Raw genomic sequence first — 1,153,433 nt, 5'->3', positions numbered from 1 at the left:
TGCTCGACAGAGAATAATGGACCCAATATATTGCTCCATACAGAATAATGGGTCCCATATATTGCTCCATACAGAATGATGGACCCCATATATTGCTCCATGCAGAATAGTGGATCCCTTATATTGCTCCATACAGAATAATGAGCCTCATATAATGCTCCATACAGAATGGATCCCATATATCGCTTCATACAGAATAATGGATCCCATCTTTTTCTCCTTACCGAATAATGGACCCCATATATTGCTTCGTACAGAATAATGGGCCCCATATAATGCTCCGTACAGAATAATAGACCCTTTATATTCCTCTATGCAGAATAATGGACCCCACATATTGCTCCAAACAGAATAATTGTCCCCATATAATGCTCCATTCGGAATAATGGACCCATATATTGCTCCATACAGAATAATGGACCCCATATATTGCTCCATACATAATAAATAACCCCATATAAAGCTCCATACAGAATAATGGACCCCATATATTGCTCCATACAGAATAATGGAACCCATATACTGCTCCATACGGAATACTGGACCCCATATAATGCTCTATACAGAATAATGGACCCCATATATTGCTGCATAAAGAATAATGGACCCCATATATTGCTCTATACAGATAAATGGAAACATGTATTTCTCCATACCGAATAATGGACCCCATATATTGCTCCATACAGAATTATGGACCCCATATGATGCTCCATACAGAATAATAGACCCTGTATATTGCTCTATACAGTATAATGGAACCATATATTGCCCCATACAGAATAATTGGCCCTGTATGTTGCTCCATAATGAATAATGGCCCTCATAATTCTACATATAGAATAATGGACCCATATATTGCTCCATACAGAATAATGGAACCCATATAATGCTCCATAGAGAATAATGGACCCCATATAATGCTCCATACAGAATAATGAGCCCCATTTAATGCTCCATACAGAATAACGAGCCTCATAAAATTCTCCATAGAGAATAATGGGCCCCATATAATACACCATACAGAATAATGGCCCCATATATTTCTCCATTCACAATAAAGGACCCAATATATTCCTCCAAAGAGAATAATGGACCCTATATATTGCTCCATACAGAATAATGGATCCCATATATTGCTCCATACAGAATAATGGATCCCATATAATGCTCCATACAGAATAATGGACCCCATATAATGCTCCATACAGAATAATGAGCCCCATGTAATGCTCCATACAGAATAATGGGCCCCATATAATGCTTCATACAGATTAATGGACCCATATATTGTTCGGTACAGAATAATGGACCCCATATATTGCTCCATACAGAATAATGGACCCATATATTGCTCCATACAGAATAATGGACCCATATTTTGCTCCATACAGAATAATGGGCCCCATATAATGCTCAATACAGAATAATGTACCCCATATATTGCTCCATGCTGCATAATGGACCCCATATATTGCTCCATAAAGAATATTGGACCCCATATAATGCTCTATACAGAATAATGGACCCTATATAATGCTCCATACAGAATAATGGACCCCATATATTTCTCCATACAGAGTAATGGACTCCATATATTGCTCTATACAGAATAATGGGCCCCATATAATGCTCCATACAGAATAATGGACCCATATATTGCTCCATACAGAATATTGGACCCCATATAATGCACTATAGAGAATAATGGACCCCATATATTGCTCCATACAGAATAATGGACCCCATATATTTCTCCATACAGAGTAATGGACCCATATATTGTTCCATACAGAATAATGTACCCCATATAATGCTCTATCCAGAATAATGGACCCCATATATTTCTCCATACACAATATTGATCCCTATATATTGCTCCATACAGAATAATTGACCCCATATATTGCTCCATGCAGAATAATAGACCCCATATATTGCTCCATACAGAAAAATGGGTCCCTTATATTGGTCCATACAGAAAAATTTACCCCATATATTGCTACATGAAGAATAGTGGACCCTATATATTGCTCCAAACAGAATAATGGGCCTCATGTAATGGTCCTTACAGAAAGGATCCCATATATCGCTTCATACAGAATAATGGATCCCATATAATGCTCCATACAGAATAATTGTGCCCATATAATTCTCCATACGGAATAATGGACCCATATATTGCTCCATACAGAATAAATAACCCCATATAATGCTCCATACAGAATAATGTACCCCATATATTGCTCTATACAGAATAATGGACCCCACATATTGCTCCATACAGAATAATTGTGCCCATATAATGCTCCATACGGAATAATGGACCCATATATTGCTCCATACAGAATAAATAACCCCATATAATGCTCCATACAGAAAAATGTACCCCATATATTGCTCCATACAGAATAATGGATCCCATATATTGCTCCATACAGAATAATGGACCCCATATAATGCTCCATACAGAATAATAGACCCTGTATATTGCTCTCTACAGTATAATGGACCCATATATTGCTCATTACAGAACAATGGGCCCTGTATGTTGCTCCATAAAGAATAATGGCCCTCATAATGCTACATATATAATAATGGACCCATATATTGCTCCATACAGAATAATGGATCCCATATATTGCTTCATACAGAATAATGGGCCCCATATAATGCTCCATACAGAATAATAGACCCTTTATATTGCTTTGTGCAAAATAATGGACCCCACATATTGCTCCATACAGAATCATTGTCCCCATATAATGCTCCATACGGAATAAAGGACCCATATATTGCTCCATACAGAATAAAGGACCCATATATTGCTCCATACAGAATAATGGACCCCATATATTGCTCCGTACAGAATAACAGACCCCATTTAATGCTCTATACAGAGTAATAGACCCCATATCTTGCTCCATACAGAATAATTGACCCCATATAATGCTCCTTACAGAATAATGGACCCCATATAATGCTCCATACAGAATAATGAGCCCCATTTAATGCTCCATACAGAATAACGAGCCTCATAAAATTCTCCATAGAGAATAATGGGCTCCATATAATACACCATACAGAATAATGGACCCATATATTTCTCCATTCACAATAATGGACCCAATATATTCCTCCAAACAGAATAATGGACCCCATATATTGCTCCATACAGAATAATGGACCCAATATATTGCTCCATACAGAATAATGGACCCCATATAATGTTCCATACAGAATAATGGACCCCATATAATGCTCCCTACAGAATAATGAGCCCCATGTAATGCTCCATACAGAATAATGGGCCCCATATAATGCTCCATATAGATTAATGGACCCATATATTGCTCGTTACAGAATAATGGACCCCATATATTGCTCCATACAGAATAATGGACCCATATATTGCTCCATACAGAATAATGTACCCCATATATTGCTCCATACAGAATAATGGACCCCATATAATGCTCAATACAGAATAATGTACCCCATATATTGCTCCATGCTGCATTATGGACCCCATATATTGCTCCATACAGAATAATGGACCCCATATAATGCTCTGTACAGAATAATGGACCCCATATATTGCTCCATACAGAATAATGGACCCCATATAATGCTCCATACAGAATAATAGACCCATATATAGCTCCATACAGAGTAATGTACCCCATATATAGCTCCATACAGAATAATGGACCCAATGTATTGCTTCATATAGAATAATTGGTCCCATATATTTCTCCATGCAGAATAATGGACCCCATATATTGCTCCATACAGAATAATGGGTCCTATATATTGCTCCATACAGAATAATGGACCCCATATAATGCTCCATACAGAATGATAGACCCATATATAGCTCCATAGAGAATAATGGACCCCATATATAGCTCCATACAGAATAATGGACCCAATGTATTGCTCTATACAGAATAATGGGTCCCATATTTTGCTCCATACAGAACAATGGACCCCATATATTGCTCCATACAGAATAATGGGTCCCATGTATTGCTCCATAGAGAATAATGGACCCAATATATTGCTCCATACAGAATAATGGGTCCCATATATTGCTCCATACAGAATAATGGACCCCATATATTGCTCCATGCAGAATAGTGGATCCCGTATATTGCTCCATACAGAATAATGAGCCTCATATAATGCTCCATACAGAATGGATCCTATATATCGCTTCATACAGAATAATGGATCCCATCTTTTTCTCCTTACCGAATAATGGACCCGATATATTGCTTCGTACAGAATAATGGGCCCCATATAATGCTCCATACAGAATAATAGACCCTTTGTATTCCTCTATGCAGAATAATGGACCCCACATATTGCTCCATACAGAATAATTGTCCCCATATAATGCTCCATTCGGAATAATGGACCCATATATTGCTCCATACAGAATAATGGACCCCATATATTGCTTGATACATAATAAATAACCCCATATAAAGCTCCATACAGAATAATGGACCCCATATATTGCTCCATACAGAATAATGGAACCCATATATTGCTACATACTGAATAATGGACCCATATACTGCTCCATACGGAATAATGGACCCCATATAATGCTCTATACAGAATAATGGACCCCATATACAGTCATATGAAAAAGTTTGGGCACCCCTATTAATCTTAAGCTTAATGTTTTATAAAAATTGGTGTTTTTGCAACAGCTATTTCAGTTTGATCTATGTAATAACTGTTGGACACAGTAATGTTTCTGTCTTGAAATGAGGTTTATTGTGCTAACAGAAAATGTGCAATCTGCATTCAAACAAAATTTGACAGGTGCATAAGTATGGGCACCCTTATCATTTTCTTGTTTTAAATACTCCTACCTACTTTTTACTGACTTACTAAAGCACTTTTTTTGGTTTAGTAACCTCATTGAGCTTTGAACTTCATAGCCAGGTGTATGCAATCATGAGAAAAGCTACTTAAGGTGGCCACTTGCAAGTTGTTCTCCTGTTTGAATCTCCTCTGAAGAGTGGCATCATGGGCTCCTCAAAACAACTGTCAAATGATCTGAAAACAAAGATTATTCAACATAGTTGTTCAGGGGAAGGATACAAAAAGCTGTCTCAGAGATTTAACCTGTCAGTTTCCACTGTGAGGAACATAGTAAGGAAATGGAAGAACACAGGACAGTTCTTGTTAAGGCCAGAAGTGGCAGGCCAAGAAAAACATCAGAAAGGCAGAGAAGAAGAATGGTGAGATCAGTCAAGGACAATCCTCAGACCACCTCCAGAGAGCTGCAGCATCAACTTGCTGCAGATGGTGTCACTGTGCATCGGTCAACTATACAACGCATTTTGCACAAGGAGAAGCTGTATGGGAGAGTGATGCGAAAGAAGCCGTTTCTGCAAGCACGCCACAAACAGAGTCGGTTGAGGTATGCAAAAGCACATTTGGAGAAGCCAATTTATTTTTGGAAGAAGGTCCTGTGGACTTATGAAACCAAGATTGAGTTGTTTGGTCATACAAAAAGGCGTTATGCATGGCGGCAAAAAAGCACAGCATTCCAAGAAAAACACTTGCTACCCACATTAAAATTTGGTGGAGGTTCCATCATGCTTTGGGGCTGTGTGGCCAATGCCGGCACTGGGAATCTTGTTAAAGTTGAGGGACGCATGGATTCCACTCAGTATCAGCAGATTCTTGACAATAATGTTCAAGAATCAGTGACAAAGTTGAAGTTACGCAGGGGATGGATCTTTCAGCAAGACAATGATCCAAAACACTGCTCCAAATCTACTCAGGCATTCATGCAGAGGAACAATTACAATGTTCTGGAATGGCCATCCCAGTCCCCAGACCTGAATATCATTGAACATCTGTGGGATCATTTGAAGAGGGCTGTCCATGCTCGGCGACCATCAAACTTTACTGAACTGGAATTATTTTGTAAAGAGGAATGGTCAAAAATACCTTCTTCCTTCATCCAGGAACTCATTAAAAGCTACAGGAAGCGACTAGAGGCTGTTATTTTTGCAAAAGGAGGATCTACTAAATATTAATGTGACTTTTCTGGTGGGGTGCCCATACTTATGCACCTGTCAAATTTTGTTTGAATGCAGATTGCACATTTTCTGTTAGTACAATAAACCTCATTTCAAGGCAGAAACATTACTGTGTCCAACAGTTATTACATATATCAAACTGAAATAGCTGTTGCAAAAACACCAATTTTTATAAAACATTAAGCTTAAGATTAATAGGGGTGCCCAAACTTTTTCATATAACTGTATTGCTCCATATAGAATACATAACCCCATATAATGCTCCATACAGAATAATGGACCCCATATATTGCTCCATACAGAATAATGGACCTCATATATTGCTCCAAACTGAATAATAGACCCATATACTGCTCCATACAGAATAATGGACCCCATATAATGCTCTATACAGAATAATAGACCCCATATATTGCTGCATACTGAATAATGGACCCCATATATTGCTCTATACAGATTAATGGAAAAATGTATTGCTCCATACAGAATAATGGACCCCATATATTGCTCCATACAGAATAATGGACCCCATATAATGCTCCATACAGAATAATAGACCCTGTATATTGCTCTATATAGTATAATGGACCCATATATTGCTCCATACAGAATAATGGGCCCTGTATGTTGCTCCATAAAAATAATGGCCCTCATAATGCTACATATAGAATAATGGACTCATATATTGCTCCATACAGAACAATGGACCCCATATATTGCTTCATACAGAATAATGGGACCCATATAATGCTCCATACAGAATAATAGACCCTTTATATTGCTCTATGCAGAATAATGGACCCCACATATTGCTACATACAGAATAATTGTCCCCATATAATGCTCCATACGGAATAATGGACCAATATATTGCTCCATACAGAATAAAGGACCCATATATTGCTCCATACAGAATAATGGACCCCATATATTGCTCCATACAGAAAAATAGACCCCATTTAATGCTCTATACAGAATAATGGACCCCATATCTTGCTCCATACAGAATAATGGACCCCATATAATGCTCCATACAGAATAATGGACCCCATATAATGCTCCATACAGAATAATGAGCCCCATTTAATGCTCCATACAGAATAACGGGCCTCATAAAATTCTCCATAGAGAATAATGGACCCCATATAATACACCATACAGAATAATGGACCCATATATTTCTCCATACACAATAAGGGACACAATATATTCCTCCAAACAGAATAATGGACCCCATATATTGCTCCATACAGAATAATGGAACCCATATATTGCTCCATACAGAATGATGGACCCCATATAATGGTCCATACAGAATAATGTACCCCATATAATGCTCCATACAGAATAATGAGGCCCATGCAATGCTCCATACAGAATAATGGCCCCCATATAATGCTCCATACAGATTAATGGACCCATACATTGGTCGGCACAGAATAATGGACCCCATATATTGCTCCATACAGAATAATGGACCCATATATTGCTCCATACAGTATAATGTACCCCATATATTGCTCCATACAGAATAATGGGCCCCATCTAATTCTCGATACAGAATAATGTACCCCATATATTGCTCAATGCTGCATAATGGTCCCCATATATTGCTCCATAAAGAATAATGGACCCCATATAATGCTCGGTACAAAATAATGGACCCCATATATTGCTCCATACAGAATAATGGACCCCATATAATGCTCCATACAGAATAATAGACCCATATATAGCTCCATACAGAATAATAGTCCCCATATTTAGCTCCATACAGAATAATGGACCCAATGTATTGCTCCATACGGAATAATGGGTCCCATATATTGCTCCATACAGAATAATGGACCCCGTATATTGCTCCATACAGAATAATGGACCCCATATATTGCTCCATACAGAGTAATGGACTTAATATATTGCTCCATACGGAATAATGGGTCCCATATATTGCTCCATACAGAATAATGGACCCCATGTATTGCTCCATACAGTATAATGGACTCCATACAATGCTCCATACAGAATAATGGGCCCCAGATATTCCTCCAGACAGAATAATGGACCCCATATATTGCTCCTTAAAGAATAATGGACCGCATATATTGCTCCATACAGAATAATGGACCCCATATTATGCTCCATACAGAATAATGGACCCCATATAATGCTCCATACAGAATCTTGAGCCCCATGTAATGCTCCATACAGAATAATGGGCCCCATATATTGCTCGGTACAGAATATTGGACCCATATATTGCTCTATACAGAATAATGGACCCCACATATTGCTCCATACAGAATAAATAACCCCATATAATGCTCCATACAGAATAATATACCCCATATATTGCTCCATACAGAATAATGGAACCCATATATTGCTCCATACTGAATAATGGACCCATATACTGGTCCATACGGAATAATGGGCACCATATAATGCTCTATACAGAATAATGGACCCCATATATTGCTGCATACAGAATAATGGACCCCATATATTGCTCTATACAGATTAATGGAAACATGTATTGCTCCATACAGAATAATGGACCCCATATATTGCTCCATACAGAATAATGGACCTCATATAATGCTCCATACAGAATAATAGACCCTGTATATTGCTCTCTACAGTATAATGGACCCATATATTGTTCATTACAGAATAATGGGCCCTGTATGTTGCTCCATAAAGAATAATGGCCCTCATAATGCTACATATAGAATAATGGACCCATATATTGCTCCATACAGAATAATGGATCCCATGTATTGCTTCATAGAGAATAATGGGCCCCATATAATGCTCCATACAGAATAATAGACCCTTTATATTGCTCTGTGCAAAATAATGGACCCCACATATTGCTCCATACAGAATAATTGTCCGCATATAATGCTCCATACGGAATAATGGACCCATATATTGCTCCATACAGAATAAAGGACCCATATATTGCTCCATACAGAATAATGGACCCCATATATTGCTCCATACAGAATAACAGACCCCATTAAATGCTCTATACAGAATAATGGACGCCATATCTTGCTCCATACAGAATAATTGACCCCATATAATGCTCCTTACAGAATAATGGACCCCATATAATGCTCCATACAGAATAATGAGCCACTTTTAATGCTCCATACAGAATAACGAGCCTCATAAAATTCTCCATAGAGAATAATGGGACCCATATAATACACCATACAGAATAATGGACCCATATATTTCTCCATTCACAATAATTGACCCAATGTATTCCTCCAAACAGAATAATGGACCCCATATATTGCTCCATACAGAATAATCTACCCAATATATTGCTCCATACAGAATAATGGACCCCATATAATGTTCCATACAGAATAATGGACCCCATATAATGCTCCCTACAGAATAATGAGCCCCATGTAATGCTCCATACAGAATAATGGACCCCATATAATGCTCCATACAGATTAATGGACCCATATATTGCTCGTTACAGAATAATGGACCCCATATATTGCTCCATACATAATAATGGACCCCATATATTGCTCCATACATAATAATGGACCCATATATTGCTCCATACAGAATAATGTACCCCATATATTGCTCCATACAGAATAATGGGGCCCATATAATGCTCAATACAGAATAAAGTACACCATATATTGCTCCATGCTGCATTATGGACCCCATATATTGCTCCATACAGAATAATATACCCCATATAATGCTCTGTACAGAATAATGGACCCCATATATTGCTCCATACAGAATAATGGACCCCATGTAATGCTCCATACAGAATAATAGACCCATATATAGCTCCATACAGAATAATGTACCCCATATATAGCTCCATACAGAATAATGGACCCAATGTATTGCTTCATTTAGAATAATGGACCCCATATATTGCTCCATACAGAATAATGGGTCCCATATATTGCTCCATACAGATTAATGGACCCCATATAATGCTTCATACAGAATGATAGACCCATATATAGCTCCATACAGAACAATGGACCCCATATATAGCTCCATACAGAATAATGGTCCCAATGTATTGCTCTATACAGAATAATGGGTCCCATATTTTGCTCCATACAGAACAATGGACCCCATATATTGCTTCATACAGAATAATGAGTCTCATATATTGCTCGACAGAGAATAATGGACCCAATATATTGCTCCATACAGAATAATGGGTCCCATATATTGCTCCATACAGAATAATGGACCCCATATATTGCTCCATGCAGAATAGTGGATCCCTTATATTGCTCCATACAGAATAATGAGCCTCATATAATGCTCCATACAGAATGGATCCCACATATCGCTTCATACAGAATAATGGATCCCATCTTTTTCTCCTTACCGAATAATGGACCCCATATATTGCTTCGTACAGAATAATGGGCCCCATATAATGCTCCATACAGAATAATAGACCCTTTATATTCCTCTATGCAGAATAATGGACCCCACATATTGCTCCATACAGAATAATTGTCCCCATATAATGCTCCATTCGGAATAATGGACCCATATATTGCTCCATACAGAATAATGGACCCCATATATTGCTCCATACATAATAAATAACCCCATATAAAGCTCCATACAGAATAATGGACCCCATATATTGCTCCATACAGAATAATGGAACCCATATACTGCTCCATACGGAATACTGGACCCCATATAATGCTCTATACAGAATAATGGACCCCATATATTGCTGCATACAGAATAATGGACCCCATATATTGCTCTATACAGATAAATGGAAACATGTATTTCTCCATGCCGAATAATGGACCCCATATATTGCTCCATACAGAATTATGGACCCCATATGATGCTCCATACAGAATAATAGACCCTGTATATTGCTCTATACAGTATAATGGAACCATATATTGCTCCATACAGAATAATGGGCCCTGTATGTTGCTCCATAAAGAATAATGGCCCTCATAATTCTACATATAGAATAATGGACCCATATATTGCTCCATACAGAATAATGGAACCCATATAATGCTCCATAGAGAATAATGGACCCCATATAATGCTCCATACAGAATAATGAGCCCCATTTAATGCTCCATACAGAATAACGAGCCTCATAAAATTCTCCATAGAGAATAATGGGCCCCATATAATACACCATACACAATAATGGCCCCATATATTTCTCCATTCACAATAAAGGACCCAATATATTCCTCCAAAGAGAATAATGGACCCTATATATTGCTCCATACACAATAATGGATCCCATATATTGGTCCATACAGAATAATGGATCCCATATAATGCTCCATACAGAATAATGGACCCCATATAATGCTCCATACAGAATAATGAGCCCCATGTAATGCTCCATACAGAATAATGGGCCCCATATAATGCTTCATACAGATTAATGGACCCATATATTGTTCAGTACAGAATAATGGACCCCATATATTGCTCCATACAGAATAATGGACCCATATATTGCTCCATTCAGAATAATGGACCCATATATTGCTCCATACAGAATAATGGGCCCCATATAATGCTCAGTACAGAATAATGTACCCCATATATTGCTCCATGCTGCATAATGGACCCCATATATTGCTCCATAAAGAATATTGGACCCCATATAATGCTCTATACAGAATAATGGACCCTATATAATGCTCCATACAGAATAATGGACCCCATATATTTCTCCATACAGAGTAATGGACCCATGTATTGCTCCATACAGAATATTGGACCCCATATAATGCACTATAGAGAATAATGGACCCCATATATTGCTCCATACAGAATAATGGACCCCATATATTTCTCCATACAGAGTAATGGACCCATATATTGTTCCATACAGAATAATGTACCCCATATAATGCTCTATCCAGAATAATGGACCCCATATATTTCTCCATACACAATATTGATCCCTATATATTGCTCCATACAGAATAATTGACCCCATATATTGCTCTATGCAGAATAATAGACCCCATATATTGCTCCATACAGAAAAATAGGTCCCATATATTGGTCCATACAGAAAAATTTACCCCATATATTGCTACATGAAGAATAGTGGACCCTATATATTGCTCCAAACAGAATAATGGGCCTCATGTAATGGTCCTTACAAAAAGGATCCCATATATCGCTTCATACAGAATAATGGATCCCATATAATGCTCCAAACAGAATAATAGACCCCGTATATTGCTCTATACAGAATTATGGACCCCATATATTGCTCCATACAGAATAATAGACCCCATATATTGCTCCATACAGAATAATGGACCCCATATAATGCTCTATACAGAATAATGGACCCCATATATTGCTCCATACAGAATAATGGATCCCATATATTGCTCCATGCAGAATAGTGGACCCCATATATTGCTCCAAACAGAATAATGGGCCTCATATAATGCTCCATACAGAATGGATCCCATATATCTCTTCATACAGAATAATAGACCCCATATAATGTTCCATACAGAATAATAGACCCACATATTGCTCCCTACAGAATAATGGACCCCATATATTGCTCCATACTGAATAATGGACCCCATATATTGCTCCATACAGAATAATGGGTCCCATATATTGCTCCATACAGAATAATGGACCCCATATATTGCTCCATGCAGAATAGTGGCCCCCATATATTGTTCCAAACAGAATAATGGGCCTCATATAATGCTCCATACAGAATGGATCCCATATATCTCTTCAAACAGAAGAATGGACCCCATATAATGTTCCATACAGAATAATAGACCCATATATTGCTCCCTACAGAATAATGGACCCCATATATTTCTTCATACTGAATAATGGACCCCATATATTGCTCCATGCAGAATAATGGGTCCCATATATTGCTCCATACAGAATAACGGACCCCATATATTGCTCCATGCAGAATAGTAGACCCCATATATTTCTCCATACAGAGTAATGGACCCATATATTGTTCCATACAGAATAATGTTTCCCATATAATGCTCTATCCAGAATAATGGACCCCATATATTTCTCCATACACAATATTGATCCCCATATATTGCTCCATACAGAATAATTGACCCCATATATTGCTCCATGCAGAATAATAATTTCCCCATATATTGCTCGATACAGAATAATGGGTCCCATATATTGCTCCATACAGAATAATGGACCCCATATATTGCTCCATGCAGAATAGTGGCCCCCATATATTGTTCCAAACAGAATAATGGGCCTCATATAATGCTCCATACAGAATGGATCCCATATATCTCTTCATACAGAATAATGGACCCCATATAATGTTCCATACAGAATAATAGACCCATATATTGCTCCCTACAGAATAATGGACCCCATATATTGCTCCATACTGAATAATGGACCTCATATATTGCTCCATACAGAATAATGGGTCCCATATATTGCTCCATACAGAATAACGGACCCCATATATTGCTCCATGCAGAATAGTAGACCCCATATATTTCTCCATACAGAGTAATGGACCCATATATTGTTCCATACAGAATAATGTTTCCCATATAATGCTCTATCCAGAATAATGGACCCCATATATTTCTCCATACACAATATTGATCCCCATATATTGCTCCATACAGAATAATTGACCCCATATATTGCTCCATGCAGAATAATAATTTCCCCATATATTGCTCCATACAGAAAAATGGGTCCCATATATTGGTCCATACGTAAAAATAGACCCCATATATTGCTACATGCAGAATAGTGGACCCTATATATTGCTCCAAACAGAATAATGGGCCTCATGTAATGGTTCTTACAGAAAGGATCCCATATATCGCTTCATACAAAATAATGGATCCCATATAATGCTCCATACAGAATAATAGACCCCGTATATTGCTCTATACAGAATTATGGACCCCATATATTGCTCCATACAGAATAATAGACTCCATATATTGCTCCATACAGAATAATGGACCCCATATAATGCTCTATACAGAATAATGGACCCATTATATTGCTCCATACAGAATAATGGACCCCATATATTGCTCCATGCAGAATAGTGGACCCCATATATTGCTCCAAACAGAATAATGGGCCTGATATAATGCTCCATACAGAATGGATCCCATATATCTCTTCATACAGAATAATGGACCCCATATAATGTTCCATACAGAATAATAGACCCATATATTGCTCCGTACAGAATAATGGACCCCATATATTGCTCCATACTGAATAATGGACCCCATATAATGCTCTATACAGAATAATGGACCCCATATATTGCTCCATACAGAATAATGGACCCCATATATTTCTCCATACAGAGTAATGGACCCATATATTGTTCCATACAGAATAATGTACCCCATATAATGCTCTATCCAGAATAATGGACCCCATATATTTCTCCATACACAATATTGATCCCTATATATTGCTCCATACAGAATAATTGACCCCATATATTGCTCCATGCTGAATAATAGATCCCATATATTGCTCCATATAAAAAAATGGGTCCCATATATTGGTCCATACAGAAAAATGGACCCCATATATTGCTACATGCAGAATAGTGGACCCTATATATTGCTCCAAACAGAATAATGGGCCTCATGTAATGGTCCTTACAGAAAGGATCCCATATATCGCTTCATACAGAAAAATGGATCCCATATAATGCTCCAAACAGAATAATAGACCCCGTATATTGCTCTATACAGAATTATGGACCCCATATATTCCTCCATACAGAATAATAGACCCCATATATTGCTCCATACAGAATAATGGACCCCATATAATGCTCTATACAGAATAATGGACCCCATATATTGCTCCATACAGAATAATGGACCCCATATATTGCTCCATGCAGAATAGTGGACCCCATATATTGCTCTATACAGAATAATGGACCCCATATAATGCTCCATACAGAATAATGGACCCCATATATTTCTCCATACAGAGTAATGGACTCCATATATTGCTCTATACAGAATAATGGGCCCCATATAATGCTCCATACAGAATAATGGACCCATATATTGCTCCATACAGAATATTGGACCCCATATAATGCTCTATAGAGAAAAATGGGCCCATATATTGCTCCATACAGAATAATGGACCCCATATATTTCTCCATACAGAGTAATGGACCCATATATTGTTCCATACAGAATAATGTACCCCATATAATGCTCTATCCAGAATAATGGACCCCATATATTTCTCCATACACAATATTGATCCCTATATATTGCTCCATACAGAATAATTGACCCCATATATTGCTCCATGCAGAATAATAGACCCCATATATTGATCCATACAGAAAAATGGGTCCCATATATTGGTCCATACAGAAAAATGGACCCCATATATTGCTACATGAAGAATAGTGGACCCTATATATTGCTCCAAACAGAATAATGGGCCTCATGTAATGGTCCTTACAGAAAGGATCACATATATCGCTTCATACAGAATAATGGATCCCATATAATGCTCCAAACAGAATAATAGACCCCGTATATTGCTCTATACAGAATTATGGACCCCATATATTGCTCCATACAGAATAATGGACCCAATATAATGCTCTATACAGAATAATGGACCCCATATATTGCTCCATACAGAATAATGGACCCCATATATTGCTCCATGCAGAATAGTGGACCCCAAATATTGCTCCAAACAGAATAATGGGCTTGATATAATGCTCCCTACAGAATGGATCCCATATATCTCTTCATACAGAATAATGGACCCCATATAATGTTCCATACAGAATAATAGACCCATATATTGTTCCCTACAGAATAATGGACCCCATATATTGCTCCATACTGAATAATGGACCCCATATATTGCTCCATACAGAATAATGGGTCCCATATATTGCTCCATACAGAATAATGGACCCCATATATTGCTCCATGCAAAATAGTGGACCCTATATATTTCTCCATACAGAGTAATGGACCCATATATTGTTCCATACAGAATAATGTACCCCATATAATGCTCTGTCCTGAATAATGGACCCCATATATTGCTCCATACAGAATAATAGACCCCATATATTGCTCCATACAGAATAATGTACCCCATATAATGCTCTATACAGAATAATGGACCCCATATATTGCTCCATACAGAATAATGGACCCCATATATTGCTCCATGCAGAATAGTGGACCCCATATATTGCTCCAAAAAGAATAATGGGCCTCATATAATGCTCCATACAGAATGGATCCCATATATCTCTTCATACAGAATAATAGACCCCATATAATGTTCCATACAGAATAATAGACCCATATATTGCTCCCTACAGAATAATGGACCCCATATATTGCTCCATACTGAATAATGGACCCCATATATTGCTCCATACTGAATAATGGACCCCATATATTGCTCCATACAGAATAATGGGTCCCATATATTGCTCCATACAGAATAATGGACCCCATATATTGCTCCATGCAGAATAGTGGCCCCCATATATTGTTCCAAACAGAATAATGGGCCTCATATAATGCTCCATACAGAATGGATCCCATATATCTCTTCATACAGAATAATGGACCCCATACAATGTTCCATACAGAATAATAGACCCATATATTGCTCCCTACAGAATAATGGACCCCATATATTGCTCCATACAGAATAATGGACCCCATATATTTCTCCATACAGAGTAATGGACCCATATATTGTTCCATACAGAATAATGTACCCCATATAATGCTCTATCCAGAATAATGGACCCCATATATTTCTCCATACACAATATTGATCCCTATATATTGCTCCATACAGAATAATTGACCCCATATATTGCTCCATGCAGAATAATAGACCCCATATATTGATCCATACAGAAAAATGGGTCCCATATATTGGTCCATACAGAAAAATGGACCCCATATATTGCTACATGAAGAATAGTGGACCCTATATATTGCTCCAAACAGAATAATGGGCCTCATGTAATGGTCCTTACAGAAAGGATCACATATATCGCTTCATACAGAATAATGGATCCCATATAATGCTCCAAACAGAATAATAGACCCCGTATATTGCTCTATACAGAATTATGGACCCCATATATTGCTCCATACAGAATAATGGACCCAATATAATGCTCTATACAGAATAATGGACCCCATATATTGCTCCATACAGAATAATGGACCCCATATATTGCTCCATGCAGAATAGTGGACCCCAAATATTGCTCCAAACAGAATAATGGGCTTGATATAATGCTCCCTACAGAATGGATCCCATATATCTCTTCATACAGAATAATGGACCCCATATAATGTTCCATACAGAATAATAGACCCATATATTGTTCCCTACAGAATAATGGACCCCATATATTGCTCCATACTGAATAATGGACCCCATATATTGCTCCATACAGAATAATGGGTCCCATATATTGCTCCATACAGAATAATGGACCCCATATATTGCTCCATGCAAAATAGTGGACCCTATATATTTCTCCATACAGAGTAATGGACCCATATATTGTTCCATACAGAATAATGTACCCCATATAATGCTCTGTCCTGAATAATGGACCCCATATATTGCTCCATACAGAATAATAGACCCCATATATTGCACCATACAGAATAATGTACCCCATATAATGCTCTATACAGAATAATGGACCCCATATATTGCTCGATACAGAATAATGGACCCCATATATTGCTCCATGCAGAATAGTGGACCCCATATATTGCTCCAAAAAGAATAATGGGCCTCATATAATGCTCCATACAGAATGGATCCCATATATCTCTTCATACAGAATAATAGACCCCATATAATGTTCCATACAGAATAATAGACCCATATATTGCTCCCTACAGAATAATGGACCCCATATATTGCTCCATACTGAATAATGGACCCCATATATTGCTCCATACTGAATAATGGACCCCATATATTGTTCCTACAGAATAATGGGTCCCATATATTGCTCCATACAGAATAATGGACCCCATATATTGCTCCATGCAGAATAGTGGCCCCCATATATTGTTCCAAACAGAATAATGGGCCTCATATAATGCTCCATACAGAATGGATCCCATATATCTCTTCATACAGAATAATGGACCCCATATAATGTTCCATACAGAATAATAGACCCATATATTGCTCCCTACAGAATAATGGACCCCATATATTGCTCCATACTGAATAATGGACCTCATATATTGCTCCATACAGAATAATGGGTCCCATATATTGCTCCATACAGAATAACGGACCCCATATATTGCTCCATGCAGAATAGTAGACCCCATATATTTCTCCATACAGAGTAATGGACCCATATATTGTTCCATACAGAATAATGTTTCCCATATAATGCTCTATCCAGAATAATGGACCCCATATATTTCTCCATACACAATATTGATCCCCATATATTGCTCCATACAGAATAATTGACCCCATATATTGCTCCATGCAGAATAATAATTTCCCCATATATTGCTCCATACAGAAAAATGGGTCCCATATATTGGTCCATACGTAAAAATAGACCCCATATATTGCTACATGCAGAATAGTGGACCCTATATATTGCTCCAAACAGAATAATGGGCCTCATGTAATGGTTCTTACAGAAAGGATCCCATATATCGCTTCATACAAAATAATGGATCCCATATAATGCTCCATACAGAATAATAGACCCCGTTTATTGTTCTATACAGAATTATGGACCCCATATATTGCTCCATACAGAATAATAGACCCCATATATTGCTCCATACAGAATAATGGACCCCATATAATGCTCTATACAGAATAATGGACCCATTATATTGCTCCATACAGAATAATGGACCCCATATATTGCTCCATGCAGAATAGTGGACCCCATATATTGCTCCAAACAGAATAATGGGCCTGATATAATGCTCCATACAGAATGGATCCCATATATCTCTTCATACAGAATAATGGACCCCATATAATGTTCCATACAGAATAATAGACCCATATATTGCTCCGTACAGAATAATGGACCCCATATATTGCTCCATACAGAATAATGTACCCCATATAATGCTCTATCCAGAATAATGGACCCCATATATTTCTCCATACATAATATTGATCCCTATATATTGCTCCATACAGAATAATTGACCCCATATATTGCTCCATGCTGAATAATAGATCCCATATATTGCTCCATATAGAAAAATGGGTCCCATATATTGGTCCATACAGAAAAATGGACCCCATATATTGCTACATGCAGAATAGTGGACCCTATATATTGCTCCAAACAGAATAATGGGCCTCATGTAATGGTCCTTACAGAAAGGATCCCATATATCGCTTCATACAGAAAAATGGATCCCATATAATGCTCCAAACAGAATAATAGACCCCGTATATTGCTCTATACAGAATTATGGACCCCATATATTGCTCCATACAGAATAATAGACCCCATATATTGCTCCATACAGAATAATGGACCCCATATAATGCTCTATACAGAATAATGGACCCCATATATTGCTCCATACAGAATAATGGACCCCATATATTGCTCCATGCAGAATAGTGGACCCCATATATTGCTCTATACAGAATAATGGACCCCATATAATGCTCCATACAGAATAATGGACCCCATATATTTCTCCATACAGAGTAATGGACTCCATATATTGCTCTATACAGAATAATGGGCCCCATATAATGCTCCATACAGAATAATGGACCCATATATTGCTCCATACAGAATATTGGACCCCATATAATGCTCTATACAGAATAATGGACCCCATATATTGCTCCATACAGAATAATGGACCCCATATATTGCTCCATGCAGAATAGTGGACCCCATATATTGCTCCAAACAGAATAATGGGCCTCATATAATGCTCCATACAGAATGGATCCAATATATCTCTTCATACAGAACCATGGACCCCATATAATGTTCCATACAGAATAATAGACCCATATATTGCTCCCCACAGAATAATTGACCCCATATATTGCTCCATACTGAATAATGGACCCCATATATTGCTCCATACAGAATAATGGGTCCCATATATTGCTCCATACAGAATAATGGACCCCATATATTGCTCCATGCAGAATAGTGGACCCCATATATTTCTCCATACAGAGTAATGGACCCATATATTGTTCCATACAGAATAATGTACCCCATATAATGCTCTATCCTGAATAATGGACCCCATATATTTCTCCATACACAATATTGATCTCCATATATTGCTCCATACAGAATAATTGACCCCATATGTTGCTCCATCCAGAATAATAGACCCCATATATTGCTCCATACAGAAAAATGGGTCCCATATATTGGTCCATACGGAAAAATAGACCCCATATATTGCTTCATGCAGAATAGTGGACCGTATATATTGCTCCAAACAGAATAATGGGCCTCATGTAATGGTCCTTACAGAAAGGATCCCATATATCGCTTCATACAGAATAATGGATCCCATATAATGCTGCATACAGAATAATAGACCCCGTATATTGCTCTATACAGAATTATGGACCCCATATATTGCTCCATACAGAATAATAGACCCCATATATTGCTCCATACAGAATAATGGACCCCATATAATGCTCTATACAGAATAATGGACCCCATATATTGCTCCATACAGAATAATGGACCCCATATATTGCTCCATGCAGAATAGTGGACCCCATATATTGCTCCAAACAGAATAATGGGCCTCATATAATGCTCCATACAGAATTGATCCCATATATCTCTTCATACAGAATAATGGACCCCATATAATGTTCCATACACAATAATAGACCCATATATTGCTCCCTACAGAATAATGGACCCCATATATTGCACCATACTGAATAATAGACCCCATATATTGCTCCATACAGAATAATGGGTCCCATATATTGCTCCATACAGAATAATGGACCCCATATATTGCTCCATGCAGAATAGTGGACCCCATATATTGCTCCAAACAGAATAATGGGCTACATATAATGCTCCATACAGAATGAATCCCATATATCTCTTCATACAGAATAATGGACCCCATATAATGTTCCATACACAATAATAGACCCATATATTGCTCCCTACAGAATAATAGACCCCATATATTGCTCCATACTGAATAATGGACCCCATATATTGCTCCATACAGAATAATGGGTCCCATATATTGCTCCATACAGAATAACGGACCCCATATATTGCTCCATGCAGAATAGTAGACCCCATATATTTCTCCATACAGAGTAATGGACCCATATATTGTTCCATACAGAATAATGTACCCCATATAATGCTCTATCCAGAATAATGGACCCCATATATTTCTCCATACACAATATTCATCCCCATATATTGCTCCATACAGAATAATTGACCCCATATATTGCTCCATGCAGAATAATAATTTCCCCATATATTGATCTATACAGAAAAATGGGTCCCATATATTGGTCCATACGGAAAAATAGACCCCATATATTGCTACATGCAGAATAGTGGACCCTATATATTGCTCCAAACAGAATAATGGTCCTCATGTAATCGTTCTTACAGAAAGGATCCCATATACGCTTCATACAGAATAATGGATCCCATATAATGCTGCATACAGAATAATAGACCCCGTATATTGCTCTATACAGAATTATGGACCCCATATATTAATCCATACAGAATAATAGACCCCATATATTGCTCCATACAGAATAATGGACCCCATATAATGCTCTATACAGAATAATGGACCCATTATATTGCTCCATACAGAATAATGGACGCCATCTATTGCTCCATGCAGAATAGTGGACCCCATATATTGCTCCAAACAGAATAATGGGCCTGATATAATGCTCCATACAGAATGGATCCCATATATCTCTTCATACAGAATAATGGACCCCATATAATGTTCCATACAGAATAATAGACTCATATATTGCTCCCTACAGAATAATGGACCCCATATATTGCTCCATACTGAATAATGGACCCCATATAATACTCTATACAGAATAATGGACCCCATATATTGCTCCATACAGAATAATGGACACCATATATTTCTCCATACAGAGTAATGGACCCATATATTGTTCCATACAGAATAATGTACCCCATATAATGCTCTATCCAGAATAATGGACCCCATATATTTCTCCATACACAATATTGATCCCTATATATTGCTCCATACAGAATAATTGACCCCATATATTGCTCCATGCAGAATAATAGACCCCATATATTGCTCTATGCAGAAAAATGGGTCCCATATATTGGTCCATACAGAAAAATGGACCCCATATATTGCTACATGCAGAATAGTGGACCCTATATATTGCTCCAAACAGAATAATGGGCCTCATGTAATGGTCCTTACAGAAAGGATCCCATATATCGCTTCATACAGAAAAATGGATCCCATATAATGCTCCAAACAGAATAATAGACCCCGTATATTGCTCTATACAGAATTATGGACCCCATATATTGCTCCATACAGAATAATAGACCCCATATATTGCTCCATACAGAATAATGGACCCCATATAATGCTCTATACAGAATAATGGACCCCATATATTGCTCCATACAGAATAATGGACCCCATATATTGCTCCATGCAGAATAGTGGACCCCATATATTGCTCCAAACAGAATAATGGGCCTCATATAATGCTCCATACAGAATGGATCCAATATATCTCTTCATACAGAATAAAGGACCCCATATAATGTTCCATACAGAATAATATACCCATATATTTCTCCCTACAGAATAATGGACCCCATATATTGCTCCATACAGAATAATGGGTCCCATGTATTGCTCCATACAGAATAATGGACCCCATATATTGCTCCATGCAGAATAGTGGACCCCATATATTTCTCCATACAGGGTAATGGACCCATATATTGTTCCATACAGAATAATGTACCCCATATAATGATCTATCCTGAATAATGGACCCCATATATTTCTCCATACACAATATTGATCCCCATATATAGCTCCATACAGAATAATTGACCCCATATGTTGCTCCATCCAGAATAATAGACCCCATATATTGCTCCATCCAGAAAAATGGGTCCCATATATTGGTCCATACGGAAAAATAGACCCCATATATTGCTACATGCAGAATAGTGGACCGTATATATAGCTCCAAACAGAATAATGGGCCTCATGTAATGGTCCTTACAGAAAGGATCCCATATATCGCTTCATACAGAATAATGGATCCCATATAATGCTCCATACAGAATAATAGACCCCGTATATTGCTCTATACAGAATTATGGACCCCATATATTGCTCCATACAGAATAATAGACCCCATATATTGCTCCATACAGAATAATGGACCCCATATAATGCTATATACAGAATAATGGACCCCATATATTGCTCCATACAGAATAATGGACCCCATATATTGCTCCATGCAGAATAGTGGACCCCATATATTGCTCCAAACATTATAATGGGCCTCATATAATGCTCCATACAGAATGGATCCCATATATCTCTTCGTACAGAATAATGGACCCCATATAATGTTCCATACAGAATAATAGACCCATATATTGCTCCCTACAGAATAATGGACCCCATATATTGCTCCATACTGAATAATAGACTCCATATATTGCTCCATACAGAATAATGGGTCCCATATATTGCTCCATACAGAATAATGGACCCCATATATTGCTCCATGCAGAATAGTGGACCCCATATATTGCTCCAAACATAATAATGGGCCTCATATAATGCTCCATACAGAATGAATCCCATATATCTCTTCATACAGAATAATGGACTCCATATAATGTTCCATACAGAATAATAGACCCATATATTGCTCCCTACAGAATAATGGACCCCATATATTGCTCCATACTGAATAATGGACCCCATATATTGCTCCATACAGAATAATGGGTCCCATATATTGCTCCATACAGAATAGTAGACCCCATATATTTCTCCATACAGAGTAATGGACCCATATATTGTTCCATACAGAATAATGTACCCCATATAGTGCTCTATCCAGAATAATGGACCCCATATATTTCTCCATTCACAATATTGATCCCCATATATTGCTCCATACAGAATAATTGACCCCATATATTGCTCCATGCAGAATAATAATTTCCCCATATATTGCTCCATACAGAAAAATGGGTCCCATATGTTGGTCCATACGGAAAAATAGACCCCATATATTGCTACATGCAGAATAGTGGACCCTATATATTGCTCCAAACAGAATAATGGGCCTCATGTAATGGTTCTTACAGAAAGGATCCCATATATCGCTTCATACAGAATAATGGATCCCATATAATGCTCCATACAGAATAATAGACCCCGTATATTGCTCTATACAGAATTATGGACCCCATATATTGCTCCATACAGAATAATAGACCCCATATATTGCTCCATACAAAATAATGGACCCCATATAATGCTCTATACAGAATAATGGACCCCATATATTGCTCCATACAGAATAATGGACCCCATATATTGCTCCATGCACAATAGTGGACCCCATTTATTGCTCCAAACAGAGTGATGGGCCTGATATAATGCTCCATACAGAATGGATCCCATATATCTCTTCATACAGAATAATGGACCCCATATAATGTTCCATACATAATAATAGACCCATATATTGCTCCCTACAGAATAATGGACCCCATATATTGCTCCATACTGAATAATGGACCCCATATATTGCTCCATACAGAATAATGGGTCCCATATATTGCTCCATACAGAATAATAGACCCCATATATTGCTCCATGCAGAATAGTGGACCCCATGTATTGCTTCATGCAGAATAATGGGCCCCATATAAAACTCCATACAAAATAATAGACCCTATGTATTGCTCTTTACAGAATAATGGACCCCATATATTGCTCCATACAGAATAATGGGCCCCATATAATGCTCCATAAAGAATAATGGACCCATATATTGCTCCATACAGACTAATGGACCCCATATATTGCTCCATACAGAAAAATGGACCCATATATTGCTCCATACAGAATATTGGACCCCATATAATGCTCTATACAGAATAATGGACCCCATATATTGCTCCATACAGAATAATGGACCCATATATTGCTCCATACAGAATAATGGACCCCATATATTGATCCATACAGTATAATTGACCCCATAAAATGCTCCATACAGAATAATGGGCCCCAGATATTCCTCCAAATAGAATAATGGACCCCATGTATTGCTCCATACAGAATAATGGACCCTATATGTTGCTTCATACAGCATAATGGGCCTCATAATGCTCCATATAGAATAATGGACCAATATATTACTCCATACAGAATAATGGACCCCATATATTGCTCCAAACAGAATAATGAGCCTCATATAATGCTCCATACAGAATGGATCCCATATATCTCTTCATACAGAATAATGGACCCCATATAATGTTCCATACAGAATAATAGACCCATATATTGCTCCATACAGAATAATGGACCCCATATAATGCTCCATACAGAATAATGGGTCCCATATATTGCTCCATACAGAATAATGGACCCCATATATTGCTCCATGCAGAATAGTGGACCCCATACATTGCTTCATACAGAATAATGGGCCCCATAAAATGCTCCATACAGAATAATAGACCCTATGTATTGCTCTATACAGAATAATGGACCCCTTATATTGCTCCATACAGAATAATGGGCCCCATATAATGCTCCATAAAGAATAATGGACCCATATATTGCTCCATACGGACTAATGGACCCCATATATTGCTCCATACAGAATAATGGACCCCATATATTGCTCCATACAGAATAAATGACCTCATATAAATCTCCATACAGAATAATGGACTCCATATATTGCTCTATACAAAATAATGGGCCCCATATAATGCTCCATACAGAATATTGGACCCCATATAATGCTCTATACAGAATAATGGACCCCATATATTGCTCCATACAGAATAATGGACCCCATATATTTCTCCATACAGAGTAATGGACCCATGTATTGCTCCATACTGAATAATGGACCCCATATATTGCTCCAAAAAGAATAATGGGCCCCATATAATGCTCCATACAGAATAATAAACCCTTTTTATTGCTCTATACAGCATAGTGGACCCATATATTGCTCCATACAGAATAATGGACCCCATATATTGCTCCATACCGTATAATGGCCCCCATAAAATGATCCATACAGATTAATAGGCCCCAGATATTCCTCCAAATAGAATAATGGACCCCATATATTGCTCCATACAGAATAATGGACCCTATATGTTGCTTCATACAGAATAATGGGCCGATATATAACTCAATACAGAATAATGGACCCATATATTGCTCCATACAGAATAATGGACCCCATATATTGCTCCATACAGAATAATGGACCCCATATATTTCTCCATACAGAATAATGGACCCCATATATTACTGCATACAGAGTAATTGACAAATTTATTGCTCCTTACAGAATAATGGACCCCATATATTGCTCCAAAAAGAATAATGGACCCCATATAATGCTCCATACAAAATTATAAACCCTTTTTATTGCTCTATACAGTCTAATGGACCCATATATTGCTTCATACAGAATAATGGACCCCATATATTGCTCCATACAGTATAATGGACTCCATACAATGATCCATACAGAATAATGGGCCCCAGATATTCCTCCAATCTGAATAATGGACCCCATATATTGCTCCATACAGAATGGACCCTATATGTTGCTTCATACAGAATAATGGGCCTCATAATGCTCCATATAGAATAATGGACCCAATATATTGCTCCATACAGAATATTGGGCCCCATATAATGCTCAATCCAGAATAATGGACCCCATATATTGCTCCATACAGAAAAATAGACCCCATATATTGCTCCATACACAATATTGGACCCCAGATATTGCTCCATACAGAGTAATGAACCCCATATGTTGCTCCATACTGAATAATGGACCCCATATATAACTCCATACAGAATGATGGGTCCCATATGTTGCTCCATACAGAATATTGGACCCCATATATTGCTCCATGCAGAATAGTGGACCCCATATACTGCTTCCTACAGAATAATGGGCCCCATATAATGCTCCATACAGAATAATAGACCGTATGTATTGCTCTATACAGAATAATGGACCCCATATATTGGTCCATACAGAATAAAGGGACCCATATAATGCTCCATAAAGAATAATGGATCCATATATTGCTCCATACAGACTAATGGACCCCATATATTGCTCCATACAGACTAATGGACCCCATATATTGCTCCATACAGAATAAATGACCCCATATAAAACTCCACACAGAATAATGGACTCCATATTTTGCTCTATACAGAATAATGGGCCCCATATAATGCTCCATACAGAATAATGGACCCATATATTGCTCCATACTGAATATTGGACCCCATATAATGCTCTATACAGAATAATGGACCCCATATGTTGCTCCATACAGAATAATGGACCCCATATATTTCTCCATACAGATTAATGGACCCATGTATTGCTCCATACATAATAATGGACCTCATATATTGCTCCATACAGAATAAATGACCCCATATAAAGCTCCATACAGAATAATGGACTCCATATATTGCTCTATACAGCATAATGGACCCATATATTGCTCCATACAGAATAATGGACCCCATATATTGCTCCATACAGTATAATGGACCTCATAAAATGCTCCATACAGAATAATGGGCCCCAGATATTCCTCCAAACAGAATAATGGACCCCATATATTGCTCCATACAGAATAATGGACCCATATATTGCTCCATACAGAATAATGTACCCCAGATATTGCTCCATACAGAATAATGGGCCCTATATAATGCTCGATACAGAATAATGTACCCCATATATTGCTCCATGCAGAATAATGGACCCCATATATTGCTCCATACAGAATAATGGACCCCATATAATGCTCTGTATAGAATAAAGGACCCCATATATTGCTCCATACAGTATAATGGACCCCATATAATGCTTCATACAGAACAATAGACCCATATATAGCTCCATACAGAATAATAGACCCCATATATAGCTCCATACAGAATAAAGGACCCAATATATTGCTCCATACAGACTAATGGACCCCATATATTACTCCATACAGAATTATGGACCCCATATATTGTTCCATACAGAATAAATGACCCCATATAAAGCTTCATACAGAATAATGGACTCCATATATTGCTCTATACAGAATAATGGGCCCCATATAATGCTCCATACAGAATAATGGACCCATATATTGCTCCATACGGAAAAATAGGTCCCATATATTGCTCCATACAGAATAATGGACCCCATATATTGCTCCATACAGTATAATGGACTCCATACAATGCTCCATACAGAATAATGGTCCCCAGATATTCCTCCAAACAGAATAATGGACCCCATTTATTGCTCCATACAGAATAATGGACCCTATATGTTGCTTCATACAGAATAATGGGCCTCATAATGCTCCATACAGAATAATGGGCCCCATATATTGCTCCATACAGAATAATGGGCCCGATATAATGCTCCATAGAGAATAATGGACCCATATATTGCTCCATACAGAATAATGGCTCCCATATATTGTTCCATACAGAATAATGGACCCCATATATTGCTCCATGCAGAATAGTGGATCTGATATATTGCTCCATACAGAATAATGAGCCTCATATAATGCTCCATACACAATGGATCACATATATCGCTTCATACAGAATAATGGATCCCATCTAATTCTCCTTACTGAGTAATGGACCCCATATATTGCTTCGTACAGAATAATGGGCCCCATATAATGCTCCATACAGAATATTAGAACCTTTATATTGCTCTATGCAGAACAATGGACCCCACAAATTGCTCCATACAGAATAATTGTCCCCATATAATGCTCCATACGGAATAATGGACCCATATATTGCTCCATACAGAATAATGGACCCCATATATTGCTCCATACAGAATAAATAACCCCATATAATGCTTCATACATAATAATGGACCCCATATATTGCTCCATACAGAATAATGGACCCCATATATTGCTCCATACTGAATAATGGACCCATATACTGCTCCATACAGAATAATGGACCCCATATAATGCTCTATACAGAATAATGGACCCCATATATTGCTGCATACAGAATAATAGACCCCATATATTGCTCTATACAGATTAATGGAAACATGTATTGCTCCATACAGTATAATGGACCCATATATTGCTACATACAGAATAATGGGCCCTGTATGTTGCTTCCTAAAGAATAATGGGCCACATAATGCTCCATACAGAATAATAGACCCTTTATATTGCTCTATGCAGAGTAATGGACCCCACATATTTCTCCATACAGAATAATTGTCCCCATATAATGCTCCATATGGAATAATGGACCCATATATTGCTCCATACAGAATAAAGGACCCATACATTGCTCCATACAGAATAATGGACCCCATATATTGCTCCATACAGTATAATAGGCCCCATATAATGCTCTATACAGAATAATGGACCCCATATCTTGCTCCATACTGAATAATGGACCCCATATAATGCTCCATAGAGAATAATGGACCCCATATAATGCTCCATACAGAATAATGAGCCCCATTTAATGCTCCATACAGAATAACGGGCCTCATAAAATGCTCCATAGAGAATAATGGGCCCCGTATAATATACCATACAGAATAATTGACCCATATATTGCTCCATACAGATTAATGGACCCAATATATTGCTTCATACAGAATAAGTGACCCATATATTGCTCCATACAGAATAATGGACCCCATATATTGCTCCATACAGAATATTGGGCCCCATATAATGCTCAAGGCAGAATAATGGACCCATATATTGCTCCATACAGAATATTGGACCCCATATAGTGCTCCATACAGAATAATGGACCCCATATATTGCTCCATACAGTATAATAGACCCTATAAATTGGTCCATACAGAAAAATGGGTCCCATATATTGGTCCATACAGTATAATAGACCCTATATATTGGTCCATACAGAAAAATGGACCCCATATATTGCTCCATGCAGAATAGTGGACCCTATATATTGCTCCAAACAGAATAATGGGCTTCATGTAATGCTCCTTACAGAATGGATCCCATATATCGCTACATACAGAATAATGGATCCCATATAATGCTCCATACAGAATAATAGACCCCATATATTGCTCCATACAGAATAATGGACCCCATATAATGCTCTATACAGAATAATGGACCCCATATATTCCTCCATACAGAATAATGGACCTCATATATTGCTCCATGCAGAATAGTGGACCCCATATATTGTTCCAAACAGAATAATGGGCCTCATATAATGCTCCATACAGAATGGATCCCATATATCTCTTCATACAGAATAATGGACCCCATATAATGTTCCATACAGAATAATAGACCCATATATTGCTCCATACAGAATAATGGACCCCATATATTGCTCCATACTGAATAATGGACCCCATATATTGCTCCATAGAGAATAATGGGCCCCATATATTGCTCCATACAGAATAACAGACCCCATATATTGCTCCATGAAGAATAGTGAACCCCATATATTGCTTCATACAGAATAATGGGCCCCATATAATGCTCCATACAGAATAATAGACCCCATGTATTGCTCTATACAGAATAATGGACCCCATATATTGCTCCATACAGAATAATGGGCCCCATATAATGCTCCATAAAGAATAATGGACCCATATATTGCTCCATACAGACTAATGGACCCCATGTATTGATCCATTTGGAATAATGGACCCTATATATTGCTCCATACAGAATAAATGACCCCACATAAAGTTCCTTACAGAATAATGGACCCCATATATTGCTCTCTACAGATTAATGGAAACATGTATTGCTCCATACAGAGTAATGGACCCCATATATTGCACCATACAGAAAAATGGACCCCATATAATGCTCCATACAGAAAAATAGACCCTGTATATTCCTCTATACGGTATAATGGACCCATATATTGCTCCGTACAGAATTATGGGCCCTGTATGTTGCTCCATAAAGAATAATGGCCCTCATAATGCTACATATAGAATAATGGACCCATATATTGCTCCATACAGAATAATGGACCCCATATATTGCTTCATACAGAATAATGGGCCCCATATAATGCTCCATACAGAATAATACACCCTTTATATTGCTCTATGCAAAATAATGGACCCCACATATTGCTCCATACAGAATAATTGTCCCCATATAATGCTCCATGCGGAATAATGGACCCATGTATTGCTCTATACAGAATAAAGGACCCATATATTGCTCCATACACAATAATGGATCCCATATAATGCTCCATGCAGAAAAATAGACCCCATATAATGCGCTATACAGAATAATGGACCCCATATCTTGCTCCATACAGAATAATGGACCCCATGAAATGCTCCATACAGAATAATGAACTCCATATAATGCTCCATATAGAATAATGAGCCCAATTTAATGCTCCATACAGAATAACGGGCCTCATAAAATTCTCCATAGAGAATAATGGGCCCCATATAATACACCATACAGAATAATGGACCCATATATTTCTCCATTCACAATAATGGACCCAATATATTCCTCCAAACAGAATAATGGACCCCATATATTGCTCCATACTGAATAAAGGACCCCATATATTGCTCCATACAGAATAATGGACCCATACATTGCTCCATACAGAATAATATACCCCATATATTGCTCCATACAGAATAATGGGCCCCATATAATGCTCAATACAGAATAATGTACCCCATATATTGATCCATGCTGCATAATGGACCCCATATATTGCTCCATACAGAATAATGGACCCCATATAATGTTCTATACAGAATAATGGACCCCATATTTTGCTCCATACAGAATAATGGACCCCATATATTGCTCCATACAGAATAATAGACCCATATATAGCTCCATACAGAATAATGGACCCCATATATAGCTCCATACAGAATAATGGACCCAATATATTGTTCCATACAGAATAATGGGTCCCATATATTGCTCCATACAGAATAATGGACCCCATATATTGCTCCATAAAGAATAATGGGTCCCATATATTGCTCCATACAGAATAATGGACCCCATATAATGCTCCATACAGAATGATAGACCCATATATAGCTCCATACAGAAAAATGGACCCCATATATAGCTCCATACAGAATAATGGACCCAATGTATTGTTCCATACAGAATAATGGGTCCCATATTTTGCTCCATACAGAATAATGGGCCACATATATTGCTCCATACAGAATAATGGGTCCCATATATTGCTACATACAGAATAATGTGTAACGGGTCTGGGAGGCGGAACCTCTGGGCTACAATACAAGGGGGCGGTCCTTGTAAGGGAGCGGGTGGCGACCAGGCAGGCAGTCACAGGAGGTGACCAGGACAGTCTCTGGGTGTACGGGCAGGAGGACACGGCAAGTGATCGGGGCAGTCTCTGGATAAAGGGTAGGTACGACCTGTGATGGCTGAACCTCCAGGTAGGCTAGCAAGGCAGATGAAGAATGTGTGCTCCCAGGTGAGCAAGCGAGAGTCTCTGGAATAGCAGGTGGTCACAGCACGTGACGGCGGAGCCTCCAGGTAGGCAAGCAGGCAGGTAACGGAGAAGCGCTCCCAGGTGAGCGGGCAAGAGTCTCAGGAATAGCTGGTGGTCACAGCACGTGACAGCGGAGCCTCCGGGCAGGCAAGCAGGCAGGTAGCGGAGAAGCGCTCCCAGGTGAGCGGGCAAGAGTCTCTGGAATAGCTGGTGGTCACAGCACGTGACAGCGGAGCCTCCGGGTAGGCAAGCAGGCAGGTAGCGGAGAAGCGCTCCCAGGTGAGCGGGCAAGAGTCTGGAGTAGCTGGTGGTCACAGCACGTGACAGCGGAGCCTCCGGGCTGGCAAGCAGGCAGGTAACGGAGAAGCGCTCCCAGGTGAGCGGGCAAGCTGGTCCATAGACAGATTGACCGGAGTTGTAAGGCAGACCGTCGGACCTCAGGCAAGCAGGCAGGTAGCTGAGGTGCGCTCCCAGGTGAGCGGGCAGGCTGGTCCTTAGACAGACTGACAGGAGTAGTAAGGCAGACCGTCGGACCTCAGACTAGCAGACAGGTAGCAAGTAATCAGGCAGGAATCTGACAGGTAACTGGCAGGTAACTGGCAACGGGACCTGAGGGCTGAAGCACAGGTGAGACACAGGTGCAAACAACATTGCTCGGGCACCTCCATTTTGGAGGAGGTGCCTTATATATGATGAAGTCCTCCGGCCATTGGCCGGGGACTCCTTAGGACGGCGCGCGCGGCCCCTTTAAGAGGAGGGGAGCGCGCGCGCGCCCTAAGCACAGGGGCCGGGAAGGAGCGTGCGCTGAGAGCAGAGCGGGAGAGGGACCCCGGGCATGGGGCAGAGCGGTGAGGGGAGCAGCGTCCCTGCCTAGCAGAGGGCAGGGACGCCGGCACTACAGTACCCCCCCCTTTAGGCCCCCCCTTTTTTAGGCCAGACAGAAATTTAGCTAGGATGAGAGGGGCATGGATGTTCTCCCGGGGCTCCCACGTTCTCTCCTCAGGACCAAACCCCTTCCAATCTACCAGAAAAAAGGTCTTTCCTCTTACCCTTTTGGTGGCAAGAATGTTCTCTACCTCAAGCTCGTCCTCAGCAGAAACCGGAGCAGGAGGCGTACCTGTAGACTTGGAAAAAGAGTTAAGTACCACAGGTTTGAGGAGAGATACATGGAAGGAGTTAGGGATCCGTAAGTTGGCCGGGAGTTTCAATTTATAGGCCACCAGGTTGATCTGACTGGTGACCTCCAGAGGTCCGATGAACCGAGGCCCTAACTTGTAAGAAGGTATCTTGAGTCGAACATATTTAGATGAGAGCCAGACCTTATCTCCTGGACGAAATTGAGGAGGATCCAGGCGTTTTTTGTCAGCGTGTCTTTTCATCCGTTCGGACGACTGAAGGAGTGCGGATCGGGTACTCTCCCAAATGGAGGAAAATTTGCTAACGAGAGATTCCGCAGCCGGGTTGTCCACCGAGGTGGAGACAGGAAAAGGAATCCGAGGATGCTGACCAAAGACTACAAAAAACGGGGATTTGGAGTAGGATTCGCTCTCGTGATTATTGTAAGAGAACTCGGCCCATGGTAGGAGATCCACCCAGTCAGAATGGTGGGCATTAACGAAGTGCCGGAGGTAACTGGTCAGGTTCTGATTGATCCGCTCCACTTGACCATTGGACTGTGGGTGGTAAGCGGAAGAGAAGTCCAGGGTGACGTCTAGTAGTTTACAAGTGGCTCTCCAGAAGCGTGAGGTGAACTGTACCCCACGATCCGACACGATGTGGAGGGGCAGGCCATGAAGACGGAAGATGTGACGAATAAAGTCTCTAGCTAGCTCGGGTGCAGACGGGAGGCCTGGCAGGGGAACGAAATGAGCCATCTTGGAGAAGCGGTCAGCGACCACCCAAATGACCGTACAACCGGCAGAGAGTGGGAGGTCAGTTATGAAGTCCATTGCAATATGCTGCCAGGGGGCAGCAGGTACTGGGAGCGGAAGGAGGCGACCGGCTGGCAGATGTCTCGGAACCTTGTTGCGGGCGCAGGACACACAGGCAGAAACAAAGTCTATTACATCCTTGTGCAGGGTAGGCCACCAGTAGTGCCGGGAAATAAGCTGGAGGGTCTTCTTCTGACCAGCGTGGCCAGCCAGTTTAGACGAGTGACCCCAGTGAAGGATCTTCTCCCGATCAGGTACTGATACGAACGTCTTTCCGGGAGGGAGACGATTTAGACTCACGGGAGCCACCTGCATTACTCTGGGGGGATCGATGATGTGTTTCGGATCTTCCTCGAGATCAGATTCCAGAAAGGAACGAGACAAGGCGTCCGCCTTGACGTTTTTGTCAGCCGGGCGAAAATGAAGGACAAAATCAAAACGAGCAAAAAACAAGGACCACCGGGCTTGGCGCGGGTTAAGTCTCTGGGCATGCTGGAGGTAAGCCAAGTTCTTGTGGTCAGTGTAAATTATTACCGGGTGAAGAGCCCCCTCAAGCAGGTAACGCCACTCCTCCAATGCCAGTTTGATGGCCAATAACTCTCGATCTCCTATGGAATAATTGCGCTCTGAGGAGGAGAAGAGTTTAGAGAAGAAGCCACAAGTTACCATCCTCCCGGAAGAAGATTTTTGAGTAAGTACCGCTCCAGCTCCAGAGGAGGAGGCGTCCACTTCCAGGAAGAACTGCTTGTTGCCGTCCGGGCGATGCAGCACCGGGGCGGAAGAGAAGGCCTGTTTTAAGGAAAGAAAGGCTTCTTCTGCTTCAGGCGGCCACTCTTTGGGATTAGTACCCTTACGGGTGAGCGCGGAAATTGGGGCAGTCCGGGAAGAGAAGTGTGGTATGAAGAGGCGGTAGTAGTTGGCGAAGCCCAGGAACCGCTGAATGGCCTTCAACCCCTCCGGTCGGGGCCATTTCTCGATGGCAGACAGTTTCTCTGGATCCATTCGTAGGCCGGTCTGAGAAATAATGTAGCCCAAAAACGGAAGCGAGGTCTGCTCAAAGAGGCACTTCTCGTATTTAGCGAAGAGGTGATTCTGCCTGAGCCTGAGCAGGACCTGACGAACGTCCCTCCGGTGAGTCTGGAGATCCGGAGAGAAGACCAAGATGTCGTCCAGGTACACCACTACGCAGGAGTAGAGAAGGTCCCGGAAGATGTCATTGACCAACTCTTGAAAGACGGCAGGAGCGTTACAGAGACCAAAGGGCATTACCAGGTATTCATAGTGGCCGTCCCGGGTGTTGAATGCCGTCTTCCATTCATCCCCCTGACGGATACGAACCAGGTTGTACGCCCCACGGAGGTCTAGTTTGGTGAAGATTCTAGCCCCCCTCAGACGATCAAATAATTCTGGAATGAGCGGAAGGGGGTACTTATTCTTCACCGTGATCTGGTTTAGGCCTCTATAGTCTATACAGGGACGGAGAGAGCCGTCCTTCTTTTTGACGAAAAAGAAGCCTGCTCCCGCCGGGGAGGTAGATTTCCGGATGAATCCCCTGGCCAGATTCTCCTCAATATATTCGGACATCGACCGGGTCTCAGCAGCGGATAAAGGATAAATACTGTCATGAAAACAACACCCACTCTTGGGTCAGACCTTGCAGCTCTCTGGCGCCCCCTTATCCTGCTGGTCAAACACGGTATTGACAGAGGATAAGCACGGGTGCAGCTGCTCTATTTTATGTCGACTATTGTGGCACGTGATGTGACAGGACGTATATATACCACCAGTTCCTTCCAGGAACGTATATATACCTCCGACCAGCCACCCTCAAACCACAATATCACATAAATACTGGTATACTGCCACCACCGATCGCTTAACAGGTGGATCGGGTACCTGGTAGGTAACGTGAATTAGCGGGTGAGGAACGTGTTTGCTCGACATAGGACAAGAAGAAAGAAACTGGTAAATAATTAATGATTTACTCCCAAAAGGGGGGCAGTGTTTACAAAATATATACAAGATATTATAAAGGAGACAATTTACATGTATGCATAAACAGTTATTAAAATAAAAGGGATAAGTAATAGCAAAACCTGCTTCACAAGGTGATGGTCTCAGATTCTGTGGGGGGGACGGCTCCCCAGAAATTAGACTTGATTCCTTCACGCAGCGTGTAGTGCATGCGTCGGCGTCCCTGGTTGGAATGACCTGAAAATGGCCGATTTGCTTTTTAGTAAGCAGCCAAAACTCTGGGGAACACCCCTTATTTACCTTACAAGGGGGGCTCGGCTTTGCGAGCCCACCCAGCTGCAGAAGACCAAAAATCCTTCAGATTCCATATCTTGGTGTGGGGGGGTCCCACATCCAAGAGGGAGACATCATCTTGACCGTCAGCAATATTCATGAAGATAGATATTAAATATGAAACCTCTATGACGCTCAGAATCTCAGAATCCATTATCTCAGTTCCCGGTCCTTCCTCAGTTATGCAAGTTATACTATTGTAATGGGAAAAAGGTGAGCATTCAAAAAACGTGGTTCCGATGTTTCTGTCAGACCTGTGCGTGATTAAAATTGGCATAAAACGTTTGTACAATTAAACAATGGGATTTTTGGAGGGATATTCTGGTTTGTACCAGCGCTTGCCCTGGACTGAGGTTTTATGGCGGGTCATAAAAATTCCTGGTTTGGGGGAAAGCAAAAGTGAATTCTATGTCTTCACTTACAAACAGATAGGGGGTGGGGTTTTTTTTTTTCCTTTTTTAAAACATCTCTCATTTTTAAAAACTCGGGCAGAAATACCTTTTGCCTGACACCTCCCCCTTTTTGACTGCGCTATGGAGGTAGGACCTTCTGGTACTCCTCCAAGCGTATGTCGGGAGGCTCCCCTCGCCGGGACAACCCATCGGCATTGCCATGCTCGCTGCCCTTGCGGTGTTGAACGGTAAAGTCGTACTGCTGGAGTGTGAGGCTCCAGCGTAACAACCTTCCGTTGGCACCTGACATGGTGTGCAGCCAACTCAGGGGGTTGTGGTCAGTCACGACAGTGAAGGGGCGCCCGTACAAGTAAGGCTGTAAGCGGTTGAGGGCCCATACAATGGCCAGGCACTCCTTCTCTATGGTGGAATAGGCCACTTCCCTCGGCAGCAGTTTCCGGCTTAGGTACAACACGGGGTGTTCTTGGTTCCCCGAGTCGACCTGGCTGAGTACAGCACCGAGGCCAAACTCACTGGCGTCGGTCTGTACTAAGAGTGGCCGTGTGCCGTCGACCGCCTTTAGTACAGGAGAGCTGCTCAGGGCAGTCTTCAAAGCCGTAAAGGCCACCTCGCATTCATCCGTCCATTTGACGGAATGGGGTAGGCTCTTCCTGGTGAGGTCTGTCAAGGGCTTCGCAAGGCTACTATAGTCCTGCACAAAGCGTCTATAGTACCCTGCGGTGCCCAAGAAGGACTGCACCTGCTTCTTGGTCCTGGGGGTGGGCCAGGACACGATAGCGTCCACCTTCCCAGGCTCTGGCTTCAGAGTACCCCCACCTACCCGGTGCCCCAGGTAGTGGACCTCGTTCATGCCCATCTGGCACTTTCCCGGCTTGATGGTCAAGCCCGCCTGGTGAATGCGCCCGAGCACCTGCTGCAGATGCTCGAGGTGATCCTCCCAGGTGGGACTGAAGATGGCAATGTCATCCAGGTACGCCACTGCGTACCTCTCCAGTCCCTGGAGCAGGTGGTTGACCATTCGCTGGAACGTGGCAGGGGCATTTTTCATGCCGAAGGGCATGACCGTGGATTCATACAATCCGAAGGGGGTGATAAAGGCGGACTTCTCCTGGGCCCCGGGGCTCAAGGGAATCTGCCAATATCCCCGACTCAAATCCATAATGGAGAGATAGCTCGCGCTGGCTAACCGCTCCAGCAGCTCCTCAATGCGTGGCATGGGTTGTGCGTCAGAGGCGGTGATAGCGTTGAGCCCCCTGTAGTCCACACAGAACCGGGTGGTCCGGTCCTTCTTAGGCACCAGGACTACAGGTGAGGCCCACGCGCTCTTGGACCGCTTAATCACCCCCAACTGCAGCATCTCCTCGACCTCCTGGCGCATGACATGCTGCACCTCGTCGGAGATTCGATAGGCTGTCCGCCGGAGTGGGGCATGATTCCCGGTGTCCACTTCATGGACCGCCACTTCAGTCCTGCCAGGCAGGTTGGTGAACACTGCTTGGAAGGGTTTCAGCACTGCTTGCATCTGAGACCTCTGGTCTGCGGATAGCAAGTCGCTTAGCTCTACATCCTCTAGGGACCCGCTGGCCTTCGCTTGGGCGAGCATGTCCAAGAGAGGGTCATCCTCCCCATCCTCGGGCAGGTTGCAGACCGGTAGGACGCAGGTTCCACGTTCTTGATGAGCCTTCATCATATTAACGTGAAACGCCTTCCGCCTACCCCGCTCGTGGTCAAGTGTGATCACGTAGGTGACCGGGTTGAGCTGTTGGTGAATGACGTACGGGCCTTCCCAGGCCGCCTGAAGCTTGTCCTTTGGTACGGGGACCAGCACCCACACCTTCTGACCCACCTGGTAGGTCCGTTCTCGGGCGTTCTGGTCGTACCAATGCTTCTGGTCAGCCTGGGCTTGCGCCATGTTGTCATGCACCAACTGCGTCAAGGTCTGCATCTTGTCACGGAAGCGCATGACATACTCCACGATGGACACTCCTGGGGAGCTCGGCTCTTCTTCCCAGAATTCCCTTATCAACCCAAGGGGTCCTCGGACACGCCTGCCATACAGGAGCTCAAAGGGGGAGAACCCCGTCGAGGCCTGTGGAACCTCTCTGTAAGCAAATAGCAGGTGGGGGAGGTAACGCTCCCAGTCGCGACCCTGGGTCTCAACCAGCATTTTTAACATCTGTTTGAGGGTACCGTTGAATCGCTCACACAAACCATTGGTCTGTGGGTGATACGCACTCGATACCAAATGCTGCACCTGCATTTTCTTACATAGGGCCTCCATTAAGCGTGACATGAACTGAGTCCCCTGGTCGGTAAGCATCTCCCTGGGAAATCCTACTCGCGAAAAGATGGCCAAGAGGGCGTCCGCCACCTTATCCGCCCTAATTGAGGACAGGGCTACTGCCTCCGGATACCGGGTAGCATAGTCTACCACGGTAAGGATGAAACGTTTTCCAGAGCTGCTGGGTGTGGCCAGTGGTCCCACAATGTCCACAGCAATCCTCTGGAAAGGCTCCTCTATCACTGGCAAAGAGATCAGGGGGGCTTTGGGGGCCGGCCCTGACTTTCCCACTCTTTGACACGTGGTACAGGAGCGACAGTAGTTCACCACATCTGTCCTCATTTTGGGCCAATAAAAGTGATGAGACAGCCGGGCCTTGGTTTTGCTAACCCCCAAGTGTCCAGCGAGTGGAATTTCATGGGCGATCCGCAACAACTCGTCCCTGAATTGGTAGGGGACGACCAGCTGTCTTTCCCTCAGCCACTCCTGTTGGGGTGTACAGGGAACTGTCTCCCGGTACAACCTCCCTTGGTCCCAGAATACCCTCTCCTTATCAGACTCGGAGGTGGGCTTCTCAGCGAGGCTCCTTAACGTCTCCAGGCTAGCATCTGAGTGCAGAGCTGCCTGAATCTCCTGGCTAGAGGAAGCCAGAAGTGAGGTTAAGGCCACGTCCTCACTAGGACCCTCTGGGACCGGCTCTGGGTCCATACCTGATCCTGTTATTCCTCTGTCCGAGGAGGGTCCAGAAGGCAGGGCGTTACTTGCATTCTGGGCACTCTGACTGCGGGTAACAGCGGCTATATAGGCCGTCTCCCCGGGGAATAACCCCGTCTCATTAGCCTGCGAGGCCATGAGAACTACTTCTCCATCATCCTCCATTACCTCAGGCACAGTGCTACGTATGGGGCAGCGACTATCAGCCAGGTCACCTTCTGTTGTGACACTGGTCACTGGCACAGCACCACCTGCTTCATGGTCCTCGTGCCTCTCCCCATTACCCTTGGCACTGACATTTGCTCCGGCTAGGGGATCCTCAGCAACATCACCCCGCAGAGTGACATGGCTGAGTTCTCCTGTACCTTCCAAGACAACAACATCATCATCATCATCATCATCATCATCATCATGTAAAGCATTGACATTCATAGTATCAGTATTAACCTTACCAACCGCATCAGATCGGGGAGGGGTGTCAGGGACATAATAAGCAAACATCCTCCCCAAATCAGTTCCCAACAAAACATTTGCAGGTAGGTTTTTGGATACTCCCACTTCCTTCACCCCACTCCCCGCACCCCAATCAATAAAAACCCGGGCCATGGGCAAGGGGCATCGGACGCCCCCAATCCCAGTGACAGTCAGGGTCTTTCCTGGAATAAGCGCTTCAGGGGACACCAGTTCGGGTCGGATGAGGGTTCGTTCGGCCCCAGTGTCCTTGAGGCCTACAGTGAGAGTGTCCCCCACCCTGACAGACTGAAAGTTTTCACAGGCCCTCCCAACCGGCCCACCCACCAAAAGAACTGAGGCATTAGGCCCTGGGGCCTTGGATGGGGGGTTCTTCCTCTGCTTCTCTGGGCAAGTGGCGCTGAGATGACCAGTCTGGTTGCAGGAATAACACCTGCGGGCATCGGATGCAGGCAGGGCCTTGGCAACGGGAAAAAGGCCTCCGGAAGGTCGGCTGGCAGGGGCAGGGATGGTGGTTGATGGCTTACCCCCTTTCCAGCTGGCGATGACCGGCTTCCGCACCTCTGGTCTCCGGTTGGCCTCGTAGGTGTCTGCGATCTGCGCTGCTTTATTGGCATCAGGTGGCTCCCGATCCATCACGAACTGCCGTACCTCAGTCGGACACAGATGCAGGAACTGGTCTTTCACCATCAGGTCCTTTAGCTGCTCAAAGGTGGTCGCTGACAGTCCTTTGATCCACTGCTCAAAGTTGGTTCTGAGCCCGTCTACCACATCACGGTAGGTGTCCTGTGGTCCACGCTGGAGGGTTCTGAATTTTTTCCGGTAAACCTCCGGAGTCAGCTGGTACTTTTTTATCAGGGCCTGCTTGACGGCCTCATAGTCTCCATCCTGCTCTCGAGGGAGGGAAGCAAACACCTCCAAAGCTTTTCCTCGGAGCCCTGGAGTCAAATATCTTGCCCATTGGTCCATGGGCAGCTGATACTGCCTGCAGGCCTTTTCAAAGCCTCGCAGAAATGTGTCCAAGTCCCCATCCTTTTCCATCACAGGGAAGTGCTCAGGACGAGGTTTAAAGCAGCTGGCACTGTTGGACTCACGGGTCTGCGTAGAGGGCGACTCCTTCTGAATCCGGGCTAGCTCCAGCTGGTGTTGTCGGTCAGCTTGGGCCTGTCGCTCAGCAGCCTCTCGGTCAGCTTGGGCTTGTCGCTCAGCAGCCTCTCGGTCAGCTTGGGCTTGTCGCTCAGCCCGCTCCTGGAATTTCAGGATCAGCTCCAGTCGTCCATCATGATTGTCTGTGGCGAGCTCCTCCAAGGCCATATGCAGGTGGGGGTCCACACTACCCTGGTTGCGGGTATGGCTGGCAATCACCGGTTGGACCCCGGGAGCAGCGCCATCCGGGCCTTGGCTGGCCGCCCCCTCATCAGGGCTCTGCTGTCGGACGGGCTCTGCAGCATCTTGTAACAGTTCAGAAATCATTTGTTCTTTGCTTTTGCCGTGGGGGTCAATGCCTTTGGTTATACATATTCCAGCAAGAGTGTCCTTTTTCTGCTGGCTGTACCAGAGCTCCCCAACGATGACCATGATCACCAAAATAAAAATAGAAAAGAAAAACCGAAGAAGGGTAGGGGTAACTGCTACACATACAGTATTGTCTCAGATTTAATAAACACTGAGTTCGATCTTCAAAACTTTTGTGCAAGTTTTTAGTGAGAGGAATGATTGCTCAAACCAGATCACTAATGTCCTATGATCCCACCGCTTGCCACCAATTTGTCATGAAAACAACACCCACTCTTGGGTCAGACCTTGCAGCTCTCTGGCGCCCCCTTATCCTGCTGGTCAAACACGGTATTGACAGAGGATAAGCACGGGTGCAGCTGCTCTATTTTATGTCGACTATTGTGGCACGTGATGTGACAGGACGTATATATACCACCAGTTCCTTCCAGGAACGTATATATACCTCCGACCAGCCACCCTCAAACCACAATATCACATAAATACTGGTATACTGCCACCACCGATCGCTTAACAGGTGGATCGGGTACCTGGTAGGTAACGTGAATTAGCGGGTGAGGAACGTGTTTGCTCGACATAGGACAAGAAGAAAGAAACTGGTAAATAATTAATGATTTACTCCCAAAAGGGGGGCAGTGTTTACAAAATATATACAAGATATTATAAAGGAGACAATTTACATGTATGCATAAACAGTTATTAAAATAAAAGGGATAAGTAATAGCAAAACCTGCTTCACAAGGTGATGGTCTCAGATTCTGTGGGGGGGACGGCTCCCCAGAAATTAGACTTGATTCCTTCACGCAGCGTGTAGTGCATGCGTCGGCGTCCCTGGTTGGAATGACCTGAAAATGGCCGATTTGCTTTTTAGTAAGCAGCCAAAACTCTGGGGAACACCCCTTATTTACCTTACAAGGGGGGCTCGGCTTTGCGAGCCCACCCAGCTGCAGAAGACCAAAAATCCTTCAGATTCCATATCTTGGTGTGGGGGGGTCCCACATCCAAGAGGGAGACATCATCTTGACCGTCAGCAATATTCATGAAGATAGATATTAAATATGAAACCTCTATGACGCTCAGAATCTCAGAATCCATTATCTCAGTTCCCGGTCCTTCCTCAGTTATGCAAGTTATACTATTGTAATGGGAAAAAGGTGAGCATTCAAAAAACGTGGTTCCGATGTTTCTGTCAGACCTGTGCGTGATTAAAATTGGCATAAAACGTTTGTACAATTAAACAATGGGATTTTTGGAGGGATATTCTGGTTTGTACCAGCGCTTGCCCTGGACTGAGGTTTTATGGCGGGTCATAAAAATTCCTGGTTTGGGGGAAAGCAAAAGTGAATTCTATGTCTTCACTTACAAACAGATAGGGGGTGGGGTTTTTTTTTTTTCTTTTTTAAAACATCTCTCATTTTTAAAAACTCGGGCAGAAATACCTTTTGCCTGACAAATACGCCCACGGGGAGGAGTAGTACCGGGTAACAGGTCGATGGGACAGTCGTATGGTCTATGAGGGGGTAATGTCTCTGCCTCCTTTTTATTAAAGACATCAGCATAAGACCAATAAGGAATCGGAAGTCCAGGTAGATTAGCTGGGGTAGGAGAGGGACGGACGGGATGGACGGGAACCAGGCAGGTCTTATGACAGTCTTGTCCCCAGCGAAGGACTTCTCCGGTTTGCCAGTCAAGCACGGGTGCATGTTTCTGGAGCCAAGGCAGACCTAGCAAGAGGGCGTGAGAGAGTCCAGGCAGAACATGAAAGGAGATACTTTCAGAATGCAGCATTCCCACCTGCAGAGTAATGGATTCGGTGATGAGTTGGATGGGGCGTGGTAAGAGCCCCCCATCCACGGCAGCCACAGACAAGGGTACAGCCAGAGGTTTGGTGGGGATGCGGTATTTCTCTACCAGGGACTGTGAAATAAGATTCCCGGCTGCTCCAGAGTCCAGTTGGGCTAGTTCGAAATAACGGTTCTCCCCGTAGACGATTGAAACTGACAACAGCAGGGATGGAGAGGATTTATTCTTGTCTAGGTGGACCTCTCTGAGCGAACCTAGACACAGGCGTTTCCCGACCTCTCCGGGCAGGCACGGATCCGGTGCTCCTTACTGCCACAGTAGAAGCAGGTCCCCTCGGCACGGCGTAAGTCCTGACGGGTCTTGACCATCTTGGTCTGGTCGACCTGCATAGGCTCAGGAGGGTGTACCTGGCTAGAGACAGAAGGAGTGACGGGTTTCTGAAAAGTAGGAGCTAGACGTAGTAACCTCCTCTCACGGGTGACCTCTCTGGCACGCTCCTGGAACCGCAGGTCAATCCGGGTGGCAAGAGTTATTAAGTCATCGAGAGTGGTAGGAATGTCCCGACCGGCAAGTTCATCTTTAATACGGCCGGACAGACCCTCCCAGAAAACGGAAACCAGAGCGTCGTTATCCCAGGCCAGCTCCGAGGCAAGGGTACGGAACCGTATGGCATATTGGCCCACGGTGAGGCTTTCCTGACGGAGGCGTAGCAATGATGATGTGAATGAGGTCTTCCGTCCGGGTTCGTCGAAGACTTTCCGGAAAGCCGTGAGAAAAGCAGGCAAGTTGGACACCAGGGGGTCTCCTCTCTCCCACAGAGGATTTAGCCAGGCCAGAGCCTCCCCGGTGAGATGGGACATGATGAATGCAATTTTGGCTCGGTCGGAGTTAAACTGGTGGGACAATAGTTCAAAGTGCAGGGTGCACTGATTTATGAAGCCCCGAGCCTGGACGGAGTCGCCTCCGAAGCGAGGAGGTGCAGAAAGCCGGGGTCCGGGGTAGGATACCATGGTATTAGTGGGCAGCGGAGCTGCCGGATTGCGAGACATGGCACTGGCGGAGGTTGTCGGTGGAGCAGTCAGAGTGTCCAGGCGAGTATTGACATTCCGCAGGTGACCCTGGATGGACTCCTGTTGGGACCTTTGACGGGACAGTTCATGACACAGGTCCGAGAGCGAGGGAGCTTGGGTGCCACCGGGTTCCATGGCCCGAGCAAACTGTAACGGGTCTGGGAGGCGGAACCTCTGGGCTACAATACAAGGGGGCGGTCCTTGTAAGGGAGCAGGTGGCGACCAGGCAGGCAGTCACAGGAGGTGACCAGGACAGTCTCTGGGTGTACGGGCAGGAGGACACGGCAAGTGATCGGGGCAGTCTCTGGATAAAGGGTAGGTACGACCTGTGATGGCTGAACCTCCAGGTAGGCTAGCAAGGCAGATGAAGAATGTGTGCTCCCAGGTGAGCAAGCGAGAGTCTCTGGAATAGCAGGTGGTCACAGCACGTGACGGCGGAGCCTCCAGGTAGGCAAGCAGGCAGGTAACGGAGAAGCGCTCCCAGGTGAGCGGGCAAGAGTCTCAGGAATAGCTGGTGGTCACAGCACGTGACAGCGGAGCCTCCGGGCAGGCAAGCAGGCAGGTAGCGGAGAAGCGCTCCCAGGTGAGCGGGCAAGAGTCTCTGGAATAGCTGGTGGTCACAGCACGTGACAGCGGAGCCTCCGGGTAGGCAAGCAGGCAGGTAGCGGAGAAGCGCTCCCAGGTGAGCGGGCAAGAGTCTGGAGTAGCTGGTGGTCACAGCACGTGACAGCGGAGCCTCCGGGCTGGCAAGCAGGCAGGTAACGGAGAAGCGCTCCCAGGTGAGCGGGCAAGCTGGTCCATAGACAGACTGACTGGAGTTGTAAGGCAGACCGTCGGACCTCAGGCAAGCAGGCAGGTAGCTGAGGTGCGCTCCCAGGTGAGCGGGCAGGCTGGTCCTTAGACAGACTGACAGGAGTAGTAAGGCAGACCGTCGGACCTCAGACTAGCAGACAGGTAGCAAGTAATCAGGCAGGAATCTGACAGGTAACTGGCAGGTAACTGGCAACGGGACCTGAGGGCTGAAGCACAGGTGAGACACAGGTGCAAACAACATTGCTCGGGCACCTCCATTTTGGAGGAGGTGCCTTATATATGATGAAGTCCTCCGGCCATTGGCCGGGGACTCCTTAGAACGGCGCGCGCGGCCCCTTTAAGAGGAGGGGAGCGCGCGCGCGCCCTAAGCACAGGGGCCGGGAAGGAGCGCGCGCTGAGAGCAGAGCGGGAGAGGGACGCCGGGCACGGGGCAGAGCGGTGAGGGGAGCAGCGTCCCTGCCTAGCAGAGGGCAGGGACGCCGGCACTACATAATGGACCTAATATATTGCTCCATACAGAATAATGGGTCCCATATTTTGCTCCATACAGAATAATGGACCCCATATATTGCTCCATGCAGAATAGTGGCTCCCATATATTGCTCCATACAGAATAATGAGCCTCATATAATGCTCCATACAGAATTGATCCCATATATCGCTTCATACAGAATAATGGATCCCATCTTTTTCTCCTTACCGAATAATGGACCCCATATATTGCTTCTTATAGAATAATGGGCCCCATATAATGCTCCATATAGAATAATGGGCCCTTTATATTGCTCTATGCAGAATAATGAACCCCACATATTGCTCCATACAGATTAATTGTCCCCATATAATGCTCCATACAGAATAATGGACCCCATATAATGCTCCATAGAGAATAATGAGCCCCATGTAATGCTCCATATAGAATAATGGGCCCCATATAATGCTCCATACAGATTAATGGACCCATACATTGCTCCATACAGAATAATATACCCCATATATTGTTCCATACAGAATAATGGGCCCCATATAATGCTCAATACAGAATAATGTACCCCATATATTGATCCATGCTGCATAATGGACCCCATATATTGCTCCATACAGAATAATGGACCCCATATAATGTTCTATACAGAATAATGGACCCCATACATTGCTCCATACAGAATAATGGACCCCATACATTGCTCCATACAGAATAATAGACCCATATATAGCTCCATACAGAATAATGGACCCCATATATAGCTCCATACAGAATAATGTACCCAGTGTATTGCTCCATACAGAATAATGGGTCCCATATATTGCTACATACAGAATAATGGACCTAATATATTGCTTCATACAGAATAATGGGTCCCATTTTTTGCTCCATACAGAATAATGGACCCCATATATTGCTCCATGCAGAATAGTGGCTCCCATATATTGCTCTATACAGAATAATGAGCCTCATATAATGCTCCATACACAATTGATCCCATATATCGCTTCATACAGAATAATGGATCCCATCTTTTTCTCCTTACCGAATAATGGACCCCATATATTGCTTCTTACAGAATAATGGGCCCCATATAATGCTCCATATAGAATAATAGGCCCTTTATATTGCTCTATGCAGAATAATGGACCCCACATATTGCTCAATACAGAATAATTGTCCCCATATAATGCTCCACACGGAATAATGGACCCATATATTGCTCCATACAGAATAATGGACCCATATATTTCTCCATTCACAATAATTGACCCAATATATTCCTCCAAACAGAATAATGGACCCTATATATTGCTCCATACAGAATAATGAACCCCATATATTGCTCCATACAAAATAATGGTCCCCATATAATGCTCCATACAGATTAATGGACCGATATATTGCTTGGTGCAGAATAATGGACCCCATATATTGCTCCATACAGAATAAAGGACCCATATATTGCTCCATACAGAATAATGTACCCCATGTATTGCTTCATACAGAATAATGGGCCCCATATAATGTTCAATACAGAATAATGTACCCCATATATTGCTCCATGCTGCATAATGGACCCCATATATTGCTCCATACAGAATAATGGAACCCATGTAATGATCTGTACAGAGTAATGGACCCCATATATTGCTCCATACAGAATAATGGACCCCATATAATGCTCCATACAGAATAATAGACCCATATATAGCTCCATACAGAATAATGGACCCCATATATAGCTCCATACAGAATAATGGACCCAATATATTGCTCCATACAGAATAAAGGACCCATATATTGCTCCATACAGAATAATAGACCCCATATATTGCTCCATACAGAATAATAGACCCCATATAATGCTCTATACAGAATAATGGACCCCATATCTTGCTCCATACAGAATAATGGAGCCCATATAATGCTCCATACAGAACAATGGACCCCATATAATGCTCCATACAGAATAATGAGCCCCATTTAATGCTCCATACAGAATAACGGGCCTCATAAAATTCTCCATAGAAATTAATGGGCCCCATATAATACACCATACAGAATAATGGACCCATATATTTCTCCAATCACAATAATTGACCCAATATATTCCTCCAAACAGAATAATGGACCCCATATATTGCTCCATACAGAATAATGGACCCCATATATTGCTCCATACAGAAGAATGGACCCCATGTAATGCTCCATACAGAATAATGGACCCCATATAATGCTCCATACAGAATAATGAGCCCCATGTAATGCTCCATACAGAATAATGGTCCGCATATAATGCTCCATACAGATTAATGGACCGATATATTGCTCGGTACAGAATAATGGACCCCATATATTGCTCCATACAGAATAAAGGACCCATATATTGCTCCATACAGAATAATGTACCCCATATATTGCTCCATACAGAATAATGGGCCCCATATAATGCTCAATACAGAATAATGTACCCCATATATTGCTCCATGCTGCATAATGGACCCCATATATGGCTCCATACAGAATAATGGAACCCATGTAATGCTCTGTACAGAGTAATGGACCCCATATATTGCTCCATGCTGCATAATGGACCCCATATATTGCTCCATACAGAATAATGGAACCCATGTAATGCTCCATACAGAATAATGGTCCCCATATAATGCTCCATACAGATTATTGGACCGATATATTGCTCGGTACAGAATAATGGACCCCATATATTGCTCCATACAGAATAAAGGACCCATATATTGCTCCATACAGAATAATGTACCCCATATATTGCTCCATACAGAATAATGGGCCCCATATAATGCTCAATACAGAATAATGTACCCCATATATTGCTCCATGCTGCATAATGGACCCCATATATTGCTCCATACAGAATAATGGAACCCATGTAATGCTCTGTACAGAGTAATGGACCCCATATATTGCTCCATACAGAATAATGGACCCCATATAATGCTCCATACAGAATAATAGACCCATATATAGCTCCATACAGAATAATGGACCCCATATATAGCTCCATACAGAATAATGGACCCAATATATTGCTCCATACAGAATAAAGGACCCATATATTGCTCCATACAGAATAATAGACCCCATATATTGCTCCATACAGAATAATAGACCCCATATAATGCACTATACAGAATAATGGACCACATATCTTGCTCCATACAGAATGATGGAGCCCATATAATGCTCCATACAGAACAATGGACCCCATATAATGCTCCATACAGAATAATGAGCCCCATTTAATGCTCCATACAGAATAACGGGCCTCATAAAATTCTCCATAGAAATTAATGGGCCCCATATAATACACCATACAGAATAATGGACCCATATATTTCTCCAATCACAATAATTGACCCAATATATTCCTCCAAACAGAATAATGGACCCAATATATTGCTCCATACAGAATAATGGACCCCATATATTGCTCCATACAGAAGAATGGACCCTATATAATGCTCCATACAGAATAATGGACCCCATATAATGCTCCATACAGAATAATGAGCCACATGTAATGTTCCATACAGAATAATGGGCCCCATATAACGCTCCATACAGATTAATGGACCCATATATTGCTCGGTACAGAATAATGGACCCCATATATTGCTCCATACAGAATAATGGACCCATATATTGCTCCATACAGAATAATGTACCCCGTATATTGCTCCATACGGAATAATGGGCCCCATATAATGCTCAATACAGAATAATGTACCCCATATATTGCTCCATGCTGCATAATGGACCCCATATATTGCTCCATACAGAATAATGGACCCCATATAATGTTCTGTATAGAATAATGGACCCCATATAATGCTCCATACAGAATAATAGACCCATATATAGCTCCATACAGAATAATGGAACCCATATATAGCTCCATACAGAATAATGGACCCAATATATTGCTTCATACAGAATAATGGGTCCCATATATTGCTCCATACAGAATAATGGACCCCATGTATTGCTCCATACTGAATAATGGGTCCCATATATTGCTCCATACAGAATAATGGACCCCATAATATGCTCCATACAGAATGATAGACCCATATATAGTTCCATACAGAATAATGGACCCCATATATAGCTCCATACAGAATAATGGACCCAATGTATTGCTCCATACAGAATAATGGGTCCCATGTTTTGGTCCATACAGAATAATGGACCCCATATATTGCTCCATAGAGAATAATGGGTCCCATATATTGCTCCATACAGAATAATGGACTCCATATATTGCTCCATGCAGAATAGTGGCTCCCATATATTGATCCATACAGAATAATGAGCCTCATATAATTCTCCATACAGAATGGATCCTATATATCGCTTCATACAGAATAATGGATCCCATCTTTTTCTCGTTACCGAATAATGGACCCCATATATTGCTTCGTACAGAATAATGGGCTCCATATAATACTCCATACAGAATAATAGACCCTTTATATTGCTCTATGCTGAATAATGAACCCCACATATTGCTCCATACAGAATAATTGTCCCCATATAATGCTCCATACGGAATAATGGACCCATATATTGCTCCATACAGATTAATGGACCCCATATAATGCTCCATACAGAATAATGGACCCCATATATTGTTCCATACAGAATAATGGAACCCATATATTGCTCCATACTGAATAATGGACCCATATACTGCTCCATACGGAATAATGGACCCCATATATTGCTGCATACAGAATAATGGACCCCATATATTGCTCTATACAGATTAAAGGAAACATGTATTGCTCCATACAGAATAATGGTCCCCATATATTGCTCCATACAGAATAATGGACCCCATATAATGCTCCATACAGAATAATAGACCCTGTATATTGCTCTATACAGTATAATGGACCCATATATTGCTCCATACAGAATAATGGGCCCTGTATGTTGCTTCATAAAGAATAATGGCCCTCATAATGCTACATATAGAATAATGGACCCATATATTGCTCCATACAGAATAATGGACCCCCTATATTGCTTCATACAGAATAATGGGCCCAATATAATGCTCCATACAGAATAATAGACCCTTTATATTGCTCTATTCAAAATAATGGACCCCACATATTGCTCCATACAGAATACTTGTTTCCATATAATGCTCCATACGGAATAATGGACCCATATATTGCTCCATACAGAATAAAGGACCCATATATTGCTCCATACAGAATAATGGACCCCATATATTGCTCCACACAGAATAGTAGACCCCAAATAATGCTCTATACAGAATAATTTTCCACATATCTTGCTCCATACAGAATAATGGACCCCATATAATGCTCCATACAAAATAATGGACCCCATATAATGCTCCATACAGAATAACGGGCCTCATAAAATTCTCCATAGAGAATAATAGGCCCCATATAATACAACATACAGAATAATGGACCCATATATTTCTCCATTCACAATAATGGACCCAATATATTCCTCCAAACAGAATAATGGACCCCATATATTGCTCCATACAGAATAATGGACCCCATATATTGCTCCATACAGAATAATGGACCCCATGTAATGCTCCATACAGAATAATGGACCCCATAAAATGCTCCATACAGTATAATGAGCCCCATGTAATCCTCCTTACAGAATAATGGGCCCCATATAATGATCCATACAGATTAATGGACCCATATATTGCTCGGTACAGAATAATGGACCCCATATATTGCTCCATACAGAATAATGGACCCATATATTGCTCCATACAGAATAATGTACCCCATATATTGCTCCATACAGAATAATGGGCCCCATATAATGCTCAATACAGAATAATGTACCCCATATATTGCTCCATGCTGCATAATGGACCCCATATATTGCTCCATACAGAAAAATGGACCTCATATAATGCTCCATACAGAATAATAGACCCATATATAGCTCCATACAGAATAATGGACCCCATATATAGCTCCATACAGAATAATGGACCCAATGTATTGCTCCATACAGAATAATGGGTCCTATATATTGCTCCATACTGAATAATGGACCCCATATATTGCTACATGCAGAATAATGGGTCCCATATATAGCTCCATACAGAATAATGGACCTAATATACTGCTCCATACAGAATAATGGGTCCCATATATGGCTCCATACAGAATAATGGACCCCATATATTGCTCCATACAGAATAATGGACCCCATATAATGCTCCATACAGAATAATAGACCCATATATAGCTCCATACAGAATAATGGACCCCATATATAGCTCCATACAGAATAATGGACCCAATATATTGCTCCATACAGAATAAAGGACCCATATATTGCTCCATACAGAATAATAGACCCCATATATTGCTCCATACAGAATAATAGACCCCATATAATGCTCTATACAGAATAATGGACCCCATATCTTGCTCCATACAGAATAATGGAGCCCATATAATGCTCCATACAGAACAATGGACCCCATATAATGCTCCATACAGAATAATGAGCCCCATTTAATGCTCCATACAGAATAACAGGCCTCATAAAATTCTCCATAGAAATTAATGGGCCCCATATAATACACCATACAGAATAATGGACCCATATATTTCTCCAATCACAATAATTGACCCAATATATTCCTCCAAACAGAATAATGGACCCCATATATTGCTCCATACAGAATAATGGACCCCATATATTGCTCCATACAGAAGAATGGACCCCATGTAATGCTCCATACAGAATAATGGACCCCATATAATGCTCCATACAGAATAATGAGCCCCATGTAATGCTCCATACAGAATAATGGTCCCCATATAATGCTCCATACAGATTAATGGACCGATATATTGCTCGGTACAGAATAATGGACCCCATATATTGCTCCATACAGAATAAAGGACCCATATATTGCTCCATACAGAATAATGTACCCCATATATTGCTCCATACAGAATAATGGGCCCCATATAATGCTCAATACAGAATAATGTACCCCATATATTGCTCCATGCTGCATAATGGACCCCATATATGGCTCCATACAGAATAATGGAACCCATGTAATGCTCTGTACAGAGTAATGGACCCCATATATTGCTCCATGCTGCATAATGGACCCCATATATTGCTCCATACAGAATAATGGAACCCATGTAATGCTCCATACAGAATAATGGTCCCCATATAATGCTCCATACAGATTAATGGACCGATATATTGCTCGGTACAGAATAATGGACCCCATATATTGCTCCATACAGAATAAAGGACCCATATATTGCTCCATACAGAATAATGTACCCCATCTATTGCTCCATACAGAATAATGGGCCCCATATAATGCTCAATACAGAATAATGTACCCCATATATTGCTCCATGCTGCATAATGGACCCCATATATTGCTCCATACAGAATAATGGAACCCATGTAATGCTCTGTACAGAGTAATGGACCCCATATATTGCTCCATACAGAATAATGGACCCCATATATTGCTCCATACAGAATAATAGACCCATATATAGCTCCATACAGAATAATGGACCCAATATATTGCTCCATACAGAATAATGGACCCAATATATTGCTCCATACAGAATAAAGGACCCATATATTGCTCCATACAGAATAATAGACCCCATATATTGCTCCATACAGAATAATAGACCCCATATAATGCTCTATACAGAATAATGGACCCCATATCTTGCTCCATACAGAATGATGGAGCCCATATAATGCTCCATACAGAACAATGGACCCCATATAATGCTCCATACAGAATAATGAGCCCCATTTAATGCTCCATACAGAATAACGGGCCTCATAAAATTCTCCATAGAAATTAATGGGCCCGATATAATACACCATAGAGAATAATGGACCCATATATTTCTCCATTCACAATAATGGACCCAATATATTCCTCCAAACAGAATAATGTACCCAATATATTGCTCCATACAGAATAATGGACCCCATATATTGCTCCATACATAATAATGGACCCTATATAATGCTCCATACAGAATAATGGACCCCATATAATGCTCCATACAGAATAATGAGCCACATGTAATGTTCCATACAGAATAATGGGCCCCATATAACGCTCCATACAGATTAATGGACCCATATATTGCTCGGTACAGAATAATGGACCCCATATATTGCTCCATACAGAATAATGGACCCATATATTGCTCCATACAGAATAATGTACCCCGTATATTGCTCCATACGGAATAATGGGCCCCATATAATGCTCAATACAGAATAATGTACCCCATATATTGCTCCATGCTGCATAATGGACCCCATATATTGCTCCATACAGAATAATGGACCCCATATAATGTTCTGTATAGAATAATGGACCCCATATAATGCTCCATACAGAATAATAGACCCATATATAGCTCCATACAGAATAATGGAACCCATATATAGCTCCATACAGAATAATGGACCCAATATATTGCTTCATACAGAATAATGGGTCCCATATATTGCTCCATACAGAATAATGGACCCCATGTATTGCTCCATACTGAATAATGGGTCCCATATATTGCTCCATACAGAATAATGGACCCCATAATATGCTCCATACAGAATGATAGACCCATATATAGTTCCATACAGAATAATGGACCCCATATATAGCTCCATACAGAATAATGGACCCAATGTATTGCTCCATACAGAATAATGGGTCCCATGTTTTGGTCCATACAGAATAATGGACCCCATATATTGCTCCATAGAGAATAATGGGTCCCATATATTGCTCCATACAGAATAATGGACTCCATATATTGATCCATGCAGAATAGTGGCTCCCATACATTTATCCATACAGAATAATGAGCCTCATATAATTCTCCATACAGAATGGATCCTATATATCGCTTCATACAGAATAATGGATCCCATCTTTTTCTCGTTACCGAATAATGGACCCCATATATTGCTTCGTACAGAATAATGGGCTCCATATAATACTCCATACAGAATAATAGACCCTTTATATTGCTCTATGCTGAATAATGATCCCCACATATTGCTCCATACAGAATAATTGTCCCCATATAATGCTCCATACGGAATAATGGACCCATATATTGCTCCATACAGATTAATGGACCCCATATAATGCTCCATACAGAATAATGGAACCCATATATTGCTCCATACTGAATAATGGACCCATTTACTGCTCCATACGGAATAATGGACCCCATATATTGCTGCATACAGAATAATGGACCCCATATATTGCTCTATACAGATTAAAGGAAACATGTATTGCTCCATACAGAATAATGGTCCCCATATATTGCTCCATACAGAATAATGGACCCCATATAATGCTCCATACAGAATAATAGACCCTGTATATTGCTCTATACAGTATAATGGACCCATATATTGCTCCATACAGAATAATGGGCCCTGTATGTTGCTTCATAAAGAATAATGGCCCTCATAATGCTACATATAGAATAATGGACCCATATATTGCTCCATACAGAATAATGGACCCCCTATATTGCTTCATACAGAATAATGGGCCCCATATAATGCTCCATACAGAATAATAGACCTTTTATATTGCTCTATTCAAAATAATGGACCCCACATATTGCTCCATACAGAATACTTGTTTCCATATAATGCTCCATACGGAATAATGGACCCATATATTGCTCCATACAGAATAAAGGACCCATATATTGCTCCATACAGAATAATGGACCCCATATATTGCTCCACACAGAATAGTAGACCCCAAATAATGCTCTATACAGCATAATTTTCCACATATCTTGCTCCATACAGAATAATGGACCCCATATAATGCTCCATACAAAATAATGGACCCCATATAATGCTCCATACAGAATAACGGGCCTCATAAAATTCTCCATAGAGAATAATAGGCCCCATATAATACAACATACAGAATAATGGACCCATATATTTCTCCATTCACAATAATGGACCCAATATATTGCTCCATACAGAATAATGGACCCCATATATTGCTCCATACAGAATAATGGACCCCATATATTGCTCCATACAGAATAATGGACCCCATGTAATGCTCCATACAGAATAATGGACCCCATAAAATGCTCCATACAGTATAATGAGCCCCATGTAATGCTCCATACAGAATAATGGGCCCCATATAATGATCCATACAGATTAATGGACCCATATATTGCTCGGTACAGAATAATGGACCCCATATATTGCTCCATACAGAATAATGGACCCATATATTGCTCCATACAGAATAATGTACCCCATATATTGCTCCATACAGAATAATGGGCCCCATATAATGCTCAATACAGAATAATGTACCCCATATATTGCTCCATGCTGCATAATGGACCCCATATATTGCTCCATACAGAAAAATGGACCTCATATAATGCTCCATACAGAATAATAGACCCATATATAGCTCCATACAGAATAATGGACCCCATATATAACTCCATACAGAGTAATGGACCCAATGTATTGCTCCATACAGAATAATGGGTCCTATATATTGCTCCATACTGAATAATGGACCCCATATATTGCTACATGCAGAATAATGGGTCCCATATATAGCTCCATACAGAATAATGGACCTAATATACTGCTCCATACAGAATAATGGGTCCCATATATGGCTCCATACAGAATAATGGGCCCCATACATTGCTCCATGCAGAATAGTGGATCCCATATATTGCTCCATACAGATTAATGAGCCTCATATAATGCTCCATACAGAATGGATCCCATATATCTCTTCATTCAGAATAATGGACCCCATATATTGCTCCATGCTGCATAATGGATCCCATCTAATTCTCCTTAACGAATAATGGACCCCATATATTGCTTCGTACAGAATAATGGGCCCCATATAATGCTCCATACAGAATAATAGAACTTTTATATTGCTCTATGCAGAATAATGGACCCCACATATTGCTCCATACAGAATAATTGTCCCCATATAATGCTCCATACGGAATAATGGACCCATATATTGCTCCATACAGAATAATGGACCCCATATATTGCTCCATACAGTATAATGGACCTCATTAAATGCTCCATACAGAATAATCGACCCCATATATTGCTCCATACAGAATAATGGACCCTATGTGTTGCTTCATACAGAATAATGGGCCTCATAATGCTCCATACAGAATAATGGACCGATATATTACTCCATACAGAATAATGGACCCCATATATTGCTCCATACATAATAATGGACCCATATATTGCTCCATACAGAATAATGAACCCCATAAATTGCTCCATACAGAATAATGGACCCATATATTGCTCCATACAGAATAATGGACCCCATATATTGCTCCATTCAGAATAATGGACCCCATATACTGCTCCATGCAGAATAATGGACCCCATGTAATGCTCCATACACAATAATGAGCCCCATTTAATGCTCCATACAGAATAATGGGCCCAATATAATGCTCCATACAGAATAATGGACCCATATATTGCTCCGTACACAATAATGGACCCCATATAATGTTCCATACAGAATAATAGACCCATATATTGCTCCATACAGAATAATGGACCCCATATATTGCTCCATACAGAATAATGGACCCCATATATTGCTCCATACAGAATAATGTGTCCCATATATTGCTACATACAGAATAATGGGTCCCATATATTGCTCCATGCAGAATATTGGACCCCATATATTGTTTCATACAGAATTATGGGCCCCATATAATGCTCCATACAGAAAAATAGACCCTGTATATTGCTCTATACAGACTAATGGACCCCACATATTGCTCCATACAGAATAATGGACTCCATATATTGCTCCATACAGAATAAATGACCCCATATAATGCTCCATACAGAATAATGGACTCCATATATTGCTCTGTACTGAATAATGGGCCCCATATAATGCTCCATACAGAATAATGGACCCCATATAATGCTCCATACAGAATAATAAACCTTTTTTTATTGCTCTACACAGCATAATGGACCCATATATTGCTCCATACAGAATAATGGACCCTACAAAATGCTCCATACAGAATTATGGGCCCCAGATATTCCTCCGAACAGAATAATGGACCCCATATATTGCTCCATACAGAATAATGGACCCTATATGTTGCTTCATACAGAATAATGAGCCTCATAATGCTCCATACAGAATAATGGACCCTATGTGTTGCTTCATACAGAATAATGGGCCTCATAATGCTCCATACAGAATAATGGACCGATATATTACTCCATACAGAATAATGGACCCCATATATTGCTCCATACATAATAATGGACCCATATATTGCTCCATACAGAATAATGAACCCCATAAATTGCTCCATACAGAATAATGGACCCATATATTGCTCCATACAGAATAATGGACCCCATATATTGCTCCATTCAGAATAATGGACCCCATATACTGCTCCATGCAGAATAATGGACCCCATGTAATGCTCCATACACAATAATGAGCCCCATTTAATGCTCCATACAGAATAATGGGCCCAATATAATGCTCCATACAGAATAATGGACCCATATATTGCTCCGTACACAATAATGGACCCCATATAATGTTCCATACAGAATAATAGACCCATATATTGCTCCATACAGAATAATGGACCCCATATATTGCTCCATACAGAATAATGGACCCCATATATTGCTCCATACAGAATAATGTGTCCCATATATTGCTACATACAGAATAATGGGTCCCATATATTGCTCCATGCAGAATATTGGACCCCATATATTGTTTCATACAGAATTATGGGCCCCATATAATGCTCCATACAGAAAAATAGACCCTATATGTTGCTTCATACAGAATAATGGGCCTCATAATGCTCCATACAGAATAATGGACCCATATATTACTCCATACAGAATAATGGACCCCATATATTGCTCCATACAGAATAATGGACCCATATATTGCTCCATACAGAATAATGGACCCCATATATTGCTCCATACAGAATAATGGGCCCAATATATTGTTCCATACAGAATAATGGACCCATATATTGCTCCATACAGAATAATGGACCCCATATATTGCTCCATTCAGAATAATGGACCTCATATACTGCTCCATGCAGAATAATGGACCCCATATTATGCTCCATACAGAAAAATGGGCCCAATATAATGCTCCATACAGAATAATGGACCCATATATTGCTCCGTACAGAATAATGGACCCCATTTAATGTTCCATACAGAATAATAGACCCATATATTGCTCCATACAGAATAATGGACCCCATATATTGCTACATACAGAATAATGGACCCCATATATTACTACATACAGAATAATGGGTCCCATATATTGCTCTATACAGAATAATGGGTCCCATATATTGCTCCATGCAGAATAGTGGACCCCATATATTGTTTCATACAGAATTATGGGCCCCATATAATGCTCCATACAGAACAATAGCCCCGGGGAATTGCTCTATACATAATAATGGACCCCATATATTGCTCCATACAGAATAATGGACCCCATATAATGCTCCATAAAGAATAATGGACCCATATATTGCTCCATACTGACTAATGGACCCCATATATTGCTCCATACAGAATAAAGGACTCCATATATTGCTCCATACAGAATAAATGACCCCATATAATGCTCCATACAGAATAATGGACTCCATATATTGCTCCATATAGAATAATAGACCCATATATAGCTCCATACAGAATAATGGACCCCATATATAGCTCCATACAGAATAATGGAGCCAATGTATTGCTCCATACAGAATAATGGGTCCCATATATTGTTCCATACTGAATAATTGACCCCATATATTGCTACATACAGAATAATGGGTCCCATATATTGCTCCATACAGAATAATGGACCTAATATATTGCTCCATACAGAATAATGGGTCCCATATATGGCTCCATACAGAATAATGGACCCCATATATTGCTCCATGCAGAATAGTGGATCCCATATATTGCTCCATACAGATTAATGAGCCTCATATAATGCTCCATACAGAATGGATCCCATATATCTCTTCATTCAGAATAATAGACCCCATATATTGCTCCATGCTGCATAATGGATCCCATCTAATTCTACTTAACGAATAATGGACCCCATATATTGCTTCGTACAGAATAATGGGCCCCATATTATGCTTCATACAGAATAATAGATCTTTTATATTGCTCTATGCAGAATAATGGACCCCACATATTGCTCCATACAGAATAATTGTCCCCAAATAATGCTCCATACAGAATAATGGACCCCATATATTGCTCCATACAGTATAATGGACCTCATAAAATGCTCCATACAGAATAATGGGCCCCAGATATTCCTCCAAACAGAATAATCGACCCCATATATTGCTCCATACAGAATAATGGACCCTATATGTTGCTTCATACAGAATACTGGGCCTCATAATGCTCCATACAGAATAATGGACCGATATATTACTCCATACAGAATAATGGACCCCATATATTGCTCCATACAGAATAATGGACCCATATATTGCTCCATACAGAATAATGGACCCCATAAATTGCTCCATACAGAATAATGGGCCCCATATATTGGTCCATACAGAATAATGGACACATATATTGCTCCATACAGAATAATGGACCCCATATATTGCTCCATTCAGAATAATGGACCCCATATACTGCTCCATGCAGAATAATGGACCCCATGTAATGCTCCATACACAATAATGAGCCCCATGTAATGCTCCATACAGAATAATGGGCCCAATATAATGCTCCATACAGAATAATAGACCCATATATTGCTCCGTACAGAATAATGGACCCCATATAATGTTCCATACAGAATAATAGACCCATATATTGCTCCATACAGAATGATGGACCCCATATATTGCTCCATACAGAATAATGGACCCCATATATTGCTCCATACAGAATAATGGGTCCCATATATTGCTCCATACAAAATAATGGGTCACATATATTGCTCCATGCAGAATACTGGACCCCATATATTGTTTCATACAGAATTATGGGCCCCATATAATGCTCCATACAGAACAATAGACCCTGTATATTGCTCTATACAGACTAATGGACCCCATATATGGCTCTATACAGAATAATGGACTCCATATATTGCTCGATACAGAATAAATAACCCCATATAATGATCCATACAGAATAATGGACTCCATATATTGCTCTATTCTGAATAATGGGCCCCATATAATGCTCCATACAGAATAATGGACCCCATATAATGCTCCATACAGAATAATAAACCCTTTTTTATTGCTCTATACAGCATAATGGACCCATATATTGCTCCATACAGAATAATGGACCCTACAAAATGCTCCATTCAGAATAATGGGCCCCAGATATTCCTCCGAACAGAATAATGGACCCCATATATTGCTCCATACAGAATAATGGACCCTATATGTTGCTTCATAGAGAATAATGGGCCTCATAATGCTCCATACAGAATAATAGACCCATATATTACTCCATACAGAATAATGGACCCCATATATTGCTCCATACAGAATAATGGACCCATATATTGCTCCATACAGAATAATGGACCCAATATATTGCTCCATACAGAATAATGGGCCCCATATATTGCTCCATACAGAATAATGGACCCATATATTGCTCCATACAGAATAATGGACCCCATATATTGCTCCATTCAGAATAATGGACCTCATATACTGCTCCATGCAGAATAATGGACCCCATATAATGCTCCATACAGAATAATGGTCCCAATATAATGCTCCATACAGAATAATGGACCCATATATTGCTCCGTACAGAATAATGGACCCCATATAATGTTCCATACAGAATAATAGACCCATATATTGCTCCATACAGAATAATGGACCCCATATAATGCTCAATACAGAATAATAAACCCTTTTTATTGCTCTATACAGCACAATGGACCCCTATATTGCTCCATACAGAATAATGGACCCCATATATTGCTCCATACAGTATAATGGACTCCATACAATGCTCCATGCAAAATAAAGGGCCCCATATATTCCTCCAAACAGAATAATGGACCCCATATATTGCTCCATACAGAATAATGGACCCTATATGTTGCTTCATACAGAATAATGGGCCTCATAATGCTCCATAGAGAATAATGGACCCATATATTGCTCTATACAGAATAATGGACCCCATATATTACTCCATACAGAATAATGGACCCCATATATTGCTCCATACTGAATAATGGACCCATAAACTGCTCCATACAGAGTAATAGACCCATATACTGCTCCATACAGAATAACGGACCCCATATATTGCTCCATACAGAATAAATAACCTCATATAATGCTCCATACAGAATAATGGACCACATATATTACTCCATACAGAATAATGGACCCCATATATTGCTCCATACTGAATAATGGACACATATACTGCTCCATACAGAGTAATAGACCCCATGTAATGCTCTAAACAGAATGGACCCCATATATTGCTGCATACATAATAATGGACCCATATATTGCTCTATACAGATTAATGTACCCATGTATTGCTCCATACAGAATAATGGACCCCATGTATTGCTCCATATAGAATAATGGGCCCCATATAATGCTCCATACAGAATAATAGACCCTGTATATTGCTCTATACAGTATACTGAACCCATATTTTGCTCCATACAGAATAATGGACCCGATATATTGCTCCATACAGAATAATGGGTCCCATATATTGCTCCATACAGAATAATGCACCCCATATATTGCTCCATACAGAATAATGGGTCCCATATACTGCTCTATACAGAACAATGGACCCAATATATTGATCCATACAGAATAATGGTTCCCATATATTGCTCCATACAGAATAATGGACCCAATATATTGCTCCATAGAGAATAGTGAATCCCATGTATTGCTCCATACAGAATAATGAGCCTCATATAATGTTCTATACAGAATGGATCCCATATATCGCTTCATACAGAAGAATGGATCTCATCTAATTCTCCTTATCAAATAATGGACCCCATATATTGCTTCGTACAGAATAATGGGCCCCATAGAATGCTCCATACAGAATAATAGAACCTTTATATTGCTCTATACAGAATAATGGACCCCACATATTGCTCTGTACAGAATAATTGTCCCCATATAATGCTCCATATGGAATAATGGACCCATATATTGCTCCGTACAGAATAAATAACCCCATATAATGCTCCATACAGAATAATGGACCCCATATATTGCTTCATACAGTATAATGGACTCCATACAATGCTCCATGCAGAATAAAGGGCCCCATATATTCCTCCATACAGAATAGTGGACCCCATATATTGCTCCATACAGAATAATGGACCCTATATGTTGCTTCATACAGAATAATGGGCCTCATAATGCTCCATACAGAATAATGGACCCATATATTGCTCCTTACAGAATAATGGGCCCGATATAATGCTCCATACAGAATAATGGACCCATATATTGCTCCATACAGAATAATGGACCCCATATATTGTTCCATACAGAATAATGGACCCCATATAATGCTACATTCTGAATAATGGACACTATATAATGCTCCATACAGAATATTGAGCCCCATGTAATGCTCCATACAGAATAATGGGCCCCATATAATGCTCCATACAGATTAATGGACCCATATATTGCTCCGTACAGAATAATGGACCCCATATATTGCACCATACAGAATAATGGACCCATATATTGCTCCATACAGAATAATGTACCCCAGATATTGCTCCATACAGAATAATGGGCCCTATATAATGCTCGATATAGAATAATGTACCCCATATATTGCTCCATGCAGAATAATGGACCCCTTATATTGCTCCATACAGAAAAATGGACCCAATATCATGCTCTGTACAGAATTATGGACCCCATATATTGCTCCATAGAGAATAATGCTCCATTCAGAATGATAGACCCATATATAGCTCCATACACAATAATGGACCCCATATATAGCTCCATACAGAAAAATGGACCCAATATATTGCTCCATACAGAATAATTTGTCCCATATATTGCTCCATACAGAATAATGCACCCCATATATTGCTCTATACAGAATAATGGGTCCCATATACTGCTCTATACAGAACAATGGACCCAATATATTGTTCCATGCAGAATAATGGTTCCCATATATTGCTCCATACAGAATAATGGACCCCATATATTGCTCCATGTAGAATAGTGGATCCCATGTATTGCTCCATACAGAATAATGAGCCTCATATAATGTTCTATACAGAATGGATTCCATATATCGCTTCCTACAGAAGAATGGATCCCATCTAATTCTCCTTACCAAATAATGGACCCCATATATTGCTTCTTACAGAATAATGGGCCCCATAGAATGCTCCATACAGAATAATAGAACCTTTATATTGCTCTATACAGAATAATGGACCCCACATATTGCTCTGTACAGAATAATTGTCCCCATATAATGCTCCATATGGAATAATGGACCCATATATTGCTCCATACAGAATAACGGACCCCATATATTGCTCCATACAGAATAAATAACCCCATATAATGCTCCATACAGAATAATGTACCCCATATATTGCTCCATACAGAATAATGGGCCCAATATAATGCTCCATACAGAATAATGGACCCATATATTGCTCCGTACAGAATAATGGACCCCATATAATGTTCCATACAGAATAATAGACCCATATATTGCTCAATACAGAATAATGGACCCCATATATTGCTCCATACAGAATAATGGACCCCATATATTACTACATACAGAATAATGGGTCCCATATATTGCTCTATACAGAATAATGGGTCCCATATATTGCTCCATGCAGAATAGTGGACCCCATATATTGTTTCATACAGAATTATGGGCCCCATATAATGCTCCATACATAACAATAGCCCCACGGAATTGCTCTATACAGAATAATGGACCCCATATATTGCTCCATACAGAATAATGGACCCCATATAATGCTCCATAAAGAATAATGGACCCATATATTGCTCCGTACTGACTAATGGACCCCATATATTGCTCCATACAGAATAATGGACTCCATATATTTCTCCATACAGAATAAATGACCCCATATAATGCTCCATACAGAATAATGGACTCCATATATTGCTCCACACAGAATAATAGACCCATATATAGCTCCATACAGAATAATGGACCCCATATATAGCTCCATACAGAATAATGGACCCAATGTATTGCTCCATACAGAATAATGGGTCCCATATATTGCTCCATACTGAATAATGGACCCCATATATTGCTACATACAGAATAATGGGTCCCATATATTGCTCCATACAGAATAATGGACCTAATATATTGCTCCATGCAGAATAGTGGATCCCATATATTGCTCCATACAGATTAATGAGGCTCATATAATGCTCCATACAGAATGGATCCCATATATCTCTTCATTCAGAATAATAGACCCCACATATTGCTCCATGCTGCATAATGGATCCCATCTAATTCTCCTTAACGAATAATGGACCCCATATATTGCTTCGTACAGAATAATGGGCCCCATATAATGCTCCATACAGAATAATAGAACTTTTATATTGCTCTATGCAGAATAATGGACCCCACATATTGCTCCATACAGAATAATTGTCCCCATACAATGCTCCATACGGAATAATGGACCCATATATTGCTCCATACAGAATAATGGACCCATATATTGCTCCATACAGAATAATGGACCCCATAAATTGCTCCATACAGAATAATGGACCCCATATATTGCTCCATTCAGAATAATGGACCCCATATACTGCTCCATGCAGAATAATGGACCCCATGTAGTGCTCCATACACAATAATGAGCCCCATGTAATGCTCCATACAGAATAATGGGCCCAATATAATGCTCCATACAGAATAATGGACCCATATATTGCTCCGTACAGAATAATGGACCCCATATAATGTTCCATACAGAATAATAGACCCATATATTGCTCCAAACAGAATAATGGACCCCATATATTGCTCCATACAGAATAATGGACCCCATATATTGCTCCATACAGAATAATGGGTCCCATATATTGCTAAATACAGAATAATGGGTCCCATATATTGCTCCATGCAGAATACTGGACCCCATATATTGCTTCATACAGAATTATGGGCCCCATATAATGCTCCATACAGAACAATAGACCCTGTATATTGCTCTATAGAGACTAATGGACCCCATATATTGCTCCATACAGAATAATGGACACCATATATTGCTCCATACAGAATAAATGACCCCATATAATGCTCCATACAGAATAATGGACTCCATATATTGCTCTATTCTGAATAATGGGCCCCATATAATGCACCATACAGAATAATGGACCCCATATAATGCTCCATACAGAATAATAAACCCTTTTTTATTGCTCTATACAGCATAATGGACCCATATATTGCTCCACACAGAATAATGGACCCTACAAAATGCTCCATTCAGAATAATGGGCCCCAGATATTCCTCCGAACAGAATAATGGACCCCATATATTGCTCCATACAGAATAATGGACCCTATATGTTGCTTCATAGAGAATAATGGGCCTCATAATGCTCCATACAGAATAATAGACCCATATATTACTCCATACAGAATAATGGACCCCATATATTGCTCCATACAGAATAATATACCCATATATTGTTCCATACAGAATAATGGACTCAATATATTGCTCCATACAGAATAATGGGCCCCATATATTGCTCCATACAGAATAATGGACCCATATATTGCTCCATACAGAATAATGGACCCCATATATTGCTCCATTCAGAATAATGGACCTCATATACTGCTCCATGCAGAATAATGGACCCCATATAATGCTCCATACAGAATAATGGTCCCAATATAATGCTCCATACAGAATAATGGACCCCATATATTGCTCCGTACAGAATAATGGACCCCATATAATGTTCCATACAGAATAATAGACCCATATATTGCTCCATACAGAATAATGGACCCCATATATTGCTCCATACAGTATAATGGACTCCATACAATGCTCCATGCAAAATAAAGGGCCCCATATATTCCTTCAAACAGAATAATGGACCCCATATATTGCTCCATACAGAATAATGGACCCTATAAGTTGCTTCATACAGAATAATGGGCCTCATAATGCTCCATAGAGAATAATGGACCCATATATTGCTCCTTACAGAATAATGGGCCCGATATAATGCTCCATACAGAATAATGGACCCATATATTGCTCCATATAGAATAATGGACCCCATATATTGTTCCATACAGAATAATGGACCTCATATAATGCTACATTCTGAATAATGGACACTATATAATGCTCCATACAGAATAATGAGCCCCATGTAATGCTCCATACAGAATAATGAGCCCCATATAATGCTCCATACAGATTAATGGACCCATATATTGCTCCGTACAGAATAATGGACCCCATATATTGCACCATACAGAATAATGGACCAATATATTGCTCCATACAGAATAATATACCCCAGATATTGCTCCATACAGAATAATGGGCCCTATATAATGCTCGATACAGAATAATGTACCCCATATATTGCTCCATGCAGAATAATGGACCCCTTATATTGCTCCATACAGAATAATGGACCCAATATAATGCTCTGTACAGAATTATGGACCCTATATATTGCTACATAGAGAATAATGCTCCTTTCAGAATGATAGACCCATATATAGCTCCATACACAATAATGGACCCCATATATAGCTCCATACAGAAAAATGGACCCAATATATTGCTCCGTACAGAATAATGGGTCCTATATATTGCTCCATACAGAATAATGCACCCCATATATTGCTCCATACAGAATAATGGGTCCCATATACTGCTCTATACAGAACAATGGACCCAATATATTGTTCCATACAGAATAATGGTTCCCATATATTGCTCCATACAGAATAATGAACCCCATATATTGCTCCATGTAGAATAGTGGATCCCATGTATTGCTCCATACAGAATAATGAGCCTCATATAATGTTCTATACAGAATGGATTCCATATATCGCTTCCTACAGAAGAATGGATCCCATCTAATACTCCTTACCAAATAATGGACCCCATATATTGCTTCTTACAGAATAATGGGCCCCATAGAATGCTCCATACAGAATAATAGAACCTTTATATTGCTCTATACAGAATAATGGACCCCACATATTGCTCTGTACAGAATAATTGTCCCCATATAATGCTCCATATGGAATAATGGACCCATATATTGCTCCATACAGAATAACGGACCCCATATATTGCTCCATACAGAATTAATAACCCCATATAATGCTCCATACAGAATAATGGACCCCATATATTGCTCCATACAGAATAATGGACCCCATATATTGCTCCATACTGAATAATGGACCCATATACTGCTCCATTCAGAGTAATGGACCCCATATAATGCTCTATACAGACTAATGGACCCTATATATTGCTCTATACAGATTAATGGATCCATGTATTGATCCATACAGAATAATGGACCCAATATATTGCTCCATAAAGAATAATGGACCCATATATTGCTCCATACAGACTAATGGACCCCACATATTGATCCAAACAGAATAATGGACTACATATATTGCTCCATACAGAATAAATGACCCCATATAATGCTACATATAGAATAATGGACTCCATATATTGCTCTATACAGAATAATGGGCCCCATATAATGCTCCATACTGAATAATGGACCCATATATTGCTCCATACAGAATAATGGACCCCATATAATGCACTATACAGAATAATGGACCCCATATATTGCTCCATACAGAATAATGGACCCCATATATTGCTCTATACAGAATAATAGACCCAGTATATTGCTCTATACAGTATAATGGACCCATATATTGCTCCATACAGAATAATGGGCCCTGTATGTTGCTCCATAAAGGATAATGGCCCTCATAATGCTACATATAGAATAATGGACCCATATATTGCTCCATACAGAATAATGGACCCCATATATTGCTCCATGCAGAATAATGGACCCCTTATATTGCTCCATACAGAATAATGGACCCAATATAATGCTCTGTACAGAATTATGGACCCCATATATTGCTCCATAGAGAATAATGCTTCATTCAGAATGATAGACCCATATATAGCTCCATACACAATAATAGACCCCATATATAGCTCCATACAGAAAAATGGACCCAATATATTGCTCCCTACAGAATAATGGGTCCCATATATTGCTCCATACAGAATAATGCACCCCATATATTGCTCAATACAGAATAATGGGTCCCATATACTGCTCCATACAGAACAATGGACCCAATATATTGTTCCATACAGAATAATGGTTCCCATATATTGCTCCATACAGAATAATGGACCCCATATATTGGTCCATGCAGAATAGTGGATCCCATGTATTGCTCCATACAGAATAATGAGCCTGATATAATGTTCTATACAGAATGGATCCCATATATCGCTTCATACAGAAGAATGGATCCCATCTAATTCTCCTTACCAAATAATGGACCCCATATATTGCTTCTTACAGAATAATGGGCCCCATAGAATGCCCCATACAGAATAATAGACCCTTTATATTGCTCTATGCAGAATAATGGACCCCACATATTGCTCTGTACAGAATAATTGTCCCCATATAATGCTCCATATGGAATAATGGACCCCTATATTGCTCCATACAGAATAATGGACCCCATATATTGCTCCATACAGAATAAATAACCCCATATAATGCTCCATACAGAATAATGGACCCCATATATTGCTCCATACAGAATAAGGGACCCCATATATTGCTCCATACTGAATAATGGACCCATATAATGCTCCATACAGAGTAATGGACCCCATATAATGCTCTATACAGACTAATGGACCCCATATGTTGCTCTATACAGATTAATGGATCCATGTATTGCTCCATACAGAATAATGGACCCCATATAATGCTCCATAAAGAATAATGGACCCATATATTGCTCCATACAGACTAATGGACCCCACATATTGATCCATACAGAATAATGGACTCCATATATTGCTCCATACAGAATAAATGACCCCATATAATGCCCCATACAGAATAATGGACTCCATATATTGCTCTATACAGAATAATGGGCCCCATATAATGCTCCATACTGAATAATGGACCCATATATTGCTCCATACAGAATAATGGACCCCATATATTGCTCTATACAGAATAATAGACCCAGTGTATTGCTCTATACAGTATAATGGACCCATATATTGCTCCATACAGAATAATGGGCCCTGTATGTTGCTCCATAATAGATAATGGCCCTCATAATGCTACATATAGAATAATGGACCCATATATTGCTCCATACAGAATAATGGACCTCATATATTGCTTCATACAGAATAATGGGCCCCATATACATATAATGCTCCATACAGAATAATAGACCCTTTATATTGCTCTATGCAAAATAATGGACCCCACATATTGCTCCATACAGAATAATTGTCCCCATATAATGCTCCATACGGAATAATGGACCCATATATTGCTCCATACAGAATAAAGGACCCATATATTGCGCCATACAGAATAATGGACCCCATATATGGCTCCATACAGAATAATAGACCCCATATGATGCTCTATACAGAATAATGGACCCCATATCTTGCTCCATACAGAATAATGGACCCCATATAATGCTCCATATAGAAAAATGGACCCCATATAATGCTCCATACAGAATAATGAGCCCCATTTAATGCTCCATACAGAATAACGGGCCTCATAAAATGCTCCATAGAGATTAATGGGCCCCATATAATACACCATACAGATTAATCTAACCATATATTTCTCCATACACAATAAAGGACCCATATATTGCTCCATACAGAATAATGAACCCCATATATTGCTCCATACAGAATATTGGGCCCCATATAATGCTCGATGCAGAATAATGGACCCATATATTGCTCCATACAGAATAATGAACCCCATATATTGCTCCATACAGAATATTGGGCCCCATATAATGCTCTATCCAGAATAATGGACCCCATATATTTCTCCATACACAATATTGGAGCCCATATATTGCTCCATACAGAATAATGGACCCCATCTATTGCTCCATACAGAATAATAGACCCCATATATTGCTCCATACAGAAAAATAGGTCCTATATATTGCTCCATACAGAAAAATGGATCCCATATATTGCTCCATGCAGAATACTGGACCCTTTATATTGCTCCAAACAGAATAATGGGCCTCATATAATGCTCCTTACAGAATGGATTCCATATATCGATTCATACAGAATAATGGATTCCATATAATGCTCCATACAGAATAATAGACCTCGTATATTGCTCTATACAGAATTATGGACCCCATATATTGCTCTATACAGAATAATGGACCCCATATATTACTCCATACAGAATAATGGACCCCATATATTGCTCCATACTGAATAATGGACCCATAAACTGCTCCATACAGAGTAATGGACCCATATACTGCTCCATACAGAATAACGGACCCCATATATTGCTCTATACAGAATAAATAACCTCATATAATGCTCCATACAGAATAATGGACCACATATATTACTCCATACAGAATAATGGATCCCATATATTGCTCCATACTGAATAATGGACCCATATACTGCTCCATACAGAGTAATAGACCCCATGTAATGCTCTATACAGAATAATGTACCCCATATATTGCTGCATACATAATAATGGACCCATATATTGCTCTATACAGATTAATGGACCCATGTATTGCTCCATACAGAATAATGGATCCGATATATTGCTTCATAAAGAATAATGGGCCCCATATAATGCTCCATACAGAATAATAGACCCTTTATATTGCTCTATACAGAATAATGGACAACACATATTGCTACATACAGAATAATTGTCCACATATAATGCTCCATACGGAATAATGGACCCATATATTGCTCCATACTGACTAAAGGACCCATATATTGCTCCATACAGAACAATGGACCCCATATATTGCTCCATACGGAATAATAGACCCCAAATAATGCTCTATACAGAATAATTTTCCACATATCTTGCTCCATACAGAATAATGGACCCCATATAATGCTCCATACAAAATAATGGACCCCATATAATGCTCCATACAGAATAACGGGCCTCATAAAATTCTCCATAGAGAATAATAGGCCCCATATAATACACCATACAGAATAATGGACCCATATATTTCTCCATTCACAATAATGGACCCAATATATTCCTCCAAACAGAATAATGGACCCCATATATTGCTCCATACAGAATAATGGACCCCATATATTGCTCCATACAGAATAATGGACCCCATGTAATGCTCCATACAGAATAATGGACCCCATAAAATGCTCCATACAGTATAATGAGCCCCATGTAATGCTCCATACAGAATAATGGGCCCCATATAATGATCCATACAGATTAATGGACCCATATATTGCTCGGTACAGAATAATGGACCCCATATATTGCTCCATACACAATAATGGACCCATATATTGCTCCATACAGAATAATGTACCCCATATATTGCTTCATACAGAATAATGGGCCCCATATAATGCTCAATACAGAATAATGTACCCCATATATTGCTCCATGCTGCATAATGGACCCCATATATTGCTCCATACAGAAAAATGGACCTCATATAATGCTCCATACAGAATAATAGACCCATATATAGCTCCATACAGAATAATGAACCCCATATATAGCTCCATACAGAATAATGGACCCAATGTATTGCTCCATACAGAATAATGGGTCCCATATATTGCTCCATACTGAATAATGGACCCCATATATTGCTACATGCAGAATAATGGGTCTCATATATTGCTCCATACAGAATAATGGACCTAATATACTGCTCCATACAGAATAATGGGTCCCATATATGGCTCCATACAGAATAATGGGCCCCATACATTGCTCCATGCAGAATAGTGGATCCCATATATTGCTCCATACAGATTAATGAGCCTCATATAATGCTCCATACAGAATAGATCCCATATATCTCTTCATTCAGAATAATGGACCCCATATATTGCTTCGTACAGAATAATGGGCCCCATATAATGCTCCATACAGAATAATAGAACTTTTATATTGCTCTATGCAGAATAATGGACTCCACATATTGCTCCATACAGAATAATTGTCCCCATATAATGCTCCATACGGAATAATGGACCCATATATTGCTCCATACAGAATAATGAACCCCATATATTGCTCCATACAGTATAATGGACCTCATAAAATGCTCCATACAGAATAATGGGCACGAGATATTCCTCCAAACAGAATAATCGACCCCATATATTGCTCCATACAGAATAATGGACCCTATGTGTTGCTTCATACAGAATAATGGGCCTCATAATGCTCCATACAGAATAATGGACCGATATATTACTCCATACAGAATAATGGACCCCATATATTGCTCCATACATAATAATGGACCCATATGTTGCTCCATACAGAATAATGTACCCCATAAATTGCTCCATACAGAATAATGGGCCCCATATATTGGTCCATATAGAATAATGGACCCATATATTGCTTCATACAGAATAATGGACCCCATATATTGCTCCATTCAGAATAATGGACCCCATATACTGCTCCATGCAGAATAATGGACCCCATGTAATGCTCCATACACAATAATGAGCCCCATGTAATGCTCCATACAGAATAATGGGCCCAATATAATGCTCCATACAGAATAATGGACCCATATATTGCTCCGTACACAATAATGGACCCCATATAATGTTCCATACAGAATAATAGACCCATATATTGCTCCATACAGAATAATGGACCCCATATATTGCTCCATACAGAATAATGGACCCCATATATTGCTCCATACAGAATAATGTGTCCCATATATTGCTACATACAGAATAATGGGTCCCATATATTGCTCCATGCAGAATATTGGACCCCATATATTGTTTCATACAGAATTATGGGCCCCATATAATGCTCCATACAGAACAATAGACACTGCATATTGCTCTATACAGACTAATGGACTCCATATATTGCTTCATACAGAATAATTTACTCCATATATTGCTCCATACAGAATAAATGACCCCATATAATGCTCCATACAGAATAATGGACTCCATATATTGCTCTATACTGAATAATGGGCCCCATATAATGCTCCATACAGAATAATAGACCCCATATAATGCTCCATACAGAATAATAAACCCTTTTTTATTGCTCTACACAGCATAATGGACCCATATATTGCTCCATACAGAATAATGGACCCTACAAAATGCTCCATACAGAATAATGGGCCCCAGATATTCCTCCGAACAGAATAATGGACCCCATATATTGCTCCATACAGAATAATGGACCCTATATGTTGCTTCATACAGAATAATGGGCCTCATAATGCTCCATACAGAATAATGGACCCATATATTACTCCATACAGATTAATGGACCCCATATATTGCTCCATACAGAATAATGGACCCATATATTGCTCCATACAGAATAATGGACCCCATATATTGCTCCATACAGAATAATGGGCCCCATATATTGTTCCATACAGAATAATGGACCCATATATTGCTCCATACAGAATAATGGACCCCATATATTGCTCCATTCAGAATAATGGACCTCATATACTGCTCCATGCAGAATAATGGACCCCATATAATGCTCCATACAGAATAATGGGCCCAATATAATGCTCCATACAGAATAATGGACCCATATATTGCTCCGTACAGAATAATGGACCCCATATAATGTTCCATACAGAATAATAGACCCATATATTGCTCAATACAGAATAATGGACCCCATATATTGCTCCATACAGAATAATGGACCCCATATATTACTACATACAGAATAATGGGTTCCATATATTGCTCTATACAGAATAATGGGTCCCATATATTGCTCCATGCAGAATAGTGGACCCCATATATTGTTTCATACAGAATTATGGGCCCCATATAATGCTCCATACATAACAATAGCCCCGCGGAATTGCTCTATACAGAATAATGGACCCCATATATTGCTCCATACAGAATAATGGACCCCATATAATGCTCCATAAAGAATAATGGACCCATATATTGCTCCATACTGACTAATGGACCCCATATATTGCTCCATACAGAATAATGGACTCTATATATTGCTCCATACAGAATACATGACCCCATATAATGCTCCATACAGAATAATGGACTCCATATATTGCTCCATAGAGAATAATAGACCCATATATAGCTCCATACAGAATAATGGACCCCATATATAGCTCCATACTGAATAATGGACCCAATGTATTGCTCCATACAGAATAATGGGTCCCATATATTGCTCCATACTGAATAATGGACCCCATATATTGCTACATACAGAATAATGGGTCCCATATATTGCTCCATACAGAATAATGGACCTAATATATTGCTCCATACAGAATAATGGGTCCCATATATGGCTCCATACAGAATAATGGACCCCATATATTGCTCCATGCAGAATAGTGGATCCCATATATTGCTCCATACAGATTAATGAGCCTCATATAATGCTCCATACAGAATGGATCCCATATATCTCTTCATTCAGAATAATAGACCCCATATATTGATCCATGCTGCATAATGGATCCCATCTAATTCTCCTTAACGAATAATGGACCCCATATATTGCTTCGTACAGAATAATGGGCCCCATATAATGCTCCATACAGAATAATAGAAATTTTATATTGCTCTATGCAGAATAATGGACCCCACATATTGCTCCATACAGAATAATTGTCCCCATATAATGCTCCATACGGAATAATGGACCCATATATTGCTCCATACAGAATAATGGACCCCATATATTGCTCCATACAGTATAATGGACCTCATAAAATGCTCCATACAGAATAATGGGCCCCAGATATTCCTCCAAACAGAATAATCGACCCCATATATTGCTCCATACAGAATAATGGACCCTATATTTTGCTTCATACAGAATACTGGGCCTCATAATGCTCCATACAGAATAATGGACCGATATATTACTCCATACAGAATAATGGACCCCATATATTGCTCCATACAGAATAATGGACCCATATATTGCTCCATACAGAACAATGGACCCCATAAATTGCTCCATACAGAATAATGGGCCCTATATATTGGTCCATACAGAATAATGGACCCATATATTGCTCCATACAGAATAATGGACCCCATATATTGCTCCATTCAGAATAATGGACCCCATATACTGCTCCATGCAGAATAATGGACCCCATGTAATGCTCCATACACAATAATGAGCCCCATGTAATGCTCCATACAGAATAATGGGCCCAATATAATGCTCCATACAGAATAATGGACCCATATATTGCTCCGTACAGAATAATGGACCCCATATAATGTTCCATACAGAATAATAGACCCATATATTGCTCCAAACAGAATAATGGACCCCATATATTGCTCCATACAGAATAATGGACCCCATATATTGCTCCATACAGAATAATGGGTCCCATATATTGCTCCATACAGAATAATGGGTCCCATATATTGCTCCATGCAGAATACTGGACCACATATATTGCTTCATACAGAATTATGGGCCCCATATTATGCTCCATACAGAAAAATAGACCCTGTATATTGCTCTATACAGACTAATGGACCCCATATATTGCTCCATACAGAATAAAGGACTCCATATATTGCTCCATACAGAATAAATGACCCCATATAATGCTCCATACAGAATAATGGACTCCATATATTGCTCTATTGTGAATAATGGGCCCCATATAATGCACCATACAGAATAATGGACCCCATATAATGCTCCATACAGAATAATAAACCCTTTTTTATTGCTCTATACAGCATAATGGACCCATATATTGCTCCATACAGAATAATGGACCCTACAAAATGCTCCATTCAGAATAATGGGCCCCAGATATTCCTCCGAACAGAATAATGGACCCCATATATTGCTCCATACAGAATAATGGACCCTATATGTTGCTTCATAGAGAATAATGGGCCTCATAATGCTCCATACAGAATAATAGACCCATATATTACTCCATACAGAATAATGGTCCCCATATATTGCTCCATACAGAATAATGGACCCATATATTGTTCCATACAGAATAATGGACTCAATATATTGCTCCATACAGAATAATGGGCCCCATATATTGCTCCATACAGAATAATGGACCCATATATTGCTCCATACAGAATAATGGACCCCATATATTGCTCCATTCAGAATAATGGACCTCATATACTGCTCCATGCAGAATAATGGACCCCATATAATGCTCCATACAGAATAATGGTCCCAATATAATGCTCCATACAGAATAATGGACCCATATATTGCTCCGTACAGAATAATGGACCCCATATAATGTTCCATACAGAATAATAGACCCATATATTGCTCCATACAGAATAATGGACCCCATATATTGCTCCATACAGTATAATGGACTCAATACAATGCTCCATGCAAAATAAAGGGCCCCATATATTCCTTCAAACAGAATAATGGACCCCATATATTGCTCCATACAGAATAATGGACCCTATATGTTGCTTCATACAGAATAATGGGCCTCATAATGCTCCATAGAGAATAATGGACCCATATATTGCTCCTTACAGAAAAATGGGCCCGATATAATGCTCCATACAGAATAATGGACCCATATATTGCTCCATATAGAATAATGGACCCCATATATTGTTCCATACAGAATAATGGACCCCATATAATGCTACATTCTGAATAATGGACACTATATAATGTTCCATACAGAATAATGAGCCCCATGTAATGCTCCATACAGAATAATGGGCCCCATGTAATGCTCCATACAGATTAATGGACCCATATATTGCTCCGTACAGAATAATGGACCCCATATATTGCACCATACAGAATAATGGACCCATATATTGCTCCATACAGAATAATATACCCCAGATATTGCTCCATACAGAATAATGGGCCCTATATAATGCTCGATACAGAATAATGTACCCCATATATTGCTCCATGCAGAATAATGGACCCCTTATATTGCTCCATACAGAATAATGGACCCAATATAATGCTCTGTACAGAATTATGGACCCCATATATTGCTACATAGAGAATAATGCTCCTTTCAGAATGATAGACCCATATATAGCTCCATACACAATAATGGACCCCATATATAGCTCCATACTGAAAAATGGACCCAATATATTGCTCCATACAGAATAATGGGTCCCATATATTGCTCCATACAGAATAATGCACCCCATATATTCCTCCATACAGAATAATGGGTCCCATATACTGCTCTATACAGAACAATGGACCCAATATATTGTTCCATACAGAATAATGGTTCCCATATATTGCTCCATACAGAATAATGGACCCCATATATTGCTCCATGCAGAATAGTGGATCCCATGTATTGCTCCATACAGAATAATGAGCCTCATATAATGTTCTATACAGAATGGATCCCATATATCGCTTCATACAGAAGAATGGATCCCATCTAATTCTCCTTACCAAATAATGGACCCCATATATTGCTTCGTACAGAATAATGGGCCCCATAGAATGCTCCATACAGAATAATAGAACCTTTATATTGCTCTATACAGAATAATGGACCCCACATATTGCTCTGTACAGAATAATTGTCCCCATATAATGCTCCATATGGAATAATGGACCCATATATTGCTCCATACAGAATAAATAACCCCATATATTGCTCCATACAGTATAATGGACTCCATACAATGCTCCATGCAGAATAAAGGGCCCCATATATTCCTCCAAACAGAATAGTGGACCCCATATATTGCTCCATACAGAATAATGGGCCCGATATAATGCTCCATACAGAATAATGGGCCCGATATAATGCTCCATACAGAATAATGGACCCATATATTGCTCCATACAGAATAATGGACCCCATATATTGTTCCATACAGAATAATGGACCCCATATAATGCTACATTCTGAATAATGGACACTATATGTTGCTTCATACAGAATAATGGGCCTCATAATGCTCCATACAGAATAATGGACCCATATATTGCTCCTAACAGAATAATGGGCCCGATATAATGCTCCATACAGAATAATGGACCCATATATTGCTCCATACAGAATAATGGACCCCATATATTGTTCCATACAGAATAATGGACCCCATATAATGCTACATTCTGAATAATGGACACTATATAATGCTCCATACAGAATAATGGGCCCCATATAATGCTCCATACAGATTAATGGACCCATATATTGCTCCATACAGAATAATGGACCCCATATATTGCACCATACAGAATAATGGACCCATATATTGCTCCATACAGAATAATGTACCCCAGATATTGCTCCATACAGAATAATGGGCCCTATATAATGCTCGATACAGAATAATGTAACCCATATATTGCTCCATGCAGAATAATGGACCCCTTATATTGCTCCATACAGAATAATGGACCCAATATAATGCTCTGTACAGAATTATGGACCCCATATATTGCTCCATAGAGAATAATGCTCCATTCAGAACGATAGACCCATATATAGCTCCATACACAATAATGGACCCCATATATAGCTTCATACAGAAAAATTGACCCAATATATTGCTCCATACAGAATAATTGTCCCCATATAATGCTCCATACGGAATAATGGACCCATATATTGCTCCATACAGAATGAAGGACCCATATATGGCGCCATACAGAATAATGGACCCCATATATTGCTCCATACAGAATAATAGACCCCATATAATGCTCTATACAGAATAATGGACCCCATATCTTGCTCCATACAGAATAATGGACCCCATATAATGCTCCATACAGAAAAATGGACCCCATATAATGCTCCATACAGAATAATGAGCCCCATTTAATGCTCCATACAGAATAACGGGCCTCATAAAATGCTCCATAGAGATTAATGGGCCCCATATAATACACCATACAGATTAATCTAACCATATATTTCTCCATACACAATAAGGGACCCAATATATTGCTCCATACAGAATAAGGGACCCATATATTGCTCCATACAGAATAATGGACCCCATATATTTCTCCATACACAATATTGGACCCCATATATTGCTCCATACAGAATAATGGACCCCATCTATTGCTCCATACAGAATAATAGACCCCATATATTGCTCCATACAGAAAAATAGGACCCATATATTGCTCCATACAGAAAAATGGACCCCATATATTTCTCCATGCAGAATAGTGGACCCTTTATATTGTTCCAAACAGAACAATGGGCCTCATATAATGCTCCTTACAGAATGGATCCCATATATCGCTTCATACAGAATAATGGATCCCATATAATGCTCCATACAGAATAATAGACCTCGTATATTGCTCTATACAGAATTATGGACCACATATATTGCTCTATACAGAATAATGGACCCCATATATTACTCCATACAGAATAATGGACCCCATATATTGCTCCATACTGAATAATGGACCCATAAACTGCTCCATACAGAGTTAAAGACCCATATACTGCTCCATACAGAATAACGGACCCCATATATTGCTCCATACAGAATAAATAACCTCATATAATGCTCCATACAGAATAATGGACCACATATATTACTCCATACAGAATAATGGACCCCATATATTGCTCCATACTGAATAATGGACACATATATTGCTCCATACAGAGTAATAGACCCCATGTAATGCTCTATACAGAATAATGGACCCCATATATTGCTGCATACATAATAATGGACCCATATATTGCTCTATACAGATTAATGGACCCATGTATTGCTCCATACAGAATAATGGACCCCATGTATTGCTCCATATAGAATAATGGGCCCCATATATTGCTCCATACAGAATAATAGACCCTGTATATTGCTCTATACAGTATACTGAACCCATATTTTGCTCCATACAGAATAATGGACCCGATATATTGCTCCATACAGAATAATGGGTCCCATATATTGCTCCATACAGAATAATGCACCCCATATATTGCTCAATAAAGAATAATGGGTCCCATATACTGCTCTATACAGAACAATGGACCCAATATATTGTTCCATACAGAATAATGGTTCCCATATATTGCTCCATACACAATAATGGACCCCATATATTGCTCCATGCAGAATAGTGAATCCCATGTATTGCTCCATACAGAATAATGAGCCTCATATAATGTTCTATACAGAATGGATCCCATATATCGCTTCATACAGAAGAATGGATCCCATCTAATTCTCCTTACCAAATAATGGACCCCATATATTGCTTCGTACAGAATAATGGGCCCCATAGAATGCTCCATACAGAATAATAGAACCTTTATATTGCTCTATACAGAATAATGGACCCCACATATTGCTCTGTACAGAATAATTGTCCCCATATAATGCTCCATATGGAATAATGGACCCATATATTGCTCCATACAGAATAAATAACCCCATATAATGCTCAATACAGAATAATGGACCCCATATATTGCTCCATACAGTATAATGGACTCCATACAATGCTCCATGCAGAATAAAGGGCCCCATATATTCCTCCAAACAGAATAGTGGACCCCATATATTGCTCCATACAGAATAATGGACCCTATATGTTGCTTCATACAGAATAATGGGCCTCATAATGCTCCATACAGAATAATGGACCCATATATTGCTCCTAACAGAATAATGGGCCCGATATAATGCTCCATACAGAATAATGGACCCATATATTGCTCCATACAGAATAATGGACCCCATATATTGTTCCATACAGAATAATGGACCCCATATAATGCTACATTCTGAATAATGGACACTATATAATGCTCCATACAGAATAATGAGCCCCATGTAATGCTCCATACAGAATAATGGGCCCCATATAATGCTCCATACAGATTAATGGACCCATATATTGCTCCGTACAGAATAATGGACCCCATATATTGCACCATACAGAATAATGGACCCATATATTGCTCCATACAGAATAATGTACCCCAGATATTGCTCCATACAGAATAATGGGCCCTATATAATGCTCGATACAGAATAATGTACCCCATATATTGCTCCATGCAGAATAATGGACCCCTTATATTGCTCCATACAGAATAATGGACCCAATATAATGCTCTGTACAGAATTATGGCCCCATATATTGCTCCATAGAGAATAATGCTCCATTCAGAACGATAGACCCATATATAGCTCCATACACAATAATGGACCACATATATAGCTCCATACAGAAAAATTGACCCAATATATTGCTCCATACAGAATAATTGTCCCCATATAATGCTCCATACGGAATAATGGAGCCATATATTGCGCCATACAGAATAATGGACCCCATATATTGCTCCATACAGAATAATAGACCCCATATAATGCTCTATACAGAATAATGGACCCCATATCTTGCTCCATACAGAATAATGGACCCCATATAATGCTCCATACAGAAAAATGGACCCCATATAATGCTCCAAACAGAATAATGAGCCCCATTTAATGCTCCATACAGAATAACGGGCCTCATAAAATGCTCCATAGAGATTAATGGGCCCCATATAATACACCATACAGATTAATCTAACCATATATTTCTCCATACACAATAAGGGACCCAATATATTGCTCCATACAGAATAAGGGACCCATATATTGCTCCATACAGAATAATGGACACCATATATTGCTCCATACAGAATATTGGGCCCCATATAATGCTCGATGCAGAATAATGGACCCATATATTGCTTCATACAGAATAATGTACCCCATATAATGCTCTATCCAGAATAATGGACCCCATATATTTCTCCATACACAATATTGGACCCCATATATTGCTCCATACAGAATAATGGACCCCATATATTGCTCCATACAGAAAAATGGACCCCATATATTGCTCCATGCAGAATAGTGGACCCTTTATATTGCTCCAAACAGAACAATGGGCCTCATATAATGCTCCTTACAGAATGGATCCCATATATCGCTTCATACAGAATAATGGATCCCATATAATGCTCCATACAGAATAATAGACCTCGTATATTGCTCTATACAGAATTATGGACCCCATATATTGCTCTATACAGAATAATGGACCCCATATATTACTCCATACAGAATAATGGACCCCATGTATTGCTCCATACTGAATAATGGACCCATAAACTGCTCCATACAGAGTAATGGACCCATATACTGCTCCATACAGAATAACGGACCCCATATATTGCTCCATACAGAATAAATAACCTCATATAATGCTCCATACAGAAAAATGGACCACATATATTACTCAATACAGAATAATGGACCCCATATATTGCTCCATACTGAATAATGGACACATATACTGCTCCATACAGAGTAATAGACCCCATGTAATGCTCTATACAGAATAATGGACCCCATATATTGCTGCATATGTTATGCACACGCCCGGGCTAAGCGGCGTGTGCGTGTGATTGGTAGTGATTCCACTGGACCGTGCCGGAGAGTGAATGCCTGGAGGGGCGTGACTAAGTATTCACCCGATCCGACCAGGGTCGCACGACGGCATACGACGCCAGTGCACCAAGGAGGAACCGAGCAGAGGGACCAGGTGCTACTCCAGGACAGACCCCGGACACGGCTGTTGACCCACACAGGGGAATACAGGAACAGGCTGGTAGGCTGGCACACAGACTGGTGGGTATAGGCAGGCACGACTGGTATGCAGGTAGGCGGGTATGCAGGCTGGGGGGTAAAGGCAAGCACAGCTAGAGTGCAGACAGGGAGGCACTAGCAGGTAGGAACACAGGCGGGATAGGACCCAGTACACACCGGGACTCAGGAACAATACAGGCAGAGGGTTACAGGCAAGCACAGCTAGAGTGCAGACAAGGCTGAGCAGGGAGGACAGGGCTCTGTTCACACGGAACAGACAGGAAGGGAAAGACAGAGCCAGATACTCACACGGTACTTGCAGAGACAACAAGCAGGAGTTAGGTACGAGTTCAGACTCTGCAGAAAAAGGAAGGGAACGGACATAGAGGCAAAACAGGTAAAGGACAGGAGAGAGTTCAGACTGGAACTGAGTGTACGGAGGAGACCGACACTGCAGAGGGATACAGGAGCGGGTCTGGGAATACGGCCCCCAGAGAGGCGGAACGAACAGGCAAGGAGCGTGTTCAGACAGGACAGACCAGACACAGGAGCGGGTCTAGGAAATCGGCCACTAGAAGGCGAGAGGAACAGGCTAGGAGCGAGTTCAGACAGGTCAGACAGGATACAGGAACGGGTCTAGGTAATCGGCCCCTAGAAGGCAGGAGGAACAGGCTAGGAGCGTGTTCAGACAGGACAGACAAGAGAACACAGAAAGGACTCAGTTCAGACACGGGAACTAATACCGAAAAGCAGGAGACATACAGGACTCAGTTCAGACACGGGAGCTGATACCGCAAAGCAGGAGACATACAGGACTCAGTTCAGACAGGCCTGGAAATACAGCCTCCAGGAAAGGCAGACAAGGAAACAAAGAACGGGACCTGGCACCTTCAGAGTGCAAGCACACACTGAAGGAAACACTATGCTCAGGCAGCGATAGAAGGGAGCTGCTGAGCTATATACCAAGTGACAGACAGCAATAGGCTGAGGACGCACAAGGGGTGTGACCCACAGCAGGTACAAAAGGCAGGAAGTGATCGGGCGCCGCCCTTAAGCAGCAGAAACAGACACAAACAGACAGCATGGAGGGAAGCCAGAGAGACATTCTGGACAGGAGATCAAGTGCGCCCTCTTGCACAGTGGGAGATGGACCACCATGCAAGGACGCCGCCAGGTATGTTACAGTACCTCCCCCCTTACGCCCCCTCTTCTTCAGGCCTGCCAGAATCTTCCGCAGGGAATTCGAGGGCCAGTCGTTCACTGGGTTGGAGGGGGACAGAGACTTAAGGGTAATCTCTGCTTCGAGGTACATCTTGTCAAGCTCACAGGAAGAAATAGACGGGTTATCACGTACATAATGAGGAAAAGTCACTGTCTCTTTGTTATCTGGTGGTATCCCGGAGGATTCAGGAAACAACTGGAGGTCCTCCGCCGGGTCAGAAGAGTGCAGAGGCTCAGAGAAAACAACTGCTTCAGAGTACACTAGGTCGGACTCACTGGAGGAAGCAGGCGAGGTATCGGGTACCGAGTATAGGAAAGTCTCTGTCCATTCACCACCAGGTGGAACCCCGAAGGGTTCTGGAGACAGCTGGCGGTCCTCCGCCTGGTCAGAGGGGTGTAGAGACTCACGGGTAACCTCTGCTTCAGAGTACACTAGGTCGGACTCACTGGAAGAAGCAGGCGAGGTATCGGGTACCGAGTATAGGAAAGTCTCTGTCCATTCACCACCAGGTGGCACCCCGAAGGGTTCTGGAGACAGCTGGCGGTCCTCCGCCTGGTCAGAGGGGTGTAGAGACTCACGGGTAACCTCTGCTTCAGAGTACACTAGGTCGGACTCACTGGACGAAGCAAGCGAGGTATCAGATCCAGGATATAGGAAAGTCTCTGTCCATTCACCACCAGGTGGCACCCCGAAGGATTCTGAACACAACTGGAGGTCCTCCGCCTGGTCGGAGGGGTGTAGAGACTCAGGAGTAACCTCTGCTTCGGAGTACACTAGGTCGGACTCACTGGACGAAGCGAGCGAGGTATCAGGTACAGAGAATAGGAGAGTCTCTGTCCTTTCGCTACCAGGTAGCACCCCGAAGGGTTCAGGAGACAACTGGAGATCCTCCGCCTGGTTGGAGGGGTGTAGAGACTCGGAGGTAACTACCACTTTGGGGTACCCATTGTCAGGCTCACAGGACGAAGCGGACAAAGTATTGAGTACCGGGTGTAGAGAAGTCTCTCTCCATTTGTCATCGAGTGGTATCCCGGAGGGTTCAGGAGGCAACAGGGGATCCTCCGCCAGGTAGTAGAGGTGCACAGACTCTGAGGTAACCACAGCTTTGGAGCATCCTTGGACATGCACACCGGTTAAAGAGAAAGAAGCATCTGATGCCGGGTGCAGGAAGTTCTCCTGTGTGGAGTCTGGATGGGCAGAAGTCTCTTCGGCCAGGAGAACTGGTGCACTACCCACGCACATTACCCATTGGGGTTTCTCCGGGATACAGGGAGATGAAGCTTCAGTAGGGACTTCAAGGTTGGGGTCAGGAGGTCTCAGGGAGGACAGACCCTGGCGTGACGGCTTGCCTCTAAGTCTAGCTCGTCTGGACTGCCTCTTGAGGTTGAGAGAAGTATTCCGGAAAGCGTAGTCACCCTGTGAGGATTCTGGGTGGGCAGTAGTCTCATTGGGCTGGAGGACTATTGCGCTACCCACACACATTACCCGTCGGGGCTGCTCCGGGATATTGGGAAGTGAAGCTTCAGCAGGGGCTTCAGAGTTAGGGTCCTCGAAGACCATACGAAAGGCCACCAGGAAGGCCTGCAGGTCAAGGATGACAGGATCCCATGCTTCCCATAGGGGGGTGACCCATTTCAAGGCATCACCCGCTAGGTAGTCAATCATAAAGGCCACTTTAGCCCAATCGGAAGGAAAATAGAGAGGGTAGGCCTTAAAGTGTAGCATGCATTGCTCCACAAATGCACGACACTGTCTTGGATCCCCATAGTAACGTGGCGGATCCGCAGGAACGAGAGCTGATAGATCCATCTGGACGGGTGCGTAATTCGCCTGGAACTCAGCTAAAGGGGGAAAAAAATTTATTTATTTATTTTAATGCATGTATTCGCTGGAAAAACTTCTCAAAGAGCGAAGGCCGTGGGGCTCAACGGGAACCATGGCCTGAGCATGCTGTTATGCACACGCCCGGGCTAAGCGGCGTGTGCGTGTGATTGGTAGTGATTCCACTGGACCGTGCCGGAGAGTGAATGCCTGGAGGGGCGTGACTAAGTATTCACCCGATCCGACCAGGGTCGCACGACGGCATACGACGCCAGTGCACCAAGGAGGAACCGAGCAGAGGGACCAGGTGCTACTCCAGGACAGACCCCGGACACGGCTGTTGACCCACACAGGGGAATACAGGAACAGGCTGGTAGGCTGGCACACAGACTGGTGGGTATAGGCAGGCACGACTGGTATGCAGGTAGGCGGGTATGCAGGCTGGGGGGTAAAGGCAAGCACAGCTAGAGTGCAGACAGGGAGGCACTAGCAGGTAGGAACACAGGCGGGATAGGACCCAGTACACACCGGGACTCAGGAACAATACAGGCAGAGGGTTACAGGCAAGCACAGCTAGAGTGCAGACAAGGCTGAGCAGGGAGGACAGGGCTCTGTTCACACGGAACAGACAGGAAGGGAAAGACAGAGCCAGATACTCACACAGTACTTGCAGAGACAACAAGCAGGAGTTAGGTACGAGTTCAGACTCTGCAGAAAAAGGAAGGGAACGGACATAGAGGCAAAACAGGTAAAGGACAGGAGAGAGTTCAGACTGGAACTGAGTGTACGGAGGAGACCGACACTGCAGAGGGATACAGGAGCGGGTCTGGGAATACGGCCCCCAGAGAGGCGGAACGAACAGGCAAGGAGCGTGTTCAGACAGGACAGACCAGACACAGGAGCGGGTCTAGGAAATCGGCCACTAGAAGGCGAGAGGAACAGGCTAGGAGCGAGTTCAGACAGGTCAGACAGGATACAGGAACGGGTCTAGGTAATCGGCCCCTAGAAGGCAGGAGGAACAGGCTAGGAGCGTGTTCAGACAGGACAGACAAGAGAACACAGAAAGGACTCAGTTCAGACACGGGAACTAATACCGAAAAGCAGGAGACATACAGGACTCAGTTCAGACACGGGAGCTGATACCGCAAAGCAGGAGACATACAGGACTCAGTTCAGACAGGCCTGGAAATACAGCCTCCAGGAAAGGCAGACAAGGAAACAAAGAACGGGACCTGGCACCTTCAGAGTGCAAGCACACACTGAAGGAAACACTATGCTCAGGCAGCGATAGAAGGGAGCTGCTGAGCTATATACCAAGTGACAGACAGCAATAGGCTGAGGACGCACAAGGGGTGTGACCCACAGCAGGTACAAAAGGCAGGAAGTGATCGGGCGCCGCCCTTAAGCAGCAGAAACAGACACAAACAGACAGCATGGAGGGAAGCCAGAGAGACATTCTGGACAGGAGATCAAGTGCGCCCTCTTGCACAGTGGGAGATGGACCACCATGCAAGGACGCCGCCAGGTATGTTACAGCATACATAATAATGGACCCATATATTGCTCTATACAGATTAATGGACCCATGTATTGCTCTATACAGAATAATGGACCCCATGTATTGCTCCATATAGAATAATGGGCCCCATATATTGCTCCATACAGAATAATAGACCCTGTATATTGCTCTATACAGTATACTGAACCCATATTTTGCTCCATACAGAATAATGGACCCGATATATTGCTCCATACAGAATAATGGGTCCCATATATTGCTCCATACAGAATAATGCACCCCATATATTGCTCAATAAAGAATAATGGGTCCCATATACTGCTCTATACAGAACAATGGACCCAATATATTGTTCCATACAGAATAATGGTTCCCATATATTGCTCCATACACAATAATGGACCCCATATATTGCTCCATGCAGAATAGTGAATCCCATGTATTGCTCCATACAGAATAATGAGCCTCATATAATGTTCTATACAGAATGGATCCCATATATCGCTTCATACAGAAGAATGGATCCCATCTAATTCTCCTTACCAAATAATGGACCCCATATATTGCTTCTTACAGAATAATGGGCCCCATAGAATGCTCCATACAGAATAATAGACCCTTTATATTGCTCTATGCAGAATAATGGACCCCACATATTGCTCTGTACAGAATAATTGTCCCCATATAATGCTCCATATGGAATAATGGACCCATATATTGCTCCATACAGAATAATGGATTCCATATATTGCTCCATTCAGAATAAATAACCCCATATAATGCTCCATACAGAATAATGGACCCCATATATTGCTCCATACAGAATAATGGACCCCATATATTGCTCCATACTGAATAATGGACCCATATAATGCTCCATACAGAGTAATGGACCCCATATAATGCTCTATACAGACTAATGGACCCCATATGTTGCTCTATACAGATTAATGGATCCATGTATTGCTCCATACAGAATAATGGACCCCATATAATGCTCCATAAAGAATAATGGACCCATATATTGCTCCATACAGACTAATGGACCCCACATATTGATCCATACAGAATAATGGACTCCATATATTGCTCCGTACAGAATAAATGACCCCATATAATGCCCCATACAGAATAATCGACTCCATATATTGCTCTATACAGAATAATGGGCCCCATATAATGCTCCATACTGAATAATGGACCCATATATTGCTCCATACAGAATAATGGACCCCATATATTGCTCTATACAGAATAATAGACCCAGTATATTGCTCTATACAGTATAATGGACCCATATATTGCTCCATACAGAATAATGGGCCCTGTATGTCGCTCCATAATAGATAATGGCCCTCATAATGCTACATATAGAATAATGGACCCATATATTGCTCCATACAGAATAATGGACCTCATATATTGCTTCATACAGAATAATGGGCCCCATATAATGCTCCATACAGAATAATAGACCCTTTATATTGCTCTATGCAAAATAATGGACCCCACATATTGCTCCATACAGAATAATTGTCCCCATATAATGCTCCATACGGAATAATGGACCCATATATTGCTCCATACAGAATAAAGGACCCATATATTGCGCCATACAGAATAATGGACCCCATATATGGCTCCATACAGAATAATAGACCCCATATGATGCTCTATACAGAATAATGGACCCCATATCTTGCTCCATACAGAATAATGGACCCCATATAATGCTCCATATAGAAAAATGGACCCCATATAATGCTCCATACAGAATAATGAGCCCCATTTAATGCTCCATACAGAATAACGGGCCTCATAAAATGCTCCATAGAGATTAATGGGCCCCATATAATACACCATACAGATTAATCTAACCATATATTTCTCCATACACAATAAGTGACCCAATATATTGCTCCATACAGAATAAGGGACCCATATATTGCTCCATACAGAATAATGAACCCCATATATTGCTCCATACAGAATATTGGGCCCCATATAATGCTCGATGCAGAATAATGGACCCATATATTGCTTCATACAGAATAATGTACCCCTTATAATGCTCTATCCAGAATAATGGACCCCATATATTTCTCCATACACAATATTGGACCCCATATATTGCTCCATACAGAATAATGGACCCCATCTATTGCTCCATACAGAATAATAGACCCCATATATTGCTCCATACAGAAAAATAGGTCCTATATATTGCTCCATACAGAAAAATGGACCCCATTGTCAGGCAAAAGGTATTTTTGCCCTAGTTTTAAAAAATGAGAGATGTTTTAAAAAAGGAAAAAAAAAACACCCCCTATCTGTTTGTAAGTGAAGACATAGAACTCACTTTTGCTTTTCCCCAAACCAGGAATTTTTATGACCCGCCATAAAACCTCAGTCCAGGGCAAGCGCTGGTACAAACCGGAAAATCCCTCCAAAAAATCCCATTGTTTAATTGTACAAACGTTTGATGCCAATTTTAATCACGCACAGGTCTGACAGAAACATCGGAACCACGTTTTTTGAATGCTCACCTTTTTCCCATTACAATAGTATAACTTGCATAACTGAGGAATGACCGGGAACTGAGATAATGGATTCTGAGCTTCTGAGCGTCATAGAGGTTTCATATTTAATATCTATCTTCATGAATATTGCTGACGGTCAAGATGATGTCTCCCTCTTGGATGTGGGACCCCCCCACACCAAGATATGGAATCTGAAGGATTTTTTAGGTCTTCTGCAGCTGGGTGGGCTCGCAAAGCCGAGCCCCCTTGTAAGGTAAATAAGGGGTGTTCCCCAGAGTTTTGGCTGCTTGCTAAAAACCAGATCGGCCATTTTCCAAGCCATTCCAACCAGGGACGCAGACGCATGCACTACACGCTGCGTGAAGGAATCAAGTCTAATTCCCCGGGGAGCCGTCCCCCCCACAGAATCTGAGACCATCACCTTGTGAAGCAGGTTTTGCTATTACTTATCCCTTTTATTTTAATAACTGTTGATGCATATATGTAAATTGTCTCCTTTATAATATCTTGTATATATTTTGTAAACACTGCCCCCCTTTTGGGAGTAAATCATCATTATTTACCAGTTTCTTTCTTCTTGTCCTATGTCGAGCAAACACGTTCCTCACCCGCTAATTCACGTTACCTACCAGGTACCCGATCCACCTGTTAAGCGATCGGTGGTGGCAGTATACCAGTATTTATGTGATATTGTGGTTTGAGGGTGACTGGTCGGAGGTATATATACGTTCCTGGAAGGAACTGGTGGTATATATACGTCCTGTCACATCATGTGCCGCAATAGTCGACATAAATTAGGGCAGCGGCACCCGTGCTTATCCTCTGTCAATACCGTGTTTGACCAGCAGGATAAGGGGGCGCCAGAGAGCTGCAAGGTCTGACCCAAGAGTGGGTGTTGTTTTCATGACACCCATATATTGCTCCATGCAGAATAGTGGACCCTTTATATTGCTCCAAACAGAATAATGGGCCTCATATAATCCTCCTTACAGAATGGATCCCATATATCGATTCATACAGAATAATGGATTCCATATAATGCTCCATACAGAATAATAGACCTCGTATATTGCTCTATACAGAATTATGGACCCCATATATTGCTCTATACAGAATAATGGACTCCATATATTACTCCATACAGAATAATGGACCCCATATATTGCTCCATACTGAATAACGGACCCATAAACTGCTCCATACAGAGTAATGGACCCATATACTGCTCCATACAGAATAACGGACCCCATATATTGCTCTATACAGAATAAATAACCTCATATAATGCTCCATACAGAATAATGGACCACATATATTACTCCATACAGAATAATGGACCCCATATATTGCTCCATACTGAATAATGGACCCATATACTGCTCCATGCAGAGTAATAGACCCCATGTAATGCTCTATACAGATTAATGGACCCATGTATTGCTCCATACAGAATAATGGATCCGATATATTGCTTCATAAAGAATAATGGGCCCCATATAATGCTCCATACAGAATAATAGACCCTTTATATTGCTCTATACAGAATAATGGACAACACATATTGCTACATACAGAATAATTGTCCACATATAATGCTCCATACGGAATAATGGACCCATATATTGCTCCATACTGAATAAAGGACCCATATATTGCTCCATACAGAATAATGGACCCCATATATTGCTCCATACGGAATAATAGACCCCATATAATGCTCTATACAGAATAATGGACCCCATATCTTGCTCCATACAGAATAATGGACCCCATATAATGCTCCATACAGAATAATGGACCCCATATAATGCTCCATACAGAATAATGAGCCCCATTTAATGCTCCATACAAAAAAAAGGGCCTCATAAAATCCTCCATAGAGAATAATGGTCCCCATATAATACACCCTACAGAATAACATACCCATATATTGCGCCATACAGAATAATGGACCCAATATATTGCTCCACACAGAATAATGGACCCACATATTGCTCCATACAGAATCATGGACCCCATATATTGCTCCATACAGAATATTGAGCCCCATTTAAAGCTCCATACAGAATAACGGGCCTCATAAAATGCTCCATAGAGAATAATGGGCCACTTATAATACACCCTACAGAATAATGGACCCATATATTGTTCCATACAGAATAATGGACCCAATATATTGCTCCATACAGAATAATGGACCCATATATTGCTCCATACAGAATAATGGACCCCATATGTTGCTCCATAGAGAATATTCGGCCCCATACAATGCTCGATGCAGAATAATGGACACATATATTGCTCCATACAAAATAATGTACCCCATATATTGCTCCATATAGAATTATGGGCCCTATATAATGCTCGATAAAGAATAATGTACCCCATATATTGCTCCATGCAGAATAATGGACCCCATATATTGCTCCATACAGAATAATAGACCCAATATAATGCTCTGTACAGAATAATGGACCCCATATATTGCTCCATACAGAATAATGCTCAATAAAGAATAATAGACCCATATATAGCTCCATACACAATAATGGACCCCATATATAGCTCCATACAGAAAAATGGACCCAATATACTGCACCATATAGAATAATGGGTCCCATATATTGCTCCATACAGAATAATGGACCCCATATATTGCTCCATACAGAATAATGGGTCCCATATACAGCTCCATACAGAACAATGGACCCCATATATTGCTCCATGCAGAATAGTGGATCCTATATATTGCTCCATACAGAATAATGTGCCTCATATAATGCTCTATACAGAATGGACCCATATACTGCTCCATACAGAATAACGGACCCCATATATTGCTCTATACAGAATAAATAACCTCATATAATGCTCCATACAGAATAATGGACCACATATATTACTCCATACAGAATAATGGACCCCATATATTGCTCCATACTGAATAATGGACCCATATACTGCTCCATGCAGAGTAATAGACCCCATGTAATGCTCTATACAGATTAATGGACCCATGTATTGCTCCATACAGAATAATGGATCCGATATATTGCTTCATAAAGAATAATGGGCCCCATATAATGCTCCATACAGAATAATAGACCCTTTATATTGCTCTATACAGAATAATGGACAACACATATTGCTACATACAGAATAATTGTCCACATATAATGCTCCATACGGAATAATGGACCCATATATTGCTCCATACTGAATAAAGGACCCATATATTGCTCCATACAGAATAATGGACCCCATATATTGCTCCATACGGAATAATAGACCCCATATAATGCTCTATACAGAATAATGGACCCCATATCTTGCTCCATACAGAATAATGGACCCCATATAATGCTCCATACAGAATAATGGACCCCATATAATGCTCCATACAGAATAATGAGCCCCATTTAATGCTCCATACAAAAAAAAGGGCCTCATAAAATCCTCCATAGAGAATAATGGTCCCCATATAATACACCCTACAGAATAACATACCCATATATTGCGCCATACAGAATAATGGACCCAATATATTGCTCCACACAGAATAATGGACCCACATATTGCTCCATACAGAATCATGGACCCCATATATTGCTCCATACAGAATATTGAGCCCCATTTAAAGCTCCATACAGAATAACGGGCCTCATAAAATGCTCCATAGAGAATAATGGGCCACTTATAATACACCCTACAGAATAATGGACCCATATATTGTTCCATACAGAATAATGGACCCAATATATTGCTCCATACAGAATAATGGACCCATATATTGCTCCATACAGAATAATGGACCCCATATGTTGCTCCATAGAGAATATTCGGCCCCATACAATGCTCGATGCAGAATAATGGACACATATATTGCTCCATACAAAATAATGTACCCCATATATTGCTCCATATAGAATTATGGGCCCTATATAATGCTCGATAAAGAATAATGTACCCCATATATTGCTCCATGCAGAATAATGGACCCCATATATTGCTCCATACAGAATAATAGACCCAATATAATGCTCTGTACAGAATAATGGACCCCATATATTGCTCCATACAGAATAATGCTCAATAAAGAATAATAGACCCATATATAGCTCCATACACAATAATGGACCCCATATATAGCTCCATACAGAAAAATGGACCCAATATACTGCACCATATAGAATAATGGGTCCCATATATTGCTCCATACAGAATAATGGACCCCATATATTGCTCCATACAGAATAATGGGTCCCATATACAGCTCCATACAGAACAATGGACCCCATATATTGCTCCATGCAGAATAGTGGATCCTATATATTGCTCCATACAGAATAATGTGCCTCATATAATGCTCTATACAGAATGGATCCCATATAACGCTTCATACAGAAGAATGGATCCCATCTAATTCTCCTTACCGGATAATGGACCCCATATATTGCGTCGTACAGAATAATGGGCCCCATAGAATGCTCCATACAGAATAATAGACCCTTTATATTGCTCTGTGCTGAATAATGGACCCCACATATTGCTCTATACAGAATAATTGTCCTCATATAATGCTCCATATGGAATAATGGACCCATATATTGCTCCAAACAGAATAATGGACCCCATATATAGCTTCATACAGAATAAATGACCCAATATATTGCTCCATACAGAATAATGGACCCCATATATTGCTCCATGCAGAATAAATAACCCCATATAATGCTCCATACTGAAAAATGGACCCCATATATTGCTCCATACAGAATAATGGACCCCATATATTGCTCCATACTGAATAATGGACCCATATACTGCTCCATACAGAATAATGGACCCCATATAATGCTTTATACATAATAATGGACCCCATATATTGCTGCATACAGAATAATGGACCTCATTTATTGCTCTATACAGATTAATGGATCCATGTATTGCTCTATACAGAATAATGGACCCCATATATTGTTCCATACAGAATAATGGACCCCATATAATGCTCCATACAGAATAATAGACCCTGTATATTGCTCTATACAATGTAATGGACCCATATATTGCTCCATACAGAATAATGGTCCCTGTATGTTGCTCCATAAAGAATAATGGGCCTCATAATGCTACATATAGAATAATGGACCCATATATTGCTCCATACAGAATAATGGACCCCATATATTGCTTCATACAGAATAATGGGCCCCATATAATGCTCCATACAGAATAATAGACCCTTTATTTTGCTCTATGCAGAATAATGGTCTCCACATATTGCTCCATACAGAATAAGTGTCCCCATATAATGCTTCACATGGAATAATGGACCCATATATTGCTCCATACAGAATGAAGAACCCATATATTGCTCCATACAAAAATAATGGACCCGATATATTGCTCCATACAGAATAATAGGCCCCATATCATGCTCTATACAGAATAATGGACCCCATATCTTGCTCCATACAGAATAATGGACCCCATATAACGCTCAATACAGAATAATGGACCCCATATAATGCTCCATACAGAATTATGAGCCCCATTTAAAGCTCCATGCAGAATAACGGGCCTCATAAAATGCTCCATAGAGAATAATGGGCCCCTTATAATACACCCTACAGAATAATGGACCCATGTATTGCTCCATACAGAATAATGGACCCAATATATTGCTTCATACAGAATAATGGACCTATATATTGCTCCATACAGAATAATGGACCCCATATATTGCTCCATAGAGAATTTTGGGCCCCATACAATGCTCGATGCAGAATAATGGACACATATATTGCTCCATACAAAATAATGTACCCCATATATTGCTCCATATAGAATTATGGGCCCTATATAATGCTCGATAAAGAATAATGTACCCCATATATTGCTCCATGCAGAATAATGGACCCCATATATTGCTCCATACAGAATAATAGACCCAATATAATGCTCTGTAAAGAATAATGGACCCCATATATTGCTCCATACAGAATAATGCTCAATAAAGAATAATAGACCCATATATAGCTCCATACACAATAATGGACCCCATATATAGCTCCATACAGAAAAATGGACCCAATATATTGCACCATATAGAATAATGGGTCCCATATATTGCTCCATACAGAATAATGGACCCCATATATTGCTCCATACAGAATAATGGGTCCCATATACAGCTCCATACAGAACAATGGACCCCATATATTGCTCCATGCAGAATAGTGGATCCTATATATTGCTCCATACAGAATAATGTGCCTCATATAATGCTCTATACAGAATGGATCCCATATAACGCTTCATACAGAAGAATGGATCCCATCTAATTCTCCTTACCGAATAATGGACCCCATATATTGCGTCGTACAGAATAATGGGCCCCATAGAATGCTCCATACAGAATAATAGACCCTTTATATTGCTCTGTGCTGAATAATGGACCCCACATATTGCTCTATACAGAATAATTGTCCTCATATAATGCTCCATATGGAATAATGGACCCATATATTGCTCCATACAGAATAATGGACCCCATATATTGCTCCATACAGAATAAATAACCCCATATAATGCTCCATACAGAATAATGGACCCCATATATTGCTCCATGCAGAATAATGGACCCCATATATTGCTCCATACAGAATAATGGACCCCATATATTGCTCCATACTGAATAATGGACCCATATAATGCTCCATACAGAGTAATGGACCCCATATAATGCTCTATACAGACTAATGGACCCCATATGTTGCTCTGTACAGATTAATGGATCCATGTATTGCTCCATACAAAATAATGGACCCCATATATTGCTCCATAAAGAATAATGGACCCATATATTGCTCCATACAGACTAATGGACCCCACATATTGATCCATACAGAATAATGGACTCCATATATTGCTCCATACAGAATAAATGACCCCATATAATGCCCCATACAGAATAATGGACTCCATATATTGCTCTATACAGAATAATGGGCCCCATATAATGCTCCATACTGAATAATGGACCCATATATTGCTCCATACAGAATAATGGACCCCATATATTGCTCTATACAGAATAATAGACCCAGTATATTGCTCTATACAGTATAATGGACCCATATATTGCTCCATACAGAATAATGGGCCCTGTATGTTGCTCCATAATAGATAATGGCCCTCATAATGCTACATATAGAATAATGGACCCATATATTGCTCCATACAGAATAATGGACCTCATATATTGCTTCATACAGAATAATGGGCCCCATATAATGCTCCATACAGAATAATAGACCCTTTATATTGCTCTATGCAAAATAATGGACCCCACATATTGCTCCATACAGAATAATTGTCCCCATATAATGCTCCATACGGAATAATGGACCCATATATTGCTCCATACAGAATAAAGGACCCATATATTGCGCCATACAGAATAATGGACCCCATATGATGCTCTATACAGAATAATGGAACCCATATCTTGCTCCATACAGAATAATGGACCCCATATAATGCTCCATATAGAAAAATGGACCCCATATAATGCTCCATACAGAATAATGAGCCCCATTTAATGCTCCATACAGAATAACGGGCCTCATAAAATGCTCCATAGAGATTAATGGGCCCATATAATACACCATACAGATTAATCTAACCATATATTTCTCCATACACAATAAGGGACCCAATATATTGCTCCATACAGAATAAGGGACCCATATATTGCTCCATACAGAATAATGAACCCCATATATTGCTCCATACAGAATATTGGGCCCCATATAATGCTCGATGCAGAATAATGGACCCCATCTATTGCTCCATACAGAATAATAGACCCCATATATTGCTTCATACAGAATAATGTACCCCATATAATGCTCTATCCTGAATAATGGACCCCATATATTTCTCCATACACAATATTGGACCCCATATATTGCTCCATACAGAATAATTGACTCCATCTATTGCTCCATACAGAATAATAGACCCCATATATTGCTCCATAAAGAAAAATAGGTCCTATATATTGCTCCATACAGAAAAATGGACCCCATATATTGCTCCATGCAGAATAGTGGACCCTTTATATTGCTCCAAACAGAATAATGGGCCTCATATAATGCTCCTTACAGAATGGATCCCATATATCGATTCATACAGAATAATGGATTCCATATAATGCTCCATACAGAATAATAGACCTCGTATATTGCTCTATACAGAATTATGGACCCCATATATTGCTCTATACAGAATAATGGACCCCATATATTACTCCATACAGAATAATGGACCCCATATATTGCTCCATACTGAATAATGGACCCATAAACTGCTCCATACAGAATAATAGAACCTTTATATTGCTCTATACAGAATAATGGACCCCACATATTGCTCTGTACAGAATAATTGTCCCCATATAATGCTCCATATGGAATAATGGACCCATATATTGCTCCATACAGAATAATGAGCCTCATATAATGTTCTATACAGAATGGATCCCATATATCGCTTCATACAGAAGAATGGATCCCATCTAATTCTCCTTACCAAATAATGGACCCCATATATTGCTTCGTACAGAATAATGGGCCCCATAGAATGCTCCATACAGAATAATAGAACCTTTATATTGCTCTATACAGAATAATGGACCCCACATATTGCTCTGTACAGAATAATTGTCCCCATATAATGCTCCATATGGAATAATGGACCCATATATTGCTCCATACAGAATAAATAACCCCATATAATGCACCATACAGAATAATGGACCCCATATATTGCTCCATACAGTATAATGGACTCCATACAATGCTCCATGCAGAATAAAGGGCCCCATATATTCCTCCAAACAGAATAGTGGACCCCATATATTGCTCCATACAGAATAATGGACCCTATATGTTGCTTCATACAGAATAATGGGCCTCATAATGCTCCATACAGAATAATGGACCCATATATTGCTCCTTACAGAATAATGGGCCCGATATAATGCTCCATACAGAATAATGGACCCATATATTGCTCCATACAGAATAATGGACCCCATATATTATTCCATACAGAATAATGGACCCCATATATTGCTACATTCTGAATAATGGACACTATATAATGCTCCATACAGAATATTGAGCCCCATGTAATGCTCCATACAGAATATAGGGCCCCATATAATGCTCCATACAGATTAATGGACCCATATATTGCTCCGTACAGAATAATGGACCCCATATATTGCACCATACAGAATAATGGACCCATATATTGCTCCATACAGAATAATGTACCCCAGATATTGCTCCATACAGAATAATGGGCCCTATATAATGCTCGATACAGAATAATGTACCCCATATATTGCTTCATGCAGAATAATGGACCCCTTATATTGCTCCATACAGAATAATGGACCCAATATAATGCTCTGTACAGAATTATGGACCCCATATATTGCTCCATAGAGAATAATGCTCCATTCAGAATGATAGACCCATATATAGCTCCATACACAATAATGGACCCCATATATAGCTCCATACAGAAAAATGGACCCAATATATTGCTCCATACAGAATAATGGGTCCCATATATTGCTCCATACAGAATAATGCACCCCATATATTGCTCTATACAGAATAATGGGTCCCATATACTGCTCTATACAGAGCAATGGACCCAATATATTGTTCCATGCAGAATAATGGTTCCCATATATTGCTCCATACAGAATAATGGACCCCATATATTGCTCCATGCAGAATAGTGGATCCCATGTATTGCTCCATACAGAATAATGAGCCTCATATAATGTTCTATACAGAATGGATTCCATATATCGCTTCCTACAGAAGAATGGATCCCATCTAATTCTCCTTACCAAATAATGGACCCCATATATTGCTTCTTACAGAATAATGGGCCCCATAGAATGCTCCATACAGAATAATAGAACCTTTATATTGCTCTATACAGAATAATGGACCCCACATATTGCTCTGTACAGAATAATTGTCCCCATATAATGCTCCATATGGAATAATGGACCCATATATTGCTCCATACAGAATAACGGAACCCATATATTGCTCCATACAGAATAAATAACCCCATATAATGGTCCATACAGAATAATGGACCCCATATATTGCTCCATACAGAATAATGGACCCCATATATTGCTCCATACTGAATAATGGACCCATATACTGCTCCATACAGAGTAATGGTCCCCATATAATGCTCTATACAGACTAATGGACCCCATATATTGCTCTATACAGATTAATGGATCCATGTATTGATCCATACAGAATAATGGACCCAATATAATGCTCCATAAAGAATAATGGACCCATATATTGCTCCATACAGACTAATGGACCCCACATATTGATCCAAACAGAATAATGGACTACATATATTGCTCCATACAGAATAAATGACCCCATATAATGCTCCATACAGAATAATGGACTCCATATATTGCTCTATACAGAATAATGGGCCCCATATAATGCTCCATACTGAATAATGGACCCATATATTGCTCTATACAGAATAATGGACCCCATATAATGCACTATACAGAATAATGGACCCCATATATTGCTCCATACAGAATAATGGACCCCATATATTGCTCTATACAGAAAAATAGACCCAGTATATTGCTCTATACAGTATAATGGACCCATATATTGCTCCATACAGAATAATGGGCCCTGTATGTTGCTCCATAAAGGATAATGGCCCTCATAATGCTACATATAGAATAATGGACCCATATATTGCTCCATACAGAATAATGGACCCCATATATTGCTCCATGCAGAATAATGGACCCCTTATATTGCTCCATACAGAAAAATGGACCCAATATAATGCTCTGTACAGAATTATGGACCCCATATATTGCTCCATAGAGAATAATGCTTCATTCAGAATGATAGACCCATATATAGCTCCATACACAATAATGGACCCCATATATAGCTCCATACAGAAAAAAGGACCCAATATATTGCTCCATGCAGAATAATGGGTCCCATATATTGCTCCATACAGAATAATGCACCCCATATATTGCTCCATACAGAATAATGGGTCCCATATACTGCTCCATACAGAACAATGGACCCAATATATTGTTCCATACAGAAAAATGGTTCCCATATATTGCTCCATACAGAATAATGGACCCCATATATTGCTCCATACAGAATAGTGGATCCCATGTATTGCTCCATACAGAATAATGAGCCTGATATAATGTTCTATACAGAATGGATCCCATATATCGCTTCATACAGAAGAATGGATCCCATCTAATTCTCCTTACCAAATAATGGACCCCATATATTGCTTCTTACAGAATAATGGGCCCCATAGAATGCTCCATACAGAATAATAGACCCTTTATATTGCTCTATGCAGAATAATGGACCCCACATATTGCTCTGTACAGAATAATTGTCCCCATATAATGCTCCATATGGAATAATGGACCCATATATTGCTCCATACAGAATAATGGATTCCATATATTGCTCCATTCAGAATAAATAACCCCATATAATGCTCCATACAGAATAATGGACCCCATATATTGCTCCATACAGAATAATGGACCCCATATATTGCTCAATACTGAATAATGGACCCATATAATGCTCCATACAGAGTAATGGACCCCATATAATGCTCTATACCGACTAATGGACCCCATATGTTGCTCTATACAGATTAATGGATCCATGTATTGCTCCATACAGAATAATGGACCCCATATAATGCTAGATAAAGAATAATGGACCCATATATTGCTCCATACAGACTAATGGACCCCACATATTGATCCATACAGAATAATGGACTCCATATATTGCTCCATACAGAATAAATGACCCCATATAATGCCCCATACAGAATAATGGACTCCATATATTGCTCTATACAGAATAATGGGCCCCATATAATGCTCCATACTGAATAATGGACCCATATATTGCTCCATACAGAATAATGGACCCCATATATTGCTCTATACAGAATAATAGACCCAGTATATTGCTCTATACAGTATAATGGACCCATATATTGCTCCATACAGAATAATGGACCCTGTATGTTGCTCCATAATAGAAAATGGCCCTCATAATGCTACATATAGAATAATGGACCCATATATTGCTCCATACAGAATAATGGACCTCATATATTGCTTCATACAGAATAATGGGCCCCATATAATGCTCCATACAGAATAATAGACCCTTTATATTGCTCTATGCAAAATAATGGACCCCACATATTGCTCCATACAGAATAATTGTCCCCATATAATGCTCCATACGGAATAATGGACCCATATATTGCTCCATACAGAATAAAGGACCCATATATTGCGCCATACAGAATAATGGACCCCATATATGGCTCCATACAGAATAATAGACCCCATATGATGCTCTATACAGAATAATGGACCCCATATCTTGCTCCATACAGAATAATGGACCCCATATAATGCTCCATATAGAAAAATGGACACCATATAATGCTCCATACAGAATAATGAGCCCCATTTAATGCTCCATACAGAATAACGGGCCTCATAAAATGCTCCATAGAGATTAATGGGCCCCATATAATACACCATACAGATTAATCTAACCATATATTTCTCCATACACAATAAGGGACCCAATATATTGCTCCATACAGAATAAGGGACCCATATATTGCTCCATACAGAATAATGAACCCCATATATTGCTCCATACAGAATATTGGGCCCCATATCATGCTCGATGCAGAATAATGGACCCATATATTGCTTCATACAGAATAATGTACCCCATATAATGCTCTATCCAGAATAATGGACCCCATATATTTCTCCATACACAATATTGGACCCCATATATTGCTCCATACAGAATAATGGACCCCATCTATTGCTCCATACAGAATAATAGACCCCATATATTGCTCCATACAGAAAACTAGGTCCTATATATTGCTCCATACAGAAAAATGGACCCCATATATTGCTCCATGCAGAATAGTGGACCCTTTATATTGCTCCAAACAGAATAATGGGCCTCATATAATGCTCCTTACAGAATGGATCCCATATATCGATTCATACAGAATAATGGATTCCATATAATGCTCCATACAGAATAATAGACCTTGTATATTGCTCTATACAGAATTATGGACCCCATATATTGCTCTATACAGAATAATGGACCCCATATATTACTCCATACAGAATAATGGACCCCATATATTGCTCCATACTGAATAACGGACCCATAAACTGCTCCATACAGAGTAATGGACCCATATACTGCTCCATACAGAATAACGGACCCCATATATTGCTCTATACAGAATAAATAACCTCATATAATGCTCCATACAGAATAATGGACCACATATATTACTCCATACAGAATAATGGACCCCATATATTGCTCCATACTGAATAATGGACCCATATACTGCTCCATACAGAGTAATAGACCCCATGTAATGCTCTATACAGAATAATGGACCCCATATATTGCTGCATACATAATAATGAACCCATATATTGCTCTATACAGATTAATGGACCCATGTATTGCTCCATACAGAATAATGGATCCGATATATTGCTTCATAAAGAATAATGGGCCCCATATAATGCTCCATACAGAATAATAGACCCTTTATATTGCTCTATACAGAATAATGGACAACACATATTGCTACATAAAGAATAATTGTCCACATATAATGCTCCATACGGAATAATGGACCCATATATTGCTCCATACTGAATAAAGGACCCATATATTGCTCCATACAGAATAATGGACACCATATATTGCTCCATATGGAATAATAGACCCCATATAATGCTCTATACAGAATAATGGACCCCATATCTTGCTCCATACAGAATAATGGACCCCATATAATGCTCCATACAGAATAATGGACCCCATATAATGCTCCATACAGAATAATGAGCCCCATTTAATGCTCCATACAAAAAAAAGGGCCTCATAAAATCCTCCATAGAGAATAATGGTCCCCATATAATACACCCTACAGAATAATATACCCATATATTGCTCCATACAGAATAATGGACCCAATATATTGCTCCACACAGAATAATGGACCCACATATTGCTCCATACAGAATCATGGACCCCATATATTGCTCCATACAGAATATTGAGCCCCATTTAAAGCTCCATACAGAATAACGGGCCTCATAAAATGCTCCATAGAGAATAATGGGCCACTTATAATACACCCTACAGAATAATGGACCCATATATTGCTCCATACAGAATAATGGACCCAATATATTGCTCCATACAGAATAATGGACCCATATATTGCTCCATACAGAGTAATGGACCCCATATGTTGCTCCATAGAGAATATTGGGCCCCATACAATGCTCGATGCAGAATAATGGACACATATATTGCTCCATACAAAATAATGTACCCCATATATTGCTCCATATAGAATTATGGGCCCTATATAATGCTCGATAAAGAATAATGTACCCCATATATTGCTCCATGCAGAATAATGGACCCCATATATTGCTCCATACAGAATAATAGACCCAATATAATGCTCTGTACAGAATAATGGACCCCATATATTGCTCCATACAGAATAATGCTCAATAAAGAATAATAGACCCATATATAGCTCCATACACAATAATGGACCCCATATATAGCTCCATACAGAAAAATGGACCCAATATACTGCACCATATAGAATAATGGGTCCCATATATTGCTCCATACAGAATAATGGACCCCATATATTGCTCCATACAGAATAATGGGTCCCATATACAGCTCCATACAGAACAATGGACCCCATATATTGCTCCATGCAGAATAGTGGATCCTATATATTGCTCCATACAGAATAATGTGCCTCATATAATGCTCTATACAGAATGGATCCCATATAACGCTTCATACAGAAGAATGGATCCCATCTAATTCTCCTTACCGGATAATGGACCCCATATATTGCGTCGTACAGAATAATGGGCCCCATAGAATGCTCCATACAGAATAATAGACCCTTTATATTGCTCTGTGCTGAATAATGGACCCCACATATTGCTCTATACAGAATAATTGTCCTCATATAATGCTCCATATGGAATAATGGACCCATATATTGCTCCAAACAGAATAATGGACCCCATATATAGCTTCATACAGAATAAATGACCCAATATATTGCTCCATACAGAATAATGGACCCCATATATTGCTCCATGCAGAATAAATAACCCCATATAATGCTCCATACTGAAAAATGGACCCCATATATTGCTCCATACAGAATAATGGACCCCATATATTGCTCCATACTGAATAATGGACCCATATACTGCTCCATACAGAATAATGGACCCCATATAATGCTTTATACATAATAATGGACCCCATATATTGCTGCATACAGAATAATGTACCCCATTTATTGCTCTATACAGATTAATGGATCCATGTATTGCTCTATACAGAATAATGGACCCCATATATTGTTCCATACAGAATAATGGACCCCATATAATGCTCCATACAGAATAATAGACCCTGTATATTGCTCTATACAATGTAATGGACCCATATATTGCTCCATACAGAATAATGGTCTCTGTATGTTGCTCCATAAAGAATAATGGGCCTCATAATGCTACATATAGAATAATGGACCCATATATTGCTCCATACAGAATAATGGACCCCATATATTGCTTCATACAGAATAATGGGCCCCATATAATGCTCCATACAGAATAATAGACCCTTTATTTTGCTCTATGCAGAATAATGGTCTCCACATATTGCTCCATACAGAATAAGTGTCCCCATATAATGCTCCATATGGAATAATGGACCCATATATTGCTCCATACAGAATGAAGAACCCATATATTGCTCCATACAAAAATAATGGACCCAATGTATTGCTCCATACAGAATAATAGGCCCCATATCATGCTCTATACAGAATAATGGACCCCATATCTTGCTCCATACAGAATAATGGACCCCATATAACGCTCAATACAGAATAATGGACCCCATATAATGCTCCATACAGAATTATGAGCCCCATTTAAAGCTCCATACAGAATAACGGGCCTCATAAAATGCTCCATAGAGAATAATGGGCCCCTTATAATACACCCTACAGAATAATGGACCCATGTATTGCTCCATACAGAATAATGGACCCAATATATTGCTCCGTACAGAATAATGGACCCATATATTGCTCCATACAGAATAATGGACCCCATATATTGCTCCATAGAGAATATTGGGCCCCATACAATGCTCGATGCAGAATAATGGACACATATATTGCTCCATACAAAATAATGTACCCCATATATTGCTCCATATAGAATTATGGGCCCTATATAATGCTCGATAAAGAATAATGTACCCCATATATTGCTCTATGCAGAATAATGGACCCCATATATTGCTCCATACAGAATAATAGACCCAATATAATGCTCTGTACAGAATAATGGACCCCATATATTGCTCCATACAGAATAATGCTCAATAAAGAATAATAGACCCATATATAGCTCCATACACAATAATGGACCCCATATATAGCTCCATACAGAAAAATGGACCCAATATATTGCACCATATAGAATAATGGGTCCCATATATTGCTCCATACAGAATAATGGACCCCATATATTGCTCCATACAGAATAATGGGTCCCATATACAGCTCCATACAGAACAATGGACCCCATATATTGCTCCATGCAGAATAGTGGATCCTATATATTGCTCCATACAGAATAATGTGCCTCATATAATGCTCTATACAGAATGGATCCCATATAACGCTTCATACAGAAGAATGGATCCCATCTAATTCTCCTTACCGAATAATGGACCCCATATATTGCGTCGTACAGAATAATGGGCCCCATAGAATGCTCCATACAGAATAATAGACCCTTTATATTGCTCTGTGCTGAATAATGGACCCACATATTGCTCTATACAGAATAATTGTCCTCATATAATGCTCCATATGGAATAATGGACCCATATATTGCTCCATACAGAATAATGGACCCCATATATTGCTCCATACAGAATAAATAACCCCATATAATGCTCCATACAGAATAATGGACCCCATATATTGCTCCATACAGAATAATGGACCCCATATATTGCTCCATACTGAATAATGGACCCATATAATGCTCCATACAGAGTAATGGACCCCATATAATGCTCTATACAGACTAATGGACCCCATATGTTGCTCTATACAGATTAATGGATCCATGTATTGCTCCATACAAAATAATGGACCCCATATAATGCTCCATAAAGAATAATGGACCCATATATTGCTCCATACAGACTAATGGACCCCACATATTGATCCATACAGAATAATGGGCTCCATATATTGCTCCATACAGAATAAATGACCCCATATAATGCCCCATACAGAATAATGGACTCAATATATTGCTCTATACAGAATAATGGGCCCCATATAATGTTCCATACTGAATAATGGACCCATATATTGCTCCATACAGAATAATGGACCCCATATATTGCTCTATGCAGAATAATAGACCCAGTATATTGCTCTATACAGTATAATGGACCCATATATTGCTCCATACAGAATAATGGGCCCTGTATGTTGCTCCATAATAGATTATGGCCCTCATAATGCTACATACAGAATAATGGACCCATATATTGCTCCATACAGAATAATGGACCTCATATATTGCTTCATACAGAATAATGGGCCCCATATAATGCTCCATACAGAATAATAGACCCTTTATATTGCTCTATGCAAAATAATGGACCCCACATATTGCTCCATACAGAATAATTGTCCCCATATAATGCTCCATACGGAATAATGGACCCATATATTGCTCCATACAGAATAAAGGACCCATACATTGCGCCATACAGAATAATGGACCCCATATATGGCTCCATACAGAATAATAGACCCCATATGATGCTCTATACAGAATAATGGAACCCATATATTGCTCCATACAGAATAATGGACCCCATATAATGCTCCATGTAGAAAAATGGACCCCATATAATGCTCCATACAGAATAATGAGCCCCATTTAATGCTCCATACAGAATAACGGGCCTCATAAAATGCTCCATAGAGATTAATGGGCCCCATATAATACACCATACAGATTAATCTAACCATATATTTCTCCATACACAATAAGGGACCCAATATATTGCTCCATACAGAATAAGGGACCCATATATTGCTCCATACAGAATAATGAACCCCATATATTGCTCCATACAGAATATTGGGCCCCATATAATGCTCGATGCAGAATAATGGACCCATATATTGCTTCATACAGAATAATGTACCCCATATAATGCTCTATCCAGAATAATGGACCCCATATATTTCTCCATACACAATATTGGACCCCATATATTGCTCCATACAGAATAATGGACCCCATCTATTGCTCCATACAGAATAATAGACCCCATATATTGCTCCATACAGAAAAATAGGTCCTATATATTGCTCCATACAGAAAAATGGACCCCATATATTGCTCCATGCAGAATAGTGGACCCTTTATATTGCTCCAAACAGAATAATGGGCCTCATATAATGCTCCTTACAGAATGGATCCCATATATCGATTCATACAGAATAATGGATTCCATATAATGCTCCATACAGAATAATAGGCCTCGTATATTGCTCTATACAGAATTATGGACCCCATATATTGCTCTATACAGAATAATGGAAACCATATATTACTTCATACAGAATAATGGACCCCATATATTGCTCCATACTGAATAATGGACCCATAAACTGCTCCATACAGAGTAATGGACCCATATACTGCTCCATACAGAATAACGGACCCCATATATTGCTCTATACAGAATAAATAACCTCATATAATGCTCCATACAGAATAATGGACCACATATATTACTCCATACAGAATAATGGACCCCATATATTGCTCCATACTGAATAATGGACCCATATACTGCTCCATACAGATTAATAGACCCCATGTAATGCTCTATACAGAATAATGGACCCCATATATTGCTGCATACATAATAATGGTCCCATATATTGCTCTATACAGATTAATAGACCCATGTATTGCTCCATACAGAATAATGGACCCGATATATTTCTTCATAAAGAATAATGGGCCCCATATAATGCTCCATACAGAATAATAGACCCTTTATATTGCTCTATACAGAATAATGGACAACACATATTGCTACATACAGAATAATTGTCCACATATAATGCTCCATAAGGAATAATGAACCCATATATTGCTCCATACTGAATAAAGGACCCATATATTGCTTTATACAGAATAATGGACCCCATATATTGCTCCATACGGAATAATAGACCCCATATAATGCTCTATACAGAATAATGGACCCCATATCTTGCTCCATACAGAATAATGGACCCCATATAATGCTCCATACAGAATAATGGACCCCATATAATGCTCCATGCAGAATAATGAGCCCCATTTAATGCTCCATACAAAAAAAAGGGCCTCATAAAATCCTCCATAGAGAATAATGGTCCCCATATAATACACCCTACAGAATAATATACCCATATATTGCTCCATACAGAATAATGGACCCAATATATTGCTCCACACAGAATAATAGACCCACATATTGCTCCATACAGAATCATGGACCCCATATATTGCTCCATACAGAATATTGGGCCCCATATAATGCTTGATGCAGAATAATGGACCCATATATTGCTCCATACAGAATAATGTACCTCATATATTGCTCCATACAGAATAATGGACCCCATATAATGCTCTATGCAGAATAATTAACCCCATATATTGCTCCATGCAGAATAATGGACCCGATATATTGCTCCATTCTGAATAGTGGACCCCATATATTGCTCAATACAGAATAATGGGCCTCATATATTGCTCCATACAAAATGTATCCCATATATCGCTCTATGCAGAATATTAGATCCCATATAATTCTCCTTACCGAATAATGGACCCCATATATTGCTTCTGTATGGAGCCATATATGGGGTCCATTATTCTGTATGGAGCAATGTATGGGTCCTTTATTCTGTATGGAGCAATATATGGGTCCATTATTCCGTATGGAGCATTATATGGGGACAATTATTCTGTATGGAGCAATATGTGGGGTCCATTATTCCGCATAGAGCAATATAAAGGGTCTGTTATTCTGTATGGAGTATTATATGGGGCCCATTATTCTGTATGAAGCAATATATGGGGTCCATTATTCTGTATGGAGCAATATATGGGTCCATTTGTCTATATGTAGCATTATGTGGCCCATTATTCTTTATCGATTATTCTGTATGGAGCAATACATGTTTCCATTAATCTGTATAGAGCAATATATGGGGTTCATTATTCTGTATGCAGAAATATATGGGGTCCATTATTCTGTATACAGCATTATATGGGCTTCATTATTCTGTATGGAGCAGTATATGGGTCCATTATTCTGTATGAAGCATTGCTTGGAGTTAATAATTCTGTATGGAGCATAATATCGGGTCCATTATTCTGTACGGACCATTATATGTGGTCCATTATTTGGCATGGAGCAATATATGGGGTCCATTATTCTGTATGAAGCAATATATGGGGTCCATATAATGCTCCATACAGAATAATGGACACATATATTGCTCCATACAGAATTATGGGTCCCATATATTGCTCCATGCAGAATAATGGACCCAATATATTGCTCCATACAGAATAATGGGTCCCATATATTGCTCCATACAGAATAATGGACCCCATGTATTGCTCCATACAGAATAATGGACCCCATATATTGCTCCATACATTATAATGGGTCCCGTTTATTGCTCTATACAGAATAATGGACCCTATATGTTGCTTCATACAGAATAATGGGCCTCATAATGCTCCATACAGAATAAGGTACCCATATATTGCTCCATACAGAATAATGGACCCCATATATTGCTCCATACAGAATAATGGACCCCATATATTGCTCCATACAGAATAGTGGGTCCCATATATTGCTCCATACAGAATAATGGAACCCATATATTGCTCCATACAGAATAATGGGTCCCATATATTGCTCCATACAGAATAATGGAACCCATATATTGCTCCATACAGTATAATGGGTCCAATATATTGCTCCACACAGAATAATGGACCCCATATATTGCTCAATGCAGAATAGTGGATCCCATATATTGTCCCATACAGAATAATGGGTCCCATATATTGCTCCATACAGAATAATGGACCCCATATATTGCTCCATACAGAATAGTGGACCCCATATATTGCGTCGTACAGAACAATGGGCCCCATATAATGCTCCATACAGAATAATGGACCCATATATTGCTCCATACAGAATAATGGACCCCACATAATGCTTTATACAGAATAATGGACCCCATATATTGCTCCATACAGAATAATGGACCCCATATATTACTCCATACAGAGTAAATGACTCATGTATTGCTCCATACAGAGTAATGGACTCCATATATTGCTCCAAAAAGAATAATGGACCCCATATAATGCTCTATACAAAATTATAAACCATTTTTATTGCTCTATACAGCATAATGGACCCATATATTGCTCCATACAGAATAATGGACTCTATATATTGCTCCATACAGTATAATGGACTCCATACAATGCTCCATACAGAATAATGGGCCCCAGATATTCCTCCAAACAGAATAATGGACCCCATATATTGCTCCATACAGAATAATGGACCCTATATGTTGCTTCATACAGAATAATGGGCCTCATAATGCTCCTTATAGAATAATGGACCCATAGATTGCTCCATACAGAATAATGGGTTTGATATAATGCTCCATAAAGAATAATGTACGCCAGATATTGCTCCATTCAGTATAATGGGCCCTATATAATGCTCGATACAGAATAATGTACCCCATATATTGCTCCATGCATAAAAATGGACCCCATATATTGCTCCGTACAGAATAATGGACCCCATATAATGCTCTGTACAGAATAATGGACCCCATATACTGCTCCATACAGAATAATGGACCCCATATAATGCTCCATACAGAAAAGTAGACCCATATATAGCTCCAAACAGAATAATGGACCCCATATATAGCTTCATACAGAATAAAGGACCCAATATATTGCTCCATACAGAATAATGGGTCCCATATATTGCTCCATACAGAATAATGGAACCCATATATTGCTCCATACAGAATAATGGGTCCCATATATTGCTCCATACAGAATAATGGACCCAATATATAGCTCCATACAGTATAATGGGTCCCATATATTGCTCCACACAGAATAATGGACCCCATATATTGCTCCATGCAGAATAGTGGATCCCATATATTGCTTCGTACAGAATAATGGGCACCATAGAATGCTCCTTACAGAATAGTAGACCCTTTATATTGCTCTATGCAGAATAATGGACCCCACATATTGCTTCATATAGAATAATTTTCCCCATATAATGCTCCATACGGAATGATGGACCCCATATAATGCTCCATACAGAACAATAGACCCATATATAGCTCCAAACAGAATAATGGACCCCATATGCAGCTTCATACAGAATAAATGACCCAATATATTGCTCCATACAGAATAATGGGTTTGATATAATGCTCCATAAAGAATAATGTACGCCAGATATTGCTCCATTCAGTATAATGGGCCCTATATAATGCTCGATACAGAATAATGTACCCCATATATTGCTCCATGCATAAAAATGGACCCCATATATTGCTCCGTACAGAATAATGGACCCCATATAATGCTCTGTACAGAAAAGTAGACCCATATATAGCTCCAAACAGAATAATGGACCCCATATATAGCTCCATACAGTATAATGGGTCCCATATATTGCTCCACACAGAATAATGGACCCCATATATTGCTCCATGCAGAATAGTGGATCCCATATATTGCTTCGTACAGAATAATGGGCACCATAGAATGCTCCTTACAGAATAGTAGACCCTTTATATTGCTCTATGCAGAATAATGGACCCCACATATTGCTTCATATAGAATAATTTTCCCCATATAATGCTCCATACGGAATGATGGACCCCATATAATGCTCCATACAGAACAATAGACCCATATATAGCTCCAAACAGAATAATGGACCCCATATGCAGCTTCATACAGAATAAATGACCCAATATATTGCTCCATACAGAATAATATACCCCATAAATTGCTCCATGCAGAATAAATAACCCCATATAATGCTCCATACTGAAAAATGGACTCCATATATTGCTCCATTCAGAATAATGGACCCCATATATTGCTCTATACTGAATAATGGACCCATATACTGCTCCATACAGAATAATGGACCTCATATAATGCTTTATACATAATAATGGACCCCATATATTGTTCCATACAGAATAATGGACCCCATATAATGCTCCATACAGAATAATAGACCCTGTATATTGCTCTATACAATATAATGGACCCATATATTGCTCCATACAGAATAATGGTCCCTGTATGTTGTTCCATAAAGAATAATGGGCCTCATAATGCTACATATAGAATAATGGACCCATATATTGCTCCATACAGAATAATGGACCCCATATATTGCTTCATACAGAATAATGGGCCCCATATAATGCTCCATACAGAATAATAGACCCTTTATTTTGCTCTATGCAGAAAAATAGTCTCCACGCATTGCTCCATACAGAATAAGTGTCCCCATATAATGCTCCATATGGAATAATGGACCCATATATTGCTCCATACAGAATGAAGAACCCATATATTGCTCCATACAAAAATAATGGACCCAATATATTGCTCCATACAGAATAATAGGCCCCATATCATGCTCTATACAGAATAATGGACCCCATATCTTGCTCCATACAGAATAATGGACCCCATATAACGCTCAATACAGAATAATGGACCCCATATAATGCTCCATACAGAATTATGAGCCCCATTTAAAGCTCCATACAGAATAACGGGCCTCATAAAATGCTCCATAGAGAATAATGGGCCCCTTATAATACACCCTACAGAATAATGGACCCATATATTGCTCCATACAGAATAATGGACCCAATATATTGCTCCATACAGAATAATGGACCCATATATTGCTCCATACAGAATAATGGACCCCATATATTGCTCCATAGAGAATATTGGGCCCCATACAATGCTCGATGCAGAATAATGGACACATATATTGCTCCATACAAAATAATGTACCCCATATATTGCTCCATATAGAATTATGGGCCCTATATAATGCTCGATAAAGAATAATGTACCCCATATATTGCTCCATGCAGAATAATGGATCCCATATATTGCTCCATACAGAATAATAGACCCAATATAATGCTCTGTACAGAATAATGGACCCCATATATTGATACATACAGAATAATGCTCAATAAAGAATAATAGACCCATATATAGCTCCATACACAATAATGGACCCCATATATAGCTCCATACAGAAAAATGGACCCAATATATTGCACCATATAGAATAATGGGTCCCATATATTGCTCCATACAGAATAATGGACCCCATATATTGCTCCATACAGAATAATGGGTCCCATATACAGCTCCATACAGAACAATGGACCCCATATATTGCTCCATGCAGAATAGTGGATCCTATATATTGCTCCATACAGAATAATGTGCCTCATATAATGCTCTATACAGAATGGATCCCATATAACGCTTCATACAGAAGAATGGATCCCATCTAATTCTCCTTACCGAATAATGGACCCCATATATTGCGTCGTACAGAATAATGGGCCCCATAGAATGCTCCATACAGAATAATAGACCCTTTATATTGCTCTGTGCTGAATAATGGACCCCACATATTGCTCTATACAGAATAATTGTCCTCATATAATGCTCCATATGGAATAATGGACCCATATATTGCTCCATACAGAATAATGGACCCCATATATTGCTCCATACAGAATAAATAACCCCATATAATGCTCCATACAGAATAATGGACCCCATATATTGCTCCATACAGATTAATGGACCCCATATATTGCTCCATACTGAATAATGGACCCATATACTGCTCCATACAGAGTAATGGACCCCATATAATGCTCTATACAGAATAATGGACCCCGTATATTGCTGCATACAGAATAATGGACCCCATATATTGCTCTATACAGATTAATGGACCCATGTATTGCTCCATACAGAATAATGGACCCCATGTATTGCTCCATACAGAATAATGGACCCCATATAATGGTCCATACAGAATAATAGACCCTGTATATTGCTTCATACAGTATACTGAACCCATATATTCCTCCATACAGAATAATGGGCCCTGTATGTTGCTCCATAAAGAATAATGGGCCTCATAATGAACATATAGAATAATGGACCCATATATTGCTCCATACAGAATACTGGACCCGATATATTGCTTCATAAAGAATAATGGGCCCCATATAATGCTCCATACAGAATAATAGACCCTTTATATTGGTCTATACAGAATAATGGACAACACATATTGCAGCATACAGAATAATTGTCCCCATATAATGCTCCATATTGAATAATGGACCCATATATTGCTCCATACAGAAGAAAGGACCCATATATTGCTCCATACAGAATAATGGACCCCATATATTGCTCCATACAGAATAATAGACCCCATATAATGCTCTATACAGAATAATGGACCCCATATCTTGCTCCATACAGAATAATGGACCCCATATAATGCTCCATACAAAATAATGAACCCCATTTAAAGCTCCATACAAAAAAACGGGCCTCATAAAATGCTCGATAGAGAATAATGGTCCCCATATAATACACCCTACAGAATAATGTACACATATATTGCTCCATACAGAATAATGGACCCAATATATTGCTCCTCACAGAATAATGGACCCATATATTGCTCCATACAGAATCATGGACCCCATATATTGCTTCATACAGAATATTGGGCCCCATATAATGCTTGATGCAGAATAATGGACGCATATATTGCTCCATACAGAATAATGTACCCCATATATTGCTCCATACAGAATAATGGACCCCATATAATGGTCTATGCAGAATAATTGACCCCATATATTGCTCCATACAGAATAATGGACCCCATATATTGCTCCATTCTGAATAGTGGACCCCATATACTGCTGAATACAGAATAATGGGCCTCATATAATGCTCCATACAGAATGGATCCCATATATCGCTCTATGCAGAATAATGGATCCCATATAATTCTCCTTACCGAATAATGGATCCCATATATTGCTTCATACAGAATAATGGACCCCATATATTGCTCCATGCAGAATAATGGACCCCATATAATTCTCCATACAGAATAATGGACCCCATATTATGCTCCATACAGAATGATAAACTCCAAGCAATGCTTCATACAGAATAATGGACCCATATTCTGCTCCATACAGAATAATGGAGCCCATATAATGCTCTATACAGAATAATGGACCCCATATATTTCTGCATACAGAATAATGGACCCCATATATTGCTCTATACAGATTAATGGAAACATGTATTGCTCTATACAGAATAATCGACCCCATATATTGCTCCATATAGAATAATGGTCCCCATATAATGCTCCATACAGAATAATAGACCCTTTTTATTGCTCTATACAGTATAATGGACCCATATATTGCTCCATACAAAATAATGGGCCCTGTATGTTGCTCCACAAAGAATAATGGGCCACAAAATGCTACATATAGAATAATGGACCCATATATTGCTCCATACAGAATAATGGACCCCATATAATGCTCCATACGGAATAATGGACCCATATATTGCTCCATACAGAATAAAGGACCCATGCATTGCTCCATACAGAATAATGGACCCCATATATGGCTCCATACAGAATAATAGACCCCATATAATGCTCTATACAGAATAATGGACCCCATATCTTGATCCATACAGAATAATGGACCCCATACAATGCTCCATACAGAATAATGGACCCCATATAATGCTCCATAAAGAATAATGAGCCCCATTTAATGCTCCATACAGAATAACGGGCCTCATAAAATGCTCCATAGAGAATAATGGGCCCCATATAATACACCATACAGAATAATTGACCCATATATTGCTCCATACAGCTTAATGGACCCAATATATTGCTCCATACAGAATTAGGGACCCATATATTGCTCCATACAGAATAATGGACCCCATATATTGCTCCATACAGAATATTGGGCTCCATATAATGCTCGATGCAGAATAATGGACCTATATATTGCTTTATACGGAATAATGTACCCCATACATTGCTCCATACAGAATAATGGACCCCATATATTGCTCTATACAGAATAATGCGCCCCATATAATGCTCGATGCACAATAATGGACACATATATTGCTCCATACAGAATAATGTACCCAATATAATGCTCTATCCAGAATAATGGACCCCATATATTTCTCCATACACAAAATTGCACCCCATATAATGCTTCATACAGAACAATGGACACCATATATTGCTCCATACAGAATAATAGACCCCATATATTGCTCCATACAGAAAAATGGGTCCCATATATTGGTCCATACAGAAAAATGGACCCCATATATTGCTCTATGCAGAATAGTGGACCCTATATATTGTTCCAAACAGAATAATGGGCCTCATGTAATGCTCCTTACAGAATGGATCCCATATATCGCTTCATACAGAATAATGGATCCCATATAATGCTCCATACAGAATAATAGACCCCGTGTATTGCTCTATACAGAATTATGGACCCCATATATTGCTCCATACAGAATAATAGACCCCCATATATTGCTCCATTCAGAATAATGGACCTCATATAATGCTTTATACAGAATATTGGACCCCTGTATTGCTCCATACAGAATAATGGACCCCATATATTGCTCCATGCAGAATAGTGGACCCTATGTATTTCTCCAAACAGAATAATGGGCCTCATATAATGCTCCATACAGAATGGATCCCATATATCTCTTCATACAGAATAATGGACCCCATATAATGTTCCATACAGAATAATAGACCCATGTATTGCTCCATACAGAATAATGGACCCCATATATTGCTCCATACTGAATAATAGACCCCATATATTGCTCCATGCAGAATAATGGGTCCCATATATTGCTGCATACGAAATAAAGGACCCCATATATTGCTCCATGCAGAATAGTGGACCCCATATATTGCTTCATACACAATAATGGGCCCCATATAATGCTCCATACAGAATAATAGACCCTATGTATTGCTCTATGCAGATTAATGGACCCCATATATTGCTCTATACAGAATAATGGGCCCCCATATAATGCTCCATAAAGAATAATGGACCCATATATTGCTCCATACAGACTAATGGACCCCATATATTGCTCCATACAGAATAATGGACCCCATATATTGCTCCATACAGAATAAATGTCCCCATATAAAGCTCAATACAGAATAATGGACTCCATATATTGCTCTATACAGAATAATGGGCCCCATATAATGCTTCATACAGAATAATGGACCAATATATTGCTCCATATAGAATATTGGACCTCATATAATGCTCTATACAGAATAATGGACCCCATATATTGCTCCATACAGAATAATAGACCACATATATCTCTCCATACAGACTAATGGACCCATGTATTGCTCCATACAGAATAATGGACCCCATATATTGCGCCATACAGAATAAATGACCCCATATCAAGCTCCATACAGAATACTGGACTCCATATATTGCTCTATACAGCATAATGGACCCATATATTGCTCCATACAGAATAATGGACCCCATATATTGCTCCATACAGAATAATGTACCCATATATTGCTCCATATAGAATATTGGACCCCATATAATGCTCTATACAGAATAATGGACCCCATATATTGCTCCATACAGAATAATGTACCCCATATATTTCTCCATACAGAGTAATGGACCCCATATCTTGATCCATACAGAATAATGGACCCCATATAATGCTCCATACAGAATAATGGACACCATATAATGCTCCATTCAGAATAATGAGCCCCATTTAATGATCCATACAGAATAATGGGCCTCATAAAATGCTCCATAGAGAATAATGGGCCCCATATAATACACCATACAGAATAATGGACCCATATATTGCTCCATACAGCTTAATGGACCCAATATATTGCTCCATACAGAAGAAGGGACCCATATATTGCTTCATACAGAATAATGGACCCCATATATTGCTCCATACAGAATATTGGGCTCCATATAATGCTTGATGTAGAATAATGGACCCATATATTGCTCCATACAGAATAATGTACCCAATATATTACTCCATACAGAATAATGTATCCCATATAATGCTCTATCCAGAATAATGGACCCCATATATTTCTCCATACACAATATTGGACCCCATATATTGCTTCATACAGAATAATGGACCCCATATATTGCTCCATACAGAATAATAGCCCCTATATATTGCTCCATACAGAAAAATGGGTCCCATATATTGCTCCATGCAGAATAGTGGACCCTATATATTGTTCCAAACAGAATAATGGGCCTCATGTAATGCTCCTTACAGAATGGATCCCATATATCGCATCATACAGAATAATGGATCCCATATAATGCTCCATACAGAATAATAAACCCCGTGTAATTGCTCTATACAGAATTATGGACCCCATATATTGCTCCATAAAGAATAATAGATCCCCATATATTGCTCCATACAGAATAATGGACCCCATATAATGCTTTATACAGAATAATGGACCCCTATATTGCTCCATACAGAATAATGGACCCCATATATTGCTCCATGCAGAATAGTGGACCCCATGTATTTCTCCAAACAGAATAATGGGCCTCATATAATGCTCCATACAGAAAGGATCCCATATATCTCTTCATACAGAATAATGGACCCCATATAATGTTCCATACAGAATAATATATCCATATATTGCTCCATACAGAATAATGGACCCCATATATTGCTCCATGCAGAATAATAGGTCCCATATATTGCTCCATACAGAATAATGGACCCCATATATTGCTCCATGCAGAATGGTGGACCCCATATATTGCTTCATACAGAATAATGGGCCCCATATAATGCTCCATACAGAATAATAGACCCTATGTATTGCTCTATGCAGAATAATGGACCCCATATATTGCTCCATGCAGAATAATGGGCCACATATAATGCTCCATAAAGGATAATGGACCCATATATTGCTCCATACAGACTAATGGACCCCATATATTGCTCCATACAGAATAATGGACCCCATATATTGCTCCATACAGAATAAATGACCCCATATAAAGCTCCATAAAGAATAATGGACTCCATATATTGCTCTATACAGAATAATGGGCCCCATATAATGCTTCATACAGAGTAATTGACCCATATATTGCTCCATATAGAATATTGGACCCCATATAATGCTCTATACAGAATAATGGACCCCATATATTGCTCCATACAGAATAATGGACCCCATATATTTCTACATACAGAGTAATGGACCCATGTATTGCTCCATACAGAATAATGGACCCCATATATTGCTCCATACAGAATAAATGACCCCATATCAAGCTCCATACAGAATAATGGACTCCATATATTGCTCTATACAGCATAATGGACCCATATATTGCGCCATACAGAATAATGGACCCCATGTATTGCTCCATACAGTATAATGGACCTCATAAAATGCTCCATACAGAATAATGGGCCCCAGATATTCCTCCAAACAGAATAATGGACCCCATATATTGCTCCATACAGAATAATAAACCCTATATGTTGCTTCATACAGAATAATGGGCCTCATAATTCTCCATACAGAATAATGGACCGATATAATACTCCATACAGAATATTGGACCCCATATATTGCTCCATACAGAAAAATGGACCCATATATTGCTCCATAAAGAATAATTGGCCCCATATATTGCTCCGTACAGAATAATGGACCCATATATTGCTCCATATAGAATAATGGACCCCATATATTGCTCCATTCAGAATAATGGACCCCATATAATGCTCCATGCAGAATAATGGACCCCATATAATGCTCCATACAGAATAATGGGCCCCATGTAATGCTCCATACAGAATACTGGGCCCCATATAATGTTCCATACAGAATAATGGACCCATATATTGCTCCATACAGAATTATGGGTCCCATATATTGCTCCATACAGAATAATGGACCCCATATATTGCTCCATAGAGAATAATGGGTCCCATATACTGCTCCATACAGAATAATGGACCCCATATATTGCTCCATACAGAATTATGGACCCCATATATTGCTCCATACAGAATAATGGGTCCCGTATATTGCTCCATACAGAACAATGGGCCCCATATAATGCTCCATACAGAATAATAGACCCTGTTTATTGCTCTATACATTATAATGGACCCCATATATTGCTCCATACAGAGTAATTGACCCATGTATTGCTCCATACAGAGTAATGGACCCCATATATTGCTCCAAAAAGAATAATGGACCCGATATAATGCTCCATACAAAATTATAAACCATTTTTATTGCTCTATACAGCATAATGGACCCATATATTGCTCCATACAGAATAATGGACCCTATATACTGCTCCATACAGTATAATTGACCCCATACAATGCTCCATACAGAATAATGGGCCCCAGATATTCCTCCAAACAGAATAATGGACCCCATATATTGCTCCATACAGAATAATGGACCCTATATGTTGCTTCATACAGAATAATGGGCCTCATAATGCTCCATACAGAATAATGGACCATATATTGCTCCATACAGAATAGTGGGCCCGATATAATGCTCCATACAGAATAATGGACCCATATATTGCTCCATACAGAATAATGTACCCAAGATATTGCTCCATACAGAATAATGGGCCCTATATAATGCTTTATACAGAATAATATACCCCATATATTGCTCCATACAGAATAATGGACCCAATATATTGCTCCATACAGAATAATTGTCCCCATATAATGCTCCATGCGGAATAATGGACCCATATATTGCTCCATGCAGAATAATGGACCCCATATATTGCTCCATACAGAATAAATTACCCCATATAATGCGCCATACAGAATAATGGACCCCATATATTGCTCCATACAGAATAGTGGACCCCATATATTGCTCCATACTGAATAATGGACCCATATGCTGCTCCATACAGAGTAATGGACCCCATATAATGCTCTATACATAATAATGGACCCCATATATTGCTGCATACAGAATAATGGACCCCATTTATTGTTCTATACAGACTAATGGATTCATGTATTGCTCTATACAGAATAATGGACCCCATATATTGTTCCATACAGAATAATGGACCCCATATAATGCTCCATACAGAATAATAGACCCTGTATATTGATCTATACAATATAATGGACCCATATATTGCTCCATACAGTATAATGGACCTCATAAAATGCTCCATACAGAATAATGGGCCCCAGATATTCCTCCAGACAGAATAATGGACCCCATATATTGCTCCATACAGAATAATGGATCCTATATGTTGCTTCCTAAAGAATAATGGACCTCATAATGCTCCATACAGAATAATGGACCGATATATTACTCCATACAGAATAATGGACCCCATATATTGCTCCATACAGAAAAATGGACCCATATAATGCTCCATACAGAATAATGAGCCCCATGTAATGCTCCATACAGAATAATGGGCCCCATATAATGCTCCATACAGAATAATGGACCCATATATTGCTCCATACAGAATTATGGGTCCCATATATTGCTCCATACAGAATAATGGACCCCATATATTGCTCCATACAGAATAATGGGTCCCATATATTGCTCCATACAGAATAATGGACCCCATATATTGCTCCATACAGAATAATGGACCCCATCTATTGCTCCATACAGAATAATGGGTCCCGTATATTGCTCCATACAGAATAATGGACCCCATATATTGCTCCATACAGAATATTGGACCCCATATATTGCTTCATACAGAACAATGGGCCCATTATAATGCTCCATACAGAATAATAGACCCTGTTTATTGCTCTATACAGAATAATGGACCCCATATATTGCTCCATACAGAATAATGGACCCCATATAATGCTCCATAAAGAATAATGGACCCATATATTGCTCCATACAGACTAATGGACCCCATATATTGCTCCATACAGAATAATGGACTCCATATATTGCTCAATACAGAATAAATAACCCCATATAATGCTCCATACAGAATAATGGACTCCATATATTGCTCTATACAGAATAATGGCCCCATATAATGCTCCATACAGAATAATGGACCCATATATTGCTCCATACAGAATAATGGACCCCATATAATGCTATATACAGAATAATGGACCCCATATATTGCTCCATACAGAATAATGGACCCCATATATTGCCCCAAAAAGAAAATTGGACCCCATATAATGCTCCATACAAAATTATAAACCATTTTTATTGCTCTATACAGCTTAACGGACCCATATATTGCTCCATACAGAATAATGGACCCTATATTTTGCTCCATACAGTATAATGGACTCCATACAATGCTCCATACATAATAATGGTCCCCAGATATTCCTCCAAACAGAATAATGGACCCCATATATTGCTCCATACAGAATAATGGACCCTATATGTTGCTTCGTACAGAATAATGGGCCTCATAATGCTCCATACAGAATAATGGACCCATATATTGCTCCATACAGAATAATGGGCCCGATATAATGCTCCATACAGAATAATGGACCCATATATTGCTCCATACAGAATAATGTAACCCAGATATTGCTCCATACAGAATAATGGGCCCTATATAATGTTCGATACAGAATAATGTACCCCATATATTGCTCCATGCAGAATAATGGACCCCATATAATGCACTGTACAGAATAATGAACCCCATATATTGCTCCATACAGAATAATGGACCCCATATAATGCTCCATACAGAACAATAGACTCATATATAGCTCAATACAGAATAATGGACCCCATATATAGCTCCATACAGAATAAAGGACCCAATATATTGCTCCATACAGAATAATGGGTCCCATATATTGCTCCATACAGAATAATGGACCCCATATATTGCTCCATACAGAATAATGGGTCCCATATATTGCTCCATACAGAATAATGGACCCAATATATTGCTCCATATAGAATAATGGGTCCCATATATTGCTCCACACAGAATAATGGACCCCGTATATTGCTCCATGCAGAATTGTGGATCCCATATATTGCTTCGTGCAGAATAATGGGCACCATAGAATGCTCCATACAGAATAACAGACCCTTTATATTGCTCTATGCAGACTAATGGACCCCACATATTGCTCCATACAGAATAATTGTCCCCATATAATGCTCCATACGGAATAATGAACCCATATAATGCTCCATACAGAATAATGGACCCCATATATTGCTCCAAACAGAATAGTGGACCCCATATATTGCTCCATACTGAATAATGGACCCATATACTGCTCTATACAGAATAATGGACCCCATATAATGCTCTATACATAATAATGGACCCCATATATTGCTGCATACAGAATAATGGACCCCATTTATTGCTCTATACAGATTAATGGATCAATGTATTGCTCTATACAGAATAATGGACCCCATATATTGTTCCATACAGAATAATGGACCCCATATAATGCTCCATACAGAATAATAGACCCTGTATATTGCTCTATACAATATAATGGACCCATATATTGCTGGTAGTCTAGCAAGTTAAGTGGTGCTACAAACAATTAAAACTTAGCATTTATTGGAAATGAATAAAAAATGATGAACGAGTCACAAGGACCTAAAAGCAAGAATATGCCTGCCTGTAGTGGTAAATAACCATAATAGTCAGTAGCTTGTTATGTCCAGGGGTGCGAGAATATGTTATCTATACATAGTCTACCCGTAACATAACACAGGTAAAATGGCAGAAAGAAATGGAGCTCTCAAGACAATGTCTCAGCATATAATGTCTCAGCATATAAGAACCTTCGTACATATAAACAGATTATGGTGAGCGTATAGACCTTAAGTATACTATTGGAACAGCCTCACCAAATACAATGTCGGTTCTTGCTCTCTGGCTTTAAGACAGCTCCATGTGGTGGGGCATCTAAAACTTTTTCAGCCTCCAAAAGACCACAGCACACCGCTCCCGACGCGTTTCGTTGCCTCAGCTAATCATCAGGGGAGAAGAGGGTGTCACACAGTGTGGAGGCTGGCATCAATCGCTCAGCCTCTCCATCAGACAGCTCAAAAGAACAAACAAATAGGTCCTCCTTTTAAATATGACCGCGCTGACATGCGAGCGCGTCACTTCCGGTTCAGGCGAGACTCATGTCCGGTATGTGGAACGTAAGCGCCGGCCGTGACGCGCAAACGTCACTTCCGGTGCGCGCGTCCCAAAACAAACAAACGCGCTGACCAGGTGACGAAATATAGGGGGAAGGGACGCAGAGTGCCCATACGTAACACACTGCAGTGGGTGGCGACGGAACCCCCACCCAAAATCACCCCGGCCCGGAGTAGTGTCCAAAACAGAACAGCATCGGACTCTACTCTGGCTGCATACCATACCATATACCGCGCCGTATCAAATGACCACGCGTGATATACCCCAGTGGTCAATAAGTCTGCGGTCATATTTAAAAGGAGGACCTATTTGTTTGTTCTTTTGAGCTGTCTGATGGAGAGGCTGAGCGATTGATGCCAGCCTCCACACTGTGTGACACCCTCTTCTCCCCTGATGATTAGCTGAGGCAACGAAACGCGTCGGGAGCGGTGTGCTGTGGTCTTTTGGAGGCTGAAAAATAGTTTTAGATGCCCCACCACATGGAGCTGTCTTAAAGCCAGAGAGCAAGAACCGACATTGTATTTGGTGAGGCTGTTCCAATAGTATACTTAAGGTCTATATGCTCACCATAATCTGTTTATATGTACGAAGGTTCTTATATGCTGAGACATTATATGCTGAGACATTGTCTTGAGAGCTCCATTTTTTTCTGCCATTTTACCTGTGTTATGTTACGGGTAGACTATGTCTAGATAACATATTCTTTCACCCCTGGACATAACAAGCTACTGACTATTATGGTTATTTACCACTACAGGCAGGCATATTCTTACTTTTAGGTCCTTGTGACTCGTTCATCATTTTTTATTCATTTCCAATAAATGCTAAGTTTTAATTGTTTGTAGCACCACTTAACTTGCTAGACTACCTACTCTATTTTGTGGTTACCTTTGAAACCCTATTGCTGTATTTTGTTACCCATATATTGCTTCATACAGAATAATGGGCCCTGTATGTTGCACCACAAAGAATAATGGGCCTCATAATGCTACATATAGAATAATGGACCCATATATTGCTCCATACAGAATAATGGACCCCATATATTGCTTCATACAGAATTATGGGCCCATATAATGCTCCATACAGAATAATAGACTGTTTATTTTGCTCTATGCAGAATAATGGACTCCACATATTGCTCCATACAGAATAAATGTCCCCATATAATGTTCCATATGGAATAATGGACCCATATATTGCTCCATACAGAATAAAGGACCCATATATTGCTCCATACTATAATAATGGACCCCATATATTGCTCCATACAGAATAATAGACCCCATATAATGCTCTATACAGAATAATGGACCCCATATCTTGCTCCATACAGAATAATGGACCCCATATAACGCTCCATACTGAATAATGGAACCCATATAATGCACCATACAGAATAATGAGCCCCTTTTAATGCTCCATACAAAATAATGGGCCTAATAAAATGCTCCATAGAGAATAATGGGCCCCATATAATACACCCTACAGAATAATGGACCCATATATTGCTCCGTACAGAATAATGGACCCAATATATTGCTTCATACAGAATAATGGACCCATATATTGCTCCATACAGAATAATGGACACCATATATTGCTCCATACAGAATATTGGGCCCCATATAATGCTCGATGCAGAATAATGGACCCATATATTGCTCCATACAGAATAATGGACCCCATATAATGCTCTATGCAGAATAATTAACTCCATATATTGCTCTATACTGAATAATGGACCCCATATATTGCTCCATTCTGAATAGTGGACCCCATATATTGCTCAATACAGAATAATGGGCCTCATATAATGTTCCATACAGAATGGATCCCATATATCGCTCATGCAGAATAATGGACCCAATATAATTCTCCTTACCAAATAATGGACCCCATATATTACTTCATACAGAATAATGGACCCAATATATTGCTCCATGCAGAATAATGGACCCCATATAATGCTCCGTACAGAATAATGGACCCCATATTATGCTCCATACAGAATTATGAGCTCCAAGCAATGCTCAATAGAGAATAACGGGCCCCATATAATGGTCCATACGGAATAATGGGCCCCATATAATGCTCCATAAAGAATAATGGACCCCATATATTGCTTCATAGAGAATAATGGGTACCATATATTGCTCCATACATAATAATGGACCCCATATATTGCTCCATGCAGAATAGTGGACCCCATATATTGCTCCAAACAGAATAATGGGCCTCATATAATGCTTCATTAGGAATGGATCCCATATATCTCTTCGTTCAGAATAATGGACCCCATGTAATGTTCCATACAGAATAATAGACCCATATATTACTCCATACAGAATAAAGGACCTCATATATTGCTCCATACAGAATAACGGACCCCATATTTTGCTCCATACAGAATAATGGGTCCCATATATTGTTCCATACAGAATAGTGGACCCCATATATTGCTCCATGCAGAATAGTGGACCCCATATATTGCTCCAAACAGAATAATGGGCCTCATATAATGCTTCATTAGGAATGGATCCCATATATCTCTTCATACAGAATAATTGGCCCCATATAATGCTCCATACACAATAATAGACCCTATGTATTGCTCTATACAGAATACTGGACCCCATATATTGCTCCATACAGAATAATGGGCCCCATATAATGCTCCATAAAGAATAATGGACCCATATATTGCTACATACAGACTAATGGACCCTATATGTTGCTTCTTACAGAATAATGGGCCTCATAATGCTCCATACAGAATAATTGACCCATATATTGCTCCATACAGAATAATGGGCCCGATATAATGCTCCATACAGAATAATGGACCCATATATTGCTCCATACAGAATAATGTACCCCAGATATTGCTCCATACAGAATAATGGGCCCTATATAATGCTCGATACAGAATAATGTATCCCATATATTGATCCATGCAAAATAATGTACCCCATATATTGCTCCATACAGAATAATGGACCCCATATAATGCTCTGTACAGAATAATGGACCCCATATATTGCTCCATACAGAATAATGGACCCCATATAATGCTCCATACAGAACAATAGACCCATATATAGCTCCATACAGAATAATGGACCCCATATATAGCCCCATACAGAATAATGGACCCCATATATTGCTCCATACAGAATGATGGGTCCCATATATTGCTCTATACAGAATAATGGACCCAATATATTGCTCCATATAGAATAATGAGTCCCATATATTGCTCCATACAGAATAATGAACCCCATATATTGCTTCATACAGAATAATGGGCCATATAATGCTCTATACAGAATAATAGACCCTTTATTTTGCTCTATGCAGAATAATGGACTCCACATATTGCTCCATACAGAATAAGTGTCCCCATAAATGTTCCATATGGAATAATGGACCCATATATTGCTCCATACAGAATAAAGGACCCATATATTGCTCCATACAAAAATAATGGACCCCATATATTGTTCCATACAGAATAATAGACCCCATATAATGCTCTATACAGAATAATGGAACCCATATCTTGCTCCATACATGTCACGAAAACAACACCCACTCTTGGGTCAGACCTTGCAGCTCTCTGGCGCCCCCTTATCCTGCTGGTCAAACACGGTATTGACAGAGGATAAGCACGGGTGCAGCTGCTCTAATTTATGTCGACTATTGTGGCACGTGATGTGACAGGACGTATATATACCACCAGTTCCTTCCAGGAACGTATATATACCTCCGACCAGCCACCCTCAAACCACAATATCACATAAATACTGGTATACTGCCACCACCGATCGCTTAACAGGTGGATCGGGTACCTGGTAGGTAACGTGAATTAGCGGGTGAGGAACGTGTTTGCTCGACATAGGACAAGAAGAAAGAAACTGGTAAATAATTAATGATTTACTCCCAAAAGGTGGGCAGTGTTTACAAAATATATACAAGATATTATAAAGGAGACAATTTACATGTATGCATAAACAGTTATTAAAATAAAAGGGATAAGTAATAGCAAAACCTGCTTCACAAGGTGATGGTCTCAGATTCTGTGGGAGGGACGGCTCCCCGGAAATTAGAGGTGATTCTTCTTACGCCGCGTGATGTGCGTGCGTTCGACGTCCCTGAGAAGAATGACCTGAAAATGGCCGATTTGCTTTTTAGTAAGCAGCCAAAACTCTGGGGAACACCCCTTATTTACCTTACAAGGGGGGCTCGGCTTTGCGAGCCCACCCAGCTGCAGAAGACCTAAAAGATCCTTCAGATTCCATATCTTGGTGTGGGGGGGTCCCACATCCAAGAGGGAGACATCATCTTGACCGTCACCAATATTCATGAAGATAGATATTAAATATGAAACCTCTATGACGCTCAGAATCTCAGAATCCATTATCTCAGTTCCCGGTCATTCCTCAGTTATGCAAGTTATACTATTGTAATGGGAAAAAGGTGAGTATTCAAAAAACGTGGTTCCGATGTTTCTGTCAGACCTGTGCGTGATTAAAATTGGCATAAAACGTTTGTACAATTAAACAATGGGATTTTTTGGAGGGATTTTCCGGTTTGTTCCAGTGCTTGCCATGGACTGAGGTTTTATGGCGGGTCATAAAAATTCCTGGTTTGGGGAAAAGCAAAAGTGAGTTCTATGTCTTCACTTACAAACAGATAGGGGGTGGGTTTTTTTTTTCTTTTTTAAAACATCTCTCATTTTTTAAAACTCGGGCAAAAATACCTTTTGCCTGACACCTCCCCCTTTTTGACTGCGCTATGGAGGTAGGACCTTCTGGTACTCCTCCAAGCGTATGTCTCGAGGCTCCCCTCGCCGGGACAACCCATCGGCATTGCCATGCTCGCTGCCCCTGCGGTGTTGAACGGTAAAGTCGTACTGCTGGAGGGTGAGGCTCCAGCGTAACAACCTTCCGTTGGCACCTGACATGGTGTGCAGCCAACTCAGGGGGTTGTGGTCAGTCACGACAGTGAAGGGGCGCCCGTACAAGTAAGGCTGTAAGCGGTTGAGGGCCCATACAATGGCCAGGCACTCCTTCTCTATGGTGGAATAGGCCACTTCCCTCGGCAGCAGTTTCCGGCTTAGGTACAACACGGGGTGTTCTTGGTTCCCCGAGTCGACCTGGCTGAGTACAGCACCGAGGCCAAATTCACTGGCGTCGGTCTGTACTAAGAGTGGCCGTGTGCCGTCGACCGCCTTTAGTACAGGAGAGCTGCTCAGGGCAGTCTTCAAAGCCCTAAAGGCCACCTCGCATTCATCCGTCCATTTGACGGAATGGGGTAGGCTCTTCCTGGTGAGGTCTGTCAAGGGCTTCGCAAGGCTACTATAGTCCTGCACAAAGCGTCTATAGTACCCTGCGGTGCCCAAGAAGGACTGCACCTGCTTCTTGGTCCTGGGGGTGGGCCAGGACACGATAGCGTCCACCTTCCCAGGCTCTGGCTTCAGAGTACCCCCACCTACCCGGTGCCCCAGGTAGTGGACCTCGTTCATGCCCATCTGGCACTTTCCCGGCTTGATGGTCAAGCCCGCCTGGTGAATGCGCCCGAGCACCTGCTGCAGATGCTCGAGGTGATCCTCCCAGGTGGGACTGAAGATGGCAATGTCATCCAGGTACGCTACTGCGTACCTCTCCAGTCCCTGGAGCAGGTGGTTGACCATTCGCTGGAACGTGGCAGGGGCATTTTTCATGCCGAAGGGCATGACCGTGGATTCATACAATCCGAAGGGGGTGATAAAGGCGGACTTCTCCTGAGCCCCGGGGCTCAAGGGAATCTGCCAATATCCCCGACTCAAATCCATAATGGAGAGATAGCTCGCGCTGGCTAACCGCTCCAGCAGCTCCTCAATGCGTGGCATTGGTTGTGCGTCAGAGGCGGTGATAGCGTTGAGCCCCCTGTAGTCCACACAGAACCGGGTGGTCCGGTCCTTCTTAGGCACCAGGACTACAGGTGAGGCCCACGCGCTCTTGGACCGCTTAATCACCCCCAACTGCAGCATCTCCTCGACCTCCTGGCGCATGACATGCTGCACCTCGTCGGAGATTCGATAGGCTGTCCGCCGGAGTGGGGCATGATTCCCGGTGTCCACTTCATGGACCGCCACTTCAGTCCTGCCAGGCAGGTTGGTGAACACTGCTTGGAAGGGTTTCAGCACTGCTTGCATCTGAGACCTCTGGTCTGCGGATAGCAAGTCGCTTAGCTCTACATCCTCTAGGGACCCGCTGGCCTTCGCTTGGGCGAGCATGTCCAAGAGGGGGTCATCCTCCCCATCCTCGGGCAGGTTGCAGACCGGTAGGACGCAGGTTCCACGTTCTTGATGAGCCTTCATCATATTAACGTGAAACGCCTTCCGCCTACCCCGCTCGTGGTCAAGGGTGATCACGTAGGTGACCGGGTTGAGCTGTTGGTGAATGACGTACGGGCCTTCCCAGGCCGCCTGAAGCTTGTCCTTTGGTACGGGGACCAGCACCCACACCTTCTGACCCACCTGGTAGGTCCGTTCTCGGGCGTTCTGGTCGTACCAATGCTTCTGGTCAGCCTGGGCTTGCGCCATGTTGTCATGCACCAACTGCGTCAAGGTCTGCATCTTGTCACGGAAGCGCATGACATACTCCACGATGGACACTCCTGGGGAGCTCGGCTCTTCTTCCCAGAATTCCCTTATCAACCCAAGGGGTCCTCGGACACGCCTGCCATACAGGAGCTCAAAGGGGGAGAACCCCGTCGAGGCCTGTGGAACCTCTCTGTAAGCAAATAGCAGGTGTGGGAGGTAACGCTCCCAGTCGCGACCCTGGGTCTCAACCAGCATTTTTAACATCTGTTTGAGGGTACCGTTGAATCGCTCACACAAACCATTGGTCTGTGGGTGATACGCACTCGATACCAGATGCTGCACCTGCATTTTCTTACATAGGGCCTCCATTAAGCGTGACATGAACTGAGTCCCCTGGTCGGTAAGCATCTCCCTGGGAAATCCTACTCGCGAAAAGATGGCCAAGAGGGCGTCCGCCACCTTATCCGCCCTAATTGAGGACAGGGCTACTGCCTCCGGATACCGGGTAGCATAGTCTACCACGGTAAGGATGAATCGTTTTCCAGAGCTGCTGGGTATGGCCAGTGGTCCCACAATGTCCACAGCAATCCTCTGGAAAGGCTCCTCTATCACTGGCAAAGAGATCAGGGGGGCTTTGGGGGCCGGCCCTGACTTTCCCACTCTTTGACACGTGGTACAGGATCGACAGTAGTTCACCACATCTGTCCTCATTTTGGGCCAATAAAAGTGATGAGACAGCCGGGCCTTGGTTTTGCTGACCCCCAAGTGTCCAGCGAGTGGAATTTCATGGGCGATCCGCAACAACTCATCCCTGAATGGGTAGGGGACGACCAGCTGTCTTTCCCTCAGCCACTCCTGTTGGGGTGTACAGGGAACTGTCTCCCGGTACAACCTCCCTTGGTCCCAGAATACCCTCTCCTTATCCGACTCGGAGGTGGGTTTCTCCGCGAGGCTCCTTAACATCTCCAGGCTATCATCTGAGTGCAGAGCTGCCTGAAACTCCTGGCTGGAGGAAGCCAGAAGTGAGGTTAAGGCCACGTCCTCACTGGGACCCTCTGGGACCGGCTCTGGGTCCATACCTGATCCTGTTATTCCTCTGTCCGAGGAGGGTCCAGAAGGCAGGGCGTTACTTGCATTCTGGGCACTCTGACTGCGGGTAACAGCGGCTATATAGGCCGTCTCCCCGGGGAATAACACCGTCTCATTAGCCTGAGAGGCCATGAGAACTACTTCTCCATCATCCTCCATTACCTCAGGCACAGTGCTACGTATGCGGCAGCTACCATCAGCCAGGTCACCTTCTGTTGTGACACTGGTCACTGGCACAGCACCACCTGCTTCATGGTCCTCGTGCCTCTCCCCATTACCCTTGGCACTGACATTTGCTCCTGCTAGGGGATCCTCAGCAACATCACCCCGCAGAGTGACATGGCTGAGTTCTCCTGCACCTTCCAATACAACAACATCATCATCATCATCATCATCATCATCATCATCATCATCACCATCATCATGTAAAGCATTGACATTCACATTATTAGCATTAACCTTACCAACCGTATCAGATCGGGGAGGGGTGTCAGGGACATAATAAGCAAACATCCTCCCCAAATCAGTTCCCAACAAAACATTTGCAGGTAGGTTTTTGGATACTCCCACTTCCTTCACCCCACTCCCCGCACCCCAATCAATAAAAACCCGGGCCATGGGCAAGGGGCATCGGACGCCCCCAATCCCAGTGACAGTCAGGGTCTTTCCTGGAATAAGCGCTTCAGGGGACACCAGTTCGGGTCGGATGAGGGTTCGTTCGGCCCCAGTGTCCTTGAGGCCTACAGTGAGAGTGTCCCCCACCCTGACAGACTGAAAGTTTTCACAGGCCCTCCCAACCGGCCCACCCACCAAAAGAACTGAAGCATTAGGCCCTGGGGCCTTGGATGGGGGGTTCTTCCTCTGCTTCTCTGGGCAAGTGGCGCTGAGATGACCAGTCTGGTTGCAGGAATAACACCTGCGGGCATCAGATGCAGGCAGGGCCTTGGCAACGGGAAAAAGGCCTCCGGAAGGTCGGCTGGCAGGGGCAGGGATGGTGGTTGATGGCTTACCCCCTTTCCAGCTGGCGACGACCGGCTTCCGCACCTCTGGTCTCCGGTTGGCCTCGTAGGTGTCTGCGATCTGCGCTGCTTTATTGGCATCAGGTGGCTCCCGATCCATCACGAACTGCCGTACCTCAGTCGGACACAGATGCAGGAACTGGTCTTTCACCATCAGGTCCTTTAGCTGCTCAAAGGTGGTCGCTGACAGTCCTTGGATCCACTGCTCAAAGTTGATTCTGAGCCCGTCTACCACATCACGGTAGGTGTCCTGTGGTCCACGTTGGAGGGTTCTGAATTTTTTCCGGTAAACCTCCGGAGTCAGCTGGTACTTTTTTATCAGGGCCTGCTTGACGGCCTCATAGTCTCCATCCTGCTCTCGAGGGAGGGAAGCAAACACCTCCAAAGCTTTTCCTCTGAGCCCTGGAGTCAAATATCTTGCCCATTGGTCCATGGGCAGCTGATACTGCCTGCAGGCCTTTTCAAAGCCTCGCAGAAATGTGTCCAAGTCCCCATCCTTTTCCATCACAGGGAAGTGCTCAGGACGAGGTTTAAAGCAGCTGGCACTGTTGGACTCACGGGTCTGCGTAGAGGGCGACTCCTTCTGAATCCGGGCTAGCTCCAGCTGGTGTTGTCGGTCAGCTTGTCGCTCCGCAGCCTCTCGGTCAGCTTGGGCTTGTCGCTCCGCAGCCTCTCGGTCAGCTTGGGCTTGTCGCTCAGCCCGCTCCTGGAATTTCAGGATCAGCTCCAGTCGTCCATCATGATTGTCTGTGGCGAGCTCCTCCAAGGCCATCTGCAGGTGGGGGTCCACACTACCCTGGTTGCGGGTATGGCTGGCAATCACCGGTTGGACCCCGGCAGCAACACCATCCGGGCCCTGGCTGGCCGCCCCCTCATCAGGGCTCTGCTGTCGGACGGGCTCTGCAGCATCTTGTAACAGTTCAGAAATCATTTGTTCTTTGCTTTTGCCGTGGGGGTCAATGCCTTTGGTTATACATATTCCAGTAAGAGTGTCCTTTTTCTGCTGGTGATACCAGGACTCCCCAACTACGACCATGATCACCAAAATAAAAATAGAAAAGAAAAAGCGAAGAAGGGTAGGGGTAACTGCTACACATACAGTATTGTCTCAGATCTAATAAACACTGAGTTCGATCTTCAAAACTTTTGTGCAAGTTTTTAGTGAGAGGAATGATTGCTCAAACCAGATCACTAATGTCCTATGATCCCACCGCTGCCACCAATTTGTCACGAAAACAACACCCACTCTTGGGTCAGACCTTGCAGCTCTCTGGCGCCCCCTTATCCTGCTGGTCAAACACGGTATTGACAGAGGATAAGCACGGGTGCAGCTGCTCTAATTTATGTCGACTATTGTGGCACGTGATGTGACAGGACGTATATATACCACCAGTTCCTTCCAGGAACGTATATATACCTCCGACCAGCCACCCTCAAACCACAATATCACATAAATACTGGTATACTGCCACCACCGATCGCTTAACAGGTGGATCGGGTACCTGGTAGGTAACGTGAATTAGCGGGTGAGGAACGTGTTTGCTCGACATAGGACAAGAAGAAAGAAACTGGTAAATAATTAATGATTTACTCCCAAAAGGTGGGCAGTGTTTACAAAATATATACAAGATATTATAAAGGAGACAATTTACATGTATGCATAAACAGTTATTAAAATAAAAGGGATAAGTAATAGCAAAACCTGCTTCACAAGGTGATGGTCTCAGATTCTGTGGGAGGGACGGCTCCCCGGAAATTAGAGGTGATTCTTCTTACGCCGCGTGATGTGCGTGCGTTCGACGTCCCTGAGAAGAATGACCTGAAAATGGCCGATTTGCTTTTTAGTAAGCAGCCAAAACTCTGGGGAACACCCCTTATTTACCTTACAAGGGGGGCTCGGCTTTGCGAGCCCACCCAGCTGCAGAAGACCTAAAAGATCCTTCAGATTCCATATCTTGGTGTGGGGGGGTCCCACATCCAAGAGGGAGACATCATCTTGACCGTCACCAATATTCATGAAGATAGATATTAAATATGAAACCTCTATGACGCTCAGAATCTCAGAATCCATTATCTCAGTTCCCGGTCATTCCTCAGTTATGCAAGTTATACTATTGTAATGGGAAAAAGGTGAGTATTCAAAAAACGTGGTTCCGATGTTTCTGTCAGTCCTGTGCGTGATTAAAATTGGCATAAAACGTTTGTACAATTAAACAATGGGATTTTTTGGAGGGATTTTCCGGTTTGTTCCAGTGCTTGCCATGGACTGAGGTTTTATGGCGGGTCATAAAAATTCCTGGTTTGGGGAAAAGCAAAAGTGAGTTCTATGTCTTCACTTACAAACAGATAGGGGGTGGGTTTTTTTTTTCTTTTTTAAAACATCTCTCATTTTTTAAAACTCGGGCAAAAATACCTTTTGCCTGACAATACAGAATAATGGACCCCATATAACGCTCCATACAGAATAATGGACCCCATATAATGCTCCATACATAATAATGAGCCCCATTTAATGCTCCATACAAAATAATGGGCCTCATAAAATGCTCCATAGAGAATAATGGACCCATATATTGCTTCGTACAGAATAATGGACCCAATATATTGCTTCACACAGAATGATGGACCCATATATTGCTCCATACAGAATAATGGACCCCATATATTGCTCCATACAGAATATTGGGCCCCATATAATGCTCGATGCAGAATAATGGACCCATATATTACTCCATACAAAATAATGTACCCCATATATTGCTCCATACAGAATAATGGACCCAATATAATGCTCTATGCAGAATAATTAACTCCATATATTGCTCCATACAGCATAATGGACCGCATATATTGCTCCATTCTGAATAGTGGACCCCATATATTGCTCAATACAGAATAATGGGCCACATATAATGCTCTATACAGAATGGATCCCATATATCGCTCATGCAGAATAATGGATCCCATATAATTCTCCTTACCGAATAATGGACCCCATATATTGCTTCATACAGAATAATGGACCCCATATATTGCTCCATACAGAATAATGGACCCCATATAATGCTCCGTACAGAATAATGGACCCCATATTATGCTCCATACAGAATTATGAGCTCCAAGCAATGCTCAATACAGAATAACGGGCCCCATATAATGGTCCATACGGAATAATGGGCCCCATATAATGCTCCATAAAGAATTATCGACCCCATATATTTCTCCATACAGAAGAATGGACCCCATATATTGCTCCATACAGAATAATGGACCCCATATATTGCTTCATACAGAATAATGGGCACCATATATTGCTCCATACAGAATAATGGACCCCATATATTGCTCCATGCAGAATAGTGGACTCCATATATTGCTCCAAACAGAATAATGGGCCTCATATAATGCTCTATTAGGTATGGATCCCATTTATCTCTTCATTCAGAATAATGGACCTCATATAATGTTCCATACAGAATAATAGACCCATATATTGCTCCATACAGAATAATGGACCCCATATATTGCTCCAAACAGAATAATGGACCCAATAAATTGCTCCAAAAAGAATAACGGACCCCATATAATGCTCAATGCATAGTAATAAACCCTTTTTATTGCTCTATACAGCATAATGGACCCATATATTGCTCCATACAGAATAATGGACACCATATATTGCTCCATTCAGTATACTGGACCCCATAAAATTCTCCATACAGAATAATGGGCCCCAGATATTCCTCCAAACAGAATAATGGACCCCATATATTGCTCCATACAGAATAATGGACCCTATATGTTGCTTAATACAGAATAATGGGCCTCATAATGCTCCATACAGAATAATGGACCCATATATTGCTCCATACAGAATAATGGACCCATATATTGCTCCATACAGAATAATGGACCCCATATATTGCTCCATACAGAATAATGGACCCCATGTAATGCTCCATACAGAATAATGGACCCATATATTGCTCCATACAGAATAATGGACCCCATATATTGCTCCATTCAGAATAATGGACCCCATATAATGCTCCATGCAAAATAATGAGCCTCATAAAATGCTCCATACAAAATAACGGGCCTAATAAAATGCTCCATAGAGAATAATGGGCCCCATATAATACACCCTACAGAATAATGGACCCATATATTGCTCCATACAGAATAATGGACCCAATATATTGCTCCATACAGAATAATGGACCAATATATTGCTCCATACAGAATAATGGACCCCATATATTGCTCCATACAGAATATTGGGCCCCATATAATGCTCGATGCAGAAAAATGGACCCATATATTGCTCCATACAAAATAATGTACCCCATATATTGCTCCATACAGAATAATGAACCCCATATAATGCTCTATGCAGAATAATTAATCCCATATATTGCTCCATACAGAATAATGGACCCCATATATTGCTCCATTCTGAATAGTGGACCCCATATATTGCTCAATACAGAATAATGGGCTTCATATACTGCTCCAAACAGAATGGATCCCACATATCGCTCATGCAGAATAATGGATCCCATATAATGCTCCTTACCGAATAATGAACCCCATATATTGCTTCATACAGAATAATGGACCCCATATATTGCTCCATACAGAATAATGGACACCATATAATGCTCCGTACAGAATAATGGACCCCATATTATGCTCCATACAGAATTATGAGGTCCAAGCAATGCTCAATACAGAATAACAGGCCCCATATAATGGTCCATACGGAATAATGGGCCCCAGATAATGCTCCATAAAGAATAACAGACCCCATATATTTCTCCATACAGAATAATGGACCCTATATGTTGCTTCATACAGAATAATGGGCCTCATAATGCTCCATACAGAATAATGGACCCATATATTGCTCCATACAGAATAATGGACCCCATATATTGCTCCAAAAAGAATAACGGACCCCATATAATGCTTCATGCAGAATAATAAACCCTTTTTATTGCTCTATACAGCATAATGGACCCATATATTGCTCCATACAGAATAATGGACCCCATGTATTGCTCCATTCAGTATACTGGACCCCATAAAATTCTCCATACAGAATAATGGGCCCCAGATATTCCTCCAAACAGAATAATGGACCCCATATATTGCTCCATACAGAATAATGGACCCTATATGTTGCTTAATACAGAATAATGGGCCTCATAATGCTTCATACAGAATAATGGACCCATATATTGCTCCATACAGAATAATGGACCCCATATATTGCTCCATACAGAATAATGGACCCATATATTGCTCCATACAGAATAATGGACCCCATATATTACTCCATACAGAATAATGGACCCCATGCAATGCTCCATACAGAATAATGGACCCATATATTGCTCCATACAGAATAATGGACCCCATATATTGCTCCATTCAGAATAATGGACCCCATATAATGCTCCATGGAGAATAATGGACCCCATATAATGCTCCATGCAAAATAATGAGCCCCATGTAATGCTCTATACAAAATAACGGGCCTCATAAAATGCTCCATAGAGAATAATGGGCCCCATATAATACACCTTACAGAATAATGGACCCATGTATTGCTCCATACAGAATAATGGACCCAATATATTGCTCCATACAGAATAATGTGTAGCGCCGGCGTCCCTGCCCTCTGCTAGGCAGGGACGCTGTTCCCCTCACCTCTCTGCTCCGTGCCCGGCGTCCTCCTCCCGCTCTGCTGGCAGCGCGCGCTCCTTCCCGGCCACTGTGCTTAGGGCGCGCGCGCTCTCCCTCCCTCTTAAAGGGGCCGCGCGCGCCGTCCTAAGGAGTCCCCGGCCAATGGCCGGAGGACTTCCCCATATATAAGGCACCTCCTCCAAAACGGAGGTGCCCGAGCAATGTTGTTGCACTGTTCACTACTCTGCTTCAGCCCTCAGGTCCCGTTGCCAGTTACCTGCCAGATTCCTGCCAGCTTGCTGTCTTATTCCTGCCTGATATTCTGCTACCTGCCTGCTAGCCTGAGGTCCGACGGTCTGCCTTACAACTCCTGTCAGTCTGTGTAAGGACCAGCTTGCCCGCTCACCTGGGAGCGCACTTCAGCTACCTGCCTGCTTGCCTGAGGTCCGACGGTCTGCCTTCCAACTCCTGTCAGTCTGTCTATGGACCAGCTTGCCCGCTCACCTGGGAGCGCACATCTGCTACCTGCCTGCTAGCCTACCTGGAGGCTCCGCCATCACGTGCTGTGACCACCTGCCTGTCCAGTGACTTCTGCCCGCTCACCTGGGAGCGCTCATCTGCTGCCTGTCTGCTAGCCTACCTGGAGGCTCTGCCGTCACGTGCTGTGACCACCTGCCTGTCCAGTGACTTCTGCCCGCTCACCTGGGAGCGCTCATCTGCCGCCTGTCTGTTGGTCTTCCTGGAGGCTCCGCCGTCACATGCTGTGACCACCCGTTTATCCAGAGACTCTCGCCTGCTCACCTGGGAGCTCACGTCTACCATCAGTCGCCACAGGTCGTACCAACCCTTTACCCAGAGACTGCCCCGGTCACTTGCCGTGACCTCCTGCCCGTTCATCCAGAGACTGCCCCGGTCACTTGCCGTGACCTCCAGCCCGTTCACTCAGAGACTGTCCCGGTCACCTGCTGTGACTGCCTGCCCGTCTTCCCTGGTCGCTACCCGCTCCCTTACAAGGACCGCCCCCTTGTATAGTAGCTCAGAGGTTCCGCCTCCCAGACCCGTTACATAATGGACCAATATATTGCTCCATACAGAATAATGGACCCCATATATTGCTCCACACAAAATATTGGGCCCCATATAATGCTCGATGCAGAATAATGGACCCATATATTGCTCCATACAAAATAATGTACCCCATATATTGCTCCATACAGAATAATGAACCCCATATAATGCTCTATGCAGAATAATTAACCCCATATATTGCTCCATACAGAATAATGGACCCCATATATTGCTCCATTCTGAATAGTGGACCCCATATATTGCTCAATACAGAATAATGGGCCTCATATAATGCTCCATACAGAATGGATCCCACATATCGCTCATGCAGAATTATAGATCCCATATAATTCTCCTTACCGAATAATGAACCCCATATATTGCTTCATACAGAATAATGGACCCCATATATTGCTCCATACAGAATAATGGACACCATATAATGCTCCGTACAGAATAATGGACCCCATATTATGCTTCATACAGAATTATGAGGTCCAAGCAATGCTCAATACAGAATAACGGTCCCCATATAATGGTCCATACGGAATAATGGGCCCCAGATAATGCTCCATAAAGAATAATAGACCCCATATATTTCTCCATACAGAATAATGGACTCTATATGTTGCTTCATACAGAATAATGGGCCTCATAATGCTCCATACAGAATAATGGACCCATATATTGCTCCCTACAGAATAATGGACCCCATATATTGCTCCATACAGAATAATGGACCCATATATTGCTCCATACAGAATAATGGACCCCATATATTGCTCCATACAGAATAATGGACCTCATGTAATGCTCCATACAGAATAATGGACCCATATATTGCTCCATACAGAATAATGGACCCCATATATTGCTCCATTCAGAATAATGGACCCCATATAATGCTCCATGGAGAATAATGGACCCCATATAATGCTCCATGCAAAATAATGAGCCCCATGTAATTCTCCATACAAAATAACGGGCCTCATAAAATGCTCCATAGAGAATAATGGGCCTCATATAATACACTCTACAGAATAATGGACCCATATATTGCTCCATACAGAATAAAGGACCCAATATATTGCTCCATACAGAATAATGGACCAATATATTGCTCCATACAGAATAATGGACCCCATATATTGCTCCATACAGAATATTGGGCCCCATATAATGCTCGATGCAGAATAATGGACCCATATATTGCTCCATACAAAATAATGTACCCCATATATTGCTCCATACAGAATAATGAACCCCATATAATGCTCTATGCAGAATAATTAACCCCATATATTGCTCCATACAGAATAATGGACACCATATATTGCTCCATTCTGAATAGTGGACCCCATATATTGCTCAATACAGAATAATGGGACTCATATAATGCTCCATACAGAATGGATCCCACATATCGCTCATGCAGAATAATGGATCCCATATAATTCTCCTTACCGAATAATGAACCCCATATATTGCTTCATACAGAGTAATGGACCCCATATAATGCTCCGCACAGAATAATGGACCCCATATTATGCTCCATACAGAATTATGAGGTCCAAGGAATGCTCAATACAGAATAATGGGCCCCATATAATGGTCCATACGGAATAATGGGCCCCAGATAATGCTCCATAAAGAATAATAGACCCCATATATTTCTCCATACAGAATAATGGACCCCATATATTGCTTCATACAGAATAATGGACCCCATATATTGCTCCAAACAGAATAATGGGCCTCATATAATGCTCCATTAGGAATGGAACCCATATATCTCTTCATTCAGAATAATGGACCCCATATAATGTTCCATACAGAATAATAGACCCATATATTGCACCATAGAGAATAATGGACCCCATATATTGCTCGTAACAGAATAACGGACCCCATATAATGCTCCATACAGAATAATAAACCCTTTTTATTGCTCTATACAGCATAATGGACCCATATATTGCTCCATACAGAATAATGGACCCCATATATTGCTCCATACAGTAAACTGGACCCCATAAAATTTTCCATACAGAATAATGGGCCCCAGATATTCCTCCAAACAGCATAATGGACCCCATATATTGCTCCATACAGAATAATAGACCCATATGTTGATTCATACAGAATAATGGGCCTCATAATGCTCCATACAGAATAATGGACTCATATATTGCTCCATATAGAATAATGGACCACATATATTGCTCCATACAGAATAATGGACCTATATATTGCTCCATACAGAATAATGGACCACATATATTGCTCCATACAGAATAATGGACCCCATGTAATGCTCCATACAGAATAATGGACCCATATATTGCTCCATACAGAATAATGGACCCCATATATTGCTCCATTCAGAATAATGGACCCCATATAATGCTCCATGGAGAATAATGGACCCCATATAATGCTTCATACAGAATCATGAGCCCCATGAAATGCTCCATGCAGAATAATGGGCCCCATACAATGCTCCATACAGAATAATGGACCCATATATTGCTCCGTACAGAATAATGGACCCCATATAATGTACCATACAGAATAATAGACCCATATATTGCTCCATAGAAAAAAATGGACCTATATATTGCTCCATACAGAATAATGGACCCCATATATTGCTCCATACAGAATAATGGGTGCCATATATTGCTCTATACAGAATAATGGACCCCATATATTGCTCCATACAGTATAATGGACTCCATACAATGCTCCATACAGAATAATGGGCCCCAGATATTCCTCCAAACAGAATAATGGACCCCATATATTGCTCTATACAGAATAATGGACCCCATATATTGCTCCATACAGAATAATGGACCCCATATAATACTCCATACAGAACAATGGACCCCATATAATGATCCATACAAAATAATGAGCCCCATGTAATGCTCCATACAGAATAATGGGCCCCATATAATGCTCCATACAGATTAATGGACCCATATATTGCTCGGTACAGAATAATGGACCCCATATATTGCTCCAGACAGAATAATGGACCCATATATTGCTCCATACAGAATAATGTTCACCATATATTGCTCCATACAGAATACTGGGCCCCATATAATGCTCGATATAGTATAATGTAGCCCATATATTGCTCCATGCTGCCTAATGGACCCCATATATTGCTCCATACAGAATAATGGACCCCATATAATGCTCTGTACAGAATAATGGACCCCATATATTGCTCCATACAGAATAATGGACCCCATATAATGCTCCATACAGAATAATAGACCCATATATAGCTCCATACAGAATAATGGACCCCATATATAGCTCTATACAGAATAATGGACGAAATGTATTGTTCCATACAGAATAATGGGTCCCATATATTGCTCCATACAGAATAATGGACCCCATATATTGCTCCATACAGAATAATGGGTCCCATATATTGCTCCATACAGAATAATGGACACAATATATTGCTCCATACAGAATAATGGGTCCCATATATTGCTCCATGCAGAATAATGGACCCCATATATTGATCCATGCAGAATAGTGGATCCCATATATTGCTCCATACAGAATAATGAGCCTCATATAATGCTCCATACAGAATGGATCCCATATATCGCTTCATACAGAATAATGGATCCCATCTTTTTCTCCTTACCGAATAATGGACCCCATATATTGCTTCGTACAGAATAATGGGTCCCATATAATGCTCCATACAGAATAATAGACCCTTTATATTGCTCTATGCAGAATTATGGACCCCACATATTGCTCCATACAGAATAATTGTCCCCATATAATGTTCCATACGGAATAATGGACCCATATATTGCTCCATACAGAATATTGGACCCCATATATTGCTCCATACAGAATAAATAATCCCATATAATGCTCCATACAGAATAATGGACCGCATATATTGCTCCATACAGAATAATGGACCCCATATATTGCTAAAAACTGAATAATAGACCCATTTACTGCTCCATACAGAATAATGGACCCCATATAATGCTCTATACAGAATAATAGATCCAATATATTGCTGCATACTGAATAATGGACCCCATATATTGCTGTATACAGATTAATGGAAACATGTATTTCTCCATACAGAATAATGGACCCCATTATTGTTCCAAAAAGAATAACGGACCCCATATAATGCTCCATACAGAATAATAAACCCTTTTTATTGCTCTATACAGCATAATGGACCCATATATTGCTCCATACTGAATAATGGACCCCATATATTGCTCCATACAGTATACTGGACCCCATAAAATTCTCCATACAGAATAATGGGCCCTAGATATTCCTCCAAACAGAATAATGGACCCCATATATTGCTCCATACAGAATAATGGACCCTATATGTTGCTTCATACAGAATAATGGGCCTCATAATGCTCCATACAGAATAATGGACCCACATATTACACCATACAGAATAATGGATCCCATATATTGCTCCATACCGAATAATGGACTCATATATTGCTCCATACAGAATAATGGAACCCATATATTGCTCAATACCGAATAATGGACCCCATGTAATGCTCCATACAGAATAATGGACCCATATATTGCTCCATACAGGATAATGGACCCCATATATTGCTCCATTCAGAATAATGGACCCCATATAATGCTCCATGGAGAATAATTGACCCCATATAACGCTCCACACAGAATAATGAGCCCCATGTAATGCTCCATACAGAATAATGGGCCCCATATAATGCTCCATACAGAATATTGGACCCATATATTGCTCCGTACAGAATAATGGACCCTATATATTGTTTCATACAGAATAATAGACCCATATATTGCTCCATACATTAAAATGGACCCCATATATTGCTCCATACAGAATAATGTGCCTCATATAATGCTCTATTAGGAATGGATTCCATATATCTCTTCATTCAGAATAATGGACCCCATGTAATGTTCCATACAGAATAATTGGACCCATATAATGCTCCATACAGAATAATTGGCCCCATATAATGCTCCATAAAGAATAATGGACCCATATATTGCTCCATACAGAATAATGGACCCCATATATTTCTCCATACAGAGTAATGGACCCATGTATTGCTCCATGAAGAATAATGGACCCCATATATTGCTTCAAAAAGAATAACGGACCCCATATAATGCTCCATACAGAAAAATAAACCATTTTTACTGCTCTATACTGCATTATGGACCCACATATTGCTCCATACAGAATAATGGACCCCATATATTGCTCCATACAGTATACTGGACCCCATAAAATTCTCCACACAGAATAATGGGCCCCAGATATTCCTCCAAACAGAATAATTGACCCTATATACTGCTCCATACAGAATATTGGACCCTATATGTTGCTTCATACAGAATAATGGGCCTCATAATGCTCCATACAGAATAATGGACCCATATATTGCTCCATACACAATAATGGACCCATATATTGCTCCATACAGAATAATGGACCCCATATATTGCTCCATACAGAGTAATGGACCCCATGTAATGCTCCACACAAAATAATGGACCCATATATTGCTCCATACAGAATAATGGACCCCATATATTGCTCCATTCAGAATAATGGACCCCATATAATGCTCCATGGACAATAATGGACCCCATTGAATGCTCCATACAGAATAATGATCCCCATGTAATGCTCCATACAGAATAATGAGCCCCATATAATGCTCCATATAGAATAATGGACCCATATATTGCTCTGTACAGAATAATGGACCCCATATAGTGTTCCATACAGAATAATAGACCCATATATTGCTCCATACAGAAAATTGGACCCCATATATTGCTCCATGCAGAATAATGGACCCCATATATTGCTCAATACAGAATAATGGGTCCCATATATTGCTCCATACAGAATAATGGACCCCATATAGTGTTCCATACAGAATAATAGACCCATATAATGCTCCATACAGATTAATGGACCCATATATTGCTCGGTACAGAATAATGGACCTCATATATTGCTCCATACAGAATAATGGACCCCATATATTGCTCCATACAGAATAATGGACCCCATATGTTGCCCCATTCAGAAAAATGGACCCCATATAATGCTCCATGGACAATAATGGACCCCATAGAATGGTCCATACCGAATAATGAGCCCCATGTAATGCTCCATACAGAATTATGGGCCCCATATAATGTTCCATATAGAATAATGGACTCATAAATTGCTCTGTACAGAATAATTGACCCCATATAATGTTCCATACAGAATAATAGACCCATATATTGCTCCATACAGAATAATTGACACCATATATTGCTCCATACAGAATAATGGACCACATATATTGCTCCATACAGAATAATGGGTCTCATATATTGCTCCATTCAGAATAATGGACCCCATATATTGCTCCATACAGTAAAATGGACTCCATACAATGCTCCATACAGAATAATGGGCCCCGATATTCCTCCAAGCAGAATAATGGACCCCATATATTGCTCTATACAGAATAATGGACCCCATATATTGCTCCATACAGAATAATGGACCCCATATAATGCTCCATACAGAATAATGGACCACATATAATGCTCCATACAGAATAATGAGCCCCATGTAATGCTCCATACAGAATAATGGGCCCCATATAATGCTCCATACAGATTAAGGGACCCATATATTGCTCTGTACAGAATAATGGACCTCATATATTGCTCCATACATAATAATGGACCTATATATTGCTCCATACGGAATTATATTCCCCATATATTGCTCCCTACAGAATACTGGGCCCCATATAATGCTCGATATAGAATAATGTACCCCATATATTGCTCCATGCTGCATAATGGACCCCATATCTTGCTCCATACAGAATAATGGACCCCATATAATGCTCTGTACAGAATAATGGACCCCATATATTGCTCCATACAGAATAATGGACCACATATAATGCTCCATACAGAATAATAGACCCATATATAGCTCCATACTGAATAATGGACCCCATATATAGCTCCATACAGAATAATGGACCTAATGTATTGCTCCATACAGAATAATGGGTCCCATATATTGCTCCATACAGAATAATGGACCCCATATATTGCTCCATACAGAATAATGGGTCCCATATATTGCTCCATACAGAATAATGGACCCAATATATTGCTCCATACAGAATAATGGGTCCCATATATTGCTCCATACAGAATAATGGACCCCATATATTGCTCCATGCAGAATAGTGGATCCCATATATTGCTCCATACAGAATAATGAACCTCATATAATGCTCCATACAGAATGGATCCCATATATCGTTTCATACAGAATAATGGATCCCATCTTTTTCTCCTTACCGAATAATGGACCCCATATATTGCTTCGTACACAATAATTGGCCCCATATAATGCTCCATACAGAATAATAGACCCTTTATATTGCTCTATGCAGAATAATGGACCCCACATATTTCTCCATACAGAATAATAGTCCCCATATAATGCTCCATACGGAATAATGGACCCATATATTGCTCCATACAGAATATTGGACCCCATATATTGCTCCATGCAGAATAAATAACCCCATATAATGCTCCATACAGAATAATGGACCCCATATATTGCTCCATACAGAATAATGGACCCCATATATTGCTCCAAACTGAATAATAGACCCATATACTGCTCCATACAGAATAATGGACCCCATATAATGCTCTATACAGAATAATAGACCCCATATATTGCTGCATACTGAATAATGGACCCCATATATTGCTCTATACAGATTAATGGAAACATGTATTGCTCCATAAAGAATAATGGACCCCATATATTGCTCCATACTGAATAATGGACCCCATATATTGCTCCATGCAGAATAGTGGACCCCATATATTGCACCAAACAGAATAATGGGCCTCATATAATGCTCCATTAGGAATGGATCTCATGTATCTCTTCATTCAGAATAATGGACCCCATATAATGTTCCATACAGAATAATAGACCCATATGTTGCTCCATACAGAATAATGGACCCCATATATTGCTCCATACAGAATAATGGGTCCCATATATTGCTCCATACAGAATAATGGACCCCATATATTGCTCCATGCAGAATAGTGGACCCCATATATTGCTTCATACAGAATAATTGGCCCCATATAATGCTCCATACAGAATAATAGACCCTATGTATTGCTCTATACAGAATAATGGACCCCATATATTGCTCCATACACTATAATGTGCCCCATATAATGCTCCATAAAGAATAATGGACCAATATATTGCTCCATACAGACTAATGTACCCCATATATTGCTCCATACAGAATAATGGACCCCATATATTGCTCCATACAGAATAAATGACCCCATATAAAGCTCCATACAGAATAATGGATTCGAGATATTGCTCTATACAGAATATTAGGCCCCATATAATGCTCCATACAGAATAATGGACCCATATATTGCTCCATACAGAATAATGGACCACATTTAATGCTCTATACAGAATAATGGACCCCATATATTGCTCCATACAGAATAATGGACCCCATATATTTCTCCGTACAGAGTAATGGACCCATGTATTGCTCCATACAGAATAATTGACCCCATATATTGCTCCAAAAAGAATAACGGACCCCATATAATGCTCTATACAGAATAATAAACCCTTTTTATTGCTCTATACAGCATAATTGACCCATATATTGCTCCATACAGAAAAATGGACCCCATATATTGTTCCTTACAGTATACTGGACCCCATAAAATTCTCCATACAGAATAATGGGCCCCAGATATTCCTCCAAACAGAATAATGGACCCCATATATTGCTCCATACAGAATAATGGACCCTATATGTTACTTCATACAGAATAATGGGCCTCATAATGCTCCATACAGAAAAATGGACCCATATATTGCTCCATACAGAATAATGGACCCCATATATTGCTCCATACAGAATAATGGACCCATATATTGCTACATACAGAATAATGGACCCCATATATTTCTCCATACAGAATAATGGACCCCATGTAATGCTCCATACTGTAACGGGTCTGGGAGGCGGAACCTGTGAGCAACTATACAAGGGGGCGGTCCTTGTAAGGAAGCGGCTGGCTCCCAGGGAAGACGGGCAGGTAGTCACGGCAAGTGACAGGGACAGTCTCTGGGTAGAAGTGCAGGTAGTCACAGCAAGTGACAGGGACAGTCTCTGGGTAGAGGGGCAGGTAGTCACAGCAAGTGACAGGGACAGTCTCTGGGTAGACTAGCAGACAGGTAGCAGGTGGACGCTCCCAGGTGAGCGGGCAAGAGTCTCTGGACGGGCAGGTGGTCACAGCAAGTGACGGCAGAGCCTCCAGGTAGGCTAGCAGGCAGGTAGCAGGTGAGCGCTCCCAGGTGAGCGGGCAAGAGTCTCTGGCCAGGCAGGTGGTCACAGCAAGTGACGGCGGAGCCTCCAGGTAGGCTAGCAGACAGGTAGCAGGTGAGCGCTCCCAGGTGAGTGGGCAAGAGTCTCTGGACGGGCAGGTGGTCACAGCAAGTGATGGCTAAGCCTCCAGGTAGGCTAGCAGGCTGTTGGCTGGTGAGCGGGCAAGAGTCTCTGGACTGGCAGATGGTCACGGCAAGTGACGGCAGAGCCTCCAGGTAGGCTAGCAGGCAGGTAGCAGGTGAGCGCTCCCAGGTGAGCGGGCAGGCTGGTCCATAGACAGACTGACAGGTGTCGGAAGGCAGACCGTCGGACAGCAGGCTTGCAAGCAGGTAAGCGGATATCAGGCAGGTATCAAGCAGGAATCTGGCAGGTGACTGGCAGGTAACTGGTAACGGGACCTGAGGGCTGAAGCAGAGTGAAGGCTTTGCAACAACATTGCTCGGGCACCTCCATTTTGGAGGAGGTGCCTTATATATGGTGAAGTCCTCCGGCCATTGGCCGGGGACTCCTTAGGACGGCGCGCGCGGCCCCTTTAAGAGGGGCCGGGAAGCAGCGTGCGCTGCCAGCAGAGTGGGAGGAGGACGCCGGGCACGGAGCGGAGAAGTGAGGGGAACAGAGTCCCTGCCTAGCAAAAGGCAGGGACGCCGACGCTACACATACAGAATAATGGACCCATATATTGCTCCATACAGAATAATGGACCTCATATATTGCTCCATTCAGAATAATGGGCCCCATATAATGCTCCATACAGAATAATGGACCCATATATTGCTCCGTACAGAATAATGGACCCCATATAATGTTCCATACAGAATAATAGACCCATATATTGCTCCATACAAAAAAATGGACCCCATATATTCCTCCATACAGAATAAAGGATGCCATATATTGCTCCATACAGAATAATGTTTCCCATATATTGCTCCATACAGAATAATGGACCCCATATATTGCTCCAAACAGAATAATGGCCCCCATATATTGCTCTATACAGAATAATGGACCCCATATATTGCTCCATACAGAATAATGGACCCCATATAATGCTCCATACAGAATAATGGACCCCATATAATGCTCCATACAGAATAATGAGCCCCATGTAATGCTCCATACAGAAAAATGGACCCCATATATTGCTCCATACAGAATAATGGACCCCATATATTGCTCCAAACTGAATAATAGACCCATATACTGCTCCATACAGAATAATGGACCCCATATAATGCTCTATACAGAATAATAGACCCCATATATTGCTGCATACTGAATAATGGACCCCATATATTGCTCTATACAGATTAATGGAAACATGTATTGCTCCATACAGAATAATGGACCCTATATATTGCTCCATACAGAATAATGGACCCCATATAATGCTCCATACAGAATAATAGACCCTGTATATTGCTCTATACAGTATAATGGACCCATATATTGCTCCATACAGAATAATGGGCCCTGTATGTTGCTCCATAAAAAATAATGGCCCTCATAACGCTACATATAGAATAATGGACCCATATAATGCTCCATATAGAATAATAGACCCTTTATATAGCTCTATGCAGAATAATGGACCCCACATATTGCTCCATACAGAATAATTGTCCCCATATAATGCTCCATACAGAATAATGGACCCATATATTGCTCCATGCAGAATAAAGGACCCATATATTGCTCCATACAGATTAATGGACCCCATATATTGCTCCATACAGAATAATAGACCCCATATAATGCTCTATACAGAATAATGGACCCCATATCTTGCTCCATACAGAATAATGGACCCCATATAATGCTCCATACAGAATAATGGACCCCATATAATGCTCCATACAGAATAATGATCCCCATTTAATGCTCCATAGAGAATAATGGGCCTCATAAAATTCTCCATTGCGAATAATGGGCCCCATATAATACACCATACAGAATAATGGACCCATATATTTCTCTATACACAATAATGGACCCAATATATTCCTCCAAACAGAATAATGGACCCCATATATTGCTCCATACAGAATAACGGACCCCATATATTGCTCCATACAGAATAATGGACCCCATATAATGTTCCATACAGAATAATGAGCCCCATGTAATGCTCCATACAGAATAATGGGCTCCATATAATGCTCCATACAGATTAATGGACCCATATATTGCTCGGTACAGAATAATGGACCCCATATATTGCTCCATACAGAATAATGGACCCATATATTGCTCCATACAGAATAATGTTCCCCATATATTGCTCCATACAGAATACTGGGCCCCATATAATGCTCGATATAGAATAATGTACCCCATATATTGCTCCATGCTGCAGAATGGACCCCATATATTGCTCCATACAGAATAATGGACCCCATATAATGCTCTGTACAGAATAATGGACCCAATATATTGCTCCATACAGAATAATGGATCCCATATAATGCTCCATATAGAACAATAGACCCATATATATGTAACGGGTCCGGGAGGCGGAACCTCTGAGCTACTATACAAGGGGGCGGCCCTTGTAAGGGAGCGGGTGGCAGTCTCTGGGTGAACGGACAGGGAGTTACGGCAAGTGATCAGGGCAGTCTCTGGGTAAGGGGTAGGTACGACCTGTGATGGCAGAGCCTCCGGGTAGGCTAGCAGGCAGATGGTAGATGTGTGCTCCCAGGTGAGCAAGCGAGAGTCTCTGGAATAGCAGGTGGTCACGGCACGTGACAACGGGACCTCCGGGCGGGCAAGCAGGCAGGTAACGGAGATGCGCTCCCAGGTGAGCGGGCAAGCTGGTCCATAGACAGACTGACCGGAGTAGTAAGGCAGACCGTCGGACCTCAGGCAAGCAGGCAGGTAGCTGATATGCGCTCCCAGGTGAGCGGGCAGGCTGGTCCTTTAGACAGACTGACAGGAGTAGTAAGGCAGACCGTCGGACCTCAGACTGGCAGACAGGTAACAAGTATTCAGGCAGGAATCAGGCAGGTAACTGGCAGGTAACTGGCAGGAAACTGGCAGGTAACTGGCAACGGGACCTGAGGGCTGAAGCACAGGTGAGACACAGGTGCAAACAACATTGCTCGGGCACCTCCATTTTGGAGGAGGTGCCTTATATATGATGAAGTCCTCCGGCCATTGGCCGGGGACTCTTTAGGGCGGCGCGCGCGGCCCCTTTAAGAGGAGGGGAGCGCGCGCGCGCGCCCTAAGCACAGGGACCGGGAAGGAGCGCGCGCTGAGAGCAGAGCAGGAGGAGGACGCCGGGACGGAGCGCGTGCTGACAGCAGAGCGGGGAGAGGACGCCGGGACGGAGCGCGCGCTGACAGCAGAGCGGTGAGGGGAGCAGCGTCCCTGCCTAGCAGAGGGCAGGGACGCCAGCGCTACAATATAGCTCCATACAGAATAATGGACCCCATATATAGCTCTATACAGAATAATGGACCCAATGTATTGCTCCATACAGAATAATGGGTCCCCTATATTGCTCCATACAGAATAATGGACCCCATATATTGCTCCATACAGAATAATGGGTCCCATATATTGCTCCATACAGAATAATGGACTCAATATATTGCTCCATACAGAATAATGGGTCCCATATATTGCTCTATAGAGAATAATGGACCCCATATATTGCTCCTTTGTTGAGCTGATTGGTATATATGTAGCTAACCACGGGCCTAGGTGGTCTGGAGTTGGGACCCAGTCCTATTTGTCTACCCTTTTATATGCATTACTTCAACTTTGATATACAGTAAGGTTTTTAATATAGGCAGTATAGGTACCGTACCAATTTAGGGTCACCTTGCCGCTGGTGGGACGGCTTGTATACTTTTTTTGATCAAAAATAGTTCACTAAGTACCCTATATTTATTATGCAACTTTGCTTTACATTTATATATAATGATGGTAGGGTATGAGATATATTTTTGTCTTTTGTAGGTTTTGCTTCTTTTTGCTAGTGTGAACATGCTCCTATTTCTTGCATGTCTACCATCTTAGACCTCAGTTCACATTGCTTGGTTTTTTGTCTTGTTTGCATTCTGTGCAATTTAAGGGTGTGGCATCCCCTTTGTTGAGCTGATTGGTATATATGTAGCTTACCACGGGCCTAGGTGGTCTGGAGTTGGGACCCGGTCCTATTTGTCTACCCTTTTATATGCATTACTTCAACTTTGATATACAGTAAGGTTTTTAATATAGGCAGTATAGGTACCGTCCCAATTTAGGGTCACCTTGCCGCTGGTGGGACGGCTTGTATACTTTTTTTGATCAAAAATAGTTCACTAAGTACCCTATATTTATTAAGCAACTTTGCTTTACATTTATATATAATGATGGTAGGGTATGAGATATATTTTTGTCTTTTGTAGGTTTTGCTTCTTTTTGCTAGTGTGAACATGCTCCTATTTCTTGCATGTCTACCATCTTAGACCTCAGTTCACATTGCTTGGTTTTTTGTCTTGTTTGCATTCTGTGCAATTTAAGGGTGTGGCATCCCCTTTGTTCAGCTGATTGGTATATATGTAGCTTACCACGGGCCTAGGTGGTCTGGAGTTGGGACCCGGTCCTATTTGTCTACCCTTTTATATGCATTACTTCAACTTTGATATACAGTAAGGTTTTTAATATAGGCAGTATAGGTACCGTCCCAATTTAGGGTCACCTTGCCGCTGGTGGGACGGCTTGTATACTTTTTTTGATCAAAAATAGTTCACTAAGTACCCTATATTTATTATGCAACTTTGCTTTACATTTATATATAATGATGGTAGGGTATGAGATATATTTTTGTCTTTTGTAGGTTTTGCTTCTTTTTGCTAGTGTGAACATGCTCCTATTTCTTGCATGTCTACCATCTTAGACCTCAGTTCACATTGCTTGGTTTTTTGTCTTGTTTGCATTCTGTGCAATTTAAGGGTGTGGCATCCCCTTTGTTGAGCTGATTGGTATATATGTAGCTTACCACGGGCCTAGGTGGTCTGGAGTTGGGACCCGGTCCTATTTGTCTACCCTTTTATATGCATTACTTCAACTTTGATATACAGTAAGGTTTTTAATATAGGCAGTATAGGTACCGTCCCAATTTAGGGTCACCTTGCCGCTGGTGGGACGGCTTGTATACTTTTTTTGATCAAAAATAGTTCACTAAGTACCCTATATTTATTATGCAACTTTGCTTTACATTTATATATAATGATGGTAGGGTATGAGATATATTTTTGTCTTTTGTAGGTTTTGCTTCTTTTTGCTAGTGTGAACATGCTCCTATTTCTTGCATGTCTACCATCTTAGACCTCAGTTCACATTGCTTGGTTTTTTGTCTTGTTTGCATTCTGTGCAATTTAAGGGTGTGGCATCCCCTTTGTTGAGCTGATTGGTATATATGTAGCTTACCACGGGCCTAGGTGGTCTGGAGTTGGGACCCGGTCCTATTTGTCTACCCTTTTATATGCATTACTTCAACTTTGATATACAGTAAGGTTTTTAATATAGGCAGTATAGGTACCGTCCCAATTTAGGGTCACCTTGCCGCTGGTGGGACGGCTTGTATACTTTTTTTGATCAAAAATAGTTCACTAAGTACCCTATATTTATTATGCAACTTTGCTTTACATTTATATATAATGATGGTAGGGTATGAGATATATTTTTGTCTTTTGTAGGTTTTGCTTCTTTTTGCTAGTGTGAACATGCTCCTATTTCTTGCATGTCTACCATCTTAGACCTCAGTTCACATTGCTTGGTTTTTTGTTCTCCATGCAGATTAGTGGATCCCATATATTGCTCCATACAGAATAATGAGCCTCATATAATGCTCCATACAGAATGGATCCCATATATCGCTCCATACAGAATAATGGACCCCATATATTGCTCCATACAGAATAAATAACCCCATATAATGCTCCATACAGAATAATGGACCCCATATATTCCTCCATACAGAATAATGGACCCCATATTTTGCTCCAAACTGAATAATAGACCCATATACTGCTCCATACAGAATAATGCACCCCATATAATGCTTTATACAGAATAATAGACCCCATATATTGCTGCATACTGAAAATTGGACCCCATATATTGCTCTATACAGATTAATGGAAACATGTATTGCTTCATACAGAATAATGGACCCCATATATTGCTCCATACAGAATAATGGACCCCATACAATGCTCCATACAGAATAATGACCCTTTATATAGCTCTATGCAGATTAATGGACCCCACATATTGCTCCATCTATATACATAATCGTCTTATCCCGTCTGTCTGTCTGTCCAAGAAATCCCGCGTCGCTCATTGGTCCGCCAGCGGCCAATCAGCGCCGCGGGATTTCTGAAAAAAGATGGCGGCCGTTAGCGGCTCATTTGCTGGACGGAGCTCAGCGGCGATGCAGCCGGGAGATGACCGGCGCGAGGCGCTCATCTCCCGGCCGGTAGTAGCGGAAGGAACCCGACCGCCGGACCCATCTGCGGGACGGAGATGCAGCCGGGAGATGAGCGGGGCGAGGCGCTCATCTCCCGGCCGGTAGCAGCGGAAGGACCGCTGGCGCCGCTGACCTCCATGCGGAAGGGAGGACCGGGGAGCGGCGCTGCGGGTCGGGATACTTCTGCTGCGAGCGCCCACTATGTCCCGGGTTCTCGCAGCGTAAGTAGCCGCACAGGCAGCGCCGCTCCCCGGTCCTCACCAAGACGATTTGATGATTGGTCGCGGTCTTTGGACCCGACCAATCACTGATCTTAGCGCAAAACTTAAACACCGCTGTGCTGATTGGTCGCTGACGCTGCCCGCGACCAATCACCGATTTGGGCGCCAAATTTAAATATCGGTCGCGACCAATCAGCACAGCGGTGTTTAAATGTGGAGCCAAGATCGGTGATTGGTCGCGGCCGATATTTAAATTTGGCGCACAAATCGGTGATTGGTCGCGGTCAGCGTCCGCGACCAATCAGCACAATAGTGTTTAACTTTGGCGCCAAAATCAGTGATTGGTCGCAGGCCAAGACAGCGACCAATCACCGATTTGTGCGGCAGATTTAAATAGCGGCCGCGACCAATTGGATGTCAGCGGCGCTGCCTGTGCGGGTACTTCTGCTCCGAGAACCCGAGATATGAGCGGGCGCTCGCAGCAGAAATATCCGGACCCGCAGCGCCGCTCCCCGGTTCTCCCTTCACACCCTAGCCGCTGATCTCCCCACAGTATCCGCATGGTGTTACAAAGGTCCGGACATTTCTGTTAAAAATCGCTGATTGGTCGCCGGCGCTGCCCGCGACCAATCACCGATTTGGGCGCCAAATTTAAATATCGGCCGCGACCAATCAGAACAGCGGTGTTTAAATGTGGAGCCAAGATCGGTGATTGGTCGCGGCCGATATTTAAATTTGGCGCCCAAATCGGTGATTGGTCGCGGGCAGCGCCAGCGACCAATCAGCGAGATTGGTGCCAAATTTAAACACCGCTCTGCTGATTTTTATCACCGATTTTTAACACAAATGTCCGGACCTTTGTAACACCATGCGGATACTGTGGGGAGATCAGCGGCTAGGGTGTGAAGGGAGGACCGGGGAGCGGAGCTGCGGGTCCGGATATTTCTGCTGCGAGCGCCCGCTCATGTACCGGGTTCTCGCAGCGGAAGTAGCCGCACAGGCAGCGCCGCTGACATCCATGCGGCTAGGGTGTGAAGGGAGGACCGGGGAGCGGCGCTGACATCCAATTGGTCGCGGCCGCTATTTAAAAGTGCCACACAAATCGGTGATTGGTCGCGGTCTTGGCCCGCGACCAATCACGGATCTTGCCGCAAAAGTTAAACACTACGGTGCTGATTGGTCGCGGACGCTGCCCGCGACCAATCACCGATTTGGGCGCCACATTCAAATATCGGCCGCGACCAATCACCGATCTTGGCTCCACATTTAAACACCGCTGTGCTGATTGGTCGCGGACGCTATTTAAATGTGGCGCCAAAATCGGTGATTGGTCGCACCCTACGTCGGCGACCAATCAGCACAGCGGTGTTTAAATGTGGAGACAAGATCGGTGATTGGTCGCGGCCGATATTTAAATTTGGCGCCCAAATCGATGATTGGTCGCGGGCAGCGCCAGCGACCAATCAGCGATTTTTAACACAAATGTCCAGACCTTTGTAACACCATGCAGATACTGTGGGGACATCAGCGGCTAGGGTGTGAAGGGAGGACCGGGGAGCGGCGCTGCGGGTCGGGATACTTCTGCTCCGAGCGTCCGCTCATGTCCCGGGTTCTCGCAGCGGAAGTACCCGTACAGGCAGCGGCGCTCCCCGGTCCTCACTAATACAATTCCGCTCCCCGCTCCTCACCAATACGTTTCGCTGATTGGTCGCGTGCGGAAAGCGCGACCAATCAGTGATCTTGGCGCTAAAGTTAAACACCGCTCTGCTGATTGGTCGCGGCCGCGACCAATCACCGATCTTGCCGCCACATTTAAACAACACTCTGCTGATTGGTCGCGGATGCCGGATGCGTCCAATCAGCAAGATTGGCGCCAAATTTAAACAACGCTCTGCTGATTGGTCGCGGTCGCTGGCCGAGATCAATCAGCAGTATTGGCGCAAAATTTAAACACCGCTCTGCTGATTGGTCGCGGTCGCGACTAATCAGCGATTTTTGCGCCAAATTTAAACCCCGCTCTGCATCGCTCTGCTGATTGGTCGCGGTCGCCGGCCGCGACCAATCAGCAGTATTGTCGCCAAATTTAAACACCTCTTTGCTGATTGGTCGCGGTCGCGACTAATCAGCGATTTTGGTGCCAAATTTAAACACGTTCTCCAGGCCTCACTAACACGGCGACCAATCAGCGATTTTGGCCCAAAATTTAAACACCGCTTTGCTAATTGGTCGCGGCCGACATCCGCGACCAATCAGAGATTTTGGGGCCAAATTTAAACAACGCTCTGCATCGCTCTGCTGATTGGTCGCGAACGCCGACCGCGACCAATCAGCAGTATTGTCGCCAAATTTAAACACCTCTTTGCTGATTGGTCGCGGTCGCGACTAATCAGCGATTTTGGTGCCAAATTTAAACACGTTCTCCAGGCCTCACTAACATGGCGACCAATCAGCGATTTTGGCCCAAAATTTAAACACCGCTTTGCTAATTGGTCGCGGCCGACATCCGCGACCAATCAGAGATTTTGGGGCCAAATTTAAACAACGCTCTGCATCGCTCTGCTGATTGGTCGCGAACGCCGACCGCGACCAATCAGCAGTATAGGCGCCAAATTTAAAAACCGCTCTGCTGATTGGTCGCGACTAATCAGCGATTTTGGTGCCAAATATAAACACCCTCTCCAGTTCTCACTAACACGGTTCGCTGAATGGTCGCGGCTGCCGCCCGCGACCAATCTCCGATATTGCCGCCAAATTTAAACACCGCTTTGCTGATTGGTCGCGGTTGCCAAACGCGACCAATCAGCGATTTTGGCGCCAAATTTAACCCCTTAAGCCCCGCGGGTGGTTTGCACGTTAATGACCGGGCCAATTTTTACAATTCTGACCACTGTCACTTTATGAGGTAATTACTCTGGAACGCTTCACGGATCCCCTTGATTCTGAGATTGTTTTTTCGTGACATATTGTACTTCATGATTGTGGAAAAATTTCTTCGATATCACTTGCGTTTATTTGTGAAAAAAACAGAAATTTGGCGAAAATTTAGAAAATTTTGCAATTTTCAAAATTTGAATTTTTAAGCCCTGAAATCAGAGCGATATGTCACACAAAAGAGTTAATAAATAACATTTCCCACATGTCTACTTTACATCAGCACAATTTTGGAACCAAAATTTTTTTTTGTTAGGGAGCTATAAGGGTTAAAAGTTGACCAGCGATTTCTCATTTTTCCAACAAAATTTACAAAACCATTTTTTTAGGGACCACATCACATTTAAAGTCACTTGGAGAGGTCTTTTTGACAGAAAATACCCAAAAGTGACACCATTCTAAAAACTGCACCCCTCAAGGTGCTCAAAACCACATTCAAGAACTTTATTAACCCTTCAGGTGCTTCACAGGAATTTTTTGAATGTTGAAGAAAAAAATGAACATTTAACTTTTTTCACAAAAATGTTACTTTAGACCCAATTCTTTTTATTTTCACAGGGGTAACAAGAAAAAATGGACCCCAAAATTTGTTGTGCAATTTCCCCTGGGCACGCAGATACCCAATATTTGGGGAAAAAACACTGTTTGGGCGCACGGCAGGGCTCGGAAGGGAAGGAGCGCCATTTGACTTTTTGATTGTAAAATTTGCTTGAATAATTAGCGGACGCCATGTTGTGTTTGGAGAGCCCCTGTGTGCCCAAACTTTGGAGCTCCCCCATAAGTGACCCCATTTTGGAAACTAGACCCCCCAAGGCACCTTTATAGATGCATAGTGAGCACTTGGAACCCCCAGGTGCTTCACACATTGATTCGTAAAAATGAAAAAGTGAAAAAAAAAACACTTTTTCATTTTTACGAATCAATTTGTGAAGCACCTAGGGGTTCCAAGTGCTCACTATGCATCTAGATAGGTGCCTTAGGGGGTCTAGTTTCCAAAATGGGGTCACTTGTGGGGGAGCTCCAATGTTTGGACACAAAGGGACTCTCTAAATACAACATGGTATCCGCTAACAAATTGAATGGAAAATCGTCTCAAATTGTTAGCGGACACCACATTGTGTTTGGAGAGCCCCTCTGTGCCCAAACTTTGGAGCTCCCCCACAAGTGACCCCATTTTGGAAACTAGACCCCCCAAGGCACCTTTCTAGATGCATAGTGAGCACTTGTAACCCCCAGGTGCTTCACAAATTGATTCGTAAAAATGAAAAAGTGAAAAAAAAAACACTTTTTCATTTTTAGGAATCAATTTGTGAAACACCTGGGGTTCCAAGTGCTCACTATGCATCTAGATAGGTGCCTTGGGGGGTCTAGTTTCCAAAATGGGGTCACTTGTGGGGGAGCTCCAATGTTTGGGCACACAGGGACTCTCCAAATGCAACATGATATCCGCTAACAAATTGAGCCGACAATTTGTTAGCGGATATCATGTTGCATTTGGAGAGTCCCTGTGTGCCCAAACATTGGAGCTCCCCCACAAGTGACCCCATTTTGGAAACTAGACCCCCCAAGGCACCTATCTAGATTCATAGTGAGCACTTGGAACCCCAGGTGCTTCACAAATTGATTCATAAAAATGAAAAAGTGTTTTTTTTTTTCACTTTTTCATTTTTACGAATCAATTTGTGAAGCACCTGGGGGTTCCAAGTGCTCACTATGCATCTAGATAGGTGCCTTGGGGGGTCTAGTTTCCAAAATGGGGTCACTTGTGGGGGAGCTCCAATGTTTGGGCACACAGGGGCTCTCCAAACGCAACATGGCGTCCGCTAACAATTTGAGCCGATTTTCCATTCAATTTGTTAGCGGACACCATGTCGCGTTTGGAGAGCCCGTGATGTGCCTAAACAGTGGAGCTCCCCCACAAGTGTCCCCATTTTGGAAACTATACCCCTCAAGGATTTTATTAAGGTGTATAGTGAACATTTTGAACCCAGAGGTACGGCACAGAATTTGTTTACATTAGGTCATCATATTGAATAAGTTGTCACTATTCTTGAGCGCAAGTGCTCGCTACTTGAGTTTGCATCGGGTACTCAGGTATGCACCATGTACAGCGTGTGCTCGAGTGACATGCTCGAGTCCCTGCTCCGCATGTTTCACGGTTATTAGACACCCCAAAAAAAACATGCGGGGATCGCTCGTGCATGGCAGGCAATCCCCGTAAAGTTTTTTGGCCGCGAAGCATATGGGGCAGAGACTCGAGCATGTCACTCAAATACCCACGATACTCAATGCATACCAGAGCACCCGATGCAAACTCAAGTAGCGAGCACTTGCTCTCAACACTAGTCGCCATATCGTCATCTTTTTTTCTTACTTTTGAAAAAAATCCCAACCCCAGCCCTAACCCTAGCACAACCCTAGCCCTAGCACAACCCTAGCCCTAGCACAACCCTAGCCCCAGCACAACCCTAGCCCCAGCACAACCCTAGCCCCAGCACAACCCTAGCCCCAGCACAACCCTAGCCCCAGCACAACCCTAGCCCCAGCACAACCCTAGCCCCAGCACAACCCTAGCCCCAAACCCAGCCCTAACCCTAGCCCAAGAGTTTATTTTTGACGCCGTTCCTTGTGCGGTATAAGTGATTAGACGACTTTATTCTTCGGGTCGGTGTGATTACAGCAATGCCAGAATCATATGGGGTTTTTATGACTGACAGCTGTCACACACTAAAAGACGCATTTTTTGTAAAATCTAGTTTTTGCATCGCCATATTTTGAGAGCTATAATTTTTCCAGATTTTGGCAGACAGTCATGTGACAGCTCGTTTTTTGCGGGATGACTTGACGTTGTTATTGGTGCCATTTTCAGGCACGTGACATTTTTTGATCGCTTTCTATTCCGATTTTTGGGAGGCAGAATAAACAAAAACCAACAATTCAGGAATTTTTTTTTTTTTTTTTTTATTCTGTTCCGCGTGTGGTAAAATTGAGGTAGCTTTATTCTTCGGGTCAGTACGTTTACAGCGGTACCACATTTGTATCATTTTTCTATGTTTTGGCGCTTATACACAATAAAAGCTATTTTATAGAAAAAAATATTTTTTAGCATCGCTTTATTCTGAGAGCTATAACTTTTTTATTTTTCGGCTGATGGAGCTGTATGGCAGCTTGTTTTTTGCGGGACGAGATGATGTTTTCAGCGGTATCATTTTTATTTATATGCGTCTTTTTGATCGCGTGTTATTCCACTTTTTGTTTGGCGGTATGGTGATAAAGCATTGTTTTTTGCTTCGTTTTTTTTTTTTTTTTTACCGTGTTCACTGAAGGGGTTAACTAGTGGGACAGTTTTATAGGTCAGGTTGTTCCGGACGCGGCGATACCAAATATGTGTACTTTAATTGTTTTTTTTTATTTTTTTTTATAATAATATTTATTGATGGGTAAATTATATTTTTATTTTTGGTGTATTATTTATTTTATTTTTTTATAATATTTTTGCACATTTTTTTTTTTCCACTTTCACACAGTTTATACACTTTATTACTTTGTCCCACTCTGGGACTTTCACTTTTTTTTTTCTGATCGCCTGCATGGCACAGGAATGAAGCACCATCCCTATGCCATGAAGGCTGTCAGAAGTGCACAGTGTGAAGATTGCTTGGAGATGCACTGCGCATGTCCAAGCAATCTTCCTGCTCTCTGGTGACCCGGATGTTGTCATGACGACATCGGGTCGTCATGGCAACACCCGGGAAGCCTTTGCAGACTGCGCTGGAAGCCGGAAGAGGAGGTGAGTATCGCCGATCACCTCCCCTTGCCCCCGCAATGCCGTGATCGACTTCGATCGCAGCATCGCGGGGGTTAATGTGCTGGGAGAGGTGCAGGACCGCTCCCTGCACATAGTACCGGGTGTCAGCTGTGACAATCAGCTGACACCCGGCGGCGATCGCGCCCGCACAGCCTGTGTGCGCGCGCGATCGCCATGACGTACTAATACGGGTCTGGTTCTTAAGTCCCAGGGCACAGACGCGTATTAGTACGTCAGATGTTATTAAGGGGTGAAACACCGCTCTGCTAATTGCGCCCGGTCGGCCGCATACATATTCTAGAATACCCGATGCGTTAGAATCGGGCCACCATCTAGTACAGAATAATTGTCCCCATATAATGCTCCATATGGAATAATGGACCCATATATTGCTCCATACAGAATAAAGGACCCATATATTACTCCATACAGAATAATGGACCCCATATATTGCTCCATACAGAATAATAGACCCCATATAATGCTCTATACAGAATAATGGACCCCATATCTTGCTCCATACAGCATAATGGACCCCATATAATGCTCCATACAGAATAATGGACCCCATATAATGCTCCATACAGAATAATGAGCCCCATTTAATGCTCCATACAGAATAACGGGCTTCATAAAATTCTCCATGGAGAATAATGGGCCCCATATAATACACAATACAGAATAATGGACCCATATATTTCTCCATACACAATAAAGGACCCAATATATTCCTCCAAACAGAATAATGGACCCCATATATTGCTCCATACAGAATAATGGACCCCATATATTGCTCCATACAGAAAAATGGACCCCATATAATGCTCCATACAGAATAATGGACCCCATATAATGCTCCATACAGAATAACGAGCCCCATGTAATGCTCCATACAGAATAATGGGCCCCATATAATGCTCCATACAGATTAATGGACCCATATATTGCTCGGTACAGAATAATGGACCCCATATATTGCTCCATACAGAATAATGGACCCATATATTGCACAATACAGAATAATGGACCCCATAAAATGCTCCATACAGAATAATGGGCCCCAGATATTCCTCCAAATAGAATAATGGACCCCATATATTGCTCCATACAGAATAATGGACCCTATATGTTGCTTCATACAGAATAATGGGACTCATAATGCTCCATACAGAATAACTGTTATGTTCTGCTACCAGAGCTAAGGAAAGAGAGGAGATCTGTCCCTACTATAGAACTCAGCTAAATCCCTACGATGTAACAGGGGACCTGATCCTGCGATCAGACCTGCTAAAGTCCTAAGCTAGTCTGTACGGAGACCTATAGATGTGGGGAAGGAATCCCTACAAGTACTAAGAACTGGGAGGAATATGGGACACCTCCTAACAGAAATAGTAGCAGACAGACGAACAAACAAAATATATAGAACATAGAGGTCCGTAGACCAAGCAAACTAACAGAGCAAGACACAGAGCACAGGCTAGCTAGAAAGTAGATATACAATGCAGTCCAGCAAAGCCAGAAGGGCGGAGCAGGATTAAATAGGCCAACAAGATCATGTGACCAGCAAAGGAAAAAAAACCTAAGAGCAAGGTTCTAACAGTACCCCCCCTTCTAAGAGGATCCTCCGGATCCCCTAGGACCAGGCTTATCAGGAAATCTCCTGTGAAACGCTCTGATAAGTCTGGACGCGGAAACATCATCTGACCTCACCCAAGAGTTATCCTCGGGTCCGAAACCTTTCCAGGCCACAAGATACTGCAAACTACCTCTATACCGTCTAGATTCAAGGATGCGAGAAATTTCATATTCCCCGTCCTCCACCACCGGAGGAACAGAGGCAGAGGCGTCACCATCCGACACAACAGCTTTTTTTAACAGAGAGACATGAAATACCGGATTAATTCTCCAGGAGGTAGGAACCTCCAACCTAACAGCAGATTGGTTGACAACTTGAAGCACCTTAAAGGGACCTACAAACTTGGGACCCAATTTCTTAGAAGGAATCCTGAACCGCAGATTCCTAGAGGACAACCAAACCATGTCACCAACAGCGAACAAAACCTCCTGTCGTTTCCTATCAAAGTAGTCTTTAGATTTTCTGTTGGCCTCCTGAAGATTACCACGCACATCTGTCCAAACTCTCTCCAAATCACCGGAAAAATTCTCCTCCTCAGGCACGGCAGATCCCAACTTGGAGAACGACCCAAACGACGGATGTCTCCCAGAACAACAAAAAAAAGGCGAACAACCAGCAGAAGAAGATGTATGATTGTTCAGAGCAAACTCAGCAAGTGGCAGAAACTCAGACCACCCCTCTTGATTGTCTGCCACAAAACAACGCAAGAACTGCTCAACATCCTGGTTTTTCCTTTCTGTCTGGCCATTAGGTTCAGGATGATATCCGGACGAAAACGACAAATGAATTCCCAACCTGTCACAAAAGGCACGCCAAAAACGAGCCACGAACTGAGGACCCCTATCAGAAACAATGTCAGTAGGAACGCCATGAAGTCTGACAATTTCCACATTACCTGATCCTTGTTTTAAACGTCTCAACTCAGTCTCAGCTGATGCGACACGGTCAGGATCATCATATAATAGGCCCAAAGCAGAAAAAAAACTATCCACTGATCTGAAGCATGTATCACTAGGTTGCAAAGAAAAGGCCCACTCCTGAGGCTCTTTGCGCAAAAGTGACATTATGAACCCTACGCGCTGGGATTCATCCCCAGAGGACTTGGGTCTCAAACGAAAATACAATAAGCAAGCATTTTTAAATGAAAAAAATTCTCGGTGTTCACCAAAAAATAAATCCGGCAAACATACCTTAGGCTCCAAGAAATGTGCTCCAGGACAGTTACTCACGTGCTGACGGAGCTCGGCCACCTCCAGAGAGAGTCCCTGCAGGCGATGAGCCAAATCCTGAACCGACACCATGATGGAACAGAAAAATCTTTCCTTAGAGAATTTGCGGGCTGGACTTACTGTTATGTTCTGCTACCAGAGCTAAGGAAAGAGAGGAGATCTGTCCCTACTATAGAACTCAGCTAAATCCCTACGATGTAACAGGGGACCTGATCCTGCGATCAGACCTGCTAAAGTCCTAAGCTAGTCTGTACGGAGACCTATAGATGTGGGGAAGGAATCCCTACAAGTACTAAGGACTGGGAGGAATATGGGACACCTCCTAACAGAAATAGTAGCAGACAGACGAACAAACAAAATATATAGAACATAGAGGTCCGTAGACCAAGCAAACTAACAGAGCAAGACACAGAGCACAGGCTAGCTAGAAAGTAGATATACAATGCAGTCCAGCAAAGCCAGAAGGGCGGAGCAGGATTAAATAGGCCAACAAGATCATGTGACCAGCAAAGGAAAAAAAACCTAAGAGCAAGGTTCTAACAATAACGGACCGATATATTACTCCATACAGAATAATGGACCCATATATTGCTCCATACAGAATAATGGACCCCATATATTGCTCCATACAGAATAATGGGCCCCATATATTGCTCTTTACAGAATAATGGACCCATATATTGCTTCATACAGAATAATGGACCCCATATATCGCTCCATTCAGAATAATGGACCCCATATAATGCTCCATGCAAAATAATGGACCCCATATAATGCAACATACAGAATAATGAGCCCCATGTAATGCTCCATACAGAATAATCGGCCCCATATAATGCTCCATACAGAATAATAGACCCATATATTGCTCCGTACAGAATAATGGACCCCATATAATGTTCCATACAGAATAATAGACCCATATATTGCTCCATACAGAATAATGGACCCCATAAATTGCTCCATACAGAATAATGGACCCCATATATTGCCCCATACAGAATAATGTGTCCCATATATTGCTCCATACAGAATAATGAACCCCATATATTGCTCCATGCAGAATAGTAGACCCCATATATTGCTTCATACAGAATAATGGGCCCCATGTAATGCTCCATACAGAATAATAGACCCTGTTTATTGCTCTATACAGAATAATGGACCCCATATATTGCTCCATAAAGAATAATGGACCCCATATAATACTCCATAAAGAATAATGGGCCCATATATTGCTCATACAGACTAATGGACCCCATATATTGCTCCATACAGAATAATGGACTCCATATATTGCTCCATACAGAATAATGGACTCCATATATTGCTCCATACAGAATAAATGACCCCATATAGTGCTCCATACAGAATAATGGACTCCATGTATTGCTCTATACAGAATAATGGGCCCCATATAATGCTCCATACAGAATAATGGACACATATATTGCTCCATACAGAATAATGGACCCCATATAATGCTCTTTACCGAATAATGGACCCCATATATTGCTCCATACAGAATAATGGACCCCATATATTGCTCCATACAGAGTAATTGACACATGTATTGCTCCATACAGAATAATGGACACCATATATTGCTCCAAAAAGAATAATGGACCCCATATAATGCTCCAAACAAAATTATAAACCCTTTTTATTGCTCTATACAGTATAATGGACCCATATATTGCTCCATACAGAATAATGGACCCCATATATTGCTCCATACAGTATAATGGACTCCATACAATGATCCATACAGAATAATGGGCCCCAGATATTCCTCCAAACTGAATAATGGACACCATATATTTCTCCATACAGAGTAATGGACCCATGTACTGCTTCATACAGAATAATGGACCCCATATATTGCTCCATACAGTATAATGGACTTCATAAAATGCTCCATACAGAATAATGGGCCCCAGATATTCCTCCAAACAGAATAATGGACCCCATATATTGCTCCATACAGAATAATGGACCCATATATTGCTCCATACAGAATAATTGTCACGGGTGTGTTGCCACGAAGATCGTCACGAGTACACAGCCTGACTTCTCGCAGCTGACTTGTTGGTGCTTTGTGTTTTCTCGGCAGTGAAGGAGTTAATTCTCTCTCTCTCTGGGCTAGCTTAGGTCCAGCCTCGCCCAGCTGCAATCAATGCTTCTTTAGTGAGACTCCTTCATATACCTGCAGGTCTGTTTGGGAGGTGTCGGTGAAAGCATTTCATTCAGACTTACAGAGCGGATCGTGGTGTTTGGAGTTGCTGAGATAAGTGTATTTGGAAGTGTTTTTTCCCTTTCCTCGCTTTATCATTTATCTCCTTTCCCGTTGGTGTTCCCTCTGTTGTAGTTGTGTAGAAGTTGTATGCAAGGTGGTTTTGGTTTTTCCCTTGTACTGTCTCGTTCGTCTAAATACTGTGTGTGGGCATATTATTTCTGGTTCCCAATTGTTGTGATCGGGGTCCTTCTCAGGACTAGATTACTGAGGTGCAGAGATCCTCAGGAGGTAGGGGTTACGCTGGTGGCCTGGACCTCTGTACCTTTAACAGTACCTCCAGGTTAAGGGATTAGTCAGGGCCCCAGCTTAGGGTCAGCTTAGGCCCCCTACCTCCAGTATTCTGTGACAGTGTGACAATAATGTACCCCAGATACTGCTCCATATAGAATAATGGGCCCTATATAATGCTCGATACAGAATAATGTACCCCATATATTGCTCCATGCAGAATAATGGACCCCATATATTGCTCCATACAGAATAATGGACCCAATATAATGCTCTGTACAGAATAATGGACCCCATATATTACTCCATACAGAATAATGGACCCCATATAATGCTCCATACAGAACAATAGACCCATATATAGCTCCATACAGAATAATGGACCCCATATATAGCTCCATACAGAATAAATGACCCAATATATTGCTACATACAGACTAATGGACCCCATATATTGCTCCATACAGAATAATGGACCCCATATATTGCTCCATACAGAATAATGGACCCATATATTGTTCCATGCAGAATAATGGGTCCCATATATTGCTCCATACAGAATAATGGACCCCATATATTGCACCATACAGTATAATGGACTCCATACAATGCTCCATACAGAATAATGGGCCCCAGATATTCCTCCAAACAGAATAATGGACCCCATTTATTGCTCCATACAGAATAATGGACCCTATATGTTGCTTCATACAGAATAATGGGCCTCATAATGCTCCATACAGAATAATGGACACCATATATTGCTCCATACAGAATAATTGGCCCGATATAATGCTCCATAGAGAATAATGGAGCCATATATTGCTCCATACAGAATAATGGGTCCTATATATTGTTCCATACAGAATAATGGACCCCATATATTGCTCCATGCAGAATTGTGGATCTCATATAATGCTCCATACAGAATAATGAGCCTCATATTATGCTCCATAAACAATGGATCCCATATATCGCTTCATACAGAATAATGGATCCCATCTAATTCTCCTTACCGAGTAATAGACCCCTTATATTGCTTCGTACAGAATAATGGGCCTCATATAATGCTCCATACAGAAAGGATCCCATATATCTCTTCATACAGAATAATGGACCCCATATAATGTTCCATACAGAATAATAGACCCATATATTGCTCCATACAGAATAATGGACCCCATATATTGCTCCATACTAAATAATGGACCCCATAGATTGCTCCATACAGAATAATGGGTCCCATATATTGCTCCATACAGAATAATAGACCCCATATATTGCTCCATGAAGAATAGTGGACCCCATATATTGCTTCATACAGAATAATGGGCCCCATATAATGCTCCATACAGAATAATAGACCCTATGTGTTGCTCTATACAGAATAATGGACCCCATATATTGCTCCATACAGAATAATGGGCCCCATATAATGCTCCATAAAGAATAATGGACCCATATATTGCTCCATACAGACTAATGGACCCCACATATTGCTCCATACAGAATAATGGACCCCATATATTGCTCCATACAGAATAAATGACCCCACATAAAGCTCCATACAGAGTAATGGACTCCATATATTGCTCTATACAGAATAATGGGCCCCATATAATGCTCCATACAGAATAATGGACCCATATATTGCTCCATACAGAATTTTGGACCCCATATAATGCTCTATACAGAATAATGGATTCCATATGTTGCTCCATAAAGAATAATGGACCCCATATATTGCTCCATACAGAATAATGGGCCCCATATATTGCTCCATACAGAATAATGGACCCATGTATTGCTCCATACAGAATAATGGACCCCATATATTGCTCCATACAGAATAAATGACCCCATATAAAGCTCCATACAGAATAATGGACCCCATATATTGCTCCATACAGTATAATCGACCTCATAAAATGCTCCATACAGAATAATGGGCCCCAGATATTCCTCCAAACAGAATAATGGAACCCATATATTGCGCCATACAGAATAATGGACCCTATATGTTGCTTCATACAGAATAATGGACCCATGTATTGCTCCATACAGAATAATGGACCCCATATATTGCTCCATACAGAATAAATGACCCCATAGAAAGCTCCATACAGAATAATGGACTCCATATATTGCTCTATACAGCATAATGGACCCATATATTGCTCCATACAGAATAATGGACCCCATATATTGCTCCATACAGTATAATGGACCTCATAAAATGCTCCATACAGAATAATGGGCCCCAGATATTCCTCCAAACAGAATAATGGACCCCATATATTGCTCCATACAGAATAATGGACCCTATATGTTGCTTCATACAGAATAATGGACCGATATATTACTCCATACAGAATAATGGACCCCATATATTGCTCCATACAGAATAATGGACCCATATATTGCTCCATACAGAATAATGGACCCCATATATTGCTCCATACAGAATAAGGGGCCCCATATATTGCTCCATACCGAATAATGGACCCACATATTGTTCCATACAGAATAATGGACCCCATATATTGCTCCATTCTGAATAAGGGACCCCATATAATGCTCCATGCAGAATAATGGACCCCATATAATGCTCCATACAGAATAATGAGCCAAATGTAATGCTCCATACAGAATAATGGGCCCCATATAATGCTCCTTACAGAATAATCGACCTATATATTGCTCCATACAGAATAATGGGTCCCATACATTGCTCCATACAGAATAATGGACCCCATATATTGCTCAATTCAGAATAATGGGTCCCATATATTGCTCCATACAGAATAAAGGACCCCATATATTGCTCCATACAGAATAATGGTCCCCATATATTGCTCCATACAGAATAATGGGTCCCGTATATTGCTCCATACAGAATAGTGGACCCCATATATTGCTTCATACAGAATAATGGGACCCATATAATGCTCCATACAGAATAGTAGACCCTGTTTATTGCTCTATACAGAATAATGGACCCCATATATTGCTCCATACAGAATAATGGACCCCATATAATGCTCCATAAAGAATAATGGACCCATATATTGCTCCATACAGACTAATGGACATCATATATTGCTCCATACAGAATAATGTACTCCATATATTACTCAATACAGAATAAATGACCCCATATAATGCTCCATACAGAATAATGGACTCCATATATTGCTCTATACAGAATAATGGTCCCCATATAATGCTCCATACAGAATAATGGACCCGATATAATGCTCTATACAGAATAATGGACCCCATATATTGCTCCATACAGAATAATGGACCCCATATATTGCTCCATACAGAGTAATTGACCCATGTATTGCTCCATACAGAGTAATGGACCCCATATATTGCTCCAAAAACAGTAATGTACCCAATATAATGCTCCATACAAAATTATAAACCCTTTTTATTGCTCTATACAGCATAATGGACCCATATATTGCTCCATACAGAATAATGGACCCTATATATTGCTCCATGTAGTATAATGGACTCCATACAATGCTCCATACAGAATAATGGGCCCCAGATATTCCTCCATACAGAATAATGGGCCCCATATAATGCTCCATAAAGAATAATGGACCCATATATTGCTCCATATATACTAATGGACCCCATATATTGCTCCATACAGAATAATGGACCCCATATATTGCTCCATACAGAATAAATGACCCTATATAAAGCTCCATACAGAATAATGGACTGCATATATTGCTCTATACAGAATAATGGGCCCCATATAATGCTCCATACAGAATAATGGACCCATATATTGCTCCATACAGAATATTGGACCCCATATAATGCTCTATAAAGAATAATGGACCCCATATATTGCTCCATACAGAATAATCGACCCCATATATTTCTCCATACAGAGTAATGGACCCATGTATTGCTCCATACAGAATAATGGATCCCATATATTGCTCCAAAAAGAATAATGGACCCCATATAATGCTCCATACAGAATAATAAACCTTTTTTATTGCTCTATACAGCATAATGGACCCATATATTGCTCCATACAGAATAATGGACCCTATAAAATACTCCATACAGAATAAACGGCCCCAGATATTCCTCCGAACAGAATAATGGACCCCATATATTGCTCCATACAGAATAATGGACCCTATATGTTGCTTCATACAGAATAATGGGCCTCAAAATGCTCCATACAGAATAATGGACCCATATATTACTCCATACAGAACAATGGACCCAATATATTGCTTCATACAGAATAATGGACCCATATATTTCTCCATAGAGAATAATGGACCCCATAAATAGCTCCATACAGAATAATGGGCTCCATATATTGCTCTATTCAGAATAATGTACCCAGTATACTGCTCCATGCAGAATAATGGACCCCATATAATGCTCCATACAAAATAATGGACCCATATATTGCTCCGTACAGAATAATGGACCTCATATAATGTTCCATACAGAATAATAGACCCATATATTGCTCACACAGAATAATGGATCCCATATATTGCTCCATACAGAATAATGGACCCCATATATTGCTCCATACAGAATAATGGGTCCCATATATTGCTCCATACAGAATAATGGGTCCCATATATTGCTCCATGCAGAATAGTGGACCCCATATATTGTTTCATACAGAATTATGGGCCCCATATAATGCTCCATACAGAACAATAGACCCTGTATATTGCTCCATACAGACTAATGGACCCCATATATTGCTCCATACAGAATAATGGACTCCATATATTGCTCCATACAGAATAAATGACCCCATATAATGCTCCATACAGAATAATGAACTCCATATATTGCTCTATACAGAATAATGGGCCCCATATATTGCTCCATACAGAATAATGGACCCTACAAAATGCTCCATACAGAATAATGGGCCCCAGATATTCCTCCGAACAGAATGATGGACCCCATATATTGCTCTATACAGAATAATGGACCCCATATGTTGCTCCATACAGAATAATGAACCCCATATATTGCTCCATACAGAGTAATTGACTCATGTATTGCTCCATACAGAGTAATGGACCCCATATATTGCTCCAAAAACAGTAATGTACCCCATATAATGCTCCATACAAAATTATAAACCCTTTTTATTGCTCTAAACAGCATAATGGACCCATATATTGCTCCATACAGAATAATGTACCCTATATATTGCTCCATGTAGTATAATGGAGTCTATACAATGCTCCATACAGAATAATGGGCCCCAGATATTCCTCCATACATAATAATGGGCCCCATATAATGCTCCATAAAGAATAATGGACCCATATATTGCTCCATATATACTAATGGACCCCATATATTGCTCCATACAGAATAATGGACCCCATATATTTTCCCATACAGAATAAATGACCCCACATAAAGCTCCATACAGAATAATGGACTCCATATATTGCTCTATACAGAATAATGGGCCCCATATAATGCTCCATACAGAATAATGGACCCATATATTGCTCCATACAGAATAATGGACCCCATATATTGCTCCATACAGAATAATGGACCCCATATATTTCTCCATGCAGAATAATGGACCCATGTATTGCTCCATACTGAATAATGGACCCCATGTATTGCTCCATACAGAACAAAGGACCCCATATATTGCTCCATACAGAATAATGGATCCCATATATTGCTCCATACAGAATAATGGACCCCATATATTGCTCCATGCAGAATAGTGGACCCCATGTATTGCTTCATGCAGAATAATGGGCTCCATACAGAATAATGGACCATTATATGGCTCCATACAGAACAATGGACCCCATATTGCTCCATACAGTATAATGAACGCCATATAATGTACCATACAGAATAATAGACCCATATATTGCTCCATACAGAATAATGGACCCCATATATTGCTCCATACAGAATAATGGGTACCATATATTGCTCCATACAGAATAATGGACCCCATATATTGCTCCATGCAGAATAGTGGACCCCATATATTGTTCCAAACAGAATAATGGGCCTCATATAATGCTCCATACAGAATGGATCCCATATATCTCTTCATACAGAATAATGGACCCTATATAATGTTCCATACAGAATAATAAACCCATATATTGCTCCATACAGAATAATGGACCCCATATATTGCTCCATACAGAACAAAGGACCCCAAATATTGCTCCATATAGAATAATGTATCCCATTTATTGCTCCATACAGAATAATGGACCCCATATATTGCTCCATGCAGAATAGTGGACCCCATATATTGCTTCATACAGAATAATGGGCCCCATATAATGCTCCATACAGAATAATAGAACCTATGTATTGCTCTATACAGAATAATGGACCCCATATATTGTTCCATACAGAATAATGGGCCCCATATAATGTTCCATAAAGAATAATGGACCCATATATTGCTCCATACAGAATAATAGACCCCATATATTGCTCCATACAGTATAATGGACCCTATAAAATGCTCCATACAGAATAATGGGCCCCAGATATTCCTCCGAACAGAATAATGGACCCCATATATTGCTCCATACAGAATAATGGACCCCATATATTGCTCCATACAGAGTAATTGACCCATGTATTGCTCCATAAAGAGTAATGGACCCCATATATTGATCCAAAAACAGTAATGTACCCCATATAATGCTCCATACAAAATTATAAACCCTTTTTATTGCTCTATACAGCATAATGGACCCATATATTGCTCCATACAGAATAATGGACCCTATATATTGCTCCATGTAGTATAATGGACTCCATACAATGCTCCATACAGAATAATGGGCCCCAGATATTCCTCCATACAGAATAATGGGCCCCATATAATGCTCCATAAAGAATAATGGACCCATATATTGCTCCATATATACTAATGGACCCCATATATTGCTCCATACAGAATAATGGACCCCATATATTGCTCCATACAGAATAAATGACCCTATATAAAGCTCCATACAGAATAATGGACTGCATATATTGCTCTATACAGAATAATGGGCCCCATATAATGCTCCATACAGAATAATGGACCCATATATTGCTCCATACAGAATATTGGACCCCATATAATGCTCTATAAAGAATAATGTACCCCATTTATTGCTCCATACAGAATAATGGACCCCATATATTTCTCCATACAGAGTAATGGACCCATGTATTGCTCCATACAGAATAATGGATCCCATATATTGCTCCAAAAAGAATAATGGACCCTATAAAATACTCCATACAGAATAGACGGCCCCAGATATTCCTCCGAACAGAATAATGGACCCCATATATTGCTCCGTACAGAATAGTGAACCCTATATGTTGCTTCATACAGAATAATGGGCCTCAAAATGCTCCATACAGAATAATGGACCCATATATTACTCCACACAGAACAATGGACCCCATATATTGGTTCATACAGAATAATGGACCCATATATTGCTCCATACAGAATAATGGACCCCATAAATTGCTCCATACAGAATAATGGGCCCCATATATTGCTCTATTCAGAATAATGGACCCAATATACTACTCCATGCAGAATAATGGACCCCATATAATGCTCCATACAGAATAATGAGCCCCATGTAATCCTCCATACAGAATAATGGGCCCAATATAATGCTCCATACAGAATAATGGACCCATATATTGCTCCATACAGAATAATGGACCTCATATAATGTTCCATACAGAATAATAGACCCATATATTGCTCACGCAGAATAATGGACCGCATATATTGCTCCATACAGAATAATGGACCCCATATATTGCTCCATACAGAATAATGGGTCCCATATATTGCTCCATACAGAATAATGGACCCCATATATTGCTCCATACAGACTAATGGACCCCATATATTGCTCCATACAGAATAATGGACTCCATATATTGCTCCATACAGAATAAATGACCCCATATAATGCTCCATACAGAATAATGGACTCCATATATTGCTATATACAGAATAATGGGCCCCATATAATGCTCCATACAGAATAATGGACCCCATATAATGCTCTATACAAAATAATAAACCCTTTTTATTTCTCTATACAGCATAATTGACCCATATATTGCTCCATACAGAATAATGGACCCTACAAAATGCTCCATACAGAATAATGGGCCCCAGATATTCCTCCCAACAGAATAATGGACCCCATATATTGTTCCATAGAGAATAATGGACTCCATATATTACTCAATACAGAATAAATGACCCCATATAATGCTCCATACAGAATAATGGACTCCATATATTTCTCTATACAGAATAATGGTCCCCATATAATGCTCCATACAGAATGATGGACCCATATATTGCTCCATACAGAATAATGGACCCCATATATTGCTCCATACAGAATAATGGACCCCATATATTGCTCCATACAGAATAATGGACCCCATAAATTGCTCCATACAGAGTAATTGACCCATGTATTGCTCCATACAGAGTAATGGACCCCATATATTGCTCCAAAAACAGTAATGTACCCCATATAATGCTCCATACAAAATTATAAACCCTTTTTATTGCTCTATACAGCATAATGGACCCATATATTGCTCCATACAGAATAATGGACCCTATATATTGCTCCATGTAGTATAATGGACTCCATACAATGCTCCATACAGAATAATGGGCCCCAGATATTCCTCCATACAGAATAATGGGCCCCATATAATGCTCCATAAAGAATAATGGACCCATATATTGCTCCATATATACTAATGGACTACATATATTGCTCCATACTGCAGCATCGGCGTCTCTGCCCCGTCCTAGGCAGAGACGCCGTCCCTCTCACCTCCCCGCTCCTGGCGCGGCGTCCTCCAGCGCTTCTCTCCCCGCTGCTTCCCTCACGCGCGCTCCTTCCCCTCTCTTAAAGGGACCGCGCGCGCCGTCCTAAGGAGTCCCCGGCCAATTGCCGGAGGACCTCCCATATATAAGGCACCTCCTCCAAAATGGAGGTGCCCGAGCAATGTTGTTGCACTGTTCACTACTCTGCTTCAGCCCTCAGGTCCTGTTTCCAGTTACCTGCCAGTTACCTGCCAGTTTCCTGCCAGTTTGCTGTCTGGTTCCTGCCTGTTATCCGCTTACCTGCTTGCTAGCCTGAGGTCCGACGGTCTGCCTTCCGACACCAGTCAGTCTGTCTATGGACCAGCTTGCCCGCTCACCTGGGAGCGCTCATCTGCTACCTGCCTGTTAGCCTACCTGGAGGCTCCGCCGTCACGTGCTGTGACCACCTGCCAGTCCAGAGACTCTTGCCCGCTCACCTGGGAGCGCTCACCTGCTACCTGTCTGCTAGCCTACCTGGAGGCTCCGCCGTCACGTGCTGTGACCACCTGCCAGTACAGAGACTCTTCACTGCTCACCTAGGAGCGCTCATCTGCTAGCCTACCTGGAGGCTCCGCCGTCACGTGCTGTGACCACCTGCCACTCCAGAGACTCTCGCCTGCTCATCTGGGAGCACACATCTGCCATCTGCCTGCTAGCCTACCTGGAGGCTCAGCCGTCACAGGTCGTACCTACCCTTTACCCAGAGACTGTCCCGGTCACTTGCCGTGACCTCCTGCCCGTTTACCCAGAGACTGTCCCGGTCACTTGCCGTGACCTCCTGCCCGTTCACCCAGAGACTGCCCCGGTCACTTGCTGTGACCTCCTGCCCGTTTACCCAGAGAGTGTCCCTGTCACTTGCTGTGACTACCTGCCCGTCTTCCCCGGGAGCCACCCGCTTCCTTACAAGGACCGCCCCCTTGTATAGTTGCTCAGAGGTTCCGCCTCCCAGACCCGTTACAGTTTGCTCGGGCCATGGAACCCGGTGGCCCCCAGATCTCCGATCTGCACCAGGATGTCTTACGTCAGAAAACTCAGCAGGAGGTGGTACTGTCCTATCTACGGTCCGTTAACTCTCGTCTAGGCGCATTGTGTGACTTGTCTATGTCTACCTCTGGTCCAGCCGTGCCCATTCCTGCGGTACCGCAATCCAGTCCCTTCATGGTACCCGACTATGCACCTCGGCTTCTGGCACCTCCACGCTTTGCCGGCGAACCTACTTTAGCTCGGGGTTTCATAAACCAGTGCACCCTGCACTTTGAGCTATTGGCATACCAGTTCATCTCCGACCGGGCCAAGGTGGCCTTCATCATGTCCCATCTCACTGGGGAGGCACTGGCATGGCTAAATCCCCTGTGGGAGAGAGGGGATCCCCTGGTGTCCGACCTGCCATCTTTCCTCGCTGCTTTCCGGAAAGTCTTCGATGAACCTGGACGGAAAACCTCTTCTGCCTCCTCTCTGCTACGTCTCCGCCAAGGGAGTCTCACCGTGGGCCAATATGCCATACGGTTCCGCACCCTCGCTTCTGAGCTTGCCTGGGAAAATGAGGCTCTGGTGTCCGTCTTCTGGGAGGGTCTTTCCGGTCGGATTAAGGACGAGTTAGCTGGTCGGGACATTCCTACCACTCTGGATGACCTGGTGTCACTAGCTACCCGGATTGGCATCCGGTTCCAAGAACGTGCCAAAGAGACTACCTGGGAGAAAGACTTTTCTTGCTCTGCTCCTACTTCCCTGAGACCTGCCTCTCAATCAGTCACTCCGCGGGCGCTCTCGCCTGAACCTATGCAGATCGACCAAACCAAGATGGTCAGATCTCGCCAAGAATCTCGCCGAACCGAGGGAAGCTGTTTCTATTGTGGCAGTATGGAGCACTTCATCCGTTCCTGCCCGGAGAAGCCGGGAAACGCCAGTGTCTAGGACCGCTCGGAGAGGTCGTCCTAGACAAAAGTAAGCCCTCTCCGTCTCTGACTTTACCGGTCTCTATTGCTTGGGGAGAAAACCGTCACTTTGAACTCGCCCACCTGGATTCTGGAGCTGCTGGAAACCTCATCTCCCAGTCTCTGGTAGAGAGATATCGTATTCCCACCAAGTCCCTGGCTGAACCTTTATCAGTTGCCTCCGTGGATGGAAGACTTCTCTCTGAGACCATCCTGCTCGTCACTGAACCTATAACCCTGCAGGTGGGAATGCTGCACTCTGAGGAAATTTCATTCCATGTGTTGTCAGGACTTTCTCACTCCCTGTTGCTAGGTCTACCTTGGCTCCAGACACACAAACCCGTATTGAACTGGCGATCCGGTGAAGTACTCCGATGGGGTCCAAACTGCCATAGGACCTGCCTGGTTCCGGTCCGCCCAGCTCGCCCTCCGCCAACTCCAGCTAATTTTCCGGGTCTCCCGGCTCCTTACTGGCCCTATGCGGACGTCTTCGGTAAGAAGGAAGCAGAGACGTTGCCACCCCATAGGCCATATGACTGCCCGATCGACCTGGTACCTGGCACCACTCCTCCCCGTGGGCGTATCTACCCGTTGTCTGCAGCCGAGACCCGGGCCATGTCTGAGTACATTGAAGAGAATCTGGCTAGGGGATTTATCCGGAAATCTACCTCCCCGGCTGGAGCCGGATTCTTCTTTGTCAAAAAGAAAGACGGCTCGCTACGTCCCTGTATTGACTATAGAGGACTCAATCAGATCACGGTTAAAAATAAATACCCCCTTCCGCTCATCTCTGAGTTATTTGATCGTCTTAGAGGCGCCAGGATCTTCTCCAAGCTGGATCTACGTGGAGCGTATAACCTGGTCCGTATCCGTCAGGGAGACGAGTGGAAAACAGCATTTAATACCCGGGACGGACACTATGAGTACCGAGTGATGCCCTTCGGTCTCTGCAATGCTCCCGCCGTCTTCCAGGAACTGGTCAACGACATCTTCCGTGACCTTCTTTACTCCTGCGTGGTGGTATACCTGGACGACATCTTGGTCTTCTCTCCGGATCTTCCCACACACCGGAGGGATGTTTGTCAGGTCCTGCTTAGGCTCAGGCAGAACCACCTCTATGCTAAATACGAGAAGTGCCTTTTTGAGCAGACCTCTCTTCCTTTCCTGGGCTATGTTATCTCCCAGACAGGCTTGCGAATGGATCCCGAGAAGCTCTCTGCTGTCCTAAAGTGGCCACGTCCGGAGGGCTTGAAGGCGATACAGCGATTCCTGGGCTTCGCTAATTACTATCGGCTCTTCATTCCTCACTTCTCGTCACGGACTGCGCCCATATCTGCACTCACCCGTAAGGGAGCAAATCCCAAGGTATGGTCATCCGAAGCTGAGGAGGCCTTCCTTTCCCTGAAACAAGCCTTCTCCTCTGCCCCTGTGCTGCACCGTCCGGACTGCAACAAACAGTTCTACCTGGAGGTTGATGCCTCCTCCTCTGGAGCCGGAGCAGTGCTCACCCAGAAGTCTTCCTCCGGGAGAATGGTAACCTGCGGCTTTTTCTCTAAAATCTTCTCCTCCTCTGAGCGCAATTACTCCATAGGAGACCGAGAACTGCTTGCCGTTAAATTGGCGCTGGAGGAGTGGCGTTACCTGCTTGAAGGGGCTCTATACCCGGTGATCATCTATACGGATCACAAGAACCTGGCATATCTCCAAAATGCCCAGAGACTTAATCCACGTCAGGCCCGGTGGTCTTTGTTCTTTGCCCGCTTCGATTTTATCCTTCATTTCCGCCCGGCGGACAAAAATGTCAAAGCTGATGCCTTGTCCCGATCCTTCCTGTCCTCCGACCAAGAGGAGGAGCCTATGCACATTATCGACCCCTCCAAGGTGATGAGTGTGGCCCCCTTGGATTTGACTCGTCTTCCACCCGGCAAGACGTTCGTGGCGCCTCCAGACCGTGAGAGGGTACTTCGCTGGGGTCATTCTTCTAAACTAGCTGGCCATGCCGGCCAAAAGAAGACCTTCCTACTCATTTCCCGGCATTACTGGTGGTCTACCCTGCGTAAGGATGTGGTAGACTTCGTCTCTGCCTGTTCATCTTGTGGCCGCAACAAAATTCCCAGACACTTACCAGCTGGTCATCTCCTGCCGCTTCCCATACCTGTTGCCCCGTGGCAACACATCGCTATGGACTTCATTACCGATCTTCCTGTCTCTGCCGGGTGTACTGTCATTTGGGTGGTCGCGGACCGCTTCTCTAAAATGGCCCACTTCATTCCGCTGCCTGGTCTTCCGTCTGCACCTGAGCTGGCTAAGGACTTTATTCGCCATATCTTCCGTCTCCATGGCCTACCCCTCCACATCGTGTCGGATCGAGGGGTTCAGTTCACCTCACGCTTCTGGAGAGCCACATGTAAACTGCTGGACGTCACCCTGGACTTCTCCTCTGCCTACCACCCTCAGTCCAATGGTCAAGTGGAGCGGATCAATCAGATCCTTACCAGCTATCTCCGGCACTTTGTTAATGCCCACCATTCTGATTGGGTGGACCTCCTTCCTTGGGCCGAGTTCTCTTATAATAACCACGAGAGCGAATCCTCTTCCAAGTCCCCGTTCTTTATTGTCTATGGCCAGCACCCCCGGATTCCGCTTCCTGTCTCCGTTTCTGTGGACAACCCTGCTGCGGAGTCTCTTGTCAGCGAATTTTCTACTATTTGGGAGAGTACCAGGTCCGCTCTTCTTCTGTCCTCTGAGCGGATGAAGAGATATGCTGATAAAAGACGTCTGGATCCACCTCAATTCCGTCCGGGAGACAAGGTTTGGCTCTCGTCCAAACATGTGCGGCTCAAAGTACCCTTCTTCAAGTTGGGCCCTCGTTTCATCGGTCCCTTCGAAGTCCTCAGGCAAATTAACCCTGTGGCCTACAAATTAAAACTCCCGGCCACCCTACGGATCCCCAACTCCTTCCACGTATCTCTCCTCAAACCCGTTGTCTTTAACTCTTTTTCCAATAATCCAGGTGCCCCTCCTGCTCCGGTTTCCGCTGATGACGTCTTTGAGGTAGAGAGTATTCTGGCCTCCAAGAGGGTAAGAGGAAAGACCTTTTTTCTGGTAGATTGGAAGGGGTTTGGTCCTGAGGAGAGAACTTAGGAACCCAGGGAGAACATCAACGCCCTGCTTCTCCTTGAAAAATTTCTTTCTGGCCAAAAAAAGAGGGGGCCTAAAGGGGGGGGTACTGTAGCATCGGCGTCTCTGCCCCGTACTAGGCAGAGACGCCGTCCCTCTCACCTCCCCGCTCCTGGCGCGGCGTTCTCCAGCGCTTCTCTCCCCGCTGCTTCCGGCACGCGCTCCTTCCCCGGCAGTGTGCTTAGGGCGCGCACGCGCTCCCCCTCTCTTAAAGGGACTGAGCGCGCCGTCCTAAGGAGTCCCCGGCCAATTGCCGGAGGACCTCCCATATATAAGGCACCTCCTCCAAAATGGAGGTGCCCGAGCAATGTTGTTGCACCTGTTCACTACTCTGCCTCAGCCCTCAGGTCCCGTTTCCAGTTACCTGCCAGTTACCTGCCAGTTTCCTGCCAGTTTGCTGTCTGATTCCTGCCTGTTATCCGCTTACCTGCTTGCTAGCCTGAGGTCCGACGGTCTGCCTTCCGACACCAGTCAGTCTGTCTATGGACCAGCTTGCCCGCTCACCTGGGAGCGCTCATCTGCTACCTGCCTGTTAGCCTACCTGGAGGCTCCGCCGTCACGTGCTGTGACCACCTGCCAGTCCAGAGACTCTTGCCCGCTCACCTGGGAGCGCTCACCTGCTACCTGTCTGCTAGCCTACCTGGAGGCTCCGCCGTCACGTGCTGTGACCACCTGCCAGTCCAGAGACTCTTGCCCGCTCACCTGGGAGCGCTCATCTGCTAGCCTACCTGGAGGCTCCGCCGTCACGTGCTGTGACCACCTGCCACTCCAGAGACTCTCGCCTGCTCATCTTGGAGCACACATCTGCCATCTGCCTGCTAGCCTACCTGGAGGCTCAGCCGTCACAGGTCGTACCTACCCTTTACCCAGAGACTGTCCCGGTCACTTGCCGTGACCTCCTGCACGTTTACCCAGAGACTGTCCCGGTCACTTGCCGTGACCTCCTGCCCGTTCACCCAGAGACTGCCCCGATCACTAGCTGTGACCTCCTGCCCGTTTACCCAGAGACTGTCCCTGTCACTTGCCGTGACTACCTGCCCGTCTTCCCCGGGAGCCACCCGCTTCCTTACAAGGACCGCCCCCTTGTATAGTTGCTCAGAGGTTCCGCCTCCCAGACCCGTTACACATACAGAATAATGGACCCCATATATTGCTCCATACAGAATAAATGACCCCACATAAAGCTCCATACATAATAATGCACTCCATATATTGCTCTATACAGAATAATGGGCCCCATATAATGCTCCATACAGACTAATGGACCCATATATTGTTTCATACAGAATTATGGGCCCCATATAATGCTCCATACAGAACAATAGACCCTGTATATTGCTCCATACAGACTAATGGACCCCATATATTGCTCCATACAGAATAATGGACTCCATATATTGCTCCATACAGAATAAATGACCCCATATAATGCTCCATACAGAATAATGGACTCCATATATTGCTCTATACAGAATAATGGGCCCCATATAATGCTCCATACAGAATAATGGACCCCATAAAATGCTCCATACAAAATAATAAACCCTTTTTATTGCTCTATACAGCATAATTGACCCATATATTGCTCCATACAGAATAATGGACCCTACAAAATGCTCCATACAGAATAATGGGCCCCAGATATTCCTCCGAACAGAATGATGGACCCCATATATTGCTCTATACAGAATAATGGACCCCATATGTTGCTCCATACAGAATAATGAACCCCATATATTGCTCCATACAGAGTAATTGACCCATGTATTGCTCCATACAGAGTAATGGACCCCATATATTGCTCCAAAAACAGTAATGTACCCCATATAATGCTCCATACAAAATTATAAACCCTTTTTATTGCTCTAAACAGCATAATGGACCCATATATTGCTCCATACAGAATAATGTACCCTATATATTGCTCCATGTAGTATAATGGAGTCTATACAATGCTCCATACAGAATAATGGGCCCCAGATATTCCTCCATACATAATAATGGGCCCCATATAATGCTCCATAAAGAATAATGGACCCATATATTGCTCCATATATACTAATGGACCCCATATATTGCTCCATACAGAATAATGGACCCCATATATTTTCCCATACAGAATAAATGACCCCACATAAAGCTCCATACAGAATAATGGACTCCATATATTGCTCTATACAGAATAATGGGCCCCATATAATGCTCCATACAGAATAATGGACCCATATATTGCTCCATACAGAATAATGGACCCCATATATTGCTCCATACAGAATAATGGACCCCATATATTTCTCCATGCAGAATAATGGACCCATGTATTGCTCCATACTGAATAATGGACCCCATGTATTGCTCCATACAGAACAAAGGACCCCATATATTGCTCCATACAGAATAATGGATCCCATATATTGCTCCATACAGAATAATGGACCCCATATATTGCTCCATGCAGAATAGTGGACCCCATATATTGCTTCATGCAGAATAATGGGCTCCATACAGAATAATGGACCATTATATGGCTCCATACAGAACAATGGACCCCATATTGCTCCATACAGTATAATGAACGCCATATAATGTACCATACAGAATAATAGACCCATATATTGCTCCATACAGAATAATGGACCCCATATATTGCTCCATACAGAATAATGGGTACCATATATTGCTCCATACAGAATAATGGACCCCATATATTGCTCCATGCAGAATAGTGGACCCCATATATTGTTCCAAACAGAATAATGGGCCTCATATAATGCTCCATACAGAATGGATCCCATATATCTCTTCATACAGAATAATGGACCCTATATAATGTTCCATACAGAATAATAAACCCATATATTGCTCCATACAGAATAATGGACCCCATATATTGCTCCATACAGAACAAAGGACCCCAAATATTGCTCCATATAGAATAATGGATCCCATTTATTGCTCCATACAGAATAATGGACCCCATATATTGCTCCATGCAGAATAGTGGACCCCATATATTGCTTCATACAGAATAATGGGCCCCATATAATCCTCCATACAGAATAATAGAACCTATGTATTGCTCTATACAGAATAATGGACCCCATATATTGTTCCATACAGAATAATGGGCCCCATATAATGTTCCATAAAGAATAATGGACCCATATATTGCTCCATACAGAATAATAGACCCCATATATTGCTCCATACAGTATAATGGACCCTATAAAATGCTCCATACAGAATAATGGGCCCCAGATATTCCTCCAAACAGAATAATGGACCCCATATATTGCTCCATACAGAATAATGGACCCCATATATTGCTCCATACAGAGTAATTGACCCATGTATTGCTCCATACAGAGTAATGGACCCCATATATTGCTCCAAAAACAGTAATGTACCCCATATAATGCTCCATACAAAATTATAAACCCTTTTTATTGCTCTATACAGCATAATGGACCCATATATTGCTCCATACAGAATAATGGACCCTATATATTGCTCCATGTAGTATAATGGACTCCATACAATGCTCCATACAGAATAATGGGCCCCAGATATTCCTCCATACAGAATAATGGGCCCCATATAATGCTCCATAAAGAATAATGGACCCATATATTGCTCCATATATACTAATGGACCCCATATATTGCTCCATACAGAATAATGGACCCCATATATTGCTCCATACAGAATAAATGACCCTATATAAAGCTCCATACAGAATAATGGACTGCATATATTGCTCTATACAGAATAATGGGCCCCATATAATGCTCCATACAGAATAATGGACCCATATATTGCTCCATACAGAATATTGGACCCCATATAATGCTCTATAAAGAATAATGTACCCCATTTATTGCTCCATACAGAATAATGGACCCCATATATTTCTCCATACAGAGTAATGGACCCATGTATTGCTCCATACAGAATAATGGATCCCATATATTGCTCCAAAAAGAATAATGGACCCTATAAAATACTCCATACAGAATAGACGGCCCCAGATATTCCTCCGAACAGAATAATGGACCCCATATATTGCTCCGTACAGAATAGTGAACCCTATATGTTGCTTCATACAGAATAATGGGCCTCAAAATGCTCCATACAGAATAATGGACCCATATATTACTCCACACAGAACAATGGACCCCATATATTGGTTCATACAGAATAATGGACCCATATATTGCTCCATACAGAATAATGGACCCCATAAATTGCTCCATACAGAATAATGGGCCCCATATATTGCTCTATTCAGAATAATGGACCCAATATACTACTCCATGCAGAATAATGGACCCCATATAATGCTCCATACAGAATAATGAGCCCCATGTAATCCTCCATACAGAATAATGGGCCCAATATAATGCTCCATACAGAATAATGGACCCATATATTGCTCCATACAGAATAATGGACCTCATATAATGTTCCATACAGAATAATAGACCCATATATTGCTCACGCAGAATAATGGACCCCATATATTGCTCCATAGAGAATAATGGACCCCATATATTGCTCCATACAGAATAATGGGTCCCATATATTGCTCCATACAGAATAATGGACCCCATATATTGCTCCATACAGACTAATGGACCCCATATATTGCTCCATACAGAATAATGGACTCCATATATTGCTCCATACAGAATAAATGACCCCATATAATGCTCCATACAGAATAATGGACTCCATATATTGCTATATACAGAATAATGGGCCCCATATAATGCTCCATACAGAATAATGGACCCCATATAATGCTCTATACAAAATAATAAACCCTTTTTATTTCTCTATACAGCATAATTGACCCATATATTGCTCCATACAGAATAATGGACCCTACAAAATGCTCCATACAGAATAATGGGCCCCACATATTCCTCCCAACAGAATAATGGACCCCATATATTGTTCCATAGAGAATAATGGACTCCATATATTACTCAATACAGAATAAATGACCCCATATAATGCTCCATACAGAATAATGGACTCCATATATTTCTCTATACAGAATAATGGTCCCCATATAATGCTCCATACAGAATGATGGACCCATATATTGCTCCATACAGAATAATGGACCCCATATATTGCTCCATACAGAATAATGGACCCCATATATTGCTCCATACAGAATAATGGACCCCATATATTGCTCCAAAAACAGTAATGTACCCCATATAATGCTCCATACAAAATTATAAACCCTTTTTATTGCTCTATACAGCATAATGGACCCATATATTGCTCCATACAGAATAATGGACCCTATATATTGCTCCATGTAGTATAATGGACTCCATACAATGCTCCATACAGAATAATGGGCCCCAGATATTCCTCCATACAGAATAATGGGCCCCATATAATGCTCCATAAAGAATAATGGACCCATATATTGCTCCATATATACTAATGGACTACATATATTGCTCCATACTGTAGCATCGGCGTCTCTGCCCCGTCCTAGGCAGAGACGCCGTCCCTCTCACCTCCCCGCTCCTGGCGCGGCGTCCTCCCGCGCTTCTCTCCCCGCTGCTTCCCTCACGCGCGCTCCTTCCCCTCTCTTAAAGGGACCGCGCGCGCCGTCCTAAGGAGTCCCCGGCCAATTGCCGGAGGACCTCCCATATATAAGGCACCTCCTCCAAAATGGAGGTGCCCGAGCAATGTTGTTGCACTGTTCACTACTCTGCTTCAGCCCTCAGGTCCTGTTTCCAGTTACCTGCCAGTTTCCTGCCAGTTTGCTGTCTGGTTCCTGCCTGTTATCCGCTTACCTGCTTGCTAGCCTGAGGTCCGACGGTCTGCCTTCCGACACCAGTCAGTCTGTCTATGGACCAGCTTGCCCGCTCACCTGGGAGCGCTCATCTGCTACCTGCCTGTTAGCCTACCTGGAGGCTCCGCCGTCACGTGCTGTGACCACCTGCCAGTCCAGAGACTCTTGCCCGCTCACCTGGGAGCGCTCACCTGCTACCTGTCTGCTAGCCTACCTGGAGGCTCCGCCGTCACGTGCTGTGACCACCTGCCAGTACAGAGACTCTTCACTGCTCACCTAGGAGCGCTCATCTGCTAGCCTACCTGGAGGCTCCGCCGTCACGTGCTGTGACCACCTGCCACTCCAGAGACTCTCGCCTGCTCATCTGGGAGCACACATCTGCCATCTGCCTGCTAGCCTACCTGGAGGCTCAGCCGTCACAGGTCGTACCTACCCTTTACCCAGAGACTGTCCCGGTCACTTGCCGTGACCTCCTGCCCGTTTACCCAGAGACTGTCCCGGTCACTTGCCGTGACCTCCTGCCCGTTCACCCAGAGACTGCCCCGGTCACTTGCTGTGACCTCCTGCCCGTTTACCCAGAGAGTGTCCCTGTCACTTGCTGTGACTACCTGCCCGTCTTCCCCGGGAGCCACCCGCTTCCTTACAAGGACCGCCCCCTTGTATAGTTGCTCAGAGGTTCCGCCTCCCAGACCCGTTACAGTTTGCTCGGGCCATGGAACCCGGTGGCCCCCAGATCTCCGATCTGCACCAGGATGTCTTACGTCAGAAAACTCAGCAGGAGGTGGTACTGTCCTATCTACGGTCCGTTAACTCTCGTCTAGGCGCATTGTGTGACTTGTCTATGTCTACCTCTGGTCCAGCCGTGCCCATTCCTGCGGTACCGCAATCCAGTCCCTTCATGGTATCCGACTATGCACCTCGGCTTCTGGCACCTCCACGCTTTGCCGGCGAACCTACTTTAGCTCGGGGTTTCATAAACCAGTGCACCCTGCACTTTGAGCTATTGGCATACCAGTTCATCTCCGACCGGGCCATGGTGGCCTTCATCATGTCCCATCTCACTGGGGAGGCACTGGCATGGCTAAATCCCCTGTGGGAGAGAGGGGATCCCCTGGTGTCCGACCTGCCATCTTTCCTCGCTGCTTTCCGGAAAGTCTTCGATGAACCTGGACGGAAAACCTCTTCTGCCTCCTCTCTGCTACGTCTCCGCCAAGGGAGTCTCACCGTGGGCCAATATGCCATACGGTTCCGCACCCTCGCTTCTGAGCTTGCCTGGGAAAATGAGGCTCTGGTGTCCGTCTTCTGGGAGGGTCTTTCCGGTCGGATTAAGGACGAGTTAGCTGGTCGGGACATTCCTACCACTCTGGATGACCTGGTGTCACTAGCTACCCGGATTGGCATCCGGTTCCAAGAACGTGCCAAAGAGACTACCTGGGAGAAAGACTTTTCTTGCTCTGCTCCTACTTCCCTGAGACCTGCCTCTCAATCAGTCACTCCGCGGGCGCTCTCGTCTGAACCTATGCAGATCGACCAAACCAAGATGGTCAGATCTCGCCAAGAATCTCGCCGAACCGAGGGAAGCTGTTTCTATTGTGGCAGTATGGAGCACTTCATCCGTTCCTGCCCGGAGAAGCCGGGAAACGCCAGTGTCTAGGACCGCTCGGAGAGGTCGTCCTAGACAAAAGTAAGCCCTCTCCGTCTCTGACTTTACCGGTCTCTATTGCTTGGGGAGAAAACCGTCACTTTGAACTCGCCCACCTGGATTCTGGAGCTGCTGGAAACCTCATCTCCCAGTCTCTGGTAGAGAGATATCGTATTCCCACCAAGTCCCTGGCTGAACCTTTATCAGTTGCCTCCGTGGATGGAAGACTTCTCTCTGAGACCATCCTGCTCGTCACTGAACCTATAACCCTGCAGGTGGGAATGCTGCACTCTGAGGAAATTTCATTCCATGTGTTGTCAGGACTTTCTCACTCCCTGTTGCTAGGTCTACCTTGGCTCCAGACACACAAACCCGTATTGAACTGGCGATCCGGTGAAGTACTCCGATGGGGTCCAAACTGCCATAGGACCTGCCTGGTTCCGGTCCGCCCAGCTCGCCCTCCGCCAACTCCAGCTAATTTTCCAGGTCTCCCGGCTCCTTACTGGCCCTATGCGGACGTCTTCGGTAAGAAGGAAGCAGAGACGTTGCCACCCCATAGGCCATATGACTGCCCGATCGACCTGGTACCTGGCACCACTCCTCCCCGTGGGCGTATCTACCCGTTGTCTGCAGCCGAGACCCGGGCCATGTCTGAGTACATTGAAGAGAATCTGGCTAGGGGATTTATCCGGAAATCTACCTCCCCGGCTGGAGCCGGATTCTTCTTTGTCAAAAAGAAAGACGGCTCGCTACGTCCCTGTATTGACTATAGAGGACTCAATCAGATCACGGTTAAAAATAAATACCCCCTTCCGCTCATCTCTGAGTTATTTGATCGTCTTAGAGGCGCCAGGATCTTCTCCAAGCTGGATCTACGTGGAGCGTATAACCTGGTCCGTATCCGTCAGGGAGACGAGTGGAAAACAGCATTTAATACCCGGGACGGACACTATGAGTACCGAGTGATGCCCTTCGGTCTCTGCAATGCTCCCGCCGTCTTCCAGGAACTGGTCAACGACATCTTCCGTGACCTTCTTTACTCCTGCGTGGTGGTATACCTGGACGACATCTTGGTCTTCTCTCCGGATCTTCCCACACACCGGAGGGATGTTCGTCAGGTCCTGCTTAGGCTCAGGCAGAACCACCTCTATGCTAAATACGAGAAGTGCCTTTTTGAGCAGACCTCTCTTCCTTTCCTGGGCTATGTTATCTCCCAGACAGGCTTGCGAATGGATCCCGAGAAGCTCTCTGCTGTCCTAAAGTGGCCACGTCCGGAGGGCTTGAAGGCGATACAGCGATTCCTGGGCTTCGCTAATTACTATCGTCTCTTCATTCCTCACTTCTCGTCACGGACTGCGCCCATATCTGCACTCACCCGTAAGGGAGCAAATCCCAAGGTATGGTCATCCGAAGCTGAGGAGGCCTTCCTTTCCCTGAAACAAGCCTTCTCCTCTGCCCCTGTGCTGCACCGTCCGGACTGCAACAAACAGTTCTACCTGGAGGTTGATGCCTCCTCCTCTGGAGCCGGAGCAGTGCTCACCCAGAAGTCTTCCTCCGGGAGAATGGTAACCTGCGGCTTTTTCTCTAAAATCTTCTCCTCCTCTGAGCGCAATTACTCCATAGGAGACCGAGAACTGCTTGCCGTTAAATTGGCGCTGGAGGAGTGGCGTTACCTGCTTGAAGGGGCTCTATACCCGGTGATCATCTATACGGATCACAAGAACCTGGCATATCTCCAAAATGCCCAGAGACTTAATCCACGTCAGGCCCGGTGGTCTTTGTTCTTTGCCCGCTTCGATTTTATCCTTCATTTCCGCCCGGCGGACAAAAATGTCAAAGCTGATGCCTTGTCCCGATCCTTCCTGTCCTCCGACCAAGAGGAGGAGCCTATGCACATTATCGACCCCTCCAAGGTGATGAGTGTGGCCCCCTTGGATTTGACTCGTCTTCCACCCGGCAAGACGTTCGTGGCGCCTCCAGACCGTGAGAGGGTACTTCGCTGGGGTCATTCTTCTAAACTAGCTGGCCATGCCGGCCAAAAGAAGACCTTCCTACTCATTTCCCGGCATTACTGGTGGTCTACCCTGCGTAAGGATGTGGTAGACTTCGTCTCTGCCTGTTCATCTTGTGGCCGCAACAAAATTCCCAGACACTTACCAGCTGGTCATCTCCTGCCGCTTCCCATACCTGTTGCCCCGTGGCAACACATCGCTATGGACTTCATTACCGATCTTCCTGTCTCTGCCGGGTGTACTGTCATTTGGGTGGTCGCGGACCGCTTCTCTAAAATGGCCCACTTCATTCCGCTGCCTGGTCTTCCGTCTGCACCTGAGCTGGCTAAGGACTTTATTCGCCATATCTTCCGTCTCCATGGCCTACCCCTCCACATCGTGTCGGATCGAGGGGTTCAGTTCACCTCACGCTTCTGGAGAGCCACATGTAAACTGCTGGACGTCACCCTGGACTTCTCCTCTGCCTACCACCCTCAGTCCAATGGTCAAGTGGAGCGGATCAATCAGATCCTTACCAGCTATCTCCGGCACTTTGTTAATGCCCACCATTCTGATTGGGTGGACCTCCTTCCTTGGGCCGAGTTCTCTTATAATAACCACGAGAGCGAATCCTCTTCCAAGTCCCCGTTCTTTATTGTCTATGGCCAGCACCCCCGGATTCCGCTTCCTGTCTCCGTTTCTGTGGACAACCCTGCTGCGGAGTCTCTTGTCAGCGAATTTTCTACTATTTGGGAGAGTACCAGGTCCGCTCTTCTTCTGTCCTCTGAGCGGATGAAGAGATATGCTGATAAAAGACGTCTGGATCCACCTCAATTCCGTCCGGGAGACAAGGTTTGGCTCTCGTCCAAACATGTGCGGCTCAAAGTACCCTTCTTCAAGTTGGGCCCTCGTTTCATCGGTCCCTTCGAAGTCCTCAGGCAAATTAACCCTGTGGCCTACAAATTAAAACTCCCGGCCACCCTACGGATCCCCAACTCCTTCCACGTATCTCTCCTCAAACCCGTTGTCTTTAACTCTTTTTCCAATAATCCAGGTGCCCCTCCTGCTCCGGTTTCCGCTGATGACGTCTTTGAGGTAGAGAGTATTCTGGCCTCCAAGAGGGTAAGAGGAAAGACCTTTTTTCTGGTAGATTGGAAGGGGTTTGGTCCTGAGGAGAGAACTTAGGAACCCAGGGAGAACATCAACGCCCCGCTTCTCCTTGAAAAATTTCTTTCTGGCCAAAAAAAGAGGGGGCCTAAAGGGGGGGGTACTGTAGCATCGGCGTCTCTGCCCCGTACTAGGCAGAGACGCCGTCCCTCTCACCTCCCCGCTCCTGGCGCGGCGTCCTCCAGCGCTTCTCTCCCCGCTGCTTCCGGCACGCGCTCCTTCCCCGGCAGTGTGCTTAGGGCGCGCACGCGCTCCCCCTCTCTTAAAGGGACTGAGCGCGCCGTCCTAAGGAGTCCCCGGCCAATTGCCGGAGGACCTCCCATATATAAGGCACCTCCTCCAAAATGGAGGTGCCCGAGCAATGTTGTTGCACCTGTTCACTACTCTGCCTCAGCCCTCAGGTCCCGTTTCCAGTTACCTGCCAGTTACCTGCCAGTTTCCTGCCAGTTTGCTGTCTGATTCCTGCCTGTTATCCGCTTACCTGCTTGCTAGCCTGAGGTCCGACGGTCTGCCTTCCGACACCAGTCAGTCTGTCTATGGACCAGCTTGCCCGCTCACCTGGGAGCGCTCATCTGCTACCTGCCTGTTAGCCTACCTGGAGGCTCCGCCGTCACGTGCTGTGACCACCTGCCAGTCCAGAGACTCTTGCCCGCTCACCTGGGAGCGCTCACCTGCTACCTGTCTGCTAGCCTACCTGGAGGCTCCGCCGTCACGTGCTGTGACCACCTGCCAGTCCAGAGACTCTTGCCCGCTCACCTGGGAGCGCTCATCTGCTAGCCTACCTGGAGGCTCCGCCGTCACGTGCTGTGACCACCTGCCACTCCAGAGACTCTCGCCTGCTCATCTTGGAGCACACATCTGCCATCTGCCTGCTAGCCTACCTGGAGGCTCAGCCGTCACAGGTCGTACCTACCCTTTACCCAGAGACTGTCCCGGTCACTTGCCGTGACCTCCTGCACGTTTACCCAGAGACTGTCCCGGTCACTTGCCGTGACCTCCTGCCCGTTCACCCAGAGACTGCCCCGATCACTAGCTGTGACCTCCTGCCCGTTTACCCAGAGACTGTCCCTGTCACTTGCCGTGACTACCTGCCCGTCTTCCCCGGGAGCCACCCGCTTCCTTACAAGGACCGCCCCCTTGTATAGTTGCTCAGAGGTTCCGCCTCCCAGACCCGTTACACATACAGAATAATGGACCCCATATATTGCTCCATACAGAATAAATGACCCCACATAAAGCTCCATACATAATAATGCACTCCATATATTGCTCTATACAGAATAATGGGCCCCATATAATGCTCCATACAGACTAATGGACCCATATATTGCTCCATACAGAATAATGGACCCCATATATTGCTCCATACAGAATAATGGACCCCATATATTTCTCCATGCAGAGTAATGGACCCATGTATTGCTCCTTACTGAATAATGGACCCCATATATTGCTCCATACAGAACAAAGGACCCCATATATTGCTCCATACAGAATAATGGATCCCATATATTGCTCCATACAGAATAATGGACCCCATATATTGCTCCATGCAGAATCGTGGACCCCATATATTGCTTCATACAGAATAATGGGCTCCATACAGAATAATGGACCCATATATGGCTCCATACAGAATAATGGACCCCATATATTGCTCCATACAGTATAATGAACGCCATATAATGTACCATACAGAATAATAGACCCATATATTGCTCCATACAGAATAATGGACCCATTATATTGCTCCATACAGAATAATGGACCCCATATATTGCTCCATACAGAATAATGGACCCCATATATTGCTCCATGCAGAATAGTGGACCCCATATATTGTTCCAAACAGAATAATGGGCCTCATATAATGCTCCATACAGAATGGATCCCATATATCTCTTCATACAGAATAATAGACCCCATGTAATGTTCCATACAGAATAATAAACCCATATATTGCTCCATACAGAATAATGGACCCCATATATTGCTCCATACAGAACAAAGGACCCCAAATATTGCTCCATACAGAATAATGGATCCCATATATTGCTCCATACAGAATAATGGACCCCATATATTGCTCCATGCAGAATAGTGGACCCCATATATTGCTTCATACAGAATAATGGGCCCCATATAATGCTCCATACAGAATAATAGAACCTATGTATTGCTCTATACAGAATAATGGACCCCATATATTGTTCCATACAGAATAATGGGCCCCATATAATGTTCCATAAAGAATAATGGACCCATATATTGCTCCATACAGAATAATGGACCCCATATATTGCTCCATACGGTATAATGGACCCTATAAAATGCTCCATACAGAATAATGGGCCCCAGATATTCCTCCGAACAGAATAATGGACCCCATATATTGCCCCATACAGAATAATGGAACCTATATGTTGCTTCATACAGAATAATGGGCCTCATAATGCTCCATACAGAATAATGGACCCATATATTGCTCCATACAGAATAATGGACCCCATATATTGCTCCATACAGAATAATGGGCCCCATATATTGCTCCATACACAATAATGAACCCATATATTGCTCCATACAGAATAATGGACCCCATATATTGCTCTATTCAGAATAATGGACCTCATATACTGCTCCATGCAGAATAATGGACCCCATATAATGCTCCATACAGAATAATGAGCCCCATGTAATGCTCCATACAGAATAATGGGCCCAATATAATGTTCCATACAGAATAATGGACCCATATATTGCTCCGTACAGAATAATGGACCCCATATACTGTTCCATACAGAATAATAGACCCATATATTGCTCCATACAGAATAATGGACCCCATACATTGCTCCATACAGAATAATGGACCCCATAAATTGCCCCATACAGAATAATGGGTCCCATATATTGCTCCATATAGAATAATGGGTCCCATATATTGCTCCATGCAGAATAGTGGACCCCATATACTGTTTCATACAGAATTATGGGCCCCATATAATGCTCCATACAGAACAATAGACCCTGTATATTACTCTATACAGAATAATGGACCCCATATATTGCTCCATACAGAATAATGGACCCCATATAATGATCCATAAAGAATAATGGACCCACATATTGCTCCATACAGAGTAATGGACCCATGTATTGCTCCATATAGAATAATGGACCCCATATATTGCTCCAAAAAGAAAAATGGACCCCACATAATGCTCCATACAGAATAATAAACCGTTTTTATTGCTCTATACAGCATAGTGGACCCATATATTGCTCCTTACAGAATAATGGACCCCATATATTGCTCCATACAGTATAATAGACTCCATACAATGCTCCATACAGAATAAAGGGCCCCAGATATTCCTCCAAACAGAATAATGGACCCCATATATTGCTCCATACTGAATAATGGACCCTATATGTTGCTTCATACAGAATAATGGGCCTCATAATGCTTCATACAGAATAATGGACCCATATATTGCTCCATACAAAATAATGGGCCCGATATAATGCTCCATACAGAGTAATGGACCCATATATTGCTCCATACAGAATAATGGACCCCATATATTGTTCCAAACAGAACAATAGACCCCATATAATGCTCCATACAGAATAATGGACACCATATAATGCTCCATACAGAATAATGAGCCCCATGTAATGCTCCATACAGAATAACTGGCCCCATATAATGCTCCATACAGATTAATGGACCCATATATTGCTCCATACAGAATAAAAGACCCATATATTGCTCCATACAGAATAATGTACCTCAGATATTGCTCCATACAGAATAATGGGCCCTATATAATGCTCGATAAAGAATAATGTACCCCATATATTGTTCCATGCACAAAAATGGACCCCATATATTGCTCCATACAGAATAATGGACCCAATATAATGCTCTGCACAGAATAATGGATCCCATATAATGCTCCATACGGAATAATGCTCCATAAAGAATAATAGACCCATATATAGCTCCATACACAATAATGGACCCCATATATAGCTCCATATAGAAAAATTGACCCAATATATTGCTCCATACAAAATAATGGGTCCCATATATTGCTCCATACAGAATAATGGACCCCATATATTGCTCCATGCTGAATAGTGGACCTCATATATTGCTTCATACAGAATAATGGGCCCCATATAATGCTCCTTACAGAATATTAGACCCTATGTATTGCTCTATACAGAATCATGGACTCCATATATTGTTCCATACAGAATAATGGGCCCCATATAATGCTCCATAAAGAATAATGGACCCATATATTGCTCCATACAGACTAATGGACCCCATATATTGCTCCGTACAGAATAATGGACCCCATATATTGCTCCATACAGAATAAATGACCCTATATAAAGCTCCATACAGAATAATGGGCTGCATATATTGCTCTATACAGAATAATGGGCCCCGTATAATGCTTCATACAGAATAATGGACCCATATATTGCTCCATACAGAATATTGGACCCCATATAATGCTCTATAAAGAATAATGGACCCCATATATTCCTCCATACAGAATAATGGACCTCATATATTTCTCCATACAGAGTAATGGACCCATGTATTGCTCCATACAGAATAATGGATCCCATATATTGCTCCAAAAAGAATAATGGACCCCATATAATGCTCCATACAGAATAATAAACCTTTTTTATTGCTCTATACAGCATAATGGACCCATATATTGCTACATACAGAATAATGGACCCTATAAAATGCTCCATACAGAATAAGCGGCACCAGATATTCCTCCGAACAGAATAATGGACCCCATATATTGCTCCATACAGCATAATGGACCCTATCTGTTGCTTCATACAGAATAATGGGCCTCAAAATGCTCCATACAGAATAATGGACCCATATATTACTCCATACAGAACAATGGACCCCATATAATGCTTCATACAGAATAATGGACCCATATATTGCTCCATACAGAATAATGGACCCCATAAATTGCTCCATACAGAATAATGGACCCCATATATTGCTCTATTCAGAATAATGGACCCCATATACTGCTCCATGCAGAATAATGGACCCCATATAATGTTCCATACAGAATAATTAGCCCCATGTAATGCTCCATACAGAATAATGGGCCCAATATAATGCTCCATACAGAATAATGGACCCATATATTGCTCCGTACAGAATAATGGACCTCATATAATGTTCCATACAGAATAATAGACCCATATATTGCTCCATGCAGAATAATGGACCCCATATATTGGTCCATACAGAATAATGGACCCCATATATTGCTCCATACAGAATAATGGGTCCCATATATTGCTCCATACAGAATAATGGGTCCCATATATTGCTCCATGCAGAATAGTGGACCCTATATATTGTTTCATACAGAATTATGGGCCCCATATAATGCTCCATACAGAACAATAGACCCTGTATATTGCTAAATACAGACTAATGGACCCCATATATTGCTCCATACAGAATAATGGACTCCATATATTGCTCCATACAGAATAAATGACCCCATATAATGCTCCATACAGAATAATGGGCTCCATATATTGCTCTATACAGAATAATGGGCCCCATATAATGCTCCATACAGAATAATGAACCCCATATAATGCTACATACAAAGTAATAAACCCATTTTATTGCTCTATACAGCATAATTGACCCATATATTACTCCATACAGAATAATGGACCCTACAAAATGCTCCATACAGAATAATGGGCCCCAGATATTCCTCTGAACAGAATAATGGACCCCATATATTGCTCCATACAGAATAATGGACCCTATATGTTGCTTCATACAGAATAATGGTCCCCATATATTGCTCCATACAGAATAATGGACCCATATATTGCTCCATACAGAATAATGGACCCCATATATTGCTCCATACAGAATAATGGGCCCCATATATTGCTTCATACAGAATAATGGACCCCATATATTGCTCCATACAGAATAATGGACGCCATATATTGCTCCATTCAGAATAATGGACCCCATATACTGCTCCATGCAGAATAATGGACCCCATATAATGCTCCATACAGAATTATGAGCCCCATGTAATGCTCCATGCAGAATAATGTGCCCAATATAATGCTCCATACAGAATAATGGACCCATATATTGCTCCGTACAGAATAATGGACCCCATATAATGTTCCATACAGAATAATAGACCCATATATTGCTCCATACAGAATAATGGACCCCATATATTGCTCCATATAGAATAATGGACCCCATATATTGCTCCATACAGAATAATGGGTCCCATATATTGCTCCATACAGAATAATAGGTCCCATATATTGCTCCATGCAGAATAGTGGACCCCATATATTGTTTCATACAGAATTATGGGCCCCATATAATGCTCCATACAGAACAACAGACCCTGTGTATTGCTCTATACAGAATAATGGACCCCATATATTGCTCCATACAGAATAATGGACCCCATATATTGCTCCATACAGAATATTGGACCCGATATAATGCTCCATAAAGAATAATGGACCCATATATTGCTCCATACAGACTAATGGACCCCATATATAGCTCCATACAGAATAATGGACTCCATATATTGCTCCATACAGAATAAATGACCCCATATAATGTTCCATACAGAATAATGGACTCCATATATTGCTCTATACAGAATAATGGGCCCCATATAATGCTCCATACAGAATAATGGACCCATATATTGCTCCATACAGAATAATGGACCCCATATAATGCTCTATACAGAATAATGGACCCCATATATTGCTCCATACAGAATAATGGACCAATATATTGCTCCATACAGAGTAATGGACCCATGTATTGCTCCATGCAAAATAATGGACCCCATATATTGCTCCAAAAAGAATAATGGACCCCATATAATGCTCCATACAGAATAATAAACCCTTTTTATTGCTCTATACAGCACAATAGACCAATATATTGCTCCATAAAGAATAATGGACTCCATATATTGCTCCATGCAGAATAGTGGATCCCATATATTGCTCCATACAGAATAATGAGCCTCATATAATGCTCTATACAGAATGGATCCCATATATCGCTTCATACAGAAGAATGGATCCCATTTAATTCTCCTTACCGAATAATGGACCCCATATATTGGTTCGTACAGAATAATGGGCCCCATAGAATGCTCCATACAGAATAATAGACCCTTTATATTGCTCTATGCAGAATGATGGACCCCACATATTGCTCTGTACAGAATAATTGTCCCCATATAATGCTCCATATGGAATAATGGACCTATATATTGCTCCATACAGAATAATGGACCCCATATATTGCTCCATACAGAATAAATAACCCCATATAATGCTCCATACAGAATAATGGACCCCATGTATTGCTCCATACAGAATATTGGACCCCATATATTGCTCCATACTGAATAATGGACCCATATACTGTTCCATACAGAGTAATGGACCCCATATAATGCTCTATAGAGACTAATGGACCGCATATATTGCTCTATACAGATTAATGGATCCATATATTGCTCCATACAGAATAATGGACCCCATATAATGCTCCACAAAGTATAATGGACCCATATATTGCTCCATACAGACTAATGGACCCCACATATTGCTCCATAAAGAATAATAGACTCCATATATTGCTCCATGCAGAATAAATGACCCCATATAATGCTCCATACAGAATAATGGACTCAATATATTGCTCTATACAGAATAATGGGCCCCATATAATGCTCCATACAGAATAATGGACCCATATATTGCTCCATACAGAATAATGGACCTCATATAATGCTCTATACAGAATAATGGACACCATATATTGCTCCATACAGAATAATGGACCCCATATATTGCTCTATACAGATTAATGGAAACATGTATTGCTCCATACAGAATAATGGACCCCATATAATGCTCCATACAGAATAATAGACCCTGTATATTGCTCTATACAGTAAAATGGACCCTATATTGCTCCATACAGAATAATGGGCCCTGTATGTTGCTCCATAAAGGATAATGGCCCTCATAATGCTACATATAGAATAATGGACCCATATATTGCTCCATACAGAATAATGGACCCCATATATTGCTTCATACAGAATAATGGGCCCCATATAATGCTCCATACAGAATAATAGACCCTTTATATTGCTCTATGCAAAATAATAGACCCCACATATTGCTCCATACAGAATAATTGTCCCCATGTGATGCTCCATACGGAATAATGGACCCATATATTGCTCCATACAGAATAAAGGACCCATATATTGCTCCATACAGAATAATGGACCCCATATATTGCTCCATACAGAATAATGGACCCCATATATTGCTCTATACAGATTAATGGAAACATGTATTGCTCCATACAGAATAATGAACCCCATATAATGCTCGATACAGAATAATAGACCCTGTATATTGCTCTATATAGTATCATGGACCCATATATTGCTCCATACAGAATAATGGGCCCTGTATGTTGCTCCATAAAGGATAATGGCCCTCATAATGCTACAAATAGAATAATGGACCCATATATTGCTCCCTACAGAATAATGGACCCCATATATTGCTTCATACAGAATAATGGGCCCCATATAATGCTCCATACAGAATAATAGACCCTTTATATTGCTCTATGCAAAATAATGAACCCCACATATTCCTCCATATAGAATAATTGTCCCCATATGATGCTCCATACGGAATAATGGACCCATATATTGCTCCATACAGAAAAAGGGACCCATATATTGCTCCATACAGAATGTTGGACCCCATATATTGCTCCATACAGAATAATAGACCCCATATTATGCTCTATACAGAATAATGGACCCCATATCTTGCTCCATACAGAATAATGGACCCCATATAATGCTCCATACAGAATAATGGACCCCATATAATGCTCCATACAGAATAATGAGCCCCATTTAATGCTCCATACAGAATAACGGGCCTCATAAAATGCTCCATAGAGAATAATGGGCCCCATATAATACACCATACAGATTAATCTAACCATATATTTCTCCATACACAATAAGGGACCCAATATATTGCTCCATACAGAATAAGGGACTCATATATTGCTCCATACAGAATAATGGACCCCATATATTGCTCCATACAGAATATTGGGCCCCATATAATGCTCGATACAGAATAATGGACCCATATATTGCTTCATACAGAATAATGTACCCCATATAATGCTCTATCCAGAATAATGGACCCCATATATTTCTCCATACACAATATTGGACCCCATATATTGCTCCATACAGAATAATGGACCCCATATATTGCTCCATACAGAATAATAGACCCCATATATTGCTCCATACAGAAAAGTAGGTCTCATATATTGCTCCATACCGAAAAATGGACCCCATATATTGCTCTATGCAGAATAGTGGACCCTTTATATTGCTCCAAACAGAATAATGGGCCTCATATAATGCTCCTTACAGAATGGATCCCATATAATGCTCCATACAGAATAATAGACCCTGTATATTGCTCTATACAGAATTATGGACCCCATATATTGCTCTATACAGAATAATAGACCCCATATATTGCTCCATACAGAATAATGGACCCCATATAATGCTCTATACAGAATAATGGACCCCATATATTGTTCCACACAGAATAATGGACCCCATATAATGTACCATACAGAATAATAGACACATATATTGCTCCGTACAGAATAATGGACCCCATATATTGCTCCATACAGAATAATGGGTACCATATATTGCTCCATACAGAATAATGGACCCCATATATTGCTCCATGCAGAATAGTGGACCCTATATATTGCTCCAAACAGAATAATGGGCTTCATATAATGCTCCATACAGAATGGATCCCATATATCTCTTCATACAGAATAATGGACCCCATATAATATTCCATACAGAATAATAGACCCATATATTGCTCCATACAGAATAATAGGTCCCATATATTGCTCCATACAGAGTAATGGACCTAATATATTGCTCCATACAGAATAAGGGGTCCCAGATATTCCTCCAAACAGAATAATGGACCCCATATATTGCTCCATATAGAATAATGAAACCATATATTGCTCCATACAGAATAATGGACCCCATATAATGCTCCATGCAGAATAATGGACCCCATATAATGCTCCATACAGAATAATAAGCCCCATGTAATGCTCCATACAGAATAATGGGCCCCATATAATGCTCCATACAGATTAATGGACCCATATATTGCTCGGTACAGAATAATGGACCCCATATATTTCTCCATACAGAATAATGGACACATATATTGCTGCATACAGAATAATGTACCCCATATATTGCTCCATTCAGAATAATGGGCCCCATATAATGCTTGATATAGAATAATGTACCCGATATATTGCTCCATGCTGCATAATGGACCCCATATATTGCTCCATACAGAATAATGGACCCCATATAATGCTCTGTACAGAATAATGGACCCCACATATTGGTCCATACAGAATAATGGACCCCATAAAATGCTCCATACAGAATGATAGACCCATATATAGCTCCATACAGAATAATGGACCCCATATATAGCTCCATACAGAATAATGGACCCAATGTATTGCTCCATACAGAATAATGGGTCCAATATTTTTCTCCATACAGAATAATGGACCCCATATATTGCACCATACAGAATAATGGGTCCCATATATTGCTCCAAACAAAATAATGGACCCAATATATTGTTCCATACAGAATAATGGGTCCCATATATTGCTCCATACAGAATAATGGACCCCATATATTGCTCCATGCAGAATAGTGGATCCCATATATTGCTCCATACAGAATAACAAGCCTCATATAATGCTCCATACAAAATGGATCCCATATATCGCTTCATACAGAATAATGGATCCCATCTTTTTCTCCTTACCGAATAATGGACCCCATAAATTGCTTCGTACAGAATAATGGGCCCCATATAGTGCTCCATACAGAATAATAGACCCTTTATATTGCTCTATGCAGAATAATGGACCCCACATATTGCTCCATACAGTATGATTGTCCCCATATAATGCTCCATACGGAATAATGGACCCATATATTGCTTCATACAGAATAATGGACCCCATATATTGCTCCATACAGAATAAATAACTCCATATAATGCTCCATACAGAATAATGGACCCCATATATTGCTCCATACAGAATAATGAAACCCATATATTGCTCCATACTGAATAATGGACCCTACAAAATGCTCCATACAGAATAATGGGCCCCAGATATTCCTCTGAACAGAATAATGGACCCCATATATTGCTCCATACAGAATAATGGACCCTATATGTTGCTTCATACAGAATAATGGACCCCATATATTGCTCCATACAGAATAATGGACCCATATATTGCTCCATACAGAATAATGGACCCCATATAATGCTCTATACAAAATAATGGACCCCATCTATTGCTCCGTACAGAATAATGGACCTCATATAATGTTCCATACAGAATAAGAGACCCATATATTGCTCCATGCAGAATAATGGACCCCATATATTGCTCCATACAGAATAATGGACCCCATATATTGCTCCATACAGAATAATGGACCCCATATAATGTTCCATACAGAATAATGAGCCCCATGTAATGCTCCATACAGAATAATGGGCCCAATATGATGCTCCATACAGAATAATGGACCCATATATTGCTCCGTACAGAATAATGGACCGCATGTAATGTTCCATACAGAATAATAGACCCATATATTGCTCCATGCAGAATAATGGACCCCATATATTGCTCCATACAGAATAATGGACCCCATATATTGCTCCATACAGAATAATGGGTCCCATATATTGCTCCATACAGAATAATGGGTCCCATATATTGCTCCATGCAGAATAGTGGACCCTATATATTGTTTCATACAGAATTATGGGCCCCATATAATGCTCCATACAGAACAATAGACCCTGTATATTGCTAAATACAGACTAATGGACCCCATATATTGCTCCATACAGAATAATGGACTCCATATATTGCTCCATACAGAATAAATGACCCCATATAATGCTCCATACAGAATAATGGACTCCATATATTGCTCTATACAGAATAATGGGCCCCATATAATGCTCCATACAGAATAATGGACCCCATATAATCCTACATACAAAATAATAAACCCATTTTATTGCTCTATACAGCATAATTGACCCATATATTGCTCCATACAGAATAATGGACCCTACAAAATGCTCCATACAGAATAATGGGCCCCAGATATTCCTCTGAACAGAATAATGGACCCCATATATTGCTCCATACAGAATAATGGACCCTATATGTTGCTTCATACAGAATAATGGACCCCATATATTGCTCCATACAGAATAATGGACCCATATATTGCTCCATACAGAATAATGGACCCCATATATTGCTCCATACAGAATAATGGGCCCCATATATTGCTTCATACAGAATAATGGACCCCATATATTGCTCCATACAGAATAATGGACCCCATATATTGCTCCATTCAGAATAATGGACTCCATATACTGCTCCATGCAGAATAATGGACCCCATATAATGCTCCATACAGAATAATGAGCCCCATGTAATGCTCCATACAGAATAATGTGCCCAATATAATGCTCCATACAGAATAATGGACCCATATATTGCTCCGTACAGAATAATGGACCCCATATAATGTTCCATACAGAATAATAGACCCATATATTGCTCCATACAGAATAATGGACCCCATATATTGCTCCATATAGAATAATGGACCCCATATATTGCTCCATACAGAATAATAGGTCCCATATATTGCTCCATACAGAATAATAGGTCCCATATATTGCTCCATGCAGAATAGTGGACCCCATATATTGTTTCATACAGAATTATGGGCCCCATATAATGCTCCATACAGAACAACAGACCCTGTGTATTACTCTATACAGAATAATGGACCCCATAGATTGCTCCATACAGAATAATGGACCCCATATATTGCTCCATACAGAATATTGGACCCCATATAATGCTCCATAAAGAATAATGGACCCATATATTGCTCTATACAGACTAATGGACCCCATATATAGCTCCATACAGAATAATGGACTCCATATATTGCTCCATACAGAATAAATGACCCCATATAATGCTCCATGCAGAATAATGGACTCCATATATTGCTCTATACAGAATAATGGGCCCCATATAATGCTCCATACAGAATAATGGACCCATATATTGCTCCATACAGAATAATGGACCCCATATAATGCTCTATACAGAATAATGGACCCCATATATTGCTCCATACAGAATAATGGACCAATATATTGCTCCATACAGAGTAATGGACCCATGTATTGCTCCATGCAAAATAATGGACCCCATATATTGCTCCAAAAAGAATAATGGACCCCATATAATGCTCCATACAGAATAATAAACCCTTTTTATTGCTCTATACAGCACAATAGACCAATATATTGCTCCATAAAGAATAATGGACTCCATATATTGCTCCATGCAGAATAGTGGATCCCATATATTGCTCCATACAGAATAATGAGCCTCATATAATGCTCTATACAGAATGGATCCCATATATCGCTTCATACAGAAGAATGGATCCCATTGAATTCTCCTTACCGAATAATGGACCCCATATATTGCTTCGTACAGAATAATGGGCCCCATAGAATGCTCCATACAGAATAATAGACCCTTTATATTGCTCTATGCAGAATAATGGACCCCACATATTGCTCTGTACAGAATAATTGTCCCCATATAATGCTCCATATGGAATAATGGACCTATATATTGCTCCATACAGAATAATGGACCCCATATATTGCTCCATACAGAATAAATAACCCCATATAATGCTCCATACAGAATAATGGACCCCATATATTGCTCCATACAGAATATTGGACCCCATATATTGCTCCATACTGAATAATGGACCCATATACTGTTCCATACAGAGTAATGGACCCCATATAATGCTCTATAGAGACTAATGGACCGCATATATTGCTCTATACAGATTAATGGATCCATGTATTGCTCCATACAGAATAATGGACCGCATATAATGCTCCACAAAGTATAATGGACCCATATATTGCTCCATACAGACTAATGGACCCCACATATTGCTCCATACAGAATAATGGACTCCATATATTGCTCCATACAGAATAAATGACCCCATATAATGCTCCATACAGAATAATGGACTCAATATATTGCTCTATACAGAATAATGGGCCCCATATAATGCTCCATACAGAATAATGGATCCATATATTGCTCCATACAGAATAATGGACCTCATATAATGCTCTATACAGAATAATGGACACCATATATTGCTCCATACAGAATAATGGACCCCATATATTGCTCTATACAGATTAATGGAAACATGTATTGCTCCATACAGAATAATGGACCCCATATTATGCTCCATACAGAATAATAGACCCATATATTGCTCCATACAGAATAATGGGCCCTGTATGTTGCTCCATAAAGGATAATGGCCCTCATAATGCTACATATAGAATAATGGACCCATATATTGCTCCATACAGAATAATGGACCCCATATATTGCTTCATACAGAATAATGGGCCCCATATAATGCTCCATACAGAATAATAGACCCTTTATATTGCTCTATGCAAAATAATGGACCCCACATATTGCTCCATACAGAATAATTGTCCCCATATGATTCTCCATACGGAATAATGGACCCATATATTGCTCCATACAGAATAAAGGACCCATATATTGCTCCATACAGAATAATGGACTCCATATATTGCTCCATACAGAATAATGGACCACATATATTGCTCTATACAGATTAATGGAAACATGTATTGCTCCATACAGAATAATGAACCCCATATAATGCTCGATACAGAATAATAGACCCTGTATATTGCTCTATATAGTATCATGGACCCATATATTGCTCCATACAGAATAATGGGCCCTGTATGTTGCTCCATAAAGGATAATGGCCCTCATAATGCTACATATAGAATAATGGACCCATATATTGCTCCCTACAGAATAATGGACCCCATATATTGCTTCATACAGAATAATGGGCCCCATATAATGCTCCATACAGAATAATAGACCCTTTATATTGCTCTATGCAAAATAACGGACCCCACATATTCCTCCATATAGAATAATTGTCCCCATATGATGCTCCATACGGAATAATGGACCCATATATTGCTCCATACAGAAAAAAGGACCCATATATTGCTCCATACAGAATAATGGACCCCATATATTGCTCCATACAGAATAATAGACCCCATATTATGCTCTATACAGAATAATGGACCCCATATCTTGCTCCATACAGAATAATGGACCCCATATAATGCTCCATACAGAATAATGGACCCCATATAATGCTCCATACAGAATAATGAGCCCCATTTAATGCTCCATACAGAATAACGGGCCTCATAAAATGCTCCATAGAGAATAATGGGCCCCATATAATACACCATACAGATTAATCTAACCATATATTTCTCCATACACAATAAGGTACCCAATATATTGCTCCATACAGAATAAGGGACTCATATATTGCTCCATACAGAATAATGGACCCCATATATTGCTCCATACAGAATATTGGGCCCCATATAATGCTCGATACAGAATAATGGACCCATATATTGCTTCATACAGAATAATGTACCCCATATAATGCTCTATCCAGAATAATGGACCCCATATATTTCTCCATACACAATATTGGACCCCATATATTGCTCCATACAGAATAATGGACCCCATCTATTGCTCCATACAGAATAATAGACCCCATATATTGCTCCATACAGAAAAGTAGGTCCCATATATTGCTCCATACCGAAAAATGGACCCCATATATTGCTCCATGCAGAATAGTGGACCCTTTATATTGCTCCAAACAGAATAATGGGCCTCACATAATGCTCCTTACAGAATGGATCCCATATAATGCTCCATACAGAATAATAGACCCTGTATATTGCTCTATACAGAATTATGGACCCCATATATTGCTCTATACAGAATAATAGACCCCATATATTGCTCCATACAGAATAATGGACCCTATATAATGCTCTATACAGAATAATGGACCCCATATATTGCTCCATACAGAATAATGGACCCCATATAATGTACCATACAGAATAATAGACACATATATTGCTCCATACAGAATAATAGGTCCCATATATTGCTCCATACAGAGTAATGGACCTAATATATTGCTCCATACAGAATAAGGGGTCCCAGATATTCCTCCAAACAGAATAATGGACCCCATATATTGCTCCATATAGAGTAATGAAACCATATAATGCTCCATGCAGAATAATGGACCCCATATAATGCTGCATACAGAATAATAAGCCCCATGTAATGCTCCATACAGAATAATGGGCCCCATATAATGCTCCATACAGATTAATGGACCCATATATTGCTCGGTACAGAATAATGGACCCCATATATTTCTCCATACAGAATAATGGACACATATATTGCTGCATACAGAATAATGTACCCCATATATTGCTCCATTCAGAATAATGGGCCCCATATAATGCTTGATATAGAATAATGTACCCCATATATTGCTCCATGCTGCATAATGGACCCCATATATTGCACCATACAGAATAATGGACCCCATATAATGCTCTGTACAGAATAATGGACCCCACATATTGGTCCATACAGAATAATGGACCCCATAAAATGCTCCAAACAGAATGATAGACCCATATATAGCTCCATACAGAATAATGGACCCCATATATAGCTCCATACAGAATAATGGACCCAATGTGTTGCTCCATACAGAATAATGGGTCCAATATTTTTCTCCATACAGAATAATGGACCCCATATATTGCACCATACAGAATAATGGGTCCCATATATTGCTCCAAACAAAATAATGGACCCAATATATTGTTCCATACAGAATAATGGGTCCCATATATTGCTCCATACAGAATAATGGACCCCATATATTGCTCCATGCAGAATAGTGGATCCCATATATTGCTCCATACAGAATAACAAGCCTCATATAATGCTCCATACAGAATGGATCCCATATATCGCTTCATACAGAATAATGGATCCCATCTTTTTCTCCTTACCGAATAATGGACCCCATATATTGCTTCGTACAGAATAATGGGCCCCATATAGTGCTCCATACAGAATAATAGACCCTTTATATTGCTCTATGCAGAATAATGGACCCCACATATTGCTCCATACAGTATGATTGTCCCCATATAATGCTCCATACGGAATAATGGACCCATATATTGCTTCATACAGAATAATGGACCCCATATATTGCTCCATACAGAATAAATAACTCCATATAATGCTCCATACAGAATAATGGACCCCATATATTGCTCCATACAGAATAATGAAACCCATATATTGCTCCATACAGAATAATGGACCCATATACTGCTCCATACGGAATAATGGACCCCATATAATGCTCTATACAAAATAATGGACCCCATATATTGCTGCCTACAGAATAATAGACCCCATATATTGCTCTATACAGATTAATGGAAACATGTATTGCTCCATACAGAATAATGGACCCCATATATTGCTCCATACAGAATAATGGACCCCATATAATGCTCCATACAGAATAATAGACCCTGTATATTTCTCTATACAGTATAATGGACCCATATATTGCTCCATACAGAATAATGGGCCCTGTATGTTGCTCCACAAAGAATAATGGCACTCATAATGCAACATATAGAATAATGGACCCATATATTGCTTCATACAGAATAATGGGCTCCATATAATGCTCCATACAGAATAATAGACCCTTTATATTGCTCTATGCAAAATATTGGACCCCACATATTGCTCCATACAGAATAATTGTCCCCATATAATGCTCCATACGGAATAATGGACCCATATATTGCTCCATACAGAAAAAAGGACCCATATATTGCTCCATACAGAATAATGGACCCCATATATTGCTCCATACAGAATAATAGACCTCATATAATGCTCTATATAGAATAATGGAACCCATATCTTGCTCCATACAGAATAATGGACCCCATATAATGCTCTATACAGAATAATGGACCCCATATAATGCTCCATACAGAATAATGAGCCCCATTTAATGCTCCATACAGAATAACCGGCCTCATAAAATTCTCCATAGAGAATAAAGGGCCCCATATAATACATCATACAGAATAATGGACCCCTATATTTCTCCATTCACAATAATGGACGTAATATATTCCACCAAACAGAATAATGGACCCCCTATAATGCTCCATACGGAATAATGGACCCATATATTGCTCCATACAGAATAATGGACCCCATATATTGCTCCATACAGAATAAATAACTCCATATAATGCTTCATACAGAATAATGGACCGCATATATTGTTCCATACAGAATAATGGAACCCATATATTGCTCGATACTGAATAATGGACCCATATACTGCTCCATACGGAATAATCGACCCCATATAATGCTCTATGCAAAATATTGGACCCCATATATTGCTGCATACAGAATAATGGACCCCATATAATGCTCTATACAGATTAATGGAAACATGTATTGCTCCATACAGAATAATGGACCCCATTTATTGCTCCATACAGAATAATGTACCCCATTTAATGCTCCATACAGAATAATAGACCCTGTATATTGCTCTATACAGTATAATGGACCCATATATTGCTCCATACAGAATAATGGGCCCTGTATGTTGCTCTATAAAGAATAATGGCCATCATAATGCTACATATAGAATAATGGACCCATATATTGCTCCATACAGAATAATGGACCCCAAATATTGCATTGTACAGAATAATGGGCCCCATATAATGCTCCATACAGAATAATAGACCCTTTATATTGCTCTATGCAATGTAACGGACCCCACATATTGCTCCATACAGAATAATTGTCCCCATATAATGCTCCAAACGGAATAATGGACCCATATTTTGCTCCATACAGAATAAAGGACTCATATATTGCTCCGTACAGAATAATAGACCCCATATAATGCTCTATACAGAATAATGGACCCCAAATCTTGCTCCATACACAATAATGGACCCCATATAATGCTCCATACAGAATAATGGACCCCATTTAATGCTCCATACAGAATAATGAGCCCCATTTAATGCTCCATACAGAATAACCGGCCTCATAAAATTCTCCATAGGGAATAATGGGCCCCATATAATATACCATACAGAATAATGGACCCATATATTTCTCCATTCACAATAATGGACCCCATATATTGCTCCATACAGAATAATGGACCCCATATAATGCTCCATACAGAAGAATGGAGACCATATAATGCTCCATACAGAATAATGAGCCCCATGTAATGCTCCATACAGAATAATGGGCCCCATATAATTCTCCATACAGATTAATGGACCCATATATTGCTTGGTACAGAATAATGGACCCCATATATTGCTCCATGCAGAATAATGGACCCCATATATTGCTCCATGCAGAATAGTGGACCCTATATATTGCTCCAAACAGAATAATGGGCCTCATATAATGCTCCTTACAGAATGGATCCCATATATCGCTTCATACAGAATAATGGATCCCACATAATGCTCCATACAGAATAATAGACCCCGTATATTGCTCTATACAGAATTATGGACCCCATATATTTCTCTATACAGAATAATAGACCCCATATATTGCTCCGTACAGAATAATGGACCCCATATAATGCTCTATACAGAATAATGGATCCCATATATTGCTCCATACAGAATAATGGACCCCATATAATATACCATACAGCATAATAGACCCATATATTGCTCCATACAGAATAATCGACCCCACATATTGCTCCATACAGAATAATGGGTACCATATATTGCTCCATACAGAATAATGGACCGCATATATTGCTCCATGCAGAATAGTGGACCCCATATATTGCTCCAAACAGAATAATGGGCCTCATATAATGCTCCATACAGAATGGATCCCATATATCTCTTCATACAGAATAATGGACCCCATATAATGTTCCATACAGAATAATAGACCCATATATTGCTCCATACAGAATAATGCACCCTATATATTGCTCCATTCAGAACAAAGGACCCCATATATTGCTCCATACAGAATAATGAGTCCCATATATTGCTCCATACAGAATAATGGACCCCATATATTGCTACATGCAGAATAGTGGACCCCATATATTGCTTCATACAGAATAATGGGCCCCATATAATGCTCCATACAGAGTAATAGACCCTATGTATTGCTCTATACAGAATAATGGACCCCATATATTGTTCCATACAGAATAATGGGCCCCATATAATGCTACATAAAGAATAATGGACCCATATATTGCTCCATACAGACTAATGGACCCCATATATTGCTCCATACAGAATAATGGACTCCATAAATTGCTCCATACAGAATAAATGACCCCTATAAAGCTCCAAACAGAATAATGGACTCTATATATTGCTCTATACAGAATAATGGGCCCCATATAATGCTCCATACGGAATAATGGACCCATATATTGCTCTATACAGAATATTGGACCCCATATAATGCTCTATAAAGAATAATGGACCCCATATATTGCACCATACAGAATAATGGACCCCATATATTTCTCCATACAGAGTAATGGACCCATGTATTGCTCCATACAGAATAATGGACCCCATATATTGCTCCAAAAAGAATAATAGACCCCATATAATGCTCCATACAGAATAATAAACCCTTTTTATTGCTCTTTACAGCATAATGGACCCATTTATTGCTCCATACAGAATAATGGACCCCAAATATTGCCCCATACAATATAACGGACCCTATAAACTGCTCCATACAGAAAAATGGGCCCCAGATATTCCTCCGAACAGAATAATGGACCCCATATATTGCTCCATACAGGCTAATGGACCCAAAATGTTGCTTCATACAGAATAATGGGCCTCATAATGCTCCATACAGAATAATGGACCCATATATTACTCCATACAGAATAATGGACCCTATATATTGCTCCATACAGAATAATGGACCCATATATTGCTCCATACAGAATAATGAACCCCATATATTGCTCCATACAGAATAATGGGCCCCATATATTGCTCCATACAGAATAATGGACCCATATATTGCTCCGTACAGAATAATGGACCCCATATATTGCTCCATTCAGAATAATGGACCCATATACTGCTCCATGCAGAATAATGTACCCAATATAATGCTCCATACAGAATAATGAGCCCCATGTAATGCTCCAAACAGAATAATGGGCCAAATATAATGCTCCATACAGAATAATGGAACGATATGTTGCTCCGTACAGAATAATGGACCCCATATAATGTTCCATACAGAATTATAAACTCATATATTGCTCCATACAGAATAATGGACCCCATATATTGCTCCATACAGAATAATGGACCCAATATTGCTCCATACAGAATAATGGGTCCCATATATTTCTCCATACAGAATAATGGGTCCCATATATTGCTCTATGCAGAATAGTGGACCCCATATATTGTTTTATACAGAATTATGGGCCCCATATAATGCTCCATACAGAACAATTGACCCTGTGTATTGCTCTATACAGAATAATGGACCCCATATAATGCTCCATACAGAATAATGGACCCCATATAATGCTCCATAAAGAATAATGGACCCATATATTGCTCCATACAGACTAATGGACCCCATGTATTGCTCCATACAGAATAATGGACTCCATATATTGCTCCATACAGAATATATGACCCCATATAATGCTCCATACAGAATAATGGACTCCATATATTGCTCTATACAGAATAATGGGCCCCATATAATGCTCCATACAGAATAATGGAGCCATATATTGCTCCATACAGAATAATGGATCCCATATATTGCTGCATACAGAATAATGGACCCCATATATTGCTCTATGCAGATTAATGGAAACATGTATTGCTCCATACAGAATAATGGACCCCATATATTGCTCCATACAGAATAATGGACCCCATATAATGCTCCATACAGAATAATAGACCCTGTATATTGCTATATACAGTATAATGGACCCATATATTGCTCCATACAGAATAATGGGCCCTGTATGTTGCACCATAAAGAATAATGGCCCTCATAATGCTACATGTAGAATAATGGACCCATATATTGCTCCATACAGAATAATGGACCCCATATATTGCTTCATACAGAATAATGGGCCCCATATAATGCTCCATACATAATAATAGACCCTTTATATTGCTCTATGCAAAATAATGGACCCCACATATTGATCCATACAGAATAATTGTCCCCATATAATGCTCTATACAGAATAATGGACCCCATATATTGCTCCATACAGAATAATAGACCCCATATAATGCTCTATACAGAATAATGGACCACATATCTTGCTCCATAAAGAATAATGGACCCCATATAATGCTTCATAAAGAATAATGGACCCCATATAATGCTTCATAGAGAATAATGAGCCCCATTTAATGCTCCATACAGAATAACGGGCCTCATAAAATGCTCCATAGACAATAATGGGCCCCATATAATATACCATACAGATTAATCTACCCATATATACCTCCATACACAATAATGAACCCAATATATTGCTCCATACAGAATAAGGGACCCCATATATTGCTCCATACAAAATATTGGGCCCCATATAATGCTCGATGGAGAATAATGGACCCATATATTGCTTCATACAGAATAATGTACCCCATATAATGCTCTATCCAGAATAATGGACCCCATATATTTCTCCATACACAATATTGGACCCCATATATTGCTCCATACAGAATAATGGACCTCATATATTGCTATATACAGATTAATAGACCCCATATATTGCTCCATACAGAAAAATAGGTCCCATATACTGCTCCATACAGAAAAATGGACCCCATATATTGCTCCATACAGAATAGTGGACCCTATTTATTGCTCCAAACAGAATAATGGGCCTCGTATAATGCTCCTTACAGAATGGATCCCATATATCGCTTCATACAGAATAATGGATCCCATATAATGCGCCATACAGAATGATTGACCCCGTATATTGCTCTACACAGAATTATGGACCCCATATATTGCTCTATACAGAATAATAGACCCCATATATTGCTCCATACAGAATAATGGACCCCATATAATGCTCTATACAGAATAATGGACCCCATGTATTGCTCCATACAGAATAATGGACCCCATATAATGTACCATACAGAATAATAGACCCATATATTGCTCCATACAGAATAATGGACCCCATATATTGCTCCATACAGAATAATGGGTACCATATATTGCTCCATACAGTATAATGTACCCCATATATTGCTCCATGCAGAATAGTGGACCCCATATATTGCTCCAAACAGAATAATGGGCCTCATATAATGCTCCATACAGAATAGATCCCATAATTCTCTTCACACAGAATAATGGACCCCATATAAAGTTCTTTACAGAATAATAGACCCATATATTGCTCCATACAGAATAATGGACCCCATATATTGCTCCATACAGAACAAAGGACCCCATATATTGCTCCATACAGAATAATGTACCCGATATATTGCTCCATGCAGAATAATGGACCCCATATATTGCCCCATGCAGAAGAGTGGACCTCATATATTGCTTCATACAGAATAATGGGCCCCATATAATGCTTCAAACAGAATATTAGACCCTATGTATTGCTCTATACAGAATAATGGACCCCATATATTGCTCCATGCACAATAATGGGCCCCATATAATGCTCCATAAAGAATAATGGACCCATATATTGCTCCATACAGACTAATGGACCCCATATATTGCTCCATACAGAATAATGGACCCCATATATTGCTCCATACAGAATAAATGACCCCATATAAAGCTCCATACAGAATAATGGACTCCATATATTGCTCTATACAGAATAATGGGCCCCATATAATGCTCCATACAGAATAATGGACCCATATATTGCTCCATGCATAATATTGGACCCCATATAATGCTCTATACAGAATAATGGACCCCATATATTGCTCCATACAGAATAAATGACCGCATATAAAGCTCCATACAGAATAATGGACTCCATGTATTGCTCTATACAGAATAATGGGCCCCATATAATACTCCATACAGAATAATAGACCCATATATTGCTCCATACAGAATATTGGACCCCATATAATGCTCTGTACAGAATAATGGACCCCATATATTGCTCCATACAGAATAATGGACCCCATATATTTTTCCATGTAGAGTAATGGACCCATGTATTGCTCTATACAGAATAATAGACCCCATATATTGCTCCATACAGAATAAATGACCCCATATAAAGCTCCATACAGAATAATGGACTCCATATATTGGTCTATACAGCATAATAGACCCATATATTGCTCCATACAGAATAATGGACCCAATATCTTGCTCCATACAGTATAATGGACCTCATAAAATGCTCCATACAAAATAATGGGCCCCAGATATTCCTCTAAACAGAATAATGGACCCCATATATTGCTCCATACAGAATAATGGGCCTCATAATGCTCCATACAGAATAATGGACCGATATATTGCTCCATACAGAATAATGGACCCCATATATTGCTCCATACAGAAAAATGGACCCATATATTGCTCCATACAGAATAATGGGCCCCATATATTGCTCCATACAGAATAATGGACCCATATATTGCTCCATACAGAATAATGGACCCTATATTTTGCTCCTTTCAGAATAATGGACCCCACATAATGCTCGATGCAGAATAATGGACCCCATATAATGCTCCATACAGAATAATGAGCCCCATGTAATACTCCATACAGAATAATGGGCCCCATATAATGCTCCATACAGAATAATGGACACATATATTGCTCCATACAGAATTATGGGTCCCATATATTGCTCCATACAGAATAATGGACCCCATATATTGCTCCATACAGAATAATGGGTCCCATATATTGCTCCATAGAGAATAATGGACCCCATATATTGCTCCATACAGAATAATGGACCCCATATATTGCTCCATACAGAATAATGGGTCCGGGTCCCGTATATTGCTCCATACAGAATAATGGACCATATATGTTGATTCATACAGAATAATGGGCCTCATAATTCTCCATTCAGAATAATGTACCCATATATTGCGCCATACAGAATAATGGACCCCATATATTGCTCCATACAGAATAATGGACCCCATATATTGCTCCATACAGAATAATGGGTCCCGTATATTGCTCCATACAGAATAATGGACCCCATATATTGATCCATACAGAATAGTGGACCCCATATATTGCTTCATACAGAACAATGGGCCCCATATAATGCTCCATACAGAATAATATGCCCTGTTTATTGCTCTATACAGAATAATGGACCCCATATATTGCTCCATACAGAATAATGGACCCCATATAATGCTCCATAAAGAATAATGGACCCATATATTGCTCCATACAGACTAATGGACCCCATATATTTCTCCATGCAGAATAATGGACTCCATATATTGCTCAATACAGAATAAATGACCCCATATAATGCTCCATGCAGAATAATAGACTCCATATACTGCTCTATACAGAATAATGGGCCCCATATAATGCTCCATACAGTATAATGGACCCATAAATTGCTCCATACAGAATAATGGACCCCATATACTGCTCTATACAGAATAATGGACCCCATATATTGCTCCATACAGAATAATGGACCCCATATATTGCTCCATACAGAGTAATTGACTCATGTATTGCTCCATACAGAGTAATGGACCCCATATATTGCTCCAAAATGAATAATGGACCACATATAATGCTCCATACAAAATTATAAACCATTTTTATTGCTCTATACAGCATAATGGACCCATATATTGCTCCATACAGAATAATGGACCCTATATATTGCTACATACAGTATAATGGACTCCATACAATGCTCCATACAGAATAATGGGCCCCAGATATTCCTCCAAACAGAATAATGGACCCCATATATTGCTCCATACAGAATAATGGACCCTATATGTTGCTTCATACAGAATAATGGGCCTCATAATGCTCCATATAGAATAATGGACACATGTATTGCTCCATACAGAATAATGGGCCCGATATAATGCTCCATACAGAATAATGGACCCATATATTGCTCCATACAGAATAATGTACGCCAGATATTGCTCCATACAGAATAATGGGCCCTATATAATGCTCGATACAGAATAATGTACCCCATATATTGCTCCATGCAGAATAATGGACCCCATATATTGCTCCATACAGAATAATGGACCCCATATAATGCTCTTTACAGAATAATGGACCCCATATATTGCTCCATACAGAATAATGGACCCCATATAATGCTCCATATAGAACAATAGACCCATATATGGCTCCATACAGAATAAAGGACCCAATATATTGCTCCATACAGAATAATGGGTCCCATATATTGCTCCATACAGAATAATGGACCCCATATATTGCTCCATGCAGAATAATGTGTCCCATATGTCGCTCCATACAGAATAATGGACCCAATATATTGCTCCATACAGAATAATGGGTCCCATATAATGCTCCACACAGAATAATGGACCCCATATATTGCTCCATACAGAATAATGGACCCCATATATTGCTCCATACAGTATAATGGACCTCATAAAATGCTCCATACAGAATAATGGCCCCCAGATATTCCTCCAAACAGAATAATGGACCCCATATATTGCACCAGACAGAATAATGGGCCTCATAGTGCTCCATACAGAATAATGGACCGATATATTACTCCATACAGAATAATGGACCCCATATATTGCTCCATACAGAAAAATGGACCCATATATTGCTCCATACAGAATAATGGGCCCCATATATTGCTCCATACAGAATAATGGACCCATATATTGCTCCATACAGAATAATGGACCCTATATTTTGCTCCATTCAGAATAATGGACCCCACATAATGCTCCATGCAGAATAATGGACCACATATAATGCTCCATACAGAATAATGAGCCCCATGTAAAGCTCCATACAGAATAATGGGCCCCATATAATGCTCCATACAGAATATTGGACACATATATTGCTCCATACAGAATTATGGGTCCCATATATTGCTCCATACACAATAATGGACCCCATATATTGCTCCTTACAGATTAATGGACCCCATATATTGCTCCATAAAGAATAATGGACCCCATATATTGCTCCATACAGAATAATGGGTCCCGTATATTGCTCCATACAGAATAATGGACCCTGTATGTTGCTTCATACAGAATAATGGGCCTCATAATGCTCCATACAGAATAATGTACCCATATATTGCTCCATACAGAATAATGGACCACATATATTGCTCCATACAGAATAATGGACCCCATATATTGTCCATACAGAATAATAGGTCCCGTATATTGCTCCATACAGAATAATGGACCCCATATATTGCTTCATACAGAATAGTGGACCCCATATATTGCTTCATGCAGAACAATGGGCCCCATATAATGCTCCATACAGAATAATAGACCCTGTTTATTGCTCTATACAGAATAATGGACCCCATATATTGCTCCATACAGAAAAATGGACCCCATATAATGATCCATAAAGAATAATGGACCCATATATTGCTCCATACAGACTAATGGACCCCATATATTTCTCCATACAAAATAATGGACTCCATATATTGCTCAATACAGAATAAATGACCCCATATAATGCTCCATACAGAATAATGGACTCCATATATTGCTCTATACAGAATAATGGGCCCCATTTAATGCTCCATACAGAATAATGGACCCATATATTGCTCCATACAGAATAATGGACCCCATATAATGCTCTATACAGAATAATGGACCCCATATATTGCTCCATACAGAATAATGGACCCCATATATTGCTCCATACAGAGTAATTGACTCATGTATTGCTCCATACAGAGTAATGGACCCCATATATTTCTCCAAAAAGAATAATGGACCCCATATAATGCTCCATACAAAATGATAAACCATTTTTATTGCTCTATACAGCATAATGGACCCATATATTGCTCCATACAGAATAATGGACCCTATATATTGCTCCATACAGTATAATGGACTCCATAAAATGCTCCATACAGAATAATGGGCCCCAGATATTCCTCCAAACAGAATAATGGACCCCATATATTGCTCCATACAGAATAATTGACCCTATATGTTGCTTCATACAGAATAATGGGCCTCATAAAGCTCCATATGGAATATTGTACCCATGTATTGCTCCATACAGAATAATGGGCCCGATATAATGCTCCATGCAGAATAATGTAAGCCAGATATTGCTCCATACAGAATAATGGGCCCTATATAATGCTCGATACAGAATAATGTACCCCATATATTGCTCCATGCAGAATAATGGACCCCATATATTGCTCCATACATAATAATGGACCCCATATATTGCTCCATACAGGATAATGGACCCCATATAATGCTCCATACAGAACAATAGACCCATATATGGCTCCATACAGAATAATGGACCCAATATATAGCTCCATACAGAATAAAGGACCCAATGTATTGCTCCATACAGAATAATGGGTCCCATATATTGCTTAATACAGAATAATGGACCCCATATATTGCTCCATACAGAATAATGGACCCCATATATAGCTCCATACTGAATAATGGACCCATATACTGCTCCATACAGAATAATGGACCCCATATAATGCTCTATACATAATAATGGACCCCATATATTGCTGCATACAGAATAATGGACCCCATTTATTGCTCTATACAGATTAATGGATCCATGTATTGCTCTATACAGAATAATGGACCCCATATATTGTTCCATACCTAATAATGTACCCCATATAATGCTCCATACAGAATAATAGACCCTGTATATTGCTCTATACAATATGATGGAACCATATATTGCTCCATACAGAATAATGGTCCCTGTATGTGGCTCCATAAAGAATAATGGGCCTCATAATGCTACATATAGAATAATGGACCCATATATTGCTCCATACAGAATAATGGACTCCATATATTGCTTCATACAGAATAATGGGCCCCATATAATACTCCATACAGAATAATAGACCCTTTATTTTGCTCTATGCAGAATAATGGTCTCCACAAATTGCTCCATACAGAATAAGTGTCCCCATATAATGCTCCATATGGAATAATGGACCCATATATTGCTCCATATAGAATAAAGGACCCATATATTGCTCCATATAAAAATAATGGACCCCATATATTGCTCCATACAGAATAATAGGCCCCATATAATGCTCTATACAGAATAATGGACCCCATATCTTGCTCCATACAGAATAATGGACCCATATAACGCTCAATACAGAATAATGGACCCCATATAATGCTCCATACAGAATAATGAGCGCCATTTAAAGCTCCATACAAAATAACGGGCCTCTTAAAATGCTCCATAGAGAATAATGGGCCCCTTATAATACACCCTACAGAATAATGGACCCATATATTGCTCCATACAGAATAATGGACCCAATATATTGCTCCATACAGAATAATGGACCCATATATTGCTCCATACAGAATAATGGACCCCATATATTGCTACATAGAGAATATTGGTCCCCATACAATGCTCGATGCAGAATAATGGACCCATATATTGCTCCATACAAAATAATGTACCCCATATATTACTCCATACAGAATAATGGATCCAATATAATGCTCCATACAGAATAATGGACCCCATATATTGCTCCATGCAGAATAATGGACCCCATATATTGCTCCATACAGAATAATGGATCCAATATAATGCTCTGTACAGAAAAATGGACCCCATATATTGTTCCATACAGAATAATGCTCAATAAAGAATAATAGACCCATATATAGCTCCATACACAATAATGGACCCCATAGTGGATCCTATATATTGCTCCATACAGAATAATGAGCCTCATATAGTGCTCTATACAGAATGAATTCCATATATCGCTTCATACAGAAGAATGGATCCCATCTAATTCTCCTTACCGAATAATGGACCGCATATATTGCTTCGTACAGAATAATGGGCCCCATAGAATGCTCCATACAGAATAATAGACCCTTTATATTGCTCTGTGCAGAATAATGGTCCCCTCATATTGTTCTATACAGAATAATTGTCCCCATATAATGCTGCATATGGAATAATGGACCCATATATTGCTCCATACAGAATAATGGACCCCATATATTGCTCCATACAGAATAAATAACCCCATATAATGCTCCATACAGAATAATGGACCCCATATATTGCTCCATACAGAATAATGGACCCTATATATTGCTCCATACTGAATAATGGACCCATATACTGCTCCATACAGAGTAATGGACCCCATATAATGCTCTATACAGAATAATGGACCCCATATATTGCTGCATACAGAATAATGGACCCCATATATTGCTCTATACAGATTAATGGACCCATGTATTGGTCCATACAGAATAATGGACCCCATGTATTGGTCCATACAGAATAATGGACCCCATATAATGCTCCATACAGAATAATAGACCCGGTATATTGCTCTATACAGTATACTGAACCCATATATTGCTCCATACAGAATAATGGGCCCTGTTTGTTGCTCTATAAAGAATAATGGGCCTCATAATGAATATATAGAATAATGGACCCATATATTGCTCCATACAGAATAATGGACCCGATATATTGCTTCATAAAGAATAATGGGCCCCATATAATGCTCCATACAGAATAATAGACCCTTTATATTGCTCTATACAGAATAATGAACAACACATATTGCTCCATACAGAATAATTGTCCCCATATAATGCTCTATACGGAATAATGGACCCATATATTGCTCCATACTGAAATAAAGGACCCATATATTGCTCCATACAGAATAATGGACCCCATAAATTCCTCCATACGGAATAATGGACCCATATATTGCTCCATACAGAATAATGGACCCCATATATTGCTCCATACAGAATAAATAACCCCATATAATGCCTCATACAGAATTATGGACCCCATATATTGCTCCATACAGAATAATGGAAACCATATATTGCTCCATACAGAATAATGGACCCATATACTGGTCCATACAGAATAATTGACCCCATATAATGCTCTATACAGAATAATGGACCCCATATATTGCTGCATACAGAATAATGGACCCCATATATTGCTCTATACAGATTAATGGAAACATGTATTGCTCCATACAGAATAATGGACCCTATATATTGCTCCATACAGAATAATGGACCCCATATAATGCTCCATACAGAATAATAGACCCTCTATATTGCTCTATACAGTATAATGGACCGATATATTGCTCCATACAGAATAATGGGCCCTGTATGTTGCTCCATAAAGAATAATGGCCCTCATGATGCTACATATAGAATAATGGACCCATATGTTGCTCCATACAGAATAATGGACCCCATATATTGCTTCATACAGAAGAATGGGCCCCATATAATGCTCCATACAGAATAATAGACCCTTTGTATTGCTCTATGCCAAATAATGGACCCCACATATTGCTCCATACAGAATATTTGTCCCCATATAATGCTCCATACGGAATAATGGACCCATATATTGCTCCATACAGAATAAAGGACCCATATATTGCTCCATACAAAAAAATGGACCCCATATATTACTGCATACAGAATAATAGACCCCATATAATGCTCTATACAGAATAATGGACCCCATATCTTGCCCCATACAGAATAATGGACCCCATGTAATGCTCCTTACAGAATAATGGACCCCATATAATGCTTCATACAGAATAATGAGCCCCATTTAATGCTCCATGCAGAATAACGATCCTCATAAAATTCTCCATGGAGAATAATGGGCCCCATATAATACACCATACATAATAATGGACCCATATATTTCTCCATTCACAATAATGGACCGAATATATTACTCCAAACAGAATAATGTACCCCATATATTGCTCCATACAGAATAATGGACCCCATATATTGCTCCATACAGAATGATGGACCCCATATAATGCTCCATATAGAATAATGAGCCCCATTTAATGCTCCATACAGAATAACGAGCCTCAGAAAATTCTCCATGGAGAATAATGGGCCCCATATAATACACCATACAGAATAATGGACCCATATATTTCTCCATTCACAATAATGGACCGAATATATTACTCCAAACAGAATAATGTACCCCATATATTGCTCCATACAGAATAATGGACCCCATATATTGCTCCATACAGAATAATGGACCCCATATAATGCTCCATACAGAATAATGGACCCCATATAATGCTCCATTCAGAATAATGAGCCCCATGTAATGCTCCATACAGAATAATGGGCCCCATATAATGGTCCATGTAACGGGTCTGGGAGGCGGAACCTCTGAGCTACTATACAAGGGGGCGGTCCTTGTAAGGGAGCGGGTGGCGACCAGGGTAGACGGGCAGGCAGTCACAGCAGGTGACCGGGACAGTCTCTGAATGAACGGACAGGAGGTCACAACAAGTGACCGGGGCAGTCTCTGGATGAACGGGCAGGAGGTCACGGCAAGTGACCGGGGCAGTCTCTGGATGAACGGGCAGGAGGTCACGGCAAGTGACCGGGGCAGTCTCTGGGTAAAGGATTGGTACAACCTGTGGCGGCGGATGATAGACGTGAGCTCCCAGGTGAGCAGGCGAGAGTCTCTGGATAAACGGGTGGTCACAGCATGTGACGGCGGAGCCTCCAGGAAGACCAACAGACAGGTAGCAGATGAGCGCTCCCAGGTGAGCGGGCAGCAGTCTCTGGACAGGCGGGTGGTCACAGCACGTGACGGCAGAGCCTCCTGGTAGGCTAGCAGACAGGCAGCAGATGAGCGCTCCCAGGTGATCGGGCAAGCTGGTCCTTAGACAGACTGACAGGAGTTGGAAGGCAGACCGTCGGACCTCAGGCAAGCAGGCAGGTAGAAGATGTGCGCTCCCAGGTGAGCGGGCAAGCTGGTCCTTAGACAGACTGACAGGAGTTGGAAGGCAGACCGTCGGACCTCAGGCTAGCAGGCAGGTAGCAGGATATCAGGCAGGAATTAGACAGCAGACTGGCAGGAATCTGGCAGGTATCTGGCAGGTAACTGGCAACGGGACCTGAGGGCTGAAGCAGAGTAGTGAACAGTGCTACAACATTGCTCGGGCACCTCCATTTTGGAGGAGGTGCCTTTTATATGGGAGGTCCTCCGGCAATTGGCCGGGGACTCCTTAGGACGGTGCGCGCGGTCCGTTTAAGAGAGGGGGAGCGCGCGCGCGCGCGCCCTAAGCACACTGCCGGGGAAGGAGCGCGTGCCGGAAGCAGCGGGGAGAGAAGCGCTGGAGGACGCCGCGCCAGGAGCGGGGAGGTGAGAGGGACGGCGTCTCTGCCTAGAACGGGGCAGAGACGCCGATGCTACAGTACCCCCCCCTTTAGTCCCCCTCTTTTTTGGCCAGAAAGAAATTTCTCAAGGAGAAGCGGGGCGTTGATGTTCTCCCTGGGTTCCCAAGTTCTCTCCTCAGGACCAAACCCCTTCCAATCTACCAGAAAAAAGGTTTTTCCTTTTACCCTCTTGGAGGCCAGAATACTCTCTACCTCAAAGATGTCATCAGCGGAAACTGGAGCAGGAGGGGCACCTGGATTTTTGGAAAAAAAGTTAAAGACAACGGGTTTGAGGAGAGATACGTGGAAGGAGTTGGGGATCCGTAGGGTGGCTGGGAGTTTTAATTTGTAGGCCACAGGGTTAATTTGCCTGAGGACTTCGAAGGGGCCGATGAATCGAGGACCCAACTTGTAGGAGGGTACTTTGAGCCGCACATGTTTGGATGAGAGCCAAACCTTGTCTCCCGGACGGAATTGGGGCGGATCCAGACGTCTCTTATCAGCATATCTCTTCATCCGCTCAGAGGACAGAAGAAGAGCGGACCTGGTGCTCTCCCAAATAGTAGAAAATTCGCTGACAAGAGACTCCGCAGCAGGGTTGTCCACAGAAACGGAGACAGGAAGTGGAATCCGGGGATGTTGGCCACCGACTATAAAGAACGGGGATTTGGAAGAGGACTCGCTCTCATGGTTGTTATAAGAGAACTCGGCCCATGGTAGGAGATCCACCCAATCCGAGTGGTGAGCATCAACGAAGTGCCGGAGGTAGCTGGTCAAGATCTGATTGATCCGCTCCACTTGACCATTGGACTGAGGGTGGTAAGCGGAGGAGAAATCCAGGGTAATGTCCAGCAGCTTACATGTGGCTCTCCAGAAGCGAGAGGTGAACTGAACCCCACGATCCGACACGATGTGGAGGGGCAGACCATGGAGACGGAAGATGTGGCGGATAAAGTCTTTAGCCAGCTCGGGTGCAGACGGAAGACCAGGCAGGGGAATGAAGTGGGCCATCTTAGAAAAACGGTCAGCGACAACCCAAATGACAGTACAACCGGCAGAAACTGGAAGGTCGGTGATAAAGTCCATAGCGATGTGTTGCCAAGGAGCAGCAGGTACGGGAAGGGGCAGGAGATGGCCGGCAGGTAGATGTCGGGGAACTTTGTTACGGACACAGGATTTACAGGCCGCGACGAAGTCTACCACGTCCTTACGCAGGGTAAGCCACCAGTAATGCCGGGTAATGAGTTGGAAGGTCTTCTTTTGGCCAGCATGGCCAGCTAGTTTAGAAGAATGTCCCCAGCGAAGAACCCTCTCCCGATCTGGCACAGCTATGAACGTCTTACCGGGTGGAAGATGAGTCAGATCCAAGGGAGCCACATTCATCACCTTGGAGGAGTCGATGATGTGCGTAGGTTCCTCCTCTTGATCGGAGGACAGGAAGGACCGGGACAAGGCATCAGCTTTGACGTGCTTGTCCGCCGGACGGAAATGAAGAATGAAGTTGAAGCGGGCAAAAAACAACGACCACCGGGCCTGGCGAGGATTGAGTCTCTGGGCATTTTGGAGATATGCTAGGTTTTTGTGATCCGTGTAGATAATTGCCGGGTAGAGAGCCCCTTCAAGCAGATAGCGCCACTCTCCCAGTGCCAATTTGATGGCTAGCAATTCACGGTCTCCTATGGAGTAGTTGCGCTCCGACGAGGAGAAGATTTTGGAGAAGAAGCCGCACGTTACCATTCTCCCGGTAGAAGACTTCTGGGTGAGCACCGCTCCGGCTCCGGAGGAGGAGGCATCAACCTCCAGGTAGAATTGTTTATTACAGTCCGGACGGTGCAGGACGGGAGCAGAGGCGAAGGCTTTCTTTAGGGAAAGGAAGGCCTCCTCGGCTTCAGGCGACCATGTCCTGGGGTTAGCCCCCTTACGGGTAAGTGCAGATATGGGAGCAGTCCGAGACGAGAAGTGTGGGATGAAAAGACGATAGTAATTAGCGAAGCCCAGGAATCGCTGTATCGCCTTCAAACCTTCAGGACGAGGCCATTTTAGAACGGAAGAGAGCTTCTCGGGATCCATTTGCAGACCTGTTTGGGAGATGACATAGCCCAAGAACGGAAGGGAGGTCTGATCGAAGAGGCACTTCTCGTATTTGGCATAAAGGTGGTTCTGCCGAAGCCTAAGCAGGACCTGATGAACATCCCTCCGGTGTGTGGGGAGATCCGGAGAGAAGACCAAGATATCGTCCAGGTATACCACTACGCAGGAGTACAGGAGGTCACGGAAGATGTCGTTGACTAGTTCCTGAAAGACCGTGGGAGCATTACAGAGACCGAAGGGCATCACAAGGTACTCGTAGTGACCGTCCCGGGTATTGAATGCCGTCTTCCACTCGTCTCCTTGACGGATACGGACCAGATTATACGCTCCTCGTAGATCCAGCTTGGAGAAGATCCTGGCGCCCTTGAGACGGTCAAACAATTCGGAGATGAGTGGCAGGGGATATTTGTTTTTTACCGTGATGAGATTGAGTCCTCTGTAGTCAATACAGGGACGTAGCGAGCCGTCTTTCTTTTTGACAAAGAAGAATCCGGCTCCAGCCAGGGAGGTAGATTTTCGGATAAATCCCCTAGCCAGATTCTCTTCAATGTACTCAGACATGGCTCGGGTCTCGGCTGCAGACAACGGGTAGATACGCCCACGGGGAGGAGTGGTGCCAGGTACCAGGTCGATCGGGCAATCGTATGGCCTATGGGGTGGCAACGTCTCAGCTTCCTTCTTACCGAAGACGTCCGCATAGGGCCAGTAGGGAGCCGGGAGACCAGGTAAGTTAGCTGGAGTAGGCTGAGGGCGAAGTGGACGGACCGGGACAAGGCAGGTCCTATGGCAGTCAGGACCCCATCGGAGTACTTCACCGGACCGCCAGTTCAATATGGGTTCATGTGTCTGGAGCCAAGGTAGACCTAGCAACAGGGAGTGAGAAAGTCCGGACAGCACATGGAATGAGATCTCCTCAGAGTGCAGCATTCCCACCTGCAGGGTTATGGGTTCAGTGACGAGCAGGATGGTCTCCGAGAGAAGTCTTCCATCCACGGAGGCGACTGACAATGGTTCAGCCAGGGACTTGGTGGGAATACGGTATCTCTCTACCAGAGACTGGGAGATGAGGTTTCCAGCAGCTCCAGAATCCAGATGGGCGAGTTCAGAGAGACGGTTCTCTCCCCAAGCAATAGAGACCGGTAAGGTCAGAGACGGAGAGGGCTTACTTTTGTCTAGGACGACCTCTCCGAGTGGTCCTAGACACTGGCGTTTCCCGGCTTTTCCGGGCAGGAACGGATGAAGTGCTTCATACTGCCACAATAGAAACAGCTTCCCTCGGCTCGGCGAGATTCTCGGCGAGAACCGACCATCTTGGTCTGGTCGACCTGCATAGGCTCAGGAGAGTGTACCTGAGGAGAGACGGAGGGAGTGACGGGTTTCTGAAAAGTAGGAGCTAGACGTGGAAACCTCCTCTCACGGGTGACCTCTTTGGCACGCTCCTGGAACCGCAGGTCAATCCGGGTGGCAAGAGTTATTAGGTCATCGAGAGTGGTAGGAATGTCCCGACCGGCAAGTTCATCTTTAATACGGCCGGACAGACCCTCCCAGAAGACGGAAACCAGAGCGTCATTATCCCAGGCCAGCTCCGAGGCAAGGGTACGGAACCGTATGGCATATTGGCCCACGGTGAGACTTCCCTGACGGAGGCGTAGCAGAGATGATGCGGATGAGGTCTTCCGTCCGGGTTCGTCGAAGACTTTCCGGAAAGCCGTGAGAAAGGCAGGCAAGTCGGACACCAGGGGGTCTCCTCTCTCCCATAGAGGATTTAGCCAGGCCAGGGCCTCCCCGGTGAGATGGGACATGATGAAGGCAATTTTGGCCCGGTCGGAGTTAAACTGGTGAGACAGGAGTTCAAAGTGCAGGGTGCACTGATTTATGAAGCCCCGAGCCTGGGCGGAGTCGCCTCCGAAACGAGGAGGTGCAGAAAGCCGGGGTCCGAGGTAGGATACCATGTTATTAGTGGGCAGTGGAGCTGCCGGATTGCGAGTCATGGCACTGGCGGTGGTTGCAGGCAGAGCAGTCAGAGTGTCCAGGCGAGAATTGACATTCCGCAGGTGACCCAGGATGGACTCCTGTTGGGACCTCTGACGGGACAGTTCATGACACAGGTCCGAGAGCGAGGGAGCTTGGGTGCCACCGGGTTCCATGGCCCGAGCAAACTGTAACGGGTCTGGGAGGCGGAACCTCTGAGCTACTATACAAGGGGGCGGTCCTTGTAAGGGAGCGGGTGGCGACCAGGGTAGACGGGCAGGCAGTCACAGCAGGTGACCGGGACAGTCTCTGAATGAACGGACAGGAGGTCACAACAAGTGACCGGGGCAGTCTCTGGATGAACGGGCAGGAGGTCACGGCAAGTGACCGGGGCAGTCTCTGGATGAACGGGCAGGAGGTCACGGCAAGTGACCGGGGCAGTCTCTGGGTAAAGGATTGGTACGACCTGTGGCGGCAGATGATAGACGTGAGCTCCCAGGTGAGCAGGCGAGAGTCTCTGGATAAACGGGTGGTCACAGCATGTGACGGCGGAGCCTCCAGGAAGACCAACAGACAGGTAGCAGATGAGCGCTCCCAGGTGAGCGAGCAGGAGTCTCTGGACAGGCGGGTGGTCACAGCACGTGACGGCAGAGCCTCCTGGTAGGCTAGCAGACAGGCAGCAGATGAGCGCTCCCAGGTGATCGGGCAAGCTGGTCCTTAGACAGACTGACAGGAGTTGGAAGGCAGACCGTCGGACCTCAGGCAAGCAGGCAGGTAGAAGATGTGCGCTCCCAGGTGAGCGGGCAAGCTGGTCCTTAGACAGACTGACAGGAGTTGGAAGGCAGACCGTCGGACCTCAGGCTAGCAGGCAGGTAGCAGGATATCAGGCAGGAATTAGACAGCAGACTGGCAGGAATCTGGCAGGTATCTGGCAGGTAACTGGCAATGGGACCTGAGGGCTGAAGCAGAGTAGTGAACAGTGCTACAACATTGCTCGGGCACCTCCATTTTGGAGGAGGTGCCTTTTATATGGGAGGTCCTCCGGCAATTGGCTGGGGACTCCTTAGGACGGCGCGCGCGGTCCCTTTAAGAGAGGGGGAGCGCGCGCGCCCTAAGCACACTGCCGGGGAAGGAGCGCGTGCCGGAAGCAGCGGGGAGGGAAGCGCTGGAGGACGCCGCGCCAGGAGCGGGGAGGTGAGAGGGACGGCGTCTCTGCCTAGAACGGGGCAGAGACGCCGATGCTACAGTCCATACAGATTAATGGACCCATATATTGCTCGGTACAGAATAATAGACTATATATATTGCTCCATACAGAATAATGGACCTATATATTGCTCCATACAGAATAATGTACCTCATATATTGCTCCATACAGAATAATGGGCCCCATATAATGCTCAATACAGAATAATGGACCCCATATATTGCTCCATGCTGCATAATGGACCCCATATATTGCTCATTACAGAATAATGGACCCCATATAATGCTCTGTACAGAATATTGGACCCCATATATTGCTCCATACAGAATAATGGACCCCATATAATGCTCCATACAGAATGATAGACCCATATATAGCTCCATACAGAATAATGGACCCCATACATAGCTCCATACAGAATAATGGACCCAATGTATTGCTCCATACAGAATAATGGGTCCCATATTTTGCTCCATACAGAATAATGGACCCCATATATTGCTCCACACAGAATAATGGGTCCCATATATTGCTCCATACAGAATAATGGACCCAATATATTGCTCCATACAGAATAATGGTTCCCATATATTGCTCCATACAGAATAATGGACCCCATATATTGCTCCATGCAGAATAGTGGATCCCATATATTGCTGCATGCAGAATAATGAGCCTCATATAATGCTCCATACAGAATGGATCCCATATGTCGCTTCATACAGAATAATGGATCCCATCTTTTTCTCCTTACCGAATAATGGACCCCATATATTGCTTCGTACAGAATAATGGGCCCCATATAATGCTCCATACAGAATAATAGACCCTTTATATTGCTCTATGCAGAATAATGGACCCCACATATTGATCCATACAGAATAATTTTCCCCATATAATGCTCCATACGGAATAATGGACCCATATATTGCTCCATACAGAATAATGGACCCCATATATTGCTCCATACAGAATAAATAATCCCATATAATGCTCCATACTGAATAATGGACCCCATATATTGCTCCATACAGAATAATGGAAACCATATATTGCTCCATACTGAATAATGGACCCATATACTGGTCCATACGGAATAATTGACCCCATATAATGCTCTATACAGAATAATGGACCCCATATATTGCTGCATACAGAATAATGGACCCCATATATTGCTCTATACAGATTAATGGAAACATGTATTGCTCCATACAGAATAATGGACCCCATATATTGCTCCATACAGAATAATGGACCCCATATAATGCTCCATACAGAATAATAGACCCTCTATATTGCTCTATACAGTATAATGGACCGATATATTGCTCCATACAGAATAATGGGCCCTGTATGTTGCTCCATAAAGAATAATGGCCCTCATAATGCTACATATAGAATAATGGACCCATATATTGCTCCATACAGAATAATGGACCCCATATATTGCTTCATACAGAAGAATGGGCCCCATATAATGCTGCACACAGAATAATAGACCCTTTATATTGCTCTATGCCAAATAATGGACCCCACATATTGCTCCATACAGAATAATTGTCCCCATATAATGCTCCATACGGAATAATGGACCCATATATTGCTCCATACAGAATAAAGGACCCATATATTGCTCCATACAAAAAAATGGACCCCTTATATTGCTCCATACAGAATAATAGACCCCATATAATGCTCTATACAGAATAATGGACCCCATATCTTGCTCCATACAGAATAATGGACCCCATGTAATGCTCCTTACAGAATAATGGACCCCATATAATGCTCCATACAGAATAATGAGCCTCATTTATTGCTCCATACAGAATAACGAGCCTCATAAAATTCTCCATGGAGAATAATGGGCCCCATATAATACACCATACAGAATAATGGACCCATATATTTCTCCATTCACAATAATGGACCGAATATATTCCTCCAAACAGAATAATGTACCCCATATATTGCTCCATACAGAATAATGGACCCCATATATTGCTCCATACAGAATAATGGACCCCATATAATGCTCCATACAGAATAATGGACCCCATATAATGCTCCATACAGAATAATGAGCCCCATGTAATGCTCCATACAGAATAATGGGCCCCATATAATGGTCCATACAGATTAATGGACCCATATATTGCTCGGTACAGAATAATAGACCCCATATATTGCTCCATACAGAATAATGGACCTATATATTGCTCCATACAGAATAATGTACCCCATATATTGCTCCATACAGAATAATGGGCCCCATATAATGCTCAATACAGAATAATGTACCCCATATATTGCTCCATGCTGCATAATGGACCCCATATACTGCTCATTACAGAATAATGGACCCTATATAATGCTCTGTACAGAATATTGGACCCCATATATTGCTCCATACAGAATAATGGACCCCATATAATGCTCCCTACAGAATAATAGACCCATATATAGCTCCATACAGAATAATGGACCCCATATATAGCTCCTTACAGAATAATGGACCCAATGTATAGCTCCATACAGAATAATGGGTCCCATATATTGCTCCATACAGAATAGTGGACCACATATATTGCTCCATACAGAATAATGGGTCCCATATATTGCTCCATACAGAATAATGGACCCCATATAATGCTCCATACAGAATGATAGACCCATATATAGCTCCATACAGAATAATGGACCCCATATATAGCTCCATACAGAATAATGGACCCAATGTATTGCTCCATACAGAATAATGGGTCCCATGTTTTGCTCCAAACAGAACAATGGACCCCATATATTGCTCCATACAGAATAATGGGTCCCATATATTGCTCCATACAGAATAATGGACCCAATATGTTGCTCCATACAGAATAATGGGTCCCATATATTGCTCCGTACAGAATAATGGACCCCATATATTGCTCCATGCAGAATAGTGGATCCCATACAGTTATATGAAAAAGTTTGGGCAACCCTATTAATCTTAAGCTTAATGTTTTATAAAAATTGGTGTTTTTGCATCAGCTATTTCAGTTTGATATATGTAATAACTGTTGGACACAGTAATGTTTCTGCCTTGAAATGAGGTTTATTGTACTAACAGAAAATGTGCAATCTGCATTCAAACAAAATTTGACAGGTGCATATGTATGGGCACCCTTATTATTTTCTTGTTTTAAATACTCCTACCTACTTTTTACTTACTTACTAAAGCACTTTTTTTGGTTTTATAACCTCATTGAGCTTTGAACTTCATAGCCAGGTGTATGCAATCATGAGAAAAGCTACTTAAAGTGGCCACTTGCAAGTTGTTCTCCTGTTTGAATCTCCTCTGAAGAGTGGCATCATGGGCTCCTCAAAACAACTGTCAAATGATCTGAAAACAAAGATTATTCAACATAGTTGTTCAGGGGAAGGATACAAAAAGCTGTCTCAGAGATTTAACCTGTCAGTTTCCACTGTGAGGAACATAGTAAGGAAATGGAAGGACACAGGGACAGTTCTTGTTAAGGCCAGAAGTGGCAGGCCAAGAAAAACATCAGAAAGGCAGAGAAGAAAAATGGTGAGATCAGTCAAGGACAATCCTCAGACCACCTCCAGAGAGCTGCAGCATCAACTTGCTGCAGATGGTGTCACTGTGCATCGGTCAACTATACAACGCACTTTGCACAAGGAGAAGCTGTATGGGAGAGTGATGCGAAAGAAGCCGTTTCTGCAAGCACGCCACAAACAGAGTTGGCTGAGGTATGCAAAAGCACATTTGGAGAAGCCAATTTCTTTTTGGAAGAAGGTCCTGTGGACTGATAAAACCAAGATTGAGTTGTTTGGTCATACAAAAAGGCGTTATGCATGGCGGTAAAAAAACACAGCATTCCAAGAAAAACACTTGCTACCCACAGTAAAATTTGGTGGAGGTTCCATCATTCTTTGGGGCTGTGTGGCCAATGCCGGCACCGGGAATCTTGTTAAAGTTGAGGGACGCATGGATTCTACTCAGTATCAGCAGATTCTTGACAATAATGTTCAAGAATCAGTGACAAAGTTGAAGTTATGCAGGGGATGGATCTTTCAGCAAGACAATGATCCAAAACACCGCTCCAAATCTACTCAGGCATTCATGCAGAGGAACAATTACAATGTTCTGGAATGGCCATCCCAGTCCCCAGACAAGAATATCATTGAACATCTGTGGGATCATTTGAAGAGGGCTGTCCATGCTCGACGACCATCAAACTTAACTGAACTGGAATTGTTTTTTAAAGAGGAATGGTCAAAAATACTTTCATCTGGGATCCAGGAAATCATTAAAAGCTACAGGAAGCGACTAAAGGCTGTTATTTTTGCAAAAGGAGGATCTACTAAATATTAATGTCACTTTTCTGGTGAGGTGCCCATACTTATGCACCTGTCAAATTTTGTTTGAATGCAGATTGCACATTTTCTGTTAGTACAATAAACCTCATTTCAAGGCAGAAACATTACTGTGTCCAACAGTTATTACATATATGAAACTGAAATAGCTGTTGCAAAAACACCAATTTTTATAAAACATTAAGCTTAAGATTAATAGGGGTGCCCAAACTTTTTCATATAACTGTATATTGCTCCATACAGAATAATGAGCCTCATATAATGCTCCATACAGAATGGATCCCATATATCGCTTCATACAGAATAATGGATCCCATGTTTTTCTCCTTACTGAATAATGGACCCCATATATTGCTCCGTACAGAATAATGGGCCCCATATAATGCTCCATAGAGAATAATAGCCCCTTTATATTGCTCTATGCAGAATAATGGACCCCACATATTGCTCCATACAGAATAATTGTCCCCATATAATGCTCCATACGGAATAATGGACCCATATATTGCTCCATACAGAATAATGGACCCCATATATTGCTCAATACAGAATAAATAACCTCATATAATGCTCCATACACAATAATGGACCCCATATATTGCTCCATACAGAATAATGGAACCCATATATTGCTTCATACTGAATAATGGACCCATATACTGCTCCATACGGAATAATGGACCCCATATAATGCTCTTTACAGAATAATTGACCCCATATATTGCTCCATACAGAATAATGAGCCCCATGTAATGCTCCATACAGAATAATGGGCCCCATATAATGCTCCATACAGATTAATGGACCCATATATTGCTCGGTACAGAATAATGGACCCCATATATTGCTCCATACAGAATAATGGACCCATATATTGCTCCATACAGAATAATGTTCCCCATATATTGCTCCATACAGAATATTGGGTCCCATATAATGCTCGATATAGAATAATGTACCCCATATATTGCTCCATGCTGCATAATGGACCCCATATATTGCTCCATACAGAATAATGGACCCCATATAATGCTCTGTGCAGAATAAAGGACCCCATATATTGCTCCATACAGAATAACGGACCCCATATAATGCTCCATACAGAATAATAGACCCATATATAGCTCCATACTGAATAATGGACCCCATATATAGTTCTATACAAAATAATGGAACCAATGTATTGCTCCATACAGAATAATGGGTTCCATGTATTGCTCCATACAGAATAATGGACCCCATATATTGCTCTATACAGAATAATGGGTCCCATATATTGCTCCATACAGAATAATGGACCCCATATATTGCTCCATGCAGAATAGTGAATCCCATATATTGCTCCATACAGAATAATGAGCCTCATATAATGCTCCATATAGAATGGATCCCATATATCGCTTCATACACAATAATGGATCCCATCTTTTTCTCCTTACCGAATAATGGACACCATATATTGCTTCGTACAGAATAATTGGCCCCATATAATGCTCCATACAGAATAATAGACCCTTTATATTGCTCTATGCAGAATAATGGACCCCACATATTTCTCCATACAGAATAATTGTCCCCATATAATGCTCCATACGGAATAATGGACCCATATATTGCTCCATGCAGAATATTGGACCCCATATATTGCTCCATACAGAATAAATAACCCCATAAAATGCTCCATACAGATTAATGTACCCCATATATTGCTCCATACAGAACAATGGACCCCATATATTGCTCCAAACTGAATAATAGACCCATATACTGCTCCATACAGAATAATGGACCCCATATAATGCTCTATACAGAATAATAGACCCCATATATTGCTGCATACTGAATAATGGACCCCATATATTGCTCTATACAGATTAATGGAAACATGTGTTGCTCCATACAGAATAATGGACCCCATATATTGCTCCATACAGAATAATGGACCCCATATATTGCTCCATGCAGAATAGTGGACCCCATATATTGCTTCATACAGAATAATTGGCCCCATATAATGCTCCATACAGAATAATAGACCCTATGTATTGCTCTATACAGAATAATGGACCCCATATATTGCTCCATACAGAATAATGGGCCCCATATAATGCTCCATAAAGAATAATGGACCAATATATTGCTCCATACAGACTAATGGACCCCATATATTGCTCCATACAGAATAATGGACCCCATATATTGCTCCATACAGAATAAATGACCCCATATAAAGCTCCATACAGAATAATGGATTCGAGATATTGCTCTATACAGAATAATGGGCCCCATATAATGCTCCATGCAGAATAATGGACCCATATATTGCTCCATACAGAATAATGGACCCCATATAATGCTCTATACAGAATAATGGACCCCATATATTGCTCCATACAGAATAATGGACCCAATGTATTGCTACATACAGAATAATGGTTCCTATATTTTGCTCTATACAGAATAATGGACCCCGTATATTGCTCCACACAGAATAATGGGTCCCGTATATTGCTCCATATAGAATAATGCACCCAATATATTGCTCCATACATAATAATGGGTCCCATATATTGCTCCATACAGAATAATGGACCCCATATATTGCTCTATGCAGAATAGTGGATCCCATACATTGCTGCACACAGAATAAGGAGCCTCATATAATGCTCCATACAGAATGGATCCCATATATCACTTCATACAGAATAATGGATCCCATCTTTTTCTCCTTACCGAATAATGGACCCCATATATTGCTTCGTACAGAATAATGGGCCCCATATAATGCTCCACACAGAATAATAGACCCTTTATATTGCTCTATGCAGGATAATGGACCCCACATATTGCTCCATACAGAATAATTGTCCCCATATAATGCTCCATACGGAATAATGGACCCATATATTGCTCCATACAGAATAATGGACCCCATATATTGCTCCTTACAGAATAAATAACCCCATATAATGCTCCATACTGAATAATGGACCCATATACTTCTCCATATGGAAAAATGGACCCCATATAATGCTCTATACAGAATAATGGACCCCATATATTGCTGCATACAGAATAATGGACCCCATATATTGATCTATGCAGATTAATGGAAACATGTATTGCTCCATACAGAATAATGGACCCCATATATTGCTCCATACAGAATAATGGACCCCATATAATGCTCCATACAGAATAATAAACTCTGTATATTAATCCATAAAAAATAATGGCCCTCATAATGCTACATATAGAATAATGGACCCATATACTGCTTCATACAGAATAATGGACCCCATATATTGCTTCATACAGAAGTATGGGCCCCATATAATGCTCCATACAGAATAATAGACCCTTTATATTGCTCTATGCAGAATAATGGACCCCACATATTGCTCCATACAGAATAATTGTTCCCATATAATGCTCCATACGGAATAATGGACCCATATATTGCTCCATATAGAATAAAGGACCCATATATTGCTCCATACAGAATAATGGACCCCATATATTGCTCCATACGGAATAATAGACCCCATATAATGTTCTATACAGAATAATGGACCGCATATCTTTCTCCATACAGAATAATGGACCCCATATAATGCTCCATACAGAATAATGGTCCCCATATAATGCTCCATACAGAATAATGAGCCCCATTTAATGCTCCATACAGAATAACGGGCCTCATAAAATTGTCCATGGAGAATAATGGGCCCCATATAATACACCATACAGAATAATGGACCCATATATTTCTCCATACACAATAATGGACCCAATGCATTCCTCCAAACAGAATAATGGACCCCATATACTGCTCCATACAGAATAATGGACCCCATATATTGCTCCATACCGAATAATGGACCCCATATAATGCTCCATATAGAATAATGGACCCAATATAATGCTCCATACAGAATAATGAGCCCCATGTAATGCTCCATACAGAATAATGGGCCCCATATAATGCTCCATACAAATTAATGGACCCATATATTGCTCGGCACAGAATAATGGACCCCATATATTGCTCCATACAGAATAATGGACTCATATATTGCTCCATACAGAATAATGTAGCCCATATATTGCTCCATACAGAATAATGGACCCCATATATTGCTCGATACAGAATAAAGTACCCCATATATTGCTCCATGCTGCATAATGGACCCCATATATTGCAACATACAGAATAATGGACCCCATATAATGCTCCATACAGAATAATAGACCCATATATAGCTCCATACAGAATAATAGACCCCATATATAGCTCCATACAGAATAATGGACCCAATGTATTGCTCCATACAGAATAATGGGTCCCATATATTGCTCCATACAGAATAATGGACCCCATATATTGCTCCATACAGAATAATGGGTCCCATATATTGCTCCATACAGAGTAATGGACCTAATATATTGCTCCATACAGAATAATGGTTCCTATATTTTGCTCCATACAGAATAATGGACCCCGTATATTGCTCCACACAGAATAATGGGTCCCATATATTGCTCCATATAGAATAATGCACCCAATATATTGCTCCATACATAATAATGGGTCCCATATATTGCTCCATACAGAATAATGGACCCCATATATTGCTCCATGCAGAATAGTGGATCCCATACATTGTTGCTTACAGAATAATGAGCCTCATATAATGCTCCATACAGAATGGATCCCATATATCACTTCATACAGCATAATGGATCCCATCTTTTTCTCCTTACCGAATAATGGACCCCATATATTGATTCGTACAGAATAATGGGCCCCATATAATGCTCCACACAGAATAATAGACCCTTTATATTGCTCTATGCAGGATAATGGACCCCACATATTGCTCCATACAGAATAATTGTCCCCATATAATGCTCCATACGGAATAATGGACCCAAATATTGCTCCATACAGAATAATGGACCCCAAATATTGCTCCTTACAGAATAAATAACACCATATAATGCTCCATACAGAATAATGGACCCCATATATTGCTCCATACAGAATAATGGAAAACATATATTGCTCCTTACTGAATAATGGACCCACATACTTCTCCATACGGAAAAATGGACCCCATATAATGCTCTATACAGAATAATGGACCCCATATATTGCTGCATACAGAATAATGGACCCAATATATTGCTCTATGCAGATTAATGGAAACATGTATTGCTCCATACAGAATAATGGACCCCATATATTGCTCCATACAGAATAATGGACCCCATATAATGCTCCATACAGAATAATAGACCCTCTATATTGCTCTATACAGTATAATGGACCGATATATTGCTCCATACAGAATAATGGGCCCTGTATGTTGCTCCATAAAGAATAATGGCCCTCATAATGCTACATATAGAATAATGGACCCATATATTGCTCCATACAGAATAATAGACCCCATATATTGCTTCATACAGAATAATGGGCCCCATATAATGCTCCATACAGAATAATAGACCCTTTATATTGCTCTATGCCAAATAATGGACCCCACATATTGCTCCATACAGAATAATTGTCCCCATATAATGCTCCATACGGAATAATGGACCCATATCTTGCTCCATACAGAATAAAGGACCCATATATTGCTCCATACAAAAAAATGGACCCCATATATTGCTCCATACGGAATAATAGACCCCATATAATGCTCTATACAGAATAATGGACCCCATATCTTGCTCCATACAGAATAATGGACCCCATATAATGCTCCTTACAGAATAATGGACCCCATATAATGCTCCATACAGAATAATGAGCCCCATTTAATGCTCCATACAGAATAACGAGCCTCATAAAATTCTCCATGGAGAATAATGGGCCCCATATAATACACCATACAGAATAATGGACCCATATATTTCTCCATTTACAATAATGGACCGAATATATTCCTCCAAACAGAATAATGTACCTCATATATTGCTCCATACAGATTAATGGAACCCATATATTGCTCCATACAGAATAGTGGACCCCATATAATGCTCCATACAGAATAATGGACCCTATATAATGCTCCACACAGAATAATGAGCCCCATGTAATGCTCCATACAGAATAATGGGCCCCATATAATGGTCCATACAGATTAATGGACCCATATATTGCTCGGTACAGAATAATAGACCCCATATATTGCTCCATACAGAATAATGGACCTATATATTGCTCCATACAGAATAATGTACCCCATATATTGCTCCATACAGAATAATGGGCCCCATATAATGCTCAATACAGAATAATGTACCCCATATATTGCTCCATGCTGCATAATGGACCCCATGTATTGCTCATTACAGAATAATGGACCCCATATAATGCTCTGTACAGAATATTGGACCCCATATATTGCTCCATACAGAATAATGGACCCCATATAATGCTCCATACAGAATAATAGACCCATATATATCTCCATACAGAATAATGGACCCCATATATAGCTCCATACAGAATAATGGATCCAATGTATAGCTCCATACAGAATAATGGGTCCCATATATTGCTCCATACAGAATAGTGGACCACATATATTGCTCCATACAGAATAATGGGTCCCATATATTGCTCCATACAGAATAATGGACCCCATATAATGCTCCATACTGAATGATAGACCTATATATAGCTCCATACAGAATAATGGACCCCATATATAGCTCTATACAGAATAATGGACCCAATGTATTGCTCCATACAGAATAATGGGTCCCATATTTTGCTCCATACAGAACAATGGACCCCATATGTTGCTCCATACAGAATAATGGATCCCATATATTGCTCCATACAGAATAATGGACCCAATATGTTGCTCCATACAGAATAATGGGTCCCATATATTGCTCCGTACAGAAAAATGGACCCCATATATTGCTCCATGCAGAATAGTGGATCCCATATATTGCTCCATACAGAATAATGAGCCTCATATAATGCTCCATACAGAATGCATCCCATATATCGCTTCATACAGAATAATGGATTCCAACTTTTTCTCCTTACCGAATAATGGACCCCATATATTGCTTCGTACAGAATAATGGGCCCCATATAATGCTCCATAGAGAATAATAGCCCCTTTATATTGCTCTCTGCAGAATAATGGACCCCACATATTGCTCCATACAGAATAATTGTCCCCATATAATGCTCCATACGGAATAATGGACCCATATATTGCTCCATACAGAATAATGGACCCCATATATTGCTCAATACAGAATAAATAACCTCATATAATGCCCCATACACAATAATGGACCCCATATATTGCTCCATACAGAATAATGGAACCCATATATTGCTTCATACTGAATAATGGACCCATATACTGCTCCATACGGAATAATGGACCCCATATAATGCTCTTTACAGAATAATTGACCCATATATTGCTCCATACAGAATAATGCGCCCCATGTAATGCTCCATACAGTATAATGGGCCCAATATAATGCTCCATACAGATTAATGGACCCATATATTGCTCGGTACAGAATAATGGACCCCATATATTGCTCCATACAGAATAATGGACCCATATATTGCTCCATACAGAATAATGTTCCCCATATATTGCTCCATACAGAATATTGGGTCCCATATAAGGCTCGATATAGAATAATGGACCCCATATATTACTCCATGCTGCATAATGGACCCCATATATTGCTCCATACAGAATAATGGACCCCATATAATGCTCTGTGCAGAATAATGGACCCCATATATTGCTCCATACAGAATAATGGACCCCATATAATGCTCCATACAGAATAATAAACCCATATATAGCTCCATACTGAATTATGGACCCCATATATAGCTCTATACAGAATAATGGAACCAATGTATTGCTCCATACAGAATAATGGGTTCCATGTATTGCTCCATACAGAATAATGGACCCCATATATTGCTCCATACATAATAATGGGTCTCAGATATTGCTCCATACACAATAATGGACCCCATATATTGCTCCATACAGAATAATGGAACCCATATATTGCTTCATACTGAATAATGGACCCATATACTGCTCCATATGGAATAATGGACCCCATATAATGATCTTTACAGAATAATTGACCCATATATTGCTCCATACAGAATAATGCGCCCCATGTAATGCTCCATACAGTATAATGGGCCCAATATAATGCTCCATACAGATTAATGGACCCATATATTGCTCGGTACAGAATAATGGACCCCATATATTGCTCCATACAGAATAATGGACCCATATATTGCTCCATACAGAATAATGTTCCCCATATATTGCTCCATACAGAATATTGGGTCCCATATAATGCTCGATATAGAATAATGGACCCCATATATTACTCCATGCTGCATAATGGACCCCATATATTGCTCCATACAGAATAATGGACCCCATATAATGCTCTGTGCAGAATAATGGACCCCATATATTGCTCCATACAGAATAATGGACCCCATATAATGCTCCATACAGAATAATAAACCCATATATAGCTCCATACTGAATCATGGACCCCATATATAGCTCTATACAGAATAATGGAACCAATGTATTGCTCCATACAGAATAATGGGTTCCATGTATTGCTCCATACAGAATAATGGACCCCCATATATTGCTCCATACATAATAATGGGTCTCAGATATTGCTCCATACAAAATAATGGACCCAATATATTGCTCCATACAGAATAATGGGTCCCATATATTGCTCCATACAGAATAATGGACCCCATATATTGCTCCATGCAGAACAGTGAATCCCATATATTGCTCCATACAGAATAATGAGCCTCATATAATGCTCCATACAGAATGGATCCCATATACCGCTTCATACAGAATAATGGATCCCATCTTTTTCTCCTTAACGAATAATGGACACCATATATTGCTTCGTACAGAATAATTGGCCCCATATAATGCTCCATACAGAATAATAGCCCCTTTATATTGCGCTATGCAGAATAATGGACCCCACATATTTCTCCAAACAGAATAAATAACCCCATATAATGCTCCATACAGAATAATGGAACCCATATATTGCTCCATACAGAACAATGGACCCCATATATTGCTCCAAACTGAATAATAGACCCATATACTGCTCCATACAGAATAATGGACCCCATATAATGCTCTATACAGAATAATAGACCCCATATATTGCTGCATACTGAATAATGGACCCCATATATTGCTCTATACAGATTAATGGAAACATGTATTGCTCCATACAGAATAATGGACATCATATATTGCTCCATACAGAATAATGGACCTCATATATTGCTCCATACAGAATAGTGGACCCCATATATTGCTCCAAACAGAATAATGGGCCTCATATAATGCTCCATTAGGAATGTATCCCATATATCTCTTCATTCAGAATAATGGACCCCATATAATGTTCCAAACAGAATAATAGACCCATATATTGCTCCATACAGAATTATGGACCCCATATATTGCTCCATACAGAATAATGGACCCAATATATTGCTCCATACAGAATAATGGGTCCCATATATTGCTCCATACAGAATAATGGACCCCATATATTGCTCCATGCAGAATAGTGGACCCCATATATTGCTTCATACAGAATAATTGGCCCCATATAATGCTCCATACAGAATAATAGACCCTATGTATTGCTCTATACAGAATAATGGATCCCATATATTGCTCCATACAGAATAATGGGCCCCATATAATGCTCCATAAAGAATAATGGACCAATATATTGCTCCATACAGACTAATGGACCCCATATATTGCTCCATACAGAATAATGGACCCCATATATTGCTCCATACAGAATAAATGATCCCATATAAAGCTCCATACAGAATAATGGATTCGAGATATTGCTCTATACAGAATAATGGGCCCCATATAATGCTCCATACAGAATAATGGACCCATATGTTGATCCATACAGAATAATGGACCCCATATAATGCTCTATACAGAATAATGGACCCCATATATTGCTCCATACAGAATAATGGACCCCATATATTGCTCCATACAGAATAATGGACCCATATATTGCTCCATACAGAAAATGTTCACCATATATTGCTCCATACAGAATACTGGGCCCCATATAATGCTCGATATAGAATAATGTACCCCATATATTGCTCCATGCTGCATAATGGACCCCATATATTGCTCCATACAGAATAATAGACCCATATATAGCTCCATACAGAATAATGGAGCCCATATATAGCTCTATACAGAATAATGGACCCAATGTATTGATCCATACAGAATAATGGGTCCCATGTACTGCTCCATACAGAATAATGGACCTCATATATTGCTCCATACAGAATAATGGGTCCCATATATTGATCCATACAGAATAATGGACCCAATATATTGCTCCATACAGAATCATGGGTCCCATATATTGCTCCATACAGAATAGTGGACCCCATATATTGCTCCAATCAGAATAGTGGATCCCATATATTGCTCTATACAGAATAATGAGCCTCATATAATGCTCCATACAGAATGGATCCCATATATCGCTTCATACAGAATAATGGATCCCATCTTTTTCTCCTTACCGAATAATGGACCCCATATATTTCTTCGTACAGAATAATGGGCCACATATAATGCTCCATACAGAATAATAGACCCTTTATATTGCTCTATGCAGAATAATGGACCCCACATATTGCTCCATTCAGAATAATTATCCCCATATAATGCTCCATACGGAATAATGGACCCATATATTGCTCCATACAGAATATTGGACCCCATATATTGATCCATACAGAATAAATAACCCCATATAATGCTCCATACAGAATAATGGACCCCATATATTGCTCCATAGAGAATAATGGACCCCATATATTGCTCCAAACTGAATAATAGACCCATATACTGATTCATTCAGAATAATGGACCCCATATAATGATCTATACAGAATAATAGACCCCATATATTGCTGCATACTGAATAATGGACCCCATATATTGCTCTATACAGATTAATGGAAACATGTATTGCTCCATACAGAATAATGGACCCCATATATTGCTCCATACAGAATAATGGACCCCATATATTGCTCCATGCAGAATAGTGGACCCCATATATAGCTCCAAACAGAATAATGGGCCTCATATAATGATCCATTAGGAATGAATCCCATATATCTCTTCATTCAGAATAATGGACCCCATATAATGTTCCATACAAAATAATAGACCCATATATTGCTCCATACAGAATAATGGACCCCATATATTGCTCCATACAGAATAATGGACCCAATATATTGCTCCATACAGAATAATGGGTCCCATATATTGCTCCATACAGAATAATGTACCCCATATATTGCTACATGCAGAATAGTGGACCCCATATATTGCTTCATACAGAATAATTGGCCCCATATAATGCTCCATATAGAATAATAGACCATATGTATTGCTCTATACAGAATAATGGACCCCATATATTGCTCCATACAGAATAATGGGCCCCATATAATGGTCCATAAAGAATAATGGACCCATATATTGCTCTATACAGACTAATGGACCCCATATATTGCTCCACACAGAATAATGGACGCCATATATTGCTCCATACAGAATAAATGACCCCATATAAAGCTCCATACAGAATAATGGATTCCATATATTGCTCTATACAGAATAATGGGCCCCATATAATGCTCCATACAGAATAATGGACCCCATATATTGCTCCATGCAGAATAGTGGACCCCATATATTGCTCCAAACAGAATAATGGGCCTCATATAATGCTCCATTAGGAATGGATCCCATATATCTCTTCATTCAGAATAAAGGACCCCATATAATGTTCCATACAGAATAATGGACCCCATATATTTCTACATACTGAGTAATGGACCCATGTATTGCTCCATACAGAATAATGGACCCCATATATTGCTCCAAATAGAATAACGGACCCCATATAATGCTCCATACAGAATAATAAACCCTTTTCATTGCTCTATACAGCATAATGGACCCCATATATTGCTCCATACAGCATACTGGATCCCATAAAATTCTCCATACAGAATTGTCAGGCAAAAGGTATTTTTGCCCGAGTTTTAAAAAATGAGAGATGTTTTAAAAAAAGAAAAAAACCCACCCCCTATCTGTTTGTAAGTGAAGACATAGAACTCACTTTTGCTTTTCCCCAAACCAGGAATTTTTATGACCCGCCATAAAACCTCAGTCCAGGGCAAGCGCTGGTACAAACCGGAAAATCCCTCCACAAAATCCCATTGTTTAATTGTACAAACGTTTTATGCCAATTTTAATCACGCACAGGTCTGACAGAAACATCGGAACCACGTTTTTTGAATGCTTACCTTTTTCCCATTACAATAGTATAACTTGCATAACTGAGGAATGACGGGGAACTGAGATAATGGATTCTGAGCTTCTGAGCGTCATAGAGGTTTCATATTTAATATCTATCTTCATGAATATTGCTGACGGTCAAGATGATGTCTCCCTCTTGGATGTGGGACCCCCCCACACCAAGATATGGAATCTGAAGGATTTTTTAGGTCTTCTGCAGCTGGGTGGGCTCGCAAAGCTGAGCCCCCTTGTAAGGTAAATAAGGGGTGTTCCCCAGAGTTTTGGCTGCTTACTAAAAAGCAAATCGGCCATTTTCAGGTCATTCTTCTTAGGGACGTCGAACGCACGCACATCACGCGGCGTAAGAAGAATCACCTCTAATTTCCGGGGAGCCGTCCCCCCCACAGAATCTGAGACCATCACCTTGTGAAGCAGGTTTTGCTATTACTTATCCCTTTTATTTTAATAACTGTTTATGCATACATGTAAATTGTCTCCTTTATAATATCTTGTATATCTTTTGTAAACACTGCCCCCTTTTGGGAGTAAATCATCATTATTTACCAGTTTCGTTCTTCTTGTCCTATGTCGAGCAAACACGTTCCTCACCCGCTAATTCACGTTACCTACCAGGTACCCGATCCACCTGTTAAGCGATCGGTGGTGGCAGTATACCAGTGTTTATGTGATATTGTGGTTTGAGGGTGGCTGGTCGGAGGTATATATACGTTCCTGGAAGGAACTGGTGGTATATATACGTCCTGTCACATCACGTGCCGCAATAGTCTACATAAATTAGAGCAGCGGCACCCGTGCTTATCCTCTGTCAATACCGTGTTTGACCAGCAGGATAAGGGGGCGCCAGAGAGCTGCAAGGTCTGACCCAAGAGTGGGTGTTGTTTTCATGACAAATTGGTGGCAAGCGGTGGGATCATAGGACATTAGTGATCTGGTTTGAGCAATCACTCCTCTCACTAAAAACTTGCACAAAAGTTTTGAAGATCGAACTCAGTGTTTATTAGATCTGAGACAATACTGTATGTGTAGCAGTTACCCCTACCCTTCTTCGTTTTTTCTTTTCTATTCTTATTTTGGTGATCATGGTCGTAGTTGGGGAGTCCTGGTATCACCAGCAGAAAAAGAACACTCTTATTGGAATATGCATAATCAAAGGCATTGACCCCCACGGCAAAAGCAAAGAACAAATGATTTCTGAACTGTTACAAGGTGCTGCAGAGCCCGTCCGACAGCAGAGCCCTGATGAGGGGGCGGCCAGCCAAGGCCCGGATGGCGCTGCTGCAGGGGTCCAACCTGTGATTGCCAGCCATACCCGCAACCAGGGTAGTGTGGACCCCCACCTGCAGATGGCCTTGGAGGAGCTCGCCACAGACAATCATGATGGACGACTGGAGCTGATCCTGAAATTCCAGGATCGGGCTGAGCGACAAGCCCAAGCTGACCGAGAGGCTGCTGAGTGACAGGCCCAAGCTGACCGACAACACCAGCTGGAGCTAGCCCGGATTCAGAAGGAGTCGCCCTCTACGCAGACCCGCGAGTCCAACAGTGCCAGCTGCTTTAAACCTCGTCCTGAGCACTTCCCTGTGATGGAAAAGGATGGGGACTTGGACACATTTCTGCGAGGCTTTGAAAAGGCCTGCAGGCAGTATCAGCTGCCCATCGACCAATGGGCAAGATATTTGACTCCAGGGCTCCGAGGAAAAGCTCTGGAGGTGTTTGCTTCTCTCCCTCGAGAGCAGGATGGAGACTATGGGGCCGTCAAGCAGGCCCTGATAAAAAAGTACCAGCTGACTCCGGAGGTTAACCGGAAAAAATTCAGAACCCTCCAACGTGGACCACATGACACCTACAGCGATGTGTTAGACGGGCTCAGAACCAACTTTGAGCAGTGGATCCAAGGACTGTCAGCGACCACCTTTGAGCAGCTAAAGGACCTGATGGTGAAAGACCAGTTCCTGCATCTGTGTCCGACTGAGGTACGGCAGTTCGTGATGGATCGGGAGCCACCTGATGCCAATAAAGCAGCGCAGATCGCAGACACCTACGAGGCCAACCGGAGACCAGAGGTGCGGAAGCCGGTCGGAAAGGGGGTAAGCCATCAACCACCATCCCTGCCCCTGCCAGCCGACCTTCCGGAGGCCTTTTTCCCGTTGCCAAGGCCCTGCCTGCATCCGATGCCTGCAGGTGTTATTCCTGCAACCAGACTGGTCATCTCAGCGCCACTTGCCCAGAGAAGCAGAGGAAGAACCCCCCATCCAAGGCCCCAGGGCCTAATGCCTCAGTTCTTTTGGTGGGTGGGCCGGTTGGGAGGGCCTGTGAAAACTTTCAGTCTGTCAGGGTGGGGAACACTCTCACTGTAGGCCTCAAGGACACTGGGGCCGAACGAACCCTCATCCGACCCGAACTGGTGTCCCCTGAAGCGCTTATTCCAGGAAAGACCCTGACTGTCACTGGGATTGGGGGCGTCCGATGCCCCTTGCCCATGGCCCGGGTTTTTATTGATTGGGGTGCGGGGAGTGGGGTGAAGGAAGTGGGAGTATCCAAAAACCTACCTGCTAATGTTTTGTTGGGAACTGATTTGGGGAGGATGTTTGCTTATTATGTCCCTGACACCCCTCTTCGATCTGATATGGTTGGTAAGGTTAATGCTGATAATGTGAATGTCAATGCTTTACCTGATGATGATGATGATGATGATGATGATGATGATGATGATGATGATGATGATGATGACGTTGTTGTATTGGAAGGTGCAGGAGAACTCAGCCATGTCACTCTGCGGGGTGATGTTGCTGATGATCCCCTAGCAGGAGCAAAGGTCAGTGCCAAGGGTAATGGGGAGAGGCACGAGGACCATGGCGCAGGTGGTGCTGTGCAAGTGACCAGTGTCACAACAGATGGTGACCTGGCTGATAGTCGCTGCCCCATACGTAGCACTGTGCCTGAGGTAATGGAGGATGATGGAGAAGTAGTTCTCATGGCCTCGCAGGCTAATGAGACGGGGTTATTACCCGGGGAGACGGCCTATATAGCCGCTGTTACCCGCAGTCAGAGTGCCCAGAACGCAAGTAACGCCCTGCCTTCTGGACCCTCCTCGAACAGAGGAATAACTGAATCAGGTATGGACCCAGAGCCGGTCCCAGAGGGTCCCAGTGAGGATGTGGCCTTAACCTCACTTCTGGCTTCCTCCAGCCAGGAGTTTCAGGCAGCTCTGCACTCAGATGCTAGCCTGGAGACGTTAAGGAGCCTCGCGGAGAAACCCACCTCCGAGTCGGATAAGGAGAGGGTATTCTGGGACCAAGGGAGGTTGTACCGGGAGACAGTTCCCTGTACACCCCAACAGGAGTGGCTGAGGGAAAGACAGCTGGTCGTCCCCTACCCATTCAGGGATGAGTTGTTGCGGATCGCCCATGAAATTCCACTCGCTGGACACTTGGGGGTCAGCAAAACCAAGGCCCGGCTGTCTCATCACTTTTATTGGCCCAAAATGAGGACAGATGTGGTGAACTACTGTCGATCCTGTACCACGTGTCAAAGAGTGGGAAAGTCAGGGCCGGCCCCCAAAGCCCCCCTGATCTCTTTGCCAGTGATAGAGGAGCCTTTCCAGAGGATTGCTGTGGACATTGTGGGACCACTGGCCATACCCAGCAGCTCTGGAAAACGATTCATCCTTACCGTGGTAGACTATGCTACCCGGTATCCGGAGGCAGTAGCCCTGTCCTCAATTAGGGCGGATAAGGTGGCGGACGCCCTCTTGGCCATCTTTTCGCGAGTAGGATTTCCCAGGGAGATGCTTACCGACCAGGGGACTCAGTTCATGTCACGCTTAATGGAGGCCCTATGTAAGAAAATGCAGGTGCAGCATCTGGTATCGAGTGCGTATCACCCACAGACCAATGGTTTGTGTGAGCGATTCAACGGTACCCTCAAACAGATGTTAAAAATGCTGGTTGAGACCCAGGGTCGCGACTGGGAGCGTTACCTCCCACACCTGCTATTTGCTTACAGAGAGGTTCCACAGGCCTCGACGGGGTTCTCCCCCTTTGAGCTCCTGTATGGCAGGCGTGTCCGAGGACCCCTTGGGTTGATAAGGGAATTCTGGGAAGAAGAGCCGAGCTCCCCAGGAGTGTCCATCGTGGAGTATGTCATGCGCTTCCGTGACAAGATGCAGACCTTGACGCAGTTGGTGCATGACAACATGGCGCAAGCCCAGGCTGACCAGAAGCATTGGTACGACCAGAACGCCCGAGAACGGACCTACCAGGTGGGTCAGAAGGTGTGGGTGCTGGTCCCCGTACCAAAGGACAAGCTTCAGGCGGCCTGGGAAGGCTCGTACGTCATTCACCAACAGCTCAACCCGGTCACCTACGTGATCACACTGGACCACGAGCGGGGTAGGCGGAAGGCGTTTCACGTTAATATGATGAAGGCTCATCAAGAACGTGGAACCTGCGTCCTACCGGTCTGCAACCTGCCCGAGGATGGGGAGGATGACCCCCTCTTGGACATGCTCGCCCAAGCGAAGGCCAGCGGGTCCCTAGAGGATGTAGAGCTAAGCGACTTGCTATCCGCAGACCAGAGGTCTCAGATGCAAGCAGTGCTGAAACCCTTCCAAGCAGTGTTCACCAACCTGCCTGGCAGGACTGAAGTGGCGGTCCATGAAGTGGACACCGGGAATCATGCCCCACTCCGGCGGACAGCCTATCGAATCTCCGACGAGGTGCAGCATGTCATGCGCCAGGAGGTCGAGGAGATGCTGCAGTTGGGGGTGATTAAGCGGTCCAAGAGCGCGTGGGCCTCACCTGTAGTCCTGGTGCCTAAGAAGGACCGGACCACCCGGTTCTGTGTGGACTACAGGGGGCTCAACGCTATCACCGCCTCTGACGCACAACCAATGCCACGCATTGAGGAGCTGCTGGAGCGGTTAGCCAGCGCGAGCTATCTCTCCATTATGGATTTGAGTCGGGGATATTGGCAGATTCCCTTGAGCCCCGGGGCCCAGGAGAAGTCCGCCTTTATCACCCCCTTCGGATTGTATGAATCCACGGTCATGCCCTTCGGCATGAAAAATGCCCCTGCCAGGTTCCAGCGAATGGTCAACCACCTGCTCCAGGGACTGGAGAGGTACGCAGTGGCTTACCTGGATGACATTGCCATCTTCACCTGGGAGGATCACCTCTAGAATCTGCAGCAGGTGCTCGGGCGCATTCACCAGGCGGGCTTGACCATCAAGCCGGGAAAGTGCCAGATGGGCATGAACGAGGTCCACTACCTGGGGCACCGGGTAGGTGGGGGTACTCTGAAGCCAGAGCCTGGGAAGGTGGACGCTATCGTGTCCTGGACCACCCCCAGGACCAAGAAGCAGGTGCAGTCCTTCTTGGGCACCGCAGGGTACTATAGACGCTTTGTGCAGGACTATAGTAGCCTTGCAAAGCCCTTGACAGACCTCACCAGGAAGAGCCTACCCCATTCCGTCAAATGGACGGATGAATGCGAGGTGGCCTCTAGGGCTTTGAAGACTGCCCTGAGCAGCTCTCCTGTACTAAAGGCGGTCGACGGCACACGGCCACTCTTAGTACAGACCGACGCCAGTGAGTTTGGCCTCGGTGCTGTACTCAGCCAGGTCGACTCGGGGAACCAAGAACACCCCGTGTTGTACCTAAGCCGGAAACTGCTGCCGAGGGAAGTGGCCTATTCCACCATAGAGAAGGAGTGCCTGGCCATTGTATGGGCCCTCAACCGCTTACAGCCTTACTTGTACGGGCGCCCCCTCACTGTCGTGACTGACCACAACCCCCTGAGTTGGCTGCACACCATGTCAGGTGCCAACGGAAGGTTGTTTCGCTGGAGCCTCACCCTCCAGCAGTACGACTTTACCGTTCAACACCGCAGGGGCAGCGAGCATGGCAATGCTGATGGGTTGTCCCGGCGAGGGGAGCCTCCAGACATACGCTTGGAGGAGTACCAGAAGGTCCTACCTCCATAGCGCAGTCAAAAAGAGGGAGGTGTCAGGCAAAAGGTATTTTTGCCCGAGTTTTAAAAAATGAGAGATGTTTTAAAAAAAGAAAAAAAACCACTCCCTATCTGTTTGTAAGTGAAGACATAGAACTCACTTTTGCTTTTCCCCAAACCAGGAATTTTTATGACCCGCCATAAAACCTCAGTCCAGGGCAAGCGCTGGTACAAACCGGAAAATCCCTCCAAAAAATCCCATTGTTTAATTGTACAAACGTTTTATGCCAATTTTAATCACGCACAGGTCTGACAGAAACATCGGAACCACGTTTTTTGAATGCTCACCTTTTTCCCATTACAATAGTATAACTTGCATAACTGAGGAATGACGGGGAACTGAGATAATGGATTCTGAGCTTCTGAGCGTCATAGAGGTTTCATATTTAATATCTATCTTCATGAATATTGCTGACAGTCAAGATGATGTCTCCCTCTTGGATGTGGGACCCCCCCACACCAAGATATGGAATCTGAAGGATTTTTTAGGTCTTCTGCAGCTGGGTGGGCTCGCAAAGCCGAGCCCCCTTGTAAGGTAAATAAGGGGTGTTCCCCAGAGTTTTGGCTGCTTACTAAAAAGCAAATCGGCCATTTTCAGGTCATTATTCTTAGGGACGTCGAACGCACGCACATCACGCGGCGTAAGAAGAATCACCTCTAATTTCCGGGGAGCCGTCCCCCCCACAGAATCTGAGACCATCACCTTGTGAAGCAGGTTTTGCTATTACTTATCCCTTTTATTTTAATAACTGTTTATGCATACATGTAAATTGTCTCCTTTATAATATCTTGTATATCTTTTGTAAACACTGCCCCCTTTTGGGAGTAAATCATCATTATTTACCAGTTTCGTTCTTCTTGTCCTATGTCGAGCAAACACGTTCCTCACCCGCTAATTCACGTTACCTACCAGGTACCCGATCCACCTGTTAAGCGATCGGTGGTGGCAGTATACCAGTGTTTATGTGATATTGTGGTTTGAGGGTGGCTGGTCGGAGGTATATATACGTTCCTGGAAGGAACTGGTGGTATATATACGTCCTGTCACATCACGTGCCGCAATAGTCGACATAAATTAGAGCAGCGGCACCCGTGCTTATCCTCTGTCAATACCGTGTTTGACCAGCAGGATAAGGGGGCGCCAGAGAGCTGCAAGGTCTGACCCAAGAGTGGGTGTTGTTTTCATGACAAGAATAATGGGCCCCAAATATTCCTCCAAACAGAATAATGGACCCCATATATTGCTACATTCAGAATAATGGACCCTATATGTTGCTTCATACAGAATAATGGGCCTCATAATGCTCCATACAGAATAATGGACCCATATATTGCTCCATACAGAATAATGGACCCCATGTATTGCTCCATACAAAATAATGGACCAATATATTGCGCCATACAGAATAGTGGACCCCACATATTGCTCCATACAGAATAATGGACCCCATGTTATGCTCCATACAGAATAATGGACCCATATATTGCTCCATACAGAATAATGGACCCCATATATTGCTCCATTCAGAATAATGGACCCCATATAATGCTCCATGGAGAATAATGGACCCCATATAATGCTCCATGCAGAATAATGAGCCCCATGTAATGCTCCATACAGAATAATGGGCCCCATATAAGGCTCCATACAGAATAATGGACCCATATATTGCTCCGTACAGAATAATGGACCCCATATAATGTTCCATGCAGAATAATAGACCCATATATTGCTCCATACAGAAAAATGGACACCATATATTGCTCCATACAGAAAAATGGACCCCATATATTGCTCCATACAGAGTAATGGGTCCCATATATTGCTCCATACAGAATAATGGACCCCATATCTTGCTCCATACAGTATAATGGACACCATACAATGCTCCATACAGAATAATGGGCCCCAGATATTCCTCCAAACAGAATAATGGACCCCATATATTGCTCTATACAGAATAATGGACAGCATATATTGCTCCATACAGAATAATGGACCCCATATAATGCTCCATAGAGAATAATGGACCCCATATAATGCTCCATACAGAATAATGAGCCCCATGTAATGCTCCATACAGAATAATGGGCCCCATATACTGCTCCATACAGATTAATGCACCAATATATTGCTCGGTACAGAATAATGGACCCCATATATTGCTCCATACAGAATAATGGACCCATATACTGCTCCATACAGAATAATGTTCCCCATATATTGGTCTATACAGAATATTGGGCCCCATATAATGCTCGATATAGAATAATGTACCCCATATATTGCTCCATGCTGCATAATGGACCCCATATATTGCTCCATACAGAATAATGGACCCCATATATTGCTCTGCGCAGAATAATTGTCCCCATATATTGCTCCATACAGAATAATGGACCCCATATAATGCTCCATACAGAATAATAGACCCATATATAGCTCCATACAGAATAATGAACCCCATATATAGCTCTATACAGAATAATGGACCCAACGTATTGCTCCATACAGAATAATGGGTCCCATATATTGCTCCATACAGAATAATGGACCCCATATATTGCTCCATAAAGAATAATGTGTCCCATATATTGCTCCATACAGAATAATGGACCTAATATATTGCTCCATACAGAATAATGGGTCCCATATATTGCTCCATACAGAATAATGGACCCCATATATTGCTCCATGCAGAATAGTGGATCCCGTATATTGCTCCATACAGAATAACGAGCCTCATATAATGCTCCATACAGAATGGATCACATATATCGCTTCATACAGAATAATGGATCCCATGTTTTTCTCCTTACCGAATAATGGACCCCATATATTGCTTCGTACAGAATAATTGGCCCCATATAATGCTCCATACAGAATAATAGACCCTTTATATTGCTCTATGCAGAATAATGGACCCCACATATTGCTCCATACAGAATAATTGTCCCCATATAATGCTCCATACGGAATAATGTACCCATATATTGCTCCATACAGAATGATGGACCCCATATATTGCTCCATACAGAATAAATAACCCCATATAATGCTCCATACAGAATAATGGACCCCATATATTGCTCCATACAGAATAATGGACCCCATATAATGCTCTATACAGAATAATAGACCCCATATATTGCTGCATACTGAATAATGGACCCCATATATTGCTTTATACAGATTAATGGAAACATGTATTGCTCCATACAGAATAATGGACCCCATATATTGCTACATACAGAATAATGGACCCCATATAATGCTCCATACAGAATGATAGACCCTGTATATTGCTCTATACAATATAATGGACCCATATATTGCTCCATACAGAATAATGGGCCCTGTATGTTGCTCCATAAAAAATAATCGCCCTCATAATGCTACATATAGAATAATGGACGCATATATTGCTCCATACAGAATAATGGACCCCATATATTACTTCATACAGAATAATGGGCCCCATATAATGCTCCATACAGAATAATAGACCCTTTATATAGCTCTATGCAGTATAATGGACCCCACATATTGCTCCATACAGAATAATTGTCCCCATATAATGCTCCATACAGAATAATGTACCCATAAATTGCTCCATACAGAATAAAGGATCCATATATTGCTCCATACAGAATATTGGACCCCATATATTGCTCCATACAGAATAATAGACCCCATATAATGCTCTATACAAGATAATGGACCCCATATCTTGCTCCATACAGAATAATGGACCCCATATAATGATCCATGCAGAATAATGGACCTCATATAATGCTTCATACAGAATAATGAGCCCCATTTAATGCTCCATACAGAATAACGGGCCTCATAAAATTCTCCATGGAGAATAATGGGCCCCATATAATACACCATACAGAATAATGGAGCCATATATTTCTCCATACACAATATTGGACCCAATATATTCCTCCAAACAGAACAATGGACCCCATATATTGCACCATACAGAATAATGGACCCCATATATTGCTCCATACAGAATAATGAACCCCATATAATGCTCCATACAGAATAATAGACCCCATATAATGCTCCATACAGAATAATGAGCCCCATGTAATGCTCCATACAGAATAATGGGCCCCATATAATGCTCCATACAGATTAATCGACCCATATTTTGCTCGGTACAGAATAATGGACCCCATATATTGTTCCATACAGAATAATGGACCCATATATTGCTCCGTACAGAATAATGTACCTCATATATTGCTCCATACAGAATTATGGGCCCCATATAATGCTCGATACAGAATAATGTACCCAATATATTGCTCCATGCTGCATAATGGACCCCATATATTGCTCCATACAGAATAATGGACCCTATATGTTGCTTCATACAGAATAATGGGCCTCATAATGCTCCATACAGAATAATGGACCCATATATTGCTCCACACAGATTAATGGACCCCATATATTGTTCCATACAGAATAATGGACACATATATTGCTCCATACAGAATAATGGACCCCATATATTGCTCCATACAGAATAATGGACCCCATGTAATGCTCCATACAGAATAATGGATCCATATATTGCTCCATACGGAATAATGGACCCCATGTAATGCTCCATAAAGAATAATGGACCCCATATATTTCTCTATACAGAATAATGGACCCCATATATTGCTCCATACAGAATAATTGACCCCATATATTGCTTCATACAGAATAATGGGTACCATATATTGGTCCATACAGAATAATGGACCCGATATATTGCTCCATGCAGAATAGTGGACCCCATATATAGCTCCAAACAGAATAATGGGCCTCATATAATGCTCTATTAGGAATGGATCCCATATATCTCTTCATTCAGAATAATGGACCCCATATAATGTTCCATACAGAATAATAGACCCATATATTGCTCCATACAAAATAATGGACCCCATATATTGCTCCATACAGAATAATTGGCCCCATATAATGCTCCATAAAGAATAATGGACCCATATATTGCTCCATACAGACTAATGGACCCCATATATTGCTCCATACAGAATAATGGACCCCATATATTGCTCCATACAGAATAAATGACCCCATATATTTCTCCTTACAGAGTAATGGACCCATGTATTGCTCCATAAAGAATAATGGACCCCATATATTGCTCCAAAAAGAATAACGGACCCCATATAATGCTCCATACAGAATAATAAACCATTTTTACTGATCTATACAGCATAATGGAGCCACATATTGCTCCATACAGAATAATGGACCCCATATATTGCTCCATACAGTATACTGGACCCCATAAAATTCTCCATATAGAATAATGGGCCCCAAATATTCCTCCAAACAGAATAATGGACCCCATATATTGCTCCATACAGAATATTGGACCCTATATGTTGCTTCATACAGAATAATGGGCCTCATAATGCTCCATACAGAACAATGGACCCATATATTGCTCCATACAGAATAATGGACCCCATATATTGCTCCATACACAATAATGGACCCATATATTGCTCCATACAGAATAATGGACCCCATATATTGCTCCTTACAGAACAATGGACCCCATGTAATGCTCCACAAAAAATAATGGACCCATATATTGCTCCATACAGAATAATGGACCCCATATATTGCTCCATTCAGAATAATGGACCCCATATAATGCTCCATGGACAATAATGGACCCCATAGAATGCTCCATACAGAATAATGAGCCCCATGTAATGCTCCATACAGAATAATGGGCCCCATATAATGCTCCATATAGAATAATGGACCCATATATTGCTCTGTACAGAATAATGGACCCCATATAATGTTCCATACAGAATAATAGACCCATATACTGCTCCATACAGAAAAATGGACCCCATATATTGCTCCATACAGAATAATGGACCCCATATATTGCTCCCTACAGAATAATGGGTCCCATATATTGCTCCATACAGAATAATGGACCCCATATATTGCTCCATACAGTATAATGGACTCCATACAATGCTCCATACAGAATAATGGACCCCAGATATTCTTCCATACAGAATAATGGACCCCATATATTGATCTATACAGAATAATGGACCCGATATATTGCTCCATACAGAATAATGGACCCCATGTAATGCTACATACAGAATATTGGGCCCCATATAATGCTCCATATAGATTAATGGACCCATATATTGCTCGGTACAGAATAATGGACCTCATATATTGCTCCATACAGAATAATGGACCCATATATTGCTCCATACAGAATTATGTTCACCATATATTGCTCCATACAGAATACTGGGCTCCATATAATGCTCGATATAGAATAATGTACCCCATATATTGCTCCATGCTGCATAATGGACCCCATATCTTGCTCCATACAGAATAATGGACCCCATATAATGCTCTGTACAGAATAATGGACCCCATATATTGCTCCATACAGAATAATGGACCCCATATAATGCTCCATACAGAATAATAGACCCATATATAGCTCCCTACTGAATAATGGACCCCATATATAGCTCTATACAGAATAATGGAACCTATGTATTGCTCCATACAGAATAATGGGTCCCATATATTGCTCCATACAGAATAATGGACCCCATATATTGCTCCATACAGAATAATGGGTCCCATATATTGCTCCATACAGAATAATGGACAAAATATATTGCTCCATACAGAATAATGGGTCCCATATATTGCTCCATACAGAATAATGGACCCCATATATTGCTCCATGCAGAATAGTGGATCCCATATATTGCTCCATACAGAATAACGAGCCTCATATAATGCTCCATACAGAATGGATTCCATATATCGCTTCATACAGAATAATGGATCCCATCTTTTTCTCCTTACCGAATAATGGACACCATATATTGCTTCGTACAGAATAATTGGCCCCATATAATGCTCCATATAGAATAATAGACCCTTTATATTGCTCTATGCAGAATAATGGACCGCACATATTTCTCCATGCAGAATAATTGTCCCCATATAATGCTCCATACGGAATAATGGACCCATATATTGCTCCATACGGAATATTGGACCCCATATATTGCTCAATACAGAATAAATAACCCCATATAATGCTCCATACAGAATAATGGACCCCATATATTGCTCCATACAGAACAATGGACCCCATATATTGCTCCAAACTGAATAATAGACCCATATACTGCTCCATACAGAATAATGAACCCCATATAATGCTCTATACAGAATAATAGACCCCATATATTGCTGCATACTGAATAATGGACCCCATATATTGCTCCATGCAGAATAGTTAACCCCATATATTGCTCCATACAGAATAATGGACCCCATACATTGCTCCATGCAGAATAGTGGACCCCATATATTGCTCCAAACAGAATAATGGGCCTCATATAATGCTCCATTAGGAATGGATCCCATATATCTCTTCATTCAGAATAATGGACCCCATATAATGTTCCATACAGAACAATAGGCCCATATATTGCTCCATACAGAATAATGGACCCCATATATTGCTCCATACAGAATAATGGACCCCATATATTGCTCCATACAGAATAATGGGTCCCATATATTGCTCCATTCAGAATAATGGACCCCATATATTGCTCCATGCAGAATAGTGGACCCCATATATTGCTTCATACAGAATAATTGGCCCCATATAATGCTCCATACAGAATAATAGACCCTATGTATTGCTCTATACAGAGTAATGGACCCCATATATTGCTCCATACAGAATAATGGGCCCCATATAGTGCTCCATAAAGAATAATGGACCAATATATTGCTCCATACAGACTAATGGACCCCATATATTGCTCCATACAGAATAATGGACCCCATATATTGCTCCATACAGAATAAATGACCCCATATAAAGCTCCATACAGAATAATGGATTCAAGATATTGCTCTATACAGAATAATGGGCGCCATATAATGCTCCATACAGAATAATGGACCCATATATTGCTCCATACAAAATAATGGACCCCATATAATGCTCTATACAGAATAATGGACCCCATATATTGCTCCATAAAGAATAATTGGCCCCAGATATTCCGCCAAACAAAATAATAGACCCCATATTTTGCTCCATAAAGAATAATGGACCCTATATGTTGCTTCATACAGAATAATGGGCCTCATAATGCTCCATACAGAATAATGGACCCATATATTGCTCCATACAGAATAATGGACCCGATATATTGCTCCATACAGAATAATGGACCCATATATTGCTACATACAGAATAATGGACCCCATATATTGCTCCATACAGAATAATGGACCCCATGTAATGCTCCATACAGAATAATGGACCCATATATTGCTCCATACAGAATAATGGACCCCATATATTGCTCCATTCAGAATAATGGACCCCATATAATGCTCCATGGAGAATAATGGACCCCATATAATGCTCCATACAGAATAATGAGCCCCATGTAATGCTCCATACAGAATATTGTTCCCCATATAATGCTCCATACGGAATAATGGACCCATATATTGCTCCGTACAGAATAGTGGACCCCATATAATGTTCCATACAGAATAATAGACCCATATATTGTCCCAAACAGAAAAATGGACCCCATATATTGCTCCATACAGAATAAAGGACGCCATACATTGCTCCATACAGAATAATGGGTCCCATATATTGCTCCATACAGAGTAATGGACCCCATATATTGCTCCATACTGTATAATGTACTCCATACAATGCTCCCTACAGAATAATGGGCCCCAGATATTCCTCCAAACAGAATAATGGACCCCATATCTTGCTCCATACAGAATAATGGACCCCATATAATGCTCCATACAGAATAATGGACCCCATATAATGCTCCAAACAGAATAATGAGCCCCATTTAATGCTCCATACAGAATAACGGGCCTCATAAAATTCTCCATGGAGAATAATGGGCCCCATATAATACACCATACAGAATCATGGACCCATATATTTCTCCATACACAATAATGGACCCAATATATTCCTCCAAACAGAATAATGGACCCCATATATTGCTCCATACAGAATAACGGACCCCATATATTGCTCCATACAGAATAATGGACCCCATATAATGCTCAATAAAGAATAATGAGCCCCATGTAATGCTCCATACAGAATAATGGGCCCCATATAATGCTCCATACAGATTAATGGACCCATATATTGCTCGGTACAGAATAATGGACCCCATATAATGATCCATACAGAATAATGGACCCATATATTGCTCCATACAGAATAATGTTCCCCATATATTGCTCTATACAGAATACTGGGCCCCATATAATGCTCGATATAGAATAATGTACCCCATATATTGCTCCATGCTGCTTAATGAACCCCATATATTGCTCCATACAGAATAATGGACCCCATATAATGCTCTGTACAGAATAATGGACCCCATATATTGCTCCATACATTATAATGGACCCCATATAATGCTCCATACAGAATAATAGACCCATATATAGCTCCATACAGAATAATGAACCCCATATATAGCTCCATACAGAATAATGGACCCAATGTATTGCTCCATACAGAATAATGTGTCCCATATATTGCTCCATACAGAATAATGGACCCCATATATTGCTCCATACAGAATAATGGGTCCCATATATTGCTCCATACAGAATAATGGACACAATATATTGCTCCATACAGAATAATGGGTCCCATATATTGCTCCATACAGAATAATGGACCCCATATATTGCTCCATGCAGAATAGTGGATCCCATATATTGCTCCATACAAAATAATGAGTGTCAGGCAAAAGTTATTTTTGCCCGAGTTTTTAAAAATGAGAGATGTTTTAAAAAAGGAAAAAAAAAAACACCCCCTATCTCTTTGTAAGTGAAGACATAGAACTCACTTTTGCTTTTCCCCAAACCAGGAGTTTTTATGACCCGCCATAAAACCTCAGTCCAGGGCAAGCTCTGGTACAAACCGGAAAATCCCTCCAAAAAATCCCATTGTTTAATTGTACAAACGTTTTATGCCAATTTTAATCATGCACAGGTCTGACAGAAACATCGGAACCACGTTTTTTGAATGCTCACCTTTTTCCCATTACAATAGTATAACTTGCATAACTGAGGAATGACCGGGAACTGAGATAATGGATTCTGAGATTCTGAGCGTCATAGAGGTTTCATATTTAATATCTATCTTCATGAATATTGGTGACGGTCAAGATGATGTCTCCCTCTTGGATGTGGGTCCCCCCCACACCAAGATATGGAATCTGAAGGATTTTTTAGGTCTTCTGCAGCTGGGTGGGCTCGCAAAGCCGAGCCCCCTTGTAAGGTAAATAAGGGGTGTTCCCCAGAATTTTGGCTGCTTGCTAAAAACCAGATCGGCCATTTTTCAAGCCATTCCAACCAGGGACGCAGACGCATGCACTACACGCTGCGTGAAGGAATCAAGTCTAATTTCCGGGGAGCCGTCCCCCCCACAGAATCTGAGACCATCACCTTGTGAAGCAGGTTTTGCTATTACTTATCCCTTTTATTTTAAGAACTGTTTATGCATATATGTAAATTGTCTCTTTTATAATATCTTGTATATATTTTGTAAACACTGCCCCCCTTTTGGGAGTAAATCATTAATTATTTACCAGTTTCGTCCTTCTTGTCCTATGTCGAGCAAACACGTTCCTCACCCGCTAATTCACGTTACCTACCAGGTACCCGATCCACCTGTTAAGCGATCGGTGGTGGCAGTATACCAGTATTTATGTGATATTGTAGTTTGAGGGTGGCTGGTCGGAGGTATATATACGTTCCTGGAAGGAACTGGAGGTATATATACGTCCTGTCACATCTCGTGCCGCAATAGTCGACATAAATTAGAGCAGCTGCACCCGTGCTTATCGTCTGTCAATACCGTGTTTGACCAGCAGGATAAGGGGGCGCCAGAGAGCTGCAAGGTCTGACCCAAGAGTGGGTGTCGTTTTTCTGACAAATTGGTGGCAAGCGGTGGGATCATAGGACATTAGTGATCTGGTTTGAGCAATCATTCCTCTCACTAAAAACTTGCACAAAAGTTTTGAAGATCGAACTCAGTGTTTATTAGATCTGAGACCATACCCTTCTTCGTTTTTTCTTTTCTATTTTTATTTTGGTGATCATGGTCGTAGTTGGGGAGTCCTGGTATCACCAGCAGAAAAAGGACACTCTTATTGGAATATGTATAATCAAAGGCATTGACCCCCACGGCAAAAGCAAAGAACAAATGATTTCTGAACTGTTACAAGATGCTGCAGAGCCTGTCCGACAGCAAAGCCCTGATGAGGGGGCGGCCAGCCAAGGCCCGGATGGCGCTGCTGCCGGGGTCCAACCGGTGATTGCCAGCCATACCCGCAACCAGGGTAGTGTGGACCCCCACCTGCAGATGGCCTTGGAGGAGCTCGCCACAGACGATCATGATGGACGACTGCAGCTGATCCTGAAATTCCAGGAGCGGGCTGAGCGACAAGCTGACCGAGAGGCTGCTGAGCGACAAGCTGACCGACAACACCAGCTGGAGATAGCCCGGATTCAGAAGGAGTTGCCTTCTACGCAGACCCGTGAGTCCAACAGTGCCAGCCGCTTTAAACCTCGTCCTGAGCACTTCCCTGTGATGGAAAAGGATGGGGACTTGGACACATTTCTGCGAGGCTTTGAAAAGGCCTGCAGGCAGTATCAGCTGCCAACAGACGAGTGGGCAAAATATTTAACCCCAGGACTCTGAGGAAAAGCTTTGGAGGTGTTTGCTTCCCTCCCTCGAGAGCAGGATAGAGACTATGAGGCCGTCAAGCAGGCCCTGATAAAAAAGTACCAGCTGACTCCGGAGGTTTACCGGAAAAAATTCAGAACCTTCCAACGTGGACCACATGACACCTACCGTGATGTGGTAGACGGGCTCAGAACCAACTTTGAGCAGTGGATCCAAGGACTGTCAGCGACCACCTTTGAGCAGCTAAAGGATCTGATAGTAAAAGACCAGTTCCTGCATCTATGCCCAACTGAGGTACGGCAGTTCGTGATGGATCGGGAGCCACCTGATGCCAGTAAAGCAGCGCAGATCGCAGACACCTACGAGGCCAACCGGAGACCAGAGGTGCGGAAGCCGGTCGTCGCCAGCTGGAAAGGGGGTAAGCCATCAACCACCATCCCTGCCCCTGCCAGCCGACCTTCCGGAGGCCTTTTTCCCGTTGCCAAGGCCCTGCCTGCATCCGATGCCCGCAGGTGTTATTCCTGCAACCAGACTGGTCATCTCAGCGCCACTTGCCCAGAGAAGCAGAGGAAGAACCCCCCATCCAAGGCCCCAGGGCCTAATGCCTCAGTTCTTTTGGTGGGTGGGCCGGTTGGGAGGGCCTGTGAAAACTTGCAGTCTGTCAGGGTGGGGAACACTCTCACTGTAGGCCTCAAGGACACTGGGGCCGAACGAACCCTCATCCGACCCGAACTGGTGTCTCCTGAAGCGCTTATTCCGGGAAAGACCCTGACTGTCACCGGGATTGGGAGCGTCCGATGCCCCTTGCCCATGGCCCGGGTTTTTATTGATTGGGGTGCGGGGAGTGGGGTGAAGGAAGTGGGAGTATCCAAAAACCTACCTGCTAATGTTTTGTTGGGAACTGATTTGGGGAGGATGCTTGCTTATTATGTCCCTAACACCCCTCCCCGATCTGATACGGTTGGTAAGGTTAATACTGATACTGTGAATGTCAATGCTTTACCTGATGATGATGATGATGATGATGATGATGATGATGATGATGATGTTGTTGTCTTGGAAGGTACAGGAGAACTCAGCCATGTCACTCTGCGGGGTGATGTTGCTGAGGATCCCCTAGCCGGAGCAAAGGTCAGTGCCAAGGGTAATGGGGAGAGGCACGAGGACCATGAAGCAGGTGGTGCTGTGCCAGTGACCAGTGTCACAACAGAAGGTGACCTGGCTGATACTTGCTGCCCCACACGTAGCACTGTGCCTGAGGTAATGGAGGATGATGGAGAAGTAGTTCTCATGGCCTCGCAGGCTAATGAGACGGGGTTATTCCCCGGGGAGATGGCCTATATAGCCGCTGTTACCCGCAGTCAGAGTGCCCAGAACGCAAGTAACGCCCTGCCTTCTGGACCCTCCTCGAACAGAGGAATAACTGAATCAGGTATGGACCCAGAGCCGGTCCCAGAGGGTCCCAGTGAGGACGTGGCCTTAACTTCACTTCTGGCTTCCTCCAGCCAGGAGTTTCAGGCAGCTCTGCACTCAGATGCTAGCCTGGAGACGTTAAGGAGCCTCGCGGAGAAACCCACCTCCGAGTCGGATAAGGAGAGGGTATTCTGGGACCAAGGGAGGTTGTACCGGGAGACAGTTCCCTGTACACCCCAACAGGAGTGGCTGAGGGAAAGACAGCTGGTCGTCCCCTACCCATTCAGGGATGAGTTGTTGCGGATCGCCCATGAAATTCCACTCGCTGGACACTTGGGGGTCAGCAAAACCAAGGCCCGGCTGTCTCATCACTTTTATTGGCCCAAAATGAGGACAGATGTGGTGAACTACTGTCGATCCTGTACCACGTGTCAAAGAGTGGGAAAGTCAGGGTCGGCCCCCAAAGCCCCCCTGATCTCTTTGCCAGTGATAGAGGAGCCTTTCCAGAGGATTGCTGTGGACATTGTGGGACCACTGGCCATACCCAGCAGCTCTGGAAAACGATTCATCCTTACCGTGGTAGACTATGCTACCCGGTATCCGGAGGCAGTAGCCCTGTCCTCAATTAGGGCGGATAAGGTGGCGGACGCCCTCTTGGCCATCTTTTCGCGAGTAGGATTTCCCAGGGAGATGCTTACCGACCAGGGGACTCAGTTCATGTCACGCTTAATGGAGGCCCTATGTAAGAAAATGCAGGTGCAGCATCTGGTATCGAGTGCGTATCACCCACAGACCAATGGTTTGTGTGAGCGATTCAACGGTACCCTCAAACAGATGTTAAAAATGCTGGTTGAGACCCAGGGTCGCGACTGGGAGCGTTACCTCCCACACCTGCTATTTGCTTACAGAGAGGTTCCACAGGCCTCGACGGGGTTCTCCCCCTTTGAGCTCCTGTATGGCAGGCGTGTCCGAGGACCCCTTGGGTTGATAAGAGAATTCTGGGAAGAAGAGCCGAGCTCCCCAGGAGTGTCCATCGTGGAGTATGTCATGCGCTTCCGTGACAAGATGCAGACCTTGACGCAGTTGGTGCATGACAACATGGCGCAAGCCCAGGCTGACCAGAAGCATTGGTACGACCAGAACGCCCGAGAACGGACCTACCAGGTGGGTCAGAAGGTGTGGGTGCTGGTCCCCGTACCAAAGGACAAGCTTCAGGCATCCTGGGAAGGCCCGTACGTCATTCACCAACAGCTCAACCCAGTCACCTACGTGATCACACTTGACCACGAGCGGGGTAGGCGGAAGGCGTTTCACGTTAATATGATGAAGGCTCATCAAGAACGTGGAACCTGCGTCCTACCGGTCTGCAACCTGCCCGAGGATGGGGAGGATGACCCCCTCTTGGACATGCTCGCCCAAGCGAAGGCCAGCGGGTCCCTAGAGGATGTAGAGCTAAGCGACTTGCTATCCGCAGACCAGAGGTCTCAGATGCAAGCAGTGCTGAAACCCTTCCAAGCAGTGTTCACCAACCTGCCTGGCAGGACTGAAGTGGCGGTCCATGAAGTGGACACCGGGAATCATGCCCCACTCCGGCGGACAGCCTATCGAATCTCCGACGAGGTGCAGCATGTCATGCGCCAGGAGGTCGAGGAGATGCTGCAGTTGGGGGTGATTAAGCGGTCCAAGAGCGCGTGGGTCTCACCTGTAGTCCTGGTGCCTAAGAAGGACCGGACCACCCGGTTCTGTGTGGACTACAGGGGGCTCAACGCTATCACCGCCTCTGACGCACAACCAATGCCACGCATTGAGGAGCTGCTGGAGCGGTTAGCCAGCGCGAGCTATCTCTCCATTATGGATTTGAGTCGGGGATATTGGCAGATTCCCTTGAGCCCCGGGGCCCAGGAGAAGTCCGCCTTTATCACCCCCTTCGGATTGTATGAATCCACGGTCATGCCCTTCGGCATGAAAAATGCCCCTGCCACGTTCCAGCGAATGGTCAACCACCTGCTCCAGGGACTGGAGAGGTACGCAGTGGCGTAACTGGATGACATTGCCATCTTCAGTCCCACCTGGGAGGATCACCTCGAGCATCTGCAGCAGGTGCTCGGGCGCATTCACCAGGCGGGCTTGACCATCAAGCCGGGAAAGTGCCAGATGGGCATGAACGAGGTCCACTACCTGGGGCACCGGGTAGGTGGGGGTACTCTGAAGCCAGAGCCTGGGAAGGTGGACGCTATCGTGTCCTGGCCCACCCCCAGGACCAAGAAGCAGGTGCAGTCCTTCTTGGGCACCGCAGGGTACTATAGACGCTTTGTGCAGGACTATAGTAGCCTTGCGAAGCCCTTGACAGACCTCACCAGGAAGAGCCTACCCCATTCCGTCAAATGGACGGATGAATGCGAGGTGGCCTTTAGGGCTTTGAAGACTGCCCTGAGCAGCTCTCCTGTACTAAAGGCGGTCGACGGCACACGGCCACTCTTAGTACAGACAGACGCCAGTGAGTTTGGCCTCGGTGCTGTACTCAGCCAGGTCGACTAGGGGAACCAAGAACACCCCGTGTTGTACCTAAGCCAGAAACTGCTGCCGAGGGAAGTGGCCTATTCCACCATAGAGAAGGAGTGCCTGGCCATTGTATGGGCCCTCAACCGCTTACAGCCTTACTTGTACGGGCGCCCCTTCACTGTCGTGACTGACCACAATCCCCTGAGTTGGCTGCACACCATGTCAGGTGCCAACGGAAGGTTGTTACGCTGGAGCCTCACCCTCCAGCAGTACGACTTTACCGTTCAACACCGCAAGGGCAGCGAGCATGGCAATGCCGATGGGTTGTCCCGGCGAGGGGAGCCTCCAGACATACGCTTGGAGGAGTACCAGAAGGTCCTACCTCCATAGCGCAGTCAAAAAGGGGGAGGTGTCAGGCAAAAGGTATTTCTGCCCGAGTTTTTAAAAATGAGAGATGGTTTAAAAAAGGAAAAAAAACCCACCCCCTATCTGTTTGTAAGTGAAGACATAGAACTCACTTTTGCTTTTCCCCAAACCAGGAATTTTTATGACCCACCATAAAACCTCAGTCCAGGGCAAGCGCTGGTACAAACCGGAAAATCCCTCCAAAAAATCCCATTGTTTAATTGTACAAACGTTTTATGCCAATTTTAATCACGCACAGGTCTGACAGAAACATCGGAACCACGTTTTTTGAATGCTCACCTTTTTCCCATTACAATAGATTAACTTGCATAACTGAGGAATGACCGGGAACTGAGATAATGGATTCTGAGATTCTGAGCGTCATAGAGGTTTCATATTTAATATCTATCTTCATGAATATTGGTGACGGTCAAGATGATGTCTCCCTCTTGGATGTGGAACCCCCGCCCCCCACACCAAGATATGGAATCTGAAGGATTTTTTAGGTCTTCTGCAGCTGGGTGGGCTCGCAAAGCCGAGCCCCCTTGTAAGGTAAATAAGGGGTGTTCCCCAGAGTTTTGGCTGCTTGATAAAAACCAGATCGGCCATTTTTCAAGCCATTCCAACCAGGGACGCAGACGCATGCACTACACGCTGCGTGAAGGAATCAAGTCTAATTTCCGGGGAGCCGTCCCCCCCACAGAATCTGAGACCATCACCTTGTGAAGCAGGTTTTGCTATTACTTATCCCTTTTATTTTAATAACTGTTTATGCATACATGTAAATTGTCTCCTTTATAATATCTTGTATATCTTTTGTAAACACTGCTCCCTTTTGGGAGTAAATCATTAATTATTTACCAGTTTCGTCCTTCTTGTCCTATGTCGAGCAAACACGTTCCTCACCCGCTAATTCACGTTACCTACCAGGTACCCGATCCACCTGTTAAGCGATCGGTGGTGGCAGTATACCAGTATTAATGTGATATTGTGGTTTGAGGGTGGCTGGTCGGAGGTATATATACATTCCTGGAAGGAACTGGAGGTATATATACGTCCTGTCACATCTCATGCCGCAATAGTCGACATAAATTAGAGCAGCTGCACCCGTGCTTATCGTCTGTCAATACCGTGTTTGACCAGCAGGATAAGGGGGCGCCAGAGAGCTGCAAGGTCTGACCCAAGAGTGGGTGTCGTTTTTCTGACAATGAGCCTCATATAATGTTCCATACAGAATGTATCCCATATATCGCTTCATACAGAATAATGGATCCCATCTTTTTCTCCTTACCGAATAATGGACCCCATATGTTACTTCGTACAGAATAATGGGCCCCATATAATGCTCCATACAGAATAATAGACTCTTTATATTGCTTTATGCAGAATAATGGACCCCACATATTGCTCCATTCAGAATAATTGTCCCCATATAACGCTCCATACAGAATAATGGACCCCATATATTGCTCCATACAGAATAAATAACCCCATATAATGCTCCATACAGAATATTGGACCCCATATATTGCTCCATACAGAATAATGGACCCCATATATTACTCCAAACTGAATAATAGACCCATATACTGCTCCATACAAAATAATGGACCCCATATAATGCTCTATACAGAATAATAGACCCCATATATTGCTGCATACTGAATAATGGACCCCATATATTGCTCTATACAGATTAATGGAAACATGTATTGCTCCATACAGAATAATGGACCCCATATATTGCTCCATACAGAATAATGGTCTCCATATAATGCTCCATAGAGAATAATAGACCCTGTATATTGCTCTATACAGAATAATGGACCCATATATTGCTCCATACAGAATAATGGGCCCTGTATGTTGCTCCATAAAAAATTATGGCCCTCATAATGCTACATATAGAATAATGGACCCATATAATGCTCCATACAGAATAATAGACCCTTTATATAGCTCTATGCAGAATAATGGACCCCACATATTGCTCATTACAGAATAATTGTCCCCATATAATGCTCCATGCGGAATAATGGACCCATATATTGCTCCATACAGAATAAAGGACCCATATATCGCTCCATACAGAATAATGGACCCCATATATTGCTCCATACAGAATAATAGACCCCATTTAATGCTCTATATAGAATAATGGACCCCATATCTTGTTCCATACAGAATAATGGACCCCATATAATGCTCCATACGGAATACTGGACCCCATATAATGCTCCATACAGAATAATGAGCCCCATTTAAAGCTCCATACAGAATAACGGGCCTCATAAAATTCTCCATGGAGAACAATGTGCCACATATAATACACCATACAGAATAATGGATCCATATATTTCTCCATACACAATAATGGACCCAATATATTCCTCCAAACAGAATAATGGACCCCATACATTGCTCCATACAGAATAATGGACCCCATATATTCCTCCATACAGAATAACGGACCCCATATAATGCTCCCTACAGAATAATGGACCCCATATAATGCTCCATACAGAATAATGAGCCCCATGTAATGCTCCATACAGAATAATGGGCCCCATATAATGCTCCATACAGATTAATGGACCCATATATTGCTCGGTACAGAATAATGGACCCCATATATTGCTCCATACAGAATAATGGACGCATATATTGCACAATACAGAATAATGTACCCCATATATTGCTCCTTACAGAGTAATGGACCTAATATATTGCTCCATACAGAATAATGGGTCCCATATATTGCTCCATACAGAATAATGGACCCCATATATTGCTCCATACAGTATAATGGACTCCATACAATGCTCTATACAGAATAATGGGCCCCAGATATTCCTCCATACAGAATAATGGACCAAATATAATGCTCCATACAGAATAATGAGCCCCATGTAATGCTCCATACAGAATAATGGGCCCCATATAATGCTCCATACAGATTAATGGACCCATATATTGCTCGGTACAGAATAATGGACCCCATATATTGCTCCATACAGAATAATGGACCCATATATTGCTCGATACAGAATAATGTACCCCATATATTGCTCCATTCAGAATAATGGACCCCATATAATGTTCGATATAGAATAATGTACCCCATATATTGCTCCATGCTGCATTATGGACCCCATATATTGCTCCATACAGAATAATGGACCCCATATAATGCTCTGTACAGAATAATGGACCCCATATATTGCTCCATACAGAATAATGGACCCCATATAATGCTCCATACAGATTGATAGACCCATATATAGCTCCATACCGAATAATGGACCCCATATATAGCTCCATACAGAATAATGGACCCAATGTATTGCTACATACAGAATAATGGGTCCTATATTTTGCTCCATACAGAATAATGGACCCCATATATTGCTCCACACAGAATAATGGGTCCCATATATTGCACCATACAGAATAATGCAACCAGTATATTGCTCCATACATAATAATGGGTCCCATATATTGCTCCATACAGAATAATGGACCCCATATATTGCTCCATGCAGAATAGTGGATCCCATATATAGCTGCATACAGAATAATGAGCCTCATATAATGCTCCATACAGAATGGATCCCATATATCACTTCATACAGAATAATGGATCCGATCTTTTTCTCCTTACCGAATAATGGACCCCATATATTGCTTCGTACAGAATTATGGGCCCCATATAATGCTCCACACAGAATAATAGACCCTTTATATTGCTCTATGCAGGATAATGGACCCCACATATTGCTCCATACAGAATAATTGTCCCCATATAAGGCTCCATACGGAATAATGGACCCATATATTGCTCCATACAGAATAATGGACCCCATATATTGCTCCATACAGAAAAAATAACCCCATATAATGCTCCATACAGAATAATGGACCCCATATATTGCTCCATAAAGAATAATGGAAAACATATATTGCTCCATAGTGAATAATGGACCCATATACTTCTCCATATGGAATAATAGACCCCATATAATGCTCTATACAGAATAATGGACCCCATATATTGCTGCATACAGAATAATGGACCCCATATATTGCTCTATACAGATTAATGGAAACATGTATTGCTCCATACAGAATAATGGACCCCATATAATGCTCCATACAGAATAAGAAACCCTGTATATTGCTCCATAAAAAATAATGGCCCTCATAATGCTACATATAGAATAATGGACCCATATACTGCTCCATACAGAATAATGGACCCCATATATTGCTTCATACAGAATAATGGGCCCCATATAATGCTCCATACAGAATAATAGACCCTTTATATTGCTCTATGCAGAATAATGGACCCCACATATTGATCCATACAGAACAATTGTTCCCATATAATGCTCCATACGGAATAATGGACCCATATATTGCTCCATACAGAATAAAGGACCCATATATTGCTCCATACAGAATAATGGACCCCATATATTGCTCCATACAGAATAATAGACCCCATATAATGCTCTATACAGAATAATGGACCCCATATATTGCTCCATACAGAATAATGGACCCCATTTAATGCTCCATACAGACTAATGGACCCCATATAATGCTCCAAACAGAATAATGAGCCCCATTTAATGCTCCATACAGAATAATGGGCCTCATAAAATTCTCCATGGAGAATAATGGGCCCCATATAATACACCATACAGAATAATGGACCCATATATTTTTCCATACACAATAATGGACCCAATGTATTCCTCCAAACAGAATAATGGACCCCATATATTGCTCCATACAGAATAATGGACCCCATATATTGCTCCATACCGAATAATGGACCCCATATAATGCTCCATATAGAATAATGGACCCCATATAATGCTCCATACAGAATAATGAGCCCCATGTAATGCTCCATACAGAATAATGGGCCCCATATAATGCTCCATACAGATTAATAGACCCATATATTGCTCGGTACAGAATAATGGACCCCATATATTGCTCCATACAGAATAATGGACCCATATATTGCTCCATACAGAATAATGTGCCCCATATATTGCTCCATACAGAATAATGGGCCCCATTTATTGCTCAACACAGAATAATGTACCCCATATATTGCTCCATGCTGCATAATGGACCCCATATATTGCTCCATACAGAATAATGGACCCCATATAATGCTCCATACAGAATAATAGACCCATATATAGCTCCATACAGAATAATAGACCCCATATATAGCTCTATACAGAATAAAGGACCCAATGTATTGCTTCATACAGAATAATGGGTCCCATATATTGCTCCATACAGAATAATGGACCCCATATATTGCTCCATACAGAATAATGGGTCCCATATATTGCTCCATACAGAGTAATGGACCTAATATATTTCTCCATACAGAATAATCGGTCCCATATATTGCTCCATACAGAATAATGGACCCCATATATTGCTCCATACAGTATAATGGACTCCATACAATGCTCCATACAGAATAATGGGCCCCAGATATTCCTCCAAACAGAATAATGGACCCCATATATTGCTCCATATAGAATAATGGATCCCATATATTGCTCCATACAGAATAATGGACCCCATATAATGCTCCATACAGAATAATGGACCCTATATAATGCTCCATACAGAATAATGAGCCCCATGTAATGCTCCATACAGAATAATGGGCCCCATATAATGCTCCATAGAAATGAATGGACCCATATATTGCTCGGTACAGAATAATGGACCCCATATATTGCTCTATACAGAATAATGGACCCATATATTGCTCCATACAGAATAATGTACCCCATATATTGCTCCATTCAGAATAATGGGCCCCATATAATGCTCGATATAGAATAATGTACCCCATATATTGCTCCATGCTGCATAATGGACCCCATATATTGCTCCATACAGAATAATGGACCCCATATAATGCTCTGTACAGAATAATGGACCCCATATATTGCTCCATACAGAATAATGGACTCCATATAATGCTCCATACAGAATGATAGACCCATATATAGCTCCATACAGAATAATGGACCCCATACATACATCCATACAGAATAATGGACCCAATGTATTGCTCCATACAGAATAATAGGTCCCATATTTTGCTCCATGCAGAATAATGGACCCCATATATTGCTCGACACAGAATAATGGGTCCCATATATTGCTCCATACAGAATAATGGACCCAATATATTGCTCCATACAGAATAATGGTTCCCATATATTGCTCCATACAGAATAATGGACCCCATATATTGCTCCATGCAGAACAGTGGATCCCATATATTGCTGCATGCAGAATAATGAGCCTCATATAATGCTCCATACAGAATGGATCCCATATGTCGCTTCATACAGAATAATGGTTCCCATCTTTTTCTCCTTACCGAATAATGGACCCCAAATGTTGATTCGTACAGAATAATGGGCCCCATATAATGCTCCATACAGAATAATAGACGCTTTATATTGCTCTATGCAGAATAATGGACCCCACGTATTGCTCCATACAGAATAATTGTCCCCATATAATGCTGCATACGGAATAATGGACCCATATATTGCTCCATACAGAATAATGGACCCCATATATTGCTCCATACAGAATAAATAACCCCATATAATGCTCCATACAGAATAATGGACCCCATACAGTGCTCCATATAGAATAATGGAAACCATATATTGCTCCATACTGAATAATGGACCCATATACTGGTCCATACGGAATAATTGACCCCATATAATGCTCTATACAGAATAATGGACCCCATATATTGCTGCATACAGAATAATGGACCCCATATATTGCTCTATACAGATTAATGGAAACATGTATTGCTCCATACAGAATAATGAACCCCATATATTGCTCCATACAGAATAATGGACCCCATATAATGCTCCATACAGAATAATAGACCCTCTATATTGCTCTATACAGTATAATGGACCGATATATTGCTCCATACAGAATAATGGGCCCTGTATGTTGCTCCATAAAGAATAATGGCCCTCATAATGCTACATATAGAATAATGGACCCATATATTGCTCCATACAGAATAATGGACCCCATATATTGCTTCATACAGAATAATGGGCCCCATATAATGCTCCATACAGAATAATAGACCCTTTATATTGCTCTATGCCAAATAATGTACCCCACATATTGCTCCATACAGAATAATTGTCCCCATATAATGCTCCATAAGGAATAATGGACCCATATCTTGCTCCATACAGAATAAAGGACCCATATACTGCTCCATACAAAAAAATGGACCCCATATATTGCTCCATACGGAATAATAGACCCCATATAATGCTCTATACAGAATAATGGACCCCATATCTTGCTCCATACAGAATAATGGACCCCATATAATGCTCCTTACAGAATAATGGACCCCATATAATGCACCATACAGAATAATGAGCCCCATTTAATGCTCCATACAGAATAACGAGCCTCATAAAATTCTCCATGGAGAATAATGGGCCCCATATAATACATCATACAGAATAATGGACCCATATATTTCTCCATTCACAATAATGGACCGAATATATTCCTCCAAACAGAATAATGTACCTCATATATTGCTCCATACAGATTAATGGAACCCATATATTGCTCCATACAGAATAATGGACCCTATATAATGCTCCATACAGAATAATGAACCCCATGTAATGCTCCATACAGAATAATGGGCCCCATATAATGGTCCATACAGATTAATGGACCCATATATTGCTCGGAACAGAATAATAGACCCCATATATTGCTCCATACAGAATAATGGACCTATATATTGCTCCATACAGAATAATGTACCCCATATATTGCTCCATACAGAATAATGGGCCCCATATAATGCTCAATACAGAATAATGTACCCCATATATTGCTCCATGCTGCATAATGGACCCCATGTATTGCTCATTACAGAATAATGGACCCCATATAATGCTCTGTACAGAATATTGGACCCCATATATTGCTCCATACAGAATAATGGACCCCATATAATGCTCCATACAGAATAATAGACCCATATACATCTCCATACAGAATAATGGACCCCATATATAGCTCCATACAGAATAATGGATCCAATGTATAGCTCCATACAGAATAATGGGTCCCATATATTGCTCCATACAGAATAGTGGACCACATATATTGCTCCATACAGGATAATGGGTCCCATATATTGCTCCATACAGAATAATGGACCCCATATAATGCTCCATACTGAATGATAGACCCATATATAGCTCCATACAGAATAATGGACCCCATATATAGCTTTATACAGAATAATGGACCCAATGTATTGCTCCATACAGAATAATGGGTCCCATATTTTGCTCCATACAGAACAATGGACCCCATATGTTGCTCCATACAGAATAATGGGTCCCATATATTGCTCCATACAGAATAATGGACCCAATATGTTGCTCCATACAGAATAATGGGTCCCATATATTGCTCCGTACAGAATAATGGACCCCATATATTGCTCCATGCAGAATAGTGGATCCCATATATTGCTCCATACAGAATAATGAGCCTCATATAATGCTCCATACAGAATGGATCCCATATATCGCTTCATACAGAATAATGGATTCCAACTTTCTCTCCTTACCGAATAATGGACCCCATATATTGCTTCGTACAGAATAATGGGCCCCATATAATGCTCCATAGAGAATAATAGAACCTTTATATTGCTCTATGCAGAATAATGGACCCCACATATTGCTCCATACAGAATAATTGTCCCCATATAATGCTCCATACGGAATAATGGACCCATATATTGCTCCATACAGAATAATGGACCCCATATATTGCTCAATACAGAATAAATAACCTCATATAATGCTCCATACACAATAATGGACCCCATATATTGCTCCATACAGAATAATGGAACCCATATATTGCTTCATACTGAATAATGGACCCATATACTGCTCCATACGGAATAATGGACCCCATATAATGCTCTTTACAGAATAATTGACCCATATATTGCTCCATACAGAATAATGCGCCCCATGTAATGCTCCATACAGTATAATGGGCCCAATATAATGCTCCATACAGATTAATGGACCCATATATTGCTCGGTACAGAATAATGGACCCCATATATTGCTCCATACAGAATAATGGACCCATATATTGCTCCATACAGAATAATGTTCCCCATATATTGCTCCATACAGAATATTGGGTCCCATATAATGCTCGATATAGAATAATGGTCCCATATATTACTCCATGCTGCATAATGGACCCCATATAGTGCTCCATACAGAATAATGGACCCCATATAATGCTCTGTGCAGAATAATGGACCCCATATATTGTTCCATACAGAATAATGGACCCCATATAATGCTCCATACAGAATAATAAACCCATATATAGCTCCATACTGAATTATGGACCCCATATATAGCTCTATACAGAATAATGGAACCAATGTATTGCTCCATACAGAATAATGGGTTCCATGTATTGCTCCATACAGAATAATGGACCCCATATATTGCTCCATACATAATAATGGGTCTCAGATATTGCTCCATACAGAATAATGGACCCAATATATTGCTCCATACAGAATAATGGGTCCCATATATTGCTCCATACAGAATAATGGACCCCATATATTGCTCCATGCAGTACAGTGAATCCCATATATTGCTCCATACAGAATAATGAGCCTCATATAATGCTCCATACAGAATGGATCCCATATATCGCTTCATACAGAATAATGGATCCCATCTTTTTCTCCTTAACGAATAATGGACACCATATATTGCTTCGTACAGAATAATTGGCCCCATATAATGCTCCATACAGAATAATAGACCCTTTATATTGCGCTATGCAGAATAATGGACCCCACATATTTCTCCATATAGAATAATTGTCCCCATATAATGCTCCATACGGAATAATGGACCCATATATTGCTCCATACAGAATATTGGACCCCATATATTGCTCCATACAGAATAAATAACCCCATATAATGCTCCATACAGAATAATGGAACCCATATATTGCTCCATACAGAACAATGGACCCCATATATTGCTCCAAACTGAATAATAGACCCATATACTGCTCCATACAGAATAATGGACCCCATATAATGCTCTATACAGAATAATAGACCCCATATATTGCTGCATACTGAATAATGGACCCCATATATTGCTCTATACAGAATAATGGAAACATGTATTGCTCCATACAGAATAATGGACCTCATATATTGCTCCATACAGAATAATGGACCTCATATATTGCTCCATACAGAATAGTGGACCCCATATATTGCTCCAAACAGAATAATGGGCCTCATATAATGCTCCATTAGGAATGTATCCCATATATCTCTTCATTCAGAATAATGGACCCCATATAATGTTCCATACAGAATAATAGACCCATATATTGCTCCATACAGAATTATGGACCCCATATATTGCTCCATACAGAATAATGGACCCAATATATTGCTCCATACAGAATAATGGGTCCCATATATTGCTCCATACAGAATAATGGACCCCATATATTGCTCCATGCAGAATAGTGGACCCCATATATTGCTTCATACAGAATAATTGGCCCCATATAATGCTCCATACAGAATAATAGTCCCTATGTATTGCTCTATACAGAATAATGGATCCCATATATTGCTCCATACAGAATAATGGGCCCCATATAATGCTCCATAAAGAATAATGGACCAATATATTGCTCCATACCGACTAATGGACCCCATATATTGCTCCATTCAGAATAATGGACCCCATATATTGCTCCATACAGAATAAATGATCCCATATAAAGCTCCATACAGAATAATGGATTCGAGATATTGCTCTATACAGAATAATGGGCCCCATATAATGCTCTATACAGAATAATGGACCCATATGTTGATCCATACAGAATAATGGATCCCATATAATGCTCTATACAGAATAATGGACCCCATATATTGCTCCATACAGAATAATGGACCCCATATATTGCTCCATACAGAATAATGGACCCATATATTGCTCCATACAGAAAATGTTCACCATATATTGCTCCATACAGAATACTGGGCCCCATATAATGCTCGATATAGAATAATGTACCCCATATATTGCTCCATGCTGCATAATGGACCCCATATATTGCTCCATACAGAATAATAGACCCATATATAGCTCCATACAGAATAATGGAGCCCATATATAGCTCTATACAGAATAATGGACCCAATGTATTGATCCATACAGAATAATGGGTCCGATGTATTGCTCCATACAGAATAATGGACCCCATATATTGCTCCATACAGAATAATGGGTCCCATATATTGATCCATACAGAATAATGGACCCAATATATTGCTCCATACAGAATCATGGGTCCCATATATTGCTCCATACAGAATAGTGGACCCCATATATTGCTCCAATCAGAATAGTGGATCCCATATATTGCTCTATACAGAATAATGAGCCTCATATAATGCTCCATACAGAATGGATCCCATATATCGCTTCATACAGAATAATGGATCCCATCTTTTTCTCCTTACCGAATAATGGACCCCATATATTCCTTCGTACAGAATAATGGGCCCCATATAATGCTCCATACAGAATAATAGACCCTTTATATTGCTCTATGCAGAATAATGGACCCCACATATTGCTCCATTCAGAATAATTGTCCCCATATAATGCTCCATACGGAATAATGGACCCTATATTGCTCCATACAGAATATTGGACCCCATATATTGATCCATACAGAATAAATAACCCCATATAATGCTCCATACAGAATAATGGACCCCATATATTGCTCCATAGAGAATAATGGACCCCATATATTGCTCCAAACTGAATAATAGACCCATATACTGACTGATTCATGCAGAATAATGGACCCCATATAATGATCTATACAGAATAATAGACCCCATATATTGCTGCATACTGAATAATGGACCCCATATATTGCTCTATACAGATTAATGGAAACATGTATTGCTCCATACAGAATAATGAACCCCATATATTGCTCCATACAGAATAATGGACCCCATATATTGCTCCATGCAGAATAGTGGACCCCATATATAGCTCCAAACAGAATAATGGGCCTCATATAATGATCCATTAGGAATGAATCCAATATATCTCTTCATTCAGAATAATGGACCCCATATAATGTTCCATACAGAATAATAGACCCATATATTGCTCCATACAGAATAATGGACCCCATATATTGCTCCATACAGAATAATGGACCCAATATATTGCTCCATACAGAATAATGGGTCCCATATATTGCTCCATACAGAATAATGTACCCCATATTTTGCTACATGCAGAATAGTGGACCCCATATATTGCTTCATACAGAATAATTGGCCCCATATAATGCTCCATATAGAATAATAGACCATATGTATTGCTCTATACAGAATAATGGACCCCATATATTGATCCATACAGAATAATGGGCCCCATATAATGGTCCATAAAGAATAATGGACCCATATATTGCTCTATACAGACTAATGGACCCCATATATTGCTCCACACAGAATAATGGACGCCATATATTGCTCCATACAGAATAAATGACCCCATATAAAGCTCCATACAGAATAATGGATTCCATATATTGCTCTACACAGAATAATGGGCCCCATATAATGCTCCATACAGAATAATGGACCCCATATATTGCTCCATGCAGAATAGTGGACCCCATATATTGCTCCAAACAGAATAATGGGCCTCATATAATGCTCCATTAGGAATGGATCCCATATATCTCTTCATTCAGAATAAAGGACCCCATATAATGTTCCATACAGAATAATGGACCCCATATATAGCTCCAAACAGAATAATGGACCCCATATATTGCTCCATGCAGAATAAATGACCCCATATAAAGCTCCATACAGAATAATGGATTCCATATATTGCTCTATACAGAATAATGGGCCCAATATAATGCTCCATACAGAATAATGGACCCATATATTGCTCCATAGAGACTAATGGACCCCATATATTGCTCCACACAGAATAATGGACCCCATATATTGCTCCATACAGAATAAATGACCCCATATATTTCTACATACTGAGTAATGGACCCATGTATTGCTCCATACAGAATAATGGACCCCATATATTGCTCCATACAGCATACTGGATCCCATAAAATTCTCCATACAGAATAATGGGCCCCAAATATTCCTCCAAACAGAATAATGGACCCCATATATTGCTCCATTCAGAATAATGGACCCTATATGTTGCTTCATACAGAATAATGGGCCTCATAATGCTCCATACAGAATAATGGACCCATATATTGCTCCATACAGTATAATGGACCCCATATATTGCTCCATACAAAATAATGGACCAATATATTGCGCCATACAGAATAGTGGACCCCACATATTGCTCCATACAGAATAATGGACCCCATGTAATGCTCCATACAGAATAATGGACCCATGTTTTGCTCCATACAGAATAATGGACCCCATATATTGCTCCATTCAGAATAATGGACCCCATATGATGCTCCATGGAGAATAATGGACCCCATATAATGCTCTATACAGAATAATGAGCCCCTTGTAATGCTCCATACAGAATAATGGGCCCCATATAAGGCTCCATACAGAATAATGGACCCATATATTGCTCCGTACAGAATAATGGACCCCATATAATGTTCCATGCAGAATAATAGACCCATATATTGCTCCATACAGAAAAATGGACCCCATATATTGCTCCATACAGAAAAATGGACCCCATATATTGCTCCATACAGAGTAATGGGTCCCATATATTGCTCCATACAGAATAATGGACCCCATATATTGCTCCATAAAGTATAATGGACACCATACAATGCTCCATACAGAATAATGGGCCCCAGATATTCCTCCAAACAGAATAATGGACCCCATATATTGCTCTATACAGAATAATGGACAGCATATATTGCTCCATACAGAATAATGGACCCCATATAATGCTCCATAGAGAATAATGGACCCCATATAATGCTCCATACAGAATAATGAGCCCCATGTAATGCTCCATACAGAATAATGGGCCCCATATACTGCTCCATACAGATTAATGCACCAATATATTGCTCGGTACAGAATAATGGACCCCATATATTGCTCCGTACAGAATAATGGACCCATATACTGCTCCATACAGAATAATGTTCCCCATATATTGGTCTATACAGAATATTGGGCCCCATATAATGCTCGATATAGAATAATGGACCCCATGTATTGCTCCATACAGAATAATGGACCCCATATATTGCTCTGTGCAGAATAATTGTCCCCATATATTGCTCCATGCAGAATAATGGACCCCATATAATGCTCCATACAGAATAATAAACCCATATATAGCTCCATACAGAATAATGAACCCCATATATAGCTCTATACAGAATAATGGACCCAACGTATTGCTCCATACAGAATAATGGGTACCATATATTGATCCATACAGAATAATGGACCCCATATATTGCTCCATAAAGAATAATGTGTCCCATATATTGCTCCATACAGAATAATGGACCTAATATATTGCTCCATACAGAATAATGGGTCCCATATATTGCTCCATACAGAATAATGGACCCCATATATTGCTCCATGCAGAATAGTGGATCCCATATATTGCTCCATACAGAATAATGAGCCTCATATAATGCTCCATACAGAATGGATCACATATATCGCTTCATACAGAATAATGGATCCCATGTTTTTCTCCTTACCGAATAATGGACCCCATATATTGCTTCGTACAGAATAATTGGCCCCATATAATGCTCCATACAGAATAATAGACCCTTTATATTGCTCTATGCAGAATAATGGACCCCACATATTGCTCCATACAGAATAATTGTCCCCATATAATGCTCCATACGGAATAATGTACCCATATATTGCTCCATACAGAATGATGGACCCCATATATTGCTCCATACAGAATAAATAACCCCATATAATGCTCCATACAGAATAATGGACCCCATATATAGCTCTATACAGAATAATGGACCCCATATAATGCTCTATACAGAATAATAGACCCCATATATTGCTGCATACTGAATAATGGACCCCATATATTGCTTTATACAGATTAATGGAAACATGTATTGCTCCATACAGAATAATGGACCCCATATATTGCTACATACAGAATAATGGACCCCATATAATGCTCCATACAGAATGATAGACCATGTATATTGCTCTATACAATATAATGGACCCATATATTGCTCCATACAGAATAATGGGCCCTGTATGTTGCTCCATAAAAAATAATCGCCCTCATAATGCTACATATAGAATAATGGACGCATATATTGCTCCAAACAGAATAATGGACCCCATATATTACTTCATACAGAATAATGGGCCCCATATAATGCTCCATACAGAATAATAGACCCTTTATATAGCTCTATGCAGTATAATGGACCCCACATATTGCTCCATACAGAATAATTGTCCCCATATAATGATCCATACAGAATAATGTACCCATAAATTGCTCCATACAGAATAAAGGATCCATATATTGCTCCATACAGAATAATGGACCCCATATATTGCTCCATACAGGATAATAGACCCCATATAATGCTCTATACAAAATAATGGACCCCATATCTTGCTCCATACAGAATAATGGACCCCATATAATGATCCATACAGAATAATGGACCCCATATAATGCTTCATACAGAATAATGAGCCCCATTTAATGCTCCATACAGAATAACGGGCCTCATAAAATTCTCCATGTAGAATAATGGGCCCCATATAATACACCATACAGAATAATGGAGCCATATATTTCTCCATACACAATAATGGACCCAATATATTCCTCCAAACAGAACAATGGACCCCATATATTGCACCATACAGAATAATGGACCCCATATATTGCTCCATACAGAATAATGAACCCCATATAATGCTCCATACGGAATAATAGACCCCATATAATGCTCCATACAGAAGAATGAGCCCCATGTAATGCTCCATACAGAATAATGGGCCCCATATAATGCTCCATACAGATTAATCGACCCATATATTGCTCGGTACAGAATAATGGACCCCATATATTGTTCCATACAGAATAATGGACCCAAATATTGCTCCGTACAGAATAATGTACCTCATATATTGCTCCATACAGAATTATGGGCCCCATATAATGCTCGATACAGAATAATGTACCCAATATATTGCTCCATGCTGCATAATGGACCCCATATATTGCTCCATACAGAATAATGGACCCTATATGTTGCTTCATACAGAATAATGGGCCTCATAATGCTCCATACAGAATAATGGACCCATATATTGCTCCACACAGATTAATGGACCCCATATATTGTTCCATACAGAATAATGGACACATATATTGCTCCATACAGAATAATGGACCCCATATATTGCTCCATACAGAATAATGGACCCCATGTAATGCTCCATACAGAATAATGGACCCATATATTGCTCCATACGGAATAATGGACCCCATGTAATGCTCCATAAAGAATAATCGACCCCATATATTTCTCCATACAGAATAATGAACCCCATATATTGCTCCATACAGAATAATTGACCCCATATATTGCTCCATACAGAATAATGGACCCCATATAATGCTCTATACAGAATAATAGACCCCATATATTGCTGCATACTGAATAATGGACCCCATATATTGCTTTATACAGATTAATGGAAACATGTATTGCTCCATACAGAATAATGGACCCCATATATTGCTACATACAGAATAATGGACCCCATATAATGCTCCATACAGAATGATAGACCATGTATATTGCTCTATACAATATAATGGACCCATATATTGCTCCATACAGAATAATGGGCCCTGTATGTTGCTCCATAAAAAATAATCGCCCTCATAATGCTACATATAGAATAATGGACGCATATATTGCTCCAAACAGAATAATGGACCCCATATATTACTTCATACAGAATAATGGGCCCCATATAATGCTCCATACAGAATAATAGACCCTTTATATAGCTCTATGCAGTATAATGGACCCCACATATTGCTCCATACAGAATAATTGTCCCCATATAATGCTCCATACAGAATAATGTACCCATAAATTGCTCCATACAGAATAAAGGATCCATATATTGCTCCATACAGAATAATGGACCCCATATATTGCTCCATACAGGATAATAGACCCCATATAATGCTCTATACAAAATAATGGACCCCATATCTTGCTCCATACAGAATAATGGACCCCATATAATGATCCATACAGAATAATGGACCCCATATAATGCTTCATACAGAATAATGAGCCCCATTTAATGCTCCATACAGAATAACGGGCCTCATAAAATTCTCCATGTAGAATAATGGGCCCCATATAATACACCATACAGAATAATGGAGCCATATATTTCTCCATACACAATAATGGACCCAATATATTCCTCCAAACAGAACAATGGACCCCATATATTGCACCATACAGAATAATGGACCCCATATATTGCTCCATACAGAATAATGAACCCCATATAATGCTCCATACGGAATAATAGACCCCATATAATGCTCCATACAGAAGAATGAGCCCCATGTAATGCTCCATACAGAATAATGGGCCCCATATAATGCTCCATACAGATTAATCGACCCATATATTGCTCGGTACAGAATAATGGACCCCATATATTGTTCCATACAGAATAATGGACCCAAATATTGCTCCGTACAGAATAATGTACCTCATATATTGCTCCATACAGAATTATGGGCCCCATATAATGCTCGATACAGAATAATGTACCCAATATATTGCTCCATGCTGCATAATGGACCCCATATATTGCTCCATACAGAATAATGGACCCTATATGTTGCTTCATACAGAATAATGGGCCTCATAATGCTACATACAGAATAATGGACCCATATATTGCTCCATATGGAATAATGGACCCCATGTAATGCTCCATAAAGAATAATCGACCCCATATATTTCTCCATACAGAATAATGGACCCCATATATTGCTCCATACAGAATAATGGACCCCATATATTGTTCCATACAGAATAATGGACACATATATTGCTCCATACAGAATAATGGACCCCATATATTGCTCCATACAGAATAATGGACCCCATGTAATGCTCCATACAGAATAATGGACCCATATATTGCTCCATATGGAATAATGGACCCCATGTAATGCTCCATAAAGAATAATCGACCCCATATATTTCTCCATACAGAATAATGGACCCCATATATTGCTCCATACAGAATAATTGACCCCATATATTGCTTCATACAGAATAATGGGTACCATATATTGGTCCATACAGAATAATGGACCCGATATATTGCTCCATGCAGAATAGTGGACCCCATATATAGCTCCAAACAGAATAATGGGCCTCATATAATGCTCTATTAGGAATGGATCCCATATATCTCTTCATTCAGAATAATGGACCCCATATAATGTTCCATACAGAATAATAGACCCATATATTGCTCCATACAAAATAATGGACCCCATATATTGCTCCATACAGAATAATTGGCCCCATATAATGCTCCATAAAGAATAATGGACCCATATATTGCTCCATACAGACTAATGGACCCCATATATTGCTCCATACAGAATAATGGACCCCATATATTGCTCCATACAGAATAAATGACCCCATATATTTCTCCTTACAGAGTAATGGACCCATGTATTGCTCCATAAAGAATAATGCACCCCATATATTGCTCCAAAAAGAATAACGGACCCCATATAATGCTCCATACAGAATAATAAACCATTTTTACTGCTCTATACAGCATAATGGAGCCACATATTGCTCCATACAGAATAATGGACCCCATATATTGCTCCATACGGTATACTGGACCCCATAAAATTCTCCATACAGAATAATAGGCCCCAAATATTCCTCCAAACAGAATAATGGACCCCATATATTGCTCCATACAGAATATTGGACCCTATATGTTGCTTCATACAGAATAATGGGCCTCATAATGCTCCATACAGAATAATGGACCCATATACTGCTCCATACAGAATAATGGACCCCATATATTGCTCCATACACAATAATGGACCCATATATTGCTCCATACAGAATAATGGACCCCATATATTGCTCCTTACAGAACAATGGACCCCATGTAATGCTCCACAAAAAATAATGGACCCATATATTGCTCCATACAGAATAATGTACCCCATATATTGCTCCATTCAGAATAATGGACCCCATATAATGCTCCATGGACAATAATGGACCCCATAGAATGCTCCATAGAGAATAATGAGCCCCATGTAATGCTCCATACAGAATAAAGGGCCCCATATAATGCTCCATATAGAATAATGGACCCATATATTGCTCTGTACAGAATAATGGACCCCATATAATGTTCCATACAGAATAATAGACCCATATATTGCTCCACACAGAAAAATGGACCCCATATATTGCTCCATACAGAATAATGGACCCCATATATTGCTCCATACAGAATAATGGGTCCCATATATTGCTCCATACAGAATAATGGACCCCATATATTGCTCCATACAGTATAATGGACTCCATACAATGCTCCATACAGAACAATGGACCCCAGATATTCCTCCATACAGAATAATGGACCCCATATATTGATCTATACAGAATAATGGACCCCATATATTGCTCCATACAGAATAATGGACCCCATGTAATGCTCCATACAGAATATTGGGCCCCATATAATGCTCCATATAGATTAATGGACCCATATATTGCTCGGTACAGAATAATGGACCTCATATATTGCTCCATACAGAATAATGGACCCATATATTGCTCCATACAGAATTATGTTCACCATATATTGCTCCATACAGAATACTGGGCTCCATATAATGCTCGATATAGAATAATGTACCCCATATATTGCTCCATGCTGCATAATGGACCCCATATCTTGCTCCATACCGAATAATGGACCCCATATAATGCTCTGTACAGAATAATGGACCCCATATATTGCTCCATACAGAATAATGGACCCCATATAATGCTCCATACAGAATAATAAACCCATATATAGCTCCCTACTGAATCATGGACCCCATATATAGCTCTATACAGAATAATGGAACCTATGTATTGCTCCATACAGAATAATGGGTCCCATATATTGCTCCATACAGAATAATGGACCCCATATATTGCTCCATACAGAATAATGGGTCCCATATATTGCTCCATACAGAAAAATGGACAAAATATATTGCTCCATACAGAATAATGGGTCCCATATATTGCTCCATACAGAATAATGGACCCCATATATTGCTCCATGCAGAATAGTGGATCCCATATATTGCTCCATACAGAATAATGAGCCTCATATAATGCTCCATACAGAATGGATTCCATATATCGCTTCATACAGAATAATGGATCCCATCTTTTTCTCCTTACCGAATAATGGACCCCATATATTGCTTCGTACAGAATAATTGGCCCCATATAATTCTCCATTCAGAATAATAGACCCTTTATATTGCTCTATGCAGAATAATGGACCCCACATATTTCTCCATGCAGAATAATTGTCCCCACATAATGCTCCATACGGAATAATGGACCCATATATTGCTCCATACAGAATATTGGACCCCATATATTGCTCAATACAGAATAAATAACCCCATATAATGCTCCATACAGAATAATGGACTCCATATATTGCTCCATACAGAACAATGGACCCCATATATTGCTCCAAACTGAATAATAGACCCATATACTGCTTCATACAGAATAATGAACCCCATATAATGCTCTATACAGAATAATAGACCCCATATATTGCTGCATACTGAATAATGGACCCCATATTTTGCTCCATGCAGAATAGTGGACCCCATATATCGCTCTATACAGAATAATGGACCCCATACATTGCTCCATGCAGAATAGTGGACCCCATATATTGCTCCAAACAGAATAATGGGCCTCATATAATGCTCCATTAGGAATGGATCCCATATATCTCTTCATTCAGAATAATGGACCCCATATAATGTTCCATACAGAACAATAGGCCCATATATTGCTCCATACAGAATAATGGACCCCATATATTGCTCCATACAGAATAATGGACCCCATATATTGCTCCATACAGAATAATGGGTCCCATATATTGCTCCATTCAGAATAATGGACCCCATATATTGCTCCATGCAGAATAGTGGACCCCATATATTGCTTCATACAGAATAATTGGCCCCATATAATGCTCCATGCAGAACAATAGACCGTATGTATTGCTCTATACAGAATAATGGACCCCATATAGTGCTCCATAAAGAATAATGGACCAATATATTGCTCCATACAGACTAATGGACCCCATATATTGCTCCATACAGAATAATGGACCCCATATATTGCTCCATACAGAATAAATGACCCCATATAAAGCTCCATACAGAATAATGGATTCGAGATATTGCTCTATACAGAATAATGGGCGCCATATAATGCTCCATACAGAATAATGGACCCATATATTGCTCCATACAAAATAATGGACCCCATATAATGCTCTATACAGAATAATGGACCCCATATATTGCTCCATACAGAATAATTGTGTAGTGCTGGCGTCCCTGCCCTCTGCTAGGCAGGGACGTTGCTCCCCTCACCGCTCTGCTCCGTGCCCGGCGTCCTCCCCCCGCTCTGCTGTCAGCGCGCGCTCCTTCCCGGCGTCCTCCTCCCGCTCTGCTCTCAGCGCGCGCTCCTTCCCGGCCCCTGTGCTTAGGGCGCGCGCGCGCGCGCTCCCCTCCTCTTAAAGGGGCCGCGCGCGCCGTCCTAAGGAGTCCCCGGCCAATGGCCGGAGGACTTCATCATATATAAGGCACCTCCTCCAAAATGGAGGTGCCCGAGCAATGTTGTTTGCACCTGTGTCTCACCTGTGCTTCAGCCCTCAGGTCCCGTTGCCAGTTACCTGCCAGTTACCTGCCAGTTACCTGCCAGTTACCTGCCAGTTACCTGCCTGATTCCTGCCCGATTACTTGTTACCTGTCTGCTAGTCTGAGGTCCGACGGTCTGCCTTACTACTTCAGTCAGTCTGTCTAAGGACCAGCCTGCCCGCTCACCTGGGAGCGCACATCAGCTACCTGCCTGCTTGCCTGAGGTCCGACGGTCTGCTTTACAACTCCGGTCAGTCTGTCTATGGACCAGCTTGCCCGCTCACCTGGGAGCGCTTCTCCGTTACCTGCCTGCTTGCCTACCCGGAGGCTCCGCTGTCACGTGCTGTGACCACCAGCTATTTCAGTGACTCTTGCCCGCTCACCTGGGAGCGCTTCTCCGTTACCTGCCTGCTTGCCTACCCGGAGGCTCCGCTGTCACGTGCTGTGACCACCAGCTATTTCAGAGACTCTTGCCCGCTCACCTGGGAGCGCTTCTCCGTTACCTGCCTGCCTGCCAGCTCGGAGGCTCCGCCGTCACGTACCGTGACCACCTGCTATTCCAGAGACTCTCGCTTGCTCACCTGGGAGCACACATCTACCATCTGCCTGCTATCCTACCCGGAGGCTCTGCCATCACAGGTCGTACCTACCCTTTACCCAGAGACTGCCCTGATCACTTGCCGTAACTCCCTGTCCGTTCATCCAGAGACTGCCACCCGCTCCCTTACAAGGGCCGCCCCCTTGTATAGTAGCTCAGAGGTTCCGCCTCCCAGACCCGTTACAGTTTGCTCGGGCCAAGGAACCCGGTGGCACCCAAGCTCCCTCGCTCTCGGACCTGTGTCATGAACTGTCCCGTCAGAGATCCCAACAGGAGTCCATCCTGGGTCACCTACAGAATGTTAATTCTCGCCTGGACACTCTGACTGCTCCACCTGCAACCACTGCCAGTACCATGACTCGCAACCCGGCAGCTCCGCTACCCACTAATACCATGGTATCCTATCCCGGACCCCGGCTGTCTGCACCTCCTCGCTTCGGAGGCGACTCCGCCCAGGCTCGGGGCTTCATAAATCAGTGCACCCTGCACTTTGAACTTTTGTCCCATCAGTTTAACTCCGACCGGGCCAAAATTGCCTTTATCATGTCCCATCTCACCGGGGAGGCCCTGGCCTGGCTAAATCCTCTATGGGAGAGAGGAGACCCCCTGGTGTCCAACTTGCCTGCTTTTCTCTCGGCTTTCCGGAAAGTCTTCGACGAACCCGGACGGAAGACCTCATCCGCATCCTCACTGCTACGCCTCCGTCAGGAGGGTCTCTCCGTGGGCCAATATGCCATACGGTTCCGTACCCTTGCCTCGGAGCTGGCCTGGGATAACGACGCTCTGGTATCCGTCTTCTGGGAGGGTCTGTCCGGCCGTATTAAAGATGAACTTGCTGGTCGGGACATTCCAACCACTCTCGATGATCTAATAACTCTTGCCACCCGGATTGACCTACGGTTCCAGGAGCGTGCCAAAGAGGTCACCCGTGAGAGGAGGATTCCACGTTTAGCTCCTACTTTTCAGAAACCCGTCATTCCCTCCGTCTCTCCCCAGGTACACTCTCCTGAGCCTATGCAGGTCGACCAGACCAAGATGGTCAAAACCCGTCAGGACTCACGACGTGCCGAGGGGAGCTGCTTCTACTGTGGCAGTAAGGAGCACCGGATCCGTGCCTGCCCGGAGAGGTCGGGAAACGCCTGTGTCTAGGTTCGCTCAGAGAGGTCCACCTAGACAAGAATAAATCCTCTCCATCCCTGCTGTTGTCAGTTTCAATCGTCTACGGGGAGAACCGTTATTTCGAACTAGCCCAACTTGACTCTGGAGCAGCCGGGAATCTTATTTCACAGTCCCTGGTTGAGAAATACCGCATCCCCACCAAACCTCTGGCTGTACCCTTGTCTGTCGCTGCCGTGGATGGGGGCCTCTTACCTCGCCCCATTCAACTCATCACCGAATCCATTACTCTGCAGGTGGGAATGCTGCATTCTGAAAGTATCTCCTTTCATGTTCTGCCTGGACTCTCTCATGCCCTCTTGCTAGGTCTGCCTTGGCTCCAGAGACATGCACCCGTGCTTGACTGGCAAACCGGAGAGGTCCTGCGCTGGGGACAAGACTGTCATAAAACCTGTCTGGTTCCCGTCCATCCCGTCCGTCCCTCTCCTACCCCAGCTAATCTACCTGGACTCCCGATTTCTTATTGGTCTTATGCTGATGTCTTTAATAAAAAGGAGGCAGAGACATTACCACCTCATAGACCATACGACTGCCCCATCGATCTGTTACCCGGTACTACTCCTCCCCGTGGGCGTATTTATCCATTATCCGCTGCTGAGACCCGGTCGATGTCCGAATATATTGAGGAGAATCTGGCCAGGGGATTCATCCGGAAATCTACCTCCCCGGCGGGAGCAGGCTTCTTTTTCGTCAAAAAGAAGGACGGCTCTCTCCGTCCCTGTATAGACTATAGAGGCCTAAACCAGATCACGGTGAAGAATAAGTACCCCCTTCCGCTCATTCCAGAATTATTTGATCGTCTGAGGGGGGCTAGGATCTTCACCAAACTGGACCTTCGTGGGGCGTACAACCTGGTTCGTATTCGTCAGGGGGATGAATGGAAGACGGCATTCAACACCCGGGACGGCCACTATGAATACCTGGTAATGCCCTTTGGTCTCTGTAACGCTCCTGCCGTCTTTCAAGAGTTGGTCAATGACATCTTCCGGGACCTTCTCTACTCCTGCGTAGTGGTGTACCTGGACGACATCTTGGTCTTCTCTCCGGATCTCCAGACTCACCGGAGGGACGTTCGTCAAGTCCTGCTCAGGCTCAGGCAGAATCACCTCTTCGCTAAATACGAGAAGTGCCTCTTTGAGCAGACCTCGCTTCCGTTTTTGGGCTACATTATTTCTCAGACCGGCCTACGAATGGATCCAGAGAAACTGTCTGCCATCGAGAAATGGCCCCGACCGGAGGGGTTGAAGGCCATTCAGCGGTTCCTGGGCTTCGCCAACTACTACCGCCTCTTCATACCACACTTCTCTTCTCGGACTGCCCCAATTTCCGCGCTCACCCGTAAGGGTACTAATCCCAAAGAGTGGCCGCCCGAAGCAGAAGAAGCCTTTCTTTCCTTAAAACAGGCCTTCTCTTCCGCACCGGTGCTGCATCGCCCGGACGGCAACAAGCAGTTTTTCCTGGAAGTGGACGCCTCCTCCTCTGGAGCAGGAGCGGTACTTACTCAAAAATCTTCTTCCGGGAGAATGGTAACTTGCGTCTTCTTCTCTAAACTCTTCTCCTCCTCGGAGCGCAATTATTCCATAGGAGATCGAGAATTATTGGCCATCAAACTGGCATTGGAGGAGTGGCGTTACCTGCTTGAGGGGGCTCTTCACCCGGTAATAATTTACACTGACCACAAGAACTTGGCTTACCTCCAGCATGCCCAGAGACTTAACCCGCGCCAAGCCCGGTGGTCCTTGTTTTTTGCTCGTTTTGATTTTGTCCTTCATTTTCGCCCGGCTGACAAAAACGTCAAGGCGGACGCCTTGTCTCGATCCTTTCTGGTGTCTGATCTCGAGGAAGATCCGAAACACATCATCGATCCCGCCAGAGTAATGCAGGTGGCTCCCGTGAGTCTAAATCGTCTCCCTCCCGGTAAGACGTTCGTATCTGTACCTGATCGGGAGAAGATCCTACACTGGGGTCATTCGTCTAAACTAGCTGGCCACGCCGGTCAGAAAAAGACCCTCCAGCTTATTACCCGGCACTACTGGTGGCCTAACCTGCACAAGGATGTAATAGACTTTGTTTCTGCCTGTGCGTCCTGCGCCTGCAACAAAGTTCCGAGACACCTGCCGGCCGGCCGCCTTCTTCCTCTGCCAGTACCTGCTGCCCCCTGGCAGCATATAGCGATGGACTTCGTAACTGATCTGCCCGTCTCTGCCGGTTGTACGGTCATTTGGGTGGTCGCTGACCGCTTTTACAAAATGGCTCACTTCATTCCCCTGCCAGGCCTTCCGTCTGCACCCGAGCTGGCTAAAGACTTTATCCGCCACATCTTCCGTCTTCATGGCCTGCCCCGTCACATCGTGTCGGATCGAGGAGTACAGTTCACTTCTCGTTTCTGGAGAGCCACTTGTAAATTGCTGGACGTCACCCTGGACTTCTCATCCGCTTACCACCCACAGTCTAATGGTCAAGTGGAGCGGATCAATCAGAACCTGACCAGTTACCTCCGGCACTTCGTTAATGCCCACCATTCTGACTGGGTGGATCTCCTGCCATGGGCCGAATTCTCGTACAACAATCACGAGAGCGAATCTTCCTCCAAATCCCCGTTTTTTGTAGTCTACGGTCAGCATCCTCGGATCCCGTTTCCCGTCTCCACCTCGGTGGACAATCCGGCTGCGGAATCTCTTGTTAACAAATTTTCCTCCATATGGGAGAGTACCCGGTCCGCACTCCTTCTGTCTTCCGAGCGTATGAAAAGACACGCTGACAAAAAACGTCTGGACCCTCCTCAATTCCGTCCTGGGGATAAAGTCTGGCTCTCGTCCAAATATGTCCGGCTCAAGATCCCTTCCTATAAGTTAGGGCCTCGGTTCATCGGCCCACTGGAGGTCATCAGTCAGATCAACCCGGTGGCCTATAAATTGAAACTCCCGGCCAACTTACGGATCCCTAACTCCTTCCATGTATCTCTCCTCAAACCCGTGGTGCTTAACTCTTTTTCCAAGTCTACAGGTACGCCTCCTGCTCCGGTTTCTGCTGAGGACGAGTTTGAGGTAGAGAACATTCTTGCCACCAAAAGGGTAAGAGGAAAGACCTTTTTTCTGGTAGATTGGAAGGGGTTTGGTCCTGAGGAGTGAACGTGGGAGCCCCGGGAGAACATCCATGCCCCTCTCATCCTAGCTAAATTTCTGTCTGGCCTAAAAAAGGGGGGGCCTAAAGGGGGGGGTACTGTAGTGCTGGCGTCCCTGCCCTCTGCTAGGCAGGGACGCTGCTCCCCTCACCGCTCTGCTCCGTGCCCGGCGTCCTCCCCCCGCTCTGCTGTCAGCGCGCGCTCCTTCCCGGCGTCCTCCTCCCGCTCTGCTCTCAGCGCGCGCTCCTTCCCGGCCCCTGTGCTTAGGGCGCGCGCGCGCGCGCTCCCCTCCTCTTAAAGGGGCCGCGCGCGCCGTCCTAAGGAGTCCCCGGCCAATGGCCGGAGGACTTCATCATATATAAGGCACCTCCTCCAAAATGGAGGTGCCCGAGCAATGTTGTTTGCACCTGTGTCTCACCTGTGCTTCAGCCCTCAGGTCCCGTTGCCAGTTACCTGCCAGTTACCTGCCAGTTACCTGCCAGTTACCTGCCTGATTCCTGCCTGATTACTTGTTACCTGTCTGCTAGTCTGAGGTCCGACGGTCTGCCTTACTACTCCAGTCAGTCTGTCTAAGGACCAGCCTGCCCGCTCACCTGGGAGCGCACATCAGCTACCTGCCTGCTTGCCTGAGGTCCGACGGTCTGCCTTACAAATCCGGTCAGTCTGTCTATGGACCAGCTTGCCCGCTCACCTGGGAGCGCTTCTCCGTTACCTGCCTGCTTGCCTACCCGGAGGCTCCGCTGTCACGTGCTGTGACCACCAGCTATTTCAGTGACTCTTGCCCGCTCACCTGGGAGAGCTTCTCCGTTACCTGCCTGCTTGCCTACCCGGAGGCTCCGCTGTCACGTGCTGTGACCACCAGCTATTTCAGAGACTCTTGCCCGCTCACCTGGGAGCGCTTCTCCGTTACCTGCCTGCCTGCCAGCTCGGAGGCTCCGCCGTCACGTACCGTGACCACCTGCTATTCCAGAGACTCTCGCTTGCTCACCTGGGAGCACACATCTACCATCTGCCTGCTAGCCTACCCGGAGGCTCTGCCATCACAGGTCGTACCTACCCTTTACCCAGAGACTGCCCTGATCACTTGCCATAACTCCCTGTCCGTTCATCCAGAGACTGCCACCCGCTCCCTTACAAGGGCCGCCCCCTTGTATAGTAGCTCAGAGGTTCCGCCTCCCAGACCCGTTACAAATTGGCCCCAGATATTCCGCCAAACAGAATAATGGACCCCATATATTGCTCCATAAAGAATAATGGACCCTATATGTTGCTTCATACAGAATAATGGGCCTCATAATGCTCCATACAGAATAATGGACCCATATATTGCTCCATACAGAATAATGGACCCCATATATTGCTCCATACAGAATAATGGACCCATATATTGCTACATACAGAATAATGGACCCCATATATTGCTCCATACAGAATAATGGACCCCATGTAATGCTCCATACAGAATAATGGACCCATATATTGCTCCATACAGAATAATGGACCCCATATATTGCTCCATTCAAAATAATGGACCCCATATAATCCTCCAGGGAGAATAATGGACCCCATATAATGCTCCATACAGAATAATGAGCCCCATGTAATGCTCCATACAGAATAATGGGCCCCATATAATGCTCCATACGGAATAATGGACCCATATATTGCTCCGTACAGAATAATGGACCCCATATAATGTTCCATACAGAATAATAGACCCATATATTGCCCCAAACAGAAAAATGGACCCCATATATTGCTCCATACAGAATAAAGGACGCCATATATTGCTCCATACAGAATAATGGGTCCCATATATTGCTCCATACAGAGTAATGGACCCCATATATTGCTCCATACTGTATAATGTACTCCATACAATGCTCCATACAGAATAATGGGCCCCAGATATTCCTCCAAACAGAATAATGGACCCCATATCTTGCTCCATACAAAATAATGGACCCCATATAATGCTCCATACAGAATAATGGACCCCATATAATGCTCCAAACAGAATAATGAGCCCAATTTAATGCTCCATACAGAATAACGGGCCTCATAAAATTCTCCATGGAGAATAATGGGCCCCATATAATACACCATACAGAATCATGGACCCATATATTTCTCCATACACAATAATGGACCCAATATATTCCTCCAAACAGAATAATGGACCCCATATATTGCTCCATACAGAATAACGGACCCCATATATTGCTCCATACAGAATAATGGACCCCATATAATGCTCCATAAAGAATAATGAGCCCCATGTAATGCTCCATACAGAATAATGGGCCCCATATAATGCTCCATACAGATTAATGGACCCATATATTGCTCGGTACAGAATAATGGACCCCATATAATGCTCCATACAGAATAATGGACCCATACATTGCTCCATACAGAATAATGTTCCCCATATATTGCTCTATACAGAATACTGGGCCCCATATAATGCTCGATATAGAATAATGTACCCCATATATTGCTCCATGCTGCATAATGGACCCCATATATTGCTCCATACAGAATAATGGACCCCATATAATGCTCTGTACAGAATAATGGACCCCATATATTGCTCCATACATTATAATGGACCCCATATAATGCTCCATACAGAATAATAGACCCATATATAGCTCCATACAGAATAATGAACGCCATATATAGCTCCATACAGAATAATGGACCCAATGTATTGCTCCATACAGAATAATAGGTCCCATATATTGCTCCATACAGAATAATGGACCCCATATATTGCTCCATACAGAATAATGGGTCCCATATATTGCTCCATACAGAATAATGGACACAATATATTGCTCCATACAGAATAATGGGTCCCATATATTGCTCCATACAGAATAATGGACCCCATATATTGCTCCATGCAGAATAGTGGATCCCATATATTGCTCCATACAGAATAATGAGTGTCAGGCAAAAGTTATTTCTGCCCGAGTTTTTAAAAATGAGAGATGTTTTAAAAAATGAAAAAAAAACCACCCCCTATCTGTTTGTAAGTGAAGACATAGAACTCACTTTTGCTTTTCCCCAAACCAGGAGTTTTTATGACCCGCCATAAAACCTCAGTCCAGGGCAAGCGCTGGTACAAACCGGAAAATCCCTCCAAAAAATCCCATTGTTTAATTGTACAAACGTTTTATGCCAATTTTAATCATGCACAGGTCTGACAGAAACATCGGAACCACGTTTTTTGAATGCTCACCTTTTTCCCATTACAATAGTATAACTTGCATAACTGAGGAATGACCGGGAACTGAGATAATGGATTCTGAGATTCTGAGCGTCATAGAGGTTTCATATTTAATATCTATCTTCATGAATATTGGTGACGGTCAAGATGATGTCTCCCTCTTGGATGTGGGACCCCCCCCCCACACCAAGATATGGAATCTGAAGGATTTTTTCGGTCTTCTGCAGCTGGGTGGGCTCGCAAAGCCGAGCCCCCTTGTAAGGTAAATAAGGGGTGTTCCCCAGAGTTTTGGCTGCTTGCTAAAAACCAGATCGGCCATTTTTCAAGCCATTCCAACCAGGGACGCAGACACATGCACTGCACGCTGCGTGAAGGAATCAAGTCTAATTTCCGGGGAACCGTCCCCCCCACAGAATCTGAGACCATCACCTTGTGAAGCAGGTTTTGATATTACTTATCCCTTTTATTTTAAGAACTGTTTATGCATATATGTAAATTGTCTCTTTTATAATATCTTGTATATATTTTGTAAACACTGCCCCCCTTTTGGGAGTAAATCATTAATTATTTACCAGTTTCGTCCTTCTTGTCCTATGTCGAGCAAACACGTTCCTCACCCGCTAATTCACGTTACCTACCAGGTACCCGATCCACCTGTTAAGCGATCGGTGGTGGCAGTATACCAGTATTTATGTGATATTGTAGTTTGAGGGTGGCTGGTCGGAGGTTTATATACGTTCCTGGAAGGAACTGGAGGTATATATACGTCCTGTCACATCTCGTGCCGCAATAGTCGACATAAATTAGAGCAGCTGCACCCGTGCTTATCGTCTGTCAATACCGTGTTTGACCAGCAGGATAAGGGGGCGCCAGAGAGCTGCAAGGTCTGACCCAAGAGTGGGTGTCGTTTTTATGACAAATTGGTGGCAAGCGGTGGGATCATAGGACATTAGTGATCTGGTTTGAGCAATCATTCCTCTCACTAAAAACTTGCACAAAAGTTTTGAAGATCGAACTCAGTGTTTATTAGATCTGAGACCATACTGTATGTGTAGCAGTTACCCCTACCCTTCTTCGTTTTTTCTTTTCTATTTTTATTTTGGTGATCATGGTCGTAGTTGGGGAGTCCTGGTATCACCAGCAGAAAAAGGACACTCTTATTGGAATATGTATAATCAAAGGCATTGACCCCCACGGCAAAAGCAAAGAACAAATGATTTCTGAACTGTTACAAGATGCTGCAGAGCCTGTCCGACAGCAGAGCCCTGATGAGGGGGCGGCCAGCCAAGGCCCGGATGGCGCTGCTGCCGGGGTACAACCGGTGATTGCCAGCCATACCCGCAACCAGGGTAGTGTGGACCCCCACCTGCAGATGGCCTTGGAGGAGCTCGCCACAGACGATCATGATGGACGACTGCAGCTGATCCTGAAATTCCAGGAGCGGGCTGAGCGACAAGCTGACCGAGAGGCTGCTGAGCGACAAGCTGACCGACAACACCAGCTGGAGCTAGCCCGGATTCAGAAGGAGTTGCCCTCTACGCAGACCCGTGAGTCCAACAGTGCCAGCCGCTTTAAACCTCGTCCTGAGCACTTCCCTGTGATGGAAAAGGATGGGGACTTGGACACATTTCTGCGAGGCTTTGAAAAGGCCTGCAGGCAGTATCAGCTGCCAACAGACGAGTGGGCAAAATATTTAACCTCAGGACTCTGAGGAAAAGCTTTGGAGGTGTTTGCTTCCCTCCCTCGAGAGCAGGATGGAGACTATGAGGCCGTCAAGCAGGCCCTGATAAAAAAGTACCAGCTGACTCCGGAGGTTTACCGGAAAAAATTCAGAACCCTCCAACGTGGACCACATGACACCTACCGTGATGTGGTAGACGGGCTCAGAACCAACTTTGAGCAGTGGATCCAAGGACTGTCAGCGACCACCTTTGAGCAGCTAAAGGATCTGATAGTAAAAGACCAGTTCCTGCATCTATGCCCAACTGAGGTACGGCAGTTCGTGATGGATCGGGAGCCACCTGATGCCAGTAAAGCAGCGCAGATCGCAGACACCTACGAGGCCAACCGGAGACCAGAGGTGCGGAAGCCGGTCGTCGCCAGCTGGAAAGGGGGTAAGCCATCAACCACCATCCCTGCCCCTGCCAGCCGACCTTCCGGAGGCCTTTTTCCCGTTGCCAAGGCCCTGCCTGCATCCGATGCCCGCAGGTGTTATTCCTGCAACCAGACTGGTCATCTCAGCGCCACTTGCCCAGAGAAGCAGAGGAAGAACCCCCCATCCAAGGCCCCAGGGCCTAATGCCTCAGTTCTTTTGGTGGGTGGGCCGGTTGGGAGGGCCTGTGAAAACTTGTAGTCTGTCAGGGTGGGGAACACTCTCACTGTAGGCCTCAAGGACACTGGGGCCGAACGAACCCTCATCCGACCCGAACTGGTGTCCCCTGAAGCGCTTATTCCGGGAAAGACCCTGACTGTCACCGGGATTGGGGGCGTCCGATGCCCCTTGCCCATGGCCCGGGTTTTTATTGATTGGGGTGCGGGGAGTGGGGTGAAGGAAGTGGGAGTATCCAAAAACCTACCTGCTAATGTTTTGTTGGGAACTGATTTGGGGAGGATGCTTGCTTATTATGTCCCTAACACCCCTCCCCGATCTGATACGGTTGGTAAGGTTAATACTGATACTGTGAATGTCAATGCTTTACCTGATGATGATGATGATGATGATGATGATGATGATGATGATGATGATGATGATGATGATGATGTTGTTGTCTTGGAAGGTACAGGAGAACTCAGCCATGTCACTCTGCGGGGTGATGTTGCTGAGGATCCCCTAGCCGGAGCAAAGGTCAGTGCCAAGGGTAATGGGGAGAGGCACGAGGACCATGAAGCAGGTGGTGCTGTGCCAGTGACCAGTGTCACAACAGAAGGTGACCTGGCTGATAGTTGCTGCCCCATACGTAGCACTGTGCCTGAGGTAATGGAGGATGATGGAGAAGTAGTTCTCATGGCCTCGCAGGCTAATGAGACGGGGTTATTCCCCGGGGAGATGGCCTATATAGCCGCTGTTACCCGCAGTCAGAGTGCCCAGAACGCAAGTAACGCCCTGCCTTCTGGACCCTCCTCGAACAGAGGAATAACTGAATCAGGTATGGACCCAGAGCCGGTCCCAGAGGGTCCCAGTGAGGACGTGGCCTTAACCTCACTTCTGGCTTCCTCCAGCCAGGAGTTTCAGGCAGCTCTGCACTCAGATGCTAGCCTGGAGACGTTAAGGAGCCTCGCGGAGAAACCCACCTCCGAGTCGGATAAGGAGAGGGTATTCTGGGACCAAGGGAGGTTGTACCGGGAGACAGTTCCCTGTACACCCCAACAGGAGTGGCTGAGGGAAAGACAGCTGGTCGTCCCCTACCAATTCAGGGATGAGTTGTTGCGGATCGCCCATGAAATTCCACTCGCTGGACACTTGGGGGTCAGCAAAACCAAGGCCCGGCTGTCTCATCACTTTTATTGGCCCAAAATGAGGACAGATGTGGTGAACTACTGTCGATCCTGTACCACGTGTCAAAGAGTGGGAAAGTCAGGGCCGGCCCCCAAAGCCCCCCTGATCTCTTTGCCAGTGATAGAGGAGCCTTTCCAGAGGATTGCTGTGGACATTGTGGGACCACTGGCCATACCCAGCAGCTCTGGAAAACGATTCATCCTTACCGTGGTAGACTATGCTACCCGGTATCCGGAGGCAGTAGCCCTGTCCTCAATTAGGGCGGATAAGGTGGCGGACGCCCTCTTGGCCATCTTTTCGCGAGTAGGATTTCCCAGGGAGATGCTTACCGACCAGGGGACTCAGTTCATGTCACGCTTAATGGAGGCCCTATGTAAGAAAATGCAGGTGCAGCATCTGGTATCGAGTGCGTATCACCCACAGACCAATGGTTTGTGTGAGCGATTCAACGGTACCCTCAAACAGATGTTAAAAATGCTGGTTGAGACCCAGGGTCGCGACTGGGAGCGTTACCTCCCACACCTGCTATTTGCTTACAGAGAGGTTCCACAGGCCTCGACGGGGTTCTCCCCCTTTGAGCTCCTGTATGGCAGGCATGTCCGAGGACCCCTTGGGTTGATAAGAGAATTCTGGGAAGAAGAGCCGAGCTCCCCAGGAGTGTCCATCGTGGAGTATGTCATGCGCTTCCGTGACAAGATGCAGACCTTGACGCAGTTGGTGCATGACAACATGGCGCAAGCCCAGGCTGACCAGAAGCATTGGTACGACCAGAACGCCCGAGAACGGACCTACCAGGTGGGTCAGAAGGTGTGGGTGCTGGTCCCCGTACCAAAGGACAAGCTTCAGGCGTCCTGGGAAGGCCCGTACGTCATTCACCAACAGCTCAACCCAGTCACCTACGTGATCACACTTGACCACGAGCGGGGTAGGCGGAAGGCGTTTCACGTTAATATGATGAAGGCTCATCAAGAACGTGGAACCTGCGTCCTACCGGTCTGCAACCTGCCCGAGGATGGGGAGGATGAACCCCTCTTGGACATGCTCGCCCAAGCGAAGGCCAGCGGGTCCCTAGAGGATGTAGAGCTAAGCGACTTGCTATCCGCAGACCAGAGGTCTCAGATGCAAGCAGTGCTGAAACCCTTCCAAGCAGTGTTCACCAACCTGCCTGGCAGGACTGAAGTGGCGGTCCATGAAGTGGACACCGGGAATCATGCCCCACTCCGGCGGACAGCCTATCGAATCTCCGACGAGGTGCAGCATGTCATGCGCCAGGAGGTCGAGGAGATGCTGCAGTTGGGGGTGATTAAGCGGTCCAAGAGCGCGTGGGCCTCACCTGTAGTCCTGGTGCCTAAGAAGGACCGGACCACCCGGTTCTGTGTGGATTACAGGGGGCTCAACGCTATCACCGCCTCTAACGCACAACCAATGCCACGCATTGAGGAGCTGCTGGAGCGGTTAGCCAGCGCGAGCTATCTCTCCATTATGGATTTGAGTCGGGGATATTGGCAGATTCCCTTGAGCCCCGGGGCCCAGGAGAAGTCCGCCTTTATCACCCCCTTCGGATTGTATGAATCCACGGTCATGCCCTTTGGCATGAAAAATGCCCCTGCCACGTTCCAGCGAATGGTCAACCACCTGCTCCAGGGACTGGAGAGGTACGCAGTGGCGTACCTGGATGACATTGCCATCTTCAGTCCCACCTGGGAGGATCACCTCGAGCATCTGCAGAAGGTGCTCGGGCGCATTCACCAGGCGGGCTTGACCATCAAGCCGGGAAAGTGCCAGATGGGCATGAACGAGGTCCACTACCTGGGGCACCGGGTAGGTGGGGGTACTCTGAAGCCAGAGCCTGGGAAGGTGGACGCTATCGTGTCCTGGCCCACCCCCAGGACCAAGAAGCAGGTGCAGTCCTTCTTGGGCACCGCAGGGTACTATAGACGCTTTGTGCAGGACTATAGTAGCCTTGCGAAGCCCTTGACAGACCTCACCAGGAAGAGCCTACCCCATTCCGTCAAATGGACGGATGAATGCGAGGTGGCCTTTAGGGCTTTGAAGACTGCCCTGAGCAGCTCTCCTGTACTAAAGGCGGTCGACGGCACACGGCCACTCTTAGTACAGACAGACGCCAGTGAGTTTGGCCTCGGTGCTGTACTCAGCCAGGTCGACTCGGGGAACCAAGAACACCCCGTGTTGTACCTAAGCCGGAAACTGCTGCCGAGGGAAGTGGCCTATTCCACCATAGAGAAGGAGTGCCTGGCCATTGTATGGGCCCTCAACCGCTTACAGCCTTACTTGTACGGGCGCCCCTTCACTGTCGTGACTGACCACAACCCCCTGAGTTGGCTGCACACCATGTCAGGTGCCAACGGAAGGTTGTTACGCTGGAGCCTCACCCTCCAGCAGTACGACTTTACCGTTCAACACCGCAAGGGCAGCGAGCATGGCAATGCCGATGGGTTGTCCCGGCGAGGGGAGCCTCCAGACATACGCTTGGACGAGTACCAGAAGGTCCTACCTCCATAGCGCAGTCAAAAAGGGGGAGGTGTCAGGCAAAAGGTATTTCTGCCCGAGTTTTTAAAAATGAGAGATGTTTTAAAAAAGGAAAAAAAAAACACCCCCTATCTGTTTGTAAGTGAAGACATAGAACTCACTTTTGCTTTTCCCCAAACCAGGAATTTTTATGACCCGCCATAAAACCTCAGTCCAGGGCAAGCGCTGGTACAAACCGGAAAATCCCTCCAAAAAACCCATTGTTTAATTGTACAAACGTTTTATGCCAATTTTAATCACGCACAGGTCTGACAGAAACATCGGAACCACGTTTTTTGAATGCTCACCTTTTTCCCATTACAATAGTATAACTTGCATAACTGAGGAATGACCGGGAACTGAGATAATGGATTCTGAGATTCTGAGCGTCATAGAGGTTTCATATTTAATATCTATCTTCATGAATATTGGTGACGGTCAAGATGATGTCTCCCTCTTGGATGTGGGACCCCCCCCCACACCAAGATATGGAATCTGAAGGATTTTTTAGGTCTTCTGCAGCTGGGTGGGCTCGCAAAGCCGAGCCCCCTTGTAAGGTAAATAAGGGGTGTTCCCCAGAGTTTTGGCTGCTTGCTAAAAACCAGATCGGCCATTTTTCAAGCCATTCCTACCAGGGACGCAGACGCATGCACTACACGCTGCGTGAAGGAATCAAGTCTAATTTCCGGGGAACCGTCCCCCCCACAGAATCTGAGACCATCACCTTGTGAAGCAGGTTTTGATATTACTTATCCCTTTTATTTTAAGAACTGTTTATGCATATATGTAAATTGTCTCTTTTATAATATCTTGTATATATTTTGTAAACACTGCCCCCCTTTTGGGAGTAAATCATTAATTATTTACCAGTTTCGTCCTTCTTGTCCTATGTCGAGCAAACACGTTCCTCACCCGCTAATTCACGTTACCTACCAGGTACCCGATCCACCTGTTAAGCGATCGGTGGTGGCAGTATACCAGTATTTATGTGATATTGTGGTTTGAGGGTGGCTGGTCGGAGGTATATATACGTTCCTGGAAGGAACTGGAGGTATATATACGTCCTGTCACATCTCATGCCGCAATAGTCGACATAAATTAGAGCAGCTGCACCCGTGCTTATCGTCTGTCAATACCGTGTTTGACCAGCAGGATAAGGGGGCGCCAGAGAGCTGCAAGGTCTGACCCAAGAGTGGGTGTCGTTTTTCTGACAATGAGCCTCATATAATGTTCCATACAGAATGTATCCCATATATCGCTTCATACAGAATAATGGATCCCATCTTTTTCTCCTTACCGAATAATGGACCCCATATGTTACTTCGTACAGAATAATGGGCCCCATATAATGCTCCATACAGAATAATAGACTCTTTATATTGCTTTATGCAGAATAATGGACCCCACATATTGCTCCATTCAGAATAATTGTCCCCATATAATGCTCCATACAGAATAATGGACCCCATATATTGCTCCATACAGAATAAATAAGCCCATATAATGCTCCATACAGAATAATGGACCCCATATATTGCTCCATACAGAATAATGGACCCCATATATTGCTCCAAACTGAATAATAGACCCATATACTGCTCCATACAAAATAATGGACCCCATATAATGCTCTATACAGAATAATAGACCCCATATATTGCTGCATACTGAATAATGGACCCCATATATTGCTCTATACAGATTAATGGAAACATGTATTGCTCCATACAGAATAATGGACCCCATATATTGCTCCATACAGAATAATGGTCTCCATATAATGCTCCATAGAGAATAATAGGCCCTGTATATTGCTCTATACAGAATAATGGACCCATATATTGCTCCATACAGAATAATGGGCCCTGTATGTTGCTCCATAAAAAATTATGGCCCTCATAATGCTACATATAGAATAATGGACCCATATAATGCTCCATACAGAATAATAGACCCTTTATATAGCTCTATGCAGAATAATGGACCCCACATATTGCTCATTACAGAATAATTGTCCCCATATAATGCTCCATGCGGAATAATGGACTCATATATTGCTCCATACAGAATAAAGGACCCATATATCGCTCCATACAGAATAATGGACCCCATATATTGCTCCATACAGAATAATAGACCCCATTTAATGCTCTATATAGAATAATGGACCCCATATCTTGTTCCATACAGAATAATGGACCCCATATAATGCTCCATACGGAATACTGGACCCCATATAATGCTCCATACAGAATAATGAGCCCCATTTAAAGCTCCATACAGAATAACGGGCCTCATAAAATTCTCCATGGAGAATAATGTGCCCCATATAATACACCATACAGAATAATGGATCCATATATTTCTCCATACACAATAATGGACCCAATATATTCCTCCAAACAGAATAATGGACCCCATACATTGCTCCATACAGAATAATGGACCCCATATATTCCTCCATACAGAATAACGGACCCCATATAATGCTCCCTACAGAATAATGGACCCCATATAATGCTCCATACAGAATAATGAGCCCCATGTAATGCTCCATACAGAATAATGGGCCCCATATAATGCTCCATACAGATTAACTGACCCATATATTGCTCGGTACAGAATAATGGACCCCATATATTGCTCCATACAGAATAATGGACGCATATATTGCACAATACAGAATAATGTACCCCATATATTGCTCCTTACAGAGTAATGGACCTAATATATTGCTCCATACAGAATAATGGGTCCCATATATTGCTCCATACAGAATAATGGACCCCATATATTGCTCCATACAGTATAATGGACTCCATACAATGCTCCATACAGAATAATGGGCCCCAGATATTCCTCCATACAGAATAATGGACCAAATATAATGCTCCATACAGAATAATGAGCCCCATGTAATGCTCCATACAGAATAATGGGCCCCATATAATGCTCCATACAGATTAATGGACCCATATATTGCTCGGTACAGAATAATGGACCCCATATATTGCTCCATACAGAATAATGGACCCATATATTGCTCGATACAGAATAATGTACCCCATATATTGCTCCATTCAGAATAATGGACCCCATATAATGTTCGATATAGAATAATGTACCCCATATATTGCTCCATACAGAATAATGGACCCCATATAATGCTCCATACTGATTGATAGACCCATATATAGCTCCATACCGAATAATGGACCCCATATATAGCTCCATACAGAATAATGGACCCAATGTATTGCTACATACAGAATAATGGGTCCTATATTTTGCTCCATACAGAATAATGGACCCCATATATTGCTCCACACAGAATAATGGGTCCCATATATTGCTCCATACAGAATAATGCAACCAGTATATTGCTCCATACATAATAATGGGTCCCATATATTGCTCCATACAGAATAATGGACCCCATATATTGCTCCATGCAGAATAGTGGATCCCATATATTGCTGCATACAGAATAATGAGCCTCATATAATGCTCCATACAGAATGGATCCCATATATCACTTAATACAGAATAATGGATCCGATCTTTTTCTCCTTACCGAATAATGGACCCCATATATTGCTTCGTACAGAATAATGGGCCCCATATAATGCGCCACACAGAATAATAGACCCTTTATATTGCTCTATGCAGGATAATGGACCCCACATATTGCTCCATACAGAATAATTGTCCCCATATAATGCTCCATACGGAATAATGGACCCATATATTGCTCCATACAGAATAATGGACCCCATATATTGCTCCATACAGAATAAATAACCCCATGTAATGCTCCATACAGAATAATGGACCCCATATATTGCTCCATAAAGAATAATGGAAAACATATATTGCTCCATAGTGAATAATGGACCCATATACTTCTCCATATGGAATAATGGACCCCATATAATGCTCTATACAGAATAATGGACCCCATATATTGCTGCATACAGAATAATGGACCCCATATATTGCTCTATACAGATTAATGGAAACATGTATTGCTCCATACAGAATAATGGACCCCATATATTGTTCCATACAGAATAATGGACCCCATATAATGCTCCATACAGAATAAGAAACCCTGTATATTGCTCCATAAAAAAATAATGGCCCTCATAATGCTACATATAGAATAATGGACCCATATACTGCTCCATACAGAATAATGGACCCCATATATTGCTTCATACAGAATAATGGGCCCCATATAATGCTCCATACAGAATAATAGACCCTTTATATTGCTCTATGCAGAATAATGGACCCCACATATTGATCCATACAGAACAATTGTTCCCATATAATGCTCCATACGGAATAATGGACCCATATATTGCTCCATACAGAATAAAGGACCCATATATTGCTCCATACAGAATAATGGACCCCATATATTGCTCCATACAGAATAATAGACCCCATATAATGCTCTATACAGAATAATGGACCCCATATATTGCTCCATACAGAATAATGGACCCCATATAATGCTCCATACAGACTAATGAACCCCATATAATGCTCCAAACAGAATAATGAGCCCCATTTAATGCTTCATACAGAATAATGAGCCTCATAAAATTCTCCATGGAGAATAATGGGCCCCATATAATACACCATACAGAATAATGGACCCATATATTTTTCCATACACAATAATGGACCCAATGTAATCCTCCAAACAGAATAATGGACCCCATGTATTGCTCCATACAGAATAATGGACCCCATATATTGCTCCATACCGAATAATGGACCCCATATAATGCTCCATATAGAATAATGGACCCCATATAATGCTCCATACAGAATAATGAGCCCCATGTAATGCTCCATACAGAATAATGGGCCCCATATAATGCTCCATACAGATTAATAGACCCATATATTTTGCTTGGTACAGAATAATGGACCCCATATATTGCTCCATACAGAATAATGGACCCATATATTGCTCCATACAGAATAATGTGCCCCATATATTGCTCCATACAGAATAATGGGCCCCATATATTGCTCGATATAGAATAATGTACCCCATATATTGCTCCATGCTGCATAATGGACCCCATATATTGCTCCATACAGAATAATGGACCCCATATAATGTTCCATACAGAATAATAGACCCATATATAGCTCCATACAGAATAATAGACCCCATATATAGCTCTATACAGAATAATGGACCCAATGTATTGCTCCATACAGAATAATGGGTCCCATATATTGCTCCATACAGAATAATGGACCCCATATATTGCTCCATACAGAATAATGGGTCCCATATATTGCTCCATACAGAGTAATGGACCTAATATATTTCTCCATACAGAATAATGGGTCCCATATATTGCTCCATACAGAATAATGGACCCCATATATTGCTCCATACAGTATAATGGACTCCATACAATGCTCCATACAGAATAATGGGCCCCAGATATTCCTCCAAACAGAATAATGGACCCATATATTGCTCCATATAGAATAATGGATCCCATATATTGCTCCATACAGAATAATGGACCCCATATAATGCTCCATACAGAATAATGGACCCTATATAATGCTCCATACAGAATAATGAGCCCCATTTAATGCTCCATACAGAATAATGGGCCCCATATAATGCTCCATACAGAATAATGGACCCCATATAATGCTCCATACAGAATAAGAAACCCTGTATATTGCTCCATAAAAAATAATGGCCCTCATAATGCTACATATAGAATAATGGACCCATATACTGCTCCATACAGAATAATGGACCCCATATATTGCTTCATATAGAATAATGGGCCCCATATAATGCTCCATACAGAATAATAGACCCTTTATATTGCTCTATGCAGAATAATGGACCCCACATATTGCTCTTACAGAACAATTGTTCCCATATAATGCTCCATACGGAATAATGGACCCATATATTGCTCCATACAGAATAAAGGACCCATATATTGCTCCATACAGAATAATGGACCCCATATATTGCTCCATACAGAATAATAGACCCCATATAATGCTCTATACAGTATAATGGACCCCATATATTGCTCCATACAGAATAATGGACCCCATATAATGCTCCATACAGACTAATGGACCCCATATAATGCTCCATACAGAATAATGAGCCCCATTTAATGCTCCATACAGAATAACGGGCCTCATAAAATTCTCCATGGAGAATAATGGGCCCCATATAATATACCATACAGAATAATGGACCCATATATTTTTCCATACACAATAATGGACCCAATGTATTCCTCCAAACAGAATAATGGACCCCATATATTGCTCCATACAGAATAATGGACCCCATATATTGCTCCATACCGAATAATGGACCCCATATAATGCTCCATATAGAATAATGGACCCCATATAATGCTCCATACAGAATAATGAGCCCCATGTAATGCTCCATACAGAATAATGGGCCCCATATAATGCTCCATACAGATTAATAGACCCATATATTGCTCGGTACAGAAATATGGACCCCATATATTGCTCCATACAGAATAATGGACCCATATATTGCTCCATACAGAATAATGTGCCCCATATATTGCTCCATACAGAATAATGGGCCCCATATATTGCTCGATACAGAATAATGTACCCCATATATTGATCCATGCTGCATAATGGACCCCATATATTGCTCCATACAGAATAATGGACCCCATATAATGCTCCATACAGAATAATAGACCCATATATAGCTCCATACAGAATAATAGACCCCATATATAGCTCTATACAGAATAATGGACCCAATGTATTGCTCCATACAGAATAATGGGTCCCATATATTGCTCCATACAGAATAATGGACCCCATATATTGCTCCATACAGAATAATAGGTCCCATATATTGCTCCATACAGAGTAATGGACCTAATATATTTCTCCATACAGAATAATAGGTCCCATATATTGCTCCATACAGAATAATGGACCCCATATAATGCTCTGTACAGAATAATGGACCCCATATATTGCTCCATACAGAATAATGGACCCCATATAATGCTCCATACAGAATCATAGACCCATATATAGCTCCATACAGAAAAATGGACCCCATACATAGCTCCATACAGAATAATGGACCCAATGTATTGCTCCATACAGAATAATGGGTCCCATATTTTGCTCCTTACAGAATAATGGACCCTATATATTGCTCCACACAGAATAATGGGTCCCATATATTGCTCCATACAGAATAATGGACCCAATATATTGCTCCATACAGAATAATGGTTCCCATATATTGCTCCATACAGAATAATGGACCCCATATATTGCTCCATGCAGAATAGTGGATCCCATATATTGCTGCATACAGAATAATGGGCCTCATATAATGCTCCATACAGAATGGATCCCATATGTCGCTTCATACAGAATAATGGATCCCATCTTTTTCTCCTTACCGAATAATGGACCCCATATATTGCTTCGTACAGAATAATGGGCCCCATATAATGCTCCATACAGAATAATAGACCCTTTTTTTATTGCTCTATGCAGAATAATGGACCCCACATATTGCTCCATACAGAATAATTGTCCCCATATAATGCTCCATATGGAATAATGGACCCATATATTGCTACATACAGAATAATAGACCCCATATATTGCTCCATACAGAATAAATAACCCCATATAATGCTCCATACAGAATAATGGACCTCATATATTGCTCCATACAGAAAAATGGAACCCATATATTGCTCCATACTGAATAATGGACCGATATACTGGTCTATACGGAGTAATTGACCCCATATAATGCTCTATACAGAATAATGGACCCCATATATTGCTGCATACAGAATAATGGACCCCATATATTGCTCTATACAGATTAATGGAAACATGTATTGCTCCATACAGAATAATGGACCCCATATATTGCTCCATACAGAATAATGGACCCCATATAATGCTCCATACTGAATAATATACCCTCTATATTGCTCTATACAGTATAATGGACCGATATATTGCTCCATACAGAATAACGGGCCCTGTATGTTGCTCCATAAAGAATAATGGCCCTCATAATGCTACATATAGAATAATGGACCCATATATTGCTCCATACAGAATAATGGACCCCATATATTGCTTCATACAGAATAATGGGCCCCATATAATGCTCCATACAGAATAATAGACCCTCTATGCCAAATAATAGACCCCACATATTGCTCCATACAGAATAATTGTCCCCATATAATGCTCCAAACGGAATAATGGACCCATATATTGCTCCATACAGAATAAGGGACCCATATATTGCTCCATACAAAAAAATGGACCCCATATATTGCTCCATACAGAATAATAGACCCCATATAATGCTCTATACAGAATAATGGACCCCATATCTTGCTCCATACAGAATAATGGACCCCATATAATGCTCCTTACAGAATAATGGACCCCATATAATGCTCCATACAGAATAATGAGCCCCATTTAATGTTCCATACAGAATAACGAGCCTCATAAAATTCTCCATAGAGAATAATGGGCCCCATATCATACACCATACAGAATAATGGACCCATATATTTCTCAATTCACAATAATGGACCGAATATATTCCTCCAAACAGAATAATGTGCCCCAGATATTGCTCCATACAGAATAATGGACCCCATATATTGCTCCATACAGAATAATGGACCCCATATAATGCTCCATACAGAATAATGGACCCCATATAATGCTCCATACAGAATAATGAGCCCCATGTAATGCTCCATACAGAATAATGGGCCTCATATAATGTCCATACAGATTAATGGACAATATATTGCTCGGTACAGAATAATAGACCCCATATATTGCTCCATACAGAATAATGGACACATATATTGCTCCATACAGAATAATGTACCCCATATATTGCTCCATACAGAATAATGGGCCCCATATAATGCTCAATACAGAATAATGTACCCCATATATTGCTCCATGCTGCGTAATGGACCCCATATATTGCTCATTACAGAATAATGGACCCCATATAATGCTCTGTACAGAATATTGGACCCCATATATTGCTCCATACAGAATAATGGACCCCATATAATGCTCCATACAGAATAATAGACCCATATATAGCTCCATACAGAATAATGGACCCCATATATAGCTCCATACAGAATAATGGACCCAATGTATAGCTCCATACAGAATAATGGGTCCCATATATTGCTCCATACAGAATAGTGGACCCCATAAATTGCTCCATACAGAATAATGGACCCCATATATTGCCCCATACAGAATAATGGATCCCATATAATGCTCCATACAGAATGATAGACCCATATATAGCTCCATAGAGAATAATGGACCCCATATATAGCTCCATACAGAATAATGGACCCAATGTATTGCTCCATACAGAATAATGGGTCCCATATTTTGCTCCATACAGAACAATGGACCTCATGTATTTCTCCTTACAGAGTAATGGACCCATGTACTGCTCCATAAAGAATAACGGACCCCATATAATGCTCCATACAGAATAATAAACCATTTTTACTGCTCTATACAGCATAATGGACCCATATATTGCTCCATACAGTATACTGTACCCCATAAAATCCTCCAAACAGAATAAAGGGCCTCATATAATGCTCTATTAGGAATGGATCCCATATATCTCTTCATTCAGAATAATGGACCCCATATAATGTTCCATACAGAATAATAGACCCATATGTTGCTCCATACAAAATAATGGACCCCATATATTGCTCCATACAGAATAATTGGCCCCATATAATGCTCCATAAAGAATAATGGACCCATGTATTGCTCCATACAGAATAATGGACCCCATATATTGCTCCATACAGAATAAATGACCCCATATAAAGCTCCATACAGAATAATGGATTCCATATAATGCTCTATACCGAAAAATGGGCCCCATATAATGCTCCATACAGAATAATGGACCCATATATTGCTCCATACAGAATAATGGACCCCATATAATGCTCTATACATAATAATGGACCCCATATATTGCTCCATACAGAATAATGGACCCCATATATTTCTCCTTACAGAGTAATGGACCCATGTATTGCTCCATAAAGAATAATGGACCCCATATAATGCTCCATACAGAATAATAAACCATTTTTACTGCTCTATACAGCATAATGGACCCACATATTGCTCCATACAGTATACTGGACCCCATAAAATTCTCCATACAGAATAATGGGCCCCAGATATTCCTCCAAACAGAATAATGGACCCCATATATTGTTCCATACTGAATATTGGACCCTGTGTGTTGCTTCATACAGAATAATGGGCCTCATAATGCTCCATACAGAATAATGGACCTATATATTGCTCCATACAGAATAATGGACCCCATATATTGCTACATACACAATAATGGACCCATATATTGCTCCATACAGAATAATGGACCCCATATATTACTCCATACAGAATAATGGACCCCATGTAATGCTCCACACAAAATAATGGACCCATATATTGCTCCATACAGAATAATGGACCCCATATATTGCTCCATTCAGAATAATGGACCCCATATATTGCTCCATTCTGAATAGTGGACCCCATATATTGCTCAATACAGAATAATGGGCCTCATATAATGGTCCATACAGAATGGATCCCATATATCGCTCATGCAGAATAATGGATCCCATATAATTCTCCTTACCGAATAATGGACCCCATATATTGCTTCATACAGAATAATGGACCCCATATATTGCTCCATACAGAATATTGGACCCCATATAATGCTCCGTACAGAATAATGGACCCCATATTATGCTCTATACAGAATTATGAGCTCCAAGCAATGCTCATTACAGAATAACGGACCCCACATAATGGTCCATACGGAATAATGGGCCCCATATAATGCTCCATAAAGAATAATCGACCCCATATATTTCTCCATACAGAATAATGGACCCCATATATTTCTCCATACAGAATAATGTACCCTATATATTACTTCAGACAGAATAATGGGTACCATATATTGCTCCATACAGAATAATGGGTCCCATATATTGCTCCATGCAGAATAGTGGACCCCATATATAGCTCCAAACAGAATAATGGGCCTCATATAATGCTCTATTAGGAATGGATCCCATTTATCTCTTAAATCAGAATAATGGACCCCATATAATGTTCCATACAGAATAATAGACCCATACATTGCTCCATACAAAATAATGGACCCCATATATTGCTCCATACAGAATAATTGGCCCCATATAATGCTCCATAAAGAATAATGGACTCATGTATTGCTCCATACAGACTAATGGATCCCATATATTGCTCCATACAGAATAATGGACCCCATATATTGCTCCATACAGAATAAATGACCCCATATATTGCTCCATACAGAATAATGGACCCTATATATTACTTCAGACAGAATAATGGGTACCATATATTGCTCCATACAGAATAATGGGTCCCATATATTGCTCCATGCAGAATAGTGGACCCCATATATAGCTCCAAACAGAATAATGGGCCTCATATAATGCTCTATTAGGAATGGATCCCATTTATCTCTTAAATCAGAATAATGGACCCCATATAATGTTCCATACAGAATAATAGACCCATACATTGCTCCATACAAAATAATGGACCCCATATATTGCTCCATACAGAATAATTGGCCCCATATAATGCTCCATAAAGAATAATGGACTCATGTATTGCTCCATACAGACTAATGGATCCCATATATTGCTCCATACAGAATAATGGACCCCATATATTGCTCCATACAGAATAAATGACCCCATATATTGCTCCATACAGAATAATGGACCCTATATATTGCTTCATACAGAATAATGGGTACCATATATTGCTCCATACAGAATAATGGGTCCCATATATTGCTCCATGCAGAATAGTGGACCCCATATATAGCTCCAAACAGAATAATGGGCCTCATATAATGCTCTATTAGGAATGGATCCCATTTATCTCTTAAATCAGAATAATGGACCCCATATAATGTTCCCTACAGAATAATAGACCCATACATTGCTCCATACAGAATAATGGACCCCATATAATGCTCTATACATAATAATGGACCCCATATATTGCTCCATACAGAATAATGGACCCCATATATTTCTCCTTACAGAGTAATGGACCCATGTATTGCTCCATAAAGAATAATGGACCCCATATAATGCTCCATACAGAATAATAAACCATTTTTACTGCTCTATACAGCATAATGGACCCACATATTGCTCCATACAGTATACTGGACCCCATAAAATTCTCCATACAGAATAATGGGCCCCAGATATTCCTCCAAACAGAATAATGGACCCCATATATTGTTCCATACTGAATATTGGACCCTGTGTGTTGCTTCATACAGAATAATGGGCCTCATAATGCTCCATACAGAATAATGGACCTATATATTGCTCCATACAGAATAATGGACCCCATATATTGCTACATACACAATAATGGACCCATATATTGCTCCATACAGAATAATGGACCCCATATATTACTCCATACAGAATAATGGACCCCATGTAATGCTCCACACAAAATAATGGACCCATATATTGCTCCATACAGAATAATGGACCCCATATATTGCTCCATTCAGAATAATGGACCCCATATATTGCTCCATTCTGAATAGTGGACCCCATATATTGCTCAATACAGAATAATGGGCCTCATATAATGGTCCATACAGAATGGATCCCATATATCGCTCATGCAGAATAATGGATCCCATATAATTCTCCTTACCGAATAATGGACCCCATATATTGCTTCATACAGAATAATGGACCCCATATATTGCTCCATACAGAATATTGGACCCCATATAATGCTCCGTACAGAATAATGGACCCCATATTATGCTCTATACAGAATTATGAGCTCCAAGCAATGCTCATTACAGAATAACGGACCCCACATAATGGTCCATACGGAATAATGGGCCCCATATAATGCTCCATAAAGAATAATCGACCCCATATATTTCTCCATACAGAATAATGGACCCCATATATTTCTCCATACAGAATAATGTACCCTATATATTACTTCAGACAGAATAATGGGTACCATATATTGCTCCATACAGAATAATGGGTCCCATATATTGCTCCATGCAGAATAGTGGACCCCATATATAGCTCCAAACAGAATAATGGGCCTCATATAATGCTCTATTAGGAATGGATCCCATTTATCTCTTAAATCAGAATAATGGACCCCATATAATGTTCCATACAGAATAATAGACCCATACATTGCTCCATACAAAATAATGGACCCCATATATTGCTCCATACAGAATAATTGGCCCCATATAATGCTCCATAAAGAATAATGGACTCATGTATTGCTCCATACAGACTAATGGATCCCATATATTGCTCCATACAGAATAATGGACCCCATATATTGCTCCATACAGAATAAATGACCCCATATATTGCTCCATACAGAATAATGGACCCTATATATTGCTTCATACAGAATAATGGGTACCATATATTTCTCCATACAGAATAATGGGTCCCATATATTGCTCCATGCAGAATAGTGGACCCCATATATAGCTCCAAACAGAATAATGGGCCTCATATAATGCTCTATTAGGAATGGATCCCATTTATCTCTTAAATCAGAATAATGGACCCCATATAATGTTCCCTACAGAATAATAGACCCATACATTGCTCCATACAAAATAATGGACCCCATATATTGCTCCATACAGAATAATTGGCCCCATATAATGCTCCATAAAGAATAATGGACCCATGTATTGCTCCATACAGACTAATGGATCCCATATATTGCTCCATACAGAATAATGGACCCCATATATTGCTCCATACAGAATAAATGACCGCATATATTGCTCCATACAGAATAATGGACCCTATATATTGCTTCATACAGAATAATGGGTACCATATATTGCTCCATACAGAATAATGGGTCCCATATATTGATCCATGCAGAATAGTGGACCCCATATATAGCTCCAAACAAAATAATGGGCCTCATATAATGCTCTATTAGGAATGGATCCCATTTATCTCTTAAATCAGAATAATGGACCCCATATAATGTTCCATACAGAATAATAGACCCATACCTTGCTCCATACAAAATAATGGACCCCATATATTGCTCCATACAGAATAATTGGCCCCATATAATGCTCCATAAAGAATAATGGACCCATGTATTGCTCCATACAGACTAATGGATCCCATATATTGCTCCATACAGAATAATGGACCCCATATATTGCTCCATACAGAATAAATGACCCCATATAAAGCTCCATACAGAATAATGGATTCCATATAATGCTCTATACCGAAAAATGGGCCCCATATAATGCTCCATACAGAATAATGGACCCATATATTGCTCCATACAGAATAATGGACCCCATATAATGCTCTATACAGAATAATGGACCCCATATATTGCTGCATACAGAATAATAGATCCCATATATTTCTCCTTACAGAGTAATGGACGCATGTATTGCTCCATAAAGAATAATGGATCCCCATATATTGCTCCAAAAAGAATAACGACCCCATATAATGCTCCATACAGAATAATAAACCCTTTTTACTGCTCTATACAGCATAATGGACCCACCTATTTCTCCATACAGAATAATGGACCCCATATATTGCTCCATACAGTGTACTGGACCCCATAAAATTCTCCATACAGAATAATGGGCCCCAGATATTCCTCCAAACAGAATAATGTACCCCATATATTGCTTCATACAGAATATTGGACCCTATATGTTGCTTCATACAGAATAATGGGCCTCATAATGCTCCATACAGAATAATGGACCCATATATTGCTCCATACAGAATCATGGATCCCATATATTGCTCCATACAGAATAATTAACCCCATATAATGCTCCATACTGAATAATGGACCCTATGTAATGCTCCACACAAAATAATGGACCCATATATTGCTCCATACAGAATAATGGGCCTCATAATGCTCCATACAGAATAATGGACCCATATATTGCTCCATACAGAATCATGGATCCCATATATTGCTCCATACAGAATAATTAACCCCATATATTGCTCCATACAGAATAATGGACCCCATGTAATGCTCCACACAAAATAATGGACCCATATATTGCTCCATACAGAATAATGGACCCCATATATTGCTCCATTCAGAATAATGGACCCCATATAATGCTCCATGGACAATAATGGACCCCATAGAATGCTCCATACAGAATAATGAGCCCCACGTAATGCTTCATACATTATAATGGGCCCCATATAATAATAATAATAATGGGCTCCATATAGAATAATGGACCCATATATTGCTCTGTACAGAATAATGGACCCCATATAAGGTTCCATACAGAATAATAGACCCATATATTGCTCCATACAGAAAAATGGACCCCATATATTGCTCCATACAGAATAATGGACCCCATATATTGCTCCATACAGAATAATGGGTCCCATATATTGCTCCATACAGAATAATGGACCCCATATATTGCTCCATACAGTATAATGGACTCCATACAATGCTCCATACAGAATAATGGGCCCCAGATATTCCTCCAAACAGAATAATGGACCCCATATATTGCTCTATACAGAATAATGGACCCCATATATTGCTCCATACAGAACAATGGACCCCATATCTTGCTCCATACAGAATAATGGACGCCATGTAATGCTCCATACAGAATAATGGACCCCATATAATGCTCCAAACAGAATAATGAGCCCCATTTAATTCTCCATACAGAATAACGGGCCTCATAAAATTCTCCATGGAGAATAATGGGCCCCATATAATACACCATACAGAATAATGGACCCACATATATATCCATACACAATAATGGACCCAATATATTTCTCCAAACAGAATAATGGACCCCATATATTGCTCCATACAGAATAACAGACCCCATATATTGCTCCATACAGAATAATGGACCCCATATAATGCTCCATACAGAATAATGAGCCCCATGTAATGCTCCTTACAGAATAATGGGCCCCATATAATGCTCCATACAGATTAATGGACCCATATATTGCTCGGTACAGAATAATGGACCCCATATATTGCTTCATACAGAATAATGGACCCATATATTGCTCCATACAGAATAATGTTCCCCATATATTGCTCCGAATAGAATACTGGGCCCCATATAATGCTTGATATAGAATAATGTACCCCATATATTTCTCCATGCTGCATTATGGACCCCATATATTGCTCCATACAGAATAATGGACCCCATATAATGCTCTGTAGAAAATAATGGACCACATATATTGCTCCATACAGAATAATGGACCCCATATAATGCTCCATACAGAATAATAGACCCATATATAGCTACATACAGAATAATGAACCCCATATATAGCTCTATACAGAAAAATGGAGCCAATGTATTGCTCCATACAGAATAATAGGTCCCATATATTGCTCCATACAGAATAATGGACCTCATATATTTCTCCATACAGAATAATGGGTCCCATATATTGCTCCATACAGAATAATGGACCCAATATATTGCTCCATACAGAATAATGGGTCCCATATATTGCTCCATACAGACTAATGGACCCCATATATTGCTCCAGGCAGAATAGTGGATCCCATATATTGCTCCATACAGAATAATGAGCCTCATATAATGCTCCATACATAATGGATCCCATGTATCGCTTCATACAGAATAATGGATCCCATCTTTTTCTCCTTACCGAATAATGGACCCCATATATTGCTTCGTACAGAATAATGGGCCCCATATAATGCTCCATACAGAATAATAGACTCTTTATATTGCTTTATGCTGAATAATGGACCCCACATATTGCTCCATTCAGAATAATTGTCCCTATATAATGCTCCATACAGAATAATGGACACCATATATTGCTCCATACAGAATAAATAACTCCATATAATGCTCCATACCGAATAATGGACCCATATATTGCTCCAAACTGAATAATAGTCCCATATACTGCTCCATACAGAATAATGGACCCCATATAATGCTCTATACAGAATAATAGACCCCATATATTGCTGCATACTGAATAATGGACCCCATATATTGCTCTATACAGATTAATGGAAACATGTATTGCTCCATACAGAATAATAGACCCCATATATTGCTCCATACAGAATAATGGACCCCATATAATGCTCCATAGAGAATAATAGACCCTGTATATTGATCTATACAGTATAATGGACCCATATATTGCTCCATACAGAATAATGGGCCCTGTATGTTGGTCCATTAAAAATAATGGCCCTCATAATGCTACATATCGAATAATGGACCCATATAATGCTCCATACAGAATAATAGACCCTTTATATAGCTCTATGCAGAATAATGGACCCCACATATTGCTCCATACAGAATAATTGTCCCCATATAATGCTCCATATGGAATAATGGACCCATATATTGCTCTATACAGAATAAAGGACCCATATATCGCTCCATACAGAATAATGGACCCCATATATTGCTACATACGGAATAATGGACCCCATATAATGCTCCATACAGAATAATAGACCCTGTATATTGCTCTATACAGTATAATGGACCCATATATTGCTCCATACAGAATAATGGGCCCTGTATGTTGCTCCATAAAAAATAATTGCCCTCATAATGCTACATATAGAATAATGGAACCATATATTGCTCCATACAGAATAATGGACCCCATATATTGCTTCATACAGAATAATGGGCCCCATATAATGCTCCATACAGAATAATAGACCCTTTATATAGCTCTATGCAGTATAATGGACCCCACATATTGCTCCATACAGAATAATTGTCCCCATTTAATGCTACATACAGAATAATGTACCCATATATTGCTCCATACAGAATAATGGACCCCATATATTGCTCCATATTGAATAATAGACCCCATATAATGCTAAATACAGAATAATGGACCCCATATCTTGCTCCATACAGAATAATGGACCCCATATAATGCTCCATACAGAATAATGGACCCCATATAATGCTCCATACAGAATAAAGAGCCTCATTTAATGCTCCATACAGAATAACGGGCCTCATAAAATTTTCCATGAAGAATTATGGGCCCCATATAATACACCATACAGAATAATGGACCCATATATTTCTCCATACACAATAATGGACCCAATATATTCCTCCAAACAGAATAATGGACCCCATATATTGCACCATACAGAATAATGGACCCCATATCTTGCTCCATACAGAATAATGGACCCAATATAATGCTCCATACAGAATAATGGACCTCATATAATGCTCCATACAGAATAATGAGCCCCATGTAATGCTCCATACAGAATATTGGGCCCCATATAATGGTCCATACAGATTAATGGACCCATATATTGCTCGGTACAGAATAATGGACCCCTTATATTGCTCAATACAGAATAATGGACCCATATATTGCTCCGCACAGAATAATGTACCCCATATATTGCTCCATACAGAATTATTGGCCCCATATAATGCTAGATACAGAATAGTGAACCCCATATATTGCTCCATGCTGCATAATGGACCCCATATATTGCTCCATACTGAATAATGGACCCTATATGTTGCTTCATACAAAATAATGGGCCTCATAATGCTCCATACAGAATAATGGACCCATATATTGCTCCATACAGATTAATGGACCCCATATATTGCTCCATACAGAATAATGGGCCCCATATAATGCTCCATATAGAGTAAAGGACCCATATATTGCTCTGTACAGAATAATGGACCCCATATAATGTTCCATACAGAATAATAGACCCATATATTGCTCCATACAGAAAAATGGACCCCATATATTGCTCCATACAGAATAATGGACCGCATATATTGCTCCATACAGAATAATGGGTCCCATATATTGCTCCATACAGAATAAGGGACCCCATATATTGCTCCATACAGTATAATGGACTCCATACAATGCTCCATACAGAATAATGGGCCCCAGATATTCCTCCAAACAGAATAATGGACCCCATATATTGCTCTATACAGAATAATGGACCCCATATATTGCTCCATACAGAATAATGGACCCCATATCTTGCTCCATACAGAATAATGGACCCCATATAATGCTCCATACAGAATGATGGACCCCATATAATGCCCCAAACAGAATAATGAGCCCCATTTATTGCTCCATACAGAATAACGGGCCTCATAAAATTCTCCATGGAGAATAATGGGCCCCATATAATACACCATACAGAATAATGGACCCATATATTTCTCCATACACAATAATTAACCCAATATATTCCTCCAAACAGAATAATGGACCCCATATATTGCTCCATACAGAATAACGGACCCCATATATTGCTCTATACAGAATAATGGACCCCATATAATGCTCCATACAGAATAATGAGCCCCATGTAATGCTCCATACAGAATAATGGGCCCCATATAATGCTCCATACAGACTAATGGACCCATATATTGCTCGGTACAGAATAATGGACCCCATATATTGCTCCATACAGAATAATGGACTCATATATTGCTCCATACAGAATAATGTTCCCCATATATTGCTCCATACAGAATACTGGGCCCCATATAATGCTCGATATAGAATAATGTACCCCATATATTGCTCCATGCTGCATAATGGACCCCATATATTGCTCTATACAGAATAATGGACCCCATATAATGCTCTGTACAGAATAATGGACCCCATATATTGCCCCATACAGAATAATGGACCCCATATAATGCTCCATACAGAATAATAGACCCATATATAGCTCCATACAGAATAATAAACCCCATATATAGCTCTATACAGAATAATGGACCCAATGTATTGCTCTATACAGAATAATAGGTCCCATATATTGCTCCATACAGATTAATGGACCCCATATATTGCTCCATACAGAATAATGGGCCACATATAATGCTCCATATAGAATAATGGACCCATATATTGCTCTGCACAGAATAATTGACCCCATATAGTGTTACATGCAGAATAATAGACCCATATATTGCTCCATACAGAAAAATGGACCCCATATATTGCTCCATATAGAATAATGGAGGCCATATATTGCTCCATACAGAATAATGGGTCCCATATATTGCTCCATACAGAATAATGGACCCCATATATTGCTCCATACAGTATAATGGACTCCATACAATGCTCCATACAGAATAATGGGCCCAGATATTCCTCCAAACATAATAATGGACCCAATATATTGCTCTATACAGAATAATGGACCCCATATATTGCTCCATACAGAATAATGGACCCCATATCTTGCTCCATACAGAATAATGGACCCCATATAATGCTCCATACAGAATAATGGACCCCATATAATGCCCCAAACAGAATAATGAGCCCCATTTAATGCTCCATACAGAATAACGGGTCTCATAAAATTCTCCATGGAGAATAGTGGGCCCCATATAATACACCATACAGAATAATGGACCCATATATTTCTCCATACACAATAATGGACCCAATATATTCCTCCAAACAGAATAATGGACCCCATATATTGCTCCATACAGAATAACGGACCCCATATATTGCTCCATACAGAATAATGGACCCCATATAATGCTCCATACAGAATAATGAGCCCCATGTAATGCTCCATACAGAATAATGGGCCCCATATAATGCTCCATACAGACTAATGGACCCATATATTGCTCGGTACAGAATAATGGACCCCATATATTGCTCCATACAGAATAATGGACTCATATATTGCTCCATACAGAATAATGTTCCCCATATATTGCTCCATACAGAATACTGGGTCCCATATAATGCTCGATATAGAATAATGTACCCCATATATTGCTCCATGCTGCATAATGGACCCCATATATTGCTCCATACAGAATAATGGACCCCATATAATGCTCTGTACAGAATAATGGACCCCATATATTGCCCCATACAGAATAATAGACCCATATATAGCTCCATACAGAATAATAAACCCCATATATAGCTCTATACAGAATAATGGACCCAATGTATTGCTCCATACAGAATAATAGGTCCCATATATTGCTCCATACAGAATAATGGACACCATATATTGCTCCATACAGAATAATGGGTCCCATATATTGCTCCATACAGAATAATGGACCCAATATATTGCTCCATACAGAATAATGGGTCCCATATATTGCTCCATACAGAATAATGGGCCCGATATATTGCTCCATGCAGAATAGTGGATCCCATATATTTCTCCATACAGAATAAGCAGCCTCATATAATGCTCCATACAGAATGGATCCCATATATCGCTTCATACAGAATAATGGATCCCATCTTTTTCTCCTTACCGAATAATGGACCCCATATATTGCTTCGTACAGAATAATGGGCCCCATATAATGCTTCATACAGCATAATAGACTCTTTATATTGCTTTATGCAGAATAATGGACCCCATATATTGCTCCATTCATAATAATTGTCCCCATATAATGCTCCATACAGAATAATGGACCCCATATGTTGCTCCATACAGAATAAATAACCCCATATAATGCTCCATACAGAATAATGGACCCCATAAATTGCTCCATACAGAATAATGGACCCCATATATTGCTCCAAACTGAATAATAGACCCATATACTGCTCCATACAGAATAATGGACCCCATATAATGCTCTATACAGAATAATAGACCCCATTTATTGCTGCATACTGAATAATGGACCCCATATATTGCTCTATACAGATTAATGGAAACATGTATTGCTCCATACAGAATAATGGACCCCATATATTGCTCCATACAGAATAATGGACCCCATATAATGCTCTATAGAGAATAATAGACCCTCTATATTGCTCTATACAGTATAATGAACCCAAATATTGCTCCATACAGAATAATGGGCCCTGTATGTTGCTCCATAAAAAATAATGGCCCTCATAATGCTATATATAGAATAATGGACCCATATAATGCTCCATACAGAATAATAGACCCTTTATATAGCTCTATGCAGAATAATGGACCCCACATATTGCTCCATACAGAATAATTGTCCCCATATAATGCTACATACGGAATAATGGACCCATATATTGCTCCATACAGAATAAAGGACCCATATATCGCTCCATACAGAATAATGGACCCCATATATTGCTCCAAACAGAATAATAGACCCCATATAATGCTCTATTTGGAATAATGGACCCATATATTGCTCAATACAGAATAAAGGACCCATATATCGCTCCATACAGAATAATGGACCCAATATATTGCTCCATACAGAATAATGGGTCCCATATATTGCTCCATACAGAATAATGGACCCGATATATTGCTCCATGCAGAATAGTGGATCCCATATATTGCTCCATACAGAATAATGAGCCTCATATAATGCTCCATACAGAATGGATCCCATATATCGCTTCATACAGAATAATGGATCCCATCTTTTTCTCCTTACCGAATAATGGACCCCATATATTGCTTCGTACAGAATAATGGGCCCCATATAATGCTCCCTACAGAATAATAGACTCTTTATATTGCTTTATGCAGAATAATGGACCCCATATATTGCTCCATTTAGAATAATTGTCCCCATATAATACTCCATACAGAATAATGGACCCCATATATTGCTCCATACAGAATAAATAACCACATATAATAGTCCATACAGAATAATGGACCCCATAAATTGCTCCATACAGAATAATGGACCCCATATATTGCTCCAAACTGAATAATAGACCCATATACTGCTCCATGCAGAATAATGGACCCCATATAATGCTCTATACAGAATAATAGACCCCATATATTGCTGCATACAGAATAATGGACCCCATATATTGCTCCATACAGAATAGTGGACCCCATATAATGCTCCATAGAGAATAATAGACCCTGTATATTGCTCTATACAGTATAATGGACCCAAACATTGCTCCATACAGAATAATGGGCCCTGTATGTTGCTCCATAAAAAATAATGGCCCTCATAATGCTATATATAGAATAATGGACCCATATAATGCTCCATACAGAATAATAGACCCTTTATATAGCTCTATGCAGAACAATGGACCCCACATATTGCTCCATACAGAATAATTGTCCCCATATAATGCTCCATACGGAATAATGGACCCATATATTGCTCCTTACAGAATAAAGGACCCATATATCGCTCCATACAGAATAATGGACCCCATATATTGCTCCAAACAGAATAACAGACCCCATATAATGCTCTATACAGAATAATGGACCCCATATCTTGCTCCATACAGAATAATGGACCCCATATAATGCTCCATACAGAATAATGGACCCCATATAATGCTCCATACAGAATAATGAGCCCCATTTAATGCTCCATACAGAATAACGGGCCTCATAAAATTCTCTATGGAGAATAATGGGCCCCATATAATACACCATACAGAATAATGGACCCATATATTTCTCCATACACAATAATGGACCCAATATATTCCTCCAAACAGAATAATGGACCCCATATATTGCTCCATACAGAATAATGGACCCCATATATTGCTCTATACAGAATAATGGACCCTATATAATGCTCCATACAGAATAATGGACCCCATATAATGCTCCATACAGAATAATGATCCCCATGTAATGCTCCATACAGAATAATGGGCCCCATATAATGCTCCATACAGATTAATGGACCCATATATTGCTCGGTACAGAATAATGGACCCCATATATTGCTCCATACAGAATAATGGTCCCATATATTGCACAATACAGAATAATGTACCCCATATATTGCTCCATACAGAATAATGGACCCCATATATTGCTTCATACAGAATAATGGGCCCCATATAATGCTCCATACAGAATAATAGACCCTTTATATAGCTCTATGCAGTATAATGGACCCCACATATTGCTCCATACAGAATAATTGTCCCCATTTAATGCTCCATACAGAATAATGTACCCATATATTGCTCCATACAGAATAATGGACCCCATATATTGCTCCATACTGAATAATAGACCCCATATAATGCTCCATACAGAATAATGGACCCCATATAATGCTCCGCACAGAATAATGGACCCCATATAATGCTCCATACAGAATAATGAGCCTCATTTAATGCTCCATACAGAATAACGGGCCTCATAAAATTTTCCATAGAGAATAATGGGCCCCATATAATACACCATACAGAATAATGGACCCATATATTTCTCCATACACAATAATGGACCCAATATATTCCTCCAAACAGAATAATGGACCCCATATATTGCACCATACAGAATAATGGACCCCATATCTTGCTCCATACAGAATAATGGACCCCATATAATGCTCCATACAGAATAATGGACCCCATATAATGCTCCATACAGAATAATGAGCCCCATGTAATGCTCCATACAGAATATTGGGCCCCATATAATGGTCCATACAGATTAATGGACCCATATATTGCTCGGTACAGAATAATGGACCCCTTATATTGCTCCATACAGAATAATGGACACATATATTGCTCCGCACAGAATAATGTACCCCATATATTGCTCCATACAGAATTATTGGCCCCATATAATGCTCGATACAGAATAGTGAACCCCATATATTGCTCCATGCTGCATAATGGACCCCATATATTGCTCCATACTGAATAATGGACCCTATATGTTGCTTCATACAGAATAATGGGCCTCATTATGCTCCATACAGAATAATGGACCCATATATTGCTCCATACAGATTAAAGGACCCCATATATTGCTCCATACAGAATAATGGGCCCCATATAATGCTCCATATAGAGTAATGGACCCATATATTGCTCTGTACAGAATAATGGACATCATATAATGTTCCATACAGATTAATAGACCCATATATTGCTCCATACAGAAAAATGGACCCCATATATTGCTCCATGCAGAATAATGGACCGCATATATTGCTCCATACAGAATAATGGGTCCCATATATTGCTCCATACAGAATAAGGGACCCCATATATTGCTCCATACAGTATAATGGACTCCATACAATGCTCCATACAGAATAATGGGCCCCAGATATTCCTCCAAACAGAATAATGGACCCCATATATTGCTCTATACAGAATAATGGACCCCATATATTGCTCCATACAGAATAATGGACCCCATATCTTGCTCCATACAGAATAATGGACCCCATATAATGCTCCATACAGAATGGTGGACCCCATATAATGCCCCAAACAGAATAATGAGCCCCATTTAATGCTCCATACAGAATAACGGGCCTCATAAAATTCTCCATGGAGAATAATGGGCCCCATATAATACACCATACAGAATAATGGACCCATATATTTCTCCATACACAATAATGAACCGAATATATTCCTCCAAACAGAATAATTGACCCCATATATTGCTCCATACAGAATAACGGACCCCATATATTGCTCTATACAGAATAATGGACCCCATATAATGCTCCATACAGAATAATGAGCCCCATGTAATGCTCCATACAGAATAATGGGCCCCATGTAATGCTCCATACAGACTAATGGACCCATATATTGCTCAGTACAGAATAATGGACCCCATATATTGCTCCATACAGAATAATGGACTCATATATTGCTCCATACAGAATAATGTTCCCCATATATTGCTCCATACAGAATACTGGGCCCCATATAATGCTCGATATAGAATAATGTACCCCATATATTGCTTCATGCTGCATAATGGACCCCATATATTGCTCCATACAGAATAATGGACCCCATATAATGCTCTGTACAGAATAATGGACCCCATATATTGCCCCATACAGAATAATGGACCCCATATAATGCTCCATACAGAATAATAGACCCGTATATAGCTCCATACAGAATAATAAACCCCATATATAGCTCTATACAGAATAATGGACCCAATGTATTGCTCCATACAGAATAATAGGTCCCATATATTGCTCTATACAGATGAATGGACCCCATATATTGCTCCAAACAGAATAATGGGCCACATATAATGCTCCATACAGAATAATAGACCCATATATTGCTCCATACAGAAAAATGGACCCCATATATTGCTCCATATAGAATAATGGAGGCCATATATTGCTCCATACAGAATAATGGGTCCCATATATTGCTCCATACAGAATAATGGACCCCATATATTGCTCCATACAATATAATGGACTCCATACAATGCTCCATACAGAATAATGGGCCCAGATATTCCTCCAAACAGAATAATGGACCCAATATATTGCTCTATACAGAATAATGGACCCCATATATTGCTCCATACAGAATAATGGACCCCATATCTTGCTCCATACAGAATAATGGACCCCATATAATGCTCCATACAGAATAATGGACCCCATATAATGACCCCAAACAGAATAATGAGCCCCATTTAATGCTCCATACAGAATAACGGGTCTCATAAAATTCTCCATGGAGAATAGTGGGCCCCATATAATACACCATACAGAATAATGGACCCATATATTTCTCCATACACAATAATGGACCCAATATATTCCTCCAAACAGAATAATGGACCCCATATATTGCTCCATACAGAATAACGGACCCCATATATTGCTCCATACAGAATAATGGACCCCATATAATGCTCCATACAGAATAATGAGCCCCATGTAATGCTCCATACAGAATAATGGGCCCCATATAATGCTCCATACAGACTAATGGACCCATATATTGCTCGGTACATTATAATGGACCCCATATATTGCTCCATACAGAATAATGGACTCATATATTGCTCCATACAGAATAATGTTCCCCATATATTGCTCCATACAGAATACTGGGTCCCATATAATGCTCGATATAGAATAATGTACCCCATATATTGCTCCATGCTGCATAATGGACCCCATATATTGCTCCATACAGAATAATGGACCCCATATAATGCTCTTTACAGAATAATGGACCCCATATATTGCCCCATACAGAATAATAGACCCATATATAGCTCCATACAGAATAATAAACCCCATATATAGCTCTATACAGAATAATGGACCCAATGTATTGCTCCATACAGAATAATAGGTCCCATATATTGCTCCATACAGAATAATGGACACCATATATTGCTCCATACAGAATAATGGGTCCCATATATTGCTCCATACAGAATAATGGACCCAATATATTGCTCCATACAGAATAATGGGTCCCATATATTGCTCCATACAGAATAATGGGCCCGATATATTGCTCCATGCAGAATAGTGGATCCCATATATTTCTCCATACAGAATAAGCAGCCTCATATAATGCTCCATACAGAATGGATCCCATATATCGCTTCATACAGAATAATGGATCCCATCTTTTTCTCCTTACCGAATAATGGACCCCATATATTGCTTCGTACAGAATAATGGGCCCCATATAATGCTTCATACAGAATAATAGACTCTTTATATTGCTTCATGCAGAATAATGGACCCCATATATTGCTCCATTCAGAATAATTGTCCCCATATAATGCTCCATACAGAATAATGGACCCCATATATTGCTCCATACAGAATAACCCCATATAATGCTCCATACAGAATAATGGACCCCATAAATTGCTCCATACAGAATAATGGACCCCATATATTGCTCCAAACTGAATAATAGACCCATATACTGCTCCATACAGAATAATGGACCCCATATAATGCTCTATACAGAATAATAGACCCCATATATTGCTGCATACTGAATAATGGACCCCATATATTGCTCTATACAGATTAATGGAAACATGTATTGCTCCATACAGAATAATGGACCCCATATAATGCTCCATAGAGAATAATAGACCCTGTATATTGCTCTATACAGTATAATGAACCCAAATATTGCTCCATACAGAATAATGGGCCCTGTATGTTGCTCCATAAAAAATAATGGCCCTCATAATGCTATATATAGAATAATGGACCCATATAATGCTCCATACAGAATAATAGACCCTTTATATAGCTCTATGCAGAATAGTGGACCCCACATATTGCTCCATACAGAATAATTGTCCCCATATAATGCTACATACGGAATAATGGACCCATATATTGCTCCATACAGAATAAAGGACCCATATATCGCTCCATACAGAATAATGGACCCCATATATTGCTCCAAACAGAATAATAGACCCCATATAATGCTCTATTTGGAATAATGGACCCATATATTGCTCAATACAGAATAAAGGACCCATATATCGCTCCATACAGAATAATGGACCCAATATATTGCTCCATACAGAATAATGGGTCCCATATATTGCTCCATACAGAATAATGGACCCGATATATTGCTCCATGCAGAATAGTGGATCCCATATATTGCTCCATACAGAATAATGGACCCCATATAATGCTCCATACAGAATAATGATCCCCATGTAATGCTCCATACAGAATAATGGGCCCCATATAATGCTCCATACAGATTAATAGACCCATATATAGCTCCATACAGAATAATAAACCCCATATATAGCTCTATACAGAATAATGGACAAAATGTATTGCTCCATACAGAATAATAGGTCCCATATATTGCTCCATACAGATTAATGGACCCCATATATTGCTCCATACAGAATAATGGGCCACATATAATGCTCCATATAGAATAATGGACCCATATATTGCTCTGTACAGAATAATTGACCCCATATAATGTTCCATACAGAATAATAGACCCATATATTGCTCCATACAGAAAAATGGACCCCATATATTGCTCCATATAGAATAATGGAGGCCATATATTGCTCCATACAGAATAATGGGTCCCATATATTGCTCCATACAGAATAATGGACCCCATATATTGCTCCATACAGTATAATGGACTCCATACAATGCTCCATACAGAATAATGGGCCCAGATATTCCTCCAAACAGAATAATGGACCCAATATATTGCTCTATACAGAATAATGGACCCCATATATTGCTCCATACAGAATAATGGACCCCATATCTTGCTCCATACAGAATAATGGACCCCATATAATGCTCCATACAGAATAATGGACCCCATATAATGCCCCAAACAGAATAATGAGCCCCATTTAATGCTCCATACAGAATAACGGGTCTCATAAAATTCTCCATGGAGAATAGTGGGCCCCATATAATACACCATACAGAATAATGGACCCATATATTTCTCCATACACAATAATGGACCCAATATATTCCTCCAAACAGAATAATGGACCCCATATATTGCTCCATACAGAATAACGGACCCCATATATTGCTCCATACAGAATAATGGACCCCATATAATGCTCCATACAGAATAATGAGCCCCATGTAATGCTCCATACAGAATAATGGGCCCCATATAATGCTCCATACAGACTAATGGACCCATATATTGCTCGGTACAGAATAATGGACCCCATATATTGCTCCATACAGAATAATGGACTCATATATTGCTCCATACAGAATAATGTTCCCCATATATTGCTTCATACAGAATACTGGGTCCCATATAATGCTCGATATAGAATAATGTACCCCATATATTGCTCCATGCTGCATAATGGACCCCATATATTGCTCCATACAGAATAATGGACCCCATATAATGCTCTGTACAGAATAATGGATCCCATATATTGCCCCATACAAAATAATAGACCCATATATAGCTCCATACAGAATAATAAACCCCATATATAGCTCTATACAGAATAATGGACCCAATGTATTGCTCCATACAGAATAATAGGTCCCATATATTGCTCCATACAGAATAATGGACACCATATATTGCTCCATACAGAATAATTGGTCCCATATATTGCTCCATACAGAATAATGGACCCAATATATTGCTCCATACAGAATAATGGGTCCCATATATTGCTCCATACAGAATAATGGGCCCGATATATTGCTCCATGCAGAATAGTGGATCCCATATATTTCTCCGTACAGAATAAGCAGCCTCATATAATGCTCCATACAGAATGGATCCCATATATCGCTTCATACAGAATAATGGATCCCATCTTTTTCTCCTTACCGAATAATGGACCCCATATATTGCTTCGTACAGAATAATGGGCCCCATATAATGCTTTATACAGAATAATAGACTCTTTATATTGCTTTATGCAGAATAATGGACCCCATATATTGCTCCATTCAGAATAATTGTCCCCATATAATGCTCCATACAGAATAATGGACCCCATATATTGCTCCATACAGAATAAATAACCCCATATAATGCTCCATACAGAATAATGGACCCCATAAATTGCTCCATACAGAATAATGGACCCCATATATTGCTCCAAACTGAATAATAGACCCATATACTGCTCCATACAGAATAATGGACCCCATATAATGCTCTATACAGAATAATAGACCCCATATATTGCTGCATACTGAATAATGGACCCCATATATTGCTCTATACAGATTAATGGAAACATGTATTGCTCCATACAGAATAATGGACCCCATATATTGCTCCATACAGAATAATGGACCCCATATAATGCTCCATAGAGAATAATAGACCCTGTATATTGCTCTATACAGTATAATGAACCCAAATATTGCTCCATACAGAAAAATGGGCCCTGTATGTTGCTCCATAAGAAATAATGGCCCTCATAATGCTATATATAGAATAATGGACCCATATAATGCTCCATACAGAATAATAGACCCTTTATATAGCTCTATGCAGAATAATGGACCCCACATATTGCTCCATACAGAATAATTGTCCCCATATAATGCTACATACGGAATAATGGACCCATATATTGCTCCATACAGAATAAAGGACCCATATATCGCTCCATACAGAATAATGGACCCCATATATTGCTCCAAACAGAATAATAGACCCCATATAATGCTCTATTTGGAATAATGGACCCATATATTGCTCAATACAGAATAAAGGACCCATATATCGCTCCATACAGAATAATGGACCCAATATATTGCTCCATACAGAATAATGGGTCCCATATATTGCTCCATACAGAATAATGGACCCGATATATTGCTCCATGCAGAATAGTGGATCCCATATATTGCTCCATACAGAATAATGAGCCTCATATAATGCTCCATACAGAATGGATCCCATATATCGCTTCATACAGAATAATGGATCCCATCTTTTTCTCCTTACCGAATAATGGACCCCATATATTGCTTCGTACAGAATAATGGGCCCCATATAATGCTCCATACAGAATAATAGACTCTTTATATTGCTTTATGCAGAATAATGGACCCCATATATTGCTCCATTTAGAATAATTGTCCCCATATAATGCTCCATACAGAATAATGGACCCCATATATTGCTCCATACAGAATAAATAACCGCATATAATACTCCATACAGAATAATGGACCCCATAAATTGCTCCATACAGAATAATGGACCGCATATATTGCTCCAAACTGAATAATAGACCCATATACTGCTCCATGCAGAATAATGGACCCCATATAATGCTCTATACAGAATAGTGAGCCACATGTAATGCTCCATACAGAATAAAGGGCCCCATATAATGCTCCATACAAATTAATGGACCCATATATTGCTCGGTATAGAATAATGGACCCCATATATTGCTCCATACAGAATAATGGACCCATATATTGCTCCATAAAGAATAATGTACCCCATATATTGCTCCATTCAGAATAAGGGGCCCCATAATGCTCGATATAGAATAATGTACCCCATATATTGCTCCATGCTGCATAATGGACCCCATATATTGCTCCATACAGAATAATGGACCCCATATAATTCTTTGTACAGAATAATGGACCCCATTTATTGCTCCATACAGAATAATGGACCCCATATAATGCTCCATACAGAATGATAGACCCATATATAGCTCCATAACGTATAATGGACCCCATATATAGCTCCAAACAGAATAATGGACCCAATGTATTGCTACATACAGAATAATGGGTCCTATATTTTGCTCCATGCAGAATAATGGACCCCATATATTGCTCCACACAGAATAATGGGTCCCATATATTGCTCCATACAGAATAATGCACCCAATATATTGCTCCATTCATAATAATGGGTGTAACGGGTCTGGGAGGCGGAACCTCTTAACAACTATACAAGGGGGCGGTCCTTGTAAGGAAGCGGTTGGCTCCCGGGGAAGATGGGCAGGTAGTCACGGCAAGTGACAGGGACAGTCTCTGGGTAGAAGGGCAGGTAGTCACGGCAAGTGACAGGGACAGTCACTGGGTACAAGGGCAGGTAGTCACGGCAAGTGACAGGGACAGTCTCTGAGTAGAAGGACGGGTACTCACGGCAAGTGACAGGGACAGTCTCTGGGTAGAAGGACAGCAGGCAGGTGGCTGGTGAGCGCTCCCAGGTGAGCGGGCGAGAGTCTTTGGACAGGCAGGTGGTCACGGCAAGTGACGGCGGAGCCTCCAGGTAGGCTAGCAGGCAGGTAGCAGGTGAGTGCTCCCAGGTGAGCAGGCAAGAGTCTCTGGACAGGCAGGTGGTCACGGCAAGTGACGGCGGAGCCTCCAGGTAGGCTAGCAGGCAGGTAGCAGGTGAGCGCTCCCAGGTGAGCAGGCAAGAGTCTCTGGACAGGCAGGTGGTCACGGCAAGTGACGGCGGAGCCTCCAGGTAGGCTAGCAGGCAGGTAGCAGGTGAGCGCTCCCAGGTGAGCAGGCAAGAGTCTCTGGACAGGCAGGTGGTCACGGCAAGTGACGGCGGAGCCTCCAGGTAGGCTAGCAGGCAGGTAGCAGATGAGCGCTCCCAGGTGAGGGGGCAGGCTGGTCCATAGACAGACTGACAGGTGTCGGAAGGCAGACCGTCGGACCGCAGGCTTGCAAGCAGGTAAACGGATATCAAGCAGGTATCAAGCAGGAATCTGATAGGTGACTGGCAGGAAACTGGTAACGGGACCTGAGGGCTGAAGCAGAGTGAAGGCTTTGCAACAACATTGCTCGGGCACCTCCATTTTGGAGGAGGTGCCTTATATATGGTGAGGTCCTCCGGCCATTGGCCGGGGACTCCTTAGGACGGCGCGCGCGGCCCCTTTAAGAGAGGGGGAGCGCGCGCGTGCGCGCCCTAAGCACAGTGGCCGGGAAGCAGCGCGCACTGCCAGCAGAGCGGGAGGAGGACGCCGGGCACGGAGTGGAGAGGTGAGGGGAACAGCGTCCCTGCCTAGCAGGAGGCAGGGACGCCGACGCTACAGTACCCCCCCCTATAGGCCCCCCCTTTTTTAGGTCAGACAGAAATTTATCAAGGATGAGAGGGGCATGGATGTTCTCCCGGGGCTCCCAAGTACTCTCCTCAGGACCAAACCCCTTCCAATCTACCAGAAAAAAGGTTTTTCCTCTTACCCTTTTGGTGGCCAGAATGTTCTCTACCTCAAACTCGTTTTCAGCGGAAACCGGAGCAGGAGTCGTACCTGTAGACTTGGAAAAAGAGTTAAGTACCACGGGTTTGAGGAGAGATACATGGAAGGAGTTAGGGATCCGCAAGTTGGCCGGGAGTTTCAATTTATAGGCCACTGGGTTTATTTGTTTGATAACTTCCAGTGGGCCGATGAACCGAGGCCCTAACTTGTAGGAAGGAATCTTGAGCCGGACATACTTGGACGAGAGCCAGACTTTATCTCCAGGACGGAATTGTGGAGGATCCAGGCGTTTCTTGTCAGCGTGTTTTTTCATCCTCTCGGACGACAGAAGGAGTGCGGATCGGGTACTCTCCCAAATGGAGGAAAATTTGCTAACGAGAGATTCCGGATTGTCCACCGAGGTGGAGACGGGAAATGGGATCCGAGGATGCTGACCGAAGACTACAAAAAACGGGGACTTGGAGGAAGATTCGCTCTCGTGATTATTGTAAGAGAATTCGGCCCATGGCAGGAGATCCACCCAGTCTGAATGGTGGGCATTAACGAAGTGCCGGAGGTAACTGGTCAGGATCTGATTGATCCGCTCTACTTGACCATTGGACTGTGGGTGGTATGCGGAGGAGAAGTCCAGGGTGACGTCCAGCAGCTTGCATGTGGCTCTCCAGAAGCGTGAGGTGAACTGGACCCCACGATCCGACACGATGTGGAGGGGCAGGCCATGGAGACGGAAGATGTGGCGAATAAAGTCTTTAGCCAGCTCGGGTGCAGACGGGAGGCCTGGCAGGGGAATGAAGTGAGCCATTTTGGAAAAGCGGTCAGCGACCACCCAAATGACCGTACAACCGGCAGAGACAGGGAGATCTGTTATGAAGTCCATAGCTATATGCTGCCAGGGGGCAGCAGGTACTGGAAGAGGAAGGAGGCGACCGGCTGGCAGGTGTCTCGGAACCTTGTTGCGGGCGCAGGACACACAGGCAGAAACAAAGTCTATTACGTCCTTGTGCAGGGTAGGCCACCAGTAGTGCTGGGTGATAAGCTGGAGGGTCTTTTTCTGACCGGCGTGGCCAGCAAGCTTAGACGAGTGACCCCAGTGTAGGATCTTCTCCCGATCAGGTACCGTTACGAACCGTTACGAACGTCTTACCGGGAGGGAGACGATTTAGACTCACGGGGGCCACCTGCATTACTCTGGCGGGATCGATGATGTGTTTAGGTTCCTCCTCAAGATCAGACACCAGGAAGGATCGGGACAAGGCATCAGCTTTGATGTTTTTGTCAACCGGGCGAAAATGAAGAACAAAATCAAAGCGAGCAAAAAACAAGGACCACCGGGCTTGGCGCGGGTTAAGTCTCTGGGCACTCTGGAGGTAAGACAAGTTCTTGTGGTCCATGTAAATTATTACCGGGTGAAGAGCCCCCTCGAGCAGGTAACGCCACTCCTCGAATGCCAGCTTAATGGCCAATAACTCTCGGTCTCCTATAGAATAGTTGCGCTCGGAAGAGGAGAAGAGTTTGGAGAAGAAGCCGCAGGTTACCATTCTCCCGGAAGATGATTTTTGGTTAAGTACCGCTCCGGCTCCAGAAGAGGAGGCGTCAACTTCCAGGAAGAATTGCTTGTTGCCGTCCGGGCGATGCAGCACCGGGGCGGAAGAGAAAGCCTGTTTTAAGGAAAGAAAGGCTTCCTCTGCTTTGGGCGGCCATTCTCTGGGATTAGTGCCCTTACGGGTGAGCGCAGAGATAGGGGCAGTCCGGGAAGAGAAGTGCGGTATGAAGAGGCGGTAGTAGTTGGCGAAACCCAGGAACCGCTGAATAGCCTTCAACCCCTCTGGTCGAAGCCACTTCTCGATGGCAGACAGTTTCTCAGGATCCATTCGTAGGCCGGTCTGAGAAATTATGTAGCCCAAAAATGGAAGCGAGGTCTGCTCAAAGAGGCACTTCTCATATTTAGCGTAGAGGTGGTTCTGCCTGAGCCTGAGCAGAACCTGACGAACATCCCTCCGGTGTGTGGGGAGATCCGGAGAGAAGACCAAGATGTCGTCCAGGTACACCACTACGCAGGAGTAGAGAAGGTCCCGGAAGATGTCATTGACCAACTCTTGAAAGACGGCAGGAGCGTTACAGAGACCGAAGGGCATTACCAGGTATTCATAGTGGCCGTCCCGGGTGTTGAATGCCGTCTTCCATTCATCGCCCTGACGGATACGGACCAGGTTATACGCCCCACGGAGGTCCAGCTTGGTGAAGATTCTAGCCCCCCTCAGACGGTCAAATAATTCCGGAATGAGCGGAAGGGGGTATTTATTCTTCACCGTGATCTGGTTAAGGCCTCTATAGTCTATACAGGGATGGAGTGAGCCGTCCTTCTTTTTGACGAAGAAGAAGCCTGCTCCCGCCGGGGAAGTGGATTTCCGGATGAACCCCCGGGCCAGATTCTCCTCAATATATTCTGACATGGATCGGGTCTCAGCAGCGGACAAAGGGTAAATGCGCCCACGGGGAGGAGTAGCGCCGGGCATCAGGTCGATTGGGCAGTCGTATGGTCTATGAGGGGGTAATGTCTCTGCCTCTTTTTTATTAAAGACGTCCGAATACGACCAATAAGGAGCCGGAAGACCAGGTAGATTGGCTGGAGTAGGAGAAGGACGGACAGGATGGACGGGAACTAAACAAGTCTTATGGCAGTCCTGTCCCCAGCGAAGGACTTCTCCGGTCTGCCAATCAAGCATGGGTGCATGTCTCTGAAGCCAAGGTAGGCCTAGTAAGAGGGCGTGAGAGAGTCCAGGCAGAACATGAAAGAAGATGCTCTCAGAGTGCAGCATTCCCACCTGCAGGGTTATGGATTCGGTGATGAGTTGGATGGGATGTGGTAAGAGGCCCCCATCCACGGCAGCGACAGATAAGGGTACAGCTAGAGGTTTGGTGGGAATGCGGTATTTCTCTACCAGAGACTGAGAAATGAGATTTCCGGCAGCTCCAGAGTCAAGTTGGGCTAGTTCAAAATAACGGTTCTCCCCGCAGATGATAGAAACCAACAGCAACAGAGATGGAGAGGGTTTACTCTTGTCTAGGACGACCTCTCTGAGCGATCCTAGACACAGGCGTTTCCCGACTTCTCCGGGCAGGAACGGATCCGGTGCTCCTTACTACCACAGTAGAAGCAGCTCCCCTCGGCACGGCGTAACTCTTGACGGGTTTTGACCATCTTGGTCTGGTCGACCTGCATAGGCTCGGGTGAGTGCGCCTGGGGAGTAGCGGGAGAAGTGACAGATTTCTGAAAGGTAGGGGCTAGACGTGGAAACCTCCTCTCACGGGTGACCTCTTTGGCGCGTTCCTGGAACCGGATGTCAATCCGGGTGGCAAGAGTTATTAAGTCGTCAAGTGAGGTAGGTATGTCCCGACCGGCGAGTTCATCTTTAATACGGCTGGACAGACCCTGCCAAAAGACAGACACCAGGGCGTCGTTATCCCAGGCCAGCTCCGAAGCAAGGGTATGGAACCGTATGGCATATTGGCCCACGGTGAGATTTCCTTGATGGAGGCGTAGCAGAGATGATGCGGATGAGGTCTTCCGTCCGGGTTCGTCGAAGACTTTCCGGAAAGCCGTGAGAAAGGCTGGCAGGTTGGACACCAGGGGTTCTCCTCTCTCCCATAGAGGATTTAGCCAAGCCAGTGCCTCCCCCGTGAGATGGGACATGATGTAGGCTACTTTGGCCCGGTCGGAGATAAACTGGTGGGACAGGAGTTCAAAGTGCAGGTGCACTGGTTTATGAAGCCCCGAGCTTGAGCGGGGTCGCCTCCGAAGAGAGGAGGTGCAGAAAGCCGGGGTCCGGGGCAGGATGCCATGGTATTGGTGGGCAGCGGCGCTGCCGGGCTGCGAGTCATGACACTAGCGGTGGTTGCTGGTGGAGCAGACAGAGTGTCCAGGCGAGAGTTGACATTCCGCAGATGACTCAGGATGGACTCCTGTTGGGACCTCTGACGGGACAGTTCATGACATAGGTCCGAGAGCGAGGGAGCTTGAGTGCCACCGGGTTCCATGGCCCGAGCAAACTGTAACGGGTCTGGGAGGCGGAACCTCTGAGCAACTATACAAGGGGGCGGTCCTTGTAAGGAAGCGGGTGGCTCCCGGGGAAGACGGGCAGGTAGTCACGGCAAGTGACAGGGACAGTCTCTGGGTAGAAGGGCAGGTAGTCACGGCAAGTGACAGGGACAGTCACTGGGTACAAGGGCAGGTAGTCACGGCAAGTGACAGGGACAGTCTCTGAGTAGAAGGACGGGTACTCACGGCAAGTGACAGGGACAGTCTCTGGGTAGAAGGACAGCAGGCAGGTGGCAGGTGAGCGCTCCCAGGTGAGCGGGCGAGAGTCTTTGGACAGGCAGGTGGTCACGGCAAGTGACGGCAGAGCCTCCAGGTAGGCTAGCAGGCAGGTAGCAGGTGAGTGCTCCCAGGTGAGCAGGCAAGAGTCTCTGGACAGGCAGGTGGTCACGGCAAGTGACGGCGGAGCCTCCAGGTAGGCTAGCAGGCAGGTAGCAGGTGAGCGCTCCCAGGTGAGCAGGCAAGAGTCTCTGGACAGGCAGGTGGTCACGGCAAGTGACGGCGGAGCCTCCAGGTAGGCTAGCAGGCAGGTAGCAGGTGAGCGCTCCCAGCTGAGCAGGCAAGAGTCTCTGGACTGGCAGGTGGTCACGGCAAGTGACGGCGGAGCCTCCAGGTAGGCTAGCAGGCAGGTAGCAGATGAGCGCTCCCAGGTGAGCAGGCAGGCTGGTCCATAGACAGACTGACAGGTGTCGGAAGGCAGACCGTCGGACCGCAGGCTTGCAAGCAGGTAAACGGATATCAGGCAGGTATCAAGCAGGAATCTGACAGGTGACTGGCAGGAAACTGGTAACGGGACCTGAGGGCTGAAGCAGAGTGAAGGCTTTGCAACAACATTGCTCGGGCACCTCCATTTTGGAGGAGGTGCCTTATATATGGTGAGGTCCTCCGGCCATTGGCCGGGGACTCCTTAGGACGGCGCGAGCGGCCCCTTTAAGAGAGGGGGAGCGCGCGCACGAGCCCTAAGCACACTGGCCGGGAAGCAGCGCGCGCTGCCAGCAGAGCGGGAGGAGGACGCCGGGCACGGAGTGGAGAGGTGAGGGGAACAGCGTCCCTGCCTAGCAGGAGGCAGGGACGCCGACGCTACAATGGGTCCCATATAATGCTCCATACAGAATAATGGACCCCATATATTGCTCCATGCAGAATAGTGGATCCCATATATTGCTGCATACAGAATAATGAGCCTCATATAATGCTCCATACAGAATGGATCCCATATATCACTTCATACAGAATAATGGATCCCATGTTTTTCTCCTTACCGAATAATGGACCCCATATATTGCTTCATACAGAATAATGGGCCCCATATAATGCTCCACACAGAATAATAGACCCTTTATATTGCTCTATGCAGAATAATGGATCCCACATATTGCTCCATACAGAATAATTGTCCCCATATAATGCTCCATACGGAATAAATAACCCCATATAATGCTCCATACAGAATAATGGACCCCATATATTGCTCCATACAGAAAAATGGAAAACATATATTGCTCCATACTGAATAATGGACCCATATACTTCTCCATACGGAATAATGGACCCCATATAATGCTCTATATAGAATAATGGACCCCATATATTGCTGCATACAGAATAATGGACCCCATATATTGCTCTATACAGATTAATGGAAACATGTATTGCTCCATACAGAATAATGGACCCCATATATTGCTCCATACAGAATAATGGACTCCATATAATGCTCCATACAGAATAATAAACCCTGTATATTGCTCCATAAAAAATAATGGCCCTCATAATGCTACATATAGAATAATGGACCCATATACTGCTCCATACAGAATAATGAACCGCATATAATGCTCCATACAGAATAATAGACCCTTTATATTGCTCTATGCAGAATAATGGAACCCACATATTGCTCCATATAGAATAATTGTCCCCATATAATGCTCCATACGGAATAATGGACCCATATATTGCTCCATACAGAATAAAGGAACCATATATTGCTTCATACAGAATAATGGACCCCATATATTGCTCCATACAGAATAATAGACCCCATATAATGCTCTATACAGAGTAATGGACCCCATATCTTGCTCCATACAGAATAATGGACCCCATATAATGCTCCATACAGAATAATGAGCCCCATTTAATGCTCCATACAGAATAACGGGCCTCATAAAATTCTCCATGGAGAATAATGGGCTCGATATAATACAGCATACAGAATTATGGACCCATATATTTCTCCATACACAATAATGGATCCAATGTATTCCTCCAAACAGAATAATGGACCCTATATATTGCTCCATACAGAATAATGGACCCCATAAATTGCTCCATACCGAATAATAGACCCCATATAATGCTCCATATAGAATAATGGACCCCATATAATGCTCCATACAGAATAATGAGCCCCATGTAATGCTCCATACACAATAAAGGGCCCCATATAATGCTCCATACAGATTAATGGACCCATATATTGCTCGGTACAGAATAATGGACCCCATATATTGCTCCATACAGAATAATGGACCCATATATTGCTCCATACAGAATAATGTATCCCATATATTGGTCCATACAGAATAATGGGCCCCATATATTGCTCGATACAGAATAATGTACCCCATATATTGCTACATGCTGCATAATGGACCCCATATATTGCTCCATACAGAATAATGGACCCCATATAATGCTCCATACAGAATAATAGACCCATATATAGCTCCATACAGAATAATAGACCCCATATATAGCTCCATACAGAATAATGGACCCAATGTATTGCTCCATACAGAATAATGGGTCCCATATATTGCTCCATACAGAATAATGGACCCCATATATTGCTCCATACAGAATAATGGGTCCCATATATTGCTCCATAAAGAGTAATGGACCTAATATATTGCTCCATACAGAATAATGCGTCCCATATATTGCTCCATACAGAATAATGGACCCCATGTATTGCTCCATATAGAATAATGGACCCCATATATTGCTCCATACAGAATAATGGACCCCATATAATGCTCCATACAGAATAATGAGCCCCATGTAATGCTCCATACAGAATAATGGGCCCCATATAATGCTCCATACAAATGAATGGACCCATATATTGCTCGGTACAGAATAATGAACCCCATATATTGCTCCATACAGAATAATGGACCCATATATTGCTCCATACAGAATAATGTACCTCATATATTGCTCCACTCAGAATAATGGGCCCCATATAATGCTCGATATAGAATAATGTACCCCATATATTGCTCCATGCTGCATAATGGACCCCATATATTGCTCCATACAGAATTTTGGACCCCCTATAATGCTCTGTACAGAATAATGGACCCCATATATTGCTCCATACAGAAAAATGGACCCCATATAATGCTCCATACAGAATGATAGACCCATATATAGCTCCATACAGAATAATGGACCCCATACATAGCTCCATACAGAATAATGGACCCAATGTATTGCTCCATACAGAATAATTGGTCCCATATATTGCTCCATACAGAATAATGGACCCCATATATTGCTCCATGCAGAATAGTGGATCCCATATATTGCTGCATACAGAATAATGAGCCTCATATAATGCTCCATACAGAATGGATCCCATATGTCGCTTCATACAGAATAATGGATCCCATCTTTTTCTCCTTACTGAATAATGGACCCCATATATTGCTTCTTACAGAATAATGGGCCCCATATAATGCTCCATACAGAATAATAGACCCTTTATATTGCTCTATGCAGAATAATGGACCCTACATATTGCTCCATACAGAATAATTGTCCCCATATAATGCTCCATACGGAATAATGGACCCATATATTGCTCCATACAGAATAATGGACCCCATATATTGCTCCATAAAGAATAAATAACCCCATATAATGCTCCAAACAGAATAATGGACCCCATATATTGCTCCATACAGAATAATGGAACCCATATATTGCTCCATACTGAATAATGGACCCATATACTTGTCCATACGGAATAATTGACCCCATATAATGCTCTATACAGAATAATGGACCCCATATATTGCTCCATACAGAATAATGGACCCCATACATTGCTCTATACAGATTAATGGAAACATGTATTGCTCCATACAGAATAATGGACCCCATATATTGCTCCATATAGAATAATGGACACCATATAATGCTCCATACAGAATAATAGACCCTCTATATTGCTCTATACAGTATAATGGACCGATATATTGCTCCATACAAAATAATGTGCCCTGTATGTTGCTCCATAAAGAATAATGGCCCTCATAATGCTACATATAGAATAATGGACCCATATATTGCTCCATACAGAATAATGGACCCCATATATTGCTTCATACAGAATAATGGGCCCCATATAATGCTCCATACAGAATAATATACCCTTTATATAGCTCTATTCCAAATAATGGACCCACATATTGCTCCATACAGAATAATTGTACCCATATAATGCTCCATACGGAATAATGGACCCATATATTGCTCCATACAGAATAAAGGACCCATATATTGCTCCATACAAAAAAATGGACCCCATATATTGCTCCACACAGAATAATAGACCCCATATAATGCTCTATACAGAATAATGGACCCAATATCTTGCTCCATAAAGAATAATGGACCCCATATAATGCTCCTTACAGAATAATGGACCCCATATAATGCTCCATACAGAATAATGTGCCCCATTTAATGCTCCATACAGAATAACGTGCCTCATAAAATTCTCCATAGAGAATAATGGGCCCCATATAATACAACATACAGAATAATGGACCCATATATTTCTCCATTCACAATAATGGACCGAATATATTCCTCCAAACAGAATAATGTACCCCATATATTGCTCCATACAGAATAATGGACCCCATATATTGCTCCATACAGAATAATGGACCCCATATAATGCTCCATACAGAATAATGGACCCCTTATAATGCTCCATACAGAATAATGAGCCCCATGTAATGCTCCATACAGAATAATGGGCCCCATATAATGATCCATACAGATTAATGGACCCATATATTGCTCGGTACAGAATAATAGACCCCATATATTGCTCCATACAGAATAATGGACCCATATATTGCTCCATACAGAATAATGGACCCCATATAATGCTCCATACAGAATAATAGACCCTGTATATTGCTCTATACAGTGTAATGGACCCATATATTGCTCCATACAGAATAATGAGCCCTGTATGTTGCTCCATAAAGAATAAAGGCCCTCATAATGCTACATATAGAATAATGGACCCATATATTGCTCCATACAGAATAATGGACCCCATATATTGCTTCATACAAAATAATGGGCCCCATATAATGCTCCATGCAGAATAATAGACCCTTTATATTGCTCTATGCAAAATAATGGACCCCACATATTGCTCCATACAGAATAATTGTCCCCATATAATGCTCCATACAGAATAATGGGCTCATATATTGCTCCATACAGAATAAAGGACCCATATATTGCTCCATACAGAATAATGGAGCCCATATATTGCTCCATATAGAATAATTGACCCCATATAATGATCTATACAGAATAATGGACCCCATATCTTGCTCCATACAGAATAATGGATCCCATATAATACTCCATACAGAATAATGGACCCCATATAATGCTCCATACAGAATAATGAGCCCCATTTAATGCTCCATACAGAATAACGGATCCACATAAAACTCTCCATAGAGAATAATGGGCCCCATATAATACACCATACAGAATAATGGACCCATATATTTCTCCATTCACAATAATGGACCCAATACATTCCTCCAAACAGAATAATGGACCCCATATATTGCTCCATACAGAATAATGGACCCCATATATTGCTACATACAGAATAATGGACCCCATATAATGCTCCATACAGAATAATGAACCCCATATAATGCTCCATACAGAATAATGAGCCCCATGTAATGCTCCATACAGAATAATGGGCCCCATATAATGCTCCATACAGATTAATGGACCCATATATTGCTTGGTACAGAATAATGGACCCCATGAATTTCTCCATACAGAATAATGTACCCCATTTATTGCTCCATACAGAATAATGGGCCCAATATAATGCTCAATACAGAATAATGTACCCCATATATTGCTCCATGCTGCATAATGGACCCCATATATTGCTACATACAGAATAATGGACCCCATATAATTCTCTATACAGAATAATGAACCCCATATATTGCTCCATACAGAACAATGGACCCCATATAATGCTCCATACAGAATAATAGACCCATATATAGCTCCATACAGAATAATGGACCCCATATATAGCACCACACAGAATAATGGACCCAATGTATTGCTCTATACAGAATAATGGGTCCCATATATTGCTCCATACAGAATAATGGACCTAATATATTGATCCATACAGAATAATGGGTCCCATATATTGCTCCATACAGAATAATACACCCCATATATTGCTCCATGCAGAATAGTGGATCCCATATATTGCTCCATACAGAGTAATGAGCCTCATGTAATGCTCTATACAGAATGGATCCCATATATCGCTTCATACAGAATAATGGATCCCATCTAATTCTCCTTAACGAATAATGGACCCCATATATTGCTTCGTACAGAATAATGGGCCCCATATAATGCTCCATACAGAATAATAGACCTTTTATATTGCTCTATGCAGAATAATGGACCCCACATATTGCTCCATACCGAATAATTGTCCCCATATAATGCTCCATACGGAATATTGGACCCATATATTGCTCCATACAGAATAATGGATCCCATATATTGCTCCATACGGAATAAATAACCCCATATAATGCTCCATACAGAATAATGGACCCCATATATTGCTCCAAAAAGAATAATGGACCCCATATAATGCACCATACAGAATATTAGACCCTGTATATTTCTCTATACAGTATAATGGACCGATATATTGCTCCATACAGAATAATTGGCCCTGTATGTTGCTCCATAAAGAATAATGGCCCTCATAATGCTACATATAGAATAATGGATCCATATATTGCTACATACAGAATAATGGACCCCATATATTGCTTCGTACAGAATAATGGGCCCCATATAATGCTCCATACAGAATAATAGAACCTTTATATTGCTCTATGCAGAATAATAGACCCCACATATTGCTCCATACAGAATAATTGTCCCCATATAATGCTCCATACGGAATAATGGACCCATATATTGCTCCATACAGAATAATGGACCCCATATATTGCTCCATACAGAATAAAAAACCCCATATAATGCTCCATACAGAATAATGGACCCCATATATTGCTCCATACAGAATAATGGAACCCATATATTGCTCCATACTGAATAATGGACCCACATACTGCTCCATACGGAATAATGGACCCCATATAATGCTCTATACAGAATAATGGAAACATGTATTGCTCCAAACAGAAAAATGGACCCCATATATTGCTCCATACAGAATAATGGACCCCATATAATGCCCCATACAGAATAATAGACCCTGTATATTGCTCTATACAGTATAATGGACCCATATATTGCTCCATACCGAATAATGAGCCCTGTATGTTGCTCCATAAAGAATAATGGCCCTCATAATGCTACATATAGAATAATGGACCCATATATTGCTCCATACAGAATAATGGACCCCATATATTGCTTCATACAGAATATTGGGCCCCATATAATGCTCCATACAGAATAATAGACCCTTTATATTGCTCTGTGCAAAATAATGGACCCCACATATTGATCCATACAGAATAATTGTCCCCATATAATGCTCCATACAGAATAATGGACCCATACATTGCTCCATACAGAATAAAGGACCCATATATTGCTCCATACAGAATAATGGACCCCATATATTGCTCCATACAGAATAATAGACCCCATATAATGCTCTATACAGAATAATGGACCCCATATAATGCTCCATACAGAATAATGGACCCCATATAATGCTCCATACAGAATATTGGACACCATATAATGCTCCATACAGAATAATGAGCCCCATTTAATGCTCCATACAGAATAACGGGCCTCATAAAATTCTCCATAGAGTATAATGGGCCCCATATAATACACCATACAGAATAATGGACCCATATCTTTCTCCATTCACAATAATGGACCCAATATATTCCTCCAAACAGAAAAATGGACCCCATATATTGCTCCATACAGAATAATGGACCCCATATATTGCTACATACAGAATAATGGACCCCATATAATGCTCCATACAGAATAATGGACCCAATATAATGCTCCATACAGAATAATGAGCCCCATGTAATGCTCCATACAGAATAATGGGCCCCATATAATGCTCCATACAGATTAATGGACCCCATATATTGCTCGGTACAGAATAATGGACCCCATATATTGCTCCATACAGAATAATGGACCAATGTATTGCTCCATACAGAATAATGTACCCCATTTATTGCTCCATACAGAAAATTGGGCCCAATATAATGCTCAATACAGAATAATGTACCCCATATATTGCTCCATGCTGCATAATGGACCCCATATATTGCTCCATACAGAATAATGGACCCCATATAATGCTCTGTACAGAATAATGGACCGCATATATTGCTCCATACAGAATAATGGACCCCATATAATGCTCCATACAGAATAATAGACCCATATATAGCTCCATACAGAATAATGGACACCATATATAGCACCATACAGAATAATGCGTCCCATATATTGCTCCATACAGAATAATGGACCCCATATATTGCTCCATACAGAATAATAGACCCATATATAGCTCCATACAGAATAATGGACCCCATATATAGCACCATACAGAATAATGGACCAAATGTATTGCTCCATACAGAATAATGGGTCCGATATATTGCTCCATACAGAATAATGGACCCCATATATTGCTCCATACAGAATAATGGGTCCCATATATTGTTCCATACAGATTAATGGACCTAATATATTGACCCATACAGAATAATAGGTACCATATATTGCTCCATACAGAATAATACACCCCATATATTGCTCCATGCAGAATAGTGGATCCCATATATTGCTCCATACAGAGTAATGAGCCTCATATAATGCTCCATACAGAATGGATCCCATATATCGCTTCATACAGAATAATGGATCCCATCTAATTCTCCTTAACGAATAATGGACCCCATATATTGCTTCGTACAGAATAATGGGCCCCATATAATGCTCCATACAGAATAATAGACCTTTTATATTGCTCTATGCAGAATAATGGACCCCACATATTGCTCCATACCGAATAATTGTCCCCATATAATGCTCCATACGGAATATTGGGCCCATATATTGCTCCATACAGAATAATGGATCCCATATATTGCTCCATAAGGAATAAATAACCCCATATAATGCTCCAGACAGAATAATGGACCCCATATATTGCTCAATACAGATTAATGGAAACATGTATTGCTCCATACAGAATAATGGACCCCATATATTGCTCCAAAAAGAATAATGGACCATACAGAATATTAGACCCTGTATATTTCTCTATACAGTATAATGGACCCATATATTGCTCCATACAGAATAATTGGCCCTGTATGTTGCTCCATAAAGAATAATGGCCCTCATAATGCTAAATTTAGAATAATGGATCCATATATTGCTCCATACGGAATAATGGACACATATATTGCTCCATACGGAATAATGGACCCATATATTGCTCCATACAGAATAATGGACCCCACATATTGCTCCATACAGAATAAATAACCCCATATAATGCTCCATACAGAATAATGGACCCCATATATTGCTCCATACAGAATAATGGAACCCATATATTGCTCCATACTGAATAATGGACCCACATACTGATCCATACGGAATAATGGACCCCATATAATGCTCTATACAGAATAATGGACCCCATATATTGCGGCATACAGAATAATGGACCCCATATATTGATCTATACTGATTAATGGAAACATGTATTGCTCCAAACAGAATAATGGACCCCATATATTGCTCCATACAGAATAATGGACCCCATATAATGCCCCATACAGAATAATAGACCCTGTATATTGCTCTATACAGTATAATGGACCCATATATTGCTCCATACCGAATAATGAGCCCTGTATGTTGCTCCATAAAGAATAATGGCCCTCATAATGCTACATATAGAATAATGGACCTATATATTGCTCCATACAGAATAATGGACCCCATATATTGCTTCATACAGAATATTGGGCCCCATATAATGCTCCATACAGAATAATAGGCCCTTTATATTGCTATATGCAAAATAATGGACCCCACATATTGATCCATACAGAATAATTGTCCCCTTATAATGCTCCATACAGAATAATGTACCCATACATTGCTCCATACAGAATAAAGGACCCATATATTGCTCCATACAGAATAATGGACCCCATATATTGCTCCATACAGAATAATAGACCCCATATAATGCTCTATACAGAATAATGGACCCCATATAATGCTCCATACAGAATAATAGACCCCATATAATGCTCCATACATAATATTGGACCCCATATAATGCTCCATACAGAATAATGAGCCCCATTTAATGCTCCATACAGAATAATGGGCCTCATAAAATTCTCCATAGAGAATAATGGGCCCCATATAATACACCATGCAGAATAATGGACCCATATCTTTCTCCATTCACAATAATGGACCCAATATATTCCTCCAAACAGAATAATGGACCCCATATATTGCTCCATACAGAATAATGGACCCCATATATTGCTACATACAGAATAATGGACCCCATATAATGCTCCATACAGAATAATGGACCCAATATAATGCTCCATACAGAATAATGAGCCCCATGTAATGCTCCATACAGAATAATGGGCCCCATATAATGCTCCATACAGATTAATGGACCCCATATATTGCTCGGTACAGAATAATGGACCCCATATATTGCTCCATACAGAATAATGGGTCCCATATATTGCTCCATACAGAATAATGGACCTAATATATTGCTCCATACAGAATAATGGGTCCCATATATTGCTCCATACAGAATAATAGACCCCATATATTGCTCCTTTCAGAATAGTGGATCCCATATATTGCTCCATACAAAATAATGAGCCTCATATAATGCTCCATACAGAATGGATCCCATATATCGCTTCATGCAGAATAATGGATCCCATCTAATTCTCCTTAACGAATTATGGACCACTTATATTGCTTCGTACAGAATAATGGGCCCCATATAATGCTCCATACAGAATAATAGACCATTTAGATTGCTCTATGCAGAATAATGGACCCCACATATTGCTCCATACAGAATAATTGTCCCCATATATTCCTCCATACTGAATAATGGAAACATATACTGCTCCATACAGAATAATGGACCCCATATAATGCTCTATACAGAATAATGGACCCCATATATTGCTGCATACAGAATAATGGACCCCATATATTGCTCTATACAGATTAATGGAAACATGTATTGCTCCATACAGAATAATGGACCCCATATATTGCTCCAAAAAGAATAATGGACCCCATATAATGCTCCATGCAGAATAATAGACCCTGTATATTGCTCTATACAGTATAATGGACCCATATATTGCTCCATACAGAATAATGGGCCCTGTATGTTGCTCCATAAAGAATAATGGCCCTCATAATGCTACATATAGAATAATGGACCCATATATTGCTCCATACAGAATAATTGACCCCATATATTGCTTCATACAGAATAATGAGCCCCATATAATGCTCCATACAGAATAATAGACCCTTTATATTGCTCTATCCAAAATAATGGACCCCACATGTTGCTCCATACACAATAATTGTCCCAATATAATGCTCCATATGGAATAATAGACCCATATATTGCTCCATACAAAATAAAGGACCCATATAATGCTCTATACAGAATTATGGACCCCATATAATGCTCCATACAGAATAATGAGCCCCATATAATGCTCCATACAGAATAATAGACCCTTTATATTGCTCCATGCAAAATAATGGACCCCACATATTGCTCCATACACAATAATTGTTCCCATATAATGCTCCATACAGAATAATGGACCGAATATAATGCTCCATACAGAATAATAGACCCCATATAATGCTCTATACAGAATAATGGACCCCATATCTTGCTCCATACAGAATAAGGGACCCCATATAATGCTCCATACAGAATAATGGACCCCATATAATGCTCCATACAGAATAATGAGCCCCATTTAATGCTCCAAACAGAATAACAGGCCTCATAAAATGCTCCATAGAGAATAATGGGCCCCATAAAATACACCATACAGATTAATCTACCCATATATTTCTCCATACACAATAATGGACCCAATATATTGCTCCATACAGACTAAGGGACCCATATATTGCACCATTCAGAATAATAAACCCCATATATTGCTCCATACAGAATATTGGGCACCACATAATGCTCGATGCAGAATAATGGACCCATATATTGCTTCATACAGAATAATGTACCCCATATAATGCTCTATCCAGAATAATGGACCCCATATATTTCTCCATACACAATATTGGACAACATATATTGCTCCATACAGAATAATGGACCCCATGTATTGCTCCTTACCGAATAATATGTCCCATATATTGCTCCATACAGAAAAATTGACCACATATATTGCTCCATACAGAATAGTGGACTGTATGTATTGCTCCAAACAGAATAATGGGCCTCATATGATGCTCCTTACAGAATGGATCCCATATATCGCTTCATACAGAATAATGGATCCCATACAATGCTCCATACAGAATAATAGACCCCGTATATTGCTCTATACAGAATTATGGACCCCATATATTGCTCTGTACAGAATAATAGACCCCATATATTGCTCCATACAGAATAATGGACCCCATATAATGCTCTATACAGAATAATGGACCCCATATATTGCTCCATACAGAATAATAGGTACAAAATATTGCTCCATACCGAATAATGGACCCCATATGTTGCTCCATGCAGAATAGTGGACCCCATATATTGCTCCAAACAGAATAATGGGCCTCATATAATGCTCCATACAGAATGGATCCCATATATCTCTTCATACAGAATAATGGACCCCATAAAATGTTCCCTACAGAATAATAGACCCATATATTGCTCCATACAGAATAATGGACCCCATATATTGCTCCATACAGAACATAGGACCCCATATATTGCTCCATACAGAATAATGGACCCCATATATTGCTCCATGCAGAATAGTGGACCCCATATACTGCTCCATGCAGAATAATAGACCCTATGTATTGCTGTATACAGAATCATGGACTCCATATATTGTTCCATACAGAATAATGGGCCCCATATAATGTTCCATAAAGAATAATGGACCCATATATTTCTCCATACAGACTAATGGACCCCATATATTGCTCCATACAGAATAATGGACCCCATATATTGCTCCATACAGAATAAATGACCCAATATAAAGCTCCATACAGAATAATGGACTCCATATATTGCTCTTTACAGAATAATGGGCCCCATATAATGCTCCATGCAGAATAATGGACCCATATATTGCTCCATACAGAATAATGGAGCCCATATATGTCTCGATACAGAGTAATGGACCCATGTATTGCTCCATACAGAATAATGGACCCGATATATTGCTCCAAAAAGAATAATGGACCCCATATAATGCTCCATACAGAATAATAAACCCTTTTTATTGCTCTATACAGCATAATGGACCCATATATTGCTCCATACAGAATAATGGACATCATATATTGCTCCATACAGTATAATGGACCCTATAAAATGCTCCATACAGAATAATGGGCTTCAGACATTCCTCCGAATAGAATAATGGACCCCATATATTGCTCCATACAGAATAATGGATGGACCCTATATGTTGCTTCATACAGAATAATGGGCCTCATAATGCTATATACAGAATAAAGGACCCATATATTACTCCATACAGAATAATGGACCCCATATATTGCTCCATACAGAATAATGGACCCACATATTGCTCCATACAGAATAATGGACCCCATATATTGCTCCATACAGAATAAGGGGCCCCATATATTGCTCCTTACAGAATAATGGACCCATATATTGCTCCATTCATAATAATGGACCTCATATATTGCTTCATTCAGAATAAAGGACCCCATATACTGCTCCATGCCGAATAATGGACCCCATATAATGCTCCATACAGAATAATGGACCCATATATTGCTCCGTACAGAAAAATGGACCCCATATAATGTTCCATACAGAATAATATACCCATATATTTCTCCATACAGAATAATGGACCCCATATATTGCTCCATACAGAATAATGGACCCCATATATTGCTCCATACAGATTAATGGGTCCCATATATTGCTCCATACAGAATAATGGGTCCCATATATTGATCCATGCAGAATAGTTGACCCCATATATTGTTTCATACAGAATTATGGGCCCGATATAATGATCCATACATAACAATAGACCCTGTGTATTGCTCTATACAGAATAATGGACCCCATATATTACTCCATACAGAATACTGGACCCCATATAATGCTCCATAAAGAATAATGGACCCATATATTGCTCCATACAGACTAATGGACCTCATATATTGCTCTATACAAAATAATTAACTCCATATATTGCTCCATACAGAATAAATGACCTCATATAATGCTCCATACAGAATAATGGACTCCATATATTGCTCTATACAGAATAATTGGCCCCATATAATGCTCCATACATAATAATGGACCCATATATTGCTCCATACAGAATAATGGACCCCATATAATGCTCTATACAGAATAATGGACCCCATATATTGCTCCATACAGATTAATGGACCCCATATAATGCTCCATACAAAATAATAAACCCTTTTTATTGCTCTATACAGCATAATGGACCCATATATTGCTCCATACAGACTAATGGACCCCATATATTGCTCCATACAGTATAATGGACTCCATACAATGCTCCATACAGAATAAAGGGCCCCAGATATTCCTCTTAACAGAATAATGGACCCCATATATTGCTCCATGCAGAATAATGGACCCTATATGTTGCTTCATACAGAATAATGGGCCTCATAATGCTCCATACAGAATAATGGACACATATATTGCTCCATACAGAAAAATGGGCAGAATATAATGCGCCATACAGAATAATGGACCCATATATTTCTCCATACAGTATAATGGACTCCATACAATGCTCCATACAGAATAAAGGGCCCCAGATATTCCTCCAAACAGAATAATGGACCCCATATGTTGCTCCATACAGAATAATGGACCCTATATGTTGCTTCATACAGAATAATGGGCCTCATAATGCTCCATACAGAATAATGGACCCATATATTGCTCCATACAGAAAAATTGGCCCGATATAATGCGGCATACTGAATAATGGACCCATATATTGCTCCATACAGAATAATGGACCCCATATATTGTTCCATACAGAATAATGGACCCCATATAATACTCCATACAGAATAATGGACACCATATAATGCTACATACAGAATAATGAGCCCCATGTAATGCTCCATACAAAATAATGGGCCCCATATAATGCTCCATACAGAATAATGGACCCACATATTGCTCCATGCAGAATAATGGACCCCATATATTGCTCCATACAGAATAAGGGGCCCCATATATTGCTCCTTACAGAATAATGGACCCATATATTGCTCCATACATAATAATGGACCCCATATATTGCTCCATTCAGAATAAAGGACCCCATACACTGCTCCATGCCGAATAATGGACCCCATATAATGCTCCATACAGAATAATGGACCCATATATTGCTCCGTACAGAAAAATGGACCCCATATAATGTTCCATACAGAATAATATACCCATATATTACTCCATACAGAATAATGGACCCCATATATTGCTCCATACAGAATAATGGACCCCATATATTGCTCCATACAGATTAATGGGTCCCATATATTCCTCCATACAGAATAATGGGTCCCATATATTGATCCATGCAGAATAGTGGACCCCATATATTGTTTCATACAGAATTATGGGCCCCATATAATGCTCCATACATAACAATAGACCCTGTGTATTGCTCTATACAGAATAATGGACCCCATATATTACTCCATACAGAATACTGGACCCCATATAATGCTCCATAAAGAATAATGGACCCATATATTGCTCCATACAAACTAATGGACCTCATATATTGCTCTATACAAAATAATGGACTCCATATATTGCTCCATACAGAATAAATGACCCCATATAATGCTCCATACAGAATAATGGACTCCATATATTGCTCTATACAGAATAATTGGCCCCATATAATGCTCCATACAGAATAATGGACCCATATATTGCTCCATACAGAATAATGGACCCCATATAATGCTCTATACAGAATAATGAACCCCATATATTGCTCCATACAGAATAATGGACCCCATATAATGCTCCATACAAAATAATAAACCCTTTTTATTGCTCTATACAGCATAATGGACCCATATATTGCTCCATACAGACTAATGGACCCCATATATTGCTCCATACAGTATAATGGACTCCATACAATGCTCCATACAGAATAAAGGGCCCCAGATATTCCTCTAAACAGAAAAATGGACCCCATATATTGCTCCATGCAGAATAATGGACCCTATATGTTGCTTCATACAGAATAATGGGCCTCATAATGCTCCATACAGAATAATTGACCCATATATTGCTCCATACAGAAAAATGGGCAGAATATAATGCGCCATACAGAATAATGGACCCATATATTTCTCCATACAGTATAATGGACTCCATACAATGCTCCATACAGAATAAAGGGCCCCAGATATTCCTCCAAACAGAATAATGGACCCCATATGTTGCTCCATACAGAATAATGGACCCCATATGTTGCTTCATACAGAATAATGGGCCTCATAATGCTCCATACAGAATAATGGACCCATATATTGTTCCGTACAGAAAAATGGGCCCGATATAATGCGCCATACTGAATAATGGACCCATTTATTGCTCCATACAGAATAATGGACCCCATATATTGTTCCATACAGAATAATGGACCCCATATAATACTCCATACAGAATAATGGACACCATATAATGCTACATACAGAATAATGAGCCCCATGTAATGCTCCATACAAAATAATGGGCCCCATATAATGCTCCATACGGTTTAATGGACCCATATATTGCTCCATACAGAATAATGGACCCATATATTGCTCCATACAGAAAAATGTACCCCAGATATTGCTCCATACAGAATAATGGGCCCTATATAATGCTCGATACAGAATAATGTACTCCATATATTGCTCCATGCAGAATAATGGACCCCATATATTTCTCCTTTCAGAAAAATAGACCCATATATAGCTCCATACACAATAATGAACCCCATATATAGCTCCATACAGAAAAATGGACCCAATATATTGCTTCATACTGAATAATGGGTCCAATATATTGCTCCATACAGAATGATGCACCCCATATATTGCTCCATACAGAATAATGGGTCCCATATACTGCTACATACAGAACAATGGACCCAATATATTGCTCCATGCAGAATAGTGTATCCCATATATTGCTCCATAAAGAATAATGAGCCTCATATAATGCTCTATACAGAATGGATCCCATATATCGCTTCATACAGATGAATGGATCCCATCTAATTCTCCTTACCGAATAATGGACCCCATATATTGCTTCGTACAGAATAATGGGCCCCATAGAATGCTCCATACAGAATAATAGACCCTTTATATTGCTCTATGCAGAATAATGGACCCCACATATTGCTCTATACAGAATAATTGTCGCCATATAATGCTCCATATTTAATAATGGACCCCATATATTGCTCCATACAGAATAATGGACCCCATATAATGCTCCATAAAGAATAATGGACCCATATATTGCTCCATACAGACTAATGGACCCCATATATTGCTCCATACAGAATAAATGACCCCATACAATGCTCCATATAGAATAATGGACTCCATATATTGCTCTATACAGAATAATGGGCCCCATAAAATGCTCCATACAGAATAATGCACCCATATATTGCTCCATACAGAATAATGGACCCCATATAATGCTCTATACAGAATAATAAAACCTTTTTATTGCTCTATACAGCATAATGCACACATATATTGCTCCATACCGAATAATGGACCTCATATATTGCTCCATACAGTATAATGGACTCCATACAATGCTCCATACAGAATAAAGGGCCCCAGATATTCCTCCAAACAGAATAATGGACCCCATATATTGCTCCATACAGAATAATGGACCCATATATTGCTCCATACAGAATAATGAACCCATATACTGATCTATACAGAGTAATGGACCCCATATAATGCTCTATACAGAATAATGTACCCCATATATTGCTGCATACAGAATAATGGACCCCATATATTGCTCCATACAGAATAATGGACCCCATATATTGCTCCAGAAAGAATAATGGACCCCATATAATGCTCCATACAGAATAATAGACCCTGTATATTGCTCTATACAGTATAATGAACCCATATATTGCTCCATACAGAATAATGGGCCCTGTAAGTTGCTCTATAAAGAATAATGGGCCTCATAATGAACATATAGAATAATGGACCCATATACTGCTCCATACAGAATAATGGACCCCATACATTGCTTCATAAAGAATAATGGGCCCCATATAATGCTCCTACAGAATAATAGACCTTTTATATTGCTCTGTGCAGAATAATGGACCCCACATATTGCTCTATACAGAATAATTGTCCCCATATAATGCTCCATATGGAATAATGGACCCATATATTGCTCCATACAGAATAATGGACCCCATATATTGCTCCATACAGAATAAATTTCCCCATATAATGCTCCATACAGAATAATGGACCCCATATATTGCTCCATACAGAATAATGAACCCCATATATTGCTCCATACTGAATAATGGACCCATATACTGCTCTATACAGAGTAATGGACCCCATATAATTCTCTATACAGAATAATGGACCCCATATATTGCAGCATACAGAATAATGGACCCCATATATTGCTCTATACAGATTAATGGACCCATGTATTGTTCTATACAGAATAATGGACCCCATGTATTGCTCCATACAGAATAATGGACCCCATATAATGCTCCATACAGAATAATAGACCCTGTAAATTGCTCTATACAGTATAACGAACCCATATATTGCTCCATGCAGAATAATGGGCCTTGTATGTTGCTCCATAAAGAATAATGGGCCTCATAATGACGATATAGAATAATGGACCCATATATTGTTCCATACAGAATAATGGACCCCATATAATGCTTCATACAGAATAATGGGCCCCATATAATGTTCCATACAGAATAAGAGACCCTTTATATTGCTCTATACAGAATAATTGTAACGGGTCTGGGAGGCGGAACCTCTGAGCTTCTATACAAGGGGGCGGTCCTTGTAAGGGAGCGGGTGGCGACCAGGGAAGACGGGCTGGAAGTCACAGCAGATGAACGGGACAGTCTCTGAGTGAACGGGCTGGAGGTCACGGCAAGTGACCGAGGCAGTCTCTGGATGAACGGGCTGCTGGTCACGGCAGGAGAACGGGACAGTCTCTGAGTGAACGGGCTGGAGGTCACGGCAAGTGACCGAGGCAGTCTCTGGGTAAAGGGTTGGTACGACCTGTGGCGGCTGATGATAGACGTGAGCTCCCAGGTGAGCAGGCGAGAGTCTCTGGATGAACGGGTGGTCACAGCATGTGACGGCGGAGCCTCCAGGAAGACCAACAGACAGGCGGCAGATGAGTGCTCCCAGGTGAGCGGGCAGAAGTCTCTGGACAGGCGGGTGGTCACAGCACGTGACGGCAGAGCCTCCGGGTAGTCAAGCAGACAGGTAGCAGATGAGCGCTCCCAGGTGAGCGGGCAGGAGTCACTGGACAGGCAGATGGTCACAGCACGTGACGGCGGAGCCTCCAGGTAGGCTAGCAGGCAGGTAGCAGATGAGCGCTCCCAGGTGAGCGGGCAGGAGTCACTGGACAGGCAGATGGTCACAGCACGTGACGGCGGAGCCTCCAGGTAGGCTAGCAGGCAGGTAGCAGATGTGCGCTCCCAGGTGAGCGGGCAAGCTGGTCCATAGACAGACTGACAGGAGTTGGAAGGCAGACCGTCGGACCTCAGGCAAGCAGGCAGGTAGCTGATGTGCGCTCCCAGGTGAGCGGGCAGGCGGGTCCTTAGACAGACTGACAGGATTAGTAAGGCAGACCGTCGGACCTCAGACTAGCAGGCAGGTAGCAAGTAATCAGGCAGGAATCTGACAGGTAACTGGCAGGTAACTGGCAACGGGACCTGAGGGCTGAAGCACAGGTGAGACACAGGTGCAAACAACATTGCTCGGGCACCTCCATTTTGGAGGAGGTGCCTTATATATGGTAAAGTCCTCCGGCCATTGGCCGGGGACTCCTTAGGACGGCGCGCGCGGCCCCTATAAGAGGGAGGGAGAGCGCGCGCGCGCGCCCTAAGCACAGTGGCCGGGAAGGAGCGCGCGCTGCCAGCAGAGCGGGAGAGGGACGCTGGGCACAGAGCAGAGCGGTGAGGGGAACAGCGTCCCTGCCTAGCAGAGGGCAGGGACGCCGGCACTACAGTACCCCCCCCTTTAGGCCCTCCCTTTTTTAGGCCAGACAGAAATGTAGCAAGGATGAGAGGGGCATGGATGTTCTCCCGGGGCTCCCACGTTCTCTCCTCAGGACCAAACCCCTTCCACTACCAGAAAAAAGGTCTTCCCTCTTACCCTTTTGGTGGCAAGAATGTTCTCTACCTCAAACTCGTCCTCAGCGGAAACCGGAGCAGGAGGCGTACCTGTAGACTTGTGACGCGCCCCTGGGCCTGTGTCGCGCTGCGTTGCGCACGCGGGAGCTTACCCGGAGCCGGATCTGTTGAGGGTTGTAGTCTCGTGGCGGTGACCCGGTCCGTGCCCAGGGAGTCAGACTAAGTGGCAGTCTATTAACAGTAGATGGTGGATGACTACGCCACCCGTTGGATGCAGCTATGGAGCTGCCGCTGCAGGGCAGACCGCTGAGGCCGGTGGAAGGATGGTGCAGCGTGGATGGTATAACCCCCAACGGGAGGGGTATGGCCTCAGGGCAGCCGACGTGGATGATGGGGGTAGCAGGAACCACTCAGAGACGATGCGGTGTAGTTCAGGGTCTTTACTGGTGACAAAGATAGACCCTCCCGGAGTACTTGCTAGCAATCGGGGCCTGGTCAGTCCTTGAGCAGATGGGATCTCCCCTGGCCAGGCGGAGTTGTAGGCCTCCCCAACAAACTGTACTCTTCTGGCTACCTTGCTAGAGGCGGGTAAAAGTAGCCCACGTCCCTGAGTGTACCGTGTGGTGCTCACCCGTATGGCCGGTGACTCGGGGCCTTCTAGTAGCTTCCGCTCCACGATGGCGGTGCTGGTCCCACGCGTGTGACCGTGCCTTCGGGTTTCTGGGCCAGAGGACCTGCAATCCCCTGTCGGTCGGTTTCTGCTGCTGGATAGGAGTTAGTCCACACAGCCTCGGACTCCGGGTCCGGTGACAACTTCTCAGTCAGGGCGAGCTCTGCAGCTGCCAGCCCCTGACTCGTAGTAGTATTGCTCCCACTGAGCTTCTGCTGTTTCTTCCTATGACTGTTTCTCGTCTCTACTCTCCTTGACTCACCAACCCTGCCTCAGCCCCGGGTTTATATAGGGGAAGTTCTTCCCCTCCCAAGACTGGGCAGGAGGTGTGGCATGCACAGGATCCCTGACCAAAGGACCTCCCACCTGCTCTCAGACATAACATTACATTACTGTGGAAACCAGACCCCTGGGGTGCCACATTCCCCCCTAGTAAAATTTAGTACTCCGGGACTAAACATATTTTTGTAAACATAACAGAGTACAACCAAAACATTATAATAAAGAGACACATAACGATGGTCACGGCGTGTCCGCAACCGGGTGCAGTCTTTGAGGGGAAGCAAGGTGTCCATTTCACCAAAACAGGGAGACGTAACCAGTTAGGGGTCTGTCCTGCCCCGAGTCCTTAACAGTCTTTAGTCCATCCTGGGTTACGCTCCAACTAATTGTACAAGGATTCCCGGTAGATCCACCAAGGACTCCTAAAAATAACTAGAAACACAAAATTATACACAAGCAACATTACACAGGTAAACATAAATAAAACAATTTATACACTTCAAATCCTCCAGCGTGCGGGTAACTGGCCTCTAGTGGCTCTAGTGGACCTACGGAGCTGACTGTCTGGCCCCGAACTACAGGGTGTAGGAGCTGTCAAGGGTAAACTGGGCAGCTGTCTACGGGTTCTTTGACTCACTAGGGATATGGCAGGCGCACTGCAAGCAGAGGATTGATCCTCCTGGTCTGCGGGTGTGGGGTCTTCTGCCTCCTGGACCGGCTGTTCTTCCAGCTCTACCCGTTGCTCCGTAGGTGCTTGGGATGATGGTTGGAGGTAGGTGAGTACGGGCACCACAACTGCACCATTGACTTGAGTCCAAGACCGAGGGAAGTCCCCGAGCACAGTACTAACCATATCTTCCCTTTCCTCTACGGGTCGATGGTCTTCTTGTTCCTCTTCAGGGTTCCTCAGTTGTTCGGGACACTTCTTCAGGTGGTCCCGGGATACAATGGCTGTGGTTTCCCCTCCGTCTTTACTGATGGTACAGACCTTCGGGTTCTCGTGGCTTGAGGGCAGTACGGTGTACGGGTCCTTCTCCCACTGGTCGTCCAACTTGTGGAGCCGTCTTTTCCTCTTTAAGACCTGCTCTCCGGGTACCAGGGTAACAGCGGGAGCATACTGGTTGTAAGTTTTCTCTTGTCTTTCCCTAGCCTGACAGAGACTTCGCTCCACGCTCTCCTGTACTTTCCGGTACTGTTGCTGCCTCTCTGTGTCCCAGTCTGCTTCTGGTGAAGTGTCCTCGGGTGTCAGGACTCCCATTTCCAGGTCAACAGGTAACTTACCAGGTCTCGCCCTCATTAGGTAAGCCGGGGTACAGTTGGTGGAACCTACCGGGATGTGGTTGTATAGGTCCACCAGATCGGGCAACTTCTCAGGCCACAGACTGCGTTCTTCCAGGGGCAACGTTTTTAGAAGATCCATTACCACCTGGTTCATTTTTTCACAAAGTCCATTAGTTTGCGGATGGTAGGGTGTCGTCCTTATCTTCCGGCAGCCATACAGATTGCAAAATTCCTGGAAGACCTCCGCTTCAAAGGCAGGTCCCTGGTCCGTCAGCACTTGGTCCGGGTACCCGTGTGGACGGCAGAAGTGCTGCTGGAAGGCTCTAGCTGCTGTTTGAGCCGTTAAGTCCTTGACGGGGACGACAACCAAGAACCGGGAGTAATGATCCACGATGGTTAACGCGTAGACGTAGCCACTTCTGCTTGGGGTCAGTTTTACATGATCCAAGGCTACCAGTTCCAACGGTTGCCGGGTGACGATGGACTGCAGGGGAGTCTTCTGGCTGGCACGGTCCTTCCTTCTCAGGTTGCACGGGCCACAGTCTCTGCACCACTTCTCGATGGTTCCCCTCATGCCTACCCAGTGGAACCGCTCGCGCAGCAGGAACTCCAGCTTCTTCCACCCGAAGTGTCCAGCTCCGTCGTGGTATGCCTCCATCACCATGGCTGCGTCTCTTCGTGGCACCACTACTTGCCAGAGTAGTTCATGCGTCCGGGAGTTAACCATTCTGCGGCACAACTTCCCCTTGTAAAGGAACAGTCGACTCTTCTCTGCCCATAGTTGTTTGGCTTCCTCCGGAGCGTCTGGTTCAAGGCGAGCCTCCGGCCGAGTCAGCATCTCCTTCACCAGTCGGACGGCAGGGTCGCTGTCTTGCGTTTCCGCCCAGTTGTAGTGGGGTAAGGGGTTCAACGTAGCAGCCTGCTTACTCCTTACCCGGTGGGAATACTGGATAGTCCCATGACGGTGGAACGCAGGGAGTTCAACTTCTTCCAGTTCCTCCGGATCTTCTCCTTCGTCCGGCAGGTTGGGCATCCTGGACAGGGCGTCCGCGTTGGTGTTGGAGCGTCCTGCCCGGTATTTGATTGTGAACTCGTAGTTGGACAGACGGGCCATCCACCTCTGCCCCAGGGCACCGAGTCTTGCCGTGTCCAGGTGTGTCAACGGGTTGTTATCCGTGTACACGGTGAACCGGGAAGAAGCGAGGTAATGCTTAAAGCGCTCGGTGACTGCCCATACCACGGCCAGGAACTCTAGCTTAAATGAGCTGTAATTCTCGGGGTTCCTTTCGGTGGGTCGCAGTTTTCGGCTGGCGTAGGCGATTACTCGTTCTTTCCCCTGCTGAATCTGGGACAGTACGGCTCCTAGCCCGATGTTACTGGCGTCGGTGTAGAGGATAAAGGGCTGGCTATAATCCGGGTACGCCAGGATTTCATCCCCCGTGAGGGCCATCTTCAGCTGGCGGAAGGACTCTTCTTCCAGCTCCTCCCATTTGAAGGGCGGCTTCTGGTTCTTGGCCTTCCGGGACTGGCCTATCAGGAGGTCCTGCATAGGTGCTGCCTTTCTGGTGAAACCGGGAATAAACCTTCGGTAGTAGCCCACCAACCCGAGGAACTGCCGTACTTCTTTTACGCTGGAGGGGCTTGGCCATTCCTTAATTGCGGTGATCTTATCAGGGTCGGGAGCCACTCCGTCAGCGCTCACCACGTGTCCCAGGTACTGCACCTTTGGTTTCAGGATGTGACACTTGGAGGGTTTCACCTTTAGGCCGTAACTCGCCAGAGCTTCGAACACCTCCGCCAGGTGTTTCAGGTGGTCCTCATAAGTCTTGGAATATACGATGACATCGTCCAGGTACAACAGGACCGTCTCGAAGTTTCTGTGGCCCAGACAGCACTCCATTAACCGTTGGAAGGTTCCTGGTGCGTTGCAGAGTCCGAACGGCATGCAGGTGAACTCGCTAAGTCCCATCGGGGTGGTGAATGCGGTCTTCTCCCGGTCCGCCTCTGCTACAGGAACCTGCCAGTACCCGCTAGTGAGATCCAAGGTAGAGAAGAAGTTAGCAGATCTTAAAGCAGCCAATGACTCCTCTATCCTTGGTAAGGGGTACGCATCCTTGTGTGTGATACGGTTGATTTTCCGGTAATCTACACACATCCTCATGGTGTTGTCTTTCTTTCTGACTAAGACTAGTGGAGCTGCCCAGGGGCTACAGCTATCCCTGATCACCCCAGCCTCCTTCATGTCTCTAAGCATCCCCTTAGCGTGTTGGTAGTGGGCAGGGGGTACGGGTCGATACCTCTCTTTTATAGGAGGATGGTCTCCCGTGGGGATGTGGTGTTCTACCCCCTTGACTCGCCCGAAGTCTAACGGGTGTTTACTGAACACTCTCTCGTACTCTTGAACCACCCGATAGACTCCTTGTTTCTGGTGTGAGGGAGTGGAGTCAGTACCTAGATGTAGTTGCTGACACCAGTCCTCCATGTTTTTCTTAGAGCCGTTACCTTCCTCCGGGTGAGATGGAGGCAAGGGTTCCACAGATTGTATAGAATTTTGGTTAATGGTATATAATTTGGCTAGCGTGGCATACCGGGGCAGGTACACTTCCCTCTCCCCGATATTTATTATGCGAGCGGGCACCCTCCCATGGCATACATTAACCACCCCCCGTGCTGTCAAAATGGTGGGCCTACTGTCTGAGTAAACTGGTTCCACCATTGCCTGGTAATCCCTACCTCTCAGACCAATAGCTGCCCGGCACCAAATCATCATTTCACTTTTTGGGGGCATGGCAATAGGAAAAGGGTCACACATTCTTACGCTACCAATCTCACCGCCGGAGAGTTCCACCTGTTGCCGTCGCATCAGTGCCCGGATCTCTTTCTGGAGCACCCGCTGCTCGCCGGAGCTGGCGTTCTTGGCAACCTGTTGTAGAAGGAAAATCACCTCTGCAAGACAATTTTCAATTACATTAGTTCCTAGAGTTATTTTTGGGTGGTGACTCTCATGTTTGTCAATATCTACAATGATCAGTCCCTGTGCTGCCAGTTCGACTCTACCGATTTTGATGGTCACCTCTTTGAATCCGATCTGTGGCACGGGCTGGCCATTGCTGGCGATGATACTCAAGTCGTCGTCAGGGTAGCGGGTAATATCCGAGTCATTCCAGTACTGCTTAAAGAGCACGTACGGGATGGTGGTGACCTGTGACCCGGTGTCCAGTAGGGCACTCATGGGAATGCCATCCAGTACCACAGGCAAGACTGGACGTCCTCCCACATATCTGTCGCGCCAGTTCGATGGGCCTGGTGATCTTTTTCCTGGGGGTTGGCCCTCTACCCCAGGTTGTGCCCGTTTAAAGAACAGTACCTTGCCATATGTCCGGGTTGATTGCAGCGGCGGCAGATGGGTCGTCCATCCTCGCTGTATCGGTCACTGGGTCTTCCTCTGGCCGGTGGGGTCCTCCTTGGTCGACGCCACGGGATGTCCTCCGGTCCGGATGCCAGCTGGATCTTCCCTGGGGTGGAAGCCTGTAAAGACTGCACAGTTCGGGTTAGCGCAGCAACGCTCTTAGCTAGCTCTTGGACCTGATGGTGTAGGTCTGGAGCCGGGTCATTGTCCAAAGCCTGCGCATCAGCTCCCACAGGCCCTGCCGACAAGGGCGCCGCCTCCTGGTGGTAAGTGATAGCAGGGCGCCTGTGGGTCACAACGCCACCCGGGGCCGGTTCTCGGAGCACCCGGATGGCTCTGTCCTTGAACTGTGCAAAGCCCAGATGGGGATCCTATAAGGCCATTGCCCGCAACTGGGTTCAGTGGGTATTACAATATAGTCCCTCTATAAACTGTTCGGTCAACAGCCTGTGCTCGTTTCCCACTCCATCAGGGTCGGTCTGCTTAATGGCCCTCAGGGCCTCTTGTAGGTTTAGTGCATAGTCCCTTATACTCTCATGCGCTCGCTGCTTGCACCCGTAGAATCTAAGCTTAATCTCGGCTGAGGTGCGGGTATCAAAGGTGTCCTTCAGCCGGGTTAGTATCCCTGCGACAGTCTTCCTCCCAGGTGGCCAGGATTTTACTTCCCTTTTGGCTGCCCCGGTTAGTTGGGCCACCAGGATGCTCACTTTTTGCTCTTCTGTGAGGGGTTACACCTGGAAGAGGCTATCCAGCTTTTCTCTAAAGTCATGCAGGGTATGCGACTCCCCTGAGTACTGGGGTAGCCAAGCTGCTCCCGGGATATAGGGCATGGTGAAGGGCATAACTGCAGCAGCGGTGGCGCTGGCGGGGGTTGAGGCAGTGAAGCTCTCCTCCGAATCCGACATCTTCCTCCCCCCTAGTGGACCGTGGCCTACCTTGCGATGATCCTCTTCCGTAGGCCGCGGCTCCGCAGTGGATCGTCAGGGTTGAGGACCTTCCGTCGCGCTCCTGTGACGTCGGCGTCTGCTGAGCTCCTTCCAGGACCTTACGCAACGTCCGGACGTGAGGCGGGGCTTCAGTTCTCGCGCGCTTTCGGAGTCCACGCCCCTCTTCTTCCCGCGCGGCGTCCTCAAGATGGCGTCCAATGGCGGGAAAACTCCACGGATGGCGGGAAGAAGGCAGAAGATGGCGCCGGATGGCGGGAAACTTCACCGATGGCGGGAAGAAGGCTGAAGATGGCGCCGGATGGCGGGAATCTTCACCACAGGTAAGTTTGAAAAGTCTCTTTTTCAGGCACGCAGTACCCGGTGGTTGCGGGCACGAAATCCTGCCGACTACGCCAAAAGTTGACGCGCCCCTGGGCCTGTGTCGCGCTGCGTTGCGCACGCGGGAGCTTACCCGGAGCCGGATCTGTTGAGGGTTGTAGTCTCGTGGCGGTGACCCGGTCCGTGCCCAGGGAGTCAGACTAAGTGGCAGTCTATTAACAGTAGATGGTGGATGACTACGCCACCCGTTGGATGCAGCTATGGAGCTGCTGCTGCAGGGCAGACCGCTGAGGCCGGTGGAAGGATGGTGCAGCGTGGATGGTATAACCCCCAACGGGAGGGGTATGGCCTCAGGGCAGCCGACGTGGATGATGGGGGGTAGCAGGAACCACTCAGAGACGATGCGGTGTAGTTCAGGGTCTTTACTGGTGACAAAGATAGACCCTCCCGGAGTACTTGCTAGCAATCGGGGCCTGGTCAGTCCTTGAGCAGACGGGATCTCCCCTGGCCAGGCGGAGTTGTAGGCCTCCCCAACTAACTGTACTCTTCTGGCTACCTTGCTAGAGGCGGGTAAAAGTAGCCCACGTCCCTGAGTGTACCGTGTGGTGCTCACCCGTATGGCCGGTGACTCGGGGCCTTCTAGTAGCTTCCGCTCCACGATGGCGGTGCTGGTCCCACGCGTGTGACCGTGCCTTCGGGTTTCTGGGCCAGAGGACCTGCAATCCCCTGCCGGTCGGTTTGTGCTGCTGGATAGGAGTTAGTCCACACAGCCTCGGACTCCGGGTCCGGTGACAACTTCAGCGCGAGCTCTGCAGCTGCCAGCCCCTGACTCGTAGTAGTATTGCTCCCACTGAGCTTCTGCTGTTTCTTCCTATGACTGTTTCTCGTCTCTACTCTCCTTGACTCACCAACCCTGCCTCAGCCCCGGGTTTATATAGGGGAAGTTCTTCCCCTCCCAAGACTGGGCAGGAGGTGTGGCATGCACAGGATCCCTGACCAAAGGACCTCCCACCTGCTCTCAGACATAACATTACATTACTGTGGAAACCAGACCCCTGGGGTGCCACACTTGGAAAAAGAGTTAAGCACCACGGGTTTGAGGAGAGATACATGGAAGGAGTTAGGGATCCGTAAGTTGGCCGGGAGTTTCAATTTATAGGCCACCGGGTTGATCTGACTGATGACCTCCAGAGGACCGATGAACCGAGGCCCTAACTTGTAAGAAGGTATCTTGAGTCGAACATATTTAGATGAGAGCCAGACTTTATCTCCCGGACGAAATTGTGGAGGATCCAGGCGTTTTTTGTCAGCGTGTCTTTTCATACGCTCGGATGACAGAAGGAGTGCGGACCGGGTACTCTCCCATATGGAGGAAAATTTGCTAACGAGAGATTCCGCAGCCGGGTTGTCCACAGAGGTGGAGACAGGAAAAGGAATCCGAGGATGCTGACCAAAAACTACAAAAAACGGGGATTTGGAGGAGGATTCGCTCTCGTGATTATTATAAGAGAACTCGGCCCATGGTAGGAGATCCACCCAGTCAGAATGGTGGGCATTAACGAAGTGCCGGAGGTAACTGGTCAGGTTCTGATTGATCCGCTCCACTTGACCATTGGACTGTGGGTGGTAAGTGGAGGAGAAGTCCAGGGTGACGTCTAGTAGTTTACAAGTGGCTCTCCAGAAACGTGAGGTGAACTGTACCCCACGATCCGACACGATGTGGAGGGGCAGGCCATGAAGGCGGAAGATATGGCGGATAAAGTCTTTAGCCAGCTCGGGTGCAGACGGGAGGCCTGGCAGGGGAATAAAGTGAGCCATCTTGGAAAAGCGGTCAGCGACCACCCAAATGACCGTACAACCGACAGAGACGGGGAGATCAGTTATGAAGTCCATAGCAATATGCTGCCAGGGGGCAGCAGGCACAGGAAGCGGAAGGAGGCGACCGGCTGGCAGGTGTCTCGGGACTTTGTTGCGGGCGCAGGACACACAGGCAGAAACGAAGTCTATTACGTCCTTGTGCAGGGTAGGCCACCAGTAGTGCCGGGCAATAAGCTGGAGGGTCTTTTTCTGACCGGCGTGGCCAGCTAGTTTAGATGAATGGCCCCAGTGTAGGATCTTCTCCCGATCAGGTACTGATACGAACGTCTTACCGGGAGGGAGACGATTTAGACTCACGGGAGCCACCTGCATTACTCTGGCGGGATCGATGATGTGTTTAGGTTCATCCTCGAGATCGGACACTAGAAAGGATCGGGACAAGGCGTCTGCTTTGACGTTTTTGTCAGCCGGGCGAAAATGAAGAACAAAATCAAAGCGAGGAAAAAACAAGGACCACCGGGCTTGGCGCGGGTTAAGTCTCTGGGCATGCTGGAGGTAAGCCAAGTTCTTGTGGTCAGTGTAAATTATTACCGGGTGGAGAGCCCCCTCGAGCAGGTAACGCCACTCCTCCAATGCCAGTTTGATGGCCAATAACTCTCGGTCTCCTATGGAATAATTGCGCTCTGAGGAGGAGAAGAGTTTAGAGAAGAAGCCACAAGTTACCATCCTCCCAGAAGATGATTTTTGAGTAAGTACCGCTCCGGCTCCAGAGGAGGAGGCGTCAACTTCCAGGAAGAACTGCTTGTTGCCATCTGGGCGATGCAGCACCGGGGCGGAAGAGAAGGCCTGTTTTAGGGAAAGAAAGGCCTCCTCAGCTTCGGGTGGCCACTCTTTGGGATTAGTACCTTTACGGGTGAGCGCAAAAATTGGGGCCGTCCGGGAAGAGAAGTGTGGTATGAAGAGGCGGTAGTAGTTGGCGAAGCCCAGGAATCGCTGAATGGCCTTCAACCCCTCCGGTCGGGGCCATTTCTCGATGGCAGACAGTTTCTCAGGATCCATTTGTAGGCCGGTCTGAGAGATAATGTAGCCCAGAAACGGAAGCGAGGTCTGCTCAAAGAGGCACTTCTCAAATTTAGCGTAGAGATGGTTCTGCCTGAGCCTGAGCAGGACCTGACGAACGTCCCTCCGGTGAGTCTGGAGATCCGGAGAGAAGACCAAGATGTCGTCCAGGTACACCACTACGCAGGAGTAGAGAAGGTCCCGGAAGATGTCATTGACCAACTCTTGAAAGACGGCAGGAGCGTTACAGAGGCCAAAGGGCATTACCAGATATTCATAGTGGCCGTCCCGGGTGTTGAATGCCGTCTTCCATTCATCCCCCTGACGGATACGAACCAGGTTGTACGCCCCACGGAGGTCCAGTTTGGTGAAGATTCTAGCCCCCCTCAGACGATCAAATAACTCCGGAATGAGCGGAAGGGGGTACTTATTCTTCACCGTGATCTGGTTAAGGCCTCTATAGTCTATACAGGGACGGAGGGAGCCGTCCTTCTTTTTGACGAAAAAGAAGCCTGCTCCCGCCGGGGAAGTAGATTTCTGGATGAATCCCCTGGCCAGATTCTCCTCAATATATTCAGACATCGAGCGGGTCTCAGCAGCGGATAATGGATAAATACGCCCACGGGGAGGAGAAGTACCAGGTAACAGGTCGATAGGGCAGTCGTATGGTCTATGAGGAGGTAGTGTCTCTGATTCCTTTTTATTAAAGACATCAGCATAAGACCAATACGGGATCGGAAGTCCAGGTAGATTAGCTGGGGTAGGAGAAGGACGGACGGGATGAACGGGAACCAGACAGGTCTTATGGCAGCCCTGTCCCCAGCGAAGGACTTCTCCGGTCTGCCAGTTAAGAACGGGTGCATGTCTCTGGAGCCAAGGTAGACCTAGCAAGAGGGCGTGAGAGAGTCCAGGCAGAACATGGAAGGAGATACTTTCAGAATGCAGCATTCCCACCTGCAGAGTAATGGATTCGGTGATGAGTTGGATGGGGCGTGGTAAGAGCCCCCCATCCACGGCAGCAACAGACAAGGGTACAGCCAGAGGTTTGGTGGGGATGCGGTATTTCTCTACCAGGGACTATGAAATAAGATTCCCGGCTGCTCCAGAGTCAAGTTGGGCTAGTTCGAAATAACGGTTCTCCCCGGAGACGATTGAAACTGACAACAGCAGGGATGGAGAGGATTTATTCTTGTCTAGGTGGACCTCTCTGAGCGAACCTAGACACAGGCGTTTCCCGACCTCTCTGGGCAGGCACGGATCCGGTGCTCCTTACTGCCACAGTAGAAGCAGGTCCCCTCGGCACGGCGTAAGTCCTGACGGGTCTTGACCATCTTGGTCTGGTCGACCTGCATAGGCTCAGGAGAGTGTACCTGGTAAGAGACAGAAGGAGTGACGGGTTTCTGAAAAGTAGGAGCTAGACATGGTAATCTCCTCTCACGGGTGACCTCTCTGGCACGCTCCTGGAACCGTAGGTCAATCCGGGTGGCAAGAGTTATTAAATCATCGAGAGTGGTAGGAATGTCCCGACAGGCAAGTTCATCTTTAATACGGCCGGACAGACCCTCCCAGAAGATGGAAACCAGAGCATCGTTATCCCAGGCCAGCTCCGAGGCAAGGGTACGGAACCGTATGGCATATTGGCCCACGGTGAGACTCTCCTGACGGAGGCGTAGCAGAGATGATGCGGATGAGGTCTTCCGTCCGGGTTCGTCGAAGACTTTCCGGAAAGCCGTGAGAAAAGCAGGCAAGTTGGATACCAGGGGGTCTCCTCTCTCCCATAGAGGATTTAGCCAGGCCAGGGCCTCCCCGGTGAGATGGGACATGATGAATGCAATTTTGGCCCGGTCGGAGTTAAACTGGTGAGATAATAGTTCAAAGTGCAGGGTGCACTGATTTATGAAGCCCCGAGCCTGGGCGGAGTTGCCTCCGAAGCGAGGAGGTGCAGAAAGCCGGGGTCCGGGGTAAGATACCATGGTATTAGTGGGCAGCGGAGCTGCCGGATTGCGAGACATGGCACTGGCGGAGGTTGCTGGTGGAGCAGTCAGAGTGTCCAGGCGAGTATTGACATTCCGCAGGTGACCCAGGATGGACTCCTGTTGGGACCTTTGACGGGACAGTTCATGACACAGGTCCGAGAGCGAGGGAGCTTGGGTGCCACCGGGTTCCATGGCCCGAGCAAACTGTAACGGGTCTGGGAGGCGGAACCTCTGAGCTTCTATACAAGGGGGCGGTCCTTGTAAGGGAGCGGGTGGCGACCAGGGAAGACGGGCTGGAAGTCACAGCAGGTGAACGGGACAGTCTCTGAGTGAACGGGCTGGAGGTCACGGCAAGTGACCGAGGCAGTCTCTGGATGAACGGGCTGGTGGTCACGGCAGGAGAACGGGACAGTCTCTGAGTGAACGGGCTGGAGGTCACGGCAAGTGACCGAGGCAGTCTCTGGGTAAAGGGTTGGTACGACCTGTGGCGGCTGATGATAGACGTGAGCTCCCAGGTGAGCAGGCGAGAGTCTCTGGATGAACGGGTGGTCACAGCATGTGACGGCGGAGCCTCCAGGAAGACCAACAGACAGGCGGCAGATGAGTGCTCCCAGGTGAGCGGGCAGAAGTCTATGGACAGGCGGGTGGTCACAGCACGTGACGGCAGAGCCTCCGGGTAGGCAAGCAGACAGGTAGCAGATGAGCGCTCCCAGGTGAGCGGGCAGGAGTCACTGGACAGGCAGATGGTCACAGCACGTGACGGCGGAGCCTCCAGGTAGGCTAGCAGGCAGGTAGCAGATGAGCGCTCCCAGGTGAGCGGGCAGGAGTCACTGGACAGGCAGATGGTCACAGCACGTGACGGCGGAGCCTCCAGGTAGGCCAGCAGGCAGGTAGCAGATGTGCGCTCCCAGGTGAGCGGGCAAGCTGGTCCATAGACAGACTGACAGGAGTTGGAAGGCAGACCGTCGGACCTCAGGCAAGCAGGCAGGTAGCTGATGTGCGCTCCCAGGTGAGCGGGCAGGCTGGTCCTTAGACAGACTGACAGGATTAGTAAGGCAGACCGTCGGACCTCAGACTAGCAGGCAGGTAGCAAGTAATCAGGCAGGAATCTGACAGGTAACTGGCAGGTAACTGGCAACGGGACCTGAGGGCTGAAGCACAGGTGAGACACAGGTGCAAACAACCATTTTGGAGGAGGTGCCTTATATATGGTAAAGTCCTCCGGCCATTGGCCGGGGACTCCTTAGGACGGCGCGCGCGGCCCCTTTAAGAGGGAGGGAGAGCGCGCGCGCGCGCCCTAACCACAGTGGCCGGGAAGGAGCGCGCGCTGCCAGCAGAGCGGGAGAGGGACGCCGGGCACAGAGCAGAGCGGTGAGGGGAACAGCGTCCCTGCCTAGCAGAGGGCAGAGACGCCGGCACTACAATAATGGACCCCACATATTGCTCCATGCAGAATAATTGTCCCCATATAATGCTCCATATGGAATAATGGACCCATATATTACTCCATACAGAATAATGGACCCCATATATTGCTCCATACAGAATAAATAACCCCATATAATGCTCCATACAGAATTATGGACCCCATATATTGCTCCATACAGACTAATGGACCCAATATATTGCTCCATACAGAATAAGAGACCCATATATTGCTCCATGCAGAATAATGGACCCCATATATTGCTCCATACAGAATATTGGGACCCATATAATGCTCGATGCAGAATAATGGACCCCATATATTTCTCCAACACAATATTGGACCCCATATATTGCTTCATACAGAATAATGGACCCCATATATTGCTCCATACTGAATAATGGACCCATATACTGCTCTATAGAGAGTAATGGACTCCATATAATGCTCTATACAGAATAATGGACCCCATATATTGCTGCATACAGAATAATGGACCCCATATATTGCTCTATACAGATTAATGGACCCCATGTATTGCTCCATACAGAATAATGGACCCCATACATTGCTTCATAAAGAATAATGGGTCCCATATAATGCTCCATACAGAATAATAGACCCTTTATATTGCTCTGTGCAGAATAATGGACCCCACATATTGCTCTATACAGAATAATTGTCCCCATATAATGCTCCATATGGAATAATGGACCCCATATATTGCTCCATACAGAATAAATTTCCCCATATAATGCTCCATACAGAATAATGGACCCCATATATTGCTCCATACAGAATAATGAACCCCATATATTGCTCCATACTGAATAATGGACCCATATACTGCTCTATACAGAGTAATGGACCCCATATAATGCTCTATATATAATAATGGACCCCATATATTGCAGCATACAGAATAATGGACTCATATATTGCTCCATACAGAATAATGGACCCCATATAATGCTTCATACAGAATAATGGGCCCCATATAATGTTCCATACAGAATAATAGACCCTTTATATTGCTCTATAAAGAATAATGGACCCCACATATTGCTCCATACAGAATAATTGTCCCCATATAATGGTCCATACGGAATAATGGACCCATATATTACTCCATACAGAATAAAGGACTCATATATTGCTCCATACAGAATAATGGACCCCATATATTGCTCCATACAGAATTATAGACCCCATATAAAGCTCTATATAGAATAATGGACCCCATATCTTGCTCCATACAGAATAATGGACCCCATATAATGCTCCATACAGAATAATGGACCCCATATAATGCTCCATACAGAATAATGAGCCCCATTTAATGCTCCAACCAAAAAAACGGGCCTCATAAAATGCTCCATAGAGAATAATGGTCTCCATATAATACACCCTACAGAATAATGTACCCATATATTGCTCCATACAGAATAATGGACCCAATATATTGCTCCACACAGAATAATGGACCCATATATTGCTCCATACAGAATCATGGACCCCATATATTGCTCCATACAGAATATTGGGCCCCATATAATGCTTGATGCAGAATAATGGACCCATATATTGCTCCATACAGAATAACGTACCCCATGTATTGCTCCATACAGAATAACGTACCCCATGTATTGCTCCATACAGAATAATTTACCCCATATAATGCTCTATGCAGAATAATTGACCCCATATATTGCTCCATACAGAATAATGGACCCCATATATTGCTCCATTCTGAATAGTGGACCCCAAATATTGCTCAATACAGAATAATGGGCCTCATATAATGCTCCATACAGAATGGATCCCATATATTGCTCCATGCAGAATAATGAATCCCATATAATTCTCCTTACCGACTAATGGACCCCATATATTGCTTCATACAGAATAATGGACCCATATATTGCTCTATGCAGAATAATGGACCCCATATAATGCTCCGTACAGAATAATGGACCCCATATTATGCTCCATACAGAATTATGAACTCCAAGCAATGCTTCATACAGAATAATTTACCCATATACTGCTTCATACAGAATAATGGAGCCCATATAATGCTCTATACAGAATAATGGACCCCATATATTGCTGCATACAGAATAATGGACCCCATATATTGCTCTATACAGATTAATGGAAACATGTATTGCTCCATACAGAATAATGGACCCCATATATTGCTCCATACAGAATAATGGTCCCCATATAATGCTCCATACAGAATAATAGACCCTTTTTATTGCTCTATACAGTATAATGGACCCATATATTGCTCCATACAGAATAATGGGCCCTGTATGTTGCTCCATAAAGAATAATAGGACACATAAAGCTACATATAGAATAATGGACCCATATATTGCTCCATACAGAATAATGGACCCCATATATTGCTTCATACAGAATAATGGGCCCCATATAATGCTCCATACAGAATAATAGACCTTTTATATTGCTCTATGCAGAATAATGGACCCCACATATTGTTCCATACAGAATAATTGTCCCCATATAATGCTCCATACGGTATAATGGACCCATATATTGCTCCACACAGAATAAAGGACCCATACATTGCTCCATACAGAATAATGGACCCCATATATTGCTCCATACGGAATAATAGACCCCATATAATGCTCTATACAGAATAATGGACCCCATATCTTGCTCCATACAAATTAATGGACCCAATATATTGCTCCATACAGAATAAGGGACCCATATATTGCTCCATGCAGAATAATGGACCCCATATATTGCTCCATACAGAATATTGGGACCCATATAATGCTCGATGCAGAATAATGGACCCCATATATTTCTCCAACACAATATTGGACCCCATATATGGCTTCATACAGAATAATGGACCCCATATATTGCTCCATACAGAATAATAGACCCCATATATTGCTCCATACAGAAAAATGGAACTCATATATTGCTCCATGCAGAATAGTGGACCCTACATATTGATCCATACAGAATAATGGGCCTCATATAATGCTCCATACAGAATGGATCCCATTTATCTCTTCATACAGAATAATGGACCCCATATTATGCTCCATACAGAATTATGAACTCCAAGCAATGCTTCATACAGAATAATTTACCCATATACTTGGTCCATACAGAATAATGGACCCCATATATTGCTCCATACTGAATAATGGACCTCATATATTGCTCCATACAGAATAATGGGTTCCATATATTTCTCCATACAGAATAATGGACCCCATGTATTGCTGCATGCAGAATAGTGGACCCCATATATTGCTTCATACAGAATAAATGACCCCATATAAAGCTCCATACAGAATAATGGACCCTATATGTTACTTCATACAGAATAATGGGCCTTATAATGCTCCATACAGAATAATGGACCCGTATATTGCTCCATACAGAATAATGGGCCCGATATAATGCTCCATACAGAATAATGGACCCATATATTGCTCCATATGGAATAATAGACCCCATATATTGTTCCATACAGAATAATAGACCCCATATAATGCTCCATATGGAATAATGGACACCATATAATGCTCCATACAGAATAATGAGCCCCATGTAATGCTCCATACAGAATAATGGGCCCCATATAATGCTCCATACAGATTAATGGACCCATATATTGCTCCCTACAGAATAATGGACCCCATACATTGCTCCATACAGAATAATGGACCCATATATTGCTCCATACAGAATAATGTACCTCAGATATTGCTCCATACAGAATAATGGGCCCTATATAATGCTCAATAAAGAATAATGTACCCCATATATTGATCTATGCAGAATAATGGACCCCATATATTGCTCCATACAGAATAATGCTCCATACAGAATAATAGACCCATATATAGCTCCATACACAATAATGGACCCCATATATAGCTCCATATAGAAAAATGGACCCAATATATTGCTTAATACAGAATAATGGGTCCCATATATTGCTCCATACATAATAATGCACCCCATATATTGCTCCATACAGAATAATAGGTCCCATATACTGCTCCATACAGAACAATGGACCCAATATATTGCTCCATACAGAATAATGGACCCCATATATTGCTCTATACAGAATAATGGGTTCCATGTATTGCTCCATACAGAATAATGGACCCCATATATTGCTCTATACAGAATAATGGGTCCCATATATTGCTCCATACAGAATAATGGACCCCATATATTGCTCCATGCAGAATAGTGGATCCCATATATTGCTCCATACAGAATAATGAGCCTCATATAATGCTCTATACAGAATGGATCCCATATATCGCTTCATACAGAAGAATGGAACGCATCTAATTCTCCTTACCGAATAATGGACCCCATATATTGCTTCGTACATAGTAATGGGCCCCATAGAATGCTCCATACAGAATAGTAGACCCTTTATATTGCTCTGTGCAGAATAATGGACCCTACATATTGCTCTATACAGAATAATTGTCCCCATATGATGCTCCATATGGAATAATGGACCCATATACTGCTCCATACAGAATAATGGACCCATAAATTGCTCCATACAGAATAAATAACCCCATATAATACTCCATACAGAATAATGGACCCCACATATTGCTTCATACATAATAATGGACCCCATATATTGCTCCATACTGAATAATGGACCCATATACTGCTCTATACAGAGTAATGGACCCCATATAATGCTCTATACAGAATAATGGACCCCATATATTGCTGCATACAGCATAATGGACCCCATATATTGCTCTATACAGATTAATGGACCCCATGTATTGCTCCATACAGAATAATGGACCCCATATAATGCTCCATACAGAATAATAGACCCTGTATATTGCTCTATACAGTATAATGAACCCATATATTGCTCCATACAGAATAATGGGCCCTGTATGTTTCTCTATAAAGAATAATGGGCCTCATAATGAACATATAGAATAATGGACCCATATACTGCTCCATACAGAATAATGGATCCCATACATTGCTTCATAAAGAATAATGGGCCCTATATAATGCTCCTTACAGAATTATAGACCCTTTATATTGCTCTGTGCAGAATAATGGACCCCACATATTGCTCTATACAGAATAATTGTCGCCATATAATGCTCCATATGGAATAATGGACCCATATATTGCTCCATACAGAATAATGGACCCCATATATTGCTCCATACAGAATAATGAACCCCATATATTGCTCCATACTGAATAATGGACCCATATACTGCTCTATACAGAGTAATGGATCCCATATAATGCTCTATACAGAATAATGGACCCCATATATTGCTCCATACTGAATAATGGACCCATATACTGCTCTATACAGAGTAATGGACCCCATATAATGCTCTATACAGAATAATGGACCCCATATATTGCTGCATACAGCATAATGGACCCCATATATTGCTCTATACAGATTAATGGACCCCATGTATTGCTCCATACAGAATAATGGACCCCATATAATGCTCCATACAGAATAATAGACCCTGTATATTGCTCTATACAGTATAATGAACCCATATATTGCTCCATACAGAATAATGGGCCCTGTATGTTTCTCTATAAAGAATAATGGGCCTCATAATGAACATATAGAATAATGGACCCATATACTGCTCCATACAGAATAATGGATCCCATACATTGCTTCATAAAGAATAATGGGCCCCATATAATGCTCCTTACAGAATTATAGACCCTTTATATTGCTCTGTGCAGAATAATGGACCCCACATATTGCTCTATACAGAATAATTGTCCCCATATAATACTCCATATGGAATAATGGACCCATATATTGCTCCATACAGAATAATGGACCCCATATATTGCTCCATACAGAATAAATTTCCCCATATAATGCTCCATACAGAATAATGGACCCCATATATTGCTCCATACAGAATAATGAACCCCATATATTGCTCCATACTGAATAATGGACCCATATACTGCTCTATACAGAGTAATGGACCCCATATATTGCAGCATACAGAATAATGGACCCCAATATATTGCTCTATACAAATTAATGGACCCATGTATTGTTCTATACAGAATAATAGACCCCATGTATTGCTCCATACAGAATAATGGACCCCATATAATGCTATATACAGAATAATAGACCCTGTACATTGCTCTATACAGTATAATGAACCCATATATTGCTCCATACAGAATAATGGGCCCTGTATGTTGCTCCATAAAGAATAATGGGCCTCATAATGAAGATATAGAATAATGGACCCATATATTGCTCCATACAGAATAATGGATCCCATATAATGCTTCATACAGAATAATGGGCCCCATATAATGTTCCATACAGAATAATAGACCCTTTATATTGCTCTATACAGAATAATGGGCCTCATATAATGCTCCATACAGAATGGATCCCATATATCGCTCCATGCAGAATAATGGATCCCATATAATTCTCCTTACCGACTAATGGACCCCATATATAGCTTCATACAGAATAATGGACCCATATATTGCTCCATGCAGAATAATGGACCCCATATAATGCTCCGTACAGAATAATGGACCCCATATTATGCTCCATACAGAATTATGAACTCCAAGCAATGCTTCATACAGAATAATTTACCCATATACTGCTTCATACAGAATAATGGAGCCCATATAATGCTCTATACAGAATAATGGACCCCATATATTGCTGCATACAGAATAATGGACCCCATATATTGCTCTATACAGATTAATGGAAACATGTATTGCTTCATACAGAATAATGGACCCCATATATTGCTCCATACAGAATAATGGTCCCCATATAATGCTCCATACAGAATAATAGACCCTTTTTATTGCTCTATACAGTATAATGGACCCATATATTGCTCCATACAGAATAATGGGCCCTGTATGTTGCTCCATAAAGAATAATAGGACACATAATGCTACATATAGAATAATGGACCCATATATTGCTCCCTACAGAATAATGGATCCCGTATATTGCTTCATACAGAATAATGGACCCCATATAATGCTCCATACAGAATAATAGACCCTTTATATTGCTCTATGCGGAATAATGGACCCCACATATTGTTCCATACAGAATAATTGTCCCCATATAATGCTCCATACGGTATAATGGACCCATATATTGCTCCACACAGAATAAAGGACCCATACATTGCTCCATACAGAATAATGGACCCCATATATTGCTCCATACGGAATAATAGACCCATATAATGCTCTATACAGAATAATGGACCCCATATCTTGCTCCATACAGATTAATGGACCCAATATATTGCTCCATACAGAATAAGGGACCCATATATTGCTTCATGCAGAATAATGGACCCCATATATTGCTCCATACAGAATATTGGGACCCATATAATGCTCGATGCAGAATAATGGACCCCATATTTTTCTCCAACACAATATTGGACCCCATATATTGCTTCATACAGAATAATGGACCCCATATATTGCTCCATACAGAATAATAGACCCCATATATTGCTCCATACAGAAAAATGGAACCCATATATTGCTCCATGCAGAATAGTGGACCCTACTTATTGCTCCAAACAGAATAATGGGCCTCATATAATGCTCCATACAGAATGGATCCCATATATCTCTTCATACAGAATAATGGACCCCATATAATGTTCCATACAGAATAATAGACCCATATATTGCTCCATACAGAATAATGGACCCATATATTGCTCCATACTGAATAATGGACCTCATATATTGCTCCATATAGAATAATGGTTCCCATATATTGCTCCATACAGAATAATGGACCCCATGTATTGCTGCATGCAGAATAGTGGACCCCATATATTGCTTCATACAGAATAATGGGCCCCATATAATGCTCCATACAGAATAATAGACCCTATGTATTGCTCTATGCAGAATAATGAACCCCATATATTGCTCCATACAGAATAATGGGCCCCAAATAATGCTCCATAAAGAATAATGGACCTATATATTGCTCCATACAGACTAATGGACTCCATATATTGCTCCATACAGAATATTGGGACCCATATAATGCTCGATGCAGAATAATGGACCCCATATTTTTCTCCAACACAATATTGGACCCCATATATTGCTTCATACAGAATAATGGACCCCATATATTGCTCCATACAGAATAATAGACCCCATATATTGCTCCATACAGAAAAATGGAACCCATATATTTCTCCATGCAGAATAGTGGACCCTACATATTGCTCCAAACAGAATAATGGGCCTCATATAATGCTCCATACAGAATGGATCCCATATATCTCTTCATACAGAATAATGGACCCCATATAATGTTCCATACAGAATAATAGACCCATATATTGCTCCATACAGAATAATGGACCCATATATTGCTCCATACTGAATAATGGACATCATATATTGCTCCATATAGAATAATGGTTCCCATATATTGCTCCATACAGAATAATGGACCCCATGTATTGCTACATGCAGAATAGTGGACCCCATATATTGCTTCATACAGAATAATGGGCACCATATAATGCTCCATACAGAATAATAGACCCTATGTATTGCTCTATGCAGAATAATGAACCCCATATATTGCTCCATACAGAATAATGGGCCCCATATAATGTTCCATAAAGAATAATGGACCTATATATTGCTCCATACAGACTAATCGACCCCATATATTGCTCCATACAGAATAATGGACCCCATATATTGCTCCATACAGAATAAATGACCCCATATAAAGCTCCATACAGAATAATGGACTCCATATATTGCTCTATACAGAATAATGGGCCCCATATAATGCTCCATACAGAATAATGGACCCATATATTGCTCCATACAGAATATTGGACCCCATATAATGCTCTATACAGAATAATGGACCCCATATATTGCTCCATACAGAATAATGGACCCCATATATTTCTCCATACAGAGTAATGGACCCATGTATTGCTCCATACAGAATAATGGACCCCATATATTGCTCCATACAGAATAAATGACCCCATATAAAGCTCCATACAGAATAATGGACTCCATATATTGCTCTATACAGCATAATGGACCCATATATTGCTCCATACAGACTAATGGACCCCATATATTGCTCCATACAGTATAATGGACCTCATAAAATGCTCCATACAGAATAATGGGCCCCAGATATTCCTCCAAACAGAATAATGGACCCCATATATTGCTCCATACAGAATAATGGACCCTATATGTTGCTTCATACAGAATAATGGGCCTCATAATGCTCCATACAGAATAATGGACCGATATATTACTCCATACAGAATAATGGACCCCATATGTTGCTCCATACAGAAAAATGAACCCACATATTGCTCCATACAGAATAATGGACCCCATATATTGCTCCATACAAAATAATGGGCCCCAAATATTGCTACATACAGAATAATAGACCCCATATGTTTCTTCATACAGAATAATGGACCCCATATAATGCTCTTTACAGAATAATGGACCCCATATATTGCTCCATTCAGAATAATGTACCCCATATATTGCTCCATGCAGACTAGTGGACCCCATATATTGCTCCAAACAGAATAATGGGCCTCATATAATGCTCCATACAGAATGGATCCCATATATCTATTCATATAGAATAATGGACCCCATATAATGTTCCATACAGAATAATAGACCCATATATTGCTCCATACAGAATAATGGACCCCATATATTGCTCCATACTGAATAATGGACCTCATATATTGCTCCATACAGAATAATGGGTCCCACATTTTGCTCCATACAGAATAATGGACCCCATGTATTGCTGCATGCAGAATAGTGGACCCCATATATTGCTAAATACAGAATAATGGGCCCCATATAATGCTCCATACAGAATAATAGACCCTATGTATTGCTCTATACAGAATAATGGACCCCATATATTGCTCCATACAGAATAATGGGCCCCATATAATGCTCCATAAAGAATAATGTACCCATATATTGCTCCATACAGACTAATGGACCCCATATATTGCTCCATACAGAATAATGGACCCCATATATTGCTCCATACAGAATAAATGACCCCATATAAAGCTCCATACAGAATAATGGACTCCATATATTGCTCTATACAGAATAATGGGCCCAATATAATGCTCCACACAGAATAATGGCCCCTTTTATTGGTCCATACAGAATAATGGACTCCATATATTGCTCTATACAGCATAATTGACCCATATATTGCTCTATACAGAATAATGGACCCCATATATTGCTCCATACAGTATAATGGACCTCATAAAATGCTCCATACAGAATGATGGGCCCCAGATATTCCTCCAAACAGAATAATGGACCCCATATTTTGCTCCATACAGAATAATGGACCCTATATGTTGCTTCATACAGAATAATGGGCTTCATAATGCTCCATACAGAATAATGGACCGATATATTACTCCATACAGAATAATGGACCCCATATATTGCTCCATACAGAAAAATGGACCCATATATTGCTCCATACAGAATAATGGGCCCTGTATGTTGCTCCATAAAAAATAATAGGACACATAATACTACATATAGAATAATGGGCCCCATATAATGCTCCATACAGAATAATAGACCCTTTATATTGCTCTATGCAGAATAATGGACCCCACATATTGTTCCATACAGAATAATTGTCCCCATATAATGCTCCATACGGTATAATGGACGCATATATTGCTCCACACAGAATAAAGGACCCATGCATTGCTCCATACAGAATAATGGACCCCATATATTGATCCATATGGAATAATAGACCCAAATAATGCTATATACAGAATAATGGACCCCATATCTTGCTCCATACAGATTAATGGACCCAATATATTGCTCCATACAGAATAAGGGACCCATATATTGCTCCATGCAGAATAATGGACCCCATATATTGCTCCATACAGAATATTGGGACCCATATAATGCTCGATGCAGAATAATAGACCCCTTATTTTTCTCCAACACAATATTGGACCCCATATATTGCTTCATACAGAATAATGGACCCCATATATTGCTCCATACAGAATAATAGACCCCATATATTGCTCCATACAGAAAAATGGTACCCATATATTGCTCCATGCAGAATATTGGACCCTATATATTGCTCCAAACAGAATAATGGGCCTCATATAATGCTCCATACAGAATGGATCCCATATATCTCATCATACAGAATAATGGACCCCATATAATGTTCCATACAGAATAATAGACCCATATATTGCTCCATACAGAATAATGGACCCCATATATTGCTCCATACTGAATAATGGACCTCATATATTACCCCATACAGAATAATGGTTCCCATATATTGCTCCATACAGAATAATGGACCCCATGTATTGCTGCATGCAGAATAGTGGACCCCATATATTGCTTCATACAGAATAATGGGCCCCATATAATGCTCCATACAGAATAATAGACCCTATGTATTGCTCTATGCAGAATAATGAACCCCATATATTGCTCCATACAGAATAATGGGCCCCATATAATACTCCATAAAGAATAATGAACCTATATATTGCTCCATACAGACTAATGGACCCCATATAAAGCACCATACAGAATAATGGACTCCATATATTGCTCTATACAGAATAATGGGCCCCATATAATGCTCCACACAGAATAATGGCCCCTTTTATTGGTCCATACAGAATATTGGACCCCATATAATGCTCTATACAGAATAATGGACCCCATATATTTCTCCATACAGAGTAATGGACCCATGTATTGCTCCATACAGAATAATGGACCCCATACATAGCTCCATACAGAATAAATGACCCCATATAAAGCTCCATACAGAATAATGGAATCCATATATTGCTCTATACAGCATAATGGACCCATATATTGCTCCATACAGAATAATGGACCCCATATATTGCTCCATACAGTATAATGGACCTCATAAAATGCTCCATACAGAATGATGGGCCCCAGATATTCCTCCAAACAGAATAATGGACCCCATATTTTGCTCCATACAGAATAATGGACCCTATATGTTGCTTCATACAGAATAATGGGCTTCATAATGCTCCATACAGAATAATGGACCGATATATTACTCCATACAGAAAAATGGACCGATATATTACTCCATACAGAATAATGGACCCCATATATTGCTCCATACAGAAAAATGGACCCATATATTGCTCCATACAGAATAATGGGCCCTGTATGTTGCTCCATAAAGAATAATAGGACACATAATGCTACATATAGAATAATGGACCCATATATTGCTCCATACAGAATAATGGACCCCGTATATTGCTTCATACAGAATAATGGGCCCCATATAATGCTCCATACAGAATAATAGACTCTTTATATTGCTCTATGCAGAATAATGGACCCCACATATTGTTCCATACAGAATAATTGTCCCCATATAATGCTCCATACGGTATAATGGACCCATATATTGCTCCACACAGAATAAAGGGCCCATACATTGCTCCATACAGAATAATGGACCCCATATATTGATCCATACGGAATAATAGACCCATATACTGCTCTATACAGAATAATGGACCTCATATCTTGCTTCATACAGATTAATGGACCCAATATATTGCTCCATACAGAATAAGAGACCCATATATTGCTTCATGCAGAATAATGGACCCCATATATTGCTCCATACAGAATATTGGGACCCATATAATGCTCGATGCAGAATAATGGACCCCTTATTTTTCTCCAACACAATACTGGACCCCATATATTGCTTCATACAGAATAATGGACCCCATATATTGCTCCATACAGAATAATATACCCCATATATTGCTCCATACAGAAAAATGGTACCCATATATTGCTCCATGCAGAATAGTGGACCCTACATATTGCTCCAAACAGAATAATGGGCCTCATATAATGCTCCATACAGAATGGATCCCATATATCTCATCATACAGAATAATGGACCCCATATAATGTTCCATACAGAATAATAGACCCATATATTGCTCCATACAGAATAATGGACCCCATATATTGCTCCATACTGAATAATGGACCTCATATATTACCCCATACAGAATAATGGTTCCCATATATTGCTCCATACAGAATAATGGACCCCATGTATTGCTGCATGCAGAATAGTGGACCCCATATATTGCTTCATACAGAATAATGGGCCCCATATAATGCTCCATACAGAATAATAGACCCTATGTATTGCTCTATGCAGAATAATGAACCCCATATATTGCTCCATACAGAATAATGGGCCCCATATAATACTCCATAAAGAATAATGGACCTATATATTGCTCCATACAGACTAATGGACCCCATATATTGCTCCATACAGAAAAATGGACCCATATATTGCTCCATACAGAATAATGGGCCCTGTATGTTGCTCCATAAAGAATAATAGGACACATAATGCTACATATAAAATAATGGACCCATATATTGCTCCATACAGAATAATGGACCCCGTATATTGCTTCATACAGAATAATGGGCCCCATATAATGCTCCATACAGAATAATAGACTCTTTATATTGCTCTATGCAGAATAATGGACCCCACATATTGTTCCATACAGAATAATTGTCCCCATATAATGCTCCATACGGTATAATGGACCCATATATTGCTCCACACAGAATAAAGGGCCCATACATTGCTCCATACAGAATAATGGACCCCATATATTGATCCATACGGAATAATAGACCCATATACTGCTCTATACAGAATAATGGACCTCATATCTTGCTTCATACAGATTAATGGACCCAATATATTGCTCCATACAGAATAAGGGACCCATATATTGCTTCATGCAGAATAATGGACCCCATATATTGCTCCATACAGAATATTGGGACCCATATAATGCTCGATGCAGAATAATGGACCCCTTATTTTTCTCCAACACAATATTGGACCCCATATATTGCTTCATACAGAATAATGGACCCCATATATTGCTCCATACAGAATAATATACCCCATATATTGCTCCATACAGAAAAATGGTACCCATATATTGCTCCTTGCAGAATAGTGGACCCTACATATTGCTCCAAACAGAATAATGGGCCTCATATAATGCTCCATACAGAATGGATCCCATATATCTCATCATACAGAATAATGGACCCCATATAATGCTCCACACAGAATAATGGCCCCTTTTATTGGTCCATACAGAATATTGGACCCCATATAATGCTCTATACAGAATAATGGACCCCATATATTTCTCCATACAGAGTAATGGACCCATGTATTGCTCCATACAGAATAATGGACCCCATACATAGCTCCATACAGAATAAATGACCCCATATAAAGCTCCATACAGAATAATGGAATCCATATATTGCTCTATACAGCATAATGGACCCATATATTGCTCCATACAGAATAATGGACCCCATATATTGCTCCATACAGTATAATGGACCTCATAAAATGCTCCATACAGAATGATGGGCCCCAGATATTCCTCCAAACAGAATAATGGACCCCATATTTTGCTCCATACAGAATAATGGACCCTATATGTTGCTTCATACAGAATAATGGGCTTCATAATGCTCCATACAGAATAATGGACCGATATATTACTCCATACAGAATAATGGACCGATATATTACTCCATACAGAATAATGGACCCCATATATTGCTCCATACAGAAAAATGGACCCATATATTGCTCCATACAGAATAATGGGCCCTGTATGTTGCTCCATAAAGAATAATAGGACACATAATGCTACATATAGAATAATGGACCCATATATTGCTCCATACAGAATAATGGACCCCGTATATTGCTTCATACAGAATAATGGGCCCCATATAATGCTCCATACAGAATAATAGACTCTTTATATTGCTCTATGCAGAATAATGGACCCCACATATTGTTCCATACAGAATAATTGTCCCCATATAATGCTCCATACGGTATAATGGACCCATATATTGCTCCACACAGAATAAAGGGCCCATACATTGCTCCATACAGAATAATGGACCCCATATATTGATCCATACGGAATAATAGACCCATATACTGCTCTATACAGAATAATGGACCTCATATCTTGCTTCATACAGATTAATGGACCCAATATATTGCTCCATACAGAATAAGAGACCCATATATTGCTTCATGCAGAATAATGGACCCCATATATTGCTCCATACAGAATATTGGGACCCATATAATGCTCGATGCAGAATAATGGACCCCTTATTTTTCTCCAACACAATACTGGACCCCATATATTGCTTCATACAGAATAATGGACCCCATATATTGCTCCATACAGAATAATATACCCCATATATTGCTCCATACAGAAAAATGGTACCCATATATTGCTCCATGCAGAATAGTGGACCCTACATATTGCTCCAAACAGAATAATGGGCCTCATATAATGCTCCATACAGAATGGATCCCATATATCTCATCATACAGAATAATGGACCCCATATAATGTTCCATACAGAATAATAGACCCATATATTGCTCCATACAGAATAATGGACCCCATATATTGCTCCATACTGAATAATGGACCTCATATATTACCCCATACAGAATAATGGTTCCCATATATTGCTCCATACAGAATAATGGACCCCATGTATTGCTGCATGCAGAATAGTGGACCCCATATATTGCTTCATACAGAATAATGGGCCCCATATAATGCTCCATACAGAATAATAGACCCTATGTATTGCTCTATGCAGAATAATGAACCCCATATATTGCTCCATACAGAATAATGGGCCCCATATAATACTCCATAAAGAATAATGGACCTATATATTGCTCCATACAGACTAATGGACCCCATATATTGCTCCATACAGAAAAATGGACCCATATATTGCTCCATACAGAATAATGGGCCCTGTATGTTGCTCCATAAAGAATAATAGGACACATAATGCTACATATAGAATAATGGACCCATATATTGCTCCATACAGAATAATGGACCCCGTATATTGCTTCATACAGAATAATGGGCCCCATATAATGCTCCATACAGAATAATAGACTCTTTATATTGCTCTATGCAGAATAATGGACCCCACATATTGTTCCATACAGAATAATTGTCCCCATATAATGCTCCATACGGTATAATGGACCCATATATTGCTCCACACAGAATAAAGGGCCCATACATTGCTCCATACAGAATAATGGACCCCATATATTGATCCATACGGAATAATAGACCCATATACTGCTCTATACAGAATAATGGACCTCATATCTTGCTTCATACAGATTAATGGACCCAATATATTGCTCCATACAGAATAAGGGACCCATATATTGCTTCATGCAGAATAATGGACCCCATATATTGCTCCATACAGAATAATGGACCCCATATATTGCTCCATACAGTATAATGGACCTCATAAAATGCTCCATACAGAATGATGGGCCCCAGATATTCCTCCAAACAGAATAATGGACCCCATATTTTGCTCCATACAGAATAATGGACCCTATATGTTGCTTCATACAGAATAATGGGCTTCATAATGCTCCATACAGAATAATGGACCGATATATTACTCCATACAGAATAATGGACCGATATATTACTCCATACAGAATAATGGACCCCATATATTGCTCCATACAGAAAAATGGACCCATATATTGCTCCATACAGAATAATGGGCCCTGTATGTTGCTCCATAAAGAATAATAGGACACATAATGCTACATATAGAATAATGGACCCATATATTGCTCCATACAGAATAATGGACCCCGTATATTGCTTCATACAGAATAATGGGCCCCATATAATGCTCCATACAGAATAATAGACTCTTTATATTGCTCTATGCAGAATAATGGACCCCACATATTGTTCCATACAGAATAATTGTCCCCATATAATGCTCCATACGGTATAATGGACCCATATATTGCTCCACACAGAATAAAGGGCCCATACATTGCTCCATACAGAATAATGGACCCCATATATTGATCCATACGGAATAATAGACCCATATACTGCTCTATACAGAATAATGGACCTCATATCTTGCTTCATACAGATTAATGGACCCAATATATTGCTCCATACAGAATAAGAGACCCATATATTGCTTCATGCAGAATAATGGACCCCATATATTGCTCCATACAGAATATTGGGACCCATATAATGCTCGATGCAGAATAATGGACCCCTTATTTTTCTCCAACACAATACTGGACCCCATATATTGCTTCATACAGAATAATGGACCCCATATATTGCTCCATACAGAATAATATACCCCATATATTGCTCCATACAGAAAAATGGTACCCATATATTGCTCCATGCAGAATAGTGGACCCTACATGTTGCTCCAAACAGAATAATGGGCCTCATATAATGCTCCATACAGAATGGATCCCATATATCTCATCATACAGAATAATGGACCCCATATAATGTTCCATACAGAATAATAGACCCATATATTGCTCCATACAGAATAATGGACCCCATATATTGCTCCATACTGAATAATGGACCTCATATATTACCCCATACAGAATAATGGTTCCCATATATTGCTCCATACAGAATAATGGACCCCATGTATTGCTGCATGCAGAATAGTGGACCCCATATATTGCTTCATACAGAATAATGGGCCCCATATAATGCTCCATACAGAATAATAGACCCTATGTATTGCTCTATGCAGAATAATGAACCCCATATATTGCTCCATACAGAATAATGGGCCCCATATAATACTCCATAAAGAATAATGGACCTATATATTGCTCCATACAGACTAATGGACCCCATATATTGCTCCATACAGAAAAATGGACCCATATATTGCTCCATACAGAATAATGGGCCCTGTATGTTGCTCCATAAAGAATAATAGGACACATAATGCTACATATAGAATAATGGACCCATATATTGCTCCATACAGAATAATGGACCCCGTATATTGCTTCATACAGAATAATGGGCCCCATATAATGCTCCATACAGAATAATAGACTCTTTATATTGCTCTATGCAGAATAATGGACCCCACATATTGTTCCATACAGAATAATTGTCCCCATATAATGCTCCATACGGTATAATGGACCCATATATTGCTCCACACAGAATAAAGGGCCCATACATTGCTCCATACAGAATAATGGACCCCATATATTGATCCATACGGAATAATAGACCCATATACTGCTCTATACAGAATAATGGACCTCATATCTTGCTTCATACAGATTAATGGACCCAATATATTGCTCCATACAGAATAAGGGACCCATATATTGCTTCATGCAGAATAATGGACCCCATATATTGCTCCATACAGAATATTGGGACCCATATAATGCTCGATGCAGAATAATGGACCCCTTATTTTTCTCCAACACAATATTGGACCCCATATATTGCTTCATACAGAATAATGGACCCCATATATTGCTCCATACAGAATAATATACCCCATATATTGCTCCATACAGAAAAATGGTACCCATATATTGCTCCATGCAGAATAGTGGACCCTACATATTGCTCCAAACAGAATAATGGGCCTCATATAATGCTCCATACAGAATGGATCCCATATATCTCATCATACAGAATAATGGACCCCATATAATGTTCCATACAGAATAAAAGACCCATATATTGCTCCATACAGAATAATGGACCCCATATATTGCTCCATACTGAATAATGGACCTCATATATTACCCCATACAGAATAATGGTTCCCATATATTGCTCCATACAGAATAATGGACCCCATGTATTGCTGCATGCAGAATAGTGGACCCCATATATTGCTTCATACAGAATTATGGGCCCCATATAATGCTCCATACAGAATAATAGACCCTATGTATTGCTCTATGCAGAATAATGAACCCCATATATTGCTCCATACAGAATAATGGGCCCCATATAATACTCCATAAAGAATAATGGACCTATATATTGCTCCATACAGACTAATGGACCCCATATATTGCTCCATACAGAATAATGGACCCCATATATTGCTCCATACAGAATAAATGACCCCATATAAAGCTCCATACAGAATAATGGACTCCATATATTGCTCTATACAGAATAATGGGCCCCATATAATGCTCCATACAGAATAATGGACCCATATATTGCACCATACAGAATATTGGACCCCATATAATGCTCTATACAGAATAATGGACCCCATATATTGCTCCATACAGAATAATGGACCCCATATATTTCTCCATACAGAGTAATGGACCCATGTATTGCTCCATACAAAATAATGGACCCCATATATTGCTCCATACAGAATAAATGACCCCATATAAAGCTCCATAGAGAATAATGGACTCCATATATTGCTCTATACAGCATAATGGACCCATATATTGCTCCATACAGAATAATGGACCCCATATATTGCTCCATACAGTATAATGGACCTCATAAAATGCCCCATACAGAATAATGGGCCCCAGATATTCCTCCAAACAGAATAATGGACCCCATATATTGCTCCATACAGAATAATGGACCCTATATGTTGCTTCATACAGAATAAAGGGCCTCATAATGCTCCATACAGAATAATGGACCGATATATTACTCCATACAGAATAATGGACCCCATATATTGCTACATACAGAAAAATGGACCCATATATTGCTCCATACAGAATAATGGACCCCATATATTGCTCCATACAGAATAATGGGCCCCATATATTGCTCCATACAGAATAATAGACCCCATATGTTTCTTCATACAGAATAATGGACCCCATATAATGCTCTATACAGAATAATGGACCCCATATATTGCTCCATACAGAATAATGTACCCCATATATTGCTCCATGCAGACTAGTGGACCCCATACATTGCTCCAAACAGAATAATGGGCCTCATATAATGCTCCATACAGAAGGGATCCCATATATCTCTTCATACAGAATAATGGACCCCATATAATGTTCCATACAGAATAACAGACCCATATATTGCTCCATACAGAATAATGGACCCCATATATTGCTCCATACTGAATAATGGACCTCATATATTGCTCCATACAGAATAATGGGTACCATATTTTGTTCCATATAGAATAATGGACCCCATGTATTGCTCCATGCAGAATAGTGGACCCCATATATTGCTAAATACAGAATAATGGGCCCCATATAATGCTCCATACAGAATAATAGACCCTATGTATTGCTCTATACAGAATAATGGATCCCATATATTGCTCCATACAGAATAATGGGCACCATATAATGCTCCATAAAGAATAATGTACCCATATATTGCTCCATACAGACTAATGGACCCCATATATTGCTCCATACAGAATAATGGACCCCATATATTGCTCCATACAGAATAAATGACCCCATATAAAGCTCCATACAGAATAATGGACTCCATATATTGCTCTATACAGAATAATGGGCCCCATATAATGCTCCACACAGAATAATGGCCCCTTTTATTGCTCCATACAGAATATTGGACCCCATATAATGCTCTATACAGAATAATGGACCCCATATATTGCTCCATACAGAATAATGGACCCCATATATTTCTCCATACAGAGTAATGGACCCATGTATTGCTCCATACAGAATAATGGACCCCATATATTGCTCCATACAGAATAAATGACCCCATATAAAGCTCCCTACAGAATAATGGACTCCATATATTGCTCTATACAGCATAATGGACCCATATATTGCTCCATACAGAATAATGGACCCCATATATTGCTCCATACAGTATAATGGACCTCATAAAATGCTACATACAGAATAATGGGCCCCAGATATTCCTCCAAACAGAATAATGGACCCGATATATTGCTCCATACAGAATAATGGACCCTATATGTTGCTTCATACAGAATAATGGGCTTCATAATGCTCCATACAGAATAATGGACCCCATATATTGCTCCATACAGAAAAATGGACCCATATATTGCTCCATACAGAATAATGGACCCCCTATATTGCTACATACAGAATAATGGGCCCCATATATTGCTCCATACAGAATAATAGACCCCATATGTTGCTTCATACAGAATAATGGACACCATATAATGCTCTATACAGAATAATAGACCCATATATTTCTCCATACAGAATAATGTACCCCATATATTGTTCCATGCAGAATAGTGGACCCCATATATTGCTCGAAACAGAATAATGGGCCTCATATAATGCTCCATACAGAATGGATCCCATATATCTCTTCATACAGAATAATGGACCCCATATAATGTTCCATACAGAATAATAGACCCATATATTGATCCATACAGAATAATGGACCCCATATATTGCTCCATACTGAATAATGGACCTCATGTATTGCTCCATACAGAATAATGGGTCCCATATATTGCTCCATACAGAATGATGGACCCCATGTATTGCTCCATGCAGAATAGTAGACCCATATATTGCTTCATACAGAATAATGGGCCACATATAATGCTCCATACAGAATAATAAACCCTATGTATTGCTCTATACAGAATAATGGACCCCATATATTGCTCCAAACAGAATAATGGGCCCCAGATATTCCTCCCAACAGAATAATGGACCCCATATATTGCTCCATACAGCATAATGGACCCATATATTGCTCCATACAGAATAATGGACCCCATATATTGCTCCATACAGTATAATGGACCTCATGAAATGCTCCATACAGAATAATGGGCCCCAGATATTCCTCCAAACAGAATAATGGACCCCATATATTGCTCCATACAGAATAATGGACCCCATATATTGCTCCATACAGAATAAATGACCCCATATAAAGCTCCATACAGAATAATGGACTCCATATATTGCTCTATACAGCATAATGGACCCATATATTGCTTCATACAGAATAATGGACCCCATATATTGCTCCATACAGTATAATGGAGCTCATAAAATGCTCCATACAGAATAATGGGCCCCAGATATTCCTCCAAACAGAATAATGGACCGCATATATTGCTCCATACAGAATAATGGACCCTATATGTTGCTTCGTACAGAATAATGCGCCTCATAATGCTCAATACAGAATAATGGACCGATATATTACTCCAGACAGAATAATGGACCCCATATATTGCTCCATACAGAAAAATGGACCCATATATTGCTCCATACAGAATAATAGACCCCATATAATGCATCATACAGAATAATGGACCCCATATAATGCTCTATACAGAATAATAGACCCCATATATTGCTCCATACAGAATAATGTACCCCATATATTGCTCCATGCAGAATAGTGGACCCCATATATTGCTTGAAACAGAATAATGGGCCTTATATAATGCTCCATACAGAATGGATCCCATATATCTCTTCATACAGAATAATGGACCCCATATAATGTTCCATACAGAATAATAAACCCATATATTGCTCCATACAGAATAATGGACCCCATATATTGCTCCATACTGAATAATGGACCTCATATATTGCTCCATACAGAATAATGGGTCACATATATTGCTCCATACAGAATGATGGACCCCATGTATTGCTCCATGCAGAATAGTGGACCCCATATATTGCTTCATACAGAATAATGGGCCCCAAATAATGCTCCATGCAGAATAATAGACCCTATGTATTGCTCTATACAGAATAATGGACCCCTTATATTGCTGCATACAGAATAATGGGCCCCATTTAATGCTCTATAAAGAATAATGGACCCATATATTGCTCCATACAGATTAACGGACCCCATATATTGCTCCATACAGAATAATAGACCCCATATATTGCTCCATACAGAATAATGGGCCCCATATATTGCTCCATACAGAATAATGGACCCATATATTGCTCCATACAGAATAATGGACCCCATATATTGCTCTATTCAGAATAATGGACCCCATATAATGCTCCATGCAGAATAATGGACCCCATATAATGCTCCATACAGAATAATGAGCCCCATGTAATGCTCCATACAGAATAATGGGCCCCATATAATGCTCCATACAGAATAATGGACTCATATATTGCTCCATACAGACTTATGGGTCCAATATATTGCTCCATGCAGAATAATGGACCTCATATATTGCTCCATACAGAATAATGGGTCCCATATATTGCTCCATACAGAATAATGGACCCCATATATTGCTCCATACAGAATAATGGACCCCATATATTGCTCCATACAGAATAATGGGTCCCGTATATTGCTCCATACAGAATAATGGACCCCATATATTGCTCCATACAGAATAGTGGACCCCATATATTGCTTCATACAGAATAAGGGGCCCCATATAATGCTCCATACAGAATAATAGACCCTGTTTATTGCTCTATACAGAATAATGGACCCCATATATTGCTCCATACAGAATAATGGACCCCATATAATGCTCCATAAAGAATAATGGACCCATATATTGCTCCATACAGACTAATGGACCACATTAATTGCTCCATACAGAATAATGGACTCCATATACTGCTCAATACAGAATAATGGATCCCATATAATGCTCCATACAAAATTATAAACCATTTTGATTGCTCTATACAGCATAATAGACCCATATATTGCTCCATACAGAATAATGGACCCTATATATTGCTCCATACAGTGTAATGGACTCCATACAATGCTCCATACAGAATAATGGGCCCCAGATATTCCTCTAAACAGAATAATGGACCCCATATATTGCTCCATACCGAATAATGGACCCTATATGTTGCTTCATACAGAATAATGGGTCTCATAATGCTCCATACAGAATAATGTGCCCGATATAATGCTCCATACAAAATAATGGACCGATATATAGATCCATACAGAATAATGTACCACAGATATTGCTCCATACAAAATAAAGGGCCCTATATAATGCTCGATACAGAATGATGGACCCCATGTATTGCTCCATGCAGAATAGTGGACCCCATATATTGCTTCATACAGAATAATGGGCCCCATATAATGCTCCATGCAGAATAATAGACCCTATGTATTGCGCTATACAGAATAATGGACCCCATATATTGCTCCATACAGAATAATGGGCCCCATTTAATGCTCCATAAAGAATAATGGACCCATATATTGCTCCATACAGACTAATGGACCCCATATATTGCTTCATACAGAATAATGGACCCCATATATTTCTCCATACAGAATAATGGGCCCCATATATTGCTCCATACAGAATAATGGACCCATATATTGCTCCATACAGAATAATGGATCCCATATATTGCTCCATTCAGAATAATGGACCCAATATAATGCTCCATGCAGAATAATGGACCCCATATAATGCTCCATACAGAATAATGAGCCCCATGTAATGCTTCATACAGAATAATGGGCCCCATATAATGCTCCATACAGAATAATGGACTCATATATTGCTCCATACAGACTTATGGGTCCCATATATTGCTCCATACTGTATAATGGACCTCATAAAATGCTCCATACAGAATAATGGGCCCCAGATATTCCTCCCAACAGAATAATGGACCCCATATATTGCTCCATACAGAATAATGGACCCTATATGTTGCTTCATACAGAATAATGGGCCTCAGAATGCTCCATACAGAATAATGGACGGATATATTACTCCATACAGAATAATGGACCCCATATATTGCTCCATACAGAAAAATGGACCCATATATAGCTCCATACAGAAAAATGGACCGCATACATTGCTCAATACAGAATAATGGGCCCCATATATTGTTCCATACAGAATAATAGACCCCATATGTTGCTTCATACAGAATAATGGACCCCATATAATGCTCTATACAGAATAATGGACCCCATATATTGCTCCATACAGAATAATGTACCCCATATATTGCTACATGCAGAAAAGTGGACCCCATATATTGCTCCAAACAGAATAATGGGCTCATATAATGCGCCATACAGAATGGATCCCATATATCTCTTCATACAGAATAATGGACCCCATATAATGTTCCATACAGAATAATAGACCCATATATTGCTCCATACAGAATAATGGACCCCATATATTGCTCCATACTGAATAATGGACCTCATATATTGCTCCATACAGAATAATGGGTCCCATATTTTGCTCCATACAGAATAATGGACCCCATGTATTGCTCCATGCAGAATAGTGGACCCCATATATTGCTAAATAAAGAATAATGGGACCCATATAATACTCCATACAGAATAAGAGACCCTATGTATTGCTCTATACAGAATAATGGACCCCATATATTGCTTCATACAGAATAATGGGCCCCATATAATGCTCCATAAAGAATAATGGACCCATATATTGCTCCATATAGAATAATGGACCCCATATATTGCTCCATATAGAATAAATGACCCCATATAAAGCTCCATACAGAATAATGGACTCCATATATTGCTCTATACAGAATAATGGGCCCCATATAACGCTCCATACAGAATAATGACCCCTTTTATTGCGCCATACAGAATATTGGACCCCATATAATGCTCTATACAGAATAATGGACCCCATATATTGCTCCATACAGAATAATGGACCCCATATATTTCTCCATACAGAGTAATGGACCCATGTATTGCTCCATACAGAATAATGGACCCCATATATTGCTCCATACAGAATAAATGACGCCATATAAAGCTCCATACAGAATAATGGACTCCATATATTGCTCTATACAGCATAATGGACCCATATATTGCTTCATACAGAATAATGGACCCCATATATTGCTCCATACAGTATAATGGAGCTCATAAAATGCTCCATAGAGAATAATGGGCCCCAGATATTCCTCCAAACAGAATAATGGACCCCATATATTGCTCCATACAGAATAATGGACCCTATATGTTGCTTCATACAGAATAATGCGCCTCTTAATGCTCAATACAGAATAATGGACCGATATATTACTCCAGACAGAATAATGGACCCCATATATTGCTCCATACAGAAAAATGGACCCATATATTGCTCCATACAGAATAATGGACCCCATATATTGCTACATACAGAATAATGGGCCCCATATATTGCTCCATACAGAATAATAGACCCCATATGTTGCTTCATACAGAATAATGGACCCCATATAATGCTCTATACAGAATAATAGACCCCATATATTGCTCCATACAGAATAATGTACCCCATATATTGCTCCATACAGAATAATGGACCCATATATTGCTCCATACAGAATAATGGACCCCATATATTGCTCCATTCAGAATAATGGACCCCATATAATGCTCCATGCAGAATAATGGACCCCATATAATGCTCCATACAGAATAATGAGCCCCATGTAATGCTCCATACAGAATAATGGGCCCCATATAATGCTCCATACAGAATAATGGACTCATATATTGCTCCATACAGACTTATGGGTCCCATATAATGCTCCATACAGAATAATGGACCCCATATATTGCTCCATATAGAATAAATGACCCCATATAAAGCTCCATACAGAATAATGGACTCCATATATTGCTCTATACAGAATAATGGGCCCCATATAACGCTCCATACAGAATAATGACCCCTTTTATTGCGCCATACAGAATATTGGACCCCATATAATGCTCTATACAGAATAATGGACCCCATATATTGCTCCATACAGAATAATGGACCCCATATATTTCTCCATACAGAGTAATGGACCCATGTATTGCTCCATACAGAATAATGGACCCCATATATTGCTCCATACAGAATAAATGACCCCATATAAAGCTCCATACAGAATAATGGACTCCATATATTGCTCTATACAGCATAATGGACCCATATATTGCTTCATACAGAATAATGGACCCCATATATTGCTCCATACAGTATAATGTAGCTCATAAAATGCTCCATAGAGAATAATGGGCCCCAGATATTCCTCCAAACAGAATAATGGACCCCATATATTGCTCCATACAGAATAATGGACCCTATATGTTGCTTCATACAGAATAATGCGCCACTTAATGCTCAATACAGAATAATGGACCGATATATTACTCCAGACAGAATAATGGACCCCATATATTGCTCCATACAGAAAAATGGACCCATATATTGCTCCATACAGAATAATGGACCCCATATATTGCTACATACAGAATAATGGGCCCCATATATTGCTCCATACAGAATAATAGACCCCATATGTTGCTTCATACAGAATAATGGACCCCATATAATGCTCTATACAGAATAATAGACCCCATATATTGCTCCATACAGAATAATGTACCCCATATATTGCTCCATGCAGAATAATGGGCCCCATATATTGCTCCATACAGAATAATGGACCCATATATTGCTCCATACAGAATAATGGACCCCATATATTGCTCCATTCAGAATAATGGACCCCATATAATGCTCCATGCAGAATAATGGACCCCATATAATGCTCCATACAGAATAATGAGCCCCATGTAATGCTCCATACAGAATAATGGGCCCCATATAATGCTCCATACAGAATAATGGACTCATATATTGCTCCATACAGACTTATGGGTCCCATATAATGCTCCATACAGAATAATAGACCCTGTTTATTGGTCTATACAGAATAATGGACCCCATATATTGCTCCATACAGAATAATGGACCCCATATAATGCTCCATAAAGAATAATGGACCCATATATTGCTCCATACAGACTAATGGACCTCATTCATTGCTCCATACAGAATAATGGACTCCATATACTGCTCAATACAGAATAATGGATCCCATATAATGCTCCATACAAAATTATAAACCATTTTTATTGCTCTATTCAGCATAATGGACCCATATATTGCTCCATACAGAATAATGGACCCTATATATTGCTCCATACAGTGTAATGGACTCCATACAATGCTCCATACAGAATAATGGGCCCCAGATATTCCTCTAAACAGAATAATGGACCCCATATATTGCTCCATACCGAATAATGGACCCTATATGTTGCTTCATACAGAATAATGGGTCTCATAATGCTCCATACAGAATAATGGACCCATATATTGCTCCATACAGAATAATGGGCCCGATATAATGCTCCATACAAAATAATGGACCGATATATTGCTCCATACAGAATAATGTACCCCAGATATTGCTCCATACTGTAGCGCTGGCGTCCCTGCCCTCTGCTAGGCAGGGACGCTGCTCCCCTCACCGCTCTGCTCCGTGCCCGGCGTCCTCTCCCCGCTCTGCTGTCAGCGCGCGCTCCTTCCCGGCGTCCTCCTCCCGCTCTGCTCTCAGCGCGCGCTCCTTCCCGGCCCCTGTGCTTAGGGCGCGCGCGCGCGCGCTCCCCTCCTCTTAAAGGGGCCGCGCGCGCCGTCCTAAGGAGTCCCCGGCCAATGGCCGGAGGACTTCATCATATATAAGGCACCTCCTCCAAAATGGAGGTGCCCGAGCAATGTTGTTTGCACCTGTGTCTCACCTGTGCTTCAGCCCTCAGGTCCCGTTGCCAGTTTCCTGCCAGTTTCCTGCCAGTTTCCTGCCAGTTACCTGCCAGTTACCTGCCTGATTCCTGCCTGAATACTTGTTACCTGTCTGCCAGTCTGAGGTCCGACGGTCTGCCTTACTACTCCTGTCAGTCTGTCCAAAGGACCAGCCTGCCCGCTCACCTGGGAGCGCATATCAGCTACCTGCCTGCTTGCCTGAGGTCCGACGGTCTGCCTTACTACTCCGGTCAGTCTGTCTATGGACCAGCTTGCCCGCTCACCTGGGAGCGCTTCTCCGTTATCTGCCTGCTTGCCAGCCCGGAGGCTCCGTTGTCACGTGCTGTGACCACCAGCTATCTCAGAGACTCTTGCCCGCTCACCTGGGAGCGCATCTCCGTTACCTGCCTGCTTGCCAGCCCGGAGGTCCCGTTGTCACGTGCGGTGACCACCAGCTATTCCTGAGACTCTTGCCCGCTCACCTGGGAGCGCTTCTCCGTTACCTACCTGCCTGCCAGCCCGGAGGTTCCGCCGTCACGTGCCGTGACCACCTGCTATTCCAGAGACTCTCGCTTGCTCACCTGGGAGCACACATCTACCATCTGCCTGCTAGCCTACCCGGAGGCTCTGCCATCACAGGTCGTACCTACCCCTTACCCAGAGACTGCCCTGATCACTTGCCGTAACTCCCTGTCCGTTCACCCAGAGACTGCCACCCGCTCCCTTACAAGGGCCGCCCCCTTGTATAGTAGCTCAGAGGTTCCGCCTCCCGGACCCGTTACAGTTTGCTCGGGCCATGGAACCCGGTGGCACCCAAGCTCCCTCGCTCTCGGACCTCTGTCTTGAACTGTCCCGTCAGAGGTCCCAACAGGAGGCCATCCTGGGTCACCTGCGGAATGTTAATACTCGCCTGAACACTCTGTCTGATCCACCAACAACCTCCGCCAGTGCCATATCTTGCAATCCGGCAGCTCCGCTGCCCACTAATACTATGGTATCCTACCCCGGACCCCGGCTCTCTGCACCTCCTCGCTTCGGAGGCGACCCCGTTCAGGCTCGGGGCTTCATAAATCAGTGCACCCTGCACTTTGAACTTTTGTCCCATCAGTTTAATTCCAACCGGGCCAAAATTGCCTTTATCATGTCCCATCTCACCGGGGAGGCCCTGGCCTGGCTAAATCCTCTATGGGAGAGAGGAGACCCCCTGGTGTCCAACTTGCCTGCTTTTCTCTCGGCTTTCCGGAAAGTCTTCGACGAACCCGGACGGAAGACCTCATCCGCATCCTCTCTGCTACGCCTCCGTCAGGAGGGTCTCACCGTGGGCCAATATGCCATACGGTTCCGCACCCTTGCCTCGGAGCTGGCCTGGGATAACGACGCTCTGGTATCCGTCTTCTGGGAGGGTCTGTCCGGTCGTATTAAAGATGAACTTGCTGGTCGGGACATTCCTACCTCTCTCGATGATCTAATAACCCTTGCCACCCGGATTGACCTACGGTTCCAGGAGCGTGCCAAAGAGGTCACCCGTGAGAGAAGGATTCCACGTTTAGCTCCTACTTTCCAGAAACCCGTCATTCCCTCCATCTCTCCCCAGGTACACTCTCCTGAGCCTATGCAGGTCGACCAGACCAAGATGGTCAAAACCCGTCAGGACTCACGCCGTGCCGAGGGGAGCTGCTTCTACTGTGGCAGTAAGGAGCACCGGATCCGTGCCTGCCCGGAGAGGTCGGGAAACGCCTGTGTCTAGGTTCGCTCAGAGAGGTCCACCTAGACAAGAATAAATCCTCTCCATCCCTGCTGTTGTCAGTTTCGATCATCTACGGGGAGAACCGTTATTTCGAACTAGCCCAACTTGACTCTGGAGCAGCCGGGAACCTTATTTCACAGTCCCTGGTTGAGAAATACCGCATCCCCACCAAACCTCTGGCTGTACCCTTGTCTGTCGCTGCCGTGGATGGGGGCCTCTTACCTCGCCCCATTCAACTCATCACCGAATCCATTACCCTGCAGGTGGGAATGCTGCATTCTGAAAGTATCTCCTTTCATGTTCTGCCTGGACTCTCTCACGCCCTCTTGCTAGGTCTGCCCTGGCTCCAGAGACATGCACCCGTGCTAGACTGGCAAACCGGAGAGGTCCTTCGCTGGGGACAAGACTGTCATAAAACCTGCCTGGTTCCCGTCCATCCCGTCCGTCCCTCTCCTACCCCAGCTAATCTACCTGGACTTCCGATTCCTTATTGGTCTTATGCAGATGTCTTTAATAAAAAGGAGGCAGAGACATTACCACCACATAGACCATACGACTGTCCCATCGATCTGCTACCCGGTACTACTCCTCCCCGTGGGCGTATCTATCCTTTATCCGCTGCTGAGACCCGGTCAATGTCCGAATATATTGAGGAGAATCTGGCCAGAGGATTCATCCGGAAATCTACCTCCCCGGCGGGAGCAGGCTTCTTTTTCGTCAAAAAGAAGGACGGCTCTCTCCGTCCCTGTATAGACTATAGAGGCCTAAACCTGATCACGGTGAAGAATAAGTACCCCCTTCCGCTCATTCCAGAATTATTTGATCGCCTGAGGGGGGCTAGGATCTTCACCAAACTGGACCTTCGTGGGGCGTACAACCTGGTTCGTATTCGTCAGGGGGATGAATGGAAGACGGCATTCAACACCCGGGACGGCCACTATGAATACCTGGTAATGCCCTTTGGTCTCTGTAACGCTCCTGCCGTCTTTCAAGAGTTGGTCAATGACATCTTCCGGGACCTTCTCTACTCCTGCGTAGTGGTGTACCTGGACGACATCTTGGTCTTCTCTCCGGATCTCCAGACTCACCGGAGGGACGTTCGTCAGGTCCTGCTCAGGCTAAGGCAGAACCATCTCTACGCTAAATTTGAGAAGTGCCTCTTTGAGCAGATCTCGCTTCCGTTTCTGGGCTACATTATCTCTCAGACCGGCCTACAAATGGATCCTGAGAAACTGTCTGCCATCGAGAAATGGCCCCGACCGGAGGGGTTGAAGGCCATTCAGCGATTCCTGGGCTTCGCCAACTACTACCGCCTCTTCATACCACACTTCTCTTCCCGGACGGCCCCAATTTCTCCGCTCACCCGTAAAGGTACTAATCCCAAAGAGTGGCCACCCGAAGCAGAGGAGGCCTTTCTTTCCCTTAAACAGGCCTTCTCTTCCGCCCCGGTGCTGCATCGCCCAGATGGCAACAAACAGTTCTTCCTGGAAGTTGACGCCTCCTCCTCTGGAGCCGGAGCGGTACTTACTCAAAAATCATCTTCCGGGAGGATGGTAACTTGTGGCTTCTTCTCTAAACTCTTCTCCTCCTCTGAGCGCAACTATTCCATAGGAGACCGAGAGTTATTGGCCATCAAACTGGCATTGGAGGAGTGGCGTTACCTGCTCGAGGGGGCTCTTCACCCGGTAATAATTTACACTGACCACAAGAACTTGGCTTACCTCCAGCATGCCCAGAGACTTAACCCGCGCCAAGCCCGGTGGTCCTTGTTTTTTGCTCGTTTTGATTTTGTCCTTCATTTTCGCCCGGCTGACAAAAACGTCAAGGCGGACGCCTTGTCTCGGTCCTTTCTGGTGTCTGATCTCGAGGAGGATCCGAAACATATCATCGATCCCGCCAGAGTAATGCAGGTGGCTCCCGTGAGTCTAAATCGTCTTCCTCCTGGTAAGACGTTCGTACCAGTACCTGATCGGGAGAAGATCCTACACTGGGGTCATTCGTCTAAACTAGCTGGCCACGCCGGTCAGAAAAAGACCCTCCAGCTTATTACCCGGCACTACTGGTGGCCTAACGTGCACAAGGATGTAATAGACTTTGTTTCTGCCTGTGTGTCCTGCGCCCGCAACAAAGTTCCGAGACACCTGCCGGCCGGCCGCCTCCTACCTCTGCCAGTACCTGCTGCCCCCTGGCAGCATATAGCGATGGACTTCATTACTGATCTACCCGTCTCTGCCGGTTGTACGGTCATTTGGGTGGTCGCTGACCGCTTCTCCAAGATGGCTCACTTCATTCCACTGCCAGGTCTTCCATCTGCACCCGAGCTGGCTAAAGACTTTATCCGCCACATCTTCCGTCTTCATGGCCTGCCCCGTCACATCGTGTCGGATCGTGGGGTACAGTTCACTTCCCGTTTCTGGAGAGCCACTTGTAAATTGCTGGACGTCACCCTGGACTTCTCCTCCGCTTACCACCCACAGTCTAATGGTCAAGTGGAGCGGATCAATCAGAACCTGACCAGTTACCTTCGGCACTTCGTTAATGCCCACCATTCTGACTGGGTGGATCTCCTGCCATGGGCCGAATTCTCGTACAACAATCACGTGAGCGAGTCTTCCTCCAAATCCCCGTTTTTTGTAGTCTACGGTCAGCATCCTCGGATCCCGTTTCCCGTCTCCACCTCGGCGGACAATCCGGCTGCGGAATCTCTTGTTAACAAATTTTCCTCCATATGGGAGAGTACCCGGTCCGCACTCCTTCTGTCATCCGAGCGTATGAAAAGACACGCTGACAAAAAACGTCTGGACCCTCCTCAATTCCGCCCTGGGGATAAAGTCTGGCTCTCGTCCAAATATGTCCGGCTCAAGATCCCTTCCTATAAGTTAGGGCCTCGGTTCATCGGCCCACTGGAGGTCATCAGTCAGATCAACCCGGTGGCCTATAAATTGAAACTCCCGGCCAACTTACGGATCCCTAACTCCTTCCATGTGTCTCTCCTCAAACCTGTGGTGCTTAACTCTTTTTCCAAGTCTACAGGTACGCCTCCTGCTCCGGTTTCTGCTGAGGACGAGTTTGAGGTAGAGAACATTCTTGCCACCAAAAGGGTAAGAGGAAAGACCTTTTTTCTGGTAGATTGGAAGGGGTTTGGTCCTGAGGAGAGAACGTGGGAGCCCCGGGAGAACATCCATGCCCCTCTCATCCTAGCTAAATTTCTGTCTGGCCTAAAAAAGGGGGGGCCTAAAGGGGGGGGTACTGTAGCGCTGGCGTCCCTGCCCTCTGCTAGGCAGGGACGCTGCTCCCCTCACCGCTCTGCTCCGTGCCCGGCGTCCTCTCCCCGCTCTGCTGTCAGCGCGCGCTCCTTCCCGGCGTCCTCCTCCCGCTCTGCTCTCAGCGCGCGCTCCTTCCCGGCCCCTGTGCTTAGGGCGCGCGCGCGCTCCCCTCCTCTTAAAGGGGCCGCGCGCGCCGTCCTAAGGAGTCCCCGGCCAATGGCCGGAGGACTTCATCATATATAAGGCACCTCCTCCAAAATGGAGGTGCCCGAGCAATGTTGTTTGCACCTGTGTCTCACCTGTGCTTCAGCCCTCAGGTCCCGTTGCCAGTTTCCTGCCAGTTTCCTGCCAGTTACCTGCCAGTTACCTGCCTGATTCCTGCCTGAATACTTGTTACCTGTCTGCCAGTCTGAGGTCCGACGGTCTGCCTTACTACTCCTGTCAGTCTGTCCAAAGGACCAGCCTGCCCGCTCACCTGGGAGCGCATATCAGCTACCTGCCTGCTTGCCTGAGGTCCGACGGTCTGCCTTACTACTCCGGTCAGTCTGTCTATGGACCAGCTTGCCCGCTCACCTGGGAGCGCTTCTCCGTTATCTGCCTGCTTGCCAGCCCGGAGGCTCCGTTGTCACGTGCTGTGACCACCAGCTATCTCAGAGACTCTTGCCCGCTCACCTGGGAGCGCATCTCCGTTACCTGCCTGCTTGCCAGCCCGGAGGTCCCGTTGTCACGTGCGGTGACCACCAGCTATTCCTGAGACTCTTGCCCGCTCACCTGGGAGCGCTTCTCCGTTACCTACCTGCCTGCCAGCCCGGAGGTTCCGCCGTCACGTGCCGTGACCACCTGCTATTCCAGAGACTCTCGCTTGCTCACCTGGGAGCACACATCTACCATCTGCCTGCTAGCCTACCCGGAGGCTCTGCCATCACAGGTCGTACCTACCCCTTACCCAGAGACTGCCCTGATCACTTGCCGTAACTCCCTGTCCGTTCACCCAGAGACTGCCACCCGCTCCCTTACAAGGGCCGCCCCCTTGTATAGTAGCTCAGAGGTTCCGCCTCTCGGACCCGTTACACATACAGAATAATGGGCCCTATATAATGCTCGATACAGAATAATGTACCCCATATATTGCTCCATGCAGAATAATGGACAGCATATATTGCTCCATACAGAATAATGGGTCACATATATTGCTCCATACAGAATGATGGACCCCATGTATTGCTCCATGCAGAATAGTGGACCCCATATATTGCTTCAAACAGAAGAATGGGCCCCATATAATGCTCCATGCAGAATAATAGACCCTATGTATTGCTCTATACAGAATAATGGACCCCATATATTGCTCCATACAGAATAATGGGCCCCATTTAATGCTCCATAAAGAATAATGGACCCATATATTGCTCCATACAGACTAATGGACCCCATATATTGCTCCATACAGAATAATGGACCCCATATATTTCTCCATACAGAATAATGGGCCCCATATATTGCTCCATACAGAATAATGGACCCATATATTGCTACATACAGAATAATGGACCCCATATATTGCTCCATTCAGAATAATGGACCCCATATAATGCTCCATGCAGAATAATGGACCCCATATAATGCTCCATACAGAATAATGAGCCCCATGTAATGCTCCATACAGACCTATGGGTCCCATATATTGCTCCATGCAGAATAATGGACCTCATATATTGCTCCATACAGAATAATGGGTCCCGTATATTGCTCCATACAGAATAATGGACCCCATATATTGCTCCATACAGAATAGTGGACCCCATATATTGCTTCATACAGAATAAGGGGCTCCATATAATGCTCCATACAGAATAATAGACCCTGTTTATTGCTCTATACAGAATAATGGACCCCATATATTGCTCCATACAGAATAATGGACCCCATATAATGCTCCATAAAGAATAATGGACCCATATATTGCTCCATACAGACTAATGGACCCCATTAATTGCTCCATACAGAATAATGGACTCCATATACTGCTCAATACAGAATAATGGATCCCATATAATGCTCCATACAAAATTATAAACCATTTTTATTGCTCTATACAGCATAATGGACCCATATATTGCTCCATAGAGAATAAGGGACCCTATATATTGCTCCATACAGTGTAATGGACTCCATACAATGCTCCATACAGAATAATGGGCCCCAGATATTCCTCTAAACAGAATAATGGACCCCATATATTGCTCCATACCGAATAATGGACCCTATATGTTGCTTCATACAGAATAATGGGTCTCATAATGCTCCATACAGAATAATAGACCCATATATTGCTCCATACAGAATAATGGGCCCCATATAATGCTCCATACAAAATAATGGACCGATATATTGCTCCATACAGAATAATGTACCCCAAATATTGCTCCATATAGAATAATGGGCCCTATATAATGCTCGATACAGAATAATGTACCCCATATATTGCTCCATGCAGAATAATGGACAGCATATATTGCTCCATACAGAATAATGGACCCCATATAAAGCTCCATACAGAATAATGGACTCCATATATTGCTCTATACAGCATAATGGACCCATATATTGCTTCATACAGAATAATGGACCCCATATATTGCTCCATACAGTATAATGGAGCTCATAAAATGCTCCATACAGAATAATGGGCCCCAGATATTCCTCCAAACAGAATAATGGACCCCATATATTGCTCCATACAGAATAATGGACCCTATATGTTGCTTCATACAGAATAATGCGCCTCATAATGCTCAATACAGAATAATGGACCGATATATTACTCCAGACAGAATAATGGACCCCATATATTGCTCCATACAGAAAAATGGACCCATATATTGCTCCATACAGAATAATGGACCCCATATATTGCTCCATTCAGAATAATGGACCCCATGTAATGCTCCATGCAGAATAATGGACCCCATATAATGCTCCATACAGAATAATGAGCCCCATGTAATGCTCCATACAGAATAATAAACCCCATATATTGCTCCATGCAGAATAATGGGCCCCATATATTGCTCCATACAGAATAATGGACCCATATGTTGCTCCATACAGAATAATGGACCCCATATATTGCTCCATTCAGAATAATGGACCCCATATAATGCTCCATGCAGAATAATGGACCCCATATAATGCTCCATACAGAATAATGAGCCCCATGTAATGCTCCATACAGAATAATGGGCCCCATATAATGCTCCATACAGAATAATGGACTCATATATTGCTCCATACAGACTTATGGGTCCCATATAATGCTCCATACAGAATAATAGACCCTGTTTATTGCTCTATACAGAATAATGGACCCCATATATTGCTCCATACAGAATAATGGACCCCATATAATGCTCCATAAAGAATAATGGACCCCATATAATGCTCCATACAGAATAATGAGCCCCATGTAATGCTCCATACAGAATAATGGGCCCCATATAATGCTCCATACAGAATAATGGACTCATATATTGCTCCATACAGACTTATGGGTCCCATATAATGCTCCATACAGAATAATAGACCCTGTTTATTGCTCTATACAGAATAATGGACCCCATATATTGCTCCATACAGAATAATGGACCCCATATAATGCTCCATAAAGAATAATGGACCCATATATTGCTCCATACAGACTAATGGACCCCATTAATTGCTCCATACAGAATAATGGACCCCATATAAAGCTCCATACAGAATAATGGACTCCATATATTGCTCTATACAGCATAATGGACCCATATATTGCTTCATACAGAATAATGGACCCCATATATTGCTCCATACAGTATAATGGAGCTCATAAAATGCTCCATACAGAATAATGGGCCCCAGATATTCCTCCAAACAGAATAATGGACCCCATATATTGCTCCATACAGAATAATGGACCCTATATGTTGCTTCATACAGAATAATGCGCCTCATAATGCTCAATACAGAATAATGGACCGATATATTACTCCAGACAGAATAATGGACCCCATATATTGCTCCATACAGAAAAATGGACCCATATATTGCTCCATACAGAATAATGGACCCCATATATTGCTCCATTCAGAATAATGGACCCCATGTAATGCTCCATGCAGAATAATGGACCCCATATAATGCTCCATACAGAATAATGAGCCCCATGTAATGCTCCATACAGAATAATAAACCCCATATATTGCTCCATGCAGAATAATGGGCCCCATATATTGCTCCATACAGAATAATGGACCCATATATTGCTCCATACAGAATAATGGACCCCATATATTGCTCCATTCAGAATAATGGACCCCATATAATGCTCCATGCAGAATAATGGACCCCATATAATGCTCCATACAGAATAATGAGCCCTATGTAATGCTCCATACAGAATAATGGGCCCCATATAATGCTCCATACAGAATAATGGACTCATATATTGCTCCATACAGACTTATGGGTCCCATATAATGCTCCATACAGAATAATAGACCCTGTTTATTGCTCTATACAGAATAATGGACCCCATATATTGCTCCATACAGAATAATGGACCCCATATAATGCTCCATAAAGAATAATGGACCCCATATAATGCTCCATACAGAATAATGAGCCCCATGTAATGCTCCATACAGAATAATGGGCCCCATATAATGCTCCATACAGAATAATGGACTCATATATTGCTCCATACAGACTTTTGGGTCCCATATAATGCTCCATACAGAATAATAGACCCTGTTTATTGCTCTATACAGAATAATGGACCCCATATATTGCTCCATACAGAATAATGGACCCCATATAATGCTCCATAAAGAATAATGGACCCATATATTGCTCCATACAGACTAATGGATCCCATTAATTGCTCCATACAGAATAATGGACCCCATATAAAGCTCCATACAGAATAATGGACTCCATATATTGCTCTATACAGCATAATGGACCCATATATTGCTTCATACAGAATAATGGACCCCATATATTGCTCCATACAGTATAATGGAGCTCATAAAATGCTCCATACAGAATAATGGGCCCCAGATATTCCTCCAAACAGAATAATGGACCCCATATATTGCTCCATACAGAATAATGGACCCTATATGTTGCTTCATACAGAATAATGCGCCTCATAATGCTCAATACAGAATAATGGACCGATATATTACTCCAGACAGAATAATGGACCCCATATATTGCTCCATACAGAAAAATGGACCCATATATTGCTCCATACAGAATAATGGATCCCATATATTGCTCCATTCAGAATAATGGACCCCATATAATGCTCCATGCAGAATAATGGACCACATATAATGCTCCATACAGAATAATGAGCCCCATGTAATGCTCCATACAGAATAATAAACCCCATATATTGCTCCATGCAGAATAATGGGCCCCATATATTGCTCCATACAGAATAATGGAACCATATATTGCTCCATACAGAATAATGGACCCCATATATTGCTCCATTCAGAATAATGGACCCCATATAATGCTCCATGCAGAATAATGGACCCCATATAATGCTCCATACAGAATAATGAGCCCCATGTAATGCTCCATACAGAATAATGGGCCCCATATAATGCTCCATACAGAATAATGGACTCATATATTGCTCCATACAGACTTATGGGTCCCATATAATGCTCCATACAGAATAATAGACCCTGTTTATTGCTCTATACAGAATAATGGACCCCATATTTTGCTCCATACAGAATAATGGACCCCATATAATGCTCCATAAAGAATAATGGACCCATATATTGCTCCATACAGACTAATGGACCCCATTAATTGCTCCATACAGAATAATGGACTCCATATACTGCTCAATACAGAATAATGGATCTCATATAATGCTCCATACAAAATTATAAACCATTTTTATTGCTCTATACAGCATAATGGACCCATATATTGCTCCATACAGACTAATGGACCCTATATATTGCTCCATACAGTGTAATGGACTCCATACAATGCTCCATACAGAATAATGGGCCCCAGATATTCTTCTAAACAGAATAATGGACCCCATATATTGCTCCATACCGAATAATGGACCCTATATGTTGCTTCATACAGAATAATGGGTCTCATAATGCTCCATACAGAATAATGGACCCATATATTGCTCCATACAGAATAATGGGCCCGATATAATGCTCCATACAAAATAATGGACCGATATATTGCTCCATACAGAATAATGTACCCCAGATATTGCTCCATACAGAATAATGGGCCCTATATAATGCTCGATACAGAATAATGTACCCCATATATTGCTCCATGCAGAATAATGGACAGCATATATTGCTCCATACAGAATAATGGGTCACATATATTGCTCCATACAGAATGATGGACCCCATGTATTGCTCCATGCAGAATAGTGGACCCCATATATTGCTTCATACAGAATAATGGGCCCCATATAATGCTCCATGCAGAATAATAGACCCTATGTATTGCTCTATACAGAATAATGGACAGCATATATTGCTCCATACAGAATAATGGGCCCCATTTAATGCTCCATAAAGAATAATGGACCCATATATTGCTCCATACAGACTAATGGACCCCATGTATTGCTCCATACAGAATAATGGACCCCATATATTTCTCCATACAGAATAATGGGCCCCATATATTGCTCCATACAGAATAATGGACCCATATATTGCTCCATACAGAATAATGGACCCCATATATTGCTCCATTCAGAATAATGGACCCCATATAATGCTCCATGCAGAATAATGGACCCCATATAATGCTCCACACAGAATAATGAGCCCCATGTAATGCTCCATACAGAATAATGGGCCCCATATAATGCTCCATACAGAATAATGGACTCATATATTGCTCCATACAGACTTATGGGTCCCATATAATGCTCCATGCAGAATAATGGACCTCATATATTGCTCCATACAGAATAATGGGTCCCATATATTGCTCCATACAGAATAATGGGCCCCATATATTGCTCCATACAGAATAATGGACCCCATATATTGCTCCATACAGAATAATTGGTCCCGTATATTGCTCCATACAGAATAATGGACCCCATATATTGCTCCATACAGAATAGTGGACCCCATATATTGCTTCATACAGAATAAGGGGCTCCATATAATGCTCCATACAGAATAATAGACCCTGTTTATTGCTCTATACAGAATAATGGACCCCATATATTGCTCCATACAGAATAATGGACCCCATATAATGCTCCATAAAGAATAATGGACCCATATATTGCTCCATACAGACTAATGGACCCCATTAATTGCTCCATAGAGAATAATGGACTCCATATACTGCTCAATACAGAATAATGGATCCCATATAATGCTCCATACAAAATTATAAACCATTTTTATTGCTCTATACAGCATAATGGACCCATATATTGCTCCATACAGAATAAGGGACCCTATATATTGCTCCATACAGTGTAATGGACTCCATACAATGCTCCATACAGATTAATGGGCCCCAGATATTCCTCTAAACAGAATAATGTACCCCATATATTGCTCCATGCAGAATAATGGACAGCATATATTGCTCCATACAGAATAATGGACCCCATATAATGCTCCATACAGAACAATAGACCCATATATAGCTCCATACAGAATAATGGACCCCATATATTGCTCCATACAGAATAATGGACACAATATATTGCTCCATACAGAATAATGGGTCCCATATATTGCTCCACAAAGAATAATGCTCACCATATATTTCTCCATGCAGAATAGTGGATCCCATATATTGCTTCGTACAGAATAATGGGCACTATAGAATGCTCCATATAGAATAATAGACCCTTTATATTGCTCTATGCAGAATAATGGACCCTACATATTGCTCCATACAGAATAATTGTCCCCATATAATGCTCCATACAGAATAATGGACCCATATATTGCTCCATACAGAATAATGGATCCCATATATTGCTCCATACAGAATAAATAACCCCATATAATGCTCCATACAGAATAATGGACCCCATATAGTGCTCCATACAGAATAATGGACCCCATATATTGCTCCATACTGAATAATGGACCCATATACTGCTCCATACAGAATAATGGACCCCATATATTGCTCCATTCAGAATAATGGACCCCATATAATGCTCCATGCAGAATAATGGACCCCATATAATGCTCCATAAAGAATAATGAGCCCCATGTAATGCTCCATACAGAATAATGGGCCCCATATAATGCTCCATACAGAATAATGGACTCATATATTGCTCCATACAGACTTATGGGTCCCATATATTGCTCCATGCAGAATAATGGACCTCATATATTGCTCCATACAGAATAATGGGTCCCATATATTGCTCCATACAGAATAATGGACCCCATATATTGCTCCATACACAATAATGGACACCATATATTGCTCCATACAGAATAATGGGTCCCGTATATTGCTCCATACAGAATAATGGACCCCATATATTGCTCCATACAGAATAGTGGACCCCATATATTGCTTCATACAGAATAAGGGGCCCCATATAATGCTCCATACAGAATAATAGACCCTGTTTATTGCTCTATACAGAATAATGGACCCCATATATTGCTCCATACAGAATAATGGACCCCATATAATGCTCCATAAAGAATAATGGACCCATATATTGCTCCATACAGACTAATGGACCCCATTAATTGCTCCATACAGAATAATGGACTCCATATACTGCTCAATACAGAATAATGGATCCCATATAATGCTCCATACAAAATTATAAACCATTTTTATTGCTCTATACAGCATAATGGACCCATATATTGCTCCATACAGAATAATGGACCCTATATATTGCTCCATACAGTGTAATGGACTCCATACAATGCTCCATACAGAATAATGGGCCCCAGAAATTCCTCTAAACAGAATAATGGACCCCATATATTGCTCCATACCGAATAATGGACCCTATATGTTGCTTCATACAGAATAATGGGTCTCATAATGCTCCATACAGAATAATGGACCCATATATTGCTCCATACAGAATAATGGGCCCGATATAATGCTCCATACAAAATAATGGACCGATATACTGCTCCATACAGAATAATGTACCCCAGATATTGCTCCATACAGAATAATGGGCCCTATATAATGCTCGATACAGAATAATGTACCCCATATATTGCTCCATGCAGATTAATGGACAGCATATATTGCTCCATACAGAATAATGGGTCACATATATTTCTCCATACAGAATGATGGACCCCATGTATTGCTCCATGCAGAATAGTGGACCCCATATATTGCTTCATACAGAATAATGGGCCCCATATAATGCTCCATGCAGAATAATAGACCCTATGTATTGCTCTATACAGAATAATGGACCCCATATATTGCTCCATACAGAATAATGGGCCCATTTAATGCTCCATAAAGAATAATGGACCCATATATTGCTCCATACAGACTAATGGACCCCATATATTGCTCCATACAGAATAATGGACCCCATATATTTCTCCATACAGAATAATGGGCCCCATATATTGCTCCATACAGAATAATGGACCCATATATTGCTCCATACAGAATAATGGACCCCATATATTGCTCCATTCAGAATAATGGACCCCATATAATGCTCCATGCAGAATAATGGACACCATATAATGCTCCATACAGAATAATGAGCCCCATGTAATGCTCCATACAGAATAATGGGCCCCATATAATGCTCCATACAGAATAATGGACTCATATATTGCTCCATACAGACTTATGGGTCCCATATATTGCTCCATACAGTATAATGGACCTCATAAAATGCTCCATACAGAATAATGGGCCCCAGATATTCCTCCCAACAGAATATTGGACCCCATATATTGCTCCATACAGAATAATGGACAATATATGTTGCTTCATACAGAAGAATGGGCCTCAGAATGCTCCATACAGAATAATGGACCGATATATTACTCCATACAGAATAATGGACCCCATATATTGCTCCATAAAGAAAAATGGACCCATATATAGCTCCATACAGAAAAATGGACCGCATATATTGCTCAATACAGAATAATGGGCCCCATATATTGATCCATACAGAATAATAGACCCCATATGTTGCTTCATACAGAATAATGGACCCCATATAATGCTCTAAACAGAATAATGGACCCCATATATTGCTCCATACAGAATAATGTACCCCATATATTGCTCCATGCAGAAAAGTGGACCCCATATATTGCTCCAAACAGAATAATGGGCCTCATATAATGCTCCATACAGAATGGATCCCATATATCTCTTCATACAGAATAATGGACCCCATATAATGTTCCATACAGAATAATAGACCCATATATTGCTCCATACAGAATAATGGACCCCATATATTGCTTCATACAGAATAATGGGCCCCTTATAATGCTCCATGCAGAATAATAGACCCTATGTATTGCTCTATACAGAATAATGGACCCCATATATTGCTCCATACAGAATAATGGGCCCCATTTAATGCTCCATAAAGAATAATGGACCCATATATTGCTCCATGCAGACTAATGGACCCCATATATTGCTTCATACAGAATAATGGACCCCATATATTTCTCCATACAGAATAATGGGCCCCATATATTGCTCCATACAGAATAATGGACCCATATATTGCTCCATACAGAATAATGGACCCCATATATTGCTCCATTCAGAATAAAGGACCCCATATAATGCTCCATGCAGAATAATGGACCCCATATAATGCTCCATACAGAATAATGAGCCCCATGTAATGCTCCATACAGAATAATGGGCCCCATATAATGCTCTATACAGAATAATGGACTCATATATTGCTCCATACAGACTTATGGGTCCCATATATTGCTCCATACAGTATAATGGACCTCATAAAATGCTCCATACAGAATAATGGGCCCCAGATATTCCTCCCAACAGAATAATGGACCCCATATTTTGCTCCATACAGAATAATGGACCCTATATGTTGCTTCATACAGAATAATGGGCCTCAGAATGCTCCATACAGAATAATGGACGGATATATTACTCCATACAGAATAATGGACCCCATATATTGCTCCATACAGAAAAATTGACCCATATATAGCTCCATACAGAAAAATGGACCGCATATATTGCTCAATACAGAATAATGGGCCCCATATATTGATCCATACAGAATAATAGACCCCATATGTTGCTTCATACAGAATAATGGACCCCATATAATGCTCTATACAGAATAATGGGCCTCATATAATGCTCCATACAGAATGGATCCCATATATCTCTTCATACAGAATAATGGACCCCATATAATGTTCCATACAGAATAATAGACGCATATATTGCTCCATACAGAATAATGGACCCCATATATTGCTCCATACTGAATAATGGACCTCATATATTGCTCCATACAGAATAATGGGTCCCATATTTTGCTCCATACAGAATAATGGACCCCATGTATTGCTCCATGCAGAATAGTGGGCCCCATATATTGCTAAATACAGAATAATGGGACCCATATAATACTCCATACAGAATTAGAGACCCTATGTATTGCTCTATACAGAATAATGGACCCCATATATTGCTTCATACAGAATAATGGGCCCCATATAATGCTCCATAAAGAATAATGGACCCATATATTGCTCCATACAGAATAATGGACCCCTTATATTGCTCCATATAGAATAAATGACCCCATATAAAGCTCCATACAGAATAATGGACTCCATATATTGCTCTATACAGAATAATGGGCCCCATATAACGCTCCATACAGAATAATGACCCCTTTTATTGCGCCATACAGAATATTGGACCCCATATAATGCTCTATATAGAATAATGGACCCCATATATTGCTCAATACAGAATAATGGATCCCATATATTTCTCCATACAGAGTAATGGACCCATGTATTGCTCCATACAGAATAATGGACCCCATATATTGCTCCATACAGAATAAATGACCCCATATAAAGCTCCATACAGAATAATGGACTCCATATATTGCTCTATACAGCATAATGGACCCATATATTGCTTCATACAGAATAATGGACCCCATATATTGCTCCATACAGTATAATGGAGCTCATAAAATGCTCCATACAGAATAATGGGCCCCAGATATTCCTCCAAACAGAATAATGGACCCCATATATTGCTCCATACAGGATAATGGACCCTATATGTTGCTTCATACAGAATAATGCGCCTCATAATGCTCAATACAGAATAATGGACCGATATATTACTCCAGACAGAATAATGGACCCCATATATTGCTCCATACAGAAAAATGGACCCATATATTGCTCCAATCAGAATAATGGACCCCATATATTGCTACATACAGAATAATGGGCCCCATATATTGCTCCATACAGAATAATAGACCCCATATGTTTCTTCATACAGAATAATGGACCCCATATAATGCTCTATACAGAATAACAGACCCCATATATTGCTCCATACAGAATAATGTACCCCATATATTGCTCCATGCAGAATAGTGGACCCCATATATTGCTTGAAACAGAATAATGGGCCTTATATAATGCTCCATACAGAATGGATCCCATATATCTCTTCATACAGAATAATGGACCCCATATAATGTTCCATACAGAATAATAAACCCATATATTGCTCCATACAGAATAATGGACCCATATATTGCTCCATACTGAATAATGGACCTCATATAATGCTCCATACAGAATAATGGGTCACATATATTGCTCCATACAGAATGATGGACCCCATGTATTGCTCCATGCAGAATAGTGGACTCCATATATTGCTTCATACAGAATAATGGGCCCCATGTAATGCTCCATGCAGAATAATAGACCCTATGTATTGCTGTATACAGAATAATGGACCCCATATATTGCTCCATACAGAATAATGGGCCCCATTTAATGCTCCATAAAGAATAATGGACCAATATATTGCTCCATACAGACTAATGGACCCCATATATTGCTCCATACAGAATAATGGACCCCATATATTGCTCCATACAGAATAATGGGCCCCATATATTGCTCCATACAGAATAATGGACCCATATATTGCTCCATACAGAATAATGGACCCCATATATTGCTCCATTCAGAATAATGGACCCCATATAATGCTCCATGCAGAATAATGGACCCCATATAATGCTCCATACAGAATAATGAGCCCCATGTAATGCTCCATACAGAATAATGGGCCCCATATAATGCTCCATACAGAATAATGGACTCAAATATCTCCATACAGACTTATGGGTCCCATATATTGCTCCATGCAGAATAATGGACCTCATATATTGCTCCATACAGAATAATGGGTCCCATATATTGCTCCATACAGAATAATGGACCCCATATATTGCTCCATGCAGAATAATGGACCCCATATATTGCTCCATACAGAATAATGGGTCCCGTATATTGCTCCATACAGAATAATGGACCCCATATATTGCTCCATACAGAATAGTGGACCCCATATATTGCTTCATACAGAATAAGGGGCCCCATATAATGCTCCATACAGAATAATAGACCCTGTTTATTGCTCTATACAGAATAATGGACCCCATATGTTGCTCCATACAGAATAATGAACCCCATAAAATGCTCCATAAAGAATAATGGACCCATATATTGCTCCATACAGACTAATGGACCCCATTAATTGCTCCATACAGAATAATGGACTCCATATACTGCTCAATACAGAATAATGGATCCCATATAATGCTCCATACAAAATTATAAACCATTTTTATTGCTCTATACAGCATAATGGACCCATATATTGCTCCATACAGAATAATGGACCCTATATATTGCTCCATACAGTGTAATGGACTCCATACAATGCTCCATACAGAATAATGGGCCCCAGATAATCCTCTAAACAGAATAATGGACCCCATATATTGCTCCATACCGAAAAATGGACCCTATATGTTGCTTCATACAGAATAATGTGTCTCATAATGCTCCATACAGAATAATGGACCCATATATTGCTCCATACAGAATAATGGGCCCGATATAATGCTCCATACAAAATAATGGACCGATATATTGCTCCATACAGAATTATGTACCCCAGATATTGCTCCATACAGAATAATGGGCCCTATATAATGCTCGATACAGAATAATGTACCCCATATATTGCTCCATGCAGAATAATGGACAGCATATATTGCTCCATACAGAATAATGGGTCACATATATTGCTACATACAGAATGATGGACCCCATGTATTGCTCCATGCAGAATAGTGGACCCCATATATTGCTTCATACAGAATAATAGGCCCCATATAATGCTCCTTGCAGAATAATAGACCCTATGTATTGCTCTATACAGAATAATGGACCCCATATATTGGTCCATACAGAATAATGGGCCCCATTTAATGCTCCATAAAGAATAATGGACCCATATATTGCTCCATACAGACTAATGGACCCCATATATTGCTCCATACAGAATAATGGACCCCATTTATTTCTCCATACAGAATAATGGGCCCCATATATTGCTCCATACAGAATAATGGACCCATATATTGCTCCATACAGAATAATGGACCCCATATATTGCTCCATTCAGAATAATGGACCCCATATAATGCTCCATGCAGAATAATGGACCCCATATAATGCTCCATACAGAATAATGAGCCCCATGTAATGCTCCATACAGAATAATGGACCCCATATATTGCTCCATACAGAAAAATGGACCCATATATTGCTCCATACAGAATAATGGACCCCATATATTGCTACATACAGAATAATGGGCCCCATATATTGCTCCATACAGAATAATAGACCCCATATGTTGCTTCATACAGAATAATGGACCCCATATAATGCTCTATACAGAATAATAGACCCCATATATTGCTCCATACAGAATAATGTACCCCATATATTGCTCCATGCAGAATAGTGGACCCCATATATTGCTTGAAACAGAATAATGGGCCTTATATAATGCTCCATACAGAATGGATCCCATATATCTCTTCATACAGAATAATGGACCCCATATAATGTTCCATACAGAATAATAAACCCATATATTGCTCCATACAGAATAATGGACCCCATATATTGCTCCATACTGAATAATGGACCTCATATATTGCTCCATACAGAATAATGGGTCACATATATTGCTCCATACAGAATGATGGACACCATGTATTGCTCCATGCAGAATAGTTGACTCCATATATTGCTTCATACAGAATAATGGGCCCCATATAATGCTCCATGCAGAATAATAGACCCTATGTATTGCTCTATACAGAATAATGGACCCCATATATTGCTCCATACAGAATAATGGGCCCCATTTAATGCTCCATAAAGAATAATGGACCCATATATTGCTCCATACAGACTAATGGACCCCATATATTGCTCCATACAGAATAATGGACCCCATATATTTCTCCATACAGAATAATGGGCCCCATATATTGCTCCATACAGAATAATGGACCCATATATTGCTCCATACAGAATAATGGACCCCATATATTGCTCCATTCAGAATAATGGACCCCATATAATGCTCCATGCAGAATAATGGACCCCATATAATGCTCCATACAGAATAATGAGCCCCATGTAATGCTCCATACAGAATAATGGGCCCCATATAATGCTCCATACAGAATAATGGACTCATATATTGCTCCATACAGACTTATGGGTCCCATATATTGCTGCATGCAGAATAATGGACCTCATATATTGCTCCATACAGAATAATGGGTCCCATATATTGCTCCATACAGAATAATGGACCCCATATATTGCTCCATACAGAATAATGGACCCCATATATTGCTCCATACAGAATAATGGGTCCCGTATATTGCTCCATACAGAATGATGGACCCCATATATTGCTCCATACAGAATAGTGGACCCCATATATTGCTTCATACAGAATAAGGGGCTCCATATAATGCTCCATACAGAATAATAGACCCTGTTTATTGCTCTATACAGAATAATGGACCCCATATATTGCTCCATACAGAATAATGGACCCCATATAATGCTCCATAAAGAATAATGGACCCATATATTGCTCCATACAGACTAATGGACCCCATTAATTGCTCCATACAGAATAATGGACTCCATATACTGCTCAATACGGAATAATGGATCCCATATAATGCTCCATACAAAATTATAAACCATTTTTATTGCTCTATACAGCATAATGGACCCATATATTGCTCCATACAGAATAATGGACCCTATATATTGCTCCATACAGTGTAATGGACTCCATACAATGCTCCATACAGAATAATGGGCCCCAGATATTCCTCTAAACAGAATAATGGACCCCATATATTGCTCCATACCGAATAATGGACCCTATATGTTGCTTCATACAGAATAATGGGTCTCATAATGCTCCATACAGAATAATGTACCCCAGATATTGCTCCATACAGAATAATGGGCCCTATATAATGCTCGATACAGAATAATGTACCCCATATATTGCTCCATGCAGAATAATGGACAGCATATATTGCTCCATACAGAACAATGGACCCCATATAATGCTCCATACAGAACAATAGACCCATATATAGCTCCATACAGAATAATGGACCCCATATATTGCTCCATACAGAATAATGGACACAATATATTGCTCCATACAGAATAATGGGTCCCATATATTGCTCCACAAAGAATAATGAACACCATATATTTCTCCATGCAGAATAGTGGATCCCATATATTGCTTCGTACAGAATAATGGGCACTATAGAATGCTCCATATAGAATAATGGACCCTTTATATTGCTCTATGCAGAATAATGGACCCCACATATTGCTCCATACAGAATAATTGTCCCCATATAATGCTCCATACAGAATAATGGACCCATATATTGCTCCATACAGAATAATGGATCCCATGTATTGCTCCATACAGAATAAATAACCCCATATAATGCTCCATACAGAATAATGGACCCCATATAGTGCTCCATACAGAATAATGGACCCCATATATTGCTCCATGCTGAATAATGGACCCATATACTGCTCCATACAGAATAATGGACCACATATAATGCTCTATACATAATAATGGACCCAATATATTGCTGCATACAGAATAATGGACCCCATATATTGCTCTATACAGATGAATGGATCCATGTATTGCTCTATACAGAATAAAGGACCCCATATATTGTTCCATACAGAATAATGGACCCCATATAAAGCTCCATACAGAATAATAGACCCTTTATTTTGCTCTATACAGTATAATGGACCCATATATTGCTACAAACAGAATAATAGACCCCATATAATGTTCTATACAGAATAATGGACCCCATATCTTGCTCCATACAGAATAATGGACTCCATATAATGCTCCATACAGAATAATGGACCCCATATAATGCTCTATACAGAATAATGAGCCCCATTTAATGCTCCATACAAAATAACGGGCCGCATAAAATGCTCCATAGAGAATAATACACCCTACAGAATAATGGACCCATTTATTACTCGATACAGAATAATGGACCCAATATAATGCTCCATACCGAATATTGGGCCCCATATAATGCTCGATGCAGAATAATGGACCCATATATTGCTCCATACAGAATAATGGACCCCATATATTGCTCCATACCGAATATTGGGCCCCATATAATGCTCGATGCAGAATAATGGACCCATATATTGCTCCATACAAAATAATGTACCCCATATATTGCTCCATACAGAATAATGGACCCCATATAATGCTCTATGCAGATTAATTAACCCCACATATTGCTCCATACAGAATAATAGAACCCATATATTGCTCCATTCTGAATAGCGGACCCCATATATTGCTCAATACAGAATAATGGGCCTCATATAATGCTCCATACAGAATGGATCCCATATATCGCTCATGTAGAATAATGGATCCCATATAATTCTCCTTACCGAATAATGGACCCCATATATTGCTTCATACAGAATAATGGACTCCATTTATTGCTCCATACAGAATAATGGACCCCATATAATGTACTGTACAGAATAATGGACCCCATATATTGTTCCTTACAGAATAATGGACCCCATATAATGCTCCATACAGCATAATAGACCCTGTATATTGCTCTATACAGTATAATGGACCCATATATTGCTCCATACAGAATAATGGGCTCTGTATGTTGCTCCATAAAGAAAAATGGGCCTCATAATGCTACATATAGAATATTGGACCCATATATTGCTCCATACAGAATAATGGACCCCATATATTGATTCATACAGAATAATGGGCCCCATATAATGCTCCATACAGAATAATAGACCCCATATAATGCTCCATACAGAATAATGAGCCCATTTAAAGCTCCATACAATATAACGGGCCTCATAAAATGCTCCGTAAAGAAAAATGGGCCACATATAATACACCCTACAGAATAATGGACCCATTTATTGCTCCATACAGAATAATGGACCCAATATATTGCTCCATACAGAATAATGGACCCATATATTGCTCTATACAGAATAATGGACCGATATATTGCTCCATACAAAATAATGCACCCCATATATTGTTCCATACAGAATAATGGACCCCATATAATGCTGTATGCAGAATAATTAACCCCATATATTGCTCCATACAGAATAATGGACCCCATATATTGCTCCATTCTGAATAGTGGACCCCATATATTGCTCAATACAGAATAATGGGCCTTATATAATGCTCCATACAGAATGGATCCCATATATCGCTCATGCAGAATAATGGAACCCATATAATTCTCCGTACCGAATAATGTCGCGATAACCTCAGCACACCAAATGGTATAAAAAGATACTTTTATTTGCAGTCCACAGTAAAGACGTTTCGTTCAACAAGACCTTCATCAGTGTACTGCATGTAAACAAAAATGAACAGATATAGAATACAAACATTATAGTGATTATAAAGTCACAAGTTATGTATACAGAACATATAAATAAAGGTCTATGTGTCTATGTAACCTTTTGTCCAGCAATGAAGCAAAAAAAAGGGGGGCAACCTACCAAGTTACTGGGATGGGAGCAGGAGAAGAGAAGGAGATGGGACCCAATATAGGGATTCCTATGGAGAGAGTGCATACTATGAAGTAATGGAAGAATATATGGGGCAATAATGGGGTAAGGACTATAGGGGAAGTAGACATACCGTTTGTGCCATATAGTATAGGAGAGGTGCTGCCTCGATCGCGGTATCCACCGCTGGATGTGAGCAGAGTGCATGACTGGGAGACTGGCTATAAATATAAGTAGAGGAGAGGAGGGTTTGGCTACCAGCCAATGAGGAAGTTTGAATGTGCTGGTGATTAGCGCTCGATCCGGTGACGTCACAGGAAGTGACGCGAAAAAGGGAAGTGCCGGCATATGATTGGTCCGGCGCCGCGCATGCGCACGTGCGTGCGTGTCAGCCGACGTGAAGGTGCGTTCCAGGGACCAGGAAGTGGTTTCTGTATCGAAGTGATGTGTTCCACTGCCGGAAAAGAATGGCAAGGAGTGTTCCACCATCGAGAGAAGGGGTTGCAGAGTGCAGGAGGGATATAGGAGAATGAGGATGGGTATGGATCCTTCATCTGAAATATGAAATACAATGTCAAATCAAGTTATATGTCACAGTACAGTAAAACACACAGGAATACTGCTATGATATCCTTATACAGCCAATCGCCACATTATAGATAATCATACATGAATCTTGGTCCTTATTAATGAATGGCAAATGAATATCAGATTGCGGGTGTTAACTCCTTGTAGAGTGAAAAGGATAAACAGATAAATAAACTTAGGTCCCTATTGGGACGGATTGGGACCAGGTAGGTTTAGATGAATGAGTGCAGATCATAGTCCTTGTTAAGTCCTTTGGGATGAAGGGACTGCAGTTCATGAATCCAGAATGCCTCTCTCTGCTTGAGGGTCTGGATTCGATTACCCCCACGACGGGGCGGTTTAATTTGCTCTATAACTTGAAACCGCAATTGGGACACATTGTGTCCTGCTGCTGTGAAGTGTTGAGGGAGAGGTAGAAGTAAATTTTTGCATCTGATGGTAGATTTGTGTTTGGAGATTCTATCTTTAATGGGTTGGGTCGTTTCCCCCACGTAGACAAGGCCGCAAGGGCACTTGACTAGGTATACGACAAAATTTGTATCACAGGTGTAGTAATCCTTAATTGTATATTTCCTGCCTGTTTGTGGATGATGAATAGTATCGCCTCTAAGGATGTTATGGCACTGATGGCAATGGAGACATGGGAAGGTTCCTCTCTTAGGAGTTTGTAGAAATCTTTGGCGGGGACCAAGGGACGTTGTCCCTATGTCAGCTCGGACTAATGAGTCTCTGATGTTTGGTGCTCTTTTGAAGCATGGTAGGAAGGGTTGATGAAAGGATTTGATGGTGGGGTAACCTGTTTGGAGAATATTCCAATGTTTACGTATCGTACGGTGTATAGTGTAAGCTAGGGGGTGATAAGTGTGGACGAATGGAATGCGATCAGATGTGTCTGGTCGTGGTTGTGTGCGGCTGTCCTGTGACTCACGTAGAAGATACTGAGGGTATCCTCTTTCTTCAAATTTCCGTGTCATTTCTTGTAATCTGACTTCGCGTAATGTTGTATCTGACACAATGCGTTCAACCCTCTGGAATTGTGATTTGAGGATAGCATGTTTCATAGGGGCTGGGTGGTTGCTTGAAAAATGTAGTAATGTGTTGCGATCTGTGGGTTTCCTGTAGATGTCAGTGGTTAATAGTCCTGAGCCATCTTTGATGACTAAAGTATCTAGGAAGTTGATCTGATGTGGGTGATAGTTCAGAGTAAAATGTAGACCAGGGCAGGTGGTGTTGAGGGACCTGCAGAATTCATCTAAGGTGTCCTGGGAGCCTGTCCAAATGCAAAAGATGTCGTCTATGTAACGCTTCCATAAAATGGAATGTTCTTTGAACAGTTGATTCTTATAAACAAACTGTGTCTCAAAAGTAGACATGTAACAGTTTGCGTAAGGGGGGGCTACATTTGAGCCCATCGCGGTCCCCTTGGTCTGTACGTAAAATGTATCCTGAAAGAGGAAGTAATTGTGTGTAAGAACTATTGTTAGTAGTTCTACGGCTAGATCAATTATCGATGGTTTGGTGTTTGAGTCCTTCAGCATTTGTTCAACCGCTTGGATACCCCGGTCATGGGGAATCGATGTATAGAGACTTGTGACATCTAGGGACACTAAGATGGCTTCTGGAGGAACTTGTTTGAGTGCTTTCATAGTCTCTAAAAAGGCCCCTGTGTCTAATAGATAAGATGGACTTTTTTGGGTAAGTGGTGTAAGAATCTTTTCTAAGAAAATTGCCAGGGGTGATAAAATAGAATCCGTGGAGGCCACTATGGGGCGCCCAGGGGGTTGGGTAAGACTTTTGTGGATTTTGGGTAGGACATAAAATACCGGTATGATTGGATGTGGATTGATTAAATACTCGTACGTTTTCAAGTCAATCACATTGGCTGTTAAAAACCTTTGTAGTGTCGAAATAATGAGTGTCTGTGTTTTTGTAGTCGGATCCGTAGAGAGTTTGCGGTATGTGGACTCATCACTAAGTTGTCTCGAAATTTCCCTGATGTAATCGCACTTGTTCATGACTACTATCGCTCTGCCTTTGTCAGCTGGCTTTATAATCAAATCTTTGTCCTCTTGTAGGCTCCGTAGGGCCTGTCGATCAAGGGGAGAGAGATTTGTCTGATAATGTGCCCTGCCCTTGTCGATGTTGGAGCGTAATTGTTGAAACGCCCCATCCACGAATCCTATGAAGGTTTCCAGTGGATGTGTGCCTCGAGGAGGCCTATATTTGCTCTTAGAGCGGAGACCTAAGTCTTGGGCTGTGATGTCGGCCATGGATTCTGGAGGGGTGACGCTGAAAGGATTTTTAGCAAAATGGGTTTTCAAGCGTAGGGTACGGTAAAAACGTTGTAGTTCCATATCTAGTTTAAAGGTGTTATATTTGTATGTGGGGCAGAAAGAGAGTCCCTTTTGTAAAACTGATGTTTGTGCAACGCTGAGAGTTTTGGAAGAGATGTTTACCACCAGTTGTGGGTCTGCGATCGGGTGATTCGTGTGAAGTCCAGATTTCCTCTTGTTCCTGTTGCCTCGCCTCGTCTTCTTCTGTTTGGTCGTCTTCGTGTTTGACCTAAAAAAGGAACAGACTGGATAATAGGTTGTCTTTGGTCCATGTCGGACCCGGAGGATGAATAGTCGGTTGATGAATTGGCTGTGCGGTGGGTATATCTGTTTGTAGAGGGTATCCAAGCGGTTGAACAAATGCTGAAGGACTCAAACACCAAACCATCGATAATTGATCTAGCCGTAGAACTACTAACAATAGTTCTTACACACAATTACTTCCTCTTTCAGGATATATTTTACGTACAGACCAAGGGGACCGCGATGGGCTCAAATGTAGCCCCCCCTTACGCAAACTGTTACATGTCTACTTTTGAGACACAGTTTGTTTATAAGAATCAACTGTTCAAAGAACATTCCATTTTATGGAAGCGTTACATAGACGACATCTTTTGCATTTGGACAGGCTCCCAGGACACCTTAGATGAATTCTGCAGGTCCCTCAACACCACCTGCCCTGGTCTACATTTTACTCTGAACTATCACCCACATCAGATCAACTTCCTAGATACTTTAGTCATCAAAGATGGCTCAGGACTATTAACCACTGACATCTACAGGAAACCCACAGATCGCAACACATTACTACATTTTTCAAGCGACCACCCAGCCCCTATGAAACATGCTATCCCCAAATCACAATTACAGAGGGTTGAACGCATTGTGTCAGATACAACATTACGCGAAGTCAGATTACAAGAAATGACACGGAAATTTGAAGAAAGAGGATACCCTCAGTATCTTCTACGTGAGTCACAGGACAGCCGCACACAACCACGACCAGGCACATCTGATCGCATTCCATTCGTCCACACTTATCACCCCCTAGCTTACACTATACACCGTACGATACGTAAACATCGGAATATTCTCCAAACAGGTTACCCCACCATCAAATCCTTTCATCAACCCTTCCTACCGTGCTTCAAAAGAGCACCAAACATCAGAGACTCATTAGTCCGAGCTGACATAGGGACAACGTCCCTTGGTCCCCGCCAAAGATTTCTACAAACTCCTAAGAGAGGAACCTTCCCATGTCTCCATTGCCATCAGTGCCATAACATCCTTAGAGGCGATACTATTCATCATCCACAAACAGGCAGGAAATATACAATTAAGGATTACTACACCTGTGATACAAATTTTGTCGTATACCTAGTCAAGTGCCCTTGCGGCCTTGTCTACGTGGGGGAAACGACCCAACCCATTAAAGATAGAATCTCCAAACACAAATCTACCATCAGATGCAAAAATTTACTTCTACCTCTCCCTCAACACTTCACAGCAGCAGGACACAATGTGTCCCAATTGCGGTTTCAAGTTATAGAGCAAATTAAACCGCCCCGTCGTGGGGGTAATCGAATCCAGACCCTCAAGCAGAGAGAGGCATTCTGGATTCATGAACTGCAGTCCCTTCATCCCAAAGGACTTAACAAGGACTATGATCTGCACTCATTCATCTAAATCTACCTGGTCCCAATCCGTCCCAATAGGGACCTAAGTTTATTTATCTGTTTATCCTTTTCACTCTACAAGGAGTTAACACCCGCAATCTGATATTCATTTGCCATTCATTAATAAGGACCAAGATTCATGTATGATTATCTATAAAGTGGCGATTGGCTGTATAAGGATATCATAGCAGTATTCCTGTGTGTTTTACTGTACTGTGACATATAACTTGATTTGATATTGCATTTCATATTTCAGATGAAGGATCCATACCCATCCTCATTCTCCTATATCCCTCCTGCACTCTGCAACCCCTTCTCTCGATGGTGGAACGCTCCTTGCCATTCTTTTCCGGCAGTGGAACACATCACTTCGATACAGAAACCACTTCCTGGTCCCTGGAACGCACCTTCACGTCGGCTGACACGCACGCACGTGCGCATGCGCGGCGCCGGACCAATCATATCCCGGCACTTCCCTTTTTCGCGTCACTTCCTGTGACGTCACCGGATCAAACGCTAATCACCAGCACATTCAAACTTCCTCATTGGCTGGTAGCCAAACCCTCCTCTCCTCTACTTATATTTATAGCCAGTCTCCCAGTCATGCACTCTGCTCACATCCAGCGGTGGATACCGCGATCGAGGCAGCACCTCTCCTATACTATATGGCACAAACGGTATGTCTACTTCCCCTATAGTCCTTACCCCATTATTGCCCCATATATTCTTCCATTACTTCATAGTATGCACTCTCTCCATAGGAATCCCTATATTGGGTCCCATCTCCTTCTCTTCTCCTGCTCCCATCCCAGTAACTTGGTAGGTTGCCCCCCTTTTTTTTGCTTCCTTGCTGGACAAAAGGTTACATAGACACATAGACCTTTATTTATATGTTCTGTATACATAACTTGTGACTTTATAATCACTATAATGTTTGTATTCTATATCTGTTCATTTTTGTTTACATGCAGTACACTGATGAAGCTCTTGTTGACCGAAACGTCTTTACTGTGGACTGCAAATAAAAGTATCTTTTTATACCATTTGGTGTGCTGAGGTTATCGCGACATTTCAAGGCTTTGGACCCAACTCATGCACCCAGGTCCAGTAGTGCTGCGTTTTTTTCTAAATATTACTTACCGAATAATGGACCCCATATATTGCTTCATACAGAATAATGGACCCCATATATTGCTTCATACAGAATAATGGACCCCATATATTGCTCCATACAGAATAATGGACCCCATATAATGCTCCGTACAGAAAAATGGACCCCATATTATGCTCCATACAGAATTATGAGCTCCAAGCAATGCTCAATACAGAATAACGGGCCCCATATAATGGTCCATACGGAATAATGGGCCCCATATAATGCTCCATAAAGAATAATCGACCCCATATACTTCTCCATACAGAATAATGGACCCCGTATATTGCTCCATACAGAATAATGGATCCCATATATTGCTTCATACAGAATAAAGGGTACCATATATTGCTCCATACAGAATAATGGGCCTCATATAATGCTCCATGAGGAATGGAACCCATATATCTCTTCATTCAGAATAATGGACCCCATATAATGTTCCATCCAGAATAATAGACCCATATATTGCTCCATACAAAATAATGGACGCCATATATTGCTCCATACAGAATAATGGGTCCCATATATCTCCATACAGAATAATGGGCCGAATATAATGCTCCATACAGAATAATGGACCCATATATTGATCCGTACAGAATAATGGACCCCATATAATGCTCCATACAGAATAATAGACCCTGTATATTGCTCTATACAGTATAATGGACCCATATATTGCTCCATACAGAATAATGGGCCCTGTATGTTGGTCCATAAAGAATAGTGGGCCTCATAATGCTACATATAGAATAATGGACCCATATATTGCTCCATACAGAATAATGGACCCCATATATTGCTTCATACAGAATGATGGGCCACATATAATGCTCCATACAGAATAATAGACCCTTTATATTGCTCTATGCAGAATAATGGACCCCATATAATGCTCCATACAGAATAATGGACCCCATATAATGCTCCATACAGAATAATGAGCTCCATTTAATGCTCCACACAAAATAACGGGCCTCATAAAATGCTCCATAGAGAATAATGAGCCCCATATAATACACCCTACAGAATAATGGACCCACTATATTGCTCCATACAGAATAATGGACCCATATATTGCTCTATACAGAATAATGGACCCCATATATTGCTCCATACAGAATATTGGGCCCCATATAATGCTCGATGCAAAATAATGGACTCATATATTGCTCCATACAAAATAATGTACCACGTATATTGCTCCATACAGTTTAATGGACCCCATAAAATGCTCTATGCAGAATAATTAACCCCATATATTGCTCCATACAGAATAAGGGACCCCATATATTGCTCCATTCTGAATAGTGGACCCCATATATTGCTCAACACAGAATAATGGGCCTCATATAATGCTCCATACAGAATGGATCCCATATATCACTCATGCAGAATAATGGATCCCATATAATTCTCCTTACCGAATAATGGACCCCATATATTGCTTCATACAGAATAATGGACCCCATATATTGCTCCATACAGAATAATGGACCCCATATAATGCTCCATACAGAATTATGAGCTCCAAGCAATGCTCAATACAGAATAACGGGCCCCATATAATGGTCCATACGGAATAATGGGCCCCATATAATGCTCCATAAAGAATAATCGACCCCATATATTTCTCCATACAGAAAAATCGACCCCATATTTTGCTCCATACAGAATAATGGACCCCATATATTGCTTCATACAGAATAATGGACCCCATACATTGCTCCATGCAGAATAGTGGACCCCATATATTGCTCCAAACAGAATAATGGGCCTCATATAATGCTCCATTAGGAATGGAACCCATATATCTCTTCATTCATAATAATGGACCCCATATCATGTTCCATACAGAATAATAGACCCATATATTGCTCCATACAAAATAATGGACCCCATATATTGCTCCATACAGAATAATGGACCCCATATATTGCTCCATACAGAATAATGGGTCCCATATATTGCTCCATACAGAATAATGGACCCCATATATTGCTCCATGCAGAATAGTGGACCCCATACATTGCTTCATACAGAATAATTGGCCCCATATAATGCTCACTACAGAATAATAGACCCTATGAATTGTTCTATACAGAATAATAGACCCCATATATTGCTCCATACAGAATAATGGTCCCCATATAATGCTCCATAAAAAATAATGGACCCATATATTGCTCCATACAGACTAATGGACCCCATATATTGCTCCATACAGAATAATGGACCCCATATATTGCTCCATACAGAATAATGGACCCCATATATTGCTCCATACAGAATAATGGACCCCATATATTTCTCCATACAGAGTAATGGACCCATGTATTGATCCATACAGAATAATGGACCCCATATATTGCTCGAAAAGAATAACGGACCTCATATAATGCTGCATACAGAATAATAAACCCTTTTTATTGCTCTATACAGCATAATGGACCCATATATTGCTCCATACAGAATAATGGACCCCATATATTTCTCCATACAGAGTAATGGACCCATGTATTGATCCATACAGAATAATGGACCCCATATATTGGTCGAAAAGAATAACGGACCTCATATAATGCTGCATACAGAATAATAAACCCTTTTTATTGCTCTATACAGCATAATGGACCCATATATTGCTCCATACAGAATAATGGACCCCATATATTGCTCCATACAGTATACTGGACCCCATAAAATTCTCCATACAGAATAATGGGCCCAGATATTCCTCCAAACAGAATAATGGACCCCACATATTGCTCCATACAGAATAACAGACCCTGTATATTACTCTATACAGCATAATGGACCCATATATTGCTCCATACAGAATAATGGACCCCATTTATTGCTCCAAACAGAATAATGGACCCCATATATTGCTCCACACAGAATAAATGGCACTATATGTTGCTCCATGCAGAATAATGGGCCTCATAATGGTCCAAATAGAATAATGGACCCATATATTGCTCCATACAGAATAATGGACCCATATATTGCTCCATACCAAAAAATGGACCGCATATATTGCTCCATACAGAATAATGGACCCATATATTGCTCCATACAGAATAATGGACCCCATATATTGCTCCATACAGAAAAATGGGCCACATATAATGCTCCATACAGAAAATTGGGCCCCTTATAATGCTCCATACAATATAATGGACCAATATTTTGCGCCGTAGAGAATTATGGACCCCATATAATGATCCATACAGAATAATGGGCCCCATATATTGCTCCATACAGAATAATGGACCCATACATTGCTCCATACAGAATAATTGGCCCCATATATTGCTCCATACAGAATAATGGACCCATATATTGCTCCATACAGAATAATGGACTGCATATATTGTTACATACAGAATAATGGACCCCATATAATGCTCCATACAGAATAATGGACCCCATATAATTCTCTATACAGAATAATGGATCCCATATAATGCTCCATACAGAATAATGGACCTATATATTGCTCCATACAGAAAAATGTACCCCATATAATGCTCTATACAGAATATTGGACCCCATATATTGCTCCATACAGAATAATGGACCCCTTATATTGCTCCATACTAAGTAATGGGCATATATATTGCTCCCTAGAGAATAATTGACGCCATATGTTGCTCCATACAGAATAATGGACACCATATAATGCTCCATACAGAATAACAGACCCTGTATATTACTCTATACAGCATAATGGACCCATATATTGCTCCATACAGAATAATGGACCCCATTTATTGCTCCAAACAGAATAATGGACCCCATATATTGCTTCACACAGAATAAATGGCACTATATGTTGCTCCATGCAGAATAATGGGCCTCATAATGGTCCAAATAGAATAATGGACCCATATATTGCTCCATACAGAATAATGGACCCATATATTGCTCCATACAGAATAATGGACCCCATATATTGCTCCATACAGAAAAATGGGCCCCATATAATGCTCCATACAGAATAATGGACAACATATAATGCTCTATACAGAATAATGGGCCCCATATAATGCTCCATACAGAATAATGGACAACATATAATGCTCCATACAGAATATTGGGCCCCATATATTGCTCCATACAGAATAATGGACCCCATATAATGCTCCATACAGAATATTGGGCCCCATATATTGCTCCATACAGAATAATGGACAACATATAATGCTCTATACAGAATAATGGACCCCAATATATGGATATTGCTCCATACAGAATAATGAACCCCATATAATGCTCTATACAGAATAATGGGCCCCATATAATGCTCCATATAAAATAATGGAACCATTTATTGCTCCATGCAGAATAATGGACCCCATTTATTGCTCTGTACAGAATAATGAACCCCATATAATGCTCTATAAGGAATAATGGATCCCATATATTGCTCCTTACAGAAAAATGGACCCCATATAATCCTCCATACAAAATAATGGACCCCATATAATTCTCTATACAGAATAATGGACCCCATATATTGCTCCATACAGAATATTGGACCACATATAATGCTCCAAATAGAATAATGGACCCCATATATTGCTCTATACAGAATAATGGACCAGATATATTGCTCTATACAGAATAATGGATCCCATATATTGCTCCTTACAGAATAACGGACTCCATATAATCCTCCATACAGAATAATGAACCCCATATAATTCTCTATACAGAATAATGGACCCCATATATTGCTCCATACAGAATAATGGACCCCATATAATTCTCTATACAGAATAATGGACCCCATATAATGCTCCATACAGAATAATGGAACCATATATTGCTCCATACAGAATCATGATCCCCAAATAATGCTCCATACGGATTAATAGACCCCATATAATGCTACATACCGAATAATGGGCTCCTTATAATGCTCCATACAGAATAATAGACCCAATATAATGCTCCATACAGAATAATGGACCCATATATTGCTCCATACAGAATAATGAGCCCCATGTAATGCTCCATATATAATAATGGATCCCATATATTGCTCCATACAGAATATTGAGCCCCATATAATGCTCCATACAGAATAATGGGCCCCATATAATGTTCCATACAGAATAATTGGCCCAATATAATTCTCCATACAGAAAAATGGACCCATATATTGCTCCATACAGAGTGATGGAACCATATATTGCACCATACAGAAAAATGAGCCCCATATAATGCTCCATACATAGTAATGGACCCCTTATACTACCACATACAGAATAAGTGGCTCCATATAATGCTCCATACTGAATAATGGACCCATTATAATGCTCCATACAGAATAATGGACCCATATATTGCTCCATACAGAATAATGAGCCCCATATAATGCTCCATACAGAATAATGGGCCCCATATAATGCTCCATACTGAATAATGAACCCCATATAATGCTCAATACAGAATAATGGACCCCATATAATGCTCCATACAGAATAATGGATCCCATATTTTGCTCCATACAGAATAATGAGCCCCATATAATGCTCCATACAGAATAATGGGCCCCATATAATGTTCCATACAGAATAATGGGCCCAATATAATTCTCCATATAGAATGATGGACCCATATATTGCTCCATACAGAATAACGGACCCATATATTGCTCCATACAGAATAATAGACCCCATATATTGCTCCATACAGACAGAATAATGGGCCCCATATAATGCTCCATACAGAATAATGGACCCCATATAATGCTCCATACAGAATAATGGACCCCATATATTGCTCCATACAGAATAATTGACCCAATATAGTGCTCCATACAGAATAATGGGCCCCATATAGTGCTCCATACAGAATAATGGACCCCATATATTGCTCCATACAGAATAATGGACCCCATATATTGCTCCATACAGAATAATTGACCCCATATAATGCTCCATTCAGAATAATGGACCCCATATAATGCTCCATACAGAATAATAGACCCTGTATATTGCTCTATGCAGAAAAATGGTCCCCATATAATGCTCTTACAGAATAATGAGCCTCATGTAATGCTCCATACTGAATAATGGACCCCTTATAATGCTCCATGCAGAATATTAGACCCTGTATATTGTTCCATACAGAATAATGAGCCCCATATAATGCTCCATATAGAATAGTGGACCCATATATTGCTCCATACAGAATAATGGACCCCATATATTGCTCCATACAGAACAATGGACCCTATATAATGCTCTTTACAGAATAATGGACCCCATATATTGCTCCATACAGAATAATGGGCACCAGATAATTCTCCATACAGAATAATGGACCCTGTATATTGCTCTATGCAGAAAAATGGGCCCCATGTAATGCTCATACAGAATAATGAGCCTCATCTAATGCTCCATACAGAATAACGGACCCCATATAATGCTCCATACAGAATAATAGACCCTGAATATTGCTCCATACAGAACAATGGGCCCCATATAATGCTTCATACAGAATATTGAACCCATATATTGCTCCATACAGAATAATGGACCCCACATATTGCTCCATACCGAATAATGGACCCCATATAATGCTCTATACAGAATAATGGACCCCATATAATCTTCCATACAGAATAATGGACCCCATATAATTCTCTATACAGAATAATGGACCCCATATATTGCTCCATACAGAATATTGGACCACATATAATGCTCCAAATAGAATAATGGACCCCATATAATGCTCCATACAGAATAATGGAACCATATATTGCTCCATACAGAATAACGATCCCCATATAATGCTCCATACGGAGTAATCGACCCCATATAATGCTACATACAGAATAATGAGCTCCTTATATTGCTCCATACAGAATAATGGACCCAATATAATGCTCTATACAGAATAATGGACTCCATATAATGCTCCATACAGAATAATGGACCACATATTGCTCCATACAAAATAATGGACCCAATATAGTGCTCCATACAGAATAATGGGCCGCATATAGTGCTCCATACGGAATAATGGACCCCATATATTGCTCCATACAGAATAATGGACCCGATATATTGCTCCATACAGAATAATTAATCCCATATAATGCTCCATTCAGAATAATGGACCCCATATAATGCTCCATATAGAATAATAGACCCTTTATATTGCTCTATGCAGAAAAATGGGCCCCATATAATGCTCATACAGAATAATGAGCCTCATGTAATGCTCCATACTGAATAATGGACCCCATATAATGCTCCATGCAGAATAATAGACCCTGTATATTGCTCCATACAGAATAATGGGCCTCATAATGCTCCATACAGAATAATGGACCCATATATTTCTCCATACAGAATAATGGACCCCATATAATGCTCCATGCAGAATAATAGACCCTGTATATTGCTCCAAACAGAATAATGGACCCCATATATTGCTCCATACAGAATAATGGACCCTATATGTTGCTTCATACAGAATAATGGGCCTCATAATGCTCCATACAGAATAATGGACCCATATATTGTTCCATACAGAATAATGGGCCCGATATAATGCTCCATAAAGAATAATGGAACCATATATTGCTCCATACAGAATAATGGACCCCATATATTGTTCCATACAGAATAATAGACCCCATATAATGCTCCATATGGAATAATGGACACCATATAATGCTCCATACAGAATAATGAGCCCCATGTAATGCTCCATACAGAATAATGGCCCCCATATAATGCTCCATACAGATTAATGGACCCATATATTGCTCCCTACAGAATAATGGACCCCATATATTGCTCCATACAGAATAATGGACCCATATATTGCTCCATACAGAATAATGTACCTCAGATATTGCTCCATATAGAATAATGGGCCCTATATAATGCTCAATAAAGAATAATGTACCTCATATATTGATCCATGCAGAATAATGGACCCCATATATTGCTCCATACAGAATAATGCTCAATACAGAATAATAGACCCATATATAGCTCCATACACAATAATGGACCCCATATATAGCCCCATATAGAAAAATGGACCCAATATATTGCTCCATACAGAAAAATGGGTCCCATATATTGCTCCATACAGAATAATGCACCCCATATATTGCTCCATACAGAATAATGGGTCCCATATACTGCTCCATACAGAAAAATAGACCCAATATATTGCTCCATACAGAATAATGGTTCCCATATATTGCTCCATACAGAATAATGGACCCCATATATTGCTCCATGCAGAAGAGTGGATCCCATATATTGCTCCATACAGAATAATGAGCCTCATATAATGCTCTATACAGAATGGATCCCATATATCGCTTCATACAGAAGAATGGATCGCATCTAATTCTCCTTACCGAATAATGGACCCCATATATTGTTTCGTACATAGTAATGGGCCCCATAGAATGCTCCATACAGAATAATAGACCCTTTATATTGCTTTGTGCAGAATAATGGACCCTACATATTGCTCTATACAGAATAATTGTCCCCATATGATGCTCCATATGGAATAATGGACCCATATATTGCTCCATACAGAATAATGGACCCATATATTGCTCCATACAGATTAAATAACCCCATATAATACTCCATACAGAATAATGGACATCATATATTGCTTCATACAGAATAATGGACCCCATATATTGCTCCATACTGAATAATGGACCCATATACTGCTCTATACAGAGTAATGGACCCCATATAATGCTCTATACAGAATAATGGACCCCATATATTGCTGCATACAGAATAATGGACCCCATATATTGCTCTATACAGATTAATGGACCCCATGTATTGCTCCATACAGAATAATGGACCCCATATAATGCTCCATACAGAATAATAGACCCTGTATATTGCTCTATACAGTATAATGAACCCATATATTGCTCCATACAGAATAATGGGCCCTGTATGTTGCTCTATAAAGAATAATGGGCCTCATAATGAACATATAGAATAATGGACCCATATACTGCTCCATACAGAATAATGGACCCCATACATTGCATCATAAAGAATAATGGGCCCCATATAATGCTCCATACAGAATAATAAACCCTTTATGTTGCTCTGTGCAGAATAATGGACCCCACATATTGCTCTATACAGAATAATTGTCCCCATATAATGCTCCATATGGAATAATGGACCCATATATTGCTCCATACAGAATAATCGACCCCATATATTGCTACATACAGAATAAATTTCCCCATATAATGTTCCATACAGAATAATGGACCCCATATATTGCTCCATACAGAATAATGAACCCCATATATTGCTCCATACTGAATAAGGGACCCCTATACTGCTCTATACAGAGTAATGGACCCCATATAATGCTCTATACAGAATAATGGACCCCATATATTGCATCATATAGAATAATGGACCCCATATATTGCTCTATACAGATTAATGGACCCATGTATTGTTCTATACAGAATAATGGACCCCATGTATTGCTCCATACAGAATAATGGACCCCATATAATGCTCCATACAGAATAATAGACCCTGTACATTGCTCTATACAGTATAATGAACCCATATATTGCTCCATACAGAATAATGGGCCCTGTATGTTGCTCCATAAAGAATAATGAGCCTCAAAATGAAGATATAGAATAATGGACCCATATATTGCTCCATACAGAATAATGGACCCCATATAATGCTTTATACAGAATAATGGGCCCCATATAATGTTCCATACAGAATAATAGACCCTTTATATTGCTCTATAAAGAATAATGGACCCCACATATTGCTCCATACAGAATAATTGTCCCCATATAATGCTCCATACGGAATAATGGACCCATATATTACTCCATACAGAATAAAGGACTCATATATTGCTCCATACAGAATAATGGACCCCATATATTGCTCCATACAGAATTATAGACCCCATATAAAGCTCTATATAGAATAATGGACCCCATATCTTGCTCCATACAGATTAATGGACCCCATATAATGCTCCATACAGAATAATGGACCCCATATAATGCTCCATACAGAATAATGAGCCCCATTTAATGCTCCAACCAAAAAAACGGGCCTCATAAAATGCTCCATAGAGAATAATGGTCCCCATATAATACACCCTACAGAATAATGTACCCATATATTGCTCCATACAGAATAATGGACCCAATATATTGCTCCACACAGAATAATGGACCCATATATTGCTCCATACAAAATCATGGACCCCATATATTGCTCCATACAGAATATTGGGCCCCATATAATGCTTGATGCAGAATAATGGACCCATATATTGCTCAATACAGAATAACGTACCCCATGTATTGCTCCATACAGAATAATTTACCCCATATAATGCTCTATGCAGAATAATTTACCCCATATATTGCTCCATACAGAATAATGGACCCCATATATTGCTTCATTCTGAACAGTGGACTCCAAATATTGCTCATTACAGAATAATGGGCCTCATATAATGCTCCATACAGAATGGATCCCATAAATCGCTCCATGCAGAATAATGGATCCCATATAATTCTCCTTACCGACTAATGGACCCCATATATTGCTTCATACAGAATAATGGACCCATATATTGCTCCATGCAGAATAATGGACCCCATATAATGCTCCGTACAGAATAATGGACCCCATATTATGCTCCATACAGAATTATGAACTCCAAGCAATGCTTCATACAGAATAACTTACCCATATACTGCTTCATACAGAATAATGGAGCCCATATAATGCTCTATACAGAATAATGGACTCCATATATTGCTGCATACAGAATAATGGACCCCATATATTGCTCTATAAAGATTAATGGAAACATGTATTGCTCCATACAGAATAATGGACCCCATATATTGCTCCATACAGAATAATGGTCCCCATATAATGCTCCATACAGAATAATAGACCCTTTTTATTGCTCTATACAGTATAATGGACCCATATATTGCTCCATACAGAATAATGGGCCCTGTATGTTGCTCCATAAAGAATAATAGGACACATAATGCTACATATAGAATAATGGACCCATATATTGCTCCATACAGAATAATGGGCCCCATATAATGCTCCATAAAGAATAATGTACCCATATATTGCTCCATACAGACTAATGGACCCCATATATTGCTCCATACAGAATAATGGACCCCATATATTGCTTCATACAGAATAAATGACCCCATATAAAGCTCCATACCGAATAATGGACTCCATATATTGCTCTATACAGAATAATAGGCCCCATATAATGCTCCACACAGAATAATGGCCCCTTTTATTGCTCCATACAGAATATTGGACCCCATATAATGCTCTATTCAGAATAATGGACCCCATATATTGCTCCATACAAAATAATGGACCCCATATATTTATCCATACAGAGTAATGGACCCATGTATTGCTCCATACAGAATAATGGACCCCATATATTGCTCCATACAGAATAAGTGACCCCATATAAAGCGCCATACAGAATAATGGACTCCATATATTGCTCTATACAGCATAATGGACCCATATATTGCTCCATACAGAATAATGGACCCCATATATTGCTCCATACAGTATAATGGACCTCATAAAATGCTCGATACAGAATAATGGGCCCCAGATATTCCTCCAAACAGAATAATGGACCCCATATATTGCTCCATACAGAATAATGGACCCTATATGTTGCTTCATACAGAATAATGGGCTTCATAATGCTCCATACAGAATAATGGACCGATATATTACTCCATACAGTATAATGGACCCCATATATTGCTCCATACAGAAAAATGGACCCATATATTGCTCCATACAGAATAATGGACCCCATATATTGCTACATACAGAATAATGGGCACCATATATTGCTCCATACAGAATAATAGACCCCATATGTTGCTTCATACAGAATAATGGACCCCATATAATGCTCTATACAGAATAATAGACCCATATATTGCTCCATACAGAATAATGTACCCCATATATTGCTCCATACAGAATAATGGTCCCCATATAATGCTCCATGCAGAATAATAGACCCTTTTTATTGCTCTATACAGTATAATGGACCCATATATTGCTCCATACAGAATAATGGGCCCTGTATGTTGCTCTATAAAGAATAATAGGACACATAATGCTACATATAGAATAATGGACCCATATATTGCTCCATCCAGAATAATGGACCCCGTATATTGCTTCATACAGAATAATGGGCCCCATATAATGCTCCATACAGAATAATAGACCCTTTATATTGCTCTATGTAGAATAATGGACCCCACATATTGTTCCATACAGAATAATTGTCCCCATATAATGCTCCATACGGTGTAATGGACCCATATATTGCTCCACACAGAATAAAGGACCCATATAATGCTCTATACAGAATAATGGACCCCATATCTTGCTCCATACAGATTAATGGACCCAATATATTGCTCCATACAGAATAAGGGACCCATATATTGCTCCATGCAGAATAATGGACCCCATATATTGTTCCATACTGAATATTGGGACCCATATAATGCTCGATGCAGAATAATGGACCCCTTATTTTTCTCCAACACAATATTGGAACCCATATATTGCTTCATACAGAATAATGGACCCCATATATTGCTCCATACAGAATAATAGACCCCATATATTGCTTCATACAGAAAAATGGAACCCATATATTGCTCCATGCAGAATAGTGGACCCTACATATTGCTCCAAACAGAATAATGGGCCTCATATAATGCTCCATACAGAATGGATCCCATATATCTCTTCATACAGAATAATGGACCCCATATATTGCTCCATACTGAATAATGGACCTCATATATTGCTCCATACAGAATAATGGTTCCCATATATTGCTCCATACAGAATAATGGACCCCATGTATTGCTGCATGCAGAATAGTGGACCCCATATATTGCTTCATACAGAATAATGGGCCCCATATAATGCTCCATACAGAATAATAGACCCTATGTATTGCTCTATGCAGAATAATGAACCCCATATATTGCTCCATACAGAATAATGGGCCCCATATAATGCTCCATAAAGAATAATGGACCTATATATTGCTCCATACAGACTAATGGACCCCATATATTGCTCCATACAGAAGAATGGACCCCATATATTGCTCCATACAGAATACATGACCCCATATAAAGCTCCATACAGAATAAGGGACTCCATATATTGCTCTATACAGAATAATGGGCCCCATATAATGCTCCATACAGAATAATGGACCCATATATTGCTCCATACAGAATATTGGACCCCATATAATGCTTTATACAGAATAATGGACCCCATATATTGCTCAATACAGAATAATGAACCCCATATATTTCTCCATACAGAGTAATGGACCCATGTATTGCTCCATACAGAATAATGGACCCCATATATTGCTCCATACAGAATAAATGACCCCATATAAAGCTCCATACAGAATAATGGACTCCATATATTGCTCTATACAGCATAATGGACCCATATATTGCTCCATACAGAATAATGGACCCCATATATTGCTCCATACAGTATAATGGACCTCATAAAATCCTGCATATAGAATAATGGGCCCCAGATATTCCTCCAAACAGAATAATGGACCCCATATATTGCTCCATACAGAATAATGGACCCTATATGTTGCTTCATACAGAATAATGGGCCTCATAATGCTCCATACAGAATAATGGACCGATATATTACTCCATACAGAATAATGGACCCCATATATTGCTCCATACAGAAGAATGGACCCATATATTGCTCCATACAGAATAATGGACCCCATATATTGCTCCATACAGAATAATGGGCCCCATATATTGCTCCATACAGAATAATAGACCCCATATGTTTCTTCATACAGAATAATGGACCCCATATAATGCTCTATACAGAATAATGGACCCCATATATTGCTCCATACAGAATAATGTACCCCATATATTGCTCCATGCAGACTAGTGGACCCCATATATTGCTCCAAACAGAATAATGGGCCTCATATAATGCTCCATACAGAATGGATCCCATATATCTCTTCATACAGAATAATGGACCCCATATAATGTTCCATACAGAATAATAGACCCATATATTGCTCCATACAGAATAATGGACCCCATATATTGCTCCATACTGAATAATGGACCTCATATATTGCTCCATACAGAATAATGGGTCCCATGTATTGCTCCATGCAGAATAGTGGACCCCATATATTGCTAAATACAGAATAATGGGCCCCATATAATGCTCCATACAGAATAATAGACCCTATGTATTGCTCTATACAGAATAATGGACCCCATATATTGCTCCATACAGAATAATGGGCCCCATATAATGCTCCATAAAGAATAATGTACCCATATATTGCTCCATACAGACTAATGGAACCCATATTGCTCCATACAGAATAATGGACCCCATATATTGCTCCATACAGAATAAATGACCCCATATAAAGCTCCATACAGAATAATGGACTCCATATATTGCTCTATACAGAATAATGGGCCCCATATAATGCTCCACACAGAATAATGGCCCCTTTTATTGCTCCATACAGAATATTGGAACCCATATAATGCTCTATACAGAATAATGGACCCCATATATTGCTCCATACAGAATAATGGACCCCATATATTTCTCCATACAGAGTAATGGACCCATGTATTGCTCCATACAGAATAATGGACCCCATATATTGCTCCATACAGAATAAATGACCCCATATAAAGCTCCATACAGAATAATGGACTCCATATATTGCTCTATACAGCATAATGGACCCATACATTGCTCCATATAGAATAATGGACCCCATATATTGCTCCATACAGTATAATGGACCTCATAAAATGCTCCATACAGAATAATGGGCCCCAGATATTCCTCCAAACAAAATAATGGACCCCATATATTGCTCCATACAGAATAATGAACCCTATATGTTGCTTCATACAGAATAATGGGCTTCATAATGCTCCATACAGAATAATGGACCGATATATTACTCCATACAGAATAATGGACCCCATATATTGCTCGATACAGAAAAATGGACCCATATATTGCTCCATACAGAATAATGGACCCCACATATTGCTACATACAGAATAACGGGCCCCATATATTGCTCCATACAGAATAATAGACCCCATATTTTGCTTCATACAGAATAATGGACCCCATATAATGCTCTATACAGAATAATAGACCCATATATTGCTCCATACAGAATAATGTACCCCATATATTGCTCCATGCAGAATAGTGGACCCCATATATTGCTCGAAACAGAATAATGGGCCTCATATAATGCTCCATACAGATGGATCCCATATATCTCTTCATACAGAATAATATACCCCATATAATGTTCCATACAGAATAATAGACCCATATATTGCTCCATACAGAATAATGGACCCCATATATTGCTCCATACTGAATAATGGACCTCATGTATTGCTCGATACAGAATAATGGGTCCCATATATTGCTCCATACAGAATGATGGACCCCATGTATTGCTCCATGCAGAATAGTGGACCCATATATTGCTTCATACAGAATAATGGGCCCCATATAATGCTCCATACAGAATAATCGACCCTATGTATTGCTCTATACAGAATAATGGACCCCATATATTGCTCCATGCAGAATAATGGGCCCCATATAATGCTCCATAAAGAATAATGGACCCATATATTGCTCCATACAGACTAATGGACCCCATATATTGCTCCATACAGTATAATGGACCCCATATATTGCTTCATACAGAATAATGGGCCCCATATATTGCTCCATACAGAATAATGGACCCATATATTGCTCCATACAGAATAATGGACCCCATATATTGCTCCATTTAGAATAATGGACCCCATATAATGCTCCATGTAGAATAATGGACCCCATATAATGCTCCATACAGAATAATGAGCCCCATGTAATGCTCCATACAGAATAATGAGCCCCATATAATGCTCCATACAGAATAATGGACTCATATATTGCTCCATACAGACTTAAGGGTCCCATATATTGCTCCATGCAGAATAATGGACCCCATATATTGCTCCATACAGAATAATGGGTCCCATATATTACTCCATACAGAATAATGGACCCCATATATTGCTCCATACAGAATAATGGACCCCATATATTGCTCCATACAGAATAATGGGTCCCGTATATTGCTCCATACAGAATAATGGACCCCATATATTGCTCCATACAGAATAGTGGACCCCATATATTGCTTCATACAGAATAATGGGCACCATATAATGCTCCATACAGAATAATAAAACCTATGTATTGCTCTATACAGAATAATGAACCCCATATATTGCTCCACACAGAATAATGGGCCCCATATAATGCTCCATAAAGAATATTGGACCCATATATTGCTCCATACAGAATAATGGACCCCATATATTGCTCCATACAGAATAAATGACCCCATATAAAGCTCCATACAGAATAATGGACTCCATATATTGCTCTAAACAGAATAATGGGCCCCATATAATGCTCCATACAGAATAATGGACTCATATATTGCTCCATACAGAATATTGGACCCCATAAAATGCTCTATACAGAATAATGGACCCCATATATTGCTCCAAACAGAATAATGGACCCGATATATTTCTCCATACAGAGTAATGGACCCATGTATTGCTCCATACAGAATAATGGACCCCATATATTGCTCCATACAGAATAATGGACCCATATATTGCTCCATACAGAATAATGGACCCCATATATTGCTCCATACAGTATAATGGACCTCATAAAATGCTCCATACAGAATAATGGGCCCCAGATATTCCTCCAAACAGAATAATGGACCCCATATATTGCTCCACACAGAATAATTGACCCTATATGTTGCTTCATACAGAATAATGGGCCTCATAATGCTCCATTCAGAATAATTGACCGATATATTACTCCATACAGAATAATGGACCCCATATATTGCTCCATACAGAAAAATGGAACCATATATAGCTCCATACAGAAAAATGGACCCCATATATTGCTCCATACAGAATAATGGGCCCCACATATTGATCCATACAGAATAATGGACTCCATATATTGCTCCATACAGAATAATGGACCCTATATGTTGCTTCATACAGAATAATGCGCCTCATAATGCTCAATACAGAATAATGGACCGATATATTACTCCAGACAGAATAATGGACCCCATATATTGCTCCATATAGAAAAATGGACCCATATATTGCTCCATACAGAATAATGGACCCCATATATTGCTACATACAGAATAATAGACCCCATATGTTGCTTCATACAGAATAATGGACTCCATATATTGCTCTATACAGAATAATGGGCCCCATATAATGCTCCATACAGAATAATGGACTCATATATTGCTCCATACAGAATATTGGACCCCATATAATGCTCTATACAGAATAATGGACCCCATATATTGCTCCAAACAGAATAATGGACCCGATATATTTCTCCATACAGAGTAATGGACCCATGTATTGCTCCATACAGAATAATGGAACCCATATATTGCTCCATACAGAATAAATGACCCCATATAAAGCTCCATACAGAATAATGGACTCCATATATTGCTCCATACAGCATAATGGACCCATATATTGCTCCATACAGAATAATGGACCCCATATATTGCTCCATACAGTATAATGGACCTCATAAAATGCTCCATACAGAATAATGGGCCCCAGATATTGCTCCAAACAGAATAATGGACCCCATATATTGCTCCACACAGAATAATGGACCCTATATGTTGCTTCATATAGAATAATGAGCCTCATAATGCTCCATACAGAATAATTGACCGATATATTACTCCATACAGAATAATGGACCCCATATATTGCTCCATACAGAAAAATGGACCCATATATAGCTCCATACAGAAAAATGGACCCCATATATTGCTCCATACAGAATAATGGGCCCCACATATTGATCCATACAGAATAATAGACCCCATATGTTGCTTCATACAGAATAATGGACCCCATATAATGCTCTATACAGAATAATGGACCCCATATATTGCTTCATAAAGAATAATGTGCCCCATATATTGCTCCATGCAGAAAAGTGGACCCCATATATTGCTCCAAACAGAATAATGGGCCTCATATAATGCTCCATACAGAATGGATCCCATATATCTCTTCATACGGAATAATGGACCCCATATAATGTTCCATACAGAATAATAGACCCATATATTGCTCCATACAGAATAATGGACCCCATATATTGCTCCATACTGAATAATGGACCTCATATATTGCTCCATACAGAATAATGGGTCCCATATTTTGCTCCATACAGAATAATGGACCCCATGTATTGCTCCATGCAGAATAGTGGACCCCATATATTGCTAAATACAGAATAATGGGCCTCATATAATGCTCCATACAGAATAAGAGACCCTATGTATTGCTCTATACAGAATAATGGACCCCATATATTGCTCCATACAGAATAATGGGCCCCATATAATGCTCCATAAAGAATAATGGACCCATATATTGCTCCATACAGAATAATGGACCCCATATATTGCTCCATACAGAATAAATGACCCCATATAAAGCTCCATACAGAATAATGGACTCCATATATTGCTCTATACAGAATAATGGCCCCATATAACGCTCCATACAGAATATTGACCCCTTTTATTGCGCCATACAGAATATTGGACCCCATATAATGCTCTATACAGAATAATGGACCCCATATATTGCTCCATACAGAATAATGGACGCCATATATTTCTCCATACAGAGTAATGGACCCATGTATTGCTCCATACAGAATAATGGACCCCATATATTGCTCCATACAGAATAAATGACCCCATATAAAGCTCCATACAGAATAATGGACTCCATATATTGCTCTATACAGCATAATGGACCCATATATTGCTTCATACAGAATAATGGGCCCCATATATTGCTCCATACAGTATAATGGACCTCATAAAATGCTCCATACAGAATAATGGGCCCCAGATATTCCTCCAAACAGAATAATGGACCCCATATATTGCTCCATACAGAATAATGGACCCTATATGTTGCTTCATACAGAATAGTGCGCCTCATAATGCTCAATACAGAATAATGGACCGATATATTACTCCAGAAAGAATAATGGACCCCATATATTGCTCCATATAGAAAAATGGACCCATATATTGCTCCATACAGAATAATGGACCCCATATATTGCTACATACAGAATAATAGACCCCATATGTTGCTTCATACAGAATAATGGACCCCATATAATGCTCTATACAGAATAATAGACCCCATATATTGCTCCATACAGAATAATGGGCCCCATATATTGCTTGAAACAGAATAATGGGCCTCATATAATGCTCCATACAGAATGGATCCCATATATCTCTTCATACAGAATAATGGAACCCATATAATGTTCCATACAGAATAATAGACCCATATATTACTCCATACAGAATAATGGACCCCATATATTGCTCCATACTGAATAATGGACCTCATATATTGCTCCATACAGAATAATGGGTCCCATATATTGCTCCATACAGAATGATGGACCCCATGTATTGCTCCATGCAGAATAGAGGACCCCATATATTGCTTCATACAGAATAATGGGCCCCATATAATGCTCCATGCAGAATAATAGACCCTATGTATTGCTCTATACAGAATAATGGACCCCATATATTGCTCCATACAGAATAATGGGCCCCATTTAATGCTCCATAAAGAATAATGGACCCATATATTGATCCATACAGACTAATGGACCCCATATATTGCTCCATACAGAATAATGGACCCCATATATTGCTCCATACAGAATAATGGGCCCCATATATTGCTCCATACAGAATAATGGACCCATATATTGCTCCATACAGAATAATGGACCCCTTATATTCCTCCATTCAGAATAATGGACCCCATATAATGCTCCATGCAGAATAATGGACCCCATATAATACTCCATACAGAATAATGTGCCCCATGTAATGCTCCATACAGAAAAATGGGCCCCATATAATGCTCCATACAGAATAATGTGCCCCATGTAATGCTCCATACAGAATAATGGGCCCCATATAATGCTCCATACAGAATAATGGACTCATATATTGCTCCATACAGACTTATGGGTCCCATATATTGCTCCATGCAGAATAATGGACCTCATATATTGCTCCATACAGAATAATGGGTCCCATATATTGCTCCATACAGAATAATGGACCCCATATATTGCTCCATACAGAATAATGGACCCCATATATTGCTCCATACAGAATAATGGGTCCCGTATATTGCTCCATACAGAATAATGGACCCCATATATTGCTCCATACAGAATAGTGGACCCCATATATTGCTTCATACAGAATAAGGGGCCCCATATAATGCTCCATACAGAATAATAGACCCTGTTTATTGCTCTATACAGAATAATGGACCCCATATATTGTTCCATACAGAATAATGGACCCCATATAATGCTCCATAAAGAATAATGGACCCATATATTGCTCCATACAGACTAATGGACCCCATTAATTGCTCCATACAGAATAATGGACTCCATATATTGCTCAATACAGAATAATGGATCCCATATAATGCTCCATACAAAATTATAAACCATTTTTATTGCTCTATACAGCATAATGGAGCCATATATTGCTCCATACAGAATAATGGACCCTATATATTGCTCCATACAGTTTAATGGACTCCATACAATGCTCCATACAGAATAATGGGCCCCAGATATTCCTCTAAACAGAACAATGGACCCCATATATTGCTCCATACAGAATAATGGACCCATATATTGCTCCATACAGAATAATAGGCCCGATATAATGCTCCATACAAAATAATGGACCGATATATTGCTCAATACAGAATAATGTACCGCAGATAATGCTCCATACAGAATAATGGGCCCTATATAATGCTCGATACAGAATAATGTACCCCATATATTGCTCCATGCAGAATAATGGACCCCATATATTGCTCCATACAGAATAATGGACCCCATATAATGCTCCATACTGAACAATAGACCCATATATAGCTCCATACAGAATAATGGACCCCATATATTGCTCCATACAGAATAATGGACACAATATATTGCTCCATACAGAATAATGGGTCCCATATATTGCTCCACAAAGAATAATGCACACCATATATTTCTCCATGCAGAATAGTGGATCCCATATATTGCTTCGTACAGAATAATGGGCACTATAGAATGCTCCATATAGAATAATAGACCCTTTATATTGCTCTATGCAGAATAATGGACCCCACATATTGCTCCATACAGAATAATTGTCCCCATATAATGCTCCATACAGAATAATGGACCCATATATTGCTCCATACAGAATAATGGATCCCATATATTGCTCCATACAGAATAAATAACCCCATATAATGCTCCATACAGAATAATGGACCCCATATAGTGCTCCATACAGAATAATGGACCCCATATATTGCTCCATACTGAATAATGGACCCATATACTGCTCCATACAGAATAATGGACCCCATATAATGCTCTATACATAATAATGGACCCAATATATTGCTGCATACAGAATAATGGACCCCATATATTGCTCTATACAGATGAATGGATCCATGTATTGCTCTATACAGAATAAAGGACCCCATATATTGTTCCATACAGAATAATGGACCCCATATAAAGCTCCATACAGAATAATAGACCCTGTATTTTGCTCTATACAGTATAATGGACCCATATATTGCTACATACAGAATAATAGACCCCATATAATGTTCTATACAGAATAATGGACCCCATATCTTGCTCCATACAGAATAATGGACCCCATATAATGCTCTATACAGAATAATGAGCCCCATTTAATGCTCCATACAAAATAACGGGCCGCATAAAATGCTCCATAGAGAATAATGGGCCCCATATAATACACCCTACAGAATAATGGACCCATTTATTGCTCGATACAGAATAATGGACCCAATATAATGCTCCATACAGAATAATAGACCCATATATTGCTCCATACAGAATAATGGACCCCATATATTGCTCCATACCGAATATTGGGCCCCATATAATGCTCGATGCAGAATAATGGACCCATATATTGCTCCATACAAAATAATGTACCCCATATATTGCTTCATACAGAATAATGGACCCCATATAATGCTCTATGCAGATTAATTAACCCCATATATTGCTCCATACAGAATAATAGACCCCATATATTGCTCCATTCTGAATAGCGGACCCCATATATTGCTCAATACAGAATAATGGGCCTCATATAATGCTCCATACAGAATGGATCCCATATATAGCTCATGTAGAATAATGGATCCCATATAATTCTCCTTACCGAATAATGGACCCCATATATTGCTTCATACAGCATAATGGACCCCATTTATTGCTCCATACAGAATAATGGACCCCATATAATGCTCCGTACAGAATAATGAACCCCATATAATGCTCCATACAGCATAACAGACCCTGTATATTGCTCTATACAGTATAATGGACCCATATATTGCTCCATACAGAATAATGGGCTCTGTATGTTGCTCCATAAAGAATAATGGGCCTCATAATGCTACACATAGAATATTGGACCCATATATTGCTCCATACAGAATAATGGACCCCATATATTGCTTCATACAGAATAATGGGCCCCATATAATGCTCCATACAGAATAATGGACCCCCATATAATGCTCCATACAGAATAATGAGCCCCATTTAAAGCTCCATACAATATAACGGGCCTCATAAAATGCTCCGTAAAGAATAATGGGCCCCATATAATACACCCTACAGAATAATGGACCCATATATTGCTCCGTACAGAATAATGGACCCAATATATTGCTCCATACAGAATAATGGACCCATATATTGCTCTATACAGAATAATGGACCCATATATTGCTCCATAGAAAATAATGCACCCCATATATTGTTCCATACAGAATAATGGACCCCATATAATGCTGTATGCAGAATAATTAACCCCATATATTGCTCCATACAGAAGAATGGACCCCATATATTGCTCCATTATGAATAGTGGACCCCATATATTGCTCAATACAGAATAATGGGCCTTATATAATGCTTCATACAGAATGGATCCCATATATCGCTCACGCAGAATAATGGAACCCATATAATTCTCCTTACCGAATAATGAACCCCATATATTGCTTCATACAGAATAATGGACCCCATATATTGCTTCATACAGAATAATGGACCCCATATATTGCTCCATACAGAATAATGGACCCCATATAATGCTCCGTACAGAATAATGGACCCCATATTATGCTCCATACAGAATTATGAGTTCCAAGCAATGCTCAATACAGAATAACGGGCCCCATATAATGGTCCATACGGAATAATGGGCCCCATATAATGCTCCATAAAGAATAATCGACCCCATATATTGCTTCATACAGAATAATGGGTACCATATATTGCTCCATACAGAATAATGGGCCTCATATAATGCTCCATGAGGAATGGAACCCATATATCTCTTCATTCAGAATAATGGACCCCATATAATGTTCCATACAGAATAATAGACCCATATATTGCTCCATACAAAATAATGGACCACATATATTGCTCCATACAGAATAATGGGTCCCATATATCTCCATACAGAATAATGGACCCCATATATTGCTCCATGCAGAATAGTGGACCCCATATATTGCTTCATACAAAATAATTGGCCCCATATTATGCTCCATAAAGAATAATAAACCCTATGAATTGCTCTATACAGAATAATGGACCCCATATACTGCTCCATACCGAATAATGGGCCCCATATAATGCTCCATAAAGAATAATGGACCCATATATTGCTCCATACAGACTAATGGACCCCATATATTGCTCCATACAGAATAATGGACCCCATATATTGCTCCATACAGAATAATGGACCCCATATATTGCTCAATACAGAATAATGGACCCCATATATTTCTCCATACAGAGTAATGGACCCATGTATTGCTCTATACAGAAAAATGGACCCATATATTGCTCCAAAAAGAATATCGGACCCCATATAATCCTCCATACTGAATAATAAACCCTTTTTATTGCTCTATACAGCATAATGGACCCATATATTGCTCCATATAGAATAATGGACCCAATATATTGCTCCATACAGTATATTTGACCCCATAAAATTCTCCATACAGAATAATGGGCCCCAGATATTCCTCCAAACAGAATAATGGACCCCATGTATTGCTCCATACAGAATAATGGACCTTATATGTTGCTTCATACAGAATAATGTGCCTCATAATGCTCCATATAGAAAAATGGACCCATATATTGCTCCATACAGAATAGTGGACCCCATATATTGCTCTATACAGAATAATGGACCCATACATTGCTCCATACAGAATAATGGACCACATATATTGCTCCATACAGAATAATAGACCCCATGTAATGCTCCATACAGAATAATGGACCCATATATTGCTCCATACAGAATAATGGACCTCATATATTGCTCCACTCAGAATAATGGACCCCATATAATGCTCCATGGAGAATAATGGACCCCATATAATGCTCCATACAGAATAATGAGCCCCATGTAATGCCCCATACAGAATAATGGACCCCATAAAATGCTCCATACAGAATAATAGACCCCATATATTGCTCCATTCTGAATAGCGGACCCCATATATTGCTCAATACAGAATAATGGGCCTCATATAATGCTCCATACAGAATGGATCCCATATATAGCTCATGTAGAATAATGGATCCCATATAATTCTCCTTACCGAATAATGGACCCCATATATTGCTTCATACAGCATAATGGACCCCATTTATTGCTCCATACAGAATAATGGACCCCATATAATGCTCCGTACAGAATAATGAACCCCATATAATGCTCCATACAGCATAACAGACCCTGTATATTGCTCTATACAGTATAATGGACCCATATATTGCTCCATACAGAATAATGGGCTCTGTATGTTGCTCCATAAAGAATAATGGGCCTCATAATGCTACACATAGAATATTGGACCCATATATTGCTCCATACAGAATAATGGACCCCATATATTGCTTCATACAGAATAATGGGCCCCATATAATGCTCCATACAGAATAATGGACCCCCATATAATGCTCCATACAGAATAATGAGCCCCATTTAAAGCTCCATACAATATAACGGGCCTCATAAAATGCTCCGTAAAGAATAATGGGCCCCATATAATACACCCTACAGAATAATGGACCCATATATTGCTCCATACAGAATAATGGACCCAATATATTGCTCCATACAGAATAATGGACCCATATATTGCTCTATACAGAATAATGGACCCATATATTGCTCCATAGAAAATAATGCACCCCATATATTGTTCCATACAGAATAATGGACCCCATATAATGCTGTATGCAGAATAATTAACCCCATATATTGCTCCATACAGAAGAATGGACCCCATATATTGCTCCATTATGAATAGTGGACCCCATATATTGCTCAATACAGAATAATGGGCCTTATATAATGCTTCATACAGAATGGATCCCATATATCGCTCACGCAGAATAATGGAACCCATATAATTCTCCTTACCGAATAATGAACCCCATATATTGCTTCATACAGAATAATGGACCCCATATATTGCTTCATACAGAATAATGGACCCCATATATTGCTCCATACAGAATAATGGACCCCATATAATGCTCCGTACAGAATAATGGACCCCATATTATGCTCCATACAGAATTATGAGTTCCAAGCAATGCTCAATACAGAATAACGGGCCCCATATAATGGTCCATACGGAATAATGGGCCCCATATAATGCTCCATAAAGAATAATCGACCCCATATATTGCTTCATACAGAATAATGGGTACCATATATTGCTCCATACAGAATAATGGGCCTCATATAATGCTCCATGAGGAATGGAACCCATATATCTCTTCATTCAGAATAATGGACCCCATATAATGTTCCATACAGAATAATAGACCCATATATTGCTCCATACAAAATAATGGACCACATATATTGCTCCATACAGAATAATGGGTCCCATATATCTCCATACAGAATAATGGACCCCATATATTGCTCCATGCAGAATAGTGGACCCCATATATTGCTTCATACAAAATAATTGGCCCCATATTATGCTCCATAAAGAATAATAAACCCTATGAATTGCTCTATACAGAATAATGGACCCCATATACTGCTCCATACCGAATAATGGGCCCCATATAATGCTCCATAAAGAATAATGGACCCATATATTGCTCCATACAGACTAATGGACCCCATATATTGCTCCATACAGAATAATGGACCCCATATATTGCTCCATACAGAATAATGGACCCCATATATTGCTCAATACAGAATAATGGACCCCATATATTTCTCCATACAGAGTAATGGACCCATGTATTGCTCTATACAGAAAAATGGACCCATATATTGCTCCAAAAAGAATATCGGACCCCATATAATCCTCCATACTGAATAATAAACCCTTTTTATTGCTCTATACAGCATAATGGACCCATATATTGCTCCATATAGAATAATGGACCCAATATATTGCTCCATACAGTATATTTGACCCCATAAAATTCTCCATACAGAATAATGGGCCCCAGATATTCCTCCAAACAGAATAATGGACCCCATGTATTGCTCCATACAGAATAATGGACCTTATATGTTGCTTCATACAGAATAATGTGCCTCATAATGCTCCATATAGAAAAATGGACCCATATATTGCTCCATACAGAATAGTGGACCCCATATATTGCTCTATACAGAATAATGGACCCATACATTGCTCCATACAGAATAATGGACCACATATATTGCTCCATACAGAATAATAGACCCCATGTAATGCTCCATACAGAATAATGGACCCATATATTGCTCCATACAGAATAATGGACCTCATATATTGCTCCACTCAGAATAATGGACCCCATATAATGCTCCATGGAGAATAATGGACCCCATATAATGCTCCATACAGAATAATGAGCCCCATGTAATGCCCCATACAGAATAATGGACCCCATAAAATGCTCCATACAGAATAATAGACCCTGTATATTGCTCTATACAGTATAATGGACCCATATATTGCTCCATACAGAATAATGGGCCCTGTATGTTGGTCCATAAAGAATAGTGGGCCTCATAATGCTACATATAGAATAATGGACCCATATATTGCTCCATACAGAATGATGGGCCCCATATAATGCTCCATACAGAATAATAGACCCTTTATATTGCTCTATGCAGAATAATGGACTCCACATATTGCTCCATACAGAAAAAGTGTCCCCATATAATGCTTAAAATGGAATAATGGACCCATATATTGCTCCATACAGAATAAAGGACCCAAATATTGCTCCAAACAGAATAATGGACCCCATATATTGCTCCATACAGAATAATAGACCCCATATAATGCGCTATACAGAATAATGGACCCCGTATCTTGCTCCATACAGAATAATGGACCCCATAAAATGCTCCATACAGAATAATGGACCCCATATAATGCTCCATACAGAATAATGAGCTCCATTTAATGCTCCACACAAAATAACGGGCCTCATAAAATGCTCCATAGAGAATAATGAGCCCCATATAATACACCCTACAGAATAATGGACCCATATATGGCTCCATACAGAATAATGGACCCAATATATTGCTCCATACAAAATAATGGACACATATATTGCTCTATACAGAATAATGGACCCCATATATTGCTCCATACAGAATATTGGGCCCCATATAATGCTCGATGCAAAATAACGGACTCATATAATGCTCCATACAAAAAATGTACCCCATATATTGCTCCATACAGAATAATGGACCCCATAAAATGCTCTATGCAGAATAATTAACCCCATATATTGCTCCATACAGAATAATGGACCCCATATATTGCTCCATTCTGAATAGTGGACCCCATATATTGCTCAACACAGAATAATGGGCCTCATATAATGCTCCATACAGAATGGATCCCATATATCAATCATGCAGAATAATGGATCCCATATAATTCTCCTTACCGAATAATGGACCCCATATATTGCTTCATACAGAATAATGGACCCCATATATTGCTCCATACAGAATAATGGACCCCATATAATGGTCCATACGGAATAATGGGCCCCTATAATGCTCCATAAAGAATAATCGACACCATATATTTCTCCATACAGAATAATCGACCCCATATTTTGCTCCATACAGAATAATGGACCCCATATATTGCTTCATACAGAATAATGGGTACCATATATTGCTCCATACAGAATAATGGACCCCATACATTGCTCCATGCAGAATAGTGGACCCCATATATTGCTCCAAACAGAATAATGGGCCTCATATAATGCTCCATTAGGAATGGAACCCATATATCTCTTCATTCATAATAATGGACCCCATATCATGTTCCATACAGAATAATAGACCCATATATTGCTCCATACAAAATAATGGACCCCATATATTGCTCCATACAGAATAATGGACCCCATATATTGCTCCATACAGAATAATGGGTCCCATATACTGCTCCATACAGAATAATGGACTCCATATATTGCTCCATGCAGAATAGTTGACCCCATATATTGCTTCATACAGAATAATTGGCCCCATATAATGCTCCATACAGAATAATAGACCCTATGAAATGGTCTATACAGAATAATGGACCCCATATATTGCTCCATACAGAATAATGGTCCCCATATAATGCTCTATAAAAAATAATGGACCCATATATTGCTCCATACAGACTAATGGACCCCATATATTGCTCCATACAGAATAATGGACCCCATATATTGCTCCATACAGAATAATGGACCTTATATATTGCTCCATACAGAATAATGGACCCCATACATTTCTCCATACAGAGTAATGGACCCATGTATTGATCCATACAGAATAATGGACCCCATATATTGCTCCGAAAAGAATAACGGACCTCATATAATGCTGCATACAGAATAATAAACCCTTTTTATTGCTCTATACAGCATAATGGACCCATATATTGCTCCATACAGAATAATGGACCCCATATATTGCTGCATACAGTATACTGGACCCCATGAAATTCTCCATACAGAATAATGGGCCCCAGATATTCCTCCAAACAGAATAATGGACCCCACATATTGCTCCATACAGAATAATGGACCCTATATGTTGCTTCATACAGAATAATGTGCCTCATAATGCTCCAAATAGAATAATGGACCCATATATTGCTCCATACAGAATAATGGACCCCATATATTGCTCCATACAGAATAATGGACCCATATATTGCTCCATACAGAATAATGGACCACATATATTGCTCCATACAGAATAATAGACCCCATGTAATGCTCGATAGAGAATAATGGACCCATATATTGCTCCATACAGAATAATGGACCCCATATATTGCGCCATACAGAATAATGGACCCCATATAATGCTCCATGGAGAATAATGGACCCCATATAATGCTCCATACAGAATAATGAGTCCCATGTAATGCTCAATACAGAATAATGGGGCCCATATAATGCTCCATACAGAATAATGGACCCATATATTGATCCGTACAGAATAATGGACCCCATATAATGTTCGATACAGAATAATAGACCCATATATTGCTCCATACAGAAAAATGGACCCCATATAATGCTCCATACAGAATAATGGACCCCATATATTGCTCCATACAGAATAATGGGTCCCATATATTGCTCCATACAGAATAATGGACCCCATATATTGCTCCATACAGTATATTGGACTCCATACAATGCTACATACAGAATAATGGGCCCCAGATATTCCTCCAAACAGAATAATGGACCCCATATATTGCTCTATACAATATAATGAACCCATATATTGCTCCATACAGAATAATGGGTCCTGTATGTTGCTCCATAAAAAATAATGGGCCTCATAATGAACATATAGAATAATGGACCCATATATTGTTCCATACAGAATAATGGACCCCATATATTGTTTCATAAAGAATAATGGGCCCCATAAAATGCTCCATACAGAATAATAGACCCTTTATATTGCTCTATACAGAATAATGGACCCCACATATTGCTCCATACAGAATAATTGTCCCCATATAATGCTCCATACGGAATAATGGACCCATATATTGCTCCATACAGAATAAAGTACCCATATATTGCTCCATACAGAAAAATGGACCCCATATATTGCTCCATACAGAATAATAGACCCCATATAATGCTCTATGCAGAATAATGGACCCCATATCTTGCTCCATACAGAATAATGGACCCCATATAATGCTCCATACAGAATAATTGACCCCATATAAGGCTCCATACAGAATAATGAGCCCCATTTAATGCTCAATACAAAAAAACGGGCCTCATAACATGCTCCATAGAGAATAATGGTCCCCATATAATACACCCTACAGAATAATGTACCCATATATTGCTCCATACAGAATAATGGACCCAATATATTGCTCCATACAGAATCATGGACCCCATATATTGCTCCATATAGAATATTTGGCCCCATATAATGCTTGATGCAGAATAATGGACCCATATATTGCTCCATACAGAATAATGTACCCCATATATTGCTCAATACAGAATAATGGACCCCATATAATGCTCTATGCAGAATAATTGACCCCATATATTGCTCCATACAGAATAATAGACCCCATATATTGCTCCATTCTGAATAGTGCACCCCATATATTGCTCAAAACAGAATAATGGGCCTCATATAATGCTCCATACAGAATGGATACCATATATCGCTCTAAGCAGAATAATGGATCCCATATAATTCTCCTTACCGAATAATGGACCCCATATATTGCTCCATACAGAATAATGGACCCCATATAATGCTCCGTACAGAATAATGGACCCCATATTATGCTCCATACAAAATTATGAACTTCAAGCAATGCTCCATACAGAATAACGGGCCGCATATAATGGTCCATACAGAATAATGGGCCCCATATAATGCTCCATACAGAATAATGGACCCATATATTGCTCCATACAGAATAATGGACCCCATATATTGCTCCATACAGAGTAATTGACCCATGTATTACTCCATACAGAGTAATGGACCCCATATATTGCTCCAAAAAGAATAATGGGCCTCATATAATGCTCCATTAGAAATGGAACCCATATATCTCTTCATTCAGAATAATGGACCCCATATAATGTTCCATACAGAATAATAGACCCATAGATTGCTCCATACAAAATAATGGACCCCATATATTGCCCCATACAGAATAATGTACCCCATATATTGCTTCATACAGAATAATGGGACCCATATATTGCTCCGTACAGAATAATGGACCCCATACATTGCTCCATGCAGAATAGTGGACCCCATATATTGCTCCAAACAGAATAATGCGCCTCATATAATGCTCCATTAGGAATGGAACCCATATATCTCTTCATTCAGAATAATGGACCCCATATAATGTTACATACAGAATAATAGACCCATATATTGCTCCATACAAAATAATGGACCCCATATATTGCTCCATACAGAATAATGGACCCCATATATTGCTCCATACAGTATACTGGACCCCATAAAATTTTCCATACAGAATAATGGGCCCCAGATATTCCTCCAAACAGAATAATGGACCCAACATATTGATCCATACAGAATAATGGACCCTATATGTTGCTTCATACAGAATACTCTGCCTCATAATGCTCCAAACAGAATAATGGACCCATATATTGCTCCATACAGAATAATGGACCCCATATATTGCTCCATACAGAATAATGGACCCATATATTGCTCTATACAGAATAATGGACCACATATATTGCTCCATACAGAATGATGTACCCCATGTAATGCTCCATACAGAATAATGCACCCATATATTGCTCCATACAGAATAATGGACCCCATATATTGCTCCATTCAGAATAATGGACCCCATATAATGCTCCATGGAGAATAATGGATCCCATATAATGTTCCATACAGAATAATGAGCCCCATGTAATGCTCCATACAGAATAATGGGCCCCATATAATGCTCCATACAGAATAATGGACCCATATATTGATCCGTACAGAATAATGGACCCCATATAATGTTCGATACAGAATAATAGACCCATATATTGCTCCATACAGAAAAATGGACCCCATATATTGCTCCATAAAGAATAATGGACCCCATATATTGCTCCATACAGAATAATGGGTCCCATATATTGCTCCATACAGAATAATGGACCCCATATATTGCTCCATACAGTATAATGGACTCCATACAATGCTCCATACAGAATAATGGGTCCCAGATATTCCTCCAAACAGAATAATGGACCCCATATATTCCTCTTTATAATATAATGAACCCATATATTGCTCCATGCAGAATAATGGGCCCTGTATGTTGCTCCATAAAGAATAATGGGCCTCATAATGAACATATAGAATAATGGACCCATATATTGCTCCATATAGAATAATGGACCCCATATATTGCTTCATAAAGAATAATGGGCCCCATATAATGCTCCATACAGAATAATAAACCCTTTATATTGCTCTATACAGAATAATGGACCCCACATATTGCTCCATACAGAATAATTGTCCCCATATAATGCTCCATACGGAATAATGGACCCATATATTGCTCTATACAGAATAAAGGACCCATATATTGCTCCATACAGAATAATGGACCCCATATATTGCTCCATACAGAATAATAGACCCCATATAATGCTCTATACAGAATAATGGACCCCATATCTTGCTCCATACAGAATAATGGACCCCATATAATGCTCCATAAAGAATAATGGACCCCATAAAACGCTCCATACAGAATAATGAGCCCCATTTAATGCTCCATACAAAAAAACGGGCCTCATAAAATACTCCATAGAGAATAATGGTCCCCATATAATACACCCTACAGAATAATGTACCCATATATTGCTCCACACAGAAAAATGGACCCATATATTGCTCCATACAGAATCATGGACCCCATATATTGCTCCATACAGAATATTGGGTCCCATATAATGCTTGATGCAGAATAATGGACCGATATATTGCTCCATACAGAATAATGAACCCCATATATTGCTCCATACAGAATAATGGACCCCATATAATGCTCTATGCAGAATAATTGACCCCATATATTGCTACATACAGAATAATGGACCCCATATATTGCTCCATTCTGAATAGTGGACCCCATATATTGCTCAATACAGAATAATGGGCCTCATATAATGCTCCATACAGAATGGATACCATATATCGCTCCATGCAGAATAATGGATCCCATATAATTCTCCTTACCGAATAATGGACCCCATATATTGCTTCATACAGAATAATGGACCCCCATGTATTGCTCCATACAGAATAATGGACCCCATATAATGCTCCGTACAGAATAATGGACCCCATATTATGATCCATACAAAATTATGAACTCCAAGCAATGCTCCATACAGAATAACGGGCCTCATATAATGGTCCATACAGAATAATGGGCCCCTATAATGCGCCATACAGAATAATGGACCCATATATTGCTCCATACAGAATAATGGACCCCATATATTGGCTCCATACACAGTAATTGACCCATGTATTGCTCCATACATTGTAATGGACCCCATGTATTGCTCCAAAAAGAATAATGGACCCCGTATAATGCTCCAAACAGAATAATGGGCCTCATATAATGCTCCATTGTAACGGGTCTGGGAGGCGGAACCTCTGAGCTTCTATACAAGGGGGCGGTCCTTGTAAGGGAGCGGGTGGCGACCAGGGAAGACGGGCTGGAAGTCACAGCAGGTGAACGGGACAGTCTCTGAGTGAACGTGCTGGAGGTCACGGCAAGTGACCGAGGCAGTCTCTGGATGAACGGGCTGGTGGTCACGGCAAGTGACCGGGGCAGTCTCTAGGTAAAGGGTTGGTACGACCTGTGGCGGCTGATGATAGACGTGAGCTCCCAGGTGAGCAGGCGAGAGTCTCTGGATGAACGGGTGGTCACAGCATGTGACGGCGGAGCCTCCAGGAAGACCAACAGACAGGCGGCAGATGAGTGCTCCCAGGTGAGCGGGCAGAAGTCTCTGGACAGGCGGGTGGTCACAGCACGTGACGGCAGAGCCTCCGGGTAGGCAAGCAGACAGGTAGCAGATGAGCGCTCCCAGGTGAGCGGGCAGGAGTCACTGGACAGGCAGATGGTCACAGCACGTGACGGCGGAGCCTCCAGGTAGGCTAGCAGGCAGGTAGCAGATGAGCGCTCCCAGGTGAGCGGGCAGGAGTCACTGGACAGGCAGATGGTCACAGCACGTGACGGCGGAGCCTCCAGGTAGGCTAGCAGGCAGGTAGCAGATGTGCGCTCCCAGGTGAGCGGGCAAGCTGGTCCATAGACAGACTGACAGGAGTTGGAAGGCAGACCGTCGGACCTCAGGCAAGCAGGCAGGTAGCTGATGTGCGCTCCCAGGTGAGCGGGCAGGCTGGTCCTTAGACAGACTGACAGGATTAGTAAGGCAGACCGTCGGACCTCAGACTAGCAGGCAGGTAGCAAGTAATCAGGCAGGAATCTGACAGGTAACTGGCAGGTAACTGGCAACGGGACCTGAGGGCTGAAGCACAGGTGAGACACAGGTGCAAACAACCATTTTGGAGGAGGTGCCTTATATATGGTAAAGTCCTCCGGCCATTGGCCGGGGACTCCTTAGGACGGCGCGCGCGGCCCCTTTAAGAGGGAGGGAGAGCGCGCGCGCGCGCCCTAAGCACAGTGGCCGGGAAGGAGCGCGCGCTGCCAGCAGAGCGGGAGAGGGACGCCGGGCACAGAGCAGAGCGGTGAGGGGAACAGCGTCCCTGCCTAGCAGAGGGCAGGGACGCCGGCACTACAGTACCCCCCCCTTTAGGCCCCCCCTTTTTTAGGCCAGACAGAAATTTAGCAAGGATGAGAGGGGCATGGATGTTCTCCCGGGGCTCCCACGTTCTCTCCTCAGGACTAAACCCCTTCCAATCTACCAGAAAAAAGGTCTTCCCTCTTACCCTTTTGGTGGCAAGAATGTCCTCTACCTCAAACTCGTCCTCAGCGGAAACCGGAGCAGGAGGCGTACCTGTAGGCTTGGAAAAAGAGTTAAGCACCACGGGTTTGAGGAGAGATACATGGAAGGAGTTAGGGATCCGTAAGTTGGCCGGGAGTTTCAATTTATAGGCCACCGGGTTGATCTGACTGATGACCTCCAGAGGACCGATGAACCGAGGCCCTAACTTGTAAGAAGGTATCTTGAGTCGAACATATTTAGATGAGAGCCAGACTTTATCTCCCGGATGAAATTGTGGAGGATCCAGGCGTTTTTTGTCAGCGTGTCTTTTCATACGCTCGGATGACAGAAGGAGTGCGGACCGGGTACTCTCTCATATGGAGGAAAATTTGCTAACGAGAGATTCCGCAGCCGGGTTGTCCACAGAGGTGGAGACAGGAAAAGGAATCCGAGGATGCTGACCAAAAACTACAAAAAACGGGGTTTTGGAGGAGGATTCGCTCTCGTGATTATTATAAGAGAACTCGGCCCATGGTAGGAGATCCACCCAGTCAGAATGGTGGGCATTAACGAAGTGCCGGAGGTAACTGGTCAGGTTCTGATTGATCCGCTCCACTTGACCATTGGACTGTGGGTGGTAAGCGGAGGAGAAGTCCAGGGTGACGTCTAGTAGTTTACAAGTGGCCCTCCAGAAACGTGAGGTGAACTGTACCCCACGATCCGACACGATGTGGAGGGGCAGGCCATGAAGGCGGAAGATATGGCGGATAAAGTCTTTAGCCAGCTCGGGTGCAGACGGGAGGCCTGGCAGGGGAATAAAGTGAGCCATCTTGGAAAAGCGGTCAGCGACCACCCAAATGACCGTACAACCGACAGAGACGGGGAGATCAGCTATGAAGTCCATAGCAATATGCTGCCAGGGGGCAGCAGGCACAGGAAGCGGAAGGAGGCGACCGGCTGGCAGGTGTCTCGGGACTTTGTTGCGGGCGCAGGACACACAGGCAGAAACGAAGTCTATTACGTCCTTGTGCAGGGTAGGCCACCAGTAGTGCCGGGCAATAAGCTGGAGGGTCTTTTTCTGACCGGCGTGGCCAGCTAGTTTAGACGAATGGCCCCAGTGTAGGATCTTCTTCCGATCAGGTACTGATACGAACATCTTACCGGGAGGGAGACGATTTAGACTCACGGGAGCCACCTGCATTACTCTGGCGGGATCGATGATGTGTTTAGGTTCATCCTCGAGATCGGACACTAGAAAGGATCGGGACAAGGCGTCTGCTTTGACGTTTTTGTCAGCCGGGCGAAAATGAAGAACAAAATCAAAGCGAGCAAAAAACAAGGACCACCGGGCTTGGCGCGGGTTAAGTCTCTGGGCATGCTGGAGGTAAGCCAAGTTCTTGTGGTCAGTGTAAATTATTACCGGGTGGAGAGCCCCCTCGAGCAGGTAACGCCACTCCTCCAAAGCCAGTTTGATGGCCAATAACTCTCGGTCTCCTATGGAATAATTGCGCTCTGAGGAGAAGAGTTTAGAGAAGAAGCCACAAGTTACCATCCTCCCAGAAGATGATTTTTGAGTAAGTACCGCTCCGGCTCCAGAGGAGGAGGCGTCAACTTCCAGGAAGAACTGCTTGTTGCCATCTGGGCGATGCAGCACCGGGGCAGAAGAGAAGGCCTGTTTTAGGGAAAGAAAGGCCTCCTCAGCTTCGGGTGGCCACTCTTTGGGATTAGTACCTTTACGGGTGAGCGCAGAAATTGGGGCCGTCCGGGAAGAGAAGTGTGGTATGAAGAGGCGGTAGTAGTTGGCGAAGCCCAGGAATCGCTGAATGGCCTTCAACCCCTCCGGTCGGGGCCATTTCTCGATGGCAGACAGTTTCTCAGGATCCATTTGTAGGCCGGTCTGAGAGATAATGTAGCCCAGAAACGGAAGCGAGGTCTGCTCAAAGAGGCACTTCTCAAATTTAGTGTAGAGATGGTTCTGCCTGAGCCTGAGCAGGACCTGACGAACGTCCCTCCGGTGAGTCTGGAGATCCGGAGAGAAGACCAAGATGTCGTCCAGGTACACCACTACGCAGGAGTAGAGAAGGTCCCGGAAGATGTCATTGACCAACTCTTGAAAGACGGCAGGAGCGTTACAGAGGCCAAAGGGCATTACCAGATATTCATAGTGGCCGTCCCGGGTGTTGAATGCCGTCTTCCATTCATCCCCCTGACGGATACGAACCAGGTTGTACGCCCCACGGAGGTCCAGTTTGGTGAAGATTCTAGCCCCCCTCAGACGATCAAATAACTCCGGAATGAGCGGAAGGGGGTACTTATTCTTCACCGTCATCTGGTTAAGGCCTCTATAGTCTATACAGGGACGGAGGGAGCCGTCCTTCTTTTTGACGAAAAAGAAGCCTGCTCCCGCCGGGGAAGTAGATTTCCGGATGAATCCCCTGGCCAGATTCTCCTCAATATATTCGGACATCGAGCGGGTCTCAGCAGCGGATAATGGATAAATACGCCCACGGGGAGGAGAAGTACCAGGTAACAGGTCGATAGGGCAGTCGTATGGTCTATGAGGAGGTAGTGTCTCTGCTTCCTTTTTATTAAAGACATCAGCATAAGACCAATACGGGATCGGAAGTCCAGGTAGATTAGCTGGGGTAGGAGAAGGACGGACGGGATGAACGGGAACCAGACAGGTCTTATGGCAGCCCTGTCCCCAGCGAAGGACTTCTCCGGTCTGCCAGTCAAGAACGGGTGCATGTCTCTGGAGCCAAGGTAGACCTAGCAAGAGGGCGTGAGAGAGTCCAGGCAGAACATGAAAGGAGATACTTTCAGAATGCAGCATTCCCACCTGCAGAGTAATGGATTCGGTGATGAGTTGGATGGGGCGTGGTAAGAGCCCCCCATCCACGGCAGCAACAGACAAGGGTACAGCCAGAGGTTTGGTGGGGATGCGGTATTTCTCAACCAGGGACTGTGAAATAAGATTCCCGGCTGCTCCAGAGTCAAGTTGGGCTAGTTCGAAATAACGGTTCTCCCCGTAGACGATTGAAACTGACAACAGCAGGGATGGAGAGGATTTATTCTTGTCTAGGTGGACCTCTCTGAGCGAACCTAGACACAGGCGTTTCCCGACCTCTCCGGGCAGGCACGGATCCGGTGCTCCTTACTGCCACAGTAGAAGCAGGTCCCCTCGGCACGGCGTAAGTCCTGACGGGTCTTGACCATCTTGGTCTGGTCGACCTGCATAGGCTCGGGAGAGTGTACCTGGTAAGAGACAGAAGGAGTGACGGGTTTCTGAAAAGTAGGAGCTAGACGTGGTAATCTCCTCTCACGGGTGACCTCTTTGGCACGCTCCTGGAACCGTAGGTCAATCCGGGTGGCAAGAGTTATTAAATCATCGAGAGTGGTAGGAATGTCCCGACCGGCAAGTTCATCTTTAATACGGCCGGACAGACCCTCCCAGAAGACGGAAACCAGAGCATCGTTATCCCAGGCCAGCTCCGAGGCAAGGGTACGGAACCGTATGGCATATTGGCCCACGGTGAGACTCTCCTGACGGAGGCGTAGCAGAGATGATGCGGATGAGGTCTTCCGTCCGGGTTCGTCGAAGACTTTCCGGAAAGCCGTGAGAAAAGCAGGCAAGTTGGATACCAGGGGGTCTCCTCTCTCCCATAGAGGATTTAGCCAGGCCAGGGCCTCCCCGGTGAGATGGGACATGATGAATGCAACTTTGGCCCGATCAGAGTTAAACTGGTGAGATAATAGTTCAAAGTGCAGGGTGCACTGATTTATGAAGCCCCGAGCCTGGGCGGAGTCGCCTCCGGGGTCCGGGGTAAGATACCATGGTATTAGTGGGCAGCGGAGCAGCCGGATTGCGAGACATGGCACTGGCGGAGGTTGCCGGTGGAGCAGTCAGAGTGTCCAGGCGAGTATTGACATTCCGCAGGTGACCCAGGATGGACTCCTGTTGGGACCTTAGACGGGACAGTTCATGACACAGGTCCGAGAGCGAGGGAGCTTGGGTGCCACCGGGTTCCATGGCCCGAGCAAACTGTAACGGGTCTGGGAGGCGGAACCTCTGAGCTTCTATACAAGGGGGCGGTCCTTGTAAGGGAGCGGGTGGCGACCAGGGAAGACGGGCTGGAAGTCACAGCAGGTGAACGGGACAGTCTCTGAGTGAACGGGCTGGAGGTCACGGCAAGTGACCGAGGCAGTCTCTGGATGAACGGGCTGGTGGTCACGGCAAGTGACCGGGGCAGTCTCTAGGTAAAGGGTTGGTACGACCTGTGGCGGCTGATGATAGACGTGAGCTCCCAGGTGAGCAGGCGAGAGTCTCTGGATGAACGGGTGGTCACAGCATGTGACGGCGGAGCCTCCAGGAAGACCAACAGACAGGCGGCAGATGAGTGCTCCCAGGTGAGCGGGCAGAAGTCTCTGGACAGGCGGGTGGTCACAGCACGTGACGGCAGAGCCTCCGGGTAGGCAAGCAGACAGGTAGCAGATGAGCGCTCCCAGGTGAGCGGGCAGGAGTCACTGGACAGGCAGATGGTCACAGCACGTGACGGCAGAGCCTCCAGGTAGGCTAGCAGGCAGGTAGCAGATGAGCGCTCCCAGGTGAGCGGGCAGGAGTCACTGGACAGGCAGATGGTCACAGCACGTGACGGCGGAGCCTCCAGGTAGGCTAGCAGGCAGGTAGCAGATGTGCGCTCCCAGGTGAGCGGGCAAGCTGGTCCATAGACAGACTGACAGGAGTTGGAAGGCAGACCGTCGGACCTCAGGCAAGCAGGCAGGTAGCTGATGTGCGCTCCCAGGTGAGCGGGCAGGCTGGTCCTTAGACAGACTGACAGGATTAGTAAGGCAGACCGTCGGACCTCAGACTAGCAGGCAGGTAGCAAGTAATCAGGCAGGAATCTGACAGGTAACTGGCAGGTAACTGGCAACGGGACCTGAGGGCTGAAGCACAGGTGAGACACAGGAGCAAACAACATTGCTCGGGCACCTCCATTTTGGAGGAGGTGCCTTATATATGGTAAAGTCCTCCGGCCATTGGCCGGGGACTCCTTAGGACGGCGCGCGCGGCCCCTTTAAGAGGGAGGGTGTAGTGCCGGCGTCCCTGCCCTCTGCTAGGCAGGGACGCTGCTCCCCTCACCGCTCTGCTCCGTGCCCGGCGTCCTCCCCCCGCTCTGCTGTCAGCGCGCGCTCCTTCCCGGCGTCCTCCTCCTGCTCTGCTCTCAGCGCGCGCTCCTTCCCGGCTCCTGTGCTTAGGGCGCGCGCGCGCGCGCTCCCCTCCTCTTAAAGGGGCCGCGCGCACCGTCCTAAGGAGTCCCCGGCCAATGGCCGGAGGACTTCATCATATATAAGGCACCTCCTCCAAAATGGAGGTGCCCGAGCAATGTCGTTTGCACCTGTGTCTCACCTGTGCTTCAGCCCTCAGGTCCCGTTGCCAGTTACCTGCCAGTTACCTGCCAGTTACCTGCCTGCTTGCCTACCCGGAGGCTCCGCTGTCACGTGCTGTGACCACCAGCTATTTCAGTGACTCTTGCCCGCTCACCTGGGAGCGCTTCTCCGTTACCTGCCTGCTTGCCTACCCGGAGGCTCCGCTGTCACGTGCTGTGACCACCAGCTATTTCAGTGACTCTTGCCCGCTCACCTGGGAGCGCTTCTCCGTTACCTGCCTGCCTGCCAGCTCGGAGGCTCCGCCGTCACGTACCGTGACCACCTGCTATTCCAGAGACTCTCGCTTGCTCACCTGGGAGCACACATCTACCATCTGCCTGCTAGCCTACCCGGAGGCTCTGCCATCACAGGTCGTACCTACCCTTTACCCAGAGACTGCCCTGATCACTTGCCGTAACTCCCTTTCCGTTCATCCAGAGACTGCCACCCGCTCCCTTACAAGGGCCGCCCCCTTGTATAGTAGCTCAGAGGTTCCGCCTCCCAGACCCGTTACAGTTTGCTCGGGCCATGGAACCCGGTGGCACCCAAGCTCCCTCGCTCTCGGACCTGTGTCATGAACTGTCCCGTCAGGGATCCCAACAGGAGTCCATCCTGGGTCACCTACGGAATGTTAATTCTCGCCTGGACACTCTGACTGCTCCACCTGCAACCACTGCCAGTACCATGACTCGCAACCCGGCAGCTCCGCTACCCACTAATACCATGGTATCCTATCCCGGACCCTGGCTGTCTGCACCTCCTCGCTTCGGAGGCGACTCCGCCCAGGCTCGGGGTTTCATAAATCAGTGCACCCTGCACTTTGAACTTTTGTCCCATCAGTTTAACTCCGACCGGGCCAAAATTGCCTTTATCATGTCCCATCTCACCGGGGAGGCCCTGGCCTGGCTAAATCCTCTATGGGAGAGAGGAGACCCCCTGGTGTCCAACTTGCCTGCTTTTCTCTCGGCTTTCCGGAAAGTCTTCGACGAACCCGGACGGAAGACCTCATCCGCATCCTCACTGCTACGCCTCCGTCAGGAGGGTCTCTCCGTGGGCCAATATGCCATACGGTTCCGTACCCTTGCCTCGGAGCTGGCCTGGGATAACGACGCTCTGGTATCCGTCTTCTGGGAGGGTCTGTCCGGCCGTATTAAAGATGAACTTGCTGGTCGGGACATTCCAACCTCTCTCGATGATCTAATAACTCTTGCCACCCGGATTGATCTACGGTTCCAGGAGCGTGCCAAAGAGGTCACCCGTGAGAGGAGGATTCCACGTTTAGCTCCTACTTTTCAGAAACCCGTCATTCCCTCCGTCGCTCCCCAGGTACACTCTCCTGAGCCTATGCAGGTCGACCAGACCAAGATGATCAAAACCCGTCAGGACTCACGCCGTGCCGAGGGGAGCTGCTTCTACTGTGGCAGTAAGGAGCACCGGATCCGTGCCTGCCCGGAGAGGTCGGGAAACGCCTGTGTCTAGGTTCGCTCAGAGAGGTCCACCTAGACAAGAATAAATCCTCTCCATCCCTGCTGTTGTCAGTTTCAATCGTCTACGGGGAGAACCGTTATTTCGAACTAGCCCAACTTGACTCTGGAGCAGCCGGGAATCTTATTTCTCAGTCCCTGGTTGAGAAATACCGCATCCCCACCAAACCTCTGGCTGTACCCTTGTCTGTCGCTGCCGTGGATGGGGGTCTCTTACCTCGCCCCATTCAACTCATCACCGAATCCATTACTCTGCAGGTGGGAATGCTGCATTCTGAAAGTATCTCCTTTCATGTTCTGCCTGGACTCTCTCACGCCCTCTTGCTAGGTCTGCCTTGGCTCCAGAGACATTCACCCGTGCTTGACTGGCAAACCGGAGAGGTCCTTCGCTGGGGACAAGACTGTCATAAAACCTGCCTGGTTCCCGTCCATCCCGTCCGTCCCTCTCCTACCCCAGCTAATCTACCTGGACTTCCGATTCCTTATTGGTCTTATGCTGATGTCTTTAATAAAAAGGAGGCAGAGACATTACCACCTCATAGACCATACGACTGCCCCATCGATCTGTTACCCGGTACTACTCCTCCCCGTGGGCGTATTTATCCATTATCCGCTGCTGAGACCCGGTCGATGTCCGAATATATTGAGGAGAATCTGGCCAGGGGATTCATCCGGAAATCTTCCTCCCCGGCGGGAGCAGGCTTCTTTTTCGTCAAAAAGAAGGACGGCTCTCTCCGTCCCTGTATAGACTATAGAGGCCTAAACCAGATCACGGTGAAGAATAAGTACCCCCTTCCGCTCATTCCAGAATTATTTGATCGTCTGAGGGGGGCTAGGATCTTCACCAAACTGGACCTTCGTGGGGCGTACAACCTGGTTCGTATTCGTCAGGGGGATGAATGGAAGACGGCATTCAACACCCGGGACGGCCACTATGAATACCTGGTAATGCCCTTTGGTCTCTGTAACGCTCCTGCCGTCTTTCAAGAGTTGGTCAATGACATCTTCCGGGACCTTCTCTACTCTTGCGTAGTGGTGTACCTGGACGACATCTTGGTCTTCTCTCCGGATCTCCAGACTCACCGGAGGGACGTTCGTCAAGTCCTGCTCAGGCTCAGGCAGAATCACCTCTTCGCTAAATACGAGAAGTGCCTCTTTGAGCAGACCTCACTTCCGTTTTTGGGCTACATTATTTCTCAGACCGGCCTACGAATGGATCCAGAGAAACTGTCTGCCATCGAGAAATGGCCCCGACCGGAGGGGTTGAAGGCCATTCAGCGGTTCCTGGGCTTCGCCAACTACTACCGCCTCTTCATACCACACTTCTCTTCTCGGACTGCCCCAATTTCCGCGCTCACCCGTAAGGGTACTAATCCCAAAGAGTGGCCGCCCGAAGCAGAAGAAGCCTTTCTTTCCTTAAAACAGGCCTTCTCTTCCGCCCCGGGTTGCATCGCCCGGACGGCAACAAGCAGTTTTTTCTGGAAGTGGACGCCTCCTCCTCTGGAGCAGGAGCGGTACTTACTCAAAAATCTCCTTCCGGGAGAATGGTAACTTGCGGCTTCTTCTCTAAACTCTTCTCCTCCTCGGAGCGCAATTATTCCATAGGAGATCGAGAATTATTGGCCATCAAACTGGCATTGGAGGAGTGGCGTTACCTGCTTGAGGGGGCTCTTCACCCGGTAATAATTTACACTGACCACAAGAACCTGGCTTACCTCCAGCATGCCCAGAGACTTAACCCGCGCCAAGCCCGGTGGTCCTTGTTTTTTGCTCGTTTTGATTTTGTCCTTCATTTTCGCCCGGCTGACAAAAACGTCAAGGCGGACGCCTTGTCTCGATCCTTTCTGGTGTCTGATCTCGAGGAAGATCCGAAACACATCATTGATCCCGCCAGAGTAATGCAGGTGGCTCCCGTGAGTCTAAATCGTCTCCCTCCTGGTAAGACGTTCGTATCAGTACCTGATCGGTAGAAGATCCTACACTGGGGTCATTCGTCTAAACTAGCTGGCCACGCCGGTCAGAAAAAGACCCTCCAGCTTATTACCCGGCACTACTAGTGGCCTAACCTGCACAAAGATGTAATAGACTTTGTTTCTGCCTGTGTGTCCTGCGCCCGCAACAAAGTTCCGAGACACGTGCCGGCCGGCCGCCTTCTTCCTCTGCCAGTACCTGCTGCCCCCTGGCAGCATATAGCGATGGACTTCATAACTGATCTGCCCGTCTCTGCCGGTTGTACGGTCATTTGGGTGGTCGCTGACCGCTTTTCCAAAATGGCTCACTTCATTCCCCTGCCAGGCCTTCCGTCTGCACCCGAGCTGGCTAAAGACTTTATCCGCCACATCTTCCGTCTTCATGGCCTGCCCCGTCACATCATGTCGGATCGAGGAGTACAGTTCACTTCTCGTTTCTGGAGAGCCACTTGTAAATTGCTGGACGTCACCCTGGACTTCTCCTCCGCTTACCACCCACAGTCTAATGGTCAAGTGGAGCGGATCAATCAGAACATGACCAGTTACCTCCGGCACTTCGTTAATGCCCACCATTCTGACTGGGTGGATCTCCTGCCATGGGCCGAATTCTCGTACAACAATCACGAGAGCGAGTCTTCCTCCAAATCCCCGTTTTTTGTAGTCTACGGTCAGCATCCTCGGATCCCGTTTCCCGTCTCCACCTCGGTGGACAATCCGGCTGCGGAATCTCTTGTTAACAAATTTTCCTCCATATGGGAGAGTACCCGGTCCGCACTCCTTCTGTCATCCGAGCGTATGAAAAGACACGCTGACAAAAAACGTCTGGACCCTCCTCAATTCCGTCCTGGGGATAAAGTCTGGCTCTCGTCCAAATATGTTCGGCTCAAGATCCCTTCCTATAAGTTAGGGCCTCGGTTCATCGGCCCACTGGAGGTCATCAGTCAGATCAACCCGGTGGCCTATAAATTGAAACTCCCGGCCAACTTACGGATCCCTAACTCCTTCCATGTATCTCTCCTCAAACCCGTGGTGCTTAACTCTTTTTCCAAGTCTACAGGTACGCCTCCTGCTCCGGTTTCTGCTGAGGACGAGTTTGAGGTAGAGAACATTCTTGCCACCAAAAGGGTAAGAGGAAAGACCTTTTTTCTGGTAGATTGGAAGGGGTTTGGTCCTGAGGAGAGAACGTGGGAGCCCCGGGAGAACATCCATGCCCCTCTCATCCTAGCTAAATTTCTGTCTGGCCTAAAAAAGGGGGGGCCTAAAGGGGGGGGTACTGTAGTGCCGGCGTCCCTGCCCTCTGCTAGGCAGGGACGCTGCTCCCCTCACCGCTCTGCTCCGTGCCCGGCATCCCTCTCCCGCTCTGCTGTCAGCGCGCGCTCCTTCCCGGCGTCCTCCTCCCGCTCTGCTCTCAGCGCGCGCTCCTTCCCGGCCCCTGTGCTTAGGGCGCGCGCGCGCGCGCTCCCCTCCTCTTAAAGGGGCCGCGCGCGCCGTCCTAAGGAGTCCCCGGCCAATGGCCGGAGGACTTCATCATATATAAGGCACCTCCTCCAAAATGGAGGTGCCCGAGCAATGTTGTTTGCACCTGTGTCTCACCTGTGCTTCAGCCCTCAGGTCCCGTTGCCAGTTACCTGCCAGTTACCTGCCTGCTTGCCTACCCGGAGGCTCCGCTGTCACGTGCTGTGACCACCAGCTATTTCAGTGACTCTTGCCCGCTCACCTGGGAGCGCTTCTCCGTTACCTGCCTGCTTGCCTACCCGGAGGCTCAGCTGTCACGTGCTGTGACCACCAGCTATTTCAGTGACTCTTGCCCGCTCACCTGGGAGCGCTTCTCCGTTACCTGCCTGCCTGCCAGCTCGGAGGCTCCGCCGTCACGTACCGTGACCACCTGCTATTCCAGAGACTCTCGCTTGCTCACCTGGGAGCACACATCTACCATCTGCCTGCTAGCCTACCCGGAGGCTCTGCCATCACAGGTCGTACCTACCCTTTACCCAGAGACTGCCCTGATCACTTGCCGTAACTCCCTTTCCGTTCATCCAGAGACTGCCACCCGCTCCCTTACAAGGGCCGCCCCCTTGTATAGTAGCTCAGAGGTTCCGCCTCCCAGACCCGTTACAGAGGGAGAGCGCGCGCGCGCGCCCTAAGCACAGTGGCCGGGAAGGAGCGCGCGCTGCCAGCAGAGCGGGAGAGGGACGCCGGGCACAGAGCAGAGCGGTGAGGGGAACAGCGTCCCTGCCTAGCAGAGGGCAGGGACGCCAGCACTACATCCATTAGTAATAGAACCCATATATTTCTTCATTCAGAATAATGGACCCCATATAATGTTCCATACAGAATAATAGATCCATATATTGCTCCATACAAAATAATGGACCCTATATATTGCTCCATACAGAATAATGGACCCCATATATTGCTTCATACAGATTAATGGGTACCATATATTGCTCCATACAGAATAAGGGACCCCATACATTGCTCCATGCAGAATAGTGGACCCCACATATTGCTCCAAACAGAATAATAAACCCTTTTTATTGCTCTATACAGCATAATGGACCCATATATTGCTCCATACAGAATAATGGACCCCATATATTGCTCCATACAGTATACTGGATCCCATAAAATTCTCCATACAGAATAATGGGCCCCAGATATTCCTCCAAACAGAATAATGGACCCCATATATTGCTCCATACAGAATAATAGACCCTATATGTTGCTTCATACAGAATAATGTGCCTCATAATGCTCCATACAAAATAATGGACCCCATATATTGCTCCATACAGAATAATCAGCCCCACATATTGCTCCATTCAGAATAATGGGTCCCATATATTGCTCCATATAGAATAATGGACCCCATATATTGCTCCATGCAGAATAGTGGACCCCATATATTGCTTCATACAGAATAATTGGCCCCATATAATGCTCCATACCGAATAATAGACGCTATGAATTGCTCTATACAGAATAATGGACCCCATATATTGCTCCATACAGAATAAGGGGCCCCATATAATGCGCCATAAAAAATAATGGACCCATATATTGATCCATACAGACTAATGGACCCCATATATTTCTCCATACAGAGTAATTGACCCATGTATTGCTCCATACAGAATAATGGACCCCATATATTGCTCTAAAAAGAATAACGGACCCCATATAATGCTCCATACAGAATAATAAACCCTTTTTATTGCTCTATACAGCATAATGGACCCATATATTGCTCCATACAGAATAATGGACCCCATATATTGCTCCATACAGTATACTGGATCCCATAAAATTCTCCATACAGAATAATGGGCCCCAGATATTCCTCCAAACAGAATAATGGACCCCATATATTGCTCCATACAGAATAATAGACCCTATATGTTGCTTCATACAGAATAATGTGCCTCATAATGCTCCATACAAAATAATGGACCCCATATATTGCTCCATACAGAATAATCAGCCCCACATATTGCTCCATTCAGAATAATGGGTCCCATATATTGCTCCATATAGAATAATGGACCCCATATATTGCTCCATGCAGAATAGTGGACCCCATATATTGCTTCATACAGAATAATTGGCCCCATATAATGCTCCATACCGAATAATAGACGCTATGAATTGCTCTATACAGAATAATGGACCCCATATATTGCTCCATACAGAATAAGGGGCCCCATATAATGCGCCATAAAAAATAATGGACCCATATATTGATCCATACAGACTAATGGACCCCATATATTTCTCCATACAGAGTAATTGACCCATGTATTGCTCCATACAGAATAATGGACCCCATATATTGCTCTAAAAAGAATAACGGACCCCATATAATGCTCCATACAGAATAATAAACCCTTTTTATTGCTCTATACAGCATAATGGACCCATATATTGCTCCATACAGAATAATGGACCCCATATATTGCTCCATACAGTATACTGGATCCCATAAAATTCTCCATACAGAATAATGGGCCCCAGATATTCCTCCAAACAGAATAATGGACCCCATATATTGCTCCATACAGAATAATAGACCCTATATGTTGCTTCATACAGAATAATGTGCCTCATAATGCTCCATACAGAATAATGAACCCATATATTGCTCCATACAGAATAATGGACCCCATATATTGCTCCATACAGAATAATGGACCCATATATTGCTCCATACAGAAAAATGGACCACATATATTGCTCCATACAGAATAATGGACCCCATGTAATGCTCCATACAGAATAATGGACCCATATATTGCTCCATACAGAATAATGGACCCCATATATTGCTCCATTCAGAATAATGGACCCCATATAATGCTCCATGGAGAATAATGGACCCCATATAATGCTCCATACAGAATAATGGGCCCCATATAATGCTCCCTACAGAATAATGGACCCATATATTTATCCGTACAGAATAATGGACCCCATATAATGTTCCATACAGAATAATAGACTCATATATTGCTCCATACAGAAAAATGGACCCCATATATTGCTCCATACAGAATAATGGGTCCCATATATTGCTCCATACAGAATAATGGACCCCATATATTGCTCCATACAGTATAATGGACTCCATACAATGCTCCATACAGAATAATGGGCCCCAGATATTCCTCCAAACAGAATAATGGACCCCATATTAGTTACATAGTTACATAGTTTATATGTCCGAAAAAAGACAAGCGTCCATCCAGTTCAGCCTATTTCTTGTGCACTGCAGCTATTCCGCAGCGTTGATCCAGGGGAAGGCAACAAAAAACCATGCGGTATAGGCCAATTTACATCATTGAGGAAAAATTCACTTCCCGACACCAATCTGGCAGCCAGATTAAATCCCTGGATTAATTAACTAAGCATAAGATGTAATTTTATTGTTCTCAAGAAAGGCGTCCAGGCCTCTCTTGAACTCTTTAAGTGAGTTGGACATCACCACTTCCTCTCCCAGAGAGTTCCAGAGTCTCACGGCTCTGACCGTAAAGAATCCCCTTCTATGCTGGTGCAGGAACCTCCTTTCCTCCAGACGCATAGTGTGCCCCCTCGTCTTTGTCACCATCCTTGGTATAAACAGGTCATGGGAGAGATCTCTGTACTGCCCCCTGATGTATTTATACATGTTTATGATGTCTCCCCTAAGCCTTCTCTTTTCCAATGTAAATAGGCCTAATTTTGACAACCTCTCTGGGTATTCTAGTCCCTCCATTCCCTTTATTACCTTAGTCGCCCTCCTTTGTACCCTCTCTAGCTCCAATATGTCTTTCCTGAGCACCGGAGCCCAGAACTGTGCACAATATTCTAAGTGCGGCCTTACCAGCGCTTTATACAGAGGAAGAACAATGTTCTCATCATATGCCCCTATTCCTCTTCTGATGCATGCCATGACTCTATTTGCCTTCGCAGCTGCTGCCTGACACTGGGCACTCCAATTTAATTTGCTATTAACCAAGACGCCCAGGTCCTTCTCCATGTCAGATTTCCCCAACGGTTTCCCATTTAATATGTATGGGTGACTGCTGTTTTTCTTTCCCATGTGCATGACCTTACATTTATCGGCATTGAACCCCATTTGCCATTTTTTAGCCCAACTCCCCAATTTATCTAAATCCTCCTGCAGCTGTGCCCTGTCCTCATCTGTATTAACTACTTTACAAAGTTTAGTATCATCTGCAAATATTGCTATTTTACTATGCAACTCTTCCACTAGATCATTAATAAATATATTAAATAATATAGGGCCCAAGACAGACCCTTGAGGCACCCCGCTAGTAACCCTGACACACCCTGAGCTTACTCCATTGATAACCACCCTCTGCTTTCTATCACTCAGCCAGCTATTTACCCACTTGCACACATTATCCCCCAGACCAAGCATTCTCATTTTATATACCAATGTTTTGTGTGGCACGGTATCAAACGCTTTGGTGAAGTCAAGGTATACAACATCCACTGACTCTCCCCGGTCCAGCTGTGAGCTCACCTCCTCGTAGAAGGCCATCAGGTTTGTTTGGCAGGAGCGATCCCTCATGAATCCATGTTGATATGGAGTTAGACAGTTATTATCATTAAGATATTCTACAATAGCATCTCTAAGAAATCCTTCAAACAATTTACCCACAACAGACGTTAAGCTTAGGTCTATAGTTCCCAGGGTCACTTTTAGACCCCTTTTTGAATATTGGTACCACATTTGCATGGCGCCAGTCTAGTGGGACAGTCCCTGTCCATAAAGAGTGCTTGAATATAAGATACAGCGGTCTGTCTATCACATTACTTAATTCTTTTAGTACCCGGGGGTGTATGCCATCTGGGCCTGGTGACTTGTCTATTTTGATATTATTTAGGCGTTTCTGAACTTCCTCCTGGGTTAGGTGGGTGATATTTAGCGGAGGGTTTACTTTATCACTCTGCATTTCCTCCGATACATTGTTTTCTTTTGTGAAAACAGTGGAGAAGAAGCTATTGAGTAGGTTTGCTTTACCCTCATCGCCCTCTATGATTTTACCCAGGTTATTTTTCAATGGGCCAACTCCATCAGTTTTAATCCTTTTACTGTTTATATAGTTAAAGAACAGTTTGGGATTCGTTTTACTTTCCTTGGCAATTAGTCTCTCTATCTCCTCTTTTGCTATTCTTATTTGTTTCTTACAGATTTTGTTTTTTTCCCTATAAGATATTAGCGCTTCCTTGCTGCCTTCTTGTTTAAGTTTACCGAAAGCCCTTTTTTTGTTTTTCATTGCCCTCTTGACTTCCTTATTTAGCCACATTGTCTTCCTCATATTCCTAGCCCTTTTATTCCCATAAGGTATGTACCTTCTACAGTGACTATGTAGGACTGTTTTGAAAATTTCCCATTTTCTATCCGTGCTCCTATTACTAAAGATACTATCCCAGTCTATAAGGTGAAGGGCATCTCTTAGCTGATCAAACTTTGCCCTCCTGAAGTTCAGTGTTTTTGTGACTCCCTTGCTGGGCACCCTACTGAAGCACATGTGGAATTGTATAATGTTGTGGTCACTATTTCCCAGGTGCCCCCCGACCTGCACCTCAGTTATTCTGCCTGGCCTGTTAGTTAATATTAAGTCTAAAAGGGCCATCCCTCTAGTTGGTTCCTGCACAAGTTGTGACAAATAATTGTCTTTGATAATTGATAGAAACCTGTTTCCTTTCTGAGATCTACAGCTTTCAGTTTCCCAGTCTATATCGGGGTAGTTGAAGTCCCCCATAATAATCACTTCGTTATTTTTTGCTACTTCGTCTATTTGTCTCATTAATAGACTTTCCGTGGCTTCTGCTATATTTGGTGGTTTATAACAGACTCCTATGATAATTTTATTATTGTTTTTTGCCCCATGTATCTCCACCCATAAGGACTCGACCTCCTCATTTCCCTCCCATACATCCTCCCGTATTGTAGGCTTTAGACACGTCTTTACATATAGACAGACTCCACCTCCTTTCCGACTTCTTCGATCCCTTCTAAACAGACTGTAACCCTGTAAGTTAACTGCCCAGTCATAGCTTTCATCTAACCATGTCTCGGTTATTCCCACTATGTCATAGTTACCTGTAGATATTTCTGCTTCCAGTTCATCCATCTTGTTTGTCAGGCTCCTGGCATTTGCTAGCACGCAGTTTACACGATTTTGTTTTGTTCCAATCTTCTCCCTGTGGATTGTATTAGAAATTTTCTTACCTCCCTTCCATGTATCTTGTCTTGGACCTTCTTTGTCGCACTTCATATCTTTCATTAGTATGTTCTCTGGTTGCATGTTCGTGTCCGGCGTTTTTCTTCCCATCCCCTCTTCTTCTAGTTTAACGCCCTCCTGATGAGTGTTGCGAGTCTCCTGGCGAATGTGTGTTTCCCGGGTTTGTTGAGGTGTAGTCCGTCTCTGGCAAGGAGTCCATCATAGAGGTAATTCACATCGTGGTCCAGGAATCCAAATCCTTGTTGTCTGCACCATCGTCTCAGCCAGTTGTTCACCTCAAGGATCCTGTTCCATCTCCTGACGCCATGCCCGTCTACTGGAAGGATAGAAGAAAAAACTACCTGCGCATCCAGTTCTTTTACTTTCTTCCCCAATGTTTCAAAGTCCTTGCAGATTGTCGGTAGGTCCTTCTTTGCCGTGTCATTGGTGCCAACATGTATCAGAAGAAATGGGTGGACATCCTTGGAGCTGATGAGCTTCGGTATCCTATCGGTAACATCCTTGATCTTCGCCCCTGGGAGGCAGCATACTTCTCTTGCGGTTATGTCCGGTCTGCAGATAGCTGCTTCTGTTCCTCTCAGTAGTGAGTCTCCCACCACCACCACTCTTCTTCCCTTCTTGGCTGTCCTTTTTCTTGTCGCTTCTGGGTGTTTCTGGGTGCTCTTTCCTTTTTTGCTTTCTGGTAGTTCCTCATCCTTAGGTGTGCCATATATTGATCTATACAATATAATGAACCCATATATTGCTCCATACAGAATAATGGGCCCTGTATGTTGCTCCATAAAGAATAATGGGTCTCATAATGAACATATAGAATAATGGACCCATATATTGCTCCATACAGAATAATGGACCCCATATATTGCTTCATAAAGAATAATGGGCCCCATATAATGCTCCATACAGAATAATAGACCCTTTATATTGCTCTTTACAGAATAATGGACCCCACATATTGCTCCATACAGAATAATTGTCCCCATATAATGCTCCATACGGAATAATGGACCCATATATTGCTCCATACAGTATAAAGGACCCATATATTGCTCCATACAGAATAATGGACCCCATATATTGCTCCATACAGAATAATATACCCCATATAATGCACTATACAGAATAATGGACCCCATATCTTGCTCCATACAGAATAAGGGGCCCCATATAATGCTCCATACAGAATAATGGACCCCATATAAGGCTCCATACAGAATAATGAGCCCCATTTAATGCTCCATACAAAAATAAAGGGCCTCATAAAATGCTCCATAGAGAATAATGGTCCCCAAACAATACACCCTACAGAATAATGTACCCATATATTGCTCCATACAGAATAATGGACCCAATATATTGCTCCACACAGAATAATGGAGCCATATATTGCTTCATACAGAATCATGGACCCCATATATTGCTCTATACAGAATATTGGGCCCCATATAATGCTTGATGCAGAATAATGGACCCATATATTGCTCCATACAGAATAATGTACCCCATATATTGCTCCATACAGAATAATGGACCCCATATATTGCTCCATACAGAATAATGGGTCCCATATATTGCTCCATACAGAATAATGGACCCCATATACTGCTCCATGCAGAATAGTGGACCCCATATATTGCTTCATACAGAATAATTGGCCCCATATAATGCTCCATACAGAATAATAGAAGCTATGAATTGCGCTATACAGAATAATGGACCCCATATATTGCTCCATACAGAATAATGGGCCCCATATAATGCTCCATAAAGAATAATGGACCCATATATTGCTTCATACAGACTAATGGACCCCATATATTGCTCTATACAGAATAATGGACCCCATATATTGCTCCATACAGAATAATGGATCCCATATATTTCTCCATACAGAGTAATGGACCCATGTATTGCTCCATACAGAATAATGCACCCCATATATTGCTCCATACAGAATAATGGACCCCATATAATGCTCTATGCAGAATAATTGACCCCATATATTGCTCCATACAGAATAATGGACCCCATATATTGCTCCATTCTGAATAGTGGACCCCATATATTGCTCAATTCAGAATAATGGGCCTCATATAATGCTCCATACAGAATGGATACCATATATCGCTCCATGCAGAATAATGGATCCCATATAATTCTCCTTACCGAATAATGGACCCCATATATTGCTCCATACAGAATAATGGACCCCATATATTGCTCCATACAGAATAATGGACCCCATATAATGCTCCCTACAGAATAATGGACCCCATATTATGCTAAATACAAAATTATGAACTCCAAGCAATGCTCCATACAGAATAACGGGCCTCATATAATGGTCCATGCAGAATAATGGGCCCCATATAATGCTCCATATAGAATAATTGGCCCATATATTGCTCCATACAGAATAGTGGACCTCATATATTGCTCCATACAGACTAATTGACCCATGTATTGCTCCATACAGAGTAATGGACCCTACATATTGCTCCAAAAAGAATAATGGACCCCATATAATGCTCCATGCAAAATTATAAACCATTTTTATTGCTCTATACAGCATAATGGACCCATATATTGCTCCATACAGAATAATGGACCCTATATATTGCTCCATACAGTATATTGGACTCCATACAATGCTCCATACAGAATAATGGGCCCCAGATATTCCTCCAAACAGAATAATGGACCCCATATATTGCTCCATACAGAATAATGGACCCTATATGTTGCTTCATACAGATTCATTGGCCTCATAATGCTCCATAAAGAATAATGGACCCATATATTGCTCCATACAGAATAATGGGCCCGATATAATGCTCCATACAGAATAATGGACCCATATATTGCTCAATACAGAATAATGCACCCCAGATATTGCTCCATACAGAATAATGGGCCCTATATATTGCTCGATACAGAATAATGTACCCCATATATTGCTCCATGCAGAATAATGGACCCCATATATTGCTCCATAAGGAATAATGGACCCCATATAATGCTCTGTACAGAATAATGGACCCCATATATTGCTCCATACAGAATAATGGACCCCATATAATGCTCCATACAGAACAATAGACCCATATATAGCTCCATACAGAATAATGGACCCCATATATCGCTCCATATAGAATAAAGGACCCAATATATTGCTCCATATAGAATAATTGGTCCCATATATTGCTCCATACAGAATAATGGACCTCATATATTGCTCCATACAGAATAATGGGTCCCATATATTGCTCCATACAGAATAATGGAGCCAATATATTGCTAAATACAGAATAATGGGTCCCATATATTGCTCCACACAGAATAATGGACCCCATATATTGCTCCATGCAGAATAGTGGATCCCATATATTGCTTCGTACAGAATAATGGGCACCATAGAATGATCCATACAGAAATAATAGACCCTTTATATTGCTCTATGCAGAATAATGGACCCCACATATTGCGCCATACAGAATAATTGTCCCAATATAATGCTCCATACGGAATAATGGACCCATATATTGCTCCATACAGAATAATGGACCCCATATATTGCTCCATACAGAATAAATAACCCCATATAATACTCCATACAGAATAATGGACCCCATATATTGCTCCATACAGAATAATGGACCCCATATATTGCTCCATACTGAATAATGGACCCATATACTGCTCCATACACAATAATGGACCCCATATAATGCTCTATATATAATTATGGACCCCATATATTGCTGTATACAGAATAATGGACCCCATATATTGCTCTATACAGATTAATGGATCCATGTATTGCTCTATACAGAATAATGGACCCCATATATTGTTCCATACAGAATAATGGACCCCATATAATGCTCCTTACAGAATAATAGACCCTGTATATTGCTCTACACAGTATAATGGACCCATATATTGCTCCATACAGAATAATGGGCCCCATATAATACACCCTACAGAATAATGGACCCATATATTGCTCCATACAGAATAATGGACCCAATATATTGCTCCATACAGAATAATGGACCCAATATATTGCTCCATACAGAATAATGGACCCATATATTGCTCTATACAGAATAATGGACCCCATATATTGCTCCATACAGAATATTGGGCGCCATATAGTGCTTGATGCAGAATAATGGACCCATATATTGCTCCATACAAAATAATGTACCCCATATATTGCTCCATACAGAATAATGGACCCCATATAATGCTCTATGCAGAATAATTAACCCCATATATTGCTCCATACAGAATAATGGACCCCATATATTGCTCCATTCTGAATAGTAGACCCCATATATTGCTCAATACAGAATAATGGGCCTCATATAATGCTCCATACAGAATGGATCCCATATATCGCTCATGCAGAATAATAGATCCCATATAATTCTCCTTACCGAATAATGGACCCCATATATTGCTTCATACAGAATAATGGACCCCATATATTGCTCCATACTGAATAATGGACCCCATATAATGCTCCGTACAGAATAATGGACCCCATATTATGCTCCATACAGAATTATGAGCTTCAAGCAATGCTCAATACAGAATAACGGGCCCCATGTAATGGTCCATACGGAATAATGGGCCCCATATAATGCTCCATAAAGAATAATCGACCCCATATATTTCTCCATACAGAATAATGGACCCCATATATTTCTCCATACAGAATAATGGACCCCATATATTGCTTCATACAGAATAATAGGTACCATATATTGCTCCATACAGAATAATGGACCCCTTACATTGCTCCATGCAGAATAGTGGACCCCATATATTGATCCAAACAGAATAATCGGCCTCATATAATGCTCCATTAGGAATGGAACCCATATATCTCTTCATTAAGAATAATGGACCCCATATAATGTTCCATACAGAATAATAGACCCATATATTGCTCCATACAAAATAATGGACCCCATATATTGCTCCATACAGAATAATGGACCCCATATATTGCTCCATACAGAATCATGGGTCCCATATATTGCTCCATACAGAATAATGGACCCCGTATATTGCTCCATGCAGAATTGTGGACCCCATATATTGCTTCATACAGAATAATTGGCCCCATATAATGCTCCAGACAGAATAATAGACCCATATATTGCTCCATACAGACTAATGGACCCCATATATTGCTCCATACAGAATAATGGACCCCATATATTGCTACATACAGAATAAATGACCCCATATGATGCTCCATACAGAATAATGGATTCCATATATTGCTCTATACAGAATAATGGGTCCCATATAATGCTCCATACAGAATAATGGAGCCATATATTGCTCCATACAGAATAATGGACCCCATATAATGCTCTATAAAGAATAATGGACCGAATATATTGCTCCATACAGAATAATGGACCCCATATATTTCTCCATACAGAGTAATGGACCCATGTTTTGCTCCATACAGAATAATGGACCCCATATATTGCTCCAAAAAGAATAACGGACCCCATATAATGCTCCATACAGAATAATAAACCCTTTTTATTGCTCTATACAGCATAATGGACCCATATATTGCTCCATACAGAATAATAGACCCCATATATTGCTCCATGCAGTATACTGGACCCCATAAAATACTCCATACAGAATAATGGGCCCCAGATATTCCTCCAAACAGAATAATGGACTCCATATATTGCTCCATACAGAATAATGGACCCTATATGTTGCTTCATACAGAATAATGTGCCTCATAATGCTCCATACAGAATAATGGACCCATATATTGCTCCATACAGAATAATGGACCCAATATATTGCTCCATACAGAATAATGGACCCATATATTGCTCCACACAGAATAATTGGTCCCATATATTGCTCCATACAGAATAATGGACCCCATATATTGCTCCATACAGTATAATGGACTCCATACAATGCTCCATACAGAATAATGGGCCCCAGATATTCCTCCAAACAGAATAATGGACCCCATATATTGCTCTATACAATATAATGAACCCATATATTGCTCCATACAGAATAATGGGCAATGTATGTTGCTCCATAAAGAATAATGGGCCTCATAATGAACATATAGAATAATGGACCCATATATTGCTCCATACAGAATAATGGACCCCATATATTGCTTCATAAAGAATAATGGGCCCCATGTAATGCTCCATACAGAATAATAGACCCTTTATATTGCTCTATACAGAATAATGGACCCCACATATTGCTCCATACAGAATAATTGTCCCCATATAATGCTCCATACGGAATAATGGACCCATATATTGCTCCATACAAAATAAAGGACCCATATATTGCTCCATAGAGAATAATGGACCCCATATATTGCTCCATACAGAATAATAGACCCCATATAATGCTCTATACAGAATAATGGACCCCATATCTTGCTCCATACAGAATAATGGACCCCATATAAGGCTCCATACAGAATAATGAGCCCCATTTAATGCTCCATACAAAAAAACGGGCCTCATAAAATGCTCCATAGAGAATAATGGTCAACATATAATACACCCTACAGAATAATGTACCCATATATTGCTCCATACAGAATAATGGACCCAATATATTGCTCCACACAGAATAATGGACCCATATATTGTTCCATACAGAATCATGGACCCCATATATTGTTCCATACAGAATATTGGGCCCAATATAATGCTTGATGCAGTATAATGGACTCATATATTGCTCCATACAGAACAATGTACTCCATATATTGCTCCATACAGAATAATGGACCCCATATAATGCTCCATTCTGAATAGTGGACCCCATATATTACTCAATACAGAATAACGGGCCTCATATAATGCTCCATACAGAATGGATCCCATATATCGCTCCATGCAGAATAATGGATCCCATATAATTCTCCTTACCGAATAATGGACCCCATATATTGCTTCATACAGAATAATGGACCTCATATATTGCTCCATACAGAATAATGGACCCCATATAATGCTCCGTACAGAATAATGGACCCCATATTATGCTCCATACAAAATTATGAACTCCAAGCAATGCTCCATACAGAATAACGGGCCTCATATAATGGTCCATACAGAATAATGGGCCCCATATAATACTCCATACAGAATAATTGACCCCATATATTGCTCCATACAGAATAATGGGTCCCATATATTGCTCCATATGGAATAATGGACCCCATATATTGCTCCATACAGAATAATGGGTCCCATATATTGCTCCATACTGAATAATGGACCCCATATATTGCTCCATGCAGAATAGTGGACCCCAAATATTGCTCCATACAGAATAATGGGCCTCATATAATGCTCCATACAGAATGTATCCCATATATCGATCGCTTCCTACAGAATAATGGATCCCATATAATTCTCCTTACCGAATAATGGAACCAATATATGTAACGGGTCTGGGAGGCGGAACCTCTGGGCTACAATACAAGGGGGCGGTCCTTGTAAGGAAGCGGGTGGCGACCAGGCAGGTAGTCACAGGAGGTGACCAGGACAGTCTCTGGGTGTACGGGCAGGAGGACACGGCAAGTGATCGGGGCAGTCTCTGGATAAAGGGTAGGTACGACCTGTGATGGCTGAACCTCCAGGTAGGCTAGCAAGGCAGATGAAGAATGTGTGCTCCCAGGTGAGCAAGCGAGAGTCTCTGGAATAGCAGGTGGTCACAGCACGTGACGGCGGAGCCTCCGGGCTGGCAAGGAGGCAGGTAACGGAGAAGCGCTCCCAGGTGAGCGAACAAGAGTCTCTGGAATAGCAGGTGGTCACAGCACGTGACAGCGGAGCCTCCGGGTAGGCAAGCAGGCAGGTAGTGGAGAAGCGCTCCCAGGTGAGCGGGCAAGAGTCTGAAGTAGCTGGTGGTCACAGCACGTGACAGCGGAGCCTCCGGGCTGGCAAGCAGGCAGGTAACGGAGAAGCGCTCCCAGGTGAGCGGGCAAGCTGGTCCATAGACAGACTGACCGGAGTTGTAAGGCAGACCGTCGGACCTCAGGCAAGCAGGCAGGTAGCTGATGTGCGCTCCCAGGTGAGCGGGCAGGCTGGTCCTTAGACAGACTGACAGGAGTAGTAAGGCAGACCGTCGGACCTCAGACTAGCAGACAGGTAACAAGTAATCAGGCAGGAATCAGGCAGGTAACTGGCAGGTAACTGGCAGGAAACTGGCAGGTAACTGGCAACGGGACCTGAGGGCTGAAGCACAGGTGAGACACAGGTGCAAACAACATTGCTCGGGCACCTCCATTTTGGAGGAGGTGCCTTATATATGATGAAGTCCTCCGGCCATTGGCCGGGGACTCCTTAGGACGGCGCGCGCGGCCCCTTTAAGAGGAGGGGAGCGCGCGCGCGCGCGCCCTAAGCACAGGGGCCGGGAAGGAGCGCGCGCTGAGAGCAGAGCGGGAGGAGGACGCCGGGAAGGAGCGCGCGCTGACAGCAGAGCGGGAGAGGGATGCCGGGCACGGAGCAGAGCGGTGAGGGGAGCAGCGTCCCTGCCTAGCAGAGGGCAGGGACGCCGGCACTACAGTACCCCCCCCTTTAGGCCCCCCCTTTTTTAGGCCAGACAGAAATTTAGCTAGGATGAGAGGGGCATGGATGTTCTCCCGGGGCTCCCACGTTCTCTCCTCAGGACCAAACCCCTTCCAATCTACCAGAAAAAAGGTCTTTCCTCTTACCCTTTTGGTGGCAAGAATGTTCTCTACCTCAAACTCGTCCTCAGCAGAAACCGGAGCAGGAGGCGTACCTGTAGACTTGGAAAAAGAGTTAAGTACCACAGGTTTGAGGAGAGATACATGGAAGGAGTTAGGAATCCGTAAGTTGGCCGGGAGTTTCAATTTATAGGCCACCGGGTTGATCTGACTGATGACCTCCAGAGGTCCGATGAACCGAGGCCCTAACTTGTAAGAAGGTATCTTGAGTCGAACATATTTAGATGAGAGCCAGACCTTATCTCCTGGACGAAATTGTGGAGGATCCAGACGTTTTTTGTCAGCGTGTCTTTTCATCCGTTCGGACGACTGAAGGAGTGCGGATCGGGTACTCTCCCAAATGGAGGAAAATTTGCTAACGAGAGATTCCGCAGCCGGGTTGTCCACTGAGGTGGAGACAGGAAAAGGAATCCGAGGATGCTGACCAAAGACTACAAAAAACGGGGATTTGGAGGAGGATTCGCTCTCGTGATTATTGTAAGAGAACTCGGCCCATGGTAGGAGATCCACCCAGTCAGAATGGTGGGCATTAACGAAGTGCCGGAGGTAACTGGTCAGGTTCTGATTGATCCGCTCCACTTGACCATTGGACTGTGGGTGGTAAGCGGAAGAGAAGTCCAGGGTGACGTCTAGTAGTTTACAAGTGGCTCTCCAGAAGCGTGAGGTGAACTGTACCCCACGATCCGACACGATGTGGAGGGGCAGGCCATGAAGACGGAAGATGTGACGAATAAAGTCTCTAGCTAGCTCGGGTGCAGACGGGAGGCCTGGCAGGGGAACGAAATGAGCCATCTTGGAGAAGCGGTCAGCGACCACCCAAATGACCGTACAACCGGCAGAGAGTGGGAGGTCAGTTATGAAGTCCATTGCAATATGCTGCCAGGGGGCAGCAGGTACTGGGAGCGGAAGGAGGCGACCGGCTGGCAGATGTCTCGGAACCTTGTTGCGGGCGCAGGACACACAGGCAGAAACAAAGTCTATTACATCCTTGTGCAGGGTAGGCCACCAGTAGTGCCGGGCAATAAGCTGGAGGGTCTTTTTCTGACCGGCGTGGCCAGCTAGTTTAGACGAATGGCCCCAGTGTAGGATCTTCTCCCGATCAGGTACTGATACGAACGTCTTACCGGGAGGGAGACGATTTAGACTCACGGGAGCCACCTGCATTACTCTGGCGGGATCGATGATGTGTTTAGGTTCATCCTCGAGATCGGACACTAGAAAGGATCGGGACAAGGCGTCTGCTTTGACGTTTTTGTCAGCCGGGCGAAAATGAAGAACAAAATCAAAGCGAGCAAAAAACAAGGACCACCGGGCTTGGCGCGGGTTAAGTCTCTGGGCATGCTGGAGGTAAGCCAAGTTCTTGTGGTCAGTGTAAATTATTACCGTGTGGAGAGCCCCCTCAAGCAGGTAACGCCACTCCTCCAATGCCAGCTTGATGGCCAATAACTCTCGGTCTCCTATGGAATAATTGCGCTCTGAGGAGGAGAAGAGTTTAGAGAAGAAGCCACAAGTTACCATCCTCCCGGAAGATGATTTTTGAGTAAGTACCGCTCCGGCTCCAGAGGAGGAGGCGTCAACTTCCAGGAAGAACTGCTTGTTGCCATCTGGGCGATGTAGCACTGGGGCGGATGAGAAGGCCTGTTTTAGGGAAAGAAAGGCCTCCTCAGCTTCGGGTGGCCACTCTTTGGGATTAGTACCTTTACGGGTGAGCGCAGAAATTGGGGCGGTCCGGGAAGAGAAGTGTGGTATGAAGAGGCGGTAGTAGTTGGCGAAGCCCAGGAATCGCTGTATGGCCTTCAACCCCTCCAGTCGGGGCCATTTCTCGATGGCAGACAGTTTCTCAGGATCCATTTGTAGGCCGGTCTGAGAGATAATGTAGCCCAGAAACGGAAGCGAGGTCTGCTCAAAGAGGCACTTCTCAAATTTAGCGTAGAGATGGTTCTGCCTGAGCCTGAGCAGGACCTGACGAACGTCCCTCCGGTGAGTCTGGAGATCCGGAGAGAAGACCAAGATGTCGTCCAGGTACACCACTACGCAGGAGTAGAGAAGGTCCCGGAAGATGTCATTGACCAACTCTTGAAAGACGGCAGGAGCGTTACAGAGGCCAAAGGGCATTACCAGATATTCATAGTGGCCGTCCCGGGTGTTGAATGCCGTCTTCCATTCATCCCCCTGACGAATACGAACCAGGTTGTACGCCCCACGGAGATCCAGTTTGGTGAAGATTTTAGCCCCCCTCAGACGATCAAATAACTCCGGAATGAGCGGAAGGGGGTACTTATTCTTCACCGTGATCTGGTTAAGGCCTCTATAGTCTATACAGGGACGGAGGGAGCCGTCCTTCTTTTTGACGAAAAAGAAGCCTGCTCCCGCCGGGGAAGTAGATTTCCGGATGAATCCTCTGGCCAGATTCTCCTCAATATATTCGGACATCGAGCGGGTGTCAGCAGCGGATAATGGATAAATACGCCCACGGGGAGGAGAAGTACCAGGTAACAGGTCGATAGGGCAGTCGTATGGTCTATGAGGGGGTAGTGTCTCTGCCTCCTTTTTATTAAAGACATCAGCATAAGACCAATACGGAATCGGAAGTCCAGGTAGATTAGCTGGGGTAGGAGAAGGACGGATGGGATGAACGGGAACCAGACAGGTCTTATGGCAGCCCTGTCCCCAGCGAAGGACTTCTCCGGTCTGCCAGTCAAGAACGGGTGCATGTCTCTGGAGCCAAGGTAGACCTAGCAAGAGGGCGTGAGAGAGTCCAGGCAGAACATGGAAGGAGATACTTTCAGAATGCAGCATTCCCACCTGCAGAGTAATGGATTCGGTGATGAGTTGGATGGGGCGTGGTAAGAGCCCCCCATCCACGGCAGCAACAGACAAGGGTACAGCCAGAGGTTTGGTGGGGATGCGGTATTTCTCTACCAGGGACTGTGAAATAAGATTCCCGGCTGCTCCAGAGTCCAGTTGGGCTAGTTCGAAATAACGGTTCTCCCCGTAGACGATTGAAACTGACAACAGCAGGGATGGAGAGGATTTATTCTTGTCTAGGTGGACCTCTCTGAGCGAACCTAGACACAGGCGTTTCCCGACCTCTCCGGGCAGGCACGGATCCGGTGCTCCTTACTGCCACAGTAGAAGCAGGTCCCCTCGGCACGGCGTAAGTCCTGACGGGTCTTGACCATCTTGGTCTGGTCGACCTGCATAGGCTCAGGAGGGTGTACCTGGTTAGAGACAGAAGGAGTGACGGGTTTCTGAAAAGTAGGAGCTAGACGTTTTAACCTCCTCTCACGGGTGACCTCTCTGGCACGCTCCTGGAACCGTAGGTCAATCCGGGTGGCAAGAGTTATTAAGTCATCGAGAGTGGAAGGAATGTCCCGACCGGCAAGTTCATCTTTAATACGGCCGGACAGACCCTCCCAGAAGACGGAAACCAGAGCGTCGTTATCCCAGGCCAGCTCCGAGGCAAGGGTACGGAACCGTATGGCATATTGGCCCACGGTGAGGCTTTCCTGATGGAGGCGTAGCAATGATGATGCGGATGAGGTCTTCCGTCCGGGTTCGTCGAAGACTTTCCGGAAAGCCGTGAGAAAAGCAGGCAAGTTGGACACCAGGGGGTCTCCTCTCTCCCACAGAGGATTTAGCCAGGCCAGAGCCTCCCCGGTGAGATGGGACATGATGAATGCAATTTTGGCTCGGTCGGAGTTAAACTGGTGGGACAATAGTTCAAAGTGCAGGGTGCACTGATTTATGAAGCCCCGAGCCTGGACGGAGTCGCCTCCGAAGCGAGGAGGTGCAGAGAGCCGGGGTCCGGGATAGGATACCATGGTACTGGCGGAGGTTGTTGGTGGAGCAGTCAGAGTGTCCAGGCGAGTATTGACATTCCGCAGGTGACCCAGGATGGACTCCTGTTGGGACCTTTGACGGGACAGTTCATGACACAGGTCCGTGAGCGAGGGAGCTTGGGTGCCACCGGGTTCCATGGCCCGAGCAAACTGCAACGGGTCTAGGAGGCGGAACCTCTGGGCTACAATACAAGGGGGCGGTCCTTGTAAGGAAGCGGGTGGCGACCAGGCAGGTAGTCACAGGAGGTGACCAGGACAGTCTCTGGGTGTACGGGCAGGAGGACACGGCAAGTGATCGGGGCAGTCTCTGGATAAAGGGTAGGTACGACCTGTGATGGCTGAACCTCCAGGTAGGCTAGCAAGGCAGATGAAGAATGTGTGCTCCCAGGTGAGCAAGCGAGAGTCTCTGGAATAGCAGGTGGTCACAGCACGTGACGGCGGAGCCTCTGGGCTGGCAAGCAGGCAGGTAACGGAGAAGCGCTCCCAGGTGAGCGAACAAGAGTCTCTGGAATAGCAGGTGGTCACAGCACGTGACAGCGGAGCCTCCGGGTAGGCAAGCAGGCAGGTAGTGGAGAAGCGCTCCCAGGTGAGCGGGCAAGAGTCTGAAGTAGCTGGTGGTCACAGCACGTGACAGCGGAGCCTCCGGGCTGGCAAGCAGGCAGGTAGCGGAGAAGCGCTCCCAGGTGAGCGGGCAAGAGTCTGGAGTAGCTGGTGGTCACAGCACGTGACAGCGGAGCCTCCGGGCTGGCAAGCAGGCAGGTAACGGAGAAGCGCTCCCAGGTGAGCGGGCAAGCTGGTCCATAGACAGACTGACCGGAGTTGTAAGGCAGACCGTCGGACCTCAGGCAAGCAGGCAGGTAGCTGATGTGCGCTCCCAGGTGAGCGGGCAGGCTGGTCCTTAGACAGACTGACAGGAGTAGTAAGGCAGACCGTCGGACCTCAGACTAGCAGACAGGTAACAAGTAATCAGGCAGGAATCAGGCAGGTAACTGGCAGGTAACTGGCAGGAAACTGGCAGGTAACTGGCAACGGGACCTGAGGGCTGAAGCACAGGTGAGACACAGGTGCAAACAACATTGCTCGGGCACCTCCATTTTGGAGGAGGTGCCTTATATATGATGAAGTCCTCCGGCCATTGGCCGGGGACTCCTTAGGACGGCGCGCGCGGCCCCTTTAAGAGGAGGGGAGCGCGCGCGCGCGCGCCCTAAGCACAGGGACCGGGAAGGAGCGCGCGCTGAGAGCAGAGCGGGAGGAGGACGCCGGGAAGGAGCTCGCGCTGACAGCAGAGCGGGAGAGGGACGCCGGGCACGGAGCAGAGTGGTGAGGGGAGCAGAGTCCCTGCCTAGCAGAGGGCAGGGACGCCGGCACTACAATATATAGCTTCATACAGAATAATGGGCCCCATAAAACGCTCCGTACAGAATAATAGACACTGTTTATGGCTCTGTACATAATGATGGACCCCATATATTGCTCCATACAGATTAATGGGCCTCACATAATGCTCCATACAGAATAATGGACCCATATATTGCTCCATATAGAATAATGGACCCCACATATATCTCCATACAGAATAATGGACCCCATATATTGCTGCATACAAAATAATAGACCCCATAAATTGCTCCATACAGAATAAATGACCCCATATAATGCTCCATTCAGGATAATGGACCCCATATACTGCAACATACAGAATAATGGGCCCCATAAAATGCTCGATACAGAATAATGGACCTATATATTGCTCCATACAGAAAATGGCCCTCATATAATGCTATATACAGAATATTGGACCCTATATATTGCTCCATACAGAATAATGGACCCCATATATTGCTCCATACAGAATAAAGGGCCCTATATGTTGATCCATACAGAATAATGGGCCTCATAATGCTCCATATAGAATAATGGACCCATATATTGCTCCATACAAAATAATGGACCAACATATTGCTCCATACAGAATAATGGACTGCATATGTTGCTCCATACAGAATAATAGACACCGTATATTGCTCCATACAGAAAAATGGGCCCCATATAATGGTCCATGCAGAAAAATAGGCCCCATATAATGCTCCATACAAAATAATGGACCCATATTTTGCACCATACAGAATAATAGACCCCATATATTGCTCCATACAAAATAATAGACCACATATAATGATCTATACAGAATAATGGATCCCATATATTGCTCCATGCAGAATAATGGATCCCATATAATGCTTCATTCAGAATAATGGACCCCATATAATTTTCTGTACAGAATAATGGACCCATATATTCCTCCATACAGAAAAATGGCTCCCATATAATGCTCTATACAGAATATCGGACCCCATATATTGCTCCATACAGAATAATAGACCCTGTATATTGCTCTATATAGCATAATGGACCTATATATTGCTCCATACAGAATAATGGACCCCATATATTGCTCCATGCAGTATAATGGACCCCATACACTGCTCCATACAGAATATTGGGCCCCAGATATTCCTCCAAACAGAATAATGGACCCCATATATTGCTCCATACAGAATAAAGGGCCCTATATGTTGCTCCACACAGAATAATGGGGCTCATAATGCTCCATATAGAATAATGGACCCATATATTGCTCCACACAAAATAATGGACCAACATATTGCTCCATACAGAATATGGACCGCATATATTGCTCCATACAGAATAGTAGACACCATATATTGCTCCATACAGAAAAATGGGCCCCATATTATGCTCCTTACAGAAAAATAGGCCCCATATAATGCTCCATACAATATAATGGACCCATATTTTGCGCCATACAGAATAATAGACCCCATATATTGCTCCATACAAAATAATGGACCACATATAATGATCTATACAGAATAATAGATCCCATATATTGCTCCATACAGAATATTGGACCCCATATAATGCTTCATACAGAATAATGGACCCCATATAATTCTCTGTACAGAATAATGGACCCATATATTGCTCCATACAGAATAATTGACCCCACATAATGCTCCATACAGAATAACGGACCCCATATATTGCTCCATACAGAATAATGGACCCCATGTAATGCTCAATACAGAATAATGGGCCCCATATATTGCTTCATACAGAATAATGGACCCATATATTGCTCCCTACAGAATAATGGGCCCTATATATTGCTCCATACAGAATAATGGACCCATATATTGCTCCATACAGAATAATGGACCGCATATATTGCTCCATACAGAATAATGGACCCCATATAATGCTCCTTACAGAATAATGGACCCCATATAATTCTCTATACAGAATAATGGACCCCATATAATGCTCTATACAGAATAAAGGACCTATATATTGCTCCATACAGAAAAATTGACCCCATATAATGCTCTATACAGAATATCGGACCCCATATATTGCTCCATACAAAATAATGGACCCCTTATATTGCTCCATACAGAGTAATGGACCCATATATTGCTTCCTACAGAATAATTGACGCCATATATTGCTCCATACAGAATAATGGACCCCATATAATGCTCCATACAGAATAATAGACCCTGTATATTGCTCTATACAGCGTAATGGATCCATATATTGCTCCATACAGAATAATGGACCCCATATATTGCTCCATGCAGTATAATGGACCCCATAGACTGCTCCATACAGAATAATGGGCCCCAGATATTCCTCCAAACACAATAATGGACCCCATATATTGCTCCATACAGAATAAAGTGACCTATATGTTGCATCATACAGAATAATGGGACTCATAATGGTCCATATAGAATAATGGACCCATATATTGCTCTATACAGAATTATGGACCCATATATTGCGCCATACCAAATAATGGAAAGCATATATTGCTCCATTCAGAATAATGGACCCATATATTGCTCCATACAGAATAATGGACACCATATATTGCTCCATACAGAAAAATGGGCCCCATATAATGCTCCATACAGAAAAATGGGCCCCTTATAATGCTCCATACAAAATAATGGACCCATATTTTGTGCCATACAGAATAATGGACCCCATACATTGCTCCATATAGAATAATGGAACCCATATAATGCTCTATACAGAATAATGGATCCCATATATTGCTCCATACAGAATAATGGACAACATATAATGCTTCATACAGAATAATGGACCCCATATAATTCTCTGTACAGAATAATGGACCCATATATTGTTCCATACAGAATAATGGACCCCATATAATGATCCATACAGAATAATGGGCCCCATATATTGCTCCATACAGAATAATGGACCCATATATTGCTCCATACAGAATAATGGGCCCCATATATTGCTCCATACAGAATAATGGACCCATATATTGCTCCATACAGAATAATGGACTGCATATATTGTTACATACAGAATAATGGACCCCATATAATGCTCCATACAGAATAATGGACCCCATATAATTCTCTATACAGAATAATGGATCCCATATAATGCTCCATACAGAATAATGGACCTATATATTGCTCCATACAGAAAAATGTACCCCATATAATGCTCTATACAGAATATCGGACCCCATATATTGCTCCATACAGAATAATGGACCCCTTATATTGCTCCATACAAAGTAATGGGCACATATATTGCTCCCTAGAGAATAATTGACGCCATATATTGCTCCATACAGAATAATGGACACCATATAATGCTCCATACAGAATAACAGACCCTGTGTATTACTCTATACAGCATAATGGACCCATATATTGCTCCATACAGAATAATAGACCCCATTTATTGCTCCAAACAGAATAATGGACCCCATATATTGCTCCACACAGAATAAATGGCACTATATGTTCTCCATGCAGAATAATGGGCCTCATAATGGTCCAAATAGAATAATGGACCCATATATTGCTCCATACAGAATAATGGACCCATATATTGCTCCATACCAAAAAATGGACCGCATATATTGCTCCATACAGAATAATGGACCCATATATTGCTCCATACAGAATAATGGACCCATATATTGCTCCATACAGAAAATGGGCCCCATATAATGCTCCATACAGAAAATTGGTCCCCTTATAATGCTCCATACAATATAATGGACCAATATTTAGCGCCGTAGAGAATTATGGACCCCATGTATTGCTCCATACAGAATAATGGACCCCATATAATGCTCTATACAGAATAATGTATCCCATATATTGCTCCATACAGAATAATGGGCCCCATATAATGCTCCATACAGAATATTGGGCCCCATATATTGCTCCATACAGAATAATGGACAACATATAATGCTCTATACAGAATAATGGACCCCATATATTGCTCCATACAGAATAATGGACCCCATATAATGCTCTATACAGAATAATGCGCCCCATATAATGCTCCATATAAAATAATGGACCCATTTATTGCTCCATGCAGAATAATGGACCCCATTTATTGCTCTGTACAGAATATTGAACCCCATATAATGCTCTATACAGAATAATGGATCCCATATATTGCTCCTTACAGAATAACGGACTCCATATAATCCTCCATACAGAATAATGGACCCCATATAATTCTCTATACAGAATAATGGACCCCTTATATTGCTCCATACAGAATAATGGACCCCATATAATTCTCTGTACAGAATAATGTACCCCATATAATGCTCCATACAGAATAATGGAACCATATATTGCTCCATACAGAATCATGATCCCCATATAATGCTCCATACGGATTAGTGGACCCCATATAATGCTACATACCGAATAATGGGCTCCTTATAATGCTCCATAGAGAATAATAGACCCAATATAATGATCCATACAGAATAATGGACCCATATATTGCTCCATACAGAATAATGAGCCCTATGTAATGCTCCATACATAATAATGGATCCCATATATTGCTCCATACAGAATATTGAGCCCCATATAATGCTCCATACAGAATAATGGGCCCCATATAATGTTCCATACAGAATAATTGGCCCAATATAATTCTCCATACAGAAAAATGGACCCATATATTGTTCCATACAGAGTGATGGAACCATATATTGCTCCATACAGAAAAATGAGCCCCATATAATGCTCCATACAGAGTAATGGACCCCTTATAATACCACATACAGAATAAGTGGCTCCATATAATGCTCCATACTGAATAATGGACCCAATATAATGCTCCATACAGAATAATGGACCCATATATTGCTCCATACAGAATAATGAGCCCCATATAATGCTCCATACAGAATAATGGGCCCCATATAATGCTCCATACAGAATAATGGACCCCATATAATGCTCCATACAGAATAATGGATCCAATATATTGCTCCATACAGAATAATGAGCCCCATATAATGCTCCATACAGAATAATGGGCCCCATATAATGTTCCATACAGAATAATGGGCCCAATATAATTCTCCATATAGAATGATGGACCCATATATTGCTCCACACAGAATAACGGACCCATATATTGCTCCATACAGAATAATAGACCCCATATATTGCTCCATTCAGACAGAATAATGGGCCCCATATAATGCTACATACAGAATAATGGACCTATATTGTATATTGCTCCATGCAGAATAATGGACCCCATATAATGCTCCATACAGAATAATGGACCCCATATAATGCTCCATACAGAATAATGGACCCCATATATTGCTCCATACAGAATAATGGACCCAATATAGTGCTCCATACAGAATAATGGGCCCCATATAGTGCTCCATACAGAATAATAGACCCCATATATTGCTCCATACAGAATAATGGACCCCATATATTGCTCCATACAGAATAATTGACCCCATATAATGCTCCAATCAGAATAATGGACCCGATATAATGCTCCATAGAGAATAATAGACCCTGTATATTGCTCTATGCAGAAAAATGGGCCCCATATAATGCTCTTACAGAATAATGAGCCTCATATAATGCTCCATACTGAATAATGGACTCCATATAATGCTCCATGCAGAATATTAGACCCTGTATATTGCTCCATACAGAATAATGAGCCCCATATAATGCTCCATACAGAATAGTGGACCCATATATTGCTCCATACAGAATAATGGACCCCATATATTGCTCCATACAGAACAATGGACCCCATATAATGCTCTTTACAGAATAATGGACCCCATATATTGCTCCATACAGAATAATGGGCACCAGATAATGCTCCATACAGAATAATAGACCCTGTATATTCCTCTATGCAGAAAAATGGGCTCCATATAATGCTCATACAGAATAATGAGCCTCATATAATGCTCCATACAGAATAACGGACCCCATATAATGCTCCATGCAGAATAATAGACCCTGTATATTGCTCCATACAGAATAATGGGCCCCATATAATGCTTCATACAGAATATTGAACCCATATATTGCTCCATACAGAATAATGGACCCCATATATTGCTCCATACCGAATAATGGACCCCATATAATGCTCTATACAGAATAATGGACCCCATATAATCCTCCATACAGAATAATGGACCCCATATAATTCTCTATACAGAATAATGGACCCCATATATTGCTCCATACAGAATATTGGACCACATATAATGCTCCAAATAGAATAATGGACCCCATATAATGCTCCATACAGAATAATGGAACCATATATTGCTCCATACAGAATAACGATCCCCATATAATGCTCCATACGGAGTAATGGACCCCATATAATGCTACATACAGAATAATGAGCTCCTTATATTGCTCCATACAGAATAATGGACCCAATATAATGCTCTATACAGAATAATGGACCCATATATTGCTCCATACAGAATAATGGACCCCATATAATGCTCTATACAGAATAATGGACCCCATATATTGCTCCATATAGAATAAATGGCACCATATAATGCTCCATACAGAATAATGGACATCATATAATGCTCTATACAGAATAAAGGACCTCATATATTGCTTCATACAGAATAATGGGCCCAATATAATGCTCTATATAACATGTATTCCATATATCGCTTCATACAGAATAATGGATCCCATATAATTCTCCTTACTGAATAATGGACCCGATATAATGCTCCATACAGATTAATGGACCCCATAAATTGCTGCATACAGAATAATAGACCCCATATAATGCTCCATACAGAATAATTGGCCCCATATAACGCTCCATACAGAATAATTAGCCCCATAAAATGCTCCGTGCAGAATAATGGACCCCATATAATGCTCCATACAGAATAATAGACCCAGTATATTGCTCCATACAGAATAATGCGCCCCATATAATGCTCCATACAGAATAATGAGCCACATATAATGCTCCATACAGAATGGATCCCATATATCCCTTCATATAGAATAATGGATCCCATATAATGCTCCTTTCTGAATAATGGACCCATATATTGCTTCATACAGAATGAGCCCCATATATTGCTCCATACTGAATAATGGATACCATATAATGCTCCATATAGAATAATAGACTCCGTATATTGCTCTATACAAATTAATGTAAGCTATATATTGTGCCATACAGAATAATGAGCCCCAGATATAGCTCCATGCAGAAAAATGGACCCCATATATTGCTCCATACAGAAAAATGATCCCCATATAATGCTCCATACAGAATATAGAACCCCATATATTGTTCCATACAGAATAAAGCGGTGCAGAATATGTTGGAGCTATATAACTAAAAATATTATTATTATTATTATTATTATTATTATTAATGGACTCCATATAATGCTTCTTACAGAATAATGGGCCCCATACATAGCTAAATACAGAATAATGAAGCTTATTGTCATAGAAAAATTTAAAATCTTTTCTACTCCCCTGTCATAGATATTAAGACTATGTTAAGAAGTCTCTCTCTCCCAGATCCCTCATTCCCTCTCACCCCTCCCCTATAGTATTTGTCCAGAGATGACAATTTAAAGTGTCTCCTTTGCAAATTAACACTCCCAGCTGCATGTATGCAGGTCTCAGCACACAGGAAAAATGTCTAGGTAGACAAATGCTGGCACAAGAGAGGTGCTACAGAACCCATTTAGCAGGCGAATGTTTTTTCCTCTGACACAGACAGCAGGACGCAGCTCGTTAAGATCAAACACACTCACTATAATTACAACAATTCTCAGCTGCAGACTGCAGGATTTTTGGAGCCAATATGAAATATGGAATAACTAAAGTTCCATACGTCCGATAATAACGGGACCTATATTTTTAGTGGCAGGGTCAGCCAAGAAACAAGATGCTTCATTTTTTGTAGTCATAAGCCCCTCCAGGGAGCTGTGGCACAAAATTAACAAAATGGCAGATCACAACTACGCCATGCATGATCTCTAAATGAAGGTAAATTCATAATGGAAAATATGGTATCACTTTTGGGCTTCTGGAATCAACCAGCGATAAGTTATCCCAACAACCAGGTATCTTACTAAAAACATGAAGGGTGGAGCCGGAGCCCACATGATGTCATTACAGGGGTGTGTGGGACGATCTCTCCCTTCAGCATAAGAGAATCCAACGAACGTTAATCAATATTCTTTTCTGGGGAGTATATGTTTATCATAGCGAAGGATCACGTTCGATAACGCTCAAATGAAGCGGATTGTCTCACCTCCACCTATATTGAATCATCTCAGCGATAGTATAGTAAGTCTTCTTTAATCCTGTTTTGTGTAACTGTCTATTCTGTATTGTAAATGTCCCTTTGCAATATCTTTGTATATTTTTCCTAAACACTGCCTCCCTTTTCGATTAAATATAAAATTTAATAGTCTTGTTTCTTTTGCTCTGTAAGCGTTTAATCCCCAGAAGCCACATATGCTACCAAAAAGCAGGCGTCCGGCCAGGCCTGTATTATAGTTCAAACTCAGTCGGTGGTAGCAGAGAATATTATTAATAATCGGGCTATCGTGAAACTGACAGTGACAGTATGGGGCCGTCAACACATATTCCATGCGTTGGAATTCGGAGGTGTGACGCCATACTCTCACTGGTCGCTTGCCAATACCTACAGTGGGAAAAAAAAGTATTTAGTCAGCCACCAATTGTGCAAGTTCTCCCACTTAAAAAAAGATGAGAGAGGCCTGTAATTGACATCATAGGTAGACCTCAACTATGAGAGGCAAAATCAGAAAATAAATCCTGAAAATCACATTGTCTGATTTGGAAAGAATTTATTTTTCAAATTTTGGTGGAAAATAAGTATTTGGTCAATTACAAACAAGCAATATTTCTGACTCTCACAGACCTATAACTTCTTCTTTAAGAGACTCCTCTGTCCTCCACTCATTACCTGTAGTACTGGCACCTGTTTAAACTTGTTATCAGGATAAAAGACACCTGTCCGCAACATCAAACAGTCACACTCCAAACTCCACTATGGTGAAGACCAAAGAGCTGTCGAAGGACACCAGAAACAAAAATTTTAGCCCTGCACCAGGCTGGGAAGACTGAATCTGCAATAGGCAAGCAGCTTGGTGTGAAGAAATCAACTGTGGGAGAAATAATTAGAAAATGGAAGACATACAAGACCACTGATAATTTCCCTCGATCTGGGGCTCCACACAAGATCTCACCCCATGGGGTCAAAATGATCTCAAGAACAATTAGCAAAAATCCCAGACCCACACAGGGGGACCTAGTGAATGACCTGCAGAGAGCTGGGACCAACGGTTCACAGGCTACCATCAGTAACACACTACGCCGCTAGGGACTCAGATCCTGCAGTGCCAGACGTGTCCCCCTGCTTAAGCCATTACATGTCTGGGCTCATCTGAAGTTTGCTAGAGAGCATTTGGATGACCCAGAAGAGTATTGGGAGAATGTCATATGGTCAGATGAAGCCAAAGTAGAACTGTTTGGTAGAAACACAACTCGTCGTGTTTGGAGGAGAAAAAAAGCTGAGTTGCATCCATAGAACATCATACCTACTGTAAAGCATGGGGGGTGGCAACATCATGCTTTGGGGCTGTTTCTCTGCCAAGGGACCAGGACGACTGATCTGTGTACATGAAAGAATGAATGGGGCCATGTATCGTGAGATTTTGAGTGCAAACCTCCTTCCATCAGCAAGGGCATTGAAGATGAAATGTAGCTGGGTCTTTCAGCATGACAATGATCCCAAGCACACCGCCAGGTCAACGAAGGAGTGGCTTTCTAAGAAGCATTTCAAGGTCCTGCAATTGCCTAGCCAGTCTCCAGATCTAAACCCTATAGAAAACCTTTGGAAGGAGTTGAAAGTCCATGTTGCCCAGCGACAGCCCCAAAACATCAATGCTCTCTAGAAGAGATCTGCATGGAGGAATGGGCCAACATACCAGCAACAGTGTGTGCCAACCTAGTGAAGACTTACAGAAAACGTTTGACCTCTGTCATTGCCAACAAAGGATATATAGCAAAGTATTGAGATGAACTTTTGTAACTGACCAAATACTTATTTTCCACCAAAATTTGAAAAAAAATTCTTTCCAAATCAGACAATGTGATTTTCAGGATTTTTTTCCTCATTTTGTCTCTCATAGTTGAGGTCTAACTATGATGTCAATTACAGGCCTCTCTCATCTTTTTAAGTGGGAGAACTTGCATAATTGGTGGCTGACTATATACTTTTTTTCCCCACTGTAAGTAGTGAGTTGTCTGGACCACGTACTAGCAAATCTGGACGTAATCCTTTACATAGTGATGGCACGGTGAGATAATACGTGATCTCCCTGGTGTCGTCGCTGTGGAATACCTGACACCCATATATTGCTCCATACTGAATAATAGACTTCATATATTGCTCCATACAGAATATTGGGCCCGATATATTGCTCCATACAGAATAATAGTCCCCATATAATGCTCCATACAGAATAATGAGCCCCATATAGTGTTCCATACTGAATAATGAACCTCATATAATGCTCCATACAGAATAATGGACCCCATATATTGCTCCATACAGAATAATAGGCCCCATATATTGCTCCATATAGAATAATGGATCCCATATAATGCTCCATACAGAATAATTGACCCCATATATTCCTCCATAAAGAATAATGGACCCCATATATTGCTCCATACAGAATAACAGACCCCATATAATGCTCTATACAGAATAATGGACCCTATATATTGCTCCATACAGAATAATGGATCCCATATATTGCTCCATACAGAATAATGGATCCCATATAGTGTTGAGCGAGCATGCTTGACACTGCTCGTTACTCGCCCGAGCATCACGCTACTCGAGATGTTCGGCGAGCACCGAGCATTTCCGGGTTACTCGGGCGGGAGCTCGGGTCTCCGCCCTGCATGTTTGGCGCTCTTTACTGAGCCAATGAACATGCAGGGATTGCCAGCCAGTCACTGTAATGCTGCAGCCATGTTGGTTGTGGGCATTACATTGATTGGCTGGCCGCACAGCATCACCTCGAGTATTTAAAGCAGGGCGCCGCCATCTTGGACACAGATGGCCGGGATCAGACAGTGTAGGGTCAGTGCTGCTGATTTAGGGAGAGATATACACTGCGAAATAGTTAGTGTAGGGTCTCTAAAGCCTGCCAAATCAAACAAACAGTCCTTCTCAGGACTAATATCCATCCCAGATATCAGGCAGGCAGGCTGTATAGGAGATGCAGTGGTTATACCAGCAAACGCTGCATTACAGTCCTGTGTGCTCCTGCTGCTCAAATTGCTAGACCTGGCTCCAGGTCTCGGGGGCCAGGAAAAATCCTTTTTTTTCTTCTAAATACTCTTTTTTTTTTTCCTCCTTCAGACTGTACAAATACCCGTCTTATTAACCTTTTGGTGTTCCTCCACACCCCAAAAAAACCTGTGAGTGTTCAGCCACAAATATATCTATTTAAAAAAGTCTGGTATACGCCAGTAAATTAGAACTGTGGTTTTGCAGTTCCACGTTTCAAATCTCTGTATTATCCAGCTTTTGGTATTTTTTCCGTAAAGAAAAACAGTAATAGTGTCTCCCTGATTGTTCAGACACAAATATATCTGTTTGAAAGATTCTGGTGTACGCCACATAACTATAACTGTGGTTTTGCAGTTCCACGGTTCAAATCTCTGTATTATCCACTTTTGGGTCTTTTTTACATAAAAAAAACAGTTTGAGTGTGTCGCTCACTGTTCAGCCACAAATATATCTATTTAAAAAAGTCTGGTATACACCAGTAAATTAGAACTGTGGTTTTGCAGTTCCACGGTTCAAATCTCTGTATTATCCACTTTTGGGTCTTTTTTTACATAAAAAAAACAGTTTGAGTGTGTCGCTCAATGTTCAGCCACAAATATATCTATTTTAAAAAGTCTGGTATACGCCAGTAAATTAGAACTGTGTTTTTGCAGTTCCACAGTTCAAATCTCTGTATTATCCACTTTTGGGCCTTTTTTACATAAAAAAACAGTTTGAGTGTGTCGCTCACTGTTCAGCCACTAATATATCTATTTAAAAAAGTTTGGTATACGCCAGTAAATTAGAACTGTGGTTTTGCAGTTCCACGGTTCAAATCTCTGTATTATCCAGCTTTTGGATCTTTTTTACATTAAAAAAAAAAGTTTGAGTGTGTCGCTCACTGTTCAGCCACAAATATATCTATTTAAAAAAGTCTGGTATATGCCAGTAAATTAGAACTGTGGTTTTGCAGTTCCAAGGTTCAAATCTCAGTATTATTCGGCTTTTGGTATTTTTTTCCGTAAAGAAAAACAGTAATAATGTCTCCCTGATTGTTCAGACACAAATATATCTGTTTGAAAGATTCTGGTGTACGCCACATAACTATAACTGTGATTCTGCAGTTCCACGGTTCAGATCTCTGTATTATCCACTTTTGGGTCTTTTTTACATAAAAAAAAACAGTTTGAGTGTGTCGCTCACTGTTCAGCCACAAATATATCTATTTAAAAAAGTCTGGTATACGCCAGTAAATTAGAACTGTGGTTTTGCAGTTCCACGGTTCAAATCTCTGTATTATCCACTTTTGGGCCTTTTAAAAAAAACAAACAAAACATTTTGAGTGTCTCGCTGACTGTTCAGACACAAATATATCTGTTTAAAAGATTCTGGTGTAGGCCAGAGAAATAGAACTGTGGTTTTCCTCTTCCACGGTTCTAATCTCCTTTTTATTACCCTTTTTCCATTGATAGTGCGAGTGTAAGCTATTTTACTTCATTTACAATGGGCAAGGCGCCTGGCAAGGGACGTGGAACTGGATGTTCTGGTGATGGTGCGTGCAGAGGATGGGGCCATGGCCAAGGTGAAAATGTACCACAACCAAAAGCCACATCTTCTCGCTCCCACTTCTTGACCGAATTACTAGGGAAGCACACAACAACACCAGTATTGTGAACTGATCAGTGTGAACAGGTTATTAATTGGATAGCAGATAATACTTCCAGTTACCTGGGCACCACCACCTCCAGTCTGTCTTCCACACGGTCACGTTTTAGTAGCCGTGAGTCTCGACCGCATACTCCTCCTCACCCTGATGCTCCTTCCTCCCACCATGCTGAGTGTCGTCAGACAGCAACTGATCCCACACTTGGACACTCTGAAGAGCTGTTCACTGGTCCATTTCCATATTTGTGCCCCTCGCCTGCTCCGCTTGAAGTGGTGGAAGAGGAGATCCCATGTAGCGATGCCCAAATATTTGAACAGCCACGGCCACAGGAAGTCGACGCTGGCAATTTGTCACAAGAGGTGGACGATGACGAGGCACAATTGCCACGAAGTGAGGAGGATGATCGTGGTGTGGAAGTGGAAGAGGAGGAGGTGGTGGATGATCTAGTAACTGACCCAACGTGGCAGGAGGACACGCAGAGCGAGGCCAGCAGCACACAGGGGGAGGGAGGCAGAGTACTCCAACAGGTAGGAAGAAGCAGTGTGGTGGCCGCAGACAGAAGGCGGGCAACCGTTCCCCGTAACACCAACAAGAGGGACGTTGCCAGTGCAACCAGTAGGTCTTCCAGAGTCTGGAATTTTTTTAAAGACTCTGTTGATAACCCCAAAAGGCCATTTGTACCACCTGCCATGCCAGCATCAGCAGGGTGACAAAACTACCAGCCTGACCACCACCAGCATGATCAGGCACATGTCAGCAAAGCACTCGACTTTGTGGGGCGAACCCCAGGGTCCATGACCAGTGTCAGCGGGTGTCACCACTGTTTCTTCCGCTGTTGTGCATGTAAGAGAAACCCCTGCTGTGCGTGCAAGGCAATCCCCTGTCCATACTGCATGCAAAGATTCCCCCTCCTCTCAGTCTTCACGTGTTATGGCAGTTTCTCAAGAAACAGCATCAATGCCCACGTCCACGTCCCACCGCAGCGTTCAATTGTCCATATCCCAGACCTTTTAACGAAAGCGCAAATTCGCAGCCAATGCCCCACAGGCCACAGTCCTAAATTCGCACATTTCCCGACTGCTTGCTTTGGTAATGCTGCCTTTTAGGCTGGTGGAGACGGAATCCTTCCGCAACCTTATGGCGGTGGCCGTCCCTCGGTACTCGGTCCCCAGCCGACACTATTTTGACCGGTGTGCCATCCCCGCACTACACAAGCACGTGTTCCAAAACATCTGCCGTGCCCTCAACAACGCAGTTACTGGGAGAGTCCACCTGACAACGGACACGTGGACAAGTGCTTGTGGCCAGGACAGTACATCTCCCTGGAGGCACACTGGGTAAACATAGTGGAAGCCGGGACCCAGTCGGACCTTGAGACGGAACACATCCTCCCCACACCGAGGATTGCAGTCAGTCAGAGTTGCCCCCACAGTGTACAGCTCCTGCGTATCATCCTCCTCCTCCTCATGTTCAGCCTGCATCTCAGATATCACCACATCATTTACAAGCTGGAAGCACTGCAGTACTGCCTCCACCAAGCGGCAACAGGCTGTGCTGAAACTCATAAGCTTAGGTGATAAACCTCACACTGCTTGTGAGTTGTGGACAGCTGTGAAAGAGCAGGCAGAACTGTTGCTGAGACCACTGAACCTACATCCAGGCACGGTTGAGTGTGACAATGGCCATAACCTGGTGGCGGCTCTGAGGCGAGGCGAGATAACACACGTACCATGCCTGGCTCATGTGCTTAACCTCGTGGTTCAGCGGTTTCTTAAATTGTACCCCGAGTTGCCAGATCTGCTCGTCAAAGTACGCCGCCTGTCAGCTCATTTTCGCAAGTCGGCTACAGCTTCCGCCGCCCTTGCTGTGTTGCAGCAGCGTTTGCAGCTTCTGGCACACCGACTGGTGTGTGATGTCCCCACACATTGGAACTCTACCCTCCACATGTTGCAAAGGATTTGTGAGCAGAAGAGAGCAGTTGTGGCGTACCAGCTGCAACAAGGCCGTCGATATTCAGGTCAGACTCCACACATAAGACCTCAGGAGTGGACCTGGATGTCTGACATATGTACCATCTTGACAAACTTTGAGGAGTCCACCAAAATAGTGAGTGGCGATGACGCCATCAAAATCGTCAGCATCCCACTTGTCTGTCTTTTGCAACGCTCTCTGCAGAGAATTAAAGAGGAGGCATTGCACCCAGAGTATGATGAGATGGATCAAGAAGCCGTAGCGGGCGATTACACACAGCCCAGCCTCATCTCATCCCAACGTGCATTGGGGGACAATGAGGGAGAGGAGGAGGAGGAGGAGGAGGAGGAGGAAGAACAGGAGCTGGTATCATGCGCTGTAGATGGTAGTACCTATACAACTGTCATACCGTCGGTTCAGCATGGGTGGCCTGAGGACAGAGGGGAGGAGAAGGAAGAGCAGGAGGAGAGCATGGTCAGTCGTCATCCAGTCTGGCACGCATGGCTGACTTTATGTTACGCTGCCTTAACCGTGACCCTCGCATTGTCAAAATGTTGGGTGACAGTCATTACTGGTTGGTTATACTTTTAGACCCCCGCTACAAGGAGAACTTTCACTTTCTTATTCCTGAGGAGGAGAGGTCTACAAAAATGGGGCAATACCAGAAGGCCCTTGCTGCAGAACTGTTAAAAAAATTTCCCATCTGAACACGGTGGAGGCAGAGGTCACAGTTCGTTGCCCAACCAAGGCGTACAGGCGAGAGAGACGCAACTCCAATCCAGCAGAGACAGGGGAACACTGTCAGCATTCTGGGACAGTTTTCTGAGACCCGCCCAGCTTACAGGCCCTGAGGCGTGGGGTACTCTCACAAGGAGTGAACAGTTTCAAAAGATGGTGAGGGAGTACCTTGCCGACCGTACCAGCGTCCTCCGTGATTCCTCTGTGCCTTTTAATTTTTGGGTATCCAAGCTGGACACTTGGAATGAACTGGCTCTGTACACCTTGGAGGTCCTGTCCTGCCCTGCCGCTAGCGTGTTATCGGAGCGTGTTTTTAGTGCTGCTGGGGGAATTATAACTGATAAGCGCACGCGCCTGTCAACTGACAATGCTGACAAGCTGACCCTTATCAAAATGAACAAGGGCTGGATTGGGCCAGACTTCTCATCACCACGAAATGACAGCAGAGTAACATAAAGTCAAATCCACTGTGTTATTTCGTGAGGTGTATTCCCATACACAGCTTCACACCCACACATGGGTATACGCTTCCTCATTTCGGCTACTGTGACCTGCACGTCTTTTCCATGGCGCATTGATATTGTCTTTTTATTCCACTGCGACCTCCACCACTCTTCCAAGGGGCATTAAAACCATCTGGTTAAACCACTCGGAACTCCACAGCTCTTCCAAGGGGCATTGATATTGTCTTTTTAATCAGCTGCGACCTCCGCCACTCTTCCAAGGGGCATTAAAACCATCTTTTTAAACAACTCTGAACTCCACAGCTCTTCCAAGGGGCATTGATTTAGTCTTTTTAATCAGCAGCGACCTCCACCACTCTTCCAAGGGGCATTAAAACCATCTGGCTAAACCACTCGGAACTCCACAGCTCTTCCAAGGGGCATTAAAATCGTCATGCTAAACCACTCTGAACTCCACAGCTCTTCCAGGGGGCATTGATATTGTCATTTTAATTAGATGCGACCTCCACCACTCTACCAAGGGGCATTAAAACCGTCTTGTTAAACCACTCTGAACTCCACAGCTCTTCTAAGAGGCATTGATATTGTCTTTTTAATCAGCTGCGACCTCCATCACTCTTCCAAGGGGCATTAAAACCATCTGGTTAAACCACTCGGAACTCCACAGCTCTTCCAAGGGGCATTAAAACCGTCTTGTTAAACCACTCTGAACTCCACAGCTCTTCCAAGGGGCTTTGATATTGTCTTTTTAATCAGCTGCGACTTCCACCACTTTTCCAAGGGGCATTAAAACCGTCTGGTTAAACCACTCGGAACTCCACAGCTCTTCCAAGGGGCATTGATATTGCCTTTTTAATCAGATGTGACCTCCCCCACTCTTCCAAGGGGCATTAAAACTGTCTGGTTAAACCACTCGGAACTCCACAGCTCTTCCAAGGGGCATTAAAACCGTCTTGTAAAACCACTCGGAACTCCACAGCTCTTCCAAGGGGCATTAAAACCATCTTGTTAAACCACTCGGAACTCCACAGCTCTTCCAAAAGGCATTAAAACTGTCTTGTTAAACCACTCTGAACTCCACAGCTCTTCCAAGGGGCATTGATATTGTCTTATTAATCAGATGTGACCTCTCCCACTCTTCCAAGGGGCATTAAAACTGTCTGGTTAAACCACTCGGAACTCCACAGCTCTTCCAAGGGGCATTAAAACCGTCTTGTTAAACCACTCGGAACTCCACAGCTCTTCCAAGGGGCATTAATATTGTCTATTCAATCAGCTGCGACCTCCACCATCTTCCAAGGGGCATTAAAACCGTCTGGTTAAACCACTCGGAACTCCACAGCTCTTCCAAGGGGCATTAAAACCGTCTTCTTAAACAACTCTGAAATCCACAGCTCTTCCAAGAGGCATTGATATTGTCTTTTTAATCAGCTGCGACCTCCACCGCTCTTCCAAGGGGCATTAAAACCGTCTGGTTAAACCTCTCGGAACGCCACAGCTCTCCCAAGGGGCATTAAAACAGTCTGTTTAAACTACTCGGAACTCCACCACTCTTCCAAGGGGCATTAAAACCATCTTGTTAAACCACTCTGAACTCCACAGCTCTTCCAAGGGGCATTCATATTGTCTTTTTAATCAGCTGCGACCTCCACCACTCTTCGAAGGGGCATTAAAACCGTCTGGTTAAACCACTCGGAACTCCACAGCTCTTCCATGGGACACTAAAACCGTCTTGTTAAACCACTCTGAACTCCACAGTTCTTCCAAGGGGCATTGATATTGTCTTTTTAATCAGCTGCGACCTCCACCACTCTTCCAAAGGGAATTAAAACCGTCTGGTTAAACCACACGGAACTCCACAGCTCTTCCAAGGGGCATTAAAATCATCTTGATAAACCACTCTGAACTCCACAGCTCTTCCAAGGGGAATTGATATGGTCTTTTTAATCAGCTGCGACCTCCACCACTCTTCCAAAGGGCATTAAAACCGTCTGGTTAAACCACTCGGAACTCCACAGCTCTTCCAAGGGGCATTAAAACCATCTTGTTAAACCACTCTGAACTCCACAGCTCTTCCATGGGGCATTAAAACCGTCTTGTTAAACCACTCTGAACTCCACAGCTCGTCCAAGGGGCATTGATATTGTCTTTTTAATCACCTGCGACCTCCACCACTCTTCCAAGGGGCATTAAAACCGTCTGGTTAAACCACACGGAACTCCACAGCTCTTCCACGGGGCATTGATATTGTCTTTTTAATCAGATGCAACCTCCACCACTCTTCCAAGGGGCATTAAAACCGTCTTGTTAAACCACTCTGAAATCCACAGCTCTTCCAAGGGACATTGATATTGTCTTTTAAATCAGCTGCGACCTCCACCACTCTTCCAAGGGGCATTAAAATCATCTTGATAAACCACTCTGAACTCCACAGCTCTTCCAAGGAGAATTGATATGGTCTTTTTAATCAGCTGCGACCTCCACCACTCTTCCAAGGGGCATTAAAACTGTCTGGTTAAACCACTCGGAATTCCACAGCTCTTCCAAGTCGCATTAAAATCGTCTTGATAAAACACTCTGAACTCCACAGCTCTTCCAAGGGGAATTGATATGGTCTTTTTAATCAGCTGCGACCTCCACCACTCATCCAAAGGGCATTAAAACCGTCTGGTTAAACCACTCGGAACTCCACAGCTCTTCCAAGGGGCATTAAAACCGTCTTGTTAAACCACTCGGAACTCCACAGCTCTTCCACGGGGCATTAAAACCGTCTTGTTAAACCACTCTGAACTCCACAGCTCTTCCAAGGGGCATTGATATTGTCTTTTTAATCAGCTGCGACCTCCACCACTCTTCCAAGGGGCATTAAAACCGTCTGGTTAAACTACTCGGAACTCCACAGCTCTTCCAAGGGGCATTAAAACCGTCTTGTTAAACCACTCTGAACTCCACAGCTCTTCCAAGGGGCATTGATATTGTCTTTTAAATCAGCTGCGACCTCCACCACTCTTTCAAGGGGAATTAAAACCGTCTGGTTAAACCACTCGGAACTCCACAGCTCTTCCACGGGGCATTAAAACCGTCTTGTTAAACCACTCTGAACTCCAAAGCTCTTCCAAGGGGCATTGATATTGTCTTTTTAATCAGCTGCGACCTCCACCACTCTTCCAAGGGGCATTAAAACCGTCTGGTTAAACCACACGGAACTCCACAGCTCTTCCGCGGGGCATTAAAACCGTCTTGTTAAACCACTCTGAACTCCACAGCTCTTCCAAGGGGCATTAAAACCGTCTGGTTAAACCACTCAGAATTCCACAGCTCTTCCAAGGGGCATTAAAACCATCTTGATAAACCACTCTGAACTCCACAGCTCTTCCAAGGAGAATTGATATGATCTTTTTAATCAGCTGTGACCTCCACCACTCTTCTAAGGGGCATTAAAACCGTCTGGTTAAACCACTCGGAATTCCACAGCTCTTCCAATGGGCATTAAAATCGTCTTGATAAACCACTCTGAACTCTACAGCTCTTCCAAGGGGAATTGATATGGTCTTTTTAATCAGCTGCGACCTCCACCACTCTTCCAAAGGGCATTAAAACCGTCTGGTTAAACCACTCGGAACTCCACAGCTCTTCCAAGGGGCATTAAAACCATCTTGTTAAACCACTCGGAACTCCACAGCTCTTCCACGGCGCATTAAAACCGTCTTGTTAAACCACTCTGAACTCCACAGCTCTTCCAAGGGGCATTGATATTGTCGTTTTACTCAGCTGCGACCTCCACCACTCTTCTAAGGGGCATTAAAACCGTCTGGTTAAACCACTCGGAATTCCAGAGCTCTTCCAAGGGGCATTAAAATCGTCTTGATAAACCACTCTGAACTCCACAGCTCTTCCAAGGGGAATTGATATAGTGTTTTTAATCAGCTGCGATCTCCACCACTCTTCCTAGGGGCATTAAAACCATCTGGTTAAACCACTCGGAACTCCACAGCTCTTACAAGTGGCATTAAAACCGTCTTGTTAAACCACTCTGAACTCCACAGCTCTTCCAAGGGGCATTGATATTGTCTTTTTACTCAGCTGCGACCTCCACCACTCTTCCAAGGGGCATTAAAACTGTCTGGTTAAACCACTCGGAACTCCACAGCTCTTCCAAGGGGCATTATAACCGTCTTGTTAAACCACTCGGAACTCCACAGCTCTTCCACGGGGCATTAAAACCGTCTTGTTAAACCACTCGGAACTCCAAAGCTCTTCCAAGGGGCATTGATATTGTCTTTTTAATCAGCTGCGACCTCCACCACTCTTCCAAGGGGCATTAAAACCGTCTGATTAAACCACACGGAACTCCACAGCTCTTCCACGGGGCATTAAAACCGTCTTGTTAAACCACTCTGAACTCCACAGCTCTTCCACGGGGCATTGATATTGTCTTGTTAATCAGATGCAACCTCCACCACTCTTCCAAGGGGCATTAAAACCATCTTGTTAAACCACTCTGAACTCCACAGCTCTTCAAAGGGGCATTGATATTGTCTTTTTAATCAGCTGCGACCTCCACCACTCTTCCAAGGGGCATTAAAACCGTCTGGTTAAACCACTCAGAATTCCACAGCTCTTCCAAGGGGCATTAAAACAATCTTAATAAACCACTCTGAACTCCACAGCTCTTCCAAGGAGAATTGATATGGTCTTTTTAATCAGCTGCGACCTCCACCACTCTTCTAAGCGGCATTAAAACCGTCTGGTTAAACCGCTCGGAATTCCACAGCTCTTCCAAGGGGCATTAAAATCGGCTTGATAAACCACTCTGAACTCCACAGCTCTTCCAAGGGGAATTGATATTGTGTTTTTAATCAGCTGCGACCTCCACCACTCTTCCAAAGGGCATTAAAACCGTCTGGTTAAACCACTCGGAACTCCACAGCTCTTCCAAGGGGCATTAAAACCATCTTGTTAAACCACTCGGAACTCCACAGCTCTTCCACGGCGCATTAAAACCGTCTTGATAAACCACTCTGAACTCCACAGCTCTTCCAAGGGGAATTGATATAGTGTTTTTAATCAGCTGCGATCTCCACCACTCTTCCTAGGGGCATTAAAACCATCTGGTTAAACCACTCGGAACTCCACAGCTCTTACAAGTGGCATTAAAACCGTCTTGTTAAACCACTCTGAACTCCACAGCTCTTCCAAGGGGCATTGATATTGTCTTTTTACTCAGCTGCGACCTCCACCACTCTTCCAAGGGGCATTAAAACTGTCTGGTTAAACCACTCGGAACTCCACAGCTCTTCCAAGGGGCATTATAACCGTCTTGTTAAACCACTCGGAACTCCACAGCTCTTCCACGGGGCATTAAAACCGTCTTGTTAAACCACTCGGAACTCCAAAGCTCTTCCAAGGGGCATTGATATTGTCTTTTTAATCAGCTGCGACCTCCACCACTCTTCCAAGGGGCATTAAAACCGTCTGATTAAACCACACGGAACTCCACAGCTCTTCCACGGGGCATTAAAACCGTCTTGTTAAACCACTCTGAACTCCACAGCTCTTCCACGGGGCATTGATATTGTCTTGTTAATCAGATGCAACCTCCACCACTCTTCCAAGGGGCATTAAAACCATCTTGTTAAACCACTCTGAACTCCACAGCTCTTCAAAGGGGCATTGATATTGTCTTTTTAATCAGCTGCGACCTCCACCACTCTTCCAAGGGGCATTAAAACCGTCTGGTTAAACCACTCAGAATTCCACAGCTCTTCCAAGGGGCATTAAAACAATCTTAATAAACCACTCTGAACTCCACAGCTCTTCCAAGGAGAATTGATATGGTCTTTTTAATCAGCTGCGACCTCCACCACTCTTCTAAGCGGCATTAAAACCGTCTGGTTAAACCGCTCGGAATTCCACAGCTCTTCCAAGGGGCATTAAAATCGGCTTGATAAACCGCTCTGAACTCCACAGCTCTTCCAAGGGGAATTGATATTGTGTTTTTAATCAGCTGCGACCTCCACCACTCTTCCAAAGGGCATTAAAACCGTCTGGTTAAACCACTCGGAACTCCACAGCTCTTCCAAGGGGCATTAAAACCATCTTGTTAAACCACTCGGAACTCCACAGCTCTTCCACGGCGCATTAAAACCGTCTTGTTAAACCACTCTGAACTCCACAGCTCTTCCAAGGGGCATTGATATTGTCTTTTTACTCAGCTGCGACCTCCACCACTCTTCTAAGGGGCATTAAAACCCTCTGGTTAAACCACTCGGAATTCCACAACTCTTCCAAGGGGCATTAAAATCGTCTTGATAAACCACTCTGAACTCCACAGCTCTTCCAAGGGGAATTGATATTGTGTTTTTAATCAGCTGCGATCTCCACCACTCTTCCAAGGGGCATTAAAACCATCTGGTTAAACCACTCGGAACTCCACAGCTCTTACAAGTGGCATTAAAACCGTCTTGTTAAACCACTCTGAACTCCACAGCTCTTCCAAGGGGCATTGATATTGTCTTTTTACTCAGCTGCGACCTCCACCACTCTTCCAAGGGGCATTAAAACTGTCTGGTTAAACCACTCGGAACTCCACAGCTCTTCCAAGGGGCATTATAACCGTCTTGTTAAACCACTCTGAACTCCACAGCTCTTCCACGGGGCATTGATATTGTCTTTTTAATCAGATGCAACCTCCACCACTCTTCCAAGGGGCATTAAAACCGTCTTGTTAAACCACTCTGAACTCCACAGCTCCTCCAAGGGGCATTGATATTGTCTTTTTAATCAGCTGCCACCTCCACCACTCTTCCAAGGGGCATTAAAACTGTCTGGTTAAACCACTCAGAATTCCACAGCTCTTCCAAGGGGCATTAAAATCGTCTTGATAAACCACTCTGAACTCCACAGCTCTTCCAAGGAGAATTGATATGGTCTTTTTAATCAGCTGCAACCTCCACCACTCTTCTAAGGGGCATTAAAACTGTCTGTTTAAACCACTCGGAATTCCACAGCTCTTCCAAGGGGCATTAAAATCGTGTTAATAAACCACTCTGAACTCCACAGGTCTTCCAAGGGGAATTGATATGGTCTTTTTAATCAGCTACGACCTCCACCACTCTTCCAAAGGGCATTAAAACCGTCTGGTTAAACCACTCGGAACTCCACAGCTCTTCCAAGGGGCATTAAAACCGTCTTGTTAAACCTCTCTGAACTCCACAGCTCTTCCAAGGGGCATTGATATTGTCTTTTTACTCAGCTGCGACCTCCACCACTCTTCCAAGGGGCATTAAAACCATCTGGTTAAATCACTCGGAACTCCACAGCTCTTCCAAGGGGCATTATAACCGTCTTGTTAAACCACTCTGAACTCCACAGCTCTTCCAAGGGGCATTGATATTGTCTTTTTAATCAGCTGCGACCTCCACCACTCTTCCAAGGGTCATTAAAACCGTCTGGTTAAACCACTCGGAACTGCACAGCTCTTCCAAGGGGCATTAAAACCGTCTTGTTAAACCACTCTGATCTCCACAGCTCTTCCAAGGGGCATTGATATTGTCTTTTTAAGCAGTTGTGACCTCCACCACTCTTCCAAGGGGCATTAAAACCGTTTTGTTAAACCACTCTGAACTCCACAGCTCTTCAAAGGGGCATTGAAATGTTGTTTTTAATTACCTCTAACCTCCACGACTCTTCCAATGGGCATTGCATTTCCTCCTAATTTTAGGCAGCTTTTGCTTTTCAATGCATAGGCGAGAACTAAGGGAGACCCACTCCCCAATAGTGGGTAGAAAGTTTTTAGTACGCTGTAATCCACGTCAGTTTCAAGGGGTATTGCAGTTCCTCATAATTTTTGGAAAGCCTTCCATTCACTGCTTAGGCCAACAGTGTACAGGAGAACCAGTTGCCATAAATGGAAAAAATGGTTTTTTTAAGGCCCTCTGACCTCCATGTCACTTCCAGGGGGCATTGGAGTGCCTCTAAATTTTTGGTAGGCATTGCACTCACTGTATGCCCTATAACTGTGTAGCCGAACCGCTCCTTTTGGTATAGAAACATATCCTACAAGACATGTGTGGTTGACTGGCCTGATATTGATGTGAATGGTCCCTGTTCCTCCTGCTCTTTCTCCTTTGCCACCACCTCATCTATCATTCATCACCTGAAGCTTTGTTTTAACGGGAGTCATAGAACTAGGATAGTAGCAGGAAAACATCCAGCAATCCTCGGAGGAGGTAGGATATGCGCCAAAACGCTGACCATCTCAGGCCTAGCCGCTACTACATACATGCGCTTGCATTCCAAGGAACAGAAAGCTAAGGAGATGGATGGCCTCATCATGATCATGAATAATTTACTCGTTGTGTAGGGGGCCGACCACTGCTGCTGTCTACCTTCTGAACTTTGTGTTGATGCCTGATTGACCCAGGACCCGCAATCCTCTATGTCTGGAGGACGTGTTGCATCCCAGTGTCCAACTGTGTCCCGGCTTCCACAATATTAACCCAGTGTGAAGGCGTCAGTCAGATGGATCATCCCTGGCCACATTCACTTGTCCACGTGTTTGTGGTTAGGCTGTCCTTCAAATAGGGGCAGCTGGGGACCATTTATGGACACCCGGCCGCCCCCAGGCGGCTGGGGACCGTGTGTGGGCACCCGGCCGCAGGGCGGCTGGGGACCGAGTATGGACACTCGGCCGCCTCCTGGCGGCTGGGGACCGAGCGTGGACAACTGGCCGCCGGGCAGCTGGGGACTGAGTATGGATACCAGGCCGCCGACGCAGCCATGACATGGTGGCCGGCGTCTGCCTCCACATGCCTAAAAGGCCCAATTTCAAGTGCAAGCAAGCTAGCAGTATGGTATTGCAGCCTGGGGGTGGGTGGGTGGCAGGCTGCATACTTGCGCTTGCATTGCAAGGAATGGGGGAGGTACAATTGAACACTTCCCTGGGACAAGGACTTGCACGGGGATAGTTGCAAGTCTGCATCTTCTGATGCGGCAAGGATCACTTCTGATGAGCACACTTTTAGGCAGTGACCTGGGTGCCAGAGATGCTTCCAGGGATCTTCCCCATGTCTTTTCAGCACTGTATGCATGTGTCACACAGCACATGGCCAGATAAGGTTGTAAAATGTTAAAATGACATTTCCCAGTGAATGCATTTGTCACGCTTGAAAGCAATACAAAAGTGCAAAAACACATAAAAAATGCTACTTGTGAACATACCCCAAGGTGTGGAAGAGTATTTTTGCTTTTGGTTATTTATTTTACCTTATACACAAGTCTTTACCCTGGAAAGGAAATTCCTTAACATATTTCACAGGAAAGCAGTTTCAGTTTAGTTTTTGAACGTTTTATTGCGAGCCCGTTAAAGTGGCTTAATACCTCTGATCACGTTGTTGACAGCAGTGACCTGGGGATCAGAAATGCTTCTTGGGCGATGCCCATGCTGTCCCCATGTCATTTGAGCACTGTCACTATCGTTTTGGGCACTTTTTAGGCTTTCTACAGACTGCAGGGAGTGCCGCCCCAAAAATGCTCGGGTCTCCCATAGACTAACATTGGGCTCGTTGCTCGGGTGGAGCACCCGAGTATCACTGTAAGCTCGGCTCGAGCTTCGAGCACCCGAGCATTTTAGTGCTCGCTCAACACTAATCCCATATATTGCTCCATACAGAATAATGGACCCCATATATTGCTCCATATAGAATAATGGATCCCATATATTGCTCCATACAGAATAATGGATCCCATATATTGCTCCATACAGAATAATGGACCCCATATATTGCTCCATACAGAATAATAGACTCAACATAATGCTGAATACAGAATAATGGGTCCCATATATTGCTCCATACAGAATAATGGCATCATATAATGAACCATACAGAATAAAAGACCCCATATATTGCTCCATACATAATAATAGACCCCATATATTGCTTCATACACAAACCCAAATTTTTCTAGATACATAATAATGGCCCTCATATGATCCTTCATACAGGATAATGGACCCCATATATTGCTCTACACAGAATAATGGACCCCATATAATGTTCCATACAGAAAAATGTAACCCATATAATGCTGTATACAGAATATGGACCCTATTTAATGCTCTTACAGAATAATGGACCCCATATAATGTTCCATACAGAATAATGGACCCCATATAATGCTGTATACAGAATATGGACCCCATATAATGCTCTTACAGAATAATGGACCTCATATAATACTCCATACAGTATAATAAGCCTCATATATTGCTCCATACAGAATAATGGACCCCATATAATGCTTCATACAGAATAATGGACCCCACATAATGCTTCATACAGAATAATGGACCCCATATATTGCTATGTACAGCATAAAGAACCCCATATAATGATCCAAACAGAAAAATGGACCCCATATAAAGCTTAAATATAATAGTGGACCCCATAGAAAGCTCCATAGAGAATAATTAACACTATATATTGCTACTTACAGAATAATGAGCACCATATATTTCTCCTTACAGGATAATGGACCCCATATATTGCTCCATATGGAATAATGAACACCATATATTGCTCCATACAAAATAAATGACCCCATATAATGCTCTACACAGTATAACGGACCCCATATAGTGCTCCACACAGAATAATGGATCCCATATAATGCTCCTTACAGAATAATGTACCTCATATAATGCTCCATACAGAATAATGGACCCCATATATTGCTCCATACAGAATAATGGATCCCATATAATGCTCCTTACAGAATAATGTACCGCATATAATGCTCCATACAGAATAATGGATCCCATATATTGCTCCATACAGAATAATGGACCCCATATATTGCTCCATACAGAATAATAGACTCAACATAATGCTGAATACAGAATAATGGGTCCCATATATTGCTCCATACAGAATAATGGCATCATATAATGCTCCATACAGAATAAAAAACCCCATATATTGCTCCATACCTAATAATAGACCCCATATATTTCTTCATACACAAACCCATATTTTTCTAGATACATAATAATGGACCTCATATGATCCTTCATACAGGATAATGGACCCCATATATTGGTCTACACAGAATAATGGACCCCATATAATGTTCCATACAGAAAAATGTAACCCATATAATGCTGTATACAGAATATGGACCCAATTTAATGCTCTTACAGAATAATGGACCCCATATAATGTTCCATACAGAATAATGGACCCCATATAATGCTGTATACAGAATAAGGACCCCATATAATGCTCTTACAGAATAATCGACCCCATATAATGATCCATACAGAATAATGTACCTCATATAATACTCCATACAGTATAATAAGCCTCATATAATGCTCCATACAGAATAAAAGACCCCATATATTGCTCCATACAGAATAATGGACCCCATATAATGCTTCATACAGAATAATGGACCCCACATAATGCTTCATACAGAATAATGGACCCCATATATTGCTATATACAGAATAATGGACCCATATATTGCTATGTACAGCATAAAGAACCCCATATAATGATCCAAACAGAAAAATGGACCCCATATAATGCTTAAATATAATAGTGGACCCCATAGAATGCTCCATAGAGAATAATAAACACTATATATTGCTACTTACAGAATAATGAGCACCATATATTGCTCCTTACAGGATAATGGACCCCATATATTGCTCCATATGGAATAAATGACCCCATATAATGCTCTACACCAGGGGTCTCAAACTCGGCTGGGTATATGGGCCGCACATGGAAAAAAATTTGAATTTGGGGGGCCGCATTCTTTGTTCAATGTGACATTTTTAGTGATACCATTTTTTTTGTATACACCTTTTGAACATTTTTTCCGTGTTTATTTTTTTATAGCTTGGGTCGTTATGGATGTGGCGATAATAAACGTGCACTTTTTTGTGTTTACTTTAGTTTACATATAAAACAGCATTTTTAGTGCCCAATATTTTTTCATGCTTTATTTTTATTTTTTTGATTTTTACAATTTTGTTTCCCCCAATTGGCCACATTCAGTAATATTGTCTTACAATTAGCATCATATAGTAATAATGGCAAACATCTTGTAGTAATGTTCCCCATCCAAGTCCCCATCTTGTACTAATGTGCCCCATCCAGGTCCCCATCCTGTGGCTATGTGCCCCATCCAGGTCTCCATCTTGTGGCTATGTGCCCCATCCAGGTCTCCATCTTGTGGCTATGTACCCCATCCAGGTCCCCATCCTGTGGCTATTTGCCCCATCCAGATCCCCATCTTGTGGCTATGTGCCCCACCCAGGTCCCCATCTTGTGGCTATGTACCCCATCCAGGTCCCCATCCTGTGGCTATTTGCCCCATCCAGATCCCCATCTTGTGGCTATGTGCCCCATCCAGGTCCCCATCCTGTGGCAATGTTCCCGATCCAGGTCCCCATCTTGTGGCTATGTGCCCCATCCAGGTCCCCATCTTGTGGCAATTTGCCCCATCCTGGCCCCCATCTTGTGGCAATGTTCCCCATCCTGGCCCCCATCTTGTACTAATGTGCCTCATCCAGGTCCCCATCTTGTGGCTATGTGCCCCATCCAGATCCCCATCTTGTGGCTATGTGCCCCATCCAGGTCCCCATCTTGTGGCTATGTGCCCCATCCAGGTCCCCATCTTGTGGCTATGTGCCCCATCCAGGCCCCCATCTTGTGGCTATGTGCCCCATCCAGGTCCCCATCTTGTGGCTATGTGCCCCATCCAGGTCCCCATCTTGTGGCTATGTGCCCCATCCAGGTCCCCATCTTGTGGCTATGTGCCCCATCCCGGTCCCCATCTTGTGGCTATGTGCCCCATCCCGGTCCCCATCTTGTGGCTATGTGCCCCATCCCGGTCCCCATCTTGTGGCTATGTGCCCCATCCAGGTCCACATCTTGTGGCTATGTGCCCCATCCCGGTCCCCATCTTGTGGCTATGTGCCCCATCCCGGTCCCCATCTTGTGGCTATGTGCCCCATCCCGGTCCCCATCTTGTGGCTATGTGCCCCATCCCGGTCCCCATCTTGTGGCTATGTGCCCCATCCAGGTCCACATCTTGTGGCTATGTGCCCCATCCAGGTCCCCATCTTGTGGCTATGTGCCCCATCCCGGTCCCCATCTTGTGGCTATGTGCCCCATCCAGGTCCCCATCTTGTGGCTATGTGCCCCATCCCGGTCCCCATCTTGTGGCTATGTGCCCCATCCCAGTCCCCATCTTGTGGGTATGTGCCCCATCCCGGTCCCCTCTTGTGGCTATGTGCCCCCTGTTCTTCACACACATAAAATAGAAAAAAAAAGATGATTCTCACCTGTCCTCCGTTCCCTTGGCGTACTTCCTGCAGATGTGGCCCGCAGGCACCACAGAGTCAGACCCCTTGACGATCCCGACCTGGTCCAGGAGGAGCCGCCGACAGCAGCGCTGCATTGCCGCACAGAGACTGTCTCCCAGCACTGCATTTCCAATGCCAGCCGCCGGCCAATCAGAGGCCAGCAGCTGATATCTGCGTATGGCAATGACGTCATACTCGCTGCGCCGACACGCAGATATCAGCTGCTGGCCTCTGATTGGCCAGCGGCTGGCATTGGAAATGCAGTGCTGGGAAACAGTCTCTGTGCGGCAATGCAGCGCTGCTGTCGGCGGCTCCTCCTGGACCTGGTCGGGATCATCAAGGGGTCTGTGCCTGCGGGCCGCATAAAGCAACCTCAGGGGCCGCGTGTTTGAGACCCCTGCTCTACACAGTATAACGGACCCCATATAGTGCTCCATACAGAATAATGGATCCCATATAATGCTCCATACAGAATAATGTACCTCATATAATGCTCCATACAGAATAATGGACCCCATATATTGCTCCATACAGAATAATGGGCCCCATATAATGCTCTATACAAAATAAAGGACCCTATATATTGATCCATACAGAATAATTGACCCAATATAATGCTCCTTACAGAATAATGGACCCCATATATTGCTAAAACATAATAATGAACTTATATTGCTCCCTACATAATAATGGACCCCATGTATTGCTTTATAAAGAATAATTGACCCTATATATTGCTCCAAACAGTATAACGTATCCCATATATTGCTCCAGACAGTATGATGGACCCCATATATTGCGCCATAGAGAATATTGGGCCTCATATAATGCTCTATACATAATAATGAACGCATATATTGCTCCCGACATTATAATGGACCCCATATATTGCTCCATACAGAATAATGGACCCCATATAATGCTCCATACAAAATAGTGGACCCCATATATTGCTTCATACAAAATAATGGACCCCATATATTGCTCCATACAGAATAATAGACACCATATACGTATTGCTCCATACAGAATATTGGGCCCCATATATTGCTTCATACATAATAAGCCCCACATATAGCTACAAACATATTATTGGACCCCATATAATGCAATGCTTCATACAGAAAATGGACCTCATATAATTCCCCATACAGAATAATGGACCCCATATAGGGCTCTATAGAGAATAATGTACCCCGTATAATTCTCTAAACTAAATAATTAACCCCAAATAATGCTCCATAGAATAATGGAGAATATGGACCCCGTATATTACTCCATAGAGAATAAAAGACCCACTATAATACTCCATACAGAAAAATGGACCCCATATAATGCACTATAGAGAATAATGCACCCCATATAGTGCTCCATACTGAATAATGAACTCCATATAATGCTCCATACAGAATAATGTATCCCATATAATGCTCCATACTGAATAATGAACCCCTTATAATGCTCCATACAGAATATGTACCCCATGTAATGCTCCAAACTGAATAATTAACTCAAAATATTACACCATAGAATAATGGAGAATATGGACCCCATATTAGTCCATAGAAAATAAAAAACGCACTATAATGCTCCATAAAGAATAATTGACCTCTTAAATTGCTCTATAGAGAATAATGGACACCATATATTGCTTCATACAGAATTAATGGCCTCTTATAATGCACCATACAGAATAATGGACCCCATATACCGTAATGCTCCATATAGAATATTGGGCCCCATATAATGCTCTATAGCAGGAGTGGGGACCCATTTTTCTGCCACGGTCTATTTGGATATTTTGTAGTGATGAGCAAGCACTTAAACGCTCGGGTGCTCATTTCTCAGGTCAAGTAAATTGTAATGCTCGGGTGCTCGACCCAAGCAACGAGCTCAATGTAAGTCTATGGGAATCTTGAGCATTTTGCTGCCACCCCTTCGCCCCAGTAGGTCTACAGGGAGCCTAAAAATTGCCCGAAGCCTTGGGAACAGTGCTTAAATGACATGGGAACATGGGAACACCACTGGAAGCATGTCTGACTCCCAAGTCACTTCTGTGAACAATGTTGTCAGAGTATTACACCACTTTTGCGGAAAAAAAACCCAATACACCTTTGCAAAGCCATAGAGGAGGGCCTCAATTTTAAAATTTTAGCAAGTCTCCTATACTGTTATTGCGTATGCAGTGACTGCAAGGGCTGCCCAAAATGTGAACATATCTCAATACCCCTTTGAAGAGACATAGAGGAGGGCTTCAGTTAAAATAAAATCCCATTATTAGGAGCTGGTCTCCTATACTTTTATTGCTTAGACAGTGACTGCAAGGCTTGGCCAAAATTGGGAAAAACTCCATTACACCTTTGAAGAGACATAGAGGAGGGCCTCAGTCAAAAATAATGTTTCAATTTTTAAGAAGTGAGTCTCCTGTACTGTTATTGCGTATGCAGTGACTGCAAGAGCTGCCAAAAATTTTGACACACCCCAATACCCCTTTGACGAGACATAGAGGAGGGCCTCAGTACAAAAAATGTTCCCATTATAAAGAAGTGGATCTCCTATAGTGGTAATGCCCATGCAGTGACTGCAAGGGCTGCCAAAAAATTGGACGCACTCCAATACCCCTTTAAAGAGATGTAGAGATGTAGAGGAGGTTCTCATTAATAAAATTGTTACCATTGTTAAGTAGTGGGTCTCCTATACTGGTAATGCCCATGCACTAAGTGCATGGGCTGAAAAACATTTACCCCTGGGGGTATACAGTACAGACCAAAAGTTTGGACACACCTTATTTAAAGATTTTTCTGTATTTTCATGACTATGAAAATTGTACATTCACACTGAAGGCATCAAAACTGTGAATTAACACATGTTAATTCATCAAGAGAATGCCAAGAGTGTGCAAAGCAGTCATCAAAGCAAAAGGTGGCTACTTTGAAGAACCTAGAATATAAGACATATTTTCAGTTGTTTCACACTTTTTTGTTAAGTATATAATTCCACATGTGTTAATTCACAGTTTTGTTGCTGTGAGGCAGTGACCAGGTTCGTATACGAGGGACGTTATATCTCCCCCAGAATGTGTACAGAGACCTATTAAAACCATTGGAGTGCATTGCAGTCACAGACACACCTGCGGCTGCAATGCAGGAATGAAGGTGAGCATTGACCTAGTCAGGCTATCTGGCTAAGGCAGATTAGTAAACCCGGCAGGGCCTTCATTTCTTGGAGGAGGTCACAGGAGGCAGTGGGGCGGCCTCCTCCCTCCAACCCGGGTTTTCCAGTGGCTCTTGCCACAGGTCCTTTAAAACCCTTGCACTAAGGATTAGTGTTGTTCTATGCTGGAACCTGCTAGGAGCATAGCAGGAAAGCTCTGCAGGACTGTGTGCAGCTGAACCTACGCCTGGGAATGCTCTGCACCTGTGAAGCTGTGAGCGGCCCGGCGCGGCCATTGCCCCCGGCAACCGTTGTTTATGGACTCATGTTAACACGGCTGCGAACCGGAGGACTTTCTGTTTACCCGTGAGTTGCTGAATATAAGCTGTTTATGTTGGACTTGCTTGGGTCACTGCCTCAGTTACTGCACGGTGTGAACACCGCCGCCTTACAGCTTGGAGGAGAGTGTGGGCATAGTGACTGAGGCATACCCCACTGGCAGCTGCATGGTCACAATCCGGCCTGCCACCTTTCAGCCCCACCCCGTGGACAAAATGGAGGAGCTGTTAAAGCAGCTGGTACTCACCCAGCAGCAGCAGCTGCAGTCTCAACGGCAACAGCAAGAGCAGTACCTGAGTCTCCAACGGCAACAGCAGGAGCGGGAACAGCAGTACAATCAGCAGCAGCTGCAGGCTCAACGGCAACAGCAGGAGCAGTACCAGGATCTCCAACGACAACAGCAAAAAACAAATGAACTGATGCTGCAACAGATTGCTTCCCTGCGGGAAACGGCCACAACATCGATTCTGGAACGTCGAGAGGCCCGGGACAAGGTTCGCTCAGCGTTGAGGAAGATGGGACCTGAGGACGATGTGGAAGCCTTCCTGACCGTCTACGAATGCACAGCAGAGCGGGAAAACCTACCAGCCGGCCAGTGGGCGGAAGTGGTGGCTCCATTTTTGGTCGGCGATGCCCAGAAGGCCTACTTCCACCTCACTCGGGAGGACGCCCAGGACTACCGGAGGCTCAAAGGTGAGATCCTTGACTGGAGGTCAATACATACGTGAGGGCTCATCGTGTATTTTCATGGGCCTATGTGGAGACCCGACCCGCCCGGTCTCAGGCTTATGACCTACTGCAGCTGGTAAAGAGGTTGCTCCAGCCTGAGTCTTTGACTCCAGCCCAGATGGTGGAAAGGGTGGTGGTCGACCGGCTAGTGAGGACTCTGCCGGCTGCTATCCAACATTGGGTGGGGCAAGGGGACCCCGGCTCCCTCAACCAGGTGGTCAGCCTGATCGAGCGCTACTCAGCCACTCAGGACTTCGTCTCAGACTCTGCCCCCTCACGGCTGTCACGCCGATCCCTGCCAACGCAGGAATCGGGAAAGGGGTCGCGTCCCTCTGCCGAGGACAGTCAGCACCGTGCCCGTGCTGAAGGGGTACCCCGTAGTGGGAGTGGCAGGAGACCGGTTCCCTCCCAAACAGTCATAAGACCTAACAGTACCTCCACCATTAGGTGCTGGCGATGTCAGGGGCCGGGACATGTGGTTGCTAACTGTCCCCTGACTATGGAACCCATGCACTGCGGGTATAACCGCCGGGTCTCAATGTATGTGACTCGCCCCCCTGGGCCGTGTGGGGAACCCGGAACCGGGCCTTTGGTGGGATGCTGGGGGTTGTAGTCACTGTGGCGATGACCCGGTCCCGTGGCTCAGTGTGGTCAAACCAGTGGCAGTCTATTGATATGGTTTTCATTATTTTCAAATGTCCGACTACGCCACCCGTGGATTGCGGTCAGGATGAACCGCTGCTGCAGGGCAGACCGCTGGGGCTGATGTTGGTGAGCAGCACAGGGATGGTATAACTCCTCAGGGGAAGAGTGTAGCCCCAGGGCAGTGTAGGTGAATAATGGGGGTGATGGTGCGCGGGAATAATAGCTGAGTCTCTGCAATGCAGTTCGTTACTCCACGTTACTCCGACCGGCTGTAACTTCCCGCATCGCACCATGTTCACCAGATGAGGGGGCTCGGCTAACTCTCAGATAATTTTGGAGTGCTTCGCAGGACCCCCTTCTCGTGTCCTTTATCTGGCCTGTCATACCCCACCAGTGACCACGCTTCTGTCCGGCTGCCTCTGGCCTTCTCTGGGTAAACTTCGGCGCCAGTTTCCCTGACCCTATGTGGTGCCTTCCTAGCGGGTGTAGCGAGGGGCTGCACCATATAAAATGTCACAGCCTCCGGTTTCTAGTTGAGGGTAGTTCCCCGCCTCCACTAGTTTCGGGGACCGGTCTCCCCCTTGGCCTGACCCCACTACTCAGGTAGATGCGGGCGTATGGTGGCTACCAGCCGGTCCACATCCCTGGGGTCCCTTCTTTCCTCAGTGTTCCTGGAGCCTCCTCCGCTCTTCTTCATCTCTTCTCCCCTACTCTCTCTCCCTCCTTTCAGTGCTGACTGGGTCTCACAGGCTAGACCCGCGTCCGGAGCAGAGCTCCACAGAGTCCTGCTCTGTCACATCCTCTCTTTGACTCCACTGAACCGATTTCTCCTCTGAACTAAGATGGTGCCCACCTTTTGTACCTCTCCCTAGGTGTACCCAGGAACTGCTTCCTCCCTGCTCCTGCACTACAGGGTTCCCCCTTTCCTAGGTGTTCCCTCCCCCCACTCCAGCCTGGGACAGGGACTGTCGTGCTCTACATGGAGCATATCGGCCGCCCTGCCCCCTGGAAATGTGGTGTAATGCATGCAGGTGTCGGCGTCCTGGTCCACACTCCATCCTTACCTGAGAGTGAGATATCGCACATCTGGGAGAGATGCAATACCTCTGTAGCAACCGAACCCCCAGGGTGCTACATATGCCCGGACCGTCTGCACGGCGAGCGCCAACCCCCGGGTCGGTGAACTCCAACTATGCCAGGTACTGGCTAATGGGTACCCCACAGAGGCTCTCCTGGACTCAGGGAGCCTTGTGACTTTGGTACATGTGTGGCACCCCAGGGGTCTGGTTTCCACAGTAATGCAATATTATGTCTGAGAGCAGGTGGGAGGTCTCTTGGTCAGGAATCTTATGCATGCCACACCTCCTGCCCAGTCCTGGGAGGGGAAGAACTTCCCCTATATAAACTTAGGGCTGAGGCAGGGTTAGGGTTGTTGAAGAGTAGAGAGAAGAAGAGAAGCAGCATAGGAAGAACAACATCAGGAGCTCTGTGGGAGCAGTGTTACAAGGAGTCAGGGGCTGGCAGCTGCAGAGCTCGCCCTGACTGAGAAGTTATCACCGGACCCGGAGTCCGAGGCTGTGGGGACTAATCTTACCCAGCAGCAGAAACCGACCGGCAGGGGATTTCAGGTCCTCTGGCCCAGAAACCCGAAGGCACGGTCACACGCATGGGACCAGCACCGCCGTCGTGGAGCGGAAGCCATTAGAAGGCCCCGAGTTACCGGCCATACGGGTGAGCACCACACGGTACACTCAGGGACGTGGGCTACTTTTACCCGCCTCTAGCAAGGTAGCCAGAAGAGTACAGTTAGTTGGGAAGGCCTACAACTCCGCCTGGCCAGGGGAGATCCCATCTGCTCAAGGACTGACCAGGCCCCGATCGCTAGCAAGTACTCCGGGAGGGTCTACCTTTGTCACCAGTAAAGACCCTGAACTACACCGCATCGTCTCTGAGTGGTTCCTACTACCCCCATCATCCACGTCGACTGCCCTGAGGCCATACCCCTCCCGTTGGGGGTTATACCATCCACGCTGCACCATCCTTCCACCGGCCTCAGCGGTCTGCCCTGCAGCGGCAGCTCCATAGCTGCATTCAACGGGTGGCGTAGTCATCCAACATCTACCGCTAGTACTCTGCCACTTAGTCTGACTCCCTGGGCACGGACCGGGTCACCGCCACGAGACTACTACCCCCAACAGATCCGGCTCCGGGTAGGCTCCCGCGTGCGCAACGCTGCGCAACATCGGCCCAGGGGTGCGTCAACTTTTGGCGTAGTCGGCAGGATTTCGTGCCCGCAACCACCGGGTACTGCGTGCCTGAAAAAGAGACTTTTAAAACTTACCTGTGGTGAAGATTCCCGCCATCCGGCGCCATCTTCAGCCTTCTTCCCACCATCGGTGAAGATTCCCGCCATCCGGCGCCATCTTCAGCCTTCTTCCCGCCATCCGTGAAGTTTCCCGCCATCCGGCGCCATCTTCTGCCTTCTTCCCGCCATCCGTGGAGTTTTCCCGCCGTTGGACGCCATCTTGAAGACGCCGCGCGGGAAGAAGAGGGGCGTGGACTCCGAAAGCGCGCGAGAACTGAAGCCCCGCCTCACGTCCGGACGTTGCGTAAGGTCCTGGAAGGAGCCCAGCAGACGCCGACGTCACAGGAGCGCGACGGAAGGTCCTCAACCCTGACGATCCACTGCGGAGCCGCGGCCTACGGAAGAGGATCATCGCAAGGTAGGCCACGGTCCACTAGGGGGGAGGAAGATGTCAGATACGGAGGAGAGCTTCACTGCCTCAACCCCCGCCAGCGCCACCGCTGCTGCAGTCATGCCTTTCACCATGCCCTATATCCCGGGAGCGGCCTGGCTACCCCAGTACTCAGGGGAGTCACATACCCTGCATGACTTTAGAGAAAAGCTGGATAGCCTCTTCCAGGTGTACCCCCTCACAGAAGAGCAAAAAGTGAGCATCCTGGTGGCCCAACTAACTGGGGCAGCCCAAAGGGAGGTAAAGTCCTGGCCACCTGGGGGGAGGACTGTCGCAGGGATACTAACCCGGCTGAAGGACACCTTTGATACCCGCACCTCAGCCGAGATCAAGCTTAGATTCTACGGGTGCAAGCAGCGAGCACAAGAGAGTATAAGGGACTATGCACTAAACCTACAAGAGGCCCTGAGAGCCATTAAGCAGACCGACCCTGACGGCGTGGGAGACGAGGACCGGCTGTTGACTGAACAATTTATAGAGGGTTTATATTGCAATGCCCACCGAACCCAGTTGCGGGCCATGGCCTTACAGGACCCTCATCTGGGATTTGCACAGTTCAAGGACAGAGCCATCCGGGTGCTCCGAGAACCGGCACCAGGTGGTGTTGTGGCCCACAGACGCCCCACTACCACTTACCACCAGGAGGCGGCGCCCTTGTCGGCGGGGCCTGTGGGAGCTGATGCGCAGGCTTTGAACAATGACCCGGCTCTAGACCTGCACCATCAGGTCCAAGAGCTAGCTAAAAGCGTTGCTGCGCTAACCCGAACTGTGCAGTCTTTACAGGTTTCTACTCCAGGGAAGATCCAGCTGGCATCCGGACCGGAGGACATCCCGTGGCGTCGACCAAGGAGGACCCCACCGGCCAGAGGAAGACCCAGCGACCGATACAACGAGGACGGACGACCCATCTGCCGCCGCTGCAATCAACCCGGACATATGGCAAGGTACTGTCCTTTAAACTGGCACAACCTGGGGTAGAGGGCCAACCCCCAGGAAAAAGATCACCAGGCCCATCGAACTGGCGCGACAAATATGTGGGAGGACGTCCAGTCTTGCCTGTGGTACTGGATGGCATCCCTATGAGTGCCCTACTGGACACCGGGTCACAGGTCACCACCATCCCGTACGTGCTCTTCAAGCAGTACTGGAATGACTCGGATATAACCCGCTACCCTGACGACGATTTGAGTATCATCGCCAGCAATGGTCAACCCGTGCCGCAGATCGGATTTAAAGAGATGACCATTAAAATCGGTCGAGTCGAACTGGCAGCACAGGGACTGATCATTGTAGACATTGACAAGCGCGAGAGTCACCCAAAGATAACTTTAGGAACTAATGTGATTGAAAATTGTCTTGCAGAGGTAATTTTCATTTTACAGCAGGTTGCCAAGAACGCCAGCTCCGGTGAGCAGCGAGTGCTCCAGAAAGAAATCCGGGCACTGATGCGACGGCAACAGGTGGAACTCTCCGGTGGTGAGATTGGTAGCGTAAGAATGTGTGACCCTTTCCCTATCGCCATGCCCCCGAAAAGTGAAATGATGATTTGGTGCCGGGCAGCTATTGGTCTGAGAGGTAGAGATTACCAGGCAATGGTAGAACCAGTCTATTCAGACAGTAGGCCCACCATTTTGACAGCCCGGGGGGTGGTTGATGTACGCCATGGGAGGGTGCCCGTTCGCATAATAAATATCGGGAAGAGGGAAGTGTACCTACCCCGGTATGCTACGCTAGCCAAATTATATACTATCAACCAAAATTCTATACAGTCTGTGGAACCCTTGCCTCCATCTCACCCGGAGGAAGGTAACGGCTCTAAGAAAATAATGGAGGATTGGTGTCAGCAACTACATTTGGGAACTGACTCCACTCCCTCCCACCAGAAACAGGGAGTCTACCGGGTGGTTCAAGAGTATGAGAGAGTGTTTAGTAAACACCCGTTAGACTTCGGGCGAGTCAAGGGGGTAGAACACCACATCCCCACGGGAGATCATCCTCCCATAAAAGAGAGGTATCGACCCGTACCCCCTGCACATTACCAACACGCCAAGGGGATGCTTAGAGACATGAAGGAGGCTGGGGTAATCAGGGATAGCTGTAGCCCCTGGGCAGCCCCACTAGTCTTAGTCAAAAAGAAAGACAGCACTATGAGGATGTGTGTAGATTACCGGAAAATCAACCGTATCACACACAAGGATGCGTACCCTTTACCAAGGATAGAGGAGTCTTTGGCTGCTTTAAAATCTGCTAACTTCTTCTCTACCTTGGATCTCACTAGCGGGTACTGGCAGGTTCCTGTAGCAGAGGCGGACCGGGAGAAGACCGCATTCACCACCCCGATGGGACTTAGCGAGTTTACCTGCATGCCGTTTGGACTTTGTAACGCACCAGGAACCTTCCAACGATTAATGGAGTGCTGTCTGGGACACAAAAACTTCGAGACGGTCCTGTTGTACCTGGACGATGTCATCGTATATTCCAAGACTTATGAGGACCACCTGAAACATCTGGCGGAAGTGTTCGAAGCCCTGGCAAGTTACGGCCTGAAGGTGAAACCCTCTAAGTGTCACCTCCTGAAGCCAAAGGTGCAGTACCTGGGACACGTGGTGAGTGCTGACGGAGTGGCTCCCGACCCTGATAAGATCACCGCGATTAAGGAATGGCCAAGCCCCTCCAACGTAAAGGAGGTGAGGCAGTTCCTCGGGTTGGTAGGCTACTACCGAAGGTTTATTCCCGGTTTCACCAAAAAGGCAGCTCCTATGCAGGACCTCCTGATAGGCCAGTCCAGGAAGGCCAAGAACCAGAAGCCGCCCTTCAGATGGGAGAAGCTAGAAGAAGAGTCTTTCCGCCAGCTGAAGATGGCCCTCACGGGGGATGAAATCCTGGCGTACCCTGATTATAGCCAGCCCTTCATCCTCTACACCGACGCCAGTAACATCGGGCTAGGAGCCGTACTGTCCCAGATCCAGCAGGGGAAAGAACGGGTAATTGCTTACGCCAGCCGAAAACTGCGACCCACCGAAAGAAACCCTGAGAATTACAGCTCATTTAAGCTAGAGTTCCTGGCAGTGGTGTGGGCAGTCACCGAACGCTTTAAGCACTACCTCGCTTCTTCCCGGTTCACCGTGTACACGGATAACAACCCGTTGACACACCTGGACACTGCAAGACTCGGTGCCCTAGAGCAGAGATGGATGGCCCGCTTGTCCAACTATGAGTTTACAATCAAATACCGGGCAGGGCGCTCCAATACCAACGCGGACGCCCTGTCCAGGATGCCAGACCTACCGGACGAGGGTGAAGATTCAGAAGAATTGGAAGAGGTCGAACTCCCTGCGTTCCACCGTCATGGGACTATCCAGTATTCCCACCGTGTATGGGGTAAGCAAGCCGCTACGTTCAACCCCTTACCTCACTACAACTGGGCGGAAACGCAAGACAGCGACCCTGCCGTCCGGCTAGTGAAGGAAATGCTGACTCAGCCAGAAGCTCGCCTTGACCCAGATGCTCCGGAGGAAGCCAAACAACTGTGGGCAGAGAAGAGTCGACTGTTCCTTTACAAGGGGAAGTTGTGCCGCAGAATGGTTAACTCCCGGACGCATGAACTTATCTGGCAAGTAGTGGTGCCAAGAAGGGACGCAGCTATGGTGATGGAGGCATACCACGATGGGGCTGGGCACTTCGGATGGAAGAAGCTGGAGTTCCTGCTGCGTGGGCGGTTCCATTGGGTAGGCATGAGAGGAACCATCGAGAGGTGGTGCAGAGACTGTGGCCCATGCAACCTGAGAAGGAAGGACCGTGCCAGCCAGAAGACCCCCCTTCAGTCCATCATCACCCGGCAGCCGTTGGAACTGGTAGCCTTGGATCATGTAAAACTGACCCCAAGCAGAAGTGGCTACGTCTACGCGCTAACCATCGTGGATCACTACTCCCGGTTCTTGGTTGTCGTCCCCGTCAAGGACTTAACAGCTCGAACAGCAGCTAGAGCCTTCCAGCAGCATTTCTGCCGTCCACACGGGTACCCGGACCAAGTGTTGACGGACCAGGGGCCTGCCTTTGAAGCGGAGGTCTTCCAAGAATTCTGCACTCTGTATGGCTGCCGGAAGATAAGGACGACACCCTATCACCCGCAAACTAATGGACTTTGTGAGAAAATGAACCAGGTGGTGATAGATCTTCTGAAAACATTGCCCCTGGAAGAACGCAGTCTGTGGCCCGAGAAGCTGCCCGACCTAGTGGACCTATACAACCACATCCCGGTAGGTTCCACCAACTGTACCCCGGCTTACCTGATGAGGGCAAGACCTGGTAAGCTACCTGTTGACCTGGAGATGGGAGTCCTGACACCCGAGGACACTTCACCAGAAGCAGACTGGGACACAGAGAGGCAGCAGCAGTACCGGAAAGTACAGGAGAGCGTGGAGCGTAGTCTCTGTCAAGCTAGGGAAAGACAAGAGAAAACTTACAACCAATATGCTCCCGCTGTTCCCCTGGTGCCCGGAGAGCAGGTCTTGAAGAGGAAAAGACGGCTCCACAAGTTGGACGACCAGTGGGAAAAGGACCCGTACACCGTACTGCCCTCAAGCCACGACAACCCGAAGGTCTGTACCATCAGCAAAGACGGGGGGGAAACCACAACCATTGTATCCCGGGATCACCTGAAGAAGTGTCCCGAACAGCTACGGAACCCTGAAGAGGAACAAGAGGACCCTCGACCCGTAGAGGAAAGGGAAGATATGGTTAGTACTGTGCTCGGAGACTTCCCTCGGTCTTGGACTCAAGTCAATGGTGCAGTTGTGGTACCCGTCCTCACGTTCCTCCAACCAGCATCCCAAGTACTTACGGAGCAACCGGTAGAGCTGGAAGAACAGCCGGACCAGGAGGCAGAAGACTCCACACAAGCAGATCAGGAGGATCAACCCTCTGCTTATAGTGAGCCTGCCATACCCCTAGTGAGCCAAAGAGCCCGTAGACAGCTGCCCAGTTTACCCTTGACAGCTCCTACACCCTGTAGTTCAGGGCCAGACAGTCAGCTCCGTAGGTCCACTAGGGCCACTAAAGGCCAGTTACCCGCACGTTGGAGGATTTGAAGTGTTTAAATTGTTTTATTTGTGGTCACCTGTCTGTTACTTGTAAATAATTATGTGTTTCTAGTTATTTTTAGGAGTCCTTGGTGGATTTACCGGGAATCCTTGTACAGTTAGTGGAGCGTAACCCAGGATGGACTAAAGACTGTTAAGGACTCGGGGCAGGACAGACCCCTACCTGGTTACGTCTCCCTGTTTTGGTGAAATGGACACCTTTGTTTTCTTCAAAGACTACACCCGGTTGCGGACACGCCGTGACCATCTTTATGTGTTTCCTTATTGTAATGTTATTGTTTATACTTTGTTATGTTACAGAAATATGTTTAGTCCCGGAGTACTAAATTTCACTAGGGGGGAATGTGGCACCCCAGGGGTCTGGTTTCCACAGTAATGCAATATTATGTCTGAGAGCAGGTGGGAGGTCTCTTGGTCAGGAATCTTATGCATGCCACACCTCCTGCCCAGTCCTGGGAGGGGAAGAACTTCCCCTATATAAACTTAGGGCTGAGGCAGGGTTAGGGTTGTTGAAGAGTAGAGAGAAGAAGAGAAGCAGCATAGGAAGAACAACATCAGGAGCTCTGTGGGAGCAGTGTTACAAGGAGTCAGGGGCTGGCAGCTGCAGAGCTCGCCCTGACTGAGAAGTTATCACCGGACCCGGAGTCCGAGGCTGTGGGGACTAATCTTACCCAGCAGCAGAAACCGACCGGCAGGGGATTTCAGGTCCTCTGGCCCAGAAACCCGAAGGCACGGTCACACGCGTGGGACCAGCACCGCCGTCGTGGAGCGGAAGCCATTAGAAGGCCCCGAGTTACCGGCCATACGGGTGAGCACCACACGGTACACTCAGGGACGTGGGCTACTTTTACCCGCCTCTAGCAAGGTAGCCAGAAGAGTACAGTTAGTTGGGAAGGCCTACAACTCCGCCTGGCCAGGGGAGATCCCATCTGCTCAAGGACTGACCAGGCCCCGATCGCTAGCAAGTACTCCGGGAGGGTCTACCTTTGTCACCAGTAAAGACCCTGAACTACACCGCATCGTCTCTGAGTGGTTCCTACTACCCCCATCATCCACGTCGACTGCCCTGAGGCCATACCCCTCCCGTTGGGGGTTATACCATCCACGCTGCACCATCCTTCCACCGGCCTCAGCGGTCTGCCCTGCAGCGGCAGCTCCATAGCTGCATTCAACGGGTGGCGTAGTCATCCAACATCTACCGCTAGTACTCTGCCACTTAGTCTGACTCCCTGGGCACGGACCGGGTCACCGCCACGAGACTACTACCCCCAACAGATCCGGCTCCGGGTAGGCTCCCGCGTGCGCAACGCTACGCAACATCGGCCCAGGGGTGCGTCACATGGGTCGCTGGTTTTAGGAGACAACCCCAGTGGTTGGCCAGTTGGGGTTGTGTGTATCCATGGAGACCTCCAAGAGTACCCAACTGCAGAGGTAGTTTTATCCACGCCATGTGGAGATATCAAACATGTGGTGGGGGGTGGTAAAAACTCTTCCCTATGGGACTGTGTTGGGAAGAGACTTACCCCTGTTCTGGACTCTGTGGAAAAACAAAATCCACTCTCCCTCGGTAAAATGTATTACGGGCGCTGTACCCGATGAACCCGAGTCAGGGGGACCTGCCGTAGGGGTGTCCAACATAGGGACAGAGTGTGACCCCGATAGGTTTCCCTTAGAGGTGCTGGCAGGAGAGGTCGAGGAGACCCCATTGATCCCCGAGCTGGAAGTGTCCTGGGACACGTTTGGGACGGCTCAGCTACAGGATCCCATCCCTCAGGCGCGGGAAAGGGTGGTAGTGGTAAATGGCGTAGTGCAACAGTCCGGTGCAGTTACTGAATTTCCACGCGTGGTAATCAAGGGTGAGTTGTTTTATAGGGTAGATAAGATCAGGGACAAGGTCATGGAACAGTTGGTGGTACCTCAGTCGTACCGTCGGGTGGTTCTAGATTTGGCACACACACACCTGCTGGGTGGACACTTAGGGGTTAAAAAGACGCAAGAACGTATCTTGCAGCGGTTCTTTTGGCCTGGGGTTTACGCGGAGGTCAAAAGGTACTGCGAATCTTGCCCCGAATGTCAGTTGACCACACCCACCGCAAGTTTCCGTAGCCCATTGGTACCCCTGCCAGTGATAGAGGTACCTTTTGAACGAATTGCAATGGACTTGGTAGGGCCCATTGTTAAATCCGCCCGTGGCCACCAACATCTACTGGTGGTCGTCGACTATGCCATCCGGTACCCGGAGGCCATACCGCTACGTCACACCTCGGGAAAACTGATTGCACGGGAGCTGTTTGCCATGTTCTGTCGCCTTGGACTACCTAAGGAGATCCTGACGGATCAGGGGACCCTTTTTATGTCCAAAGTGACAAGGGAATTGTGCAAATTGCTAAAAATTAAACAATTGCGCACCTCGGTGTACCACCCTCAAACCGACGGGCTAGTAGAACGGTTCAATAAAACCCTTAAGTCCATGTTAAAAAAGGTGGTTTCTAAGGACGGAAAGGATTGGGACATGTTGCTGACTAGCCCAGGGGGATGGGGATAACTCGGTATCCGGGCCTTTAGCCTGGCCTTTAGGGATTTCGCGGTGGTCGGCTCCCGGGCCCGTACCCTGGGCCGCTTCTTTAAAAGGGTTGGTGATTTGTTAAGTTTATAAAAGAGTTTGAGACGCCACCTGTGGTTTCTGATGAGGATCACCAGCGCTGCGCAGTCCACTGAGGCCGGTGATAAGGCAGCTCTATGGTATGGCTCCCCACAGGTGGAGCTAGGCCTCAGGGCAGTGTATGAACGGAGAAAGCTGGACGAAGAGACCCAGCCGAGTCAGAGCAAGAACAGGGACAGACACGATAGTCTCTTCAGTACCTTTTACTGATAGAAATTCAGGCACTCCCCGAAGCACTGTAGGGTGAAGGGTGTATGTCCGGATCCTCCCCAATGAGCGGGTTTTGGGCCTCCTGTTTCTTGCCTCTGCTTGGTAAGTTTCTGACCTGCCTGGAGCTAGGCCTAACTTTGTCTCTGTCCTGCGCTGGCTGACCTTGTGGTAAGGCCTTTTCTTGGATTACACGCTCCCGACTTACGGGGCCTATGTGTCTCCTGGCTCTGTTACGTATCAGCACTTTAGCGATCCTGGGACTTGTAGTTCTCCAGGGATTCCGGTTTATCTTACTGGGTCGTGGAGATGCCGATAAGCTTCGGACCCGGCGTCCGGTAACTGCTTCTTCGGGGTGAGCCAGTTAAGCTCCTCTGCCCCCTATGAACTAACTCTCTACTCGCCTTCGGCCTACTCGGGCCCTCAATAGGCTACTCACACTAACGGCAGCTTGCCGCGCTTCACTGATCTTATGGCGCCGGCACACCTAAAGCTCACCTCTCTGAGCTACACTGAGTCTTGATCTGGATAAGCTCCACTGCAGGATAGCAATTGCAGGAGCTGGAACAGACTTTTGTCCTCTGAGGTAACTCTTCTCAGACTACACTGGACTCACTGCTAAACCAGACTCTGACTGAGCTTGACTCTGTATTCAGGTCTGTACTTGCTGAACTCTCCAGAGGAATTGAACTGCCTGGCTCCACCTTCCCTATTTAAATCCCTAACGGGCTCCCTCTTGTGGTCTGAGGTGGAAGGTGGAGATGTGTGAATGGTTATGGGGGCCTCTTGTGGAGGAATCCTTCAATACACCCTTCTAGGATTTGTGATACCAAGCACAGCTGGGCTTCACATTCCCCCCTAGTTAAACTCAGCACTCCCGGGATGAAGTACATTTTATAAAAACAGTAACAATAGGAAATATAAGCAATACTGGAATTGTTAGAACCCTCCTGTTAGTTTTTTCTATTTTGCTGGTCACATGACTTTTTGCCTATATAATCCAGCTCCGCCCTCCTGGCCTTGCTGGACTTCAGTGTTGCTTTTACTCTTAAGCTAGCCAGGTGCTTTGTACCTTTCTCTGTAGTTTGCTTGGTCTTTGACCACTTGTACTTTTGTTTGTTTGTCTTTGCTCTGCTACATTTTCTGCTAGGAGGTGTCCATCTATATCCCAGTCCTTAGTTCTTGTAGGGACCCCTCCCTTATATCTATAGGTCTGCGTTCAGACTAGCCGAGGACTTAGGCGGGTCTGTTCACAAGGAACAGGTCCCCCGCTGCATCGTAGGGAATCAGCTTAGTCCTATTGTAGGGACAGTTTTCCTATCTTTCCTTAGTGCTTGTAGCAGTTCATAACAGTAAGGCCAGCCCAAAAATAAAACACTCTAAGGAAAGAAATCCTGATTTCAGCATGGTGTCGGTTCAGGAGTTGGCTCAACGCCTGCAGGGACTGTCTTTGGAGGTGGCTGAGCTCCAGCAACACGTGAGTAGCTGTCCTGGAGCGCATTTTGTCGAACCGAAGGTAGGACTTCCAGATTTTTTTTATGGTAAACGGCAAGATTTTTTTTCCTTTAAAAACGCTTGTTTATTATATTTTCGTTTAAGACCCAGATCCTCGGGCAATGAATCACAGCGCATTGGGTTTATAATGTCACTTTTGCGCACAGAACCACAGGGATGGGCCTTTTCTCTACAACCTAATGATCCGTGTTTTAGATCTGTGGAAGATTTTTTTTCTGCTATGGGGTTGTTGTATGATGATCCTGATCGAGTCTCATCTGCTGAAACTGAATTAAGACGTTTGAAGCAGGGATCAGGTGATGTGGAAAATTATTGTACATACTTCAGAAGATGGTCGGCTGAAGTGGAATGGAATGACTCAGCATTAAAATGTTTGTTTCTTGCTGGTCTAGGCGAAAGGGTTAAGGATCTGCTGATTGCCTTCCCAGAACCTGGAACCTTGCAGGAGGCAATGCATTTAGCCATACGTGTGGACAGGAGACTGCGTGCTAGGAGTAATGAAGAGAAATCTACTGCTATGGCAGCTCCTATTTTTCAGAGGGTCTGCTCGGAGGGTGGAGAACCATTGGAGATTGGGGCGATGTCACCCCACTCTCAGGAAAAAGACCGCAGGTTTGCTAAAGGATTGTGTTTTTATTGCGGTAAATCTGACCACTTTATTAAGAACTGTGTGCTTCATTTGAACAAAGAAAAAAAAAAGAGGTCAGTTACGCCCGCATAGCGTGTTTAAACTCAAAAGGAGTATTTCTTTCTGGAAGCACCTCATTCCAGGAGGAGTTGATTGAATTTCGGGTATTTGTGGATTGTGGTTCTACACTCAATGTGATTGATGAGGGTTTTTTGGAAAAATTTAAATTAGAATCCAAACTTTTGTCATCTCCTATTTCTGTGGTTGCTGTTGATGGCTCTCCCTTGAAAGGTATTACTCACAAGGTTTTTGAATTTCCCCTCACCATTAATGGTATCCACCAAGAGAATTTGGATTTGGCGGTATTAAATAATTTACCTGCTCCAGTGGTTTTGGGATTACATTGGTTAAAATTGCACAATCCTGTACTGGACTGGTCTACCAATGAAATTAAGTCTTGGAGTCCTAAGTGTTATGATAGATGTTGTAACGGTCGCATTATTGGTGTGGAAAGAGGGGAATTACCTGTACCTATTCAGGATTTTTGGAAGTTTTTTTCTGAGGAGGAGTCGCAAGTTTTGCCTCCTCATAGGGACTATGATTGTACTATTGAGTTTGTCCCTGGAGCAACTCTTCCCAAGAGTCGCTTATTTAATCTTACTATCCCTGAGAGAAAGGCCTTGGAGGAATACATACAGACAAGCTTGGCCGCCGATCACATTAGACCTTCTAAGTCACCTGTGGCTGTTGGATTTTTTTTTTAAAAAAAGGACAGCGGTTTACGTCCATGTCTGGACTTTCGCGAAATTAATAAAATTACAGTACGCAATTCCTACCCACTGCCATTAATTCCTGACTTCTTCAACCAGTTAGTGGGGGCCAAGTGGTTCTCTAAGATTGATCTCCGGGGGGCATACAATTTGTTACGTATGAAGGAAGGTGATGAGTGGAAAACTGCTTTTAACACTCCAGTGGGTCATTTTGAGAATCTGGTTATGCCCTTTGGTCTTACCAACGCACCAGCGTTTTTTCAGAACCTTATTAATGACATCCTAAGACCGTTGATCGGTAAGAATGTGGTGGTGTATTTGGATGACATTTTGATTTTTGCGCCGGATCTGGAGTCTCATTGGCAGAGCGTACGTGAGGTATTGCAGTTGTTAAATGACAATTCACTTTTTGCTAAGCTGGAGAAATGTGAGTTCGCTGTGTAGAGAATTAGTTTTTTGGGCTACATTATCTCCAGCGAGGACTTTGAGATGGACCCGGTAAAGCTTCAGGCGGTGCAGGAATGGCCTAGGCCTATTGGTTTGAAATCGATACAGAGATTTTTGGGTTTCGCCAATTATTACAGGAAATTCATTAAGAATTTTTCTATAATTGTTAAGCCACTGACCGATCTCACCAGGAAAGGTGCGAATACGGTCCAGTGGACTACTGAGGCCATTGAAGCTTTTGTGTATCTCAAGGAGAGGTTCAGTTCTGCCCCCATCCTTATGTAGCCTGATGAGACCAAGCCTTTTTTGGTCGAGGTTGATGCTTCTTCGGTGGGGGTCGGTGCTGTTTTGTCTCAGGAAAACAAGGATGGAGTACATCCCTGTGCTTTTTTTTTCAAAAAAATTTTCTGAGACCGAACTTAAATACGATGTCGGTAATCGGGAATTGCTGGCGATTAAACTCGCATTTGAACATTGACGTCATCTCTTGGAAGGTGCTAAATTTCCCATTCAGGTTTTCACTGATCATAAGAATCTGATCTATCTTGATGCTGCCAAGCACTTGAATGCCCGTCAGGCTAGGTGGGCACTTTTTTTTTCGCGGTTTAATTTTTCTGTTACTTACATCCCGGGTACCAAGAATGTAAAAGCTGATGCTTTATCTCGCAGTTTTTCTCCCATGGTTGGTACCGAGGAGGAGGAGAGCATTTTAGAGGAAGGTGTTGTGATAGCAGCATTGGATTCCGTTTTGGAAGATGGGATTCTTAAAGCCCAGGAGGATGCCCCATCTAACACTCCCCATGGGAGGTTGTTTGTGCCTAGGAACTTTAGGAGAGATTTGTTTGTGGAGTGTCATGAGTCTCGGTTGGCAGGTCATCCAGGAATTTCGGAGACTAAGAGACTTGTAGGTCGCAGTTTTTGGTGGCCTGGGTGGCAGAAGGAAGTCATCAAGTGGGTGTGTCAATGTACTGTGTGTGCTAGATCTAAGTCTTTACATGCTCCTGCTGCGGGGTTGCTTTGCCCTCTGGAGGTTCCTAGTGCACCTTGGACGCATCTTGCTATGGATTTTATTACTGATCTTCCTGCTTCTGAGGGTTTCACTGTCATCTGGGTGGTCGTGGACCGTTTTAGCAAGATGTGTCACTTGGTTCCCTTCATCAAACTGCCCTGCGCTAAGACACTCGCTTTTGATAAGGAAATTGTCAGGCTCCATGGCGTTCCTACCGACATTGTTTCCCATAGGGGACCTCAGTTTGTGGCTCGTTTTTGGCGTGCTTTTTCTGACAGGTTGGGAGTTCATTTGTCATTTTCATCTGGATGTCATCCTGAGTCTAATGGACAGACAGAAAGAAAGAACCAGGATGTTGAACAGTTTTTGCGTTGTTTTGTGGCTGACAATCAAGAGGGGTGGTCTGAGTTTCTGCCACTGGCTGAATTTGCTCTTAACAACCATACATCCTCTTCTCTGTTCTCCTTTTTTTTTGTTGTACTGGGAGACATCCGTCGTTTGGGTCATTCTCTAAATTGGTATCGGCTGTGCCGGAGGAGGAGAATTTTTCCGGTGATTTGGAGAGAGTTTGGACTGATGTATGTTGTAACCTTCAAGAGGCTAACAAAAAATCCAAGAGGTACTTTGACAGGAAACGTCAAGAGGTTTTGTTTACGGTTGGTGACATGGTTTGGTTGTCCTCTAAGAATCTGCGGTTGAGGATTCTTTCTAAGAAATTGGGCCCGAAGTTTGTAGGGCCGTTTAAGGTGCTTCAGGTAGTTAACCAATCTGCTGTTAGGTTGGAGGTTCCTACCTCCTGGAAGTTTAATCCGGTGTTTCATGTTTCCTTATTGAAAAAAGCTGATGTTTCTGATAGGGACGCCACTGTCTCTGTTCCTCCGGTGGAGGAAGACGGTGAATATGAAATTTCTCGCATTCTTAATTCTAGATGGCATAGAGGGAGATTGCAGTATCTCGTCGCTTGGAAAGGTTTCAGTTCCGAGGATAACTCCTGGGTAAGGGCGGATGATGTCTCTGCTCCTAGACTTGTCGGAGCGTTTCACAGGAGGTTTCCTGATAGACCTGGGCCTGGAGGATCCGGAGGATCCTCATAGAAGAGGGGGTACTGTTAGAACCCTCCTGTTAGTTTTTTTTCTATTTTGCTGGTCACATGACTTTTTGCCTATATAATCCAGCTCCGACCTCTTGGCCTTGCTGGACTTCAGTGTTACTTTTACTCTTAAGCTAGCCAGGTTCTTTGTACCTTTCTCTGTAGTTTGCTTGGTCTTTGACCACTTGTACTTTTGTTTGTTTGTCTTTGCTCTGCTACAATTTCTGCTAGCAGGTGTCCATCTATATCCCAGTCCTTAGTTCTTGTAGGGACCCCTCCCTTATATCTATAGGTCTGCGTTCAGACTAGACGAGGACTTAGGCGGGTCTGTTCACAAGGAACAGGTCCCCCACTGCATCGTAGGGAATCAGCTTAGTCCTATTGTAGGGACAGTTTTTCTATCTTTCCTTAGTGCTTGTAGCAGTTCATAACAGGAACAATCTTCCCTTTCTGGGAGCCACGAATCTTAAACGTTGCATAACAAAACAAATACAGAGTGTCCTCAGAATCCAAGTCTCTTGTAGTGAGGTTCCCAAGAAGGATGTCCATCTCACAAGGTAGAGTACTTGGTGGTTTTGAGGGACCTGTCCTAAACCCTCTACGTTGGCCCTGGGGTGGCTTCAGGGCATGAAGATCCCGGGTTGGACCTCCACCAGAGCCACTCCAGACAGGTTTTTCTTCTGAGTTCACCTAAAGGGCACTCCAGGGAGCGCAATTATATACAATAAGAGTTTTTGGGCTGCACACAGTACTCAGCCACGAAGTTCATTATGTAGGCAATAAAGAATTAATAGGAAAAAGCACAAATTGATAAACATGCATGAAAATAAACAATTATGGAGTACATTACAATTTAATATACAATACCCCAGGGGTAACTATCTACACTCTCAGAAATTTTTACCATTTACTGAGTGTACCTAACAGGAGGTTTACCTCTTGTGCTGCGTACTGATCTGCGTAATGCTGTGGTTGGTGGAGTGTCAGTGTCTGTATTCTCAGTTACTCTACCAGTTCTACGTGTAACCATGTTGCAAAACTGCTTTAACCTCTCTCTTGGACTGGCAAGTCTACCATTGGCTGGGCCCTCTTGCTCTGCTCCTGCCGGGGATCCTTCATCCGGGGATACTTCTTGAGCTGGCTCTTCTGCAGCACTTACAGGTTTAACTTGCTGTGGAGGGTTTTCTGGCTGTTCATAGAGTTGGAGTACTGGAATGATTACTGCACCTCCTATCTGAGGTCAATCAGCTGGGAAGTCTCCAAGGTCAGTGTGTATCACCGCTTCTTCAGGTTCTTCCTGGATTGTGAGAGGCACTTTTTCTTGGGGTTTCAGTAATTCTGGACACAACTTTAAGTGGTCCCTGGTCACTGTAGCAGATGTTTTTCCTCCATCACGACTGATTATGCATGTCTTTTTGTTGGCAAACCTTGACGGTAACACAGTGTAAGGGTCTTTTTCCCACTGGTCATCAAGTTTGTGGTTGTGTCTTTTTCTTTTCAATACTGTTTCACCAGGTGTGAAAGGTTCTGCGGGTGCGTTTTTATTGTATTGAACTTCCTGCTTTTGTCTCACCCGAGTAAGACTGTCCTTGACACAAGCTTGTACCCTTCTGTACTGCTCTTGCCTGGTCTTGTCCCAGTCCTCATATCAGCTTCAGTTTCAACAACACCAAGCTCCAAATCCATGGGCAGCTTTCCTGGCCTTGCCCGCATGAGATATGCCGGAGTGTAATTGGTGAAACTCACTGATATATGATTATACAGATCCACTAGGTCAGGTAGTAGGTCTGGCCACTGGTTTCTCTCCTCAAGTGGTATGGTCTTTAGCAGGTCGATGATGATGTTGTTCATCTTTTCGCAGAGACCGTTAGTTTGTCGGTGATATGGTGTAGTTCTTATCTTTTTACAACCATACAAATGGCAGAACTCCTTGAACAACTCAGCCTCAAAGGCCGGACCTTGATCCGTCAGCATCTGCTCAGGATAACCATGGGGTCTATAGAAATACGCTTGGAACATCTTTGCTGCTGTCTCTGGCGTCAGGTCTTTGACGGGGGCGACCACCAGGAAACGTGAGTAGTGATCCACCATGGTCAGAGCATAGGAGTACCTTGACCTGCTGGGGGACAGCTTGACATGGTCCAGGGCTACGATCTCCAGGGGCCGAGTCGTCTTGATAGGTTGCAGAGCTGCCTTCTGGCTGCTGAAGTCTTTTCTTCTTAAGCCACAGGGTCCACAGTCCCGGCACCACCTCTCAATAGAGCTGCGCATTCCTTCCCAGTAGAATCGACACTTCAGCAGGGTCTCTAGCTTTTTCCAGCCAAAGTGCCCCGCCTGATCGTGGTAAGCTTCTAATACCATCTGGATGTCTGTCTTCGGGACCACTATCTGCCATACCATCTCATGGGTTTTTGGATTGACGTACCTCTGGCACAGCTTCTCACGATAGATAAACAGCCGGCTTCTCTTGTTCCACAGCTGCTTTGCTTGGAGAGACGCATCTTTCTCCAGGGAGGCACCTTCTTGGGTTATCAGCTGTTTGATGAGGCTGACAACCGGGTCGCTGTCCTGGGTCTCTTTCCAGCTGGGGTGAGGAAGGGGGTTTAACGTCTTTCCACGCTGCTTCCTGGAGGCTCGTTGCTCATGGATCATCCCACTCCAATGAAAGGCAGGTAGCTCAATCTCTTCCAGGTCATCCACTTCTTCTTCTGTGTCTGACTGGTGAGGCATCCTAGACAAGGCGTTCTTGCGGCCCGCCCGGTATTTGATTGTAAATTGGTAGTTTGACAGCCGAGCCATCCATCGTTGTTCCAGTGCCCCCAACTTAGCTGTTTCAAGATGGGTCAAGGGGTTGTTATCAGTAAAGGCAGTGAATTTGCTGGAGGCCAGATAGTGCTTAAACCTTTCAGTGATGGCCCAGACCAAGGCCAGGAACTCCAACTTGAAGCTGCTATAGTTCTCTGGGTTCCTCTCAGTCGGGCGGAGCTTCCTACTTGCGTATGCGATCACTTTCTCTTGGCCATTCTGCTTCTGACTTAAGACAGCTCCCAAGCCTTCGTTGCTGGCATCTGTATACAGCAGGAACGGTTGGCTGTAGTCAGGGTAGGCTAGGATCTCATCACCTGTCAGGATCTCCTTCATCTCCTGAAACGACTCAGCTTGCTCCTTACCCCAGTGGAATGGGGGATTTCTGGCTTTGGGGGACTGCCCTACCAGGAGGTCTTGCAGAGGAGCTGCTTTCTTGGTGTAGTCCTTTACAAACCTCCGGTAGTATCCTACTAGTCCCAAGAACTGACGCACCTCCTTGAGGTTTTTCGGCTCCGGCCACTTCTGGATGGCTGTGACTTTCTCTGGGGCTGGTGCTACCCCTTCCGGACTGACAATGTGCCCCAGGTACTGTACCTTTTTCTTGAGCAGGTGGCACTTTGAGGGCTTCAACTTCATCCCGTACCGGGACAGTGACTCAAATACTTCTGCCAGGTGTTTCAAGTGGTCCTCGTACGTTCTGGAGTACACAATTACATCGTCCAGGTAAAGTAACACAGTCTCGAAGTTGCGGTGTCCCAGGCAGCACTCCATCAATCTCTGGAACGTTCCGGGGGCATTGCAGAGTCCAAACGTCATACTGTTGAACTTGCAGAGTCCCATCGGGGTGGTAAAGGCCGTATTCTCCCGATCCTCCTCAGCCACAGCTACTTGCCAGTAACCACTAGTGAGGTCAAGGGTGGAAAAGTAATTTGCAGACTTTAAGGCAGCTACGGACTCCTCTATGCGTGGTAAAGGGTATGCATCTTTATGTGTAATGCGATTTACTTGACGGTAATCTACACACATTCTCATGCTCCCGTCCTTTTTCCTAACCAGCACTAGGGGAGCTGCCCAGGGACTACAACTATCCCTTTTCACTCCCGCCTTCCTGATGTCATGCAGCATTTCCTTTGCCTTCTGGTAGTGAGCTGGGGGTATAGGTCTATAACGTTCTTTGATTGGGAAATGGTTGCCTGTGGGGATATGATGTTGAACCCCCTTAACCCTCCCGAAGTCAAGTGGATGTTTACTGAACACCTGCGAGTATTCTTGAACCACCCGGTGTACACCCTGTTTTTGATGGGCAGGAGTGGTGTCTGTCCCAACATGGAGCTGTTGATACCAATCCTCCACCTGGGTTGCAGGGTCATTATCCTCTACTTCATCTGGTGAGGTTAAGGACTCCGCCTCATGGATGCAGTTGTTATTGACAGCATGTAATTTGGCAACAGTGGCATAACGTGGCAGTTTGACCTCATCTTCCCCTAAGTTGAGGAGACGGACGGGCACCCTCCCATTACGTACATCTACCACTCCCCTGGCAGTTAAGAGCGTGGGTCTATGCTCGGAGCAAAGGGGTTCTACTACCGCCTGGTAGCTCTGTCCTCTAAGACCTATAGCAGCTCTACACCAGATGAGCATTTCACTCATTGGGGGGACGACAATGGGTATAGGGTCTGTTACCCGCACGTTACCGATTTCACAGTCTGTTAACCTTACTTGCTGTTGACACATCAGGACGTGGATCTCCCTCTGCAGTGCCCTTCTCTGTCTCGGTCTGGCAGTGTCGGTGATCTGTTGGAGCAAGAACACAACTTCTCCCAAACAGTCACCAACAACATTAGTGCCTAGTACCATATATGGGTTGCTGTCATCAGGGTTAGTCTCCACTACAATTAGTCCCTGGTCCTTCAGCTCCACTCTCCCCACCTTTACAGTCACATTCTTAACCCCGAGTAGGGTAAGGGGGAGTCCATTTGAAACATATACAGAAAGATTTGGAGCTGGCGGACTTAGGTCGTCCATGGACCAGAACCTCTTGTAGAGGACTTCAGGCATGATGGTTACCTGAGATCCTGTGTCCAGCAGGGTATGCGTCGGGATCCTGTCCAACACAATGGACAGGAAAGGTCTTCCTCCGACGAACCTGTTGTACCAGTCTGATGGGCCTGGTGAGTTTACTCCTGGGTGTCGGCCCTCTGACCCCGGGTTTTCTCGTTTAAAGGACAATTCTGGGCGATGTGTCTGGTCTTGCGGCAGCGGTAGCAGGCTGGGTCCTTTGGTGGACGGCGCTGGTCACTGGTCCTTGGCAAGGGCGGTGTTGGCCTCCTCCTCCTGCGCATCCAGGGGACATCCTTAGGGCTATTGGCTAGCAGGATCTTTCCTCCTTCCTCAGGCTCCGTCCGCAGCTGCAGAGCACTCAGCACAGTGGTCAAGGTTTTGCTCAACTGACGCACCTCAGAGCACAAACTGTCCAGCTCTCTAGGGGACGTTGCTGGAACCTTAGCTTCAGCAGTCACTGGGGAAAAGGTGGGTGTTGCAGGCTCTGGGGTCGCCCCACCCTGGTAACGTTGGATGGCATTTGTTTCCAGGGGCTGCAGTCCTTTTATAGCCATGCCCTTGAGATTGTCAAAGGTGGCATCTGGATGATCCAGGGACCACCAACGCACAGTCCTGCTCTCCTCTGGAGACCTCAGTCCCCGGACAAACTGTTCCTTCAGCATCTTGTTCTCATTCTCAACGCTGGTCGGACTAACCTGGTTCAGAGCCCGCAGGGCCCCTTGAGGACGCCAGGCGTAGTCCCGAACATTGTCCTCTGGTTGTTGGGAACAACTGTAGAACCTCATCCGGAGGTCCGCCTCAGTAAGGTCCTCAAAGACAGTCTGTAGTTTTTGAAATATTGCGGACACTGACTCCTGGTCTGCGGCCGACCATGTTTCCACTTCCCGCTCTGCAGCACCGGTCAGTTGTCCTAATACACCGGCGGCTCTTTGTTTGCCTGTCATGGAGTACATGTCTAAGATACCACATATCTTCCGTTTGAATCCAGACATGGTATCTGGTTTGCCGTTGTACTGGGGGAGCCACTTTGCTCCAGGAATGTACGGTAAAGTCATAGGAATGACGGGTGTTACAGGCGCTGCTGGTGGAGCGGCGGCTTCGGCCTGCTCATCATCGGGCGCGGGCTGAACTTCAGGGATGTTAGCCGGCATATCGGCGTTTTGCTGCTCGTCGGACATCTTAGCGCCCCCCTAGTTAACCGTGGCCTACCTTTTAGTTTTTCTTCCGGTAGGCTGCAGCTCCGCAGTTGCCGTCGTCTTCAGGACCTTGCGCCACTTGCGTCCTACATCAGCGCGTTCAGCGATGCTCCTTACAGGACCTGGCGCTTCTTGGTTTGACGTCAAAGCGTGGGGCATGTCTGGGGCTTCGCGCTCTTTTGCAGGTACGCCCCTTATTTTCCCGCGGTTACGCCCTTCTTCTCGCCCAACGGCCCAACAATGGCGGCAACCTTCACCACAACTTTATGTACACAGTTCAGAATAAAGGCGAACAGTACCCGGTGGCAACGGGCACAACACTCCGTCGTTGCAGCGGGCACGTAATCCTGTTTGTGACGCCAAGTTGGAGATGACTAGCCCAGGGGGATGGGGATAACTCGGTACCCGGGCCTTTAGCCTGGCCTTTAGGGATGTCGCGGTGGTTGGCTCCCGGTCCCGTACCCTGGGCCGCTCCTTTAAAAGGGTTGGTGATTTGTTAAGTTTATAAAAGAGTTTGTGACGCCACCTGTAATTTCTGATGAGGATCACCAGCCCTACGCAGTCCACTGAGGCCGGTGATAAGGCAGCTCGATGGTATGGCTCCCCACAGGTGAAGCTAGGCCTCAGGGCAGTGTATGAACGGGGAAAGCAGGACAAAGAGACCCAGCCGGGTCAGAGCAAGAACAGGGACAGACACGATAGTCACTTCAGTACCTTTTACTGATGGAAATTCAGGCACTCCCCGGAGCACTGTAGGGTGAAGGGTGTATGTCCGGATCCTCCCCAATGAGCGGGTTTTGGGCCTCCTGTTTCTTGCCTCTGCGTAGTAAGTTTCTGACCTACCTGGAGCTAGGCCTAACTTTGTCTCTGTCCTGCGCTGGCTGACCTTGTGGTAGGGCCTTTTCTTGGATTACACGCTCCCGACTTACGGGGCCTATGTGTCTCCTGGCTCTGTTACGTATCAGCACTTTAGCGATCCTTGGACTTGTAGTTCTCCAGGGATTCCAGTTTATCTTACTGGGTCGTGGAGATCCCGGTAAGCTTCGGACCCGGTGTCCGGTAACTGCTTCTTCGGGGTGAGCCAGTTAAGCTCCTCTGCCCCCTATGAACTAACTCTCTACTCGCCTTCGGCCTACTCGGGCCCTCAATAGGCTACTCACACTAACGGCAGCTTGCCGTGCTTCACCGATCTTATGGCGCCGGCACACCTAAAGCTCACCTCTCTGTGCTACACTGAGTCTTGATCTGGATAAGCTCCACAGCAGGATAGCAATTGCAGGAGCTGGAGCAGACTTTTGTCCTCTGAGGTAACTCTTCTCAGACTGCACTGGACTCACTGCTAAACCAGACTCTGACTGAGCTCGACTCTGTATTCAGGTCTGTACTTGCTGAACTCTCCAGAGGAACTGAACTGCCTGGCTCCACCTTCCGTATTTAAATCCCTAACGGGCTCCCTCTGGTGGTCTGAGGTGGAAGGTGGAGATGTGTGAATGGTTATGGGGGCCTCTTGTGGAGGAATCCTTCAATACACCCTTCTAGGATTTGTGATACCAAGCACAGCTGGGCTTCACATTGCTACTCCATTTGATGTTCGCCGTCCGTGAGGTACCCCAGGCTTCCACAGGGTTCTCTCCCTTTGAGTTATTGTACGGCAGACACCCTATGGGTCTGTTGGACGTAGCCAAAGAGACATGGAAACAAGAGCCGACTCCACATAGGAGTATAATTGAAAACGTGGCTAGTATGCAGGACCAGATCGCGGCGGTCATGCCCATCGTGAAAGTTAGATGCCCAGGCAGCACAGAAGCGCACATATAATAAAAGAGCCAGAGTGAGGTCTTTTAACAAGGGCGATCGGGTGTTAGTACTGGTACCCACAGCTGAGAGTAAGCCTATGGCCAAGGGGCAAGGGCCATATGAGGTTCGAGAAAAAGTGGGGGAGGTAAATTACCGGGTGTATCAGCCCGGAAGGAGGAAACCTGAGCAGCTTTACCATGTAAACCTGCTAAAGCCTTGGAAAGATCGAGAGTGTTTAGTTACAAACGTCACCCCAGGCATATCGCCAGAGAGTTCTCTACCTTCAGCCAGGGAAGCGTCCAAGGGGGAGGTCAGGATAAGTGATGCCCTCACTAAACAGCAGCGATGGGAGGCTCGCTTGCTGGTGCAGCACAATACCAACGTGTTCTCAGAGCTACCGGGTAGGACTACGGTTCTCCAACATGACAATGTCACCGAACCTGGGGTAATGGTGCGAATGAGACCATACCGGGTACCCGAAGCCCGGAGGCAAGCCATCACGGCTGAGGTAAAACAAATGCTTTAATTAGGCGTCATAGAGGAATCACGAAGTGAGTGGGCTAGCCCCATCGTATCCGGAGATTGAATGAAGTGTCAAACTTTGACCTTTATTCAATGCCCAGGGTGGATGAGCTGATTGAGAGACTGGGGCAGGCCCAGTTCTTTACCACGCTCGATCTCACCAAGGGTTACTGGCAGGTACCTCTCACGAAATCGGCGAAGGAGAAGACCTTCATAACTCCGGAGGGTCTATATCACTATGTGGTCTTACCTTTTGGGTTACATGGGGCCCCGGCTACATTTCAGAGGTTGATGGACATAGTGCTCAAGCCTCATCAGGAGTACGCGTCCGCGTATCTAGATGATATTATCATCTTTAGTACCGACTGGCATACACACCTATCACAGGTACAAGAGGTGGTGGTGTATTCTCTCAGAGCCGCGGGGTTAACGGCAAACCCCAAAAAATGTGCAATAGGGCTAGAGGAAGCCCGATATTTGGGGTATGTGATAGGCCGAGGAGCTATCAAGCCCCAAATCAATAAAGTTGAGGCCATAAAAAACTGGCCTAAACCGTCAAGTACAAAGCAGGTGAGGGCGTTCCTTGGCATCCTTGGGTATTACCGCCGGTTTATACCTAATTTTGCTGGGCGAACGGCGGCCCTGACTGATCTCTTGAAAGGGAAAAAAATCGGTAATGGTTCGGTGGAACCCTCAGGCAGAAGAAGCCTTTCAGTCCATGAAGTTGGCCCTGTGTGGACAGCCGGTCCTCATCAGCCCCAACTTCAAGAAAACCTTCATTGTACAGACAGATACCTCGGAGGTAGGCCTAGGGGCGGTCTTATCCCAAAAAGTGAATAGTGAAGAGCACCCGGGAACCTACTTGAGTAGGAAACTTGTCCCGGCAGAGAAAAACTATAGCGTGGTAGAGAAGGAGTGTTTGGCTATTAAGTGGGCCTTGGAATCGCTACGTTATTATTTACTCAGGCGTCAATTCCACTTGGTGACGGACCACTCACCCTTGGTATGGATGAGGAATGCCAAGGAGAGGAATGCGCGAGTCACCAGGTGGTTTCTGTCACTGCAAAATTTCAGTTTCTCTGTAGAACATCACCCTGGGAGGTCGCAAGCAAGCACGGTTACCCTGTATGATGGCAAATGTTCAACCCCACTAGTTTGAACAGAGGGGGGCGGGATATGTGAGGCAGTGACCGGGATCGTATACGAGGGATGTTGTATCTCCCCCAGAATGTGTACAGAGACCTATTAAAACCATTGGAGTGCATTGCAGTCACAGACACCACTGCAGGTGAGCATTGACCTAGTCAGGCTATCTGGCTAAGGCAGATTAGTATACCCGGCAGGGCCTCCATTTCTTGGAGGAGGTCACAGGAGGCCGGGGGTGGCCTCCTCCCTCCAACCCGGGTTTTCCAGTGGCTCTTGCCACAGGTCCTTTAAAACCCCTGCACTAAGGATTAGTGTTGTTCTATGTTCTATGCTGGAACCTGCTAGGAGCATAGCAGGAAAGCTCTGCAGGACTGTGTGTAGCTGAACCTACGCCTGGGAAGGCTCTGCACCTTCAGGCTGTGAGTGGCCCGGTGCGGCCGTTGCCCCCGGCAACTGTTGTTTATGGACTCATGTTAACCCGGCTGCGAACCGGAGGACTTTCTGTTTACCTGTGAGTTGCTGAATAAAAGCTGTTTATGTTAGACTTGCTTGGGTCAATGCCTCAGTTACTGCACAGTGTGAACACTGCCGCCTTACAATGCCTTCAGTGTGAATGTACAATTTTCAAAGTCATGAAAATACAGGAAAATCTTTAAATGAGAAGGTATGTCCAAACTTTTGGTCTGTACTGTACATGAACATACTTTGTAACATACAGAATGTTAGAGGTAGGCGTCTAAAAAAAAATTCCTATGAACATCATAAATACACTTGGTCACCCTGGTAATATGGTGTCGGAGGATGAGGAGAAGGAGAAGGAGGAGGAAAACAGAAAATAGACAAAATCAGGAAGCGTATACCCATGTCTGGGTGTGAACAGGTGCATGGGAATAGACCCTCCCCCCCAAAAAAGCCACTGAATTTGACTTTATATTCCACTGCTATCATCCGGTGGTGTTGAGAAGTCTGGCCCAATCAAGTCCTTGTTCATTTTTATAAGAGTCACCTTGTCAGCATTTTCACTTGACAGGCAGATGCGCCTATCAGTTATAATGCCCCCGGCGGCACTAAAAACCCGCTCTGACAAAACGCTAGCGGCAGGGCAGGCCAGGACCTCCAAGGCTTAGAGAGCCAGTTCATGCCACGTGTCCAGCTTAGATACCCAATAATTATAAGGCACAGAGGAATCATGAAGGACTTTGGTATGGTCGACAAAGTACTCCTTCAGCATCTTCCAAAACTTTTCCCTCCGTGTTAGAGTACCCCACGCATCATGGTCTGTGCGCTGTGAGGGTCTGAGAAAACTGTCCCACACCTTTGACAGTGTTCTTCTGCCTCTGCTGCATCGTATTTGTGTCTCCCTCGCCTGTACTTTTTGGTTGTGCAAGGAACTATGACCTCTGCCCCAGCGTTTTCAGATGGGAATTGTTTTAATAATTCCACAACAGTGCCTTCTCATACTCTAACATTTTACTATACCTTTGCACTGTGGGAAGGAGAGATACAAAGTTCTCCTAGTAGTGTGGGTCTAGAAGTGTAACCAACCAGTAAATAATGTCGGCTAAAATGCGCACAACGCGAGGGTAACAGGATAGGCAGAGGAACATAAAGTCAGCCATGTGAGCCAGACTGTTAACAGCCAAGTCTTCCCTGTCCTGACCAAGAGGATGACTGTCCATGCTCTCCTCCTCATCCTCCTCCTCCTCGTTTTCTCTTTCCTCAGGCCATCCATGCTGAACAGATGATATGACAGTTGTGTGAGTAATACCGTCTGTAGCGCAGGAAAACAGCTCCTGTTCCTCCTCCTCTTCCTCATTATCACCCAATCCGCATTGGGATGAGATAAGGCTGGGCTGTGTGCCATCACCCTGTATGGTTCCTTGCTCCATCTCATCATGCTGCGCCTACAATGCCTCCTCTTTAATTGTGAGCAGCGAGCGTTTCAGAAGAAAAAGAAGTGGGATGGTGACATTAATTATGGCGTCATCGCTGCTCACATCTTGGTGGAGTCCTCAGAGTTTTGGAGGATGGCACAGATGTCTGACATCCATCATTATTTATAGGCGGCGGCTGACCTGAATAACGACGGGCGTGATGAAGCTAGTACTCAACAACTGCCCTCTGCTGCTCACAAATCTTTTCCAACATCTCCAACATTGAGTTCCAACACGTGGTGACATTGCATACCAGTCGGTAAGCTGGAAGCTGCAAACGCTGCTGAAGCACAGTGAGGGCTGGCAAAAGTTATCGGTGACACACAAGCGGAGTACTTTGGCAAGCAGCTCAGGGAGATCCGGGTAGGTTTTGAGAAACCGCAGAGGTTGCCTAGCTTCAGAGCTGCCACCAGGTTCCAACCATTGTCACACATGATGACCATGCCTGGCTGTGTGACTGCAGTAAAAGCAGTGACAGCCACAGAGAGCTTGGTTCAGCGGTGACAGCCACAGATCTGCCAGCTGTGTTACAGCTGTCAGCAACTCTACAGAGGTGTGTGGTTTGTCCCCTAAGCATATTAGCTTCAGCAGTGCCTGTTGCCGTTTGCCCGAGGCAGTGCTGCACTGCTTCCAGCTTCCGACTGATATGGTCATTTTGGAGATGGAGACTGAGGAGGAGGTGCAGGAGCGGTAGTATGTGGGGGCAACCCTGAGTGACACAGGGCTCGCAATCCTCGGTGTCGGGAGGATGTGACCTGTCCCAGTGTCCGACTGGGTCCCATCTTCCACTATATTAACCCAGTGTGCTGTCAGTGAGATGTACAATCCTTGGCCACAAGCACTTGTCCACGTGTTCGTGGTTAGGTGGACCATCCCAGTAACTGTGCTGTTGAGGGGACAGCTAATGTTCTGGGACATGTACAGGACAGACCAAAAGTTTGGACACACCTTCTCTTTTAAAGATTTTTCTGTATTTTCATGACTATGAAAATTGTACATTCACACTGAAGGCATCAAAACTATGAATTAACACATGTGGAATTATATACTTAACAAAAAAGTATGAAACAACTGAAAATATGTCTTATATTCTAGGTTCTTCAAAGTAGCCACCTTTTGCTTTGATGACTGCTTTGCACACTCTTGGCATTCTCTTGATGAGCTTCAAGAGGTAGTCACCGGAAATGGTCTTCCAACAATCTTGAAGGAGTTCCCAGAGATGCTTAGCACTTGTTGGCCCTTTTGTTTTCACTCTGCGGTCCAGCTCATCCCAAACCATCTCGATTGGGTTCAGATCTGGTGACTGTGGAGGCCAGGTCATCTTGCATAGCACCCCATCACTCTCCCTCTTGGTCAAATAGCCCTTACACAGCCTGGAGGTGTGTTTGGGGTCATTGTCCTGTTGAAAAATAAATGATGGTCCAACTAAACGCAAACCGGATGGAATAGTATGCCGCTGCAAGATGCTGTGGTAGCCATGCTGGTTTAGTATGCCTTCAATTTTGAATAAATCCCCAACAGTGTCACCAGCAATGCACCCCCACACCATCACACCTCCTCCTCCATGCTTCACGGTGGGAACCAGGCATGTAGAGTCCATCCGTTCACCTTTTCTGCGTCGCACAAAGAGACGGTGGTTGGAACCAAAGATCTCAAATTTGGACTCATCAGACCAAAGCACAGATTTCCACTCGTCTAATGTCCATTCCTTGTGTTCTTTAGCCCAAACACATCTCTTCTGCTTGTTGCCTGTCCTTAGCAGTGGTTTCCTAGCAGCTATTTTACCATGAAGGCCTGCTGCACAAAGTCTCCTTTTAACAGTTGTTGTAGAGATGTGTCTGCTGCTAGAACTCTGTGTGGCATTGACCTGGTCTCTAATCTGAGCTGCTGTTAACCTGCGATTTCTGAGGCTGGTGACTCAGATAAACTTATCCTCAGAAGCAGAGGTGACTCTTGGTCTTCCTTCCCTGGGGAGGTCCTCATGTGAGCCAGTTTCTTTGTAGCACTTGATGGTATTTGCAACTGCACTTGGGGACACTTTCAAAATGTTCCCAATTTTTCGCACTGACTGACCTTCATAATGATGGCCACTCATTTTTCTTTAGTTAGCTGCTTTTTGCTTGGCACAATACAAATTCTAACAGTCTATTCAGTAGGACTATCAGCTGTGTATCCACCAGACTTCTGCACAACACAACTGATGGTCTCAACCCCATTTATAAGGCAAGAAATCCCACTTATTAAACCCGACAGGGCACACCTGTGAAGTGAAAACCATTTCCGGTGACTACCTCTTGAAGCTCATCAAGAGAATGCCAAGAGTGTGCAAAGCAGTCATCAAAGTAAAAGGTGGCTACTTTGAAGAACCTAGAATATAAGACATATTTTCAGTTGTTTCACACTTTTTTGTTAAGTATATAATTCCACATGTGTTAATTCATAGTTTTGATGCCTTCAGTGTGAATGTACAATTTTCATAGTCATGAAAATACAGAAAAATCTTTAAATGAGAAGGTGTGTCCAAACTTTTGGTCTGTACTGTATTTGTGTACAGGACACTGGGAGAAATAGTGGCTGCTGGAGACAAAGTATCGAGGGACATCCGCCGCTATTAGGTTGCGGAAAGATTCCATCTCAACAAGCCTAAAAGTCAACATTCCAAGTGCAAGCATTCGAGAAATGTGTGAGTTTAGTAGTGTGGCCTGTGGGGCGTATTTGTGCTTGTTTTCAAAGGACTGGGGTAGGGACAACTGAATGCTGGTCTGGAATTAGGACGTGGAATCTGATGATGATGGTTGCAAGTGTGCAATGACAGGTGAAGGGCGGGAGGCATCTTCGCCTGTGCCATGGATAGAGGATTGGTGTGCACGCACAACAAAGGAGCAGGCAGTGGTGTCACCCACAGACACTGTTTCTGGACCCTGGCATTCGGACCAACTAGTCGAGTGCTTTGCTGTCATGTGCCTGAGGATGCTGGTGGTGGTCAGGCTTGTAGTTGTGCTGCTCCTGCTGATGCTAGTATGGCAGATGTTGCAAATGACCTTTTTGGGGTTAACTGGATAGTCTTTAAAAAAGAGCTATACTCTGGAAGACCTAACCGTTGGACTGGCAACTTCCCTCGTGTTGGTGTTTCGGGGATCAGTTGCCCCCCCTTTGTCTGTGGCCACCCCACTGCTTGTTCCTGCCTGTTGTGGTGCTACTCCCCCTCCCTCTGTGTGCTGCTGTCCTCACCATTCATGTCACCTTGCCAGGTTGGATCAGTGATTTCATTGTCCACCACCTCGTCTTTCTCTTACGCATCCTGGGCCTCCTCCTGACTTGTTGACAATTGTGTCTCATCATCATCATCCACCTCTTGCGACAGTTTCCTCCCTTCACCTTTGTGTGATCGTGGCTGCTCAAATATTTGGGCATCACTACATGTAATCTCCTCTTGCCCCGCTTGAAGAGGGCCGGACGAGAGGCCTGAATCTATAAATGGAAAAGTGAACAGCTCTTCTAAATGTCCAACTGTGGGTTCAGTTCTCTCTGGACACTTGGCATGGTGGGAAGAGGGAGAATCAGGGTGAGGAATATGTGGTCCAGACTCACGGCTACTGAGACCTGACCGTATGGAAGACAGGGTGGTGATGGTGGTGGCAAACTGATTGGAAGCATTATATGCTTTCCAAACAATAACCTTTTTATACTGCTCTGGCTTCAAGAGTGGTGTTCCGTGGCCCAATAGTAATTGGGACAGGAAGATAGTTCAACATGATGTGGGTTTTTTGAGCTCCCTTAGCATTCACAATATCATCTTGCCCAAGGCCTCGGCCTCTGCGCGCACCATCAACATCATGTCCACTTTCCTGTCCCTTGTCGCGCGCCTTGATCATTTTAAATAGAGTGTATTATTTGGCCCGCTCAACAAAATGTCTGTATTATTACCGCAGTAATATGGGATCACGCGTGACGACCACGGTTTTAGGTCGTGGCTTTGTAGTATAGTATTGGTCAGCGACCAAGTGTGAATAGGTTGAACAAAACACAGCTAACTGACTTTAAATGGAGGGTAATATTTGGCCCTCTCCAAAAAATGTCACAATTATTACCTCAGTAATATGGGATCATGTGTGATGACCACGGTTTTAGGCAGTGGCCTTGTAGATGTGATATTGGTCAGTGACCAAGCGTGAATAGGTTCAATAAAACATAGCTGGCTGACTTTAAGTGGAGTGTAATATTTGTCACGCTCCAAAAAAAGTCTATATTATTACTGCAGTAATATGGTATCACGCGTGATGACCACGGTTTTAGGAAGTGGCCTTATATATGTGATATTGGTCAGCGACTATATGTGAATAGGTTCAACAAAACACCGCTGTTTAATGACTGTTACCCAAAATTTGGAGAACGCGAGGGTCACAGGAAAGGCAGCGTAACATAAACTCAGCCATGCGTGCCAGACTGCTAACAGGCAAGACTTCTGTGTCCTCACCAAGAGGACGACTGACTATGCTCTCCTCCTCCTCCTCCCTGCCCTCAGGCCATGCACGCTGAACAGACGGTATGACAGCTGTGCAGGTAGTACTGTCTATAGCGCATGAAACTATCTCCTCCTCCTCCTCCTCCTCCTCCTCCTCTCCCTCATTGTCTGATGAGATGAGGCTGGGCTGTGTGTAATCACCCTTTATGGTTTCTTGCTCCATCTCATCGTGCTCTGCCTGCAATGCATCCTCTTTGATTGTGACAGAGACAGAGAAGCGGGATGGTGACACTTATTATGGCGTCATCGCCGCTCACCATCTTGGTGGAGTCCTCAAAGTTTTGGAGGATTGTACATATGTATGACATCCATGTCCACTCCTGAGTTCTTATGTGTGGAGTCTGAACTGAATACCGACGGCCTTGTTGATGCTGGTAGTCAACAACTGCCCTCTTCTGCTCACAAATCCTTCCCAACATCTGCAATGTAGAGTTCCAACACGTGGGGACATCACAAACCAGTCGGTGATCCGGAAGCTGCAAACGCTGCTGAAACACGGCAAGTGCAGCAGAAGCTGTAGGTGACTTTCTAAAATGGGCACACAGGCGGCATACTTTGACAAGCAGATCCGGCAGCTCCGGGTAAGTTTTTGAGAAACTGCTGAACCACGAGGTTAAGCACATTGGCCAGGCATGTTATGTGTGAGCTCGCCTCGACTCCGAGCCGCCACCAGGTTCCGGCCATTGTCACACATGACTATGCCTGGCTGTAGGTTCAGTGGTGTCAGCCACAGCTCTGCCTGCTCTTTCAAAGCTGTCCACAACTCTTCAGCGTTATGCGGTTTGTCACCTAAGCATATTAGCTTTGGCACAGCCTGTTGCCAAGGCAGTGCTGCAGTGCTAACAGCTTGCGACTGATGTGGTCATTTCGGAGATGGATGCTGAAGAGGAGGGGCAGGAGCTGTAGAATGTGGGGGCAACCCTGAATAACCCAGGGTCCGCAATCATTGGTGTCGGGAGGACGTGTTCCGTCCCAAGGTCCGACTGGGTCCCGGCTTCCACTAGGTTAACCCAGTGTGCTGTCAAAAAACCAAGCAATGTGAACTGAGGTCTAAGATGGTAGACATGCAAGAAATAGGAGCATGTTCACACTAGCAAAAAGAAGCAAAACCTACAAAAGACAAAAATATATCTCATACCCTACCATCATTATATATAAATGTAAAGCAAAGTTGCATAATAAATATAGGGTACTAAGTGAACTATTTTTGATCAAAAAAAGTATACAAGCCGTCCCACCAGCGGCAAGGTGACCCTAAATTGGGACGGTACCTATACTGCCTATATTAAAAACCTTACTGTATATCAAAGTTGAAGTAATGCATATAAAAGGGTAGACAAATAGGACCGGGTCCCAACTCCAGACCACCTAGGCCCGTGGTAAGCTACATATATACTAATCAGCTCAACAAAGGGGATGCCACACCCTTAAATTTCACAGAATGCAAACAAGACAAAAAAACCAAGCAATGTGAACTGAGGTCTAAGATGGTAGACATGCAAGAAATAGGAGCATGTTCACACTAGCAAAAAGAAGCAAAACCTACAAAAGACAAAAATATATCTCATACCCTACCATCATTATATATAAATGTAAAGCAAAGTTGCATAATAAATATAGGGTACTTAGTGAACTATTTTTGATCAAAAAAAGTATACAAGCCGTCCCACCAGCGGCAAGGTGACCCTAAATTGGGACGGTACCTATACTGCCCATATTAAAAACCTTCAAAAATAGTTCACTAAGTACCCTATATTTATTATGCAACTTTGCTTTACATTTATATATAATGATGGTAGGGTATGAGATATATTTTTGTCTTTTGTAGGTTTTGCTTCTTTTTGCTAGTGTGAACATGCTCCTATTTCTTGCATGTCTACCATCTTAGACCTCAGTTCACATTGCTTGGTTTTTTGTCTTGTTTGCATTCTGTGCAATTTAAGGGTGTGGCATCCCCTTTGTTGAGCTGATTAGTATATATGTAGCTTACCACGGGCCTAGGTGGTCTGGAGTTGGGACCCGGTCCTATTTGTCTACCCTTTTATATGCATTACTTCAACTTTGATATACAGTAAGGTTTTTAATATAGGCAGTATAGGTACCGTCCCAATTTAGGGTCACCTTGCCGCTGGTGGGACGGCTTGTATACTTTTTTTGATCAAAAATAGTTCACTAAGTACCCTATATTTATTATGCAACTTTGCTTTACATTTATATATAATGATGGTAGGGTATGAGATATATTTTTGTCTTTTGTAGGTTTTGCTTCTTTTTGCTAGTGTGAACATGCTCCTATTTCTTGCATGTCTACCATCTTAGACCTCAGTTCACATTGCTTGGTTTTTTGTCTTGTTTGCATTCTGTGCAATTTAAGGGTGTGGCATCCCCTTTGTTGAGCTGATTAGTATATATGTAGCTTACCACGGGCCTAGGTGGTCTGGAGTTGGGACCCGGTCCTATTTGTCTACCCTTTTATATGCATTACTTCAACTTTGATATACAGTAAGGTTTTTAATATAGGCAGTATAGGTACCGTCCCAATTTAGGGTCACCTTGCCGCTGGTGGGACGGCTTGTATACTTTTTTTGATCAAAAATAGTTCACTAAGTACCCTATATTTATTATGCAACTTTGCTTTACATTTATATATAATGATGGTAGGGTATGAGATATATTTTTGTCTTTTGTAGGTTTTGCTTCTTTTTGCTAGTGTGAACATGCTCCTATTTCTTGCATGTCTACCATCTTAGACCTCAGTTCACATTGCTTGGTTTTTTGTCTTGTTTGCATTCTGTGCAATTTAAGGGTGTGGCATCCCCTTTGTTGAGCTGATTAGTATATATGTAGCTTACCACGGGCCTAGGTGGTCTGGAGTTGGGACCCGGTCCTATTTGTCTACCCTTTTATATGCATTACTTCAACTTTGATATACAGTAAGGTTTTTAATATAGGCAGTATAGGTACCGTCCCAATTTAGGGTCACCTTGTCGCTGGTGGGACGGCTTGTATACTTTTTTTGATCAAAAATAGTTCACTAAGTACCCTATATTTATTATGCAACTTTGCTTTACATTTATATATAATGATGGTAGGGTATGAGATATATTTTTGTCTTTTGTAGGTTTTGCTCCAGTGTGCTGTCAGCAAGATGTATCGTCCGTGCCCACAAGCACGTACCATGGTTAGGTGGACTTTCTCAGTAACTACGTTGTTGAGGGAACGGCTAATGTTGTGGGACACGTGCTTGTGTAATGCGGGGACGGCACACCGGGAGAAATAGTGGCGGCTGGGGACCGAGTACCGAGGTTGCAGAAAGCTTCCGTCTCCATGAGTCCAAAAGGCAACATTTCGAGTGCAAGCAGTCGCGAAATGTGTGAATTTAGTAGTGAGGCCTGTGGGGCGTTGGCTGCATATTTGCGCTTGCGTTCCAAGGAGTGGGGTAGGGACAACTGAACGCTGTGCAGGGACAAGGATGTGGACGTGCTTGCTGATGGTGCTAGTTGAGAGTGTTCAACGACAGGTGCAGGGCAGGTGGCATCTTGGCATGCGCCATGGACAGAGGATTGGCTTGCACGCACAACAGCAGAAGAAGCAGTGGTGCCACCCGCAGACACTGTTCCTGGACTGTGGGCTTTGTCCCACTTAGTCGGGTGCTTTGCTGCCATGTGCCTGATCATGCTGGTGGTAGTCAGGCTGGTAGTTTTACTACCCCTGCTGATGCTGGCCTGGCAGGTGGTGCAAATGGCCTTTTTGGGGTTATCGGCAGAGTATTTAAGAAACAACAAGACTTGGGAAGACCTAACAGTTGTCCTGGCAACTTCCGTCGTGTTGATGTTATGGGGAACGGTTGCCCGCCTTCTGTTTGCGGCCACCACACTGCTTCTTCCTGCCAGTTGTGGTGCTACACCTTCCTCCCCCTGTGTGCTGCTGTCCTCACTTTGTATGTCGTACATCCCCCTGCCAGGTTGGGTCAGTTACTATATTATCCACCACCTCATCTTCCACTTCCGCACCCTGGTCCTCCTCCTGACTTTCTGGCAATTGTGTCTCATCATCGTCCACCTCTTGTGACAGTTTCCCACCGTCGCCTTCGTGTGACCGTGGCTGCTCAAATATTTGGGCATCGCTACATGCGATCTCCTCTTGCCTCGCTTCAAGTGGATCGGTCGAGAGGCCTAAATCTATAAATGAAAAAGTGAACAGCTCTTCGGAGTGTCCAAGTGTGGGATCAGTTGTCTCCGGGCACTCGGCATGGTGGGAGGAAGGAGGATCAGGGTGAGGAATATGCGGTCCAGACTCACAGCTACTGATACTTAACCATGTAGAAGACAGGGTGGTGGTGGTGGCTAAGTGACTGGAAGCATTATCTGCTATCCAACCAATAACCTTTTGACACTGCTCTGTGTTCAATAGTGGTGTTCTGCGGTCCTCTATTAATTGAGACAGGAAGGTCGAGCGAGAAGATGTGGGTGTTTGTTATGGCACAATTTCAGCTAGCCCACGGCTTTGGCCTCTCCCTCTGCATGCACCATCATATCCATTTCCCCGTCCTTTGACATGTGCCTTGCACATTTTAAATGGAGGACAATATTTTCCACGTTCAGTACAAATAGCTGGATTTGAACTTTGGCAGCCAGGGGTCTTCACTTTTAGGGCTGGAGTAAAGTGTAGATTGTTGTATGTGACAAACATTACAGAATTCTTCATCCCCGAGAGATCGATATTAGTGGGGTCATCTGACGAGTGTAGAGGCCATGATAACTAGAGGGATTGTTTTCTAGTAATAATTTACTACTGCGCTCTTGTGTTGTTCAGGATACTAGTGATGAAGTTGCACATCTTGCATCTGGTATCTGGAATATTTATAGTTTGTTTTGATTATTATTTTAGACAATTAAATATACTTATATACAGTTGAAACCAGAAGTTTACATACACTATATAAAAAGACACATATGCATGTTTTTCTCAATATCTGATATGAAATCAGAATAAACCTAAATAGTCTTAGGTCAATTAGGATTACCATAATTTTTAATATTTGCCAAATGCCAGAATAATGAGAGAGAGATAATGTTTTAAGGCATTTTAATTACTTACTGCAAAGTCAAAAGTTTAGATACACTAATATTACTATGCCTTTAAACAACTCTGGGCTATCCATATGATGATGTGATGTGTGTGGAAGCTTCTGTTTTTTGGCAACAGGTTAGTTAATTAGAGACACACATGTGGATGTATTTTAATGCACACCTGAAACACACAGCTTCTTTGTGTAGCATCATGGGAAAGTCTAAAGAAATCAGACAAGATATCAGGAAAAGAATTGTAAACTTGCACAAGTGTGGCTCATCCTGGGGTGCAATTTCAAGATACCCGCATTGTTCAACTGTACAAACAATTATACGCAAGTACAAACAAGATGGGAATGTCCAGCCATTATATCGCTCAGGAAGGAGACGGGTTCTGTGTCCCAGAGATGAATGTGCTTTGGTCCAACATGTGTATATCAACCCAAGGACAAAAGCAAAAGACCTTGTGAAGATGATGGCGGAAGCTGGTATGATTGTGTCAATATCCACAGTGAATCAAGTACTGTGTCAACATAGACTGAAAGGCCACTCTGCCAGGAAGAAGCCATTATTCCAAAAGAAACATAAAAATGCCAGATTAATGTTTGCAAATGCACACAGGAACAAGGACCTTAATTTTTGGAGACATGTCCTGTGGTCTGATGAAGCTAAAATTGAACTTTTTGGGCATAATGACCATCATTATGTTTGGAGGAAAAAGGGAGATGCTTGGAAGCCTAAGAACACTATCCCAACTGTGAAACACAGGGGTGGCAGCTTCATGTTATGGAGTTGTTTTGCTTCAGGAGGGACAGGTGCACTTCATAAAATAGATTGAATTATTATGAGAAAAGAAGATTTTGTGGCAATACTGAAGCAACATCTGAACACATCAGCTAGGAAGTTAAAGCTTGGGCGGAAATGGGTCTTCCAAATGGACAATGACTAGTGTTGAGCGAGCACTAAAATGCTCGGGTGCTCGAAGCTCGGGCCGAGCTCACCGTGATACTCGGATGCTCGACCCGAGCAACGAGCCCAATGTTAGTCTATGGGAGACCCGAGCATTTTTGCAGCGGCACCCTCTGCAGTCTGTAGAAAGCCTAAAAAGTGCCCAAAACGATAGTGACAGTGCTCAAATGACATGGGAACAGCATGGGGATCACCCCAGGAAGCATTTCTGACCTCCAGGTCACTGCTGTCAACAACGTGGTCAGAGGTATTAAGCCACTTTTACGGGCTCACAATAAAACGTTCAAAAACTAAACTGAAACTGCTTTCCTGTGAAATATATTAAGGAACTTCCTTTCCAGGGTAAAGACTTGTGTATAAGGTAAAATAAATAACCAAAAACAAAAATACTCCTCCACACCTTGGGCTATGTTCACAAGTAGCATTTTTTATGTGTTTTTGCACTTTTGTATTGCTTTCAAGTGTGACAAATGCATTCACCGGGAAATGTAATTTTAACATTTTACAACCTTATCTGGCCATGTGCTGTGTGACACATGCATACAGTGCTGAAACGACATGGGAACAGCATGGGGAAGACCCCTGGAATCATCTCTGACACCCAGGTCACTGCCTAAAAGTGTGCCCAATAGAAGTCATCCTTGCTGCATCAGAAGATGCAGACTTGCAACTATCCCCGTGCAAGTCTTTGTCCCAGGGCAGTGTTCAATTGTGCCTCCCCCATTCCTTGCAATGCAAGCGCAAGTATGCAGCCTGCCACCAGCCCCAGGCTGCAATACCATGCCGCTTGCTTTCACTTGAAATTAGGCCTTTTAGGCATGTGGAGGCAGAATCTGGCCACCATGTCATGGCTGCGTCGGCGGCCTGGTATCCATACTCAGTCCTCAGCCACCCGGCGGCTGGGTGTCCACACTCAGTCCCCAGCCGCCAGGGGGTGGCCGAGTGTCCATACTCGGTCCCCAGCCACCCCGTGACTGAGTGCCCACACACGGTCCCCTGCCGCCTGGGGGCGGCCGGGTGTCCTTAATGGTCCCCAGCCGCCCCTATTTGTCCCGGTGCGCCTTATACACAAGCGCGCATACCAAAACATTACCTGTGCCCTCCCCAGTGCATTTAGTGGGAAGGACAGCCTAACCACAAACACGTGGACAAGTGAATGTGGCCAGGGATGGTCCATCTCACTGACGCCTTCACACTGGGTTAATATTGTGGAAGCCGGGACACAGTTGGACACTGGGATGCAACACGTCCTCCAGATTTAGAGGATTGCGGGTCCTGGGTCAATCAGGCTTCAACACAAAGTTCAAAAGGAAGACAGCAGCAGTGGTCAGCCTCCTACACAATGAGTAAATTATTCATGATCATGAGGCCATCCATCTCTTTAGCTTTCTGTTTCTTGGAATGCAAGCGCATGTATGTAGTAGCGGCTAGGCCTGAGATGGTCAGCGTTTTGGCGCATATCCTACCTCCTCCGAGGATTGCTGGATGTTTTCCTGCTACTTTCCCAGTTCTATGACTCCCGTTAAAACAAAGCTTCAGGTGATGAATGACGGATGAAGTGGTGGCAAAGGAGACAGAGCAGGAGGAACAGAGACCATTCAAATCAATATCAGGCCAGTCAGCCACACATGTATTGTAGGATATGTTTCTGTACCAAAAGGAAAGGTTTGGCTACACAGTTATAGGGCATACAGTGAGTGCAATGCCTACCAAAAATTTTGAAGCACTCCAATGTCCCTTGGAAGTGACATAGAAGTCAGAGGGCCTTAACTAAACTGTTTTTTTCCATTTATAGCAACTGGGTACACTGTTGGCCTAAGCAGTCAATGAAAGGCTTTCCAAAAATTATGAGGAACTGCAATGCCCCTTAAAACTGATGTGGATTAAAGCGTACTAAAAATCTTCTACCCATTATTGGGGAGTGGGTCTCCTTTAGTGTTCGCCTATGCATTGAAAAGAAAAATCTGACTAAAATTAAGAGGAAATGCAATGCCCGTTGGAAGAGTCGTGGAGGTTAGAGGTAATTTTAAAACAACATTTCAATGCCCCTTGGAAGAGCTGTGGAGTTCAGAGTGGTTTAACAAGACGGTTTTAATGCCCCTTGGCAGATACATGAAGGTCACAGTAGCTTAACAAGACAGTTTTAATGCCCCTTGGAGGAGACGTGGAGGTCAGAGTGGTTTAACAAGATGGTTTTAATGCCCCTTGGAAGAGATGTGGAGGTCACAGTAGCTTAACAAGACCATTTTAATGCCCCTTGGAAGAGTGGTGGAGGTCGCAGTGGGATAAAAAGACAATATCAATGCCCCTTGGAAAAGTGTTGGAGGTCACAGTAGCTTAATAAGACGGTTTTAATGCCCCTTGGTAGAGACGTGGAGGTCACAGTAGCTTAACAAGATGGTTTTAATGCCCCTTGGAAGAGACGTGGAGGTCACAGTAGCTTAACAAGATGGTTTTAATGCCCCTTGGAAGAGACATGGAGGTCACAGTAGCTTAACAAGATGATTTTAATGCCCCTTGGAAGAGACATGGAGGTCACAGTAGCTTAACAAGATTGTTTTAATGCCCCTTGAAAGAGACGTGGAGGTCAGAGTGGTTTAACAAGACGGTTTTAATGCCCCTTGGAAGAGTGGTGGAGGTCGTATTAGCTTAACAAGATGGTTTTAATGCCCCTTTGAAGAGATGTGGAGGTCACAGTAGCTTAACAAGATGGTTTTAATGCCCCTTGGAAGAGACATGGAGGTCACAGTAGCTTAACAAAATGGTTTTAATGCCCCTTGGTAGAGACGTGGAGGTCACAGTAGCTTAAGATGGTTTTAATGCCCCTTGGTAGAGATGTGGAGGTCAGAGTGGTTTAACAAGACGGTTTTAATGCCCATTGGAAGAGATGTGGAGGTCACAGTAGCTTAACAAGACCGTTTTAATGCCCCTTGGAAGAGTGGTGGAGGTCGTAGTAGCTTAACAAGATGGTTTTAATGCCCCTTTGAAGAGATGTGGAGGTCACAGTAGCTTAACAAGATGGTTTTAATGCCCCTTGGTAGAGACGTGGAGGTCAGAGTGGTTTAACAAGACGGTTTTAATGCCCCTTGGAAGAGACGTGGAGGTCACAGTAGCTAAACAAGACTGTTTTAATGCGCCTTGGAAGAGTGGTGGAGGTCGCAGTGGAATAAAAAGACAATATCAATGCCCCTTGGAAGAGTGGTGGAGGTCACAGTAACTTAATAAGACAATTTTAATGCTCCTTGGAAGAGACATGGAGGTAACAGTAGCTTAACAAGATGGTTTTAATGCCCCTTGGTAGAGACGTGGAAGTCAGAGTGATTTAACAAGACGGTTTTAATGCCCCTTGGAAGAGTGGTGGAGGTCGCAGTGGAATAAAAAGACAATATCAATGCCCCTTGGAAGAGTGGTGGAGGTCGCAGTAGCTTAACAAGATGGTTTTAATGCCCCTTGGAAGAGACATGGAGGTCACAGTAGCTTAACAAGATGGTTTTAATGCCCCTTGGAAGAGACATGGAGGTCACAGTAGCTTAACAAGACGGTTTTAATGCCCCTTGGAAGAGTGGTGGAGGTTGCAGTAGCTTAACAAGACGGTTTTAATGCCTCTTGGAAGAGACGTGGAGGTCAGATTGGTTTAACAAGACTGTTTTAATGCCCCTTGGAAGAGTGGTGGAGGTCACAGTGGAATAAAAAGACAATATCAATGCCCCTTGGAAGAGTGGTGGAGGTCGCAGTAGCTTAACAAGATGGTTTTAATGCCCCTTGGAAGAGACGTGGAGGTCGCAGTACCTTAACAAGACGATTTTAATGCCCCTTGGAAGAGCCTTGGAGGTCAGAGTGGTTTAACAAGACGGTTTTAATGCCCCTTGGAAGAGCCTTGCAGTACAGCATATTAAAAACATTATTCCCATTATTGGGGAGTGGGTCTCCCATAGTCTTTTCCTATGGCTTCCAAGCAAAAGCTGCCAAAATTGGGACGGAGGAACTTGCAATGCTGACAACACGGACCACGGTCACTCTGGTGGTATAGTGGTGTTGGAGGCTGAGGATAAGGAGAAGAGCAAAAAACAGCCGAAATGGGGAAGCGTATACCCATGTGTGGGTGTGAAGTGGTATATGGGAATACACCTCCCGAAACAACACAGTGGATTTGACTTTATGTTACCCTGCTGTCATTTGGTGGTGATGAGAAGTCTGGCCCAATCCAGCCCTTGTTCATTTTGATAAGGGTCAGCTTGTCAGCATTGTCAGTTGACAGGTGAGTGCGTTTATCGGTTATAATTCCCCCAGCGGCACTAAAAACACGCTCCGATAACACGCTAGCTGCAGGGCAGGCCAGGACCTCTAAGGCGTACAGAGCGAGTTCATTCCAAGTGTCCAGCTTGGATACTCAATAATTGAAAGGCACAGAGGAATCAAGGAGGACGCTGGTACGGTCGGCAAGGTACTCCCTCACCATGTTCTGAAACTTTCCACTCCTTGCGAGAGTACCCTGCGCCTCAGGGCCTGTAAGCTGGGCGGGTCTCAGAAAACTGTCCCAGAACATTGACAGTGTTCCCCTGCCTCTGCTGGATTGGAGTTGCGTCTCTCTCGCCTGTACGCCTTGGTTGGGCAACGAACTGTGACCTCTGCAGCTAGCGTGTACAGATGGGAATTTTTTTAACAGTTCTGCAGCAAGGGCCTTCTGTTACTGCCCCATTGTTGTAGACATCTCCACCTCAGGAATAAGAGGGTGAAAGTTCTCATTGTAGCAGGGGTTTAAAAGTGTCACCAACCAGTAATGACCATCACCCAACATTTTGACAACGTGAGGGTCACGGTTAAGGCAGCGTAACATAAAGTCAGCATTGCGTGCAAGACTGGTAACGGGCAAGACTTCCATGTCCTCACCAAGATGACTACTGACAATGCTCTCCTCCTCATCCTCCTCCTCCTCCTCCCCCCTGTCCTCAGGCCACCCATGCTGAATCGACGGTATGACAGTTTTACAGGTACTACCGTGTACAGCGCATGATACCAGCTGCTGTTCTTCCTCCTCTTCCTCTTCCTCATTGTCCCCCAATGTACGTTGGGATGAGATGAGGCTGGGCTGTGTGTAATCGCCCGCTATAGCTTCTTGATCCATCTCCTCATACTCTGGCTGCAATGCCTCCTCTTTAATTCTCTGCAGAGAGTGTTGCAAAAGACAGACAAGTGGGATGCTGACGCTAATGATGGCGTCATCACCACTCACCATCTTGGTGGACTCCTCAAAGTTTGTCAGGATGGTACATATGTCAGACATCCAGGTCCACTCCTGAGGTCTTATGTGTGGAGTCTGACCTGAATATCGACGGCCTTGTTGCAGCTGGTACTCCACAACTGCTCTCTTCTGCTCACAAATCCTTTGCAACATGAGTAGGGTAGAGTTCCAACGTGTGGGGACATCACACACCAGTCGGTGCGCCGGAATCTGCAAACGCTGCTGCAAAACAGCAAGGGCGGCGGAAGCTGTAGCCGACTTGCGAAAATGAGCTCACAGACGGCGTACTTTGACGAGCAGATCTGGAAACTCTGGATACGATTTAAGAAACCGCTGAATCACGAGGTTAAGCACATGAGCCAGGCATGGTACATGTGTGATCTCGCCTCGCCTCAGAGCCGCCACCAGGTTACGGCCATTGTCACACACGACCATGCCTGGATGTAGGTTCAGCGGAGGAGGAGGAGGATGATGCGCAGGAGCTGTACACTGTGGGGGCAACTCTGACTGACATAGGACCCGCAATCCTCGTGTGGGGAGGATGTGTTCTGTCCCAAGATCCGACTGGTTCCCGGCTTCCACTATGTTTACCCAGTGTGCCGTCCCTGGCCACAAGCACTTGTCCACGTGTCCGTTGTCAGGTGGACTCTCCCAGTAACTGCATTGTTGAGGGCACGGCAGATGTTTGGGACACGTGCTTGTGTAGTGTAGGGATGGAACACCGGGCAAAATAGTGTCAGCTGGGGACCGAGTACCGAGGGACGGCCACCGCCATAAGGTTGTGGAAGGATTCCGTCTCCACCAGCCTAAAAGGCAGCATTTCCAATGCAAGCATTCGTGAAATGTGCGAATTTAGGACTGTGGCCTGTGGGGCGTTGACTGCGAATTTGCGCTTTCATTCAAAGGTCTGGGATATGGACAATTGAACGCTGTGGTGGGACGTGGACGTTGATGCTGTTTCTTGAGAAACTGCCATAACAAGTGAAGACTGAGAGGAGGGGGCATCTTTGCATGCAGTATGGACAGGGGATTGCCTTACACGCACAACAGGGGGTTCTCTTACACGCACAACAGCGGAAGAAGCAGTGGTGACACTCGCTGACACTGGTCGTGGACCCTGGGGTTCGTCCCACAAAGTCGGGTGCTTTACTGACATGTGCCTGATCATGCTGGTGTTGGTCAGACTGGTATTTTTGTCACCCCTGCTGATGTGGGCCTGACAGGTGGTACAAATGGCCTTTTTGGGGTTATCAGCAGAGTCTTTAAAAAAATTCCAGACTCTGGAAGACCTAGGGGTTGTACTGGTAACGTCCCTTGTGTTGGTGCTACTGAGAACGGTTGCCCGCCTTCTGTCTACGGCCACCACACTGCTTCTTTCTGCCTGTTGGGGTACTCCACGTCCCTCCCCCTGTGTGCTGCTGGCCTCACACTGCGTGTCCTCCTGCCACGTTTGGTCAGTTACTAGAGCAATCACCACCTCCTCCTCTTCCACTTCCGCACCACGGTCCTCCTCCTCACTTCGTGGCAATTGTGTCTCGTCATCGTCCACCTCTTGTGACAAATTGCCAGCGTCGCCTTCCTGTGGCCGTGGCTGTTCAAATATTTGGCCATCACTACATGGGATCTCCTCTTCCACCACTTCAAGCGGAGCAGACGAGGGGCCCAAATATGGAAATGCACCAGTGAACAGCTCTTCAGAGTGTTCAACTGTGGGATCAGTTGCTGTCTGACGACACTCGGCATGGTGGGAGGAAGGAGCTTCAGGGTGAGGAGGAGTATGCGGTCGAGACTCATGGCTACTAACAATTTACCGTGTGGAAGACAGACCGGAGGTGGTGGTGCCCAGGTGACTGGAAGTATTATCTGCTATCCAATTAATAACCTGTTCACACTGATCAGTTTGCATTAGTGGTGTTGTTGTGTGCTTCCCTAGTAATTCGGTCAAGAACTGGAAACGAGAAGATGTGGCTGTTGGTTGTGGCACATTTTCACCTTGGCCACGGCCCCGTCCTCTGCATCACCAGAACGTCCAGTTCCACGTCCCTTGCCACGCGCCTTGCCCATTGTAAATGAAGTAAAATAGCTTACACTTGCACTATCAATGGCAAAAGGGTAATAAAAAGGAGATTAGAACCGTAGAAGAGGAAAACCACAGTTCTATTTCTTTGGCCTACACCAGAATCTTTTAAACAGATATATTTGTGTCTGAACAGTCAGCGAGACACTCAAACTGTTTTTTTTTTTTTTTATGGAAAAAAAAGCAAAATAGTGGATAATACAGACAATTGAACCTTTTCACTGCAAAACCACAGTTCTAGTTATCTGGCCGAAACCAGACTCTTTTAAACAGATATATTTGTGTCTGAACACTCAGACACACTCAATTTTTTTTTTTTTGGGGGGAGGGGGGGAATACCAAAAGGTTAATAAGACCGGTATTTGTAAAGAGGATTTAGATGGAAAAAAAAGGATTTTTCCTGGCCCCTGAGACCTTGGGCTAAGTCTAGCAATTTGAGCAGCAGCAGCACACAGGACTGTAATGCTGCGTTTGTTGGTATAACCACTCCATCTCTTATACAGCCTGCCTGCCTGCCTGATATCTGGGATGGATATTAGTCCTCAGAAGGACTGTTTGTTTGTTTTTGCAGGCTTTGGAGACCCTATACTACCTATTTTGCAGTATAAATCTCTCCCTAGCTCAGCAGCACTCTCCCTACACTGTCTTATCCGGAGCGACTGTGTCCAAGATGGCGGCACCCTGTTTTAAATACTCGAGGTGACGCTGTGCGGCCAGCCAATCACTGTAATGCCCACAACCAACATGGCTGTGGCATTACAGTGACTGGCTGGCAATCCCTGCATGTTCGTTGGCTCTGTAAAGAGCGCCAAACATGCAGGGCGGAAACCCGAGCTCCCGCCCGAGTAACCCGAAAATGCTCGGTGCTCGCCGAACATCCCGATTAGTGAGCTGCTCGGTCGAGTACCAAGCAGTGTCGAGCACGCTCGCTCAACACTAGTAGATGGTGAGTAACGTTCAAGCAGGATAGACGTGTAGACGTGTTGGAAGCACAGACTAGAATAGAGATAGGTGTATGTGGGAACTACAAGGAGGATTAACAGCAATGGGCACACTACGGTATAGTCCATACTTGATAAGTCAATTTGCGAATTCTGGCCTCTTTCATTCGATAGGCATTAACGGATGTGCCAGGACTAGGGAGCCTCAGGAGCGAGGAAGTCCCTGTTAAAATTGGGCATTGGGAGGTGAAGCATTGGGAGGTGAAGCAGGAGCTTCCCTACGTGTAAGTCCAGAGGCAGTTTTCCCCTAGGGCCGAGTCACACCGTGAAGAGCACTGTGTGGGGACTGAGACTGTGTTTTACCATCTGTGAATGCCGTTATATGCAATTTGTGTTGTATCTGTAATCTCCTGTTTTCACACACACCCAGGGACAAGCATGTCCATATATTTCTGTAGCAGGCCGGGGAGATGAAGAAAACATAGCACCCCTCGCCACTGACTACCAACCTACCCCCCCATTACATTTTGTGTAGTTTTGTGTAGGAACGGTTTGCTTTGTCGCTCTCCTCGGTGTGGCAGGGTGTTCTGTGTAATTTGATGACTGTTATGATCTGCAACATAAACTAAGGAAAGATAGGGGAAAGCTGAATCCCTACGATGTAGCGGGCTGCCTGTTCCTTGTGAACAGACCCGCCTTAGTCCTCGGCTAGTCTGAACGAAGACCTATAGAATTAAGGGAGGGGTCCCTAAAAGAACTAAGGACTGGGACAAATATGGGACACCTCCTAAACAGAAGTTGTTGCAGAGCACAAAAGACAAACTGACAAAAAGTACTAGAGGTCCCAGAGGACCAAGCGAACTAGACAGAGAAGCACCTTGCTAGAGAGACAGTCAAACAACACTGAAGTCCAGCAAAGCCAGAAAGGCGGAGCTGGAATAAATAGGCAGATGGTCACGTGACCGCAAAACACAAGATAGAAAAAACTAACAGGAGGGTTCTAACAATGACCATGGGTGACAGGTATAAATGTATGGCTGGCAGAAAACGCTTGCCAGGTCCGGACCTTAATGTGAATGACTTTGTGTGGTTGTCTACCAAGAATATAAGACTGAAAGTTCCTTCTTGGAAGCTGGGACCTAGGTTTATTGGTCCCTACAAAATTACCACCGTCATTAACCCAGCAACGTTTCATCTTGAACTTCCTCGGGCCCTTAAGGTTCACAATGTGTTCCACAGGTCCTTACTCAGAAGGAAAATAGAACCCCTTGAGCCCTCACCTCTACCACCGCCTCCCCCCCAGTAATGGTTGATGGTAATTTGGAGTTCGAGATTTTGAGGATAGTAGATTCTAGTCTCCAACGTCGTTCTCTGCAATACTTGGTTCAATGGAAAGGCTATGGTCCGGAGGAGAGGACATGGGTTTCAGTGTCAGAGGTGAACACTCCCAGATTGGTTTGCTCCTTTCACACCTCTTTTCCTGAGAAACCCGGTACTGAGTGGCCGGAGGCCACTCATAGAGGGGGTGGGGTACTGTCACGGGTGTGTCAGAGGTGACAGACAGTTGCCCTGCAGTGGTTTACAGGAGATCTCCACATTTTTGCAGACAGCAGCCTAGAAGGAGGCTGTGTTTAGGACCCAGTGACTACCTCCCTTTAGTCTGGGTGCATATATACCTGGTGTGTCTAGGTGGGCGTCGCCGGTTATACTCATTCCTACTTGGAACTTGGCTGAAGTAGCATCACGTCCTTTTTGGAGTCTTGAGGCCGTGTGCCCTGTTGGAGTTTCTTCTAAAGCTAAGTTGTAATTCCCCTGTGTTTTCTTTCCCTTTTGTCTTTAGAGTGCTAGTGGAGGTTGACTAGTGCTCATCTCCTTCCATCCCCAGCTATAACCTTAAACCAGGGAGGGTAAGGCGAGGCACGTGATCGGCGACAGCTGCGGAGGCTGTATAGGGACGTTAGGGGGAGACAGGGTGACGCTAGACCAGATTAGGAGGTCACCTCTTCCCCCTTTCCCTAGTGTCTGGGCCCCCTTTCCCTTTACTCTCTGTGTTGCACTCACAACTGGCATGACATTATAACCGGCCGAGCACGTTTTGGGAAAAAAAAAAGAAACTACACAAGATTGACTTTTTTTTTTTCTTTGTGGGTTTTTGGGCATGCACCTTTTTTCCCCTTACTCCCTATAGTATGGGATTAGTTGCAGAGCTTGCAGAGCAGTTCCGCTGTCTGTGTCTACAGGTGAATGACCTTCGCTGTGAGGTTCAGCAGTGGTTACAGGCCGCCAACTGAGGGTGGGGTCAGTTCATTGTGAAATCATTCCTTGCTATGTTTTGGAGAATCTCCCTACTCCGGTTGTTTTAGGTATCCCCTGGCTTATTAAACATAATCCATTGGTGGATTGGCAAACCGGGAGATTATTGAATGGGGAGATTACTGCCATGAGTACTGTCTGAATGTTTCCATTGCTGCTGTCTCTATGGAGTTTCTGCCTGCTTTTCTGTCTGGTTTTGAGGAGGTTTTTTTTCATGAGAAGGGGTGTCAGGTGTTATGCACACGCCCGGGCTAAGCGGCGTGTGCGTGTGATTGGTAGTGATTCCACTGGACCGTGCCGGAGAGTGAATGCCTGGAGGGGCGTAACTAGGTATTCACCCGATCCGACCAGGGTCGCACGACGGCATACGACGCCAGTGCACCAAGGAGGAACCGAGCAGAGGGACCAGGTGCTACTCCAGGACAGACCCCGGACACGGCTGTTGACCCACACAGGGGAATACAGGAACAGACTGGTAGGCTGGCACACAGACTGGTGGGTATAGGCAGGCACGACTGGTATGCAGGCAGGCGGGTAAGCAGGCAGGGGGGTACAGGCAAGTACAGCTAGAGTGCAGACAGGGAGGCACTAGCAGGCAGGAACACAGGCGGGATAGGGCCCAGTACACACTGGGACTCAGGAACATTACAGGCAGAGGGGTACAGGCAGGGCAGGACAGGACTGCCGGAGCAGCGGGCAGAAGCAGGGCAGGACAGGACTGCCGGAGCAGCGGGCAGAAGCAGGGCAGGACAGGACTGCCGGAGCAGCGGGCAGAAGCAGGGCAGGACAGGACTCTGTTCACACGGAACAGACAGGAAGGGAAAGACAGAGCCAGACACCCACAGGGTACTTGCAGTGAAGTAGCGAGTGGACCACAAACTCACAAACGGGAGTACAGAGACAACAGGCAGGAGTTAGGTACGAGTTCAGACTCTGCAGAAAAAGGAAGGGAACGGACATAGAGGCAAAACAGGTAAAGGATAGGAGAGAGTTCAGACTGGAACTGAGTGTACGGAGGAGACCGACACTGCAGCGGGATACAGGAGCGGGTCTGGGAATACTGCCCCCAGAGAGGCGGGACGAACAGGCAAGGAGCGTGTTCAGACAGGACAGACAAGATACAGGAGCGGGTCTAGGTAATCGGCCCCTAGAAGGCGGGAGGAACAGGCTAGGAGCGTGTTCAGACAGGACAGACAAGAGACACAGAAAGGACTCAGTTCAGACACGGGAACTAATACCGCAAAGCAGGAGACATACAGGACTCAGTTCAGACACGGGAACTAATACCGCAAAGCAGGAGACATACAGGACTTAGTTCAGACACGGGAACTAATACCGCAAAGCAGGAGACATACAGGACTCAGTTCAGACACGGGAGCTGATACCGCAAAGCAGGAGACATACAGGACTAGTTCAGACAGGCCTGGAAATACAGCCTCCAGGAAAGGCAGACAAGGAAACAAAGACGGGACCTGGCACCTTCAGAGTGCAAGCACACACTGAAGGAAACACTATGCTCAGGCAGGGATAGAAGGGAGCTGCTGAGCTATATACCAAGTGTCAGACAGCAATAGGCTGAGGACGCACAAGGGGTGTGACCCACAGCAGGTACAAAAAGCAGGAAGTGATCGGGCGCCGCCCTTAAGCAGCAGAGACAGACACAAACAGACAGCATGGAGGGAAGCCAGAGAGACATTCTGGACAGGAGATCAAGTGCGCTCTCTTGCACAGTGGGAGATGGACCACCATGCAAGGACGCCGCCAGGTATGTTACAGTACCTCCCCCCTTACGCCCCCTCTTCTTCAGGCCTGCCAGAATCTTCCGCAGGGAATTCGAGGACCAGTCGTTCACTGGGTTGGAGGGGGACAGAGACTTGAGGGTATTCTCTGCTTCGAGGTACATCTTGTCAAGCTCACAGGAAAAAATAGACGGGTTATCAGGTACATAATGAGGAAAAGTCACTGTCTCTTTGTTATCTGGTGGTATCCCGGAGGATTCAGGAAACAACTGGAGGTCCTCCGCCGGGTCAGAAGAGTGCAGAGGCTCAGAGAAAACAACTGCTTCAGAGTACACTAGGTCGGACTCACTGGAGGAAGCAGGCGAGGTATCGGGTACCGAGTATAGGAAAGTCTCTGTCCATTCACCACCAGGTGGCACCCCGAAGGGTTCTGAACACAACTGGAGGTCCTCCGCCTGGTCGGAGGGGTGTAGAGACTCGGGAGTAACCTCTGCTTCGGAGTACACTAGGTTGGACTCACTGGACGAAGCGAGCGAGGTATCAGGTACAGAGTATAGGAGAGTCTCTGTCCTTTCGCTACCAGGTAGCACCCTGAAGGGTTCAGGAGACAACTGGAGATCCTCCGCCTGGTCGGAGGGGTGTAGAGACTCGGGGGTAACTACCACTTTGGGGTACCCATTGTCAGGCTCACAGGACGAAGCGGACAAAGTATTGAGTACCGGGTGTAGAGAAGTCTCTCTCCATTTGTCATCGAGTGGTATCCCGGAGGATTCAGGAGGCAACAGGGGATCCTCCGCCAGGTAGTAGAGGTGCACAGACTCAGAGGTAACCACAGCTTTGGAGCATCCTTGGACATGCACACCGGTTAAAGAGAGAGAAGCATCTGATGCCGGGTGCAGGAAGTTCTCCTGTGTGGAGTCTGGATGGGCAGAAGTCTCTTCGGGCAGGAGAACTGGTGCACTACCCACGCACATTACCCATTGGGGTTTCTCTGGGATACAGGGAGATGAAGCTTCAGTAGGGACTTCAAGGTTGGGGTCAGGAGGTCTCAGGGAGGACAGACCCTGGCGTGACGGCTTGCCTCTAAGTCTAGCACGTCTGGACTGCCTCTTGAGGTTGAGAGAAGTATTCCGGAAAGCGTAGTCACCCTGTGAGGATTCTGGGTGGGCAGTAGTCTCATTGGGCTGGAGGACTATTGCGCTACCCACACACATTACCCATCGGGGCTGCTCCGGGATATTGGGAGGTGAAGCTTCAGCAGGAGCCTCCGGGTTAGGATCATCGAAGACCATTAGAAAGGCCACCAGGAAGGCCATTAGGTCCCGGAGGATCGGATCCTGTGTTTCATATAGGGGGTTGATCCATTCCAAGGCATCACCCGCCAGGTAAGACATAATAAAGGCCACTTTAGCCCAATCGGAAGGAAAATAGAGAGGGTAGGCCTTAAAGTGTAGCATGCATTGCTCCACAAATGCACGACACTGTCTTGGATCCCCATAGTAACGTGGCGGATCCGCAGGAACGAAAGCAGATAGATCCATCTGGACGGTGCGTAATTTCGCCTGGAACTCAGCTAAGAGAAAAAAAATTTATTTATTTATTTTAATGCATATATTCGCTGGAAAACTTCTCAGAGGGCGAAGGCCGTGGGGCTCAACGGGAACCATGGCCTGAGCATGCTGTTATGCACACGCCCGGGCTAAGCGGCGTGTGCGTGTGATTGGTAGTGATTCCACTGGACCGTGCCAGAGAGTGAATGCCTGGAGGGGCGTAACTAGGTATTCACCCGATCCGACCAGGGTCGCACGACGGCATACGACGCCAGTGCACCAAGGAGGAACCGAGCAGAGGGACCAGGTGCTACTCCAGGACAGACCCCGGACACGGCTGTTGACCCACACAGGGGAATACAGGAACAGACTGGTAGGCTGGCACACAGACTGGTGGGTATAGGCAGGCACGACTGGTATGCAGGCAGGCGGGTAAGCAGGCAGGGGGGTACAGGCAAGCACAGCTAGAGTGCAGACAGGGAGGCACTAGCAGGCAGGAACACAGGCGGGATAGGGCCCAGTACACACTGGGACTCAGGAACATTACAGGCAGAGGGGTACAGGCAGGGCAGGACAGGACTGCCGGAGCAGCGGGCAGAAGCAGGGCAGGACAGGACTGCCGGAGCAGCGGGCAGAAGCAGGGCAGGACAGGACTGCCGGAGCAGCGGGCAGAAGCAGGGCAGGACAGGACTCTGTTCACACGGAACAGACAGGAAGGGAAAGACAGAGCCAGACACCCACAGGGTACTTGCAGTGAAGTAGCGAGTGGACCACAAACTCACAAACGGGAGTACAGAGACAACAGGCAGGAGTTAGGTACGAGTTCAGACTCTGCAGAAAAAGGAAGGGAACGGACATAGAGGCAAAACAGGTAAAGGATAGGAGAGAGTTCAGACTGGAACTGAGTGTACGGAGGAGACCGACACTGCAGCGGGATACAGGAGCGGGTCTGGGAATACTGCCCCCAGAGAGGCGGGACGAACAGGCAAGGAGCGTGTTCAGACAGGACAGACAAGATACAGGAGCGGGTCTAGGTAATCGGCCCCTAGAAGGCGGGAGGAACAGGCTAGGAGCGTGTTCAGACAGGACAGACAAGAGACACAGAAAGGACTCAGTTCAGACACGGGAACTAATACCGCAAAGCAGGAGACATACAGGACTCAGTTCAGACACGGGAACTAATACCGCAAAGCAGGAGACATACAGGACTTAGTTCAGACACGGGAACTAATACCGCAAAGCAGGAGACATACAGGACTCAGTTCAGACACGGGAGCTGATACCGCAAAGCAGGAGACATACAGGACTAGTTCAGACAGGCCTGGAAATACAGCCTCCAGGAAAGGCAGACAAGGAAACAAAGACGGGACCTGGCACCTTCAGAGTGCAAGCACACACTGAAGGAAACACTATGCTCAGGCAGGGATAGAAGGGAGCTGCTGAGCTATATACCAAGTGTCAGACAGCAATAGGCTGAGGACGCACAAGGGGTGTGACCCACAGCAGGTACAAAAAGCAGGAAGTGATCGGGCGCCGCCCTTAAGCAGCAGAGACAGACACAAACAGACAGCATGGAGGGAAGCCAGAGAGACATTCTGGACAGGAGATCAAGTGCGCTCTCTTGCACAGTGGGAGATGGACCACCATGCAAGGACGCCGCCAGGTATGTTACATCAGGATTTGCCTCCTCATCGTGCTTATGACTGTCCTATTAACCTGACCCCGGAGCTAAACTACCCAAGTCCAGACTGTATATTCTTTCTGGCCCTGAGAGACAAGCCATGAAGGATTTCATTGCGGAAAGTCTGGAGAATGGACATATCAGACCCTCATCTTTGCCCGTGGCGGCAGGGTTCTTGTTTGTGAAGAAAAAAGATGGCGGTCTTTGTCCCTGTTTAGATTTACGGAAATTAAATCAAATTACCATCCATGATCCATACCCTCTTCCTGTGATTCCTGATTTGTTCAGCCAGGTTGTGGGAGCTAAGGTATTCTTCAAATTGGATTTAAGGAGAGCCTACAATCTGGTTAGAATCAGAGAAGGTGACGAATGGAAGACAGCATTCAATATCCCGGAAAGTCATTTTGAGAGTCTGGTTATGCCTTTTGGCTTGACCAATGCGCATGCAGTATTCCAGCATTTCATAAATGATATTTTTCAGCATTTGGTGGGGAGGTTTGTGGTGGTCTATCTGGACGATAGTTTTGTTTATTCACCTGATTTTGAGACCCATCGGGGGCTTGTTAAGCAGGTGCTCCAGATATTAAGGGATAACAAACTCTATGCCAAACTAGAGAAATGTGTTTTTGCTGTTCAGGAGGTGCAGTTTTTGGGGTACTTGTTATCTTCAGGTTTTCAGATGGATCCGGAGAAGATCCGTGCAGTCCTTGACTGTGAACATCCCAAGAACCTGAAGGCCCTATAACATTTTCTGGGCTTTACTAATTTTTACAGGAAATGAATCCAAAATTACTCTGTTGTAGTGAAACTCTTATTGACATGACTAAGAAGAGGTCTGATTTTTCCAAATGGTCGGATGCTTCCCTCCAGGCTTTTTCTTCCTTAAAGAATCATTTTGCCACTGCACCTATACTCAGTCAACCCGATGTTTCTCAACCCTTTATTGTGGAGGTCGATGCTTCGGATGTTGGGGTTGGGGTCGTGTTGTCTCAGGGTCCGTACCCTGGTAAATGGTGTCCATGCACCTTCTTTTCTAAAAAATTGTCTTCAGCTGAGAGAAATTATGACGTGGGTAAGAGGGAACTTTTGGAGATCAAATTGGCGTTCGAGGAATGGCGACACTGGTTTGAGGGAGCTGTCCATCCTTTTACTGTTATTACTGACCATATAAACCTGTCATATCTCCAGTCAGCTAAACGTCTCAACCTGTTTTTTGCTAGGTTCAATTTTGTTGTCTCTTTTCAGCCAGGAGTCAAAAACGTCAAGGCTGATGCTTTGTCCCGGAGCTTCCCTGGTGGTGGTGACCATGAGAATCCTGCCGCGATATCACAGTTATTTCAGCTCTTTTTCCTGAACTGGAGGGTGAGGAGCTGGAGTTTCAGGGGGACGCCCCTGCCCCCTGCCCTTCAGGAAAGTTATTTGTACCACCTGATCTGCACCGTAAAGTTATCAAGGAACATCATAACTCTGTGCTTGCTGGGCATTCAGGTGGTAAGGCAACCGCGGACCTCCACTCTTGTCTTTTTTGGTGGCCGGGGTTGCAGCGGGATGTAATTGAACACGTAGCTGCTTGTATTATTTGCGCGCGTTCTAAGGTATCGCACACATGTCCGTCTGGTACTCTTCTTCCGCTGCCTACCCCTAGCAGGCCATGGACACACTTGTCCATGGATTTTATTACTGACCTTCCGGTTTCTGCAGGCAAAACGGTGGTTTTGGCTGTAGTAGATGGGTTCAGTAAAATGGTTTTCTTTTGTCGCTTTACCTGCACTTCCCAATGCTAAGACACTTGCTCAGGTGTTCATAAATGAGATTGTGAAGTTTCACGGGGTTCCCACCAATGTGGTGTCTGATCGGGGGACCCAGTTTGTTTCCAAGTTCTGGAAGGCATTATGTTCTCTACTTGGGGTGCAGCTGTCCTTTTCCTCTGCTTTCCACCCTCAGTCGAATGGTCAGACCGAGTGGGTCAATCAGAACTTGGAGACATACCTGAGGTCTTTTGTCTCTGAAAATCAGGAGGATTGAGCATCCTACTTACCCCCTGCAGAATTTTCCATCAATAATCATCTTCAAGAATCCACTGGCAGGTCACCGTTTTTCGGTGCATACAGTTATCATCCACAGTTTGGTACTTTCAGTGGGGGAGGAGCTTCTGTCGCACTCCTCGGTGTGGCAGGGTGTTCTGTGTAATTTGATGACCATGGGTGACAGGTATAAATGTATGGCTGTCAGAAAACGCTTGCCAGGTCCGTACCTGAATGTGAATGACTTTGTGTGGTTGTCTACCACGAATATAAGATTGAAAGTTCCTTCTTGGAAGCTGTGACCTAGGTTTATTGGTCCCTACAAAATTACCGCCGTCATTAACCCAGCAGCGTTTCATCTTGAACTTCCTCGGGCCCTTAAGGTTCACAATGTGTTCCACAGGTCCTTACTCAGAAGGTACATAGAACCCCTTGAGCCCTCACCTCTACCACCGCCCCCAATAATGGTTGATGTTAATTTGGAGTTCGAGATTTCAAGGATAGTAGATTCTAGTCTCCAACGTCGTTCTCTGCAATACTTGGTTCAATGGAAAGGCTATGGTCCGGAGGTGTGCTGTCCAGCTCTTTGTTTGAAAAGACTTTCAGCCATTTTGGACATTACCTAATGTTACATGATTATTGCATTGTTTACTTTGCTGCCATCTACTGGCCGTTGTTATAATATTTTATAACATATATTATTCCTGTGTTTTACCCATAACACCTATCGGTCTGTAACTTCTCCTATCTCCTGCTCCTCACTTCCTTCTTCTTCATCACATCCATCTTGACTACACATGCTGCAGGACTGGAGAAAGGATTCTCTTGTTACCACTTTACCTGGCGCTTCTAATACCTACAATTCCTACCCTTTCCTCACCCTTCACTTTCCCTCATCTCACCTCATTAAGAACTGTAAATAAATCTGTTGAATTCATCACTGCATCATCATTGCGGATTACCACGTGCAGTTCATGAGGAATAGAAGCGCAGGTCAGTGAGTTGATGCTAGATGCCATTGCTTATACAGAGATCCATTTAACATCCCTCAGACACATCTCGCCCCATTTACATCGGTGGCAGAATAGTAACAAGAGACCTAAATCTTCAGTATCTGTGTGCATATGCAATGCATGTCTGATGGCAAGTCTACCATCTTAGCTAAAGCATGTCTACAAGGGGGAACAGTGGATCCCTCTGTTGGAGAAGCACATCATGTTCCTGACACCGCAGATGCTCCAGGAGCAGAGTCCACACTTACTGGAGAGCAGGATGTACGACCCAAAGTGTAACCAAGCCAACACAAAAGGTCAGAGAGAACCTGCAGACAACCAGAGATGAGCTCCATGATAACATAGATCATTTATGGGGCAGAGTTGAGCACTATTTAGCAGTTCTTCCATGTGCTAACAATGACGCAGCAGATTTAACCGCCAAATTGAAGAGTTTACCTGCCGCCTATTATCGCTACCAGAGACTGTCTGTTAAGTACATTGCATTCCTGAATAACTGTGATATGGATGATGCCCCAGCAGAGCTGGCTGAAAGGGAAAACCTATTAAGACGCCACACTGCGTGGAGTCTAACCCGATTTCATAAACTAGACCAAAAAATAGACAGAGTCCTCTGATCTAGAACATATAATCAATTAAAAAAAAACCCCAGAAAGATACTGTGGTAGAATTTATTTAGAGGTTCTAATAATTATTAAGGTTACATATAAAGACTAGAGGGCTCTTATAAAAAAAAACAAACTGCAAGATCAATTTGACATATAATAAACTTTATTTGAAAAAATATACTCATATAAGTGAAAAACCCATATAGAGTGAAACAGAACAAATTGCTAAAATTGTTTAAGGTGATAATATGCAATAAGAACCCATGAGAACACATAGGGTACCCAGCCCTAATCACTCAGAGTTGTCAAAGAGCCAGCAGCAAGACATATTATCCTCAGGGGTAAAAGAGTGTGAAGTGTTGTACAAATATCTTGTGCGCTAATGCACATGAGCACACAAGCACTTAGTAGGTTAGCAAGACATTGTAGGCATTAAGTATAAGATGTTATACCTGAGGACATGCTGGCGTTGAAAGGAGCGGGCTGGGGATCCAGAGAAGCGCCTCGTGGCTGAAAGGGAGACTCTTCTCCAAGAAAAGACCGCATTAGTTCGAAATGCCCAGGATAAGGCAGAACTCCGCATCACACACCTCCAAGAGGTTAGGTCACATCGTACAACCTTGACCAAAATCACATCTCGGTCTTCCAGATCATCTCAGTTCAGGAAGTCAACATTGTCTGACAAGATACTGGAAATCCGTGCATCTGCAGAGGCAGCTAGAGTAAGAAGCTCCTTTGCTAGGAAGGTAGGAAGGAGGCTGAAGTAGAAGCCCAATTAAAAAAGCAGGAAACTGAGATGGAAACTCAATTAAAAATACTCCAAGCAGAAAGGGAAGAAGCAGCAGCCCTCGCTAAACTGAAGGTCCTTGAACAAGCACTAGGTCAAGATGCTAATATGGACTGCTTTATTCCAGGAGAAATGGAGGACCCAGCTGATCACACTACAGACTATGTGCTAAAACATTTACAATCTGTACCAGTGTGGCACCCCAGAGGTCTGGTCTCCACAATAATAGCAATATTATGTCTGAGAGCAGGTGGGAGGTCTCTTGGTCAGGAATCCTATGCATGCCACACCTCCTGCCCAGTCCTGGGAGGGGAAGAACTTCCCCTATATAAACTTAGGGCTGAGGCAGGGTTAGGGTTGTTGAAGAGTAGAGAAGAGAAGCAGCCATAGGAAGAAACAACAGGAGCTCTGTGGGAGCAGTGCTACAAGGAGTCAGGGGCTGGCAGCTGCAGAGCTCGCCCTGACTGAGAAGTTATCACCGGACCCGGAGTCCGAGGCTGTGGGGACTAATCTTTACCCAGCAGCAGAAACCGACCGGCAGGGGATTGCAGTTCCTCTGGCCCAGAAACCCGAAGGCACGGTCACACGCGTGGGACCAGCACTGCCATCGTGGAGCGGAAGCCATTAGAAGGCCCCGAGTCACCGGCCATACGGGTGAGCACCACACGGTACACTCAGGGACGTGGGCTACTTTTACCCGCCTCTAGCAAGGTAGCCAGAAGAGTACAGTTAGTTGGGAAGGCCTACAACTCCGCCTGGCCAGGGGAGATCCCATCTGCTCAAGGACTGACCAGGCCCCGATCGCTAGCAAGTACTCCGGGAGGGTCTATCTTTGTCACCAGTAAAGACCCTGAACTACACCGCATCGTCTCTGAGTGGTTCCTGCTACCCCCATCATCCACGTCGGCTGCCCTGAGGCCATACCCCTCCCGTTGGGGGTTATACCATCCATGCTGCACCATCCTTCCACCGGCCTCAGCGGTCTGCCCTGCAGCGGCAGCTCCATAGCTGCATTCAACGGGTGGCGTAGTCGTCCTACATCTACTGCTAATAGACCGCCACTTAGTCTGACTCCCTGGGCACGGACCGGGTCACCGCCACGAGACTACTACCCCTATCAGATCCGGCTCCGGGTAGGCTCCCGCGTGCGCAACGCTGCGCGACTCAGGCCCAGGGGCGCGTCAACTTTTGGCGTAGTCGGCAGAATTTCGTGCCCGCAACCACCGGGTACTGCGTGCCTGAAAAAGAGACTTTTAAAACTTACCTGTGGTGAAGATTCCCGCCATCCAGCGCCATCTTCAGCCTTCTTCCCGCCATCGGTGAAGATTCCCGCCATCCGGCGCCATCTTCAGCCTTCTTCCCGCCATCCGTGAAGTTTTCCCGCCATCCGGCGCCATCTTCTGCCTTCTTCCCGCCATCCGTGGAGTTTTCCCGCCGTTGGACGCCATCTTGAAGACGCCGCGCGGGAAGAAGAGGGGCGTGGACTCCGAAAGCGCGCGAGAACTGAAGCCCCGCCTCACGTCCGGACGTTGCGTAAGGTCCTGGAAGGAGCCCAGCAGACGCCGACGTCACAGGAGCGCGACGGAAGGTCCTCAACCCTGACGATCCACTGCGGAGCCGCGGCCTACGGAAGAGGATCATCGCAAGGTAGGCCACGGTCCACTAGGGGTGAGGAAGATGTCGGATACGGAGGAGAACTTCACTGCCTCAACCCCCGCCAGCGCCACCGCTGCTGTAGTCATGCCTTTCACCATGCCCTATATCCCGGGAGCAGCCTGGCTACCCCAATACTCAGGGGAGTCACATACCCTGGATGACTTTAGAGAAAAGCTGGATAGCCTCTTCCAGGTGTACCCCCTCACAGAAGAGCAAAAAGTGAGCATCCTGGTGGCCCAACTAACCGGGGCAGCCCAAAGGGAGGTAAAGTCCTGGCCACCTGGGAGGAGGACTGTCGCAGGGATACTAACCCGGCTGAGGGATACCTTTGATACCCGCACCTCAGCCGAGATTAAGCTTAGATTCTATGGGTGCAAGCAGCGAGCACATGAGAGTATAAGGGACTATGCACTAAACCTACAAGAGGCCCTGAGAGCCATTAAGCAGACCGACCCTGACAGCGTGGGAAACGAGGACAGGCTGTTGACCGAACAATTTATAGAGGGACTATATTGCAATGTCCATCGAACCCAGTTGCGGGCCATAGCCTTACAGGATCCTCATCTAGACTTTGCACAGTTCAAGGACAGAGCCATCCGGGTGCTCCGAGAACCGGCACCGGGTGGCGTTGTGGCCCACAGGCGCCCTGCTACCGCTTACCACCAGGAGGCGACACCCTTGTCGGCAGGGCCTGTGGGAGCTGATGCGCAGGCTTTGAACAATGACCCGGCTCCAGACCTACACCATCAGGTCCAAGAGCTAGCTAAAAGCGTTGCTGCGCTAACCCGAACTGTGCAGTCTTTACAGGTTTCCACTCCAGGGAAGATCCAGCTGGCATCCGGACCGGAGGACATCCCGTGGCGTCGACCAAGGAGGACCCCACCGGCCAGAGGAAGACCCAGCGACCGATACAACGAGGACGGACAACCCATCTGCCGCCGCTGCAATCAACCCGGACATATGGCAAGGTACTGTCCTTTAAACTGGCACAACCTGGGGTAGAGGGCCAACCCCCAGGAAAAAGATCACCAGGCCCATCGAACTGGCGCGACAAATATGTGGGAGGATGTCCAGTCTTGCCTGTGGTACTGGATGCATTCCTATGAGTGCCCTACTGGACACCGGGTCACAGGTCACCACCATCCCGTACGTGCTCTTCAAGCAGTACTGGAATGACTCGGATATAACCCGCTACCCTGACGACGACTTGAGTATCATCGCCAGCAATGGTCAACCCGTGCCGCAGATCGGATTTAAAGAGATGACCATTAAAATCAGTCGAGTCGAACTGGCAGCACAGGGACTGATCATTGTAGACATTGACAAGCGCGAGAGTCACCCAAAGATAACTTTAGGAACTAATGTGATTGAAAATTGTCTTGCAGAGGTGATTTTCATTTTACAGCAGGTTGCCAAGAACGCCAGCTCCGGCCAGCAGCGAGTGCTCCAGAAAGAGATCCGGGCACTGATGCGACGGCAACAGGTAGAACTCTCCGGCGGTGAGATTGGTAGCGTAAGAATGTGTGACCCTTTCCCTATTGCCATGCCCCCGAAAAGTGAAATGATGATTTGGTGCCGGACAGCTATTGGTCTGAGAGGTAGAGATTACCAGGCAATGGTAGAACCAGTCTACTCAGACAGTAGGCCCGCCATTTTGACGGCCCGGTGGGTAGTTGATGTACGCCATGGGAGGGTGCCCGTTCGCATAATAAATATCGAGAAAAGGGAAGTATACCTGCCCCGGTATGCCACGCTAGCCAAATTATATACCATCAACCAAAACTCTATACAGTCTGTGGAACCCTTGCCTCCATCTCACCCGGAGGAAGGTAACGGCTCTAAGAAAATAATGGAGGATTGGTGTCAGCAACTACATTTGGGTACTGACTCCACTCCCTCCCACCAGAAACAGGGAGTCTACCGGGTGGTTCAAGAGTACGAGAGAGTGTTTAGTAAACACCCGTTAGACTTCGGGCGAGTCAAGGGGGTAGAACACCACATCCCCACGGGAGACCATCCTCCCATAAAAGAGAGGTATCGACCCGTACCCCCTGCACATTACCAACACGCCAAGGGGATGCTTAGAGACATGAGGGAGGCTGGGGTAATCAGGGATAGCTGTAGCCCCTGGGCAGCCCCACTAGTCTTAGTCAAAAAGAAAGACAACACCATGAGGATGTGTGTAGATTACCGGAAAATCAACCGTATCACACACAAGGATGCGTACCCCTTACCAAGGATAGAGGAGTCTTTGGCTGCTTTAAAATCTGCTAACTTCTTCTCTACCTTGGATCTCACTAGCGGGTACTGGCAGGTTCCTGTAGCAGAGGCGGACCGGGAGAAGACCGCATTCACCACCCCGATGGGACTTAGCGAGTTTACTTGTATGCCGTTCGGACTCTGCAATGCACCAGGAACCTTCCAACGATTAATGGAGTGCTGTCTGGGACACAGAAACTTCGAGACGGTCCTGTTGTACCTGGACGATGTCATCGTATATTCCAAGACTTATGAGGACCACCTGAAACACCTGGCGGTAGTGTTCGAAGCCCTGGCAAGTTATGGCCTGAAGGTGAAACCCTCTAAGTGTCACCTCCTGAAGCCAAAGGTGCAGTACCTGGGACACGTGGTGAGTGCTGACGGAGTGGCTCCCGACCCTGATAAGATCACCGCAATTAAGGAATGGCCAAGCCCCTCCAGCGTAAAGGAAGTGAGGCAGTTCCTCGGGTTGGTAGGCTACTACCGAAGGTTTATTCCCGGTTTCACCAAAAAGGCAGCTCCTATGCAGGACCTCCTGATAGGCCAGTCCAGGAAGGCCAAGAACCAGAAGCCACCCTTCAGATGGGAGAAGCTAGAAGAAGAGTCCTTCCGCCAGCTGAAGATGGCCCTCACGGGGGATGAAATCCTGGCATACCCTAATTATAGCCAGCCCTTTATCCTCTACACCGACGCCAGTAACATCGGGCTAGGAGCCGTACTGTCCCAGATCCAGCAGGGGAAAGAACGGGTAATTGCTTACGCCAGCCGAAAACTGCGACCCACCGAAAGAAACCCTGAAAATTACAGCTCATTTAAGCTAGAGTTCCTGGCAGTGGTGTGGGCAGTCACCGAACGCTTTAAGCACTACCTCGCTTCTTCCCGGTTCACCGTGTACACGGATAACAACCCGTTGACACACCTGGACACAGCAAGACTCGGTGCCCTAGAGCAGAGATGGATGGCCCGCTTGTCCAACTATGAGTTCACAATCAAATACCGGGCAGGACGCTCCAATACCAACGCGGACGCCCTGTCCAGGATGCCAAATCTACCGGACGTAGGGGAAGATTCAGAGGGACTGGAAGAAGTTGAACTCCCCGCATTCCACCGTCATGGGACTATCCAGTATTCCCACCGTGTAAGGAGTAAATCCGCTACGTTCAACCCTTTACCTCATTACAACTGGGCGGAGACGCAAGACAGTGACCCTGCCGTCCGACTGGTAAAGGAGATGCTGACTCAGCCAGATGCACGCCTTGACCCAGACGCTCCGGAGGAAGCCAAGCAACTGTGGGCTGAGAAGAGTCGACTGTTCCTTTACAAGGAGAAGTTGTGCCGCAGAATGGTTAACTCCCGAACGCATGAACTAATCTGGCAAGTAGTGGTGCCAAGAAGAGACGCAGCTATGGTGATGGAGGCATACCACGACGGAGCTGGGCACTTCGGATGGAAGAAGCTGGAGTTCCTGCTGCGCGGGCGGTTCCATTGGGTAGGCATGAGAGGAACCATCGAGAGGTGGTGCAGAGACTGTGGCCCGTGCAACCTAAGAAGGAAGGACCGTGCCAGCCAGAAGACTCCCCTGCAGTCCATCGTCACCCGGCAGCCGTTGGAACTGGTAGCCTTGGATCATGTAAAACTGACCCCAAGCAGAAGTGGCTACGTCTACGCGCTAACCATCGGGGATCACTACTCCCGGTTCTTGGTTGTCGTCCCCGTCAAGGACTTAACAGCTCGAACAGCAGCTAGAGCCTTCCAGCAGCATTTCTGCCGTCCACACGGGTACCCGGACCAAGTGTTGACGGATCAGGGACCTGCCTTTGAAGCGGAGGTCTTCCAAGAATTCTGCACTCTGTATGGCTGCCGGAAGATAAGGACAACACCCTATCACCCGCAAACTAATGGACTTTGTGAGAAAATGAACCAGGTGGTGATAGATCTTCTGAAAACATTGCCCCTGGAAGAACGCAGTCTGTGGCCCGAGAGGCTGCCCGACCTAGTGGACCTATACAACCACATCCCGGTAGGTTCCACCAACTGTACCCCGGCTTACCTGATGAGGGCAAGACCTGGTAAGCTACCTGTTGACCTGAAGATGGGAGTCCTGACACCCGAGGACACTTCACCAGAAGCAGACTGGGATACAGAGAGGCAGCAGCAGTACCGGAAAGTACAGGAGAGCGTGGAGCGTAGTCTCTGTCAAGCTAGGGAAAGACAAGAGAAAACTTACAACCAGTATGCTCCCGCTGTTCCCCTGGTGCCCGGAGAGCAGGTCTTGAAGAGGAAAAGACGGCTCCACAAGTTGGACGACCAGTGGGAGAAGGACCCGTACACCGTACTGCCCTCAAGCCACGACAACCCGAAGGTCTGTACCATCAGTAAAGACGGAGGGGAAACCACAACCATTGTATCCCGGGATCACCTGAAGAAGTGTCCCGAACAGCTACGGAACCCTGAAGAGGAACAAGAAGACCTTCGACCCGTAGAGGAAAGGGAAGATATGGTTAGTACTGTGCTCGGAGACTTCCCTCGGTCCTGGACTCAAGTCAATGGTGCAGTTGTGGTACCCGTCCTCACGTTCCTCCAACCAGCATCCCCAGTACTTATGGAGCAACCGGTAGAGCTGGAAGAACAGCCGGTCCAGGAGGCAGAAGACTCCACACAAGCAGATCAGGAGGATCAACCCTCTGCTTATAGTGAGCCTGCCATACCCCTAGTGAGCCAAAGAGTCCGTAGACGGCTGCCCAGTTTACCCTTGACAGCTCCCATACCCTGTAGCTCAGGACCAGTCAGCCAGCTCCGTAGGTCCACTAGGGTCACTAGAGGCCAGTTGCCCGTACGGTGGAGGATCTAAATGTTTAAGCTGTTTTGTTAATGTTTACCTGTTTATTATTGCTTGTGTATAATTTTGTGTTTCTAGTTATTTATAGGAGTCTTTGGTGGATTTACCGGGAATCCTTTGTGTATAGTTGGAGCGTAACCCAGGACGGACTAAAGACTGTTAAGGACTCGGGGCAGGACAGACCCCTACCTGGTTACGTCTCCCTGTGTTGGTGAAATGGACACCCTTGTTTCCTCAAAAGTTACACCCGGTTGCGGACACGCCGTGACCATTTAATGTATGTTATTGTTGTTGTTATACCCTGTTATGTTTTTGTAAAATATGTTTAGTCCCGGAGTACTAAATTTCACTAGGGGGGAATGTGGCACCCCAGGGGTCTGGTCTCCACAATAATAGCAATATTATGTCTGAGAGCAGGTGGGAGGTCTCTTGGTCAGGAATCCTATGCATGCCACACCTCCTGCCCAGTCCTGGGAGGGGAAGAACTTCCCCTATATAAACTTAGGGCTGAGGCAGGGTTAGGGTTGTTGAAGAGTAGAGAAGAGAAGCAGCCATAGGAAGAAACAACAGGAGCTCTGTGGGAGCAGTGCTACAAGGAGTCAGGGGCTGGCAGCTGCAGAGCTCGCCCTGACTGAGAAGTTATCACCGGACCCGGAGTCCGAGGCTGTGGGGACTAATCTTTACCCAGCAGCAGAAACCGACCGGCAGGGGATTGCAGGTCCTCTGGCCCAGAAACCCGAAGGCACGGTCACACGCATGGGACCAGCACCGCCATCGTGGAGCGGAAGCCATTAGAAGGCCCCGAGTCACCGGCCATACGGGTGAGCACCACACGGTACACTCAGGGACGTGGGCTACTTTTACCCGCCTCTAGCAAGGTAGCCAGAAGAGTACAGTTAGTTGGGAAGGCCTACAACTCCGCCTGGCCAGGGGAGATCCCATCTGCTCAAGGACTGACCAGGCCCCGATCGCTAGCAAGTACTCCGGGAGGGTCTATCTTTGTCACCAGTAAAGACCCTGAACTACACCGCATCGTCTCTGAGTGGTTCCTGCTACCCCCATCATCCACGTCGGCTGCCCTGAGGCCATACCCCTCCCGTTGGGGGTTATACCATCCACGCTGCACCATCCTTCCACCGGCCTCAGCGGTCTGCCCTGCAGCGGCAGCTCCATAGCTGCATTCAACGGGTGGCGTAGTCATCCTACATCTACTGCTAATAGACCGCCACTTAGTCTGACTCCCTGGGCACGGACCGGGTCACCGCCACGAGACTACTACCCCTATCAGATCCGGCTCCGGGTAGGCTCCCGCGTGCGCAACGCTGCGCGACTCAGGCCCAGGGGCGCGTCACCAGCGCCACCTCCAATCCACCACACGGATGCACTCGTAAGCCAAGAAATGTCGCCACCTACTGCTGACAAAGTAATTTCCAGCACTTACCCACAATTTAGGCCGCAGCCAGCAGACCCTATAGAGACTAAACCACAACTTAACCCTCATGCCACATCATTCCGTCCTGATCCGTCTCAGCCATATAAGCCAGAGAACTTACATTCCCCAGGGATACCACAAGTTAATCCTGCAACTCTGACCGGGAGGTCGGACATGTATGAATTCGCCAGATGTATGATTCGCAGGGAGTTAATAAACATCAGTCTCTCAAAGTTTGATGATTGTGCCGAAAATTCTAGAGCCTGGAAATCGACCTTTCAAGCAGTAATCCAAGACCTTAATCTCACCGGTAAGGAACAACTAGATTTGCTTGTCAACTGGTTAGGCCCTGAATCAGTGGAGTGCATCAAGACAATAAGGGCAGTTCATGTGGACTATTCAGATGCAGGTCTTATTGCAGCATGGGAGAGACTGGAGCAAACCTACGGCAGCTCAGAAGCCACAGAGCCTGCCTTATTTAAGAAACTGCAAGCCTTCCCAAAAATAACTAACAAGGACAATCAAAAACTTCAAGACCTGAGTGACCTGCTAAAGGAAATAGAATTGGCAAAATTAGACCCACGTCTTTCAGGACTGAGCTACCTTGATACTGCTCATGGCGTGACTCCAGTAGTTCTCAAGTTGCTAAAAGGCATGCAGGATAAATGGGCAGACCACGGCTCATGGTATAAAGGACAGCTTAATGTGTCTTTTCCTCCCTTTTCCTATTTTTCCAGGTTCGTCAGTGATCAAGCTCGGAAGAAGAATGATCCCCGCTTTGACTTCACTGAATTTACTCCACCAGCTTTATCATCATCATCATCATCTACAAGGTATGATAACAATATCACCAAACATAGAGAGTTAAGGAGCACAGTATCCGTGAGAAAGACTGACGTTCCACTTACTGTACTCTCTTTTACCAAAACAAACGCTGTTGCTCCTAAAGCTATGGACAGTAACCGTATGTGCCCTATCCACAAAAGACCTCACCCACTTAAAGAACACCGTGGATTCAGGACAAAGACTTTGCAGAAATGCAGAGATACTCTGAAGGATCTAGGGATATGTTACAAGTGTTGCACCTCCTCAGACCACCTTGCTAAGGATTGTAAGGCTGTCATTACGTGCACCGAATGTAGTAGTGACAAACACGTTACATCTATGCTTCCCACACCAGTTCCACACAATTCTTAATCTTTTGCAGCACCCAATCCTGCTCAAAAGCATGGCAGGGAGCCACAAGTTCCTGATCCAGCTGCAACTGCTGTTTCCTCCTCATGTATGGAAGTATGTGGAGAAGGGACTGGTACTAAATGCTGCGCTAAAGTATGTCTTGTCAAGGTCTATCCAGAAGGACAACCCGACAAGGCCTCCAAAATGTATGCCATAATAGATGAACAAAGTAACAGGTCTCTAGCAAAGCCAAAACTCTTTGAGAGCTTTAATATAAAAGGACAAACGGCTCCGTACACCCTCAACACCTGTTCTGGTCATATTGAGACTTCTGGTAGGAGAGCCTCTGGGTACATTATCTCTTCAATCAAGGGGAATGTGCACATAACCTTGACAACTTTAATTGAATGTGACCAGATACCTGATAACAAGGAAGAAATCCCCACTCTGGAAGCCACGCTTCATCATCCCCACTTGAGGAACCTAACTAACGAAATTCCTCCTCTGGACACGAATGCTAATATTCTAATCCTACTGGGGAGGCACATTCTAAGGGTCCACAAGGTACGCCAACAATGCAATGGCCCAGATGATGCTCCATACCCCCAAAGACTTGATCTAGGCTGGGTAATCGTGGGCAATGCATGTCTGGATAAGAGTCACAAGGCATCCGAAGTCAACTCCTTTAAAACTTATGTACTTCAAAATGGTCGCACAACTCACTTCAATCCATGCTCTCATCACTATGAAGTGAAAGAAAGGTTTTCTGACTTCATCCAAGAGCCTGACATCATTCCCACTCCCTATGGTGACGACTTAGTGAGAACAGTGTTTCGCACAACACAAGATGACAACAAGGTCGCCTTATCCATAGAAGACAAGGAATTTATTAAAATAATGGATAGTGGATTCTTCAAGAACGAATCTGACCGTTGGGTCGCTCCCCTACTCTTCAAGGCTACAAGGGCCAAACTTCCTAACAACCGAGAACAGGCTTTATCAAGGTTCACCTAACTGCAGAGAACATTGAGAAATAAGCCTGAAATGAAGGACCATTTTGTAGCCTTTATGGAGAAGATATTTCGCAATGACCACGCAGAGCCAGCTCCACCTTTGCAAGCCAATGAAGAATGCTGGTATCTACCTTGCTTTGGAGTATACCATCCAAGAAAGCCTAAACAAATCAGAGTGGTGTTCGATTCAAGCGCCAAACGTGATGGTGTATCTCTGAACGATGTTCTACTCACTGGTCCCAACCTGACTAATAACCTGGTGGGAATGCTCATGAGATTCAGAAAAGAGCCAGTCGCCGTTACTGCTGACATTGAACAAATGTTTAGAGAGGATATACCACAGAAACGCCCGCATTACAATGTCAATCACAAAGTGCCAGTATGCAGACATAAGGATACACGTAAAAAGGGCATCGCAATATAACATAGAAAAATTGGAAAAAAAAAGCCAAGCGACAACAAAGCCCCAAATAAGCATAGACAAATATAATTTTATTAAATGCACATATCAAGAATATACAAGAATTATAATCAAAGAGCTTAAAGGCACTAAGTGCCACATATGTGATAAAAAACAAAGGACACCAAAAAGCCCCCACATTAACCCAATATGCTGTAAATAACAATTCAGGGGTGTTTAGTGATAACACCACAAATACATACATCAGTATCAACATCGAAAGGGACAATTCCCAAATACCTGATAGTGTACCAGTAACAAGAAAGACCCTAGTTACCTATTGGCATGTAACAAAGAGATGATATAAACTAGGATAGAATTAGATATGGACTATAGGGAATGACAAACAAAATATATATATATAGGTGGCCTATAGTTACCCAGATTGCAGGTACCAATGATAAGTCAAAAAGGGAAAAGGGGGGGGGGGTTTCTGTGTCACCCCTACGCGCGTTTCGGCAGGCCTTCGTCAGGGGGCATGGGGGTATATAGCACTAAGGCCTCTTAAATAGCCAATCAAATGAATGACAAATGGTGCACAGCTGCTGGAAACGTGTGTGTGTGCCTGAGGACCTGAATGACGCTTCGCGTGTCATAGTGGGCGGGGCGAGCCGCGGCGTCCGCATCATGTGACGCCCACGTGACAGTCAACTGACTGGCACGCAGGTCCTCACATAGAGATGCAGAAAGCCGCGGCACTCATCGCCAGCATGACGCGGAAGCGTTCGCGGTCGCCAGGCAACCCAGCAAGAAATAGGTAAGTATATGGGATTACTAGATAGCAAAGCCTGTACTTGATAGGCAGCAAGTGAAACCTGTAGCGTCGGCGTCCCTGCCTCCTGCTAGGCAGGGACGCCGTTCCTCTCACCTCTCCGCTCCGTGCCCGGCGTCTTCCTCCTGCTCTGCTGGCAGCGCGCGTTGCTTCCGGGCCACTGTGCTTAGGGCGCGCGCGCGCTCCCCCTCTCTTAAAGGGGCTACGCGCGCCGTCCTAAGGAGTCCCCGGCCAATGGCCGGAGGATCTCACGATATATAAGGCACCTCCTCCAAAATGGAGGTGCCCGAGCAATGTTGTTGCAAAGCCTCTCAACTCTGCTTCAGCCCTCAGGTCCTGTTACCAGATACCTGCCAGTTACCTGCCATATTCCTGCCTGATACCTGTCTATCTGTGTGCTTTCCTGCGGTCCGACAGTCTGCCTACCAGCACCTGCCAGTCTGTCTATGGATCAGTCTGCCCGCTCACCTGGGAGCGCTCACCTGCTACCTGCCTGCTAGCCTACCTGGAGGCTCTGCCGTCACTTGCTGTGATCACCTGTCTGTCCAGAGTCTCTTGCCCGCTCACCTGGGAGCGCTCACCTGCTACCTGCCTGCTAGCCTACCTGGAGGCTCTGCCGTCACTTGCCGTGACCACCTGCCTGTCCAGAGACTCTTGCCCGCTCTCCTGGGAGCGCTCACCTGCTACCTGCCTGCTAGCATACCTGGAGGCTTAGCCGTCACTTGCCGTGACCACCTGCCTGTCCAGAGACTCTTGCCCGCTCACCTGGGAGAGTCCACCTGCTACCTGCCTGCTAGCCTACCTGGAGGCTCAGCCGTCACTTGCCGTGACCACCTGCCTGTCCAGAGACTCCTGCCCGGTCACCTGGGAGCGTCCACTTGCTATCCGCCTGCTAGCCTACCTGGAGGCTCTGCCGTCACTGACCGTGACCACCTGCCTGTTTAGAGACTCTTTCCCTGCTGTCACTTGCCGTGACCACCTGCCCGTCTAGAGACTCTTATCCTGCTGTCACTTGCTGTGACCACCTGCCTGTCTAGAGACTCTTACCCTGCTGTCACTTTCCGTGACCACCCGCCTGTCAAGAGACTGTCCCCGTCACTTGCCGTGACCTCCTGCCCTTCTACCCAGAGACTGTCCCTGTCACTTGCCGTGACTACCTGCCCGCCTTCCCTGGAAGCCACCCGCTTCCTTACAAGGACTGCCCCTTTGTATAGTTGCTCAGAGGTTCCACCTCCCAGACCCGTTACAAAACCAGAGCATTCTGAACAAGGTGAATGTAATAAACCAAATTTAGTAGAGAAGCAGAGAAATGAAAAATAAAAAATAAATTGGTGACCATGCAGCAAGATAACAAATATGCACATATAATAAAGAACAAGGCAATAAACCCAGAAAAAGGGGTCAACAGTATATAGTAGCTGATGCATTATCATTGAATGAATATAGGTAATGAAATATTACAATCAGGCATTTATAAATATTGTAACAATAACATAGGTATATAGTATCAAAAGCCAATGTAAATAACATTAACCAAACAGAATTGCCATAGTTGGGACAAAATAGCCCACAGAATTACAAAGGATAAATTTGCATAGAAACAATACAATGAATAGGTTGATAAAATCAACTTGGCCATAGTATACAAAATCACAGCAACAATTTATATGACAGCTATCATTAATTACTAAAGGATAAATCCGCCAAAGAAGCATGAATAAATGTAATGGGAGGAGGCCTGTAGTAAGTGTTCCACCACACTTATGCAACTCCTTATTGATCACAATACCAAATTAATTTCTGATCTTGATAAATCCATTGATGAATTGCAACTCAGTTTTAAGACGTCTTGCCCGGTTGAACGCCTTGAGACATTGAATGCTCGTATTGAGAAAAACATAGATGAGTGTGTACAAAAAATTAAGGACACACAAACTAAAAAACTAGCAAGAGATCAAAATGATTTTAGTAATAATTCAGTCTATCTATGGAAAAGAAGTAGTGGCCAGACTTTTAGAGAGGTGCGTCTTCCTTCGGACGCTTCGCTCTCCTCCACTAGTGTATCCTCTGCAACCTCCTTGTCCTCCATGAGAACTCGATCTGGACGCGAGTCCCATAAATCTCGTGATTTTGAATTTTATCCTTACAAAAGGCGTAACTTTAACTCCCATGAGGGAGCGAAGATGGACAACAAGGTAATCAATCTTAGCAATTTCCAACTTAGTTCTACTGACCTTGGCATTTTGAGTAAAGGTTTTACCTTTGCTCCGAGGGCCAAATTTGATTGCTTCACGGCCATCAAAGATCTTCATCTTTTTGCACGCAAGTTGATCTACAAAAAACATTTCTTTGATGCACATCTTCACTCTCTTTTTCCTACAGAGGAGGAACAAGAAGCGCTAGATATTTTGGAAGATCTGGCCTTGGAGAGTATTGACATCGAAGGAGGTAAGATCCCCAGTTCCATCAGGCCTCGTTCCAAAAAATTCCCTCCACTTTCCACCTGTGCCAGTGTTGACATGTTCGTCCAGGTGGTGTCTAAGGGATTTAATAAGATTCCTCATTTTGTGGAACATGATAATCTATCCAATTCTGAAAGGGAGAGGCTGAGGTTGTTTCGTGGGCTCCCCGATGTGGTGCTCAAGCCAGCCGACAAAGGCGGTAATGTTGTTATATGGCCTACCACTCTTTATGAGAAGGAGGCATACCGTCAACTTTCTAACTAACTGTGTTACGAACGCCTGACATTTAACCCGCTACAGTCGTTTGTTGTTAAATTATCTAAAATTATAAACACGGCGATGGATAATGGGGTTATAACAAAAGAGCTGGCTTTGGCACTGCAGGTCGTGGAGCCCTCGATAGCAACTTTCTACCTTCTCCCCAAGATACATAAGAATACGGAGACACCACCTGGACGCCCTATCATATCTGGCACGGGGTGTTTTCTGGAAAATGTCAATTTATGGATCGAATCCAAACTTCAACCACTAGTGGAGACTTTGCCCTCGTTCCTGCTGGACACTGGGGATCTGCTCAGAAAAGTCGATGGTCTTAGTCTTAGCGAGGATATGCTGCTGGTGGCGGGTGACGTCGAGTCACTCTATACGAGTATTAAACATACAGATGGCATCAAGGCCACTCACTTCTTCCTAACTAATTCCAATTTGTCGTCTGATATTGTACTATTTATTCTTGAGATCCTAGAGTTCTCACTTACACATAATTTTTTTTACTTTTAAAGGGTCCTTCTACCTCCAGCTCCAGGGAACGGCCATGGGGGCTCCGGCTTACGCCAATCTGTTCCTGGGGCTGTGGGAGAGGGACCTTGCCCTGCACGATCAGCTGTCATCAATGGACCGCATCCCCTTTTGGATGCGGTACATTGATGACATACTATTCATCTAGCAGGCAACTGAGGAACAACTTAAATTTTTCATGCAGTCCCTTAATCTAAATGATCTTAACATTCATATTACATTTCAATACGACAAGAATAAAATTACGTTTTTGGATGTTACTATTCAAAAAGATGAGTGTGAATTCCTTCAGACAAGTATCTTTAGGAAAACTACTGCCACCAACTGCCTACTACATGCCTCTTCAGCACACCCAAGGTACATGATATGTTCAGTACCTATGGGTCAGTTTCTCAGATTACGCAGAATTTGTTCTGATGATCGGGAATTCTTTAAACAATCTAATGACCTTAAGATACGGTTTCTCGAGAGGGGCTACAGTGGGCGCTCTGTCAAAAAGGCGTTCAACCGGGCATTACGGTCTAAACGACAGGATCTACTCTACAAAAATACAGCTAAGACTAATAAGAATAATCATGTGAGATTTATTGCACAATACCATTCCCAATTTGCCCGTATGCGTTCTTGCCTTATCAAGGCTTGGCCCATTCTACAAACTGATTCCATCATTTCTAGATTTATACCCCCTTCTCCCAATATTACCATTATGAGGTCTAGAAATCTTCGGGACCTTTTGGTCCGTAGCCACTATCAACCCACTCGGGGGAGGGCATTTATTGACGGGTCTGGTCCTGCGCCTGGATGCAGGCCGTGTGGCCGCTGCATTGCTTGCCCTAACATTGGACATGCTACCCAATTCTTCAATTCATCTCATACCAGGACATACAATATACGTAAGTCGATTAATTGTATGTCGAGATACGTGATTTATTTTGCCACCTGTCCTTGTGGCCTTATATATGTGGGACTTACCTCCCGCCAACTTAAAATTCGTGTTCGTGAGCATGTTCTGGGCATTCAGTCTGCGGCAGGTCACGCGGATGTTTCCACGCTCAGGGCCATTCCTCGTCATTTTAAACTCTATCACAATTGTGACAGTTCTGGGTTGAGAGTTCTGGGTATAGATCTTCTTTTTTCCACCATTCGTGGTGGTAAAATGAGCCAACGCTTGGCCCAATTAGAGGCCCGTTGGATATGGCAATTAGATACTGTACATCCAAAGGGCTTGAATGAGTCTCTTAGCTTTGTTTCCTTTCTGTGATTGTCTCCTGGTTGTGGTTCTCCTCTCATAAATGCACCTGTGTCGCAATTTATGTGCTATGTGTTACTAACCTGTTTCACATTTTTATTTATTTTTTAGATATTTTTATCTCATCTGTTTACGTGGTCAACGCACTATGGTCTCCATTCTAGCCTCTTTATTTCTCTGCTTCTCTACTAAATTTGGTTTATTACATTCACTTTGTCCAGAATGCTCAGGTTTCACTTGCTGCCTATCAAGTACAGGCTTTGCTATCTAGTAATCCCATATACTTACCTATTTCTTGCTGGGTTGCCTGGCGACCGCGAACGCTTCCGCGTCATGCTGGCGATGCGTGCCGCGGCTTTCTGCATCTCTATGTGAGGACCTGCGTGCCAGTCAGCTGACTGTCACCTGGGCGTCACATGATGCGGACTCCGCAGCTCGCCCCGCCCACTATGACGCGCGAAGCGTCATTCAGGTCCTCAGGCACACACACACGTTTCCAGCAGCTGTGCACCATTTGTCATTCATTTGATTGGCTATTTAAGAGGCCTTAGTGCTATATACCCCGATGCCCCCTGACGAAGGCTTGCCGAAACGCGCGTAGGGGTGACACACAAACCCCCCCCCTTTTCCCTTTTTGACTTATCATCGGTACCTGCAATCTGGGTAACTATAGGCCACCTATATATATATTTTGTTTGTCATTCCCTATAGTCCATATCTAATTCTATCCTAGTTTATATCATCTCTTTGTTACATGCCAATAGGTAACTAGGGTCTTTCTTGTTACTGGTATACTATCAGGTATTTGGGAATTGTCCCTTTCGATGTTGATACTGATGTATGTATTTGTGGTGTTATCACTAAACACCCCTGAATTGTTATTTATATTGGGTTAATGTGGGGGCTTTTTGGTGTCCTTTGTTTTTTATCACATATGTGGCACTTAGTGCCTTTAAGCTCTTTGATTTATAATTCTTGTATATTCTTGATATATGCATTTAATAAAATTATATTTTTCTATGCTTATTTGGGGCTTTTTTTCTCCAATTTTTCTATTGAACAAATGTTCCATTGTTTCATCGTGTGACAAGATCACAGAAATTATCTCAGTTTTCTATGGCACCGAGACGACACCAGCAAGGAAATGGTTGAATACCGCATGAAGGTGCACGTGTTCGGAAACAGCCCTTCTCCTGCAGTTGCTACATACGGCCTACGTAGGACCGCCTCTGATGGTGAAGCAGAATTCGGGAAGGATGCCCCACAGTTCGTTGAAAAAATCTTCTACGTGGACGACGGTCTCAAATCCCTGCTCAAACGGACAAAAGGTATGCTTTCTAAAGCTCATTTAAGATTGCATAAAATTGCCTCCAATAGTGCTGTTGTCATGAAGGCTTTTCACTGTAATGATCATGCTTCAGAATTCAGAGACTTGAATCTAGGTTCAGACAACCCACCAGTACAGAGAAGTCTGGGCTTGAGATGGAACTTGCTAAAGGACTCCTTCAGCTTTCAGGTTAGTGGTACAGAAAAACCATTTACTAAGCGTGGGGTTCTGTCAGTGGTGAACAGTCTATACGATCCACTCGGGTTTGTTGCACCCCTGACTATACAAGGCAAGCTCCTGTTAAGGCAACTCTCAGAGTCTATTAAGAACTGGGACATACCACTCCCTGCTGACAAACAACTAAAGTGGAAGTCATGGAGGGAATCTCTTTGTGCCTTAGATAAAATCCACATACCACGTTGTTACACTCCAGCATCTCTTGCTACGAGTCAAAGGAAAGAGATCCATATATTCTCTGACACCTCTACTGAAGCTATTGCAGCTGTTGCCTATTTGAAGGTTATAGACTCTAACAATGAAGCCCATGTTGGATTTCTATTTGGAAAGGCTAAATTGGCTCCTAAACCTGAGCACACCATACCCAGACTTGAGCTCTGTGGGGCTGTACTAACCATCAAGATTGCAGACTTCATACAGAGTGAACTAGCTATTCACGTGGATGACACAAGATTCTACACAGACAGCAAGGTTGTTCTGGGCTACATATACAACCAGACAAAACGCTTCTATGTCTATGTCAGTAACCACGTTGAAAGGATCAGGAAATCCTCCAAAACTGAACAATGGCAGTATGTTCCATCCCATCTTAACCCTGCTGACCTTGCTACTAGGCCAGTGTCTGTTGTTGCCTTTGCAACTCTTCTTAGTTAACAGGACCGGAGTTCCTTTGCGGCCAATGTGAAGAGACTGCCGCTGAGGACCGCTTCAGTCTTCAGAATCCAGACGTCGACTAAGAGATCCGTCCTGATGTCAGCACCCCCATCACCAATGGGAAGGTTGGCTTGGGCTGACTGCAATTTGAACACTTCTCCAGATGAACAAGGCTTGTTTGCGCTAGCACATCTGGAACTTGAACTTGGAACTTTCAAGGAAGTTTTGGACTACTAAAGACACTCATCCGATTGCAACCAGGAACTGTAACCACTGGATAACAATTGGGTTGGAGACAGTTAGGCCTAGTGCGGCTTCTCCAATCTGAAGATGGGCATCCTTTGGATTGCTTCTGGAACTGTTATAGACATTCGTCTACCTCATTTGTTATTTGTTATTGTTGCATTGCATGCATTGTTTGTCTTTCAGGTTGAGGTATCCCTCAGTACTTCAGGAAAACACCTCCACCTCAAGACTGTTAATATAGTGAAATCCGGGGATTTCAGATGGGGAGTGTGCTGTCCAGCTCTTTGTTTGAAAAGACTTTCAGCCATTTTGGGCATTACCTAATGTTATATGATTATTGTATTGTTGTACTTTGCTGCCATCTACTGGCCGTTCTTATAATATGTTATAACATGTATTATTCCTGTATTTTACCTACAACACCTTTCGGTCTGTAACTCCTCATATCCCCTGCTCCTCACTTCCTTCTTCTTCATAGCATTCATCTTGACTACACATGCTGCAGGACTGGAGAAAGGATTCTCTTGTTACCACTTTACCTGGCGCTTCTAATACCTACAATTCCTACCCTTTCCTCACCCTTCACTTTCCCTCATCTCACCTCATCAAGAACTGTAAATAAATCTATTGAATTCATCACTGCATCATCATTCCGGATTACCATGTGCAGTTCATGAGGAACAGAAGCACAGGTCAGTGAGTTGAGTATATGCCATTGCTTATACAGAGATCCGTGTCACATCTCTCAGACACAACTCGCCCCACGTACATCGGTGGCAGAATAGGAGGAGAGGACATGGGTTTTCAGTGTCAGAAGTGAACGGTCCCAGATTGGTTTTCTCTTTTCACACCTCTTTTCCTGAGAAACCCGGTACTGAGTGTCCGGAGGCCACTTGTAGAGGGGGTTGCTGGTCTTTACATGGATCTTTAGACAGAGTCTGCTGCAGAATTTAGTAGTAGCAAAAGGATATTTTAAGTTAAAAGGGCTATCCACTACTTAGAAATTGACCCCTTCATAACATGTGGTGTACATGTAAGAGTCAGAAATGGGTGTATGGAGCGGGCTAACGGGATGAGCTCACCACGTACTCCGCAGGTGATGGCTGTTTTTTAATCTGTTAAATTCCATTGTCAAACTCTGATAGTGGCACTTAATGTTATGCATACGCCCGGGCTGACTGGCGTGTGCGTGATTTAGTGATTCTACTGTGCCATGAACCGGAGAGTGCCTGGAGGGGCGTAACTAAGTATCAACCCAATCCGACCCAGGTCGCACGACGGCTACGATGCCGTGCACCAGGAAGGAACTGAGAAGAGGGACCAGGTGCGACTCCAGGTCAGATCACGGACACGGCTGTTGACCGGGGAATATAGGAACAGGCAGGTTAGACTGGCACACAGACAGGTGGGTATTGGCAGGCACGGCTGGCATGCAGACAGGTGGGCACTGGCAGGCACGCCTGGAGTGCAGACAGGAGGATACTGGCAGGCACGGCTGGTATGCAGACAGGAGGGTACTGACAAGTACGGCTGGCGTGCAGACGGGGAGGTACTAGCAGGTTGGAGCACAGGCTGGATAGGGTCCAGTACAGACTGGGATTCAGGAACAGAACCGCAGAAGCGGTAGACAAGCAGAGCAGAGAGGAACCGCCGGAGCGCTGGGCAAGGCGGGGCAGAGAGGTACCGCCGGAGCGGTGAGCAAGGCAGAGCAGACAGGAACCGCCGGAGCGGTGAGCAAGGCAGAGCAGACAGGAACCGCCGGATTGGTGAACAAGGCAGAGCAGACAGGAACCGCCGGAGCGGTGAGCAAGGCGCAGCAGAGAGGTACTGCTAAAGTGGTGAGCAAGGCAGAGCAGACAGGACCCGCCGGAGCGGTGAGCAAGACAGAGCAGGCAGGAACCGCCGGAGCGGTGAGCAAGGCGGAGCAGACAGGAACCGCCGGAGCGGTGAGCAAGGCGGAACAGACAGGAACCGCCGGAGCGGTGAGCAAGGCGGAGCAGACAGGAACCGCCGGAGTGGTGAGCAAGGCAGAGCAGACAGGAACCGCCGGAGCGGTAAGCAAGACAGAGCAGGCAGGAACCGCCGGAGCGGTGAGCAAGGCAGAGCAGAGGGGACAGGGCTCTGTTCACACGGAACAGACTGGAAGGGAAAGGCAGAACCAGATACACACAAGATACTTGCAATGAAGTAGTGAGTGGGCTCTAAACTCACAAATGGAAGTACAGCGACAACGAGTTGGCGTTAGGTGCGGGTTCAGACTCTGCAGAAAAAGGGAAGGTACGGACATAGAGAAAAACAGGTAACAGGCTAGGAGAGTGTTCAGACAGGAACTGAGTGTTCAGACAGGAACTGACACTGCAGTGAGATACAGGAGTGAGTCTGGGTATGCGGCCCTGAGAAGGCGGGACGAACAGGCTAGGAGCGTGTTCAGACAAGCCTGGAAATACAGCCTCCAGGAAGGCGGACAGACGGGCAAGAAAACACAGATAACAGATCTAGGTATGCGGCCCCTAGAAGGCGGGACGAACAGGCTAGGAGCGTGTTCAGACAAGCCTGAAAATACAGCCTCCAGGAAGGCAGACAGGCAGGAGAAAAAGAACAGGACCTGGCACATTCAGAGTCAAGGAGCACACTGAATGATAGAGTTGCTCAGGCACCAGCTTCCAGGTGAAGCTGGTTTAAATATCCAGTGACAGACAGCAATAGGCTGAGGACGCATTAGGGGTGTGCCCACAGCAGCTACAAGAAACAGGAAGTAACCGGGCCACTGCCCTAAGCAGTCAGAACAGAGACAAACAGACAGCATGAATAGAAGCCAGGTAGCAGACTGGACTGAAGATCAAGTTTGCGATCTTGCATAGTGAGAGATGGTGCACCATGCAAGCCCGCCACCAGGTATGTTACACTTAACATGCGCTGGCACTAGTGATGAGCGAGCACTAAAATGCTCAGGTGCTCATTGCTCGGGTCGAGCAAATTGGAATACTCAGGTGCTCAACCCGAGCAATGAGCCCAATGTAAGTCTATGGGAAACTCGAGCATTTTTCAGGCGGCTCCCCCCTGCGGTCTGCAGAGAGCATAAAAATTGCCCAAATCAATGGGAACAGTGCTCAAATGACATGGGGACAGCATGGGGAAGACCCCTGGAAGCATTTCTGACTCCCAGGTCACTTTTGTCAACAACATTGTCAGAGGTATTACGAAACCAAAATGGATTTTCTGGGGAAATATGTTAAGGAACATCCTTTCCATGACATGTACAATATATATAAAGCAAAATAAATATCCAAAAACAAAAATACTCCTCCACACCTTGGGCTATGTTCACACGTAGCGTTTTTGATGCGTTTTTGCACTTTTGCATTGCTTTCAACCAAGACAAATGCATTCACCAGGAAATTTCATTTTAACATTTTACAACCTTATCTGGCCATGTGGTGTGTGACACATCATCAGACACATGCATAGAGTGCTGAAAAGACATGGGAACCGCATGGGGAAGACCTCTGGAAGCATCTCTGACTCCCAGATCACTGCCTAAAAGTGTGCCTATCATAAGTGATCCTTGGCGCATGCAACAATGCCTCCCGCCATGAACCTGTCGTTGCAGACTTGCAACAATCACCGTCCACGACCTTGTCCCACTGCAGCGTTCAGTTGTCCCTACCCCATTCCTTGGAATGCAAGCACAACTATGCAGCCAGCCACCCACCCACCCACAGGCTCCAATACTATACTGCCAAATTTTTGACAGCTGCTTGTGTGTCACCCCAGGCCTGGATGCCACAAACTTGTAAGGCTGTGTCTGAGAGCAGGAGGGAGGTTCTCTGGTCATGGACCATTAGCATGCAGCACCTCCTGTCCCAGGCTAGCAGGGGGAGCAGGCTGCCCCTATAAAAACTGGTACTGAGGGCAGGGTTAGAGAGACCAGGACCCACTTCTGAAGCATCCAGAAGGGTTCCCAGAAGAGAGGGACAGTTCAGCCGCAGCTGAGGAGTCCAGGAGGCAAAGGAGGAACAGAAAGCCAGGGACAGAGGCGACGAGAGCCGGTCCTGGTTGAAAGAGAGAGAACTACACAACCGGACACTGGGGTCCGAGGCTGTCAGAGTTGCAAGCCCGGCTGCAGATAACCAACCAGCAAGGGATTTCAGGTCCCTTGGCCTAAGGAGCCTGGAGGCTCCGCCACACAGAGGGACCGGTACAGCACGGAGAAGCTACAGGTACCTAAGGCCCGAGTCGCAAGCCATACAGGCGTAGTACACGGCATGCTCAGGGACGTGGGCTATCATACCACTAAAGGGGGAAATAGTCAGCAAGGGCAGAGAGAGAACGGTAGGCCTACCCACTCACCCTGGCCAGTGGAGCTCTCCCGAATGCCCTCAGACACCCAGGCCTATTCCTACCCTGTACTCCTGGTGGGTCTGTGATAAGATCTGCAGTAAAAGACCCTGGACTGCATTATTGGACTCTGTGTGATTACTGCGGCACCTGCATCATCACCCCCAACATCCTATTACACTGCCCTGAGGCTACACTCCTCCCGTGGGGAGTTGTACTATTCCCTGCTGCATCCCCAACACCAGCCTCAGTGGTCTGCCTTGCAGCGGCGGTCCTCCCTGACCGTAATCCACGGGTGGCATAGTCGGACTTTCAAAACCTACAAATACACTGCCTCCGCATATGGTCTGACCACCCTGAGCCACGGGACTGGGTCGCCACTACTACTCCCAGCATTGCCCTGAAGCCCGGCTCCGAGTGCCCCACGGCCCAGGGGGTGAGTCACTTGTCCTTGAAATGTGGCCTTTTAGGCTCGTGGAGGCGGAAGCTTTTCACAGCCTCATGCCGGCGGCAGCTGGGTGTCCATACTTGGTCCCCAGCCGCCACTATATTTCCCGGTATCGTCTCCGCCTTCTTCAAGCACGGGTCCCACAACATTACCCGTGCCCTCCCCAGTGCACTTACTGGGAAGGACCGCCTATTGAGGGATTTTGCAAATTGCAAGACAGAAGGAGTAATTTATATGGCAACCTGCCCCTGCCCCAAGAATTACATCGGTAAGACCAAAAGGGAACTGCGGAGAAGAATTGGAGAACATCTTGGGGATGTGCAACACAAAAGGGATACCCCTCTCGCACGGCACATTAGGGATTATCATTCCGATAACCCGAACACAGTTTCATACTGTGTACTAGAGGTGGTCTGGAAAAATGAGAGGGGGGTGACTTGGATAAGCTTTTATTCCAAAAGGAATGTCAGTGGATTTTTAGATTATGTGCCTTGACTCCGAATGGTCTCAACGAATAACAAAATTATTGCTGTTTCATCTAATTAATAGGGACCTCTATGATCAGCCTGCGTGGTTATTTATTAATTTTCTGTAACTATCATATATAAGTTTTTTTATATCATTTTGGTATCAAATGTATCGTTAACACTGAGTGCTCTATGTCTGTCTCCTCTTAAACCCCTTCCCTCCTGCCCCTCCCCTCCCCCCTCCTCCTTCCTCCCTGCAAAATCCATTCCTTGTCCTATACTGTGATAAAAAGTGTGCAGACAATGATGTAAATAGCATCCCTCCTTTAGGGATTGATTTTATTCCATGTGTGCAGTTTTTGTCATTTAAGGTTTTATCTATATGTATCCTGGATTACAATACTTATGTATCATCTTTAATTGTGGATTGTGATCCCTGATACATATTCACACTATTGGCCTTAGTGAATTGACACCATTAAGGGACACATACCCTGATTTTGCTAGGTGACTCTGTTTCACAGAGTCATCACTCTGCTATGGATTGGACTCGGATACTAACCGCTGTCCACTCATTAGATTTCGCTGACTGCGCACCTGATATCAGCCTGGCGCGGTGGCTTCCCCTTTTCTCTATTCTCGGACCGGGACTCGCGCATGCGCGGTGTGCTTCTCAAGCCTCTAGTGGATGTGGGCATACTGAACATGCGTTGCTGCACAGGGAGGGGGCAATTCCTCCTGATGGTATCAATGGAGGTTTTTCCTCCAGATTAAGGAAGGAGGTGTTGATTAATTAAATCTGATGGGGTATATAAAGAGGGCTCGTGGCAGCATGGGATATACAGCAAATCATCAGCAGGATACCTTATTATCTTTTCATCCCACTTTTTCTCCTGATGAACCTTGATCTATATGGGGAAACGCGTCGAGGAATGTGGAACCCCCACACTATACTGGGAAGGCAGGATCCCTGCATATTAAGATGAGTAACCATCTATGCACCTTAACTCTATATGCACTTTATCTGAAATATCTGAAAAGTTTGGTAGAAGTATTGCCTTATCAGTACATGCTTCGTACAATTTGAACCTCGTTGTTGCAAGGGAACCTGCTGCTATATCCCAGCTTGGGGAAGTATTTATCTATATATTAGTTTGTCTTTCTGGAGTACTATTACCGCCTGGTGACAATACTGCTAAATGCAGCAAATTATTAAACATATCCACATAATATCATTAGGGGATATGCTGAGATGAATGAGATGATTTATGAATTATCCTATAGTGTACTAATGTCTCCTTTACCGGGATTTATTTGAATTATAATAAATGAGTAATATTTATTAGTTGTACTCCTAGTGGTTAATCTTGCTATTGGGATCTATGACTGTCATTTGAGTATAGGCGTTTGTGGGAGACTTCTAATCTCTGGGTCTGTCTGGATTACATGCTGTCTTGTTAGACGTTATAGCCTATAGCTTCTTGCTTTTGTATCCATTTGTGCTGACAGCATTTGATCAACTTCTCATTAATTTTATGTCTATTTCTATGTCATTAATTATGTGTTGTGTGCCTTAAGGCAATATTTTAAGGATATCTAGTAAAGGTTATTTTTTACGTTTTTTTTGATGTGAGATATTTTTATATACCTATGAAGTTATTCTATTTCTGTAATCTGAAGGATCGCCTAACCACAAATACGTTGACAGGTGAATGTGGCCAGGGACGGTACGGAGCCAGTCCACAACTTTTTTGGCTGAGAGTTGTATTTAGCTCGGTGAAAGGACTGGCATAGAGGGAAACCGTATCTACCCTGCATTTAATTTCTCCCAGGAAGTCCTCGAAAGCTTCTTGCACTTGAAATGTGGCCTGAACATTACTGCTGGTACTTTTCTGTGGGAATTTGCTTGCCTCCTACCAGCCTGGAATATTTCCAGCAAACTATGGTACGACACCATGGTATTAGCACTGCCCCCAGTACCAGTAGTGAAGCCATCCCCAATTTCCTTCTCAGGAATTTTATTTGGTAGACTGAGTGGCTGCCCAAATACATTAGTTTCTCACAAAGGAGCTGAAGATAGAGTGGCAGCAGGTGCAAGTTTCTCCAGCCTGTTAGATATTAGAGGATGAACGGCAGCACATTGGATCAGTGGTTAGCACTGAAGACTTGAAGCGCTGGGATCCTGGGTTCAAATCCCAGCAAGGACAACATCTGCAAGGACTTTGTATGTTCTCCCGTGTTTATGTGTGTCTCCTCCTCAGTAAAAAAGCAGCCAAAGAGTGTCCGGGAACCTTTCCACACACTTTTCTTAGCCAGCACTGCTTCTCAGCAGGGTTGGACAGTCCCCTGGCTTCTACCTCAGGAGAGTTCATGATAGTGCTAACTTTTCAGCTGCTATGGTGCTCTTGAGCGGGGGAGAATGGTTAGCCCTCAGAATCAAATCCTCTGGTGGGCTCAATGTTTTTCAATCTGAAACAGCTTCTCAGTGGGAGTTGTATTTCACCACAGCCATATTCTTTAGCTCGGTGAAAGGACTGGCATAGAGGGAAACCATATCTACGCCGGCTGTCATTCCTCCGTCACCAGGTTCCACCCATTGTCACACACGACCATGCCTAGCTGTATATTCAGCGATGAGAGCCACAGATCAGGCTGCTTTCAACAACTCTGCACCGCTGGGCGGTTTGTCAATTAAGCATTAAGCATATTATCTTCAGCACAGTCTGTTGCCGCTTGGCCAAGGCAGTGCTGCAGTGCTGTTAGCTTGTGACTGATGTGGTCATTTCGGAGATGGAGGAGGAGGTGCATGAGCTGAACAATGTGATTACATTGTTGTTAAATTGGTGACGCTTTTTTTTATACTAAAGAAAGATCCTATTGTTTTTTTTTTTTTTACGTTTTGTTTTTAAGACAAATGCGTTCACCGGGAAATGTCATTTTAAAATTTTACAACCTTATCTGGCAATGTGTTGTGTGACACATCATCAGACACATCCTGCTTTATTTATGATGGAGGGACTCTGAAAGTCATAAAGCCTATTTTTATAGGGACATCAGACGGCCCTTACTATTCTTAAAAGGCCAGCAGTCGGCCCTAGCTATTATTAGAGAGTCATCAGCCGGCTATGATTTGTTATTCCCATTATTAACAAGTGGGTCTCCTATACTGTTATTGCGTATCCAGTGACTGCAAGGGCTGCCAAAAATTTGGACGCAACCCAATACCCCTTTGAAGAGACATAGAGGAGGGTCTCAGTAAAAAAAATGTTCCCATTGTAAAGGAGCGGGTCTCCTATAGTGGTAATGCCCATGCTGTGACTGCAAGGGCTGCCAAAATTTGGGAAAAACCCCACTAAGAATTTAAAGACACAAAGAGCAGGGCCACAGTAACAAGGTACGAATGTTCCCATTAGAAAGGAGAGGGTCTGCTATACAGTTATAGGGTATGCAGTGAGTCCAATGGCTGACCAATTTTAGGAAAAACCCCACTAAGAATTTAAAGACACACGGAGCCGGGCCACAGTAACAAGGTGCGACATGTTCCCATTAGAAAGGAGAGGGTCTGCTATACAGTTATAGGCTATGCAGTGAGTCCAATGGCTGACCAATTTTAGGAAAAACCCCACTAAGAATTTAAAGACACACAGAGCAGGGCCACAGTAATGACAAATTCCCATTAGAAAGGAGAGCGTCTCCCATAGTGTTGTCCTATGCAGTGAATGCAAGGGCTGCCAAAAATTTGGAGGCACCCCCTTGGAAGAGACATGAAGGAGGGCCTCATAAAAAAATGTTCCCATTAGAAAGGAGTGGGCCTCCTATACTTGTAATGCCCATACACTAAGTGTATGGGCTTGCAAACATTTACCACTGGGGGTATACATGAACATACTGTCTAAAAAATTTTTTTCACAGGCATCATAAACACCCTTTAAAAAAATTATGTGGGTGTTGCATCACGGAACACGGTCACCCTGGTGATATGGTGGTGGAGGATGAGGAGAAGGAGGAGGAAAAGAGCAAAGAGACAAAATCAGGAAGCATACACCCATGTGTGGGTGTGAAAAGGTGCATGGGAATACACCTCCCAAGAAAAGACACTGGATTTGAGTTTATGTTACGCTGCTATCATTCGGTGGTGTTGAGAAGTCTGGCCCAATCCAGCCCTTGTTCATTTTTATAAGAGTCAGCCTGTCATCATTTTTAGTTGACAGGTGGATGTGCTTATCAGTTATAATTCCACCAGCGGCATTAAAAACCCGCTCTGATAAAACGCTGGCAGTAGGGCAGGCCAGGACCTCCAAGGCATAGAGAGCCAGTTCATTCCATGTATCCAGCTTGGATACCCAATAATTATAAGGCACAGAGGAATCACGGAGGACGTTGGTACGGTCGGCAAGGTACTCCCTCTGCATCTTCCCAAACTTTGCACTCCTTATGAGAGTACCCCGCGCCTGAGGGCCTGTGCGATGGGAGGGTCTGAGAAAACTCTCCCAGAACTTTGACAGTGTTCCCCTGCCTCTGCTGGATTGAAGTTGTGTCTCTCTCGCCTGTACTCCTTGGTTGTACAACAAAGTGTGCCCTCTGCCACCAGTGTTTTCAGATGAGAATAGTTCCGCAACAAGGGCCTTCTGGTACTGCCCCATTTTTGTAGACCTGTCTGCCTCAGGAATAAGAGATAGAAAGTTCTCCTTGTAAGTGTGGGTCTAGAAGTGTCACCAACCAGTAATGACTGTCACCAAAATTTTGAGAACCCGAGGGTCATGGGAAAGGCAGCGTAACATAAACTCAGCCATGTGTGCCAGACTGCTAACAGGCAAGACTTCCGTGTCCTCACCAAGAGGATGACTGACCATGCTCTCCTCCTCCTCCTCTCTGTCCTCTGGCCATCCACGCTGAACAGACGATATGACAGCTGTGCAGGTAGTACCGTCTATAGTGCATGAAACTAGCTCCTGTCCTTCCTCCTCTTCCTCATTGTCACCCAATCCATGTTGGGATGAGATGAGGCTTGGCTGTGTGTAATCACCCTGTATGGTTCCTTGCTCCATCTCATTGTACTCCGCCTGCAATGCATCCTCTTTGATTATGAGCAGTGAGCATTTCAGAAGACAGAGAAGCGGGATGGTGACGCTAATTATGGCGTTATCACTGCTCACCAGCCTGGTGGAGTCCTCAAAGTTTTGGAGGATGGTACATATGTCTGACATCCATGTCCACTCCTGAGGTCTTATGTGTGGAATATCAACTGAATACTGACGACCTTGTTGATGTTGGTACTCAACAACTGCCCTTTTCTGCTCACAAATCCTTCCCAACATCTGCAGTGTAGAGTTCCAACGCTTGGGGACATCACACACCAGTCTCTGAGCCGGAATCTGCAAGCGCTGCTGAAACACTGTAAGGATGGAGGAAGCTGTAGCTGACTTTCTAAAATGGGCACACAGGTGGCGTACTTTAACAAGCAGATCCGGCAGCTCCGGGTAGGATTTGAGAAACCACTGAACCACGAGGTCAAGCACATTGGCCAGGCATGGTATGTGTGTGAGCTCGCCTCGCCTCAGAGCCGCAACAAGGTTCCGGCCATTGTTACACACGACCATGCCTGGCTGTAGGTTCAGCGGTGTGAGCCACAGATCTGCCTGCTCTTTCAGAGCTCTCCACAACTCTTCAGCATTGTGCGGTTTTTCACCTAAGCATATTAGTTTCAGCACAGCCTCTTGCCGCTTGGCCAAGGCAATGCTGCAGTGCTTCCAGCTTGTGACTGATGTGGTCATTTCGGAGATGGAGGCTGAAGAGGAGGAGGAGGCTGAGGAGGATGAAGTGCAGGAACTGTAGACCGTGGGGGCAACCCTAATTGACCTAGGGCCCGCAATCCTTGGCGTCGGGACTGGCATCCGACTGGGTCCCGGCTTTCACTATGTTAACCCAGTGTGCTGTCAGCAAGATGTACCGTCCCTGCCCACAAGCACTTGTCCATGTGTCCGTGGTTAGGAGGACTTTACCAGTAACTGCATTGTTGAGAGCACGGCTAATGTTTTGGGACACATGCTTGTGTAATGCGGGGACGGCACACCGGGAGAAATAGTGGCGGCTGGGGACCGAGTACCGATGGACGGCTGCTGCCATCAGGTTGCGGAATGCTTCCGTCTCCACGAGCCTAAAAGGCAACATTTCGAGCGCAAGCAGTCGTGAAATGTGAGAATTTAGTAGTGTGGCCTGTGGGGCGTTGGCTGCATATTTGCGCTTGCGTTCCAAGGACTGGGGTATGGACAACTGAATGCTGCGCTGGGACAAGGACATAGACGTTCTTCCTGATGCTGCTACTTGAGAGAGTGCAACGACAGGTGCAGGGCAGGAGGTGTCTTTGCATGTACCATGGACAGGGGATTGGCTTGCATGCACAACAGCGTAAGAAGCAGTGGTGCCACTCGCAGACACTGTTCCTGGACCCTGGGGTTCGGCCCACAAAGTCGGGTGCTTTGCTGCTATGTGCCTGATCATGCTGGTGGTGGTCAGGCTGCTCGTTTTGCCACCCCTGCTGATGCTGGCCTGGCAGGTGGTGCAAATGGCCTTTTTGGGGTTATCGGCAGAGTCTTTAAAAAACAACCAGACTCGGGAAGACCTACCAGATGTACTGGCAACTTCCTTCGTGTTGGTGTTAAGGGGAACAGTTGCCTGCCTTCTGTCTGCGGTCACCACACTGCTTCTTCCTGCCTGTTGGGGTGCTCTCCCTCCCCCTGTGTGCTGCTGTCCTCCTGCCAGGTTGGGTCAGTTACTATATCATCCACCACCTCGTCTTCCACTTCTGCACCCTGGTCCTCCTCCTGACTTTCTGGCAATTGTGTCTCATCATCATCCACCTCTTGTGACACTTTCCCACAGTCGCCTTTGTGTGACCGTGGCTGCTCAAATATTTAGGCATCGCTACACGCGATCTCCTCTTGCCCCGCTTCAAGTGGACTGGGCGAGAGGCCCTAATCTATAAATGGAAAAGTGAACAGCTCTTCAGAGTGTCCAAGTGTGAGATCAGTTGTCTCTGGGTACTCGGCATGGTGGGAGGAAGGAGGATTAGGGTGAGGAATATGCGGTCCAGACTCATGGCTATTGAGACTTGACCGTGTGGAAGACAGGGTGGTGGTGGTGGTGGCTAAGTGACTGGAAACATTACCCGCTATCCAACCAACAACCTTTTGATACTGTTCTGGGTTAAATAGTGGTGTGCTGCGGTCCCCTAGAAATTGGGACAGGAAGGTCAGGCGAGAAGACGTGGGTGTTTGTTGTGGCACAATTTCTTCTTGCCCACGGCCTTGTCCTTGGCCTCTGCATGCACCATTACCATCACGTCCAGTTCCCCGTCCCTTGCCACGTGCCTACCCATTTTGAATGGAGGACAGTATCTTCCACGCTCACTACAAATATCTGAGCTTGGAGCGACTTTATACAGTATGTGATCCGTGTGACGGAGAAACCAGAGTTTTAAATACCTGGCCTGTAGGTAACTATTTTGAACAGCAAACCAGTGTCAAAAACTTTGCTGATGTGTCACCCTGGCCTGGATGCCACAAATATAATAAAGCTGTGTCTGAGAGCAAGGGGGAGGTTCTCTAGTCAAGGACCATTAGCATGCAATACCTCCTGTCCCAGGCCAGTAGGGGGAGCAGGCTGCCCCTATAAAAGCTGGAACTGGGGGCAGGGTTAGAGAGAACTGGACAACCTGTCTCTGGATTGAGAGGTGTCCCAGAGCAGGGACAGACAGTTGTGTTGCAGCCTAAGAGGACGTGTGGCAGTAGGAGAGCCACGAGCCAGGGACAAAGGCGAAGTGAGCCTGTCCTGGCAGATAAAGAAACTAATCTACCAGACTTTGGTGTCTGAGGCTGGGAGGATTCCAGGTCCTACAGCAGATAACCAGTCCACAGGGGACTGTATGTTCCTTGACCTAAGAAGCCCGGAGGCTCCGCCACAGCAGAAGGGACCCGCAAAACCGTACCAGGCCGGGAGTAGAAAGGGACCCAAGTTGCAAGCCATACGGGCGAGAGGACACGGTGAGCTCAGGAACGTGGGCTGTTACACTACAAGGAGGGAAATAGCCAGAAGGAGCACAGAGAGCATGGTAGGCCTACACCCTCACCCTGACCAGGGCCAGCTTCCCACTTGTTCTCAGACATCCAGGCCCCCTCCTAGCCGGGCCTGTTTCTGGGTCATATTACCTGTTCTAATAAAGACCCTGAACTGTTTAAGAGGCCTCCGTTTCCTGGCTATCGCGGTCGGAATCATCCCCACCATCATCCATTATATATACTGCCCTGGGGCCATACTCCTCCCGTGGGGAGTGAAACTATTCAGTGCTGCACCTTTATATCAGCCCCAGTGGTCTGCACTGCAGCGGCGGTTAGCCCTGACCGCATTCCACGGGTGGCGTAGTCGGACATTACCTACAGCACATAGCAGACTACCACTGGTCTGACCACCCTGAGCCACGGAACCGGGTCGCCACTACTACTCCCAGCATTGCCCTGAAGCCCGGTTCCGAGTGCCCCACGGCCCAGGGGGCGAGTCACTGACACACTGAAATTTTTTTTTAATGGAGGCCAGAAATGGCAGTATTTTCTAAAAACGTATATGTAATCCGTGTGACGGAGAAAACACGGTTTTAAATACCTGGCCTGTAGGTAACTGTTTGAACAGCAAACCAGTGTCAAAAATGTTGCTGACACACTGAAATTTTTTTTAATGGAGACCAGAAATGGCAGTATTTTCTGACAACGTATATGTGAGCCGTGTGACGGAGAAAACACAGTTTTACATACCTGGCCTGTAGGTATCTGTTTTGAACAGCAAACCAGTGTCAAAAACTTTGCTGACACACTGAAATTTTTTTTTAATGGAGGCCAGAAATGGCAGTATTTTCTGACAACATATATGTGAGCCGTGTGACAGAGAAAACACAGTTTTAAATACCTGGCCTGTAGGTAACTATTTTGAACAACAATCTGGTGTCAATTGCTTCACTGACACTCCGAAAAAATTTTTTAATGGAGGCCAGAAATGGCAGTATTTTCTGACAACGTATATGTGATCCGTGTGATGGAGAAAACACGGTTTTAAATAGATGGATTTTTAGCGCTGTAATATGGAAAGGACCTGGTTGTATTCTGCAGTGCCAACAAGCAAATGACGCAGAAAAACAGTGTTCTCTGGATTGCTTTTTAAGCAAATAATGATGATTAAGATGCAAAAAAAAAAGTATTCCTGGCCCCTGAGACCTGGGCCTTTGTATAGAAATGGAGCCGACAGAACTGGAATGGAGCCTCTTGTGCTATATGCACTGCAGTCTGCTATATACACTGCCTGCCTGATATCTCTGCAGATGGATTAGTCCTCAGAAGGACTGTTTGTTAAGATGGATATGTGTAATGTACGGTTTTTATCCTTACACTACCTAATACACGATCAAATCTCTCCCTGACGCAGCAGCAGCGCTCCCTACACTGTCTGATCCGGAGTGACTGTGACGAGCATGGCGGCGCCAGGTCTGATATACACCTGATGACGCTATGTGGCCAGCCAATCACTGTAATGCCCACAACCAACATGGCTACGGCATTACAGTGCATAAGAGGCAATCCCTGCATGTTCATTGGCTCTCTAAAGAGCGCCAAACATTCAGGGAGGAGACCCTAGTTCCCGCCCGAGCAACCCGGAAATACTCGCCGAGCTTGTTGAGCACCATGATGCTCGGGCGAGTACCGAGTAGTGGCGAGCACGTTCGCTCATCACTAGCTGGCACGGGGGAGGGTGGGGCTAAGGGGTAAGGGGGCGAGTCATTCCATGTGCTCATCGGAGCAGAGACTGTGATGAATTGCTATAACAGTGGGGGGTCTGTTGAAGACTTCCATGCTTATCATTGCGGAGCTCCTTTAAAATCCAGCATGTGGCTGAGCTTCAAAGGAGACCGTGATTTTAACTTTTTACAGTAACGTTGTGACACAAGCACAAATAGCTCAAGCAATTAGACGATCTCAGCTTTGAGTACCCTGAGGGGACAATTAGGCTGTGTGCCCACTATGTGTTTTTTAAGCATTTCCGCAGCGGTAATTCCGCGGCAGAAATGCTTAAAAAATGCTTGGTAGAAGGTCTGCCATGTTCCCCAATGATAATCCGCATGTGCTGTGCACATGCTGCGGAAATTTCTGCTGCGGGTTATCATTGTGGAAAAATCCGCAGCACTACCAATTATTTTGCGAAATTGTGGCGTTTTCGCCGCCATTGACTTGCATTGGACTGCATGGATTACGCATCACTGGATCTGTACATGCGGATATCATGCGGTTCAATGTGCGGATGGTACCCGTGTTTGGAGAAGAGGAGACTCTCCTCCAGACCCTGGTACAATACTACCTGTAAAAAAAAGACTAAAATAAAAAATATACTTTATACTTACCTTCTGATGGCCCCCGATGTCTTTAGCGATGCGTCCTGGCTTGCCGGCAGCTCGCGATGGTCTAAAAAGGACCTGCCGTGATGTCATTTAGTTATGTGACGGGTCACGCGACCGCGGCAAATGTATGCAAAAACGCTTCACTTCCGCTTGTCCCTGGCAGGAAAAACGCATGTAAAATCTGACGCGCCCCCTGGGCCGTGGGGTACCCGGTGCCGGGCCGGTAGATGCTGGGGGTTGTAGTCACAGTGGCGGTTACCCGGTCCGTGACCCAGGGCGGTCAATCCAAGGGGAATTGTATGTATAGGTTTTATTAAAGAGTCCGACTACGCCACCTGTGGAATGCGGCTAAAGGGGCTGCCGCTGTGGAACAGTCCTCTGAAGCTGGTGGTATTGCAGCGAGGATGTTATTACTCCCCACAGGAAGAGTTAGCTTCAGGGCAGTGTGGATATTGCAGGTTGTGCTGGGCGTTGTAGTGCAGTGGGTGATGGCGCAGCAAGGAACACAGAGACAAGATAGTGCAGTCCCAGGGTCTTTACTCACAGTTGGTGCAATCCAGATTACAGGTACCAAAGCAATCTCCCCCGTTGTGCTGTGCGTACTCAGTGAGGGGCTCAGTCCACCCCCAGATAGCTCCGGAGTACGTAGCAGGACCCCCTTCTGTGTCCTTTCTCTGGCCTCTTCTCTGCACCTCACACCTAGTGACTCCAATCCGGTACCTGCGGGCCATGGAGGGCGACGTATGTTCCGTCCCCTGGGTCCTATGTGGCTACCTTCTTGGTGAGACTGGAGTGGACTTGTGGCTACAGGACATGAAATCCAGCAGCCTCCGGTTTCTAGCCTCACACCTAGTGACTCCAATCCGGTACCCGCGGGCCATGGAGGGCGACGTATGTTCCGTCCCCTGGGTCTTATGTGGCTACCTTCTTGGTGAGACTGGCGTGGACTTGTGGCTACAGGACATGAAATCCAGCAGCCTCCGGATTCTAGCTAAGACTTGCAATCTTTCACTAGCTGAAGGACCCGGTTCCCTTTTCACAGCCTGATCCCTCCACCTCCCGGTAGATTCGGGCGTTCGGGTGGCCTCCAGCACTGCCCGCACCCCTAGGATCCCTTCTGTTCCTGGAGCCTTCCTGCTCCCTCTCCTCTCCTTCTCAGATTTGGGCCTTACTGTCCAGGCCCGCCTCTGGGGCAGAGCTCGTGCAGAGCCTCTTCTCCTGTCGCTTCCCCTCCTCTGACTGAACACTGATCTAAGATGGTTCCCTCTTTTTATACAGCTACTGAAGTGCTCCCCTGAACTATGTCCTCCACCCACACCCACTACATGGTTCCCCCTTACTGTGGTTCCCCCCAATTCAGCCAGGGATCAGGGACTGTGCTCTCCCGTAGGAGCAATCTCGCCCTGCCCTCTGAAATGTGGTGTAGTGAATGCAGGTGTTAGGGTCCTGAGCTGTACTCCTTCCTTACCTGAGGGTGAGATACCACACCTCTGGGTGAGATGCAGTACCTCTGTGGTGACCGAACCCTCAGGGGCGCCACACCCACCCCTGGTAAAACACAGCACGTCCCCAGGCTGGAACAGAGTAAAAGACAGGGTAGATTAAAGACATGCAAAATTTTTGAATGCATTCTCATAGAAGATCACAAACATAACATTTCTTCCCTTTATGGGAGGCTCTTTTTCTTTAACGTTACTGGTTACGTTTCTATCACTACATTATAAAACTTTTTCACTTGTATAAACACATCTCTCACGCATAAAACACTTTTCTCATAAACATTCTTCATATTAAGCATTTGTCATATCAAAACATTTTTCCATGTAAAACTTTTGTCAACCAGTCACAGTAAGATCTGCAACCAGGTGTCCATTTTTTTTGTAAGGTGCAAACTAGCAAACTCGAACACGAGGGACCCGTCTGAAAACCCTCAACGTAGGCCCTGGGCGTGGCTGCAGGGCATAGGTGATCCGGCCGTTGGACCACATCTTCGGCCACGCCAAACGGGTTTTTGTTCTGAGGTCATTTGTTGTATATTTATAAAACCAATAAGGGGCACTTTAAGAAGTGCAACTATTTAGAAGATCAGTTCTTTGGTTATTCACCGTCCATAACCTGACAGTTTTTGAACCCTTTCCGGGTAACTATATTAGCACACAACACCAGTCAAACTTGCAGTGTCTCTGACGCGCCCCCTGGGCCATATTCTTTAGGGGAATACCCGGAGCCGGATCAGATGGGGGTTGTAGTCTCCGAGTGGCTGTGACCCGGTCCGTGCCCAGGGTGTCAAGCTCAGAGTGTGGCAGTCCTTACTGATGTTACTAAAGTTCTTTATGTCGACTACGCCACCCGTTGAATTGCGGTCACTACGGCCGCCGCTGCAGCAGGGTCCGCTGAGGCTGGTGGTGTTTGCGCAGCTCAGGTAGTATAACCCCCAACGGGAGGGGTATAGCCTCAGGGGGTCAGGTGCAGAGGATGGTGGTTGTGGAGGTGCAGTGAGGATGGTAATGAGAGTCAGAGTCGGGTTCTGCAGTTCAGGGTTTTTACTTACTGCTGTTCTTGTACCGGTCACTCCGGCCTTGAGTGACCACCCGAGCCGTGCTGCATCCACCAGGTCCTGGACTCGGCCAACCCCCAAGTAGTTCTGGAGCGTGGTTCTGAGCTCCCTTTCTGTCCTGTCCTCGTCTCTGGCCTTCCCCACCAGGGATCCACCTAAGTCCGGCTCCCTCGGGCCTCTTGTTGGTAAACCCTTGTCTCTGGGTTCCCTGACCCTATGCGTGGTCTGCCTTCCGGGTGGATATAGTGGGTGGTCGTGGCAGATCCTGCCCACGACCTCCGGTCTCTGGCTGAGGATAAGTGCCCTCCACCAGTTTGGGATCCGGTACCCTTGTGCCAACTCTTCACCCTTTGATTTAATTTGGGCTCTTAGAGTTCCTTCTTTCTCCCCCTCTGGGTCTTTCTTTCTCCTCTCTCTCTCTGGGCCTTGGGGCTGCTCTGCTCCTCTGCTCTCTTCCACTGACTCTGCAAAAGACCGACTGGCTGACTGACCCTGATCTAAGATGGTTCCCACCTTATATACTCCCTCTATGTGTGAGCTCAGGTGACCAGCACCCAATGAGCTCCTAGCACTACCCAGACTGCTCCCCCTATCTGCCCCTACACTACTGGGATGTTCCACCCCCCTCCCACTCCAGCCAGGGACAGACACGGTTGTACCTGCACATTTTCCTAGTGGGAGTACCATAGGTCTGTCCCTCGGAAATGGGATGTATGTAGTGCATGCAGCTATCTGAGCTCAGCTCCACACTCCATCCTTACCCGGGAGTGGAATATCACACCTCTGGCTGAGGTGCAATACTCCTGTAGCAGCCGAATCCTCAGGGTGCTACATCTCCATACCCTTCCGGGCAACTATTTACAGTACAAAAGTTCCAACTACTGTGCTCAGTAGTGGTGCTCCCTCCGGGGAAGATCTTGTCCACTGTAGGCTGACCCAGCCAGGTCTTCAGCACTGTAGGGTGAGGAGCTGCTCTCTGTCCCCACCCGGTGGACATTTAAGGCATACCAGCCTCGTTCACCTCGGTGTCTGGTATAGCTTACATAATCACCCGAGAATAGGTTTCGGTCCGGATGACCTTCTTTAAGGTGGGACTCCACGTCCCTCCGATTGACGAAGAGTGCGGTGTCGGAACACGGGTCCCGGATGAAACCCCAACTTCCATCCAGGTTGAACTTAACAACAACCCCTTCCGTACGGGGACCGGATGCTGCTTTGCTGGTTCTGCGGGCCCGGGACTTCTCTACCATGTTGCGGGCCTCTAGTTTCTCCCACCACACCCGCCAGATGTGCCTCTCTCTCTCAAGTTGCTCCAGCTCCCTCCGACAGTGCTCCTTCCTGTGGGCTGCTGCTGCCCTGGTTTCTTGGGAAAACCCCATGAGGTCTTCCCCGAGGTTGTCCCACTCGTACTCCTCTTCCTCGCCGCGGGAGTCGGCAGGGGGCTGGGGAGTGGGCAGGAGTGCGGGCCGCTGGTCCTCCACCTCCGCAGACCAATCCCATGGACGCCGTTTGCACATCCACCTGAGTGTGGGAGGCGGCGGCTCCTGCAAGAGGCCTAGGAGCGGGCCGGTGTCGCTGGTGCCTGGAGGTAACGGTTCCGGGGCTGGAAAGAAGTTTAGGGTGGGCTCGCCCGGGGACACGTTTCCTGGGAGGAGGGTCCAGAATGGGTCTTCGCTTGCCACGGCCGGGGGTAGAGGGCCTTGCTGGGGTGTCAGGAGCGGGCCGGTATCAGTAGCACCCGGGGTCGGCAGATCCACCAGAGGGCCCAGGAGAGGGTCAGCGGCTCTAGCGCCCGGAACAGGGAGACTCCTCTTACCTGCTCCCACGGCCGCTCTTGCGCTGCACTCCGCCTCCTGGCGCTGGTCCGGATCCGCTACGGCTGGGGCACTGTCCGTGCTTGGCAGCGGTGCTTGCTGCCGGCTCGCCAACCGTTCCACCATCTCTTTCTTCCAGCTTGTGATAGTCTCTTGCTGGGCCCGCTCCATCCTCCAACTCAGGTCTTCCATCCCGGTACAGAGGAACTCAGAATCCTCCCGGGACAGCCTGGCAATTAACTCCTCCAGGGTGAGGGGTGCCTCCGGTGGTGACAGGCCGCTAGCAGGGCTTCCGGCTTCACTTAACTCCATCTTCCCTGCCGGGTATGGTCCGTCTGGAAGGATCCAGACCACATCCCGTCTCTTAGTTTTATTTCCTCTCCCCTTTTTGGGGCGGTCCCTTGTCTGCTTGCTGTCGGGCACACCTGGGGGCGTCTCTTCCAGACTGATGGACAGGTCCAGGGTCATGACCACAGTTGCAGTGGGTGGGCCACGCTTTTGGCGCCATTCTGGGACCTGGCCCACGATGGGAGGCGACTTTTTGTTGTTGTTTGGCTCGCACATAATGGCGCCTGTTCTTCTGGGGCGGGCGCCACATTTAGTAGAAAACACAGTCTTTAGGCGCACAATACCCGATGATAACGGGTGGGTTACATATCCTGCCGACTACGCCAAAATTGACGCGCCCCCTGGGCTGTGGGGTACCCAGTGCCAGGCCGGTAGATGCTGGGGGTTGTAGTCACAGTGGCGGTGACCCGGTCCGTGACCCAGGGCGGTCAATCCAAGGGGAATTGTATGTATAGGTTTTATTAAAGAGTCCGACTACGCCACCTGTGGAATGCGGCTAAAGGGGCCGCCACTGCAGAACAGTCCTCGGAAGCTGGTGGTATTGCAGCGAGGATGTTATTACTCCCCACAGGAAGAGTTAGCTTCAGGGCAGTGTGGATATTGCAGGTTGTGCTGGGCATTGTAGTGCAGTGGGTGATGGCGCAGCAAGGAACACAGAGACAAGATAGTGCAGTCCCAGGGTCTTTACTCACAGTTGGTGCAATCCAGATTACAGGTACCAAAGCAATCTCCCCCGTCGTGCTGTGCGTACTCAGTGAGGGGCTCAGTCCACCCCCAGATAGCTCCGGAGTATTTAGCAGGACCCACTTCTGTGTCCTTTCTCTGGCCTCTTCTCTGCACCTCACACCTAGTGACTCCAATCCGGTACCCGCTGGCCTTGGCGAGCGACGTATGTTCCGTCCCCTGGGTCCTATGTGGCTACCTTCTTGGTGAGACTGACGTGGACTTGTGGCTACAGGACATGAAATCCAGCAGCCTCCTGTTTCTAGCTAAGACTTGCAATCTTTCACTAGCTGAGGGACCCGGTTCCCTTTTCACGGCCTGATCCCTCCACCTCCCGGTAGATTCGGGCGTACGGGTGGCCTCCAGCACTACCCGCACCCCTGGGATCCCTTCTGTTCCTGGAGCCTTCCTTCTCCCTCTCCTCTCTTCTCTCCTTCTCAGATTTGGGCCTTACTGTCCAGGCCCGCCTCTGGGGCAGAGCTCGTGCAGAGCCTCTGCTCCTGCCACTTCTCCTCCTCTGACTGAACACTGATCTAAGATGGTTTCCTCTTTTTATACAGCTACTGAAGTTCTCCCCTGAACTACGTCCTCCACCCACACCCACTACATGGTTCCCCCTTACTGTGGTTCCCCCCACTCCAGCCAGGGATCAGGGACTGTGCTCTCCCATAGGAGCAATCTCGCCCTGCCCTCTGAAATGTGGTGTAGTGAATGCAGGTGTTAGGGTCCTGAGCTGTACTCCTTCCTTACCTGAGGGAGAGATACCACACCTCTGGGTGACATGCAGTACCTCTGTGGCGACCGAACCATCAGGGGCGCCACAAATCCACATGCATTTTTTTCTGCAAGGGAGATGCAGAAAGGCTCAGGAAAAATCTGGAGCATTTCTGCATCGTGGGTAGTGTTGAGCCACCCCCGTAGTGTTCGAGTTCGGTTCGTCGAACACCCGTATGTTCGCCGAACTGTTCGTCGAACACCTTCGAACACCGTTAAAAGCAATGGCAGGCAAACAAAAACACATAGCAACACATAGAAAACACATAGAAAACACTTCAAAGGTGTTCAAAAGCTGACAAACTGCTCAGAAGACACAACTAGCCCATGGAAAATTGACAAGTACATATAGTCATGCGAAAAGAAAAGAGGTGGAGGAGTAAAAGGAGGGGGAGACACAGATATAGGCATGTCATGCCCTTCTAAAACCAAAAAAGTGCGACGACGACACGGCCAGTCCGTTCCTGCCCGTGCGACCTCCGTGTCGCCGGGTTTGTGCCAGAGCTGCGGTGGACCCTGACGGCCAGCCCCCCTCTCCCAATATTGGTGCCTGTCCGCTGGTGGGTCGAGCGAGCCCCCCTGCGGTGGAGGCAGGTCTAATCTTTTTAATTTAAATTGTCTCTCTAATTTGAATGAGTACACTTTAAATCCTTTTACAAGGATCTATTGGAGGGCAAGTCTCATGCCAGCAGCCGTGGTAATTTCAGCTCCAGTAGCGTCCACTAAAGCTGCTGCAGTTAAATAGCTTTTATAAGGATCGAGCTTGGCGGTCCACCGCAAGGCGTCCTACCGCCAGTCCCAGCCCCTGTGCCTTGGGGTGTCTTCCCGATGCTCTTCACTGAGTGTCCTGGGGGCCCGAACCATTTCCTTTGAAAAAATTAAGTGTCCAAACTACAGGTGGTGTAGCTTGCTTAACAGCTGGGTTAATCCGCTGACTAGCAGACACTGCTACTAGGCCCAAAGTATTGCTTGGGCTAGATGCAGTTAAAAATTTGTAATTAGATACTCTCGCTGGATGCTGGGAAAGCTTTCCATAGAGTCTCCTGGCACGCCATATATTATTCTCTTAAAAATCTTGGGGTAGGGGACGCTTTTATAGCCAAAATCATGGCCGTCAGCTAGGCTGAAGATAAACGGAACATTATCATCACCTTTCATAATCACCAGTGGGACAAGGCAGGGATGTCCTCTGTCCCCTCTCTTATACATCCTAGTGATGGAGCACCTGCTCTCATCAATTTACGATAACCCCAATATTAGGGGAATTGAGGTGGGAGGCACCGAGTACAAGTGCTCTGCATTTGCTGATGATGTCCTAGTATATATCACTCAACCACATATATCCATCACTGCTGTTATGGCTGAAATAGATCACTTTGGTACATGGTCAAATTTTAAAATCAATGCAGCGAAGTCTGAGGCCCTCGATGTCTCCCTCCCCAAATCCATACAGGATTCCATCCAGTCCAACTTTCCCTTTGCCTGGCCCTCACAGGGTATCAAATACTTATGAATTCGTATTCATAGAGACCTCTCCCGTCTATTTTATCTTACCGTAATTTTGGGCCCTTTATTGAACAACTTCATAGAGATCTTACTTCTTGGACGGTGAAGGATTTTTCCTGATTCGGCAGAATAAATATACTAAAAATGAACGTCCTACCTAAACTCTTATACCTCTTCCAAACCATTCCCGTGGTAATTCCCTCAAATTTTTGGAAAAGACTACGCAGTAGTTTTTGCAGATTTATCTGGGCAAGTGGGCGTCCACGCATTCGGGGGGACGTTCTGATCAGACACAAGCAAAAGGGGGGCCTTAGCCTTCTGGATTGTAGAAGGTATTACATGGCAGCAGTACATGCTAGAATCCTGGACTTCTTCCATCATTCGGAGGGGAAATTGTGGGTCAAAATAGCTCAATCCATTTGTCCTAAAGCTCTTACCACTCTCCCATGGTGCGCCCATTTAATTGTCCCCTCTCTTGGCCTCGTGTCATATAGTACTTATGCCACTGCTTTGGGTTTGAGATCCCCAAAAAAAAGCTTATCCTCAATCGACCCCCAGGGCCCCTTGCTCCCGATTTCAGATAATCCAGATTTCCCACCAGGACTCTCTGCAAATAGATTTCTCGGTTCAACTAAATCCCATCCGATATTATTTTCTCATGTCATCTCCAATACTTCGCTGCTCCCCCTCAATGACTTGTTACAGGGAAGAGCCACTTCCCCGAAGGCTAATTTTGAATATAGCCAGTTACAACACTTCTATTCAACTGTGAAGAAGTGCACACATCTTCATAGAGATCTCACAAACTTTGAAAAATTGAGCCTATCATTGTCACCGTCTACACACTCCATCTCCCTACTGTATAATCTCCTCATTGCCCAGGTAACTGACAATAGGCCAGGATTCTGCGGTGCATGGGAAACGGAACTGGGGAAGTCCTTCTCTGACTCACAATGGGATAAATGTTTCTTCCTAACACATAAAACCTCAATAGGGTCCAAAGCTCAGGAAACCTCCTTCAAAATTATCTCTAGATAGTACCGGGTACCAGCAGTCCTTCAAAGATGGTATCCAGTGGTCTCAGATAGATGTTGGAGATGTGGGGTGGGGGAAGGGACAATATCACACATATAGTGGGCATGCCCTATAATAAATGCATTTTGGGCAAAGGTGGTTCCCATGATGGAGAAAATAACTGGTTTGACTATCCCTAATATGCCAGAAGCCCTCCTTTTATCAATGTTACCAATAAGTAAACGTAGTTATAAAAGGTCATCAATAGGCTACCTAATACAGGCGGCTAAGAATATCATTCCACGACACTAGAAAAGCAGAGACCCACCCACTGTGGAGGAATGGTTTGCGGAGATCTCCCTCCTTAATAGGATGGAGCATCTGATTGCCATCTCACCGGCTGATGTTGATAGATACTGTGTGATTTGGAAGGATTGGATTGATATTACAAAACTCTGACGCCTACCATCTAGCCCCCAACTAAAGTTATCCGTGATGTCGGCACAACAATGATCATAATCGCACTCTATTGATTGGCGGTCTGCCGTGGTCCGCTCCCTCTCTCTCTATCTTTCATATGGAAAAATACATGCTTGATCTGGATATTGATGGAAAACCCTCCCTGTACCCCCCAATGTACTGTCGTTATGCATAGATTTATAGTTATACTACCCCTTTTACTATGTATATTGTATTTTCTTGTACTTTTTCAACACAAAAATAAAAAAAAACTTGAATTTGAAAAAAAAAAATTGTAATTAGATCTACAGGCGGTGGCTACTCCACTGACTAGAAGACACTGAAGCTTTGGAGCAGACCTCTGATTCCCAGGTTATAGTATGAGTAAACAGTTCTTCAGACTCAACCATCTGTGTTACCCCAAGCCATAGTGTATGTAGTTTCTTACGGTTAAAAGGGGGGGGGGAGACCCGACCCACCTGGAATTGACAATGGCAACGTCATGTAAAACACAGCAAGGGGACTCCAAAAAGAGTCTCCTTTTTTCCCAAAATTGTGGCACAGACACCACTTAAGTGGCATCAATTGTCCCAGAGTCGCTTAAAATGGTTGGTGAGGTGATTTTCCAAAATTCTCAAGCTTTTAGTCTCCCCAGAATGACACAGGTGGGGCAGATGGTGGTTGTCCCGGCCCGCTAGGCCACATTGTAGCACAGTGAGCTTCGCACTGCAACTTATGCTTCATATCCATGTGACGGTTCATGCATGAAGTACTCAAACTATGGATTTTTTGGCCTCTACTTAGCTTTTGGTGACAAATGTTACAGATAACACGAGTAGGGTCATCCTTATCGATCTGAAAAAATGCACAGGCTATGCAAGGTTTAGAGCCCATGCGACTCTGCTACTAGCAATACTTTCAAATGATTGGCTGGGTTAGATGCAGAGCGTCTGGGTTTGGTTGGGGGTCCCCACAGTCTGCCTAGGCTAGATGCAGTTAAATATTATTATTAGATACACAGGCAGTGAAGCTTGCTTCGCAGCTGGGCTAATACGCCCAAAGTACTGGTAGACTCTATACTAAATAAGGAAGGATTCACTGACTGTGGTGGCCCCTCCGTGGGCCGTGGCGATTGGTGGAGATTTGGTGGATGATTATAGGAGAAAGCTCCTTAATAGAGAAAGTTGGTGGATTTATACTTTAAATACACGTGTACCAGCGGGTTTAAACATCAGACATGATTTGATGTATCATTATGAATGATCATTTATAGATTATTATTATATATATGTTCCTTTTTTCTTATTTTCTTTTTCTTTTGGATTATTTACATTTATATGCATTGTTTCTATGCTATACGATTTTAACATGGTATGTGTGTTTAAATTTCTGATTAACTCAGCCTTGAACAGGTGCATAGCAGGACATGACATATACATACCACTTCCTTGCTGTTTTTTTGCTATGCAATGATTAAGAACCTTTAGTTAGAAACGCGTTTGCTGTTCTTCTCCAAGGTGGATTTTTAAAATATTTTTTGTATGACCCAATAAAAAGTGGATTTTAGAAGATTTGTTCAGCTGGATCTTCCTGGTTCCTCATGTTCGTCTGGTAGCACTCCTGGCTCCGTGCTGTTGATCTTCTAGGTGGGTGAGCTGATTTTTTCCTTTCTTTTTCTGCCATGTGACGATTGGTCATCCACTTTCGCTGCCCCTTACTCAACAAATTCACAAACATCTCACATCGGTTTGGAGTCCCATTATGCCGAACCAAAAACATAGGCCCCACAAGTAAAAAAAATCGTTCTTAGGCTTCGAAATCGACACCACAGCAAGGTTGTTCCGCCTCCCATGGGAAAAAATACCAAAACATTACACCTGATCTAGGTTTTTTGCGCAGTATGGAAAGTAACACTACAGCAGATGCAAGTATTACTAGGTCTCCTCGTGTTTGCGAGCCGGGTGATGCCAGTCGGAAGGGTTTTTTCTCTTCAATTATCGCCCGCAACAAAAGGGGCATCTAAACCGAGTCATACAATCAGAATCAGCAGGCAGCTACGGGCGGACTTAGAGGTGTGGAAAACCTTCTTATAATCATTCAACGGTCACACGTTATTTATGTCAGCAGAACAGTCCAACATTCAACTAAGATTATTCACCGGGGCGGCAGAATCAGGCGGATATGCAGCGATACTAAATAACCAATGGTGCACAACTTATGGCCTCCATATTGGGCAGAACAAGTGCTGACAAAAAAACAGACAGTCCTGGAATTGTTTCCAATAGTGGTAGCAATAGAAATATGGGGCGCACGCCTGGCTAACAAAAATATACTCTTCATAACAAAAAACACCAGCCTAGCGCACTTCATTAATAATATGGCATCATCGTCTCTCCCAGTGCTAGGCCTACTATGCCGGCTAGCATTCCTGTGCCTAAAACACAATGTATGGGTCCGCGCTAGCCACGATGCTGAGGGGTCTAACGCTGCTGCTAACGCTTTATCACAATTCAATTGGCAGATTTTCACAGAGCTCCTCCCCAACGCTCACCCATCGGGCAACAGTTGCCCAGCCTCCCTATGGGATCTAGTGGAGAATAGTTGATGCCATTAATCAGAGCGTCAGTTGCCCCGTCGATGTGGCAAGCATACGGTAAGGCATGGGAACAGTGGACACGACTAGTAGCAGGCAGGCGGGTTGACCAATGTGAACAAGCCAGATTACAAGTCACCATAGAATTTCTGCACCAGCTAATGATGAGGGGCATATCAGGGGCGTCAGCGCAGCGGTGGCTGACCGGAGTAGTATTTCACTTCCAACTACTGAATTGACAAAGAGATTCATCATCAGACAATCCATAAAAGGGTGGAAAAGGGGTCAGACAAGTCAGGAGTGTAGACGTCCCGTCCCGTGTCACTAAAACTGATTTCTCACATCATATCCCTAACACCATTAACATGATACTCACAATTCGAAGCAACACTACTGTCTACTGTATTTGCGATCGCCTTCTTCGGGGCGCTATGCATAAGCGAATTAGTCCCTCAATCCAAAATTAACACCAGTGGAGGCTTATTACACCAGGACGTAGTCATAGCCAATAATGCAATACGTCTACGCATACGCAAATCGAAAACGGTTCCAGCGGGCAGGGGCACTTGGGTACTACTACAACCCACAAATGGTACGCTGAGTCGGGTAACAATAGTAAAAACATATATAACCATCAGATCACAAAGTAATTTTTTCCTATCACACATTGATGGAACCCCATTATCAAGATACCAGTTCCAAGCTATATTTAATAAATGCATAACATCGGCAGGGAACCACCCCAAAGATTATGGGACACACTCATTCCGCATAGGCGCGGCCACGGAAGCATCAAGAGCAGGACTGTCACAAACGGAAGTTCAGACGATAGGGAGATGGCGATCCACGTGTTTGGCGAGGTACATAAGACCGGACTTGTTATCCTAACGTGGTTTGTTTCTTTTACAGGTGACGCTAAGCCAACAGTGTGGGTGATAGGCTACTCGTATATACAGTACAGACCAAAAGTTTGGACACACCTTCTCATTTAAAGATTTTTCTGTATTTTCATGACTATGAAAATTGTACATTCACACTGAAGGCATCAACACTATGAATTAACACATGTGGAATTATATACTTAACAAAAAAGTGTGAAACAACTGAAAATATGTCTTATATTCTAGGTTCTTCAAAGTAGCCACCTTTTGCTTTGATGACTGCTTTGCACACTCTTGGCATTCTCTTGATGAGCTTCAAGAGGTAGTCACCGGAAATGGTCTTCCAACAATCTTGAAGGAGTTCCCAGAGATGCTTAGCACTTGTTGGCCCTTTTGCCTTCACTCTGCGGTCCAGCTCACCCCAAACCATCTCGATTGGGTTCAGGTCTGGTGACTGTGGAGGCCAGGTCATCTGACGTAGCACCCCATCACTCTCCTTCTTGGTCAAATAGCCCTTACACAGCCTGGAGGTGTGTTTGAGGTCATTGTCCTGTTGAAACATAAATGATGGTCCAACTAAACCCAAACCGGATGGAATAGCATGCCGCTGCAAGATGCTGTGGTAGCCATGCTGGTTCAGTATGACATAAATTTTGAATAAATCCCCAACAGAGTCACCAGCAAAGCACCCCCACACCATCACACCTCCTCCTCCATGCTTCACGGTGGGAACCAGGCATGTAGAGTCCATCCGTTCACCTTTTCTGCGTCGCACAAAGACACGGTGGTTGGAACCAAAGATCTCAAATTTGGACTCAACAGACCAAAGCACAGATTTCCACTGGTCTAATGTCCATTCCTTGTGTTCTTTAGCCCAAACAAGTCTCTTCTGCTTGTTGCCTGTCCTTAGCAGTGGTTTCCTAGCAGCTATTTTACCATGAAGGCCTGCTGCACAAAGTCTCCTCTTAACAGTTGTTGTAGAGATGTGTCTGCTGCTAGAACTCTGTGTGGCATTGACCCGGTCTCTAATCTGAGCTGCTGTTAACCTGCAATTTCTGAGGCTGGTGACTCGGATAAACTTATCCTCAGAAGCAGAGGTGACTCTTGGTCTTCCTTTCCTGGGGCGGTCCTCATGTGAGCCAGTTTCTTTGTATTGCTTGATGGTTTTTGCAACTGCACTTGGGGACACTTTCAAAGTTTCCCAATTTTTCGGACTGACTGACCTTCATTTCTTAAAGTAATGATAGCCACTCGTTTTTCTTTACTTAGCTGCTTTTTACTTGCCATAATACAAATTCTAACGTCTATTAGCTGTGTATCCACCAGACTTCTGCACAACACAACTGATGGTCCCAACCCCATTTATAAGGCAAGAAATCCCACTTATTAAACCTGACAGGGCACACCTGTGAAGTGAAAACCATTTCCGGTGACTACCTCTTGAAGCTCATCAAGAGAATGCCAAGAGTGTGCAAAGCAGTCATCAAAGCAAAAGGTGGCTACTTTGAAGAACCTAGAATATAAGATATATTTTCAGTTGTTTCACACTTTTTTGTTAAGTATATAATTCCACATGTGTTAATTCATAGTTTTGATGCCTTCAGTGTGAATGTCCAATTTTCATAGTCATGAAAATGCAGAAAAATCTTTAAATGAGAAGGTGTGTCCAAACTTTTGGTCTGTACTGTATATGGCAAATTACTATTTATGAAATGTTATATTAATTGTACATATAACCTTCAGGGAACATCAAAAGGTGACTTTGAAAAGGTGAAAAACCTATATGTCCCGGACCCTAATACCAGTCAGCGGGGGCTAAACAGTGATCTGATAGAAGGTGTAACATACCTGGCGGCGTCCTTGCATAGTGGTCCATCTCCCACTGTGCAAGAGCGCTCACTTGATCTCCAATCCAGAATGTCTCTCTGGCTTCCCTCCATGCTGTCTGTTTGCTTCTGTGTGCTGCTGCTTAAGGGCGGCGCCCGATCACTTCCTGCTTTTTGTACCTGCTGCAGGCACACCCCTTGTGCATCATCAGCCTATTGCTGTCTGTCACCTGGTATTTAAACCAGCTGCTCCAATTAACCCTTGCCTGAGCATTGTGTTTCATTTAGTGTGCTCTTGCACTCTGAATGTGCCAGGTCCCTTCTGTGTTCTCTTGTCTGCCTATCCTGGAGGCTGTATTTCCAGGCCTGTCTGAACACGCTCCTAGCCTGTTCCTCACACCCTCTAGGGGCTGCATTCCTAGACCCGCTCCTGTATCTAGTCTGTCCTGTCTGAACATGCTCCTAGCCTGTTCCTCCCGCCTTCTAGGGGCTGCTACCTAGACCCGCTCCAGGCGGCCTTGTCCTGCTCTACTCTTGCTCACCGCTCACTCTGCTGTGTTTGTCCGCCACATCTGTGGTTCTGTTCCTGAGTCCCAGTGTGTACTGGGTCCTATCCCGCCTGTGTTCCTACCTGCTAGTGCCTCCCTGTCTGCACTCTAGCCGTGCTTGCCTGTACCCCCCTGCCTGCATACCCGCCTGCCTGCATACCAGTCATGCCTGCCTATTCCCACCAGTCTGTGTGCCAGCCTAACCAGTCTGTTCCTGTATTCCCCTGTGTGGGTCAACAGCCGTGTTCGGGGTCTGTCCTGGAGTAGCACCTGGTCCCTCTGCTCGGTTCCTCCTTGGTGCACTGGCGTCGTATGCCGTCGTGCGACCCTGGTCTGATCGGGTGAATACCTAGTTACGCCCCTCCAGGCATTCACTCTCCGGCACGGTCCAGTGGAATCACACGCACACGCCGCTCAGCCCGGGCGTGTGCATTACAGAAGGTAAGCCGATCATCTAATATTCTTACACACATCTAAATATTATGGAGACATCTGAGAATATGTAGATTTAGGCCTCATTCACACATCAGTTTTTCATGGACGAGTGCTATCCTTTCTGATTTTCGCTGACTGACAGATAGGAGAAGGTGGAGAAACTTGAATTTTGTTTCTCATCAGTGAAAAAAACTGAGGAAACTCTGATCAAACTGCCGTCTGAATGAGGCCTTACGCTCTATCCTGTATATGAGGCTGTGACTGCTGTCTATGGACATGCCATGAATATATACAGTGTGAGAAAAATATCTATATACCCAGTGCTAATACCATTTACAGAGGTGCAGTCCTGCAGACTTTTTATAGTGATATGTTATATATTACGTGCTATATGTCAGGTACTGGTGTAGTCTAATACGTGATGTCTCTTCATTATTTTAGAAATAACTGTATCTGGAAATACTGATCATGGAATAGATGAGACACCAAAGATCCATGAATCTGACAGTGTAAGCATCCGAGGGAGACGTCTGTATATCATCAGATAACGGGGAGTGAAATCCATCCAATATTATACCCCAGGAGACAATGGGATAGCTCTATTTTCAATGTAGATCATATCTATTGTGTGTGATGACAGCAGTTTTATTGCTGACTCCTCTGTGTGATATCCCTTGTACAGTCACATATGTGTATGGAGGATATCCCCTATAATACAACAGTGTCTGTGGAGGTCCATGTATCAGGCAGGCAGTGAGAAGTTCCTTCATCTGGAGCTAGGATTTTCCTGCAGCTTTTATGTCTAAAAAATGTAATTTTCTTTTCTAGGCCTTGATCAAATCATTGAACCCAGAGAAAAAGCCGTGTAAAAACGACTATGAATCAATCAAACTGTTCAGCAGTGGAGCATTTGGGTGAGTTTTATGTTGGCATTATATACATTACCCACATCAATGTCACTATATAATCAGCTAGGATGTGACAGGCGTGACAACCTCCCATAGGTGATCATTTATGTAATGTGATCTTATTATTTATACATGGATTTCTAATGACCGTACATCTAGTATTAACCTAGTAACCATTAGTACAGAAGACCATTTGATGTGGTCTATAAACAGTCTGTTAATAAGGATTCATTTTAAATCATGGATTTTCCTCTCCTCCAGAACCGTCCACTTAGTGCATCATAAAGACACCAACAAGGTATTCACTATGAAGAAACTGAACAAGCAGAACCTGAAGAAGCCAGAGCAAGTTGAGCAGGCCTTTCAAGAGAGGGACATCCTAGCATTCGCTGATAATCCCTTTGTGCTCTCCATGTTATGCTCTTTTCCTACTAAGTCTCATCTGTGTATGGTCATGGAGTACGTAGCAGGTAGGACATTATATATTGTATCTACATCCGGCCCATGTCTCCTGAACTCCAAGCACCCAATTCATGATGATTACATGTCCACATGGATGACGATTACATGTCCACATGGACGACAATTACATGTCCACATGGACGACCATTAAATGACCTCATGGACGACCATTAAATGTCCACACTGCAATTACTTTTAGTCATCTATTACCAAAATGCCTGGAAAATTACTTATCTCTGTGAAAGTCTCCCATGTTCGTCCTCACTGAGTAAAGTCTGTAATTTCTGCTATGGATAAAAGGAGGATTTGACGTTATTTTACCAGTTTGCATAGATGAGCACTTTCATAGAGAAATAAGAGGCTTGTAGATTGGGTCCTCCTCTATTTTCTTGTATAGGGCCACTCTAAACTATATAATATATGCTCCTCTTTATACAGTATATCTCTAGGTATTACGCCCTACCTCAATATCTCCACTTATTTTTCATTCAGTCGGTCATTCATTCATGTGTGATTTACATTGTAACAAACCCTCAGCTGTCTTTTTTTCCTGCTGTAGGAGGAGACTGTGCCACTCTTATGAAGCGCGGAGGTCCTTTCGATGGTTCTTTACCTGTACCCTTGGCCCGCATGTACATTGCAGAAACGGTTCTCGCTGTGGAATACCTGCATAGCTATGGTGTGGTGCACAGAGACCTAAAGCCTGAGAAGTAAGTGACCCCTATAATAATGGGGAAGAAATTTAGAGTTTGTTATACAATCTATGAGTTATTACTTGGGGCTAACACTGTCTTTTCTTTCACAGTCTCCTGATAACATCAACTGGACACATTAAGGTCACCGATTTTGGGCTTTCAAAAATCGGCCTCATGAGACCTACATCAGACGTCTACAAGTCTCTAAGGGAAAACATCACCAAAGAGTTCTGTGATGACAAGGTCAACATTACGTATAGGGTTTTATTCTTTAGAGATCTCTTCTATTTCGGCTTCTATGATATTTTCTCATCTAAAAAAACTTTCCATTGATGTTATTTGTGACAATTCTATTCATTGATCTTCATCTCATTCTTCTGTTGGTTTCCAGATGCCTGGCACTCCCTATTACATAGCCCCAGAAGTTATACTTCAGAAAGGCTTTGGAAGACCTGTTGACTGGTGGTCAATAGGAATCATCCTATATAAATTTCTTTTAGGATTTGTACCATTTGATGGAAGTTCTACAATTGAGGTTCTTGGCAATATTTGCAGGGGTAAGTAAAATAAACAGAATTCTATATAATGTCCTTGTTATTTGGTTCAGTTGCTTATATTTGGTTCTTAGGTTTAGTTCTTTGTTAAGCAGAGGTTTTTATATTACAGTAAATGAAGAGATTTTACTTTCTGTAATATTTGTTTTGTTTTCCTTTTTTGACAGATAATGTAGTTTGGAAATTTTACAATTTCCTTCTCCCACCCAAAGCTCAGGATATCATCACTGGGATGCTCAGAAAAAATCCAGCGCAAAGACTTGAGACAAGTAATGTATATAATATTATTAATAGTAAGTTATTATAGAAGATCATGTCCATGTGAATTAGCACTGAGATTCTCTACTTTTCCTACTTGTCCTATTCCCATTCGTCATGCTATGATTTTCAGTATATTTAACTCACATAGGCTCTGCTACATCTGCAGTTGAGATAAATGCAAACTATACGGATGTGTAGCAGTCTCTGATGTCTGTATCAGATTTTTTTTTGTTTTCCTTTTCCAGGAGGAGCAAATGAGATTAAGAGTCATCCATTCCTGCGTAACTTAGACTTTGCCAACCTTCTAAGTCAGAGGCCCCTGTATGTTCCTCATCTGGTGTCAGATGTGGACACCAGCCACTTTGAGCGTAAGTAGAATGAGACGTCATCTGGAACAAACTGTTGTTTGTCTTGTCTTTCACTTTATGTGACAATCAGTTCCTATCATTATTAGTGATAACATGGTGATTGTGTGTGACAGTGTTTTATTCTAATAATCTCTGATACTACTTTACTTACACTTTGTAGCTCACTCCTGGATATACAAACATATGGACTCAAGTGAAGGGGACACAAGCGAGGAGAATGACTGGCCAGAAAACCACAACTTTGTATCATCAACTCAAAGGCTTGTTAATGTAAGTCTGAGACCCATTACAACTGCAAAACCTAGAATTAAAAAAAGTTCAGAACGATGTATGTTTTACATTTTATCTTTCTCTGTATTTTAGCTATGTACCACCAAAACTAGGGTGATGGATAATGAGGATCCCAATGAGCCTCCAGTGAATTCTCCCATAGAAAAAAGAAAAAAACACTCAGAAATGTGAGTAGATTAATATTGTGGGGTTTAGATCCGATATAATGTGATCAGAACAACATATACAAGATACAAGTAACACAACATAAAATCCAGCAGTCACCAATCCATAATTATTGATCGCTGTGGCTCTGACTTGTGATTACTCTGACTACCAGTCATTTATTTCCAGTGACTGAGGGCCATAATATTTAGTGGATCTCAATTCTTCCTAATAGAAGAGGAGGGTCCTGGACAGAATATCCCCTCCATGTTGATCTAATTGGCCTTGCATACTGGTGTCTTAACATTTTCTATTGTTTTTACTTGTAATTTACATGTTTTTCTTCTACCAAACAGACAGAAAGAATCTTCTCCTGGAACTGATTTCACTGCTAGAGAAGGCACGTCATCCTCCTCCACATCGTCAGGTATGTGCAGGTGTATAGCATATCTTGTTATAGTCTATGATCAGAGTACAATGTGAATGTGTACAAGGAGGCTCAGAAGATCATTACTTTTTTGAACTTCAGTGTGTAGAAATTCTCTTTTTTGGTTTCCGTTAAATGCGGTCTCACAGTTTTGAGCCAAACTGATCCTGAACACTTTGCCTATAGCTTGATATGGGCTTTTATGCCGTTATAGTTACATTGAGGTTTTATCTAATTGATTATATGAGAACACTGTGGCATGCTGCAAATAATACCATATGAAAAAGAGATGTAAGGGGTAACGTCTCGCCTTGTGGAGAGTCACATGCCAGCGTGATGAGTCTTATAGGCCATGCAATGCTCCTCTGGTCTTTAAGACGTCTTACCAGTGTAAGCCATCACAGGAAAATAGAGAATGTAGCAGCTGAACTTCAGTGGGTATAGGATGTAAGCCTCAACACAATCCACGGTGATGATGCATAATCCATAGCAAGGGGGAAAAAGGGAAAACCTAAACCAGTAACAAGGCAAATCTATTGTAACAGTGAATATTAGATAATTACATGGAAAGGAATATTGTGGCGCTAGCAATGAAACATTAGTTCCCTTTATAAGTTCATTCCATTGGGAACAATCATATCTACAGTAGTGTGAACATCCAGAAAGTGTCTGTATGCAGTAAATGCCTTTTTCTGTTCCCACCACGGGGCAGACGATCAGTTCTCTCTATGCCACATGCAGTGACAGTAGATGCGTCTGCAGTGTGCGGTGATAGGAGGATTTCCAGCAGGTGAGATCTGTCGCTTTCTGCTATTATGTGAAATATCACTGAGATGTTCTCCTATCCTAATTGTAACTTTTCTTCTTCTGTAACCAACATAATATTTATTGGAAGAAGTACATCACCGGCTGGTTTTTATTCACTTTCCTTCTGGCTATGTCAGGGCAAGTCACTCTCCACAAGTAGAGACTTTTCCCCTAGAAATAAAACTCTTGCTTTGCAATCACCCCGAAACACGTCTGCAGATTGAGTGTCTGGTTTGTCTTTTATCCCAAGTCATGTGGCAGCGCTCATTACAGGGAATTTGTCCGCAGGTTTTTGCTATGAAATCCGACAGCAGCATGAGGTGGGAACAGAGACCCTGATTCCAGCGATGTGTCACTTAGTTACTGGGTGCAGCAGTTAGGATTGAGGAATAGTTTTCTCTGCTGCAGATCCAGCAGAGCTCAGTTTTTGTGTACATTATATAGTGACAGAGAGCTGCTAATCAGTGTTGTGTGGTTGGACTAAAATGCACAAGGCAGCTTGTCCTGCAGTGATAATCTCCTGCTGATAAAATACTGATTGTATTAAAACAGCAAAACACAGTCCAGTAAGTGACACATCTCTAGAATCAGGGTCTATTCCCCTACATAATGCTGCTCTCAGATTACATAGAAAAAGTGTGCTGACAGATCCCCTTTAAAGGGTCGATATTGACTTTTAGGATTGCGACTTCCAATAGGGGGTGCTAGAGTTCAAGTTGTTTTCCTCTCTGAAGAGGCAATTTGTATATTAATAAGGGAACAGACACCATATGGCGGCACACAGGAAACCTACTAGTCCATATTAATCTAATGCTCAAGCCCTCAGGTGATGCCTTGTATATATGACATATTCTGCACTGATGAAATACCAGAATGCCCGGACTATAGGGTATAAGAATGAAATAGTTCTGCTACATAAAGATATAAAGATAATGTGTTAGGAGTTTATAATAACATGGTTTTTTTTACTTTCTCATAAGAATTTCCAGTTAAGAAGAGCAGAAAATCTGTATTAAAACTGAGAAAAAAACAGTAACCGGAGAAAGTAGAAGAAGTGGAAAGTAGAAGAGGTAAGTGTGACAATAGGCTCCATGTTGTATGACGTCAGTGAGAAGAAGTCACGTGGAGCAGATGTTACCTGTCAGTGGTGGGATTGTCACATGTATGATGGCTGGCAATGACCGCGTACCTCTGTATGGAGAAGACCCCTCTACTGTCCAGTATCCTCTAATGTGGAGGCCCATTACTGACATTATTTTTATATCTCTTCTCATAGGTTCCATCTTCCGCTGGGTGATATCATCCTGCCGGCGAGGATTATCCAGGGCTGCTCGCTTCATCGGAGGAAGCTGTATTTCTGCCGGCTGCCGCTGAGGCACCAGAGATATCTCATAGGAATAAAACCTCCACATCTAGCGCCCTGAAGGAAGTACAGCATCTCCACCATCAAGGCTGTACCTGTGCGGAAGGACTTGTGCCATGTACCTGACCACCAAGAAATAACTACAGAAGGCAATGGCCCCTCCGAGAACATCTATTAATTCTTCCATGCAATTCTTGTTAAAAAAATCTTTAAAAAAAAAACAAATTTAATGTTTCTTTGCGTTTAATATTACTAACATTTATGGCATATCAATGATATACAACATACATGTCTCATTAGTAAGTGGAGAAGAGGACCAGTGATTCTGGTCCGTTTAAGGTTGTGTAAACACAGAGGGCCGGATTCATCATTGCATTTCCGCCATTTTTTGGCATTATTACTTCTCAATTAGTGACTTTTGTGACAAATTCATCAAACAATTTGAAGTCATATTTGGGGTTTAGCTCGTTTTACGTTTTTTACGTCAGTGTGACTTTTCCACATATTTTAGATAGATTCATGAAATGAAACTTTTTCAAAAAGTCATCAAATTTAGCTCCACTCTACTCCAGTCGCCCACTGGAGTCATTTTACATATGAAAATTATTTTAGTGCATTTTTTACATCGTTTCACAGATCGTGCAAAAAAGACAATATTGGATTTTGTGCTAAATTCATGATTTACATGTGCCATTTTGATGGATTTGAATGAAAAACATCAGTGAAAACCACAAGTCAAAAAAGAAAAGCAACTTCAAGTACGCAGAGTTTTCTAGTGGAAACTGCTTAAAGAAATATTTTTTTTCTTTGAAGAGTTTTTGGAGGAGTTTGCAGAGTAATTTTCCTGGAGCCTTTTTTTCAGCCTTTTGATTTGACAGTGCATAATTAGAAAGTTTTCCTCCGGGAGATGTTTTATAAAAGTGAGGCACTCATTTTTTCTCCCATCAGTCATTTTTTAAATCCTTAAGCAGAAAAAAGCTTAAAAGACTGGACATATGAACAGTAGGCCATTTTACAACAGAAATAAATAGGAAGAGTATTTCAAGTGGCAATCTCATCTAATCGCTAGAGAGAAACATGTTCGACGCTGATGATCGTAAAGAGCTGTGGAATTAATGGTGGTGTATAAGTGAGTAAAATAAATAAAACATAGAGCTCCATTTCAGCTCTATTCTTTTATGAACGTGACACACTCACACACGGGTAACCGGAATAAGGACGACCTATTACAGAGAGAAGCCGAACTCACATCCTACTGGTCCCTGCACAGACTAGACAATCCCTAGCTGCACAACTAAAAAGACCATGTTGAACCTTACTCCCTAAAAGCTCATCGAGGGGTTTCTGGTGCCTCCTGAGGAAGAAGAGGGGAGGCCACTACACAAAGACTAACAAGGGGAGAGGAAAGAGTGCAGGTGGACACTAAGACCCAGGGTGAACAAACTTAAAGCCCATTCACAATGGGAAGATCAGGAAATCTAAGGAGAACCAAAAATAAATGAAGTAAGAATAACCTCCCAGAACTCTAACTGTGATCAAAGGAAAAGATGCTGGGAAGGTACACCTACTGTCACACTAGGTAAAAGAAGGACCAAGTGTATGACGATGGGAAAAGGGGGGAATCCCAATAACTAGGGAAAAGGAGAGTGGAGACCCCTAGGCAGATCTTACAACACCCTGACTCCCCTACCATCCCTAAATAGGTTCCGCACCTATTGCTGAGCAGGGTACTTAATCCATAACTGTCCTTAGAGCTAGGTCCTAGATAGGGAGGGGAAGGGGTGAGCTCTAGTCAGCCCCCACTGCAACTATAGACAAACAAGGAAAACAGACAAGGGGATACACTTAGCTTGAGAAGACACCAGAGAGAAGACGACAATAATCCACCAAGAAACTCCAAGAAGAAACTAGCCGACTGCTAGTACTTCAGGCCTGAGAAGGGGAAAATAGTTTCATTACCGGCGACTCTCTGTAGACAATGAGGGTTTTTAAATATCAAGCAAGGGGGTGTCAATTAGCAGCAGAAAGTGGAGATCACTGCTGGGTCCAACAAGCTCTTCTGGCCACTCCTAAAACCTGGACCCAAAAATCCAAGCCCATTAAAAAAACCCTCTCACCTCTATCTGTGCCAGAGCCTGATTTTCTAACCTTAACATCACCACTGCTGACCATCTCAGTGACACATATCTCCCATCCAGTTCCTGTCCAGCTTCCACCTTAGAGTGCAAAAGACAAACTGTGTACTTATCCTACGCCAAACTTCTGACTTGAACTATAATAAATAGTAATAACAATTTTACTGCAGGAAATAATAGTAAATGCAAGTTATGCATTGAAATAATTAATATTTTACAATATTAATAATATACAATTTATAACATTTTTAGTTTGCACCTGGAGTTGTCATTGTTATATGATTCCTATATTTTAGAGGCTGGCTGCTATCTAACTTAGCTTTCCTCCACCAATCTCCCCAAATTCCAAATTAAGACAGTCTAATGGTTTTGGACTAAACTGGTAAAAAATGGCCTTTATTGCAAACATAAATAAATAACAAGTTTTAGGTAAGGAGGTTCTTGGAGCTCCAAGAGTTTAGCTGTACGGAAAATGTTAACCTTTCAGCAATACCCCCTCTCACAAACACAGTGCCTGGGGAACCTATAATTTCAGGAACCCAATATCATGCAATCAACTCCAAGGGTCCCCACCTTGAAGGGTCCCAATATTCCAGGCCAGTACCAAATTATAAACACAATCCAATGGTACCATCAACCCAGTTTAAAACCCTGCCTCAACAATTTTGCCAACTCCGAGAACCCCTCTCAATTGTCACAGGGAGCATGACTTGACTCCCTTAAGAATGCAAATGACGCCACCAACAAAAGTGACATCTCCACACCCTCCTCAATAAGCTACTTCAATGCCCTGCACATGGAGTAATCGAGATAGCGAATCAGAAGAACTATACTACATTTCTAATTGGAGGTATTTGCTAATATTATTACTATTACACCTACTACATATTGGGATAGGATCTTAAAGATGGGAATATCCCCTAAGGAACCCCCTAACGGCAAGCTACCCACTCTATCAATCACAATAACAAGCGACAATCGAACAACCCATTGGAAGACTCCAATCCACAAAATAACCACCAACCTAAAAACATCCCAACAAATTTTAACTCTTGAGGTGAACAAGCAATTAGTGGAAGCAGACTCAATATCTGTTTTCGCTAAAAGAGACACCCTCCTGTAAGGCCTAACCCAACTAACTGCCACATCAAAATTCACTGCACACACTTTGGGGTAAGAGAGATGGCGAGTGAGGCAAAATTTATTTGTCAAAAAAGGGAGACTCAGAAAGTCCCGCCATACGCCCTAATGAAACCTCCTGAGTCCGTTTTTGAGACATGACCAAACTAAACCCCTCCCCCAGCTTTATTCCATTTGGGGTATTTATTTAAATAAGGGGTCCAACCCCAAACTTACATTGACTTTTGTTAAATTGCCAGGGCAACTCAAATTTCGTCCTTGTAGTCACAGCCTGAGCAAAGGACCCTGAAACCCATAATGGCTGGATGGGCTAGCCCCATCTGGAAAGGACTGGCCCATCTATGTCTATCTAGGACTGACTATAGTCTTGTGGTCATAGTGACTGCTGGGCTTCATTGCTTTTCTCTGTCTAAACTTCTAATTTTACCGCAGCCAAGTCCTCCCACTGTAAGTGCGATGAGCACCCCCTATGGTATCCACATAACAAAATCGCCAGGTACAATGCTTCCAAGTTCTTTCGCCAATGACAGAGTAGAAAAAGTTTGGAATCAGCTGGCACCTATGCTTTTCCTCTCCAGGAGAGGAGAAAAATTTTGTACAAATTCGTCTTTCCAAAATTTTTCCTTTACCTCCTTTTTTAAATGGGCCCCTAGAGGACCCTCAATAAACCTCTCCTTTTTCTCTATTCTCCAACATGATTTTGTCCTCACCCTTATCCTTGTCAGTCTGAACTGGCACCGAAACATACCCATTGAAAATGAATGAAACAGTAGTTGGGCATTTGACCTGCAGCTCCATTTTGAAAAGGGGATAACAGTGCTCTGTTGAGGATAACAATTCCCAGTGAGTGGGGATCCCAGCGATCAGACCCCCACCAATCAATATGTTATCACCTACTCAGGGCCAGAATTAGACAAAGTGGGGTCCTGGGCAAAAGATTAAAGTGGGGCCCCAAATGCTAACATACAAGCACACAGAAACATTTTGGTTGTATTTACATGCGCTGAGTTCAGGCCATTAAACGAGCACGATTGACAATATTAAAGTCATTCTACTCTTGTTTCCTGGTCTCTGTACACAGGATGACAAATAATGATGGGGACAGAATGATCACCAGTAGATTAATCTGTCTCCATACAGTATCATGTTATCAGCAGCACTTCTGTAAGTTCACACTGGGTGATGTGCTGAACAATGATTTTTGTTCCGGTATAAACAATCCAATCACTCAATGAATAGGTACCATTTTGCTTTTTTAGTATAATGCATCCCATAGTCCTCCACATAGTATAATGCAACCCATAGTCAATATAGTATGATGCACACCCCATAGTTCTCCATATAGTATAATGTGCCCCATAGTTTTCCATAGAGTATAATGCACTTCTTATGGTCCTCCATATACTATAATACACACCCCATAGTCCTCCATACAGTATAATGCACCCATAGTCCTCCATATTGTATAATGCACCCCCATAGTCCTCAATATAGTACAATGCACTCCCCATGGTCCTCCATATAGTATAATGCACCCCATAGTTTTTGTATAGAGTATAATGCAGCCCCCATATAGTACATATAGTATAATACACTGCACATAATACTTGATAGAGTATAATGCTGCCCCCATATTGTATAATGCAGCCCCATATGGTGTAATGCAGCTCCATATAGTATAATGCAGCCCCATATAGTATAATGCAGCCCAATATAGTATAATGCAGTCCAATATAGTATAATGCAGCCCCATATAGTATAATGCAACCCCATATAGTATAATGCACAACCCATATTGTATCATGCAGCCCCATATAATATAATGCAGACCTATATAGTATAATACAGCCCCATATAGTATAATGCACACCCCATATGGTATGCTGCAGCCCCATATAGTATAATGCAGCCCCATATGGTATAATGCAGACCCCAAATAGTATAATGCAGCCCTCATATTCTATAATGCAGCCCTCATATAGTATAATGCAGCCAAAATATAGTATAATGCAGCCCCATATAGTATAATGCAGCTCCATATAGCATAATGCAGCCCCATATAATATAATGCAGCCCTCATATAGTATAATGCAGCCAAAATATAGTATAATGCAGTCCCATATAGTATAATACAGCCCTATATAGTATAATGCAGCCCCATATAATATAATGCAGCCCAATATAGTATAATGCAGCTCCATATAGCATAATGCAGCCCCATATAGTATAATGCAGCCCTCATATAGTATAATGCAGCCCTCATATGGTATAATGCAGCCCTATATAGTATAATACAGCCCTATATAGTATAATGCAGCTCCATATAGTATAATACAGCCCCTGTATGGTATAATGAAGTCCTATATAGTATAATCCAGCCCCCATATAGTATAATGCAGCCTCATATAGTATAATGAAGCCCTCATATATCATAATGCAGCTCATTATAGTATAATGCAGCCCCCATATGGTATAATTGAGCCCCCATATAGTATAATGCAGCTGCCATATAGTATAATGCAGCACCATATAGTATAATGCAGCCCTATTTAGTATAATGCACACCCCATATGTTATAGTGCAGCCCCATATAGTATAATGCAGCCCCATATAGTATAATGCACACCCCATATAGTATAATGCTTTCCAATATAGTATAATGCAGCCCCATATAGTATAATGCAGCCCTATATAGTATAATGCACACCCCATATGGTGTAATGCAGGCCCTATATTGTATAACGCAGCTCCCATATAGTATAATGCAGCCCCTATATGGTATAATGCAGCCCCCATATAGTATAATGCAGCCCAATATAGTATAACGTAGCCCCATATAGTATAATGCAGCCCCCATATAGTATAATGTGCACCCCATATGGTATAATGCAGCCCCATGTGGTATAATGCAGCTCCATATAGTATAATGCATCCTAATATAGTATAATGCAGCCCTATAGAGTATAAGGCAGCCTCATAGGGTATAATGCAGCCCCATATAGTATAATGCAGCCCAATACAGTATAATGCAGCCCCAATATAGTATAATGCACATTCCATACAGTATAGTGCAGCCCCATATAGTATAATGCAGCCGCCATATAGTATAATGCAGCCCACATATGGTATAATGCTATAATGTAGCCCCATAGAGTATAATATAACCCTATATAGTATAATGCACTTCCCATATAGTATAATGTAGCCTCATATAGTATAATGCAGCCCTATATAGTATAATGCAGCCCCATAGTCCTCCTGTATAATGGCCACCAAGTACTCACTGATTTTAAAAAAAATGTAATACTCACCTCGCCCAGTTCCCCCACTACTCCGGTCTCTGCAGCACGTCTCCTCAGCAACTCCACTGCCTGGCACAGCAAGACGCGATGAAGTGGCATCATCGTGCCCCCTGGCTGAGACGTCAGAGGCAGAGGGGGCATGGGAGAGGGAGCAGCACCATTGCTTTCAACTGTATTGGTATCTAACGATGCTGATGCAGCTGAATGTGCGATGTCGTGAGCGGGGGAGAGGGCCCGGGGCCGACAATTGCACCAGGCCCCCTCTGACTCACGGGCGCCATTGCGACCGTGTGGTGTGCCATTATTTGTGACATGCCACTGGCTGGGGGCCCCTGGGGAAGTGGGGTACCTAGAAAAATGCCTAGTTTGCCCCACCCTGCACCTACTCAATGGGAAAGCTGAAAGTAGTTTTCACCGGAGAACCCCTGTTAACCCCTTTAAAGCCCATGACGTACTAATACGCGTCAGTGCCCTGGGCTTTAAGAGCCTGACCCGTATTAGTACGTCATGGCGATCGCGCACGCGCACAGGCTGTGCAGGCGCGATCGCCGCCGGGTGTCATCTGATTGTCACAGCTGACACCCGATACTCTGTGCAGGGAGCGGTCCTGCACCGCTCCCAGCACATTAACCCCCGCGATGCTGCGATCGAAGTCGATCGAAGTCGATCGCGGCATTGCGGGGGCAAGGGGAGGTGATCGGCAATACTCACCTCCTCTTCCGGCTTCCAGCGCTGTCTGAAGCGGCTTCCCGGGTGTTGCCATGACGACCCGATGTCGTCATGACAACATCCGGGTCACCAGACAGCAGGAAGATTGCTTGGACATGCGCAGTGCATCTCCAAACAATCTTCTCCCTGTCCAGCGCTGACAGCCTGCATGGCACAGGGATGGTGCTGCATTCCTGTGCCATGCAGGCGATCAGAATAAAAAAAGTGAAAGTCTCATAGTGGGACAAAGTAAAAAAGTAAAAAAAAATGTCTGAAAGTGAAAAAAATTTTTTAAAAAAAATTGTAAAAATATTTAAAAAAAAATAAAAAAATAATCCGCTAAAAATAAAAATATAATGTACCCATCAATAAATATTATTATGAAAAAAAAACAAAAAAACAATAAAAGTACACATATTTGGTATCGCCGCGTCCGTAACAACCTGACCTAGAAAACTGTTCCACTAGTTAACCCCTTCAGTGAACACGGTAAAAAAAAACAAAAAAAACAAAGCAAAAAACAATGCTTTATCATCATACCGCCAAACAAAAAATGGAATAACACGCGATCAAAAAGACGAATATAAATAAAAATGGTACCGCTGAAAACGTCATCTCATCCCGCAAAAAACAAGCTGCCATACAGCTCCATCATCCGAAAAATCAAAAAGTTAGAGCTCTCAGAATAAAGCGATGCAAAAAAATATTTTTTTCTATAAAATAGCTTTTACTGTGTAAAAGCGCCAAAACATGGAAAAACTATATAAATGTGGTACCGCTGTAAACCTACTGACCCAAAGAATAAAGCTGTCTTATCACAAATTGATTCGTAAAAATGAAAAAGTATTTTTTTTTCCACTTTTTCATTCTTACGAATCAATTTGTGAAGCACCTGAGGGTTCCAAGTGCTCACTATGCATCTAGATAGGTGCCTTGGGGGGTCTAGTTTCCAAAATGGGGTCACTTGTGGGGGGTTTCCACTGTTTAGGCACATCAGGGGCTCTTCAAACGCAACATGGCGTCCGCTAATTATTCAAGCAAATTTTGCAATCAAAAAGTCAAATGGCGCTCCTTCCCTTCCGAGCCATGCCGTGCGCCCAAACAGTGGTTTTTCCCCACATATGGGGTACCTGCGTGCCCAGGGGAAATTGCACAACAAATTTTGGGGTCCATTTTTTCCTGTTACCCCTGCGAAAATAAAAAATATTGGGTCTAAAGTAACATTTTTGTGAAAAAAGTTAAATGTTCATTTTTTTCTTCCACATTCCAAAAATTCCTGTGAAGCACCTGAAGGGTTAATAAAGTTCTTGAATGTGGTTTTGAGCACCTTGAGGGGTACAGTTTTTAGAATGGTGTCACTTTTGGGTATTTTCTGTCATAAAGACCTCTCAAAGTGACTTCAAATGTGATGTGGTCCCTAAAAAAATGGTTTTGTAAATTTTGTTGGAAAAATGAGAAATCGCTGGTCAACTTTTAACCCTTATAGCTCCCTAACAAAAAAAAATTTTGGTTCCAAAATTGTGCTGATGTAAAGTAGACATGTGGGAAATGTTATTTATTAACTCTTTTGTGTGACATATCTCTCTGATTTAAGGGCATAAAAATTCAAATTTTGAAAATTGCAAAATTTTCTAAATTTTTGCCAAATTTCCGTTTTTTTCACAAATAAACGCAAGTGATATCGAAGAAATTTTACCACAATGAAGTACAATTTGTCACGAAAAAACAATCTCAGAATCAGGGATTTGAAGCGTTCCAGAGTAATTACCTCATAAAGTGACAGTGGTCAGAATTGTAAAAATTGGCCTGGTCATTAACGTGCAAACCACCTTGGGTTGTAAAGGGGTTAATGCAAGCCAGCATAATTGTACATCACAGTAAGGCTAAGTTCACACATCCCTATTTTCGGTTTGTGTACTGTTCTTGAACAAACTGACAGCACTCAGACCAATGTTAATCAGTAGGGCTACTCAGATGATCGTTGTTTTTTTTTTCAACTAACCACTTGTCCACGTGGAAAAATATTGCAGCATGCACTAATTTCCTGCACCTATTCAAGACTATGGGCGTGCTAAAAAAAATTGGATTTCATACAGATCAACCATATAGCATATAGCATCTGATTCTTATGGCTACCTTGCAATTCTTATGCGTAGGAAACTGTATTTGATCTTGTAAATTTTAATAACTGCTGATGTATTAAAAATTAATGCCATATGGATGACAATACAAATGAAAAATGATCTGCTTTTTCTGGATGAAACACAGATGATTTTTTATATGCTCATGTGAACTTTGCCTTATGGTGTGGGCACAGTAGATGTGCGGGAACCATCTGTATTTTACAGTTGACAGTTATAGCATGTAGCTGTAGTGTGGCCCCTACCTATGAGCCACAGACACCCCAGTCTGACACAAAAGAGAGAGAGAGAAATCAAAAGTTCGGGTCACCTCACCATAGATTTCTATGGGGTTCGGATTCAGGAACAGTTCTGGTCCCTGAACTGAACTTTGGACTAAAGTTCGGTCGAACTCGACGAACCCGAACATCCATGGGTCCATTCATCCCGCTATCTCTTATCTGTTTTGAGCTGCTAAGATGTATTTTCAGCATCAATTTCTCTGTTTGGAGTTGCTGTGATATGCGTCGTGCTCAACTGCGGCATTGGGGAGGCATTTTCTGCTGTAATGTGGCATTGCTGCTGCTGGAGGACATTTCATGCAGAATTGTGGCATTTGGGTAGTGGCACATGGGAAATGCTTTGTGCACCCCTGTAGTCTTTGTGTGATCTTAGTGGGTGAGGTCCTAAAAATAGGTTATGAACCCCTTCAATTTTCTTTTTTGCTCTTTCGTTTTTTCTTCTTCTTCTTCCCAGAGCCATGAATTATTTTTAACTTTCTGTCCACATAAACATTATATGAGGGTTTGATTTTTTGCGGAACAAGTTGTACTTTTTAATTGACACCATTTATTTTACCACATCGCGTACTACAGAACGGGAAAAAAATTCCATGTGGGGAGCAATTGTGAAGAAAATGCAATTCTGACATTGTTTTTCAGGATTTTTTTTTATGGTGTACATTTTGCTGTAAAAATCACCCTACAATATGATTCTCCTCATCAGTATGATTACGGCAATACCAAACATGTCCATTTTTTTTTATTATTTTAGTGGTGTAAAAAAAGTTTTTATAGAAAAAAAAATAATTGGGGGGTTATGTCGCCATTTTTCGAGAGCTGTAACGTTTTCATTTTTCGGTCAGTGGAGATGTGTGACAGCTTATTTTTTGCGGGGCGAGACGTCTGTGTTTTTTATACCATTTTGGAATAGGTATGACGTTTTGATCACTTGCTATGGCATTTTTTATGGCTTTGCAGCGTCCAAAAAAAAAATGTTAGCGTTCTTGATTTTTTTCTGTTTAAGGTGTTTACTGATCAGGTTAATTATTTTTATATTTTGTTATATCTGACTTTTCTGAACGCAGCGATACCACATATGTGTATTTTTTATTATCTTTATTTTTAATGGGAGAAAAGGAGGGTGGTTTGAACTTTTATTTTCTTTTACTTTTTACTGAACTTGTTAGTCCTCTTAGGGGACTTGAAGCTGCTGTGTGTAGCAAACACCACGGTCTTCTTTGAAGCCCGGCCACATGCTGGGTTTCAGGGGAGGTCCATAATGACAAGCCTGGAAGTCTTCTATAGACCTGTTGTCATAGCAACCCATCGGCGACCTGTGATCACGTTTAGGGCCGTGCCGATGGCAGCGGCATTTAACAGGTTAACATTTGCGGGTGTTGCAAAGAGCATGTCTTGAAGGGGTTGATTTCAGAGTAGTGGAAAACCCCTTTAATTTGTTAAAATATCCTCTTTGCTGCTACTTAATTCTGCAGCAGACTTTGAAGATCCGAGTGGAAAATCTGCAACGTTTCCAGGACATGTGAATGTAGACATAACGTTAGCTCCCTGCTACTAGGGGGACACCTGGGTGATCGGGGATAGGACGGGCGGTGGATTGGATAGGTGCTCTGGTCAGGGTGGGGTGGGGGAGGGGTGCTACTATATAAATTGCTGACTGTGGCCTGAAGGGTGGGATAGTTGGCTTGAGGCTCTGGGTTGCAGGAGAGGGATTGGGAAACAGCAGCATATGGCTGTGCCCTATAAGAATATGAATGCCTTGGGGGCTGAAATACCTGTACCTAAGCCCAGAGTGTCTCCTAATGGAGACAAGATGGAGATTCTGAGCAGCAGCTTTCAGAAGAGTGGAAACCTACCAGAAAGAGACAGAGATCATCCTGTCTGGGGAACAGATGAGGTAAACTGTGGAGACTTGGGGCACAAACTGTGGCCTAGAGGTCACATGTGGCCCCCAATGCCATTGTGTGGTCCCAGCCATATGGGCAGAAAAATGCTTGTCTCACAGAATAACTACTGTTTGGCTGCTATTAGAAGAGTAGTGGCCGGCAGCTGAGGAGCAGGACTGGCAAGTGCTAACAGTGCCCTGTGTAGCCATCTTTGGATGCCTCATATGTCAGGAGAAAGGGGTCTACTGACCTGGCTGGCACTCTAGAAAGGAGTATGAGTTACATACATGGCCTGTGTACAGTGCCTTGTCTTGGTGTGGTGGCTTTTTTTTATTCTTTAGGAGTAGGTTTGACTATAAATCTGCAGAAAACTTTTAAACACGCTGTGAAAAAGCTTCTGGCTGATCTTACTGGAAATGTCCAACATAGTGTAAAGTACTGTGTGCTACAGGAGCAATCTCATTTTAACAGTCTTCCTTCAACCTTAAACTGTTACTAAGTCCATCTAGTTCAACCCATAGCCTAACATGTAGATCCAGAGGAAGGCAAAAAAACCCATGTGGCAAACACCAAGCTCCACATTGGGGGAAAAAATTCCTTCCTGACTCCATACGACCATCAGACTAGTTCCCTGGATCAACGCCCTATCAAGGAATCTAGTATATATAACCTGTAATATTATACTTTTCAAGAAAGGCATCCAGGCCCTTCTTAAATTTTAGTAGTGAATCACTCATTACAACATCATGCGGCAGAGAGTTCCATAGTCTCACTGCTCTTACAGTAAAGAATCCCTGTTTGTGATTATGATTAAACCTTCTTTCCTCCTGATGTAGAAGATGCCCCCTTGTCCCAGTCTCAGGCCTCAGAGTAAAAAGATCAGTAGAAAGGTCTTTGTACTGTCCCCTCATATACTTGTACATAGTAATAAGATCGCCCCCTAAGCCTTTGTTTTTCTACAGTAAATAACCCCAAGTGTAATAACCTGTCTTGGTATTGCAGACCCCCCAGTCCTCTAATAACCTTGGTCGTTCTTCTCTGCACCCGCTCTAGTTCAGCTATGTCTTTCTTATACACCGGAGACCAGAAGTGTACACAGTATTCTAAGTGTGGTCGCACTAGTGACTTGTATAGAGGTAAAATTATGTTCACCTCATGAGCATCTATGCCACTTTTAATGCATCCCATTATTTTATTTGCCTTTGCAGCAGCTGCCTGACACTGGCCACTAAACGTGAGCTTGTCGTCCACCAATACGCCCAGGTCTTTTTCAGTTACAGTTTTGCCCAGTGTCTTACAATTAAGCATATAATTATACATTTTATTTCCTCTGCCCAAGTGCATTACCTTACATTTATCCCCATTAAAGCTCATTTACCATTTATCAGCCCAAGCTTCTAGTTTACATAGATCCTCCTGTACTATAAAATTGTCCTCCTCTGTATGGATTACCCTGCAGAGTTTATAGTGTCATCTGCAAATATTGAAATATTACTCTGTATGCCCCCTACATGGTCATTAATAAATATGTTAAAAAGAAGCGGGCCCAATACTGACCCCTGTGGTACCCCACTGTTAACTGAGACCCAGTCTGAGTGTGTTCTAATTTTGGTTAGAAACATATTCAGAATGTATTTAATCATATAAAAACTGTGCACAATTATATTTATTGATTCTAAAATAAAAAAATAAAATGTACAAATGGTGATTGGCCACAAGGTGGCACCAATGTCAAGCTAGGTCTTATATGAAATAACTGCTGCATGGATTGTAGATAAACCTAGTGGAATACTGGTGCCACCTTGTGGCTATATATGGCATACCCACCATCTGTACTTTTATAGATATATATTTTTTTTGGTTTTAATTTTTGTATCAAATAACTTTTATAGTTTCTTATCTCTTGCATTGATATGTGCTGAATATTGTTCTATTATCCTATTTATGGGCATCATTCATACTTTTGTTATAGTAACTTTGGCAAATTGCTGTAGTATTTGATGTAGGTTTTTATATGGATTTAGAAGCCGAATCCACCTCTAAATCCTTGTACATAAACTGAATGTACCGGCTACATTCCCACAATGAGCGTTCTTGATGCAGCTTTTATTAGATCACTACTTTGTTGTGCTTTAACCCCTTCACAACATGAGATATTTACATCATGTCCCTGACTCTGATGCACACTGAGCCTGCCTCTTTCAATCAGCCATCATTTAACAGCTGTGGGTGGAGCGGAGTTCTCCCTGTGGCTGTTAACCTATTAAATGCTAATTTCAATCTGCCAGTGGCATTTAACAGGTGCTGAGATGGGGGGGGGGGTGACTCCATGTGCCAGTGACATTATCGTGGGGCACTGATGGGTTGACACGAGTCAGATCTGCTGAAGACCCCTGTGCTTGTCATGATGGTTCTCCTGTGAAAGCCGGCCTGTGTTCCTAGGAGATTGTGATATTAGCTACACACAGCAGTGATGTACAGCACTAGCAATCAGACCATCGCAACTCCCCAAAGGGGCTAATGAATACAGTTCAAAGTGAAGTTTTAAAAATAAAGTTCAAATCTTACACCCCCCCCCCCCCATTTAAAAAAAAAAAATACGCTTGGTATCACTGTGTTCACAAGTCTGGATTAACTTTAATTAATTGATAAACAGTGTAAGGAGAAATCAAAACTTCAGAATTGTTTTTTTTTTTTTTGGCAGCTGCAACACTGTTATGAGGCGATTTAAAACATTGTATCTACACCAAAAATGGTGTCAGTAAAAATGTCAGCTCATGGTGCAAAAATAAGATATCACTCAGCAGTATAGCCTGAAAATAGAGCATAAAAGCTCTTGTAAAATGGTGAGACAAGCAAACTTAATTTTTTGGGAAATTTGTTTTTTTTATACAAACAACTTACCATTTCAATAAAAAAACTATACATATTTGGTATTTGCGTACTCGTATTTACCTGGAGAATCATATTGCTGGGTTAAGGTTTGTGTGTTTTTGGTTTTTTTTTTTTAACCATATAGTGAACAAAATAAATGAATTTTGGGGAATTGCACTTTATTTTTCAATGCACTTGAAATTTTTTTTCCTGGTCTCCAGTGTATCACATGATGTAACTTTGAGTGACATCATTAATTTTAACTTGTCCTGCTAAAAAGCTCATGCAGCTGGGGGGAAGGGGCAGAATTGCCTGGAGGTGAAGAGGTTAAATAAAACTGCTTGGCTTCATACTTCCTAGTTTCTGGCTTTGACAAAATGCTTTGATAGTTATGTGAGGAGTTTTTTATATACGCTGCTCAAAAAAATAAAGGTAACACTCAAATAACACATCCTAGATCTGAATGAATGAAATCTTCTCATTGAATACTTTGTTCTGTACGAAGTTGAATGTGCTGACAACAAAATCACACAAAAATAATCAATGGAAATCAAATTTATTAACAAACAGAGGCCAAGATTTGGAGTCACCTCCAAAACTAAAGTGGAAAAACACACAGGCTGATCAAACTTTGATGTAATGTCCTTAAAACAAGTCAAAATGAGGCTCAGTATTGTGTGTGTGGCCTCCACGAGCCTGTATGACCTCCCTACAACGCCTGGGCATGCCCCTGATGAGGTTGCGGATGGTCTCCTGTGGGATCTCCTACCAGACCTGGACTAAAGCATCCGCCAACTCCTGGACAGTCTGTGGTGCAACATGACGTTGGTGGATGCAGCAAGACATGATGTCCCAGATGAGCTCAATCAGATTCAGGTCTGGGGAACGAGCGGGCCAGTCCATGGCTTCAATGCCTTCATCTTGCAGGAATGGCTGACACACTCCAGCCACACTCCAGCCACATGAGGTCTGGCATTGTCCTGCATTAGGAGGAACCTAGGGCCAACTGCACCAGCATATGGTCTCTCAAGGGGTCTGAGGATCTCATCTCTGTACCTAATGGCAGTCAGGCTACCTCTGGCGAGCACATGGAGGGCTGTGCGGCCCTCCAAAGAAATGCCACCCCACACCATTACTGACCCACTGCCAAACCGGTCATGCTGAAGGATGTTGCAGGCATCAAATTGCTCTCCATGGAGTCTCCAGACTGTCACGTCTGTCACATGTGCTCAGTGTGAACCTGCTTTCATCTGTAAAGGGCGCCAGTGGTGACTTTGACAATCCTGGTGTTCTGTGGCAAATGCCAAGCGTCCTGCACGGTGTTGGGCTGTGAGCACAGCCCCCATCTGTGGACGTCAGGCCCTCATACTGACGTTCCCCCTGGGCTGTGGGGTACTCTATGCTGGGGGTGATGTCACAGTGGCGGTGACCCGGTCCGTGACCCAGGGCGGTCTTTTAAAAGGGGTTATTTATAGGGGAATTTATAGTTTGAGTTCGTGACGCCAGCTGTGGTGTCTGCTAAGGATTACCAGTGCTGCGACAGTCCTCTGAGGCAGGTGTTTGGGCAGCTTTGTTGGGACTGCTCCCCACAGGTGGAGCGGGCCTCAGGGCAGCATAGGGGTAGATGGTGGATGCTGGTGAGATGGCAGGACGGTCCTGGAGGAAAGACTGACACTCACACGGGGGTAAGCTTCAGTACCTTTACTGGTGATGATGCAGGCACGGTCCAGGGTACTCCGGAAGAAGGGTGCACTTTTGGACTCTCCCCAGTGAGCGGATATAGGGCCTCCTGTTCCATGGCTTTACTCGCTAAGCTTCTGACCTGCCAGGAGCTAGGCTTAGCTTGGTTACTGTCTCTCTTGCACCTGCTGGACTGGTGGTAGGGCCTTCTCTTGGAGATCACTCTCCCTGGTCACTGGGGCCTCTGACTCCTAGCCCTGGTACTGTAGTTAGCATTTGGTAAACCTGGGACCTGTAGTCCTCCAGGGGTTCTGGTGGTCCAGACTGGGTATAAAGGGACCCAATAGGTGCGGACCCAGTGTCCAGTATATATCTCGGGGTGAGCCTGGTATGCTCCTCTGCCCCCTCGCTACTTCCTTCTCCTCTTGCCTTCGGCCACACTCGTGGCCCTCACTAGGCTTTACACGTGCTGTAGGCCTTGGCTTGCCTAAGCACTGCAGCAGGTGTGCTGCTCTTCGCTGCTTTCTGAGTGTCAGCACGCTCTGCTCAACTCGGCTCTGTCCCTCTGTCTGAGCAGGAACTTAACTCGTCTGTCTGTCTGTCTGTCTCCTTCTGGGTTCTGTGGCACCAGTGCGCAGCAGGGTGAACCCCCCCCCCCCCCCTAGTAAAACTCGGTACTCCTGGACTGAAGCATTTTTCTCAAAACAGGTTAAACAATAACACTTCTTCCCTTCATGGGAGGCACTTTTCTTGAATGTTACAGGTAACATTATAATACAATAATATAAAGCATCTTCAGAGTTTCTCAAATCAGTTCCAGTGAGATCCCAACAGGGTCTCCCTCTCACTGGTTAAAGTGCAAAGGTAGCTTGAGGGACTTGTCCCCAAACCCTCCACGTAGGCCCTGGTATGGCTGCAGGTCATGGGTGATCCGGCGTCGGACCACGACTTCTGCCACGCCAAACAGGTTTTTGTTCGCTTAAAAGGTGCTCCAGGCAGTGCAAATATGTACATGACAGTTTTTGGGCTGCTCACAGTCCTCAGCCACATATATATGAGATGTGGCGCCCCTGAGGGTTCGGTCGCCACAAGGGGGGATTCTGCAGCCTGTCAGCAGGTGTAGTGTCTCCCCACCCAGGTAAGGAAGGTACACTGGTCAGGACCCTAATCTACATTCAACACTGCACACTCCTGACCTATGGAAGGCAAGTATGCACCATAGTGCTGCCTCAGCAGGATCACAAGTGAGGGGACCCAAAAAGTAGGGGGAACCATGTAGTGGGTGAAGGGTAGAACACAGTTTAGTTTGCACACATAATTTGCTATATAATAGCCAGCCATCTTGAGCACAAGGTTCTTGGCTCCTGTTCTCGATTCTGAGTCCTATTGAGGGAGTGTGGTCTTCACAGCTGGCAGCAGCCATGTGTTGGAGCCTGCAGCATGGTGTAGATGCACGGTCCTCGTGCCCTGACCTTGACAAGAGGAGTGGGTATGAGTTAGCAGTGTCTCTACCCCGGCCAAGTTCCCTTGCTCAAGAAGGTCGGGAGCTATAGTGAAATAGCTCCACAAGCAAAAGGATCCCAGGGAGTACGGACGGAGCGGAGTACACCACCTGTACTCTCCATCCTGGCCTAGCCACAGGGGTTCCTGTTGCAAGAGGGGTACCAGCCCTGACACCCGACCTTGCTACTCCATGTCCTGGTCGGGAAAGCCTGGTAGGCCCTGAGGATCCCATCGGGTATCAGATGGAGCTGAGCAACCACCCGTGCCCTTGTTCTGAGAGGAGCTCAGAGGGAGACCTGGCCTATTTGCGCACACACGGACCGGAAAAGATTCGGTCTGTAGTTCAGGGACACTCTGGTGTAGGGTCCCGAATGCTGGACTTACTCTGAGGTTGTCGGACCCCCGTCCCTGGTGACCGCAGGACTCTGCGGGGAGCAGGGAGTCGCCTTCCTTCTGCCATCTCTAAAGTGAGTAAAGCCTTGGAAGTTCACCTCTATGGCCTCCGGACTGTTTATTCTGAGCTACACCGCACGATGCGGCGCCATTCCTCCTCCTCTACTACTACCCCCCTCCATCCTGTCCCTCTTCCCTGAGGCCTTGCTCCGCCTGTGGGGAGTAGTAATAACCTTGGCCGCCGTAACACCATGCCTCAGCGGACTGCAGCGACGCTGGTGGCCTTCACCAGGTGCCACAGGTGGCGTAGTCGTAAATCAGCCACTCAACCCGGATAAGCCCACACCATCCTTTTTTAATGTGACGGCCCTGAACACGGGTCGGGTCTGGGCCACGGCTGCACCCCATCTCTCCATCACAGGACCCGACTCAGAGTCCCCCATCTCCCAGGGTAAAGAAAAGGGCTTTTTCTAAGAAGAGGCGTCACGTATTCCCCCCCCCCCCCCCGCCCCCCATCATCTTCCCAGGGCAGGGCTGTGAGCGTCACACATAGAGAGATTAGAGATTATATACATCTCTATCTCTCCTTACGGGTAACTAAATGCAATGAGAAGTGTCCATGTCACATAAATTGTCCATTAGCAAGGCAAAATAAATCAATAAATAAATGCATGAATTTATTACAAGAACATACCCTACGGGGTAACTATTTATACTGTCAGTATTTCTCTATTTACTCTCTATACCTGACAGGGGCTGGCCTTTTTTGCTACGCGATGACCTACGTAGTCCACTCTGTGTTGGTGGACTGCAAAACTACCTTAACCTCTCTATGGGACTGGCAAGTATACCATTGGCTGGGCCTTCTTGCTCTTCAGCCGGGGATCCTTCTTGAGCAGCCTCTTCTGGAGGACTTGCAGGTCCTACTTGCTGTGGGGGGTCTTCTGGCTGTTGGTAGGAGTGTATCACAGGTATTATTACTGCTCCACTTAGTTGTGGCCCATCTGCCAGGAAATCTCCTAAGTCAGTATGGACTACTTCTTCTTTAGGCTCCTTAGGTACGGTGAGAGGCACTTCCTCCTGGAGCTTCAACAGACCTGGGCACAACTTCAGATGGTCTCTCGATACCGTTGCAATTGTTCTTCCTCCGTTTTTGCTAATTAGACAGGTTTTCCTATTGTCGAATCTGGAATTCAATAGTGTAAGGTTCTCTTTCCCACTGGTCGTCAAGTTTATGGTTCCTTCTTTTTTGTTTTAGCACAACCTCTCCAGATGTAAAGGGCTCTGCTGGTGCACTCTTGTTGTACTGTGCTTCCTGTTTGTCTCTTACCCTATTCAGCCTGTCTTCAACACAGGCCTGTCTTCTCCTGTCGTGTCCCAGTCTTCAGTGGACATATCTGCTTCGGGTTCTACTACACCAAGCTCCAGGTCTATGGGCAACTTTCGGGGTCTTGCTCTCATGAGGTACGCTGGAGCACAATTGGTGGAACTCACAGGCATCTGGTTGTACAGATCTACCAGGTCGGGTAGTTTGTCTGGTCACTGATTTCTCTCCTCTAGCGGTAAGGTCTTCAACAGGTCGATGACTGTTATTCATCTTTTCACATAACCCATTGGTTTGGGGGTGGTACGATGTAGTCCGGATCTTCTTACACCCGTACAGATGGCAGAAAAATTCAGCTTCAAAGGCAGGGCCTTGATCTGTCAGCGCCTCCTCCAGGTATCCATGGGGCCTGCAGAAGTACACTTGAAACGTCTCTGCTGTCAGATCCTTGACGGGGGCAACCACCAGGAGCCGAGAGTAGTGATCCACCATGGTCAAGGCATAGGAGTATCCTGACCTGCTGGGTGACAGCTTGACATGATCCAAGGCAACGATCTCCAAGGGTCGAGTTGTCTTGATGGGCTGCAGGGGTGCCTTCTGGCTGCTGTAGTCTCTTCTTCTGAGGCTACAGGGTCCACAATCCCAGCACAATCTCTCTATGGAACTGCGCATTCCGACCCTTCAGCAGGGTTTCTAGCTTCTTCCAGCCAAAGTGCCCTGCTTGATCATGGTAAGCCTCCAACACCATCTGGATGTCCGTACTGGGCACTACTATCTTCCATACCATCTCATGGGTCCTGGGGTTGACATACCTACGGCACAGCTTCTTTCTATAGATGAACAACCAGCTTCTCTCATTCCACAGTTGCTTGGCTTGCGGAGGAGCGTCCTTCTCCAGGGTGGAACCTTCCTGGGTTATCAGTTCCTTGATACGGCTAACAACCGGGTCGCTGTCCTGGGTCTCCTTCCAGCTGTGGTGAGGCAGAGGGTTTAATGTCTTAACGCGATACCTCCTGGAGGTGCATTGCTCGTGGACCATCCCATTTCGGTGGATGGCAGGTAGCTCAATCTCCTCCAGGTTGTCCACTTCAGTGTCTGACTGGTGAGGCATCCTGGACAGGGCATCGGCGTTGGCATTCTTGTGGCCTGCCCGGTACTTGATGGTGAACTGATAGTTTGACAGCCGGGCCATCCAACGCTGTTCCATGGCTCCCAACTTGGCTGTTTCTAGTTGTGTCAAGGGATTGTTGTCAGTGTAGGCAGTGAACTTAGTGGAGGCTAGGTAGTGCTTGAACCGCTCAGTGATGGCCCAAACCAAGGCCAGGAACTCCAACTTGAAGGAACTATAGTTCCCTGGGTTTCTCTCGGTCGGGCGAAGCTTCCTGCTGGCGTAGGCGATCACCTTCTCTCGGCCATTCTGCTTCTGACTTAAAACTGCTCCTAATCCCTCATTGCTGGCATCTGTGTACAGCAGTAACGGTTGGCTGTAGTCAGGGTAGGCCAGGATTTCCTTCATCACCGCAAAGGATTCAGCTTGCTCCTTACCCCACTGGAATGGGGGACTTCTGCCTCTCGGACTGTCCTTCCAAGAGATCTTGCAAATGCGATGCCTTCTTGGTGTAGTCCTTTACAAATCTCCGGTAATACCGGACCAGTCCCAGGAACTGACGTACCTCCTTGAGGCTCTTCGGTTCCGGCCATCTCTGGATGGCAGTGACCTTCTCCGGGTCTGGTGCTATTCCTTCTGGACTGCTGTGTCCCTGGTACTGAACCTTTTGTTTGAGCAGGTGGCACTTGGAAGGCTTCAACTTCATCCCATACCGGGACAGCAACTCTAATACCTCCGCCAGGTGCTTCAAATGGTCCTTGTACGTCTTGGAGTACACAATCACGTCATCCAGGTATAGCAGCACAGTCTCAAAGTTACGGTATCCCAAACAGCACTCCATCAATCTCTGGAACGTTCCAGGGGCGTTGCAGAGTCCAAACGGCATACTGTTGAACTCGCAGAGTCCCATCAGGGTAGTGAAGGCTGTCTTCTCCCGTCCTCCTCAGCAACAGCTACTTGCCAGTACCCACTAGTGAGGTCAAGGGTAGAGAAGTAATTTGCAGACTTTAGTGCGGCCAAGGATTCCTCTATACAGGGTAAAGGGTATGCGTCTTTGTGTGTTATGTGATTTACCTGTCTGTAATCTACACACATCCTCATGCTTCCATCCTTTTTCCTGATGAGGACAAGGGGAGCTGCCCAGGGGCTACAGCTATCTTATTACCCCTGCCTTCTTTATGTCATGCAAAACTTCCTTCGCTTTCTGGTAGTATGGGCCTGTAACGTTCTTTGATGGGTGGATGGTCACCTGTGGGTATATGGTGTTGTACCCCTTTTAATCCTCCCGAAATCAAGTGGGTGTCTGCTGAATACTCCCTCGTATTCCTGAACCACCCTGTGGACACCCTGTTTCTGATGGACAGGAGTGGTGTCAGTCGCAACATGGAGCTGTTGACACCAATCCTCCACCTGGGTTTCCGAGTCGTTATCCTCCACTCTGTCTGGTGAGGTTAAGGACTCCACTGTGTGGATAACATTATTTACAGTGTACCATATGGCAACAGTGGCATATCGCGGTAATTTGACTTCATCCTCTCCATAGTTTAGGAGGTGTACGGGGACCCTCCCATTGCGTACATCCACTACCCCCTCTGGCAGTCAAGAGTGTAGGTCTATGTTCTGAGCTAAGGGGCTCTACTACTGCCTGGTAGCTCTGTCCTCTGAGACCTATTGCTGCTCTACACCAAATCGGCATTTCCCTCATCGGGGGAATCACAAAGGGTATTGGGTATGTCACCCGTACATTACCAGTTTCACCACCTGTTGGCTTTACCTGTTGCTGGTACATAAGGGCTCGTATCTTTCTGTAGCACCCTCCTCTGCCCTGGCTTGGCAGTGTCGGCTATCTGTTGGAGCAAGAACACTTCTCCCAAACAGTTAACAATATTAGTACCAAGTATCATGTACAAGTCTGTATCACCAGGATTAGTCCCTGGTCCTTCAGCTCAACCCTTTCCACCTTTACTGCCACATCCTTAACCCCGACTAGGTTAAGGGGAAGGCCGTTAGAGGCATACACGGTAAGGTTTGGATCTGGCGGGTGAAGTTCATCTATGGACCAGAACCTTTTGTAGAGTAAATCAGGCATGATGGTTACCTGAGATCCAGTGTCCAGCAGGGCAGGTGTCGCGATGCCATCAAGCACAATGGACAGGAAAGGTCTTTCTCCCATGAATCGGTGGTACCAGTTTGATGGGCCTGGTTGGTCTACTCCTGGGTGTCGGCCCTCGGCCCCAGGGTTTTCTCGTTTAAAGGACAGGTGCGGGCAGCGTGGCCCACCTTGTGGCAACGGTAGCAGATGAGTTCCTTTTGGAGGGCGGCGTTGGTCGCTGGTCCTCCCACGGGGTGGCGTTGCTCTCCTTCTCTTCATCCAGGGGACATCCTCAGGGCTGTCGGCTAGCAGGATCCTTCCTTCTGTCTCGGGCTCCGTCCATAGCTGCAGGGCGCTCATGACAGTGGTCAGAGTTTTGCTTAACTGATGCACTTCAGAGCGCAGGCTGTTGTCCAGCTCACTAGGGGGCGCTGCTTGCACCTTGGCTTCAGCGGTCAACGAGGGAATGGTGGACGCTGCAGCACTGGGGTGGCCCCACCCTGGTAACCTTGGATAGGAGTATCTGTTGTTTCCAGGAGCTGCAGCCCTTTTATAGCCATGTCCTTAAGTGTCTCAAAGGAGGCATCTGGATGATCTAAGGACCACCAACGCACAGTCCTACTTTTCTCCTGGGATCTCAATCCCCAGATAAATTGTTCCTTCAACATTTTTTTTGTCATTTTATGCTAGTTGGACCAACCGGTTTCAGGGCTCGTAGGGCCCCCTGCAAGTGCCAGGCTTAGTCACGAACATTGTCCTCTGGTTTCTGAGAACAATTGTAGAACCTCATCTGGAGGGCTGTCTCAGTGCGATTCTCAAACAGTTTGCAGCTTTTTAAATATTGCAGATACTGACTCTTGCTCTGCGGCTTACCAGGTTTCAACTTCCCGCTCTGCAGCACCAGTCAATTGTCAAAGTACAACAGCGGCTCTCTGTTTGCCTGTCATCGAGTACACGTCCAGCACACTGCATATTCTCCTTTTAAATCCGGACAGCGTATCTAGTCTGCTGCTGTACTGGGGGAGTCACTTCGCTCCAGGGATGTACGGTAGGGCCATGGGTATGACAGGGATTACAGACCCTACTGGTGGAGTAGCTGCTTCAGCCTGCTCAGCGCCGAGCGCAAGTGAAACATCGGGGCCGTTAACCGGTACTCCAGCGTTCTGCTGGGCTTCAGACATCGTTGCGCCCCCCCCCCCACCCCTAGCAAACCGTGGCCTTCCTTTACTGCTTTTGGGTAGGCCTCAGCTCCGCAGGCGACAGTCTTCTTCAAGGACCTTGAGTCGCTCGCGTCTGACATCAAAGCGCTCACTGGACTCCTTCCAGGACCTGACGCTTCCTGGTTCGACATCGAGGCGTGGGGCGTGTCCTGGGCTTTGCGCGCTTTAGCAGTTACGCCTCTCAGGTTCCTGTGGTTATGCCCTTCTTCCCGCCTGCAGCGCAATAATGGCGGTGATCTTCACCACAGTTTAACACAGTTCAGTTCAATAAAGGCACAAAGTACCCAGTGGCAACGGGCACTAAATCCTGCTCGTGACGTCAAGGATGACATGCCCCCTGGGCCGTGGGGTACTCGGTGCGGGGCCGGTAGATGCTGGGGGTGATGTTACAGTGGCGGTGACCCGGTCCCTGTGACCCAGGGCGGTAATTTAAAAGGGGTTATTTATAGGGGAATTTATAGTTTGAGTTCGTGACGCCAGCTGTGGTGTCTGGTAAGGATTACCAGTGCTGCGACAGTCCTCTAAGGCAGGTGTTTGGGCAGCTTTGTTGGGACTGCTCCCCACAGGTGGAGCAGGCCTCAGGGCAGTGTAGAGGTAGATGGTGGATGCTGGTGAGACGGCAGGACTGTCCCGGAGGAAAGACGGACACTCACACGGGGGTAAGCTTCAGTACCTTTACTGGTGATGATGCAGGCACGGTCCAGGGTACTCCGGACGAAGGGTGCACTTTGGACTCTCCCCAGTGAGCTGGTATAGGGCCTCCTGTTCCGTGGCTTTACTCGCTAAGCTTCTGACCTGCCTGGAGCTAGGCCTAGCTTGGTTACTGTCTCTTGCACCTGCTGACCTGGTGGTAGGGCCTTCTCTTGGAAATCACTCTCCCTGGTCGCTGGGGCCTCCGTGACTCCTAGCTCTGGTACTGTAGTCAGCGTTTGGTAAACCTGGGACCTGTAGTCCTCCAGAGGTTCCAGTGGTCCCTACTGGGTATAAAGGGACCCCGTAGGCATGGATCCGGTGTACGGTATATATCTCTGGATGAGCCTGGTATGCTCCTCTGCCCCCTCGCTACTTCTTCCTTCTCCTCTTGCCTTTGGCCACACTCAGAGCCCTCACTAGGCTTTACACATGCTGTAGGCCTTGGCTCGCCTAAGCACCGCAGCAGGCGTGCTGCTTTTCGCTGCTCTCTGAGCGTCAGCACGCTCTCTGCTCAACTCTGTTCTGTCCCGCTCTAACTGAGCAGGAACTGAACTCCACTCAACTCTACTCTAAAGCACAACTGACTGCCTAACTCCACCCCCCCAGTATATATCTATCCCTGACGGGGCTCCCTCTGCTGGTCTGAGGTAGTAGGGTGGAGGTGTGTGAATGTGTGAGGGCCTCTTGTGGAGAAGTCCATCCATGCACCCTTCTGCATGTGAAATTGATTGTCAGTGTTGCTTAATAAGTGGATAGTTTGATTTCACAGAGGTTTGATTAACTTGGAGTTATATTTTGTTTAAGTGTTCCCTTTATTCTTTTGAGCAGTGGATTTTTTTCATTCCACCCCCCCCCCCCTTTCCCACACACCTTCCTATGATGGTTTTTTTTTTTTTTTTTTTTTTTTCCATTTAATGCTACTTGAGAAGGAAAATCTGCACCTAAAAACTTGATGTCACTGCAAAAGAAATTGACATGTTGCAGATTTGAAGCTCGCGCCACAGGTCTGTTTATGCTGCAATAAAGCAAGGACAAGAGTTGTATAAATCCCATCCACTTTGCCGGAACTGTGTTTTGATAAAGTTTCAAAAACTCATCGTGAACACTGACTTGGCGTGCTTTATTGGAAGTAAGAGTACTGTATGTAGAACATATACCTAGAAAACATTTGCAGCATATACCTCTTGTATGCCATAAATGAGACAGTTAATAATGCTTTAACTTTGTGTGGCCCCTGGTTCAGTATGGCAATACGGCTCTTGGATCAAAAGGTTGTGCACCCATGTAAACAATTGGCAGGATGAATTTGGTGCAGACAAAAAAAAAAAAACAGGTGAAATAATGAATTGGGGCCCCTTCTGTTGTATGCCTTGAAGTTGTCCACTATTTGGATAACTCCTTGTCATACCTGACACTTGGCCTTGATGAAATAAAAAAGCTTATACTCCCGTGCTGGCGCCGTTCCCACGGTGTCAACACTCGCTCTCCTGTGCTGGTGACACATGAGCCCAGCGCCCAGTCAGTGCTGGCATCACTGTCCCCACCTCCTGTCAAACTGAACCTGAAGAAGTCAGATCACCCACAGCCTGGTCTTCCTCTTAATGTTCAATTTGTTGGGCGCTGGGGGTCACATGTCACAACAACTGCATGAGAGCCCACGGACCGAGCGCTGACACAGCTGGAACAGTGCCTGCATGGGATGGGAGTGTAAATAAAGTGTATCTTTTTTTTTTTCTCAATACGCCTTCCACGACAGCATTGGAGGATGTTGTCCACGCCCTATCAGGGGGACAGGAACACAGAGGTTAAAAGCCCCTCCCCACTGTCAGTCCCCAGTGTTTTCCTGTCCCCCCTTGGGGGCATGGAGAGGTCCTGCAGTGCTGTCGGCCGGCAGGCAGCATTGTAGCAGGCTATACTTGCCGGGCAGTGGTCGGTCGGGGCGCTCCCTCCTCCCTCCATACTGCTCCCTTTTGGGACCGTTCCGGGCTTTCTGCACCCCATAGAGGGTAAAGCAAGCCGGGTGTGTTTATGCCGGGGGCCTGCTCCAGCTCCCCGGCATCTCCTCCTTCTGCCGGCGTTCTGGGCGTGCACCGGAAGTGACGTCAGCGCAGGTCCTGTCTCTTCCGGCCTGTGCGTTCCACGCTGAGACGCATGATGTGGGCGCTCCCTGGTGTGGTCTGGGCGCGCGCGCACCTGATTGACGTCACCATAGGTCCTGCTTCCGGTCGGTGCTCCATGCAGGACACTGAGATTGAGCGCGTCCCAGGGCCGGCAAGGCATATATCGAATCAAGGTGACCAGAAGGGGGAGGGGACTGAGGTCCCTTGCTGGGAGGCACGGTTTTTACACATAAAAGCCTTACCTTTGGCGTCTTCAGGTGGGTTATCTCCACCATGGAAGGTGACAGATCCAGTATCCCTGCATCTGCAGAGCCCAGCATGCCCTCGGCTACAGTGAGTAGTACCTGGGTGGTCACTAAGGGGTTATCTTAGCCTCTCCTTTAGATGACACTAGATGTCCCCTTTCTTAGGAAGACAAGGCCCCCGCTTCTAAGAAGGATGAAGACCAGCCCCGTAGATGTGACATCTGCACTAAAAAGTTATTGTCTTCTTATAAGAAGAAATTATGCACTGTACAGATAGAATAATTGAGGAACTTGGATCTCTTGTTAAACAGGAGGTCCAAGCCTCTTTTGCTGCACTGCCTGTCTACTCCTCCTCCAGGCCATCTCCCCCCTAAGAAGAGTAAGATCTAAGAGTTAGACTCAGATGTAGTCTCTATTGATGTTAGTAGCTCTGCCTCTGACAATTTGGATGAAGTAGCATCCTCAGGGCCTGCCAAAAAAGTTGAAACCGGAAAATACTATTTTTCCTCGGACAACTTAGAAGAATTGTTGGACGCAGTTAGAGGAACTATGGGGCTGGAGGAAGTTGAGATCCCCTGTTCCGTTCAAGATGAAATGTTTAGGGGCCTTGGATCAAAAAAGCAGACTGGGTTTCCTGTTAATGAGGTCATTAGAGATCTCATCCGACAGGAATGGGAATCCCCAGAAAACCGTCTCACCACCCCTTCGGAATTAAAGCACAGATTTCCGTTGAAAGGTGAGGAATTTGATTGGGATGTCCCTAAAGTGGACATCCAGGTGGCAAGGGTTGTGAAGAAAACCTCACTTCCCTTTGAGGATTCATCCCAATTAAAGGATCCATTAAACTGGAAAATAGAAAGTGTCCTTTAAAAAATCATGGTAAACCTTCTGCCTCTCTCAAGACAAATAGTTCATCGACTTGTGTGGCCAGATCCCTCTTCAAGTGGCTGGCCCAACTAGAGGAACATCTGTCTCAGGGCACCTCCAGGGCAAACCTGCTTGACTCATCCCTCTCCTTCAAAAAGCCACGGGCTTCTTAGCGGACACCTCGGCTGAGTCAGTCCAGGTCGCGGCTAGAGCAGCTGTCCTATCCAATACTGCCCGCCGTGCGCTGTGGCTCAAAACATGGAGTGGGGATGTTACCTCTAAGATTAAACTGTTCTATTCCATTACAAGGGAAATATGTATTCGGGCCAGCACTGGATGATATCCTGGAGAAGGCCTCGGATAGGAAGAAAACCCTTCCTGAACAGAAACGACCTAAAAAATGTCCCTTTTGACCTTCCCAGAGTCAACCCCTCACAATATAGAGGAAAGGGAAAGTGTGGGCGCTGGAGCTATCCTAAGGGCGGCAGGGGTCGTAACATCCTTGTTCCCCAGCAACAACACGAGCAGCAGGACAAGCAATGACCTGTGCCGTGTAGGGGGGCGTCTCTCGGATTTCTTTCCCCAGTGGCAGGCAATTTCTTCCTGCCAGTGGATCCTCAATACTATCAAGGGGGGTCTTCTACTGGAATTCGAGAGTCTCCCCCCTCGGGTCCTGAGGGTCACGTCCCTTCCCTCTTGGGGGGGGCTTGGGAATTGCTCTCAGTCGGTTTACAAAACCTGCTAAAGTCCGGAGCAGTGTCTCTGGTCCCCCCTGGCCAGGAGGGTACAGGTCACTACTCAAAAATATTTCTAATAAAGAAACAGTCAGGCATTCCATGCATCATAATAAATCTGAAATTCCTAAACCATCACATCAAATACAGGCGATTCAAGATGGAGTCCATAAAGTCAACTATTCCCCTAATAGGGAAGGATTGTCATGGCAACCATAGACCTAAAGGATGCGTACTTCGACGTGCCGATTCATCTGACCCACAGGAAGTTCCTGCGCTTTGCGATTTCCAGGGACAAAATAACAGAACACTACCAGTACAATGTACTGCCCTTTGGCATCTCTTCAGCACCTTGGGTGTTTACGAAGGTTATGGCGGAAGTCATTGCACTCATCCGAAAACAAGGGGTCTGCATAATTCCATACCTGGACGACATGCTGATCGCCCCTGCAGTAGGGATTCTCAATCTTCACATCTCCATAACCCTAAAAACCCTCCGCTCATTAGGTTGGATTCTGAACCTGGAAAAGTCGGAACTCCTTCCTTCGTCGAGGAGGAAGTTCCTTGGTGTCTTAGTGGACTCCAACAGACAAATGTCCTTTCTTCCATTGGAGCATCAATCAGCTCTCAGAACCAAGATCTCAAATTTCAGACACCAGAAGAATCCAACATTGAGAACGGCAATGTCTGTATTGGGGTTAATGATGGCCTGTATCCAGTCAGTATCATGGGCTCAGGCCCACTCAAGGTCTCTCCAAGATCATATCATGGAACAGACTAAGGGACTCATTAAACAAACAGACCAGGACTCCTGGCCAGGTAAAAGCTTCCCTTTCTTGGTGGCTAAGCACCCAAAATCTTCGGAGGGGGATTCCTTTGATTCAGGACCCTCTAATCACTGGGACTACAGACACCAGTATACGAGGATGGGGTGCCATGGTGGCCCAGACTCCTTTTCAAGGCAGATGGAGTCCCGAGATCGGTGCCAGATCCTCCAACTTCAGGGAGCTGAAGGCAGTAGAAAAAACACTCAGAGCAGCAGTCAACCTAATCCAGGGTCCTCACATCAGGATACTCAGACAATGTGACTACAGTCGCCTTCCTGCGTCATCAGGGAGGTACGAGGGTAGACAGGCTAAAACAAATCGCAAGTTGAATATTTTCCTGGGCAGAACAATGTCTCCTGTCAATTTCAGCGATCCACCTGAGAGGCTCAAACAACATTCAAGCAGACTTTCTGAGCAGGGAAGACATTCAGCCAGGAGAGTGGAGCTTGAATCCTTAAATATTCCAGTCACTGGTAGCAAAGTGGGGTCTCACCGAAGTAGATCTTTGCCAGTCGCCTAAACGCAAAACTTCCCCTCTTCTTTTCAGTGGGCAGAAGAGACAATGCCATGAATCTAGATGCTTTAGTCCATCCCTGGCATTTCAAACTGGTGTATGCGTTTCCTCCAATTCCTCTGATAGCAAGAACTATCCAGAAAGTCAGGTTAGAGAGGGTGGCAACAACTCTAGTGGCCCAAAAGGCCTTGGTTCGGCGCCATCACGGAGCTTTGCCTGGACGGTCCTGTGATACTTCCACCGGTCAACGACCTTCTCACAAGGTCGCCTATTTTACCCAAATCCTCAGTGGCTAAACCTTGCAGCCTGGTTACTGAAGCCGAGATCTTAAAATCCAAAGGTCTCTCTGAAAAGGTTATAAAAACTATTCAACAAAGTAGGAAGCCAGTAACCAATGCTATATACGGCAAAATATGGAAAAGATTCCTATCGTGGTATGCCCCAGATATTCCTGACACCTCACACCCCAACATTGCTCGGATCCTTGTTTTTTTTTTTTTTACAGAATGGATTAGAGTTGGGTCTCAACCTAGTACACTCGAGGTGCAGATTTCAGCCCTAAGTTCCATATTTGACCAGGATTTGGCCTCTCACAGATGGATCAAAAGATTCATAACTTCGGCACTCAGACTCCACCCAAAAAATCGATCCCATGTCCCATACTGGGATCTTAATGTGGTGCTCCAGGGTCTAACCCTCTCTCCCTTCGAGCCTCTGTCCTCCAGCACAATACAGACCCTCTCTCATAAGACTGCCTTTTTAGTAGCCATCACTTCGGCACGGAGAGTAGAACCTTACATGACTGACTGAAGATAGAATTGCTCTTTGTTTTGTCCGTTCCTTTCTCCCAAAGGTCGTTGCAGACTTCCGTCGTTCCCAGGAGGTCATCCTTCCCTCCTTCTGCCAGAAGCCTTCTAATTCAAAAGAAGCAGAGTTCCATCTTTTAGATGTCCGCAGAGTTGTTCTTTATTATCTACAACAGACTGAGTCTTGGAGATTGGATGAAAACCTATTCATACAACACTCAGGGCATAACAGGGGAAGGAAGGCAGCTAAATCCACTATAGCAAACTGGATTAAAAAAGCGATCAAGGAAGCCTGTCAATCAACAGTTGGATCCACCGATTGCTTTAAAAGCTCACTCTACCAGATCCACATCAAACTTCTTGGGCCGAAAGAGCGGGTGCTTCTACTGAGCAGATTTGCAGGGCAGCTACATGGTCTTCCCTTCATACGTTTTCTAAACATTATAGATTAGACTTATCATCCACTAAGGATTTAGCCTTTGGTAGGAAAGTCCTACAAGCTATCGTCCCTCCCTAATACCAACAATATTTTATTCCTCCAATGCTGTCGTGGAAGGCGTATTGAGAAAATAGAATTAGTCCTTACCGGTAATTCTGTTTCTAGAAGCCTTCCACGACAGCACGAATTTCCCTCCCTATGGATTCCATATAACTGTCAGGTAACCATTTTTCCAGGTGATCTTGGTAAACACTGGGGACTGACAGTGGGGAGGGGTTTTTAACCTGTGTTCCTGTCCCCCGATAGGGCGTGGACAACATCCTCCAATGCTGTCGTGGAAGGCTTCTAGAAACAGAATTAGTCCTTACCGGTAATTTGATTTTTACCAGGGCCAGACACTTAATTCAAGAAGGAGTTGTCCAAGTAGTGGGCAACACCTTTAAGGGGATTTAAGTGTATAGTGACTGACTGCAGACTGTCAAATTGTAACCCTGCAGTGCACATGTGACAATTCCCTGTGTGCGGTCACTTGCAGACTAGTCTTGTCTCATCTGAATTCTCAATTCTCTTCTACTGAGGTAATCTGGGTGAGGCTGTCTGAGACATGCCCGCAAGTGTACAGATTGTGTATCAGGAATACAGGGAGTTGGACAGTTATGGCGCCCCTGAGGGTTTGGTCGCCACAGAGGTATTGCATCTCATCCAGAGGTGTGGTATCTCACACTCCGCTCAGGACCCTAACACCTGAATCCAACACACCACTCCAGGTCAGCCATGGGGGGGCAAGATGTCTCTAGTCTTGCTGAGCCCTCCCCTTGGCTGGAGTGGGGGGAACAATGTAGTGGGTGTGGGTGGAGGACTGAGTTTAAGGGAGCACGTCAGTAGGACGTGGAAGCCATCTTGGAACCATTGAGCAGTCTGAGGAGATGTGGAAGGAGCAGAGGCTCTGCTCAGGAGGCTGGCCTAGCCTGTGAGGCCCAAGACAGAGGAGCAAGAAAGGCTCCAGGAACCGAGGAAAGGATCCCAGGGATACGGGCAGTGCAGGAGGCCACCCATACGCCCGAATCTGCCAGGCGGTGCAGGGGTCAGGTCGCACAAAGGGGACCGGTCTCTTAACTAGAAACCAGAGGCTGCAGTATTTCAAGTCCTGCAGCCAACAGTCCACATCAGTCTCACCAAGAAGGTAGTCACATAGGACCCAGGGGACAGGACAGACGTTGCCCGACAAGGCCCGTGGGTACTGGTTTAAGACACTAGGTGTGGGAAGACTACCAGAGAGAACACACAGAAGGGAGTGTTGCTAAGTACTCCGGAGCTACCTGGGGGTAGACTGAACCCCCTCCCTGAGTAAGCACAACACTAGTGGGAGGTTATACACCAGTAACTGTAACCTGAACTGCAACAACTGTGAGTAAAGACCCTGAGGACTGCACTTCATTGCCTCTGTGTTTATTGTTGCGCCATCAACCCCTGCACTACAATGCCCAGCACAACTTACAACATCCACACTGCCCTAGAGCTAGCTCTTCCTGTGGAGAGTCACACCATCCCTGCTGCAGTAACATCAGCTTCAGAGGACTGTTCCGCAGCGGCGGCTCCCTTTAGCCACATTCCACAGGTGGCGTCACGAACTTATTATAAATTCCCCTATAAATAACCCCTTTTATTGATCGCCCTGGGTCACCGCCACTGTGACGTCACTCCCCCACCCCCCCTGGCCAGCATCACCCGACAGAGTACCCCACGGCCCAGGGGGCGCATCGGTAATGTGCAATCAATGGTCATTTAGTGACTGCGTATATATATATTTTTTTTTCTTAGACTGGGAATAACCCTCTAGAAAGGTTGCAGACAAATCAATTTATTACAACCTTGAGCTCAATTCATAATGTGTATCTGGCATCCTGTCTTTTGAAACGTAACTTGTGACTCCTCATTCCAAGAAGAGTGATAATGCTGAAAAGTATTGTATTAGACAGGAATGTTGAAATGTCTTTATGAATGGGGTGTATTGCAAATTAAATTAACGTGATGTCTCTTCCACTTTCCTGCAGGCTGCGATTGCACAATGCTAAGATGATAAAGGTGAGACGACAAGCATTCACCTATGCAAACTGCTTTGTGGCCAGCGATCTGATTAGTTGGTTAATAGAACACAAGGAGGCTCCAGACTGAGATACAGCCATCAAAATCATGCAGGTGTTCATGAAGTCCACTCTAGTCCATCATGGTGAGATTCTTATAATACTAACCCTCTCCCTAATGATACAGGCACATCTCCTGAGACCGGAAATGAATACTATTAAATCACGTCCCAGGTCCCTGTTTTGATTTGATGCAGGCTCAGTAGCGGAGCCTGAAAATCCGATGGCTGTTAGCCTTTACCTGCTACTAATGGAGGAAAGTGAAACTGAGCTCTTCCCCTGTGGTCAACTCCTCAAAGGGATTGTGCCATCAAAGCAAAATTATTTTTTTTCCCCAACATTGAAAAAGTATTAATGTTTAAATTTTTATTACTTTTTTTTTTTTTTAGAATTATATAAAATGATAGATTTAAAGTTGTGAAATGGCTCCTCCCTTTCTGGGTGTTTGTAAAAGGATAAGGGAGGATGAAGTTTTGAATCAAGGCGAGACACTTTGTTGGTGACTGCAAAGTGACACCATGATGTGGACCGTGTCTCTGAGGATGGTTAAAATCACCAATTTTGTTAGTTGGTACTATGTGCAGGAGTTAGATATGTAAAAGTATCTCATGATGGAATTAGATACAGGGCTGTTATACTAAATCCCAGCCTACCGTGCTGTTCTCACTGGTAGAAAAAGTCTGTTGTATGCAGTGCTCTTGTCGCTCAGAGCAGTGCTATGGCAGGGACCTCCTGTGGTGAAACCAGCACAGTAGCCTGACAGTAGTACAATATCATGCTGCCAAACACCACTCTTGCCACCAATACTGTTATCACCCTGGATCTCTGCTGTTTGCCACACCTCCTGTCACCACTTGCTCTGAGCAGTAACTGGAAGAAATGCTAGCTCACAGCCTGCTCAAAAAAAAATGGTGCTGTGCCCAGTTCACAGCTGGAAGTAGTAATAGTAAAACTCAGCAATCAGTAAGATACATGGCAATAGATGTGAAATTTTACTTACAATTTAACCAGTCCAGAGAAACTGCCAAGGATGTTTCAGTCCAATACGGACATTCATCAGATAATTGCTGTACAGTTGTCTTGTACAGAATTTATCAATCTTGAAAGTACATGAATATTATACAGTTAAATGTACAGAGTAAGCAGGTGGATCTAAAGGTGATCAGCAGAGACCCCCTAAAAGTTTGTTTGAAGTGCGGTGGAAATAGAGCCGTATGCTGCAGTGAAAAATACAACTATCAATATGGTATCCAATTATGAAAACTCCAATTGTGCACCACAATAGAAGGGGGGAGGGGGGATGTGGTAAAAAAAACCCCATAGGGGTGAAAGACTTGTATGACTGGAGGAGTGTGAATGGGCTAGAGGGAGAAGAAAAGTAAATGATATTATTGAATGCATAGAAGGATAAACCAACCTGTGAGTGCAAGTGCTCGTGTATGCACAGTATTGCGGGTGCTCGAGGCCCTGCAGCTGCATGCTTGGCAGCTGTTAGACAGTCACAACATATTTATTATTATTATTATTATTATTATTGTGCCAACATATTCCGCAGCACTTTACAATTAAGTGTGGACATGTACAAACAATAAATTCAATACAAAGTGAGACAGTTACATCAGGAATGAGGTACCTGCTCGCAAGCTTATGACTTGCCCCCTGGGCTGTGGGGTACCTGGAACCGGACTTCAGTGCAATTATGGGGGTAGTAGTGGCAACCCGATCCCGTGGCTCAGGGTGGTCAGACCAAATGCTGTGGCAGTCTATTTGTGGGGTTTTGAATGTCTGACTACGCCACCTGTGGATTGCGGTCAGGGATGACTGCTGCTGCAAGGCAGACCGCTGAGGGTGATGTTGGTATGCAGCACAGGGATAGAATAACTCCCCATGGGAAGAGTGCAGCCTCAGGGCAGGTAATAGGATGCTGGGGGTAATGGTGCAGGCCGCAATAATAAAGGTCCAGAGTCTACTTCAAACAGTCCAGGGTCTTTATTGTAGGTGGTACTTATGACCCAACAGGAGTACAGGGTAGTAATGGGCCTGGGTGTCTGAGAACATTTGGGCGAGCCCCACTGGTCAGGGTGAATGGGTAGGCCTACCATTCTCTCTGCCCTTGCTGACTCCCCCTTTAGTGGTGTGATAGACCACGTCCCTGAGCTGGCCACGCACTACGCCTGTATGGCTTGCGACTCGGGCCTTAGGTACCTGTTGCTTCTCTGTGCTGTACCAGTCCCATTGCATGGCGGAGCCTCCAGGCTTCTCGGGCCAAGGGACCTAAAATCCCTCGCAGGTAGGTGATCTGCTGCCGGGTTTGCAACTCTGACAGCCTCGGACCTCAGTGTTCGGTTGTGCAGTTCTCTCTGCCAGGACTGGCTCTCGTCGCCTGTCCCTGGCTTGCTGTTCCTCCATAGCCTCCTGGACTCCTCAGCTGCCGCTGACCTGTCCCTCTCTTCTGTGAACCCTTCTGGATGCTTCAGAAGTGGGTCCTGGTCTCCCTAATCCTCCCCTCAGTTCCAGTTTTTATAGGGGCAGCCTGCTCCCCCTACTGGCCTGGGACAGGAGGTGCTGCATGCTAATGGTCCCTGACCAGAGAATCTCCCTCCTGCTCTCAGACACAGCCTTTAATGTTTGTGGCACCCAGACCTGGGGTGACACACTTACATTCTACAGGGAAATGGGGGGACACAATAGGTGGAAAGTGCTTGTTATTTCTGGTCAGGCAATTATAATTCAGGATTATCATCAGCCTGTATGTTCAAGTGCAATACTCAATTACCGAGTGCAGTTATCGTGTGCATGGAGGGTGTAGAGACAGACGAACAATAGGGGGCAGATTCTGAATAGTATTTAGGAGGGAACAGGGGAAAGTTAGTTTACTGGGTATTTGAGATGGTAGGCTTGTTTAAAGAGGTGGGTTTTTAAAGCACGCTTGAAGACATCGGGGCTAGGCATCAATCGGATCTTCTGGGGTAGAGCATTCCAGAGAACTGGCGCAGCACGAGAGAAGTCTTGGAGATAGAGGTGCGAGGTTCAGATTATGGGGGATGTTAGTCTTAGGTCATTTGTGGATAGGAGGGCACATGTAGGGCGATAGACTGAGATGAGAGAGGAGATATAAGGTGGTGCAGAACTGTGGAGAGCTTTGTGGGTGAGAGCAATGAGTTTATATTGGACCCTGTAGCGAATGGGTAACCAGTGTAATGACTGGCACAAGGTGGAGGCATTGGTGAAGCGGCTGGACAGGAATAAGACCCTGGCTGCTGCATTCAGGACATATTGGAGAGGGGAAATTTTGGTAAGAGGGAGACCGATCAGAAAAGAGTTGCAGTAGTCCAGAAGAGAGTGAATAAGAGCGACAGTTTTAGCAGTTTCAAAAGTGAGAAAAGATCAGACTCTGGAGATGGTTTTTAAGATGCAGGTGACAAGAGCGAGTGAGTGATCGGCTATAGGGAGTAAAGGAAAGGTTAGTGTCGAATATGACCCCAAGGCAGCGGGCGTGCTGCTTGGGAGTTATGGTTGAACCCTCCAAGGTAATTTCGATGTTAGGTAGAGTTAGGTTAGTAGAGGGGGGGGGGGGGGGGAACGCAAGAAGTTCAGTTTTGGAGAGATTCAGTTTAAGATAGAGGGAGGACATGATGTTAGACACAGCAGACAAACAATCCTTGGTATTTTGTATTAGGGTAGGGGTGATGTCAGGGGAAGAAGTGTATAATTGGGTGTCGTCAGCAGAGATGATACTGGAACCCAAATCTGCTCATTGTTTGTTCAATAGGGGCAGTGTATAGAGAGAGGAGGGGGCCTAGGACTGAGCCCTGCGGAACCCCGATAGTAAGGGGATGAGGAGGGGAAGAGGAGCCAGCAAAAGATGCAGTGAAGGAGCGGTCAGAGAGGGGAATGCCTTACATGCTTAGGCAATCCCTGCATGTTTTTTGTGGCTAACAGCTGCAAAACATGCCAGGACTTGAACATGTCACTCGAGAAGCCAAGATACTCTGTGCAAACACGCATAAGGAGCACTTGAGCTCATCACTACTGGTGACTAGTAAGATATGCAAGTTGTGGAACTCGCAGCATGCGGGATGAGATTCATCTGTATAGGAAAAATGGGGCGGTATGAATGGATCTTGTTATAACAGTTTAAGACTGAGTGAACTGTCCAAAGTATGTAAGGACTTGCTGAACTGTCAGGTCTATTCATGCCTTACCCTGCCCCCTAAGGCTATGTTCACACTGTTTTTTTGCTGCATTTTTTTTTTCTGTAGGCAAAACCTGCTCTTTGCAGTAAAGAAGCTGCTTACAAAAAGCAGGGTTTTTCCAGGATTTTTTTATTTTGGGATCCTGAAAAAATGCAGCTATGACTCCCAGCTGCGCTTGGTATCACAGATCCTAGAAGAGTGCATTGATGGATTCCTCCACAAGAGGCCCCCATAACCATTCACACATCTCCACCTTCCACTTCAGACCAGCAGAGGGAGCCCTTTAGGGAGATAAATAGGCAAGGTGGAGCCAGGCAGTTCAGTCTAGTTTCAGTTGGCAGTCTAGCCAGAACAGGGTTCCTGCTCCAGTCTGGAGTCAACAGAGGGCCAAGTCGGGAGAGTTCCTGCAGTAGAGAAGCCTGAGCGAGGTCAGCCTGCAGTGGAGCACAGTCCAGACTCTGTGTAGCTCAGAGTAGTGAGCTTAGGTGTGCCGGCGCCATAAGATCGGTGAAGCGCAGCAAGCTGCAGTTAGTGTGTATAGCCTAGTGAGGGCCCAAGTAGGCCAAAGGAAAGTGGAGAGTTAGTACATAGGGGGCAGAGTAGCTTAACCAGCTCACCCCGAAGAAGTTACCGGACACCGGGTCCGAAGCTTACCGGGATCTCTACGACCCCAGTAAGGCATAACCGGAATCCCTGGAGAACTAAAAGTCCCAGGACAGCTAAAGTGCTGATGCGTAACAGAGCCGGGAGACACATAGGCCCTGCAAGCTGAGGAGCGTGTATTGCAAGAAAAGGCCCTACCACAAGGTCAGCCAGCGCAGGACAGAGACAAAGTTAGGCCTAGCTCCAGGCAGGTCAGAAACTTACTACGCAGAGGCAAGTAACAGGAAGCCCTACACCTGCTCATTGGGGAGGATCCTGATATGTACCCTTCACCCTACAGTGCTCCGGGATGTGCCTGAATTTCCATCAGTAAAAGGTACTGAAGTGACTTTCGTGTCTGTCCCTGTTCTTGCTCTGACCCGGCTGGGTCTCGCCTGTCCTGCATCCCCTTCATACACTGCCCTGAGGCCCAGCTCCACCTGTGGGGAGCTATACCATCGAGCTGCCTTATCGGCCTCAGTGGACTGCGCAGCGCTGGTGATTCTCACCAGAAGCCACAGGTGGCGTCACAAACTCTTATAAAATTAATAAATATCCACCCTTTTAACCTTTGTCAGGCTGCAGAGGTACAATTGTACCTTCAAATATACCTCTACTGTGGGAAGACTTTCTCCTTTACTTGGTTTCAGAAACTAAATTTCATTCAGCTACAAATGTTATGCTGATATCTATTGGCCAGTGTTGTTACTGCTCACTTATGTTGCTGTCAATTAAGTTGATTCAAACTGGGAGTGGCTTCTAATTCTCTTCCTGCCTCCCTCCTCAGTAGCCATTTTGCTGTTCATCTCATTGCTGTGAGCACACACATTTCTAGGCTTGTGAAGTCTTCAATTTCTTGGATACGAAGGTAGGAAAGTCTCACAGCATCTAATAGCCAGTTATACCTTCATTCGCCTTATGTGGGGACAGAACAGTCAGAAATGGTCTTTGAGCCTGGACTTGGCTTACATGTATTTTGTATGAAACTTATCGCTATAGGTATGATTTTTATACGAAAAATGGATAATAATTAGTATCTACATATTGTTTTACGATGTTTTACTTATATTCAGCACAAAATAAAGATGGCTCTGTTACAATTTTCCGATTGGTCGAAAAGCAGTCGAAGATGGAATAAATTCTGAAACCGTATACGGTTTACATAATATAGAAATGACATTTATAAATTATCACTAGAAATAATTTACTTTATCTGCACTTTAGAATAGAGTTTCATTCTACTTGCCAAGTGCTACTGAACTAAATTACGAAGCCAAAATTCATCTACCAAGTCATCAGGAGTGATAGTGATGCTGGATCTAGTTTCCGCCATAATCCAAGAAAACGTGTTTGCAGGTTAGTATCATTTTGTGAAAAGCCAATAATGTAGTATTGTGTAGTATTTCGGAAAATTATTTATTTTTCATTTTTTCATATTTACAGATTTACGTCTGACGAAATAATGCAAATGCTAGAAGAATCTGATTCTGAGCATGAGGAAGAACCATATGTTGCATCTGATGATGAAAACTATGTACCACAAGTGGATGTTACTGAAGAAGATTCAGACATTGAACAAGAAATGGTCATAGAGCAGGAAAAAGAATACGACTCAGACGGAAGTGTTGAGGATGAGTCTGTGCCTCAAAGTGCAGGTGACATTTGGACTGCTAAGGATAAAACTCAATGGTGTAGTGATCCACTGCCAAATGCACAAACAAAATCTCGTAATGTCCTACGTGGCCCTGCAGCAATCAGTAACCTGTATACAGCAAAAGAGCTATTCAAGTCAATCATGACTCCCGAGATGTGACATTTATATTACGAGAAACGAAACGAAAGGCCAAGAGTTTGTGATGCTTACAACAACGAACTGGTACAACGTTTTCCTGATTCTTCTGAACGGCCACCACAAAAAACATTCAAGCAATTTACTGAAACGGAACTCCATGCATTTTTGGGCTTACTGATGGCTGCTGGTGTGCACAGAGACAACAAAGAGAATCTGGAGGAAATGTGGAATGTTGTTGCTCTGCCTCTTATACGTGGAGCCATGTCTCATGACCGCTTCAAGATGATACTCAGATTTGACAACGAAAATACACGTGCAGAACGTGTGCAAACAGATAAAGCTGCACCAATACGGGACATCTAGACAATGCTGAACAGAAATCTGGAGCGAGCCTACAAGCCATATAATTGTATCACCGTCGACTAGCAATTATTTCCATTTAGAGGTCATACTAAATTTACCCAGTATATACCTTCAAAACCAGCTAAATATGGCATAAAGATTTTCTGGGCTTGTGACTCGTCAAACGCCTACCCATTACAAGGTCAGCTCTACACTGGGAAACTAACTGATGGTCCTCGACAAGTAAACATTGGTGAGCGAACAGTATTGAACCTAGTGAGCTCGTATAAAGGCTCTGGAAGAAATGTCACCACCGATAACTTCTTTACAACCATGGAACTAGCTAAGGTATTGAACTCCTGGAACATGACACTAGTTGGTACAGTGAGAAAAAACAAAAGGTTCCTACCTAGCAACATGCAGCCTGCCAAAGAAAGGCCTGTAAACTCGACAAATTTTGCCTACAATCATGATGCAACAGTCTGTTCATATGTACCAAAGAAGAACAAATCAGTCGTGCTTCTATCATCTATGCTCATGACGGGAGAAGTTGAAGAGACACTAGCAGCCAAGCCAGAGATAATAAAATACTACAACAAAACAAAAGGCGGAGTTGATGCTATGGATAAAATGTTGGGAGAGTACACTGTGAAACAATGAACATTACGTTGGCCTCTGGCATTTTTCTACAATATGATTGACGTCACTGGGTTAGCATCCTACATCATCTACAGAGAACACAATCCAAGCTTCAGGACAAAGGATCAACGAAGAAAGCTCCTGAAAGATCTCACAAATCAGCTGTGTATGCCTGCAATTGAAGATCGTAGTACAAACCAAATGATGATGAGAAACCATTTTCTTCGAGGTGCTTGGACGATGCATTCTGGTAGCATCGCAAGCGGCAGCTGGCCCTCAAATACCTCATGGTAGTCGTGGACCCTCACCTGTTGGTAGTTGCTATGTCTGCCGAGACCTGAGGCGAAAACAACGTAAGACTAGAAAGTCTTGTGTGGTTTGTGTGAAACCCATTTGCGATGAACACTCGGTAGCAAAGACAACATGCATTACTTGCGAAGAAAATCAATAAAAAGTTTCTTACATTTTCTTTTCTAATGTAAATGAACAGTTTTTTTTTACTTGTTTATAATAATAAAATAGCATTATCAAAAAAATATTCTTCTTTTTTCCTTGAATTATCTTCATTAAAAATATGAGGGTACATTTGTACCTATGTAGCTTGTTATGGATGCAAAAATATCTCGACCCCTTATCTCGGAAGGGGGTGGAGATATTTTATTGAAATTTGGCCAATATATTCTGGACCAAAACTGCAGAGATGTCACGAAACTTCAGCCCTCTATGGCTTTTCGAAAAAAAGTTATTGCAATTTTAAAACGGAATAGTTACAATTGTACCTACTCAGCCGGACGAAGGTTAAAGAGAGACCCCAGGGTATGGGCCCGGGAGCCGAACACCGCGACATCCCCAAGGCCAGCTAAAGGCCCGGGTACCCAAGTCATCCCCATCCCGTGGGCTAGTCACAGCCAAAAGTTCAACTATGCTTCCACCACAGAAGCATGAACAATGCAAGGTGTTTAGTCACCAATGTAAAACGTATGTGAAATCAAACCATTTTAGGGGGAAAAAAAGCAATTTGATCAAACTTGGTGGGAAAAAAACTGTCTGAAAAAATAGTGATTATTCTGAGCAAAGTTCACATGTGTTCATGAAAACACAATTACAAATGTAACAGCTGGTGAAGGCAATTAGTCATGAATAGTTTACCTAAGACATTGGCATATCATTGCATTTGAAAGACATTGTTTACTTACACACTTTGAACTCCTGACAAACCCAAGGGGTGACTAATTTCACACCTTGGTCAGACAATGTTTACTTTACACATCACTAATTTAATTGAACTGCACTAATCCTAACTGCCATCCTTGGGTGAGAACATGAGGTTTAAACTTGGGAAAATCCCAAAAAATCATGCTATGTTCATGTGTTTAATGCAAAGTTTAAGCTTCATTTTACAGTACCAGCAAAAGTTGTGAGACTTCACATACTCATTGCCATCTATATAGATGAAAACGTAAGTGCAAAAAAAAAGAAATGCAGGTATTGTTTTGGTGCAGAAAACTCAGTTGCAAAATGTTCTTTTGGGGAGCACTAAACTTTAGTAGTATGCACAAAGGACAAATTTACTTAAGAAACACAGCAAAACCTGACTTTTGTAAGCATCTTTTTTACTGCCAAGAGCAGTTTTTAACTGCAGGGGGAAAAAGCAATGTGTGAACATGGCCTAAATGTTTCTTACTGCTGTACCTGCTTTGTCTTACAAAAATGCAGCAAAATCTGATGCCTGCTTTTGCACTTACTCTTTGCTTTCAAAGGGTGAGAAAACACTAAAGTGACATGCTGCAGTTTTTAAAACGCAGCAATTTCCCAATTCAGTCAGGAAAGTGTGCATGGCATTTCTGAAATCTCAGCTTTTTATGGAACTGTAAAATGCTGCTTAAAACTTGCATAAACATGTGTGAACATGGCCTAATATGTATTTTTTAAGAAGGGTAACAATATTCTCATTTTTCTTGTACAGTTGTCTTGTAAGGCAATTATCTGATGAAGGTCCGTATTGGACCAAAACATCAGCGGTTTCTCCAGACTGGTTAAATTGTAAGCAAAGTTCACATCTATTGCCATGCGTTCATCTGAGTGCTGAATATTGCTATGACTGTTCACAGATTGCAACCCTAGTCGGGCACCTCACAACTCCTTACCAGAGTGTTGTATGATTTTCCTACCTTAACTTTTTTTTACTCAGATCGCTGGTACAATGCATTTATACCTGTCTGTATTAACTGACAGAAGTCTCTTAGACCATGCTCTCGGCATGGTCTAAAAGGCCTCCATAGCTGACGGATAAGGAGGCTGTCATGTGACCTCCTGTCGTTGGTGCATCGAGTGGACAGAAGAGGGAGCTCCCTTTCCCTGCCTTTTTTAAATTCTGTGTTCGCTATTGAACACCGCATTTAGGGGGTTAAATAGCCTGAGTCAGTGCTGGCAGTGACAGCCAGGTCTCCGCTATCGCTTAAGCTGAGCTCTGGGTGGCGATCGTGCACGGCTCGTGTGCCCGCACAATCGCCACAGGTATCTAAGTAAAAGACGGGTGCTTTGAGGAATCTAAGGTTTAACACCTATACTAGTTTATTTCACAAGTGTCTTTATGCCTTCCATATGTGGTGGCTTCTGGTTTTGCTGCCTTTAATCTGAATCTACAACATAAACCTTGTATGAACAAGTGTCAGCTCTTGACGTGTACGATGTACAAGAATATATCTGCTATAATACTGCCTGCTATGCTCATGAATAGCTAGGAAGTCTTCCTCAGCAGTTGTGTGGCTATCATGGCAATCCCTGTATTACAATCAAAACAATGTTGTGATTTGTTTTTTCTTACTGATACAATTCCCCCAACACTCCCAACAGCATGTAATGAATGTACAGAATTTCAGGATAGACCCCTCTATTATCGGTTTCGCGTTGATGACGGCACCTTAAACTTCACTGAGCAGATCAGAATAGCATTTCGAAGTCGGCGGCTTTTTGAGGCGTAAGTGTTTTTAAAATCACTTTTTTTCCATGTCTTACACTTACAGTATATTTTTGCTGAATCCTGTAAATATACCATATGGTGGATGCAGATACCACTAATGGGTCTTGATGAGCTTTGGTTGGCCTTCCCAATCATTTGTATGTGAATGCCAATCTCTCCACTTTTCCATATAGATGTTGGTGGTTCCCACGTCTCATACGCTTGGCATATCTTGCTATGCCACAGTCAGCTTGTAGACACTACAGCAGTGTTGTACCACTGAAATGCCACCCACCATATGTTGACTGATATGGCAGTCTCTGGAAGAAAGGGGCATTTTTTTTATTTTTTTTGTCTGTTTAGTGGGCATAGTAACATACTTACAAGAATGTATCTACTTCTCTTTCATAAGGATAATGGAGGAAGAAGACTGTATTCTTCAAGTCCGTGAGGAAGATTCTGCACAGTATAAGAGGGCTTTCATCGGCTCACAGATCTTTAATTGGCTGGTAGATCATTGTGAAGTTGCCTCTAGAACTGATGGTGCAGAACAATGCTAGCGTATGGGATCATCCAGCACGGTATTGGTTTTGTATTTTACCCTCAGTGATGGTATTGATGAAATTGTTTTGTACCTGTCCACTAGGCAGATGAGCACAAGAAGCCAGTCACCTCTGCAATTTGCATACATAACTAGCTTTCTCCAGCTCAACCTTGGCCTTGTGCTTCTGTTGCTATTCTCTACATCTTTCTAGGCCTTTAAAGTGGGCAATAAGGCTGGTGCCACATGGCAACTTCAGCCAGGGCACTCCAAAATTTGTTAGATGTAAACACTATATTGCAATATCATGTTTAAGAATTGGTGCTGTGACTGAGACACAAACAACTTTTTCAGGCCTTTTGTTGGCTTTTAAAGACCTGCTTAAAGTTGGAGAAGAAAATCCATAGTTGCCATTTAACTGCATCAGAAGCACTTCCAGGCTTTCCTAGACCACCTGAAAGGCAAATGTTGGTGTCTTCTCCCCTATTCCCAAACTGGCTTCTAATTTTTGGTTAGTTAGTAAGTCTTAATGGTTGGTCATTGCCACTCAACTTCCCTAGGAGCAAATATAACAAGCTGTGAATGGTGGGTAGAACTTATAATCACAGGTGGCCCGAAGGAGTGACTTGAAGAGAAGTGTAATGATGGTGACCTCTAATCTTTCTGCAGTATCTGGGCAATATCAATTCTACAACTCAGATATGCTCTACCGGTTTGCAATAAATGTCGGACGCATAATTGAAGTCCTTGATAAGCCTACCTCGTCCAACGCGCCCCGACCAGACTCTCCAGACAGCTCGTTTTGTCTGCGCAAGCTAAGCTCTGAGCTTCCTCATACTGGCTTTGTGTGTGGTAAGAGAATTCAGAAAATGGTCTTCAGAAAGGAGCAGTCCAGGCAAAACTGACTTTGGCTAGGTATGGGGGAAGCAAAGCATGGCACAGGGGTTCAATATGGTTCTCACTAATGAGTGAATCTCAATGTTGGGCCACTGTCCTCAGACCCTGCACTGCAGTCAGGGGTGTAGCTTTTGAGGCTTAGGGGTAACTGGGTCAACTGGTCCCTGAGACACTTATAATGCTAGTAACTTCAATAGCCAAATGTAAGTCATGGAATTTTTTCTTTTTTTATATTGGAAAAAATAATCCAGAGCCTCCACCTCAGTCCTAAAAAGAAGCAGTTCTGGAGGCGCTACTACTACCCAATAATCAACAAGCCGATACAGCAAATCCCACTAGGTACTGTGGCTGCTCCTCAAGTTTCTATGCATCTCTTGCATCTGGCAAATATTTTCTGATGTCATTGGCATAATTTAATGTGGTCACTGTTCCCATGTTTCATTGCTTGTTTTGCATCCTAGTGCTCAAAAGGCCTGTAACTGTGGAGGAACTGCAGACACCGGGGAAAATGTACATCCAAAAGACGCTTAGTGTGAGAATGCTAATCTTCTCCATATAATACTCATACTTGCTGGTGGTGTAAGATTAAATGTTTTCATATATATTCACCACCACCCCGCCAATCCTTCCAGGCTTGCACTGATGGATCTTGCATGCTCTACTCAAGTCACAGCTGAGCTCCATTCAAAATATTTGCTGGGAGCCTGGTGCATAGATCAACTAGTAGGTCTCCAGTCTTACTGCAGTGTTTAACTAAAGCTATGTTTACACAGTGCTTTATTTAAGCATGAAATGCTGCATACATTGTACTTTCTTGTATTCAATTGAATGCCTAAAAAGCACTGAAGGAACAGACATGCTGCAGCTCCAACACAAGGGCAATATACCATGTAAATACACCAGAAGTCTTTTATTGTGCTGTTACTGTCAGGGGCGTACATAGTATGCATGGGGCCCCATAGCAGAAGCTCTAATATAGTGCCCCCCCCCCCCCCCAAAAAAAAAAAATAAATAAAATTAAGTAATTGTCAGGGTCACCAAAGATCAGATCTCACAACTTTCCATCCTTTACATAGTAATTTTCCTCCTTCTGACGTCCTAGATCTTTCATTGCCCCATAAAGTGTGATGCCAAAAAAAGGGCCCCCCACACACAGTATGAAATCCCCATGGTGAATTCCTCCACATGCACAGTATAATGACCCTACTGTACCCCACCTCAACTCCCAGGGTAAAGTATGCTGACCCCAACACAGTATGATCCCCCAACTGTGAGCCGCTAGAGAGGATGGTACATAATAATGGACGGCGCTATACATAATAAAAGAGGAAACTATATAACTAAGGATGACGCCACTTAATAAGGGAGTACACTATATACTAAGGGACTGTGCTATACATAATAAGGCTACATTCCTGCATCTGTGTGCTGCCCTGTTTTACTGACTCATTGAGTATGTCCTATTCTAATCCTCAAAATCAGATCCCAACAGGACATTCTCTGATCCTCTTAGATCTCCTCAGATACGTGATTTTCATGGATGTGTGAATGGATCTATAAAACTGTATGATTCCGTGGACCATCCGATAAAAAGATCTGGCAGCACACGGACATTTCACACAAATGTGAGAATGTGGCCTAAGGGATGTTACAGATAACATTATCACTCCAAGTCACACAGTGCAGATACAGAATACTTACATCCATGCACTTACTGCTGACGTCTTATCTGATCAGAGTCGGTTTCTGCTGCTGCTTCTTCATCTGTTCAGACCTTCATATCGACATCTCCCAGCCACGACTCGTCTTGTCACAATGATTTCCAGCCTAGAAAATAACAAGGTCACATATTGTATGCATACATGTGTCTCCCCTGCTCTATGTCCTCGAATACAGGTAAGTAATCCCCTCCCCATTAATATACTATTAGCCACTTAGTAATCAAAATATAGTGATAAGCAGCACTGTGCCCCCCATTAACTATAGTCTGCACCAGCCAATAATATAAATTATTCAGTCTCTGTGACTCTCCCCAATTAACTGTAAGGCTATGTGCACACTGAACACATACAAGGCTTCACAGTACAAGCAAAGTGAAACCCCCCCGTCGTTGCTCTGTCCCTGCACCCCCCTTCCTGACCCAGGCGCGCACTGCATGATGACATCATCAAGCTGCACGTGCCTGGGTCAGGGAGGAAGCAGAGGACGAACCCTCCAGCTCTGCTGTTATTCTCCTTCTGACAGCAGCGGAGCTGCAGGGATCGCTCCCTGACTACCGCGTGCAGGGAGCAGCTACATCTTGCGGGCCCCTTGGTGCAGCTGTATGGTGGGGACCCGGCGCAGCTGCATCGGCGGCGGTATGTCCACCCCTGGACTGCTATGGGGCCCCCCGGCTCACGGGCCCCATAGCAGTCGCGTGGTCTGCCGCCATTGGCGGTACGCCACTGCTTCCAAGCCTCTGGCCTTCCAAGGCTACTGGTATCGCTTACACCTAAGGATCCAGCCTCTGCCTTTCAGGCTTCACTAGGCCTCTCCAGGCTAACTGTGTCCCACATGGGAACAGGCCTTACACACCTGTCTCAAATCTACCAGGGTTTATATATCCTCTAGTGCAGACAGGACCTGTGCTGATGTCAGTCATGTGACCAGTCACCTGGGGGGGAGGTACATGGTCGGCCAAAACACACCCTGGACCATTACAGTAATGTCACAAGTCGCTGCATTACAATATATTATGCCATTCGCATTTTATCCTGTATATACCATAGTGTCTGTGCACATAGTATATTACATACAGTATACTGGATATATATTATGAGTACATATATCAGATATTACACCTTTCACGTATTCTGTATACATCATCTGATATTTGTGTACATAGTATGGGCGAATAATTTTTCAGAGGGGTCACATGACAATCACTGTCGAGGAGGCCAAATCAATAGACTAATTATGCTCAATATTAATAACATAATTACAATTAATATTAAATTAAAAATGATATCATATAATGTTAATCCTACGTCATCCACACAATGTCCCCCATTGCTCTCCCGCACAGGTGCACTCCTCTCTATCCTGCTGAAGGCAGAGCAAAGTACTGTTCTGCGCATGTGCGAGGAAAGGCCAAAGAGCCCCGGCGCATGCACACTACAGTACTTTGCTCTGCCTTCAGTAGGACAGAGAAGTGCACCTGTGCAGGAGAGCGATGGAGGACACTGTGGATGACATAGAATGTGTCATCCACATGAAGCAGCGAAGGAGGATGGCATCGCATGAACAGAGGAAGCACTGAATCAAGACCAGTGACACCCTTCGGACCGGGCCGTGGCATAAGAGATTATAATAAAACATTTTTTTTGCCTCACAGGGCATCATATATACAGCATTCCAGAATCCTGTCACATGGCGCTGAAAGGTGGTGGTCGTAGGTTATATGGGAAAAACCTGGTGACAGGTTCCGTTTAAGTATGCTGACATCTCCCCTATATACAGTATGAGTCCACACACAGCCTCCCATTTGCAGTATGAGCCTCCACATAACCTCTCTATGTACAGTATGAGCTACCACTTATCCCCTTATATACAGTTTGAGCCACCACATGTACCCCTATATTCAGTATAAACCCTCACATAGCCTCTCTATGTACAGTATGAGCCCCACTTAGCCCCCTATGTACATTATGTCTCCCCTATATACAGTATGAGCCCCCTCATAGCCCCCTAGACAGTTTGAGCCTCCACATAACACTCGCACTGTACATAGAGGTTATGCTCACTCCCGGACTGACTGGCGTGAGCGTGGTTAGTGGTCCCACTGGGCCACGAACCGAGGAGTGACTAGGGGCCTCGCCAGATCCGACCACGAACACACGGTGGCTTAATCGACTCTTTGGTCCAAGGAGTGACGTGGGAGGTGGCCCAGGTGCTACTCCAGGTCAGACCCCGATCACAGCTGTTGACCCACACCGGGGAATGCAGGTTTGGCTAGTATGCAGACAGGTGGGTACTGGCAGGCACGGCTGGTTGCAGGCAGGCTGGTACAGGCAGGCACGGCTGGTTGCAGACAGGCTGGTACAGGCAGGCACGGCTGGTTGCAGACAGGCTGGTACAGGCAGGTACGGCTGGTTGCAGACAGGCTGGTACAGGCAGGTATGGCTGGTTGCAGACAGGCTGGTACAGGCAGGTACGGCTGGTATACAGACGGGCAGGTACTAGCAGGCTCAGCTGGTATACAGACAGGCCGGTACTGGCAGGTAGGAAAACAGGCTGGATAGGGACCAGTACAGACTGGGATACAGAAACAGAGCTGCAGGTGTGGAGGACAAGCGGAGCAGAGCCGCAGGTGCGGACAGACAGGACAGGGCTCTGTTCACATGGAACAGACTGGGAAACACAGGAAGATAGCTAGAAACACAGGAGGTAGATACGGAGGCAGGGAAACGGGACAAGCCGAACCAGATACACACAAGGTACTTGCAATGAAGTGGTGAGTTGACACAAAACTCACAAACAGAAGTACAGAGACCGCGAGTAGGCGTAAGGTACTGGTTCAGACACTGCAGGAAAAGGGAAGGATCAGACATGGAGACAAACAGATAATGGGCTACGACACAGTTCAGACAGGAACTGACACTGGAAAGAGATACAGGAACGAGCCTGGGCATACAGACCCCAGGGTGGCAGAAAAGACTAGAAGTCACAGATATAGGTAACGGTCCTGGGTACTCAGCCCCCAGGGTGGCAGAAACAGACAAGATACAGGACCTGGCAACTCAGTTGCACAGAACACACTGAAAGAAAGTTGCTCAGGCACCTCCCACTGGGTGGGGGAGGTTTAAGTATCCAGTAACTCGCAGCAATAGGCTGGGGACACATTAGGACTGTGCACACTGTAACTTTAAGAATCAGGAAGTACCAGCGCTGCCGCCCTAAGCCAGCAGACAAGAGACATGCACAGAGCAAGTAAAGGAGTATAGTGCACAGCCTGGACTGATAGGTAAGTTGGCGGTCTTGCATGGCAGGAGATAGTAAGCCATGCCAGCATGCCGCCAGGGATGTTACAACGAGCTGATACATAGCCCCATATATACAGTATGAGCTCCCACATGTTCCCCTATATTCATTATGAGCCCTTGCATAGCCTCTCTATATACAGTATGAGCCCCTTGTATACAGTATGAGTCCTCACATAGCCCCCTATATATAGTCACACATCCTATACACACATATAAAAAAAATAAATAAACACACTCATCTCACTCCCTTTCCCCCAGTACTCTACTCCGGTCTCTGGTGCACTGAGTCTTTGCACAGCAGACGCAATGAAGTGACATCATCACATCTGCGGTCTCGGTTGCACACACTGATTGGTGGAAGAAGGTGTCGGTGGCTCTGTCTTTCACCACTGTCTGCATCTTGAGGGTGCAGATGGCAGTGGTATCTGGATGAGGGAAGTGGGATGCAGGCCTGGGAGGGCATGGTGCAGCCTGTGGGCCACTGTTTTGACTACAGACAGGAGATGATGTCTGATGTGTGTAACACAGTATATTACATACCAGTCATATACTAATCTGTGTACTGAGTACTATACTGTGTGCACATGCCTACAGTGTTATATGCACTGGACTGATAACACCTGTAACCTGGCTGCAGGACCTCACATATTATAATGTTTGGCACTATATATGATATACAATGTCCTAGAGCCAGGCTCAGGAGCAGTCATTGCAGGAAGACTCCATTTTCTGGTGTCTGAGGTTCATTGTGAGTTATTGCTGCAGCCTGATCTTTCCCGCAGATCAGGTAATGCTGGAGCCGATGACCCCGGGGACAGAGCGACCTGAGCTGCATGAAATTTCAAACTGGTGCAATAAATCCTCACACCATGCCTCAGAGCCTCCGCTAATACAACACTGGGACCGGCCTTGTCCCTGACCTCCTGTCCGGCCCCCTGCTGACCTCTTCTCATGCTCCTCTCCAGTCTTCCATGAGGAAGCAGCCCGGCCGGTGCGCTGGTGAGGGCAGATCAACAGACACGCCCACACAGTGTGCAGTGTGGGCGTGTCTACAATACAGAGATGCGGCCGGCACTAAATGTACAGTGCCAGCAGCTAGACAGCAGAGGGTCGGGCGGCCCACAACTGCTGCTGGGGAGGACCGGCTCAGGGGGCACTTGCCCCTTTGTCCCCTGACCCGCCCCTGGTCAGGCTCTCATACCACTCTCATGGAGTCTGTTTCTGACAATTTGAGCAGACACATGGATGTTAGGGGCCTGCTGGAGGTCATTTTGCAGGGCAATGGTACTGCCCCTCCTGTTCCTCTTTGCATAAAGCAGGAGGTAGTGGTTCTGCTGCTGGGATGATGCCCTCTTTCGGCCCCCTCCGCATCTCCTTGTGTACTGGCCTGTCTCCTTGTATCTGCTCCATGCCCTGGACACTGTACTGACAGACACAGCTACCCTTCTTGCCACAGCTCGCATTGACGTGCCATCTTGGATGAGCTGCACTACCTGGGCAACTTCTGTGGGTTGTAGACACCACCTCATGCTACTGTACCTCTAGGGGTAAGAGCAATGACCAAATGCAAAAGTGACCAAAACAACAGTCAAAAAGTATGATAACAGAGAAATGGTCTGTGGTCACCCCCTGCAGAACCAGAACTTTAAAGGGGGTGTCTTGCTAATTAGCTATCATCTACCTGTTGCCTGTTCCATTTGTACAACAGCAGAAGAAATTGATTCACAATCAATGTTGCTTCACTGGACAGGTTGATGTCACAGAAGTGTGATTGACTTGAAGTTACATTGCGTTGTTTAAGTGTTCCCTTTATTTCTTTAAGCAGTGTGTGTATGTATATATTTATGTATATATATATATATATATATATATATATATATATATAAAACCTTTTTTTAAAGGGAATCTGTCACCACTTTGGAGTTATCAGACCTCTACTATGGGCATATGACTCGCCCCCATGGCCGTGGGGTACTCGGCAGCCGGGCCTATGGATGCCGGTGGGGGATATCACGGTGGCTGGCCCAGGGCGGTCACCAAAAGGGGGGGTTATTTACAGGGGATTTGTGAAGTGTTCATGACGCCACCTGTGGTGCCTGGTAAGGGTTACCAGCGCTGCGACAGTCCTCTAAGGCGGATGTTAGGGCAGCTTATGATCGAACGGCTCCCCACAGGTGGAGCGGGCCTCAGGGCAGCGTGGGGAAATGGATGGTGGTACAGGTGAGAGAAGGCCAGGACGGTTCAGGGAGAAATAACACACTCACACGGGGGTTCGCTTCAGTACCTTTACTGGTGTAGATGCAGGTATGGTCCAGGGTACTCGGTAGGCAGGGTGCACTTTTTGCCTCTCCCCAGTGAGCTGGTATAGGGCCTCCTGATCTGTTGCTTTCACTTGCTAAGCTTCTGACCTGCCTGGAGCTAGGCCTGGTTTAATTACTGTCTCTCTCTTGCACCTGGTCTGGTGGTAGGGCCTTCTCTTGGAGATCATTCTCCCTGCACGCTGGGGCCTCTGTGACTCCTAGCCCTGGTATGGTAGTCAGTGTTGGTCGACCTGGGACTTGTAGTCCTCCAGGTATCCGGTGATCCCTACTGGGTATGAAGGGGCCCTGTAGGCGCGGGACCCGGTGTATAGTTTTGGGTGAGCCTGGTACGCTCCTCTGCCCCCTTAACTCCTCTCTCCTCTTTGCCGTCGGCCACACTCGGGGCCCTCAGAACTCAACTCGTGCTGTAGGCCTTGGCTCGCCTAAGCACAGCAGCCAGCGTGCTGCCTCTTCACTGGTCTAAGTGCCAGTACAATATCTTCTCACTGAACTCACTCAACTGAACTAACTGAGCTGCCTTGCTCCACCGTTCCTGTATATATCTATATCCCTAACGGGCACTCTCTGGTGGTCTGAGGTGGTAGGGTGGAGGTGTGTGAATGTGTGAGGGCCTCTTGTGGAGAAGTCCATCCATGCACCCTACTGGGTTCTGTGGCACCTGTGCGTAGCAGGGTGCCACACATACAGTACAGACCAAAAGTTTGGACACTCCTTCTCATTTAAAGATTTTTCTGTATTTTCCTATGAAAATTGTACATTCACACTGAAGGCATCAAAACTATGAATTAACGCATGTGGAATTATATACTTAACAAAAAAGTGTGAAACAACTGAGAATATGTCTTATATTCTAGGTTCTTCAAAGTTGCCACCTTTTGCTTTGACTGCTTTGCACACTCTTGGCATTCTCTTGATGAGCTTCAAGAGGTAGTCACCGGAAATGGTTTTCACTTCACAGGTGTGCCCTGTCAGGTTTAATAAATGGGATTTCTTGCCTTATAAATGGGGTTGGGACCATCAGTTGTGTTGTGCAGAAGTCTGGTGGATACACAGCTGATAGTCCTACTGACTAGACTGTTAGCTGCTTTTTTCTTGCCATAATACAAATTCTAAGTAAAGAAAAATGAGTGGCCATCATTACTTTAAGAAATGAAGGTCAGTCAGTGCGAAAAATTGGGCAAACTTTGAAAGTGCCCCCAAGTGCAGTTGCAAAAACCATCAAGCGCTCCAAAGAAACTGGCTCACATGAGGACCAACCCAGGAAAGGAAGACCAAGAGTCACCTCTGCTTCTGAGGATAAGTTTATCCGAGTCACCTGACTCAGAAATTGCAGGTTAACAGCAGCTCAGATTAGAGACCAGGTCAATGCCACACAGTTCTAGCAGCAGACACATCTCTACAACAACTGTTAAGAGGAGACTTTGTGCAGCAGGCCTTCATGGTAAGATAGCTGCTAGGAAACCACTGCTAAGGACAGGCAACAAGCAGAAGAGACTTGTTTGGGCTAAAGAACACAAGGAATGGACATTAGACGAGTGGAAATCTGTGCTTTGTTCTGATAAGTCCAAATTTGAGATCTTTGGTTCCAACCACCGTGTCTTTATGCGACGTAGAAAAGGTGAACGGATGGATTCTACATGCCTGGTTCCCACCATGAAGCATGGAGGAGGAGGTGTGATGGTGTGGGGGTGCTTTGCTGGTGTCACTGTTGGGGATTTATTCAAAATTGAAGGCATACTGAACCAGCATGGCTACCACAGCATCTTGCAGCGGCATGCTATTCCATCCGGTTTGCGTTCAGTTGGACCATCATTTATTTTTCAACAGGACAATGACCCCAAACACACCTCCAGGCTGTGTAAGGGATATTTGACCAATAACGAGAGTGATGGGGTACTGTGCCAGATGACCTGGCCTCCACAGTCACCAGACCTGAACCCAATCGAGATGGTTTGGGGCGAGCTGGACCGCAGAGTGAAGGCAAAAGGGCCAACAAGTGCTAAGCATCTCTGGCAACTCCTTCAAGATTGTTGGAAGACCATTTCTGGTGACTACCTCTTGAAGCTCATCAAGAGAATGCCAAGAGTGTGCAAAGCAGTCATCAAAGCAAAAGGTGGCTACTTTGAAGAACCTAGAATATAAGACATATTTTCAGTTGTTTCACACTTTTTTTGTTGAGTATATAATTCCACATGTGTTAATTCATAGTTTTGATGCCTTCAGTGTGAATGTACAATTTTCCTAGTTATGGAAATACAGAAAAATCTTTAAATGAGAAGGTGTGTCCAAACTTTTGGTCTGTACTGTACAGGTTATAGAAAAGTAAATCTATACTTACCTCTATGGCGCATAGAGGTTTGATTGCAGAGAAAAGCGCTTTAATCAATTCTATTTTGTACAGGCTTGGCATCCGTGGGACACCAAGCAATCCCCGCCTATGTGCTTATTATCCCCCCAAATCTCTGCCTATATGCTTAATTATCATATCCCCCCCCCCCTACCTGTCACAGGGTGCTGTGACAGACCCTGTGATGTGCACTGTGCTCCCTGACTTCCCGGGAATACGCAAAGCTCCACTCACAGAGCGCATTTTGCTTCCTTCCAGCCCCGTCTCTCTGTGCACTGCGCTGCAGGGTTCTATTGTGCAGGCGCCGGGAAGTGAAAGTGATCTCCTGGCGCCTGCGCAATAGAAACCTGCGGCGCAGTGCACGGAGAGACGTGGCCGGGAGGAAGCAAAGCGTGCTCAATGTGAACGGTGCTTTGTGCATGCCCGAGAAGTCAGGAAGCACAGTGCACGTCACAGGACCAGTCACAGCGCCCTGTGACGTGCAGGAGAGGGGGGAATATGATAATTAAGCATATAGGCAGGGATTTGGGGGAATAATGCAAGTATAGATTTATTTTTCTATAACCTGTATGTGACGCGCCCCTGGGCCTGTGTCGCGCTGCGTTGCGCACACGGGAGCTTACCCGGAGCCGGATCTGTTGAGGGTTGTAGTCTTGTGGCGGTGACCCGGTCCGTGCCCAGGGAGTCAGACTAAGTGGCAGTCTATTAACAGTAGATGGTGGATGACTACGCCACCCGTTGAATGCAGCTATGGAGCTGCCGCTGCAGGGCAGACCGCTGAGGCCGGTGGAAGGATGGTGCAGCGTGGATGGTATAACCCCCAACGGGAGGGGTATGGCCTCAGGGCAGCCGACGTGGATGATGGGGGTAGCAGGAACCACTCAGAGACGATGCGGTGTAGTTCAGGGTCTTTACTGGTGACAAAGATAGACCCTCCCGGAGTACTTGCTAGCAATCGGGGCCTGGTCAGTCCTTGAGCAGATGGGATCTCCCCTGGCCAGGCAGAGTTGTCGGCCTTCCCAACTAACTGTACTCTTCTGGCTACCTTGCTAGAGGCGGGTAAAAGTAGCCCACGTCCCTGAGTGTACCGTGTGGTGCTCACCCGTATGGCCGGTGACTCGGGGCCTTCTAATGGCTTCCGCTCCACGATGGCGGTGCTGGTCCCACGCGTGTGACCGTGCCTTCGGGTTTCTGGGCCAGAGGACCTGCAATCCCCTGCCGGTCGGTTTCTGCTGCTGGGTAGGAGTTAGTCCCCACAGCCTCGGACTCCGGGTCCGGTAAGGAATCTTCTCAGTCAGGGCGAGCTCTGCAGCTGCCAGCCCCTGACTCATAGTAGTATTGCTTCTGCTGTCTCTTCCTATGACTGTTTCTCGTCTCTACTCTCCTTGACTGACTAACCCTGCCTCAGCCCCGGGTTTATATAGGGGAAGTTCTTCCCCTCCCAAGACTGGGCAGGAGGTGTGGCATGCACAGGATCCCTGACCAAAGGACCTCCCACCTGCTCTCAGACATAATATTGCATTACTGTGGAAACCAGACCCCTGGGGTGCCACATATGCCCATAGTAGAGGTCTGATATCTCCAAAGTGGTGACAGATTCCCTTTAACAAATTTATTTCATTTTTTATTTTATTTATTTCCCCCAATATGTACCTACCGCTAGTTCCCGAACCCTATCACTAGCCGTAGCTAACTATTTCTAAACTAATTGCCCCTCTATCGCCCTACATTTAACTTAAGCTACCTAATGATGGATGGATAGAAAGACAAAATTACATAAAAAAGATAGAAAAATATAGGAAAATAATATACAGTATATTTATTCAAATCGTAGCTGTGCTGCTGTTTCTGCCTTTCCCACATCAGATACATGCTGTGATTGGATAGTTACATTCACTAACCAATCACACTGATTGGAGAGCAGGGACTACTGTAATTGGTCCCCGCATTGATAGTCAACAGTGTCAGTTCCAGTACATGACGGGTATAGCACATATTGCGGGAACTGACATCTGCTCATGGTGTACTATACCTGTAATTCAGCGCTAAAAATGTTGCAGTTATTGCCAATTGCTAAACTTCTCCTTTGCTTCATTACTAGAGACAGGCTAGGACCTCCCCGTTGGGTATAGCTTGTCGTGGTCAATGGCTTTTATGATTTTTTGGTTAAAATAGTGTTAACTAAGTACTGTGTGTTATTTACATGTACTTATACTGTTTACTTATTTCCTTGCTGCAGGGTATATTCTCATTTTTGCTTTTTTTGGGGTTTTGTAAGTAAAAAAGATGTTAGGATGTTAGGATCTTAAAATCATGGCCATCATCCTCAATACACCTGAAATGGCTGGAAATGCTGTTCAGCCCATCACTGGCCTCACCGATGTTGCTGTCCATTTACAGGGAGGCAAGGACGGGACCAGGAAGCGCAGACCAGTGAGATGGGTCTATAGTTTGACCACATTGTTTGGTCTGAATTTGGCATGGATATCATAGTTATTGAGTCCATAAAGGATGGATGTACCAGGTGCACACCCATTTATTAAGGAGTTAAAATGGCTAGTGAGGTGGGGGCTAAGGGTAGTCACATATTTTATATAGCATAGGGCTGAAAACCCACATGGGCCTGGTTTTGTTTTGAAGAAAAGTAAAAGGATATTTTTTTTCTACTTCAGAAGAGGCAGTAAGTTGGTTTAGAAGGTTTGCTAAGGAAGGATCCAGACCAGGGAGCAGGATGGAGCTAAGGAGAGAGGTACTCGTGTGTTCATCACAAGAGGAAGGGTCACCGTGTAGTTTTTGTTGCACAGCTTCTGGATACCCACAGTTGCAGTAGAAACTTCACAGAGCAGATTACATGGGATAACAAGCTTTTACTTCTCAGAACATGAGGTAAAGGAAAAAAATGCACAGTCACTCAGTGCTGCACCAGGAAGTAAGAACAAAACAAAGTACAAGAGACTTTTTTTCTTTTACAGGACAGTAAACAAGGAAACTTTACATAACATCGCCATCTACTGTCAGATCAGCATAAAGTCCTCCTTCACACAAACAAAGAAGTCCACAACTGTTGCATATACCAACAGCCTTTCTCAACAGTAAGGACTTATTCAGTCAAACCTAATTTCTTCATTAGTCTCTGATGTTTTTCAGCATTCAATGCCTTTGTGAAAATGTCTGCTTTCATATTTTCAGTTGGGCAATATTTTAATTTCAGGATTCCTTGTTCCTGATGGTCCCTCAAGAAATGATAATTCACATCAATGTGCTTGATCCTTGGGTTAACTCTTTCCATCTGAGCAATAACAAGACATCCCTGATTGTCCTCATTTATTTTTGTTGGTTCCAATTGTGGTTGTCCTAGGTCTGTTAGCAATTGTCTTAACCATAGAACTTCTTGACTCGCATGTGCTGCTGCAACATATTCTGCTTCTGTTGACAACAGCATTACTATTAATTGTTTTTTACTAGTCCAACTAATTGGTCCACCTGAGAGAAAGAAAAGATAGCCACTGGTAGATTTTCTGTCAGTTGGATCTCCAGCCCAATCTGCATCAACATATCCAGTTAAAATGCATTTATCACTTGTAGGCAGTTTCAGTTTAACATTGCTGGTTCCTTTCAAATAACGTATTACTCTCTTCACAGCATTCCAATCCGCTTTATTTGGCTTAGACACTTTTCTACTCAGAATTCATACTGCTGCAATGTCTGGCCTTGTAACAGTCTCTAGATGCAGTAATTTTCCTATCGCCATTCTGTACTCTTCATTATTTGGTAACACATTTTTCTCACTACTCATCTCTTTAAGATAATTAGTTTCCATTGGAGACTTTGCTGGTTTTGCATCCTTCAATCAAAATGTTTCGGTTATGTCTTGAATCATGTGATTTTGATTAAGCAGGAAACTTCCATCTTCTTCCCTTTCTACCTGGGTTTCCTAAGTACTGTTTCACATTTCCCAAGTCTTTGATCTCGAAACGTTGATTCAGGATTTTTAGTATATCCTCTTTATCCCTTTCTTTTTCAAAACAAACTAAAATGTCATCAACATATGAGTACATAGATCCATCTGTCCATTAGTCTTTTTGTGTGCAGGCAGGGATCAGCTTTGCTTCTTTTAAATTTTTCATTTGTGAGCACCTCCGTGATTTTATCATTCCACGCTTTAGCAGCTTGTTTTAAACCGTATATTCGTTTCTGTAATTTGCAAATCTTGTTTGGGTAACTTTCATCTTTGAATCGTGGAGGTTGTGCCATGTAAATATCTTCTGTTAAACTTCCATTCAAAAATTCTGTCTTTACATCCAGATGTTTCAGTTCCATTTCTTTCATTGCTGCAACTGCAAACAAAGTTCTTATTGTAGTATGTTTTACAACTGGAGCAAATGTTTCATCAGTCTTCTCCATAATTTTTGAGAATAACCTTTAGCTACAAGCCTTGCTCCGTATCGTTCAACTGTGCCATCTGTTCGGTACTTTACTTTAAAAACCCATTTACATCCTATAGCTTTTCTTAGTGTTCATGTTTTTGAGTCATGCATGGATTTTATTTCTATATCTGTTGCCTCTATCCATTTACTGGCTTCTTCAGGAAGTCGAGATATGTCTTCCCAAGAGGTAGGCTCATAAATTTTACTTGTACTTGTTTTGTATGAAAGGAGTATTGGTGGTTTTCCTTTGTTTTCTCTTATTGAACGTCTTGGTTCTGTGCCTGTTTGTAGTTGTATCTATTCACTTTCAGTATTCTGTTTTTTATTAATTTCAACTTCTTTTTCATCAGATATTCCTTCAGCTATATCATTGCTGTTTTTCTCATTTTCTGTTTCCAGTGAAATCATTGTGTCTTCATTTAGATCCTCAATGAATGTCACACTGTTACTCACCATAACTGTCTGTTTTGGGATCTAGGATTCTATATCCTTCGCAATTTTCACTATATCCAACAAATATTCCTTCCATGGACCTATTTTGAAGTTTGGAACGTTTTTTTCTGTAGGAATGAATACAAAAACTTTACAACCAAAACTCTTAAATGATTTACACTTGGTTTCATACCTTGCCACAGTTGATGTTTTTTTCAGTTTTCTAGAAAAAAGTCGCTTCTGAAGATATGTAGCTGTCATTGCTGCTTCACCCCAATATTTCTCTGATAGTTTGGAATCTGTCACCATACACCTTACCATTTCAGTCAGAGTTCTTTTTTTCCTTTCTGCTACTCCATTTTGTTCAGGTGTGTATGGAACAGTCTTTTGATGCTTTATACCATTTTTTTCTTAGAAAACTACTTATTTGGTGTCCTGTGAATTCACCTCCATTATCACTTCTAATGACAATTGGCTTCCTCTGAAACTTGTTATTTGACTTTGTCACGTAGTCTACTAGTTTATTGAAAACTTCACTTTTGTTCTTGATCAAGTATGTGACTGTGTATCTTGAGTAGTCATCTATAAAAGTCACCATATATCTATTGCCTCCTGATGTAGTTACTTTCATGGGTTCACATACGTCAGTATACACCAAATCAAGTGGTCTTGTGCTTTTCGTTTCACTTTCTTTAGGAATAGATATCCTTGTGGCTTTGGATTTTATACAACATTCACATATTACGGTAATTGAGCAATCAGATATCAATAGATCCTTTGTCATTTCTTTCCTTTGTAGCTCCGTTATACTTTCAGGATGTCTGTGTCCTAGAAGTCTATGCCACATGTGAATACACTTCTTGTGATCATGTGTATGTAAGGGTTAAGAACGGGATGTAAGTACTTTCAGAGCAAGGAATTCCGAACTGCCGGGGCCGTGCCTCTGGTTGCAGGGGGAAGACAGACTGCGAACACAGTAGTCAGGTGACTGGGAAGCTAGGGGTGTGGCCAGAGCTCAGGGGTCAGATGACCGGGGAGCTGCAAGTGTGTCTAGGAATAGGGAGAAAAAGGAGTTTTGCGCGGGAAAGCAGAGAGTTGACCGTTGGGGTGAAGCCCCGCTAGAGGGAGAAGAGACACAGGATCCCTGGAGCTCAGCAAGTGAGGTGCAGTGTTTTGGACTAGGGGCTCAGCGGGTCAAACCAGAGACTGCCCGCTGCCGCCAGAAGACAGAGCATTGTTTTTCGCGGGGAAGCCAGAAGAAAACAACACCGGCATCAGCCGCCAACTGCCTGGGGGAAACTGTGAATTGTCATTTATAGTCTGTTACCTGCTACTCCCCTTGTTGTCCCCATATTTCCCCTATTACTCACTGCGAGGAGATTGACCCTGTTACAATAAATCCCCCTTGTTTATTAACCCTCTATTGGCTGCTCTGTCTTTCTGTGGCCCTGCATCTTAAGTACCTGTGTTACATTTGGCGTAGTCGGAAGGATGCAGTCTTTAGACACAGACACTGCAGATCAGCCCATCCTGGGAGCCCCTGGATCTAGCTTGCTGCTGGGGGCCATGCTCGGCAATTTCCCAAAGTTCACCGGGGACAATATGATGCTGTGGGACTGGGTTGAGAGAGTTAGGAGTTTGTTACGTATGCATCCGATGACCCCAGCTATGCAAGCCGAAATAGCCCTACTGGCCCTGGACAGCGAGGCCTGGTACTCCGTGATGTACCGCCCTCCTCATGACCGGGATACTGTAGAAAAAGTGGTGCGGATATTGGAGGAGATGCATGGGGATCCCACCAATGTAGGAGAGCTAAGGATATGGCTGTTTCACCAAGTGCAGCAAGAGGGGGAGACTGTGATGCAGTATCTTAATGCATTACAGAGGGTGCATGCATATGTAAGGTGTCTCAGCGAGGTAGTCGTGGGCGAGCTGTAGCCCTGGCTCGCTCTGGCACCCTACAGGCAATACGTGTCCTCTCTCTGATGTGTGGCTGTGTATGTGGTATTCTCCACTTACTTCAAACCATCCGATCGTGGCTGTCTCCAGGCATTTCTCTTCTGGGACCAGGGCAGCAATAAATTCAGAGGACACGAGGTTCTTAACCAGAACTTGGACCTTACTTGGGGAAGAGGAGTATGTACAATATTTACAGGCAGATATAATGGATAAGGCCCGACGGGTTATTATCTCCCTCACAGGCGCTGGCACCATCTTCAGCCCTGGTTCCCTCTTTAAGTGAAGCATCTCTGTGACTCTAATCTCTAGCCCAAGAGACTCTTCTGCAATAACAGTGTTCCGGATCTGATATCTCCCCCACGTCTTAGCTGGAGTCCTATTTATCTTCCTCTGCTACCTGCAGACTAGAAGTGCCCCGGGTCCTCAATACCTCCGTTGAATTTCTCCGGCCGGCCAACAAGACTCTTGCGTAGGGAGACTTACATTGGTGATCCCACTGTCTGAGGGTATGGAGCTGCCGTCTACCCTAGCAGCCACCATATAGTCAGGCTGCCCGTATCGTTCACTGTCCTAACTCTTACTACTCATCACTTCCTGTTTCTGGAAACTAAGCAGAGATTTTCCTAATGTGCCCACCCTCTGTGGGCTGTCATCACACAGCATTAACCCCATCACTGTCTGTAACACTGCTGGCAGACTCAACCTGACATCTGCACCTGGGACAGTGGCATCTTGTTGCTGGTTACAAATACTGCAGCCCACAAGGAATTATGCCAGGAACAAGCTCTATAAACACTCAAGGCTTGATCAGGGCACTAAATTCCTGCTCTACTCTACTGACTGGACCACTGAAGCTAACCCCTTAGCTTGGCCTTCCGACAGCCCAAAGAGGTTTAACTACGAGAACACTTTCTTTAACTACTTCAGTGCCTAAGGAAGGCTACGTCCTTCCCCACTATTGCACCTATATCACTAGAAAAGACAATGGGGAATTTGGGAATGGGCTCCCCTGATGTGATCTTAAGGAATCAATTTGTGGCAGGTCCCAGGGATGTGCAGCTGAAGCAGGCCTCACGGGACCGCCTGCGCGCTAACCCACGTATGGCTTTTCTAGAAGTGGGGGCGGAGGCACGTGTGAGAGCGGGAGATGGGGGTGACGGCCCTAGCAGGGATGGTCCGGAGTTATGAGGTACCCACCCGGCCTGCAGCTGAACCGGAATAGGCTCGAGAGATGTGAAAGGAGATACAGGAGATGCGGGGTGAATGATCCAGTCTCAAGAAGACTGCACCGACACCAGAGATACCCGGATCGATTGCCCCAGTTAGGGAAAGAATTGAATTCAGGCCCTGCCCTGCAGAAGAGTTCCATAGAGAAGTGAGTCAGCCCTACACAGACAGAGACACAACCTGCTGGAAGTGCGGAGGTGCAGGACATTACGCCAGGGGCTGTGCAAGCAGAGGGCGGCCCCTGTCGCGGAAGCCGTTAAACTAACGGGCTCCGTGTTTGGGGGACACAGCCTGGACCCTAAGGAAGGGGAAAGAAAAAGAGGAAGTCCCAAGGACCTAATTTCCACCAGCCTGACTGTCTTGGCCGAAATAAGCGGTCGGGCTGTTCACTGCCTGGTTGACACGGGATCCCAGGTGACTACGATGAAAGAAGCCTACTTTAAACAGCAATTTCCAGACAGAGCGCGGCCTGAATGGGGACCAGTAATTAGACTCATGGCAGCTAATCAATTACCCATCCCGGTCGCAGGGGTGGTATGGGTGAAGATCCGAGTGTATGGAAAAGATGTGGGGAAAAAAAGGGGTCATCTTGGTCGCAGGGGAAACCGGAAGTGGAACCCCGGTGACCCTCGGAATGAATGTGCTGAAAGAGATTGGGCAAATCCTGATTAGTGAGCTGAAGGAGATTCCTCTAGACTGGTGGGACCCACGAACCCCCCCCCCCCAAAGGAGGGTTTTTCAACAATTAATCCGATCCGCCCAGGCTCAGGAGACGTCGAGTGAAGGGAAGGTCCTGAGGAAAATAATAGTACCAGCAGCTATGGCACTCACCTCACCGCCAGGGCCTGCACTCCTCTTGAGGGGGTCGAAGTTCAGATGGAACCAACATCGATGGACAAAGTACCCCCTGGACTCCTGGTGGCTCGGACACTGGCCACCGTCCAGGGTGGCAATGTTATAGTGTGGTGTGTTAATCTGGGCGAAGGTGATCTCACTCTCCCTCCTAGGGCGGAAATAGCCCAGATTCTGGGAATGCCAGAGAAGTTAGTGCGACCTGATGTGGTACAGCTGTGACCCTTGGGCCATCGCGGTCACCGTGCCGCCGGAATCCCACCGTGCTAGTGCGAAGGGGGGGCGAAGAATCCTAGAACAAATGCGGGCTGAATTGACGGGACTTTCACCTCGACAGGTGCAGCAGGTTGAGGAGGTACCGGAGCGGTACCAGGAAGTCTTTGCTCGCCATGAGGATGATTTTGGTTGCACCGAAACCATTACCCACGAGATTCCCACAGGGAGCACTGCCCCAGTGTGGGAGAGATACCGGATGATACCCCCCCAGATGTATAAAGAGGGTAAGGAAATGCTAGCCCATATGTTACAGAATGGTGTGATACGGAAGAGTCAGAGTCCATGGGTAGCCCCGATTGTCCTGGTCAGGAAGAAAGATGGGACCCTGCGGTTCTGTGTGGACTATAGATGACTGAATGCCTGTACAGTACGAGACTCTTACCCACTACCCCGAATCGAAGAGTCCCTGTCTGCCTTAGGGAAGGCAAGATACTTGTCCTCCTTGGATCTGGCCAGCGGGTATTGGCAAGTGTCCGTGGCCGAACATGACCGTGCGAAGATGGCGTTCATATTACCCATGGTACTGCTCGAGTTCAATCGGATGCCCTTCGGCCTGACTAACGCCCCCGGGACATTCCAGCATCTGATGGAGAGGTGCCTGGGCGATTTGAAGTTTGAAGTGACACTGATTTATCTTGACGACATAATTGTCTATGCCGCCACCTTTGAGCGGCACCTCCAGCGACTGGAGCAAGTACTGAGTCACCTACAGAGTCATGGCCTAAAGGTGAAGCCCCAGAAGTGCCACCTGTTCTGCAAACAGATCGAATATCTCGGTCATACTGTGTCTGAAGTAGTCAGGCCCACCCGGGAAAAGGTGGCCGCCATACAGGAGTGGCCTACCCCGAAGACAGTGAAGGATGTTCGGGCCTTCCTGGGACTTGCCAGGTACTACCGAAGATTCGTGAAGAACTTCACCCGTATAGCCAACCCATTGCTGAAGCTACTTAAGGGAGTGCTGACGGGCTCCAAGAATCAGGCGATTCGGTGGGGAAGCAGCCAGGAAGAGGCCTTCCGTGCCCTAAAAAATGGCCCTGACCGAGGCCCCATTACTTGCCTATACGGATTTCTCCCAGCCACTCATACTCCACACTGATGGGAGCCTACATGGTCTAGGAACCGTGTTATCCCAAGTACTGGAGGAGAAAGAGAGCATGTGATTGCGTACGCCAGTCGCTGCCTTCACGACTCTATGATGAACCCAGATAATTATAGCTCTTTCAAATTAGAGTTGCTGGCTCTGGTTTGGGCAATGACCGAAAAGTTCGCAGAATATTTGTCCGGGTCTGAAGTACTGGTGAGAACAGATAACAACAACCCGCTGGCTCACCTGGAGAATGCGAAATTGGGGGTCCTGGAGCAGCGATGGGTGGCCCGCATGGCCAGGTACCGGTATAAGATCGCCTACCTGTCTAAGGCAGAGAATACTCACGCCAATGCCCTCTCCAGAGTGACATATGACTGGCCTGATCATGACCGCGATGTAGATTTGGAGGCGGATGAGGTCCCTAGCTTCCAAAGTTTCGTGGGACCACTGGTCGCGGCGCAGGGTCAGATCGGAGAGACGTCAGAAGAACAAGTGCTAGAGCAGCCAAGAGACGACTGGGTCCGACTTCAACAGACTGACAAAGAAGTCGCCCAATTAAGTCAATGGGTGGCTTTGAGACAGGTCCCCAGTCGAAAGGAGAGGAGTACCCTGTCCCCGGGGGCCCTGAAAATGCTGGGACAATGGGAGAGACTTTGCGAGACGGGCTGCTGTACCGACGGGTATAGCTACTGCGAGAGTTCGAGATCAATTGGCAAGTGGTGATCCCAGAGAAGTCGGTCGGAGTAGTGGCTAAGGAGGCTCATGAACGAGGGACTCACTTCGGACCAGAGAAGACATTTCAATGGTTGCAGAGGCTGATATATCACCCCCAACTGTGAGCAACAATAGAAGACACTTGTCGGAGCTGTGAGCTGGTTAAGCCCCCGGAGCAGCGGGCCCCCATACAAACCATTGTGATTTCTGCCCCCTTGGAGGTGCTGATGATCGACTATTTGACTGTTGGACTGGCGCATCTCAGGTATGAACATTGCCTAGTGATGACAGACCACTTCACAAAGTTTGCGATGGTGACCCCCGACCAGAGACCAGACCGCCGAATCTGCTGTGCAGGCCATCTGCCAATACTTCATTCTGGTGTACAGCTGCCCAAAGAGGATCCATTCCGATCAAGGCGCCTGCTTCCAGGGCTGGGTGATGGAAGAGCTGCGCCGGTTGTACAGGATTGAGAAGTCACGGACTACTCCTTCCCACCCTCAAGGAAATGGGGCCTGTGAACGCTTTAATCGGACACTGATCCAAATGCTCCGCACGTTGGAGGAAGATCGGAAGGTACGATGGCCTGAGCTGGTGTGGGTCTTCAACAACCGAGTGAATAGTACGACGGGGTTCACTCCTTATACCTTAATGTTCGGGCGAGAAATTACCGAGTTAGAGCTGGACTCCAAGGAGGACTACCCATGGACGGGGATGTCTTCCTGGGTCCAGGAACACCGGCATCAATTGCAGACCCTCCGACGGTTGGTACAACAAAAGTTTCAGGAGCTCAAACATGAGGCATTGAATCTTCAAGGGACAACTCTGAGGCCCGGGGAGCGGGTGTTGGTTCGACACAGGCAGCCCCGAGGCAAATTCAGTAGGCGGTGGGAATGGACCCCGCACCGAGTGAAGCACAGGGTTGGTGCTGAAGGACCTGTGTATGAAGTTCAACCCGAGGGGGCTAAAGGAGCCCCTACCAGAGTGGTTCACCGTAGTATGCCTGCCACCGGGCAGGCAGAGATTGGGAATCCAAGTGTCCCTGCACCCCCCCATCGGTCAAACTGAGTTACTCCGGTCAGAATGGACAACAGCCGGAGTGCCTCCTCACTGTTATGAACAAGATCCGTTTTATATGGCAACGTATCATCCAGGAAGTCCAAGAATGTGAACGTTTGGTGAAGGAACTCTCGCCTCTGGAATGGCGAGTTAAAGGAGAGCGGGAGTGTAAGGGGGAAGACTGGGGTGTAAGTACTTTCAGAGCAAGGGATCCGGAACTGCCGGGGCCGTGCCTCTGGTTGCAGGTGGAAGACAGACTGCGATCACAGGAGTCAGGTGACTGGGAAGCTGGGGGCTTGTCAAGAGCCAGAGCTCAGGGGTGTGTCTAGGAAGTGTGTTTAGGAAGAGGGAGAAAACGGAGTTTTGCACGGGAAAGCAGAGAGTTGACAGTTGGGGTCAAGCCCCGCTAGAGGGAGAAGAGACGCAGGATCCCTGGAGCCGAGCAAGTGAGGTGCAGTGTTATGGACTAGGGGCTCAGCGGGTCAAACCGGAGACCTCCCGCTGCCGCCAGAAGACGGAGCATTGTTTAGGCGGGGAAGCAAGAAGAAAACAACACCGACATCAACCGGCAACTGCCTTGTGGGGAACAAGAGTCAGCTAAGTGTAAAACTGCCGATTACAACAGTGTCTATATCTAGCCAAACTGTGAATTGTCGTTTATAGTCTGTTACCTGCTACTCCCCTTGTTGTCCCCATATTTCCCCTGTTACTCCCTGTGTGGAGACTGACCCTGTTACAATAAATCCCCCTTGTTTATTAACCGCTGTACTGGCTGCTCTGTGTTTCTGTGTCACTGCATCTAAAGTACCTGTGTTACATGTACACAACTTCATCTGTTCCTTTAATGTGTCTAGATTATATAATGGTTCATCTCCTTGACATTGATTATTACCTTGTTTCCTGCTAGGACTGTACACTCCTCATCGTCTTTGAATTTTACAGTAAGTCCTTTAGCAGTTAGACGTTTTACAGATAACAATCCTCCTTCTAATCCTGGAACATATAACACATCCTGTACAAGTATTTTTGAATCATGCCCAAACTTGTTAGAACAGTTTAGCATTCCTTGTCCAACACCCTTCTGCAGTTATTTTGCTCCCATCTGCAAGATAAATGGCTTCCTTCTTATTTAAATAAAGTTCAGTAAATAAATTTTTATTACTTGTCATGTGACTTGTTGCTCCTGAGTCAATAAACCAACCCAACGATGATTTATTATCAGTCACTTTAAATGTGCCATTCCAATTATTTTCACATGAATCAGAAATTGTGTTTTTCACCTTCTGTGTATTCTCTTTATGATTTTAATTTATGTTGTTCTGCTTTCCATATAGTACAGTCTTTCTTTAAATGTCCTTTTTCTTACATCTGAAACATTCTCTTGTTTTTATTATAGGGTCTCTTTGATTCTGTAGCTTTCAGAGCATTTCCATTATCTTTTTCAGTAGAAGAATCATTTTTGTTCTTTCCTTCTTTGATATTCATCTATGAGTCTGGTCTTCACAAACTCTAATGTAATTTCTGTTTCAGGTCTTGTCTCTAGTGCATTTATCAAAGCTGTATATGAATCCGGTAAACTGCACAATAATATTGCTGCTACATGACTTTCCTTAATATCTTCACCAATTGATCTCAGCTGTGATGGAACTTCCATAATAGATAATGTATGCTTCTGCATGTCATTGTCTGCACTTAGTCTCATACTGTAAAGCTTTCTTAGCAGAAATGACTTGGGATTTAAGCTGGGTCTTTAATGTAGATTTCTTAGTGTTTCCCACATTCCCTTTGCTGTATCCTAATTCCTTATGTGGATTAATTGAGCATCATCCACTAATGGGTGATGGTAGCTCTTGCTTGTCTATTTTTCTTAGACCTGATGAGGATAATCAGACATGGGATATCTGTAGTGATTACTTCCCATAAATCCTCTTTAGACAATAACATTTCTACTTTGAACTTCTATAACTGATAATTCTCATTATTAAGCTTAGCTACTGTGAGTTTTAGCTCTGTGCTACTTGTCATCTATAACTTGTCTTACTTGTTTGGAGAGAATTGTACTGAAGAATTCTTCTGCATTCACCAGGTTCTTGCTGAGAGTTCCGGTGTCCTGGGTGTCTGGGGTCCACGGTGCCTGGGGTCCTCGGTGCCTGGGCCTAAAACCTGTTGCACAGCTTCTGGATACCCACAGTTGCAGTAGAAACTTCACAGAGCAGATTACATGGGATAACAAGCTTTTACTTCTCAGAACAGGATGTAAAGAAAAAAAATGCACAGTCACTCAGTACTGCACCAGGAAGTAAGAACAAAACAAAGTACAAAGACTTTTTTCTTTTACAATACAGTAAACAAGGAAACTTTACACATCGCCATCTACTGTCAGATCAGCATAAAGTCCTCCTTCACACAAACAAAGAAGTCAACAACTGTTGCATATACCAACAGTTTTTAAGGCTTAGTGGCATATAGTTTATAAAATGAAATGTCAACAAGAGATGATAGAGGGGCGAGGATGGCACGGAGAGATTGTTAGAACCCTCCTGTTTGTTTTTTCCATCTTGTGTTTTGCGGTCACGTCACCATCTGCCTTTATATTCCAGCTCTGCCCTTTTGGCTTTGCTGGACTTCAGTGTTTGACTGTTTTGCTAGCCAGGTGCTTCGGTGCCTATATCTGTCAGTTCGCTTGGTCCTTCTGGGACCTCTAGTACCATTTTGTCAATTTGTCTTTTTGTGTTCTGCAACAACTTTCTCTGTTCAGGAGGTGTCCCATTTTTGTTCCAGTCCTTAGTTCTTTTAGGGACTCCTTCCTTTTATTCCATAGGTCTTCGTTCAGACTGGCCGAGGACTTAGGCGGGTCCGTTCGCAAGGAACAGACAGCCCACTACATCGTAGGGATTCAGCTTAGTCTTACTGTCGAGACAGCTTTCCCCTTTCTTTCCTTAGTACATGTTGCAGATCATAACAGATATTTCTAGATTTGTGCAGGAGATAATTACGTCATCAGCATACAATCCAATTGTTCAAAGTTACCAACACTAACACCAGATATGTCTGATTTGGAAAGAATGGACTCTGCCAAGTGCTCCATAATTAATACAAAAAATATTGGGGATAACCAGCAGCCCTGGCAGGTTCCATTCATGCTTTTGAAATTAGATGATAAGGAACTGAAAGCAAGATCCCTGGCACTAGGGTTGGAATATAGGGACTTTATAAACTATTTCCTAAGGCCAGTCAGACCAAATTTGAGGAGTACTTCCACTAACTACCTCAGTGAACCCTATGAAAGGGGTTTTCTGCATCTAGAGATAGGAAAACTGCCTTTATCATGGGGAACTGCTGCATCCTGTTAGTGCATTGGTATTGTGACCTGTTCTGTGATAGAACGTGATGTAACTTTTTAGCGAGCAATTTACAAAAAAATCTTCAGATTACAGTTTAGAAAGGTTATTGGCCTGAAGTTCCCTGGTGTGGAGGGTTACCTGGTTTCTCTGATGCTGCTAATTAAGGCAGCTTTTCCTCTGCAGCATCGAAAGACTGCGTAATACAGCAATATGGCCAGCTTCAGAGCAGCGCTAACAAGTTCTATAGCAGATCTTGCCAAGGTGGCCATTACTTTACGCAATGAGCTTTAAATTTTAGAATTAAACAGCCAAATAGAAAAGTTGCATGTTTTTACAAGTACCATATTTTTCGGACTATGAGACCCATAGAACCGTAAGACACACTTGGTTTTAGAGGAGGAAAATAGGAAAAACTTTTGAAGCTAAAAATGTGGTCATGATGCTCTGTTATGGGGGAGGGGGTCTGCTCCTGACAATGTTATAGAGATAATGTCCCCCAATTCTGTACTAATATCCCCCATCCTGGTGTATATAAGGTCCCCTCTTCCTGTTATACATGGCCCCCATCCCCATTCTGGTATACATGGTCCCCCCCATCCCCACCCTGTTATGCATGGCACCCCCCCATCTTGGTATGCATGGCACCCCCCCATCATGGTATGCATGGCACCCCTCCATCTTGGTATGCATGGCACCCCCATCCCTATCACGCTGCACACATAAAGAATATAAATGATTCTCCTCACCTTCCCTGTGTTCCAGCGCTGCGTCTTGTTCTGCTGTCAGCAGCTGATCTCACAGTGTAAGTAATGCATGACGTCACTGCCATGCGCCCTCACACACTGAGGTCAGCTGCTGGAATATTCACTGCTCCCCACACTGGGATTATGCACATGTGATCGCCAAGCAGCTGCAGGAGCCGGCGGCTGCATCTGATACTGTGCGCGCTAATGAGGAAAATGAATATTCAGTGCTCCTCATGCCCATAGGAGTGAGGAGCAGTAAATCTTCATTTTCTTTAGCAGGGGGCACAGTGTTAACTGCAACAGGCGGCTTATGCCTCCTGTGACCTGCTCCTCCGTCGCTGCCGCTCCACCCACTATCCACAGCCGGACCTTATATCCAGACTATAAGACGCAACCCTCCCTTTCCTCCAAAAATTCTTAGTCCGAAAAATACGGTAATTTGAAATTTTATGAGAGCCCGGTTAAACAGAAAAGTGGATTGCTTCTTGGTTTGACCAGATAATACTCATTAGTTTAAAGATGGCTAAACCAGCAAATTGTCTATTATATTGGAGGACTCTCGGCTTTTACTCCACAGGTTAAGTCAGGGGAGAAAAGTTTCTGGTGGTTGGAATATAATTGCTTGATAGGCTGTGTGCCCACTATGCATTTTTTAAGTGTTTCGCAGCGGCAATTCCCCTGCAGAAACACATAAAACGCTTGGTAGAAGGTCTGCCATGTTCCCCAATGATAATCCTCATGTGCTGTGCACATGCTGTGGAAATTTCCACTGCGGATTATCATTGTGGAAAAATCCTCAGCACTACCAATTATTTAGCGGAATCGCGGCGTTTTTGCCGCCATTGACTTGCATTGGACCGCATGTCATCCGCACCACTGAATCTGTACATGCTGAATCCATGCGTTCCAATGTACGGATGGTACCCGGGTTTGGAGAATAGGAGACTCTCCTCTGGACCAGGGTACCATAGTACCTGTAAAAAAAATAATAAAATAAAAAATATACATTATACTTGCCTTCTGATGGCCCCCGGTGTCCTTGTCCTGGCTTGCTGGCAGCTCGCGGTAGACTAAAGGACCTCCAGTGACGTAATTTAGTCATGTGACGGGTCACGCGACCTCTGGCGTCGGCCGTCATGTGACCCGTCCCATGACTAAATTACGTCATGGCAGGTCCTTTTAGTCTACCGTGAGCTGCTGGCAAGCCAGGACAAGGACACCGGGGGCCATCAGAGGGTAAGTATAATATTTATTTTTTTTATTTTTTACCATTCTTTTGGTCATACTATATAAATTCATGCCGTTTGCATGGATTTATATAGTGTGACCAAGTTGTCAAGCACTTTCCAAGTGATGCTCAAATCGCTTGGAAAGGGCTTGACAACCCGCATGCGGAAATGCAAGTGAAAAACACTTCACTTCCGCTTGTCCCTGGCAGGAAAAACGCATGTAAAATCCGCATGTACAATCCGCATGTACAATCCGCATGCGTTTTTTCTGCCAGGGAGATGCAGAAACGCTCAGGAAAAATCGGGAGCATTTCTGCATCGTGGGCACATAGCCATACTTTAATTCTGCTGGAAGATAACCAGCTGCCACATGATTCTGCAGGGGCTTACTCCACTCTCAAACGTACAAAGTCTCTATTGAGATAGAGGTAACTAGAATATGTGTAAACATGAAAAACCTCTAAAATTATAATTTTTATTCTGATTCTTTTTAAAAAAACACCAAAAACCCTTGTGATGTGCGAGTAAGAAAATTCATGATTATATCAAGATCCGTCCAATATCCCTTAGGGACTATTTAACATTCAGTCAAAAATAGAAATAGATAGCCACACATGGGCTAGTAAAGTCTTAAACATGATAAGCATTCGTATCCAATATAGACTTAAATCTGCCCTATCTTAAAAAGCCTCAACTGATATTGCCTGTCATGGAGGTTGGTACCCTAGTATACGAGTCTGGCGCCCGCATTCAACGGCGGCTGTCCCTCACTTTCCCTGCTAGACCCTGATAATGTGAGTTATAAACAGGTAATAGGTGACTGCCTACTCTAAATACATTTTTCATACTGTGCTGATAGATAAATAAAGAACCTACAGGAAGGGGAAACGCGTTGGGGTGATTTCCAGAATATGAGATAAATAAAGAGAATGCAGCATGATGGCAGACTTATCTATCAGCACAGTATGAAAAATACTGGAACTGAGGGATCTCTGGGAGATTAGATTCGGCCATCTTAGTAGTTAGTGAGTAACGTTCAAGCAGGATAGACGTGTAGACGTGTTGGAAGCACAGACAAGAATAGAGATGGGTGTGTGTGGGAACTACAAGGAGGATTAACAGCAATGGGCACACTACAGTATAGTCCATACTTGATAAGTCAATTTTCGAATTCTGGCCTCTTTCAGTCGATAGGCATTAACGGATGTGCCAGGACTAGGGAGCCTCAGGAGCGAGGAAGTCCCTGTTAGAATCGGGCATTGGGACCTTGTTGGTGAAACAGGAGCTTCCCTACGTGTAAGTGTGACGCTCGCAGCCCTGCCCTGGGAAGATGGGGGTTACTCGGAGCCGGGTTCTATGTCTCTTGGTGGGGTGCAGCCGTGGCCTGGACCCGTTCCGTGCCCAGGGCCGTCACATTAAAAAGGATGTAAGGGCTATCGGGGTTGAGTGGTTGCTATCGACTACGCCACCTGTGGTACCTGGTGAAGGCCACCAGCGTTGCTGCAGTCCTCTGAGGCGGGGTGTTGTGGCAGCCATCGTTGATACTACTCCCCACAGGCAGAGCAGGGCCTCAGGGCAGAGACCAGGATGGAGGGAGTTGTAATGTAGGATGTCTGGTGCTGCGCGGTGCGGAAATAGAGTCCGGAGGCCATAGGGGTTGACTTCCAGGGTTTTTACTCACGGTGGAGAGTGCAGCTGCAAGGCTTCTCCCTGCTCCTCATGGAGTTCTGCGGTCACCAGGGACGGGGGTCCGACAACCTTCGAGTAATTCAAGTGCTTAATCAGGACCCCGCACCAGAGTGTTCCTAGACTTCAGACCGAGTCCTTTCCTATCTGTGTGTGTGTGTGTGTGTGTGTGTGTGTGTGTGGATAGGCCGGGTCTCCCTCTGGACTAAGCTCAGAAACAGGGTACGGGTGGCAGCTCCGCTCCGTCCGTTACCCGGTGGGATCCTCAGGGCCTGCCGGGCTTCCCTGACTAGGACGTGGAATAGCAAAGTCAGGTATCGGGGGCCGGTACCCCTTTTGCAGCCGGAATCCCTCTGACTAGATCAGAATAGCGAGGACAGGTGGCGTATACCGCTCCGTCTGTATCCCCCCTGGGATCCTTTTGCGGTGGAGCTACACTCCTAAGCTCGAGGCCTTCTTGGTCATGGTCCTTGACCGGGTTGAGACATCCGTTAACTCGAACCTGCCCCTCGACCCAAGGCCAGGGTACCAGGGCCATGTCTCCATCCGCTGCAGGTTCACCCAGAACCATGAGCCAAAATGGCTGTTTATTAAATATTTAGTAAAGCTGTCTCTCAGCTTCTAGGGGAGAAAATGGAAAAAGGAACGGCGCAGATCTAAGTGCAGTATATTTTAGGATTTGTAAATAAGGGTGAGGTAACTGAAAACTGCTCACCTTTAAGTAATCTTGAGGTTTAACGTTTAGTAGTGGTGGACTCTTGTGGCTTGCAGCACGCTTTACCGGAAGGATCAGGTCCTCATGTTGGAAGATCCTGTTTGCTCAGTAGATCGGTTCGATAAATTCCGGTTTGTATATCGCGTCGCTTCCAAATAGGGCCCAGTGGATATTTTCATTCAGGATTTATTGATTAGAATATAAAATAGCAATGTACAACGCGTTTCTACTCATTACAGAGTCTTCATCAGGTACAATTTCGTAGTCATGCTTATGGAAAGTCTCTTCATTATATAAAGCACTGATCAGGTTCATCAGGGTCATGGACCGCCCAGTTAATTAATCATGTTAATTGAGTTGATTTATGCATGTGATTAGTTAATCATGCAATCTAAGGTTATCTCTACTAGAGTAAAATCAAATAAAAATACAACAACAACTACAATAAAAATGCAACAACAACAAAAAAAAAAAAAAAAAAAAAAAAAAAAAAAACACACAAAATACTTTCTTAAATGATTAAGAAGAAATAAAAACCTGTTTTTGGTTAAAATGTTTAAAAGAATGTTTTTCTCCCCTGCATGTAGATCCAGTAACACTATCGCTCACTATTGACAGATTGTATTAAAGAGGAAAATCAGATTCATAATAATATTATGTTGTTCTTACTGACCTTCAGTGTGGTTATTATTTCTCTATTTAATGACTAATAAATATATGTTTATTGTTAATATATTCAAGGTCCTCTAATGTAAAGTGAACTCAGTGTGGTTCTGCCTGTTCAACTTTGTTTTTCTATCAAATATATTCAATTCTGTCATTTAATCCCTCTGGCTGTAGACACCGCATGCGATAAATCCAGAAGGATTCCTTTCTATTCAATGTTTGAATTCTATTCTGGGTGGAAACTGGTATGGATTCTACGGGGGTTATTTGAACTTCAAATTTCCCCCCGTGATTCTGCAGTAGATGGCGTGATAGGCTATGTGTTAAAAGCCCTATTTTGGCATTGTGACGGTGTCCACTAAGGCGGTTTTGCACTTTTCTTATGGTACGACCGACGTATTGTAAACCGCATTTGCAAGTAATAACGTATATAACGTAGTCTGTTTGACAGGTGAGATACTGGCGAATTGGAAATTTTTCACCTGTACTATGACAAATAATCTCTTTGCAGCCGTGTGATATACATCTGCAACAGTTGCAAAGTTTCTTTCTGCATTTGAATACTCCCACTGATTTGGTTGTATTGAATCTTTTTCGCTCAGATAAAGTGGGGATGTTTTTAAGTCGGCTTGGAGCTATCAAATTCCTGATGGTTTTTCCTCTTCTAAAGGTGATCCCTGGTCTTTCAGGTAGGGATTCTCTTAGAAGAGGATCTTGTTGCAGAATATACCAATATTTACTGAGTATTTTTCTGACATTTAAATTTTCCTTATTATAGGCTGTGATGAAGTTAAATCTCCATTTATTAGGTTGTAAAGGATTTTTTGTGAACCTTGTACTGTCATTGGGGAATTTTAAGGTGGTATCTGTTTCTAATTTGTGTTCCTTGCTCTTTTCCTTAATTTTTTCTGTCTTATTTGACTTATTTTTTATTGCCAAAAGGCAATCCTTCTGTGTCTTTTTTCTGTTGGTTTCATATGCTGCTGAAATTAGTTTTTTGGGGTACTTTTTTGTTTTAAACCGGTCTATAAGGACTTTTGCTAGTATATTATAGTCCTCTAGTTGTGTGTTATTTTTCCTTATACGTAAAAACTGGCTATAAGGGATGTTTTTTTTCCATTTGTGAAAATGTGCACTATTGAACTCTAAATATCCATTTGAATCTACTACTTTAAAGTATGTTTTTGTTATTAATGAGTTTTTTTTAAAACTGATTTCTAAATCTAAAAAATTGATTTTATTTATACTCATATTAAAAGTGAAATTGATACCCCACTTGTTTTGGTTTAGTTCATAAATAAGTTGTTCCGCCATTTTTTGGTCTCCTTTCCACAGGATAACTAGATCATCAATATATCTACGGTACAGGATAATATTTTCTGTATACATGGCTTTTGTCAGAGCTGATAGGGACTCGAAACGTCCCATGAATAAATTAGCGAAACTAGGCGCGACTCGAGTCCCCATTGCTGTACCGAGCTTCTGGACATATAACTGGTCTTGGAATTCAAATATATTTCTCTTTAAGATGAATTCAAGGCCTAAAAGAATGAATTGTATTTGTGCTTGCGGCATATTGGTATATGTTTCTAAGTAATATCGAGTTGCTGATATCCCCAATTGGTGGTCTATGTTTGAATATAGTGCTGTTACATCTAAGGATATGAACCAATATCCTTCTTCCCAATATATATCCTGTAATTCTTCTATCAGTTGGGTAGAATCACGTAGATACGATGGGAGTTTTTTCACTATGTTTTGTAGATATTTTTGTCGATATTACTTAGAAACATATACCAATATGCCGCAAGCACAAATACAATTCATTCTTTTAGGCCTTGAATTCATCTTAAAGAGAAATATATTTGAATTCCAAGACCAGTTATATGTCCAGAAGCTCGGTACAGCAATGGGGACTCGAGTCGCGCCTAGTTTCGCTAATTTATTCATGGGACGTTTCGAGTCCCTATCAGCTCTGACAAAAGCCATGTATACAGAAAATATTATCCTGTACCGTAGATATATTGATGATCTAGTTATCCTGTGGAAAGGAGACCAAAAAATGGCGGAACAACTTATTTATGAACTAAACCAAAACAAGTGGGGTATCAATTTCACTTTTAATATGAGTATAAATAAAATCAATTTTTTAGATTTAGAAATCAGTTTTAAAAAAAACTCATTAATAACAAAAACATACTTTAAAGTAGTAGATTCAAATGGATATTTAGAGTTCAATAGTGCACATTTTCACAAATGGAAAAAAAAACATCCCTTATAGCCAGTTTTTACGTATAAGGAAAAATAACACACAACTAGAGGACTATAATATACAAGCAAAAGTCCTTATAGACCGGTTTAAAACAAAAAAGTACCCCAAAAAACTAATTTCAGCAGCATATGAAACCAACAGAAAAAAGACACAGAAGGATTGCCTTTTGGCAATGAAAAATAAGTCAAATAAGACAGAAAAAATTAAGGAAAAGAGCAAGGAACACAAATTAGAAACAGATACCACCTTAAAATTCCCCAATGACAGTACAAGGTTCACAAAAAATCCTTTACAACCTAATAAATGGAGATTTAACTTCATCACAGCCTATAATAAGGAAAATTTAAATGTCAGAAAAATACTCAGTAAATATTGGTATATTCTGCAACAAGATCCTCTTCTAAGAGAATCCCTACCTGAAAGACCAGGGATCACCTTTAGAAGAGGAAAAACCATCAGGAATTTGATAGCTCCAAGCCGACTTAAAAACATCCCCACTTTATCTGAGCGAAAAAGATTCAATACAACCAAATCAGTGGGAGTATTCAAATGCAGAAAGAAACTTTGCAACTGTTGCAGATGTATATCACACGGCTGCAAAGAGATTATTTGTCATAGTACAGGTGAAAAATTTCCAATTCGCCAGTATCTCACCTGTCAAACAGACTACGTTATATACGTTATTACTTGCAAATGCGGTTTACAATACGTCGGTCGTACCATAAGAAAAGTGCAAAACCGCCTTAGTGGACACCGTCACAATGCCAAAATAGGGCTTTTAACACATAGCCTATCACGCCATCTACTGCAGAATCACGGGGGGAAATTTGAAGTTCAAATAACCCCCGTAGAATCCATACCAGTTTCCACCCAGAATAGAATTCAAACATTGAATAGAAAGGAATCCTTCTGGATTTATCGCATGCGGTGTCTACAGCCAGAGGGATTAAATGACAGAATTGAATATATTTGATAGAAAAACAAAGTTGAACAGGCAGAACCACACTGAGTTCACTTTACATTAGAGGACCTTGAATATATTAACAATAAACATATATTTATTAGTCATTAAATAGAGAAATAATAACCACACTGAAGGTCAGTACGAACAACATAATATTATTATGAATCTGATTTTCCTCTTTAATACAATCTGTCAATAGTGAGCGATAGTGTTACTGGATCTACATGCAGGGGAGAAAAACATTCTTTTAAACATTTTAACCAAAAACAGGTTTTTATTTCTTCTTAATCATTTAAGAAAGTATTTTGTGTGTTTTTTTTTTTTTTTTTTTTTGTTGTTGTTGTTGCATTTTTATTGTAGTTGTTGTTGTATTTTTATTTGATTTTACTCTAGTAGAGACAACCTTAGATTGCATGATTAACTAATCACATGCATAAATCAACTCAATTAACATGATTAATTAACTGGGCGGTCCATGACCCTGATGAACCTGATCAGTGCTTTATATAATGAAGAGACTTTCCATAAGCATGACTACGAAATTGTACCTGATGAAGACTCTGTAATGAGTAGAAACGCGTTGTACATTGCTATTTTATATTCTAATCAATAAATCCTGAATGAAAATATCCACTGGGCCCTATTTGGAAGCGCAGTGATATACAAACCGGAATTTATCGAACCGATCTACTGTTTATTAAATATGAAATATTAAGTGTAAACTAAATGTGAGTCCTCCACCCTCACCCACTATATGGTTCCCCCTAACTTTTGGTTCCCCAGTCTCCCAATTCCCAGTAGGGGCAGCACAGTAGTGCCTACTAGCCCCCCCTGGTGGGAGAAGTGTGGTGTTGGATGTGAAGGTGAGGTCCTGATCATTGCACTGTTCTTACCTCGAAGGAGGGATACTACACCCCATCAGAGAGGTGCAGCATCCCTGTGGTGGTCGAACCCTCAGGGGCGCCACATAAGTCCAGAGGCAGTTTTCCCCTAGGGCCAAGTCACACCGTGAAGAGCACTGTGTGGGGACTGAGACTGTGCTTTACCATCTGTGAATGCTGTTATATGCAATTTGTGTTGTATCTGTAATCCCCTGTTTTCACACACAGCCAGCCAGGGACAAGCATGTCCCTATATTTCTGTAGCAGGCCAGGGAGATGAAGAAAACATAGCACCCCTCGCCACTGACTACTAACCTACGCTCCATTACATTTGTCAGGATACAAAGTCCTCGCATCCAAACAGCGGGGTGAATAGGTCCTCTGGCACCGGAGAGAAAATTCTGAATAAGGACCACAAGAAAAATGCCCCTGGCGCAGATGAATTGCTTGAAGACAAACAGAAGAGAGTGAAAAATGTATGAACCAAGATGACGGACGAAGATGGCGATCCTAAGATGGCGGCTTGCAATGTGGGTCCCAAGATGGCGGAGATTGGCGGTAAAAGACTGATCTTTCATGGGCGGAGAAAGCACATGGAGATGCGAAAATTCCCCCAACCCATCCAGAGGCCAGCCTGGAGAAGAGGACGTCCATCAGCTAAGGTTCGGCCCAGAAGAGGAGTAATTTACAACAAGAGGGCGCGGTTCAAGATGAAGACCAACCCCCTGGATGAGCGACGACGCGGACAGTGGGCACAGCCACGGGCGGGACTACATTGAGTGATGGGTGATGCGGATGGTATCGCGTCATTCAGATGGCCCTGGAAGAGGCGGAGTCTGGACCGGAAAAGAAGCTTGGAGACTCCGGAGCCACTTTTCCTGTCCCATCACTCTGCTGAAAGGACGCGTGTCAGCATGGAACCGTATAATCCCTCCCACATTTCACCAGAGCCGGAGGAAGGAGAGCTAGCTGCATCAGCATCATTGGACGCCGAGGGAATGATCACCTTGAGACTCAAGGGGCCGTCGCTGGGGCCTAGGCCACGCAGGAAACTGCTGCTGGTGTGACTGTGCTCCCGCCAATGAGCGTGCAATGGAGCACCGTTCCTCAACCTGAGGCAGGCCGGCTCCTACACGAGATGACAATCCGGTGCTGGAGTGAGATGCCTCAGCCATAAATCTCGTGCTCAGGCCTTGAAGTCCTGGACCCTGTGACTGGCACCTCCGATGCGCGTGTACCAGAAATGGCTGCTAGGCCTGTGTCACCCACCCCCGGGGTCCACGCCGGCAGAAGTGGATGAAGATATGTATAGATCACCCATGTCCACACTACACCCTGGGGGCCTAGTGGAGCTGATTCCTTGCACGCAGAGCTGCCGAACCCGGTAAGAGACGTTGCCCTCCCTATGCAACCCTGAGCGGCCGAATCGCAAGAGTCCACAGTGGTACGCTGGAGAAGGATGGAGCATGACCTCCTGGCGCTAGTCTCTAGGGACCGGCCTGAAGCATGTCTACCTCCAGCTTTACACTTGGCTCGTCTCCCCTGGCACCCTGACGTTATCGAAGAGAGGAAGTGGACCGACATATTTTTCAGGCGTTGGCTGGAGGGATTTAGCTTTGCCAGATAAAGGGCCGTGGAGGATGCGCAGACTCAGGGGCGCGTGAGATCTTTTGACCTGGATAAAGGTTTTGGCTTTCTGGAGAAGGAGTTTTCTGGAGACGAAGTATATGTAAATAGGAGTGTAATAAAAATAAAATTCCTGGCTGCACAGCCTCTATGCAGGGGAAATCGTTGATTTTGTGAAATGATGGTGTAGGAAAGGCTGGTAGGGCTGGACCAATGCTGCAGCATATCTGGATTCCGATAAAGAAGAGTGGGAGGAACAGGTGGCTATCGAGAAAGCCAGGACACAGGCACATCGTGCTAGGGTATACCATATGCAGAGGAGGTCTGATATGATACTGTGGCACCCCAGGGGTCTGGTTTCCACAGTAATGTAATGTTATGTCTGAGAGCAGGTGGGAGGTCCTTTGGTCAGGGATCCTGTGCATGCCACACCTCCTGCCCAGTCTTGGGAGGGGAAGGACTTCCCCTATATAAACCCGGGGCTGAGGCAGGGTTAGTGAGTAGAGAAGAAGCAGAGAAAAGAAGCAAATATAGGAAGAAACAACAGGAGCTCTGTGGGAGCAGTGTACAAGGAGTCAGGGGCTGGCAGCTGCAGAGCTCGCCCTGACTGAGAAGATTTCTTACCGGACCCGGAGTCCGAGGCTGTGGGGACTAACTCCTACCCAGCAGCAGAATCCGTCAGGCAGGGGATTCCAGGTCCTCTGGCCAAGAAACCTGAAGGCACGGTCACACGCATGGGACCAGCGCCGCCATCGTGGAGCGGAAGCTACTAGAAGGCCCCGAGTCACCGGCCATACGGGTGAGCACCACACGGCACACTCAGGGACGTGGGCTACTTTTACCCGCCTCTAGCAAGGTAGCCAGAAGAGTACAGTTAGTCTGGGAGGCCTACAACTCCGCCTGGCCAGGGGAGATCCCATCTGCTCAAGGACTGACCAGGCCCCAATCGCTAGCCAGTACTCCGGGAGGGTCTATCTTTGTCACCAGTAAAGACCCTGAACTACACAGTACCGTCTCCGAGTGGTTCCTGCTACCCCCATCATCCACGTCGGCTGCCCTGAGGCCATACCCCTCCCGTTGGGGGTTATACTATCACGCTGCACAATCCTACCACCGGCCTCAGCGGTCTGCCCTGCAGCAGCAGCTCCCTGGCTGCACTCAACGGGTGGCGTAGTCATCTAACATCTGCTGCTACAACATCGCCATTTAGTCTGACTCCCTGGGCACGGACCGGATCACCGCCACGAGACTACAACCCGCAACAGATCCGGCTCCGGGTAAGCTCCCGCTTGCGCAACGCTGCGCGACACAGGCCCAGAGGCGCGTCAACTTTGGCGTAGTCGGCAGGATTTCGTGCCCGCAACCACCGGGTACTGCGTGCCTGAAAAAGAGACTTTTCAAACTTACCTGTGGTGAAGATTCCCGCCATCTTCTGCCTTCTTCCCGCCATCCGTGGAGTTTTCCCGCCATTGGACGCCATCTTGAGGACGCCGCGCGGGAAGAAGAGGGGCGTGGACTCCGAAAGCGCGCGAGAACTGAAGCCCCGCCTCACGTCCGGACGTTGCGTAAGGTCCTGGAAGGAGCCCAGCAGACGCCGACGTCACAGGAGCGCGACGGAAGGTCCTCAACCCTGACGATCCACTGCGGAGCCGCGGCCTACGGAAGAGGATCATCGCAAGGTAGGCCACGGTCCACTAGGGGGGAGGAAGATGTCGGATACGGAGGAGAGCTTCACTGCCTCAACCCCCGCCAGCGCCACTGCTGCTGCAGTTATGCCCTTCACCATGCCCTATATCCCGGGAGCAGCTTGGCTACCCCAGTACTCAGGGGAGTCACATACCCTGCATGACTTTAGAGAAAAGCTGGATAGCCTCTTCCAGGTGTACCCCCTCACAGAAGAGCAAAAAGTGAGCATCCTGGTGGCCCAACTAACCGGGGCAGCCAAAAGGGAAGTAAAATCCTGGCCACCTGGGAGGAAGACTGTCGCAGGGATACTCACCCGGCTGAAGGACACCTTTGATACCCGCACCTCAGCCGAGATTAAGCTTAGATTCTACGGGTGCAAGCAGCGAGCGCATGAGAGTATAAGGGACTATGCACTAAACCTACAAGAGGCCCTGAGGGCCATTAAGCAGACCGACCCTGATGGAGTGGGAGATGAGGACAGGCTGTTGACCGAACAGTTTATAGAGGGACTATATTGTAATACCCACCGAACCCAGTTGCGGGCAATGGCTTTACAGGATCCCCATCTGGGCTTTGCACAGTTCAAGGACAGAGCCATCCGGGTGCTCCGAGAACCGGCACCGGGTGGCGTTGTGACCCACAGGCGCCCTGCTATCACTTACCACCAGGAGGCGGCGCCCTTGTCGGCAGGGCCAGTGGGAGCTGATGCGCAGGCTTTGGACAATGACCCGGCTCCAGACCTACACCATCCGGTCCAAGAGCTAGCTAAGAGCGTTGCTGCGCTAACCCGAACTGTGCAGTCTTTACAGGCTTCCACTCCAGGGAAGATCCAGCTGGCATCCGGACCGGAGGACATCCCGTGGCGTCGACCAAGGAGGACCCCACCGGCCAGAGGAAGACCCAGTGACCGATACAGCGAGGACGGACGACCCATCTGCCGCCACTGCAATCAACCCGGACATATGGCAAGGTACTGTTCTTTAAACGGGCACAACCTGGGGTAGAGGGCCAACCCCCAGGAAAAAGATCACCAGGCCCATCGAACTGGCGCGACAGATATGTGGGAGGACGTCCAGTCTTGCCTGTGGTACTGGATGGCATTCCCATGAGTGCCCTACTGGACACCGAGTCACAGGTCACCACCATCCCGTACGTGCTCTTTAAGCAGTACTGGAATGACTCGGATATTACCCGCTACCCTGACGACGACTTGAGTATCATCGCCAGCAATGGCCAGCCCGTGCCACAGATCGGATTTAAAGAGGTGACCATCAAAATCGGTAGAGTCGAACTGGCAGCACAGGGACTGATCATTGTAGACATTGACAAACATGAGAGCCACCCAAAAATAACTCTAGGAACTAATGTAATTGAAAATTGTCTTGCAGAGGTGATTTTCCTTCTACAGCAGGTTGCCAAGAACGCCAGCTCCGGCGAGCAGCGAGTGCTCCAGAAAGAGGTCCGGGCACTGATGCGACGGCAACAGGTGGAACTCTCCGGCGGTGAGATTGGTAGCGTAAGAATGTGTGACCCTTTCCCTATTGCCATGCCCCCAAAAAGTGAAATGATGATTTGGTGCCGGGCAGCTATTGGTCTGAGAGGTAGAGATTACCAGGCAATGGTAGAACCAGTTTACTCAGACAGTAGGCCCACCATTTTGACAGCACGGGGGGTGGTCAATGTACGCCATGGGAGGGTGCCCGTTCGCATAATCAATATCGGGGAGAGGGAAGTGTACCTGCCCCGGTATGCCACGCTAGCCAAATTATATACCATCAACCAAAACTCTATACAGTCTGTGGAACCCTTGCCTCCATCTCACCCGGAGGAAGGTAACGGCTCTAAGAAAGTAATGGAGGATTGGTGTCGGCAACTACACTTGGGAACTGACTCCACTCCCTCCCACCAGAAACAGGGAGTCTACCGGGTGGTTCAAGAGTATGAGAGAGTGTTTAGTAAACACCCGTTAGACTTCGGGCGAGTCAAGGGGGTAGAACACCGCATCCCCACGGGAGATCATCCTCCCATAAAAGAGAGGTATCGACCCGTACCCCCTGCACATTACCAACACGCCAAGGGGATGCTTAGAGACATGAAGGAGGCTGGGGTAATCCGGGATAGCTGTAGCCCCTGGGCAGCCCCACTAGTTTTAGTCAAAAAGAAAGATAACACCATGAGGATGTGTGTAGATTACCGGAAAATCAACCGTATCACACACAAGGATGCGTACCCCTTACCAAGGATAGAGGAGTCATGGGCTGCTTTAAGATCTGCTAACTTCTTCTCTACCTTGGATCTCACTAGCGGGTACTGGCAGGTTCCTGTAGCAGAGGCGGACCGGGAGAAGACCGCATTCACCACCCGATGGGACTTAGCGAGTTCACCTGCATGCCGTTCGGACTCTGCAACGCCCCAGGAACCTTCCAACGATTAATGGAGTGCTGTCTGGGCCACAGAAACTTCGAGACGGTCCTGTTGTACCTGGACGATGTCATCGTATATTCCAAGACTTATGAGGACCACCTGAAACACCTGGCGGAGGTGTTTGAAGCTCTGGCGAGTTACGGCCTAAAGGTGAAACCCTCCAAGTGTCACCTCCTGAAACCAAAGGTGCAGTACCTGGGACACGTGGTGAGCGCTGACGGAGTGGCTCCCGACCCTGATAAGATCACCGCAATTAAGGGATGGCCAAGCCCCTCCAGCATAAAAGAAGTGCGGCAGTTCCTCGGGTTGGTAGGCTACTACCGAAGGTTTATTCCCGGTTTCACCAAAAAGGCAGCGCCTATGCAGGACCTCCTGATAGGCCAGTCCCGGAAAGCCAAGAACCAGAAGCCGCCCTTCAAATGGGAGGAGCTAGAAGAAGAGTCCTTCCGCCAGCTGAAGATGGCCCTCACGGGGGATGAAATCTTGGCGTACCCGGATTATAGCCAGCCCTTCATCCTCTACACCGACGCCAGTAACATCGGGCTAGGAGCCGTACTGTCCCAGATCCAGCAGGGGAAAGAACGAGTAATCGCCTACGCCAGCCGAAAACTGCGACCCACCAAAAGGAACCCCGAGAATTATAGCTCATTTAAGCTAGAGTTCCTGGCCGTGGTATGGGCAGTCACTGAGCGCTTTAAGCATTACCTTGCTTCTTCCCGGTTCACCGTGTACACGGATAACAACCCGTTGACACACCTGGACACGGCAAGACTCGGTGCCCTGGAGCAGAGGTGGATGGCCCGTTTGTCCAACTACGAGTTCACAATCAAATACCGGGCAGGGCGCTCCAATACTAACGCGGACGCACTGTCCAGGATGCCCAACCTGCCGGACGAAGGAGAAGATCCGGAGGGACTGGAAGAAATTGAACTCCCTGCGTTCCACCGTCATGGGACTATCCAGTATTCCCACCGGGTAAGGAGTAAGCAGGCTGCTACGTTGAACCCCTTACCACACTACAACTGGGCGGAAACGCAAGACAGCGACCCTGCCGTCCGACTGGTGAAGGAGATGTTGACTCGGCCGGAGGCTCGCCTTGAACCAGACGCTCCGGAGGAAGCCAAACAACTATGGGCGGAGAAGAGTCGACTGTTCCTTTACAAGGGGAAATTGTGCCGCAGAATGGTCAACTCCCGGACGCATGAACTACTCTGGCAAGTAGTGGTGCCATGAAGAGACGCAGCCATGGTGATGGAGGCATACCACGACGGAGCTGGACACTTCGGGTGGAAGAAGCTGGAGTTCCTGCTGCGCGAGCGGTTCCACTGGGTAGGCATGAGGGGAACCATCGAGAAGTGGTGCAGAGACTGTGGCCCGTGCAATCTGAGAAGGAAGGACCGGGCCAGCCAGAAGACTCCCCTGCAGTCCATCGTCACCCGGCAACCGTTGGAACTGGTAGCCTTGGATCATGTAAAACTGACCCCAAGCAGAAGTGGCTACGTCTACGCGTTAACCATCGTGGATCATTACTCCCGGTTCTTGGTTGTCGTCCCCGTCAAGGACTTAACGGCTCAAACAGCAGCTAGAGCCTTCCAGCAGCACTTCTGCCGTCCACACGGGTACCCGGACCAAGTGCTGACGGACCAGGGACCTGCCTTTGAAGCGGAGGTCTTCCAGGAATTTCGCAATCTGTATGGCTGCCGGAAGATAAGGACGACGCCCTACCATCCGCAAACTAATGGACTTTGTGAAAAAATGAACCAGGTGGTAATGGATCTTCTAAAAACGTTGCCCCTGGAAGAACGCAGTCTGTGGCCTGAGAAGTTGCCCGATCTGGTGGACCTATACAACCACATCCCGGTAGGTTCCACCAACTGTACCCCGGCTTACCTAATGAGGGTGAGACCTGGTAAGTTACCTGTTGACCTGGAAAAGGGAGTCCTGACACCTGAGGACACTTCACCAGAAGCAGACTGGGACACAGAGAGGCAGCAGCAGTACCGGAAAGTACAGGAGAGTGTGGAGCGAAGTCTCTGTCAAGCTAGGGAAAGACAAGAGAAAACTTACAACCAGTATGCTCCCGCTGTTCCCCTGGTACCCGGAGAGCAGGCCTTGAAGAGGAAAAGACGGCTCCACAAGTTGGACGACCAGTGGGAGAAGGACCCGTACACCGTACTGCCCTCAAGCCACGAAAACCCGAAGGTCTGTACCATCAGTAAAGACGGAGGGGAAACCACAGCCATTGTATCCCGGGACCACCTGAAGAAGTGTCCCGAACAACTGAGGAACCCTGAAGAGGAACAAGAAGACCATCGACCCGTAGAGGAAAGGGAAGATATGGTTAGTACCGTGCTCGGGGACTTCCCTCGGTCTTGGACTCAAGTCAATGGTGCGGTTGTGGTACCCGTACTCACCTTCCTCCAGCCATCATCCCAAGTACCTACGGAGCAACCGGTGGAGCTGGAAGAACAGCCGGTCCAGGAGGCAGAAGACTCTACACAAGCAGACCCGGAAAATCAACCCTCTGCTTATAGTGAGCCTGCCATACCCCTAGTGAGCCAGAGGGCCCATAGACAGCTGCCCAGTTTACCCTTGACAGCCCCTACACCCTGTAGTTCAGGGCCAGGCAGTCAGCTCCGTAGGTCCACTAGGGCCACTAGAGGCCAGTTACCCGCACGTTGGAGGATCTAAATGTTTAAGCTATATTATAATGTTTACCTGTTTATAGTTGCTTGTGTATAATTTTGTGTTTCTAGTTATTTTTAGGAGTCCTTGGTGGATTTACCGGGAATCCTTGTACAATTAGTTGGAGCGTAACCCAGGATGGACTAAAGACTGTTAAGGACTCGGGGCAGGACAGGCCCCTACCTGGTTACGTCTCCCTGTTTTGGTGAAATGGACACCTTGCTTTCCCTCAAAGACTGCACCCGGTTGCGGACACGCCGTGACCATCTTTATGTGTTTCCTTATTGTATTTTATTGTTGTTGTTATAATCTGTTATGTTTTTCCAAAAATATGTTTAGTCCCGGAGTACTAAATTTCACTAGGGGGGAATGTGGCACCCCAGGGGTCTGGTTTCCACAGTAATGTAATGTTATGTCTGAGAGCAGGTGGGAGGTCCTTTGGTCAGGGATCCTGTGCATGCCACACCTCCTGCCCAGTCTTGGGAGGGGAAGGACTTCCCCTATATAAACCCGGGGCTGAGGCAGGGTTAGTGAGTAGAGAAGAAGCAGAGAAAAGAAGCAAATATAGGAAGAAACAACAGGAGCTCTGTGGGAGCAGTGTACAAGGAGTCAGGGGCTGGCAGCTGCAGAGCTCGCCCTGACTGAGAAGATTTCTTACCGGACCCGGAGTCCGAGGCTGTGGGGACTAACTCCTACCCAGCAGCAGAATCCGTCAGGCAGGGGATTCCAGGTCCTCTGGCCAAGAAACCTGAAGGCACGGTCACACGCATGGGACCAGCGCCGCCATCGTGGAGCGGAAGCTACTAGAAGGCCCCGAGTCACCGGCCATACGGGTGAGCACCACACGGCACACTCAGGGACGTGGGCTACTTTTACCCGCCTCTAGCAAGGTAGCCAGAAGAGTACAGTTAGTCTGGGAGGCCTACAACTCCGCCTGGCCAGGGGAGATCCCATCTGCTCAAGGACTGACCAGGCCCCAATCGCTAGCCAGTACTCCGGGAGGGTCTATCTTTGTCACCAGTAAAGACCCTGAACTACACAGTACCGTCTCCGAGTGGTTCCTGCTACCCCCATCCACGTCGGCTGCCCTGAGGCCATACCCCTCCCGTTGGGGGTTATACTATCACGCTGCACAATCCTACCACCGGCCTCAGCGGTCTGCCCTGCAGCAGCAGCTCCCTGGCTGCACTCAACGGGTGGCGTAGTCATCTAACATCTGCTGCTACAACATCGCCATTTAGTCTGACTCCCTGGGCACGGACCGGATCACCGCCACGAGACTACAACCCGCAACAGATCCGGCTCCGGGTAAGCTCCCGCGTGCGCAACGCTGCGCGACACAGGCCCAGGGGCGCGTCAATACCACTACTGGAAGGCCCCAGACTTGAAAGGAATGTCCCAGCTTCGGGGGAGCCAGCTGGCAGCGAGGTGGAGTCTGCCCGGAGTCCGACTGAAGAAGTCCCTATCTCCGAGCGGGCCGAAAGTGAGAGATCACCTGCAAGTTTTCAATGTCCCGGAAGAGAATCCTGATGTCCCTGGGATGGCTGGAGGGTCCAGGAGAGTAGTAACCATGCCCACCTCCCCTCTGCAGGTAGTTAAGCACTGCCAAATCACGAATTATGGCACTGCCCAGGTGGGTAATAGCGGTACCATAGCTGAAAGTCTGCCATTGGAAGATCCAGGAAGAGCAAGGTATCCCGATCAGCCCTGGATGTTGCAGACTCCACCTTCTTGCGCCGCATGGAATGTTATGAGGAAAGGACGATGGGAACCAAAGGAGAAAGATGGTTGAAGAGATGCTGCCTCTACCTTTCTTCTATGTTCCCTGTAGCCACCCTGTTGGAGGCTGAGGCACAAACCTCACAGAGTCTGAGTTTTTGCTATGGCAGTTGCCAAGCTGTTCTCTTAAGGACTGTTCCTTAAAATGGCCGAATGGCCTGAAGTTATGTTCCCCGATAATGGGAAGGGGGGTTAGTTGCCCAAGACCTCCAAGGCTGGCGGGTCGTCATCATGTAGCAGTCAAATGTGTTATTTATGATATGGCCATTAGATGGCAGTAGGTTGCATGTTGATACTATTGTCCCCTGTATGTTAGTTGGGGTACACAGTGTTAACTAGTTGGGCCGCCCTCAGTGACAAGCTAGGGACTGAGGGATCTCTGGGAGATTAGATTTGGCCATCTTAGTAGTTAGTGAGTAAGGTTCAAGCAGGATAGATGTGCTGGGAGCACAGACAAGAAGAGCGTGGGTGTGTGTGGAAACTACAAGGAGGGATAACAGCAATGGGCACACTACGGTATAGTCCATACTCGATAGGTCAATTTGTGGATTCTGGCCTCTTCCAGCCAATAGGCATTAATGGACGTGCCAGGACTAGGGAGCCTCAGGAGCGAGGTAGTCCCTGTTAGAGTCGGGCATTGGGAGCCGGGGGCTGAAGCAGGAGCTTCATTACGTGTAAGTCCAGAGGCCGTTTTCCCCTAGGACCGAGTCACACCGTGAAGAGCATTGTGTGGGGACTGAGACTGTGTTTTACCATCTGTGAATGCCGTTGTATGCAACTTGTGTTGTATCTGTAATCCCCTGTTTCCAAGTCCGTGCTGGTGAAGTAAACTGGACTGTTTTGTTTTTAAAGAAGTGTGTCGTGTTTCATTCAAAGCGCAGAAGATCTACACCCATCTGAACCAAGCATGAAAGTGAGTAAAGACTCCCACAGCATACCGCCCAGAGTACAGCACACCACACACACCCAGGGACAAGCATGTCCCTATATTTCTGTAGAGAGCCGGGGTGATGAAGAAAGAATAGCACCCCTTGCCACTGACTTCTACCATGCCCCCCGTTACACAAGTGTCATGCGAGTACAATGCGATTTTTCTCAACTACCATCCATATGACATGCATATGCAATGCGTTTTTAACATCAGCTTTTACATACAGAAATGCTCTGTCAGTTCAAGCTAGTTGCTTACTAATAAAACAATCTTATATACAGATATAGATAGTTAGTAGTGTTGAGCATTCCGATACTGAAATATCGGGTATCGGCCGATATTCCCGGTATCGGAATTCGGATACTTAATTCCGATACTTTTAGCATATCGTATACCGGAATCGGAAGTTCCCATAATGCAATGAGCCAGTTTCATTTTATTCAGCCAATAAGGATCCTAAGAAGTGTGGGCACATCCTGTTTGGCATGTAGGCATGTTGACTAATGGCATGGCTGTGATGGGCTGCCGAAATGTCATGATGCACTATAAAAGCCGCCGCCGCCATTTTGAGCTCACTCTGCTGTGAATTCAGTTAGGGATAGGACGCTGTTGTTCTGAGGGACAGTTTTAGCTACCTATTTTCTCTATTCTGCTTTACCCAAGCTACTTTATAAATCGCTGTGCCTTGCAGCGCTAGTGCACAGTTCTCTGTGCTGTTCACCGCTGTCTTCAAGGTCTGTGTGTGTGAGTGCAGCTCACGCTGTAGAGTGTGCTTCAGCCACGTCTGGTTGTAGTGCACTCAGCGTGCGCCACTGCCTCATACATTGTCCTTTATTGCTAATTGATAATTTTTCCTAATTTCTCCTATTAGTGTGGTGGTTCCATCCGTATTCAACTAAATTGGTTCCAAACACACTATATAGGAGTAGATAGAGGAGCCTTTCTGCTGCATTGTGCCCTGCAGCCCCAGCCAGATTAGTATTAGCCTATTTTTTCTAGCCTCATCTATTGCATTGTAGGTTACCTTCCTACATTGTAATAGCTACAAAAAGTTTGTGATACTATCGGTATTACATCTTTGGGCACATCCAGGGCCTTTTTGTGACAAAAAAAACCCTAAATAAAGTTCACCAAACACTCCACTTTACAGTTGTGCAGGCCACATTAGCTCATATTAAAGTCTAGTCCACACTTTATAAAATTAGTGTTTCTTATACCTGTTAGCAGCTGTTCAGGAATAAGCACACTAACCCCTTAGTACTTTTCTGCCTATCTTTATCAGTCTACCAAGATGAAGAAGGCAGGGAGTAAGGCATGTGGGCGTGGAGTTTCTGCAGGGAGAGGACGTGAGGATTCTGTGCCTGCAGGGAGAGGACATGGGGATTCTGTGCCTGCTGCGGGCACCAGTGACTCAGCATCCCCCAGTTTTACCAGGGAACAGTCCTTTATGCGCAGCTTTGTAGGCGCTAGCCGTACCCCACTGCTGCGGGAGGACCAAATTGAAGCCGTTGTCGGATGGATGGCAGCTAACGCATCGACTTCAATTAGTTCCAGATCCTCTCAGGTCCTGAGCACTGAAGAGCACCCATCTGTCTCTTCACCACCTGTCAAATTGCCCAGGCAGTCAGAGAGCCCTGGACAGGAACCATCAATACTTCTGTTCTCTGAATCTCTTGGCTTGGAAAGAGGGGGCCAGCCAAGCAGAATTCGAGAATTTGAAGAAGAGGTAGTATGCAGTGATGTGCAACCGTTTTGTCTCTCTGAATCTGAAGAGGCGGGTGGGCCAGTGCCTATAGTCAGCAGCACACCTCAGTACGCGTCTGATGATGAGACTCAGGTGCCACTTTCTGGTGCGTACTGTGCTGTCGACACTACCCAGGAGAAGCAGTTGTTTGAAGAGGGTGGTGTAGATGATGAGGTCCTTGACCCATCATGGCGTGAGGGACAGTAAGGTGGTGGGAGCAGCTCTGAGGAAGAGATTCCCCGAACTGCCCAAAAACGAGGGAGAGGGAGGGGGCAGACTTGGTTGCCTGTAGCTTCCACTTCGACACCCATTAGGAGCATGGCTCTTCCAAAATCCAAAGCGGGCGCTCCCAAGACTTGCAGTGCCTGGTCCTTTTTTGACACCGTTGCAGATGACATTTGCTTTGTCAAATGCAAGCTGTGTAATCAGAAGGTGAAAAGAGGGAAAAGTGTCAGCAACCTCAATACCACAAATATGTGGAAACATGTGCGGACCAAGCACGTGGTGGAGTTACAAAAACACACTGAAGACCTAGGTCAACCTACAGCGCCACCTACCACCTCTTCAGCTCGTGTTGTAGCCTCTTCCTCCAGCTCACACACAGCTGGTTCAGCTTCCTCACATGATCGCCATGGAAGAACCTCTGGCACTGTTGTACAGAGACACAGTGTAATTCCACCCACAGCACCACTTTCCCTGTCATCCTCACACTCCCAGGCCAGTCTACAGCCATCGTTAGCACAGGCATGGGAGAAAAGGCGCCCATACTCGGCAAACCACCCCCGAGCACAGGCTCTGAATGCTGGCATTGCTAAACTACTGGCCCTTGAAATGCTATCATTCAGGCTGGTGGAGACTGACACCTTCCGTAACTTTATGGCATTGGCAGTCCCACAATACAACGTGCCCAGCCGCTTTTATTTCAGCAGGCAAGCCGTCCCTGCCCTGCAACAGCATGTGGAGGGAAAAATTAAACATGCGCTACAAAACGCCGTCAGTAGTAAGGTCCACCTGACCACCGATGCGTGGACCAGTAAGCATGGACAGGGACCATACCTTTCCCTCACTGCCCATTGGGTAAATGTTGTGGAGCCGGGTACAGATCTTGAGAGTGGCGCTGTACGTGTTCTGCCAACTCCAAGGATTGCAGGAATCCAGTCTGTACACATTGACTCCTCCTCATACTCCAGTTCCTCAGAATCAGCGCTGCAGGAGCCGTCACGGTCTACCTCCACATCGACCCGTGAACGGTTACCTGTTACGACCGATATGAGCACAGCCGTGGCCAAACGTCAACAGGCCGTATTGAAATTAATTTCTTTGGGGAATCGAAGCCACACAGCGCAAGAGCTCTGGAATGCCATCAAGCAGCAGAGCGACGTGTGGTTTGTGCCAGTGAATCTCCAGCCAGGCATGGTAGTGTGTGACAATGGCCGAAATCTGGTGGCAGCTCTGGGCCTAGGCAACCTCACTCACATGCCATGTCTGGCACATGTGCTCAACTTGGTCGTGCAGAGTTTTTTGAGGGACTATCCGGATCTTGATGCACTGCTTCACAAGGTCCGCATAGAGTGCGCTCACTTGCGGCTTTCCAGCAACGCAAGATCGCGCATTGCAGCTCTGCAGCGCCGATTACGTCTTCCGGAACATCGCATCATATGTGACCTACCCACCAGGTGGAATTCAACGTTACATATGTTGGAGAGGTTGTGTGAGCAGCAGGCAGCAGTAATGGAGTACCAGCTGCAGCAGGCGCAAACAGGTCGCAGTGCGTGCCATACACACTTCACCACCACTGAGTGGGCCTCTATGAAGGACATTTGTCACGTTTTGCATGCCTTCGATTATTCCACGCGGATGGCGAGTGCAGATGATACACTAGTCAGCATGACTATCCCCCTTATCTGCCTGCTTGAAAAAACACTGCAAGCACTAAGGGAGGAGGTTTTGGAAAAGGTGGAGGATGAGGAGTCACAAATTCCATCTGCTTCTGTACAGTCTGCGCAACGTGGTTCCTCACAAAGGCCAGGCAGGGGACACTTTGTGAGGAGGAGTCAATGGAGGAGGAAGACATCTGTCCAGAGGAGGGAGGTACACAATGCTCTAGTAGTTAATATCTAGAGCAAGGGTGGGGTGATGCAGAGCAGGCAGAGATCACGCCTCAAGCAAGGGACAGCGTTTCTTGGCCAGTTGGCAGTCTGCAGCACATGGTTGATTTCATGCTGCAGTACCTGAGAAACGACCGCTGCATCACCCACATTCTCAACATGGCTGATTATTGGGTGTTCACCCTCCTAGATCCTCGCTACTGGGACAACTTACAAAGCCTCATAACACCGTTGAACCGGGAGCGTAAAATGCGGGAGTACCAAGACGCACTGGTGCATTCCATCATGTTCTCCATTCCAACCGAGAGCAGTGCTGCTAGTGCTTTACAAAGCAGCTCAGTGCGTCGAGGCAGTGGAGGAAGCTCTGCACAAAGAGGGAGCAGAAGCAGCGCCTCAGCACAAGGCAAGACCAGTATGGCCCAAATGTTGCAAAGTTTTGTGTCCCCGCCGCCACAAATGTCTACACCATCACAGACGGCTCCAGTCAGCAGGAGGCAACGTTTCCGTCAGATGGTGACAGACTACATGTCTTGCCCTCTCAGTGTACTCCCAGACGGCTCTTCCCCCTTCAAGTTTTGGGTCTGTAAGCTGGATACATGGCCAGAGCTTAGCCAGTATGCATTGGAGGTGCTGGCTTGCCCTGCTGCTAGTGTATTATCGGAACGCGTCTTTAGTGCCGCAGGTGGTGTACTAACAGACTGTCGCATGCGACTATCCTCCGATAACGTTGACTGGCTTACTTTTCTCAAAATGAACAAGGCCTGGATCTCGCATGAATTTGCCAGTCCTCTTCCAGAATAAATAATTTGTTGGCAACAGTATCCAGGTCTCCTGTTGTGTTCATGTTTCTACCACCTGAACTGTAATCCCTGAGCTCCAACACAGCCAGTTGCTGCTCAGAAGTGCTGTCTGCACAGTCAATGCTTGCTCCTGTGTTATTGGGGTTCAGTAGCGTCAGCTGATCCCCAGCTGTGTGTCCGGCAAATTCTCCTGCCTGTCCACATCCACTGTACTACAGATTTAAAACTTGCTCCAATTACACCTCTGGCTCCTCTGTTTTCAGTATTATCCCTGAGCTCCAACACCACCAGTTGGCGCTCAGAAGTGCTGTCTGCACAGTCAATGCTTGCTGCCGTGTTATTGGGGTTCAGTAACGTCAGCTGATCCCCAGCTGTGTGTCCGGCAAATTCTCATGCTCTGTCCTCATCCACTGTACTACAGATTTAAAACTTGCTCCAATTACACCTCTGGCTCCACTCTGTTTTTAGTATTTACCCTGTGTTCCAGCACCGCCAGCTGTTTCCCAGCAGTGTCTTTGGCACGGGTACTCCCTCCTGCCCAGCCTGGTTCCAGCACGCCAGCTGTTTCTGGGTAGTGTCAACGTCACTTTGCCTCCAATGCTTTGTCCTGTCGTGTTGCTGTCGGGTTAGCCGACTCTATGGTGCCTGCAGTTTAGGTGACTCCTATGTGGGCTGTGGGATCTGGCAATGAAGGCTGGTTCCATAGTGCCAATAAGACAAGCACCCCCTGTAGGACTGTGGGTTTTGGTAACTGCGGCCGGCTCGCGGCCTTGCAACTTTTTTTTTACATGGGTACCTTCTGCTACTCATCCGGGTTCCAGTACCGTCAGCTGGTTCTCGGCAGTGCCTTTGGCTTAGGTGCCTCCTTCTCGGTATCCAAGTTCCACCAACGTCTGCTGGTCCTTGATAGTGCTTTCTGGCACAGGTACCTCCTACTTAGTAACCGAGTTCCAGTACCGTCAGCTGGTCCTCGGTAGTTCCATTGGCTCTTGTACCTTCTGCTACCCATCCGGGTTCCAGTACCGTCAGCTGGTCCTTGGTAGTTCCATTTGCTCTTGTACCTTCTGCTACCCATCCGGGTTCCAGTACCGTCAGCTGGTTCTCGGCAGTGTATTTGGTACGGGTACTCCCTCCTGCCCAGCCTGGTTCCAGCACGCCAGCTGTTTCCGGGTAGTGTCAACGTCACTTTGCCTCCAATGCGTTGTCCTGTCGTGTTGCTGTCGGGTTAGCCGACTCTATGGTGCCTGCAGTTTAGGTGACTCCTATGTGGGCTGTGGGATCTGGCAATGAAGGCTGGTTCCATAGTGCCAATAAGACAAGCACCCCCTGTAGGACTGTGGGTTTCGGTAACTGCGGCCAGCTCACAGCCTTGCAACTTTTTTTTACATGGGTACCTTCTGCTACTCACCTGGGTTTCAGTACCGTCAGCTGGTTCTCAGCAGTGCCTTTGGCTTAGGTGCCTCCTTCACGGTATCCAAGTTCCACCAACGTCTGCTGGTCTTTGGTAGTGTTTTCTGGCACAGGTACCTCCTGCTTAGTAACCGAGTTCCAGTGCCGTCAGCTGGTCCTCAGTAGTTCCATTGGCTCTTGTACCTTCTGCTACCCATCCGGGTTCCAGTACCATCAGCTGGTTCTCGGCAGTTCCTCAGCCTTCTTGTACCTTCTGCTACATTTCCAAGTTCAAGCTTTTTGAAATGGTTCTTGGTAATCACTCTGGATCTCCCTGACGAGGACCCTGAAGACGACGACGAGGAGGACCCTGACGACGATGAGGAGGACCCTGACGACGACGAGGAGGACCCTGAAGACGACGAGGAGGACCCTGAAGACGACGAGGAGGACCCTGAAGACGACGAGGAGGACCCTGAAGAAGACGAGGAGGACCCTGAAGACCACCTCGAAGAAGACGAGGAGGACCCTGAAGACCACCCTGAAGAAGAAGAGGAGGACCCTGAAGACCAGTACCCTGAAGAACAAGAGGAGGACCCTAAAGACCAGTACCCTGAAGAACAAGAGGAGGACCCTGAAGACCAGGACCCTGAAGAAGAAGAGGAGGACCCTGAAGACCACCCCGAAGAAGATGAGGACCCTGAAGACCACCCCGAAGAAGACGAGGACCCTGAAGACGAAGAAGCAGAAGTGTAAGAGGCTGCAGAACAAAAAGCAAAAGAACATTAAGCATAAGACTAAAAATCAGAGCAAAAGATATTATCTAAATTATAAGCAAAAGATGACCAAGCAGTGTATGGGGGTAAGTCCGTTCCTCCTCGTGGTGCCACTGGAAAAGACCTGCTGCTGCAGGCCAAACTGAACGCAGACAAATCCTGTTGTAAATCTTTTGTGACGGGCAGAACGGAAGGTGTAATCTTCAAACTTTTATAGATAACAACTACAGGAATGCCTGTCACAAATAAAAATATGAAGAAGAATAATAGTTGAATAAGAAGAATATGAAGAATGTAAAAAAAAAAAGAATAATAGGAAGAAGCTGAAGAAGAAAATGAATAGGGTGAAGAAGAAGTTGATGAAAGATGCTGATGCTGAGGATGATGAAGGAGAAAGTGTGGGAGAAGTAAAAAAGAAGGTGAAGAGCATGGAAGTAGTGGAACATAAATATCTGACAAAATATAAAAAAACTTAACATAGTCAATATTTCCGTAACTCAGAACGTCTTAAAAAATATATTAATTCCTGCTATTCCATTTGATTGGGCTAAACCTCTATGCCTTTATTGTCTCCCCCACCTCCCCCAATACATTCTACATTATTCTTAGTTGTTTTCCTTCATGTAGAATTAACCTACAAGGAAAGAAAGGGTTTATTTTTATTCCGATATTTCTGTCCCATTGGGTTCCGGTATCGGAATCGGCGATATCCGATACTTATTGGGTATCGTTCCGATCCGATATTTCCCAATATCGGAAGGTATCGCTCAACACTAATAGTTAGATGATAGTAAGAAATATGTCATTGAGGTTTATAATTAGTGCAGCGCGTGTGTACTTACTGTACATGTATTTAGCTAATAATTAAAGAATTAAAAGATAAAAATGGTGTGTGGTCCCCCTAAATTTTCTTAACCCGCTGAGGGAAAGCTGAGAGCTGGTTTTAATAGCCTGGGAAGGGAGTACTAAATATGGAGCTTCCCAGGCTATTATTATCATCTCACTTCTGTCTGCGTAGCCTTTACTGGTTATTATAAGGGGGAACCCCCCAAAAAATTACATAGGGTACCCCTATATTTAATAACCAGCAAAGGCTAAACAGACAGCTGTGGGCTGATCTTAATAGCCTAGGAAGGGGCCATGGATATTTGCCCCCTCCCAGATTAAGAACACTAGCCCTTAGCCGCTTAAGAAATGGCGCATCCATTGGATGCGCCAGTTCTGGTGCTTAGCCTCGGCTTTTCCCACTTGCCCTGGAGGCAAGTGGGGTAATAGTATTTTGGTTGATGTCAGCTTTGTAATGTCAACAGACATCAAGCCCAGGGGTTAGTAATAGAGTGGCATGTATAAGACACCCTTGTCACTAGCCCCTGTCAGTTTAAGTAAAAAACACACCCACAGAGCAAAGTCCTTTATTTCAACAAAATGATCCCTGTCCCTCTTTTACCCATTTATTAATAAAAAAAAAATCCTCACCTGTCTACTGATAATCCATACATCCCACGACAAGCCCAACTTAGCTACATCTGGATGCATTGCTGAGCAGTGGCATGATTCAACCGCTCAGCCTGGCATCCAGGAGACACTGAGCGGAGCGTGAGAATGCAGCTTCAGTGCCAAGTGCCGACTTCACTAAGGTGACTGGAGTTCATAGCCGATGAACTCCGGTCACCTTATACTGACGTCATCGCTCTAATTGTGAGTTCTGGATGAATGTTCACGATAAATGGTTGATATAGGTGCAATTTTACAATCAGTATGTCCTTACCTGTAAAGATGTTTTGATGCAAAGAAATAATGATTGCATGTGTTTCCTTGGAGGTAACCATGGTTAACAACAAAAGACAATAATTTCAAGTACCAGTCCCCTTTTAAATGACCTGTGTGAATTATAAGAGCAATCAGCATGACAGATTTATATCAGCTGCCTTAACTCTTTCATCTAATCTTACTAGAAGATCACTGAAGTGATGTAAGCAGATCATTTTGTGGCAGGTCTGAAATTCAGTGGAAAAGGGATTTTTGTGATTTAAGCTTATGTGCGCACGGTCAGGATTTGAAGCAGAATTTTCCTGAGCGTTTCTGCATCTCCTTGGCAGGAATAACGCTGTGGAAATTCTGTGCGTTTTTGATGCGTTTTTTGAAGTGTTTTTGTAGATTAATGTTTTTTGGAGCTAAATAAAGTTATTTGGTGGGATATTGTTTAAACCCTTGGATTACCATCAGAACTGGGGTGAGTATATTGGTTAATTTAAATAATTAAAGAATGTGTATTTGTTGTATTTCAAATAAAGTGTTTACTCTGTCTGTGTGTTTAATAAGGTTTGGTCATGAAAAGGTCTGATTGATACCTTGTCATCACCAAACAAAAGATCTAGGTGTTAGCTAATCCCATACACCCAATCTTCATTAGCATTTCTATTCATGTAATTTATGCGGCCGCTGTGAGCTGCTATTTTTAGCCTAGGAAGGTACCCTTTGCAAACATGGTCCCTGGCCATTCTTAACAGCTCACAGCTGTTTCAGTCGCTGCTACGTTCCCCCAAACAGCACTCAGCAGCGCTTTGCATGTAGCGTATTTTTGCTGCGCCCAAAACACAGTATTCTAATGCCGCACTTTTGTTGTCAGTACATGTGAATCCACTGCATATAATGACACTTCAATCGGTCAAAATTTACAGCGGAAACTAGCGTGTCTGCTACAGAAATTTACTTGCTGGGGGTGAGTTTGGGTACATGGCCATGGTCAGGAGATGCTGCATTTTTGACGTTACATGTTTATACAGCGTAAAAAACCCGCAGTGTCCAGATGTTACAGCATAGTGGATGGGATCTCTAGAAATCCTGTGTCCACTATATGTGAATCAGAGGCTGTAGATCACTCGTGGATACTGACATGCAGCGCGTCTTTCAAGACCGCAGCATGTCAAATTCACTTGCAGAGTCGCTAGTCTCCACAAGAGAAATTTGACCACTAGAATGAATGGAATGTGGTAAATACGCATGGTTCATTGAACACATGTGGATTTATTTGCGTTCAATAGAACACAGCATTTTGGACGCACCAAAAAATATGCACCTAAAGCGCTGCTAAGTCTGAATCGTGGGCACAGAGCCTAAAATTAAAAAAAAATGGTGTGGGCTCCCGCATTATTTTTATAACCAGCAGATGGAAAGCTGGGGGCTGATATTAGTTGCTGGGGAAGGGGCCATTAGCCAACAAAGTTCCCGTGCTATTAATATCAGCCCACAGCTGTTTGTTTGGCCTTTACTGGCTAGATTACAGGGGGACCCCAGAAAAAAATTGATGTGGGGTCCCCTTATAAAATCTAACCAGAAAAGGCTAAACAGACAGCTGCTAGCTAATATTAATAGCCAGGGAAGGGGCCATGAATACTAGCCCCCTGAATGGGTAATAACATTAGTGGCGCTCAGCCTCTGCTCTTCCCACTGCCCTGTAGCGATGGCGAGTGGGGTAATGGGGTTTGGCGGCTGACATGAAGCCCACGTTAGTAATGGAGGGCGTCTATAAGACGTCCCCATTACTAACTGCGTAGTAAAGTTATCGCTGCCTTTTCAATAAAAGACACGACCAGAAAAGTGTTTTTAACAAAATAAAAAACACACAGCTTAAAACTATTTTTTTATTCTACTCGGTCCATGAAGCCCTAGATCTTCTGAAAAAAAAAGTAAAAAAACAAGCAACCATATCCCTCATCTGTCCACCGTCATGACGCAGTCCACGATTCCATCACGATTGTCCCTCGATGACCCATGTCACTTCTACAGCAGTGACATCAGCAATCACTGATGTCACTGCTGTAGAAGCCAGCAATGTATACTGACAGGGGTGTAAAATCACTCCTGTCAGTATACATGCTGCAGGAGGTCACTGGGGTTCATCAGCTGAAGACCAGCTGATGAGCCCTGGTGAGCTTAACGCCATGGGAACATTCACATGACTGCAGGTCCTGCAAGCACAGTACACTGCTGGGAGCAAGCACGTTCCCTGCAGCATACCGCCGACCGCCGAGAGGAGAGCATCGCCAGGACCGAGGACCAGGAAGACACCGGGGGGGCGCCGGACAGGTGAGTATAGAGGGTTTTTTTATTTTTACTTTATTTTTTATTTTTTAACCCTGGGCACGCCGGCTTAGCTGGGAAGACTATTGCTGCCCCTTGCCGCGCCGCTCTCGCTGTTATCAGCGGAAGTGGCAGTCGGATGAGAGGAGTAGTAGTCCTCTCCTGATTCGGGTACCACCCGCACCGCGTTTCCGCCGTGTATTCGCAGCTATTGACTTTCATTGATAGGCATCAAATCCGCAGGTATAAATTTTATACCTGCGGATTTGATGCGGTTCAGTTATAGTCAATGGGCGCGAATTTGCTGCGGAAACGCTCGCACAATGGTCATGCTGTGGTTTTTACCGCAATGGTAATCCTGAGCGGAAATTTCCGCATCATGTGCACAGCACATCAGAATTACCATTGCTATAGCTGGCAGACCTATTGACAAGTGTTTTCGCAGCGGAAAAACCACCACAAAAACGCATCAAAAACGCTTTGTGTGCACATAGCCTAAGTTAATTTTCATGGCAAGGAATGACTTATCAAACTGCCACTGTAAGATCTGAAGCTGCAAATTCCGTAAAAACTAAAATTTGTAAGTTTCAAAACTTTTGACCACAACTGTATATACAGGTGCATCTCACTAAATTAGAATATCATCAAAAAGTAAATTTATTTCAGTTCTTCAATACAAAAAGTGAAGCACATATATAGTCATTATAAGCAGAGGGATCTACTTCAAGTGTTTATTTCTGTTAATGTTGATGATTATGGCTTACAGCCAATGAAAACACAAAAGTCATTATTTCATTAAATTAGAATACTTTATAACAACAGCTTGAAAAATGTTTTTAAAATCCGAAATGACTGCCTACTGAAATGTATGTTCAGTAAATGCACTCAATACTTGGTCGGGGCTCCTTTTGCATCAATTACTGCATCAATGCGGCGTGGCATGGAGGTGATCAGCCTGTGGCACTGCTGAGGTGTTATGGAAGCCCAGGTTGCTTTGATAGCAGCCTTCAGCTTGTCTGCATTGTTGGGTCTGGTGTCTCTCTTCTTCCTCTTCACAATACCCCATAGATTGTCTATGGGGTTAAAGTCAGGCGAGTTTGCTGGCCAATCAAGCACAGTGATACTGTTGTTTGTAAACCAGGTATTGGTACTTTTGGCAGTGTGGACAGGTGCCAAGTCCTGCTGGATAATGAAATTTCCATCTCCTAAAAGCTTGTCGGCAGAGGGAAGCATGAAGTGCTCTAAAATGTCCTGGTAGACGGCTGCGCTTACTTTGGTCTTGATAAAACACAGTGAACCTACACCAGCAGATGACATGGCTCCCCAAACCATCACTGATTGTGGAAACTTCACACTAGACCTCAAGCAGCTTGGATTGTGGCCTCTCCACTCTTCCTCCAGACTCTGGGACCTTGATTTCCAAATGAAAATTGGAACTCTGGGACCTTGTGGAGTGTGTCAATTACTGCCTTCTGGACATCTGTCAAGTCAGCAGTCTTCCCCATGATTGGAGCCTACTAAAACAGACTAAGGGACCTTTTTAAACGCTGAGGAAGCCTTTGCAGGTGTTTTTTGTTAATTTTTTTTAATTTACTGAGATAATGACTTTTGTGTTTTCATTGGCTGTAAGCCATAATCATCAACATTAACAGAAATAAACACTTGAAATAGATCACACTGTTTGTATTGACTCTCTATATATAATATGAGTTTCACTTTTTGTATTGAAGAACTGAAACAAGTTAACTTTTTGATGATATTCTAATTTTGTGAGATGCACCTGTAAGTGTGTTTGCTGTATACAGTGCATATAAGGCTATATTGACATGTTGTTTTTTTTCTGCAGGCAAAACTTTCTGTCTGATCAGTAAAGAATATGCTTAAAAAAAGTAGGTTTTGGTGCAGATTATATGTGGCATTTGTCTACAGAACATGTTTAACAAATTTAGTTTTATTTTCAAAAAATGCAACAAAAATGCAGCAAAAAAGCAGGATTTACTTTTTTCCAGCGTTTTTACACATTGCTATTGCTCTCTATGGTGGAAAAATGCTGCAAAACACTGAAAGCTGCAGATTTTAAAAAATAGCAGCAATTTTCCAATTCAGTCAGGAAAAAAAAGAAGCATTTGAATGAGATTTCTGAAATCTCATAGGTTTGGCTGGTGCTGTAAAAAGAAGCTTTTAATTTCCATAAAAACGCAGAAAAAATGCAACATGTGAACATAGCCTAATAGTGCCTATATAGGAACATATGTAGTATATAGTGCATATAATAGTGTGTATATAAGTGTGAATGCAGTATATGTGGGGTGGTATAATGTACAGTAGGCGGACCCCGCTATTCTTCACTCCAGGTGCATTAACAACTTGGTGTTACATTGATTTGGTGGTGAAACCAGTGGTGCGGACATTTCTTCAAAGTGTCCCAGGAGCCATTTTTCAACACAACACCGCCAGGCCACATGTTGCTCGGGCTTCTGTGAGCAGCCTGTGTGCTACCATGGCCTGCAGCATCTCCGGACTTTTCTCCCATCTAGCACATCAGAAACGTCATTGGTCGGCACTTACAAAGGGAGCTGCCAGCCTTGGATGAGCATACAGCTGAAAGGTATTACGGCGCGTGGGTCCGCACACCACAATACACGCTATCGGCCAAGCAGAGGCCAGAAACTGACGTCGGCACATGACGGGGAGCATGACCATAAAGTCACATGCTCCCATCGCATGGGAGTGCATTATACTACTATTATGGATGTCTATGATGGTGCATTATACTACTGTGGATGTCTATGGGGTTCATTATACAGGATGGGCCATTTATATGGATACACCTAAATAAAATGGGAATGGTTGGTGATATAAACTTCCTGTTTGTGGCACATTAGTATATAGGAGGGGGAAAACTTTTCCAGATGGGTGGTGACCATGGTGGCCATTTTGAAGTCTGCCATTTTGGATCCAACTTTATTTTATTCAATGGGAAGAGGATCATGTGACACATGAAACTTATTCAGAATTTCATAAGAAAAACAATGGTGTACTTGGTTTTAACGTAACTTTATTCTATTATTTTATGGGGAATGTCTATGGGGTGCATTATACTTTGAGCTGTGCAGCATATTATATGGAGGACTATGGAGAGTGCATTTATACTTCTATGGAGCCCCATGACTTCTATGTACGCTCCTGGTGAGTTTAATGGTTTATTTTCTTCTATACGTTAAAGAACAGCAGCAGAACAGAGGACATACAGATGCTTCTCACAAAATTATAATATCATCAAAAAGTTAATTTATTTCAGTAGAGTCAATACAAACAGTGTGATCTATTTCAAGTGTTTATTTCTGTTAATGTTGATGATTATGGCTTACAGCCAATGAAAACACAAAAGTCATTATCTCAGTAAATTAGAATACTTTATAACAACAGCTTGAAAAATGGTTTTAAAATCCAAAATGTTGGCCTACTGAAATGTATGTTCAGTGAATGCACTCAATACTTGGTCGGGGCTTCTTTTGCATCAATGCGGCGTGGCATGGAGGCGATCAGCCTGTGGCACTGCTGAGGTGTTATGGAAGCCCAGGTTGCTTTGATAGCAGCCTTCAGCTCGTCTGCATTATTGGGTCTGGTGTCTCTCATCTTCCTCTTGACAATACCCCATAGATTCTCTATGGGGTTAAGGTTAGGCGAGTTTGCTGGCCAATCAAGCACAGTGATACTGTTGTTTGTAAACCAGGTATTGGTACTTTTGGCAGTGTGGACAGGTGCCAAGTCCTGCTGGAGAATGACATTTCCATGTTCAAAAAGCTTGTCGGCAGAGGGAAGCATGGAGTACTCTAAAATTTCCTGGTAGACGGCTGCGCTTACTTTGGTCTTGATAAAACACAGTGGACTTGCACCAGCAGATGACATGGCTCCCCAAACCATCACTGATTGTGGAAACTTCACACTAGACCTCAAGCAGCTTGGATTGTGTGCCTCTCCACTCTTCTTCCAGACTCTGGGACCTTGATTTCCAAATGAAATTCAAAATTTACTTTCATCTGAAAACACCACCTTGGACCACTGAGCAACAGTCCAGGTCTTTTTCTCCTTGGCCCAGGTAAGACGCTTCTGGCGTTGTCTAATGGCTTGACACAAGGAATGCGACACTTGCAGCCCATGTCCTGGATACGTCTGTGTGTGGTGGCTCTTGAAGCAATGACTCCAGCTGTTGGAATAATACATATTAATCTGTATGTGTATTGCAACAACTACTGTGTGCTGTTTCATATGTTGTGCATATTGTGAGGTTGTTAACAAAGTTGTGTTTAAAAAAAAAAAAAAAAAAAAACTCACACAGACAGGATGCCCGCTCCTTCTCTTCCTGTATTGTTGTTATATGTTTTGTTTCTCCTCATGCTGCAGTAACACCAGACTCCATGCTGTGCCTATGCTGGATATGAATAAACCTACATTCTGTGTTCTAAACTCTGGATGTCACGCAGATTAATCCTCTGCTAACACCAGCAGCAGTCCACTCCTTGTGAATCTCCCCCAAATTTTTGAATGGCCTTTTCTTAACAATCCTTTCAAGGCTGCGGTTATCCCGGTTGTGCACCTTTTTCTACCACACTTTTTCCTTCCACTCAACTGTCCATTAATATGCTTGGTTACAGCACTCTGTGAACAGCCAGCTTCTTTAGCAATGTCCTTTTGTGCTTACCCTTTGTGTGGAGTGTGTCAGACTGCCTTCTGGACATCTGTCAAGTCAGCAGTCTTCCTCATGATTGTGGAGCCTATTGAAACAAACTAAGGGATCTTTTTAAACGCTTTCAAAGCCTTTGGAGGTGTTTTTAGTTAATCATTCTAATTTACTGAGATTAATGACTTTTGTGTTTTCATTGAATGTGAGCCTTAATCATCAAGATTAACAAACACTTGAAATAGATCACTCTGTTTGTAATGACTCTATATAATATGAGTTTCAATTTTTGGTTTGAAGAACTGAAATAAATTAACTTTTTGATGATATTCTAATTTTGAGAGCAGCACCTGTGTATATATCAGGATGGGGAGTCTATACCAGGATTGAGTCCAGGATAAGACATATATACACGGATGGGCGACATATATACCAAAATGGAGCCAGGAAGATGGACATATATACCAGGATGGAGGATACATATGACGCGCCCCTGGGCCTGTGCTGAGTAGCGTTGTGCACGCGGGGGCCTACCCGGAGCCGGATCTGATAGGGGTAGTAGTCTCGTGGCGGTGACCCGGTCCGTGCCCAGGGAGTCAAACTAAGTGGCGGTGCTTGGCATAAGATGTTATATTGCTCGACTACGCCACCCGTTGAATGCGGTTATGAGACCGCCGCTGCAGGGCAGACCGCTGAGGCCGGTGGTACGGTTGTGCAGCGTGGATGGTATAACCCCCAACGGGAGGGGTATGGCCTCAGGGCAGCGGACGTGGATGATGAAACACTCAGAGACGGTGCGGTGTAGTTCAGGGTCTTTACTGGTGGCAAAGGCAGACCCTCCCGGAGTACTGGCTAGCGATCGGGGCCTGGTCAGTCCGTGAGCAGATGGGATCTCCCCTGGCCAGGCGGAGTTGTAGGCCTCCCCAACTAATCGTACTCTTCTGGCTACCTTGCTAGAGGCGGGTAAAAGTAGCCCACGTCCCTGAGTGTACCGTGTGGTGCTCACCCGTATGGCCGGTGACTCGGGGCCTTCTGGTAGCTTCCGCTCCACGACGGTGGTGCTGGTCCCTTGCGTGTGACCGTGCCTTCGGGTTTCTTGGCCAGAGGACCTGAAATCCCCTGCCGGTCGGTTTCTGCTGCTGGGTAAGGATTAGTCCCCACAGCCTCGGACTCCGGGTCCGGTCAGAACTCTTCAATCAGGGCGAGCTCTACAGCTTCCAGCCCCTGACCTCTTTTAGCACAGCTCCCACAGAGCTCCTGATCTTTCTTTCCCTAAAGCTGCTCCACTCCAGACCAGACTCTGTCTCTGTCTGTGTTCTCTACTCTTTCTTTCTAACCCTGCCTCAGCCCCAGTTTTATATAGGGGAAGTTCTTCCCCTCCCAGGACTGGACAGGAGGTGTGGCATGCTCAGGATTCCTGACCAGGAGACCTCCCACCTGCTCTCAGACGTAATATTGCTATTACTGTGGAAACCAGACCCCTGGGGTGCCACATTCCCCCCTAGTAAAATTTAGTACTCCGGGACTAAACATATTTTTGTAAACATAACAAGTTATAAACAGAAACAGTACAATAAAGAAAAACACATTAGGATGGTCACGGCGTGTCCGCAACCGGGTGCAGTTTTTGAAGAAAACAAGGGTGTCCATTTCACCAAGGAACAGGGAGCCGTAACCAGGTAGGGGTCTGTCCTACCCCGAGTCTTTAACAGTCCTAGTCCTTTCCTGGGTTACGCTCCAAACATATATACAAAGGATTCCGGATAATCCATAAAAGACACCTATGAAATAACTAGAGATACATAATTATTTACAAGCAACAATAAACAGGTAAATACAAATAAAACAGTCTAAACACTTTAGATCCTCCAACGTACGGGCAACTGGCCTCTAGTGGCCCTAGTAGACCTACGGAGCTCACTGACTGGTCCTGAGCTACAGGGTGTAGGAGCTGTCAATGGTAAGCTGGGCAGCTGTCTACGGGCTCTTTGGCTCACTAGGGGTACGGCAGGCTCACTATAAGCAGAGGGTCGATTCTCCTGGTCTGCTTGTGTGGGGTCTTCTGCCTCCTGGACCGGCTGCTCTTCCAGCTCTACCTGTTTTTCCGTAGGCACTTGGGATGCTGGCTGGAGGAAGGTGAGGACGGGTACCACAACAGCGCCATTCACTTGAGTCCAAGACCGAGGGAAGTCTCCGAATACAGTACTAACCATCTCCTCCCTTTCCTCTACGGGTTGAGGGTTTTCTTGATCTTCTTCAGGGTTTCGTAGCTGCTCGGGACACTTCTTCAGGTGATCTCGGGAGACAATGGCTGTGGTTTCTCCTCCGCCCTTACTGATTGTGCAGACTTTTGGGTTCTCATGGCTTGAGGGCAGTACGGTGTACGAGTCCTTCTCCCACTGGTCGTCCAACTTGTGGAGCCGTCTCTTCCTCTTCAAGACCTGCTCTCCAGGTACCAGGGGAACAGCGGGAGCATACTGGTTGTAAGTCTTCTCCTGTCTCTCTCTTGCTTGACAGAGACTTCGCTCAACGCTCTCCTGTACTTTCCGGTACTGCTGCTGCCTCTCTGTGTCCCAGTCTGCTTCTGGTGAAGTGTCCTCGGGTGTCAGGACTCCCATATCCAGATCAACAGGCAGCTTACCAGGTCTTGCTCTCATTAGGTAAGCCGGGGTACAGTTGGTAGAACCTACCGGGATGTGGTTGTATAGGTCCACCAGATCAGGCAGTTTCTCAGGCCACAGACTGCGTTCTTCCAGGGGCAATGTTTTCAGAAGGTCTATCACCACCTGGTTCATTTTCTCACAGAGTCCATTGGTTTGCGGATGATAGGGTGTTGTTCTTATCTTCCGGCAGCCATACAGAGTGCAGAACTCCTGGAAGACTTCCGCTTCAAAGGCAGGTCCTTGGTCCGTCAGCACCTGCTCTGGGTATCCGTGTGGACGAGAGAAGTGCTGCTGGAAGGCTCTAGCTGCTGTTTGAGCCGTTAAGTCCTTGACGGGGACGACAACCAAGAACCGGGAGTAGTGATCCACGATGGTTAACGCATAGACGTAGCCACTTCTGCTGGGGGTCAGTTTTACATGATCCAAGGCTACCAGTTCCAATGGCTGCCTGGTGACGATGGACTGCAGGGGAGTCTTCTGGCTGGCACGGTCCTTCCTTCTTAGGTTGCATGGGCCACAGTCTCTGCACCACCTCTCGATGGTTCCTCTCATGCCTACGCAGTGGAACCGCCCGCGCAGCAGGAACTCCAGCTTCTTCCATCCGAAGTGCCCAGCTCCGTCGTGGTATGCCTCCAGTACCATAGCCGCGTCTCTTCTTGGCACCACTACTTGCCAGATCAGTTCATGCGTCCGGGAGTTAACCATTCTGTGGCACAACTTCCCCTTGTAAAGGAACAGTCGACTCTTCTCAACCCACATTTGCTTGGTCTCCTCTGGAGCGTCTGGGTCAAGGTGGGCATCTGGCTGAGTCAGCATCTCCTTCACCAGTCGGACGGCGGGGTCACTGTCTTGCGTTTCCGCCCAGTTGTAATGAGGTAAAGGGTTGAACGTAGCGGATTGCTTACCCCTTACACGGTGGGAATACTGGATAGTCCCATGACGGTGGAACGCGGGGAGTTCAACTTCTTCCAATTCCTCTGGATCTTCCCCTATGTCCGGTAGGTTTGGCATTCTGGACAGGGCATCCGCGTTGGTATTGGAGCGTCCTGCCTGCTATTTGATCGTGAACTCATAGTTGGACAGGCGGGCCATCCATCTCTGCTCCAGGGTACCGAGTCTTGCAGTGTCCAGGTGTGTCAACGGGTTGTTATCCGTGTACACGGTGAACCGGGAAGAGGCGAGGTAGTGCTTAAAGCGTTCGGTGACTGCCCACACCACTGCCAGGAACTCTAGCTTAAATGAGCTGTAATTTTCAGGGTTTCTTTCGGTGGGTCGCAGTTTTCGGCTGGCGTAAGCAATTACCCATTCTTTCCCCTGCTGGATCTGGGACAGTACGGCTCCTAGCCCGATGTTACTTGCGTCGGTGTAGAGGATAAAGGGCTGGCTGTAATCAGGGTACGCCAGGATTTCATCCCCCGTGAGGGCCATCTTCTTCCAACTTCTCCCATCTGAAGGGCGGCTTCTGGTTCTTGGCCTTCCTGGACTGGCCTATCAGGAGGTCCTGCATAGGAGCTGCCTTTTTGGTGAAACCGGGAATGAATCTTCGGTAGTAGCCTACCAACCCGAGGAACTGCCGCACTTCCCTTACGCTGGAGGGTCTTGGCCATTCCTTAATCGCGGTGATCTTATCAGGGTCGGGAGCCACTCCGTCAGCACTCACCACGTGTCCCAGGTACTGCACCTTTGGTTTCAGGAGGTGACACTTGGAGGGTTTCACCTTTAGGCCGTAGTTCGCCAGAGCTTCGAACACTTCTGCCAGGTGTTTCAGGTGGTCCTCGTACGTCTTGGAATAAACTATAACATCGTCCAGGTACAGCAGGACCATCTCAAAGTTCCGGTGTCCCAGACAGCATTCCATCAGTCGTTGGAAGGTTCCTGGTGCGTTGCAGAGTCCGAACGGCATGCAGGTAAACTCGCTAAGTCCCATCGGGGTGGTGAATGCGGTCTTCTCCCGGTCCGCCTCTGCTACAGGAACCTGCCAGTACCCGCTAGTGAGATCCAAAGTGGAGAAGAAGTTAGCAGATTTTAAAGCAGCCAAAGACTCCTCTATCCTTGGTAAGGGGTACGCATCTTTGTGTGTGATACGGTTGATTTTCCGGTAATCTACACACATTCTCATGGTGTTGTCCTTCTTTTTAACCAAGACTAGTGGAGCTGCCCAGGGGCTACAGCTATCCCTGATTACCCCAGCCTCCTTCATGTCTCTAAGCATCCCCTTGGCGTGTTGGTAGTGTGCAGGGGGTACGGGTCGGTATCTCTCCTTTATGGGAGGATGGTCTCCCGTGGGGATGTGGTGTTCTACCCCCTTTACTCGCCCGAAGTCTAACGGGTGTTTACTAAACACTCTCTCGTACTCTTGAACCACCCGATAGACTCCCTGTTTCTGGTGTGAGGGAGTGGAGTCAGTACCCAAATGTAGTTGCTGACACCAGTCCTCTATTGGTTTCTTAGAGCCATTACCTTCCTCTGGATGAGATGGAGGCAAGGGTTCCACGGACTGTACAGAATTTTGGTTGATGGTATACAATTTGGCTAGCGTAGCATACCGGGGCAGGTACACTTCCCTCTTCCCAATATTTATTAGGCGAACGGGCACCCTCCCATGGCGTACATCAACCACCCCCCGTGCCGTCAAAATGGTGGGCCTACTGTCTGAGTAGACTGGTTCTACCATTGCCTGGTAATCTCTACCTCTCAGACCAATAGCTGCCCGGCACCAAATCATCATTTCACTTTTCGGGTGCATGGCAATAGGGAAAGGGTCACACATTCTCACGCTACCAATCTCACCACCGGAGAGTTCCACCTGTTGCCGTCGCATCAGTGCCCGGATCTCTTTTTGGAGCACTCGCTGCTGGCCGGAGCTGGCGTTCTTGGCAACCTGCTGTAAAATGAGAATCACCTCTGCAAGACAATTTTCAATCACATTAGTCCCTAGAGTTATCTTTGGGTGACTCTCGCGCTTATCAATGTCCACAATGATCAGTCCCTGTGCTGCCAGTTCGACTTTACCGATTTTAATGGTCACCTCTTTAAATCCGATCTGTGGCACGGGCTGACCATTGCTGGCGATGATACTCAAGTCGTCATCAGGGTAGCGGGTTATATCCGAGTCATTCCAGTACTGCTTGAAGAGCACGTACGGGATGGTGGTGACCTGTGACCCGGTGTCCAGTAGGGCACTCATGGGAATGCCATCCAGTACCACAGGCAAGACTGGACGTCCTCCCACATATTTGTCGCGCCAGTTCGATGGGCCTGGTGATCTTATTCCTAGGGGTTGGCCCTCTACCCCAGGTTGTGCCAGTTTAAAGGACAGTACCTTGCCATATGTCCGGGTTGATTGCAGCGGCGGCAGATGGGTTGTCCATCCTCGTTGTATCGGTCGCTGGGTCTTCCTCTGGCCGGTGGGGTCCTCCTTGGTCGGCGCCACGGGATGTCCTCCGGTCCGGATGCCAGCTGGATCTTCCCTGGAGTAGAAACCTGTAAAGACTGCACAGTTCGGGCTAGCGCAGCAACGCTTTTAGTTAGCTCCTGGACCTGATGGTGCAGGTCTGGAGTCAGGTCATTGTGCAAAGCCTGCGCATCAGCTCCCACAGGCCCTGCCGACAAGGGTGTCGCCTCCTGGTGGTAAGTGGTAGTAGGGCGTCTGTGGGTCACAACGCCACCTGGTGCCGGTTCTCGGAGCACCCGGATGGCTCTGTCCTTGAACTGTGCAAAGTCCAGATGAGGGTCCTGTAAGGCCATTGCCCGCAACTGGGTTCGGTGGGCATTGCAATATAGTCCCTCTATAAATTGTTCAGTCAACAGCCTGTCTTCGTTTCCCACGCCGTCAGGGTCAGCCTGCTTAATGGCTCTCAGGGCCTCTTGTAGGTTTAGTGCATAGTCCCTTATATTCTCATGTGCCCGCTGCTTGCACCCGTAGAATCTAAGCTTGATCTCGGCTGAGGTGCGGGTATCAAAGGTGTTTTTCAGCCGGGCTAGTATCTCTGCGACAGTCCTCCTCCTCCCAAGTGGCCAGGACTTTACCTCCCTTTGGGCTGCCCCTGTTAATTGAGCCACCAGGATGCTCACTTTTTGCTCCTCTGTAAGGGGGTACACCTGGAAGAGGCTATCCAGCTTTTCTCGGAAGTCATTTAGGGTATGGGACTCCCCTGAGTACTGGGGTAACCAGGCTGCCCCCGGGATATAGGGCATGGTGAAAGGCATGACCGCAGCAGCAGTGGCGCTGGCGGTGGCTGCGGCAGTGAAGCTCTCCTTCGTATCCGACATCTTCCTCCCCCCTAGTGGACCGTGGCCTACCTTGCGATGATCCTCTTCCGTAGGCCGCGGCTCCGCAGTGGATCGTCAGGGTTGAGGACCTTCCGTCGCGCTCCTGTGACTTCGGCGTCTGCTGGGCTCCTTCCAGGACCTTACGCAACGTCCGGACGTGAGGCGGGGCTTCAGTTCTCGCGCGCTTTCGGAGTCCACGCCCCTCTTCTTCCCGCGTGGCGTCTTCAAGATGGCGTCCAACGGCGGGAAAACTCCACGGATGGCGGGAAGAAGGCAGAAGATGGCGTCCAATGGCGGGAAAACTCCACGGATGGCGGGAAGAAGGTAGAAGATGGCGTCGGATGGCGGGAATCTTCACCACAGGTGAGTTTAACAGTCTTTTCCAGGCACGCAGTACCCGGTGGTTGCGGGCACGGAATCCTGCCGACTACGCCAAAAGTTGACGCGCCCCTGGGCCTGTGCTGAGTAGCGTTGTGCACGCGGGGGCCTACCCGGAGCCGGATCTGATAGGGGTAGTAGTCTCGTGGCGGTGACCCGGTCCGTGCCCAGGGAGTCAAACTAAGTGGCGGTGCTTGGCATAAGATGTTATATTGCTCGACTACGCCACCCGTTGAATGCGGTTATGAGACCGCCGCTGCAGGGCAGACTGCTGAGGCCGGTGGTACGGTTGTGCAGCGTGGATGGTATAACCCCCAACGGGAGGGGTATGGCCTCAGGGCAGCGGACGTGGATGATGAAACACTCAGAGACGGTGCGGTGTAGTTCAGGGTCTTTACTGGTGGCAAAGGCAGACCCTCCCGGAGTACTGGCTAGCGATCGGGGCCTGGTCAGTCCGTGAGCAGATGGGATCTCCCCTGGCCAGGCGGAGTTGTAGGCCTCCCCAACTAATCGTACTCTTCTGGCTACCTTGCTAGAGGCGGGTAAAAGTAGCCCACGTCCCTGAGTGTACCGTGTGGTGCTCACCCGTATGGCCGGTGACTCGGGGCCTTCTGGTAGCTTCCGCTCCACGACGGCGGTGCTGGTCCCTTGCGTGTGACCGTGCCTTCGGGTTTCTTGGCCAGAGGACCTGAAATCCCCTGCCGGTCGGTTTCTGCTGCTGGGTAAGGATTAGTCCCCACAGCCTCGGACTCCGGGTCCGGTCAGAACTCTTCAATCAGGGCGAGCTCTACAGCTTCCAGCCCCTGACCTCTTTTAGCACAGCTCCCACAGAGCTCCTGATCTTTCTTTCCCTAAAGCTGCTCCACTCCAGACCAGACTCTGTCTCTGTCTGTGTTCTCTACTCTTTCTTTCTAACCCTGCCTCAGCCCCAGTTTTATATAGGGGAAGTTCTTCCCCTCCCAGGACTGGGCAGGAGGTGTGGCATGCTCAGGATTCCTGACCAGGAGACCTCCCACCTGCTCTCAGACGTAATATTGCTATTACTGTGGAAACCAGACCCCTGGGGTGCCACACATATATAAAACTTATTCAGGATGGGAGGAGGTCCCTGGTCCAAATCTTGCATCGGGGCCCATCAGACTATAGTTACGCCACTGAGTATGCATATCACATACTTGCGGTCACGTGTCCGCTCAGTCCCGCCGCCAGCACTGGAGAATCCTCATAGCGTGCGCTGCTTGCGATGTGAGGATCCACCAGTTTGCAGACACGTAGAGTAGCTGCAGATTTTTGTGAAAAGCCTGGAAACCTCTTTAACTATTACAGGTAACACATGTATGTCGCTATCATTGTGTTTGTCTGTTGTGAATGATATCTAATGATCACATAGTTCTAAGCATTTCTTCTTCGATTGTTTTTCATCCATTATTATATATCATGTATGGAATTATGGAGGATTCACTACTAGCGGTATTGGAGTATTGTGTTGTCTCTTCATAAACCACTTAGTGCAACTCCAGACAATGTTCCTGTATCCCAGGCCTCACTAACAACTAGTTATAAAATAGTGACGGCTTCCAAGCAGAAACTGCTAGAAGAAAAGACCAATCCCTTCTTTTAGCCTCTTCACAGATTTTGAAGCATGAAGCAGTTAAAAGAAGTGAAAAAAGACGGATCATATGCTCAGCAAGTCATTTTGACTTTTCAGTACTTATGTTCATTCTTTTTGATGTTTGTACAACTATTTTTTTTTACATTAGACGTTTACCATCTATCCACCTGTTTTGTGCACCATGTTATAGTATTCTCAATATGCATACCATGCAAATAAGGTAAAAGAAACAGAAATAATATAACTGGTATAACATTCTTTATTAGATATATATTTTAAATCAGAGGTCCCCAACCTTTTTTGCACCAGGGACCGGCTTTAAGCAAGACCAGTTTTCCATGGCCCGGTGGGGGTGGGGGCGGGGCTTTGGTCATATGGGGGTGGGGTTATGGAGGGGTGGAGCTGTATGGGGAGGATGCTGGCGGGACCTCGGTGTACAGCGCTGCTAAGTAGCAGCATTGTACATTGAGCGTCAGTGTATACAGCGCTGCTGCTTAGCAGCGCTACACACTGAACACCGGTACCGGGTGCCGCGTCACTGAAGCCAGTCTGCTGCCCCAGCACGCCCCACATAACATGTTCTGCCGGGGGCGTGTCAGTGAGGAGAGCCTGCCGCCCCACCCCGTCAGGAACACACCATGCTGTGCAGGAGGGCCGCGTCACTAAGACCCGCCCGACGCCCCACCCCGTCCTGCATAATGTTCTCTGCCGGGAGCTGCGAGCTCTGACCAGGCGCAGGGCCGCGGAGCAGGGCCGGCTCCAGGTTTTTCTGGGCCCCGGGCGAAAGAGTCTCAGTGGGCCCCTTTAACACATACCACGATTCATGATGCACAGATACGGCGGAGAAATATATATATATAGTACAATGCAAAGATTTCACTTCATGAGTGATATCTATTGTAAATTCCACAATAGCTCAGAAACCGGTGAATCGCTCCACACAGAATAGTGGCCCCCATATAAGGCTCCATACGGAATACTGGTCCCCATATAACGCCCATAAGGAATACTGGCCCCCATATAAGACCCCATACGGAATACTGGCCCCCATATAAGACCCCATACGGAATACTGGCCCCCATATAAGACCCCATACGGAATACTGGCCCCCATATAAGGCCCCATACGGAATACTGACCCCCATATAAGGCTCCATGCGGAATACTGACCCCCATATAAGGCTCCATGCGGAATACTGACCCCCATATAAGGCTCCATGCGGAATACTGACCTCCATATAAGGCTCCATGCGGAATACTGACCTCCATATAAGGCTCCATGCGGAATACTGACCCCCATATAAGGCTCCATGCGGAATACTGGCCCCCATATAAGGCTCCATACGGAATACTGGCCCCCATATAAGGCTCCATACGGAATACTGGCCCCCATATAAGGCCCCATATGGAATACTGGCCCCCATATAAGGCCCCATACGGAATACTGACCCCCATATAAGGCTCCATGCGGAATACTGACCCCCATATAAGGCTCCATGCGGAATACTGACCCCCATATAAGGCTCCATGCAGAATACTGACCTCCATATAAGGCTCCATGCGGAATACTGACCCCCATATAAGGCTCCATGCGGAATACTGGCCCCCATATAAGGCTCCATACGGAATACTGGCCCCCATATAAGGCCCCATACGGAATACTGGCCCCCATATAAGGCCCCATATGGAATACTGGCCCCCATATAAGGCCCCATATGGAATACTGGCCCCTATATAAGGCTCCATATGGAATACTGGCCCCCATATAAGGCTCCATAAGGAATACTGGCCCCCATATAAGGCTCCATACGGAATACTGGCCCCCATATAAGGCTCCATACGGAATACTGGCCCCCATATGGAATACTGGCCCCCATATAAGGCTCCATACGGAATACTGGCTTCCATATAAGGCTCCATACGGAATACTGGCCCCCATATAAGGCTCCATACAGAATACTGGCCCCCATATAACGCTCCATACAGGATACTGGCCCCCATATAACGCTCCATACAGGATACCGGTCCCCATATAATGCTGCATGCAGGCTGTTACCCCCCACATAATGCCCCATACAGGCTGTCCCCCCCTTATAATGCTCCATGCAGGCTGTTACCCCCCACATAATGCCCCATACAGGCCCCTCCCTTTTAATGCTCCATGCAGGCTGTTACCCCCCACATAATGCCCCATACAGGCTGCCCCCCCTTATAATGCTCCATGCAGGCTGTTCCCCCCCACATAATGCCCCATACAGGCCCCCCCCTTTTAATGCTCCATGCAGGCTGTTACCCCCCACATAATGCCCCATACAGGCTGCCCCCCCTCTTTATAATGCCCCATGCAGGCTGTCACCCCTCCTCTTTATAATGCCCCATGCAGGATGCCCCCCCCTCTCTTTATAATGCCCCGTGCAGGCTGTTCCCCACCTTATAATGCCCCATGCAGGCTGTCACCCCTCCTCATTATAATGCCCCAAGCAGGAATCCCCCCCTCTTTATAATGCCCCATGCAGGCTGTTCCCCACCTTATAATGCCCCATGCAGGCTGTCACCCCTCCTCTTTATAATGCCCCATGCAGGATGCCCCCCCTCTCTTTATAATGCCCCATGCAGGCTGTTCCCCACCTTATAATGCCCCATACAGGCTGGTCCCCACCTTATAATACCCCATGCAGGCTGTCACCCCTCCTCATTATAATGCCCAAAGCAGGAATCCCCCCCTCTTTATAATGCCCCATGCAGGCTGTTCCCCACCTTATAATGCCCCATGCAGGCTGTCACCCCTCCTCTTTATAATGCCCCATGCAGGATGCCCCCCCTCCCCTCTTTATAATGCCCCATGCCTCCATACATTAAAAAAAAAAAAAAATCAAATACTCACCTCCCTTCTCCTCACCTGCTACCTGCTGCCCGCCGCTCGCTGCCCGCCGCTCGCTGCTCGGCTCCGAACTCCAGCGTTGTCGGCGTCTTCCCGCTCAGCGCTCCCTGTGACGGCTCAGGGGAGGGCGCGGTGTAAAGACGTCACCGCGCCCTCTGACCTGAGACGTCACAGGGAGCGCAGAGCAGGAAGACAGCGGATCTGCGGAGGCACGGGGAGAGGTAAGTATCGGGCTGCCGGGGCCCTGAGCAAGCGGCGGAGAAGGGCGGGCGCAGACACCGCTCTCCTCCGCCCATAGCCCAGTGGGGTGCGCGACCGCCAGTGGGCCCCTCTGCCTGCTCAGGGCCCCGGCATTTGCCCGGGTGCGCCGGGTGCTGATGCCGGCCCTGCCGTGGAGCTAGCTGTCAGCGGCGCCGCGGACCGGCTGAAAAACCCCAACGGCCCGGTCCTGGTCCGCGGACCGGCGGTTGGGGACCTCTGTTTTAAATAATATATATTATATATTGTATACCACAAACAAGGTCATGTGACTGAAACGTTGCACATTGCACACGGGCGTTTCCTGATGGTTCTTGTAGTAAACTTCTAACTCTCAGTTTATATTGGAGCGCCTGATTTGCTCTCTGTCTACTTTCAAGAGCGTCCTCCAAATCTCTTCACAGAAAAGAGAGAAGGGGGTTCATCCAAAATCGCCATGTGCAGGAGCAGGTTTCTTCTTTGTGAAAAAGATAGATGGGTCTCGGAGACCATGCATAGACTATCGAGGTCTCAATAAGATCACAGAAAGAAGACTGCTGTTCACTGATCCTCAGCTGAGAACGGTGTGACAAGAAAATAGGTGTTCTTTTTGATTGTCGGTGGTAGTAGCCCTTTATGCTTGGTACGATGTTACCTAAAGCTGATGGTAAACTAAAGAAAAAACAGAATAGAAGTAAGGGTGATTTTTTTTTAGCATTTGAAAATAATACAGTTGTAATCTATATGTTACAGAAGAAAGGCAAGCTGGTCGGCACTCCGTATAATTTCGTGGTGCACGTGGAGGAAATGCAGTTCAGACCAAGATAGATCCCGGAACTCACGTGTAGAATAATTTTCTGTTTATCATGATAATTTTGTGTTGAAACTACAATAAATAAAAAATGATTCTACACATAAGTGCCGGGATCTTTCTTGGTCTGATGTAATCTATATGTTCTCTCTTACCTGGGCTGAAGTACAAGATGGACTCTTCTGCTGTCACTGCCAAACTCCTAACTCCATCCATGAAGCTTTAAGATGTTCCTCTGAATTTTAAAATGAAGCAGTGGCTGCGACACAGATGGCACCGAAAGTTGGAGTTGAGCCAGGTAGAGATGCAACCCTGATGGAAGCAATGATTGCATGGTAGCACATTGACTTCCTCTCCGGTCTCATAATCCGTCATGCAGATGACGCACGACTTGGCCTCCTCCTGAGATGTTACAGTTCTTGTTGGGAGGTTTCTAATCTGCTGAGCTCGCCAAGTCTGCTGCCTTTCCTGCTGAAGATTATATTGTGCGGGTGGTGATGGTGGCCGCATTTGTGGTGGAGGCGTCATCATTCCCATTCCCTGCCGCTGAAAGATGATGTTGATCAAACGGTTTGCCTGGTGTAATTGTACGGGAGATTGACTTGCAGCTGGAAACTCCCTGGGTCTGCGGCTGGGTGAAACGGGAAATGGCCGTTTGAACTCAAACTCAGTGGTGGTCTCTGAGGATCCACTGCCATCCCTTCTGCTCTCTGATGTTTCTCTGGAGGGCTCTGCAGGGATCGGTCTAAGTGGAGAGCGGCTTCTTTCCCTGCTCTCTTGTTCTCTTTGCCGTAGAGGAGTTCTGGCCTGTCTCCCTCTCGCAGTGACGGCATTGCTGTCTGTTCGGTGTCCATCAGTAGTAATTGGTCTCCTCTGATCCCTTTGAGAAGATCTCAATTGATGGACTAGTATAGCCTGACCTATAAAGAACTAAAATGTAATATAGTTATGCAAAATTTGATAAAAAACACTTTTGGTTCAAAGGGATAGAACCTGCTGTAGCTTTGGGTTTTTGGGGAGAGGAGGAAAAACTGATTTATGTTTGGGTTAAATAAACCTGCTCAGTGTATCCTCTCTCTGCAGACCCCACAAACCAGGGGTGGAACCAGACTGTAACTAACACAGCCCCCAAGGAATATGAATGGGAAGGTGGCGGATGCACTGAGAGTCCTGAAACTGCTTATTCCAGGGAAAACTCCTCCCAGAAAAGCTCCTATAAAGTGGGAATATTCTCTCACTTACTCTGATTTTCTGGTTGGCTCATCCATGTCTTGTTGTCAGCCATAAGCTTATGCAGCTCCTGGGAAGTCGTGGCTTACTTTCCCTGGGCTGAGATGACAGAATGTTATAAAATGAGAACTAAGTTCTCTGATGGCACAGATGTTATGGTGCCAAATATCAATAAGACGCTGTAGAAGTAAAGCACTAGATGTATGAAACAAACTCGCTCGCACTTCCAAAACCAAAGTGGAGTCTCAGCGAAGGCTTCAACTCTGAAAATAGCGCCGATGTCACCGTGCGCAGAGATTGTATAACCTCACAGCATTCTATGTCATTGTGACATTGACTCGCCCCCTGGGCCGTGGGGCACTCGGATCCGGGCAGTGGGGGAACGATGGGAGTAGTAGTGGCAACCCGGTTCCGTGGCTCAGGGTGGTCAGGCCAGTGGTAGTCCGTTAGGTGCTGATGATTATGTCCGACTACGCCACCCGTGGATTGCGGTTATTAGGAACCGCCGCTGCATGCAGACCGCTGCGGCTGATGAGGTGTGCAGCTAGGGTAGTGTGACTCCCCACGGGAAGAGTGCAGCCCCAGGGCAGTATAATAGATGGTGGGAGTGATGGTAGTGAGAGTCCCAGTACCGGTAGTGCTGGAGGCGCGAGGGAGCACACAGACAATAGGTTGCAGTCCAGGGTCTTTACTGAAACAGGTAAACTGACCCATAAACAGTCCCAGCTAGGAGGGGACCTGGATGTCTGAGAGCAACGGGGAAATTGGCCCTGGTCAGGGTGAGGGTGTAGGCCTACCGTGCTTTCTGCGCTTCTTCTGGCTATCTCTTCGTTATAGGGTAACAGCCCACGTTTCCGAGCTTTCCGTGTATTCTCGCCTGTATGGCCTGCGACGTGGGTTCCTTTCTGCTCCCAACCTTGTACGGCTTTACTGGTCCCTTCGGTTGTGGCAGGGCCTCCAGGCTTCTTAGGCCAAGAAATATACAGTCCCCTGCGAACTGGTTATCTGCTGGAGGATGTAGAATCCTCCCAGCCTCAGACACCAAAGTCTGGTAAAGTAAGTCTTTTATCTGCCAAGACAGGCTCTCTTCGCCTCTTGTCTCTGGCTTGTGGCTCTCCTCCTGCCACACTTCCTCTTAGGTGCAATACAAAACTGTCTGTCCCTGCTCTGCTCTGGGACAAGTCTCAGTCCTGAGACAGGCCTTCAAGTTCTCTCTAACCCTGCCCCCAGCACCAGCTTTTATAGGGGCAGCCTGCTCCCCCTACTGGCCTGAGACAGGAGGTACTGCATGCTAATGTTCCCCTGACTAGAGAACCTCCCCCCTGCTCTCAGATACAGCTTTATTACATTTTGTGGCATCCAGGCCAGGGTGACACATTCCCCCATAGTGAAATTTAGCACTCCGGGACTAAACAATAAACCAAGACAATATGCATAACCATAAAACATTAATAGACAGACGACGCACAGATTGAGTTCTTAAGGTCACAGTGTGGCCTGTGACCGGGTGTCCATATCACCAGCACAACGGGGAGCCTTAACCAGGTGGGGGTCTGTCCTACCCCAAGTCCTTCACAGTCTTAGTTCATTCCTGGGTTAGGCTCCGAACGCAGTCCATTCCAGGTCCCGGTTATAAAAAGTCCATAACCTTTGAGTCCTTACGGTAGCTGCAAGAAACTGAAACACAGAATTACCAAACATGCATGTAACTTGGCAAACAATTCAACATTTGGTAACAGGGTTATTTACAATTTTAGCGCGCTCTATATTTTCCAGCGAGCGGGTATCTGCCCCTTTGTGCTCCTGGTTGACCTACGTAGCCCACTGTCTGGTGGTGAACCAACCTGGCTTTCCCCATTAGCGTTAGGGGTACAGCTACCAGCTGGGTGTACAGGTAGGGCAGGCAGCTGTCTGCGGGTCCTTTGGCTTACCGCAGGCATGGCAGGCTAACTGTCAGCAGAGGGTTGACTCTCCTGGGCTGCTGGTACAGGCTCTTCTGCCTCTGGAACCGTTTGCTCCTCTCACCTTCCGGCTCTGGTGTTGGTTGTTGCTGTGCTGGTTGCAGGAAATGCAGGACAGGTACCACTATGGCATCATTTATGCGAGTCCAGGACTGAGGGAACTCTCCGAGAACGGTGCTGATCATTTCTTCCTTGTCCTCTGCGGGTTCAAGGTCACTCTGATCCTCTTCTGCACTACGGAGTTGCTCGGGGCATCTTTTGAGGTGGTCTCTGGAGACGACTGTCACGGGTGTGTCGCCACGAAGATCGTCACGATTACACAGCCTGACTTCTCGCAGCTGAGTTTTTGATGCTTTGTGTTTTTCGGCAGTGAGGGAGTTAACTCTCTCTCTCTGTGCTAGACTAGGTCCTGCCTCGCCCAGCTGCAATCAATGCTGCTGTAGTGGGACTCCTTCAAATGCCTGCCGGTCTGTTGGGGAAGTGTCGGTGAAAGCATTTCATGCAGACTAACAGAGCGGATCGTGGTATTTGGAGTTTCAGAGCTAAGTGTATTTGGAGTGTTTTTTCCCTTCCTCGCTTTATCATTTATCTCCTTTCCCGTTGGTGTTCCCTCTGTTGTACTTGTGTAGTTTTTGTATGCAAGCTGGTTTTGGTTTTACCCTTGTACTGTCTCGTTCGTCTAAGTACTGAGTGTGGGCATATTATTACCTGTCCCCTTTTGTTGTGATCGGGGTCCTTCTCAGGACTAGATTACTTAGGTGCAGGGATCCTCAGGAGGTAGGGGTTACGCTGGCGGCCTGGACCTCTGTACCTTTAACAGTACCTCCAGGTTGAGGGATTAGTCAGGGCCCCAGCTTAGGGTCAGCTTAGGCCCCCTACCTCCAGTACACAGAGACAGCGTGACATTTTCACCGACCACTTAGATTTTCTCCAGCTACCATGGATCCAGTAGCCGGTCTAGCTCGGCAGTTGCAGGGTTTGTCCATGGAGCTGGCGGACGTTAGGTCCAAGGTTTTGTATCCTCAGGAGCAAGCCGGACCAGAACTTAAAGTAGCTCTCCCTGACAGGTTCACTGGGGGGCGGGACAAGTTTTTTGTTTTCCGGGAGGCATGCAAGTTGTACTTTCGGCTGCGGCCTCGGTCATCGGGGAGTGAAGAACAAAGGGTGGGAATTGTCATCTCGCTTCTACAAGGGGACCCACAATCTTGGGCGTTCTCTCTTCCCCTGGGCTCCCCGGCTCTCCAGTCAGTGGATAGGTTTTTTGCTGCTCTGGGTCTTGTATATGATGACCCGGATCGGATCTCCCTTGCTGAATCTAAGTTACGTAGGATCCAGCAGGGAGATCGTCCGGCGGAGGAATTCTGTTCGGAGTTCCGTAGGTGGGCCACTGACATCCAGTGGAATGACCCGGCTCTTAGGAGCCAGTTTTGTCAAGGTTTATCCGACAAATTACAGGATGTGTTGGCACAGTATGACTCTCCCGCGTCACTGGAAGCCGCTATGGCCCTTGCTATTCGCATTGACAGACGGCTTCGGGAGAGGTGCGGGATAACTCCACCCCCTGTGATGACTCCACCTCCTACAAGGTCCCTTCATATGGTGGATCCCCTGGTCAGTCCAGAGGAGCCTATGCAATTAGGAGGGACATCATTTCGGGGGAGGGGACCGGTGGTGCGCCATAAGACAGGAAGGTGTTTCTTCTGCGGGAGAAAGGGACATTTTATTGGGGGGTGTCCATCCCGTCCCTTGTAGAGTGAAGAGTCGTCGGAAAACTGTTGATCCCAGGTTGTGTGGTGGACGGCAATCTGGGAGTAGGTATTTCGTCCCTAGGTTCGTCTCAGTTTCTCGTACCGGCGGAGGTGGTGGTGGGTACGAGAACTGAGAGGATATCTGTTCTTCTGGATAGTGGGGCCGGGGCTAATCTGGTGGACGCTCGGTTTGCCCGGGTTCAAGGTATGCGATTGAGTGAGTTGGCTAAACCCATCCCCATATTCTCGATCGATGCCAGGCCTCTCGGTCAGGGAAGTTTTTTGCAAGCTGTGCATAACGTAAAACTTCAAGTGGGGGCGATACATAAAGAACTGTTGTCTTGCTACGTGTTGGAGGGTCTTCCCACTCCTATAGTGTTGGGCCTTCCTTGGTTAACTAAGCATAACCCGGTTATTAATTGGCAATCCAGAGAGATAAGCCAATGGAGTAAATTCTGTGATAAAAACTGCATGAATACGGTCATCGGTGCGGTTACTCCTAGGGTCTTACCTCCATTTCTGGCGGACTTTGAGGATGTATTCTCGGAGAAAGGGTGTCAGGAACTACCTCCTCATCGCGAGTATGACTGTTCTGTAAAACTGCTCCCTGAGGCCAAGTTACCTAAAGATAGGTTGTATAACCTTTCTGGTCCTGAGAGGCAGGCCATGAAGGATTATATTCCAGAAAGTCTGGCTAAGGGGCATATTAGACCTTCATCTTCACCGGTGGCCGCGGGGTTCTTCTTTGTTAAGAAGAAAGATGGAGGCCTACGCCCTTGCCTGGATTTCCGTGAACTTAATCGGATTACGGTCCGAGATCCGTATCCGCTCCCACTTATTCCCGATCTCTTTAATCAGATCGTGGGCGCCAAATGGTTCTCTAAGTTGGATCTCAGGGGGGCGTACAATCTGATTAGGATGAAGGAGGGGGATGAGTGGAAGACGGCGTTTAACACTCCGGGGGGGCATTATGAGAACTTTGTCATGCCATTCGGTCTGACTAATTCCCCGGCGGTGTTCCAACACTTTGTTAATGACATTTTTCGGCGCCTGGTGGGTCAGTTTGTTGTCATATATCTGGATGATATCTTAATTTACTCGCTGGATCTGGTGTCTCATCAGGAGCACGTTAGGCAGGTGTTACAGATCTTGCGGGATAATAAACTGTATGCCAAATGGGAAAAGTGTGTGTTCGCCGTACAGGAACTCCAGTTTTTAGGCTTCCTGGTTTCAGCGTCCGGTTTTCGTATGGACCCTGGGAAAGTGCGGGCAGTTCTTGAGTGGGATCGGCCAGAGAATCTTAAGGCACTACAACGTTTCCTGGGGTTTGCTAATTATTACCGGAAGTTCATTCGTAATTTCTCGTCCATGGTTAAGCCTCTCACAGACATGACTAAAAAGGGGACGGATTTTTCTAGGTGGTCTGACAAGGCTTGTCAAGCATTCTCCTCCTTGAAAAAATGTTTTGCCTCGGCACCCATACTCATTCAACCTGATGCGTCACAGCCATTCATTGTAGAGGTAGACGCTTCCGAGGTAGGGGTGGGAGCAGTATTGTCACAAAGTTCGTCCCCTGGTAAGTGGCATCCGTGCGCCTTTTTCTCTAAAAAATTGTCGTCCGCTGAGAGGAATTACGATGTAGGCAATAGGGAACTCTTGGCCATTAAGTTAGCTTTTGAGGAGTGGCGCCATTTTTTAGAGGAGGCAGTCCATCCGGTCACCGTCATCACCGATCACAAGAACCTGCTATATCTGGAGTCCGCGAAACGTCTGAATCCCAGACAAGCTAGGTGGTCATTGTTTTTTACCAGGTTTAATTTTGTCGTTACATATCGTCCTGGGTCAAAAAATGTAAAGGCGGATGCCTTATCTCGTAGTTTCCCTGGGGCCGGGAATACGGACGACCCGATTCCTATCCTTCAGGAGGGGGTGGTGGTTTCGGCAGTATGCTCTGAGCTTGAGGAGGAGGTATTGGAGGCTCAGGGTGACGCCCCTGTTGGACCTCCGGGGAGACTGTTTGTTCCAGATCAGTTGCGACAAAAGGTGATCGAGGCACACCATAACTCAGTTTTTGCGGGACACCCGGGGAGTAAAGCAACTGTGGATCTCCTCTCGCGTCGGTTTTTGTGGCCTAACTTACATAAGGAGGTGGTAACTTTTGTCGCGTCCTGTGGGGTTTGTGCGCGCTCTAAGACCTCACATACCCATCCGTCTGGGGCCCTCTTACCTTTGAAGATCCCGGAGCGTCCTTGGACTCATCTGTCTATGGACTTTATTACGGACCTCCCTCCGTCTTCGGGTAAAACGGTCATACTCGTTGTAGTGGACAGGTTCAGCAAGATGGCACATTTTATCGCTCTTCCTGCTCTTCCTAATGCTAAAACTCTTGCGCAGGTGTTCATTGGGGAGATTGTGAGGCTTCACGGGGTACCCTCTGAGGTGGTGTCAGATCGGGGGTCTCAGTTTGTGTCCAAATTCTGGAAGGCGTTTTGTACACGGCGGGGGATGCATTTATCGTTCTCATCGGCTTTTCATCCTCAGACCAATGGTCAGACGGAACGTATGAACCAGAGCTTGGAGACATATCTCCGGTGTTTTGTGTCAGAGAACCAGGAGGACTGGGCTTCTTTCTTACCTCTGGCAGAGTTTGGTCTTAATAATAGGCGGAGCGAGTCCACTGGTAAGTCCCCGTTTTTTGGGGCATATGGTTTTCACCCCCAGTTTTGTACTTTCAGTAGGGGGGGCTCTTCAGGGGTTCCTGAGGAGGAACGATTTTCCTCATCACTCGCTTCAGTATGGGGAGGGGTGCTGAAGAATCTGAATACTATGGGGAACCGATACAAACGTATGGCTGATAGGAGGAGAGTGTCTGGTCCGGACCTAAGTGTGAACGATCGGGTATGGTTGTCTACCAGGAATATAAAACTTAAGGTTCCCTCCTGGAAACTGGGTCCCAGGTTAATCGGGCCGTACAGGATCAGTTCTATAATTAATCCAGTGGCATTCCGTCTTGACCTCCCCCCTACGTTTAAAATTCACAACGTGTTCCACAGATCGTTGCTTAAGAGGTATGTGGCGCCGGTGGTACCGTCACCTTTACCTCCCCCTCCAGTGGTGGTCAATGGTAACTTGGAGTTCCAGGTATCGAGGGTCATCGATTCACGCTTTAATCGCCGGTCCCTTCAGTACCTGGTTCATTGGAAGGGGTATGGTCCTGAGGAGAGGATGTGGGTTCCTGCGTCAGATATTAACGCAGACCGATTAGTTCGGGCCTTCCACACGACTCACCCGGATAAACCTGGCCCTGAGGGTCTGGAGGCCCCTCGTAGAAGGGGGGGTACTGTCACGGGTGTGTCGCCACGAAGATCGTCACGATTACACAGCCTGACTTCTCGCAGCTGAGTTTTTGGTGCTTTGTGTTTTTCGGCAGTGAGGGAGTTAACTCTCTCTCTCTGTGCTAGACGAGGTCCTGCCTCGCCCAGCTGCAATCAATGCTGTTGTAGTGGGACTCCTTCAAATGCCTGCCGGTCTGTTGGGGAAGTGTCGGTGAAAGCATTTCATGCAGACTAACAGAGCGGATCGTGGTATTTGGAGTTTCAGAGCTAAGTGTATTTGGAGTGTTTTTTCCCTTCCTCGCTTTATCATTTATCTCCTTTCCCGTTGGTGTTCCCTCTGTTGTAGTTGTGTAGTTTTTGTATGCAAGGTGGTTTTGGTTTTACCCTTGTACTGTCTCGTTCGTCTAAGTACTGAGTGTGGGCATATTATTACCTGTCCCCTTTTGTTGTGATCGGGGTCCTTCTCAGGACTAGATTACTTAGGTGCAGGGATCCTCAGGAGGTAGGGGTTACGCTGGCGACCTGGACCTCTGTACCTTTAACAGTACCTCCAGGTTGAGGGATTAGTCAGGGCCCCAGCTTAGGGTCAGCTTAGGCCCCCTACCTCCAGTACACAGAGACAGCGTGACAACGACACTAGTGGTTTCTCCTCCGTCCTTGGTGATTACGCACACCTTTGGGTTGTCGTGGTCAGACTGCAGTACGGTGTAGGGTTCCCTTTCCCACTGGTCGTCCAACTTATGTAGCCTTCTTTTTCGCTTTAGGACTTGCTCACCAGGTTCTAGGGGACCAGCAGGGGCGTGTTGATTGAAGAGTTTTTCTTGCCTCTCTCTCACCTGGGCCAGGCTCTTCTCCACACTCTCCTGTACGTTCTTGTACTGCAGTTGCCTTTCCGTATCCCAGTCCGCATCCGGGGAGGTATCCTCAGGTATTAGGACTCCCATCTCTAGGTCTACGGGCAGCTTACCGGGTCTGGCTCGCATCAGGTAAGCCGGGGTGCAGTTTGTAGCATTCACCGGGATATTGTTGTATAGGTCTATCAGGTCCGGCAGTTTTTCTGGCCACAGGCTGCGTTCCTCCAGGGGCAACGTCTTCAGGAGATCGATAACTATATTGTTCATCTTCTCACACATCCCGTTGGTTTGTGGATGGTAAGGCGTTGTACGAATTTTCTTACAGCCATAGAGGTTGCAGAACTCCTGGAAGATTTCAGCCTCGAACGCTGGACTCTGGTCTGTCAGGACCTGTTCCGGATACCCGTGTGGACGGCAGAAGTATTGCTGGAAGGCTCTGGCCGCTGTTTGGGCTGTCAAGTCCTTTACCGGGACCACCACTAGAAAACGGGAATAGTGGTCCACGATTGTCAGGGCATAGATGTATCCTGACCGGCTGGGAGCCAATTTGACATGGTCCAGAGCTACCAGCTCAAGAGGCTGCGTGGTGACGATGGGCCTCAAGGGTGTTTTCTGGCTGGCACGGTCTTCCTCCTTAGGTGACAAGGGCCACAGTCTCTGCACCATTTTTCTACAGCTCCTCTCATGCCGACCCAAAAGAACCTTCCTCTTAGTAGGAACTCCAGTTTCTTCCAACCGAAGTGTCCCGCTCTGTCATGGTAAGCCCCCAGGACCATAGCTGCATCCCGCCTTGGAACTACGACTTGCCAGGTCAGCTCGTGCGTCCGGTGGTTGACAATCCTTCTGCACAACTTGCCTTTGTAGAGGAACAGCTTGCTCTTCTCCTTCCATAGCTGCTTGGCTTCCTCTGGGGCATCTGGATCTAAGCGGGCGTCTTCCTGGGTCAACAGATCTTTCACCAGGCGGATGGCGTGTCACTATCTTGGGTCTCGGCCCAGCTGTGGTGAGGTAGGGGATTGATCATCACGGTTGTTAGATCCTCCTCCTTCACGCGGTGGGAGTATTGAGCGACTCCATACCGGTGAAACGCGGGGAGTTCTACCTCCTCCAGCTCTTCTGGGTCTTCGTCACCTTCAGGTAAGTGAGGCATTCTTGATAGGGTGTCCGCGTTGGCATTGGTTTTGCCTGCCCGGTACTTGATCACGAAGTCATAGTTGGAGAGACGGGCCATCCACCGCTGTTCCAGGGCACCCAGTCTTGCATTGTCCAGGTGTGTCAACGGGTTGTTGTCCGTGTACACGGTGAACTTTGCGGAGGCCAGGTAATGCTTGAAGCGTTCCGTCACGGCCCACACCACCGCCAAGAATTCTAGCTTGAAGGAGCTGTAATTCTCCGGGTTCCTCTCGGTGGGCCTCAGCTTCCGGCTGGCGTATGCGATCACCCGTTCTCTGCCCTGTTGGTTTTGGGACAGTATGGCTCCCAGTCCCACATTACTGGCGTCTGTGTGGAGGATAAAAGGCTGGCCATAGTCAGGGTAGGCCAGGATCTCATCCCCCGTGAGGGCCATCTTTAGCTGGCGGAAGGACTTCTCTTCCGGTTTATCCCACTTGAAGGGTGGCTTTTGACTTCTGGACTTAGACTGTCCGATCAGGAGGTCCTGCATAGGAGCTGCCATCTTAGTGAACCCGGGGATGAACCTTCGGTAGTAGCCTACCAACCCGAGAAACTGTCTCACCTCTTTGATGTTCGAGGGGCTTGGCCAGCTCTTGATTGCCGTGACCTTGTCAGGGTCAGGGGCTACTCCTTCCGCGCTTACCACGTGCCCTAGGTACTGGACCTTTGGTTTCAGCAGGTGACACTTCGATGGTTTCACCTTCAGGCCATAGCCTGCCAGGGCTTCGAACACCTCGGCCAGGTGCTTCAGATGGTCCTCGTAGGTCTTCGAATAGACGATCACGTCGTCCAGGTAAAGGAGGACCGTCTCGAAGTTTCGGTGCCCTAGACAGCATTCCATCAGCCGCTGGAAGGTCCCTGGTGCGTTGCAGAGCCTGAAAGGCATGCAGTTGAATTCGCTCAGTCCCATCGGGGTGGTGAAGGCGGTCTTCTCCTTGTCAGCCTCTGCCACAGTAACCTGCCAGTACCCGCTAGTAAGGTCCAAAGTAGAAAAGAAGTTAGCAGATTTTAGTGCGGCTAAAGACTCCTCTATTCTAGGCAGCGGATATGCGTCTTTGTGGGTGATACGGTTGATTTGTGTAGCATCGGCGTCTCTGCCCCGTTCTAGGCAGAGACGCCGTCCCTCTCACCTCCCCGCTCCTGGCGCGGCGTCCTCCAGCGCTGCTCTCCCCGCTGCTTCCGGCTCGCGCTCCTTCCCCGGCAGTGTGCTTAGGGCGCGCGCGCGCGCTCCCCCTCTCTTAAAGGGACCGCGCGCGCCGTCCTAAGGAGTCCCCGGCCAATTGCCGGAGGACCTCCCATATAAAAGGCACCTCCTCCAAAATGGAGGTGCCCGAGCAATGTTGTTTGCACCTGTGTCTCACCTGTGCTTCAGCCCTCAGGTCCCGTTGCCAGTTACCTGCCAGTTACCTGCCAGATTCCTGCCAGCTTGCTGTCCTTGTCCTGCCTGATATCCAGTCACCTGCCTGCTAGCCTGAGGTCCGACAGTCTGCCTTCCTACTCCTGTCAGTCTGTCTATGGACCAGCTTGCCCGCTCACCTGGGAGCGCACATCAGTTACCTGCCTGCTAGCCTACCTGGAGGCTCCGCCGACACGTGCTGTGACCATCTGCCTTTCCAGAGACTCCTGCCCGCTCACCTGGGAGCGCCCACCTGTTACCTGCCTGCTAGCCTACCCGGAGGCTTCGCCGTCACGTGCTGTGACCATCTGCCTTTCCAGAGACTCCTGCCCGCTCACCTGGGAGCGCCCACCTGTTACCTGCCTGCTAGCCTACCCGGAGGCTTCGCCGTCACGTGCTGTGACCACCTACCATTCCAGAGACTCTCGCTTGCTCACCTGGGAGCACACATCTACCATCTGCCTGCTAGCCTACCCGGAGGCTCTGCCATCACAGGTCGTACCTACCCTTTACCCAGAGACTGCCCCGATCTCTTGCCGTAACCTCCTGCCCGTTCTTCCAGAGACTGCCCCGAGCACTTGCCGTAACCTCCTGCCCGTTCTTCCAGAGACTGCCCCGAGCACTTGCCGTGACCCCCTGCCCGTTCATTCAGAGACTGTCCCGGTCACCTGCTGTGACTGCCTGCCCGTCACCCCTGGTTGCCACCCGCTCCCTTACAAGGACCGCCCCCTTGTATAGTAGCTCAGAGGTTCCGCCTCCCTGACCCGTTACAGTTTGCTCGGGCCATGGAACCCGGTGGCAGCCAAGCTCCCTCGCTATCGGACCTGTGTCATGAACTGTCCCGTCAAAGGTCCCAACAGGAGTCCATCCTGGGTCACCTGCGGAATGTTAATACTCGCCTGGACACTCTGACTGCTCCACCAGCAACCTCCGCCAGTGCCATGTCTCGCAATCCGGCAGCCCCGCTGCTCACTAATACCATGGTATCTTACCCCGGACCCCGGCTTTCTGCACCTCCTCGCTTCGGAGGCGACTCCGCCCAGGCTCGGGGCTTCATAAATCAGTGCACCCTGCACTTCGAACTATTGTCTCATCAGTTTAACTCCGACCGGGCCAAAATTGCATTCATCATGTCCCATCTCACCGGAGAGGCCCTGGCCTGGCTAAATCCTCTATGGGAGAGAGGAGACCCCCTGGTGTCCAACTTGCCTGCTTTTCTCACGGCTTTCCGGAAAGTCTTCGACGAACCCGGACGGAAGACCTCATCCGCATTATCACTGCTACGCCTCCGTCAGGGAAGTCTCACCGTGGGCCAATATGCCATACGGTTCCGTACCCTTGCCTCGGAGCTGGCCTGGGATAACGACGCTCTGGTATCCGTCTTCTGGGAGGGTCTGTCCGGCCGTATTAAAGATGAACTTGCCGGTCGGGACATTCCTACCACCCTCGATGACCTAATAACTCTTGCCACCCGGATTGACCTGCGGTTCCAGGAGCGTGCCAAAGAGGTCACCCGTGAGAGGAAGTTTCCACGCCTAGCTCCTACTTTTCAGCAACCCGTCACTCCCTCCATCTCTTCTGAGCCTATGCAGGTCGACCAGACCAAGATGGTCGGTTCTCGCCAAGAATCTCGCCGAGCCGAGGGAAGCTGTTTCTATTGTGGCAGTAAGAAGCACTTCATCCGTTCCTGCCCGGAAAAGCCGGGAAACGCCAGTGTCTAGGACCACTCGGAGAGGTCGTCCTAGACAAAAGTAAGTCCTCTCCGTCTCTGACCTTACCGGTCTCTATTGCTTGGGGAGAGAACCGTCTCTTTGAACTCGCCCATCTGGATTCTGGAGCTGCTGGAAACCTCATCGCCCAGTCTCTGGTAGAGAGATACCATATTCCCACCAAGTCCCTGGCTGAGCCATTGTCAGTCGCCTCCGTGGATGGAAGACTTCTCTCGGAGACCATCCTGCTCGTCACTGAACCCATAACTCTGCAGGTGGGAATGCTGCACTCTGAGGAGATCTCATTCCATGTGCTGTCCGGACTTTCTCACTCCTTGTTGCTAGGACTACCGTGGCTCCAGACACATGAACCCGTATTGAACTGGCGGTCCGGGGAAGTTCTCCGATGGGGTCCTGACTGCCATAGGACCTGCCTGGTCCCGGTCCGTCCACTTCGCCCTCAGCTTACTCCAGCTAACTTACCTGGTCTCCCGGCTCCCTACTGGCCCTATGCGGACGTCTTCGGTAAGAAGGAAGCTGAGACGTTGCCACCCCATAGGCCATATGATTGCCCGATCGACCTGGTACCTGGTACCACTCCTCCCCGTGGGCGCATCTACCCGTTGTCTGCAGCCGAGACCCGAGCCATGTCTGAGTACATCGAAGAGAATCTGGCTAGGGGATTTATCCGAAAATCTACCTCCCCGGCTGGAGCCGGATTCTTCTTTGTCAAAAAGAAAGACGGCTCGCTACGTCCCTGTATTGACTACAGAGGACTCAATCTCATTACGGTAAAAAACAAATATCCCCTGCCACTCATCTCCGAATTGTTTGACCGTCTCAAGGGCGCCAGGATCTTCTCCAAGCTGGATCTTCGAGGAGCGTATAATCTGGTCCGTATCCGTCAAGGAGACGAGTGGAAGACGGCATTCAATACCCGGGACGGTCACTACGAGTACCTTGTGATGCCCTTCGGTCTCTGTAATGCTCCCGCGGTCTTTCAGGAACTAGTCAATGACATCTTCCGTGACCTTCTGTACTCCTGCGTAGTGGTATACCTGGACGATATCTTGGTCTTCTCTCCGGATCTCCCCACACACCGGAGGGATGTTCGTCAGGTCCTGCTTAGGCTTCGGCAGAACCACCTTTACGCCAAATACGAGAAGTGCCTCTTCGATCAGACCTCCCTTCCGTTCTTGGGCTATGTCATCTCCCAAACAGGTCTGCAAATGGATCCCGAGAAGCTCTCTTCCGTTCTAAAATGGCCTCGTCCTGAAGGTTTGAAGGCGATACAGCGATTCCTGGGCTTCGCTAATTATTATCGTCTTTTCATTCCACACTTCTCGTCTCGGACTGCTCCCATATCTGCACTTACCCGTAAGGGGGCTAATCCCAGGATATGGTCGCCTGAAGCCGAGGAGGCCTTCCTTTCCCTAAAGAAAGCCTTCACCTCTGCTCCCGTCCTGCACCGTCCGGACTGTAATAAACAATTCTACCTGGAGGTTGATGCCTCCTCCTCCGGAGCCGGAGCGGTGCTCACCCAGAAGTCTTCTACCGGGAGAATGGTAACGTGTGGCTTCTTCTCCAAAATCTTCTCCTCGTCGGAGCGCAACTACTCCATTGGAGACCGGGAATTGCTAGCCATCAAATTGGCACTAGGAGAGTGGCGCTATCTGCTTGAAGGGGCTCTCTACCCGGTAATTATCTACACGGACCACAAAAACCTGGCATATCTCCAAAATGCCCAGAGGCTCAATCCTCGCCAGGCCCGGTGGTCGTTGTTTTTTGCTCGCTTCGACTTCACTCTTCATTTCCGTCCGGCGGACAAGAACGTCAAAGCTGATGCCTTGTCTCGGTCCTTCCTGTCCTCCGATCAAGAGGAGGAACCTACGCACATCATCGACTCCTCCAAGGTGATGAATGTGGCCCCCTTGGATCTGACTCGTCTTCCACCCGGTAAGACGTTCATAGCTGTGCCAGATCGGGAGAGGGTTCTTCGCTGGGGACATTCTTCTAAACTAGCTGGCCATGCTGGCCAAAAGAAGACCTTTCAACTTATTTCCCGGCATTACTGGTGGCCTACCCTACGTAAGGATGTGGTAGACTTCGTCGCGGCCTGTTCATCCTGTGCCCGTAACAAAGTTCCCCGACATTTACCTGCCGGCCATCTCCTGCCCCTTCCCGTACCTGCTGCTCCTTGGCAACACATCGCTATGGACTTTATCACCGACCTTCCAGTTTCTGCCGGTTGTACTGTCATTTGGGTTGTCGCTGACCGTTTTTCTAAGATGGCCCACTTCATTCCCCTGCCTGGTCTTCCGTCTGCACCCGAGCTGGCTAAAGACTTTATCCGCCACATCTTCCGTCTCCATGGTCTGCCCCTCCACATAGTGTCGGATCGTGGGGTTCAGTTCACCTCTCGTTTCTGGAGAGCCACATGTAAGCTGCTGGACATTACCCTGGATTTCTCCTCCGCTTACCACCCTCAGTCCAATGGTCAAGTGGAGCGGATCAATCAGATCTTGTCCAGCTACCTCCGGCACTTCGTTGATGCTCACCACTCGGACTGGGTGGATCTCCTACCATGGGCCGAGTTCTCTTATAACAACCATGAGAGCGAGTCCTCTTCCAAATCCCCGTTCTTTATAGTTGGTGGCCAACATCCCCGGATTCCACTTCCTGTCTCCGTTTCTGTGGACAACCCTGCTGCGGAGTCTCTTGTCAGCGAATTTTCTACCATTTGGGAGAGCACCAGGTCCGCTCTTCTTCTCTCCTCTGAGCGGATGAAGAGATATGCTGATAAGAGACGTCTGGATCCGCCTCAATTCAGTCCGGGAGACAAGGTTTGGCTCTCATCCAAACATGTGCGGCTCAAAATACCCTCCTACAAGTTGGGTCCTCGATTCATCGGCCCCTTCGAAGTCCTCAGGCAAATTAACCCTGTGGCCTACAAATTAAAACTCCCGGCCACCCTACGGATCCCCAACTCCTTCCACGTATCTCTCCTCAAACCCGTTGTCTTTAACTCTTTTTCCAAAAATCCAGGTGCCCCTCCTGCTCCGGTTTCCGCTGATGACATCTTTGAGGTAGAGAGTATTCTGGCCTCCAAGAGGGTAAGAGGAAAAACCTTTTTTCTGGTAGATTGGAGGGGATTTGGTCCTGAGGAGAGAACTTGGGAACCCAGGGAGAACATCAACGCCCCGCTTCTCCTTGAAAAATTTCTTTCTGGCCAAAAAAAGAGGGGGCCTAAAGGGGGGGGTACTGTAGCATCGGCGTCTCTATTCTAGGCAGCGGATATGCGTCTTTGTGGGTGATACGGTTGATTTGTGTAGCATCGGCGTCTCTGCCCCGTTCTAGGCAGAGACGCCGTCCCTCTCACCTCCCCGCTCCTGGCGCGGCGTCCTCCAGCGCTGCTCTCCCCGCTGCTTCCGGCGCGCGCTCCTTCCCCGGCAGTGTGCTTAGGGCACGCGCGCGCTCCCCCTCTCTTAAAGGGACCGCGCGCGCCGTCCTAAGGAGTCCCCGGCCAATTGCCGGAGGACCTCCCATATAAAAGGCACCTCCTCCAAAGTGGAGGTGCCCGAGCAATGTTGTTTGCACCTGTGTCTCACCTGTGCTTCAGCCCTCAGGTCCCGTTGCCAGTTACCTGCCAGTTACCTGCCAGATTCCTGCCAGCTTGCTGTCCTTGTCCTGCCTGATATCCAGTCACCTGCCTGCTAGCCTGAGGTCCGACGGTCTGCCTTCCTACTCCTGTCAGTCTGTCTATGGACCAGCTTGCCCGCTCACCTGGGAGCGCACATCAGTTACCTGCCTGCTAGCCTACCTGGAGGCTCCGCCGACACGTGCTGTGACCATCTGCCTTTCCAGAGACTCCTGCCCGCTCACCTGGGAGCGCCCACCTGTTACCTGCCTGCTAGCCTACCCGGAGGCTTCGCCGTCACGTGCTGTGACCATCTGCCTTTCCAGAGACTCCTGCCCGCTCACCTGGGAGCGCCCACCTGTTACCTGCCTGCTAGCCTACCCGGAGGCTTCGCCGTCACGTGCTGTGACCACCTACCATTCCAGAGACTCTCGCTTGCTCACCTGGGAGCACACATCTACCATCTGCCTGCTAGCCTACCCGGAGGCTCTGCCATCACAGGTCGTACCTACCCTTTACCCAGAGACTGCCCCGATCTCTTGCCGTAACCTCCTGCCCGTTCTTCCAGAGACTGCCCCGAGCACTTGCCGTAACCTCCTGCCCGTTCTTCCAGAGACTGCCCCGAGCACTTGCCGTGACCCCCTGCCCGTTCATTCAGAGACTGTCCCGGTCACCTGCTGTGACTGCCTGCCTGTCACCCCTGGTTGCCACCCGCTCCCTTACAAGGACCGCCCCCTTGTATAGTAGCTCAGAGGTTCCGCCTCCCTGACCCGTTACAATTTGTCTATAGTCCACGCACATTCTCATGGTGCCGTCTTTCTTTTTGACCAGAACCAAGGGGGCTGCCCAGGGGCTACAGCTGTCTCTAATGACCCCAGCTTCTTTCATCTCTCTTAGCATGCCCTTTGCGTTCTGATAATGTGCCAGGGGTACAGGTCGGTGTCTTTCTTTTATTGGTGGGTGGCTCCCTGTGGGGATGTGGTGTTCTATCCCTTTTACTCTGCCGAAGTCCAGCGGGTGCTTACTAAAGACTCTCTCGTACTCCTGTACCACCCGGTAGACTCCTTGTTTTTGGTGCAGGGGAGTGGAGTCAGCGCCCACATGGAGTTTCTGGCAGCAGTCCTCCTTTTGTTTCTGGGAGCCATTACCCTCCGCCTGAGGAGATGGAGGCAAGGGTTCCACGGCTCTGATAGCTTTGTGTTCGACAACAAACAGTTTGGCGAGTGCAGCGTACCTGGGTAAGTGTACTTCCCTCTCCCCAATGTTGAGGATGCGGACAGACACCCTCCCATGATGGACATCAACCACCCCCCGGGCTGTCAAAATGGTGGGCCTGCTGTCCGAGTACACGGGTTCTACCATGGTTTGGTAGTCTCTACCTCTCAACCCGATTGCAGTCCGACACCAGATCATCATTTCACTTTTGGGAGGCATGGAAATGGGGAATGGGTCACTCAGTCTTACGCTACCGATCTCACCACCAGACAGTTCTACCTGCTGCCGTCTCATCAGGGCTTTTATCTCCTTGTTGATGACTCTCTGTTGGCTGGAACTAGCATTCACCGCCACCTGTTGTAATATTACAATTATCTCTGAAAGACAATTTTCAATTACGTTAGTACCCACAGTTATTTTAGGGTGACTTTCACGACGGTCAATGTCCACAATAATCACTCCCTGTGCCGGCAGTTCAACTTTACCAATTTTAATGGTCATCTCCTTGAACCCCATCTGCGGCACGGGTAAGCCATTACTGGCGATGATGCTCAAGTTACTGTCTGGATACCGTGTGATATCAGCATCAGTCCAATACTGCTTAAAAAGTACATAAGGGATAGTGGTTACTTGTGACCCAGTATCCAGCAAGGCGCTCATGGGGATACCGTCCAGCACCACGGGTAAAACCGGGCGCCCCCCAACGTACTTATCACGCCAATTATAAGGGCCTGGTGATCTTATGCCTGGGGGTTGGCCCTCTGCCCCAGGTTGGACCCGTTTAAATTACAGTACCTGGAAATGTGTCCGGGCTGGTTGCATCGACGGCAAATGTGCTGTCCATCCTCTGCATAGCGGTCTGTGGGCCTCCCTCGGAACGACGGGATCCTCCTCTGTCGACGCTACGGGACATCCTCCGGACTTGAAGCCAGCTCGATGGGTCTTGACGGGTCCACTTGCAACGCCTGGACGGTCCTCGTCAACGCCGCGACGCTCCTGGTCAGCTCCTGGACTTGGTGGTGCAGGTCTTTCGGCGGGGCTTGGTTCAGGGCCTGTGCATCAGCCCCCACAGGGTCCATAGAGGAGGGCGCCGCCTCCTGGTGGTAGGTGATAGCAGGGCGCCGGGGGTTTATAGCGCCACTGGTTGCAGATTCACGGAGCACCCTTATGGCCCTGTCCTTAAATTGGGCAAAGGTCAGGTCGGGGTTCTGAAAGAACATGAGGCGCAGCTGGGCCCTGTTGGCGCTAGACAGCAGACCTTCTATGAATTGTTCTGTTAGCAGTTTATCCGTTTCCTGCACACTGCCAGGGTCAGTTTGTTGGATAGCCCTCAAGGCTTCCTGCAGATTTAGGGCATAGTTTCTGATGCTGTCCTGTGCGGAGGTACGTGTGTCAAAGGTACCCCGCAGCCGGGCCAGAATACCCTTCACAGTTCTTTTCTCCTCAGTGGGCCATGATTTTACCTCCCTCTGGGCTGCGCCAGTTAACTGCCCTGTTAATATGCTGACCTTCTGTTCCTCTGTCAGGGGGTAAACGTGGAACAAACTGTATAGCGTTTCCTTGAAGTCAGTTAGGGCATGGGGCTCCCCTGAGTATTTGGGCAGCCAGGCCGCTCCAGGGATGTAGGGCAGGGAAAAGGGCATCACCGCTGCTGCAGCTGCGTTGGTGGTAGTGGGCGCCTCTGTGTCCGACATCTTCCTCCCCCCTAGTTAAGCGTGGCCTACCTTCCGACGATCCTCTTCTGTAGGCCGCGGCTCCGCTGCTGCTGCTCTGGACGAGGACCTTGCGTCGCGTCCTGATGACGTCAGCGTCGCTCTCTCTCCCTTCCAGGACCTTGCGCAGCGTCGGTGCGTGGGGCGGAGCTTCGGGTCTCGCGCGCTTTCGGCGTCCACGCCCCTCTTCTTCCCGCGCGGCGTCCTGAAGATGGCGTCCGATGGTGGGAGACAGCTGCGGATGGCGGGAAGACGGCAGAAGACGGTGGGAAACGGTCCAAGATGGCGTCTGATGGCGGGAATCGGCTCCAGATGGCGGGAAACTTCGCCACAGGTAAGTTACAAAAGTCTTTTTCAGGCACGCAGTACCCGGTGGTTGCGGGCACGAAATCCTGCCGACTACGCCAAAGCTGACTCGCCCCCTGGGCCGTGGGGCACTCGGATCCGGGCAGTGGGGGAACGATGGGAGTAGTAGTGACAACCCGGTTCCATGACTCAGGGTGGTCAGGCCAGTGGTAGTCCGTTAGGTGCTGATGATTATGTCCGACTACGCCACCCGTGGATTGCGGTTATTAGGAACCGCCACTGCATGCAGACCGCTGGGGCTGATGAGGTGTGCAGCTAGGGTAGTGTGACTCCCCACGGGAAGAGTGCAGCCCCAGGGCAGTATAATAGATGGTGGGAGTGATGGTAGTGAGAGTCCCAGTACCGGTAGTGCTGGAGGCGCGAGGGAGCACACAGACAATAGGTTGCAGTCCAGGGTCTTTACTGAAACAGGTAAACTGACCCATAAACAGTCCCAGCTAGGAGGGGACCTGGATGTCTGAGAGCAACGGGGAAATTGGCCCTGGTCAGGGTGAGGGTGTAGGCTTACCGTGCTTTCTGCGCTTCTTCTGGCTATCTCCTCATTATAGGGTAACAGCCCACGTTTCCGAGCTTTCCGTGTATTCTCGCCTGTATGGCCTGCGACGTGGGTTCCTTTCTGCTCCCAGCCTTGTACGGCTTTACTGGTCCCTTCGGTTGTGGCAGGGCCTCCAGGCTTCTTAGGCCAAGGAATATACAGTCCCCTGCGAACTGGTTATCTGCTGGAGGATGTAGAATCCTCCCAGCCTCAGACACCAAAGTCTGGTAAAGTAAGTCTTTTATCTGCCAAGACAGGCTCTCTTCGCCTCTTGTCTCTGGCTTGTGGCTCTCCTCCTGCCACACTTCCTCTTAGGTGCAATACAAAACTGTCTGTCCCTGCTCTGCTCTGGGACAAGTCTCAGTCCTGAGACAGGCCTTCAAGTTCTCTCTAACCCTGCCCCCAGCACCAGCTTTTATAGGGGCAGCCTGCTCCCCTTACTGGCCTGAGACAGGAGGTACTGCATGCTAATGTTCCCCTGACCAGAGAACCTCCCCCCTGCTCTCAGACACAGCTTTATTACATTTTGTGGCATCCAGGCCAGGGTGACACAACATCACATGTGAGAGCAACAACGCGCTGTCATAATGGCTGACTGTCCAATCTGTTATATAGATTATAACATTTTATAATATATTATAAAATATAATATAAAAAGATTACTAGCCATCTAATACTCTTAAGTATATATGTCTTAAACATCTTAAGAATATTATATATTTATATATATACATCCTAAGAATATCTCATGCCTCCGAATAATAATCTTATACTCACCTTTTAGACCCCCAGTAGTGCTTCTGTCAATGTCCCCCACCGAACTTCTGGCTTCTCCTTCTAGCAGGGGCCATTGGGTGACCGCTACAGCCAATATGTTAATAGAAATTTCCCGTTTATATGTTTCATCTTGATGTAAAAATAAACATTTTTGGACCTTAAATTTTCATCCGGCTGCCATGAAGCATCAAAGTGGTGATGACAGTGGCCCCCTGTGTATCGGCTTAGATAACATGATGGCTGCTCACCATTTAATCTAAGGGGTTAACCTGCCTCAATCAGAGTTAGCTTGAATTGCAGCAGTTACGGGTGGGTGTCTGCTGTGTAAAACAGCCGGCACCCACTGAGTATGGAGGGGGCTCAGCATGTGAGTCTGCTCCTTATAAATCATCCTAACTTATGCTGTACATATACGGTATAATCAAGGGATGGGGCTATTCCCTGTTAATGCGAGCCATAGCAGTCTTGCAATCTGCCACTATTGGCTGCATGCTACTAAGGTCATACATAGCTGTAGCTAACTATTTCTAAACTAATTGCCCCTCTAACTATCACCCTACACCTAACTAAAGGTACCTAATTATGTAAAATATAGAAATATATAGGAAAATAATATACAGTATATTTATTCGGAACAGAGTTGTGCTGCTGTTTACGCCTTTCTCGCATCGGATATGTGCTGTGATTGGATACTTACATTCACTACCCAATCACAGTGATTAGAGAGCAGGGACCGTTGTATTTAGTCCCTGCATTGATAGCCAACAGTGACAGTTCCAGTACATGATGGGTATAGCACATCATACTGCGGAAACTAACATCTGCTCATGGCGTACTATACCAGTAATTCAGCGTTAAAGGGTTAATAATGTTTCCAGTTATCGCCAACTGCAATGCTTCTCCTTTGCTCCACTTACGAGAGATAAGACCTTCCCGTTGGGTACACCTTGTCGTGGTCGATGGCTTTTATGATTTTTTGATCAAAACAGTGTTAACTAAGTACTGTATGTTATTTACATGTACTATTACTGTTTACTTATTTCCTTGCTCATCTTTGTTTTTTTTTCTTGGGTTTTATAAGTAAAAAAGATGGCAGGATTTTAAAATCATGGCCATCATCATCAATACACCTGAAATGTCTGGAAATGCTGTTCAGCCCATCTGTGGCCTCACTGATGTTTCTGTCCATTTACAGTGAGGCAAGGACGGGACCAGGAAGCGCAGACCAGTGAGATGGGTCTATAGTTTGACCACAAAGTTTGGTCTGAATTTGGCTTGGGTTTCATAGTTATTGGGTCCATAAAGGGTGGCTGTACCAGGTGCACACCCATTTCTTAAGGAGTTAAAATAGCTAGTGAGGTGGGGGCTAAGGGTAGTCACTTTATATAGCATAGAGCCGAAACCCCACGTGGGCCTGGTTTTCTTTTGAAAACAAGTAAAAGGATTGTTTTTTTTCTACTTCAGAAGAAGTAATAAGTTGGTTTAGAAGGTTTGCTAAGGAAGGATCCAGGCCAGGGAGCAGGATAGAGCTAAGGAGAGAGGCAATCGTGTGTTGAACACAAGAGGAAGGGTCACCATGTAGTTTTTTAGGGTTTAGTGGCATATAGTTTATAAAATGAAATTTCAATAAGAGATGATAGAGGGGCAAAGACGGCACGGAGAGATATTTCTATATTTGTGCAGGAGATAATTACGTCATTAACATACAATCCAATAACATGTTCAAAGTTACCAACGCTAACACCAGAAATGTCTGATTTGGAAATATTTATGGAGTACTTGGCAGAGTCCATTAACGCAAAAAATATTGGGGATAACCAGCAGCCCTGGCAGGTTCCATTCATGCTTTTCAAGTCAGATAATAAGGAACTGGAAGCAAGAACCATGGCACTGGGGTTGGAATATAGGGATATTATAGATGATTTCCTAAGGTCAGTGAACCCTATCAAAGGTTTTTTCGGCATCTAGAGATCGGAATACTGCCTTTATCATGGGGATCTGCTGCATCTTGTTAGTGCGTTGCTATTCTGACCTGTTCTGTGATGGAACTTGATGTAACTTTTAAGCCAGCAATTTAGAAAAAAATCTTCAGATTACAGTTTAGAAAAGCTATTGGTATGAAGTTCCCTGCGGTGACTGGAGGGTTACCTGGTTTCTCTGATGCTGCTAGTAGACGTAGCTTTTCCTCTGCAGCATCGAAAGACTGCGTAATCCAGCAATACGGCCAGCTTCAGAGCAGCGCTCACAAGTTCTATAGCAGATCTTGCCAAGGTGGCTAGTACTTTAGGCAATGAGCTGTAAACTATAGAATTAAACAGCCAACTAGAAAAGTTGCATGTTTTTAGAAATACCGTATTTTTCGGACAATAAAACGCACCAGACCATAAGACGCACCTAGGTTTTAGAGTAGGAAAGTAGGGGAAAAAAAATGTAATAAAAAAATGTGGTCATGATGCACTATTATGGGGGAGGAGGTCTGCTGCAGACACTGTTATAAAGGTAATGTCCCCCAATTCTGTACTAATATGCCCCATCCTTCTATATATATGCCCCCCTGCCTGGTATATATGACCCCCTTTCCTGGTATATATGGCCCCCACCCCCATCCTGGTATACAAGGTCCCCCAATCCACACCCTGGAATACATGGCATCGCCATCCTGGTATGCATGGCACCCCCTTCCCCATCACGCTGCACACAAAGAAAATAAATTATTCTCCTCACCTTCCCTCTGCTCCAGCGCTGCGTCCTGTTCTGCTGTCAGCAGCTGATCTCACAGTGTAAGTGACGCACCCCCTGGGTCGTGGAGTACTTGGTGCTGGGTCGGTCTTTGCTAGGGGAGATGTCACAGTGGCGGTGACCTGGTCCGTGACCCAGGGCGGTCAGTAAAAAGGGGATTTTATAGTTTTTATGTATGCAGTTCGTGACGCCACCTGTGGTATGCGGCTATGTGGAGCCGCCGCTGCTGTGCAGAACCTCTGGAGCTGATGTTAGTGCAGCAGGGTTGGTTCAGCTCTCCACAGGCAGAGCTTAGCTCCAGGGCAGTGTAGATATTATAGTGAAGTAGATGATGCTGGGCGTTGTAGTGCAGGGGTGATGGCACAGATAATATACACAGACAGTGGGGTGCAGTCTTCAGGGTCTTTACTCACAGTTGTTGCAGTTCAAGTTACAGGTAACAGTGTAACTTCCCTCGTCGTGCTGCACTTACTCAGGGAGGGGTTCAGTCAACCCTCAGATATCTCCGGAGTACTTAGTGGGACCCCCTTCTGTGTGTTCTTTCTCTGGCCGTCTCCCTGCACCTCATACCTAGTGTCCCAATCCAGTACCCGCGGACCTTGTCGCGCAACGTCTGTTACGTCCCCTGGGTCCTCTATAGCTACCTTCTTGGTGAGACTGGTATGGACTGTTGGCTGCAGTCCTTGAAATACTGCAGCCTCCGGTTTCTAGTTGAGACATAGTCTTCCGCTTGTTGAGGGACCGGTCCCCTTTGTGTGGCCTGACCCCTCCACCTCCTGGTAGATTCAGGCATACGGGTGGCCTCCAGCCCTGCCCGTACCCCTGGGGTCCCTTCTTCGTTCCTGGAGCCCTTCCTTCCTGCTCTTCTCTCCTTCACAGCCCTGGGCCTCTCTGCTAGGCCCACTCTGGAGCAGAGCTCGTGCAGAGCCCCTGCTCCCTCCACTACTCCTCTCAGACTGGCTTACTCACTTTCTAAGATGGTTCCCTCTTTTATATCCCACCTTCATGTGCTCCCCTAAGCTACTTCCTCCACCCACACCCACTACATAGCTCCTCCCCTCAGCTAGGGACCAGTTCATAGCTAGCCGATGAGCTCCGTTCACCTAATACTGACATCTCTCACATCGTGAGTTCTGGATGAATGTTCACAATAAATTGTTGATGTAGGGGCAATTTTACAATCAGTATGTCCTTGCCTGTAAAGACGTTTTGATGCAAAGAAATAATGATAGCCATGGTTACCTCCAAGGAAACGTATGCAAACAGAAAGACAATGATTTCAAGCACCAGCCCCCTTTTAAATAACCTATGTGCTGTTGTAATTCAATCAGCATGACAGATTTATCAGCTGCCTTATTAACTCTTTCTCCTAATCTTACTAGAAGATCACTGAAGTGATGTAAGCAGATCATTTTGTGGCAGGGTTGAAATTCAGTGGAAATTGGATTTTTGTGATTAAGTTAATTTTTATGCCACTGTAAGATCTGAAGCAGCAAATTCTCTAAAAACTAAAATTTGTGTAAGTTTCAAAACTTTTGACCACATCTGTATATGTGTGTTTGTTGTATACAGTGCATATAAGGCTATATTCATATGTTACGTTTTTTTCTGCAGGTAAAACCTGCTCTCTGAGCAGTAAAGAATCTGCTTAAAAAAGCAGGTTTTTGGTGCATTTTGCTGCCTTTTTTGTCTGCATTTTTTGCTGTTTTTTTGGTGCAGATTATGTGTCATTTGTCTACAGAACATGTTTAATAAATTTAGCTCTTATTCACAAAAAATGCAACAAAAACGCAGCAAAAAGCAGGATTTGCTTTTTTCCAGCGTTTTTACACTTTCTTATTGCTTTCTATGGTGAAAAAATGCTGCAAAACACTGAAAGCTGCAGATTTTAAAAATAGCAGCAGTTTTCCAATTCAGTCAGGAAAAAAAAAGCGTTTGAATGAGATTTCTGAAATCTCATAGGTTTTGCTGGTACTGTAAAAAGCAGCTTTTAATGTCCATAAGGCCTTGTTCACACGTTCAACATTTGGTCAGTATTTTACATCAGTATTTGAAAGTCAAAACCAGGAGAGGGTGATAAATACAGAAGTGGTGACGTGTTTGTATTATACGTTTCCTCTGATTGTTCCACTCCTGGTTTTGGTTTACAAATACTGGTGTAAAATACTGACTAAATACTGAACGTGTGAACGTGGCCTAAAGTCGCACTATGTGAACATATCCTAATAGTGCCTATATAGTAACATATGTAGTATATAGTGCATATAATAGTGTATATATACAGTGTGAATGCAGTATATGTGGGGTGGCACAATGTACAGTAGGTGGACCCCTCTATTCTTCACTCCAGGTGCACTAACAACTAGGTGTTGCATTGATTTGGTGGTGAAACCAGTGGTGCGAACATTTCTTCAAAGTGTCCCAGGAGACATTTTTCAACACAACACCGCCAGGCCACATGTTGCTCGGGCTTCTTTGAGCAACCTGCCCGGCCTAAATGTGCTACCATGGCCTACTGCATCTCCAGATTTGTCTCCCATCTAGATCATCAGGGACGTCATTGGTCGGCACTTACAAAGGGAGCTGCCAGCCTTGGATGCACATAGAGCTGAAAGGTATTGCAGCGCGTTGGTCCGCACACCACAATACACGTTATCGGCCAATCAGAAGCTGATGTTGGGACTTGACGGGGTGTATGACAATAACATCACACGCTCCCATCGCATGCCGAGTCCTGCTGGCTTCACAAGAGAAAGTGCACTGCACGGGAGCGAAGGAGTGGTGAGTATTTATTTATTTTTTAAAAAATCATTGGCCATACTCATATGGATGAGAATGGGGGTGCATTATACTACTATGGATGTGTATAAGGTGCGTTATATTACTATGGATGTCTATGGGGGTGCATTATACTGTTATGGATGTCTATGGTGTGCACTATACTAGTGTGATGTCTATGGGGTGCATTATACTACTATGGATGTCTATGGGGTGCATTATACTAGTATGGATGCCTATGGGGTGCATTATACTACTATGGATGTGTATGGGGTGCATTATGCTACTATGGATGTCTATGGGGTGCATTATACTAGTATGGATGTCTATGGGGAGTGCATTATACTAGTATGGATGTCTATGGTGTGCACTATACTACTGTGGATGTCTATGGTGTGCACTATACTACTGTGGATGTCTATGGTGTGCATTAGACTACTGTGGATGTCTATGGGGTGCTTTATACTACTATGGATGTCTATGGGGTGCATTATACTAGTATGGATGTATATGGGTTGCATTATTGTACTATGGATGTGTGGCACCCCAGGGGTCTGGTTTCCACAGTAATGCAATATTATGTCTGAGAGCAGGTGGGAGGTCTCTTGGTCAGGAATCCTATGCATGCCACACCTCCTGCCCAGTCCTGGGAGGGGAAGAACTTCCCCTATATAAACCTGGGGCTGAGGCAGGGTTAGTGAGTAGAGAAGAGTAGAGACAGAGAAGCAGCTATAGGAAAAGCACATCAGGAGCTCTGTGGGAGCAGTGTTACAAGGAGTCAGGGGCTGGCAGCTGCAGAGCTCGCCCTGACTGAGAAGTTGTCACCGGACCCGGAGTCCGAGGCTGTGGGGACTAACTCTTATCCAGCAGCAGAAACCGACCGGCAGGGGATTGCAGGTCCTCTGGCCCAGAAACCCGAAGGCACGGTCACACGCGTGGGACCAGCACCGCCGTCGTGGAGCGGAAGCTACTAGAAGGCCCCGAGTCACCGGCCATACGGGTGAGCACCACACGGTACACTCAGGGACGTGGGCTACTTATACCCGCCTCTAGCAAGGTAGCCAGAAGAGTATCGTTAGTTTGGGAGGCCTACAACTCCGCCTGGCCAAGGGAGATCCCATCTGCTCAAGGACTGACCAGGCCCCAATCGCTAGCCAGTACTCCGGGAGGGTCTATCTTTGTCACCAGTAAAGACCCTGAACTACACCGTACCGTCTCCGAGTGGTTCCTGCTACCCCCATCATCCACGTCGGCTGCCCTGACGCCATACCCCTCCCGTTGGGGGTTATACTACCACGCTGCACCATCCTTCCACCGGCCTCAGCGGTCTGCCCTGTAGCAGCAGCTCTAAAGCTGCATTCAACGGGTGGCGTAGTCATCTAACATCACTGCTAATACAGCGCCACTTCGTCTGACTCCCTGGGCACGGACCAGGTCACCGCCACGAGACTACAACCCTCAACAGATCCGGCTCCGGGTAAGCTCCCGCGTGCGCAACGCAGCGCGACACAGGCCCAGGGGCGCGTCAACTTTTGGCGTAGTCGGCAGGATTTCGTGCCCGCAACCACCGGGCACTGCGTGCCTGAAAAAGAGACTTTTAAAACTTACCTGTGGTGAAGATTCCCGCCATCCGGCGCCATCTTCAGCCTTCTTCCCGCCATCCGTGAAGTTTCCCGCCATCCGGCGCCGTCTTCTGCCTTCTTCCCGCCATCCGTGGAGTTTTCCCGCCGTTGGACGCCATCTTGAAGACGCCGCGCGGGAAGAAGAGGGGCGTGGACTCCGAAAGCGCGCGAGAACTGAAGCCCCGCCTCACGTCCGGACGTTGCGTAAGGTCCTGGAAGGAGCCCAGCAGACGCCGACGTCACAGGAGCGCGACGGAAGGTCCTCAACCCTGACGATCCACTGCGGAGCCGCGGCCTACGGAAGAGGATCATCGCAAGGTAGGCCACGGTCCACTAGGGGGGAGAAGGATGTCGGATACGGAGGAGAGCTTCACCGCTCCAACCCCCGCCAGCGCCACCGCTGTTGCGGTCATGCCTTTCACCATGCCCTATATCCCGGGGGCAGCCTGGCTACCCCAGTACTCAGGGGAGTCACATACCTTGCAGAACTTACAGAAAAGCTGGATAGCCTCTTCCAGGTGTACCCCCTCACAGAAGAGCAAAAAGTGAGCATCCTGGTGGCCCAATTAACCGGGGCAGCCCGAAGGGAGGTAAAGTCCTGGCCACCTGGGGGGAGGACTGTCGCAGGGATACTAACCCGGCTGAGGGACACCTTTGATACCCGCACCTCAGCCGAGATCAAGCTTAGATTCTACGGGTGCAAACAGCGGGCACATGAGAGTATAAGGGACTATGCCCTGAACCTACAAGAGGCCCTGAGAGCCGTTAAGCAGACCGACCCTGACGGCGTGGGAGACGAGGACAGGCTGTTGACTGAACAATTTATAGAGGCTTTATATTGCAATGCCCACCGAACCCAGTTGCGGGCAATGGCCTTACAGGACCCTCATCTGGGATTTGCACAGTTCAAGGACAGAGCCATCCGGGTGCTCCGAGAACCGGCACCGGGTGGCGTTGTGACCCACAGGCGCCCAGCTATCACTTACCACCAGGAGGCGGCGCCCTTGTCGGCAGGGCCTGTGGGGGCTGATGCGCAGGCTTTGAACAATGACCCGGCTCCAGACCTGCACCATCAGGTCCAAGAGCTAGCTAAAAGCGTTGCTGCGCTAACCCGAACTGTGCAGTCTTTACAGGTTTCCACTCCAGGGAAGATCCAGCTGGCATCCGGACCGGAGGACATCCCGTGGCGTCGACCAAGGAGGACCCCACCGGCCAGAGGAAGACCCAGTGACCGATACAACGAGGACGGACGACCCATCTGCCGCCGCTGCAATCAACCCGGACATATGGCAAGGTACTGTCCTTTAAACTGGCACAACCTGGGGTAGAGGGCCAACCCCCAGGAAAAAGATCACCAGGCCCATCGAACTGGCGCGACAAATATGTGGGAGGACGTCCAGTCTTGCCTGTGGTACTGGATGGCATCCCTATGAGTGCCCTACTGGACACCGGGTCACAGGTCACCACCATCCCGTACGTGCTCTTCAAGCAGTACTGGAATGACTCGGATATAACCCGCTACCCTGACGACGACTTGAGTATTATCGCCAGCAATGGTCAACCCGTGCCGCAGATCGAATTTAAAGAGATGACCATCAAAATCGGTAGAGTCGAACTGGCAGCACAGGGACTGATCATTGTAGACATTGACAAACACGAGAGTCACCCAAAGATAACTCTAGGAACTAATGTAATTGAAAATTGTCTTGCAGAGGTGATTTTCCTTTTACAGCAGGTTGCCAAGAACGCCAGCTCCGGCCAGCAGCGAGTGCTCCAGAAAGAGATCCGGGCACTGATGCGACGGCAACAGCTAGAACTCTCCGGTGGTGAGATTGGTAGCGTAAGAATGTGTGACCCTTTCCCTATTGCCATGCCCCCAAAAAGTGAAATGATGATTTGGTGCCGGGCAGCTATTGGTCCGAGAGGTAGAGATTACCAGGCAATGGTAGAACCAGTTTACTCAGACAGTAGGCCCACCATTTTGACAGCACGGGGGGTGGTCAATGTACGCCATGGGAGGGTGCCCGTTCGCCTAATAAATATCGGGAAGAGGGAAGTATACCTACCCCGGTATGCCACGCTAGCCAAATTATATACCATCAACCAAAACTCTATACAGTCTGTGGAACCCTTGCCTCCATCTCACCCGGAGGAAGGTAACGGCTCTAAGAAAGTAATGGAGGATTGGTGTCAGCAACTACACTTGGGAACTGACTCCACTCCCTCCCACCAGAAACAGGGAGTCTACCGGGTGGTTCAAGAGTATGAGAGAGTGTTTAGTAAACACCCGTTAGACTTCGGGCGAGTCAAGGGGGTAGAACACCACATCCCCACGGGAGATCATCCTCCCATAAAAGAGAGGTATCGACCCGTACCCCCTGCACATTACCAACACGCCAAGGGGATGCTTAGAGACATGAAGGAGGCTGGGGTAATCCGGGATAGCTGTAGCCCCTGGGCAGCCCCACTAGTTTTAGTCAAAAAGAAAGACAACACTATGAGGATGTGTGTAGATTACCGGAAAATCAACCGTATCACACACAAGGATGCGTACCCTTTACCAAGGATAGAGGAGTCTTTGGCTGCTTTAAGATCTGCTAACTTCTTCTCTACCTTGGATCTCACTAGCGGGTACTGGCAGGTTCTTGTAGCAGAGGCGGACCGGGAGAAGACCGCATTCACCACCCCGATGGGACTTAGCGAGTTTACCTGCATGCCGTTTGGACTTTGTAACGCACCAGGAACCTTCCAACGATTAATGGAGTGCTGTCTGGGACACAAAAACTTCGAGACGGTCCTGTTGTACCTGGACGATGTCATCGTATATTCCAAGACTTATGAGGACCACCTGAAACATCTGGCGGAAGTGTTCGAAGCCCTGGCAAGTTACGGCCTGAAGGTGAAACCCTCCAAGTGTCACCTCCTGAAGCCAAAGGTGCAGTACCTGGGACACGTGGTGAGCGCTGACGGAGTGGCTCCCGATCCTGATAAGATCACCGCAATTAAGGAATGGCCAAGTCCCTCCAGTGTAAAGGAAGTGCGGCAGTTCCTCGGGTTGGTAGGCTATTACCGCAGATTCATCCCCGGTTTCACCAAAAAGGCAGCTCCTATGCAGGACCTCCTGATAGGCCAGTCCCGGAAGGCCAAGAGCCAGAAGCCGCCCTTCAGATGGGAGAAGTTAGAAGAAGAGTCCTTCCGCCAGCTGAAGATGGCCCTCACGGGGGATGAAATCCTGGCGTACCCTGATTACAGCCAGCCCTTTATCCTCTACACCGAAGCAAGTAACATCGGGCTAGGAGCTGTGCTGTCCCAGATCCAGCAGGGGAAAGAACGAGTAATCGCTTACGCCAGCCGAAAACTGCGACCCACCGAGAGAAACCCTGAGAATTACAGCTCATTTAAGCTAGAGTTCCTGGCAGTGGTGTGGGCAGTCACCGAACGCTTTAAGCACTACCTCGCTTCTTCCCGGTTCATCGTGTACACGGATAACAACCCGTTGACACACCTGGACACAGCAAGACTCGGTGCCCTAGAGCAGAGATGGATGGCCCGTCTGTCCAACTACGAGTTCACAATCAAATACCGGGCAGGACGCTCCAATACCAACGCGGACGCCCTGTCCAGGATGCCAAATCTACCGGACGTAGGAGAAGATCCAGAGGGACTGGAAGAAGTCGAACTCCCCGCGTTCCACCGTCATGGGACTATCCAGTGTTCCCACCGGGTAAGGAGTAAGCAAGCCGCTACGTTTAACCCCTTGCCTCACTACAACTGGGCGGAAACGCAAGACAGTGACCCTGCCGTCCGGCTGGTAAAAGAGATGCTGACTCGGCCAGAGGCTCGCCTTGACCCAGACGCTCCGGAGGAAGCCAAGCAACTGTGGGCTGAGAAGAGTCGACTGTTCCTTTATAAGGGGAAGTTGTGCCGCCGAATGGTTAACTCCCGGACGCATGAACTAATCTGGCAAGTAGTGGTGCCACGAAGAGACGCAGCCATGGTGATGGAGGCATACCACGACGGGGCTGGACACTTCGGATGGAAGAAGCTGGAGTTCCTGCTGCGTGGGCGGTTCCACTGGGTAGGCATGAGGGGAACCATCGAGAGGTGGTGCAGAGACTGTGGCCCGTGCAACCTAAGAAGGAAGGACCGTGCCAGCCAGAAGACTCCCCTGCAGTCCATCGTCACCCGGCAGCCGTTGGAACTGGTAGCCTTGGATCATGTAAAACTGACCCCAAGCAGAAGTGGCTACGTCTACGCGCTAACCATCGTGGATCATTACTCCCGGTTCTTGGTTGTCGTCCCCGTCAAGGACTTAACGGCTCAAACAGCAGCTAGAGCCTTCCAGCAGCACTTCTGCCGTCCACACGGGTACCCGGACCAAGTGCTGACGGACCAGGGACCTGCCTTTGAAGCAGAGATCTTCCAGGAATTCTGCAATCTGTATGGCTGCCGGAAGATAAGGACGACACCCTATCATCCGCAAACTAATGGACTTTGTGAGAAAATGAACCAGGTGGTAATGGATCTTCTGAAAACGTTGCCCCTGGAAGAACGCAGTCTGTGGCCTGAGAAGCTGCCCGATCTGGTGGACCTATACAACCACATCCCGGTAGGTTCCACCAACTGTACCCCGGCTTACCTAATGAGGGCGAGACCTGGTAAGTTACCTGTTGACCTGGAAATGGGAGTCCTGACACCCGAGGACACTTCACCAGAAGCAGACTGGGACACAGAGAGGCAGCAGCAGTACCGGAAAGTACAGGAGAGTGTGGAGCGAAGTCTCTGTCAAGCTAGGGAAAGACAAGAGAAAACTTACAACTAGTATGCTCCCGCTGTTCCCCTGGTACCCGGAGAGCAGGTCTTGAAGAGGAAAAGACGGCTCCACAAGTTGGACGACCAGTGGGAGAAGGACCCGTACACCGTACTGCCCTCAAGCCACGAGAACCCGAAGGTCTGTACCATCAGTAAAGACGGAGGGGAGACCATAGCCATTGTATCCCGGGATCACCTGAAAAAGTGTCCTGAACAGCTACGGAACCCTGAAGAGGAACAAGAAGACCATCGACCCGTAGAGGAAAGGGAAGATATGGTTAGTACTGTGCTCGGAGACTTCCCTCGGTCTTGGACTCAAGTCAATGGTGCAGTTGTGGTACCCGTACTCACCTTCCTCCAACCATCATCCCAAGTACCTACGGAGCAACAGGTAGAGCTGGAAGAACAGCCGGTCCAGGAGGCAGAAGACCCCACACCAGCAGACCAGGAGGATCAACCCTCTGCTTATAGCGAGCCTGCCATACCTCTAGTGAGCCAAAGGGCCCGTGGACAGCTGCCCAGTTTACCCTTGACAGCTCCTACACCCTGTAGTTCAGGGCCAGACAGTCAGCTCCGTAGGTCCACTAGGGCCACTAGAGGCCAGTTACCCGCACGTTGGAGGATTTGAAGTGTATAAATTGTTTTATTTGTGGTTACCTGTTTATTGTTGCTTGTGTATAATTATGTGTTTCTAGTTGTTTTTAGGAGTCCTTGGTGGATTTACCGGGAATCCTTTGTGTATAGTTGGAGCGTAACCCAGGATGGACTAAAAGACTGTTAAGGACTCGGGGTAGGACAGACCCCTACCTGGTTACGTCTCCCTGTTTTGGTGAAATGGACACCTTGCTTTTCTTCAAAGACTGCACCCGGTTACGGACACGCCGTGACCATCTTTATGTGTTTTTCTTATTGTATTATTATTGTTATACCTTGTTATGTTTTTCTAGAAATATGTTTAGTCCCGGAGTACTAAATTTCACTAGGGGGGAATGTGGCACCCCAGGGGTCTGGTTTCCACAGTAATGCAATATTATGTCTGAGAGCAGGTGGGAGGTCTCTTGGTCAGGAATCCTATGCATGCCACACCTCCTGCCCAGTCCTGGGAGGGGAAGAACTTCCCCTATATAAACCTGGGGCTGAGGCAGGGTTAGTGAGTAGAGAAGAGTAGAGACAGAGAAGCAGCTATAGGAAAAGCACATCAGGAGCTCTGTGGGAGCAGTGTTACAAGGAGTCAGGGGCTGGCAGCTGCAGAGCTCGCCCTGACTGAGAAGTTGTCACCGGACCCGGAGTCCGAGGCTGCGGGGACTAACTCTTATCCAGCAGCAGAAACCGACCGGCAGGGGATTGCAGGTCCTCTGGCCCAGAAACCCGAAGGCACGGTCACACGCGTGGGACCAGCACCGCCGTCGTGGAGCGGAAGCTACTAGAAGGCCCCGAGTCACCGGCCATACGGGTGAGCACCACACGGTACACTCAGGGACGTGGGCTACTTATACCCTCCTCTAGCAAGGTAGCCAGAAGAGTATCGTTAGTTTGGGAGGCCTACAACTCCGCCTGGCCAAGGGAGATCCCATCTGCTCAAGGACTGAACAGGCCCCAATCGCTAGCCAGTACTCCGGGAGGGTCTATCTTTGTCACCAGTAAAGACCCTGAACTACACCGTACCGTCTCCGAGTGGTTCCTGCTACCCCCATCATCCACGTCGGCTGCCCTGAGGCCATACCCCTCCCGTTGGGGGTTATACTACCACGCTGCACCATCCTTCCACCGGCCTCAGCGGTCTGCCCTGCAGCAGCAGCTCTAAAGCTGCATTCAACGGGTGGCGTAGTCATCTAACATCACTGCTAATACAGCGCCACTTCGTCTGACTCCCTGGGCACGGACCGGGTCACCGCCACGAGACTACAACCCTCAACAGATCCGGCTCCGGGTAAGCTCCCGCGTGCGCAACGCAGCGCGACACAGGCCCAGGGGCCCGTCAGATGTCTATGGGGGTGCATTATACTACTATGGGTGTCTATGGGGTGCATTATAAGACTATATATGACTATAGGGGTGCATTAAACTGCTATGGATGTCTATGGGGTGCATTATACTAGTATGGATGTGTATGGGTTGCATTATTTTACTATGGATGTCTATGGGGGTGCATTATACTACTATGGGTGTCTATGGGCTGCATTATAATACTATATATGACTATAGGGGTGCATTGTACTACTATGGATGTCTATAGGGTGCATTATTTTACTCTGGATGTCTATGGGGTGCATTATTTTACTCTGGATGTCTATGGGGTGCCTTATACTATTAAGAATGTTATAGGATGCATTATACTAATGTGGATGTCTATGGGGTTCATTATACTATGAGCTGTGCAGTACATTATATGGAGGACTATGGGGAGTGCGTTTATACTTCTATGGAGCCCCATGACTTCTACGTATGCCCCTGGTGAGTATAATGGTTTATCTTCTTCAATACGTTAAAGAACATCGGCAGAATGAGAGACATGTATACCAGGATGGGGAATATATACCAGGATGGGGCCCAGGATAAGGGACATAAACCAGGATGGGCAATATATTTACCAGATTGGGGCCAGGATACTGACATATATACCAGGATGGAGGACGCATATATAAAACTTATTCAGGATTGGGGTCCCCAGTCTAAATCTTGCATCGGGGCCCATCATACTATAGTTACGCCACTGAGTATGGATATCACATACTTGCAGTCACGTGTCTGCTCAGTCCCGCCGCCAGCACCGGAAAATCCTCATAGCGTGCGCTGCTTGCGATGTGAGGATCCACCAGTTTGCAGATGTGGCGCCCCTGAGGGTTCGGCCGCCACAGGAATGCTGTACTTCTTTAATGGAGTGTGGTGTTCCTCCTCTGAGGTAAGTCCGGTGCTATGGTGGTTACCTACTTTTGCATCCAACACCACATTTCCACCAGAGGGAGCTGGTATGCACTAGTGCTGCTCCCCTTGTTACAGGGAGACTGGGGAACACAAAGTGGTAGGAACCAGTTAGTGCGTGTGGGTGGAAGAACAACTAGTGAGTGACACTTCAAATTTCATATTTAATAGAATGCCATCTTTGATCTTGGTCCTTTTTGGTTCTTTTCGTTGGTCCGTTCGTGCTTTTTGGTCCTTAGTCTAGCCTTTGCTAGTCTGTCGGCTGTCACTGTGCTGTCAAAATTACTGTGTGTAATGTGACTTCCTTCCGGGAGCGCAGATCCTGTGTGGGCCTGCACCGGCAAGGGACACAGCCCTCGTACCCTGGCCTTGGGACGAGAGGTAGGTTGCAGACAAGGAATGTCTCAACCCGGCCAAGGACCAGGATCAAGAAGGCCCGGGAGCTTTAGAGTGTGGCTCCCTAGCAAATGGGTCCCGGGGAGGATGCAGACGGAGCGGAGTACGCCACCTGTCCTCTTCTACCTGATCTATTCAGAGGGATTCCGGCTGCAAGAGGGATACCGGCCCCCGACACCCGACCTCGTACTCTATGTCCAGGACGGGAAAGCCCGGTTAGGCCCTGAGGATCCCGGCGGGCCTCGGCTGGAGAGGAATTGCCACCCGAGCCCTACACCTGAGAGGAGCTCAGAGGGAGACCCGGCCTATCTACACACGCACAGATGGGAAGGAGTAAAGTCAGTAGTGCAGGAACACTCTTGTGTAGGGACGCTGCCAAACACTGGACTTCCTCGGAGGTAGCCGGACCCTCGTCCCTGGTGGCCGCAGGACTCCGCGAGGAGCAGGGAGAAGCCTTGCGCTGCCTACGAGAACTGTGAGTAAAGCCTTGGAAACTCATCCCTATGGCCTCCGGACTGTTCATTACGCGCCATACCTCGCGACACGGTGCCGCACTCCCACACTACTACCCCCCTTCATCCCGGCCTGTCTGCCCTGAGGCCACGCTCCGCCTGTGGGGAGCAGCGAGAACTTTAGCCGCCACGACATCGGGCCTCAGCGGACTGCTAGCGGCGCTGGTGGCGCATCACCGGACACCACAGGTGGCGTAGTCGACAATTACCACTCAACCCGGAATAGCCCTAACATCCTTTTTAATGTGACGGCCCTGGGCACGGGACGGGTCAAGGCCACGACTCCATCCCCCTCAACATCTGACCCTGCTCCGAGTACCCCATCTTCCCAGGGTAGGGCTTGAGAGGCGTCACACAGACACGTAGAGTAGCTGCAGATTTTTGTGAAAAGCCTGGAAACCTCTTTAACTATTACAGATAACACATGTAGGTCGCTATCATTGTGTTTGTCTGTTGAGAATGATATCGAATGATCACCTAGTTCTAAGCATTTCTTCTTTGATCGTTTTTCATCCATTATTATATATCATGTATGGAATTATGGAGGATTCACTACTAGCGGTATTGGAGTATTGTGTTGTCTCTTCATAAACCACTTAGTGCAAATCCAGACAATGTTCCTGTATCCCAGGCCTCACTAACAACTAGTTATAAAATAGTGACGGCTTCCAAGCGGAAACTTCTAGAGGAAAAGACCAATCACTTCTTTTAGCCACGTCACAGATTTTGAAGCCTGAAGCCTTTAAAAGAAGAGACAAAAGACGGATCATATGCTCAGCAAGTCATTTTGACTTTTCAGTACTTATGTTCATTCTTTTTGATGTTTGTACAACTATTTTTTTACAAAAGACATTTATCATCTATCCACCTGTTTTTCGCACCATGTTATGGCGTTCCCAATATGCATACCATGCTAATTAGGTGAAAGACACAGAGTCAATATAATTGGCATAACTTTCTTTATTTTATATATATATTGTAGGGATGAACAAGGTCATGTGGCTGAAACATTGGCCCATTGCACACAGACGTTTGCTGATGGTTCTTGTAGTAAACTTCTCTCCGTTTATGTTGGAGCGCCTGGTTTCCTCTGTCTGTTCTCCAGAGCATTCTCAAAATCTCAGAAAAGAGAGAAGGGGGTTCATCCGAAAATCGCCATGTGCAGGAGCAGGTTTCTTCTTTGTAAAATAGAAAGACGGGTCTCTGAGACCTTGCAAAGATTATCGAGGTCTCAATAAGATCACAGAACGAAGACTGCTGTTCATTGATCCTCAGCTGAGAACTGTATGAAAACAGGTGTTCTTTGTGATTGTCGGTGGTAGTAGCCCTTTGTGCTTGGTACGATGTTACCCAAAGCTGATGGTAAACTAAAGAAAAGACAAAATAGCAGTAAATGTGAATTATTTTTTTCTCTCTTACTTGGGCTGAAGTACAAGATGGATTCTTCTGCTGTCACTGCCAAAGTCTTAACTTCTTCCTTGAAGCTTAAGATGTTCCTCTGAATTTTAAAATGAAGCAGTGGTTGCGACACAGGGGGCTCCGAAGGTTGGAGTTGAGCCATGTAGTGATGCAACCCTGATGGAAGCAACGATTGCATGGTAGCACAGTGACTTCCTCTCCGGTCTCATAATCCGTCATGCAGATGACGCATGACTCGGCCTCCTCCTCCTGAGATGTTACAGTTCTTGTTGGGGGGCTCCTAATCTGTTGAGCTCGCCAAGTCTGCTGCCTTTCCTGCAGAAGATTATATTGCGCAGGTGGTGATGGTGGCCGCATTTGTGGCAGAGGCGTCATCACTCCCATTCCCTGCCGCTGAAAGATGATGTTGAACAGATGGTTTGCTTGCTGTAATTGTACGGGAGATTGACTTGCAGCTGGAATCTGCCTGGGTCTGCGGCTGGGTGGAACGGGAAATGGCCGTCTGAACTCAAACTCAGTGGTGGTCTCTGAGGATCCACTGCCATCCCTTCTGCTCTCTGATGTTTTTCTGGAGGGCTCTGCAGGGATCGGTCTAAGTGGAGAATGGCTTCTTTCCCTGCTCTCTTGTCCTCTTTGCCGCAGAGGAGTTCAGGCCTGTCTCCCTCTCGCAGTGACGGCAGTGCTGTCTGTTCGGTGTCCATCAGTAGTAATTGGTCTTCTCTGATCCCTTTGAGAAGATCTCAATTGATGGACTAGTATAGCCTGACCTATAAAGAAATAAAATGTAATATAGTTATGCAAAATATGATTAAAAACAATTTTGGGCCAAAGGGATAGAACCTGCTGTCGCTTTGGGTTTTTGGGGAGAGGAGGAAAAACTGATTAATGGTTGGGCTAAATAAACCTGCTTAGTTTATCCTCTCTGCAGACCCCACAAAGCAGGGGTGGAACCAGTCTGCAACTAACACAGCCCCCAAGGAATATGAATGGGAAGGTGGAGGATGCACTGAGAGTCCTGAAACTGCTTATTCCAGGGAAAATTCTTCCCAGAAAAGCTCCTATAAAGTGGGAATATTCTCTCACTTACTCTGATTTTCTGGTTGGCTCATTCATGTCTTGTTGTCAGCCATAAGCTTATGCAGCTCCTGGGAAGTCGTGGCTTACTTTCCCTGGGCTGAGATGACAGAATGTTATAAAATGAGAACTAAGTTCTCTGATGGCACAGATGTTATGGTGCCAAATATCAATAAGACGCTGTAGAAGTAAAGCACTATATGTATGAAACAAACTCGCTCGCACTTCCAAAACCAAAGTGGAGTCTCAGCGAAGGCTTCAACTCTGAAAATGGCGCTGATGTCACCGTGCGCAGAGATTGTATAACCTCACAGCATTCTATGTCGTTGTGACATCATATGTGAGAGCAACAACGCGCTGTCATAATGGCTGACTGTCCAATCTGTTATATAGATTATAAAATGGTATATTGTTATATATTACAATACATATTGTAAAAAAAAACATTATTATTACTAGCCATCTAATACTCTTAAGTATATATGTCTTAAACATCTTAAGAATATTATATATTTATATATATACATCCTAAGAATATCTCATGCCTCCAAATAATAATCTTATACTCGCCTTTTAGACCCCCAGTAGTGCTGCTGTCAATGTCCCCCACCGAACTTCTGGCTTCTTCTTCTAACAGGGGCCATTGGGTGACCGCTACAGCCAATCAGTTAATAGAAATTTCCCATTTATATGTTTCATCTTGATGTAAAAATAAACACTTTTGGACCTTTAAATTTTCATCCGGCTGCCATGAAGCATCAAAGTGGTGATGACAGTGGCCCCCTGTGTAACGGCTTAGATACCATGATGGCTGCTCATCATTTAATCTAAGGGGTTAACCTGCCTCAATCAGAGTTAGCTCGAATTGCAGCAGTTACGGGTGGCTGTCTGCTGTGTAAAACAGCGGGCTCCCACTGAGTATGGAGAGGGCTCAGCATGTGAGTCTGCTCCTTATAAATCATCCTAACTTATGCTGTACATATACGGTATAATCAGGGGATGGGGCTATTCCCTGTTAATGTCATAGCAGTCTTGTGGTCTGCCGCTATTGGCTGCATGCTACTGAGGTCATACATAGCCGTAGCTAACTATTTCTAAACTAATTGCCCCTCTAACTATCACCCTACACCTAACTAAAGGTACCTAATGATGTAAAATATAGAAAAATATAGGAAAATAATATACAGTATATTCGGAACAGAGTTGTGCTGCTGTTTACGCCTTTCTCGCACCGGACATGTTCTGTGATTGGATATTTACATTCACTACCCAATCACAGTGATTAGAGAGCAGGGACCGTTGTAATTGGTCCCTGCATTGATAGCCAACAGTGTCAGTTCCAGTACATGATGGGTATAGCATATCATATTGTGGGAACTGACATCTGCTCATGACATACCATACCTGTAATTCAGCGTTAAAGGGTTAATAACGTTTCCAGTTATCGCCAACTGCAATGCTTCTCCTTTGCTCCACTTACTAGAGATAAGACCTTCCCGTTGGGTACACCTTGTCGTGGTTGATGGCCTTTATTATTTTTTGATCAAAACAGTGTTAACTGAGTACTGTATGTTATTTACATGTACTATTACTGTTTACTTATTTCCTTGCTCATTTTTTTTTCTTGGGTTTTATAAGTAAAAAAGATGGCAGGATTTTAAAATCATGGCCATCATCATCAATACACCTGAAATGTCTGGAAATGCTGTTCAGTCCATCACTGGCCTCACCGATGTTTCTGTCCATTTACAGTGAGGCAAGGACGGGACCAGGAAGCGCAGACCAGTGAGATGGGTCTATAGTTTGACCACAAAGTTTGGTCTGAATTTGGCTTGGGTTTCATAGTTGTTGGGTCCATAAAGGGTGGCTGTACCAGGTGCACACCCATTTCTTAAGGAGTTAAAATAGCTAGTGAGGTGGGGGCTAAGGGTAGTCGCTTTATATAGCATAGGGCCGAAATCCACGTGGGCCTGGTTTTCTTTTGAAAAAAGTAAATGGATAGTTTATTTTTCTACTTCAGAAGAAGCAATAAGTTGGTTTAGAAGGTTTGCTAAGGAAGGATCCAGGCCAGGGAGCAGGATAGAGCTAAGGAGAGAGGCAATCGTGGGTTGATCACAATAGGAGCGGTCACCGTGTAGTTTTTAAGGTTTAGTGGCATATAGTTTATAAAATGAAATGTCAACAAGAGATGATAGAGGGGCGAAGACGGCACGGAGAGATATTTCTATATTTGTGCAGGAGATAATTACTAGTGTTGAGCCACCCCCGTAGTGTTCGGGTTCGGTTCGGTTCGTCGAACACCGGGATGTTCGAGGAACTGTTCGTCGAACTGTTCGTCGAACACCTTAGAACACCGTCGAACACCGTTAAAACCAATGGCAGGCAAACAAAAACACATAGAAACACATAGAAAACACCTTCAAAGGTGTCCAAAAGCTGACAAACTGCTCAGAAGACACTCTCTTTAAAAAAGCCAGCCGCAAATTCAGCAGCGGCATACACCGGTACCCGACAATTTAGACAAGAAGGAATAGAGCATCACACATAGATTAGATAGATAGAAACATGTCAGTCACACATATAAGAAGCACAGTGACAGTGTTGGTTACTGCACTTGTCATTTAGTGTAAAGGATTTATTAAAAAAAATATTAGTGTTTTCATGCACCGTCTCTTTAAAAAAGCCGGCCGGCAATTCAGCAGCGGTACCCGACAATTTAGAACAGAAAGAATAGAGCTTCACACATAGATTAGATAGATAGAAACATGTCAGTCACATATATAAGAAGTACAGTGACAGTGTTGCTTACTGTACTTGTCATTTAGTGTAAAGGATTTAATTAAAAAAATAATAGTGTTTTCATGCACCGTCTCTTTAAAAAAGCCGGCCGGCAATTCAGCATCTGTACCCGACAATTTAGAACAGAAAGATAGAGCATCACACATAGATTAGATAGATAGAAACATGTCAGTCAGATATATAATAAGTACAGTGATAGTGTTGGTTACTGTACTTGTCATTTAGTGTTAAAATAAAGGATTTATTTAAAAAAAAATTTGCGTGGGGTTCCCCGTAATTTTAGGCTCTAGCAGAGGTTAAGCAGACGGCTGGGGCAGATGTTTGAAGCCTGGGAAGGGGGTAATACCCATGGAGCTTCCCAGGCTACTAATATCAGTCCCCAGCTGAATACCTAGCCTTTACTAGCTATTAAAATGGGGAACCCCCCAAAAAAATGACGTGGGGTCCCCCCTATTTTAATAGTTAGCAAAGGCTAGGCAGCCAGCTGGGGGCTGATATTAATAGCTCAGGAAGGGTGCCATGAATATTGGCCCCCTCCCAGGCTAGAAACACCAGCCGTCAGCCGCCCCAGAAATGGCGCATCCATAGGATGCGCCAATTCTGGCACTTAGCCTCGCTCTTCCCACTGCCCTGTAGCGGTGGCAGTGGGGTAATAGGGCTGGGGTTGATGTCAGCTTATAATGCCAGCTGACATCAAGCCCAGGTTAGTAATGGAGAGGCGTCTATAAGACACCCCCATTACTAACCCCATAGTGAAAGTTAAAAAAAACACAAACACCCAGAATAAAGTCCTTTAATTGAAATAAACACACAATTCTTTATTGTTCTAAATTAAACCATACTTACCATCACGCCCATTCCTGCTGAAGCCAACGATCCCCTGCAATAAAAATAAAATAATAAACCAACATCATCCTTACCTTTTGATGGTTCCCAGGACAGCTCCAGCTCTGCTACATCGAGATGACAGGCTGGACCGCAGCAGAACGCTGCCATCCAGCTTGCCATGCCGCAGACACTGAGAAGCGCAGGCTTGCTTGCGCTCCTCAGTGTCTCGCTGTGACGGCATCCAGATGAGCCGAGGTCATGTCCAATGAACTCAGCTCACCTCATGCACGTCACTGACAGCGTAGGAAAATTCTCCTGCACTCAGCGCTTCAGTGTGAGAATTTTCCCACGCTGTCAGTGACGTGCATGAGGTGAGCCGAGTTCATTGGACATGACCTCGGCTCATCTGGATGCCGTCACAGCGAGACACTGAGGAGCGCAAGCAAGCCGGCTCTTCTCAGTGTCTGCGGGATGACAGGCTGGATGGCAGCGTTCTGCTGCGGTCCAGCCAGTCATCTCAATGTAGCAGAGCTGAAGCTGTCATGGGAACCATGAAAAGGTAAGGATGATGTTGGTTTATTATTTTTCTTTTATTGCAGGAGATCGTTGGCTTCTGCTGGAATGGGCGTGATGGTAATTATGGTTTAATTTAGAACAATAAAGAATTGTGTGTTTATTTCAATTAAAGGACTTTATTCTGGGTGTTGTGTTTTTTTTAAATACTTTACTAGAAATTCATGGCGGTCATGTCTAATACTTGCGTGACCCCTTGAATTTTGGGCTTAGGGCCAGCTGATAATACCAAGCTGGCCCTAACCCCTTTATTACCCAGTGAGCTACCGCACCAGGGCCCTGGATGAGTTGGGTACAGCGCCAGAAGATGGCGCTTCTATGAACGCGCCATTTTCCGGGTTGGCTGCGGACTGCAATTTGCAGCGGGGGGGGGGGGGCCCAGAAAGCTTGGGCCTCCCTGCGCTGCAGATTCCAGCCCCCAGCTGCCTAGTTGTACCTGGCTGGACACAAAAATAGGGCGAAGCCCCACGTATTTTTTTTTTAATTATTTCATGAAATTCATGAAATAATTAAGAAAAAAAGGCTTCCCTATATTGTTGTGTCCGGCCAGGTACAAATAGGCAGCTGGTGGTTGGGGGCAGCCCGTTCCTGCCTGCTGTACCTGGCTGGACACAAATATAGTGCGAAGCCCCACTTCAATTTTTTTTAATTATTTCAGGAAATTCATGAAATAATTTAAAAAAAATTGACGTGGGGCTTCGCACTATATTTGTGTCCAGCCAGGTACAGCAGGCAGGAACGGGCTGCCCCCAACCAACAGCTGCCTATTTGTACCTGGCTGGACACAACAATATAGGGAAGCCCTTTTTTTCTTAATTATTTCATGAAATAATTTAAAGAAAATTGACGTAAGGCTTCGCCCTGTTTTTGTGTCCAGCCAGGTACAACTAGGCAGCTGGGGGCTGGAATCCGCAGCGCAGGGAGGCCCAAGATTTCTGGGCCACCCCCCGCTGCAAATTGCAGTCCGCAGCCACCCCGGAAAATGGCGCGTTCATAGAAGCGCCATCTTCTGGCGCTGTACCCAACTCATCCAGGGCCCTGATGCGGTGGCTCACTGGGTAATAAAGGGGTTAGGGCCAGCTTGGCGGCATCAGCTGGCCCTAAGCCCGAAATTCATGGGGTCACGCCAATATTAGACATGACCACCATGAATTTCTAGTAAAGTATTTAAAAAAAACACAACACCCAGAATAAAGTCCTTTAATTGAAATAAACACACAATTCTTTATTGTTCTAAATTAAACCATACTTACAGTCACGCCCATTCCAGCTGAAGCCAACGATCTCCTGAAATAAAAGAAAAATAATAAAGCAACATCATCCTTACCTTTCCATGGTTCCCACGCAGCTTCAGCTCTGCTACATTGAGATGACAGGCTGGACCGCAGCAGAACGCTGCCATCCAGCCTGTCATCCCGCAGACACTGAGAAGCGCAGGCATGCTTGCGCTCCACAGTGTCTCTCTGTGAGGGCATCCAGATGAGCCGAGTTAATGTCCAATGAACTCGGCTCACCTCATGCACGTCACTGACAGCGTGGGAAAATTCTCACGCTGAAGCGCTGAGTGCAGGAGAATTTTCCCACGCTGTCAGTGACGTGCATGAGGTGAGCTGAGTTCATTTGGGCAATCACTCTAATGCCACAACCACCATGGCTGTGGCATTACAGTGAGTGGCAGACAATCCCTGCATGATTGGTGCTCTAAATAGCGCCAGACATGCAGGACACGCTTTTGGTGCACGAACAGTTATCGAACATAACCTCGAACAGCCGAATTTTTTGCAAATCGTTCGGGTTCGTCGAACAACTCGAACACAGCCCAAAACAGCTCGAATTTGAGATTGGCGAACAGTTCTAGTCGAACACCGCTCATCTCTAATAATTACGTCATTAACATACAATCTAATAACATGTTCAAAGTTACCAACGCTAACACTAGAAATGTCTGATTTGGAAAGAATGGACTCTGCCAATTGCTCCATAATTAACACAAAAAATATTGGGGATAACCAGCAGGCCTGGCAGGTTCCATTCATGCTTTTGGAATTAGACCAGGGGTCTCAAACTCTGTAGAGTATATGGGCCGCACATCTTCTGCGGTGTTCTTCAAGTTCTTTAAAAATGTCCCGACCGGTCGTTGTGCCTTTCATTGGTAATAAATCCAATAATTCCTCGGTTATGTTTAGGTTTTCATCAACCCCACGAATGAACACAGCACAGTATGAAGTATCTGTTACCCCGGTGCTCTTGTCAAGTGCTATGGAAAATGCTTCAAAACTTTGCGCTGCTGTAGTCAGTTGCTGATGAACGTCACTAGCAGATTCAGTGATTCTACTAGCAACAGTTTTTGCCGACAAGCTTACACCTTCGAACAGTTTTTTTTTTTGTCCGGACAAATAATTTCACTTGCTTTTATAAAACAGTCTTTAATAAACTGACCCTCCATAAATGGTTGTGAATGTTTTGCTATCATGTTACTGAGTACAAAACTCGCTTTTACAGAAGCTTCACTTGACCTGTTAACACTTGAGAAGAAGTTTTGCTGTTTTTGAAGAGATGCTTTCAGCTGCTGAAGCTTTTCCTCTGTCTGCCAGACAGTGCTTCATACTGTTCTCCATGCTGCGTCATGTAATGTCGACGCACATTGTAGTCCTTAAGCACTGCGACAAACTGAAAACAAATCAGACACTGGGCTCTCTCTCCTACCTCTGTGACAAAATATAAGTTTTCCCACTTTTCTTGAAATATTCGTTTTTCATCAGCAATCTTGCACTTTTTTGATGACGATGCCATTTATGATTTTAAACAGGTGCCCTGTGTATTGAAAATCCCATTTTATACTTGTTCGGACATAAGCCCCGACGGGACCAATAAACATGGGGAAGAACACAATGTGAAAGGGGCCTCAGCAATATATGAGGCAGATGTGTTCTGCCCATACATTGCTTAGTTCACTGCCAGAGCAGTTTTCAGCTGATAAAGGGATGTGTCGGGCGCTCGCACCCCACTGATCTCATATCACTGATTTATTCAATGAAGTGGCCATTTAATCATTAAAGGGGTTGTCAGACAATTTTATTTTGATGGCCTATCATTAGGACAGGTGATCGATATCTGATCGGTGGGATGCAACATCCAGCTCCCCCCACTGATCAGCAGTTCCCGGTGCCCGTGGTATGTGCTCAGTTGCGGAGCGGAACTACACAGCTCCATCAACTGCATAGTGGCCACGGCTGGGCACTTCATATCCACTCTTATTGAATAGGCGTAGATTTGCATTACCCAGTTACAGCCATTATAAAGGATAGGCCATCAATATAAAAGCAATGAACAATCCCTTTAAGTCCTGCAGAATCTCTTTATGTAGTTTCTCACCATATCAATGCCATACATGTCAATATTAAAGAGAACCTGTAATGTCAGAAAACTCTCTATTTACCCGGAGATATAGAGTCAAGCTGCAGGTAAATATCTTTACAATGCTACATGGCCGTCTTACTGTAAGTGCAGCTACCAGGAAAGAATTAACTTATTTCCTCCCGGGAGCTATGGGCTTTCAATCATAGAAGCTACATTCATCGCTCACAGCACTGCTCACTATACTGTAAGCACGCCCCAGAACTTTTGATTTTCTCCGCACAGATGCGCTGCACACTGAGCTGGCAATCCAAGCACTGGAGCATGCTTACAGCAACTACTCATAGTTTAGTAAGCAGGCTTAAGCAACTCCTTGCATGACTGAAAGCCGATGGCTCTTGAAAGAAATATAGTTCAGTTTCCCAGTAGCTGAACTTTTAGTAAAGCTGCTAGGAAACATTGTAACACTACTGTAGCACCCTGAGGATTCGGCTGCTACAGGAGTATTGCACCTCAGCCAGAGGTGTGATATTCCACTCCCGGGTAAGGATGGAGTGTGGGACTGAGCTCAGAAGGCTGCATGCACTACACACATCCCATTTCCGGAGGGCGGACCAACGGTACTCCCACTTAGAAATGTGCAGGTACGACCGAGTCTGTCCTTGGCTGGAGTGGGAGGGGGGTGGAACATCCCAGTAGTGTAGGGGCAGATAGGGGGAGCAGCCTGGGTAAAGTTAGGAGCTCATTGGGTGCTGGTCACCTGAGCTCACACATAGAGGGAGTATAAAAGGTGGGAACCATCTAAGATCAGGGTCAGTCTGTCAGTCAGAGTCAGTCAGTCAGCCACAGTCAGTCTGTCAGAGTGCAACCTGAGGAGCAGAGCAGAAGAGCAGAGCAGCCCCAAGGCCCAGAGTGAGAGAGGAGAAAGAGAAAGACCCAGAGGGGGAGAAAGAAGGAACTCTGAGAGCCCAAATACAACCACAGGGTGAAGAGTTGTCAACAGGGTACCGGATCCCAAGCTGGTGGAGGCTTCAGCACACCTCAGCCAGAGACCGGAGGTCGTGGGCAGCATCTGCCACGACCACCCACCATATCCACCCGGAAGGCAGACCACGAGTAGGGTCGGGGAACCCAGAGACAAGGGTTTACCACCAAAAGGCCCGAGGGAGCCGGACATAGGTGGATCCCTGGTGGGGAAGGCCAGAGCCGAGGACAGGACAGAACGGGAGCTCAGAACCACGCTCCAGAGCTACTTGGGGGTTGGCCGAGTCCAGGACCTGGTGGACGCAGCACGGCTCGGGTGGTCACTCAAGGCCGGAGTGACCAGTACAACAACAGCAGTAAGCAAAGACCCTGAACTGCAGAACCCGACTCTGTCTCTCATTACCATCCTCCCTGCACCTCCACAACCACCATCCTCTGCACCTGACCCCCTGAGGCTATACCCCTCCCGTTGGGGGTTATACTACCTGAGCTGCGCACACACCATCAGCCTCAGTGGACCCTGCTGCAGCGGCGGCCGTAGTGACCGCAATACAACGGGTGGCGTAGTCGACATAAAGAACTTTAGTAACATCAGTAAGGACTGCCACACACTGAGCTTGACACCCTGGGCACGGACCGGATCACAGCCACTCGGAGACTACAAACCCCCATCTGATCCGGCTCCGGGTATTCCCCTAAAGAATATGGCCCAGGGGGCGCGTCAACTTTGGCGTAGTCGGCAGGATCACGTGCCCGCAACACCCGGGTACTGCGTGCCTGAAGAAAAGAACAAGTTTACCTCAAAAAGAAGTCTCCTGCCGGTTCCGGAGGGTCCCCGCCATCGGACTCCATCACAGGTCGATTCCCGCCGGTTGTCCGCCATTAACAGCTTTTTCCCGCCATCTGCAGAGTTTCCCGCCACTGGGAGACGATTCCCGCCATTTCCAAAAGTTTCCCGCCTTGGAAGAGCGGACGCCATTATGGGCGTGCCACAGGATGGCAAGAGGCCGCCTCCCATCGTGGGCCAGGACCGAAAATGGCGCCAAAAGTGGAAACCGCCCCCACCAACAGAGACTGTGATGCTAGAGGTGTCGGTCAGCGTGAAAGAACTGCCCCTGGAGCGGACAGTCACCAAGTTGCCCCGGGACCGCCCTCGAAGTGGGAGGAGACTAAAGAAAAGAGCAAAGATGGGTGTCGCCTGGAGCAGTCTGGAGAGAGCGCACCCGGAGACAAGAAGCAAAGAGAAAGCACACCCGGAGATGGAGGGAGAGCCAGGCAGCACCGACCCAGTGGTCAGGAGCCTGATGCGGGCCGCCACTCCAGGCAGCACCGACCCAGTGGTCAGGAGCCTGTTGCCGGTCGCCACTCCAGAAAGCCTGCTGGAGATTCTAGCACAGCTCCCCCGAGATCGGGAGTGTGCGCAGACTGCGCTGGAGGGCCTCGCACAGAGGTTGGCCGGGGTGCAACGAGAGACGTTGGCGGAGTGGAGCCGTGAGATGGCCCAGCAGACCGAGACCCGTCAGCGGAGCACGCCACCCGAGACGAGGAGACAGACCGCCTCTGAGGATGGCGCAGGAGGACTGAAGGCCGGAGACGGCGCCGAGAAGGGAGCCGAACGAAAGGAGGCAGGTAAAGGGGACGTCTTTACCCCAAACCGGGAAACCGCGTACCTGCCCCAGCTCCCCGTCGCAGAGCCCGAAGTACCCCCTGCCGTGCCCGTCGCTGCAACGTCACCGCCGCAGACTAGGCCTCAAGCAGAAGCCGCGACCCCTGTGACGTCACACGCCTCGACCTCGAGCGTGACCAAGCAGGAAGTACCATCGGCCTGGTCGCAAGGCCTAGTACCCCCGGGCGCCGCAATACCAACAGCGCCCCCTACCTCCGCGGAGCCCCCGGCCTGGTCGCAGGGCCAAGTAACACAGGGCGCCGCCGTCCTTACGGTGTCCTTTACTTTCAAAGTGCCCCAAGCCTGGTCGCAAGGCCTGGGCAACCCGGGCGCCGCTACCACCACAGCGCCCGTAACATCAAGAGTGCCGCACCTGGGTGAGAACCTGTTCGCCCAACATACCTGGCCGGATGGGCAGCCCTTCATCTGGCCCCAAGAGTACTACGAACTAGAACTCCAGTGGGCAAGGCCCATGTGTGAACCCCTGATCCCGGCTCCAAAGCCCGTGAAGAGGATCTCGCCCCCGCTAGAAGAGACCCAGTTTGAGTGGGACCCCACCGGAGAAGACCTCATGGGGTTCACTCAGGAGACTCGGGCAGCTGCAGCGGAGCGTGCAGAGTGCTGCCGGCAGCAGCTCGAGGTCTTTGAGAGGGAGCGGAGAGAGAGGCGGGTCCGGGAACAGCAAGCCCAAGTCAGGAGCGCGGAGCAGAAGAGCCGGACCAGGAGAGACCCCCGTGCAGCGCATAGTCCCCGAACCATCGGGACTGTAATAAAGTTCAATCTGCAGCATGGGTGGGGTTTCATCAGGGATCACCGCACCCCAGGCGACGTCTTCGTGACAAGAAGAGACGTTGAGTCCCACCTACCGGAGGGACACAGAGGTCGTGACCTGTATTTAGGGGACGAGGTCACCTTCACCCGGCACAAGTGTGCCAAAGGACCCTACGCCCTCCATGTGCATCGCCTGACGGAGGAGGAGCTGCGGTGTGAGGAGGAGCAAGAGGACCCGGACGGGTCTGAACCAGAACCTGGAACCAATCACAAAGAAAGAGCAGGAGGACGCCGTCGTTGAGTGCGGTAGAGGAGAGACTGTAAATAGTTGCCCGTCGGGGCACAGTGAACCGTTGCTGCTAATATAGTCCCCGTTGGGACCAGAGAATTGAACTGTTTACCCGTGTGTCCCTTAATCCCACTGACCGAGGACTGAGAGCGGTCATTCCTTCCTTATACCTGGCCGAGGACTGAGAGCGGCCACCTACCCTTTGTATATAGTTGCGCGTCCTAAAGCGCCCCCTACTGGTTTTATGGGAAAGCCGTATTTTTTCTGCAAGAGACAATTGCACTTTTCCCGGTCACACGTTGCACAGTGACCGGAGGAGCTAGAAACAAGAGAAGTCTACGAGAATGTTATTTATAAAAAAGTTTTATTGCTGATATATATATGATGTTTTATATGTTTTTATTATGTTGTTTATGCAAAAATTGTATGTTTTGGTGTTTTATCTCTTACAGCCCGAGGACGTGCTGTGATTTACCAGGGGGGAATGTAGCACCCTGAGGATTCGGCTGCTACAGGAGTATTGCACCTCAGCCAGAGGTGTGATATTCCACTCCCGGGTAAGGATGGAGTGTGGGACTGAGCTCAGAAGGCTGCATGCACTACACACATCCCATTTCCGGAGGGCGGACCAACGGTACTCCCACTTAGAAATGTGCAGGTACGACCGAGTCTGTCCTTGGCTGGAGTGGGAGAGGGGTGGAACATCCCAGTAGTGTAGGGGCAGATAGGGGGAGCAGCCTGGGTAAAGTTAGGAGCTCATTGGGTGCTGGTCACCTGAGCTCACACATAGAGGGAGTATAAAAGGTGGGAACCATCTAAGATCAGGGTCACTCTGTCAGTCAGAGTCAGTCAGTCAGCCACAGTCAGTCTGTCAGAGTGCAACCTGAGGAGCAGAGCAGAAGAGCAGAGCAGCCCCAAGGCCCAGAGTGAGAGAGGAGAAAGAGAAAGACCCAGAGGGGGAGAAAGAAGGAACTCTGAGAGCCCAAATACAACCACAGGGTGAAGAGTTGGCAACAGGGTACCGGATCCCAAGCTGGTGGAGGCTTCAGCACACCTCAGCCAGAGACCGGAGGTCGTGGGCAGCATCTGCCACGACCACCCACCATATCCACCCGGAAGGCAGACCACGAGTAGGGTCGGGGAACCCAGAGACAAGGGTTTACCACCAAAAGGCCCGAGGGAGCCGGACATAGGTGGATCCCTGGTGGGGAAGGCCAGAGACGAGGACAGGACAGAACGGGAGCTCAGAACCACGCTCTACTTGGGGGTTGGCCGAGTCCAGGACCTGGTGGACGCAGCACGGCTCGGGTGGTCACTCAAGGCCGGAGTGACCAGTACAACAACAGCAGTAAGTAAAGACCCTGAACTGCAGAACCCGACTCTGTCTCTCATTACCATCCTCCCTGCACCTCCACAACCACCATCCTCTGCACCTGACCCCCTGAGGCTATACCCCTCCCGTTGGGGGTTATACTACCTGAGCTGCGCACACACCATCAGCCTCAGTGGACCCTGCTGCAGCGGCGGCCGTAGTGACCGCAATACAACGGGTGGCGTAGTCGACATAAAGAACTTTAGTAACATCAGTAAGGACTGCCACACACTGAGCTTGACACCCTGGGCACGGACCGGATCACAGCCACTCGGAGACTACAAACCCCCATCTGATCCGGCTCCGGGTATTCCCCTAAAGAATATGGCCCAGGGGGCGCGTCACTACCAGCAGATTATTCCTGTATCTGATGTTTTCAGCTATACCGCTTTTGGTATATGGCTTTTTGATAATTTTTTATTCTATTTTCTGTCAGTATGATGGATAAGCTACATTTTTGGTGTGTTTATTATTTTTTATTCATCATAAGGCTATGATCACACATTACGTTTTTGCAGTGTTTTTTCTGCAACCAAAATTTGCTCTTGCTTATAAGGGCTCTTTCACATGTCAGTATCTCCAGTACGAGTGGTGACAGCTTCTACACCTGCTGGAGACATTGATACACGTAGACCCATTCAAATGAATTGGTCTGTGCGCATCTCAGTGTGTTTCCACAGACCGTGTGTCCGTGTGCTCCACATACTGACATGTCTGTTTTTTTGCAGATGCACGGTCCGCAAAATGTACCACACGGATGACATCCGTGTGTCATCGGTGTGACACGTACCAGTGCCTGGGAATCAGTGCTACAGTTAGCGCTGTTCCCAATCGCTGGGTGCTGAATGCTGCCCTCATCATGGTTCCCTGATGGCACTGCGATCAGCATCAGCAGGGACAATGATGACGGTAGTAGTGTCTGATCTTGCAGTGTCCACCTGTAAAAATAAGAATAAAAATAATAAAATCCATATACTCACCTCTCCTAGATGTACCCCGCTGTAATCCTCTGACTGCTGCTGCCAAGGAGCAGGGGAGAATGAGCGGCTATGGAGCTGCGCTCAGTGTGTGATAGGACATGGCTCCTGAGCTCAGCTCTGGAGCCACTCATTCTCCCCGGCTCCTCGGTATCAGAGGATTACAGCGGGGGACACCTAGGAGAGGTGAGTATATGGATTTTATTATTTTATTCTTAGTTTTACACAGGGACACAGCGGGAGCAGACACTACCATTACCCTCATCCTTGTCCCTGCTGGTGCTGATTGCAGCGCAGGCAAGGAATCATGATGAGGGCAGCGTTCAGCACCCGGCGCTTGGTAACAGCGCTAACTGTACGCTGATTCCCAGGCGCCGGTATGTGTGATCCTGATGCGGCACATGGGCCGCACACGGATGCAACATGTAAAACGGATATCTCCGGTAACGGAAATATATGCGAAACCGGCCTAAAAAACAGGTTTTGTGGCGTTTTTTGGTGGAGATTATAGGAAACTACAGTATTTTTAATAAAGTCAGTTTTATTCATCAAAAAAGCTGCAAAATCAGTGCTTTCCCACTTTCTTATTGCTATGGGTGAAAAGCGCTACAAAAAACGCTTATGTTTAATGTCCCCGTTGGGGCATACGTTCAAACCCTACAAAAAAAACGGGATACGGATATTTGTGCCTACAGGGCCATAGACTGTAATGATGTCGGCAGAGCAAACGTGCGCTCTGCATAATTTTCGGGAGTGCATGCCTACAGGAGGCGGACACTCAGACATAATAGACTGCATCTGAATGTCTGCTTCCAGTATGTGTACACTTCCGAAAATGATGCCAGCAGAACGCACGTTCGCTCTGTCGGCACCATTACAGTATATGGCCCCATAGGTACATATGTCTGAATTCCGTTTTGTGGGGGGGTCCGGACGTATGCCCCGACGGGGACATTGAGCGTAATGTGAAAGCACAGTAAGCCAGGGATATGGTACAGATTTATACCACAAATGTGTACTTTTTTTTTCACTTTCAAGTTTAGTAGCAGAATACTTTTATTTCATATTTTATTTAGATTTTTTTTTTATGTAGTTTTTAACTTTCACTTTATAGTCACTGATCTAATATCCTGCAATACTTCTGTACTGCAGAATATTAGGTCTGTCTGTCTGTCTTATATTGACAGTTCACATGTAGGACCCTGCATATTCCAGGCCCCAAAGATGGGTAACCAAAAGCCATTGTGGCACCCCAGGGGTCTGGTTGCCACGGTAATAGAGATATTATGTCTGAGAGCAAGTGGGAAGTTTCTCTGGTCAGGAGCCCTAAGCATGCAACACGGTCCGCCCAGACCTGGGAGGGGAGAAATCTGCCCTTATAAACTGGGTCTGGGGAGGGATTAGTGAGTGAAGCGGCAGACAGAGACAGAGCCTGCAGAACAAGCAGAGCAGTCAGAGCCTGGAGAGGGAAAGTGAGAACAGGAGCTCTGTAGGAGGAGAAGCAGAAGGCCAGGGGCTGTGAGCAGAGATATAGCTCGCCCTGGCTGAGGACACTAAAAACCGGACACAGGAGTCCGAGGCTGTGGGGACTGATATATACCCAGCAGCAGAAACCAGCCGGCAGGGGATTCCAGGTCCTCTGGCCATAGAAGCCCAGAGGCTCAGTCACAAAGAAGGGACCAGTGCCGCCATCCAGGAGCGGAGGCTAACAGAAGGCCCCAAGTCACCAGCCATACGGGTGAGCACCACACGGTATACTCAGGGACGTGGGCTACTTGTAACCGCTGACAGCAAGGTAGCCAGGAAGAGTGCAGATAAACGGGGAGGCCTACAACTCCACCTGGCCAGGGGAACTCCTGCATGCTCACAGACTGACCAGGCCCCTTATACTAGCCAGTACTCCCGGGAGGGTCTGCCTTGTACCATCAGTAAAGACCCTGAACTGCACCTCACGTCTCTGTGACTCCTTCCCCCTCCAGCACCATTAGCACTGGGACCCTCACACCATCACTCCCATCATCTCTCACATTAGCTGCCCTGAGGCAATACTTCTCCCGTGGGAAGTTATCCCATACTCGGCTGCGCAAACAACATCAGCCTCAGCGGTCGGCAGCGCAGCGGCGGTCCCCACTGACCGCAATCCACGGGTGGCGTAGTCGGACATTTGCTATACATTAAGACTGCCACTGGTTTGACCACCCTGGGTACGGACCGGGTCACCGCCACACGGAGACTACAACCCCCAGCATCCTACAACAGGCCCGGTTCCGGGTTACCCTGCACAGCACAGGCCCAGGGGGCGCGTCAACTTTGGCGTAGTCGGCAGGATTTCGTGCCCACAACCACCGGGTACTGCGTGCCTGAAAAAGACTTTTGAACTTACCTGTGGTGAAGTTTCCCGCTGTCCGGAGTCGTTTCCCGCTATCCGGAGCCGATTCCCGCCATCAGACGCCATCTTGGACCGTTTCCCGCCGTCTTCTGCCTTCTACCCGCCATCCGCAGCTGCTTCCCGCCTTCGGACGCCATCTTCGGGACGCCGCACAGGAAGAAGAGGGGCGTGGATCCGAAGCTCCGCCCCACGCTCCGCCCCACGCTCTGACGCTGCGCAAGGTCCTGGAAGGGAGGAAGAGCGACGCTGACGTCATCGAAGCGCACGCCAGGTCCTCAACCCCGACGATCGACTGCGGAGCCGCGGCCTACGGAAGAAGAGCGTCGCAAGGTAGGCCACGGTCCACTAGGGGGGAAGGAGGATGCCGGACACAGAGGGGAGCTTTACTGCCACAGCCACCGCCAGCGCAACCGCTGCAGCAGTCATGCCATTCACCATGCCCTATATCCCGGGGGCAACCTGGCTACCCCAGTACTCGGGGGAGTCACATACCCTAAATGACTTTAGAAAAAGACTGGATAGCCTTTTCCAGGTGTACCCCCTCACAGAAGAGCAAAAAGTGAGCATCCTGGTGGCCCAATTAATTGGGACAGCCCAAAGGGAGGTAAAGTCCTGGCCACCTGGGAGGAAGAGGACTGTCAGAGAGATACTAGCCCGGCTGAAAGACACATTTGACACCCGCACCTCAGCCGAAATAAAGCTCCGATTTTACGGGTGCAAACAGCGGGCACATGAGAGTATAAGAGACTATGCTTTAAACCTACAAGAGGCCCTGAGAGCCATTAAGCAGGCAGACCCTGACAGCGTGGGAAATGAAGATAAGCTGTTGACTGAACAATTTTTTGAGGGTCTACTGTGCAATGCCCACCGAACCCAGTTGCGGGCGATGGCCTTACAGGACCCTGACCTGGACTTTGCACAGTTCAAGGACAGAGCCATCCGGGTGCTCCGAGAACCGGCACCAGGTGGCACTGTGACCCACAGGCGCCCTGCTATCACTTACCACCAGGAGACGGCGCCCTTGTCTGCAGGGCCTGTGGGAGCTGATGCGCAGGCTTTAAACAGTGACCCGGCTACAGACCTGCACCATCAGGTCCAAGAGCTGACTAAGAGCGTTGCCGCGCTAACCAGAACTGTGCAGTCTTTACAGGTCTCTTCTCCAGGAAAGATCCAGCTGGCATCCGGACCGGAGGACGTCCCATGGCGCCGACTGAGGAGGACCCCATCTGCCAGAGGAAGACCCAGCGACAGATACAACGAGGACGGACGACCCATCTGCCGCCGCTGCAATCAACCCCCAGGTTGACATGTGGCAAGGTACTGTCATTTAAATGGGTACAACCTGGGGTAGAGGGCCAACCCCCAGGCATAAGACCATCAGGCCCATCAAACTGGCGTGATAAATACGTAGGGGGACGTCCAATCTTGCCTGTGGTACTGGATGGCATTCCTATGAGTGCCCTACTAAACACTGGGTCACAGGTGACCACCATCCCGTACGTGCTCTTTAAGCAGTACTGGAATGACTCGGACATAACCCGCTACCCAGATGACGACCTGAGTATCATCGCCAGCAATGGTCAGCCCGTGCCGCAGGTGGGATTCAAAGAAGTGACCATTAAGATCGGTAAAGTCGAACTGGCGGCACAAGGACTAATTATAGTGGACATAGACCGTCATGAGAGTCACCCTAGAATAACCTTGGGAACTAATGTGGTTGAAAATTGTCTTGCAGAGGTGATTCTCATTTTACAGCAGGTTGCCAAGAACGCCAGTTCCGGCCAGCAGCGTGTGCTCCAAAAAGAGATCCGGGCACTGATGAAGCGGCAACAGGTGGAACTATCTGGTGGTGAGATAGGTAGCGTGAGAATGTGTGACCCGTTCCCTATTGCCATGCCCCCAAAAAGTGAGATGATGATTTGGTGCCGTGCAGCTATTGGTCTAAGAGGTAGAGACTACCAAACAATGGTAGAACCCGTCTACTCAGACAGTAGGCCCACCATTTTGACAGCACGGGGGGTGGTCGATGTACGCCATGGGAGGGTGCCCGTTCGCATCATAAATATCGGGGAGAGAGAAGTATACCTGCCCCAGTATGCCACGCTAGCCAAATTGTTCACCATAAACCAGAATTCTGTACAGGCCATGGAACCCTAGCCTCCATCTCAACCAGAGGAAGGTAACGGCTCTAAGAAACCAAGGGAGGACTGGTGTCAGCAACTGCATTTGGGTACTGACTCCACTCCCTCACACCAGAAACAGGGAGTCTATCGGGTGGTTCGAGAGTACGAGAGAGTGTTTAGTAAACACCCGCTAGACTTCGGGCGAGTAAAGGGGGTAGAACACCACATCCCCACGGGAGACCATCCTCCCATAAAGGAGAGATACCGACCCGTACCCCCGGCACACTACCAACACGCCAAGGGGATGCTTAGAGACATGAAGGAGGCTGGGGTAATCAGGGACAGCTGTAGCCCCTGGGCAGCTCCACTAGTCTTAGTGAAAAAGAAAGACAACACCATGAGAATGTGTGTAGACTACAGGAAGGTCAACCGTATCACACACAAAGATGCGTACCCGTTACCAAGGATAGAAGACTCCTTAGCTGCATTAAAATCTGCTAACTTCTTCTCTACTTTGGATCTCACTAGCGGGTACTGGCAGGTTCCTGTAGCAGAGGCGGACCGGGAGAAGACCGCATTCACCACCCCGATGGGTCTCAGCGAATTTAACTGTATGCCGTTCGGGCTCTGCAACGCACCAGGAACCTTCCAACGGTTGATGGAATGCTGTCTGGGACACCGGAACTTCGAGACGGTCCTGTTATACCTGGACGATGTCATCGTCTATTCCAAGACCTACGAGGACCACCTGAAACACCTGGCAGAAGTGTTTGAAGCTCTGGCAAACTATGGCCTAAAGGTGAAACCCTCCAAGTGTCACCTCCTGAAACCAAAGGTGCAGTACCTGGGACACGTGGTGAGTGCTGACGGAGTGGCTCCCGACCCTGATAAGATCACCGTGATTAAGGACTGGCCAAGACCCTCCAGCATAAAGGAAGTGCGGCAGTTCCTCGGGTTGGTAGGCTACTACCGAAGATTCATTCCCGGTTTCACCAAAATGGCAGCCCCTATGCAGGACCTCCTGATAGGTCAATCTCGGAAAGCCAAAAACCAGAAGCCGCCCTTTAGGTGGGAAAAGCTGGAAGAGGAGTCCTTCTGCCAGCTGAAGATGGGCCTCACGGGGAATGAAATCCTGGCATATCCAGACTACAGCCAGCCCTTTATCCTCCACACGGACGCAAGCAACATCGAGCTAGGAGCCGTACTGTCCTAGATCCAGCAAGGGAAAGAATGGGTAATCGCTTACGCCAGCCGAAAGCTACGGCCCACGGAGAGGAACCCTGAGAATTATAGCTCATTCAAGCTGGAGTTCCTGGCAGTAGTGTGGACAGTGACCGAACGTTTCAAGCATTACCTTGCCTCTTCCAAATTCACCGTGTACACGGATAACAACCCGTTGACACACCTGGACACTGCAAGGCTCGGTGCCCTGGAACAGAGATGGATGGCCCGCCTGTCCAACTTTGAATTCACCATCAAATACCGGGCAGGACGCTCAAATGCCAACGCGGATGCCCTGTCTAGAATGCCGAACTTACCGGACGTAGGGGAAGATCCAGAAGATCTGGAAGAAGTTGAACTCCCTGCGTTCCACCGTCATGGGATTACCCTGTATTCCCACCATGTGAAGGACAGGCGCTCCGTGACGTTCAATCCCTTGCCCCACTACAACTGGGCGGAGACGCAAGACAGTGATCCCGCAGTCCGTTTGGTGAAGGAAATGCTGACCCAGGCCGATGCCAGTCTTGACCCAGACGCTCCGGAGGAGACCAAGCAACTGTGGAAGGAGAAAAGTAAGCTGTTCCTCTACAGGGAGAAGCTGTGCCGGAGAATGGTTAACTCTCGAACACATGAGTTGACCTGGCAGGTAGTGGTCCCAAGACGAGACGCGGCTATGGTTCTGGAGGCATACCACAACGGAGCAGGGCATTTTGGATGGAAGAAGCTGGAGTTCTTGTTGCGTGAACGGTTCTACTGGGTAGGCATGAGAGGAGCCATCGAGAGGTGGTGCAGAGACTGTGGCCCGTGCCACCTGAGAAGAAAAGACCGAGCCAGCCAGAAGACTCCCCTGCAGCCCATCATCACCAGACAGCCACTGGAACTGGTAGCCGTGGACCATGTGAAACTGGCTCCAAGCAGATCTGGGTATGTCTACGCCCTCACAATCGTGGATCATTACTCCCGGTTCCTGGTGGTGGTCCCGGTCAAGGACTTAACGGCTCAAACAGCAGCTAGAGCCTTCCAGCAGCACTTCTGCCGTCCACACGGGTACCCGGACCAAGTGTTGACAGACCAAGGACCAGCCTTCGAAGCGGAGGTCTTCCAGGAGTTCTGCAACCTGTATGGCTGCAAGAAGATAAGAACAACGCCCTATCACCCTCAAACCAATGGACTCTGCGAGAAGATGAACCAGGTGGTGATAGATCTGCTAAAAACATTGCCCCTGGAAGAACGCAGTCTGTGGCCTGAGAAACTGGCCGATCTGGTGGACCTGTATAACCACATCCCTGTAGATTCCACCAACTGTACCCCGGCTTACCTAATGAGAGCAAGACCTGGTAAGCTGCCTATTGACCTGGATATGGGAGTCCTGACGCCTGAGGACACCTCGCCAGAGGCAGACTGGGATACAGAACGGCAGCAGCAGTATCGGAAAGTACAGGAGAGCGTCAAGCGAAGTCTGTCTCAAGCTAGAGAAAGGCAAGAGAAGGCTTATAACCAGTATGCTCCCGCTGTTCCCCTGGTACCTGGAGAGCAGGTCTTGAAAAGGAAGAGGCGGCTCCACAAGTTGGACGACCAGTGGGAGAAGGACCCGTACACCGTACTGCCATCAAGCCATGAGAACCCAAAAATCTGCGTAATCAGTAAGGATGGAGGAGAAACCACAGCCATTGTCTCCAGAGACCACCTGAAGAAGTGTCCCGAGTAGAGATGAGCGTTGTTCGACTCGAACTGTTCGCCAATCTCAAATTCGAGCTGTTTTGGGCGGTGTTCGAGCCGTTCGGCGAACACGAACGATTTGAGAAAAATTCGGCTGTTCGAGGTTATGTTCGATAACTGTTCGTGCACCAAAATCATAACTGGATTTCTTCTCAGTAATGATGAAAATTAATGTTAATACGCAGTTTGAGTGTACAGCGGGGTGGAGGGAGGGGCAGGGGATGGATCTCTGCAGGAATAATGAAGATCTCCATTTTTTTTTCTCTTTCCCGCATTTACAGTGGGGAGGTGCAATCTGTCAGCCTATCAGCAGCGCACACACGGAGCGAAGTGCTTTTTTTCACACAAGCAAGGGCATGTGTCATTGGCAGTGTATGTCACATGTCCTTGCCCTATAAGACCAAGCCATTTTCCCCGTCACCACCATTTTCTCACTGCTGCAGCTGCGTGTTAGACGGCACCGCTGTTGCTTTGTGCGCTATACCTTGTTAATTTCAAGCCAATTTTCGCACAAATCTACAGATAGCTTGGGAGTAGGGAATAGTTGTGATTGCAGTCCTTTTAAGGACTAGGTTACAGCATTTCCTACGACTTTTATCAGGCAGGTCTGTGCTCTTAAATAGATAGATTGTGGGAGTAAAGACTAATTGTAATTGCAGTCCTTTTCAGGACTAGGTTACATCAGTTCCTATCAGTTTTTGCCAGGCAGGTCTGTGCCAGTGCTGTGCAAGTTTTTTTCACAGCATTTGGCTGAATCTAGCAAAGCTAATCCTTTTTGGCCTATTGCAGAGTGTGTTAGTCAGTGGAGTAGCCTATCTGTGTTGCAAGATATACCACCTGTGTATAGAATACCAATTTTTTACTGCACCTAGTGAAGTAAAATCTTTTGGGCATAGCATCATTCTATTAGTCCATCTATACTGACCTCCATTAGGTTGCAAATTGAATATAATTTTTTTCTGCATCTAGCTCTGAAAAAATATTTGGGCTTCTAGCAGTGTGTGGGACTTGTTCTATTAGTCCATCTATACTGACCTCCATCAGGTTGCAAACTGAATATCATTTTTTTCTGCATCTAGCTCTGAAAAAATATTTGGCCTTCTAGCAGTGTGTGGGACTTGTTCTATTAGTCCATCTATACTGACCTCCATCACGCTGCAAATTCAAAATAATTTTTTGTCTGCATCTAGCGCTGAAAAAATATTTGGCCTTCTAGCAGTGTGTGGGACTTTCTCTATTAGTCCATCTATACTGACCTCCATCAGGTTGCAAATTAAAAATAATTTTTATCTGCATCTACCTCTGAAAAAATATTTGGGCTTCTAGCTGTGTGTGGGACTTGTTCTATTAGTCCATCTATACTGACCCCCATCAGGTTGCAAACTGAATAGAATTTTTTTCTGCATCTAGCTCTGAAAAAATATTTGGCCTTCTAGCAGTGTGTGGGACTTTCTCTATTAGTCCATCTATACTGACCTCCATCAGGTTGCAAATTAAAAATAATTTTTATCTGCATCTAGCTCTGAAAAAATATTTGGCCTTCTAGCAGTGTGTGGGACTTTCTCTATTAGTCCATCTATACTGACCTCCATCAGGTTGCAAATTAAAAATAATTTTTTGTCTGCATCTAGCTCTGAAAAAATATTTGGCCTTCTAGCAGTGTGTGGGACTTTCTCTATTAGTCCATCTATACTGACCTCCATCAGGTTGCAAATTCAAAATAATTTTTTGTCTGCATCTAGCTCTGAAAAAATATTTGGCCTTCTAGCAGTGTGTGGGACTTTCTCTATTAGTCCATCTATACTGACCTCCATCAGGTTGCAAATTCAAAATAATTTTTTGTCTGCATCTAGCTCTGAAAAAATATTTGGCCTTCTAGCAGTGTGTGGGACTTTCTCTATTAGTCCATCTATACTGACCTCCATCAGGTTGCAAATTCAAAATAATTTTTTGTCTGCATCTAGCTCTGAAAAAATATTTGGCCTTCTAGCAGTGTGTGGGACTTTCTCTATTAGTCCATCTATACTGACCTCCATCAGGTTGCAAATTCAAAATAATTTTTTGTCTGCATCTAGCTCTGAAAAAATATTTGGCCTTCTAGCAGTGTGTGGGACTTTCTCTATTAGTCCATCTATACTGACCTCCATCAGGTTGCAAACTGAATATAATTTTTTTCTGCATCTAGCTCTGAAAAAATATTTGGCCTTCTAGCAGTGTGTGGGACTTTCTCTATTAGTCCATCTATACTGACCTCCATCAGGTTGCAAATTAAAAATAATTTTTTGTCTGCATCTAGCTCTGAAAAAATATTTGGCCTTCTAGCAGTGTGTGGGACTTTCTCTATTAGTCCATCTATACTGACCTCCATCAGGTTGCAAACTGAATATATTTTTTTTCTGCATCGACCTCTGAAAAAATATTGGGCTTCTAGCTGTGTGTGGGACTTGTTCTATTAATCCATCTATACAGACCTCCATCAGGTTGCAAACTGAATATAATTTTTTTCTGCATATACCTCTGAAAAAATATTTGGGCTTCTAGCTGTGTGTGGGACTTGTTCTATTAATCCATCTATACAGACCTCCATCAGGTTGCAAACTGAATATAATTTTTTTCTGCATCTACCTCTGAAAAAATATTTGGGCTTCTAGCTGTGTGTGGGACTTGTTCTATTAGTCCATCTATACTGACCTCCATCAGGTTGCAAACTGAATATAATTTTTTTCTGCATCTAGCTCTGAAAAAATATTTGGCCTTCTAGCAGTGTGTGGGACTTTCTCTATTAGTCCATCTATACTGACCTCCATCAGGTTGCAAATTAAAAATAATTTTTATCTGCATCTAGCTCTGAAAAAATATTTGGCCTTCTAGCAGTGTGTGGGACTTTCTCTATTAGTCCATCTATACTGACCTCCATCAGGTTGCAAATTAAAAATAATTTTTTGTCTGCATCTAGCTCTGAAAAAATATTTGGCCTTCTAGCAGTGTGTGGGACTTTCTCTATTAGTCCATCTATACTGACCTCCATCAGGTTGCAAATTAAAAATAATTTTTTGTCTGCATCTAGCTCTGAAAAAATATTTGGCCTTCTAGCAGTGTGTGGGACTTTCTCTATTAGTCCATCTATACTGACCTCCATCAGGTTGCAAACTGAATATATTTTTTTTCTGCATCTACCTCTGAAAAAATATTTGGGCTTCTAGCTGTGTGTAGGACTTGTTCTATTAGTCCATCTATACTGACCTCCATCAGGTTGCAAACTGAATACAATTTTTTTCTGCATCTACCTCTGAAAAAATATTTGGGCTTCTAGCTGTGTGTGGGACTTGTTCTATTAGTCCATCTATACTGACCTCCATCAGGTTGCAAATTGAATATAATTTTTTTCTGCATCTAACCCAGCCAATAGTTTTGGCCTAATACCACAGTTTGGCCACTCAGCTCTGCTCGGTTCCCATCCATTGTTTTTTTGTGCAAACAACTCCAGAGTTGTGAATTAGTTAACCACCAAAATGAGTGGAAAAAGGCCTGCTGCTGGTGGAAAGGGGAATAGGCGTGTTGGGAAGGGGAAAAAAGGTTGTGTCCGTGGGGTAGGTGTTAAAGCAACAGTAACATCTGCAGAAGAAAGACCATCTTCCAGCCAAACTAAAATGTCTACTTCTTTTAGCGGACAATGTGATAAGATCCCTTTCTTACGGCCACGCCAATCGCTACAAATTCCAGATGAGGCACAAAAACAGCAGGTGCTTCAACGGATATCAAGTGCTCCTTTAAGTGGGCTCTCCTCCACATCAACTTCAACATCACAAATACTCCAGTCCTCAAAGGTGTCACCCCAATCGCACTTGCTTCCTCACAGCTCCCAAATCTCCAGCTGCCCGTCTGAGTATGAGGTAGAACAGATGGTTGAGTCTGCAGAGCTGTTTACTCATACTATAGCCTGGGAATCAGAGGTCGACTCCAGCGCTTCTGTGAATCCAGACGAGGAAATGATCTGCACTGATGCCCAGAATCTTTATGAGTCGGATCCAGGACCAGACGCAGAAGGTTCTGACCATAATGTAGACCCTCATTCCCAAACTGTAACTCCTGTTGGTGGAGACAATGAGGAAGACTATGATGAGACTCAAATACCTGATTGGAGCGACAACTTTAGTGTTTTGTCAGGGCAGGAACAGGTTGGCTCTGAGGACGACGGGTGTGATAACGCACAGGGTGATGATGATGAGGTTGGAGATCCCACTTACTGTCAACCCACAGTCAGCCAAGAGATGAGGTCAGTAGAGGAGGTGGAGGAAGATGCTAGTGACGACGAGGTCAGGTTGCGTCTTCCTGGACAGAGACGTAGTACTGGAAGCACGTCAACAACTGCATCCTCAAACACAACTCTGCCTCTCACCACAAGTCGTGGTGGCTCTTCAGGTCGCATGGGTGCTAAGCCTTGCATAGCTTGGGCATTTTTTCAGATCGATAAAGATGACCCAACTCGTGTTATCTGTAACATTTGTCAGCAAAAGCTAAGTAGAGGCCAAAAAATACATAGTTTGAGTACTTCATGCATGAACCGGCACATGGACATGAAGCATAAGTTGCAGTGGGAAGCTCAGTGTGCTACAATGCTGCCTAGCCGGCCGGGCCAACCACCGTCTGCCATATCTTGTGCATCCGCGGCCTCTTCATCCTCTGTGACTGGGGGGACAGCAGTCACACCTATTTTGGGGCGCAGACCTGCCACCTCTTTACCCGCAACAGCCAGCTTGATTGGCAGGTCATCATTTTCTTTGGAGGTGGTAACACCAGCTGGTGTTGAGCGCTGTCCGACATCGATAGCACCACCTTTGGATCAAGGCAACCTAACATGTCCGCCTGCATCTTCCTCACAGACCGTCAGTTTGCCGGGGACACCCTTATCAACCCCGTCTAAGCACAATAGCCAGCCCTCGGTCCCTCAGATGTGGACAAGTAAAAGACCATTTCCTCCTAGCCATGAGAAAGCTAAGAGGTTGAATTTCACCATCTGCAAGTTCTTGGCTACAGAAATGCTGCCTTTCCGCCTGGTGGACACAGAGGATTTTCGAGACCTTATGTCCGTCGCAGTGCCCCAGTACCAGATGCCCAGTCGGCACTACTTCTCAAAGAAAGGTGTGCCTGCGCTCCACCAGCATGTCGCACACAACATCACCGCTTCTTTGAGAAACTCTGTGTGTGACAGGGTGCATTTCACCACAGACACGTGGACGAGTAGGCATGGACAGGGGCGTTACATGTCGCTGACTGGGCACTGGGTAACTATGGTGACAGCAGGACAAGGGGCTGCTGTCCAAGTCTTGCCGTCCCCACGAGTTGTGCGTCAATCCTCTTTATGTCAAAGTTCCTCCACTGCTTCTGCCTCCTCAACCTCCTCTCGGTCTTCCACCTGCACCCAAAGCCTGTCTGGTCATGCCACAAGCTTTCTAACTGCGCAGAAGGGATCCTGCACACCTCCTTACTATGCTGGCAGTAGGGCTCAATGTCATCAGGCGGTTTTTACTTTGAAATGTCTGGGAAATGTGAGTCACACAGCTGAGGAGTTGTGGTCAGCTCTGGAGAACCAATTTCATGAATGGTTGTCTCCACTGGACCTGAAACCAGGGAAGGCCGTGTGCGACAATGCTGCAAACCTGGGTGCGGCCCTTCGCCGGGGCAATGTCACACACGTGCCTTGTATGGCTCACGTGTTGAACCTGGTTGTCCAGCAATTTTTAGCCCACTATCCCAGACTAGATGGCCTTCTGCAGAGGGCACGGTCGCTGTGTGCTCACTTCCGCCGTTCGCATCCCGCAGCTCAGCGACTTACATCTCTACAGAAGTCGTTGGGCCTGCCACTTCACCGGCTAAAATGCGATGTGCCTACCCGGTGGAATTCAACTCTGCACATGTTGCAGCGACTGTGGCAGCACCGACAAGCCCTGGTGCAATACGTTCTGATGTATAGCCTGGGCCAACGAGATCCAGAGGTGGGCAAATCACGCTGGAGGAGTGGTCTCAGATCAGGGACCTATGCACCCTTCTGCACAGTTTTGAAATGGCGACGAAGATGTTTAGTGCTGACGATGCCATTATCAGCATGACTATTCCGGTGATTTACATGCTGGAGCACAGGTTAAACAGAATTCGGAGTCAGGTGGTGGCACAAGAGGAGGTGGAGGAAGTAGAGGAGGAGGAGTTGTATGCGGAAGGGCTAACATCTGCAAGGTCCAGACGGTCGGCAGCACCAAGGCGGCAGGCATGTGAGGGTGGGGGAGATGGTTTTACCAGGGCGCATGGTAGCAGCCAAACTAGTGAGGAAGGTGCAGGAGCCCAGGAAGAAGTGGAGGACGAACTGATGGAAGACTCATCAGATGAGGGAGACCTTGATCACATTTCTGTTGTGCGAGGTTGGGGGGAGAGGACAGAGGAAGGAAGCATGATTGTTACCTCGCCACCAACACAACAGGGACTTGGTGCTCCTGGATGCGCAACACACATGAGTGCCTTCTTGCTGCACTACCTGCAACATGACCCTCGAATTGTGAGAATTAGAAATAATCCTGACTACTGGGTTGCCACACTGTTAGATCCCCGGTACAAAAGTAAATTTGCAGAAATTATTCCTGCCATAGAAAGGGATGCACGCATGCAGGAGTATCAGCAGAGACTGTTGCAGAATCTTACATGTGCTTTTCCACAAAACACCAGTGGTGCACGTAGTGAATCTCACAGTTCCAACTTGCCAACCGTGGGACCGTCAAGTGTTCAGCACTCAAACCGTAACAGAACCACAGTATCTGCTGGTAACCTCAATTTTGCGGAATCATTTCACCACTTTTTTAGCCCATCCTTTGCAAGGCCACAGGAGACAAGAAGTCTGACACATAGTCAACGCCTAGAGACGATGGTACAGGAGTATCTCCAAGTAAACATTGAAGCCATGACTGTGTCACTGGACCCTTGCTCTATTTGGGCTTCCAATCTGGATAAATGGCCGGAGCTAACCACTTACACCTTGGAGATCTTGTCATGCCTCGCAGCCAGCGTTCTGTCTGAACGTGTGTTCAGCGCTGCTGGTGATGTGCTGACAGATAAGCGCACGCGGCTCTCCACTGATAATGTAGACAGACTCACGTTCATAAAGAAGAACAAATCATGGATCCAAAACGACTTTTCTACCCCTGTGTCATCCTGGGGAGAGTAAAAGCTTGATGATTGGTTAAAATCACCCTACCAACCGTTTTAAGCTTTCAAATTACTAATCATGTTTATCTGTATCTTGGCTGGAAAATAATTTGGGCTTTGTAGCAGTGTGCAGCACTGATTCTATTAGGCCATCTATAATAAGCTCCACCAGATTTAAAATGACTAATCATGTTTATCTGTATCTTGACTGGAAAATAATTTGGGCTTTGTAGCAGTGTGCAGCACTGATCCTATTAGGCCATCTATACTAAGCTCCACCAGATTTAAAATTAATAATAATTTTTAGCTGCATCTAGCCCGGAAAATAATTTTGGGGCTCCGAGATGCGCAAAACACATAAGTGCCTTCTTGCTGCACTACCTGCAACATGACCCTCATATTGTCAGAATTCGAAGTAATCATGACTACTGGGTTGCCACACTCTTAGATCCCCCAAACTTTTCGATCAACCTTTTCATTTTAATAAAGACCAAAAAAATGGTCGTTTTTGAAATTATATGCATTAGCAGGTTATTAGAAACTGAAATCAAACAGTTTTCAACTCAAAACTTTATTCTAGGTGATGTTACATTTTCACATAGGACCCCTTGTTCGAAAGGAGCTTCTGAACTCTCTCGTCCATTGAATTTGTCAGGTTTTGGATGTTTTCTGCTTCAATTGTTTTGCATGAGGACAGAATACCCTCCCAGAGCTGTTGCTTAGATGTGAACTGCCTCCCGCCATCATAGACACTCCTTTTGATGATGCTCCAGAGGTTCTGAATGGGGTAGAGGTCAGGGGAGCATGGGGGTCACACCATAAGTTTGTCCCCTTTTATGCCCATATCAGCCAGAGATGCAGATGTTTTATGTGCAGCATGAAATGGTGCATTATCATGCAAAAAAATGATCTTGCTGTGAAATACACGGTTCTTCTTCTTGAACCATGGCAGGAAGTGCTGTTTGAGAATATCCACATACATTATGGAGTTCATCTTTAGCGCCTTCAGGGATCCTAAAGGGGCCGACAATCTCTCTCCCCATGATTCCAGCCCAAAACATTACTCCACCTCCTTCTTGTTGGCGCTTTAGCCGTGTTTGCGTGGGGTGTCCATCAACCAGCCATCCTCCACTCCATCCATCTGGACCATCGAGCGCTGCACGGCACTCATCCGTGAACAAAACAGTTTTGAAATCAGTCTTCATGTAATGTTTGGCCCACTGGAGCCGTTTCTGCTTGTGTGAAGTGGATAGAGGAGGTCGACAGGATGGCGTATGCACAGCTGCAAACCTCTGAAGGACCCTGCATCTTGTTGTTCGGGGGACGTTGGAGGCACCAGCAGCTTCAAAAACTTGTCTGCTGCTATGACTAGGCTTTTTTGCCGCTGCTCTTTTAACCTGACGTAATTGCCTGTAGGAAAGAGTCCTCAATTTGCCCTTATCAGCACGCACACGTGTGTACTGTGAATCAACTACATACTTCTTGATTGCCAAGACACTTCATCCTGATCATCGCACAATGTTGATTGTAGTCATGCCTTGACCTAAACACTCCACAATTTGTTGCTTCTCAGCAGCCGACACATCCTTTTTCTTTCCCATTTTGGCAGAAAATGTAGGCTGCTTAATAATGTGAGACAGCCTTTTTAAGTAGTCTTGCCTTTCATTGGACACACCTGCCAAACTAATTAGCACAGGTGTCTGCAATTGCTTACAGTGATATAAAGAGCCCTGACACACATCACCATCAATGAGTTTAACTGACAAACAAACAAATTCTTCCCTTATCACTCCTAAACACTTTTTGCATAATAATTTGGAACACAGTGTACATGTGCTTTTCCACAAAACACCAGTGGTTCACGTAGTGAATCTTACAGTTCTAACTTGCCAACCGTGGTCTGTATGGAGTTGTTCAATAAAGGGCCCAATATTAAGATAACATAGATGGTAGAGGTCTCTATGAATAGGAATTCCTAAGTATTTGATACCCTGTGAGGGCCAGGCAAAGGGAAAGTTGGACTGGATGAAATCCTATATGGATTTGGGGAGGGAGACATCGAGGGCCTCAGACTTCGCTGCATTGATTTTAAAATTTGACCATGTAACAAAGTGATCTATTTCAGCCATAACAGCATGGATGGATATATGTGATTGAGTGATATATACTAGGACATCATCAGCAAATAGAGAGCACTTGTACTCGGTGCCTCCCATCTCAATCCACCTAATATTGGGGTTATGGCGAATTGATGAGAGCAGGTGCTCCGTCACTAGGATGTATAAGAGAGGGGACAGAGGACATCCCTGCCTTGTCCCATTGGTGATTGTGAAAGGTGATGAAAATGTTCTGATGCACCCCCTGGGCCTTGGGACACCCGGAGCCGGACCCTTTTTGGTGGATGCTGGTGGTTGTAGTCTTCGTGGCGGCGACCCGGTTCCGTGGCTCAGGGTGGTCAAACCAGTGGCGGAACTATTTATGTGGTTTTGATGTTTAAATGTCCGCTACGCCACCCGTGGATTGCGGTCAGAGTGAACCGCCGCTGCAGGGCAGACCGCTGAGGCTGGTGTTGTGGGTGCAGCAGAGCGTAGCATAACTCCCCACGGGAGGAGTATAGCCTCAGGGCAGTGTATGCGGAGGATGGGGGTGATGGTGCAGGGCAGCAGCAGTAACGACACGGAGTCAGTGATGCAGTCCAGGGCCTTTACTCACAGTTCTTATTATCCAGACCACGTCTGCAGGTAACGGCTGCCCACGTCGTACTGTGCTCACCAGGTGAGGGGCTCAGACAACTCCCAGATAACTTTGGAGCGCTTCACAGGACCCCCTTTGTGTGTCCTTTGTCTGGCCTTTCTTACCAACCCTTCTGTCCGGCTGCCTCGGGCCTCCTCTTGGTAAACTTGGCGCCAGTTTCCCTGACCCTATGTGGTGCCTTCCTAGCGGGTGTAGCGAGGGGCTGCGCCACATAAAATGTCACAGCCTCCGGTTTCTAGCTGAGGGTCGTTTCCTGCCTCCACTAGTTTCGGGGACCGGTCTCCCCCTTTGGCCTGACCCCTCCACGCAGGTGGATTCGGGCGTGCGGTGGCGACTCGCCCGTCCGCACCCCTGGGATCCCTCCATTCCTCGTTCCTGGAGCCTTCTCCGCTCCTCTTCCTTCCTTCTCCCTCTTCCAGGCCTGGGCCTCTGTTACTAGGCCCGCCTCCGGAGCAGAGCTCATGCAGAGCCCCTGCTCCCTGCCACTTCTGCTCAGACTTCTCTGCACTGAACTAAGATGGTGCCCACCTTTTATACTCCCTTCTCAATGCACCCAGGAACTGCTTCCTCCCTGCTCCTGCACTACAGGGTTCCCCTTCCTCAGTGTTCCCTCCCCCCACTCCAGCCAGGGACAGGGACTGTCGTGCCCATCTCAGAGGCATATTGGTCGCCCTGCCCCACGGCAATGTGGTGTAATGCATGCAGGTGTCGGGTCCTGATCCACACTCCATCCTTACCCGAGAGTGAGATATCACACCTCTGGGTGAGGTGCAATACCTCTGTAGCAACCGAGCCCTCAGGGTGCTACAGTTCCATCTATCTTCAGCCTAGGTGACGTATTGTGATACAGGGCCGTGATTTTGGCTATAAAAGGGTCCCCTAGACCCCTACCCCAAGCTTTTTAAGAGAATCATATATGGCGTGCCAGGAGACTCTATGGAATGCTTTCTCAGCATCCAACGAGAGTATCTAATTACAAATTTTTAACTGCATCTAGCCCAGGAAATACTTTGTGCCTAGTAGCAGTGTCTGCTAGTCAGCGGATTATCCCGGCTGTTAAGCAAGCTACACCACCTGTAGTTTGGACACTTAATTTTTTCAAAGGAAATGCTTCGGGACCACGGGATACTCAGTGAAGAGCATCAGGAGGCACCCCAAGGCATAGGGGCTGGGACTGACAGTAGGATGCCTTGCGGTGGACAGCCGAGCTCGATCCTTATAAAAGCTTTTTAACTGCAGCAGCTTTAGTGGACGCTACTGGAGCTGGAATTACGCGGCTGCTGGCATGAGACTTGCCCTCCAATAGATCCTTGTAAATGGATTTAAAGTGTATTCATTCAAATTAGAGAGACAATTTAATTTAAAAAGCTTAGAGCTGCCTCCACCACAGGGGGGCTCGCTCGACCCACCAGCGGACAGGCACCAGTATTGGGAGAGGGGGGCTGGTCGTCAGGGTTCACCGCGGCTCTGGCACAAACCCCGCGACACGGAGGTGGCACGGGCAGGAGCGGACTGAACATGTCGGCTTCTCACTTTTTGGATTTTAGAAGGGCATGACATGCCTATATCTGTGTCTCCCCCTCCTTTTACTCTTCCACCTCTTTTCTTTTTGCATGACTATATGTACTTGTCACTTTTCCATGTGTTAGTTGTGTCTTCTGAGCAGTTTGTCAGCTTTTGGACACCTTTGAAGGTGTTTTCTATGTGTTTCTATGTGTTTTTGTTTGCCTGCCATTGGTTTTAACGGGGTTCGAAGGTGTTTGACGAACAGTTCGACGAACAGTTCGGCGAACACACAGGTGTTCGACGAACCGAACCGAACTCGAACACTACGGGGGTGGCTCAACACTAGTCCCGAGCAGCTGCAAAGCCCTGAAGAAGATCAAGAAAACCCTCAACCCGCAGAGGAAAGGGAAGAAATGATCAGTACCATACTCGGAGACTTCCCCCGGTCTTGGACACAAGTAAACAGCGCTGTCGTGGTACCCGTCCTCACCTTTCTCCAGCCAGCCCCGCAAGTGCCTACAGAGGAACCGGTAGAGCTGGAAGAGCAGCCGGCCCAAGAGGCAGAAGAGTCCACACCAGCAGTACAGGAGGATCAACCCTCTGCTAGTAGTGAGCCTGCCGTGCCCCTAGTGAGCCAAAGAGTGCGCAGACAGCTGTCCAGCTTACCTACAACCTCCCCTACACCCTGTAGTGCAGGACCAGTTAGTGAGCTCCGTAGGTCCACTAGAGTCACTAGAGGACAGATGCCCGCTCGCTGGAGAATCTAAACTAATGCACTGTGAATTTATCTGTTTAACTGTTTATGGTTTATGTTTGTTGCCTGTTATTAATTATGTTTATCAGTTACCCTGCAGATTTATTTGGACTAACAGGTTATGGACGCTGGATAACCGGAACAGTTTTGTAGATAGTTGCACCTTGGTGCCTCTTGCGAAGACGGCCGCGGAAGAGAAAACCTGTCTGGCATGGCCTCCTTGCGGCCCAAAGTAGTTAGTCTACCCTTGCAGCTACGCCCAAGGCCAACGCAAGGGGTTTGCTTTGGACAGGTCCCCTACTTCGCTTAAAGTTTCACCTTGGGTGACATGGACACCCTCTTGTTTCAAACACTTCACCTTGGGTGATATGGACACCCGGTTGCGGACACGCCGTGACCTTTAAAGACCTAAAGCTTCTTGTAAATATGTTATCGTATTATTGTTTATACCCTGTTATTATGTTTTAAAAATGTGTTTAGTCCCGGAGTACTAAAATTTACTAGGGGGGAATGTGGCACCCCAGGGGTCTGGTTGCCACGGTAATAGAGATATTATGTCTGAGAGCAAGTGGGAGGTTTCTCTGGTCAGGAGCCCTAAGCATGCAACACGGTCCGCCCAGACCTGGGAGGGGAGGAATCTGCCCTTATAAACTGGGTCTGGGGCGGGATTAGTGAGTGAAGCGGCAGACAGAGACAGAGCCTGCAGAACAAGCAGAGCAGTCAGAGCCTGGCGAGGGAAAGTGAGAACAGGAGGTCTGTAGGAGGAGAAGCAGAAGGCCAGGGGCTGTGAGCAGAGATATAGCTCGCCCAGGCTGAGGACACTAAAAACCGGACACAGGAGTCCGAGGCTGTAGGGACTGATATATACCGAGCAGCAGAAACCAGCCGGCAGGGGATTCCAGGTCCTCTGGCCATAGAAGCCCGGAGGCTCAGTCACAAAGAAGGGACCAGCGCCGCCATCCAGGAGCGGAGGCTAACAGAAGGCCCCAAGTCACCAGCCATGCGGGTGAGCACCACACGGTATACTCAGGGACGTGGGCTACTTGTAACCGCTGACAGCAAGGTAGCCAGGAAGAGTGCAGATAAACGGGGAGGCCTACAACTCCATCTGGCCAGGGGAACTCCTGCATGCTCACAGACTGACCAGGCCCCTTATACTAGCCAGTACTCCCGGGAGGGTCTGCCTTGTACCATCAGTAAAGACCCTGAACTGCACCTCACGTCTCTGTGACTCCTTCCCCCTCCAGCACCATTAGCACTGGGACCCTCACACCATCACTCCCATCATCTCTCACATTAGCTGCCCTGAGGCAATACTTCTCCCGTGGGAAGTTATCCCATACTCGGCTGCGCAAACAACATCAGCCTCAGCGGTCGGCAGCGCAGCGGCGGTCCCCACTGACCGCAATCCACGGGTGGCGTAGTCGGACATTTGCTATACATTAAGACTGCCACTGGTTTGACCACCCTGGGCACGGACCGGGTCACCGCCACACGGAGACTACAACCCCCAGCATCCTACAACAGGCCCGGTTCCAGGTTCCCCTGCACAGCACAGGCCCAGGGGGCGCGTCACCATTACTTGGCCTCAGGTTACCATAGGCTTAAGAGTAAGCCCCTCCCCTGAAATAGCCATCTAGATGCCGCTGTCACAATTGATGGCGGTATCTAAAGGGTTAAACTGCCGCGATCGGTGTTAATATCAATCGTGGCCTTTAAAGTAGGTTGTCAGCTGTGATGTACAGATTACCTCAGCGGATTATAGTGTCGGTTCTGCATGTGAGCCAGCGCTATCATCTTGCTTTACACGTACAGCCACAGCATATGTCACCTGCAAAATCCAGCAATGGGGGGTTAAGTCACGCCTTCGCTCTCTGTGCACTGGCGTGCTGTCATCACACAGTGCCAGAGGGATGTCATAATGCAGGGCCACAGCCACTACGGAGCGGCGCACTCCTCCTCTCTGCTAGAGTGAGACTTGTGGTGCACCGCGGGCCGCAGATGCCTGCCTCAGGGGCCGCATGCGGCCCGAGGGCCGCGTGTTTGAGACCATTGAATTAGACGATAAGGAACTGGAAGCAAGAACCATGGCACTGGGATTAGAAAATAGGGACATTATAGACAATTTCTTAAGGCCAGTAAGACCAAATTTGATGAGTACTTCCACTAAGCACCTCAGTGAACCCTATCAAAGGGGTTTTCGGCATCTAGAGATAGGAATACTGCCTTTATCATGGGGATCTGCTGCATTCTGTTAGTGCGTTGCTATTCTGACCTGTTCTGTGATAGAACTTGATGTAACTGTTTAGAAAGCAATTTAGAAAAAAATCTACAGATTGCAGTTTAGAAAAGCTATTGGCCTGAAGTTCCCTGCGGTGACTGGAGGGTTACCTGGTTTCTCTGATGCTGCTAGTAGACGTAGCTTTTCATCTGCAGCATCGAAAGACTGCGTAATCCAGCAAAACGGCCGGCTTCAAAGGAGCGCTCACAAGTTCTATAGCGGATCTTGCCAAGGTGGCCAGTACTTTAGGCAATGAGCTGTAAACTATAGAATTAAACAGCCACCTAGAAAAGTTGCATGTTTTTACAAATAGAGAAGGAAAATAGGAAAAAAAATTGAAGCAAAAAATGTGGTCATGATGCACTGTTATGGGGCAGGGGTTCTGCTGCTGACACCGTTATAGAGGTAATGTCCCCCAATTCTGTGCTAATATCCCCCATCCTGGTAAATATATGTCCCCTGCCTAGTATATATGACCCCCTTTCCTGTTATACATGGCCCCCCATCCTGGTATACCAGGTACTTCCATCCCCACCCTGGTATGCATGCCACCCCCACCCCGGTATACATGTAATGCGCCCCCTGGGCCTTGGGGTACTCGGCAGCCGGGCCTCCGGTAGCTGAGGGATATCACGGTGGCTGGCCCGGTCCGTGACCCAGGGCGGTCAGTAAAAGGGGGAATATATAGGGGATTTGGAAAGTTTGTGACGCCAGTCCTCTGAGGCAGATGGTAGGGCAGCTTGTGATGGAATGGCTCTCCACAGGTGGAGCGGGCCTCAGGGCAACGTGGGGTGTAATGGATGGTGGTGCAGGGGAGAGATGCCAGGACGGTCCCAGAGGAAAGACGGACACTCACACAGGAGTAAGCTTCAGTACCTTTACTGGTGATGCTGCAGGCACGGTCCAGGGTACTCCAGGTAAAGGGCACACTTTTGGACTCTCCCCAGTGAGCGGGCATAGGGCCTCCTGATCCGTTGCTTTATTCTCTAAGCTTCCGACCTGCCTGGAGCTAGGCCTTGCTTGGTTACTGTCTCTCTGCACCTGCTGACCTGGTGGTAGGGCCTTCTCTTTGGAGATCACTCTCCCTGGACGCTGGGACCTCCGTGACTCCTAGCCCTGGTACTGTAGCCAGCGTTTGGTGAACCTGGGACCTGTAGTCCTCCAGGGGTTCCGGTGGTTCCTACTGAGTATAAATGTCCCTGTAGGCGTGGACCCGGTGTCCGGTATATATATTGGGGTGAGCCTGGTATGCTCCTCTGCCCCCTCACTACTTCTTTCTTCTCCTCTCGCCTTCGGCCCACTCAAGGCCCTCACTAGGCCTTCACACGTGCTGTAGGCCTTGGCTCGCCTAAGCACAGCAGCCAGCATGCTGCTCTCTTCGCTGCTCTGAGCGTCAGCACGCTCTCTGCTCAACTCTGAGCTGTGTTCCTCTCTGTCTCTGACCACTCACTGCACACTAACTGTGCTGCCTGGCTCCACCCTCCCTTTATATATCCCTAACGGGCTCCCTCTGCTGGTCTGAGGTGGTAGGGTGGAGGTGTGTGAATGTGTGGGGGCCTCTTGTGGAGAAGTCCATCCATGCACCCTTCTGGGTTCTGTGGCACCAATGCACAGCAGGGCGCCACATTCCCCCCTAGTAAAACTCAGTACTCTTGGACTGAAGCATTTTTTTTTTTCAAAACAGGTTAACAATAACAATCACATTTCTTCCCTTTATGGGAGGCACTTTGGTTGATCATTACAGGTAACAAAAACGTAATAAATAACAAATATATGTACAATAGTTAAGAGTTTTTGAGCAATTGTCAGTGAGTCCCCCAACAGGGTGTCCATTTCACTGCAAAGTACAAAGGAGCTTGAGGGAACTGTCCGTAAACCCTCCACGTAGGCCCTGGGCGTGGCTGCAGGGCATAGATGATCCGGAGTTGGACCACGTCTTCCGCCACGCCAAACAGGTTTTTGTTTAGTGGTTACCTAAAAGGGGCACTCCAGGGAGTGCAATTATGGACAAATAAACAGTTTTGGGCTGCACACAGTCCTCAGCCACTGAGCCCTTTATATATAACCTTACGAGTAACTAAATGCAACAAGAAAAGTGTTCATGTCACCTAAATTGTCCATTGTAAGGCAAAAATACGTCATTAAACATAAAAACATAAAAATACATAAAAATTACACAAGAATAACATACCCCAAGGGGCAGCTATTTATACTATATGAGTTTCTCTTTCTACTCTCTGTATCTGACAGGGGTCTGACCTTGTGTGCTACGTGTTGACCTACATAGTACTGGGATGCTTGTGGTACTGGTGTTTGTACTACCTCCCATTCTGTCAGTTCTAGGTGTGGAGGGACTGCAAGACTGCCTTAACCTCTATACGGGACTAGCAAGTGTACCATTGGCTGGGCCTTCTTACTCTGCTCCTACCCGGGATCCTTCTTCCGGGGATTCTTCCTGAGCAGGCTCTTCTGGGGCGCTTACAGGTCTTACTTTCTGTGGAGGGTCTTCTGGCTGTTGGTAGAAGTGGATCTCAGGTATTATCACTGCTCCTCCTAGTTGGGGCCAATCTGCCGGAAATCTCCTAATTCAGTATGTATTATTGCTTCTTTAGGCTCCTCCGGCACGATGAGAGGCACTTCTTCCTGGGGCTTTAGCGGTCCTGGGCACAACTTCAGATGGACTCTAGATACCGTTCCAGTCGTTCTTCCTCCGTCCTTGGTAATTAAACAGGTCTTCCTGTCATAGGCGGATTATAATGAGGGCAATCCGGGCGACCGCCCGGGGCCCCGAGCCTGCAGGGGGCCTGCGGCTCCGGGCGGGGTGTCTAATGCCGGATTTCCCTCATTATATGTGCGGGCCGCCGTGGCACATTCCGGTAGCAGTGGCGGGAGGGGGGCCCCCGGACCGCTCCCCCAGCAGCGGCCCCCGCTACTTCTTCATCGGCCGGGCCAGCACTGCAGCAGTTAACTTCCCTGTGCTGGCCCAGCCGCGTCTCTGCTAGGAGACACGGCCCTGTGCGCGGCCGTGTCTCCTAGCTGTGACATCATGCAGTGCGCCCCGGCCTGCAGTGCTGCACCCGAGAAGAGAGAGCAGGCAGGAGGAATAGAGCCAGGGGATGGTGAGTGTGTGTGTGTGTGTGTGTGTCTGTGTGGGCAGGTGTGTGTGTGTGTGGGCAGGTGTGTGTGTGTGTGTGGGCAGGTGTGTGTGGGCAGGTGTGTGTTTGGGCAGGTGTGTGTGTGTGTGTGTGGGCAGGTGTGTGTGTGTGGGCAGGTGTGTGTGTGTGTGTGCCTGTGTGGGCAGGTGTGTGTGTGTGGGCAGGTGTGTGTGCCTGTGTGGGCAGGTGTGTGTGTGTGTGTGGGCAGGTGTGTGTGTGTGTGTGTGGGCAGGCGTGTGTGTGTGTCTGTGTGGGCAGGTGTGTGGTGTGTGTGTGGGCAGGTGTGTGTGTGTGTGTGAGCAGGTGTGTGTGTGTGTGTGTGGGCAGGTGTGTGTGTGTGTGTGTGGGCCGGTGTGTGTGTGTGTGTGTGTGGGCAGGTGTGTGTGTGTCTGTGTGGGCAGGTGTGTGTGTGTGTGTGGGCAGGTGTGTGTGTGTGTGTGTGGGCAGGTGTGTGTGCGTGTGAGGGCAGGTGTGTGTGCGTGTGTGGGCAGGTGTGTGTGTGTGTGGGCAGGTGTGTGTGTGTGTGTGTGGGCAGGTGTGTGTGTGTCTGTGTGGGCAGGTGTGTGTGTGTGTGTGTGTGTGGGCAGGTGTGTGTGTGTGTGTGTGGGCCGGTGTGTGTGTGTGTGTGTGTGGGCAGGTGTGTGTGTGTCTGTGTGGGCAGGTGTGTGTGTGTGTGTGGGCAGGTGTGTGTGTGTGTGTGTGGGCAGGTGTGTGTGCGTGTGAGGGCAGGTGTGTGTGCGTGTGTGGGCAGGTGTGTGTGTGTGTGGGCAGGTGTGTGTGTGTGTGTGTGGGCAGGTGTGTGTGTGTCTGTGTGGGCAGGTGTGTGTGTGTGTCTGTGTGGGCAGGTGTGTGTGTGTGTGGGCAGGTGTGTGTGTGTGTGTGTGGGCAGGTGTGTGTGTGTCTGTGTGGGCAGGTGTGTGTGTGTCTGTGTGGGCAGGTGTGTGTGTGTGTGTGTGTGGGCAGGTGTGTGTGTGTGTGTGTGTGGGCAGGTGTGTGTGTGTGTGGGCAGGTGTGTGTGTGTGGGCAGGTGTGTGTGTGTGGGCAAGTGTGTGTGTGTCTCTGTGTGGGCAGGTGTGTGTGTCTGTGTGCGCAGGTGTGTGTGTGGGCAGGTGTGTGTGTGTCTGTGTGGGCAGGTGTGTGTGTCTGTGTGGGCAGGTGTGTGTGTGTGTGTGTGGGCAGGTGTGTGTGTGTGTGTGGGCAGGTGTGTGGGCAGGTGTGTGTGTGTATGTGTGGGCAGGTGTGTGTGTGTGTGTGTGTGTGTGGGCAGGTGTGTGTGTGTGTGTGTGTGGGCAGGTGTGTGTGTCTGTGTGGGCAGGTGTGTGTGTGTCTGTGGGCAGGTGTGTGTGTCTGTGTGGGCAGGTGTGTGTGTGTGTCTGTGTGGGCAGGTGTGTGTGTGTGTGTGTGGGCAAGTGTGTGTGTGTCTCTGTGTGGGCAGGTGTGTGTGTCTGTGTGCGCAGGTGTGTGTGTGGGCAGGTGTGTGTGTGTCTGTGTGGGCAGGTGTGTGTGTCTGTGTGGGCAGGTGTGTGTGTGTGTGTGTGGGCAGGTGTGTGTGTGTGTGTGGGCAGGTGTGTGGGCAGGTGTGTGTGTGTATGTGTGGGCAGGTGTGTGTGTGTGTGTGTGTGTGTGGGCAGGTGTGTGTGTGTGTGTGTGGGCAGGTGTGTGTGTCTGTGTGGGCAGGTGTGTGTGTGTCTGTGGGCAGGTGTGTGTGTCTGTGTGGGCAGGTGTGTGTGTGTGTCTGTGTGGGCAGGTGTGTGTGTGTCTGTGTGGGCAGGTGTGTGTGTGTGTGTGTGTGTGGGCAGGTGTGTGTGTGTCTGTGTGGGCAGGTGTGTGTGTCTGTGTGGGCAGGTGTGTGTGTCTGTGTGGGCAGGTGTGTGTGTCTGTGTGGGCAGGTGTGTGTGTGTGTGTGGGCAGGTGTGTGTGTGTGTCTCTGTGTGGGCAGGTGTGTGTGTCTGTGTGCGCAGGTGTGTGTGTGGGCAGGTGTGTGTGTGTGTGTGTGTGTGGGCAGATGTCATTGTGTGATGTCTGTTTGTATGTATTTTTGTGTTTCAAATGTGTTTATGCGTGTCTGTATATGTTTGTGTGTGTGCATGACTGCATGCGGCCTTCGGCTGAGTATAGTTGGCGCCGTGCGGCCTCCTGATGTCTCTGGGGGGGCGCCGTGCGGCCTCCCGCTGTGTATAGACGGCGCCGTGCGGCCCCCTGCTGTGTATAGACGGCGCCGTGCGGCCCCCCGCTGTGTATAGACGGCGCCGTGCGGCCCCCCGCTGTGTATAGACTGCGCCGTGCGGCCCCCTGCTGTGTATAGACGACTACGTGCGCCCCCCGCTGTGTATAGATGGCTACGCGCGGCCCCCCGCTGAGTATAGATGGCTAAGTGCGGCCTCCCGCTGAGTATAAATGGCACTGTGCGGCCTCCTTCTGTCTCTGGGTGGAGCGCCGTGCGGCATCTATACTCAGCAGGAGGCCGCACGTAGCCATCTATACACGTATACTCAGCAGGAGGCCGCACATAGCCATCTATACGGTGCCATCTATACACAGCGGGAGGCCGCACGGCACCATCTATACACAGCGGGAGGCCGCACGGCGCCATCTATACACAGCGGGAGTCTCAGTGCTTTGCAAGAGCAGTCAATAAATTCTGCTTGACTAATTCTGAGCACCATAAAGTCTGGTTCGCTTCTAACCTGCTGTCTTCATTTTCAGCTTGCTGAATTCTAACTCATTTACTGTCATTCGAGACGATGCCTTTGCTGGTCTCTTTCACCTTGAATACCTGTAAGTGCTCCACTTAATGTCATATTTTTGATTCTGTTCTTCTTCATCTACTGGCATGTGCAATTGTATGAGCAAGTATTCATATGAATTTATGACCTATTTAAACCTTCGAGGACCTTAAATTTTATTCAATCAAATTTTTTTCCAGTTTAAAACTATGGGACATATATGTGCCTTGGTCCTCAAAGGGTTTTTAAAGGGGCTGCAAACATAAATACGAAAAAAATAATTCAATTAGTGCTTTTTGTGTTCATTTAATTTTTATTTGAAGTCCATTTTTTTTATATACCTTGAAATTAAGCCCTACCCCATGGAATGAAGCCCTACCTACATGACATCTGAGAGCTACATGGATCCCGCTTGTGAGGTGCCTGTCCGTCACTACTATTCAGTTTTAGGGTCCACTCACTAAGCCATATATTCTCTCATGCAAGAGAATAGGGCCAATTATGCTAATGACACTCGGCTCAAACTCTGTCAGAGCTTCAACTGAGTGTGATCCGATTCTCTCGCAGCACAGATATGGAGAAGATGAAGAACTTAATTTCTCCATCTTCTCCATAGTCTCTGTGAGTGTTCATCGGACTGCACTTGGATGACATCCGAGTGCAGTCCAATATTTTACGTGCACCCATAGACTTGTATGGGTGCACATGGTCCGAATATCGAATGAGATTATTTTCTCATGCCAATAATCGCAGATCTGCACTGTCCCATAGTATAACATAGGGCCGAGTCCTATCCGATAAAACATCACATAGCATTCGGCCGTGTTATACGACAGTGTGAGCGAGCCCTTAGAGTCAAGGAATATTTACATGCAGATGATGATATTACTCTCCAAGTGTATATTTTTTTAGGCGAGTTCATAGTAAATGCTTTGCCTTTTTGACATGTGATCAACTAAAGAACAAGAAAGATTTAGGACCTCCCCTATAGAGAAACGGAAAATAGTTTGGAGGACTTGCATGTCCTTTTTTATTTATTATGAGAAAATCATAAAAGATCCCGTTTTTTAACCATGCTGTGACTTTCTGCTGAGGGAGAGGGAGAGAGCTGCCCTATTCAGAGTCTGTAATAAGACCTGCTGACAAGTGTTGAAGATACAGTCTAATGTGAATTAACAAAGAAAAAAAGTTAATTTCACAAATGGCTTGTATTTTTTTTAATACAAACTTTTTTGTGTTTACAGCTCCTTTAAAGGGAATCTGTCATCATGTTTTTGCCACCTAATCTGAGAGCAGCATAATGTAGGGTTAGAGGCACTGATTCCAGTAATGTGTCACTTACTGGGCTGCTTAGTGTTGTTTTGATAAAATCATTGATTTGTCAGAAGGTAATTATCACTAGATGACTAGTAAGTTCTGTAGGACTCCACCCCCATCACTGATCAGTAGATTTCTGTGTACACTGAGCATGGGCAAAAAGCTGCCAGTCAGTGGTGTGGGTGGGGCTATACAGAGCGCAGCATTCAGAGAGCTGCTAGATCTGCAGGAGATAAAACGGTGATTTTCTCAAAATGACAACAAGCAGCTGAAAAAGTGACACATCGCTGGAATCAGGGTATCTGCCCCTATATTGTGCTGCTCTCAGATGAGGCAGCACAATTAATATCACATGATCTATCACAGGGGATCATGTGACATATCACGTGATAAATCAGGTGGGGGGGGGGGCGGCGCGTTCTAAACTGCCCGGGGCCCTTGCTACTCTTAATCCACCCCTGCTTCCTGTTATCAAATCTTGAATTTAACACAGTGTAGGGTTCCCTCTCCCACTGGTCAACAAGTTTGTGGTTTCTTCTTTTTTTCTTTAGCACAACTTCTCCAGGTGAAAAGGGTTCTGTTGGTGCACTCTTGTTGTACTGTGCTTCCTGCTTGTCTCTTACCGTATTCAGACTGTCTTCGACACAGGCTTGTACTCTCCTGTACTGTTCCTGTCGCGTCGTGTCCCAGCCCTCAGTGGACATATTTGCTTCGGGTTCTACTACACCAAGCTCCAGGTCCATGGGCAACTTTCCGGGTCTTGCTCGCATGAGATATGCTGGAGTACAATTGGTGGAACTCACAGATATGTGGTTGTACAGATCTGTTTCTTTCTTCTAGCGGTAAGGTCTTCAATAGGTCGATAACGATGTTATTCATCTTTTCACATAACCCATTGATTTGGGGGTGGTACGGGGTAGTCCGGATCTTCTTACACCCGTGCAGATGGCAGAACTCCTTGAACAATTCGGCTTCAAAGGCAGGGCCTTGATCTGTCAGCACCTGCTCCAGGTATCTATGGGGCCTGCAGAAGTACGCCTGAAATGTCTTCGCCGCAGTTTCTGCCGTCAGATCCTTGACGGGGGCTACCACCAGGACCCGGGAGTAGTGATCCACCATGGTCAGGGCATATGAGTAGCCTGACCTGCTGGGTGACAGCTTGACGTGGTCCAGAGCGACGATCTCCAGGGGCTGGGTTGTCTTGATGGACTGCAGGGGTGCTTTCTGGCTGCCGTAGTCCTTTCTTCTGAGGCTACAGGGTTCACAATTCCGGCACCATCTCTCTATGGAACTAAGCATTCCAACCCAATAAAACCGATTCTTCAGGAGGGTTTCTAGCTTCTTCTAGCCAAAGTGCCCTGCTTGATCGTGGTAGGCCTCCAGCACCATCTGGATGTCTGTCCTGCGCACTACGATCTGCAATACCATCTCATGGGTCCTAGGGTTGACATACCTTCGGCACATCTTCTGTCTATAGATGAAAAGCCGGCTTCTCTCATTCCACAGTTGCTTGGCTTGTGAAGAAGCGTCCTTCTCCAGGGAGGAACCTTCCTGAGTTATCAGCTCCTTGATACGGCTGACAACCGGGTCACTGTCCTGGGTCTCCTTCCAACTGTGGTGAGGTAAAGGGTTTAGTGTCTTACCACGATACCTCCTGGAGGTGCGCTGCTCGTGGACCATACCATTTCTATAGAAGGCAGGTAGCTCAATCTCTTCCAGGTCATCCACTTCTTCTTCAGTATCCGACTGGTGCGGCATTCTGGATAGGGCATCGGCGTTAGCGTTCTTGCGGCCTGCCCGGTACTTGATGGTGAATTGATAGTTTGACAGCCGAGCCATCCATCGTTGTTCCATGGCTCCTAACTTGGCTGTTTCCAGATGAGTCAAGGGGTTATTATCAGTGAAGGCAGTGAACTTACTGGAGGCTGGGTAGTGCTTGAACCGCTCGGTGATGGCCCAGACCAGGGCCAGGAACTCTAACTTGAAGCTGCTATAGTTCTCTGGGTTCCTCTCGGTCGGGCAGAGCTTCCTGCTTGCATAGGCGATCACCTTCTCTCGGCCATTCTGCTTCTGACTTAACACAGCTCCTAATCCCTCGTTGCTGGCATCAGTGTACAGCAGGAACGGTTGGCTGTAGTCAGGGTAGGCTAGGATCTCTTCGCCGCTCAGGATCTCCTTCATCACCTCAAAGGATTCAGCTTGCTCCTTACCCCACTGGAACGGGGGGTTTCTGCCTCTCCCGGGCTGTCCTACCAGGAGATCTTGCAAAGGCGCCGCTTTCTTGGTATAGTCCTTCACAAACCTCCGGTAATACCCGACTAGTCCCAGGAACTGATGTACCTCCTTGAGGCTCTTCGGCTCCAGCCATTTCTGGATGGCAGTGACCTTCTCTGGGTCCGGTGCTACTTCTGGACTGACGATGTGCCCCAGGTACTGTACCTTTCGCTTGAGCAGGTGGCACTTGGAGGGCTTCAGCTTCATCCCATACCGGGACAGCAACTCAAATACCTCTGCCAGGTGCTTCAAATGGTCCTCGTACGTTTTGGAGTACACTATCACGTCATCCAGGTATAGCAGTACAGTCTTGAAGTTACGGTGTTCCAAACAGCACTCCATCAATCTCTGGAACGTTCCAGGGGCGTTGCAGAGTCCGAACGGCATACTGTTGAACTCACAGAGTCCGAACGGCATACTGTTGAACTCACAGAGTCCCATTGGGGTAGTGAAGGCCGTCTTCTCCCGGTCCTCCTCAGCAACTGCTACTTGCCAGTACCCACTAGTGAGGTCAAGGGTAGAGAAGTAATTTGCAGACTTTAATGCAGCCAGGGATTCCTCTATACGTGGCAAAGGGTATGCATCTTTATGTGTTATGCGATTTACCTGTCTGTAATCGACACACATCCTCATGCTTCCATCCTTTTTCCTGACTAGGACCAGGGGAGCTGCCCAGGGGCTACAGCTATCTCTTTTTACCCCTGCCTTCCTCATGTCATGCAACATTTCCTTCGCTTTCTGGTAGTGTGCTGGTGGGATTGGCCTGTAACGTTCTTTGATGGGTGGATGGTCACCTGTGGGTATATAGTGTTGTACCCCTTTAATCCTCCCAAAGTCAAGTGGGTGTTTACTGAATACCTGCTCGTATTCCTGAACCACCCGGTGTACACCCTGTTTCTGATGGGCAGGAGTGGTGTCTGTCCCAACATGGAGCTGTTGATGACGCGCCCCCTGGGCCATATTCTTAAGGGGAATACCCGGAGCCGGATCAGATGGGGGTTGTAGTCTCCGAGTGGCTGTGACCCGGTCCGTGCCCAGGGTGTCAAGCTCAGAGTGTGGCAGTCTTTACAGATGTTATAAATGTTCTTTGTGTCGACTACGCCACCCGTTGATTTGCGGTCAATACGGCCGCCGCTGCAGCAGGGTCCGCTGAGGCTGGTGGTGTGTGTGCAGCTCTGGTAGTATAACCCCCAACGGGAGGGGTATAGCCTCAGGGGGTCAGTTGCAGAGGATGGTGGTTGTGGAGGTGCTGAGAGGATGGTAATAACACTCAGTCGGGCTGTGCAGTTCAGGGTTTTTACTTACTGCTATTGTGCTGGTCACTCCGGCCTTGAGTGACCACCTGAGCCGCGCTGCGTCCACCAGGTCCTGGACTCGGCCAACCCCCAAGTAATTCTGGAGCGTGATCCTGAGCTCCCTTTCTGACGTGCCTTTCCTCTGGCCTTCCCCACCAGGGATCCACTTAAGTCCAGCTCCCTCGGGCCTCTTGTTGGGTAAACCTCTGTCTCTGGGTTCCCTGACCCTATGCTTGGTTTGCCTTCGTAGTGGATTTAGTGGGGCGGTCGTAGCAGATCCTGCCCACGACCTCCGGTCTCTGGCTGAGGATTAGTGCCCTCCACCAGTTCGGGATCCGGTACCCTTGTGCCAACCCTTCACCCTTCTGCTTGTATTTGGGCTCTTGGGGTTCCTTCTTCTCCCCCTCTGGGTCCTTCTTTCTCCTCTCTCTCTCTCTTGGCCTTGGAGCTGCCTGAGCTTCTCTGCTTTCTTCCTCTGCACAAGACTGGCTGTTGACTGTCTGACCAAACCTCTACAAAGACCGACCCTGTTCTAAGATGGTTCCCACCTTATATACTCCCTCTATGTGTGAGCTCAGGTGACCAGCACCCAATGAGCTCCTAGCATTACCCAGACTGCTCCCCCTATCTGCCCCTACACTACTGGGATGTTCCACCCCCCTCCCACTCCAGCCAGGGACAGACTCTGTTGTACCTGCACATTTCTCTAGTGGGAGTACAGTAGTTCTGTCCCCCGGAAATGGGATGTATGTAGTGTATGCAGCTATCTGAGCTCAGTTCCACACTCCATCCTTACCCGGGAGTGGAATACCACACCTCTGGCCTGAGGTGCAATACCCCTGTAGCAGCCGAGTCCTCAGGGTGCTACATTCCCCCCTGGTAAATCACAGCACGTCCTCGGGCTGTAAGAAAAATAAAAAATCCACAAACATACAATTTTTTCATAACAACATAACATATAAAACATCATATATATATCAATAAAACTTTTTCATAAATATTCTTGTCTTGTTCCTCTGGCCACGGTGCAACTTGTGACCGGGTAAAGTGCGACAGTCTCTTTTGGGAATAACAGTTTCCTTATAAAACCAGTAGGGGGCGCTTTAGGAAGCGCAACTATATACAAGGGGAAATGGCCGCTCTCAGTCCTCGGCCAGGTAATGGATAGGGGACACACGGGTAACAGTTCACACTTTTGTCCCAACGGGGAACATATTTTAAACAGCAGCAGTTCTGGTACCCCGACGGGTAACTATGTACAGTCTCTCTCTACCGTACTTCAATGACGGCTTCCTCCTGCTCTTTCTTGGTGGAAGGTTTCAGACCCGTCCGGGTCCTCTTGCTCCTCCTCACACCGCAGCTCCTCCTCCGTCAGGCGATGTACATGGAGGGCGTAGGGTCCTTTGGCACACTTGTGCCGGGTGAACGTGACCTCGTCCCCTACATATAGGTCACGACCTCTGTGCCCCTCCGGCAGATGGCTTTCTACGTCTCTGCGGGTGACAAAGACGTCGCCGGGGGTATGATGGTCTCTAATGAAGCCCCACCCATGCTGCAGGTTGAACTTTATCACAGTCCCGGTGGTACGGGGACCATGAGCTGCACGGGGGTTCCTCCTGGTCCGGCTCTTCTGCTCCGCGCTCCTTATCTGCGCCTGCTGTTCCCGGACCCGCCTCTCTCTCCGCTCTCTCTCGAAGACCTCGAGCTGCTGCCGGCAGCACTCTGCACGCTCCGCTGCGGCCGCCCGAGTTTCCTGAGTGAACCCCATGAGGTCTTCTCCGGTGGGGTCCCACTCGAACTGTGTCTCCTCCAGCGGGGGCGGGGCCTTCTTTACGGGCTTCGGAGCCGGAATCAGGGGCTCGCACATGGGCCTTGCCTTTTGGAGTTCCAGCTGAATATACTCCTGGGGCCATATGAAGGGCTGCCCATCCGGGCACGTATGCTGGGCGAACAGGTCTTCACCCAGGTGCGGCACTCTAGATCTTATGGGCGCAGTGGTGGTAGCGGCGCCCGGGTTGACCAGGCCTTGCGACCAGGCTTGGGGTACCCTAAAGGAAAAGGGCACCGTAAGAACGGCGGCGCCCTGGGTTACTCGGCCCTGCGACCAGGCCGGTGGCTCCGCGGAGGTAGGGGGCGCTGTTGGCACTGTAGCGCCCGGGGGCACTAGACCTTGCGACCAGGCCGATGGTGTTTCCTGCTTGGCCGCGCTCAGGGTCGCAGCGCGTGACGTCACAGGGGTCGCGGCCGCGGTTTCCGGTTGAGGCCCAGTCTGCGGCGGTGACGATGCAGCGACGGGCACGGCAGGGGGAACTTCGGGCTCTGCGACGGGGAGCTGGGGCAGGCACGCGGTTTTCCCGGCTTGGGGTAGAGACGTCCCCTTTACCTGCCTCCGTCCGTTCAGCTCCCTTCTCGGCGCCGTCTCCGGCCTTGATTCCTCCTGCACCATCCTCAGAGGCGGTCTGTCTCCTCGTCTCGGGTGGCGTGCTCCGCTGACGGGTTTCGGTCTGCTGGGCCATCTCTCGGCTCCACTCCGCCAATGTCTCTCGCTGCACCTGGGCCATCCTCCGTGCGAGGCCCTCCAGCGCGGTCTGTGCACACTCCCGGTCTCGGGGAAGCTGCGCCAGGACCTCCACTAGGCCTAGTGGGGTTGTTGCTTCCAGCAGGCTCCTGACCACTGGGTCGGTGCTGCCTGACTCTCCCTCCATCTCCGGGTGTGTCTTCTCCGTACTCCTCGCTAGACTTCTTGTCTCCGGGTGCGCTCTCTCCAGACTGCTCCAGGCGGCACCCATCTTCGCTCTTTTGTTCTGAGTCCTCCCACTTCGAGGGCGGTCCCGGGGCAACTTGGTGATTGTCAGCTCCAGGGGCAGTTCCTTCACGCTGATAGACACTTCCAGCATCACAGTCTCTGTTGGTGGGGGCGGTTTCCGCTTTTGGCGCCGTTCTTCGTCCTGGCCCACGATGGGAGGTGGCCTCTTGCCATCCTCTGGCACGCCCATAATGGCGTCCGCTTTTCCAAGGCGGGAAATCTTTGGAAATGGCGGGAATCGTCTCCCAGTGGCGGGAAACTCCATGGATGGCGGGAAAAAGCTGCAAATGGCGGACAACCGGCGGGAAACGACCTGTGATGGGGTCCGATGGCGGGGACCCTCCGGAACCGGCGGGAGACTTCTTTTTGAGGTAAAGGTGAACTTTTCTTCAGGCACGCAGTACCCGGTTGTTGCGGGCACGTAATCCTGCCGACTACGCCAAAGTTGACGCGCCCCCTGGGCCATATTCTTAAGGGGAATACCCGGAGCCGGATCAGATGGGGGTTGTAGTCTCCGAGTGGCTGTGACCCGGTCCGTGCCCAGGGTGTCAAGCTCAGAGTGTGGCAGTCTTTACAGATGTTATAAATGTTCTTTGTGTCGACTACGCCACCCGTTGATTTGCGGTCAATACGGCCGCCGCTGCAGCAGGGTCCGCTGAGGCTGGTGGTGTGTGTGCAGCTCTGGTAGTATAACCCCCAACGGGAGGGGTATAGCCTCAGGGGGTCAGTTGCAGAGGATGGTGGTTGTGGAGGTGCTGAGAGGATGGTAATAACACTCAGAGTCGGGCTGTGCAGTTCAGGGTTTTTACTTACTGCTATTGTGCTGGTCACTCCGGCCTTGAGTGACCACCCGAGCCGCGCTGCGTCCACCAGGTCCTGGACTCGGCCAACCCCCAAGTAATTCTGGAGCGTGATCCTGAGCTCCCTTTCTGATGTGCCTTTCCTCTGGCCTTCCCCACCAGGGATCCACTTAAGTCCAGCTCCCTCGGGCCTCTTGTTGGGTAAACCTCTGTCTCTGGGTTCCCTGACCCTATGCTTGGTTTGCCTTCGTATTGGATTTAGTGGGGCGGTCGTAGCAGATCCTGCCCACGACCTCCGGTCTCTGGCTGAGGATTAGTGCCCTCCACCAGTTCGGGATCCGGTACCCTTGTGCCAACCCTTCACCCTTCTGCTTGTATTTGGGCTCTTGGGGTTCCTTCTTCTCCCCCTCTGGGTCCTTCTTTCTCCTCTCTCTCTCTCTTGGCCTTGGAGCTGCCTGAGCTTCTCTGCTTTCTTCCTCTGCACAAGACTGGCTGTTGACTGTCTGACCAAACCTCTACAAAGACCGACCCTGTTCTAAGATGGTTCCCACCTTATATACTCCCTCTATGTGTGAGCTCAGGTGACCAGCACCCAATGAGCTCCTAGCATTACCCAGACTGCTCCCCCTATCTGCCCCTACACTACTGGGATGTTCCACCCCCCTCCCACTCCAGCCAGGGACAGACTCTGTTGTACCTGCACATTTCTCTAGTGGGAGTACAGTAGTTCTGTCCCCCGGAAATGGGATGTATGTAGTGTATGCAGCTATCTGAGCTCAGTTCCACACTCCATCCTTACCTGGGAGTGGAATACCACACCTCTGGCCTGAGGTGCAATACCCCTGTAGCAGCCGAGTCCTCAGGGTGCTACATTGACACCAATCGTCCACCTGGGTTCCTGGGTCATTATCCTCCACTTCGTCTGGTGAGGTTAAGGACTCCGCCGTGTGTATGAAGTTGTTATCTACTGTGTACAGTTTGGCAACAGTGGCGTAGCGTGGTAATCTAACCTCGTCCTCCCCATAGTTTAGGAGGCGTACGGGCACCCTCCCATTGCGTACATCCACTACCCCTCTGGCAGTCAAGAGTGTAGGTCTATGCTTCGAGCTAAGGGGCTCTACTACCGCCTGGTAGCTCCGTCATTTGAGACCTATTGCTGCTCTACACCAAACCAGCATCTCACTAATCGGGGGAATCACAATGGGTATCGGGTCTGTCACCCGTACATTACCAATTTCACCACTTGTTAGCTTTACCTGTTGCTGGTACATAAGGGCTCGGATCTCTTTCTGGAGCACCCTCCTCTGCCCTGGTTTGACAGTGTCGGCCATCTGTTGGAGCAAAAACAACACTTCTCCCAAACAGTTACCGACAATATTTGTGCCAAGTACCATATACAAGTCTGTATCATCAGGATTAGTCTCTACTACAATTAGTCCCTGGTCCTTCAGTTCCACTCTTCCCACCTTTACTGCCACATCCTTAACCCCGACTAGGTTAAGGGGAAGGCCATTGGAGGCATACACGGAAAGGTTTGGAGCTGGCGGGTGAAGTTCGTCTATGGACCAGAACCTTTTGTAGAGGACATCTGGCATGATGGTTACCTGAGATCCAGTGTCCAGCAGGGCAGGTGTCACGATGCCGTCCAGCACAATGGACAGGAAAGGTCTTCCTCCCACGAACCGATGGTACCAGTTTGATGGGCCTGCTTGATTTACTCCTGGGTGTCGGCCCTCGGCCCCAGGGTTTGCTTGTTTAAAGGACAGTTCCGCACTGTGCGGCCTGCCTTCTGGCAGCGGTAGCAGATGAATTCTCCTGGAGGGTGATGTTGGTCGTTGGTCCTCCTCCGGGGTAGCGTTGTCCTCCTCTGGGGTAGCGTTTTCCTCCTCTGGGGTGGCGTTGTCCTCCTCCGGGGTGGCGTTGTCCTCCTTCTTCTTCTCATCCAGGAGACATCCTCAGGGCTATCGGCGAGTAGTATCCTTCCTTCCAGCTCGGGCTCCTCCTGTAGCTGCAGGGTGCTTAGGACAGTGGCCAGGGTTTTACTTAACTGGCGCACTTCAGAGCGTAGGCTGTCCAGCTCGCTAGGAGGCACTGTTTGCATATTTGTTTCGGCCGTTAGTGGAGGAGCAGTGGGTGCTGTGGGCACTGGGGTGTCCCCACCCTGGTAACGTTGGACAGCAGTATCTGTTGTTTCCAGGGGCTGCAGACCCTTTATAGCCATGTCCTTAAGGGTGTCAAAGGTGGCATCTGGATGATCGAAGGCCCACCACCGTACAGTTCTGCTCTCCTCCCGGGACCTTAACCCCCGGATGAACTGTTCCATCATCATTTTATTTTCATCTTGTATGCTGGCTGGACTAACCTGTTTCAGGGACCACAGGGCTTCCTGTAAGCGCCAGGCATAGTCCCGGATACTGTCCTCAGTTTTCTGGACACATTGGTAGAACCTCATCCGGAGATCCATCTCGATGCGGTTTTCAAACAGTCTGCAGTCTCTTAAAGATGATGGATACTGATTCCTGGTCTGCGGCTTGCCAGGTTTCAACCTCCCGCTCTGCGGCACCAGTCAATTGTCCCAACACAACAGCAGCTCTCTGTTTGCCAGTCAAAGAATACATGTCTAGCACACCGCATATTCTTCTCTTGAAACCGGACAGGGTGTCCAGTTTGCCGTTATACTGGGGGAGCCACTTCGCTCCTAGGATATACGGCAGGGCCATAGGTAATAACGGGGTCACGACCCCTGCTGGTGGAGCGGCCGGTCCGGCCTGTGCAGTGCCGGGCGCAGGTTGGGCATCAGGAGCGTTAACTGGTGCTCCGGTGGCTTGCTGGTCATCGGCCATGGTTGCGCCCCCTTAGTGAACCGGAGCCTACCTTCTTCACTTTTCTTTATTAGGTAGGCCGCAGCTCCGCGGGCGACTGTCTTCTTCTGGGACCTTGCGTCGCTCGCGTCTGACGTCAGAGCATCCTCCGGGCTCCTACCAGGACCTGACGCTTCCTGGTTCGACGTCAGGGGCGGGGCGTGTCCTCAACTTCGCGCGCTTCCAGCGGTTACGCCTCTCCAATTCCTGCGGTTACGCCCCTCTTCTTCCTGCACGGCGACAGGAAGATGGCGGACAATGGCGGGAAATCTCAGGAATGGCGGGAAAACTTCACCACAGTGAGTATCACAGTCACGGAATCCTGTTTGTGACGCCAAAACATGACGCGCCCCCTGGGCCGTGGGGTACTCGGCAGCCGGGCCTCCGGTAGCTGGGGGATATCACGGTGGCTGGCCCAGTCCGTGACCCAGGGCGGTCAGTAAAAAGGGGAATATATAGGGGATTTGGAAAGTTTGTGACGCCACCTGTGGATTGCGGCTAGAAGGAGCCGCCTCTGCGGAGCAGTCCTCTGAGGCAGATGGTAGGGCAGCTTGTGATGGAATGGCTCCCCACAGGTGGAGCGGGCCTCATGGCAGCGTGGGGTGTAATGGATGGTGGTGCAGGGGAGAGACGGCAGGATGGTCCCGGAGGAAAGACTGACACTCACACGGGGGTAAGCTTCAGTACCTTTACTGGTGATGCTGCAGGCGCGGTCCAGGGTACTCCAGGTAAAGGGCACACTTTTGGACTCTCCCCAGTGAGCGGGTATAGGGCCTCCTGATCCGTTGCTTTATTCTCTAAGCTTCCGACCTGCCTGGAGCTAGGCCTAGCTTGGTTACTGTCTCTCTCTGCACCTGCTAACCTGGTGGTAGGGCCTTCTCTTTGGAGATCACTCTCCCTGGACGCTGGGACCTCCGTGACTCCTAGCCCTGGTACTGTAGCCAGCGTTTGGTGAACCTGGGACCTGTAGTCCTCCAGGGGTTCCGGTGGTTCCTACTGAGTATAAATGTCCCTGTAGGCTCGGATCCGGTGTCTGGTATATATATCGGGGTGAGCCTGGTATGCTTCTCTGCCCCCTCACTACTTCTTTCTTCTCCTCTCGCCTTCAGCCCACTCAAGGCCCTCACTAGACCTTCACACATGCTGTAGGCCTTGGCTTGCCTCAGCACAGCAGCCAGCGTGTTGCTCTCTTCGCTGCTCTCTGAGCGTCAGCACGCTCTCTGCTCAACTGTGAGCTGTGTTCCTCTGTCTCTGAACACTCACTGCACACTAACTGTGCTGCCTGGCTCCACCCTCCCTTTATATATCCCTAACAGGCTACCTCTGCTCGTCTGAGGTGGTAGGGTGGAGGTGTGTGAATGTGTGGGGGCCTCTTGTGGAGAAGTCCATCCATGCACCCTTCTGGGTTCTGTGGCACCAATGCACAGCAGGGCGCCACACATCACCCCCTTCCTGGGATGCATGGCACCCCCATCCCCATCACGCTGCGCACATAAAGAAAATAAACGATTATCCTCACCTTCCCTCTGCTCCAGTGCTGCGTCCTGTTCTGCTGTCAGCAGCTGATCTCACAGTGTAAATTTGGCGCCCCTGAGGGTTCGGTTGCCACAGAGGTAGTGCACCTCACCCAGAGGTGTGGTGTCTCCCTTCTCTCAGGTAAGCAGGGAGTGCTGCACAGAACCCCAACACCTACATCCAACACTACACTACCCCAGGCCAGCAGGAGGGGCAAGACGCAATGTAGTTTTCTGCTGAGCCCTGTCCCTGGCTGGGGTGGGGGGAACCCAAGGGCAGGGGGAACCAGTAGTGGGTGTGGGTGGAGGAAGTAGTTTATGGGAGCACTCATACAGTAGATATATAAAAGGTAGACATCTTAACGTAAAAGGAGAGAGAAGAGTATTGTTGGTTGAGTGGGTACAGTCTGGGAGCAGAGTCTCTCTAGGAGCTCTGCTCCACCACAAGGGCCTAGGACTGAGGCCCAGGAGGGGAGCAGGGAGTGAGCTCCGTTCTGCAGAAGGGATCCTAGGGGGTATGGCAAGTGCAGGCGGCACCCATACACCCCGAACCTGCCAAGTTTCAGGAGGATCTAGGCCGCAAGAAGGGGACCGACCCCTGGCCCAGTTGTGCAGCTTCAAGCCTCGGCTGGAAAAACCGGAGGCTTCTGGCTTCTATAGCCGCAAGCCAAACCCTCACTCCAATCCAGGTAAGGTCAAGCAGGTCTGAGCAACTCCGACGGACAGGGGGGACCTCGCATTACCTCAACAGTTTTCACAGTGGGAAGCGCAGGGCAGGAGGGAGTAAGACGCAGCGTGAAGTCGGTCTAGAGAGGTACAGTACAGACCAAAAGTTTGGACACACCTTCTCATTTAAAGATTTTTCTGTGTTTTCATGACTATGAAAATTGTACATTCACACTGAAGGCATCAAAACTATTAACACATGTGGAATTATATACTTAACAAAAAAGTGTGAAACAACTGAAAATATGTCTTATATTCTAGGTTCTTCAAAGTAGCCACCTTTTGCTTTGATGACTGCTTTGCACACTCTTGGCATTCTCTTGATGAGCTTCAAGAGGTAGTCACCGGAAATGGTCTTCCAACAATCTTGAAGGAGTTCCCAGAGATGCTTAGCACGTGTTGTCCCTTTTGCCTTCACTCTGCGGTCCAGCTCACCCCAAACCATCTCGATTGAGTTCAGGTCTGGTGACTGTGGAGGGGTGCTACGCCAGATGACTTGGCCATCACTCTCCTCCTTGGTCAAATAGCCCTTACATAGCCTGGAGGTGTGTTTGGGGTCATTGTCCTGTTGAAAAATAAATGATGGTGCAACTAAACGCAAACCAGATGGAATAGCATGCCGCTGCAAGATGCTGTGGTAGCCATGCTGGTTCAGTATGCCTTCAATTTTGAATAAATCCCAAACAGTGTCACCAGCAAAGCACCCCCACACCATCACACCTTCTCCTCCATGCTTCACGGTGGGAACCAGGCATGTAGAGTCCATCCGTTCACCTTTTCTGCGTTGCACAAAAACACGGTGGTTGGAACCCAAGATCTCAAATTTGGACTCATCAGACCAAAGCACAGATTTCCACTGGTCTAATGTCCATTCCTTGTGTTCTTTAGCCCAAACAAGTCTCTTCTGCTTGTTGCCTGTCCTTAGCAGTGGTTTCCTAGCAGCTATTTTATCATGAAGGCCTGCTGCACAAAGTCTCCTCTTAACAGTTGTTGTAGAGATGTGTCTGCTGCTAGAACTCTGTGTGGCATTGACCTGGTCTCTAATCTGAGATGCTGTTAACCTGCAATTTCTGAGACTGGTGACTCGGATAAACTTATCCTCAGAAGCAGAGGTGACTCTTTGTCTTCCTTTCCTGGGGCGGTCCTCATGTGAGCCAGTTTCTTTGTAGCGCTTGATGGTTTTTGCAACTGCACTTGGGGACACTTTCAAAGTTTTCCCAATTTTTTGCACTGACTGACCTTCGTTTCTTAAAGTAATGATGGACACTCGTTTTTCTTTACTTGGCTGCTTTTTTCTTGCCATGATACAAATTCTAACAGTCTATTCAGTAGGACTATCAGCTGTGTATCCACCAGACTTCTGCACAACACAACTGATGGTCCCAACCCCATTTATAAGGCAAGAAATCCCATTTATTAAACCTCACAGGGTACACCTGTGAAGTGAAAACCATTTCCAGTGACTACCTCTTGAAGCTCATCAAGAGAATGCCAAGAGTGTGCAAAGCAGTCATCAAAGCAAAAGGTGGCTACTTTGAAGAACCTAGAATATAAGACATATTTTCAGTTGTTTCACACTTTTTTGCTAAGTATATAATTCCACATGTGTTAATTCATAGTTTTGATGCCTTCAGTGTGAATGTACAATTTTCATTGTCATGAAAATACAGAAAAATCTTTAAATGAGAAGGTGTGTCCAAACTTTTGGTCTGTACTGTACATAAGAAAGTGGGGTTCTGCCAGGTACACCTGAGCTGCCTGAGGAAGGACTGGACCCCTGCCTGGTGAATGCAGTCCAACGCGGGAGGCTTGCACCAGTACAGTGCACCTATGAACTGTCTAAGAACTGTGAGTAAATCTTGGATGACTGTGTAGCGCCCCAAGGGCTCGGTTGCTACAGGGGTATTGCACCTCATCCAGAGGTGTGATATTCCACTCCCAGGTAAGGATGGAGTGTGAACCAGGGCTCAGTTAGCTGCATACACGTACACACCCCATTTCCGGGGGACAGGTCGACGGTGCTCCCAGCTGCGGGCACAACTGACCATGTCCCTGGCTGGAGTGGGGAGGGGGAGAGAACCCAGTGGTGTAGGAGCAGAAAGGGGGCGGTTTCTGGAGCATAGGAAGGAGCTCATTGGGTGCAGGTCACCTGAGCTCACACACAGAAAGACAGATAAAAGGTGGGAGCTATCTTAGGAGGTGAGAAGTTGAGAGAGCGAGAGAGCTCAGAGAAGCTCAGTCAGAGCGGAAGGGAGAGAGAGGTGATGGGCTCAGCCTGAGCTCAGCTCCATGAGGCAGGCCTAGAGAGAAGGCCGGGGCCAGAGAGGAGAAGAGAAGAAGGAGAAGGAAGGAAGGAGAAGAGAAAGAGGAGTGGAAGGGCTCCAGAAACAAGAAGGCAGAAGGGACCCTAAGAGTGCAGAACTGTCAGTAACCGTTGCAGACCCCATTATACCGGGTAAAAGGGTCAGGCTGTGGAAAGGTACCGGATTCCTAAATTGGTGGAGGTGAATCTACCCTCAGCCAAGAACCGGAGGTTGTGACCATTTATTGGTGCGACCACCCCCCCCGCTAAACCTGCTAGGAAGGCACCATATAGAATAGCGGGAAGTGAAGGCCAACGCTTACCCGACACGGTCCGCGGTAGCCGGACAGAAGTCAGGACACTGGTGGGGCACGAGAGGCCAGAGAAAGGATAGAAGGGGGTCCTGTGCCATACTCCTATTCCCGTGGGGAGTTATCCTACCCCTGTGCTGCACACCAACACCAGCCTCAGCGGTCTGCCTTGCAGCGGCGGTTATCTCTGACCGCAATCCACGGGTGGCGTAGTCGGACATTCATAAATCTATAAGTAAACTGCCACAATTTGGTCTGACCACCCTGAGCCACAGGATCGGGTTGCTACTACTACCCCCAGCATCGTACAGATGCCCGGTTCCGGGTACTCCACGGCCCAGGGGGCGAGTCAACTGCACTGAGCTGCCTCCGTTCCTTTCTTTCGCCGGCGCCATTTCCCTTCCTGCACTACAACACCCAGCGCACCTCCATTCAGTGGCGTCACGAACACTATTCCAAAACCCCATATAAATAGAAATTCCCCCCCTTTTTACTGACCGCCCTGGGTCACGGACCGGGCCAGCTACCATGATATTCCCCTAAGCAACCAGAGGCCCGGTTGCTGAGTACCCCACGGCCCAGGGGGCGTGTCATAAGTAGTGCATGACGTCACTGCCATGTACCCTCACAAGCTGAGGTCAGCTGCCGGAATATTCACTGCTCCCCACGCCAGGATTATGGGCGTGGGGAGCAGTGAACATTCATTCTCCTTAATGTCCGGTTGTCAGGCTGTGGATGGTGGAGGCGATGACGACACGGAGAGAATGAATATTTACGGCTCCCCACTCCCTGGGGAATATTCATTCTCATTAATAGCGGGCCCACGTGTTCGCCAAGCGGCTGCGGCTGATTCTGTGCTCACTAATGAGGAAAATGAATATTCAGTGCTCCTCACACCCATGGACGTGGGAAGCGGTGAATATTCATTTTCTTTAGCATGAGCAGTGTTAACTGCAACAGGTGGCTTATGCCTCCTGTGATCTGCTTCTCAGTTGCTGCCACTCCCACTACACCCCCCACCATCCACAGCTGGATTTTACATCTCGACTATAAGATGAACCCCCCTCTTTCCTTCAAAATTTTGGAAGAAAAAAGTGCGTCTTATAGTCCGAAAAATATGGTACTTTGAAATTTTATGAGAGAGCCCGGTTAAACAGAAAACTGGGTTGCTTCTTGGTTTGACCAGACAATACTCATTAGTTTAAAGATGGCTAAACCAGCAAATTATCTATTTTATTGGGGGACTCCCGGCTTTTACTCAACAGGATAAGTCAGGGGAGAAAAGGATCTGGTGGTTGGAATATAATTGCTTGATACTTTTGTCGGGGTCGTAGCGAAGTTCCACTCGTCCTCCAGTCACTCCAAATTAAGGCTATGAGCATGGGTCAACCATTCAAAGAATGAGTCAGACAACAAGCTGGTTCAAACTCAGAGCATGCTCAGAAGGCTACTGGCAAGCCACGATCTCAGCAATGTTCTGTCTTTATTTCCGCATGCACAAACTTAAATACACTACATAATGGGGAGGGGAAAGGGGTTGTTCGGGGTGGGGTAAGCCATAAATGGATTGTTCGGGGCGGGGTAAGCCATAAATGTCTAGTATCTGGCCACTCCTGATTGGTCCACATCTCCTTAACTCAGTCTCTGGGCAGACAACAGTCAGTTGATGTTTTGGTTTCATTTCTCTGAAACAGGTGCTTGGCTGATACCGGCGCCATCTTAGCATAAGTTTCGATCTGAGTAACACGTAGCAAGGAAAGCTTATTGTTATAAGACACAAAATGGTGGTTAGTACATAAGCAAAGCGTATAAAAGTATAAAAGTGGAAAAATATATATTCTTTCTTACCCTGACATTCCCCCCTAAACACTAAGCTTTCCCTTGCTTCGGGGCCCTTGAGACTGTCCATGTGTGGGGAGAGGGGAGGTGGATTTCTTCACCCAATCATCTTAGAAGCTGCCCCCTTATGGGACGCCCCCAAACAATTGAGCCCTACCCTAAATGACACATGGAGTTCTCCCAACTGACCCTAAACTAGATCTCTCAATTGGATTCTGTCATGGGGGGTTGGAACAGCATTGTTTATAGCTTTCCTGTATAAGGGGACTATGCAGCATACCATGTTATTCCTGCGCAATTCACTATGTCACAGTAATCGAATCGATACGTCTGGATTTTTGCGTGAGTATCTACCCAGAATGTGGTAGCTGTCCACCCTGGGACAGACAGTAAGCATATGGAAAGGATATAGAAAAAAGTAGTCATCTTTTATAGGCTCGTTCTGTCTCTCTTGCAGTGGGAGGCGTGAATCCAGGTGCTCTTGCCCTCAAGCTTCAGAGCTGTAGGAGTAGTCAGGATCACAGTGTAGGGGCCCTCAAATCTGGGTTGGAGACAGTCTGGGTTGGCCAGGGGAGGGGATGATCTTGGGTCATTTTCAAGAGCTAGGTCTTGAGTGTGGAATTCATCCTTTCCACTTTGCCTGAACTGGCAGGATGGTATGAAGTGTGGAGGCCCAAATCTGTTCCCAACATGTTCCAAAGTTCTTCGTAGATATTTGCTGTGAGAGCTGGTCCTTGATCCGATTCTATGACTTTGGGAACTCCAAATCTGCAGGCAATTTCAGTGATCAGTTTCTTGGCTGTGACTTTAGCAGTCATGTTGACAACCGGGTAGGCCTCGGGCCAGGCTGAGAACATATCCATGGCTACCAAAACGTACTCATATTTTCCTGCTTTAGGCATTTGGATATGTTCGACTTGTATTCTCTGCCAAGGGTAGTCTGGTTTAGCCAGGTGTTGGAGAGGGACCCGTGCCGTACACGTTGGGTTGCAGGTAGCGCAGACAGAGCAGGATTTTGAGTATGCAGTCACAGTGGAAGAGATTCCGGGTGCAAAGTACAGTTTCTTGATACATGCCAAGGCTTGATTCTTTCCTCTGTGTGTAGGCCCGTGAGCCCATGCTGCCACGGCTGAGTACATGCGCCTGGGCAAGCAAGGTTTTCCGTCCACTTGATAAAGAGCTGAGTCGACCTTTAAATCTTTGCGACCTGCCAGCACGGCTCCTGCCGCTTTCCATTGCTTGACTTCTTCAGTGGGGGTCTTCCTTTGTTCCTCACACAATTTTTCTTCAGGCATCCTGACCCCCCTGGATTCCACTCGTGTCTCCGCTGGACTTGTATGGTCTTCCGCCGGCTGTTCTTTGGCCCTTGCTCTAGTGAGCACCACAGCTACGGTTTGCAGGGTCTCCCCCATCTCTTCTTCCTTTTCCTGCCACTTTGATGACACATTCTCCACTGCTGCAGTCTTGGCTGCTTGGTCAGCTAGGTGATTGCCCCTGGCTTCCCTGGAATCTAGTCTTCCATGAGCCTTGACCTTAATAACAGCAACCTGAATGGGTAGTTCCAGGGCCTTCATTAGGGCCTTAATCCATGAGGCATGTTTCACTGGTGTACCTGCAGCTGTGATGAATCCTCTAGACTTCCACAAGAGTCCAAAATCATTGCAAATTCCATGTCCATACCTAGAATCGGTATATATGTTTGCCGTTGTTCCAGCTGCCAGGTGGCAGGCTTCTGTGAGAGCTACAAGTTCAGCTTCTTGTGCAGACATGTATGGTGGTAGATCTTCAGCCTTGAGGACTGTTAGGTCTGTTGTGACAGCATATCCCGTGTGGAACTTCCCTTGAGGGTCTGCGAAACGGGATCCATCAGTCCATAGATGCAAGGCAGGGTGTGCGAGCGGATGTGCCATCATATTCTCTGGAGCAGAAGTCTCTTCCTGCAAAATTTTTATATAATTATGAGGTTCCACCAATGGACCTTCACCCTGTTCATCTCCCCCCCTAGAAGGTGGAAGCAAAATGGCAGGGTTGATAGTCAGACATCTGGTAAATGTTATATTGGAGGGCAACAATAGGGAACACTGCAGCCGCAGGTGTCTTTGGTTGGTTAGATGTTTCGGAGATGTTTGTTGCAGAACAGCCGAGAGATCATGGCCAGCCTGTATAACTAGATCATGTCCAAGGACGATATCAGCTGACTTGTCAAGGAGGATGTGAGCAGCGTGGACCGCCTTAAGGCACGTGGGGGCAGTTCGGGCGACAGGGTCCAGGCGGGCTGAGTAGTAGCCTAAAGGCCGATACTTATGATCATAGCGTTGTGCTAGAACTCCAGAGGCATGACCTTCCGATTCAGAGACAAAGAGGTGAAATGGCTGAGTATAGTCTGGTAAGCCCAAGGCCGGGGCAGAGACAACAGCCTGTTTAAGGCGGTCAAAACATAGTCTGCGTTGGTGAGAGACACGTGGATCTTCAGCATGAAGCCAGACGGAGCCTTCGTCCTTAAGACAGTCATACAGGGGTTGCATAAGCTTTGAGGCATCCGAGATCCATTGCCTGCAGTAAGTGATGAGGCCAAGGAAAGTCTGCATAGCGGAGTAGGTGGTTGGGAAGGTGATATCCATGATGGCTTGTTTTCTTTCTTCAGTCAGATGTCTAGCACCTTGTGATATACAATGTCCGAGAAAAATGACCTTGGGCAGACACCATTGGACTTTGCCTTTCGAGACCTTACAGTTAGCTGAATGAAGAAACCAGAGAAGGGATGTTGACATCTCTGGCAAATTCTCTTCAGTGCCGCAGAGTAAAAGATCATCCACATATTGTAGAAGAGTGACCTGAGGGTTCTCTTGAACCCATGGCTCCAGAATAGACTTCATAGAATGAATGAATTGGTTAGGAGAGTTCTGGGCTCCTTGTGGAGTCCTGGTCCATGTAAGCTGTGCTCCTTGAAAGGTAAAGGCAAAAAGAAACCACGAATCTTCATGCAAGGATATACTGAAGAAGGCGTTGACCAGATCTAACACCGTAAACAAGGTGGCCGTTGGAGGCACCTGAGACAAGAGGGTGTTTGGGTTGGGTACCACTGGAGTTTCTAAAATGGTAGCTGCGTTGACGGCTCTGAGATCCTGAACCAACCGGTATCTTGGAGGCTCTCCCGGAGCGGTTTTCTTTTTTACAGGAAAGAGGGGTGTATTGCATGGAGATACACATCTAACAAGGACTCCTGACTCCAGGAGGGAAGCGATTTGGGTACCCAAGCTTTGTTCTTGTGCCGCCTTGAGGGGGTATTGTGGCAACCGTGGGTACCTGTGTCCAGGCTTGAGGTGTACTTGGACCGGGGGAACCTGCAGGAGGCCAACGTCCTCTGGCCCGCTGGACCACAGAGAGTGAGGGAACTGTGAGGAAGAAATGACAGATGTGGCCGCCCCAGTGTCCACCAGGAACTTCAATGGTTGATGGTCCACCTGTAAAGTGACAGTTCCACAGGCGGCCGTGGGGTGCGTAGCCGGGAAAGTGGACACTGGTTGACCGGGCCGTCATTGGCGTGGGTGAGATGGTTCATGGGAAGGTCCATGATTGCGTGGACCGTCATGAAACGAGCGGTCATGGTATTGTCTGCGGGTTGGACAGTCTCTGAGAATGTGATTAGGGCTACCACATTCCCAACACAGTATGCGTCCTTCAGAATCACGAGATTATCTCTTGTCTCTAGGTGGCCCCCTGTCATTTCTTCTGTCTTGTTTTCTATATGTGGGAGGAGTATCATCACCTGTGCCTTTAACCATTACCCACTTGATTCCATGTTGGTTGCCAGGGGGTGGGTAGCTTTCTTGAGCTTGATATACCATGGCAGGAGCGGCTTTCTTCTTTGGCTTAGTATCCTTTTCCATTTTTAGCATGGCTTTTTGGAAAGCTTTGACAATGTCCACCGCTTCGTTAAAAGAAGAAGAACGGATCTCGGGGCGTACCCTCAGAACCTCATCTCTGAGGGCGTCTTGTAGGCCATCTACTAGGGCCTGAACCAACAGGGCGGCCTGCGTCTTGACGTGAGGACTGTATCCGAGATCCTCAAAATGCATGCTGAGTCTTGCAGCATATCTTTCCACAGATTCATCAGGGTCTTGTTGAACATCTTGTACAGACCCAGCTTGATCTGACAAGCGATCCTGAGCCCAGGCTTTTAACTGTTTCATGTATTCTAGGCCGGATTCATACGTACTAAGGGATCCTGCTTTTGTGGAATCCATGGCCTTTTCGATAGTAGGCAAGAAATATTCCTTGGCCTTCACAGATGTGATACCTGCCAAATCAGCCCAGGTTGCACCATAAAGGGCTCTGGTTGTGTCCAAGCGTCTAGCATACTGCATGGGAGATTTATCGGGATCAGGAAGCTTTGAGACCAGAGTGTCTACTTGTACTGGGGTAAAGGGTTGATATTTGATGATCCCTAAAGGTCCAGGAACTTGTTGAGGACCGGGCAGCGTCGCATGTTCCTTGGTGGTGTTTGGGGTGGCAGTTAGGGAGGATTCTTCAGGCAACAGAACCGCATTAGGTATCGGTGTTGGGGAGGAGGTTGCCACTAGTAGCTTAAGGGCCAAAGGCATAGCAGCATGAACTGCTGGACTACGGACACATACAATGCGTATTGAGTCCAATCCATGGGGGAGAGTCTCCATGCCTTCCTTGAGGGCTAGTATGTGTTCCTCCATGCATGGCCCGAGTGGGTAGCCGAAAATTCCAGAAGATATAAGTGGTATCGCTAAAGTGCGTCTGGGCATATCCTGATGACTCAATTTTCCTGCATGAAGGAGTACTGAACGGATGGTAGATGTGAGAGTGGAACGTGACTCTTCGGGGTTCTGGGGGTCATAAATAGGACCCACTGCATGTATGATAACATCAGCGGGCAGTCTACCCGCACGGGTGACTAAGGTCTGGCCTTTTGAAAGCTCTCCGTTTTCGGCTAAGTGAGCCTGGCATTCTGCAGCCAGAGTGGAACCAGCAGCAAGGGCAATTTTACGAGCCAATCCTCCAACATGGCTCATACGGGTGTTTGCAGGGTTGACTATGGCCCCCACCCGATGTGTAAGGATGTCACCATAGCCTATTGACAGAGTAACAGGGCGTCCTGATGGGTCTACTAGATTCCGGGAGCGGCAGGGGTCCCAGACTTCTGAGGGGCTGGGGGGTGGTGTTCTTTCAGCAGTTGCTTGGAGCAAGGGCCGGAGTATGGGTAATGGATGTGGGGTGGAGGATGCCATAGGAGACGTATGGGATAAAGGGGGGGGGCTGGAGTATCTTGAGCCCATCCCTCATCTGGCTCCGTATCGTCTTGAGTAACAGTATGTTGGCGGAGGGAGAGCAGTCTGGCCTGAAATTCTGAGGAGTTGAGGAGGATATCCCCAGGATTATGGGCGACCCCTATGGGGAACAGAGGGAGCGCCTCAGCATCGTGGACTGGAGCAGAGGGTATCACATTAGTTTCAGATGGGTGCTCTGGGACTGCGGGCTTTTCCACCCGTGCTGGTGGCTGGTAATAAGCACCGGACGGATCTAGTAGTGGATATAGGCCGGATTGGGGTTTCCCGGGCCTCCCACAACAAGTAAAAGGTGTAGTAAGATGGCCGTTGGAGGGAGGAGTTGGAGTGGGAGTGGGATTGTTCTTGGAGGCAGGAAAAGGTGTAGCAGGATGGCCGTTGGAGGGAGGAGTTGGAGTGGGAGTGGGATTGTTCTTGGAGGCAGGCTGGGCATCGTGTCATGGGCGGCCCGCCCCACAGACACAGCAGAACTCCGTCCAGGGCGGGTTCTGCTCTCCACACATACGACACATCCATCCCTCCGATGATTTGGCGTCGGCGCCATTATAGGGTGGTGGCTGAGGGCTCGGTGTAGTGACAGGCATCAACGGGGTTACGGCCAATTTAGGGTCACATAACAAATCACATTCTGCAGCTTTCATGTATCCGAACAAAGGCTCGGCATTCTCTGTCCCCGTCCCCCCCCCGCACCATCTACTTCTGGTGCAGGAATCCTTCATCACTCAACTTCCCTTTTTTTTTTTTTTTTTTTGTTACGCATTCCTTCTACACTGAAGGCTGAAGTCTGCCCGTACTGGGTAAACTTATCATTTTATACAAATTCCTAACATTCTTAACAGCCTCCTTGCTTTCCCGTGACTCTACTAATTGGATGACTCCCACTATACCATCCGGCATCTTGCCAGGTCTTTCAGATTTGAACATACGCAACATTTTCTTATAGAATGCAATGATCTGTCACGACTCAGATCACTGATGCAGTCCACAGGTCGCCACCGGGCAGTGTAGAGCACACCTCAATACACTGGTGAGATAGAGAGACACCTCAATCTATCCCCTTCCCTAACCTTGAATGGCGACTTTACAGTGCGACTCACCATGGCACCCTGATTACAGGTCACCACCCGTCAGTGTAGAGCACACCTCAATACACTGATGAGATAGAGAGACGCCTCAATCTATCTCCTTTCCTAACCTTGACTTTACAGCAGTCTCTGTGGTAGACGAAGAGCACTCCTCAATTCGTCACAGATTCTTTCTTCCTTACACTACAATCTAGGGATGGCTTGGAATCGACTATCAGTCACGGGAGGCAGCTATCTAAGAAAAGTACAGTGACCGGGGGAGGAGGAGGTGGTGTGCACACGAGCACGCGCAGGCATGCGACGTCACTCGGTCTCACAGTTGCTGGTACGGGACGTGGCGCGGGACGCCTGAGGTCTCACCACTCGACCGGTCACCCACCCAGATCCAAACTGATAATCCCACAGGAACCGCTGCGGCTGACACACAGGCAAGTGAGACATATAAAATACATCTCGACTTACCGTGTTCGATGGAGGTTGATTAGGCCTCAAATTCAGCCGCCGCGGTCACCACCAGGGAAGTCAGCAATATGGGTCCGGGAGGGCGGCGTTCCGCTAGCCATGCCCCACGTTGGGCGCCATTTGTCGGGGTCGTAGCGACATTCCACTCGTCCTCCAGTCACTCCAAATTAAGGCTATGAGCATGGGTCAACCATTCAAAGAATGAGTCAGACAACAAGCTGGTTCAAACTCAGAGCATGCTCAGAAGGCTACTGGCAAGCCACGATCTCAGCAATGTTCTGTCTTTATTTCCGCATGCACAAACTTAAATACACTACATAATGGGGAGGGGAAAGGGGTTGTTCGGGGCGGGGTAAGCCATAAATGGATTGTTCGGGGCGGGGTAAGCCATAAATGTCTAGTATCTGGCCACTCCTGATTGGTCCACATCTCCTTAACTCAGTCTCTGGGCAGACAACAGTCAGTTGATGTTTTGGTTTCATTTCTCTGAAACAGGTGCTTGGCTGATACCGGCGCCATCTTAGCACAAGTTTCGATCTGAGTAACACGTAACAAGGAAAGCTTATTGTTATAAGACACAAAATGGTGGTTAGTACATAAGCAAAGCGTATAAAAGTATAAAAGTGGAAAAATATATATTCTTTCTTACCCTGACACTTTAATTCTGCGGGAAAATAACCTGCTGCCACATAATTCTGCAATGCGATTTTTCTCAACTACCATCCATATGACATGCATATGCAATCCATATACAATGCGTTTTTTTTTTTAAACAATGTGTTTATTGAATTTTGCACAAAAATCAGAACATACAATTTATAGGGCCAACAGATGCCCAAAACTGTGCAAAATGAACAGTATAAAATAAAAGGAAAATACATATACTTAAAAGAAAACAAAAGAAAAAAGAATGGATTAATTACATTAAATTCCCCATATATTAGAGGGTTGTGAGAAATAATTTATATCCGTAAGTGCTGTGAATGTCGCATGGCTCATATTTTGCGCTATTGCAAGATCGGAGGTGCAAGGTAGGAAGAGGGGCCCATAATCGTCCCCGCGTCACCCAAACTCAGAACGGCGCACAAAATATCCCGCTTCCTCAACGTTCCCCATGTATAGACAATGGGCTGTTTAACCAAGGTTCCCATATTTTATCAGTTTTCTTCTTTGCCGAGTGTGTGTGCCAGAGCCCTTTCATATTGACAGTTCGTGTTTAGTCTGGTCACTATCTCCCCCACCGTAGGGATGCCCACTCCTTTCCATTTAGCTGCGATAGCTGTTCTAACTGCGATCAGAATATGTGACAAAATTCCTCTAATTTCCCAGGGGACATCCAATAATCCTATATGAAGTATTCCCATACTAGGTGTTATCTCCAGGTGAGTCCCCAGTACATCCCATATCAAACTATCCAATGCCCCCCATAGTGATTGAAGTTTTGGACAAAACCACCACATGTGGCCCAACGAGCCTTCCCCATTGCATCCTCTCCAACATAAAGATGATGAGTCAGACCCGAAGTGTACCATCTGTGCCGGGTAGTAGTACCATCTCATGTGCGTCTTTTTAAGCTGCTCTAGGTGGTTTAAACACGACGAAACTCGTTGGACCTCATCCGAACCATCCCACCATAGTGCTTCGCTTTACTACTTCTGTCTCCAATATCAAACTGGTAGAATGGTTTTGGGCAAGTAAGGACTCTATTTGCAACCATTTGTGGTCGCTGTCCATGTTCCACCAGTCCCTGAGTCCCGTCAAGACCGCCACTCTATAGTAGGCTATGAGATTGGGCATGCCCATCCCTCCCATGTCATATGGATAATACAGAAGTCTACCAGACACCCTCGGTCTCCTATTGTCCCAAACTTAATTATTAGCCAGTCTTTGAAGAGTTTTTATGATTTTAGAAGGGATTTTAATTGGGATACACCTAAAATAGTATAACATTTTTGGAAGGACCTTCATTTTAAAAATATTTATCCTGGCTATCCACGATGCAACAACGTTTTGTAATACCGCCAGCTCCTCCCGCACTGTATTTATCAGTCTAGTAAAATTTACTTCCACCAATTCTTTTGAAAGGGTTAAGGTGATACCCAAATATGTCATTCCTTCCTGCGCCCACTGAAAAGGGTATGCCCCTTCCAGTCTTTGCCTAAGTGACAACGGAACAAGAATCGGCAGGACAACCGTCTTAGCTGCATTCAGTTTATAATATGAGATGTTTGTAAACATTTTGAGATCGGACATAATGGCAGAGAAGGACCTGTCCAGATCAGTGCACGGGATAACCACATTCTCTGCATATAGACCGATTTTTTGGGAGGACCCCCCCCACCGAGATGCGCGAAATCTCTGAGTTATTTCTAATCTTTTCAGCCAAGGGCTCCATACATAAAGCAAATATGACTGGAGATAAGGGGCAGCCCTGCCGTGTCCCATTTGTTATGGGGAAGGATTGAGAGAGGAAACCAGACGTCAAAACCTTAGCGGAAGGAGTGGAGTACAATGCGTTAATCGCAGACAGAATAGGTCCTTTTACTCCAAATTGAAGCAAAACACTTTTAAGGTATCCCCAGTGCACCCTATCAAACGCTTTCTCAGCATCTAGCGACAGGTGTGCACTGGGGAGGCCGCTCAACTCTGCCACTTTGATCAGATCCAACATCCTCCTCGTACCATCTTTAGCTTCCCTACCAGCTACAAAACCAACTTGATCCGAGGATATCAGGGAAGGAGCGACACTATTTAGTCTAACAGCCAAGAGCTTGGTAAAGATCTTTACATCACTATTCAAAAGTGCTATTGGTCTAAAATTACCTGGAGAATCAGGAGTCTTTCCAGGCTTAGGCAATGTGGCGATCGTAGCCTCCAAATTAGGTACTGCTACCTTTCCCGAGTCTCTCCAGGTATTATATAACCTGATAAGGTATGGGGTAAGAATTTTTTGGAAACCACGATAGTACTCATTAGTACGCCGTCTGGGCCAGGTGTCTTGTGTCTTGTGACATTTGGATGAATTAATAACATCTTTCAGTTCTACTACTGTGAAGGGGGCATTCAATATTTGTAACTGTTCCCGGGAAACCTTCGGGAGCTTCAAATCACTCAAATATTGATCAATATCTGACTGTTGTGGCTGTGGGGTATCAACATCATCTTTTAGATTTATATAAAGATTTATAGTATGCAGCAAAAACTGCAGCTATGTCCTTCGGACTTCTGGCTGTCAACCCTTTGCGTCCCGTAGATGATCTATTCTGGATTTAGTCGCCCTTTTCTTGACCCGCTTGGCCAAAACGGCTCCCGGCCTATCTCCCATGGCGTAGTGACTAAGTTGGAACTTGCGGAGGTTATATTCATATACTGCCAGCAGATCAGAGCGCAGTTTAAATCTGAGATGATATATCGCCTCAGTGGTAGCCGGGGAGGGGGAGGTTTTATTTAACATTTCTAGCTTTTTCAACTCAGTCAGGAGGTCATTCCTGTATTGCTCCCTCTTCCTTTTCAATTGTGACGCTTGTTGTAAGAAGACTCCCCGTATCACCGCTTTGTGCGCTGTCCATAAAGTCTCGATGGAAACTGTGCCATTGTCATTTAATTCAAAATAAGATGTCAATTCTGCTGTTGCTTTTGTCATTATAGAGTCATTCAATAATAGAGAGGTGTTTAGTCGCAAGTGTGGTGTTGGGTTGAATTGGTGCGCAAGATGTACATGTAGGTAGATCGGTGCATGGTCAGACCACGTAATCGTTCCAACCTCCACAGATATACATCTATTGAGAGCTCTATTGTCTACTAGGAATAAGTCAATCCTACTATATGACCCATGTCGGAGAGAATGAAAAGTATAGCCCCTTTCACTGGCATGAGAGTATCTCCAAAAATCGTGCAGACCAAATTCATGGACCAACTTGCCTAATTCTCTCCGAGGGTGACCCGATCTAGATGAGCAGTCTAAAGTACCATCCATTGGCATATTAAAATCCCCGCATACAATAACCTCCCCTTGTTTAAGTGTTGAAATGGTAGAGAGAACTTTTTGCACAAATGGGAGCTGGGCAGAATTTGGGGCGTATAGTGCTGAAATCGTATGAGGGGTCCCATTCAATGTACACACCAACACCAAGTATCTACCCATGGGGTCTGCACACATCTGAATGTTCTGGAAGGCCACCGAATTTTTTATCATAATACAGATTCCTGCTGTCTTAGTCTGGGCATTTGCAAAGAATATATGGGGGATTTGTGCCTGATGCAATCTATGATTACCAGCTGCCAATAAATGCGTCTCCTGTAGACACACAATGTCTGCCTTTGATTTCCTCACTTCCCTCCACAACATAGAGCTTTTAGCAGGTGAATTTAACCCTTTCACATTCAATGAGAAAAATTGTATACTCATAATTACACATAAAGGAGGAAATTGTTATGAGCCACATACAAAAATCCAATTTTCTCTCCCCCTCCCCCACCCCAACCCCCCTACACCATCCCTCATGAGCCATTCACTGAAAAAAGCACATATGTCCTTAGAACGATCAGCAGTTCCGTCAATAGGGGAAATATATGTAGCACCCCGAGGGTTCGGTTGCTACAGAGGTATTGCATCTCACCCAGATGTGCGATATCTCACTTCCAGGTAAGGATGGAGTGTGGCTCAGGACCCTAACACCCACATGCACTACACCACATTTCCGGGGGACAGCTCGACGGTGCTCCCATTAGTTATGCAGGCACGAGTGAGCATGTCCCTGGCTGGAGTGGGGGGAGGGAACACCTAGAGAAGGGAACCCGGTAGTGTGTGCGTAGGGGAAGTAGATTCTGGGTGCACTCTGTACAGGAGTATAAAAGGTGGGGGCCATCTTAGTGAGTTCAGAGAGGAGAAGACAGGGAGCAGAGCTGCTTTATGGGCTCTGCTCCACAGGCAGGCCCTGTCAGGAGGCCTGAGCCTGGAGGAGGGAAGAAGGAGGAAGAGGAGCAGACTGGGCTCCAAGAAGGACAGAGGGGACCCCAGGGGTGTGGACTGGCTGGTAGCCACCACACGCCCGCCGCTACCTGAGTAGGGGGGTCAGGTCAAGAAGATGGGAACCGGATCCCAAATTAGTGGAGGAGAGAAACTACCCTCAACTAAGAACCGGAGGCTGCGACATTACATGTGGAGCAGCCCCTCACCAAACCCGCTAGAAAGGCACCAGATAGGACCTGGGAAACGCAGGCCAACGTTTGCCCACCAAGAAGGTCCGAGGCAGCTGGACATAAGCGTGGTCACTAGTGGGGTTGAAGACCAGAGACAGGAGACATAAAGGGGGTCCTGCAAAGCACTCCAGAAAGACCTGGGGGTTAACCGAGCCCCTCACCTGGTGAGCACAGCGCGACACAGGCGGCCACCTCTGCAGCGGTGGCCTGGAGCAGTAACCGAGAAACCGTGAGTAAAGACCCTGAACTGCACCATCAGGACTCTGAGTTGTCTTTGTTGCGCTCGTGTACCACCATCACCCCCATCATCCGCATCTGCTGCCCTGAGGCCATACCCCTCCCGTTGGGGGTTATACCACCACGCTGCACATCCTTATACACCTGGCCTCAGTGGACTGTTCTGCAGCGGCGGCTTCAAAGCCGCACTCAACGGGTGGCGTAGTCGATCAAGTTAACATCTACTGCCATAGACTGCCACTTAGTTTGACACCCTGGGCACGGACCGGGTCACCGCCACAAGGACTACTACCCCTATTCAGATCCGGCTCCGGGTATCCCCTGAACATGGCCCAGGGGGCGCGTCAACTTTTGGCGTAGTCGGCAGGATTTCGTGCCCGCAACCACCGGGTACTGCGTGCCTGAAAAAGAGACTTTTAAAACTTACCTGTGGTGAAGATTCCCGCCATCCGGCGCCATCTTCAGCCTTTTTCCCGCCATCGGTGAAGATTCCCGCCATCCGGCGCCATCTTCAGCCTTCTTCCAGCCATCCGTGAAGTTTTCCCGCCATCAGGCGCCATCTTCAGCCTTCTTCCCGCCATCCGTGGAGTTTTCCCGCCGTTGGACGCCATCTTGAAGACGCCGCGCGAGAAGAAGAGGGGCGTGGACTCCGAGAGCGCGCGAGAACTGAAGCTCCGCCTCACGTCCGGACGTTGCGTAAGGTCCTGGAAGGAGCCCAGCAGACGCCGACGTCACAGGAGCGCGACGGAAGGTCCTCAACCCTGATGATCCACTGCGGAGCCGCGGCCTACGGAAGAGGATCATCGCCAGGTAGGCCACGGTCCACCAGGGGGGAGGAGGACACCAGGAACGGACAGCAAGATGGCAGACCGGCAGCAGACTAAGCTGCCAGCATCGGCAGCGCCCCAGCCATCGCGGGCCCCGACCAGCATCAGGAGAAGACGCGTGACGCAGGAGCGGTCGCGGGAGCAGGTAAGAGGAGTCTCCCTGTCCCGGACGCTGCCAGCGTCAGCCTGCTCCCGGGCCACCCGGTGGAGCCGCCGATCCCGGGCGCTGCAGACACAGACCTGCTCCAGACCCCGCCGCAAGGCCTACTGCACCGCAGCGCAAGGGGCGGGTACCCTCTCCACGTCCATAGAGTGGTAGGAGAGGAGGAGCAGTACCACTCAGACCCCGAGTACCAAGAGGGTCCGGACGGGTCTGAAGACTACCCTCAGGAGGGAGCACAGAGAGGACACTGCTACTGAAGGGAAGTAGCATGAACAAAGAACTGTATATAGTTACCCGTTAGGGTGCTTAAGCTGCTAATTGAAGTGTGGTCCCCGTTGGGACTAGTGAGGAACTGTTGAAGGACTGTTTCCCGTGTGTCCCCTATCCCTGATCAGGCTGAGGACTGTGAGCAGCCATCCCATCTCCCCACAGGCTGAGGACTGTGAACAGCCACCCCTACCTGGCCGAGGACTGAGAGCGGCCAACTCTCGTATATAGTTGCACTTCTTTAAGTGCCCCATGTTGGTTGTATAACAAGCCTAAACTACCTCAGAAAAGTTTGCACCTTTAGGAAAATGGACACCTGGTTGCAGAATAAACTGTGACCTGTTATAAAGAGACTTCTTCGTGGATCTGCTGCCAGAAATGTTTTATATGAAAAGTTTATATGCTAGAAGATGTTACTATGAAAAAGAGTTCCAGAACAGTACATATGCACTTATATCGTTTAAGAGAGAGCCGTTCCCATAAAGGGAAACTGAATGTTGATACCTGTTATACTTGTTGTTTATGAAAAATTTGCATGTTCTAATGTATACCCTGTCTTTTGCTCAGTTCCAGCCCGCGGACGTGCTGGGTTTTGCCAGGGGGGAATGTAGCACCCCGAGGGTTCGGTTGCTACAGAAGTATTGCATCTCACCCAGATGTGCGATATCTCACTTCCAGGTAAGGATGGAGTGTGGCTCAGGACCCTAACACCCACATGCACTACACCACATTTCCGGGGGACAGCTCGACGGTGCTCCCATTAGTTATGCAGGCACGAGTGAGCATGTCCCTGGCTGGAGTGGGGGGAGGGAACACCTAGAGAAGGGAACCCGGTAGTGTGTGCGTAGGGGAAGTAGATCCTGGGTGCACTCTGTACAGGAGTATAAAAGGTGGGGGCCATCTTAGTGAGTTCAGAGAGGAGAAGACAGGGAGCAGAGCTGCTTTATGGGCTCTGCTCCACAGGCAGGCCCTGTCAGGAGGCCTGAGCCTGGAGGAGGGAAGAAGGAGGAAGAGGAGCAGACTGGGCTCCAAGAAGGACAGAGGGGACCCCAGGGGTGTGGACTGGCTGGTAGCCACCACACGCCCGCCGCTACCTGAGTAGGGGGGTCAGGTCAAGAAGATGGGAACCGGATCCCAAATTAGTGGAGGAGAGAAACTACCCTCAACTAAGAACCGGAGGCTGCGACATTACATATACCTCAAGTTAAATTGGAAAAAACAAAACAAATAAACGGTAAAAAGAAGGAAAAAACACAGCGGAAAAAAGGCCGCAGAAAAAAGCATAGAGAAAACTTCAGTCAAAAAAATAAACTCTTCAGACATAAATCTGACCACGGGGTCCCGTGAGATTTTCAAATCTCGCTGTCACTCAGCAAGATTTCTCACAGTCCAGAGGATCACCAACCAGACGGATTCCGCCGAACAACAAGAACAAAGGGAAAAAAAAAAGGTCAGCAATCCTCTAACAGCTCCATCTCAGCCAGGATAGCGTCCTCGCCTCTCTTTCAGGTCGATACCCATTCCTGTGCAATTTTCTTGCCCTTAGCAGGTTGTCTAGGAGCAAAGGCAATCTTCCAGGAAGCCAATTTCTCTTCCGCTTGTTTAGAGGTAAAACACTCCACTGTCACTGTCAAGGAGTATTAGTAGTTTTACTGGGTTGAATCCCCATCTATACCGTATGCCGGCCTCTCTCAATGCCCTGCACACATGAGCAAATTCTCTTCTCTTTGCCAGGGTAGCCGCAGAAAGGTCTGGAAAGACCTGCAGATTTTGAAATTCCTCAGGCAGCCTGGGGGTTTTCCTTAATTGGTATAGGAACATGTCCTTCGTAGTGAAGAAATGAATACATGCCAAGGTATCTCTAGGCAGGGTAGGATCTACATGTCTGGGCTTCGGTGTTCTTTGAATCCTGTCCACCATTAATTCATTAGGGGCAACCTCAGGTAATACAGCCACCAGGAAGCGTCGCATGAACTCAGAGAGATCCTTATCTGGCACTTCTTCAGGGATTCCCCTAAGCCTCACATTGTTACGTCTGGATCTATCTTCTAAGTCATAAACTTTATCAGTGACTCGAGACATCTCTTCCCTGAGTGCCTCATTTTCATATACCAAGGCATTGATCATTCTGGCATATTCTTCCATCTTGTTTTCAATGTGGGAAGTACGATCCCCAATGGAAGTAATCTCCCCTTTCATCTCCTGTATCATTGCCTGCATATCCTCCCTCATGGAGGAGCGAATTGCAGCCAGAAATTCTTGCATATCTGCCCTTGTCATTGGTGCTGTGGGCTCATTATCCCTGCTGCTGTGTTTCACATTCTCTGCTTCCCCTCCCCCTGAGGAGAGTGAAGAAGTTGCAGGAGAGGCAGGTGCCATCTTACTAACTGTTCTTGTTGTTTGTCCCCTCTGGAAGAAAGCCTCCAATCTCGCCGGGGATCCTCTTTTTTGAGACCTTCCCCTGGTCATCATGGGCCCTGGGTGTTCTGCTGCCACTGGGTGTTAGATAATAGGCTGTAGGACGATGCTGTGTGCTGCTTTTTGCTGGTTTTAATCCTGGCTGGCTGGAGCTATGCAGTTAAGCTGCTGCCACCTTGTTTTGCAGGCCACACACCCATACAATGCGTTTTTAACATCTGCTTTTACATACAGTAATTCTGTCATTTTAAGCTAGTTTCTAACTAATAAAACTATCTTATATACAGATATACTTAGATGATATTAATAAATATGTCATTGAAGTTTATAATTAGTGCAGTGTGTGTGTAGTTCACTGTACATGTCAATGGCTAATAATTAAAGAAGTAAAGGACAAAAATGGCGTGTGGTCCTCCTAAATTTTCTTAACCCGCTGAGGGACAGCTGAGAGCTGGTTTTAATAGCCTGGGAAGGGAGTGCTAAGCATGGTGCTACCCAGGCTATTATTATCATCTCACAGCTGTCTGCGTAGCGTTTACTGGTTATTACAAGGGGAAACCCCCCCAAAAAAAAATGACGTACGGTACCCCTATATTTAATAACCAGCAAAGGCTAAACAGACAGCTGCGGGCTGATCTTAATAACCTAGGAAGGGGCCATGGATATTGACCCCCTCCCAGACTAAGAACACTAGCCCTTAGCCACCCCAGAAATTATGCATCCATTAAATGCACCAGTTCTGGTTCTTGGCCTCAGCTTTTCCCACTTGCCCTGGTGCAGTGGCAAGTGGCGTAATAGTATTTAGGTTGATGTCAGCTTTGTAATGTCAACAGACATCAAGCCCAGGGGTTAATAATAGAGATGCATATATAAGACACCCCCATCACTATCCCCGTCAGTTTAAGTAAAAAAACACACCCACAGAGTAAAGTCCTTTATTTCAACAAAACGATCCCCTTTCCTCTTTGATCCATTTATTAATATCAAAAGAAAAATAAAAAAACAAAGAAATCCTTACCTGTCCACTGATAATCCATATGTCTCGCAACAAGCCCAACTCGGCTACATCTGCATTGCTGAGCGGTGGCATGATGCGACCACTCAACCTGGCATCCAGTAGACACTGTGCGGAGCGTGAGAACGCAGCTTCAGTGCCGAGTGCTGATGTCCTTGCCTGTAAAGACATTTTTATGCAAAGAAATAATGATTGCATGTGTTTCCTTGGAGGTAACCATGGTTAACAGAAAAAGACAATGATTTCAAGCACCAGCCCCCTTTTAAATAACCTATGTGCTGTTATAATTCAATCAGCGTGACAGATTTATATCAGCTGCCTTATTAACTCTTTCTCCTAATCTTACTAGAAGATCACTGAAGTGATGTAAGCAGATCATTTTGTGGCAGTGTTGAAATTCAGTGGAAATGAGATTTTTACGATTAAGTTAATTTTATGGCAAGGAATGACTATATAAAGTGTGTTTGTTGTATACAGTGCATATAAGGCTATATTGACATGTTGCATTTTTTTTTTTGCAGGCAAAATTTGCTCTCTGAGCAGTAAAGAATCTGCATAAAAAGCAGGTTTTTGGTGTAGTTTTGCTGCTTTTTTGTGTGGGTTTTTTGCTGCTTTTTTGGTGCAGATTATATGTGTCATTTGTCAAAAACGCAGCAAAATGCAGGATTTGCTTTTTTTTCCAGCTTTTTTACACTTTCCTATTGCTTTCTATGGTGAAAAAATGCTGCAAAACACTGAAAGCCGCAGATTTTAAAAATAGCAGCAGTTTTCCAATTCAGTCGGGAAGAAAAAAGAAGCGTTTGCATGACATTTCTGAAATCTCATAGGTTTTGCTGGTACTGTAAATAGAAGCCTGTAATTTCCATAAAAACGCAGCAAAAATGAAACATGTGAACATAACCTAATAGTGTCTACATAGGAATATATGTAGTATATAGTGCATTTAATAGTGTGTATATAAGTGTGAATGCAGTATATGTGGGGCGGCATAATGTACAGTAGGCGGACCCCTCTATTCTTCACTCCAGGTACACTAACATCTCGGTGTAACATTGATTTGGTGATGGAACCAGTGGTGCGGACATTTCTCCAAAGAGTCCCAGGAGCCATTTTTCAACACAACACCACCAGGCCACATGTTGCTCCGGCTTCTGTGAGCAGCCTGCCTGGCCTAAATGTGCTACCATGGCCTACTGCATCTCCGGACTTATCTCCAATCTAGCACATCGGGGACGTCATTGGTCGGCACTTACAAAGGGAGCCGCCAGCCTTGGACGCAAATACAGCTGAAAGGTATTGTAGTGTGCAGGGCCACAAACCACAATACACGATGTCGGCCAATCAGAGGCCAGAAGCTGACCTCGGCACTTGACGGGAGCGCATGACACACGCTCCCGTCGCACACCGAGTCCTGCTGGCTTCACAAGAAGACTCGCACTGCACGAGAGTGAAGGAGTGGTGAGTATTTATTTATTTAAAAAAAAAATCATTGGTGTTCATGTCATCTACACCTCAAAAACATCTCAAGAATCAGGACTTTTCTCACCTTTGACTCGGCAAAAACTCTTACTGCAGCTCTTATTCATTCTCGTCTGGACTATTGCAACTCTCTGCTAATCGGTCTCCCTCTTACTAAACTCTCCCCTCTCCAATCCGTCCTTAATGCAGCAGCCAGATCATATTCCTCGCCAACCGCTACACCGATGCCTCTTCCCTGTGCCAGTCATTGCATTGGTTGCCCATCCAATATAGAGCTCAATTTAAACTTATCACGCTTACCCACAAAGCGCTCCATGCTTCAGTACCCCCTACATCTCCTCCCTTGTCTCAGTCTACCACCCTACACGTGCCCTACGTTCTGCCAATGACTTAAAACTAAAATCCTCCATAATCCTAACTTCCCACTCCCGTCTCCAAGATTTCTCTCGTGCTGCACCAATTCTTTGGAATGCACTACCTAGGACCGTTCGATTAATTCCCAATACCCCCAGTTTCAAGCGGACCCTAAAAACCCATTTCTTTAGACTGGCGTATCGCCTCCACACACTATCTGTCCGTCTCAGTTTTCCCCCATATTAAAATCTTCAATTTCAGGTTCATACCAACCATGCACTTAATAGCCTCGTTCAGGACTGTACACATACTGGCTGGCAACCAGTCCATGTATTATTATTTATCCTATTTAGTATATCAAGGCTGCATTATACAATATATGTACATTCTCCCTTTTGTGTCTCCCCCATTTCCTCATAGACTATAAGCTTGTGAGCAGGGCCCTCACTCCTTTCGATATGAGATATGCTTATTCTGTATTGTCTGTATAAGTCCCCCCTAAAATTTGTAAAGTGCTGCGGAATATGTTGGCATTATAAAAATAAAAATTATTATTATTATATTGGCCATACTAGTATGGATGTGTATGGAGGTGCATTACACTACTATGGATGAGAATGGGGGTGCATTATACTACTATGGATGTGTATAAGGTGCGTTATATTACTATGGATGTCTATGGGGGTGCATTATACTATTATGGATGTCTATGGTGTGCACTATACTACTGTGGATGTCTATGGATGCATTATACTACTATGGATGTCTATGGGGTGCATTATAGTACTATGGATGTCTATGGGGTGCATTACACTACTATGGATGTCTATGGAGTGCATTATACTACTATGGATGTCTATGGGGTGCATTACTTTACTCTGGATGTCTATGGGGTGCCTTATACTATTAAGAATGTCTATAGGATGCATTATACTACTGTGAATGTCTATGGGGTTCATTATACTATACTGTGCAGTACATTATATGGAGGACTATGGGGAGTGCGTTTATACTTCTATGGAGCCCCATGACTTCTACATTTGCCCCTGGTGAGTATAATGGTTTATTTTCTTCAATACGTTAAAGAACAGCGGCAGAATGGGGGACATATCTACCAGGATGGGGGATATATACCAGGATGGGGCCCAGGATAAGGGACATATACCACGATGGGCGATATATTTACCAGAATGGGGCCAGGAAGACGGACATATAAACCAGGATGGGGGTCCCCAGTCCAAATCTTGCATCGGGGCCCATTAGACTATAGTTACTCCACTGAGGATGCATATCACATACCTGCAGTCACGTGTCCGCTCAGTCCCGCCGCAGGACCGGAGAATCCTCATAGCGTGCGCTGCTTGCAATTTGAGAATCCACAAGTTTGCAGAGATGTAGAGTAGCTGCAGATTTTTGTGAAAAGCCTGGAAACCTCTTTAAGGCTGTGTGCCCACGATACGTTTTTCAAGCATTTATGCTGCGGAATTTCCACAGCGTAAACGCTTGGGAAACGCTTGGTAAACCTTCCCCCATGGTCTCCAATGCAATTCCGCCCTGTCAATGCCCATGCTGCGGATTTTTCCGCAGTGTTTATGCTGCGCTCAAAAATCCGCAGCATGTCCATTAATTTTGTGGAAGCGCTGCGTTTTTGCCGCCATTGAATCGCATTAGAACGCGCCAATTCCGCAAGACTGCATCTGTACTTGCGTAATTGGCGCATTCTAATGTGCGGATGGTACCCGGGTCTGGAGGACAGGAGACTCTCCTCCACACCCAGGTACCATTAAAAGCTGTAAAAAAAAAAAAAAGAATAAAATAAAAAATAAAGATTATATTCACCTTCCGACGGCCCCCAGACTCCTTCCCTGTGCTTGCTGACAGATCGCGCAGGACTGAAGGACCTGCGCTGATGTCACAGTCATGTGACGGCAGGTCCTTCAGTACAGTGTACCGCGATCTGCCAGCAGCCAGCACAGGAGCACAGCAAGACTCGGGGGCCGTCAGAAGGTAAGTATAGGTTTATTTTTTTATTTTTAACCATTCTCTCGGGTCACACTATATAGATCCATGCCAGTTGCATGGATTTATATAGTGTGACCTAGTTGTCAAGCACTTTCCAAGTGATGCTAAAATTGCTTAGAAAGCGCTTGAGACCCGCATGCGGAAATGCAGTGAAGAATGCTTCATTTCCGCATATCCCTGGCATGAAAAACGCATGTACAATCCGCATGTACAATCCGCATGCGTTTTTTTCTGACAGGGAGATGCAGAAACGCTCAGGAAAAAATCCTGAGCATTTCGGCATCGTGGGCACATAGCCTAACTATTACAGGTAACACATGTAGGTCGCTATCATTGTGTTTGTCTGTTGAGAATGATATCGAATGATCACATAGTTCTAAGCATTTCTTCTTTGATCGTTTTTCATCCATTATTATATATCATGTATGGAATTATGGAGGATTCACTACTAGCGGTATTGGAGTATTGTGTTGTCCTACTAATATTATAAATGTGAAAGTTTGTGAGTATGTATGTTTGTTACTCTTTCACGAAAAAACTACTGGACGGATTTGCATGAAACTTTACAGTAATATAGCTTATACATCGGAATAACATATAGGCTACAATTTGTAATGATTTTATGTAATTTTGGTCGTAATATAACGATACATGTCAATTAAGTCGGAAAAAAATCTGGCCTCTGAGAGCTATCTTGGCGTACTCTGCCTAAACCGTTGGAGTTACACAGAGATGATGTACCGTAGAATTGTTTGTCTTGAATAGTTCTAAATAAAAGTCCGCGACAGCATATATCTACCTTTTATGTGGAAGCCACTATGACCAAAATTGTGAACCATAAATTTAATTAAATTAGATACTATTTTACAATGCACATTTTAGTATATTTATCAAACTTTTTAGTATATTTATCAAACTCTTATATACACACATACACAGGTGATATTTAAATGGCTGATTTACAGCAGTCAGAAGAGATTGATAATACAATAATTTGCCCATAGTGGATCATTGTATAGTGAGGTCACAGTTGCCGCCTGTCCACAGTCAGAATACAGGGGTGATCATATACTGTGGCCAGGTACAAGTGTGGCACAGGGGGTTCACACACGACCCCCAGGGACTGACATTTCCTAGAAACTTTGGCAGCTGTCAGTCATGAGCTCACCCTGATACATTACACTCTGGAAACAGCTGAAGGGAGAAGGATAATTTATGACATTTTCTCAGACTTAAAAAAAAAAAAAAAAGCCCAGAAAACAACCCATATGTCAGGAACAGGTTACTAGGGAACTACACGTCCCAGCACGGCCTGCCCGCGCCCACAGCCCGGGGGGAGTGTGAGGCTTCCTCCTGCAGGTTGCCCGGGTGCACCGGGCCATCATTGTCCTCACACAGGGGGTCCCCGCCGCCATTGTCCCTCCACATAACACCGTATAATAAAACATGCGCTCACCTGCGCCAGCTGCTGCAGCCGGGAAAGTTCTGAGCGCCTCACCTGGGCGGAGGGGAAGTGACTCACACACGGGGAGGGGCAGTAACCTGAGCGCGGCTCCATGGAGGATGCACACACTGCAGCCTGACAGCACCGGCAGCAGCGCTACACAAATGGCATCCTCCCCTCCTGTGTGCAGCACAGCCCTGTGTGTGTGCAGCGCAGCACGTCACCCACAGCACCAGCAGGCTGCTCTCAGCTCCCACAGAGCACTGGGAATGGTTGCTATGGGTAACCGCGCCACAGCTGCTCCTCATAGACCAGTCATATACAACTGATATCGTCTGTACAGCGATCGTAATATAACTAATTAGATTGTTTTAGTATTTTGTTTGAACTTTACTAAGTACCTATTTTGTAATTAGTACTTGTTAGACTTACGCTTTCGCGGCATTTTTATATTTCGCAAAGCTCTAATAAAGCCCGAGCTATGAAAATAATTAGACGTGATGAGACTGTAGCACCCTGAGGATTCGGCTGCTACAGGGGTATTGCACCTCAACCCAGAGGTGTGATATTCCACTCCCGGGTAAGGAAGGAGTGTGGAACTGAGCTCAGATAGACTGCATGCACTACACACATCCCACTTCAGAGGAGCAGGCCGACGGTACTCCCACTTAGAAATGTGCAGGTACAACCGAGCCTGTTCCTGGCTGGAGTGGGAGGGGGGTGGTACATCCCATGTAGTGTAGGGGCAGATAGGGGGAGCAGTCTGGGTAGTGATAGGAGCTCATTGGGTGCTGGTCACCTGAGCTCACACATAGAGGGATATATAAGGAGGGCACCAACTTAGATCAGGGTCAGACGCTGAGAACAAGTCAGTTGGAGAGAGAAAAGGAAACAGCAGCCCTGGAGAGAGAGAGAGGAGAAAGAAAGAGAAAGACCCAGAGGGGGAAGACAGAAGGGACCCAAGAACCCAAATTAGAGCACCGGGTGAGGAGTCAGCACAAGGGTACCGGAACCCAAGCTGGTGGGGGCAAAAACATCCCTAGCCAGAGACCGGAGACCGTGGGCAGTGTCTGTCACGGTCACCCACTACATCCACCCTGAAGGCATACCACATGGAGGGTCAGGGAACCTAAGGCCAAGGGTTGCCCAACAGAAGGCCCGAGGGAGCTGGACCTAGGTGGATCACTGGTGGGGACGGCTGAAGAAAGGACAGAGGGAGAGCTCAGGGCCACGCTCCGGACTTGTTTGGGGGTTGGCCGGATCCAGGACCTGGTGGACGCAGCACGGCTCGGGTGGTCACTAACAGCTGGAGTGACCGAAACATCCGCAGTAAGTAAACTCCCTTAACTGCACAACCCGAGTCTGTCTTCATTGCCGGCTGCACCGCACCACCACAACCCCCATCCTCTGCGCCTGTCCCCTCTGAGGCTATACCCCTCCCGTTGGGGGTTATCCCACCAAGCTGCACATCCACCATCAGCCTCAGCGGACCCTGCTGCAGCGGCGGCCACAGTGACCGCATTACAACGGGTGGCGTAGTCGACACAAAAGAACTCTTATAACATCAGTAAGGACTGCCACATAACACTTAGCTTGACGCCCTGGGCACGGGACCGGGTCACAGCCGCTCGGAGACTACAACCCCCCATCTGATCCGGTGCCGGGTATTCCCCTCAAAAAGGAATATGTCCCAGGGGTGCGTCAACTTTGGCGTAGTCGGCAGGATTACGTGCCCGCAACACCCGGGTACTGCGTGCCTGAAGAAAAGTGCAAGTTTACCTCAGAAAGAAGTCTCCCGCCGGTTCCGGAGGGTCCACGCCATCGGACTCCATCACCAGTCGTTTCCCGCCGATTGTCCGCCATTTCCAGCTTGTTCCCGCCATCTGCAGAGTTTCCCGCCACTGGGAAGCGATTCCCGCCAAAACCGCAGATTTCCCGCCTTGGAAGAGCAGCGGACGCCATTATGGGCGTGCCAAAGGAGGGCAAGAGGCCACATCCCATCGTGGGCCGGGACAGAAAATGGCGCCAAAAGTGGAAACCGCCCCCACCAACAGAGACTGTGATGCTGGAGGTGTCTGTCAGCGTGAAAGAACTCCCCCTGGAGCTGACAGTCACCGAGTTGCCCCGGGACCGCCCTCTAAGTGGGAGGAGACGAAAGAGGAGAGAAAAGATGGGTGTCGCTTGGAGCAGTCAAGAACGAGCGCACCCGGAGGCAAGGTGTCCAGAACGAGAGCACCCGGAGTCGAGGAGAGGAAGAGTAGACCCGGGAATGGAGCGGCAGCAGCGCAGCACCGGCCCGCTGGCCAGGAGCCTGCAAAAAGAAGAAAGAGGAGAGCAGAGCAGCACCGACCCGATGGTCAGGAGCCTGCTGGAGTCAACAACCCCGCTAGGCTTAGCGGAGATCCTGGCGCAGCTTCCCCGAGATCGGGAGTGCGCGCGGAGTGCCCTGGAGGGCCTCGCGGGAAGGATGGCCCGAGTGCAGAGGGAGATCCTGGCGGAGTGGGGCCGGGAGATGGCCCAGCAAGCTGGAACCCGTCCACGGAACCCGCTCCCTTGGAAGAAGACACCGACTGCCTCTGCGGATGACGCGGGAGGACCCAAGGCCGGAGACGGCGCAGAAGAGGGAGCGAGACGCATGGCAGCAGGTAAAGGGGACGCCTATACCCCATACCGGAAGACCGCTTATCTGCCCCAGCTCCCCGTCGCAGAGCCCGAAGGTCCCCCGGCCGTACCCGAGACCGCCATGACACCGCCACCGACTAGGCCCCGACCGGAAGCCGCCGTCGCGACCCCGGTGACGTCACGCGTCGTGACCCGGAGCGTGGCGAAGGAAGAGGAGGAGCCTCCGGCCTGGTCGCAGGGCCTAGCGTTTCCGGGCGCCGCATCCCCAGCAGAGCCATCTACCTCCGCGGAGCCTCCGGCCTGGTCGCAAGGCCAGGTAGCCCAGGGCGCCGCCATGTTAACAGTTCCATTTACCTTCCAGATGCCCCCGGCCTGGCCGCAAGGCCTGGGTAACCTGGGCGCCCCCACCATCACGCCCGCACCCGAAACACCAAGGGTGCCATATCTGGGAGAGGACCCCTTCAGCCAGCTGGCGTGGCCGGACGGGCGGCCTTTCATCTGGCCCGAAGAATTCTTGGAACTGGAGCGACAAAAGAAGTTAGGTCCCCTGTGTGAGCCCCTGATCCCGGCTCCAAAGCCCGTGACTCGGGTCTCGCCTCCACTAGAAGAAGCCCAATTCGTGTGGGACCCCACGGGAGAAGATTTGATGGGGTTCACCGGAGAAACTCGGGCAGCCGCAGCTGAACGTACAGAGTGTTGCCGTCAACAGCTGGCAGAGTTTAAGAGAGAACGGGAGGAGAGGCGGGTCAGAGAACAACAGGCCCAAATCCAGAGCGCGGAGCAGAAGAGCCGGACTAGGAGGAACCCCCGTGCAGCGCATTGTCCCCGCACCATCGGGACAGTGATAAAGTTCAACCCGCAGCATGGGTGGGGCTTTATTCGGGACCGTAACAACCGCGGTGACGTTTTTGTGACTCGCAGGGACGTCGAGTCCCACCTGCCGGAAGGTCACAAAGGCCGTGACCTCTACGTCGGAGACGAGGTCACTTTCACCCGGCACAAGTGTGCCAAAGGACCTTACGCCCTCCACGTACACCGCCTGACGGAGGAGGAGTTGCGGTGCGAGGAGGAGGAGCAAGAGGACCCGGACGGGTCTGAAGTAACAACCAGCTATAAGCAAAGAGCAGGAGGAAGACGCCGTTGAGTGCGGCAGAGCAGGTGTTGTAAATAGTTACCCAATCAGGGTATAAAGGAACTGGAACTGTTGTTGCTGCTAAAATAGTCCCCGTTGGGACCAGTGAACTGTTTTACCCGTTAACCCCTTCATCCTACAGGCTGAGGACTGTGAGCAGCCATTCCCTTCCCTCTACCTGGCCGAGGACTGAGAGCGGCCAACTTCCAACTCCCCTGTATATAGTTGCGCTTCCTAAAGCGCTCCCTACCGGTTTTATAGGAGAAACCATTTTTCTAGAAAGACTGTCGCACTTTTCCCGGACACACGTTGCACAGTGTCCGGAGGAGGAACCTGAAACCAGAGACGACGAGAATGTTTATATGAAAAAGTTTTATATATATATAATGTTTTATATGTTTTATATGTTCATATAAAAATTTTGTATGTTTTGGTGTTTTGTCTTGCAGCCCGAGGACGTGCTGTGATTTACCAGGGGGGAATGTAGCACCCTGAGGATTCGGCTGCTACAGGGGTATTGCACCTCAACCCAGAGGTGTGATATTCCACTCCCGGGTAAGGAAGGAGTGTGGAACTGAGCTCAGATAGACTGCATGCACTACACACATCCCACTTCAGAGGAGCAGGCCGACGGTACTCCCACTTAGAAATGTGCAGGTACAACCGAGCCTGTTCCTGGCTGGAGTGGGAGGGGGGTGGTACATCCCATGTAGTGTAGGGGCAGATAGGGGGAGCAGTCTGGGTAGTGATAGGAGCTCATTGGGTGCTGGTCACCTGAGCTCACACATAGAGGGATATATAAGGAGGGCACCAACTTAGATCAGGGTCAGACGCTGAGAACAAGTCAGTTGGAGAGAGAAAAGGAAACAGCAGCCCTGGAGAGAGAGAGAGGAGAAAGAAAGAGAAAGACCCAGAGGGGGAAGACAGAAGGGACCCAAGAACCCAAATTAGAGCACCGGGTGAGGAGTCAGCACAAGGGTACCGGAACCCAAGCTGGTGGGGGCAAAAACATCCCTAGCCAGAGACCGGAGACCGTGGGCAGTGTCTGTCACGGTCACCCACTACATCCACCCTGAAGGCATACCACATGGAGGGTCAGGGAACCTAAGGCCAAGGGTTGCCCAACAGAAGGCCCGAGGGAGCTGGACCTAGGTGGATCACTGGTGGGGACGGCTGAAGAAAGGACAGAGGGAGAGCTCAGGGCCACGCTCCGGACTTGTTTGGGGGTTGGCCGGATCCAGGACCTGGTGGACGCAGCACGGCTCGGGTGGTCACTAACAGCTGGAGTGACCGAAACATCCGCAGTAAGTAAACTCCCTTAACTGCACAACCCGAGTCTGTCTTCATTGCCGGCTGCACCGCACCACCACAACCCCCATCCTCTGCGCCTGTCCCCTCTGAGGCTATACCCCTCCCGTTGGGGGTTATCCCACCAAGCTGCACATCCACCATCAGCCTCAGCGGACCCTGCTGCAGCGGCGGCCACAGTGACCGCATTACAACGGGTGGCGTAGTCGACACAAAAGAACTCTTATAACATCAGTAAGGACTGCCACATAACACTTAGCTTGACGCCCTGGGCACGGGACCGGGTCACAGCCGCTCGGAGACTACAACCCCCCATCTGATCCGGTGCCGGGTATTCCCCTCAAAAAGGAATATGTCCCAGGGGGCGCGTCAAGACGTCTCAACAAGCCGAGCAACGAAGGCTTGAGCAGGCGGTGCGTTGTGCGGCACATAGAGCTGCAGAGACTGCAGAACAATCCCAAGCCCGACGTGAACAGCATGCGGAGTATCTGGCATCTCAACGGGCTGCTGAAACTCAAGAACAGTCCCAAGCCCGACGTGAACAGCATGCGGAGTATCTGGCGTCTCAACGGGCTGCTGAAACTCCAGAACAGTCCCAAGCGACTTACATGGCGTCCCAAAGAGCCACTGAAACTTATGAAATGGCCGAATCTCGCAGACGCACTGTTGCTGAAAGGGCAGCACAGCGACGTCAAACGTTTACAAGAAATACATGGATATTGTTTAATAAAGCTGCATTTGAGTATGACGAGACTCTTGATTATGAAACTCACAAGCTTATAAAAATAGAAGCAATGACCATAGATTGCAAATATTGCGGAGCTCTTAAGTGAAAAGAGGAAGCAGCAGGTATGTGTTGTTTGGGTGGGAAAGTAGCTCTTCCTTATATAGACGAGCCAGTTCAACCTTTAAAAGAGCTTTTCTCTAATGAAACTGATGAATCTCGCCTTTTTCTAAATATTATAAGAAAATACAACATGTGCTTTCATATGACGTCTTTTGGAGCAGATCACATTGTCTCAATGCCAGGGTTTTGCCCGACCTTTACAATACAAGGACAAGTATACCACCGTATTGGTTCTTTAATTCCTACGTCCATTTCGCAACCACAATTTTTACAAGTTTATTTCATAGGTGACGAAGAAGAACAAATCAACAGGCGTACTGAGTGCGTGCAAAGCGTAGATAGAGACATAGTTAAAAAATTACAACGAGTACTTCACGACCACAACATTTTGGTGCATGAATTTAAAACGGCTAGAGACAGAATGATCAATGACGATCATTTCAAAGTAGTGATTCACCCAGACCGTGGTCAACATGAGAGACGATTCAATGCCCCTACTACAAATGAAATAGCTGCTGTAATAGTTAGTAGCGAACAAACTATGTCTCGGGACATCGTTGTGCAGCTGCGCGATGGCATGCTCACGAGGGTTCCCGATACACATAGATTCTATGACGCTCTTGAGTACCCAATAATTTTTTGGAAAGGACAAGAGGGGTACAGCATTGATATTCCTCAGATAAATCCAATTACCAAACAAGCAATGCCAAGCAAAAAGGTGTCCTGCAAAGATTTTTATGCCTTTCACTTGATGGTCCGTCGCAGCGATTTTAATTTGATGCTTAAGTGTAGGCTCCTACTTCATCAGTTTCTGGTTGACATGTATGTAAAGATGGAAAGTGAGCGCTTAAGGTTCATTTCTTTAAATAAAAAAAAACTGCGCGCAGAAAATTATATTCACTTGCAAAATGCAATAAGAAATTATGCGGATTTGGATCCAAATAACTTAGGTCAGATGGTGATTCTCCCGTCATTATTTGTAAATAGCCCGAGATACCTACACGAATACACACAAGATGCGTTCACATACGTACGTAATTATGGGAGGCCTGATTTATTTATTACAATGACTTGCAACCCCGCTTGGCCAGAAATCACCAAAGAGCTTATGGCTGGTCAAAATTCAACGGACAGACATGACTTAACAGCCCGAGTATTTAGAATAAAAGTACAGAAGTTGGTAGCTCTACTTACAAAAGGTAACATATTTGGTGATATGCAATGCTTCATGTACTCAATCGAGTGGCAAAAGCGAGGTTTGCCTCATGTGCACTTACTGCTGTGGTTAAAGGAAAAATTGCATCCGAACCAAATTGACGAAATCATATGTGCTGAGATACCAAACCCAGAAACCGATCAAAAGCTCTATGATACAGTGACAAAGAATATGATTCACGGGCCATGTGGTACATTCAATTCTTCATCGCCATGCATGAAGGAAGGAAAATGTACCAAAAAATATCCGAGGAAGCTTTTAAAAGATACTCAAACCAATGACAAAGGTTATCCTTTGTACAGGCGCAGAGCACCAGGGAATGGTGGACGCACAACGATTATAAAAACTCGTAGAGGAACACAGGAAATATTGGTGGACAATAGCTGGGTGGTCCCATATTCTCCACTCTTATCAAAAATGGTTAATTCTCATTTAAATGTAGAGTTCTGTAATACGGTACAGGCGATAAAATATATTTGTAAATATATTAATAAGGGTAGCGACCAGGCTATTTTTAACATCCGCCAGCAAGGGAATGTTAGCATTGACCCAAGAGATGAGGTGCAGACCTTTAGAACCGGCCGATATGTTAGTAGTAATGAAGCAGCGTGGCGGATCTTAGGTCTGCCTCTGCACGAGAGACACCCAACCGTCACTCATCTCGCGATTCATTTACCCAATGGCGAGAGGGTTTACTTTACGGAAAATAATTTTAGAGAGAGATTAGAAGCACCACCTAAAACTACACTAACTGCACTTTTCCTGTTGTGCCAAAGTGATACGTTTGCGAAAACATTACTTTACATTGACGTGCCTCGCTACTATACTTGGAATGTGGCACGGAAGCAATGGAAACATCATTTACAAGGAACACCTGTCGATGGCTGGCCAGGTGTGAAGGCAGGAGACGCTCTAGGTCGCATTTACACGGTGCACGTTAGCAATTTTGTTATGTTATTGCTTGCGTATGCTGCTGAATGTAATAAGGGGTCCAACCAACTTCTCGGATTTAAAAACATTTGAAGGTCAAGAACTTGCAACTTTTCGGCAGGTGTGTGAGAAGATGGGGTTGTTGGAAGATGATAACCATTGGGATACCACCTTAGAAGAGGCCGTGCTATGTCGCTCCCCGGCGCAAGTAAGAGAGCTGTTTGCCATATTGATATGCACTTGCGGTTTATCCAATCCTCTACAACTCTGGCACAAGTATAAAACTGCGTTATCAGAGGATATCATGCACAGATTTGAAAGAATGGATCACGTTAACGATGATCTCTGTTTCAATGAGGCGTTGGGGCTTATCGAGGACAAAATATTAATAATTTCTGGAAAGAAATTGTCCGATTTTGGTCTACCCTCACCGCGGCGTAGAGGAGAGCTGTCGAACGAGTTGATAAAAGAGCTAAGCTATGATACCAACCAGTTAGACGCTCACGTTTGCGAAACTGAGCCACGTTTGCTACCTGATCAAAGAGAGATTTATCACAAAATAGTAGGACGAGTTGAGAATGGCGAAGGCGGACTTTTTTTCCTTGATGCCCCGGGTGGTACAGGAGAAACTTTCTTGCTTAATTTACTTTTAGCAAAAATTCGTAGCGGTCATAACGTTGCATTAGCTGTGGCTTCCTCTGGAATTGCTGCAACATTGCTAAGCGGTGGACGGACGGCACATTCAGTCTTTAAATTACCTCTTAATCTGGTGAACGAAGAAACCCCATCGTGTAATATCAGCAAGAGCAGCGCCCGTGGCCTCCTGTTGCAACAGTGCAAACTAATCATGTGGGACGAGTGCACAATGTCACACAAACGCGCCATCGAAGCTCTTGATCGTTGTCTACAAGACTTACACAGTAAACAAACAATAATGGGTGGTGTGGTTGTTTTATTGGCTGGGGACTTTAGGCAAACTTTGCCTGTCATCGAGCGAGGCACTGCAGCAGATGAAATTAACGCATGTCTGAAATCCTCATATTTATGGACCAAAGTTGAAAAGCTGCACCTCACCACCAACATGTGTGTCCAGTTATTCAGTGATCTAGAGTCGGGCGCGTACGCTGAGAAACTGCTCGAGATCGGTGAAGGTCGAATCGAAACTGACGAAGAAGGTATGGTTCTATTCACTAAGCAATTTTGTCATGTTGTGGATTCGGAAGACGCACTTATTGCTCAAGTTTTTCAAAATTTGCAACAAAACATCCACGATGAAAATTGGAAAATGTGAAAGAACTATACTAGCACCAAGAAATGAAACAGTTGCGAAAATCAATAAAATTATCTTGGACCAAGTAACCAGCGATGCAACAACCTACAACTCCATTGACACAGTCATGTCATCTGAAGACTGTACGAGCTACCCCGTGGAGTTTCTTAACTCTTTGGAGCTATCCGGGGTCCCATCTCATAAGCTCGAATTAAAGGTCGGTATACCCGTTTTGCTAATGCGCAACTTGGACGCCCCGAGATTATGTAATGGCACTAGATTGCGAGTCACTGAACTAGGCAGGCACATTGTAAAGGCCACAATTTTAACTGGAGAAGCTAAGGGTGAAAATATTCTTATACCACGCATCCCAATAATACCCAATAACTTACCCTTTAATTTCAAACGTTTGCAGTTCCCACTTAAAGTTGCATTTTCAATGACCATCAATAAATCGCAAGGGCAAACTTTGAAGGTAGCGGGGATACATTTAGGCACGCCCTGTTTTTCCCACGGTCAGCTATACGTAGCTTGCTCACGTGTTTCTAAATCGCAAAATCTACATATTTTCGCTGAACGAAAGAAATCAAATAACATAGTTTACAGGAGTATATTGCAGTAAAAACACATAGATAAATTACCTGCAGATGTCCATTATTCCAATTGCATACTAATTCTTTACTAACACGAACAATATTAAACGCAAGTAACTTCAGTCCGTCCTGTTTATTAATCAGTGTTTAGTAATCCGTTTGTGATGAAATTTGATATGGATAATTTCCAGCCTGGGGAAGGACATAGGGCTACTTTTTATAAACACACCATACAGGCGAAGATTATATAAAACTGTAAACCTGATTGACTGACACATCTAGCGGTCAACGCACAGCCGAAACCACTGAGCTTAGCATCTTGAAATTTGCAGATAGGTTCTATTATAGCTTAAATGAGCACTAAGAAAGGAATTTTGATAATTCCACCCTCAAGAGTTTCCCTCTTAATATTATAGGGGTTCAAAGATTGTATGGAATCTGTCAGTTTTGAAGTTAGACATCTGAAATTTTGGATGTACGAGTAACTAAATAAGATTATTTATTTTTACTATTAAGATTATTTTTTTTTTACTATTAAAATGATCTGTCACGAAACTTAATGTGGCAGACCAAATTCCACGCGAGCGAAGCCGCGGGTAAAAGCTAGTCTCTTCATAAACCACTTAGTGCAACTCCAGACAATGTCCCTGTATCCCAGGCCTCACTAACAACTAGTTATAAAATAGTGACGGCTTCCAAGCGGAAACTGCTAGAAGAAAAGACCAATCCCTTCTTTTAGCCACGTCACAGATTTTGAAGCATGAAGCAGTTAAAAGAAGTGAAAAAAGACAGATCATATGCTCAGCAAGTCATTTTGACTTTTCAGTACTTATGTTCATTCTTTTTGATGTTTGTACAACTTTTTTTTTTTTACAAAAGACATTTATCATCTATCCACCTGTTTTTCACACCATGTTATGGCGTTCCCAATATGCATACCATGCTAATTAGGTGAAAGACACAGAGTTAATATAATTGGCATAACTTTCTTTATTTTATATATATATTGTAGGGATGAACAAGGTCATGTGGCTGAAACATTGGCCCATTGCACACAGACGTTTGCTGATGGTTCTTGTAGTAAACTTCTCTCCGTTTATATTGGAGCGCCTGGTTTCCTCTGTCTGTTCTCCAGAGCATTCTCAAAATCTCACAGAAAAGAGAGAAGGGGCTTCATCCGAAAATCGCCATATGCAGGAGCAGGTTTCTTCTTTGTAAAAAAGAAAGATGGGTCTCTGAGACCTTGCAAAGATTATCGAGGTCTCAATAAGATCACAGAAAGAAGACTGCTGTTCATTGATCCTCAGCTGAGAACTGTATGAAAACAGGTGTTCTTTGTGATTGTCGGTGGTAGTAGCCCTTTGTGCTTGGTACGATGTTACCCAAAGCTGATGGTAAACTAAAGAAAAGACAAATAGCAGTAAATGTGAATTATTTTTTTTAGCATTTTAAAATAATACAGTTGTAATCTATATGTTCTCTCTTACTTGGGCTGAAGTACAAGATGGATTCTTCTGCTGTCACTGCCAAAGTCTTAACTTCTTCCTTGAAGCTTAAGATGTCCCTCTGAATTTTAAAATGAAGCAGTGGTTGCGACACGGGGCACCGAAGGTTGGAGTTGAGCCAGGTAGAGATGCAACCCTGATGGAAACATTGATTGCATGGTAGCACAGTGACTTCCTCTTCAGTCTAATAATCCGTCATGCAGATAAAGCACGACTTGGCCTCCTTCTCCAATGTTACAGTTCTTGTTGGGAGGTTCCTAATCTGCTGAGCTCGCCAAGTCTGCTGCCTTTCCTGCAGAAGATTATATTGTGCGGGCGGTGATGGTGGCTGCATTTGTGGCGGAGGCGTCATCAATCCCATTCCCTGCTGCTGAAAGATGATGTTGAAGAGATGGTTTTCCTGGTGTATTTGACTCGCCCCCTGGGCCGTGGGGTACTCAAGACCGGGTCTCTAGGTTGCGCGGTGCTGATGGGGGTAGTAGTGGCAACCCGGTTCCCGTGATCAGGGTGTCAGGCTAAAATGGTGGCAGTCTATATATATAGATATAGATACATATATATATATATACATATATACATACATATATACATACATACATATATACATACACATATACACACATATATATATATATATATATATATATATATATATATATATACACACATATATACACACATATATACATATATACACACATATATACATACATACATACATACATACATACATGTGAAAGTCCGACTACGCCACCCGTGGACTGCGGTCAGGGATAACTGCCGCTGCAGGACAGACCGCTGGGGCTGGTGTTGGTGAGCAGCACAGGAATGGTATAACTCGCCACGGGAGGAGTGTAGCCCCAGGGCAGTGTAGGTGGATGTTGGGGGGTGATAGTTCCGGCCGCGATGGTCAGAATGCAGAGTCCGCTTAAGCAGTTCAGGGTCTTTATTATAACAGATGGTAATGACCCAACAACAGTACCGGCTAGAAGGGGCCTGGATGTCTGAGAACACTCGGGAAGCCCCTCTGGTCAGGATGAGGGTGTAGGCCTACCGTGCTCTCTATGCTCTTTCTGATTATTCCCCTCTTCGTGGTAAAATAGCCCAGGTCCCTGAGCATGCCGTGTAGTCTCACCCGTATGGCTTGCAACTTGGGCTCCTTTTTACCTCTGGCCTCTCTTGGCTTTGCTGGTCCCTTCTGTTGTGGCGGAGCCTCTGGGCTTTTTAGGCCAAAGGACATGAAATCCCTCGCGGATTGGTTCTCTGCTGCTGGACTTAGTCTTTACAGCCTCGGACCCCAATGTCCGGTAGATAATTCTCCCTTTCTGCAAGGACAGACTCTCGGCGCCGTACATCCCTGGCTAGCAGTTCCTCCACTGCCTCACGACTAGAGATGAGCGGTGTTCAACTCGAACTGTTCGCTAATCTCAAATTCGAGCTCTTTTGGGCGGTGTTTGAGCCGTTCGGCGAACACGAACAATTTGAAAAAAATTCGGCTGTTCGAGGCTATGTTCGATAACTCTTCGTGCACCAAAATCATAACTGGATTTTTTCTCAGTAATGCTGAAAATTAATGTTTAATACGCAGTTTGAGTGTACAGCGGGGCGGGGGGATGGGCAGGGGATGGATCTCTGCATAAATAATGAAGATCTCCATTTTTTTTTCTCTTTCCCGCATTTACAGTGGGGAGGTGCAATCTGTCAGCCTATCAGCAGCGCACACACGGAGCGAACTGCTTTTTTTCACACAAGCAAGGGCATGTGTCATTGGCAGTGTATGTCACATGTCCTTTCCCTATAAGACCCAGCCATTTTCCACGTAGCCGCTATTTTCTCACTGCTGCAGCTGCGTGTTAGACGGCACCGCTGTTGCTGTGTGCGCTATACTTTCAGTGTTAATTTCAAGCCAATTTTCGCACAAATCTACAGATAGCTTGGGAGTAGGGAATAGTTGTGATTGCAGTCCTTTTGAGGACTAGGTTACATCATTTACTACGACTTTTATCAGGCAGGTCTGTGCTCTTAAATAGATAGGTTGGGAGTAAAGACTAATTGTAATTGCAGTCCTTTTGATGGCTAGGTTACATCAGTTCCTATCACTTTTTGCCAGGCAGGTCTGTGCCAGTGCTGTCCAAGTTTTTTTTCACAGCATTTGGCTAAATCTAGCAAACCAAATCCTTTTTGGCCTCTTGCAGTGTGTGTTAGTCAGTGGAGAAGCCTATCTGTGTTGCAAGCTACACCACCTGTATATAGAATACAATTTTTTTTACTGCACCTAGTGTAGTAAAATCTTTTGGGCATAGCATCATTCTATTAGTCCATCTATACTAACCTCCACCAGGTTGCAAATTCAAAATAATTTTTATCTGCATCTAGCTCTGAAAAAACTATTTGGGCTTGGGCTTGAAGCAGTGTGTGGGACTTGTTCTATTAGTCCATCTATACTAACCTCCACCAGGTTGCAAATTCAAAATAATTTTTATCTGCATCTAGCTCTGAAAAAATATTTGGGCTTGGGCTTGTAGCAGTGTGTGGGACTTGTTCTATTAGTCCATCTATACTAACCTCCACCAGGTTGCAAATTCAAAATAATTTTTATCTGCATCTAGCTCTGAAAAAATATTTGGGCTTGTAGCAGTGTGTGGGACTTGTTCTATTAGTCCATCTATACCAACCTCCACCTGGTTGCAAATTCAAAATAATTTTTATCTGCATCTAACCCAGCCAATACTTTTTGGCTAATACCACAGTTTGGCCACTCGGCTCTGCTCGGTTCCCATCCATTGCTTTTTGTGCAAACAACTCCAGAGTTGTCAATTAGTTAACCACCAAAATGAGTGGAAAAAGGCCTGCTGCTGGTGGAAAGGGGAATAGGCGTGTTGAGAAGGGAAAAAAATGTTGTGTCCGTGGGGTAGGTGTTAAAGCAACAGTAACATCTGCAGAAGAAAGACCATCTTCCAGCCAAACTAAGATGTCTACTTCTTTTTGCGGACAATGTGATAAGATCCCTTTCTTACGGCCACGCCAATCGCTACAAGTTCCAGATGAGGCACAAAAACAGCAGGTGCTTCAACGGATATCAAGTACTCCTTTAAGTGGGCTCTCCTCCACCTCAACTTCAACATCACAAATACTCCAGTCCTCAGAGGTGTCACCCCAATCACACTTGCTTCCTCACAGCTCCCAAGTCTCCAGCTGCCCGTCTGAGTATGGGGTAGAACAGATGGTTGAGTCTGCAGAGCTATTTACTCATACTATAGCCTGGGAATCAGAGGTCGGCTCCAGAGCTTCTGTGAATCCAGACGAGGAAATGATCTGCACTGATGCCCAGAATCTTTGAGTCGGATCCAGGACCAGACGCAGAAGGTTCTGACCATAATGTAGACCCTCGTTCCCAAACTGTGTCTCCACCAACAGGAGTTAATGAGGAAGACGATGATGAGACTCAAATACCTGATTGGAGCGACAACTTTAGTTTTTTGTCAGGGCAGGAAGAGGTTGGCTCTGAGGACAACGGGTGTGATAACACACAGGGTGATGATGACTAGGTTGGAGATCCCACTTACTGTCAACCCACAGTCAGCCAGTCGATGAGGTCAGCAGAGGAGGTGGAGGAGGATGCTAGTGTGGCACCCCAGGGGTCTGGTTACCACAGTAATAGCAATATTACGTCTGAGAGCAGGTGGGAGGTCTCCTGGTCAGGAACCCTAAGCATGCCACACCTCCTGCCCAGTCCTGGGAGGGGAAGAACTTCCCCTATATAAACTGGGGCTGAGGCAGGGTTAGGGGAAGAAGGAGAAGAAGAGGAGTCCCAGACAGAGACACAGTCTGGTCTGGAGTGGAGCAGATGCAGGGAGAGCAAGATCAGGAGCTCTGTGGGAGCAGTGATAAAAGGGGTCAGGGACTGAAAGCTGTAGAGCTGGTCCTGACTGAAGAGATCTCACCGGACACGGAGTCCGAGGCTGTGGGGACTGTTCCATACCCAGCAGCAGAAACCGACCGGCAGGGGATTTCAGGTCCTCTGGCCAAGAAACCCGAAGGCACGGTCACACGCAAGGGACCAGCACCGCCGTCGTGGAGCGGAGGCTACCAGAAGGCCCCGAGTCACCGGCCATACGGGTGAGCACCACACGGTACACTCAGGGACGTGGGCTACTTTTACCCGCTTCTAGCAAGGTAGCCAGGGAGAGTACAATTAGTTGGGGAGGCCTACAACTCCGCCTGGCCGGGGGAGATCCTATCTGCTCACGGACTGACCAGACCCCGATCGCTAGCCAGTACTCCCGGGAGGGTCTACCTTTGCCACCAGTAAAGACCCTGAACTACACCGCACCGTCTCTGAGTGGTTCCTGGTGCCTGCGTGCATTCCTGCTATCCCCATCATCCACGTCCGCTGCCCTGAGGCCATACCCCTCCCGTTGGGGGTTATACTATCCACGCTGCACAACCGTACCACCGGCCTCAGCGGTCTGCCCTGCAGCGGCGGTTTCGTAACCGCATTCAACGGGTGGCGTAGTCGAACACTATAACATCTTCTACTAAATTCTGCCACTTAGTTTGACACCCTGGGCACGGACCGGGTCACCGCCACGAGGACTACTAACCCTATCAGATCCGGCTCCGGGTATTCCCCGCGTGCGCAACGCTACACAACACAGGCCCAGGGGCGCGTCAACTTTTGGCGTAGTCGGCAGGATTCCGTGCCCGCAACCACCGGGTACTGCGTGCCTGAAAAAGACTGTTAAACTTACCTGTGGTGAAGATTCCCGCCATCCGACGCCATCTTTTGCCTTCTTCCCGCCATCCGTGGAGTTTTCCCGCCATCCGACGCCATCTTCTGCCTTCTTCCCGCCATCCGTGGAGTGTTCCCGCCATTGGACGCCATCTTGAGGACGCCGCGCGGGAAGAAGAGGGGCGTGGACTCCGAAAGCGCGCGAGAACTGAAGCCCCGCCTCACGTCCGGACTTTGCGTAAGGTCCTGGAAGGAGCCCAGCAGACGCCGACGTCACAGGAGCGCGACGGAAGGTCCTCAACCCTGACGATCCACTGCAGAGCCGCGGCCTACGGAAGAGGATCATCGCAAGGTAGGCCACGGTCCACTAGGGGGGAGGAGGACGTCGGATACGGAGGAGAGCTTCACTGCCACAGCCACCGCCAGCGCCACCGCTGCTGCGGTCATGCCTTTCACCATGCCCTATATCCCGGGGGCAGACTGGCTACCCCAGTACTCAGGGGAGTCACATACCCTAAATGACTTCAGAGAAAGGCTGGATAGCCTCTTCCAGGTGTACCCCCTCACAGAAGAGCAAAAAGTGAGCATCCTGGTGGCTCAATTAACAGGGGCAGCCCAAAGGGAGGTAAAGTCCTGGCCACTTGGGAGGAGGAGGACTGTCGCAGAGATACTAGCCCGGCTGAAGGACACCTTTGATACCCGTACCTCAGCCGAGATCAAGCTTAGATTCTACGGGTGCAAGCAGCGAGCACATGAGAATATAAGGGACTATGCACTAAACCTACAAGAGGCCCTGAGAGCCATTAAGCAGGCCGACCCTGACGGCGTGGGAAACGAAGACAAGCTATTGACTGAACAATTTATAGAGGGTCTACATTGCAATGCCCACCGAACCCAGTTGCGAGCAATGGCCTTACAGGACCCTCATCTGGACTTTGCACAGTTCAAGGACAGAGCCATCCGGGTGCTCCGAGAACCGGCACCAGGTGGCGCTGTAACCCACAAACGCCCTGCTACCACTTACCACCAGGAGACGGCGCCCTTGTCGGCAGGGCGTGTGGGAGCTGATGCGCAGGCTTTAAACAATGACCCGGCTACAGACCTGCACCATCAGGTCCAAGAGCTAACTAAAAGCGTTGCCGCGCTAACCCGAACTGTGCAGTCTTTACAGGTTTCTACTCCAGGGAAGATCCAGCTGGCATCCGGACCGGAGGATATCCCGTGGCGCCGACCAAGGAGGACCCCACCGGCCAGAGGAAGACCTAGCGACCGATACAACGAGGACGGACAACCCATCTGCCACCGCTGCAATCAACCCGGACATATGGCAAGGTACTGTCCTTTAAACCGGCACAACCTGGGGTAGAGGGCCAACCCCTAGGAATAAGATCACCAGGCCCATCGAACTGGCGTGACAAATACGTGGGAGGACGTCCAGTCTTGCCTGTGGTACTGGATGGCATTCCTATGAGTGCCCTACTTGACACCGGGTCACAGGTCACCACCATCCCGTACGTGCTCTTCAAGCAGTACTGGAATGACTCGGATATAACCCGCTACCCAGACGACGACTTGAGTATCATCGCCAGCAATGGTCAGCCCGTGCCACAGATCGGATTTAAAGAGATGACCATTAAAATCGGTAAAGTCGAACTGGCAGCACAGGGACTGATCATTGTGGACATTGACAAGCGCGAGAGTCACCCAAAGATAACTCTAGGAACTAATGTGATTGAAAATTGTCTTGCAGAGGTGATTCTCATTTTACAGCAGGTTGCCAAGAACGCCAGCTCCGGCCAGCAGCGAGTGCTCCAAAAAGAGATCCGGGCACTGATGCGACGGCAACAGGTGGAACTCTCCGGTGGTGAGATTGGTAGCGTGAGAATGTGTGACCCTTTCCCTACTGCCATGCCCCCGAAAAGTGAAATGATGATTTGGTGCCGGGCAGCTATTGGTCTGAGAGGTAGAGATTACCAGGCAATGGTAGAACCAGTCTACTCAGACAGTAGGCCCACCATTTTGACGGCACGGGGGGTGGTTGATGTACGCCATGGGAGGGTGCCCGTTCGCATAATAAATATTGGGAAGAGGGAAGTGTACCTGCCCCGGTATGCTACGCTAGCCAAATTGTATACCATCAACCAAAATTCTGTACAGTCTGTGGAACCCTTGCCTCCATCTCATCCAGAGGAAGGTAACGGCTCTAAGCAACAAATGGAGGACTGGTGTCAGCAACTGCATTTGGGTACTGACTCCACACCCGCTCACCAAAAGCAGGGAGTCTACCGGGTGGTCCAGGAATACGAGAGAGTGTTCAGTAAACACCCGCTAGACTTCGGGCGAGTAAAGGGAGTGGACCATCACATCCCCACGGGAGACCATCCTCCCATAAAGGAGAGGTATCGTCCCGTACCCCCTGCACACTACCAACATGCCAAGGGGATGCTTAGAGACATGAAGGAGGCTGGGGTAATCAGGGATAGCTGTAGCCCCTGGGCAGCTCCACTAGTCTTGGTTAAAAAGAAAGACAACACCATGAGAATATGTGTAGATTACCGGAAAATCAACCGTATCACACACAAAGATGCGTACCCCTTACCAAGGATAGAGGAGTCTTTGGCTGCTTTAAAATCTGCTAACTTCTTCTCCACTTTGGATCTCACTAGCGGGTACTGGCAGGTTCCTGTAGCAGAGGCGGACCGGGAGAAGACCGCATTCACCACCCCGATGGGACTTAGCGAGTTTACCTGCATGCCGTTCGGACTCTGCAACGCACCAGGAACCTTCCAACGATTGATGGAATGCTGTCTGGGACACCGGAACTTTGAGACGGTCCTGCTGTACCTGGACGATGTTATAGTTTATTCCAAAACCTACGAGGACCACCTGAAACACCTGGCGGAAGTGTTTGAAGCCCTGGCAAACTACGGTCTGAAGGTGAAACCGTCGAAGTGTCACCTGCTAAAACCAAAAGTGCAGTACCTGGGACACGTGGTGAGTGCTGACGGAGTGGCTCCCGACCCTGATAAGATCACCGCGATTAAGGAATGGCCAAGACCCTCCAGCGTAAAGGAAGTGCGGCAGTTCCTCGGGTTGGTAGGCTACTACCGAAGGTTCATTCCCGGTTTCACCAAAAAGGCAGCTCCTATGCAGGACCTCCTGATAGGCCAGTCCAGGAAGGCCAAGAACCAGAAGCCGCCCTTCAGATGGGAGAAGCTGGAAGAAGAGTTCTTCCGCCAGCTGAAGATGGCCCTCACGGGGGATGAAATCCTGGCGTACCCTGATTACAGCCAGCCCTTTATCCTCTACACCGACGCAAGTAACATCGGGCTAGGAGCCGTACTGTCCCAGATCCAGCAGGGGAGAGAACGGGTAATTGCTTACGCCAGCCGAAAACTGCGACCCACCGAAAGAAACCCTGAGAATTACAGCTCATTCAAGCTAGAGTTCCTGGCAGTGGTGTGGGCAGTCACCGAACGCTTTAGGCACTACCTCGCCTCTTCCCGGTTCACCGTGTACACGGATAACAACCCGTTGACACACCTGGACACTGCAAGACTCGGTGCCCTGGAGCAGAGATGGATGGCCCGCCTGACCAACTATGAGTTCACGATCAAATACCGGGCAGGACGCTCCAATACCAACGCGGATGCCTTGTCCAGAATGCCAAACCTACCGGACGTAGGGGAAGATCCAGAGGAACTGGAAGAAGTTGAACTCCCCGCGTTCCACCGTCATGGGACTACCCAGTATTCCCACCGTGTAAGGGGTAAGCAATCCGCTACGTTCAACCCCTTACCTCATTACAACTGGGCGGAAACGCAAGACAGTGACCCCGCCGTCCGACTGGTGAAGGAGATGCTGACTCAGCCAGATGCCCGCCTTGACCCAGACGCTCCGGAGGAGACCAAGCAACTGTGGGCTGAGAAGAGTCGACTGTTCCTTTACAAGGGGAAGTTGTGCCGCAGAATGGTTAACTCCCGGACGCATGAACTGATCTGGCAAGTAGTGGTGCCAAGAAGAGACGCGGCTATGGTACTGGAGGCATACCACGACGGGGCTGGGCACTTCGGATGGAAGAAGCTGGAGTTCCTGCTGCGCGGGCGGTTCCACTGGGTAGGCATGAGAGGAACCATCGAGAGGTGGTGCAGAGACTGTGGTCCATGCAACCTAAGAAGGAAGGACCGTGCCAGCCAGAAGACCCCCCTGCAGTCCATTGTCACCAGGCAGCCGTTGGAACTGGTAGCCTTGGACCATGTAAAACTGACCCCCAGCAGAAGTGGCTACGTCTATGCGTTAACCATCTTGGATCACTATTCCCGGTTCTTGGTTGTGGTCCCCGTCAAGGACTTAACGGCTCAAACAGCAGCTAGAGCCTTCCAGCAGCACTTCTGCCGTCCACACGGATACCCAGAGCAGGTGCTGACGGACCAAGGACCTGCCTTTGAAGCGGAAGTCTTCCAGGAGTTCTGCACTCTGTATGGCTGCCGGAAGATAAGAACAACACCCTATCATCCGCAAACCAACGGACTCTGCGAGAAGATGAACCAGGTGGTGATAGACCTTCTGAAAACATTGCCCCTGGAAGAACGCAGTCTGTGGCCTGAGAAACTGCCTGATCTGGTGGACCTATACAACCACATCCCTGTAGGTTCTACCAACTGTACCCCGGCTTACCTAATGAGAGCAAGACCTGGTAAGCTGCCTGTTGATCTGGATATGGGAGTCCTGACACCCGAGGACACTTCACCAGAAGCAGACTGGGACACAGAGAGGCAGCAGCAGTACCGGAAAGTACAGGAGAGCGTTGAGCGAAGTCTCTGTCAAGCAAGAGAAAGACAGGAGAAGACTTACAACCAGTATGCTCCCGCTGTTCCCCTGGTACCTGGAGAGCAGGTCTTGAAGAGGAAAAGACGACTCCACAAGTTGGACAACCAGTGGGAGAAGGACCCGTACACCGTACTGCCATCAAGCCATGAAAACCCAAAAATCTGCACAATCAGTAAGGATGAAGGAGAAACCACAGCCATTGTCTCCCGATATCACCTGAAGAAGTGTCCCGAGCAGCTACGAAACCCTGAAGAAGATCAAGAAAACCCTCGACCCGCAGAGAAAAGGGAAGAGATGGTCAGTACTGTACTCGGAGACTTCCCTCGGTCTTGGACACAAGTACATGGCGCTGTTGTGGTACCCGTCCTCACCTTCCTCCAGCCAGCATCCCAAGTGCCTACGGAAAAACAGGTAGAGCTGGAAGAGCAGCCGGTCCAGGAGGCAGAAGACCCCACACAAGCAGACCAGGAGAATCGACTCTCTGCTTATAGTGAGCCTGCCGTGCCCCTAGTGAGCCAAAGAGTCCGTAGACAGCTGCCCAGCTTACCTTTGACAGTTCCTACACCCTGTAGCTCAGGACCGGTCAGTAAGCTCCGTAGGTCTACTAGGGCCACTAGAGGCCAGTTGCCCGTACGTTGGAGGATCTAAAGTGTTCAGACTGTCTTATTGGTATTTACCTGTTTACTGTTGCTTGTAAATAATTATGTTTTTCCAGTTATTTTATAGGTGTCTTTTGTGGATTAACCGGAACTTTGTTGTATATATGTTTGGAGCGTAACCCAGGAACGGACTAAAGACTGTTAAAGACTCGGGGCAGGACAGACCCCTACCTGGTTACGGCTCCCTGTTCTTTGGTGAAATGGACACCCTTATTGCTTCAAAAATTGCACCCGGTTGCGGACACGCCGTGACCACCTTAACGTGTTTTTCCTTATTGTATTGTTCCTGTTTATACCCTGTTATGTTTTCAAAAATATGTTTAGTCCCGGAGTACTAAATTTTACTAGGGGGGAATGTGGCACCCCAGGGGTCTGGTTACCACAGTAATAGCAATATTACGTCTGAGAGCAGGTGGGAGGTCTCCTGGTCAGGAACCCTAAGCATGCCACACCTCCTGCCCAGTCCTGGGAGGGGAAGAACTTCCCCTATATAAACTGGGGCTAAGGCAGGGTTAGGGGAAGAAGGAGAAGAAGAGGAGTCCCAGACAGAGACACAGTCTGGTCTGGAGTGGAGCAGATGCAGGGAGAGCAAGATCAGGAGCTCTGTGGGAGCAGTGATAAAAGGGGTCAGGGACTGAAAGCTGTAGAGCTGGTCCTGACTGAAGAGATCTCACCGGACACGGAGTCCGAGGCTGTGGGGACTGTTCCATACCCAGCAGCAGAAACCGACCGGCAGGGGATTTCAGGTCCTCTGGCCAAGAAACCCGAAGGCACGGTCACATGCAAGGGACCAGCACCGCCGTCGTGGAGCGGAGGCTACCAGAAGGCCCCGAGTCACCGGCCATACGGGTGAGCACCACACGGTACACTCAGGGACGTGGGCTACTTTTACCCGCTTCTAGCAAGGTAGCCAGGGAGAGTACAATTAGTTGGGGAGGCCTACAACTCCACCTGGCCGGGGGAGATCCTATCTGCTCACGGACTGACCAGACCCCGATCGCTAGCCAGTACTCCCGGGAGGGTCTACCTTTGCCACCAGTAAAGACCCTGAACTACACCGCACCGTCTCTGAGTGGTTCCTGGTGCCTGCGTGCAATCCTGCTATCCCCATCATCCACGTCCGCTGCCCTGAGGCCATACCCCTCCCGTTGGGGGTTATACTATCCACGCTGCACAACCGTACCACCGGCCTCAGCGGTCTGCCCTGCAGCGGCGGTTTCGTAACCGCATTCAACGGGTGGCGTAGTCGAACACTATAACATCTTCTACTAAATTCTGCCACTTAGTTTGACACCCTGGGCACGGACCGGGTCACCGCCACGAGGACTACTAACCCTATCAGATCCGGCTCCGGGTATTCCCCGCTTGCGCAACGCTACACAACACAGGCCCAGGGGCGCGTCACTAGTGACGACGAGGTCAGGTTGCGCCTTTCTGGACAGAGACGTAGTACTGGAAGCACGTCAACAACTGCATCCTCAAACACAACTCTGCCTCTGACCACAAGTCGTAGTGGCTCTTCAGGTCGCATGGGTGCTAAGCCTTGCATAGCCTGGGCATTTTTTCAGATCGATAAGGATGAGCCAACTCGTGTTAGCTTTTGCTGACAAATGTTACAGATAAGTAGAGGCCAAAAAATACATAGTTTGAGTACTTCATGCATGAACCGTCACATGGATATGAAGCATAAGTTGCAGTGGGAAGCTCACTGTGCTACAATGCGGCCTAGCCGGCTGGGCCAATCACCGTCTGCCACATCTTGTGCATCCGTGGCCTCTTCATCCTCTGTGACTGGGGGGACAGCAGTCACACCTGTTTTGGGACGCAGACCTGCCACCTCTTTACCCGCAACAGCCAGCGTGATTGGCAGGTCATCCTTTTCTTTGGAGGTAAAAACACCAGCTGGTGTTCAGCGCTGTCCGACATCGATAGCACCACCTTTGGATCAAGGCAACCTAACATGTCCGCCTGCATCTTCCTCACAGACCGGCAGTTTGCCAGGGACACCCTTCTCAACCCCATCTAAGCACAACAGCCAGCCCTCGGTCATTCAGATGTGGACAAGTAAAAGACCATTTCCTCCTAGCCATGAGAAAGCTAAGAGGTTGAATTTCACCATCTGCAAGCTCTTGGCTACAGAAATGCTGCCTTTCCGCCTGGTGGACACAGAGAATTTTCGAGACCTTATGTCCATCGCAGTGCCCCAGTACCAGATGCCCAGTCAGCACTACTTCTCAAAGAAAGAACATCACCGCTTCTTTGAGAAACTCTGTGTGTGACAGGGTGCATTTCACCACAGACACTTGGACGAGTAGGCATGGACAGGGGCGTTACATGTCGCTGACTGGGCATTGGGTAACTATGGTGACAGCAGGACAAGGGGCTGCTGCCAAAGTCTTGCTGCCGGGCTCAACGTCATCAGGCGGTTTTTACTTTGAAATGTCTGGGAAATGTGAGTCACACAGCTGAGGAGTTGTGGTCAGCTCTGGAGAACCAGTTTCATGAATGGTTGTCTCCACTGGACCTGAAACCAGGGAAGGCCGTGTGCGACAATGCTGCAAACCTGGGTGCGGCCCTTCGCCGGGGCAATGTCACACACGTGCCTTGTATGGCTCACGTGTTGAACCTGGTTATCCAGCAATTTTTAGCCCACTATCCCGGACTAGATGGCCTTCTGCAGAGGGCAAGGTCGCTGTGTGCTCACTTCCGCCGTTCGCATCCCGCAGCTCAGCGACTTTCATCTCTACAGAAGTCGTTGGGCCTGCCACTTCACCGTCTAAAATGCGATGTGCCTACCCGGTGGAATTCAACTCTGCACATGTTGCAGCGACTGTGGCAGCACCGACAAGCCCTGGTGCAATGCGTTCTGACGTATAGCCTGGGCCAACGAGATCCAGAGGTGGGGCAAATCACGCTGGAGGAGTGGTCTCAGATCAGGGACCTATGCACCCTTCTGCACAGTTTTGAAATGGCGACGAAAATGTTTAGTGCTGACGATGCCATTATCAGCATGACTATTCCGGTGATTTACATGCTGGAGCACATGTTAAACAGAATTCGGAGTCAGGTGGTGGCACAAGAGGAGGTGGAGGAAGTAGAGGAGGAGTTGTATGCGGAAGGGCTAACATCTGCAAGGTCCAGATGGTCGGCAGCACCAAGGCGGCAGGCATGTGAGGGTGGGGGAGATGGTTTTACCAGGGCGCATGGTAGCAGCCAAACTAGTGAGGAAGGTGCAGGAGCCCAGGAAGAAGTGGAGGACGAACTGATGGAAGACTCATCAGATGAGGGAGACCTTGATGACATTTCTGTTGTGCGAGATTGGTGTGAGAGGGCAGAGGAAGGAAGCATGATTGTTACCTCGCCACCAACACAACAGGGACTTGGTGATCCTGGATGCGCAAGACACATGAGTGCCTTCTTGCTGCACTACCTGCAACATAACCCTCGAATTGTGAGAATTAGAAATAATCCTGACTACTGGGTTGCCACACTGTTAGATCCCCGGTACAAAAGTAAATTTGCAGAAATTATTCCTGCCATATAAAGAGATGCACGCATGCAGGAGTATCAGCAGAGACTGTTGCAGAATCTTACATGTGCTTATCCACAAAACACTAGTGGTGCTAGTAGTGAATCTCACAGTTCCAACTTGCCAACCGTGGGACCGTCGAGTGTTCAGAACTCAAAACGTAACAGAAACACAGTATCTGCTGGTAACATCAATTTTGCGGAATAATTTCACCACTTTTTTAGCCCATCCTTTGCAAGGCCACAGGAGACAAGAAGTCTGACACATAGTCAACGCCTAGAGACGATGGTACAGGAGTATCTCCAAGTAAACATTGAAGCCATGACTGTGTCACTGGACCCTTGCTCTTTTTGTGTTTCCAATCTGGATAAATGGTCGGAGCTCGCCTCTTACGCCTTGGAGATCTTGTCATGCCCCGCAGCCAGCGTTCTGTCTGAACGTGTGTTCAGCGCTGCTGGTGGTGTGCTGACAGATAAGCGCATGCGGCTCTCCATTGATAATGTAGACAGACTCACGTTCATAAAGGTGAACAAATCATGGATCCGAAACAACTTTTCTACCCCTGTGTCATCCTGGGGAGAGTAAAAGCTTGATGATTTGTTAAAATCACCTCACAAACCGTTTTAAGCTTTCAAATTACTAAAGCCCTGACACACATCACCATCAATGTGTTTAACTGACAAACAAAAAATTTTTTACCTTATCACTCCTAAACACTTTTTGCATAATAATTTGGAACACAGTGTACATGTGCTTTTCCACAAAGCACCAGTGGTTCACGTAGTGAATCTTACAGTTCTAACTTGCCAACCGTGGTCTGTATGGAGTTGTTCAATAAAGGGCCCAAAGTTAAGATAACATAGACGGGAGAGGTCTCTATGAATACGAATTCCTAAGTATTTAATACCCTGTGAGGGCCAGGCAAAGGGAAAGTTGGACTGGATCGAATCCTGTATGGATTTGGGGAGGGAGACATCGAGGGCCTCAGACTTCGCTGCATTGATTTTAAAATTTGACCATGTAACAAAGTGATCTATTTCAGCCATAACAGCAGGGATGGATATATGTGATTGAGTGATATATACTAGGACATCAGCAAATGCAGAGCACTTGTACTCGGTGCCTCCCACCTCAATCCACCTAATATTGGGGTTATGGCGAATTGATGAGAGCAGGTGCTCCGTCACTAGGATGTATAAGAGAGGGGACAGAGGACATCCCTGCATTGTCCCATTGGTGATTATGAAAGGTGATGAAAATGTTCCATTTATCTTCAGCCTAGGTGACGTATTGTGATACAGGGCTGTGATTTTGCCTTTAAAAGGGTCCCATAGACCCCTACCCCAAGCTTTTTAAGAGAATAATATATGGCGTGCCAGGAGACTCTATGGAATGCTTTCTCAGCATCCATCTAATTACAAATTTTTAACTGCATCTAGCCCAGGAAATACTTTGTGCCTAGTAGCAGTGTCTGCTAGTCAGCGGATTATCCCAGCTGTTAAGCAAGCTACACCACCTGTAGTTTGGACACTTAATTTTTTCAAAGGAAATGGTTCGGGCCCCCGGGACACTCAGTGAAGAGCATCGGGGAGGCACCCCAAGGCACAGGGGCTGGGACTGGCGGTAGGACGCCTTGCGGTGGACCACCAAGCTCGATCCTTATAAAATCTTTTTAACTGCAGCAGCTTTAGTGGACGCTACTGGAGCTGGAATTACCGCGGCTGCTGGCATGAGACTTGCCCTCCAATAGATCCTTGTAAAAGGATTTAAAGTGTACTCATTCAAATTAGAGAGACAATTTAAATTAAAAAGATTAGACCTGCCTCCACCGCAGGGGGGCTTGCTCGACCCACCAGCGGACAGGCACCAGTATTAGGAGAGGGGGGCTGGCCGTCAGGGTCCACCGCGGCTCTGGCACAAACCCGGCGACACGGAGGTCGCACGGGCAGGAGCGGACTGGCCGTGTCGGCTTCGCACTTTTTTGGTTTTAAAAGGGCATGACATGCCTATATCTGTGTCTCCCCCTCCTTTTACTCCTCCACCTCTTTTCTTTTCGCATGACTATATGTACTTGTCACTTTTCCGTGTTAGTTGTGTCTTCTGAGCTGTTTGTCAGCTTATGGACACATTTGAAGGTGTTTTCTATGTGTTTCTATGTGTTTTTGTTTGCCTGCCATTGGTTTTAATGGTGTTCGAAGGTGTTCGGCGAACATACGGGTGTTCGACCAACCGAACCGAACTCGAACACTATGGGGGTGGCTCAACACTAGTCTGCAGCTGACCAGGTTTCAACTTCCCGCTCTGCAGCACCAGTCAATTGTCCAAGTACAACAGTGGCTCTCTGTTTGCCTGTCATCGAGTACATGTCCAGTACACCGCATATTCTCCTTTTAAATCCGGACAGCGTATCTGGTCTTCCTCTGTACTGGGGGAGCCACTTCGCTCCAGGGATGTACGGTAGGGCCATGGGTATGACAGGGATTACAGGCCCTGCTGGTGGAGCGGCTGCTTCAGCCTGCTCAGCGCTGTGCGCAAGTGGAACATCTGGGCCGTTAACCGGTACTCCGGCGTTCTGCTGGGCTTCGGACATCGTTGCGCCCCCTAGTGAACCGGAGCCTACCTTCTTCACTTTCTTTAACAGGTAGGCCGCAGTTCCGCGGGCGACGGACTTCTTTCAGGACCTTGCGTCGCACGCGTCTGACGTCAGAGCGTCCTCTGGGCTCCTTCCAGGACCTGACGCTTCCTGGTTCGACGTCAGGGGCGGGGCGTGTCTTAGGCTTCGTGCGCTTCCAGTGGTTACGCCTCTCTGATTCCCGCGGTTACGCCCCTCTTCTTCCCGTGCGGCGACAGGAAAATGGCGAACAATGGCGGGAAATCTCGGGAATGGCGGGAAAACTTCACCACAGTAAGTGTTAGTCTTTTAAAGGCGCACAGTACCCGGTGGCTACGGGCACGGAATCCTGTTCGTGACGCCAAAAGCTGACGCGCCCCCTGGGCCATGGGGTACTCAGCAGCCGGACCTCTGGTTGCTTGCAGGGGATATCGCGGTGGCTGGCCCGGTCCATGACCCAGGGCGGTCAGTAAAAAGGGGGGTAGATTTATAGGGGTTTTATAAGTGTTTGTGATGCCACCTGTGGATTGCGGCTAAAGGGAGCCGCCGCTGTGGAGCAGTCCTCTGGAGCTGGTTTTACGGCAGCAGGGGTGGTGTGGCTCTCCACAGGTAGAGCAAGCTCCAGGGCAGCGTGGGGTGTAATGGAGGGTGGTGCAGGGGAGAGACAGCAGGACGGTCCCGGAGGAAAGATGGACACTCACACGGGGGTAAACTTCAGTACCTTTACTGGTGATGCTGCAGGCACGGTCCAGGGTACTCCAGGTGAAGGGCGCACTTTTGGACTCTCCCCAGTGAGCGGGTATAGGGCCTCCTGATCCGTTGCTGTACTCGCTAAGCTTCTGACCTGCCTGGAGCTAGGCCTAGCTTGGTTACTGTCTCTCTTTGCACCTGCTGACCTGGTGGTAGGTAGGGCCTTCTCTTTTGGAGATCACTCTCCCTGGTCGCTGGGGCCTCCGTGACTCCTAACCCTTGTACTGCAATCAGCATTTGGTGAACCTGGGACCTGTAGACTTCCAGGGGTTCCTCCTGGGCATTAAGGGTCCCTGTAGGCGCGGACCCAGTGTCCGGTATATATATCTGGGTGCGCCTGGTATGCTCCTCTGCCCCCTCACTACTTCTTCCTTCTCCTCTCGCCTTCGGCCACACTCAAGGCCCTCACTAGGCTTTCACACGTGCTGTAGACCTTGGCTCGCCTAAGCACAGCAGCCAGCGTGCTGCTCTCTTCATTGCTTTCTGAGCGTCAGCACACTCTCTGCTCAACTCTGAGCTCTGTTCCTCTCTGTCTCTGCAGGAACTAACTTCTCTCTTAACTGAAGCTCCAACAACTCACTGAGCTGCCTAGCTCTACCCTCCCTATATATGTCCCTAACGGGCTCCCTCTGCTGGTCTGAGGTGGTAGGGTGGAGGTGTGTGAATGTGTGAGGGCCTCTTGTGGAGAAGTCCATCCATGCACCCTTCTGGGCTCTGTGGCACCAGCGCGCAGCAGGGCGCCACACAATGTTCCTGTATCACAGGCCTCACTAACAACTAGCTGCCAGGGCATGAGCACATGGTGTCTTTTAGATGTCGGCGTATCTTCATTTTTCTTGTAGGAAAACACTTGCGTTAAGCTCTGAGGGTGTTTTACGTGAATCGTCTTTTGTAACTTTTTATGTACGTTTTTATGTGGCGGCTTCACTGCCGAAATCTCTATATACAGTCTTTATATAAAATAGTGGCGACTTCCAAGCAGAAACTGCTAGAAGAAAAGACAAATCACTTCTTTTAGCCACTTCACAGCTTTGAAACCTGAAGCAGTTAAAAGAAGTGACAAAAGACAGATCATATGCTCAGGAAGTCATTTTGACTTTTCAGTACTTATGCTCATTCTTTTTGACATTTGTACAACTTTTTTTTTTACAATAGACATATACCATCTATCCACCGGTTTTGAGCATCATTTTATAGTATTCTCAATATGCATATGACGCGCCCCTGGGCCTGAGACGCGCAGCGTTGCGCACGCGGGAGCCTACCCGGAGCCGGATCTGATAGGGGTAGTAGTCTCGTGGCGGTGACCCGGTCCGTGCCCAGGGAGTCAGACTAAGTGGCGGTATATTAGCAGTAGATGTAGGACGACTACGCCACCCGTTGAATGCAGCTATGGAGCTGCCACTGCAGGGCAGACCGCTGAGGCCGGTGGAAGGATGGTGCAGCGTGGATGGTATAACCCCCAACGGGAGGGGTATGGCCTCAGGGCAGCCGACGTGGATGATGGGGGTAGCAGGAACCACTCAGAGACGATGCGGTGTAGTTCAGGGTCTTTACTGGTGACAAAGATAGACCCTCCCGGAGTACTTGCTAGCGATCGGGGCCTGGTCAGTCCTTGAGCAGATGGGATTTCCCCTGGCCAGGCGGAGTTGTAGGCCTTCCCAACTAACTGTACTCTTCTGGCTACCTTGCTAGAGGCGGGTAAAAGTAGCCCACGTCCCTGAGTGTACCGTGTGGTGCTCACCCGTATGGCCGGTGACTCGGGGCCTTCTAATGGCTTCCGCTCCACGATGGCGGTGCTGGTCCCACGCGTGTGACCGTGCCTTCGGGTTTCTGGGCCAGAGGACCTGAAATCCCCTGCCGGACGGTTTCTGCTGCTGGGTAAGGATTAGTCCCCACAGCCTCGGACTCCGGGTCCGGTGGTAACTCTTCAATCAGGGCGAGCTCTTCAGCTGCCAGCCCCTGATTCCTGTTAGAACGACTTCCTCAGAGCTCCTGATCTCTCTTTCCTATAGCTGCTTCTCTTCTCTACTCTTCTCTTGTTCTCCCTAACCCTGCCTCAGCCCCAGTTTTATATAGGGGAAGTTCTTCCCCTCCCAGGACTGGGCAGGAGGTGTGGCATGCATAGGATTCCTGACCAAGAGACCTCCCACCTGCTCTCAGACATAACATTGCTGTTACTGTGGAAACCAGACCCCTGGGGTGCCACACATACCATGCAAATAAAGTGAAAGAAACAGAAATAATATAATTGGTATAACATTCTTTATTAGATATATATTTAAAATAATATATATATTTTATAAAGGAAACGTTGCACATTGCACACAGGCGTTTCCTGATGGTTCTTGTAGTAAACTTCTAACTCTCAGTTTATATTGGAGCGCCTGGTTTGCTCTCTGTCTACTTTCAAGAGCGTCCTCCAAATCTCCTCACAGAAAAGAAAGAAGGGGGTTCATCCAAAATCGCCATGTGCAGGAGCAGGTTTCTTCTTCGTGAAAAAGAAGGACGGGTCTCTGAGACCATGCATAGACTATCGAGGACTCAATAAGATCACAGAAAGAAGACTGCTGTTCACTGATCCTCAGCTGAGAACGGTGTGACAAGAAAATAGGTGTTCTTTGTGATTGTCGGTGGTAGTAGCCCTTTATGCTTGGTACGATGTTACCTAAAGCTGATGGTAAACTAAAGAAAAAACAGAATAGAAGTAAGGGTGATTTTTTTTTAGCATTTGAAAATAATACAGTTGTAATCTATATGTTACAGAAGAAAGGCAAGCTTGTCGGCACTCCGTATAATTTGGTGGTGCACGTGGAGGAAATGCGGTTCAGACCAAGAAAGATCCGGAACTCATGTGTAGAATAATTTTCTGTTTATCATGATGATTTTGTGTTGAAACTACAATAAACAGAAAATGATTATACACATAAGTGCCGGGATCTTTCTTGGTCTGATGTAATCTATATGTTCTCTCTTACCTGGGCTGAAGTACAAGATGGACTCTTCTGCTGTCACTGCCAAACTCCTAACTCCTTCCGTGAAGCTTTAAGATGTTCCTCTGAATTTTAAAACAAGCAGTGGTTGCGACACAGGGGGCACCGAAGGTTGGAGTTGAGCCAAGTAGAGATGCAACCCTGATGGAAGCAATGATTGCATAGTAGCACAGTGACTTCTTCTCCGGTCTCATAATCCGTCATGCAGATGACGCACGACTCGGCCTCCTCCTTCGATGTTACAGTTCTTGTTGGGAGGTTCCTAATCTGCTGAGCTCGCCAAGTCTGCTGCCTTTCCTGCAGAAGATTATATTGTGCAGGTGGTGATGGTGGCCGCATTTGTGGCGCAGGCGTCATCACTCCCATTCCCTGCCACTGAAAGATGATGTTGAACAGATGGTTTGCCTGGTGTAATTGTACAGGAGATTGACTTGCAGCTGGAGACTCCCTGGGTCTGCGGCTGGGTGGAACAGGAAATGGCCGTCTGAACTCAAACTCAGTGGTGATATCTGAGGATCCACTGCCATTCCTTCTGCTCTCTGATGTTTCTCTGGAGGGCTCTGCAGGGATCGGTCTAAGTGGAGAGCGGCTTCATTCCCTGCTCTCTTGTCCTCTTTGCCGCAGAGGAGTTCAGGCCTGTCTCCCTCTCGCAGTGACGGCAGTGCTGTCTGTTCGGTGTCCATCAGTAGTAATTGGTCTTCTCTGATCTCTTTGAGAATATCTCAATTGATGGACAAGTATAGCCTGACCTATAAAGAAATAAAATGTAATATAGTTTTGCAAAATTTGATAAAAAACACTTCTGGGCCAAAGGGATAGAACCTGCTGTTGCTATTGGTTTTCGGGGAGAGGAGGAAAAACTGATTCATGTTTGGGCTAAATAAACCTGCTCAGTGTAATCCCCTCTCTGCAGACCCCACAAAGCAGGGGTGGAACCAGACTGCAACTAACACAGCCCCCAAGGAATATGAATGGGAAGGTGGAGTATGCACTGAGTCACCTGAAACTGTTTATTCTAGGGAAAACTCCTCCCAGAAAAGCTCCTATAAAGTGGGAATATGCTCTCACTTACCCTGATTTTCTGGTTGGCTCATGCATGTCTTGTTGTCAGCCATAAGCTGATGCAGCTCCTGGGAAGTCGTGGCTTACTTTCTCTGGGCTGAGATGACAGAATGTTATAAAATGAGAACTAAGTTCTCTGATGGCACAGATGTTATGGTGCCAAATATCAATAAGACGCTGTAGAAGTAAAGCACTAGATGTATGAAACAAACTAGCTCGCACTTCCAAAACCAAAGTGGAGTCTCAGTGAAGGCTTCAACTCTGAAAATGGCGCTGATGTCACCGTGCGCAGAGATTGTATAACCTCACAGCATTCTATGTCGTTGTGACATCACATGTGAGAGCAACAACGTGCTGTCATTATGGCTGACTGTCCAATCTGTTATATAGATTATAAAATGGTATATTATTATATATTACAATACATATGGTAAAAAAACATTATTATTACTAGCCATCTAATACTCTTAAGGAGTGTATATATGTCTAAAGCATCTTAAGAATATTATATATTTATATATATACATCCTAAGAATATCTCATGCCTCCAAATAATAACCTTATACTCACCTTTTAGACCCCCAGTAGTGCTGCTGTCAATGTCCCCCACCGAACTTCTGGCTTCTCCTTCTAGCAGGAGCCATTGGGTGACCGCTACAGCCAATATGTTAACAGAAATTTCCCATTTATATGTTTCATCTTGATGTAAAAATAAACATTTTTGGACCTTAAATTTTCATCCGGCTGCCATGAAGCATCAAAGTGGTGATGACCGTGGCCCCCTGTGTAACTGCTTAGATACTATGATGGCTGCTCACCATTTAATCTAAGGGTTTAAACTGCTGCAATCAGGGTTAGCTTGAATTGCAGCAGTTACGGGTGGGTGTCTGCTGTGTAAAACAGCCGGCACCCACTGAGTATGGAGGGGGCTCAACATGTGAGTCTGCTCCTTATAAATCATCCTAACTTATGCTGTACATATACGGTATAATCAGGGGATGGGGCTATTCCCTGTTAATGGGAGCCATAGCAGTCTTGCAATCTGCCGCTATTGGCTGCATGCTACTGAGATCATACATAGCCGTAGCTAACTATTTCTAAACTAATTGCCCCTCTAACTATCACCCTACACCTAACTAATGGTACGTAATGATGTAAAATATAGAAATATATAGGAAAATAATATACAGTATATTTATTCGAATCAGAGCTGTGCTGCTGTTTACACCTTTCTCGCATCGAATATGTGCTGTGATTGGATACTTACATTCACTACCCAATCACAGTGATTAGAGAGCAGGGACCGTTGTATTTGGTCCCTGCATTGATAGCCAACAGTGACAGTTCCAGTACATGATGGGTATAGTGACGCGCCCCCTGGGCCATATTCTTATGGGGAATACCCGGAGCCGGATCAGATGGGGGTAGTAGTCTCTGAGTGGCTGTGACCCGGTCCGTGCCCAGGGTGTCAAGCTCAGAGTGTGGCAGTCTTTACAGATGTTATAAGTGTTCTTTGTGTCGACTACGCCACCCGTTGATTTGCGGTCAATACGGCCGCCGCTGCAGCAGGGTCCGCTGAGGCTGGTGGTGTGTGTGCAGCTCTGGTAGTATAACCCCCAACGGGAGGGGTATAGCCTCAGGGGGTCAGGTGTAGAGGATGGTGGTTGTGGAGGTGCAGGGAGGATGGTAATAAGACTCAGAGTCGGGCTGTGCAGTTCAGGGTTTTTACTTACTGCTGTGCTGTTGTGCTGGTCACTCCGGCCTTGAGTGACCGCCCGAGCCGTGCTGCGTCCACCAGGTCCTGGACTCGGCCAACCCCCAAGTAGTTCTGGAGCGTGGTCCTGAGCTCCCTTTCTGACGTGCCTTTCCTCTGGCCTTCCCCACCAGGGATCCACTTAAGTCCAGCTCCCTCGGGCCTCTTGTTGGGTAAACCTCTGTCTCTGGGTTCCCTGACCCTATACTTGGTATGCCTTCACAGTGGATTTGGTGGGGCGGTCGTGGCAGATTCTGCCCACGACCTCCGGTCTCTGGCTGAGGATTAGTGCCCTCCACCAGTTTGGGATCCGGTACCCTTGTGCCAACCCTTCACCCTTCTGTTTGTATTTGGGCTCTTGGGGTTCCTTCTTCTCCCCCTCTGGGTCCTTCTTTCTCCTCTCTCTCTCTTGGCCTTGGAGCTGCTCTTCTCTTCTGCTTTCCTCCACTGCTCTGTAAAAGACTCACAGACTGTTGACTGTCTGACCAAACCTCTACAAAGACCCTGTTCTAAGATGGTTCCCACCTTATATACTCCCTCTATGTGTGAGCTCAGGTGACCAGCACCCAATGAGCTCCTAGCATTACCCAGACTGCTCCCCCTATCTGCCCCTACACTACTGGGATGTTCCACCCCCCCTCCCACTCCAGCCAGGGACAGACGCTGTCGTACCTGCACATTTCTCTAGTGGGAGTACAGTAGTTCTGTCCCCCGGAAATGGGATGTATGTAGTGTATGCAGCTATCTGAGCTCAGTTCCACACTCCATCCTTACCCGGGAGTGGAATACCACACCTCTGGCTGAGGTGCAATACCCCTGTAGCAGCCGAGTCCTTAGGGTGCTACATTCCCCCCTGGTAAATCACAGCACGTCCTCGGGCTGTAAGAAAAATAAAAACATACCAAACATACAATTTTTTTTCATAAAACATCAACAATAAAAACATATCAAACATCATATATTCATTAGCAGCATCATAAAACTTTTCATATAAAACATTCTTGTTTCTGGTTCCTCCGGTCACGGTGCAACTTGTGACCGGGTAAAGCGCGACAGTCTCTTGAAGAAAATGGTTTCCTATAAAACCAGTAGGGGGGCGCTTTAGGAAGCGCAACTATATACAAGGGGAAGGTGGCCGCTCTCAGTCCTCGGCCAGGTATTAGGAAATAGGGACACACGGGTAACAGTTCACACTTTTGTCCCAACGGGGAACATATTTTAAACAGCAACAGTTTTTGGTACCCCGACGGGTAACTTATGTACAGTCTCTCTCTACCGTACTTCAACGACGGCTTCCTCCTGCTCTTTCTTGTTGGTAGGTTTCAGTTTCAGACCCGTCCGGGTCCTCTTGCTCCTCCTCACACCGCAGCTCCTCCTCCGTCAGGCGATGTACATGGAGGGCGTAGGGTCCTTTGGCACACTTGTGCCGGGTGAAGGTGATCTCGTCCCCTACATACAGGTCACGACCTCTGTGTCCCTCCGGCAGATGGCTTTCTACGTCTCTGCGGGTGACAAAGACGTCGCCGGGGGTATGATGGTCTCTAATGAAGCCCCACCCATGCTGCAGGTTGAACTTTATCACAGTACCGATGGTACGGGGACCATGCACTGCACGGGGGTCTCTCCTGGTCCGGCTCTTCTGCTCCGCGCTTCTTATCTGCGCCTGCTGTTCCCGGACCCGCCTCTCTCTCCGCTCCCTCTCGAAGACCTCGAGCTGCTGCCGGCAGCACTCTGCACGCTCCGCTGCAGCCGCCCGAGTCTCCTGAGTGAACCCCATGAGATCTTCTCCGGTGGGGTCCCACTCAAACTGTGCCTCCTCCAGCGGGGGCGGGGTCCTCTTTACGGGCTTCGGAGCCGGAATCAGGGGCTCGCACATGGGCCTTGCTTTTTGGAGTTCCAGCTGAATATACTCCTGGGGCCATATGAAGGGCTGCCCATCCGGGCACGTATGCTGGGCGAACAGGTCTTCACCCAGGTGCGGCACTCTAGATCTTATGGGCGCAGTGGTGGTAGCGGCGCCCGGGTTGACCAGGCCTTGCAGCCAGGCTTGGGGCACCCTAAAGGAAAAGGGCACCGTGAGAACGGCGGCGCCCTGGGTTACTCGGCCCTGCGACCAGGCCGGTGGCTCCGCGGAGGTAGGGGGCGCTGTTGGAATTGCGGCGCCCGGGGGCACTAGGCCTTGCGACCAGGCCGATGGTGTTTCCTGCTTGGCCACGCTCGGGGTCGAAGCGCGTGACGTCACAGGGGTCGCGGCCGTGGCTTCCGGTTGAGGCCTAGTCTGCAGCGGTGACGATGCAGCGACGGGCACGGCAGGGGGAACTTCGGGCTCTGCGACGGGGAGCTGGGGCAGGTACGCGGTTTCCCGGCTCGGGGTAGAGACGTCCCCTTTACCTGCCTCCGTCCGTTCAGCTCCCTTCTCGGCGCCGTCTCCGGCCTTGAGTCCTCCTGCACCATCCTCAGAGGCGGTCTGTCTCCTCGTCTCGGGTGGCGTGCTCCGCTGACGGGTTTCGGTCTGCTGGGCCATCTCTCGGCTCCACTCCGCCAACGTCTCTCGCTGCACCTGGGCCATCCTCCGTGCGAGGCCCTCCAGCGCGGTCTGTGCACACTCCCGATCTCGGGGGAGCTGTGCCAGGATCTCCACTAAGCCTAGTGGGGTTGTGGCTTGTAGCAGGCTCCTGACCACTGGGTCGGTGCTGCCTGTCTCTCCCTCCATCTCCGGGTGTGACTTCTCTGGACTTCTCTCCAGACTTCTTGTCTCCGGGTGCGCTCTCTCCAGACTGCTCCAGGCGGCACCCATCTTTGCTCTTTTGTTCTGAGTCCTCCCACTTCGAGGGCGGTCCCGGGGCAACTTGGTGATTGTCAGCTCCAGGGGCAGTTCCTTCACGCTGATAGACACTTCCAGCATCACAGTCTCTGTTGGTGGGGGCGGTTTCCGCTTTTGGCGCCATTATTCGTCCTGGCCCACGATGGGAGGCGGCCTCTTGCCATCCTCTGGCACGCCCATAATGGCGTCCGCTCTTCCAAGGCGGGAAATCTTTGGAAATGGCGGGAATCGTCTCCCAGTGGCGGGAAACTCCGTGGATGGCGGGAAAAAGCTGCAAATGGCGGACAACCGGCGGGAAACGACTTGTGATGGGGTCCGATGGCGGGGACCCTCCGGAACCGGCGGGAGACTTCTTTTTGAGGTAAAGGTGAACTTTTCTTCAGGCACGCAGTACCCGGGTGTTGCGGGCACGAAATCCTGCCGACTACGCCAAAGTTGACGCGCCCCCTGGGCCATATTCTTATGGGGAATTCCCGGAGCCGGATCAGATGGGGGTAGTAGTCTCCGAGTGGCTGTGACCCGGTCCGTGCCCAGGGTGTCAAGCTCAGAGTGTGGCAGTCTTTACAGATGTTATAAGTGTTCTTTGTGTCGACTACGCCACCCGTTGATTTGCGGTCAATACGGCCGCCGCTGCAGCAGGGTCCGCTGAGGCTGGTGGTGTGTGTGCAGCTCTGGTAGTATAACCCCCAACGGGAGGGGTATAGCCTCAGGGGGTCAGGTGTAGAGGATGGTGGTTGTGGAGGTGCAGGGAGGATGGTAATAAGACTCAGAGTCGGGCTGTGCAGTTCAGGGTTTTTACTTACTGCTGTGCTGTTGTGCTGGTCACTCCGGCCTTGAGTGACCGCCCGAGCCGTGCTGCGTCCACCAGGTCCTGGACTCGGCCAACCCCCAAGTAGTTCTGGAGCGTGGTCCTGAGCTCCCTTTCTGACGTGCCTTTCCTCTGGCCTTCCCCACCAGGGATCCACTTAAGTCCAGCTCCCTCGGGCCTCTTGTTGGGTAAACCTCTGTCTCTGGGTTCCCTGACCCTATACTTGGTATGCCTTCACAGTGGATTTGGTGGGGCGGTCGTGGCAGATTCTGCCCACGACCTCCGGTCTCTGGCTGAGGATTAGTGCCCTCCACCAGTTTGGGATCCGGTACCCTTGTGCCAACCCTTCACCCTTCTGTTTGTATTTGGGCTCTTGGGGTTCCTTCTTCTCCCCCTCTGGGTCCTTCTTTCTCCTCTCTCTCTCTTGGCCTTGGAGCTGCTCTTCTCTTCTGCTTTCCTCCACTGCTCTGTAAAAGACTCACAGACTGTTGACTGTCTGACCAAACCTCTACAAAGACCCTGTTCTAAGATGGTTCCCACCTTATATACTCCCTCTATGTGTGAGCTCAGGTGACCAGCACCCAATGAGCTCCTAGCATTACCCAGACTGCTCCCCCTATCTGCCCCTACACTACTGGGATGTTCCACCCCCCCTCCCACTCCAGCCAGGGACAGACGCTGTCGTACCTGCACATTTCTCTAGTGGGAGTACAGTAGTTCTGTCCCCCGGAAATGGGATGTATGTAGTGTATGCAGCTATCTGAGCTCAGTTCCACATTCCATCCTTACCCGGGAGTGGAATACCACACCTCTGGCTGAGGTGCAATACCCCTGTAGCAGCCGAGTCCTTAGGGTGCTACAATAGCATATCATATTGTGGGAACTGACATCTGCTCATGGCATACTATACCTGTAATTCAGCGTTAAAGGGTTAATAATGTTGCCAGTTATTGCCAACTGCAATGCTTCTCCTTTGCTCCTTTTACTAGAGATAAGACTTTCCCGTTGGGTACACCTTGTCGTGGTTGATGGCTTTTATGATTTTTTGATCAAAACAGTGTTAACTAAATACTGTATGTTATTTACATGTACTATTACTGTTTACTTATTTCCTTGCACATTTTTGTTTTTTTTCTTGGGTTTTATAAGCAAAAAAGATGGCAGGATTTTAAAATCATGGCCATCATCATCAATACACCTAAATGTCTGGAAATGCTGTTCAGCCCATCACTGGCCTCACCGATGTTTCTGTCCATTTACAGTGAGGCAAGGACGGGACCAGGAAGCGCAGACCAGTGAGATGGGTCTATAGTTTGACCACAAAGGTTGGTCTGAATTTGGCTTGGGTTTCATAGTTATTGGGTCCATAAAGGGTGGCTGTACCAGGTGCACACCCATTTCTTAAGGAGTTAAAATAGCTAGTGAGGTGGGGGCTAAGGGTAGTTGCTTTATATAGCATAGGGCCGAAAACCCACGTGGGCCTGGTTTCTTTTGAAAACAAGTAAAAGGATCGTTTTTTTTTTCTACTTCAGAAGAAGCAATACGTTGGTTTAGAAGGTTTGATAAAGAAGGATCTGACGCGCCCCCTGGGCCGAGTGTGCACGCGTGTGGGTTACCCGGAGCCGGGTCTCTGGGGGTTGTAGTCTCCGTGGCGGCGACCCGGTCCCGTGGCTCAGGGTGGTCAAACCAGTGGCAGTCTTTTATAGGTTTTAGGTTAATTGTCCGACTACGCCACCCGTGGATTGCGGTCAGGGTGTACCGCCGCTGCGAGGCAGTCCGCTGAGGCTGGTGTAGTGTGCGCAGCTAAAGATGGGATAACTCCCCACGGGAAGAGTATGGCCTCAGGGCAGGGAATGTGGATGATGGGAGTGATGGTGCACGGGCGTCCCAGTACTAGTAGTGCTGTATGCGGTGAGAAAGCAGGAACGACTGAGTCTTTGCAGTGCAGTTCAGGGTCTTTACTGATGATATTAAGGCCGACCCTCCCGGGAGTACTGGCTAGCATAAGGGGCCTGGTCAGTCTGTGAACAAGCAGGAGCTCCCCTGGCCAGGTGGAATTGTAGGCCTCCCCGTCTATCTGCACTCTTCCTAGCTACCTTGCTGTAAGCGAGTGGAAGTAGCCCACGTCCCTGAGTATACCGTGTGGTGCTCACCCGTATGGCTAGTGACTTGGGGCCTTCTGATAGCCTCCGCTCCTCGATGGCGGTGCTGGTCCCTTCCTTGTGACTGAGTCTCCGGGCTTCTATGGCCAGAGAACCTGGAATCCCCTGACGGCTGGTTTCTGCTGCCGGACTTGAAGATCCTTGCATCCTCGGACTCCGGTGTCCGGTTATTAGATTCTTCTCCCAGGGCGAGCTCTGCTTAGCTCCAGCCCCTGGTCTTCAGCTCCTGCTCCTACAGAGCTCCTAGCTGTAACTTGCCCTGTGTCTTTCCTCTTTCTGAACTAACCCCGCCCCAGATCCAGTTTATATAGGGCAGGTTCCTCCCCTATCTGGACTGGGACAGGAGGTGTTGCATGTTCAAGGGCTCCTGACCAGGGAACCTCCCACTTGCTCTCAGACGTAATATTTCTATTACTGTGGCAACCAGACCCCTGGGGTGCCACATTCCCCCCTAGTGAAATTTAGTACTCCGGGACTAAACACATTTTTAAAACATACACAAATACAGGGCATAAACAATAATACAACAACATATGTACAAGAAGCTTTAGTCGTTAGAGGTCACGGCGTGTCCGTAACCGGGTGTCCATGTCGCCCAACAAGGTGACGTCTTGGAACAGAGTAGGGGACCTGTCCAAAGCAAACCCCAAACGTTGGCCCTGGGCGTGGCTGCAAGGCTGAGGCTAGCTACTTTGGGCCACAAGGAGGCCACGCCAGACAGGTTTTTCTCTTCCGCGGCCATCTTCACAAGAGGCACCAAGGTACAACTATCTACAATGTAGTTCTGGTTATTCAGCATCCTTAACCTGTCAGTCCAAATAAACCTGAAGGGTAACTAGAGAAACATAATTAATAACCAGGCAACAAACATAAACCATTTTCAACATTTGCAATTTACAGATTACATTTTAGATTCTCCAGCGAGCGGCATCAAACTAGTACTCCTGGTGGACCTACATAACCCACTATCTGGCTCTGCACTACAGGGTGTAGAAGGTGTTGCGGGTAGGTCTGGTAGCTTTCTGCGCACTCTTTGGCTTACTAGGGCCACGGCAGACTCACTACTAGCAGAGGGTTGATTCTCCTGGTCTGCTGGTATGGATTCTTCTGCCTCCTGGGCCTGCTGCTCTTCTGACACTCCCTGTTCTTCTGTAGGCCCTTGAGGGGCTGGCTGGAGAAAGGTGAGGATGGGTACCACGACCGCGTTGTTGATTTGAGTCCAGAACCGTGGAAAGTCTCCGAGTACGGTACTGATCATTTCTTCCCTTTCCTCTGCGGGTTGAGGGTCCTCTTGATTTTCGTCAGGGCTTTGCAGCTGCTCGGGACACTTCTTCAGGTGGTCTCTGGAGACAATGGCTGTGGTCTCTCCTCCATCCTTACTGATGACACATACTTTTGGGTTCTCATGGCTTGAGGGCAGTACGGTGTATGGGTCCTTTTCCCACTGGTCGTCCAACTTGTGGAGCCGCCTCTTTCTCTTCAAGACCTGCTCTCCAGGTACCAGGGGAACAGCGGGAGCATACTGGTTATAAGCCTTCTCTTGCTTTTCTCTTGCTTGAGACAGACTTCGCTCGATGCTCTCCTGTACTTTCCGATACTGCTGCTGCCGTTCTGTATCCCAGTCTGCCTCTGGTGAGGTGTCCTCAGGTGTCAGGACTCACATATCCAGGTCAATAGGCAGCTTACCAGGTCTTGCTCTCATTAGCTAAGCTGGGGTACAGTTGGTGGAACCTACGGGGATGTGATTATACAAGTCCTCCAGATCAGGCAGTTTTTCAGGCCACAGACTGCGTTCTTCCAGGGGCAACGTTTTTAGCAAGTCTATCACCACCTGGTTCATTTTCTCACATAGTCCGTTGGTCTGAGGGTGATAGGGCGTTGTTCTTATCTTCCTGCAGCCATACAGGTTGCAGAACTCCTGGAAGACCTCCGCTTCGAAGGCTGGTCCTTGGTCCGTCAACACTTGCTCCAGATACCCGTGTGGACGGCAGAAGTGAAGCTGGAAGGCTCTGGCTGCTGTTTGGGCCGTTAAGTCCTTGACAGGGACCACCTCCAGGAACCGGGAGTAGTGATCTACGATGGTTAGGGCGTAGACGTACCCAGATTTGCTCGGAGCCAGTTTCACATCGTCCAGGGCTACCAGTTCCAGTGGCTGCCTGGTGATGATGGGCTGCATGGGGTCTTCTGGCTGGCACGGTCTCTTCTTCTTAGGCTGCACGGGCCACAGTCTCTGCACCATCTCTCGATGGCTCCTCTCATGCCTACCCAGTAGAACCGTTCACGCAACAGGAACTCCAGCTTCTTCCATTCGAAGTGTCCTTCTCCGTCATGGTATGCCTCCAGAACCATAGCCGCGTCTCGTCTTGGGACCACTACCTGCCAGGTCAGCTCATGTGTTCGAGAGTTGACCATTCTCCGGCACAGCTTCTCCTTGTAAAGAAACAGCTTACTTTTCTCCTTCCACAGTTGCTTGGTCTCCTCCGGAGCGTCTGGGTCAAGACGGGCATCAGCCTGTGTCAGCATTTCCTTCACCAGACGGACTGCGGGATCACTGTCTTGTGTCTCCGCCCAGCTGTAGTGGGGTAAGGGATTGAACGTAGCAGAGCGCCTGTCCCTCACACGGTGGGAATACAGGGTAATCCCATGACGGTGGAACGCAGGGAGTTCGATTTCTTCCAGTTCTTCTGGATCTTCCCCTACGTCCGGTAAGTTTGGCATTCTGGACAGGGCATCCGCATTGGCATTTGAGCATCCCGCCCGGTATTTGATGGTGAATTCATAGTTGGACAGGCGGGCCATCCATCTCTGCTCCAGGGCATCAAGTTTTGCAGTGTCCAGGTGTGTCAACGGGTTGTTATCCGTGTACACGGTGAACTTGGAAGAGGCAAGGTAATGCTTGAAACGTTCAGTCACTGCCCACACCACAGCCAGGAACTCTAGCTTGAATGAGCTATAATTCTCAGGGTTTCTCTCTGTGGGCCGTAGTTTTCGGCTGGCGTAAGCGATTACCCGTTCTTTCCCCTGCTGGATCTGGGACAGTACGGCTCCTAGCCCGATGTTGGTCGCGTCCGTGTGGAGGATAAAGGGCTGGCTGTAGTCAGGGTACGCCAGGATTTCATCCCCCGTGAGGGCCATCTTCAGCTGGCGGAAGGACTCCTCTTCCAGCTTTTCCCACCTGAAGGGCGGCTTCTGGTTTTTGGCCTTCCTGGATTGACCTATCAGGAGGTCCTGCATAGGGGCTGCCATTTTGGTGAAACCGGGGATGAATATTCGGTAGTAGCCTACCAACCCGAGGAACTGCCGCACTTCCTTTATGCTGGAGGGTCTTGGCCAGTCTTTAATCACGGTGATCTTATCGGGGTCGGGAGCCACTCCGTCAGCACTCACCACGTGTCCCAGGTACTGCACCTTTTGGTTTCAGGAGGTGACACTTGGAGGGTTTCACCTTTAGGCCGTAGCTTGCCAGGGCGTCAGACACTTCTGCTAGGTGTTTCAGATGGTCCTCGTAGGTTTTGGAATAGACGATGACATCGTCCAGGTATAACAGGACCGTCTCGAAATTCCAGTGTCCCAGACAGCATTCCATCAACCACTGGAAGGTTACTGGTGCGTTGCAGAGCCCGAACGGCATACAGTTGAATTCGCTGAGACCCATCGGGGTGGTGAATGCAGTCTTCTCCTTGTCTGCCTCTGCTACAGGAACCTGCCAGTACCCGCTAGTAAGATCCAAAGTGGAGAAGAAGTTAGCAGATTTTAATGCAGGTAAAGATTCCTCTATTCTAGGTAACGGGTACGCATCTTTGTGTCTGATACGGTTGACCTTCCTGTAGTCTACACACATTCTCATTGTGTTGTCCTTCTTTTTCACTAGAACTAGTGGAGCTGCCCAGGGGCTACAGCTGTCCCTGATTACCCCAGCCTCCTTCATGTCCCGCAACATCCCCTTTGCATGATGATAGTGTGCAGGGGGTACAGGTCGGTATCTTTCCTTTATGGGCGGATGGTCTCCTGTGGGGATGTGATGTTCTACCCCCTTTACTCGCCTGAAGTCTAGCGGGTGTTTACTAAAGACTCTTTCGTACTCCTGAACCACCCGGTAGACTCCCTGTTTTTGGTGTGAGGGAGTGGAGTCAGTACCCACATGCAGTTGCTGACACCAGTCCTCCATTTGTTTCTTAGAGCTGTTACCTTCCTCTGGTTGAGATGGAGGCAAGGGTTCCACAGCCGAATTTTGGTTTATGGTGATCAATTTGGCTAGCGTGGCATCCCGGGGCAGGTATACTTCTCTCTACCCGATATTTATGATGCGGACGGGCACCCTCCCATGGCGTACATCGACCACCCCCCGTGCTGTCAAAATGGTGGGCCTACTGTCTGAGTAGACGGGTTCTACCATTGCTTGGCAGTCTCTACCTCTTAGACCAATAGCTGCCCGGCACCAGATCATCATCTCACTTTTCGGGGGCATGGCAATAGGAAACGGGTCACACATTCTCACGCTACCTATCTGACTCGCCCCCTGGGCCGTGGGGCACGCGGATCCGGGCAATAGGGAAAGGATGGGGGTAGTAGTGGCGGCCCGGTCCCGCGGCTCAGGGTGGTCAGACCAGTGGTAGTCTGCTACGTTCTGCTGATAATGTCAGACTATGCCACCCGTGGATTTGCGGTCATTAGGAACCGCCGCTGCAGGGCAGACCGCTGGGGCTGATGATGTATGCAGCTGGGATAGTGTGACTCCCCACGGAAAGAGTGCGGCCCCAGGGCAGTATAATGGAAGATGGGGGCGATGGTGGTGAGAGTCCCAGTACTGGTAGTGTTGGAGGAGCAAAAAAGCACACAGACAACGTACTGCAGTCCGGGGTCTTTACTCACAGTTAGTATCCAAGTCACTTCAGCTGGTAATGACTGCCCGAGCCGTGCTGCGTCCATCAGGTGCAGGGCTCGGTCAACTCCCAGGCAGTTGAGGAATATGGCACAGGACCCCCTTCTTTCCTTTCTCTGGCCTGCCTCACCAGTGACCCACTTTTGTCCAGCCGCCGCGGACCTGCGCAGGTAAACGTGGGCCCCGTTCCCTGCTGTCCTTTATGGTGCCTTCCTAGCAGGTTTGATGAGGTGCTGCACGAATAAATGGTCACAGCCTCCGGTCTTTGGCTGAGGGTTGTTCCTCCTCCACCAACTTGGGATCCGGCACCCTTAATCTGCCTGACCCTTCACCCTGGATTCTCGTGAGTTCTTAGGGTCCCTTCCACCTTCTTGTTCCTGAGCCCTTCCGTTTCTCTCTCTCTCTTCTCCTTCTTTCCTGTTCCTTCTTCTCCTCTTTCCTGTTCCTTTCTGCTTCTGTTCCTTTCTTGTGGAGCTGGGCTGAGACGGAACCACAGCTCCCCTTCACCTCCCCTCTCTCTCCACTCTCCTCCTCGGCCTCTCACTAGGCCCACTCTGGAGTAGAGCTCCTACAGAGCCTCTACTCCCTGTCTTCTCTCACTGGACAGAACCCTGTTCTAAGATGGTGCCCACCTTTTATACCTCCCTCTAGTCATGAGCCCAGGTGACCAGCAACCAATGAGCTCCTATCTACGGTCAGGAACGAACCCCTATCTGCTCCTACATCACTGGGTATTCCTCCCCCCTCCCCACTCCAGACAGGGACATGGTCTGTCGTACCTGCATTTCTGTCTAATGGGAGTACCATTGAGCTGTCCCTCGGAAATGGGTTGAGTGTGCTGTATGCAGCTAACTGAGCCCTGGTCCATACTCCATCCTTACCCGGGAGTAGAATACCACACCTCTGGCAGAGGTGCAATACCCCTGTAGCGGCCGAACCCTCGGGGCGCTACATATCTCACCACCAGATAGTTCCACTTGTTGCCGTTTCATCAGTGCCCGGATCTCTTTTTGGAGAACACACTGCTGGCTGGAACTGGCGTCCTTGGCAACCTGCTGTAAAATGAGAATCACCTCTGCAAGACAATTTTCAATCACGTTAGTCCCCAAGGTTATTTTAGGGTGACTCTCATGACAGTCAATGTCCACAATAATCAGTCCTTGTGCCGCCAGTTCGACTTTGCCGATCTTAATGGTCACCTCCTTGAATCCCACCTGCGGCACGGGCTGACCATTGCTGGCGATGATACTCAGGTCGTCATCTGGGTAGCGGGTTATGTCCGAGTCATTCCAGTACCGCTTAAAGAGCACGTACGGGATGGTAGTTACCTGTGACCCAGTGTCTAGTAGGGCACTCATTGGAATGCCATCCAGTACCACAGGCAAGACCGGATGTCCCCCTACATATTTATCACGTCAGTTCGATGGGCAGGATGATCTCATGCCTGGGGGTTGGCCCTCTACCCCAGGTTGTGCCCGTTTAAATGACAGTACCTTGCCATATGTCCGGGTTGATTGCAGCGGCGGCAGATGGGTTGTCCGTCCTCGTTGTATCTGTCGCTGGGTCTTCCTCTGGATGTTGGGATCCTCCTCTGTCGGCGCCACGGGACGTCCTCTGGTCCGGATGCCAGCTGGATCTTTCCTGGAGGAGAGACCTGTAAAGACTGCACAGTTCTGGTTAGCGCGGCTATGCTTTTGGTTAGCTCTTGGACCTGATGGTGCAGGTCTGTAGCCGTGTTGTTATCTAAAGCCTGCACACCAGCTCCTACAGACTCTGTAGACAAGGGCGCCGCCTCCTGGTGATAGGTAATAGCAGGGCGCCAGTGGGTTACAGCGCTACCCGGTGCCAGTTCTCGGAGCACCCGGATGGCCCTGTCTTTGAACTTTGCAAAGTCTAAACCAGGGTTCTGCAAGGCCATTGCACGTAACTGGGTTCGGTGGGCGTTGGACAGCAGACCCTCAATGAATTGCTCAGTTAACAGTTCATCTGCATTCCGCACACTGTCAGGGTCTGCCTGTTTAATGGCTCCCAGGGCCTCTTGCAAATTCAAAGCATAGTCTCTTATACTGTCTTGGGCCTGCCTCTTGCACCCATAAAATTTCATTTTGATCTCTGCTGAGGTGCGGGTATCAAAAGTGTCCCTCAGACGGGCTAAGATCTCCTTCACGGTCTCCTTGTCCCTGACTGACCAGGAGTTTACTTCACGTTGGGCTGCGCCAGTTAGCTGGCCTTCCAATATGCTCACTTTTTGTCCCTCCGTCAGGGGGTATACTTTAAACAGGCTGTACAGTCTCTCTTTAAAGTCGCTTAGGGTATGCGACTCCCCTGAGTATTGGGGCAGCCAGGTCGCTCCGGGGATGTAAATTGCAAAAAGAACTTCGGCACTCCATACATGAATATATAAGAAATATTATATCTAGACTAATGTCACTTTGAAAAATTAAGTTTTTTTGCGCATAATTTGGCCAATTTATGTGTGCCCATCAACCATGACAAGGTCACCTTCGTATGATGGGAAACTACGCTACGCTACCACTGGATATGCCACTCTTGGGCTGTAAGCCTGTATGGACAATATGTCTCTGCTTGGGCTTTTAACCTACAATGTATGGGCTGGTAGAGCTAGTTAAAACCACCTGTGACTGACTCCGGGGATGTAAGGCATCGTGAATGGCATGACTGCGGCAGCGGCCGTGCTGGTGGTAGAGGGTCCCTCCATGTCCGTCATCATCCTCCCCCCTAGTTAAGTGTGGCCTACCTTCTGTTGCTTCTTCTCCGTAGGCCGCAGTTCCGCAGACGATCGTCAGGGTGGAGGACCTTGCGTCGCGCTCTGGTGAAGTCAGCGTCGCTCCCTCTCCTTCCAGAACCTTGCGCAGCGTCGGTGCATAGGGCGGAGCTTCAGGTCTCGGGAAAACGGCTGAAGATGGCAGGAAAACGGCTGAAGATGGCGGGAAACGGCTCCGGATGGCGGGAAACGGCTCCGGATGGCGGGGACCTTCACCATGGCAGGTATGACAGTCTTTTGAAGGCGCGCAGTACGCGGTGGTTGCGGGCATTAAATCCTGCCGACTACGCCAAAGTTGACGCGCCCCCTGGGCCGAGTGTGCACGCGTGTGGGTTACCCGGAGCCGGGTCTCTGGGGGTTGTAGTCTCCGTGGCGGCGACCCGGTCCCGTGGCTCAGGGTGGTCAAACCAGTGGCAGTCTTTTATAGGTTTTAGGTTAATTGTCCGACTACGCCACCCGTGGATTGCGGTCAGGGTGTACCGCCGCTGCGAGGCAGTCCGCTGAGGCCGGTGTGGTGTGCGCAGCTAAAGATGGGATAACTCCCCACGGGAAGAGTATGGCCTCAGGGCAGGGAATGTGGATGATGGGAGTGATGGTGCACGGGCGTCCCAGTACTAGTAGTGCTGTATGCGGTGAGAAAGCAGGAACGACTGAGTCTTTGCAGTGCAGTTCAGGGTCTTTACTGATGATATTAAGGCCGACCCTCCCGGGAGTACTGGCTAGCATAAGGGGCCTGGTCAGTCTGTGAACAAGCAGGAGCTCCCCTGGCCAGGTGGAGTTGTAGGCCTCCCCGTCTATCTGCACTCTTCCTAGCTACCTTGCTGTAAGCGAGTGGAAGTAGCCCACGTCCCTGAGTATACCGTGTGGTGCTCACCCGTATGGCTGGTGACTTGGGGCCTTCTGATAGCCTCCGCTCCTTGATAGCGGTGCTGGTCCCTTACTTGTGACTGAGTCTCCGGGCTTCTATGGCCAGAGGACCTGGAATCCCCTGCCGGCTGGTTTCTGCTGCTGGACTTGAAGATCCTTGCATCCTCGGACTCCGGTGTCCGGTTATTAGATTCTTCTGCCAGGGCGAGCTCTGCTTAGCTCCAGCCCCTGGTCTTCAGCTCCTGCTCCTACAGAGCTCCTAGCTGTAACTTGCCCTGTGTCTTTCCTCTTTCTGAACTAACCCCGCCCCAGATCCAGTTTATATAGGGCAGGTTCCTCCCCTATCTGGACTGGGACAGGAGGTGTTGCATGTTCAAGGGCTCCTGACCAGGGAACCTCCCACTTGCTCTCAGACTTAATATTTCTATTACTGTGGCAACCAGACCCCTGGGGTGCCACAGATCCAGACCAGGGAGTAGGATAGAGCTAAGGAGAGAGGCAATCGTGGGTTGATCACAAGAGGAGCGGTCACCGTGTAGTTTTTAAGGTTTAGTGGCATATAGTTTATAAAATTAAATTTGAACAAGAGATGATAGAGGGGCGAAGACGGCACGGAGAGATATTTCTATATTTGTGCAGGAGATAATTATGTCATTAACATACAATCCAATAACATGTTCAAAGTTACCAACGCTAACACCAGAAATGTCTGATTTGGAAAGAGTGGACTCTGCCAAGTGCTCCATAATTAACGCAAAAAATATTGGGGATAACCAGCAGCCCTGGCAGGTTCCATTCATGCTTTTCAAATCAGATGATAAGGAACTGGAAGCAAGAACCATGGCACTGGGGTTGGAATATAGGGATATTATAGATGATTTCCTAAGGTCAGTGAACCCTATCAAATGGGTTTTCGGCATCTAGAGATAGGAATACTGCCTTTATCATGGGGATCTGCTGCATCCTGTTAGTGCGTTGTTATTCTGACCTGTTCTGTGATAGGACTTGATGTAACTTTTAAGCAAGCAATTTAGAAAAAATCTTCAGATTGCAGTTTAGAAAAGCTATTGGTATGAAGTTCCCTGGTGTGACTGGAGGGTTACCTGGTTTCTCTGATGCTGCTAGTAGACGTAGCTTTTCCTCTGCAGCATCGAAAGACTGCGTAATACAGCAATACGGCCAGCTTCAGAGCAGCGCTCACAAGTTCTACAGCAGATCTTGCCAAGGTGGCTAGTACTTTAGGCAATGAGCTGTAAACTATAGAATTAAACAGCCAACTAGAAAAGTTGCATGTTTTTAGCAATACTGTATTTTTCAGACTATAAAATGCACCGGACCATAAGACGCACCTAGGTTTTAGAGAAGGAAAGTAGGAAAAAAAATGTAATTAAAAAATGTGGTCATGGTGCACTATTATGGGGGAGGGGGTCTGCTGCAGACACTGTTATAGAGGTAATGTCCCCCTATTCTGTACTAATATACCCCATCCTTCTTTATATATGCCCCCCGCCTGGTATATATGGCCCCTTTCCTGTTATACGTGGCCCCCATCCCCATCCTGGTATACAAGGTCCCCCCATCCCCACCCTGGAATACATAGCATCCCCATCCTGGTATGCATAGCATCCCCATCTACATCACGCTGGACACATAAAGAAAATAAGCGATTCTCCTCACCTTCCCTCTGCTCCAGCGCTGCGTCCTGTTCTGCTGTCAGCAACTGAGTGTAAGTAGCGCTTGATGTCACTGCCATGCGCCCTCACACACTGAGATCAGCTGCCGGAATATTCACTGCAGTGAACATTTATTCTCCTTAATGTCCGCTTGTCCGGCTGTGGATGGTGGAGGCTATGATGAATATTTACTGCTCCCCACTACCATGGGGAATATTCATTCTCTTTAATAGCCGGCACACGTGATCGCCGAGCAGCTATGGGAGACGGTGGCTGTGACTGACCCCCTCCCAGACTAAGAACACTAGCACTTAGCCGCCCCAGAAATGGGGCATCCATTCGATGCGTCAGTTTTGGTGCTTAGATTCGGCTTTTCCCACTTGCCCTGGTACAGTGACAAGTGGGGTAATAGTATTTGGGTTAATGTCAGCTTTGTAATGTCAGCAGATATCAAGCCCAGGGGATAGTAATAGAGAGGTATATATAAGACACCCCCATCACTAACCCTGTTAGTTTAAATAAAAAGACACACCCACAAAGTAAAGTCCTTTATTTCAACAAAACGATCCCCTTTCCTCTTTTATCCATTTATTAATATCCAAAGAAAAATAAATAAAGAATTCCTCACCTGTCCACCGATAAACTATATGTCCCGCGACAAGCCCAACTCAGCTACATCTAGATGCATTGCTGAGCGGTGGCATGATGCGACCACTCAGCCTGCCATCCAGGAGACACTGAGCGGAGCGTGAGAATGCAGCTTCAGTGAAGAGCGCTGACGTCACTAAGGTGACGAGTTCATAGCCGATGAACTCCGGTCACCTTATACTGACATCATCGCTCACATCGTGAGTTCTGGATGAATGTTCACAATAAATGGTTGATGTAGGGGCAATTTTACAATCAGTATGTCCTTGCCTGTAAAGACGTTTTGATGTAAAGAAATAATGATTGCATATGTTTCCTTGGAGGTAACCATGGTTAACAGAAAAAGACAATGATTTCGAGCACCAGACCCCTTTTAAATAACCTATGTGCTCTTGTAATTCAATCAGCATGACAGATTTATCAGCTGCCTTATTAACTCTTTCTCCTAATCTTACTAGAAGATCACTGAAGTGATGTAAGCAGATCATTTTGTGGCAGGGTTGAAATTCAGTGGAAATGGGATTTTTGTGATTAAGTTAATTTTTATGCCACTATAAGATCTGAAGCAGCAAATTCTGTAAAAACTGAAATTTGTGTAAGTTTCAAAACTTTTGACCACAACTGTATATGTGTTTGTTGTATACAGTGCATATAAGGCTATATTCATATGTTACGTTTTTTTCTGCAGCTAAAACCTGCTCTCTGAGCAGTAAAGAATCTGCTTAAAAAAGCTGTTTTTTGGTGCAGTTTTGCTGCCTTTTTTGTCTGCATATTTTGCTGTTTTTTTGGTGCAGATTATGTGTCATTTGTCTACAGAACATGTTTAATAAATTTAGTTATTATTCAAAAAAAACGCAACAAAAACGCAGCAAAAAGCAGGATTTGCCTTTTTTCCAGCGTTTTTACACTTTCTTATTGCTTTCTATGGTGACAAAAATGCTGCAAAACACTGAAAGCTGCAGATTTTAAAAATAGCAGCAGTTTTCCAATTCAGTCAGGAAAAAAAAGTGTTTGAATGAGATTTCTGAAATCTCATAGGTTTTGCTGGTACTGTAAAAAGCAGCTTTTACTGTCCATAAGGCCTTGTTCACACGTTCAACATTTGGTCAGTATTTTACATCAGTATTTGAAAGTCAAAACCAGGAGAGGGTGATAAATACAGAAGTGGTGACGTGTTTGTATTATACTTTTCCTCTGATTGTTCCACTTCTGGTTTTGGTTTACAAATACTGGTGTAAAATACTGACTAAATACTGAACGTGTGAACATAGCCTAATAGTGCCTACGTAGTAACATATGTAGTATATAGTGCATATAATAGTGTATATATACAGTGTGAATGCAGTATATGTGGGGTGGCACAATGTACAGTAGGTGGACCCCTCTATTCTTCACTCCAGGTGCACTAACAACTAGGTGTTGCATTGATTTGGTGGTGAAACCAGTGGTGCGGACATTTCTTCAAAGTGTCCCAGGAGCCATTTTTCAACACAACACCGCCAGGCCACATGTTGCTCGGGCTTCTTTGAGCAGCCTGCCTGGCCTAAATGTGCTACCATGGCCTACTGCATCTCCAGACTTGTCTCCCATATAGATCATCAGGGACGTCATTGGTCGGCACTTACAAAGGGAGCTGCCAGCCTTGGATGCACATAGAGCTGAAAGGTATTGCAGCGCGTGGGTCCGCACACCACAATACACGTTATCGGCCAATCAGAAGCTGATGTTGGGACTTGACGGGGTGTATGACAATGACATCACACGCCCCCATCGCATGCCGAGTCCTGTTGGCTTCACAAGAGAAAGTGCACTGCACGGGAGCGAAGGAGTGGTGAGTATTTATTTATTTTTTAAAAAATCATTGACCATACTCGTATGGATGAGAATGGGGGTGCATTATACTACTATGGATGTGTATAAGGTGCGTTATATTACTATGGATGTCTATGGGGGTGCATTATACTATTATGGATGTGTATAAGGTGCGTTATATTACTATGGATGTCTATGGGGGTGCATTATACTGTTATGGGTGTCTATGGGGTGCATTATAATACTATTTATGACTATAGGGACGCATTGTACTTCTATGGATGTCTATGGGGTGCATTATACTGCTATGGATGACTTTGCGGTGCATTATACTGCTATGGATGTCTATGGGGTGCATTATACTACTATGGATGTCTATGGGGGTGCATTATACTACTATGGATGTCTATGGAGTGCATTATACTACTCTGGATGTCTATGTGGTGCATTATTTTACTCTGGATGTCTATGGGGTGCATTATTTTACTCTGGATGTCTATGGGGTGCCTTATACTATTAAGAATGTTATAGGATGCATTATACTAGTATGGATGTCTATGAGGTACATTATACTACTATGGATGTGTATGGGTTGCATTATTTTACTATGGATGTCTATGGGGGTGCATTATACTACTATGGGTGTCTATGGGGTGCATTATAATACTATATATGTGACGCGCCCCCTGGGCCATGTTCAGGGGATACCCGGAGCCGGATCTGGATAGGGGTTGTAGTCCTTGTGGCGGTGACCCGGTCCGCGCCCAGGGTGTCAAACTAAGTGGCAGTCTATGGCAGTAGATGTTAACTTGATAGACTACGCCACCCGTTGAGTGCGGCTTTGAAGCCGCCGCTGCAGAACAGTCCGCTGAGGCCGGTGGTATGGGTGCAGCGATGATGGTATAACCCCCAACGGGAGGGGTATGGCCTCAGGGCAGCTGGTGCGGATGATGGGGGTAGTTATGGTGTAGTAAGAAGAGTCAGAGACATGAGATGCAGTTTCAGGGTTTTTACTCACGGGTGTTCCTCGGTCACTCTGGCCTTGAGTGACCACCCGAGCCGTGCTGCGTCCACCAGGTCCTGGACTCGGCTAACCCCCAGGCAGTTCCGGAGCGTGGTCCTGAGCTCCCTTCTCTCTCTCTCTCTCTCTCTGGCCGTTCCCACCAGGGATCCACCTTTGGCCGGCTCCCTCGGGTCTCTTGGTGGTTGAACCTTCTCTGGCTTCCCTGACCCTACTCGTGGTGTGCCTTTCTGGTGGATTTGGTGAGGGCCGTGGCAAAACTTGACCACGACCTCCGGTTCCTGGCTGAGGATAAGTGGCCTCCACCAGTTCGGGTTCCGGTACCCGTGTCCGCCAACCCTTCACCCTTCTGGCTTAATTCTGGGATCTCAGGGTTCCCTCTTGTCTTCCACTCTGGGCCTTCCTTCTTCCTCTCTCCTCACTGCAGACTTGGCCCTGGAGCTGGGCCCAGCCGGAGCCACAGCTCCCTGTCAGCCCTCCTGGCTGAACTCTTCCTCAGCTTCTCCTAAAAGACCCTGTCCTAAGATGGTGCCCACCTTATATACTCCCTCTATGTGTGAGCCCAGGTGACCAGCACCCAATGAGCTCCTAGCTTTACCCAGAGTACTCCCCCTATCTGCCCCTACACTACTGGGATGTTCCACCCCCCTTCCCACTCCAGCCAGGGACAGACGCTGTCGTACCTGCACATATACTTGGTGGGAGTACCGTAGTTCTGTCCCCCGGAAATGGGATGTATGTAGTGCATGCAGCCTACTGAGCTCAGTCCCACACTCCATCCTTACCCGGGAGTGGAATACCACACCTCTGGCTTGAGGTGTAATACCCCTGTAGCAGCCGAGTCCTCAGGGTGCTACATTCCCCCCTGGTAAATCACAGCACGTCCTCGGGCTGTAAAAGAATAAAAACATACCAAAACATACAAATTTTTTCAAAACATCATAAACATATAAAACATTATATATATCATCAGCAGCATAAACTTTTTCATATAAAACTTTTCATTGTAAACATTCTTGTTCCTCCGGCCACGGTGCAACTTGTGACCGGGTAAAGTGCAACAGTCTCTTTTAGAAAAAACACAGTTCTTTATAAAACCGGTAGGGGGCGCTTTAGGAAGCGCAACTATGTACAAGGGTATGGCCGCTCTCAGTCCTCGGCCAGTGGGGATAGGGGAATGGCTGCTCACAGTCCTCAGCCTGTTTAAGGATAGGGGACACACGGGTAACAGTTCACACTTGTCCCAACGGGGAACATATTTTAAGCAGTTCTTGTACCCTACGGGTAACTATTTACAGTTCTCTTTACCGTACTTTAGTAACGGCGCCCTCCTAATGCTTCCTCCCTGTACTCTTCAGACCCGTCCGGGTCCTCTTGCTCCTCCTCACACCGCAGCTCTTCCTCCGTCAACCGGTGTACATGAAGGGCATAGGGTCTTTTGGCACATTGGTACCTGGTAAAGGTGACCTCGTCACCCAGGTATAGGTCACGTCCTCTGTGTCCCTCCGGCAGGTGGGACTCGACATCCCTTCGGGTCACGAAGACGTCGCCGGGGGTGCGGTGATCCCGGATGAAGCCCCAACCGTGCTGCAGTTGGAATTTGATTACAGTCCCGGTGGCACGGGGACCGTGAGCTGCACGGGGGTTCCGTCGGGTCCGGCTCTTCTGTTCTGCACTCTTTACTTGCAGCCGCTCCTCGCGGACCCGCCTCTCTCTCCGTTCTCGCTCGAAGACCTCCAATTGCTGCCGGCAGCACTCCGCACGCTCAGCTGCGGCCGCCCGGGTTTCTTGAGTGAACCCGATGAGGTCTCCTCCAGTGGGGTCCCACTCAAACTGCGCCTCCTCTAACGAGAGTGGGGTGATCTTAGCGGGCGCCGGAGCCGGGATCAGGGGCTCACACAAGGGCCTTTCCTTCCGGAGTCGGGGATGGTAGTACTCCGGTGGCCACTCAAAGGGCTGCCCATCCGGGCAAGTGTGCTGGGCAAACAAGTCTTCACCCAGGTGCGGCACTGTGGAGGTTGAGGGCGCGGTGGTGGCAGCGGCGCCCGGGTTAACCAGGCCTTGCGACCAGGCTTGGGGCACCCTGAAGGTAAAGGGCACCGTGAAGACGGCGGCGCCCGGGGGTACTTGACCTTGCAACCAGGCCGGTGGCTCAGTGGAGATAGAGGGCGCTGTTGGAACTGCGGCGCCCGGGGGCGCTCGGCCCTGCGACCAGGCCGGTGGCGTCTCCTGCTTGGCCGCGCTCAGGGTTGAGGCGCGTGACGTCACAGGGGGCGTGGCCGCGGCTCCTGCTTGAGGCCTAGTCTGGAGCGGTGGCGGTGCAGCAACGGGCACGGTCGGTGGGATTTCGGGCTCTGCGACGGGGAGCTGGGGCAGGCTTACGGTTGCTGGGCTTGGGGTAGTGACGTCCCCTTTACCTGCCTCCGTCTCTTCAGCTCCTTCCTCGGCGTCGTCTCCGGCCTTCATTCCTCCTGCACCATCCTCAGAGGCGGTCAGTCTCCTCGTCTCGGGTGGCGTGCTCCGCTGGCGGGTTCCAGCCTGCAGGGCCATCTCTCTGCTCCACTCCGTCAGCGTTTCTCGCTGGACCTGGGCCATCCTCCGTGAGAGGCGCTCCAGCGCGGTCTGTGCACGCTCCCGGTCTCGGGGGAGCTGTGCCAGGATCTCCACTAGGCCTAGTGGGGTGGTTGCTTGCAACAGGCTCCTGACCACAGGGTCGGTGCTGCCTGACTCTCCCTCCATCTCCGGGTGCGACTTCTCCAGACTCCTCCAGGCTGCACCCATCCTCTCTCTTTTGTTCTGGGTCCGCCCACATTGAGGGTGGTCCCGGGGCAACTTGGTGATTGTCAGTTCCAGGGGCAGTCCCCTCACGCTGATGGACATCTCTATCATTACAGTCTCTGCTGGTGGGGGCGGTTTCCGCTTTTGGCGCCATTCTTGGACCTGGCCCACGATGGGAGGTAGCCTCTTGCCACCCTCTGGCACGCCCATAATGGCGTCCGCTCTGCCAGGGCGGGAAATCTTCTCAGATGGCGGGAATCGTCCCCCAGTGGCGGGAAACTCCGTGGATGGCGGGAAAAAGCTGCAGATGGCGGGCAACCGGCGGGAAACGACCCGTGATGGCGTCCGATGGCGGGGACCCTCCGGAACCGGCGGGAGACTTCTTTTTGAGGTAAATGTGAACTTTTCTTCAGGCACGCAGTACCCGGTAGTTGCGGGCACGTTATCCTGCCGACTACGCCAAAGTTGACGCGCCCCCTGGGCCATGTTCAGGGGATACCCGGAGCCGGATCTGGATAGGGGTAGTAGTCCTTGTGGCGGTGACCCGGTCCGCGCCCAGGGTGTCAAACTAAGTGGCAGTCTATGGCAGTAGATGTTAACTTGATCGACTACGCCACCCGTTGAGTGCGGCTTTGAAGCCGCCGCTGCAGAACAGTCCGCTGAGGCCGGTGGTATGGGTGCAGCGATGATGGTATAACCCCCAACGGGAGGGGTATGGCCTCAGGGCAGCTGGTGCGGATGATGGGGGTAGTTATGGTGTAGTAAGAAGAGTCAGAGACATGAGATGCAGTTTCAGGGTTTTTACTCACGGGTGTTCCTCGGTCACTCTGGCCTTGAGTGACCACCCGAGCCGTGCTGCGTCCACCAGGTCCTGGACTCGGCTAACCCCCAGGCAGTTCCGGAGCGTGGTCCTGAGCTCCCTTCTCTCTCTCTCTCTCTCTGGCCGTTCCCACCAGGGATCCACCTTTGGCCGGCTCCCTCGGGTCCCTTGGTGGTTGAACCTTCTCTGGCTTCCCTGACCCTACTCGTGGTGTGCTTTTCTGGTGGATTTGGTGAGGGCCATGGCAAAACTTGACCATGACCTCCGGTTCCTGGCTGAGGATAAGTGGCCTCCACCAGTTCGGGTTCCGGTACCCGTGTCCGCCAACCCTTCACCCTTCTGGCTTAATTCTGGGATCTCAGGGTTCCCTCTTGTCTTCCACTCTGGGCCTTCCTTCTTCCTCTCTCCTCACTGCAGACTTGGCCCTGGAGCTGGGCCCAGCCGGAGCCACAGCTCCCTGTCAGCCCTCCTGGCTGAACTCTTCCTCAGTGTAACATACCTGGCGGCGTCCTTGCATGGTGGTCCATCTCCCACTGTGCAGGAGCGCGCACTTGATCTCCAGTCCAGAATGTCTCTCTGGCTTCCCTCCTTGCTGTCTGTTTGTCTGTTTTGGCTGCATAGGGCGACGCCCGCTGAACTTCCTGTTTCTTGTACCTGCTGCGGACACGCCCCTGTTGCACCTTCAGCCTATTGCTGTCCATCTTTGGGTATTTATACCACCTTCTTCCTCAAGATGGCGCCTGAGCATTGTGTCCTGTCAGTCGGCTTTTTGCCTCTGACATGCCAGGTCCTATCCTGTTTTCCTGCCTGTTTTCCAGTTCTGTGTCTGAACTGTGGTCTGTTCTTGTGAACTCGCTCCTTGCCTGTTCCTCCCGCCTTCTAGGGGCCGATTACCTAGATCCGTTCCAGTATCTTGTCTGTCCTGTCTGAACACGCTCCTTGCCTGTTCGTCCCGCCTCTCTGGGGGCCGTATTCCCAGACCCGCTCCTGTATCCCGCTGCAGTGTCGGTCTCCTCCGTACACTCAGTTCCAGTCTGAACTCTCTCCTATCCTTTACCTGTTTTGCCTCTATGTCCGTTCCCTTCCTTTTTCTGCAGAGTCTGAACTCGTACCTAACTCCTGCCTGTTGTCTCTGTACTCCCGTTTGTGAGTTTGTGGTCCACTCGCTACTTCACTGCAAGTACCCTGTGGGTATCTGGCTCTGCCTTTCCCTTCCTGTCTGTTCCGTGTGAACAGAGCCCTGTCCGTCCTGCTCTGACTCCTTGCTCACTGCTCCGGCAGCCTTGCTCCGCTCTTACCCTTTTGCTCACTGCTCCGGCAGTCCTGTCCTGCCCTGCTTCTGCCCGCTGCTCCGGCAGTCCTGTCCTGCCCTGCTTCTGCCCGCTGCTCCAGCAGTCCTGTCCTGCCCTGCTTCTGCCCGCTGCTCCGGCAGTCCTGTCCTGCCCTGCTTCTGCCCGCTGCTCCGGCAGTCCTGTCCTGCCCTGCTTCTGCCCGCTGCTCCGGCAGTCCTGTCCTGCCCTGCTTCTGCCCGCTGCTCCGGCAGTCCTGTCCTGCCCTGCTTGTGCTCGCTGCTCCTGCAGCCCCGTCCTGCTCTGTTCTTACCCACCGCTTTGGGCGTTCCCTCTCTGCTGTGGTTGTCTACCGCATCTGCGGTTCTGTGACCCAGTCTGTACTGGGTCTTAACCTTTCTTTGCTCCAGCCCGTCCTTTCGGCCAGTACCTCCCTGCCTGCATACTCGCCTGTATCCACCCCTCTGCATACCTGCCGTGTTTGCTTACATCCACCAGTCTGTGCCAGCCTAACCTGCCTGTTCCAGTAATTCCAGTGTGGGTCAACCCCCGTGTCCGGAGTTTGACCTGGAGTAGCACCTGGTCCCTCTGCCCGGTTTCTCCCTGGTGCACTGGCGTCGTATGCCGTCGTGCCACCTTGGTCGGATCGGCCAGATACTTAGTCACGCCCCTCCAGGCACTCTCCGGTCCATGGTCCAGTGGAACCACAACACCCGCACACGCCAGTCAGTCCGGGCGTGTGCATAACAGCATGTTCAGGCCATGGTTCCCGTTGAGCCCCACGACCTTCGCTCTCTGAGAAGTTTTCCAGCGAATACATGCATTAAAAATAAATAAATAAAATTTATTTTTTTTTTCTCAGCTGAGTTCCAGGCGAATTACGCACCCGTCCAGATGGATCTATCTGCTCTCGTTCCTGCGGATCCGCCACGTTACTATGGGGATCCAAGACAAAGTCGTGCATTTGTGGAGCAATGCATGCTACACTTCAAGTTCTACCCTCTATGTTTTCCCACCGATCGGGTTAAGGTGGCATTCATTATGTCTTACCTGGCGGGTGATGCCTTGGAATGGATCAACCCCCTATATGAAACACAGGATCCGATCCTCCTGGACCTAATGGCCTTCCTGGTGGCCTTTCTAATGGTCTTCGATGATCCTAACCCGGAGGCTCCTGCTGAAGCTTCACCTCCCAATATCCCGGAGCAGCCCCGATGGGTAATGTGTGTGGGTAGCGCAATAGTCCTCCAGCCCAATGAGACTACTGCCCACCCAGAATCCTCACAGGGTGACTACGCTTTCCGGAATACTTCTCCCAACCTCAAGAGGCAGTCCAGACGTGCTAGACGTAGAGGCAAGCCGTCACGCCAGGGTCTGTCCTCCCTGAGACCTCCTGACCCCAACCTTGAAGTCCCTACTGAAGCTTCATCTCCCTGTATCCCGGAGAAGCCCCAATGGGTAATGTGCGTGGGTAGTGCTCCGGTTCTCCTGCCCGAAGAGACTTCTGCCCATCCAGACTCCACACAGGAGAACTTCCTGCACCCGGCATCAGATGCTTCACCCACTTTAACCGGTGTGCATGTCCAAGGATGCTCCAAAGCTGTGGTTACCTCTGAGTCTGTGCACCTCTACTACCTGGCGGAGGACCCCCTGTTGCCTCCTGAATCCTCCGGGATACCACTCGATGACAAATGGAGAGAGACTTCTCTACACTCGGTACTCGATACTTTGTCCGCTTCGTCCTGTGAGCCTGACAATCGGTACCCCAAAGTGGTGGTTACCCCCGAGTCTCTTCACCCCTCCGACCAGGCGGAGGACCTCCAGTTGTCTCCAGAACCCTTCGGGGTGCTACCTGGTAGCGAAAGGACAGAGACTCTCCTATACTCTGTACCTGATACCTCGCTCGCTTCGTCCAGTGAGTCCAACCTAGTGTACTCCGAAGCAGAGGTTACTCCCGAGCCTCTACACCCCTCCGACCAGGCGGAGGACCTCCAGTTGTCTCCAGAACCCTTCGGGGTGCCACCTGGTGGTGAATGGACAGAGACTTTCCTATACTCGGTACCCGATACCTCGCCTGCTTCCTCCAGTGAGTCCGACCTAATGTACTCTGAAGCAAATGTTTTCTCTGAGCCTCTGCACTCTTCTGACCCGGCGGAGGACCTCCAGTTGTTTCCTGAATTCTCCGGGGTACCACCAGATAACAAAGAGACAGTGACTTTTCCTCATTATGTACCTGATAACCCGTCTATTTCTTCCTGTGAGCTTGACAAGATGTACCTTGAAGCAGAGATTACCCCCAAGTCTCTGTCCCCCTCCAACCCGGTGAAGGACTTCCAGTCGTCTCCTGTACCCTCTGGGGTGCCACCTGAAAATGTGTGGAGAGAGACTTCCTTGTGTGCTCTTCCTGGTACTCTACCCGTTTCGTCTGTTGCTGAGGATGGCTGGATAGGAGGTAGCATCCTAGCTAACCAGATGAGATCAATTTTTCCTGTGGACAGTGGAAGTGATCTCCTTGAAGTGAACGACTGGTCCTCGAATTCCCTGCGGAAGATTCTGGCAGGCCTGAAGAAGAGGGGGCGTAAGGGGGGGGGTACTGTAACATACCTGGCGGCGTCCTTGCATGGTGGTCCATCTCCCACTGTGCAGGAGCGCGCACTTGATCTCCAGTCCAGAATGTCTCTCTGGCTTCCCTCCTTGCTGTCTGTTTGTCTGTTTTGGCTGCATAGGGCGACGCCCGCTGAACTTCCTGTTTCTTGTACCTGCTGCGGACACGCCCCTGTTGCACCTTCAGCCTATTGCTGTCCATCTTTGGGTATTTATACCACCTTCTTCCTCAAGATGGCGCCTGAGCATTGTGTCCTGTCAGTCGGCTTTTTGCCTCTGACATGTCAGGTCCTATCCTGTTTTCCTGCCTGTTTTCCAGTTCTGTGTCTGAACTGTGGTCTGTTCTTGTGAACTCGCTCCTTGCCTGTTCCTCCCGCCTTCTAGGGGCCGATTACCTAGATCCGTTCCAGTATCTTGTCTGTCCTGTCTGAACACGCTCCTTGCCTGTTCGTCCCGCCTCTCTGGGGGCCGTATTCCCAGACCCGCTCCTGTATCCCGCTGCAGTGTCGGTCTCCTCCGTACACTCAGTTCCAGTCTGAACTCTCTCCTATCCTTTACCTGTTTTGCCTCTATGTCCGTTCCCTTCCTTTTTCTGCAGAGTCTGAACTCGTACCTAACTCCTGCCTGTTGTCTCTGTACTCCCGTTTGTGAGTTTGTGGTCCACTCGCTACTTCACTGCAAGTACCCTGTGGGTATCTGGCTCTGCCTTTCCCTTCCTGTCTGTTCCGTGTGAACAGAGCCCTGTCCGTCCTGCTCTGACTCCTTGCTCACTGCTCCGGCAGCCTTGCTCCGCTCTTACCCTTTTGCTCACTGCTCCGGCAGTCCTGTCCTGCCCTGCTTCTGCCCGCTGCTCCGGCAGTCCTGTCCTGCCCTGCTTCTGCCCGCTGCTCCGGCAGTCCTGTCCTGCCCTGCTTCTGCCCGCTGCTCCGGCAGTCCTGTCCTGCCCTGCTTCTGCCCGCTGCTCCGGCAGTCCTGTCCTGCCCTGCTTCTGCCCGCTGCTCCGGCAGTCCTGTCCTGCCCTGCTTCTGCCCGCTGCTCCGGCAGTCCTGTCCTGCCCTGCTTGTGCTCGCTGCTCCTGCAGCCCCGTCCTGCTCTGTTCTTACCCACCGCTTTGGGCGTTCCCTCTCTGCTGTGGTTGTCTACCGCATCTGCGGTTCTGTGACCCAGTCTGTACTGGGTCTTAACCTTTCTTTGCTCCAGCCCGTCCTTTCGGCCAGTACCTCCCTGCCTGCATACTCGCCTGTATCCACCCCTCTGCATACCTGCCGTGTTTGCTTACATCCACCAGTCTGTGCCAGCCTAACCTGCCTGTTCCAGTAATTCCAGTGTGGGTCAACCCCCGTGTCCGGAGTTTGACCTGGAGTAGCACCTGGTCCCTCTGCCCGGTTTCTCCCTGGTGCACTGGCGTCGTATGCCGTCGTGCCACCTTGGTCGGATCGGCCAGATACTTAGTCACGCCCCTCCAGGCACTCTCCGGTCCATGGTCCAGTGGAACCACAACACCCGCACACGCCAGTCAGTCCGGGCGTGTGCATAACACTCAGCTTCTCCTAAAAGACCCTGTCCTAAGATGGTGCCCACCTTATATACTCCCTCTATGTGTGAGCCCAGGTGACCAGCACTCAATGAGCTCCTAGCTTTACCCAGAGTACTCCCCCTATCTGCCCCTACACTACTGGGATGTTCCACCCCCCTTCCCACTCCAGCCAGGGACAGACGCTGTCGTACCTGCACATATACTTGGTGGGAGTACCGTAGTTCTGTCCCCCGGAAATGGGATGTATGTAGTGCATGCAGCCTACTGAGCTCAGTCCCACACTCCATCCTTACCCGGGAGTGGAATACCACACCTCTGGCTTGAGGTGTAATACCCCTGTAGCAGCCGAGTCCTCAGGGTGCTACATATGACTATAGGGGTGCATTGTACTACTATGGATGTCTATGGGGTGCATTATACTGCTATGGATGTCTTTGTGGTGCATTATACTACTATGGATGTCTATGGGGTGCATTATTTTACTCTGGATGTCTATGGAGTGCATTATACTATGAGCTGTGCAGTACATTATATGGAGGACTATGGGGAGTGCATTTATACTTCTATGGAGCCCCATGACTTCTACGTATGCCCCTGGTGAGTATAATGGTTTATTTTCTTCAATACGTTAAAGAACATCGGCAGAATGGGAGACATGTATACCAGGATGGGGCCCAGGATAAGGGACATATACCAGGATGGGCGATATATTTACCAGATTGGGGCCAGGAAGAGTGACATTTATATGTTTTATCTTGATGTAAAAATAAACACTTTTGGACCTTAAATTTTCATCCGGCTGTCATGAAGCATCAAAGTGGTGGTGACAGTGGCCCCCTGTGTAACTGTTTAGATACCATGATGGCTGCTCACCATTTAATCTAAGGGGTTAAACTGCTGCAATCAGAGTTAGCTTGAATTGCAGCAGTTACGGGTGGGTGTCTGCTGTGTAAAACAACCGGCACCCACTGAATATGGAGAGGGCTCAGCATTAGAGATGAGCGTTGTTCTACTCGAACTGTTCACCAATCTCAAATTCGAGCTGTTTTGGGCGGTGTTCGAGCCGGTCGGCGAACACGAACAATTTGATAAAAATTCGGCTGTTCGAGGTTATGTTCGATAACTGTTCGTGCACCAAAATCATAACTGGATTTTTTCTCAGTAATGATGAAAATTAATGTTAATACGCAGTTTGAGTGTACAGCGGGGCGGGGGGAGGGGCAGGGGATGGATCTCTGCAGGAACAATGAAGATCTCCATTTTTTTTTCTCTTTCCCGCATTTGCAGTGGGGAGGTGCAATCTGTCAGCCTATCAGCAGCGCACACACGGAGCGAAGTGCTTTTTTCACACAAGCAAGGGCATGTGTCATTGGCAGTGTATGTCACATGTCCTTGCCCTATAAGACCAAGCCATTTTCCCCGTCGCCACCATTTTCTCACTGCTGCAGCTGCGTGTTAGACGGCACCGCTGTTGCTGTGTGCGCTATACCTTGTTAATTTCAAGCCAATTTTCGCACAAATATACAGATAGCTTGGGAGTAGGGAATAGTTGTGATTGCAGTCCTTTTAAGGACTAGGTTACAGCATTTCCTACGACTTTTATCAAGCAGGTCTGTGCTCTTAAATAGATAGATTGTGGGAGTAAAGACTAATTGTAATTGGAGTCCTTTTCAGGACTAGGTTACATGAGTTCCTATCAGTTTTTGCCAGGCAGGTCTGTGCCAGTGCTGTGCAAGTTTTTTTCACAGCATTTGGCTGAATCTAGCAAAGCTAATCCTTTTTGGCCTATTGCAGAGTGTGTTAGTCAGTGGAGTAGCCTATCTGTGTTGCAAGATATACCACCTGTGTATAGAATACCAATTTTTTTACTGCACCTAGTGAAGTAAAATCTTTTGGGTATAGCATCATTCTATTAGTCCATCTATACTGACCTCCATCAGTGTTATGCACACGCCCGGGCTAAGCGGCGTGTGCGTGTGATTGGTAGTGATTCCACTGGACCGTGCCGGAGAGTGAATGCCTGGAGGGGCGTGACTAGGTATTCACCCGATCCGACCAGGGTCGCACGACGGCATACGACGCCAGTGCACCAAGGAGGAACCGAGCAGAGGGACCAGGTGCTACTCCAGGACAGACCCCGGACACGGCTGTTGACCCACACAGGGGAATACAGGAACAGGCTGGTAGGCTGGCACACAGACTGGTGGGTATAGGCAGGCACGACTGGTATGCAGGCAGGCGGGTATGCAGGCAGGGGGGTAAAGGCAAGCACAGCTAGAGTGCAGACAGGGAGGCACTAGCAGGTAGGAACACAGGCGGGATAGGACCCAGTACACACCGGGACTAAGGAACAATACAGGCAGAGGGTTACAGGCAAGCACAGCTAGAGTGCAGACAAGGCTGAGCAGGGAGGACAGGGCTCTGTTCACACGGAACAGACAGGAAGGGAAAGACAGAGCCAGATACTCACACAGTACTTGCAGAGACAACAAGCAGGAGTTAGGTACGAGTTCAGACTCTGCAGAAAAAGGAAGGGAACGGACATAGAGGCAAAACAGGTAAAGGACAGGAGAGAGTTCAGACTGGAACTGAGTGTACGGAGGAGACCGACACTGCAGAGGGATACAGGAGCGGGTCTGGGAATACGGCCCCCAGAGAGGCGGAACGAACAGGCAAGGAGCGTGTTCAGACAGGACAGACCAGACACAGGAGCGGGTCTAGGAAATCGGCCACTAGAAGGCGGAGCGAAACAGGCTAGGAGCGTGTTCAGACAGGTCAGAACAGACACAGGAGCGGGTCTAGGAAATCAGCCACTAGAAGGCGAGAGGAACAGGCTAGGAGCGTGTTCAGACAGGTCAGACAAGATACAGGAACGGGTCTAGGTAATCGGCCCCTAGAAGGCAGGAGGAACAGGCTAGGAGCGTGTTCAGACAGGACAGACAAGAGAACACAGAAAGGACTCAGTTCAGACACGGGAACTAATACCGAAAAGCAGGAGACATACAGGACTCAGTTCAGACACGGGAGCTGATACCGCAAAGCAGGAGACATACAGGACTCAGTACAGACAGGCCTGGAAATACAGCCTCCAGGAAAGGCAGACAAGGAAACAAAGAACGGGACCTGGCACCTTCAGAGTGCAAGCACACACTGAAGGAAACACTATGCTCAGGCAGGGATAGAAGGGAGCTGCTGAGCTATATACCAAGTGACAGACAGCAATAGGCTGAGGACGCACAAGGGGTGTGACCCACAGCAGGTACAAAAGGCAGGAAGTGATCGGGCGCCGCCCTTAAGCAGCAGAAACAGACACAAACAGACAGCATGGAGGGAAGCCAGAGAGACATTCTGGACAGGAGATCAAGTGCGCCCTCTTGCACAGTGGGAGATGGACCACCATGCAAGGACGCCGCCAGGTATGTTACAGTACCTCCCCCCTTACGCCCCCTCTTCTTCAGGCCTGCCAGAATCTTCCGCAGGGAATTCGAGGACCAGTCGTTCACCGGGTTGGAGGGGGACAGAGACTTGAGGGTAATCTCTGCTTCGAGGTACATCTTGTCAAGCTCACAGGAAAAAATAGACGGGTTATCAGGTACATAATGAGGAAAAGTCACTGTCTCTTTGTTATCTGGTGGTATCCCGGAGGATTCAGGAAACAACTGGAGGTCCTCCGCCGGGTCAGAAGAGTGCAGAGGCTCAGAGAAAACAACTGCTTCAGAGTACACTAGGTCGGACTCACTGGAGGAAGCAGGCGAGGTATCGGGTACCGAGTATAGGAAAGTCTCTGTCCATTCACCACCAGGTGGCACCCCGAAGGGTTCTGAACACAACTGGAGGTCCTCCGCCTGGTCGGAGGGGTGTAGAGACTCGGGAGTAACCTCTGCTTCGGAGTACACTAGGTCGGACTCACTGGACGAAGCGAGCGAGGTATCAGGTACAGGATATAGGAAAGTCTCTGTCCATTCACCACCAGGTGGCACCCCGAAGGATTCTGAACACAACTGGAGGTCCTCCGCCTGGTCGGAGGGGTGTAGAGACTCAGGAGTAACCTCTGCTTCGGAGTACACTAGGTTGGACTCACTGGACGAAGCGAGCGAGGTATCAGGTACAGAGTATAGGAAAGTCTCTGTCCATTCACCACCAGGTGGCACCCCGAAGGATTCTGAACACAACTGGAGGTCCTCCGCCTGGTCGGAGGGGTGTAGAGACTCAGGAGTAACCTCTGCTTCGGAGTACACTAGGTTGGACTCACTGGACGAAGCGAGCGAGGTATCAGGTACAGAGTATAGGAGAGTCTCTGTCCTTTCGCTACCAGGTAGCACCCCGAAGGGTTCAGGAGACAACTGGAGATCCTCCGCCTGGTCGGAGGGGTGTAGAGACTCGGAGGTAACTACCACTTTGGGGTACCCATTGTCAGGCTCACAGGACGAAGCGGACAAAGTATTGTGTACCGGGTGTAGAGAAGTCTCTCTCCATTTGTCATCGAGTGGTATCCCGGAGGGTTCAGGAGGCAACAGGGGATCCTCCGCCAGGTAGTAGAGGTGCACAGACTCTGAGGTAACCACAGCTTTGGAGCATCCTTGGACATGCACACCGGTTAAAGAGAGAGAAGCATCTGATGCCGGGTGCAGGAAGATCTCCTGTGTGGAGTCTGGATGGGCAGAAGTCTCTTCAGCCAGGAGAACTGGTGCACTACCCACGCACATTACCCATTGGGGTTTCTCCGGGATACAGGGAGATGAAGCTTCAGTAGGGACTTCAAGGTTGGGGTCAGGAGGTCTCAGGGAGGACAGACCCTGGCGTGACGGCTTGCCTCTAAGTCTAGCACGTCTGGACTGCCTCTTGAGGTTGAGAGAAGTATTCCGGAAAGCGTAGTCACCCTGTAAGGATTCTGGGTGGGCAGTAGTCTCATTGGGCTGGAGGACTATTGCGCTACCCACACACATTACCCGTCGGGGCTGCTCCGAGATATTGGGAAGTGAAGCTTCAGCAGGGGCTTCAGAGTTAGGGTCCTCGAAGACCATACGAAAGGCCACCAGGAAGGCCTGCAGGTCAAGGATGACAGGATCCCATGCTTCCCATAGGGGGGTGACCCATTTCAAGGCATCACCCGCTAGGTAGTCAATCATAAAGGCCACTTTAGCCCAATCGGAAGGAAAATAGAGAGGGTAGGCCTTAAAGTGTAGCATGCATTGCTCCACAAATGCACGACACTGTCTTGGATCCCCATAGTAACGTGGCGGATCCGCAGGAACGAGGGCTGATAGATCCATCTGGACGGGTGCGTAATTCGCCTGGAACTCAGCTAAAGGGGGAAAAAAATTTATTTATTTTATTTTAATGCATGTATTCGCTGGAAAAACTCCTCAAAGAGCGAAGGCCGTGGGGCTCAACGGGAACCATGGCCTGAGCATGCTGTTATGCACACGCCCGGGCTAAGCGGCGTGTGCGTGTGATTGGTAGTGATTCCACTGGACCGTGCCGGAGAGTGAATGCCTGGAGGGGCGTGACTAGGTATTCACCCGATCCGACCAGGGTCGCACGACGGCATACGACGCCAGTGCACCAAGGAGGAACCGAGCAGAGGGACCAGGTGCTACTCCAGGACAGACCCCGGACACGGCTGTTGACCCACACAGGGGAATACAGGAACAGGCTGGTAGGCTGGCACACAGACTGGTGGGTATAGGCAGGCACGACTGGTATGCAGGCAGGCGGGTATGCAGGCAGGGGGGTAAAGGCAAGCACAGCTAGAGTGCAGACAGGGAGGCACTAGCAGGTAGGAACACAGGCGGGATAGGACCCAGTACACACCGGGACTAAGGAACAATACAGGCAGAGGGTTACAGGCAAGCACAGCTAGAGTGCAGACAAGGCTGAGCAGGGAGGACAAGGCTCTGTTCACACGGAACAGACAGGAAGGGAAAGACAGAGCCAGATACTCACACAGTACTTGCAGAGACAACAAGCAGGAGTTAGGTACGAGTTCAGACTCTGCAGAAAAAGGAAGGGAACGGACATAGAGGCAAAACAGGTAAAGGACAGGAGAGAGTTCAGACTGGAACTGAGTGTACGGAGGAGACCGACACTGCAGAGGGATACAGGAGCGGGTCTGGGAATACGGCCCCCAGAGAGGCGGAACGAACAGGCAAGGAGCGTGTTCAGACAGGACAGACCAGACACAGGAGCGGGTCTAGGAAATCGGCCACTAGAAGGCGGAGCGAAACAGGCTAGGAGCGTGTTCAGACAGGTCAGAACAGACACAGGAGCGGGTCTAGGAAATCAGCCACTAGAAGGCGAGAGGAACAGGCTAGGAGCGTGTTCAGACAGGTCAGACAAGATACAGGAACGGGTCTAGGTAATCGGCCCCTAGAAGGCAGGAGGAACAGGCTAGGAGCGTGTTCAGACAGGACAGACAAGAGAACACAGAAAGGACTCAGTTCAGACACGGGAACTAATACCGAAAAGCAGGAGACATACAGGACTCAGTTCAGACACGGGAGCTGATACCGCAAAGCAGGAGACATACAGGACTCAGTACAGACAGGCCTGGAAATACAGCCTCCAGGAAAGGCAGACAAGGAAACAAAGAACGGGACCTGGCACCTTCAGAGTGCAAGCACACACTGAAGGAAACACTATGCTCAGGCAGGGATAGAAGGGAGCTGCTGAGCTATATACCAAGTGACAGACAGCAATAGGCTGAGGACGCACAAGGGGTGTGACCCACAGCAGGTACAAAAGGCAGGAAGTGATCGGGCGCCGCCCTTAAGCAGCAGAAACAGACACAAACAGACAGCATGGAGGGAAGCCAGAGAGACATTCTGGACAGGAGATCAAGTGCGCCCTCTTGCACAGTGGGAGATGGACCACCATGCAAGGACGCCGCTAGGTATGTTACAATCAGGTTGCAAACTGAATATAATTTTTTTCTGCATCTAGCTCTGAAAAAATATTTGGGCTTCTAGCAGTGTGTGGGACTTGGTCTATTAGTCCATCTATACTGACCTCCATCAGGTTGCAAATTAAAAATAATTTTTTTCTTCATTTAGCTCTGAAAAAATATTTGGGCTTCTAGCAGTGTGTGGGACTTGGTCTATTAGTCCATCTATACTGACCTCCATCAGGTTGCAAATTGAATAAAAAAAATTTCTGCATCTAGCTCTGAAAAAATATTTGGGCTTCTAGCAGTGTGTGGGACTTGGTCTATTAGTCCATCTATACTGACCTCCATCAGGTTGCAAATTAAAAATAATTTTTTTCTTCATTTAGCTCTGAAAAAATATTTGGGCTTCTAGCAGTGTGTGGGACTTGTTCTATTAGTCCTTCTATACTGACCTCCAGCAGGTTGCAAATTGAATATAATTTTTTTCTGCATCTAGCTCTGAAAAAATATTTGGGCTTCTAGCGGTGTGTGGGACTTGGTCTATTAGTACATCTATACTGACCTCCATCAGGTTGCAAATTAAAAATAATTTTTTTCTGCATCTAGCTCTGAAAAAATATTTGGGCTTCTAGCAGTGTGTGGGACTTGGTCTATTAGTCCATCTATACTGACCTCCATCAGGTTGCAAATTAAAAATCATTTTTTTCTTCATTTAGCTCTGAAAAAATATTTGGGCTTCTAGCAGTGTGTGGGACTTGTTCTATTAGTCCTTCTATACTGACCTCCAGCAGGTTGCAAATTGAATATAATTTTTTTCTGCATCTAGCTCTGAAAAAATATTTGGGCTTCTAGCGGTGTGTGGGACTTGGTCTATTAGTCCATCTATACTGACCTCCATCAGGTTGCAAATTAAAAATAATTTTTTTCTGCATCTAGCTCTGAAAAAATATTTGGGCTTCTAGCAGTGTGTGGGACTTGGTCTATTAGTCCATCTATACTGACCTCCATCAGGTTGCAAATTAAAAATAATTTTTTTCTTCATTTAGCTCTGAAAAAATATTTGGGCTTCTAGCAGTGTGTGGGACTTGTTCTATTAGTCCTTCTATACTGACCTCCAGCAGGTTGCAAATTGAATATAATTTTTTTCTGCATCTAGCTCTGAAAAAATATTTGGGCTTCTAGCAGTGTGTGGGACTTGGTCTATTAGTCCATCTATACTGACCTCCATCAGGTTGCAAATTAAAAATAATTTTTTTCTTCATTTAGCTCTGAAAAAATATTTGGGCTTCTAGCAGTGTGTGGGACTTGTTCTATTAGTCCTTCTATACTGACCTCCAGCAGGTTGCAAATTGAATATAATTTTTTTCTGCATCTAGCTCTGAAAAAATATTTGGGCTTCTAGCGGTGTGTGGGACTTGGTCTATTAGTCCATCTATACTGACCTCCATCAGGTTGCAAATTAAAAATAATTTTTTTCTGCATCTAGCTCTGAAAAAATATTTGGGCTTCTAGCAGTGTGTGGGACTTGGTCTATTAGTCCATCTATACTGACCTCCATCAGGTTGCAAATTAAAAATAATTTTTTTCTTCATTTAGCTCTGAAAAAATATTTGGGCTTCTAGCAGTGTGTGGGACTTGTTCTATTAGTCCTTCTATACTGACCTCCAGCAGGTTGCAAATTGAATATAATTTTTTTCTGCATCTAGCTCTGAAAAAATATTTGGGCTTCTAGCGGTGTGTGGGACTTGGTCTATTGGTCCATCTATACTGACCTCCATCAGGTTGCAAATTAAAAATAATTTTTTTCTGCATCTAACCCAGCCAATAGTTTTGGCCTAATACCACAGTTTGGCCACTCAGCTCTGCTCGGTTCCCATCCATTGTTTTTTTGTGCAAACAACTCCAGAGTTGTGAATTAGTTAACCACCAAAATGAGTGGAAAAAGGCCTGCTGCTGGTGGAAAGGGGAATAGGCGTGTTGGGAAGGGGAAAAAAGGTTGTGTCCGTGGGGTAAGTGCAGAAGAAAGACCAACTTCCAGCCAAACTAAAATGTCTACTTCTTTTAGCGGACAATGTGATAAGATCCCTTTCTTACGGCCACGCCAATCGCTACAAATTCCAGATGAGGCACAAAAACAGCAGGTGCTTCAACGGATATCAAGTGCTCCTTTAAGTGGGCTCTCCTCCACATCAACTTCAACATCACAAATACTCCAGTCCTCAAAGGTGTCACCCAAATCGCACTTGCTTCCTCACAGCTCCCAAATCTCCAGCTGCCCGTCTGAGTATGAGGTAGAACAGATGGTTGAGTCTGCAGAGCTGTTTACTCATACTATAGCCTGGGAATCAGAGGTCGACTCCAGCGCTTCTGTGAATCCAGACGAGGAAATGATCTGCACTGATGCCCAGAATCTTTATGAGTCGCATCCAGGACCAGACGCAGAAGGTTCTGACCATAATGTAGACCCTCATTCCCAAACTGTAACTCCTGTTGGTGGAGACAATGAGGAAGACGATGATAAGACTCAAATACCTGATTGGAGCGACAACTTTAGTTTTTTGTCAGGGCAGGAACAGGTTGGCTCTGAGGACGACGGGTGTGATAATGCACAGGGTGATGATGATGAGGTCGGAGATCCCACTTACTGTCAACCCACAGTCAGCCAAGAGATGAGGTCAGCAGAGGAGGTGGAGGAAGATGCTAGTGACGACGAGGTCAGGTTGCGCCTTCCTGGACAGAGACGTAGTACTGGAAGCACGTCAACAACTGCATCCTCAAACACAACTCTGCCTCTCACCACAAGTCGTGGTGGCTCTTCAGGTCGCATGGGTGCTAAGCCTTGCATAGCCTGGGCATTTTTTCAGATCGATAAAGATGACCCAACTCGTGTTATCTGTAACATTTGTCAGCAAAAGCTAAGTAGAGGCCAAAAAATACATAGTTTGAGTACTTCATGCATGAACCGGCACATGGACATGAAGCATAAGTTGCAGTGGGAAGCTCAGTGTGCTACAATGCGGCCTAGCCGGCCGGGCCAACCACCGTCTGCCATATCTTGTGCATCCGCGGCCTCTTCATCCTCTGTGACTGGGGGGACAGCAGTCACACCTGTTTTGGGGCGCAGACCTGCCACCTCTTTACCCGCAACAGCCAGCGTGATTGGCAGGTCATCATTTTCTTTGGAGGTGGTAACACCAGCTGGTCTTGAGCGCTGTCCGACATCGATAGCACCACCTTTGGATCAAGGCAACCTAACATGTCCGCCTGCATCTTCCTCACAGACCGGCAGTTTGCCGGGGACACCCTTATCAACCCCGTCTAAGCACAATAGCCAGCCCTCGGTCCCTCAGATGTGGACAAGTAAAAGACCATTTCCTCCTAGCCATGAGAAAGCTAAGAGGTTGAATTTCACCATCTGCAAGCTCTTGGCTACAGAAATGCTGCCTTTCCGCCTGGTGGACACAGAGGATTTTCGAGACCTTATGTCCGTCGCAGTGCCCCAGTACCAGATGCCCAGTCGGCACTACTTCTCAAAGAAAGGTGTGCCTGCGCTCCACCAGCATGTCGCACACAACATCACCGCTTCTTTGAGAAACTCTGTGTGTGACAGGGTGCATTTCACCACAGACACTTGGACGAGTAGGCATGGACAGGGGCGTTACATGTCGCTGACTGGGCACTGGGTAACTATGGTGACAGCAGGACAAGGGGCTGCTGTCCAAGTCTTGCCGTCCCCACGAGTTGTGCGTCAATCCTCTTTATGTCAAAGTTCCTCCACTGCTTCTGCCTCCTCAACCTCCTCTCGGTCTTCCACCTGCACCCAAAGCCTGTCTGGTCATGCCACAAGCTTTCTAACTGCGCAGAAGGGATCCTGCACACCTCCTTACTATGCTGGCAGTAGGGCTCAACGTCATCAGGCGGTTTTTACATTGAAATGTCTGGGAAATGTGAGTCACACAGCTGAGGAGTTGTGGTCAGCTCTGGAGAACCAATTTCATGAATGGTTGTCTCCACTGGACCTGAAACCAGGGAAGGCCGTGTGCGACAATGCTGCAAACCTGGGTGCGGCCCTTCGCCGGGGCAATGTCACACACGTGCCTTGTATGGCTCACGTGTTGAACCTGGTTGTCCAGCAATTTTTAGCCCACTATCCCAGACTAGATGGCCTTCTGCAGAGGGCACGGTCGCTGTGTGCTCACTTCCGCCGTTCGCATCCCGCAGCTCAGCAACTTACATCTCTACAGAAGTCGTTGGGCCTGCCACTTCACCGGCTAAAATGCGATGTGCCTACCCGGTGGAATTCAACTCTGCACATGTTGCAGCGACTGTGGCAGCACCGACAAGCCCTGGTGCAATACGTTCTGACGTATAGCCTGGGCCAACGAGATTCAGAGGTGGGGCAAATCACGCTGGAGGAGTGGTCTCAGATCAGGGACCTATGCACCCTTCTGCACAGTTTTGAAATGGCGACGAAGATGTTTAGTGCTGACGATGCCATTATCAGCATGACTATTCCGGTGATTTACATGCTGGAGCACATGTTAAACAGAATTCGGAGTCAGGTGGTGGCACAAGAGGAGGTAGAGGAAGTAGAGGAGGAGGAGTTGTATGCGGAAGGGCTAACATCTGCAAGGTCCAGACGGTCGGCAGCACCAAGGCGGCAGGCATGTGAGGGTGGGCGAGATGATTTTACCAGGGCGCATGGTAGCAGCCAAACTAGTGAGGAAGGTGCAGGAGCCCAGGAAGAAGTGGAGGACGAACTGATGGAAGACTCATCAGATGAGGGAGACCTTGATCACATTTCTGTTGTGCGAGGTTGGGGGGAGAGGACAGAGGAAGGAAGCATGATTGTTACCTCGCCACCAACACAACAGGGACTTGGTGCTCCTGGATGCGCAACACACATGAGTGCCTTCTTGCTGCACTACCTGCAACATGACCCTCGAATTGTGAGAATTAGAAATAATCCTGACTACTGGGTTGCCACACTGTTAGATCCCCGGTACAAAAGTAAATTTGCAGAAATTATTCCTGCCATAGAAAGGGATGCACGCATGCAGGAGTATCAGCAGAGACTGTTGCAGAATCTTACATGTGCTTTTCCACAAAATACCAGTGGTGCACGTAGTGAATCTCACAGTTCCAACTTGCCAACCGTGGGACCGTCAAGTGTTCAGCACTCAAACCGTAACAGAACCACAGTATCTGCTGGTAACATCAATTTTGCGGAATCATTTCACCACTTTTTTAGCCCATCCTTTGCAAGGCCACAGGAGACAAGAAGTCTGACACATAGTCAACGCCTAGAGACGATGGTACAGGAGTATTGTGGCACCCCAGGGGTCTGGTTTTCCACAGTAATGTAATGTTATGTCTGAGAGCAGGTGGGAGGTCCTTTGGTCAGGGATCCTGTGCATGCCACACCTCCTGCCCAGTCTTGGGAGGGGAAGAACTTCCCCTATAAAAACCTGGGGCTGAGGCAGGGTGAGTGAGTAGAAGAAGAGAAGAAGTAGAGACAGCATAGGAAGAAACAGCAGTTACAAGGAGTCAGAGGCTGGCAGCTGCAGAGCTCGCCCTGACTAAGAAGATTTCTAACCGGACCCGGAGTCCGAGGCTGTGGGGACTAACTCCTACCCAGCAGCAGAATCCGTCAGCCAGGGGATTTCAGGTCCTCTGGCCCAGAAGCCCGAAGGCACGGTCACACGCGTGGGACCAGCACCGCCATCGTGGAGCGGAAGCCATTAGAAGGCCCCGAGTCACCGGCCATACGGGTGAGCACCACACGGTACACTCAGGGACGTGGGCTACTTACATCAGCCTCTAGCAAGGTAGCCAGAAGAGAACAGTCAGTTTGGGAGGCCTACAACTACGCCTGGCCAGGGGAGATCCCATCTGCTCAAGGACTGACCAGGCCCCGATCGCTAGCAAGTACTCCGGGAGGGTCGATCGTTGTTACCAGTAAAGACCCTGAACTATACAGTACCGTCTCTGAGTGGTTCCTGCTACCCCTATCATCCACGTTGGCTGCCCTGGGGCCAGACCCCTCCCGTTGGGGGTTATACTATCAAGCTGCACAATCCTTCCATCGGCCTCAGCGGTCTGCCCTGCAGCAGCAGCTCCCTGGCTGCATTCAACGGGTGGCGTAGTCATCAACCATTTACTACTAATAGACTGCCGTCCAGTTTGACTCCCTGGGCACGGACCGGGTCACCGCCACGAGACTACAACCCTCCACAGATCCGGCTCCGGGTAAGCTCCCGCGTGCGCAACGCAGCGCGACACAGGCCCAGGGGCGCGTCAACTTTTGGCGTAGTCGGCAGGATTTCGTGCCCGCAACCACCGGGTACTGCGTGCCTGAAAAAGAGACTTTTCAAACTTACCAGTGGTGAAGATTCCCGCCATCGGTGAAGATTCCCGCCATCCGGCGCCATCTTCAGCCTTCTTCCCGCCATCGGTGAAGTTTCCCGCCATCCGGCGCCATCTTCTGCCTTCTTCCCGCCATCCGTGGAGTTTTCCCGCCATTGGACGCCATCTTGAGGACGCCGCGTGGGAAGAAGAGGGGCGTGGACTCCGAAAGCGCGCGAGAACTGAAGCCCCGCCTCACGTCCGGACGTTGCGTAAGGTCCTGGAAGGAGCCCAGCAGACGCCGACGTCACCGGAGCGCGACGGAAGGTCCTCAACTCTGACGATCCACTGCGGAGCCGCGGCCTACGGAACAGGATCATCGCAAGGTAGGCCACGGTCCACTAGGGGGGAGGAAGATGTCGGATACGGAGGAGAGCTTCACTGCCTCAACCCCCGCCAGCGCCACCACTGCTGCAGTTATGCCCTTCACCATGCCCTATATCCCGGGAGCAGCTTGGCTACCCCAGTACTCAGGGGAGTCACATACCCTGCATGACTTTAGAGAAAAGCTGGATAGCCTCTTCCAGGTGTACCCCCTCACAGAAGAGCAAAAAGTGAGCATCCTGGTGGCCCAACTAACCGGGGCAGCCAAAAGGGAAGTAAAATCCTGGCCACCTGGGAGGAAGACTGTCGCAGGGATACTAACCCGGCTGAAGGACACCTTTGATACCCGCACCTCAGCCGAGATTAAGCTTAGATTCTACGGGTGCAAGCAGCGAGCGCATGAGAGTATAAGGGACTATGCACTAAACCTACAAGAGGCCCTGAGGGCCATAAAGCAGACCGACCCTGATGGGGTGGGAAACGAGGACAGGCTGTTGACTGAACAATTTATAGAGGGTTTATATTGCAATGCCCACCGAACCCAGTTGCGGGCAATGGCCTTACAGGATCCCCATCTGGACTTTGCACAGTTCAAGGACAGAGCCATCCGGGTGCTCCGAGAACCGGCACCAGGTGGCGTTGTGACCCACAGACGCCCCACTACCACTTACTACCAGGAGGCGGCGCCCTTGTCAGCAGGGCCTGTGGGAGCTGATGCGCAGGCTTTGGACAATGACCCGGCTCCAGACCTACACCATCAGGTCCAAGAGCTAGCTAAGAGCGTTGCTGCGCTAACCCGAACTGTGCAGTCTTTACAGGTTTCCACCCCAGGGAAGATCCAGCTGGCATCCGGACCGGAGGACATCCCGTGGCGTCGACCAAGGAGGACCCCACCGGCCAGAGGAAGACCCAGTGACCGATACAGCGAGGACGGACGACCCATCTGCCGCCGCTGCAATCAACCCGGACATATGGAAAGGTACTGTTCTTTAAACGGGCACAACCTGGGGTAGAGGGCCAACCCCCAGGAAAAAGATCATCAGGCCCATCGAACTGGCGCGACAGATATGTGGGAGGACGTCCAGTCTTGCCTGTGGTACTGGATGGCATTCCCATGAGTGCCCTACTGGACACCGGGTCACAGGTCACCACCATCCCGTACGTGCTCTTCAAGCAGTACTGGAATGACTCGGATATTACCCGCTACCCCGACGACGACTTGAGTATCATCGCCAGCAATGGTCAGCCCGTGCCACAGATCGGATTTAAAGAGGTGACCATCAAAATTGGTAGAGTCGAACTGGCCGCACAGGGACTGATCATTGTAGATATTGATAAACATGAGAGTCACCCAAAAATAACTCTAGGAACTAATGTAATTGAAAATTGTCTTGCAGAGGTGATTTTCCTTTTACAGCAGGTTGTCAAGAATGCCAGCTCCGGCGAGCAGCGGGTGCTCCAGAAAGAGATCCGGGCACTGATGCAACGGCAACAAGTGGAACTCTCCGGCGGTGAGATTGGTAGCGTAAGAATGTGTGACCCTTTTCCTATTGCCATGCCCCCAAAAAGTGAAATGATGATTTGGTGCCGGGCAGCTATTGGTCTGAGAGGTAGAGATTACCAGGCAATGGTAGAACCAGTTTACTCAGACAGTAGGCCCACCATTTTGACAGCACGGGGGGTGGTCAATGTATGCCATGGGAGGGTGCCCGTTCGCATAATAAATATCGGGGAGAGGGAAGTGTACCTGCCCCGGTATGCCACGCTAGCCAAATTATATACCACTAATCAAAATTCTATACAATCTGTGGAACCCTTGCCTCCATCTCACCCGGAGGAAGGTAACGGCTCTAAGAAAGACATGGAGGACTGGTGGCAGCAACTACATCTGGGTAATGACTCCACTCCCTCACATCAGAAACAAGGAGTCTACCGGGTGGTTCAAGAGTATGAGAGAGTGTTTAGTAAACACCCGTTAGACTTCGGGCGAGTCAAGGGGGTAGAACACCGCATCCCCACGGGAGATCATCCTCCCATAAAAGAGAGGTATCGACCCGTACCCCCTGCACATTACCAACACGCCAAGGGGATGCTTAGAGACATGAAGGAGGCTGGGGTAATCCGGGATAGCTGTAGCCCCTGGGCAGCCCCGCTAGTTTTAGTCAAAAAGAAAGACAACACCATGAGGATGTGTGTAGATTACCGGAAAATCAACCGTATCACACACAAGGATGCGTACCCCTTACCAAGGATAGAGGAGTCATTGGCTGCTTTAAGATCTGCTAACTTCTTCTCTACCTTGGATCTCACTAGCGGGTACTGGCAGGTTCCTGTAGCAGAGGCGGACCGGGAGAAGACCGCATTCACCACCCCGATGGGACTTAGCGAGTTCACCTGCATGCCGTTCGGACTCTGCAACGCCCCAGGAACCTTCCAACGATTAATGGAGTGCTGTCTGGGCCACAGAAACTTCGAGACGGTCCTGTTGTACCTGGACGATGTCATCGTATACTCCAAAACTTATGAGGACCACCTGAAACACCTGGCGGAGGTGTTCGAAGCTCTGGCGAGTTACGGCCTAAAGGTGAAACCCTCCAAGTGTCACCTCTTGAAACCAAAGGTGCAGTACCTGGGACACGTGGTGAGCGCTGACGGAGTGGCTCCCGACCCTGATAAGATCACCGCAATTAAGGGATGGCCAAGCCCCTCCAGCGTAAAAGAAGTGCGGCAGTTCCTCGGGTTGGTAGGCTACTACCGAAGGTTTATTCCCGGTTTCACCAAAAAGGCAGCACCTATGCAGGACCTCCTGATAGGCCAGTCCCGGAAGGCCGAGAACCAGAAGCCGCCCTTCAAATGGGAAGAGCTAGAAGAGGAGTCCTTCCGCCAGCTGAAGATGGCCCTCACGGGGGATGAAATCTTGGCGTACCCGGACTATAGCCAGCCCTTCATCCTCTACACCGACGCCAGTAACATCGGGCTAGGAGCCGTACTGTCCCAGATTCAGCAGGGGAGAGAACGAGTAATCTCCTATGCCAGCCGAAAACTGCGACCCACCGAAAGGAACCCCGAAAATTACAGCTCATTTAAGCTAGAGTTCCTGGCCGTGGTATGGGCAGTCACCGAGCGCTTTAGGCATTACCTCGCTTCTTCCCGGTTCACCGTATACACGGATAACAACCCGTTGACACACCTGGACACGGCAAGACTCGGTGCCCTGGAGCAGAGGTGGATGGCCCGTCTGTCCAACTACGAGTTCACAATCAAATACCGGGCAGGACGCTCCAATACTAACGCGGACGCCCTGTCCAGGATGCCCAACCTGCCGGACGAAGGAGAAGATCCGGAGGGACTGGAAGAAATTGAACTCCCTGCGTTCCACCGTCATGGGACTATCCAGTATTCCCACCGGGTAAGGGGTAAGCAGGCTGCTACGTTGAACCCCTTACCCCACTACAACTGGGCGGAAACGCAAGACAGCGACCCTGCCGTCCGACTGGTGAAGGAGATGCTGACTCGGCCGGAGGCTCGCCTTGAACCAGACGCTCCGGAGGAAGCCAAACAACTATGGGCGGAGAAGAGTCGACTATTCCTGTACAAGGGGAAGTTGTGCCGCAGAATGGTCAACTCCCGGACGCATGAACTACTCTGGCAAGTAGTGGTGCCACGAAGAGACGCAGCCATGGTGATGGAGGCATACCACGACGGAGCTGGACACTTCGGGTGGAAAAAGCTGGAGTTCCTGCTGCGCGAGCGGTTCCACTGGGTAGGCATGAGGGGAACCATCGAGAAGTGGTGCAGAGACTGTGGCCCGTGCAATCTGAGAAGGAAGGACCGGGCCAGCCAGAAGACTCCCCTGCAGTCCATCGTCACCCGGCAACCGTTGGAACTGGTAGCCTTGGATCATGTAAAACTGACCCCAAGCAGAAGTGGCTACGTCTACGCGTTAACCATCGTGGATCATTACTCCCGGTTCTTGGTTGTCGTCCCCGTCAAGGACTTAACGGCTCAAACAGCAGCTAGAGCCTTCCAGCAGCACTTCTGCCGTCCACACGGGTACCCGGACCAAGTGCTGACGGACCAGGGACCTGCCTTTGAAGCGGAGGTCTTTCAGGAATTCTGCAATCTGTATGGCTGCCGGAAGATAAGGACGACACCCTACCATCCGCAAACTAATGGACTTTGTGAAAAAATGAACCAGGTGGTAATGGATCTTCTAAAAACATTGCCTCTGGAAGAACGTAGTCTGTGGCCTGAGAAGTTGCCCGATCTGGTGGACCTATACAACCACATCCCGGTAGGTTCCACCAACTGTACCCCGGCTTACCTAATGAGGGCGAGACCTGGTAAGTTACCTGTTGACCTGGAAATGGGAGTCCTGACACCTGAGGACACCTCACCAGAAACAGACTGGGACACCGAGAGGCAGCAGCAGTACCGGAGAGTACAGGAGAGCGTGGAGCGAAGTCTCTGTCAGGCTAGGGAAAGACAAGAGAAAACTTACAACCAGTATGCTCCCGCTGTTCCCCTGGTACCCGGAGAGCAGGTCTTGAAGAGGAAAAGACGGCTCCACAAGTTGGATGACCAGTGGGAGAAGGACCCGTACACCGTACTGCCCTCAAGCCACGAGAACCCGAAGGTCTGTATCATCAGTAAAGACGGAGGGGAAACCACAGCCATTGTATCCCGGGACCACCTGAAGAAGTGTCCCGAACAACTGAGGAACCCTGAAGAGGAACAAGAAGACCATCGACCCGTGGAAGAAAGGGAAGATATGGTTAGTACCGTGCTCGGGGACTTCCCTCGGTCTTGGACTCAAGTCAATGGTGCAGTTGTGGTACCCGTACTCACCTTCCTCCAACCATCATCCCAAGAACCTACGGAGCAACGGGTAGAGCTGGAAGAACAGCCGGTCCGGGAGGCAGAAGACTCCACACTAGCAGAACAGGAGAATCAACCCTCTGCTTATAGTGAGCCTGCCGTACCCCTAGTGAGACAAAGAGCCGGTAGACAGCTGCCCAGTTTACCCTTGACAGCTCCTACACCCTGTAGTTCAGGGCCAGAGAGTCAGCTCCGTAGGTCCACTAGGGCCACTAGAGGCCAGTTACCCGCACGTTGGAGGATCTAAATGTTTAAGCTATTTTATAATGTTTACCTGTCTATAGTTGCTTGTGTGTAATTTTGTATTTCTAGTTGTTTTTAGGAATCCTTGGTGGATTTACCGGGAATCCTTGTATATAGTTGGAGCGTAACCCAGGATGGACTAAAGACTGTTAAGGACTCGGGGTAGGACAGACCCCTACCTGGTTACGTCTCCCTGTGTTGGTGAAATGGACACCTTGCTTCTTTCAGAGACTGCACCCGGTTGCGGACACGCCGTAACCATCTTTATATGTTTTCTTATTGTATTATTAATGTTTTTTGCCTTGTTATGTTTTTCTAAATGTGTTTAGTCCCGGAGTACTAAATTTCACTAGGGGGGAATGTGGCACCCCAGGGGTCTGGTTTTCCACAGTAATGTAATGTTATGTCTGAGAGCAGGTGGGAGGTCCTTTGGTCAGGGATCCTGTGCATGCCACACCTCCTGCCCAGTCTTGGGAGGGGAAGAACTTCCCCTATAAAAACCTGGGGCTGAGGCAGGGTGAGTGAGTAGAAGAAGAGAAGAAGTAGAGACAGCATAGGAAGAAACAGCAGTTACAAGGAGTCAGAGGCTGGCAGCTGCAGAGCTCGCCCTGACTAAGAAGATTTCTAACCGGACCCGGAGTCCGAGGCTGTGGGGACTAACTCCTACCCAGCAGCAGAATCCGTCAGCCAGGGGATTTCAGGTCCTCTGGCCCAGAAGCCCGAAGGCACGGTCACACGCGTGGGACCAGCACCGCCATCGTGGAGCGGAAGCCATTAGAAGGCCCCGAGTCACCGGCCATACGGGTGAGCACCACACGGTACACTCAGGGACGTGGGCTACTTACATCAGCCTCTAGCAAGGTAGCCAGAAGAGAACAGTCAGTTTGGGAGGCCTACAACTACGCCTGGCCAGGGGAGATCCCATCTGCTCAAGGACTGACCAGGCCCCGATCGCTAGCAAGTACTCCGGGAGGGTCGATCGTTGTTACCAGTAAAGACCCTGAACAATACAGTACCGTCTCTGAGTGGTTCCTGCTACCCCTATCATCCACGTCGGCTGCCCTGGGGCCAGACCCCTCCCGTTGGGGGTTATACTATCAAGCTGCACAATCCTTCCATCGGCCTCAGCGGTCTGCCCTGCAGCAGCAGCTCCCTGGCTGCATTCAACGGGTGGCGTAGTCATCAACCATTTACTACTAATAGACTGCCGTCCAGTTTGACTCCCTGGGCACGGACCGGGTCACCGCCACGAGACTACAACCCTCCACAGATCCGGCTCCGGGTAAGCTCCCGCGTGCGCAACGCAGCGCGACACAGGCCCAGGGGCGCGTCAGTATCTCCAAGTAAACATTGAAGCCACGACTGTGTCACTGGACCCTTGCTCTTTTTGGGCTTCCAATCTGGATAAATGGCCGGAGCTAGCCACTTACGCCTTGGAGATCTTGTCATGCCCCGCAGCCAGCGTTCTGTCTGAACGTGTGTTCAGCGCTGCTGGTGGTGTGCTGACAGATAAGCGCACGCGGCTCTCCACTGATAATGTAGACAGACTCACGTTCATAAAGATGAACAAATCATGGATCCGAAACGACTTTTCTACCCCTGTGTCATCCTGGGGAGAGTAAAAGCTTGATGATTGGTTAAAATCACCCTACCAAACGTTTTAAGCTTTCAAATTACTAATCATGTTTATCTGTATCTTGACTGGAAAATAATTTGGGCTTTGTTGCAGTGTGCAGCACTGATCCTATTAGGCCATCTATAATAAGCTCCACCAGATTTAAAATTAAAAATAATTTTTAGCTGCATCTAGCCCGGAAAATAATTTTGGGGCTCCGAGATGAGCAAGACACATAAGTGCCTTCTTGCTGCACTACCTGCAGCATGACCCTCATATTGTCAGAATTCGAAGTAATCATGACTACTGGGTTGCCATACTCTTAGATCCCCCAAACTTTTCGATCAACCTTTTCATTTTAATAAAGACCAAAAAAATGGTCATTTTTGAAATTATAAGCATTAGCAGGTTGTTAGAAACTGAAATCAAACAGTTTTCAACTCAAAACTTTATTCTAGGTGATGTTACATTTTCACATAGGACCCCTTGTTCGATAGGAGCTTCTGAACTCTCTCGTCCATTGAATTTGTCAGGTTTTGGATGGTTTCTGCTTCAATTGTTTTGCATGAGGACAGAATACCCTCCCAGAGCTGTTGCTTAGATGTGAACTGCCTCCCGCCATCATAGACACTCCTTTTAATGATGCTCCAAAGGTTCTGAATGGGGTAGAGGTCAGGGGAGCATGGGGGTCACACCATAAGTTTGTCCCCTTTTATGCCCATATCAGCCAGAGATGCAGATGTTTTATGTGCAGCATGAGATGGTGCATTATCATGCAGAAAAATGATCTTGCTGTGAAATACACGGTTCTTCTTCTTGAACCATGGCAGGAAGTGCTGTTTGAGAAAATCCACATACATTATGGAGTTCATCTTTAGCGCCTTCAGGGATCCTAAAGGGGCCGACAATCTCTCTCCCCATGATTCCAGCCCAAAACATTACTCCACCTCCTCCTTGTTGGCGCTGTAGCCGTGTTTGCGTGGGGTGTCCATCAACCAGCCATCCTCCACTCCATTCATCTGGAACATGTGTACTGTGAATCAGCTACATACTTCTTGATTGCCAAGACACTTCCTCCTGATCATCGCACAATGTTGATTGTAGTCATGCCTTGACCTAAACACTCCACAATTTGTTGCTTCTCAGCAGCCGACACATCCTTTTTCTTTCCCATTTTGGCAGAAAATGTAGGCTGCTTAATAATGTGAGAGAGCCTTCTTAAGTAGTCTTGCCTTTCATTGGACACACCTGCCAAACTAATTAGCACAGGTGTCTGCAATTGCTTACAGTGATATAAAGAGCCCTGACACACATCACCATCAATGAGTTTAACTGACAAACAAACAAATTCTTCCCTTATCACTCCTAAACACTTTTTGCATAATAATTTGGAACGCGGTGTACATGTGCTTTTCCACAAAACACCAGCGGTTCACGTAGTGAATCTTACAGTTCTAACTTGCCAACCGTGGTCTGTATGGAATTGTTCAATAAAGGGCCCAAAATTAAGATAACATAGATGGGAGAGGTCTCTATGAATAGGAATTCCTAAGTATTTGATACCCTGTGAGGGCCAGGCAAAGGGAAAGTTGGACTGGATGGAATCCTATATGGATTTAGGGAGGGAGACATCGAGGGCCTCAGACTTCACTGCATTGATTTTAAAATTTTACCATGTAACAAAGTGATCTATTTCAGCCATAACAGCAGGGATGGATATATGTGATTGAGTGATATATACTAGGACATCATCAGCAAATAGAGAGCACTTGTACTCGGTGCCTCCCACCTCAATCCACCTAATATTGGGGTTATGGCGAATTGATGAGAGCAGGTGCTCCGTCACTAGGATGTATAAGAGAGGGGACAGAGGACATCCCTGCCTTGTCCCATTGGTGATTGTGAAAGGTGATGAAAATGTTCTGACGCACCCCCTGGGCCTTGGGACACCCGGAGCCGGACCCTTTTTGGTGGATGCTGGTGGTTGTAGTCTTCGTGGCGGCGATCCGGTTCCGTGGCTCAGGGCGGTCAAACCAGTGGCGGAACTATTTATGTAGTTTTGATGTTTAAATGTCCGACTACGCCACCCGTGGATTGCGGTCAGAGTGAACCGCCGCTACAGGGCAGACCGCTAAGGCTGGTGTTGTGGGTGCAGCAGAGCGTAGCATAACTCCCCACGGGAGGAGTATAGCCTCAGGGCAGTGTATGCGGAGGATGGGGGTGATGGTGCAGGGCAGCAGCAGTAACGACACGGAGTCAGTGATGCAGTTCAGGGCCTTTACTCACAGTTCTTATTATCCAGACCACGTCTGCAGGTAACGGCTGCCCACGTCGTACTGTGCTCACTAGGTGAGGGGCTCAGACAACTCCCAGATAACTTTGGAGCGCTTCACAGGACCCCCTTTGTGTGTCCTTTGTCTGGCCTTTCTTACCAACACTTCTGTCCGGCTGCCTCAGGCCTCCTCTTGGTAAACTTGGCGCCAGTTTCCCTGACCCTATGTGGTGCCTTCCTAGCGGGTGTAGCAAGGGGCTGCGCCACATAAAATGTCAGAGCCTCCGGTTTCTAGCTGAGGGTCGTTTCCTGCCTCCACTAGTTCGGGGACCGGTCTCCCCCTTTGGCCTGACCCCTCCTCGCAGGTGGATTCGGGCGTGCGGTGGCGACTCGCCCGTCCGCACCCCTGGGATCCCTTCATTCCTCGTTCCTGGAGCCTTCTCCGCTCCTCTTCCTTCCTTCTCCCTCTTGCAGGCCTGGGCCTCTGTTACTAGGCCCGCCTCCGGAGCAGAGCTCATGCAGAGCCCCTGCTTCCTGCCACTTCTGCTCAGACTTCTCTGCACTGAACTAAGATGGTGCCCACCTTTTATACTCCCTTCTCAATGCACCCAGGAACTGCTTCCTCCCTGCTCCTGCACTGCAGGGTTCCCCTTCCTCAGTGTTCCCTCCCCCCACTCCAGCCAGGGACAGGGACTGTCGTGCCCATCTCAGGGGCATATTGGTCGCCCTGCCCCACGGCAATGTGGTGTAATGCATGCAGGTGTCGGGTCCTGATCCACACTCCATCCTTATCTGAGAGTGAGATATCACACCTCTGGGTGAGGTGCAATACGTCTGTAGCAACCGAGCCCTCGGTGCTACAGTTCCATTTATCTTCAGCCTAGGTGACGTATTGTGATACAGGGCCGTGATTTTGGCTATAAAAGGGTCCCCTAGACCCCTACCCCAAGCTTTTTAAGAGAATCATATATGGCGTGCCAGGAGACTCTATGGAATGCTTTCTCAGCATCCAACGAGAGTATCTACTTACAAATTTTTAACTGCATCTAGCCCAGGAAATACTTTGTGCCTAGTAGCAGTGTCTGCTAGTCAGCGGATTATCCCGGCTGTTAAGCAAGCTACACCACCTGTAGTTTGGACACTTAATTTTTTCAAAGGAAATGCTTCGGGACCACGGGATACTCAGTGAAGAGCATCAGGAGGCACCCCAAGGCATAGGGGCTGGGACTGGCACTAGGATGCCTTGCGGTGGACAGCCGAGCTCGATCCTTATAAAAGCTTTTTAACTGCAGCAGTTTTAGTGGACGCTACTGGAGCTGGAATTACGCGGCTGCTGGCATGAGACTTGCCCTCCAATAGATCCTTGTAAATGGATTTAAAGTGTATTCATTCAAATTAGAGGGACAATTTAAATTAAAAAGCTTAGAGCTGCCTCCACCACAGGGGGGCTCTCTCGACCCACCAGCGGACAGGCACCAGTATTGGGAGAGGGGGGCTGGCCGTCAGGGTTCACCGCGGCTCTGGCACAAACCCGGCGACACGGAGGTGGCACGGGCAGGAGCGGACTGGCCGTGTCGGCTTCTCACTTTTTGGATTTTAGAAGGGCATGACATGCCTATATCTGTGTCTCCCCCTCCTTTTACTCCTCCACCTCTTTTCTTTTCGCATGACTATATGTACTTGTCACTTTTCCATGTGTTAGTTGTGTCTTCTGAGCAGTTTGTCAGCTTTTGGACACCTTTGAAGGTGTTTTCTATGTGTTTCTATGTGTTTTTGTTTGCCTGCCATTGGTTTTAACGGTGTTCGAAGGTGTTCGACGAACAGTTCGACGAACAGTTCGGCGAACACACGGGTGTTCGACGAACCGAACCGAACTCGAACACTACGGGGGTGGCTCAACACTACTCAGCATGTGAGTCTGCTCCTTATAAATCATCCTAACTTATGCTGTACATATACGGTATAATCAGGGGATGGGGCTATTCCCTGTTAATGGGAGCCATAGCAGTTTTGCGGTCTGCCGCTATTGGCTGCATGCTACTGAGATCATGTGGCGCCCCTGAGGGTTCGGCCGCCACAGGAATGCTGCACTTCTTTAATGGGGTGTGGTGTTCCTCCTCTGAGGTAAGTCCTGTGTAATGGTAGTTACCTACTTTTGCATCCAACACCACACATTTCCACCAGAGGGAGCTAGTATGCACTAGTGCTGCTCCCCTGGTTACAGGGAGACTGGGGAACACAAAGTGGTAGGAACCAGTTAGTGGGTGTGGGTGGAGGAACAGTTAATTAGTTACACTTCTGATTGGGTATAAATTAGAATGCCATCTTGGTCCTAGCTTCCTGTTCGGTGCTTTGATCTTAGTACTCGGCTGGTCTTGTGTGGACCTGTCCAGCCCTGCAGACCTGTGTGGTCTCAAGCAGACTTGCTGTCAAGTGGTCGTACTGTGCTGTCAAGATACTGTGTGTTAAGTGACTTTCCTCCGGGACCGCAGATCCTGTGTGGGCCTGCGCCGGCATGGGACACAGCCCTCGTACCCCAATCCATGGGATGAGAGGGAGGTTGCAGACAAGGAATGTCTCAACCCGACCAAGGACCAGGATCAAGAAGGCCCGGGAGCTTTAGAGTGTGGCTCCCTAACAAATGGGTCCTGGGGAGGATGCAGACGGAGCGGAGTTCGCCATCTGTCATCTCCTACCTGATCTATTCAGAGGGATCCCGGCTGCAGGAGGGGTACCGGCCCCCGACACCCGATCTCGTACTCTATGTCCAGGATGGGAAAGCCCGGTTAGGCCCTGAGGATCCCGGCGGGCCTCGGCTGGAGAGGAATTGCCACCCGAGCCATACACCTGAGAGGAGCTCAGAGGGAGACCCGGCCTATCCACACACGCACAGACGGGAAAGGGTAAAGTCTGTAGTGCAGGAACACTCTACTGTAGGGACGCTGCCAAACACTGGACTTCCTCGGAGGTAGTCGGACCCTCGTCCCTGGTGGCCGCAGGACTCCGCGAGGAGCAGGGAGAAGCCTTGCGCTGCTTATGAGAACTGTGAGTAAAGCCTTGGAAATTCGTCCCTTTGGCCTCCGGACTGTTCATTACGCGCCACACCATGCGACACGGTGCCCGCGTCCCTACTCCCGCACTACTACCCTCATTCATCCCATCCTGCCTGCCCTGAGGCCATGCTCCTCCTGTGGGGAGCAGCGAGAACTTTAGCCGCCATGACATCGGGCCTCAGCGGACTGCTAGCGGCGCTGGTGGCCCATCACCAGACACCACAGGTGGCGTAGTCGACAATTACCACTCAACCCGGAATAGCCCTAACATCATTTTTTAATGTGACGGCCCTGGGCACGGAACGGGTCGAGGCCACGACTGCATTCCCCTTCAACATCTGACCCGGCTCCGAGTACCCCATCTTCCCAGGGCAGGGCTTGAGAGGCGTCACATCACTGGCGTAGTCAGCAGGATATCGTGCCCGCAGCAACGGAGAAAAGTGCCCATTGCTATCGGGTACTGTGTGCCTTACACCTTGGACTGTTGTTTTACACTTAAAATGGCGCCCGCCCAAGAAGAACAGGCGCCATCACGCAGTGAAAAGACTGTCTTTGAACACCTCCCATCGTGGGCTAGGCTCCCGCTTGGCGCCAAAAGTGTGGACTGCCCCTTCCATCAGAGACTGTCCGCGGGTAATGCCCGTCAAACTGGATGGGCTGAACGAAGGCGGGCCTGTCAACATGCCGCCCAGGAACCGCCCCGAAAGAGGAGGAGGAAGAAGCAAAGCAACAAGGTGCGGCCATCGCAGTTGGAGTTTGGCGCTGAACGGAGAAGGTCATGAGTGACCCCGCGGAAGCATGCCATGCGACCGATGCACCCGGTCCAGGCCCTTCACCCGGAGGAGAGACAGGAGGCAGTGCACTAACACCGGAGGACTTCGCGTTCTTACACCGGGAGGCCCCAGAGTTGGCCAGGCGGCAGAAGGAGGCCCAGGAAGTTGCGACGGCTGCGTGGAAGGCAGAGATGCTGCAGCGGATCCGAGACCGCCGACTAGGAGAAGAGGCTCCTGAAGCAGTCGGCCCGGAGTTCGAGGTGGAAACTGACCTGACGGCAGGTGAGGAGGCAACCCCTGCCCCGGCTGTGGAGCCCTCTGAGCTAATTCTAGACCTAATGACGGAGTACATCCATCCCCGAGCCGTCACCTGGGAGCAAGCATTGGCTCCTGAGCTGCAGGCGGCAGCAATCGGCGGGGATTTGCACTGCCCCCAAAGTGTTCCAACGGAGGTGCCTGGAGTAGCGGAGGAAATCACCGACGCCAACCCGGACTGGTCCGCGATTATGGAGGACTTGCCGCAGCCCGTGCTCACACCGCTACCTGCACCGGCGGTGACCTGGCCCGAGGCCGAAGAGTGGGCCTGGGAAAAGCAGGGGGGCGACCTGATGGGTTTCCCGTGGGAGACCACCGCGGAAGCGCAGAGGAGGAGCCGCTGGTGTAGTGAGCAGGTTTCCCAACTAGCCAGGAAGTAACGTCGGCGGGAGCAACGTTGCGAGCGCCTCGAGGTCCGGACCAAGGCTTTCCAAGGATCGGGCGTGACAGGAGGAGGCTATCCATCCCAGTCCCCGGTATGAAGGCAAGGTTGTGAGATTCCACCATGAGGCGGGGTGGGGGTTTTTTCGGTGTCCCCTCTTCCGTGAAGATGTGTTCTTCAGCCGGCGGGACGTCGAGCCACACCTTAAAAAGGGACTCCCCGGCCGGAACCTCGCCCCGGGCGATACAGTGACTTTCGCTCGCCACCAGGGGGAGCATGGGTGTTATGCCCTGGACGTACACAAAGTGTCCGGGAGCGAGGCCACCACCTCCTCAGCCTCGGGTAATCGGCTGCCCTCTGTCGGGAGGAATGAGCCCTTCCCTCCACGTGAGCCCCAAATCTAAGGTAGCCCCGGCTGCTGCTGTTGTTACTGTTTTAAGTTAACTGTTGCTGCTATTTTCATTGCTGTGTAGCGTTGAGCATTCCGATACTGAAATATCGGGTATCGGCCGATATTCGCGGTATTGGAATTCCGATACTTAATTCCGATACTTTTGCAATATCGTATACCGGAATCGGAAGTTCCCATAATGCAATGAGCCATTTTCATTTTATTCAGCCAATGAGGATCCTAAGAAGTGTGGCACATCCTGTTAGGCATGTAGGCATCTTAACTAATTGCATGGCTGTGATTGGCTGCTGAAATGATGTCATGATGCACTATAAAAGCCGCCGCCGCCATTTTGAGCTCACTCTGCTGTGAATTCAGTTAGGGATAGGACGCTGTTGTTCTGAGGGACAGTTTTAGCTACCTATTTGCTCTATACTGCTTTACCCAAGCTACTTTCTAAATCACTGTGCCTTGCAGCGCTAGTGCACAGTTCCCTGTGCTGTTCACCGCTGTCTGCAAGGTCTGTGTGTGTGAGTGCAGCTCACCCTGTAGTGTGTGCTTCAGCCAAGTCTGGTTGTAGTGCACTCAGTGTGTGTCACTGCCTCATACATTGTCCTTTTTTGCCAATTCATAATTTTTCCTGATATCTCCTATTAGTGTGGTGGTTCCATCTGTATTCAGCTAAATTGGTTCCAAACACACTATATAGGAGTAGATAGAGAAATTTTTTTGGTCTTGCAGCGCTAGTGCACAGTGCTCTGCATCTGTACTGTTCACCGCTGTCTGCAAGGTCTGGTGTGTGAGTGCAGCTCACCCTGTAGTGTGTGCTTCAACCCCGTCTGGTTGTAGTGCACTCAGTGTGTGTCACTGCCTCATACATTGTCCTTTATTGCCAATTCATAATTTTTCCTGATATCTCCTATTAGTATGGTGGTTCCATCCGTATTCAGCTAAATTGGTTCCAAACACACTATATAGGAGTAGATAGAGGAGCCTTTCTGCAGCATTGGGCCCTGCAGCCCCAGCCAGATTAGTATTAGCCTATTTTTTGCAGCCTCATCTATTGCATTGTAGGTTACCTTCCTACATTGTAATAGCTACAAAAAGTTTGTGATACTATCGTTATTACATCTTTAGGCACATCCAGTGTCTTTTTGTGACAAAAAAAACCTAAATAAAGTTCACCAAACACTCCACTTTACAGTTGTGTAGGCCACATTAGCTCATATTAAAGTCTAGTCCACACTTTATAAAATTAGTGTTTCTTATACCTGTTAGCAGCTGTTCAGGAATAAGCACACTAAGCCCTTAGTACTTTTCTGCCTATCTTTATCAGTCTACCAAGATGAAGAAGGCAGGGAGTAAGGCATGTGGGCGTGGGCGTGGGCGTGGAGTTTCTGCAGGGAGACGACGTGAGGATTCTGTGCCTGCAGGGAGAGGACGTGGGGATTCTGTGCCTGCTGCGGGCACCAGTGACTCAGCATCCCCCAGTTTTACCAGGGAACAGTCCTTTATGCGCAGCTTTGTAGGAGCTAGCCGTACCCCACTGCTGCGCGAGGACCAAATTGAAGCCGTTGTCGGATGGATGGCAGCTAACGCATCGACTTCAATTAGTTCCAGATCCTCTCAGGTCCTGAGCACTGAAGAGCACCCATCTGTCTCTTCACCACCTGCCAAATTGCCCAGGCAGTCAGAGAGCCCTGGACAGGAGCCATCTCTACTTCTGTTCTCTGAATCTCTTGGCTTGGAAAGAGGGGGCCAGCCAAGGAGAATTCTAGAATTTGAAGAAGAGGTAGTATGCAGTGATGCGCAACCGTTTTGTCTCTCTGAATCTGAAGAGGCGGGTGGGCCAGTGCCTATGGTCAGCAGCACACCTCAGTACGCATCTGATGATGAGATGGTGCCACTTTCTGGTGCGTACTGTGCTGTCGAGACTACCCAGGAGAAGCAGTTGTTTGAAGAGGGTGGTCTAGATGATGAGGTCCTTGACCCATCATGGCATGAGGGACAGGAAGGTGGTGGGAGCAGCTCTGAGGAAGAGATTCCCCGAACGGCCCAAAAAGGAGGGAGAGGGAGGGGGCAGACTTGGTTGCCTGTAGCCTCCACTTCGGCACCCATTAGGAGCATGGCTCTTCCAAAATCCAAAGCGGGCGCTCCCAAGACTTGCAGTGCCTGGTCCTTTTTTGACACAGTTGCAGATGACATTTGCTTTGTCAAATGCAAGCTGTGTAATCAGAAGGTGAAAAGAGGGAAAAGTGTCAGCAACCTCAATACCACAAATATGTGGAAACATGTGCGGACCAAGCACGTGGTGGAGTTACAAAAACACACTGAAGACCTAGGCCAACCTACAGCGCCACCTACCACCTCTTCAGCTCGTGTTGTAGCCTCTTCCTCCAGCTCACACACAGCTGGTTCGGCTTCCTCACAGGATCGCCATGGAAGAATCTCTGGCACTGTTGTACAGAGACACAGTGTAATTCCACCCACAGCACCACTTTCCCAGTCATCCTCACACTCCCAGGCCAGTCTACAGCCATCGTTAGCACAGGCATGGGAGAAAAGGCGCCCATACTCGGCAAACCACCCCCGAGCACAGGCTCTGAATGCTGACATTGCTAAACTACTGGCCCTTGAAATGCTATCATTCAGGCTGGTGGAGACTGACACATTCCGTAACTTTATGGCAGTGGCAGTCCCACAATACAATGTGCCCAGCCGCTTTTATTTCAGCAGGCAAGCCGTCCCTGCCCTGCAACATCATGTGGAGGGAAAAATTAAACATGCGCTACAAAACGCCGTCAGTAGCAAGGTCCACCTGACCACCGATGCGTGGACCAGTAAGCATGGACAGGGACGATACCTTTCCCTCACTGCCCATTGGGTAAATGTTGTGGAGCCGGGTACAAATCTTGAGAGTGGTGCTGTACGTGTTCTGCCAACTCCAAGGATTGCAGGAATCCAGTCTGTACACATTGACTCCTCCTCATGCTCCAGTTCCTCTGAATCAGCGCTGCAGGAGCCGTCACGGTCTACCTCCACATCGACCCGTGAACGGTTACCTGTTATGATGACCGATATGAGCACAGCCGTGGCCAAACGTCAACAGGCCGTATTAAAATTAATTTCTTTGGGGAATCGAAGCCACACAGCGCAGGAGCTCTGGAATGCCATCAAGCAGCAGAGCGAAGTGTGGTTTGTGTCAGCGAATCTCCAGCCAGGCATGGTAGTGTGTGACAATGGCCGAAATCTGGTGGCAGCTCTGGGCCTAGGCAACCTCACTCACATCCCATGTCTGGCACATGTGCTCAACTTGGTCGTGCAGAGTTTTTTGAGGGACTATCCGGATCTTGATGCACTGCTTCACAAGGTCTGCATAGAGTGCGCTCACTTGCGGCGTTCCAGCAATGCAAGATCACGCATTGCAGCTCTGCAGCGCCGATTACGTCTTCTGGAACATCGCATCATATGTGACCTACCCACCAGGTGGAATTCAACGTTACATATGTTGGAGAGGTTGTGTGAGCAGCAGGCAGCAGTAATGGAGTACCAGCTGCAGCAGGCGCAAACAAGTCGCAGTGCGCGCCGTTCACACTTCACCACCACTGAGTGGGCCTCTATGAAGGACATTTGCCACGTTTTGCGTGCCTTCGATTATTCCACGCGGATGGCGAGTGCAGATGATGCACTAGTCAGCATGACTATCCCCCTTATCTGCCTGCTTGAAAAAACACTGCAAGCACTAAGGGACGAGGTTTTGGAAGAGGTGGAGGATGAGGAGTCACAAATGCCATCTGCTTCTCTACAGTCTGCGCAACGTGGTTCCTCACAAAGGCCTAGGCAGGGGACACTTTGTGAGGAGGATGAGGAGGAGTCAATGGATGAGGAAGACATCTGTCCAGAGGAGGGAGGTACACAATGCTCTAGTAGTCAGTATCTAGAGCGAGGGTGGGGTGATGCAGAGCAGGCAGAGATCACGCCTCAAGCAGGAGACAGCGTTTCTTGGCCAGTTGGCAGTCTGCAGCACATGGTTGATTTCATGCTGCACTGCCTGAGAAACGACCGCCGCATCGCCCACATTCTCAACACGGCTGATTATTGGGTGTCCACCCTCCTAGATCCTCGCTACCGGGACAACTTACAAAGCCTCATAACACCGTTGAACCGGGAGCGTAAAATGCGGGAGTACCAAGACGCACTAGTGCATTCCATCATGTTCTCCATTCCAACCGAGAGCAGTGCTGCTAGTGCTTTACAAAGCAGCTCAGTGCGTCGAGGCAGTGGAGGAAGCTCTGCACAAAGAGGGAGCAGAAGCAGCGCCTCAGCACAAGGCAAGACCAGTATGGCCAAAATGTGGCAAAGTTTTGTGTCCCCGCCGCCACAAATGTCTACACCATCACAGACGGCTCCAGTCAGCAGGAGGCAACGTTTCCGTCAGATGGTGACAGACTACATGTCTTGCCCTCTTAGTGTACTCCCAGACGGCTCTTCTCCCTTCAAGTTTTGGGTCTCTAAGCTGGATACATGGCCAGAGCTTAGTCAGTATGCATTGGAGGTGCTAGCTTGCCCTGCTGCTAGTGTATTATCGGAACACGTCTTTAGTGCCGCAGGTGGTGTACTAACAGACCGTCGCATGCGACTATCCTCCGATAACGTTGACCGGCTTACTTTTCTCAAAATGAACAAGGCCTGGATCTCTCATGAATTTGCCAGTCCTCTTCCAGAATAAATAATTGGTTGGCAACAGTATCCAGGTCTCCTGTTCTGTTCATGTTTCCACCACCTGAACTGTAATCCCTGAGCTCCAACACCGCCAGTTGGCGCTCGGAAGTGCCGTCTGCACAGTCAACACTTGCTGCCGTGTTATTAGGGTTCAGTAACGTCAGCTGTTCCCCTGCTGTGCGAACGGCAATTTCTCCTGCTCTGTCCACATTCTCACTACTACAGATTTGAAAGTTTCTCCAATTACACCTCTGGCTCCTCTGTTTTCAGTATTATCCCTGAGCTCCAACACCGCCAGTTGGCGCTCGGAAGTGCCGTCTGCACAGTCAACACTTGCTGCCGTGTTATTGGGGTTCAGTAACGTCAGCTGTTCCCCTGCTGTGCAGACGGCAATTTCTCCTGCTCTGTCCACATTCTCACTATTACAGATTTGAAAGTTTCTCCAATTACACCTCTGGCTCCTCTGTTTTCAGTATTATCCCTGAGCTCCAACACCGCCAGTTGGCGCTCGGAAGTGCCGTCTGCACAGTCAACACTTGCTGCCGTGTTATTGGGGTTCAGTAACGTCAGCTGTTCCCCTGCTGTGCGGACGGCGATTTCTCCTGCTCTGTCCACATTCTCACTACTACAGATTTGAAAGTTTCTCCAATTACACCTCTGGCTCCTCTGTTTTCAGTATTATCCCTGAGCTCCAACACCGCCAGTTGGCGCTCGGAAGTGCCGTCTGCACAGTCAACACTTGCTGCCGTGTTATTGGGGTTCAGTAACGTCAGCTGTTCCCCTGCTGTGCGGACGGCAATTTCTCCTGCTCTGTCCACATTCTCACTACTACAGATTTGAAAGTTTCTCCAATTACACCTCTGGCTCCTCTGTTTTCAGCATTATCCCTGAGCTACAACACCGCCAGTTGGTGCTCGGAAGTGCCGTCTGCACAGTCAACACTTGCTGCCGTGTTATTGGGGTTCAGTAACGTCAGCTGTTCCCCTGCTGTGCGGACGGCAATTTCTCCTGCTCTGTTCACATTCTCACTACTACAGATTTGAAAGTTTCTCCAATTACACCTCTGGCTCCTCTGTTTTCAGTATTATCCCTGAGCTCCAACACCGCCAGTTGGCGCTCGGAAGTGCCGTCTGCCCAGTCAACACTTGCTGCCATGTTATTGGGGTTCAGTAACGTCAGCTGTTCCCCTGCTGTGCGGACGGCAATTTCTCCTGCTCTGTCCACATTCTCACTACTACAGATTTGAAAGTTTCTCCAATTACACCTCTGGCTCCTCTGTTTTCAGTATTATCCCTGAGCTACAACACTGCCAGTTGGCGCTCGGAAGTGCCGTCTGCACAGTCAACACTTGCTGCCGTGTTATTGGGGTTCAGTAACGTCAGCTGTTCCCCTGCTGTGCGGACGGCAATTTCTCCTGCTCTGTCCACATTCTCACTACTACAGATTTGAAAGTTTCTCCAATTACACCTCTGGCTCCTCTGTTTTCAGTATTATCCCTGAGCTCCAACACCGCCAGTTGGCGCTCGGAAGTGCCGTCTGCACAGTCAACACTTGCTGCCATGTTATTGGGGTTCAGTAACGTCAGCTGTTCCCCTGCTGTGCGGACGGCAATTTCTCCTGCTCTGTCCACATTCTCACTACTACAGATTTGAAAGTTTCTCCAATTACACCTCTGGCTCCTCTGTTTTCAGTATTATCCCTGAGCTACAACACCGCCAGTTGGCGCTCGGAAGTGCCGTCTGCACAGTCAACACTTGCTGCCGTGTTATTGGGGTTCAGTAACGTCAGCTGTTCCCCTGCTGTGCGGACGGCAATTTCTCCTGCTCTGTCCACATTCTCACTACTACAGATTTGAAAGTTTCTCCAATTACACCTCTGGCTCCTCTGTTTTCAGTATTATCCCTGAGCTCCAACACCGCCAGTTGGCACTCGGAAGTGACGTCTGCACAGTCAACACTTGCTGCCGTGTTATTGGGGTTCAGTAACGTCAGCTGTTCCCCTGCTGTGCGGACGGCAATTTCTCCTGCTCTGTCCACATTCTCACTACTACAGATTTGAAAGTTTCTCCAATTACACCTCTGGCTCCTTTGTTTTCAGTATTATCCCTGAGCTACAACACCGCCAGTTGGCACTCGGAAGTGCCGTCTGCACAGTCAACACTTGCTGCCGTGTTATTGGGGTTCAGTAACGTCAGCTGTTCCCCTGCTGTGTTCACGGCAATTTCTCCTGCTTTATCCACATCCACTGTACTACACATTTTAAAGTTGCTCCAATTACACCTCTGGCTCCTCTGTTTTTATTCTTATCCCTGGGCTCCAGCACCGCCAGTTGGCGCTCAGAAGTGCCGTCTGCACAGTCAACACTTGCTGCGGTGTTATTGGGGTTCAGTAACGTCAGCTGTTCCCCTGCTGTGTTCACGGCAATTTCTCCTGCTTTGTCCACATCCACTGTACTACACATTTTAAAGTTGCTCCAATTACACCTCTGGCTCCTCTGTTTTTATTCTTATCCCTGGGCTCCAGCACCGCCAGTTGGCGCTCAGAAGTGCCGTGTGCACAGTCAACACTTGCTGCGGTGTTATTGGGGTTCAGTAACGTCAGCTGTTCCCCTGCTGTGTTCACGGCAATTTCTCCTGCTTTGTCCACATCCACTGTACTACACATTTTAAAGTTGCTCCAATTACACCTCTGGCTCCTCTGTTTTTATTCTTATCCCTGGGCTCCAGCACCGCCAGTTGGCGCTCAGAAGTGCCGTCTGCACAGTCAACACTTGCTGCGGTGTTATTGGGGTTCAGTAACGTCAGCTGTTCCCCTGCTGTGTTGACGGCAATTTCTCCTGCTTTGTCCACATCCACTGTACTACACATTTTAAAGTTGCTCCAATTACACCTCTGGCTCCTCTGTTTTTATTTTTATCCCTGGGCTCCAGCACCGCCAGTTGGCGCTTGGAAGTGCTGTCTGCACAGTCAACACTTGCTGCGGTGTTATTGGGGTTCAGTAACGTCAGCTGTTCCCCTGCTGTGCGGACGGCAATTTCTCCTGCTCTGTCCACATTCTCACTACTACAGATTTGAAAGTTTCTCCAATTACACCTTTGGCTCCTCTGTTTTCAGTATTATCCCTGAGCTCCAACACCGCCAGTTGGCGCTCGGAAGTGCCGTCTGCACAGTCAACACTTGCTGCCGTGTTATTGGGGTTCAGTAATGTCAGCTGTTCCCCTGCTGTGCGGACGGCAATTTCTCCTGCTCTGTCCACATTCTCACTACTACAGATTTGAAAGTTTCTCCAATTACACCTCTGGCTCCTCTGTTTTCAGTATTATCCCTGAGCTACAACACCGCCAGTTGGCGCTCGGAAGTGCCGTCTGCACAGTCAACACTTGCTGCCGTGTTATTGGGGTTCAGTAACGTCAGCTGTTCCCATGCTGTGCGGACGGCAATTTCTCCTGCTCTGTCCACATTCTCACTACTACAGATTTGAAAGTTTCTCCAATTACACCTCTGGCTCCTCTGTTTTCAGTATTATCCCTGAGCTCCAACACCGCCAGTTGGCGCTCGGAAGTGCCGTCTGCACAGTCAACACTTGCTGCCGTGTTATTGGGGTTCAGTAACGTCAGCTGTTCCCCTGCTGTGCGGACGGCAATTTCTCCTGCTCTGTCCACATTCTCACTACTACAGATTTGAAAGTTTCTCCACTTACACCTCTGGCTCCTCTGTTTTCAGTATTATCCCTGAGCTACAACACCGCCAGTTGGCGCTCGGAAGTGCCGTCTGCACAGTCAACACTTGCTGCCGTGTTATTGGGGTTCAGTAACGTCAGCTGTTCCCCTGCTGTGCGGACGGCAATTTCTCCTGCTCTGTCCACATTCTCACTACTACAGATTTGAAAGTTTCTCCAATTACACCTCTGGCTCCTCTGTTTTCAGTATTATCCCTGAGCTACAACACCGCCAGTTGGCACTCGGAAGTGCCATCTGCACAGTCAACACTTGCTGCCGTGTTATTGGGGTTCAGTAACGTCAGCTGTTCCCCTGCTGTGCGGACGGCAATTTCTCCTGCTCTGTCCACATTCTCACTACTACAGATTTGAAAGTTTCTCTAATTACACCTCTGGCTCCTCTGTTTTCAGTATTATCCCTGAGCTCCAACACCGCCAGTTGGCGCTCGGAAGTGCCGTCTGCACAGTCAACACTTGCTGCCATGTTATTGGGGTTCAGTAACGTCAGCTGTTCCCCTGCTGTGCGGACGTCAATTTCTCCTGCTCTGTCCACATTCTCACTACTACAGATTTGAAAGTTTCTCCAATTACACCTCTGGCTCCTCTGTTTTCAGTATTATCCCTGAGCTACAACACCGCCAGTTGGCGCTCGGAAGTGCCGTCTGCACACTCAACACTTGCTGCCGTGTTATTGGGGTTCAGTAACGTCAGCTGTTCCCCTGCTGTGCGGACGGCAATTTCTCCTGCTCTGTCCACATTCTCACTACTACACATTTGAAAGTTTCTCCAATTACACCTCTGGCTCCTATGTTTTCAGTATTATCCCTGAGCTCCAACACCGCCAGTTGGCACTCGGAATTGCCGTCTGCACAGTCAACACTTGCTGCCGTGTTATTGGGGTTCAGTAACGTCAGCTGTTCCCCTGCTGTGCGGACGGCAATTTCTCCTGCTCTGTCCACATTCTCACTACTACAGATTTGAAAGTTTCTCCAATTACACCTCTGGCTCCTCTGTTTTCAGTATTATCCCTGAGCTACAACACCGCCAGTTGGCGCTCGGAAGTGCCGTCTGCACAGTCAACACTTGCTGCCGTGTTATTGGGGTTCAGTAACGTCAGCTGTTCCCCTGCTGTGTTCACGGCAATTTCTCCTGCTTTGTCCACATCCACTGTACTACACATTTTAAAGTTGCTCCAATTACACCTCTGGCTCCTCTGTTTTTATTCTTATCCCTGGGCTCCAGCACCGCCAGTTGGCGCTCAGAAGTGCCGTCTGCACAGTCAACACTTGCTGCGGTGTTATTGGGGTTCAGTAACGTCAGCTGTTCCCCTGCTGTGTTCACGGCAATTTCTCCTGCTTTGTCCACATCCACTGTACTACACATTTTAAAGTTGCTCCAATTACACCTCTGGCTCCTCTGTTTTTATTCTTATCCCTGGGCTCCAGCACCGCCAGTTGGCGCTCAGAAGTGCCGTCTGCACAGTCAACACTTGCTGCGGTGTTATTGGGGTTCAGTAACGTCAGCTGTTCCCCTGCTGTGTTCACGGCAATTTCTCCTGCTTTGTCCACATCCACTCTACTACACATTTTAAAGTTGCTCCAATTACACCTCTGGCTCCTCTGTTTTTATTCTTATCCCTGGGCTCCAGCACCGCCAGTTGGCGCTCAGAAGTGCCGTCTGCACAGTCAACACTTGCTGCCGTGTTATTGGGGTTCAGTAACGTCAGCTGTTCCCCTGCTGTGTTGACGGCAATTTCTCCTGCTCTGTCCACATTCTCACTACTACAGATTTGAAAGTTTCTCCAATTACACCTCTGGCTCCTCTGTTTTCAGTATTATCCCTGAGCTACAACACCGCCAGTTGGCGCTCGGAAGTGCCGTCTGCACAGTCAACACTTGCTGCCATGTTATTGGGGTTCAGTAACGTCAGCTGTTCCCCTGCTGTGCGGACGGCAATTTCTCCTGCTCTGTCCACATTCTCACTACTACAGATTTGAAAGTTTCTCCAATTACACCTCTGGCTCCTCTGTTTTCAGTATTATCCCTGAGCTACAACACCGCCAGTTGGCGCTCGGAAGTGCCGTCTGCACAGTCAACACTTGCTGCCGTGTTATTGGGGTTCAGTAACGTCAGCTGTTCCCCTGCTGTGTTCATGACAATTTCTCCTGCTTTGTCCACATCCACTGTACTACACATTTTAAAGTTGCTCCAATTACACCTCTGGCTCCTCTGTTTTTATTCTTATCCCTGGGCTCCAGCACCGCCAGTTGGCGCTCAGAAGTGCCGTCTGCACAGTCAACACTTGCTGCGGTGTTATTGGGGTTCAGTAACGTCAGCTGTTCCCCTGCTGTGTTCACGGCAATTTCTCCTGCTTTGTCCACATCCACTGTACTACACATTTTAAAGTTGCTCCAATTACACCTCTGGCTCCTCTGTTTTTATTCTTATCCCTGGGCTCCAGCACCGCCAGTTGGCGCTCAGAAGTGCCGTCTGCACAGTCAACACTTGCTGCGGTGTTATTGGGGTTCAGTAACGTCAGCTGTTCCCCTGCTGTGTTCACGGCAATTTCTCCTGCTCTGTCCACATTCACTGTGCTACTTATTTAAAACTTGCTCCAATTAGGCCTCTGACTCCACTCTGTTTTTATTATTTACCCTGGGTTCCAGCACAGCCAGCTGGTTCTCGGCAGTGTCTTTGGCACGGGTACTCCCTCCTGCCCAGCCTGGTTCCAGCACGCCAGCTGTTTCCGGGTAGTGTCAACGTCACTTTGCCTCCAATGCGTTGTCCTGTCGTGTTGCGGTCGGGTTAGCCGACTCTATGGTGCCTGCAGTTTAGGTGACTCCTATGTGGGCTGCGGGATCTGGCAATGAAGGCTGGTTCCATAGTGCCAATAGGACAAGCACCCCCTGTAGGACTGTGGGTTTTGGTAACTGCGGCCGGCTCGCGGACTTGAACTTTTTTTTACTTGGGTACCTTCTGCTACCCATCCGGGTTCCAGTACCGTCAGCTGGTTCTCGGCAGTGCCTTTGGATTAGGTGCCTCCTTCTCGGTATCCAAGTTCCACCAACGTCTGCTGGTCCTTGGTAGTGCTTTCTGGCACAGGTACCTCCTGCTTAGTAACCGAGTTCCAGTAACATCAGCTGGTCCTCGGTAGTTCCATTGGCTCTTGTACCTTCTGCTACCCATCCGGGTTCCAGTACCGTCAGCTGGTCCTCGGTAGTTCCTCAGCCTTCTTGTACTTTCTGCTACATTTCCAAGTTCAAGCTTTTTGAAATGGTTCTTGGTAATCACTCTGGATCTCCCTGACGAGGACCCTGAAGACGAGGACCCTGAAGACCAACCCGAAGAAGACGAGGACCCCGAAGACGACGACCCTGAAGACGAGGACCCTGAAGACCACCCCGAAGAAGACGAGGACCCTGAAGACGAGGACCCAGAAGACCACACCGAAGAAGACGAGGACCCTGAAGACCACCCCGAAGAAGACGAGGACCCTGAAGACCACCCCGAAGAAGACGAGGACCCCGAAGACGAGGACCCAGAAGACCAACCCGAAGAAGACGAGGACCCCGAAGACGAGGACCCGGAAGACGACCACCCTGAAGACCACCCTGAAGAAGACCAAGAAGATGACCCTGAAGAAGTTGACCAAGAGGACAAAGAAGAGAAGACAAGTACCAAGATACAGAAGAACAAGAGACAGAAAACCAAGAAGCAGAAATACAAGAAGCTGCAGAACAAAAAGCGGAAGAACATTAAGCATAAGATTAAAATTCAGAGCAAAAGATAATATCTAAATTATAAGCAGAATATGACTAAGCAGTGTATGGGGGTGAGTCCGTTCCTCCTCGTGGTGCCCCTGGAAAAGACCTGCTGCTGCAGGCCAAACTGAACGCGGACAAATCCTGTTGTGAATCTTTTGTGACGGGCAGAACGAAAGGTGTAATGTCCAACCTTTTATAGATAACAACTACAGGAATGCCTGTCACAAATAAGAATATGATGAAGAAGAAGAATATGAAGAAGATGAAGAAGTAGAATATGAAGAATGTAAAAAAAAGAATAATACGAAGAAGGTGAAGAAGAAGAAGGTGAAGAAGAAGTGGATGAAAAAGATGCTGAGGATGATGAAGGAGAAAGTGTGGGAGAAGTAAAAAAGAAGGTGAAGAGCATGGAAGTAGTGAAACATAAATATCTGACAAAATATAAAAATACTTAACATAGTTAATATTTCCGTAACTCAGAACATCTTAAAAAAATAGTAATTCCTGCTATTCCATTTGATTGGGCTAAACCTCTATGCCTTTATTGTCTCCCCCACCTCCCCCAATACATTCTACATTATTCTTAGTTGTTTTCCTTCATGTAGAATTAACCTACAAGGAAAGAAAGGGTTTATTTTAATTCCGATATTTATGTCCCATTGACTTGCATTGGTTTCCGGTATCGGAATCGGCGATATCCGATACTTTTTCGGTATCGGTCCGATCCAATCCGATCCGATATTTCCCGATATCGGAAGGAATCGCTCAACACTATTGCTGTGTGATCTTTCTTTTGTATAGAGACTTTGGTCCCTGCGGACTATGGCAGGCGGCGGACGACCATGTACATAGTTATGCACCTATTTAGGTGCTCCCTATTGGTTTTATATAAAACCGTGCCTTTTACTACCTCTGACTTCAGAAGCAAAACCTGCCTGGGTGGCACGTGTGGGGGTCCAGGTCCGGATCTTCATGCCCTGCAGCCACCCCAGGGCCCACGTAGAGGGTTTAGGGCAGGTCCCTCTTGCTAGTGAACTGCCGCGTTACATCACTGGCGTATTCATCACTTTAAACCAGTCCGCTGCCTAAATTAGAAAGTCTCTTGCTTTAATTTATAATTTTGCACTTTTTATATTTCTGTATTATTTTATAATTTTATACTTTTGCACTTTTGTACTTTTATATTGTTATGCAACGTTATAAGAAATGTGCCTCCCATAAAGGGATGATAGTTTCAATTGTTCATATAAAAATAATTTTTCTGGGTGATATTCCTTTGCAGCCCGCGGACGTGCTGTGTTTTACCAGGGGGGAATGTGGCGCCCCTGAGGGTTCGGCCGCCACAGGAATGCTGCACTTCTTTAATGGGGTGTGGTGTTCCTCCTCTGAGGTAAGTCCTGTGTAATGGTAGTTACCTACTTTTGCATCCAACACCACACATTTCCACAAGAGGGAGCTAGTATGCACTAGTGCTGCTCCCCTGGTTACAGGGAGACTGGGGAACACAAAGTGGTAGGAACCAGTTAGTGGGTGTGGGTGGAGAAACAGTTAATTAGTTACACTTCTGATTGGGTATAAATTAGAATGCCATCTTGGTCCTAGCTTCCTGTTCGGTCCTTTGATCTTAGTACTCGGCTGGTCCTGTGTGGACTTGTCCAGCCCTGCAGACCTGTGTGGTCTCAAGCAGACTTGCTGTCAAGTGGTCGTACTGTGCTGTCAAGATACTGTGTGTTAAGTTACTTCCCTCCGGGAGCGCAGATCCTGTGTGGGCCTGCGCCGGCATGGGACACAGCCCTCGTACCCCAATCCATGGGACGAGAGGGAGGTTGCAGACAAGGAATGTCTCAACTCGACCAAGGACCAGGATCAAGAAGGCCCGTTAGCTTTAGAGTGTGGCTCCCTAGCAAATGGGTCCCAGGGAGGATGCAGACGGAGCGGAGTTCGCCACCTGTCATCGCCTACCTGATCTATTCAGAGGGATCCCAGCTGCAAGAGGGGTACCGGCCCCCGACACCCGATCTCGTACTCTATGTCCAGGACGGGAAAGCCCGGTTAGGCCCTGAGGATCCCGGCGGGCCTCGGCTGGAGAGGAATTGCCACCCGAGCCATACACCTGAGAGGAGCTCAGAGGGAGACCCGGCCTATCCACACACGCACAGACGGGAAAGGGTAAAGTCTGTAGTGCAGGAACACTCTACTGTAGGGATGCTGCCAAACACTGGACTTCCTCGGAGGTAGTCGGACCCTCGTCCCTGGTGGCCGCAGGACTCCGCGAGGAGCAGGGAGAAGCCTTGCGCTGCTTATGAGAACTGTGAGTAAAGCCTTGGAAATTCGTCCCTTTGGCCTCCGGACTGTTCATTACGCGCCATACCATGCGACACGGTGCCCGCGTCCCTACTCCCGCACTACTACCCTCATTCATCCCATCCTGCCTGCCCTGAGGCCACGCTCCGCCTGTGGTGGAGCAGCGAGAACTTTAGCCGCCATGACATCGGGCCTCAGCGGACTGCTAGCGGCGCTGGTGGCCCATCACCAGACACCACAGGTGGCGTAGTCGACAATTACCACTCAACCCGGACTAGCCCTAACATCATTTTTTAATGTGACGGCCCTGGGCACGGAACTGGTCGAGGCCACGACTGCATCCCCCTTTAACATCTGACCCGGCTCCGAGTACCCCATCTTCCCAGGGCAGGGCTTGAGAGGCGTCACAATCATACATAGCCGTAGCTAATTATTTCTAAACTAATTTCCCCTCTTGCTATCACACTACACCTAACTAAAGCTAACTAATGATGTATGGATAGAAAGTTAAAACTACATAAAAAAAGATAGAAAAATATAGGAAAATAATATACAGTATATTTATTCGGAACAGAGTTGTGCTGCTGTTTACGCCTTTCTCGCATCGGATATGTGCTGTGATTGGATATTTACATTCACTACCCAATCACAGTGATTAGAGAGCAGGGACCGTTGTATTTGGTCCCTGCATTGATAGCCAACAGTGACAGTTCCAGTACATGATGGATATAGCATATCATATTGTGGGAACTGACATCTGCTCATGGCGTACTATACCTGTAATTCAGCATTAAAGGTTTAATAATGTTTCCAGTTATCGCCAACTGCAATGCTTCTCCTTTGCTCCACTTACTAGAGATAAGACCTTCCCATTGGGTACACCTTGTCGTGGTTGATGGTTTTTATGATTTTTTGATCAAAACAGTGTTAACTAAGTACTGTATGTTATTTACATGTACTATTACGGTTTACTTATTTCCTTGCTCATCTTTGTTTTTTTTTCTTGGGTTTTATAAGTAAAAAAGATGGCAGGATTTTAAAATCATGGCCATCATCATCAATACACCTGAAATGGCTGGAAATGCTGTTCAGCCCATCTGTGGCCTCACCGATGTTTCTGTCCATTTACAGTGAGGCAAGGACGGGACCAGGAAGCGCAGACCAGTGAGATGGGTCTATAGTTTGACCACAAAGTTTGGTCTGAATTTGGCTTGGGTTTCATAGTTGTTGGGTCCATAAAGGGTGGCTGTACCAGGTGCACACCCATTTCTTAAGAAGTTAAAATAGCTAGTGAGGTGGGGGATAAGGGTAGTCGCTTTATATAGCATAGAGCCGAAACCCCACGTGGGCCTGGTTTTCTTTTGAAAAAAAGTAAAAGGATAGTTATTTTTCTACTTCAGAAGAAGCAATAAGTTGGTTTAGAAGGTTTGCTAAGGAAGAATCCAGGCCAGGGAGCAGGATAGAGTTAAGGAGAGAGGCAATTGTGGGTTGAACACAAGAGGAAGGGTCACCATGTAGTTTTTAAGGTTTAGTGGCATATAGTTTATAAAATGACATTTTAACAAGAGATGATAGAGGGGCAAAGACGGCACGGAGAGATATTTCTATGTTTGTGCAGGAGATAATTACGTCATTAACATACAATCCAATAACATGTTCAAAGTTACCAATGCTAACACCAGAAATGTCTGATTTGGAAAGAATGGACTCTGCCAAATGCTCCATTATTAACACAAAAAATATTGGGGATAACCAGCAGCCCTGGCAGGTTCCATTCATGCTTTTCAAATCAGATGATAAGGAACTGTAAGCAAGAACCATGGCACTGGGGTTGGAATATAGGGATATTATAGACGATTTCCTAAGGTCAGTGAACCCTATCAAAGGGGTTTTCGGCATCTAGAGATCGGAATACTGCCTTTATCATGGGGATCTGCTGCATCCTGTTAGTGCGTTGCTATTCTGACCTGTTCTGTGATAGAACTTGATGTAACTTTTAAGCGAGCAATTTAGAAAAAAATCTTCAGATTGCAGTTTAGAAAGGCTATTGGCATGAAGTTCCCTGGTGTGACTGGAGGGTTACCTGGTTTCTCTGATGCTGCTAGTAGACGTAGCTTTTCCTCTGCAGCATCGAAAGACTGCGTAATACAGCAATACGGCTAGCTTCAGAGCAGCGCTCACAAGTTCTACAGCAGATCTTGCCAAGGTGGCTAGTACTTTAGGCAATGAGCTGTAAACTATAGAATTAAACAGCCAACTAGAAAAGTTGCATGTTTTTAGAAATACTGTATTTTTCGGACTATAAGACGCACCGGACCATAAGACACACCTACGTTTTAGAGTAGGAAAGTAGGAAAAAAAATGTAAGCATGGTCATGATGCACTATTATGGGGGAGGGGGTCTGCTGCAGACACTGTTATAGAGGTAATGTCCCCCAATTCTTAGCCGCCCCAGAAATGGCACATCCATTAGATGCGCCAGTTTTGGTGCTTAGATTCGGCTTTTCCCACTTACCCTGGTGCGGTGACAAGTCAGGTAATAGTATTTGGGTTAATGTCAGCTTTGTAATGTCAGCAGATATCAAGCCCAGGGGATAGTAATAGAGAGGCATATATAAGACACCCCCATCACTAACCCTGTTAGTTTAAATAAAAAACACACCCACAACGTAAAGTCCTTTATTTCAACACAACGAACCCCTTTCCTACTTTATTCATTTATTATTATCCAAAGAAAAATAAAAAAATAAAGAATTCCTCACCTGTCCACCGATAATCTACAAGTCCCGCGACAAGCCCAACTCGGCTACATCTAGATGCATTGCTGAGCGGTGGCATGATGCGACCGCTCAGCCTGGCATCCAGGAGACACTGAGCGGAGCGTGAGAACGCAGCTTCAGTGCAGAGTGCTGATGTCACTAAGGTGACTGGAGTTCATAGCCGATGAACTCCGGTCACCTTATACTGACATCATCGCTCACATCGTGAGTTCTGGATGAATGTTCACAATAAATGGTTGATGTAGGGACAATTTTACAATCAGTATGTCCTTGCCTGTAAAGACGTTTTGATGCAAAGAAATAATGATTGTGACTCGCCCCCTGGGCCGCGTGGGGAACCCGGAACCGGGCCTCTTGTGGGATGCTGGGGGTTGTAGTCTCCGTGAGGCAGCGACCCGGTCCGTGGCTCAGGGTGGTCAAACCAGTGGCAGTCTTAATGTTTTAACAAGTGTCCGACTGCGCCACCCGTGGATTGCAGTCAGTGGGGACCGCCGCTGCAGGGCAGACCGCCGAGGCTGGTATTATGTGTGCAGCTTAGAATGGGATGACCCCCCATGGGAGGAGTATAGCCTCAGGGCAGTTAGTGCGGATGATGGAAGTGATGGTGCACGAGCGTCCCAGCACCAATAGTGCCGGAGGAGCAAGAAGTCACAGACAACGTGTTGCAATCCAATGTCCTTTACTCACAGTTTGTATTCTCCAGGTCACTCTCGCGAAGCAGTGACCACCCGAGCCGTGCTGCGTCCACTCGGTCAACTCCCAGGTCTTTCTGGAGTATGTCTCAAAGCTCCTTTCCGTCCTTTCTCTGGCTCGTGCCCCACCAGTGACCAAGCTTATGTCCAGCTCCCGCGGGCCTTCTCTTGGGAGGTCTACGTGCCCACGTCCCTGACGCTATATGGTCTGCCTTCCTAGCAAGGTGTAGTGAGGGGTCGCACCAAGGGCTGGTCACGACCTCCGGCTCTTGGCTGAAGATGATTTGCTTCCACCAATTTGGGATCCGGTACCCTGTTCTGCCAACCCATCACCCGCAGTCTCCTGGGTCCTTAGGGTTATCGATCCGGTACCCTGTTCTGCCAACCCGTCACCCGCAGTCTCCTGGGTCCTTAGGGTTCTCTCTTCCTTTTTGTTCCTGAGCCTTTCTGTTTCACTTGTTACTTCTGTTCTGGTCTTGTTCCCTTTCCTTTCCACTGTTCCTTCTCCTCTCTCTCTCTCTCTGGCCTCGGCCTCTGTGCTAGGCCTGCCCAGGGAGCAGAGCCCATGCAGCAGCTCTGCTCCCTGCCTTCTCCACTTCTCCTCATAGACTGAACTTCTTCTTCTTTCTCTTCCCAGAGCTAAGATGGTGCCCACTTTTTATACCTCCCTCTGACCATGAGCCCAGGTGACTAGCAACCAATGGACTCCTTCCTTTGCTCAGGAACCAACCCCTATCTGCCCCTACAGCACTGGGTATTCCACCCCCCTCCCCACTCCAGCCAGGGACAGATGCTGTCGTGCCTGCACTATGTCTAGTGGGAGCACCGTTGAGCTGTCCCTCGGAAATGGGGTGTGTGTGCTGTATGCAGCCTACTGAGCCTTGATCCATACTCCGTCCTTACCCAGGAGTGGGATATCACACCTCTGGTATGAGGTGCAATACCCTGGTAGCAGCCGAGCCCTCGGGGTGCTACAATTGCATATGTTTTCCATGGTTAACAGAAAAAGACAATGATTTCGAGCACCAGACCCCTTTTAAATAACCTATGTGCTCTTGTAATTCAATCAGCATGACAGATTTATCAGCTGCCTTATTAAGTCTTTCTCCTAATCTTACTAGAAGATCACTGAAGTGATGTAAGCAGATCATTTTGTGCAGGGTTGAAATTCAGTGGAAATGGGATTTTTGTGATTAAGTTAATTTTTATGTCACTGTAAGATCTAAAGCAGCAAATACTGTAAAAACTAAAATTTGTGTAAGTTTCAAAACTTTTGACCACAACTGTATATGTGTGTTTGTTGTATACAGTGCATATAAGGCTATATTCATATGTTACGTTTTTTTCTGCAGGTAAAACCTGCTCTCTGAGCAGTAAAGAATCTGCTTAAAAAAGCTGGTTTTTGGTGCAGTTTTGCTGCCTTTTTTGTCTGCATTTTTTGCTGCTTTTTTGGTGCAGATTATTTGTGTCATTTGTCTACAGAACATGTTTAATAAATTTAGTTATTATTCACAAAAAACGCAACAAAGGATTTGCTTTTTTTTCCAGCGTTTTTACACTTTCTTATTGCTTTCTATGGTGACAAAAATGCTGCAAAACACTGAAAAGTGCAGATGTTAAAAATAGCAGCAGTTTTCCAATTCAGTCAGAAAAAAAAGAAGCGTTTCTGAAATCTCATAGGTTTTGCTGGTACTGTAAAAAGCAGCTTTTAATTTCCATAAGGCCTTGTTCACACGTTCAATATTTGGTCAGTATTTTACATCAGTATTTGAAAGTTAAAACCAGGAGAGGGTGATAAATACAGAAATGGTGACGTGTTTGTATTATACTTTTCCTCTGATTGTTCCACTCCTGGTTTTGGTTTAGAAATACTGGTGTAACATATTGACTAAATACTGAACGTGTGAACGTGGCCTAAAATCGCACTGTGAACATAGCCTAATAGTGCCTATATAGTAACATATGTAGTATATAGTGCATATAATAGTGTATATGTAGCACCCTGAGGATTCGGCTGCTACAGGGGTATTGCACCTCAAGCCAGAGGTGTGATATTCCACTCCCGGGTAAGGATGGAGTGTGGAACTGAGCTCAGTAGGCTGCATGCACTACATACATCCCATTTCCGGGGGACAGATCGATGGTACTCCCACTAGATAAATGTGCAGGTACGACAGTGTCTGTCCCTGGCTGGAGTGGGAGGGGGGTGGAACATCCCAGTAGTGTAGGGGCAGATAGGGGGAGCAGTCTGGGTAAAGATAGGAGCTCATTGGGTGCTGGTCACCTGAGCTCACACATAGAGGGAGTATATAAGGTGGGCACCATCTAGAGAACAGGGTCAGACAGGCAGACAGTCATCAGTCAGTCTTGTGTAGAGCAGAGGAAGAGAGCAGAGAGGCTCAGCCAGCTCCAAGGCCAAGAGAGAGAGAGGAGAAGAGAAGGACCCAGAGGGGAAAAGAAGAAGGAACCCCAAGAACCTAAAATTAGACCAGAGGGGTGAAGGGTTGGCACAAGGGTACCGGATCCCAAGCTGGTGGAGGCCACTAATCCTCAGCCAGAGACCGGAGGTCGTGGGCAGGATCTGCCACGACCCCCCCACTAAATCCACTGCGAAGGCACACCGAGTATAGGGTCAGGGAGCCCAGAGAAAAGGGTTTGGCCAACAAGAGACCCGAGGGAGCCGGACATAAGTGGATCCCTGGTGGGAACGGCCGTAGAAAGGAACGTCAGAAAGGGAGCTCAGGATCACGCTCCAGAATTACTTGGGGGTTGGCCGAGTCCAGGACCTGGTGGACGCAGCACGGCTCGGGCGGTCACTCAAGGCCAGAGTGACCAAAAGAACAGCAGTAAGTAAAAACCCTGAACTGCACAGCCCGACTCTGAGTCTTCTTACCATCCTCACTGCACCTCCACAACCACCATCCTCTACAACTGACCCCCTGAGGCTATACCCCTCCCGTTGGGGGTTATACTACCAGAGCTGCACACACACCACCAGCCTCAGCGGACCCTGCTGCAGCGGCGGCCGTATTGACCGCAAATCAACGGGTGGCGTAGTCGACACAAAGAACATCCAGCAACATCTGTAAGGACTGCCACACACTGAGCTTGACACCCTGGGCACGGACCGGGTCACCGCCACTCGGAGACTACAACCCCCATCTGATCCGGCTCCGGGTATTCCCCAAACAGCACTGACCCAGGGGGTGCGTCATATATATACAGTGTGAATGCAGTATATGTGGGGTGGCACAATGTACAGTAGGTGGACCCCTCTATTCTTCACTCCAGGCGCACTAACAACTCGGTGTTGCATTGATTTGGTGGTGAAACCAGTGGTGCGGACATTTTTTCAAAGTGTCCCAGGAGCCATTTTTCAACACAACACCGCCAGGCCACATGTTGCTCGGCCTTCTTTGAGCAGCCTGCCTGGCCTAAATGTGCTACCATTGCCTACTTCATCTCCAGACTTGTCTCCCATCTAGATCATCAGGGACGTCATTGGTCGGCACTTACAAAGGGAGCTGCCAGCCTTGGATGCACATTCCACTGAAAGGTATTGCAGTGCGTGGGTTCGCACACCACAATACATGTTATCAGCCAATCAGAAGCTGATGTTGGGACTTGACGGGGTGCATGACAATGACATCACCCGCTCCCGTCGCACACCGAGTCCTGCTGGCTTCACAAGAGGAAATGCACTGCACGGGAGCGAAGGAGTGGTGAGTATTTATTTATTTTTTAAAAAATTATTGGCCATACTAGTATGGATTTGTATGGGGGTGCATTATACTAGTATGGATGTGTATGAGGTGCATTATATTACTATGGATGTGTAAGGTGCCCCAGCAAGGTAGTCGTGGGCGAGCTGTAGCCCCCTCTCGCTCTGGCACCCTACAGACAATTCGTGTCCTCCCTCTGATGTGTGGCTGTGTATGTGGTGCTCTCCATTTACTTCAAACCATCCGATCGCGGCTGTCTCCAGGCATTTCTCTTCTGGGACCAAGGCAGCAATAAATTCAGAGGACACGAGGTTCTTAACCAGAACTTGGACTTTACTTGGGGAAGAGGAATATGTACAGTATTTACAGGCAACATCTTCAGCCCTGGTTCCCTCTTTGAATGAAGCATCTCTGTGACTCTATCTCTAGCCCAAGAGACTCTTCTGCAGTACCAACAGCGCTCCGACTCTGATATCTCCCCCACGTCTTAGGCTGGAGTCCTATTTATCTTCCTCTGCTTCCTGCAGACTAGAAGTGCCCCGGGTCCTCAATACCTCTGAGTTTCTCTGGCCGGCTAACAGGACTCTTGCGTAGGCAGACTTTTGCACTGGTGATCCCAATGTCTGAGGGTATGGAGCTCCCGTCTACCCTAGCAGCCACCATATAATCAGGCTGCCCGTACGGTTCACTGTCCTATCTCTTACTGAACATCTCTTCCTGCTTCTGGAAGCTAAGCAGGGATTTACCTAAAGTGCCCACCCTCTGTGGACTATCATAACACAACATTAACCCCATCACTGCCTGTAACACGGCTAGCAGACTCAACCTGACATCTGCAACCAGGACAGTGGCATCTTGTGGCTGATTACAGGTACTGCAGCCCACAAGGAATTATGTCAGGAACAAGCTCTACCACACTCAGGGCTTGATCAGGGCACTAAGTTCCCCCTCTACTCTACTGACTGGACCACTGAAGCTAACCCCTTAGCTTGGCCTACCAACAGTTCAGAGAGGTCTAACTGCAGGAACACTTCTTTTAACTACCTCAGTGCCAAGGGAAGGCTACGTCCTTCCCCACTATTACATTTCCCCCACGCTTTAATGTTGGTCGTCCCCGACCACACTAAACAATCAATACTTATCAGCAGCTATAACATCATATCACATTACTACATTTACTAAAACATTTTAGTACACGACTGGTCCTGAAGTCTTCTTCTTGAGTAGGAGACCAGCCCTTCTCTGTTAAGGGCTCCAGAACTGCAATTCTGGACAGTCCATTACCAACTTTCAAACTTCTCAAAAGTACTGGTCCTTCTTGGTAAGGACCCTGGAAACACAATGTCCATGTCCATATTTTTAAGACAGGTCACACACCAATAGCCCTCAATCTCCTTTGAAGGCTGCATTCTGAGGCACACGGTCACAGGGAACACCCCGTGAGTCACTTTCTTCTTGGCCCTAGTGGGGGTCACTGGTTCTTCCCGCTAGGCCGCAAGTTTCTTAGAATTAAAGGACAGTCATCCTCACAGTGTGCCTCAGTGTTTTAAATTCCAGCAGAAAAAGGCGCATCAAGCGCAACAAAAATAAAAATAGAAGTAAAACAAAAAGAGCAGCTCTCCTGGGCACACAACTTTAGTGCTGCTTAAGGCCCTTCCGGCCTGGGAGGTAGGGGAACAGTCCTCCATATATATCTTTTTCTTTAACTCAATTCAACATGGGGCACTCCGCCCCCATCGGGAAACAGTCCCAGAAACAGGACCACCGCTGGTGGGTCCTGATAAAGGAAGAGGTGAAAGGTCAACGGACCTTTTAGCCAGCTAGCTCACTTCCTCTGGGCCTCCTCCCGTTCCTTCATGAAGGCGGCCCATGCTGCAGGTGAAGGTGGCTTCTTCCACTTCCAAGGCTAATCAGGGTATCTGCTAGGCCCAGGTCCTCATCCGAAGACGTAGCACTGCCACAGCCGACCTGGGTAGGGCCATAGCTGGTCACTGTAAAGTGGTGGACTTCATGACTGGCACCAGCCTGAGTCTCTCTGGCAGTTCCTTGCTCAACTGCCTCAGCCCCTCCTGGGTGTTTGGCTGCTGAGTCAACATCAGGCGCCTCACTGGGAGAGTTGGCCCTGCTGCAGCTCGGGAAGACTTCCTCCTCTTCATTCTCGATGTCTCCCCACTGCCGCTTCCTGGGTTCCTCCTCTTGTGGAACACTGGCCTTGGGAGGGGGTAGGAATCCTTTACTGGCTTCTCTAGCCCAGCGCTGCAGAGCCTCTGTCTTGGCCCTTCATTGGAAGACTTCCTTGCCCTTCCCAAGGACATCCTCCCATTTATACGGTCGGGTGAGCACAGCCGCGTACCACCCCCTGGAACACTCGCATTTGACAAAGTGGACTATATCCCCCACACGTAGGTTGTGGAGACAGTCGGGCAGGTAGTCGCGCTTGATGACTTCACGGGTGACGAATACCTCATGCCCGGTCCACTCCTCTTCCAATAACCCATACCCCTCACGGATATGGAACTCGAGGACTCGCCCCCGAGTCTGGGACGCCTCCACCGACTCCCTCCGCGCCCCGTTGGACCCCTCCAGCCAGCCTCTCAGGAAGGTATCGGTCCATCGCCGCTGTTCTCGTGGCGATTGCGGGTAAAATAGTAACATAGTCTTCCTTCAACCTTAAAAACTAAGTCCATCTAGTTCAACCCATAGCCTAACATGTTGATCCAGAGGAAGGCAAAAAAACCCATGTGGCAAACACTAAGCTCCACATTGGGGGAAAAAAATTCCTTCCCGACTCCATACGACAATCAGACTAGTTCCCTGGATCAACGTGTGTCACCCTGGCCTGGATGCCACAAATATAATAAAGCTGTGTCTGAGAGCAAGGGGGAGGTTCTCTAGTCAGGGGAACATTAGCATGCAATACCTCCTGTCTCAGGCCAGTAGGGGGAGCAGGCTGCCCCTATAAAAGCTGGAACTGGGGGCAGGGTTAGGGAGAACTGGACGATCTGTCTCAGGACTGAGAGGTGTCCCAGAGCAGAGAGAAACAGTTGTGTTGCAGCCTAAGAGCACTTGTGGCAGTAGGAGAGCCACAAGCCAGGGAAAAGAGGTGAAGTACGCCTGTCCTGGCAGACAAAGAACCAAATTTACCGGACTTTGGTGTCTGAGGCTGTGAGGATTCCACGTCCTACAGCAGATAACCAGTCCGCAGGGGACTGTACGTTCCTTGGCCTAAGAAGCCCGGAGGCTCCGCCACAGCAGAAGGGACCAGCAAAGCCGTACCAGGCCGAGAGTAGAAAGGGACCCACGTTGCAAACCATACGGGCGAGAGGACACGGTGAGCTCGGGAACGTGGGCTGTTACCCTATAAGGAGGAGATAGCCAGAAGGAGTGCAGAGAGCACGGTAGGCCTACACCCTCACCCTGACCAGGGCCAACTTCCCATTTTCTCTCAGACATCCAGGTCCCCTCCTAGCCGGGACTGTTTGTGGGTCAGTTCACCTGCTCTAGTAAAGACCCTGGACTGCAATCTGTTGTCTGTGTGCTCCTTGCTCCTCCAGCACTAATGGTACTGGGACGCCCTACACCATCACCCCCATCTTCCATTATACTGCCCTGGGGCCGCACTCTTCCCGTGGGGAGTCAGACAATCCCAGCTGCGTACATCATCAGCCCCAGCGGTCTGCCTGGCAGCGGCGGTTCGCACTGACCGCAATCCACGGGTGGCATAGTCGGACATACCAACAGCACATAGCAGACTAACACTGGTCTGACCACCCTGAGCCGCGGGACCGGGCCGCCACTACTACCCCCATCGTTTCCCTATTGCCCGGATCCGCGTGCCCCACGGCCCAGGGGGCGAGTCAGCTTTGGCGTAGTCGGCAGGATTGTAACCAACCCACCACAAACGGGTATTGCGTGCCTGAAAGAGACTGTACACGTACCTGAAAAGAGGTTTCCCGCCATCCGGAGCCATTTCCCGCCATTTCCAGCCGTCTCCCACCATCTTCCGTCGGTTCCCGCCATCTTCAGCTGTTTTCCCGCCATCGGACGCCATCTTCAGGATGCCGCGCGGGAAGAAGAGGGGCGTGGACGTCCAAACCGCGCGAGACTTGAAGCCCCGCCCTACGCACCTACGCTGCGCAAGGTCCTGGAAGGGAGAGAGAGCGACGCTGACGTCACCAGGACGCGACGCAAGGTCCTCGTCCAGAGCTGCATGAGCGGAGCCGCGGCCTACTGAAGAGGATCGTCGGAAGGTAGGCCACGCTTAACTAGGGGGGAGGAAGATGTCGGACACAGAGGCGCCCACTACCACCAACGCGGCTGCAGCAGCGGTGATGCCATTTTCCCTTCCCTACATCCCTGAAGCGGCCTGGCTGCCTAAGTATTCAGGGGAGCCCCATGCCCTAACTGACTTTAAGGAAAGGCTGTACAGTTTATTCCAAGTTTACCCCCTGACAGAGGAACAGAAGGTCAGCATACTAACAGGGCAGTTAACTGGCGCAGCCCAAAGGGACGTAAAGTCATGGCCCACTGAGGAGAAAAGGATCGTGAAGGGTATTCTGGCCCGGCTGCGGGGTACCTTTGACACACGTACCTCCGCTGAGATTAAAATTAGGTTCTATGGATGTAAGCAGCGAGCACAGGACAGCATCAGAGACTATGCCCTAAATTTGCAGGAAGCCTTGAGGGCCATCCAACAAACTGACCCTGGCAGTGTGCAGGAAACGGATAAACTACTAACAGAACAATTCATAGAAGGTCTACTGTCTAGTGCCCACAGGGCCCAACTGCGCCTCATGTTCTTTCAGAACCCTGATCTGACCTTTGTCCAATTTAAGGACAGGGCCATAAGGGTGCTCCGTGAACCCGCAACCAGTGGCGCTATAAACCCCCGGTGTTCTGCTCTCACCTACCACCAGGAGGCAGCGCCCTCCTCTATGGACTGTGTGGGGGCTGATGCACAGGCCCTGAATCAAGCCCCATCGAAAGACCTGCACTACCAAGTCCAGGAGCTGACCAGGAGCGTTGCGGCGTTGACCAGGACCGTCCAGGCATTGCAAGTGGACCCGTCAAGACCCATCGAGTTGGCTTCAATTCCGGAGGATGTCCCGTGGCGTTGACAGAGAAGGATCCCGTCGTTCAGAGGGAGGCCCACAGACCACTACGCAGAGGATGGACAGCCCATATGCCATCGATGCAACCAGCCCGGACACATTTCCAGGTACTGTAATTTAAACGGGTCCAACTTGGGGAAGAGGGCCAACCCCCAGGCATAAGATCACCAGGCCCTTACAATTGGCGTGATAAGTACGTTGGGGGACGCCCGGTTTTACCCGTGGTGCTGAACGGTATCCCCATGAGCGCCTTGCTGGATACTGGGTCGCAAGTAACCACTATCCCTTATGTACTTTTTAAGCAGTATTGGACTGATGCTGATATCACACGGTATCCAGACAGTAACTTGAGCATCATCGCCAGTAATGGCTTGCCCGTGCCACAGATGGGGTTCAAGGAGATGACCACTAAAATTGGTAAAGTTGAACTACCGGCACAGGGAGTAATTATTGTGGACATTGACCGTCGTGAAAGCCACCCTAAAATAACTGTGGGTACTAACGTGATTGAAAATTGTCTTTCAGAGGTAATTGTAATTCTACAACAGGTGGCGGTGAATGCTAGTTTCAGCCAACAGAGAGTCCTCAACAAGGAGATAAAAGCCCTGATGAGACGGCAGCAGGTAGAACTGTCTGGTGGTGAGATCGGTAGCGTAAGACTGAGTGACCCATTCCCCATTTCCATGCCTCCCAAAAGTGAAATGATGATCTGGTGTCGGACTGCAATCGGGTTGAGAGGTAGAGACTACCAAGCCATGGTAGAACCCGTGTACTCGGACAGCAGGCCCACCATTTTGACAGCCCGGGGGGTGGTTGATGTCCGTCATGGCAGAGTGCCCATTCGCATCCTCAACATTGGGGAGAGGGAGGTACACTTACCCAGGTACGCTACACTTGCCAAACTGTTTGTTGTCGAACACAAAGCTATCAGGGCCGTGGAGCCTTTGCCTCCATCTCCACAGGCGGAGGGTAATGGCTCCCAGAAACAAGAGGAGGACTGGTGCCAGAAACTCCATGTGGGTGCTGACTCCACTCCCCTGCACCAAAAACAAGGAGTCTACCGGGTGGTACAGGAGTACGAGAGAGTCTTTAGTAAGCACCCGCTAGACTTCGGCAGAGTAAAAGGGATAGAACACCACATCCCCACAAGGAGCCACTCACCAATAAAAGAGAGACACAGACCTGTACCCCCTGCACATTATCAGAACGCAAAGGGCATGCTAAGAGAAATGAAAGAAGCTGGGGTCATTAGAGATAGCTGTAGCCCCTGGGCAGCCCCCTTGGTTCTGGTGAAAAAGAAAGACGGCACCATGAGAATGTGCGTAGACTATAGACAAATCAACCGTATCACCCATAAAGACGCAAACCCACTGCCTGGAATAGAGGAGTCTTTAGCCGCACTAAAATCAGCTAACTTCTTTTCTACTTTGGACCTTACTAGCGGGTACTGGCAGGTGCCTGTGGCAGAGGCTGACAAGGAGAAGACCGCCTTCACCACCCCGATGGTACTGAGTGAGTTCAACTGTATGCCCTTCGGGCTTTGCAACACACCAGGGACCTTCCAGCGGCTGATGGAATGGTGTCTAGGGCACCGAAACTTCGAGACGGTCCTCCTTTACCTGGACGACGTGATCATCTATTCGAAGACCTACGAGGACCATCTAAAGCACCTGGCCAAGGTGTTCGAAGCCCTGGCAGGCTATGGCCTGAAGGTGAAACCATCGAAGTGTCACCTGTTGAAACCAAAGGTCCAGTACCTAGGACACGTGGTAAGCGCGGAAGGAGTAGCCCCTGACCCTGACAAGGTCACGGCAATCAAGAGCTGGCCAAGCCCTTCAAACATCAAGGAAGTGAGGCTTTTCCTCGGGTTGGTAGGCTACTACCGAAGGTTCATCCCCGGGTTCACTAAGATGGCAGCTCCTATGCAGGACCTCCTGATCGGACAGTCTAAGTCCAGAAGTCAAAAGCCACCCTTCAAGTGGGATAAACCGGAAGAGAAGTCCTTCCGCCAGCTAAAGATGGCCCTCACGGGGGATGAGATCCTGGCCTACCCTGACTATGGCCAGCCTTTTATCCTCCACACAGACGCCAGTAATGTGGGACTGGGAGCCGTACTGTCCCAAAACCAACAGGGCAGAGAACGGGTGATCGCATACGCCAGCCAGAAGCTGAGGCCCACCGAGAGGAACCCGGAGAATTACAGCTCCTTCAAGCTAGAATTCTTCGCGGTGGTGTGGGCCGTGACGGAACGCTTCAAGCATTACCTGGCCTCCGCAAACTTCACCGTGTACACGGACAACAACCCGTTGACACACCTGGACAATGCAAGACTGGGTGCCCTGGAACAGCGGTGGATGGCCCGTCTCTCCAATTATGACTTTGTGATCAAGTACCGGGCAGGCAAAACTAATGCCATCGCTGATGCCCTATCAAGAATGACTCACTTACCTGAAGGTGACGAAGACCTACAAGAGCTGGAGGAGGTAGAACTCCCCGCGTTTCACCGGTATGGGGCCGCTCAGTACTCCCACCGCGTGAAGGAGGAGGTTTTGACCACCGTTATGATCAACCCCCTGCCTCACCACAGCTGGGCCGAGACCCAAGATAGTGACCCTGCAATCCGCCTGGTGAAAGATCTGCTGACCCGGGAAGATGCCCGCTTAGATCCGGATGCCCCAGAGGAAGCCAAGCAGCTATGGAAAGAGAAGAGTAAGCTATTCCTCTACGAAGGCAAGCTGTGCAGAAGGCTTGTGAACCACCGGACACATGAGCTGACCTGGCAAGTCGTGGTCCCAAGGCGGGATGCAGCTATGGTCCTGGGGGCTTACCATGACAGAGCGGGGCACTTCGGTTGGAAGAAACTAGAGTTCCTGCTAAGAGGACGGCTCTTTTGGGTTGGCATGAGGGGGGCTGTAGAGAAGTGGTGCAGGGACCGGAAGGTGAAGAAGAGCAAGCGATTCCAGAGGCAGAAGAGCCTGTACCAGCAGCCCAGGAGAGTCAACCCTCTGCTGACAGTGAGCCTGCCATGCCTGCGGTAAGCCAAAGGACCCGCAAACAGCTGCCTGCCCTACCTGTACTCCCAGCTGGTAGCTGTACCCCTAACACTAGTGGGGAAAGCCAGGTCAGTCCACCACCAGACAGTGGGTTAAGGAGGTCAACCAGGAGCACAAAGGGGCAGATACCCGCTCACTGGAGAATATAGGGTGCACTAAAACTGTAAATAACCCTGTTGCCAAATGTTGAAATGTTTGCCAAGTTACCTGCATGATTATTAATAGTGTATTTCAGTTTCTTGCAGTTACCATACGGACTCAAAGGTAATGGATTATTTATAACCGGGACCTTGTATGGACTGCGTTCGGAGCCTAACCCAGGAATGAACTAAGACTGTAAAGGACTTGGGGTAGGACAGACCCCCACCTGGTTAAGGCTCCCCGTTGTGTTGATGATATGTACACCCGGTCACAGACCACACTGTGACCTTAAGAACTCAACCTGTGCGTCGTTTGTCTACTAATGTTTTATAGTCATGTATATTATCTTTGTTTACTGTTTAGTCCCGGAGTACTAAATTCTACTAGGGGGGAATGTGTCACCCTGGCCTGGATGCCACAAATATAATAAAGCTGTGTCTGAGAGCAAGGGGGAGGTTCTCTAGTCAGGGGAACATTAGCATGCAATACCTCCTGTCTCAGGCCAGTAGGGGGAGCAGGCTGCCCCTATAAATGCTGGAACTGGGGGCAGGGTTAGGGAGAACTGGACGACCTGTCTCAGGACTGATAGGTGTCCCAGAGCAGAGAGAAACAGTTGTGTTGCAGCCTAAGAGGACGTGTGGCAGTAGGAGAGCCACAAGCCAGGGACAAGAGGTGAAGTACGCCTGTCCTGGCAGACAAAGAACCAAATTTACCAGACTTTGGTGTCTGAGGCTGTGAGGATTCCACGTCCTACAGCAGATAACCAGTCCGCAGGGGACTGTACGTTCCTTGGCCTAAGAAGCCCGGAGGCTCCGCCACAGCAGAAGGGACCAGCAAAGCCGTACCAGGCCGAGAGTAGAAAGGGACCCAAGTTGCAAACCATACGGGCGAGAGGACACGGTGAGCTCGGGAACGTGGGCTGTTACCCTATAAGGAGGAGATAGCCAGAAGGAGCGCAGAGAGCACGGTAGGCCTACACCCTCACCCTGACCAGGGCCAACTTCCCATTTTCTCTCAGACATCCAGGTCCCCTCCTAGCCGGGACTGTTTGTGGGTCAGTTCACCTGCTCTAGTAAAGACCCTGGACTGCAACCTGTTGTCTGTGTGCTCCTTGCTCCTCCAGCACTAACGGTACTGGGACGCCCTACACCATCACCCCCATCTTCCATTATACTGCCCTGGGGCCGCACTCTTCCCGTGGGGAGTCACACTATCCCAGCTGCGTACATCATCAGCCCCAGCGGTCCGCCTGGCAGCGGTGGTTCGCACTGACCGCAATCCACGGGTGGTGTAGTCGGACATACCAACAGCGCATAGCAGACTACCACTGGTCTGACCACCCTGAGCCGTGAGACCGGGCTGCCACTACTACCCCCATCTTTTCCCTATTGCCCGGATCCGCGTGCCCCACGGCCCAGGGGGCGAGTCAAATGCACTAGTGGCACTAGTGACTTGTATAGAGGTAAAATTATGTTCTCCTCATGAGCATCTATGCCTCTTTTAATGCATCCCATTATTTTATTTGCCTTTGCAGCAGCTGCCTGACACTGGCCACTAAACGTAAGCTTGCCGTCCACCAATGCACCCAGGTCTTTTTCAGTTAGTTTTGCCCAGTGTTTTACAATTAAGCATATAATTATACATTTTATTTCCTCTGCCCAAGAGCATTACCTTACATTTATCCCCATTAAAGCTCATTTGCCATTTATCAGCCCAAGCTTCTAGTTTACATAGATCCTCCTGTAATATAAAATTGTCCTCCTCTGTATTGATTACCCTGCAGAGTTTAGTGTCATCTGCAAATATTGAAATATTACTCTGTATGCCCCCTACAAGGTCATTAATAAATATGTTAAAAAGAAGGGGGCCCAATACTGACCCCTGTGGTACCCCGCTGTTAACTGAGACCCAGTCTGAGTGTTTTCCATTAATAACCACCCTTTGTTTCCTATCACTGAGCCAATTCTTAACCCACATACATATATTTTCCCCTATCCCCATTGTTCTCATTTTATGTATCAACCTTTTGTGTGGAACCGTATCAAAAGCTTTTGAAAAGTCCATATACACAACATCCACTGCATTTCCTTGGTCCAGTCCAGAACTTGACTCCTCATAAAAACTGATCAGATTAGTTTGACAGGAACGGTCCCTCGTAAACCCATGTTGATATTGGGTCATGAGGTTATTCTTCTTCAGATACTCTATTATAGCATCTCTTAGGAAACCCTCCAGAATTTTACCCACAGTAGAGGTTAAACTTACTGGCCTATAATTTCCAAGTTCAGTTTTCGTCCCCTCTTTGAATATTGGCACCACATTTGCTATACACCAGTCCTGTGGTACAGACCCTGTTATTATGGAATCTTTAAAGATTAAAAATAATGGTCTATCTATGACGTTACTTAATTCCTGCAGTACTCGCGGGTGTATCCCATCCGAGCCCGGGGATTTGTCAACTTTAGTGATTTTTAGACGCCGCCGTAGTTCCTGCTGGGTTAAGCAAGTGACATTTAATGGAGAATTTTTGTTATCACTGATCAGGTTTTCTGTCATGTGATTATCTTGTGTAAATACGGTTAAAAAAAAATAATTTAGTATATTTGGCTTTTTCCTCATCCTCATCCACCATTTCACCCAGACTATTTTTAAGGGGGCCAACACTATCATTTTTTAGTTTTTTACTATTTATGTAGTTAAAGAATATTTTGGGGTTATTTTTACTTTCTCTGGCAATGATTCTCTCTGCCTCAATCTTTGCTGCCTTGATTTGTTTTTTACGTAATTTATTTAATTTTCTATATTTATTTAATGCCTCATCACTACCTACTTGCTTTAGTTCTCTAAATGCTTTCTTTTTGTCACTTAGTGCGCCCCTTACAGCTCTATTTAGCCATAGTGGTTTCCTCTTATTTCTAGCATGTTTATTCCCAAAGGGTATATATTCTGCACATGTCCTATTCAGGATGTTAATAAATGTCTCCCATTTGCTTCGTGTAGTTTTATGTCTCAGGATATCGTCCCAGTTTATTGCACTAAGATCATCTCTCAACCTTTGGAAATTTGCCTTCCTGAAGTTTAGTGTCCTTGTAACCCCTCTACTACACATCTTATTAAAGGATACATGAAAACTTATTATTTTGTGATCACTATTACCCAAGTGACCCCCAACTCGTATATTTGATATGCGGTCTGGCCTATTGGTTAATATTAGGTCTAGCAGTGCCCCCCTTCTTGTTGGGTCCTGAACCAGTTGTGAAAGGTAATTGTCTCTCATAGTTGTCAAAAACCTATTACCTTTGCTTGAACTACATGTTTCTGTCCCCCAATGTATTTCAGGGTAGTTGAAGTCTCCTATAATAATGACTTCTCCTTGAGTTGCTGCTTCATCTATTTGCTTTACGAGGATATTCTCCGCTACTCCCATTATTTTTGGAGACTTATAACAAACCCCTATCAGTAATTTATTATTTTTTCCCCCTCCCCTTATCTCCACCCACAGGGATTCTACATTTTCATTAGATTCACATATATCCTCCCGCAAGACGGGTTTTAAGGATGATTTTACATATAAACACCCCCCCCCCCTCGCTTGTTTGTACGGTCATTTCTGAACAGACTATAGCCCTGTAAATTAACTGCCCAGTCATGTCTCAGATATCCCTACCATGTCATAATTATTTTCCAACAAAATTAATTCTAATTCCTCCATTTTGTTGGTGAGGCTTCTGGCATTAGTGTACATGCATTTTATGTATCTCTCTGTACCTCTATTCCTTCTTACTTTATTGACTGTTCTAACCCCACCCCCAATTTCTTTATTTGTGCCCAGGTCACTATCTGCACTATCTTCCCCCACCTATAAAATGAATACCCTCCCCCCCAATCCATAGTTTAAACACTCCTCCAACCTTCTAGCCATTTTCTCACCCAGCACAGTTGCACCCTCCCCATTGAGGTGCAGCCGGTCCCTAGCGTAGAGTCTGTAGCCAACTGAGAAGTCGGCCCAGTTCTCCAGGAACCCAAATTCCTCCTTCCTACACCAGTTCTTAAGCCACTTATTAATCTCCCTTATCTCCCGTTGCCTCTCTGGCGTGGCACGTGGTACCGGTAGTATTTCAGAGAATACCACCTTGGAGGTCCTTGCTTTCAGCTTGCAGCCTAATTCCCTGAAATCATCTTTAAGGACCTTCCACCTACCTCTAACTTTGTCATTTGTGCCAATGTGCACCATGACCACTGGGTCCTCATCAGCCCCTCCCAGTAATCTGTCAACCCAATCAGCGATATTCCGGACTCGAGCGCCAGGTAGGCAGCACACTGTTCGACGATCCCTGTCTTTGTGACAGATTGTCCTATCTGTTCCCCTAATAATTGAGTCCCCCACTACCAGCACCTGCCTGGCCTGCCCTGCTCTCCTATTTCCCTCTTTACTGGAGCTGACACTCCTCCAGCTTTCAGGGGACATGCCTTGCTGCAGCAGTGCTACCCCTGTACTGTCACTCCCCTCATCTGCCAACTTTGCAAACTTATTGGGGTGTGCCAGATCAGGACTAGCCCCCCTGGCACTCTTCCCTCTACCCCCCCTTCTAACTGTCGCCCAACTAGTGGCCTCACTGTCCTGCAGGTCCCGACTACCACCCTCCCCCACATCTACCCCAGTGAGCTGTGCTCAGTGAGCGGCCGACTCCTTTCCATATTGTCAATGGATCTCAGTGTTGTCAGCTGCTCATTTAGATCCAGTACCTGGGCTTCCAAACACACAACGTGCACACATCTCGCGCAGCAGTAAGCAACCCCGACTGGCTGTTCAACGATTGCATACATGTGGCAAGATGTACACTGGATAGCATTGTCAATAATGGAGCTCATTTTCTAATGGGGATTGCAATAGACAGAATGTTAAGTAAAAAGAAAAGTAAAGAATTAATAAAATACAGACAGCAATTCAGTCCAAAGTCCTCCCTTCCAAACTCCCTGAATCCAAAGTCACTGAAAAACAAGTCACACACTTACTTTGGTTCGCACTTACGCTCCGGTCACACTCAGCTCGTTCACACTCGCAAACTAAGAGATTTAAAGAGTTTTTTTTTTTTTCCCCTTTTACAGCAATGCACCCTTAAGCTCAATGCACTTCGGCGTAACGCTTTGCCGAGGAGGCGTTTATGGCCTCCAAGGCCAGCTGCCAAAAATTCTCCCGGGTGGCCTTCCTTCTAGGGGGCCTCGCCTCCGAACCACCCTCTTCAGGCCTAGGGGCCCCTGTCGCCGCAGAAGCTATCGTGGCAGGCGCCGCAGGCGAAACCGGCTGCTGGGGTATAGACCGCTCACCTCCATCAAGCCCCGCTGCAGTTATTGCTCCGGACCCACCGGGATGTTCTCCACCCTCCGCCAAGGGGGACGTGTCTTCCGGCATCCGACTTCAGCACCACATACGGAACTCGTGGACGAGCAGGCCCAACTCCGGATCGGGCCTAGTGGACCACTGGACAGCCACTGGGGGCAAAGACTCACGGGCAGCATCCGCGGGTGAGCAACTTCTGATTGCGGCCCCTAGGGTAATCAGCTCTAGAATTTCCTCCTCGCCGCTCATCTCGGACAGATTATCCGATCCTCCGGTTGCCATCTTCTTGGAGCGTCCACTACAGCACCTCCTTCCTCTCGCACGCTGAGCATAAAATGGCGCTGGTCGTTTACCGATGACACGCGACTTGCGCGTCCAACTCCTCCTCTTCATGGACCGGCCTTCTGATGCGACCGCCGAGTCACCCATCGCTCTCGGCAGCTCCGCCTTCAGTCGCGCCCCTTCTCTGTGCGCGCTGATACTCACGGGGCCGGACTTCACCTTGCGCCGCGCCGTCTTCCTCGCTGGATGTCCCATCCTGGGACGCATCTTCACTGCTGGTCCCATCCTTCTTTGGGCTGGAACTCGTACAGATTGGACATCCTTTCGTGCGCTCAGGTACCGTCCACTCCCACGATAGGCGGTACTTCTCCCAGACTTTACCGCCACTGTCACCATCTTGGAATCCATGCTTCGGGCCGCCATCTTGGGCCGCATGCCTTCCAACACTTTCTCCTCAGTGTTCTGCATCAGCTCTTCCCCGCTTTCTTCATGCGAGGAGCTCGCATCCTGCCGACTATGCCAAATGTAAGGTGCCCCAGCGAGGTAGTCGTGGGCGAGCTGTAGCCCCCTCTCGCTCTGGCACCATACAGACAATTCGTGTTCTCCCTCTGATGTGTGGCTGTGTATGTGGTGCTCTCCACTTACTTCAAACCATCCGATTGCGGCTGTCTCCAGGCATTTCTCTTCTGGGACCAAGGCAGCAATAAATTCAGAGGACACGAGGTTCTTAACCAGAACTTGGACTTTACTTGGGGAAGAGGAATATGTACAGTATTTACAGGCAGATATAATGGATAAGGCCCGACAGGTTATTATCTCTCTCACAGGCGCTGGCAACATCTTCAGCCCTGGTTCCCTCTTTGAGTGAAGCATCTCTGTGACTCTATCTCTAGCCCAAGAGACTCTTCTGCAGTACCAACAGCGTTCCGGATCTGATATCTCCCCCACGTCTTAGGCTGGAGTCCTATTTATCTTCCTCTGCTTCCTGCAGACTAGAAGTGCCCCGTGTCCTCAATACCTCTGAGTTTCTCTGGCCGGCTAACAGGACTCTTGCGTAGGGAGACTTTTGCACTGGTGATCCCACTGTCTGAGGGTATGGAGCTCCCGTCTACCCTTGCAGCCACCATATAATCAGGCTGCCCGTACGGTTCACTGTCCTATCTCTTACTGAACATCTCTTCCTGCTTCTGGAAGCTAAGCAGGGATTTACCTAAAGTGCCCACCCTCTGTGGACTGTCATAACACAACATTAACCCCATCACTGCCTGTAACACGGCTAGCAGACTCAACCTGACATCTGCACCCAGGACAGTGGCATCTTGTGGCTGATTACAGGTACTGTATGCTCCAGTAATGAGGGGGAGGGGGGAAGTGTAGGGCAGGCAAGACAGGTTCTGGTAGTGGGTGACTCTATTATTAGGGGGACAGACAGGGCAATCTGTCACAAAGACCGGGATCGCCGAACGGTGTGCTGCCTCCCTGGCACTCGAGTCCGGCACATCGCGGATCGGGTTGACAGGTTACTGGGTGGGGCTGGCGAAGACCCAGCAGTCATGGTCCACATCGGCACCAATGACAAAGTGAGTGGTAGATGGAGGGTCCTTAAAAATGATTTCAGGGACCTAGGTAGGAAGCTTAGGGCAAGGACCTCCAAGGTAGTTTTCTCAGAAATACTACCAATCCCGTGCGCCACACAGGAGCGCCAACGGGAAGTTAGGGAGGTGAATAAGTGGCTAAAGAGTTGGTGCAAGGCAGAAGGGTTTGGGTTCATGGAGAACTGGGCCGACTTCGCGGTCGGCTACAGGCTCTACCGTAGGGACGGGCTGCACCTCAATGGGGAGGGTGCAGCGGTGCTGGGGAAGAAGATGGCTAATAGGTTGGAGGAGTTTTTAAACTAGAGACGGGGGGGGAACCAAGGAAATAGGTGGGATGTGAGGCAAGCAAGGGGGAAGGGGAGAAGTGAATATAATGAGGGTGGAGAGGGGGGTGGGGATAGTACAGTTAGATCATTAGAGAAGAATAGGATGCTAAATAACCCCAAAGTTTTATCTTGCATGCTGACCAACGCAAGAAGCCTGACCAATAAGGCGGATGAGCTGCGGGCGCTTATATCGGAGGAGAGGTATGACATCGTAGGTATAACAGAGACTTGGCTAGACGATAGCTACGACTGGGTGGTAAATTTATTAGATTATAGTTTATTTAGTAGGGACCGGAAACAGGGGAAAGGCGGAGGAGTCTGCTTATATGTAAAGTCATGTCTAAAACCCAGACTAAGGGAAGATATAGGAGAGGGAGAAGAGGGGGTCGAGTCCATGTGGGTAGAGATAGAGGGGGCAAAAAATAATAATAAAATATTACTGGGGGTCTGCTATAAGCCACCAAATATAACAGAGGAGAATGAGAATCTGCTATTAGGACAAATAGACAAAGTAGCAAAACATAATGAAGTGATTGTAATGGGGGATTTCAACTACCCCGATATTGACTGGGAAACAGAAACCTGTAGATCTCAGAAAGGAAAAAGGTTCTTGACAAATATTAAGGATAATTATCTCTCCCAACTAGTGCAGGAACCAACGAGAGGGAAGGCCGTGTTGGACTAAATATTGACTAATAGGCCTGATAGAATAACTGAGGTACAGATAGGGGGGCACCTAGGTAATAGCGATCATAATATTATCGACTTCAAAATGCCCTTCAGTAGGGTTATCAATAAGGGAACAACAAAAACATTAAACTTTAGGAGGGCGAAGTTTGATCAGCTGATAGAAAACCTTCAACTTATTGACTGGGACAAAGTACTTAATCAAAGGAATACGAATAGTAAATGGGAAACCTTCAAAAGAATTCTGAATACTCAGTGCGAGAGGTATATATGTAGCACCCCGAGGGTTCGGTTGCTACAGAGGTATTGCATCTCACCCAGATGTGCGATATCTCACTTCCAGGTAAGGATGGAGTGTGGCTCAGGACCCTAACACCCACATGCACTACACCACATTTCCGGGGGACAGCTCGACGGTGCTCCCATTAGTTATGCAGGCACGAGTGAGCATGTCCCTGGCTGGAGTGGGGGGAGGGAACACTTAGAGAAGGGAACCCGGTAGTGTGTGCGTAGGGGAAGTAGATCCTGGGTGCACTCTGTACAGGAGTATAAGAGGGGGGCACCATCTTAGAAAGGGAGAGAGTTCAGAGAGGAGAAGCCAGGGAGCAGAGCTGCTTTATGGGCTCTGCTCCACAGGCAGGCCCTGTCAGGAGGCCTGAGCCAAGAGGAGAAGCCAGGGAGCAGAGCTGCTTTATGGGCTCTGCTCCACAGGCAGGCCCTGTCAGGAGGCCTGAGCCTGGAGGAAGGAAGAAGGAGGAAGAGGAGCAGACTGGGCTCCAAGAAGGACAGAGGGAACCCCAGGGGTGTGGACTGGCTGGTAGCCACCACACGCCCGCCGCTACCTGAGTAGGGGGGTCAGGTCTAGAAGAAGGGAACCGGATCCCAAATTAGTGGAGGAGAGAAATTACCCTCAACTAAGAACCGGAGGCTGCGACATTACATGTGGAGCAGCCCCTCACCAAACCCGCTAGAAAGGCACCACATAGGACCTGGGAAACGCAGGCCAACGTTTGCCCACCAAGAAGGTCCGAGGCAGCTGGACATAAGCGTGGTCACTAGTGGGGTTGAAGACCAGAGACAGGAGACATAAAGGGGGTCCTGCAAAGCACTCCAGAAAGACCTGGGAGTTAACCGAGCCCCTCACCTGGTGAGCACAGCGCGACACAGGCGGCCACCTCTGCAGCGGTGGCCTAGAGCAGTAACCGAGTAACTGTGAGTAAAGACCCTGAACTGCACCATCAGGACTCCGAGTTGTCTTTGCTGCGCTCGTGTACCACCATCACCTCCATCATACACTTCGGCTGCCCTGAGGCCATACCCCTCCCGTTGGGGGTTATACCATCACTGCTGCACATATACCACCGGCCTCAGCGGACTGCTCTGCAGCGGCGGCTTCAAAGCCGCACTCAACGGGTGGCGTAGTCGACAATCAAAGTAACATCTACTGCTTTAGACAACCACTTAGTTTGACTCCCTGGGCACGGATCGGGTCACCGCCATGAGACTACAGCCCTCAACAGATCCGGCTCCGGGTAAGCCCCCGTGCGCGAGATGCCGCACGACGCAGAAGGCCCAGGGGCGCGTCAACTTTTGGCGAAGTCGGCAGGATTTCGTGCCCGCAACCACCGGGTACTGCGTGCCTGAAAAAGAGACTTTTAAAACTTACCTGTGGTGAAGATTCCCGCCATCCGGCGCCATGTTCAGCCTTCTTCCCGCCATCCGTGAAGTTTCCCGCCATCCGGCGCCATCTTCTGCCTTCTTCCCGCCATCCGTGGAGTTTTCCCGCCGTTGGACGCCATCTTGAAGACGCCGCGCGGGAAGAAGAGGGGCGTGGACTCCGAAAACGCGCGAGAACTGAAGCCCCGCCTCACGTCCGGACGTCGCATAAGGTCCTGGAAGGAGCCCAGCAGACGCCGACGTCACAGGAGCGCGACGGAAGGTCCTCGACCCTGATGATCAACTGCGGAGCCGCGGCCTACGGAAGAGGATCATCGCCAGGTAGGCCACGGTCCGCCAGGGGGGAAGAGGACACCAGGAACGGACAGCAAGATGGCGGACCGGCAGCAGACTAAGCTGCCCAGCATCGGCAGCGCCCCAGCTGTCGCGGGCCCCGACCAGCACCAGGAGAAGACGCGTGACGCAGGAGCGGTCGCGGGAGCAGGTAAGAGGAGTCTCCCTGTCCCGGACGCTGCCAGCGTCAGCCTGCTCCCGGGCCCCCTGGTGGAGCCGCTGACCCCGGGCGCTGTAGACACCGATCTGCTCCAGCCCCCGCAACAAGCCCTGCGGCCGAGCCCTCCAGCCCTGGGCACTGCCACCACCAGCCCGCGCCCAGGCCCAAAGTCGCACCCTCTGACCCCGGGCGTCATCAACGGCGACCCTCTCCACGCCCGGTCGCAAGGCCTGAACTCCCCAGGTGCAAAAGGACTGTATGCCCTCCACGTTCATCGGCTAACCGAGGAGGAGCTGCAGTACTACCAGTACGAGGAAAGCCAAGAGGACCCGGACGGGTCTGAAGACTACCCTCAGGAGGGAGCACAGAGAGGACACCGCTACTGAAGGGAAGTAGCATGAACAAAGAACTGTATATAGTTACCCGTTAGGGTGCTTAAGCTGCTAATTGAAGTGTGGTCCCCATTGGGACTGATACAGAACTGATAAAAATTGCCCCATCCCCTAAGTTACCTGGCCGAGGACTGAGAGCGGCCAACTCTTGTAAAAAGTTTGCACCTTTAGGAAAATGGACACCTGGTTGCAGAATAAACTGTGACCTGTTATAAAGAGACTTCTTCGTGGATCTGCTGCTAGAAACGTTTTATATGAAAAGTTTATATGCACTTATATCGTTTAAGAGAGAGCCGTTCCCATAAAGGGAAACTGAATGTTGATACCTGTTATACTTGTTGTTTATGAAAAATTTGCATGTTCTAATGTATACCCTGTCTTTTGCTCAGTTCCAGCCCGCGGACGTGCTGGGTTTTACCAGGGGGGAATGTAGCACCCCGAGGGTTCGGTTGCTACAGAGGTATTGCATCTCACCCAGATGTGCGATATCTCACTTCCAGGTAAGGATGGAGTGTGGCTCAGGACCCTAACACCCACATGCACTACACCACATTTCCGGGGGACAGCTCGACGGTGCTCCCATTAGTTATGCAGGCACGAGTGAGCATGTCCCTGGCTGGAGTGGGGGGAGGGAACACTTAGAGAAGGGAACCCGGTAGTGTGTGCGTAGGGGAAGTAGATCCTGGGTGCACTCTGTACAGGAGTATAAGAGGGGGGCACCATCTTAGAAAGGGAGAGAGTTCAGAGAGGAGAAGCCAGGGAGCAGAGCTGCTTTATGGGCTCTGCTCCACAGGCAGGCCCTGTCAGGAGGCCTGAGCCAAGAGGAGAAGCCAGGGAGCAGAGCTGCTTTATGGGCTCTGCTCCACAGGCAGGCCCTGTCAGGAGGCCTGAGCCTGGAGGAAGGAAGAAGGAGGAAGAGGAGCAGACTGGGCTCCAAGAAGGACAGAGGGGACCCCAGGGGTGTGGACTGGCTGGTAGCCACCACACGCCCGCCGCTACCTGAGTAGGGGGGTCAGGTCTAGAAGAAGGGAACCGGATCCCAAATTAGTGGAGGAGAGAAACTACCCTCAACTAAGAACCGGAGGCTGCGACATTACATGTGGAGCAGCCCCTCACCAAACCCGCTAGAAAGGCACCACATAGAACCTGGGAAACGCAGGCCAACGTTTCCCCACCAAGAAGGTCCGAGGCAGCTGGACATAAGCGTGGTCACTAGTGGGGTTGAAGACCAGAGACAGGAGACATAAAGGGGGTCCTGCAAAGCACTCCAGAAAGACCTGGGAGTTAACCGAGCCCCTCACCTGGTGAGCACAGCACGACACAGGCGGCCACCTCTGCAGCGGTGGCCTGGAGCAGTAAGCGAGTATCTGTGAGTAAAGACCCTGAACTGCACCATCAGGACTCCGAGTTGTCTTTGCTGCGCTCGTGTACCACCATCACCTCCATCATACACTTCGGCTGCCCTGAGGCCATACCCCTCCCGTTGGGGGTTATACCATCACTGCTGCACATATACCACCGGCCTCAGCGGACTGCTCTGCAGTGGCGGCTTCAAAGCCGCACTCAACGGGTGGCGTAGTCGACAATCAAAGTAACATCTACTGCTTTAGACTACCACTTAGTTTGACTCCCTGGGCACGGACCGGGTCACCGCCACGAGACTACAGCCCTCAACAGATCCGGCTCCGGGTAAGCCCCCGTGCGCGAGATGCCGCATGACGCAGAAGGCCCAGGGGCGCGTCATATACCGTATGGGAATAAAAGGGCCAGAAATAAGAGGAAACCAATATGGTTGAACAAGAACGTAAAAGAGGCGTTAAATAGCAAAAAAGAGGCATTCAAGAGATTAAAACAGGAAAACAGTAAGGAGGCACTAATGTGTTACAAGGAAAAAACGAGAACCTGTAAAAAACAAATAAAAATAGCGAAGGAGGAAACAGAGAAACGTATTGCTAGGGAAAGTAGATCAAATCCCAAACTGTTCTTTACGTATATAAATAGTAAAAGGATTAAATCGGATAATATTGGACCGATAAAAAGTGAGGAAGGCAAAATCATAGAGAAAGATGAGGATAAAGCTAATCCTATTAAATAATTTTTTTTTCGATAACTTTCACAAAGGAAATAGAACTAACAGGAGAAATGAGAAGTGACAAGCTTAATCCTCCACTAAGTATGACAAATCTAACCCAAGTTGAGGTACAGAAACGCCTCAGTAGCATTAAAATAAACAAATCACCAGGACCTGATGGCATACACCCACGGGTACTAAGGGAACTAAGTAATGTGATAGACAGACCATTATATCTTATATTTAAGGACTCTGTTGAGACTGGGTCTGTGCCACTTGATTGGCGACAGGCGAATGTAGTGCCAATATTCAAAAAGGGGAGCGAAAAGTGACGCCGGAAACTATCGGCCGGTGAGTCTGACGTCCGTTGTGGGCAAAATTTTTGAAAGCTTCATTAAAGAGGCAATTACGGAGCATCTTGATGCTAATAATCTTTTAATCCCGAACCAACATGGATTCATGAGGAATCGCTCCTGCCAAACAAACCTGATTGACTTCTACGAGGAGGTTAGCTCTCGAGTAGATCAGGGGGAACCAGTGGATGTCGTGTATCTCGACTTCTCAAAAGCGTTCGATAGCGTGCCACATAATAGGTTGGTATACAAAATGAGAATGATGGGGCTGGGGGAAAATGTCTGCAAGTGGGTAGCAAACTGGCTAAGGGATAGAAGGCAGAGGGTGGTTATAAATGGAATATACTCAGATTGGGTAAGCGTCACTAGTGGGGTACCACAGGGGTCTGTACTAGGCCCAATGTTATTTAATATCTTTATTAACGACATAGTCAACGGGATAAATAGTAAAATATCAATATTTGCAGATGACACAAAGTTATGTAAAACAATTAATACAAAAGAGGAAAGTGCATACCTACAGAGGGATTTGGATAAGCTGGGTAGGTGGAGCATTAAATGGCAAATGAGGTTTAATGAGGAGAAATGTAAGATCATACATATGGGAAGGAAAAATGGAAGTCACCAGTACTCACTGAATGGGAAATCATTGGGGAATTCAGAGATGGAGAAGGACTTGGGCATCTTGATTGATAGCAAACTAAATTGGAGTGCCCAAAGTCAGGCCGCTGCTGTAAGGGCAAACAGGGTAATGGGATGTATCAGAAGAGGTATAGCTGCAAAGGATGAGAACATTGTTCTTCCACTGTACAAAGCACTGGTCAGACCACACTTGGAATACTGTGCTCAGTTATGGGCCCCAATATATAGAAAGGATATAAATGAGCTTGAAAAGGTACAAAGGAGGGCAACAAAATTAATAAAGGGAATGGAGGGACTGCAATACCCAGAGAGGTTGGCAAAACTAGGACTATTCAGCCTGGAAAAGAGAAGGTTGAGGGGGGACATAATAAATGTGTACAAATATGTTAGGGGACAGTATAGAGATCTTGCCCGGGATTTGTTCAAAAGGAGGGATATTACGGTAACAAGAGGGCACTCACTAAGACTGGAAGAGAAAAGGTTCCAGCACCAGCATAGGAAGAGGTTCTTTACGGTAAGAGCAGTGAGAATATGGAATTCACTGAGTGAGGAGACGGTAATGTCAGATTCACTACACCAGTTCAAGCGGGGACTGGATGCATTTCTAGATACCAGGCAGATTTCAGCATATACTTAAAAATAAAATAAAATAGTAGGTTGATACAGGGATTTATTCTGACTGCTGGTTTCAGAGTCGGGAGAGAATTTTTCCTCCGGTGAAGATTGGCTAAATCATTTGGGGTTTTTGCCCTCCTCTGGATCAACTTTAGCAATTACAGAACTAACAGGTCGAACTTGATGGACGCAAGTCTTTATTCGGCTTTACAAACTATGTTACTATGTTACTATGTTACTGCAGCCCACAAGGAATTATATCAGGAACAAGCTCTACCACACTCAGGGCTTGATCAGGGCACTAAGTTCCCCCTCTACTCCACTGACTGGACCACTGAAGCTAACCCCTTAGCTTGGCCTACCAACAGTTCAGAGAGGTCTAACTGCAGGAACACTTCTTTTAACTACCTCAGTGCCAAGGGAAGGTGTTGTGCCAAGTTTTTAACACTAAGGTTCGGATACGGCTTTAAAGAAGGCAACCCTTTGCGATATAACGCAATTTTATTTATAATAGTTGATTTAAAAGGTAAAATACATAATTAAAGGAATAGTATGATATGATGATATTGCATACACTTTTGTATATGTTATAATACACAGGTTAAGTACATATATATATATATATATATACTCACTTCGTCACCAAGGAGCTTTTAAACATCATCCGTCTGGAACATCAGAGAAGCAATTTCACCAAGACAGAGAGACCCCTGGAAGTCTTCACAACACTGCATGGGCAGGTACATACAACACTACACATCAGTGCAGGTATAACTTATGGCTTCTGTCTGTATCATGATTCCAGTGTCTTTTATAAGGTTTAGACAATGGAAGCATAAAGCTAGTTAATGTTTATAAGTATGACTCGTCGATAATCCAGAATTGGCCAGGTTCTGTAAGCTCGAGAAGTTTATCCATAAACATTGTTTTAAACAATAGATCTGTGTATTTCTTATGGAACATAATAGTAAGTGTACATACATTATCTGAATCAGTATTTTGGTTACAATAACACTATTTGTCAAAGCAAATATAACACTGGTCACTTGTGTACAAATCAGGATAATGAATCTTTGAAACACACAACTTCATAGACCATAGAACAATTAACATTGTCTTACTGTATTGACACCTAGCAAACACTTTGTGGATAGCATGCATCAAGGACAGTTCATGTGAAAGAACTACTTTATCAGTATCAGAGTATATCAATGATATTACACTGCAGTATATTGCAATATATTCCACACTTGGTCTAATGACCACACTTTATCAAAGCATATAAACAATATGTTACAATATGTAGGCTATAAGATATCCATATTTTGATTAGCAATACAATCCACACTTGGATATCTTATAGCCACACATTATTTATACAAAGCACCCTATCCAAAGTGGATGGTTTTAGCGGATGGTTGACATAAAATTAATAATGGAAGTGTACACTGTGTACAACAACACAAAGCAATGCATGAACAAATTATAGCAAAAAATAAATCAGCTGGCCTAATACTCAAAGTCTTCATGGCAATCATCTCCTCTGCCAAAAAACTTTCCCCAATGCAGTTCACACAGGCACAACATGGATTGCACGTGAAGTTCTGGGTCACAGCATCTCCTTCTGTGTCCTCATCTTGAGTAGCTACCCCTATAAGCTTTGTCCATAACTGTAAAGGGGGTCGGTACTGCCACCAAGTCTCAAATATATTGATAGCAGTGGTAACCTTTGTCACGCAAAAATGGCTAGTGTTCATCATTTGAGCTAAGTAAATCCATAGATTCTGTTTGGTTTTCCATGACGCCACATTTTCTATGGTTGGCCTCTCGATTTTCGGTCTGAAGATCGCTTGGGTCATCATTTCCAGATTTTGATCTAAAGGGAAAACACATATTATTCTCTGCACAAAATCCCGGTCAGTTGGGACGTGTTCCCCTTTCTTTTGCCCGGGTTTCATAACTATCAACACATTGTCTGCTCCTTGAACAATTACCTCAGCAGGTTCTGGAGGACCTTTGTCACCCAGTTGTTTCACCCAGATTTTTGCACCATCATTGATAGGATGTGAGGATCCAAATCCTTCACCTCCTCTGACTTTCACAACTGCAGGGGTCCTTACTCTGACCACCTTCGTTTTAGAAATAGACAGTAACAGTAACTGAGTTATCTTATCTCTCTTCTGTATTATCATGACTTTTTCTTCATCATTGATTAAAAGTACTTTAATTTCTTCCTGATAATCCTGGTCTATCACTCCTCCCATTACCTGAATACCCTTTAAGGCCAAGCCTGACCTTGAGGTTATAAGACCAAAATGCTCAGGTGGCATTTGCAAGCCTATAGCAGTCCTGATTTTCTTTACAACTTCTTTGAAGTGACTTTCATTGTCACTTTGAATCTGTATTGGGATACAGTACAATACCATTGTTTCCAAAGTCTTAATAGTATTGTTAGCATTGGCCATTTTACAGGTACAAATCAACGTAAACCCAGAATGTGCATCCACAGCCATGCATACGCATCCTCCATCATGTAGAGTAGGGCCAATGTAGTCCATTTGCCAAATTTGCCCAGGAAGTTTTCCTCCAGCTTTCTGGCCTCTCACCACATGAGGGATTGGTCTCTGTTTTGAATGTTGACACTTCATGACAGTTTCCTTTATCAAATCTAACCTGATGGGCACCCCTCTGGTCTGTGCCCATTGAGTCAGTCCAAGCAGCTCCTCAGCGGTGTCAGTCTTTTTACTGGATTCAGTGACTGATATTTTGGACTGTTCGTCTGTTACTGAGTTGAAGAGTCTTTCCAGGGTATCTGAAGCACAAATAGCATCAACATGAAACACAGTCACTTTAATCATTTGCACAATTGCCCAGATATCTTGCCACAACTCTTTTCCCCATACTTCTTTGCTATGTATACTTGTAGTCTGATAGCCCACTGCTTTCCACACATGGTTGTTGCCTTGGTAACTAGCTGACCCTTCTGTAAACCACACTTGTTTCCTCTGCTCAGATATCAATTGTTCAAAGGGTATCTCCTGCTCCTGAAGTCCCATAGGGACTTTGCTTAACTTCTCATGCAATGTGGAGATTCCACTAACTCCTGCTTTTGCTCTGTCCTGAATTGCCTCAATTTGCTTTCCTCCTAATTCTGTAGTTATAACCTTGCACTCACTGAATTGTTTTGGAGTTCCCTTAATCAAACTGGCCTCCGCCCCTGTATCTACCAACATATGTGGGGCGTGGCCAGCATGTCAGTCACTTTTATCTGTCTCCCTCCATCGAGCCTCCATTTCAGATGAAACATCTTATTAGGAGAAAATGATGCCCCCTTCTGTTGGGCTTTGAATTCCTGTATCAAGGATTTAACTTCATCATAAAGATCCTCAAACCCCGGTGCTGTGGGCTTTGCTGGCGACGAGGAGGGAGTGGGCCCTCTCTCTCCCCATGTCCTGCCCGGCCCCTGCTGTGGGGATTCAGGATCTTTTCCTGTAACCTTTCTATTATGTGAAACCCCTGACTTTTTATTAAGTCCTCTCTTTAGATACAATTTCCACATCTCGTCAGTACCAATCCCATCTATTTTATCCCTGTGGACACCATCCTTTATCAGGGCCATAAACATATCTTTCCGGGTAATGCGGGATCTAGGATTGTAGTTACTTTTGACATTGTCACTCTGCTCTTCAGATGGAAAATTACCCTTTTGTTTGGGACCCCAATCTCCCAGATCCCCTAACTGTCTAATTGCCTCCAATGTATTGGCGATAGTTTTCCCAGTCTGATTTACCATTAGGGTCATCATGATATGCTTATAGGCTGGAGGGGCATTTCTAATGATACGATTTCTAATAGATACACTTACAATAACTTGCATGTAATCGTCATATGTATTTGCTGAAATAGCATTTTTCATGACCTCCTCCTTCAATCTCTGAGCACAATCTTTCAATGTAAACCATGGTTTTTCATTTGGTGGCCAATTTGCCTCTGATGGGTATTTATGCGCAATGCCATGGCCACAACATCAAGCATACTACACGCCACATGTGGCTGCTAAATTGTCAAGGTACGGAAGGCCTCCTTCACTACAGGTTCATGACTGAGTTGGACATCCACCTGCACTCCATTAGCCCCCATCTCCCATAATCTGACAGCCCAAGCTACCAAAGATTCATTTGGCTTTTGAGAAAAACGATCATGAAGGTCATTAAGCTCCTGCTGACTGTAATCCTCTACTGCATTCTTATTCTGTTTACCTGCAGCAGTCTCTACCATCCGTCTCCAATATATAGGATGAACTTTCACTGGGTTAAGAGGAGGATCAATTTCTCTCTTTCCATTGAAATATTCATCCTCAGTCTCTGGATCGGTGATCTTCAGTTGAATCCCATACATCCCCATCCCACTGATCAGGGCTCCACTCTATCCCTGCTTTGGCTATGGCCAAAGCTACTTTCTTTTTATTAACCTTCCCTCGCCTCCTTTTGTATTTATACTGCGCTACACATACAGCAGCCTTTTCTGCAACATGCTGATATCCATCACATCTGTCCATTAATAACTGATTCTGACACTGTGCTATAACCAATGCATTCTGGGCCTCACACAACTGTCTTTCCAATTCCTGAACTTTTGTTAATATACGTATTCTTTCCTCATGCTGTTTTCTATATGCATACAGCAGGATCCATCCACGCCTGCCAACAGCGCCCAACTCTTTACCTTTTTCTACTTTCACTTTCTGCAAGCATGAAACCACATCATCAGGTTCAGCATCATTCAAACATTTGTCCCACGCTTCACTCAAACCAGCACTGTGCTACCATTTGGTTGCCAAAATATTATAGGGAGTCTGTTCCCAACCTGGAATCTCAACAGACTCACTTACACCTACCTTTCTCTTAAAGAAAGGCATGTTTTACGCAATATAACAATATCACTCTATCACACCTTATCACACAGAGTCCTTATCAATTCAAGATGATTGTAATTTTTAACAAAAAAGAACTTCTGAGACTTCTGCGTATCCTGCCGACTACGCCAAATGTTGTGCCAAGTTTTTAACACTAAGGTTCGGATACGGCTTTAAAGAAGGCAACCCTTTACGATATAACGCAATTTTATTTATAATAGTTGATTTAAAAGGTAAAATACATAATTAAAGGAATAGTATGATATGATGATATTGCATACACTTTTGTATATGTTATAATACACAGGTTAAGTACATATATATATATATATATATATATATATATATATATATACTCACTTCGTCACCAAGGAGCTTTTAAACATCATCCGTCTGGAACATCAGAGAAGCAATTTCACCAAGACAGAGAGACCCCTGGAAGTCTTCACAACACTGCATGGGCAGGTACATACAACACTACACATCAGTGCAGGTATAACTTATGGCTTCTGTCTGTATCATGATTCCAGTGTCTTTTATAAGGTTTAGACAATGGAAGCATAAAGCTGGTTAATGTTTATAAGTATGACTTGTCGATAATACAAAATTGGCCAGGTTCTGTAATCTCGAGAAGTTTATCCATAAACATTGTTTTAGACAATAGATCTGTGTATTTCTTATGGAACATAATAGTAAGTGTACATACATTATCTGAATCAGTATTTTGGTTACAATAACACTATTTGTCAAAGCAAATATAACACTGGTCACTTGTGTACAAATCAGGATAAAGAATCTTTGAAACACACAACTTCATAGACCATAGAACAATTAACATTGTCTTACTGTATTGACACCTAGCAAACACTTTGTGGATAGCATGCATCAAGGACAGTTCATGTGAAAGAACTACTTTATCAGTATCAGAGTATATCAATGATATTACACTGCAGTATATTGCAATATATTCCACACTTGGTCTAATGACCACACTTTATCAAAGCATATAAACAATATGTTACAATATGTAGGCTATAAGATATCCATATTTTGATTAGCAATACAGAAGGCTACTTCCTTCCCCACTATTTCAGATGTCTATGGGGGTGCATTATACTATTATGGATGTCTATGGGGTGCATTGTACTAATATGGATGTCTATGGGGTGTATTATACTACTGTGGATGTCTATGGGTGCATTATACTATGAGCTGTGCAGTATATTCTATGAAGGACTATGGGGAGTGCGTTTATACTTCTATGGAGCCCCATGATTTCTATGTACATCCCTGGTGAGTATAATGGATTATTTTCTTCAATAAGTTAAAGAACAGCGGCAGATCGAGGGACATATATACCAGAATGGGGGATATATACCAGGTTGGGGCCCAGGATAAGGGACATATACCAGGATGGGTGATATATTTAGTAGAATTGGGCCAGGAAGACGGACATATATATCAGGATGGAGAAAACTTATTCAGGATGGGCTCCCCGGTCCAAATCTTGCATCGGGGCCCATCAGACTATAGTTACGCCACTGATTATGCATATCACATACTTGCAGTCACGTGTCCGCTCAGTCCCGCCGCCAGCACGGGAGGATCCTCATAGCGTGCGCTGCATGCGATGTGAAAATCCACCAGTTTGCAGACACGTAGAGTAGCTTCAGATTTTTGTGAAAATCCTGGACAACCTCTTTGACTATTACAGGTAACACATGTAGGTTGCTATCATTGTGTTTGTCTGTTGTGAATGATATCTATGGATCACATAGTTCTAAGCATTTCTTCTTTGATCGTCTTTCATCCATTATTATATATTATGTATGGAATTATGGTGTATTGGAGTATTGTGTTGTCTCTACACAAACCACTTAGTGCAACTCCAGACAATGTTCCTGTATCCCAGGCCTCACTAACAACTAGCGGCCAGGGTATGAGCACATGGTGTCTTTTAGACGTTGGGGTATCTTCATTTTTCTTGTAGGAAAACACTTGCGCTAAGCTCTGATGGTGTTTTACGTGAATCGTCTTTTGTAATTTTTTATGTATGTTTTTATGTGGCGGCTTCACTGCCGAAATCTCTATATACAGTCTTTATATAAAATAGTGGCGACTTCCAAGCGGAAACTGCTAGAAGAAAAGACCAATCACTTCTTTTAGCCACTTCACAGATTTTGAAGCCTGAAGCCATTAAAAGAAGTAACAAAAGACGGATCATATGCTCAGCAAGTCATTTTGACTTTTCAGTACTTATGTTCATTCTTTTTGACATTTATACAACTTTTTTTTTACACTAGACATTTACCATCTATCCACCTGTTTTGTGCACCATGTTATAGTATTCTCAATATGCATACCATGCAAATAAGGTGAAAGAAACAAATAATATAACTGGTATAACATTCTTTATTAGATTTTAAATAATATATACTGTATATTATATATTGTATACCAGAAACAAGGTCATGTGACCAAAACGTTGCACATTGCACACAGGCGTTTCCTGATGGTTCTTGTAGTAAACTTCTAACTCTCAGTTTGTATTGGAGCGCCTGGTTTGCTGTCTGTCTACTTTCAAGAGCGTCCTCCAAATCTCCTCACAAAAAAGAGAGAAGGGGGTTTGTGGCGTCCCTGAGGGTTCGACCGCCACAGGAATGCTGCACTTCTTCAATGGAGTGTGGTGTTCCTTCTCTGAGGTAAGGCCGGTGTGATGGTTGTGACCTAACCTTTTGCATCCAACACCACATTTCCACCAGAGGGAGCTAGTATGCACTAGGTGCTGCTCCCCTGGTTACAGGAAGACTGGGGAACACAAAGTGGTAGGAACCAGTTAGTGCGTGTGGGTGGAGGAACAACTAGTGAGTGACACTTCAAATTTCATATTTAATAGAATGCCATCTTTGATCTTGGTCCTTTTTGGTTCTTTTCGTTGGTCCGTGCTTTTTGGTCCTTAGTCTAGCCTTTACTAGTCTGTCGGCTGTCACTGTGCTGTCAAAATTACTGTGTATAATGTGACTTATCTCCGGGAGCGCAGATCCTGTGTGGGCCTGCACCGGCAAGGGACACAGCCCTCGTACCCTGGCCTTGGGACGAGAGGTAGGTTGCAGACAAGGAATGTCTCAACCCAGCCAAGGACCAGGATCAAGAAGGCCCGGGAGCTTTAGAGTGTGGCTCCCTAGCAAATGGGTCCCGGGGAGGATGCAGACGGAGCGGAGTACGCCACCTGTCCTCTTCTACCTGATCTATTCAGAGGGATTCCGGCTGCAAGAGGGATACCGGCCCCCGACACCCGACCTCGTACTCTATGTCCAGGATGGGAAAGCCCGGTTAGGCCCTGAGGATCCCGGCGGGCCTCGGCTGGAGAGGAATTGCCACCCGAGCCCTACACCTGAGAGGAGCTCAGAGGGAGACCCGGCCTATCTACACACGCACAGACGGGAAAGGGTGAAGTCTGTAGTGCAGGAACACTCTGGTGTAGGGTCGCTACTGAACACTGGACTTCCTCGGAGGTAGTCGGACCCCCGTCCCTGGTGGCCGCAGGACTCCGCGAGGAGCAGGGAGTCGCCTTCCCGCTAACATCTCTGAGTGAGTAAAGCCTTGGAAGTTCACCCCTATGGCCTCCGGACTGTTAATTACGCGCCATACCACGCGACGCGGTGCCCGTACTCCTCGCGCTACTGCTACCCCCCTTCATCCTGTTTGCCTGCCCTGAGGCCTTGCTCCGCCTGTGGGGAGCAGTAATAACTTTAGCCGCCATGACACCGGGCCTCAGCGGAGTGCTAGCGGCGCTGGTGACCCTTCACCAGACACCACAGGTGGCGTAGTCGTTAAACAGCCACTCAACCCGGACAAGCCCACACCATCTCTTTCTAATGTGACGGCCCTGAGCACGGTTCGGGCCCGGGCCACGGCTGCATCCCATCTCTCCATCACAGGGCCCGACACCAAGTCCCCCAACACCCAGGGTAAAACAAGGGCTTTCTGAGTAGAGGCGTCACAGGTTCATCCAAAATCGCCATGTGCAGGAGCAGGTTTCTTCTTCGTGAAAAAGAAAGACGGGTCTCTGAGACCATGCACAGACTATCGAGGTATCAATAAGATCACAGAAAGAAGACTGCTGTTCACTGATCCTCAGCTGAGAACGGTGTGACAAGAAAATAGGTGTTCTTTGTGATTGTCGGTGGTAGTAGCCCTTTATGCTTGGTACAATGTTACCTAAAGCTGATGGTAAACTAAAGAAAAGACAGAATAGAAGTAAGGGTGATTTTTTTTTTTTAGCATTTGAAAATAATACAGTTGTAATCTATATGTTAGAGAAGAAAGGCAAGCTGGTCGGCACTCCGTATAATTTCGTGGTGCACGTGGAGGAAATGCAGTTCAGACCAAGAAAGATCCCGGAACTCACGTGTAGAATAATTTTCGGTTTATCATGATGATTTTGTGTTGAAACTACAATAAACAGAAAATGATTCTACACATAAGTGCCGGGATCTTTCTTGGTCTGATGTAATGTATATGTTCTCTCTTACCTGGGCTGAAGTACAAGATGGACACTTATAGTGTCACTGTCAAACTCCTAACTACTGCCTTGAAGCTTTAAGATGTTCCTCTGAATTTTAAAAGCAAGCAGTGGTTGCGACACAGGGGGCACCGAAGGTTGGAGTTGAGCCAGGTAGAGATGCAACCCTGATGGAAGCAATGATTGCTTGGTAGCGCAGTGACTTCCTCTCCGGTCTCATAATCCGTCATGCAGATGACGCACGACTCGGCCTCCTCCTACGATGTTACAGTTCTTGTTGGGAGGTTCCTAATCTGCTGAGCTCGCCAAGTCTGCTGCCTTTCCTGCAGAAGATTATATTGTGCGGGTGGTGATGGTGGCCGCATTTGTGGTGGAGGCGTCATCACTCCCATTCCCTGCCGCTGAAAGATGATGTTGAACAGATGGTTTGCTTGGTGTAAATGTACGGGAGATTGACTTGCAGCTGGAAACTCCCTGGGTCTGCCGCTGGGAGGAACTGGTAATGGCCGTCTGAACTCAAACTCAGTGGTGGTGTCTGAGGATCCACTTCCATCCCTTCTGCTCTCTGATGTTTTTCTGGAGGGCTCTGCAGGGATCGGTCTAAGTGGAGAGTGGCTTCTTTCCCTGCTCTCTTGTTCTCTTTGCCGCAGAGGAGTTTTGGCCTGTCTCCCTCTCGCAGTGACGACAGTGCTGTCTGTTCGGTGTCCGTCAGTAGTAATTGGTCTTCTATGATCGCTTTGAGAATATCTCAATTGATGGACAAGTATAGCCTGACCTATAAAGAAATAAAATGTACTGTAATTATTCAAAATTTGATAAAAAAACATTTTTGGGCTAAAGAAATAGAACCTGCTGTCACTTTGGTTTTTGGGGAGAGGAGGAAAAACTGATTCATGTTTGGGCTAAATAAACCTGCTCAGTGTATCCCCTCTCACCAGACCCCACAAACCAGGGGTGGAACCAGACTGCCACTAACACAGCCCCCAAGGAATATGAATGGTGGAGGATGCACTGAGTGTCGTGAAACTGCTTATTCTAGGGAAAACTCCTCCCAGAAAAGCTCCTATAAAGTGGGAATATTCTCGCACTTACCCTGATTTTCTGGTTGGCTCATACTTGTCTTGTTGTCAACCATAAGTTGATGCAGCTCCTGGGAAGTCATGGCTTACTTTCTCTGGGCTGAGATGACAGAATGTTATAAAATAAGAACTAAGTTCTCTGATGGCACAGATGTTATGGTGCCAAATATCAATAAGACGCTGTAGAAGTAAAGCACTAGATGTATGAAACAAACTAGCTCGCACTTCCAAAACCAAAGTGGAGTCTCAGCGAAGGCTTCAACTCTGAAAATGACGCTGATGTCACCGTGCGCAGAGATTGTATAACCTCACAGCATTCTATGTCGTTGTGACATCATATGTGAGAGCAACAACGCGCTGTCATAATGGCTGACTGTCTAATCTGTTATATAGATTATAAAATGGTATATTGTTATATATTACAATACATATTGTAAAAAAAATATTATTATTACTAGCTATCTAATACTCTTAAGGAGTGTATATATGTCTTAAACAGCTTAAGAATATTATATATTTATATATATACATCCTAAGAATATCTCATGCCTCCAAATAATAATCTTATACTCACCTTTTAGATCCCCAGTAGTGCTGCTGTCAATGCCCCCCCACCGAACTTCTGGCTTCTCCTTCTAGCAGGGGCCATTTGGTGACCGCTACAGCCAATCAGTTAATAGAAATTTCCCATTTATATGTTTCATCTTGATGTAAAAATAAACCTTTTTGGAACTTAAATTTTCATCCGGCTGCCATGAAGCATCAAAGTGGTGATGACAGTGGCCCCCTGTGTAACGGCTTAGATACCATGATGGCTGCTCACCATTTAATCTAAGGGTTTAAACTGCCTCAATCAGAGTTGGCTTGAATTGCAGCAGTTACGTGTGGCTGTCTGCTGTGTAAAACAGCCGGCACCCACTGAGTATGGAGGGGGCTCAGCATGTGAGTCTGCTCCTTATAAATCATCCTAACTTATGCTGTACATATACGGTATAATCAGGGGATGGGGCTATTCCCTGTTAATGCGAGCCATAGCAGTCTTGCGGTCTGCCGCTATTGGCTGCATGCTACTGAGGTCATACATAGCTGTAGCTAACTATTTCTAAACTAATTGCCCCTCTAACTATCACCCTACACCTAACTAATGGTACGTAATGATGGATGGATAGAAAGTTAAAATGACATGAAAAAAACTAGAAAAATATAGGAAAATAATATACAGTATATTTATTCGAATCAGAGCTGTGCTGCTGTTTACGCCTTTCTCACATAGGATATATGCTGTGATTGGATATTTACATTCACTACCCAATCACAGTGATTAGAGAGCAGGGACCGTTGTAATTGGTCCCTGCATTGATAGCCAACAGTGACAGTTCCAGTACATGATGGGTATAGCATATCATATTGAGGGAACTGACATCTGCTCATGGCATACCATACCTGTAATTCAGCGTTAAAGGGTTAATAACGTTTCCAGTTATCGCCAACTGCAATGCTTCTCCTTTGCTCCAATTACCAGAGATAAGACCTTCCCGTTGGGTACACCTTGTCGTGGTTGATGGCTTTTATGATTTTTTGATCAAAACAGTGTTAACTAAGTACTGTATGTTATTTACATGTACTATTACTGTTTACTTATTTCCTTGCTCATCTTTGTTTTTTTTTCTTTGGTTTTATAAGTAAAAAAGATGGCAGGATTTTAAAATCATGGCCATCATCCTCAATACACCTGAAATGGCTGGAAATGCTGTTCAGCCCATCACTGGCCTCACCGATGTTTCTGTCCATTTACAGTGAGGCAAGGATGGGACCAGGAAGCGCAGACCAGTGAGATGGGTCTATAGTTTGACGATAAAGTTTGGTCTGAATTTGGCTTGGGTTTCATAGTTATTGATTCCATACAGGGTGGCTGTACCAGGTGCACACCCATTTCTTAAGGAGTTAAAATAGCTAGTTAGGTGGGGGCTAAGGGTAGTCGATTTATATAGCATAGGGCCGAAAACCCACGTGGGCCTGATTTTCTTTCGAAAAAAAGTAAATTGATAGTTTTTTTTTCTACTTCAGAAGAAGCAATAAGTTGGTTTAGAAGGTTTGCTAAGGAAGGATCCAGGCCAGGGAGCAGGATAAAGCTAAGGAGAGAAGCAATCGTGTGTTGATCACAAGAGGAAGGGTCACCGTGTAGTTTTTAAGGTTTAGTGGCATATAATTTATAAAATGAAATGTCAACAAGAGATGATAGAGGGGCGAAGACGGCACGGAGAGATATTTCTATATTTGTAAGTAGATAATTACGTCATTAGCATACAATCCAATAACATGTTCAAAGTTACCAACGCTCACACCAGAAATGTTTGATTTGGAAAGAATGGACTCTGCCAAGTGCTCCATAATTAACACAAAAAATATTGGGGATAACCAGCAGCCCTGGCAGGTTCCATTCATGCTTTTGGAATTAGACCAGGGGTCTCAAACTCGGTAGAGTATATGGGCCGCACATAAAAATGAATTTAAGCTGGCGGGCCGCATTTTTTTCAAATTTAATGCAGTATAAAATTATTGTTAAACAATAATTATTTGAACTACTATAACAATTCTACATTAGTGTACTATAATACTGCTAGGTTTAAACGTAACGGAAATTTGCAGGCTTACTCCACATGCTTACTTTAACAATCCAGTTTTCCAGTTCAAGTGTCGCAAAATTCAGTCTGGCTGCTCAGTTGGCAGCGTTTGCCAGATACGAGAATGTCAAGATTGGGCTTGAAATTATGAGCATTGGCCAATCGCAATGTTGCACGAAGATGTTCATCTGTAAGTCTTGACCGTAATGCTGATTTGTTAAGCTTCATTGAAGAGAAAAACTGTTCGCATACGTATGTATTTCCGAACATGGCCATGATCCTGGCAGCAGCTTTAAGAAGTTTTGGAAATTTTTCTCGTGCGACAAATCTATAGAAATCTGGAACACTAATGTCCATATACTTCTGTTTAAGAACTGTGTCTCATTGCAAGTCCACAATCTCCATCTGCAGACCTTCTGAAACACAAGCAATGTCTACCGCAAATGGAGTGTCGAAGAGTGTAAATTCAGCTTCAAGATCCTGAAACTCATGAAAACATCTATCAAACTCTTGTAGTAACTGAGAATTATATTGGAATAGTAGTTCAAGTGTTCTGGTTCAGCTCGTACCAGCGACTGCATAGCTGAGAAATGAGCCAAATTGCCAGACTGCAGCTGCTGGGCCCACAAAGACAGCTTACATCTGAATGCTTTTATATTATCAAACATCATTGTAATCATCTGCTTTGGGCCCTGGAGCTTCAAGTTGAGTGCTTTGAGGTGTTCTGTGACATCTGTTAGAAACGCTAAGTCAGATAGAAAAGCTGGGAAGGAAAGTTGGAAAACGTCTTTATCTTTCAGTGCCATAAAAAGCACTATCTCCTGTCTCAAAGCAAAAAATCTTTTCAACACTCTTCCCCGACTCAACCTGACCTCGGTATGATACAGCAAGTCTCCATATTCACTGTCCATGGAATGAAGTGAACTGCCTGTGGTTAAGACCTCTTGCCCGTATAAAGTTAACAGTCTTAACCACAAAGTCCATAACTTCTTTCATTTGTACACTTTTTCCGTACAGCGCTTCCTGATACAGAATGCAGTGTATAGCACTGAAAGGACCTGACAATGAAAGCTGGTTTCGTTTTCCTTTCAATAATCCCACAACACCAATGTTTTCAGAACTAATTACTGGTGCACCATCCGTAACCACAGACACCAGTTTATCCCATGGCAGTCCTGAGATGGCCACATTGCCTTAAATGGGGACATCATGAGGGAATAAGCCCCTAATGTATTACATGGTCAAATCAGGTTATGAGGTAACTGACAATATTACTGGGAAGTTTCAGAAGTGGTACAAATCTGGCCTTAACCGGTTTTTGAGCGGGAAATGGAGAACAGCTGATTGGTTCTGTAATGGGGGGAGGATGGGGGCATATGCCTATATAAGGTGACGGCTCCTGTCAGGAGGGGTCAGTTTTACCTCAAGAGCTGAAGAAGCCTGAAGACGGGATGGAGGAGCTCCTGAGCCGGCTGCTGGAGAAGGCGAGCGCTGGGGGAGGTCGGGACTGGCTTCTGCGGTGCCTGGAGGAAGATTCAGCGGCACAGGAAGAGGCAGTTGAGGGGGCAATTGAGGAGCCAGAAGATGACGAGATACAGGACGGAGTGCCGGTTCCCCGTCACAGTGCGAGACCCAGGAAGCTGCGACGCTGGTCCCCATCACCGCCGCCATCAGGAGGCAGGCGGAGCCAAGGCAGTAAGAGGCAGGCGGCATCGCTAAGCGGGGAGCCTGTCAGCAGGCTCTCGCGTAGTCCCGCGAGGGGGCGTGGTTCCGTGAGCCAGCCAGCATCCGGGTCCCCAGAGCGCGGGACGGATGAAGACAGCGGTGCAGCGGTAGTGGTCTTTTGCTTGCAGCCGCAGCAAAAGAGCTGTCAGGCGGCTGCAGCTGTGTCCCAGGCCTGGAGCCCAGCAGTTGTGGCTAGTACCGTGAGGGCCCCTTTCACTGAGACCGCTCAGGGGTCTGGTGTGAGAATAGAGAAGGCGTCAGTAACGCAAGGACAGATGCAGACATCTCCGGCACGATCTTCGGATGGTGAGATACTAATGCATAATGACAGTTTAATTGATAATGTTATTTCTAGCTCAGCCTCTCTTAAAGAGATAATTAATATTGCTGTGCAGGATGCCCTTAGGGGATTTTCTAGGTTTGATATGGGGTCCTCCCTTAAGGTTTCTCAGAGGCCTCATGTACCTGCAGCTTGCTTCAAGGAAGCATTGTCCTGCGAGGTTTCCCCTTTGGGTTTTCACTTGTCTGCGTCGGTGAAAGAAAGGATCTGGGCTGGGGAGTATTTGGATGTTTTTTCCCTGCTTCCCGGTAAAGATGCTTTTCGGAACGATAAATCGGATGAGGAAAAAAGAAAAATTTTTAAATCTTTTCATTCGTGGCTACAGGCCTTCTTAATTTTTGCGGCCGTGTTGGGGGAGAAATCCACGTCTCTTTGCTGTGGACTCCTTCAACATATAGATATTGTATTGGAGGCTTACCGCCATTTTGGTGGTACTGCTTGGCTGCTGTATGATGAAGCCTTTAGGCAAAAATTGTCTGTTCACCCTTCATTAAAATGGGGGGTTAAAGACGTAGGCCTATGGCTACAAATGATGGTCCCACAGAGGCAACCTAATATTGTTAAGAACCCTGTTTTTTGCGTTTAATGAGTCCTCCTGCAAATGGCTACACAATTGTCGTTATAAGCATGAGTGTTCCATTTGCGGGGGGGCTCACCCAATGAATAAATGCTTCAAGAAATTTACTCAGTCGCCTCAAAGGGCTATTGCAAAAGAGCCATTTCTTAATGGCAAAGACACCGGTGAAGGTGGTAGAAATGCTACCGTTTCTAAACAAATATCACGACAGGGAGAAAGCCCTGCTACTGTTTAAAGGTTTCACAGAGGTTTTTTTTTGTACCTAGTTTTGAAGGGTCTGGTTGCAAGGTAATTGAGAATTTACCTTCAGCCAGGCGTTTTCCTGAGGTAGCGAGAGAGAAAATTGTTAAGGAAATTCAGCTCGGTAGGTGTTCTGGTCCATTCATTGATCCCCCTTTTTTGAATTTTAGGATCTCCCCATTAGGGGTTGTTCCAAAAAAAGAGCGGGGTTCCTATCGCCTTATACAACATTTCTTTTCCTCCAGGCTATTCATTGAACGACCAGGTGGATAAGACTTAAGCGTCTGTCCATTATGCCTCATTTGACATGGCCGTAGATTTATTACGGAATGTCGGCGGCAATGCCATGCTAGCTAAGACGGATATTCAAGCGGCTTTTCGCCTGCTTCCTGTTCATCCGTCTGGTTATTGTTCATTGGGTTTTGTTTTTGAGGAATTTTATTTTTTTGACCGATGTCTCCCAATGGGTTTTTCGTTATCCTGTTTTTATTTTGAAATTTTTTCTTCCTTTTTGCAATGGTGCCTTCAATCTATTTTTCCACAAGGACATGTGTTACATTATTTAGATGATTTTTTAATTCTTAGGCCCTTCTGGTTCTGACATTTGTTCTCAATTGTTGACACGTTTTTTGTCCATTATGGCTATTTTTGGGGTCCCCATTGCAGAAGATAAGACGGTTTTTCCTTGTACGAAACTGGAATTTTTAGGGATAGAGTTAGATTCTATTGAAATGGTATGTAGGCTGCTATTGGATAAAGTGATTAAGCTGAAATCACTAGTCTACCTTTTTCTGCGACGGGACACTGCTTCTTTGAGGGATTTTCAATCTTTATTAGGAGCATTAAATTTTGCTTTGCGCATAATACCTGTCGGGAGAATTTTTTTGAGGCGTTTGTATGATGCTATCAAAGGCCACACCTCCCCGACGTCCTTGATTATTATTTCTCCTGATCTGAAGGAGGATTTATGGGTGTGGGCCCGGTTTTTGGACGAGTATAATGGTGTGTCTTGCTGGCAGTCAGAATTTCAATCAGCGGATAAACTGCAATTGTTTTGTGCAGCCAGTCTTTCCGGTTTTGGGGGATTTTTCCGCGGTGCATGGATTTCAGAGCTTTGGCTGGGTTTTTTCTGCGGTAAGGATTTTACTATATCCTTTTTTGAAGTCTTTGCAGTCTTTGCTATTTTTTCCATTTGGAGTTCTCGTCTCGATAATTGTAGAATTTTGTTGCGCTCCAGATCTCCGGGTCTTTGTTTTTCACTTAACACTGTCTTCTAGAAACGGGTTGATCTCTAAAATTTTGAGGCATTTGATGTTATTATTACTTCAGCACAACATTTGGCTTAAAGCCTGCGTTTCTACAGAGTATAGTAATGTAATGGCAGATCTTCTGTCTCAGCAGCGGGTGGAAGAATTCCTTGCGCAGTATCCAGAGGCGGATGCGGACAGAACGAGGATTCTCACGTCCCTGTGGGATCTGGTTTAATTCATGTTCCTAAATATATTATTCATTCCTTAGCTCCGCGCACATGGGCTGGTTATACATGCGCGTGGGAGAGATGGCGGGGATTTTGTCAAGTTAATGGCTTTGATCCTCATGCATGTTTTGCTACTTCAGCCTTGTCATTTTTAGACATGTTAGTGAATGAAGGGTTGTCTCACACAGCTTTGGCAAAAATTATAGCAGGGATATCATTTTTCTTAAAGCTATATGGGTCAGCTCCCTTGTCGTCATTATTTGTGGTAAAGCAATTTTTAAAGGGTTTTAAACGTAATTCTTTTTCTGCAGATACCAGACGACCAGTTACGATTGAACTTTTGTCCAAATTGTGTTCAGTGGTTTCTGAGGTTTGTTTCAACCTTTTTGAAGCAACTCTTTTTAGGGCCATTTTTATTACTTTATTTTTTTTCAGCAATGAGGACGGGGGAGTTATTGTCAGATAATGGGCTTGGCCTACGGGGCTTCTGTTATCTGACGTTTCAGTACTACAGCACAGTATGGTCCTTTTCTTGAGGAGGTCTAAGACAGATCAGTTAGGCAGGGGCACTAAAATCATAGTAAGGGCAATCAGAGATTCTCCCTTATGCCCTGTGTCTAACATGAGACGATGGCTGTCAATTCGCCCCCTTGGTTTTTCCCTTCTATTCATTCATAAAAATGGTAGCCCAGTAACTAAATTCCAATTTTCTTTCATATTGAGGAAATGCTTGGGCAATTTGAAACTGGGGAATTTACGTATTACAGGTCATTTGTTTAGGATAGGGGCAGCAACTACGGCTGCCCAAGCTGGCCTAGATGAGAATTTGATTAAGCAATTAGGGAGGTGGAAGTCAAATCGATACCAGTTGTATGTTCACCCTGACTTGTTATTTACATGTTGATTCTTTTTATTTTGTAGGGCCCAGATGTATATGGATTATTGGGCACTCTTATGTTTATTGGGCGCAGAGAAGGGCGAGTAAAAGAAATTATTCTGAAAATTTATCGTTCAGTTCATCCGAATTTCAAATCTTCTGACATGGTATTCGTGGTATGCGTTGGTCACAGTTGAAGAAAGTATTATTAGATTTATCTTTGCGTTATCCTATACCTGATCTTTTAATTTTACATTTATTGGGTAATGATATTGGCAAGTTTAGGTCTTCTGATCTGCTCTGGCAAGTCAAACAAGATCTTCTTTGGATTTCCATTTTTTTTCCTGCTGCTACAATTGCCTTTTCGGAGATTATATCCCGCCTTCGTTGGAAATCGGATGGGGTATTTTTTCTTGAAAAGATCAAGCGTAAGGTGAATAGGGATCTTTCCAAATTTTTGCCAAGCCTCAACGGTTTTTGCTATAGGCACAGAGAGTTGGAGGGATATGTAGTGGGGATGTATAGTAGAGATTCCGTTCATCTTTCTGATGTCGGTTATGACATTTTGAATTTAGACTTTCAGACTATGATTGAGCATTGGTCGGGTGGCTTTGTGGGGGGGCCTCTGCTTTTTAAGCAGAGTCCTGGTGGATGGGTCACCCAGATACTTGGGTGGATCCGTATGGAGATAATTATTAATGAGTTATTTGTTAAATTATTTATGTCTGGAGCAGTTTTAATATTTAATGTATTTGATTATTCATGGATTTACTATATTATTTTATTAAACTTGACAAAGGTACCCGACCAATAAATAAGTTTTACCCCATATGTAATGGTAGTGTGGTTCTTTTATTAATTTAAGTATGTTTATCAATTGTGGGCTTTATGACTTCATGCTGTGTTCTTCAAGTTCTTTAAAAATGTCCCGACCGGTCGTTGTGCCTTTCATTGGTAATAAATTCAATAATTCCTCAGTTATGTTTAGGTTTTCATCAACCCCATGAATGAACACAGCACAGTATGAAGTATCTGTTACCCCGGTGCTCTTGTCAAGTGCTATGGAAAATGCTTCAAAACTTTGCGCTGCTGTAGTCAGTTGCTGATGAACGTCACTAGCAGATTCAGTGATTCTACTAGCAACAGTTTTTGCCGACAAGCTTACACCTTCGAACGTTTTTTTTTTGTCCGGACAAATAATTTCACTTGCTTTTATCGATGTAAATACTTGTATGAAAAAAATGACAAAAGTATTCTCGGAGTGATACCTTTGTTGGCTAACCAGAAAATATATATGTAGCGCCCCAAGGGTTCGGCCGCTACAGGGGTATTGCACCTCTTCCAGAGGTGTGATATTCCACTCCCAGGTAAGGATGGAGTATGGACCAGGGCTCAGGTAGCTGCATACAGCACACTCACCCCATTTCCGGGGGACAGTTCAACGGTGCTCCCATTAGACACCAATGCAGGCACGACAGACCATGTCCCTGGCTGGAGTGGGGAGGGGGGCAGGCAGTGATGTAGGAGCAGGAGGGGACGGTTCCTGAGCGTAGGTAGGAGCTCATTGGTTGCTGGTCACCTGGGCTCATGTTTTAGAGGGAAGTATAAAAGGTGGACACCATCTTAGATCTAGGTCCAGTTCCGTTCAGTCAGTGAGAGGTGAAGACAGGGAGTGGAGGCTCTGTAGGAGCTCTGCTCAGAAGTGGGCCTAGAGAAGAGGCCGAGAAAGGAGGAGAAGGAACAGGAAAGAGGAGAAGAAGGAACAGGAAAGAAGGAGAAAAGACAGAGAAACAGAAGGGCTCAGGAACAAGAAGGTGGAAGGGACCCTAAGAACCCATGAGAATACCGGGTGAAGGGTCAGGCAGATTAAGGGTACCGGATCCCAAGTTGGTGGAGGAGAAACTACCCTCAGCCAAAGACCGGAGGTCGTGATCATTTATTGGTGCGACACCTCATCAAACCTGCTAGTGTGGCACCCCAGGGGTCTGGTTGCCACAGTAATAGAAATATTATGTCTGAGAGCAAGTGGGAGGTTTCTCTGGTCAGGAGCCCTAAGCATGCAACACTGCCCGCCCAGACCTGGGAGGGAAGGAATCTGCCCTTATAAACTGGGTCTGGAGCGGGATTAGGTGAGTCAGAGCCTGCAGAACAAGCAGAGCAGTCAGAGCCTAGTAAGTGAAGTCCCAGACAGAGACGCAATCAGGTCTGGAGGACAGCAGACACAGGGAAAGCAAGAACTAGGAGCTCTGTAGGAGCAGGAGTGAGTGCCAGAGGCTGGAAGCTAGATAGCTCGCCTTGGCTGAAGACACTAAACCTGGACACGGAGTCTGAGGCTGTGGGGACATCCAGGTCCTGCAGCAGAATCCAACTGGCAGGGGATTCCATGTCCTCTGGCCATAGAAGCCCGGAGGCACGGTCACAAGCAAGGGGCCAGCACCTCCATCGTGAAGCGGAGGCTAACAGAAGGCCCCAAGTCAACGGCCATACGGGTGAGCACCACACGGTATACTCAGGGACGTGGGCTACTTCTACCCGCACACAGCAAGGTAGCCAGGAAAGAGTGCAGATAGACGGGGAGGCCTACAACTCCACCTTGCCAGGGGGAGATCCTGCTAGCTCTCAGACTGACCAGGCCTCTACTGCTAGCCAGTACTCCCGGGAGGGTCTGCCTTATATCATCAGTAAAGACCCTGAACTGCACCGCACGTCTCTATGTTTCATCGCCGCACCAGCACCATTAGTACTGGGACGCTCACACCATCACTCCCATCATCCACACTAGCTGCCCTGAGGCAATACTTCTCCCGTGGGGAGTTACCCCATACTTGGCTGCGCATACAACATCAGCCTCAGCGGTCTGCAGCGCAGCGGCGGTCCCCAATGACCGCAATCCACGGGTGGCGTAGTCGGACATTTGTTATCGCACTAAGACTGCCACTGGTTTGACCACCCTGAGCCACGGACCGGGTCGCCGCCACACAGAGACTACAACCCCCAGCATCCCACAAGAGGCCCGGCTCCGGGTATCCCCTGCACAGCACAGGCCCAGGGGGCGCGTCACTAGGAAGGCACCATATAGGACAGCGGGGAACGGGGCCCACGTTTACCCGCGCAGATCCGCGGCAGCTGGACAAAAGTGGGTCACTGGTGAGGCAGGCCAGAGAAAGGATAGAAGGGGGGGGGGTCCTGTGCCATGCTCCTGAACTGCCTGGGGGTTGACCGAGCCCCTCACCTGGTGGACGCAGCACGGCTCGGGCGGTCATTGCCTGTACAGAAGTGACCCGGAGCATATGAACTGTGAGTAAAAGGCATTGGACTGCAGTACGTTGTTTGTGTGTTCCTTGCTCCTCCAGCACTAACGGTACCGGGACTCTCCTCACCATCACCCCCACCATCCACTGCACTGCCCTGGGGCTACACTCTTCCCGTGGGGAGTTATACAATCTCAGCTGCACACACCATCAGCCTCAGGGGACTGCCTTGCAGCGGCGGTTCATAATAACCGCAATCCATGGGTGGCGTAGTCGGACATCACTTAAAACTGATAAAGGACTACCACTGGTCTGACCACCCTGAGCCTCGGACCGGGTTGCCACTACTACCCCATCGTCTCCCTATTGCCCGGCTCCGAGTGCCCCACGGCCCAGGGGGCGAGTCATATATATATATATGCAAGCTTTCAGAGCACAGAGGCTCCTTCTTCAGGCAAGATTACAAATTAATTCATTTGCTTTTATAAAACAGTCTTTAATAAACTAACCCTCTGTAAATGGTTGTGAATGTTTTGCTATCATGTTACTGAGTACAAAACTCGCTTTTACAGAGGCTTCACTTGACCTGTTAACACTTGAGAAGAAGTTTTGCTGTTTTTGAAGAGATGCTTTCAGCTGCTGAAGCTTTTCCTCTGTCTGCCAGACAGTGCTTCATACTGTTCTCCATGCTACATCATGTAATGTTGACGCACATTGTAGTCCTTAAGCACATGCGACAAACTGAAAACAAATCAGACACTGGGCTCTCTCTCCTACCTCTGTGACAAAATATAAGTTTTCCCACTTTTCCTGAAATATTTGTTTTTCATCAGCAATCTTGCACTTTTTTGATGACGATGCCATTTATGATTTTAAACAGGTGCCCTGTGTATTGAAAAATATGTCTGTTAGCAACTCCGTCCTGCTCCCATAGAAATGCATCATAGTCTGTGGGCATATGCAGAGTATCTATATATATAATTGTCTTATCCCGTCTGTCTGCCTGCCTGTCTGTCTGCCTGTCTGTCTGTCTGTCCAGGAAATCCCACGTCGCTCATTGGTCCGGCAGTGACCAATCAGCGCCGCGGGATTTCTGAAAAAAGATGGCGGCCGTTAGCGGCTCATCTGCGGGACGGAGTTCAGCGGCGATGCAGCCAGGAGATGAGCGCAGCGAGGCGCTCATCTCCCGGCCGGTACCAGCAGAAGGACCCCGACCGCCGGACCCATCTGCGGGACGGAGATGCAGCCGGGAGATGAGCGGCGCGAGGCGCTCATCTCCCGGCCGGTAGCAGCGGAAGGACCGCCGGCGTCGCTGACCTCCATGCGGAAGTGAGGACCGGGGAGCGGCGCTGCGGGTCGGGATACTTCTGCTGCGAGTGCACGCTCATGTCCCGGGTTCTCGCAGCCGAAGTAGCCGCACAGGCAGCGCCGCTCCCCGGTCCTCACCAAGACGATTCGATGATTGGTCGCGGTCTTCGGACCCGACCAATCACTGATCTTAGCACAAAAGTTAAATACCGCTGTGCTGATTGGTCGCGGATGCTGCCCGCGACCAATCACCGATTTGGGCGCCACATTTAAATATCGGCCGCGACCAATCAGCACAGCGGTGTTTAAATGTGGAATCAAGATCGGTGATTGGTGGCGGCCGATATTTAAATTTGGCGCCCAAATCGGTGATTGGTCGCGGGCCAAGACCGCGACCAATCACCAATTTCTGCGGCACATTTAAATAGCGGCCGCGACCAATTGGATGTCAGCGCCGCTCCCCGGTCCTCCCTTCACACCCTAGCCGCATGGATGTCAGCAGCGCTGCCTGTGCGGATACTTCCGCTGCGAGAACCCGGGACATGAGCGGGCGCTCACAGCAGAAGTATCCGGACCCGCAGCGCCGCTCCCCGGACTTCTGTCACACTGTGTGAGGGACTTCTGTCACACTGTGCGAGGGACTTCACTCACACTGTGCGAGGGACTTCAGTCACACTGTGCGAGGGACTTCTGTCAGGTTTACTGAACACGTTCTGCCAGTGACAGCGCGCTGAAGAGATACTTCTCTACGCTTCCTGTTTTATAATGGGTCTTAAGCGAAAATACGCCACGGAGGAAGACAGAAAAGCAGCAGAAGCAGCAAGGAAACGACAACGTCGAGAGCAACAGACACCACAACATACTGCCGCCAGACAAGCCCAGGATGCAGAAGCTCACAAACAACGCCGGGAACAGGAGACACCGCAACACACTGCCGCCAGACAAGCCCAGGATGCCGAATATCACCAAAAACGCCGGGAACAGGAGACACCGCAACACACTGCCGCCAGACAAGCCCAGGATGCGGAAGCTCAACAAAAACGCCGGGAACAGCAGACACCGCAACAAACTGCCGCAAGACAAGCCCAGGATGCAGAAGCTCAACAAAAACACCGGGAACAGGAGACACCGCAACACACTGCCGCCAGACAAGCCCAGGATGCGGAATCTCACCAAAAACGCCGGGAACATGAGACACCGCAACACACTGCCGCCAGACAAGCCCAGGATCCGGAAGCTCAACAAAAACGCCGGGAACAGGAGACACCGCAACAAACTGCTACAAGACAAGCCCAGGATGCTGAAGCTCAACAAAAACGCCGGGAACAGGAGACACCGCAACACACTGCCGCCAGACAAGCTCAGGATGCCGAATCTCACAAAAAACGCCGGGAACAGGAGACACCGCAACACACTGCCACCAGACAAGCCCAGGATGCCGAATCTCAACAAAAACGCCGGGAACAGGAGACACCGCAACACACTGCCGCAAGACAAGCCCAGGATGCGGAAGCTCAAAAAAAACGCCGGGACCAGGAGACACCGAAACACACTGCCGCCAGACAAGCCCAGGATGCGGAAGCTCACCAAAAACGCCGGGAACAGGAGACACCGCAACACACTGCCGTCAGACAAGCCAAGGATGCAGAATATCACAAGAAACAACGGGCGCAGGACACACCGCAACACACTGCCGCCAGACAAGCCCAGGATGCGGAAGCTCACCAAAAACGCCGGGAACAGGAGACACCGCAACACACTGCCGTCAGACAAGCCAAGGATGCAGAATATCGCAAGAAACAACGGGCGCAGGACACACCGCAACACACTGCCGCCAGACAAGCCCAGGATGCGGAATCTCACCAAAAATGCCGGGAACAGGAGACACCACAACACACTGCCAGCAGACAAGCCCAGGATGCGGAAGCTCACAGAAAAATTTGGAAGCAGGAAACAACACCACACACTGCCGCCAGACAAGCACAGGATGCGGAATCTCAACAAAAACGCCGGGAACAAGAGACACCACAACACACTGTCGCCAGACAAGCCCAGGATGCGGAATCTCACAGACAGCGTCGGAAACAGGAGACACCACAACACACTGTCGCCAGACAAGCCCAGGATGCGGAATCTCACAGACAACGTCGGAAACAGGAGACACCACAAGACACTGCCGCCAGACAAGCACAGGATGCGGAATCTCACAGACAACGTCGGGAAAGGAAACACCGCAACACACTGCGGCTAGACACGAACACGATGCGGAATCCCATAGACAATGTCGTCTGAATGAATCTCCAGAATCCAGGACAAACCGAGAACAACACGATCGACAAATTTATCAAAAAAGAATGCTCTACCAACTAAGGCAAACCCAGCAGAACATTCAACAACTTGCACGTTACGTAACAGACAATGAAACTATCATTATTCAACACTACTGTGGGAAGATGAATGTAGTTTGTTCAAAATGCGAATCTATGAATTTTATCGAGGAAAAACCATCTGACAATCAGTTTACTCAATGCTGCCAAAAAGGAAAAGTGATGCTACCAAGATGTCACTACTCAGATCTATTTGAGCAGTTGATGAAAGGAACGCATGAACACAGTAGAAATTTTATGGAAAATATCAGAAGTATCAACAGTTCTCATGCGTTTGCTTCATTTGGTGCCAACATTGCACCGCCCCCTGGATTCGGACCGTATTGTTTTAAAATTCATGGCCAGATCTACCACCGTACTGGAACACTTCACCCAGAACTAGGACAACCACCAACATTGGCACAATTATACATCTTTGATCCAAATGAGGCTACAGAACAAAGGATGAACCGAAAAGAAAATGAAAAGTGTAATGCAGAACTGATGAACCTAATTGCCGTACATTTACAAACAATCAGCCCATTTGCTGCCGCATATCGCATGCTAAAAGACGTTGAAGCTGAGGAGGAACAGAGAGCTATACAAAATGGGACGGAAATGCCTTCCATTATCATGGCCATTAAACAAGAACGTCAACAAGATCCCCGATGTTACAACAAACCACGTGTAAGTGAGGTCGCAGTTGTTTTTCAAAACGATGATGGAGAGCCTCCTTTTCAAAGAGATATATTAGTCCATCTTAAGCCAGACAAAAACAACCCTTTCGTTCCTAAAACACAACGGATTAGCATTTTGCACAGCAACCTTGATGCTCTTCTGTATCCGCTATTCTTTCCAAGCGGTGATCAAGGGTGGCATGAAAACCTACACCAGCAAGGAACTTCAAGAAGAATTACACAACTACAGTACTACAGTTTTCTTCTGTCTGTGCGAAATTACTTCAATCCTATTTTAAATGGTGGGAAACTGACACAACAGTACTTAGTAGACGCATACGTTAAAATTGAAGCAAATCGGCTCAATTTCATACGAAGGAATCAAAAACAACTTAAAGTTGAAGACTACTGCGTTCTTCAAGAACATTTGCAAAAACAATCCATTCAAAAAGGAATTCCAATTGGAAAAACAGTAATTCTTCCGTCGTCCTTTGAAGGTAGCCCCCGCAACATGCAACAGCGTTATCAAGATGCAATGGCAATAGTAACAAAGTATGGAAGACCTGACATTTTTTTAACAATGACCTGTAATCCTAAATGGCCGGAAATTACAGAAAATCTACAACCCTGGCAGCAAGTTGAACACAGGCCGGACTTAGTTGCACTCGTATTTCGACTAAAACTCAGCAGCCTTTTTGAAGACATCACAAAAGGCCTTTTTGGAACAGTCGTAGCAATGGTACACGTCATAGAGTTTCAGAAACGAGGTCTCCCACATGCGCATATACTAATTATTTTAGACGCGGATTCCAAGTTTCGCACGGAGGATGAAATTGACAACATAGTGTGGGCTGAAATTCCTAACCAAGAAAAGTATCCTGAACTGTATAATATTGTAATCTGTAATATGGTTCATGGCCCATGCGGTGTAGCAAATCCAAAAGTCCATGCATGGAAAACGGAAAGTGTACAAAAGGGTTTCCAAAGCAGTTGAAACAGCACACTGTTAAAGATTTGGACGGCTACCCATCCTACCGGAGACAACTGATTGATAACATTGTACACAACAAAAAGATTATAAATAACTAATGGATAGTTCCATACAACCCGTACTTATTAAAACGCTACAACTGTCACATCAACGTTGAAATCTGAGCTTCAATAAAAAGTGTTAAATATCTTTTCAAGCACATCTACAAGGGGCATGACAAAGCTAATGTCGAAATCCAACAAAAAACAGTCAATCACGATGAATCATCACGGTTTGTTGACTCAAGATATGTCAGTGCTCCAGAAGCTGCTTGGAGAATATTTGCATTTCCAATGCATTCACAGTCCCATGCCATTATACGTTTAGCTATTCATTTACCAAATGAACAGCAGCTTTATTTCTTTGAAAATGCTCAAGTCGAAGATGTCTCCAAAAATTTAAGCACAACGTCAACATTAATGGAATGGTTTTTGCTGAACCAACGTGACGAAAACGCAAGGCAGTATTTGTATCGAGAGATTCCAGAGCATTACGTTTGGAATAAAACTTGGAAGCCAAGACAATGAGGACTTGGCAGAATAATTGGACGCATGTATACTGTTAGTGTCAAGGATCAAGAAAGATATTGCCTTCGGCTGTTACTACTGCATGTCAAAGGAGCTAGAAGTTACGAAGATTTAAAAACAGTAAATGGAGTATTGCACGATACATTTAAAGCTGCAACTTTGGCTTTAGGACTTCTATTGGATGATACTATGTGGACACTTACTTTAGAAGACGCAGTTACTCTACATATGCCTAAGAAACTTCGTGAATTGTTTGCCTACATTTGTGTCTTTGGACCGCCTACAAATCCGGCTCAACTTTGGACAAATTTCAAAGAACATATAATTGAAGATTACTGCTTACGTCTTCACAACAAAAGTGGAAATTGTCACAATTGCGAATCTTATGCCATGCAAGATGTCCAAAATATCCTACTACTGCATGGAAAAATGTTTTCAGACTTTAATTTGACACAGCCTGCAAGTCAAATTGCACAAATTCAAGAGTATGACGAAGCTTATGAATTATTGTTGGCAACAGAGAAGAAAAACTCCTTAAATCAAGAACAACGGATTGCATATGACACTATTGTGAGCGCTGTAGAAAACCAAGCCGATCCAACGCCAAAATGTTTCTTTATTGACGGTCCTGGAGGCAGCGGTAAAACATACCTCTATGAAGTTTTAATGCATCACGTTAGAGGGTTAGGAAAAGTCGTATTGCCATCAGCTACAACAGGTATTGCAGCAAACCTTTTACGAGGTAGTCGCACTATGCATTCACTCTTTGGGATACCAGTTCCGGTCAATGAAATCTCCGTTTCCAGAATCAAACAAGACACATTTGCAGGAAAACAGTTGAACAGGGCAAATCTTTTGATACTTGATGAGTGCACCATGGCGCCCAAATATGCTTTGAGCTTAATTGACAGACTTCTGCGTGAAGTTATGACTACAAATATTGCTCAAAAAAATGAAATTCCTTTTGGAGGTAAAGTTTTTGTCCTTGGCGGAGATTTTAGGCAATGCTTTCCAGTTGTACCGAATGGAACAAGAACAAATATTATCAAGTCAACCTTAAAAATGTCAGACCATTGGAAAAAGTTTAATAAACTACAACTAATTAACAACATGCGATCTTCTGACCCAGAGTACAGCAACTGGCTTCTTAAACTTGGTAATGGTGAACTTAGCAATGAATATAACCTTGGAGAAGACATTATTGAAATACCAGAAGACATGGTGTGCACTGACTGCATCGTAAGTGATGTTTTTGGACAACGCGTTGAAATAGATGTAAACGACCAAAGCAGTGTTGAGAGGGCCTCTTCCTATGCAATTCTCTGTCCCAAGAACGATGACGTAGCTCTGCTAAATTCCCGTGTGATGGATAGAATGCCTGGAGAGTATAAATTATACAAAAGTGATGATTCGGTGGATGTTGACAATGAAGATGAACGAGAGCATTATCCAGTTGAATTTTTCAATAGTGTTACGCCATCATGAATGCCATCCCACAGACTACAACTTAAAGTTGGAGCAATCGTAATGTTGCTTCGGAATCTAAATACAAGAAATGGTCTATATAATGGAACTCGCCTTATTGTTACTGGACTCCATTCCCACATAATTCAAGCAACAGTGATCACTGGATCTGCAAAAGGAGAGGAAGTGTTCATTCCACGCATTGATTTATGTCCTTCAGACACCGGTCTTCCATTTAGGCTTCGACGTCGACAGTTTCCAGTAAAACCAGCATTTGCCATGACAATAAACAAGTCACAAGGTCAAACTCTACAACGTGTTGGCATATATTTAACGGAGCACGTTTTTGGACATGGACAACTCTATGTTGCATTTTCAAGAGTTAAAATGAGATCCAATGTCAAGGTGCAAGTTTTGGATACCCATTTACAAGGAAAGTTGCTTCCAGATAGTCCAAAAGTATTCACCAAAAATGTCGTGTACAAAAATATTTTAGGTTGATATTGTTAATAAATAAATTCTAGGGTCGTACTTCTTTTGACCGATGATTTATTGTAAAATATTGTTACATAGTCATGGAATAGTTTATATATTTTGATCATCTGTTTAATAATTTTGTTCAGTTGTATTAAGTTCTATAACCAATAATATTCTATAACCAAGATTGTTAAATCTTCATAGCGGCATCTGCAGCATGTGCTACTAAAGTGAATGCAGATTTGTGCCTCTCCACGCACTTAGTCCCGGCGTGGAAAGCAGCGAATCTACAGACAGCAGCTAATCACAGCAGTATCTGAGGGCGCGTGCTGTGCCTCACATCCTGCGAGGAGCTGCTGAAAACAGGACAGACAGCGCTAGAGCAGAGAAAGGAAACAAGGGGAGGATTAGGGTTTAGTTTTTGAACTGTGCTGTAGAGATGGGGGAATGAGTAGGTCATACAAAACCAGGATAAGGAGGCCATACAAGCTAAGATGAGGAAGGCGTACAATCCAAAATAAGTCAGCCATACAAACCAGGATTAGAGGAATGACGCAACCATACAAACCACATTGACAGACCGCGCTGTGGATGCTGGATGTGACACGATAAGGGATAACCCCGCCCACAACCCGTCATTCACTGTGGTGCGCGGAACAGCAGACCCCCGCAAATAGTCGTGATGTAAACGGAAGCAAGATACGGCTGCAGGCGGGAGAATTACGTGCTGGCTGTGCGTCATCACCGATGTTGTCACAAGCAGGATTGACAACATGACGTAATGACAAAATTCATTAGGGGCACCGAGGGGATACATTGTGAAGTTAATTAAAAGTAGTGCACAACCCATTTAAACACTACTTCGCTGCTTAGTGGCGCCCGGTCAGCCGCATGCATATTCTAGATTACCCGATGCATTAGAATCGGGCCACCATCTAGTGGACTATAATAGTGCTGGCTGAGCGAAAATGTGCTCTGTCGTGCATCGCCTACTTGAGGCCGACACTCGGACATAGTAGACTGCGTCCAGTAGGTGTATACGCCCGAAAATGATGCACGACAGAGCACACATTGAGTCTGTCAGCACCATTATATATTCTATGGCCCCGTCGGCACATACTTCCAAATCCCATTTTATACTTGTTCGGACATGAGCCCCGATGGGACCAATGAACATGGGGAAGAACACAATGTGAAAGGGGCCTCAGTAATATATGAGGCAGATGTGTTCTGCCCATACATTGCTTAGTTCACTGCCAGAGCAATTTTCAGCTGATAAAGGGATGTGTCGGGCGCTCGCACCCCACTGAGCTCAGATCACTGATTTATTCAATGAAGTGGCCATTTAATCATTAAAGGGGTTGTCAGACAATTTTGTTTTGATGGCCTATCATTAGGACAGATGATCGATATCTGATCGGTGGGATGCAACATCCAGCTCCCCCCACTGATCAGCAGTTCCCGGTGCCCGAGGTATGTTCTCAGTTGCGGAGCGGAACTACACAGCTCCATCAACTGCATAGTGGCCACGGCTGGGCACTTCATATCCACTCTTATTGAATAGGCGTAGATTTGCATTACCCAGTTGCAGCCATTATAAAGGATAGGCCATCAATATAAAAGCAATGAACAATCCCTTTAAGTCCTGCAGAATCTCTTTATGTAGTTTCTCACCATATCAATGCCATACATGTCAATATTAAAAAGAACCTGTAATGTCAGAAAACTCTATTTACCCGGAGATATAGAGTCAAGCTGCAGGTAAATATCTTTACAATGCTACATGGCCGTCTTACTGTAAGTGCAGCTACCAGGAAAGAATTAACTTATTTCCTCCCGGGAGCTATGGGCTTTCAATCATAGAAGCTACATTCATCGCTCACAGCACTGCTCACTATACTGTAAGCACGCCCCAGAACTTTTGATTTTCTCCGCACAGATGCGCTGCACACTGAGCTGGCAATCCAAGCGCTGGAGCATGCTTACAGCAACTACTCATAGTTTAGTAAGCAGGCTTAAGCAACTCCTTGCATGACTGAAAGCCGATGGCTCTTGAAAGAAATATAGTTCAGTTTCCCAGTAGCTGAACTTTTAGTAAAGCTGCCAGGAAATGTAACACTATTTACCTGCAGATTATTCCTGTATCTGACGTTTTCAGCTATACTATTTTTGGTATATGGCTTTTTGATAATTTTTTATTCTATTTTCTGTCAGTATGATGGAAAAGCTACATTTTTGGTGTGTTTATTATTTTTTATTCATCATAAGGCTATGATCACACATTACGTTTTTGCAGTGTTTTTTCTGCAACCAAAATTTGCTCTTGCTTATAAGGGCTCTTTCACATGTCAGTATCTCCAGTACGAGTGGTGACAGTTTCCAAACGTGCTGGAGACATTGATACACGTAGACCCATTCAAATGAATTGGTCTGTGCGCATCTCAGTGTGTTTCCACAGACCGTGTGTCCATGTGCTCCACATACTGACATGTCTGTTTTTTTGCAGATGCACGGTCCGCAAAATGTACCACACGGATGACATCCGTGTGTCATCGGTGTGACACGTACCATTGCCTGGGAATCAGTGCTACAGATAGCGCTGTTCCCAAGCGCTGGGTGCTGAATGCTGCCCTCATCATGGTTCCCTGCCGGCGCTGCGATCAGCACCAGTAGGGACAATGATAACGGTAGTAGTGTCTGATCTCGCAGTGTCCATTTGTAAAAATAAGAATAAAAATAATAAAATCCATATACTCACCTCTCCTAGGTGTCCCCCGCTGTAATTCTCTGATCGCTGCTGCCAAGGAGCAGGGGAGAATGAGCGACTCCGGAGCTGCCCTCAGTGAGTGGCAGGACACGGCTCCTGAGCTCATCTCTGGAGCCACTCATTCTCCCCGGCTCCTCGGTATCAGAGGATTACTGCGGGGGACACCTAGGAGAGGTGAGTATATGGATTTTATTGTTTTATTCTTAGTTTTACACAGGGACACAGCGGGAGCAGACACTACCACTACCCTCATCCTTGTCCCTGCTGGTGCTGATTGCAGCGCAGGCAAGGAATCATGATGAGGGCAGCGTTCAGCACACGGTGCTTGGGAACAGCTCTAAGGCTGTGTGCACATGATGCGTTTTTAATGCGTTTCCGCAGCGTTTTTGCAGCTACGGAAACGCTGCAGAAATGCATTAAAAACGCATGGTAGAAGGGCAGCAATGTTCCCCAATGATAATCCGCATGTGCTGTGCCCATGCTGCGGATTTTTCCGCAGCGTTTATGCTGCGCTCAAAAATCCGCAGCATATTCATTCATTTTGCGGAAACGCGGCGTTTTCGCCGCCATTGACTTGCATTAGAACGCGCCAATACCGCAAGACTCCATTTGTACTTGCGTTATTGGCGCGTTCTAATGTGCGGATGGTACCCGAGTGTGGAGAAGATGAGACTCTCCTCCACACCCAGGTACCATTAAAAAGCTGTAAAAACAAGAATAAAATAAAAAATAAGATATATTCACCTTCCGATGGCCCCCGGTCTCCTTCCCTCTGCTTGCGTGCAAGACTGAAGGACCTTCGGTGACGTCACAGTCATGTGACCGCAGGCCCTTCAGCGCAGTGTCTCGTGATATCCCGGCAGCCAGGAACAAGCCAGGAACGAACGCGTCAGCACACGCCAGACCATCGGAGGGTAAGTATAGCTTTATTTTTTTATTTTTAAACATTCTTTTACGGTCACACTATATAAATCCATGCCGGTTGCATGGATTTATATAGTGTGACCTAGTTGTCAAGCACTTTCCAGGTGATGCTAAAATTGCCTGGAAAGCGCTTGTCAATCCGCATGCGGAAACGCATGCGGAAACGCATGTGGAAACGCATGTGAATCCGCATGTATTCCGCAGGAAAAACGCATGTACAATCCGCATGCGTTTTTTCTGCCAGGGAGATGCAGAAATTTTCTGCTTCATTTCTGCATCGTGGGCACATACCGTAACTGTACGCTGATTCCCAGGCGCCAGTATGTGTGATCCTGATGCGGAACATGGGCTGCACACGGATGCAACATGTAAAACGGATATCTCCAGTAACGGAAATATATGCAAAACCGGCCTAAAAACCAGGTTTTGTGGCGTTTTTTGGTGGAGATTATAGGAATCTACAGTACGTTTAATAAAGTCAGTTTTATTCACCAAAAAAGCTGCAAAATCAGTGTTTTCCCACTTTCTTATTGCTATGGGTGAAAAACGCTGCAAAAACGCTTTTGTTCAATGTCCCCGTTGGGGCATACGTTCGAACCCTACAAAAAAACGGGATACGGATATTTGTGCCTACAGGGCCATAGACTGTAATGATGCCGGCAGAGCAAACGTGCACTCTGCATAATTTTCGGGAGTGCATGCCTACAGGAGGCGGACACTCAGACATAATAGACTGCATCTGAATGTCTGCTTCCAGTATGTGTACACTTCCGAAAATGATGCCAGCAGAACGCACGTTCGCTCTGTCGGCACCATTACAGTATATGGCCCCATAGGCACATATGTCTGAATCCCGTTTTGTGGGGGGGTCCGGACGTATGCCCCGACGGGGACATTGAGCGTAATGTGAAGGCACAGTAAGCCAGGGATATGGTACAGATTTATTCCACAAATGTGTACTTTTTTTTTTTCACTTTCAAGTTTAGTAGCAGAATACTTTTATTTCATATTTTATTTAGATTTTTTTTTTTATGTAGCTTTTAACTTTTACTTTATAGTCACTGATCTAATATCCTGCAATACTTCTGTACTGCAGAATATTAGGTCTGTCTGTCTGTCTTATATTGACAGTTCACATGTAGGTGACTCGCCCCCTGGGCCGTGGGGTACTCGGCAGCCGGGCCCCTGGTTGCTGGGGGATATTACGGTGGCTGGCCCGGTAAAAGAAAGGAAATATTTATAAGGGATTTAAAGTGTTCGTGACGCCACCTTTGGAATGCGGCTAAGGGGTGCCGCCGCTGCGGAGCAGTCCTCTGGAGCTGGTGTTACGGCAGCAGGGATAGTGTGGCTCTCCACAGGTAGAGCTAGCTCCAGGGCAGTGTAGGACGTGTAGGTTGCGCTGGGCGTTGCAGTGCCGGGAGGGAAAGATGGCACAGATGAAAGAAGGGACGGAGGCAGTATGGTGCAGTCGTCCGAGTTTTTACTCACAGTTCTTATGACAGTTCCATTGGTGCACTGACAGGTGTCAGCCTCCCACGTCGCGCTGCGTTCACCAGGCCGGGGTTCAGCACTTCCTCAGGCAGGTTAGGAGTACCTGACAGAACCCCACTTTCTCTTGTTCCTAGCTAGACCGTCTTCACGCTGGGTCTTTCTCCCTCCTGCCCTGCGCTTCCCACTCTCAATCCCGCTCGGGTGCTCTGAAGTCCCTCCTGTCTCGTCGGAGTTCCCGGACCTGCATGACCCTCACGGGGATTAGAATGAGGCTTCAGCAACTAACTATAGAAGCCAGAAGCCTCCGGTTTTCCCAGCCGAGACGTAGAGTAGCACGGCTGGACCAGGGGCCGGTCCCCTTCTTGCAGCCTACGATCCCTCTGTCTTCTGACAGATGCGGGGCGTACGGGTACCGTCCTGCATTCGCCATACCCCCTAGGATCCCTTCCTTAGAACGGAGCCTACTCCTCTGCTCCCCACCTGGGCCTCTAGGACTGGGCCCTACTTGTGGAGCAGAGCTCCTAAAGAGACTCTGCTCCCAGACTGTCCTCACTCACTGACTCTTCTTACTGAACTGCCACCCTAAAATGGCTTCCCTTTTTATACCTACTGTCAAAGTGCTCCTGTGACGCTCACAGCCCTATCCTGGGAGATGGGGGACTCGGAGCCGGATCTGATGTTTTGGTGGGGGCGCAGTCGTGGCCTGGACCCGCTCCGTGCCCAGGGCCGTCACATTAAAAAGGGTGTAAGGGCTATCAGGGTTGAGTGGTTGCTATCGACTACGCCACCTGTGGTACCTGGTGAAGGCCACCAGCGCTGCTGCAGTCCTCTGAGGCGGGATGTTGTGGCAGCTGTCATTGATACTACTCCCCACAGGCGGAGCAGGGCCTCAGGGCAGGAGACAAGGATGGAGAGGGTTGTAGTGTAGGATGTCTGGTGCTGCGCGGTGCGGTGCAGAAATAAAGAGTCCGGAGGCCATAGGGGTCGACTTCCAAGGGTTTTTACTCACAGTGAAGAGTGCAGCTGCAAGGCTTCTCCCTTTTCCTCACGGGGTTCTGCGGTCACCAGGGACGGGGGTCCGACAACCTCCGAGTAATTCAAGTGCTTAATCAGGACCCCGCACCAGAGTGTTCCTAGATTTCAGACCGGGTCCTTTCCTGTCTGTGTGTGTGTGTAGATAGGCCAGGTCTCCCTCTGGACTAAGCTCAGAAACAGGGTACGGGTGGCTACTCCGCTCCTTCCGTTACCCAGTGGGATCCTCAGGGCCTGCCGGGCTTCCCTGACTAGGACGTGGAGTAGCAAAGTCAGGTGTCAGGGGCCGGTACCCCTCTTGCAGCCGGAATCCCTCTGACTAGATCAGAATAGCGAGGACAGGTGGCGTATACCGCTCCGTCTGCATCCCCCCTGGGATCCTTTTGCGGTGGAGCTACACTCCTAAGCTCCAGGCCTTCTTGGTCAAGGTCCTTGACCGGGTTGAGACATATGTTAACTCGAACCTGCCCCTCGGCCCAAGGCCAGGGCACGAGGGCCGTGTCTCCATCCGCTGCAGGTTCACCCAGAAGCCACGGTCAGGGATGGCACTCACAATCAAAAGACTCTTGAGCCAAGATGGCTATGTATTAAATATGAAATATTAAGTGTACACTAAATGTGAGTCCTCCACCCTCACACACTACATGATACCCCCTATCTTTTGGTTCCCCAGTCTCCAAATTCCCAGTAGGGGCAGCACAATATAGTGCCTACTAGCCCCCCCTGGTGGGAGAAGTGTTGTGTTGCATGTGGAGGTGAGGTCCTGATCACTGCATCGTTCTTACCTCGAAGAAGGGATACTACACCCCATTGGAGAGGTGCAGCATCCCTGTGGCGGTCGAACCCTCAGGGGCGCCACACTCCCCTAAACTGCTTCCTCCACCCACATCCACTACTGGTTCCCCCCACTCCAGCCAGGGACAGGGCCCAGCAGGAAAACACAGTGCATCTTGCCCTTCCAGCCGGCCTGGAGTAGTGTAGTGCTGGATGCAGGTGTTGGGGTTCCGGGCAGCACTCCCTCCTTACCTGAGGGAAGGAGACACCACACCTCTGGGTGAGGTGCAGTACCCCTGTGGCGCCTGAACCCTCAGGGGTGCCACATAGGACCCTGCATATTCCAGGCCCCAAAGATGGCTAACCTAAAGCCATTATTTGGCCTCAGGTTACCATAGGCTTAAGAGTAAGCCGCTCCCCTGAAATAGCCATCTAGATGCCGCTGTCACAATTAATGGCGGTATCTAAAGGGTTAAACGGCTGCGATCGGTGTTAATACCAATCGTGGCCGTTAAAGTAGGTTGTCAGCTTACCTCAGCGGATGATAGTGTCGGCTCTGCATGTGAGCCGGCGCTATCATCTTGCTGTACACGTACAGCCACAGTGTATGTCAGCTGCAAAATCCAGCAATGGGGGGGGGGAGTCACGCCTCTGCTCTCTGTGCACTGGCGTGCTATCATCACGCAACGCCAGAGGTATGTCATAACGCAGGGCCACAGCCACTACGGAGCGGCGCACTCCTCCTCTCTGCTAGGGTGAGACTTGTGGTGCACCACGGGCCACAGATGCCTGCCTCAGGGACCACATGCGGCCCGCGGGCAGCGTGTTTGAGACCATTTAATTAGACGATAAGGAACTGGAAGCAAGAACCATGGCACTGGGATTGGAATATAGGGACATTATAGACAATTTCCTAAGGGGTAGTAGTGGCGGCCCGGTTCCGCGGCTCAGGGTGGTTAGACCAGTGGTAGTCTGCTATGCGCTGTTGGTATGTCCGACTACGCCACCCGTGGACTGTGGTCAGTGCGAACCGCCGCTGCCAGGCAGACCGCTGGGGCTGATGATGTATGCAGCTGGGATAGTGTGACTCCCCACGGGAAGAGTGCGGCCCCAGGGCAGTATAATGGAAGATGGGGGTGATGGTGTAGGGCGTCCCAGTACCGTTAGTGCTGGAGGAGCAAGAGCACACAGACAACAGGTTGCAGTCCAGGGTCTTTACTAGAACAGGTAAACTGACCCACAAACAGTCCCGGCTAGGAGGGGTCCTGGATGTCTGAGAGCAAATGGGAAGTTGGCCCTGGTCAGGGTGAGGGTGTGGGCCTACCGTGCTCTCTGTGCTCCTTCTAGCTATTTCCCTCCTTGTAGGGTAACAGCCCATGTTCCCGAGCTCACCGTGTCCTCTCGCCCGTATGGCCTGCGACGTGGGTCCCTTTCTACTCCCGGCCTGGTACGGCTTTGCTGGTCCCTTTGGCTGTGGCGGGGCCTCCGGGCTTCTTAGGCCAAGGAACATACAGTCCCCTGCGGACTGGTTTCTGCTGTGGGACGTGGAATCCTCACAGCCTCAGACACCAAAGTCTGGTCGATTAGTCTCTTTGTTTGCCAGGACAGGCGTACTTCACCTCTTGTCCCTGGCTTGTGGCTTTCCTACTGCCACACGTCCTCTTAGGCTACAACACAACTGTTTCTCTCTGCTCTGGGACACCTCTCAGTCCTGAGACAGGTCGTCCAGTTCTCCCTAACCCTGCCCCCAGCTCCAGCTTTTATAGGGGCAGCCTGCTCCCCCTACTGGCCTGAGACAGGAGGTATTGCATGCTAATGTTCCCCTGACTAGAGAACCTCCCCCTTGCTCTCAGACACAGCTTTATTATATTTGTGGAATCCAGGCCAGGGTGACACACTTCCACTAAGCACCTCAGTGAACCCTATCAAAGGGGTTTTCGGCATCTAGAGATCGGAATACTGCCTTTATCATGGGGATCTGCTGCATCCTGTTAGTGCGTTGCTATTCTGACCTGTTCTGTGATAGAACTTGATGTAACTTTTAAGCGAGCAATTTAGAAAAAATTTTCAGATTACAGTTTAGAAAAGCTATTGGTCTGAAGTTCCCTGGTGTGACTGGAGGGTTACCTGGTTTCTCTGATGCTGCTAGTAGAGGCAGCTTTTCATCTGCAGCATCGAAAGACTGCGTAATCCAGCAAAACGGCCGGCTTCAGAGCAGCGCTCACAAGTTCTATAGCGGATCTTGCCAAGGTGACCAGTACTTTAGGAAATGAGCTGTAAACTATAGAATTAAAAAGCCACCTAGAAAAGTTGCATGTTTTTACAAATAGAGAAGGAAAATAGGAAAAAAAATTGAAGCAAAAAATGTGGTCATGATGCACTGTTATGGGGGAGGGGTTCTGCTGCTGACACTGTTATAGAGGTAATGTCCCCCAATTCTGTGCTAATATCCCCCATCCTGGTGTATATATATGTCCCCCGCCTAGTATAGATGACCCCCTTTCCTGTTATACGTGGCCCCCTTCCCCTTTCTGGTATACATGGCCCCCTATCCTGGTATACAAGGTACCTCCATCACCACCCTGGTATGCATGCCACCCCCACCCTGGTATGCATGTCACCCCCACCCTGGTATGCATGTCACCCCCATCCTGGGATGCATGGCACCCCCATCCCCATCACGCTGCGCACATAAAGAAAATAAACTATTCTCCTCACCTTCCTCTGCTCCAGCGCTGCGTCCTGTTCAGCTGTCAGTTGCTGATCTCACAGTGTAAGTAGCGCATAATGTCACTGCCATGCGCCCTCACACACTGAGGTCAGATGCCGGAATATTCACTGTACCATAGTACAATATTTTTCGGACTATAAGACGCACTTTTTTCTTCCAAAATTTTGAAGGAAAGAGGGGGGTTCATCTTATAGTCGAGATGTAAAATCCAGCTGTGGATGGTGGGGGGTGTAGTGGGAGTGGCAGCAACGGAGAAGCAGATCACAGGAGGCATAAGCCACCTGTTGCAGTTAACACTGCCCATAATCCTGGCGTGGGGAGCAGTGAACATTCATTCTCCTTAATGTCCGGTTGTCAGGCTGTGGATGGTGGAGGAGATGACGACATGGAGAGAATGAATATTTACTGCTCCCCACTCCCTGGGGAATATTCATTCTCTTTAATAGCGGGCCCACGTGATCGCCAAGTGGCTGCGGCTGATACTGTGCGCACTAATGAGGAAAATGAATAGTCAGTGAATATTCATTTTCTTTAGCATGGGCAGTGTTAACTGCAACAGGTGGCTTATGCCTCCTGTGATCTGCTTCTCCTTTGCTGCCACAGCCGGACTTTACATTTCGACTATAAGATGTACCCTGCTCTTTCCTTCAAAATTTTGGAAGAAAAAAGTGCGTCTTATAGTCCGAAAAATAAGGTACTTTAAAATTCTACGAGAGAGCCCGGGTTAAGCAGAAAACTGGGTTGCTTCTTGGTTTGACCAGACAATACTCATTAGTTTAAAGATGGCTAAACCAGCAAATTATCTATTTTATTGGGGGACTCCCGGCTTTTACTCAACAGGATAAGTCAGCGGAGAAAAGGATCTGGTGGTTGGAATATAATTGCTTGATACTTTAATTCTGCAGGAAGATAACCTGCTGCCACATGTGTTATGTTCTGCTACCAAAGCTAAGGAAAGAGAGGAGATCTGTCCCTACTATAGGACTCAGCTGAATCCCTACGATGTAACAGGGAACCTGATCCTGCGATCAGACCTGCTAAAGTCCTAATCTAGTCTGTACGGAGACCTATAGATGTGGGGAGGGAATCCCTACAAGTACTAAGGACTGGGAGGAATATGGGACACCTCCTAACAGAAATAGTAGCAGACAGACGAACAAACAAAATAGATAGAACATAGAGGTCCGTAGACCAAGCAAACTAACAGAGTTAGATACAGAGCACAGGCTAGCTAGAAAGTAGATATACAATGAAGTCCAGCAAAGCCAGAAGGGCGGAGCAGGATTAAATAGGCCAACAAGGTCATGTGACCAGCAAAGGAAAAAAAACCTAACAGCAAGGTTCTAACAGTACCCCCCCTTCTAAGAGGATCCTCCGGATCCCCTAGGACCAGGCTTATCAGGAAATCTCCTGTGAAACGCTCTGATAAGTCTGGACGCGGAAACATCATCTGACCTCACCCAAGAGTTATCCTCGGGTCCGAAACCTTTCCAGGCCACAAGATACTGCAAACTACCTCTATACCGTCTAGAGTCAAGGATGCGAGAAATTTCATATTCCCCGTCCTCCACCACCGGAGGAACAGAGGCAGAGGCGTCACCATCCGACACAACAGCTTTTTTTAACAGAGAGACATGAAATACCGGATTAATTCTCCAGGAGGTAGGAACCTCCAACCTAACAGCAGATTGGTTGACAACCTGAAGCACCTTAAAGGGCCCTACAAACTTGGGACCCAATTTCTTAGAAGGAATCCTCAACCGCAGATTCCTAGAGGACAACCAAACCATGTCACCAACAGCGAACAAAACCTCCTGTCGTTTCCTATCAAAGTAGTCTTTAGATTTTCTGTTGGCCTCCTGAAGATTACCACGCACATCCGTCCAAACTCTTTCCAAATCACCGGAAAAATTCTCCTCCTCAGGCACGGCAGATCCCAACTTGGAGAACGACCCAAACGACGGATGTCTCCCAGAACAACAAAAAAAAAGGCGAACAACCAGCAGAAGAAGATGTATGATTGTTCAGAGCAAATTCAGCAAGTGGCAGAAACTCAGACCACCCCTCTTGATTGTCTGCCACAAAACAACGCAAGAACGGCTCAACATCCTTTCTGTCTGGCCATTAGATTCAGGATGATATCCGGACGAAAACGACAAATGAATTCCCAACCTGTCACAAAAGGCACGCCAAAAACGAGCCACGAACTGAGGACCCCTATCAGAAACAATGTCAGTAGGAACGCCATGAAGTCTGACAATTTCCTTGACAAAGGCCTTAGCGAGAGTTTTAGCGCAGGGCAGTTTGACGAAGGGAACCAAGTGACACATCTTGCTAAAACGATCCACGACCACCCAGATGACAGTAAAACCCTCAGAGGGGGGAAGGTCAGTTATAAAGTCCATAGCCAAATGTGTCCAAGGAGCACTGGGGACCTCCAAAGGACAAAGCAACCCCGCAGCAGGAGTATGTGAGGACTTAGATCTAGCACATATAGTACATTGGCGCACCCACTTAATGACTTCCTTCTGCCATCCAGGCCACCAAAAACTGAGACCCACCAGTCTCTTGGTCTCAGAGATTCCGGGATGACCTGCCAACCGAGATTCGTGACACTCAACAAACAAATCTCTCCTAAAGGTCCCAGGCACAAACAACCTCCCATGAGGAGTGTTAGATGGGGCATTCTCCTGAGCTTTAAGAATCTCATCTTCCAAAACGGAGTCTAAAGCAGCTATCACAACACCTTCTTGTAAAATGTTTTCCTCTTTCTCAGCACCGACTATGGGAGAAAAACTGCGAGACAAGGCATCCGCCTTAACATTCTTAGTACCAGGGATGTAAGTAACGGAGAAATTAAACCGCGAGAAAAACAGTGCCCACCTAGCCTGACGGGCATTCAGGCGCTTGGCAGCATCAAGATATATCAGATTTTTATGATCCGTAAGAACCTGAACGGGAAATTCCGCACCTTCCAAGAAGTGGCGCCAGTGTTCAAATGCGAGTTTAATAGCCAATAATTCCCGATTACCAATATCGTAATTCAGTTCAGTCTCCGAAAAATTTTTTGAAAAAAAGGCACAGGGATGTAATCCATCCCCGTTATCCTGAGACAATACTGCTCCAACCCCCACAGAGGAAGCATCAACCTCAACCAAAAACGGCTTAGTCACATCAGGCTGCATAAGGATGGGAGCAGAGGTGAACCTCTCCTTGAGATACACAAAAGCTTCAATGGCCTCAGAAGACCACTGAACCGCATCAGCACCTTTCCTGGTGAGATCGGTCAGAGGTTTGACAATACTAGAAAAAATTTTTATGAATTTTCTGTAATAATTGGCGAAACCTAAAAACCTCTGTATCGATTTCAAACCAATAGGCCTAGGCCATTCCTGTATAGCTTGAACTTTAACCGGATCCATCTCAAAACCTTCGCTGGAGATAATGTAACCCAAAAAACTAATTCTCTGTACAGCGAATTCACATTTCTCCAGCTTAGCAAAAAGCGAATTGTCCATTAATAACTGTAATACCTCACGTACGCTCCGCCAATGAGACTCCAGATCCGGCGAATAAATCAAAATGTCATCCAAATACACAACCACATTTTTGCCGATCAAAGGCCCAAGGATGTCATTAATAAGATTCTGAAAAAATGCAGGAGCATTGGTAAGACCAAAAGGCATCACCAGATTCTCAAAATGACCCACAGGAGTGTTAAAAGCAGTCTTCCATTCGTCACCCTCCTTCATGCGCAACAGATTGTATGCCCCCTTAAGGTCAATTTTAGAGAACCACTTGGCCCCCATTAACTGGTTAAACAGATCAGGAATCAATGGCAGTGGGTAAGGATTGCGTACAGTAATTTTGTTAATCTCACGAAAATCCAGACAAGGACGTAAACCACCGTCCTTCTTTTTTACAAAAAAAAATCCAACCGCCACAGGAGACTTAGAGGGCCTAATGTGACCGGCGGCCAAACTTGTCTGTATGTATTCCTCCAAAGCCTTCCTCTCAGGAATAGTAAGGTTAAATAAACGACTTTTAGGAAGAGTCGCTCCAGGGACAAATTCAATAGAGCAATCATAGTCTCTATGGGGAGGCAAAACCTGCGATTCCTTCTCAGAAAAAACTCTCCAAAAATCCTGAATAGGAACAGGCAATTCTCCCCTATCCAAAGCTGCAATACGCCCGTTACAACACTTGTCATAACATTTATGGCTCCAGGATTTAATTTCACTGGTAGACCAATCCAGTACAGGATTGTGAAATTTTAACCAGGGCAAACCCAATATTACTGGAGAAGGCAAGTTATTCAACACTAGAGATGAGCGGTGTTCGACTAGAACTGTTCGCCAATCTCAAATTCGAGCTGTTTTGGGCGGTGTTCGAGTTGTTCGACGAACCCGAACGATTTGCAAAAAATTCGGCTGTTCGAGGTTATGTTCGATAACTGTTCGTGCACCAAAAGCGTGTCCTGCATGTCTGGCGCTATTTTGAGCACCAATCATGCAGGGATTGTCTGCCACTCACTGTAATGCCACAGCCATGGTGGTTGTGGCATTACAGTGGTTGCCCAAATCGATGGGAACAGTGCCAACAGTGAAACATGAAAAGCCGGCAATTCAGCAGCGGCGTACACAGGTACCCGACAATTTAGAACCGAAAGAATAGAGCTTCACACATAGATTAGATAGATAGAAACATGTCAGTCACACATATAAGAAGCACAGTGACAGTGTTGCTTACTGTACTTGTCATTTAGTGTAAAGGATTTATCAAAAAAAATAATAGTGTTTTCATGCACCGTCTCTTTAAAAAAGCCGGCCGGCAATTCAGCAGCGGTACCCGACAATTTATAACAGACAGAATAGAGCTTCACACATAGATTAGATAGATAGAAACATGTCAGTCACATATATATGAAGTACAGTGACAGTGTGGATTACTGTACTTGTCATTTAGTGTAAAGGATTTATTAAAAAAAAATAATAGTGTTTTCATGCACTGTCTCTTTAAAAAAGCCGGCCGGCAATTCAGCATCTGTACCCGACAATTTAGAATAGAAGGAATAGAGAATCACACATAGATTAGGTAGATAGAAACATGTCAGCCACATATATATGAAGTACAGTGACAGTGTTGCTTACTGTACTTGTCATTTAGTATAAAGGATTTATTAAAAAAAATAATAGTGTTTTCATGCACTGTCTCTTTAAAAAAGCCGGCCGGCAATTCAGCATCTGTACCCGACAATTTAGAATAGAAGGAATAGAGAATCACACATAGATTAGATAGATAGAAACATGTCAGTCACATATATATGAAGTACAGTGACAGTGTTGCTTACTGTACTTGTCATTTAGTGTAAAGGATTTATTTAAAAAAATAATAGTGTTTTCATGCACTGTCTCTTTAAAAAAGCCGGCCAGCAATTCAGCATCTGTACCCGACAATTTAGAATAGAAGGAATAGAGAATCACACATAGATTAGATAGATAGAAACATGTCAGTCACATATATATGAAGTACAGTGATAGTGTTGATTACTGTACTTGTCATTTAGTGTTAAAATAAAGGATTTATTTAAAAAAAAATTGGCGTGGGGTTCCCCGTAATTTTAGTCTCTAGCGGAGGTTAAGCAGACAGCTGGGGCAGATGTTTGAAGCCTGGGAAGGGGGTAATACCCACGGAGCTTCCCAGGCTACTAATATCAGCCCCCAGCTGAATACCTAGCCTTTACTAGCTATTAAAATGGGGGACCCCCCAAAAAAATGACGTGGGGTCCCCCCTATTTTAATAGCTAGCAAAGGCTAGGCAGACAGCTGGGGGCTGATTTTAATAGCCCAGGAAGGGTGCCATGAATATTGGCCCCCTCCCAGGCTAGAAACACCAGCCGTCAGCCGCCCCAGAAATGGCGCATCCTTAGGATGCGCCAATTCTGGCACTTAGCCTCGCTCTTCCCACTGCCCTGTAGCGGTGGCAGTGGGGTAATAGGGTTGGGGTTGATGTCAGCTTATAATGCCAGCTGACATCAAGCCCAGGTTAGTAATGGAGAGGCGTCTATAAGACACCCCCATTACTAACCCCATAGTCAAAGTTAAAAGAAAACACAAACACCCAGAATAAAGTCCTTTAATTGAAATAAAGACACATTCCTTTATTGTTCTAAATTAAACCATACTTACCATCACGCCCATTCCAGCTGAAGCCAACGATCTCCTGCAATAAAAGAAAAATAATAAAGCAACCTCATCCTTACCTTTCCATGGCTCCCACGACAGCTTCAGCTCTGCTACATCGAGATGACAGGCTGGACCGCAGCAGAACGCTGCCATCCAGCCTGTCATCCCGCAGACACTGAGAAGCGCAGGCATGCTTGCGCTCCTCAGTGTCTGGCTGTGACGGCATCCAGATGAGCCGAGGTCATGTCCAATGAACTCGGCTCACCTCATGCACGTCACTGACAGCGTGGGAAAATTCTCACGCTGAAGTGCTGAGTGCAGGAGAATTTTCCCACGCTGTCAGTGACGTACATGAGGTGAGCCGAGTTCATTGTCGGCTCATCTGGATGCCGTCACAGTCAGACACTGAGAAGCGCAAGCGTGCCTGCGCTTCTCAGTGTGTGCGGCATGGCAAGCTGGATGGCAGCGTTCTGCTGCGGTCCAGCCTGTCATCTCGATGTAGCAGAGCTGAAGCTGTCCTGGGAACCATGGAAAGGTAAGGATGAGGTTGCTTTATTATTTTTCTTTTATTGCAGGAGATCGTTGGCTTCAGCTGGAATGGGCGTGATGGTAAGTATGGTTTAATTTAGAACAATAAAGAATTGTGTCTTTATTTCAATTAAAGGACTTTATTCTGGGTGTTTGTGTTTTTTTTTAACTTTGACTATGGGGTTAGTAATGGGGGTGTCTTATAGACGCCTCTCCATTACTAACCTGGGCTTGATGTCAGCTGGCATTATAAGCTGACATCAACCCCAACCCTATTACCCCCTGCCACCGCACCAGGGCAGCGTGGAAGAGCGAGGCTAAGTGCCAGAATTGGCGCATCCTATGGATGCGCCATTTCTGGGGCGGCTGACGGCTGGTGTTTCTAGCCTGGGAGGGGGCCAATATTCATGGCTCCCTTCCTGGGCTATTAATATCAGCCCCCAGCTGTCTGCCTAGCCTTTGCTAGCTATTAAATTAGGGGGGACCCCACGTCATTTTTTTGGGGGGGTCCTCCATTTTAATAGCTAGTAAAGGCTAGGTATTCAGCTGGGGGCTGATATTAGTAGCCTGGGAAGCTCCGTGGGTATTACCCCCTTCCCAGGCTTCAAACATCTGCCCCAGCCGTCTGCTTAACCTCCGCTAGAGCCTAAAATTAAGGGGAACCCCACGCCAATTTTTTTTAATAATAAATCCTTTATTTTAATACTAAATGACAAGTACAGTAACCAACACTATCACTGTACTTCATATATATGTGACTGACATGTTTCTATCTATCTAATCTATGTGTGAAGCTCTATTCTGTCTGTTATAAATTGTCGGGTACAGATGCTGAATTGCCGGCCGGCTTTTTTAAAGAGACGGTGCATGAAAACACTATTATTTTTTTTGATAAATCCTTTACACTAAATGACAATTACAGTAAGCAACACTGTCACAGTACTTCATATATATGTGACTGACATGTTTCTATCTATCTAATCTATGTGTGAAGCTCTATTCTGTCTGTTATAAATTGTCGGGTACAGATGCTGAATTGCCGGCCGGCTTTTTTAAAGAGACGGTGCATGAAAACACTAATATTTTTTTTGATAAATCCTTTACACTAAATGACAATTACAGTAAGCAATACTGTCACTGTACTTCATATATATGTGGCTGACATGTTTCTATCTATCTAATCTATGTGTGATTCTCTATTCCTTCTATTATAAATTGTCGGGTACAGATGCTGAATTGCCAGCCGGCTTTTTTAAAGAGACAGTGCATGAAAACACTATTATTTTTTTTAATAAATCCTTTGCAGTAAATGACAAGTACAGTAAGCAACACTGTCACTGTACTTCATATATATGTTACTGACATGTTTCTATCTATCTAATCTATGTGTGAAGCTCTATTCTGTCTGTTATAAATTGTCGGGTACCGCTGCTGAATTGCCGGCCCGCTTTTTTAAAGAGACGGTGCACGAAAACACTATTATATTATTTGATAAATCCTTTACACTAAATGACAAGTACAGTAAGCAACACTGTCACTGTACTTCATATATATGTGACTGACATGTTTCTATCTATCTAATCTATGTGTGAAGCTCTATTCTGTCTGTTATAAATTGTCGGGTACCGCTGCTGAATTGCCGGCCGGCTTTTTTAAAGAGACAGTGCACGAAAACACTATTATATTTTTTAATAAATCCTTTACACTAAATGACAAGTACAGTAAGCAACACTGTCACTGTACTTCATATATATGTGACTGACATGTTTCTATCTATCTAATCTATGTGTGATGCTCTATTCCTTCATGTCTAAATTGTCGGGTACCGGTGTATGCCGCTGCTGAATTGCCGGCGGCTTTTTTAAAGAAAGCGTCTTCTGAGCAGTTTGTGAGCTTTTGGACACCTTTGAAGATGTTTTCTATGTGTTCCTATGTGTTTTTGTTTGCCTGCCATTGGTTTTAACGGTGTTCGACGGTGTTCTAAGGTGTTCGACGAACAGTTCGACGAACAGTTCCTCGAACATCCCGGTGTTCGACGAACCGAACCGAACCCGAACACTACGGGGGTGGCTCAACACTATTCAACACTACCAAATCCAATTTCTCATGGTGAACACCATTAATAGTGAGAGGAAATTCACTGACCTTGAGAGTAATATTCTTCAAAGGGGAACCATCCACAGAAACCACAGCAATGGGGGATGATAAAGGTTCAGGTTTTAAATTGAGTCTTTCCACAAATCCCCCATCAATTACATTCAGAGTAGACCCGCAATCAACAAATACCCGAAATTCCATTAATTTTTCCTGAGCAATTGTGGAAGCAGCTAAAAATATACCCTTGGAATTTAAACAGGCAATACGGGCGTGACTGACCATTTTTTTTTCTTTCTTCATACGAAGCTCACAGCCTTTAATCAAATGACCAGATTTTCCGCAATAGAAACACAAGCCTTCCGAAAAACGACGGTCTTTTTCTTGAGAGCGAGGTGCCACCGATCCAATCTCCATCGGTTCACCACTGTTAGTACACACATTCTCATAACCAGAAACTGACATAGCAGAGGATTTGCTCTCATTAACCCTTGCACGCAGTCTTCTATCCACCCGTATAGCTAATTGCATAGCCTGTTGCAAATCTTCAGGTGTAGGATAAGCAATTAGCAGGTCTTTAACCCTTTCACTGAGCCCAGCAAGAAATAGACTTTTCAGAGCAGAATCGTTCCACCCTGTTTGAGTGGACCAACGACGAAAATGAGTACAATATTTTTCCACATTACCTGATCCTTGTTTTAAACGTCTCAACTCAGTCTCAGCTGATGCCACACGGTCAGGATCATCATATAATAGTCCTAAAGCAGAAAAAAAACTATCCACTGATCTGAAGCATGTATCACTAGGTTGCAAAGAAAAGGCCCACTCCTGAGGCTCTTTGCGCAAAAGTGACATTATGAACCCTACGCGCTGGGATTCATCCCCAGAGGACTTGGGTCTCAAACGAAAATACAATAAGCAAGCATTTTTAAATGAAAAAAATTCTCGATGTTCACCAAAAAATAAATCCGGCAAACATACCTTAGGCTCCAAGAAATATGCTCCAGGACAGTTACTCACGTGCTGACGGAGCTCGGCCATTTCCAGAGAGAGTCCCTGCAGGTGTTTAGCCAAATCCTGAACCGACACCATGATGGAACAGAAAAATCTTTCCTTAGAGAATTTGCAGGCTGGACTTACTGTTATGTTCTGCTACCAAAGCTAAGGAAAGAGAGGAGATCTGTCCCTACTATAGGACTCAGCTGAATGCCTACGATGTAACAGGGAACCTGATCCTGCGATCAGACCTGCTAAAGTCCTAATCTAGTCTGTACGGAGACCTATAGATGTGGGGAGGGAATCCCTACAAGTACTAAGGACTGGGAGGAATATGGGACACCTCCTAACAGAAATAGTAGCAGACAGACGAACAAACAAAATAGATAGAACATAGAGGTCCGTAGACCAAGCAAACTAACAGAGTTAGATACAGAGCACAGGCTAGCTAGAAAGTAGATATACAATGAAGTCCAGCAAAGCCAGAAGGGCGGAGCAGGATTAAATAGGCCAACAAGGTCATGTGACCAGCAAAGGAAAAAAAACCTAACAGCAAGGTTCTAACAACATGATTCTGCAATGCAATTTTTCTCAACTACCATCCGTATGACATGCCTTGTCGCTGGCGGTACGGCTTGTATACTTTTTTTGATCAAAAATAGTTCACTAAGTACCCTATATTTCATATGCAACTTTGCTTTACATTTATATATATTTATGGTAGGGTATGAGATATATTTTTTGTCTTTTGTAGGTTTTGCATCCGTATGACATGCGTATGCAATCCATATACAATGCGTTTTTAAGATCAGCTTTTACATACAGTAATTCTGTCATTTTAAGCTAGTTTCTAACTAATAAAACAATCCTATATACAGATATACTTAGATGATATTAATAAATGTCATTGAAGTTTATAATTAGTGCAGCGTGTGTGTAGTTCACTGTACATGTCTTTAGCTAATAATTAAAGAAGTAAAAGAAAAAAATGGCGTGTGGTCCCCCTAAATTTTCTTAACCCGCTGAGGGAAAGGCGACAGCGGAGAGCTGGTTTTAATAGCCTGGGAAGGGAGTGCTAAACATGGAGCTACCCAGGCTTATATTATCATCTCACATCTGTCTGCGTAGCGTTTACTGGTTATTACAAGGGGAAACCTGCCCCCAAAAAATGACGTGCGGTACCCCTATATTTAATAACCAGCAAAGGCTAAACGGACAACTGTGGGCTGATCTTAATAACCTAGGAAGGGGCCATGGATATTGGCCCCCTCTCAGACTAAGAACTCTAGCCCTTAGCCACCCCAGAAATGATGCATCCATTAGAAGCGCCAGTTCTGGTTCTTAGCCTCAGCTTTTCCCACTTGCTCTGGTGCAGTGGCAAGTGACGTAATAGTATTTAGGTTGATGTCAGCTTTGTAATGTCAACAGTAGTGTTGAGCGATATCTTCCGATATCGGGAAATATTGGATCGGATTGGATCAGACCGATACCCAAAAAATATCTGATATCGCCGATTCCGATACCGGAAACCAATGCAAGTCAATGGGACACAAATATCGGAATGAAAATAAACCCTTTCTTTCCTTGTATGTTAATTCTACATGAAGGAAAACAACTAAGAATAATGTAGAATGTATTGGGGGAGGTGGAGGAGACATTAAAGGCATAGAGGTTTAGCCCAATCAAATGGAATAGCAGGGATTAATATTTTTTTTAAGATGTTTGGAGTTACAAAGATATTGACTATGTTAAGCTTTTTTATATTTGGTCAGATATTTATATTTCACTACTTCCATGCTCTTCACCTTCTTTTTTACTTCTCCTACACTTTCTCCTTCATCATCCTCAGCAGCAGCATCTGTCATCAACTTCTTCTTCACCTTATTCATCTTCTTCTTCACCTTCTTCCTATTATTCTTTTTTTTTACATTATTCATATTCTTCTTATTCAACTATTATTCTTCTTCATATTCTACTTCTTCATCTTCTTCATCTTCTTCTTCATCATATTCTTATTTGTGACAGGCATTGCTGTAGTTGTTATCTATAAAAGTTTGAAGATTACACCTTCCGTTCTGCCTGTCACAAAAGATTTACAACAGGATTTGTCCGCGTTCAGTTTGGCCTGCAGCAGCAGGTCTTTCCCAGGGGCACCACGAGGCGGAACAGACTCACCCCCATACACTGCTTAGTCTTCTTCTGCTTATAATTTAGATAATATCTTTTGCTCTGATTTTTAGTCTTATGCTTAATGTTCTTTTGCTTTTTGTTCTGCAGCTTCTTGTTCTTCTGCTTCTTGGCCTTCTGTCTCTTGTTCTTCTGTATCTTGGTGGTTGTCTTCTTGTTCTTTGTCCTCTTGGTCATATTCTTCAGGGTCATCTTCTTGGTCTTCTTTGGGGTGGTCTTCAGGGTCGTGGTCTTCATGGTCGTGGTCTTCGGGGTCGTGGTCTTCGGGGTCGTGGTCTTCGGGGTCGTGGTCTTCGGGGTCCTCGTCTTCTTCGGGGTGGTCTTCAGGATAGTCGTCTTCGGGGTCGTCGTCTTCGGGGTCGTCGTCTTCGGGGTCGTCGTCTTCTTCGGAGTCCTCGTATTCAGGGTCGTCGTCTTCGGGGTCCTCGTCTTCTTCGGGGTGGTCTTCAGGATCGTCGTCTTCGGGGTCGTCGTCTTCGGGGTCGTCGTCTTCGGGGTCGTCGTCTTCTTCGGAGTCCTCGTATTCAGGGTCGTCGTCTTCAGGGTCCTCGTCTTCTTCGGGGTGGTCTTTAGGGTCGTCGTCTTCAGGGTCGTCGTCAGGGAGATCCAGAGTGATTACCAAAAACCATTTCAAAAAGTTTGAACTTGGAAATGTAGCAGAAGGTACAAGAAGGCTGAGGCACTGCCTGGAACCAGCTGATGGTACTGGAACCCGGATGGGTAGCAGAAGGTACAAGAGCCAATGGAACTACCGAGGACCAGCTGACGGTACTGGAACCCGGTTACTAAGTATGAGGTACCTGTGCCAGAAAGCACAACCAAGGACCAGCAGACGTTGGTGGAACTCGGATACCGAGAAGGAGGCACCTAAGGCAAAGGCACTGCCTGGAACCTGGATAGGTAGCAGAAGGTACAATAGCCAATGGAACTACCGAGGACCAGCTGACGGTACTGGAACTCAGATAGGCAGCAGAAGGTACCCATGAAAAAAAAAGTTACAAGGCCGCGAGCCGGCCGGAGTTACCGAAATCCACAGTCCTACAAGGGGGAATTTTCCTATTGGCACTATGGAACCAGCCTTCATTGCGAGATCCCGCAGCCCACATAGGAGTCACCTAAACTGCAGGCACCATAGAGTCGGCTAACCCGACCGCAACACGACAGGACAACGTATTGGAGGCAAAGTGACGTTGACACTACCCGGAAACAGCTGGCGTGCTGGAACCAGGCTGAGCAGGAGGGAGTACCCGTGCCAAAAACACTGCTGGGAAACAGCTGGCGGTGCTGGAACCCAGGGTAAATACTAAAAACAGAGTGGAGCCAGAGGCCTAATTGGAGCAAGTTTAAAATCAGTAGTAGTGTGAATGTGGACAGAGCAGGAGAAATTGACGGACACACAGCAGGGGAACAGCTGATGTTATTGAACCCCAATAACACTGGAGCAAGTGTTGACTGTGCAGACAGCACTTCTGAGCAGCAACTAGCGGTGTTGGAGCCCAGGGTAAATACTGAAAACAGAGAGGAACCAGAGGTCTAATTAGAGCAAGTTTAAAATCAGTAGTAGTGACAATGTGGACAGAGCAGGAGAAATTGCCGGACACACAGCAGGGGAACAGCTGACGTTACTGAACCCCAATAACACTGGAGCAAGTGTTGACTGTGCAGACGGCACTTCTGAGCAGCAACTGGCGGTGTTGGAGCCCAGGGTAAATACTGAAAACAGAGAGGAGCCAGACAGAGGCCTAATTGGAGCAAGTTTAAAATCAGTGGTAGTGACAATGTGGACAGAGCTGGAGAAATTGCCGGACACACAGCAGGGGAACAGCTGACGTTACTGAACCCCAATAACACTGGAGCAAGTGTTGACTGTGGGATTACAGTTCAGGTGGTAGAAACATGAACACAACAGGATACTGTTGACAACGAATTATTTAATCTGGAAGAGGACTGGCAAAGTCATGCGAGATCCAGGCCTTGTTAATTTTCAGAAAAGTAAGCCGGTCAACGTTATCGGAGGATAGTCGCATGCGACTGTCTGTTAGTACACCATCTGCGGCACTAAAGACGCGTTCCGATAATACACTAGCAGCAGGGCAAGCCAGCACCTCCAATGCATACTGGCTAAGCTCTGGCCATGCATCCAGCTTAGAGACCCAAAACTTGAAGGGGGAAGAGCGTCTGGGAGTACACTGAGAGGGCAAGATATGTTGTCTGTCACCATCTGATGGAAACGTTGCCTCCTGCTGACTGGAGCCGTCTGTGATGGTGTAGACATTTGTGGCGGGGACACAAAACTTTGCCACATTTGGGCCATACTGGTCTTGCCTTGTGCTGAGGCTCTGCTTCTGCTCCCTCTTTGTGCAGAGCTTCCTCCACTGCCTCGACGCACTGAGCTGCTTTGTAAAGCACTAGCAGCACTGCTCTCAGGTGGAATGGAGAACATGATGGAATGCACCAGTGTGTCTTGGTACTCCCGCATTTTACACTCCCGGTTCAACGGTGTTATGAGCCTTTGTAAGTTGTCCCGGTAGCGAGGATCTAGGAGGGTGGACACCCAATAATCAGCCGTGTTGAGAATGTGGGCGATGCGGCTGTCGTTTCTCAGGCACTGCAGCATGAAATCAACCATGTGCTGCAGACTGCCAACTGGCCAAGAAACGCTGTCCCCTGCTTGAGGCATGATCTCTGCCTGCTCTGCATCACCCCACCCTCGCTCTAGATACTGACTACTAGAGCATTGTGTACCTCCCTCCTCTGGATATATGTCTTCCTCCTCCATTGACTCCTCCTCATCCTCCTCACAAAGTGTCCCCTGCCTAGGCCTTTGTGAGGAACTACGTTGCGCAGACTGTAGAGAAGCAGATGGCATTTGTGACTCCTCATCCTCCACCTCTTCCAAAACCTCCTCCCTTAGTGCTTGCAGTGTTTTTTCAAGCAGGCAGATAAGGGGGATAGTCATGCTGACTAGTGCATCATCTGCACTCGCCATCCACGTGGAATAATCGAAGGCATGCAAACGTGGCAGATGTCCTTCATAGAGGCCCACTCAGTGGTGGTGAAGTGTGAACGGTGCGCAGTGCGACTTGTTTTCACCTGCTGCAGCTTGTACTCCATTACTGCTGCCTGCTGCTCACACAACCTCTCCAACATATGTAACATTGAATTCCACCTGGTGGGTAGGTCACATATGATGCGATGTTCCGGAAGGCATAATCGGCGCTGCAGAGCAGCAATGCGCGATCTTGTGATGCTGGAACGCCCCAAGTGAGTGCACTCTATGCGGACCTTGTGCAACAGTGCATCAAGATCCGGATAGTCCCTCAAAAAACTCTGCACGACCAAGTTGAGCACATGTGCCAGACATGGCATGTGAGTGAGGTTGCTTAGGCCCAGAGCTGCCACCAGATTTCGGCCATTGTCACACACTACCATGCCTGGCTGGAGATTCGCTGGCACAAACCACACGTCGCTCTGCTGCTTGATGGCATTCCAGAGCTCCTGCGCTGTGCGGCTTCGATTCCCCAAAGAAATTAATTTCAATACTGCCTGTTAACGTTTGGTCACGGCTGTGCTCATATCGGTCGTAACAGGTAACCGTTCACGGGTCGATGTGGAGGTAGACCGTGACGGCTCCTGCAGCGCTGATTCTGAGGAACTGGAGTATGAGGAGGAGTCAAGTCAAGTTACGGAAGGTGTCAGTCTCCACCAGCCTGAATGATAGCATTTCAAGGGACAGTAGTTTTGCAATGCCAGCATTCAGAGCCTGTGCTCGGGGGTGGTTTGCCGAGTATGGGTGCCTTTTCTCCCATGCCTGTGCTAACGATGGCTGTAGACTGGCCTGGGAGTGTGAGGATGACAGGGAATGTGGTGCTGTGGGTGGAAAGACACTGTGTCTCTGTACAACAGTGCAGAGGTTCTTCCATGGCGATCCTGTGAGGAAGCCGAACCAGCTGTGTGTGAGCTGGAGGAAGAGGCTACAACACGAGCTGAAGAGGTGGTAGGTGGCGCTGTAGGTTGGCCTAGGTCTTTAGTGTGTTTTTGTAACTCCACCACGTGCTTGGTCCGCACATGTTTCCACATATTTGTGGTATTGAGGTTGCTGACACTTTTCCCTCTTTTCACCTTCTGATTACACAGCTTGCATTTGACAAAGCAAATGTCATCTGCAACTGTGTCAAAAAAAGGACCAGGCAGTGCAAGTCTTGGGAGCGCCCGTTTTGGGTTTTGGAAGAGGCATGCTCCCAGTGGGTGCCGAAGTGGAGGCTACAGGCAACCAAGTCTGCCCCCTCCCTCTCCCTCTTTTTTGGGCCGTTCGGGGAATTTTTAGTGCATCATGACATCATTTTAGCAGCCAATCACAGCCATGCCATTAGTTAACATGCCTAACAGGATGTGCCCACACTTCTTAGGATCCTCATTGGCTGAATAAAATGAAACTGGCTCATTGCATTATGGGAACTTCCGATTCTGGTATTCGATATTCTAAAAGTATCGGAACTCCGATACAGCGAATATCGGTCGATACCCGATATTTCAGTATCGGAATGCTCAACACTAGTCAACAGACATCAAGCCCAGGGGTTAATAATAGAGATGCATATATAAGATACCCCATCACTATCCCCGTCAGTTTAAGTAAAAAAACACACCCACAGAGTAAAGTCCTTTATTTCAACAAAATGATCCCCTTTCCTTTTTTACCCATTTATTAATATCAAACGAAAAATAAAAAAACAAAGAAATCCTTACCTGTCCACTGATAATTCATATGTCTCGCAACAAGCCCAACTCAGCTACATCTGCATTGCTGAGCGGTGGCATGATGCGACCACTCAACCTGGCATCCAGTAGACACTGTGCAGAGCGTGAGAACGCAGCTTCAGTGCCGAGTGCTGATGTCCTTGCCTGTAAAGACATTTTTATACAAAGAAATAATGATTGCATGTGTTTCCTTGGAGGTAACCATGGTTAACAGAAAAAGACAATGATTTCAAGCAACAGCCCCCTTTTAAATAACCTATGTGCTGTTATAATTCAATCAGTGTGACAGATTTATATCAGCTGCCTTATTAACTCTTTCTCCTAATCTTACTAGAAGATCACTGAAGTGATGTAAGCAGATCATTTTGTGGCAGTGTTGAAATTCAGTGGAAATGGGATTTTTATGATTAAGCTAATTTTATGGCAAGGAATGACTATTTAAGTGTGTTTGCTGTATACAGTGCATATAAGGCTATATTCACATGTTGCGTTTTTTTTTTTTTGCAGGCAAAATTTGATCTCTGAGCAGTAAAGAATCTGCATAAAAAGCAGGTTTTTGGTGTAGTTTTGCTGCTTTTTTGTGGGGGTTTTTTGCTGCTTTTTTGGTGCAGATTATATGTGTCATTTGTCAAAAGCGCAGCAAAATGCAGGATTTGCTTTTTTCCAGCGTTTTTACACTTTCCTATTGCGTTCTATGGTGAAAAAATGCTGCAAAACACTGAGAGCTGCAGATTTTAAAAATAGCAGCAGTTTTCCAATTCAGTCAGGAAGAAAAAAGAAACGTTTGCATGACATTTCTGAAATCTCATAGGTTTTGCTGGTACTGTAAAAAGAAGCCTGTAATTTCCATAAAAACGCTGCAAAAATGAAACATGTGAACATAGCCTAATAGTGTGTATATAGGAACATATGTAGTATATAGTGCATTTAATAGTGTGTATATAAGTGTGAATGCAGTATATGTGGGGCGGCATAATGTACAGTAGGCGGACCCCTCTATTCTTCACTCCAGGTGCACTAATGTAGCGCCCCGAGGGTTCGGTCGCTACAGAGGTATTGCATCTCACCCAGAGGTGTGATATCTCACTTCCAGGTAAGGATGGAGTGTGGCTCAGGACCCTAACACCCACATGCACTACACCACATTTCCGGGGGACAGGGCACTAATGCTCCCGGGTGTGAGCACAACTGCCCCTGTCCCTGGCTGGAGTGGGGGGAGGGAACACCTAGAAAGGGGGAACCCGGTAGTGTGTGGGTGGGGAGAGTAGATCCCGGATGCACTGTAAAGGTGGAGTATATAAGGTGGGCACCATCTTAGAGTCAGGAGAGAAGTGGAGAGACTAGTGAGAGGAGGAAAAGGAGACAGGGAGCAGAGGCTCTGTATGAGCTCTGCTCCGCAGGCAGGCCAAGTCTCAAGGCCTGGGCCTGGAGGAGAAGAAAGGAGAGGAGAGGAACAGAGGAGGCTCCAGGAGTGGAGTGAAGGGACCCCAGGGGTGCGCCCGCCACTACCAGAGTAGGGGGGTCAGGCCAAGAAAGGGAACCAGATCCCTCATCTAGTGGAGGAGAGCAACCACCCTCAGCTAGTAACCGGAGGCCGTGGCATTGCATGTGTTATGGCCCCTCACTACACCCGTTGGAAAGGCACCATATAGGACCCAGGGAAACGGAACATAGGTTTGCCCTCCAAGGCCCGAGGCAGCTGGACAGAAACGTGGTCAATTGTGGGGTACGACGGACCAGAGAGAGGACACATGAAGGGGGTCCTGAAAAGCATTCCAAAGGTACCTGGGAGTTGGCCGAGCCCCTCACCTGGTGAGCACAGTACGACGTGGGCAGCCGTTACCTGCAGAAGTGGCTTGGAGTGTAAAACTGTGAGTAAAGACCCTGGACTGCATCACTGGACTCTGAGTCATTACTGTTGCTCCCGCGCACCATCACCCCCACTATCTACACTCACTGCCCTGAGGCTATACTCCTCCCGTGGGGAGTTATACTACCCTCTGCTGTGCACACAACATCGGCCTCAGCGGTCTGCCCCGCAGTGGCGGTTCTCAGTGACCGCAATCTACAGGTGGCGTAGTCGGACATTTAAACATTACAAAACCAAATAAACAGATCCGCCACTGGTTTGCCCACCCTGAGCCACGGAACCGGGTCGCCGCCACGGAGACTACAACCCCTAGCATTACACAGAGAGACCCGGCTCCGGGTATTCCCCCAGACACACGACCCAGGGGGCGCGTCAACTTTGGCGTAGTCAGCAGGATTGAAACCAACCCGTTATCATCGGGTATTGTGTGCCTAGAGACTGTTTCACTGTATTGAATGTGGCGCCCGCCCCAGCAGAACGGACGCCATTATGTGCGCACCAAAAGCCACCTCCCATCGTGGGCCAGGTCCCAGAATGGTGCCAAAGACGGTGCCCACCCCCAACAGCCATGAGTGCGGCTGTAGAGATGTCCATCAACGTGGGGGTGGGCTGCCCCTGAGAGTGATTGTCAGCAGATTGCCCCGGGACCACCCCCAACAGGGGCGGAGAGGAAAGAAAACCGAAGGGCAGGGTGTGGTTTGGATCAGTCTTGGCAGACCACACCCGGAAATCGCTGGGAGCGCCAGTCCCAGTACCCTGACCGGTGGCCTGCTGCAGCCTCGCGGAGCTGATAGCCCAGCTCCCTGGAGAGGACCCTGAATTCCTCCGGGCTGGGCTGGAGGATTTGGACCAGAGAATGGTCCAGGCACAGCAGGAGGCCATCGTGGAGTGGAGAAAGGAGATGGGCCGATGGGTCGCGGCCCGGCAGCAAGTGGCGCTCGCTGCAAACACCTGACAGCGTGCCTGCCCCTGAGGACAGAGGAGGACCACCGGAGGCTGAGAGCAGCGCTGCAAAGGGAGCAGGTAAGGGGGACGCCCCTGATACCAGCCCGGACGCCACTAACCTGCCCCTGGACCCCGTCGTGGAGCCGATCGCCCCGTAAGTCGCTGCACCTCCTCCGCTCCCGCTGCCTGCACCTAGGCCCCAAGCGCAGCCGCTGGACCACGTCCCACGCCGTGCCTCTTGATACAGGGTGCAGTCGGAGGCGGCCCCCTCCAGGCCCGGTCGCAAGGCCTGATGCCCCCAGGCACCTTCCAACAGCGGGCGCCCCCGGTCCCAACACTACCACCCCTGGGGACCGACTTATACACTCAACTTGCCGGTCCTGATGGAGAGCCGGTCCCCCTGCCATGCGGTTGGGTTCACCCCTGTCATCGGAGGGACTTGTCCACAGGGGCCAACACCTCACGTCCACCGCTCTAGCCCCCTCTGCAGCCAGTCACCATCCCCCAGCTCCCGGATGAAGAGGTCCAAATAGAGTGGGACCAGACAGGGGAGGACCTGATGGGGTTCTCACAGGAGACGCGGGCAGACGCAGCTCGCAGGCGGGAATTCTGTCGCCGGGAAATAGAGCAGCTGGAGAAGGAGAAGCGGGCACTGCACCAGAGGCAGGAACAGCTACAGGCCCGACGTGCAGAGGAAAAGACCCGGACCCGCCGAGGTCCCCAGTCTGCACACGGTCCCAAAGTCATCGGGATCGTGGTGAGGTTCCAGCAGGAGAAGGGGTGGGGGTTCTTCCGGAACCTGACAACCGACACAGACCTCTTTGTCAATCGGAGGGATGTGGAAAGTCACCTGCCCACGGATCACCCGAAACGGGATCTGTTACCGGGAGATCAGCTGTCATACACCCGACACCGAGGCCTGAGGGGGTGGTATGCTCTCAACGTTCGGAGGGTAGAAGAGCAGCGCTACCCTGAATCTTACTACGTGGAGGACCCGGACGGGTCTGAAGAGTACGAGGAGCAGGAACGTCCACCAGAGGGAGACCGCTACTGAAGAACAGCAGCAGGAACTGTACATAGTTACCCGTCAGGGTGAAAGAGTTTCAAGTCACGCCGGTTGCGGGTTATAAAGAGTTTGCTAGAGTTACCCGAAAAGGGTCTGTGAATTATCCGGCTGAGGACTAGGAGCAGCCAACCCTTTTCTATCCGGCTGAGGACTGGGAGCAGCCAAATTTTGTAAATAGTTGCACTTCTTAAGGTGCCCCCTATTGGTTTTATAAACACCTACCTCAACGGACACCTGAAGGTGTTTGAAAATTTGCACTTTGTTATGGACACCTGGTCGCGGCAAGGACTGTGACCTGCTAAAGAGACTTCGTCGCAAGAATGCTGCTGAGAATAGTTTGTGCTTTCTACTTGGAGAGATGTTTTATATACATATATATGCCGAGGGTTATATATTTGAAAGAAAATTTTAGATATATTAAAAAGTAAAGTTTAATAATGCTGAAAGTAACAGATAGGAAAAGTTGTCTCCCACAAAGGGAAAAAGAAAATGTTGAATTGCTTTTATATAGTTGTATTTAAAAATGTTTTTGCATGTCTTGAAATCAATTGTCTCTTGCTCTGTTCCAGCCCGCGGACGTGCTGTGATTTACCAGGGGGGAATGTAGCGCCCCAAGGGTTCGGTCGCTACAGAGGTATTGCATCTCACCCAGAGGTGTGATACCTCACTTCCAGGTAAGGATGTAGTGTGGCTCAGGACCCTAATACCCACATTTACGAGGGACAGGGCAACAATGCTCCCAGGTATGAGCACACCTCCCCTGTCCCTGGCTGGAGTGGGGGGAGGGAACACCTAGAAAGGGGGAACCCGGTAGTGTGTGGGTGGGGAGAGTAGATCCAGGGTGCACTGTATAGAGGAGTATATAAGGTGGGCACCATCTTAGAGTCAGGAGAGAAGTGGAGAGACTAGTCAGAGGAGGAGAAGGAGACAGGGAGCAGGGGCTCTGTATAAGCTCTGCTCCACAGGCAGGCCAAGTCTCAAGGCCTGGGCCTGGAGGAGAAGAAAGGAGAGGAGAGGAACAGAGGAGGCTCCAGGAGTGGAGTGAAGGGACCCCAGGGTTGCGGACCGTCCAGTCGCCACCGTACGCCCGCCGCTGCCAGAGTAGGGGGGTCAGGCCAAGAAAGGGAACTGGATCCCTCATCTAGTGGAGGAGAGTAACCACCCTTAGCTAGTAACCGAAGGCCGTGGCATTGCATGTGTTACGGCCCCTCACTACGCCCATTAGAAAGGCACCATATAGGACCCAGGGAAACGGAACATGCGTTTGCCCGCCAAGGCCCGAGGCAACTGGACAGAAACGTGGTCAATTGTGGGGTACGACAGACCAGAGAGTGGACACACGAAGGGGGTCCTGAAAAGCATTCCAAAGGTACCTGGGAGTTGGCCGAGCCCCTCACCTGGTGAGCACAGTACGACGTGGGCAGCCGTTACCTGCAGAAGTGGCTTGGAGTGTAAAACTGTGAGTAAAGACCCTGGACTGCATCACTGGACTCTGAGTCATTACTGTTGCTCCCGCGCACCATCACCCCCACCATCTGCACTCACTGCCCTGAGGCTATACTCCTCCCGTGGGGAGTTATACTACCCTCTGCTGCGCACACAACATCAGCCTCAGCGGTCTGCCCCGCAGCGGCGGTTCTCAGTGACCGCAATCCACAGGTGGCGTAGTCGGACATTTAAACATTACAAAACCAAATAAACAGATCCGCCACTGGTTTGCCTACCCTGAGCCACGGAACCGGGTCGCTGCCACGGAGACTACAACCCCTAGCATTACACAGAGAGACCCGGCTCCGGGTATTCCCCCACACACACGGCCCAGGGGGGGCGTCACTAACATCTCGGTGTTACATTGATTTGGTGGTGAAACCAGTGGTGCGAACATTTCTCCAAAGAGTCCCAGGAGCCATTTTTCAACACAACACCGCCAGGTCACATGTTGCACCGGCTTCTGTGAGCAGCCTGCCTGGCCTAAATGTGCTACCATGGCCTACTGCATCTCCGGACTTGTCTCCCATCTAGCACATCGGGGACGTCATTGGTCGGCACTTACAAAGGGAGCTGCCAGCCTTGGACGCACATACAGCTGAAAGGTATTGTAGTGTGCGGGGCCGCAAACCACAATACACGCTGTCGGCCAATCAGAGGCCAGAAGCTGACGTCGGCACTTGACGGCAGCGCATGACAATGACGTCACACGCTTCTGTCGCACACCGAGTCCTGCTGGCTTCACAAGAAAACTCGCACTGCACGAGAGTGAAGGAGTGGTGAGTATTTATTTATTTAACCGCTTCGCGACGGCCCACTGTAGATAAATGTCTGCGCTGCCTGGGCTCTGTGCAGCGCGGACGTTTAAAAACAGTGGGTGGTCCCGCAGCGCTCAGGACCCCGAGGATCTATAGTGATCGCGGCATATAGAAGACAGCAGGAGGAGAGGGGGTCGTAGACTTACCTCTGCGACGACCCCTGATAGTTTCCAGGACCTGGCGTTGCTATGGCAGCTGGAGGTCACATGACCGCCTCCAGATCTGCCATATATGGTGTCCTGCCAGGCTCAACCTGCAGCTGAAGCCTGGCAAGTCACACTGACTGTGAAACAGTCAGCAAAGATCTCATGTAATGTAATATATGTCTATTAAATTACATGAGATCAGTGATCAAAAAAATAAAAATTAATGTCCCATACAGGGACTAAGTAAAAATGTAAAAAAAAAAGGTAAAAAAAATGTTTTCAAACTACTAAAAAAAAATCACAAAATAAATAAACATAAATAAATAAAATATTAAACCGATAAATCCGTATATTTATGCAAAAACAAAAAAAGTACACATATTTGGTATCGCCGCGTCCGAAACAACCAGAGCTATAAAACTGTCACACTAATTAACTCCTTCTGTGCACAACGTAATAAAAATAAACAAAAAACGGAGCAAAAAACTATGCTTTTTCCTCATATCGCCAAACAAAAAGTGGAAAAAAAAAAGCAAAATGGAAATAAAAATGGTACCGCTGAAAACGCAAAAAACAAGCTGCCATACAGCTCCATCAGCTGAAAAATAAAAAAGTTATACCTCTCAGAATAAAGCAATGCAAAAAAAATAATGCTGCCTTATCACTTTTACCACACGCAGAACGGCATAAAAAAAACCTCAAAAAACAATTCCTGAATTGTAGGTTTTTGTTAATTTTACCTCCCAAAAAACGGAATAGAAAGCGATCAAAAAATATCACGTACCCAAAAATGGTACAAATAAAAATGTTAACTCGTCCCGCAAAAAACAAGCCATCACATGACTCTGTCAGCCGAAATATGGAAAAATTATAGCTCTCAAAATATGGCGACGCAAAAACTAGATTTTACAAAAAAAAGCGTCTTTTAGTGTGTGACAGCTGTCAATCATAAAAGCCTGATATAAATCTGGTATATCTGTAATCGCACCGACCCGAAGAATAAAGTAATCTCATCACTTATACCGCACAAATAAATAAAACCAATTCTTCACCTGCTACTGATTTGTTTATTATGTCTCCCAATGTGCTCACCACACATCTAGATAAGTTCCCTAAGGGGTCTAGTTTCCAAAATGGTGTCACTTGTGGGGGGTTTCCACTGTTTAGGCACATCAGGGGCTCTCCAAACGCAACATGGCGTCTGCTAATTATTCAAAAAATTTTACATTCAAAAAGTCTAATGGCGCTCCTTCCCTTCCGAACCCTGCAGTGCGCCCAAACAGTGGTTTTCCCTCACATATCGGGTTTCAGCGTGCTCAAGAGAAATTGCACAAAAAATTTTGGGGTCCATTTTTTCCTGTTACCCCTGCGAAAATAAAAAAAATTGGGTCTAAAGTAACATTTTTGTGAAGAAAGTTAAATGTTAATTTTTTTCTTCCACATTCCAAAAATTCCTGTGAAGCACCTGAAGGGTTAATAAAGTTCTTGAATGTGGTTTTGAGCACCTTGAGGGGTGTAGTTTTTAGAATGGTGTAACTTTGGGGTATTTTCTGTCATAAAGACCCCTCAAAGTGACTTCAAATATGATGTGGTCCCTAAAAAAATGGTTTTGTAAATTTTGTTGTAAAAATGAGAAAACGCTGGTCAAATTTTAACTCATAGCTACCTAACAAAAAAAAATTTGGTTCCAAAATTGTGCTGATGTAAAGTAGACATGTGGGAAATGTTATTTATTAACTATTTTGTGTGACATATCTCTCTGATTTAAGGGCATGAAAATTCAAAGTTTGAAAATTGCTAAATTTTCGCCAAATTTCCGATTTTTTAACAAATAAACGCAAGTGATATGGAAGAAATTTTAACACTATCATGAAGTACAATATGTCACGAAAAAAGAATCTCAGAATGAGGGGAATCCGTTGAAGCGTTCCAGAGTAATTACTTCATAAAGTGACAGTGGTCAGAATTGAAAAAATTGGCCCGGTCACGAAGGCAAAAACAGGCTCTGGCGCGAAGTGGTTAAAAAAAAAATCATTGGTGTTTATGTCATCTACACCTCAAAAACATCTCAAGAATCAGGACTTTTCTCACCTTTGACTCAGAAAAAACTCTTACTGTAGCTCTTATTCATTCTCGTCTGGACTATTGCCACTCTCTACTAATCGGTCTCCCTCTTACTCAACTCTCCCCTCTCCAATCCGTCCTTAACGCAGCAGCCAGGATCATATTCCTCGCCAACCGCTACACCGATGCCTCTTCCCTGTGCCAGTCATTGCATTGGTTGCCCATCCAATATAGAGCTCAATTTAAACTTATCACGCTTACCCACAAAGTGCTCCATGCTTCAGTACCCCCTACATCTCCTCCCTTGTCTCAGTCTACCACCCTACACGTGCCCTACGTTCTGCCAATGACTTAAAACTAAAATCCTCCAGAATCCAAACTTCCCACTTCCGTCTCCAAGATTTCTCGCATGCTGCGCCAATTCTTTGGAATGCACTACCCAGGACAGTTTGATTAATTCCCAATACCCACAGTTTCAAGCAGACCCTAAAAACCCATTTCTTTAGACTGGCGTATCGCCTCCACACACTATCTGTCCGTCTCAGTTTTCCCCCATTTTAAAATCTTCAACTTCAGGTTCATACCAACCATGCACTTAATAGCCTCGTTCAGGACTGTACACATACTGGCTGGCAACCAGTCCATGTATTATTATTTATCCTATTTAGTATATCAAGGCTGCATTATACAATATATGTACATTCTACCTTTTGTGTCTCCCCCATTTCCTCATAGACTGTAAGCTTGCGAGCAGGGCCCTCACTCCTTTTGATATGAGATATGCTTATTCTGTATTGTCTGTATAAGTCCCCCCTAAAATTTGTAAAGTGCTGCGAAATATGTTGGCGCTATAAAAATAAAAATTATTATTATTATATTGGCCATACTAGTATGGATGTGTATGGAGGTGCATTACACTGCTATGGATGAGAATGGGGGTGCATTATATTACTATGGATGTGTATAAGGTGCGTTAGATTACTATGGATGTCTATGGGGGTGCATTATACTACTATGGATGTGTATAAGGTGCGTTATATTGCTGTGGATGTCTATGTGGGTGCATTATACTATTATGGATGTCTATGGTGTGCACAATATTACTGTGGATGTCTATGGGTGCATTATACTAGTATGGATGTCTATGGGGTGCATTATACTAGTATGGACTTCTATGGGGTGCATTATACTATTATGGATGTCTATGGGGTGCATTCTACTACTATGGGTGTCTATGGGGTGCAATATAATACTATATATGACTATGGGGGTGCATTGTACTACTATGGATGTCTATGGGGTGCATTATACTACTGTTGATGTCTGTGTAGTGCATTATACTACTATGGATGTCTATGGGGTGCATTATACTACTATAGATGTCTATGGGGGTGCATTATACTACTATGGATGTCTATGGAGTGCATTATACTACTATGGATGTCTATGGGTGCATTATTTTACTCTGGATGTCTATGGGGTGCCTTACACTATTAAGAATGTCTATAGGATGCATTATACTACTTTGGATGTCTATGGGGTTCATTATACTATGAGCTGTGCAGTACATTATACGGAGGACTATGGGGAGTGCGTTTATACTTCTATGGAGCCCCATGACTTCTACGTATGCCTCTGGTGACTATAATGGTTTATTTTCTTCAATACGTTAAAGAACAGCAGCAGAATGGGGGACATATATACCAGGATGGGTGATATATACCAGGATTGGGCCCAGGATAAGGGACATAAACGAGGATGGGCGATATATTTACCAGAATGCGGCCAGGAAGACGGACATATAAAAAAGGATGGAGGACGCATATATAAAACTTATTCAGGATGGGGGTCCCCAGTCCAAATCTTGCATTGGGCCCATCTGACTATAGTTACGCCACTGAGGATGCATATCACATACCTGCAGTCACGTGTCCGCTCAGTCCCGCCACCAGCACCGGAGAGTCCTCATAGCATGCGCTGCTTGCAATTTGAGAAGCCACAAGTTTGCAGAGATGTAGAGTAGCTGCACATTTTTGTGAAAAGCCTGGAAACCACTTTAAGGCTGTGTGCCCACGATGCTTTTTTTTAAGCGTTTACGCTGCGGAATTTCCGCAGCGTAAGCGCTTGGGAAACGCTTGGTAAACCTTCCCCCATGGTCTCCAATGCAATTCCGCACTTTCAATGCCCATGCTGCGGATTTTTCCGCAGTGTTTATGCTGCGCTCAAAAATCCGCAGCATGTCCATTAATTTTGCGGAAGCGCTGCGTTTTTGCCGCCATTGACTTGCATTAGAACTCACCAATTCCGCAAGGCTGCATCTGTACTTGCATAATTGGCGCGTTCTAATGTGCGGATGGTACCCGGGTCTGGAGGACAGGAGACTCTCCTCCACACTCAGGTACCATTAAAAGCTGTAAAAAAAAAAAAAAAAGAATAAAATAAAAAATAAAGATTATATTCACCTTCCGACGGCCCCCGGACTCCTTCCCTGTGCTTGCTGACAGATCGCGCAGGACTGAAGGACCTACGCTGACGTCACAGTCATGTGACGGCAGGTCCTTCAGTACAGCGTACCGCGATCTGCCAGCAGCCAGCACAGGAGCACAGCAAGACTCGGGGGCCATCAGAAGGTAAGTATAGGTTTATTTTTTTATTTTTAACCATTCTTTCGGGTCACACTATATAAATCCATGCCGGTTGCATGGATTTATATAGTGTGACCTAGTTGTCAAGCACTTTCCAAGTGATGCTAAAATTGCTTGGAAAGCGCTTGACACCCGCATGCGGAAATGCAGTGAAGAACGCTTCATTTCCGCATATCCCTGGCATGAAAAACACATGTACTATCCGCATGTACAATCCGCATGCGTTTTTTTCTGACAGGGAGATGCAGGAACGCTCAGGAAAAGATCCTGAGCATTTCTGCATCGTGGGCACATAGCCTAACTATTACAGTTATCACATGTAGGTCGCTATCATTGTGTTTGTCTGTTGAGAATGATATCGAATGATCACCTAGTTCTAAGCATTTCTTCTTTGATTGTTTTTCATCCATTATTATATATCATGTATGGAATTATGGAGGATTCACTACTAGCGGTATTGGAGTATTGTGTTGTCTCTTCATAAACCACTTAGTGCAACTCCAGACAATGTCCCTGTATCCCAGGCCTCACTAACAACTAGTTATAAAATAGTGGCGGCTTCCAAGCGGAAACTGCTAGAAGAAAAGACCAATCCCTTCTTTTAGCCACTTCACAGCTTTGAAGCCTGAGGCCGTTAAAAGAAGGGACAAAAGACAGATCATATGCTCAGCAAGTCATTTTGACTTTTCAGTACTTATGTTCATTCTTTTTGATGTTTGTACAACTATTTTTTTACAAAAGACATTTATCATCTATCCACCTGTTTTTCACACCATGTTATGGCGTTCCCAATATGCACACCATGCTAATTAGGTGAAAGACACAGAGTCAATATAATTGGCATAACTTTCTTAATTTTACATATATATTGTAGGGATGAACAAGGTCATGTGGCTGAAACATTGGCCCATTGCACACAGACGTTTGCTGATGGTTCTTGTAGTAAACTTCTCTCCGTTTATATTGGAGCGCCTGGTTTCCTCTGTCTGTTCTCCAGAGCATTCTCAAAATCTCACAGAAAAGAGAGAAGGGGGTTCATCCGAAAATCGCCATGTGCAGGAGCAGGTTTCTTCTTCGTAAAAAAGAAAGATGGGTCTCTGAGACCTTGCAAAGATTATCGAGGTCTCAATAAGATCACAGAAAGAAGACTGCTGTTCATTGATCCTCAGCTGAGAACTGTATGAAAACAGGTGTTCTTTGTGATTGTCGGTGGTAGTAGCCCTTTGTGCTTGGTACGATGTTACCCAAAGCTGATGGTAAACTAAAGAAAAGACAAAATAGCTGTAAATGTGAATTATTTTTTTTAGCATTTTAAAATAATGCAGTTGTAATCTATATGTTCTCTCTTACTTGGGCTGAAGTACAAGATGGACTCTTCTGCTGTCACTGCCAAAGTCTTAACTACTTCCTTGAAGCTTAAGATGTCCCTCTGAATTTTAAAAGCAAGCAGTGGCTGCGACACAGGGGGCACCGAAGGTTGGAGTTGAGCCATGTAGAGATGCAACCCTGATGGAAGCAATGATTGCATGGTAACACTGTGACTTCCTCTCCAGTCTCATAATCCATCATGCAGATGACGCACGACTCGGCCTCCTCTGATGTTACAGTTCTTGTTGGGAGGTTCCTAATCTGCTGAGCTCGCCAAGTCTGCTGCCTTTCCTGCAGAAGATTATATTGTGCAGGTGGTGATGGTGGCCGCATTTGTGGCGGAGGCGTCATCACTCCCATTCCCTGCCGCTGAAAGATGATGTTGAACAGACGGTTTGCCTGCTGTAATTGTACGGGAGATTGACTTGCAGCTGGAATCTGCCTGGGTCTACGGCTGGGGGGAACAGGAAATGGCGGCCGTCTGAACTCAAACTCAGTGGCGGTATCTGAGGATCCACTGCCATCCCTTCTGCTCTCTGATGTTTCTCTGGAGGGCTCTGCAGGGATCGGTCTAAGTGGAGAGCGGATTCTTTCCCTGCTCTCTTGTCCTCTTTGCCGCAGAGGAGTTCTGGCCTGTCTCCCTCTCGCAGTGACGGCAGTGCTGTCTGTTCGGTGTCCATCAGTAGTAATTGGTCTTCTCTGATCCCTTTGAGAAGATCTCAATTGATGGACAAGTATAGCCTGACCTATAAAGAAATAAAATGTACTGTAATTATACAAAATTTGATAAACACTTTTGGGCCAAAGGAATAGAACATGCTGTTGCTTTGGGTTTTTGGGGAGAGGAGGAAAAACTGATTCATGTTTGGGCTAAATAAACCTGCTTAGTGTATCCTCTCTCTGCAGACCCCACAAAGCAGGGATGGAACCAGACTGCAACTAACACAGCCCCCAAGGAATATGAATCAGAAGGTGGAGGATGCACTGAGTGTCCTGAAACTGCTTATTCCAAAGAAAACTCCTCCCAGAAAAGCTCCTATAATGTGGGAACATTCTTGCACTTACCCTGATTTTCTGGTTGGCTCATCCTTGTCTTGTCAGCCGTAAGCTGATGCCGCTCCTGGGAATTCATGGCTTACTTTCCCTGTTATGGTGCCAAATATCAATAAGACGCTGTAGAAGTAAAGCACTAGATGTATGAAACAAACTAGCTCACACTTCCAAAACCAAAGTGGAGTCTCAGCGAAAGCTTCAACTCTGAAAATGGCACTGATGTCACCGTGCGCAGAGATTGTATAACCTCACAGCCTTCTATGTCGTTGTGACATCATATGTGAGAGTGATGCGCCCCCAGGGCCGTGGAGTACTCGACAGCCGGGCCTTCAGATGCTTGGGGGAAATCATGGTGGCTGGCCCGGTCCGTGGCCCAGGGCGGTCACCAAATTGGGGAATGATTATATATATAGGGGTTTTAGAATAATTTGTGACGCCACCTGTGGATTCTGGTAAGAGGTTACCAGCGCTGCGACAGTCCACTGAGGCTGATGTTAGGGGCAGCTATGATGGAACGGCTCCCCACAGGTGGAGCAGGCCTCAGGGAAGTGTAGAGGTGTAGAAAGATGGTGGAAGGAGGAGGGAGATGGCAGGACGGTCCCAGAGGAAGTACAGGCACACACACAAGGGTAAACTTCAATACCTTTACTGGTGGTGATGCAGGTACAGTCCAGGGCACTCAGGGCGAAGGGTACATTTCTGGACTCTCCCCAGTGAGCGGGTGTAAGGCCTCCTGATCTGTGTCTTTTACTCTCTAAGCTTTGGGCCTGCCTGGAGCTAGGCCTGGCTTGCTTACTGCTTCCTTCTTGTACCTACTGACCTGGTGGTAGGGTTTTCTCCTGGTTCCCACTATTCCTGGTCGCTGGAGCCTTAGTGGTACCTAACCCTGTTGCTGTGGTCAGCGGTTGGTTAACCTGGGACCGGTAGTTCTCCAGGGATTCCGGTTGTTCCTACGGGTCATAAAGATCCCTGTAGGCGCGGATCCGGTGTCCGCTATATAAATCGGGGTGAGCTTACTATGCTCCTCTGCCCCCTTAGTTCCACTCTTTTCCTCCTCGCCGTCGGCCACGCTCGGGGCCCTCACTAGGCTTCAGGGCTGCTGGAGGCCTAGCTTGCCTCACACAGCAGCCTGCTTGCAGCTACATCCTGTCTCTCTGCAGACTGAACACTGACTGAACTGCCTGGCTCCACCTTCCCTTTATATATCCCTATCAGGGCACCCTCTGCTGGTATGAGGTGGAAGGTGGAGGTGTTTGCATGTAGTGAGGGCCTCTTGTGGAGAAATCCATTTATGCACCCTTCTAGGTTCTGTGGCACCAATGCGCAGCAGGGGCGCCACATTCCCCCCTAGTAAAACTCAGTACTCCTGGACTGAAGCAATTTTCAGAATAACAATAACTTGTCCCTTTATGGGAGGCATTTTTCTTGAACGTTGCAAAAACATAATCAATAATACACATATATAGAATAGTTAAGGTTTTTGAGCAAATATCAGTGAGTCCCCTAACAGGGTGTCAATTTCACTGCATAGGTAGCTTTAGAGGCACTCCAGGGAGTGCAATTATGTACAAGGAAACAGTTTGTGGGCTGCACACGCACATTAGCAGCAACACAACTTTACGTTCTACAATGACCAGTTTTGATGAGATCCCTCTTCGGGTGTGTCCCTCTCATCCGGGTTAGCTGGCTTGTGGGGGACCTGCTCCAAACCCCCAACGATGGTCCTGGGCGGTGTAGCGTCAGGGTCCCTGCCTTCTGCTAGGCAGGGAGGCTGTTCCCCTCACCTCTCCGCTCCGTGCCCGGCGTCTTCCTCCCGCTCTGCTGGCAGCGCGCGCTCCTCCCCGGTCACTGTGCTTAGGGCGCGCGCGCGCACGCTCCCCCTCTCTTAAAGGGGCCGCGTGCGCCGCCCTAAGGAGTCCCTGGCCAATGGCCGGAGGACCTCTCCATATATAAGGCACCTCCTCCAAGATGGAGGTGCCCGAGCAATGTTGTAGCATAGTTCTTCACTCTGCTTCAGCCCTCAGGTCCCGTTACCAGTTACCTGCCAGTTTCCTGCCAGTTACCTGCCAGTTTCCTGTCTGATACCTGCCTGACTCGTGTCTATATGCTGTGATTCCTGTGGTCCGACGGTCTGCCTACCATCACCTGCCAGTCTGTCTATGGACCAGTCTGCCCGCTCACCTGGGAGCGCTCACCTGTTACCTGCCTGCTAGCCTACCTGGAGGCTCCGCCGTCACGTGCTGTGACCATCTGCCTGTCCAGAGACTCTTGCCCGCTCACCTGGGAGCGCTCACCTGCTACCTGCCTGCTAGCCTACCTGGAGGCTCCGCCGTCACGTGCCGTGATCACCTGCCTGTCCAGAGGCTCTTGCCCGCTCACCTGGGAGCGCACATCTGCTACCTGCCTGCTAGCCTACCTGGAGGCTCTGCTGTCACTTGCCGTGACCACCTGCTTGTCCAGAGACTCTCGCCTGCTCACCTGGAAGCACACATCTGCTACCTGCCTGCTAGCCTACCTGGAGGCTCTGCCATCACTGGCCGTGACCACCCGTCTGTCAAGAGACTGTCCCCGTCACTTGCCGTGTCCTCCTGCTCTTCAACCCAGAGACTGTCCCTGTCACTTGCCGTATCCTCCTGCCCTTCTACCCAGAGACTGTCCCTGTCATTTGCCGTATCCTCCTGCCCTTCTACCCAGAGACTGTCCCTGTCACTTGCCGTGACTACCTGCCCGCCTTTCCTGGGAGCCACCTGCTTCCTTACAAGGACTGCCCCTTTGTATAGTAGCTCAGAGGTTCCACCTCCCAGACCCATTACAGTTTGCTCGGGCCATGGAACCCGGTGGCACCCAAGCTCCCTCGCTCTCGGACCTATGTCATGAACTGTCCCGTCAGAGGTCCCAACAGGAGTCTATCCTGGGTCACCTGCGGAATGTCAACTCTCGCCTGGACACTCTGACTGCTCCACCAGCAACCACCGCTAGCGGCATGACTCACAACCCGGAGAGAGGAGACCCCCTGGTGTCCGACCTGCCAGCCTTTCTCACGGCTTTCCGGAAAGTCTTCGACGAACCCGGATGGAAGACCTCATCCGCATCATCTCTGCTACGCCTCCATCAAGGAAATCTCACCGTGGGCCAATATGCCATACGGTTCCGTACCCTTGCTTCGGAGCTGGCCTGGGATAACGACGCCCTGGTGTCTGTCTTCTGGGAGGGTCTGTCCGGCCGTATTAAAGATGAACTCGCCGGTCGGGACATTCCTACCACTCTCGACGACTTAATAACACTTGCCACCCGGATTGACATCCGATTCCAGGAGCGCGCCAAAGAGGTCACCCGTGAGAGGAGGTTTCCACGTCTAGCCCCTACCTTCCAGAAACCCGTCACTCCCTCCGTTACTCCCCAGGCACACTCACCTGAGCCTATGCAGGTCGACCAGACCAAGATGGTCAAAACCCGTCAAGACTTACGCCGTGCCGAGGGGAGCTGCTTCTACTGTGGCAGTAAGGAGCACCGGATCCGTTCCTGCTCAGAGAGGTCGCCCTAGACAAAAGTAAACCCTCTCCATCCCTGATGCTGTCAGTCTCCATCATCTGCGGAGAGAACCGCTATTTTGAACTGGCTCAACTTGACTCAGGAGCTGCTGGAAATCTCATCTCTCAATCCCTGGTAGAAAAATACCGCATTCCCACCAAACCTCTGGCCGTACCTTTATCTGTCGCCGCCGTGGATGGGGGTCTCTTACCACATCCCATCCAACTCATCACTGAATCTCTAACTCTACAGGTGGGAATGCTGCATTCTGAGAGCATCTCCTTTCATGTTCTGCCTGGACTCTCTCACGCACTCTTGCTAGGCCTACCTTTGCTCCAGAAACATGCACCCGTGCTTGACTGGCAGACCGGAGAAGTCCTTCGCTGGGGACAGGACTGCCATAAGACTTGTCTAGTTCCCGTTCATCCTGCTCGTCCTTCTCCTACCCCAGCCAATCTACCCGGTCTACCGGTTTCCTATTGGTCTTATGCAGATGTCTTCAATAAAAAAGAAGCAGAGACATTACCCCCTCATAGACCATACGACTGCCCAATTGACCTGATACCCGGCTCTACTCCTCCCCGTGGGCGTATCTACCCTTTGTCCGCTGCAGAGACCCGGTCCATGTCAGAATATATTGAGGAGAATCTGGCCCGGGGATTTATCCAGAAATCTACCTCCCCGGCGGGAGCAGGCTTCTTCTTCGTCAAAAAGAAGAACGGCTCACTCCGTCCATGTATAGATTATAGAGGCCTTAACCAGATTACAGTGAAGAATAAATACCCCCTTCCGCTCATTCCTGAATTATTTGACCGTCTGAGGGGGGCTAGAATCTTCACCAAACTGGATCTCCGTGGGGCGTATAACCTGGTCCTTATCCGTCAGGGGGATGAGTGGAAGACGGCATTCAACACCCGGGACGGCCACTATGAGTACCTTGTAATGCCCTTCGGTCTCTGTAACGCTCCTGCCGTCTTTCAAGAGTTGGTCAATGACATCTTCAGTGACCTTCTCTACTCCTGCGTGGTGGTGTACCTGGACGACATCTTAGGTCCTGCTCAGGCTCAGGCAGAACCACCTCTACGCTAAATATGAGAAGTGCATCTTTGAGCAAGCCTCACTTCCATTTCTGGGCTACATAATCTCTCAGACCGGCCTACAAATGGATCCTGAGAAACTGTCTACCTGGAGGCTCTGCCGTCACTTGCCGTGACCACCTGCTTGTCCAGAGACTCTTGCCTGCTCACATGGGAACACACATCTGCTACCTGCTTGCTAGCCTACCTGGAGGCTCTGCCGTCACTGGCCGTGACCACCCGTCTGTCAAGAGACTGTCCCCGTCACTTGCCGTGTCCTCCTGCTCTTCAACCCAGAGACTGTCCCTGTCACTTGCCGTATCCTCCTGCCCTTCTACCCAGAGACTGTCCCTGTCATTTGCCGTATTCTCCTGCCCTTCTACCCAGAGACTGTCCCTGTCACTTGCCGTGACTACCTGCCCGCCTTTCCTGGGAGCCACCTGCTTCCTTACAAGGACTGCCCCTTTGTATAGTAGCTCAGAGGTTCCACCTCCCAGACCCGTTACAGGCGGGCTGCAGGACTGGTGTAGGACCACTGGTTTGGCCATGCCAAGCAGGTTTTAGTGGTGGTGGTCTTGTGAAAACCACAAGGGGGCACCTCACGAGGTGCAAACTATGTACAATGGTGGCACCGCTCATAGTTCACGGACTCCAAGTTCAGGTTACATGAGAGCTACCGGGGAACTAGTAGCTCAAGGGCGCCCCCTCCTGGGCTGCGCCTGGTTATGGGAGGTGGGTGACCCGTCCTGGTCATCCTCCCGTTCAGTCAGGGTGTCCTGTTCCAAGAGTTCCCTCACCCTCTGAACATTTAGGGCATGCTGTAGAGCCATGGGCACCATCCGTGCCACAGCTCCTGCTGGTGCGGCGACTGCTCCTGCCTGAGCAGCACCGGATGAAGAGACTCCTGCGGGGGCATTGTCGAGGGCCGCAGCGTTCTGCTGGGCTTCGGACATCGCTGCGCCCCCCTAGTGAACCGTGGCCTACCTTCTTTACTTTTCTTCCGGTAGGCCGCAGCTCCGCAGGCGACGGTCTTCTTTCAGGACCTTGCGTCGCTTGCGTCTGATGTCAGGGCGCTCACTGGACTCCTTTCAGGACCTTGCGCTTCCTAGTTCGTCGTCACAGCGTGGGGCGTGTCCTGGGCTTTGCGTGCTTCAGCAGGTACGCCTCTCAGTTTCCCGTGGTTACGCCCTTCTTCCCACGCGGCAACACAGTAATGGCGGCGATCTTCGCCACAGTTAAACACACAGTTCTTATTAAAGGCGCACAGTACCCGGTGGCAAAGGGCACAATACTCCGACATTGCTGCGGGCACGAAATCCTGTTCGTGACTCCAGAAGTTGACGCGCCCCCAGGGCCGTGGGGTGCTCGGCAGCCGGGCCTTCAGATGCTTGGGGGAAATCACGGTGGCTGGCCCGGTCCGTGGCCCAGGGCGGTCAACAAAAATGGGGAATGATTATATTTATAGGGGTTTTAGAATAATTTGTGACGCCACCTGTGGATTCTGGTAAGAGGTTATCAGCGCTGCGTCAGTCCACTGAGGCTGATGTTAGGGGCAGCTATGATGGAACGGCTCCCCACAGGTGGAGCAGGCCTCAGGGCAGTGTAGAGGTGTAGAAAGATGGTGGAAGCAGGAGGGAGATGGCAGGACGGTCCCAGGGGAAGTACAGGCACACACACAAGGGTAAACTTCAATACCTTTACTGGTGGTAATGCAGGTACAGTCCAGGGCACTCAGGGCGAAGGGTACATTTCTGGACTCTCCCCAGTGAGCGGGTGTAAGGCCTCCTGATCTGTGTCTTTTACTCTCTAAGCTTTGGGCCTGCCTGGAGCTAGGCCTGGCTTGCTTACTGCTTCCTTCTTGTACCTACTGACCTGGTGGTAGGGTTTTCTCCTGGTTCCCACTATTCCTGGTCACTGGAGCCTTAGTGGTACCTAACCCTGTTGCTGTGGTCAGCGGTTGGTTAACCTGGGACCTGTAGTTCTCCAGGGATTCCGGTTGTTCCTACGGGTCATAAAGATCCCTGTAGGTGAGGACCCAGTGTCCGGTATATAAATCGGAGTGAGCTTACTATGCTCCTATGTCCCCTTAGTTACACTCTTTTCCTCCTCCTCGTCGGCCACACTCGGGGCCCTCACTAGGCTTCAGGGCTGCTGGAGGCCTAGCTTGCCTCACACAGCAGCCTGTGTGCAGCTACGTCCTGTCTCTCTGCAGACTGAACACTGACTGAGCTGCCTGGCTCCACATTCCCTTTATATGTCCTTATCAGGGCTCCCTCTGCTGGTATGAGTTGGAAGGTGGAGGTATTTGTGTGGCACCCCAGGGGTCTGGTCTCCACAGTAATAGCAATGTTATGTCTGAGAGCAGGTGGGAGGTCTCTTGGTCAGGAATCCTATGCATGCCACACCTCCTGCCCAGTCCTGGGAGGGGAAGAACTTCCCCTATATAAAACTGGGGCTGAGGCAGGGTTAGAGAAAGAGAGAAGAGAAGAGAGAGAAGAGGAGCAGCAATAGGAAAGAGAGATCAGGAGCTCTGAGGAAGTCGTTCTAACAGGAATCAGGGGCTGGCAGCTGAAGAGCTCGCCCTGATTGAAGAGTTACCACCGGACCCGGAGTCCGAGGCTGTGGGGACTAATCCTTACCCAGCAGCAGAAACCGACCGGCAGGGGATTTCAGGTCCCCTGGCCAAGAAACCCGAAGGCACGGTCACACGCGTGGGACCAGCACCGCCATCGTGGAGCGGAAGCCACTAGAAGGCCCCGAGTCGCCGGCCATACGGGTGAGCACCACACGGTACACTCAGGGACGTGGGCTACTTTTACCCGCCTCTAGCAAGGTAGCCAGAAGAGTGCAATTAGTTGGGGAGGCCTACAACTCCGCCTGGCCAAGGGGGATCCCATCTGCTCAAGGACTGACCAGGCCCCGACCGCTAGCCAGTACTCCGGGAGGGTCTATCTTTGTCACCAGTAAAGACCCTGAACTACACCGCATCGTCTCTGAGTGGTTCCTGCTACCCCCATCATCCACGTCGGCTGCCCTGAGGCCATACCCCTCCCGTTGGGGGTTATACCATTCACGCTGCACCATCCTTCCACCGGCCTCAGCGGTCTGCCCTGCAGTGGCAGCTCCATAGCTGCATTCAACGGGTGGCGTAGTCGTCCTACATCTACTGCTAATACTCAGCCACACAGTTTGACTCCCTGGGCACGGACCGGGTCACCGCCACGAGACTACTACCCACAACAGGCCCGGTTCCGGGTAGTTCCCGCGTGCGCAACGCTACACCACGTAGACCCAGGGGCGCGTCAACTTTTGGCGTAGTCGGCAGGATCTCGTGCCCGCAACCACCGGGTACTGCGTGCCTGAAAAAGAGACTTTTAAAACTTACCTGTGGTGAAGATTCCCGCCATCCGGCGCCATCTTCAGCCTTCTTCCCGTCATCGGTGAAGATTCCCGCCATCCGGCGCCATCTTCAGCCTTCTTCCCGCCATCCGTGGAGTTTTCCCGCCGTTGGACGCCATCTTGAAGACGCCACGCGGGAAGAAGAGGGGCGTGGACTCCGAAAGCGCGCAAGAACTGAAGCCCCGCCTCACGTCCGGACGTTGCGTAAGGTCCTGGAAGGAGCCCAGCAGACGCCGACGTCACAGGAGCGCGACGGAAGGTCCTCAACCCTGACGATCCACTGCGGAGCCGCGGCCTACGGAAGAGGATCATCGCAAGGTAGGCCACGGTCCACTAGGGGGGAGGAAGATGTCGGATACGGAGGAGAGCTTCACTGCCTCAACCCCTGCCAGCGCTGCTGCAGTCATGCCTTTCACCATGCCCTATATCCCGGGAGCAGCCTGGCTACCCCAATACTCAGGGGAGTCACATACCCTGAAAGACTTTAGAGAAAAGCTGGATAGCCTCTTCCAGGTGTACCCCCTCACAGAAGAGCAAAAAGTGAGCATCCTGGTGGCCCAACTAACCGGGGCAGCCCAAAGGGAGGTAAAGTCCTGGCCACCTGGGAGAAGGACTGTCGCAGGGATACTAACCCGGCTGAGGGACACCTTTGATACCCGCACCTCAGCCGAGATTAAGCTTAGATTCTATGGGTGCAAGCAGCGAGCACATGAGAGTATAAGGGACTATGCACTAAACCTACAAGAGGCCCTGAGAGCCATTAAGCAGACCGACCCTGACAGCGTGGGAAACGAGGACAGGCTGTTGACCGAACAATTTATAGAGGGACTATATTGCAATGCCCACCGAACCCAGTTGCGGGCCATAGCCTTACAGGATCCTCATCTGGACTTTGCACAGTTCAAGGACAGAGCCATCCGGGTGCTCCGAGAACCGGCACCGGGTGGCGTTGTGACCCACAGGCGCCCAGCTATCACTTACCACCAGGAGGCGGCGCCCTTGTCGGCAGGGCCTGTGGGGGCTGATGCGCAGGCTTTGAACAATGACCCGGCTCCAGACCTGCACCATCAGGTCCAAGAGCTAGCTAAAAGCGTTGCTGCGCTAACCCAAACTGTGCAGTCTTTACAGGTTTCCACTCCAGGGAAGATCCAGCTGGCATCCGGACAGGAGGACATTCCGTGGCGTCGACCAAGGAGGACCCCACCGGCCAGAGGAAGACCCAGCGACCGATACAACGAGGACGGACAACCCATCTGCCGCCGCTGCAATCAACCCGGACATATGGCAAGGTACTGTCCTTTAAACTGGCACAACCTGGGGTAGAGGGCCAACCCCCAGGAAAAAGATCACCAGGCCCATCGAACTGGCGCGATAAATATGTGGGAGGACGTCCAGTCTTGCCTGTGGTACTGGATGGCATTCCTATGAGTGCCCTACTGGACACCGGGTCACAGGTCACCACCATCCCGTACGTGCTCTTCAAGCAGTACTGGAATAACTCGGATATAACCCGCTACCCTGACGACGACTTGAGTATCATCGCCAGCAATGGTCAACCCGTGCCGCAGATCGGATTTAAAGAGATGACCATTAAAATCGGTAGAGTCGAACTGGCAGCACAGGGACTGATCATTGTAGACATTGACAAGCGCGAGAGTCACCCAAAGATAACTCTAGGAACTAATGTGATTGAAAATTGTCTTGCAGAGGTGATTTTCATTTTACAGCAGGTTGCCAAGAACGCCAGCTCCGGCCAGCAGCGAGTGCTCCAGAAAGAGATCCGGGCACTGATGCGACGGCAACAGGTGGAACTCTCCGGTGGTGAGAATGGTAGCGTAAGAATGTGTGACCCTTTCCCTATTGCCATGCCCCCGAAAAGTGAAATGATGATTTGGTGCCGGGCAGCTATTGGTCTGAGAGGTAGAGATTACCAGGCCATGGTAGAACCAGTCTACTCAGACAGTAGGCCCACCATTTTGACAGCCCGGGGGGTAGTTGATGTACGCCATGGGAGGGTGCCCGTTCGCATAATAAATATCGGGAAAAGGGAAGTATACCTGCCCCGGTATGCTACGCTAGCCAAATTATATACTATCAACCAAAATTCTATACAGTCTGTGGAACCCTTGCCTCCATCTCATCCGGAGGAAGGTAACGGCTCTAAGAAAATAATGGAGGATTGGTGTCAGCAACTACATTTGGGTACTGACTCCACTCCCTCCCACCAGGGAGTCTACCGGGTGGTTCAAGAGTACGAGAGAGTGTTTAGTAAACACCCGTTAGACTTCGGGCGAGTCAAGGGGGTAGAACACCACATCCCCACGGGAGACCATCCTCCCATAAAAGAGAGGTATCGACCCGTACCCCCTGCACACTACCAACACGCCAAGGGGATGCTTAGAGACATGAAGGAGGCTGGGGTAATCAGGGATAGCTGTAGCCCCTGGGCAGCTCCACTAGTCTTGGTCGAAAAGAAAGACAACACCATGAGAATGTGTGTAGATTACCGGAAAATTAACCGTATCACACACAAAGATGCGTACCCCTTACCAAGAATAGAGGAGTCTTTGGCTGCTTTAAAATCTGCTAACTTCTTCTCCACCTTGGATCTCACTAGCGGGTACTGGCAGGTTCCTGTAGCAGAGGCGGATCGGGAGAAGACCGCATTCACCACCCCGATGGGACTTAGCGAATTTACCTGCATGCCGTTTGGACTCTGCAACGCACCAGGAACCTTCCAGCGATTGATGGAATGCTGTCTGGGACACCGAAACTTTGAGACGGTCCTGTTATACCTGGACGATGTCATCGTCTACTCCAAGACCTACGAGGACCACCTGAAGCACCTGGCGGAAGTGTTCGAAGCTCTGGCAAGTTACGGCCTAAAGGTGAAACCTTCCAAGTGTCACCTCCTGAAGCCAAAGGTGCAGTACCTGGGGCACGTGGTGAGTGCTGACGGAGTGGCTCCCGACCCTGATAAGATCACCGCAATTAAGGAATGGCCAAGCCCCTCCAGCGTAAAGGAAGTGAGGCAGTTCCTCGGGTTGGTAGGCTACTACCGAAGGTTCATTCCCGGTTTCACCAAAAAGGCAGCTCCTATGCAGGACCTCCTGATAGGCCAGTCCAGGAAGGCCAAGAACCAGAAGCCACCCTTCAGATGGGAGAAGCTGGAAGAAGAGTCCTTCCGCCAGCTGAAGATGGCCCTCACGGGGGATGAAATCCTGGCGTACCCTGATTATAGCCAGCCCTTTATCCTCTACACCGACGCCAGTAACATCGGGCTAGGAGCCGTACTGTCCCAGATCCAGCAGGGGAAAGAACGGGTAATTGCTTACGCCAGCCGAAAACTGCGACCCACCGAAAGAAACCCTGAGAATTACAGCTCATTTAAGCTAGAGTTCCTGGCAGTGGTGTGGGCAGTCACCGAACGCTTTAAGCACTACCTCGCTTCTTCCCGGTTCACCGTGTACACGGATAACAACCCGTTGACACACCTGGACACTGCAAGACTCGGTGCCCTAGAGCAGAGATGGATGGCCCGCTTGTCCAACTATGAGTTTACAATCAAATACCGGGCAGGACGCTCCAATACCAACGCGGACGCCCTGTCCAGGATGCCAAACCTACCGGACGTAGGGGAAGATTCAGAGGGACTGGAAGAAGTTGAGCTCCCCGCGTTCCACCGTCATGGGACTATCCAGTATTCCCACCGTGTAAGGAGTAAGCAATCCGCTACGTTCAACCCCTTACCTCATTACAACTGGGTGGAGACGCAAGACAGTGACCCTGCCGTCCGACTGGTAAAGGAGATGCTGACTCGGCCAGATGCACGCCTTGACCCGGACGCTCCGGAGGAAGCCAAGCAACTGTGGGCTGAGAAGAGTCGACTGTTCCTTTACAAGGGGAAGTTGTGCCGCAGAATGGTTAACTCCCGGACGCATGAACTAATCTGGCAAGTAGTGGTGCCAAGAAGAGACGCAGCTATGGTGATGGAGGCATACCACGACGGAGCTGGGCACTTCGGATGGAAGAAGCTGGAGTTCCTGCTGCGCGGGCGGTTCCATTGGGTAGGCATGAGAGGAACCATCGAGAGGTGGTGCAGAGACTGTGGCCCATGCAACCTAAGAAGGAGGGACCGTGCCAGCCAGAAGACTCCCCTGCGGTCCATCATCACCAGACAGCCGTTGGAACTGGTAGCCTTGGATCATGTAAAACTGACCCCAAGCAGAAGTGGCTACGTCTACGCGTTAACCATCGTGGATCACTACTCCCGGTTCTTGGTTGTCGTCCCCGTCAAGGACTTAACGGCTCAAACAGCAGCTAGAGCCTTCCAGCAGCACTTCTGCCGTCCGCACGGATACCCGGAGCAGGTGCTGACGGACCAGGGGCCTGCCTTTGAAGCGGAGGTCTTCCAGGAGTTCTGCACCCTGTATGGCTGCCGGAAGATAAGAACAACACCCTATCACCCGCAAACTAATGGACTTTGTGAGAAAATGTCTGAAAACATTGCCCCTGGAAGAACGCAGTCTGTGGCCTGAGAAGCTGCCCGACCTGGTGGACCTATACAACCACATCCCTGTAGGTTCCACCAACTGTACCCCGGCTTACCTGATGAGGGCAAGACCTGGTAAGCTTCCTGTTGATCTGGAGATGGGAGTCCTGACACCCAAGGACACTTCACCAGAAGCAGACTGGGACACAGAGAGGCAGCAGCAGTACCGGAAAGTACAGGAGAGCGTGGAGCGTAGTCTCTGTCAAGCTAGGGAAAGACAAGAGAAAACTTACAACCAGTATGCTCCCGCTGTTCCCCTGGTGCCCGGAGAGCAGGTCTTGAAGAGGAAAAGACGGCTCCACAAGTTGGACGACCAGTGGGAGAAGGACCTGTACACTGTACTGCCCTCAAGCCACGACAACCCAAAGACCTGTACAATCAGTAAAGACGGAGGGGAGACCACAGCCATTGTATCCCGGGATCACCTGAAGAAGTGTCCCGAACAGCTACGGAACCCTGAAGAGGAACAAGAGGATCCTCGACCCGTAGAGGAAAGGGAAGATATGGTTAGTACTGTGCTCGGAGACTTCCCTCGGTCTTGGACTCAAGTCAATGGTGCTGTTGTGGTACCCGTCCTCACGTTCCTCCAACCAGCATCCCAAGTGCCTACGGAGACACAGGTAGAGCTGGAAGAACAGCCGGTCCAGGAGGCAGAAGGCCCCACACAAGCAGACCAGGAAAATCAACCCTCTGCTTATAGTGAGCCTGCCATACCCCTAGTGACCCAAAGAGTCCGTAGACGGCTGCCCAGTTTACCCTTGACAGCTCCTATACCCTGTAGCTCAGGACCAGTCAACTAGCTCCGTAGGTCCACTAGGGTCACTAGAGGCCAGTTGCCCATACGGTGGAGGATCTAAATGTTCAAGCTGTTTTATTAATGTTTACCTGTTTATTGTTGCTTGTGTATAATTATGTGTTTCTAGTTATTTATAGGAGTCTTTGGTGGATTTACCGGGAATCCTTTGTGCATATAGTTGGAGCGTAACCCAGGACGGACTAAAAGACTGTTAAGGACTCGGGGCAGGACAGACCCCTACCTGGTTACGTCTCCCTGTTTTGGTGAAATGGACACCCTTGTTTTCCTCAAAAGTTACACCCGGTTGCGGACACGCCGTGACCACCTTATGTGTTGTCTCTATCAGAATGTTATTGTTTACACCTTGTTATGTTTACAAAAGTATGTTTAGTCCCGGAGTACTAAATTTCACTAGGTGGGAATGTGGCACCCCAGGGGTCTGGTCTCCACAGTAATAGCAATGTTATGTCTGAGAGCAGGTGGGAGGTCTCTTGGTCAGGAATCCTATGCATCCCACACCTCCTGCCCAGTCCTGGGAGGGGAAGAATTTCCCCTATATAAAACTGGGGCTGAGGCAGGGTTAGAGAAAGAGAGAAGAGAAGAGAGAGAAGAGGAGCAGCAATAGGAAAGAGAGATCAGGAGCTCTGAGGAAGTCGTTCTAACAGGAATCAGGGGCTGGCAGCTGAAGAGCTCGCCCTGATTGAAGAGTTACCACCGGACCCGGAGTCCGAGGCTGTGGGGACTAATCCTTACCCAGCAGCAGAAACCGACCGGCAGGGGATTTCAGGTCCCCTGGCCAAGAAACCCGAAGGCACGGTCACACGCGTGGGACCAGCACCGCCATCGTGGAGCGGAAGCCACTAGAAGGCCCCGAGTCGCCGGCCATACGGGTGAGCACCACACGGTACACTCAGGGACGTGGGCTACTTTTACCCGCCTCTAGCAAGGTAGCCAGAAGAGTGCAATTAGTTGGGGAGGCCTACAACTCCGCCTGGCCAAGGGGGATCCCATCTGCTCAAGGACTGACCAGGCCCCGACCGCTAGCCAGTACTCCGGGAGGGTCTATCTTTGTCACCAGTAAAGACCCTGAACTACACCGCATCGTCTCTGAGTGGTTCCTGCTACCCTCATCATCCACGTCGGCTGCCCTGAGGCCATACCCCTCCCGTTGGGGGTTATACCATTCACGCTGCACCATCCTTCCACCGGCCTCAGCGGTCTGCCCTGCAGCGGCAGCTCCATAGCTGCATTCAACGGGTGGCGTAGTCGTCCTACATCTACTGCTAATACTCAGCCACACAGTTTGACTCCCTGGGCACGGACCGGGTCACCGCCACGAGACTACTACCCCCAACAGGCCCGGTTCCGGGTAGTTCCCGCGTGCGCAACGCTACACCACGTAGACCCAGGGGCGCGTCATTTGCATGTAGTGAGGGCCTCTTGTGGAGAAATCCATCTATGCACCCTTCTAGGTTCTGTGGCACCAATGCGCAGCAGGGGCGCCACAAGAGCAACAACGCGCTGTCATTATGGCTGACTGTAAAATCTGTTATATAGATTATAAAATGATATTTTATTATTTACTACAATTAATATTGTAAAAGACATTATTATTACTAGCCATCTAATACTCTTAAGGACTGTATGTATGTCTTAAACATCTTAAGAATATTATATATTTATATATATACATCCTAAGAATATCTCATGCCTCCGAATAATAATCTTACACTCACCATTTAGTCCCCCAGTAGTGCTGCTGTCAATGTCCCCCACCGAACTTCTGACTTCTCCTTCTAACAGGGGCCATTGGGTGACCGCTACAGCCAATCAGTTAATAGAAATTTCCCATTTATATGTTTCATCTTGATGTAAAAATAAACACTTTTGGACCTTTAAATTTTCATCCGGCTGCCATGAAGCATCAAAGTGGTGATGACAGTGGCCCCCTGTGTAACTGCTTAGATACCATGATGGCTGCTCATCATTTAACCCCTTAAGCCCCGAGGGTGGTTTGCACGTTAATGACCAAGCCAATTTTTACAATTCTGACCACTGTCACTTTATGAGGTAATTACTCTGGAACGCTTCAACGGATCCCCCTGATTCTGAGAATGTTTTTTCGTGACATATTGTACTTCATGATTGTGGTAAAATTTCTTCGATATCACTTGCGTTTATTTGTGAAAAAAACTGAAATTTGGCGAAAATTTTGAAAATTTTGCAATTTTCAAACTTTGAATTTTTATGCCCTTAAATCAGAGAGATATGTCACACAAAATAGTTAATAAATAACATTTCCCACATGTCTACTTTACATCAGCACAATTTTGGAACCAAAATTTTTTTTGTTAGGGAGCTATAAGGGTTAAAAGTTGACCAGCGATTTCTCATTTTTCCAACAAAATTTACAAAACCATTTTTTTAGGGACCACATCACATTTGAAGTCACTTTGAGAGGTGTTTATGACAGAAAATACCCAAAAGTGACACCATTCTAAAAACTGCACCCCTCAAGGTGCTCAAAACCACATTCAAGAACTTTATTAACCCTTCAGGTGCTTCACAGGAATTTTTGGAATGTGGAAGAAAAAAATGAACATTTAACTTTTTTCACAAAAATGTTTCTTTAGACCCAATTTTTTTTATTTTCACAGGGGTAACAAGAAAAAATGGACCCCAAAATTTGTTGTGCAATTTCCCCTGGGCACGCAGATACCCCATATGTGGGGAAAAAACACTGTTTGGGCGCACGGCAGCGCTCGGAAGGGAAGGAGTGCCGTTTGACTTTTTGATTGTAAAATTTGCTTGAATAATTAGCGGACACCATGTTGAGTTTGGAGAGCCCCTGTGTGCCCAAACATTGGAGCTCCCCCACAAGTGACCCATTTTGGAAACTAGACCCCCCAAGGCACCTATCTAGATGCATAGTGAGCACTTGGAACCCCCAGGTGCTTCACAAATTGATTCGTAACAATGAAAAAGTGAAAAAAAAAACACTTTTTCATTTTTCTGAATCAATTTGTGAAGCACCTGGGGGTTTCAAGTGCTCACTATGCATCTAGATAGGTGCCTTGGGGGGTCTAGTTTCCAAAATGGGGTCATTTGTGGGGGAGCTCCAATGTTTGGGCACACAGGGACTCTCCAAATGCAACATGGTGTCCGCTAACAAATTGAATGGAAAATCGGCTCAAATTGTTAGCGGACACCATGTTGCGTTTGGAGAGCCCCTGTGTGCCCAAACCTTGGAGCTCCCCCACAAGTGACCCCATTTTAGAAACTAGACCCCCCAAGGCACCTATCTAGATGCATAGTGAGCACTTGGAACCCCCAGGTGCTTCACAAATTGATTCGTAAAAATGAAAAAGTGAAAAAAAAAAAACACTTTTTCATTTTTATGAATCAATTTGTGAAGCACCTGGGGGTTCCAAGTGCTCACTATGCATCTAGATAGGTGCCTTGGGGGATTTAGTTTCCAAAATGGGGTCACTTGTGGGGGAGCTCCAATGTTTGGGCACACAGGGACTCTCCAAATGCAACATGGTATCCGCTAACAAATTGTCGGCTCAAATTGTTAGCGAACACCATGTTGCGTTTGGAGAGCCCCTGTGTGCCCAAACATTGGAGCTCCCCCACAAGTGACCCCATTTTGGAAACTAGACCCCCCAAAGCACCTATGTAGATACATAGTGAGCACTTGGAACCCCCAAGTGCTTCACAAATAGATTAGTAAAAATGAAAAAGTGAAAAAAAAAACACTTTTTCATTTTTATGAATCAATTTGTGAAGCACCTGGGGGTTCCAAGTGCTCAATATGCATCTAGATAGGTGCCTTGGGGGGTCTAGTTTCCAAAATAGGGTCACTTGTGGGGGAGCTCCAATGTTTGGGTACACAGGGACTCTCCAAATGCAACATGGTATCCGCTAACAAATTGTCGGCTCAAATTGTTAGCGGACACCATGTTGCGTTTGGAGAGCCCCTGTGTGCCCAAACATTGGAGCTCCCCCACAAGTGACCCCATTTTGGAAACTAGACCCCCCAAGGCACCTATCTAGATGCATAGTGAGCACTTGGAACCCCTAGGTGCTTCACAAATTGATTCGTAAAAATGTAAAAGTAATTTTTTTTCCACTTTTTCATTTTTACAAATCAATTTGTGAAGCACCTGGGGGTTCCAAGTGCTCACTATGCATCTAGATAGGTGCCTTCGGGGGTCTAGTTTCCAAAATGGGGTCACTTGTGGGGGAGCTCCAAGGTTTGGGCACACAGGGGCTCTCCAAACGCAACATGGTGTCCGCTAACAATTTGAGCCGATTTTCCATTCAATTTGTTAGCGGACACCATGTTGCATTTGGAGAGTCCCTGTGTGCCCAAACATTGGAGCTCCCCCACAAATGACCCCATTTTGGAAACTAGACCCCCCAAGGCACCTATCTAGATGCATAGTGAGCACTTGGAGCCCCCAGGAGCTTCACAACTTGATTCGTAACAATGAAAAAGTGAAAAAAAAAACACTTTTTCATTTTTACGAATCAATTTGTGAAGCACCTGGGGGTTCCAAGTGCTCACTATGCATCTAGATAGGTGCCTTGGGGGGTCTAGTTTCCAAAATGGGGTCACTTGTGGGGGAGCTCCAAGGTTTGGGCACACAGGGGCTCTCCAAACGCAACATGGTGTCCGCTAACAAATTGAATGGAAAATCGGCTCCTCAAGGATTTTATTAAGGTGTATAGTGAACATTTTGAACCCAGAGGTACGACACAGAATTTGTTTACATTAGGTCATCATATTGAATAAGTTGTCATTAGTCTTGAGCGCAAGTGCTCGCTACTTGAGTTTGCATCGGGTGCTCAGGTATGCACCATGTACAGCGTGTGCTCGAGTGACATGCTCGAGTCCCTGCTCCGCATGTTTCACGGTAATTAGACACCCAAAAAAAACCATGCGGGATTCGCTCGTGCATGGCAGGCAATCCCCGTAAAGTTTTTTTGGCCACGAAGCATATAGGGCAGAGACTCGAGCATGTCACTCAAATACCCACGATACTCAATGCATACCAGAGCACCCGATGCAAACTCAAGTAGCGAGCACTTGCGCTCAACACTAGTCGCCATATCGTCATCTTTTTTTCTTACTTTTGAAAAAAATCTCAACACCATCACAACCGTAACCCCAACCCTAACCCCAACCCCAACCCCAGCCTTAACCCTAGCACAACCCTAACCCTAGCACAACCCTAACCCCAAACCCAGCCCTAACCCTAGCCCAATCCTAACCCAAGAGTTTATTTTTGACGCCGTTCCTCATGCGGTATAAGTGATTAGACGACTTTATTCTTCAGGTCGGTGTGATTACAGCAATACCAGAATCATATGCGGTTTTTATGACTGACAGCTGTCACACACTAAAAGACGCATTTTTTGTAAAATCTAGTTTTTGCATCGCCATATTTTGAGAGCTATAATTTTTCCAGATTTTGGCAGACAGTCATGTGACGGCTCGTTTTTTGCAGGATGAGTTGACGTTGTTATTGGTGCCATTTTCAGGCACGTGACATTTTTTGATCGCTTTCTATTCTGATTTTTGGGAGGCAGAATAAACAAAAACCAACAATTCAGGAATTTTTTTTTTTTTTATTCTGTTCCGCGTGTGGTAAAATTGATAAGGCAGCTTTATTCTTCGGGTCAGTACGTTTACAGCGGTACCACATTTATATCGTTTTTCTATGTTTTGCACTTTTACATAATAAAAGCAATTTTATAGAAAAAATTATTTTTTAGCATAGCTTTATTCTGAGAGCTATAACTTTTTCATTTTTCGGCTGATGGAGCTGTATGGCAGCTTGTTTTTTGCGGGACGAGATGACGTTTTCAGCGGTACCATTTTTATTTATATTTGTCTTTTTGATCGCGTGTTATTCCATTTTTTTTTTGGCGGTATGGTGATAAAGCATTGTTTTTTGCTTTGTTTTTTTTTGTTTTTTTTTACCGTGTTCACTCAAGGGGTTAACTAGTGGGACAGTTTTATAGGTCAGGTTGTTCCGGACGTGGCGATACCAAATATGTGTACTTTTATTGTTTGTTTGTTTTTTTTTAGAATAATATTTATTGATGGGTACATTATATTTTTATTTTTTGGTGGATTATTATTTATTTATTTTTTTCATATTTTTGCAATTTTTTTTTTTTTTTTTTTTCACTTTCTGAAAGTTTATATACTTTATTACTTTGTCCCACTCTGGGACTTTCACTTTTTTTTCTCTGATCGCCTGCATGGCACAGGAATGCAGCACCATCCCTGTGCTATGCAGTCTGTCAGCGCTGGACAGGGAGAAGATTGTTGGGAGATGCACTGCGCATGTCCAAACAATCTTCCTGTTGTCTGGTGACCCGGATGTTGTCATGACGACATCGGGTCGTCATGGCAACACCCGGGAAGCCTTTGCAGACAGCGCTGGAAGCCGGAAGAGGAGGTGAGTATCTGCGATCACCTCCCCTTGCCCCGCAATGCTGCGATCGACTTCGATCAACTTCGATCGCAGCATCGCGGGGTTTAATGTGCTGGGAGAGGTGCAGGACCGCTCCCTGCACATAGTATCGGGTGTCAGCTGAGAAAATCAGCTGACACCCGGCGGCGATCGCGCCCGCACAGCCTGTGTGCACGCGCGATCGCCATGACGTACTAATACGGGTCTGGCTCTTAAGTCCCAGGGCACAGACGCGTATTAGTACGTCAAATGTTGTTAAAGGGTTAAAGGCTGTGTCTGAGAGCAGGAGGGAGGTTCTCTGGTCAGGGACCAATAGCATGCAGCACCTCCTGTCCCAGGCCAGTAGGGGAAGCAGGCTGCCCCTATAAAAACTGGTACTGAGTGCAGGGTTAGAGAGACCAGGACCCACTTCTGAAGCATCCAGAAGGATTCCCAGAAGAGAGGGACAGGTCAGCCGCAGCTGAGGAGTCCAGGAGGCAGAGGAGGAACAGAAAGCCAGGGACAGAGGCGACAAGAGCTGGTCCTGGCTGAGAGAGAACTGAACAACCGGACACTGGGGTCCGAGGCTGTCAGGGTTGCAAGCCCGGCTGCAGATCACCTACCTGCGAGGGATTTTAGGTCCCTTGGCCTGAGAAGCCTGGAGGCTCCGCCACGCAGAGGGACCGGTACAGCACAGAGAAGCAACAGATACCTAAGGCCCGAGTCGCAAGCCATACAGGCGTAGTGCACGGCCAGCTCAGGGACGTGGGCTATCACACCACTAAAGGGGGAGATAGTCAGTCAGCAAGGGCAGAGAGAGTACGGTAGGCCTACCCACTCACCCTGACCAGTGGGGCTCGCCCGAATGTTCTCAGACATCCAGGCCCATTCCTACCCTGTACTCCTGTTGGGTCAGTGATAACATCTGCAGTAAAAGACCCTGGACTGCATTATTGGACTCTGTGTGATTTCTGCTGCGTCTGCACCATCACCCCCAGCATCCTATTAGACTGCCCTGAGGCTACACTCTTCCCGTGGGGAGTTATCCTATCCCTGTGCTGCATATCTACATCAGCCTCAGCGGTCTGCCTTGCAGCGGCGGTCCTCCCTGACCGCAATCCACGGGTGGCGTAGTCGGACATTCAAAACCACACAAATAGATTGCCCCAGCACTTGGCGTGACCACCCTGAGCCACGGGATCGGGTTGCCACTACTACCCCCAACATTGCACTGAAGCCCGGTTCCGAGTGCCCCACGGCCCAGGGGGCGAGTCATAAGTAATGCTTGATGTCACTGCCATGCGCCCTCACACACTGAGGTCAGCTGCCGGAATATTCACTACTCCCCACGCCAGGATTATGGGCATGGGGAGCAGTGAACATGTATTCTCCTTAATGTCCGCTTGTCCGGCTGTGGATGGTGGAGGCGATGATGAATATTTACTGCTCCCCACTCCCATGGGGAATATTCATTGTCTTTAATAGCGGGCACACGTGATCGCCGAGCAGCTATAGGAGCCGGTGGCTGCAACTGAACCCCTCCCAGACTAAAAACACTAGCCCTTAGCCACCCCAGAAATGGCGTATCCATTAGATGCGCCCGTTTTGGTGCTTAGATTCGGCTTTTCCCACTTGCTCAGGTGCGGTGGCAAGTGGGGTAACAGTATTTGGGTTAATGTCAGCTTTGTAATGTCAGCAGATATCAAGGCCAGGGGATCATAATAGAGAGGCATATATAAGACACCCCCATCACTAACCCTGTTAGTTTAAATAAAAAAACACACCCACAAAGTTAAGTCCTTTATTTCAACACAACGAACCCCTTTCCTATTTTATCCATTTATTAACCCCTTAAGCCCCGGATCATTTTCCGTTTTTGCATTTCGTTTTTTGCTCCCCTTGTTCCCAGAGCCATAGTGTTTTTATTTTTTGGTCAATATGGCCATGTGAGGGTTTATTTTTTGCGGGACGAGTTGTACTTTTCAACGTCATTACTAGTTTTACCATATCCTGTACGGGAAAACGGGAAAAAAATTCCAAGTGCGGTAAAATTGCAAAAAAAGTGCAATACCACAGTTTTTTATTTATTTTTTTTACCACGTTCACTGGTCCAAAATTTGGTAAAAAAAAAAAAACTAGCGCCATTTTTCGTGATCTGGGGCTGGGTGAGGGCTTATTTTTTGCGCGCCGGGCTGACGTTTTTATTGATAGTATTTTGGGGTAGATCCGATATTTTGATCGCCCGTTATTGGATTTTATTGCAATTTTGTGGCGACCAAAAAACGTAATTCTGGCGTTTAGAATTTTTTTCTCGTTACGCCGTTTACCGATCGGATTAATTCTTTTTTTATATTGATAGATCGGGCGATTCTGAACTCGGCGATACCAAATATGTGTATGTAGGTTTTTTTTATATATATATATTTTATTTTGAATGGGGCAAAAGGGGGGTGATTTAAACTTTTATATTTTTTTTATTTTTTTTTATATTTTTAAAAACTTTTTTTTGTTCACTTGATGCATGCTTCTATAGTCTCCATAGGAAACTAGAAGCAGCTACTGTCCGATCGCCTCTGCTACATACAGGGGACGAGCAGGTCCCCTGCATGCAGCAGAAATGGTCCTGTGCTATGAGCGCCGACCACTAGGTGGCGCTCATAGCGACCAGATCATGACAACCACAGGCGTCTGCTGCAGACCCTGGGTTGTCATGCCCACCTACCGGTGACCCGCGATCACGTGACGGGGTCACCGGTGGGCGGGGCTTAGGACGCTCTTCCAGGAAGCGCGCGTTAAATGCCGCTGTCGGAGATTGACAGCGGCATTTAACATGTTAACAGCCGCGGGTGGATCGCGATTCCACCCGGGGCTGTTGCGGGCACATGTCAGCTGTAAGAATCAGCTGACATGTGCTCCGTTCAGTGAAGGCTCAGCGCAGCAGCCCTCACTGAACGGGGGGGTACGCAAATGTGCATACGAATACGTCACCGGTTGTTAAGGGGTTAATATCCAAAGAAAAATAAAAAAATAAAGAATGTCTCACCGTTCCACCGATAATCCATATGTCCCGCGACAAGCCCAACTCAGCTGCATCTAGATGCATTGCTGAGCTGTGGCATGATGCGACCGCTCAGCCTGGCATCCAGGAGACACTGAGTGGAGCGTGAGAACGCAGCTTCAGTGCCGAGTGCTCAGCCACAAGGAAGGGACCAGCGCCGCCATCGAGGAGCGGAGGCTATCAGAAGGCCCCAAGTCACTAGCCATATGGGTGAGCACCACACGGTATACTCAGGGACGTGGGCTACTTCCACTCGCTTACAGCAAGGTAGCTAGGAAGAGTGCAGATAGACAGGGAGGCCTACAACTCCACCTGGCCAGGGGAACTCCTGTTTGCTCGCAGACTAACCAGGCCCCTTAAGCTAGCCAGTACTCCCGGGAGGGTCTGCCTTAATATCATCAGTAAAGACCCTGAACTGCACTGCAAAGACTCTGAGTCGTTCCTGCTTTCTCACCCTCATACAGCACTACTAGTACTGGGACTCCCGTGCACCATCACTCCCATCATCCACATTCCCTGCCCTGAGGCCATACTCTTCCCATGGGGAGTTATCCCATCTTTAGCTGCGCACACCACATCAGCCTCAGCGGACTGCCTCGCAGCGGCGGTACACCCTGACCGCAATCCACGGGTGGCGTAGTCGGACAATTAACCAAAAACCTATAAAAGACTGCCACTGGTTTGACCACCTTGAGCCACGGGACCGGGTCGCCGCCACGGAGACTACAAACCCCAGAGACCCGGCTCCGGGTATCCCAAACACATGCACACTAGGCCCAGGGGGAGCGTCACATCCACTACCCCTCTGGCAGTCAAGAGTGTAGGTCTATGCTCCGAGCTAAGGGGCTCTACTACCGCCTGGTAGCTTCGTCCTTTGAGACCTATTGCTGCTCTACACCAAATCAGCATCTCACTCATCGGGGGGATCACAATGGGTATCGGGTCTGTCACCCGTACATTACCAATTTCACCACCTGTTAGCTTTACCTGTTGCTGGTACATAAGGGCTCGGATCTCTTTCTGGAGCACCCTCCTCTGCCCGGCTTTGGTGGTGTCAGCCATCTGTTGGAGCAAGAACAACACTTCTCCCAAACAGTTACCAACAATATTTGTGCCAAGTACCATATACAAGTCTGTATCATCAGGATTAGTCTCTACTACAATTAGTCCCTGGTCCTTTCATTTCCACCCTTCCCACCTTCACTGCCACATCTTTAACCCCGACTAGGTTAAGGGGAAGGCCATTGGAGGCATACACGGAAAGGTTCGGAGCTGGCGGGCTCAGCTCGTCGATGGATCAGAACCTTTTGTAGAGGACATCAGGCATGATGGTTACCTGAGATCCAGTGTCCAGCAGGGCAGGTGTCGCGATGCCATCCAGCACAATAGACAGGAAAGGTCTTCCTCCCACGAACCGATGGTACTAGTTTGATGGGCCTGCTTGATCTACTCCTGGGTGTCGGCCCTCGGCCCCAGGGTTTGCTCATTTAAAAGACAGTTCCGCGCTGTGTGGCCCGCCTTCTGGCAGCGGTAGCAGATGAATTCTCCTGGAGGGTGACGTTGGTCGTTGGTCCTCCTCCGGGGTGGCGGTGTCCTCCTTCTTCTCCTCATCCAGGGGACATCCTCAGGGCTGTCGGCTAGCAGGATCCTTCCTTCCGGCTCAGGCTCCGTCTGTAGCTGCAGGGTGCTCATGACAGTGGCCAGGGTTTTACTTAGCTGACGCACTTCAGAGCGCAGGCTGTCCAGCTCGCTAGGGGGCACTGTTTGCATCTTTGTTTCAGCCGTTACAGTGGGTGCTGCAGGCACTGGGGTGGCCCCACCCTGGTAACGCTGGATAGCAGTATCTGATGTTTCCAGGGGTTGCAGACCCTTTATAGCCATGTCCTTAAGGGTGTCAAAGGTGGCATATGGATGATCTAAGGCCCACCACCGTACAGTTCTGCTCTCCTCCTGGGACCTCAACCCCCGGATGAACTGTTCCGTCAGCATTTTATTTTCATTTTGTATGCTGGCTGGACTAGCCTGTTTCAGGGCAAGCAGGGCTTCCTGTAAGTGCCAGGCGTAGTCCCGGACACTGTCCTCAGTTTTCTGGACACAGTGGTAGAACCTCATCCGGAGATCTGTCTCATTGCGGTTTTCAAACACAGCTTGCAGCTTTTTAAATATTGCGGATACTGACTCTTGGTCTGCGGCTGACCAGGTTTCAACTTCCCGCTCTGCAGCACCAGTCAATTGTCCAAGTACAACAGCGGCTCTCTGTTTGCCTGTCATTGAGTACATGTCCAGCACACCGCATATTCTCCTTTTAAATCCAGACAGCGTATCTAGTCTGCTGCTGTACTGGGGGAGCCACTTCGCTCCAGGGATGTACGGTAGGGCCATGGGTATGACAGGAATTACAGGCCCTGCTGGTAGAGTGGCCGCTTCAGCCTGCTCAGCGCCGAGCGCAAGTGGGACATCGGGGCCATTAACCGGTACTCCGGCGTTCTGCTGGGCTTCGGACATCGTTGCGCCCCCCTAGTGAACCGAAGCCTACCTTCTTCACTCTCTTTAACAGGTAGGCCGCAGCTCCGAGGGCGATGGTCTTCTTCCAGGACCTTGCGTCGCACGCGTCTGACGTCAGAGCGTCCTCTGGGCTCCTTCCAGGACCTGATGCTTCCTGGTTCGACGTCAGCGGTGGGGCGTGTCTTAGGCTTCGCACGCTTCCAGTGGTTATGCCTCTCTGATTCCCGCGGTTACGCCCCTCTTCTTCCCGCGCAGCGACAGGAAAATGGCGGATAATGGTGGGAAATCTCGGGAATGGCGGGAAAACTTCACCACAGTAAGTGTTACAGTTTTTTAAAGGCGCACAGTACCTAGTGGCTACGGGCACGGAATCCTGTTCATGATGCCAAAAGCTGACGCGCCCCCTGGGCCGTGGGGTACTCAGCATCCGGGCCTCTGATTGCTTGCAGGGGATATCACGGTGGCTGGCTCAGTCCGTGACCCAGGGCGGTCAGTAAAAAGGGGGATAGATTTATAGGGGATTATAAGTGTTCGTGGCACCACCTGTGGATTGCGGCTAAAGGGAGCCGCCACTGCGGAGCAGTCCTCTGGAGCTGGTATTACGGCAGCAGGAGTGGTGTGGCTCTCCACAGGTAGAGCAAGCTCCAGGGCAGCATGGGGTGTAATGGAGGGTGGTGCAGGGGAGAGATGGCAGGACGCTCCCGGAGGAAAGACGGACACTCACATGGGGGTAAACTTCAGTACCTTTACTGGTGATGCTGCAGGCATGGTCCAGGGTACTCCAGGTGAAGGGCGCACTTTTGGACTCTCCCCAGTGAGCGGGTATAGGGCCTCCTGATCCGTTGCTGTACTCGCTAAGCTTCTGACCTGCCTGGAGCTAGGCCTAGCTTGGTTACTGTCTCTCATTGCACCTGCTGACCTGGTGGTAGGGCCTTCTCTTTTGGAGATCACTCTTCCTGGTTGCTGGGGCCTCCATGACTCCTAGCCCTTGTACTGCAATCAGCATTTGGTGAACCTGGGACCTGTAGTCCTCCAGGGGTTCCAGTGGTTCCTACTGGGCATTAAGGGTCCCTGTAGGCGCGGACCCGGTGTCCGGTATATATATCGGGGTGAGCCTGGTATGCTCCTCTGCCCCCTCACTACTTCTTCCTTCTCCTCTCGCCTTCAGCCACACTCAAGGCCCTCGCTAGGCTTTCACACGTGCTGTAAGCCTTGGCTCGGCTAAGCACAGCAGCCAGCGTGCTGCTCTCTTTACTGCTCTCTGAGCGTCAGCACACTTTCTGCTCAACTATGAGCTCTGTTCCTCTCTGGCTCTGCAGGAACTAACTTCTCTCTTAACTGAAGCTTCAACAACTCACTGAGCTGCCTAGTTCCACCCTCCCTATATATCTCCCTAACGGGCTCCCTTTGCTGGTCTGAGGTGGTAGGGTGGAGGTGTGTGAATGTGTGACGGCCTCTTGTGGAGAAGTCCATACATGCACCCTTCTGGGTTCTGTGGCACCAGCGCGCAGCAGGGCGCTACACAATGTTCCTGTATCACAGGCCTCACTAACAACTAGCTGCCAGGGCATGAGCACATGGAGTGTTTTAGATGTCGGCGTATCTTCATTTTTCTTGTAGGAAAACACTTGCGTTAAGCTCTGATGGTGTTTTAGGTGAATCGTCTTTTGTAATTTTTATGTGGCGGCTTCACTGACGAAATCTCTATATACAGTCTTTATATAAAATAGCGGCGACTTCCAAGCGGAAACTGCTAGAAGAAAAGACCAATCACTTCTTTTAGCCACTTCACAGCTTTGAAGCCTAAAGCAGTTAAAAGAAGTAACAAAAGACAGATCATATGCTCAGCAAGTCATTCTGACTTTTCAGTACTTATGTTCATTCTTTTTGACATTTGTACAACTTTTTTTTTTACAATAGACATTTACCATCTATCCACCTGTTTTGCGCATCATTTTATAGTATTCTCAATATGCATACCATGCAAATAAAGTGAAAGAAACAGAAATAATATAATTGGTATAACATTCTTTATTAGATATATATTTTAAATAATATGTATTCTTTATTGTATACCACAAACAAGGTCATGTGACTGAAACGTTGCACATTGCACACAGGCGTTTGCTGATGGTCCTTGTAGTAAACTTCTAACTCTCAGTTTATATTGAAGCGCCTGGTTTGCTCGCTATGTCTACTTTCAAGAGCGTCCTCCAAATCTCCTCACAGAAAAGAGAGAAGGGGGTTCATCCAAAATCGCCATGTGCAGGAGCAGGTTTCTTCTTCATGAAAAAGAAAGACGGGTCTCTGAGACCATGCATAGACTATCGAGGTATCAATAAGATCACAGAAAGAAGACTGCTGTTCACTGATCCTCAGCTGAGAACGGTGTGACAAGAAAATAGGTGTTCTTTGTGATTGTCGGTGGTAGTAGCCCTTTATGCTTGGTACAATGTTACCTAAAGCTGATGGTAAACTAAAGAAAAGACAGAATAGAAGTAAGGGTGATTTTTTTTTTTTTTTTTTTTAGCATTTGAAAATAATAGTTTTAATGTATATGTTACAGAGGAAAGGCAAGCTGGTCGGCACTCCGTATAATTTGGTGGTGCACGTGGAGGAAATGCAGTTCAGACCAAGAAAGATCCCGGAACTCACGTATAGAATAATTTTCTGTTTATCATGATGATTTTGTGTTGAAACTACAATAAACAGAAAATGATTCTACACATAAGTGCCGGGATCTTTCTTGGTCTGAAGTAATCTATATGTTCTCTCTTACCTGGGCTGAAGTACAAGATGGACTCTTCTGCTATCACTGCCAAACTCCTAACTCCATCCGTGAAGCTTTAAGATGTTCCTCTGAATTTTAAAAGCAAGCAGTGGTTGCGACACAGGGGGCAACGAAGGTTGGAGTTGAGCCAGGTAGAGATGCAACCCTGATGGAAGCAATGATTGCATGGTAGCACTGTGACTTCCTCTCCAGTCTCATAATCCGTCATGTAGATGACGCACGACTCGGCCTCCTCCTGAGATGTTACAGTTCTTGTTGGGAGGTTTTGACTCGCCCCCTGGGCCGTGGTGCACTCGGATCCGGGCAATAGGGAAACGATGGGGGTAGTAGTGGCGACCGGGTTCCGTGGCTCAGGGTGGTCAGACCAATTGTAGTCTGCTATGTACTTGTTGATAATGTCCGACTACGCCACCCGTGGATTGTGGTTATTAGGAACCGCCGCTGCATGCAGACCACTGGGGCTGATGAGGTGTGCAGCTGGGGTAGTGTGACTCCCCACGGGAAGAGTGCTTCCCCAGGGCAGTATAATGGATGGTGGGAGTGATGGTGGTGAGAGTCCCAGTACCGGTAGTGCTGGAGGCACGAAGGAGCACACAGACAACAGGTTGCAGTCCAGGGTCTTTACTAGAACAGGCAAACTGACCCATAAACAGTCCCGGCTAGGAGGGGACCTGGATGTCTGAGAGCAATTGGGAAATTGGCCCTGGTCAGGGTGAGGGTGTAGGCCTACCGTGCTTTCTGCTCTCCTTCTGGCTATCTCCTCTTTATAGGGTAACAGCCCACGTTTCCGAGCTCTCCGTGTACTCTCGCCTGTATGGCCTGGAACTTGGGTTCCTTTCTGCTCCCGGCCTGGTACGGCTTTCCTGGTCCCTTCTGTTGTGGCAGGGCCTTCAGGCTTCTTAGGCCAAGGAATATACAGTCCCCTGCGGACTGGTTCTCTGCTGCAGGACGTGGAATCCTCACAGCCTCAGACACCAAAGTCTGGTCAATTGAGTTCTTTATCTGCCAAGACAGGCTCACTTCGCCTCTTGTCTCTGGCTTGTGGCTCTCCTACTGCAACACTTCCTCTTAGGGTGCAATACAACTGTCCCTCTCTGCTCTGGGACACCTCTCAGTGCTGAGACAGGTCGTCCAGTTCTTCCTAACCCTGCCCCCAGTTCCAGCTTTTATATGGGCAGCCTGCTCCCCCTACTGGCCTGAGACAGGAGGTATTGCATGCTAATGTTCCCCTGACTAGAGAACCTCCCCCTTGCTCTCAGACACAGCTTTATTAGATTTTGTAGCATCCAGGCCAGGGTGACACATTCCCCCCTAGTAGAATTTAGTACTCCGGGACTAAACAGTAAACAAAGATAATATACATGACTATAAAACATTAGTAAACAAACGACGCACAGGTTGAGTTCTTAAGGTCACAGTGTGGTCTGTGACCAGGTGTCCATATCACCAACACAACGGGGAGCCTTGACCAGGTGGGGGTCTGTCCTACCCCAAGTCCTTTACAGTCTTAGTTCATTCCTGGGTTAGGCTCCAAACGCAGTCCATACAAGGTCCCGGTTATAAAAAGTCCATAACCTTTGAGTCCGTACGGTAACTGCAAGAAACTGAAATACACTATTAATAATCATGCAGGTAACTTTGGCAAACATTTCAACATTTGGCAACAGGGTTATTTACAATTTTAGTGCACCCTATATTCTCCAGCGAGCGGGTATCTGTCCCTTTGTGCTCCTGGTTGACCTCCTTAACCCACTGTCTGGTGGTGGACCAACCTGGTTTTCCCCACTAGCATTAGGGGTACACCTACCAGCTGGGTGTACAGGTAGGGCAGGCAGCTGTCTGCGGGTCCTTTGGCTTACCGCAGGCATGGCAGGCTCACTGTCAGCAGAGGGTTGACTCTCCTGGGCTGCTGGTACAGGCTCTTCTGCCTCTGGAACCGCTTGCTCCTCTTCACCTTCCAGCTCTGGTGTGTGTTGCTGAGCCGGTTGCAGGAAATGCAGGACAGGCACCACTATGGCATCATTTATCCGAGTCCAGGACTGAGGGAACTCTCCGAGAACTGTGCTGATCATTTCTTCCTTGTCCTCTGCGGGTTCAAGGTCACTCTGATCCTCTTCTGCACTACGGAGTTGCTCGGGGCATCTTTTGAGGTGGTCTCTGGAGACTGTACTAGTGGTTTCTCCTCCGTCCTTGGTGATCACGCACACCTTCGGGTTGTCGTGGTCAGACTGCAGTACGGTGTAGGGTTCCCTTTCCCACTGGTCGTCCAACTTATATAGTCTTCTCTTTCGCTTTAGGACCTGCTCACCAGGTTCTAGGGGACCAGCAGGGGCGTGTTGGTTGAAGAGTCTTTCTTGCCTTTCTGCCACCTGGGCCAGGCTCTTCTCCACACTCTCCTGTACGTTCTTGTACTGCAGTTGCCTTTCTGTATCCCAGGCTGCATCTGGGGAGGTGTCCTCAGGCGTTAGGACTCCCATCTCCAGGTCTACAGGCAGCTTACCTGGTCTGGCTCGCATCAGGTAAGCCGGGGTGCAGTTGGTAGCATTCACCGGGATATGATTGTATAAGTCTATCAGGTCCGGCAGTTTTTCTGGCCACAGGCTGCGTTCTTCCAGGGGCAACGTCTTCAGGAGATCAATAACTATATTGTTCATCTTCTCACACATCCCGTTGGTTTGTGGATGGTAAGGCGCTGTCCGAATCTTCTTACAGCCATAGAGGTTGCAGAACTCTTGGAAGATTTCAGCCTCGAACACTGGACCCTGGTCTGTCAGGACCTGTTCCGGATACCAGTCTGGACGGCAGAAGTATTGCTGGAAGGCTCTGGCCGCTGTTTGGGCTGTCAAGTCCTTTACCGGGACCACCACTAGAAAACGGGAATAGTGGTCCACGATTGTCAGGGATGTATCCTGACCGGCTGGGAGCCAATTTGACATGGTCCAGAGCTACCAGCTCAAGAGGCTGCGTGGTGACGATGGGCCTCAAGGGTGTCTTCTAGCTGGCACGGTCCTTCCTCTTTAGGTGAAAAGGGCCACAGGCTCTGCACCACTTCTCTACAGCCCCTCTCATGCCAACCCAAAAGAACCGTCTCTTATCAGGAACTCCAGTTTCTTCCAACCGAAGTGCCCCGCTCTGTCATGGTAAGCCCCCAGGACCATAGCTGCATCCCGCCTTGGGACCACGACTTGCCAGATCAGCTCGTGCGTCCGGTGGTTGACAATCCTTCTGCACAACTTGCCTTCGTAGAGGAACAGCTTGCTCTTCTCTTTCCATAGCTGCTTGGCTTCCTCTGGGGCATCTGGATCTAAGCGGGCGTCTTCCCGGGTCAGTAGATCTTTCACCAAGCGGATTGCAGGGTCACTATCTTGGGTCTCGGCCCAGCTGTGGTGAGGTAAGGGATTTATCATAACGGTGGTTAAATCTTCCTCCTTCACGCGGTGGGAGTACTGAGCGGCTCCATACCGGTGAAACGCGGGGAGTTCTACCTCCTCCAGCTCTTCTGGGTCTTTGTCACCTTCAGGTAAGTGAGGCATTCTTGATAGGGCGTCCGCGTAGGCATTGGTTTTGCCTGCCCGGTACTTGATCACGAAGTCATAATTCGAGAGTCGCGCCATCCACCGCTGTTCCAGGGCACCCAGTCTTGCATTGTCCAGGTGTGTCAACAGGTTGTTGTCCGTGTACACGGTGAACTTTGCGGAGGCCAGGTAATGCTTGAAGCGTTCCGTCACGGCCCACACCACCGCCAAGAATTCTAGCTTGAAGGAGCTGTAATTCTCCGGGTTCCTCTCGGTGGGCCTCAGCTTCCGGCTGGCGTACGCGATCACCCTTTCTCTGCCCTGTTGGTTTTGGGACAGTACGGCTCCCAGTCCCACATTACTGGCGTCTGTGTGGAGAATAAAAAGCTCGCCATAATCAGGGTAGGCCAGGATCTCATCCCCCGTGAGGGCCATCTTCAACTGGCGGAAGGACTCCTCTTCCGGTTTATCCCACTTGAAGGGTGGCTTTTGACTTCTGGACTTAGACTGTCCGATCAGGAGGTCCTGCATAGGAGCTGACATCTTAGTGAACCCGGGAATGAACCTTCGGTAGTAGCCTACCAACCCGAGGAACTGTCTCACCTCTTTGATGTTCGAGGGGCTTGGCCAGCTCTTGATTGCCGTGACCTTGTCAGGGTCGGGGGCTACTCCTTCCGCACTTACCACGTGCCCTAGGTACTGGACCTTTGGTTTCAACAGGTGACACTTCGATGGTTTCACCTTCAGGCCATAGCCTGCTAGGGCTTCGAACACCTCTGCCAGGTGCTTTAGATGGTCCTCGTAGGTCTTCGAATAGACGATCACGTCGTCCAGGTAACGGAGGACCGTCTCGAAGTTTCGGTGCCCTAGACAGCATTCCATCATCCGCTGGAAGGTCCCTGGTGCTTTGCAGAGCCCGAAAGGCATACAGTTGAATTTGCTCAGTCCCATCGCGGTGGTGAAGGCGGTCTTCTCCTTGTCAGCCTCTGCCACAGGAACCTGCCAGTACCCGCTAGTAAGGTCCAAAGTAGAAAAGAAGTTAGCTGATTTTAGTGCGGCTAAAGACTCCTCTATTCTAGGCAGCGGATATGCGTCTTTGTGGGTGATACGGTTGATTTGTCTATAGTCCACGCACATTCTCATGGTGCCGTCTTTCTTTTTCACCAGAACCAAGGGGGCTGCCCAGGGGCTACAGCTATCTCTAATGACCCCAGCTTCTTTCATTTCTCTTAGCATGCCCTTTGCGTTCTGATAATGTGCAGGGGGTACAGGTCTGTGTCTCTCTTTTATTGGTGGGTGGCTCCCTGTGGGGATGTGGTGTTCTATCCCTTTTACTCTGCCGAAGTCTAGCGGGTGCTTACTAAAGACTCTCTCGTACTCCTGCACCACCCGGTAGACTCCTTGTTTTTGGTGCAGGGGAGTGGAGTCAGCACCCACATGGAGTTTCTGCCACCAGTTTTCCTTTTGTTTCTGGGAGCCATTACCCTCCGCCTGTGGAGATGGAGGCAAGGATTCCACGGCCCTGATAGCTTTGTGTTCGACAACAAACAGTTTGGCGAGTGTAGCGTACCTAGGTAAGTGTACTTCCCTCTCCCCAATGTTGAGAATGCGAATGGGCACCCTCCCATGACGGACATCAACCACCCCCCGGGCTGTCAAAATGGTGGGCCTGCTGTCCGAGTACACGGGTTCTACCATGGCTTGGTAGTCTCTACCTCTCAACCCGATTGCAGTCCGACACCAGATCATCATTTCACTTTTGGGAGGCATGGAAATGGGGAATGGGTCACTCAGTCTTACGCTACCGATCTCACCACCAGACAGTTCTACCTGCTGCTGGCTCATCAGGGCTTTTATCTCCTTGTTGAGAACTCTCTGTTGGCTGGAACTAGCATTCACCGCCACGTGTTGTAGAATTACAATTACCTCTGAAAGACAATTTTCAATCACGTTAGTACCCACAGTTATTTTAGGGTGACTTTCACGACGGTCAATGTCCACGATAATCACTCCCTGTGCCGGTAGTTCAACTTTACCAATTTTATTGGTCATTTCCTTGAACCCCATCTGCGGCACGGGTAAGCCATTACTGGCGATGATGCTCAAGTTACTGTCTGGATACCGTGTGATATCAGCATCAGTCCAATACTGCTTAAAAAGTACATAATGGATAGTGGTTACTTGCGACCCAGTATCCAGCAAGGCGCTCATGGGGATACCGTCCAGCACCACGGGTAAAACCGGACGCCCCCCAACGTACTTATCATTAGTGTTGAGCCACCCCCGTAGTGTTCGAGTTCGGTTCGGTTCGTCGAACACCCGTGTGTTCGCCGAACTGTTCGTCGAACTGTTCGTCGAACACCTTTGAACACCGTTAAAACCAATGGCAGGCAAACAAAAACACATAGAAACACATAGAAAACACCTTCAAAGATGTCCAAAAGCTGACAAACTGCTCAGAAGACACAACTAACACATGGAAAAGTGACAAGTACATATAGTCATGCGAAAAGAAAAGAGGTGGAGGAGTAAAAGGAGGGGGAGACACAGATATAGGCATGTCATGCCCTTCTAATATCCAAAAAGTGAGAAGCCGACACGTTCAGTCCGCTCCTGCCCGTGCCACCTCCGTGTCGCCGGGTTTGTGCCAGAGCCGCGGTGAACCCTGACGGCCAGCCCCCCTCTCCCAATACTGGTGCCTGTCCGCTGGTGGGTCGAGCGAGCCCCCCTGTGGTGGAGGCAGCTCTAAGCTTTTTAATTTAAATTGTCTCTCTAATTTGAAATAAATACACTTTAAATCCATTTACAAGGATCTATTGGAGGGCAAGTCTCATGCCCGCAGCCGCGTAATTCCAGCTCCAGTAGCGTCCACTAAAGCTGCTGCAGTTAAAAAGCTTTTATAAGGATCGAGCTCGGCTGTCCACCGCAAGGCATCCTACTGCCAGTCCGAGCCCCTATGCCTTGGGGTGCCTCCTGATGCTCTTCACTGAGTATCCCGTGGTCCCGAAGCATTTCCTTTGAAAAAATGAAGTGTCCAAACTACAGGTGGTGTAGCTTGCTTAACAGCCGGGATAATCCGCTGACTAGCAGACCCTGCTACTAGGCACAAAGTATTTCCTGGGCTAGATGCAGTTAAAAATTTGTAATTAGATACTCTCGTTGGATACTGAGAAAGCATTCGATAGAGTCTCCTGGCACGCCATATATGATTCTCTTAAAAAGCTTGGGGTAGGGGTCTAGGGGACCCTTTTATAGCCAAAATCACGGCCCTGTATCGCAATACATCACCTAGGCTGAAGATAAATGGAACTGTAGCACCCTGAGGGCTCGGTTGCTACAGAGGTATTGCACCTCACCCAGAGGTGTGATATCTCACTCTCAGGTAAGGATGTAGTGTGGATCAGGACCCGACACCTGCATGCATTACACCACATTGCCGTGGGGCAGGGCGACCAATATGCCCCTGAGATGGGCACGACAGTCCCTGTCCCTGGCTGGAGTGGGGGGAGGGAACACTGAGGAAGGGGAACCCTGTAGTGCAGGAGCAGGGAGGAAGCAGTTCCTGGGTGCATTGAGAAGGGAGTATAAAAGGTGGGCACCATCTTAGTTCAGTGCAGAGAAGTCTGAGCAGAAGTGGCAGGGAGCAGGGGCTCTGCATGAGCTCTGCTCCGGAGGCGGGCCTAGTAACAGAGGCCCAGGCCTGGAAGAGGGAGAAGGAAGGAAGAGGAGCGGAGAAGGCTCCAGGAACGAGGAACGAAGGGATCTCAGGGGTGCGGACGAGCGAGTCGCCACCGCACGCCCGAATCCACCTGCGTGGAGGGGTCAGGCCAAAGGGGGAGACCGGTTCCCGAAACTAGTGGAGGCAGGAAACAACCCTCAGCTAGAAACAGGAGGCTGTGACATTTTATGTGGCGCAGCCCCTCGCTACACCCGCTAGGAAGGCACCACATAGGGTCAGGGAAACTGGCGCCAAGTTTACCAAGAGGAGGCCCGAGGCAGCCGGACAGAAGGGTTGGTAAGAAAGGCCAGACAAAGGACACACAAAGGGGGTCCTGTGAAGCACTCCAAAGTTATCTGGGAGTTGTCTGAGCCCCTCACCTGGTGAGCACAGTACGACGTGGGCAGCCGTTACCTGCAGACGTGGTCTGGATAATAAGAACTGTGAGTAAAGGCCCTGGACTGCATCACTGACTCCGTGTCATTACTGCTGCTGCCCTGCACCATCACCCCCATCCTCCGCATGCACTGCCCTGAGGCTATACTCCTCCCGTGGGGAGTTATGCTACGCTCTGCTGCACCCACAACACCAGCCTCAGCGGTCTGCACTGGAGCGGCGGTTCACTCTGACCGCAATCCACGGGTGGCGTAGTCGGACATTTAAACATCAAAACCACATAAATAGTTCCGCCACTGGTTTGACCGCCCTGAGCCACGGAACCGGGTTGCCGCCACGGAGACTACAACCACCAGCATCCACCAAAAAGGGTCCGGCTCCGGGTGTCCCAAGGCCCAGGGGGCGCGTCAGAACATTTTCATCACCTTTCACAATCACCAATGGGACAAGGCAGGGATGTTCTCTGTCCCCTCTCTTATACATCCTAGTGACGGAGCACCTGCTCTCATCAATTCGCCATAACCCCAATATTAGGTGGATTGAGGTGGGAGGCACCGAGTACAAGTGCTCTCTATTTGCTGATGATGTCCTAGTATATATCACTCAATCACATATATCCATCCATGCTGTTATGGCTGAAATAGATCACTTTGTTACATGGTCAAATTTTAAAATCAATACAGCGAAGTCTGAGGCCCTCGATGTCTCCCTCCCCAAATCCATATAGGATTCCATCCAGTCCAACTTTCCCTTTGCCTGGCCCTCACAGGGTATCAAATACTTAGGAATTCCTATTCATAGAGACCTCTCCCATCTATGTTATCTTAATTTTGGGCCCTTTATTGAACAACTCCATACAGACCACGGTTGGCAAGTCAGAACTGTAAGATTCACTACGTGAACCACTGGTGTTTTGTGGAAAAGCACATGTACACTGTGTTCCAAATTATTATGCAAAAAGTGTTTAGGAGTGATAAGGGAAGAATTTGTTTGTTTGTCAGTTAAACTCATTGATGGTGATGTGTGTCAGGGCTCTTTATATCACTGTAAGCAATTGCAGACACCTGTGCTAATTAGTTTGGCAGGTGTGTCCAATGAAAGGCAAGACTACTGAAGAAGGCTGTCTCACATTATTAAGCAGCCTACATTTTCTGCCAAAATGGGAAAGAAAAAGGATGTGTCGGCTGCTGAGAAGCAACAAATTGTGGAGTGTTTAGGTCAAGGCATGACTACAATCAACATTGTGCGATGATCAGGATGAAGTGTCTTGGCAATCAAGAAGTATTTAGCTGATTCACAGTACACACGTGTGCGTGCTGATAAGGGCAAATTGAGGACTCTTTCCTACAGGCAATTACGTCAGGTTGAAAGAGCAGCGGCAAAAAAGCCTTGTCATAGCAGCAGACAAGTTTTTGAAGCTGCTTGTGCCTCCAACGCCCCCCGAACAACAAGATGCAGGGTCCTTCAGAGGTTTGCAGCTGTGCATACGCCCTCCTGTCGACCTCCTCTATCCACTTCACACAAGCAGAAACGGCTCCAGTGGGCCAAACATTACATGAAGACTGATTTCAAAACTGTTTTGTTCACGGATGAGTGCCGTGCAGCGCTCGATGGTCCAGATGGATGGAGTGGAGGATGGCTGGTTGATGGACACCCCACGCAAACACGGCTACAGCGCCAACAAGGAGGAGGTTCAGTAATGTTTTGGGCTGGAATCATGGGGAGAGAGATTGTCGGCCCCTTTAGGATCCCTGAAGGCGCTAAAGATGAACTCCATAATGTATGTGGATTTTCTCAAACAGCACTTCCTGCCATGGTTCAAGAAGAAGAACCGTGTATTTCACAGCAAGATCATTTTTCTGCATGATAATGCACCATCTCATGCTGCACATAAAACATCTGCATCTCTGGCTGATATGGGCATAAAAGGGGACAAACTTATGGTGTGACTCCCATGCTCCCCTGACCTCTACCCCATTCAGAACCTTTGGAGCATCATTAAAAGGAGTGTCTATGATGGCGGGAGGCAGTTCACATCTAAGCAACAGCTCTGGGAGGGTATTCTGTCCTCATGCAAAACAATTGAAGCAGAAACCATCCAAAACCTGACAAATTCAATGGACGAGAGAGTTCAGAAGCTCCTTTCGAACAAGGGGTCCTATGTGAAAATGTAACATCACCTAGAATAAAGTTTTGAGTTGAAAACTGTTTGATTTCAGTTTCTAACAACCTGCTAATGCTTATAATTTCAAAAATGACCATTTTTTTGGTCTTTATTAAAATGAAAAGGTTGATCGAAAAGTTTGGGGGATCTAAGAGTGTGGCAACCCAGTAGTCATGATTACTTCGAATTCTGACAATATGAGGGTCATGCTGCAGGTAATGCAGCAAGAAGGCACTTATGTGTCTTGCGCATCTCGGAGCCCCAAAATTATTTTCCGGGCTAGATGCAGCTAAAAATTATTATTAATTTTAAATCTGGTGAAGCTTTAGTATAGATGGCCTAATAGGATCAGTGCTGCACACTGCTACAAAGCCCAAATTATTTTCCAGTCAAGATACAGATAAACATGATTAGTAATTTTAAATCTGGTGGAGCTTATTATAGATGGCCTAATAGAATCAGTGCTGCACACTGCTACAAAGCCCAAATTATTTTCCAGCCAAGATACAGATAAACATGATTAGTAATTTGAAAGCTTAAAATGGTTGGTAGGGTGATTTTAACCAATCATCAAGCTTTTACTCTCCCCAGGATGACACAGGGGTAGAAAAGTCGTTTCGGATCCATGATTTGTTCATCTTTATGAACGTGAGTCTGTCTACATTATCAGTGGAGAGCCGCGTGCGCTTATCTGTCAGCACACCATCAGCAGCGCTGAACACACGTTCAGACAGAACGCTGGCTGCGGGGCATGACAAGATCTCCAAGGCGTAAGTGGCTAGCTCCGGCCATTTATCCAGATTGGAAGCCCAAAAAGAGCAAGGGTCCAGTGACACAGTCGTGGCTTCAATGTTTACTTGGAGATACTCCTGTACCATCGTCTCTAGGCGTTGACTATGTGTCAGACTTCTTGTCTCCTGTGGCCTTGCAAAGGATGGGCTAAAAAAGTGGTGAAATGATTCCGCAAAATTGATGTTACCAGCAGATACTGTGGTTCTGTTACGGTTTGAGTGCTGAACACTTGACGGTCCCACGGTTGGCAAGTTGGAACTGTGAGATTCACTACGTGCACCACTGGTATTTTGTGGAAAAGCACATGTAAGATTCTGCAACAGTCTCTGCTGATACTCCTGCATGCGTGCATCCCTTTCTATGGCAGGAATAATTTCTGCAAATTTACTTTTGTTCCGGGGATCTAACAGTGTGGCAACCCAGTATTCAGGATTATTTCTAATTCTCACAATTCGAGGGTCATGTTGCAGGTAGTGCAGCAAGAAGGCACTCATGTCTGTTGCGCATCCAGGAGCACCAAGTCCCTGTTGTGTTGGTGGCGAGGTAACAATCATGCTTCCTTCCTCTGTCCTCTCCCCCCAACCTCGCACAACAGAAATGTGATCAAGGTCTCCCTCATCTGATGAGTCTTCCATCAGTTCGTCCTCCACTTCTTCCTGGGCTCCTGCACCTTCCTCACTAGTTTGGCTGCTACCATGCGCCCTGGTAAAACCATCTCCCCCACCCTCACATGCCTGCCGCCTTGGTGCTGCCGACCGTCTGGACCTTGCAGATGTTAGCCCTTCCGCATACAACTCCTCCTCCTCTACTTCCTCCACCTCCTCTTGTGCCACCACCTGACTCCGAATTCTGTTTAACATGTGCTCCAGCATGTAAATCACCGGAATAGTCATGCTGATAATGGCATCGTCAGCACTAAACATCTTCGTCGCCATTTCAAAACTGTGCAGAAGGGTGCATAGGTCCCTGATCTGAGACCACTCCTCCAGCGTGATTTGCCCCACCTCTGGATCTCGTTGGCCCAGGCTATACGTCAGAACGTATTGCACCAGGGCTTGTCGGTGCTGCCACAGTCGCTGCAACATGTGCAGAGTTGAATTCCACCGGGTAGGCACATTGCATTTTAGCCGGTGAAGTGGCAGGCCCAACGACTTCTGTAGAGATGTAAGTCGCTGAGCTGCGGGATGCGAACGGCGAAAGTGAGCACACAGCGACCGTGCCCTCTGCAGAAGGCCATCTAGTCTGGGATAGTGGGCTAAAAATTGCTGGACAACCAGGTTCAACACGTGAGCCATACAAGGCACGTGTGTGACATTGCCCCGGCGAAGGGCCGCACCCAGGTTTGCAGCATTGTCGCACACGGCCTTCCCTGGTTTCAGGTCCAGTGGAGACAACCATTCATGAAATTGGTTCTCCAGAGCTGACCACAACTCCTCAGCTGTGTGACTCACATTTCCCAGACATTTCAATGTAAAAACCGCCTGATGACGTTGAGCCCTACTGCCAGCATAGTAAGGAGGTGTGCAGGATCCCTTCTGCGCAGTTAGAAAGCTTGTGGCATGACCAGACAGGCTTTGGGTGCAGGTGGAAGACCGAGAGGAGGTTGAGGAGGCAGAAGCAGTGGAGGAACTTTGACATAAAGAGGATTGACGCACAACTCGTGGGGACGGCAAGACTTGGACAGCAGCCCCTTGTCCTGCTGTCACCATAGTTACCCAGTGCCCAGTCAGCGACATGTAACGCCCCTGTCCATGCCTACTCGTCCAAGTGTCTGTGGTGAAATGCACCCTGTCACACACAGAGTTTCTCAAAGAAGCGGTGATGTTGTGTGCGACATGCTGGTGGAGCGCAGGCACACCTTTCTTTGAGAAGTAGTGCCGACTGGGCATCTGGTACTGGGGCACTGCGACGGACATAAGGTCTCGAAAATCCTCTGTGTCCACCAGGCGGAAAGGCAGCATTTCTGTAGCCAAGAACTTGCAGATGGTGAAATTCAACCTCTTAGCTTTCTCATGGCTAGGAGGAAATGGTCTTTTACTTGTCCACATCTGAGGGACCGAGGGCTGGCTATTGTGCTTAGACGGGGTTGATAAGGGTGTCCCCGGCAAACTGCCGGTCTGTGAGGAAGATGCAGGCGGACATGTTAGGTTGCCTTGATCCAAAGGTGGTGCTATCGATGTCGGACAGCGCTCAACACCAGCTGGTGTTACCACCTCCAAAGAAAATGATGACCTGCCAATCACGCTGGCTGTTGCGGGTAAAGAGGTGGCAGGTCTGCGCCCCAAAACAGGTGTGACTGCTGTCCCCCCAGTCACAGAGGATGAAGAGGCCGCGGATGCACAAGATATGGCAGACGGTGGTTGGCCCGGCCGGCTAGGCCGCATTGTAGCACACTGAGCTTCCCACTGCAACTTATGCTTCATGTCCATGTGCCGGTTCATGCATGAAGTACTCAAACTATGTATTTTTTGGCCTCTACTTAGCTTTTGCTGACAAATGTTACAGATAACACGAGTTGGGTCATCTTTATCGATCTGAAAAAATGCCCAGGCTATGCAAGGCTTAGCACCCATGCGACCTGAAGAGCCACCACGACTTGTGGTGAGAGGCAGAGTTGTGTTTGAGGATGCAGTTGTTGACGTGCTTCCAGTACTACGTCTCTGTCCAGGAAGGCGCAACCTGACCTCGTCGTCACTAGCATCTTCCTTCACCTCCTCTGCTGACCTCATCTCTTGGCTGACTGTGGGTTGACAGTAAGTGGGATCTCCAACCTCATCATCATCACCCTGTGCGTTATCACACCCGTCGTCCTCAGAGCCAACCTGTTCCTGCCCTGACAAAAAACTAAAGTTGTCGCTCCAATCAGGTATTTGAGTCTTATCATCGTCTTCCTCATTGTCTCCACCAACAGGAGTTACAGTTTGGGAATGAGGGTCTACATTATGGTCAGAACCTTCTGCGTCTGGTCCTGGATCCGACTCATAAAGATTCTGGGCATCAGTGCAGATCATTTCCTCGTCTGTATTCACAGAAGTGCTGGAGTCGACCTCTGATTCCCAGGCTATAGTATGAGTAAACAGCTCTGCAGACTCAACCATCTGTTCTACCTCATACTCAGACGGGCAGCTGGAGATTTGGGAGCTGTGAGGAAGCAAGTGCGATTGGGGTGACACCTTTGAGGACTGGAGTATTTGTGATGTTGAAGTTCATGTGGAGGAGAGCCCACTTAAAGGAGCACTTGATATCCGTTGAAGCACCTGCTGTTTTTGTGCCTCATCTGGAATTTGTAGCGATTGGCGTGGCCGTAAGAAAGGGATCTTATCACATTGTCCGCTAAAAGAAGTAGACATTTTAGTTTGGCTGGAAGATGGTCTTTCTTCTGCAGATGTTACTGTTGCTTTAACACCTACCCCACGGACACAACCTTTTTTCCCCTTCCCAACACGCCTATTCCCCTTTCCACCAGCAGCAGGCCTTTTTCCACTCATTTTGGTGGTTAACTAATTAACAACTCTGGAGTTGTTTGCACAAAAAAACAATGGATGGGAACCGAGCAGAGCTGAGTGGCCAAACTGTGGTATTAGGCCAAAACTATTGGCTGGGTTAGATGCAGAAAAAAATTACATTCAATTTGCAACCTGATGGAGGTCAGCATAGATGGACTAATAGAGAAAGTCCCACACACTGCTAGAAGGCCAAATATTTTTTCAGAGCTAGATGCAGATAAAAATTATTTTTAATTTGCAACCTGATGGAGGTCAGTATAGATGGACTAATAGAGAAAGTCCCACACACTGCTAGAAGGCCAAATATTTTTTCAGAGCTAGATGCAGATAAAAATTATTTTTAATTTGCAACCTGATGGAGGTCAGTATAGATGGACTAATAGAGAAAGTCCCACACACTGCTAGAAGGCCAAATATTTTTTCAGAGGTAGATGCAGAAAAAAATATATTCAGTTTGCAACCTGATGGAGGTCTGTATAGATGGATTAATAGAACAAGTCCCACACACAGCTAGAAGCCCAATATTTTTTCAGAGGTAGATGCAGAAAAAAATATATTCAGTTTGCAACCTGATGGAGGTCAGTATAGATGGACTAATACAACAAGTCCCACACACAGCTAGAAGCCCAATATTTTTTCACAGGTAGATGCAGAAAAAAATATATTCAGTTTGCAACCTGATGGAGGTCTGTATAGATGGATTAATAGAACAAGTCCCACACACAGCTAGAAGCCCAATATTTTTTCAGAGGTAGATGCAGAAAAAAATATATTCAGTTTGCAACCTGATGGAGGTCAGTATAGATGGACTAATACAACAAGTCCCACACACAGCTAGAAGCCCAATATTTTTTCAGAGGTAGATGCAGAAAAAAATATATTCAGTTTGCAACCTGATGGAGGTCTGTATAGATGGATTAATAGAACAAGTCCCACACACAGCTAGAAGCCCAGTATTTTTTCAGAGGTAGATGCAGAAAAAAATATATTCAGTTTGCAACCTGATGGAGGTCAGTATAGATGGACTAATACAACAAGTCCCACACACAACTAGAAGCCCAATATTTTTTCAGAGGTAGATGCAGAAAAAAATATATTCAGTTTGCAACCTGATGGAGGTCTGTATAGATGGACTAATACAACAAGTCCCACACACAGCTAGAAGCCCAATATTTTTTCAGAGGTAGATGCAGAAAAAAATATATTCAGTTTGCAACCTGATGGAGGTCAGTATAGATGGACTAATACAACAAGTCCCACACACAGCTAGAAGCCCAATATTTTTTCACAGGTAGATGCAGAAAAAAATATATTCAGTTTGCAACCTGATGGAGGTCTGTATAGATGGATTAATAGAACAAGTCCCACACACAGCTAGAAGCCCAATATTTTTTCAGAGGTGGATGAAGAAAAAAATATATGCAGTTTGCAACCTGATGGAGGTCAGTATAGATGGACTAATACAACAAGTCCCACACACAGCTAGAAGCCCAATATTTTTTCAAAGCTAGATGCAGAAAAAAATTATATTCAATTTGCAACCTGATGGAGGTCAGTATAGATGGACTAATAGAATGATGCTATGCCCAAAAGATTTTACTTCACTAGGTGCAGTAAAAAAATTGGTATTCTATACACAGGTGGTATATCTTGCAACACAGATAGGCTACTCCACTGACTAACACACTCTGCAATAGGCCAAAAAGGATTAGCTTTGCTAGATTCAGCCAAATGCTGTGAAAAAAACTTGCACAGCACTGGCACAGACCTGCCTGGCAAAAACTGATAGGAACTGATGTAACCTAGTCCTGAAAAGGACTCCAATTACAATTAGTCTTTACTCCCACAATCTATCTATTTAAGAGCACAGACCTGCCTGATAAAAGTCGTAGGAAATGCTGTAACCTAGTCCTTAAAAGGACTGCAATCACAACTATTCCCTACTCCCAAGCGATCTGTAGATTTGTGCGAAAATTGGCTTGAAATTAACAAGGTATAGCGCACACAGCAACAGCGGTGCCGTCTAACACGCAGCTGCAGCAGTGAGAAAATGGTGGCGACGGGGAAAATGGCTTGGTCTTATAGGGCAAGGACATGTGACATACACTGCCAATGACACATGCCCTTGCTTGTGTGAAAAAAAGCACTTCGCTCCGTGTGTGCGCTGCTGATAGGCTGACAGATTGCACCTCCCCACTGTAAATGCGGGAAAGAGAAAAAAAAAAATGGAGATCTTCATTGTTCCTGCAGAGATCCATCCCCTGCCCCTCCCCCCACCCCGCTGTACACTCAAACTGCGTATTAACATTAATTTTCATCATTACTGAGAAAAAATCCAGTTATGATTTTGGTGCACGAACAGTTATCGAACATAACCTCGAACAGCCAAATTTTTCTCAAATTGTTCGTGTTCGCCGAACGGCTCGAACACCGCCAAAAACAGCTCGAATTTGAGATTGGCGAACAGTTCGAGTAGAACAACGCTCATCTCTACTTATCATGCCAATTATAAGGGCCTGGTGATCTTATGCCTGGGGGTTGGCCCTCTGCCCCAGGTTGGACCCATTTAAATTACAGTACTTGGAAATGTGTCCGGGCTGGTTGCATCGACGGCAAATGGGCTGTCCATCCTCTGCGTAGCGGTCTGTGGGCCTCCCTCGGAACGACGGGATCCTCCTCTGTCGACGCCACGGGACATCCTCCGGACTTGAAGCCAACTCGATGGGTCTTGACGGGTCCACTTGTAACGCCTGGACGGTCCTGGTCAACGCCGCGATGTTCCTGGTCAGCTCCTGGACTTGGTGGTGCAGGTCTTTCGACGGGGCTTGATTCAGGGCCTGTGCATCAGCCACTACGGAGTCCATAGAGGAGGGCGCCGCCTCCTGGTGATAGGTGAGAGCAGGGCGCCGGGGGTTTATAGCGCCACTTGTTGCGGGTTCACGGAGCACCCTTATGGCCCTGTCTTTGAATTGGGCAAATGTCAGGTCAGGGTTCTGAAAGAACATGAGGCGCAACTGGGCCCTGTGGGCGCTAGACAGCAGACCTTGTATAAATTGTTCTGTTAGTAGTTTGTCCGTTTCCTGCACACTGCCAGGGTCAGTTTGTTGGATAGCCCTCAAGGCTTCCTGCAGATTTAGGGCATAGTCTCTGATGCTGTCCTGCGCCCGCTGCTTACATCCATAGAACCTCATTTTAATTTCAGCGGAGGTACATGTGTCAAAGGTACCCCGCAGCCGGGCCAGAATGCCCTTCACGGTCCTTTTCCCCTCAGTGGGCCATGATTTTACCTCCCTTTGGGCTGCGCCAGTTAACTGCCCTGTTAGTATGCTGACCTTCTGTTCCTCTGTCAGGGGGTAGACTTAATACAAAGAGAGAGAGAGCGCAAAGCCCAATAGGGTTACACCTGTAGGCATAGGGAATAATAGTAAAATGGTGGTTCTCACCTGGTTGGGTTGTGTGAGGACACAACTACCATAACATATAAAAGGCAGCTGCAGCGGATCTCCAATAGGTGTCCCACAGGACCAGAATAAATCCAAAGGCAGTGAAGGTAGAGATATACGTCCGCGCCGCTGAAAAATCCTCAAATCAGGAACATATAATAAAATCCTTGTTTATTGGTAAATGCCTACGCGTTTCTGGGTGTTCCACACCCCTTCATCAGGGCACCAACAGATATATCAATGCATGCACTGAAACACTCCATTTATATACAGACATAAAGTGAAAAAAAAAAAAAAAATGTGTTCAAAAAGGAAGAGCAGAAAAAAAACAGCATAACCTTTGCACCTGAGGCCGTGTGCAAAACACTTTCAACAAAACTTTATCAATGAGTGTCACCAATATAAAAAGTGAGTATAAAAAAAATGTATTAAGACACGTATTACAAATAATGTAGTGTAGAGATGTATAAATAATTAATATACAGAATAGTCAAATGTATCAGTCAAATGGAGTAAATACATGAAAGGAATATTACTTACTAATAAGTAAGCGTTCACATTAGTTAAGAACAATATAAATATATATATAACATTAAAATCTCTAATGAGAATACACCCATCATCTGTCGTTCCATAAAGGGAGATGGAAAACGAAGGAACAAAATAAAAATAAATATAAAAAGTACCCCCATGTAGAAAATAGCCCGTAATAACCTCTATCAACAGAGGAATGGTACAAGGAACAGGTTATCTGACCTATATCATGTAGTGACATAGAGACCTAGTGTGTAGTAATAGGACCCAAACAAAACGCCGCGATGTAGTGCAAAGGCTGTGGCACAGATAAAGGAGATACACAAACAGGTAGTGAATCACCTGACGTGTGGTGGCGTAGAAGGAGAGAGGTGTGTGATTGTAGCAACCAGCAGAGCGCTACCATGTGGGTTTGAATTGTACTACTCCAAAAAGGAAACCATAAAAGAGGGAATATTTATAATAGCGTGCAGGATATTAGAGGAACACAATATGTGTGTCAGTAAAAATATGATAAATGTAAAAACACAGATTTATGTGTGTATATATAAAAACAATATTAACTATAAAAAAAACTTCAGAGACATCATTCAGACCAAAGGGCTTAAGAGTATTCAGTCTGTAAATCCAATAAATTTCCTTTCTGTTTAGTTCTTGGAGTCTATTAGGATAATTCTCGGGAATTTGATCAATAGGGCTGATCTTTAGACTTAAAAAATCTTTATTATGCACCATTGTGCAATGTCTAGAAAGACCTTGTTTAAGAAACCCTTTAAGAACATTATGCCTATGGGAGTTGAGGCGTAGGTGGAGAGGCTGTATCGTTCTCCCCACATATTGTTTATTACAACTGCATTCTATTAGATAGATAACAAAAGTAGAATTGCAGGTGAGATATTTATTGATCTCAAAAATCTCCATATTAGTCTTTGATTGAAAGTGAGTAAGACCATGTGTAATACTTTTACAGCATAGACAATTTTTGTTGCCACATTTAAAGACCCCTTTACAGGATGTTATAGGAGTCATATAGTTGTTCTTTGTCGTATTCCTTATCCTACTTGGAGCTATGATATTTCTTAGTGTGGGGGCACGCCTAAAAGTAATACCCGTTTTTTTAGGCAAGATCTTTTTCAGTATGGGATCATCTAGAAGAATTTTCCAATTATCTTCTAGTATTTTTCGTATTTGTCCATGAGATTTGTTGTAGGAAGTAATGAAATTCAAGGAATAATTACTCTCCTTGGTATTTTTAGTTTTTTCTTTACCTATCAATAGACTATCCCTATTTTCTATATTTAAAGCCTCCAGATATGCTTTTTTAATAAGATTACCGGGGTATCCCTGGTTTTTAAACCTGTTAGCAAGAGTGCTAGATTGTGCTATAAAGTCGTCTTTGTGAGTACAATTCTTTCTAATCCTATAGAATTGGTTTCTAGGAATATTTTTTAGCCATTTAGAGTAATGGCCACTTTTAAAATTAATGTAGCTATTTGTGTCAACATCTTTAAAGTATGTTTTTGTGCAGATATTCTCTCCTATTAAAAATAATGTGAGATCCAAAAAATTTATAGTATCAGGATTAACAAAGGGTGTAAAAGAGAGACCCCAAACGTTTCCATTCAAATGATTTAGAAACTCAGCCGGACCAACAAGTTCAGCATCCCAAATAATGATCAAGTCATCAATGTACCGTTTATAAAATATGATGTTCTCAAAGAAAGGGGGTAGACTTGGAACAAACTGTACAGCCTTTCCTTAAAGTCAGTTAGGGCATGGGGCTCCCCTGAATACTTAGGCAGCCAGGCCGCTCCAGGGATGTAGGGCAGGGAAAATGGCATCACCGCTGCTGCAGCTGCGTTGGTGGTAGTGGGCGCCTCTGTGTCCGACATCTTCCTCCCCCCTAGTTAAGCGTGGCCTACCTTCCGACGATCCTCTTCTGTAGGCCGCGGCTCCGCTGATGCTGCTCTGGACGAGGACCTTGCGTCGCGTCCTGGTGACGTCAGCGTCGCTCTCTCTCCCTTCCAGGACCTTGCACAGCGTCGGTGCATGGGGCGGAGCTTCGGGTTTTGCGCGGTTTGGACGTCCACGCCCCTCTTCTTCCCGCGCGGCGTCCTGAAGATGGCGTCCGATGGCGGGAAAACGGCTGAAGATGGCGGGAACCGACGGAAGATGGCGGGAGACAGCTGGAAATGGCGGGAAACGGCTCCAGATGGCGGGAAACCTCTTTTCAGGTACGTGTACAGTCTCTTTCAGGCACGCAATACCCATTTGTGGCGGGTTGGTTACAATCCTGCCAACTACGCCAAAGCTGACTCGCCCCCTGGGCCGTGGGGCACTCGGATCCGGGCAATAGGGAAACAATGGGGGTAGTAGTGGCGACCCGGTTCCGTGGCTCAGGGTGGTCAGACCAATTGTAGTCTGCTATGTACTTGTTGATAATGTCCGACTACGCCACCCGTGGATTGCGGTTATTAGGAACCACCGCTGCATGCAGACCGCTGGGGCTGATGAGGTGTGCAGCTGGGGTAGTGTGACTCCCCACGGGAAGAGTGCGGCCCCATGGCATGTATAATGGATGGTGGGAGTGATGGTGGTGAGAGTCCCAGTACCGGTAGTGCTGGAGGCACGAAGGAGCACACAGACAACAGGTTGCAGTCCAGGGTCTTTACTAGAACAGGTAAACTGACCCATAAACAGTCCCGGCTAGGAGGGGACCTGGATGTCTGAGAGCAATTGGGAAATTGGCCCTGGTCAGGGTGAGGGTGTAGGCCTACCGTGCTTTCTGCGCTCCTTCTGGCTATCTCCTCTTTATAGGGTAACAGCCCACGTTTCCGAGCTCTCCGTGTACTCTCTCCTGTATGGCCTGCAACGTGGGTTCCTTTCTGCTCCCGGCCTGGTACGGCTTTCCTGGTCCCTTCTGTTGTGGCAGGGCCTTCAGGCTTCTTAGGCCAAGGAATATATGTGACATCACATGTGAGAGCAACAACGTGCTGTCATTATGGCTGACTGTCCAAGCTGTTATATAGAATATAAAATGGTATATTATTATATATTACAATACATATTGTAAAAAAGCATTATTATTACTAGCCATCTAATACTCTTAAGGAGTGTATATATGTCTTAAACAGCTTAAGAATATTATATATTTATATATATATACATCCTAAGAATATCTCATGCCTCCGAATAATAATCTTATACTCACCTTTTAGACCCCCAGTAGTGCTGCTGTCAATGTCCCCCAACAAACTTCTGGATTCTCCTTCTAGCAGGGGCCATTGGGTGACCGCTACAGCCAATCAGTTAATAGAAATTTCCCATTTATATGTTTCATCTTGATGTAAAAATAAACCTTTTTGGACCTTAAATTTTCATCCGGCTGTCATGAAGCATCAAAGTGGTGATGACAGTGGCCCCCTGTGTAACGGCTTAGATACCATGATGGCTGCTCACCATTTAATCTAAGGGTTTAAACTGCTGCAATCAGGGTTAGCTTGAATTGCAGCAGTTACGGGTGGGTGTCTGCTGTGTAAAACAGCCGGCACCCACTGAGTATGGAGGGGGCTCAGCATGTGAGTCTGCTCCTTATAAATCATCCTAACTTATGCTGTACATATACGGTATAATCAGGGGATGGGGCTATTCCCTGTTAATGGGAGCCATAGCAGTCTTGCAATCTGCCGCTATTGGCTGCATGCTACTGAGATCATACATAGCCGTAGCTAACTATTTCTAAACTAATTGCCCCTCTAACTATCACCCTACACCTAACTAATGGTACGTAATGATGGATGGATAGAAAGTTAAAATTACATGAAAAAAAGATGGAAAAATATAGGAAAATAATATACAGTATATTTATTCAAATTAGAGCTGTGCTGCTGTTTACGCCTTTTTCGCATCGGATATATGCTGTGATTGGATATTTACATTCACTACCCAATCACAGTGATTAGAGAGCAGGGACCGTTGTAATTGGTCTCTGCATTGATAGCCAACAGTGACAGTTCCAGTACATGATGGGTATAGCACATCATATTGCGGGAACTGACATCGGCTCATGGCGTACTATACCTGTAATTCAGCGTTAAAGGGTTAATAATGTTGCCAGTTATCGCCAACTGCAATGCTTCTCCTTTGCTCCACTTACTAGAGATAAGACCTTCCCGTTGGGTACACCTTGTCGTGGTCGATGGCTTTTATGATTTTTTGATCAAAACAGTGTTAACTAAGTACTGTATGTTATTTACATGTACTATTACTGTTTACTTATTTCCTTGCTCATTTTTGTTTTTTTTCTTGGGTTTTATAAGCAAAAAAGATGGCAGGATTTAAAAATCATGGCCATCATCCTCAATACACCTGAAATGGCTGGAAATGCTGTTCAGCCCATCACTGGCCTCACCGATGTTTCTGTCCATTTACAGTGAGGCAAGGACAGGACCAGGAAGCGCAGACCAGTGAGATGGGTCTATAGTTTGACCACAAAGTTTGGTCTGAATTTGGCTTGGGTTTCATAGTCATTGGGGCCATAAAGGGTGGCTGTACCAGGGGCACACCCATTTCTTAAGGAGTTAAAATAGCTAGTGAGGTGGGGGCTAAGGGTAGTCGCTTTATATAGCATAGGGCCGAAAACCCACGTGGGCCTGGTTTTCTTTTGAAAACAAGTAAAAGGATAGTTTATTTTCTACTTCAGAAGAAGCAATAAGTTGGTTTAGAAGGTTTGCTAAGGAAGGATCCAGGCCAGGGAGCAGGATAGAGCTAAGGAGAGAGGCAATCGTGTGTTGAACACAAGAGGAAGGGTCACCATGTAGGTTTTAAGGTTTAGTGGCATATAGTTTATAAAATGAAATTTTAACAAGAGATGATAGAGGGGCGAAGACGGCACGGAGAGATAGTTCTATATTTGTGCAGGAGATAATTACGTCATTAACATACAATCCAATAACATGTTCAAAGTTACCAACGCTAACACCAGAAATGTCTGATTTGGAAAGAGTGGACTCTGCCAAGTGCTCCATAATTAACGCAAAAAATA

This window comes from Phyllobates terribilis, unplaced genomic scaffold, assembly GCF_046119375.1.
Source record: "Phyllobates terribilis strain yellow unplaced genomic scaffold, ASM4611937v1 Scaffold_3__8_contigs__length_932513732, whole genome shotgun sequence".
Lineage (NCBI taxonomy): Eukaryota > Metazoa > Chordata > Amphibia > Anura > Dendrobatidae > Phyllobates > Phyllobates terribilis.
Note: the sequence above shows the minus strand (reverse complement) of the source record.